Source organism: Crinia signifera, chromosome 1, assembly GCF_055691185.1.
Source record: "Crinia signifera chromosome 1, ASM5569118v1, whole genome shotgun sequence".
Taxonomy (NCBI): Eukaryota; Metazoa; Chordata; class Amphibia; order Anura; family Myobatrachidae; genus Crinia; species Crinia signifera.
Window position 1 is genome coordinate 364,828,756 of NC_139217.1, and position 880,318 is coordinate 365,709,073.

The window sequence follows — 880,318 nt, forward strand, 5'->3', positions numbered from 1 at the left end:
TGTTTATTCTGCCAGAGTCTGGAGGCGCTGTGCAGCTATTAACACAGAACTACATCACTATAACATCTTTGGATGGTGATTATTACAGTGTGTAATAGACTGAGCAGGCAGCTCGAATTTGACTAGAAAGTGTACAATCTATTTATAGTATAGTCATAATCGTACATAGCCTAAATTGCACCATGTGTATAGTCAATATAGGTGGTTCTGGGCTCCTGGGAGTTCAAGGGAAACTTGAACAGTGTGTATGCACCTTTTGTCAAATCTTAGATTGTTTAATTTAAATACGGATTTATTATGATATGTAGGACTTTAAATTAATTGCTGTTATATATGGGCACATGATAGCAATGACATACAATATATTTTATTCCTGTAAGTGCAAAATAAAGATAAAACAGGCAACAGTGTTTTTATATAATAGTGGTTACCAGCCTATCTAAGGGCCTTATTCTGGTTCGGTCAGTGCAACATACGTACGGTCCGTTTCACCGTACGTTTCCCGTACGCGGAGGGTGAGCGTAAGTCCGCCCACAAAACATCCACATACGGACGGTCACAAACACCGACAATGGGGAGTGGCATACACTTGAGCGTACGCCACCGTATACGGACGGGTCTCCTCTTAGACACCGTTAACTGGCGTACAACAGAGCGTACGCCACCGTATACGGACGGGTCTCGTCCGTTTTCACACCGACATCTTCCGTATATCAGATCGTATGCCACAGTGCATGGACGGGTCTCGCCTTTTTCTCAATTGAAAACTCAGCGTGTGTCACCGATCGTGAGAGTGAGCGTACATCCGTGCAGGGTGGCATATCCTTCACATATATGGCATTGCAAATCTTCTCTTTCAACTACAGGTTGAGTATCCCGTATCCAAAATGCTCGGGACCAGGAGAATTTTGGATAACGGATTATTCCGTATTTCGGAATATTTTAATATTTCAATGATGTATTTTGAAGTATCTTGCATTTATGCTGTATAAACACATAATATACACACAAATATATTTTATTACTACATAAAATACACACAAACATATTTTCATTGTTCAAAAAACAAGGTTTCAAAACGTGAAACAAAATGTGTGTACTATCTCAGCACTGAATTTGAATGCCAAGCAATCATTGTCTTGCACATATATAGTGCCAGTTACATATCATGTCCCCAGTGATGCTGTTAAATATGTCCCCAGTGAGTTTTTAGCAAAAAAAAAAAAAAATTTCACTTTCTGGAATGTCCGTATTTCGGAATAATTCGGATAACGGATATTCGGATACGGGATACTCGACCTGTATAATTAAGACAATTAATTAATTATTCTAACTGTTATTCAATAATTGTTTTCTATTAACTCAATTGTCTACCTTAATAAACACCCTAATAAAACAACATTTTAACCCTCATTACATGTATATTTATTATGTTCTAATGTTGCATTTTAATCACTATCTATGTGTCCCCACATTGGTTTTACTTTTAAATAAAGTTAAGTTGGTGTTACAGTCATAAAAGTTGACACATGTCGACTTCTGTGAATTGAGTGTCCTGCTTTTTAAAGTTTACAAAAACACTTACTGAATGGGTGTAGATCAGGGACGTGCAGTCAGGGGAGGCAGAGCCTCCCCTGTCATAACTGATTTAAAAAAAATACAAAGATGATGTTTATTTCATATATGCTGTTATAAATATCTTATTTGATTTTTTTTTTAATTAGTTAACTAATGAGGTGGGACTGGACACTGAGGGAGGCTGGGCGGCAGCGGGAGCTGTGCCTCCCGCTGACAATTGAAAACTGCCCTGCAGCAGGGGGCGGGAATAACCTGCAGGGGAGAAAAGATGCTGAGAAGCCCATCTAAATTGTATGGGAAAGCGGCATCTACTCCTCTGCCTCAGTGGCAGGGACGCACGCCCCTGTCACTGAGACAGATGTGATAGGACAGCGGAGAAGGCTGTCACTCACTGACAGCCTGTATCCGCTGTCCCTGAGCTGCACAGTGTCACTGTCAGTGTCTGCTGCAGGGACCTGATCAGCAGCATGTAAGTGTTTAGTTAATTAACACTGCACTTACACACTTAAATGACACACATTATATAATATAACATGTTCTATCATATTAAAAATGCATCCCAACCCCACTCAATTCCCCACACACTCACACTAGGTTTTATTTCACACTCACACACTTATTTAATTTAATTTGACATTTAACCAAGGGGCTGGCGGGAGTAGGGGCAGAAGCATTGCTGGCAGGAGCAGTGAGTACCACTACTACCGGCCCGGCCGCCGCAGGGTTGCAGCTGACACTGACAGCTGTAATAATAATCAGCGCTGCGGGTGGTAGCAGGCAGGTGGTAGCGGGCGGTAGCGGGCGGGCAGGCGGGTGGTAGCGGGCGGGTGGTAGCGGGCGGGTATTTCATCTGGCCGTCCACAGCCCTGCGGCTGACAGCTGGAATAATCGGCTGGTGGTAGCGGGCGGGCGGCGGGTATCTCATCTGCGGCTCAAAGCCGCGGGACTCTGCCGCCCACAGCCCTGCGCCGAACCCCCAGCCTCTACCAAACTCCCCCCTCCGGCTGCCGTGGTCCCTGTCGGGTCAAGAGCAGGGGTGCTTTCAGTGCTCTTCCCCGCATGTGAAGCGGGGAAGAGCACACACAGGCAGGGAGACCATAGGCTGCAGTGCTGGGCGATATAGATAGTAATTAGTAATTTTTGCACTACAAGTCCCAGCATGATTAGTCAGTTGCTGGGACTTGAAGTGCAAGAGTAACGCTAATTACTATTTATATATTTATTTATAGCTATATTGGAAGCGGTGGCAGTGGGTGTAATATTTGAAATTTAAAGATGGCCGCCGGGAGCCAATCAGAGTGTGGCATGTCTTGGCTCCGCCCCCTCACAAAGGTTTTTTAAGAGTCGGGGTGAGCCAGCTGCTGGCAGTCTGCCTGCAGGAATGGAGCAGAGAAGAGCTCCCAAGAAACAAGACACCAGGAAGTCCTAGTGGGTGCCAGCCTTACAAAAGGCTGCTGCCCACCAGGTGAAGACGCCGGAAGCCCTGGTTTAGCGGCAGCCATGCAAAAGAGCTTATTGGCAGCCGCCTGCCAGTTGAAGATGCCGGAAGCCCTGGTGCAGCAGCAGCCATGCAAAAGAGCTTATTGGCTGCCGCCTGCCAGGTGAAGACGCCGGAAGCCCTGGTGCGACGGCAGCCGTGCAAAAGAGCTTTTTGGCTGCTGTCCGCCAGGTGAAGACGCTGGAAGCCCTGGCATGGCGGCAGCCGTGCAAAAGAGCTTATTGGCTGCCGCCCGCCAGGTGAAGACTGCTGTGTGTTAATAAAATTTTACACGGTGTGGGTGTTTTTATTGGAGTATTGGTTCTGCTGTGGGACTACAAGTCCCAGCGGGCCCATTAATGCCCTGCATGCTGGGACTTGTGGTTCCCCAAGTCCCTGCATACAGGGGAAGGTTTGCTGTGATTTGTAGTTCCGCAGCAGAACCCAATACTTAACTTTTTTTACACTTATTTTATCAGCCCGGCGTCCACCGCCCTGGGACGCCGGGAACAGCCCCGGGCTTCAGCCCAGGACGGGTGAAGCCTGGAGGGGGGGACCCCTTTTTTGGGGGGGTCCCCACTCCCCCCGGTACCCTGTCCAGGGCTGACCAGCCAGGGTGATCATGCTTTGGCTGGAGAACCTTACATAAAAAGTGTCCCCCAGCTGTGGCATGACTCCACTGGCTGTTGGAGCCCAGTGCTGGTTCCAAAATATGGGGGACCCCCAATTTTTTGTCCCCTGTATTTTTTGGAACCAGGACCGGTCTAAGAGCCTGGTGCTAGTTTCTTAAATATGGAGGAACCCCACCATTTCCCCCCCCCCCCATATTTGGGAAACCAGGACTGGCTCAATGAGCCCGGGGCTGGTTATGCTCGGGAGGGGGGACCCTACACGTTTTTTTTTTTGTTTTTGTTTTTTACTTGTGCACACTTTTCTAGACAACCATGCACATATCTCACTGAACTGTGCATGGTTCTGTCAAACCTGTGTGCGATATTTGGTAATGTTTACCAAAAGTCCTGTGAAGATGCAGGGAAATATACTATATGTTATTGTTCAATTTCAATTAAATGGTAAACCTATCCGGTCTGTACTGTATGTGCGTAAATCTGGCTCTGATACTAGCCAGTGCCTCACCAGTCACTGACCTCACTGCACGTCACTGGTGTAGATGGTTATAAAATATCTACCTTGACATATGTAAGCAGGTCTTAGAATGAATCTTACCTAAAATTAAAACAACCTTTACATGTAGAGAAGTGTAGAAAGATATGCTTCCAATGTGTTTGAGGGCTGTGTGTTGCTTGCAGGTAGTGAAATCATGGTTTTCACTTAATAGGCTGCAGCATTGCTTATTACATTCAGGTGTAGTAATCAGCATTAATTAGCAGACCCAGGCGTCCGCTCTCATGCGGTATCTCTAGGGGTGGTCTGGAGCTATCTTTGGCGTCCGCCTGTTTTTGGCCCAAAATGCACGGTACGTTCGCTGATCAAGCAGTTGTAGCACCGTACATTTTTAGTGCACACCCCAGTGTACACCCATGTTTACGCCCAGTTTTCCTCATTATTCTGGCCGCTCCCCTAAAAACGCCCCCATGCCGCCCACAATGACCGTACTCTTGCGGACAGGATTTTTTGCACGGAGAGACCCGTCCGTGAGCGGTGTGAGGTCGCCACACCTGCGCATTGCTAAAGCTACGCATGCGCAGTTGAAAAAAAACCCGATCCGCACGTATATGGTCCCACCGTATCGAGCAGAATAAGGCCCTAAATGACAACATAACAGTAGTGTCAGCGCTGGCAGCTGTGTGCAACCGAATAAACACTTGAATTGCTCAGTTGTACGTCTCTTAGTGGCCGTCGACATGCAAAACTCTTGAATTCCCCTGTATAAATGAAGATCAGCCATTGTCTTTTAATATATAGGATAATGGTGGCATGTAAAATTGGTAATGTTAGTGAGCAGAACATTTCCCTACTCATTAGGCAATTATATTTCCTCAAAATATACTATAAATATGAGTTGTGAGGTAATAGTTCATACTAGAAGTGAGTGAGATTTATCCCTCTGTGCGCCTAGGCAGCCCGAAGGAGGGTACACCTAAATGATATCCCTAAAATATCAAAATAGCAGCAAAATACGACAAGAGTGAAGGTGTTCCTTCCAATGGCGCCCTAATAAGAAGAATACGTCCCTATTGATAAAGGGACGGTCCTCTTCTCCGTGTATTTGAGATAGTGTATAATACCCCAACGTTCCTTCTGATGAGAAGGGATCCTCTTCTCCGTATCAATGGATAGGCAAAGTATGGTATTTAATCCCTTGGACCAACAGCAGGGGGCAGAATTCCCTCCAAGGATGTAAGTACCGGAAAAAAATGAATGATAATGGTACATAGAATAATACCATTTATTGAACACAACAGAAATATACACAAAACATAAGGTAAACAGTGGCCAATTACCCAGGTTTTGGAGAACTAAGAATTAACTGAGTTCTCAAATGCGCATGAAAGGAAGGTGAGTACCCGGGATCCACCTCCACACTCAGGCAAGTAGGTAACAGGTCCAGTGTTCAGTCCTCAGTCTAACAACAAATAGGCAACAGGAGCTCCGAACGCGTTTTCGATCATCCGCTGTGATCTTCTTCAAAGGGAGTGCTCCTGTTTGCCACTCCATCCTATTTAACATGACATTGTCCAATCAAATGCTAAAAACAGTGCCCACCTTAAACTAGCACCAATCAGATAAAAGTCCCGGGTACTTATGTAATATCTGGGCTCCCGGTTTTCTTATGAGACCGTGTCCGCTCGCCACGCTTCGGGCACGGTGGCTCGCTGCGCTCGCCACACTATATAAAATCAACTCCATGTGTAGTTGGATAGTAGGGGTATGAAAAAATGGGGTGCATTTAACATGGGAGTCCAGATAATACATAAGTACCAAGTCCCGATATTACCATCTGTAACATAATTGGAGTCCATTGGTTATACATCTACGTCGTACCGGAAGTGCCCCACTTCCGGGTTGCGTTCCACATACACGCCGTACCGGAAGTGTCCCACTTCCAAGTGCATTCCACCTACACGTCGTACCGGAAGTGCCCCACTTCCGGGTTGCGTTCCACATGCACAGTAACCGCCGAATGGAGGTGAATGCGTCTGCTTCTTACGACGGCTGTAGTGACGCCTCACTTCCCCCGGATGTGTGTCTCCATGTAACGTCCCCACACCATCTTAGTAGTGGAGGGAATTCTTCAGTCTGTGAATATAGTTAAGATGCAGCCTCCATAGGGCGGAAAACTTGTCCCCATCATAGAGTCTCCCTGTCGCCATTTTGTTGGTTAGGTAAACAATTTTTCAATTTCAGAAACAATCTCTTAGAACGTCCAGAGTCAGGGATATCTTTGGATGTTTTAGGCATTGTCATGGTGACCGCTCTTGATATATACAGTATGTTCTGTGGGGGATTTTGATAGATCAGAGTCCACTTCTCACATAATGTAGGGCCCATTCATCCTCAAATATAAGCACAAATAAATATGTAAACATGGAGTCAGATATAAAATGCATTCCCCGTGCAAAATAGCAATCTAAAGTGCAAACTAGACCCACATATGAATTAGAAGAAATACAAAGTTAAAAAATATATAGCCGGGTTCCCTATAGAATATTTTAAAATGTTGCAACCAGAGATTACACCTGTACTGCTTAATCTTTATGAACACATTCAACATGACAATCCCGTCTATCCCACATTTAATAAGGCATTTACCTCACTTATTCCAAAACCGGATAAAGATGTAACACTTCCCTCCTTATATCATCCAATAACATTATTAAATGTTGACTTCAAGATACTATCCAAAATACTAGCTGACAGACTTCAAACCCATCTAGCATCAATACTAACTAAACATCAGTTGGGGTTCACAAGCGGAAGACACTCGGTATATGGGATTCGTACAGCGTTAACAGCTGTAATAGCAGCTAGTCACCAAACTAATATGTCAAATATGCTCCTTAGCCTGGATGCCACCAAAGCATTCGACATGATTTCATGGAGATATCTTTACAATATACTGGAGAGAAGGGGCTTTGGCCCTAAATTTCAACATATGATTACATTTTTATACACCTCACCAACTACCGCTTTATTAATTAATGGAACCATAGGAGAACAAATAGTTTTAACTCGAGGCACAAGACAGGGATGTCCGCTCTCCCCGTTTCTTTTTAACCTGGCCCTTGATCCCATGCTTCGGGTATTACAGAATTGGCCGTTATTTTGAGGGATAAAATCAGGTAATGAAGAATTGAAAAAATCTGCCTTCGCAGACAATGTTTTGTTATTCATATCCTCACCTAGACAATCTCTAAAATCATTAATAGCCCATATTGGGGAATTTGGAACTGTCTCAGGATTTGAAGTAAATTTTGAGAAGTCAACGGCCCTTTATTTAGAACCAGGCTATATACGCCCGGCAGGGTATGTGGGAATACCCATTCGATGGGCTAAGAAAATGATTACGTACCTGGGCATCCAAATTCCAAAAGATATGGGCAAATTATATGATCTTAATATGAGTAATATTATTAATGAAAAAGGATATAGATAGTTGGAAACACCTAAAACTATCATACCTAGGACGGGCTAATTTAGTAAAAATGCTTCTCTTTCCGAGACTCTTATACCCCCTTCAATCTCTCACGATTTTAGTAACAAAACGAGATTCATTAGAAATCAATAAGATCATGCGGACGTTTATATGGAATGGGAAAAGAGCGAGGATTAGCCTGATAAAATTGCAACAGACTGGATCAAATGGGGGTATTAATCTTCCCAATAAAGTGGAATATGGAAATGCCGCTCATTTGAGGTATCTTCGGGATTGGCTAAATGGTAACGATAGGTATGCCAACACAACTATGGAAGCCACTTTTCTTAATGGGGATAACTTAAGTGTCTTTCTACATAGATATGACGGGGAGTTACATCCCTTGATACAGAACAATACATTACTTATGACAACGCGCAGAGTATGGCATTTGTTACGTCATAAACAGGTATTAAACAAATATACCTCTATCCACTTACCCTTGGTATCTAATCCACAGTTTCAGCAAGGTATGGCTCAACATCCATTTACGTTGTGGCAAAAACAGGGAATTACTAAAGTAGGTCATTTAATTAATAAAACAACTAATAAACCACTAAGGTTTACACAAGCGATAGACAAGTTTCCATTTTTACAATCTTTGCCATTAGCATTTTTTCAAGCTCAGCACTATGTGGCTGGCCTAGCTAAGGTGCTAGCCCCGAGGGACTATAATAATCCATTGGATATACTCTTGGAACGAGAAAATAGCCTCTCCAAGGTGATTTCATCCCATTACGTGTTTCTTCATAATCTCTTACAACATGGGGAGATACGTACTGGGATGGCGCAGTGGAGGGAGTATATGCCTATGCTGACCATAAAAAAATTATTGAAAACTCTAGATACTTCTATAAAATTGATGCCAGCTGCGGCATATATAGACCTTTTTCTACATGGACATATACGACACAGTACCTAGTTTTGGCTTTATGCTGGACCGCAGAATGGGCTATATTTGGAATTATGCCGGTAGGAACACGCATTACACAGGGAGTACATAAACTTTTGATAGTCGTATCAGCAATTGCTAAGAAATGTATTTTACAAAATTGGGTACAGCCTAGAGCCCCTCCGTTTACTCTTTTTCTTAATAAATTACACCATGTATTCAAAATGGAGTGGCTAGAAACATCCCTGAAAAAAGACATAGACACGGGGAAATTTTTCAACACATGGGAAAGTTATATTAACACCCAACACTCTAAAAGAGCAGATTTGGAAATGCTTTCGGAACACATGTTGGTACGAAACACGCATGAACGCACAAGACCCACCGATCGTCTTTGGGTGATTATTAAATAATACCAATAGTGTAAACGTTAAATTGGGCTTATTAAACTGTGAGGACAGTGATTGGAAATATATAACAGGAACCCCCATGCCATGCAGTGATACTCAACAGACTTTTTCTGTTTTATTTATTTATTTTTTTGTTTCCTGTGTTTGTAAATTGTAACATGTGGAAAAATTAATTGTAATGAATTTTTTGCAAAGCGCTTCAATAAAAGAAAAAAAAAAGCTTCAATAAACATTTAGAACATAAAAGGATGTTGGATCACTGGTAGAACATTAAAGGATGTTCCTTACACAATTGCATTATGATGTATAGAAACGTCATTGTGATGTTAGTGGTGATATTACATAAGACATTTGCCTGTTATACTGTAGGTCTAGAAACCTCAATGTATTGTTATTCATGTGCATAGCAAACATTAAGGTATATTGAAATAATGGGGGAAATTTACCAATATGAAAAACCTAGTTTTTCGTATTGGTATTTCCCCTACGACTGCATACGACTGTTTCAGACAGGACGCCGACCTCGGAGCCGCCGACACCGTAGCCGCCGACACCAGAGCCAGTGACCTACCGATGGGATCAAGATAGGTAAGTATCAGTGTGTGTGTGATGTGTGTATTAAACTTTTATTTAAAATTTGTGTCAGTGTGTTTTGTGTACTATTTTTTTAACTGTGGAACTACAAGTGCCAGCGGGCCCTTTAATGCCCAGCAGGCTGGTACTTGTGGTTCTCCAAGTCCCAGCTTGCTGGCACTTGTAGTGCCACAGTAAAAAACAATAGTTTAATGTTTTTTTTACACTTGAATCAGCCCGATGCCCACCGCCCAGGGGCATCGGGGACAGTACCAGGCTTCAGCCTGGTCAGGTAAGTCCTGGAGGGGGGGGACCCCTTCATTGGGGGGTCCCCACTCCCCCAGGGCCCCTGGCCAGGCTGACTGGTCGGTAGGGATGAATGCTTTGGCCGGGGGGACTTGCATAAAAAGTCTCCCCCCGGCTGTGGCATTACCCTGCTGGCTGGTTTTGCCTGGGGCTGGTTCTTAAAATACGGGGGACCCCTACTCATTTTGTCCCCCGTATTTTGGGAACCAGCCCCAGAGCAGGAGCCTGGGGCTGGTTGTCAGGGAACCCCTATTTGTCGGGTTCCCTGATTTTTAATTACCGGCTCCAGGCTCTGTCAGCCTGGTGCTGGTTTCGGCTGTGGGGGGGACCCCACGCCGGTTTTTTATTTATTTATTTTATTTTATTTATTTTTACACCACAGTCTGCACGGATCTGACTGATCCGTGCAGGCTAAAACGAGAATACGACAGGAAAATGGTGTTCTATTTTTCTGCCGTATTTTCGTGGACAAAAGCAGCCGTATTTTCTATACGGCTGCTTAGTAAATCAGGAACCACCATTCTTTTGAATGGTGATTTCTGTCGTATCCTAACGATGGTGTAGACATTCGTATTTGTAAATACAAATACGAATGTTCCATCCCTAGGACTACGAATTGTTGTATTTTGGGGATAGAAAATCCCGAAAATACAAATTCGTAAAAAAAAGGTGTATTTCTCCCTACGAATACAGCTTTTTTCTACGAATCCATATTAGTAAATGTCCCCCAATATGTGACTATCCATTAAATTCTGCCACGTCTGCCCAAAGATGGTTTTGATTTTCAACTTTAAAAGGTAGACTCGCTGGAATCTCAACAACGCCTGCAAGTCACAGACAATTACAACAATAGGCCTGATTCATTTGATGGCTAGACTATAAGTTCCAAGAGAGACCAAGGGCGAATATATGAAGGGGGGAGACAGAATTGTATAAATAGCACACTCAGCTTGTCTACAGGAACCAGAGTCCACAATATGGAACAACCCTCAGTGGGTCAGGGTCTGACTCGCGATATTCAGCCATCTGCAGAATCATTTTCCGATATCTTGCTCTAATACTGTTTCTTCTTTGTATGTAAGGGGGCGTCTGTGCTCTGATAGGTTAAATGATTGTGTTCGATGCGTCACTCACAAAATTGGAGCACAGAGCACACAGGGCCAGTGCAAGGCACCGGAGCGCCCCAGGCGAGTCGGGGTGGGGGCGCCCCAGTGCCATGGTGTGTGTGTGTGGGGGGGGGGGTACCTGTTGCGCCTTCTGGGGAGGAAGGGGTGTCTATTCCGGGATCTGACAGGAGCCTGCGCGGGTACCTGTCCTGCGACGCTTTGTGTATAAACCTGTCGGCGGCGGGGGTCCCTGCAGTGAATAATAAATAACTAGCTCTATCCGGCGGTCGGGCGGGAAGCGCATCTGTTTTGAAAACACTGGCCGCACGCTGATTGGCTGAATCAGCGGGTGGCCAGTGTTTTCAAAATAGAAGCGCTTCCCGCGCCGCCGCATATTGCTAGTTATTTATTATTCACTGCAGGGACCCCCGCCGCCGCCAGGTTTATACACAAAGCGTCGCAGGACAGGTACCCGCGCAGGCTCCTGTCAGATCCCGGAATAGACACCCCTTCCTCCCCAGACGGCACAACAGGTACCCCGTGGCATGGGGGGCAAAATGCCGCCCTCCAGTTGCCGGCGCCCTAGGCAAATGCCTAGACTTGCCTAGTGGTGGCGCCTGCCCTGAGCGCACACCGTTTAAAGAGATCCTGCTCGGTCAGGGAACTCCTCAGTGTTAGGACAGAGAAAGCAGCCTCCTGCTAACGCTGAGTACATGTGGGTCAGCAAGTCCTGTCTGAAGCTAGTACCTGTGTGGATCCCACCCCCAATGGTACTAGCTAAAAAGTAGGGGGGCCACTGGAAATTTACATGTAGGACCAGGGTACCTTCTTACTTTACATAAGAGCAGTGAGGTGGAATATTAGGAGTTGGCCACACACACACACCCTCTGTCAAAATGGCCAGGACTGAAGTCCCCAAAATACCACCTTGATTGCAGCCCTGCGTATTAGATTAGTAAGGATCCTGACAGTCAGTATGTCATTGATGATTAGGTGCAATGCATATTGATCAGAGTGTATGCAATATGATCAATAACAACGAACGATAACAATATTTTCATGAAACAAGATGATCATGGTAAAGCAATCATTATAGTTTGTTCAATCGTTCAAAATGTATATGCACTATATATCGCATCTATAGATGAGGAGAGCGATACCGGACATAGGAATGTGCCTTTTTTTAGAGCTATTTATCACAGTCATGGAAAATCATTTATTAATATCTTTCAACAAATTATTACCAGAGCAGCTTCAGAAATACTGAGTTAAGAAATTAAGCACAATTCTAACTCTATATGCAGCTATTTTACATGACAAACTCAAAAAGCAAGACAGATACATTTGTCTACAGGATATGAACTACACTATGAGCTACAATACTTATACTGTATGTGCAATACATGTTATCTATAGTATGGTCTAAAACAGCGGTCCTCAAACTAGTTTGCTCTGGAACCCTGTCAAGACAATAAAAGTGATTACGGGACCCCAGCAAGTTACCACAGAATGGTCACATGTGTGGGTAGCAGACAGCACATACATGACAGTACGGTGGAGGCACCTAATGATGGGAGGAGTCTGAAGTAATAGACAATTCAACTTATTTTTTATTTTGGATGACAGTTTAGAGAAGACATCAACCTGATGGTCAACAACATGGAGTCACGACCCCATGCAGAGATGGTCGTGACCCACTTTGGGGTAAGGACCCACAGTTTGAGAACCACTGGTCTAAAATTGGTATATCTAAGCAATAGTATATCTTTAAAATGAGCCCGAAGCGTGGAGAGCACAGTGAGCCCTGCGAGGGGACAAGCATTACTTGATGTGTATTTTGCGTCCCCTACTGGGGCTCGCTGTGCTCGCCACGCTTCGGGCTAATTTTACGGGTGCACTTGCCACTCTTCGGGCTGATGTGGATAGTAAGGGTGTGCTAAATCGCATCGCATGTTTAATTGTGTGATGTGATGTGATAATGGGTGGGTGCTAAATTGCATCACATGCAAATCGCATGCAAATCACATGCAAATCGCATGTGATTTGCGTGCGATGTGATCCGCAGGTAGTGGCGTCGTGAAACTACACAAGTACCAAAATTTGAATGGATATTTGGATAAGGGATACTCAATCTGTATGCATTATGGTGCCCATGCACGGTACGATAGACACCGTGCATATGGAACTAGATTGCCTCGTATCTAGTTCAAAACGGATCCGATGTGCTAAAGCAGCGTGGGTACTTGTGAGTTATCTGGGCGTCCGATTTTGGTACTAGATCGTATGCGATATCGCATGCGATTTGCGATTTGTATGCGATTTAGCATGCGATTTGCATAAGATTTGCTATTCATTTCATTACCCCACTATCCCCAAAGTGTGTCTATCAACGTGAACCCGAAGCGTGGCGAGCGCAGCGAGCCCGCGAGGGGCGGCGGTACGCGTCCTCCGACCTTTGCATGCCCTACTATCCACTAGGGCGTGGAGTGAGAATAGAATAGTGTGGCGAGCGCAGCGAGCCACCGAGCCCGAAGCGTGGCGAGCGCAGCGAGCCCCGCGAGGGGACGCGGACACCTGTGAAGCCCGCAAGGGCACGCGGATACCTGTGAAGGTGTCCGCGTCCCCTCGCGGGGCTCGCTGCGCTCGCCACGCTTCGGGCTCGGTGGCTCGCTGCGCTCGCCACACTATTCTATTCTCACTCCACGCCCTAGTGGATAGTAGGGCATGAAAAGGTCGGAGGACGCGTACCGCCGCCCCTCGCGGGCTCGCTGCGCTCGCCACGCTTCGGGTTCACGTTGATAGACACACTTTGGGGATAGTGGGGTAATGAAATGAATAGCAAATCGTATGCAAATCGCATGCGATATCGCATGCGATATCGCATGCGATATCGCATGCGATATCGCATGCAAATCGCAAGTACCCAAAATCGGGAGCCCGGATAACTCACAAGTACCGCAGCGTGTGTTTTGATATAGATACAATGTGATCTACTTCAAAGAGTACCTGCAGCACATACTTTTTGGACTGAAGGATGTGATGTGTGTGGGACCATGCATTGCATCAACAACCTAAAACCCACCATGTATGGGTACCATTAGGTAGAATATCAACTAAGGATATTAGTTCCCTTATCTAGTCTGTGAATATTTAACATAATTATCCTTCAACCCCTCTACCATTCCTTATTCATAAACTTTGCTGAGGTGATCCATGTTGTTAAGATGTTGGGGGGGGGGGGGGGGGTGTTTGTTTTTTAGATAAATGATAAAGGGCGGGATTCTCTAAACTAAAAATGCGGTAAAAACCCCGTTATCGGGGTTTTTACAGCATTTTGGGATGCTGTAAGCATCCCCCGCCGGGTTACCGCGGGGTAAAAATCTGGCGATGCCCCATAGAAGCCAATGGGCTTCTATCGCAACCCTCCGCCGCCCCGCGCCGACCCCCCGCCGCGCCCCCTCCCCCCTCACCTGTGTCCGGGCAGCACAGCGCAGTGCTGCCCGGACCTGTGACCTTCTCCCTGCACTGATCCTCTTCCGGGTGCAGGGAGGAGGAGAGCCCGGCGCAGCAGCAGCAGCGCCGGGTGTGGGAGGGAGGGGAGAGCCGCCTGGACCTGCTGGGACCCGGCGACTCTCACCGCAAAGGACAGCTCATAATGCAAGAGCTGTCCTTTGCCTTAATTATCGCATATGTTACAGCATATGCGATAATTAAATATGCGATGGGCGGCGAAGGGGGCGCAGATTCTTAGAGAATCTCCCCCATTGTCTGGTTTTGTTCACACGAGTAGTGTGTGATAAAATCTCTCACTGTATAAGTGTACTGAATAAATAATTGCGTGTCAGAATATGGGAAAATCAATTAATTGCTGTTAACAGTATTACAGGGTTCCTCATCATTACAAACAGAGGCCTCATCACAATCAATTACTTGGTCCGAGGAAGACGGTATGAGGTTAGCAGAGTCTGACAAATATCTCTTGTAGATGTAAATTCAGAACAGACATGGCTGTCACCAATCTGACACTTGCTCAGCCTCTTCCTGAGCTGTATTTCATTGCTCTTTTGCATGAGGAGTAAAGATTTGTGTCAAACTAAACAAGCGTCAGGTGTTCACATCCAGTTGTATTGGTCTATTCTTTAGCGTAGCTATAATGTTAACTTAGTGCCCAGGGAAATGTGACTTTTCATCTTTGTGGTTCGGCATTAATAAGATCTATCTAAAAATGATGTTAGCTAGGTCAGTAAGCAAACAAGGTTATGCCCAAAGTATGGGGTACACTGCTGGGGCTACTGTAACGTTGGAGATAATATTTTGGTACTCTTTACCTAGAGGGGCGCCCATCGCGGGCATCGCATGTACATCGCATGCCATTATAATGGCATGCGATGCGACCGATGCGATGCCCGCGATTTTACATAGAAATGCGTTTTAAAATGTAAATCGCGTCGGTCGCATCGCATGTGACCAAAAAAAATCGAATGCGACCGACGCGATTACCGCGATTTTACATAGGGAACTATGTTAAATGGGTCAATTGACCCGATTTAACATAGGGAACAATGTTAAATGGCCCACAGACCCCAAATAGCCACCCTGGGCCCCCCTAATTGTTAACACCACCCCACGATCAACGTGAACCCGAAGCGTGGTGAGCGCAGCAAGCCCGCGAGGGGCGGTGGTACGCGTCCTCCGACCTTTTCATACCCCCGCTATCCACGTCGGCGTGGAGTTGAGAATAGAAAGTGTGTCGAGCGCAGCGAGCCACTTAGCCCGAAGCATGGCGAGTGCAGCGAGCCCCGCGAGGGGACGCGGATACCTTTACAGGTATCCGCGTCCCCTCGCGGGGCTCGCTGTGCTCGCCACGCTTCGGGGCTCGCCACACTTTCTATTCTCAACTCCACGCCGACGTGGATAATGGGGGTATGAAAAGGTCGGAGGACGTGTACCGCCGCCCCTCGCGGGCTCGCTACGCTCGCCACGCTTCGGGTTCACGTTGATCGTGGGGTGGCGTTAACAATTGGGGGGCCCAGGGTGGCTATTTGGGGTCTGTAGGCCATTTAACATTGTTCCCTATGTTAAATCCGGTCAATTGACCCATTTAACATTGTTCCCTATGTAAAATCGCGGTAATCGCGTTGGTCGTATCGCATGCGATTTTTTGGTCGCATGCGATGCGACCGACGCGATTTTTTACCTGCGATGCCTATGATGAAAATCGTGGGCGTCCTTCTAGGTAAAGAGTACCAATATTTTCTACATTTAGCTTAATCCTAGGCAGAGAACATTATACCGAAAGTAGATAATTGAGAGTTGCTGGTGACATTAACTGCTCTTCGACAGGCAGCTTGGATTATGCAGTGACAGCCAGCCCTTTTTACTATTTGAGGAAGAGTTAACATTTAATCCATAAAAGTCTTAGGAATTAATTAGTCTTTGTTCAAAATAGAATAGGAGAGCGAGGGAAATGTATGTGGGCAAAAGATCAGCTAGAACTATCTGCTTGTTATACATTGTCTCATGAAACAATAATGCTAAAAACAGCTAAAACCATGTAATATTGTCCTGGATTCATTCCTACAGTGATATTTACCTCAATAACATTAATTCCCAGTCATTTCTGGTCAAATTTGACCACCTTACAACCCGCAATATTGTTACCACCAATACTGGCCAAAGGGGTTTATTCTAGTTGACTCGTTCGGATGCGAATTCACACCTTTGCGAGTCAACCAAACCCTGCCTTGCGAATGGTGTCCAGCGGCAACCAATTCGCAAGGAGGATTCGCACGCAGGGCTTGTGAACAGATGTTACACAGTATAAGTATAAGCAACCATCAAATTATGGCAAAGGCGTACGCAATATAAAAGTGACTCTAAAGTCACTTACTATATGCGTGGATGCACAGGGGGAAGATGGCGGGCAACTGACACCCGCGTCGTAGGCTATTAGCGTTCTTATGGGAACGCCTACAGCGCTTTGTTTCATGGGCGTTCCCATGCAAATTGCCTTGTGACACAGGTGAGGGGGGCGGCAGCTGACGTAAGTGTATGGCAGCTGCCTGCCCTGTCCTCCCACAGGGGGCCCGCAAGTCTGAGACACCATAGAGGTGTCTCAGATCTGCGAGTGCTGAAGAAATCTTTTGATGGTCGCCGACCTTCGACTGATTTCTCCCCCCGCACCCAAGGCTCCAAATGGATGATTATGCAAATTCACAGCCTTGCGAGTCAACCAGAATAAGGGCCTGTCTGTATAGCCACACATACAGTATGTACAAGGCCCTATAATGTAAACCCATGTGATCCTGCCGCACGCTTACAATGATGCAAGATTTGAGGTGCTGCACATCAAACTAGCATCATAGCTGGTGTTACTATGCATGTTAATGAAGCACGGAACGATAATCATTTCGTCCTTTATTAACATCGCTCCAAAATACACTGGATCAGCGTTTATATAAAAATCTAAATTGATTTTGATCTAGATAACACATGCAACACTATCATTTGTAAATGTTTGTAATTAAATACAGTACTAAATTATTATGTATCTATTGTAAATAATAATTCAGTGTGCTGACAATCCTAATTCCACCGGAATGTCTTTATACATTAAATGTTAATTATTCACCCATATCTTTCCAGCGAAGCAGCTATTGACACCACTCATTTATCTCTATGTACCTCTGCAGATATTAGCTGGTTAGGGAAGAGTAATTGATACAAATGAATACTTGAAGGCTTACCGTGTCACAGATAAAGCAGTCCCGTTGTCTTCACACATGAAGGAACTGAACACTTTTTCCGTGTAAGAAGTGCGGAAGCGGGGATTTTCATCCTACATTCATCACATACATCACCCTCTTCTTAACCTGCACTCAATCTTGCACTTATGCTAAACAAGACTTATACAAATGGTTTTACAGAACATGCAGGCTGTGCAGCTTAGAATACGTTATGTTAGCTGTCCTGTGTGATATATGACTTCTATGTAATTCTCTGGGTATGGGTAAAAACCGGACCAGGACAAGACCGCCGGACCGGACATCAAATTCTGCAGTCCAGAGCAGGGGGTGAAACCTGTTACCAGGGAGTGGTGGAGGGGGAGAATAAAGCCTCCTTGTATGGTCCGGGCATGTAGCAAAAACCGCACGGTCCGGACCACAGGGGGAGGCAGCAATCTCCCCTTCCCCATGATAGCTATCACAGGGAACCCCCGGACAAGAAACCCCCCGGACGGGACACCCCCCGGACCGGACACTACAAGCTCCGGACTGCAGATATTGATGTCCTGTACGGCGGTCCGGGGTTTAGTTCGGGTCCGGTTTTTACATAGTCCCTGATTCTCTTTCTTACAGCTCTACATAATATAGACTTTGAATAGTAAACAATTAAAAGCATATAACAGCTCTATTAATAATGCCCCTTTCCCACTGCAGCTAAAAAACGATTTTCAGTGCAATTTACCGTTTAAGGCTGCAGTGGGAAAGTGCCAGAGTTGAAATACCGTTTAAAGCTAAATGGTATTTAAACCCGTTTTTAAAGCAGAGTCCTACACGTTAAAATAACGTTTAAGAGGCAGTGGGAATGCCTCTTAAACGTTATTTAGCCTCCAGGCAGTCCCAGTGCCTGATGAGACCTAGTAGTTCTCACTTTGTGCATGTGTAATGAGTGCACGAGCATAATAAAGAGCCGCTCATTACATATGCGCATATGTAATGAGCGACTCATTAGTATGCACGTGCATTCATTACATATGCGCAAAGTGAGATCTATTAGTTCTCATCAGGCACTGGGACTGCCTGTACCCTGCATGGACCCTGCATGGACCCCCGCTGCCTCCCCACTTCCCTGCCTCCCCGTGCAGGTAAGTACAAGGGGAGGGGAGGTGGGGCACAGGGCAGGTACACTTGGGGTGGGGGGGGAGGGATTAGGCACTCTTTACACTGGGGGGGGGTTACATTTTACACGGTTCACTGCAATGGGAATGGTACTTAAATGGTATTTAAAACGGTAATCTGCTGCAGTGGGAATGCTAATACTGTTTTAAATACCATTTAAGATTACCAGTACTTTAAACTGGTCTGCAGTGGGAAAGCAGCATAAAATGTGCACTTTTGTTTTGTATAACAATAATAAAGTCTTCAATCTAGCTTTGAAGAATTCTAAAGTATGAGCCTCTTGAACTGTGCAGGAAGCAAGTTTCATAGAGTTGGAGCAACAAAGCACATAGCTCTGCCCCACAGATGAATTCAGGGAGATTCCAGGTACTGTTAATAGTCCATCTTCTGCAGATCGCAGTAATCAACTGGAACAGTAAGGGATCAAAAGTTGCTTCTGATCATGTAGGGCAGGGCTGTCAAACCCAAGGCCCGCGGGCCAAATCCGGCCCACCAGACCTGTCTATGTGGCCCCCGCAGCCGCCGCCGCCACCCACCCCCCGCCGGCCCTTTGAAGGCGCTTCGTCTCCTCTGAGCCGATACTGTAGCTGCTGGCTGCCGGCTACCGCAGCCTGTGCATGTGAAAGTGACAGGACAGGACTGTCTGACAGGAGCGGTGCTGGCAGCAGCGCAGACCCGGGTGATGGACGTGGCTGGGAGACATTGAATACTGCTGCTGCAGTATTCTTGGACACCCGCTGGCCGCCGAACAACTCACACCGCCCCGCGCTACTGAATGACGCTGCCCTACTCCCGCCGACGTCATCACATGATGCGTGTACAGAGGAACTAGACCCGAGCTGGAGGGCGGCCTGGTGGTTTTATTGGCTGGACTCTGGAGCAGGTTGACGGTACGGTGCGGGACACACTGCACGGGCCAGGGCACAGTCACGGAGGCCACAAAGGTGTGTGTTACAGGTTCACTTATCAATGGTGCAGAACGGTGGGCCACTATGACAGAGTGCATTACCACAGAGGTGGCAGTGGCACTCACAGGATTAAATAGAATTAGTTGAGATTCAGAAGTGTCTGTAAGCGTTTGTTCATACGCTTCATTCTGTGAGTGCCACTGTCACCTCTGTGTGAATACAGTACAAGTGTTAGGGACTTGCTTTCTAAGTGTGTTTGTGTGTATATTTTATATATATATCTCAGTGATGTGCAGTGGTGTGCTGTGAACAGAGAGGCACTGACACAGCCAACAACCGCAGATACAACCGGCCCTTCGAGGGTGACCAAATTGCTGATGCGGCCCCCGATGAATTTGAGTTTGACACCCCTGATGTAGGGCTTTCAAAGTCAGTGAGCTAATCTTGAAAATGATTTGCCATCTTACAGGTAGCCAGTGGAGGGATTAGAGATGGGTGTGAGCCTGAGGTGATTGGAACAAGGCTGGTTGGTTAATACCCTGGCAGCTACATTTTGTACCATCTGCAAACAGTGCAATTCAGTTGCTGGGAGACCAAGGTAGAAGGCATTGCAGCAGTCTAGGCGTAATGATACAATTACATGTATGACTTTATGTAGATTTTCGGGAATTAAGTGCTGGATTCTGTCCAGGTTCATGAGATTAAAGAAAGAGGATTTGATTGTGCCTTATACTGTACCTGTTGTTTAGGTGTCATGCCACTATCCAGAAGAAAACCAAGATTCTATACATTTAGAGCTAGATGTATCAAGCTTCAAAAAGTGATAAAATAGAGACTGATAAATAGCCAACCAATCAGCTCCTAATTGTCATGTTACAGGCTGGGTTTTAAAAATGACAGGTAGTAGCTGATTGTTTATCACTTTCCACTTTATTACTTTTTGAAGTTTGGTACATCTGGCCTGTTTTGAAATTCTAAACCCTGTGACCTATCATAAGCACCTCTGTTTTATCAGAATCCGGGCACAGCCAACTGACAACTCCACACTTGGAGTTGAGCTAGACAGGCATTTAGGGCAGGCTTGCCTATCCTCCCGGAATGGCCGGGAGCTTCCTGGAAATAGGGTCCTTCTCCCGGCCCCCCGGGAAGGTGGGCAAGTCTCCCACTTTCCGCTGATACCCCCGCTCCCCCCATGCCCGCTGGTTTAATTTACCGTAAATCGCTGGTCCGCAGTGAGGAGGCGGGGCTTAAATGACACAATCATTTTGCATCATTTAAGCCCCGCCCCCTCTCCGTGGCCCACAAATCACAGCGTTTTCGGGGGCCAAGTGATGTCAGCCTCGCCCCCGCCCCCCTGACGTGTTGCCTCTCTGGGCTTCTCCGGTAGAGTTGAAGTCAAAAGTAGGCAAGTATGATTTAGGGTTTTTATTGGGTTCTCAGTACCCAGAGCAAAGTCCAGGGACAGTACAGTTGTGTGTCATCTGCATAGCAGTGGTAGACCAGACCATGACACCTGACTCTTTCTCCAGTGGTAGCATTTATACTGCAAAAAGCATTGGATTTAGCATAAAGAGATGCATTCAGCATACCAGGGATTGGGATGCTAACAGTCGAAACCCTGGTGCCGTAATACCAACCATTGGTCACAACACCAGCTCCAGAATCCTTATCTGGACATACCATATGTTGACATTGGCAGAAGGTCGACACAAGGTCTGCATGATCAACACCCAAAAAGGTCAACGTGGGTTTTCCAGTTTTTATCGACATGGATACCACATAAGTGTACCATATCCAGTGGCGGTTTGGTCGCTTTATTACGCAGCGCTACTACTGCTGGCAACTGGTGTTGGTGTTACATATCGCTACTACTATCGACAACTGGTGTTGGTGTTACATATCGCTACTACTATCGACAACTGGTGTTGGCGTTACGCAGCGCTACTACTGTTGGCAACTGGTGTGGGCCTTACGCAGCGCTACTACTACAGTGAGTGTGTTACACAGTGCTACTTCTGTCAGCAACTGGTGTTGACGTTATGCAGCACTACTGGTGTAGGCATTAGATATAAGCAGTGCTACTGCTGTCGGCAACAGGTGTGGGCAATACATATAAGCAGCATCACTACTGTTGCTAACTGGTGTGGGTGTTACATGTAGGTAGCACCTCTACTGCCGGCAACTGGTGTGGGCGTTATGTATAGGCAGTGCTACTGCCGGCAACTGGTGTGGGCGTTACGTATAAATACGGTACTAATGTTGTCAACTGGTGTGGTAGTTACGCAGTGCTACTACTGTCGGCAACTGCTGTGGGAACAGCCTGTGGTGTCCTGTTATTATTATTATATTAATTAAATATTATTATATTAATTACTATATATTTTTTAAATGAAAAACCTTCATGCGCCGTTACTTATGGGCCAGTGCTCTAGACTTGCCCCCCAGGCTAAACGTTGCCAGCCAGCCCCTGCCAGGCTTCGGGCACGGTGCATCGCTGCGCTTGGCACACTATTATATTCTCACTCTATGCCCACTTGGATAGGCACTATGGAGGAGGGTATCTTGGATAGTAAAGTATGAACCAAGTCCGTCTAAACAAAAAAAAATGAAAAACTTGTGTCAAACTTTTGAGTATTGACCATGTCCATGTTGACCTTAAGCTTGTGTCGATCTTCTGTCAGTGTCGACATATGGTATGTCCAACATTTTAGGTATCGACCTAGTGACTGTCGACCATTAGTGGTCGTCTTTGTGACTGTCGACTTAGACATTGTTGACAGAGGGACAGGATACCGGTAAGGGGATCGGCCATCTATATATATTCCAGTATAGAACACATGGATTAGTGTATTCTAGAAGAAACTCTCTGTGAAATGATTTGATCCAGCTAAGGACTAGGGACATGCAGTAAGGGAGCGGCCCAGCTTCTGTTATAGTGATTCAAATAATGCAAAGAAGATATTTGTAACACTGATTCTAATCATATTTGTTGGGAAAATACAGCCAACTCATGAGAAAAGGTAGCAAAAGCTCTGCCTCCCTTTGACCATAGTAAAGTGGCCAATCCACGGGCAATATATGCCCAAATAAAAACATAAGCCTTCAGTCCACATGAAAGTACAGTATGCCCGTCAGTCAGGCAAATGTTATTGGACAAGGGATCCAGTGCTGAAGACACAGCGGACAGTGCACTCCCTATTAAGCACAGTAGTGATGTGGAGCAGTGAGGAGTAGTGGTGCAGAGCAGGGAGGGAGGATGGGAGTAGTGGTGCGGAGCAGGGAGAGAGGATGGGAGTAGCGGTTCGGATCAGATAAGGAGTGTGGGAGTAGTGCTTTTAAACTTTGCATTCTGTAGCTCAGGGCTGTGTTTCCAAGTAAAGTTCAGAGGAAGGCAGGAGCCGCCTCCTCTCTGCTTGCCGAGGACTGGGTGCACCTCTACCGTTTAATTCCCAACCTATGACAACCGCCAGCAGCTTAGGAAGTGATTTAATCTCCATGATAAGAGCCAAGGAGCCCAGTCACCATGGCTGCTATACCGGTCCCAGGGGCAGATGTCCCACTGCTCCCCGGCTCAGCCCGCTACTGAATACACTAACCCATTGGCTGAACAAGTGGCCCTCAGGGGTCACTTCATCGGCGGCCGAATGTCTGAGTGGCAAGGGTGTGTCTGAACAGTTGTACTATGGGGCGGCGGCAAGGCTGGGCGTATAAGCGGCAAGGGGTCCTGGGGCTGAGTAGCGGCAGAGCTGCCTTTTAAGTGATGGGGGGGCCAGGTAGCTGAGTGGCAGGAGACCAGGCGGAAGGGAGGACAGGGCTCACCTTGGGGCCCCTCAGATCATCTGTGGCAGAGACGGCTGTTCCCTTTAACCCCCCCCCCCTTGTTGCCGGGCCCGCGTCGACCGATTTCATATGTTAACCCAAGCCATGTCAACCTTCAGTGGTCTACTCAATGCATATCGACCTAACACGAGTTGACCTAATGGACATATTCCAGAAAAAACATAAGTTTGTGAGTGCCTGAGTGGGGGTGGAGGGATAAATATAACATAATAAGGGAAATGCTATTAGGAACAATGGGGTTAGTTTATTAAAAGTGGGTTTATTGTAAGGATTAAATGTTAATAATCATAATATAGTTAATGAAAACTTCTTGCAATGCACCACATACAGTAGGGCCATGCATACCAGTGGCGTACGTTTGTCCCAGTTGCCCGGGGGCAAGATATATATTGGTGCACCCCCCCCCCCCCCACACACACACACACACACGCAACCTTAAATAATAAATGAAATATATATATATATTTAGAGAGAGAACACATATATTTCAGAACTCAGCTACAAAAGCAATATTGAGGGTTTTCAATTAACTGATTCAGCAGGGAAGGAGAGGTGCCCCCTTGGGAGCAGGAGCCCGGCAGCAGAAGACTCCATTGCCTCCCAGAGTTCTTACGCTGATGCATACGCCACATCATTTGTGTTTACATTTTACTTGTCACATTTAAACTGACCCTGATATTAAGATCAGAAATGTAATATTCTAAGGTTATGCAGGAAGTTAGTTATTACAGAATGTATGGTTCTTAGCTACTATAAACACTTAGCAATCCACAGCAACAAAACTACATGTTAGAGCAGATGCCTTGTGATATTTTTTAAATAACTACCTTTTGCTCTTCAACTTCCTGAAGCAACATCTCTGTAATAAAGGTATTAAGAATGTGAAGACTTTTTTTCTGCACTGATAGTAAGTCGCTACTGCCATCATGTGTCTGTACCGCATAATGCAGGGTTTCATTTTGTATGGCTGATCAAAATAAAAAGAACATACAAAGCACATTGAAATGTATAGTTCCCAAGTCCTTATGATGATATATTGGTCTATATATTGACCAGTGATTAAATCCTATACAAAATATACCCACATTACTTGGGTTCTGTATTACAGGAGATATGAAGGTCATTTTTGCTAATACCGCTTTCAGACCGCAAACCCGTGGCTAACCCTACAGTATATTTTGAACTTGGGTCCATCCTTGCTGAAACCCATGTCAGACTTTTTATACCCCTTTCACACTGCACTTCAACCTCGGTGTCCGCCCTGAAAAACCTATGGGTGTCATTAAAAATTCCTGTGTAATGCCCTTTTACACTGAAAACGGATCAGCCCTGTCTTTCCTTGCTGGTGTCATTAAAAACTGACCTTTTGGGCTGTTTGAGATGATGAGGTCACAAGAAAGGGGAAAGGGAGGGGGTGTGGTCTGCTCCCAGCATTGCAGCAAAGATGGCAGATGGAGTAGCTATGTTTCACTTTCTGCTGTACTTTTCAGCAATAGAGAGTTTGAAGCAGCTTCTCACTCTGTGCTACCTGCTGCAGACTTGGAGGAGGAGAGCACAATTCTTGGATGAGAGGTCTAGATCTATCATCTCAAAGCCAATATTTGTGCCGGAGGAGAGCGCTGATATTATCTAGCCTTACCTCCATTTTGTGACTGATGACCATGCGGGATCGCACGATCTGGGTCAGAGACCGGTGCCATGGAGATGCTTTCATGAAGACCGTGGAATCTTTCCAGGAGGAGCAGTGGATGGCCAACTTCAGGATGTCACGTGCTACCTTTTATTATATATTGGATCTACTTGGACCAGTCCTGATGATGCAGACCACCCATTACCGTCAGCCCATCACCCCAATGTGGAGATTAGCCATTGTCCTTTGGTGGTATGCTACCCCTGGAGAGTACCGCACACTCTACTGTTTGTTTGGAGTCGGGATTGGCACGGTCTGCAGGATCATTTACCAGGTGACACATCCCTTTGTGGATGCCCTGTACCAGAGGTTCATCTGTTTGCTGGAAGGACAGCGCCTTGATGACAACATCCAAGACTTCCTGAGGTGTGCATGTGCTATAGATGGGACCCACATCCCCATCATTGCTCCCCGTGACAACCCCGGGGACTACTATAACAGGAAGGGGTGGCATTATATTATACTTCCGGCTGTTGTAGACCAGCAATACTGGTAACTACATATTTACTGTTTGCTTATTAGGAACCTTTGTATATGTATTTTTTTAGCTATAACAATTAAAAAATATATATGTTTTTTTTTCCTTTCGTTTTACAGATGTCTTTATTGGCTGGCCTGGGCGTGCACATGATGCTAGAGTGTTTTCTAACTCTCAGCTGTATGAGATTGCTGAGGACAAGCATGGGGGATGGCTGTTCCCTAGATAGGTAAAAATATATTGTACACATTTTTTTTTCTCTGATGGACCAGACTTGCCTGCCTGGTCGTCTCCATGTATGATTGCCATCACCTGTGGTAAAACAACTTTTTTTAGCATTTACAATTAACTCACCACAGGTGATGGCAATCATACATGGAGAGGGTCAGGCGCAAGTATGTGATGGACCCATGTATTTTTGGCAAACGCAATTATTCTAATGTGGTTTAGACGTGATATATTGCTTATTGTAAATATACACTTTGTATTAAGTGACAATCTCTATTTTTTTTTAGAAAAATCAGTTTTCATAGATGAAGTGGAGATCCCTGTACACATCATTGGGGATGCTGCATACCCTCTACTACATTGGCTCATGAAGGGATACACACAAAATGTTGAGTTGTCCACGGAAAAGATCACCTACACCCACACCCTAAATTCTGCTCGTATGGCAGTGGAAAACGCCTTTGGGCGTTTAAAAGGACGTTGGCGCTGCCTGATGAAGAGGAAAGATGTGGACCTACAAATAATGCCCCACATAGTAGCATGGGTAAAGGGGGTGACCTAAGCCACACTTGGTGACTATGGGGGACATTTACCAAAATGGATTCGTAGAAAAAAGGTGTATTCGTAGGGAGAAATACACCTTTTTTTTACGAATTTGTATTTTCGGGATTTACAATCCCAAAAATACAACAATTCGTAGTCCTAAAGATGGAACATTCGTATTTGTAGTTACAAATACGAATGCCCTACACCATCGATAGGATACGACAGAAATCACCATTCAAAAGAATGGTGGTTTCTGATTTACTAAGCAGCCGTACTGACAATACGGCTGCTTAGTGGTGTGAAACACCCACGCAAATACGACAGGAAAATAGAACACCATTTTCCTGTTCTATTTGCGTTTTAGCCTGCACGGATCAGTCAGATCCGTGCAGGCTTTAGTGTAAAAAAATAGAAAAATAAATAAATTTTAAAAAAAAACGGCGTGGGGTCCCCCCCACAGCCGAAACCAGCACCAGGCTGAAGGAGCCGGGGCCGGTAATTAAAAATCAGGGAACCCGACAAAGGTCCCGCGGCCAAAACATTCTCCCTACCGACCAGTCAGCCTGGCCAGGGGCCCTGGGGGAGTGGGGACCCCCCCAATAAAGGGGTCCCCCCCCTCCAGGACTTACCTGACCAGGCTGAAGCCTGGTGCTGTCCCCGATGCCCCTGGGCGGTGGGCATCGGGCTGATTATGTTGTAAAAAATAGATAAACCATTGTTTTTTACTGTGGCACTACAAGTGCCAGCAAGCCTCCCCAGCAAGCTGGGACTTGGAGAACCACAAGTCCCAGCCTGCTGGGCATTAAAGGGCCCGCTGGCACTTGTAGTTCTACAGTTAAAAAAATAGTGCACAAAACACACTGATACACTTTTAAAATAAAACTTTATTACACACAAAGCCCACACATACTAATACTTACCTATCTTCTCTCCGTAGGTAGCCCTGATGTCCTGTGTCGGCGTCTTCTGGTCCTGTGTCGTCTTCTTCCTCCATGTCGACGTCGCTGTCGGCGATGGTGTCCCCGTACGGATCCGACGAAATCCATTTGGGAAGCTGTGGAAGGAAACCATACTCACCTGTCCCAGCGCGACGTAGTCCAGGTAAGGTTCTTTACAAAAAAATAAACCGAAAACCCCGAAACCAAACCGGACTGACGGAGACGCACGTGTGTTTGTTTACATCGTGCGGCTCCTCCTCCCGAATGCCGCTATTGGCCGCCTTGCGGCCTAGCGGCTCCTGATTGGCCGCTAGGCCGCAAGGCGGCCAATAGCGGCATTAGGGAGGCGGAGCCGCACGATGTAAACACCGTGCGTCTCCGTCAGTCCGGTTTGGTTTCGGGGTTTTCGGTTTATTTTTTTGCAAAGAACCTTACCTGGACTACGTCGCGCTGGGACAGGTGAGTATGGTTTCCTTCCACAGCTTCCCAAATGGATTTCGTCGGATCCGGACGGGGACACCATCGCCGACAGCGACGTCGACATGGAGGAAGAAGACGACACAGGACCAGAAGACGCCGACACAGGACATCAGGGCTACCTACGGGAAGAAGATAGGTAAGTATTAGTATGTGTGTAATGTGTGTAATAAAGTTTTATTTTAAAAGTGTATCAGTGTGTTTTGTGCACTATTTTTTTAACTGTAGAACTACAAGTGCCAGCGGGCCCTTTAATGCCCAGCAGGCTGGGACTTGTGGTTCTCCAAGTCCCAGCTTGCTGGGGAGGCTTGCTGGCACTTGTAGTGCCACAGTAAAAAACAATGGTTTATCTATTTTTTACAACATTTATCAGCTCGATGCCCACCGCCCAGGGGCATCGAGGACAGCACCAGGCTTCAGCCTGGTCAGGTAAGTCCTGGAGGGGAGGACCCCTTTATTGGGGGGGTCCCCACTCCCCCAGGGCCCCTGGCCAGGCTGACTGGTCGGTAGGGAGAATGTTTTGGCCGCGGGACCTTATATTATAAGTGTCCCCCGGCTGTGACATTACCCTGCCGGCTGGTTGTGCCTGGGGCTGGTTCTTAAAATACGGGGGACCCCTACTCATTTTGTCCCCCGTATTTTGGGAACCAGCCCCGGACCTGGAGCCTGGGGCTGGTTGTTAAAAATCGGGGAACCCCTATTTGTCGGGTTCCCTGATTTTTAATTACCGGCCCCGGCTCCTTCAGCCTGGTGCTGGTTTCGGCTGTGGGGGGGACCCCACGCCGGTTTTTTTTTTATTTATTTATTTTTCTATTTTTTTTTACACACTGCAGCCTGCACGGATCTGACTTGATCCGTGCAGACTGCTAGAAATAATTCGTATTAGCAGCCGTATATACGGCCGCTAATACGAATCATTACACCATCGGAGGGTTACAAAGCAGTCGTATCTGACTGCTTTGTAAATCCCCCTCCGGAACACGACTTTGCATACGACTTAAACAGTCGTATGCAGTCGTAGGGAAACAACCAATACGAAAAACTAGGTTTTTCATATTGGTAAATTTCCCCCTATAGGTCAGGTGCGCCTGATATGAGTTGCTTTAACCAGCTGCTGCTCTGTGACAGGATAGTTAGTCCTGTACTGGTAGACAAAGAAAAAAAGTTGGGTGGGTTTGAGAAGCGCTAAAAAATGTATAATAAAATGAGTGAGATTGGTAGATCTAGTACAAAAGATAATTTTATTCTAAAATGGAAATAGCATGTAGCCAAAATATATAAACTTATAAAAACAAAAATAAAATGTTCGTGTCTCACCAACCAACCAAGGTAGTCGGGTAGTCTGGGGGTTCCCGCAAGTCCACAGATAACTGAGATGGTGTCCCAAGATGGGGTTGGAGGGAGGGAGGACCAGATAAGGTATTAATGAGCGGCCCAAGTTGGCTCGAATAACCGACTCCCTCCGCTAGGTGGAATGTAGCGGGCTGGTAACCTCTACCTCTACCTTCAACGGATGTTGATGCCAAGTGGGGTCAGAATCTGGTGCGGAAGGTGGTTCAGTGGTCTCAGAATCTCCAACCAGCTGAGGGCTTGAGGTGACCTGGATGGTCTTGCAAGTTTGGACGGAGCTGTGGTGGTGCTCCCAATAGGGCCGCGGGGAGGGAGGACAAGATGGAATGTCCAGGAGTGGCCCCAGGTGGTTCAGATAGCCGACTCCCTCCGCTTTGGATGGATTACAGCGGGTTGTTGTCCTCAACCTCTCCTTTGAGTGGCAAAATGTGGGTATCCAAATCGGACGGGGATCTGGGTGAAGAGTGAGCAGGTAGATGGTCCCAGAATCTCCAATGAATGGGACCTTCCCCAATACCCAATACCCATTCATTGGAGATTCTGGGACCATCTACCTGCTTTGGATGGATTACAGCATGCCTTGCCACAGTTTTGCTATAAGGGAGTGTTAAAATTGTGGCAAGGTATGCTGGGATTTGTAGTTTCACAACATCTGGAGGGCCACAGTTTGAAGACCCATGGTCTAGGTCGACAGTTTTCCACATTGACCTTTTTCATGTCCACCTTTTGCTTGTGTTAAACTTTTGACTGTTGACCTAGACACTGGCGACCTAATGATCCACCCTGACCACATACGGGGGGGCACTGAGTTTATATACAGACATTGGTTACAAGGTAATCACATATAAGGGGACGGACTCAGAGGAAGCAGGGAAATAACATACAGAGGGGGAGGGACATTGGCTGCAGAGTCAGGCGCACAGTAACCAGATCTGCTAAAGAATCTCTACGACATTGTTTTGGGACCCCTTACGTCTGTTCCTCTTTGTGCGACAAGAGGCACATCGATGCACTATGTCATTTCCACATCCGCCAAGAGGGATTGGATGTGTCAAAGCGGGTCAAAACTATGACAGTCTGTAGCACCACCCATTAACTGCATCTATTATTGTAAAAAGCGCCAAAGGGCAGTGCACAGCAGGGTAACTATTGGTAAACAAGCATGAGCCAGCTCCGAGTGCTGCTATCATGTAGCAGTGCCTCTTTCTTCCAGCTGCCTGGCACAAAGTCCCATCAGTAAAGGTCCCCTGAAACTTACTGTTCCTGGAGTGCGCCCTTCACTGAGACCACCCTCCCTATGCCTCTGAGGGGGAGCCTGTCCTATTAGATGTCTTGGACATTGGTGGGGGTCCCATAACTTACTGTATATGATATTTAATTGTAATATATATTTCAGTTTTGAGTAGTAATGTTTGCAAAGTGCACCTGCATCCTTATTTCTATGTGTAGTGCTATAAATCTCTGCAAATTATCATCTCTCATTACAAGCAGCTAGGGTGTACACCATGGGTCTTTAACCTGTGGCCCTCCAGATGTTGTGAAATTTCATGTTCCAACATGCATTGCCACATTTTTTCCTGTAAGAGCATGCCAAAACTGTCAGGGCATGCTGGGACATGTAGTTCCACAACATCTGGAGGGCTACAGGTTGAAGACCTGTGGTGTACACAGTCTAGAGCCCTTTCTCCCTATGGGCCAGATGTATCAAGCTTCAAAAGTGCTAAAATGGAAAGTGAAAAACAGCCAGCCAATCAGCTCCTACCTGCCATGTCACAGACTGGGTTTGAAAAATAACAGGTAGGAGCTGATTGGCTGACTATCACTCTCCATTTTATCACTTTTGAAGCTTGATGCATCTGGCCCTATATATACAGTATATTTTCAGGATGCCAAATACTGTAGGTCGAGTTGACAGAGAATCAAGAGGTAGAAAATGGATGTTTCACACATGTGCTTGTCCTCTGCAATGTAAGGGTTTGTATAAGCCAGAAGGTGTTTGAGTTTTTGGACCGTTAAAGCACATGATAGTAAATCATGTGGTTTCTATCTAGAAACCACATTGAATAAATGGGTTTGCAGAGTGCACAATAAATCATGTGTTAATAAATCTCTACCCAAATGTCAGTCATCACCTCAGTCTGGTCTGTGTGAGGCAATCTTTAAATCTCTACTGTATTATACCAAGGGTTTTTGCAATCACAATGTTTGTGATCTGATTTATAAGCAAATGCTTTATATGAAACATCGCCAAGTTATAAAATGTGTGATTTGCATTTATCGTTGAATGCAATGTATGAATACTTATATCATAAACTGCAAGGTAAATATTGTGACAAGCTTTTTATTCTGTACAATTCTATGGTCACACAGTGCCCCATGTGTTAGAATTTGATTCAACCCTCTGCAGTTTTTAAATTAATGTATTTTATAAGTGAAAAACAATAGTATTTATTATTATTTAGTATAGTAATACAGATGTCGAATGCAACCACAACATTTTTCGTGCTGTACTGTGGTGTTAACCAGAGCTTTCCATTCCATTACCGTGGGTCCCAGGCTAGCCATCCAATGCCTAGCTATAACGACTTTAGCTAGGGAACACAAATTGGTCACGTATTGTCCTTCCGTATTATTTAGTGACGTATTTGCTTTACTACCCAAAATACACATCTTGGGAGTCAGGGCTTGCCCAGATATTCCCGTGGATGTAATGACCGACCTAACCGTCACCCAAAATGAGTTAACCAGAGGACATTCCCAGAGGAGGTGCCACAGGTTCCCCTGTGTGGAACCGCACTTTGGGCAGGCCGAAGAGGCCCGTCCACCGAATTTAACCAGAGTAGATGGAGTTAGATACGTTCTGTGTATGATAAATAGCTGAACTTGTTGAAATCTTGCGGAGACCGTGGCATAACGTGGTGACGCCAGTGTCTCCTCCCACTCCTCCTCCTCAAAGGCACCCACATCAATCTCCCACTTGGTCTTAAGGGCGGGAAGCGAATCTTTATGTAAGAAGGATAGTAGAAATGAATAGGCCAGAGAGATGGTCTTGACCTGTCCGAGATTAGCCAGGAAAATTTTTGCCGGGGAGGCTAGCAGCTCAGGGGGGCCGTTGTTAAACTGGGTATTTAAGGCGTGGCGTAGTTGCAGGTACCTAAAAAAGTGCACCCGGGGCAGCCCAAACTCCTCCCTTAGCTGCTGGAAGGACTTCAACACAGCTGCCTCATATATTTGTCCAATCGTCACCACTCCCCCAGACGACCACAGACTCCTACCCGACAGACAAGCAAGTTCAGGTAATTTGGTAGAATGCCAGAGGGGAGCTCCAGGATCTATAGCCGTGTATCCCATCAATGATTGGGCCTCCTGCCAGATCTTGATGGCTTGAACCACCAGAGGAGGGGCACCCCGGGGTATCCTCCCACCCAATAGTAGCTGCATGGGTGTGATGTCGGGACATATTTGGTGTAGGAATGTGGTCGGGAGCGAACTCTGATCAGTGTCTTGCGCCCAGTGCCTTAGGTGCGAGAACTGGCCAGCGTGGTAGTACAGTCTGAACTGTGGTAAAGCCAGACCCCCATCTGTCCGTGGCCTAGTAAGAGTGCTGATACTGATTCTGGGGCGTTTATTGGCCCATATCAATGAAGACAGTAAACTATTTAGGTGTCTGAAAAAGGAGGCAGGCACGTACACCGGGGACTGGTTTAGGACATATGTTATTTTAGGCTGTAGGATCATTTTTACCAAATTGACCCTGCCAATAACGTTTAGGGGCAACTTGGTCCATACCGACAGTTTGTCTTTGACGACGGACAGCAGTGGATCCAGGTTCCTAGGTATAAAGTCCTGACTAGTATTAGTGATAATAATTCCCAGGTATTTGAAGTGGGATACCCAGCTAAGTGGGAGAGGCGTGTCTAGGGCCAATGGTGGTGGGCCTCGCAGGGGCATTATGGAGGACTTGGACCAGTTCACAGTGAGACCGGAGAAACTGCCAAAGTCCTTCATCAGTTGCAGGGCGATCGGTACAGACAGTCTATAATCTTTTAAAAAAAGAAGTAGGTCATCAGCATAGAGTGCCACTGTGTCCGTCCTCTGACCCAATTGGAGCCCAACTATGTCTCTGTGTGTCCTAAGAATGCAGGCAAGCGGTTCAATAGCTATAGCGAAAAGACCAGGGGAAAGGGGGCATCCCTGTCTAGTACCCCTTCCTAACGCAAAGGGAGGTGAGACATGGCTATTGACAGAGACCCTGGCCATCGGGCGGATATACAACAACTGGACCCAGCTTAAGTATTGTGGACCGAAGCCCATACGTTTCATTACCTGCCATAGATAAGGCCATTCAACTGAGTCGAAGGCCTTATTTGCGTCGAATGAAACAATGGCAGAGTACATTTCCTCAGCATGGGTGGCCTGAATATGTGTGAACAGCCGTCTTAGATTAATACCGGTGGACATACCTGGCATAAAGCCGGTTTGGTCCGGGTGAATAATGGACAATATTACACTATTTAGCCGAATAGCCAGGACCTTCGCCAATATCTTAACGTCTGTGGTGATCAGGGAAATAGGTCTGTATGAGTCGGGGCGCTCAGGGTCTTTCCCGGGCTTGGGTATAACTACTATGACGGCCTCAGACATAGAGTCCGGTAGGACATTAAGGTCAAGAAGATCGTTAAATAGCTTCAAAAGTTTAGGGGCAAACGAGTCCAGGTGCATCCTGTATAGCTCCACTGGGATCCCATCTACCCCCGGGGCCTTACCCCCGGGGAATGACCGGATCGCTGTCTCTATCTCAGTAATTGTAATAGGTGCCTCGAGGGAAGATCTAGCCTCCTCGGACAATGTGGGTAGGCCAATACGGCCTAAATAGTCGGTGAGTTCCCCCTGCGAGCATCTTAGGCGTGAACGGTACAGCTCCCTATAGAAGTCAAGAAATACATCTGCTATTTCCCTCGGGGATGTCCTCATTACCCCATCAGAATCAAATATTTGGGCTACAGAGTTGGCAGGGCGGTCCAGGTAAACCAGGTGAGCCAGGAGGCTGCCTGTTTTGTCAGCATTCATGTACAGTTTGTGGGATTTGAATAACAGGCTACGAGCGTTGCGGTCCTCCAGATGGGAGACCCAGGTACTCTGCGCTAGCTCCCATTTTACCCTGGACTCCTCCGATCCCTCCTCTAAGTGTGTAATCTCTGTGCTCAGACATTCGTCCTCCAATTCTATACCCTTTGCTTTGTGTGTTCGTTTAACAGAGGCAATTTTAGATATAAGGGTGCCCCGCAGGTAAGCCTTGAATGCCTCCCACACTATCGGGGCAGGGGCTGTGCCTGTGTTTATGTCAAAGTACCCGTCCCACAAAGACTGGAGGTCCGGGGACTCACCAAGCTGCAGCAGCCAGGAGGGATGTAACTTCCAAAAGGACTGTCCCCTCTGGCATTCCATCCCCACCGTCAGCATCAGAGGAGAGTGGTCTGAGACGCCCCTCGCTTTATAGCAGATATTTTGGAGTCTGGGCAGTACTGAGGGAGTAACGAGGGCCAGGTCAATACGTGAAAAGGAGTGGTGAGTCTTAGAAAAGCAGGAGTACTGGGCTACCGCAGGGTGCCTCATTCGCCAGGCGTCCCTATAGCCAATTGACTCTACATATTTAGCAAAGGCTGTGGGGCGGTCTTCAGTAGGGACGGAGTCAGGGGGCCACCATCTGTCTAGCCGTTGATTCATTAGTTTGTTAAAATCCCCAAGACATATGACTGGTGTATCAGGAGATTGGGCCACATAGGCAGCCGCTTGTTTTAAGACATCATAGTTAAAAGGTGGGGGGGACGTAGACCGCGAGGATAAAGAAGGGCTGGGAGTATAATTTACATTGAAGAAAAACGTACCTGCCCAGTGGGTCAGTTTTCACGTCTAGTAGCATAAATTGTACAGACTTGTTTATTAATACTGAGACCCCTCTAGAGTGAGTAGTGTGGGAGCTGTGGTATGCCCATCCCACCCAGGGCTTGCGTAGTGACATTAGTCTGTTTCCCTCAAGATGGGTCTCAATCAGGCAGGTGATGTCCGAACCATACTGCTTAACCATCTTGAGCACTAGGTAACGTTTAATTCTATCATTCAACCCCCGGACATTCCAGGCTAAAATATTAAGTTGCGTCATATTGAATTATAGGGTGCGGGCCGTAAGGAGCTGTTGTGGCAGTGCCTCCACCCTGTGGACCTGAGTAAACTACAACCATCACCTGAATAAACATCGCGCCCCCCAATTGTATGCATATTGAGTCAAAATCCCTAGCATGACTAATAGAGAGAAAGAAAGAAAAAAAAACAAGAAAACATAGAAAAAACAATCCCAACAAAATACACCCCCTCCCTGTATACCTCCCCCAACCTAGGCATACTTGTATCCCTAAATCTAATAACTAAAGAGACCAAGAAAAGGTCACAATATCTACCGAACTATGGGAGCAGTCAGTTAATAGCTACCAATACGAGCACCGGGGCCCCCTGGCCGTATATTACCTTCACTTGCCTAAAACAACATTTATGCAGAAAAAACATACACAGCATTTGTCAAAGTTCCCCCCCACCACCCCCCCTCCCCCCCCCTCCCCCGCATAAGGCATAACAAATCAAGTCAACTGTAACACAGCTCTAATCATATTCACGGTAGTCAGCAGCATCGGCACCACTCTTGTGACTTGGGATCTCCTGGAGGGCTCATAGGAGATGAAAAGAAAAAGGTGGCTAAGTAGGTGAGGATCAAGTCCTGCTTCTGGCTGCTGCAAGGTATCAGGCCGGGGCCATCTGGCGAGCACCAGGCGCAAATCTATCAAGCCAGGCTGCCACCTCGCGAGGGCTGTTGAAGAATTTAGTCTCTCCCTCCGCCACCACCCGCAACCGGGCCGGAAACAGCATGGAGTATTGAAGGTCTAGTTCTCGCAGTCTGCGCTTCACGGGGACAAAAGAGGCCCTCTCCTTCTGCACCTCGATGGCGAAGTCGGGAAATGTAGAAATGGAGGCGCCATTTCTAATCATAGGGCCTTTGGTGCGGTTCAGACGCAGGATCGTGTCACGGTCCTTATAATGTAGGAGTTTGGCTATAAAGGTCCTGGGTGGAGCCCCCGGAGGTAGTGGACGGGTGGGGATTCTGTGGGCCCTCTCGACAGCAAATTGGGAGGTGAAGGACTCTCTGCCAAATGTCTCAATAAGCCAGGCCTCCAAGAAAGCCTCTGGCGTGGCGCCCTCCTCCTTTTCCGGCAGGCCTACGAAGCGGACATTGTTTCTCCTCAAACGGCCCTCCATATCCATTAATTTATTTTGGATGCTTGTGACCTGTTGTGTCAAGGTAGAGACTGTGGTTTTCATAGGGTCGATTGCGTCTTCAACCGTTGAGACCCGGGTCTCCACCTCCCCCACCCGCTCCCTGATGCGCTGCACATCCTGTCTAAGGAGGGATAGGTCGCACTGTACCTTTTCCATTTTATCAGATAAACGTTTCTCAGTGCCAGCAATGACCTCCAGGATTTGTTGGAGAGATGGGGGTGCAGGAGAAGTATCATCAGGAGGGGCTTCAGAGTTAGCTGAGTTGCCAGGGTTCTGCCCAGAGTCCCCCTGGGGTGCCTGCGGGCCCTGCGCCTCTTGTCCCCTTGCAAATTTGGCTAGCTTTGCTGCCGAGGTGCTATGATTCTGCTTCACCATGATTGAATATTGCCGGGGTGTTAATCCCCCTCCTCAGCTGAGGCAGGCTCTGTTGATGCAGATTGTAGTGCTAGCTCAATGGGTGGGGTGTGGGAAGATATAAGCTACCCTCACCAGGGCATACAGTACAGGGCAATGGGAGGTCTGTGGTGATGTGCCCCGGGCAGTTGCAGCAGGTATAGGATATGGAGTCCCACTGAGGGGCTACTGCAGGCCTGCGTCCTTATGTAATTGTATGTGGCCTGCTGAGCCTAAAATGGCGCCCGCAGCACAGGGCGCACCAGACACCAGGAGGGTAGAGACAGGCTGTTTCCTCCACACTGGACGCCGCTTCAGGCGGGGGGCATTAGCTGGTGTGTTTTACCCTCACCAGGGCAGACAGTGCAGGGCGGTGTCAGGCTATAGCGGTGGTCCCTGGGCAGGTCAGCTAGTTGGGGATGTGAAGTCACGCTGGCAGGGTTGCTGCAGGCTGTGTGGCTGTGTGAGCGCTGCTGTGCCCAAGATGGCGCCCGCAGCGCGAGACTCACCAGGCTCCGGGCAGGCAGATTCGGGATATTCTCCCCACAGTGGGTGCCGCACTCAGGTCGATGTTGCCGGCGGGTGGGTGTTTCGGAGGAGTCACCCCCGCGATGCAGCCTCAGCAGCGGGCGTCCGGGCGAAAGTACGCTGTGCGGCGGGGGGAGGCAGGCCGCAGTCCTCTCTTCGGTCCGGCGGGCTGGTAACGGCGCCGGGACCAAGACTGTCAGGCAGGCGGCTCGTGTGGGGTAGGGTTAAGTCACCGGGCAGCTGCTGGCGGTGTTATCGGGTGTCGTCCGAGGCTCAGGATGGGTAAACGGATGGGCGACCAGGGAGCTCCGTTCATACACGTCCTACTCGCTCGCCGCCGTAGCCACGCCAACCACAACATTTTTACTTGCTAACAAACTAAATTGCCATTTTAATTAATACAAGTGAATCACATCAATTTAATGGATTCCAATGCAATTTGCTTATACCCCTTTCACACAGAAAATAAAACCCAGGAATTACCCTGGTCCAGGAGGGTAGATCTGTTTTTTTTTTTCTGTCTGAAAGGGTCAACACCGATCTAAAATGCCGGGGCTTCAACCCTGGAATTTACCAGGCTTTTTCATGGGTCTATTTTCCAAAACTCTGTGTCGCCTGCTGTCTGATAGGGTGTGACCCGGGTTTTGAATTACACAGGGGAAGGCACTGATTGACTCACCTGCGGGGTGCTGGCTGATTGGCTGTGAGGGTGGGCCTCTCTGATTGGCTGGGAGGGCGGAAAATAGCATTAGCCCCTGAGGTCATTAGGGAGCAGCAGAAAGGACAGCATGGCACACTGGAAGGAGCAAGAGGTGAGAGAGCTGCAGGCAGTGAGAAGGGAGGAGGAGATCCGCAAACAGATGACTGGGACAGTGAAATAGGCCACAGTGTACTCAAACATTGCAAATAAACTGACAAACAGGGTCATACATCGGACACAGCATCAGGTTGTAAACAAGCTGAAGGCTTTGAGGAAGACCTACAACAAGATACATGATAAGAACTGCAGAAAGAATGGAGTGGTTATTTTATGATCAATGCGATGAGGTATTTGGCAATTCTGCCTTGGTGAATCCAGTTGCCATCTCTTCATTTAAGCTGTGCGTCATCACGGAGCGTGACACGAGAAAGCACCCCTGCCAGCCCCCGGCATCACAGTTGCTGTTTAATGACATTGCTGAAATCATTGACAATGATCCTGCTGCTGAGTACCGAAGGTGTGGTCAAGGTGAGTGGAAGCACCGCAGTTACACCAGCTGGGACCCCCAGTGACATGCAGACGGAGACACCAACATTGCAGAGGAACAGTAAGTTTTTAAAAAACACCATATTATCACATAATATCTGGTTGGTCTGTGCTGCGAGATACGTGCCTATGGCGAGGTTTTTTTTACTCCTGCGCAGATTTCCTAATGTTGTAGCGGCTAACCGGTGTCATTTTACTCATTTTAAAACTAAAAATTTATGTGTTTCGGTGTGGTGCTAGAGTGCAGGAGGGAGAATGTATGCTGACATCACTGCTTTTTTATTTTGAAAATTGTGTTTTTTTTCCTGCTATTTCTAGTAATTCATGTGATGAAATAACAACCTAATTTCACCATATACAGACTGTGCTGCGGGGAGGTGGGAGGGGAGTTATGGGATGAGAGAGAGTCACAATTCAATCTCTATTATTTAGTAATGTATGTATTTTTATTATAAAATATTTTACTGTAACATCTTGTTTACTACGTTTCTACCATGGACGCAGGTTGTTATGGTACAACAACGGATCCTATTTTAATCGTCACCCATATTATATATCGTTCATTATTCGAATAATTAATTTGTTATTTTTAAGCTTATAAATGATATACAGGTTGAGTATCCCTTATCCAAAATACTCGGGACCACGAGCATTCCAATCTTGATACCCCAGGGTACCGCTATTCAAAAAAGCTTGTGAACCACTGGCCTAGTGTATAGATTACACAATCCGCACCCTCATCCTACTTATCCTCCTTACTACTCTGAGGGTCAATTCCCCAATTACCTAAATTGTCCCAGAGGGCAACACTTTATGGCAACAAACCCCTCAAATCCATCTCATGTCGCCGCATTCACTGTGCATTATAGCCCACATGCCCTAATGCATAACAATCTAGATGGCACGGGGAATAACAATCCAGTTGGCCCCATGCATAACACTGCACATGGTAGAGGGAGTATTACTCTCAGCATAATAATACAGATGGCAATGTGCATTACACTTCAAATAATCCCACTTTGTACAGACAGTTGTAAAAATGTAGTGTTTACATCTATATTTACCCTGTATTTTTTATATGTTCATTTTGATTGTGTTTCACTTGTCCATATGTACTCTACATCGACTGCCATGCTAATTGTTTGTCCATGTGTCTGGCCTCAACTAGTAAGTAAGTAGTAAGTAAGTTTTATTTCTATAGCGCACTTTCTCCAACATTGCACATACTGTAATAAAAAATAACAGTGCACATACTGTAATACAAAATAACAGTGCACATACTGTAATACAAAGGGTTATCAGTACAAGGAACGGTACTTGTTTCCTAGCACGGCCACCACCGATGGACCCGATTTCCTTTGAAATCAGGTCCATTTTGCCGGCAAAGGCAAAATCGGGTCCATCGCGTCAGTCGGGTGCATTAACATGGCACGCGACGCGACCGACGCGATGCACCCGAACTTGCCATAGGGTTCAATGTTAAAATATTTTTAACATTGAAATCGGGAAAAAAATGTGAAATGGGCCCATTTCTCATTGTATATGCCCCCCCCCTCCATTGTGAACGTCACCCCACGATTGATGCCAACCCGAAGCGTGGCGAGCGTAGCGAGCCCGTGAGGGGCGGCGGTACGCGTCCTCCAACCTTTTCATACCCCTACTATCCACGTCGGCGTGGAGTTGAGAATATAAAGTGTGGCGAGCGCAGCGAGCCACCGAGCCCGAAGTGTGACGAGCGCAGCGCGCCCCGCGAGGGGACGCGTATACCTGTGAAGTTATACGCGTCCCCTTGCGGGGCTCGCCACACTTCGGGCCCGGTGGCTCGCTGCGCTCGCCACACTTTATATTCTCAACTCCACGCCGAAGTGGATAGTAGGGGTATGAAAAGGTCGGAGGACGCGTACCGCCACCCCTCGCGGGCTCGCTACGCTCGCCACGCTTCGGGTTGCCGTCAATCGTGGGGTGGCGTTGAGGGGGTTAAAATTGGGGTCTGGGGATAATTTTACATTGAATCCAATGTAAAATAGGGTCCCAGGGACCCTATTCACATTTCAATCAATGTAAAAATCGGGACCATCGCGTCGGTCGCATCGCATGAGATTTGGTCGCATGCGATGCGATCGATGCAATGCGACCGACCCGATCAACATCGGTGTGGCCGTGCTAGGAAACAAGTACCCAAGGAACATGTAATATATATACAGCATTTATTTTTATTCAGCCAATCAGTGTGTTTTAATCATTTCTCTAAACCAGCAGCGCAATCCACTTCAAAACCCCCCCAATTTCTCTTTTTTTGTGTGAGTTGAGACAGGCTCACAGAAGTGCATGCTGCAGCTGTACAAACTTGAATGTATAAGAATAGAATTTGTCTGAATATACAAAAATACTGCCAAGCGCCAGGAAGTGCGTCTTGAAGCAATCCAATTTTGGGTCACTTTGATACACACCCACCCTCCATTCTCCAATATATATACATCACACATATACATCACACATACAGATATGCACTAGATGCATTCTAATAAGGGACACGGACATGGGGAGCATATTTACCGAGCTGCGCAGTACCCAGGCAGCCATTTAGCGGCACCACATGGTGATTGCACCAGCCAAATAGGTAGCCAGTAACAGTACAGATATATATATATATATATATATATATATATATATATATACTACAGTATAATGAGGGACACGGACATGGGAAACATATAATTGCTGAGCTGTGCAGCATTCAGGCAGTCATTCAGCGGCGCCACATGGTGATTGCACCAGCCAGCACCGTACATATAGAACACATTAGAACAGTACCTGATAACAGGGAAATATTAGAAATCATTTTCATAGTCCGCAATGTCCTGGTCTCATGAGAGCAGTACAGGTGGTTATGAGAAAGTGGTGAGCACATAACAGTATGGGGAAAGTGTTGCTGCATAGGCTGGGTCTGGTGCTTCCCTTCACAGATCCATGCTCACCATGAGAGGAAGGCCTGGGGGCTGTCCTAGTGTTCTCAGCCATAGGGGTGGTGGGTCTAGACCAGGTTTTCTCATGGCAAAGGTGAGTTGAGGCCACATGATGTTCCTGTGCACCTTTTATACAGCGGCCTCTGGAGACCTCTAGCCCATACAGTTTGTGGGGTGGAATGTACATATACATACATGTTATCATGTATAAAATATATCTGCTGGACCATTGCCCCAGGGATCACCTTTGCAGAGTACATTAGCCATGTTGTGGTGGCCATGATTCTGTGTAAACCATTACACACTGTTAAGCGTTCAATATGCTTTAATGAATCTTAATTAAAAAGTAATTTGCAAAAAAAAGAAAAATTGTTCTGTGAGACCACACCCCTTTTTACCTAGCTCTGCTGAACCCCCCCCCCCCTTCAGGTTATGGTCTTAGTGTTTAGATGGAAATAAGTTTGCTAATGTACAATACGATCATAAACTGGACAATGGGACTCCCTTGCGGGAGAAGCTCTGCACAGGACAAGGCCGTCCAGCATCCTGCGATGCGATTGCAATAACATTTGCAATCGCAATGCAGAAATGTGAATGCAATGACGAAATGTAACAGATGCAGAGCCTCCATTTTCCAGCTTGTCCCAAAAACGACACAACTGCATTGTTTGGACCGTGCCCAACCAACACTGTGTCATAACTCCCCCGCTGTTACTCAGACTGTGGTCACAATTTTCCAGAGTGTGACTGCAATGTGTACATGTTCACTGTGGTGGGGGGATGCAGTTAGTATCCCGGCAGTCGGAATCCCGACCGCCGAAATCCAGGCACTTTGTCCCTCTATGGGTGTCCACGACACTCATAGAGGGAGAATAAATTAGTGTGCCAAGCATAGCCCCCTTGTCGGGATTTCGGCGGTCTGGATTTTGACCGCCGGGATTCTGACCGCTGGGATTTCATACCAATCCCGTGGTGGGCATGTATGCGCAGTTGTGTAAAAATCACTGATGCACTATTTTCACACAATTGCTAACAGCACTGAATTAAGCCCAATGTCTAACATGGGTGCCGAGAAGGGGGGGGGGGGGAGCAGGTACAGTTTACCCGGGCCCAGGCCTTTCGGGGGGGCCCGGGTCTGGACACACAGTTTTTTTTATTTGGTGGCGAGTGCGCTGGGTCTGAGTGCGCAGTAGTCAACTTTTCAGTGGCGGCATTCGTAGTGGGAATGTGGGCGGACGTGGGCCGGCATGGGGGCAGCAACATCACAGAGGTCCTTACGCTCTCCGAATCCAGGGCCTGCTGAGAGGCCGCCACGTGATTTGGGAGTTTACTCCTGGAAGAGCATGTAACCCCATGCAGAGCATGTAACTCTGGGCAGAGCATGTAACCCCTGGCAGAGCATGTAACCCCGGCAGAGCATGTAACCTCTGGCAGAGCATGTAGCCCCTGGCAGAGCAGGTTAATCCCATGGCGCAGAGCAGGTTAATCCCATGGCAAAGAGCATGTTAACCCCTGGCAGAGCATGTAACTCTAGGCAGAGCATGTAACCCCTGGCAGAGCATGTAATTCTAGGCAGAGCATGTAACCCCTGGCAGAGCAAGTTAATCCCATGGCAAAGAACATGTTAACACCTGGTAGAGAATGTTAACCCCTGGCAGAGCATGTAACTCCGGGCAGAGCATGTAACTCCGGGCAGAGCATGTAACTCCGGGCAGAGCATGTAACCCCTGGCAGAGCATGTGACTCCAGGCAGAGCATGTAAACTCATGGCAACGATCATGTTAACCCCTGGTAGAGCATGTTAACCCCTGGCATCAAGCATGAAGCCCATAGCAATGAGCATTTAGGTAAGCGGAACTTACAGTATGTGGCACAATATGTGTGGTATTATATGTAATAGCCATTACAGTGTGTGGCATAATATGCAATGAGCATTACGGTGTGTGGAATAATGTGTAATGGGCATTATGGCATGTGGTAAAATATGTAATAGGTATTACAGTGTATGGTATAATGTGTACTGGCCACTACGGTGTGGCATAACGTGTAATGAGCATTATGGCATGTGGTATAATATGTACTGGGTGTGTGACATGTGTAATAGGCATTAAGGTGTACATTTTTGTCCATGTATCCACCTTGGAAGCAGTGGGCCCCAGGAAGTTGTTGTACCGGGGCCCAGGATTTCTCTTGGTGGCCCTGATTCCTAACAGGGAAAGTGCTCTGAATTGCCTATTAGCCGCTAGGCATAGGGTTCTATAAGCTAGACCATCAAGCATCCAGTGAACATTTGGGTTTCTGGGCTCCAGCTCTCAGGGGCCACCAAGGAGGAAAAACTGAGGGGCTGCTGAAATAGGACAGAGCTCTCTCCATTAATTCATAGTCATTTTCAATAGCCACTGCTGACTGCTGCCCTTGTTCAAAAGCCCTCTCTGCTGCCCCCTTGAGTCTTGCAATGTGTCTCACAGAACAGTGACTCCAACATAAGCCCAATGAGAAGCAATGTGATTGCACTGCAATCACATTTCTACTTTCTTTGCCTCCTCAGCACTGCTACCGCTCATGTGACTTAGGACATGTGGCTTTGGGTTCCTGGTATAACCTTATTCCCCTGGTTTCATTCCAGCTAGAATGTCCAATGTGTCTGGCTCTACATTACTGAATAAAAATGAAGAATACAGACTATTGTCTGTTTACTCCTTACCTAACACATAATGAGTAGGTTCTGGCGAGCTTGGCTGCTATTAAATTAGCCAGCCAATCATGAGTTGTCTTTTATCTGGAATTGGCTTCCTGACTGTTAAGTGGTCGGGCTACTTTTACTTTATATGTTGTAGATGTCTATGTCTGGTGGAACGTGGGAGCCCGCCCCCTATCGATGTTCCTACTCCGGGTGAACGAAGCAAGGGAGGAGGTATGGCTCCAGTATCAGGGGGGGGGCAGTGGCGGTGGACCTCAGCCCAGAGAGGGCCCCCAGCCTCACTGACTCCCCCCACCCCACGATGACTATCCCTCTAGCTGGGGCCCCTGACATGCTGCTGGCCCACCCCCAGCCCTACAGCAGGACAGCTGCTGGATCCATCCACACTGGCTGTGGTGTGCTGAAGGGGAGATGGCCTGTTGAGCCATTCCACTGCTACCCTGTGAGTGGCAATGTCAAGATAGCGTGGCTGATGGCTGCCTAGGATCTGTGCAGCTCAACCAATATATGCACCCTGTGTCTCCCCTGTCGTGTTCCATATCTGTACTGTTTTTACTTGTTTACCTAACTGGCTGTTGCAATGAACAAGTGGCACAGCTGAATGGCTGTCTAAGTGCTGTGAAGCTCAGCAAATATATGCTCCCCATGTCCATGTCCATCACACTCATAAGGACACATCTAGTGCATACAGTATATGTACATCATGTTATATTATATATATCTGTACCTATCTGGCTGTTGTACAGCAATCCAAATCTAATCCCTAGTATATGCAAGTATACCTGGCCAAATAAAGCTGATTCTGATTCTTAGAATATTTATTTGGATTAAGGTAACATTATTAATTTATTATTTCATGCAAGGGGGCAATAAAAAAAAATCATATTGTACATGTACTATTATGTATTGGTATATTGCCTTCTTGTTTAATATATCATGGGGAGGATGTATAAAAGCTAAGAGAGATTAAGTGGAGAGAGATAAAATACCAGCCAATCAGTTCCTGTGATTTTCCAAACTGCAGTTTTTACTTTAACTCTTTCCTGTGTGGTTCACAGCAGGAGCCAAGTGTGACCGCAGCTTATCCAATAGATCTTTGTGGCACACCCGCTGCTGCTGCTGCAGAATTAATCGGCTCTGTCCCAGGAGCCCTGTTACCCCTGGAATAGGGGACAGGACAGCTTCTGCCTGGTACCAATCAGCATGTGCTGCAGCAAGCAAACCATTGGATTTTGTCTGACCCAGACCCACTGGCCATTGTCACATTTTTTTTAAGGGGATGGGAGTACCAAATTGCAACTTGCCCCTGGGTGACTGGGATGAACTTATGCCTCTGCTGGTGCTATTATACATGATGGGCTTTTAAAAAGCAAGAGGTAAAAAAAATGATGTTTCATATAAGTTTTATCCAAAGTAAGGATACACAAATCAGATGCAGTTTATTTATAAATCATGGGGCTAAATCTACTAAAGTGTGTTTTTAGAAGCGTGAGATGTTGCTCATAGCAACTAATCAGATTCTACTTCTTATTTATTTAGCACCTTCTAGAACAGTGGTTCCCAACCCTGGTCCTCAAGTACCCCCAGCAGTGCATGTTTTCCAGGTCACCCAGCAGGTGCACTCATTATTCAGACACATTTTAAAAGATCCACAGGTGGAGCTAATTATGTCACTTGTGATCCTGTGTGGAGACCTGGAAAACATGCACTGTTGGGGGTACTTGAGGACCAGGGTTGGGAACCACTGTTCTAGAAAACAATGGATAGAATCTGATTGGTTGCTATGAGCAACATCCAATTTTCAATAGAACGCCCAGTTTATACCCCACATCCCAAAGCCGGGTCCGGTTTTAATGTTTCACATTAAAGCCGGGTCACCCATTATACAGAGGAGGACTCAGGTAAACCCTTTATTATAACTCGGGTCGATTTGCCAGGTTGGTCGACCTGGGTTATAAGCTGTGGTACTTTCACACTGCATCAATAACCCGGGTCCGAAGTGTGATGTGAAAGGAGGTATTAGTAAATTTACCACTAGCTATTATTCTGTAGAAGGTGTTAGATAAATGAAGCCGATTGGTTGCTATGGGAAACCTCAATCCTCTAGTCTGTATTGTGAGGCAAGCTTTAGAAAACTACTATGTAATACCAGTAATTTTTGTGATCTGATCTACAAGCAAATGCTTTATTTGAAACATCTCCAAGTTGTAAAATCTGTAATTTGCATTTATTTTTGAATGCAGTGTTTTAATAATTATATCATATACTGCAAGGTAAATATTGTGACAAGCTTTTTATTCAGTATAAATCTATGGTCACACAGTGCCCCCGTGTGTTGGGAATTTGATTTGTCATTTCTAGCTCAATGGTTTTTATTAGTGAAATACAATAATACTGTATATCCATTAGTTCAGCCTCACTATTGTTGAAGTGCAACTAAATTAACATTTCTATCAGCACCAGTGAATCACATGAATTTACTGGAACCCAGCGCTAATTAGCTATGATACAGTTGGCGCTAGTGTGTTATATAAGCTGAGGTAGTCTCCTAAGCCTGTAGCCAGATGCGTAACTAGAACTTTGAGGGCCCCCATAGCAAAATCTTGATTTTTTGGGGGGGGGGAGCTCTAGAAAAGAATATACATGTCCAAAAGTCTGTCACTGTGTTATTAGAGTATCGCTTGCTATGGTTGCACATTGCTTAGCCTGGGAAAAATTGTTTTCTTGTCATATTGACTGCTGTTTATCTTCTGTCACTTGTTTCCTGTTATCTTCAGTAAAATCTACCCTGGTTTACAGTCAACATGTGGACTAACCTCTTTTCTCCCTGAATGGTCTGGATCATACGGGGAGGCTTTAATATCTCTCTTTCCATCCCCCCGGTGACTGCTTTTATGTGCAACTCAGACAGAACACACACCCAGATAGCAGAGCAGAGAACTGCTTTACTATCTCCACAGTGTCTAAGATTTCTGCAGGAATCCAATCCAGCCTCCTGGGGTTTGGACCATTCTGTTTTTACCCAACCCCCTACAAACTTTACAGCCCCCCCCCCCCCCATACATGTGACACTACACACCTTTCATCACCAACCTCCTAAATACAGCACTATTCACCTATCACCACACATCCATGTACGTATATCATAACCAAGCTATACAGCTATTATGACCCACCCATCGACTCCATTATTTAGCCAACCAGAGTGTGCAGTATACCATACCTCCCAACTGTCACGATTACAGCGGGACAGTCCCGATTTTCGGGTCCTGTCCCGCTGTCCCACCCGCAGCAGGCATTGTCCCGCTGCGGGGGGTGGCAGTTGGGAGACCCCCCAATCTAATAGAATAGACGCTGTGCGCATGCGCACAGCGTCTATTCTCGTATGAAAATGAGGTTGCGGCTAATTAGCATAAGCCGCACCCTCATTTGCATACGCCCCGTCCCCTTTACGGGCGCTCGCGCGGCTTCGACGCGCGAGTGTCCCTATTTCCCCAACACAGAAGTTGTAATGCAAACTGTGCTGGCAATTGGAGCTGGGAGGTGAAAAGATACTGGTAGCCTCTGAGCACCATTGTGTTCAAGTGCGGGCCTGGCTGCAGCACAGTTTTTGCACAGTTTCTGACTTCTCAGTTGCAGATTAGTGGAAGCTTCAGACATACAGTACTCATATTTGCACAGACAGAAAAATCCTTTAGATAATTTGTGAATTGCATATAGATTTGCGAGTGAATACCCACTACCGATCCATTTGCAATTGTCTTGCAATTTTGCAGGAAGCGGTTAAGCTGGGTACACACATATGTACAATTTCATTTTTCTTGCGACCGTTCGATCGACCGAATACACGTTTGACCGTCCAAAACATACGACCGATCTGCGCGTACACATATGTACAATTTTACTTGCGACGTCCGATGTACTCCCGTCCAAACAATCGCAAGAAAAAGATTGTACCACCGTACACACTCTCCCGATCTGGCTATTCGCACGATAAAAATGTACACAAAATTATCATATTGGGCTGGGTTAAGGGCATACCAAAACAAAGAGGCGTGATCACAGAACAAAAGAATCATTCGTGCAGTACAGTGAATAGAGCCGTGACTTTTCAGAGCAGTGCTAGCTGTGCATGTATACGGACGTTCGTCAAATAAACAAAGTGTTCACAGTATTTTTTGTCAGTATTTCTTAATAAATGTTAAGTGTTTATGCAGAACAATGAACATCACATATCTATCTATCTATCTATCTATCTATCTATCTATCTTCTATAACTATATCTGTCAGGAATGCACACACAACGATTATTTATTTCAAAAGGAATGCACGCACAACGAATATTCTTTAACAGCATGGCGCGGAAAGTACGGGGGAGAAGACTTCCTGTTGTTTACATGCTGCGCTGATGGAGGGATGACGCAGCTAGTCAACACCCACATGGGCGTGCTGCTTTTGGGAGGAATGATCGCAGGAACGGGCTGCATATCGATCGAACGTGCGTTCACATGTCACTTTTCTTTCGATATGGAGCCGTCCTGTCGGAAGAATATTAAGCAGCAAAGAACCTACGACCGACCGACCATGGACGGCCAAGAGCGTTTTTGGCCGTTTATCGATCGCAACGAAGGGATCGGGACTGCGTACATATATATACAATCGAACGGCCGTTCGTCCGCAGAACGGAAGAACGGCCCGACGATTGTACATATGTGTACCCAGCTTTACTCTTTCTGTCTGGGTGTTGGCTTACTCCATGCAGACCACTGCAAATTCTCACATTAACAGTCAAGTCTGATTCAGGTCCTACAGTATATGCTGATAAAACACATATCCCATGGATATAATATTTCAGTTATGTTTGGACCAATTGTCTATTGGGGATAAATATGTTCTGGGACACATGTTGATTGCTACCAAGGCTCTGATTGCTCAGCTCTGGAAATCAGAGACGATCCCATCCTTGACAGTTATTCAGAATATTGCTGCCCATACACATCTGTGAATGCATTCAATGCAATCTCGGGTTCGATTTCCCTTGAAGCTCACAGTTTGATAAATCACATGAAAAATGCATTTTAGTGCATTCGATCATGCGATTTATCGAATGCACCATTCGATAAAAATTTTTGGCGGGAACGCATCAAATGCGTAAAAAAACACACCAAATTATCGAACAGATCTTGAAAATTTTAAATAGAGGGCTGGCCTATCTGGGGGGGGGGGATATATAAACAGGCAGCCATTTTAACTCCATGCTTTGTGACTAGAGAAGTTTGGTTTATACCTGCTGCTCGTTCCACATTGCTAACTACCGTGCACTGCTTTTTTCTGCCTGGCATTAAAAAAGTGCTTCTATCATGCTCTGTCTAGAGATGGATTCTGCAAGATTTCAAGCTCTGATGAGCTACACTGTGCTGAAGATGAGGGCAGACAGGGAGAGGGCCCAGCAAAGGCGGAGATAGAGATCTTGCTGGATGAGGGCCTGGTTACTGCAAAGGCCTGATCGCTCCTACATGCCCCTCCTGGATCATATCCGTGAAAATAATCTGGATGATTTCAGAAATTTTCTGCGGATGATGACACCTTCCAGGAATTGCTGGGTCTGGGGACCCCCTGTATTGAGAAGCGGGAGACCAGATGGCGGGTTCCTATCATGCCTCAGCAGAGGCTCATGGCTACCCTGCTGTTCCTGGCTACTGAGCAGTTCTTTGAGGACTGAAGTATGGGACACGCATCTCTGCGTAGGCTTTGGGACACATCATCCCTGAAACCTGCAAGGCCATTATCAAGGTTATACAGTACAAGTATTGTAAGGTAAGAAAATCACACCACACACTGCTTGCCATTTTAGCAAAAAGTTTTATTGTAAAACTGAATGTGAACATTTTTTTTGTTTTGTTTTTTAGCTTTAAACATCACTTTTTTAAATATGTGTCCAACATGGCTGAGAAGCCCAAACATGTGAAAACATGACAGCACTTTATATCTTGAAAAGGTTACATGTCATTTAGTAGCATAAAACTATTGCAATCTACATAAAGTTCAACATCAATTATAAATACTAGATGTGGTGCAGCCTGCGGCACTGGCGTTGAGTTATTTCGCTTTTAGAGGTGCATTGCACACATGCAGCTTGGGTCAGGAAGATGGTTCCCCGCTACCATCTACCTTCCCCAAGCTGCATGTGTGCATTGTCCATTTGAAAGCGCTGTCACTCAAATGCCATATCACAGTCCAGCAGAACTATTGCAATCTACTTAAAGTGCAACATCAAATATAAATACCAACAGATGTGGTGCAACCTGCAGGGCCGATGCTAGGCACCGGAGCGCCCCAGGCACGGGGGGAGCCCCGGCGCCCACCGTTGTGCCGCTACAGGGGGGGTGTGGGTCGATGAAGCGGCGGGGGCGGGGGCGGCGGGCCGAGCGATGCGGCGACAGCAGCCAAGTTTGCTGGGGGGGGGGTGTCTGATCACCTGTCGGGTGCCATGTGCCGCATCGCTCCACAGCGGTGTTGGACGGGTGTGCGGGCAGGAGCGATGCGGCGGCGGCAGCAGCCAAGTTTGCTGGGGTAGGGATTTGCTCACCTGCCTGGTGCCATGTGGCGCATCGCTCCGCAGCGGTGTTGGACAGGTGTGCGGGCAGGAGCGATGCGGCGGTGGCTGCCGAGTTTGCTGGGGGTAGGGGGGAAGCCGCTCATGTGCCGGGTGCCGCATCGCTCCACAGCGGCGTTGGGCGGGCGTGAAGTGATTCCACGGGGGGAGGGGGCAACACGGAGGCAGCCGCTGAGTCTGCTGGGGGTGGGGGGAGCCGCTTAGCCGCTCACCTGCATCCAGGGGGGTACCCTGCTCCTGACTTCCGCCCTCCAGTGGCCGGCGCCCTAGGCAAATGCCTAAAGCTGCCTAGTGGTGGCGCCGGCCCTGGCAACCTGCAGCACTGGCATTGAGTGATTTTATTTCAGGGGTGCATTGCACACATGCAGCTGGGGTCAGGCAGATGGTTCCCTGGAAGGTGTCAGCGCACAGTGTCACTTATCATTCCTCTATATTAGATGGTTCCCTGCTACCATCTACCTTCCCCAAGCTGCATGTGTGCATTTTCCACCTGAAAGTGATGTCACTCAAATCCTAGAGCTGCAGAATGCACCACATCTGCTGGAAAATATCTGCTACATGCCTAGAACTGTGTATGTTTTTCCTAAAAAACACATGTTAAATATACGCCAAAGTGGCCCAATTTTTTTAAACTTCACAAAAATATAATGTGTACATTATGGTGCTGTGAAATATATTTAAATCAACCAACATTAAATAGACTTGGCTCCTCCACCTTATCCTGATCTGCCAACATAGCTTTGGATATTGATGAGGTGACGGTGGACGTGTGGCTGGTTCGGGGTGGGTAGCTGGTTTGGGAGGGAGATTGGATTTGAGGAGAAGACTGCTGAGTGGTGGAAGGTGGAAACAGGTAGGGTGGTTGATTTGATTAGGGGTGTGAGGAGGCGGTTGGTAAGTGGAGGCCGTTGATTGGGCATAACCCAAATGGTACATGGGCTGTTGTTGTGGATGAGTACCGGTGGAAGGGTAGGTGGCGGGTGGCGTGGTGTAAGTGAAAGGGACATTCCGAGCAGGTGCTTGGGGTGGTGGGCCATTGAGGTTCCATTCTGGTGTCACTTGGCCTGTGAGTGTATTGTACAAAACCTCGTTTATCAAGCGCCGGCACTCTACTTGCTGCTGCGGTGTGAGTTTGCGCATGGTGTTCACGATTTACGATGCAAAGTCATCAAATTCATCGCGTTTAAAGAGCAGGTGCCTCCTGTAGTAGTGGGTTTAGCCAAATTTGCTTCTGCGCGGCTTCCTCCTGGTACCCTGTTGCAGTGTCAACGTTGTCTCCTCAACAGATAGCTCGTTAAGGTCAGGGGTACGGCCAAGGTCTTCAGGTGTTTGAAATAGATATTATGACTGTAGTGGAAAAATTAAAAATGTAATTTAAAACATGTTTTTCTTTGTTTTACAGTTCCCTACAACCGTGGAAGAATTGTACAAGCCATCGCAGAGGAATTTTACAGGCACTGGAATTTCCCAAACTGCGGTGGTGCCATAGATGGGAAACATGTGCACATCACCAAACCCTCCAACTGCGGCTCTGACTACTTTAATTACAAGGGCTACCTCAGCATTGTTCTCATGTCAAGAAAGAAAAAATGCTGTGCTATCCCAATAGCGCTCAGAAACAACAACAATGGTGATATAGGAAAGTGTAATATTTACGTGTCTCCTGTTGCATGCAACCAACAATGAGGATAATATCAATCGTGGTTTTTCTTTTGGATGGTTCATACATGCAAAACAGTAAACAAAGAATTCATAATGTCATTTTTTTAAATAGAGTCCATAAAGGTAAATGTCCCAGTAGGAGTAAATATTATTTTCCTCTATAGTGATTCTATCACCTTGACAAAGACAGATATTGTTGAAACGCGTTGGTATTTTTTATCTATAAGGTGGCTGTTTTGATTGTATTTGTTATCATACATGCCCCTTTTTTACATTTACCTTTATAGACTCTATTTAAAAAAATGACATCATGAATTGTTTGTTTACTGTTTTGCATGTATGAACCATCCAAAAGAAAAATCACGATTGATATTATCCTCATTGTTGGTTGCATGCAACAGGAGACACGTAAATATTACACTTTCCTATATCACCATTGTTGTTGTTTCTGAGCGCTATTGGGATAGCACAGCATTTTTTCTTTCTTGTACTGTTTTGTAGAGGGACCGAACTATCCCTCGTGGTTGTGATTTCCTAAGCAGCCCAGGGCGCAGTAGATACAGTAGAATAATCCCTGAATTGTTCTCATGGCGGTGGTCAACGCCAACTATGAATTGATGATGCTCAGATGGCGGGTCCCTAAGGAATACCCGCTCCTACGATCGGCTGACCACCAACTCCATTCACCTGCCGCCTCACGAGCAAACAAAGAATGGCCTGGGATTTGTGTTTGTGGCAGATTAGGCCATTGCACTACACGAATACATAATGAAGCCCTACCCCCAAAGAGTCCTGAACCAGGAGAGGCGCATATTTAATTACCGGCTTTCTAGGGCATGCAGGGTTGTGGAGAATGCATTCGGCATTCTCAGCAACCAGTTCAGGATCTTCCACCGACACACCAACATGTGGCAGGACAAAATAAACTATGTCGTAACAGCATGCTGTCTACTGCACAACATGCTCCGTCGCAAGGCTACCAGCAGTATGACTTTGCTCCTAGCAGGACCCGAAGACCTGAACAAGCCAGTGGAGCAAGTGCGGATTTCATCTGTGTCAGCTCCTGCAGTATCCTTATGCGACTCTGCTAGGGCCAAACATGTGCGTGAAAGCTACAATGCTTTTTTTTCAATGGGGAGGGAGCTGTGGCATGGCATGGGGAATCTATCAGATAATTCAAACAAAAACAATATCAACTTACCCCACTCCCCTCCTCGGCATCCTGACTTCCCTCCTCGGTGACCGCTTCTCCAAAAGGAAGTTGAGCTCCTTCCAATACCACAGCTGCGGAACGTACACCTTGTCTGCATCCGCCCCCGACCTCTGGACTCCTCGATCTTCCTGTTTTCTTTCACAAACACTGTGCAAATGTTTGCTATTTTTTTGCGCACCCATGTCACAGAGGCGGCAAAGTATGTGGGCTTTGAGTACTCCACTAGGTGGTTGTAGGCAGCCTCCCACTTCTGTTTATTGCTGTAGTCAGGGGATGACGTCAGCCACAAACACTCTTCCTCGCGGAAAAGGCTGATATAGCCAAACAGGAAGTCCCACGTTTCATGCGCATGCGTTTCTGCAGAATTTAAAATAAAAAACAGATGCAAATATTGTTGATAAATGAAGTTTGTGTATTTGCATTTACTATACTGCTGATATTTAAAGTTTGTATTATAGTTGGTGTTGTAAAATGAAGTTTGTTTCGAAGCAAATGGATAGTAATGAGACCAAGAAACTGCCGCACTGTAGACTCCAATGATTACCACTTATATAGAAACAATATAGCCAGAAATGGTGTGCACATTTGCGCTGCCTCGGATGAAAAAGTGGATTTTGGTCCTACCCGTAAAATCCTTTTTTCTGAATCCATGGTGGACACTGGGACAGTGGGGTGTGGGTGGAGCTTCAGCTACAGGCACCAAGAAGATTGACAATCTTTTCGTGCAGCCCAGGCTCCTCCTCCTCCATGCCCCCTACAGGCTTCAGTTTGTTCAACAGCTTATCCGAAAGGAACAGGAAGAGGAAGAGAAAAGGAAACCTAGCAACCGTGGAAGTGGAAGGTTCCAGAGAGTGAATTATATACCCACTCATTGCAGATTAGTGCGTTAGGGTGGGCGCCCAGTGTCCACCATGGATTCAGAAAAAAGGATTTTACAGGTAGGACCAAAATCCACTTTTTTCTATCATACCAATAGTGGTCACTGGGACAGTGGGATGTCCCAAAGCTGTCCCTTTATGGGAGGGGACGCACCTGAGCTGCACTGATGACACGGCGCCCAAAGGCAGAATCTGCCGTGGCGAACGTGTCAAATTGGTAAAATTTGATAAATGTATGCGGTGAAGACCAAGTGGCCACGCGACACAACTGCTCTGCAGAGGCTCCCTGGTGAGCCACCCAACTGGCCCCAACCGAACGGGTGGAGTGGGCCCTGATGGATGATGGGACTGGCTTATTTGAAGACAAATAAGCCTGCTTAATTGTTAACCGCAGCCAGCGAGCCAACGTCTGCTTTGTTGCAGGCCAACCTCGCTTGTTAGCATCATATAAGACAAACAACGTCTCAGTCTTACGAATGCTTTGTGTTCTGGAAACATAAACTTCTCACAACATCTAGAGAACATAATTCTGAGGCATCCTCCAACGGGGAAAACGCAGGTACAACAATGTCCTGATTTATATGGAACTTGGAAACAACTTTTGGTAGGAATTCCTTACGAGTTCGCAAAACTGCCCTGTCCGAATGGAACACTAAATATGGCGAGACGTGTGACAAGGCTGACAGGTCTGACACTCGCCTAGCCGAGGCTATTGCCAATAAAAAGACCACCTTCCATGTTAACCATCTGAGATCTATGGATTCAAGAGGTTCAAACGGAGGGTGTTGTAGAGCCGATAAAACCACGGTCAGATCCCAAGGTTGAATCGGGGGTGTAAAGGGGGGCTGGATGTGGAGGACCCCCTGCAGGAATGTACGGACTGCCATCCGTGTGGCCAGTTTCCTCTGGAACAGAATCGAAAGGGCCGACACCTGAACCTTTAGAGAAGACAGCTTGAGGCCTAACTCGAGGCCCGCTTGCAAAAAGGCCAGTATTCTGGCTAAACTAAACTCCCGAGGAGGGAGCTTTCTTTCCGCACACCAGCCGAAAAAAGCACTCCAAACTCGATAATAGACTCTGGAAGAGGCTGGCTTTCTTGCGGCGATCATAGTTTTAATGACCGGCAAGGAAAATCCTTTTGCTCTTAGTATTTCCGTCTCAAGAGCCACGCCGTCAAAGATAGGCTGTGTAGGTTGGAGTGAAGGCATGGTCCTTGTGACAGCAAGTCTGGACGAGCTGGTAGAAGCCAAGGCTGCTGAAGGGACATCTCCTGAAGGTCTGTGTACCAAGCCCTTTGAGGCCAATTCGGGGCCAGAAGGATTGCTGTGGTTTGTTCCTGCTTGAGGCGCCTGATGACTCTCGGAAGAAGGGCTACTGGAGGGAATATGTAGACCAGGGAGAACGGCCATGGAGCTGAGAGCGCGTCCACTAGGTAAGCTTGTGGATCTCTGGTGCGAGTCCCGTAACACTGGAGCTTTTTGTTTGATCTCAAGGCCATGAGGTCTATTGTGGGAGCCCCCGTCGGGTGACCAGTTCTTGGAAGACTTCTTCGTGGAGAGCCCATTCTCCTGACTGGATGTCCTGCCGACTTAAAAAGTCGGCCTCTCAGTTCTGGACTCCGGGAATGTGAACCGCTGATAAGGCCATCAGGTGGCGCTCTGCCCAACTGAGAATCGAGGATACCTCCCTCATTGCCGCTGAGCTCCTGGTCCCTCCCTGGTGGTTGACATATGCCACCGCTGTGGCATTGTCTGACTGTATCTTCACTGGCCTGGAGTGAACCAGAGGTCCTGCACTCTGTAGAGCCCTGAGGATCGCCCTTAGCTCTAGGATGTTTATAGGGAGTTTTGCTTCTTCCCTTGACCATCGTCCTTGGAAGGAGTGCTCTGCCAAGACCGCCCCCCAACCTCTGAGGCTGGCATCCGTTGTCAGGATCATCCATTGAGGGATGACAAACTGGCGCCCTTTTTGCAAGTTGTGAGGAAGTATCCACCAACTTAGCGATAGGCGGGTCTGCCTGGATAGGACAAAGGTCTGTGATCTCAGATCTGTACGGGAGCAGTTCCAGTGGCATAGCATTTCCCTCTGGAGTTGCCGGGAGTGGAACTGAGCAAATTCTGCCATGTCGAAACATGACACCAGCTTTCCTAGGACCTTCATGCATTGATGAACTGAAACCCTGTGCTGCTTCAGAAAGAGCTGTAGGAGATCTTAGAGCTACCCTTTTCTCCTCCGGCAGAAAGACCTTTTGGGCCCTGGTGTCTATCAAGGCTCCTAGATGAACCATCCTTTGAGATGGAGTAGTGGTGGACTTTTTCCAGTTTATGAGCCAACCGTGCCTCTGAAGGAGGGACACTGTGAGTTTGAGATGCTTATGGAGTGTCTCTTGCGACTGAGCTAAAATCAGGAGGTCGTCCAGATATGGCAACAGACGTACTCCCTGAGTCCTGCTGCCATTACAGCCATGATCTTCGTGAAGATCCTCGGGGCTGTTGATAATCCGAAGTCAGAGCTACAAACTGGTAGTGGCAGTTCTTGATTGCAAAGCGGAGGAAGCACTGGCTGTCTGCCCTTATCGACACATGTAGGTAAGCATCCTGGATGTCCAGGGATGCTAGGAAGTCCCCTGGCTCCAGGGCCTGAAGGATGGACCTGAGAGACTCCATCCTGAACCTGGGATGTTCAGGATGAGATGTTCGTTTAGCCCTTTTAGATTGAGGATGGGTCTGTATGATCCATCTGGCTTCCCTACCAGGAACAGGCTTGAGTAGAAACCTGTTTCTCGCTGAGAAGGTGGGACCTGGATGATCACTCCTGCTGTCAGCAGGGAGCTTACAGAGTTGGATAATGCCCTTGCTTTTTCCGGCTCTTGAGGGGTGCCTGTTGTGAAGAACCGAGTTGGAGGGCGACCCTGAAAGGATAGGGAGTATCCCTGTGCTATCATCTGTGACGACCGTGCCCTGGTCACCTGTGTCGTCACCAGAGTCTGAGTGATGGGCCACCACTGGAGCCTGAGCTTTGCACTTAGGTGGGGCCCTCAAACCTGACTGTAATGACGCCGACACCTGAACTAAATCCTGAATAGTGGAGGAGAAACCCTGCACCCAGGCAGGCTCAGGAATAACAGCGGGTTGTGCCTGTGGAGGCTGCTGAGCGGACTCCCTGGATGCAGCTAACTGTGAAGCTAATTCTTTCATAGCAGATGAAAGAGTGGAAGCCCAACTGGGCTCCACTGCCTGCGGGCCTGAAGGGCCCCCAGGAGAGTCCTGTGCAGAGCAGCGCTCACACAAACCAGCCTGGTCTTGCACAGAGGAATAATTTTCCTTACATTTAGTGCATGAGTACGCATGCAGCTTAGGCGCTTCCCTGACAGGTTTAGCTTTGGAAGGTTTCTGTGACATTTTCTCACAGAACCCACAAACACACTAATGCAAAGAAAACACAGTGTATACTATCACCCTCTGACACGGAAAGAAGTATTCAGATGGGAGAGAGAACAAGACACAATACTCTCTGACCAGCGCTAATATAGTGTGGTACAGAGGGCTGCTGAAAAACCTGGTCCTGTAGCGTGTAGAGGAGCAGGAAAACTGGTGCGCTTCTCCCACAGTAAAGTCCCGTAATGGCGCTTACTGTACGCTGCGTGGGCGTGGAGAAGCTGAGCTCAGGCGGGAAACAGCGACTGTGCCCGCTCTGAGAATGGAGGCGGGGAGCTGTGGATCAGACCCGCCTCCCCTGGAACCAACAGTGCCCTGCGCCAAAATGGCGCTCCACAGCGCGGCACCCTGGTGGTCTAGTGGCCGCGCAGAAACGACTGGGTGCCACTGCCAGGGTCACCGGGCTGCACCCTGCCCTGGTGACTTCTGCTGCTAGCGGTATGCGCAGCGAACAGCTAGCCGTCCCCTACAGGGGGACCCGCTTACCTGTGGTTGGGCGCAGCTTCCTCCGTGTCATGAGGAAAAAACAGCAGGTCTGGCTGTAGAAGTCAGCGTGCCGTTTCCAGCCACAGGGGAGCAGCGTTGCCGGCGCAAGCTGTCTCCCAGTTTTTGTAGTAAAAATAAACGTATACTAAGTAAAAATGTCTGACAGGGCACGGAGCCCTGTCCCTTGATACCTGTGCCTTGAGGCACCAAGAAAAAACTGGAGCCTGTAGGGGGCGTGGAGGAGGAGGAGCCTGGGCTGCACGAAAAGATTGTCAATCTTCTTGGTGCCTGTAGCTGAAGCTCCACCCACACCCCACTGTCCCAGTGACCACCATTGGTATGATAGAAAAATATTCTTTTTGACCTCTTCTTGGTCAAAGTGGAGCCCCCAGGGTTTGGAGGGATACACGAATATGCAGAAGAAGACAAAGGGAAAAACTGGTCAGCTTTTTAGTATCCGGATATTGCAATCATAGAAATGCCAAAGCTCCGTAACTGACAATTCCACCTTGCCCTATTTGCACATAAAGGTATCTTTACTTCCCATCAGGTCACTCGCTCATAGGGAAAAGTGCTCACCTCATTCAAATGCCCTATGTTCACAGAAAGGTATCTTTATTCCCGATCTCCGTCAATGGGTATAAGTGATCACGGAATCCAGTAGATACATAAAACAGGATTTTATTCTCCACGAACAACAATAAAAAAATCACAATTCTCACAGGGGAATATTGTGAAATAGTCCAATAAAATAGCACCACAAAACCACTGGGTCCGACTGATCAACTTGATCTCACCCAGGAAGAAGAACAAGATGGATGCCACACTGCTGGAAAAAGTGGCTTCGGACTTCAGTGTTTCTGGGTGACTAATCTCCTCCTTACCAACGTGTTTCGGGTCGTTTTGAATGACCCTTTTTCAAGGTCATTAGTCACCCAGAAACTCTGAAGCCCCCGGCCACTTTATCCAGCAGTGTGGCATCCATCTTGTTCTTCTTCCCGGGTGAAATCAAGTTGGTCAATCGGACCCAGTGGTTTTGTGGTGCTATTGTATTGGACTATTTCACAATATTCCCCTGTGAGAATTGTGATTTTTTATTGTTGTTCGTGGAGAATAAAATCCTGTGTTATGTATCTACTGGATTCCGTGATCACTTATACCCATTGACGGAGATCGGGAATAAAGATACCTTTCTGTGAACATAGGGCATTTGAATGAGGTGAGCACTTTTCCCTATGAGCGAGTGACCTGATGGGAAGTAAAGATACCTTTATGTGCAAATAGGGCAAGTTGGAAAGGTCAGTGTACACATGGGCCTACTGCAGCATAATGGTGGGCAGTGGGGCAGAATAAAACAGTGTGCACATGGGCCTGCTGCAGCATAATGGTGGGCAGTGGGGTAGTATAAAACAGTGTGCACATGGGCCTGCTGCAGCATAATGGTGGGCAGGGGGGAATATAATGGTGGCAAGTGGGGCAGTATAGTGGTGTGCACATGGGCCTGTGCGTCAGCAACTTGCAGTGGTGCAGCATTAAAGTATACAGTATAAATGTTGTGCAGTGTTGTTTACAAAGCATTAAAAACATTGGTGGTCAGAGGTGTAGCCTGCCTACCTTTTCCCCTGCAGCCTGAGAGCCGAGCAGTGTGCATCCAGTCTCCTCTCCAGTCATGTGCACTGTGGGTGGAAGAGGAGTGGCCAGGAAGTGACCAGAACTCTTCAAGAATTGTACATCGCAGTTTAGAAAAATCGCATGCGCACAAAATAGCATTCGACCACACGTACAATTCGAGTAATATTATGTGCAGCACATAAGACCGTGAGATGCGTCATTCGAGCGGTGTGCCTGCGCATCGCATGGTACACATTTTGTGCATACAATCATTCGATTTCTCGGCCAGATGAGGTCGAAATCAAAGAATTGTATACAATATCTCACAAGTGTATGGGCAGCATAAGATTCAAAAGCACTACAGGTTTCTAATAGCTGGGTCCAGATATTCCTCCTCTCCATCTTCTATTCTTTTAAATGGTTTGACTGAAACCTCTATAGAGAACAAATTGGCCACTTGACTATATACAGTTCTCCATTACATTCCGCCCATTAAGTTTGGTAATATTCAGTAATATCATTATTTGTTTTCCAGTAAACGGCCATTGTGTAATGTTGATTGTACCTGACTTCCACAATGTTTTCTTTCTGTGCCACAACATTTTGTAAAAAAATTTCAATACAAAGTAATGTTTAAAAAAAAAAAAACCTAGGATGAATCCCATTTGGGCTCTGTGATTTATTAATTTTGATACTACAAAGCCCCTTGTGTATCTCTTCTATAGTGATATCTATGTTTAGTTCTATTGATTTCACCCCAAATTTCGTACCTGTAGCTTCCATGGTCTGCTCCTCCCTACGAAATAGGAGAAAAATGTATTTAACAGGTCAACTGTTACTTTATCCTCAGTAATGATAATTCCGTTGTCAGTTGGTCACCAGCAAGTTGTTAGAAACATGTCAACCTAATGGTGTCGACCTAATTAATGTCTAAGTCGACATGCAGGAAGGCCGACATGAGTCTAGGTTGACATGGGTTAGGTCAACAGGGTCATTAGGTCGAATTGTTTTTGTTTTTTTGTGACCCGAATGTCAACACAGTCAACATGGACACAGGTTAAAGTGCAACGCATGGCTCGCCATGCTTCGTGCACGGTGCCTCGCTGCGCTCGCCACACTATTTTATTCTCCCACCACACCCTAGTGGATGGCAGGGCATTAAATACCGCTTGTCGGCACATCTCAGCGGAAAACCCCATGTTGACCTTTTAACTGTCAACCTTAGCCATGTCGAACCAATGACCCTGTCGACCTAATCCATGTCGACCTACCTGCATGTCGACATAACTGTCTAACAACTTGCTGGTGACCCAATGACAGTATCCCGGTTAAGGTGCCTATCTTCTTTTATTAATATTTTACGATATATGAATTTCTTGGGAATTGATTTGCTTTCCGTGGCTATATACTCTTCATTTTCCCTTTTGGTCACTTTTACAAACTTTATTTAACACCTTGTACTTAGCAAACTCTGCCTCGTCCCCGCTTTCCTTGTATATCTTAAATGCTCACTTATCGTTTATTGCTTTACTCACTTTTTATTTATCAATGAAAGTGTTGTTTTGTTTGTGATGTTACTCTTATTCCCCTTTGGGATAAAGTTAATTGTTTGTGTGTCCATTAACTTCTTGAAAGTGATGTTAAACATTACATAGTCCTTGCTGATCTCACAATGTTACCAACGTTGTGACAGCTTTTCATCTGGGCAACTTCCAACAAGTCCCATGTTTTGCTCACACAATTAGCAATGACCGGGCATGCAGGAGATGCTGTTGGTGGCCTGAAAAGGGGTGGTCAATGAGTTGAAATCAGATCACCATATTTTGGCCACCGTACTTTATCCCAGGTTTAAGCCTGTATCTTTCTTTTCCGATGGACACAAATCTGCAGAGGTGCAAAGAGCTGTGTGAGAAAATTGTCAGCTCAAGCGGAACGTGACATGGCAACATCTCCTTTAATTTCCAAACACAGCTGCTCCAATTACTAACATGTCTGCTGTTACTGCATATGATGGTGTCACATTGACAGAATGGTTGAAGATTACTTCAGTGACAGCATGCAAGTAGGCATGTCATTGTGTTTATAATATACTGGGAGGAAAAAGCGGCAATTTGGAGGCCCTTGCACAAACTGGCTGTTTTACATAAGTTATCTCTCACTAGTTTGGATTGTATGCCAGCCTGTCTTTCTTCAAACTGACTTTTAGTTTATCAACCCTGCCTCTTTAATGTTGTTCGAGGACTACTGACTGCATCTTCATTTGACAAGTACATATGGAGCCATTCTCAGTCATCCCGACAGCAAGCCGTGTATTCCCTTCTCGGCGTGCCGACAGGACACGCATGCACTCACACCATTCACAGCAATGGGCCGCACATGCATCCCACCGAGAAGGGAATACACAGCTCACGGTTGAGATAAGAATAGCTCCATCTGCAAGTTTTATTTATATAGTATATATATATTTCTCTCCAACAGGACCTCAATGTGCTCTTATCTCCCACTATTTCAGGTTATACTCCAGTCTATCTTCAACCTAACTTGTAATTTATCACCCCAGGACTGATAGAGCAGAGCATACAGTGCAAATATCCAACAGTGGAATAATTATGTTTTTCCTCAGTCTGGCAGGAAAACTCATGCTGAATTCAGATCCAGGATCTGTTGAAGGAGGTGTGACTTGAATCTCAGAAATCCAGCATATTATGTGAAAATATATAAATTTGGAAATCCATATAACTTAAATGTCTACATGCCCTCGGAATAAGATAAATCCCCATGTACAGCAGTGTGGAGGCAGTGGCACTCACAGGACTGGTTGCAGAAAAGACAGACCAGTGAGCCAGTTCTCAAACAGGAACTAGCTCAGTAATCTTTTTCTACAAGTCCTGTGAATGCTGCTGCCTCCACACTGAGATAGGTATCTATTTTGCTGGCTGAGGATGCTACCATTTAATTTCACTTTTGCATTTTATTATTTTTTTTTAATGGAAAAACTGCAGTATACTCAAGGGTATAGTCTCAAAGTTCCGCTGAATACATACCTAAAGATTTTTCTGTTCAACATTTCTGGTGAGAACAGATATTTTTGCACACCAGACAGATTAGACATAAATCTGTAGGTGTGTACCCAACAATAGTCCAGAAAAAAAACCATCCCTTTGAGGAGCACTCATTAGCAAAATAATGAAGTTCAAGGTATAAACAAACAAAACATTCTATATTGTTCTAAAACTCCTCCAGATATAGTGATGGCCAAGGAAACCAACTTAAATCAGCCCCTATAAGTTTTCCCATTTTGTATAAATTGTGCAATTTTTATCAGGACTGATTTTTTCCAGATGATAATTGCATTTTAGATCTAAAAATAGTCATTTTATATAGATAAAGTTAGGCAAGTGCCCCAACCAAGAGTCCTTCATAACTTCAGTATTGACAAGATTACAATTCATTCATGGCTAAAAATTAAATTTAAAACCAGTCTGTAAAAAAAAAAATGACTGGAAATATACATACTTGTATAGTACTTCAATTTTATAGACTTTACCATAAAGTAGACTAGCCTTATCTTATACCTACACATTTTCATCAGTATCCAAAAGTACTGTATATTAGTCCACTTTTTAGTTAACATCCTTCAGCAGAAGTATCTACTACAGATGGGTCACCTCTCAGAGCACCCCAGTTACAGAGCGGCGGGTATGCAAACCCTGCCTGTCTCAACTTCAAAGTGACAAGGGGGGGGGGGGGGGGGGGGTGTGTAACATCACATGGAATTAAATTGCACCATATTAAAGACCTTTAGAATATTTGCATCCACTCATTCCTATTTCAGGACCATTTTAGCAGTTTTAGTTGCAGTGTTCAATTCACACTATTACTTTGTGAAAATCAAAGATGATCTTAGGACAGGAAGATTAACCACCGTCCAATAAAAGCATATGATTACATTTGACTGTTCTTATAGCACCAGCATGGGTCCATTGAGCTTCACAAGTGGACCCATGCATAGTACCCATCATTCAGTCTACATCCAATACACCAATGAACAAAACAAATCCTTAAAGAGATTAGATGTTTACAATTGCTTTATTCCTGCCAAATATATTTTTCTTCCTGAGTTAAAGCTTGCAGCTGGTTTATATAGAACAGGTAAGAATTGAATAAAGACTAGCTTAGACATCTCAGCACAGAAGAAGCCATGGTAATTGGTGTCTACAATTTGCCTTGGATGCCACAGATATGGTAGCAGGTGGACTTAAGGTTTGCATTTAATTAAATAGTTTGAGAATACTCTACAAAACCAGATCATTTTATTTTTGAAGTACCACACCGACTTATCCAGTAGAAAACTATTAACCAACCTGCACATCTATCCATTCCTCCAAATTTTCTTAGCTAGTGATCCCCTCAGTTAAAACTGACATAACCTGGCCATAACGGGGGAAAAATAAAAAATTGCTTCACCTTTATTTCCATAGTATAACTGACCAAATCCTACTTTTACAGTGATATCTTTAACAATACATTAGATAAACATAAATTGAACACTGGATTAATTTGTTAATCCAGTGAACACAGGTTTATTTTTTTGTTTATACACATGCAGAAGGACCCTACAGAAGCCTCTTCTACACCAGACATTTTATATGTACAACAAGCCTGTCAAATATAGTACCATGAGAGCAGTGGTTTTATATTAAAGTAGTTAAGGAGCCCATACACGCTCCGCTGTGTACGGCTCCGTTCTGTACTATGCGATGCGCGCTCCCGCGCATCACATAGTACGGTACAAAAAGTATGTGCTGCACATACTTTTGTACTAGCTACGTATCGGATCGCAGTGCATGCACAAGGCATGCAATCCGATGTGTACTTGAAGTACACAACGGAGCGTGTAAGGGCTCCTTTAAATCCACATGGACTATGAGTACAGGTCATCCACAACCCCAATGTATAATGAACTAAATTAGAGACAGTTAGACACAGCACCACAGTTTGATACTTTTGAACCATTGTCCCCCTTCCCAGTAGAACTAGCACCCTTAGAATAAAATGCTTTAGGGCAGGGAACATTTGGCCCTCAGGCTGTTGAGCTACATATCCCAGCATGCCCTGCTAGAAGTTTGCTATGTTATGCTTAAACAGTTTCAGGACCTGTTGGGATGTGTAGTTGAACAGCTGGAGGGCCAAAGGTTCCCCATCCCTGATTTACACATTGTGGATTGCTCACTTACCAACCACCATCCCCATAGCTTATTAGTGGAAACATTTTTGTAAGTGATCAAGTACCTAAAAAGTATCTTAAATGCAGAGCAAAATCTTGTAGTACCAGACTAGTAGCTGCTATCCTATATGATATTAATCTATGATAGAAGCAGTGAGGTTATGATATATGCAAGCTAATTTTGCATAGAAAATTACTATCTTGCTCATTCAGGTGATAAGGACAATACAGAACATTGTCCTACTGTATTTATTCTCCTAGTTGACTTAACTCATTGAACTAGTTCTTTTTACCAAGAATGCTTAGCATGTCATTAGGACTAACAAAATTTCTGATAATACATACATCAGTGCCTCAGGTCAAGTGACCATTAGAATGCATGTTTATCACAGGTTGCATGTTGACCTTTCGCAATGCTTATTGGAACAAACTATGTTGCATCGAGATTTCCGATAACTATTCCCTGGAGCATGAACAAGACACTGTCCTACAGAACACCAATGTTCACCTGAGCAGTATCTGTACATCGGTATCAGTCCAGGTAACCATTAAGGAAGCAACTTTGCTAAACACACAACTTCATGCATCAGCTATTTCTAAAAGAAAGCTCTATACACCATTATTAAACCAGGATACCACTTAAGATTCCTGGTAGTCAACCTGCATAAGTGAGGGCTTAAGGCCCCCATCCACTAGTGTTATATGGCCAATTCAGATAAATTGCCGCAACATGTCACGTGAAGTGACATAACATTTCATTTACCGGCAATTGCAATGTGAAGTGCATTCCTGTGCGCATAACAGTTCCTACGTGGTGCCATAAATATTTGTCACATCCCTTGTTAGGACTGTATATGACAATGCATTGTATGCAATCCTGCCCCTGGCGAGTTGGCAGGGTATCCATGCAATAACTTGGCCTAGTGGATGGGATCCTTTAGAAATTAATTGTAGATCGTGCCTGTACGATAAGCTTGCTGATACGGACAGCTAGGAAGTAGGGAATGTTATTTTGTATTACAATGTTCTATTTGAGACCAATGACCATGCTAAAGTCCAGAACAGCAAAACTATAGGACCAAACAGTGACTACTGCTCATAAATGCATATTTCTCTAGCCTATAAACACTGGTGTAAGTAAATATGAACATGCAAGAAAGATACTCATTAACATTTATCACTTAAGACCCCTTTCAAAATTAGGTACTTTAATCTTCAAACCAACAATGCGTTTAAGACCCTGTTAATGCCCTTAAATATATTGGAAGCATGAATCAGAACCCGTTCCACAACGGAGACAGATAGGGACTTTGATTGGAGGGCAGTCTCCTGTCCTACACATACTATTGATGTCAAGTTTACATTCCCAGTTTAGTAGAATTGTTAGAACTAAAAAGAACATGTTTCTGTATTATAAAGGGCTGCAAAAATAGCAGTTTATTTGATCCAAATCAGCATTTGGAACAGACATGCAACTTGTGAATGACCAAGAAGTTGTGAGAACATTTAATACTGCAGATGAAAAATCCATTAGCAGAATGGGAGTTTAAGCAGCTATACCAAACCAGTTTGTGTAAACACCAGCACTAGAGAAGAGGCTAATATGAGTACTAGGGTATTTGAAATACAACTTTATTATGATCTAAACGAAAAGGTAAGGGGAATGACAGTAACAAACAAGTTTCACCACTGAATATTGTGATGTGACTGTAGCAGTCTTAACTTAGATTGGAAATTTTAGGAATATTATTTGCAGTCCCAAACAGCTAAATACGCAGGTCCAAAATATGAAGGATTTATTAAGTTTCTCATAACTGCCACATTCACTCCGAAGCCCATTCATCTCCTTCTGCATCCCAAAAAGATTAAAGCACATGTTCTGCTCAGCTAGATAAAGTGGCAAACACGCTGCACCACTGACATCACAGGACAGTTGCCTATAAAACTAGACTTCTGACTCTGGGCTCCATCTTCATTAACCTCACAGATCATCATCTTCATCTGGCAGTGCTGTAGTCTGAGCAACCTGGGAGAAAAATAAAGATAATTCAGCCGTAGGAGGGAGGGAAAAAAAAAAAGCTAGTTTTGCTTGGGACATACCTAGAGATGCTGTTTAGTCAGACACCAAGCATACGCAATTCCAGAGATAAAATAGTTTTATAGCATTCTACTGCTGACTATTCAGTTTACCATACAGATCACATACTGGCAATTGTTAGCACTTACCTGTAGATCGATTTCATACTGTGCTGCCAACGCAGGATCCATAACCACTTCCGGTGGTGCAAGAGCAGGCATGGCTACAAACTCAAGGTTAGGATCACCTATCAGCTTCCTGGCTAGCCAGAGGAAGGGTTTTTCAAAGTTGTAATTACTCTTTGCAGAAATGTCATAGTACTGTAGGATAAAAAAAAAATTATGTTGATTGTCTGTAACAAAAGACACTGCTGCAAAATGTTTGTAACAATTTGTTTATTCTTTTTCTGTACAAATTAATGTGATTGCAGACTGATCTAGATAATGGAAATGCATTTACGGTGCACATTTATTGTATGTCATGCTTCAAGAAAAATATTGTAAAATAAAAAAGTGAATATCAGAACTTGCATCCTGTCAGAAAGAGCTAAATAAAGATATTATATGGGGGTGGACTTAAGATAATTTACCACAGTATGCAAATACCCAGAATGCCCATTAATTGCCAATACAAACACATTACCTGAAACTAGACATATCCTCAGCTTACATTTAAAGTGACATTCTGTAGAACATTTTAACTTGTTCACTTAGTTTCTCATTTTCATGTGTATTTAGCAATATTTTTAAGCCATTAGACCAACCTGAAGGTTCTTCTTCCTATGAAAGACGATGGACTTTGCTTTAACTTTTCTGTCCTTAATATCCACTTTGTTGCCACACAAGACTATGGGAATATTTTCACATACTCTTACAAGATCTCTATGCCAGTTGGGTACATTCTTGTATGTAACTCTTGATGTAACATCAAACATGATTATGGCACACTGAGCTGAAAAATAAAGAAGCATTGTTAAAAGCCAGATAACTGGTCTATAGACAATAGTCACTAGTATAGTTACAACATTAAAGCCAGTATCCCATTACATAAAATAAGTTAAGCCGCTCCAAGAAAAACAAAAGCCATCCCTGGATCAGTAATTAGACCATCCTTTTATAGACCATTACTGGTTATTGATAACAAATGAGATCCTTTACAAGCCCCCAGTTCCCATTTGTCACATAGCTACAAGGGTTGGGTTTTTGCAGAGAACGCACCCAAAATAATCCAATAAGAGCCAGTTACTGGAACTAATTGAATTGCCAGTTAATCTATTAGCAGCGGTAAGTTCTTTTAACATCTACTTGACATACTCCTGTACGGGCCAAACTTAACCAGAGGGTAAACCATGGCATATACCATGTTAAATAAAGGACACTAAAGACACCACATAAACAGCACAATCAACGCAGTGTATAGCAACAGGTCTGGAGCTAGTCACAAACCAGTTAGAAAATAAAGGGAACCCTTGTTAAAATGCAAGACTTACCTTGGATGTAATAACCATCACGGAGACCACCAAATTTCTCTTGACCAGCAGTATCCCACACATTGAATTTAATTGGACCTCTGTTAGTATGGAAAACCAAGGGATGGACTTCAACACCAAGTGTGGCTAAATAAAACAAAATCATATTGATTTTACCAAGCATATCTTAAAATAAATTGACCATGGCTTGTGTCTTGCAGAGAAGTTACTTTAGAAAACAGATATGACAAAATCTCAATACATATCAAGGTGCTTTAGAGCAGTGGCCAACTGTAGACTCGGGGGTATTCAATCTCCCGCTGCCATTCCCGACGGGGATATGGCTGCGGGGCCCTATCCAATGCTGTCTACTGGACAGCATTGAACAGGGGATCTCCGCAGAGCAAGCCCGACTTCACAAGTAATAGGGCTCATTCTGCCAAGAATGGCCAGAAATTGACGAGCTCCCGGCTGCAGCTTGCAGATTCCCTGCCATTACACCTTTTCAACCTGCGGGACATTGAATCCCATCTGCAAAATCTCAGTTGAGCAGACCAAGACAGGGTCACGGCTATCAGGCCAGCCCAACAGTCGTGCCGATACTGTATGCCCCCCCTTATCCAGAAACTGTCAATAAACCTAGAACCCTTCTCAATGCACATCAACTCTTCTGTTTCAAGTGTACCCTTCCTGTAAAACCCAGTAGAGACCATTCTACCTGCTGCCTCAAGTCCTGGCCATCACTGCAATGCTCACTTCTTGCCTGCACATTGTGTTACCCGTCTCCCTTCTAGACCAAGTTCCTCATAGCAAGGCCATCTTCCCTCCTGTTAACAGTCCTATTCTTGCATTTAAATTAGTTCTTACTCACCTGTCTACATTTAACTCTGCTTGACATCATAAAGGTTGTCATTGGTAGACTACGCCTATGCTTCCTTAAATCTCAGCTGTATTGTTTACTTAAGGTCCTTAGATGGGGCAGCACCCATCATGACTACCACCACAGCAATGGATGAGTCGTGTCCCCCAGAAACTTGCGGATGTCGCGCCAGCAGCCACATCTCTACACTACAATTATCTTTCCAATCTGGCTGGCGTGAAAGTCTAGAAACAAAATTAAAACTATTTGCTCCCAAAAGCTGGAAAATTGACAGTCATCTGCATAAATGGATTTAACCAATTTGAGGGCAATACGTTTTTCTCTTTTTCCATGTTTGGGAGCAAATGGCCATTTGCTTACAGAAAATACCAGATTTTCATTCCAACCAGCCAGATTGGAAAGAATCTGTGTATGGGGTTAAAGAGTTGTGCTGTATTGCTATAACACAGGGCTGGGCAACACCAGCCCTCCAGATGTTTATGAACTACACATCCCAGGATGCTTTGCATTAGTTTTGCTATGTTGACATGCTGAAACTGATGCAAGGCATGCTGGGATGTGTAGTTCAACAACATCTGGAGGGCTGGTGTTGCCCAGACCTGCGCAAACATCAAGTAAATAGCCAGTGGTACAAAGGAAACATGCCAACTAGAAACTACACTTGCTTTTCATCTGCATTTGACATTCTAATACTTTAATTTAACATTTTGCATTAAGATGCAGTGGTGCACAGAATATACGCATGACTCAATTTTAAAACAAACTGCACACCCCATTTCACATTGCATTACCAAGACGACTTAAGGGTTAGTGAAAATACGGCCAGGGGTACAGTTAACCAGCACTCACGCTGTGTTAGAAGACTTAGCGAATGGGGATAGATGGCGATACCCAGAACTGCTTGCTTAGTTTAGTAATAGCCATACATTGGAAAACTAGATAACCCCCCTCCAAGCATTATACAGTCCATAGGGTCATCAATGTGGGGTGGGGGCAACTTCAATACCATTCTGTTGAAAAGTGATACCAAATAAATACAAAAGCAATTCACTTGCAGCTCAGTAGTCAGGCACTAGTACAATATAGGTTTATACATAGATCACAACACATACATTAAGATATTTCCACCAGTTATGTTCACATTCAGAATTGTATGATATCAGGCAGGTACATACCTACGTATTTCTTCTCAAACTCGCCAGTCAAGTGACGTTTCACAAATGTTGTTTTACCCGTACCACCATCACCAACCAGAACAAGCTATAAAGGGAATAGATTTAAAAAAAAAGTTACACTTGCCAATTAAGGATAGAAGAGTGAACATTTTTGATTCGATGAGAAGATTGCCATTACCTTAAACTGAACTTGAGGTTCTCCTTGGGCTGCCATGATATTTTAACTGGTAAAGGGGAAAAAAAAACCAATGACATTCAGATTTTGTTATGTCAGCAACATAGCCTGCTGCACTGAGTACTACATAATAGGCCACTCATCACAAGCAGACAGACTCCTGCTTTTTACAGTCAGGGGGTGTCATATCTGACCAGACACGTATGTGTTTATATGTGTATAGTAGATTCTTACAGCTAGACCCACACTGGGCTCTGAGGGAAAGCCCGGAAAACATGTCAGAAGCTGTCGGATGCTAGTACGGCGAACCACATGGTTGAGGCCTTCATAACATAAACGGGATATAGGGACTGTGAACCCACAGAAAACAAAGAGAGTGCTGCACGCAGATTACACGCTGGTGTTTGGCAGGGGCACAGGTCAGCAGCACACAGGACGGGGAAGTTCTGCAATATGCCCTGGCAGAGGGGAGCAGCAGATAAGGGGGAGGGGAGAGACTCCCGCCATTCATTGCCACACGCGGGAGGTAAAGCTGGTCCCGATGGTGGAGGTGCAGCTGCACCCGTGTAGGCCGGGTCCCCCCCCATTGTCCCCCCGGTCATACAGCACCCACTCCGTAACACAGCGGGAAGCGGCCTCCTGGAACGGCCTGCGGCGGGCGGCGCCCTGTGCTGCTTAGTCACGGGCTGGGGAGCGGCCGGGTAGGCCCGGAAGACAGCAGTTGGGGGCTAGCCATCAGTGCGGCGGCTACTAACCTCCAAACCCGCTGCGTAAGAGCGAGGAACCTGCGCCTCATCGTCAGGGGAAAAGCGCGCCAAGCCCGCCGCCCTCCCCGCCCCCTGCACCAGGAAGCCCCAGCGCCGCCGCCGCCCGTTCCACTCACAGACACGGGATCCCGCCCAGAGCTACGCGGATGTGCCGTACCGAGTGCAGGCAACGTCTGTAGGTATCGGGCGGCCCGTGCAGCTGAGGATGGCCGGGATTCGCGTCGGATGGAGCGGGATGGTCTCGAACGCAGAGGAGCTCGCTTACCTTCCAGAAGAGTCTGTGAGACAGCGAGAGAAAATGGCGGAAGCGGGATTCAAATAGCGGGGCGCGCGCCGGGTGGGAGGGACGTCACGTGGGTAGGGGGAGGGCCCTGACGTCACTGCGGGCAGCACTGCGGCGCGCGGACATGGCGCTGGCGGGAAATGGTCCTGGAACGCAAGCTGTGCGCACGCAGGTCCCTCCTCGGACGTGGTGTTTATGACCTGGCTGTTCCTTCTGTTCTCTGTTTCCATGCTGCTGCTGCAGTAACCTCACACAGAAATAAATGATTTAGCCCGCGTATGTGTGTGTGTGTCACAGAGCATCCATTGTTGTGGGCGCTGTGCTGCATCTTGTGTACAGGGAAGTCCGGGAAGGAACCAGCTACTGCTGCCGCACTACAGCAGGTAGCAGCGCTTACTAGGAGCAGGCAGCGTGTGGTGCTTTGTATGTCATAGTTATTATTATTATTATTATAATTTTATTTATGAGGCGCCACAAGTGTTTCGCAGCGCCGTACAAAGGAACAATACAGGGAGACAAAGCTTGGCATAACATTGAATAAATAACAAAAATACAGTACAAATAAAGAGTGCCACGGTTCAATACACATTACATAATAATAATAATCCCCCCCAGTGATTAGGGGCCGGGGCAATGTATTAACAGCCGCCCAGGTGTTAAATTGCCCCACTGCGGAGACAACACTAGCCCTGCTTCTGACTCGGGCTGCAGTGGAAAGCTCACGGTTTTAGCGAGATATCGCGCATGCCTATTAATTAGAGGGGGGGGGGCGCATCGCGCATCAGCAGGACGCCAGGGGAGCCGATAAGGAGAGCTGTAAATGCTGAACATAACGGCTCTCCTTATCGGCTTGCGGAGGGGGGGGGGGAATCATACATCTGGCCATAATGGGTGCCCGCTTCTCCACATTATGCTGGAGAAGCGGGACCCGTTATTTTATAAATGTTATGGGCAGATTCATACATCTGCCCCAAAAGAACACAAAGTGAAAGATCTTTCTAAAAGATATCTTTCACTTTATGTTCTACAGTAGGACAGGGTGGCCAGACTTTTGTGACCTGTGATCTACTTTTTATTCACTTATTTATTGGTGATGGAAATGCACTGAAACCTAAAGCAAAATGTATAAGATGTCATGCACTAAATGGCACAGCAAGCTTGGAATAATCAGGGCAGTAGGTGCTTATTGACATCAAGGTGGTCAAAAATAGCCTTAATAATGTCCACATCAAATAGTAACTCCAATAAAAATGCAAACAAAAAAGCATCAATAATCCTGTCTATATAAAACACTGAACAGTGATGTTCTGTGAGCCCTGTTCCACAAAATGCAATCACATAGGGCCTGATTCAGGGGTGGGCACTTTACTGATACTTGTACAGTTGAGTAATTTTTTACTTCTACACATGCACCCTTTCTATACACGCATGGACCTAAATGTACGATTGCAGTTGCATGACTTTCCACATGTGAAAAGATGTGCATTAAATTCTGTCCAGTGCTTGTCCTCACAATTCATATACCACTGGAGGCTTTCTGCAGCACTAACATCTCAGCATCTGGAAGGTAAAGTCAGGTGTCCGGCAGAGCGCTCCCCAATAACTTTAGTGAGATATATACCTCTCAACATTTGGTGTCTCTAAAGCGGGTCACTCCCTTGTCTGAAAAGGGGGCATGGCGTATGGAAATCTCTGATGCTGTCTGAGTTATATCGTGACCAATATCGTCTAGTGCATACTTGCCGACTTTGGCATACTCCTTTCCGGGAGAAGCCCGGAGAGGAGTGAAAGGGGGCGGGTAGAGGCCTCGTTTTGGGGGGGGGGGGCACGGGTGATGTCATCAAGCCCCGCCCTCATGACGGGCTGAAGCCTCAATTTGCGGGTCCATGGGTGGGGGAGGGGCTAAAAATGACGCGAAATGCCACGAATTGCGTCATTTAGCCCCGCCCCCTCCCCGCGGACCCGCGAAAGTCATAGTTTTTAGAACGCGGGGAGAGGGGGAGCCGGGGCTGTAGGGAAAAGCGGGAGACTTGCCCCCCTTCCCGGGGGACCGGGAGGAGGACCCGATTTGCGGGACCCTCCCAGCCATTCCGGGAGGGTAGGCAAGTATGGTCTAGTGCAGGGGTGTCAAACTCAAATTCATCGGGGGCCGCATCAGCAGTTTGGTCACCCTCAAAGGGCCGGTTGTATCTGTAGGACTATGTGTCCACTCTTTATTATCATAAATTATTGTCACTGCATTCAATTATTGTATACTCAGCAGTAGCATTTCCCTCCTGCTATTGCTGTGAACTGCAGTGCATTAGGGCACACGCTGCCTGCACAGGGGGGCAGCACTCAGTCTTAGGGCATATGTCCTGCTTATTATCATGAGACACAGCAATTAATGATGGGCTGCAATGTGCCAGTGCACACACACACACACACACATAGGCAGAGAGTTTGACACTTACAGTACCTGCTCTGATGCGTCCACTCCAGTCTGAGCTGCTCCACCACCAAGGACACAGCTGCGCTCTCACACAGGCACATTTCCCCCTCCCTCCTGTGAGTAGCGCTCCTCGCACTATCTATCCAGGAGTGGGGGGCAGCGTGCTCCCGGTCACTGTGCAGTGCACACTCAGCAGGAAGTGACCTGGAGCGCACAGCAGCACCATTCACCACGACGGACCTGCTCTTTCCTCTCTCTGGCTCCTATACAGCAGGTGGGAGCGGAGGAGGGGTTGACGACCGGCGGCACTGCGCTAGAGGGCAGACGTTCTCTGGCTTGTAGGCTGCCGCGCATGCGCTGAAGAGGCGGCTTTCTTGTTTAAAAAAAAATAACGAGAATAAAAGGGGAAGGCTGGCGGCGGCTGCGCGGGCCACATGAAGAGGTCTGGCGGGCCGGATTTGGCCCGCGGGCCTTGTGTTTGACACCCCTGGTCTAGTGTGTATGGGCCTTTATTTAGGGCAGGGTGTACATAAAGAGCAGATGGGGTGTGTTACCAAGGTAATGTGAGCAGGTGCTACCAGAGGTGCCTTGTCAATAGCAGCCACTTAAAGATAGTATTGTCAGTCCCACAAAGAGAAGAACAAACAAAGAAGTGTCGCTTGTTTGATGAAAGAGAATCAAAACATTTTTATTAACAATAATTATGTCGTAAAACAATTAATAAATAAACATACTGTATACATAGTAATAAAATAAATATAAAGATTTAAAAATGAATCATTAAAATTGAATGGTGGATATACCACTGTATTAATAGGACCTAGAGACCATAAATATGCCAGGGTGAAAAGGGGGGGAGAGGTGTGTCCTGTCTTGTTTAATAGTCTATTGAAGGTATGGTGTGGGGGGAGATTTGTAGCAATTGGTGTGCTCATTGAATTTATAGAGGATATGAATCCCTTGGGATAGTACTGGAGTGCAGAAAACATCTACCGCCTTGACCCACATTTGGATTACAAAATAGGGACCAGATTTATTGCCACAAGATCGTGAGGAAGACTGCTGCAATGCTATCCCAAGGGATTCATATCCTCTAGCGGCGCCGCCATCCTCCGATAGAATGGGGTGTGCAAGCCCCGTTCTGTTGGAGGTTGAAGCAGCCCTCCACTCGTCTCCCGCTTCTGCCTGCTCTGCACCAGCCTGCCCCCGCTCCGTGCCCATCTCCCTGAAGTGAAGACGGACAGGAAAGCCTTCAGTCCCCGCTCCCCGCCACCTTGCTGCTAGGGACGCATGAGCGAATGAGGTGCAAGCCAAAGGTGTACACCCGAAAATAGGGCCGTGGGCAGAGCTGGCCTTATCCAATTTATTGCCCTAGGCAAAAAAAAATGTGACCGCACCCTAGCAGATGCTACTACCAACAAACTTTGAAACAATCGCTCCCCGGTGGGAACATGCAGGGGAGCGTGTCAATCAGAATCAGGCCCACAATGTGCCTGGGTGCCTTCAGTAAAAGACCATGCAAATGTATTTTAAGCAAATGTGCCCATGGCATACTGATAATGTGCTAATGGTGCCCTGATAATGTGCTAATGGTGCCCTGATAGTGTCCCAATGGTGCCCTAATTGTGTGCTAATGGTGCCCTACTAATAAAACACCCCAGTCCCCACTATGTACCTCGCTAAATCCTCCCTGTACCACTATCACTAAGCCCCCTTGTCCCACTGTGTACCTCACTAAATCCCCTCTCCCCCACTGTGTTCCTCACTAACCCCCCTCCCCCACTGTGTACCTCACTAACACCCCTCCCCCACTGTATACCTCGCTAACCCCCCTCCCCCACTGTGTACCTCACTAAATCCCCCCTCCCCCACTGGTACCTCACTAAACCCCTCCCCCACTGGTACCTTGCTAACCTTTCCCTAACTGTGTACCTCAGTAAGCCTTACCAGGCGCACCTCGTTGGCGGCGCTGTGCCCCTGCAGGCTTTCCCAGTCTTTGGAGCTGTGCTCTTTTCAAAGGACACACTGTGCCCTGGCAGGTTCTTTTCACCAGCAGTCGCTGAGCCCGAGCAGGCCTTCCTTGTAGGCTGCGCTGGCTGTAAGCGCTAGGTCTCCTGCAGGTCAGGTGGGCGGGGGCATTTTTCTAAGGTGCAGCCACGTCCCCAGATGCTAAGGCAGCTGCCGCACCGATCACCCGCGGGCAGGCGTTCTCATAGCGGCCGGGGTGGCCAATGTTAAATTCAGTGGCGGAGACAATTGGCTGCCCTGGCCGGCGGTCCCCACTCATCACCAATGGCATAGGAGGCTGCTGCCCCTAGGCATAGGTGACGCCGTAGGCAATTGCCTAGGATGCCTATGCCTAGGGCCGGCTCTGGCCGTGGCCTACAACCGTGGTGCTCCCATGAGGCCACGCCCTGCTGTGGAGGGTATGGCCAGCACTATGAGAGCTGCTGGCCATGCCCCCAACCCCACTGTCTCACTGAATAGAGCCTGTGTTTGCATGTGCGCAGTGGGCCAGATGTACTAAGCTTTAAAAGTGATAAAATGGGAAGTGATAAGCAGCCAGCCAATCACAGGCTGGGTTTGAAAAATGTCTGGCAGGAGCAGATTGGCTGGCTGTTTATCACCCTCTATTTTATCACTTTTGAAGCTTATCGCATCTGGCCCATTGTCTATTCACAGCTGCTCCTAAGTGCTCGCCCCCCAGTCGAAGGAAAAATGCAGCTCCTAGGTGAAAATCAGGGAGTCAGTTACAGAAGCACATGGGGTCACTCAGGCTGCAAGCATCGGGAATTGGCGACAATACGCATGCGCAGACCCCATTGGAGGGGACAAATTCAGACCTGTGCGATGGAGCGGCTGCTCTCCCTTACAGAGTTGAAGTCACAGGAATTCCCAATGACCTCCGTCATGAGGACTCCGCTCAGCCCTGATTTGCTCTAAGCTTATCTATGAAAATGCCTACAGCCAAAGGATTTTTAACGGGGGGTTTTCAGATATGTTTTGCGTGTATAGACACACATTCACGTATCCATGTAAATGGCATAGTAGGAGCGAACGCCCTCTCCCTGCTATGCCGCAACATACCTTTTTTTAGCAGCTGCCCGCAATACCAACAAAAATGTTCACATTTAGCAGCTGGCCGCAAAACCAACAAGAACAGTGACAAAAATATACAAATTGTTTTTTTCCACACACACTTACATAACAGAAGTCTGAGCATATGCAGACATATGGGGTGACATTTAATAGGGAGTGATTTCCGTATTTTGGCGGTTTAGTTGTCTGAAAATGGCGAGTTCGCATGTTTTTTTGCAAATCGCCAATTTGATGGGGTGCAATTTGTGGGGTTTTTCGCAATATTTGGTGTTGAATTCGCACATGTTTGTAATGCGAATTTATGTCGCATTTTTCATCACATCCAGATGTTTTCCCATTGTAAAGTATATAATCGCCAATTTAATGGGTGGCGATTTCGGAAAATTGCCATCCAAATGCGATTTGAAATCGTGAAAAAAAGACCAGGTTGAGGCTGGCGATTTCAGTGTAAAAAAAATTGAATTACCCATAAATGGTTAAATTCCTCACAGGTGACCCCCATTGCAATCATGAACTATGGAGTGTGTGGAGATGATATCCCCACTCAGTAGCGCTGCCACACTCAATAATCAGAAACCCAGTCTTGTATAGGAAATTACAAAATATTTTACTTGGGTGTCAAATAATACATTTTAAAAGATACACATTACATACACATTATTACACTCAAAATAGACATACATGACATACAACATAAAACATATAAGGCATGGGCTGGCTATGAGGCTTGTATCTGCATATACTGTATATGAGGCAATAACATACGTTTGTTTATGAGCAAATAGTTACCAGTCCTCCTTATGGTCAGCACTTTGTGCTGTACTGGATGCAGGTCACCAAGTCCTATATCTGAGCCTGTAGATGCTGCTGTAATTGCTCACTCCCTATTAGGGGAGGATCGGCTCCAGGTGCTTGTTTCCTACAATGTCCAGATCCCCACTGGGATATTTGTAATCCAAGGTAGTGCAGTCAGACTAAATGTCTGGATGACCAATCGGCTGGTTCTCTATGCGGCTAGAGCGGGCTCGCAATCATGAACTCCCCTACATATACCCCAAACAGATTATGGACACCTGTGAGGGTGTTTGTCATCGAGTTTTTGCAGAGTGGGGTGGAGCTGCTAGTGTGTGAGCTGGGACGTTTTAAGAGCTATGCAGGTGGAGGGACTATGCTGCCCACCAGATCCAGGAACCCTGACCACTTCGTGCTGCTCGTAGGTACCGTGCTAGGGTGTACCTGGACTCCCTCTCTGATGAACAGGTGGTGGAGATGTTTAGGTTGAACCGCAATAACCTGTTGAACTTATATGAGCAGGTGAGAGATGATTTGGATCTTTTTGAGGGTGGAAACTATGCAGTGTCTGGGCTGCAGAAATGAATGTGTGCCCTCTACTTCTTTGCCACAGTCCCATCCCAGTCTGTGAGCTCATGATCGTTGGGGGTCTCACAAGCCACTTTCTCTTAACATATTTCTCAGGAGTTAAATGCTTTAAAGAAGCTATGGTGCACATATATCACACTCCCACGTAGTGAGTCCGAGTGGCAGGACCTGAAGGTGGCTTTCTATCGGCTATCAGCATTTTCCAGTGTGCTGGGAGCCATAGACTGCACCCACATTGGGATTCGGGCCCCACATGTGAGGGAGCATGTGTATGTAAATCGTCATGGACGCCACTCCCTCAATGTGCAGGTGGTATGCGATGCCAACCTTAAAATACTCAGTGTGGTTGCACGCTACCCCGGGAACTGCCATGATGCCTATATCCTGTGTCACTCAGCTCTCTGGGACCGCTTCCAGTCCCACACCATGCCGGAGGGCTGGCTAATTGGTAAGTCACTTAACATGTTTTTACTATTTTACACCAACATATGTGTTGGCCTTTACAGATTGGTTATGTAAAACATAACATTAATTTAAATGATGTGTATTTATTATTTAAAATCAATATAGTGTGCATTCCTACTAGTACTTGTTAAATACCCACATGATATTTTAAGTGTAAACCATATGTAACAACAGGATATGGGTGTCAACCGTGGCTCATGACACCTCTGCGGAATCCACAATGCCCTGCACAGCACCGTTACAATGCTGCACTGCATCCGCAATGTAGTGGAACGCACCTTTGGGGTGTTGAAAAGCCGATTCCGGCGTTTGGACAGATCAGCAGGTACACTGCTCTTCCACCCTGCCAAAGTAGTAAAGATCATCCAGGCTTGCTGCATGCTACATAACATAGCTCTGGCCCAACCAAATTATGTTGATGTTGGCAATGCAGCAGTCGTGCAGGAAGCTGAAGCTACCCAACATGTGGTAGTTAGGAGTACACGGAGGGGGAATGTGATTCGGGCAGAGATCATCCGGCAGCACTTCACAGGTAATTTTCAAGACAAAACGTTACCATTAGCCCAAGCACATATGACCCAGACATTGTTTACTTTAAAAATTAATCCACTGGTTTTGTCAACATTGCACAGGCCCATTTGGGGAGTAATGCACACCCCCAGCCAGTTCTGCCATAGCTGCTTTGACATTTCCTTGAAACATTGCGTTACGTATGACTATATGATGAAAGTAATTCTGACATGGATGATGTGTAAAATACAGTGTTAAAGGGCTAACACATACATGCAAGGGGTGCAGCTGGCAGGTAGGCCTAAGCTAAGGGTTTTTACATGTAAAGGTGAAGTTACTTTGTAGTCACACATTTAGTAATATGACCTGGTAAATTTTGGACCCTTACAATCTGTAATTATTACCACTATGGATTTTTAATTAATCACCTGTTAAGTGTTAACCAACCTTGGAACTTAATATTTCTATATTGTTAAAATAACCAAAGCATGCCGTTAGGATAAACAAGATAGACACTGAATCAATGCACAGGAAATAGCAAGTTTTTCCAAAATACCAACAAAAGGCCAATGACAGATTGCACACATCAATACAGATAAATTTGCATTTACAAAACAATCAACAAGATTTGTAAGCTTATTCATTTTTGGCCTGTGACCTTGAGCTCCCCCCCTTTGCTATAGAAGCACACCCACCCCTGGTACGTATACTACGACACGGGGGAGTAGTGGGTGACCCACTCATGGGTGTTGAAGAGGAATGGGATCATTCGTCAGACTGCATTTAGGTCTACAGTCATTAGGTCTACCCCACTAGGTCAACTGGCAGGAAGGTCGACCTGACTTAAGGTCGACATGGGCCAAGGTCGACACGACTTAAGGTCGAATTTGCATAAAGGTCGACATGAGGAAGGTCGACTGGTCATAAGGTCGACATGGGTTTTTCACTGTTTTTTTATCCGAATGTCGACACAGTCGACATGGACACAGTTGGCAATGAGAATCGGACCCTCGCATCGCTCGCTTCGCTCGCAATGCTTCGGGCACGGTGCCTCGCTGTGCTCGGCACACTATTTTATTCTCCCACCACGCCCTAGTGGATGGTAGGGCATGAAATACCGCCTGTCGGCACATGTCGGCTCAAAAAACAGTGAAAAACCCATGTCGACCTTATGACCAGTCGACCTTAAGTCATGTCGACCTTGGCCCATGTCGACCTTAAGTCAGGTCGACCTTCCTGCCAGTCGACCTAGTGGGGTAGACCTAATGACTGTAGACCTAAGTTCATTCTAATAGATGACCGCATCCCGTTGAAGACACACTGCTGCTTTGAGTTGATGTTTGTTGTTGGCCTAACAAATGTGCTGCACTTATGCTTACCTGTGTTTGTAGGGACAGCAAAGCAGTTGTTTGCCCATTCATATCTTGGGTCTGTGCCTGAATATTTTTATTAAGCTTCCCCAAATTTGAGCTTTGGCCCCTAATGGCCTGGCCAATCTCTTCTAAGCATGTGTCTAGTGGTGATACAATACGAATTTGGGTACCTACACTTGCACGCACACTTTGTGATACTTTCTTAATGTGCTGAGCTATGTTTCGCACATACCCCTTTATCTGTTCTATTTGGAGGCTCTGGGACTCCATAAAAAAATATTTGCTTATCTTTAAAGGTGTGAATGGATCTCGCCAAATCATCAGCATTATTTGGAATATTTGGAGTGGGGGCTGCTGCCCATGTGACTGAGTATAAGGAGGAACATTGATTTGCTGTGTTGGTTGTTGTGCAGGTTCCAATGTTGCCACAGGCTCCAGGATTATATCACTCATGTCTTCCTGCATCTGTAGTGGATCGGTTGGCTCTGCCATCGGTTGTGATGTTCCTTATAAAGAATATTACAGTGGTAAGTATGTTAAGCAGAATTATGGGTTGCAGTAAATGCTATGATAGTTATAACTCTGAGGTGTGCCCCATGCACATTGCATCTATGTGGTGGGTTACTACTTCCACCATAAAGGATCGATGATTATAGTTTTTTGTACAACCTTAGTATGTATTCCTGCAATATACAAATAAAAGTCCCATTGCAGTGTATTTTTAAAGACAACATTAGAAACCCTTGCATCGACCATCGCAATGTAATGTCGTGACAAGTTAAGTCACATAATTCAACTACACAAGTACATGTGTTGTGTGAAACACATGCTTCATTACATTTGCCAAAAAAGCTGCATGTGCAAAGTTGAATCATTTTTGAAAACATCAATAACAGTAATGGTTGTGTGGTAGCCAGGTATTAGCCGCAATAGTGGTATTGGGGCAGATGTATTAAGCCTTAACAAGAGATAAATGCAAGGGTGATAAAGAGAGATAAACGTCCAGCCAATCAGCTCCTTACTGACATGTTACTGGCTGTGTTTGAAAAAAGTCAGTAAGGGCTGTTTCACACAGTACGGTTCCTGCCGCACGGTGAAATCCCGTACGGCCAGGGAGCCGTGCCGCACTCAGCAGTTGTGAATGGACACTATTGTGTCCATTCACACGGGACGGCCACGGCCCGGCCGCACGGCTGCAGCCGGATCCCCCCACTGGAAGGGACGGCTGCCGTGCTGTGGCCATCCCTGCCATTATAAAATTCTGAGTGCGGCGCGGCTCCCTGACCGTACGGGATTTCACCGTGCGGCAGGAACCGTACTGTGTGAAACAGCCCTTAGGAGCTGATTGGCTGGACGTTTATCTCTCTTTATCGCCCTGGCATTTATCTCTTGTTAAGGCTTAATACATCTGCCCCATTGTAACTTGTCATAATTACACTCTATTTTACCTGGTGACTGATTCTTCTGCACCTGCTTCAGGTTCTCTTCTTCATTTTCAGAGGGGTAAGGGAACTGAGTCCACACAGTATAAGGAAAACAGTCACCTTCACAGGAAACTGGTTTATTTGAAGAGGATTGTTCTAATAGTTCTCTCAGGAAATAAGCTGGTTATCAATAGTCATATAATAGTGCAACTAATCTCAGCTATGCATTTCTACTTTAGAAACTGTAAATGTTCAAAATGATCTTCTTTGACTCGACATATAGGGGGAAATTTACTAATATGAATTCGTAAAAAATAGGTGTATTCGTAGGCAGAAATACACCTATTTTTTACACATTTGTATTTTCGGGATTTACTATCCCAAAAATACAGCAATTCGTATTCCTAAAGATGGGACATTCGTATTTGTATTTACAAATACGAATGTCTACACCATCGATAGGATACGACAGGAATCACCATTCAAAAGAATGGTGGTTCCTGATTTACTATTTTATTGATAATACGGCTGCTAATTGGTGTAAAACAGGCACAAAAATACGACAGGAAAATACACCTTGATTGTCCTGTCGTATTTTTCTTTAAGCCTGCACGGATCAGTCAGATCCGTGAAGGCTTTAGTGTAAAAAAAAATAGAAAAAATAAATAAATAAATAAATAAAAACGGCGTGGGGTCCGGCCAATCCGGGAGGGTAGGCAACCCTGGATTACAGTATTTACCCTGAAACGTTCATTTACATGTTGTGAAGTAATGATTATTAAATACAAGAAATCGGGTCCCCCTCCCGGCCCCCCGGAAAGGTGGGCAATCCTCCCGGATTCTGCCTCACCCTCCCGGCCGCATCGTTTAATTACTACGATTCGTGGCTATTCGCCGAGAGGGGGCAGAGCTAAATATGCAAATAGTGTAATTTAGCCCCGCCCCTCAGCGAGGCCCCGCAAATCGGGGGGAGTTACAGGGCTTCTCCCGGAGAGGAGCATTTTAAAGTAGGCAAGTATGCTGTAATCAATACTTTGGCAATAAACACAGTGTCCTGATTTAGAATGTTCAGAGATGTCCCAATTCTTCACCGATCAGCACAATGGGCCCAAATATAGTAGTAGAGGATAATTGGCTCCTTTGTTTTAAGCAACATAAGCATTCCAAAAGATACAGTATGCAAGTGTCTTTGTAATTCTGGCAATGTCTTTACATCCAATATTACAGTAGGCTTGTAATTCCAGATCCATACAAAGGTGGCGACAGGGCCGGACTGGCATTTTTCAGCACACAGGCCCACCTGAAGGAGGAGGGACCCTTGCGCAGCGAAGCCACGCCTCCTCATGGAGAGGAGGCGTGGCATCACACAAAGGAGGCATTACACATTATGGAACACACCGTAATGCCCATTACACATTATGGAACACACCGTAGTGCCCAATACACATTATGGAACACACCATTATGCCCATTACTTGTTAGGATATACTGGCAGACATAGGAACACTACACAGGTGCTGTATGGGCAGCAGGGAACCTCCAGATCAGCGAGGAGAAATACTCAGAGTACATAACATAAGCACAGTACTAAGAAAATACTACAAACATGTAGCCCACAGGCCAGAGCAAAAACACAGCAGCCGGACTGATACAGGGCCCTCACTCATATAGTACATACCTCCTCCATACCGACACGCCAGTGAGTGTGTGCCAGTCTGCCGTCCAGACATCATTCTACCTCACCTCTCCCTCCCTTCTGCCCGCCGCCTGAGGTCAGGCCCCCGAATTTTCCGCTCCGCCATCTTTAATACTGTGAACGGACCACGATGCGGGTGTGCAGCCGGGACATCCGTATCTGCTCCGGCTACACCATGAGATGTGGGGCACTGCATTGGGCTCAGCAATGGCCGCATCATGACACCATGAAGCTGTAGCGTCATGGCGTCTATATGTAAAGGGGGGGCGGCGTGGCAGCTGGCTCGGCGATAATGCAGAAAGTTCTGAAGATCTCAGAACTGTCTGCACAAATTCGGCCCACAAGGCCATCAGCCCTTCTGGCATTTGCCAGAAGTGCCAGATGGCCAGTCCGGCCCTGGGTGGCGATGTCATAGAGGGAAGGATATATATAATCATAGGCGAATCTAGGGGGTGGTCCGGGGGTGCAAAGGACCACCCATTAGCCCATGTAGCCCATTGTAGCTGAGGGATGGGGCTTTCCAACGAGCCCAGCCCTGTGTCTCTAGCCCCCTGGGAACCGGAGATACTGCCAGTCAAAGCTGGAACATTTTCCCTATAGGATAACATGGGACCCGCTAATTCCGACCCCCACCCAGTTCAACGGCTGCCAGTTCCCTCCTTCAGCATCACTGAAGCTCGAGGTTGATCGCAGTCGAACCCAAATCGCTGGGCCTTCAATCTGATACAAGGCTGGATCCATATGGGTTAATTGGTTCCAGGGATATTGAGGTTAAACCGTTTTTTTTTTTTTTTTAATTCTTAAATGTAATTTCATGACTGTTTATGTTCTTTGAGGGCAGAATTCTCTGGAACCAAACAGCCCAGTTTCACGGGACCAAAATCATTCAAAGCCAACTTAAAAGTTCTTCAATATGATACTGGTCTCATGTAAATGGGTCAGTTGGTTCCGAAGATATAGCTGGTTGGTTAAAGGGGGGTAGGGAGAGGGGAGTGGTTGTCTCTCCCCCTCATACCAGAAAATGCAGGGACTAGGCTGGTGTATAAGGGGTCAGCCTGGGAATGTCCCTGCATGATCCTGGGACCATATTCCCGGGTAAATCCCTGTATTTTCTGTTGTGAAAGGGGTATTATTTCAAACAGCCGTGACCTGCAGTGCTCTGAATACAGTCGGGCAGCCCCCTGCTCTCTGCCTAGCTGTCAATGACTGTCACCCCTGCAGCTTCCGCTCCAATTCTTCTTCCTGCTTTCACCTCAGCCCCCCCCCCCCTTTAATCATGTGGTGCCGGCGCCCGGGGTGTTCCCCCGACGTCATGCACAACAACAGCGCGCACAATATTTTAAATGTCCACTCGGCTAGAGGGGAGTGGGAGCGTGCTCTGCGCTGCGCTCTGCTCCTCTCTGCTCCTCTCCCTATAGAAGCAGCTGCACCGCTCTCCATCTCTCCCTGCAGCAGCAGCGAAGGCTCATATAAAAATTTACAGTAAGTGGCACTTTTGGGGGCATTGCTTAAGGGACGCTACAAGTGGCGGTATGTGGGGGAATTACGCATAATGTGTGGCTTAATGTGTAAGGGGCTTTACGGTGTGCAGCATCATGTGTAAGGGGCATTATGTGTGCAGCATCATGTGTAAGGGGCATTATGTGTGCAGCATCATGTGTAAGGGGCATTATGTGTGCAGCATCATGTGTAATGGGTACTATGGTGCGCGGCATCATGTGTAATGGGTACTATGGTGTGCGGCATCATGTGTAATGGGTACTATGGTGTGCGGCATCATGTGTAATGGGTACTATGGTGTGCGGCATCATGTGTAATGGGTACTATGGTGTGCGGCATCATGTGTAATGGGTACTATGGTGTGCGGCATCATGTGTAATGGGTACTATGGTGCCATCCAGCAAGAACCCCCTAGCAATGAGCACGTAGGTAAGCAGCATTTATGTGGCAAATATGTAATGGGCATTACGGTTTGTTATATAGTATGTAATGGGCATCATGATGTGTGGCACAATGTGTAATGGGCATTATGGTGTGTGGCCTTATGTGTAATTGGCATTACGGCGTGTGGCTTTATGTGTAATGGGTATTACGGAGTTTGCTAAAATGTGTAATGGGCATTACTGTGTATGGTCTAAAGTGTAATAACACACCCCTTTTTGTGGTGCCACGCCCCCTTTCCATGAGGCCACGCCCCCTTTTTGCAGCGCGGCTACGCTGCACAAAGGTCCCCCTGCTCTTATGTCTAGATCTGGGACCACCCATTACCATAATTCTAGATTCGCCTATGTATATAATAGCTATTATATGAAAAGTTTTACTTTATTTCAATAGGCCATAAAAGTCTTTACCAATAACAGCATCTATGAGTGATGTCAGGGTAGCACAATGTCATAAGTACAAGACTCACCACTCCTCTGAGGCCTGCTGGCATCTGGCAGAATGGTGTCTGTGTTAGTAACTGCAGTATAATGGTGTACTCTCATTGCTGGGGCACAATTTGCAGCTGCTGTAGTTATTGCTTTGTAAAGCTGGCTATCTGCTTGTCTGTCTATGTACAACAGTTGTAGGAAAGGACAGCTCTCCTTTGGTGTCTGTAACAAGTAGGGAAGCCAATCCCGGGGCATTTTTTCAATCCCGGGATTCGGGATTGGAAAAATGCCCAATCCCGGGATCCCGGGATTGGCTTCCTATACAAAATTCCGCCCCGGCCGCCCGCATATTTACTTACAATTGCGGTGCGGCCGGGCCGGTGGGCGATGGAGCTGGGCATGGAGGAGGATGCAGCCTGGGTGGGTGACTGGCTGGTTCATCGGGCGATGCTTCGGGGTCCAGTAAGAGGCCAGTGCAGGCAGCCTGGGTGGGTGGGTGGGCGGTATCATCAAGGCGTCTGGAGGTCAGCGTGGTGCGCACGGATGAGGCGGCTGTTTGTGTGGCCTGCGCAATGTGACCTCTGACGCCGTCACGCTGCGCAGAGCCGCGCTGCCCGGGACGGGAGAAGCCGGACCGCGTCTGAGCACTAGCTCAGACGCTGCCCGGCATTAGACTGCGCATGCACAGTCTAATCCCGAAATCCCGGGATTGGAAATTCCAATCCCGGGATTGAAATCCCGGCGTTTTAGGGGCCAAATCCCGGGATCCCGCCGATCCCGGGATTGACCACCCTAGTAACAAGCCTCTGCCTCTGTTGTTCCCTGTTTCTGTACCTGTTATTGCACCTGGGTCTCTGGTACTTGATTCAAAGCTCTTGCATTCAGTCTGCTGCAACTTTCCACAGTTCAGGGTCCCAGCCAAGCTCCATATACAGCTCTCAGCACAGCACTGTCTGGTACTCTCTCCTCAGATCCTCAGAACAGCCACAGGGTCCTCTCTAGGGATGGCCATCGACCATTGATGATTAGAAATCATGTTGAATAGTTTTGCCATCGATGGGGGTAGAACCAGATGGTTTCCCCCCATCGATGTCATGCTTAAACAAATAGTTTTTTTCGCAAGGTTTCGGGAAACTGAGCATAGCTCCGCCCCAGCACCGCGAAGCCCTGCCCCCACATTTTTGATTGGCCTGTAGTCCAGTCAATCAAAGAAAATGGATGACCATCGATATATAAAAACATTGATGGTCATCCATTGAATCAGGGCCGTTTTTACAGGGGGACGAGCCGTGCATCTGCCCGGGGCGCCGCACGGCTCATCCCCTCTTTTTAAATGCTGCCACTCAGTTCCCTGCTCTCCCCCCGTTCGCAGTGTAATAGTCCAGGATCTTACTGCGCATGTGCAGCTAATAGAAAGTTAGCCAGCAGGCTTACTTTCACTTTCCCCGTGTGCCCTGCAGCAGCTGCTCCTTGCTTATAAAGCAGGCAGGAGCAGGGGCAGCTGATCAGAGGAGAGGGGACAGATGCTTCCATATATATTTTCAATAAAACATTGTAAAGAAACATCCATGTGGAGCAGGTAAGCTCTGTCTCTCCCACGTCCGTCCGCCCTCCAGCTCCGTCTCTCCCCGTCCCCCCTCCCTCCCCAGCTCCTGATTTCATTAGTATCAGTGGGAGAGATTCTGCAGTTCCGTCTCTCCCCCTGTCCCCTCTCCCTCCCCAGCGCTGCTGCTATGGATGGGAGTGTACAGCAGCCGCCCAGGAGCTCAGGCAGGAGAGTCCCTGTTTGCTGAAGAATCACAGTGGGCTCATGAACTTCTGCCTGAGCTCGAAGTGCTGCAGTACACTACATTCCAGTCCCCGGCAGCAGTGAGGAGGGAGGGCAGACATGGGAGAGGTCACCGGCTACACATGTTTCTTTACACTGTTTTATTAACACAAACTAATATAGAGAAGCACCTGGCCCCTCTCTGCTGATCATCTGCTCCAGCTCCTACTTTTCTTCATGTGGTTTACTCTGCCTCCTTGCACAGCACAGGGGGAGAGATCCCTGCAGCTCTGTCTCTCCCCTGTCCCCTCTCCCTCCCCTGCGCTGGTGCCATAGAATATACAGCAGGACATGTTTATTTTAGAATCACTCCTGCCTGTGCTGTTATACATTACAGTCCCCCGCAGGAGAAATGAGGAGGGGGAGGGAGGGGGGACAGGTGAGAGACGGAGCTGCAGGGATCTCTTCCCCCATACAGTGCACAGAAGCATGGAGTCACAATGCTTAGAGTAGATTAATAAAAGGTATCTGTTCCCTAGAGAACTGCACACAATTGGGGGAGAGAGAAGGTGGGGGGGGGGGGGGGGGGGCTGCTAAGGCAGCCTTATTGCAAATAATACCTACATAACGCCTCTAAGAAGTGGCAATATTATCACTAGGGACCCTTCCGAATTAATTTTACAATTGAAGTTTGATAAATATGAGTAGTTCACATTTCCCTTTATAGTTATGTTGTCTTTTCTCAGACGCCAATGTGCGCCAATGTGTAATTGTCATCACGGTGTGCGACATAATGTGTAATTGTCATCACGGTGTGCGATATAATGTGTAATTGTCATCACGGTGTGCGACAATGTGTAATTGTCATCACGGTGTGCGATATAATGTGTAATTGTCATCACGGTGTGCGATATAATGTGTAATTGTCATCACGGTGTGCAACAATGTGTAATTGTCATCACGTGTGCGATATAATGTGTAATTGTCATCACGGTGTGCGATATAATGTGTAATTGTCATCACGGTGTGCGACATAATGTGTAATTGTCATCACGGTGTGCGATATAATGTGTAATTGTCATCACGGTGTGCGATATAATGTGTAATTGTCATCACGGTGTGCGACAATGTGTAATTGTCATCACGGTGTGCGATATAATGTGTAATTGTCATCACGGTGTGCGATATAATGTGTAATTGTCATCACGGTGTGCAACAATGTGTAATTGTCATCACGTGTGCGATATAATGTGTAATTGTCATCACGGTGTGCGATATAATGTGTAATTGTCATCACGGTGTGCGACATAATGTGTAATTGTCATCACGGTGTGCGATATAATGTGTAATTGTCATCACGGTGTGCGATATAATGTGTAATTGTCATCACGGTGTGCGACAATGTGTAATTGACATCACGGTGTGCGACAATGTGTAATTGTCATCACGGTGTGTGGCATCATGTGTAATTGGCATCACGGTGTGTGGCATCATGTGTAATTGGCATCACGGTGTGTGGCGTCATGTGTAATTGTCATCACGGTGTGCAACAATGTGTAATTGTCATCACGGTGTGCGATATAATGTGTAATTGTCATCACGGTGTGCGATATAATGTGTAATTGTCATCACGGTGTGCGACAATGTGTAATTGTCATCACGGTGTGCGACAATGTGTAATTGTCATCACGGTGTGTGGCGTCATGTGTAATTGGCATCACGGATAAATAGTGTATAATAATTCAAGTAGCCTGTCATTGTTTGGCCTTGATCCGTGAGGCGTACTAGGTCACTGTGTGGGCCTTTTATATTTTTATGTCACTGTGTGGCCTTCAGCCCGCCAACTAAAGTGCGGGAGGACAATGACAATTCCTGCGGTAACCAATGTCTGGTCATGCAGGCTGCAAACATGAGATGTAAGGTAATTGTTTTCCTGCTAGACCATGCCCTTATATTAAGCCACACCCCTTTTACAAATAAACCATGCCCCCTTTTACAGCGCGCGCAATTTCTTCTATGACGTGTTAATTTTTTATTTTTTTTTGGGGGGGGCGCATTTTTATTCCTTTGCCCTGGGAGCTAAATTGTCTAGAAACGGCCCTGAATATGAGTAGTTCACATTTCCCTTTATAGTTATGTTGTCTTTTCTCAGACGCCAATGTGCGCCAATGTGTAATTGTCATCACGGTGTGCGACATAATGTGTAATTGTCATCACGGTGTGCGATATAATGTGTAATTGTCATCACGGTGTGCGACAATGTGTAATTGTCATCACGGTGTGCGATATAATGTGTAATTGTCATCACGGTGTGCGATATAATGTGTAATTGTCATCACGGTGTGCAACAATGTGTAATTGTCATCACGTGTGCGATATAATGTGTAATTGTCATCACGGTGTGCGATATAATGTGTAATTGTCATCACGGTGTGCGACATAATGTGTAATTGTCATCACGGTGTGCGATATAATGTGTAATTGTCATCACGGTGTGCGATATAATGTGTAATTGTCATCACGGTGTGCGACAATGTGTAATTGTCATCACGGTGTGCGATATAATGTGTAATTGTCATCACGGTGTGCGATATAATGTGTAATTGTCATCACGGTGTGCAACAATGTGTAATTGTCATCACGTGTGCGATATAATGTGTAATTGTCATCACGGTGTGCGATTATAATGTGTAATTGTCATCACGGTGTGCGACATAATGTGTAATTGTCATCACGGTGTGCGATATAATGTGTAATTGTCATCACGGTGTGCGATATAATGTGTAATTGTCATCACGGTGTGCGACAATGTGTAATTGACATCACGGTGTGCGACAATGTGTAATTGTCATCACGGTGTGTGGCATCACGGTGTGTGGCATCATGTGTAATTGGCATCACGGTGTGTGGCGTCATGTGTAATTGTCATCACGGTGTGCAACAATGTGTAATTGTCATCACGGTGTGCGATATAATGTGTAATTGTCATCACGGTGTGCGATATAATGTGTAATTGTCATCACGGTGTGCGACAATGTGTAATTGTCATCACGGTGTGCGACAATGTGTAATTGTCATCACGGTGTGTGGCGTCATGTGTAATTGGCATCACGGATAAATAGTGTATAATAATTCAAGTAGCCTGTCATTGTTTGGCCTTGATCCGTGAGGCGTACTAGGTCACTGTGTGGGCCTTTTATATTTTTATGTCACTGTGTGGCCTTCAGCCCGCCAACTAAAGTGCGGGAGGACAATGACAATTCCTGCGGTAACCAATGTCTGGTCATGCAGGCTGCAAACATGAGATGTAAGGTAATTGTTTTCCTGCTAGACCATGCCCTTATATTAAGCCACACCCCTTTTACAAATAAACCATGCCCCCTTTTACAGCGCGCGCAATTTCTTCTATGACGTGTTAATTTTTTATTTTTTTTGGGGGGGGGCGCATTTTTATTCCTTTGCCCTGGGAGCTAAATTGTCTAGAAACGGCCCTGCATTGAATATTTATACATTATCGATGGTCAGTTTCACTTTTGCCATCGATGGCAACCATCGATGGCAAAGGCAATGATGGCCATCCCTAGTCCTCTCTCACAACACTGACTTCCTGTCTCAGCACACTCTCTCTCTACACGTTGGGTCCTAAAGCCCTCCTTCTCAGCACTGCAGACTTGTGCTGTTCATGTGCAAGAAGCTGCCAATGAGTTAATTCCCCAATGTGCACATTTTCCCCTGTAATACCCGAGAATGGGGGTATTACAGTTGTGTAGTTGTTGAGTGCAGACTGCAGGTTACTTGCATGTGTAATGTATATGTATGTATTTTGTAACAGAATGATTTCTCACCTGCAGCTTCATAATCCAGATTTTTGCGATGGGATGATTGGACCACAACTGCAGCCTGTGATTGTGGAGCTGGAGCTTTAAGAAAAAAATGGGACATTTCAAAATATGGACATTACCCCTTTAAGTGCATTGTACAATCTGCCTAATGTAAACCTTTTAAGATTGAACTATGGTAGCCTTCAACAACTTCAACAGCAAAAAATAAATCATATATTGTGCAACCAGAATGTTTCATGTAAATAACACCTGATCCCATTGCACTCTGTAATGTCTACCATTTTGTACATAAAAAAAATATATTTAAAGTGTAATTTTTTTCATGCCAATGGCTGTACCCAGTGTGTAGGTGTACAATCAGAGGGACAACCACTACAGGTCGGCAGTTTTAAGCTCAACATGGTTTAAATGTCGACACATGCAAGGGCTACATGGTAGCTTATGCACCACATTTTATGATCCCAGCACACACTAATGGATGATAGAACATTAAAAACCACCTTTTGGCGATGTAATGTGAGAACAAATTACCCAAAATGCATGTTGGACATGTCCATTTCGACATTTACACTATGTCGACAATTATTGGGGGACCATATTAATGTGTTTGTTTGGTCATTCTCTGTTTATTAATTATGCCACTTTAACAGAGTCACATTAGTTGTATAATTAACCAGTGGCGTAACTACCATAGGTGCAGGGGGTGCGGCTGCTATGGGGCCCGAGAGGTCTGTGGGGCCCGCCGCCCCCCTGCACCAAGTCAGGCTGCTCCTGTTCCAGAACGGAACGCAGGCAGGTCAGATTAGATGGAGCGGTGATGACCGCTGTGGTGTGCTGTCCGTGGGAGGAAGCAAGAACCTCCCAGCACTGACCTGACAACACCGCAGCAGCTGATTGGGGGAGGACCGGACGACAACGATCTGCCTTTTCTCCCCCGTTTGCCGGCTTGCTGTGCATGTGCATCGGCGCAGACGGCTGCGCTCCGCTCCTGAGTTCTGGCTTGTGCTGCATAGCGTGGGGGTGCTGGCCGGCACCAACCTAATGTTGTTCTGTGCAGGCAGGGAATAACGCTCATGCTTGCTGCCTGCGCAGGTGAGTGCACCATTGGTAGAGTTTATGTCGGTTGGTGCATGTGCAGGGCAGGAGGCAGAGGGTACTGGACACAGTGTGCAGGGGGAAGAAGGTATTGAAATACTGTGTATTCAGAGAAGGGGTGAATGCTGTGTTGTCTATGCTGTGCCCTTCATATTATGTGAGTGTGTGTGTGTGTACACACACACACACTATTTTAACTGTCCTATATTCTTCTGTCCTGAATGTTTACTGTGCCCTCCCATGTAGAAACCTAACCCCCCCCCCCACACGTCCTGCCAGCTGCCACTAAAACCTTGCAGCATGGATGTTCCTATACTCTATCTATATCATCACTTTGTCCCGAGCATGTGTGTGTGTGTATATATATATATATATATATATATATATATATATATATATATATATAGGGGGGGGGGGGCCTTCTTAGAATTTTGCTATGGGGCCCACAAAGGTCTAGTTACGCCTCTGTAATTAACACACAGTACTTGCATTTGTGGAACTACATTACCCAGACAAACCCACAATGCATTATTTAGCACCTAACATTTTCATAACGCCACCATCCTGGGATATGTAGTTCCACAAATGCATTCAATTGAACTGAAATAACAACACCTCATAATTGCTGCTAAACATTACAATGCAAAGTTGCTTGTGTACACAGGGCCGGTGCTAGGCACTGGAGCTCCCCAGGCGGGAGGGGGGGTCGCCCCGGCGCCCACCGTCGCACTGCTAGGTGGGGGGGATGATGTGGCCGCTGTGGGAGGGGGGATTGAGGATGCCGTCGCTCCGGGGGGCAGAGCGGGAGCTGTGTGGCGGCAACCGCGAGTTTACTGGGGGTAGGGGGGAACCCGCTCACCTGCCGGGTGCCTGCCATGTCAATCCACAGTGGCATCTGGCAGGGGTTGGGTAGTGATGTGGCAGCCACTGAGTTTGCTGGGGGTGGGGGGGAAGCTGCTCACCTGCCGGGTGCCACGTCTCTCCACAGCGGCGTTGGGCGGGTGGGTTGTCGGAAGTGAATTGACAGGCGGAGATGCAGCGGCAGCCGACTAGGTTGCTCGGGGTGACGGGGGAGCCACTTAGCCGCTCACCTACATCCAGGGGGGTTCCCAGCTCCGGACTACCGCCCTCCAGTGGCCGGCTCCCTAGGCAAATGCCTAAAGCTGCCTAGTGGTGGTGCTGGCCCTGCGTGTACATGTGTTGGCACTTACCAGCTTGAGGTGGAGTGGGGGGCCTGTCCTAGTCTGCAATGTGCTGGCCTGGAAGCACCTCTGGTGGTACTATTCTGCGTAGCAGCCTCCCATATGCCTTGAATGTGACATGCTGCCTTGAATGTCATATGACCTAACCCGGAAATCACACTTTTATGGCATTTTACATCGACTCTATTCACACCATATTGCATTTTTCCGGCACTAAATCGCTACACATTAAATTTGCTGAAACAATGTGAATTATCAAAAGTGCGATATAGGGCGATTTCAGCCAAATACGCACAAGGTGAAAAAAACGCAAACCACTAAATCTCACCCATGGTGTATCTTATGCTTCCACACCAGAGTACCTGAACAAGCAGCAGGGAAAGCTGGTGAAGAGGGCGAGCTCATTGCTATGTGGAGGAGACTCTCTGTCGGGCCAGGGCAGTGTGCAGGCTGCAGCACGTAGCAGTGAGTGCTCGCTGAGAGTTGCTGGGGCACAGTGGACAGCGCTGGACAGGGTCAGGGTCTTCATCTGATGTGCAACAGATATGCTCGGTGCAGCGGGAGTGTGCCTGGGCCCCTGTGCAGGCGCAGCAACAATCAGCAGCATCCGCTGAGCAGGGATGCAGAGCGGGGAGAGCGCCTCCCTGTTTTGCATCCGCTGCTGAGCGGGTAGCTCCGGGCCAACTACATATCACAAAGAGCTCTGATAAGCAGGGCTCTCAATCTTAGGAGCGGCATCATTGAAATCTGGTCCGTCATGGGTGTTTCTGGTTACATAGAACCCCCCCTGCCTGCACCACTGGCCATGACAGAGGTCACTGGGAATACCTGTGATGGAAGAGGAGCCGCTCTATCGTGGGATCGTGGTATGGTGAGTATGTGTGCATGTGTGTTTGTGTTTATTAAACTTTTACTTTTCTATGTGTGTGTGTGTCTTTGTTTGTACATTGTTTTCACAGTAGAACTAAAAGAACCAGTGGGCCCATTAATGCTTGGGTTTTGCCAAGTCTCAGCATGCGGGGGAGGCCTTCTAGGAATTGTAGTACTTTTTTTTATACAACAAGAATCAACCCACCACACACAGCCCAGGACCCCGTCGAGGGCTGTTTCCATGGACTGGGCCCTGGGAACCAGGATCAATCCAAGAGCCCAGTGCTGGTTTGGGAAAACAGGACTGGCTCAATGACCCTACGCCGTTTAAAAAAAAAATGTTGGTACTTGTAAACACTTTTTTAGACAGAACCATTGCCCAGATCTCACTGATCTGTGCATGGTTCTGTGAAACTCACCAGCCTGGACCTGGTCTATTTTGTTTGCGGTTTTTGGTATCAAAAATCGAACCCTGTTACACCTGATGGGTGCTTTTAATGTTAAATGAACCCCCATTGACAACACCACCCCCTCTATCAACGGCAACCCGAATCGTGGCGAGCGCAGCGAGCCCGCGAGGGGCGGCTGTATGCATCCTCCGACCTTTTCATACCACCACTATCCACGTCGCCGTGGAGTTGATTTTAGATAGTGTGGGGAGCGCAGCGAGCCACGAGCCCGAAGCGTGGCGAGCAGATTACTTTGTCCCCGAAACACATGTACTGCGCATGCGCTGGTCCCGGTGCCTTTTATTTGTATAGCACAGGCGCTGGGACCAAGATTGCTTCTATGGGCTGTTGCCCAAGCAGCCCACAGAAGCTGGCCACATGCGCAGTACACATGGTTGTACTGCGCATGCGCCAGTCCTGGGCCTGTGATCACAGCACAGGCGCTGGGAGGAGAGGAGGTAGCAGCAGAGGCAGCGGCGGCAACAGGGGGAGAGGGGTGCCTGAATCGCTGTACCCCCGCTGCGGCCAGAGGCAGCCCCCCTCCCCCAATAAGGTACGAGCCGCCACTGATTGCCACACATTTAAAATGGTCTGTGGAGGTATGGTCTGATAGACTAGCTCCCTGTTTAATAGGGGAGAAGCAAAGAGCCATGTTGAAATGACAACATAATTTGTTGACACAGGGCCACAACTAGGGGGGTGCTAGTGAGGGACATGCCACCAGGTATAGATGTTATGCCATACGTATATGAAGAGAGGGAGGGGGGGTGATGCTTTTTAGACTACAGTTGGGATTGGTTGCCAAAGCATGAAGATCAAAGCGGAGGTCCATATGTTACAAGATAAAAAATGAACACCCCAAAAGCCTTAAAAAGAATACATATTTTTACCTTTTCATGTTTCGACCATTTTTATGATGACATTTTGCTTATGTTGACATTTTTTCCATGTCAACCTTTGAGGGTCAACCCAGACCTAATAAACCAAACCCATTCTACCTATGCACTGCATATTTGGAAACTTATTGTGAACCCCTCATACAACAGAATTTTTTGGGCTTAAAATATAAACACATTAAAAATATGAAAAATAGCCTGCCATATGGCGTGCCTCATTCATTCAACCTGCTGGCTATTACAGAAACCTGGCTCACACAATTAGACACGGCATCACCTGCAGCACTGTCACATGGAGGTTTCCATTTCACTCACACCTCCAGGCCTGGTAACTGCAAAGGAGGTGGAGTTGGTATATTACTGTCACAAGCCTTCACATACTCTGTTCTACCACCAGTTCCTTCACTCACATTTACATCATTTGAAGTTCACTCTATTAGGGTTTTTTCCCCTTTCTCTCTGCGTGTGGCTGCTATCTATCGCCCACCTGGGCTTCCCAAATCTCAATTTCTGGAAAATTTCTCTGCCTGGCTTCCCCATTTCTTATCCTCTGACATCTCCACTATCATCCTGGGTGACTTCAATATTGCTATTGACAGTCCACAATCTGTGCATGCTTCCAAACTCCTCTCTCTAACCTCCTCTCTCGGCCTCTCCCAGTGGTCCGACGCCGCTACTCATGAGGAAGGTCACTGCCTGGACCTTGTTTTCACCAGGCTATGCTCGGTCTCTGATTTTACTAACACTCCCTTCCCTCTCTCTGATCACAATCTCATAACCCTCTTGCTCTCCTCCATTACCCCAAGCTCACTGACACAGAAATCATGCATGCCTACTCTAACCCGCAGAAATACTAAAGCTATAAATTTTCCACAACTTACCACCTCCCTGCAACAACAGCTCTCACTAATTTCTACACTTACCTCTCCTGACTCTGCTGTTTCCCACCTCTACCAGACTCTTGAAACAGCCCTTGATGAAGTGGCTCCAGCTACCCACTATACCCCACGTAGGCTTAGATGCCAACCATGGCACTCCAAAGCAACAAGACAACTACGAAATCAGTCACGTAAATTAGAACGCCAATGGGGTAAATCTCGTAATATGACTGATTTCCTCACATATAAGACTAGCTACTACTCCTACAGCAATGCTTTGGACACTGCCAAACAAACATACTACCAATCTCTCATCTCTTCTCATGCCACCAACCCTAAGCGACTTTTTAACACCTTCAAGTCTCTTCTGTACCCTCCCCCTCCTCCCCCACCGGCTACCATCAGTGCACAAGAACTTGCCTCCTACTTTAAGGACAAGATTGATAACACCTGAGATGAAATGGTATGCTCTTCTACTACCTCTAACCCGCTCTCTTCCCTACCTGAACCCTCTGGCACTTTCTCTTCATTTGAGCCCACAAATGAAAAGGAAGTATCTTCACTCTTCTTATCCTCCTACTCTACTACCTCTCCTCTTGATCCTATACCTGCACAAGTTATAAAAAATCTATCTCCTGTGCTTATTCCAACCTTAACTAACATCTGCAATCTCTCTCTTGCTACTGGTACTTTTCCATCTCTGCTCAAACATGCAGTGATTACTCCTATTCTAAAAAAACAGAATTCTGACCCTAACTCTCTCTCTAACTATCGTCCTATCTCTCAGCTCCCATGCCTCTCTAAGCTACTGGAGAGACTTGTCTACTCTCGCATCACAAACTTTCTTAACTCTCACACCCTATTAGACCCGCTTCAGTCAGGCTTCCGCTCTCAACACTCCACTGAGACAGCACTGACTAAAGTGGTGAATGATCTGGTAACTGCTAAGGCTAAAGGCCATTACTCACTACTTATTCTTCTAGATCTATCTGCTGCATTTGACACTGTGGATCACACTCTTCTTGTAGAAATACTACACTCCCTAGGTCTTAATGATACAGCCCTTTCCTGGTTCACATCTTACCTATCTGATCGCTCTTTCAGCGTTCGCTTCTCTGACTCTACTTCCTCTTCACTACCTCTGTCAGTCGGAGTTCCGCAAGGCTCAGTCTTAGGTCCTCTGCTGTTCTCCATCTATACTTCCTCTCTTGGCAAACTAATAAGCTCTTTCGGATTTCAGTATCACTTATATGCGGATGATACTCAAATCTATCTATCAACCCCAGACTTGTCACCAGTGGTTTTGGGCCGAGTTTCAGAATGTCTCTCTGCCATCTCATCTTGGATGTCTTCCCGCCAACTCAAACTCAATATTTCAAAAACAGAATTACTTATATTCTCGCCAACTAAGAACAGTTACCATCCTGATATCTCCATCACTGTTGACAACTCGACCATCTACCCTACCCCACAAGCTCGTTGCTTAGGGGTCATCCTCGACTCTGACCTGTCCTTTCTTCCCCACATTCAATCTGTCTCCAAATCATGTTACATGCATCTAAAGAACATATCCAAAATACGACCGTATCTCACACAAGACACTACTAAATCTCTTATACATGCACTCATTATATCCCGCATTGATTATTGCAATAGTCTCCTGACTGGTCTTCCCAAGAACAGACTCTCACCACTACAATCCATTTTAAATGCTGCTGCTAGGCTGATCTTCCTTGCAAGACGCTCATCATCTGCTGATCCGCTCTGCCAGTCCCTCCATTGGTTACCTGTATCTTACCGTATTCAATACAAAACACTTCTACTAACTTATAAAGCTATTAACCATACTGCACCAGCATATATCTCTCTACTTATCACAAAATATCTCCCATCTCGACCACTCCGCTCTGCACAAGATCTGCGTCTCTCTTCTGCACGGATCACCAGCTCCCATTCACTATTACAGGACTTTCATCGGGCTGCTCCCATCCTATGGAATGCCCTTCCACGCACAATAAGACTCTCCAATAGCCTCCAAACATTCAAGCGTTCCCTGAAAACTCACCTTTTCAGGCAAGCCTATAATGTTTAAGTTCTACATGCATAACCCTCTGAGGCACTTATGTATTATATAGCTACCCTTCTGGACTTGTAACTTGGTGGGACTGCTATGGTATTACTGGTGCCTGTCCTTGTGTTTCCCCCTATATCCCTATAGATTGTAAGCTTGCAGCAGGGCCCTCCTACCTCCAAGTCTGTATGTTGTTACCCAGTTTGTTTTATCACTGTCTACTATTGTAAAGCGCAACGGAATCTGCTGCGCTATATAAGAACCTGTAAATAAATAAATAAATAAATAAATAAATTCAGAAAATGGTGGCATGAATCTTTTCCCTGGAAGATTTCATTTTATTTTTTAAGGAATGTGCATGTTACCTTGTATTTCCACTAGAGGGCAGGTGTTACGTCATGTCATCTTTAACAAAGCAAAATTGTAAAGACTCATCCAGGTGCATTCAGGAACTGATTTATCACTGTTTCCTATTGTAAAGCGCAATGAAATATGTTGCGCTATTTAAGAAATTGCAAATAAATACAAAATAATGGCTCAACTAAAGTGCCCGCAAATAATACATTTGAAAACTAGTTTCAGGGAGATTAAAGTTGGTAGTAGAATTTTGCAAAGCGCCCCATTGAGGGTGTGTGTCATGCTCCACCCAAAGTGCGTGTCCAGTGCCATATATGGAGAGATTGTGAAAAGAGATTGTGAACGGGCACCTAGAAGAGTGGGGGTGTACTGCTACATCTGAAAACAATCTTTTAAAATGATTTATATACAAACGTAGATGAGCCCCAAAGCAGTTAGTAAGAGCTACTATACTTGCTAAAGTGCTGGGAAATGGCTCTGGTGATTTAGTGTATATGTATCTGTCTCTCATGCCTTTTCCTCAAAAAAACTGTAACAGTGTAATGTCGGGTAGGTGAAATGAGGGAGATTGCTAGACTAATGAAGGAGAGAGGGAGATTGCTGTTATTTCATGGAGTCTCCTGCAGAATGTAGGAGCGTAAGAAACAATGCCGTAAATGACATGCATGCATGTATATGCATGTGCCCGCCATCAATCCTGTGGGTAGATGCTGGGTTACTCTTGTAATATTCTATAAATTACTGCTCCCAGCGTGATAGTCACTAGATTTAAAGCCGTATTTTGTTTCAAACAAAACAAACCTGGACTTGCTACCAGCTATCTCACCAAAATCCTGCAGGGACCAGTACATCACAGCATTTTGCATCTATTTCTTGTATGTTAAAGAGCTATGCAGGAGAAACCTCATACCTCGCAACTGTCCCATTTACAGAGGTATAGTACCTCTAATTAGAGACTGTCCTGTTGTCCCTCCCGTGAGTGGCAGTGTCCCGTAGGCAAAGGGGGGGGGGGGGGGCAGTTGGGGGAGCCGAAGATCACTGCTGCTCGTAAAGACGGAGCAGCAAAGTGACAAAAAATGGGGGAATTTGCGCTAGACCTATCCTGGACCATGCCCACCTGACTCGTAGCTCCCTTTTCAGGACACCCATGGTTTCGGAGCAGCAAGTCACGATTTTCACTAACCAAAAGTTGGGAGGCATGCATCCTATGAGATTCATGCTTTTCGAGTTGCTGACTTCTGACTTCTGAATTCAGACTGCACTGCCCATTTAAACTCACTCTGCATCAGGGGCACCCCAACCTGGTTGGGAGGGGCCAAGATATAATTTAATTTTGGTGCCCCTAAATCGCTGGATGTTAACTCTTCAAGGGCAGCTGGACTTACCTACATGATGAGAGAGATTTTCTATCTATCTATAAATAGGTACCTTGAGGTTCTTAGAAGGACACCTTAGGTTGATAGTCTAGGAACAAACTGATTATGTATAAAGTGATTGGAAGCCAGTAGCACCAAATTTGGCTACCATAAAACATGTGGACAATCAGAAACACAGCTGTACACCACCACATAACTGAACCAAAGGATGGCAAGTAGGCAGGGCCATCTTAACAGCAGTGTGGGCCCCTGGGCAAAGCAATGCACTGGGGCCCTTACCCATTCTCTGCTCCTAGGGGTGGGGGGTGCTATCAGCAGCAGCTTTGCTGTACCACGGGTGGCAGGGGGTGCTCTATCTTCCACTCAACATGTCGGACCTGGAGCAGTAACTTCTGCTAATTACTCCTTGACTGCACAGGAGGTGGGAGTTAGAACACTAACGTGTGGAAGGGGGCACTGAGCTGAATGAAGGGTCCCTTGTAAATTACTTCCAGGGAGGTAGGGGGTGTTTTATACGCAGGGGAGGGTTGGATAATGGAGTGGGCTTAATATTCGTCATTTTCTGGTGGAAGTGCAGCTTGTTTGACTGCAGATATCGCCATTATCTGGAAATAGATTTCATAGCCTTCAATAGTATAAAAAAGTAGAGTTCCAACTTTCAGGAGGTGCTGGGAACTTGGGGATCAGAGATCAGGAGCCAGAGCAATCCATTGACAAAAAACTACACCAGATGTTTGGAGCTGGAGCAGGGACCGGCTGCTGGAAGGCTGATATCTCTGGTTCTGGACATGATAGAGACAAGCCGCTAGTGTCAGCACAAAGGGGAGAGTCCCATCTTTTGGAATATACTCTCTGACAGAACCTGAGAAATCTGCTTGGGAATTGCAATTAACAGGTCAGATGTGGACTGCTGCTTTGAAGTTGGATATTTCCAGTTCCCCACGGCCGAGTTTCAAAATTCTGGTATCCCTGGAAAAAGGGGATCCTCAGCTATCAGCATAGGACCCTTATACATCTGGGCCCCCTGGGCAAGTGCCCATGAAGCCCATACGAAAAGACGGCCCTGCAAGTAGGCACAATTTACTTAATTTTATATTTTTTTCAAATTTATAAATAAAAAACCTTTAATCTTAGGGGTGCCGTGAATACAATGTTAACACAAGATTGTTTAGGACCCATTGCTCTATATACAAACATAGAGGACACTATGGGGAATGCAGATAATATTGTATTAAAATAAATGTATGGAGATGAGCGGAGGTGCAGAGACTGGAGCTGGCAGGAGCGGGCAGGGGGGTCCGTGCTGCAGGGATACCTGTGGCACTGTGTATTAAGCTGGCGGGGTCCTTGCAGTGATTAGGAAATAACTAGCGCTATCCGCCGGGGCGGCGGCACGGAATCCCTTCTGATTTTGAAAACACTGGCCACACGCTGATTGGCTGAATCTCAGCCAATCAGTGTACGGCAAGTGTTTTCAAACCCAGCAGTACTTTCTGCGCTGCCGCCCGGCGGATAGCAATAGTTATTTCCTAATCACTGCAGGGACCCCGCCACTGCCAGCTTAATACACAGCGCCGCAGGTACCCCCGCGGCACGGACCCCCCTGTGACTGCAGATTGGTCCATGATTGGACAGCAAGGTTCACACAGTTTACATTGTACTCACTTCACATGACATACACTGGGCTTTGATAAATGGAGCACATGTTAGGTGACTCCGGGTGTCATGGCGGTGCCCATGCAGCCGGACGCTGGGCTGCATGCAGGACTACAGCGATGAAGTGACAGTGTGACATCATGCCAGCCCACAGCATCGCCAGTTTCACCAGCAACAGATCTCCGACAGCGTAATGACCAACATGCGGTTAAGATGTGCGTACAAATGCCGCATTTCCTGACATTGTGCTATCGATATAACAAATATGCTATGTACGTATACGTATGTATAAATATACGTATGTATAAAACGGAAATACAAAGGTATGCAAAGACTAATGAAATAAGGGGTAAATGTGCAAACTTACAGACTACACACGGAATGATTTTTGACTTTCTTGGTGTGATCATTTGCAAATCGGCTGCAATGGTGAATTGTTCAAGGGCAGCAGTTTTTATTGCTGTAGACAAAGTGGATGAGCAGAAAAAAATTGGGTCCGAGTACACGGCCTGTGGATTTAACCAGCTACTGGATGCTCAAGCAGAACGGGGAGTGCGAAGACTTGTTCAGACTCATAGATGGTCAAGAGTGCATTAAATATCGGTTGGTCTGACTCAGGGACAACTCCAAATGGTCTCTCAATGAACAGTATACTGCCATAGGCGTGCGCAGCCCATTTTATTAGGGGGTGCACCATTGGAGGGGGCGTGTCCATCACTATCTACTGGGCGTGTTCATCATCTCCTATTATTACACATAATGAAACACACTAGACATAATGTCACGCACAATAATGCCCATCACACATGCCACACACCGTAATGCCCATTACAAATTATGTTAGGGCTTAAAAAAAATATTATTAAAACAGGGACGTCGAAGGCGCGCGCCAAAAATTAACACATACTTACATGCATATTACACATCACACAGCCATTACATAGTATACCACATTCCATAATGCCCATTACACGTTGTACGTGTAATTCCCATTACATGTTACGCCTCACACCATGATGCCCATTACACGTTACGCCTCAGACTGTGATGGCCATTACAGATTATGCCATGGGGGGGATGTGAAATGTTCTTTGCCAGGAGTCACATGCTCCCTGGGAAGGGGGTGGTTAAATGCTCGTTGACAAGGGGAGTTTTATGCTCATTGCTGGGGGTGCGCATTGCACACCAGCGCTCCCGTGAATCCACACTTCCGGGTAGCGCTGTGCACTCTTCTTATAAGATGCCCACCGGAGCCGCAGCCTCCTTCCCTTTTGAGCCGCTGGCCGGATGCTGCACGCCGCACACTGAAGCTACTTTACCTGTCAGCGGCAGGCAGCATCTGGTCAGCCGCTCAAAAGGGAAGGAGGCTGTGGCGGGCACGGGACACTTGTACCCCAAGTGCCCAGGGGCAAATGCCCGCCCGCACACATAGTATACACACACACACATATAATAAAAAAAAAAACGGTTTAACCTCAATATCCCTGGAATCAAATAATCCATATGGATCCGCCTGGTATCAGATTGAAGGCCCAGCGATTTGGGTTCGACTGAAATCAACCTCGAGCTTCAGTGATGCCGAAGGGGGAACTGGCAGCCATTGAACTGGGTGGGGGTCGGAATTAGCGGGTCCCATGTTATTCTATAGGGAAAACGTTCCAGCTTTGCCTGGCAGTATCTCCGGTTCCCAGGGGGCTAGAGACACGGGGTTGGGCTCGTTGGAAAGCCCCATCCCTCAGCTATGATTAGGAGGTGCCTGTGCACCCCCGGCACCCCCCTTGCGCACGCCTATGTATACTGCACATTACATCATATGTGCTACAGAGACAAAAGACCTGTCCATATGTAATTCCCAGGGCTGTAACTAGGGTGGTGCGGACCGTGTGGACATTGCTTGGCACATTTGGCATTAGCCCTGAGGGTGCACCATCTGCATCCACCGTCTTTGGATGCAGGGGCGTAACTAGTATTGTGAGGGCCCCATAGCGAAATTTTGAAAGCCCCCCCCCCCCATCCACCAGATAGAGGAGTACAGGAGGAAAGGAAGTGTGGAGGAGGGGGGTAGAGGATGAAAGGAGAAAGAGTAGAGGAGGGGGTTAGAGGAGAAAAGAGGGGGGGTAACAGATGAGAATGGGGTAGAGGAGGAGAGAGTTGGTGGCGGAGGACAGAGCAGTGGCAGAGGAGTAGAGTGAAAGGTAGAGGAGGAGTGAGGGGAAAGAGAAGGTGAGAGGGGGATACAGGTGGAGAGAGAGGCAGTAAAGGAGGTAGAGAAGGGCAGGGGGTAGAGGGGATGAGGGAGGTAGAGATGGAGAGAAGGGAAGTAGAGGATATGAGGGAGGCAGAGGAGGATAGGGGAAGGGGTAGAGAAGGAAAGGGGGTAGAGGAGGAGAGAGGGCCGGTAGAGGAAGTGAGGGGGATAGAGGACTTGAGGGCCAACAGAGGAGGAGAGAGTGTAAGTAGAGGATGTAAGGGACGGCAAAGGAGAAGAGGGCCAGTGGTAGAGGAAATGGGGGCAGAAACTACTGATTCAAGTAATAAGAACATAAAAATATGACTTAGAATAGACTGCGGTGGCAGGACGCTACCCTAGTTATGGTTGTGTAGGCACAAATACTGGTAGTGCACAAGCATTTACACACCTGGCTCAGGTGTGTAAATGTTTGTGCACCCCCAGTATTTGTGCCTACACAACCAGAACATAGCATGTTTACAGGGATATAGAAAGGGCTAAGGAGTTCTCCAATATAAAAAAATGGTCTTATACTGACTCCTCCACAGGCTTATTATGGCCAGTCTGCAGGATGTTCCGAGTACATGGTGTAGGAAAAGGCCCGGTGGCCATACTAGTGAGTTTGAAGAAACTCAGGAGCCCGAGATGTGCTCCCACCAGTGGCGTAACTATGGAGGGTGCAGGGGATGCAGCTGCTATGGGGCCCGGGCCCTGGGGGGGGGGCCCATAGCTCAACAGGCAATCCCCTGCACCCTTTTTTACTTAAGAAGTGCCATAGTAGCAGTGTCAGCACTGACAATGAGCAGCGTCGTCACATGCCACCTCCCCCGCAGCGGCAATGCTTTCATAATGGAGCGGGGAAATGAATGCTTACAGCCTCCTGTCTCCCCGCTATGATGCTGCTGGGGCTTGACGTCACTTTCTAGTGACCAGCCCCGGCGCGAAACACTCGGCACCGGCAATGTGTGGAAGAGGAGTGGGAGACCTAGGCAAGAGCGGCATGTAGAGGAGGATCTCCTTCCCACGGGCGTTGGAGACCCGGCCGGAGCTTCCTGTCAGTTGAAGGCGACTGCACGGATGAGGAGAGCCTCCCCCAGTGCACAGGTACACAGCATCAATAACACTTAGTGGTGAGCGATGGACACAGGACAGCCTGAACGGGGATCGGTGGGGAGTGATACAGGTCCCACCTCCTCTCTCCTCTTTCTTCTCTGTGCTCTCTCTCCCTCCACCTCCTCTCTTTTTCTACCTCCCCTCCATGTCTCTCCTGCTACCCCCTTTCCCCCCCTTCCCCTCTAATCTCTCTCCCTTCTACCTATCACCACATCCCCTCTGTCTATCATCTCCCCTCTCTCCTCCTTTCTCTGTTTCCTGCTCTCTCCACCCACCTACCCCTCATCTAACCTCTCTTCTCTTTCAGTCTCTCTTTCTCATGCTCCCACCTACTTCCCCTCCCTCTCATTTTCTCCTATCCATCTGTCTGCCTGACCCACTCACTCTCTTGCTCCCCTCTTTGCCCTCCATGAAGTGCTATCTATCCCTGACCACACCTCTCTATTTTCACGACACCCTCTTTGTCTCTCATATCCATCACTCTCTCTTCTGCCACCCTGAGGGTTATTGTAGTAACAATTGGGAGGGGTAGGGAGGGGTGGGGGGGGGGGCCTTTCAAGGTTTTTGCTATGGGGCCCAGAAGGTGCTAGTTCCGCCTCTGGCTCCCACCACCCAGTGCATGACCTAAATCGTGCATATGGGGTCCTGCGATCGAGTGGACCCTCTCCAAAAGGAGAAGGGCCCTGTTACTCCCCTGACCCCTCTCAGCCATAAGGCCGAAGAGGGGAAAAAAATGATCAGTGGGTCCTCTTCGCTGAAGCTTAGAGAGACTCGCTTTCCTCAACCCCCGGAAGGATTAGGACGGTGGGTCCTCCGCACCCGGTTTGGAGAGACCCGCAGTAGGCTTCCCTCCGCCTTGCGGCTCGGGGTCGCCCTTGAGGGACTAAAGCTCTCCCCAAAAGATTGAGAGCTTCGTTACATTGGGGAGTGGATGGCCCATAAGGGTCAAACCACACAACCCAAAAAAGTGACAAAACTACAGAAAACAAAGAACGTGCAAAAGTGACAAACGTGAGAAGGAAAATAAATAAATAAAGAGACCCCAGCCAGAAGGCTGAGGTGGGGGTGTGAAAAATTGTCCTACCCCATCCAAAAGGACGGGGTAAGGACGTGAAGCCTAACCTAGAGGGAAAGTGCGCAGTGCTAGTACATGGGGATTTTTGGGATCACCCATGCACGTTCGGCACACTCGAGTTTCCCCGGGGGCATAGTGCAGCCTCGGACTCCAGACAGTCAGCCAGTCAGCATCCGACCAAGTATTTATCTGCTCCACCAGCAGGCCATTTCCGGCCCCTGGCATGGGAATGGATACTCCACCGGGCTTTTCGATGAGTCTCCCCCGCAGAGGCCAAATAGACCAACTGTAGGAGAAGAAAACATATACTCAGTCCTGACGTTTCCCCTCTCCCAGGGATTGAGTACTGGGCTGGGCTTTTCGCTGTCTCTCTGGGAGGGGGGGGGGGGCATGTTTCCCCCGAACCAGAGAACAATCTACTCGATCCCAGCTTTTCCTGTCTTCCTGGGATTGGATACCGGGCTTTTCGTGTGACTCCCTCAGAGGCTATAGACCCCCGAACAAGAGCCCCAACTACTAAGCCCGATGCTTCTCCCCTCCCTACCAGTGTAAAGAATATGGTATTCCCTCCCCCAGCAGGGTGTAGATACTCAGCCAGACCTTTCTCTTGCCCGGAGCATGAGGCTACCTGACTCCTCAGCCCATATAGAATAGAATAGAATCAACATTATTGGCCATGTGTGCTTGCGCACAGTAGGATTTTTTTGCGGATTACAGTGCAGCATCAAGCAGGGATGAAGGGAACACATACCCGCCGAGCTGCACAGCGCCTAGGCACCCATCAGCGGTGCCACTGGTCGTTTCAGCCGCCAGGTGGGTAACAATATGAGCAGGGACAGTACAGTTGTTGCACAGGGAACACATACCCACCGAGCTGCACAGCGCCTAGGCAGCCATGCCTGACACCACTGGTCGTTGCAGCAGCCAGGTAGGTGACAAGATAAGCAGGGACAGTACAGTTGTCGCACAGGGAACACATACCCACCGAGAAGCACAGCGCCTAGGCAGCCACTGGTCATTCCAGCAGTCAGGTGGGTAACAGTATGAGCACGGTGTGAAGTAATAGTATGAGCAAAGACAGCACAGTTACAGCAAAGACAGTACAGTTATCACAAGGGAGACAAGGGATACATATGGCTGAGTGCACAGTTCCTAGGCAGCCATTGCGGTGCCATCTCGAATCTTCCTGTAGGGTAGCGTAGGGGTGGGGGAAGAAAGAGTCAGTCAGTGAGGCCGGGGGAAAGTCAGTGGGAGGGTTGGGTGGGTGCGGCGCCACCGCAGAGTTACCCGGGGCTGATGCGGCCTGCAGGGGGGGGGGGGTTGTCCTACTGGCCTCTGGATGTAATGACGAGGGTCCCCCTGGCTGATGTGCCTCCAGTCCCCCTCCTGTCCTAGACGGGGGGGATGGGTCACTGAGTGAGCCGGGGCCCTTCTCAACGAGTCTGCTGGTCTGCTTCTGCTTGTGCCCGGCCCTCTGCATCCATAGGGAAGGGAAGTGGAGGTGATCTGCCTTCCCGGGGTGTCTCCCAGGCCGATGGTGTTGCCGGGGGCTGCAGCACACTACTTCACTGGCCGGGTGCCTCTCCGGCGTCCTGGTTGTCCCCCCGGCCGATGGTGTTGCCTGGGGCTGCAGCGCACTACTTCCCTGGCCGGGTGCCTCTCCGGCGTCCTGGTTGTCCCCGCGGCCGATGGTGTTGCCGGGGGCTGCAGCACACTCCTTCCCTGGCCGGGGTGCCCCTCTGGCGTCCTGGGTGTCCCCCCGGCTGATGGTGGCTGCGGCGCACTGCTATCCACGGCCGGGTGCCTCCCAGCGTCCACAGCGCTTGGCGCTCGACCTCCTCCTTGCTCCGGCGGCACACACTGCTCCCCAGCCTCCACTGCCTGGCCGCCTCATCTGCCTGTCCTTGTTCCCCCTCCGCCACTCGCTGCACGCTGCTCCTGCTTCCGGAAGTATATGGGAAGGTACTTAGTCCGACTTTTCTCGATTCTCTGCCAGGGGCCAGTCCAGACCCACTGATAAGAACAGATGAGTTTGAAGAAACTCAGGAGCCCGAGGTGTGCTCCCTACCACCAGTGCTGTGCCTAAACACGTGCAAAGGGGGCCGTGCGATCGAATGGGCTTATCTCCCGAAGGAGACGGGCCCCGTTTTTCCCCTAACCCCAGGACCCGCCGTTCCCTATTTTCCCCTCTTCGGCCTTATGGTTGATAAGGCCGAAGAGGGGAAAATAGGGAACGGCGGGTCCTCTTCGCCGAAGCTTAGAGAGACCCTCTTTCCTCAACCCCCGGAAGGGTTAGGACGGTGGGTCCTCCGCACCCGAAGGTTTGGAGAGACCCTCAGTGGACTTCCCTCCGCCTTGCGGCTCGGGGTCGTCCTCGGGGGGACTGCAGATCTCCCCAAAACGCGAGAGCTTTGGCACATTGGGGAAATGGAAGGCCAGTAAGGGTCGACCACACTACCCAAAAAAAGTGACAAACTACAAAAAAAACAGAAAACGTGAAAGTGACGAAAGTGAGAAGGAAAATAAATATATAATAAAGAAGACCCTAGCCAGAAGGCCGGGTGGGGGTGTGAAAAATTGTCCTACCCCATCCAAAAGGACGAGGTAAGGACGTGAAGCGCTAACCTAGAGGGAAGTGCGCAGTGCTAGTGCTTACTAGTGCATGGTGATTTTTGGGATCACCGGTGCATGTTCAGCACCCCCAAGTTTCCCCGGGGGCACAGTGCAGCCTCGGACTCCAAGCAGCCGACCGTTCAGCGTCCGACCAAGTGTTTCTCTGCTCCCATCACAGGGCACTTTCCTGCCCCTCGCATGGGAATGGGTACTCCACTGGGCTTTTCGACTGACTCCCTTAGGGGCTGCGACCCCCTCGGAAGAGCAATCTACTCAGTCTCAGTGTTTCTTCGATCCCAAGGTTAAGGTACTAAGCTGGGCCTTTCGCGGTCTCCCCATCAGAGGCTAGGAACCTCTGGAACAGGAGCCATCTACTCAGTCCCAGCCTTTCTCCGCTCCTTGGGATTGGATACTAGACTGAGCCTTTCGCTGTCTCATCCTTCGGGGGCTACGAACCCCGTCAAGAGAGACAAACTACTAGGCCCAGTGTTTCTCCCCCCTCTCACCAGGGGCGAATTTAGGGGTCAGGCCGCCCCTAGGCACAACATTTTTGTGTCCCCCCCTATTTTAATGAAATCATACATGTATATACATTGTTATTTATATATTTCATAAAAATGTAACTGTGTAGCCCACCTTAATATTTTTTTAAGCACTCTGGACTGCTCACTGTACGGAGGACCCGGAGGGAGGGATGCACTTATTAGTACAGTGATTAGCACAGTGTCTCTGTCAGTCTCTCTCCGGCTCACACACTGTGACTGACTGAGTGCAGGGAGGATTTGCGTGCCACTCAGCTCAGCTGCTGGATACACAGCAGCCAATAGACTGTGTGTGTGTGTAGAGTAGCCAATGGGCGGGAGCCGGCAGCAGTGATCCTGAGCCATTTCTGGACGTGCAGGGGGACCGTCAGATCCAGCCACTAAGCGGTGATGTAATGTGCATGGCAGAGTGGGCAGTGGTGGGTGACGAGCGGCGCTGCCAGCGACATATGGTAATTCATGTCTGCGGCGCTCGTCACTCGCCGCTGCCCACATGCTGTGCCATGCTGCTATTTAACAGAATGTCAGCCTGCCTGCCGCCCCTTAATTGGTGCCGCCCTGAGGCCAGTGCCTCACTGGCCTAGGCACAAATCCGGCCCCGCCTCTCACCAGTGGGTTTACGGAAACAACACCTCCTACCACTGGCAGAGGTGAAGGTACTCAGACAGACTTTTCACCACTCCCAGGCAAAAAAGAGGGGTCCCACACCCTCCGCCCATCAGAGCAGCTACTCAGTCCAGCCTTTCTCTATTCTCTGCCAGAGGCCAGTCCATACCCACTGATAAGAACAGATACTACACTTGATCTTAGCCAAAAGGCTGAGAAGCGATGGCCATACTAGTGCATCACTGACACCTGGCATGGCCATTCTGAGAGAGTAAACAAGTATGAGGTACTGTATGCATGCAGACATTGAGCTATTTGTCTGGGAGTGGTTTAACAACTAGGAGTTGATTGTTGCAGCTAGTAATGCCCCTATATTTTTGGCATGTACAGTTCCTAATTTGAATACGATGGAGAGGGGGTATTAATTCTCTTTCTGGCACAGTGCACCAAAATGTCTAGTTATGGCTATGTAACTCCCATCTGCAATGTTAAAACCGCCTGTTTCATCCACACTTTCACATTCCTGTCATAGACAATTTAACCCATTATTGAATACTTAGCTAATTGTAAAAATTAGCCAAACTAAGTTAATAAATAACTTACAATTGCATAATTAACTGTTTGTTAAGATTTGCCACTTATTCTGAACCTGGCAATTTCACATAAAAATAGGGATTTTCAAAATTACTTAAATAACAGAAACCTCATGCATAGCCATGCTAACTTGCAGGCATGGCGAGTTAACCCACCCTAGTCCTGGCACCCTAGACTGCTGCCTAATCAGCCTATTGGTTAATCAGGCACTGTCCATCCCTACCCCTGTGCATAGCTATGTACAGTCTACAGACATACTGTACACAAAGGAACAGCCCCCAAAAAACTAATAGTCAAAGAGCATCAGTCAAATGACTTCAACATGCGAGCTGCTGCAACATCTGGGGGTCACTCAGTGGGTTGTGTAGTGTGTACTGTAGTGTACTGTAGGGTGACTACCCGATTCCCACACACACACCCGCTGGCAGATTTGCATAACCGCGCCCACATGTTTTCTCTGGCGCTGCTCTCGGCTCAGGGAGCAAGGAGGGACTGGATGCTAGAGCGCATGCGCGGAGGATCTCTTTCCCCCCTCCTGCCGCTACTCCCAACAGCGGTGGTTGCTGTGGTACCGGACGGAGGGCAGGAGGCGGTGATCCTCCCCACAGACACCGGGAAGTACACTCCCTGGCTCAGGGGAGTCAGCAGCACGTTCGGGCATGAGGGACCGGCTGACCGAGCTGTCAGCGGTAAGTGTTGTCATTCGCGGAGTAACGGTTCTGCCGGGCTGTAGTGTACATCCGCCGCCGCTGCTGCTGCCTCCCTGCTCTGCTCACTTGTCCCTGTCCTGTGACTGTCCCTGCAGCGCGGCTCCCTGCATCACCTTGTGTTATCTTGTATGGGCTGTTATGGTTGGCACGCATGTCCTGTAGTGTCCCTAGGCTCTTCCTCTAGGAAGTTTGCACGCATCAGATGCAATTGCTATTTATGCCATTATTATGTCACTTTATCTTCCACGATCAGAGCTACATGTAATTGCAGTACAGACCCAACTCAGTCTGCATCCAGGGGTCTGTTTGCTCAGAATATGGGGTGCACTAACTTCACATTTCTACAGTTAACTTGTAATATAATCTATATACAGATAAAGTGAATGTTCACATTTTCTCTGTAAAGTGCTGTGGAAAATGTGTGCGTTATATAAATTACTTTTAATAAATAATGTGTCCATTTTATAGTGTTGCATGCACCTGTGGTGATATAGTGGTACACTGGTACACATAGACGTCAATGGGTGCCTGCTGCCCATACCCAGTAATGGAGCTAAGCAGCAATGCGTAAGCACTTGGCATCCTGTAAAACCTTTTGCATCGCAATCCTGCTACAGCAATTGGCTATATGCAGCAAAGCTGTAATGGAACATCTGTAAGTAAACTTTTACTGTATGTCGATATGGGGCCCATTCTTAAATATTTGCAAATTATTTCCTGGAAACACCCATTTTTTGAAGGTTATTGCAAATATTTATTATAACCCCCTAAGTGTGAAGTATGGACCGCAGAAGATATATTTTGGTGACAGAAGCCGCAACCCTGGTCGGCTTCTATGGAGGATAATGCTGTCAGATTTATCAAGTGCTGGAATGCAAACAATTCCCCTGCTTGTTCCTCTTGTAGCCTATGGGCTACAGCAGGCATGTCCAAACTGTGGCCCTCCAGCTGTTGTGAAACTACACATCCCAGCATGCCTTGCAATAATTTTAGCTTTTCCTAATAGCAAAACTGTGGCAAGGCATGATGGGACTTGTAGTTTCACAACAGCCGGAGGGCCATGGATATGCCTAGGCTACAGGTTGCAAACCTCTGCAACAACTGGCAGAGGTTTCCCTTAGGGCCCCGCCCAAGCCATGGCGGTCACACATGCGTAATTAGAGGACTGCACATGGCTCCCACAACAAGGGAACATATACATTTGCACACTGCAATTTGATACTAATATCACACCCAGATAGAATTGCGTTTGCAATTATTAATGAATTGACCCCTCTATACAGTATGAAAGAAGCCCTGTGCACACTAGGTGATATAACGTATGATAGCACTTCTGAGTGATATTCATTCAGTAAATGTGTACGTTCTACTTGACAGACAACACACGACTCTGTACTGTATGCACTGTAGTTGTACTTGTGGATGATTTACTAATGTTGCCTATGGATTATATATAATGTGTGTGTGGGTTTTTAACATTACTGTATGATAAACTTGTGGTAAATAAATTAGTATTGAATGCAAACAGGTATGTTTCATATCCTGTTCATTTATTTTTTTTATTGTAAAATGTTTGTAATCATTTTCTGGCACTATCAATTGGTTTCCTGCAGAGCTATTTTATTTTTCATCCATAGTTTATGGCCTATTATTGTCCTAATGGGTATTGCTGTACAAAATAATAACAGCACAAGCTAGTATCTCCAGCAGTGCTTGCCTTTACCCAGAGCCACACATGAATAATTGGTACAGCAAGCCATGTTATGTCATTTAGCAATTACGCTGTATGTGGTTGCTATGATGATGTGTTTTTGGCCGAGCAAGATCAGTGCCTGGAGGAGAAGAAAAAAAAGTGTGTTGAAAGTTTTTAAAGAATTTTGTATCCACTAGTGATTCCTGCATGTCGGATGACAGAGCTTTGTTTCCCAGTTCCAGGGGGCGAGGAGGAGGGTAGTCATTGATCACATTTCACTACTAGACACATCCTGTAGGATTCCTCTATGGGAGTCACTGGTCTCTGCAGTGATGATACACATCTGTGTACTCAGTGCTTCTCTTTTCAGATGTTGGGAAACTATATATATAACTATATAGAAAGTGGTGTACAAAGTAGGTGCAACCTAATTATGTCCATTTATGTGTAATGCCACATATATTTATCTAAAATGTCTTACTCTACATAAAGCACAGTGCTATGTGATAGGTCTGTGCTTTATCTACAGAAGTATAGTTGAATGATGTTTGTGTGTGTACGGATGTAACTGTCAAACGCTTTTACTAATCGTCTTAAAACTTTGCAGACTACCTTATCATCTTAAGGGACAATCTAAGTTCGAAGATGGGTTTAATTGGACGTACCCTTAAGGGTGCTGTTACAAGGGTCCATGCTATTTCTGTTGCTTTCATACATTGGGGTGTGTTGTTGGAAATCTTATGAGTTTTTGAATACAACTAGGGCCACTGAAAGCACCGCCGAGCCCCCAGTAAAAAAGGGACATGGTCAAAGGGAGGCTGCGTGGCCACACCCCTGTAAATACAATTGAGCAGTGTGTGCTGAGCTGGGGAGAGAGGCTATGCTGCTGCAGCAGCCTAAGCACTCTACACCCACTGCCCGGTCTCTGCAGCGAGGAAGGGGGTGCGGGAGCCAGGCCCCTCCAACACATCTGGGTAAAAAGTATCTGATCCCACCACCTCTATGGCACTGAATACAACACAATGAACAGACTCCCTTAAGTGGAGACTTAACCCCTTGAGTGGTGGGTTTTCGTGGGGCAGGACAAACCTACCAGGACAGGTTCGTCCTGCCCCAGAAATACCACAGAAGGGGCAGTTGCTGCCCTCTTCAGCATCCTCTGCTCCCCTGGGACTGCAGCTGGTGGCTTCGGCTATTTGCGGCCGCTTTGATCAGCAACAAGGGAGGGGGGGGGGGGGATCAGCGACAGAGAAGATGGTGGTGTGTGCCATTGGATCACCACTGGACACACCACTGGTGCACCCTTTCTTTACAGTGGCATGCCTGGGAATTTTTTGGGGGAGCAGGCGCAGTGTGCACGCAGAAATTTCCGGACACACCACCAAAGAGGTTAAAGGCCTATAAGGGTCCATTAAATTAAAAACCTACATAACTTTTGAGAATTAGATAAGTATAAACTTTTGCCCGTCCGTCAGACGGGCCTTAAGACAAGTCATTTTTATGATTGTTCAGATCATCATGACAGTATACAGGGCTGCGTGATATGGTGAGCATCATGGTAGCTTGTAATATTTGCTTTGTAAAAATGGTCTTTTGTATTGATTAATACACATATATAAGGCTACAGTCATGGTGTCCAAATAATTAAAATTACTATAAAAGTTTAATGTTTGTCAGATGCCCTAAATATTTAGGAGAAACCGTTGCCTGTCTGTAATGTAGTGATAAATACTCCATGCTGTGCATATTGTAGCTAAGGCATTCCAGCTGTGGACCTACACATTTCAGCATACAATAGCCTGCCACAATCCAACAGCAAAAATGTAGCAGGACATGTTGAGATGCGTAGTTTCACAGCAGCTGGATTGCCTTACTTTGCCTTCCCCTGTTCTGCTTTATAACTGGGCTGCAGTGGATTATTTTACCATCATGATTAATATCATAAAATTCAGTTACAGGGACAAGCGCGCGCGTGTGTGTGTGTTTTTTTTTTTTTTTGTAATTGCAAAATTCAAACATAGCACAATTACTGAAAGTAGGTATAAAAGGTTAGATTTACAATTCTTTTTTGGTGTTGTTTACATTATTTTAGCCTTGCCCACTCATACTTCCTAACATTGCAAAAGTAACAGTCCTTATGAATATTGGGTCTGACCTTCTAAAATCTTAACTTTTGGGGTTATGCCCACTACCTGTATGCAGTTTTTTGGGGGGTCCCTATAGTTAGATGCAAGTAAGCTAAACACTTAAAGATATACCGTCTGGTCAGAATGGATCCAACCGACATATTGCTCAGTGTATATCTTCAATATGCACACTTCTGCAGTCAAATGCTCCAATGTTAGGATTGATGTGCTGCACATCAAACCTAGCGACATCACTAATGCATGCTAATGAAGGAGGGAGCAATGATCGTTTTGCCCTTCATTAACATCCTGCCATTGTATACTGGCAATCTCCATCGCTCTAGTGTGTACCTAACTTAAGTGCTGCCATATGCAATGGCACATTGCTTCTATACCCTTAACTCGGTTGACTCCTTTTGAAGTTTTGGTAAAAGAAAGTGGCCACCACTTGTGTCACCAAGCTTAACATGATGCCAAAAATCTGCTGGATGTAAAGAATAATAAAATAAAGAATTATTATTATTATCTAATAATAATGGTGCAAATGACATAGATCTAAATGTGTTGTATTGCTGTGCAGTAAATCTGACTGTTGGGGAGAATGCAGGTGACCACTGGTATGAGAATATGGGCTATCGGTACACATTTGCAAGAAAGCAAGTACACCCTATGACATTCTTCTTATACCCCTTTTACACCAGAGCTCTGACCCGGGTTGTTGCCGCTCCAGTCCAGGACGGGGCTTGGTGTAAAAGGGGTAAAAAAATAAATAAATAACCTGGTTCCTGACCCAGCAAATGTTCAAGGTCGGAGACAGGGCTTCCCCGGAGTCAGGGGCCGTGTAAATGGGTAACCTGGGTCATCCAACTAGGGACCCATTTCCACCAATCAGGGAGCCCCAACCTCCGGACTGCAGCGCCCTGAGGTCAGTCCGGAGGTTGGGCAGGGGCTGCGTACAGCCTCCGCTGCTGTCTGCGGTACTATGCAGAGGTGAATGGATGCCTGTATGCGGCATCCATTCACCTCATGGACGGAGGTTGGGGTGCACGGAGGCTGGGGGTAGCCCAGCAGCTTACCTGGGTGCTGGGCTTGACACGGTCGGCGTTACGGGGGTGTCTGTCGGCAGGTTTCCCAGCGCTTGGAGATGTCATCTCGAGGTGCTGGGTCAGGACCCGACTTCACCGGCGTCCCCTACCCGGCATAATGCCGGGGAACGAAGGTGTAAAAGGGAACAGTTGCCGGGTCGCATCCGTGTCCAAAAACCTGGATGCGACCTGGCAGTTTTGCTGTAAAAGGGGTATTAGTCAACTGTTTTTTTTTTATATATCACTCTCTAATGGACAAAACCATGTGCACTGCAGGTGGGGCTGGTGTAAAATGCGCAGAGAGAGTTACAGTTGGGTGGGGTGTGTACTTCAAACTGATATCTATATTGCAGTGTAAAAATAAAGCAAAAAGTATTTACCCTACACAGAAACAATAAAACACCCAAATCTGACTCTCCCTGCAAATGTTACATCATCCCCATCTGCAGTGCATATGGTTTTGTCCATCATACCCCTTTCAGACCGCACTTTTTACCGGGTAAAATGCCGTATTTTTTACCGTTTCAAAACTGTATTATGTGCTGTGTGAAAGGTCCGTTTTGAATTTACCGGTTCAAGAAAACCGGTAATTCAAAATGGTTAAAAAGCAGGGTCTTACCCGTTTCCATGTCCCTGTGTAATGTGATGGGATAAAACGGCATTGAAACGGTAATTCCCCTTTCAGGCCGCACTTAAACGGGTAATATACCGTTTAAGATATGCGGTGTGAAAGGGGTTAAGGCTGTCTGACCCATTTATAAATATGTTTTAAATTGCTGGGTCAATGCCGTTTATGCGGTGTGAAAGCTGCATCAGAGAGTGATTGTGCCTTTGCGAGTGAATCAGAATAACCCCCACTGGGTGACTTTGAGCTGAAAGCAGCTCAGTTTGTCCTTTGAGCTGCCCAGTGTGTACAGGGCAGCGATAATTGTTGAATGCTGATTTGTGCTCCCGCATCATCACTGGTGGCGACCACCTGATTTAGAGTTTTCAGTTTTACCAGCAGATGAGCGATGGGGTGGATTGCTTTCCATAGTGTCCTGCAATGGAAAGCTGTCCTCCCCCTGCTTAGTATGGGCCTTAACACTTGGTGGATTCAGACAGGGCCAATGAAGCTACATTGGTTTAACAGCCTGTAGTTTATGCTTTCTACATTTTTTTTTTTTTTTTTATTGGTATCCAAAAGATGTGAAAGGGGTGTCGCATAACCAGGTTTACAGCTCTACCTACCGGGGTACTCTCTCACCTGCGGAAAACTCAAAGGCGCATGCTGTCACCTGCTAGTTCATCTAGCATATAGCACCATCTGCCTCCATGCTGTGATCCCACAAATCCGCAATGGACGTCGCCATGACAGTCTGTCAGCTAGCCACTCCATATTGAATTGAATATGGAAAATCACCAATGCTTTGTAGCCTCTTATCAGTCCTACTGGCATGCAGCAAGTGCCTGTGTTCTGGAACCCACAGACAAGTGCATTCTCAATATACTGCAATCACTGGCTTATTTATTTATTAACAGTTTATTATATAGTGCAGCATATTCCGTTGCGCTTTACAAAGGGGACAGTGGTACAACAAAACAGGGTATTTACAGACAGTCAAAATGTAGGAGGGCCCTGCTCGCAAGCTTACAATCTATAAGCTATAGGCTTATCCTGCATAGGTGACCCTGTGATATCTCTATGGTATTTCCTATACTGCTGGTACTGCAGCTGCTTCAGTAATCCTGCTATCCTGCACTGCAGTCATCCCAGCAACTCTGCTCATCTCATTCTGTGCCCATCCCAGTTTGAGAGAAAATCCCTACTGCTGGTATAGCGCATATCTTAGTTAACCTGAACCGCTGGTATGCGACGTACACATGGGCTGACTGTAGCTCCGTGCTAAGTGATGTAAGTTTGCAAACATCGTTTAGAACACATCACTGGCACACATGCGGTGCACCAGCAATGTGTGCTGAACGATGTGTGGGGACCAGTGTTCTCACCATGAGAACACCAGCGATCTTACTAGATTTATACTGAATGCGGTATACAGTAAATCTAGTCAGGCAGGACCACCCATTGATGTTGGAGGGTGTATACACACGCAGTGATCTGTGCTTAATTTCTAAGCGATCTAGTCAGATCACTTAGAATAGCCCTGGAACCTCCCCAGGTGTATGCCCCATTACTGCACTTCAGCAATCCTGTTTTTCTGTACTGCAGCCACCCCAGTGACCCTGCTCACCTGGTACTGTGCTCATCCAAGTTTCACAGCATATGTCTGTTTCAGATCATATTCTGAATAGAGGGTACTGCATCAATTCAGTGAATCAACCAGTCACCCTGAGTAGCTGTTCTGCTCCATTCCAGTAATCTACAGCTGGTACTTCACTGCTACTCACTCTACCCATCACTGTCTCATCTGTGAATGAGGAAAGTCTTCATCAAGCCAGCCACATTCTGTCCAAAACCTTCACGTCGCAGCCCAGCATCTAGACCAGTGATGGCTAACCTTGACTCTCCAGCTGTTGTTGAACTACACATACCAGCATGCCCTGCATCAGTTTTAGCATGGCCAAATAGTAAAACTGTAGCAGGGCATGCTGGGATGTGTAGTTCAACAATAGCTGGAGTGCCAAGGTTAGCCATCACTGATCTAGACCAAGTCCAGGTTCACAAATAACCACATCTGTAATCACATTCAGTTGAGCTAGAGATTTTTATATTTTGCGCACTCAGATTTTTCCCCAAAATATTATTTTTACAAATTATTGTAGTAACTTGCTCCTGAAGCCCTAACACCTCTCCCCCATGGCTAATATAGAAATTTGAAGTTTTCAGGTAGCTTAATAAGGCCACACTTATTTACCTTCTGGTAGCGCTCAGTTCCTCCTCTGCTTCCCCCAAAGATGATGAAGTGACATCTTCCATCTTGTGCTCTGTATGAGACCTCCTTGGGGGGGGGGGATATCGGGAGCGGTAATTCAGATTTGTTCGCAAGGTCCGCATATTTCTAAAAACCTGAACTAAGTAGTAATGGGTGCACGTTTGATAGCTCGCCATCACAGTATTGAACTCCCTCCCCTTCACTCGCCATTTCCACCTCGCTGGTTCCCTTAGGCTAGGTGGAATCAGCGAGTCTGGCCATTCAAACGGCAGGGCTCATCATAAAATGCAGCAGTTCCACCACATTTGCCGCAAACCTCGCCTTTTTAAAGGGATCCATCATCTCACAGCGAGGATTTTTCCCTAACATTACATTTAGGCAGCCATCCACCAGAGTGGTATATCCATTTGGCATTACACACCTTTTTTTTCTGCAGTTTCATACATCGTTTTCTACAGCTATATAAACATTATTAAGTTAAAGGACTTTTCCACTTTTATTTAAATACACACATTTGCCAGTAAGGCTACAGATAAGCTTTATGTTACAAGATACAGCAACATAAATCCTTCTGTAGGGAATAAGTTTATTACATTGCTATGTAGCCTTAGGACTTTGCAGCTTGACACTTCATTTCAAAGTCCGTTTGTGTTCAGTCTGTGCAGCTAGTGTTTAAACATTAGCTCCTCCGACCAGGCTATAGGCAGCCTTATGACACAAACCTGATCTGTTGTGTACTACTTCATGAAAGAACATATGTTTAAGATCCACTTGGTACTAAAGGATATGTCCTCAATTTATATTGGAAGTGTTTTGCTTAGCTCAATACTATTTATAATTTTGCATTAATTTTCTATAATTAAAGTTGTGTTTTGCAATGAGAGAAATCCAGGGGAATTCAATTGCTCTGCTTGACCAGTTCCAGTAGCCCTTTCATCACAAGTGTTCCCAGGCTCCTCTATGGGGTGAGAGGCAAAATGTGCATGTTAGATGGATCCCATTTGCTGTTCCAGAATATCTCATTTGTGTTCTTAGCACTGAAATAAATTTACCCAATTCTGTTTAAGATCATCTGAATTGTTCTACGCCCATTATAATTTATATACATGAGTTCATATAACGTTATACAAGAAATAAGGATCAAAAAGGGTTGAGATTACCTGAAGGATAAAAAAGGTGCAGACTAGATGGGCCAAATGGTTCGTATCTGCTGTCAAATTCTATGTTTGTAAGTATTTGCAGCTTACATGCAAAGGCAGAAAGTAGCATTCGCTGCAATGTTAATGTTTGTCAACCCTGTGTGACATCAGTTTTATTATGTTTGGAAATGGCTATTTATAGCTTTCTAATGTCATTGATTTTATTACTTTACGAAGAGCTCGAGAATTACATAGACAGAAATTAGAGAGTGAAAATGGATGCCAGGTTAAAATATATGTAATGTAAACTCTGACAGTCTTTAACCAGAATAAATGATGTGATTGGAAACATTTAAACATTTAAGCTATTTTGCCCAGAAGACAAAACACTGCTTGAATGATTATTGTTTAGTAAATAGTCCTATATCACTTTACATTTGTATTGTGTGTGTGTATATAGTGTTCCCGAAAACCACCCAAAAAAGTGGGTTCCAGGGACCCTTCACTTCTAAATATTGGGGTCCTACCTGACCTTTTCTGGGTCCCAATGGAATAAAGCCTCCTCTCCCCTTCTCCCCAGCATGGCACATGTGGGTCAGGGAGAAGTATCAATTTGCCCACTCGCATAAAGATACATATATACTAGAAACTATATAAACCTGAAAACAGGGACAGTGCGCGGCGAAGGCGCGTGCTAAAAAATGAGGGCATGTTTTTTTGGGGGAAGTGGTGTGGTCACATAGTAGTACCAATACACACCGTTATGCCCAGAACACATTACAGCACACACCGTTATGCCCAGAACACATTACAGCACACACCGGTGTGCCCAGTACACATTACAGCACACACCGGTGTGCCCAGAACACATTACAGCACACACCGGTGTGCCCAGAACACATTACAGCACACACCGGTGTGCCCAGAACACATTACAGCACACACCGGTGTGCCCAGAACACATTACAGCACACACCGGTGTGCCCAGAACACATTACAGCACACACCGGTGTGCCCAGAACACATTACAGCACACACCGGTGTGCCCAGAACACATTACAGCACACACCGGTGTGCCCAGAACACATTACAGCACACACCGGTGTGCCCAGAACACATTACAGCACACACCGGTGTGCCCAGAACACATTACAGCACACACCGGTGTGCCCAGAACACATTACAGCACACACCGGTGTGCCCAGAACACATTACAGCACACACCGGTGTGCCCAGAACACATTACAGCACACACCGGTGTGCCCAGAACACATTACAGCACACACCGGTGTGCCCAGTACACATTACAGCACACACTGTAATGCCCAGTACACATTACAGCACACACTGTAATGCCCAGTACACATTACAGCACACACTGTAATGCCCAGTATATATTATAGCACATAAGTGCTGCTTACCTACATGCTTGTTGCTAGGGGTTATATGCTCCTTGCAGGGGTTACATGCTGGGGGGGGGGGGGGGCATTTTATGCTGGTTGCCACAGGAGAGGGGGCGTTTTATGCTGGTTGCCATGAGGCGGGGTGGAAGGGGGCATTTAAGGTTGGTTGCCACAGTGGAGGGGGCATTTTTTGCTTGTTGCCACGGGGGGGGGGGCATTGCCCAAGGGCTGGAAAAGCCGACATGCTGCTCAGCAGAATAGGTGAGTGGGCTATGAGCATGGCGGGGGACTGGAATTGGCTGGAATAGCTGACACGCTGCTCTGAGTTGTTTTAACTACATCCAGTCCCCCGCCACCCTGACAGCCCGCTCACCTACTCCGCTGAGCTTTTACCCATCCTGTGTCCCCCCCCCCTTCCCCCCGCTCTCAGCAGTGCAATGGACTTACACAGTGACTCTGAAACGGTAACCTGCTCTCAAAATGCAGGGCGCGCGGCTTTAGGGTGCGCAGCGGCAGCAACCTGTAAAACCTACAGTGATTGGCTGCCGGGCGGCCACTGTTCAATGATTGGGTCCCGGTGGCCGCTGCAGTGATTGTATCACAGCGGCGGCTCACAGGTTTAGCACAGCGGGTCCTCGGGGACCCCTTTAGTTTTAAAAACTGAGTCCCCGGGGACCATTTTATGGTAAAATACGCGCTATAGCGCATTTTTGCGAACCCTGGTATATTTCACCGGAAACGGTCATTGGGTCGACAGTCATTAGGGCGACATGGGGTTTTTCACTTTTTTTGGAGCCGACATGCGGTATTTAATGCCCTACCATCCACTAGGGCATGGTGGGAGAATAAAATAGTGTAGCAAACCACTGTGCCCAAAGCATGGCGAGTGCAGCTCGCCATGCAACGGCCGCAGTGCTACGTTTCAGTGTCCATGTCGACATTTAGGACAAAATAAATGTGAAAAACTCCATGTCGACCTAATGCTTGTGTCGGCCTAATGACCCTGTCAACCTTCCTTCATGTCGGCCTAATGACTGGTGACCTAGTGATCCACACCCATATTGCACACTGCTTACTACATTCTTTTAACCATTTTGTTGACTCATCCAAAAGTGCAAGCCTTGCGCTTTCCTCATATTTTAACCGTGAAAGTCAGTTTTATGCATTTAGAACAACCTATACAAGCTGCAAGAGCTTCCATCATGATTGTTTTGGGGCTTTCTATGTCCCTCAAGGAATAAACCTCCAGTGCACCAAATTGTTATGATTGTATAAGATTTTCCATGTTTTATGATAATGTACAACTATACTCAGGTGTTTTCATTTTAGTCATGATTTCCATTTGGTAATCTCTGTCGAGCACAATGAAAATGATCCGTATTTCTTAGTAACCAAATTATGAGGCCTAGCTAGTACATTTTATTTAGTAAACATTTAATATTTCTATTTATGGCTTATGTTTTGATGTTTTTCTGACCAGTTCACATTTTGTTTTGGATCTTTTTCTGCAAACTAACATAATTGCACAAGGGTTTTCTGATCATCCATTAGTCTTCTAATGTGATTAGCAAACACAATGTACTATTAGAACACTGGAGTGATATTTGCTGGAAATGGGCCTCTATACACCTATGTCGATATTCCTTTAAAAACCATTACAGCTAGCCTAGTCTAGTAATTTACCACATTAACAGTGTATAGTGTATTTCTGTTTAATTTAATATTATCTTTATTGAAAAAAAAGTTCTTATTATTTTTTTTATTTTTTTTTAAATTAGGGAAATGTCAGTGACCCCAAACCTTTGAATGGAAATTATCTATCCATTATAGAGTCTCCTTACCAGGTTTTGGGAGCAGTAGCAGAATCCCATGTGTATAATCGGCAGCACCTGGCATTTCCTGATATAAGGGTTTTCAGTGCAGTCACCTTGCTCTTGATGGTGGAAAAGCTACCCAAGTGATAGGACGGATGTGATTTATTCTAGGGATCATTGGATCCTATGAAGAGTCTGCTATGCTGAGTGCCTGTATGCTACTGCCTGTAATAACGACTACATGAATTCAACCTGCTATGCTGTGACCCTCTGCTCAAAATAAACAACAAAGTCTTCATCGGAGACCCCGTGTTTGTGGTCCTTGTAAAAAAAAAAGACAGAACCCCAGAGTGGTCTGACTTTTTTTTGGTGATAGTCCTGTGTGAGTGCCGCTGCATTGTGTCTCCTATCTGACGGTCCTTTTTGTATTTGTACCCTGATGGCACCCAAACACTTTGTGGATTTATTAACACCAACATTTCAGGCCTTGCACCCTTTTTTTCAAGCACACACAAGTGCTGCTAAGAAATCCACAAAGTTTTTCACCTTGGTAACAAGTCTCCGAGTGCTGCCCTATACACCTGTCCGGGTGTATACGTGAGTGCGGACCTTGGCTTACCTTGGGAAGGCACCTGTGCTAGATAAATGCAGTCATTTTTGGAATTAACAATTCCTGGGCGCTGACCAATTTTCTTTTTCTTATACTTTTCTCGTTTTACCCAAAAAAGAAAAAAATAACAGAACCACAATAGTGAATAAAGTTTTAAATATGGAATAAAAATCAGAGTTTTGATTATAGCAGGACTCGTACCCCTTAAGGTGGTCTACTTTTTTAGGGTAGACCTAGTTCGTCGTCCAATAGAGAAGCAATGGAACGCAATCAGAACACAAGCGGCACGGAACCGGTAACCGGAAGTCCGGGGAAGTGGAACGCAAAACGTCTTTTCTGCTTCCGGTAGGAGCCGGAAAGCGGAAGTTAAAGGGAGTAAAACATGCGTCTTGATGAAGAACAGCTGTGAACTAAGTGTTTGAAAAAACACGGACTGGAACTAATAGATATTGTATAGGTGTATATTTGTGTTTAGCCGGATAGGTGGATCCATGCCTGTAATAGGATTTCCCCAATAGGGGTATAAATATGGGACTTCATACCTTACCTCCATATCCCTTGAAAAAGAAACCTGTTGGTTTTGAAACGCGTTGGCGGTGAGAAGGAAGAAGGGTGGACCAGATCTGACCATACCGGGTGAAAGCTTTCAAGGACGCCTGTGATTGTTACACCACTGCTTATTTTGTCTACAATTTCGTTGTGGACAAATACACTCGGTGAGAGCAAGCTGTGTTATACCCTTGTTTTATACAATTGTATTTTATTAAAAGCGGTATTATACTATACCAGTCTTTTCTTTTATATATTAATTGGAAATGCTCCTGCCTGCCTAAGCCACATAGCCGAAGTTAGCAATCATGCCTCCTCTCAGCGGTGATCAGCTCCGTTTCCAGCAGCAGGAAGCAGTGGCTGTCCACTGCTACTACTAATCCTACTAATTGTAAGTATAGTATAAGTATAATTGTAAGTATTACTGGCTGGCCCCCCCTCTCAGCGTACCTCAGAGATCCGGACCTCCGCGCAACCCCCTCCCTCACAACCCGCATTGCTCCGTCCTCACAAGGGTGTTAGCGCAGGAGCTGGCCGCCTATTTGAATTCCACTCCCCTGCCCTCATAGCTGAGCAGAGTGCTGTGGGTGTCAGTGCAGGAGCTGGTGTCAGTAACAGTCACTGCTCCAGCTCCTGTGCTGTGTGCGGGGGCCGGTTATTTGAATCCCGCTCCCCTGCCTAGTGAGGGCCCTGACATGACGCTGAGGTCTTTGTTAAACAGAGACCTCAGCGGTGGGGCGATCCCCTCTGGTGAAAGGGCAGCAGGGCGGGACTGGCATCTGCAATGTCTGACCACAGAGAGAGAGGTGACAAGCAGTCTGCTGCAGCATGGGGGACACACAGCCGGCTGTAAGTATATTCTATATTTTAAAGCAGCGCGCCGCCTGCAAATCGGAGCTCGGATGCCGGCAGCCAGTGTCAGTGATTGGCTGACAAGCTGGCTCCATATTTCAAATGGCCACCAGGGTCATTGGTGGGAGAAGCGCAATCTCTGCTTCTCCCCTAACATAAATTAAGAGCTGCCATCAGCACCAGAATAGGGCGGCGCGGTGAGCATTACTGGCGCACTACATCTGTGTCACTGCTGGGGGCATTATAGTATAATGCCCCCAGCAGTAACACCGATTTAGTGTATAATGATTATATACTGAACAGGTATGTGTCACTGTTGAAGGCATTATATACTGTATTTGTTACTGCTGAAGGCATTATATGGGTGTCACTGCTAGGGGGATTATATGGGTGTCACTGCTAGGGGGATTATATGGGTGTCACTGCTAGGGGGATTATGGCTATGGCACTATTGGGTTAATTATATCTGTGTCACTAATGGCAGCATGGCAATACTGGGGCATTATTCCGGATTCATGCCGGGCAAATCCACAATCAATCTCCGTAGGCTATTTACTCTCCTGCAACTTCCCAGCGAGAACGCCCCAACAACCATCGTGGTATCTCTCGACGCTGCAAAGGCGTTCGACTCGGTGGAGTGGGCATTCCTGTGGGGAACTATGTCGAGGTTTGGCTTGGGACCCGGGTTCATTAGATGGGTACAGCTCCTATACTCCTCCCCATATGCTAGGGTCTCGGCCAACGGGTAAATTTCCCCCTCATTCCCATTATCCAGAGGCACCAGACAGGGTTGCCCCCTCTCTCCCGCTTTGTTCGCTCTGGCAGTGGAGCCACTGCCTTGCCTCATTAGACACAACCAGGCAGTGAAGGGCTTTGTGACCGGCTCCGTGACGGACAAGATAGCGTTGTACGCGGACAACATATTGCTGTTCGTCTCGGACTATGTAACCACCATGTCCACGATACTGGATATTGTAAATTCCTTTGGTAGATATTCTGGTCTATTAATAAACTGGGATAAGTCCTGCATTATGCCATACACCGGCCCATGTCCTGGAGACTCACCCATCCCTCTTCTGCTTAAGTGGGTAGACAGGTTCAAGTATCTGGATATCAAATAACCCCACAAACTACATAACACACAATATCCAACCTCAGTTGGAATATCTACTGTCAAGGATCGCAGTGTGGGGAAGGCTACCTCTAACTGTCACAGGCAGGATTGGCCTTATTAAAATGGTCGCACAGCCCAAACTGCTATACGTCCTGCAACACTCCCCGATCTATATTCCCCAATCTATTTTTAAAGGAGTCGATGGAATCTTATCCTCCATTATATGGTCCTCAAAGAGAGTAAGTATTAGTTTGAACACCCTAACCCGGAAGAGAGACATGGGGGGTATGGCGGTACTTAACTTTCATCTCTACTATCTTGCATCACAACTCTCACACCTATACTCCTGGATACGTGACACCTCCGGAGAAGCTTTGCCCACAAGAATGGTGTCTGCCTTGGTCCCTGGACTCAAACCTCATCAGATCCTTCTTTCAGGCAACAGTGCACTAGTCAAACTACCCCTGGTCAAACAGGCCATTTTGGTTTGGATTAGGGCAAATACGGGATGGGATCCTGATACCCCAATAGATGTCACAGTGGGCTTTAAGGAATTAAATGGGAAACAACTGAGGTTGGTTTGGGGACGATATGACATAACTTCTATAGGTCAACTATACACCAACAATGTATTCAACTCTTTCCAACAACTGTAACTAGATCACCCTAAACCCAACACATGCTTCTTCCGTTACCTACAGTTAAGACACGCATGTAACGCACAGTTCTCCCAAGGCCCACCTGACCTCCGTACGGCCCCGGTCAAGTCTCTATTACAAACGGTGGGTGACTCACGTTTAATATCCAACATATATTCCACATTTCTCACCTCCCATCATAACAGTGTACTCCCGGCACTGAGAGCGGGCTTGGAGGAGGACCTGGGACCTTTAGCCCCTGAAATCTGGGCACTGGCTATGGCCAGTGCTCGTGTAGCAACCTCCTGTGCACGCTTCCAACAAATCCAATTATATGTCCTACAAATAGTGTATCTCACCCCGGCTCGCCTCTTCGATATGGGGGGGAAGGGCTGACTCTAGGTGCCCCAAGCGTTCCCATCTGGATGCCAATTTCTGGCACCTAATTTGGTCCTGCCCGGTGGTTGAGACTTTTTGTCACCAAGTCATCCAGACCATGACGTCTATGGGAATCCCCCCTGATGCGCTCTCGCCCACGATGTGTCTCCTGGCGGCCATTGGAGATGACACACTGGACCATGACACCCAATAATATGTAAATAACCTTAGTATGTTGGCCAAAGTTTGTATAGCGAGGGCTTGGCTGGCCCCCAGCGGCCCATCTCTTGCCGCTTGGATATCACTCACTAACGACATAGATGGCTATCCTCCCCCTTATATGTGCGACCCTAGTCAGGCTATAACTTGACAATTCCCCTCTGGCTGTATGAGTAACATATGTGGACGAGTCATCCTGGTTAAATCTGACGCAGACAGGTCACCCAATATACCTAGCTGCAAACTCCCAATGTACATCCAATGCTATGCTTGTATATACCTCACTTCTGGTGGGGGACACGATCGTGTACACATTGTTGAGATTGTTTAATGGAACACTCACACTTTTGTATGTAATTCTAATTACTTTTTACTATGTAAAACATGTAATGGCAGGAACGTTGTCTACTTGTTAAATATGTGATTCTTTGAATCTTGCCTATGTTTTCTATTTGTTTTCTGCTTTGTTTGTGTTTGTTCTTTACTTGTAAGAAAATGTGAAAATTTTCAATAAAACTACTGAATTAAAAAAAAAAAATACTGGGGCATTATTACTGTACAATGTGCCCTGCTCGGTGGTCCGCATCCTACCCTAAAAAAAATCCTAGAGTGAACACTACCTGCCCGCATAGCTGAGCGGAGTTCAGCTCCGTCCTTATCCGGTGTCAGCGCAGGAGCTGGTATAGTGACAATTAACAGATTTTAAAAAATAATTCAAAATGTATATTTTGAAAGGGACAATCTGGGTTAATTTAATTTTTTGGGGGCGATTTTAGTGTGTCTGGCTCCTACACTTTTTTGTTCCGGCTCCTAGATTTTGAAAAAAAAAATATAATATATATATCTGCGGCCCGGCACTCCAACACAGCAGTAAAATAGACCTTGGTGCCTTCTGGATCAGAAGTGTAGAAATGAATAAGCAGACAGCGGCACTCACAGGAATTTCAAAGTTGTATTAAAAAACGTGACAAAGGTTGCAGCGACACTACGGCAACCATGGGAAGCTTGCGCTCCAGCTTGTTCCTAGACAGTAACCACACGTACGTCCTTGGCAGCGTCATTTCCTGTCAAACGCACTTCCGGCGGATGGCTCCCGGCGTCTCAGGGCTCCGTGACTCGGTAAGACCTTTCCATGCACCTATATAAGTTTGTTTGTACCGTTTGCACCTTGTTCTACCTGCACCTTGACAAAGGGGCTAGTCCCCGAAACGTTGGTTTGGTCACGTTTTTGAATACAACTTTGAAATTCCTGTGAGTGCCGCTGTCTGTTTATTCATTTCTATCTATCTATATATATATATATATATATATATATATATATATATATATATATATATATATATATATATATATATATATATATATATATATATATATATATATATATTTCCAATTTTTGGAGAATACAGTGGCAAAAAATAAACCTGCCAGTGATGGAGTTGCAAGCCATCACAAGAGAGAAAGGGCAGTAAGAGAGTATGGAAACAAAGAGATTCAGATTAAGATACAAGGATTTGGGGGAGACCTCAAGCCTATACAGATACAATATAATATAATTGTAGTTCACATGGATCATAAAGTATAAACCATTTATCTGAATGAAAAACTCATGTCGACCTTTGGTCATTGTCACCCTAGTGCATGTCGATCATATGAGAAAATTATATAGTCCATAATTATAAACACTATTTATTTGAAAGTCTTCAAAGAAAACTTGGGTTCTGTGGGAATCCTCCTCTTTAGTAGGTGGGAGAGGAGAGTGATAACTTCCTGTCATATACTAAAAATATTCGGGCAGGACCACCATATGTGCCTAAAGGTGCCCTCATTGTAGCATCCCCTACAGCACTTATCCAAAACGTTAGGACACATGGATTGTAACAGGGAGGGTACATAATACCAAAAATATAATAGCTTGTGTTTCCTTAATAATGACATGTGAAACTGGAGGCAGCATTATCCCATATTCAGACAAATCCTCTTTATCCAAAGTAGCTCCCAGATCATGTTCCCAAGCTTGTTCATGGGGATCCCATATATTTCTTGTCTCCTCGACCAGCACAGTGTCTGTCTGTCTAATCAGACCTCTAGATAGAATAGATGCAAATAAAGTTAAAGGCCTACTAACTAGGACAGACATAGGGGGGTATTCAATGCCGTTCGAGCTCCCGCAGCCATCTCCCGACGGGGGAGATGGCTGCGGGGCCCTATTCAATGCGGTCTTCCCCGACAGCATTGAACAGGGGTTTTGCGCAGAACGAGCCCGACATCACCAGCTGTCGGGCTCGTTCTGCCGAGAAAAGCCGTAAATAGGCGAGCTCCCGGCCGGAGCTCGTCTATTTCCGTCATCAACTCAAGGCCACGCCCCCTTCTCGCCGCTCGGCGGCCGGGACATTGAATCCCGACTGCCGAGCTAACCGAGAACAGGACAGGGGCACGGCTGTCGTGCTAGCTCGACAGCCGTGCCCCTGACATTGAATACCCCCCTAAATCTCCGAATAAAAGACTCTTACCTGTAAATAATGGAAAAAAATCCTGAGATGGGATAGCTACCCTTTCTTGAGAATTGAAGGAACCGTGAGATCAGTGGTAATGGCATTTAGATAAAATATATTCTTCAAATGCCAGGCAGTGATGGAGGATTTACACGTACCCGGAGGAAAAGCAAAATTCGAATACATTCCATTTTTAATATATTAAGCTGGCCATACACTAGTGCGATTTGGCCACTTTTCATCTGATTCCGACTGTTCAGCTTGAGAAATTGGGTGAAAAGTAGCCAAATCATCCGATACGATACTTGGGCCCATGCGCATTGTATTGGAGATCGGATCTGCTGCACATCTGACCACCAACTTAGACTGCCTCCCGGCAGCGGAGAATGGGATTGCATACAATATATCGCATGCAAAGGACGGCATCCAATATATCATATGTGATTCTGCCGCCTGTAAGTCGCGTGGTGCATGGGGGCCTGTAGTATAATAAATATTGTCCACAATTCACTTTCCTTTTGTATAAATAGTAACCAATGTTACTGTAGCTTGAATTTCTTTTTAGCTGAAGGTAAGAGATGTGGTATTTTGGATGGATGTGCGAAGTGAAATACAAAGTACAGCTCATTCAGAGAATAAATTGCTTGTTATGTTCTAAGTAACCCTGTAAGAATTTGGTATAAGAGGTTCTGTTCCTTGTCAATAGAAGTAATTTCAGATCATAAAATAAAATTGCTCTTCGACCTCTCACATTTTTATTTGACTTATTTGCTTGCTTACTTTTTTTTCTCCCAAAACAGGCTAATGGAGATGAGGACACTGTGGTGGTTGTACAGAAGGAACAATTTATGGATGATTTTTTCCATCAGGTAGGAATTGCATTTTCTTCTTTTTAAACACTTATGTAATTGAGATGGTAAAATGTTTCCGTTCTTGTCTAAACACATTTATCTGGTATCCCAGTTTAGCATAGGAGTAGGAAATGCTGTTTTCTTCTCTAGACACGTATTTCCTCTGTAGCGAATTGTATAACAATGCATGAAATAATCAACACTGACAAGTAATCCTTATTCCTCTTCTTTCTTTTTTTTTTTATAGATAACATTGAAATTGTTTATATGTTGGCAGTTTACATATAGCACTTTATTAATAAACAAGTATTTTTCAGTTACCTTTTTAATGAAGAATTAAAAGGCAAGGGGTTTTATTTACGAAGCATCCCGTTCTACAACATGGCTCTTCTGAACGCATTTAGGCCTGATGTTTACAAGAGCAATGATTTAACAAGCAATGTCCAGACACGATGAGGTTTTACAACCCCATACTTTATTAGTAAACTATAATCTGAAATGCATACTTTATGTAAAATAGTTTTGCTGGGTTTTTTTGGCCTGGAAATTGCTCGGTGTTTCAGACGTAAAGGGTGAAATTTTAATAGAGTTCAGAAAGTGAGAGATTTGGTAAGAAATCTATAGTTTTTTTAAAGCAGCAATCATCTAAACTGCAAAACCAGTTTGATTTTCCCGTGTATATGATTGCCGCTTTAAAAAAACTGGATTCACTTTCTGCATCTCTCATCCTATTTAATTTTACCCAATTTTGGTGAAATATTGTTTTTTGTTTTTTTTCCATTCAAAAGCATCCCCATTCCTAGCAGACTAGTACATACAGTAATCTGTCATTTGTGTAATTCAGCTGTGTCTTTTATTCTTGTTCATGGGACATTTGCAGGAGAGACTCAGAAGCACTTTTTTTGAGTCTGCATATGACGTTCTGGCTGCCTGTATTGACAAAATGTTGTAGATTGGTTGTCAGCGACACATGTGCAGTCATAGACAATTTTTATGATAAAGGCTTTTCCTTTATAGCATATCTGCAGCAATTTTGATGCTCTGCAGCTGAGTTGCCAATAAAAGTGAATAAATGTTGTTGGTTTCTCTGGAAAGTGTTCTAGTTTAACATGAGTAAAGGGTTACCTATTCAAAAAGTGTGGAAAAAATTCTTAAAGGCTTTTGAAAGACCCCTTTTCTCCTGCAGAGACCTGACCACTGTTGTACCCATTTACTAAGACGATTACCAACCTTAACCGAGTCCTACAAAATGACCATACAAGGTTGCATGAGCAGACCTAAAATAACAGGATACACAAACTTTTCTCATTTCTTTTTATTCTTAATAAGATAATTGCCATTTATTGTTGGGTATAGTGCTTTACTATGTGATTGCTTAGATGACAATGCTCCAATTTGTTTATTGCTGTGCATATACTGCAATTCTTACTTTACCACAGAGGACAGGCACCCACAATGATTTCAACCAGCCCTAGTCTAGATACAGTAACACCAGTGCTAGATTCCTTATGGATTCAGACTCCCTCTTGGGTTCCCAATAAAGTGTGTGTGTTTGTGTGTGTTCAGCAACAAAATGGGTTAAATATACTATATAAATTCGACACTACAATTTTGTGTGTAATTTACATTTTGTAAAATGTATGTTTAAGAAAACTGTCCCAGTAATCAGAATCTGCTTTATTGGCCAGGTATACTTGCGTATACTAGGAATTAGTTTTCGGTATGCTGTGCAACAGTCAGGTGGGTAAAAGGTAAACAGCATACAGTATATAAACAGGTGGGGGAACATGTACAGCCATACAGAAAGTTACTGACCCAGTAATGGTAGGTACTGACTGATTTAGTGTCACACGTTCCAAGGAAGAGATTCAAATGTTTTAACAAGCACACAAATTGTAATGGACTCCTTTCAGAGGAATTTACTTGTTGCTCCATTGGGACGCTCCTTACTTTGCAAATGCCAGAACTACAATGTTTAGTTGCACAAAGAGGCTAAACATGACTAAAATAGTGGAAAGTTGTCAGAAAATTGAGTCTCTGCCTACGGGGACCTAAGAAGAAACCATTGAATTGCCCCCTAAAAAGTGTGACTTTGCAGTATATTAAGTTGATTGATGTACTCTGGTACCTTTTGACTATAAATGCTAAGCTGTAATATATATTAAATATCAAAGAATGTTTGTAGTACTTACATTTAATAAGAAAGAAAAAGGCACCCCAAGACTCCTAGCTGTTTTATTACACCCCTACCCATATTTAGAACCTGATCTATCTTTTCTATATACAGTTGACCTTCTTTACACTTTTCTTTTTCTGTGTGCTTGTTGTCAAGCTCTAGTGACAGATTATTGATCGGATTAAAAAAAAGAATTGCTCTGTGTACCAAGTACACTTTCCGTTAGAGAATCATTCCATTTGTTGGATTCTCACTGCTTTATAACAAGTCAATGGGCCGTATTCAAAGCAGCTGTCGAGGGGGTTAAACAAGCGATCCTCGCCGTTTAACTCCCACGTCAGCCGCTCACCCTATTCAATGCACCAGGGAAATCCTTGATGAGGACGGCAACGATTCCCCCAAACAGCGAGGCTCGCGGGTAATGCAGGGAACCCACTGCATTTAGCCCCGAGCCTCGCTGTTTTAGCGGCGTCATACGCCGTTTCTCCCTCGCTCCAAAAACAGAGCGAGGGAGAATCGGCATGTGCTGGGAGGTCAGTTGATTACTGACCCTGCCCGCTGTGACAGCGAGCAGGCAGCACTGCTCGCTGTCACCGCTCGCATAAAGCATTGACTACACCCCAATGGTGAAGCAGTTAAAATGACTTTTACCATATGACTTGCATGTATTTTATCATGTATTTACTCACTATTGACTTTTGCCTTGGGTGAGTTTGTGCAGCCTTCGCTTTTTTTTTTTTCAGTGTAAAATGTGACTTAATAAACTGCTTAATTGGTACTTATATGTTTGTTGGGCGCCCACTAAGCTATTTGCTTACTTTTCCGCAGGGCTCGGTGGCTCGCTGCCCTCGCTACACTATATAAAATCAAGTACCGCTTAATTATCTACAGCAATATGAGCTAGATCTACAGTAGCGCTATATGTAAAGAATATGTAAAGATGCTTGATTCCATTACAAAGGCTTCTTGAAACATAAACATTTATTTTTATGGCATTCTGGTATTAAAGTGCACAAAGCTGTTCCCTATTACATCCTTCAGCAGAGCTTATCACAAAGTGTGGTGGGCATTTTATATTAGAATAATAAGCTCCTACGGGCGAAATGTATCCAGCATTAAGGTGACCATACACTGGCTGTGTATTGGGGAATCCCCCCCCCAATCCCCTAACGTTCGCATTGGGAAATCAAGAATATTAAACATGTCTAAAAATCTTGATCCCAGCAGCTGATAGCGGAATTTTGACATTTTTAACATGTTACATTTCCCCGATAGACTTAAGGATCGCCTATTATCAATGCCCACAGATCAGCGCATCTGGTCTGCAGATGGGGCGGCGGAATGTAGGATTGCCCCCCAGCTAGTGTATAGGCCTATCTAGACTGAGATATCAGCTTTTAACTGTTTTTTTTTTTAAACACAGCCTGTAATCTCTATCCACTTTATCCCTCCAGGGCTTGCTACATCTCCCCCTAAAACTTTTACATATACTGTATGATTGTTGCGTAACTAAAGCAATTTGCATGTTCTTATTGCACTAATAAAACCATAATAATTCAGTATCCCTGTATGTGGCATCCTGTTAGTGATAGAATGGTCTAACTATATGTATATACAAATATTTACCCCCCTGATTTCCTGTCTATTGAATCCCTACAGGGCCCTTCAATAGAGCTGAAGAGGGCACTCCTACTTTTCTATTTTTAAGCAAACTCTTTAGATTCAGCCTCCCCTGCTATAAGCTACAGCCAGTGATGACCAATCCCACTGTTTCCTGCTGCCGGTCATGCATAGTCCTACAGAGAAGGGAGCAATCCTGCAAGATAGATTACCCTTTAAGGCAGACAGCGTGATGTACATGTTGTTGCATTACTGTTTTGAACTTTACGTCTGCTCTTTTTTACAAGTTATTTTTTGTCACATAACCCTTATATTTCTGGCATTATCACATATGTGACAATGGGGCAGATGTATTAAGCTTAACAAGAGATAAATGTAAGGGTGATAAGGAGAGATAAATGTCCAGCCAATCACATCCTAACTGCCGTGTTACAGACTGTGTTTGAAAAAAGTCAGTAAGGAGCTGATTGGCTGGAGGTTTATCTCTCGATCACCCTTGCATTTATCTTTTGTTAAGGCTTAATACATCTGCCCCTATGTCACCAAAAACAGTTACAGATTGGGTAAAATCAAAGTATACTGCAAATTAGTCTGATGGGTACTTGTGTAGTTTCACGGCGGCAGTTACGTAGTCAGCGTAGCGCCCTGTCAGAATCTGCGTAGTGTTCCCGCGGCCAGCGTAGTCAGCATCCCTGTCAGTATCTGAGTAGTGTTCGTGGCTAGCTGGAGTTATGCAGTTAGCATGGTCAGTCAGGTGTCCCTGTCAGTATCAGCCTCGTGCTCACGGCTAGCCGGAGCTTACACAGTTAGCGTAGTCAGTCAGCGCTTATTACATTGTGTGGGAACCATTGACCATTTAACCTGCCTGACATTAGAGGTGTGAATGTGTTCCTGAAACACCCCCACTATCCACGTCTGCCTGAAGCGTGGCGAGCGGACACCGTACGCATCCTCTCGACCCGTTCATACCCCCACTATCCACGTCGGATAGATATAAAGTGTGGTGAGCGTAATGCACGTCAAATAATCTGCGCTCACCACGCTTCGGGCTCGGTGGCTCGCCGCGTTCGCCACACTTTATAAAATCAACTCCACGCTGATGTGGATAGTGGGGGGTATGAACAGGTCGGGAGGACGCATACCACGTTCCCCTTGCGGGGCTCGCCACGCTTTGGGCTAGCGTGGATAGTGGGGGTTTGAAATGGAGGCATTTGCCAGTATGTAACATAGAGCATTGGCAAATGCATCCTTTATTGTGCATGAGACGTTGTCCGTCTCCCTGAATCGGACATAGGCAGATGGAGCGCCTCTCTGCCGGCGTCCACCAGTGCTGGGGATCTGGTGGTTACCGGCGCTGTGTGAGAGGTGCTTACTAGGCTTTCCGGGGACAGTTCGGTGACTACGCTGCCTGACTGGGACACTATGCTGACTATGCAGGTCTGCTGTGGGGGACACTATGCTGACTATGCTATGCTGACAACGTAGCTTAGCCTATGCTGAAAATGTAGCATAGCCTGCTGACGTGAAACTACAAAAGTACCGTCTGATGTTCTGTAATCCCATATGAGATGTTTATAGGGGTTTGGCATTAAAACCAGTTATTCCTGAATGAAGAGGGCAATGGTAATAATAAAGGGGTGTACATGGCAGCGCTAAATGAGAGTACGTCATGTTCCTTTTGAATCCCTTACTGTTTCAATATATAAAGTTGCTCTCGGTGCTATCGCTAAAAGCGATTACTATACCATTTCTAATCTTTTTTAATATCATCAAATAGAAAGGCGTTAAGAGCAGTCTCGTTAAGTTTCGATAGGACCTAGGAAGAAGGGGAGGACTGCAGCCGCTGAAGCAAAGCAAGCTTCTTGCCTTGTTTTTCATGCTTCAACATTGAACTTAACGGTGTAAGTTTACCACTGAGCACACAATTGTGGGCCTCCCAAACTGTAACATTAGAGACCTTGGGCATCTTGTTAATAGAAACATACTCGGTAATCGCTGCAGCCAATTTAGTTTTGCACCGTGGGTCAGCAAGGATTGCTCATTTAAATGCCAAACACACTGTTTAAAATGAGCACAAGACATCTCCAGGGTTAGAGAAACATGTTATGAGGCTGGGAATATAAATTTATAGTCTCTATCCCCTGGGTGTTGGACAACCAGCTGGTTGTCATGGAAAGCCCACCTGACCCTATGATGTGGGGCATTGGAAGGTCTACCAGGGGTCCTTGAGATATCTACCTCTGGCTGATATGACCAATTTAAGTCACCTCCCATCACCGGAATGCCCTCGACCAGCAAGGCAATCCGATTCAGGGCTGCAGAGAGAAAACTGTCTGTGCCTGTTTGGGTACATAAAGGTTAAGAAATGTATAATGCTGACCAGTTTGCACAGAGTTTTGTACCCTTTAAGAAATCACTTAAACGGGAGACTTCTAGAAAGGAGAATTCGAATGATTTACTTAAACTGTTATTATTGTAAAATTAAGTTGGGAAATTACGGTCTTTAAGGGTAGGAGCAGCGTCGGATCTGAAAGGGGTCTCCGGAAGGGGTGCTACATCTGCTTTAAATGCAAACAAGTCCTGTTGGACCTTTTTTCAGGCAAGTTTAGACCCTTGACATTAAGCAAGACCAACTAAATGGCAGTAGGACGAGCATTACCTGCCATCGTCTACTCTAAGTGGGACAAAAAATGAGCTGTGGAAGAGGTATCCACACCACTGGGGAGGGAGGAAGGAAGAGGGAAGGGAAGACAAAAAAAACCACAATTCATACTAAAAATCAAATACAAAAAAGTAACAAACAGAAATGTAATATTGAAAAGAGAGCCATCAACACACTACCACCACTCGGGAGCTTGGGCATGACCGAGACCAAGTAAAACAGGGCAGCGAGGGGTAGTTTAAATGGTTTCTATGCAAAGTATGTTATACAGTTAAATGCAATCTCTTTGTGATATGATTCATTATGAGAAGGAACAGGGGTTAAAATTTTTTTGAAAAATTATAAATTTCGCAATCAATTACCTGATCGTGAATACGAGACTTCTGAAAAATAGAATGATGTATTCCTACTAGATTGTAAGCTCCTCAGAACAGGGCCCTCTTCCCTCCTGTTTACAAGGCATACACCGTAATGGGCAGTTGCTACTCCAATTGGATGCCCTTTACTTTAAGTGCCTTTTAAAAGCATCAGGGATTATTGTGGACATTTTTTTTCCAACTATGGGATTCCTATATACTCACTCTCCCTCTCAATATAAGACAAGTGATACACGATAGCCTAAAATCAACAACATGGTACCTTACTAGAATGGCTGCCCAAGACCCTCCTGTTCTCCTAAATTAATGTCTCTACGAATTAACCATCGGAAACATATTTGTTGCTCCTCTGATTTTTATGATGATTGGATTTAAAAATGTAATGCTACATGTCTTTTATTTGTAATATTTATGCAATTTGTATACAATACACACATGTAATGTATAAACTACGATGAAAAGCAATGTCAATAAAAAAGTTTATTAAAAAAAAAGCATCAGGGATAGCAGTGCAAAGTGGCTAAATTCATCTGAAGACCCATTTAGAGCAAACATTTAATTAATTGGGTGCTCATTCCTTAAGATGCCCTGTAAAACAATTGCACCCCCCAGTGTTGTGTGTTCTTCCAATTATAAATGTGTTTTATTTATGTTCTCATTTTTAAAAGAAGTAGGGATATGTCTTTTTTTATGCTGTCTCTGACATGCAGTTTCTTCTAAAATGCTAAATGTTTTGTATGTAATGACAACCCACATGGAATGAACTGATGCTTGTTATCAGAATTATAGTACATTGTCTATCAGTGTTTTTGGTGGTCTCTTGGCCTGGATTCTGTCCTGTCTCGGCAGTTGTTGTTTTTCTGTAGGTTTGGGGAGGAGTCCGAGGATCCACTGTCCTGTTCGCAGAGAGATTTTTTTACGTTTTCTTAAATCAGGGGCACAAGGACCCGCCGCAGTCTCTTCAATAAGCGCTGCTCGGCGAGTGTGAAATTCTCCTTTTGTTATTTCTTCTGCATACATTGGTAAAACATTTTACCAGTATTAGTTATACACATTTATCTGTTTTGTGCCGGTTTCTACATTTATCTGTTTAGTGATAAGTTACTTATTTTTTGACAACCCCCAAAAAAAGACGTTACTAGATGTCTCAGCTGCACTTACTGATTTTAATCCATTGTCATAGATATTATTTTAGCCCATGAAATGGGTTTCTCCACCAGGTGCAGGTGACAAGTACACTTCGATAAATTCCTTATCTTATTGCTGTAAACATGCATAACTAATAAATGATATGTAATTCTCACACACTTATCCAAAGTACTTATTTAACTTCTAAATTCTTTTGATTTTTTGTTTTCCCCAGGTAGAAGAAATAAGAAATTCCATTGCTAAAATATCGGAAAATGTGGAGGAGGTAAAGAAGAAACACAGCACAATCTTATCTGCACCAAACCCAGAAGAAAGTAAGCTCTTTCATATCCGCTCTCAAATATAGATTTAGTACTCTTTCCGTCTTATTTCTGAAGGTATTTCAACAATTTCAGAAATGCCTCAGAAGGTAACTGCCTACAGCACTGTCAGTGTGAGCATTTCAGAACCGAATAACTTTTTTTGTTGCTGATGACTAATGGGAGGTTTTTGTTTTTATTATTCTATAAATATAATGTATTAGCAAAGTATTCATATCATCTAAAAGCCAGGTATTGTGCTCAGACAGGAGCTAAAAAGCAGCAATCAGAACTAACCAGCAAATCAAACGCTGCATCATAGATGTCTGTTTCTCCTGCACCATTCACATGAAGCCATTAAACGTCTTACTTATGCAGAAAGTTCTCACCGTCACCTTTTCTGCAAAAAAAAGAGAGCGGAGCTCTTATTTGTCGCTGCGATGGCTGTGGTGAAGATCTAGGCTGCTGATGATGTCAATGGGCCTCCCCCGTCTGCATTTTTGTGCAGCACTACCAGAAAACGCTGGGATGCCACTCACAAATGCCAGCCAACTGGCAATCAGCCATTGCGGGCTGTGGTCGCATGTAGGGTTTGTGCATGCACACTTGGGACCGTGCTCATGTGCGGTCCTCCGATAATTGCCAGGGCTTGGAATTCACAGCTCTGGGATCAGGTCTGAATCGGGCTCTAGATCTAAGGGGACAACACATTATTAAATAGAGATACTTCATAGACCTGAGTATTTATAGCTGGTATTGATCTACAATAGGTCAGTCTTCTGTTTGTCTTAATGCTGGTACAGTATGTTGCCTTAACTTCCCACTTTAGGTGGGCACACCACATTTCTAAAGGTGTTACTGTTGGCACTGATAAGTGTCTGCATATGTGTAATGGTTGTTGGTCCACAAGAAGTCCTCTTCAACATGCAATGGCTTATTAACCAATAGGAACAATGCAGGATACACATACTTGCACAACTGGGGGTTTTCAATTGCAGGTGGGATTTTGGAAAACCTTTCCCCTTAGACATGTTGAAATAATCCTGCTCTCTCCTACACTACGTCTCACCCTGCACGTCCTCTCCCACACACACCTGCTCTACTACACTACCCCTAACTCTTCTTAATATCTACATATATTACACCCCGTGGTAAAATACTGCAGGCAATTTGTTTTAATTGAATGCTGCAGGTATCAGGAGCGCACATAACTTTTTTTGTTTAATGAAAAATTGGGTGTGAAGTCTGAGGCAATTTTTACCCCAAAACCTTGCAGCTTATTGGACATTCTTCATAGTGTGCATTCTAAATATGGGCTGCTTTGAGGCTGGCCAGCCTCAAAGCATACCTTGGCGTGTTGGTTGCCCTCAACCATTCATTGAGGGCCCACTCTACTAGATTGTTGGGCTTGTCCTGGGAAGCTCACGCAAGAGTCTCAGCAGAGCGTCTTTGCAGGGCAGCTGCGTGGTTTTCTGCCGACCACCTTTTATCAAGTTACAGATTTGACACCTTTACCTCGTCAGATACTGCTTTTGGACGAGGTGTCTTAAGGGCAGCTCGGGAGCGTACCCACCCTTACGGAGCTGCTTTGGGACTTCCCATAGTTTCAGCATACACCATAGGTTGAAAGGGAAGAGGGACATTGTCAGCAAGTGTGTGCTTGGGCTGAATGTGTGTTTGTTTCTCGTTTCACTTTCTCCTGTTACTCTCAGCTTGTTACAATAACTGGTTTCTGAGGGGGGGGGGGGGGGGGGTTATTTATGTGGGAAGAAGAGCCATGGTCTACACTTGTTGGTGCCCGGGTCACCAGACCAACTTACCTCATAGTCCCAGTGTCTACCATGCTTTCAGAAAAAATAATAATTTTACAGCAAAGACCAAAAATCCCCTTATTTATTATATTGAGCAATACATTAACATGGTTTCTGTTATGAATGTCAGCTGATTCTTTTAGCTTTTCGTTTTTTAATAGTATGGCGGTATCCTATTGCCAGCGATAACTTACCGCATGGCATTTTGCCCCAGTGGTATTATCAGGGGGTGCTGCATGACTGTCCGACGGTTGGGATCCTAACTGTCAGTATACCGATGCAGAATTCCCGAATGTTTGACTGACGACAGTCAGGATCGTAACAAATAGCCTGTATGGAGAAAAGATTTGGTGGTGAATGCAGCAAACCACTAAGCCTGCAGCATGGTGAGCCCGCAAGGTTTTTTTTTCTGTTCGTCCCACTGTCTGGAGTACCAGCGCCCCAGATTCTGATGTTGGTATACTGGCCGTCGGGATCACGATCGTCGGCCAGTTATACCACACCCATTATCAGGCTATAATGTTGTTGTCAGGTAATTTACCGCATGGTCAAAACAGATTTTTGGGACATTGGATACATTTCTGAACCTGTGTGTGTGATCGTGGAAAAAGGAGGGCTGATAGGGCTGCTTGTCAAGGATTCTGCTTCGAGTGCATCAGGCATAATCCCTGATAGTTGCTAGCAGTTAGGGCTAATTGGATAGCCCCCAGGGATCCAGGAACATATTGACACACTAGGTATTTGCGATAGTTGTTTTTGAGTAGGGATTTTTTTCTTTGCGTTCTACATGCCAGACACCCTGTCAGTCGAAGGACAGACTTTTACTTTCTCTATTATGGCTTCTTGCAATTTCCCGCCACTGCATAGTAAATACAATGTCACATTTGTCAAGTTACTGTAACGTTTCTCTGTATTTCAGTGCTATGAGTAACTTTATCTTAAAGAAATGATTATATTGCAAATTACATTTCATATTTTCCTGCAACTTGACTTTGAGCACACTTTTTGCATTACAAGTACATCTTGTTGTTCCTCAGTGGAATTGTTAGACATTTTTAAGTTATTTGTATTTATTTTTTGTGTGTGTGTGTTTTTACTTTACCTTTATAGTAACAAGCTGCATTTTTATCCTGACCCATACATAGTTGTAATTCAGTTCTAAAACAGCACTATAATGTAGATGTGACACCTTGTTCTGCCCTGAAGCCTGCTAAGGACATCTTGGGTGTGGCCGCTTCGAGAACCCTATTGCATTCTATTGACATAATGAAGCCGACTTTCTTTACAGTTCCATTTACATTTATCATTATTTTCCCCAAGCCATCCAATAAAGGGAGTCCAATGGCATGTCTGTGTGAAGAACTCTCTTATTGCCATTCTTGTGCGAGTCCAGCTGTTATTTATTATTATAATTTTATTTATAAGGCGCCACAAGTGTTTCGCAGCGCTATACAAAGGAACAGTACAGGGAGACAAAACTTAGCATTACATTGAATAAATAAGAAAAATAGAGTACAGGTAAAGAGCGCCACAGTTCAATACACATTACAGCTGAAATAAAAGTAGTAAGAACTCGATCAATGTACTACTAGAGGCTTGTGGCCAAAGATGGAGATGAGTATGCGGACAAAGATGGTCACAGGAGGGAAGAGGGCCCTGCTCTGAGGAGCTTACAATCTAGTAGGAAGGGGAGGTGACTTGATAGCAGGATGTAAGCAGGCAGGAAGGTAGCTGTGGTTTACATTATTAGGTGATAGTAGTGTGAACCTGTTTGAAAATTGACCTGGGTATTGAGGTGTTGTGTTTTTTTTTTAAGGCCTTAAAGTGTATAAATGCTGGGGTTTGGCACTTTTAGGTGGATTCTTAGTGCTGCACTTAGTAAATGATCTGATCCAATTAATGGTCGACTCATTGCTCGCACATCTTTTCGTGAAGCCATTTTTGGGTAAAGAAATATTTCAACATACTTGTCTCTTCTATTATTCGAAACCATGTTAAGAGATGGTTTTGTGACTTTTGGAACCTGTATTTACATATTTCAAGATTGTTGTGGCTAACAAACCTACGGTAAGTTAGCAAAGACCATTATCATTCAGGTGACGGCATCCATATCGACCTAGTGTTCTTTCCCTAACCAGCTGTTCATGGCCCCTTTTGTGCATTCAGATCACTATATATTGGTGCTGGCCTAATTATTATATTCTCTGTGGTTCACCATGGAACTATTTTTATCTTGGATGCTGTAGGTGCCCCTTGTGGTCATATGGATGTCGTAGAAGCACTGTGTGACCGTATGGATGGCATAGGATGTAGATGAAATTCAATTAAAAATACCACCTGGGGCGAGGTGCATTGTGAATGCACCAAACCTTATAACCCAGGTTGAGCAACCTGGCAATTATACCCAGGTTATAAGAAGGGTTAAACCCGGGTTGACCTGTGTATAAAGGGTGACCTGGGTTTAATGCGAAAGTGATCCCGGTTCCAACCCAGCTTTGCTATCTGAAAGTGGCAATAAAGTTCTGATTTAGGTGATGTTACCTGTATTTGGTAAATACTGGTACCATTGAATAATGATGATTCTAATGGTGTGTACACACGGCAGATCTTGCCGTGAGATGCGAGTCCCAACGCGATCAGATCGCACCGGGACTCGCATCTCATGGCATGCCAGAGGGGCACAATTTACACTATATAGTGCAGATCTGCACAATATAGTCTTGCCTGCCCTCTCTATCTGGCTGCCGATATGCGCTCACACGGGAGCGCGCATCGGCAGTGCTTTGGGCTCACAAGCCCTAAAAAAAGCATGCGATTTGCATGCGATATGGCTTCCGATGTTTTCTATATCAGGAACATCGGAAGCCAAATCTTACCATCTGTACACACCATTAAACAAATGCTGTCTGGCTTTTGTAAATTGTCAAAGCTATAGGAGTTCTACAGGCAATATGCTATTATTTTAATGCTACAGGCAATGCTGTCTAAATTTGGAGCATGTTGTCAATCTCCAGAATTTGTTTTCGATTAATTTGAAAAATATTAGTATGTAAATACAACATTTTGTTTTGAAAATAGAGAGTTTTGGTTAATCATTTAAACCATTTTCTAATGCACTATAATGTTCCTGATGTAGCTTTTGGGTTTAAATATAAATATTTGTGCCTTACCAGGCAACAATATCGTATTAAGCTATAAAGGGTCAAAAGTACTTGTTCTAATTTACAGCTGCTAAACATTGAAGTTTATGATTAGCCTTTTCGTGTTTCAGAAGACATTGGTTAGACAATGTATTTTAACCAGTGTAAATTGTAATATATTACCTGAATATTCATCTGCCTTCTTTTTATTTTCAGAAACCAAGGATGAGCTTGAGAGTCTTAACAAAGAAATCAAGAACATTGCCAATAAAGTTCGAACAAAGTTAAAGTGTAAGAAAAACTTTCATTCGTAGATTCTGTGGTGATGTGACTGTTACTGTAAGTCATGTTCTGCTTGAATGTACAAAGGTTACAATGTGTTTTTGGGACATTTCATTATTAGTTGTAATGTTCAGAGTTATTTATCGGGTTAGTTTCCAATATTCTTTAGCACCGTGGTCGCCAACCCGTCGCTCGCGAGATACCAGTAGCTCGTGGTGGCGATCCGTGTGGCTCGACCACTGCACTGCAGAGAGGAGGCACATAGCGCCTGCATGTCTCTCAGCACCGAGCACAGTCTGCCTGCCGAAGCCGCACTATGATCCGCGGGAGTCAGCATGGAGAATGTCATCACCCAGCTCCATGCCACCTGCTGCTGTGCTGTCATTGGCTGCTGCCCTGTGACTGGGCCGTAAGCCAATCAGGAGCCGGCCCACGAGCTTTGATTTGCTGACGACCCAGTCATGGAAGAGAGGGGATGGTGGAGTGAGGGGACGCGTGCAATGTGAAGGGATGCAGCGGAGGAGGAGAAGGAGATGCCACGGAGTAGACAGACAGGACAGGTCAAGACAACCAGGCCAGCCAGCAGGGGGACCCTGGACTCTCCTCCACCCAGCAGCAGGAGCAGCAATGGTTAGTTGTGCTGCTGCTGGCACCGTGGGGGCATATGTGTGTCTGGCACCATGGTGGCATATGTGTGTCTGGCTCCGTGGGGGCATATGTGTGTCTGGCACCGTGGGGGCATATGTGTGTGCAATTGCTGGGCGTTCCCCATGCTCTCGGCCTATGCCCGCCCAGCTTCCTCCCCTACCCGTGTGAACGCCTTGGGTCTCCAAATTTGTATTTTCACTGATATGCATGCGCAGACTCACAACATCGGCCAAATGTGAGCCAACCTGAATCGCCCTTTGCAAAATCAGGAAAATTATATTAAATTTGTGCTGGCATGAACTCTTAAGCACTAGGGCCCTTATTCTGGTTCACTTGCAAAGGCAAATTCCTTCTTAAATGGACAAAACCATGGGCACTGCGGTGGAGCAGATGTAATATTGTCAAGCTGCATATCATTTTAATCAGCAAAGACTGCTAGTATGTCTTATTCTCATAGCGATGCAAATAAAATGCAGAGTCTCACAGGAGTTGGCGGCTGTCATGCCCTGTGTGCCACAACTCAGTATGTACAGAGGCTAGATGGGAAAGGACACATTACTTTCTGCATCATTATACTGGTTATTGAGCATTACTCAAGAGACGCACCTGCTGTTAGTTCGGATTTCACTGCACTTTCATTAGGAGGGCACACTCTGGTTTGCATTATACTGGCATGCTTTCCTGATCTTTGTGATATTCACCCCATAGGGTGGTTTCTCCTCTTTCTTCAAAATTTTCTTTGGTGCTTGGCAGAATCAATTAAATTAGGCAGTTTTTTTTGGACTACGCATTTAAACAATATTGCCAATATTGTCTGACAGAGGTTCACTTTAAAAGGTTTCAAAATGAGCTTAATGTCTTTTCTTAATTTGTTTTTTTTTTTTTAAACCTGCAAGTTTTACACTGTATAGTGTAACTTCCTATAATAGGGTCCGCCCCAGAAATGTCGACATAGGCAAAAGGTTTACATAAGAAGGTGAAAATGGTTGATACATCCGTCAACATGAGGTTTTTTTTGTTAGTTTTTATATTATTTGGGGGGGGGGGGGGGGGGGGGGGTTGTGTCATTTTGTAGATTTTAGCACATGGACCACAAGTTAGTGTGCCGCATGCCATAGTTCGGTTATGGTGCTCGGGGACACTTTACCATTCATCAGAGTCCACGTGGATGGTAAACTATGAAAGTTCAAAATTAATTAAAAAAAATAAAATCACACGTTGACCTTTTTAATGTGTTTACAATTTTACCATATGGATCTATCATGATTGTATCCACAGATTCAGCTAGAACTATTATATGCACTAGCTGGCTTATTTTGTATATTCGTTTGGTGCATCATTAGTACTATTTGCCTCTAATGTGTGAAATAAAGCTGTTCTTAAGCATGGTGTGACTCATTATGAGTAAAGTCTCACGGGTATATTTTTCTGTAGCTATTGAACAAACAATTGACCAGGATGAGCATGCAAACCGGTCTTCTGTGAATTTAAGAATAAGAAAAACTCAGGTAAGAGTTGAAAAAAATAAAGATATTTATTTTCTGTGTGCATTTGATATCACTTTTATTATCATCATTCTAATTAATATTTGAATAACATTCATTATTTCTTGTGTGTAGCCTTGTCTGCATTTCCTCTGTGTCAATCTGAAGAAAAACCATTACCTCAAAGTAAATTTCACCATGTAATAGCAAGCACAATGTGCTTAAAAAAATAAATACAATTCTAAGCTTTTTGGCAGTGCTGGTTTGGTGTATGTTATTATCATTAACTCCATTCCCACCAACCCTACCACCACCACCTTTCTCTTTTACCCCTTTTCCACTGACCTGGGGTTTTGCATGTGAACGAGCATCAATCTGGAAAAAGAGCCCACAAAAGTCCTAAGTCAAGGAGTTTACCCTGGATGTACCCAGGTGAGCCGCAGTTTATACTGTAACCCAATTTATCGACCTGGGACTCCTTTACAGGTTGGGAAAAGCCAGATTCCCAGCACTTGGAGATGATGTCATTGCCAAGCTCCAATACTGCAATACCGGGAATCATGTGAGTTGATGGCACAATGTAAAGGGGGATGTCCCCTGTCTGACTAGAAAAGCAGCATAATTTTATCAGCCTACCCAGTATCCCTTCTCATACTATGTCACTTCTCTTCATAATCTCACTTCAACATCTATTGTTCATTATCTGCCCTTCTTACACCCTTATTTGTTATAATTTCTGCCACCATCTATCTTCAGGACTGGATGCCTCACTTGCCTTACATAGTGGCTGCAGTGGAAGTCTATTCCTGCACCTGATAACCTATTACTACCAAGCATGCTGGTAGTGCTCTGTTAGGAGCCTATCCGTAATGAGGAGCAGCTTCAGTGTGTGTAATACTGTGGCCGTAGTTTCTTCTAACATTTGGGACACTGAGATTTTTTTTTATAGCAAAACGTTCTTATGGTTATGTATTATTGTACATTTACAGCAACGTATGTTACTATTGAATTTTTATATACTGTATCAGTGTAATTCAACGGTTCTACACAGCTGTTACTTTTGAGAGGTCATACTGGTACTTTTTGCTAATTTCAGTGTACCAGAAATTGTTTGTCGTTTAGATAATCTTTGTGGTTTATGGGTTTGCCCTAGAAGAGAGTAAGATTATAGGGAGGTTGCACTTGTTCGTTGAGATAAGGAATGTGATTAATAACAATTATAAATAAGCACAATTGGTAGAACGCTGTTGTTGTATCCTGGAGGTCAGTTTAATTAGGAGTGATTTTCATAAAACCAACATACATCACTGCAATGCAGGCACCAAGAAATGTGAGATTCAATTACAAATGCCAATTTACAGTATGCAATGCAAGGTTGTATGACTTTATTACAATAAGTGAACTGGGCAAAGTGGATGAAATTTTGGGGGAAACCATCCTGGACCCAAAATAAGTGTATCAGCAGGACCATGTACAGCTGTTAGTGACTGACTGGCTGATTTATTTATTTTTTTCTAACATATTTGTCTGTAAATAGATTTAATGACTCTTTTTGTAAAAAGTTGGGATAAAAACTTTTACTAACCACAAGTTAAGAAATCCGGACAAATAGCAAGAGAAAAGTATGTCCTAGTGTGGTGCACCTAGATAAACTTAACGATTAAAATATAGCTTTTATTAATATTTTTAAAGGCGAAATATAAAAACACACAAACAAGACAAAGTGTATATGGATGTGTTTAAAAAGCGGCGGCTCTCTGACTCCACATCCGTTTTTGACTAGAGGTAAATATTGGTAACCCCACAGGTATAATATGCTGACACCTTTATTATTAGTGATTATAACATCTAGTATAGTGGTGTCAATGTAGCTCAATGCCCCTTCACACAAATGCGCACATGCTAGCCCCAGTGCAGTGATGAGTATGAATATGCACAATTAGGCTGGTGACCACAGCCAATTTAAAAAATTTATATGTGCGGTAGACTATCACTGTATCACATAAGACACCGTTACTGATCAGTATTTGTAACCTTTCTCATGTGTCAGCGTGGGTATCAGAAAATTCTAATGTCACATAGGGTTGCTCTGACCTCTATTATGTAGGCTGGAATTGCCTTAATTATGAGGGAGCCTCTATGTTAAGAATCTGTCTGTCGTGATAGGTTCTGTTGTTTCCAAATAAGCTTATGAGTGTTGTCAGATAAATAACAAATATTTATGAAAAGTCAACATAGATACCAGTCAACATAGGTGTCGACTGATTCAGAATGTACCTTGGGTTATTCAAACCTCTATTGTACAGGCTAGAATTGCCCTTAAAATAAGGTAGCCTTAGTGTTGAATAGATGGACTTGTATGTCATGAGATGTTTTTATATTAATATCCTGTAGTACAGAAAAGTCAACACATCAGTCGGCCAGCATTGATTGCGGCATATATCAGAATTCCTCCAAAACCTCTTATTTAGGCTATAATAGCTTTTATAGAGGAAAGAGGTACATATGTAGCTCTTTTTATCATAAAGAGTTTTTATTGTTGCTGATCCGTGTCGACATGCAGTAAGGTCTGTGTCAACATACAGTAGTTTTGACAATCACTCATTTATAAATAAGGTTTTTAATATACATTTGAAACGACAGTAAATAAATTGTGCTTAGGTACTGTTGATTTTAATATACTTAGGCAGTCAACAGGAACGCTGCCTGTCAGTCCATGATGCTTTTAACAGTCACTGACTTGCGAATAGGGTTTAGTTCCCTTTGAAACAATTGTGTTTATTTCAAGTCAATGTGATACACTTGATCAATTAGCAGGGGTGCTGCCAACGGCTAGTGGTGGACGTTTAGTAGCAATCCACCTGTATATATCTGTACTGATACCACAATTCAATCGAGGGTGGGGGCATAGATCGCTGTAAATGATAAATGAGTTACAGCGTGCCCTTCTGTGATAGTATAATGAATAGAGATAGGGTACAGTAATGATGCCTTATAAGATTGCCTAAGGTGTTTTAAGGTCAATCCCTATTAGGCAGCGGATTTCTTAAAGTATGCCCCTGGCTAATAGCCAATAAATGGTCACAGATTATCACCAGTGGTGCCCACTGTATGGTGATAGAGTGGTGCGCACAGTAGTGAGGGGGTTCCTGTGGGTTAAAACATATATAAAAAATACATCCTAGTCAGATGCGAGTCAGGGAGCGTCACCGCTAGCCGGCGTACGCTTTGCATTCAGCTTTTTCAAGGCCAACCCGACGGGTCTTCCTGAGGTGTTTAAATACCCTGTTAATTGGTGGGCGTAACTGTCTCAGCGTTCAATGGCTGGAGGATGTCCAATCATCTCGTCGCTCCATCTCCGGAGCGGCGTATGGTAGTTCAGCAGGCTTGTTTGAATCATGATGCGTATTGAGATTATTGTGGTGCGGTGACCAATAACCGGATAGTTCAGACTAAATGGGCGTGATGAATTCCAAAGTCTAGCTCTAATTGACAAGTATTGAATCATTGTAAACTCTATGTGTATATTTTACACATAATCTAAGGTCCCCGCTTACAGCGGTTGTCAGATTCTGGAACATAGGATATTTGGATATAGAAAAGTTACTAATATACATGTCAAGAATACAAATTTAACTGTCCCTGGAAAGACTGAATGAGGAGTAAGAACTGGGAAGGTGACATGTGTCTTGATATATGATATATATCAGTAATTCACTACCAGAGTTGCAATACATTCAGACTCATATTATTAAAAAAACATTTTCTAAAACACTCTGCTTCCTGACCACCTTTGATCAGACACATGTCTTTTTAGCGTAGTTATGAGGAGAATTAATGTCTTATTTTGCCTTATTTTGACTTAAGAACTGTCGACATTATGAGGTAGACCCTCTGTCGACAAATCGACATTAACTTAACCATATGGATCTACCCCCTAAACCTACATACCCACTAATGTACTGACCTACCACTAATCAATTATTGTCATAAGTAAGAAAACTGTCGACACAATCTCTGTCGACACAATACTAAATGTTTTACCATATTATATCTCTTATTATATTATAATTTATTAGCATATTTTTACACATTGTAAATATATACACCACTTATAACCATTGGGTCACAAATCCCTTGCCTTGGTTTTGCACAGTTTTATTTCACGTTTTGTTTGGTTTCCACCCTTACACCAATTGTTTGTTTCACTGCCTTCTCTCTACCACAACAATACGCATGTTAGTCAATAATTTTATTCCACCTACTCTTTCCATTTTTTAATCTGATAACGTCAGATAGACATTACACCTATTATCTAATCTTGCATTTTTTATGCATTTCACATATCTCTCTGAGAGATACACGCCTTCTCACCATATTTCACTTTCACCATATTTATACAATTTTTATGACATATTGATACTGTTTCCAGGAACAGTGCGCCGTGTCACTCTACAATGTGACACAACGTGTTCACATATCTTTAACCTTTACAATCATTATAACCCCTTTATGAATTTATATTAATTCAGGTGCACATGTATTTCATTTTTATTAGTACAGACCCTATAAGTAAGATACCCGTATCATCATTGATACAAAATATATATATTTTTATTAGGGGTTTGTGTAGCAGTTTTGGTCAATATCTTCTTTCCTTTTATGACAGTTTGCACTGGTCAGCGGCATATGTGTATTTATTTATTATTAAGACCAACAAATACAGATTATTCTCCTCTTCTTTTTCTCTGTCTCGTTGTATACTGCATCGTCTCACGACTATTATAGGGAACAAATACAATCTTCCCATACGCATATATCAAGACACATGTCACCTTCCCAGTTCTTACTCCTCATTCAGTCTTTCCAGGGACAGTTAAATTTGTATTCTTGACATGTATATTAGTAACTTTTCTATATCCAAATATCCTATGTTCCAGAATCTGACAACCGCTGTAAGCGGGGACCTTAGATTATGTGTAAAATATACACATAGAGTTTACAATGATTCAATACTTGTCAATTAGAGCTAGACTTTGGAATTCATCACGCCCATTTAGTCTGAACTATCCGGTTATTGGTCACCGCACCACAATAATCTCAATACGCATCATGATTCAAACAAGCCTGCTGAACTACCATACGCCGCTCCGGAGATGGAGCGACGAGATGATTGGACATCCTCCAGCCATTGAACGCTGAGACAGTTACGCCCACCAATTAACAGGGTATTTAAACACCTCAGGAAGACCCGTCGGGTTGGCCTTGAAAAAGCTGAATGCAAAGCGTACGCCGGCTAGCGGTGACGCTCCCTGACTCGCATCTGACTAGGATGTATTTTTTATATATGTTTTAACCCACAGGAACCCCCTCACTACTGTGCGCACCACTCTATCACCATACAGTGGGCACCACTGGTGATAATCTGTGACCATTTATTGGCTATTAGCCAGGGGCATACTTTAAGAAATCCGCTGCCTAATAGGGATTGACCTTAAAACACCTTAGGCAATCTTATAAGGCATCATTACTGTACCCTATCTCTATTCATTATACTATCACAGAAGGGCACGCTGTAACTCATTTATCATTTACAGCGATCTATGCCCCCACCCTCGATTGAATTGTGGTATCAGTACAGATATATACAGGTGGATTGCTACTAAACGTCCACCACTAGCCGTTGGCAGCACCCCTGCTAATTGATCAAGTGTATCACATTGACTTGAAATAAACACAATTGTTTCAAAGGGAACTAAACCCTATTCGCAAGTCAGTGACTGTTAAAAGCATCATTAACTGACAGGCAGCGTTCCTGTTGACTGCCTAAGTATATTAAAATCAACAGTACCTAAGCACAATTTATTTACTTTCGTTTCAAATGTATATTAAAAACCTTATTTATAAATGAGTGATTGTCAAAACTACTGTATGTTGACACAGACCTTACTGCATGTCGACACGGATCAGCAACAATAAAAACTCTTTATGATAAAAAGAGCTACATATGTACCTCTTTCCTCTATAAAAGCTATTATAGCCTAAATAAGAGGTTTTGGAGGAATTCTGATATATGCCGCAATCAATGCTGGCCGACTGATGTGTTGACTTTTCTGTACTACAGGATATTAATATAAAAACATCTCATGACATACAAGTCCATCTATTCAACACTAAGGCTACCTTATTTTAAGGGCAATTCTAGCCTGTACAATAGAGGTTTGAATAACCCAAGGTACATTCTGAATCAGTCGACACCTATGTTGACTGGTATCTATGTTGACTTTTCATAAATATTTGTTATTTATCTGACAACACTCATAAGCTTATTTGGAAACAACAGAACCTATCACGACAGACAGATTCTTAACATAGAGGCTCCCTCATAATTAAGGCAATTCCAGCCTACATAATAGAGGTCAGAGCAACCCTATGTGACATTAGAATTTTCTGATACCCACGCTGACACATGAGAAAGGTTACAAATACTGATCAGTAACGGTGTCTTATGTGATACAGTGATAGTCTACCGCACATATTAATTTTTTAAATTGGCTGTGGTCACCAGCCTAATTGTGCATATTCATACTCATCACTGCACTGGGGCTAGCATGTGCGCATTTGTGTGAAGGGGCATTGAGCTACATTGACACCACTATACTAGATGTTATAATCACTAATAATAAAGGTGTCAGCATATTATACCTGTGGGGTTACCAATATTTACCTCTAGTCAAAAACGGATGTGGAGTTAGAGAGCCGCCGCTTTTTAAACACATCCATATACACTTTGTCTTGTTTGTGTGTTTTTATATTTCGCCTTTAAAAATATTAATAAAAGCTATATTTTAATCGTTAAGTTTATCTAGGTGCACCACACTAGGACATACTTTTCTCTTGCTATTTGTCCATATTTCTTTGTGTCCAGTGGTAGCACACCCCTTGTGAAAAATACATATCTGTGTATATATTAGTACAATAGGGGTACACCCATTTTTCTCAACACGTTTGAGGGTCCTGTGCGAATAGCAAACACACTCAAGTTAAGAAATCCCCCTCCCATCAGTACCACATCTCCAGGTACCTGTTCTACACAATACTGGGGGTATTCAACCACTGCTATTACATTTTTTGCCAGATTGAAAAACGTCAATCGCCCATGCATTTTAACTTCACCAAAACATGTTGATTCATAGCAAATTTGGTCCAGGAGAAAAATAGACACTGAGATTGAATAGGGCAAATCTAATTCACCCTAAAAACAGTTATAAATTGCTGAATTATATATATTTTTCCACCTGGCGTAAAATCCTGCACAGACTGAAAATCCCCTTGTGCCAATTATTGAGCTTTTTGAAGAAATTTACCTGAAAATGGTCAATGGCCTAATGGCCAACTTACGCTATTTAAACCCCTCTAAGTGCATGATTGTTCATTAGAAGGGGTACACTAGAGGTCTGGTCTGTGCCCGGGCACAGACCAGAACTCGTTTATCAATCTGACATTTTCTCGATTTTCGAGGTGAGCTCGTCTGATTTGTGGTTTCGTTTTGCTCCCTTGTCGAGATGACCAATTTTCGAATTGTCAAGCATACTTGTGTGAGATTTTTCTGGTTATTTTCATCTGCCTATTCAATGTGGATTATTTTTCAGGTGCTCGACTGCTTCAAGGCAGTTTACCTCCTTTTTTAACTCGCCTCTTTCAGGAGTCGCGATAAGGTTTTTTTGGGTTTTGAAAGCTGCCCCAAAAGCATGCCCATCCCACATGTTAGGTCACTTGTATCCATGCAGGGTCAGATTATCCCATGATGCTTTGTTTGTTGTTGCCATATTTTGTTTACTTCACCCACAATGCAGTGGGATTATAAAGTATCTTTCTAGGCGGGAAGGTGAGATTGGCACGCCTACAGCTCGCATCATTGGTCAAATGTCGACATGAGGAGTCGCTGATTTACACTTTGACTATTCGTAAACTCGAATTGTCGAGTTGAATTTTGGCTGTCGAGCAAAATGGAAAATTCTAAACTCGACTATTAGGGCTATTTCTGATGGGATTGAATACACTCATACCTTACTGTCACCTGCTCAGGATGGTATGCACAAAAAAATTAAAATTCCCTGAAAAAACAATATGACTTAGGAATGATTTGCAAATGAAATTTGATGGCCACGTTTGCTGTAAAAACAGCTCACAGGACCCAATTCACACCTAACTGAATGGACTCCCTTGAGCAGATTTTGCCAACTGCTGTCCTCAAGGCATGCGAACAGTCCAGCTTTTTGTGATTTGCATGTTTGAGCACAGGTAACTAAATCAAAATAACAGAGGTAGTAATTAAGTCATGTGCTTCTGTATTACTAGCCTTAAAACCGGGACTGTTGCAGTCACTCAGCACTGCATTTTATTGCAGCACTAGTTGGATTCAATTATGCGGGGGTTCCCGATTCATGTACTATTTTCCTCACAGCTTCATGTGTTTAAAAACCAGATTTCTTTTAATTTTGGAAAGCAATATGGTTTGCAAATACATCCTCTCAGCGGACTTGCACTAAAACTTCTTTTTTTGTTTTATTATTCCAGCATACAGTATTGTCCAGAAAATTTGGTGAAGTAATGATTGAATACAATGAAACCCAGATTCAATTTCGAGAGCGCAGTAAAGGACGGATACAACGTCAGCTTGAAATAAGTATGATACTTTATAACGTTTTCTTAAAAGAATGATTGAATACTATGATTGAAAATGTGTTTTAGATTTTATAATTTATTCAGTAAATGGATAGTGGACACTTCTTTTATGTTTTTTAAATGTGCATCATTCTGAAAATCTCTAGAAATGATTTATATTTAGCCTAATATTTTTGCTATAATGACCATCCTTCCTGCAACTGTTAATTGCTCAACTAATATATTGACTTTTCTATAGCCATTAACATAAGTTATTTATTGTATTCCATTGCATTATATATTTTTTGTTAACACTTTCAATTATGTGGTCTGCATTTTGGACAGTAATTGGCTACATTTCAGTTATTTCTCCACCGTCCAATGGGATACTGGGTTATACTATGGGGATAGAGATCCTCCGCAGGAGAGACAGGCACATTAAAGCTTTCAGTGTGGGTGCACTGGCTCCTCCCCTCTATCTCCCTCCACTAGTCAGTTTAGAAAAATGTGCCTCAGGAGAGGCAGTGCTTTCTGGATGCTCCAGACTTTTTCTTCAAATTTTATTTAGTTTATTATTTTGGGGCGCTGCTTTGACCAGGCAGCTGTCCTACTTCGAGGGTGTCAGGGGTAGGGTCAGTCCCCGACCTCTTAAGGTGCAGAGCTGACCCTGCTGCAGGATAATCTGTCCTGAGTGGGGCCTGTCACCGCACAGTATTGCGCTGTAGCGAGCAGGCCCCCCAGCTGCTGCACACCCCCTGACTGGTCCAAAGATGTCTGTGGTGAGTACAGGTTGGGGGTCCCACAAGGGGACACCCCAAACCATTCTGTGCGGCAAGATGGCGGCGGCCCTCTCGCAGGGACCGCGCGACCCCCCCTCATCACACTGGCATAGGGTGATGCCGCTGGACCACCAGGGATGCCCAGGGCTTTTTTAAGCATTTTATGTGAAAAGCGCTTCTTATGCCAGTTTAAATATACTGGAAGCGCCAGCTCCGTGTAAAGGGGGCGGGGCTTCGCTCAGATCAGGACCAGGCTCTGCTGGGCGCGCCCTGTCTCTGCTTCCTGCTTCTTCACGCATCCAGAGGTCGCTATTACAGCTCCTCATCGGCGTGGTGGATTTGATCCTTTGCGGCAGCGGCAGAGACAGCAAGTTATAACAGCGCAGCAGCGTTGCTTGGCTGTGTTAATTACACTGTGTATGATATATCACTGTGTGTTTTGTGCGTTACCAGCTCACTCAAATCCGTGAGTTAAGGTTTAGGGTGTACTGGTCTCCTCATATTGCTCTGAGTCTACCCCACTGGCTAGTTAACCACTTGTACACACACCATAGTCTCTAATACAGAGGTGTATTACACTTATACTGTGTAGAGTTACAGTAGATCAGGTGTGGGTGTTGGGTGTGCATGTGTGCGCTGCTGGGGGTGTCCTGTTGTTTCATCATGGTGAAAAAGTTAACATGCATGGTGTGCAGCACAAAGTTTATTCCAGCTTCACAGTCACAGGTTACCTGTGAGCCGTGTATGCTGCCACAGCCCAGTGGTGTAACCACTCAGGTCAGTGGGATGCCCCCACAACTTGTGGATGGGTCACAGGCTGATAGTCAAGAGCCTTCCTGGGCCAGCAGCATAAAAACGCTGATGGACTCTGTTGCTTCCCAGCTCTCTGCAAATACACAGCAGACGCAGAGGGTGCAAAGGGAATTAGCCATGTTGTCTGCCAGGGTTAATATTCTCACCCCTCCCCCTGCTCAGCCTCCAAAGCGGCCTGCTACTGCAATGGCCCCTGACTCTGATGATGACATCCTTGAAGTGGGAGATGGGGAAAATGAACAGGATACTGTTCAGGAGCAGTCTTTAGTTCATGGTTCTGAGGCTTTAATTAAGGCCATTAGGGAAGTGTTAGAGCTTCCTTTGGAGGAACCCTCTGAGGGAGATTCCTTTTTCATGACCCAGAGAAAACAGCCGGTGTATTTCCCAGAACAGGCTGAATTAGAAAGTGCTTTTAAAGGTGCTTGGCAGAACCCTGAAAAGAGCTTCCAGCTTTCAAAGAGGTTCACAAATGTGTATCCCTTTGATCCTGTTGGTAGGAAGAAGTGGAAGGAACCGCCAGCGGTGGATTCCTCTGTTTCCCGCCTTTCAAAGAAGGTGCTGTTACCAGTTCCTGGGGTGTCTACCCTCAAGGATGGTGCAGATAGGAGACTTGAAGCAACACTTAAGTCTATGTTCACGGCCAGTGGGGCTTCACAACGCCCGGTATTGGCCAGTTGCTGGATGGCTAAGGCCATTTATACTTGGTCCACGCAGATCCAAGAGGGTTTGTTGGGGGCATGACCGTGGCTCCGATAGGTGAAAACCTGCGTCACATTCAGGACACGACACGGGTGCTTTGTGAGGCACAGAAGGAATTGGGCGCTATAAATGCGCGGATTTCTGCAATGGCCGTGTCAGCTAGGCGGGCTCTGTGGTTGCGCCAGTGGGTGGCTGATGTGGATTCCAAGAAGTGTGGAAAGCATACCTTTCACAGGGGAGAGGCTCTTTGGTAGTGAGCTGGACGAATGGATTTCTAATGTAGGGTACACACCAGGGTGACCCGCTCACGATGCACATCGTGAGCGGGTCGTCAGTGTCTCGTCCGACCCGCTCACGGTGACACGGGGGGTCACGACCCGCTCACGATGTGCACTGTGAGCGGGTCCGATCCGATGGCGACCCGCACCCGGCTGTATGGTCGTCATTGAGATCCTACCTGCAGCAGGTAGGATCTCAAGAACGACCGACCGACCCGCGGGACCGCGCATCGGATCGGTATCGGTCCACACCAGGACAGAAAAGGGCCCAATCACCACACAATCTACATCCAATTGGTCGGAATTGGATCTAGATTGAGGGGATCGGGCCCTAGTCGTCCTGGTGTGTACCCAGCATGAGGCTACTGCAGGGAAATCCACGTTCCTCCCATCAGCACCCACTCCGGCAAAACGCCCTTTCACTGGTCCCTCCCAGTAGTCCTTTCGTGGGTCCAAGTTCCGCCCTAAGGCCAGAGGCGCCTCTAATGCTAGTAAAGGCACTAGAGGGAAATTCAGGAAGCCAAACCCCTCAGGTCATCAGGACCGTTCCACCGCCCCGGCCGTTTCCAAGCCGGCAGCATGACGGGGTGTACCCACCACGAGACTGTCTCGAGGTGGGGGCCCGGCTTTTACACTTCAGCAAGGTGTGGGACACCTCGTGCCTAGATTCCTGGGCCAGGAGTCTTATTTCGCTAGGTTACAGGCTGGAGTTTGCCAGGCCCCCTCCTCGACGCTACTTCAAGTCGGCCCTCCCAGCCTCAGTGGAGGATCAGTTGCTCCTTCAGGGAGCAATTCACAAGCTCCTCCTGTCCAAAGTAATCCTACCTGTACCAAGACAGGAGCAAGGCCAGGGTTACTATTCAATCTTTATACCAGGAGTCGACAACTGGGAGGCGGATTTCCTCAGTCGTCACGATCTCCACCCCGGGGAGTGGGGACTTCACCCTCAGGTGTTCCAGGACCTGGTAGATCTTTGGGGGCTCCCTCAGATCGACCTTATGGACTCACGGTTGAACCACAAGCTGGACAGGTACTGTGCCCGGACCAGGGATCCAGGGGCAACAGCAGTAGATGCCCTGACTTGGACGTGGGATTTTCAGCTGGTGTATCTGTTCCCACCGCTTCCGTTGCTGGCATGGGTGCTAAAGAGGATTCAACACCAGAGAGTAGAAGCCATTCTAGTGGCTCCAGACTGGCCTTGAAGGGCCTGGTACGGGGACATTCAGGCCATGCAGGTAGAAGAAAAGATCTTCTCCTCCAGGGACCGTTTGTCTTTCAGGACTTACCGCGGCTGCGTTTAACGGCCTGGAGGTTGAGCGGCAGATATTAGGCCTCAAGGGACTACATCCCTCTGTAATTACAACCATGACGCGTGCCAGGAAACCAGTCACGGCTTCTCACTACCATGTGATATGGAAGAAGTACATAGCCTGGTGTGAGAAAAATGCTTTGCCACCAGCAGTATTTCGCCTTAACAATCTGTTAAGATTCCTTCAAGCCGGTTTGGACTTGGGCCTCCGGTTGGGGTCCTTGAAGGTACAGATCTCGGCTCTGTCAGTGTTTTTTCAGAAGAAACTGGCGCTGTTGCCGTAGGTCCACACCTTCCTGCAAGGGGTGCTGAGGATTCAGCCTCCCTTTGTACCACCCACCGCGCCTTGGGACTTGGATGTGGTCCTCACCTTCCTTAAGTCCTCTTGGTTCGTTCCTTTCGAACAATCGGAGTTGAAACCTCTTACGTGGAAGACTGTTGTCCTGCTGGCCTTAGCCTCAGCCAGGCGGGTGTCTGAGCTTGGGGCATTGTCCTGTAAAAGCCCTTACCTGGTATTCCACGAGGATCGGGCAGAGCTCAGGACCAGGCCGCAGTTTCTGCCAAAGGTTGTGTCCGCATTCCATCTGAACCAACCTATTGTGGTTCCTTCCAGTGCGGTACATCCGGATATCCCTCTCTCCTTGGATGTGGTACATACCCTCAAGGCGTATGTTAAACGTACGGCTTGAATCCGGAAGTCGGATAGTTTGTTTGTATGTATGATGCGCAAAAGAAGAGCTCTCCTGCATCTACAAGGACTATAGCCCGGTGGATTCGATGCACGATACAACAGTCCTATGCATTGGCTGGGTTGTCCCTTCCTCCAGCGTTGAAGGCCCATTCCACAAGATCTGTTGGGACTTCTTGGGCAGCTGCCCGGGGGGTTTCAGCTCTGCAGCTGTGCAGGGCCGCAACTTGGTCAGGGAGTAACACGTTTGTCAAGTTTTACAGATTTGACACTCTGGCCAGGGAGGATTCCCAGTTCGGACAAGCGGTTCTACAGCAGACTCTACATGTTCCCGCCCGTTCTGGTAGCTTTGGGACCTCCCCATAGTATAACCCAGTATCCCATTGGACGGTAGAGAAAATAGGATTTTGAGTACCTACCGGTAAATCCTTTTCTCGTAGTCCATACGGGTTACTGGGAGCCCGCCTCTGTGCGGCTTTCTGCTCTAACGATATGGTTACTAACACGGTTAGGGCTTGTTGCCTTGTTGTCATATATTGACCTTCTTCAAGGATTATGGTGAACTCAGAAGTTGTTATGATTCACCTCTTTGTTATTTTATGTTTATTATTTTGGTTTGGGTGTGCTGTGAGAATCTCACCACGTTATTGTTCACATACCTCCTCACATAGCTCTCCTTCGGCACAGTTTTTCATTAACTGACTAGTGGAGGGAGATAGAGGGGAGGAGCCAGTGCACCCACACTGAAAGCTTTAATGTGCCTGTCTCTCCTGCGGAGGATCTCTATCGACATAGTATAACCCAGTATCCCATATGGACTACGAGAAAAGGATTTACCGGTAGGTACCCCAAATCCTATTTTTATGCAATACTAATTACGTGATAGTTGGTTAATACATTTTTTTTTCATAATATCAATTTTTATATTTAATTGTTGATGTAATAAAACGTACTTGCAGCTGGAAAAACAACTACAGATGATGAATTGGAAGAGATGCTTGAGAGTGGGAATCCATCTATCTTTACTTCAGATGTAAGTAACAAACTGTGTCCAGTTGTCCCACAAAGGTTTGAACTTGACTACCACATCTGATCCTAATGCATGCCCAACAGCTCATGTTTTCAGGATTTATTTACTCTGGTGGCTTGATCGACTTCTGTAATTATCCCACCAGTTTTTACAGACCTAAAACCTATAAATATGGGTCATTGGGTGTATGAAGATTACATTTGGAGAACCATGGTCTACTACTTGCATTTTTTTTCCTCTTTTTTTCTATTTTAGATTATTTCAGATTCCCAGATCACACGGCAAGCTCTGAATGAGATTGAAGCACGACACAAAGATATCATGAAGCTTGAATCTAGCATACGGGAGTTACATGACATGTTTATGGACATAGCAATGTTGGTGGAGACTCAGGTAATTAGTTTCAGATTTTCAGATTTATTACTCTTCAGGCTGTGATTTATTATTATCAACACACTTTTTTTTAGAAGTCATATTAATTGGAATAGTCGATCTGTACCAACCTACAGTGCACTTTTTCCAAATTTTGTTATGTTACAGCCTTATTCCAAAAAGGGGGGGGGGGGGTTTGCAAGTGTATTAAAAATAAATACTAAGATATCACATACATAAGTATTCACAGCCTTTGCTCAATACTTTGTTGATGCACTTCTGGCAGTAATTACAGCATCAAGATATTTGGAATACGATGCCACAAGCTTGGCTGTCCTTTTTTTTTGCAACACTTCTCAAGCTCCAACAGGTTTGGTGCACAGCCATTTTCAGATCTCTCCAGAGATGTTCAATCAGATTCAATTCTGAACTCTGGCTGGGCCACTCAAACATTCATGAAGCCACTCCTTTGATATCTTGACTGTGTGCTTAGGGTTGTTGTCCTGCGGAAAGTTGAACCATCTCCTCAGTCTAAGGTCAAGAGCACTCTGGAGCAGGTTTTCCTCCATGATTAGTCTCCCAGTCCCTTCCACTGAAAAAACATACCTACAGCTTGATGCTGTGCCACCACATGCTTCACTGTATGGATGGTATTGGCCTGGTAATGAGCGGTGCCTGGTTTCTTCCAAACATGACGCCTGGTATTCACGCCAAAGAGTTCAACATTTGTCTCCTCTAACCTAAGAATTTTGCTTCTCATGGTCTGAGAGTCCTTCTTGTGTATTTTAGCAAACTCCAGGCAGGCTGAAATGTGCTTTTAACTAAGGAGTAGCTTCCGTCTGGCCACTTTACCATACAGGCCTGATTGTTGGATTGCTGTAGAGATGGTTGTCCTTCTGGAAGGTTCTCCTTTCTCCACAAAATAAATGCTGTAGCTCTGACAGTGACCATTGGGTTCTTGGTAACCTCCTTGACTAGGGCCCTTCTCCCCTGATCACTCAGTTTAGACAGCCGGCCAGCTCTAGGAATAGTCCTGGTGGTTCCGAACTTCTTCCATTTACGAATGTCGGAGGCCACTGTGCTCATTAGGATTGTCAAAGCAGCTGATACCCTTCCCCAGATTTGTGCCTCGAGACAAACCTTTCTCAGATGTCTACAGACTGTTCTTTTGACTTCATGCCTGGTGTGTGCTCTGACATGCACTGTCAAGTGTGGGACATTATATAGACAGATGTGTGCCTTTCCAAATTATGTTCAATCAACTGAATTTACCACAGATGGACTCCAATCAAGCTGTAGGGACATCTCAAGGATGATCAGTGAAAACAGAATGCACTTGAGCTTAATTTGGAGTTTCATGGCAAAGGCTGTGAATACTTATGTACATGTGATTTCTCTATTTCATTTTTTTTTTTATATAGTTATTTTTTTATTGTTTTTTCACCTTGCAATAAATTTGCCAACAATATTGTTTAACATATACACCATAAGTAAGACATCATATGGTACATTAAGTTATAAGCTTAAAACTCTGTTTTATTTTTAATAAATTTGTAAATACCTCCCAAAAACTCTTTTCATGTTGTCATTATGGGGTATGGTGTGTAGAATTTTGTGGGGAAAATGAATTTATTCCATTTTGGAATAAGGCTGTAACATAATAAATTACCTGAACACAATAAATCAGTATAAAACATATACCCTGTCATAGATGTAGGTTGAAAGGAGGATGGCAATAGCGCACACATGAGAATTTGGTGCTCCCAGTTGCCATAGATTTTGTCTATTTTATACGCGCTGATAGCTGTTCAACAGTGTAGTTGGGTGTTCAAATCACTGAACATTTATTTTTTATTGATTTTAATATAGTAACCAAATGTAAACCGAAATTTAGGGCCAAATATAATAACCTGCGATTTGCCGGGGCAAGCGCTATTCTGGCGAGAGAGTCAGTTTGATTATAGTCACAGGTAATGTTTATTTATTCCATTCAAGGTAAAGGTAAATCAGGCATGTCCAAACTGTGGCCCTCCAGCTGTTGTGAAACTGCACATCCCAGCATGCCTTGTCACAGTTTTAGCATCCCTAATAGCAAAACTGTGGCAAGGCATGATGGGACTTGTAGTTTCACAACAGCTGGAGGGCCATAGTTTGGACAAGCCTGAGCTAAGTGTATTAGGTAATTTTATAGTAGCAGTACAGTACTGAATTGCAGAGTACTAAGGTGCACACTGAAAATAAATAACTGTTTCAAGGATTGCGGTCAGACTTCCACTTGAATCTTGCTAGTGAGGAGCTGGCCTGTGTCTTGCAAAGGTTCAAACTGTTTGGAAGATTTTCGTTACAAAAGAGGTTGTTGTTGTTGTAGTGCTGAACTAATTGCAAATAACGGATCAGTGAATGCTAGGATGGGAAAAAGTGAAGCCCTACTCTTAAAGTAGATCTGAATTATCCCATATAATATACAGTACATTCCATATACATTTATTGCCAGTCATGAAAATGGTCTCCGACCATACAGATAGTCCACTGTATGTTTCTGCCAGCTATGAATATATAAGAGGCCCATGAAAGATGTTGTTTACAGAAGGGACTCTGTACTCCATCAGGCCATGCAAAGAACCAATTTAACTCTTATTGAAACCAATCTTTCATAGCTTGGATTGAATGCTGAGTCTTTTCTTTGTTGGAATGAAGTTTGAAAGACAACCAACTTGAATGATATGTTTGTTTAGTGTTCAGTCTACCTTAATAAGGCTGCCCTTGCTAACCACCATTTAAGCATTACATTGTTCATGTTCTATCACTTTATATAACTGTACCTTTACTATTACAATAGATTTAGGCCACAAACATACCCACTGGTGTCAGATATATGCTGGTTTTCTGTTGTATTTGTTTTTTTTATTAGTTATTGAGAGAGCTCATAACAGTGAGCAACCGAATACAGACAGTATCAACAATGAGCTCATGTTTTCTAATACGAAAATACAGTTATCAGAACAATAAAATGGAACCAGGGGAAAGGGCAGAAAAAGTAACGGTACTCTTTACCTAGCACGGCGCCCATCGCGGGCATCGCGGGTACATTTATGTGTGCCCGCGACGCGACCGACGCGATGCTCACGATTTCCCATTGAAACCCATGTTAAACATGGAAATCGCGTCGGTCGCGTCGCGGCCTGCCATAAATGTGCACACGATGGCCGCGATGCGATGCCCACGATTTGCCATAGGAATTAATGTTAAAAGACCCGATGGACACGATTTTAATGTTAAATGGCTCAATGGACCCGATTTTAGCATAGGAAACAATGTTAAATGGGCCTTAGAGCCCAAATACTTACCATGAACTCAGAAATGGCCCCCCCAATTTTTTACGCCACCCCACGATCAACGTGAACCCGAAGCGTGGCGAGCGCAGCGAGCCCGCGAGGGGCGGCGGTACGCGTCCTCCGACCTTTTCATACCCCCACTATCCACGTCGGCGTGGAGTTGAGAATAGAATAGTGTGGCGAGCGTAGCGAGCCACCAAGCCCGAAGCGTGGCGAGCGGACGCGGATACCTTCACAGCTAGACGCGTCCCCTCGCGGGCTTCACAGGTGTCCGTGGCGACGCGGACACCTGTGAAGCCCGCGAGGGGACGCGTTTACCTGTGAAGGTATCCGCGTCCCCTCGCGGGGCTCGCCACGCTTCGGGCTCGGTGGCTCGCTGCGCTCGCCACACTATTCTATTCTCAACTCCACGCCGACGTGGATAGTGGGGGTATGAAAAGGTCGGAGGACGCGTACCGCCGCCCCTCGCGGGCTCGCTGCGCTCGCCACGCTTCGGGTTCACGTTGATCGTGGGGTGGCGTACAAAATTGGGGGGGCCATTTCAGAGTTCAGGGTAATTATTTGGGCTCTAAGGCCCATTTAACATTGTTTCCTATGCTAAAATCGGGTCCATTGAGCCATTTAATATTAAAATCGTGTCCATCGGGTCTTTTAACATTAATTCATATGGCAAATCGTGGGCATCGTGTCGGGGCCATCGTGTGCACATTTATAGCCGGCCGCGACGCGACCGACACGATGTCCATGTTTAACATGGGTTTCAATGGGAAATCGTGAGCATCGCGTCGCGTGCGGGCATGTTTAGCCCGCATACGACGCGACCGACACGATTTTTTACCTCACGATGCCCACGATCAAGATCGTGGGCGCCGTGCTAGGTAAAGAGTACCAAAGTAACAATATAATAGTTAAATAAAGAATGTAGTGTGGGTGGGACGTTGACAGAGGGGCAAACATAGAAAAGAGGGGAACAGGACTATGTGAAAAGAACATCTGGAGGAATATCAAATATGTGGAGTGGGGATGGATGGTAGCAATATATCATAGAAATGCCTAACTGCCAAAGTAGAATAAGGAAATATGACGTGTGGAAAAGAAAGATCCATCACGTCACACATGGGGAAAGTAGGATTAGGTATCAAGGGTGGATGGTGCCTTTGTGACAAAGCCAAGGAGCCCAGACTTGAGCAAACGGTGCCACTAGATAGGACAGATAGGATACTAGATAGGATACGATTTTGTATGCGATTTGACATAAGATATCGCATAAGATATAGGATAAGATTTACTATCCATTTCATTACCCCACTATCCACTAGGGCGTGGAGTTGATTTTATATAGCGTGGCGAGCCCGAAGCGTGGCGAGCGGACACGGAATGTATTTTATGGAATTGCATGCAAATGGCATGCAATATTGGGGACTTGCTTTGAAACAACATCCGTGTCCCCTCGCGGGGCTCGCCACGCTTCGGGCTCGGTGGCTCGCTGCGCTCGCCGCGCTATATAAAATCAACTCCACACCCTAGTGGATAGTGGGGTAATGAAATGGATAGTAAATTTTATGCGATATCTTATGTCAAATCGCATACAAAATCGTATCCTATCTAGTATCCTATCTGTCCTATCTAGTGGCGCCGTGAAAGTAAAGAAGTACTGAGCAAACATATGGCCCCAGACATGAAAATAGTACAAAATATTTTCCATTGCAGAAGTACTGTATGCCTTTGGCTTGTGTTTTTAATGTTTTCAAGTGGTAAAATGTGTTTTTTTTTGTCCTTTCACATATCTGTATCCAAGGGCACTTCCAATTTTATGGTAATATATTTGGGGATAAATAAAATGGTCTATTTATTTTATATTTGAGCTACACTTTATGCTTGGTTGTTTTTATATTTGAAGATTATTTTATTTGTATATATTCATGTCAAAGCTAAACTTAATGTATAAGAAATGACTGGGATCTGTAGAATTATGTACAGACTTATTGTCTCTCACTGCTATGCATCAGGCTTCCATTTAAAGAGGTTCATCTCTAATCAAGCAGGCAGAGCTGAGTAAGAACGCACTGTATGAATTAGTGCATCCATACACTGGGTCAGTGAACTGGAAGTCTGCCACACAGTGTATCTTTCCTTTATCCATTCATTGCTGACCATTTAAATTGTAGGCCTTAATAATAGTTTTTTTTAAGGTTTTTAAGAAATATCAAACATCAGCATAGAAAATATTTGCATCCCTATAGACTTTTCTCCAGATGTTAACAAACTGTTTAATGCTTTGCCATTTGCTGCTGGTTTTATCCCCTGAAGGACAGAAATCCAGGTAAAAGAAGCCTATGTTCTCATTTGCTATCATATACATTTTCATTCCATTGTATCCAGGTTACAAGATTAGTTAAACCTGATTAATAAGAATCTGAGCTATAAACAACATGTATCTTTGTGTCTCATTGAACCGGCGTATTGCTGCCAAGATGGTACAGTTGTTTTTAGGATTTGCACTTGTACACTTCTTCAGCCATATCATTTATAGTCAATATCTATCGGTCTGTTTGAGGGCAATGATAATAGGCTTGTAACAGTTAAAGGTGCAATCCCTTTTGCAAAGCGATGTTGCTGTTCTTCTTTTTAAAATATAAATCACTCCGATTTTTCTGATAGAAAACACACGGTGGAGTTTGCTTCATTTAAACTGCTATTAAGTTTGTAATCACCATACGATTACCCTGTTGTACCACAGTCCCATGACACATTATATAGCAGCAGAGAAGCTTTGTAAAGTCTGTAGCCTCCCTACCTTGCAAGTCCCTCAGATGAGGTCCAAGAAGCTTAGCTCATTCTCAGCAGCGCTGTCCTGGGAACAAGTAGAAACTATATGGTTACTGGAGAGCGCTTTATTTCTTCTTTCAATGGCACCCCCTGTGAATGTCTCTTTTGTATATTGATTTTGCAATTGGAATAATGTGTTTTAGAAAGGGAAAAATAATGTGGGTTTGCACCTTTAATCTATTCATCTCCGAATGTAATGCTTTCTGGCTTTCTTCAAATACATGAATTATGTACACATAAACAGATACAGTATTACCTCTAGATTATTTTCACCAATTTGTTACAAAACACTACTTAAAATGAAATACATTTGGGATACTGGCAGTCAGAAGATTGACATCGGCGTCCAGATGCTGAGAATCCAGAGAACCCTAATGCTAATCCTAATGCATTCTCCCCTCAGCCTATCCATAAGCCTCATTCCCCCACAGCCTTACCTTAATCCACCCTGGTATACTGACTATCGGGATGCCAGCATTTGATATTCCACACATTGGCATTGTGACCGGTGAGGGGGTAAAACCATGGGGATTGACGAAAACAAGCGATCCTCACCGTTTAACCCCCGTGCCGGCCGCTCACCACATTCAACGCTCCCGGGGAATCCTCGCTGTCAGAGGATGGCGAGGTTCACAGCTAATGCAGGGAGCCTGTTTCATTTAGCCACGAGCTTCGCTGTTTTAGCCGCCGCACATGCTACAAAAACCTGGCAAGGGGGAAACCGCGTGTGCAGGGGGGTCAGTTGGGGGCAGGGGGGAGTCAGCACTGCTTGCTGCCACAGCTCACAAAAGTCATAGAATACACCCCTTTGAGTGATGTCTGTATGTTCTGACCTCAAGTTGGCATCCCGACAATTAGTAAGTTATGGCATCACCTTAAATAGACACCATTTATTTTCTGGTGTTTCTAGATCCAAATATGTTGTTCAATCAGATTATTTAGATTTATAACATAAGCCACGGTGAGAAATAGGTGCATGTTTTGTAAGTGCATGTTGCCTTGTTTACACGATTCCATAATTATCTCTTGGTAAAATATATATGCCATCTGGATCCTGTTACATACTTTCAGAATTTTATGTATTTAATCATGACTTCATTTCATATTTCCTCAACATATTGGCCTGTTCTGTCACTCAATAGGTCATATCATCTCCCTTGTTTTATTTCTATACTGATTTTTGTTTTTTTATGCATTTAATGTCCTAAAGTTTTAAATGAAAGTCTTTTGCTGACATAGGGTGAAATGATTAACAACATAGAGAAGAATGTAGAAAATGCTTCTGATTACATTGAACATGCCAAAGAAGAAACAAAGAAGGCTGTGAAATACCAGAGCAAATCCCGCAGGGTAAGATCACGTAGTATTTTCCTTTTTGGTTACCCTTTGGGGTTACTAGCACATTTCTCAACCTGCTACCTGGTGAAACCATTCATATTACTCAGAGGGGTTGTAATAAAATCAGTAATAATCTGTGTAATATCAGTCATAATATATCCTTTCTCAACTGCATCCGACTGTGACATTCTAAAATGTTATCAATTGTGCATATTTTATCCAAGTTTATTACTCAATTTTATTCCATTCATAATTCTGTATATGTCTAAAGTATCAAATAAACAATATTTGATGAACAACATTATCCGATATGTGTAACCAGCAATATCGTTACCGGCGGGTACAAGCAGGTTGATATGGAGCATATCGCTAGTGAGAGCTCTACTGTGAAATGCAGCATTCTAACTAGTAACTATTCTAAAGGTGTACAGACCTTTTAGAATAGTTGTTATTCTTTTGGGGCAATTCAACTAGACCTGATGGAGGAAATTTACTGATATAGGATTTTTATTGTACATAGGATGTTGCTATGGGCAACCAATCAGAATCTACTTATTTATTTATCACCTTCTAGAAGATAATAGTATCTGATTGGTTGCCCATAGCAAGATCCCATATGAAAAAGAACGCCTATCTTACTAAATTTCCCCCAATGACTGCAACATACTGTTCTGCAAAGCTACAAAGTGGCCAGTGACATTGGTTATTTCACCTTGCAGCTGACTGAAGTGATCAGGAACATTAAGAGGTTTTATGTTTTGTAAAGGGCAAATATGTTGCAGCCAGTGAGTTCTCAAAAGCAGCTTATGGGGGAAAGTAATTTCCGACAGCATATAAGACTCAGCTCGATAGAACAGATCCGACTTTAAAACCAGTCAGATCGTTTTTCCCCGAAAACGGCTGTGGATTGTCTAGTTCACGGCTGGATCTCAACAATCAACGTCTGTTTTCACAGGCACAACCCTTTTTGCCACTCGACAGGCAGAACATTGAATTCTGTCTGCCAATAAAACTGGCGAGCTGGGCAGGATTCAAACAGCCGTAATACAGGATTGAATACCCCTATGTATTGGTGTTTGAGGGAGGTATTCAATGTGTGCCGACATTTCCAACAGGCAGAAATATCTGCACACACCTATTCAATTTAGCATCAGTTTTCGCCAATGCAAATTCTTATTTTTTAAAAACCAAATCTGCGAAATTGGTGAATTTGTTGCAGTTTCCACCAATCTGTGTACATTTTCGTTGATCCGCATTATATATGACTGTCAGAACGATTGAATAGGTTGAATGTAAATTTGGCCTATTATCGGCAAAAAGGGCCCAAATATCGACACTGATTGAATACACCCTAATGATGTGTGTATGATCCACCTTTGATTAGAAGTTTGTTTTAATGGGTGTCTTGACTTCTCTAATTAAACTGACCACTTTTAAATGCCAAAGTGTTTTTAAACATAATTTTTTTTTAAATCATTTTATTTGTTTACAGAAAATATGGATCATTGCCATTTTAGTGCTCGTGGTGATTGGCTTAATTGCCTTAATTATTGGGTTGTCAGTTGGCCTTAAATGAAGCTTTGATTGTTTCCATTGTATGTGCACATCTGAAAGTGCAGCAGTAAGTAATCCATATTAATCAACTTGGGAGCAGCACCAAACTTTTTATGGCACCTGGTGATGGATTCTATCATTTGATTGGGATTACTACTTTTCAGTTATTTTATAAGAAGGAAAAAAATGTTGTTTTTTTGATTGTATAAGGAGTATGCAATACAGTAAAACACAATATCCAACTTGAATATATGCACAAATTGTATACAGTGGTGAAGGGTATAGTGGTGTTTGTCACCGTTTTCATTTCAATGCCAAACTTGCTTAAAGAGGAACCACACCTTGAGATCCAAGCTCCTGCATCTCTGCTTTAAAACAAGACAATGGACTCATTCAGCGGAGTTGTTGCCTATAGCAACCAATCTGATTTCTACTTTTCATTTATCTAGAATCTGGTTGCTATGGGCAGCAACTCTTAAAAAAAAAAAACCTGCAATTTAGTTAATATTTTTGACTCAAAACTGAAGTAAGTTTATGTAATGAAAGCAATATAACCAACATAGAATGGGAAGGCGCATCTTCATGTGTCGTACTATGTACTTGTAGACACTGGCAGAAGGTAAGGGTAGGAGTGTCCTCTCCTGGTGTTAGATGTGCACCTTCCAACACACAACAGCCAGGAAAACAGCACAGAAGTTCAGGGATTTTGTGCAATCTAGCCATGGCTATTTTTCTTATGCAGTATGTAAAACCAAACCGAAAAATAAACCCTAGCCCATCTGGGCACTAATAATTAACGTAAAGATTCCCTCTCCCAGGGTGGTACGACTTAATGCCCTTACCACAAACTCAGACATATGCACAGTACTTAGGGGGATATTCAGACCTGATTGCTGGGCTGTGAATTTGCACCCTGGCTTATTTTTTTGTTAGTAGTGTGTATTTACGAGGCCATCCTGCGATAATATACAGTGTCCTTTTTTTTTTTTTTATTGCAAGTGGTTCACAAGTTGATTGACGGGAGGCAGTAATGGTAACTGGCCATTTTCATGGAAAAACACAGCCGTGCTTAGGAGAATAGAATAGGTGGCAAGACACTGAGCCCACAAGGGGCTTTGTTGCGCTCAGCCCGCTGCCCAAGTCCCAGCAGTCGGGATTCTTACGTGGACTAGTGACTGTCGGAATCCTGACTGTTGGTGCGCTAATAGTAGTCTCTAGAAAGTCTTATACACAGATACTTTTGCATCTGGGTGGTCGATATCAGGTCTCCATTCTATGAGATCTGCAAATGTTCACAAAAACATCCAGGCAAGATGGTATGTCATATATGAAAAACAAACATAAACAGACTATTTTTGGATATCTATAAAGTCCCAAAATTGTATATGGTGTGTTGATAAAGCACCGATGACCATTTGGAAAACTACTGAGTGCCGGACAAGGTTTTTACCCCAATAGTTGGGAAATCCACGGCGTGATTCTGTTGAGAAAATTGGCTTACATGAAAGAATATGCATTCATACTCATAAAGGTATCTTTGAGTATTTAGGAAAAAAGTCCTGTCCATAAATATTGGGACATCGACACAATTCTCGTATTTTGGGCTCTGTACACCACCACAATTGATTTTGAAATTAAGCAAACAGGATGTACTTTAATTGCAGACTTTCAGCTTTAATTTGAGGGTATTTACATCCAAATCAGGTGAACGGTGTAGGAATTACAATGGTTTCTATATGTGCCTCCCAATTTTTTTTTTTTTAACAATATGTTTATTGAGTTTTATCTGCATTCAAACAGGGGGGGGGGGGGGGGGTTACAGAAAAGAAAATAGAGGGAGGGGGTGCGTTATACATAGTAGTTACATACATAGATCACAATTGGTAAATCGTATAAAGTAAACGTTAACTCGTCACTCATTTAGAGAGCCAGGAGCGTACTTGACTGGTGCTCAAACAGCTTGTATTAGGCGTATAATTAGTGGTAGAGCGAAACAGGAGGAGTATCCTATGTATTACCTTTGCCTATCCTTCTATATCGGGTTTACAAAGAGTGATCATTCCTGTCCCCTTCCTAACACTCAGAGTCTGGGGAATTTAGAAGATTAATATCAACAGAGGTGGAGCTCTTAGTTATATGCCCCGTTTCTTCTCTGAACATTGACCACCCCAGCCACAACAAATGTATAGAATTAGGGGAGGAGGAATACTGTGCTCCCGCCGTCTCAAAACAGTAGTGTTTCTGGATTTTATCGCATATCGAGTCAACACTGGGAATCCTCTCTGATCTCCACAGCTGAGCTATAGCTGCTTTTGTAGCGATCAGAATGTGTCCCAGAACATAGGCTTCGCCTTTGGTTAGGTGGCCTCCATATAGGTGAAGGAGAGCCGTTTCGGGGTTAGGTTCAATCGGTTCACCAATTATTTTACCTATCAAGCTGAAAATTGCCGACCATAGTGGCTTCAGCACAGGGCAGTCCCAGAATATGTGAAATATGGTACCTATTCCCCCGCAATTTCTCCAGCATGATTTTGAGATATTAGGCCATATTTTGTGCTGGCGGTCCGGTGTATAGTATGCCCTGTGAATTAATTTAAAAAACATCTCAGCATGGTTGATGCACTTAGACACTTTGAAACATGACTTAAATATTAGGTCCCATTCCTCAACTTGCAGGGTTCTTTGGAGGTCTTTTTCCCATAGAACCTGGGATTTAAGTTTAAGTGAGCTGTTCTCATTAACCAGATAGTTATACCACTTAGATATTGCTCCCTTCTGGTGTGGGTTGCTAAGTAGATTATGGGTCATTGGAGCAATGCGTGGGGTCGTATTTGGGGGAAAGAGGTATTTTGACAACCAACTTCTCAACTGTAGGTATTTAAAGAAGTCGCCCCTAGGGATATTGTATATTTCTTGTAAATGGTTAAAGGGGGCTAAGTGGCCATCAACAAACATGTCGCCTAGTTTAGTCAGACCGCTTAATGTCCAATTTGACCAGTTGTAAGTTTGGAATCAGATACATCATTGACCGCAGGGTCAGCAGGGGAGCGGGCAGGGTAGTATCCCTGCTTCCTGACATACTATTGTGCCAGGTCCTCACTGTGGCCCCTATAGATAAGTTTTTAATATGCAGTGAGCGGAAGGAAGGGGGTGGCATCCAGAGTAGATCAGCCAGACTACATGGTGAGGCCTCTGCTTGCTCCAGACACACCCAGGGTTTCGGGGGGACCTGAGTAAGCCACTCCTTTGTCTGGGAAAGGAGACACGCTTGGTGATATTTTTCAATATCCGGGAATGCAACTCCACCGGCTGGTTTAGAGCGTATTAATACGTGTTTGGCTATCTTTGGTTTTAGGCCTTTCCATACGTACTTAGTGAGAGACCTGTTGAACTTGTTGTACATGGTTTTTGGGAGTAATCTAGGGATTGCCCTGAATAAGTACAGTAATTTTGGAAGCAATACCATCTTTATTGCTGCCACCCGCCCCAGCCAAGAGACTTCTTGCATCATCCAGTCTCTGGTTAGACCCTCAAAAGCCTGTAGGAGGGGACCATAATTGCATTCTAAGATGTCTTCCTCGCTAGCTAGATGAATCCCTAGATATTTTAAGGATTTCGACTGCCAGGCATACCTGTATTCATCTTTGAGTCTAGACAGTATTTCGGGGGGGATAAAAAATGGGAGGGCTTCTGTTTTACTTGTGTTCAACTTATAATAGGAGACGGAGGAGAACTGTGTGAGGATAGTATGCAATGCTGGAAGGGAGGTTAATGGGTTTAATATACATAATAAGACGTCATCTGCAAATAAGCAGATCTTGTGTGATAGGCCTCCTAGCTCCGGGCCGGATATTAACTTTGATCCTCTTATTTTCGCCGCCAGCGGCTCAATCGCTAGGGCAAAGACAAGAGGGGAGAGTGGGCACCCTTGTCTGGTGCCATTGGTAATGGGGAAACTCGACGATAGACACCCGTTGGCGTATACTTTTGCTGAGGGAGATGAATACAAGGCCAGAATGGAATCCAAGATTCTACCCGTGAAGCCGAACTGTTGTAAAACAGCTCTGAGTTAGCCCCAATGCAGCCTGTCAAAGGCTTTTTCTGCGTCCAGGGACAGGAGGAGCAATGGTCTCCCCGCCCTGGAGCAGAGTTCCAGCACATTAAACATTCTACGGGTATTGTCGGGGGCTTGTCTGCCTAGCACAAATCCAACCTGGTCAGGATCAATAAGTGTTGGCAGTAGTGGGCAAAGTCTGTTGGCTACTATCTTTGCATACAGTTTTATGTCGATATTGAGTAAGGCAATCGGCCTATAGTTCTGCACTATGGAGGGGGATTTCCCTGGTTTGGGTATAGTTATAATCTGGGCTTCTAACATTTCTTTGGGAAAAGAGTTCAGATCGGAAGCTTCATTAAAGACTGTCGTAAGGACTGGGGCTAATTCTGTTTTGAAAACTTTATAAAAGTTAGCCGGGTATCCGTCTGGGCCTGGAGCTTTATCACGGGGCATGGAGTCTATAGCCAGGGAGACTTCTTCTACGGACCAGGGTTCGTTGAGGGAGCTACGGGCCTCAGGGGACAATTTGGGCAACTTCAATTCCTTAAGGAATTCTTCAATTAGGTCTATTTTTGGCTGGGGAGTTGTAGGGTCATTCTTAAGGTTGTACAAGCTAGAGTAGTACGTGGCAAAGGCATTAGCTATGCCAACCGGGTCCATAACCTTCTGTCCTTGCTCTGAGGTTATGCTCTGAATTCTTTCCTTGGCTCTTCTACCCCTCAGTTTACGTGCCAGCATTCGGCCTGCTCTATTTCCCAGAATATAGTATTGTTGATTGAGTCTTGTAATATTCTTCTGGACTTCAGTTAGGGAGAATTTATTTAGTTCCTCACGTGCATCCTTCAGGGATTTTAGTAAGGGACCGTCTGTGGGGTTAGCTTTATGTAATCCCTCAAGTCTTATTACTTCTGCCTCTGCCTCAATAAATTGCTGTTTATATTCTCTTTTTAGTTTCGCTGCCACTTGTATTGCAGAACCCCTGACTACAGATTTAAGAGCGCACCAGTGATTGAAAGTTGAGGTATCTCCTGGGGAATTTTCACTTAGGTAGTTCTGAATTGAACTGCTGATCTCTTGCAGTGCCCTTGGGGTCGTTAGTGTCTGTTTACCTAACCTCCATGGCCCGGGGGTGGTACTCCTCCCAGTGATGTCCCATGTGATGAAAATGGGAGAGTGGTCTGACCATGTTAGAGGAAGAATTTCCACTTTACTAAATGAAGGCAAAGACCATTTATCTGATATAGCCAGGTCTATACGAGAGTAGGTGGAGTGTACATGTGAGTAGTAAGTGTAATCCCTAACCGACGGGTGCTTAGTCCGCCACACGTCATAAAGATCATATTCTGCCAGGAGTGATTTAAGGTTTTTGTTAGATTCCAGTTGAGGAGGAATAGGTAGTATAACTGGTTTTCTAGTTCTGTCTACAGCTGGGTCTAAAACCGTATTGAAATCCCCAAGCAGCAGTAAGGCCCCCCTGACATGTATTTGGATAATTTCCAGTATCTTACGGCAAAACGCTAATTGTTTGGAATTAGGTGCATAGCACGTGGCCAGTGTGACCTCCACATTATCTAGTAGCCCCACTAGAATTAAATAGCGACCTTCTGGGTCTGTAATTTGTTTTGTCAGGGAGAATGTGCAGCCCTGGGATAGAATAATAGCAACTCCCGCTTTTTTGACCGGGCCGCATGACATATAGCAGTGAGGAAATTTTGCGTTGGTAAAAAGCGGTGGTGCCGATTTTTTAAAATGGGTCTCCTGTACGGCAACTACCTGTGCTTTTAACTTGGAAAAGTATTTCAAAGCTACTTTGCGCTTGTGAGGGGAATTTAGTCCCTTCACGTTCATCGAGATAATATTAACCATAGTCAAAGTACATGGTGATGATTAGTCTGCACTTAGAGCACTTTATACAATAAGAATTCACAAATATCTGGCTTCTACTATGATAACAGTAGGGATAGGGGGGGGGAAGTTAACCAAAGAAAGAAAAACAACAAGTAAAGAGAATATGGGGAAACTGAAATGCCCCCTCTTGGGGGCACAATGAGGTGCCATACCATGGCGAACCTAACGGGGCGGTGGTCGGGGGGAACAGGAATAGCCACCTTCTCGCCTCCTAATGTCTACAATAGATATTTACCCAGTTGGCTTATGGCGCCTACCTCTGTTGGGGATTAGAACAGCGTCGGGAACATATATATAAAAAAAAAAAAAAGGTAACCTTTCTGTAAGTCTAGATCATAAACTTTCAAACCTAACAGATAAACAGTGTCAAAGGATTAGAAAAGTCACTATATCCAAAGCTGGATGTAGGCCTGCATCTAATAACATTTAGGAAGGGAGAAGTAAACTGTAATATTTACGGCAGGACAGGGAAGATGTCCATATGATGAGATAAGGATACATCACTGGGAGCGGATGTTCAATTCTTGGAGCCAACCACGGCCCAGTCCTGCTGGAGGCCGCGATCAGGGGAGGAAGTCATGGGTGAGGGCCCAGCGATGTTCCATTTAGAGATGAGTTGTAGTCCATCCTCCAAATTCGTAACCGCTGTCGTGGAGCCATCTCGAGTGATCAGCAGTTTAGTGGGGAAGCCCCATCTGTACTGGATGTTCTCTTTTCTTAGGGTCGACGTGATAGGGAAGAAGGAACGTCTCTTAGCAAGAGTAGATTGGGATAAGTCTCCAAACACTTGAATAGGGCCAAGAGAGGAGTGGGTGTCTTCCGAAGGTCTGGCAGCTTTCAAAATCGCCTCCTTAATATGATAGTAATGCATGCGCAGCAGTACGTCTCTAGAGGTACCTTCCGGCGCATTTCTGGACCTAGGCAGTCTATGCATTCGATCTATCAGTAGATCCGCAGGCTTCGCTGTTGGGAGGAGCTTCTTGAATAGATCGACTGCATAGTCGTTAAGGCTTGAGTTAGAAACATTATCAGGGATCCCTCTGAGTTTAATATTTTGTCGTCTCGATCTATCTTCCAAATCTGCAACTTTATCTCTCAGTAGCTCCACCTCGGCCTTTAACGCGTCATGGTTGGAAATCAAGCCATTATGGGAGCTCACCACTTCACCCATTTTGTTCTCTAAGTGGTCTGTTCGACCCCCGATGTCATCTATTGTTTGTTGGAAGGATTGAAGCGTGGAGCGAAATTCCGCTGCTACTTCCGATTTAAACTGCTGTAACAGGAGTTTCATTGACCCCACTGTAAGGGCCTCAGAATCGCCTATAGTGTCCTGTAGGATGGCTTCCTGAGCGACAGATCGGGGATCAGGCTTGTTCGCCTGGGACGAAGTGGAAGGGCCCATTGCTGGACTGCTGTTCGGTTTTGATTTAGAGGCTTGGGGTGAGGGCTTAAAGAAGGTTACTGGGGGTGCGGATTTATCTGCCTTAGGTCTTTTGGGTGGCATTGTGAGATTGTAGAGAAGAGGAGGAGCAAAACACCTCAGCAAAGGGAAGGGTCACTTTGGGATGGCTCCACGGGTAGTCAGTGTACTGTATCAACACATTTAGCTTCTTGGGTGCGAGAAGGGGCAAATGATGCGTTAAGCGTGCATGTGAGGTCCACTAGGATTAACCCTGGGGAACTGTGGCTCCTCTGACGGTGACGTGCTTAACTGGACCCTGTACAGTCTATTATGGTGCTGCATAACATGTGATGCCAATGCAGGTTGTCCTTAAGGCACCAGTTCTGGAAACAATGGGTTAACTGGTTTATAACACCTTGTGCAGGTCTTCTATTTAACACCTTCAGGCAAGCACTATAGGGCAGGGGATCCACTGTCTGTTGTTGGGGTGATCCGTGCAGGGGTACAGTAGGTCTCAGTAGTTTAAGGGGTAGCTGGGGGTGCTGGTCAGGAGGCGTAGGGGGTGTCCACAACTACACCTACCGCTGTTTAGTGGGCTCAGCTGGGGTGCTGTGTGCATGGGGCAGCAGCGTGAAGCTGGAATCTGCAGTACAAAGATCCAAGATGGCCGCCGCTTCTATGGAGCAGGAGAGCTCCCGATTTGTAGCGTCTCCCCAGTGCTCCCAGTCGTCTCCAGAAGTCGGGGCTCCACTACCGCTGGTCTGCAGACACTTAGATGATGCTGTGGATGTGTTGGGGAGCCTCTGCTGCGCCCCCGCGGCGTTCGGCCGCAAACTCTCGCTCGTGGAACTGCGCCGCGGGTACCTGTAGAAATCTAGGCCCCGGCTTCACCTGTTTTGTAGGCCGCAACCCGCGGGGACTCCAGAGATGTCCCCCGGCTCTGCGGCTTAGCTCCCCTGACAGAGGGGGTCCTGGGCAGGCTAGTGGAGCCTGTTATTACTGTGTGGCAAGTGCTGGGCACCCACTATGAGCGTTGGGAAGGAGAGCCCCAGTGATGAGCGTCCTCTCTCCTCAGCGTCCAGGCCACGCCCCCCCGTGCCTCCCAATTTTTAAGGGTCCAAAAGTAACATAGAAACATAGAATTTGACAGCAGATAAGAACCACTTGGCCCATCTAGTCTGCCCCTTTTTTAAACAGGTTACCTCAAACCATATTTGATCCTTATTTTTTGTAAGGATATAAATATGCCTATCCCAAGCATGTTTAAATTGTACTACTGTATTTGCCTCTACCATTTCTGATGGGAGGCTATTCCACTTATCTACTACTCTTTCTGTGAAGTAATTCTTCCTCATATTTCCCCTGAATCTTCCTCCCTCTAGTTTCAGTGCATGTGCTCGTGTTCTTATGCTCCTCTTCCTGTGAAGAATGTCTCCCACCTGTACCTTGTTAAAGCCCAATGGGACAAACGAAAAAATCCTAAATTTAAACGTTCACTTTTTAATACTTTGTTGCAAATCCTTTGCAGCCAATTACAGCCTGAAGTCTGGAATGCATAGACATCATCAGACGCTGGGTTTCATCCCTGGTGATGCTCTGCCAAGCCTCTCCTGCAAATGTCTTCAGTTCATGCTTGTTCTTGGGACATTTTCCCTTCAGTCTTGTCTTGCCATAGCGGCAAACGTACATCACTGCTCCCGGAGTGTAAGGGTCAAGTAGTTACGTCATTGTGACATTATGACTTGTATTTTGCTTTGTGCCGGTCTAGACATACAACGATCACCTGACCATAACAAAAACCACATGGTCCACCCTCTTTCTTCACAGGGATATATGATCTCTGTTTGCATGGCTCTTCATGGGGACATATATTGGCTATATGAATGGTATTTATTTTAAAATACAAACCCTGACTTAATCATCCCGTGTTCCATTACCATTAGATACAAATACAATAAAAAGACGTATAAAAACCTATACATAAAAATATATATACAGTATATAAAATACAAATGTGCATGCATACAAGAATAAGGGGCAGATTTATTAAGCTTGGAGAAGAGATAAACTGGAGAAAAGGTAAAAGGAGATAAAGCACCAGCCAATCAACTCCCAACTGTCTTTTTCAAACACAGCTGATTGGCTGTGCTTTATCTCCTTTTACCTTTTCTCTGCTTTACAGTATCTCCAGTTTATCTCTTCTCCAAGCTTAATAAATCTGCCCCTGTGTGTAAAAATAATAATACACAAAAGGCAGGGACTATAAAAACCACTTTATTGCAAAGTGGGAATTAAACCCATATGGTTTTAATAAGGCGTTCATATATACACAGCATCCTCCTTTGGGCAAGATTATTTATATTTATTATGTCAATCCATTCTTTTATGACAGATATGCCGCAAAAGTTTTTAGTGCTATTTTAGAGATTTTTTGTGTTTATTGGTAAAATGGGCAGAGAAGGGATGACTGTCTAAACACTTATTTTTTTGGCATGCTCTGTCCATCTGCAGTCCAGTTGCCTTTTTGTCTTGCTGACATAGGTTAGATCACATGTACACTTGATAGCATATATTGCATATCTAGTGTTGCATGTGACGAAGTCTTTTTTTTTTATGTATAGTGTATTTGTTTTTGATCTCTATCACCTTTGATGAAGAGCTGGAACAACCTTTACAAAGCATACCTTCTTTTATTGTTGGTGCCCTTCTGTATATGAACTTTGGCTGTTTCAGCAGAATTTCTCTTAATGTGTCAACCCACAACAGGATACTCCAACTTTTTCTGAAGATGGACTCTCTATTTTTATATGGCTAAGTGAACTCTGCAAAAAGCCAAATTGAAATTCTCCTTTGAATTCTCCTTCTTAGTCATATTCAAATGGCAATCTCTATCCTTCTATTCCTCTTCTATGATAACAGTATCAATCTTATTTTTATCATAGTCTTTTTGAACAAATTGCTTGACCATTTGGTCTGCTTGTTTTCTAAAGGTGGTTTTTGATGTACAATCTCAGCTTAACCATAATAGCTGTCCCTTGGGGACCCAGTCTAGCCATTGTGGTAAGTAAGTACTTTTTTTTTAGATGATGTATTTGAATCTATGAGTTTCGTGTAGTTATAGGTAATCAACTTTCCACTATAGAAAGTGAAATGTACGTTAAGTGTGTTACTGTTTAGGTATTTGCAAAAGGCTTCTAATGAAATTTAGTTGCCCTGCCAGATGAACAACACATCATCAATGTAAAGCCACCAATGCACCAGGTTTGCACTCCAGGCATTCCCCACATAGACAAAAAATTTTGGGTACTTATATGTTAGTTGGGCGCCCACTATAGTTAGTACGCTCATACCCCCACTATCCATGTCGGGATGGAGTTTATTTTATATAGTGTGGCGACCACCGAGCCTGAAGCGTGGCGAGCGTACGCGTAAAACTAAGCAATAGCTTAGTCGGTGAACAATTAACATATAAGTACCATTTTTTTGTTGTATGCTTAGACTCGGACAAAGCAAACTACACAATCTGGGTCATGATGACGTAACTACTTGACACTTACACTCCGGAAGCGGTGATGTATGTTTGCTGCTATGTAGAAAAAAACCTTGAAATAATAAAGATCAGTAGATGTGAGCTCGGGGTATTTATTTAGCTCAGTCCCCATGTACAAAACAAGTACAATAGTTGCATTTAAACTCCAGAGCCGGTACTTCCAGTTTTTAACTTTCGGCGGCGAAGTATAAAACCCTTCACCTTTGTAAGCGCACTCAGACTTGAAAAAGAAGCACTGGTTGTGTCAAAAAAAAAAATGTCCATTCCATCGGCACCACCTGTGAATTCACAGTATGGGGCTAGCCCTATTATTATTTTTATCGGTACTTGTTTCTTATCACGGCCACAATCGCGGGCATAGTGTACCTTAAAGTTAAGCGATGCGACCGACGCAATTTTTCCGACACGACCACCCCGATGCAAATCGGTGTGGCCGTGCTAGGAAACAAGTACCTTTTTATCTGTTTATAAATAAACTGTTTTTCACTTTTGGTAAGTTGCACCATGAGAGGTTTATTTGTTATGCACATATGTGCAAACATTTATGAAGTAGGATGTAGAAGAAACCGTTATGAGTTCAAACCTCACCATCTATTTCCAAATACTCAAAGATATATTTGAGTATGAATGCATATTCTTTCATGTAACCCAATTTTCTCAAGGGAACCACGTGGTGGACTCCCCAACTATTGGGGTAAAAACCTATATATCCAGCACTCGCTGGTTTTCCCAATGGTCATCTGTGCCTTATCAACACACCATATACAATTTTTGGACTTTTTAGACATATAAGAAGTGTTGACTATAGTCTGTTTGTATTTCATATATGATATTCCATCTTGCCTGGATGTTTGTGTGGACATTCACGGATCTCAATGAATGGAGACCTGATATCGCCCACATAGAAGCAAAAGTATCTGTGTATAAGAGACATTCTATAAGAGACTTTCTATAAGAGACTTTTATTAAACACATTATTTGACGCAGACCATTACTGTATACCCCCTTTTTCCATATGTTTTCTCAAGATCAGTAGTGACTTGACTTAGTGGTATCATTGCAGCCTCTTTGGAGCGCCTGGTAGCTTTTATTCTCACCTCTTCCCATATAAATGTCAGCGTGCCTGTACCCCACCTCTGTTTCCCCAGGTAGTGAGACTTTGCGTCAAACCCTGACACAGCTTATATCAGCCTCTTACAGGGACAGACACTAATTAGCCTGCTCCCAGTCTGAATGCCTAAGACCAGAAATGGGTCTTGCGACTGCAGCCCTCCCTTCTCTATCACATCCACACCTCAGGAACCAAAACCTCTTCCTGGGGTTTTAAAATACATAGGACATAAACTTGGGACAATAATATCTCCTGTTTATCACTTTACCTGTGCTTCTAGCTCATGATGGATGGATTATTTTGTTATAAATTGCCTATTTGCGTTTTGTTTTTATCCAAAAAAAATTATTGCATTAAGCTCCACAAGTAATAATGAAACAAATTTCAATGTACAATCAATGATAAAGGTGCCCATACAAGCACCGATTTTCCGGGTGCCATGTGTGCTACCCTCCCACGGTATCTCATCGCACAGCACAAAAAGTATGTGCTTCACATACTTTTTGTACTGTCTTTTGATCGCATCGCATGCACAACTAGGGTTACCACCTTTGTGTTGAGAGATTCCCGGACAGTGGCCCGCCCCTTGACACACCCACAGCCCACCCACTGACCCGCCCCCAGTCCCGCCCCTTGACCCGTCTTATGTTGTTGGTTTTTTAACCTTTGCTTCAATTTCATTCTTGATTTTGCACACCATAATGCCAGTTACATGGTACATCACACATAGTAATGCCTATTACATGTTACGCCATACACTGCAATGCCCATTACATGTTATGCCAGGACTGAAGAAGATTTTTGAAAAGGAGGGAAAACATGGGCAGTGTGCGCCGAAGGCGCGCGCCAAAAATTTTCAACATAATGCTGATTACACGTCACACCCATTACATAGTATACCAAATGCCATAATGCCCATTACATGTATACCACACACTTTGAAGCCCATTACACATTATGCCCATTAGTTGTTATGCCAGGACGCAATTTTTTCCCAAAGTAGGGATAACATGGGCAGTGCCCGCCAAAAAGCACTTGTCAAAATATTTCACCATAATGGCGATTACACGTCACACACCCATTACATAGTATACCACATGCCATAATGCCCATTACATGGTTTGCCACACACCGTAATGCCCATTACATGTTATACCAAACACCATAATGCCCATTACACATTATACCAAACACCGTAATGCCCATTATACATTATGCCACACACTGTAATATCCATTACATATAATACCACACGCTGTCATTTACATATTATGCCTCATAAGTGCCGCTTACCTACATGCTCGTTGCTATGGGTTGAATGCTCTTTGCCAGGGGTTGCATTGTATGCTCTATGCCAGGGGTTGCCTCATGCTCAATGCAAGGGTTACTTGCTCATTGTCAAGGGAAGTGAGATGCTTGTTACCATGAGGAAGGTGAGGGTGACAGTGGCAGGCAGAGAACATTAATCAGGTCTAGGGGCGAATCCAGAAAAATATGACAGGAGGGGCACCACAATAACTGGGTGGCGTGAAGGGTAATATTGTGCGTGCCTTTGGGTGTGGCCACAAAACAAGGGGAGTGGTCTTACAGGGAATGCGTGTCACATTTATTTTCATTGCGTGTGGAGCATGGGGTACAGTTCTAGCGGGTGACATGGTGAGTGTGCGGGGACAGGTCTGCTAGGGGGCTGGGTTAGGGACAGGGTGAGTGTGCGGGGGCATGTCTGGTATGAAACAGGGTTAGGGACATGGTGAGTGTGCGTGGACAGGTGTGGTAGGAGACAGGGTTAGGGACAGGTGTGTTAGGGGACAGAGGTGGTAGGAGACCGGGTCAGGGACAGGTAAGTGTGCGTGGACAGGTGTGGTAGGAGACAGGGTTAGGGACAGGTGTGTTAGGGGACAGAGGTGGTAGGAGACCGGGTCAGGGACAGGTGAGTGTGCGTGGACAGGTATGGTAGGAGACAGGGTTAGGGACAGGTGTTTTAGGGGACAGGGGTGGTAGGAGACAGGGTTAGGGACAGGTGAGTGTGAGGGGACAGGTGTGGTAGGAGACAGGGTTAGGGACAGGTCTGCTAGAGACAGGGTGAATTTTCTGTCCCCACGCCTGCACCTCTCTGTGCCCCCATCATTCTATCCATCCCCCCTACACCTCTCCATCCCAGCCCCCCATCCACCCACACACCTCTGTATTATACTTCCGCAGGGTGCCGGGCTGGGGAGGGAGCCACAACCATCAGCGCGGCGGGGGGGGGGGTGGGGGGGCGGCACAGGGAAGTCAGACTCAGGGCAGAAGAAGAGGGATGACGCTGCCGGGTGCGATGCGGTGCAGCGCCAGCGGGAGAACTGAATGGGCTTTTTTTTAAAGTCCTGTTCAGTTCTCCCGCTAGCGCTGCAGCGCATAGCAAACTATCCGTATCATCATTCGTCTGACTCTTCCCCCCGGCGATTCGCCCTGGTTCCTGGGCCTGATATACAGCGGCGCAGCTGCGGTGGGAGAACAGGACTTCAAACAAAAACACGCCCATACAAATGACTGGCAATCCATTCATTGGCTGAGACCTCTCTCAGCCAATCGCTGATTGGCTGAGAGAGGTCTCAGCCAATGAATGACTTCCCATTCATTTGTATGGGCGTTTTTTTGTTTGAAGTCCTGTTCTCCCACCGCAGCTGCGCCGGAAACCAGGGCGGACGGACGGACGGACAGGGACAAACGGCAGCCAGTCAGCCACAATCTTCTGTGTGCCCACCCGGTTCCCGGACATTTTATAGTCCGGGAACGCCACCCGTCCGGACTCCGGACACCGGACCTAATTACCGGACTGTCCGGAGTAATCCCGGACGGGTGGTAACCCTATGCACAACGCATGTGATACGATGCTATTTAGCACAAAACGCACGGCAAAATCGGTGCGTGTATGGGCACCTTTAGAAAGATGTTGTGTATATGATTTGCTAAAGAATGAGATCCAAACACAGTATTACTAATAAACAAATTAAAATTAAATAGTGATTATTAAGAATAGATGTTCAAACCTAAAACCAGTCCTCTTTTTTTAGTCAAAAGCTATTTGCTTCTTTAACGGAGATCAATCATTGACCCCTTCCAATAGTAAACAACTGTGTTATTTGTACTTGTTTTGCTGGTGATTCTACCTCTGTTGAAGTGGCCCATCTCCACTCCCTGGTTCAGCACATATACCTAAAACATTGTACTTGTACACCTTACAAAATTATTCAATTAACCCCAATAGTTTGGCCTGCACTCCCCTTTAAGATGGTCTGGGAGCAGTTTACAGAATAGTAGTTTGTTCATGTACTGCGGAATTTTGACTAAGGGATTTAGGTTTGGTTCCACTTTTTGAAGGGTTTGTCACTTTTTGCAAATGGTCTGTGTATATTTTAAATGAGCAAGTTTTATTCCCTTGTCTTCTAACTAATTTTGAAAATGTTCCAGGTTGGAAATCTGAAGTTTTGCTGTAGAGACCGTAAACAAACAAGGAGATCTTAATTAATGCAAAAAAAATATATATATATTTGCTTTTGACTTTTTTTTTTACTCTTCGGGGGATAGTCAGTTTTTTTTTTTTTTATTTCGCACGATACCCCGTCTAAAGTGATGGGAGGTAGGGAGTATATATATCAGCAGCTTTTTGTACTTGAATGGAGCAGCAATTGAATTTGTCCGTCAGTTTCCCGGTTTGGACAGCAGCCATCGAAGAGAATTCATTTCCTGCATTTTTTTTAAGGACTTAACTAAATAATATCATAATTAAATTTAATAGAACTATATGCAATTTTACAAATTTGAAGTTTATATCCAGACATTGAGTATATTTTACAAACTGCTGAAACCTTACTCTACAAAATGGGTTAATATTAATTAGGGCTGCCAAAAATGTTTTTCCTTTTAGGATGTCTTTATTCTGCCCTCTGGTGTACAGCTGAGATTTTGCAGAAAATGTACTGTTCACAAACTTCTTCATTTAATTTTAGAAATACGTTTTATGTTCGTAATTAACGTGACCTAAGTAAATTGTTATTGCAGTTAAATACCCTTTACAATTTTCTGTTCTACTCTGTTAACGCTAATGTGAAGACTTGACATATGTAAAAAAAAAAAAATTGGTTTCCCTATGTATTTTTATTATCCTGTAAAGCCAAAGCTCTTATAGTATTTTCTGAAAATCGCATTGGATTGCTACAGTAATGATTGCATTATATTTTATTACTTTAGGGGGTATATTTACTTTAGTGTGGATTTTTAGAAGTAGAGTTATTGCCCATAACAACCAATCAGATTTTGTATATTTTTTATATCACCATTTAAAATATAAAAGCTTGAATCTGATTGCACTTTAGTAAATACAGGTTAAGTATTCCTTATCCGAGACAACAAGCATTTTGGATAAGGGATTATTGCGGATTTCAGGAATTTTAGTTTTTTTGTACTAACTGGTTACCCTGGCAGTGCCGCGACAGTCCCGCGATGTCCACAGGGGCCTTCAGGTTTCTCTCCAGGGGCATCCTCGCTCCCAAGGATGCATTGTGCCGGTGACACCGACGCGCCCGCGCATTGCACCCTTGGGACCGGGGATGCTGCTGAAGAGAAGTCTGGAGGCCGCTATGGACACTGGGAGACCAGCTAAGTTAAAAAGGTTCAATGGGGGGGGGGGGGGTGGATGGAGACAAACAAGTGAAAAAAAATATTCAGGAAACCTAAGTTTTTTCGGAATATTTCGGATATGGAATATCCGGATAAGGGATACCCAACCCGTATAACCACAATAATCTTGAATGCCACAATTACTTTTATTTGTAGTAATGTTGTTAATAAAGTTGGGGTTAAAAACAAAAGTACCGGTAAATGTTTAGAATACCCAAGACAAAATATCCAACTGTGCAATTTAAGAAGGTTGGCACCTCACTAGAAGTGCGCTCATCATGAGTGTAGAGTCTTTGGAACAAAAGTATCACACTTGTATAATGTAAAGACAACACTACAAACAAGAAACCATTAAATTGTTTGCTCACTTTTGCTGCCAGAAATTGCATTGTGACTTTGGTTGCTGTTCTACTACCAATACTTTTAGTATAAAATATACAAAAGTCCTTAGCAGACCTTGAACCAGTAACCTAATTCTAACTAGGTCACTTAATACTGTATGTCTACTCTCTGTTTTAACCATAGTGTACATACTACTGGCTATGTGGTAATCTTTATGCCTCAAATGTTTGTAAAACAGACATTTTTGTGTTCGGCATTAGTAATATACTGCAAATCTGTATGTATCTCACATTTGCTTTTCTTTGTTAGATATACTCGCATATAACGTAAATGTAATAGTGATCAAGTTGTAAAAATGTGCCCGTTTAGCACTAAACATTATTGTATCATTTCTTTTACAGTAGAGTTACAGGTACTAGCCTGCCCTTTAATGCTTGGGATGCTGGTGGTTGTGGTTCTCAAAGCACCAGCATTTGGGGGAACACACTAAAACTTGAAGTTCTACTTTTAAAAGAAAATATAAAATATTTTATTTTTACACATGAAGGTTATGAACGCAGCACCCACTGGCCAGAAGTACCAAGAATAGCACTGGGCTTCAGCCCTGGCCTTGGATAACACAGCATACTGTACAGTGCTTATCATTCTAGTAAATGCATTTTGTTGCAATTCACAAATGCGCCTTTACTTTTGATCCTGCACATCCTTGTATCTGTTGCATGCTCTGCAATTTGCGTTTTAAGATTCAGAAACTAAGGTTGCAGGTAAGCTCTACTCTATGGCATGTATTCAATGCCGGTGCGAGCGGCCGGCGAGGGGGTTAAACTGCGAGGATCGCAGAAAACCAGTGATCCTCGCAGTTTAACCCCGCTCGTACTATGCAACGTTCCGGTGGAATCCTCGCTGTCACAGAACGGCGAGGATTCCCCTAAACGGCGAGAGCCGCGGCTAGTGCAGCAAACTCGCTGTAATTAGCCTCGATTCTCGCAGTTTTTGGAGGCACATACGCCAATTCTCCCTCACTCAAATAACGGAGCGAGGGGGAATTTGCGTATGAGGGGGGTCAGTTGAATACTGACAGGGTGAGCGGTGACTGCGAGCAAAAAGTCCTGCTCGCAGTCACCACTCGCCCACGGCATTGAATATATGCCAGTGGGTAATAAAGACCTGGGAGGAACCACCTATTAGAACAGCTTAGCGGGGATATTATACAAGCTTATGCCAGTACAACAAGTAGTGGGCATACGGATAAATTAAACGTTTGGGGACAGAAGAAGCCAATCACTTTCTGACTCATTGTTCCCTGTGCTAGTGAGAATAATGAACATTAAATAGGATGGAAGCAATGGCTATAGATGACAGACCAGGTCAAGCACAATGGGAATGTAATTTTATGGCAGAAAGTAGGACTGGTCCTTCCATAGGGTTTTATATTTTATGGGAAATGTATTATGTAATAATGCTGAATGGAGCCAATAAGCAGCATTGCAAAATTAAAGGGATGCCACGCAGGATAGTTGATGTCAAATTCTCCCATAAACTTCTCTAAAAATGTAGGCATGAATTTCAATCCCGTTTACCATGGAGTACAGTAGGTCACACGCTTATAACGAATGTGATTAATGTGCTTGTGACATACTGTATGAAGATGAGATTTTAAACTGATTATTATATATACCCATAGATTCATCATTTTCATAAGTTAATTAAAAAGGCATACTGCATACAACTGTATTTGTTTAATTGATATGTGGAGAGAACAACTGATTTGCATATGGTTAAAGCGGATTCGACAATCCAGCGGTTGTTTCTGACAATGCAGATTTCGACTTTTAAAAAGTCGAGGCTGCTCGGTCTTCAATGCTGTCAAAAACAGGAGCATTAACTAGCTGTGCCAATATTTCCAAATGTCAGAAATATCTGCACACGTTGAATACACCCCATTGCATGAAACACAGTTTGTGAATATTGAATGATCACAAAGCAAAGAGGTCACTAGCTCAGTCTCGCTCAAAAATGTTTGGATTTGCATACACAAATACATAACAAGAAAGTGGGACTGGCGCTCTGATTTATGTGTACTAGTGCAGCTGCTGGTAACCCAAATGGAGGGAGGCCCCCTCCTAGTGATAGGCAAGGTAAAAAGTTAGGAAACCTGCGCTAACATCAAATGGATGGATACAATTGTGGGTGTAAAAAAAAAGAAATTTATTGATAAAAATATATACAGTGAGTCTGGCAGGATGGGGGGTGATCACAGTTAACGTCACTGTGACCGGGGTAATATCCAGAGCTCAGGGTACTACCGCTTCACCCAGTGGTGTCTGCGGTCTATTCCCCAGATTGTATATGGATGTGGTCCTGCACAAATGTCCAAACATGCACTTCAGTTGTCCGTTGCACAGTGGAGGTGGCGTAAAGGGGGCGGAGATGGAATTCAGCACAAAAGTCTTATAGGTCTTGGCAAGTGCTGCCGTGGCACCAGGGGCTGGCGTCCCGGGGGTGCTAGGGACGCCAGCCCCTGGTGCCACGGCAGCACTTGCCAAGACCTATAAGACTTTTGTGCTGAATTCCATCTCCGCCCCCCTTACGCCACCTCCACTGTGCAACGGACAACTGAAGTGCATGTTTGGACATTTGTGCAGGACCACATCCATATACAATCTGGGGAATAGACCGCAGACACCACTGGGTGAAGCGGTAGTACCCTGAGCTCTGGACATTACCCCGGTCACAGTGACGTTAACTGTGATCACCCCCCATCCTGCCAGACTCACTGTATATATTTTTATCAATAAATTTCTTTTTTTACACCCACAATTGTATCCATCCATTTGATGTTAGCGCAGGTTTCCTAACTTTTTACCTTGCCATACACAAATACATGTACACACAGTTTCGTAGCATTTATTATTTGAGAAGGTCCACTTGATTTTATTTCTCTTAATGCCACAGAATACATTAATAAGTATATATGTATATCTAGCGTGTGCAGTGTACTTACTATTACTGCTTACTTATCATACTTTAAAATAACATTTAATCAAGAAAATTCTTGTGAAAACTAGATCTAGTATATAGTAGTCCCTGGTTTATTTAGGTCTGATATTTTTGTGTTTTGTATATTTTAAATATTAATATTGTTTTCCTGACATTTTAGAAAATGATCTTCATAATCATCTGTGTAGCCATCTTGGTCCTAATTCTTGTAATCATCCTGGCAACAACATTGACATAATGACCACGCAATGAAATGGATCTCCTACTTCCTCATCGCTTCAGTTTTGCACCAGAAAGCCTTACTCTGGGTACTTACATGGTCCAACTTTGGTTCAGAAGTCCTGTTTTGTTTTATTTGCAAAGTATAAGCCAAGCTACCCTCATCGTCAATTAACGGACAGGCAAGTATGTAACTGGACATTGAAGGAGTATGTTAACCTCATTTTCCAGGACCACCTTTATGTCGCTTATATGAAATCAGAGAAGGTTTTTCACCTACTTAATATTTTTTGCTTCTCGTAATAATTGTTACTTTAGGAGCTCCTTTTTAATTGTTAAAGATGGTGCTTGGCACAAAGAGGCTGCCTCTTAAATTGTAATGTTCTGTTTATCTCTTTGTATCGTACACGTTATAATCCACTACATTCAGATGCAACTACATTCAAGTGCTGCTGCATTCAGTGTTACGTTTGGTAATTCAAATTAATCCTATTTAGGTATCCTGTAGTTTTACAGATGTATTGACTATTTAACTTGCCATTCTAACCCCTTTCTAATTATTATATATCCATAAAGAAACAAAATCACTACTTTGTGTGACAACACTCCACTCTTAGAATACATCAGAACCCCCATACTTTCATGATTATTAACACCTTAGTCTGACACAAGTCTTTTAATCTCAAAGACCTTTGTTTTGCTTTTGTTTGCCAAATATAATAATCAAACACTGAATGGTATTAGACTCCTCAATTAGTGCAATTAGTGTGTCACAAATTGAGGAAAACACTTCTGGAGTTTGCTTTGTCGATGTTCATATACCAAAAGTGCTTTCTCTGCTATAGGTAAATTATACTTCTTCCATATTGCATTTTGCAGCTAAATAGCTCCTGTGTAAATGAAACCTTTTCCCAGAAGTGGGAAGGTAGCCTTGCCCTACACTAACAGTGACTCGTGCTCAGTCATGTACTACCAAAGGTCCTTTCAGTAGCTACTTGCCTCCTCCTACTTTGGTCCCCTGTGGACCAAACTGCAAAAACACAGCTCTACAATCAGCGGGTGGGCAATAAGCGGCCCTCCAGCTGTTGAGGAACTACACACCCTAGCATGCCTTGCCTTAGATTTACTATATGGCCATGCTGAAACTGATGCAAGGTGTGCTGGGATGTGTAGTTCATCAACAGCTGGAGGACCGCTTATTGCCCACCCCTGGGCAAGTAGAACCATAGCAATGGCAGTTTCCAGGGGGAACAAATAGTTTTTGAGCCCCTTGACTACATCTAGACAAAGGTCAGTAGTTTGCAATTAATAAAGAAAAATACCCTACATTCTGTAATTAACTATGAAGCATTTATGTCATTGTGAACTGTACTGTTGCTAACTCACAAGCCAGGTAATAAATCTTGCAGGTCTATGTGTTTTACAGTCAATTAAATGTTTTGTGCTTGATACATGTGAAAATGTGCCTCTACAATAGGACAATATGACATTTGAGTACAGTAACCTCTGTGCTTTATTCCCCACCACCTACTAATGTACGATTTGGGCATAATGTGAAAATCGTAGCATTTCAAGCTGAGCCGCCGTGGCACTTGAGAAGTGCTAGCCGCAACATTTATAACTTTGCTTTGTTTTGTTTTTTTAATGAGAAGATTTATAGTGCTGGAATAAACTCCCAGTTCCTAAATATTACGTAAGTCAAAGTGTAACACTATGTGACTTCTATTTTGTATCAACTTTAATATTTTGTGAGGTTTTTTTGCTTTGAGGGGTTTTTTGTGTTTTTTTTACGTCTTAAATTTTTGTTGTTTGTTTTAAATACATATATGTTGTTGTATAGTGACTTTGTTTTCTAAGCTCTATTGATGCTAAAATATTCTAACCCAGATGGAAATTGACAGGTGGCTACTTTGTACCAGTATGATATTTCTCTGGGTTAGTTATATAGTTTGCACCTTGCTGAAACACTAAGCACTGCCTTTATATTATAATAATTTCTATATTATAATAATTTCTATAGGTGCATCAAGTAAAGGTGTAAATTAACCTTTTAATATATAGATATTTTTTATTTAATATTATTATAGCATTCCATTACTTTTATTAAAATGTGAACATATTAATTTCTGTTCTAATGAAGGATTTTGCAAAATGTATTACTTTTTTTGTTATTTTTAACACATTTAGTGCATCAAGTATGTTCCTCATTTTATTGTGAAACTTCTCCAGCTTAAAAAATGATTGCTTCAAAATGTAAGGTAACAAAGTAAATGAAGGTGCTTGTAACACAAGTCTAACGGGGATATCCATTTACCTTTGATTGTTGACTTGCATCACCCAGGGCTATCCAGTTAGCTCCGCTAAGCCAGGGCTCACATTGGCTCTCCTGGGATCTTGTTTCACCTGCATTTGTCAGGCAAACTAAAATCCCCAAAAGCAGCCGTGTTTTCGAGCGAAAACAGGGCTGCGGCGACCAAAATCACATAGGTTTCGCTTGTTTTGTGTTTTTTTGTGGGGGAAATGTGATTTATATCAGATAATCTAGTTGGATAGCCTGATAAAAAATGGCAAAAAATCTAGAAAAATAGCTGGATGTTTTATTAGGGGTAATTGGATCCCCCATATGTCCTAAACCTTTGTCATGCCAAATTTTATATTTGTTCCTCCTCATCTTGTCAACTACATAATTATGTCTCTGTTAAAGCATTTGATGTGAATAAATTGTAGTGTTTCTGTTTTTTGTCTTGAGCTAAAATTTTGCTCTAGCTCTTAAGCAGTAATTGCTTTGTTTCACCTTTTTTAGTAATTGTTTTCATTTTGTAAATCACACATTTTAGAGAATACATACATTTATTTAAACAAAACCAATATACAATTTCTGAATGAACTTGTGCCATGTATTTACTGAGCCTTATGTACAATAAGTGTATCATGGCTACATAAATTATTATGGTTTTTAAACCCTTTTTCTATATTCCGGTGCCTAATTTATATGGTGCTGCTGCTAACGCTAAAGCGTAACCTCCACAAAATGAAATGTTTGGCAGATATCATTTTAAAAGTTGGGATCTTATCTGACTTGTGCCTAAAGGGTGAGCTAAAGTTTAGAGCAGAATTTGGTAGAAACCTGTTTTTATAGAAGTTATATGTGACAATTCTGTATAAAATGTTGCATTCCTGTATATTCTTACCATCCTGCTTATACATGGTGGAGGCAGCCATTTGTTAGCAGCACCCACTTTGTAGCTGCTCTATAGGAACTAATGTCTTTCTAAACTCTAGAGCCAGGTGTACACTATCCAATATTAGGCAGATCAGCTGTTAAGGGGCTGATCAACCCGATAGTTGGATGATGAGTTTGCATGAGTGTTTGCAGCCAATAAATAGCTTTATGTGCTCCTGCAATGGTCACATCAGACAGACAATATGTCATATGCACACACTATAGCCCTGCATTAAACAGATCTAAAGATAGTACACACTGCAAGCAATTGCTCAGTGAGTTCAAGAGCCCACTCCATTTATTGGGTGGTATGCATCCAGCTTAAGGCAGAAATTTAATAATATACATTGTAAAGGATATTTGTTCATTCCAGAAGCTCCCTGCTTCTATTTTGTGTCGCAGGTTTCTTGAAGCACTAAGGTGGGTTTTGGTAGAGAGAGGATTTGTAAATGCACTGTTATCAACCAAAAGCCCATCAATGTCCACAGTCATTTCAGCAGTTTCATTTGTATGTTGCTATAAACTTTGGTGTACAGGATTTAAACATGAATGTTTGTTTTATGCACATGTATTTAGTAACATTTACAAGATTATTGTACATGTTTGCTTCCTGCCAGTTTGTTTTAACACTTTAACAGAATGTATGCTGTACACATTGTAGCCACAGTTAGCCATTCATAGAGATATCTTTGTAATTGTAAAAATGGTTGGGGTCAGGACAAAGAATGCATGTTTCACCTGTATGTGTTATATGGTTACTGTTTGTATTCTGCAGCTATAACATGCTTTAGAATATTGTAGACACTCAGTAATTGCTTACATTTATATATTTGTGACACATGATGCTTTATTAACGAGTTTAGGCGATTAAAAAAAAAAAAATCCTTGAACTCCATAATATGTGTACTAATGCATTTTCCAATAAAAATGCAGGTTACCTGCAAAAAAAAAAATAACAGTTTTTTTTTCTCTTCATTTCAAATTAAAACGTTTATATTTGTGTTTTATTGGTATACAAGCCTACATGTTTTGTTCTCACCATTTCAGAAGAGTATTTTTCAGATTAATAACATTTTGTTTTATGATCCTGGGTGACACTATTATACCAAAATTTCACATGTACAGGAAGATCAAGGCCACATACTAGTACTGCTTAACCCTTTGAGTGCCAACAGCTCTGTGTTCATAATATCTGCTAAAAATGCCAGCATTGCTTACATTAGTTATTTCAATTCAAATAAAAAAATGTTGAATATTATATTGAAGATAAAGATTATATGATGAATAAAACTGTTTGCTTGGCAATTTTCACACCTATTTTGACAAATTCACTTGGCAATCAAAGGGTTAAACATTTAGCAGTGAACAATCGGGTGTCTGTCTGTCTTTTTTTGCTGTCACTGTAAAAGTAGGAAGAAGCAAGCATGGTACATAACGTCAATGCTGTCATCTTATGCGATAGTCTTACAGCCTGTAATGATGGGATGACAATTACGTTCCTGTCCTGGATCAACACAGAGAAGCTGCCCTGAATCAGTAGTCTTTCTCTCTGTCTGTCTGTGTCTGTCTGTCTCTGTCTGTCTCTCTCTCTCTCTCTCTCTCTCTCTCTCTCTCTCACACTCTTATATTTACAGGCCTCGTAAGCTATGCTAAAATTAGAACTGGCACATTGCCTCTCACTCGGGCAGTGGGTCAAACCTTGCACCTGTGGAGTAGCTCAACCCTATGTCATTCACAGTGATTGGAGCTGATGCCCCAAAGCACAAGTCACATGCTTTTACTCTGTCAAACTGATAAACATTTAAAACTGCAAACTCCAGTGTGTGGTCTGCAACACCTCTGTAATACCGCAATAGAACTTTGTCACTTTTTGCACCTGTTTGCTTGTAAAGGAAGTTATAACACTCCAGCAATGAGCAGGCAGAAGCAAGAAGATCTGGTATGTATTTGCTATACAATCTGTCCATTTCATGTGTTACAATATATCCAATCACTGAGTCCAAATTTCATGATGGATCTTTATTATGCATTTTATTTTTTCCTTTGATTCAGTCAAATGTAGATATTGTGTTACAAGAGAAAAAACGTTTATAAAAATGTAAGCGTAATGTTTTGTCATAACTGTGTTTAAATGTTTTATTATAGTCACATTTTTTTGAATACTTTCCAAAGAACAACATTTATTAAAATATTGATGCCATTGTGTACTGGTCCTGGAAGTAGATTCTGATACTCAGATATTGGAGAGAATAAAGGCAAGTGTTTTGTATTCGGTAAGCCAGGAAATGACTTTCTATACCTGGATGGAGATAATCTGTATTAGCTGATGAAAGGGCACAGCTGAATCTTTCCTAATACATGGCTCCACCCCTCGCTAGGGATAATAGCATATTGCAGACTTTGATTTCAGCTTGCATGTATCACTATGCACCTCTATTGTGTCTGGTGCAAGGATGGGTTATGGACTGGCTGTGAGGCTGCTTTTGCTGGGGTCGCAAAAAGTTGAAGGCTGTACATCCATAAAGGATCTGACTCCTATTAGTTGTGTTGTACTTCTGTAATTCATAATTGTAAGTATAAAAAGGAAAACATTTTGTATATTGTTAGAATTATATGTACTGCATAATTTATATGTTGCTTTACATGCATGAGAAAATACATATGGAGTGCTGCTGTATATTGGCTGAACGGAAAGTGTGGCACTACCAAGTGTTTAATGCTTTCAAAGTTCTTTAATAGTTTGGGCTTTCACAGTTTATAGAGACAAAACTGAGTTGGGGATTTATGGGAATAGAGGGGGGGGGGGACGGACTTGGTTCAACAGGTGATTGATTTGTTCTGTGTCGTCATATGTTTCAGTATTTTACCTAATATTATACATTGTCAATGACTGAGTTTTTTTCTGTTTGTTTTACCTGATCCTTTGTATGTATTGGCAATATGTGTGTTTACAAATCTTAATTAATTTTGAGAATCCTTCTGGAGGTTGGTTCATAGTATGCATTGATAATGGAATCTTCGATCTGCAGCGCTGATGAGCTTTCTGCAGATTTCACAGAAAACTCCTGCAATAAACTAGAAGTACTGTACATAGCAACAATTAATGAAACTGGTTTCTACAATATTTAAAAAAATAAATAAATGCCTAGAGTACATATGTCCATTCGATTTGAGAAATGTGTGCCCAAACTGAAATCTAAAATGCAGTGTATAAATATATCTGTTTTGCATATGTGTGCAAAAGCAGCCAATGCAAAAAAAACCGGGATATACGATGCATGTAATGAAATAAATGTTCAGCCCTTGCACTGGTTTGTCCAGGTGCACCATTTTTTTTATTTTGCTTTATTCCCAACTCAGAATTCGTTGCAGAGTTCCTATATTAAACCACCTTCCAAATACCTCCATCCCTGCCTAAATCAGGTAATCTGAAGGGTGTCTGATATTAAAGCAAGGTACAAACTAGACTACTTGTAATCAATATGATATCCTTAACTATTTCCCTTGAACTCCCTAGAGCTCCTGTACAAGCTATATAGTGCATACACACTGGGCGGGCTTGCAAAAGATTGGCCACATCTGAGTATATTATCCTTATAAATAGTTACAAATCTTTCAGAATTTTCAAAAAATCAGAAGATGCAATCAACAATAGGTGGGAGCACACATAAGGCCTTATTTTGGTTCACTCTTTCTGACAAAATCCTTCTTAGATGGGCAAAACCATGTGCACTGCAGGGGGACAGATGTAAAATGTGCAGAGAGAATTAGATTTGGGTGAGTTATTTTGTTTCTGTGAAGGGAAAATACTGACTGATTTATTTTTACACTGCAAAATAGATCTCACTTTGAAGTAAAACCCCACCAAAATCTAATTATATCTGCACATGTTACATCTGCCCCACCTGCAGTGCACATGGTTTTGCCCATCTAAGAAGGATTTTGTCAGAAAGAGTGAACCAAAATAAGGCCCATAGTCACAGTTTTAGTGTGGTTAAAAACCTTGCTTCCTCCCGCCCATCCTTGAATCACCGTGGTATGTGTGTCTTCCGGTACCTGCTTATTTTTTTTTTTAAGTGGATACCTCTCTGGTGGTCTCTTCTTTATCTTCCCACAGGGGAAAGGGGTGCTGGGATGTGCAAGGACTTTTGGGAGATGTACTACTTCTCCCATCAACCGGATCCATGGCAATTAAACTGCACAGAGAGGGAGATGTCACACACCAGGGCTTATACACACTCCTGCAAACACACACACTCTACATACTCACCGCTGCTGCAGAAGAACTGGCTCACAATGTTGGATGTATAAGTGACTACTGTGGTAGGTGAGTATTTACTTAAAGTTGCTTAATTACTGTAGTCCTCCGGGATGCAAGAGCAAGTCAGTGATTTTCCTAAAATTAAAGGTTTTAGGGAAAATCATGCTTTCGATGGAGGTGCGTTCAAATTTTTTTTTTTCTATAGAAACCATTTAATTTAATTCTCAGACCCCTCATTTAATACCAAGACCCCGTAGCTGTGGGAAAAACCCTGTGCAATTGAATCTGCTCCTGAGCATCTTTTATAGTCTGCAGCCTTGCATTGCTGCTTGTTTCAGAACACCTACATAACTGCACTCTGTGGCTAATCACATGAAATGAATTTAGTGGAAACTGCCAGAAATCCAAGTCTACAACCATCTTGGGGTCCATCTTGTTGGTTTATTTAAAACATTGATCTAAAATAATTTCCCAAAATACAACTGAACATGATTACTGTATGTCTTATTAATATGAGCAAGGAGACATCGGGATTGTTTTCATTACCTGTCACTTGAGTGTGGTTGATTTTTATTTCATAGGGCAAAATACGTCAGAGGTGCAAAATCCAATACTAACTATAGTGACTGGGCTGGTTGTAGATAATTCCAGTCAGAGGAAGGAGATAAAGTAGGTGCATCTTCACATAAAGCAGGGAATAACAGCACTGTTTTGTATAAATAAACGGTACTTATGTAATATCGGGGCTCCCGTTTTTTCTTATGAGACCGCGTCCCCTCGCTGCCACGCTTCGGGCACGGTGGCTCGCTGCGCTTGCCACACTATATAAAATCATCTCCATGCGTAGTTGGATAGTAGGGGTATGAAAAAATGGGGTGCATTTAACATGGGAGCCCAGATAATACATAAGTACCAAATAAACTTCTCTTCTCATGAGTAAGGCCACTGCCTTGACCTTGTTTTCACCAGGCTGTGCTCAGTCTGATTTTACTGACACTCCCTTCCCTCTCTGTGATCATAATCTCATTACTCTTTCCTCCATTGCCCCAAGCTAACTAACACATTCAAGCCTACTCTAACCCACAGAAATACTAATGCTATTAATTTTCCACAACTTTCCACCTCTCTGCAACAGCTCTCATTAATTTCTACATTTACCTCTCCTGACTCTGCTGTTTCCCACCTGTACCAGACTATTGAAACAGTCCTTGATGAAGTGACTCCAGCTTCCCATTACACCCCACACAGGCTTAGATGCCAGCCATGGCACTCCAAAATAACAAGACCACTACAAAATCAGTCACGCAAAGTAGAACGCCAGTGGTGTAAATCTCGTAGTCTGTCTGATTTCCTTACATATAAATCTATCTACCACTAATACTGAAATGCTTTGTACACTGTAAAACAAACTTACTTCCAATTTCTTTTCTCATACCACCAAACCCTAGGCAACTTTTTAACACATTTAAGTCTCTTCTACACCCTCCCCAACTGGCTACCATCAGTGCACAAGATCTTGCCTCCTACTTTAAAGACAAGATTGATAACATCCAAGATGAAACCCACTTTCTTACCCACCTGAACCCTCTGGTACTTTCTCTTCATTTGAGCCCACAAATGAAAAGGAAGTATCCACACTCTTATCCTACTCCACTACCTCTCTCCTTGATCCTATAAATCATACACAAATCAATAAAGCTCTACCTCCTGTGCTTATCCCACCCTTAACTAAAATCTGCAATCTCTCTCTTGCTACTGGTACTTTTCCATCTCTGTTAGAACATGCAGTGATTACTCCCATTCTGAAAAACACATTTCTGACTCTAACTCTCTTTCTAACTACCGTCCTATTTCTCAGCTTTCATGCCTCTCCCAGCTACTTGAGAGGCTTGTTTACTCTCACCTCACACACTTACTTAACTCACACCCTATTAGACCCATTTCAGTCAGGCTTTCGTTCCCAACACTCCACTGAGACAGCACTGTCTAAAGTGGTGAATGATCTGGTCACTGCGAAGTCTAAAGGGCATTACTCACTACCTATTCTTCTAGATCTTTCTGCTGTGTTTGGCATTGTTGATCACACTCTACTCACACAAACACTGCCCTCCCTAGGTCTTATTGATACAGCCATTTTGTGGTTCTCATCTTACCTATCTGATCGCTCTTTCAGGGTTTGCTTCTCTGACTCTACCTCCTCTTCACTACCTCTGTCAGTTGAAGTTCTGCAAGGCTCAGTTTTAGGTCCTCTGCTTTTCTTAATCTATACCTCATCTCTTGGCAAACTAATCAGCTCTTTTGGATTGCAGTATCACTTATATGCAGACGATACTCAAATCTATCAACCCCAGAGTTGTCACCAGTAATCTTGGGCCGAGTCTCTGAATGCCTCTCTGCCATCTCATCCTGGATGTCTTCTCACCACTTCAAACTCAATATTTCCAAAATGGAATTATTTATATTCCCACCAGCCGTGAACAGTTACCATCCTGATATCTCCATAACTGTTGACAACTCGACAATCTACCCTATCCCACAAGCTCGTTGCCTAGGGGTCATCCTCGACTATGATTTGTCCTTTGTTATTCACATTCAATATGTCTCCAAATCATGTTGAATGCATCTAAAAAACATATCCAAAATAAGACCCTATCTCGCACAAGACACTACTAAATCTCTTATGCATGCACCACTCATTATATCCCGCATTGATTATTGCAATATTCTCCTAACTGGTCTTCCCAAAACAGACTTGCCTCTGCAATCTATTTTAAATGCTGCTGCTAGGCTGATCTTCCTAGCAAGACGCTCATCATCTGCTGTGCCAGTCCCTCCATTTGTTTCTTGTATTTTACCATATTCAATTGAAAGTACTTCTACTTGCATACAAAGCTATTAACCATGTATCTCCTTATCACAAAATATCTCCCATCTTCACCACTCCACTCTGTGCAAGATCTGCATCTCTCTTCTGCACAAATCACTAGCTCCCATTCACTATAACAGGACTTTCATCAGGCTGCTCCCACCCTATGGAATGCCCTTCCACGAACAATAAGACTACTAGCCTCCAAACTTTCAAGCAATCCCTGAAAACTCACCTCTTCAGGCAAGCCTATCATATTTAAGTACCTCACACATAACCCTCTGAGCTTTCCTTCTGGACTTGAAACTTGGTGGGACTGCTATGCTATTACTGGTGCCTGTCCTTGTCCTTGTGTTTCCCTCCTATGTCCCTATAGATTGTAAGTTTGCAGCAGGGCCCTCTTACCTCCAAGTCTGTCTGTTGTTACCCAGTTTGTTTTATCACTGTCTACTATTGTAAAGCAAAATGGAATCCCCTCTTCCCCTCTCCCTCACATTTTTGACTGTTAGCAAGGCTGCAATTTTTGCAGATGAACACAACCATGCTGTACTGCAGGTGGTGCAGATGTAACATGTGAGGTCAGATTTGGGTGAGATGTTTTTTCTGTGCAGAGTAAGTACTGACTACTTTATTCTTACACTGCAATTTAAATTTCAGTTTAAATACAATGCACCCAAATGCATCTCATATGTTACATCTGCCCCACCTGCAGCGCAGCAAGTTTTTTTTTTCCATCTGTAAAAATTGCAGCTTTGCTAATAGGTCTTAATCGGATCCGTTGTTCCTCCACATTTCATGGCATGTCCTCGATACAACCAACTCCTGCCGATGCTAAATTTGTAAGTTTGTGCATGTTAAATTGAGTATGGTCATGTCTATAGCTGCGTAATGGTGGTTGTATTGTATTTGCAAGGTGCAGCACAACAGGATATGATAATACTGTTTTGGAATGTTGCAGGATGTAGGAAATCTGTGCTACAGACAATACACTTTATTCACTACAATGGGTCAAAGTTGAAAACGAAGGAGAAATACTGCATGTGCATGTTCTCATTTTTTGTCTATTCTGCCATATTTCTGTGGAACTTTTTCTACATTAAGGGCCTAATTCAGTAAAGCTCACGAAGCAGCAAAGATTTGCGAGCCCTTTAATACCACCTGCCAGACGAGCGAATGCCCCTCACCGCCATATTGCGAATGGGTGTTTTTCGCGTCTGCATCAATTCACATGCGAGTGTACAGGCCAGAAATCTGACCATCTAATTATTTTTTTACCCGTAAATAAGTCAGTCTAGGCTAACTTTTATTTATGAAGAAAATGGTGGGGAAAGTTGCGGGCACTGATGTCATGTGATGTCAGGTGCCTGCCCCATGAACACTTTAGCACGTCTTCTTTCAGATGGGGATACCCAGTGTTTTGCTGGGTGCTGTCTCCATGTGCCACCCCCCCTTACCGCCTCCATCCTGCCCCCACACCCCCTGTGCAAACACCTTGATGACTGAAAGTCACCAAAGGCGTTCGCTTAGCGGCCCTGCACATGCGTATATTTGCGTGTGCAGAGCCAAAAAGGTGAACCAGAATCAGGCCCTAAGTTTTGACTTAAATTGATCAAGTGCTCTTTTGCCTGCATTATAAGATAAACAAGGCGTAAAATGTAGAAATTTTAGAAGTGTATTTTTAGCATTTTATTACAGTATATGCTACAGAGTATAACACAAGGGTCCTAATTAAGCATGGATCACTAAATAGAGAATTTGCAATTTGAGTGACTGCATGCATGGCGCATGGAGCAGCTGAGAATGAGTTTTGATTCTAAACAACAGAGCCACAGTTTAAGTTGACTGACAGGAAGCCGGAGTTTGGGGGCGGAAACATGATGCTTTCTGGGTGTGTGAAAAAAACGTAATTGTGTCAAGACGTTTTTGAGAGTGGGTTTTAGCGATGGGAATGGTACGAAATCCCAGCGGTCGGAATTCCGAACGCTGAAAACCCAACAAGGGGGGACGTGGATCGTACCCCAGAAAAAGACAAACTAATATAGGATAACAATATAAAAGTATTTTGTTAGCCATAAAGTACTAGCGGTTTAAGGGGGTATTCAATGTTTAGGTCACAGCGGTGGAGCTTGCTTGACCGCCGGGGAGTGAGAAGGGGCGTGGCCGGGAAAAGGTGAGCTGCACCTGGCAGCTCGTCACTTCCCGGCCGTTCTCGGCAGAACGAGCCCGACAGCTAGTGAAGTCGGGCTCGTTCTGCCGAGAAACCCTGCTCAATGCTGTTGGGGAAGACCAAATGACCGCTATATGCATTATTCTAAAACACTGAAAAAAAAGTTAGATTTTTTTTTTGTGTGCAAAATTCAAGTTCTACTCAAACTAGGGGTACATAAAAATAGTATATACTTGGATTATTTTAAGCCATTTTAAAACTATTTAAAAGAAGCACTGCCATATATTTATCCCATACCTTGTACCCCAATTTCCTTTTTTTGCATTTTTTCACCCAAAAAATATCAATTTAGCTACATAAAATAATAAAAAAAGGTACTTGTGTATTTGCCGGGCGCATAATTACTATACGTACGCTGGCATACTGCATCGCATGGCACGGTTTTGTGCCGTGCGATGTGATCTCACTAGTTAATGGTACTTGTGTATTAACACGGCGGCTGCTGCGATGCGATTTCATGTATTATCACGGCGGCTGTTACACAGTTAGCATAGCAGTGCTGTCAGAATCAGCGTAGTGTTCCCGTATAGCGTAGTCAGTCAGAAGTAGTGTAGTGTTCGCGCTGCCAGATAGTATCCCTGTCAGAGCTGAAGGTGAAGTGACAGTGTAATGTAATGTAACCTGTCACAATGTTCAGCTTGACGCAGACAGAGGAGTCAGTGGTATTTTTCCAGCAGCACCATTTACTGCCACTGACAAAAAATTGTATAAATGCGCCTTTGCATGAAGGAGTGCCCATGGCACTGCCATATTAAATTGTGCCATACGAAGGTGAGCCTGCGTGAGGCACATTGGTTCCCGGGTTGCACTTCACCTTTTTTGACACTTGTAAGGTTATGTGCGTCAACTTAACTTGTCCAATAAAACAGCGACCCAGTATAATGATCTTATGCGTGAGGCCTCATTTACTATTAACTAAAATCCAGTTAACACATGTCGTCATTACGGTCTCACATGTATGATATGGTAGGTGTGAATGTGTTCCTGAAACACCTCCACTATCCACGTCACCCAGAAGTGTGGCGCGTGCACACGTTACGCGTCCTCCCGACTTTTTCATACCACCACTATCCACATCGGCGTGGAGTTGATTTTATAAAGTGTGGTGAGGAGATGCGGATTACTTTACATGTGTTCTGTGTCCCCTCGCTGGGCTTGCCACGCTCAGGGCGCGGTGGCTCGCTGCGCTTGCCTCATTTTATAAAATCAACTCCACGCCAACGTGGATAGTGGGGTTATTAAAAGGTCGGGAGGACGCGTGACGCTCCCCCTCACGGGGCTCACTGCGCTCGCCACATGGGGTGACGTGGATAGTGGGGGAGTGCTATATCCCATTACATGACCTAGACATGTACACTGGGGTGGTGTTCTAAATCGCAGCGCATGCAAAATCGCATGCAATCGCATTCAATTTTGCGTGACATGCGATGCGATCCACCTCCAGGGTCCATTGAATAAATTAACTTGGAGCAGTGAATAAATTTAACTAGTGAGATCGCATCCCATTGCACAACACTAAAACATCCAATGCGATGCGATTTCAGTATGCAGAATAGCCCACTAACCAAATAGCTTAGTGGGCGCCCGGCAAATACACAAGTACCAAAAAAAATTGCCGTTAACCAATTATGGGTAGTGTTGCAGTAGTTCAGAACCAAGTCATGATATTTTTTCCTTTTTAAAACAGGGATTTTTCACCTGTTTAGGAGGTGGTGAAAAGAAAACCCAGTTCAAACCTATGGAGCAACATTGTGGGTAAAGTTGTTATTATTTTTTGTGTGAGTAATTGGATTGGTCTGTTTTTGCAAGTCACAAGAAAAGCCCATTTTGCATGAGAAAATGGGTTATTGCAGCTAATTAAATACCTACAGATGGAGCCCCCTCTCTTTCATTGCCGGCATTTGCCAGAACCTCCCTACTGGAGAGGGACTTCATTAGACTGGGATGCGCAAGTCACTCACACACACGCTTGTCCCAGTCAGTCAGTTGGTCGCTTCAGGGAGACAGGGGAGGTGGAGGCAAGTGTTGGGGACCGGCGGCGGGGAGATGGGGGAGCTCCATCAGAGCGGGGCGATCGAGCGTCTCGTGCACGTGTTTCCCCTTCTGGGGACTGGTGATTTAATCACCAGCCCTTGGCAAGCATGAGCCACGCTCCATCTGTACATAAGGGACCTATGTATTATTGCACTACTACCATGATTATTAACTGTCCGTATCATGTCAGTACAGAACAGGGATATATTAAATATGAAAAGGTATAACGCTCACGGACAGCAGCAGAGCTGTAATTATATATTTTGGTGTCTTGTGCCAGAAGGAAAATGTATGGGTGTCATTGGTGGAGGGAGAGCAACACACATTTGAACAGTGCTGCCAGCCAGTGACCACTAACACCTGCCAATTTAGGGTGTGTTTTCAGTAAAACTATTCTATGTGCCAGGCACAATCTGCCCTATCTTTGTTATGGTGCTGGACGGTGGTACTGAAAACCAATGTAACTACAAGCTTGATCCTGGCCTCATCCGAGGTTTCTACTCTGCAGAAAGCAGACAATGCACGTGTACTGTGTCAATTTACGCCATATGATCTTGTTTATTTAAACTTCTCTCATCCTTAAGCCACTGCAATTTTGGCAGATTTTTCTCGATTCCGACCAATCGGGTCTAGAAAACTGGCAAAATTGCATGTGTTTCGCATCCCAGCTTATGCGCGGACCTGTGTGCATCGGGTCGGTGGATTGAGCTGCCTGCACATAAGATATATCGGATGTGTGGCCATCGGATGCATTTTGTGTGTGCTTTTTAGCACATTGATATATCCCATCTGATTTCACTTGAACTTCCTCGGCAGCTCCCTCCCTTTGGGCGAAATGTAATAGGGGTGATATTTGGACATGTCCAAAAATTGCCCAAAATTGCATTTGCAAAAATTGCATGAGATTTGTGGATTTTGTGGCAAAAAAGTGCGATTTCGGGTGATTTTTAGTCCTGAAAATGTGCGCATTTTCAGTCATTTTAAAACATGCGATTTTGTGTAAAGAAAAAAACGGCGTGGGGTCCCCCTCCTGAGCATAACCAGCCCCGGGCTCAAAGAACCGGTCCTGGTTTCATAAAATCACAGGTACAAACAAGTTAGGGTTCCCTGGATTTTATAAAACCAGCACCAGGCTCAAGGGCCGGTCCTGGTTCCTAAAATATGGGGGACAAAATGAGTAGGGGTCCCCCGTATTTCAAGAACCAGCACCGGGCCCAACCAGCCAGCAGGGTAATGCCACAGCCGGGGGGAGACCTTTTATACAAGTCCCCCCGGCCAAAGCATTCACCCCCTGACCCCTGTCAGCATGGGCAGGGGTCCTGGAGGAGTGGGGACCCCCCCAAAGAAGGGGTCCCCCCCCCTCCAGAACTTACCTGCCCATGCTGAAGCCCGGGGCTGTCCTCGATGCCCCTGGGCGGTGGGCATCAAGCTGATAATTGTGTAGAAAGAAAGAAAAACTATTGTATACTACTGTGGAACTACGAGTCCCAGCAAGCCTGCACCACATGCAGGGACTTGGAGAACCACATGTATAAGCTTTAATATTCACATTAATATATTATTAAAAAGAAAAAAAACACATGTGGGTTAGGGAGTCCAAAAGGAGCTGGTCTTTACAATTGTGTAAGAAATTAAGTGACCGAATTAGCAGTCACTTCACTTTTGCTGTGCATGTCCAGTTTGCGTGTTGGGACCATTGTCCGTTAACTTGCTGGGGTCCACTGATTATTTTTTTGTTCTATGAGATTCCAGAGAAAAATAGTTGAGAATCCCTGCTTTAGGGGTTTCCATCTCCTGGCCATTTTGATACATTTAATATAGAAACTTTTAAGCTATCATTTTGACCTTTTGGTTATTACTATATATATTACTTTTGATTGTATAAGTAATTCATCCCTTTCCCAAAGAGTAAAAGAACTGCGAGGATGATGTGGAGTTTTTTTTTCTTTCTTTCTTTTTTTTTTTTGTCAGAGTATTATGTATTAATCCAATTCAGTCTATTTTTCGGTATAGGTTACCAGCTGCTCCTGCTATGACTAATGTGTTGGACTAGATGCCCTACTGAAGCTGACAATACTGGAGCTATTTTTAAATATATACTGCAATCTGTGCAGTCTTTGAGGTTCTCTTGTATCAACTTCAAATGGAAAGTTTTCATCTGCTCCTGTTCCTGCTTGAAAGAAAAGCTGCAGAGCAATTTATTCAAAGATTGCAATCCTGTTTGCTTTGTATAGTGAATATCTGTGACCGAAGCATGGAGGAGATTAATTAGTTAACAAAGGTAAAAATTAATTACCAAGTCAGTTATATATTAAATAACTCCCATGTCCCAACTACTAAATTGATGACTCACTTTTAGGGCCTTATTCAGATCTGAGCTCAGTACAAATTTGTTTGGAAAATGGGCAAAACCATATGCACTGCAGGTGGGGCAGATGGAACATGTTGAGAGAGTTAGATTTGTGTGAGTTATTTTGTTTCTGTGCAGGGTAAATACTGGCTGCATAATTTTTACGCCGCAATTTAGATTTCAGTTTCAGCACACCCCACCCAAATTTAACTCTCTTTGCACAGGTTACATCTGCCCCACCTGCAGTGAACATGGCTTTGCCCATTTTCCAAACAAATTTGTACTGAGCTCAGATCTGAATAAGGCGCTTAGTGTCTTCACAATCAAATATGTGAGGTAGATCTGCCTAGAGACTGGGACAAGTGAAGATAACGGTCTACCATGTTGAGTGAAACATCAGTGAGTAAGGCGTCATTTTTTTGTATATTTAGATCTAAAGTACATAGACTGCTGGCATGTTGGTCTGCAGGATAGACCTTGCCATCTGAGGGTGACTCTGGACTAACGGTATTTGAGTGCTAGAGCAGTAAAATGGTAGGAAAGTTACCTAGGCGCTGTATTTCCCAGTTTTATGCTGCCTATCCCTCACCCTAAGGGGCTATTCCTCATTTGCCCAAATATAATACTGTGAATAAAGGTTTCGGGTGTGGGGTATGGCGCTACACGAGGTCAAGCATAGATTGTGGTGATGGGGCTACTTAACTTTAGTGTTCCTGATCTTTTGTCTTCTCTCGATCTCTTCTTCGTTTGGGTTTTTTCTCATAGATTTTGTATAGAAGAAAAAAACAGAGAGATGGGGGGTTTTAGATCGGGAAAGGGGTTTGATGTGGTTCTTAAAGAAGTGAGATGTGTCCCAGGGTTTCAATACTTCTTACCTCACTTACATAAAAATGTAGTGAGGGTAAGCTTATCTGGGTATCTTTTTTTCTTTATTTACAAGATGATCTGTCCGAGGCGTATCTCACACATTAAAAGGCTAAAAAACTCGCATCAAGGTATCTTTTTCAAGCTGCGTACCGGTACTCACGATTTTCTATGTGTGTACACGAACATCAACGTTTCTTTTATGACATCTTTAATCTCAGCAAAAGAAATCTGGGGGGTGATCAATGCCAAAGACTGGAGCAGCAGATTTCTTTTGCTGAGATTAAAAATGTCATAAAAGAAACCTTGATGTTCGTGTACATACATAGAAAATCGTGAGTACCGGTACGCAGCTTGAAAAAAGATACCTTGATGCGAGTTTTTTAGCCTTTTAATGTGTAAGTGAGGTACACCTCCGACAGATCATCTTGTAAATAAAGAAAAAGATACCCAGATAAGCTTGCTCTCACTACATTTTTATGTAAGTGAGGTATTTGAGTGCTGACTCTCATACAGAAACAGTGTCTCATTTCCAGGTATGGGCAACCTTTGGCCCTCCAGCTGTTAGAAACATAGATTATGACGGCAGATAAGAACCACTTGGCCCATCTAGTGTGCCCCTTATTTAAACATGTTACCTCAAACCTTATTTGATCCTTATTGCTTCGTAAGGATATCAATATGCCTATCCCAAGCATGTTTAAATTGCTCTATTGTATTTGCCTCTACCACTTCTGATGGGAGGCTATTTCACTTATCCACTACCCTTTCTGTGAAGTAATTTTTCCTCAGATTTCCCTTGAATCTTCTTCCATCTAGCTTCAGTGCATGTCCTCGTGTTCTGTTGCTCCTCTTCCTGTGAACAATGCCTCCCTACTCCTACTGTACCTTTTAACATTTATATTTTTATTGGATTTTTTTTTTCAATTTCTACACAAAAAAGAACCGACAGTCATATTAAATAATATAGGGGGAGGGGGGGATACAGAAAGAAAAAAGGGAGAAGGGGGATTTTCCAGGGGTTTACAATATAGTTTTTAATTACACATCTTTGATTAGTTCATTTATACATTTCTACTATGGAGATATTTCTATCTATCTTCAACTTTAATGGTTCTAAGTAAGATTTTGTAGGGTGAATGCCCCTCAGTTCTTTTCCACTTAGTTGGGATCTCCCATTTTATTTAATTTATATATCTCTGTTTCCAACTGTCTCATTTTGTACAAATTTATCCCATATTTCCCACTTATTCTGTACTGCCCTAGAGGGTATGATACCGTATGTGGATTCAGTTTCCATTGTAAACTGGAATTGAACCTTAGAAATCACTTTTTGAATAGGTGGGAGATTAGTTTGTTTCCAGCATTGCGCCAGCGCTGCTCGTGCTGCTATGCATATTTGCCCGACTACGTATTGGTGGGTCCCCATCAATTCTGTTGGGCACATATGCAGGAGAGCTATTTGTGGGGAGGGAGCCATTTTTTGTCCTATGACCTTACTCATAAATATGAATACCTCTCTCCAGTATTGCTGTATTCTTGGGCATAGCCAAAATATGTGATAGATATTTCCAACCTCTCCACAATGTCTCCAACAATACTTTGAGGTTGCGGGCCAATACATATGTAATTTTGCTGGGGTGAGATATAATCTGTTCAGTAGTTTGACCTGCATTTCTGCATGATTCAAACATTTAGACATTTTAAATGACGTTATATATATTTTTTCCCATTGTTTGTCTGTTAACTGAATATTCATATCTCTTTCCCATTTTTTTTGAGCTGGTGACTTATTGGCTTGGGTTGCTTCTGTCAGTAGTTTATACCAATATGAGATACTTCCTCTTGTTCCTCGTTTATTCATCTGAGTCAAGAGTGCAGATGGCGGGTAATCTAGTAGCTCTGATGGGCCTTTCGCTTTTCTTACCCAGTTTTGTATCTGCATATATTGGAAAAACTCTGACTTGGGCAAATCAAACCGAGTTTGTAAGATTTGAAATGGTATCAACCTCCCACCCTCAAATATATCCCCTAGGTCTCTCAACCCCACAGCTATCCATTTTGAGATATTCAGGTTTGGAATCAAGATTTTAAATATTTTTAATTATATATTTAATGTTGGGAGATTTAATGCTGGAATCTTTGAGATAGTTTTGTCCCATATTCTCAGTGTTTCTACAACCGTGGGCAGGTTACATAAGTTGCTTGGTCTCATTAGCTTTGGGATCCATATAAGGTCCTTTAAAGGGAACCCCATACATGTATCTTGTTCCATCCTCGCCCAGACAGTTTTAACAGACTCTCCACACCATTCTTGCATTTGGGTTAAGGCGCATGCTTCTCTATATCTGTCCAAATCTGGGAGTGCCACCCCCCCCCCCTTTCTTTTGTAAGTGACATACGTGATTTTGCTAATCTAGGTGGGTGGCCCTTCCATATATAATTCATCATTACTGCCTCGCATTTTGCCATGTACTGGCGCGGGACAGCGTAGGGAATTGTCCGAAAGAGATACATCAGTTTTGGGAGTACCATCATCTTAAATGCCGACAGTCTACCCAGCCATGAGACTTCGTATGATATCCATGATTTAGTAAGGGCCTCTATTTTTTTTATCATATTTGGCCAGTTTTGTTCAAATATTGATTTAGAATTGGGAGAGATATCTATGCCCAAATATGCAATGGATTTAGTCTTCCACTGGTAATGGTATATGGCCTTCAGAGCATCTATTTCCCTCTCTGATATATTGATCGGTAGAGCTTCTGATTTTGCTGTATTTAACTTATAGTATGATATTTCTCTATATTCATCTAAGATATTGTGTAAACTTGCCAGAGAATGATGGGGATCTGTCACAAAAAGCAGGACATCGTCTGCATATAGGCATAGCTTATTTTCCCTTTGCCCGATCTTTAAGCCCGGAAAAGCTTGCTCTGCTCTTATTTTACTAGCTAAGGGTTCAATAGACATGACAAAGATTATTGGGGAAAGGGGACATCCCTGTCTTGTTCCGTTCGTTATACAGAATGCTTCAGACAAAAACCCATTGCTGAAAACCTTCGCTGAGGGTGTAGAGTATAGGGCCATAATAGAGGTCAGAATACGTTCTGTCAATCCGAATTTTTCCAGAACCGCCTTCATATATGTCCAGTTAAGCCTATCAAAGGCTTTCTCTGCGTCCAGAGAAAGCAACATTAAATCGGTTCCTAAGGTCTCCTTACTATCCAGGACATTCAATACTCTTCTAGTATTGTCCGAGGCCTGTCTGCCTCTAACGAACCCCACTTGGTCTTCATGGATCAGTCCCAGCAGAAGGGAAGCTAAACGTAGCGCTATCAGTTTAGCATAGATCTTCACATCCCCGTTAAGGAGTGCGATTGGTCTGTAATTGCTACAGCATGTTGGGTCTTTCCCTCCTTTGGGTATCGTCACAACTTGTGATTCCAACATTTCAGTCGGAAATGATCCCTGGTCCGAGACTGATTCATAAAGATCCAATAATCTTGGGGCCAAAAGTTCCTTGAATTGCAGATAAAAATTATTGCTAAACCCATCTGGGCCTGGGGCTTTCCCCTTCGGGAGTGTTTTGATCACCTCATTTATCTCTGTTAGTGTCCATGGGCCATTTAGGTCTACTAATTGCTCTGCCGATATTGAGGGGAGTTTTACATTAGTTAGAAAGGAATCGATTGCTTGTTTAGATGGTACCTGAATCTTTGGGTCTAGTTTTAAATTGTACAACTGTGAATAGAATGTGGCAAATTGTTGCGCTATCTTTGCTGGGTCTATTATTTTTTTATTTCCAGATGTCTTAATATACTTAATTCTATGTCTAGCTTTTTGTGTCCTGAGTTTACGTGCTAACATTCTCCCGGCTCTGTTCCCCATTAAGTAAAATTTCTGTTTTGACTTATTTATCATAGCCTGCGCTCTTTCTGATAGGTGTTTTTGGAGCTTACCTCTAATTTCTAGAAGCTCCTTAATCAATGTTCTAGATGGATTGTGCTGATTTTTTATTTCCAATTCTTTAATTCTGGTTTCTAGGTCTTTTTGTTTCTGTTCATGTTGGCGTTTATATCTTGCCCCGGCTTGTATTGCCGCTCCTCTCACTACTGCTTTAAATGCACACCAGTTTGTTATTGTTGATGTATCTTCTGGTGTATTTACCTCAAAGTACCACTTAATACTACTGTACCTTTTAAAACCCTTGATATATTTTACAATTTCTGTCATGTCCCCCCTTTCCCTTCTCTGCTCTAAACCATACATATTAAGATCTTTTAGTCTTTCCGGGTAAGTTTTTTGTGATGTAGGCCATGCAGCATTTTAGTTGCCCTTCTTTGTACAGTCTCTAATGTATTTATATCCTTCTGGAGATATGACTTCCAGAACTGAACACCGTGATCTAGATGAGGTCGAATCTATGACCTATACAGTGGCATTATTACTTCTTTCTACTGCTGATTCCTCTCCCTATGCAACCAAGCATCTGACTTGCCTTCTTCATTTTTTTGTTACAATGCCTACCTGCCTTTTAAGTCACCTAAAATTGTGACACCTAGATTCCTACCCTCAGTAGTTTCCATTATAGTGCCATTTATACTCTAGTCTTTGGATTTTGAGACCCAAGTGCGTGATTGCGCAATTTTTGGTATTAAACTGTAGTTGCCATGCTCCTGACCATTCCTCTAATCTACAGTACCTAGATCATCAATCATTTGTTTAACCCCTCCTGGTGTGTCTCCCTGTTGAATACCTTTGTGTCCTCCTCAAAAAGGCATATTTTACCCTCAATTCCATTTGCAATGTCTCCAATAAAGATATGCAATATACAGATCCCTGAGGTATTCCACTGGTAACCTTTCCCTCCTATGACAGCACTCCATTTACTGTCCTGCAACCAAGATCTTATCCATACAACCATCTTAGAATCCAATCCCAAGCTTTCAAGTTTATTTAACAGTCTGTGATGTGAGACAGTGTCAAAGGCCTTACTAAAGTCTAGATCAGCTACATCTACAGCCCCCCTCCCCCTTTGATCTATTACAGCGGTTCTCAATCTGTGGGTCACAACCTTCTAAGGATGGGGTTGTGACTCCATGTTGCTGACCATCAGGCTGATGACTTTTCTAATCTGTCAGTGATTCAAGGAGTCTGAAAAATCTGTTGATTTGTCTGTTATTTTAGATTCCTCCCATCATTTTGTGCCTCCACAATGCTGCCATGTATGTGCTGTCTGCTGACTACACATGTGACGTGATGACCTTCTGCAGTAACTTACTGGGGTCCCCTAATTTTCATTATCTGATGGGGTCCCAGAACAAAATAGTTTGATGACCACTGATCTATTTAGTCACCCAGTCAAAAAAAAGTCAATACGATTTGTTTGACATGACCTCCTCCCAGTAAATCAATGCTGTTTAGGATCCTGTAAGTTTCTGGTTTTGAGTTATTCGACAACTCTTTGTTTTAAGAGTGTATCCATCAATTTCCCTACTACTGTAAGACTCACTGGTCGGTAGTTGCTTACCTCTTCTTTGCTTCCACTTTTGTGCAGTGGAACTACATTTGCTATTTTCCAGTCCTCTGGGATTACTCCAGTATTTAGTGACTGGTTGAATAATTCTGTTAATGCTTTTTCCAGCTCCTCTTTAAGCTCTTTTAGTATACTTGGATGTATCCCATCTGGCACCATAGATTTATCCAATTTCAGTTTAAGAGTTCTGTTAGGACTTTCTCCTCTGTAAATGTTTCTCCCTCATTTTTCTGGCTATACTTGCAACTTAATTGTGGCCCCTTCCCCTATCAGCAGTGAATACTGAGCAGAAATAATTATTAATATGATCTGCTATTATATTGTCATTGTCAAAAAGACTTCCACTCTCTGTCTTTAGTCTTATTATTCCACTTTTTGTTTTTCTTCTTTCACTTATATACCTAAAAAAGTTTTCCCCCCTTTCTGACTGGGCCATTTTCTCCTTAGTCTGTGCTTTTGCACACCTGATTACCTTCTTAGCCTTCTTCTGTCTAACAAGATACACCTCTTTGTTTTTATTATTCTGCGTCTGCTTATATAGATGGAGCCCCACTCATGCTTGCAGGGGCTGGTGATAGAATTACCTGCCAGCCGCCAGGCCCCACCAGGTCGAACGGTCGAAACTGGGCGCACAAGACGAACGTGCGCCCAGTTTCGACGGAACTCCCCGTCGTTCCTCGCTGTCGGTCGCAGCCGACCCCACAAAACACCCCCCCCCCCCCCCTCTGACCATCCCGCCAACTGACTGGGCCACACGTGCGTGTGAAACGCGCACGTCCTAATCTAATGGAATCCCTCTTTCGCCAGCGGGGACATTCGGGCTCCATCTGTATTTCCTAAAGGTCAACTTTTTTGCTTTAACAATGCTTGCTGCTTCTTTTGCAATTCACAGTGGCTTCCTTTTCCTTGTGTATTTCCAAACTCTTTTGATACAAAGGAGGGATTATACAGCGCTAGGTTTGACTGAATAGATCGCACTACCACATGAAAGAAGTTAATAACATCTATTTATTGTATGACATAAAAACATTTGCATAAGTTTCTTATAATTACCCAGTGGGGAAGCAGCACAAAGGTTTGATCCCTTGTATGTTGATAGGGATTGTCCCGGAAAGATTGCCCAGTGGGATCCTGATTAGCTCAGAAGCAGAATGGCTGGCAGTCTCTGTGGTATGTAAATACCTTGGTGGCTGCAATGAGGCTGAGGCTTGTAGGATCCTGGAAATTGGAGGTTTAACTGGTCCGGTATAGGCTGCAGTCAATTAGTGGTAACAACAAGTGCTGTGTGAGATTGCATATAAGGCTGTGGGGCTCAATGCGTTTCAAAGTGTTCACACGTCTTCTTCAGGAGCTGAAGTGATCAGACTCGGGGTCCTCTATAAATACCCTGAGTAAATGATTTCAATCTTTCCAGGTGGGGGGATACAGGTGATTAAAAATGGAATCAACAGTAAAAGTAATAAATAAACAACATAACTTAAAAGAAATCATGTGGTAGTGATACACAGGAGTAGTTTGATAATCTATATCTAAACCTTCTATTTAAAAAGTATACAATGTTTAGCAGATATAAACAATGATGTAGGATGGTGATCGGGAACTAATCACGTGACACTGGAATTTAGACATCAATAATACCAGATATTGCTGAAAAAATACATCATGTTACCATATAGGGTCTTACCGCTAGCGAACATGTGTGCGCGCTTCTCATTATTAACGGAGATCGGAGTAGGTTTATCGATCTATCCAGGTACTATCCCTGGCCACCAGGTCCCGTTCATCGCCATTGGTTGGCGGAAATGACGTTACAGGACCCATCGTGGTTGGCGGAGGTTGTGATATGATTTGGGTTCCGATTGGCGGTGGCGGCACACATGTGGTTGGCAGAAGTATCATGAAGTGGATTAAACATACATCATTTGTTGGCGGAAATCATTTTTGGTATACGCATTGGTTGACATACAGACATAGGTACCAATATATTGGCTGATGTAGTTAGTGTGTAAATAAAGAAATTTTATCCTCATAATTGAGAAACAGATACATTTTATAATAGAGGAATTCTTTGAGAGTGATACTGCATAGAGCAGGGGTGGGGAAGCTCAGGCCCATTGGCTGTATGTGGCCCCCGTAGCTGGTCTGAGTGGCCCTCCCACCCATCTGGCAGCTTTGCCCGGGAGTCAAGTGCAGGGGAATTCTCGCGAGAGGTCGGTAGTTCTCGCGAGATTCCTCTTAATCAACAGCAGCCGGAGACTGTCAGTCCTAGTTAGCGGCAGCTGCCGGAGTGTGGGACGGCTGCAGCAGGACAATTCTTAAGATACATTTTTACATATGGCCCCTGAAGGATTTTTTTGCCCATAAAAACGGCCCTTGGCATAGAGGAACATGAGAAAATATGCTAAACTTCAGAAGGCATATATATGTAGTTCTTAAATCATTCGTGGGCCAATATTCTAACCCACTCTAAGATTGACACTTTATCACATTGTGTTCTTTAAATATTAATCCTTAGATAAGCAATAAGTATAAGAGAGATGGAGATAGAAGAAAAAAGTCAAGATTTCCATGTGCATGTGTGTGTGTGCACCTGTATATATTACAGTGCTCATAAGACTGTCCGTGCAGATATAGATCATTCCATTATTAAGTCCATTTGTGCAGATAAAAAATATATTCAATAATGAAATTACTCTGTCGTTCTGAATTGATTATATTGTATTATGTTTTTGTTAAAGGGTACAGTGAGAGTACATAAGATCAAACAGTTATTCTACAAAGGTGGAGGGCAAACCAGAGAAAAGAGAGAGAGAGACACGAGGGAGATCTATCAGAGGACACTATTTAATTCCAAAGCCTCATTTAGACCATCGGGGTATAGGCTGTTTAGCCTTAAGGTCCAGTAAATTTCTTGGCAGCATAGAGATTTGAACCTGTCGCCACCCCTTATTGAAAATGGGATTTGTTCCAAACCTATAATTTGTAGACTTTTGGGGTCATTCTTATGAGTCTTGGAGAAATGTCTCGGGATGCTGTGGAATATTGCGCCTTTGATATTACGGCGGTGTTCCATAAAACAGACTTTTAGTGGGTGTGTCGTACGGCCCACATATTTGAGTCCGCAGGAACAGGTTAATAAATTATACCACATATTTAGTATCACAATTGATGAAATTCTTAGTGGGTACCAACTCATTGTCCATGGTGACCTGGAGGGTTCTATTCATAGCATGATTGCACATAGTACATCGACTTTTTCCACATTTATAAAACCCCGCAGGTCGAGATATTAGCCAAGAGCCAGTATCTAGAGGGCCTTCCTCAATCACTTTAAAGTGGCTTGGAGCCAGAATAGTTTTTAGTGATCTATATTTTTTGTAAATGACAGAGGGTTTCCATGGTAAAATATCTTTTAGGATCTTATGTTTTAGTGTTCCATAATTTTTGTTCATTATTTCTCTACTCTGAGACTGTGCGGTGTTATACTTGCAGACAAAGGCAGTTTCAAAAATGGGGTTTTGTTTGTTCTTGGGCTTGGTAACTAATAGATCATCTCTATTCATTTTGCGGAGTTCTCTAAGGGCTTGTTGAAGGAGAGGGTCTGGATATCCTCTTTGTCTAAAAGAGGAGATGATGTCCTCTGATTGTAGATCAAAAACTTCTAGTGTGGAGCAATTGCGACGAATTCGCATCAATTGCCCCTTGGGTATGTTCATCTTCCAGGATTGTGGTGAGAGCTATTTAAATGAAGATATGAATGTAAATCCACTGGTTTGGTAATATTAGAAGTGGTAATGCATAAATCCACTTTATCCATGGAAATATCCAAAAAATCAATGTGTGAAGGGTGGAAATGTGAATTCACCCATGTATAGGTTGGCATAACTAGGTGCGAACCTGGTTATTTATAGGAGCCTCCTTATACAGCAGCTATAGCTAGACTTGTGGTTCTTCCTTTTCTGCATTTCATCTTTTGATACAAAGGCCCTTATTCTGGTTGGTGCGTATATTTCCGATTTATTTTGGAGAGGTCCGCACGCCACGCTGTGCGGACATCGTACGAAAAAACGCCCACCGGTCCTCCGCATTCGGACGGACTCACTCTTTAAGAAGAGGGCGTCTTAAGGACGACATCCAAACCTTTGCGTGTGCGGTGGACACACGCATTTTCTGCAGGGTCTTACAGCGTATGCACAGTCTTACCGTGTCAGAACGGACGGGAACCTGCCCGTACGCACCGATGCGGTGTATTTACGCACAAATCACCACTATTATCTGAACACCGAAATCTGTAACATGACCTACTTATGCAATTAGGCAACCTCATTAAAAAGGGATTGTTTTTAATGGTCATCTATTATTTCTCTAATTTATAATTAAACACTTTACTACCACTTTAGATTAACCCTTACATCATGCTAAGTTCAAAACATTCATTCTTTAAGCTGCAATGGTTCCAATTGAAGCAATGACAAGAGTTTAATTAATGAGTAAAGGAGTGGATTGTATTGTGTTCAGCTGAAATTGGTTGAGGTGCACCCGTACTGATTGGGCGTTCCGAATGCCTAGCGCATGACCGAGTAGTGTCCGCAAAGCAATACTTGCTTATGAAGACCGCATGTTTCCTGCCTTTTTGTTCGCGTGCATTCGGTGTGCTGTCCGAATGTACGCGTACCATAATTAGTGCACTCCCTCGTGTACGCCCATGTTTACGCCCTGTTTAGCCCACTTTAAAACTACGCCCCTGTGTAGTTCCGAATGACGTCCATATTAAGCCCATATTTCCCCAGTGAATGCGGTGCACATTTCTGTACGGTATTAGTGAGAACAAGTACGGAGACCTTGCGTGGCACATGCACATAGCATTGCCCACGCATGCGCAGACGGCTAAAAAACGCCATCTGAAAGAGTGCGGGAAAGTACACACAGACCAGAATAAGGCCCAAAGTTCTGTTGCTTTCAGTATTACACTTTTTAACTTTTCCCACTTCTCCTGCACTCCTTTCGAAGTTCCTCCAATCTGCCAAAGAATCGCTTACAGAGTTTCCTAGCTCTAAAAAAATCAGCCTTTCTAAAATCTAACACCTTTGTTTTTGTCTGTGATGAGTCGGTCTGTCTTTTTATTCTGAACCATACTGCTTGATGGTCACTGGATCTCAGGTTTTCCCCCACATTTACATCCAGTATTCTGTCACCATTTGTAAGTACTAAGTCTAAAATGACAATCACTCCTACCTCTCAAGCTCGCTGCCTAGGTGTTATCCTTGACTCAGAACTTTCCTTTGTACCCCACATTCAATCTGTCTCAAAATCATGCCACATGCACCTAAAAAACATATTTAAAATTCGCCCTTACCTTACACAAGACACTGCAAAAACTCTAATCCATGCTCTCATCATCTCACGCATTGATTATTGCAATAGTCTCCTTATTGGCCTTCCCCAATACAGACTCTCACCACTACAGTCCATTATGAATGCAGCTGCAAGGCTAATCTTCCTAGCCAGACGTTCATCGTCTGCAAAGCTACTCTGTCAGTCACTTCATTGGTTACCTGTATTCTACCGTATTCAATACAAAATTCTTTTACTTACACACAAAGCCATAAACCAAACTACACCAACATACATATCCTCTCATCTCAAAATATCATCCAACACGACCTCTACGCTCCTCCCAAGATCTGCGTCTCTCATCCACACTCATTACCCGCTCCCATTCCCGACTGCAGGACTTTCTTCGGGCTGCACCCACTCTGTGGAATGCCCTCCCAAGCACAATAAGACTCTCCTCCAGTCTCCAAACCTATAAGCGTTCCCTGAAGACTCATCTCTTCAGGCAAGCTTATCAAATTCCAGAACCAGTCATAGAACCTTGTGTTCTGGTGGAATCGATGCAATAAAGAATACAGTATCTATCCTTATGTATCAATGCCTATTTCCCTATAGATTGTAAGCTTGCGAGCAGGGCCCTCCTACATTTTGACTGTCTGTAAATACCCTGTTTTGTTTCACTGTCTGCTATTGTAAAGCGCAACGGAATATGCTGCGCTATATAAGAAACTGTTAATAAATAAATAATAAATAATATTGCATCCTTACGAGTGGGCTCTCTCCCTATTTGCTGGAGGGGTGCTCCTTGCAAGGAATTCAGAATGTCCCTACTTCTGGTGGAGCTTGTAATAAACACCTCCCAGTTCACAACAGGTAGATTAAAGTCTCCGATGATTATTAACTGTCCTTTTAATGCCATTTTATTGATGTCCTGTAATAAGCTCTTGTCAAGTTCCTCTTCCTGGCCCGGTGGTCTGCAAATCGTCCCTATACAAAGAATAACCTTCTTTCCTGTTGCTATGTACACCCAAAGGGCCTCAGTTTCTTCAATACTTTGTATTAAGGTAGTCTTTGTTATTGTTCACATACTTTGCTACTCCTCCTCTGATTCTTCCCATTCTGTCCTTCCTAAATAAAGTATATCCTGGTATAGCTGTGTCCCAGTCATGATTTTCAATGTAGCATGACTGTAATAGCCACAATATCCAGTTGATCCCTTGTCATTATTGCAATTAGTTCTGGGATTTTATTTCCTAAGCTCCTAGCATTTTCCCACATAGCTCTTAATTTTTGTTTGTGCTTCTCCTGGTGCTAGCTATGTTCATCTTTCTGCCTATATCTATTCGGTTTTGATAGGCATTATATTCTGTTGCAGTGGATAGGCTTCCTGTTCCATTTGCCTGCAGAAACAATACCTTCAGTCCTTGGCCCTCTCCTCTTCTCCCTCTACACCACCTCTCTGGGCACCCTCATCAGCTCCTATGGTTTTCATTACCACCTTTATGCTGATGATACCCTAATCTATCTCTCCTCCCCCGACCTATCCCCATCACTCCTGTCCAAGGTCTCCGAATGCCTCACGGCCATCTCAGCCTGGATGACCCAACGCTTCCTGAAACTAAACATGGCTAAAACTGAACTTCCATCCCCCGAACATCCCCTCTTCTCCCACTATCTCCATCAGCATTGGTGAAACCGAGATCACCTCCACCGACCAAACGCGCTGCCTCCGTGTCATCATTGACTCCTCTCTCTCTTTAACCCCCCACATTCGTGCTCTCTCACAGTCTTGCCGCTTTCACCTACGCAACAAACCATTCCTCTCCACTGACGCGACCAAAATTCTCATTCACTCTCTTGTCATCTCCCGCCTTGACTACTGCAACATCCTTCTTTCTGGGCTACCTCTCACCCGCCTCACACCTCTCCAATCCATTCTTAACCCTGCTGCTAGGCTAATCTTCCTCTGCCGCCGATCTACCTCCGCCTCCCCCCTCTGTCTATCTCTTCACTGGCTCCCCATTCCTTTCCGAGTTCTCTTTAAACTCCTCACCACCACCTACAAGGCTCTCTCCTCCTCCACCGCTCCTTACCTCTCTTCACTGATCTCTATCCACACTCCCTCCCGTCCTCTTCGCTCCATCGCTGACCGCCAACTGACCTCTCACCTAATCACCTCCTCCCACTCCCGTGTCCAAGACTTCTCTCGCGCTGCTCCCCTGCACTGGAACAACCTCCCGCCACCCATCAGGCTTTCTGATTCCCTTACCTCCTTCAAGCGCTCCCTCAAAACCCACTTTTTTCGACTAGCCTATCCCTCCTCCTAACCTCTTTTGATCCTCCTATCCTGCCTCCGTTCCCCTCCGTTCCTACTTATCCTATTGTTTTTCGTTCGTCCACCCACCTATTTTTAGTATGTTAACTCTTATGAGTAGGGTCCTGCTTCCTCACGTACTCACCCTACCTCACCTGTCCTCCTGTCCTGTTCTTCCCTTCCTCTACTTCATCTTCAGTCTCCTCGACAATTTTGACACCTACTTCAGAATTGATGCTGATTTTAGTTCTACCAGCTATACCCCTATTTATACTGTATTTTTCAACACACCCTGTACGTTACCTTATCATTTGTTTTTTGTTTGCTATGTACGGCGCTGCGGACACTTTGTGGCGCCTTATAAATAAACATACTACTACCTTTAGGTTGGGGGGGCAGATTTCTTTATTTTTATTTTGTTCACTGCCCCCTCTGCTAGTTTTAAATAGTTGCTAATGAAGCATCCAAACTTTCAGCATTCTCCTTCCCCTTCAAGATTTGTTCAGACCATCACTTTTATATAAGTTCCTGTCTTGCCAGATAGCTTGACTATGACCTAATAATCTAAATCTCTCCTCATTACACCAATTCCTTAGCCAAACATTGAAGTTCCTGATTCACTAAGTTCTATCTTCCCCTCTGTGTACTGTCAAGACTTTTCATCTTTTACGGCCATTAACCAGGTCATTTGCACCTAGGTGGATGATGACATCCAAATACTCTAATAATGGAATCTCCCAAGAGAAGTGCAGTTCTTTTTGGAGGTGAAATTTTCATGGTCCTAAAGTTAGTAGAAGTCCAGTAGCGCACGCATGGGGGGTTTTTCAGATGAAAGCTGAGGGTCCCCTCTTTCCATGGGTATAAGAATTGTAAAAATCGGCCCCTGGACACCGGAGATATCTGACTTCAAAGCAGTGGTCCCCATCCAAGCCTATTAATTGTTATTCCCAGTCAGATATTTCAGGTTCTGTCTGACTTAGAGTTTTTCTGAGGGTATATTCCAAAAGCTGGGACTCTCCCCCTTTGAGGGACACTAGAAGCTTGTCTCTACTGTTCCCAGAACCAGAGATATCAGCCTTCCAGCAGCTGGCTACTGCTCCAGCTCCACACACCTGGTATGTAGTTTTATATACTCGTTGGCAGATTTCTCTGCCTCCTGAACTCTGATCCCCTAGTCCCCAATACCATTTGGTAGGTGGGATTCTCTAGTTTTTAATTCCATTAAAATCTAAGAAATCTATTTCTGGGAACTGGAGATATCTGCAGTCAAGCAAGTTGTCCTCCCACCAGAAAATTATGAATAATAAGCCCACTCCACTATACACCCCTCCTCTGCATATTAAACATCCTCTGCATATTAAACATCCTCTACCACCCTGGAATTTATGTATCAGGGCCCCTTCATTCATCCCAATGCCCCCTTCTCCCACCCCATCTCCCACCATCGGTGCAGTAAAGGGGTAATTAGTGGAAATTACTGATCCAGGCCCTACATGCTGAGCGGTTGATATAATACCCCCTACCACCTGCGGGACATCAAAGCTTCCCCCACCCCTACCGCTGGAGGATCGGTAGGGGCCCCAATACATTGCTATGCCCAGGGGTCATACACTGCTGTTGACGCCCGTATGTATGTATGTATGTATGTATATGTATGTGTGTGTATATATATATATATATATATATATATATATATATATATATATATATATATATATATATATATATATATATATATATATATATATATATATATAATTTTTTTTTTTTTTTTATTATTATTATTTATATACATTTGGTCTATCTATAATACTTTAACTGACCCAGCATATACTGGGTCACCTAAGTGTCCAACTCCGTGCTTTGCTCCACCCCTCTGGAAACCCCCTTCTGAAAATCCTGCGTTTGCCACTGAAGTCCCCATATCTTCCTGTTCTGTATTGCCTATGTTGATCGTACATTCCAGCCCTGCAAGAGCAACATATGAGTTTTGCAGTGTTACCACTTGTGGGATGTGTCTGGGGCCCTCTGTAATGGTGTGTACACATGGTGTGATTCCCTTGCGATTCGACTTAAGAATCGAGTGCTATGCAATCTTTGCTAACTCTGTACTATTTACATACAATTCATACAATCTACAATCGGTGTCAAGGCAAGATGTGATACAGGGTCATAATCTATTTATAGACTTAATATTAGGGCTGATATTGTGCAACTATAGTGTTGCACAATACATGGTTTTTTATACATACACTTCTTCCCCATGTCACAAGAAGTCTCTGAAATGATCTGTAGTTTTACATGAGCCTATGTGTTCTGTTGGCTATAGCAATTGAAGTTCTACAAGTGGCTTCATACCGAAGTGGATTATGGCTGCTCAAGCTTGGCGGACCAACACACACACCACACAAGGGTGTTGTAAAGAGTCTTAGTATAACAGCATAATATTGTTTTTCTCTCATATGTTGGTGTAATCACCCAAGCTGTGGTAGCAGCTCCTACAAAAACAGATTACTACCAACTGCTGGAAACTGGGGGTGGTGTTGTTAGCAGGACTGCTGGACTGTATTCTGTTTGCTTCCCCCCCCCCCCCCCCCCCTCCCTCAGTTGCCTCTGCATGCTCAGAATATGAGTAAAGGAACCACAGTAGTCTACACCTACACTACAGAGTTCTGTCTATTCAGACATAAGGATGTGCTTTTAAAGCTACCCCTGCATTCCTATTGAAATTAGCCCATGGATATGAATGGATTTGTTTTGTGCATGTTGGTCTTTAGTGCGTTTTCAACCCGGCTACTTAAATCCTAAATGTAAATGTTTCATATATATATAATTAAACATAACATTCCAATTTTATGACCCAAAAATGAGCTCAGCCACTTCTGACCTCTTGGATTGAGTGACACATCCACTGCACACAAATTAAACATAAAAAAAACCGTAGTACTGTACATATCATGAAGGCTGCAAATGAATCATCTTGTGCATAAGCTGAAGGATCTGCAGATATTCCAATGCTATAACAAATGTATAGAAACCCAAACAGCCAAAGTCAGCACAAAGGATAAGTTTCAACTAAAAGTAATTGTGATAAATTCACACAGTGAGAGAACAGAAATAGTTTTGGGCCATTTGGTTTGGCTGGAATCCATATTTACAACTCCTACGCACAGACAACATTCACATTTAGAATGAATGTAGATACAGTGCAATACATACCATGCCTCCCAACTATTTTTGGCGGGACAGTCCAGTTTAAAAAAAAAATTATTTTAAGTTACTGTCCTGCTGTCCCACCTACGAGCAGCATAGTCACATGAAGGGGTGTCAGTTGGGAGCCCTTCACTCCCTTCAGTTAACAGAGCAGCAGTGTATAGAACGCTGGGCACTTGCACATTGCATCTCTATGCCATGAGAGAGGGACAGTGGGCATGCCCCCTTAGCAGTGAAACCAGGGGCGAGGCCTTGCGGGTAGAGCATATGGCACGTGAAGGTGTCCTTCTTCCCGGCTGTGGAAAGTTGGGAGGATTGTTTTGTGATACTTATAGAAATGGACACAGTCCCATTATGGCATTTTACAGTGTATAATAGCACTGTGCTTTGTCTTTTTAATTTCTTCTCCATATACACAGGAATAGTTGGAATATATGGTGGGAGGCAGAGCTTTCTTTTACTAGTCCATTATAAGGAAAGGGATATGGAATTGTTTTCTGAAGTAGTTTTATAGCATTCTCTGTACTTGTGTAGTTTCACGGCGCCAGCTACTTCCGGGTTCTACGCTTGGCACAAACTATGTTAAAAAAAAAAGTAACTTAACTCCATGCCAACATGGATAGTTCATACCTCCACTATCCACGTTGGCATGGAGTTGATTTTAAATAGTGTGGCGAGCCACCGAGCCCGCAAGGGGACTCAGACGCACGGCGCCATACTGGTACCGCATTCTCCTTTTCCTGTGTTAGCTGATGAACTCTGACCCTGGGGCGCATTGGCGTATCTGTAATGTGTTTAGTGTGTGCTGTGCCCACAGGACCCTGGGTACAGATGTTCACATTGTAATACAGGTCGAGAGTCCCTTATCCAAATATCCATTATCCAAATTATTCCAAAAACCATACATTCCAGAAAGTGAGAAAAAAAATTGTTGCAAAAAGCTACTGGGACATCTGTAAGTGGCTTTACTGACGACATGATATGTATAGGCGGAGTCCAGTGGCAGCTATTCGGACCAGACTGGAAGGATACAAGGGAGAACAACCGACGGCTATCTGTTCCCAGACCTGTTACACTGGGACCAGACAGGTGACTATTGATTATGTGCTTGAACTGATTAACAACCAGCTCTGATACATCCCTTGGTAATTGTACCTTTGCATTCTGCTGCTGAGTGTTTTTAAGTTTTATATTGTTCATTTTATGTTATGTATGTGTGTATATTAAAACTGGCTTCACTATTATAAGCCTTTTTTTCTTTTATGATCTGGAGTATTCAATTCTTCAGAGGAGGCTCTGTTAACTGAATGTGAGAATAAGACGGAGCATCATACCATGGAAGTATAATTATTGTATTACCTACCACCTCCTTACCACTCTTGCACTTTATTATATATTAATTATCACTTGTGTCACCTGGCGCCGTTTGGATTTATAAGCTTTACCTCTATGTCAGTTTACCTATTTTTAAGGATTTGGGATTTTCCTTCTTTATAACCTTTGTGGCAGCCTAAGCGCAGAACCTATAGTTTAACATTTGTATTTTTATTCATGATATGTACAGTAACTGGCACTACTGGTGACATGATATTGAACTGGCACTAAATATATGCAAGGACGTGATTGCTTGGCATTCAAATTCAGTATCTGAGATAGTACACAAACTTTCATGTGTGTTGCAACCTTGTTTTTTGCACAAATAAAATCTATTTGTGTGTATTTCATGTGTTTATACAACATAAATGCTAGATACCTCAAGATAGCTGTGCAGCTCAGCCAATTATGTTCCCTGTGTGATAACTGTACTGTCTCTGCTTGTATTGTTACCTACCTGGCTGTTGCAGCAACCAGTGGTGCCGCTGATGGCTGCCTAGGCACTGTGCAGCTCGGCGGGCATGTGTTCCCCACATGTAAAGTCTTAATGTAATGTATGTAATGCCTTCACCCCCCCCTTCATCCCTGCTTGATGCTGCACTGTAAATCCACAAAAAATTCCTAGTGTGCGCAAGCATACATGGCCAATAAAGTTGATTGATTGATTGACACATCACTGAAATACAGTATAAAAATATTCTGAAATACAAAATAATCAGTTATCCAAAATTCATACTCAACCTGTACTTACTTTTCCAGAGTTCCATGTCAGCACTGCAGCCTCAGCAACAATAACTCTATGGTTGGCTTCCCCTACACAAAAGAAATAAAATACACAAGGAACCCTGCTGACAATTTGCCATTTTTGCATACTGTTGAGGAATGCAGAACATTCCAATTATCCACTAAATTAGGGACTGATCTTTCATTGCCACAGAGCAGCAGTTTTTAAACACATATTCTTTGGTAATTCAGTGATTGACTACAAATATATAGCTCCGTAAAATGCTTTTGAAAAAGCATTTTAGAGAGATTGAGAAATCAATACTGTGTACTGCTCCGAAAGGCATATGGGGGCGTGCCACTGGCGTTTTCTGAGTGTTCCCTGATAGTCGAGGGGAAGAGCTGCTAACGTCATCAGTGGCCTCTTTCTCCCCATGCCCTTTGCAGCACCAAGTGAGTCTTGGCTCACTCATCGCTGTGAGCAGGGGGGGAAATCATTAGATGGTGAATGATTTTCCCTCTGTGTGCATGACGTGCATGAAATGCGGGCTGGCGTGCGTTCAGTGGCACAGTGACTACCTGGTCACTGGGCTACAAACACTCGGTGAGCAAATTTGAATATGGCCCATGGTGAGATTTTGATTATGCGATTTCTCTTTTAACTCACCCAGAGACCAGAGCAATTCAATATTGATTTTGCCTGTACTAGAACACTAGATTGAAAACTATATAGACAAAATTGGCTTGCCTGCAGTCTTTTTTTTTTTTTTCTTGTAATGCCGATCCCTCAGGGCCAAGCATCAGTATCACAAGCTGTATAGACACTGTGCAAAATGTGCTAGCTTTTCCTCCAATTTTGCGTATTCACCAGGTCCATGTAATACATCACATGTCCTTGAACACACTACTACTCGTGGATTTATCAGTGTGCTGGACAGCATTGGCTAATTTCTTGTAATACTCATCATTCTTCTTCTTCTCACCAGTGTTTCCTCCATTGTGGTATGGAGAATAATTTCTGTGTTGCACCCACCCATCCTGTTCATCTCTCTTTAGTAGGGAGGATCAGTGACAGTCAAAGACCATGGATGGTCTTTGACCAGTTGATATTGGAGAGTAAGATGTTTCACACACCATTTATGGTAGTTGTGGATTTCTTTTCATTCGCTGCAGCACAGAGCGACTAGGCTTTCAACTCGTTGTCCTTTGCCATGCCGCCACTACCATCTCTGGTTCTGGCAACTTGCATCAGCCATTGTGCAACATGTGCCGGGATGGGCTAGTCCGCCTTGCTGACTTGACACTGGTTGAGCTCAGCTATAAGTCAGCAGTACAGTACATCTGTGCCACCAGCTCACTCTCCTACAGCAGTGAATGACTACTCACCCCATGCAGCACCAACTACACCATGCATGTCCCTGACATCTGCACAGGGCAAGCCTCCTCTGCGCCTGTGCGTAAAAATAATCAATGGCAAGATATTGCATAGCTTAATATGATCAATGGCACCTTATATTTTTTTTCTCATCAATGGAGGACACCGTTGCCTATTCATACTCTGCAGTGTCTCCTGGCCTCCACGGGAGAGACCGCAAGTATGCCCTAGGGCAGGCCTAGCCAACCTGTGGCTCTCCAGCTGTGCTGAAACTACAAGTCCCAGCATGCATCACCACTTTTGCTAATAAAAACTAAAACTGTGGCAAGGCATGCTGGGATGTGTAGTTTAACAACAGCTGGAGAGCCACATGTTGACCAGCCCCCCCCCCCCCCCCCCCCCAAAAAATGGCTATGAGGGGTGAAACAGAACCAGTAATTACCGTGTTAATTTATTATTGTGTCTGTGTTTCAGATTTTTCCTTTTTTTTTTTTACCTAAAAATAGTTTTGGAATCTTATTGACCTATTATGCAGTATATTGTTTCCCATTACATCCTGCTATAATATACACTCCTCACCATGGGGAATTACAAAATCAAACTCCCCCCGCCCCACTTACTGCAATACCAGTACACAGTACAATGAATAAGATATACAGATGGTTATCAGCAAGCGTGCTCCCACCCACTCCACGGGCATCAGCATGTTCATATCCTGAGTGTTTTGATGCTGATTATTCACTCATCAGGTATATGGAGAGGATCTACTGCTCTGAGCTGATTCCTCAGTATCTGCATACAGAAGGTTCTTACACAGCATGTCAGTTCCATTGCACAAAGTGCGTCTGTTGGAGCTGAATTGGATGTCACTCTCATGCCTATGGGATTTAGAGGAGTTTTTTTCCCTCTGCTACTGATCTATCTTTAACAATCCAGATTGCAATGCTTAGAAAAGTACGCCAGATAATCCAGCAATTGGTATGATAATATGTTCCTGTTTGACTGCTCCTTTTGAGAATGATCTTTGTCTGCTATTAGCAAATCTGAGTGATCAGATGAAGGCATAGTGAGCTCAGTGCTTGCCGTATATCTGTCAGGTACCTGGACAGGATTCTTGTGAGGGACAGGCACAGTACTTCCACTCACTGCTGTAAGCACACAGGACTGTTCACTCAACTCTTAGCTGCTATTTTTAGTTGTTATTAAATACAGTTTTTGTACCGGAATGTAGGTGCATCCTTCATTCATGCTGCAAGTTCCTCTCATCTGACGAAGATCCTGTAGAATGAACTGTTTGTTGGTAACTTGATTTTACAAGGAGCAAACTTGTTTTATACAATGCATGCAGTTTTACACAACAATTGACGCAGGTTTCTTTGAGATTACAATGTAAATTTGACAAAAGAAGAGTGTGATTTGCCACAGGAGCCACCTGCAATATCATCTGGGGTCTTCAGAGATTAACAAAGCAAGCAATTAAACATCAGCATCTGAGGAATACCCCCTGCTTTTCAACATCTGCGGAACATGGAACAAATCTGGATAACTGTTCAGAGACCTTGGAGTTCAGTGCGTTTTCTCCTGAGCCGTTACCAAGGAATAATCACCATACTTGCTGCATCTATATGCTTCTTTCACCCCCTACAAACCTCCTAGATTTTTGCGGTTCTCCTCAGTAAATGGGACAGGGTAACTATTATACAGAGAATACCAAAAAGGTAGGTTTTTAATGTGAGTATTGTAGGACATGGACAATACAAATGATATTCTATACTTTAAGGTACGGTACAGACTGTCTACTGAAATCGTGCACAGGGTTGTTAATTACCAGTTAGTAGGTTGGTGGGAGTAAGAATACAAAGTACCATAAGGTTACCAGTACAGGGAAGACAGCATGAGTCACCAGTCACAGAGGAATGCACTGCACAATGTCTAATATTGATATGGAGATAATTAGTATAAGATTTTTGGAATGTACAGAAATCATGTGGAGGTAACAGAACACTGACACAGCAGAATGTGATGCTGATACTGGTGTTGGTTCGGCTTACAAATCAGAATAATATGTTCCTTATTTATTATCTACATTTGAAAGAAATCTTGATTATTAACACAATGTTGTTATTTGCTTTTTATTAGATTTGTTATAAAGATGTCTACTTTATTATTTACTACATTATTTCATGTCTTTCCTATGTTTTATAAAGTCTGACTTTTACATGATATTTCTACATAACAATGTTTATGGCATTGTGTTCCTAATGCAACTGTTATATCCTGTTTTAGGAGCAGAGAGATGATCATGCCATTACTCCCCTGGAGGATTTGCAACCAGACATCAAAGCAGATAAAACCACAAGGGACAAAGAGAAGAAAAAGTTGGTGAGCAACTGTATTGTCGGAAGAGTAGTAGTAGTAGTAGTAGTAGTAGTACCAGTTATTTATAGAACACACACACATATTCTACAGTGCTATACAGAATACTGTAGTTTATTTGGCAGTTCACATCCTTCCCTTCCCCATTGGAGCTTACAATCTATATTCCCTACCACACTCACATGCGCACATACAAACTAGAATTTATTTGTTTGTTGGCAGCCAGTTAACCTACCAGTATGTTTTTGGATTGTGGGATGAAACTGGAGAATGGGAGTAAACCCACACAAGCAGACTGTTAGGGCCATGACGAGAATTAAGCCCATGACCTCAGTGCTGTGAGATGGTAGTGCTAACCATTACACCATCCATACTGCCCAGAAAGATCGTCCATTTTTCAAAGCTGTAGTTTCTTGCCACCCTTGAAGGTTTGATTTAAAAGTGCAACAGTAATACACAGTAAAACAAACCTGATTTTGTGGGCATTTGCTGTTCCCCTTTAAAGTCCAGCACTCACAGCGATCAAGAACTGCGGCCAGAGCAAATACATTATAATGGCACAGCCAATGCCAGTTATAGCTAAAGATATATTGACATATCTTTCTGTGTGTACGGGTGATTGACAGCTCAGTGGGCAGGTGCATGCAAATGCACCCGCCCATTTGTGATATCAGTCTGGATGGATCAGGCAGCGTGTATTGAGAACATGCTGCCCAATCAGTCTGCAAATATATCTATTAGCGTGTACCCAGCTTAACAGAGTTGTACGTCCAAAGGAAAGATTGTGTATAATCACATTCTATCAAAAGTTTTAGATCACAGAAAACAGATACAGTGACAGAATAAGAAGTTGGAGGGTTCTCACTCACTAATGACAGGCGTAACATATTTACAAGTTGGCGGTGGTAATACATTATATTTAAACCTGTAGGTTTAGTAAGTGTTAAAATGGGCACTAGTCCATTCAGACTAGTCTGTAAAGTCATCGCTCTCCATAAAGTGAATAAGTGGGTAATGCATATGGAGCTTCCTACATCAATCTGTTCTAAATAATGAGACTGCATCTTCTGCCAGAGACTTACTTTTACTAGTCACGCTCTAGCTTGCTAGAGTGGGAGGAGGGGAGATGTTATTTCAGTGCATAATGTATATTTCAGGAACATGCTGCGGCTTCGTCACAATGCATTATTGCACAGTTTGTATCAAATATTTATAATTAGTTCAACATTTATAACTGTATATACACATGTACTAAGACCTGTACTTTGAAGGATAGATTGGAATATTGTCATCTTGTCTCTCCACTGCTAATTATCTGGTAGCAATGTGAAATCGCTGCCTGCATTCAGCTCTGTAGTCTCAACTTTATCTCCGGTCCAATTTATGTTCTATTTATGGCCAGAAATATGCAAACCTACATAACCCGTGTCCCAGTTCCTCTCGCAAGATCCCAATCCATTTATCTACAATGCTTTCATCTCAAATGCTATGGCACTGGTCTATCTTTAACCACACGGAGTGAGTCATTACATTAGCCAAGCACAGACAAAAATGCATCTCTCTGCTTATAATTTCAGCACACACCTGACTGCACACCTGCAATAGGCATGTTTCCCCAGTTTATGTGTATAGACTGGCTATAGGATAATCTCCGAGGCTCAAATCAACATATCTGCACTTGTCTGTCCCCTGTGTTTGAATATTGACTAGTTTTGAGTAGTATCTGTCTATAAAAAAATGCAGGGTTAATTGGTTGTATATGTATGAATATATAATAATTGATCTCCCTCAGCCAATCAGAAGTGAGGCTGCTGATTGGCTGGGAGAGAGAGAGAGAGCAAATTCTGCACCCACACACCCCTGGGCTCTCAGTGCAGCCTGGAACCCACGCTACTGACCACATAGGTGTGTGCCAGCGGTGCTTTAATATTGGCACATGCCTACTGATCGGACACAACACTTCGTTGGTGCTAAAAAGCACCCGTGATGTGCCACTGATGGGTCCGATCATCAGACCCATCAGCTCGATGGAACTGCTTGCACTTCAACATCAGGACACAGTTTTATCTGTTGGCACAAAAGGTAAATCTTTTTATTTTGATGGTGGCTCCAGGCATCGAATCTTTCCAAGGGCCGCTCCTTTGCCAATCATTTGTGGATCATCCTGACCATGGATGTAAGCCTTCAGGGGTGGGGAACTGTGGTGGAGAATCAAATAAAATTATCTCCTTGGTGGCTGGTCCTCCAGACCCAGGATACCCCATGGTACTGAGTATCCAACTTGGTTTCCGAAAAAAAAATAATTTTACAGGTGATTACCAAAAAATCCACCCTTTTTTTAATTATACATGTTTTGATATCACAATGACATCAGATCACCATGTCATGTGGTTACTCTAATGTGACCATACTAACATGGAAGTTGAAGAAGGCAATTGAGGGTAAGATGGAATAAAATAATGGAAGACCATATTGATAAGAAGCATGGAATATATTTTTTTATTAAACTTTTTTATTAAGTCAAAGCGTCAATTCAAAACAAAGTACATTACTGTATATTGAAGCATGAGGATCAAATAGTTAGTCATAATACATGTGTTGGGGTTACATAATAGTATTAAGTTCTCCGTGTTAGGGTGTGAGTGAACAACATCATAATCTTAGCAAAAAGAAAGGGTAGGTTATTCCAGGACTAGTGGAGGATCGTTAAGTAGCATCTGTTCTTCGTACCAGCGAGTATTTCGGAAACATTGATGAAGAGTTTGTTTAGTTGACATAGGTAAAGTTTCCATATAGCTGTTCCAAGTAGCAAAAAACTGTTTGGTACGTGAGTCATTTTGGAGGGAGGCCTCCAACCAGTCCATGTGGAAAATGAAGAACAGTTTGTCTCTAAACATCGCCAAGGCTGGAGGGGAGTTTTGGATCCACACCTGGAGAATCGTTTTACGGGCAGCAGATATTGCCAACATCAGTTTTTTTTTATAGGTTTGGGGGCTCTAGTCTCTTCTGGGAGGATGCCAAATATGGCCCACTCCGGGGTGAGTGGAGTGAAGTTAACCAAATTTTCATTGGCGAAGTCTCGGACCTTTGTCCAGAACCTTTTGAAAAAGTGGACAAGCCCAAAAACAGTGGTATAGGTCTGCCTGAGGATGGTTACACTTGGGACATTTGGGAGAGTCTAGGATTTGCATTTGAAAACCTAGTGAAGAGGATATGTATGAGCGGTGAAATATGTTTAAGTACATTTCTGTGAATTTGACCATTGGGAAAATAGTGATTGAAATCTCTAAAGTTTTTAACAGTGTATCTGTCGTTAGGGAAGGAAAATGTTCTAGCCATTGAGTGGTTTATGTGTTTGGGAGTCTATCACCTGTCCAACTTTGCATAGGCCTGCGTTTTTCCAATTTGTGAAAGGGGGTGGGGCGTTACCATTTTGGAATTGTGGGTTTCGTGTGAAGGGCAAGTGTATCGTGTGGTACGGATCCAGATGGAAGGTGTGACGTAATGTGAACCACAAGTTTCGGTCTGACATTAATAGAGGGTTGAGATGTATTTCTGGAGTGATGTCCCTTTCTTCTAGGTGTAAAAAGGCAGTTAGAGAGGTATGGGGAATAAAATTTTGTTCTAAGGCGGTATTAGCATAAGTTTGATTTGTGGGTACTTATGAGTTATCCGGGCGCCCGATTTCTAAATCGGGTCGGATCGGGCACATCGCATCGCATCGCATGCGACCATCGGATGCGATGCGATGCGATGACCCGATTTTTCCATAGGAATCAATGTTAAAATGGACTGAGTCCATTTTAACATGGAATTCAATGGGAAAAAGGGGTCCTTTTCATACCCCTACTATCCAAGTGGGCATGGAGTTGGATATAAACCTGTGGCGAGCGTAGCGAGCCACCGAGCCCGAAGCGTGGCGAGCGGACACAGAATACCGTCCCCTCGCGGGGCTCGCTTCGCTCGCCACGCTTCGGGCTCGGTGGCTCGCTACGCTCGCCACAGGTTTATATCCAACTCCATGCCCACTTGGATAGTAGGGGTATGAAAAGGACCCCTTTTTCCCATTGAATTCCATGTTAAAATGGACTCAGTCCATTTTAACATTGATTCCTATGGAAAAATCGGGTCATCGCATCCGATGGTCGCATGCGATGCGATGCGATATCGCATCGCATCGCATCTGATTGTATGCCTTAACTTAAGGCATACAATCAAAAAATCGGGCGCCCAGATAACTCATAAGTACCGATTTGTGAGTAGCCAGTCTTTAAGGTATCTAAATACCACTGCTTGGTTGTATGTCCATATGTCCGGAAAGTTAATACCTCCATTCCATTTAGGTTGGATAAGCTTTATCATTCCGATTCTTGCCCTGCCCTTGTTCCATATGAAAGTTCGGAATAGTTTTGTTATGGTAAGAATATCAGATTTGGTAAGTAAGATTGGCAATACCTGAAGTTGGTATAGGAGTTTAGGGAAGTATATCATTCGCAGGAGATTCGCCCTACCCAAGTAGGACAGCTGAAGGTGGCCCTTTCCACCCAGGTCTTTAGTAAGAGTTTTGATAGTTTTGCTTATTGTAATTATACAGATTTTGTATATTTTTGGGTAGGGTTATTCCCAAGTAGATTAAGCGGCCCCTCGCCCATCTCATGGGCAGCTGTGTGGCCCACTTGGGACGTGCTAACCCCCGCTTCAGATATAGGATTTTGGATTTTTCCAAATTAATTTGAAACCCAGACAATTGGTCCGAATTTTGCAATAGTTCCAGGAGGGGGCGTAGAGAGGTTTTAGGGTTCGCTATGTATATGAGAACATCATCGGCGAATGCAGTTATTTTAGTTGCCATATTGCCTACACAGATTCCCTGCAGGGGAGGCCAGGACTCAATCTATGTAAAGGGTCTAGAGAAAGGTTAAACAAAATCGGGGAAAGAGGGCATCCCTGTCTGGTCCCTCTGTGCATCCTTATGGGTGCACTTTTGGTTCCATTGATGAGTAGCGAGGTGTTTGATGTATCATAGAAAAATGTAACTAAGTTAATAAAGTGAGGTCCGAATTAATAAGCTGATAAGGTTTGGAATAAAAAAGGCCAGGAAACCAGTATCAAATGCCTTATGGGCGTCTAGGCTTAATAACATGTGTGGGGCATTGGGATGAAGATTGGAAGCTATTACTGAGGCTATTGCAGTACGTATACCTTTAACGGACTGTCTACCTGCAACAAAGCCCATTTGTGCAGGTGAGATCATTTCTAAGAAAAAAGACTGTATTCTAGTTGCCATAATGCATGGAATATATTTAAATGATTGAAGGGCTCCAGGGAGATTTTTATAAAGATCATTTATAAGGGAATTAGACACTATGGGTGACATTTAATAGGATGCGCTAGTTGAATTTTCACGATATTTCGGCAACAAAATGGCGTTTTCGCACATTTTGGCTAAACCGCTTACTTAATAGTCACATAAATCACACATTTTGTGCGATAAATCGCATTTTTTCACTTGCCAGTTTCAATTTGCATTTTTTTCGCATCCAGATGTTTTCGCATTGAAAAGTATACAGATCGCCTATTAATGGAATGCGCTAACAGAATTCGCATTTCAAAAGGGTCTAAAAATCGCCAATGATGCAGACCAGGTCTTGATGGGCGAATTGACCCAAAAGCAACTTTGTACAAATGCAGAAATGTTTCATTTTCACACAGGTGTCCACCATTTTATTCATAAACTCCCCTACAGTACATATGCCAAAACATCATTAAGGACACCTGTGAGGGTTTTTAGAGATGGAGATTGTTGTTCGTGACTCTGGTCGTTTGGAGGAGCTGTGTAGGAGGAGGGAGGCTGCTGCATGCCAGATCCAGTTACCCCGGTTACTGCGTGCTTCTTGTAGGTATCGTGTTAGGCTGTACCTGGACTCCCTCTATGATCAACAGGTTGTGGGGATGTTTCGGCTGAACCGCACTAACCTTTTGAACTTATATGAGCAGGTGAGAGATGATTTGGACCTTTATGGGGGTGCCAACTATGCAGAGTCTGGGCTACAGAAATGAATGTGTGCCCTCTACTTCTTGGCCACAGGCTCCACTCAGGCTATCACCTCATAGTCGTTGGGGGTCTCACAAGCCACTTTCTCTAAGGATTTAACTCAAGTGTTACTTGCTTTCAAGAAGTTGTGGTGCACATATATCAGATTCCCCTGTTGTGAGTCTTAGTGGCAGGACCTTAAGGTGGCATTCTATTGGCTCTCAGCATTCCCAAATGTGCTGGGGGCCATAGATGGCAGCCACATTGGGCTTCGGGCACCGCACGTGAGGGGACACGTCTGCGTCAATCGGCGTGGGCATCACTCTCTGAACTTGCAGGTGGTATGTGATGCCAACCTCAAAATACTCAGTGTGGTTGCAGGGAACTGCCATGATGCCTATATTCTGCGTCACTCAGCCTCTGGGACCAATTCCAGGACCACCAAATGCCAGAGGGCTGGCTACTCGGTAAGTACATTTTCATTTTTGTAAAGGAGTGGCCACTATGTATAGGTCTATTATGTGTTCATTTACATACTAAACATTTATTGCCCTCCTGTGTAGTGTGTAAAGTTAAGCCAGAAATGTATCTAACCCGCAATCACTTTTAATCACAGTCTGGCTAAAATATATGTATGCTTGTTTTTAAAACCACTAATTACCAACAGTAAGTGTACCCTTTACTCTATAGTGCATGTTTTTTTTCACTCTATTGTGTTGTGTCTTTTGACATGTTCAATATATAGGTGTAATCAGTCCCTCTCTTTTACCATACTTCTTTAAATATCAGTGTTTTACCCCTTGCCCATTTAAAACAAATGGACATATGTTACCATATATTGTACTGACCTCATGTTTCCTTTTAAGGTGACTCAGGATATGGGTTTCTCCCATGGCTCATGACACCTCTGCATTCCCCGCAAGGCCCTTCACAGCACCGCAAAGCACACATTGTCACCCGCAATGTCGTGGAACGCACCTTCGGGGTGCTGAAAAGTCGTTTCAGGTGTTTTGACAGGTCATCTGGAATACTGCCTTATCACCCAGCAAAAGTAGTGGTGATTGTCCAGGCTTGCTGCATGTTACATAACATTGCCCTTTCCCAACTACGTTATGTGGAGGATGGCAATGCAGTAGTTGTGCAGGAAGCTAAACCTACGTAGGGATGCGTAGGGAGATCATAATGCGCTATTTCTCAGGTATTTGCATTTCTAAACTATCCTACCATGTACCTTTGGTGTAAGTGTGATTACATACCATAAACCATTTGCCATACATTATCACCAATATTTAGATGAGTAGTCCGAGCCCAATGAAAGAACCTGCTTAACCTAAGGTATCCCTTGGTGATGACATGCTGTATTTTTTTCAATACTGTATGGCAATTTAAAAAAAAATGACCTAAAACAACAATATATTGTAACACCATCATTACGATGGAAAAAAACACATACACATTTTACTGTAAAGGAACGTCTTTACTAATGTAAGAAATGCTTGTTTTGTGCAATTACTGTTCCATACATTGTCAAGAACACATTATGCATTCCAAAACTGTAGTATAACAAAAATAAACATTTGCAACTTTCACAATCATTTTTTTGGAACCTGTGTACGCGCACATCCCCCCTTTGCCCCTGACCCCAGGCCACCCCTGGTTCGCACACTCCTACGTGGGGGGGAAGTTGGTGAGCCACTCAGTGGTGTACTTGACACACTGCTAATTGTGGATGTAGATGCACCTAATAAATTAAATTCTTGGTTATTTAATTGTGTCTGCAGGGCAACCAATGCATTAGTTTGTGCTGATATAGCTTGTGTTTGACCCTGTAAACTCTCATTTAGGATGGCTACATTATTGTTATGGACCTGTAGGGCCTGGCTGTTTTCGCCCAGACGTGGGTCCAGGATGGTAGCCAATCTTACTTGTGTGCCCACACTTACACGGACACTGGTGGCCATTTTTTTTAAGTTGCTGAAAGATAATTCTTAGGTATCCTTGCATATTGCCCATATGATGGCTTTGCATCTCCATGAACTGTATTTGTTTGTGTTTAAATGTACAGTATGTAATGAGCGTGCTAACTCATCTGCTGTAGATGGTGTGTGGGGTGCTTGGGTGGGTGGGGTTTGCTGGGTTGTCCATAGTTGACGGCCTTTGACTGACAGTTATAGCTGTGTTTTCTTCCTCAGGTGAGAATGCTTCGACTGGTTGAAGAATGATTTAGGTATCTTCTTCCATCATCTCTGTTGTGTCTGATGGTTGCACCACTAGCTGTGATGATCCTGTTGAAAATGAGAAATGGGTAAGCATTCCACCATAATTGTGCAGTATGTGTCATATTGCATTTAAGGTGTGTTTAGGGTTATGCCACATAACAATGGGTACTGTTTAGTAACACATGTACCCCTGCAAATAATTTATTGCTATGATTTTTAATTTGTCTGATGGGTGTTTCACATTGAATTATTATTCGTTGCTGTGTAGTGGGTATCAATGTGTCCATTGCATGGCCAGCATATCTGGCAGCACTTTAATGTGCTACTGTATTTTGTCCACAATTACCCAATATTACATTTGTTCAATGAGCATGTATTAATATTTAAACATGCTTCATAAAGTTCTTTAAATAATGTAGTTGACTTGAACCTATATTTTGTTTACAATAGGGTGCTGGAGTAGATTGTAATGTAGCCTATTGTGCATGGTACATGGGTGTGTGTACTGTATGTGTAATGGTTTTGCATTAATTTTGCTTACCTGCAGCCTCTGAATCCGGACATATGCGTCGGCCTGTGTGTGGTGTGTGAGCACTTCGGGAATGATGATCTGCAAACAAAATGGTGAACAACTGTTACAAATATTCCATGGACAGCATTTCTTTCCAGCATGCATCATAACATGTTTTTGTTTTTGTTTTTTCCTGGGGCACACATCGGTCATGTTGACCAATTATTTGTGGCCATTATTGTGTGGTTTTAGAAAATTAAAAAAAATAATTAATTGCATTAAAGGTACTTATGTAGTATCTGGACGCCCGATTAAAACCCGATTTTTCCATAGGATTCAATGTTAAAATGGACTGAGTCCATTTTAACATAGGATTCTATGGGAAAAAGGGTCCTTTTCATTTCCCCACTATCCAACTACGCATGGAGTTGGATATAAACCTGTGGCGAGGGTAGCGAGCCACCGAGCCCGAAGCGTGGCGAGCGGATGCGGAATACTTTTTAACGAATCCGCGTCCCCTCGCGGGGCTCGTTGCGCTCGCCACGCTTCGGGCTCGGTGGCTCGCTACGCTCGCCACAGGTTTATATCCAACTCCGTGCGAAGTTGGATAGTGGGGAAATGAAAAGGACCCTTTTTCCCATAGAATCCTATGAAAAATCGGGTCCATCGCATCGCATGCGATTTGGTCGGATGCGATGCGATAATCGGGCGTCCAGATACTACATAAGTACCGCATTAAATAATGCATGAAATAAGGCTCTCTATGGAGGCATTTCTGCTATTACAAAATTAAAACTATGGAGGTTATTCTGGTTGGTGCGTAAATTTCCGAATTCTTTCGGAGCGGACCACTGTGCGGACATTGTAAGAAGAAACGCCCACAGGTCCTCCGCATTCGGACGGACTCGCTCTCTAAGAAGAGGGTGTGTTTACGGACAACATCCAAACCGTGCATGTGCGGTGGCCACACAAAGATTCTGCACGGTCTTACAGCGTCAGAACGGACGAGAAGCTGCACGTACGCACCGATGCGGTGTATTTCCGCAAAACTCACGACTATTCTCTGAACTCATAAAATGTTATGCTTTCCCTAACTGTAATAAATTTTTCATTTGATCCCCAAATGTGTGCTGTTTTTGCTGAATGTGAAAGTGACATGTATATTTATATTAGTGATACCAAGTTCTGACCATTGCTTGCAGTGTAAATGTGTGTAAAAAATGCAGCTGTGCTTTCAGCATATATTTGTGTGTTTTGTAATGGTCCATTTAGGCTGCAATGGTTCCAATTGAAACAATGAAAAGAGTGTAATTAATGAGTAATGAGTAGAGGAGTGGATTGTATTGTGTTCAGCTGACAGTGGTTCAGGTGCGGCCGTACTAATTGGGCGATCTGAATGCCTAGCGCATGACCGAGTGGTGTCCGCAAAGTGAAACTTGCTTATGAGGACCGCATATTTCCTGCCTGTTGGTTCGATTGCAGTCGGTGTTCTGTCCGAATGCACGCCTACCAGAATTAGTGCACTCCCTCGTGTACGCCCAGGTTTACGCCCAGTTTAGCCCACTTTGAAACTACGCCCCTGTGTACTTCCGAATGACGCCCATATTTCCAGAGTGAATGCGGTGCACATTTCTGTACGGTATTAGTGAGAACGAGTACGGAGACCGTGCGTGGCACATGCGCATAGCGTTGCCTACGCATGCGCAGACGGCTAAAAAACGCCATCCGAAAGAATTCGGAAATTTACGCATCGACCAGAATAAGGCCCCATGTTTGGGGCCTGACCAATTGAAACCTGTAACATAATTTGGTAGGCATTTCACCAGTACCAGCAGGTGTGGAACTACATGACCCAGCATCACCAACAATTACAATTTATGACCATTACATTTACATAAGTTGACCTTGCTGGGATATGTAGATCCACATGCAAACATTACAAGAGAGAATTACAGTTATAAAACATTGCAATGGTTGATGTACATGAAAACACTTACCAGCTTGGGGTGGTGTTGGTGGCCTATCGGTGTCTGCAACATGGAGCCCAGAAAGGACCTCTTGTGAGATTATTCTTTTGAGTTGCTTCTCATATGATGTATATGTGACCCGATTTTTCCATAGGATTCAATGTTAAAATGGACTGAGTCCATTTTAACATAGGATTCTATGGGAAAAAGGGTCCTTTTCATTTCCCCACTATCCAACTACGCATGGAGTTGGATATAAACCTGTGGCGAGCGTAGCGAGCCACCGAGCCCGAAGCGTGGCGAGCGGATGCGGAATACTTTTTAACGAATCCGCATCCCCTCGCGAGGCTCGTTGCGCTCGCCACGCTTCGGGCTCGGTGGCTCGCTACGCTCGCCACAGGTTTATATCCAACTCCATGCGTAGTTGGATAGTGGGGAAATGAAAAGGACCCTTTTTCCCATAGAATCCTATGAATAAACGGGTCCATCGCATCGCATGCGATTTGGTCGGATGCGATGCGATAATCGGGCGTCCAGATACTACATAAGTACCGCATTAAATAATGCATGAAATAAGGCTCTATGGAGGCATTTCTGCTATTACAAAATTAAAACTATGGAGGTTATTCTGGTTGGTGCGTAAATTTCCGAATTCTTTCGGAGCGGACCACTGTGCGGACATTGTAAGAAGAAACGCCCACAGGTCCTCCGCATTCGGACGGACTCGCTCTCTAAGAAGAGGGTGTGTTTACGGACAACATCCAAACCGTGCTTGTGCGGTGGCCACACAAAGATTCTGCACGGTCTTACAGCGTCAGAACGGACGAGAAGCTGCACGTACGCACCGATGCGGTGTATTTCCGCAAAACTCACGACTATTCTCTGAACTCATAAAATGTTATGCTTTCCCTAACTGTAATAAATTTTTCATTTGATCCCCAAATGTGTGCTGTTATTGCTGAATGTGAAAGTGACATGTATATTTATATTAGTGATACCAAGTTCTGACCATTGCTTGCAGTGTAAATGTGTGTAAAAAATGCAGCTGTGCTTTCAGCATATATTTGTGTGTTTTGTAATGGTCCATTTAGGCTGCAATGGTTCCAATTGAAACAATGAAAAGAGTGTAATTAATGAGTAGAGGAGTGGATTGTATTGTGTTCAGCTGACAGTGGTTCAGGTGCGGCCGTACTAATTGGGCGATCCGAATGCCTAGCGCATGACCGAGTGGTGTCCGCAAAGTAAAACTTGCTTATGAGGACCGCATATTTCCTGCCTGTTGGTTTGTTTGCAGTCGGTGTTCTGTCCGAATGCACGCCTACCAGAATTAGTGCACTCCCTCGTGTACGCCCATGTTTACGCCCAGTTTAGCCCACTTTGAAACTACGCCCCTGTGTACTTCCGAATGACGCCCATATTTCCAGAGTGAATGCGGTGCACATTTCTGTACGGTATTAGTGAGAACGAGTACGGAGACCGTGCGTGGCACATGCGCATAGCGTTGCCTACGCATGCGCAGACGGCTAAAAAACGCCATCCGAAAGAATTCGGAAATTTACGCATCGACCAGAATAAGGCCCTATGTTTGGGGCCTGACCAATTGAAACCTGTAACATAATTTGTTAGGCATTTCACCAGTACCAGCAGGTGTGGAACTACATGACCCAGCATCACCAACAATTACAATTTATGACCATTACATTTACATAAGTTGACCTTGCTGGGATATGTAGTTCCACATGCAAACATTACAAGAGAGAATTACAGTTATAAAACATTGCAATGGTTGATGTACATGAAAACACTTACCAGCTTGGGGTGGTGTTGGTGGCCTATCGGTGTCTGCAACATGGAGCCCAGAAAGGACCTCTGGTGGGATTATTCTTTTGAGTTGCTTCTCATATGATGTATATGTGACCGTCTGGGTGGTGCCTCCTCCAGTGCGTCTGGCCTCTTTAATTTCTGTTGCCATCTTAGCTTTGAGTAGCCTTTGATGTCATTAAACCTCATTTTAACATTTCGGACACTTCTTTTGTGGCTGCTATCGGCATTGACTTGGCCAATGATGGATTCCCACATGGCCCTCTTCCGCTGTGCAGTGTTCCTGTTGTTGTGCTTCCCCAGCAGCCTGTGAAAATGCGGGCACTATGGCGCAGACAAGGGCCGCATTTTCCTCATAAGAGAAACGCACCTTACGGCCACTTTGGGTGCATGCACTTTCTGGCTCCTCCTCAATCTCCTCTGTGGCCATGTCCCCCTCCTTCAGGGCAGCATCACCCTCCTCCTCACCTCCATCTACATCCACCTCAGGCCAGTCGACCTCAGACATGTGGCCCTCCTGCAGCTCCTCCTCGGACTGTGTGCTGAACAGGTCCTCCTGTGTGAGGGGATGAGATGGGGAGGCAAGAGGGTCCTCCACCTCCTACTGCTGTGCCTGCCTCCTCCAGGGCCCAGGCCTTGTTGTGGCCATGCTGGCTGGCAAAGTGCTGCCTCTCCCTCTCACACTGCTGGCTCTTCCCCTGGCTCCTCTGGCGCTGCTGCTTTCTGTTACTGGCCCACTGCTGCCTCTGCCACCCACACTCACTGTCACTCCTCCACTCCAATCCATTCTCCTCACCTTACTAAGGTCAAAATGGCGTCTGTGCCCCTTTATATAGGGGGTGTGATGCATATTGTAGGGGACTTAGGTGGGCCAATAGGTTAGGGGCAGTGGCGTAGCTATGAGGCAGCCCCCGCAGTGGCTTGGAGGAGACAGCGATGCGGGGGCGCCAAGACCAGAAGCAGCAACGCTGCAGCTGCCCAAAAAGCTGATATTAGTTAAGGACGCGGAGGAAGCCCTCGCATCCCTGACTCCTCCCCCCCTTCCCTACACGCCACCGACGCCGCTCAAACCCCCCCCGGCCACCGACTGAGGGAGCAGCAGAACGCACAACAATCTACCAGCAGTAGCACTAGTAATGAACGCGGCCGCCCCTCCACTGCCGCGGGCAGCAGGCTGTCGGGTGACCGCGCGCCGGGAACAACCCGCAGCGTCCGCAGCCAGCCAGCACAGCAACCAGCCTGACACCTCCAGCGCCGCTCCCCAGGATCCCATGCGCTGCACCGCTCCTCCGCACTGTGAGAAGCCCTCTGCCTGCCCCTCTCCTCCTCCCATGGCCCACTGACGAGGAGCTCCCTCCGATACTGCCCCAGAGACTCCGAGCCCGGAGACAAAAGACCCCGGGGAGACAACAAATCAGCTGCCGGCCCCTGGAGCGCGCCAGAAAGGCACCACCGAAGGGAGACCTGGTGCACAGCTCCGAACATGCCACAGAGATTTCTGACAGGCAAGGTGAGCACAACTGTGTATATGTACACACTGGGGCAAGGGAATTATATGTCAAAATCCTTCCCCTAGCAAACAAGTGGGTGGGAGGGGTTCTCTGCAACAAAGTGGCGTAAGTTCGTTCCAGTTGCACGGAGGCAAGATATATATTGGTGCCCCCCACACACACATACAACCCTATATAACCTTATATAAAATATATATTTCTGTTCAGATAGATAACACATATATATTTCAGAACTCAGCCACAGAAGCAATATTGTTGGCTTTTAAATAACTGATTTAAACTTCCAGGGGGAGGATAGGTGCCCCCTTGGGAGCAGGAGCCCAGCGGCAGATGACTCCATTGCCTCCCAGAGTTCTGCCTCTGCTCCCCACAGGTCTCTGCAAAGAGAAAAAAAAAAACAGCAGGGGGGGGGGGGTGTAACATCCAGAAAAGCCCATTGCCCCACAACAGCCATGCTACACCAACACCCCACTGGAAAGGCAGCCTCCTGCAGAGCTCCGTACCTCCGTCACTGTCCCCTCATCCCCCACGTCTCTGTCTCCACATCCCCGCCATCTCTGTCCCCACTGCCCCGTCCCAGCATCCCCTCTGCCTCTGTCCCCGCATCCCCTCCACCTCTCCCCCCACCATCCCATCACCGCATCCCCTCCACCTCTGTGCCCATGTCCCCTCCACCTCCATCCACATCCCCGCCATTTATGTCCCCACCACCTCCGTCCCCACATCCCCCTTGCCCATGTCCCCACCATCCCAGTTCACGCATCCCATCAGCCCCTGCCCCCGCGTCCCCTCCATCCTGGTCCCTGCATCCATGCCCCCATCCCGACATCCCCTTTGCCTCCACATCCCCTCCACCCCTGCTTCCCCACATCCTCTCCGAGTCCCCGCCTCACCCAAACTCCGGCCCAATCCATGTGCCACAATGCGAACCCTGGCTCAATCCATGTGGCACAACACGAACCCCAACTCAACACGTGTGGCCCACTGCAATGTGAATCCTGTGCCAAACAGTGCGGCACAATGTGATCCCGGCTCAAACCACATGAATCCCCGCCTATTCACCTTGGCACAATGTGAATCCCCACTCATTCGGAGTGATATCTGGCCCAACATGTGTGGCACAATGTGAACCCCGGCTCAATCCCTGTGGCACAACATGACCCCTGACCCACTCTGTGTGAACCTCGACTAACCACCTGTGAGCATCCGGATTGGCTGTCATAAGCTCTGATTGGCTTGTGAGCCTGCACAAGTTTCGAAATAGCTGCCGACCTGCCAGGTGGGCTGTGCATCGCACTGCCTGGCTCCTTCACCGTCGCAGTGAGGGGGAGGGGTAATCCCCCCTGGCAAAGAGCCTGCAACCCCTGGCGTCAAGTATGCAACCCGTAGAAATGAGCATGTAGGTAAGCGGCACTTATGTGGCATATTGTGCAATGGGCATTGCAGTGTGCGGCATATGTAATGGGAATTGTGGTGTCTGGCATACTGGGCACCGCGGTGTGTGGCATAATGTTCAATGGGCACTACGGTGTGTCACACATTGTGTAATGGTCATTGCGATGTATGGCACAATGTGCAATGGACACCACGATGAGTGGAACAATGATTAACCCCTTCCCGACATTTGACGTACATTTACGTCATGGTCGGGAAGTACTTCCCGACACATGGCGTAAATGTACGTCATGGCTTGTAACTGTCACCGCGTCTATAGACGCGGTGACAGTTTCAACATGTCTGCTGTCCCTGACAGCAGACATGTCCCTGCATGCCCAGGGGGGGCTGCGATGCCGCCCCCCCCGTCGGCGATCGCTGTGATTGGCTGTTCAGTGTGAACAGCCATTCACAGCGTTTTCTGTGTCACCGGCGAATAACGTTCGCCGGTGACACGCGATCGGAGGTGATTGGTGCTGTAAAGTACAGCACCAATCACCGCGGGGTGTAAGGGTGACACTGGTGTCACCCCACCTCACCCCGCCCGCCCCCAAAGGCCGTGATTGGTTCGTCGGACCGACGGACCAATCACAGCCAAGGAGGGGGATTTAAACTAACGGTGACTGCACTGCAGACGCCATTCCGGTCTGGAATTGCGTGCAGTGCGGTCACCGTGCCTAGCTGCCGCAGTATACTGACCTGAACCGAGCAAAATACTTACCTGATCACTGCTTCATCACTGCTTGTAGTGTGCTGGATGCTTCCTGGATCCTGTTACTACTTGTGACTTCCTGTGTTGTGAACTTGTGCTGCTGCAGTGTAATAGCGTTAGATAGAGAGAGATAGATAGAGGGAGATAGAGAGATAGAGAGAGATAGTGTCAGAGAGTGCTATATTTTGTGCTGCTGCAGTGTGATATAGTTATAGATAGAGAGATAGAGAGAGATAGAGAGAGAGAGATAGAGAGATAGTGACAGATTGTGCTATATATTTTTTATATAACTGACTGCTGCCCCCCCTTTTGTGCTGATCAGTATAAATTAACTGATCAGCAACTTTTTGGGGGCGCAGGTTTTTTTTTATATATATATACCTGTCAGTGCTGCTGCTGCAGTGTCATAGAGTGATAGATAGTGAGAGATAGAGAGAGATAGTGACAGAGAGTGATAGAGACTGCTATATTTTGTGTCTGCTGCCCCCCTTTTGTGCACCCCCAGCAACTTTTTGGGGATGCAGGGGTTATTTTTCATATATATAACTGTCAGTGCTGCTGCTGCAGTGTCATAGAGTGATAGATAGTGAGAGATAGTGACAGAGAGTGATAGAGAGTGCTAAATTTTGTGTCTGCTGCCCCCGCCTTTTGTGCTGATCACTATATCTGAGGTGATCAGCAACTTTTTGGGGGTGCAGAGGTTTTTTTTTTTTTATATATATACCTGTCAGTTGCTGCCAGTTGCACTGTCAGTTGCACCAAAGGTTGTGCACCTGCTGCCCCTCACTGGTAATCAGTGTCGCATCACTGATCACCTTTTTTTTTTGTGGGTGCTGTGGGGTCTTTTTTTAATTTTTTTTTTACACACACTGTGATTTTGTGGGTGTCCTGTGGCCACTGTGCGCTGATCAGTGACGTACATCACTGATCAGCTTTTTCGGCACAGGGTTGATCTATTTTTTTTTTTTTTTTTGATAAAATTCCTGTTGCCTTTGAGCGCTGTTCAGTGACGGACGTTACTGACCAACATCTGTGCTCAATTTTTGGCGCAGGACCTTTTTTTTTTTTTTTTTTAACCCCTTCAATTTTTTTTTTAACCCCTTCAATTTTTTTTTTTTTTAACCCCTTCAATTTTTTTTTTTGTATAAAGTATTTTTTTTTTCTGCACTACATACACACTACACACTACATACCCCCCGGGTTGAAATAAAGTTTGTACCCCCCCCTACACTATACACGTGTTGAAACATTTCACTACCAGTAACACAAAAATAAAAATGGCATCCCAAATGTCATCCCAAATGTCATCCCAGTCATCCAGAAGAATGTATTCAGCGGAGGAGGCATATGCCATGCTTGCCTCTGACTCTGACACAGCCAGTGATGCAAGCGGGGAATTTGAAGGATTCGTCTTAAGCTCCTCTTCCTCCTCTGGTGATGAGGGACCCCCTCAAAGACGCCCCCGTAGAGCAGCTGAGACCCCCCCCCCCAATAATTGATCTCGTATGGACCCCACCACCAGACAATTTGGAGCCCCAGGTTCCTGAGTTTTTGGCCATGCCAGGAATCCAATTTGATTCTACAGGTCTCAGAGAAATTGACTTTTTCAAATTATTTTTCTCTGATGATTTTATAAATTTAATGGTGGACCAAACTAATTTATATGCCCAGCAGTTTATTGCTCAAAACCCCACGTCATCATTTGCTAGGTGGACCCCTGTAGATGCAGTAGAGATGATGACGTTTTGGGGTCTGGTGTTTCATATGGGCATAGTAAAAAAGCCAGAAATTAGGCAATATTGGAGTACAGATGTTCTGTACAGCACCCCATTTTACCGTATGGCCATGCCCCGGGCTCGATTTGAGACTATCCTTAAATTTTTGCATTACAACGATAATGCACAGTGCCCACCCAGAGATGATCCCACCTTTGACCGGTTATTCAAAGTCAGGCCGGTCATTGATCATTTCAGTGCCAAATTTGAAGAGATGTACATCCCAGATAAATTCATTTGCATAGACGAGTCCCTTATACATTTTAAAGGAAGGGTTAAATTCCGCCAGTACCTTCCCAGTAAGAGGGCAAGGTATGGCATAAAAATGTATAAGCTGTGTGAAAGCACCTCAGGGTACACTCACAGGTTTAGGGTATATGAAGGGAAGGATTCAAGAATTGAACCGCCAGAATGCCCCCCCTCCCTCGTAGGTGTTAGTGGAAAAATTGTCTGGGATTTAGTGCACCCCTTCCTGGATAAAGGTTATCACCTCTATGTGGATAACTTTTACACTAGCATCCCCCTGTTTAAGGCCCTTGGTTCAAGAGGTACAGCAGCTTGCGGTACTGTGCGCAAGAACCAAAGAGGCCTCCCAAAAACGCACATTGCCCAAGTAATGAGAAGGGGTGAAAGCAGGGCACAATCCACCGAAAATATGTTGTTGGTCAAATATAAGGACAAGAGGGATGTCCTTATACTGACAACAATTCACGGAGACAGTACCACCTCCGTCCCTGTACGAGGTACCAGTACCCACACCTCAAAACCTAATTGTATCCTGGATTACAATAGGTACATGGGCGGAGTGGATCTTTCAGATCAGGTACTGAAGCCGTACAGTGCCCTGCGGAAAACAAAAATCTGGTACAAGAAGCTGGCCGTGTATATCATCCAGATGGCACTGTATAACGCTTACGTGCTATTCCGTTCTACCGGCCAGAGGGTGACATTTATGCACTTTCAAGAGGAAGTCATAAAGGGCCTAATATTTGGGAACCAGCAGGCAGAGGGCCCCAGTACTTCTAGTACTGGCCCCCGTATTGTACCAGGGCAGCATTTTCCTGATGAAATCCCCTCCACTGGAAAAAAGGGCAGGACACAAAAAAGGTGCAAAGTTTGCTATAAAAAGGGAATAAGAAAGCAAACTATTTTCCAGTGTGACACTTGCCCCGACAAACCCGGCCTATGTATAAAGGAGTGTTTTAAATTATACCACACATCTATGGATTATTAGGTTCATCATTTCACCGTGCTTCGGGGGTCTTGCTAATGCCACATAGCACCCACCATTCATTCCACCAGAATCTGAGCCGCAAAATCCAAAAATCACTCCTTCCCTTCTGAGTCCTGCCATGCACCCAACTGGTATTTTTTGGTCACATGTGAGGCATTGCCGTACTCGGGAGAAATTGGGGCACAGATTTTGGGGTGCTTTTTCTCCTTCATACCTTCTGAAAATAAAAATTTTTGAGCCAGAACTGCATTTTTGTGTAAAAAAATGTAATTTTTCATTTTCACTGCCCAGTTGTATCAAAATTGGTGAAACCCCTGGGGGTTTGAAATGTACACTATACCCCTAGATGAATTCCCTGAGGGGTGTAGTTTGCAAAATGGGGTCACTTGTGGGGTGGTTCCACTGTATTGGTGCTTTGGGGGTCTTGCTAATGCGACATAGCACCCACCAACATTCCACCAGAATTTGTGCTGCAAAATCCAAATATCACTCCTTCCCTTCTGAGTCCTGCCACTTTTTGGTCACACATGAGGCATTGCCGTACTCGGGAGAAATTGGGGCACAGATTTTGGGGTGCTTTTTCTCCTTCATACCTTCTGAAAATGAAAAATTTTGAGCCAGAACTGCATTTTTGTGTAAAAAAATGTAATTTTTCATTTTCACTGCCCAGTTGTATCAAAATTGGTGAAACCCCTGGGGGTTTGAAATGTACACTATACCCCTAGATGAATTCCCTGAGGGGTGTAGTTTGCAAAATGGGGTCACTTGTGGGGGGGTTCCACTGTATTGGTGCTTGGGGGGTCTTGCTAATGCGACATAGCACCCACCAACATTCCACCAGAATCTGAGCTGCAAAATCCAAAAATCACTCCTTCCTTTCTGAGTCCTGCCATGCACCCAAATGGTATTTTTTGGTCACATGTGAGGCATTGCCGTACTCGGGAGAAATTGGGGCACAGATTTTGGGGTGCTTTTTCTCCTTCATACCTTCTGAAAATGAAAAATTTTGAGCCAGAACTGCATTTTTGTGTAAAAAAATGTAATTTTTCATTTTCACTGCCCAGTTGTATCAAAATTGGTGAAACCCCTGGGGGTTTGAAATGTACACTATACCCCTAGATGAATTCCCTGAGGGGTGTAGTTTGCAAAATGGGGTCACTTGTGGGGGGGTTCCTAAATTTTAGCATCTTATGGTGCCTAGAAACCTACATGGTGCCTAAAAAATAATCTCATAAAAAGGAGGCTCCAAAATCAAGTAGGTGCTCCTTCTATTATGAAGCCTGTGGTTTGGTCAACGTGCACACTAGGGCCACATATAGGATATTTATGAAAACAAAAGAATTGGGGGAATCAATTTTTAGTGACATTTCTCTAGTAAAATGTACTGTGTTCCTTAGAAAAATGTATTAAAATTGCAAATCTGCAAAGAAAATGAAATTTTGAAATTTCACCTACACTTTGTTTTAATTCCTGTGAAACACCTAAAGGGTTAACAAACTTCCAAAATGCTGTTTTGAATACTGTGAGGGGTGCAGTTTTTGAAATGGTATCATTTATGGGGGTGTCTCACATACAAGTCCCTCAAAGTCACATCAGAACTGAACTGGTCCCTAAAAAAATCAGTGTTTGAAATTTTCTTGAAAATTTGAGAATTTGCTATTCATATTGTAAGCCTCCTAGTGTCCAAAAAAATGAAAAGGAAGTTGAAATAATGATGGAAACATAAAGTAGACATATGGTCTATGTTAGTTATTAACTATTTTGAGTGGTATGATTATTTGTCTCACAAGCAGAAAATTTAACATTTTGCAAATTGCTAAATTTTCCATTTTTTTACGACATTTTGGTATTTTTCACAAAAAAACACAGACTGTATCGACCCAAATTTACCACTAATTTGAAGTACAATGTGTCACGAAAAAACAATCTCAAAATCACTGGGATAAGTAAAAGCAAAAAAAAGTTATCCCCACTTAAGTGATACATGTCAGATTTGAAAAAAAGGGCTCTGTCAGGAACGCAAAAACTGGCTCTGTCAGGAAGGGGTTAAGGGAAATTACATTGGGTGACTTATTGTTAATGGGCATTGCAGTGTGCGGCACTTTTTAAAGGGCCTTAACCCTTGAAGCGAGGCCGCACATACTTTTTTGAAATGTGCGCATTCTTTATTTTTAAAATATCTATTGGTGGGGCACATTTTTACTGTTAAAACTGGGAGCCATATTGTCAAGAAACAGCCCTGTTTGTTTCACCGGAATGGAATTGGGGGGCAGGAAACTTTTTTGGCTTGGGAGAGCAAATTTTATAGTTACGCCACTGGTTAGGGGGTTGTTGGGCATGCGGAGGCAGTGTTGTAATTCGCATTAGGGTTGGTCAGAAAATCGGACATGACCTGTGCCAGAAATCGCACATTACTATGTCATAAATTCGCAGCACATCACATCTCTTCGCACCTCATCACACTTTTTGGGCACATTAGCGCATCCCATTGGTTTTGGGGGGGAAATGCGATTTGAAAGTGCGATTTTGAAATGTTACTAAAACTCGCATCCTATTAAATGTCACCCTATATCTGCATATAAGTTACACTACTTCACCAGTTAAATCCACAAATATTCTCCCACAATTAACAAGAATTGAGGGCACATAGAAAAACTGGCATGTGATTAAAGATGGACATACAGTAATACGATTATTTGGCTAATCTTCCTGATATTGGTGGATCACCTAATAATTGTACAGTATTTGCATAACTCATCTCAAAATATTGATTGGTTAGGCATGCTGATTTGTAACACATGTCCATTGTGATATTTTTGGAGCTCCAAGTTACTTGGGAGGAAAGGGGAAATATCATCAACCCTGTGGACCCTGTGGAGGATATGTGGCTATATAATTTTTGAAATATCTCAGTGTATGGTCACTATATGTGCTGTGTTACAAGCTGTCAGATAAAATGTCTGTCGTTCTGACAGACATTTTATATGGTCAGACACAGGCAGTTGGGAGTCCCCCTGTCACTTGCTGCTCTGCTTGGCAGAAAAGCAGTGAATAGATACTATTTATTTTTATTTATTTATTTACAGTTTCTTATATATCGCAACATATTCCGTTGCGCTTTACAATTGAAAACAACAGCGATTAAACAAACTACTATGCTCATGCACACATATACATGCAGAGGGCTGTGGGCATGGCCAGTAGCTTTCAGATCATTGGGCATTCCGCCATGGTGATGAAAAAGGAGGTATCGCTTCCCATGAAGCCACACCTCAATTTCCTGAGGCCACGCCACTTTTCAAAACATTCAAATACACAAAAATATAAAGACAGTCCCAATATACATTCAGATGCAGCAAAATATTGGGAGGGATCCAGAGACAGATTTATACTTCTTGGGGCCCTAAACAAGATACCAGTTTCAGGGGCAAACGCAGGATTTTCAGAAGGGGGTTTCCAGAGGGGCGGAGCAAAGCACGGAGATGGACACTTAGGTGACCCAGTATATGCCGGGTCAGTTAAAGTATTATAGATAGACCAAATATATATATAAATAATAATAATAATAATAATAATAAAATATATACACACACACACATACATATATAACAGCAGTGTAGACCCCTGGGCATAGCAATGTATTGGGGCCCCTACCGATCCTCCAGCGGTAGGGGTGGGGGAAGCTTTGATGTCCCACGGGTGGTAGGGGGTATTATACCAACCGCTCAGCATGTAGGGCCTGGATCAGTAATTTCCACTAATTACCCCTTTACTGCACAGATGGTGGGAGAAGGGGGCATTGGGCTGAATGAAGGGGCCCTGATACATAACTTCCAGGGTGGTAGAGGATGTTTAATATGCAGAGGAGGGGTGTATAGTGGAGTGGGCTTATTATTCATAATTTTCTGGTGGGAGGACAGCTTGCTTGACTGCAGATATCTCCAGTTCCCAGAAATATATTTCTTAGATTTTAATGGAATTAAAAACTAGATAATCCCACCTACCAAATGCTATTGGGCACTAGGGGATCAGAGTTTAGGAGGAAGAGCAATCTGCCAATGAGTATATAAAACTAGATACCAGGTGTGTGGAGCTGGAGCAGTAACCAGCTGCTGGAAAGCTGATATCTCTGGTTCTGGGAACAGTAGAGACAAGCTACTAGTGTTCCTCAAAGGGGGAGAGTCACAGCTTTTGGAATTTACCCTCAGAAAAACTCTAAGTCCGACAGAACCTGAAATATCTGACTGGGAAGTACAATTAACAGGGTTGGATGGGGACCACTATTTTGAAGTCAGATATCTCCGGTTCCCAAGGGCCGATTTTTAAAATTCTTGTACCCATGGAAAGAAGGGGCCCTCAGCTTTCAGCCTAGGGTCCAAAGACTCCTGGGAGGGTTTCTGGGTACTCAGAAACCCCCCCTGCGTGCGCTACTGAGTTTGGGACCCTCCTTGCTCAAACAATCCACAGCACTATATTTTTGCTGCTGCTTGCAGGCTGCGTCGATATACTACCTGGGCGAGTGCACTGTCTACCGATAAATGCTTAGTTGCGTGAGTATTGGCATTGTGTACAAATCTGAATCAGGCCCTAGGTATTTTATACCTGTGTATTTATAGTAGACTGGCTGACCACATACAGTGGATGAATCCATTTTGTGTGTCCAAAGTTTTTTATCCTATCAAAGAACATCAAAGGGACCTCGAAAGTTGGGTGGGTCTGTTTGATGTTATGACAGCACATGGTAGTTCAATGCTTCTCTGGGAACATTTTGGACAGCCAAAGTATAGTTATGGGATCCATTAGGACCGGCTGGGCCCTAGGCAGGCACATACCTGAAGGTTGATTTGTGGAAAATCCACATCTGGCTGGTTTAATGTTTGTAAGTAAAGCGAGAAAGCAAACAATTGGGCAAAATCATGTTGCACTGCAGTTGGGGCAGATGTAACGTGCAGAAAAATTTATATTTGAGTGGGGTATAGTCCAACTGAAATCTTAATTGCTGTCTAAAAATAAAGCTGTTTAACATTTCTGGGCTACATGTAAAAGCAGTCAGTATTTATCCTTACATTAGAACATGGTTTGTTCCACACACAATGTTGCTTGCTAGTTTTGCTTTACTTAAACCTGAATGGGCATTATATATAGTATATAATAACTTGTGTGCCCTACTGCTGCAGTGCATCATTAAATGAAATCATAAATTGGGTTTAACATAACTGGGTTTTAGATGATTAATATTATTATTACCACAAGTTATGTATATAGCACGCATAGCATATTCCACAGCGCTTTATAGAGAATACAGATGGAGCCACTCTCTCACCCCCAGCGCTCGCCAGATTTCAATAGCTGGTGGAGAGCGGGCCGGCAGACCTCTCACTCGCTCGCGCATGCCATTGCCAAGAATGGGGCTCCAAGCGCCTTGTGCCCCATACTGACGCATGCTCACGGGAGCTGGGGCTGGTGATTGCAGCGATGGGAGCCGCTCTTACGAGAGCAGCCTTATCTGTGTTTTGCCCATTCACATCAGTCCCTGCCCCAATGGAGCGTACAATATATATTCCCATAGTATTTTGAAATGTGTTTCTTAAATAAAAGAGTGTGGGACTGAAGGTGCTTCGGGACTTTAGGGGGAGATGAGGGCAGCCAGGTGTACTTGGGGATTAAGGAGGAGGAAGTTGCAAGTGAGATTGATTAAATGTAAAAAATATGTGGTGCTGCAGAACAGCTCCCCTACTGCAAGGTGCCCCGTGTGGTGGCAAATGTCACACCACCCTAGACACAGCCCTGACCCATGCTAGCGGAGTCTCACTGGACCTAGTGCACCAAGAGAGGCTGTTTGGCAGGACTGCTGCAATGATGTGAGGATGAGGATACATCTGTATGTGTCTGTTTAGAAAACAAACAATTACTGTAAGAAAGCCCATTACACTATGTGAAGCCTTCACTTTCTGTGAACTCCAGCATCTGTTAGATGTTAAGATGCTTTAATCAAATAGTTGATGTCTAGAACAAGGAGAGTTATCTGAAAATGCAATTTCTGCTGTTCTATGTTCTAAGGTCGGTTTTTACAGTTAATTTGCATATAGAAATTCAATTATAATTGTAAAAAATATGACTATTTTGGTAGAAAAAGCTTACATTTAGAAACAGAATACATTTTTAAATTCTATTTTTCTGTCAATGAAGGAGTTAAAAAAACACAGGTAAATGTATTCTGTTTCAATAGTCAGCCCTTTAAAGCATTAAGAATGACAGAATTGCTGCGGTTGTGGGTTTGCATTATAATACATTTTCTCATTATCCTGCCAGTATAACACTTTTGGGTTCCTTTTCCTTGCAAGTCCTGACCTTTATCCATTACATCGGAGCTAATAGCTTGTTTGGCAAGTTTTTCCACGAACGATATTAAAATGAAAAGGCCTGCATCTGCATTAGTTTTGCAAAACCAACACAGTATGTGATGAAGTATACAGAATGTGATGAAGAGGTTTATATTATGGGACTCATCCAGTGGCATAGCAATAGCCCATAGAGACCCCATGGTGGCTTGGAGACACTAGGGAGGTGGGCCCCATTACTGCAGTGCTGCCGGGACCTGCATATCTACTTGTCTGCAGTTTTGTTGCAGTTTCACCCATTGAAAATGTCCCTCCCAAAATGGCCACCACCTCACAGGAGTTATTGAGGAAGCTAGAGTAGGCAGCAGCCATATTGGGAGGGCCATTTTTAACGGAAGCAGGAACTACAGATGCGGCACTGCCGGAAGAGGACGGGGAGTACCCTGACAATGAGCAAAACCTCTGTGACAAAGAGCAGGTAACATAGGGTGACAACCTAATTGTTAAGCCACTTGGCTCTAAATTACAAGTGCAAAATTTGTCAAAAAAAAACGGCACAATTTTCTCAGCTTGTATAGCATATACACCGTATACATCCAGTTCAGTCATTGGTAGCTTATGTGGGGGTTTATTTACTAAGATGGGCGTTCTGTTGAAGATGGGATGTTGCTATGGGCAACCAATCAGATTCTACCTATGATCTTCTAGAAGGTGCTAAATAAATATGAAGTAGATTCAATAGAACTTCCATCTTAGTAAATAAAAATCTATGTGGCTGGCTTGCAGCACAAGATGTTCCCAGTGGTAGTAGTAAATGATAAACAATTCATACATTACATGTATGGATCATGTTATATAAGTCTCATTCATCATGTACATGGAAATTAGATGTTTATATAAAATTATGATAACATTATTTGCATTAAATTCACATTCACACCAGCTGTGGTCCCTGTTCAAAGGGGAGGGGGGGATATTATTTTTTGTGTGTTATTGCAGCTCCCCAAATACAGAAATAAGTATAATGATGTAATATAGCTCTGCAGCCATGTTACTATAGTGTTAGGATAGATAGGATAGATACTCATGTAGCCATCCATCAAAAGCAGCCACCATCACAATTATCAGTTTGCATTCTGCAAAAGGGGTTGAGCACTTAGGCGTATGTATAATGGGTGTGCAGAGTGTGTGGTGGACACAGGCTTCTGGGTCCAGGGATGGCACACACCACACACCCTGCACCCATGTGGAATACTTACCTCTCCAGAACCCCATGTGCATAGTTACCTAACCTTCTGCATTCTGCAGGAGACTCCCTGAAATAGCAGAAATCTCCCTCTCTCCCTCAGTCTACCAATCTCCCTCATTTCACCTAACCCACATTACACTGTTACATTTATGGGGGAAAAAGGAATGAGAGACAGATACATTTACATTAAATCATCAGCACCATTTCCCAGCACTTTACCAAGTATAGTAGCTCTCACTAACTGCTATGGGGCTCATCTACATTTATATATAAGTAATTTTAAAAGATTCCTCTCAGATATAGCAGTACACAGCCACGCTTCTAGGTGCCACGTTCACAATGTGATATATATTGCAATTTAGACAAGCCACAGGGCCAAGGTGTTAGTCTGTATTTGTATATCTAATGTTATACACACCATCAACTGTCGCAGTTAATTTAAATAGGAGTTTTATGATTGTATCCTCCCAATCACGTATTGCCCGGGTTTGGGCATTTTTGCCAAAGTAACTATTACATTAGTGGATCTCCGCAGCTTTGCAGCAGAAACACTGTGGCTGAATTAATGATGAAGGCAAATAACAACAATGCAGAAGTGAAAAAGAAGGAAATGCACAATGAAATATAGATGAGTTTTAATAATACTATGCGAAAGTTTTTTTATCTGTTTTGTTTTGTAGAGATGCCAGGGGCTGCAATGTACTGTATATAAATGATCCATTTATTTAACTTTCAGCACATTTTTGTTATAATGCCAGCTGATTGGATTCTCAAGCTTATCCAACCTTAAGGCTGTGCAGTGTGGACAGCAGTTACAGAGATCACTGCATTGCTGCGCTTCAGAACTGCTAGAACAACTGCTAGAACAACTAACCTCAGTGAGCGCGTTCTGGTACACCTGCGAGTATATAGATCTCTCCTCCCTCCATTTCACTATCCATCAACAATGTTCATATCACCTGTACAGCAAGTCTGCTGTCTTGGAGTGCTCTTTTGTGGCTACCTCTCTATCATAACAAACCCACTATTATGGGGCATATAATTAATTTTATGGCCTTCTAGAGGTGTCCCTCTAGCAAGGGAATCTCACCGTGTGTACACAGCATTACTCATTGATTAATAGTTATTACTGCTAACTCCCTTCCTCCCTTCATTCCATGGTGGGTAGTTTACATTACAGATCAGCCTGTTGGCCCGTCAGACAGGGGTAGTGGCTTAAACTGAATTAAACATATCATAGAAAAATAGACAGCTCCAACATGTGTGCAATGCTAATGATTATGTTGTTACTTTTTGACAGCAGAAACCTACAGGTCACCGCAGTAAAGTAATAAGTGCGGCCAAAAAAACCGACCAGAAAACCATCAGTAAGGACTCAGAACAGCCAAATGCAGCCAAACTTACAAAAAGCAAGGTAAGACCCACGTTTATTCTTTATAATTGTGAAAGGTGTGATCATATTAAGGATCAACTATACCCCAACATTAAGATCTTCAAATTAAAAGGGGGAGTATTATTCATTATGAGTTATTATATATAAATGTATTAATAATCCTGACTGTCCATTTCATCATTAATAAAAATAAGGTTTGATTATTTATTTCCACTCATAACAGCATAATGTGCATTATGGTCATTTATTGGTTCTGTTTCTGTGTATACATCCAGCAATTTGTACAGAGCTATGTTAATGAAAGAAAGTCTCTACCCAGCTTTTGAGTACCCATACTCAAAAGTATGGGTACTCTTCACTGTAGTTTGGTATTTTCTTGGACACAGTTGTGGTATGCTAACAGTACAGCCCTGTCTGCAAGGCTCAATGCAGGAGCTGTCCAGTGGGGCATATTAGATAATACTTTGGCCATACATTATTGTGTAAAGGAGCACTACAACTGTGGGTATAACGTGTAAGGGTCACTATAACTGTGAGCATAATATGTATAGGGCACTACTACTGTTAACATAATGTCTATAGGGCATATCGACTGCGGCAACCCTAGGGTTGCCGCAGTCGCTAACCTTAAAACTAGGCCATTTATCATGTAGTATTTGCGGCTAATTACCTGAAAATACTAGTTTTGGGGGGGTTACTCGCAAATTTTAAGTACCGCCATCATGTATGTACTATAGAAGGGACAGCAGCAGGTGTCTCTGATACCTACTGCAATCCCTCCTTTGACACTCATGGGCTACAAACTGCACTGCCTGGTCGGCACTTCAGTTCATGGGTGCAGACCACTAGCAGAGCACATCGCACCCCCATTCTGTATACATACAGTACTCTATTTAAAATAGAGTACTGTAAAATCTCAAACCACTTTCAATGTGGACTCACATATTTTTCTGAATAACCAGATGCAGTTTGAGCTACTTCGCTATTCAAAAAATTGAAAAGAGACAAAACTGATTTGTTAATAATGTTAATTGATTTAAGATGTAAAAACAAATAATTATTTTATAAGTGCCAAATAACTTAATTGTTTTAAGGGCGACATTAATTTCTGAACACGTTAATGGGGCATTTTTAATACATATATAAAATGCTGAATGTTTCATATAATCATTTATATGGTGCCAGCATATTCCATTGTGCCTTGCAATTAGCTAGAAAATTACAAGAAAGGAAGCCTGGATAATAAAAGGCAAAGCGGTAAGAGGGCACCTCTCACAACCATACGGTCTCATACACAATGATGAGTGCTACATATTACATAAGAGTCTAGCTAGATTGCTTGTTCAGAGTTTATGGTTGGCTGTATGACCCAGTCATGCAGCACTGTTGTCCTTGGTACATCAGGATGTGACCGTGAAGAAAGAGAAAAGGTACTTGTGTATTTTGGCGGTGCCCGATTTCAGCATCGTGCGATGAATGCGTCGCATCGCATGCCATGTTCCCTTCACAGGTAAACGCGTCCCTTCGCGGGCTTCACAGGTATCCGCGTCCGCTCGCCACGCTTCGGGCTCGCTGCGCTCGCCATACTAATCTATTCTCAACTCCACGCCGACGTGGATAGTGGGGGTATGAAAAGGTCGTAGGACGCGTACCGCCGCCCCTCGCGGGCTCGCTGCGCTCTCCACGCTTCGGGTTCACGTTTATAGTGGGGGGGGGGGGTTGCTTATACAATGTTTAATCGCATCGTATGGCATTGTATGCCATGTACAATGGCATACAATTTGAAAATTGTATGCCATCGCACACTATCCAACGAAATCGCGTCGCATCGCATACCATCGCATGCGTTATGGTATGCGATGCGATGGGCGCCGCCAAAATACACAAGTACCAGAGAAAATATTTAAAGTTATGAGTGGTCTGTATAGATGGGATGTAATTGGGCAAAACTGGGTAATATGGAGATTACCTGGGTGGATCTGGAAGCTTACCGAAAGCGGTGTTTTCAGGGAATACTTAAATGATTATAAACACTAAAGGCCCATACACACTGGGAGATTTTGAACTGAAAGCAGCTCACTTTTAACATTCCAGCTACTTCCAACTCAAATGCCACCCAGTGTGTATGGCCCGCCATCATCGCTGGACGCTGCCACTCATCTGGGGGTATTACCAGCCGACACTATGAAAAGCGAAAATCGCTTGGACGTGCGAAAATCCCATGGACGTGCAAAAATCGCTCAATGTGTATCCACTGAGCAATTTTCAGCCAAGCGATTTTCCCCATCATCTCTGTATATACAAGCTGGCTGAAAACGCCCAGTGTGTATGCACCTTAAGAGAATGTATTATTGTGTGAGGTAAGGCATTCAAAAGAGTTAATGCAGCCTGAAAAAAAGTCCTTCAACTTGTGGCGGCTCCAGAGGAGTGGCTGCAGCACAGTCCAAAATTAAAAAGGGGGAGCCACACCAACTGCTAGTGATTACTGGAAGGCCATGTTTAGAGGGCGGGCGGTGTATTTTGATATAAGCAAAAAGATGTACATAATACAGAGAGCTTGAAGGGTGGGATTGATTGTCGTGTTATAGATTGGTAGAGTTGTCCAGTTAGTAACTACTAGCCAGTGTAAATATTATTAATTCAGTTTTGGAAAGGTAAAGTTTTAGATGGTGATTTGACAACCAAGATGTGATTGCAAAAAGGGATTCAGTAACATGGACCAATACAAATGGTGACGAGTTCTGGGAGGATAGGTAGATTTGTGTATCATCCATGTACAGATAATACTGAAATCTGAAAGCGCTAATTACAGTATTTTACAAAGAGACATGATAAACTAATCAGATATTCCCAGTCTCCCCTCTCCCTGTATGCACATATGGGTATCACATCCAGCACCTGGGGCATGTGCCCCCTATTGGCTTCAGGTACTCCAACTGATAAAAGAAGCAAATAAGTGATGGATTCAGGGAAACAAATACTGAATCTTCTGTCTATTTCCACAGTGCTGCTGCTTTCATTATGGGACTCTGGAGGGTTAAGTATTAAAAAAATGGGTACAGTGTGTTCGCTGCGGGTCCCCCTGGCACTCAAAGGCACCCATTAAGAAGAATGCCACTAATGGCAATGGTCAGAAGTTTCACATGCAGCAAAGCTATATAGAACAATAATAAGAGATCATTCACTACCTTACCTGTACATGTGAGTTATGTGAAGACAAGTCTCTCATTTAGCATGTAGGCACATGAGCGCTTAGAGATGGTAATATAATTTTCTTTAAATCGGAGCAATCACTGCATGCATGAATAATGATGGAAAGATACCCAGAGAGAGAGAGGGGAGCTCTACTGATTTTTTAGGGTATAAGATCAATAGAAGCCTGAGCAAAGATAACAGACTAGAAATACTGCATGTTCTGTTTTGTCTGGAACCTTTTGGTAGGTGTGGTAGACACTGTAGTCTTATATGTGAGAAATTCCTATTGTGAAGAAGTCACATGCCTATTGTACCTCCTACTGGGGTAGATGTAAGAAAGGTCCTTATTGAGGAGAAGCGGTATCAGCACCTTTATGTGCACTTATGCTGCAGGGGTGGTATTATTCAATGCTGCCGGCGAGGGGGTTTATTCAACGAGGATGTCTTGTTTTCGTTCCCTGAAAACACACCTCTTCAGGCAAGCCTATCATATTTAAGTTCTACATGCATAACCCTCTGAGGCACTTATGTATTATATAGCTTCCCTTCTGGACTTGTAACTTGTTGGGACTGCTATGCTATTACTGGTGCCTGTCCTTGTGTTCCCCCCCTATATCCCTATAGATTGTAAGTTTGCAGCAGGGCCCTCCTACCTCCAAGTCTGTCTGTTGTTACCCAGTTTGTTTTATCACTGTCTACTATTGTAAAGCGCAACGGAATCTGCTGCGCTATATAAGAAACTGTAAATAAATAAAGGATCGATGAAAACAAGCCATTCTCGCTGTTTATCCCCCTCACCCTATTCTATCTTCTGGGGAAATAGTCTCCATCAGAGGGCGGCAAGGATTCCCCGGAACAGCGAGGTTCGCCGCATATGCAGGGAGCCTGCTGCATATAGCAGAAACAATGCAGGATTAAAGGGGTGACCCAAGCCACACCGGGTGACTGTAGGTCAGGTGCGCCTGATATGAGCTGTGTTTACCAGCTGCTGCTCTGTGACAGGATAGTTAGTCCTGTACTAGTAGACAAAAGAAAGTGGGGGGTGTTTGAGCAGCGCTAGAAGGGTAATATTTCAATAGTAATATAAAATGAATGAAGATTGGTTAGATCTAGTACAAAAAATAATTTTTATTATTCTAAAATAGGAATAACATGTAGCCAGAGTACATGAATAATTATAAAAACATAGATAAAATGTTCGTGTCTCACCAACCAACCAAGGCGATCGGGTAACCTGGATAGTCCCGCAAGTCCACAAGGTGCTGAGATGGTATTCCCAATTGGGCTAAAGGGAGGGAGGACCAGATGTGATGTTCAGGAGCGGCCCAAGTTGGCTCGAATAACCGGCTCCCTCCGCTGGATGGAATACAGCGGGCTGGTATCCTCTACCTCTACCTTTTTGTTGGGTGTTGGTAACCAAATTGGACCAGGGTCTACCTGGGACTACCAACCCGCTTACCCTCCATCCAGATCCCCGTCCAATTTGGATACAAATACCCAGCTAAAAGGGAGAGGTCGAGGACACCAGCCCGCTGTACTCCATCAAAAGCGGAGGGAGTCGGTTATTCGAGCCAACTTGGGCCGCTCCTGGACACTTCATCTGGTCCTCCCTCCCCCCAGCTACATTGGGGACACCACCACAGCTCCATCCAGACCTGTGAGACCATCCAGGTCACTACATCTTCTCAGCTGGTTGGAGACTCTGAGACCATCAACCCACTCATCCCACATCCGGACCCTGGTCCAATTCGGTTACCAACACCCAACAAAAAGGTAGAGGGAGAGGATACCAGCCCGCTGTATTACATCCAGCGGAGGGAGCCGGTTATTCGAGCCAACTTGGGCCGCTCCTGAACATCACATCTGGTCCTCCCTCCCTTTAGCCCAATTGGGGATACCATCTCAGCTCCTTGTGGACTTGCGGGAGTATCCAGGTTACCCGATCGCCTTGGTTGGTTGGTGAGACACAAACATTTTATCTATGTTTTTATAATTATTCATGTACTCTGGCTACATGTTATTCCTATTTTAGAATAATAAAAATTATTTTTTGTACTAGATCTAACCAATCTTCATTCATTTTATAATACTATTGAAATATTACCCTTCCAGCGCTGCTCAAACACCCCCCACTTTCTTTTGGCATATAGCAGAAAGCCTCGCCATTTTGACTGTCGCACTTGCCATTTCCACCTCACTGAAAAGAACCAGCAAGGTGGAAACAGCGAGTGAATACAAGGGGTCAGTTGAATACTGGCCCGCGAGCGATTATCGCTGCTCAGATATAGCTCGCTAAAACGCATTGAATATACCCCAATGTATAAAGAAGGAGACATACAGTATGCTATATGACAGGGGTGCTATGAGCCCCTGTCATTATCGGCACTGCCATCTAAAAGATGGGCAATGTATGAACAGTTAGTAGCACTCACCATTCTGACAACGGTAGCTTTCAATTTTGACAGTTGCAGGTGTCACTGTGTGGTAACCGAAATCCAATGGGGAATTTTTCCCTTACCTTGAATCTCAGGTGCAGATCAAGTCCTTTTGGGTTTTTGAAATCCGGTGGGCAGGAGGTAAGGATCTCAATGAAAGGGGACACTGATTAGTGAAGTACTGTAAATCGGATTTATTGAGGGTGCGGCAGGAACGGGGTTGGTAGGCCACCTCACCACTGACCCCCTCGACTAAATAGTGAATGCAAAATATTGCACTTTTAGTTAAAAATCAGTCAAACACAAGGGTCTATACTGGCACTTAGTGGATGAAAGGCACAATGACACATAACCAAGATCACTTTCAACGTTAAACGTATTTGCACTTGTGAACATGCCCTAATTATAAATGACAATAGCAAATCAGAATATACATGAAAGTCACGAGTCCGCTAGGATGTCGGTCACTTCTAGTGTTCAAGGTACCGTGCAGCAGACTCTGGGTCAAACACACTGCTTTACTATTACTACTGGATTAGCTTGAGTAGCAACGGTACTGCAAATACTGGAGGCCCCACATGAAACATGAATAGATCAACTTTAACATAATGCACATATCATTAGACTCCAACAATATTAGTCAGCCTAAACCTCTGGTAATGTTACCGTACATATACTCAGTTCTGAATTAACCTGTGCACAGGGGTTTGAATCTCTGCTAGTCCTGCAAGGATATCCATTGTACTTAATAGTCCCGGTTGGGCCTCTGCATCTCCTTGGAAGAGGGGGGCAGTTTAAATGTAAGCTGGCCAGCAAGGCTGGTGGAAAGCTTATAGATCCTAGTGAAAGGCAGGAGATTGCTCAGTCCGGCCACAAGATGGCAATGTCTCCTCTCCAGTCTATTAACTTCAGTCTATTAGGGCAGTACGGATGGTGTAATGGTTAGCATTACTGCCTCACAGCACTGAGGTCATGGGTTCAATACCCACCATGGCCCTGACTGTGCAGAGTTTGTATATTCTCCCCGTACTTGCGTGGGTTTCCTCCGGGTACTCCGGTTTCCTCCCACAATCCAAAAATATACTGGTAGGTTAATTGGCTCCCAACAAAATTAACCCTAGAATGTCTGTGTGTGCATGTACATGTGGTAGGGAATATAGATTGTAAGCTCCACTGGGGCAGGGACTGATGTGAATGGTCAAATATTCTCTGTAAAGTGCTGCGGAATCTGTGTGCGCTATATAAGAAACTGCTAATAAATAAATAAAATAAATTAACTTCTTAGCACATGGGTTTGGAGACATATAGGAAGGATAGGGGTTGCACACCTTAAGGAAGTACTCTGGGGGTTTAACAGTCCTGGCATAAACTGGGGAACACTGTAGCAGTAACAGGGTTTGCTGTAGGCCCCAAAAGGTGGGCAGTTTTCTCCGCTAGGTAGGGGTAACACGTGAGCCTTTTGGGCATCTTGTCACCCTCTCTGTCCCTTCGTGTGTGCGTGCATGTGCAGGGTGGCAAGTGTCAGCTTTACCTTTTTGTAGTGTCTATGGGGCTCTCTATGGGCTGGGTTGAGGATGCCCGGTGTCTCTCTGCTGCGGTCTGTCTCCTGCTGCACAGAGCTCTGACTCCCTTCCCCGATGGCGCTGTATGCAGCTCTAAGTTTGGTCTCCCTCTGCTCCGGCGGCGGAGCTTGTCAATCAGCGCCCTCTCTGTCTCTGCCACGCCGATCCCGTCCGGCTATCTCCAGGCGGCTTTTCATGACCTATGAGGTCACTCTCGCCCACCGGCGCTGGTCACAGCCTCCTGCTGTCACCTTCTAGGGATTCCGGTCACCGTGTACACCTTTTCCCCGGCTGCACGTGAGTCTCCCTTCTTCCTACAGCACATGCCAGGCACTTCCTTCTCCTTGTTCCCCCGGCATTCCCACCTCTTCCTGCTCCTCCCAGCCAATCCTGTGTCTCTGTGTCTGCCTGTCAATCAGGCTTGCTGCAGCTCCATACGGCCGTTAACCCCTGTGGTGCTGGTTGGGGATTTCGGGGTACCACAATGCCCCCCCTTTTCAGATGCGTGCCCTCGTGCATTGAAACATAACGGAGAATTGTCCTTTATCACTTCAATCACATTTTCAACATCTAGAATAATGCCAGTTTCAATGTACAATATATACAACAAGTTCTATATTATATAGTATCTATATTCAGATATCTATCGCCGTGGCAGTATACCCTGAGTACTCCTCACGGAGCATCTCACTTCAAGTTCAGGGGCCACCTCCACAGGGGCAAGAGGTACCCAGCCTACCGCCAATAGCTGGAGAGGTCAGTGGCGAGGCAAGGTCATTTTGCCCTCCTCTGGCTCTCCGGTCTGATCAACTTTGATTGCAGACGTCGGACTCTTAGGACAGGTTTCCCATTTGGTATCTACTTTGCTTTGTGGCCCCTTGTTGTTCATTAGCTCATTTTGCACTCGGACCTGAGTGTATTGGCTACATCCGTACGGTTTTCCATGAGGGTTTCCTGCCACATTTTCTGCTTCTTTGGGGTACATATTATCCCGTTGGAGTGGGTTGTTTGGAGGGTAGTATCATGGAGGATGGGCAATGTATGAACAGTTAGTAGCACTCACCATTCTGTAGGGCTCCCGGTCACCGTGTACATCGCTTCCCCGACTGCACGTGAGTCTCCCTTCTTCCTACAGCACGTGCCAGGCACTTCCTTCTCCTTGTTCCCGTGGAATTCCCGCCTCTTCCTGCTCCTCCCAGACAATCCCGTTTCTCTGTGCCTGCCTGTTAATCAGGCTGCTGCAGCTCCATACGGCCGTTAAGCCCTGTGTTGCTGGTTGGGGATTTCGGGGTACCACAATTGCCCATACACAACAACAGGGACAGCGCAGTCCCTGACTGCTACAGTTGCCAGCTCTGGGCCACACAGGAGATCTTGCAAGAGTAGCAAGATCTTGCACATCCAAAGTGGAGCAGGCCAGAGGAAAGACACAGCATATCAGTACTAGATGCTACCGAATGAGAAAAAGAGCATGTCCCTAATATGGATGGTCCAACAATAATCCCAAACACTATTTCAGGACTACTTCTACTAAAAGAAAATGATTATAGTGGCGTGACCAAGGAAAAGTCCCTGATCTAAATCCATAGTTACAGATGTTTGTTTGTCCATCAAGTTCAACCTGTTTAAGCATTTGTGGACAGACCCAGACTGGTGTGCGAGTACTTTACAGATGGAGTGGACAAATAATCCTCAGGGACATTTACACAAATTTGTTAAATCTATGCCCTGACGACCAGGGCCAGATTTAGCCTATGGTAGGCCAGGGATTTAAGACAGAGACCCTCATGTCAGCAATGCATCCCTGGCTGGGCCTCCTCCCCATGTGCAGGTTTTATATATATTATATACAGAACACTGGGGCCAGGTTTAGACACTACTGGGGATCTTAGGGTTAGACTGTCGGGAGATGGAAGTTAGGTTTAGGTTCTTATAAGGGGTTAGGATATGTGGCCATGGGTTTAATGGAGGGTTAGGGTGGTCAGGGGTACTTATGTAATATCTGGGTGCCCAATGTTTTCATCGGGTCAGAAAAATCTGTTGCATCGCATGCGACCAAATCGCACGCGATGCAATACGATCGACCCAATGTTAAATGGTCCCTGAGACTCGATTTTACATTGGGTCCAATGTGAAATGCCCCCCAGACCCAATTTTTAATAGTAATTACCCATCAGAATGGGTATACAATGTCAAATGCCGGTACTTGTGTATTATCACGGCGCCACTAATTAAGGTATGCGATGGCATGCGATGGGACCCGATTTCAGCCTTTCCCCAGGCATGACAACACAATTTTAATATCGCGTCGCATCGCATGCCATTATAATGGCATGGCATGCGATGCGACGCGATCATGCCCGATTTGGGCTTATTCCCATGTTAAATGCCCCCCCAGACCCAATTTTTAATTGTATACCCACCCCGATGGGTGATTACTATGTTAAATGACCCCCCATTGTTAACGGCACCCACTATCAACGCCAACCCGAAGCGTGGCGAGCGCTTTCATACCCCCACTATCCACGTTGGCGTGGAGTTGAAGTTATATAGTGTGGCGAGCGCAGCGAGCCACCGAGCCCGAAGCGTGGCGAGCATACACGGAATACCTGTGAAGCAATCCGCGTCCCCTTGCGGGGCTCGCCACGCTTTGGGCTCGTATTCAGCGGCCGCTCGCCACGCTTCGGGCTCGGTGGCTCACTGCGCTCGCCACACTATATACGTTCAACTCCGCGCCGACGTGGATAGTAGGGGTATGAAAAGGTTGGAGGACGCGTACCTCCGCCCCGCGCTGGCTCGCTGCGCTCACCATGCTTCGGGTTGGTGGTGATCGGGCGTGGCATTAACAATGGGGGGGGCATCAGGGTGGGTATACAATTAAAAATGAGGTCTAGGGGGCATTTATCATTGGACCCAATGTAAAATCGGGTCTCAGGGACCATTTAACATTGGATGCTATGTAAAAATTGATGCGATGGAACCGATTTTTCCGACCCAATGAAAAAATCGGGTCCCATCGCACCTGATTGCATGCCTTAAGTTAAGGCATGCAATCAAAAAAATCGGGCGCCCAGATATTACACAAGTACCGGGTCAGGTTGCAGGGGGAGGGTGGGTTAGGTGGAGAGAGTTAACTTGCGGGAGCCCCAGACAGGATTCGCTGTATCGAGACTATGGGGTCAGCATCCCGGTATACTGACCGCCAGGATATCTTCTTATAATGCAGCAGCAGTATTCTTATTAATTCTTCAATGGAATGACATCTCAGTCGGTACAACACGGCATCATAAATAGACACAAACCTGTACGGATGTCACTGAATAATATTTTTCAGTGTTTACCCGTGGCTCGTTCATTTTCATGGCACCACAATATTGTCAATGCCCCTTATGGAGCATTAGACTGCCTAAATAACAATTCTGCACCTTAGCATGTTTATTATATTCTACATGGGGTAATGGGAGAGCATGACTGAAATATGAGGACTAGTGTGCAGTTTGGGGTGGGGAATTGTCTAATGGTTTACACAGAAGTTCAGAAATACATCACAACATGGTTTGTGTAAGTGCTCATTTGTATGCTCAGCTGTACTACCCATGAGCCTGAAGCCAGTCTAAATGCAGTGCATATAAGAGAACACAAGATGGCAGGATCATGCAAATTATCATTTCCATTAAAACGAACATTGTAGGCATAACTGTTTTTCTCTTCTTAGCCTGAGATAGTTTACTAAACTAGAGTTCTCAGCAGTGATGGATATTAATGCTAGTATACTCTGAATTCATGTTCCAAGGTTGGCAGTGGTTGCTAAGGTAGCAACCTCACAATGTCTACCTTCCCCCTGTAAAGGTGAGCAAGCCTCCCACTTGCTCCTCCTCTGCCACCAATTTGTAGTCCCTGGCACCCCCCAATGCGATTTGTGCTGAATCGTGTCATTATAGTCCCTGCGGGATACGGTCATTAGGTCACGAGCAAGTTGTCAGACATTAGGTCGACATGCATTTAGGTTGACATGTGTCTAGGTCGACATGCTGTAATGTTGACATGGGTTATGTCGACAGGGTCATTAGGTCGACATGGGTTAGGTTGACAGTCAAAAGGTCGTCATGGGTTTTTTTAAGCCGACATGTGCCGACAGGCGGTATTTCATGCCCTACCATCCACTAGGGTGTGGTAGGAGAATAAAATAGTGTGCCGAGCATGGCGAGCACAGTGGTGCACTTTAACCTGTGTCCATGTCCACTGTGTCAACATTCGGGTCAAAAAACAGTAAAAAAACCCATGTCAACCTTTTGACTGTCGACCTAACCCATATCGACCTTATGACCCTGTCGACCTAACCCATGTCGACCTAGACTCATGTCAACCTTCCTGCATGTCGACCTAGATACATGTTGACCTAAATGCATGTCGACCTAATGATCTCCTAGTTGGTCACCTAACAACTTGCTGGTGACCAACTGATCCACACCAGTCCCTGCCCCCCACTATACAATGCCTGTTTTGTCAGTACTGTATGGTGGAGGGTAAAGAAACAATGACATAATCGTGCTTCTATGCCCAGCTCTGCACCCACCACGCCCACTATGTACTGAGCAGGCTGCCCCCTCCCAGAAGAGTGGGCAGCATAGTCGGTAAGTTATGTATACATGATATCTAAAGAAATGGTGTGTGCCAGCGCTTGCTGCTTCAATAATTCACTACTACACGGTCCTCTTAATTCAGTATTTAATAATAAAAAATAAACATATAAATATACAATTACACATTTAATATGAAAAATAAAAAAAATATTTTAAAAATGATATATCTCGTGTTTGTGAATCATTTTATATTAAATCACTTTAGAGATATAACTTCAGTGATTAGTCCCGTAATTAGGGGGATGTATTAGAAGCTGACGAATATATTACCATCCAGTGTCTCTGGTAGAATTTGTAGCCAGAATTCTTGTGACAGCGACAGTTCTGTGTTTGCCTTATAATTGCAAAGGCTCAGGACTCCCAAATGACGATCCTCCTTTCTTTGGATGAATTAGGGAAAATACTGTAAGATTACCATAGATGGTATACAAGTTGTTTTGCATAAGGGACGTCTACGGAAGATGAACTAGGTCACTTTTTGAAAATGGATAAAGTCAGCCAATTTGGTAATGCTCAACGCGTTTCCCCGGATCCTCCGGCTTCCTCAGGAGCAAGTGTGGTAATGGGACAGTTTGTCCTAGGTTTTATACCTGGGCTGTTAATTTATTCACCGATTCACATGTGAAAAAACTCAAACCAATAAACATAGCTAATAAGAGAACCGTGTATACCTTCACATTTTAATCATCTATATTTATATAGGAGGCAATATTCAAATAAATCAACATAGTTTTTATAAAAAAAACATTATTTTATATACATTATATCTAGCTTGAGAAGCGAGGTACAGTAGCACAAAAAACAAAAATAGGGACACTATGGGCTTGATTCAGAGCTGCAGGTAAACACCGCCCCCTTACATCATAACCTGACCACACTACTTCTGTTTATAGCTATGGGGGGGGTTTCAGACCTGATTGCTGGGCTGCTACTTTGGAGAGCCCTGCAATCAGGTATACAACGTCCAGCCAGCGTGAAATCCCTCCATGTTCAAGCCTGCAAAAAGCTTGTAAAACTATCACAGCCCTACGATTAGCTGCAAATCCATTCGCAACCGCTCACCATGAAATTATTTTTTCCAGTGTGTACAGTCTGTGCGTAGCCCAGGGCCTACTCGGTAAGTGCAACAGAAACAAGCTGATCAGGGCCGGAGCTGACGTCACGTACCCTCCCTGAAAACTATTGGACACGTCTATGTTGTCACTGTAATACGGCCAGCAAGTAAGATGCTGGATATTTTTGTAGGATGGCCTCACTTATGCTTACTGCAAGCAATTTATTGCCCGGACAGCGAATTTGCTGCCATGCGATCAGGTCTGAATAACCCCTATGTTTATATTATATTTTTATCTTCTAACTACAAGTGATTTGCTTCCACCCTTTAGGTTCTCTACCAAATTATGATATATCATATAATTTCAGTGCAGTTTATTTTACTGTAGTTTTATTTTATGTGTTACATAAAAAATATCTTATAAAAAGTTAATCTGAAAAGACATACTAATAACTGAAGGAATACACCGTGGCACAATATAGGAGTCAAAGATGTCTTTTAGCAGCTCAGCAGAAATGCAATAATTTAGCAAACTGATAAAACCAACAACCTGTATTCATCATTAAATGTGCCAAGTATGTCAATTAATGTCGCCAAATTCAGCTTGTGTTTGCAAATATCCAATTTTCTCTGAAAATCATATCCAAACATGACTATCCATCACAGTGCATCGAAGTGTACCGGCACACTACAAACACTGTAACCATATGTCTTAACCACTGTCATGTGTCAATCTATAGATTGTTGGCCTATACACTGTATTAATCATCCAGATGCCAATTAATATTTCTTTTTTATTTAGGATTTTTTATATTTCGGTCAGGTATTCAATTATTGCATATGACTAGAACCTTCATTGATATATCCCCTCAGATCACTTTAAAATTGTTGTAATTTACTAAAGCGAATAAAGCAATTACAGAGTAAGAGCAATTACAGAGTAATTACTCCTTCTTATGTAAGATTCAGATCAGTTTATGTAGTGGGTATCTTGTTTCTCACTTTTCTTTTTGTTCTTGCCTCTTATCTTCATGAAATGCGAATCGCACATTTTAGTGAGCCCAAAATGGCTGTTTCACCTGGTAATCTCTTGTGAAATATAAATAATGCATGATTCTGACTATTGCAGGAGTGGACCTGTCTGATTTTAATGGTGCTGCCGAAGTGGGGGTGTTTAAAAGAGTCCCCGACTTCCAGAAACCAGAAGGTCACACAGCCGATGCAATGATAGTTTCCTGGTTTTTTTTTAGAGCGAGTGTGTGGTTGACGGAATCTCGAAGATTCCGTCCTCTTTTGTAGCATGGGAGAATACTGGAGGATTGGAGATAGGGAAGGTCAGGGTCATTGGTTATCATCGGCCAGAATCTCCTCACTGTTTTGACAATATCACTACTACAGTAGCTGTGGTGTGTTAATCATAATTCTGCCCTGAGGAGCATCTTTTGGAGCTGTAGGCATGAGTGTTGTCAATCTGGGAATAGAGGGAGCTCTGTTCTTAGCATGGTTTAATTGTACAGGATCATACTTTCTGTGTATAAATTTCATAATCTTGGTCCATTTGAACCACGTCCTCTTCATCAGGGCTGCAGATACGCCGTATCCTAAGCAGCTGCAAGAACAACAGACCTCTTTTTAACGCAAGAGGGTGGTGAACTGCAGCTGACATTGTTTTTGTGGTCTTGTGGTCCCTCGGTTTTTGATACAGAGTTGTGGCAAAGCCCCCGCTGTGGTGCTAATGCATACATCAAGGTAGTTAATAGATTCCGTGCTGCAAGTGGAGGGGAACTTTATATTAGCATCTGCCTCATTCATGAGGCTACAGTACAGCTACAGTATATAGTGCAAATAAAGTGCTAGATACTTAGAAATATGTGGCTGGGACAGCAGTAAGTCCTTCTCTACCTCAAAACATAAACACATTTGTGTACGTTGGGGCTACGCAACTGTCCATTACTTGAGCTGTAAGAAAAACTCACTGTTAAAAAGAAAGTATTGTAATGGTCAGTTAGAAGAAGTCACAATCCTATTAGCGGTACTGGATTGGCCTCGCAGACCATGGTGCTTGGATCTCAGGATGCTGCTCAGATGACCCGTGGCCATTTCCTCTCATGGGGAATATTCTTCAACAGGGTCTGTTTATCTATCTGGACTTAAGGCAGATTCATTTTGATAGCATGGCTGTTAAGAAGGTGCTGTTAGTAAATAAGAGAATCCTTAAGGTGGTAATTCCCACCATTCTCACAACCAGAAAGGCGTTTATCTCTAAATATTACCAATTTTATGTGGCTCGTTGTGGGAGATGAACGGTACCAGCTACATTGTTCAGGTTGTAGAGATTTCTGCTTTTCTGCATTATGGTCTTTCTGGTTATGGCTCGGTTCCCTAAAGGTCCAAATCTAACCTCTTTCCATACTCTTCCAGAAATGCCTGGACGTTCAAACCTTTTCATATGGAGTTATAAGGATTCAGCATCCTTTTGTCCCTCTCATGGCGCTGTGGGATTTAGATTTTTTATTTTTACAGCCTTCTCTGTTTGAGCTTCTGGAATTGACTGATTCCATATTATTTCCTGAAAAACTGTTTTGCTTTTCGCCATGGTCTCAGCAAGAAGAGTCTCCAAATTGGGGGGACCTGTCCTGTTGCGCACTGTACCTCATATCTCAAGCAGATAGAGCAAAGTTTCATACTAGGATGTCTTTTTTTCTCCAGAGGTGATCTCTGCCTTCCACATAAACCAGCCTATTGTGTTGCCGGTTTTATATTGGGATTCACCATCCTCTAGTGCCTGGTGTGTCACAGGCTCTTCATATACTGTATATGAGCATAGGATGGCTACATTTAAGCTATTATGTAGGGTGGGCAGGTGCGAAATAAATAAGAAGTAGATTCTGATTGGTTGCCCATAGCAACATTCCATGTGAAATAAAACGCCTATCTTAGTAAATGTCCCCATATGTATCAAGATGGATTCTTATGCTTGCAGCATTCCTCAGGATAAGCTTGACAAGTTGTAATCTGTCAGAGCAGAGTGTAAAATTACTTTCAATCTGATTTACTCCCTGTTGGGGTATTAAAGAATGTCGTACCTATGGTCAAAGCATTTAATTGTCACCTGAGATTAAATGTTTGTTTGGGTCTCGTTTCATGAGTAGTTTAATGGTGTGAGGTTGCGTATTGTCACAGTTGCTACACATTTTCAGCTGCAGTTATTCAGATGTTGCATGGTCTACAGGGTACAGATATTACCTCAGTGGTTCCTGGAGCGGTAAGGAATGGTCTCTTTCATGCTTGACAACAAATCATCTTCTCTTTTTGATAATGGTCTCTAAAGGCAATTGGTTGTCCAGTCACAGTATCGTGCTGAGGTGTGATAACCTAGATGTGGTGCATGCACTGAACAAGCAGCTTGCTTAGTCAACATGTGCCTGGGGTGGAGAACGATTGCTAATGTCTTTCACTGGACTAGATTCAGCATTTAGACTCCTGATGCTGATGAGGTACTTTTGCCTTCTTAAGTTTGCCAGGTGATTGAGCCAGTATGGAGCGCTTACAATAATTACTCTAACACAGTGTGTTCTTATTGCGAGGCATCAGAAGAATGCAACATTTTTTTTCCCGATGGTCATGGAAATAGAGGGTACTGATCAATGCTTTTGTTTATTCGGTGTCTCTATGTATCTGGCATATACAGAGCTTATCTAATTTGTTCCTTTGTGAACATTTCTTTCTTTGAAGGCCTTCCTGACCTTAATAAAAGCTTTCTCACTGTGAAGGCTTTAACATGTACAGGAAGTGTCTCCTTGGAAGTAGCTAATCGGAGGAAAACTAGTGATGCACTTCTGCTCCAGTCCATACAAGTGGCCATTGAGGAGGTGGCTGTTTCCAGGTATGAAGCAATTCATGGGGCTTTTTGTATTTTGAAGCTTTTCTCCAAATGAGTTGCCTCTAATTAAATAGAGCTCTCAGAGCCTCTGCAGAGTGATGCCCTGGGCCTCCATTAAACCAACCTAGCCAGTCGCCAAGCTTTGTAAGGTTTATGGGGCACCTAAATCAGTGAATGATTGACAGGGGTTGTTAATGTTCCTGCATCATTCTCATACTGAGCACCAGCTATTGCTCTGTGCATAGATGTTGTTTTGTTTCACTCTTTATAGTCTTTGTTACCTTATGATTCTAGGCTGAAATCAATTAGGTGCAATAATTAATTGCTCATTAGTCTGCCATGGTTGAATCTGTTTGAGCCTGATGGAGGCTCAAACAGAATCCGTGGTAAATGGCCTTATTGGGGCTGCAGTAAACTCATTCACCCCTAGTTCCAGGAACGTATACCAGAATATTTACAGCGTGTGAAAAAGGCCCTGTAATTGTGGCTACAACCCTTTCCCCTAACCTAATTTTATCTAACCCTTCGGCTTTATTTCAAATTACCCACCATCTCCAACTATTGGCTTTAGATTATGACTGTCTCTGAGATCTACCACCAGGGATGGACTGGTGCTACTTTCCGGCCCTGGAATTTCATGCACACACACGCCAATGGTGTGCACATGCATATTACAGGAGGCACAGCCACTGCTCATGGGAGCATGCCACGAGACCAGAGAGACCTGGCCTCGTGGGTACACCCCATCTTTCATGGAGCCATGTACATTGAAGGTATGGAGGTGGGCAAATAGAGAGCTGCATCAGCCCAACAGCCCATCGGCCCTTCTGGCATTTGCCTACCACAAACAAGTGGTTTCCTGTAAGAATCCTGCACAATGGCATTAGTTTTGATTGCAATGTTTATGTAGACAAGATATTTTGAATTGTTTTGTCCACGCACACGGGTCTGAACTATGCAGCATGGTTGCTATGGTAACTGCTTTGTACTAAATCAAAGATCTGGTTTATGTATTGGAGCACACATAAGCTCTAACATTTACTATGCACAATTCTCTTACAATACATTCTGAACCTAGAATTAAGAAAAAATAAAACAATCTCAAGAACAAACTATTAGAAATATTAATAGATAGATTTTAGTTAAGATGGGGCAAGATCCCATGGTAATATGACCAGACTTCCCCGCATTGTGTCTGCAGTCCTTATTATCACAGCTTTATAGGTGTGATGTCCTGGAGTTCTCTTTTCAGACAGCTGTTGAATATGCCTTATCTAATGCACTGGCTCAGACTCCCGTAGATCTGAGATCCTCGGTCATGGTGCAAAGGAGGGAGTATTGTGTTATGCAGGTTTACTGAGATGGTTCTGGTATATACATTAAAGACTTTAACATGGAGAATACACTGTTTAATGAGAGGGCACTGGTTTGCACAATTAATGGGCACAAATCTGTTTTTTTGTTTAAATGTTATTACAGGTATTAATATTATTTTGAAGATACATAGGGGTAGATTTATTATGCTCAGTGAAGTGATAAAGTGTCTGGTTTTTATCACCAGCCAATCACCTGTCATTTTTTCAAACCAAGCCTGTAACTTCACAGTTAGGAGCTGATTGGCTGGTGATAAAGTAACAGCCACATTATCACTTCACCGAGCTTAATAAATCTGCCCCATAGACGTGTACAGTAAGTAGCTATCGATCGATTCCCAAACTTTCTTGAATTATGGCACCCTATTGTATTGACATTGAGAAATTCAGGAAAACTATTTCATTACGTATAGATGTGACCTGTTATATTGTATGGTGTTGTATGCTGCATACACATTGCAGCATACAGCACCCAGTATAGCAGGGCATGCACTCCAATATGGCTGGTGTGTGCATGCACCTGCTGCCCCATTGATTCCGATGGGAGCTGGCTACGTTCGCAGTATAGCAGGACATGGCTGTAAATTGAGCTTACTTGTCATTCTTAATAAGAGATAGTTATAAGGATATACTTGAACAAGTACCTGAACAAGATTTTTTCATTTGCCTTGTTTTGAAACAATGTTCCCACATTTATAGTACAGAGGATGGGTGATTGGCTGAGGGAAGCCCTTTAAGTGCTGATGTGTCTAGAGTGCCTTTGCTAGAGTAACCCCACATACTGTATGTTCTCTGTCAGTTGACCAGGGTAAATAACTTGTGGGTACACTGATACAGTGACAATTTTAGGAATGCACTCAGATGTGATGTGCCAACAGGCCCAAGTAATGGGAGGGGCATGGTCAATGCAGTGACGTATATGCAGGTGGGAGATCAAAAATCAAGCACCAAATGAAGATCCCAAATCCACAGAAAAATATATAAATATTACACAAAATGGAAATATTGCAGTGCTGAATTGTTTCTGCTATTCGTTGGGAAGTAAAAGAAAGACACTCTAATACCAAAGTAACAAATAAAAAAGCCTCATAGTGGGGCAGATGTATTAAGCCTTAACAAGAGATAAATGCAAGGGTGATAAGAAGAGATAAACATCCAGCCAATCGGCTCCTTACTGACACTTTTCAAACACAGCCTGTAACATGGCAGTTAGCAGGTGATTGGCTGGACTTTTATCTCTCCTTATCACCCTTGGATTTATCTCTTGTTAAAGCTTAATACATCTGCCCCAATGTTATGTGGTATTATTATTATTATCATTATTATCCTTTATTTATATGGCGCTACAAGGGTCCGGCAGTGCCCAATTACAGAGTACACATAATCTAAACAGGAAAACAGTGACTTAAAGTTGAAGAAAATACAGGACAAGTACAGGGTAAATGATTATAGGAACATCAGCGGATTGCCGCAACATAAGTATCCAGGTGGCAGCAAACAGCATGCTTTGGTGCAATCGAAGACTATTGAAGTAAGAAAGGATAAGCACATGAGTTAAGAAGGTCCCTACTCATGAGAGCTTCTAAAGAGGAGGGGCAGACAGACAAGGGGTGACACAGGAGGGGTAGACAGGGTGAGGAACAGAAGGTTAGGAGGACAGTTTGCTGGGTTTGGTGAAGAAGTAAGTCTTAAGAGCCCGTTTAAAGTTCTGTATAGAAGTGGAGAGTCTGAGGGGGAGAGGTAGAGAATTGCAGAGTAAGCGAGCATCACAATCAATAGCTTGGATGTAGGCGTGGGAGAAGGTACTGTAATAATTCAGCAGGAGCAAAGAGGACAAGTGGGAGTGTAAAGGGATATAAGGTCAGAGATATAAATGTGAGAGGAGTGGGTGAGGGCTTTGTAAGTGAGTCTGAGAAGTTTGAATTGTACATTTCTTGGGGACTTAAGCTGGGAATGACCATACCTCATCATCTGTGAAATTCCCACACAAGCAGTTTCTTGGTACTTGGAGTAAGTTAAGATTTGTATTACTTTTTATGTTGTTTGAGTTTGTATTCCACTGTGTGTACTCTTAAAATATATTTAATCATCTGTGTAACCATTTTTGTATCTAAAGCTCTGAAATAAATAATTTATGTTTCCAGTTCTGAATCTGTGTTCTTAGGATCAACATCTAGGGCGGTTTTTGCTACAGCTTTTGTATACATTGTATTGTGTGTCCATGGCGAATGCAAGCACCCCTTCAAATCTTGCATTGGTGGTAGTGACCATATATACAGGGGACCCGTATGTCCAAAGTTAACCTATAGTCACGGCCGGTTCTGATCAGATAGACGTATCTGGAGGAGCGACCGATGGGTCCGTGATATTTACAAAAGTCATATACAAAATGTTGTATTGTTTCATTTCTTGTGTATATACATAACAGGGTTGTATATTCTTTTACAGTATCTGATATATCAATTGTTCCATATAGCCACAAATAAACCGAAATGTCTCCTTTAAAGATCCAAAAACATGAACTTTTTTCTTTTTATTTAAGCAATATAAACAGGACAAAAAATCCAATGCCAGTTTGACAGGATCAAGTGGAACTGTACAAATGATGAAATGTATAAGTAACAGGTTATGGTAATGAAAAATCAATTTTTAAATAAAGGTTATGATGATGAATTTTTGGAGAAAACTTTAATGATGTAGACAAATTGGATTGAGAAATACCCCTAAAAAAGTAATAAATATAAGGAAAAGAAGGAATGTACCACTTTGTTTATAACAATGTATAATAGAAATTATAGAAATGTTGCAAAAGTTTTAAATAAGCATTGGAAAATTTTAAACGCAGACCCTGTTTTAAATAAGGTAATTTCAGATAGACTGAATGTCATTCATTTATAGAAGGGCCCCAAATATAAAGAATTTTGTTGTAAAAAGTGCTCTCCCTGCCGAACCGTCTCTGAGTACCAGGATTAAATCAAAGGGCTTTTACAGATGCGGCCTCTGTGTAGGCTGCAGACAACGCAAAAGCACAGATGGCAGTAAAATATAAACTTTTGTTTCTAATGTAACTAAGAAATAATACAAAATAAAACATTTTGTTACATGCGGGATCCAAAATGTTATATGCCTAATTCAATGCTCCTGTATGAAACAATATATGGGTTGAAAAAGCAGGCAGTTTAAAATTAGAATGGGAGAGCATTAAAAAAACTAAAAAAACTAAAGGAAGGGGGTATAAACACACTGTATGTCTGAGCATGTTAATTATACCGCTTTCAGACCGCACTCCGAACACGGCTTATTGCCGTGTTCGCGGGGCCTAAACACGGGTCACGGTGCGGTCTGAAAAGGCCACCACGGGTCGAGCAACACGGGTGTTCAACCCTGGTAATGACCAGGGTTGAACACGGCTATGACCCGTGTCAAGTGCAGTGTGAACGGGTGCCTGGGTCGAGCGACCCGTGTCCCGTTCACAGTATGGAGGAGGCAGCACTGTCAGCTCCAAGTACTGCCTCCTCCCGAGCCCCCGATGACGCGCCGCCGCCCAGCACCGCCCCATGTGACGTCACCGACTCGGCAATATGCCGTGTCGGTGTCTGAACTTTCAGATCGCATTGCCATGTTGCTCTGGGGATGGGACCCGTGTCCTAATCCCGTGTGCGACACGGCATTTGCGGTCTGAAAGTAGTATAAGTAACATGCATGCTCAGCCAACAGTATTGTGAGTTTGACGGGGTCTTCACAGGGACTCAGGTGAAGACTTTGTTGTTTATTTTAAACAGCAGGTCACAGCATCTCAGGTTAATCCATATGCAATTGTTATTGCAGGCAGTAGTACCATACAGGCACTCTCAGCATCACAGACTTTTTCAAAGGCACCAATGGTCCCTACAATAGCCTACACACCCCAGCCTATCGCTTGGGTAGCTAATCCACCATTAAGAGCAAGGTGACTCTAACCTGGAAACCCTTATATCAGGAAACACCAGGCACTGCTGATTAGACACCTGGGTTTTTAACTGCTACAAAATCTGGTATGGATCCTCCACATTAATTTCATGTGGGGGAAATGCAGACTCTGCCACACTCCTCCCGCCTTGATGAAACTTGACAATTTTCAGGCGAGCTCTCAGCCTCACCCACCCCTACTTGTATCATCCACCCAGGTTCACAGCCCTCCACCACTTTCCAGAGGTCACCCATCTCGCCTTCTTCCTCCTCCCCTAGATTCACCATAGGGTAGCTTGGAGGATCAGAACCTACAAACCTCCTGGAAAGGAGAAACCTTTCTGAAATTTGGGGCTGGGGCATGGGAGGAGGTTTGCAGGTAAAAATGCATAAATTCTACTGTTAACCTGTTCTAATGCAAGCCTGATTGTAAATTGGACAGTAGAGGAGGAAACGTGATGATAATTTATATGTAAGGTGTTCGGTATACTTTTGTAAAAAATGTGCCTTACGTGTAGAAAACAAATAGATCTCACCAGTCTTTAACCGAATATTTATTCAACGATATATTACAGTATTAAACACAGCCTTGTGCAAATTATGGAACATAGGATTGAATATCCGATCGGTTATGAACAAGGCTGTTACAAAACTTCTCAAAGAAATTGTGAATACTGTATATCTGTGAGTGTATAAAATTCATGTAAAAAAACTTTTTTATCAATACAAGAGTGCCCCAAAACATAGTCTACTTCCCCTTACAAAATGTCTGCCTACAGTAGTCTATTGCAGGGGTAGCTAACTTCAGTCCTCGAAAGCTACCAACAGGTAACATTTTCCAGGTCTCCTCACAGAAGTAATTATCTCTACCTGTGGATCTTTTGTAATTTGTCAGTGAGTAAAGTGCACCTGTGCACCTGTGAGGTGGTCTGGAAACATGAACTGTTGGTAGCTCTCGAGGACTGGAGTTGGCTACCTCGGGTCTATTGACTGTTGGGTTCACCGCCAAATTATTAGTATCTACCTTGAGCGGTCTAGTCTATCTATATTGGTACATTTACTATTTTTTGATTAATTGCCTATTATTCTGACAAATACTGTGCGGCACCAAAAACCTCCTGCAAGTACAACAACTAAACAGCATATTTGAGATGGCTGTCATTTTAAGCTAAATGTTGATTGAAACTCTTTCTTAATTTCAACCAATGTAAAATAAAAGACTATTTCATTTAGAGAACTTGATCTTGAAAGTCCATAAGTGGTCAAATTGTTGGAATTTTTCTGTTCAATGAGGCGGACAGACCACTATAAAACATATGCAAACAAAAGGGCTTTTTCAGCCTCATTAGCAAAGCAAAAGAGCATGCACATGGGCAAACCCATGATGCACAAGTTTGTCAGATGTAATATTTGCAGAGAGATGCAGAATTGGGTGGGGTGTGTTGAAATTGAAATCTAAATTGCATTGTCAAAATAAAGCTATCGAACATGTGTGGGCTAATTGCTGTTGTATTCAGGACATTCACCAGACCCCTATAGAATATAACACTAATGCACAACTCCCCAGACAAGGGGCATTATTCTGGTCGGTGCGTACTTTCCCGAATTCTTACGGTGCGGGCCGCACGCAACGCTATGCGGACATCGTCCGTAGAAACGCCCATTGAGCCCCCGCATTCGGACGGACTCACTCTTTAAGAACAGGGCGTGTGTACGGACGACATACAAACCTTGCGTGTGCGGTGGACACGTACAGATTCTGCACGGTCTTACAGCGTAAGCACGGTCTTACCGCAGCAGAACGGACGGGAAGCTGGCCGTACGCACCGATGCGGAGTATTTACGCTAAATACAACACTATTTATCTGAGCACACACAGCGATCACATGATCCACTTATGCAATTAGGCAACCTCATTAAAAAGGGATTGTTATCTATTTGAATCAATTAAATCCTAATATATACTGAACCACATTACTACTACATTCATTACACACATTAACCCTTACAGCATGTGAACCTAACATACATCTATATACAGTATGTACATTTTGCTTATTTAAAAGATTATAAACAAGTTACACATATACTTTTCCATTTAAAAAAAAAACACACAGACAACTTCGAACTGTAGTAAACAATTTAATAACGATACAAAACTTAGATTAAAAAAAATATATATATAAATTAAATTGCGCCATCCAGCAGCTGGTCCAATTCCGCCAGGACCTGGCGCATGTGGCCTCGGATACGTAAGAGGGCCCCACGGAGACCCTCTTGTGCTTGGGCTGGCTCATCTGTGGACAAATTAAAAATGGTAAAATTACTAATGATATTCATGCATACATTTAACATAGTCATACCTAAATTTTAAACATGCACCGTGACAGGTGTGTGTGTATGTGTATATATATATATATATATGTATATAGACACATATATAACTATATATATGACACATACATCTATACATACATACATGCATACATACTACATGGAAAGCCTGTTTTTTCCCCTCTACCCTTTACTCTGTAGAACACCTCACAGTCATAGTGCTCCTTCTGAATCCAAACCCACCCATGACTAAGCTCTGAGAAGCATGTCATGCGCTGCACCAATCCCAACTCATCAAAAAGCGCTCAGTGTCTGTTATATGATGGAGCGTGGCATGGGACTTAGTCAACTCTCAGGAATGCTCAGTACATTTGTGCAATCAAGCATGGCTTGCCTGCTGATGGTCTGCTCCATAAATCATTGTCATAATGCCAGTTAGGTGAAGCTGCAGCACTAACCCACTCCCATGCACAAAATCATTACTAACCCCAAATCAACACACAATTATGGTGCCAAACATACATGCAGACCGCAGGTGGTGGTTAGCTAGAGGAGGGCCCAGGGGCACTGACCACTTGTTATTACAGTCTAAGGCACGCCTGTCCATACTCCATTTATGCCATACTGAATCTAGTTTGGTCAAATTAATCACCTGTAAACTCTACTCACCTATATGAGGCTACAGATTGTACGCTTGCAGCAGGGACATGTAACCCTTACATGAGCACGTCATCCCTTTCTTCCAGGATACAGATTAACTACACAGGTTCAGTGGCACTTAAAATCGACCTGTAAGCCAGCCCCACAACCTGTGTCATTAATATGTGTCCTGGATGAAAGGGATGATTTGGCCACCCTATCTAACCCCTAAGTGTGTCTGTTGGTACCCAGTTTGTTTTATCACTTGATAGTATTTAAAAACACAATTGAAGCAGCCAAACGGAGCAGAAGTGTTTCACTAGAGCTCCTGAAACTACCCTGCTAAATACCCCTTTTTTGCCCACTTCCACCTCCTTTTCCTTCATACCAACCCTTCCCTACCTCCATCCCTTGCACCTGACCAGCCTCTGTTCGCGTCGCGGAGCCGGGGAGTCCTTTTCAGGACTCCTGCAGGTTGCGGCCTTGAAGAGAGGGGAAGCCGCGGCCTCGAGTTTGGAGCCCAGCCGGGGAAGCAGACGGCGCCGGCGGGGAGCGAGGAAGACGACCCCTGGAAGCGGCGGAGAACAACAGTGAGGACCCCAGGACGGAGAGGACTTCACAGACCCCTGCACGGGGGAACAGCACTGATCCGGGACCCCGCGACGCTCCGACGCTCCCACAGCAGAGACGCGGCAGCGAGGTCACCTCTGACGCGTGAGTACAGGAGACGGAGGAGCTGCCGGGCACACGCACGGGGAAGACCAGGGGAGAGGGGGAAGCAGCAGCACTCAAGCGCCGGCAGAAAGGGCCCTATACCACTCAGAGATCTGGGGCAGGTGCGGTAATCCCCTGCCCACCCGGGAAACACCGCCATCTTGGATGAGCAGCGTGAACTGCGCGCCATCCAACAAGCCCCAGCCCCGCAGCAATTTATCCACATCTGCTCCCCTCACGCTGAGACCCCTCACCTGTCACCCTCTAAGCAAGAGAAATAAAATTTAAAGGGAAACACAAAAAAAAAAAAAAAAGGGAGAGAAGGAGAAGGGGAAATAAGGGCAAAAGGACCCATTAGCCCTCCCCTCTCTGGATTGCACTCTTAACCCCCAGCATTGTCATCTGAATAGTACAGAAGGCGAGAAGGCTGCACAAATCTGAGCACTAATCGCACCAGAAGCTACGCCTCGGCCCTGCTGTGGCCTTGGGACCCAGAGGACACTATTCGGCTGACCCCCCCCCCCCACTAATACAACATCTCCGGCACCCTTTTCCACAACAGAGGCTCCCTGAAGCGACCCCCTGGCAGTCGGGAAGTGTCCAGTTACATACTCTTTGCCAGCAGGGATGGGCACCTGCGTATGAATCTCTCTATGCTAGCACCCCACGTATCCTAATGATCTGCAACGGAACATCATATGTTTAATAATTGAAGTAAGGATGCATGTCTGATCAAACCTACCTCCCCCCATCGTATTAATATCTGATTGGTTTCAGCTTTCTATACGGTGTTTACATAGCCGTTATGCCTCCCAAAAAGAGCAAAGCCCCCAAACCAGTGTCTCAGGTACCCTTTTTCAAACCGAACCCCAGGAGCTCCAGTGGCGGGGTAGAAACCAACATTACGCCCTCCCGGAACTCTGAGCCTAAACCCCCTCCCTGTGATCCTTCTACCTCCCATTCTATCACGCCGGGTTCCCCGACACGCTCAGAGATTCCTGATGATGCAGCACTAACGGTGGGCACCCTGAAGATACTACTCACCCAAATGAAAGATGAGGTGGCATCAGAGATCCGCACCTCACTTCAGTCATGCCAGCGCTCTATTGACGACCTAGGGGAGCGTACTGACGCACTTGAGACCAAGATGGGGGAGATGGTAGGCTCGCATAATGATCTGATAGACTCCCATGCCTCCCTGGAGGAAGAGGTAGCAGCGCTGAGGGAGAGGCTGGTGGACATGGAGGACAGGTCACGGAGGAACAACATTAAGATACGGGGTATCCCTGAGAACATTTCTAATAGCAGTCTACACGACTTCGCCGTCGACCTCTTTAGGAAGCTGCTCCCATCGGCTTCCTCCGCAGATCTTCTTCTGGATAGAATACACAGACTACCCAAGGCTAGATCGGCTCCTGAGGGCGTCCCGAGAGACGTGCTGATGAGAGTACATTTCTTCCACATCAAGGAGGCACTTCTTAAAGCCGCAAGGCCCACAGCGGAGTCTGCTTCGGTCCTGGGCTCCTTGCAACTCTATGGAGACTTCTCCAGAGCAACTCTACTTAAGAGACGTTCCCTACAGCCCGTTACGTCGGTCCTCAGGAAGGCGAATATCCAGTACCGTTGGGCCTTCCCCACCCGCCTCCTCATACAGAGAGAAGGCTCTACAATTTCTGTTTCCTCTGCTGAAGAAGGTTTGAAGCTTATGTCCGCGTGGAAGTTGTGCGACACCCCTGCAGGGGCCTCCCTAGAACCTCCGACCCGGCGACTTCAGCAGGACTGGTCGCTGGCGGAGTAGTAAATTCATTCGTTTAGCCTCCCATAATAAGTACCTGCGGCGGTGTCGCCCTGCAAGCCATGGACTATGTGAAATTTGTATCCTTATCTTGCTGACATTAAGACTACATAGGTTACCGGGAGGTTGCAGCCTGGACTAGCCCGAGCAACCCGGTAGACTTACATAATATAGAGTCTTGTTGGTATATGAATATAGGCACCGTTAAGTCATATTCAGTTTAAAGTATAGAATTAGACGATAGTAATATAAGTTTTCCTGGGGATAGCCCATGTACGCACATGTGTGCCTGGTAGTTACTCAGACATACATGCTCCGCAAGTTCTACTCCAACGTTACTGCTCCAAATTAAGACATGTTGTGTTATACTCTGTGTTAAAGTGTTATGTTCCTTAGGATAACTGTGGGGTGAATGACCACTACCCCCACACAATCTGGTTGAGATGACCTCTGTCAGGTCTCTCACTACGACTCCTTATGGAGTTGCTAACTCTATTCTCTTCTTTCTCTTTTCTACCTCTTTGCCCCTCTTTTTCCCCCGTGTGTCCTGTCCCCACCTCTGTATGTCTCATGCGGTCTCACCTTGGGCAACTAGGCGCTACCATGTATCGTCTCATGCGCTCCCTACCATGAAACTTGATTATGGTTAACATTGTCACATTAAATGCCAAGGGTTTAAATTCTCCCCAAAAGAGGAAGTTGGCTTTGGCTTATTTTCATAAACTGAAAGCACATATTGTGGCAGTCCAAGAGACACATTTCATTAAAACGGCCCCTCCAAAATTCTCCAATAATAGATACCCACACTGCTACACAGCAAATGGCCCACATAAAAAAGCTGGTGTCGCTATCTTGGTGTCTGCTTCCTGCTCTTTTACTATCAACTCACAATACGCTGACCCGGAAGGCAGATTTTTAATTTTAGTAGGCCAGATGGATGGGATTGAGACTACACTTGTCACTTGCTATGCCCCGAACACTAGGCAAATTGCATTTAGCAGGAAACTCCTCTCTACTGTGCAGAAACACACTAAAGGAGCTCTTTTGATTCTAGGGGACTTTAATATGGTATTGGACTCAGTTATGGATAGGTCCCGCCCCGTAAGCTGTAGAGACCAAAACCCCCCTGACCACTCCAAAAGGTTTAAACAACTTATTAATGAATACGACCTCCAGGATGCCTGGCGCGCTAGGCACCCTGGACAACGTGACTATACCTTTTTCTCTCATCCGCACCGGTCGTACTCGAGGATAGATCTCGCCCTCATGGACAAATGGACTCTGGCTTCTATCCGTAAAGCCGAGATATTGCCCATCACGTGGTCTGACCATTCCCCGGTACTACTGGTGTGGGATTTGAGCTCTTTCAGGTCCCCTCCGGGTCCATGGCGGCTGGGAAGGTCGGCTCTGACAAATACGGACTCAAGGAAGTTCATTCAGGACTCGCTCTCTCTCTATATCACCACAAATAAACTAGAGGACACGGGAACATTCAATCATTGGTGTGCGTTGAAGGCGGTAGTGAGAGGCTCCGCTATACAGACAGCAGCAAGGGCGAAGAGAGCAGAGGCCAGGGATATGTTGGCGGCGGAGGAGGAGCTCTCCAGACTAGAAGCGGCCCATAAGGCTGACCCCTCGGACAGGGCTACACACTCAGCACTACTACAGGTTAGGGATAAAATTAATGCCGCTTCTCTCCGAGAAGTACAAAAAAACATCTCTAGACTAAATCAGCACTTTTATCTTTATGGTAATAAGGCCGGAAGACTTTTAGCCAGGAAACTGAGGGGTAGAAGAGCCAAAGCGAGAGTAGACCTCTTAATTAACTCCAAAGGTACCAGAGTTGTTGACCCTTTCCAAGTCGCGGACACATTTGCGGAATATTATACTAAACTGTATAATCTCAATACGGATCCACACACGCCTCAACCCTCAGAAGCCGACATAAATGCTTTATTAGACAGCATTAGGCTGCCGATGTTAGACCCCGGGGTCTGTCAAACCCTTGGTGCCCCCTGGTCCCTGCTAGAAGTTGAAACAGCTATAGATGGCTTACCCCGGGATAAAGCCCCTGGCCCTGATGGATATCCCTCAAACTTCTACAAATGTTTTAAGGCGGAGCTGGGTCCAGTTCTGACTAGAGTGTTTAATGAGGCCTCCCTGGCGAAAGGGTTCCCAAAAGAAATGCTCGAAGCCCGAATAGTAACCATTCCTAAACCCGGCAAAACACCCACTTCGGTCCAGAACTATAGGCCCATAGCTCTATTAAATACGGATTTGAAACTGTATGCTAAATTGATAGCCAATAGACTAGCTCCCTTACTTCCATCGCTTGTGGGGGGAGACCAGGTGGGCTTCGTTCCGGGAAGGCAGGCCCCGGATAACACCCGCAGGGTCTTCAATGTGGTTGAAGTGTGTGACCGTACTAAATCCCCACTATTACTGCTCTCATTAAACGCGGAGAAAGCGTTTGACAGACTACACTGGGGGTACTTAAGAGAAGTATTACTACGCTTCGGTCTTAATGGCCGGTTCTTAGACTCCATATTCGCTCTATATATGTGCCCGTCCGCGAGAGTATTTGTGAATGGATGTTTATCCTCAAGTTTCCCGATAACTAATGGTACAAGGCAGGGGTGCCCCCTTTCTCCGCTCATATTTGTGTTAGCTATGGAGCCCCTGGCTGAGAAGATCAGATCCGAGGTCCGAATAATTGGCCCGACCATAGGAAATATCTCACATAAAATTTGTCTATTTGCGGACGATGTTTTACTATGCCTACAAGAGCCGGAAAGATCTTTGAACGCACTACATGAAGTCTTGGAGGCATACTCCTCAGTTTCGTATTATAAGCTCAATACGTCTAAGACCGAGGCTCTCCCACTAAATATCCCCAGCGAGGAGGTGACTCGCTTGAAAGATAGATACCGCTATGCGTGGCAAGGGAGAGCAATTAAATACTTGGGAGTATTTGTCGCCAGAGACGCACACCTGATTGAATGCAACTTTCTCCCGCTCCTGCACTCATTCCAAAAACTAATAACTGAGTGGTTTATCCACGAAATATCCTGGATGGGTAGAATTGCAGCCTCCAAAATGGTCCTTCTCCCTAAGCTTATCTACCTTTTCCGAGCAATACCCAGGAGGCCCCCCAAGTCCCTAATATGCAAAATTAACTCCCTTTTCACTAAGTATATCTGGAAAGGCTCGAAACCCCGATTGGCTAGGAGGATTATGGTACTTCCAAAAGTACTGGGGGGAGTAGGGTACCCTGATATTGAAAAATACCATATGGCCTGCATACTTAGCCAAGCCAGGGACTGGCTGAATACCAGCACCCCGAAACCTTGGGTTACTTTGGAGCGGTCAATGTCTACAACCATCCCACTCGCAGACCTACTCTGGGTTCCCCACCGGGATATCCCAGGCAGATCGGAACTTAGCCTAGCCACAAGGGCGACACTGGAGGTGTGGCACGGGGTACTCGGAGGTGTGGGAGGACTGGGCCTGCCTGGTGCAGAAACTTCGCTTGTAGCCGTTTCTAAACTTATTCCCAACCTGAAACTAGACTCATGGATTGGGGCAGGGATCTCCAGCTTAGGACATCTGTACGAAGCGGGAACCCTTTTACAATTCTCTGTTCTACAGGGGAAATATGGACTACCTAAAAACGATTTTTACAAATATTTGCAAATACGCCACTGGCTATCTGCTACTAGGGTGGGCCAGACCCCTGTTATACCTGCCCCGGCCCTCCTCACCTCCAGAATGTATAACCAGACACACAAGGGAGGCATATCCAAATGGTATGACTATTTAATTTCTGAAACTAAGCAGGGGAAATTGCCAGCCCAGCTTAAGTGGGAGGTAGACCTTAAGGTATCCTTTAGCGAGGAAGTGTGGGACTCTATTCTTTATTCTGGCTTCAAAATGTCCAAATGCCTACACCATGCGGAAATGTTTTTTAAACTCTGCCACAGGACGTACTTTACCCCCAAGAGACTACATGCTATCTGGCCGAATGTCTCACACATGTGCTGGAGGAAGTGTGGAGGTGTAGGCTCTATACTACACATATTCTGGCAATGCCCACGATTATCCCCATTCTGGGCGGAAATAGCTACCCTTATTGGTGATGTACTCAGAACCCGGCTCCAGTTGGACCCAGTAGTGGCACTACTACACCATTCTGACACAATTACAGGGGGAGACATGTATATTATGAGACATATCCTAATTGCCGCCAAGGCGGCAATCGGACAATTATGGAAGTCGACGGAAATTCCCTCGGTTCGACAAATTATTAATAAAGTACATAGCCACTTCCTCTTCGAGACGACAAACGCTCGATACTCCTCCTCGGCCTCCTCAATCCACTTGAGGTGGTTTAAATGGAGCGAATACCAGGAGTCCCGGGGCCTCCCGCCATTCGACGGGGAGACACGGGAGCTATCAACCCTCCACTCCCCCCTGTTGCAAGAGCATTGATTCTAAACGGTCCTGCGGACTGCGACAGCTAGACCTGCGACCCAAAATGGAAGGCCGCCTGCCCAAGCACCGCCACCCTTTCCCCCGTCCTCCTCCTGTGTCTATTTCTCCTCTTTCCCTTTCTCTCTACAATATGCAAATTTGGCCGGCCTGCGGCCCTTCTCTTTTCTTTTTTCTTTTTCCTTCTTCCACTCTTTCTATTACCATTTCACTACTGTCCAAAATATAGGTAAATGTTTATTATTGTGATTATTGATTGTAACATTTAGATATACAACTTTACATTCTGTATTGCTCAATTATTTTGCATAAGCTATTCTGTATGCACGCATTGTATTTCTCAATTTGTGATCTAAATTTGAGACCTAATAAAAATCTATTAAGGAAAAAAAAAAAAACACAATTGAATCACCAGTGCTACATAGCAAATAGTAGATGACAAAAGGGATACTGATTCTTTATCTATACATACCAATTTCTGGGGCCTCCACCACCTCACAGGCCTCCTCTTCTTCTGGGGCCTCCTCTTCTCGCACCTCCTCCTCATCTGCCACCTCGTCCTCCAATGGCACCACCTCTGCCTCCACTGCCCACACCTTCTCCACTTCCTCCCTTTCCTCTGCCTCCACTTCCTCCGCCACCACGTCTTCACTTTCAACCTCCTCGGCCATAGCTGCCTCCGCCTCCTCCTGGGACGCCTCTGAATCCGCTCGGGCCTGTCTTGCTCGTTCCCGTGCTGTGTTTGTGAAAAAACAAAAAAGTGCAAATTAGGGGTCATTTGTATTAAGCCTTATCAAGCTATAAATCAAAAGGTTATAAGTACTGATAAATGTACAGCCAATCAGCTCCTTAGTGGCTTTTACAAAACACAGGCTGTAACATGGTAGTTATGCTGTGACATTTGGGCCATTGTAAGCATCACAAACATTAATCCTACACAATGACATATTTTATCACCATTACAGGGTGTCAAACAGGAAGTAGCACACACATAGTGTATGCCATGTTTAACTCATGATCAGGCTGGTTACCTTATTGGCTTAAATAAGGTCATGTAAGCAATCATGTACAAATGGCCATTTAATGTATAAAAACTTACATCTCGCAATCCTGGCCCTGATTTGCTGGAGCAAATCCGGCTGGCGACGCCTCAGGTCTGACCACCGCCGCTCCAGCTGAGCGATGGTCCGCCGCACCTGTGTGCGGGCGTATATGCGCCGGTGGGCCACCGCATAGGCATTCCGCTTCTGGCGGTTAGTGATAAATGGGCCCGCCCGCCCCAGCCTGGTCTCCATAACGGAGACCAGTGTCCTCAGCTCCGCAGCTGAAAACGGTGCTGCTCTGCCATAGGCCGCCATCTTAGCAATGGAACAATTCAAGCAATCATGTCCTGTAATTGGTTGATCAGAGTGATATTTGGTATTAACTTTATTGTTCATTTTGACAGTAACAGCGTGTATGCGCACCAACAGACGGCTAACCCATTGCATCGCAAACCCACACTTACTGTACCTGTACCTGTGCATAGTTGAGCAGACCATGCCATTACTTACTATCTCCTAAACAGACAGTGTAAAATAAGTTGGGAACCCATTCTATATAATCTATTACATTCACCAAACATGGGTATAAGCAACAGGTGAAATAGTCTGCATCACTAGCCACTTACACCTAACTCCACAAGGTACTAAACAGCTTTTTTATAGTGAAAGCTATGCAGCAGAAACATAGCAAATAGTGGCAGACCTTTTTCCAATATTAGGCCATGGTGGCATGTGTACACTTACCTTCTACTGGCCCACACTAGAGATGTGGAATGAAAAGTATCTAGCATCAAGGCTGAATTTGGAGACCTTTCACATGTGATTTGGATGCTAGCACTGATTACTATTGCCTAAGTGGTGGACTGGATTTACATATGGAATGGGTATTGGCATTTGTAGTACATACCAAACAAGTGCTCAGTACAGATGTACATTCACATATACATTTCATGTCTGACTTCAGTTTTATTTGTTCATTGGTGTACAAATCTGCATTTACCTACTAATTCAGACTTACTAAGTTTGCCTGGTTGTTTTAAAAAAATTTACCCCAGCTAGGGGCGTGGCCTATGCGCCGCACGGTCGACGCTGCCGTACGGAACGTGGCCGTACGGAACGCAGGGTGTCGCTGATGTACGCCAATTACAGAAATAGAATATAAAGGTGTGTTAGACCAATGCAATGTTGTTGCAAACATGGCAGGCTCAGATACAGAGGAAGACCAGGTGTTTCAGGACCTGTTTGCCAACATGGACTCCAGCACCACCTATGTCCCCATCAACCCAGACCAGCCATTGGGAGAACAGCAGCCAGATGGGCCATCTACATCAGGCCAATCGGCAGCTGGCCCATCTTCAGCCTCAACACAATCATTGGGAACACAGCAGGTGGCTTCCCAACAGAGTAGCCTGGCCAGCACTTCGAGTACAGCGACAGGTGGCCGTGGCAGTGGCCGTGCCAGTGGCCGTGGCCGAAATAGGGCAACAGAGGAACCAACCACCAGAAACATGGCATTCGAAGTGCAGGAGCTTGCCATCCTGGTGCCTCGCGCACGGGATTGGATCGAGTGTCCACAGGACCGGTTGACACACACAAGGAGATGGAAGATCTGGGAGGACATAACGGCGGAGATTAATGCGGTGGCTCCACAAGTTCGTGAGACGGAGCACGTTAAGAAGAGGCAAGTTCATGTGTGTTACATTTGAGCAGTACAAGACCAGTAATGTTTACATTCGATGTTAGATGGAGTAGGTCAATGGCCGGTCACGTTGCTTGGAGCCACAGACATGTTTGCCATGTAATTTAATTGATAGTTATTGTAGGGTGAGTGTGAGTGTATATTCTAAGGGTTGGTTTTCATACTTAATTGATTGTAAGTTTGGTGTCATGAGGCACATGTTGGCATCTGTTGCAGATTGCAATGGATGCTACAGCAAACATGAGGAGTGACATGTAGTAATATGTAAACTTTGATTGCAGGTGGCACGACTTCAAAACGAACCTCAAGAAGAAATTGACCCAGCGGTGGGAACACAGCCACACCTCTGGGGCTGGCCCCATGCCATCAAAGCTGAAGCTCTCCCCCCTGGAAGAGATGGCAGAGTGCTGCATTGCAATTATTTGCCATGCCATAACTAGCTGGTTCTAATTTTGCATGGAATGTGTTGTAATTGTAATGTTCTCTTTCACCAGCCTCCCCACCGCTTGGTCAAGAATCTTTTGAGGAGGTTGAGGAGTCTGTGCCACCTGCCACCAGTACCAGGCCCGTGCAGCAGCAGCAGCCACTGACCGCGGCTGAATGTAGCAGCTGGGGGCAGGTGCTTGGCCATATTCAGCAGCAGGGAGAGTCAGCATCAGAGCGGGTGCGTAGGACCGAGGTGGTCTTGCAGGGTTTGGTCAGCAGCCACCAGAGTATTGCTGCCAGCCTGCAGGTGCTGGCTGATCAAGCCCTGCGGCAAAATGACCTCCTCCTCCACCATAATGAGCTTATGGTGGAGCTAGTTGCCAGCAATAGGGTCCTATTGTCAGCCATTTCTGGTGCATTCCCACCATCAGCACTCCCTGCTGCCAGAGGGGGGAGACCATCCCCCCCCTTTCCCAGCATCTGCTCCACCTGGCCCACCATCTGACCGTGGCCGTGGCCGAAGAGCTGCTGCACGTGGCAAGGAGCCTGCCAGGGGCAAACGTGCCCGCAGATGAACTTGTGTCCGCATTAATCTCCACCCTTATGTCTTCCCAAATCTTTCATTGAGCTGTGTGTGTCCGCTTCCTGTGTCCAATTCCGTGCAGAGGGTCCCCACATTTGCCCTCGTTTCGAATGTCATGTTTGGTTCCCCTGTTGCCCTGTTTCGGCTACCATTACTGTGTGCTGTACTTGAAGTGTTGGTGCTATACTTTTGTTGTGAAGCCACCTGATGTGTTCCTAATGACTGTGCTGTGGCTATGTATGTCTACAATACATGTATTTATTATATATTATTTACTTTAATTCCTGCAATGGTACCTTTTAATTTGTGACGGTTTCTATTTTATTTTATATGTTGATGTAATAAATGTTTATTTTTTCGCCCCAAATGTGTGGTTTAATTGATACATGTAAAAGTGACATGTGTATTTGTATTATTAATATTAAGTTGTGTTCATTAGTTGCAGTGTAAAAGTGTGTGAAAAGTGCAGCATATATATGTCCATTGAATCTGCAATGGTTCCAATTGAAGCAGTGACAAGCGTGTAATTAACAAGTAATGAGTAAAGGAGGTGATTGTATTGTGTTCAGCTGACATTGGTTGAGGTGCAGCCGTCCTGATTAGGCGTTCCGATTGCCTAGCGCATGACCGAGTGGTGTCCGCAAAGCAATACTTGCTTATGGACACCGCATATTTCTTGCCTTTTTGTTCGCGTGCATTCGGCGTGCTATCCGAATGCACGACTACCAAAATAAGTGCACTCCCCCGTGTCCGCCCATGTTTCCGCCCAGTTTAGCCCACTTTGAAAGTACGCCCCTGTGTAGTTCCGAATGACGCCCATAATACGCTCATATTTCCCGAGTGATTGCGGTGCACATTTCTGTACGGTATTAGTGAGAACAAGTACGTAGACCATGCGTGGCACATGCGCATAGCGTTCCCCACGCATGCGCAGAAGGCTAAAAAACGCCATCCGAAAGTATTCGGAAATGTACGCACCGACCAGAATAATGCCCACGATTAGTACTTACCAAGTCTACGTGTCTGTGCAATATGTAGCAGTGATAGTTCAGCCAATGCCATTTAGTCTAGATAATATCCATAATGCAATTCATACATTATGCAAACAAGGCTCCTGTCCTGGAGACAGTGGATGCTTGAAGGTGCTGGCTAACTGGTGCTCCTGCCTTGGTCATAGTTAATAATTCATGTATCAAAATATCAGAGTGTGGCTTGTCCAGGGCCGGATTAAGGTCTGTGGGGGCCCCCTCCATTCCTCACCCCCCCCCCCCCTCCTCACCACCCGTGCAGTGTGCGGGGCCGCAATCTGATTGTGGCTGGCGGGATTGTGGTTTGTGACAGCTGTGACCTGGCTGTGTGTACTGGGGGTGTACCTGTCTGGGGAGCAGGGTGCTGTCAGGAAGGATCACAGACATAGATGGGGCCTTCATCACTTTGGCCAGTGGAAGGAGGATAAGGCTGGCAGCAGGTGCAGCTTGTCCCCGGGCACTGGCAGGACGCAGCAGCCATCCCTCACCTGGCGGCCCCGGGCATAGTGTCTTTGAAACGCACACACACAGCGACAGGGGGATAGAGGGTCTCGAGTGTCAGCCAGGGTGAGGACAGCCGAGATAATCACCCCCCCCTCCCAGCGCCACCCTCTCGCTCTGTAAGCCGTGGGGCTGGGGCCACCTTCCTCTGGCACCTCTGCCTGCTGTGCCAGCCTCTCTGGCCATTATGGAGGCATGCCCAGCACAGGGTGGGTATAGTGGGCACTTTACAGTAATGATGACCCCCCCACACACACACACACACACACACACACCTCTATTCCAATGCTCAGCCCCTGGCCACCCATAGAAGACATGTAATTATCATTCCCCCTCTTCCACCTTGCAATCAGTGCTAGGGAGGCAGCGAGGTCTTTGCGGCGGCTGGACAGTCAGCGGTGGGGTCCCTGCAGCGGATGAGAACTAGTTCCCATCCGCCACAGGGATCCCACTGCTGACGGTCCAGCTGCCGCAGAGACGCCCTGCCCACCTTGTTTTAAAGAATGACTGGAAATGTTGACAACTCCGGAAACGTGCAAACATCTCAACACAAATTTACAAACATGCTGAAATGAAAGTCAGGTTTTATATGAAATGACTAATAAATTGGCCCAGGATGTTGAAAATCGGGCTCAAGAGGTGGGCCTGCAGCACAGTTCAAAATTCAAATAGGGGAGCCACACCAACTGCCAGTGAGTCAGTTTGGGGTGGAAGTTGGTGTAGCTCCCATATTTGAACAGTACTGCAGCGCCACCTCGGGAGCCACCCCTGCATATCACCTTTGTTATTCAGCATTAAGCACACCCACCCCCCCTTTTTCGGGTTTATTCCTATTGGTTTTAATTGTTTACAAATAATGTATTAACTCTTTGATGAACAATTTTTGACTGCTAACAAACTACAATGAAAGATTGCATGGTTGTTTTTTTATTGAAAAGAACTTATATATATTTTTTGGTTATGATTACAGAATAAAACTTCAACCGTGGCAAAGAGGCCATCAACAAAACAGGCCATGCGCTCAGTAAATGGAGGACCTGCTCACTCCCCTTGTCCCAATAGAGAATCCGAGAGGGAAGTGGAGGTTCGGCTCCTGCAGGTGGAATGCGATGAGCTAAGAACCAGACTTGGATGTCTCAAGGTAAAAACATTATGGCAGGAGTGCTTAAAAGTGGATTAGCAAAGAAATGACCACGTATTAATAGGGATACTGTAAATTACTGAAGGTCTAAAATGTACAAAAAAAAGTCTTTAGAACACTAGGGGTGCAGGGAATAACCTTATTTTTTTATTTTTGAGGGGTGGACCAGTTTGGAGCATGTGAATGTTATGGAAAGGGGGCATCCCGGTGCAGCTTAGAGGAAAACCTATGTGGGGAACCCACTTGGCTAGTAAAGTATAAAAACACTTTTTTTTTCATACAGTACCTTACAATTGATGGTTCCACTATCGAAATACCTGCCAAGGGGTAGAAGAGGCTTTGTTGCACTGAACACTAACTAAAGTCATAAGAAACAATCACTTTCCTCTGTGTATGCACACCTTGGCGCCACTAGTGGCTGGCTGCTGCTACAGCAGCTACAGTAATATGAGTTATATATGTGGTAGTTTGTCTACAGTAGCAGTGAAGGCAGGGTGTTGCAGTGGGATTTGTCAAGTGGAAGTTGCTCTGCTGTTTGCTTAGAGCATGCGCAGCAGCTTACGGTCCTAGCTGATCAACACCACCAATATGCAAATAAGCTGCAGCTCTATGCCTGCCAACGGTCTTATAATAGAAGCCATTTGACTCGACGTTTACCATCAGTGGCCATCTGCTTCCTTATTATTAATGGTAAAACCATTAGCCACTAGGTGCCAACCATCAGTGCGTAAAGACCCATTGATGGTTGATGACCATTCCTTTACTGCACTCTCTACTGGAGGAAGCCTGCCAGAAGTATAGCAGTGTTACAAAGTTCTGAGGGAATAAGACTTTTTTGGCAATATTTTCAAATTACATTTACTGTAGTTACAACCAAGCTGATAATGCCAATTATCGATAATAATTAACTCTAAAAGTTCATTATCTGATGTAAATAAAAGTGATTGCAGATTTAAATCCACTGATGTCATCAGATCTCCTTTCTTTTTCTGTCAATGCAGGAAGGATTAATGGGTCAAAAGCCAAGTGATATAGAGCATTTGCTCAAACAGTCCCAGAAAGAGCTACTCTGGCTGCAGAGACAGCTGTCATTCATCTCCAATGGAGGTCCAGGCTGCCTTCTGTCCTCAAGCAAGGTACAGGACTATTGGTGTCTCAAATCATGCACATTAAATGAAAACTACTGTCTTAACTGAAAGATAATGAGTAATACAGTGATCTTACAATAACTGTAGTTAGCCTTGGTAAAAATAGTACGCGGTTCTGCTGACATTGAAATTCAAGGCACAATAATGTATTCAGCTTAAGGTGTTGAATTTATTGCAGCCATATATCAAGGAAGCTAACAAAGGTCCCAAAGGGAACAAGAACTTTGATCTATGGCTGGAATAAATTGCAGTGATTGCTTATATTCGGGGTTATTAACATCTCTGCAAGAGATCTACTGTACCTAACTTATCCCATGCTTTCTATGGCAATAAATTAATTGCTGAGTGCTAATGAAACTGCAGACCATATCTGAGGAAACTCGTTGCTTTGCTGAAGCATCATTTGGGAGTCAACCTATTTCTATCTTTTTAATATATTTTTTACTGCTTTTCCTTTTATTTAAAGTGTATGTATATGTATGTATGTATGTATATATGTATGTATGTATGTATATATATAATATATATATATATATATATATATATATATATATATATATATATAGCTGTCTGGGGGCGGCGGCACTCGGTCCAAGCGGAATAAAAGTCAGGAGACTGTGTAGTTATACACCAACGTTTCAAACCTCTGCGGGTTTTTTATCAAGGTAAGCAAAAGACTTTTGCTTACCTTGATAAAAAACCCGCAGAGGTTTGAAACGTTGGTGTATAACTACACAGTCTCCTGACTTTTATTCCGCTTGGACCGAGTGCCGCCGCCCCCAGACAGCTACATACAGGCACCTGCAGTCGGCAGGTGTATCGCACGGAGGGCACCGGGGTTTCTACCTTCACCTATACAGCATCATTTTGGAGTGCCGCGCATATGCAATTGTCTATATATATATATATATATATATATATATATATATATATATATATATATATATATATATATATATATATATATATATATATATATATATATATATATATATATATGTATGTATGTATGTAGTAGTAATAGTTTGTTTATTTATAAGGCGCCACAAAGTGTCCGCAGCGCCGTACATAGCAAACAAAAAAACAAATGACAAGGTAACGTACAGGGTGTGTTGATTAAAATACAGCATAAATAGGGGTATAGCTGGTAGAACTAAAATCTGCATCAGTTCTGAAGTAGGTGTCGAAATTGTCGAGGAGACTGAAGATGAAGTAGAGGAAGGGAAGAACAGGACAGGAGCACAGGTGAGGTAAAGAGGTAGGGTGAGTACGTGAGGAAGGAGGACCCTACTCATAAGAGTTAACAGACTAAAAGGAGGTGGGTGGACAAACGAAAAACAATAGGATAAGTAGGAACGGATGGGAACAGATTTGAGGGGTAGGGTAGGCATGATAGGAGGAGCGAAAGAGGTGAGGAGGAGGAGGGATAGGCTAGGCGGAAGAAGTGGGTTTTGAGGGAGCGCTTGAAGGAGGTAAGGGATTTATGTATGTGTGTGTGTATATATGTATATATATATATATATATATATATATATATATGATATCCCTGGCACTCCGTTGCCCCTAATGCAGGGGTGTCTTGCCGGTGAGGCGTCATAGCCACTGGATATACTGGTAGGTGCTGGCGGCACTCAGAGACAGACAACTGGTTCTAGCAAAGGTGAAACTGTAATCTATGTTTCAGGGTTCAAGACCATCCTGATGAAGGGGTCTTGAACCCCCGAAACGTAGATTAAAGTTTTACCTTTGCTAGAACCAGTTGTCCATCCCTGAGTGCCGCCAGCACCTACCAGTGTGTGTGTGTGTGTGTGTGTATGTATATATATATATATATATATATATATATATATATATATACGTTCTGTAGCTCTGGCACTCAGTCGACACAAATGTTTACTGTTTCTGTTGCCTTCCTCCAATACGGGACTCCATGGACAATGGCTCCCACACACAACCAGCTGGTGGACGGCGGCACTCAGAAATAACAACACGTACACATGCCAATTTCTGCCAACGTTTCAATGTCAGAACATTTTCGTCAGGGCAACAATACATGAAATAAAACACTCACCATTTATGTGCTCAACTGAACCAGCCCCCAGCATCTGAGCGCGCCGTGCAGCAGCGGCACGCATCGATGACGTCACCCCCCGTGCGCCCGTCACCATGGTTACATAACAACACTGTAAGAATCAGACAGAATACATGAAAATAACGTAATGAAATTACAGCTATACAGCACAATATTACAATACATAAATCATGCGGTAAGGAAGGAGTGACACCCGTTGTCACAAAAAGCAGTTCAAGCCTAATGTCTCATTTAAACCAAACGGACTAAGTGAATGCAACATATAGATCCACCTTGATTCTTTTTGCAAAAGCAATTTAGATCTGTTACCTCCTCGCACCAATGGAGGCACATGGTCCACGATCATATGCTTGAAAGCTGTGGGTGAATGGCCCATCTGGGCGTAATGCCGGGCAACCGGTTGATCGCTAGTGCCTTTGAGCACTGCTGTTCTGATGGCAAGTCTATGTTGGGCCATTCTGACTTTGAACTGGCAGTCAGTTTTGCCAACATAGAACTTGCCACAGGGACACACCAAAACATAAATGACGAACTGTGAAATACATGTGAGTCTGTAATTAATTTTAAAAATCTTATTGTTGAATGGATTTTTGATGTGGTCCCCAGTCCACATATACCCACATGTAACACAGCCTGTACATTTAACACAACCCACCTTGGGGGTGCCTAAGAAAGTACCCGGTTTGTGTTTGTCAAAATTAGTTATGTCGGTGTGAACTAGCAGGTCCCGCAAATTACGGCCTCTGGAGTAGCTGGTAATGAGTTTTTTGTTGTGTAGACCTGGAAGATCAGTGTCGGCAGACACTATCGGCCAATATTTGGATACAGCCTGTTTGGCTTGGTTGCTGCAGGTGTTAAAGCGATTGGGCCAAAACATTCTGTTACTAGATTTGTTTTTGGACTTTCTTTTTAAAGTTTTACTGCGGGGGATTGCTAGTACTCGTTGTTTAATAAGCAGTAGGTCGCTGAGAACATAACCTCTGTCAACAAATTTGGCTATCATGTTGTTCAATTGGATCTCCAGGTCAACAGGGTCGCTACAGATCCTGCGCACTCGTAAGAGTTGTGAATAGGGTAAACCTTTAGTTACTGAGGGCGGGTGAAAGCTAGTAGGACTAGCTTTTATCTACAGGTAGCTGGCTGTGCGATGGGGTCATCAGTGACCCCATCGTACGCCAATGCCTTTATGATGGCGGTGGAGCATGATATTTTTTTAGCGGACCCCAACATTTGGGCTAATGTATTTTATTATGCGCGCTACATAGACGATATGCTGTTATTGTGGCAGGGGTCATCCGCATCTTTACTTGAATTGATACAAACCCAGAACAGTAGTCCTAGTCCTGTAAAACTTACCTGTAACATGTCAAAATCCACCATCGATTTTTTGGATGTGCGCATCACTTTAAGTGGTGGCAATCTACATACTTCATTATATGTAAAACCCACGGACCGCAACATGCTTTTGAGTCCTACTAGCTTTCACCCGCCCTCAGTAACTAAAGGTTTACCCTATTTCATGTATTGTTGCCCTGACGAAAATGTTCCGACATTGAAACGTTGGCAGATATTGGCATGTGTACGTGTCGTTATTTCTGAGTGCCGCCGTCCACCAGCTGGTTATATATATCCCTAAATACAGAAGAATATCCGAACCAGAGAATGACCAGGAAGACTGGACATGCTAGAATAAACATAACCAGGGAAATAACTGGATCTTAAAAAGGAGCACACAGAACTCATTTACAGCTAATTCAGAAGACTTGAGGACTTGGCAAATCCAGAATTGCCCCTTTATCCTCTCCAGGGAGCTGTGATTGGCTGGTAGAGGATTAGCTATACCAGATAGGCTAACAGCAGTCACTTGATCGGTTTAGCAATGGAGACGCCCATGTTGTGTACCGGTGGGAGCCTGCCCTCCCAAGTACCAAAAAGGGGAGACCCTAGGGTACCCTGCCGTCTAGTGTTCCCCAACGCTTGCATAGGAAGCGAGTGGTGAATTATCTGAAAAGGTAACTGCATGCGCCCGATGCAATCCTGACACAAAAGTTTTAGGGTCAGTTTCAATTACCTGTGGTGCTTACCGCAAGCTTGTAGCATCCCAAGTTAAGGCCATGAAGCAATTGAATTATTGTCAATGGTAAGCCTGCAGGTTGCACTCACTACAAATGTTATGTTTCTCTTTCGTCCAGTCCGGTGACACAGCTTCACCTTGGGATGTAGGAGGGTCCGCAGGAGCCAGGCAGCTATGCTGAAATCTTTCCTCTGGTAGCAGTCTCCTCCCCTCCGCATCCCATCATGCTTCAGTTCATGATAGGTGCCCACCGGAGTGGGTGCTATGCTCGGCTGCTCCTGCAACTGCCAAATTGTTTCCTTTGGATTTTCACTAGAATATTATTATTCTAGTCAAATAGTTTTTTTTATTTTATTAACCTAGTGCAGGTTTTCTTTTCCAGTGTGCTGCTTCTAGGAACTGCCACACACTGAGAGCACAGCAGAGGCTGACAGAAGCATTTCCTGTCAGCGCTCTGTGTTTGGCGAGACGCGGCTGCGTCTCATATAAAGAGACGCAGCGGCGTATCCTGTACCGCGCTTAACCTCTTTTGAGGAGAGGTTTGCCTGGGCCCGGGGAGTGCCTGCAACCAGCACCTTACTTAGAAGGGGATCGTGGGGGACAGACCTCCCGCGATGGCGGACGCCATCTTGGAGGGTTTATAGACTGAAATCCCTCTAGGGAAGTGAAGTCTATTAGAGGTGTCCAGCGCTGCTGGATGACTACATGTGATCCCAGGAAGAAGGGGAGGTACTGGAGGTGAGGATAAACACTTGTGGGAGTGGCTAAAGGGGGAATGGGCGCCAATTTGGCTATCCTACCCTGCTGAAGCAGAGACTTAGTCTATTCCTACTCTGTGTACTGGCGCCATTTTCTCTCCACTGCTGAGCTGAAGCCTGGCTGAATTCTTCAAGGTACAGAGATTACAGATTCTCATGGAAAGCGCCACCCCCACTGACGCTGAAGTCACCTACCGCAAGCAGTCAGATAAGTACACTATATACATTGACTGGTACTTTGCCTGACATTGTGCACCATGGGTTAAATATGACTAACACATGTGATACTGCTGCTGTGGAGAGGGGGGAGGTGCGGATCATGTTATTAGACTGCAGATCCCGTGGAGTAAAATTAACATGTGAACAGATGGATCAAGGGGATTTGTGCCCTGCTTGTGAAGCTGTGCCCACTAGTGCACAAGCCCTGAGGTCTGAGCAACAAGAACCTGCGTGGGCTGCTGCGTTGGGGACGTCTATGAATGCCTTGGCTGAGGCTCTCAATAGGCAAAAGAATAGTCTTATTTAGTCTAATGGCCCTAGTTCATCCTCCCAGACTTCTATGGGATCCATTGCTCATTCGCAAGGGGACTCCATGTTACTGCAGGTCATACAGGACACTGCTCAAGGGGTTCATAAGATGCATTCTCTTCTGGAAAAGTTTGCAAAACCTTCTGATAGCCCTTCCTCCAGACGGCTATCAGCTACACCTCCTCCGTTATCTGTCGATTCTGATGAGGATGGTGTTTGCGAAGATGATTTATGTTGGGAGCAAAGGGAAGAGGCTGATGCTTCTGTCCCGGGCATTGAGGATTTAATCCTTGCTGTGAAACAGACTTTGGACCCCTCCCCTACGCTCAGTAAGGAAGGAATGAAAAGTAAGGAATGAAAGGTTCATTCCCACTGAACCTTTCCACTGGCACACACCTCTAAAAGGACAGTGAAAACCACATTCTGAATAATATATAACTGTATACTGACTGTACCTGTCCTCGAGTGCATATTGGTCCAGGTCGGCCTCATAATGAGAGTGTCTACCAGATATTAAGAACCTTAATTCAAACAGTCCAAAAATGGCATATTGAGTGTACACACACCTGAACCTACATTGGTAGGAATCACCTAACGGAACCATCCCTATAATTGGAACAGTTTTATGATTTGATGGAGTATCGGGAATAATACCTAAAAAAAAAAAAACCTCAATCCACTAAGCTATTCATTCGGACTTAAAAGTTCTTTATACCGATTGAACCATTGAGAGAAAAGGTCTTAAAGCTGCAGTGCACCTCTGAATTCCAAAGGACCTAGTGGTAGTGTATAACATCTGGTTGCAGTCACATTCAACTTATAAAAACTGTGGAAATTATGTCAATGCTTTTTGCAAACCCGTGATGAAGTCCCATGTAGGGACGAAACGCGTTGGTATCGTCTATTTGCTATTGTGAAATATACTACTGAACTTTTCATGGTCTGAAACAATCACCACAGAAGTGTGGAACAAGAGACTTTTTAATAAATGTATGTTTACTTTTATTGCTTTGAAATTTGTCAAAAGGCTATATAGACCCAATCACTAAAGGTCTAAAAAAAAGGGCGCCAACTTACAACTGCCATCCACATTCTCTTTGTCCCCATCCAACAGGGGTCCTTGTAAGTCCGGCAGCCCAAACGTAGTAACTACTAAGTTGGTGGCGTGAAACAAGAGTCTGTTCTCTATATATATATAGATAGATAGATAGATAGATAGATATATTTATATATATATATCTATATACTGCCACTCTTGCCTCCGGCACTCTGGAGTCCCCCAGGGATATCCTGCTTCGGTGCCTTCAAAAAGGGGGTGACCCCACTATACATAGTAATTAAGGCTCAAAAAAAGACATTAGTCCATCGAGTTCAACCTATCTAACTTGTAACTACTGACTTGAGTTAGTGGCCAAAACTGAATCCAGTTTTGATTTAAATTAATTAAGAGTAGTTGCTGTAACCACCCCCATTGGCAATGAGTTCCAGAATTTTACTGCTCTAATGGAGAAGAATCATTTTCTTAATTCAGTACAGAATTTCTTTTCCTCGAGCCTCAGTACATGCCAATGTGTCCTAAGTATAGGCCTGTTGGTGAACAAATCATCTCCCAGTTCCATATGATTACCAATCCTGTATTTGAACATACTAATCATATCACCTTTCAGCCTCCGTTTCTCCTGTGAAAACATATTCAGCCTGGTTAACCTATCTTTGTATTCTACGGATTCAAGACCTTTTACTAGCTTTGTCGCCCTTCTCTGTACCTGTTTATGTTCTTTTTAAGGTTCGGTGCCCAGAACTGAACACAATATTCCAAGTGTGGTCTCACCAATGCCTTGTAAAGAGGCACTATCACATTGGCATCCCTTGAATCCATACCCCTTTTAATGCATGCCAGTGTCTGGTTTGCTTTTGTTGCTACACTTGAGCAGTGTGCACTATTACCCAATTTTTCATCTATGATGACCCACAAGTCCTTCTCTACAGCAGAATTCCCGGTACTTGTTTCCTAGCACGGTGCCCATCCCATGGCATCGCGTACCGTTATTAGTGATGTGCGATGCAATGCAATCTCCATGTTAAATGCACAGGAGTGCTTGTACAATGAAATATCGCATAGGATCACATGCCAGCAAATGGTATGCGATATTTCATTGTACAAGCACCCATGCCATGTGATGGGTGCTTACAATGAGATGTAACCCCCAGTATCCACGCCATCCCGAAGAGTGGCGAGCGCAGGCGGTACGCGTCCTCCGACCTTTTCATACCCCCACTATCCACGTCAGCGCGGAGTTGATTTTAGATAGTGTGGCGAGCCACCGCGCCTGAATCGTGGCGAGCGCAGCGAGCCCCGTGGGGGGATGCAGAATACATGTAAAGTAATCCCTGTCCCCTTGTGGGGCTCGCTGCGCTCGCCACGCTTCGAGCTCGTATTACGCGTCCCCTCGCGGGGCTCGCCACTATCTAAAATCAACTCCACACCGACGTGGATAGTAAGGGTATGAAAAGGTCGGAGGACGCGTTCTCGCGGGGCTCGCTGTACTCGCGGGGCTCGCTGCGCTCGCACGCTTCGGGTTGGCGTTGACATTGGGGGTGACACTAAATGATGAAATCACATTGTAAGCACCCATCTGTGTGCTTGTACAATTGAAAATCTAATCACATCGCATGCCGCAATATTGCATGCGATGAGTTGTCGTACGATGGAATCGTGGGCACCGTGCTAGGAAACAAGTACCAAATTCCCTATAATAACACCATTAAATCGACATGGCTTTAGGTCGACAGGTTGACACAAGCATGAGGTCTACATGGGCAAGGTCGACAGTCAAAAGTTCAACATGGGGGTTTTCACTGTTCTTTGAGCCGACATGTGCGGACAGGCGGAATTTCATGCCCTACCATCCACTAGGGCAGGGGTGGGGAACCTTTTTTGTGCCAAGGGCCGTTTGTATGGGTAAAAAAATCCATCGGGGGCCATAAGTAAAAATTTCTCTTATAAATTGTCCTGCTGCAGCCATCCCACACTCCGGTGGCTGTCGCTGAATAGGACTGACAGTCTCCGGCTGCTGTTGATTGAGGAATCTCGCAAGAACTACCGACCTCTTGCGAGAATTCCCCTGTACTTAACTCACGGCAAAGCCACTGGACAGGTGGGAGGGCCACTCAGACCGGCAACGGGGGCCGCATACGGCCCCCGGGCCTGAGGTTCCCCACCCCTGAGGTTCCCTACCCCTGCACTAGGGCATGGTGGGAGAATAAAATAGTGTGCCTAAAGCACAGCGACGGATGCGGTGCACTTAAACCTGTGTCCATGTTGACTGTGTCAACATTCGGGTAAAAAAACAGTGAAAACCCCATGTCGACCTTTTGACTGTCAACCTTGCCCATGCTGACCTAATGCTTGTGTCAACCTAATGACCTGTCGACCTAGACAGGGGCGGCACATGTTTGGGGGCGGCACCTGGATGCATGTGATAGTACTGTCAGCCTGAAATGTACCAGTAACTGCAAAATATCCACTGTACTGTACCATATTCCATCCTGAATAGAGTGTAAATGAATAGGACATGCATGTACTGACCCTGTAAGTGGTCCTACTTATACATAATAAAAAAAGTTACAGTTGTTGGCTTTTTTATTATTATATTAAATTTGCAATTAAATGAGGGCTTATAACTAATCAATAAAAATAATACAATTAGACAGGGGGGACTGACCCACGTCGACCTAATGGTGTTGACCCAATGCTTGTCGACCTACTTACTGTATATATATATTAGTTTACATATGGTGGACTTGATTTCCATAGCACCCATTTATTCCTTATTTTAATCCTAATACTTCCCGTAATAAGATAATCTCTACACAGCAAATGCACAGCCACATAATTTTCTTTGCAGCAAATCCTTGTTCTCACGTGCATACAAATGCTCAGAGTTTCAGAACTGCGCAGAATATCCTTGACATGCAAACTCTTATTGGCAAGACCATCTTCACTGTTGTTCTCCCTCTAGCACTATCCATGTCACCAGTGCGTACATACTGGCTGATTTTAAGAATATGTCATAACGAATGATCTTTATCAGCAAATTAATTTAATCAAAGCACATTTTATTTGTGAAAATGCACATATTACACATGTAATACAATCAAATATAAGTCCAAATGTAACACATAATCATGATTTCTTTAATGGCCCAATAATAATGTTGTAGATCAGGGGTGGCCAACCGGTCAGAGGTAAAGAGCCGAAAAATATCTGTAGTCAAGCTAAAGAGCCAAAAACATGCCTTCGGCGCAAGTGCCAAAAAAGGGGCGTGGTCTATTTGAACCCCTTGGGTGGGTGTGATACACATATGCCTCCAATAGTGCAGTGCCATATAGACATATGCCCCCAATAGTGCCAAATACACATATGCTCCCACGGTGCCAGATATGCCCCCACGGTGCCACAAACTGATATGCCCCCACAGTGCCAAAAAGCTGGTATGCCCCCAGAGTGCCAAAAAGCTGGTATGCCCCCACAGTGCAACAATCTGCTATGCCCCCACAGTGCCACAAACTGCTATGCCCCCACAGTGCCACAAACTGCTATGCCCCCACAGTGCCACAAACTGCTATGCCCCCACAGTGCCACAAACTGCTATGCCCCCACAGTGCCACAAACTGCTATGCCCCCACAGTGCTAATTTCCTAGCAGCAGCACTCACCGATGTTGCTGCTTCTGCCGGGCGGGGAGAGGACAGTTTGGGGTCCCCCTGCAGTCCTGTCATGTCACCGAGGGGAGGAGAGCACAACACAGCACACCGTGCGTCTCCTTCCCCCTCACTTCCCTGTGACTGGGCCTTCCACCAATCAAAGCTTGTGGGCCGGCTCCTGATTGGCTGCTGGCCCACAAGCTCTGATTGGCGGACGGCCCAGTCACAAGGATGCACAGGTAGGGGTAGGAGAGATGCGCGAAGCGCGCTCTCTTCCCCTCAGAAGGAGAAGGGATTCGGGGAACGGGCAGCGGGTGATGGTGGATGGTGGACGGCGGGCAGCAGTGGGAGCAGGAGCCACACTTTAACAGGGGGAGAGACACCCCTGTTGTAGACAAACAATGTTTGTACTATCAGCATTTTAAAAATAAAGAATAATGTACCCCCCCCCCCCTCAAGAAACTGGGGGTCCCGCAGACATTTTTTTGTCCCTCTCTCTCATGGGCACCTGATATATGGACATCTTGAGATGTAAAGTAGTCTCCAGCAGATTATTTGTAAATTGGATTTAGGGGTTAATCAGGAGAGAGTCTTTCCTGCTTTCTGCATGATCTTTCTGCATGCATCGCTAATTTGAGTCCCCAATTAGGAACTTCCCATACTTTCTATTGCAGTTGCTATCATCCACTTTGTTCTACCTTCTTATCAAGTTGACTACCTTCTCCTGTGAAGAAGACATTAGAATATTTTTTACACCACAGGCCAGAAATAAATTATTATGGGTAATAACTTTAGAGAATGATAAAATATTCAAATAACAGTTGTTCCTACCAACAACTCCTACTACCCCCAGCTGCCTCTACCCCCAGCTCCATCTACCCCCAGCTGCCTCTACTTCCAGCTCCATCCTACCCTCAGCTCCCTCTACTTCCAGCTCCATCTACCCCCAGCTCCTTCTACTTCCAGCTCCTTCTACTTCCAGCTCCCTCTATCTATCCCCGGCTACCACTGCCACCAGCTCCCACCATCACCAACTCGTATTTCATGATTCACCAAAAACGAAATAAATATAGCTGCAATAACAATTAAAATATGCATACATTGTTGCCCTCTCAGTTTTTGAGTTATTTGTTTTCTTTCTTTTTTTAAGTTTATTTATTTATTTTTTTAAGCAATCTTGTATGGTTTCCCTTCTGTCTTTTCTAGCAAGTGGGAGAAGCCCTGTCGCATATCTTCCTTAGCATTATATGTGATTGTCTTTTGATTGACATTTAACTATGCTAATGCAGCATGTCTTATATGACGTTTCCATGGAACTGTGCAAATATTGCTTCCATGCTTTGGGTAATAAGTTGAAGCAACATAGCAATATAGCTGTTTTTTTGCAAGAACACAGGGCAAAAGTCGTCAGGACCTGAATCCTGGAAATATGAAACCGGGATGCTCCATAGCTGAGCGTCATCCTGCACATGCTCCATAGGAGAGCACTACACTCGCACTGCATGAGCATCACACGGCACATGCTCCATAGCTGAAAGTCACACGACACACGCTCCGTAGTGGGGCATCTTAATGCGCAATGGGGCCAATTCTAAATTATTCGTAGTGATCCGAATACGACCCCTGCCGTAATGGTCAAGGTTTGCGCATGTGCATTTGCAAACCCTGACAGCGAATGGCTGTGGCGAGTTACACACTCACCGGGACGTTCCCAGCAGGGAGGGAGGAACGGGGGTGGACAGGGGCAGTGGGGGCACTTTGCAATGGGAACGCCCAGCGTTTTATGGGAGTCACCATTAAAATGCTGAGCGTTCCCATGGGTGGATGAATAGCTGACATTACATGACGTGAGATGCCGGCCCTGTCTTTGTCCCTGCGGCTGCAATTAAGTCAGTTCAGACTGTTTTATTTGTGAAGCCAGGAGAAATCATTCGATAATCGGCAACCATCAAATGATTTGTTCTGCAATGGAGACATGCGAGGGGATGTGTTTTGTTACACATCCTTTTGCATGGTAGCGAGGCGTATTGCCGGGGGGGAATTAGCGGGGCAGTGTCACAGGCACTTGGGAAGCTACCAGCTTCACAGCTTACCGAGCAGATCAGAATCAAGCTAAATATTAAGTCGCATCTTCCCTTGCAGTTGAAGGGACGTAACTGTGTTATCAGGGCATTTGCAAGCACACAAAGTTTAAAGATGGTTTCTATAGCGTTGCGTGGTTAGCACAGTTGTGTATGTATAAATACACATGTTTTCGTGCAGATCTTTTGCATATTATTATATTTTATTTATAAGGCGCCACAAGTGGTTTGCAGAGTCGCACTTATAGCACATATTAGAAGAACAATGCGCAGTACACAGAACTAAACTTTACAGTAACTAAAAAGCTAAAACCGAGAACAGGTACCACTTAGAACCAGAATTCTTATTACACAATACAGCTGTGATGACAACTGAGCTGTCCGCATACATAAAATATAAGGCTTGTATAAGTTTGCATCTACAAGTATGACGACCATGAAACCAAGCGTACAGATTGGACATGGGTGCCTGCATAGGGGTGTTAATATACTTTTAGAACTTCTTTTTATACAGGCAATGGAGGTGAAATTAAGACCAAATTGCCCGCAACGCTACCACAAAATGAGTATTTGATTGACTCTTTTGTACATTTGTATATTACAATATCTGGTTCTCAAATCCCCCAGATCTTGTGTAATTAAAGTGTGTCCTGTTCCCTATGACTTAATAAGGGTCCAGAATTATGCATGTCAGAAACTGTGTGTGTGAGAGGGATTTAGTGCTTCACTTCCTCTGGGAGAACCCTGTTATATTTCCTATTGCTCTTACAGTTGCTAAGCAGCTGACACTTGCACTGAATTTGATATGTTACCATACATACATGTCTTATAATTGACATGCTGTTTCCTTTACCAATGCTGAAGCTAGTGACACGCAGTTTATAATAATGACTGTATATGGATGTACCTTACATATCAATAAACCAATCTATCCTGCACACCGCTTCGATGGCATTAATGGCTCAGGAAATGAAAATGATGTTCTCAAGGTCATGAACAGTACAACAGTTTATCAACTTGTACATCATTTTAGCTATTATTAGATATCTTCTGCTACTCTCATCCATTACATAAGATACAGGAATATGTTTAAATTTATTGCAATAAAAATGTAGAATAATTAGATAATTGTTTTGTTTGGGTTAGTATATGTTCCAAGTCTTAAAATCCTAATGCTTATTGACATATAAAACCATAATACAGTAACTAATTAAAACAGAAATGAACAGGTATATTATCATGCACATGCCACATTTATGTATAGAAATATGCAGTTCGTGTTTTTCTTTTTTTACTATAAGTAAATGTAAGCTCTTTGAGCTACACAAACATGGATGCCTTAGTTGCCATTTATAGGAAATGGACATGGAGCACTTTTAAAATGAAACCAAAACACAAACCAGAGAGAACAGAAAGGTACTACATGCACATGAGGAGTTAAAACTGTAAAAAAATAAAAATAGTAGCATTTTCCAGGTAATCCTTGTTAATACCCTTCTGCATAGGAGTTCCTAAGCTCCTCACTGCATGCAGCATACTGTGGGATATAAAAAGACAACCTATATTTGTAATGGATTGGTCCATTCTGTAGACCACATATGTCCCTTCCCCTGTGTGTAGAGGAGGAGGAATCAGTACGGTGTGGGGAGGGAGGTAGGGAGGTGGCAGGAGGCTACTATCTAGATTCTGTCTGTCTCTCTCTCTCTGTGTGTATGAGCAGGAAAGGCTACAGTTGGGAATTACACAGCTACTGTAGGAAATAGAGGGAAAAGCCATCTTGTGTGTGTGTGTGTGTGTGTGTGTGTGTGTGTAAGCTGGAGAGAGAGGGAGGAGGAGAAAGAAGGTCGGACTACTGTCTAATAGGCTGTGGCAGCTGCTGCATGCTGGATGATGCTTCTTTCACTGGCTTTCAGCAGTCATGAATCATTGTGAGACGAGTATAAGCATTGCCTGCACCCCAGACCTGCTGCTGCCCCAGTCTGCCTGGATGTAAATGGGCACAGCACACTGCACCTGGCCCTGAGTCCCAGCAGCCTGACTCCAGCACAAGGTAGGATACCATTCCCTGCCTGCTGCCGCTGCTTCCCTGTTCTGGTGCAAGAGCAGAAAGTTGGTTGCATGCATCTCTCTGTCACCATTACCCGGCAATGGAGAACTATACTTGGGCTGTGATGGCAGCTAACTTGTAATGCAGATGTTTAAGCCTTTTTTTTTTTTTTTTTTATGAGAGAGAAGAGGCCTCTATCTCAGGGCTTGACAATATGCTGTGGCAGTTAGGAGGTTAAGTCATTCTAGATATTAGTATTGTAATGTAGGAAACAAATAATCCTCCTAGAAGCCTTGTATATGTGTGTGTATGTGTGTGTGTGTGTGTGTAGCTCAGAATAGAGGGTGTTTCATGCCTTCACTCCACCCCACTCCTAAACTCTGTGTATCTCCTGACCTAATAGTAAATATTCCTAGTAGCAGACTGGATAGCTGAGCAAGTGATGGCTTTATAAGAGCTTGTGGGTGACCTTGAGCATGCCATGTTATCTTGATGCTTTTGGTAGCAAGCAGCATTGCTGTAGGAAGGGTTAATAACGTGTGCAGGATGGAATTGTAGCCTTGCAATATACCGGGTACTGTATGCCTGCAAAGCTCATTGATAAAGGCCCTTCGCTTTCAGCCTAATCCTATAGCTGGCAGATTTATGCATAGTACTGAGGAAATCCCTCAATGCAAAGAAGCTGTCATCTTCATTAACCACCTCTGTGCCCCATTATACATTACCACAATAACTATGCATGTTGTGCCCTTTCCAGCAAGTAGCCTTCTAATAAAACAGGTTATGTGGGGGGAGAAACATCTGTGCAATGAAAATGTAGAAACTGTTTGACATAAAAATGCTAAATAATGCTCTGTAGAGATACATCACTGTTCCGGATCTCTCCTCCTCCGAGTTGACAGTATGTGTCACATTGCATCTTATGGGGGATGCACCTGACCTGATCACTGTGTTAGCAGTCGGCAGTGTCAGCCCTCAAACCTGCATTTAATTGATGTTTCGCTTCTGTTTGTATGAACAAGATAGAGCTGGAAATTGCCCAATATGCACCAGTGAGATTTTGCAGAGCGAATGAGTTTTAACATTGTGCCAAGGCAGACTGCAGTGTCTGAGAATCATTCTTACCTCTGGAGAAAGTTAGGTGTGTATTCACCAAAGGCTTGCACCTTAACTGGCATTTATGTTAGTATGAAACATATATATCATACAGTGTCACTTAATAATTATAGTATGATTGTTTCTTGTCAGCTTTTGTTTAACCTGGCTTTTATTAATTCATATGAATTGATATCATTTTGGGCATGTAGCTCTAAAATATTTTTCCTTTTTTTTTGTTCATGTTATAATATGATTTAGTTGGAATCTTATTAACCTAAAGACAGTTTTAAAGTAAAAGCGATGAAGGGGGGGATTAAATTAGATACGAAGGGTCAGAACTAGTTGTTGCCGCAGCATTTTAACACTGTCAATGGCAGTCCTATTAACCATCCACCTATGGGGCAGTGATAATTTTTAAGGGAGTTCTCCATCGCCATAAAGTGCAGTAGTGTGACCGTCACCTGATTGAATTCCCCTCCAATAGTACCAGATAATCGGCTACTAACTGACACAGTGGGGCAGATGTATTAATCTGCCTATAACGTTTTGAGAATAACGAGTCCCGCTTCGCCAGCATTACATGGAGAAGCGGGCAAACGTTATAGGCAGATGTATTAACCCCCCCAAAGCCGATAAGGAGAGATGTTATCCCCAGCGTGAACGGCTCTCCTTATCGTCTCCCTCGCCGCCCTGCACATGCGCACTAGCCGCCCCCCCCCCCGGCCGGCTTTCTGGGCATGCGCGAGATCTCGCTAAAACCGTGAGATCTCCAGCGCAGCCCAAGCCAGACGCAGGGCTAGCGTTGTCCCCATAGTGGGGGATAGGACAACGCTAGCCCTGAGCTGGCGAAGCGGCCGGGGCGAATTAACGCCTTGAAGGCTGTTAATACATCGCCCCGGCCATTAATCCCTGGGGGGGATTGCAGGGACAGCCCCGCCGAACGTAACTCGGCGGGCTATTACTAGCGCACGTTAGGTGTGCTAGTAATACATTAGGATAGACAGAATCCCCCCCCAGTTAATCAGTGTTAAGTGCATTTTTGCACTTAACGCTGGTTGATACATCTGCCCCAGTGTTTGAAAAATGTCAAAAATGGTTGCCACTTTATCTCTCTCCAATCTTTGATAACTGCCCCCTTAGAAGAAAAGCATGGTACTTGTGTACTATCACGGCGCCCATCGCATCGCAGACCATAAGGCATGTGATGGTATGCGATGCGAAGCGATTGGCACCCGATGGTATACAATTTAAAATTGTATACCATTGTATATGGCATACAATGCGATGCGATTTTAAATTGTATAAGCCCCTAATGGGGGCTTACAATGTTAAATGCACCCTCACGCTACCCCCACTATGAACGTGAACCCGAAGCGTGGCGAGCGCAGTGAGCCCGCGAGGGGCGGCGGTACGCGTCCTCCAACCTTTTTTTATACCCCCACTATCCACTATCATCAAGGTGGTTCACACCCTGATAAAGGGGCCAAGGGACTTGAAACGTGGGGCTAACTGTTGTGACACTTGTTTGGAATTTAATATACTTTTTGATTCTACAAACCCGTGAGTGCCACCTCTTGTGTACTATGGCTATCTATTAACTTTTTGGAAGGCACCACTGTCCCCACAGCAGCAAGCACGAGTGCCGACCATCACAGTATGTGTGTATACCACACAGCACTTTATCTTTTCGATATTGCACGCCCTGACGAAAAGACTTAGGTCTTGAAACGTAGGCTACAACAGCAATGCAATAAAAAACGTATTTCTTTCATCTAATGCCGTTGGAGTGCCGCCTGCCTTATTGAAACCGGGTCACCGGGACAATAGGGCACACAGTGATTATTCATTCAAGGAAGGCACCGCGGGACATCAAGAGCATCAGCAGGAGTGCCGAACTACCCCTGGTATATATATATATATATATATATATATATATATTTCAGAGGGCGCTAAGATAGTGAAACAGCTTCAGTTCACATATATCATTTAATACATAAAATGAATAAAATAATGTATGGACACATAAAAAACACCTAATGTACATAAAATGTTTATCCAAGTACATGAACAATTACAATAGTATCTCTGGTGGGTTGGTAAGTTCGGTCTGAAGAGAAATCCCAATGCGTTTCCTCATAACAATGACTTCATCAGGGACAATAATATAACCGATACAGCTATGTGTATATCCAATTATTAAAACCAGACCTGTATTTCCAATAAGGTCCAGAAATGTGGCATCCAAAAAAAATTTTTTTTTCTTCAAAGAGAAATCTTGTATAGGCTCAGCAGTGTGTAACCCTCCAAATTTAAAGTTCAGAGGGAAGGTGCTTACTGCATGACTCCACTACAGATATATATATATATATATATGGTACTTGTGTAGTTTCACGGCGCCACCGCGCGCACAGTGAAACTTTGAAACTTGGCAGTCTGCCAGACTCTGTGTTTACTGTGCGCGTGCCGCTCTAGCTGTTCTCAGCGCAGCGCGTGGCTGCTTTCCTTATGTAAGCTACGTTATCAGCATAGCGCTGGGCAGCAGCAGTGCACCCAGCGCTGACAGGTCACAGTGAAATAGGCAGTCCTGCGCACCGCTGACAACCCGGCAATTTAGACGCTAAAGCGTCTAAAACCAGACTCCTGCGCACCGCTGACAACCCGGCAATTTAGACGCTAAAGCGTCTAAATCCATGCGCTGAGAACAGCTAGAGCGGCACGCGCACAGTAAACACAGAGTCTGGCAGACTGCCAAGTTTCAAAGTTTCACTGTGCGCGCGGTGGCGCCGTGAAACTACACAAGTACTATATATATATATATATATATATATATATATATATATATATATATATATATATAGCACATACTCTCATGGCTACCTGAGTATTTATTTATTTTTAAACCTGAGTGCCGCACCATTCTGTGCTTTGTATCTACCCTGTGTGTGTGTGTGTGTGTGTGTATATATATATATATATATATATATATATATATATATATATATATATATATATATATATATATTGTATATCGTACAAGGACCGGCACTGCCACTTACACTAAATCAGGCTGCTTGGCTGGGTGCCCTCACTGTTGAAAGATGCAGGGATCGGAGGAGGCGCAGCACTCTCAGCAAAAATCACTACATGTACAGCAGGGTTAAAGCAACGTTTCAATGCCTTTATTTGGCATTTTCTTCAGGCTCAAAGTACAAGAAGATAAAACTTATTTTTATACAACACCCAAGTGCACGTGTAAGATGCAACTCCGGCAGCCCAGCACCGGGCGTTCGCCGGGATGACGTCATCATGTTGCGCCAGCCGGCGCTGCGTGTGAAACACGATCACCATAGAGATGGACTGTAAACAAATATACATAGCACATAAACAATGAAGTAAGAACAATATAAACAGCAGTAATAGTATTCAAAGAGTATAAAGTGTGTATTCTACATATAAGCAAATTAGCATACATACATAGCCGTAGTAACACTAACAAGGTAGTTGCACATAGCCGCACAAATATGTCGGAATAATGATCATAGTATAAACAGGGGTTATGCAATCAAGGAACGATACAAAGAAATATATGACAAAATATACTGGCCATGAAAAATCACACAAGAGGACCAAATACTGATAAAAAACCAGATGTAATGAAGTACGAGTCAGACAGCTATGGGGGCTAAGGTATCAAGACGGTGGATCCAGTGGGTCTCGCATTTCAATAGCTTGAGACCTCTGTTACCACCTCTCATGTTGATCGGGATGTGATTGATCATACAGGAAACGGAGTGAGGGTAATGTGTGTTTTTTGGCAACAAAATGTTTAGTAAAAGGTAAGTCGCATTTACCACCTGCAAGGGCTGCCCTAATCGTTGAGCGATGGGTGGTAATGAGCTCCTTAAAGGACCTTTAGGTCTTACCGATTAGGACAGCCTGCAGGGGCAAATGAGCTGATAGACCACATACCTGGTCTCACACCTCAACGTGTGCCGAATGGTAAATTTGACCTCAGACTGGGGATGATAAAAAATGTTACCAGGGATCATATTGGAACAAACGGTACAGGTGCACCTGATATAACCCAGAGGTGGCGGTTTAGGGGGAGATTTAAACCCTGTGATATCTGCTCTCACCAGCATATCTCTAAGGTTAGGGGCCCTCTGGTAACATGACATTAGCCTAGTGTAAGATAAATTCATATCTCGATCTGTTTTGATGATCGGCCAAAGGTTTTTAGACATTTTGTTGATGACCGGGCTAGCACTGTTGTACTTGGTGACCCATGGGAGAACAGGATCTTTGGCAAGCTGTAATTTAGGAGCCAAAAGTTGTTCACGGGACAGGAGGGATGCTCTCTGTCTAGCTTTGTATCCCCTTTCCATGAATCGAATTAAAGCGTCTATCTGTACCTCTGCTGCAATGGGGTCTGAGACAATGCGTTTGATACCTAAAATTTGAGAATATGGCAAACCTTGTATGAGACTAGGAACTAAAACAAGGGGAAGGGGAATCGGGAATAGTTCTGCACAAGAATGTAGTAGGTTTTAAGAATTGGCCCCAAGTGATGAATACTTGGTTATGATTACCAATATATAGGTTGGGGGTGCTGCCAGAGACAAAAATGTGATACAGTAACAAAGAAAGAAAAGAGTTGTCTCTTTTGCTGGCGCACTGAAGAGTTATTAAGTTTTATTAAAAATTAACTTTTATTAAATGTCAAAAAAATTTTAAAAGGAAACCGCCAAGGTGAAATATATGTTACATACAAGACATACACAAGATACAATGAACAATTAGTTAAAATTATGCACGCGCTGCATGTGTGTGTGCTGTGTGTGATCTAAATTGATCGTAGGTGTCCTCCTGGAGGAATAATGGGTGGTAGATGTATTGGGTGGTACCTGTCCCCTAGCCCTTATTAAAAGGAGTCGTGTGGGTGACCAATCACTTATGCTGTGGTTGGCTCCTCTATGTTATCACGGCTCTGTCAGTCTATGTAAGACTTTCTCTATATGTGGCTAAACTACCGCAATTCCAAGCATTCAATGCGCTGGTCTTATATATGGACAAATAGCAGCTCTTTGTATGATATAATCTTTCCTGATGCGTCAGGGATTGGTTGTAGGTGCACAAACTAATTTGTGCAAATCGTGTGTTATATTTCGATCTTGGTTGTCACTATTATCCCCTTTTAATAAGTGGCTCTGGTTTATGCACAGGTATACTTTGATGCACTTTTAAGGTTGGTGCATTTGTGGTTATAGTATAATCCAGCAATTGAGTAATTCTGACGGAGTTTAATTTCCGTATATTGCCCAATGAAATTTGTGCATGTATTAATATGCTGAGTATAGGCAATTCTGCCTGTGCATAAATGTGCGCAAATATGCGTTGGTAAGCGCAAGTAGAATATAGTGTGAGCTTGAGTAAGGGATAGTAAGGGGTGGACAAGCTGACGTATAGTTAGAGTACAGGAAAGGGTGGAGGAGGTAAATATATTTAAGACAAATTGCATGGGAGATCTGATGGTATGTACGCTATCTGATCCCTCTATTAAATTTAATTGCAATTTAATAGAGGGATCAGATAGCGTACATACCATCAGATCTCCCATGCAATTTGTCTTAAATATATTTACCTCCTCCACCCTTTCCTGTACTCTAACTATACGTCAGCTTGTCCACCCCTTACTATCCCTTACTCAAGCTCACACTATATTCTACTTGCGCTTACCAACGCATATTTGCGCACATTTATGCACAGGCAGAATTGCCTATACTCAGCATATTAATACATGCACAAATTTCATTGGGCAATATACGGAAATTAAACTCCGTCAGAATTACTCAATTGCTGGATTATACTATAACCACAAATGCACCAACCTTAAAAGTGCATCAAAGTATACCTGTGCATAAACCAGAGCCACTTATTAAAAGGGGATAATAGTGACAACCAAGATCGAAATATAACACACGATTTGCACAAATTAGTTTGTGCACCTACAACCAATCCCTGACGCATCAGGAAAGATTATATCATACAAAGAGCTGCTATTTGTCCATATATAAGACCAGCGCATTGAATGCTTGGAATTGCGGTAGTTTAGCCACATATAGAGAAAGTCTTACATAGACTGACAGAGCCGTGATAACATAGAGGAGCCAACCACAGCATAAGTGATTGGTCACCCACACGACTCCTTTTAATAAGGGCTAGGGGACAGGTACCACCCAATACATCTACCACCCATTATTCCTCCAGGAGGACACCTACGATCAATTTAGATCACACACAGCACACACACATGCAGCGCGTGCATAATTTTAACTAATTGTTCATTGTATCTTGTGTATGTCTTGTATGTAACATATATTTCACCTTGGCGGTTTCCTTTTAAAATTTTTTTGACATTTAATAAAAGTTAATTTTTAATAAAACTTAATAACTCTTCAGTGCGCCAGCAAAAGAGACAACTCTTTTCTTTCTTTGTTCTTGTATGAGACTAGTAGGATGGGCACTAGAATTATGTAGCAAATTATTCCTATTGGTATCTTTCTGGAACAATGAAGTGCTAATGATCCCATCTTTCAGATGAATAGCTACGTCCAAGGAATGAATCATCTTTTGGTCATATACTATAGTAGATTATGCGAAGATTATGCATGTCAATATGATCAATCATCATTTGTATTTATTTATTTATTTACAGTTTCTTATATAGCGCAGCAGATTCTGTTGCGCTTTACAATAGTAGACAGTGATAAGACAAACTGGGTAACAGACAGACTTGGAGGTAGGAGGGCCCTGCTGCAAGCTTACAATATATAGGGATATAGGGGGGAAACATAAGGACAGGCACCAGTAATAGCATAGCAGTTACAAGTCCAGAAGGGAAGCTATATAATACATAAGTGCCTCGGAGGGTTATGCATGTAGAACTTAAATATGATAGGCTTGCCTGAAGAGGTGAGTTTTCAGGGAACGCTTGAAAGTTTGGGGACCAACCCAAATGATGAGCAGGTCATCAACATAACGTAGGTATAGGGAGATATTGGCTGCAATCTCTGGATGATTAAAAAATATGGACTGCTCTATGTGGAACATATAGATGTTCGCGTATGCAGGCGTTGCATTAAATCCTATAGAACATCCGTTCAGTTGCAGCCAATATCTCCCATCATGGATAAAATAATTTTTGGTGACAACAAAATAGTAGTGATGATATAAACTTAATGTCAGGGCCATCATAATTGGTTTGTTGTGCCAAGAAACCTTCAACAGCCTTCAATCCCTCGCAGTGCGGAATAATGGTATAGAGGCTTTTTACATCTAGTGTTACAAGCCACACTTCACCATTCAGAGTAGGAAGCATCTCTATTTTATGCAAAAGTTATGTGGTATCCAATAAATACCTACTGTGTGCCCGTATATATGGTTGAAAGCTGGTGTCCAAATAGACTGAGATGCATTGGGACAGAGATTATCTAGCAGCAATGATGGGCCTCCCAGGAGGGTCCACTATTGACTTGTAGATCTTGGGCATACAATAAATCACAGGGACCACATGGAATTGTGCGATAAGTGCATCCATAGGTTGTTGGTCTATGAAGGAAGATGTAACTGCACCTTTTAGCAAGCCTGTCAATTGAACCCTAAACTCCCTTGTGGGATCCCTTGGCAACACGCAGTATGTAGTTGTGTCAGGCAGTTGTGAGTCCAATTCGGACTTCTATTTGTTAAAGTCTATGACCACTAGGGCTCCCCCCTTGTCAGCGGGTCTAAAGATTAGATCATGATTGTTAGCCAGATTTTTCAAAGTGCATCTTTCATCCGCTGTCATATTGGAATGTTGTGTGTGGGTATTTGACACTGCATCTTCCACTTGTTGACCCAGTAACCGAATAAAGGTTTTATTAGTAAGAACAAGTCAGTTTCAAACAAAAATCATGAAAAACTCATGTCCACTTTTTGACATGTTGTCCTTTTGAATGTTGATATTTCGACTGTCATTAAATTGACAACATCCCCTGTGCAGGATAAGGTGATCTGTGTATAATTCAAGTAAAAAGTCTGCAACCTGATCCTACAGGAGGTGGGAGGGGCAAGCCCTCCCCTCCCTAGGCAGCGGAGCCATCTAGGGAATTTCCCTTGCTCCCCTGTTAGCCAGTCCAACTGAGCATGGTTTACCCTCCAACCAGGTGCAAGTTTGGAGTGGTGGGCTAGTAGTGTCATTTGCCGGGAGGTGGAGCAGGAAGTGGCTGGTAAATTTGAAAAAATATTTTGAAAAGACTGGCCAGCTGGTCATTGGCTGCGAAAATTCTCTCAGCTAAACAGCAGCCTCCCATCTGATTGGCTGAGAAAATTCTCTCAGCCAGTCAGCGTCCGGTCTTTTAAAAATAGTTTGTTAAATTAACCAGTCACTTCTTGTCCCACCTCCCAGCAAATGTCGCTACTAGCTCCCAGCCACTGCAAAGACAGTGCTGCCCGTCCCCTGCGGCACGGACCTTGCTGCCCACCCCCTGCCGCTGCATATTAGTGTGTGCCAGCAGTGCTCCACCGCTGGCAAACACCTAGGATCAGACCCAACACATTGCGGGTGCTAAAAAGCACCTACATTGTGCCACTGATGGGTCCTAACCAATAAATGTAATGTGCCGCCCATCCGACCTTCCCATTCCAATGCGCAAGGGACCGGGCATCTGGTCAGAGATTTGGCCTGATTTCTTGGCCTGATCCGTCGGAATATGGCGAAATCGGCCCAAATCGCTTCAGTTCAGGATTTAAAGCTATCCATGTTAAAGTGGAGTGCCGGACGCGGTCCCGACGTCGGGATACCGACTGTCAAAACACCGACAGACAGGTGCCCGACGGCCACCCGCTATTTTCCCTCGTGGAGGTCCACGACCCCCATAGAGGGAGAATAGAATAGAACCGTCCCCGCAGTGTGGCAAACGCAGCGAGCCCGCAAGGCGCTTTGTTGCGCTCACCATGCTGTCTGTGTCCGGGCAGTCGGGATAAAGTGCAGGCGACTCAATTATTAACTCAGTCAGTTGGATTATACCATCTGTACACAGGCATGGATATTCTTAGAACCTGGACTGTTAGGGTGCCTTGAGGACATCATTCCAGAAACATTGGATTAAGGGGTAGATGCACTAAAGCTTGGAGAATGATAAAGCAGAGAGATATAAACTAACAACCAAATGGCTCCTACATAAACATTGGAGATGTAATATAGCTGTGCTTATCGCACCACTATAATACTTGAACTCATTACCGAGGCAAAGCAGGCAGGGACACCGACAAGATGTTTTAACATCTTGTCTGCCAAAGCGGGGAAGACAATACTTCCCCCTCCGGCGATGCCTCCTTCTCCACAAAGTCTCTGCCTACCCGGCTGACTATACTGGGCATGCCTGAGATCTTGCTAGTCACACAAAATCTCCTGCCAGAGCCTGCAGCAGGGACAGCGCTGTCCCTGATATGGTGATAGGGCATCACCACTAGGGAGGCCAATCCCGGGGCATTTTTTCAATCCCGGGATTCGGGATTGAAAAATGCTCAATCCCGAGATCCCGGGATTGGCCTCCATGGTTAAAAAAAAGCAAAAAACATACGTCCCTCCTCCCCAAACTCCCAGAACATAAACACGGCAGACTAATCCCCACTATCCCTCCTGCCCTGCACTGCGCTGTCACTTACATGATGGTGGTGACAGGCAGTAGCAGGACCATCTCCAGCGGGCATGCGGCTCAGCTTGGCTGGGAGCTTCTCAGCGGGCGGGCGGCTAGGTGCTGCTCAGCGGGCGGCTGGGAGTTCCTCAGCGGGCGGGCAGGTGGCCAGGCGAACAAGTTCAGAACAGTGTGCTTCTGTGCTGCAGCGGCATGACGGCGGCCGGGCTGTGCAGCGTGATGTCATGGATCACGCTGCGTAGCCCGGCCACCGTCATGCCGCTACAGCACAGACACTGTTCCAAACAGCCGTCTGCTGTGTTTTTTACAATCTGGTACTAATCCCGCAATCCCGGGATTGGAAGGCTCAATCCCGGGATTCAAATCCCGCCGTTTTTAGGCAAAAGAAATCCCGGGATCCCGCCGATCCCGATCCCGTGATTGGCCTCCCTAATCACCACCCTGCAGCTGTTTAAATCGATAGGAGCATGATGCAGTACTGTCAGCACTGCTGACGTTCATATATATGCCCTGAATATCGGAAAGCTATTTTTTTACATAGCAGCACCGACATGGATAGGGAAGCATAGTGCCCCTAAAACTTTTCCACGGTAACAAAAAATCCCTATTTTATGAATAAACCCTTAAAATTAGTATAAAACAGGGTGTTTTGTATGTAGGTCTGGACCATCCCAGATCATACCTGATTGTATTACATCTTTGCTTGATAAAGGGGATATTCAATCCCGGAAGCTATTAAATAGTGGCCTCTGCCTATTCAAGGCTGCTGTTTCCGACAGCATTGAAGGCAGATTCCCAAAAACGGATCCAAATTTAAAACAAGTCGGATCTGTTTTGTTGGAAATGGCCATGGATTTATAGATTCATAGCCCTTTTTTTGATAATCTGTGTTCATTTTCGGAGACACGCCTATTTTTGTACACCAGAAAAAAATTGAATTCAGCTGTTGAGTTACAGTCGAGCTGGGCGAAAATGGCCCGGGATTCTGACTGTCGGAATCTGGAATTGAATACCGCCCATAATATATCTCTACTCTTTCATTCAGAAAGATTGTTTCTTCATCTTTGTTGACTCCACCCCCCCCCCTCCCCCGAAATGTTATTAATTTAGTCCCATCAAATGTTTATATTTGGTAGAGTAGTCTTGAGACTGTGATTTTATGTCTCTATCAGTATTGCCTACGTTACTTGTCGCCTTCTGTTTGGAGAACTCTTGTCTAAAATATATTAAATTATATTTAAAAATTACCCATGTCTTCCAACATTTCCCAAAGTATTCCACTGGTCATTCATTTGTGTAGCTTTCCTCGTTATGGTAACTGTAGGGATCACTGCCAGTGTCCATCTCTGTGTCTGTAGCATTATTCCTAAAAAAGCAGCAGTTTATCTCACTGTTTTCAGACATTTCTAGTTAACAGATTACGTAATAAAAGCAAGATATTTAGTTGTCCTTTACTGATACTCTGCATTCACACATCACCACACATCAATGCTCACTGCATCCGGAAATAATTTACTGCACAACATTGTCCAAATGAACAGAGCAATATGTTGGTGAGGCAGAAACTACCTCCCCCCCCCCCCACACACACACAAAAAGAAAAGGTTAAGCAATACCGTTGAAGCAATGTACAATACACCAGACCTAGCTATAATTTATTATAAGGGTTAGTACTTATGCTGCATTTATTTAATTATGGATCTCCTTGTATATCTGCTTGAGTACTGCATTTTCGTCCTTGCCTGTCTCTGCTTCAGTCAATTATGACTGTTGTTCCATCTATTTAAAAGTTCACTAAAGGCCCACATACACTTGTGCGGTTCGGATGAACAGTGTCCAAATTGCAGGTGATTGAGGTCTGATCGGATCCGTTGCAAGTTCCCATGTGCATCAATGTAAGTTGGATGTCGCACCTGCAGAACATAAGATCAGTAAGAATGCATTCCAACCAATTCCTTTGAACTCCCCCCGGCAGCTCCCCGAGAATTCTTTTACATGTGATAAATCGCATGTAAAAATGGCACATCAAGTACCAAATCATATGTGAGCCCTCCTTTGCAGATGTGGGGGAAGTTGAAGGGAAATAGGGTGTGACTTGCCCTTAAGACAAGTCAAAATAGTGTGTGGTGGCCCTTAACTGTAGAACATGAGTATCTTTTTGCCAATCTATGTTCTTACTTTATCTCAAAGATAAAATACCAAATATTTTCTTCCATCTAAAAATGATCCTTAATGCAACAATGGACTAAGGCCCTGATTCTGGTTGACTCTGTAAGCTGCAAAGCTCGCATCTTTAATGAGTCCAAGAGGGCCTGCTCTGCCAAATAACCGGCATCACCGTATACCCTCGCAGCCATGCGAGGGGATGTGCCAAAAAGATGTGCCTGCTGCCAGAGAAATCATTTGATGGTTGCTGACTATAGAATGATTTTTCCAGCTTTCGCAAATATAGTTCAGTGAAGACTGACATAATTGGTAACAGCGGGACAAAGATAGGGCCTGTGGCTGACTTCATGTAAGTCACCGAGTCAAGAGAGCCTGCACATGCGCATAAATCATTACAGTATGTGCAGTAATAATCCCCTAAATTTCCTGAAGTGCGGTTATATAAAACTGCTAGTTTTTGCGATTTTTATGTTGGATAACAAAAAATTTTTTAAAGACCAAATATTATTTTGTCCAACTGCATGGTTTAGTACTGCTATTCATTTTCTTACACATGGTTCTCATAGGTGGGAGTGCCAGTGTCCTTTCTATCTTCTACGCATATACATAAAACTTTTGAGAATGACACAAATTGGTTTTCTCAGTTTGCTGCTCCAGTGGTTTTGAAACCTTTTTTTCACTATAGTATTCTGGAGTAAAAGTGCATACACACTACAATTTTTTTTGACCAATTTTGTTCATTTCGGCTATTCTGAATCAAATTGGTCAATATATCTTTCAGTGTGAATGCGACGAATGATGATGCACATATTCACCAGTTGTTCATCAAGGTTGTTCATCAATTGTGCATGCAGCTCAATTTGGATCTTTTGTCCAGGACACTGGGTTCAAGGGAAATTGGTCATCAATGTCTTTCAACAAAATTGGTAAAAAAAACTGTACAGTGTGAATGCACCTTAAAACCACAAACATTTCAAAGCTTCAAAGGCTTTTATTGAAAATTAAGATCATGCAGTGTTCACCCTTCTTTTTTCAAGACATGTGCAATTTTCCCTGGCATGCTGTCAATCAATTTCTGGACACCATACTGACTGATGGCCACCCATTCTAGCCTAATCCATGCTGGGAGTTTGTCGCAATTTCTGGGTTTTTGTTAGTCCACCTGCCTCTTGATTTGTTCTCATTGGGATTAAGTCATGGACCCAAAATTTGGATGTTTTAATCCCCAAGTTACTTTATCATTTTTGCCTTATGGCAAAGTGCTCCATCATGCTGGAAAATGCTGTGTTCTACACCAAACTTCTCTTGGACAAGTGGAAGAAATTGCTCTTGAAGGATGTTTTGATACCATTCTTTATTCATGGCTGTGTTCTTAAGCAAAATTGTGAGTGAGCACTCTCCCTTGGCTGAGAAGCAGCCCCACACATGAATGGTCTCAGAATGCTTTACCATTGACATGAAACCAGACTGATGGTAGCACTCACCTTTCCTTCTCCAGCATTTTTCAAGATGCACCAAACAATCTGAAAGGAGATTCGGTACTTGTTTCCTAGAACGGCCACAATCGGGGGTAATCGTGTACCTTAACTTAAGGTACACGATTACCCCTGATGGACCCGATTTCCTTTGAAATCAGGTCCATTTTGCCGGCAAAGGCAAAATCGGGTCCATCGCGTCGGTCGGGTGCATTAACATGGCACGCAACGCGACCGACGCGATGGACCCGATTTTGCCATAGGGTTCAATGTTAAAATATTTTTAACATTGTAATCCGGGAAAAAATGGGAAATGGCCCAATATGGGCCATTTCTCATTGTATATGCCCCCCCCCCCCCATTGTGAACGCCACCCCACGATTGACGCCAACCCGAAGCGTAGCGAGCCCGCGAGGGGCGGCGGTACGCGGCCTCTGACCTTTTCATACCCCTACTATCCACGTCGGTGTGGAGTTGAGAATATAAAGTGTGGCGAGCGTGAAGTTTTATACGTGGGACCCGCCACGCTTCGGGCTCAGTGGCTCGCTGCGCTCGCCACACTTTATATTCTCAACTCCGAGCCAACGTGGATAGTAGGGGTATGAAAAGGTCGGAGGACGCGTACCGCCGCCCTCGCTACGCTCGCCACGCTTCGGGTTGGCGTGAATCATGGGGTGCCGTTGAGGGGGTTAAAATTGGGGTCTGGGGAGATTTTTACATTGAATCCAATGTAAAATAGGGTCCCAGGGACCCTATTCACATTTCAATCAATGTAAAAATCGGGGCCATCGCATCGGTCGCATCGCATGCGATTTGGTCACATGCGATGCGACAGACCCGATCAACATTGGTGTCGCCGTTCTAGGAAACAAGTACCGGAGATTCATCAGAGAAATGGGTTTAGCCTAGTCCTTAGCAGTCTAAACCCTTATACCTTTTGCAGAATATCATTCTGTCCCTTTTGGTTTTCCTGGAGAGAAGAGCCTTCTTTGCTGCCCTTCTTGACACCAGGCCATTGTCCAAAAGTTGTTGCTTCACTGTGCACTCACACCTGCCTGCTGCCATTTCTGAGCAAGATCTGCACTAGTGGTACCCCAATTCTGCAGCTGAATTAGCTTAAGGAGACTATTTTTGTGCTTGCTGGACCTTCTTGGCCACGCAAAGCCTTCTTCACAACGATTGAACCTTTCTCCATGAAGTTCTTGATGATCCAATAAATGGTTGATTGAGATGCAATCTTACTAGCAGCATTATTCTTGTCTGTGAAGCCCTTTTGCTCAAAGCAATGAGGTCTGCACATAGCAATGAGGTATGCACATGTTTCCTTACAAAGGAAGAGCAGTGATTTTAAGCACCACTCTCCATTTAAAGCTTCCAGTCTGTTTCTCAATCTGCATGACCGAGTGATTAACAGCCTTGTCCTCGTCAACATTCACCTATGTTAATGAGAGAATCACAGATAGGATGTCAACTGGTCCTTTTGTAAGAGGGATGGAATGCAGTGAAAATGTTGTTTTTGTAATTAAGGGCCTGATTCAGATTTGATCAATGATCTGCAATCTTACAATCCATGCGCAATTCTCTCACATCCAATGATTTTCCAAGCCTTTATATGTGCCTGACACTTCCACGACTCTGCAATAGTGACCGGCCGGCACTGATGTCACATACCCTTCCTTAAATGCCTGGGCACGCCTGCGATTATTCTGACTCTCAGAAAATGTCAGGTTTCCACCTTAAAACGCTGACTTCCTGTCCATCAGATTGCGAGGCCATTGCATTTAGATGTTTTAGCTATTTCTTATTTAGACCAGTGGGGACACTATTCATTTACTAATTGCATCAATATGGATAAGCATCGGTAGCCAAAAAATGACCACTAAAACCACTGACAATTTAAAATAGGTTCTTATTCAAAGCAGTCGTAGGTCCAGAAAAAAATGGGGATATCCTAGAAACTGTAGTATAGAAGAAAAAAAGGACCACTGCTCTAGACAAGTAGTTCTCAACTTCAATATGATTTTTGTCTGTAGAATCAGGGTGAATACTTACTGACACTGCAAAATAGTTGAACTCACCTGTGCATGACTTCAGAAAATCAAAAAAGGTGGTATTTCTGGACTGCAATGTTGTTCAATTCTTTAGATTGTCTACACATACAATATATATGCAGGTGTATTGTGGTCTGGTACAGTATGTGGAGTTTACCCGATAACTGTATAGTAGGAATGATAATTGTATAGTAGGAATATGTTACATTGTCTAGATGGATATCCATGTTCAGTGTACTGCATTAGTTGAAGACACCACTTAATTTACATTTTGTAATCAGTAATCTAGCGTCTATTTGTGTTATTTTGGCACTTTAGTATTTGAATTATATCCTTGGATACACTTCTTGAAAATTCCCAGATTTGCTCCCATCCAAATACCAAATCCTAATTTTGAAAGGGTCAAATTACAGCAGATTCTGTATTCTTAATGAAAAGGTGGAGCCTATGGGGTACTGTTTTCATGCATTGAAAATCCTCAGATAATTTATTATTAATACATTTACCAACAGGAGCACTAACAATAATTTGGTATCAGTGTTGTGAACTGTGGGTAATTTATGAAACGGTTTTATGCATAATTAGATTACTTCTTCTGTATATTACAATTGTCATCAGTCATAACTTTTTTTGGTACTTGTGAGTTATCCGGGCTGCCGATTTTTTCATCGCGCCCGAAATCGTGGGCATCGTGTCGGTCGTGGCCGTTATAAGGAGCCGCGACGCGATGCCCACGATTTCCCATAGACAGTAATGTTAAAAGACACGATGGACCCGATTTCCCATAGACAGTAATGTTAAAAGACGCAATGGACCCGATTTCCCATAGACAGCAATGTTAAAATAAAATTACAATGTGAAATTGGGCAATATGTTTTTTAAAAAAAATGTTTCATGGCCCCCCACCACCGTTAACGCCACCCCGCTATTGACGCCAACCCGAAGCGTGGCGAGCGCAGCGGTACGCGTCCTCCGACCTTTTCATGCCCTACTATCCACTAGGGCGTGGAGTGAGAATAGAATAGTGTGGCGAGCGCAGCGAGCCACCGAGCCCGAAGCGTGGCGAGCGCACGCGGACACCTTCACAGTTATCCGCGTGCCCTTGCGGGCTTCACAGGTGTCCGCGTCCCCTCGCAGGGCTCGCTGCGCTCGCCACGCTTCGGGCTCGGTGGCTCGCTGCGCTCGCCACACTATTCTATTCTCACTTCACGCCCTAGTGGATAGTAGGGCATGAAAAGGTCGGAGGACGCGTACCGCCGCCCCTCGCGGGCTCGCTGCGCTCGCCACGCTTCGGGTTGGCGTCAATAGCGGGGTGGCGTTAACGGTGGTGGGGGGCCATGAAACATTTTTTTTAAAAAACATATTGCCCAATTTCACATTGTAATTTTATTTTAACATTGCTGTCTATGGGAAATCGGGTCCATCGCGTCTTTTAACATTACTGTCTATGGGAAATCGGGTCCATCGTGTCTTTTAACATTACTGTCTATGGGAAATCGTGGGCATCGCGTCGCGGCCCCTTATAACGGCCACGACCGACGCGATGCCCCCGATTTCGTGTCTTTTAACATTACTGTCTATGGGAAATCGTGTCGCGGCCCCTTATAACGGCCACGACCGACGCGATGCCCCCGATTTGGAGCTAAATCGGGGGCATCGCGTCGGTCGGGTGTCCTTAAGTTAACCAAACTTAAGGACAAAATCGGCAGCCCGGATAACTCACAAGTACCCTTTTTTTTATGTATGTTACAGTATATGTTGGCTCTGTACTTGTACCATAGAGTTATGGAAGTATCCAAGTTTAGTGGTGCATGTGCTCATGGGGTGCCTGTAGCTCTATAGGTGCCACCAATAAAAACCAGTAATTGGAGTTTAGTGCCATAAATTGTATACCCTACATTATTACTCTGGTACCCATTTTTTTTTTTCACAATGGGTAAATTCTATCTGGTTTTACTAGAATGTAGGTTGTGTTTTCACTGTAAGTTTGCAAGATATGATAACTGAACTGGCCCCCCATTTCTAGACCTGGTGCTCACTGCCTCTCATTATCCTGCTGCATTTAGACTTTCTGAGATGGCTTCTGTTCTTTGGAATGATCTTCCAAGTTCCAATAAAACTTTTCCTCAGTGTTATAACATTAATTGTCCTCTTCTTTTTTTTTTTTTTTTTTAGTATACAGTATTTGGTCTATAAAGAAAGTATCACCATTATCAGAATATTCTCAAACCCAGATTGTACATTTATTTCTGCTTTTGTATGTCGGGAAGATGAGTAGATGATTTTTCAGGAAAATAAACCATTAACTTTTCTTGAGCTGTAGCATAGTTTAAACTCCATCATTTTGTAATTTCCATTATAGTGGATAATTTTTTTATGTAAATCAATCTTCACATGCTCAGCAAAGTGTGTACATATCCATGTTCCTATGCAGATTTGTATGGATCTAACATTTACACCCACTTGTACCAGGTTGAGGAGCGCTGTATTATTTGTGGGTGGTTGGTGATAGGTGGTAGGCATTCCAGCTGCTGTGAAACTACACATCACAGCATGCCCTGCCATAGATTCATTATTAGAGCAAGCGTGTAGTACTTCAGAACCAAATGTGGCCTGTCCCTTGTCTATGGTATGTGTATATTGGTGACGGTCTGTAGGTACTAACAAGTCGTTGGCCAGATACACTAAGCTTCAAAAGTGATACAATGGAGAGTGATAAATAGCCAGCCAATCAGCTCCCACCTGCCATGTCACAGACTGTGTTTTAAAAACTGTCAGGTAGGATCTGATTGGCTGGTTGTTTATCATTCTCCATTTTATCACTTTTGAAGCTTAGGGCCTTATTTTAGTTCACTCTTTCTGACAAAATCCTTCTTAGATGGACAAAACCATGTGCACTGCAAGGGGACAGATGTAAAATGTGCAGAGAGAATTAGATTTGGTGAGTTATTTTGTTTCTGTGCAGGGTAAATACTGGCTGCTTTATTTTTATACTGCAATATAGATCTCACTTTGAAGTAAAACCCCACCCAAATCTAACTCTCTCTGCACAAGTAACATCTGCCCCACCTGCACTGCACATGGTTTTGTCCAACTAAGAAGGATTTTGTCAGAAAGAGTGAACTAGAATAAAGCCCTTAGTGCAGGGGTTCCCAATCTTTTTCTGGTCACGGCACCCTAGAGTATCAGAATTTTTTCACGGCACCCCTAGGCCCCAAAAAGTATATATCAAATGAAGTAGATTGTGTTTATATGTGCTTCTTAGGTTCAGTTATGTGGGTAAAGGGCAGGATTTGGCTCTGATTGTACACATTTTATGATTGGCAGTCACCAGCACTGGTTTTGTCCAGAAATAATTGATCATAAATAATTTGAATTGGTCCTGGACGACCAACCCGAGGCACCCCTGCAAGTGTCCCGAGGCACCCCAGGGAGCCTAGGCGCACAGTTTGGGAACCACTGCCTTAGTGTATCCTGCCAAAATCTGATTTTTATACTCAGGCATATATTATGCTTTTGTGTGTGTGTTTCTTTATTTGTTCCATTGTATGTAAAAGCCCCCATCTGTAACAAACATCTGTAACACACTGTCACAATTTCCCGAACCTTGAAACCTTGATTCCCCATTTTCCGTTGAGATGAGCAAATCAAGGATTTTTAACAGGGATCGACAGAATATGTATGGTGTAAAAGCACCATACATATTCTGCCGGGATTTCTTTTTGATGTATTGGAAATTTGACTGATGCCTTTTCAGACAAAACAAAAGGCTCTATACACATTGAAGTAAGTGCATGTGTTATATGCCTGGCATAAACTGGGGCATATGGTTCTGGTACAAATCTACATGTCATTTTTAAAAGTTGCAGTTTTGTATGTACAAGCAAACAGATTTTTATGAAACAAAAATTGATTAGGTACATTGGGGCAGATGTATTAATCTGCCTATAACGTTTGACGAATGAGTCCCGCTTCTCCAGCTAAACGTGGAGAAGCGGGCAAACGTTATAGGCAGATGTATTAAGCAGATAATGAGAGCCGTTATCCCCAGCGTGAACGGCTCTCCCTATCGGCTCCCTCGCCACCCCGCACATGCGCACTCGCAGTCCCCTCCCCCTGGCCGGCTTTCTGGGCATGGGCGAGAACTCGCTAAAACCGCGAGATCTCCAGCGCAGCCCAAGCCAGACGCAGGGCTAGCGTTGTCCCCACAGTGGGGGATAGGACAACGCTAGCCCTGAGCTGGCGAAGGGCCGGGGTGAATTAACGCCTTGAAGGCTGTTAATACATCGCCCCGGCCGTTAATCCCTGGGGGGGATTGCAGGGGACAGCCCCGCCGAGCGTAACTCTGCGGGCTGTCACTAGTGCACGTTAGGTGCGCTAGTGATACATTAGGGAAATTGTTATCCCCCCCAGTTAACCAGCGTTAAGTGCATTTTTGCACTTAACGCTGGTTCATACATCTGCCCCAATAATTGCAGGCCATTTCAATATTATCAAAGCACCAATACTGCTCTGAATTGAGAAGGTACAGTTTCAACTTAGAATTTGATAAAAAGCACTTGGCCCATCTAGACGGACCCTTTTTTTTTATTTTTTAGCCCCTGCATTTCCAAAATTTCTGCACAGAATGACAGAAAAAGAAATGTGTTTGTTAAAGGAACAGAAAGATTGGTATAGGCATTTGTAGCACTGTATGGAACTGTCCAAGGTACTGTAAAATACATTGGTTTATGATGTTGTACAGAGCTACACCCTACCCTACAGTATGTTCATAAACACTATTTATCCATCTGCTATTAGGAACATAAGGGCCATACACATGGGGCGATTTTAACCCCACTTCTAAGAGATATGACTAGATGGCTTAGAAATGAGATAGACAGTGCATGTGCTGTCTATCCTGCTAGATCGCAGAGTTTTGCCTATAAACAATAGGAAATAATAGGCAAAATCCCGCTCAGCACAGATCTCTCTGTACACATCGCTTGTGTGCCACAATGTGTGCTGAGCCATCTGTGGTCAGCATGTCACTCAGCACAGATGCCTGCATCTGCCCTGTGTGTACAAGGCTACACTTCTTTTTTTTTTTCTTCCTTTAAACCTCTGTACACTGACCATCCATTGCTTTATGGGCATCGGCAATTTTTGTGAAGTGCTCAGTTGGCATTACACACACACACACACACACACATATATACGTGAATGTGACAATTATTAGATGGGAAAATGGTATATACAGATGTGCCTTCATATGGTACATACACACTGAGCAATTTTCACCCGGCTCAGTAATTTTCACGGGGGTCGAACCAGTTTCCAGAGTAGGAGACTATGGAAAGTGGTTCACTCAGCTTGTAATACAGGCTGGCAATGAGGTGAGATCGCTCATCGACTGCCCATACACACTGGGACAGTGGTTCCCAAACTGTGTGCCGTGGCACCCTGGGGTGCATCGGGACCCTTGCAGGGGTGCCCCAGGTTGGTTGATCAAGACCAAGTCAGATTATTTTTTGCCATTGTAATAGGAAAAAACAATGCTGGTAACTGCAAATCAGAAACTATGTGGACGAACAAAAGTGAAACCTGTCCCTCCCCACATAATTAGACGTAAGGGTGACATATAAACATCATTTTTTTAATTTAATATTTTTTTCTAAATCAGAAACATTAATCCTGGGGACCATGAAAAAAATTCTGATACTCCAGGGTGCCGCGATTCAAAAAAGTTTGGGAACCACTGCACTTGGAGATTTTGAGCTCAAAACAACTCTCTTTGGACCAGAAAATACAGATTTGCTGGTGCTGAAAAAAAGTTACAGAAGTCAGACAAAGTACTTCTTATAAAAGTGACTTAAAATTTAGAACTGATATAATACTGGGCCTGATTAATGTAACCCCTAATATTTTCTTCTGTTTTCCTTCTGCGAGATCGCTCTCGGTGCCCCTAAGCTTCAGCATAATTGACTTTCTGTGTACATGTGGTACGGGCAGCATGATTTCCAGTAAACTCAGTAAACCCAGTAAATTGAGGTGTGCCTTCCAGCCCTGATTTACTGGCCTCGCCAGCATAAATGAGGTGGCCATTACAAAAAATGTTTGCACGGAACCTGCGTCCAAAGACACAGCCGCTGTGCAGAAGCATCCATCTTTGAGTCTGACCCCCTGACCTTTTTTTAATCTACCTATTCACCTCAGTCTTTGCCTGCTGAAGTGCTAAGCACTATTCCTGCTTACCCAAGCTAACTCCTGTTCCATGTGTTGTCAAGTTAATTTTTTGTTCAGAAAGATCAAATATAGATTACACATAAAAAATCCAAATGTGTGAAAACCGGTAGCAAAGATGGTGTTTCCCATCGCATATTTTCTAAGAAATTAGGAGATGACAAATTGTAACAAGAAGTTTCTGAATAATTTATAACATTACAAATGAAAGCTGAAAATGAAAATTCAATTAAATGTTCCCATACATCATAGTATATCAAGGATGTAAATGAAAGCAATTAACAAGTACAAATAAAATAATTCTTTGTGATAACACTATAAACAGGTCCTCTTAAAATTAAGACATTGAATTTATTTTAAAGTTCACAAGATAGCTCACCTATTCAATCTACACCAAACCTGACTATCCACTTTGTGGATTCATGTTTTTTTTGGACAATTTTTGGGACCGTGCTCGATTTGTATTATTATTATTATCTTGTTCCAGAAGCACCTATTTCAGATTATCCCTAGAACTTCCACTATAAAGGACATACAGTAAGTGCTGATCAACTTTTGGGGTACAAAATCCATGGAATTAACCCCTAAAACACTATCAAAAGACTAATGCTGTATACACACGGTACAATCCAGCATGAGATTTTGACTATATAGTCAAAATCGTATGCAGATCGCACAGGTTTTTTACCTTGCGATCCCGATGCACGCTCCCGTGACAGCACAAATCAAAACCTAGATAGAAAGGGCAGCAATGACAATATAGTGCAGATTGTATGAATCGTACGTAAAAAGTACAGAGACAGCAAAGATTGTATAGCACTTGAATCATAAGTCGAATAGCAAGGGAATCTCACCGTGTGTACACATCATAAGTGCTCATCGACATCTAGGGGATTTCTATTATGTTCTAGTGAAAACAATGCTGATTAATATTCCTGTTAATTGTTGGAGAAGGCCTTAGTACTAGGGATCATATAACACAAATGGTATCCGGTCGATTTTTCACTAGGTCACCCACTAATGGTCGACAGTGAGTAGTTTGACACCTAAAAATGGTCTACATACTCTGTTGGCTCCTAACAAATGAACCCTAGAATGTCCGTGTTTGCATCTGTATAGATTGTAAATTGCACTGGGGCAGGGACTAATGTGAATGTTCAAATATTGTCTGTAAAGCACTGCGGAATATATGTGCGCTATATAAGAAACTGTTAATAAATAAATAAATATGAAAATATGACCTAGACATTGTCTACCATTTAGCCCAGAACCACACGAATAAGCATTGTGGCAGTAAATTTGATTAGTGGATTTTTATTTGTTGCCTGTTTGACATTTATTGTCACATGATCTGATAAAGATCTTAGTATACTGGGTAACTGTTTTAACCGATATGGATTTATATTTTTAATGATTTTTTGGTACTTGTTTCCTAGCATGGCGCCCACCACGTAAATAGCTTAGTTTGCTATTCAGCATAGGGAATTTGCATCACATCGCACAGTAAAAACGTACCATGCGATGCGATTTTCCATAGTAATTTATTCACTGCTCTCTTCTAGTGAATAAATTACTTCGTACCCGATATAAAATCAGATGCGATAGTATACAATTTTGTGCTTTTTGTATGCGATATGATCACTATCATTAAAAATTACATATAATTAATTTTGTGTTGTTATAAGTTTACAGGGTATTTGTACATTAAAAATGACATATAATGTCATTTTGTACTGTGATTTTTAAGCCCCCCCCCAATCCACACACACAATATCCAGGCAACCCTTAAACATGCAACCACCTCTCCACTATTAATGCCACCCCGAAGCGTGGAGAGCAGCGGCGGAACGCGTCCTCAGACCTTTTCCTACCACCACTATTAGGGGACGCGGATTACTTTACATGTATTCCGCTTCCCCTCGCCACGCTTCGGGCTCGGTGGCTCGCTGTGCTCTCAACACTATATATAATCAACTCGACGCCGACGTGGATAGTGTGGGAATGAAAAGGTCGGAAGACGCGTTACGCCACCCCTTGCGGGGCTCGCTGCGCTCGCCACACTTCGGGGTGGCGTGGATAGTGGTGGTGTTTTATGAACACATTCACCCCTGCAAAATCATGCAACTAACATAGTAAGGACGACATGTTTTGAATAAGAAGAATAATTGGTACTTATGTAGTATCTGGGTGTCCGATTTAGAGATCGGATCGCATCGCATGCGACCAAATCGTATGCGATGCGATGGTCAAGATTTTTCCATAGGATTCAATGTTAAAATGGTCTGAGTCCATTTTAACATAGAATTCAATGAGAAAAAGGGGTCCTTTTCCTTTCCCCACTATCTAAGTGGGCATGGAGTTGGATATAAACCTGTGGCGAGCCTCCGAGCCCGAAGCGTGGCAAGCTCCGCGAGGGGACACAGAATACTTTTTAAGAAATATGCGTCCCCTCGCGGGGCTTGCTTCGCTCGCCACGCTTCGGGCTCGGTGGCTCGCTGCGCTCGCCACGCTATATAAAATCAACTCTATGCCCACTTGGATAGTGGGGAAATGAACAGGACCTTCTTAATGGTGCCCACAGACGCTACAATTGTACTGTGCTATGCGTTTTTGACTGTACAATGGTTCTATACAATTTTTCTTCCAGCTTGCTATGAGATGTACACTTGGATGCATGTGATGAACCCATGTTTGTAATGTTAAATTTCAGATGTAGTCTAAAAAGTACGTGCAGCACGTACTTTTTTAGACATACAATATCGGGCTCCCGGGAACATAAACACCATCCAATAATTGTACATAAGATGCAATTTGTGCTTAAAAAGTACAAAACACATTCGATAATTGATGCGTCTGTGGGCACCTTTACATTGAATCCTATGCAAAATCGCATCGCATCGCATCTGATTGTATGCATAGTAAGGCATACAATCACAAAATCAGACGCCCAGATACTACATAAGTACCGAATAATTTAGTTACATAAGTAAGAATCAATTAAATAACATGTAATACAGGTTGAGTATCCCATATCCAAAATGCTCGGGACCAGGAGAATTTTGGATAACAGATTATTCCGTATTTCAGAATATTTTAATATTTCAATGATGTATTTTTAAGTATCTTGCATTTATGTTGTATAAACACATCAAACACATGAAATGCACACAAATATATTTTATTTGTTCAAAAAACAAGGTTTCAAGAACATGAAAAAAGTTTGTGTACTATCTCAGATATTGAATTTGAATGCCAAGCAATCATTGTCTTGTACATATATAGTGCCAGTTACATATCATGTCTTCAGTAATGCTGTTACAAATGTCCCCAGTGAGTTTTTAACAAAAAAAAAAAAAATTCTCACTTTCTGGAATGTATGGTTTTCGGAATAATTCGGATAAGGGATATTCGTATACGGGATACTCAACCTGTACAAACAAATCATTAAAAACATGAAATATTAATTAATAAGATGTCCTCAGAATCCAATAATTTAATTGTCCTTTGGTAAAAGTGTCAAGGCATGGAGGGTACAGGTGAAAGGGTCATCCTCACCCAAAGTTTTACGCCACATGAATTCCTCCAGGTAAGACTGTAACATGTGCCTGGCGGTGCCCCGATGACATTTATTGCGCCATTTACACGCACCCCACATCCTTTTGATGTTTTAAGTATGGACCCCCGTTGAAGGTTCTATAAAATTGTACCTGTGGTTGACCTGACCGTGGTCGTATCCAGCCAATTGCAGCTGCTGTGTGCTGTACGGCCTCCAACAGTCCGTGTATATTGTCGATGATGGCCGGCATTAATGTGCTGGCATCATGGGTGGCCACCTTCGTCAGGAAACACTGCCCTGTTAACTGGCAGATTCCCCCAAATACCTACTGCTGGGGTAACATGCAGCCTACATTTGATTGCCTCCTGACAAATAAGGTCTCATCCACCTCCACTATCCGGTCTGGACCACCGATACGGCGCTGCAGCTGCGCCAGTAGATCCATCAGGCAGGCCTCCCGCATCCACTTGTTGTACAGTACTGTACTCTTCTTTGACATATGCTGCTGGCAGTACTCCACGAGGTCATCTCCTGAGCCCAGGAGTAGATGAACCTCACCAATGTGAGGAAGGGTAAGCAGCACCCCGAAAAAGTGCAGCTCAAAGGCTTTCCTTCAGCCGACAAGCCTTCACATGGCACCGCCACATAACTTCCTTAAGGCTCAGCCGCATAGTATGCCCATTGGCACAATTCGCCGCCACCGGTAAAAGGTGATGACGCTGAAAGAATTCTATTGCCTCAACCTCCGTCACCGGCAAAGAAAATAGATTCAGCGCAGATGCCATTTCAGCCGAAATAAGCAAATCACCAGTCGAAATCACCAAAATACCAGGAATAAATCCCTAGCTCACAAATGCACGTCCTCTCCTCTTACAAAATCACCTCAGAGTGATTTCTGTGAGGATGTGACGGGGGCGGGATTACCAGTGAGCCAGAGAGCGGGAAACAGTGAGCGGGAACCGGAGTGACTGAAATCGCATCTCATCACATTGCACGCATTGTATGTCACTATATAGTGGCATGCGATGCGATTTCACTACACTAGCGTACGTAGAAAATCTGGGCATCATGCTAGGAAACAAGTACCGATTATTTTATTTTGAAAAAAGTATTTCATTGTTTTTCAGCAAACACTGGTACATCCATATTTGTGATCTTTCAAACATGGCAATTAGGAGCTGGTTGTCTGGTACATTATCTCTTTCTACTTTGATACTCTCTAAGGCTTAATATTGCTGCTCCTTTGTGATTACCAGCCCGATCCGACAGTAATCCATGGTTCGGGTCAATAATTGCACAATGTATGTCTGACATTAGGGAGATATAAAATATAAAAACAAAACAAAAAACTGGTTAAAGATAAATCATGTATTTTAGTTTTTATAGGCTACAGGTTTAACCAGTTGTTAATACAGACTTTTGTTTTCTTGCTCAGAGCTGGTATATCTATGCTCTATGACATTCATTTACATATATTTTATTTACCATTGGTATGCAGGAGAGAGCAAGTTGTTGTGTTCTGTGGTCATTCGCTACATTGAAATAGACATCCCAGACAGTATACTTCAGCATTCCCAAATGCTTTACATATAATGTGCTAGGAAAAAATTTTTTCCACCTGCTCACAGCTGATGTGTTTTGCAGGCAATGTGCTGCCTGTGAAGATACTGGCGTTTCAGGACCTTGTGTATAAAGAGATTTGGAAATGTGTAGTGAAGGTGATGGAGGAAGGGCAGGATCAATGAACTGTCTCCTTGCATAGGGCTAATGCACAGGAAAAGACTTCTGAGTAGGTTATCCATAGATGTACTTTCCGTTCTATTTGCCTAATGTTCTTTATGGCTTTATAATACTTTTTTTTGTTATTTGTTTCATGATAAATTTTTGTATCCTATTAATAATTTCCAGTTAATGGTGGCATACAAGAACCTTGGTAGCAGTAGTCAATGCTCTAATTCCCTTATTCTGGTTCACTCGCAAAGGCAAATACCTTTCAAATGGACAAAACCATGTGCACTGCAGGTGAGGCAGATGTAACTTGTGCAGAGAGAATTAGATTTGGGTGGGGGTTTACTTCAAAGTGAGATCTATATTACAGTGTAAAAATATAGCAGTCAGTTTTTTCCCTGCACAGAAACAAAATAACTCGCCCAAATCTAACTCTCTCTACACATATTACATCTGCCCCCCCTGCAGTGCACATGGTTTTGTCCATTTGAGAAGAAATTTGCCTTTACGAGTGAACCAGAATAAGGGCCTAAGTGCGCTCCAGTTGATAAGGAAACAGGCAAGGACTTTAATACTTGTCTCCAAGAAACACATTGTGGTGATTGTCATGAAACATCTGCTCATCCTCTGACAGACTGAAAGCACTGAAAGGAGCACTAACCAGCAATTAAATGAGAGCTATTATCTGCATGGAATACAGACAAGGGCACATTTTCCTTATATACATCTATGTAACTGAAAGATAAAAGAGGAAACCGATTTATCCATCCTTCACTAAAGGCTACTCGAGCATGGGCTTTCACACACCCATTTATTGTGCTGTCCTTTCTCTTCCACCTTGTTGTTATTTATTGCCTATAGCATGTTTTTTAATGGTAGCCTACGATTAAGAGGGATATTAGTATCTCCTTTGGTTATATTAAAATGTTTTTATTGCAACATATAGTTCACTGTTTTCAATTAATCCATTGCGGATCTGTAACAAACCTTTGGAGATGTGAATGTATAATAAAAGGAAAATAAGTAAATTGTGGAGGCTTCCAGCATCATTTGGTATTCTGACTCCAGTGGCCTTTTAAGGAGATATTTATCAAAGCTTGGAGAGTGATAAGGTGGAGAGACATTGGAATCGAAAAAATCGTGCCCAAATCGCATAGTGTATGGGGGCCTTGAATCTCCTTCTACTTTCTCCATCCAAGCCTTGTTGCATCTTCCTCTTGGTCTGTGTTTTCATAGTGCCAATAAAGTAAAAGACTACCAGGTTTTGCTTTAAAACTATTGCCACTTTAAAAATACCGGCTAACATCAGAATATGAAATGTGCCTGCAACTTATTTAATTTGGAAAATGGCTGACTTGAATGCAAACCCATCATAATTAAAAGTAACTGTGAAGATGTAAGTTTATTAAATGAGGTTTTCACTTTTTCACCACTCCCGCTACTGTATATAGTTATATAGCACTTTGGTTACATGAAGACCCCTCCCCCTCCATCTGTCTCTGTTACCTGTCAGCAGCAGCAGCCTGTCTCCCCAGCCCAGCAGGCCCTGCTGTATGCTGGGCTGCAGTAGTCCAGTTAAGCTGCTGCCTTGCCTATAGCTACAGTCTCTTCTTCTGCCTGCAGCGGCATGATTTGTGGAGAAGGTAGATATTGTACACAATCTGCTGCAGGTACCATTGAAGATGTGACAGCAGGAAGATTACATTATTGTCAGGACGAATGAACCCACTTTAGCTATTAAAAATATAAAGATAGGAGAATTCATTAAGAGTAGCCCCTATCCAGAAAGCCAGGGTAGATTGAATTTTCCACCCTGCAATACTGCCAGTGTTCTCATTTGTAATGTGGCAGTAAAGTATAGTAAGCAGAAAAGTGTAATAAAATTGCTTTTAAAATGTCATAAAATTAAGTCAAAAATGTATATTTCTCATACCGTTAGTGTACTAATCCATAAAGATACTCCCAGGCAGCAAAAGAACATGATAAACAGCAGATTGATTCTAACCATTTCAGCAGATTCAAATATTGTTTTACTGAGGCTGAAATGTGGTTATGTTTATGAGTCTGAAATATACATTAGGTTGTTATTATATTAATACACTGTAAGGATGGGACACAAGCTTTTGTAGGTTTATGTTGAATTATTTATGACCCATCCCAACAGTCTGCTATAGCTGCTTATGTTCTCATGTTCTCCTTTGTCACCTTGGGCCTGTAGCCGTAAAGAGCACTGTTGCAAGACCAGCTAAGTTACATTTTTGGCAGGGTTTCCTGTGATTACTGTTTTATTCTGGAAATTTACATTACATTTTTATGTTCCAAAAATGCAAGCAAACATGCCATGCATCCCATTTTAACAGGAAAGCACTACTTTAGTATTAAGACAATAAATAACATTGCTTTTGTTACATGTTAAACACCAATTTCAATAATTCAGTTTATGAATATTTGGAGGATTGGGTGGGATAGATAAAGGCCAAATTACACATAATCTTCAACAGTATGATTTGTATGAGAACAGTGTATGAAGCTGAATAATAGTGAAGTGTAATATTCACATTTTTAAAGGGAAAATATAAGGAAGGAACAGATTGCGAGTCGGATGACCTGGGTTACCCATTTACACTGCCCCTCAGCATGGGTCGTGCACATGTCCATACCTGCAGGTGGGGCAGACTTAAAATAGAAAATGCAGAGGGATGTAACTAATCTAAAATTGCACTGTAATAATAAACCTGTCCAGCCTTTGTGGGCTACTATTTCTTTGAATATAAGGCAGGTTGGAAGCTGATTTTGTCAGTATATAAAGAGCACATGTTGCTCCTTATTGCTTTGCATGCACAGTATGGCCATTCTTGTATTCTACCTTGGCGTATTATTGCTGTGGTGTGTAACCGCTCTTTTAAGCGCTTCTATTGAACAATAAGTACCACTCTTCCCATAAATAATTGCACAATGCCTATTCTCAGCAGAATTACTGTGACCTGCAGATAAGAGTTAACCATCCAATCTGTTCCCCAGCTGTCCTTTGTTGAACCCAGTGGCCAGAGTCAGTGCTTTGCATGCTACCCTGAAGTCCTTATCCTGCAGAATATGAATGTCTGCATAAAAATGATCAAACACATCTATTTACCTGTCTCTTGTTTATTATTATTATTATTGTTATTATTATTATTTATAATAGAATTATATGAAGCATCTGTTTTATAAGGGCACTGCTTGTTTTTGTGTTGCTCAGAACATGCCTCTTGCTGTTTTATGGCATTGTGTTTCACAGTAACTTGTTTGAATCCATAAAATACCATATGGAATCCTATGTGAACATGTGACCTAATTGGTTTGTTCTTCCCTATCTGGAATTGGTCATCTAGCTGCCAGTATTACAATTTGCGGGAAAAAAAGGTTTCTCTCACACACCAGGCGGCTCCGCAGAGAGAAGAGCAGCCAGACGGCAATAATGTGAGGGCTTTCAGCAGTGTAAAACAAAACACAATTTAATTCCAAAACTATGCAATGCCAGTTCTGACACATTGCAGAGTGCCTCAGGCATCCTGGCAAAATAACATGCAAACATTCATGGCTCTTTTTATTGTTACATTTTAGGGTCTGATATAAAAAAGTCCCAAAATTGTCTGGTTTGTTTTATTTAATTTCAAAAACACAGAAGTCACTGTAGAAGTATTGTCACAGTAGTGTCATGCTTGCAAGCAAAAATTTCCCTAAAGTTCACGCTTTAGTATCTGCCTGTGCCTACCTTTATACTGGCATCTTTGTCAGCGTAGATGGTACCAGTAATATATATATATATATATATATATATATATATATATATATATATATATATATATATATATATATATATATATATATATATATATATATATATATATATATATAGTCCCGGTATGGATATCACTCAGAGAATAATTCAAAGAAAAATATGCGACAACTGTGGTGTGGTCAACGTTTCAGGGGAGTAAGCCCTTTTATCAAGACCTGAATAGAACAGTGAACAATAAGTATATATACCAAACATAAACTTACATGAATCTGTGCGCCCTTCACCGTGATTGCGGCCCGTTCGGGTCCGGTGACGTCATGCCTGCGTGCCCGCAGTGACAGACCGGCACCTCCCCGGGGCGCGGCTCCCATACTAACTCCTCTGTTGTCATGGCAACCTAGTAGTGTATGCTGACACTGTGCGTGACAGTCACATGTGCATGTACATGTATGCATACACTATCTCAGTGCTGTGTCCGTAAAATGTTGCAGGCACTAAAGGTGCCCATACACACTTCGAGAATCGCATACGTTATGGGATAGATTGCATCACATTGTACGGCATGCATGCAATGTGTGTGCAATGCGATCCGAAAGCAGTACAAAAAGTATGTGCAGCACATTATTTAAAAAGTGTCTAAATTAATATAAAAAAATCAATTATTAAAAAATTGTTATAAAAATGTATAATAAAAGACTCACTGTTCTTTTGCTGTTTAACTCTTGTGCAGTCCCTCCTCTTCTATCTGCGTAGGCAGGATGCTGAGGACGCCATTACACCCCTCTCGTGACTGAGGGGGAAAGGAGGGGAGATGGAGATGGAAGAAGAGGGGAGGAGATAGAGGGGGCAGAGTGTTGAGGACTGGCAGTGGCACTGGCACAGCACACTGAGAAGAGGGAAGGAAGGGGAGGTGGCGCTGCTTCCTGTTCGTCATTTCATTGACAGGCGCAGGGAGCAATGGGTGGGGGGGTGGATCCGGACATGACATGTCATCCAGGCATGCCTCAGCGCAAGTGTCTGTGAGCAAGAGGGGGCAGGTCGCAGGAGGAGGACAGTGTGTGCGCGGCGCAGAGAGCTGCTCAGCCTCTCCATACTGCCGCCCGCTGTCAGACAGGCACTGCGGGTGGCGTGCAGGCTGTGTGCACTCACGGTGCAGGGAGCAGCTCTTTATACTGCCGCCCTCCCGCTGTCAGACAGGTGCTGCGAGTGGTGTGCAGGAGGCAGTGACAGTGAGGGCTGAGGCAGCTTTAGCAGAGCAGGGAGGGAGACGGCGCCTTTTCAGCATGGCGCCTCCCTGCTTTGCAGGAGCTGCTGAGTGGGTAGCGCCGGCCCTGCCACAGGGTAATACATAGGCAATGTGGCATAGAGAAACACATAGCACAGGGGGCACAAGCTATACAATACATAACCACAGTGGGGCACCACGTGGCACAAGGGGGGCACAGGGTAAAAATTGGCAGAGGGGGCACGGGTTAATACATTGCACAGTGGGGCACATTACACTGGGTAATAACATAGTACATGAGGGAACAGTGTAAATCATCAAACCTGGTAATACATAGTAATACATAGTAGGGCCAGCAACTGCTGAGGGCACAGAGCCAGATGAGGCTGGTGATTTACGACTTTTTTTTATTTTGCCATTATAACAACTTATTATATTTTGCAACTGGTAGGTGGAGAGGGTGGGGACAAAGGAAGTAAATTGTGTTGCAGCTTGTGATGGGGGCAGGGCCACCATTGGGATAGGGAGGGTAGTGCTGGGATTTTTGTCCTGGGACCCACCTCTGCAGCTGTGAATAAGTGTATAACTGTCTGGCTAGGTGCAGCCTGACCACTAAATTTGATCCTGAGCACAGAATGACACCTGGCAAAGATTAATTCATGCCACAGTGTAGTACACAGTAAAGGAGGGAATAGGGTAACACATGTCAAACTTGGTTATAGCTCAGGCTAATACATAGAAAGGGGTGGCACAGAGAGGCAGAATAAGATGAAGTACAGTCACAGTACCTGATGGTAGCAGGCTGCTGGGTGACACAGTGCAGGAGTACTGGGAGTCCCTGGAGCACACTGGGAATGGGTTAATTGGATAGAAAAGCATTAGGTTGACACCTCAAGGTTGACATGACTGAATGTCGACATGGGATTAGGTCAAGAGGGTCATTAGGTCGACATGGGGAAGGTTGGAAGTCTAAAGGTCGACATGGGGGTTTTCACGTTTTTGTCCTGACTGTCGACATGGACACTAAAAAATTGCGCTCGCCATGTTTCGGGTTCGTATTTTATTTAATGCCACCACTCCTTGTGGATGGCATGAAATACCGCCTGTCGGCACATGTCGGCTCAATTTTTTTTAACACCATGTCGACCTTTTGACTGTCGACCTTCCCCATGTCGACCATCAGCCACATCGACCTTCATGCATATCAACCTCGTGGTGTCGAACTAATGCTTGTCGACCGCTTGCCTATCTAGTGACCATATCCCGCACACTGCTGCCTCATCCTTTTTGTGTGCAGCATTGTCTGCCACACCTCTCATACTGTATCTCCCTGCAGTACAGCAAACTCAATGACAAATGACTATAGCTGCCTATATACGGTCCGTTGTGGATCGGCTCCGTTCTGTACTATGCGATGCGTGCTCCCGCGCATCACATAGTATGGTACAAAAAGTATGTGCTGCACAAGGCATGCGATGCGTACTAATTAAGTCCCGAAGGGATCCGTTAAACAAACCGTGTATGGGCAGCTTATGAAACAGTAGAAAAATACTAATGACCCTGTTGACCTTACCCATTTCGACCTAATGACCCATGTCGACCTAATAACCCTGTCAACCTAACCCATGTAGACATTTAGTCATGTCGACCTTTAGTCATGTCGACCTAAGGCTTGTCTAACAACTTGTTGTAGACCAAATGATCCATACCAATTTTGATTCAGGAGGTATGGGCTCTCGCATGCTGTAAATGGGTCCTGGGTCGGATGACCCATTTATACTGCCCTTTAACCCAGGTTGAGGGACAATTTAGTTTTAGTTTGGTACTTGTTTCCTAGCACGGCACCCAATATTTTCATCTTATGGCATCTTATGCCATCGCATCGCATCACATGCCATATAGCCGCATACGATGCAATGGTATGTAATTTTTTATTGTACAACCACCCTGATGAGTCCTTGCAATGTTAAATGCCCCCCCATTGTCAACGCCAACCCAAAGTGTGGCGAGCGCAGCGGTACGCGTCCTCCGACCTTTTCATACCCCCACTATCCACGTTGGCATGGAGTTTATTTTAGATAGTGTGGCGAGCGCACCGAGCCCGAAACGTGGTGAGCGGACGCGTATTACTTTACATGTATTGCGCGTCGCCTCGCGGGGCTCGCTGCGCTCGCCACGCTTTGGGCTCGGTTGCTCGTTGATCTACAGTCAACTCCACGCCGACGTGGATAGTGGGGGTATGAAAAGGTCGGAGGACGCATTCCGCCGCCCTTTGCGGGCTCGCTGCGCTCGCCATGCTTCGGGTTGGCGTTGATTCTCGGGGTGGCGTTGACAATGGGGGGGGTGGGGGGGCATTTAACATTGTAAGGACCCATCAGGGTGGTTGTACAATAAAAAATCGTATACCATCGCAGTGTATGGCATACGATGCGATACGATATTTTATTGTACAATATCGCGTCGCATCCCATCCCATTGTATACCATATTTAGTCTTATGGTATACGATTCGATAGGCGCCGTGCTAGGAAACAAGTACCTTTAGTTTTTGTTGGACCCCTGGTTCATGTGCAAAAACCCCATGTTTTTCAAGGCAGTGCAAAAGGGGTAATTTTTGTTTTTTTATTAGATGATGCCTAGAAACCAGGTGCATATTTATTTTCTGGGACAGTTCCAAGGACAGGGAAAATGTACTTGGTGAACAAACAAGCACACATTAACAAGCTGTGCAGACTGACGAGGTTTGTAGTGTGTAAATGAGCCAGCATGAAAATGGACTGCGTTAGAAGGACACTCTTTAAACATGATGTATAATATTATATCACCTTTCTGTGAGAAGAGTTCTTTTTTATCCAGGCTTCCCTGTCTTGCACACAGGATTGATTGGAGTACTACAGAATATGTCTGTTCCTGGTTTCTGTCTGCTGTCTGCAGTTTGTTTAGGCTCGGAATACAGTGCACGTGGATACCAATGATCGCATGCATCCTACTCCCACAGTACTGCCTTATACATATTTAAATAGCAGTTCAGCTTTCAGGTCTAGTCATCAGTGACAAAGAATCAAGCTTTTTGACCTATTGTTAACTTGCAATGTGAAATATGATTCTTTCAGTCTGCTTGTCTATGGGAACAGGTTTCCTGTAGCATAGTCATAATTGTATGATGAACTGTGAGACAGCTGGTCAGACCTGATGTGTTCTGTTATCTTCATTTGAAATATATACATACTAGTGTTCATTCTAGCACCCGCTATCTTTGAAAACCCACGCAGTTCCTGTTCCCTGCCTGGGGTGTCGCTGTCTGCTGTGGTGTTTCTAGCACAGGTCTGGTTTGCATATCAGTGCTAATATACAGACCACACTGTGCTAGAACCACTACAGCAGACAGCGACACCCCAGGCAGGAAAGAGGAACTGCACAGATTTTCAAAGATAGCGGGCGCTAGAATGAACACTACATACCCACAGACATAGTAGGGGCATTATCCTGTTACACTGAGGGTTTAGTCATGGATGATTAGTGCACGGCCACGCCCCCACAGATATGCCTAGCACTACTGAGACTGGATGCATCAAAGATAAAACTGTGGACGCACCTCAGAGGGTTTGGCTGCTTTTGTCATATGCACCAAGCTCCAGAATGCCAGACATTATTATTATTATTATTATTATTATTATTATTATTTTATTTATAAGGTGCCACAAGTGTTTCGTGCCGTACAAAGGAACAGTACAGACATTCAGCTTGGATGTGTGGACAACTTCATCTGAAGATGGCATTATCTTATAGAAGCCTTTGGGTTTCTTTTCATGTCTCCCTTGAGAAGGATCCAACGAGTTCCCTCCTACCACCCCCCCCACAGTGCTTGCATCACTAGTGGCATGTGCAGAAGGACTCCTGGTTCTGAAGGGGAATTACTTCTATTGCAGAGAACAGCTCTTACTGGGAGTGCTGTCCTTTGCAAATTTCTTCAAGCATACAGAATTAATAAATGCCGTTTTGCTTACATAGAAACTCCTTAAACCCATTCATTGTGATGCAGAGAGCAGTGAACAGGAACATACTTCCCAACATTCTGATTTACAGGATACCTATCCCAGTCGAGCTGGCAAGTCAGAGCCTTCAAAATAAAATCTGTGAGGAATGCAAATGTTGGGCTTTATTTACAAAATAGAGAAATACCTTTTGGCTGCTAAGATTAGCATGTTAGCTATTTTTGTATTTCATCCTCCTGTACAGGTAACAGGGGGTAAAGGTAACATTACATCCCCAGTAAGGCCAATATTTCATACTTTGCGCATCAGCCCTGAATGCATCTGCAAGAGGCAATAGCAGGGGTTATGACAACATGATTTTCTTGCATCATCACAGCCACCCCCCCCCCCCCCGCCTTCTGTACAGTGTTGCAGTAATGTACCTGAGCATAAGTGCAATAAAAATACCTTGATGACTTTAGATTGGTATTACTGGTATTTATTTGTGTACATAACAGTGTAGTCTGCATTATATCATGTGTCTGATATTTTTACCAAAAACTTTATTTAATTATCCCACCTTGTGGAACCCCTGTAGGGAGAAGATAGTACCACATGATCACATAACTTTTTGTTTATTCTGTGCTAGTGTGCACCCATCCATAGCATGCTGCAGCTGCTGCTTGTGGACTGTGATTTAAGAATAAGAATTTTTGTTTGTAATCTTTGTTTGTTAGTTAAGCACATTTGTTAATTTAGTGTATGCAGACAGTCCAGTGTTCACAATTAGGGTGGCCAATCCCGGGATCAGCGGGATCCCGGGATTTGACCTCAAATTGTCTGGGATTTCAATCTCGGGATTAGAAGTTTAATGCCGGACAGCGTCTTAACAACCACTTAGAAGCTGTCCAGCTGTTCCCGACCCTGGCATGCGGCCTGTGCATTGTGACTAGGTCATAGGACACGCTACATATTCCCAGGATTGAAAAAAATGCCCTGGGATAGGCATCCCTATTCACAATACAATAATACCTAACACAATGAAAAACATGCTTGATTTGCTTAGGGTTGAATTCACATAAGGTCAAATTGCATTCGGAATTTATTTCATAGGTATCACATTAATCACGTATACTCTGCTGAGCAGTGGTCGAAGTGGGGCGGTATACGGGGGTATGCCATACCGCCACTTTAATCTGAAGATAAAAAAAAAAAGTTTTTTTTCCCCCTCAGGATGCTCTCTGATCACTCAGCAGCACATATTGTGCTTTTGTAATACCCCTGTACAACGGGGCAGTCTGGCAGGGGACGTTGATGGACAGGGGGGTGTCCGAAGGTGCGCACTATATTCACTCTTTACTTTTCCATACCCCCACTTCAAAATTTCCATACCCCCACTTCAAAATTTCCACTTCGACCACTGCTGCTGAGTGAGGAAAAAATAAATATCACCGCTAATTTAATGTTGCAAACAATGCAAAACTTCCCAAAATATATTGTTACTAATGTTTTTAAGCATAAACATACCGATATGTAGAACTAGACCCACCCCTAGTGACAGGGCCCTAGTGACAGGGCATTCAAAACTAAGCAAGTACTTCTGTTTTTACTGCAGTCTGCCGAGCTGTGATGCTGACAGTTTCTGCTATACTCTGCTTGAGCACTAGCTGTAATGCCTCCTAGTGCTAATGCTGTTTCTTATTGCCTGGGCACTAGCTATAATGCCTGACACTATTCTTCTTATAGCCTGCGCACTAGCTATAATGCCTGACACTATTCTTCTACTGCCTGGGCACCAGCTGTAATGCCTGACACCATTCTTCTTATAGCCTGGGCAGTAGCTATAATGCCTGACACTATTCTTCTTATAGCCTGCGCACTAGCTATAATGCCTGACACTATTCGTCTACTGCCTGGGCACCAGCTGTAATGCCTGATACTATTCTTCTTCCTATTGTCTGCCTGATACTATTCTTCTTCTTGCCCGAGCACCAGCTGTAATGCAGATCCAGAACAAAATGATGGGAAGGTGGTTCCATACAAACAAGGGGTTTCTTACAGTACCTCATTGTCAGCTGACCTGTAAGGAGTGAGGTGCTTGGGACAGGAGGCAGAGGTGAGGGCTGGGGACAGGAGGAAGAGGTGCACACTGGAAAACATACAATGGTCATTCAGACATATTGGTTTGCTCTGTTTAATTTAACAAATTTAACCGAACAATCGTTTTTGGGCATTTGGGAGCTAATGGTTTTATTGTTATTTGCTCCAATATATTAATAAATGTTTGTTCCCACCAAACAGATTTGACAGATACATATTTAGATGTGTAGATAGCTTCAGACATGTTTTAGGCAAAAAAAAAAAATAACCCTCCCCTCCCCCCCCAAGTCTTACACTAAACCCCCTTTCTAAGGGCCTAACTTTAACACTCTCTCCCTGCAGCCTAAAATATATTAGCCAAAAAAATCCTAACGCTCCCTCCCCGCAGCCTAACCCTACATGTGCTCAGGTGTAACTGTTATTCTTGAAAATTCTAAAACATTCCATAATTTTCCCAATATTGCAGGACATGCATCAGGACACAAATCTGTCCTCAATGCTGCAGCCAGGCTTATCTTCCTCTCCCGCCGCTCTAATTCTGCCACTCCCCTTCAACAAAATCTGCACTGGCTCCCATTCCCCTACAGAATCCTCTTCAAACACCTCACACTCACATACAGGGCCATCTCTAATTCCATTGCTCCATATATCTCTAACCTCATCTCCATTCATAAACCCTCCCGCCCTCTACAGTCGGCTGACGACTGTCGTCTCTCCTCCACCCTGATCACTGCTTCCCATGCTAGAGTACAGGACTTTGCCCGTGCTGCACCCCTTCAGTGGAACGCACTCCCTCGCTCCATTAGACTCTCCCCGACCTTGCAAAGCTTCAAACAGGCACTGAAAACACCTATTCATCAAAGCATACCCGTCCACTGCATAAACCAGATGGTTCTCCGACCCCTTGCCTGTTTACATCCTGCTATCTAACCACCACCCACTTGCTTGCACCTCTTGTACACTGTCTGTCTCCCCTTCCTACTAGATTGTAAGCTCCTCCGAGTAGGGCCCTCTTCCCTCCTGTCGTCTAAGCCCACTTCTCTTCACATGTCACTCACAGCTCTCCTGTACTCCAACAATCAGTGACCATCTTCGTCTGCATACTCATCTCCATCATTGGCATCAAGCCTCTAGTTGTATGTTGATTGAGTCCTCACTACTTATATCCAAGCTGTAATGTGTATTGAACTGTGGCGCTCTTTATTTGTACTGTATTTTTGTTATTTATTCAATGTTATGCCAAGCTTTGTCTCCCTGTATTGTTCCTTTGTACGGCGCTGCGAAACACTTGTGGCGCCTTATAAATAAAATGATAATAATAATATAATAATTTCCGCGGTATTGGCCCTGTTAATGTGTCGCATCTTTTGTTGCTCTTATAGCCCTCTGCAGTTCTCCCTTACTCCAACATCTAGACCAGGTGTGGAGTAGCTCGCAGACCATGTCATTAGGTTACAGCAAAAGGTCTACTGATTAAGGTCGGCAAATGAAAATGTCACGAGTTTTTCAAATTGTCTTGTGTGTCAGTATCAGCACCTGAGCACTTGGACTGCTAATTAGAGTACTGCGGCCCACACTTCACCTTTCCCAATTAGAGTATGGGAAGTTAAAAAAGTATGAAGGAGTTAAAAAAATCTGCAACACAAATCCTCAAAAATGCAAATAGACCTTTTGCTTATGTCGACCTTTTTGTCAATGACTACCTTGTGCATGTCAACATTTTCTTACAGCCATCTGGATACCAAATAGATCAGTGGTGGCCAACCCGTGGCTCTTGAGCCTCATGCGGCTCTCCCCCTTGTAAAGTGTGGCTCCTGCTCCCACTGCTGCCCGCCGCCCACCGTCCGTCCCAGTCCCCCCTGCTGCCGGTTACTTGAATCCCTTCTCCTTCTGAGGGGAGGAGAGTGCGCATCGCGCATCTCTCCTATCCCTTACTGTGCATCCTTGTGACTGGGCCATCTGCCAATTAGAGCTCGCGGACCAGCAGCCAATCAGGAGCCGGCCAGCGAGCTTTGATTGGTGGACAGCCCAGTCACAGGGAAGTGAGGGGGAAGGAGACGTGCGGTGTGCTGTGCTCTCCTCCCCTCGGTGACATCACAGGACTGCAGGGGGACGCCAGACTGTCCTCTCCCCGCCCGGCAGCAGCAGCAACAACGGTGAGTGCTGCTTCTGGGAAATTTGCACTGTGGGGGCATAGCAGTTTGTGGCACTGTGGGGGCATACCAGCTTTTTGGCACTGTGGGGGCATACCAGCTTTTTGGCACTGTGGGGGCATACCAGCTTTTTGGCACTGTGGGGGCATACCAGCTTTCTGGCACCGTAGGGGCATACCTGGCACCGTGTGGGGGGCATATGTGTATCTGGCACTATTGGGGGCATATGTATATATGGCACTGCACTATTGGAGGCATATTTGTATCACACCCACCCAAGGGGTCAAAATAGACTACGAACATTTTTTTGGTGCATGCGCCTTCGGCGCACGCATGATGTCGGCTCTTTAGCTTGACTACCGATATTTTTCGGCTCTTTACCTCGCTGACCAGTTGGCCACCCCTGAACTAGATCATATCCTAATGGAATAGCATAGAGCTTGTAGTACAAATCCTGCAAATGTAGGGAGTAACCTGTGTGCATTCCTCAATGAATCACCTTTGTGGATGAATCCTGTCTGTTCACATAATAATTGTAATAAATATGTGTTAATTTATGTTTTCCAAATAGTTTCGGAAATTGTTGCTGATATGTTTATTAAGTAGTATGTGTATTAGTAGCTATGTATTACATTTGTGTGGTCATTGGTCAGATAATGTGGTTTACTGCAGCTCTTAGTGCACTGCTGCAAGCTGGATTTTATAGTGGAAGACTTGTACCTTTTATATCTGTTACACTGTTCTGTTCTGCTTAATTATGTATTAGCACATGTTACAAACTATTTAGAAATGAGTTAGACCCCTGTTGCTACGTGTGCTTTTAGGTGTTAAAGCTGCACTAATATTTATAGCCCAGCACATTAAATCAGCTTTAGAATATGGCGTATCATTGGCCCTCACATGCCCTTTGAAGTCTTGGTTTTATCTTGGGCTGTGAAATGTACTCAGGGCAGGAGACAGAACTATAATGATCCATTTTTCCAAAGATATTAGAGTAGCTTACAATTGTTACAATTTACCAACAAAAGTAAAATGTATTGGTTACCCTGCCATTCTACTTCATCTCAGATAAAGTGTATTAAGACTAAAGATTCTTGGGTGGTTAATTTACTAAGATGAGAGTTGTTGAAGATGGGATATTGGCCCTGAGTCTGGTTACCGAAGGTCCACCCCGTGCGTTCACACATGGGACAGATAGTGAATATGCGCATTTGCAGGACTTCAAGACTTGTCATATGCTTCGCAGCTTACTGACTCACCCAGAATCCCCCATTGTCGCCAATCAGATTCAATTTATTAAGCACTTTCTAGAGGATAAAATATAGAATCTGATTGATTGCTATGGGAAACATCCAATTTTCAATAGAACTCCCATTTTAGTAAATTTACCATATAAACACCAACCAATAGAAGACAACATCATTCCGACAAGGAATGTAACATCTGATGCAGCTACAGTAATAACTTTTTAACCACTTTATTTTTTTCTTAAATTCTTTCTTCTTTCACACTTTTTATCCACCTTCTAAAATCTAAGTATGAATTGTATGCATAACAATGATAAGAAGAATATATTAAAAGGAATCCAAACCTAAGCAAATATAAACAGTTTCTGTGTGCACCTACAAGTCTCAATGATTTTCTCTTTCAACCTTTTTGTAAAAAAAAAAAAAAAAAAAGCTATGACAATTTGGTTTGGCTGTTAAGCACAGTCTGCATAGTTGCCATCTGTAAAGAGAAAATAAATCCAGGTGTTCTATTCAAACATTACTAATTAGAATACATTTTTCAATCAATTTAGCAATAATCTTGGCCAGGGTTATGGGCTTACCCGCCATGTCCAGCTAACCTCATCGGATAAATCCCTAACACCATTCTAAGGGCTGAAGTCTAGACAGTGGAACACCTCCCAAAACTGCCCAGCCAAACCACTACAAGGCATCACGCTAGTGGATCGAGTGAAGTGTTAAGAGTGGTAGATGGATAAGAGCAGCTCCAACATGTGTTGGGAGTGTTAAAGAATTGTGTGAATAATGTAACATATATATAAAAACCAACAATAGGAGTGCTATACAGTGCTACAATAAGTATTATAATCAGGGGCAGGTGGGGAGGGGTACTGCTCTAGGCTGAAGGTGCCTTTTTCCTTCACAGTTTCATCTTTCCCTAATTTCTAGAGGCAGGCTTAGGGTTTTGAAGACTTGTCCCTGGAAATGTCCTTGTGTTTCAGTTCAATTATTGTCATCTATTCTTATGGTTGTATTTATCATCTTAGAAAGTCTAATTAACACAATGAATAGAGATGACTTGATGGGAACCGTAGCTCTTTGATAACGGCCAAGATACTATCGAGCATTATATGCGGTGATGCATCGGCCCTGAGAGCAAAGTGTCCCTGGAAAATATCTTAGACTGACGTTACTTATGAATAATGTCTGTATCTCATTATCATATCATTTATTATAAAACTGGAGTAGATATTTGGTACAAAAGGTCACTGGGTTTAGATAGGTCATGTGTGTCTGAGCAGACGCTGTCAATCAATTTTATTTAAATGCATAATGTGTGATAGTCATGAAGCAACAGTACACCACTACGTGTCATTACCAAAAGCAGAACATTTAGACAAGCAAGTTCATCAATGTACTAAAAAGAAAAGAAGGCAAATCCAGAACTGTGTGATCAATAATGCCATATTCACACTGCCCGTGCGAAATGCCTGGCTTTTACCTGGCATTTTAATGCCGGGAACTGCAGCGCATGACCCCCGTTCTCACTGCTAAGGCAAATTCTCAGGTGAAGCAGTTCTTCCCGGTGATTTTCCTTTTAACACTTTTTTTTTGGGGGGGGGGACCCAGGGGAAATTTTCAACCCAGCTTTTCAACTGGGAATTTGCTGAAAAACCTATATTTTTTTAGTGTTGTTAAAGGGTCGACCCTGGTCAAGAGCATGTCGGATGGGGGCCCAATGCAGGGGGTTCAGTTACTGCATCTTTGGACGCAGCCAGTGGATCTGAGGAAGCCAGCAGTATGCGTTGCTTTACTAAAGATACTCAGATCAGCTGCGATAAAAGCCTCAGCATGGATTCATACATCTTAAATCAGGCCCTACAAAAAAAACAGATATACATCTTTAGTTAGGACTATATATAGCCAAAATGTGAGCAATTTGTACTTCCTGTGTTACTGTGTCTTTATCCCATCCTACTGGGCATTCCAATCTGGCCCCCAACATTAATTTCTGCTGGTATATTTTCCCAAATCAGAAGTCCCGTTTGAAAGAGCCAGTCTCTTGCTACAGACTGCCACTGTTATGTTAGTGATTTTATCTTTAGTCTGGTTTATTTTATTAGTCAGTAACTTGTTTCATATATGCTTCTGAGATTTCATGAGAAGGGTAATTCACAATAATATTGTCTAAGATGAAAAATTTCCTTTAAACCCAAATTTGTGTGTATTTCCTCTGTTTCAATTCACAAATTAACCACGTGAACTGTAGGAATAATATCACAGCCAAACAAGGACAAGAATTTTTGGAAACCTAACACATAGAGAGCCAGATGTACTAAGCTTAAAAAAGAGTTAAAAAATGACAGTTATGAGCTGATTGGTTGGTGGTTTATCACTCTCCATGTTATCACTTTGCAAGGCTTAGTACATCTTGCCCTAAATAGGGGGACCTCTTTTAATTTAATACAATATAGAGGACATCTGCACTTTAGATAACTAGTGTTTGGTGATATTGTCTCGTCATCAGAGGTTATTGGTGCACAATAGATTCTAATGGGGACACATCATTTAAAAGCAGGGGCTCTCCTCTTTTAAATGCCTGTTGTGTACAGGTGCATTTATAAGCATAAGGATTTATGTTGTATCTTACTGCCCATATAGAGAAAAAGCCTGTTATCTGTAGTGCTGGGTAATATATGGTGATCACCGCTGATTATCAGATAACAGTACGAAGGCCCTATTATTTGAAAGAGTGACCCCAATTCTAGGGCTTGCTCAACTATTAGACAGCTTACTAGGGCCTCTACAATCTGGGGGACACCCCTGCAGTTATCACAGAATTAAGGATGACTCTGATAGAAACATCCTTGTTGAACTTAAGGTACTCTTTACCTAGAACGGCGCCCATCGCGACCATCGTATGCACTAAAAAACGGGTGTGATGCGATGGCCGCGATTTCCCATAGGGATCAATGTTAAAAGTCAGATTGGACGCGATTTTAGTGTTCAATGCCTCAATGCCCGCGATTTTTCCATAGTAAACCATGTTAAATGGGCCACAGAGCCCAAAAAGTCACCCTAAAGTCTGAAATGGCCCCCACAATTGTTAACGCCACCCCACGATCAACATGAACCTGAAGCGTGGCGAGCGCAGCGAGCCCCCGAGGGGCGGCGGTACGCGTCCTCCGACCTTTTCATACCCCCACTATCCACGTTGGCGTGGAGTTGAGAATAGAATAGTGTGGCGAGCGCAGCGAGGCGAGGGGACGCGGATACCTTCACAGTTATACGCGTCCCCTCGCGGGCTTCCCAGGTGTTCATGGCGACTCGGACACCTGTGAAGCCCGCGAAGGGACGCGTTTACCTGTGAAGGTACCCGCGTCCCCTCGCGGGGCTCGCCACGCTTCGGGCTCGCTGCGCTCGCCACACTATTCTATTCTCAACTCCACTCCGACGTGGATAGTGGGGGTATGAAAAGGTCGGAGGACGCGTACCGCCGCCCCACGCAGGCTCGCTGCGCTCGCCACGCTTCGGGTTCAGGTTGATCGTGGGGTGGCGTTAAAAATTGTGGGGGCCATTTAAGACTTCAGGGGGACTATTAGGGCTCTGTGGCCCATTTAACATTGTTTCCTATGTAAAAATCGCTGGCATTGAGGCATTTAACACTAAAATCGCGTCCAATCTGACTTTTAACATTGATACCTATGGGAAAATCGCGGGCATCGCGTCGCACCCGTTTTTTTATGTGCATACAATGACCGCGATTTTTTACCCCCGACGCCCGCGATGCCAATCGCGGGCGCCGTTCTAGGTAAAGAGTACCGAACTTAATACAAATGGCATGTGTTAATCTTCTGAAGGTGCCCATACACGGTATAATTATTGTATGCCATTTGGACTAGATTGCATCGCATTTCAAAACGTATGCGATGTGATCTGATCTAGTCCAAATTGCATACAATAATTGTACAGTGTATGGGCACCTTAAGACTCCTGGTAGACATAATAATATGATTCATTTCAGATCTGATCTGTAACCTATTTTGTGTTATAATTATATAATTAATACAGATTGTTACATTTATACCTGTTGTAACGATTTGTTCTTTTTCCTATCAGTTTAGAAATGATCTCCAGTGTCTGCCACCATCTGTGCAGCCCAGAACATATCCCCATATCCATCTCCTAGAGGACAATTCTCGCTCCTATAAATCCAATGTCACTTCGGTATCTCCAGATAAAGTGCGGTGGAGCTTTCTAGTAAGTGTCATTATACATTGTTTTTTGCAAGCTGTTATGTTTTTTTTTTTTTCTTTTAAATGTTTGAGTGTGAGTTTTCCAGGCTACTCTTTAAACGCTTTTGCTGACTCGGAGCTGGCTCAACTCATGGGGGATGCCCTATGTGAGTTCTTCATTCCATTGTGTTACTACATGAGCTGTGCATAACTGTCATTATCACTTGGTGATATATATATATATATATATATATATATATATATATATATATATATACATTTTTTAAACCCAGTCTGTAGCATGGCAGTTAGGAGCTGATTTGATGGCTGTTTATCACTCTTCACTTTATTACTTTTTGAAGCTTGATACATCTGGCCTTCAGTCCTTGCATATGACCCATGCTGTAGTAGAGACTACTATTGGCCAATTAGGATTTATGCAACTAACTTTTCATTCCAGTTCAGCAGAATTCTGATGGAGAAAATCTGCATAACATACTTTATCTGTAAATCATAGTGATATTGATCCCAGATAATAACACAGTAAAACATATTCCCTCTATCAGATTATACTGATTCTGCCATTCAGTTTTCAGTCCGGGAGAGCTACCTGAAATTTGGGAGTTTCCCAGTAGGGAAGTATGATTACTGTGTAGTATTTGAAATCCGAGACCTTTTATAAACATTTCCCTAGACGTGGGAAAATTGATCAAACACTTTTTTAGGAACGGAGGAATTAGTGGACAAGGGAAGACATTTTTAATATTAACCAATTAGCTACTAGCTATAGAATCTAGTTGGTTGCTATGGGCAATTTCATGTGTGCACTTCTTTTATTAGATGGTTTGATACATTTCACCCTCAAGATCCATTTGTCAGTGATGTATTGATGGCCGGTATCGTATTACTGTAGTTTTCATGACCAATCCACACTAATAACTTTGAAGGTTCTATAGTAGCAACAAGTAAACTAATTATGTATTCATTACATATTCTTCATATCTAAATCCGTTAAGTACATGTGAAATAGTCTAGAACAGTGGTTCTCAAACTGCGGATCCTGACCCCAAAGTGGGTCCGGATCTTCTCAGCATGGGGTCGCGACTCCATGTTGCTGACCATCAGGCTGATGACTTTCTTATCTCAGTCAGTGATTCAAGGAGTCTGAAAAATCTGTTGAGTTGACTGTTACTTCAGACTCCTCCCATAATTTTGTGCCTCCACAATGCTGCCATGTATGTGCTGTCTGCTGACCACACATGTGACAAGAATACCTTCTGTAGTCACTTGCTGGGGTCCTGTCATTATTTTTGTTGTCTGATGGGGTCCACAACAAAATAGTTTGCGGACCCCTGGTCTAGAAGACACTTAATCCTCAGCAATACATGCAAGTATTTCATGCAAAACTTGAACTTGTAGATCAGTCCTGATAAATAGAGATGAACCTGCAGGAAGCCCTCATCTCACTTACATTGCCATGACACCTACATACAATGTCACAGAATCTGTATCGTTAGACCAGGGGCACTGGGGCAGATGTACGAAGCAGCGTTAAGTGCTTAAGTAGCACTTAACGCTAGTAAATGTTTTTTTTTACGAGTTGTAGACATGTATGAAAGGGGCTTTTAACGTCCCCCTGAGGCAGCCCTGAACTTAACGTTCAGGCGCTGTCCTCTGGCTTTTAGTTATAAGCTTTAACGCCGCAGGCAATGTATTATTGCCTTCCCCGACGTTAAGCCTGCTTTTTCTCTTCGCCAGCCTCAGGCTGGCGTTAGGTGTTTTTTTTTTAACTACTCCCCCCACCCCCCCTCCGATCCCGCCAGCAAGCCGACAATTGTCTCTCCTGTCAGCATGCTGGTGCTGCCGGCTGCCCCGCTCCAGTCCCCCCTTCCATTCTTATTATTTTTTGGTCCCTGCTGCTCCGATCCCTCACAATAGCCTGGTTGATATAACTAATACCTTAGAGTGCACTGTAGGGACCCCGCTGTTTTAATATACTGCACTGCAGGGTCCCCAAGAGAGCAGGGACGCGGCAGGAGGGTTGTCAGATATAATATTTAAAAGACCGGACGGGCATGCTGTCTCTACTTACTAGCGGAGAGCCGGAGACGCGGCGGGAGAGCTGTGAGAAATCATATTCAAAAGACCGGGCGGCTGATGATTGGCTGAGAGCTCAGCTATTCATCGGCCGCCCAGTCTTTTGAATATGAATTCTCACTACTCTCCCGCTGCGTCCCCGCTATACAAAAGACTGGGCGGCCGATGAATGGCTGAGCTCTCAGCCAATCATCAGCCGCCCGGTCTTTTGAATATGATTTCTCACAGCTCTCCCGCCGCGTCTCCGGCTCTCCGCTAGTAAGTAGAGACAGCATGCCCGCCCGGTCTTTTAAATATTATATCTGACAACCCTCCTGCCACGTCCCCGCTCTCTTGTGGACCCTGCAGCGCAGTATATTAAAACAGCGGGGTCCCTTCAGTGCACTCTAAGGTATTAGTTATATTCACCAGGCTATCGTGAGGGATCGGAGCAGCAGGGACCGAAAAAAAAATAATAATGGAAGGGGGGACTGGAGCGGGGCAGCCGGCAGTGCCAGCATTCTGACAGGAGAGACAATTGTCGGCCTGCTGATGACATGGGAGGGGCCAGCAAAGGAGCTGAAAAAAACTGGAGCGGGCAGCCAATGATTGGCTGAAAGAAGACGAAAAACTGGGATGAAAATAAAGGCAATTAAAGACAAGAGGTGAGTTAACGATTAACATTACTCACTAACATCAGCTTAGTACATTAGAGTGAAATCTGTCCCTGCTCCTGAGCGTTATGCCAGGAGAAGTGGGAAACGTTAGATTTCACACATGTGGGAGTGCCAGTTCCTCTGACCTCTTTGTTACTTAGTGATGCTGGCGAGTACCACTGATCACAGATAGGCAGGCAGAGGCTGGAACTGATAAACAGGGACAGGCAGTTACCGGAACATGAGGGCAGTCTGTTGTGCATCACATTCAGATAATAGATATTTTATGCCTCTACTGCAAAGTGGATATAACCCAATCACTGCTACAGCACATTGCAGTGTCTGTATATTGGAAAACTTTAATATCAACAGAAATAATATCACTAAATATACATACATCCACAATGCATCCCTTTCCTATAACAATAACGTTAGTATCAGTATTACAGTATGATTAAGCAGCTGCCATGTCCTTAGGGCCCTTCCATACATGCATCTAAATGCAGGCTTAGGCTAAAATTAGATTTTGATGAGTAATAAATGAGTTGATGATGAGGAAGGGGTGGATAGTGTTGGCAGGGTGCAAGACAAAGTGGGGCAGATGTATCAACCAGCGTTAAGTGCAAAAATGCACTTAACACTGGTTAACTGGGGGGGGGGATTATGTTTATCCTAATGTATTACTAGCGCACCTAACGTGCGTAACTCGGCGGGGCTGTCCCTGCAATCCTCCCCAGGGATTAACGGCCGGGGCGATGTATTAACAGCCTTCAAGGCGTTAATTCACCCCGGCCGCTTCGCCAGCTCAGGGCTAGCGTTGTCCTATCCCCCACTATGGGGACAACGCTAACCCTGCGTCTGGCTTGGGCTGCGCTGGAGATCTCGCGGTTTTAGCGAGATCTCGCGCATGCCCAGAAAGCCGGCCAGGGGGACGGCGAGTGCGCTTGTGCGGGGCGGCGAGGGAGACGATAAGGAGAGCCGTTCACACTGGGGATAACGGCTCTCCTTATCAGCTGGGATGGGGTTGATACATCTGCCTATAACGTTTGCCCGCTTCTCCACGTTATGCTGGCGAAGCGGGAATCGTTATTCGCCAAACGTTATAGGCAGATTAATACATCTGCCCCACTGTATGAAAGGAGAGCAGAAAGGGAGAGAAAAGGAGAGTGGATAGAGAGATGGAGAGCAGAGAGATGTAGATGGAGAGTGGAGAGAGAGAAAGATAAATATAGAGAGATGGAGAATGGAGTGAGAGAGAGCACAAAGAGAGAGTAAAGAGAGAGAGAGAGATGGAGGGAGTGAGAGAGAGTAATGGAAAGCCGAGAAAGAGATGGAGAGAAATGAAAAACAGAGGAAGAGCGAGAATCAAAAGGAGAGAGCAGAGAGGCTGAGATGAAGAGCATGGAGACAGATGGAGAGAGGAAAGAGACAAATGGAAAGAGAGAGACAGAGAATGGAGTGGGAGAAAGCGAGAGATGGAAAATTGAGGGTGAGAGATAGAAAAGGAGAGCAAAGGGAGAGATAGACAGAGAAAGAAAAGTAAAGCAGAGACAGACAGAGCGAGAGAGACTTGTGTGTGTATCTTTACCCCCTCCCGTATAGGTGTAACTGTGTTCCTCTCCTCTGAAGGACGTGTCTCCCAGGTCTATAAAGTAGCAAGAATAGAGTAGCCTAGTGTTATTATACAGATTCCAGGTTGGATTATTAAAAAGCATTATTACTGTTAGAACTTCTCATTTTTCAATACAAAAAGATGCTGGTACACAATATGTTTGCACATTATCAGAAAACAGGAAAAGGAGCAGCCTGCTTAACTTTGTGAGCTTGGCCCTTGTTAACTAGCCATTGTAGCAAATATACATTTGACATTTATTTCTCAGATCTTGGAATTTCTTAGTGCCAGTCTCCAGAGTGTGCATGCTCAGTACAAATAACTGCTGTTAAGGAGATCAGAGGAATCGTGGTAAGTTACCACGAATGTTCCATTCCGCCAACCATCAAGGTGCATACACATGGTGCAATGTTGGAAATGGATGATTTTGAATCTACTTGATATAGCTAGTGCAGCAGTGCAGCAGCAAACTGGACACTGGCATGCATTAAAAGGGGTATGGATTCTAGGGATGTCAATGTGATAGTGCCTCTTTACAAGGCATTGGTGAGACCACACTTGGAATATTGGGGCAGATGTATTAATCTGCCTATAACGTTTGGCGAATAACGATTCCCGCTTCGCCAGCATAACGTGGAGAAGCAGGCAAACGTTATAGGCAGATGTATTAACCCCATCCCAGCTGATAAGGAGAGCCATTATCCCCAGCGTGATCGGCTCTCCTTATCGTCTCCCTCGCCGCCCCGCACATGCGCACTCGCCGTCCCCCCCCCTGGCCGGCTTTCTGGGCATGCGCAAGATCTCGCTAAAACCGCGAGATTTCCAGCGCAGCCCAAGCCAGACGCAGGGCTAGCGTTGTCCCCATAGTGGGGGATAGGACAACGCTAGCCCTGAGCTGGCGAAGCGGCGGGGTGAATTAACGCCTTGAAGGCTGTTAATACATCGCCCCGGCCGTTAATCCCTGGGGGGGATTGCAGGGACAGCCCCGCCGAGCGTAACTCGGCGGGCTGTCACTAGCGCACGTTAGGTGCGCTAGTAATACATTAGCATAAACATAATCCCCCCAGTTAACCAGCGTTAAGTGCATTTTTGCACTTAACGCTGGTTGATACATCTGCCCCATTGTGTTCAGTTCTGGGCACCGCACCTTAAAAAGGACATAAATGAATTGGAACAGGTACAGAGAAGGGTGACTAAGCTAGTAAAATGTCTCGAATCACTAAAATACAAAGGGCCTTATTCTAATTTATTCTTTCTGACAAAATCCTTCTTAGATGGACAAAACCATGTGCGCTGCAGGTGGGGCAGATGTAAAATGTGCAAAGAGAATTAGATTTGGGTTTGGTTTTACTTCAAAGTGAGATCTATATTGCAGTGTAAAAATAAAGCTGCCAGTATTTACCCTGCACAGAAACAAAATAACTCACCCAAATCTAATTCTCTCTACACATTTTACATCTGCCCCCCTGCAGTGCACATGGTTTTGTCCATCTAAGAAGGATTTTGTCAGAAAGAGTGAACTAGAATAAGGTCCAAAGATAGGTTAACCAGGCTGAATATGTTTTCACTGGAGAAACGGAGGTTGAGAGGTGATATGATTAGTATGTTCAAATACAGGATTGGGAATCCTATAGATATGACTTACTGAAGTCAGTAGTTACAAGATAGATAGGTTGAACGCGATGGACTAACGTCTTTTTTCAGCCTTAATTACTATGTTACCATGTTACTATGTAGCTCATTGAAATAACAGTAGATTGTACACTTTCTAGTCAAAATTGGGTACTTGTGTAATATCTGGGCGCCCCATTTTTTTATCGGGTCAACCGCATCGCATGCAACCAAATCGCATGTGATGCGATGGACCCGATTTTTACATTGGATCTAATGTTAAATGGTGCCTGAGACCCGATTTTACATTGAGTCCAATGTTAAATGCCCCCCAGACCCCATTTTTTATTGTTTACCCACCCTGTTCATACCCCCACTATCCAAGTGGGCATGGAGTTGATTTTATATAGTGTGGCAAGCACAGCGAGCCACCGAGCCCGAAGCGTGGCGAGCGGACGCGGAATACATGTTAAGTAATCCGCATCCCCTTGCTGGGCTCACTGCTCTCGCCACGCTTCGGGCTCGGTGGCTCGCTGTGCTCGCCACACTATATAAAATCAACTCCATGCCCACTTGGATAGTGGGGGTATGAACAGGGTGGGTATACAATAGAAAATGGGGTCTGGGGGGCATTTAACATTGGACCTTTTTTAGAGGTATTATATATGTATAAGAATATGATTGGTATAATATCACCTGCAGACACAGAAATTATCAGATGTTTGAGATAGCTGCATGATTTTAAATACATTTGCATTCATGGAAAAACAAAAAATGGATGCTTTGATATAATGGACACTTATGATGTGTAGAAATCTGGGTGCATTCTTGTAAATCCTCAGCATATTTTCTTTCCTTATCAAGCAATACTGTACATATAATAGAGTTCTGAAATTGCTGCAGGGAGAGACAAATAAGTGATGATATTGTTATATATAGTGCTGACAGAAATGTCCTAAATTAATAGCATTAATGCAAGAGGTCTACAATGATCAAGTATCTTTTAAGGGCAATGAGTTATTGCAAACTGAAAGAAAGGGACAGTTGAGTATCATTTGGGGGATATGTTCTATAAATATAGACCATAGCTGCAATGTTACAATTTGTTAGATACACCCTCTACAAAGAGAGCACAGGTTGAGTATCCCTTATTCAAACTGCCCGGGACCAGTACTTTGGATAATGGATTATTCTGTATTTTTATATTTCAATGAGGTACTGTATCTTGAGGATGGGACAAGGGGCGGATTGGCATGGAAAACCAGCCTGGGAAATAGTGGGGATGGGGTCTGTTGAGGGGGTGTGGTCTGCCAGGGGAAAGGATCCCTCCTCATATGGCGTGGACTAGGGCATCGACCACCATATTCAGGGGAATTTTGGGAGCGTGCCCAGTGCTCCTCTAGCAGCTGGGGCAGCCCTCGGCTCCCTCCCTGTACTGGAGAGATGCCGAGCAAAAGCAGTGGAAATCACTACCCCCTCCCCCCCTAACTGCCCCACCCCCCTCCACAGGACACTGTGACACAAGGGAGGTATAGCCTGCAATTAGCGGGACTGTCCTGCTGTAATTGGGACAGTTGTGAGGTATGTAGACACCTGGGCTGGGGTGTATAGCCTACTAGTGCTACTGTTTGTGCATTTTATTATTATTTATTAACAGTTTCTTATATAGCAGATATATATTTCGAAGCACTTTACAGTTTATAGTTGAACATTCACATCAGTCCCTGCCCCGGTGGAGCTTAAAATCTATATTCCCTACATCATGGCCTACGATCTTGGGGGCCAAGATCGTAGGCCATGTCCCCAGGCCACAACCCCAATTTTTGGGCTCACGCAAGCTACCTTCCTTGCTTTTAGCCAAAGTTGAGAAGTAGGCAATCTAAAGTGTGACACATTGTATGTTATATTGAACTTCTGCATGCTTAGCCCTTTAATGGGCAGACACACGGGGCGATGTGCACCACATTTGTAAGCGACCTATAAGTGATTTTAGTATTCTAAAGAATAACATAATCTGTAATGTTTACATTATTAGGATATTGGAAGTTATATTGAAGTTTTAGGAACTTTTGTGAACTGCTAAGCCTGAAAGCTTTTGTTGATGGGGCAGATGTATTAATCCTGGTAAAGTGATAAAGTGTTGGTAATGTGGTGATCAAGTGGAAGGTGATCACGCACAAGCCAGTCAATTCCTAATACCCAGTACACATAGCTAAGCTGGGTCCTACCTAGCTTTGGTTCTTTCGCACTAAACCCCATTATACCGATGCTGACCCGGGTTTAATCCTTCTCATATCCCGGGTGGAATTGCCGGTTTGGTCGACCCGGGTTATAAGCTGTAGTATTTTCATACCGCACCTCTACCTGGGTCCATACATCGCCAACCCGGCAATAACCCGGGTCCGAAGTGCGGGGTTAAAGGAGTAGAATTCTAATTTTTCAAACAGCTGATTGGCTGGTGCGTTATCACCTTCCATTTTATCACTTTATCAAGCTTAATACATATTCCCCATTGTGTAATGTACTAATTCATTTATAAGTTAGAGTGAAACCATTTATTGATCTTTTATCCCGGCTGTCGCTAAGTATTTGACGCTGTGTACGTTGCTGGAATATGTCTAGATTATAGTGTATACATTTATAATAGAATGGAGTTCTAGTTATATAATGTAACAAATGTTGTTTTTTGGATGTGCTTATTGGCATGGTGGTGTATGGCCTTTGAACAGTGGCTTTTTACAAGCATATATTCAAGGAGTTTGTATTTATCTGATGGGTGCTTGGAGAGCAGCCGATCAGCTGTTCTGCCCATGACCTGAATTACTATATGCCTTCTAGCTCAGAACCTCATAGCAAACCTGATTAAATCATTAAATGGCAGACCAGCAGGGTCTGTAAATGAATTCCTAATCTAAAGGCCCAGTCACCACAATGACATTTCCGCCAGGAGGTCTGCTCTGTAACAGAAAAAAAGAAGCAATTACATTCCCTAACGAAATATACTTTATTATGTTGCAATACAGGCTGGCAATGAATCCCTAAATTAAATTAATCTAGTTAATGATGGTCATTTGATTTGGCTGAAATGATGTTCTTTAATTTATTGAAATCTCTTGCATTAAACAGGATTTACTGTGGCAGAGGTATTAAGGTTTGCCTATCATTTATAAGGTTGTTCAGGCCAAAGCAGGGCAGACTCTTCTCTGTGTCCCTGTGTGTGTGTCCCTGTGTGTGTGTGCGTGTGCGTGAGTGTGTGTGAGGGGGGGTTCAGGCTGTACTGTGCTGACTATGCCGAATCTTCTGCATTTGAATGTATGATTTATCTTCCTACTTGATAAAACACCACATACAACATAATATGTATACAATTGACAGATTTTATTAGTAATACAGATCGGTTTTTGTGAAGTTTAAAACATCTTATGTATGCTTATTAAGTTCAAATAAAAAATGTTTCTGTTTTTATCTAATTATATTTAAATATGGTTTATTTAATTGTGAGATGCTAATAATCGAAAAACACAGACATTTGGACAGAAATAATTTTGAATTAATTCAAATCAAAGCTTCTATAGAGTGGAGAAGTGGCAGATCAGCAAGAAATCCGGTTCTAGGTAGCATTTATCAAGTTTAAAAAAAGATAGGTAGACTACCATGGGCAACTGTTCCAGTACTCCATTCTTTACAAGCTAAAGTATGATACATAAAGTACTGTTTGTAAATTATCTTTAAAAAAAAAAAGATAATGTAAATCAAGCATTCAAATCTAGGATTATTTACTATTTCATTGCGGTTTCCTTTCTTCTATCTTTTGGGGAAAAAATTTTTTTCACAGCAATTGACTTTCAGTATGCTTCTATTGTAAGTAAAAAAAAAAAATATTGACACTATTTAGATTTGAGCACTGTAATAAGGTACAATAGCAGTATAACATAAACACAAAACAATTGAACACAAATGGGGCCACAGAAGAGAAAGATACAGTATCAATAGCAGAAAGCAATTAGGAAAATCAGTAGCAGACAGAAGGCAGTTACAAAATTGCTTGTGTGCAGTAATTTTTGGCTGGCCAGGGAAGGCACAGCCTTGTATTGAGATACCAGCAAGGGTGCAAAGAGAGGGAGGGATCCTGGTAGTTACCTGGGCTGAGGCATGTTGGAGGGGCCTGCTGACACCAGGGTCAGCAACTAAAGAGGACACTGTCGAGTGCTGGGAGCCCACCGGCTGTAATGGAGCCTGAGCATCATCAAAGTGACACACATGTGTGGCTGGCACCATGTTTAGTGTGGTGAACACATTACCACTCACTTGTGTTCCCCCGTTTTGCACTTTCCGATGTCTCTCCCTAGCAACCATCCCCGGCAGAGCTGTGCATAAAAAAACTTGGCATCCAAGGCAACTGACGAGTCCTAGGATGCACTGGCACAATATGTAATAGTCAGGGCACTCCCCCAAACCCTTTTGGGAGGGGGTGGCCATACCTCCAAATTTTTCGGTGTTCACCCGACTTTGCCTGGGTCCATGTCAGCTCCTGCCAGCCCTGGTTGGCATTGCACCTGCCTACATGTAAAAGATTCCAGTTTGCATATTGGCATATAGCAGGAGGAGCAGATATGAATTGTGCCGAAGATTAGTGCTAGTCATGAATAGTGAATGTAGTATCCAAATTATTTATATTTTTACTAATCTACATATTCTGCAGTGCGATGCAGCAGTTTCACCATGTCAGCCTTCATGACCAGTAAGAGCAGATGGGAGTTGGGGCATGACATGTTGGGGAAATGGGTATGTGTATGCAGGGGCGGATCCAGGAGAAAATGACAGGGGGGCACCATAATAGGAGAGGGGTTTGGAGGACGAGGGTGTTAGTGGTGCCAGTGTACATCCTGAGAGGAGAGCAGAGAGAGGGTGGGAATGGGATTATAAATAGGCCCTGGCATATAAAGTACACAGGCCAATTTTGGATTGTGCCGGAATTCACATAATGCCACAGAGATTAAATCAAAATTCACAATATGCTTCATAAACAGGGACATTGGGATATAGCTTTGGAACCAATTAACCCATTTACATGAGACCAGTATCATATTGAAGAACTTTTAAATGGGCTTCAAATGATTTTGGTCCCGTGAAACTGGGGTGCTTGCTTCCAGAGTAGTCTGCCCTCAAAATACATGATCAGCCATGAAATTACATTTCAGAAATAAAAAACTATGTTTACCCACAATATCTCCTATCTACCACCCACAATATCTCCTATCTGCCTGGTGTCAAATTGAAGGCCCAGCGATTTGGGTTCGAATGAGATCAACCACGAGTTTCTGTGATGCCGCGGGGAGAAATGGCAGCCGTCACAATTATCGGATCCCATGTTATCCTATGGGGAAAACATTCTAGCTTTGTCTGGCGATATCTCCGAGTTCCCGGGGGGCTAGCGACATGGGTCTGGCTCATTGGAAAGCCCCGGTCCTCAGCTCCAAAATCTGTATGTCTGAAATGACTGGGGGGGAGGACGGACGGACGGGACGTGCTTCTTCCTGAAGCCAATGTTTGTGTTTGTTTTTTCCCCTAGATTTGGGTATTTATGCTAGTCTATCCCTGTAAGGGGAAGGAGTTAGGATTACACATTTTTACTGTTTGCACTGGGAGCCATGTTGTCTAGAAACACTGCTTTCTCGATCATTGGATGTTTTTATTGGCTACCACTCATGCATGCACACACTACTATACAATTCCGGTAAATAATATTGTTCTGATCATAAATTTATAGTATGTATAAAGCTCAAGAACAAACCATTAGGTGTGCATTTAAATTTACACACAAACTGGTAACGGTAATGCAAGTCTGGTTTATGCGCTGTAATGTTTTATGGTCTCTATGCATTTTAGATTGCTAAATGTTTTTGTTTTTGATTTGCACCTTTTCATAAATGTTTAATATTATAACTAGAGTTATGCTAGTTCATATTAGAGGGAGATGCACTAATCTTTTTTTTTTGTACAAGTAGTTTATAGAGCAGGGCTGAATTTTATGTGACATAATGTGGCTCACCATTCTGATCATAAAGGCTGCAATGTTGAAGTCATAATAAGTTCATGGGCACTAGACTTAACGGAATGACAAGTACAGGAATGAATGATGGCAAGTGACCCCGTTCCTCTTCCTGTCTTGATCCTGTGCACAGTCCATCAATCACAAAACCAACACAGCAGTGGAGTATAACTGTGGCAATGTTGTCTAATGTCAGACCGTTTTTTATCCTGTTTTCGCCACTATCTCTATAGCATACTCACATTCATGGACTGTTTGATCAATTATAACAATATCATGTAATTTAATCAATTAAAGGGGGATTGAATAACTGAGTAATAATTAGTAATAATTGATTTTTTGTAAATCAAGTGTGCCCTAAGTTGTGGCGTAGGAGAGCAGATGTAACACTACGGTCCTAACAAACCACAAATGGATAAATGGCAGTCTACATGTAACAAATAATATAAATGGCAAGCAATATGTTTAAGATAAATATATTAAAAAAGAATAACTGACAACAGTGATTTATACCATTTGAATTTGCCCCATGCTTGATGGTTGTGGTTTTGTGCATGTGCAAACGGCTTCAGCGAGTTTCACATTTTCCGGGCCGTTCGCTCCAGGAATGGGGGCGGACAGGGGGCCGAAGCAAGGGAACGGCCAGAGTTTTATGGGTGTTTCCATGACATCTCTGGGTTTTACCCTGCACATGCAGGCGTGACGATGCCTGCTTGGTGTTGGCGGCTGACGTGACTGCCCCAAATTCATCCATCTCCAGCCAAGATAATAGTCAGTCTACGAACAAAAAAAAAAAAAAAAAAGATAGTCAGCGACCACCAAATGATTTTTGGCCTGTGCGGCCACATGCGAGGGTATGTGCAAGCGTACACATCCCCTTGCATGCTAGTGAGGGGATTCATGTGATGGGGAAGGCATTTGGCTGTGCAGCGGGCGTAGTTTACTTATTCGCTAGGCTGCGAACATACGCAGTCTAGTGAAACAAGAAGAAATATGTGCCAGCGCTGGCTGTCAATCACTGATAACATGGTTCTCAAGGTTTAAAAATACAATTTTATTAATTAAGATACTAAATGAATAAAATGAAATAAATAGGTGAATCGCTTTAGACCTAAAATGTCATTGTGCACAATCATAAAATAATTTCTCAGGGATAATTTGCATACTGATTTTTAGCAAACTTTTTCCATAAACATGGCTGATGAAAAATGCTGTATATATTACCATCCCGTTGTTTCTGGTTTGTTGATGTCCAGAATCTGTGACAATGTTGTCCTATGTTGTCCTATGATTTCAAGGACTCATGTTTCCCAACAAGACTGTCCTCCTTTTGTTTGCTGGAAGAAATTAGGGATCAAGCAGATATCCCATAAGGTTTGTATCCAGATGGAAATGAGGGTCGTCTGTGGGGTGATGGACACGTCACTGGCGTATGGATGGGTGAAGACAGTAGGATTTAGATGTGCTCAACGCGTTTCTCCAGAATATACACCTCCGGCTTCATCAGGAGCGAGTGTTCTATTGTGAGCTCAATGCTCAGTTATATACCTGAGTGGTAATTGTCTAGGCGATTCACCTGTGAGCTAATTACATCTTAAAATTTACTAAATACAAGAGAACCGTGTTCAAATTACCATTTAAGACAATTCTAATTGTATAGGAGGCAGTATATTGTAATAATAATACATTTTGATACATACAAACACTCATTTACGCAGTCTAGGGAATGGGTTTGAATCAGGCACTTAAGTTATTAAAGTACTGTGAATGAGATGAAAGGGTGGAAATAGGGGAGGCATGAGGAATATTGGGAAGAAAGGGGGAAAGAATAGGAGGAGACCTAAGAAAGGGGATAGAATAAAGATAATTGGAGGAATATGGGGGGATGAGATGAATTGTGGGAAACAGGAGGAATAGTGGAGGAGAGATGGGAAGCTGTGGGATCCTGCTCAGTTGTTAGTGACCAGAGACAAAAGATGGGTCCAAAATACTATTACACCTATATATAAACAAATAGGATGTAACTGCAAGAGTATGAACATGTAGGCCTCCAGTAATTATAATAGATCATAGAATAAATAGAATGTAGGTTTATTATAAAGGCAGTTGTAAGGATATGCATAACAATTGGGTATTTATTCCTTAACGTATATACCATACACATAGTTGAGTCCTGAGAAATAAATGTCTTCTAGACCAGTGAGAAGATTAAGGCGAATGCTATACACAATGTAACTATGGCCCTTATTCTGATCGGTGCGGATATTCCCGCTTGCGTACGGCCCGCCGATGTTTATCGTCTGCGCATGTGCAGAGGTCACTCTGCGCATGTGCAGGCGATTTCGCCGCATGGATTCTTTATACGCCGCACAGGGGGCGTAGAGGGGCGTGAGGGGCTACTTAGCCTCATTACCCTATGCATACGCCCCGCGTTTCATGGGCGTTCCCATGCAAACGCGGGGCGTATGCATGGTAATGAGGCCGTGACGCGTGGGTACAGGGCGGGCATCTGACATCGCCGGATGTCAGCTGCCCGCCCCCATACAAGATTTCACACGGACAAGTGTCCGTGTGGTCTTGTGTTGCGGGACCTGGTGGAGCGTGCGGCCCTGCATTCGATGTTCGGCGACCATCGAATGCAGGGGCTGCTCCCACCATGGAGGAGGCGTATCCCCGTCCACATTCATGCGGACCGCCACATATCCGCATACGGACGGAGGTGGCGATCCGTATGGAAGGCGGGGATTCGCCTGCACGGACATGACCGCATATTTCTGATCGGGCCGCACCGATCAGAATAAGGGCCTATATGTAGTATTTTGGAAAAGGTCTAGCACTGGATAAATGTCAGACTTGGTCCCAGCATGCGGGGCATTAACAGGGCCCGCTGTGAGTTGTAGTCCACCTGTAAAAATAATGTTAAAATAAAAGACACATGCACAGAAAAGTATAACTTTATTACACACATAAACACACACCTCACTTTTACACCAACATACTTACCAATCCAGGGTCCAGTGCTGGTCTCTCTGCTGCAGAGCCGGCTCACCCCGCACTGACAGCGGGATGAGCCGGCTTTCTCCTGCACAGATGCACTGTCCCAGCGCTACAGAGGCTGCTAGCGTTGCCGATGCATCTCCATGGACACGCATAGCTCAGCCCTGATTGGCTGAGTGGCCATGAGTAAAGATTCATCCCTTTATCACTGGGACAGCTGGCGCCAGGTGGTTACTGTAGTGTTACATAGCACTGTCTGGCACCTGCCCCCAGTTATACATAGCTACTCTACATAACAACTTCAAAGTATTCATACTCACTCAGTATAACAGACCAGACAGCGTCATGCTCTTCCACTACCTCCGGCGGTGAGCTAGATGTTGAACTAGATGTTGAACTAGAAAATGTTGTCTCATCTGGTATAAACGTCTGCAGGTACTTTTAATCAAGGCCGCATTAAAAAGAGAATCCACAGGCTTGTAGGTTTTCCCAAATTTGAGGGTACTTGTGTATTATCACGGCTCCCACGATTTCCATCTTATGGGATCTTATACAATTTAAAATTGTATACCATTGTATATGGCATACAATGGCATATGATGAGACGAGATTTTAAATTGTATAAGCACACTAATGGGTGCTTTCAAGGTCAATTGGCCCCCCTATAAGATTTTTAATTGTATAAACACCCTAATGGGTGCTTACAATGTTAAATGCACCCCCACGCCACCCCCACTATCAACGCCAACCCGAAGTGTGGCGAGCGCAGCGGTACGCGTCCTCCGACTTTTTCATACCCCCACTATCCATGTCGGCGTGGAGTAGATTTTATATAGTGTGGCGAGCCACCGAGCCCGAAGCGTAATACTTTACATGTATTACGCGTCCGCTCGCCACGCTTCGGGCTCGGTGGCTCGCTGCGCTCGCCACACTATATAAAATCAACTCCACGCCGACATGGATAGTGGGGGTATGAAAAGGTCGGAGGACGCGTACCGCCGCCACTCGCGTACCGCCGCCACTCGCGGGCTCGCTGCGCTCGCCACGCTTCAGGTAGCCGTTGATAGTGGGGGTGGCGTGGGGGTGCATTTAACATTGTATTAATTAAAAATCTTATAGGGGGGCCAATTGACCTTGAAAGCACCCATTAGTGTGCTTATATAATTTAAAATCTCATCTCATCGTATGCCATATACAATGGTATACAATTTTAAATTGTATAAGATCGGGTCCCATCGCAGCACATCTCATCTCATTGCATACCATCTTAAGCCTTATGGTATGCAATGAGATGAGATGAGATGGGAGCCGTGATAGTACACAAGTACCAATTTGAGTTTCAGTACCCTAAGCATGACCAAAGAAACTATCAATATATATGACCTATGACCTATTGTGAAAACCTGTTGTACATTAAAATGCTAATAACGTAATCTCTGTTTTAATTGTATCTTTCTGTTTAAGTACAGATGGCTCAATCAGACTTAATAGATATTGATTAAGTAATTTGTGCACAAGTGGGAAATCATGAAAATCTGTTATATATGGGGCCATTGGGGATCATAAAACTATTCCATTATTCCCTAAATCTTCCAAATGTTAATGAAGGTTCACAAGTCTGAATTTTATGATGGTAGTTCAATAAGTAATGTAACAAGACTCTCACCTTTGGAATATACTCTATTTCCTTCTAATTTGCCACCAGGCCAGAGCCAGCACACCACTGCTTCCCCTCGTGCAACATGACGTTATCGCTGTACACCTCAACAAGCTGGTGATGGAATTCAGCTGCTGATGACACAGAAATCTGATCACAATATGCACCTCAGTGTTTGCCCATGTTTCCGCTAACCCCACCATGTTACCTGATGTTGGAGCAGTAGGACTGGTATGAGGCGCAGTCTAATGGGCATTAGGAGAAGCAGTGTCTTGTTACCTTACTTATTGACCCACTCTCAGTGACCGTCTGATTAACATCACTGGTGTATTAGCTCACTTTGGAAAACGTCCTTTTACTAATGGTTTTAAATTGACTTCGTGTTGTGTCCTGGCTCTTGTCAATAGCAGTAAAAGATCTGCATTTGTGATAATATGACTGCATTTTTGACTGTTTTCACTAATTGTAAATGATCAATAATTTTTGAGATACGTATTTACATGGATTATGGCTGGGACCATAAACCAATACCTTGTCTGTAGTTCTGAGATACCCAAATTAATTCAGATCTTAATCTAGTCCTAGAAGGTTCATTAATTAATGTTAATGATTTGGGAATGTTTTTTGTACTGGATTAGGGTCACTGCATTCAAGTAGTTTGAATCCATTAATGGGGTTAATTAAATATGTTTGAGAATCCTATAGGTAATGAGGGTTATCTAATGAGAATGAAGAGCTAGTTTAATGATGTGGGTATAATTTGATGTTACTTATTTCTGCAAATTAACTATTGAACTGTAGTTGTTTGCAGATTGATACAGTGTGCAAAAAAGTCTTAAGGTGCCCATACACTAGTATGATTTGGGCCGATACACCCGATCCCGACAGATGTTTGTGATTCCGTGTGTAGATAATAATATTCACTGATTGGCTGAGAGAATTCTTTCAGCCAATCAACGGCTGCCCGCCCTGTCGTCTGGCACCTGCCGCTGGCGGGCATGCATGCACTGTCTATCTGCGGGCATAGATGATGTGTCGGACTGTGCATCGCCATTGCTATAGGGTTACATACAGAGTGTTCCATGCTTAATTTCTAAGCGATCTGGTCAGATTGCTTAGAAATGGGGCATAAATCTCTCCGAACATTAAAAGACAACCATTATATGGGTCAATTATATTCTGCATGCTGTGAATAGCACCAGGAGAGATCACCTTATGAATATTATTAGTAAATTGCCTGCCCCATATAAAACCAGTCTGATGGTCCATGGAGATGCTTTTAGCTAATCAGGGAAAGCCACTCAGCCCTGACTGGCTGAAAGCGTCTCCATGGAGACGCATATAGCCAACCAGGGCAGAGTGCTTCTATAGCACTGTGACAGCGGGGACATACGCTGTCATTATTGAGGAGTAAGCCGGCTCCTCCCACAGTCAGTGGGAGGGGAGCCGGCTCACCCCTCAGTCAGTGCGAGGGGAGCTGGCTCACCCCCACTGGTAGTGTGGCAGCAGAGAGACACTGCTGGAGCCTGGATTATGTATCCTGGTGTAAAATTAGTGTATGTATATTAAAGTTATACTTTTCTATGTGTGTGTGTGTGTGTGTGTGTTTTTATTTGAACATTCTCTTGCCTGCATGCTGGGACTTGGGGTAGTTCGACCATAAAAGCAATGTTTTTTATTTTATTTTTCACATATCAGCCCGGTCACCGCCTAGGGATGCCGGGCTTCAGCCCTGGACGGGTGAAGCCTGGGGGGGGACCCCTTTATTGAGGGGGTCCCCACTCCCATAGTTACCCCATCCAGGGTTGACCAGCCATGGTGAGCATGGTATGGCCAGGGGACCATACGTAAAAAGTGTCCCCTGGCTGTGGCATGACACTGCGGCCTGTTGGCGCCTGGTGCTGGTTCCAAAATACTGGGGACCCCCAGTTTTTTGTTTTTTTTTTACTTTTACACATTTTTTAGGACAGAACCATGCACATATCACAATGGTCTGTGTATGGTTCTGTTGGATTCGGCAGTCAGAACCTGGTCTATTTTTTTTTTTGCGATTTTTGGTATCGTTTATTAAAATACGCACCCTATTACATTTGCGAGTTGTATACTTTATAATGGGAAAACATCTGGATACAAATTGAGGTGTGATTAAAACTCACCATGTCAAAATGGGCGAATTACATGGCAAAAAGGTGCAATTTTTTTTACCACAATTCTCACCCTATTAAATGAGGGATTTTTTGAAAACGTGTGAATTTGGTCAAAAATCGCATGTCTAAAAAAATTGAACCCTATTACATTTCGCCCACCTTGGGAGTCTGGATGTTGACCACATACGAAATTGAATTATCTACCTCATTACCAATCTGCACTGGGTTACTACCTATTGTTTTTCTGGTATATACAGGATATATGTATAGGAGTGGTGCTCCTTAGCACTTGAATCTGCTGCTTAGTTGCTGCCGTGATACTGAGAATCCATTTTTTTTTTACAAAATAAAGATTGGCCTGGAATGGGGAGCTGTCCACAAAGCTGCTCATCTGCTGGTAATACCAGCAGATGAGCGGCTTCCCCGGCGATGATGCGGGAGTGCACAGTGTGTATGGGCCTTTAGAATACCAAGCTACAATTCCCTAAAACAATAAAATAGCCGCTCTGAACTTTTTGAGTCACCAAACACATTTTCCAAATAAGCTGAACCTGGTTAGTATTAGGAGCATAAACTAAACCACTTATCCTCCAAGAGTCCAGGAAAAATAAAATAATTCATTTTTTTATATAACATTTTATGGTATAGAACAAAGGGCGCTGAGGCATGTAAAAATAACCCATAATCCATTCTGCTTATAAGGGCCATCAGCAAAATAGTCCACAGGGTATCTCTGAAAAAGTAAAAAAAAACTGTTGGACTTGAGGAAAAGGAAGTCTCCTGCATTTCCACCACATCTGCTCTCTGTCCATAGAAAGTGGATAGTGCTAGTTTTCTTTTATTGGGAGAGTTACATTTTTTTACATTTAATAATGCTCCTAATACTTACGCCCCTAAAATCCAACAGTAAATATACCCCTTGGACTCTCAATTTATTGGTCCTCACTTATGGAACACTCTATGATGCCAGATCATACTCTTCCCCAGATTTTGGTTTTAAATGGTATTTAATAAATAAAAATACCTTTCAGTAAAGCACAGGGGTGTAGAGAGCTATACAAGTAAAAATATTCATAATTGGAGCTGGCACCCTCTTTTTACCTTTCTTTTGGGAAGTGGGTCCCTCGTTCTTGGCTGGCACCATATTCACTGTGATATTTGGGAAGATGGCACATGTGCACTTTGCCTTCAATATGCGGGTACCCTCTTCCCAATGATATCTTTGGGAAGATGGCACAACCTTTAACAACCAGGCCTGGGTAACCAGTACACCACCCCTCGGAGCCACTGGAAAAGCATACCATTTCCCACCTATTTCTTCTGTAGCCAGCTTAGTTTTTATAAAAGACCCATGTCTTACCTTCTACTGTTTTAACATTTAATTGTGAACTTTCAGGACCATGTAGCAAGGCCATCATTTATCCGGTCTTCTAATCAGGGGTGGATTGTGAATTCAAAGTGGCCCTGGAAAAATTTCCCCAAAAAGCGGCCCTTTCACACCCACATTGTCAGCCTGACACCTTCTACCCTCTAACACACCCACCCCTCCAGTCTGTCACCCTTTACCTGCTCCTGGCCACTGGCAGCTATGCCAGCCCACAAGGGATCTGCACTGAGGCGTTAATTGCCCCTGCTTCTAATCCATTGCTACCTCTTTAACCAGTGCAATGGCTGTCCTGTATTTTTGTTACTTAGTACAAAATTTTGCTTGCTGTTCATCTACAGCTTATGTATAATGCATGATTCTGTACTGTACAGCGGTGCAGAATATTATGGCACCCTATAAATAAAGGATAACAATAATAATGAAGGGCAAGAAAGGATCTGTATTCTCCACAGCATAGCTCATATAAAGAAAGATATTAAGAACTGGTTTATTGTTCCGTGGTGGTTTTAATTATGGAACAATAAATCATTTTTAACCTTTTTCTTTGTGTGGACTATACTGTTAGGAATTGGTCTCCTCTCTCCCCCTTTATCAAGATCAAATTAGTGCCACAATAATGTGAGTACATGTTTTCACACTACATTACTTTCCAAGGATCTGGTTGAGTGAACTGTTTAATGCTTTTATGTACTGCTGCCGAGTTTGGGCATGTATAACGTGTAAGCATTTACAGATATAGCCAATATTGATGTGTTCTTTCTTGCTTCACAGATTTAAACAGCTGTGTGGTAGAAATAGGATTGAAGGAAGAACTGCCAAGTAAAGGGTGCATCTCTATCCCCACATTTCTGCCTCATGTCTAACAATACAGACTATGTACATTTGGAATCAATGTTATTTAATGATGATGCTAATGAGTTTGCAATAGAACATGCACCAAATGTTAAGCTACTCTGTGATGTGAATTGTTCATTTCTATAGTTTATATAAGGATCAATGGATGAATGTTCTGTAGCTTTCAGAATGGTATCACTAATAGATGATTTTTTTGAACAGAGAAATTCAGACCAAACCTACACCCCTAGCGCTCCGTTCTCCGTAAGAAGAGAAAATGTATCATTGACAATTGACTATCATTGTGATTTACTGTAAAATACTGAAAACGGTTCTATCTATTGTGCAAATCCCTCAGCTCTTGCTATGATGTATACGGAAACATTGGTAGGCAACCTTTTACTAAAGCACCAAAAGACAATTTGAGGTTCACTGTTGCTGTATTAAAACATGATATACCGATGGAGCCACTCTCTACCAGTCCGCCAGCGTGCCATCCACTAATATCTGGCGGATAGTGTGCACCGGCAGATTTGGACGTGCAAGTGTTTCACACGCTCTCACGTCCATGGATGGTGGGCGATGATCAGTGCGTCTGGAGCCACTCCAACTAGAGCAGCCTCATCTGTACAATAAGTTAGCGTCTCCTGCCTAATTGCCATACAACACCCAGCAGCCTGCTGTGCTTGTTCCCACCATATACACCAGGCATTCCCAACCACGGTCCTCAAGGCACACTAACAGTGCAGGTTTTAGTGAAATCCAGGCTTGAGCACAGGTGACTTAATTAGTACTTAAGTGATTCTGATTAAACATCTGTGCTGAAGCCTGGATATCACTAAAACCTGCACTGTTGGTGTGCCTTGAGGACCGTGGTTGGGAATGCCTGATACATACACACACACACACACACAAAATAATTGGTGACTTATTTAAAGCTTTGGAAATGTAGTGGAAGATGTACAAACTGCACATGGCGGGTAGGCTCTCGGATGGGCATGCTGTGTTTGAGCACCACACCTACAATAGGTTTCCAGCTGTTGTGAAACTACAAGTCCCATCATGCCTTGCCAAAGTTTAGCTATTAGGGAATGCTAAAACTATGGCAAGGCATGCTGGGATGTGTAGTTAAACAACAGCTGGAGGGCCATAGTTTGGACATGTCTGGTCTAGATAGACAGTCAAAAGTTCTACCCACAAAGGTCGACAGGGTCACAAGGTCCTGATTTTTTTTTAAACCGCCTTGTTCTTGCTATAGCATCCATGTCAACATGGAGGGAGTATATAATAATGTGCCGAGTCTGAAGCATGGCAAGTGAAGTGAGCCATGTGGGGCAACGTGTTACACTAATTGGGGGTCCATGTCAACAGTTGTTGAAATGCTCGTGGCGACCTTTTCATTTGTTTACCTATTTTCATATTGACATTTTGGCAAACTTTCCTATGTCGACTTTCCCCATGTTGACCTTTTGATCCTGTTGACCTATTGAATGTTGACCTTTTGGGGTCTACCTACTGACGGTGTATTTAGACACAGTCTATCTAATAATCCACACCCCCTACAATACAGGTACCGACCCAGGGATGATGTGGGGCTGGCTTTCATTATGGCTGGTTGAACCCATGGTCATAGGCCTCACTGTTGTTTAATTAGCCCCTGCTGTATACCCTACTCTTTTAAGCACATTTGAGCATGCGTCCCACCTGTACTGCAATCAGATCTGCACAAACAGCTGTCCCTCGCTGCTCAAAGATGCACACGCAACTTTCAGTTTTTACCTCCAATTTTCCGGCTTACTAAACCTTGTACTTTTCATAGAGTCTGGCGAGCAGCAGTTTCTTTGTACTTGAAAATCCTTTGGGTGTGATTAGTGGAATTATGGATGCAAAGGGAGAGCTACAGTATTGTCAGTCGCATGAGAGACTCAACTAATTGTACTGAATTGAGTTTTCCCCTGTACCTGTCATCCTAACAGTGTATTTTGGTAGTACTAAAAGTATATTTGTATGTTTCATAATATGTTTCATTATTTGTATATGACCGTTAAAGAGGCTGGATCCGATTAGACACTTGCGTGTAAATAACTTTAAACCATAAAAACACCCAAAGCTCTCCTGGATTCTCCCTTTATTATTAGGAGCCAGGAAGCTGTTGTGTATTCTCCTCCTATAAATCCCATAGGGCGTGAGCACTTGCAGCTGGTACGGAAAGGTCACTGCTAGGAAGAACATTCATTTTAATCCATCCCCATGCTTTGCAATTGCCAGAGCATCTATCTGCTTTGGGCTAGTGACAATAGGTAATGAGGATGGAGTTGTGTGTATAGTGGACTTCTTGCAATACGTAAGTAATGATGTACAGTTTTATTAAGTGCAGAAAATTGCTAGATTTTATGGTGATAACTTATTTATTCTTACTCCATATATTTTAGATTTAATCACTTCAATTACCAACTACAACTGTTGGATTTATCAACCCCAAATATTTTTTTTTAATGATTTTCTAAAGTCTATTTTTAGTTTTAACAAATGTATTTGAATGTTTACATCATCACCTCTATCACTACTCTACTCTGGTGTCAAGATCTGTACAGTTTAAGCTCAGAGATTTTCATCTTTAATGATTATAATTTTAATGATATATTTAATGATATATTTTGTAATGAGTCATACAGTTTTGTAATAAACCTTATGGTAGGAGCGGGCTGCTAAGATGCCGGCACCCCCCTCCACCCTGCTGCCGTTTCTTCTGGTTCCCACTGCTCCTCTGGTCCCCGGGGCCTGTACAATGACAATGTCAGGTGCCAGGACCAGCGCATGTGCAATACCGACCTCTGTATTGCGCATGCAGCCAGCTTCTATAGTCTGCTTTGGCAGCAGCCCATAGAAGTAAAAAATCACAGTCCCAGCACCTGTACCATACAGATGACAGGCACTGGGACCGGCACATGCACAGTATCAACGTAGGTACTACGCATGCCCCTGATTCTATGGGCTGCTTTAGCTGCAGCCCATAGATGTCCACAGTGTCCCCCGGCATCCATGACGGCCTTCAGGATCTCTCAGCGGCATAGTCGATCCCAGGGGTGCATTGCGTGAGTGTGCGGGCGCACTGGTGACCTCACCAGCGCACTCGCACAATGCACCCCTGGGACCGGAGATGCCGCTGAAGAGGATCCTGAAGGCCGCCGTGGACATCCGGGGATGAGGTGAGTATGAAAAAAAAGTGGAGTGTGCGGGCGCACTGGTGACCTCACCAGCGCACTCGCACAATGCACCCCTGGGACCAGAGATGCCGCTGAAGAGGATCCTGAAGGCCGCCGTGGACATCCGGGGATGAGGTAGGGAAACCCCCAAAAATAAAAACCCGAATTATTCTGACGGAATATTTTGGTTTCTAGAATAAACGGATAAGGGATACTCGACCTGTACAAGTATTCTACTTTTGTTCCCATTGCATGATGATGTAGCTTTACATTACAATACCATTCATATTGTATCCTGCTTTTAGGTGTTTGTGCATAGTTTAGCATTTTGATGTATTACATTCTATTGCACTTTGTAACTTCATTTTGCATTTATTTTATAATTTCTTAAATGTAATTAGATTGATGCTGTAAAAAGCAGGACCCTATGCCCTCCTGTATTATTGTCCACTTCCACCTTCTCCACAGAAGACGTTTTTGTACTATACTAATTTGTTATATATTTTACCTACAGTATTACGTCCAGTGTCGGAATTGGGCATGAAGGGTCCACAGGGCAATACCATTATAGGGGCCCATGGTTAGGGATATGGTCCTTCTCCAGAAAGTTGTGCCCAGCTGCAACAGAAGTTGAGCTAACCATAAGAGAGTAAACAGGATAGTAAATCTAGTGCATGAATGCTAATGTACCAGATTAATAAGAATAAAATGTGATCGAAGCGTGCCATGCATGGGGATGCATTACACTACTTCAAGGTCCATTTCGACAGATGTTGACACAGACAAAAAAAAACATGAAAAACACATATCAACCTTACCATGTGTCAACCATTGTCACATTGACATTTTGCTTGTCGCCATTTTGTGTTTTTCACATGCTGACCTTGTACTTGTCGTCCACTCTCTCTCAACATAGGTTTCCCCAGGAAGAGGTTGTCATACGGGTTATGTGGGGAGCTGGATAACTGTTATACAAAACATATAAACCATAGACCTTCTAGCACTTTCTAAATGAAAGATGTGCAATAGAAAATACACCATAGTCCTGCACAGCATCAGGTAACATGTATAATGTATAAATCAAGCATACAGTCTGGAACCTGATCGCCAGAAGAGGAGGTAGCCCCCCCCCACCAGACAGTGGGGCCCACTGGGGGTTTACCCTGTGTGCCAGTTCTACGCTGACTACATATTGTGTACAACATTATGAATGCGTTCTTGTAGTTCTAGAATTTGTGTCTCTTGAACGTTCTGCATTTTATCTTTAGTTCCTGTACATTTTTGTTGTAGATCATGCTCTATTTAACACTGCATGACACTGCAGAATGTATAAATAGTCTATAAATTAGTGATAATCACTTAGGTATCACTTGTGAGACCAGAAAATGAATGCTCTAAAAATGGACTGCTGCCCACAGGCCTAGAAGGGGATCTATCGGGAGTGGTGACTGATTAGAACATGACTTACACATAGGTGGTTATTCTGGTTGATTCACCAAACCCCGCCTGGCGAATGGACACCCACCCGCCGCCCCCTCGAAGTGCGGGTTCGCCCGCACAGGCTGCAAATGGATGATTTGCATAAACATCCATTTGCATGCCTCGGGTAACCGCCCACATCTTTCGATGGTCTCCGACCATCGAATGATGTGCTGCGTACACACATATATAAGTAACTTTTAAGTTACTTACATATGCATGCACGCTGGCGCGGATATGGCCGGCCAGCTGACATCCGGTGATGTCAGCTACCCGCCATGGGTGCGTGCATCAGGTGAACCGAAAGTTCACCGTGGGTGCACGCACCATACGTCTACACATGCGCAGAGGCCCGACTGACGCACAACATCGGTCCTGCATGTGAATGCACGCAGGACTGAACAAACGTAAATAACCCCCATAATAAGGTTTATTTCTGAAGAGTTGGTTAGCAAGACAATCTCAGAAGGGTCGGGTATTATGATCTGACTCTTAGCGCCCTACATACGCAGAGATTCATAATTGGAGAGTCAGCATGGGAGATTTCAAAACTGTCACAGAAAGTGACGTAAAACACTGGACTTCATCACAAAAATAATGTTATATGGTATGGACATCTAGCACATAAATAGTGTATTCTTTAATAAGTGTTCTCTCCCCTCCCCCTAGTGTGCCCCCCCCCCCCAAAAAAAGCAAACAAGTTTAATCATTGGTGGCTAGTGGACACCCCCCTCCCCCAAAAAAGTTTCATCATTGGTGGCTAGTGGACCCCAAAACACTTTGAAATCATTGGTGGCTAGTGGACCCCCCCACACACACAAACCACCCCCCCCCCCCCCAAAACTTAAATCATTGGTGGCTAGTGGTCCCCCCTCCCCCATATGCAAACTTTTAAACGTTGGTGGCACAGTGGGGACCAACAGAAACAAAACTTACCAAGTCCAGGGTCCAGCGTCATGTCCTCTTAGTCCTACCGACAATAATTTTCTGTAATAGAAAAAAAAAATAATGGTCCTGGTTCCCAAAATACGGAGGACAAAGTGAGTGGAGGTCCCTCGGATTTTGGGGACCAGCACCATGCTCTTGAGCTGGCCCTGGTTTCCAAAATACGGGGGACAAAATGAATATGGGTCCCCCGTATTTTGGGGACCAGCACCAGGCTCCACTATCAGGGGGTGTAATGCCATAGCCAGGGGACACGCTTGATGGGGCATTACCCATCCTAACTAGTCAGCCCAGGCCGGGAGATTTTGGGGAGGTGGGACCCCCCCAAATAAGGGGTCCCCCTCTCCAGGGCACCCCAGGCTGAAGCCCGGGGCTATCCCCTGCAGCCCTGGGTGGTAGGTGCAGGGTTGATAGCTTGTTTAAACAGTAATATTGTCTTTTACAGTAGGACTACAGGTCCCAGCAAGCCTGCCCCACATGCTGGTACTTGGGAGAACCACAGGTACCAGCATGTGGGGCATTAAGGGCCCGCCGGTACTTATAGCCCCCCTGTAAAGGATATATTAAAATAAAAACACAAACACAGGTTTTAAATATGTTATTTCCTAAAAACACAAACACAGATTTTTACATATTTTATTAAACTGCATCTTGTCTTCACCTAGGGGGGCTCCTGCGGAGTCTTCACCTGGGGCAGCGGCCTTTTAAGCTCTTTTGCAAGGCCGCTGCTTCCCAGGGCTTCTGCTTCTTCGTCTGTGTTCTTCCCCTGGGGACAGAAGCCTTTGCAGCTCTTTTGCATGGCCTTCGCCTCCCAGGGCATTTTCTTCTGGAACTCTTCCCTGCTCCTCCTGTGCCGTCTACCTCCGATTACCTGCCTCCTGTCTCGAACTGGAGCAGGGAAATTACGCAGTGAGTCGTGATTGGCTGGCGGCGGGTTCTGTGGTGGTGTCTGCGGCCTCCTCATTCACTCGGCCCTGTTCATCTGCCCGCAGCCACACATACGGGAGATGAGCAGGAGCTTTGTGAGCGACTGCTCTCAATTGTCTGGCGGGCCTGTTCTGAATCTTGGGCAGATTCAGAACGGCGGCGGCGCGCATGTAAATCGCTGTGTGGGCTATACACACAGCGATTTACAAGCGTTTTTAGGCATTTTCGGAGTGATTTGTTAAAATCGCTTAGAAAATGCCTGAATATCGTGCTGTATGTGGGGCCCTTAAATAGTAAATAAACCCCAAAGAGTTTTACGATTTCTGTTTGAATGTCTGACTCAAAATGTGATAACTGCATACAGATTGGGCAATCCTTCTATCTACAGAATGTTACACACTGGACAAATATAAAACAATTAAGTGCACTTACGCATACTTGCTTATAATAACAATAATGATACAGACTGATGAAGTCCATACTTCAAAATCCAGGTTTTTAATACTACCCACCTCCATTATAATTGCTTTTCCATTGAAGTTGCTTCCTAATAGAGCTGTCAGTTGTTTTGCCTTGTGTGTAAAAGGCGTCAGCACAGCATGCATAAAATTGCTGTTTCTCAGGTTTGCAATTTAGCATCATTTATGTCACTAATTAGGAATAGAAAATTCCACAGATGTCAATTTTAGTAGTGAATAGCTAATTAATATGGAACATGCTGTTCAGAAGTCTAAAAGCAATATCACAAATAAGAGTTAAGTAGTAATCAGTATTAAAATGGTATATTTCTTTTTCTTTTTTATTGTGAAGACGCAGTGGGTAGCGTTGCTTTCTGACAGCGCTTGGGACATGAGTTATATAGTGCCCCATCTGTGTGGGGTTGGTATGTACTTGATTGTGTGATTTTCCCCAAGTTGTTTTGGTTTCCTCGGCCAATTAAATCAAATAGAAGTCATTCTGGGCAGGGCTGGATTAAGGACCTCATGGGCCTGGGGTGGAAAATGTTTAAGGACCAGAGAAGGGGAGGAGCTTTGCTTAGTGCTGTGTGGGTGTTGCCAGAGCCATGTTGCTGTAAACGTCACTGAACTTTGATAAGTGTGTCAGTGTCCTGTCCCCTGCTGGAACGGTCTTTATTTACCATGTACTTGTCCTAAATTGCATTGTACTGTAATTCATTATTTTCTTGTTTTTCGCTCATCTATGTATTGTCAGGCGCTGCGGAACCCTTGTGGCGCCATATAAATTATCATAATAAATTATAATAACTATCAGCCCCATGGTTTCTCTTAGTAAATAAAAAATAGCATAATTTAGTGAGAAAACTTAAAAAAACAAATTTAATACTTTTGATTTATAGCCGACTGTGTGCCAGCTAGGTATCATCGTTCTGCTGCCCCGATGATAAGTCTATTTTTATATTCAAGGCTGGAGCTTTTTCAAACCCATTTGTTTATCTGGCCCTGATTCTGACAAAGGGCCGAATCACATAGATATCTTAAAATGACCAGTAAATCATAATGCTTTATGTACAGTGTTTTCCAGCAGAACATTATTTACCTCTCTTATTACTGAGTGAGCCTATTTTAGAGCATTCTCTCTTTAGTATGCCACAGTTTTCTAGTCAGAATATCATGGCATTTTAAAGGCCACGTGTGACATGGCCTCTTTTGTTTGCACGTTAATTATCCTCTGTTAACTACAGTAATTGCCTCATTACAAATATAATGATTGTAACCCCTGGCCTGATGGTACCCAGGGTGCTTAATGTGGTTACTGTAGATTTACTAACTCTTAATAGACCCCATTCTATGAAAGCAAATCTCGAGGGAGCAAATTTGTATTTCCATCAGGGCGCAACATGATCATATGGGACAAGGGAGAAAAGGTGGGTGACAAGAGGAGAACACTAAAGCTCTCCCTCACTACAATAAATGAATAGTGCCCACATTTAATAAATACATCTGCTTTCCTCCAACTACCACTGAGAAGATTTGTAATTTAATGAAAAGGCCCTCTTCCTGCCAACTAGCCCCATCATTTACATATTTAGCTTGTACATTTTATACAATGTCCACATCCAATACACTGAGCCTACATATAATTACTAGCTCCAACAATATATTACTAGCCTCTTCCATCCCCACATTGCATTTTTTTTCCGGTTGATCAGTTCACAGTGTCCATGTCAACAGTCAATAGGTCGACCACTGTTGGTTGACAGACAAAAGATCAACATGCACTAGGGCAGGGATGGGGAACCGTCGGCCCTCCAGCGGTTGTTAACTACACATCCCAGCATGCCCTTCTAGTTTGGCTATTTGGCCATGCTAAAACTGTTGCAGGGCATGCTGGGATGTGTATTTTAACAACAGCTGGAGGGCCGAAGGTTCCCTATCCCTGCATTAGGGCAACTTTGGTGAAGGTCGACACAAGCAAACATTTGACATGTCAGCAGTGAAAAGTTCAACATTAGTTTTTCACGATTTTTTTCTGTCTGACATTTTCATGCTTTATGATCCAGGTGGAATACAATTTGGATTGGTGAAATGTGCCGAACAAAGCGCCAGCAGAGTGAGGCACCATGTTTGAAGCATGCAAGGGAAGCGTGCCATGCATGGGGATGCATTACACTCCTTTGAGGTTCAATTTGACAGATGTTGATACAGAGAAAAATCATGAAAAACACATGTCACCCTTACCACGTGTCGACCGTTGTCACCTTGACATTTTGCTTGTTTACATTTTGTGTTTTTCACATGTCGTCCATTCTCTGTCAACATAGGTTTCCCCTGGAAGAGGTTGTCATATGGGTTATGTCAGGGCTCGGCAACACCGGTCCTCCAGATGTTGATGAATTACTCATCCCAGCATGCAAAGGCGTAACTACCATAGGTGCAAGGGGTGCAGCTGCTATGGGGTCCAGAGCTGAAGGGGGCCCATCTTTCCTGTCTAAGTAATGTGTTTTACATACATTTATCACCATTAGTTGCAAAATAGGGAGCCCTTACAAACTTTTGCTATGGGGCCCACGAATATCTAGTTACGCCCCTGCCAGCATGCCTTGCATCAGTTTCAGCATGGCCACATAGCAAAACTAATGCAAAGCATCTTGGGATGTGAAGTTCATTAACATCTGGAGGGTCGATGTTGCCCAGCCCTGGGTTATGTGGTGAGCTGGATAACTGTTATATGAAGCATACAAACCATAGACCTTTTATCACTTCTAAGTGAAAGATGTGCAACACAAGTTTCACTATCTTAGTTAGTCTACGACAGCATAAATTCTACATACATCCCTGTTCACCAGTACAGCCACAAGATCAGAGGGAACTTCCTACACCATGGCAGGCTCAGCATTCACACTAGTATCAGGACAGCGCTATCAGTACTGTTATGTATTATAATTTATTACTCATTATATACATAGCGCACACATATTCCAGAGAATATCTGACCATTCACATCAGTCTCTGCCCCAGTGGAGCTTGCAATCTATTTTCCCTGCCAAATTCACACTAAAAAAAATAAGAGTTCATTTTATTGGGAACCAATTAACCTACCAGTATAATTTTGGAGTGTGGAAGGAAACCGGAGTACCATACCCTCCAACCCTCCAACTTTATCGATTTACCCGGTTCATACCGGCTAAAATAAGCTGTACTGATTGTACCACTTTTTTAACAGAAGCTCTGGGTGATTGAGGGACTCTGGGAGTTGTAGTTAAATACACAGACGACTGCTCCCCAGGCAGCATGGGGGAGCTTCCTGCCTGGACTATATCTCCCAGGGTGCACTGCAGGGGGACGCAGCGGGCCTGCCTCTCCCTGCTAGGGGATAGACTGTGGTTGGAGGACAACGCGGCAGGGCACTGTGGGGAGACTACATGTCCCGGCATGCTGTGTGCGGCCATTCAGCAATGCCAGAGAGTGACTGTAGATTTATCTCCCCACGCCGCACCCAGCCACTACATCGCAAGCTGGGGAAAAAGAATGGGCGGTGTGACGTCACAAGTGGGTGGCCTAAAGTGCGGCAGCATGGAGAACCCGGCTGCGGTGACTAACAGTGGCCGGTTTCCGGTCATCTTCCAGCCAGACCCCGCACAGCCGATGGGACTGAGATAGGGACAGCCAGCACAGTTATCTCTATTTTAAAAGGGGATGCTAAAATCTTTTGGATATGAAGTGGAAAGTAAAAGGGTCATGGCCACTCCCTCTTTACCCATGGCCATGCCCCTCTATCTATGTCTACACCCCCGTACCGGTTTTTGAGTCCGATATGTTGGAGGGTATGGAGTACACAGAGGAATCCCACACAAGCACAGTTAGGGCCATAGTGGGAATTGAACCCATTACCTCAGTGCTGTAAAAGCACCGTCCCTGCAGCTCCTCTGCTGCTAGTGCTAACACAATACATCCCCAGTGCATAAACACATTAACATCCTCAGGAAGAAATCTGTACTGTCAGCCTGTTACCGAAGTGCCCTATTATATTCTCCATATTTTGGAACAACCACTAGTATAAGCTAAAGCCATAGGAAACTCTCTGTATAATGCCACTAAACCACAATTACAAGCAAACCGCCCCCATCCCCCTCGTCTTTTTCTGTCTATGCTGCCTCCCCTTTCTCTCTTTCTCCTCCTTTCTCTCTCTCTCTTTCACTTCCTATCCCTTTCTCTATATATAAATATAAGTCCACGATGTGTAGAAAATTGAGAGTAATTTGTGCACTGTGTGTTTTTGTACTTTTCTCTTTGAAACTGTAAGCTGTAGCAATGCCGGCAATATAATTATATAGCTATTATATATAACAGCAAAATAATTGCGTTTCATAGTCTAAAAGAGGGCTCAGCGCTTGGAAGCTGTAATTAGCCTTGAGTATTCAGGAAGAAATTTTCATAATAGGTTATGCAATTAATACATTCACTTATTTGCTGTTCTTGCAGTTTTCTTTCTCAAATACCACTAGATCTCCCACTTCAGAGCTGCCAAGTAAGAATATTACAATAAGTGTTTTGTTTTTCATTTTCATGTAGTATAGCTAATATTATATTCACATTCATGAAGTGTTTAACTGTTTCACAGGCACTGCCTGTTGACGTTAGAATTACCTTGATATTCAGGGGGGCCTGGGGTACAAAAGCTTTTTCTCTGATGCAAGTCTTGTGCATGGAGAGTTACTGGCCTGTAAAAGGTGCTAGCAGGATGGATGGTTGCTGCTGTATAATCTAATGTAAATCTCACCGGAGGCATCTTTAGTTAAAAGATTCCCACCAGCGGCTTTTGCGAAGACAAAGCTTTGTATCACAGTCCCATGCATCAGTTGGTCTATCAGAAGTCTTGGACAATCTATGGTTCCTCAGACTGTCCTCCAAATTTCTGCATGCTGTCAAAATGGAGTCAGCACATCTCCAATCTCCATTTTCAGGAATCCGCCCCCTCCCTCCCTGATCTCCTCCGCCAAACATTGCCAGCATGTCAATCATGCTGTGGTGTCCAGGGCACTGAGACTAGGAGCACAGTAGAAACGTAGAACATAACCAGTCCTAAAAGGATCAGTCCACTACTCCTTTAAAGTATGCTATAACCGTGGCTCCCAAATCATTACGCCCTAGATATGTGGTGAGGGACAGGATTTGCTTCTGTTTGTACACATATGTTATGATTAGCAGCCACCAGCACTCATATTGCCTATTACGTTGACTATAAATAATTTGAATTTTTTCAAGACCACTAACCCAAGGCACCCTGCAAGTATCCTGAGGCACTACAGGGAGCCACGGCACACCGTCTAGGATCCACTGCTCTATAATGATAAAAATTTGCTAAAGATTCTCCCATAGGCATTTGATAGATAAAACTGGGATTAAGGCAAAACATGTTATGGGGCCATTTGCAAAATTTGTAAAAGTACTTGATTCCTTTCATCACTTAGAGGGGTATTCAATGTTTCCCCTTATTTCCTATTTTCTGAAATAAGGGGATTTTATATTTAATCCTGGCTGTTTTTGCATTTGCAGATCTGGCTCTTTGAAAAGCCAAATCTTAATTCCCAGAAATGGCCACAAAATTTTGGAATTTCCGCAGAAAAAGATGTGGATTCGCGAATCCACGTCTTCTCCGATTTTCTGATTGTTTCCAAAAATCGGGAAAAAAGGAAAAACATTGAGTAGATGACATGTAAACTCCATTTATTCTTTGTGGAAACAGTATATAATTTAGAATCTAAGGTGACTGATTTCTCATATAGATTTATGTATATGAAGCAGATCAATGTTAGGTTATTTGTGTCACCAAATTCAGATCTACAGTAAATCTGTAGAACAGGGCTAGCTTTGGATTTATCCCATTGAAGCCTGCTTTTAGTTAGAGCTACAATAGATGTGCTCATAAAGGTACAGTATAACAAGCGTATTCTGCGAATAACACATGACAAAACGTATCTGCAAGTTTAAGGCCAAAACACGCACACAGGTGAAATGTAGGTATTACACTGTCCTAAAATAAGCAAATAAGATCCAGGGGTCAGGTAGCTATAAGGATAATGGTCTGCTTCAAGGCGAATAGCTATTGTCTTCACTGCTCATTTAAACTATCATGAAGTCATCCCCCAACTGAATCTGCATGTGTGTTATTGTTGTAATTGCATTACGGATTTAGGGTCAGACAAGGTACTGATGTCACTTTAGGTGATTCTTTAGTGGCACTCATACATTGCCAGTTATTGTGTACAGCTTGACTGCTGTTGCTCTTGTGTTTTCTCTGCTTCTGGTTAACTTTGATCATTTGATTATTGTGCCTGCTGCTGTTCTGATTTGTATTTTGCAAACAGGGTTCCCTGACCAATCCAAATTATTTGACACTTATCCCTGAGTGTTGTTTATGTATCATGCTCCTTAGCTGTCTGCCCTGACTCCATCATGTCGTAGCTACATTTTTGTACTCCTGCATTGTATTGCTGTATATTATACTTGCAGTAGCATTTTGTAATGCTGTCACATTGTGCGCAAACATACACATTCTGTACAGCAGTACCTTGGATAGGAACTGACTTATGACCTCTGGGCTGTGAGGCAGTAATGCTAGCCATTATGCCATCCATGACTGGTAACTGATTACCAGTGAGCACATAGCGCTCTATGGCACAAGTAGAGGGACAGATAAAGTGGAGAGTGATAAACCTAGTCTGTACCATGGCAGGTAGGAGCTGATTGGCTGGCTGTTTATCACTCTCCATTTCATCACTTTTTAAAGCTTGATACATCTGGCCCAGAGATGCTTATTCATCACAACGGGTTTAGACAAAAGCCCTGTTTGGGTCTCAAACCAGAAGGGCGCATATAATTATAATGGAGGCCACAGGTTGTGCATGGCTGCTTTATAGCATCTTCATTACATTTATTAGAATTCAATGGTAAATTCATATGTTGTTGAGGCTTACGGGAATAGTAAGAGCTGGTAACAGACAATAAAGGATTCTATAATACCAGTAAAGGAAAGCATTAAACTTGTTTGTTGGAAAGAATGAGTTAACTTGATGAAAGGATTGATAAAATGCATGTGACAGTAAATTGTGATTTTAATGTTCAGAGAGAGTGGAATTTAAAGGAAGTGTTGCTGACAACAACATATGGGGATTAACATATAAATAAATGTGGGGGCATAACTGGGAGGTAGCATTTCTACAGTGGTTCATACACTAATCTTTATGCAGCCTTATAATCGTGACTTTTCCAAGAAGACCTTTAAGTGAAACTCTTGAGCTGCCAGACACGTAAACCGCTCTGAGCACTTACCCAGTGGATGTCACAGGGGCATTGCAAGTCAAATGTTTTGCATGGCAATATATTGTGCCAAGTTTAAATCTGTAATTTCCCTTTTCTATTTATAGTCTGGGTCATGTGTGAGGACCTACAACTTTTTCTTTATTAAGGTGTTTTTGTTTTTAGGGAAATGTCAGTTGGGGGTTCTAATAGTAGAAACAGCTTATTTAAAATTCAAATGTTTCTAAATAAAACCTTACTGTCACAAGGATTTGCGCAGATATTGTCTCTCTGGGCATTTTACACGGTTCTTCCCAGCCTGACAAAAAAAATTTCTCTCAGAGCATCGACTGACCTACTTTCATACTAACAAGTCAAATATTCTACATGCTGGAGACGAAGCATGTGTAAGGATCTCATTTGTTTAGCAGTAATGTTCATTTAATTTTATTTATGAGGAATATTGTGGAATTACTCCCTTACAAGACTGCGGTGCTAAGAAAAGGACAGACTTTGGTAAGGCAACGTTGTATGAATGGTGAGGTGTGGGTTGATATGCGATACAACAGGATATTAGTGATCATCTGATATGGAATGTTATATTCTCTTAGATATGTTGCGATACAGGAGATATGCAGTAGCTGTTTGGGATTATAATAACGTTTTTATTTATGACTATTGTAAAAATGCAATTGGATAATTAAACGTCTCGTAGGGTATCATTTCCTTTAGGAAACAGCTAGTCATGTGAATATGGCAATGAGGGAGCTGTCCACTGAGAATGAGTGCTGAAAAATGCTTCTGTCCCATTTGGCACACGTATGTCTACTGTTTTTGGCAAATGTAGCCCGATTTGAAGGTGGGTGCAATTGACACCGACACTGTCTTTTTACGTAGAGGCTGCATGATCATATGCAAATGCTTCAGGAGGTGTCTTGTGCAAAAAGATGCCCACTGCCAGCTTCTGTGATCCGCAGCATTGAATTAACAGTGGTAACTCAAAGGCTGCTCAGGATGTCTGACAAGAAACTGCTTCTGATGACACAGGCTTTCATACGCCCAGAAAAATGGGGCTGACAGGTCCCTGTTTTTTTTTTTTTTTTAACACTTCTCATTGCCACCCTCCTGCAACTTTCAATCAGTCTGTGGCTTACAGTGCAATTCAACCATAGCCACAGCACCACTGCAAGACATGCACTCTGCAACTCTGGTTACGCTGTGTAGTCCCAAAAAACATTAGTCAATTGCGACCAAATCAGAATTGCGTCCAGAGCTGAATCAACCCCAAAGTAATAAGTAAGGGGCTATGCTTGGTAAACCTGTGTATTTCCTGCCTAGCAGTATATTTTGCAGAAGCTTTAACAAAGCACACAGCATACAATGTCCACTGTGAATGTCTTCTGCTAATATGAAACTTTCTTACATGTCATATACATAATGTGGCACAACACAGTAACTGAAAAAGAATATTTCAAATTGTTACCGTTTGTAAGAAATATAATGTGGGTTAACAAGCCAACATTATTTGTATATTTAATACAAACTGTCAGAACATTTTGGAGGAGATGGCTTGGTATATCTTAAAGCAAAAATAAATGTAAAGTGCAAATTAAATCCAGAGAGCGGAATATTTTAATGAAGCTTTGATCCTAAAGAAGGGATTATACATGAAAGGATTTTAGGATTTTTCCCCAGTGGAAATATATAAATAATAAGTATTTTTACATTCTTTAGCACTAACAGGGAAATAGTGTAGTGTATGTGGAAGTTAATCGGATGACCATTGAAATGTAAAGTTACAATGTATTTGTAAAGGTGAATGCAAGGTGCCGTAGTAGGAGAAAACCACCCAAACATGTTGGGCCGAAGCAGACCAGATACATAGAAACAGATGCCTTACTCCAGGCAACTTGGAAGTTTGTTACACAGGCAGTATTGTCACATTACATTAGTCTACTCTACAGCAATCATCCTGCTACTGTTTAATTTCATATCCTGTCTTTTACACTTCAGCTTTGAGAGTATCCAGGGTTTTAGCACACAGCAAGTCACTTGTGCTTTTCCCCTTTCCTCTCTCTGTCTGACTGGAGAATGCAGCTTATATATTATAAGGTAAAACGCGCTTATATGTATGAAGGATGAAGAACAGGGAGATAATAAGCTAGCACAAACCATCATATGAATATGTAAATGTAGATAAACATACTGGGGGAAATTTACTAAAGGAAATTTGTAAAAAATAGGTGTATTTGTATCCAGAAATACACTTATTTTTGACATTTACTATCCCAAAAATACGGCAATTCGTAGTCGTATTGATGTGCTATCAATACGAATACGAATTGCCGTATTTCCGGGATAGTAAATGTCAAAAATAAGTGTATTTCTGGATACAAATACACCTATTTTTTTACAAATTTCCTTTAGTAAATTTCCCCCACTGTATCAATAATTTTCTGTACACAACATGAATTAATTGCTGCTGCTCAGGAAGGGATTTTATTTTTCATGATTTATGTCAGGGGGGTGTAATATTCTTTATCAATCACTTTTCGTCATGTTAGCTATTCTTTGAATATTGATTAAGTCTATTTTGTACGTATAATGCATCTGTGCAATAAAAGTCTGAGTTAGGTTAGGCTATATGTTCTGCTGATGGTAAATATGCATCCTCATGTTTAGCTCCAGTTAATGTGCTTTAACTTTTATTATCGTGAATAGTGTGTTTCCATGAGATACATTTTTATGTTCTGTATTATTTAAGGAATGTCTCTTGTAGGTTATTGGGACTTTAGTTGTGTGTGTATGATTACATAGACTGTGTCTAGATAGACAGTCAATAGGTTGACCACTAGACCACATGCATTAGATTGACATTGACAAAGGTCAACATAGTCTAAAGCAGTGGTTCCCAAACTGTGTGCCGTGGCACCCTGGGGTGCCTTGGAGGACTTACAGGGGTGCCCTGGATTGGTGGTCCATGACCCATTAAAATTATTTTTTGACCAATGTATTAGGCAAATTGTGGACAAACAGAAGTGAATCCTCTCCCCCATCACATAACTGACACTAAGGATTAGATATAAACACAATTTACTTACTTTAATATTTATTCTTATTTTCTCAATTAGAAACGTTTGGGCTAGGGGTGCCATGAAAAATGTTCTGATACTTAGGGGTGCCGTGATTGAAAAAAGTTTGGAAACCACTGGTCTAAAGGTTGACAACAAGCACACAAAAAAAGGTTGTCAAATGAAAAGGTCGACATGAGTCTTTCCTCAACTTTTTGATGTCGATGTCAGCATCCGTTGACATAGATCCCCAATTATTGTAACTCGTACCCTCACATGGCTTGCTTCGCTCGCCATGCTTTGTGGTATGGGGCCTCGCTTCACTTGGCACACTTTACCATTCTCAATTGTGGTCCACATGGATGGTAAAGTATTAAAAAACATAAAAAAAAATTGTGAAAAACTCATGGCCATCTTTTGCTTGTGTCGTCATTTTGACCGCATCCATCTTTTGTCCATGTTGACCTATTGCATGTCTATCTAGAGACTGTAGATCTATGAACCGGGACCACTTTAGTTAGTGCAGTATTTTTCTGATCCCACTTTCTATAGCAAATCTTTAGCATGCGTATGTCATATATTTTGGTTATGACTGATTTTAACAAGTATATACTTTTATTTACTCATATACATTGGCATATTGTTATTTAGGACTGTAACTAGAAAAGAGAAAGAAATATAATGTACACTGTTCAAGTATGTTTGACTTTGGTGTACTTGGTAGAATAGCACAAACTGTAAAATAAGGGCACTTGCAGTCTGGTGATGCTGCTTTGTAATGTAATCTCCCTTGCTGCAATGTAATCTCCCTTGCTACAGTAAGTCACAATTTATTATATCCCATGTTCCACAAATTAGCATTGAAATTATATACCATTCAACAGTGCAACAATACAAAGTTCAGGCTGACAGTTGCAAGGCCATAGGAACCACAGATGCAATTATGAGACCTCCCATTTTCTATGTTATCTCTTGCACAGTATGTTTGTCATAGGGGCCTATCCATTATGTCAATAATCGGGGCTTTGAGACCGTTATGTCAATTACATTCTTTTTTTTTAATCTAAAAGAGAATTGATTTTAACTTGATTCTTTAATGAAATAACTATAAAAAGGATTATAGTGTATTGGTTCCCCCTGCATGTGCCACCTATTCTTGACCGATAACTCTCCAGCAGTGGCATAACTTTAAAATGAGCCCCCACCCCCCCCGAAAAAAAACAAACAAAACAAAAACAAAGCCTGCCTCCCCCTCCACCAGTAAAATAACCCCCCCCCCCCCCTCCCCAAGCCTGCCTTACCCTGCTGCTTGCCGCCGCTGGGTCTGTGGCTGGGACCCGCAGATCTACTTGTCTGCGGTCCCGACACTCCTTCTGGCTGGCTCCATCTAATGAAAATGACCCTAGCAGCAGACTGTTTTTGAGAATGCTAGAGGAGGCCACCACCTCCTCTAGCATCCTCAAGAAGTGTCTGCTGTAAGGGGGAAGACATTTTGTGTGGGCTATTTTTCATTAGCAGGAGCCAGCCAGGAGGAGAGCCGGGACCACAGACAAGCAGATCTGTGGGTTTTTTGCTATTTTTTTTATAAAGAACTTTGACTGCATTTTGTATGTTTGAAACAATAATTTTTTTACATTTTGCATCTAAAAATTTAAATCACACTGAATTGCATCTGGGACAAAATGTGTCCCATTTAATGAAGATCTGCTCTTCCCAACTACTTTTATGAGCCGGAAGACACTTCTGCCCCTGCACAAATGTGACAGGCTTTTACAGAAAGCTAGACTATGTATGCATAAATACCAGCACCACTAAAGGGAATTTGTACTCTGCCGTTGTGTACTTTGAAGATGAGCCCAATCTATCCAGGTGTTAATTATAAGATGGATGATTCTTCTTTCCTTGTTTTCCTGTTCCTGTTGACTTTTCATCTGTTGTTCTTTTCTACCCATTAACCTAATGCCTGATGAACATAACATTGTCAATTTATTGTAGCGGGGACATTAACCATAAACCCTTGAGCCTCCTTTTCCTAACAGTAGAGTCCATAGCTACTGTTTGCAGTGATCGGAGTCCATGCACTGTCATTCATCATAACTGGTAAAGTCCCTATGCTCTTTGTTCATTAAAGCAGTCCCTTTTTTGTTTTCTACAGGAAGGCTGCCTCATTGTGTGATGTGTCTTCAAGCTCACCTTTTTCAGTGCACTCCCAGCAACTGAAGTTTATACAGTATTAACCATCATTTAATGTTAGCTTACATCCAAGAAAAGACATAAAACATTCTACCATAACCTCCGGGAATAAAATAAAAGATGGATGATACTAAAATGAAATGAAACATCTGTTAAATTAAAATAGGCATACCAGATGGATCTGATAGTCTGTTTCCTGTTAGACGCCATGTTCATGTGCTTCTCTGACAAGTGCCTCGTGCACATATTCTGCATCTTCTATAGGCAAGTGTGTGTATTAATTGTGCTAAATGCTTCAGATCACATTACAGTTTCCCTCTGTATATTGGTCAGGGAAGAGAACGCAGAGCTCTTCTGGAGCAATTTGCAGCTCTGCATGTAGTAAATTGATGGGTTGTGTACAAATGGAATTGGGCAGATGTCCACTCAGCAGCACTAGAGAGAGCAGTGATTTAATGAGCTAGGCTGGCAAACACCCATGCAGGCTTGGCAACTCTAGCTAGTAGTAAAAGGAAGAGGTTCTCCTGAAGAAAAAGGTTTTTTTAAATCAACCATATTAAAACCACCTAATTTTTTTTTTTATACAGTACGTGTAATGTAACAAGAAATGTTATTTACACAGCAATGGCATTTATTGTTATACATTAGGTACTGTACATTGGTACACCCAAAAGTTAGCACGGCCTTCATCATACTTCTCCTGTATCTTATGTGTAGTAATTATGTAAAGCATGCACTCCTATCATGGTATGTACATTGTACATGTGAAAGCTATTTTCAATATGTTCAGTTTAGTAGGTAAAGAGCTACTAAAGGCCCCCATACACTTGTGGGACCTCTCAGAGGGGAAATTTGCACGCAATCTCCCTTGACCTGCCGGGGACCTTCGTGGGCAGCATTCTCGCATGCAATCCGTTTGTATGTGATATATCTCATGTGGGGAGTCATTCTGGTTGACCCACAAAGCTGTGAAATTTGCGGGTCTTCTAAACGCCGCCCGCACACAGCTTACACCCGCTTGTATTTTGCATAAACATCCATTCGCTGCTTGCGTGTGGGGCAGAAATGAATCAATGGTAGTTGGCCATTGAATAATTTCTCTAGTGCTCGCAGATCTAAGACACTCAAGTTTTGTTGAATTTCCAAGGGAACACACCTCTCGTCCGTCCGCACTGCTAGGTGCAAACGGGCCTGTGAATAATCAGTTTGCCGCTTCCGCTTGCACAATGCTTATGCGCATGCACAGTTGCAAAACATCAAGGGGAGCGATCAAATAAGAATGACTTCCGTGATCCCAGCAAGTGCTGACGGAGGCTGTCCGATCTGACAGATCCTACGTGCAGCACTTGCAACCTAGCGTATTGGATTGGAAGATTGGATCAGCGGAAGGAAGTCTCCCTGTCTGCCCCAGAATGTATGTGGGGGAAAGGAGGGCTCCCTGGGACCCAGGCAGCACAAGCTGCCCCCCGAGAGAGCTACAGTAGCAGAGGACCCGGTAGGGAGCCGCTTGCACTGCTCCTGATCGTGCATATGTAATGATCGGGAGCAGTGAATATATGAATATGTAATGAGCGGCTCTTGGCTCCCGGACCCCTGCTGGCTGTTATGTGTAATAAAAAATATATTTTTTCAATTACTATATATACTCGAGTATAAGCCTACTTTTTCAGAACATTTTTTATGCTGAAAAATCCCCCCTCGGCTTATACTCGAGTGAGGGTCCCACTTGAGTCAAAAAGTTTTCCCAGTTTTTTTGTTGTAAAAATTAGGTGCCTCGGCTTATATTCGGGTCGACTTATACTCGAGTATATACGGTAAATATATATTCATATGCTGTAAGCACATGAATAAAAATATCATGCCCCTTCACATAATAAAATTCCTGATTTTTTTTTTACACCAAATTAAAAAAACAACAACTTTATTTTAAAAGTTCACATTCCAGTTCACCATAAAAAGATGGTGATTGCTACACGGCGAAAATCACTTAAGCTGGCCATACATCAGAAAGATATTGTACCCAATCATACAATCTCAATTGATTGTAAGATGGATTGTATGCAGATTGTGTGCACATCTTGTGTACACAATCATACAATCAATCATAAGATTGATTGTATGATGGATTGTATGCAGATTGTGTGCACATCTTGTGTACAAAATCATGCAGCAGATGGATTGTATGACTGATTGTATGATGGATTGTGTGTAGATTGTGTGTCCAAAAACCACCAAGGACTGCTGGGGATTTCAAGGGAAATTGTACACAATCATGAGTGCAATCGATCTTAAGATCGATCTTTCTGATGTATGGCCAGCTTTAGAAAGCAATTTGCCATCTGATCAGTGAATACACACGGCGAATCACATTGAAAAACCACAGCGATTTGCGGAGACTATCAGACAGTGAATTGTCCGTCATACACTGTTCGCCGTCGGCGAATATTGCAAGTTGAATAGGGTGATTCACTTTTTCAGTACAAAGATTCACCTTAGAGCACGAAAATTGCACACATTCGCCGTAGAGCATGGTGAATCAGTCTCATTGAATACTGCCCAGAGAAGCAAATGCTGGCCAGCCCTGCCACAGAGTAGTAATCAAAACTTAAGGGGCATACACTCAGAACAATTATGTGCTCTTTTCTAAGTGATCTGACTAGAATTCTTAGAAAGTAAGCACAGACCGCTCCATGTGTATGCTCCTTTATGATGGCGATGCGCGGTCCCGCACGTCACTCTCGCCCGCTAGTTAAGTCAGAGCATGCATTCAAAATCTAGTCATATCGCTTAGCAAGTGACTGCAAATTTCTGTGTGTACAGAATGAGCGATAGCCATTCAGATCTTGAACCACTATCGTGCCCACATACTGTTAAGGATAAAGTACAGGTCTGGCCAACCTGTGGCTCTCCAGCTGTTGAGAAACTACACATTCCAGCATGCTCTGACATAGTTTTAGTATTCCCTAATAGCAAAAGTATAGCATTGCATCATGGGAATTGTAGTTTCACAACAACTCTAGTTTCACCACAGTTTGTCCAGGCCTGATACAGTGCATACACACTAGAACATATGCACGGTGGTATTGTTGACATTATCTTTACCTTGCATTCTGTTAAAGAAAAGTTTGTACACACCTTTACAACGCTATTCCTTCACCCCCATAATATCTAGCATCTCCTATTTGCAATTGTTTCTTCATTATCTGCTCTCCTTTTTTTAGACGATCCCTTGCAGCTTTCAAGACAGTCCAGAGTATTTAGACTTTATTTATGGCATACAGGGGCAGATGTATTAAGCCATAACAAGAGGTAAATGCAAGGGTGACAAAAAAGAGAGATAAACGTCCAGCCAATCACATCCTAACTGACTTTTTTCAAACATAGCTGGTAACATGGCAGTTAGCAGGTGATTGGCTGGACGTTTATCTCTCTACTTATCACCCTTGCGTTTATCTCTTGTTAAGGCTTAATACATCTGCCCCACAATCAGCAGTTTAATGGTTAAGTTGGCAATGCTGTAACAATTGTGCATTTCTACAATAAGCATGAGCCTTTCCCTACTTCATTTACAAATATGTACAAACTAGTAAGCCCGCTTGAAGCAAAAGCTTCGAAAGCCAGTCTGCTACCTTCTGTGTTTGTGCATGTGTGAGAAAGAGATGTAGTGTCACACTCTGCCAGCAGATGGCAGTGTTTTGGAGACTCATGAACACTAGACATATATCATACTTATCTGCTTTCTGGCTCACCTTTCCGGGAGAGGGCAGCCAGCTCAGGGGGGAGTGAAAAGGGTGGGGTGTAGCCGCACAAGTGGCTACTTGTTCGGGGGAGTGGCCAGAGCGATCGTGTCATTTTAGTCACGCTCATAGCACTGCGGTGGGCGGGCTAAAACGGCGTGATTCGCGCTGAGGGGGTGCAGGAACTGGGCGGCTTTCCGGGAGGATTGACCCACTTTCCGGGGGGACCCGAATTCCAGGCCATTCCGGGAGGGAAGGCAACCCTGACATTTATAGGTGACTAGATATATATAGATGATCATTTTCTAGGTAGCACAACCAGATCACCACTGCCATTTTCAAAATTGTAACTGTTTTTCTTTTTAAAGTAACAGTAGTGCAACTTTATAGATTTTATGACAAATAATTAACCTGAATTGAAAATACTTTTATTTTGTACATTTTTTTTAAACCCCTGAATATAACAAGTTAAATACATATTTATTATAATCTTATCTTTAGTAAGAGCTGCAGCAATGCAACAAAATGAATAATTATATATTATGGCTACCAGGATCGACCTCGCCATGATCAACACAGATCTTTCAGTTTCATTTTTGCAGTCAATACATTCACAAAACATTTTAGCAATGCGTTTTTACACTTATAATGGCTGGTGCTACAAGTTTTACAGGAGTAACTGAGTTATTCACTGCATGCCAGGAATGCCTGAGGGACAGTGGTCCAGATAGGCTCCCAGATTGATTTTTCAACCCCAAAGCCCCAGAACAGGTAAGAAAGGTGGTTTTTATCAAGCACTGCCTCCAGTGGTATTCAGCTTGATAGATGATACTGAGGACATAAACTGATTTGTGTGTTGGCAGTATGTTGATGGATGTTCTTTTTTTAATAAATAATTATTTCCTACACCCATTAACTGTGCAGTGAGATGACAATTTATCTTGCAGCAAAATAACACACTTTCTTATTTTGATATAAAATATTCTTAACCTCAATAGACAAAAGCTGGAATTTGTGCATAATTTCTGGGAGACTTTTGAATGTTTCCCAAAGCTGATCTCTTGCCAGAAAATTAGACTGTTGTGTCACTTCCAGTGAATTCATGGAAAATGGAAAATACTTTGCTCTTCATTCCTATGCTGCTAATCAGGAGATGGATAGGAATGCATTCAGAATTCTTTCCAGTTCCATATGAAGTCCACATAAAATTACCTTGAATGTCACTGAGCTCTACATCATCTGTGTCTACTGTCCTAATACAATGGAAATGTGTCAAAGCTTTCCTCTCCTTTTGCGTGTATTGGTGTGTTTCCCATATGCCTACACCTTTGAACATTTTTTGTCTCTCTGATTTCAAACTGCCAAATCTATAGTCATCCCAGACCATGTCAACTCGGTCTACAGCCTCCCATTCAAGAAACCCTTTGTTGACAACATTTTCTGCATAGTTATCACATGTCTTGTCAATTCTAGGTGGCACCACTTGGTACCACTTGTACTGTACTATTGCTGGCCTATCCAATATAGCACATGAAGCTGAAGGTTTGTCAATGAGATACCCAGACACACATTTCTGAAAAACTGAATTCTTATTTTTGTATACTGCTTATAGTCTGTCAAAAAAACATGGAAAAGATAGATTTTCATGGTTGACAAGCTTGTCAAGATATGTGCACCAGAAATGTATATGCATACATCTTAATTCATATTTACGGTGATAGTTAACCCCCCGCCGCTATTTCCCCCATTGGAAATAGCGGCGGGTGCCTATTAATTTCTGTTTTTCCAGACAGCATTGAACCGCCATCTCAGCACAATGGACCCGACTTTAAATGTAGTTGGGCCCGTTTTACAGAGAACGTCAGTGGATTGTCGAGATCACAGCCTTATCCCGACAATTCACGTCCGTTTACGAGGACATGCCTCCTTTATGCAGATCTGCAGGCAGGACATTGAATGCCACTTGCCAAATAACAGGTGAGCAAAATGAAAACAGGTCAAGGTCCCGACTATCGGGACGTACCGACTACCCCCCTTAGTTGCATATTTCACTTATGCCGGGCATACATCAAGGCGATTTGGTCCGATTTCGGCCGATTGCGACCAATCGGCCCGTTAAATCGGACCAAATCGCCTCTCCATGACATGTAGTTTGGTCCGATGCGCGGTCCCGTTCGCATCGGACCCGACTAGGTGGTCGAACCGGCTGGCCGTCCGACCACCCATTCTGGGACGGCCGCTAAGCAGTGACGCATGCGATCCATCACAACGGATCGCATGTGTCCCTGCCGCCGGAAGGTCCCGGCGGCTTGCAGTCCATCGGGTGTCCGTACACTGCTGCGAGACGTCGCAGGCAGTGTATGGGCACCTTTACAGTTCCTGACCATTGCAGAGGCATATCCGTGTGAGGGAAGGGCAATCAAGCATAGGCCCAGTATAGTAGCGGTGTTCTCATGTTATCAAATTAGACTTGAATACATTGGTGTTTACACCTTTCATTAAATGTATGACCTGTGGAGACTGGTGGGTTTTTAATGATGACATTCGGCAACACTATCTAGACACGTTTGGTTGGCTGATTGTGGATGAGTCACATTGAGTTGTCACATACAGTATTTTGCATGCTTTTTTGTAATTTCTGCAAAATATATTGGTGAACATTTAGCAAGATGTTCACCAAGCCATTACATCCTGCTCATAACTTTGTGTTGCAGTGTCCAAATGCCTAGGAAACATTTGATTACAGATTAACGGTAAACAGCTCCCTTATTTCACATGACTAGATTATTATCTGCTAAATTAATTGATAATCATCTACATCAGGGTTGGGCAGTAAGTAGCCCTCCAGATGCCATAGAACTTCATAACCCTTTGCGAGAGGTTTAAGTAACATCTAGACTAGCGTTTGCCTGCGGTTTTGCTCACGTGGAGTCTGTTATTGCTCAGCTGAAGGAACACGTGCCAAGTGCAAAGCATCTGGTTTTACTTTATTGCTCAACTTTCTGATATCACATTGGGATAATACATACCTCAGTTTCTATCTAGGTCACAAGCTATCCACTAGTGAAAATGCGATCCAAATTCATGCTGTAGTTTTTGCATGATACCGGAACAAGCAGTCAAAAAATATCTTCGACTCCATAGTTCATAAAAAGTCCCTAGAAGTATATTTAATAAAAAAAGTGTATAAAGACACAACTTATATGATAGTTTTATTTTATGTATAGATTAGTCATGGACAGAGGTGTAGCTAGGCGACATGATGCCCAGAACAAGGTATGTTTCGGCACACCCCCTGCCTTGTCGTTTTTTTCCCTTTTTTATAGTAATGCACCTTACACATTTTGCAAGACGCCACAATATACCGCATTATGCCGTAATGCCCCTTTCACAATATGACACACCGTAATGTCAATTAATTACACTTTATGGGCCTGATTCTGGTTGACTCATTAAGCTCCGAAGCTCGCAGCTCACAGAGTCCCAGAGTGCCTGCCCCGCCGAACCCCCCCACCCCCAGCCACTGCCGTATCCCCTTGAAATCATGCTAGGGGATGTGTTACATACCTTAGTTTCTATATAGGTCACTAAGAGGGCCCACCTCACCGAAAAAAACGCCACCGCCGTATCCCCTTGCAACCATGTGAGGGGATGTATTATGAAAACACATCCATGTCCTACAGCAGGATAAATAATTCAATGGTCGGTGACGATCAAATGATTTCTCTTGGTCTTGCAAATAGAGGATACTGACTTATATTTGCGGGCTCCGTACTAAAGATATGTGACGTCATGTAACATCAGTCGCCCACCCCGGCACATGGGTACGCCCATGAAACGTTGGGCGTTCCCATGTTAGAGAGCCTCCTCTGACCCCCCCCCCCCGCCCAAGCGCCATGCCGACAGTGCAAGTCAGTGAGGGCACTCACACATAACCAACTATGCGCATGTTCAGGGCACAAACATCAGTCCTCCGTGGAAACTGGAATCAGGGCCTATGCCACACACCGAAATGCCCCTTATACATTTTTTTTTTTTTTAAAGCAAAATTTTTATTAAGGTTCTACGTGACCTACAATAAAGTATTGCAAATATAGTAATGCAGTGTCACAATGGTTTGATTATACAGACAATTAGAACAAAGTTCACAAATTTGGACAAAGGATATGGAACCATAAACAATGCGAAAAAATGTTGCATAATGTCTTTTAAAAAAATATATGGATAGTTGGTTCTTTCATTTGCAATATAGAAAGGTAACAAGATTTAAGTATAACAAAGTGGTCTAAAATACCTCATAATGAAACAAAATAGGGCCCCCCCCCCAACCCCGCATGATGTCTCGTCTTCTCCTTTCTCTTTATGGGGCAGATGTATTAAGATTTAACATGAGATAAATCCAAGGGTGATAAGGAGAGATAAACGTCCAGCCAATCACCTGCTAACTGCCAAGTTACAGCCTGTGTTTGAAAAAAGTCAGTAAGGAGCTGATTGGCTGGACGTTTATCTCTCCTTGGGCGGGATGCTGTAACATCTGCGCCCCCTGTCCGCCGCACATCGCCAGCTACCGCAAACCTAATTATCTCATATGCTCTAACATATGCGATAATTATGGCAAAGGACAGCTCTTGCATTAAGAGCTGTCCTTTGCGATCTTGCCGGCGATGTGCTGCGGGTCCCGGTGGCTCCCCCGTCCCTCCATTACCCGGGGCTGCTGCTGCATGCGTGTGTGGGCTCTCCTCCTCCTCCCTGCAGAGTGGCAATGTAGCTTTCCCATGTCGTGAAAAACTTTTAAATTTTGGATTCTTTGTCTAGGCCAGGGGTCCTCAAACTATTTTGCTCTGGGACCCCATAAGAGAATAAAATTAAATACAGGACCCCAGCAAGTTACTGCAGAAGGTCATCACATCACATGTGTAGTCAGCAGACAGCACATACATGGCAGCATTGTGGAGGCACACCAGTATGTGAGGAGTCTACAATAACAGACAATTCAACAGATTTTTCAGACTCCTTAAATCACTGACTGAGATTAGAAAAGTCATCAGCCTGATGGTCAGCAACATGGAGTCACAACCCCATGCTGAAAAGGTCGGGACCCACTTTGGGGGCACAGTTTGAGAACCCCTATAATATTATATATAGGTCGGGACACACTTTGGGGTAAGGACCCACAGTTTGAGAACCGCTGGTCTAGACTAACCTTTATCTAGTCCATCCGAAAGATTTTAAAAAGCTTACATTTAAACAGTGGGAATGATTGAGAAAATGCAGATATCCATTCCTGTAGTATTGTCTTGCGAGCTGCTTCACTGATTGCCAAAAGGAGGCTTCTGCCTTCCTTATTTACTCTCATAGGGTCCCCTGTAGGGTCACTTACACCTAATACCCCCTGTAGGGTCGCTTAAACATAATACCCCCTGTAGGGTCGCTTAAACATAATACCCCCTGTAGGGTCACTTACACATAATACCCCCTGCAGTGCCAATTAAACACATATTGCCTGCTGTAGTGTCGCTTACACATATTTTGCCCTCTGTAGTGCCAAATTCACACATAATGGTCCCTGTGGTGCCACGTTCATACATATTGCAAACTGTTGTGCTGCTTACACACATAATGCCCCGACTAGTGCCACTTACATATAATGCCCCCTGTAGTGTCACTTACACAAATAATGCCCACTGTAGTGCCACTTAGATACATGATGCCCACTGTAGTTCCACTTACACACATAATGCTCCCGCTAGTGCCACTTACACATAATGCCCCCAGTAGGAATCGCCACCCCCTGGGCCGAGCTATCCTCTGCTGCTAGCCAGCACTGAGTGGAGGAGAGTGGAGCGCATGCTTCTCCGACCCATTCGGCAGCCATTTCATGTATGATCCTGGCCAAGAACCAATCAAAGCTCATGACCAGGCAGCTAATCACTAATCTTGGCTGCCAGTATGCAAGATCTGATTGGCTGGTGGCTGGCGCCACATTTGTATTGCTTCTGTATAGAAGCATCCCTGGTGCAGTGGTGGAGGCTGGCGGCCGCCTTCGAACCTCCTCGGTCCCTGGAGCTTGCGTTAAACCAGAGTCGCCCTATGCCCCTGTTTATGGCCACCTATTTGCATTACTTATTATTTCTATTTGGACTGCTGCAGAATATAATAATTATGTTTAATATTTAAAGGAAATAGTGACATATGTTTATATTTAATGGAATTTTATTTAAATTATCTATATGTATTTTCTATTTTACTGTATGTAGTAGGTACAACATGCTTTACTTGCTTTACTTGCAGACACTATTCTCTTTGAGTACAAATAGGGTAATGTGACTTAAGCATTACTGTTAACACTGAACAGCTTTACTTTTTTTAAGTACCAGAGGCAAAACTAGACATTTTCTTGCATGTGCCAAAAAGTGCATTTCCTCTCACTATTTCCTTAATTTGGAAAGCGAGAGCCTTTGTCCATAAAAGGAGTGTGGTATTCCATTGAAGGAGTGTTGCCACCATGCAATAGTACCCTCAGTTCAAATTACGCCACACAGAAGTAAAACCTTATTCACAGTACACTGCACAGCAATGCCTTTAATTCACGTTGTGCCATACAATAGGACCTTTTATACCAGGTGGTAGTGCCCAGTGTAGCATAGTATGCCACACCACACAGTAGTAGTGCCCTCTTTAACACATTATGCCACACTGTAGTACCACTTATACATATAATACAACACAGTAGTGCTCTTTATACACATCATTCACATGAATACCCCTTTCACATTATGCAACACAATAATGCCCTGTAGACGTTTTGCTACATAGTAGTATCCCTTATACTTTATGCTACACAGTAATGCCCCTTCCCTAGGGTGAGTCACAGTGACATGACACACTTGCTTCAAATCAATCTGCCGATCTACATAGCAAGAAATACCTTCAAATATGTGTTTTTTTTTATCCCATTATCTTACTTTAATTAACTTGCTCAAGAAACTGAGATTTTATATTTACCTAGCTTTCCAAAGTGCCCTATGCCAGTATCCAGACTCCATACTTTCAGTCAGCCAATGCAGATTTCCACGGCTTGGCAGTGCTTCCATCTTGCTCCACAAACCTATGCAGTTTTGGAGTTGGTTTAACCATAAAACAAGGCACATTACATGAAAAATAGCATTTTGCCTATGTTTTGTGCTTTATAAATGGGTTTTGTTTGTTTTGATCTGTTAGTTTAGTTTGCATAACCTAGTCTTAAAATGTATTTAATTGTTTATTTAACCTTATTACCTCTGTTTTCTTTTTCTAGGAAGATGAATTAAAAGATGTTGTCCAAGACAAAAATCGCCTGAGCCTTCAATATGCCAGCCTATCCCACAGGGCCTTGCAGTATGACCAGGTAATTATTTTTGGTTTGCTTGTAATGGCATGCAAACTTCCCCTTAAGATATCCAGGGGTGAACTGATAAAAAAAAGACCATGGTGGGCATTTTATTAAATTACCATGGGTGAAAAAAGGTGGTGGCCTTAATGCCAGGGGCTATTTACTTCTAGATCCTTTTTCACCTTAGCCACTTGTTTATACTCCTGTCTTGCTCATTTCAGGGCTACCTGAAAAGCTTGTGGGATCAATTAGCCTGCAGTAAATTACTGTGGTTAATTGGTAATTAAGTAATATACTGTAGTAACATAGTAATTAAGGCTGAAAAAAAAGCGTTAGTCCATCAAGTTCAACCTATCTAACTTGTAACTACTGACGTGAGTAAGTCATATCTATAGGATTCCCTTAGTGGCCAAAAATGTATCCAGTTTTGATTTAACTTCATTAACAGTAGTAGCAGTAACCACCCCCACCGGCAATGAGTTCCAGAATTGTACTGCTCTAATGGTGAAGAATCCACTTCTTAATTCAGTACGGAATGTATTTTCTTCGAGCTTCAGTACATGCGTGTCCTAAGTATAGGCCTGTTAGTGAACAAATCATGTCCCAGTTCCATATGATTCCCAATCCTGTATTTGAACATACTAATCATGTCACCTCTCAGCCTCCGTTTCTCCAGTGAAAACACATTCAGCCTGGTTAACCTATCTTTGTATTCTAGTGATTCAAGACCTTTTACTAGCTTAGTCGCCCTTCTCTGTACCTGTTCCAATTCATTTATGTCCTTTTTAAGGTTCGGTGCCCAGAACTGAACACAGTATTCCAAGTGTGGTCTCACCTGTGTGTCAGCATCTTATAAGGAGGCAGCAAAATTAAGGGAATTAGTAAAAAAAAAAATGCTTGTTTTATAGTAGACATGAGTTTAATGTAACATGTGTGTTTCAGTTTATACAAATGTGTATGGCATTTTTTGTAAATTATGTCAACGATGCCTCAGGTAGCAGGAGGACTAGGCACAACACTTGACATTTTACTAGTAATATATTCCTCTTATTCGCAAGGCTGCAGAATTCGAGTCCCCCAAGGGCTGCCTGCCGCCCGCATTGCTGCCCCCCCCCCCCCCCCCCCCCCGAACACCCGCAGGCTTGCGTATGGATTATTTGCATAATCATCCATTTGCAGCCTTGGATGCAGGGGGAGAAATCATTCCATGGTGGTGAACCATCAAATGATTTCTTCTGAGACACCAACGTGTGTTGCTGATCTGCGTGCGTTAGCTGCCCGCCCCCCTGCACACGCAACAGCGTTCCCATAGGCAAAATGCCCCTCCCTCCCAGACTTCTGTGTGTCAGCGCTGCGGACGCTCCCACACAGAGGCTGCACGTGCACATAAAAACCTATGCGCATTTCTTCGAGTTTGTACACTCAATGTCATTGACAATGCGCGCTACCACAAATCATTAATGCACATTGATGTCTTCTGAAAATTCAGGTCAATTTTGTTATATAGCCAAACAGCCTGCATATTCATTGGGTCCCAGTGATGTCACTGAACAATATTGTGTACTGATTTCATTCAGTGTGTACACTTTCATTTACATTTTTATTATCTATATTGCCGGCGGCCATGGTCGTCTAGTGTGTATGGGGCTTTACTCATATTATAGTCACATTTAAGGATATTAGTAGTCACCAAAGCCATGTGGTTTCTTAAGGTTACTCCAAAATGACAGTTATTTTTCTTTTAGTGGTGCATTGTTCTTAGATAAATAGCCATTTTCTTATTTAGAAATTAAAATATTTTATTGTTATATTTTATTTATGCGTTGTATGTTTAGAGCGTTAGACTGAGTCATAATTGCGCCCTTATACTGGGGTAGATGTATGAAACAGTGATGAGGGAGAAGTGATCCAGAGGAGAAATTGCCCATGGCAACCAATCAGCACTGAAGTAACATCATAATATAAAATTATACAGAGCAGCTGATTGGTTGCCATGGGCCATTTCTCCTCTGACAAACTTTTGCTCCCTTATCACTGCTTCATACATGTACCCCACTGTAAGATACAGTATGGCCACAATACTGTATGTGCATTCCTCCCATCTTTCCCCTGTGAAGGAACAGTATACACTGCCAGATGCGGCTGACCAAATATTATATCTATCATACAGGCGTGAGGATGATACCCATAATTATTGATTGGTCGCTTACCTGCGATCCATGTCTATGGATGGTGCTTTATCTACTATAATCTATAGTTTATTTAAAATTCTGTTTTGTATAATTTTACATCACTTTCTTTTAAATAACATTGTTTCTCTGACATTCAGAGTGGATATTAATTGCATTTCTGCTCTATTTTAATTGTTTATACGGTACTTATGTATTATCTGGGCTCCCATGTTAAATGCACCCCATTTTTTCATACCCCTACTATCCAACTACGCATGGAGTTGATTTTATATAGTGTGGCGAGCGCAGCGAGCCACTGTGCCCGAAGCGTGGCGAGCGCAGCGAGCCCCGCGAGGGGACGCGGTCTCATAAGAAAAACGGGAGCCCAGATATTACATAAGTACCGTTTATACTATAATTATTAATATCTGCTGAGAGTGGTTACATATGTAGATTTTCAGCTTTATTGGGGCAAGGACTGGTTTAATTTACTACACAGTGCTTCTACAGAGCACCTTGACCTGGGTGGCAATAACATGGGTCCCAGGTGTGGTGTGAAAGGGTATAGATGTATGTAGACACATCTATACATTTATACTGTTAGCAGCTTGTCTGTGTGTCATGCACAGTCCTTTACTATGCACCAAACCAAGCTGCCTTTGACTGTTATTTCTGGGGAACCTACTGTATCTCGTTCGCTTTCTTTAACAGCTGTTGGACCCTGATTCAGGCTTTAGCCATTGACAACATGTTTCAGACAATAATGCATCCAGACAGAGACAAAAAAAGACCTTGTCCCTTTACCCAAGGGGCTTGAATTCCTCTGCCTATGTTTGTTCAAAATAAACAGGACTGCTGTGAAAGACCTAGGGCAGCGTAGTAAAAAAAAATGCTAGTTTTCAAAGGTAAGAGCAAACGCCAAAAGAGACTCCAGTATTAGGGCGCAGAGAGAAAGCAATCTGTAATGTCAAGACAAGAAAACACTTTACAATGAGAGCAATTTCAAAACTTCTGTCAAAAGAGCAATAACATTTTGGTCACAGAACACAAATATGTGAAGGTGTTCCTTTAACTATTTTAACTCGTCACCGAAGTTCCTTTATAGCTTCCTCATATGAGGGATAGTCTCTGTATGGTTAGCATTACTGCCTCACAGCAATGAAGCCATGGGTTCGACCCCCACTATGGCACTAACTGTGTGCAGTTTGTATATTCTCCCCGTACTTGTGTGGGTTTCCTCCGGGTACTCCGTTTTCCTCAATCTAAAAATATACAGGTAGGCTAATTGGCTCCCAGCAACAAAAAAATTGCCCTAGAATGTCTGTGTGTGCATGTACATGTTGAAGGGAATATAGATTGTAAGCTCCACTGGGGACTGATGTGAGTGTACAAATATTTTCTGTACAGCGCTGCGGAATATGTGTGCACTATATAAATAACTTAATAAATAAATAACCCACATTTTATTATGTTATTCCTAGACTTGAGGCAACACAAATAGAAGATTTTAGGTTTCGGCAATACTATCATCAGTTACATAAAAGTATAATGTAGTGATAGTATTTTCAAGTTGGGGATTAACAGTATGCACACCCCTGAATCTGGATCTTGGATTGTTAGGGTTTCTCATTGCTCTGACAGAGGTTCAATAAAATCCTACAATTCTCCTCCTTCATATTTTGCCAGTTGCAAAGGGTATACGATCATACATTGGGTCGACCGCTGAAGGCCACATGGAAAAAAAGTCAACATGCCTAAGGTCGACCGTGTCAAAAGGTTGACACAAGCATTAGGTCCGCATTGGGAAGGTTGACAGTCAAAAGGCCAACTAGGGTTTTTCGCGGTTTCCTTGAGCCAACATGTGCCGACAGGTGGTATTTTATGCCCTACCATCCACCAAGGCGTGGAGAGAGAATAGAATAGTGTGGCGAGTGTAGCCAGGCACTGTGCCCGAAGCATGGTGATCGCAGCGGTACACTTAGATGGTGTCAACATTTGGGACAAAAAACCTGTGAAAAAAACATGTTGACCTTGTGACTGTCGACCTTCCCATTGTCGACCTAATGCTTGTGTTGACCTTTTTGACCACGTCAATGGTTTTTTTACGTCAACCCAATGTATGTCAACCTTCATTTGGTCAACCCAATGACCCATACCCTGGCAAATAATGTTTTACCGATTATACTGTGGTGTCTGTATCTGGTTTCGTCCCCTTTTTTATTTGTTTCCCATAAATCTTAACTTTTGCCCCCTAAATTACTCACAGAGAAAGTAAGGAAAAGGCAGTAAGTGAGCCATGTGTACCTGCATCCACATTAGAATGTGATCCGTTAAAGATTAAACTTTCTAAAATTGATCAACCCTGTGGAATTATAACTCTTGTAAGGCAGAAAGATACTCATTCCACCATAGTAGTAATAATAGATGAATATTCTGACATCGGATTCATGCTCTGTAGTTCTCTACAAATCCCATTATTCTGCTGGTAGGAACAATCACTTTCTCCTGATTACTATAGGATCAGTGGAAAGGGGCATCACAGCTCCGTGTAGAGACCACAGATTGTCAAATCTGTCAATCTAACATTAGCAGCAAAACCTTGGATAAAGGAGAGGCAGGTACTTATGGATGCAAAAAGTGGATTTTTTAGCTTTAATTTTCAGTCTGTTTTCTTTGTAGAATTACCTCTATTCATTTAGTAGATTTATCACCTATTGATGATCTCCATTTCTACCTATAAGTTCGTCATCCCTTCAGACTTTAAAAGGGTCTAATCACATCACTTTCTATTATTATGTTTTGATACTGAGTTAGCATTACCTGGTACTGTAACATATGTTTTTCTTTGTTTTAATTGTGTGCGCTTGTTATCCCTAAAGAAAGTTGCTGAGATGTTGCAATAGACATTTTGTTATTTTATCAAACCATCCCACTGAGGCCTGATCACAATGGAGAGACTGCCTCAAGATGAACTTAATTTAATGTTTTTGGAATTTCCTAGACTTGGTGAATGGAACACTATCTTGACAAAGAATAATATTTGCAGATGGGTACACTGTTGCTATGAGGCAATGCACCTGGTTGGAAGCTTGTATGTTGAGATGATAGTTTTGCTCTACATGTGTCATTGATCCAATAATTGCTTGGAAAACACCCCATATCATGACAAGTCTGAAATGCTGACAATGATCTGCTTTGTATAGCATTGTCTACACACAAGAATCTCTCTAATTGAGCAATAAACTACATAGGAAGGCAGTTGTATCTAACAAACTGACTAAGCATATAAAATAATGATATATGTGCATAGATGAACTGCCTTCTTATACAGTTGTCAGCTGGCGACAGGGCACTTTCTTTTCAGAAACCTGATTACAGTAGTTGTGGTGCGTATAGCAATTACGTGAGTTGCTATATCTGTATGATACCATTATTAACCAAGGTGAATAAAGCATATGCACTGGTTGCAAAAAGCAATCAGTGCCATTAAACTTATACTCCTTACATAATTTGTAGTCTTTGCATTGCTATTCAGTCTCATTGGTAAGTCAGTAAATCCGTCTAATGGCTTAGCAGGAAGACTGTAATGTAAGATTATCTACTAGAGGGTACACGTGGTGAGCTACAACTATTTTTCATTTCGATTTTGCTGATCAAAGCAAAATCAAATTGGAATCGAATACACTTCGATTGCTTTTAGCAGCATTTGATGCAGATTTGATTTGTGCATTCACGTTTAGTGGAAAAGAAAAATAGTCTTGCCATTCAAGACTAGATAGTAGAAATCAAATCAAATGCCAGATCGAATCGAATAGATCATTGAATCGAAATCAAATCGAATTTCACAGCAAACTGTGTGTACCCACTATAATTACAGTAATGGGGGGGGGGGTTGTTATATTAAAACACATAATGGAGCAAAACGCAATAGGCATGCAAGTGAACATTTGTATACTGGTATATTCATTACAATCAAGCATCAGGTTATATACAATTTTTCATCTCTGACCAGTTGAATTCATAAAAAATTTGCATTCGCACAAACCAGACCACGTTTGCTTTACAAAATTAGAATATCTAAGAAGCTATTGTGGGTTTTTGATCATCTTACTCCTGCTGTTTACTGATTGCTTTGTCAAAGGAGTATTAGTTGTTCAGTTTGCCACAGCTCTCTGTTTCTTTTGTTCTTTCTTTTAAAATGCATCTAACATACTGTAGTTTGTGTAGTGTACATGTATATTGCCCATCAAAAGGTTGATGTATTGTTATTTTGGTACTCTTTACCTATCACGGCGGGCATCGCGGGTACATTTATGTCTGGCCGCGACGCGACCGACGCGATGCCCGCGATTTCCCATTGAAACCCATGTTAAACATGGAAATCGCGTCGGTCGCGTCGCGGCCGGCCATAAATGTGCACACGATGGCCGCCATAGCAAACAATGTTAAATGGGCCTTAGAGCCCAAATACTTACCCTGAACTCTGAAATGGCCCCCCCAATTGTTTACGCCACCCCACGATCAACGTCAACCCGAAGCGTGGCGAGCGCAGCGAGCCCGCGAGGGGCGGCGGTACGCGTCCTCCGACCTTTTCATACCCCCACTATCCACGTCGGCGTGGAGTTGAGAATAGAATAGTGTGGCGAGCGCAGCGAGCCACCGAGCCCGAAGCGTGGCGAGCGTACGCGGATACCTTCACAGGTAAACGCGTCCCCTCGCGGGCTTCACAGGTGTCCGCGTCGCCACGGACACCTGTGAAGCCCGCGAGGGGACGCGTATAGCTGTGAAGGTATCTGCGTCCCCTCGCGGGGCACGCTGCGCTCGCCACGCTTCGGGCTCGGTGGCTCGCTACGCTCGCCACACTATTCTATTCTCAACTCCACGCCGATGTGGATAGTGGGGGTATGAAAAGGTCGGAGGACGCGTACCGCCGCCCCTCGCGGGCTCGCTGCGCTCGCCACGCTTCGGGTTGACGTTGATCGTGGGGTGGCGTAAACAATTGGGGGGGCTTTTTCAGAGTTCAGGGTAAGTATTTGGGCTCTAAGGCCCATTTAACATTGTTTCCTATGGTAAAATCGGGTCCATTCAGCCATTTAACATGAAAATCGTGTCCATCGGGCCTTTTAACATTGATTCCTATGGCAAATCGTGGGCATCGCGTCGCGGCCATCGTGTGCACATTTATGGCCGGCCGCGACGCGACCGACACGATGTCCATGTTTAACATGGTTTTCAATGGGAAATCGTGGACATCGCGTCGCGTGCGGGCATCTTTAGCCTGCATACGACGCGACCGACACGATTTTTTACCTCACGATGCCCACGATCAAGATCGTGGGCGCCGTGCTAGGTAAAGAGTACCGTTATTTTTTATATTTTTTACTGTGATTTTTAGGGTAAGAATGCCAGAGGTGACGTTAGTCACTTGGCAGATGTTTACGGTTAGGCTGCAGAAGGGGACAGTTAGGGGTAGGTACTTGGCAGAGGGTATTGTTTAGGCTGCAGAAGGTGACAGTTAGGGTTGAGCACTTGACGGAGGGTTACGGTTAGGCTGCAGAAGGGGACAGTTAGAGTTAGGTACTTGGCAGAGGGTTATGGTTATGCTGCAGAAGGGGACAGTTAGGGTAAGACACTTGGCAGAGGGTTATGGTTAGGCTGCAGAAAGGGACAGTTAGGGTTAGGTATTTGCCAGGGGGTTACGGTTAGGCTGCAGAAGGGGACAGTTAGGGTTAACTCCCTTAGAGGAGGGTTACGGTTAGGCTGCAGAAGGGGACAGTTAGGGTTAGGCACTTGGTGGAGGGTTATGGTTAGGCTGCAGAAGTGGACAGTTATGGTTAGGCACTTGGCGGAGGGTTATGGTTAGGCTGCAGAAGGGGACAGTTAGGGTTAGGTACTTGGCAGAAGGTTATGGTTAGGCTGCAGAAGGGGACATTAAGGGTTGGGCACTTGGCAGAGGGTTACGGTTAGGCTGCAGAAGGGCAGTGCGGGTTATTAACTTGGTAGAAGGTTATGGTTAGGCTGCAGAAGGGGACAGTTAGGGTTAGGCACTTTGCTTGAGGGGTATGGTTAGGCTGCAGAAGGGCAGTGTGGATTAGGTACTTGGTGGAGGGTTACGGTTAGGCTGCAGAAGGACAGTGTGGGTTTGGCACTTGGCAGAGGGTTAGGGTTAGGCACTTGGCGGAGGGTAAGGGCTAGAGTTAAAAAAACAACAATGATGTATTAACCTTTGCCGACCAATATGCCGACATATTATCTGTCTTTATATTGTCTTTATATTATGTTAGTTTTTTTAGTCCACCTCCATTAGGACAGAATTTAAATAACTGACTTACTCTTTTCTAATTCCTCTGCATGTTTTCTTTTTTTTTTTATTCACCCTCTGCTTTGCAATGACTTTGCTTTTTGCACTATTAAAAAACAATACCTCACGCTATGGTTAGTCTGTCAACTACGAGTATAAGGAATATGTATACAAATTTATAGAGATGGATTGCATTTATTTTTAACAAATAGCGCTATCCAGCAATCCTCACATTGAGAGGGTCACGCATGATTGCTCCTTACTAAACATGCCCACACAATGATGGATATCTCATGACAGGCGCTTGTCAGTGGCGTTTTTCCCAAAACAAATACACTCCCATCGATAGATGTACAGTATATTTAAATCATTACTTAACCGTATATATAAAGCATACAGTACAATAATAATAATAATAATGTGTGCAGTTAATAAAAAGTTGTAAATCAATTAAGAAATCTTTACATAAATAATGAAGGAGTAAGGTTAACTATCCTAGTAATTTAATTTTGAAACGACAAAATGCTCCCTTAAGGACGCATTACTGGTAAAAGGTAATGATCTTTTCCTGTCACACGAGATTGCCAATGACCCTATTATTTGTTGTAATCCTAAATACTATACCTGCCAATTCTAGATTTGACCTTTATGTAATTGCCCTGCAGTTTGTGAATGCCTGTTTATACTAACTAATAAAGATTTGTTCTGTAAAAAATAAATAAATGTAAATAAATAAATCATCGCAGATCCTTCAATAATCGACCCTCGGAATAACCGTATGGTCACGCAGAATGGCCACAGGATGTCAGGACTATATTTTCTGCATATGAGATCACAGTCATAAGCTATTTCACCCCCGAAAACATGTCAAATCTGTGTTTTTTTATGCCACTCCCCCTGGTCTCCCCTAAAATCTCCCTTACGGTCTATCATTTTGCAAATAAGAGGGTTAATCAGACCTGATCACTGGGCTGCTATTTTGCAGAGCTCTGTATTATAATGGCCGCTGAGCCAGATTTAAATCCCACCCTGTGCAAGCCTGCGAATTACTGTGCAAATGTGAGAATTACTGTGCAAGCCTGCAAATTACTGTGCAAATGTGAGAATTACTGTGCAAGCCTGCGAATTACTGTGCAAATCTGAGAATAACTGTGCAAGCCTGCGAATTACTGTGCAAATCTGAGAATAACTGTGCAAGTCTGCAAATTACTGTGCAAGCCTGAGAATTACTGTGCAAATCTGAGAATTACTGTGCAAGCCTGAGGTCACCGGACTTAAACGCCTGGGCACACCTGTATTTTCCCTGACACTCCCAGAAAACGGCTGGTTACCACCCCCCAAATGCCTGCTTCGTGTCAATCAACTTGTGTATGGCGATAGAAACAAAAATTGCAGGATTTCATCCCAGGATTGTCTCGCATAGGCGTACTATGAGCTGTGCCCAATTAGCGCCCAGCCTTCAAATTTGCAGCCATGAGGTCAGGTCTGAGTCGACCCCTAAATCGCTGTTGTGTGCTCCATGACTAAGGGACCTTGGTGTATGCGTAAGGTGACCATGGTGCATACATAGTCAACCGATGAGCGCTCAACTCCATAATTGTCAGCAGTGCTTACATCTCAGAATCAGACTGTGTGTGCCTGCAAATTATCCCTAGTCATAAATGTCTTACAGCTGTCAGAAGCAGAGAGCGCTGTAATACTGCACAGTAGCTGCCTGTTGCGTAGATATTGCTTGTGACCGTGCCTCGCTTAGCATGACTGCTGCTTCCAAATTTTGGTGTAAACACTTTCCATTTCAGTGGCAGCATGACACCACACAGTGGGGATCCCCTTCGTTCTCCCAGAAAAACACCATAGAGTACTGTAAATGCTTTATTTTTTGTTTACTATTAGTTTAATTATTAGCTAGACCTGCTGTTGAAATATGTGTCATGTGACTGCACATGATTGGTCATTTAAAATAAATTTTCTCTCATCAATGAATGCATGCGATTTGTTAAAGGTCCAAGGTGCAACACATTGTAAACACAGCCTGTAATAGCCTAGGTAACAGTGAGTATACCTCATCACTTTAGATACCATTGTTAAGAACTGTATGCGTTGATTGGCCATGTGACAGAATCAGATGACATATGCTAACCCTTATTACAATCCCAGACTTCAGGAACAAAATAATCTTAGTTAGGCGCTAGGGGGTACCTCTAACACATCTGACTGTATTATTCATATTGTAGTAATTATAGATACCTGGAAGTAACAGGTTGTCATAGGAAGGAAAGACAATCTTAAGTAAACCAGTGAATAAAAATATAAGATACATGATTCAAACTTGGGTGAGCTAGCGCTCAGTCCTATTGTGAGTTTGTTGAGATTGAGCAGGATGTACAGTGCTAACTAATATTTATATAGAATATTACATTTAAATAATTGTATCAAATATTGACACAATTACCCAGGACACCATGCATAAACTAGCATTGGTAACAGAATCAGTGTCACGATCCAGGTAATTAAAGACTTTCTTACTACTCGGATGATTTTCTAGACTGCATTCAGTCCTAACTCAGGTGTCTCCATAGTCTCCCACAGCCACAGCATTGCATGCTCCACTCACAATGGTCATGTCACCAGCACCTCTTTCTTTGCTGCAGCTGACACCTCCAATGAGGTTATAGTGTAGTTTGCAGGCCTGACTACTCCACGCCATCCTTCCTGCAAGGTTTCAGACATGGGCGCAACTGTTGTGAACTGTGTGACCAATCCATTGCAGCATGGGTCGTAGCTGACAGCAACTACCAATCATTGCACACTGAGAAATAGGGGAATTGGTACGAAATCCCTGTGGTCAAAATTCCCGACCGCCAAAATCCCGACAAGGGGGGGATCTAGATCACCCCCTGCCGTGCGGGCCCACTAATTTATTCTCCCTCTATGGGTTTTGGGATTTTGGCGGTCGGGATTTTGGCGGTCGGGATTCCGGCGTCTGGATTCCGACCGCCGGGATTCTAAATGCATCCCCTATAAAATTCATGTCAAATTGACCTTGCTTTGTTGTATCCAGTCTAGCTGCATCTCTCCAGTGAAGCTCCTCTGATTACACTATTCGTAGAGTGGGTGCAAGTCTCCATCCAGCTGCACCGCCTGGCTCAATTTAGCTTCAGCTTGATTCTTGTTTCAGTTGGTATTTCTCCAGTGTCTCCAGCATTGATTGTTCAGCATTGGTACTTCTGTCATGAAGGTGCATTGCTTTCCGCCATCAAGTATTCCAGGCACTCACCGGTATCCCTTCCCCTGGTGTTCTTATTAGTACCCTACTCTCTGGTCCCTCCACCATCAATGGTCACCATTGAGCGCAGAGGTTCACCATCTACAATCAGCTTATCCAGAAGGGGAATCCGACCCTGAATTGCACTTCGGTGCCAAGCCTGCCCACCATCGATCACCACCATCGATTGCTGACATTGTTCTTTTACTTTATTCTTCAGTACCATATAATTCTAGCATCTATCAGTTCCAGCTGATTCCTCTTTGCTCCATCAGTCCCAGTCAATCCAAATACTCACTATCAGTCCCAGCCGATCCAAGTACTCCTCATTGGTTCCAGCCGATACTCTCAACACTCTGGCCATTTTCTGTATTTCTTATTGTGCCAGTGACTGTTGAATTTCATGTACTCTCATTGCTAACCGCACCTTCAATTATTGCTTTACCATTACAATTAAACCTCATTTCTGTTTATAGCCAGCCTCAGTGTCTCTTACTGTTTCAAGCCAGACTCAAACCTCAGGCGTGACAATCAGGCAATGCAAATCATAATTCAAATTTGTTCTTGATAACCTTGTATATTTGTTGTTCATTGTTTTTTTTTTTTTTATTTCACTGATTTATTTTGTATCCAGTATTTTTGTTATTGGATGCCTTTCCATCATTGACGCACAGTTATTTTGCCCCAGTAACTACTAGCTTTATGTATGTTTTGCATGCTCATTCAATCTTTTACTAGTGTACAGTATGCAGGATGTCAAAGTGAACATGCTCATGTACTATTTCAACACTGTAACATAGCATTTTCTATGCAGATATATAGCCAAAGTCATACTCAGAATGTAGGCATGCTGCATATTATTTTAATCAGCACAAGCTTTGTGTGCATCCCATATGCACCGTTTTGCATGCGATACATATGCTTCCAATGCTTCCGAGTCACACAGAGCTCACAAATTATGTGTAACACGACTTGTACTGCATAGAGGATAGATATATAAGCATGCATCTGTAGGTGGGCGCAATCAGGGTTGCCAAGAGAAATCCTGGGCCCCGGTACAACAACTTCATGGGGCCCCCCACGGATGGAGCTCCCTGCAAACTTTGCAGACCCGTTTTTACGCCACTGCTTCCAAGGTGGATACAGGGAAAAAAATTTACACCGTAATGCCTATTACACGTCACACATTCATTACATATTATACCACATGCCATAATGCTCATTACACATTATGCCACACACCGTAGGGGGCAGTACACATTATGCCATACACCGTAATACCTATTACATATTGTACCACATGCCATAATGCCCATGACACGTTATTCCACACACCGTAATGCTCATTGCATATTAGGGGGTCAACATGCTCGTTGCCATGGGATTAACATTCTCTGCCAGGGGTTAACATTCTCTGCCAGGGGTTAACATTCTCTGCCAGGGGTTAACATTCTCTGCCAGGGTAACATGCTCTTTGCCATGGGATTACATGCTCTGCCAGGGGTTACATGCTCTGCTAGGGGTTAACATGCTCGATGCCATGGAGTTACATACTCTGCCATGGGTTACATGCTCTGCCATGGGTTACATTCTTTGCCAGGGGTTACATAGAGATATGGCACTGGCACCTTCTGGTGGCGGTTGAGATGGGAATGTGGGGAGCGGGCGGGCTGGATTCTGAGGAGTGGGTGGTACTCCCGCGGGAGGTGTCCTCTCTGACCAAGTTCCTCCTGGCACCCAGGGACTACCTACCCTGAGTATCCTCTTGTCGCCGAGCCACGTTAAACTCCCAAGTCACGTGGCTGGCTCTCAGTAGGCCCTGGAGTCTGAGAGCGGAACGACACAGAAGGACCTCTGTGATGCTGCTGCCTCCACACTGGCCCACATCCGCACTCCCAATGCTGCCACTGAACATCTGATTCCGGTGCAGTCAGACCCGGCGCACTAGCCACCAAATAAAAAAAAACTGTGTGTCCAAACCAGGGTCCCCTGACAGGCTCAGGCCTGGGTAAACTGTACCTGCTCCCCCCCCCCCCCTCTTGGCACCCCTGGACGCAATTGAGAGACCACACTTCAGGAACAATAATTGTCAAACTGTGCAGTAGCGCACGCAGGGGGGGCTTCTGAGTACCCAGAAACCCCCCCAGGAGTCTAAGGGCCCTAGGCTGAAAGCTGAGGGTCCCCTCTTTCCATGAGTACAAGAATTTTTAAAATCGGACATTGGGAACCGGAGATATCTGACTTCAAAGTAGTGGTCCCCATCCAAGCCTGTTAATTGCTATTCCCAGTCAGATATTTCAGGTTTTGTCTGACATAGAGTATTTCTGAGGGTATATTCCAAAAGCTGTGACTCTCCCCCTTTGAAAGACACTAGAAGCTTGTCTCTACTGTGCCCAGAACCAGAGATATCAGCCTTCCAGCAGCTGGTTACTGCTCCAGCTCCACACACCTGGTATGTAGTTTTATATACTCGTTGGCAGATTGCTCTGCCTTCTGAACTCTCATCCCCTAGTCCCCAATACCATTTGGTAGGTGGGATTCTCTCGTTTTTAATTCCATTAAAATCTAAGAAATCTATTTCCGGGAACTGGAGATATCTGCAGTCAAGCAAGCTGTCCTCCACCAGAAAATTATGAATAATAAGCCCACTCCACTATACACCCCTCCTCTGCATATTAAACATCCTCTATCACCCTGGAAGTTATGTATCAGGGCCCCTTCTTTCAGCCCAATGCCCCCTTCTCCCACCCCATCTCCCACCATTTGTGCAGTAAAGGGGTAATGAGTGGAAATTACTGATCCAGGCCCTACATGCTGAGCGGTTGATATAATACCCCCTACCACCCACGGCACATCAAAGCATATACTGGGTCACCTAAGTGTCCATCTCCGTGCTTTGCTCCGCCCCTCTGGAAACCCCCTTCTGAAAATCCTGCGTTTGCCCCTGCTGTGCAAGCGTGTTCCAGAAGATATATCTTACTGTGCTTGCTCAAATAGCAGAGTGAGATGCCATACGCATTGTGTGAAAAACAATAGAAAAGCATTTATATTTAAAATACAAGGAAATCCATTAGTGAGCTAAACCCATCCAGTAGTGTAAACCATTTTACTCTGCTCAAAAAATGATGTGTTTGTAGGGGAGAGAATTTTGAAGGATTATCCTAGGGCAACATATTTCAGAGCATGACAGTAATTGCATTTCTTGTTTCATTTCTTGTCTTTTTCCAAGCAATTGATCTCAAAAAGGGGAAATGAAGCGCTGATGTCTTTTTAACATACCTTTCATTGCTTGCAGATTATAGACCAATTAATCGATAATTTAATTGATGACTGAGAAAGCATCTCTCACCGTTTTTAATGAATGTCTTCAGCAGGACAGCTCTGATCATTCATATTTATGTCAGTGGTGTGTTAGTTAAACTGCAGTAAAAGAGAGAAGTTTCACATTTTCAAATGCCATCTCCCTTTTTAATGTTTTGTACTTAGCGACATGCATCTGCCACCTGCACACAGGGAAGGCTGCCGTCATTACCTTGTGTTTCATGTCACTGTCATTTATTTATGTCCTGATCCCCACAGTGTGCAGCCTGGCATAGTAGGTCAGTGCTTTATACATAATGGATAGTAATAATCTTGTAGGCTGACTCTTTAGGCCTGTTTAGGAGGTGGTGCCAGTGCCTATGTTTGTTCAGTTGAGCAATTTTTTTTCTTTTGTATTGTGCATGTGTCACAGTCAGCATGCGCATGCATGGCAATTGATTAACGGCTTCAAAACTGCAAGTGCACCGGAACACTTTCAAATACTTCTCTTAGCCTGCGAGGGAATTCGTACAGAGTTGTAAGTGTTCCATCGGCTTACTTGTGGTGAATATTCTGTGCAACCAGAAGGTTCCTCAGATGACTGTTCCTGCAGCAGGTTGTGCATCTTTGTATGCCAGCGTGACTTTAGAGACACAGGGGAGGGGCATTTAATCATGGCCGATATTCCAGCTGGCAGAAATAGAGGTCCCTGTCAATTTAATGCTGCATTGAAGGCAGTTTCTAAAAAATAGATCAGACTTTAAAACTAGTCCGATCTGGTTTTTTTTCGGAAATGGCCCCGGATTGTTAAATTCTCACCCTTTTTTCCGACAATGTGCATCCATTTTTGATAATCGTAGGACTTTCTGGTATTCGGAACATTAAATACTGACGAGTCGAGTTTCTGTGGAGAGAAACAGTTTCTGTCTAAGATTCCGAATGTTGGAACGTTCCGACAGTCGAAATCTTAGACAGAATACCCCCCACAGTCAATATTAGAAACTAGTGAATTCACTTAGGCCCTCAAGTACTGCTTTTTGTATCAGTGAGTGGCAGGTATTCAATGCTGTTTGCGAGTGGTGACAGCGAGCAGGTCTTCCTGCTCGCTGTCACCACTCACCCTGACAGCATTCAACACACCCTCCGCATACGCCAATTCCCCCTCGCTCCATTTTTTTGAGCGAGGGGGAACTGGCGGATGCGGCTCCAGAAGCAGCGAGACTCGCGGCTAAAAACTGCGAGTTTTCTGCAGTAGCCGCGGGTCTCGCTGATTTGGGGAATTCTCGCCGTCCTGTAACGGCGAGGATTTCCCCAGAACGTTGAATAGAGCGAACGGCCAGCGCGGGGGTTAAACAGCGAGGATCACTGGTTTTCTGCAATCCTCGCTGTTTAACCCCCTCGCCGTCCGCTCGCTGCAGCATTGAATACCCCCCAATGTGTAGTCTGCATTTTCATGCGTATTGTTTCAGCTAAAAAATTAATTGCAGAGATTATTGTTGGGTCTTGGCCTGCTAAATTTAGCCTCCTATATTTAAGCTTCCACTCCATTGGTTAACAATTTATGTTCTATAGACACTATTGTGGAGCATGTTTTTCTTCTTTATTTTGTATGAATTGTAAAATACTGTAGGGACAAGATATTTTACCTTTTGGGTTTTTTATTTTCAAATGTATAAGGAAACTTTCCACATAATCCATTCAGAAATTACTTTTATATTTTACAGGTGAAGTTGGACTATGAGCAACTTCAAGAGACCCTCACCATAGTCACCAAAGAGCGAGATTTGGCTGTGAAGGAGAAATATCAGCTCCAAGCCAAACTGGAGAACCTAGAGCAGGTCCTAAAGGTGAGAAAAATGTGTGTGATGAGATTTTATGTTATTGCTCCTACAAGTAATTGGCAATATTTTCAAAAATTAGGGGTGATATTCAATTGAATTAGCCACTTTAATTTAGACTGACAAATTGATCCCTTGGAGCGATCCAATTGCCCCCAAAAATCAATAGTCATTGGGGATTTTCTTTCGTTTTCCCAAGGCAGGGGAAAGAAGATCCCAATTAAATGACCCATTTTCGTGATGATGGGCGCAAAAACCATGGGTCCCGGAACTTATTTTGAATATTACTGTAAGCATTCTTGCCTGAAAATGGGCAATTTTTTGGGACAATAAACACTGGCTACAATTGAATTGCCTGATAATGACCATTGGGTAAAAGTTTTAGTAAAATACTTTTTTATTTCGCCCAATTTTTTGGGGGGGTAATTGAATATCCACCTGGATCAACAAAAATTTGCTACCTTTGAGTAACCTGTCAGACAGGTTTACTGCTAGTAATAATGCTGAGGTGGACAGCAGATTTGTCTTTGCCTGCTTTCATATTTTATCAATTGGACTGCGTCCGATAAGGGCTTGTGGAAGCTTATTCACATCCGCTTACCGGCCTTTCCTGCCAGACAGTGCGACTTAAGATGAGATGATTATCCATACATAGATTCAATGCAGTGGACTGACATACAGTGTATTTATAATTGGTAGATTTGAGGGAACAATCCCTATAGTTTAGTGTACCTATATATAATTGACTGGACTTCAACTTACATAGTGAATTATTTTCTAGAGTCACTATTCCCACAAGTAGACGAATAATGATATTTTTTACATCTGTAATATATATATATATATATATATATATATATATATATATATATATATATATATCCATGAAATAGAGGCACACGGACACCAGTCAGCAGTTTCAAATCAATGTATTGGGCATAGCACTATCAAGCGCTTTCGCGGACACCACCCCGTCTTCAGGATAACAGTCCACACAAACAAGTGACCACTTGTTTGAGCGGGCTGTTATCCTGAAGACGGGGTGGTGTCCCTGAAAGTGCTTGATAGTGCTATGCCCAATACATTGATTTGAAACCGCTGACTGGTGTCCGTGTGCCTCTATTTCGTGGATCTGTATGAAATTATTTTGGAGTGCACCGGATCAAGCTGTCTGGGAGTGCCGGCATATAAGGAGTATGTATGTGTATGTGTATGTATGTATGTATATATGTGGGATGTCTCCTTTAACAGAGAGTGGTCTGCACACCAGTTTGAAGAAAAAGCATTTTTTTATTATATTGCCAATATAAAAATGCTTTTTCTTCAAACTGGTGTGCAGACCACTCTCTGTTAAAGGAGACATCCCACATATGCAATTTCTTATGTGATCTGGCACCCTTATATACACCTGTTGGTGTGTGGTTTTTCAATTGTACATATATGTATGTATATGTATATATATACATCTGGCACAATCACATTTTATAACCCTAATTTCTAATCTGTATACACTTACTACAGTATTTCTTTTTAAACTTCACATTTTTTACATAGCCTTTTAAACATTAATAACAAAGGTTCATTTTTAATAAAAGTGCATCAACAAAGTGAAAAGCTTTTCTTTCTTCTCTTTGTGCTTGATATTTCATCAGGTAACCAGATGAAATTCCAAAATGAAAAACTGTTACGATGATTTAATTATAACGCTCCTTATTTGACCATAGGCAGCAATGACTTTGAAAGTTGTTTGTGAAGGCAGAGTGGGGGTAATTGTGGATCTAAGGGGTGAGGTGGACAAGAGGTTCTAGATGTTTGGAGGAGGGCTTGTGGAGGGATTTATGGATGAGGTGAGTGCAAAAAGGATTGTCAGACTCACTACAGTTTTCCTGGCTTACTGAAGCAGGGAATGCAGAAATCAAAGATGAATAAAGGAAGAACATGGATTGATGAGTAGACCGTATTTGAACCAGGAAAAAAGTATTGCTGAAGGAGTGATGGCTGCATAGTAAAAGAGGCTGATCAACTACGTAGAAGGTGACAGAGAATTCCAGGAGACATTCTCTGATTAAGGGTGTGAATCAGAGATGTAGGTAAATTTGGTATTCCCATATTAGCGCAGCAGCCACACTGCTGCTTACAGTACCTTAAAAGCTGCAGCATGATTGACATGCTGCTGGCAATTGGGTGTAGCAACAGGGAGCTTTCCAGAAAATGGGCGCATGTCAGGCCTGTTTCTGGGCTTGCTGATGCCAGTGGCTGTATCCTCAGCTGCAGTTTTATTGGCCCTAGCAGTGTGAGTTTCTAAATAAGTTGAGGGCTACAGCAAGAAGAGGCAGCCAAGACATGTAATGATATAGGGTCTAAGGGGCCAGGCTAACTGCGGCTACCCCATTTCAGGCTACGCCACTTCTGGGGACGACCCAGTCAACCCTATCCTTGGGCCGACCTGGGTCCAAGGAACAGTTAACAGCAGGAGCTTAGATCAAGATTGCTGTCTTCATTTTTTCATACGTCTATTTTTTCCTGTTAGTAATCTTGGGATTATTTAAGTGTTCAAAAATAAATCACAGTTTCCTGACAGTTTCTTACACCATCAGGGACAAGCATGGTTTAAAGTAAAAAAAAAGAATATTATCTTTTTTTAGCAGAGCAGGGAATAAATGTGATCAATCAGAATGGTGTATACAATATCCAGCGTGCCTTCAAGGATGACCGGTTTTAATGATGAAGGTTTTGCGGTTTTATTATGCAGCATCTGGAAATGGTAGACAGTTGTGCACTATGCAATGCTACTGGGGTGCAAATTTCTCTACCTTGGAATAGTGGTGTTTTGGTGCCTTTATAAATTCCACCAAAAGCTAAGATTACCCCCCCCCCCCCCCCCCCCCCCACCTTGTATATTTGGGATTCCGACCTGATCCACTGTGGGGGAATTGGTTGCAGACACCTACAGCACCAGATTAGGGATCTCTGGGAAAACGCAAATGTTGACTTGGCAGGTGTATATGTTGGATATGTTGGAGCTGCATACTGTAGTTACACAATTCATGAACACCCAGTGATTGCAAGGATTAAAGTGTTGTGTCTTTGATGGCATCTGGATGATAGGTGTCTCTAGATAGACATTAAACAGGTCAACATGCTCAAGGTTGACATGGTAATTGTTGGCACATGAAATGTCAGCTGCAGGTTTTCATGATTTGTGCATGTCATCCTTTTATCAATGTCGACAATGTGCATGTCGAGCTATTAACTATCTAGACATTGTCTACCCTTTGATCCATAACCATCTTTTATGTGGTGCTAGTGATTTGCTATGGGCAACCAATCAGCATCTAGTTATTTATTTAGCACCTTCTATAAGATAATAGATAGAATCTGATTGGTTTCCCATAGCAACATCCCATCTGAAATAGAACTCCCATCAATAATAGGCTATAAGACATTATCCTACTTCAAAGTAAAACCTAAAAAACAAGAATCTTGATAGCATCCCCATAATAATACAGCAATTAATATAGACAGAAGAAAGCAGTATGTGAATAATGTGCATTCTATCTGTTAAGCTCCTTGAGTCCTATTGGAAAAAGCGCTATATAAATAAAATTATTATTAATTAATAATTGTTTTACCATATTATTTAGAAGTTTATTTTTATCACATTTATGTATTATTGTTGGTGTCGCAACTGATATGGCATACTGTAGGTGCATATGAGCATTGTCTTTAAACTTAAATATATTTATATACTCTTCATCATTAGTTCTTTCTGGCTTCTCTCTGTGTTTCATATGTTTATCCATTCAAAGTCATTAATTGGTCAGAAAGAATCTATAAAATGTACACTTCTCAATCTCTATAAGTCCACACGGGTGGTATACAGTAGTAATTATACCATTTTTTGTTTTAAAGGTTCTTAAGGTGCCCTGTTGGGAAAATGACACTTGCAATGAATTATATATGATGCTTTAAGAAAGATAAAGGAAAGTAGAAGCAGTGATAGGGAAGAGTGCAAATTAATGAGGAGGGAAGCCTGAAATACTATATGAAGAAGATAACAGCTCACATTGGGAATGCAGTAACAGAACAGTTAGGGTTTTATTTAATATAGATGTTTAAACACGTAAGTAGTGTGTCTGATTCCAATCTGTGTGGAAATCTGTGCTAGATGGTCCAAAGTTGTATAGAACATTTAACCCCTCTTACATATCCATGATCATGCATTTTCCTACCTTGAATCCTGTAGTTGTTGATATCTCTTTGCAGAAGCTATAGACCTGAACAGCAGGATTTCTTCCCATGATAACAGTATTACTTAAACCAAGGTTACTTTAACCCTATGAGTGCCAACGTTGCTGTAAGAGATCCTCAAAATATCTGCTAAAAATGCCACCATCGCTCACAGCGACTTTTCTTTTAGTATAAATAAATACAAATACAGCCAATTAATTGATGTTTAGTTAAATCTTGCACCCAAAAAAAGAACAGTTGCTGTGAGTGACACTGGCATTTTTAGCAGATATATTGCACATCACTCACAACAAGTTTTGCACTCAAAGGGTTAAACTATACATGCTGAGTTGGTATTCACATAATTTAGTTTGTTTCGTTAATAACACTATGATTAATTTGATTGAATAATAATTACATTTTGTTAAAAAGAATATGACATTGATAAATGTAAACCTCAGGAAATCTTTGAATTTGAATGATCGAGGCTTCTCAACGCTCCCATACGCTACATGATTTGGACCCGATTCCAGTGGATTGGGCTGATAAATCGAGTGAAATCGGCCTAAATCGCGGGTGTATGAAATCCAATCGGCTTCGATGCTTGGTCCCATGCACATCAAATTGGAGTCAGAGGTTGGACGGGCTGCACATGAAATAAATCTCATGTGTAGCCGTCAGTGGCTCATCGCTGGTGCTGAGCACCCACGATGTATCGTATCCTATACCGTGCGGTGGGCAGGGACCAGTGGGTGGGGAGCGAGGACCGGTGTGCAGCAGACAGCAAGTGGGGTGTGTCGGGCAGCAGGGAGAATTGAAAAATCGTATTCAAAAGAGAGCAGGTGTGCTAAAGCACTTGGCTGGGGTGAGTGATTGTGGTTAAAATGGATTTCCTACCTAAATATCTTCAGAATTTATTCATACAAGTTGCTTCACCTTGATGCCACATACAACAATCTTTAATATAAAAATTTGGTAGGGCTGGAAAAATGGCATTCCTAAAAACTGTATATTTTACAATGATGACACAAGGGATGCCTTCAATTGTTGCATATGTATCATACATCATTACTAGAGACAGGATTATATGCAACAAAAAAAGCGTGAAATATGCATGAAAAATACTTAAAATATGCATGAAAAGTGTTAAAATATGCTACATTAAATAATAAAAAAAGTCATTTTTAACTTATTTATTTAAAAATCAGCATACAATTAGTTGCAAATAAACCTCAAAAACAGGCCCATTAGGCCCACAGCATCTGCAGCTGTCTAGTGCTATACACAGGACTTTGTTTCTTCCTGGCTGCTACAGCATACCAGGGGCAGGCAAAGGTTCAGGAGCTTCGTAATGGCATCCGCCCCGACTGACTTTTATCAACATGGATTGGCAGCCTAGAGCAGAGTCAGACATAGCGTACATCCAAGGTTCCCCACACTGCGCACATATTTCCCCAGCCTACACACTCTACCACTACCTGGCCAGCAGCTACGGGGCAAAGCAGTGCTGTGACCCGTAGATGGGAAGAGAACAGGGCCTAAAATATGCACCATCACTAGATTTTATGTAAAAATATGCAATAACCAGTGAGAATGGGCAAAATATTTCAAATGTAGAAGAGCACAGCTTATCTACATTATCCAAAATTACTCCATGGCAGCCATGCATACCCATTTCCTCACATTCCACTATTATATTTACCGTCCTATGTTGTAAGAACCTAAGATGCCTCTCCCATTTCTCATCTGAATTTACCCCCTCATATCTTTCATTTATTACCCTTATATCACCCCTGCCCTAAACGACTCGTTCCCATTCCTAGAAAAATGGAGGAGTCTTCAGGGTAGCCCAGCTTGTTTTGCATCAGTTTGACAGTTCAGCCACTTTTGTCCAATATACAATTGTAGGTCAAAAGGAAACATACCACCTTTCAGATATTGTATGCCATCGCCACTTGTACCTTCCCACATTATTTCCCACCACACTCCCTAGTGTATGCCATTTTATTCATTTTCATACTTCATAAGTCTAAAGTAGAGATCTGCACCTCACAATAACAGATGATGACTGGGAAAACAATTAATTTAGCTCCATCTGTGTCCAGATCATGTAAGCATAATATAAGGCCATAATACGTTCTCCTTTGCCCAGAGTAATTGTTGAAGATTCAGCAAGGTGCCAGGTTGTGTTTTGAATATATATAATGGGAGTGTCCAATAATTTCTTATTTTGGAAAGATGTAATTTATCAATCCATAGTAAATGTTGCTGTCTCTGATGACCTTTTGTTCTGGTTATTCTCTAAATAAAAAATGCCAGATAATTCTTATAAAAAAAAAAAAGAATCTCTAAAATGCCATTTTAGCAATGCAGCTAGGGTGATGATTCCAGCACTCTGGAATTTAACACCCTCCCCATACTCTTTATGATTGGTATACTAGAATTAAACACTATGTGACCATGGAAGATATGTTCCTTTCAACCACAGACAAATGTTTAGTTTTTCTGCAATTTGGTTGGAATTGCTGGAATTTTACTGTTTGACCACCACAAAAATAATATTTTTAATTCAGCTCTACTTGCTCGATATCCTTGTTATAAAACATACCTGAACACTCTCTAAAAATTAGGTTTCTTATTTCACACCTTAGAAATACAGATTTTTTACATCTCCCCTGTTTTTAAATGTTACATAGTTACACAGTAGGTGAGGCTGAATAAAGACTTGCGTCCATCTTGTTAAGCCTATGTTCCTTCCACCTCCACTGTAATAACCAAATATCCCCATTTTTGGTGACCATGTTACAATGTGCTCATTGGAAATAACTTCCTGTTTTTTGGGGGGGCAATTCTCTTACTCTTGGAGACTCTCTTGAACCTATGGAAGTGCTCTTTTTCTTGTTATGAATATTATTCAGATATAATGGTTTTCATATTGTCATATGACTTCATGCTAAACTTGGAACCAGGATCAACTTATTGTCTCACCCCTAGGTACTATAGCTGTCGAACCCCATGAAAAGTGATGAATGTACATGTTGCTTTTCATTTTCACCTGCTTTTGACATAAAAAGAAATTAAATAATAGAAAACTAACATCCTCAGGCTTTTGCTTGTTCTGTACGGCAGGGAAACAATGTCCTCCTTCGTTCAAACATTTTGTTCATAAATCTACTACCAGTGGCAGATTCAGGGGGTGTTGTTAAGGAGCTTTTTTTTGTAATTATTATTATTTGAAGTAAAGGCTGGCTGTCAGTCAGCTTTGTAGCCCTTGAGCAGTGGTGTAGCTGGTAAATTGTAGCACAGCTCGCAATTGGCTACTATATGAAGGCCGTTCAAGCAGAGGGGTGGCATGAGAGTGCTACCCAAAAGAGAGTGTGGTGTGGCCTCCAACCAAGAGAGATGACTGCTATGAACAAGAGACAAGGGGCCTTATTCTAGTTCACTCTTTCTGACAAAATCCTTTTTAGATGGACAAAACCATGTGCACTGCAGGTGGGGCAGATGTTATTTGTGCAGAGAGAATAAGATTTGGGTGGGGTTTTACTTCAAAGTGAGATCTATATTGCAGTGTAAAAATAAAGCAGCCAGTATTTACCCTGCACAGAAACAATATAACTCACCCAAATCTAATTCTCTCTGCACATTTTACATCTGACCCCTGCAGTGCACATGGTTTTGTCCATCTAAGAAGGATTTTGTCTAGTAAACTAGAATAAGGCCCAAATTGAGGGGGTTAGTCACAGTAGAGCTAAGACTGTCCTCAGTCCTCCTGGCTCACTGCATCTACTGAGCACCACCTCTCCACTCACGCCTCTTGAATTCAATATGTCGGAGCAGCTGGTGATATCCAATGTCCAGCCTCTCATCCCCTCATTGAAATAGATTTCTCCCCCCATCTTGTCTTCTACCCTGTTGCCCTAAATTTTTCACCTCTTCTCTGCTCCCTCATGTCAATAAGACAAGGCCCTCTTCATCCCCTTAGTCTGCCTCCTCCATCCCCCTCTGCTATGCTCTCTTTCAACCAGAGGACCAGGTTTGCTCCTCCTTTCACGCTACTCATCCTCTTTCTACTTTGTAGCTTCATTGCACAGAGGACCTCATTGTAAATTTATGTGGAGGGAGGGAATGGGGTGTTCAAATGCTATGTTAAGTATGTAGTTCAATATAATGATATAGCGTGGTGTGTAGGGGGATGCAGTGTAGTGATCTATACCACTTTCACACTGCCTAAACGTTTTAAAAACTGGTATTTTGAAACAGTATTTAAAATGGGCTGAGCCTTCACATTGCAGTAGATTACCATTTTAAATACTGTTTAAATACCATTCACATCAGTCAACCCGTTTAATCCCCTGAACACGTTTCAAGGCAGAATGCAGGGGACAGCCTATCACAGGTCTGTAGTCTGTTTTTTTTACTAAATACCGTTTCAGAGCCATTCTCACTGCATAAAAAACAGCTCTGAAACATGTAGGACTCTGCTTTTTAAATTTTTTGAAATACCGGTTATCTTTAACCGGTAAATGAACTCCCACTGCAGCCTTAAATGTTTTAAAACGAAAAAAAAAAAAAAACGTCAATATACCGTTTAACAAGTGTGGTGTGAAAGGGGTAATAGTGTGGTATGTAGGAGGATGTAGTGTAGTGATGAATGTGCCATGTAGAAAACTTGTGTATTGATGTTGTGTATTGATGTAGTGCGGCATATAGGGGGATTAGGGAGGCCGATCCCGGGATTTTGGCCTAAAATAGGCGGGATCTGAATCCCGGGATTGGAGCTCTTAATCCCAGGATTTCGGGCAATGCATTTTTAAGTTATTTTTTTAAAAGCTGAGCACCTTACATACAGTAGCTCAGATGTGCTGCCCGGCTGCTATTAGTGACCCCCCCAGCCGCCGGGATGCTGTGTGTCTGCTGTATTCAGTGTCGCCATGCTGTGCCGCTCCCAGATACCCGACGCAGCCTGCTGTGAAGAGCAGAGATGGTCCTGCTGCCTGTCACCAATGATGTGTACAGTAAGCGACAGTGCAGGGCAGGGGGGATGGGGAGGATTGGGGGGTATTAGTTGGGATCTGTTGCGTTTTTTTTTATTAGGGAGGCCAATCCCGGGATTGAATAAATGTCACGAGATTGGCATCCCTAAGGGGGATGTAGCATAGTGATGTAGTGCGGCATGAAGGGGATGTAGTGTATTGATGAACTGCTGTGTGTAGAATGGTTGTAGTGTAGTTATGTATAGTAGTGCGGCATATACTGTAGGGGGATGTAGCATAGTAATGTAGTGCAGCATATAGGTGGATTAAGTGTAATAATGTAGTTTATCATATTTGTTTGGGAATGCAGCGTAGTGATGTATTGTGGTGTTTGGAGAGATGTAGTGCAGTTATGTTGTTCAGTGAGGATGTGGAGGAGATTGTCAGGGAGATTGGACCATGCAAGGAGGCATGTGGGGAAAATGCTCCTGTAGAGTGAGTACTGGTAACAACTTGTTACTAACTAGTTTTTATTGAAGACGATGGGTTAAGATCTGAGAATGGATGGGGGGGGTGTCAACAATAAGGGGCCCAAAGTATATTTTTACACCACTCTCTGGTTCTGCCACTGCCAGAACCAAAGATGCTCAAGAATAAGGGGGCAGTGCTGCAGCAGTAGCATACAACACTGAAAGTGAGTACACAGTCTAGGTCAATGGTGGCCAAACTAGTCCTCGAGATCTACCAACGGTCCACGTTTCCCATATCACCTAGCTGGTGAACAGCTGTAGTCATTACTAACTGTCACATTTTCAAGTATGCTGCATTCATTCATACTAGATCCACAGGTTGCCTGAAAAACATAAACTGTTGGTAGTTTTGGATTGGCCACCCCTGGTCTAGGTGAATAGTGAGCAGATCAACATTTGGGGAGAAGGTACTGTAAGTGTATCACAGGTTGGCATAGGTTAAATGATTTTGGGTTTTAGGAAATGTGTGCTTTAGTCCAGAATGCCACCTGTCGCCTAAGGCCTCTCACTGCTACCCCCACCTGTCACCATTGTTACCCTTTTCCTCTCCAAGGCATCACCCTCTTCAAATCATCTGGATATGCTATTCCCTTGCAGACCACACTGGTTGCGAAGCCATGCCTTTGTTTTGTTGTGTTTGGTGCACCCAGATAATCCCCAATTCTCCTGTCATGGTGCCGCCCCTCCCCCTGTTATTTTGTCCTGGATCTTCCCATTTATAATACAACTTCACTAAAATAGTAATATGACCTTTCTGTGTACCTCTCTGTGTACTTTTACCTCTGCCTATTATATGTCAGTGAGAAAGCTGAATTCAATTGTTAGTGGCCAATTTTAATACCATAATTTCATATTGATTAATGATAAAGGAATTATATTCTCTGTTAACCTACCTACCCATTCTGAGGTCAGATACACACTTACAATACTTATTATTAAGTGTTCTAGGATCAGCACATATTGTCCTTCCCCATAGCAGATTTATACATTGTTCCAGGTGTGCAACAGTTAATGATATAGAGTAGTACCACTGGAGAGTTTAATCCCCTACTAGAGAAAAAAATCTTAATCTAGAGGTGCAGGGATTTCATGCTATGAACTGCAGGTATTTCCTTGATGGTACATCTCTTATAACCTACGTTCACCTGTTGCCATGGTGACTGGTTTGAAAGGTAATCAAGATGCAGCTCATGCTGGCTTCTCAGGAAAGACTTGCACATAATAAAGTAATATTAAAACAAGTAAGGATGACTTGCTTGTAAAGATTGTCCAATCTCTCATATAATCAGGTATTAGACAGCTTTGCAGTTATGTTTAAGCCACTTAATTTTCAGATTACATTTTTAATATGCTACAAAAATGACATCATATACACAATTCATAAAATCAATAAAAACACACCATTGGAGCAGTTTACCTGGCTTATATATATATATATTCCATCTTCTCAGTTTTCATGAAGCCCAAACTTCAGAAAGCATCTGCAATTAGTGCACAATGCATGATGTTCTTTTAAATAAAAACAAAAAAGTAATAAACCCAGACAAACTTGTGGAGTATATATACAGAGGGCCAAATGTAATAGGGTGAGAGTTTCAGAAAGTGAGAGATTTTGGGAGAGTTTTCGGTACTTGTGTACTAGCAAGGCACCCACGATAATTAGTCGCCCGATTTTTGATCGCATCGCATGCCATACACCCGATGGCATGCGATGCGATCAAAAATCGGGCGACTATATGCCCCATATACGATGTTAAATTGTATAAGCACCTTACAATGTTAAATGCACCCCCACGCCACCCCCCAAGTATAAACACGAACCCGAAGCGTGGCGAGTGCAGCGAGCCCGCGTGGGGCGGCGGTACGCGTCCTACAACCTTTTCATACCCCCACTATCCACATCGGCGTGGAGTTGATTTTATATAGTGTGGCGAGCGCAGCGAGGGGACGCGTATACCTGTGAAGTTCTGCACGTCCGCTCGCCACGCTTCGGGCTCAATGGCTCGCTGCGCTCGCCACACTATATAAAATCGACTCCACGCCGACGTGGATAGTGGGGGTATGAAAAGGTCGTAGGACGCATACCGCCGCCCCTCGCGGGCTCGCTGCGCTCGCCACGCTTCGCATTCACGTTTATACTTGGGGGGGTGGCGTGGGGATGCATTTAACATTGTAAGCACCCATTAGGGTGCTTATACAAGTTATAATCGCATCCCATCGCATTGTATGGCATTATATGCCATATACAATGCCATACAATTTTTTAATTGTATGACATTGTGGAACATCGCGCGATATCGCGTCGCATCGCATGCCATCGTATACGATATGGTCTGCGATGCGATGGGCGCCGTGCTAGTACACAAGTACCGAGTTTGCCCATGTTTTTTAAAGCAGCAATCAATTACATGACAAAATCAACCTGGTTTTGCAGTGTAATTGATTGCTGCTTTAAAAAACATGGGAAAACTCTCCCAAAATCTCAAACTTTCTGAAACCCTCACCCTATTACATTTGGCCCAGCATGTACTAATCCACGGAATTCACCATTTCTACATTTAGTGTGCAACACGGTTTGTGACTACATTTAAACAGAAATTACAGGGTCATCACCAGGGCAGGCGACAGGGGGGTTCAAAGGGGACACTCGTACCGGGCCCCGACCAGTTGAAGGGCCCCAAGACTTTGAGGGACTCGGGGCCTGAAAGCATGGCTGCCTAATCACTTGTCTGGCTACCTGTACTAATGAGTTTAGTGACATCACGCAACACACTAAACCACACAACGCACAATGCTGTGCCCTCCCATCTCTGCCCTCCCGTATTATATTGCATATTAAATATTAATTATCTATTTACTTCTAATAATAAAAAAAATACATTCAATATGCAATGTAATAAGAATCCGCGTTCGGTGTTGGGGGCTCCCCGAGATATCAGTGTTCTGGGCCCCAAGATTTCTGTTGCCAGCCCTGGTCATCACTTCCTGCTCCTTCTCAGCTCTTCAAAAGGTCACGGTTTCTTCCTACACTTCCAACCACTCCCAGGTGCCTATATACACTCAGCTAAGCTATCTTCCCATATTCTTACCTCATGACTACAGTAAGGCCTATAAACAGGCTGATTCATCTTGAATTTCATTCTTGGAAGTTTTTCATTTGGTTTGTTAAAACGGTACTTCTTCATCTACGGAACGTACGTACTATACCAAGCCTGAAGCGTGGCGAGTGAAGAGAGCCCGTGATGGGACAATGGTGCTGCTAAGTATCATCATCCCCTCATGGGCTTGCTGCTCTTCGGACTCGGTGGCTTGCTCCACTTCGCTCGCCACAACTTTACTAAAGGTAATAGATGGTAGCGTGGACACAGGGTGGTGATGTGAAAGTACCTTAGTACCCAGATTTGTAACAGTTCCCTCTCTGAAAATCCTTACGTAGAGGTTAAGTAGCGGCTAACGTAACTGGCGTAGCGGTGGCTGCAAAGATGAGGAAGTACTGTTAAAACTTGCATTACTGAAAATAAAAATGTAATCATGTCTGGGCATGGGCAGATTGGGAATTTAAAGTGGCTCTGGAAAGACTTCTATAAAGTCATACACACACACACACACACACACACACACACACACACACACACACACACACACACACACACACACACACACACACACACACACACACACACACACACACACACAGTGGGGCAGATGTATTAAACCTTAACAAGAGATAAATGCAAATGTGATAAGGAGAGATAAACGTCCAGCCAATCACCAGCTAACTTCCATGTTACAGGCTGTGTTTGAAAAAAGGGTACTTGTGTATTTTGGCGGCGCCCCCGATCTCCATCGCGCGATGTGTACATCGCATCACATGCCATTTACCCGATGGCATGCGATGCGATGCGATTTTTGCCCCCTATGCGATGAAAGATTGTATAAGCACCCTAAAGGGTGCTTTTAAGCACCCTAATGGGTGCTTACAATGTTAAATGCACCCCCACGCCACCCCCCCACTATAAACGTGAACCCGAAGCGTGGCGAGCGCAGCGAGCCCGCGAGGGGCGTCGGTACGCGTCCTCCGACCTTTTCATACCCCCACTGTCGGCGTGGAGTTGAGAATAGAAAGTGTGGCGAGCCCGAAGCGTGGCGAGCGCAGCGAACCCCGCTAGGCGACGCGGATACCTTCACAGGTATCCGCGTCCCCTCGCGGGCTTCACAGGTGTCCGCGGGGCTCGCCACGCTTCGGGCTCGGTGGCTCGTTGCAATTTTAAAATTGTATGCCATTGTACAATATCGCGCGATATCGCGCCGCATCGCATGCCTTATGGTATGCGATGCGATGGGCGCCGCCAAAATACACAAGTACCGAAAAAAGTCAGTAAGGAGCTGATTGGCTGGACGTTTATCTCTCCTTATCACACTTGCATTTATCTCTTGTTAAGGCTTAATACATCTGCCCCACTGTCATTCTGGCACCTTCTACTCTCTAGAACAGGCATTCCCAACCACGGTCCTCAAGGCACACCAACCGTGCAGGTTTTGTAGATATCCAGGCTTGAGCACAGGTGACTTAATTAGTATCTGAGGGATTCTGATTAAACCATCTGTGCTGAAGCCTGGATATCACTAAAACCTGCACTGTTGGTATGACTTGAGGACCGTGGTTGGGAATGCCTGCTCTAGAACTTGGGTAGCCAACTCCAGTCCTCGAGAGCTACCAACAGTGCATGTTTTCCAGATCTCCTCGCAGAATCACAAGTGAAGTATTGAGCTCCACCTGTGGTTCTTTTAAAATGTGTTAGTGATTAATGAGTGCACCTGTGCAGCAGCTAGGTTGTCTGGAAAATGTGACCTGTTGGTAGCTCTCGAGGACTGGAGTTGAATACCACTGCTCTAGAATACCCATACTGCCAGTCTCTCACCCCTTACCCTCAGCTGTAAGATCAGTGGTCCTCAAACTATTTTGCTATGGGACCCCATCATACATAAAAATAATGACAGGACCCAGCAAGTTACTGCAGAAGGTCATCACATCACATGGGTAGTCAGCAGACGGCACATACATGGCAGCATTGTGGAGGCACAAAATGATGGGAGGAGTCTAATATAGACATTTGTGGAGGAGTCACATCACTGACTGAGATTAGAAAAGTCATCAGCCTGATTGTCAACAACATGCAGTCGCGACCCCATGCTGAGAAGGTCGGGACCCACTTTGGGGTCAGGACCCACAGTTTGAGGGGTGTGGGTTGTTAGGTCTACACCAACTAGGTCGCCAAGCATTGGGTCAACACCACTAGGTCAACATGGGTCAAGGTCGACATGACATTGGGTCGACACAAGCATCAGGTTGACATGGGCAAGGTCGACAGTCAAAAGGTCGACATGGGGTTTTTCACTGTTTTTGACCCGAATGTCGACACAGTCGACATGGACACCGTTTGAAGTGCACCGCATCCGCTCGCAATGCTTCAGGCACAGTGCCTCGATACACTAGGCACACTATTTAATTCTCCCACCACGACCTAGTCCAGGCATGTCCAAGGTTGTCCCTCCAGATGTTGTGAAACTACTAATCCCAGCATGCTTTGCAATAGTTTTAGCATTCTCTAATAGCAAAAATGTGGCAAAGCATGCTGGGATGTATAGTTTCACAACATCTGGAGGGCCAACGTTGGACATGCCTGACCTAGTCGATGGTAGGGCATGAAATACTGCCTGTTGGCTCAAAAAAACAGTGAAAAACCCCATGTCGACCTTTTGACTGTCAACCTAATGCTTGTGTCGATCTAATGTCATGTCGACCTAGACCCATGTCAACCTTGACTTATGCCGACCTAAACTCATGTCGAAATTGCTGCATGACGACCTAATGGTTTCGACCCAATGCTTGTCGACCTAGTTGGTGTAGACCAGTGGTAGCCAACCCTAGTCCTCGAGAGCTACCAACAGTTCACATTTTCCAGACAACCTAGCTGCTGCACAGCTGCACTCATTAATCACTGACACATTTTAAAAGATACACAGATGGAGCTAATTAGCTCGCTTGTGATTCTGTGAGGAGACCTGCAAAACATGCACTGTTGGTAGCTCTCGAAGACTAGGGTTGGCTACCCCAGGTGTTGACCTAATGACCATATCCCCAGTTTGAGAACCGCTGATCTAGATAGATAATACACAAAAAATAGACCTTACATTATAAATTATACAAACTCTAAACCAGTGGTAGCCAACCCTAGCCCTCGAGAGCTACCAACAGTTCACATTTTCCAGACAACCTAGCTGCTGCACAGCTGCACTCATTAATCACTGACACATTTTAAAAGATCCACAGATGGAGATAATTAGCTCACTTGTGATTCTGTGAGGAGACCTGCAAAACATGCACTGTTGGTAGCTCTCGAGGACTAGGGTTGGCTACCCCAGCTCTAAACTATCTATATGAATAGTTTAGTGACCAGGGAGCTTTAGGGAGGTACTATGCCAGTTCCCAATCAGATTTGCTTTTCCTATGTACTCTCTATAATTTAGGACATGTTAAATATTTAAATGTCATATTTAATAACTTTAAAATAAAACACTGCAGTGCTATACTGCACATTGCTGTTGTACAGTTCAACACACACTGGGTTAAATTTACTGACAGTCATTACGTGGGATGTCAGGCTACAGATGTTTGATGCACAAAGGCAGAAAGGACATTTGTCATGCATGAAATGTGTAGTTTTCCACTGGTTTTAAGTGTTTTAATCAAGGGCTGTCACCAATATCAAGTGTCAACTGCTTATTACGTGTATAGATAATGTCTTTAATCAGCCACTTTTAAAACCACAGCTTAATAGTCCCCATATGTAGATATTGTCCTTTTAACTTTCTGATTGCACAGAGAAAGGTGTGTTTCTGTCTGTCTTTATGTTTTAGACTACATTTATCTCAACAGCAGACTGAGTAGATGAAAAACAGGTTTTATGTGACCAAGCGTTTTTCACCGGTAGTGTTATGCTAGACCAGTGGTAGCCAACCCTAGCCTACGAGAGCTACCAACAGTTCACATTTTACAGGCAACCTAGCTGCTGCACAGCTGCACTCATTAATCACTGACACATTTTAAAAGATCCACAGATGGAGCTAATTAGCTCACTTGTGATTCTGTGAGGAGACCTGCAAAACATTCACTGTTGGTAGCTCTCGAGGACTTGGGTTGGCTACCCCAGTGCTAGACAAAACATGGTACATGGAAAAACAAAAGGGATTTGATTGTATTTGGGGAATCTTTATTATTATTATTATTATTATTATTATTATTTTGTGTTTTTAATAATTTCTGAAATCATAAACTAGGACATTCTGTAACATAAAGAGTTACTGCATGGAAAAAAGCATGAGGGAAACCAAACCTCTCATTCCAAAACCATGGACTTTTATATGGAGTTGGTAGCCTCCTTTTTTGCAGTTATAGCCACCACTCTCCTGGCATTGGTTTTTCCACCAGATTTTAGAATTTAGCTGTGGGATTCACACACATTCATTCATTCATTATTCACAAGAGCGTTGGAGGAAGATATATCAAGGGAGAGATAAAGTTAATAAGTTGCCCATAGCAGTCACTCTGCTTCTGTTATTTATTACAGTCTTTGAAATGAGAAATGCTGATTAGTTGTTTGGTGCACGTTATCCACTTTATCTCTCTCCAATACTTGATCCATCTCCCCATTAGTGCGGTCAGCATTGCTTTTGGCATAAGATCCACTGCAGGTAAATACTTCAGGTAATTCTCAGTGCAATCTGTGATTATATTACTCTTTTCACTACAAAATACCATAAAGGATTGCCTTGTATTTAGGAGGCGATAAAGTATTCTTTCCAACACTTCAGCCCCGGACATAACTTAGGGAGAATGAAGACATTTTCTCAGGCGAATACGGCAGACAGAGGATTGGGGCGGACTAGGTTAGGGACAGGGGGGTGACTATTGAGCAGGGTGCGTATCCAGTAGTTTGGATAAACAATCAGGGTTGCTACGTAATGAACAAACTGCATCTGTAGGATACAGAGTAAGGCAACACATACAAATAGATAAAGAATACATCACCCAATGAAAGACATGTCAGCCATGTAAAAAAAAAAAAAAAATCTAAAATGCCTGCATATTGGTATGTGTGTAGGGCCCATAACTCTTTCCTATACGTTTTACATTTTCCCATCTGCAAGTGCACATGGTATTGTCCATTGGAGAAAAAATTTGTTTTGTGAGTCAGTCTGAATTAAACCCATAGGGGTTTATTTATGCAGACGGGAATTCCCTTTCAGAGTGGATGTAGCTTAGGACCTTCTAGAAGATAATAGATAGAATACAGAGAGGTACATTACCCATAGCCACTATTCGAGCTTAGGGAGATCGTTGTGGGCTTTTATACTAGGGATCCGGAGGACTTACAATGTCTGTAGACAGCAAAAGGTTGACATTGACAAAAGGTCAACATGGCAAAGGTCGACATGACTTTTCCATCATTTAAAAATAAAAATGTAGGGACTTTTTTCAGGCTTTACTATCCATGTGGACTCAGAATGGGAATGATAAAGTACTGTATGTTGAGCCGAAGCATGGCAAACAAAGCCGTACAGTATATTAATTGTCGCCCACCTGCGGTAGTATCAACATGGACACAAAGAAACCCATAATGACCACATGTCAACTTTTTGATGGTCAACCTTTTCTCAGTGTCGACCTTTTGACTGTCAATCTTTTGACAGACATTGTTTGAGAGCTATACCACTCCCTTTCTACTAAAGGTGAATGGATTCAGATTAGCTTTACTTGCCTTATAACCAATGACACACATTGGAAAGACTCTGCTTTCCCAGCTGCGAGCAGTTCATCTTTTAAAAATCCCCAAATGAATGTAGACTTCAATAACACATTTCCCATTGATCCCGAAAATCGGGTCACCCTCCCGGCCCCCCGGAAAAGTGGCCAACCCTCCCGGATTCTGGGGGACCCCCTCTCTCCCCCCTGATTGCGCCCCCCCCCCCTGACCGCGGCGTTTAAATTACCTTAACTCTGCAGATCTCCGGGGAGGGGCTAAATTGTCATAATCGCGTCATTTAGCCCCGCCCCCTCCAAGGAGATAGGCAAATTGAGTAGACTTCCTTCATGGGGGCGCGGCTTAATGATGTCACGTTTAAGCCCCGCCCCCGAACTCCTGCTGAAAGTCTCCTCTCCGGGCTTCTCCCGGAGAGGAGCATTTAAAAGTGGGCAACCCTGTATTAGTGCCAGATCTTTGAAATGTTGGAAGGTTTCTGGAATCAGCCAAATCTGCTCTACAATCACAATAGATCTTACACTTATTTACTGACAATTTTCTGAGTTATCATTATAACACGCTTATTCTACAAGTGTATTTTTGCTTCAGTTGTTATGAAGCTTGATAGAATAATCCCCTTATTCCGTTCCACGTTCTATTTGGTCTGTCCACACTAATCTTCTTGCATTGTGTAACTTGACTGATTATGGTATCGGCACAGAATCAACGTTTAAATGTGTAAACATACATTTAAGAGCAATTACATAAAGTCATGCCATTGCGAATCCTATAACTCATATATGTCTAAGCCAGTGGTTCCCAAACTTTCTTGAATCATGGCACCCTAGAGTATCAGCATTTTTTTTCACGGCACCCCTAGGATAAAAGATTATTATTGATATATTTTGAAAATTAAAATTCAATCAGAGGTATATTAGTCTTATAGCCCTTTCACATTGCAAATGCCAGGTCTCTCACAGTATTTGGACACGGGTCCATCGCGGGAGCAACCTGGCATTTTCCATGCAAGGTCCTCTATAGCGACCCGGTTAGCGTGACATTATTGGTGGGTATGGCGGCAGCGCCTCATCGTGGAGTAGGGGAGGAGGCAGTGCTTGGAGCTGTCTCTGCCTCCTCCCTATAGTGTGAACAGGACCCGAGTTACCTATTCACATTGCACAGCAACCCAGGTCCGAATTGGGATTAACCATTCTTTTAACCCAGGTCGGAATTCTAGGTAGCTGGACCTTGGTATTTTCAAAAGGCCCTTTCACACCGCATGTTGACCACTGTGGACCTGGGCTGTACCCGGGTTATTTGTGCGATGTGAAAGGGGTACTAGTAATTATAAACCTTTAAAGTGGAAGATCAGTAGATGTCTATTTTCATGTGCTCTTTATTTTTGCTCTACCCTGCAACAGACTTATACTACTTTCAGACCGCAAATGCCGTGTCGCACACGGGATTAGGACCCGGGTCCCATCCCCAGAGCAACACGGCAATGCGGTCTGAAAGTTCCGACACCGTCACGGCATATTGCCGAGTCGGTGACGTCACATGGGGCGGTGCTGGGCGGCGGCGCGTCATCGGGGGCTCGGGAGGAGGAAGTACTTGGAGCTGACAGTGCTGCCTCCTCCATACTGTGAACGGGACACGGGTCGCTCGACCCAGGCACCCGTTAAACTGCACTTGACACGGGTCATAGCCGTGTTCAACCCTGGTCATTACCAGGGTTGAACACCTGTGTTGCTCGACCCGTGGTGGCCTTTTCAGACCGCACCGTGACCCGTGTTTAGGCCCCGCGAACACGGCAATAAGCCGTGTTCGGAGTGCGGTCTGAAAGCGGTATTATACACATTAGTGTTGCATAGGAATTACTACAGTATATACAGTATCTTCTATAATAATATGAAATAAAGATACTAACGCTGACACATGTAAAACGTGGATGCCGTCTTCCCAAAAGCCTGGGAATATATCTTGTATACTGTAAATGTAGTAGTGAGATGTCTTGTCATATATTGGTTCCAGGGCCGGTGCAAGCCTCCCCCACGCCCCCGGCAAATCCTCCGCCTCCGAGAGGAGGGGGGTCTGGGCGATACTGCAGCCGGCGCTTCGGGGGGGCGGGGTTGCGCGCGATACTGCAACTGGGGCCTGTGCTCCGGGGGGGGGGGGGGGGGGGCGGTGTGCCCGCAGCCTCCGTGTCCATGGGGGGGGGATAGCGTTGATTCACGGGCGGGATGGAGGAGGGAGAGGGAAGCCCACTGTCTGTCTTGCGTGCTCCCAGCTTTTTATGGTACCTCTCCTTGGCGGCTCATTACCGCATTCCAGTGGCCGGCGCCCTAGGCAAATGCCTAGCTCTGCCTAGTGGTGGCGCCGGCCCTGATTGGTTCCTGACATCTGGTGGGGGCCGGGGATGGTCACATTCTAGTGGAGCTCTGACCTCCAAGCTCCCATCCTCAGCCCCTGGAGGAGAAGTGGAAACGTGGCCGAGATGGTGGAGAGAGAAGCGTGGCCTAGACGTTGGCGGATAAGTGGACAGAGGAGGCGGACAGGGATGAGGATGGAAGCGCTGAGGAGGACTACTGAGTGTCCCCCGGCCCAGGATGTGACTACCCCCTTTCCGGGACAGGTGGCGGCATCAGCAACGGCCCCCGGCATGACTCAATCTCTATCGGCCGGCAGGCCACTTCCTACTCCCCCCCTTCCCGATGATACACCGGGCCAAGCAGGATCACCAGGCTAAGACAATGAGGGTTTTCCAGCCTGCTGGCCACGGCTGCTGCCCTCCAGCAGACTGCAGGAGCCCGTCTGCCCCCCACCCGTTGCTCTGGGCAAACCCAGCGGCAGTCAATACACCTGGCCGATAAAGCTGATTCTGATTCTAAATATGATTCACAAGGAAAGTGGCTCCAAGTCTGTTTGCTGGAGATCACAGAGCTCACTGTGACTAAGATAATTATCCTGAGACTGCTAATATTATACAGTATCAATAAGTAAACAACTCTAATATTTAGACCACCCAGAAAAAGAAGTTAATCATATTGATTTCACATTCTGCAAACTTACCTGTGTCTCTCAAGGATATAAGGGATTATATATGTATAATGGTCTGTAAATTAATGCTTCTAGGGAACCATCCTATTTCTATGTGCATGGCTAATATAGTAGTTTTCTTATTTTGTGGTACAGTATTTGTGGTGTATGAATATATGTATTGTATCTTTTTAGATTTGATTGTTTTTTTATGTTGCTTAGAAGAGCGTTTCTATTGTGTAATGCTGAATATAAGATGTGCACAAAGGCGGTCATTCAGCTTCCCTCGGAATGGGGAGAATTTGCTCCTGTTCCTGCACATGCACATGGTCTAATATGCACATGTGCAGGCCTTCTTTGCGAATGGCTTTGGCGACTTGCATTATCACTGTGTCATTCGCATACATCGGGGCAGACGGTGGCCGGGTTCACCATGGGTACGCAGACGGGACGATGTCTTCCGGGGCGGATGGCTGACATCACAGGACGTCAGCTGCCTGCCCCATCTTTGTCCTGGCGCACACAAATACAGTAAGTCATTTCCCACTGACTTTTATTTGCAAGGCTAGGAGAAATCATTTGATGGCCGTCGACCATCGAATGCTTTCTCCTGCAGCGGAGACATGCGAGGGGATGCGTCTTCATTACTCATCCCCTCGCATGCTAATGCGGGGGTTCGGCAGGGCGGACTAACCAGAATCACCCCAAATTGTTCCTGTACTCCCGACTAATAATCTAATTAATATAATTCTGACAGGGCTTGTGAAGTCATACTAGTTCTTAGCAAGTGATGGCTTTATCACTAATGCTGGCCATACATTAGAATGATTTCAGGGCCGAATGCACGATTTCGAGGGCTCGTACGATGCATTGAGTGTGTTTTTGTGCACATCGTGAGTGTTTTGGCATGATTACAATCCAATGCACGGACCCGCAGATCGTGAGGCGCATGTTATGATCTTATGGGCTGCACACATGATCTGAAGCAACTAGTAAGGACCCCGGTGTACTGGGAGTTGCAGATTTTATGATCGGTCTTATGTAAAATTACACATATAAGATATATGGTGTGTCTGTGAAGGTGCCGGGGAGTTCAAGGGAAATTGTGTCGGAAATCTTAAAGATTACAAATTTTCCTGATGTTTGGCCACTTTAAAACAAACATGAAGGCATGGGTGACACATTTGTTACTGTTTCCTAAATATTTACAAGAAAACAAAGACCTAAGTGTTCCTTTCTGCTGCTCTCTTTGGGGCAGGGATGGATTGGGAAGGAAAACCAGCCTGGAAAATACTGGGGGGTGGAGTCTGTTAAGGGGTGTGGTCTGACAAAGGAAGGGATCCCTCCTCATATGGCCTGATTTCTAGATGGATGCAATTGTGACCTCCTTGTATAGTTTTCTGCAGTCGCATCTGCAAACTTATGCTAATGGTGCTACAGAGTTTTTCCCTGTGCATGCAAATATTAAAAAAAACTGAGACGCCCACACTGCACTGGCCCCTGACAGGAAAAAGTGCGGGTAGTCCTGGGTGCCCTGATTGTCGTCTCTAAGGCGTAGGCCATTTTAGGCCAGCCAAGCCAGGCATTGGGCTAGCTGGTGCTGCTCTGGGGAACAGGCTAGCCGACAGGGATGAGCTCCTGGCAGCAGGGGATAGCTGGCAGAGGGGAGCATCTCTCTGGCTTGCCCCCCCTCCCCCTGCCGTGCTAACCCCACCCCTGATTGAGAGTGGAAAACTGGATTTGTTGGTTTGGTTGCTTTGCTTTTAGATATTCTCTCCTGGCTGATGCATCACATGTCATTTGTGTTCATCCAAACAGCATATGCGAGAGGCTGCTGAGCGGCGGCAACAGCTGGAATTAGAGCATGAGCAAGCCTTGGCTGTTCTCAATGCAAAGCAGCAGGAGATTGACCTTCTACAAAAGGTAAGAGACAAATCACGATAGAACTCACTGTCACAGACAGGTATAAGGGACAACACTGCAGTGTCTGCTCATTGAAAATGTGGATTTTGTATGAGAAAGTAATACCAGTCTAAGCCTATAAGCCACTGAACTGTGATTCTTCATACAGTAGCTTCCACAAATTACAGTACTTACAAAGGTCTTTTGTTGGGTAAACAAGGCTACCGCAATGTCCTATACACATTAGGTACAAAACATTAATCCTTTTAGTTAAGGTCTCCTGAGCTGCCGCCTCTCACTCTCTCCTGCTTTCACCCCCTTTCCTGTTCTGTGCTATTTTCCCCCCACCCTGCTCCATTCCATCCCAGACTTGGTGATGGTGTAAGATCCCGTACCTGGTGGCTTCTCTTCCTCTCTAAATTCTGTCTCTTCTTTCTAGTGGTGCACATGCATGTTGGGCAGACCTTAGAAAATTATTATGTAAATAGTAATTTATACTGCATTTCAACACACAATTTGTGCAGTACATCCAGTTAATGCAATTATGCGGCTAAACAAGGTTTTATGACCAGTTTTACAAATGTTTATATTATTTCAGCTTTATATTTTCTCTCAAAAGTTAGATGAAATTAAGTTTGGATGTTTAGATTTTTTTTTACATTTACAAAATTTATTTAATGCTAATATATTTTTAAAGATATATTCCAGTTATTTCTCACAGCAATGTAAAAAAAAAAAATAATCCAATAGAGTTAGCCCCAATTTCTAGTAATGGTACTTGTGTACATTCACGGCTCCCACGATGTGCATCGTACAGGGAAAAATCGCATCGCATCAGATCGCATGCGATCTGATGCGATGTCATTTTTCACAGAAATTATGGACATGAGTTGAAATCATGTAAAATGCACCCCAAATGTCATTTTTCACACTGTACCACCCCCACTATCAACGCCAACCCGAAGCGTGGCGAGCGGCGGCGGTACGCGTCCTACGACCTTTTCATACCCCCACTATTTACGTCGGCGTGGAGTTGAGAATAGAAAGTGTGGCGAGCGGACACGGATACCTGTGAAGCCCGCGAGGGGGCGCGGATACCTGTGAAGGAATCCGCGTCCACTCGCTGCGCTCGCCACGCTTCGGGCTCGCTGCGCTCGCCACACTTTCTATTCTCAACTCCACGCCGACGTGGATAGTGGGGGTATGAAAAGGTCGTAGGACGCGTACCGCCGCCCCACGCTTCGGGTTTGCGTTGATAGTAGGGGTGGTACAGTGTGAAAAATGACATTTGGGGTGCATTTTACATGATGTCAACTCATGTCCATAATTTCTGTTAAAAATTACATCGCATCGCATGAGATCGCATGCGATTTTATAAAAATGCATAAAACACGGGAAAATCGCATGCCATCGCATGCCACTACATATGGCATGCGATGACATGCGATGGGAGCCGTGAAAGTGCACAAGTACCCTAGTAATTTTTATGATTAATTTAGGCCCTTAATAAAGTGGTAGGAGGTTGGACTAAGATAGGATGAACTGTGTGTACTCAGAGGCAATGGCAAATAGTACATACTATAGATTGTAAGCTTGCGAGCAGGGCTCTCCTACATTTTGACTGTCTGTAAATACCCTGTTTTGTTGTATCACTGTCCCCTTTGTAAAGCACAATGGAATATGCTGTGCTATATAAGAAACTTTTAATAAATAAATAAATAAAGGGCTCTAAGCCCTGAAGGGGCACATGCATGTAAAGCAGCACCTGTGTGGTTCACAGCGGGATCCAAGTGTGACCACTGCTCTTGCAAAGGAGCTCTGCAGCGCACCTGTTAATTAATTTACTCTATACCATGATCCCTGCTAACATATGCAATAGGGGTCCTGCCTGGTACCACTCAGCCTGCGCTGCAGCAAGCAATGCTGCTGGACTCTAAACCAAACGCCAACTTGCTCCGGGCGAGTGAGATGAAATTACACCCCTGGGTGAACTTGTTGCTTACAATGGTATCTCTTTGAAGAGGAGAATAGACATGTCACAACACTGTGTCCTAATTAATGTTCTTGATTTTTTGACTTGTATTGCACTTTGCACCAGAGTTCCTCCGTAGTTCTGTTTTGAGGTTACCTATTAGCTGGCTACAATGATAAAAGGTATTATTTATAAGTATGTGTATGTATATTTGTGCAACGTTAAGCAAACAGTATGTTTTTAAGTATGACGGCAATTTGAAATAAACAAGAAAATATGAATGACCTAGAAGTAATTAATCAATCCATTAATCATTCAGATGGCTGAAGTATGCTGTATTCAAGTATGCTATAACTACGCGCTACACTCAGTAGTGCATGTTATCACTGTAATACCCAAAAAATGGTGGGCATTTGTAGTGGTTCAGCTGAGTTTGTATATTGGGGCATTCCTGGCACTATGTGAATGTGCACCACATTTGCCACTGTTTAAATAAGGTTTCATTTTGCACACGTGATACCTAGCATGGATGGAGCCTTTCCTTACTGCAAAATGAGTTTCTGGAAACCAAACCTTGGGCCTTATTCAGAGTTGATCACTGATGTGCGATTTTGCAGAGTGATTATCAAGTGATTATCGAATGATTGGTTGTGCATATAGATCATAGCATGCATGCGTGATCTCATCTCAGACAATGACAGAAGTAGCGTATGGATCGTTATCGCAAGCCGGTGTTTGGGGGCGGTATCCTGACGTTTTCTGGGAGTGTCAGAATGAATTCCCAGGCATTTTAAGGGAGGTTTTGTGATATCAGCACCAGCCTCGATCAGTCTGTCGCAGGTGACTGGTAGGGTCAAACTTACATTTGCAAAGATTAGTTAGTTCTGGAATTGCATATGGATTTGCGAGAGGAAAGCTAAAAGTGATATTTTCGCAAATCATTTGCAGATTGCACAGGTCGGGTTTCTTTCTGTGTGGGTGGCGGCTGAATTCTCATGATCAGGTCTGAATCAGGCCCCCTTTCCTTTACTTGTCATAGGTAATTGTATTTCTTCTACGATCCCCATGGCAGCCAAGACCTTGGGATTTCATCCCTCTCCCTTCAGCTAGACAGGTTGTTTTTTTCTAGGACCTCCCCCTTCCTGCATAAATGGACTCTCCACCCCTTCCTTCTTGTCTTTTTTTCCTGTCTCCTAGTTTTTCAGTTAGACTAGGGAGGATAGGTTTGTTTGTTTTTCAGTGGAGCTTACTATAGTGCAGTGGTTCATTACATGGGGAAGTGCAGTATGGGAGCGTGGCCTTATGAAGGTATTATCTGCCCATGAAACATATAGGTACCTGAGAGGTGATGTGGTCAGCTCAGGGGTCTCAGAGCGGCATTCAGGAGTTTGTAAGTCCGCAGGAGACGCTGGAGCAGAGCAGCGTGGAGCAGGACGGAGCGATGGCTGATTACCTCCCTCATCCAAACACAGACGCCGCACGCGCGGCAACTACAGAGACCACAATACAGTGCGCTTAGGCGCGTGTTTCCGGCGGACGGCTAAAAGAGACTACAAGCCCCAGAATCCCCGGCGGCAGGCGAGAAGATCGCGTCTCCGTACAAGACGCGGAGGTAATGAAAGCTAACTTTTAAGTTAGCGGGGGGATGAAGCGCTGAGGTATACTCGTAAGGCGCAGCATACTAAGGAAAAGGTCAGCGCCAGACGGACTACATTTCCCACAAGGCAGCAGGGCTGTGCGGGAATTGGCGCTCTTTTTTGTAATTGCCCAGCTATTTAAAGCCCAGCAGTGGTCTGGGTGAGTGGTGTGTGCTGTCCTGCTGCTATAAGCGAACAGAAGTCTTTTCTAAGGTATGGAAGTTTGAAATCCAGTTTTTTCTGGTGTTCTTTGCTGCTTTATGGATTGATATCATGATACTAAAATATGTATGTGGATCATGCAGGTTTGTTGCTGCTTCTGCTATGGATTTGCCTGCCCCCCAAATATCTGATAATGCCCCTGCGAGGTAAGCTCCAGAAAGTTTTTGGTGAATTAGATAGACTAGCGTTTATTTTATCTTAAAAAAAAAAAAAAAAAATTTTCTCGTTGGATTTCTTATAGTGTGCCTCCTAAGGAGCCTGATACAGTTCCAAGAAAGAAGACGTCTAAGAAAAATAACCTTGAGGCTATTTGTATGGTCTGTGATACAGCCTTTTCTAGCGTGCAAGGGAAAACGCTGTGTGGGAAGTGTGAAGCTAACACTTCGCCGACTATGGTGCAGCCCAAAATGATTCAGGATCTCATGGACTGGATGAAGAAATCCTTCGTGTCCAAAGAAGAATTTATAGACTCTAACCAAGGGAACAAGAGATCCAGGGATCAAACTGACTTCAGCGAGGATAATGCCTCGTCAGAGGAGTTAGTAATAGAAGTGGAAGATGCTTCGGCAGAAGAAGGAGAGATCAAGGAGGAGACTAGGGTCTTTAACTTTGACAATGTAGAAAAGATATTAAAGGCTATATATAAGACTATGGATGTGAAGGAGCCAGCTCTCCCAGAAGGTGGAGAAAATATATTGTTTGAGGATAGATCAAAGAAGAATAGGCACTTCCCGGTTCATCAGGTGATGAAAGACCTGATATCGAAAGAATGGTCCAATCTTGACAAAAGGCAAGGGAAACTGGCCAGAGTCGAGCGGATGTATCCTTTGAAAAATGAGCTGTTTCTGAAATGGTGTGACTTGCCAAGTTGATCCGGTCAAACTCCAGAAGCATAAGACTGTCAAGAGAAGTCCAGTTAAAGGCATGTTTGAAGCTTCTGGGGATGATGATGTCAGCCATTGGGACAGTACCCTGGGCTCATTGGAAACTCAGATCTCTGCAGTGGGCAATTCTCCCGTATATAAAGAGAAAGACAGATCCAGATACGAAGATCAAGCTTTCCTTCCAAGTGAAAAATTCTCTTACGTGGTGGACGAGTGCAGAGCTACTAAGAAGAGCAACGTCTCTGAGGCTCCCGCAGTTTCTGGTAGTCACTACGGATGCAAGTTCGCTGGGCTGGGGAGCCCATATGGCCAGTCTGGCGACTCAAGGAGAGTGGTCAAAGAAGGAGAGTCAGAAGTCGTCCAATTGGAGGGAGACAGAAGCTGTCTGGAGGGCGATCAATTACTTCCAAGAGAGAATAAAAGGAAATCACTTAAGAATATTCTCAGACAATACCACGGTGGTGGCACATCTCAACCACCAAGGTGGTACAAGGAGCAGAGGTCTAATGACGATAATCACAAAAATTATGGTGTGGGCGGTAGAAAACGTTCCGTCACTGACAGCAGTATTCGTGCCCGGAAAGGACAATGTCCTAGGAGACTTCTTGAGCAGAACAGAGATCTCGCCAGGCGAATGGGAACTGAATGTGGCGATATTCCAAGAAATCGTGAGAAGATTCGGCCTTCCAGACATAGACCTGATGGCCACATCCTCCAACAGGAAGGTCGAAACATTCTTCTCAAGGTACTATCTCTACCAGACCTCTGCAGTAGACGCGTTTTCAGTACGTTGGACATGTCGACTGGGTTACATATTCCCTCCGTTCCCTCTAATTCACAGGGTCCTGAAGAAAGTCATAGAGGATCAGGTCGAAGTGATTATGATACTCCCCTTTTGGCCGAGGAGATCGTGGTTTCCGACAGTCCTGAAGTTGGCAGTACAGGAACCCTGGAAGCTACCCATCATTCCGGGGCTCTTACATCAAGGACCAATAGTACATCCAAATCCAGAGATACTATCGCTAAAGGCATGGAGATTGAGAGGGGGATATTGAAGAATCAAGGGCTGTCGGACCAAGTAGTAAGACTACTTCTTAATGCAAGGAAAGAGGTTTCATCGTTAGTCTACTATAGAGTGTGGCAGGCTTTCATTCGATGGAGAGGTTCAGATGTGGACATTACTCTCTCATCTACGGCCCAAGTACTACAGTTCCTGTATTTAGGATACGAGTCGGGCTTAGCCAACTCTACGCTGAGAGTCCAAATATCAGCTTTGAGTGTACTGTTAAGTAGGAAGTTGTCAGAGGACGATCTTATAAAGAGATTCTGCAACTCAGTAAAAAGAATGAGACCAACACTCAGGTCGCTAGTAGCTCCGTGGGATCTGAACTTGTTGCTAAAAGCACTGACGAAACACCCATTTGAGCCTTTGAATGAAATCTCTCTGAAATATATGAATTGGAAAATTCTGTTTTTAGTGGCGGTCACTTCCGCAAGAAGGATCAGCGAGCTTCAGGCGTTGTACATCGAAGAACCATACCTGAAGATATTTACAGATAAGGTGGTTCTAAGGACTCATCCTGATTTCCTACCGAAAGTCGTCAGCACTTTTCACCTTAATCAGGAGATTATTCTTCCTTCGTTCTATCCAGATCCTAAAGGGGAAATAGAAGAAGAGTTGCATACTCTGGACTTAGTGAGAGGTATCACTATTTACTTACAGAGACTGGCTGATATAAGAAAATCGAAAAATTTATTTGTGATCTCCGATGGTCCAAGAAAAGGGATGTCACCTTCCAAGCAGACGATGGCGAGATGGATTCGTGATCTTATTACTTATGTTTACCAACAGGAAGGTCAGGAGGTTCCAGCTGTTATAAAGGCACACTCCACTAGGGCCATGGCGACGTCGTGGGCGAAAAAGGCTCAAACCTCGATTAAAGATATCTGTAATGCAGCTACTTGGAAGTCGATGCACACTTTCTCCAGGCATTATGCGCTGGATGTGTCAAAATCATGTTTTGGAGAGCGAGTTCTTAACAGTGCTCTGATTGATTAAATATATATTTTTTCTGGCATGTATTGTGTCCCTCCCTCTTTCTGCTTTGGTATATTGTCCCAAGGTCTTGGCTGCCATGGGGATCGTAGAAGAAAGGTAGAATTATACTCACCGATAATTCCTTTTCTTCCTAGAGATCCCATGGCAGCCACTAGTTGCCCGCCCCTTGTGTTTTTTTCAGGACCTAAGGAAGGAGACACTCAAAAAGACAAGAAGGAAGGGGTGGAGAGTCCATTTATGCAGGAAGGGGGAGGTCCTAGAAAAAAACAACCTGTCTAGCTGAAGGGAGAGGGATGAAATCCCAAGGTCTTGGCTGCCATGGGATCTCTAGGAAGAAAAGGAATTATCGGTGAGTATAATTCTACCTTTCTAGATGCACTTCAAGCAAATTAATAAAATCATTTGTGTTAATTGTTGTAAACAGTGTCCCCTCATTTTCATATCTACTTTATGACATTACTTTGATATAACTGAGAAATAATAATAATAATAATTTGAGGGAAATACAAAAAAAATAATTACTTTTTTAAAGATCAAAATAGTAGTTTTCTTTGGTTTATATGGTCCATAACTTACCCTACAGTATTTTATGTGTTATTAGTCGCAATTGTCTTGTCGTTTGAATCCGTTTACAATATAGTGCTTCAGAACATTAAGGGGGTCTTCAATCATTGACAAATATTTTGCACAGGGAAAAACAAAATGGCAATTTACGGCATTTTTAAAGCAAATATGATATGCGTTATTCAATCTCCCTGCCGATTTTTTTTGCCTGGGTGAACAATCCGGCACGGGCAAAAGCCAAGTTTATTCTGATAATTTGCTGCTGATCCACATTTTTTTTTTTTTACGAATTTGCAGGCATTTTCACATGATTTTGGGTTAGTTTTCATCCATGAAAAGGCATAGGCGAAAAAATATACTCAAAAACGGGCGTCAAAGCCTGTGAATGAATACGTATCAGTGAAACATTGCCGTTTTAATCGCCTGGCATGGATTGAATACTACACCCCTAAAGCTCTCATTTAGTCATTCTGAAACCCTTCTTACAGTATTATTGAATGTGCAATGAGCAGGATTGGCACCATGAAAATAGGGTAATGATGTATATAAACTCATAACTTAACCTTCTCACCTGAAAGTACATATAGTATAGTATAGATAGGCAGTATACATTTACGGCAGGATGAATAACACATGTCTATGCTGGGTATTCTATGCAGGCAGGTAGCTGGGAAACATGCTTCACAACAGCCTAAAGTTACACATTTAGACTCCATTTAGTTTTTTTAAGGGTTAAAAGCTTTTAAGCTGTGCTATATTTTATTCAAAGGGAAAGTAAACTAATTCCAGTTCTGTTTCCATGCAACCATGATTTGAGTCGGGAATTGATTTTGCTCATGATGATAAATGGTGCGCTGATTTTTAATCTGATATTTGCTATACTCTTTTTTTGGTAGAGGACAATAAGTGCTTTATAACTGTAACGTCAGGGGAGGAAATTACTGTTCTTATCTGAGATGAAGGTATGACAGATGTTCCAGCAGCTGACCCGAGCAGTACTGTGCAGTGCTCAACACATGTTACTTTTTTCCACCTGTGATATATTACGTACGGTTATTATTGAAAACGGTTATATATGAAGTCCTGTGTTATTACTCTTTTATCCTGATCAATCTTCTTTGTCTGAAGGCCCAGGTCGAAGCCAAGAAAGAGCATGAGGGTGCCGTCCAGCTGCTAGAGGTAAGGGGCAATGTACCTGTAATTGTCAGATTCCTTCTCACCCTGCATACTGTACATACAGTAGAACAGGATATTGCAATTAGCAGTTCCAAAAACACAGTTCATTCAGTGAAGGGGTATGAATTTCGGTACTTATGTAGTATCTGGGCTGCCGATTTCTAAATCGGGTCGGATCGGGAGATCGCATCGCATCGCATGCGACCATGCGATTCGATGCGATGCGATGCGATGACCCGATTTTTCCATAGGAATCAATGTTAAAATGGACTGAGTCCATTTTAACATGGAATTCAATGGGAAAAATGGGTCCTTTTCATACCCCTACTATCCAAGTGGGCATGGAGTTGGATATAAACCTGTGGCGAGCGTAGCGAGCCACCGAGCCCGAAGCGTGGCGAGCGAAGCGAGCCCCGCGAGGGGACGAATACCGTCCCCTCGCGGGGCTCGCCACGCTTCGGGCTCGGTGGCTCGCTACGCTCGCCACAGGTTTATATCCAACTCCATGCCCACTTGGATAGTAGGGGTATGAAAAGGACCCATTTTTCCATAGGAATCATTTTAACATTGATTCCTATGGAAAAATCGGGTCATCGCATCCGATATCGGATGCGATGCGATGCGATGCGATGCGATATCGCATCGCATCGCATCGCATCTGATTGTATGCCTTAACTTAAGGCATACAATCAAAAAATCGGCAGCCCAGATACTACATAAGTACCTGAATTTCTTCAAAACGTCATTACAGAAATCATGCATTAACAACATTTTGTTTTCGCTGTAAATATTTCCCTTTTTTGGCATATTTAAGCATATACTGTACCATGGAATTTTGTACGCAAATTTATACTTTCTATTCCATTCAGAATTATATAATTACCAACACCCCCTCTTAACTATTTGACACAAGAGGCTCAACCCTTTGAGCGCCAACATTGCTGTGAGGGATCCTCAGAATATCCACTAAAAATGCCAGCGTTGCTCACAGCGACTGTTCTTTTTTTGGGAGCAATATTTAACTAATCTTCAATTAATTGAATTGGCTGTATTTGCATTTTTAGCGGATATTTTGAGGTATCGATCACATCAACGTTAGCACTTAGGGATAAAGTAGGAGAGGAAGCGTAGAATACAAAGTACGATGTAAGAAACAAATGAAGACAAAATTTCCCTTATTTCTTATTTATAGATACATTCCATTATTTGTACAAATCATAATCTGAACTAGCTAAAGCATTGTAGTGTACAATAGATTGTGCCAAATAAGTCATTTAATTAAATATTTGTGCTGTAGTTATTTAATGGATATAATTTGCATGTATATTGATGTTATGGTTACTTCAGAGCTTTCCATTTGCCAAGTTTTTTTTAATCAAAAGGCTTTTATTAAATTAATAATTATACAGTATTTTCAATAAAAAGAACTAAAATAATAGTGAAAGTGCATTCAATGTATAAACTGATAGCAGGAACTATACAAGGTGACGTTCTTTTTCACCAGACAAAAATCAGCTCCATTCCCACAACTACTCCTTCTCTCTCCTCCAACAGTCCCAAGGAAGTGCCAAATGGTCATACATATGTTTCACTCTAGTGTACATTGACATGTTTTCTGGTACCTTTAGATGCTCATCTGCATCTCAGTAGTCTTTATGATAGAGGCGGATATTTGATCCCTCAAAGTCGGAAATATCAGTAGATTCTGCATACAATAGATCGAATTCCAATTGGATCTATTTACTGTTGTTAATTTTTTCCGACCTTCATAAACTATATTAAAGTCTGAAAAGTTGAGGATCAGGGAATCCACATCTTTTTAGGCAGAAACGGACGGTAATTGTAAAACTTAGCGGACATTTCCCAGGATTTGCCTTTTCAAAGAACCGAATCTGCAGCAGCGAGCCCTAACAAGAAAGTGCCGGGATTGAATAGGTGCTGGCCGATAGTACAGAGTACATGAACAAATAGACAAAACGTACAGTTCAAAACAAATTAACTGCATCAGCAAACAGCACTGAAATAAATATATTATGAAATAAATTTAATTGAAGGGAAAATGGAGTAGAAGATAGTTCAGATAAGAATAGGAAAAGCACATGAGGGAATAGGGCCCTGCAAGAAAGCTTACATTGTAAGGGAGATGTTCTGTTGGGTTTAAAGATGGCAAAGAAGGGGGCAAATCTGCTAAAATGTGGTGTCTACATACATGTGCAGTGGCTCATTGTCATGCTGAAAGAGCCTGAGTAAATGCATGACATGAACTGGTGATCTTTACAGATATATTAGGGTTCATAATAGGTGCTAGCTGAACACCCCCTACACCATAACACAGAAATTGCATGCCAGTTGAAAACAGCCTTCACCATAACAGGGCTACCGGACTATTGTTGACATACTGGGTCCATTATCTTGTGTGTTTGTGTCACTCTTATAAATTGTTTATATGCCCAAAATAATTGATACAATGACTTTTGGCCTTCAGCTCATTCCCTTTAGATGATAGGAACATGGCAGTATTCAAACACTGATATTTCTTGTAGTTACAAATTACATTTTGTAACTCTGCTGCATTGTTGCATGATGGTTACAATACATGTAAGGTGACACTGTCCACAATTATCCAGATTTTTTTGTCAACCACAGCAATAATGCATACTCAATGTCTTCCCTTAGACTGAGTGTGTTATTGCCTTTCACCCTTGAAATTATTGCATGTGAAAACCCAAATTTTGGATTGATTTTTGGTCTGACCATCTCTATTGCACCAACTATCAAGCCTCATTCAAACTTGATTACATCTTTATATACTTCCATCTACACTGTAAAGTATATAACAATGTATGGCAGAGAAAGGCTGAAGATACCATTTAATGCGCTGGTGAGGTAGCATGAATTGAAATTGAAGTGGCTGCCTCTGTTTTTCTAGCACGAGTGTATGGTATATGAAGAATGCTGATCATTTTGTTTAGCAGTTAACCACATGCACATAACAAACACAAAAGGGACAATTCAGTAGGGCATGTGTAAAGGCACTGACAATTATCCTCTGTCCTCTGTGTATACAGCCATGTGTCCCCTGTTTTAGAGGAATCATCCGGCCTCTGAGATGTCTTGTAGAAGCTGGGTGTCTATGGGGCTAATTATTAGTTGTACAGTAATGACACAGTGGCTGTGCATAATATTGCAAAAGCTGCAGGAGGCATCGTAAGTAAAAGACATCCACTGCAGGCATCTGAGATATGTGCAGATCAAATAAAATTAAATATTTATGGATATATAAATTTTATGTTAATCTCTGAATATGGTTCTATGTCAGAATAGTGGAAGGTGGTGTCCAGAATAGTTAAGACAGATGTAGGCAACATTGTTAGCGAAAAATCCAGTCTACTGCAATGAGAAATAGGAGATCAGTGCTATATATATATATATATATATATATATATATATATATATATATATATAAAAAAATAGCTGTTTCACTAATTGAGACTAAAGCAATTTATATGGTTTGGGTATGGGATACCGGTGCTTAGGATGCCATCATCAAGAAGTCCGACAGTGGCATTCCGAATGCTGATGTCAGAGTAAATATGCTATACCACTAACCCTCCCAGTCTGCAGCCTTAAGGTGCCCATACACTAGTAAGATTTATCTTCAGATCTGGCTGGTTGGAAGAAAAACATGGTTATGGATAAGTGACAGTTTGTCAGTTTTCCAGCATTTCCAAGCAAATGGTCAACTGTCATTTGCTCTCATCCATAACCATGTTTTTGTTCCAACCAGCCAGATCTGAAGATAAATCTGCATGTGTATGGCCACCTTAACCCTATCATGCCCCCCACAGAGCCTAAGTGCCCCCCACCACCCTTAGTACCTAATCTTAAATTTACCCCCCTAGTTCCTAATGCTAACTATGTGCCTAATTCAGCTTGGGTTGTAGTGTTGTGCCTGGCAGATCATGCCTTGCAATGTGCCCACAAAATTTTGCTGGCACATCACTATTGTGATCATACGTCACCAGCTGCAGCCAGCTGGCCATGTTAGTTGTTGCATCCAGAGCCCTCCCTATGAACACACAAGCCACGTTGTCCAGACAACTCCCATAAAATGCAGGCTCCCGCCTACAACTGATCGGTCACTTCCCCATCACGGCCCCTGTCGCTACTTAAACTGTGGTCGCGCATCGCAGAAACTGTATTAATCCCCGTAGTCCAGAGCTGAATTTCTCGTGAGGCACGTGCCTAGGGGTGGCACATGTTTGGGGGCGGCACTTGGATGCCTGTGATAGTACTGTCAGCCCAAAATGTACCAATAACTGCAAAATATCAACTGTACTGTACTATATTCCATCTTAAATAGAGTGTAAATGGATAGGACATGCAGATACTGCCCCTATAAACTGTCCTACTTAGTAAACATTATTGTTGTGCCTAGGGGCGCCCTCATCCCTAAATCCCCCCCTGCCGTAGTCCCCTTCATATCACACTCATTGCACTCTTGTTGCCGTCTGATTGCCAATTTCAGATCACTCTCTGATCCTCCATAACACTCTCGTCCTCCCTGAGCTCTGGATTGTGGGTCTTCCTGTCTGACTTCTGCCCCGGGTTGCTGACTCCTTGGGCTGAGTCAGATTAGCTGAATGCTTTTTAACCTCCCCTGTCCCGGCCACTGCACGTGGGGCAGAAGCCATACCAGACCAGTCTTTCCTCAGCTGCTATACATACAAAATAAGTATGTAACTATTAAAAAATGAAAGAGGATACAGTTAAGTGAAGAAATGTAAGGTGTTTTCTGACACTCACCACATGAGTCAATGCTTTCAAGTTAATTGTTGAAGCTATTAATAAAGCTATTCTGTTCATTATGTAATGTAAAACTATAAAACAAGTTTGCTTGCTGCGTATGCCAAAGTGTTTGCGTAGATATAGGTCTGGATATCCGCATTTCGGAGGAGGGCGAGCTTTCATGCTGTCACTACTAAACTTGAACCCATACCAAAATTTCAGCAATTTAAATTGAATTAAATTCTTATGAATAAATAAATTATAAAAATGTTTTCTATGAAATTCATTTGCATTTGGAAGAATTGACTCAAAAAAAATCACAGCTTTTTTTCTAATTCATTTGAGTAGGCATTGCTAATCATGTTAGCAGAAAATCCATACAAATGAATGGGAAATGCTCAACTAAGCAATTTTCACTGCCGGATGTTTGTTTATCCCTAAGCATCTAGGGAACTTCAGCCCCATTGAAGGAAATGGGCAGGCAACAAAGCAATGATGATCTGCTGGTACTTTTAATTCCCCAAAGTAATAGTCTGCTAATAATAATTTTGTTTTGCTTACTTTTATTTTTACAAACATATTTACTTATTTCATTGCTTAATATAGCAGTTTGCCATTCATTTCAATTGCCACCATGTTTATGGGGTTTCTGTAGATTACAGTTGAAAATTTCAATGACTGTTTTGCTTTTTAATATACCATTCTGTACATGTCATCGATTTTTTTGTGATTGAGAATTATAGGACCATTTTTATTTGGGATATTAATGATAGGGCTACAATATGTAGGTCGACAGTCAATAGGTTGACACCAAAAGGTCGATGTACACTAGGTAGACATTGTCAAAATGTTGACACAAGCAAAAGGTTGAAATGACAACAGTTGACCCATAAAAAGGTCCACATAGTTTTTTCAAGATGTTTTGTCAATGGCGACCTTTAGGTTTCGACTTGTGCACTGTCTATTCAATGATCCATACCCATTTTAGCTGGCAATTGGCGCATTTCATTTGTTAGTGTTATATTGGGTGCTGCTTATTTTGCAAGACTATCTAATACAGAATGGTTATTTAAGTAGATTAATGTAAGGATTCCATAGAGGGATAATGGGCCTTATTCTGGTTCACTTCTTCTGGCAAATTCCTTCTCAAATGGAAAAAAAACCATGTCCACTGCAGGGGGGCAGATGTAAAATGTGCAGAGAGAATTAGTGGCTGCTTTATTTTTACACTGCAATATAGATCTCACATTGAAGTAAAACCCCACCCAAATCTAACTCTCTCTGCACAAGTCTCTGCAGTGCACATGGTTTTGTCCATTTAAGAAGGAATTTGTCAGAAGGAGTGAACCAGAATAAGGCCCAATGTGATGTTTTTTCACATATAAGTGGAATTATCATATATATATATATATAAATATATATATATATAAATAAAACCGGCACTCCCAAATGCTGTATCCTTATATAGTGCCCCGGTGCCTTCCACATACGCTGACAGCGTAGATGTGACCTGTTGTACTTTGGCTTGAGAAAGGGGCTTGACCCCGAAATGTTGCCGTATGTTACATTAAACCACCAGTTGGTTTCATCGTTACCCTCGTCTCTGAGTGCCGCTTCTTCTGTGTTTATATATATATGTATTGTATATATATATATACACACACACAGATGGAGCCCTCCTCAGTATTCATTCAATATGAATAATCGCGATGTGCAGCGAATCCTGTTAGGATTTGCTGCACAGTCGCCGAGTTCCAGAGGGCTGGCGCATTCGCTGCCAACCCTCCCTGTCACCGTATTCAGTGCCGCAGGGGCTCACTGCCCCTGATGGTGAATTTTAGCCAGGGGACGGCGGCAGGCGAGGAGATGGACATACACAGATTTTGGCACTGAAATAGAATATGCAACATTATTGCGACCAGGCTGTGAGCATAAAATTATTGCTTCAAAGATGTTCTTTAAATTATGCATGTATCTCAATGTGGCCATCATATCAGTATGTTGATGGTGATGGCTGACTTTTTTTATTAAAGTTATATTTACAGTATCTACTACACCATTAGTAGTGGGAAACTTTTTTATGTAGACCCCTGCAAGAGAGGCCAGATCTCCTGCCTACTCCCTAATACAGAGAATTGCAGTTGTGTACAAAGAGGCAGGGCTTAATGATAAAATCCCTTAATACATCATTATTCTAAGACAGAGGCGGGTCTTAATCACGGAAAGGTCTGGCCCGTCCTCCCAATGTGACATTAGCGTCTCCTCTTCAGGCTTCTTAAAGTACACCTCATACATCTTCCCTCAGGGTGCAACGTAGCTGTAGATGCCTGGTGTGGCAGAAACTTCATCTTATAATCTATATCAAAGCTTATGAAAATATATCTGTGTCTGGTTTCATGACTGCCATGTTAGTTAGTAAACCTTATATTTCATGTCATTAATTTATGTAACTACTATAAGAGCACTTGGTCTTATGTTTTTACATACATACATAATGCTGGATAATAGCCACATTATTTGTAGTATAAAGCATTATACCAGAAAGACTTTTTTAGAAGGAGGAGTACCGCATCTTAACGAGAATTGTTAGTGGTATTTAGTTATATTGAGAGCTGTGATCTATATAAATGTTTATGGTGAAGGGAGGCCTCAGTGTTTATAATATCTGTCTCATTTACAGTAATGGATATTTTATCTCCTCTAAATCACTGTATCTGATAATTTCTCCCCCCATCAGCACCCTTACCAGGTACAACCTGGCGTCAGCCTTTTGTGTTTCTCTCCCTTATTCTCTTATGTCAGTTGGCAAAGAGCCTATCGCCTGTCACAGCATATGCGTTCATTGTAATATATTTATGTCTATATAATTTATATCAAGACCTCCTGGGTGGCAGTTGTCACGTTAAGAAGGGCATGTACTACGAAGTAATATGGTAAACACAGGGTAGTTTAAGTTGGAGCCTTTCCACCTTGGCAGTGTCACCCCTCCATTTGTGTATTGTGCCCACACGCTGCTAATAATAACCTTAGTAGGCAGACTGTGGATGCTGCATCCTCTGTTCTTCAGAGTGGGAGTATGGTGCTTAGTTCTGACATCATAGCAAGGCGCCACACTCCCCACAGATCTCAGCTTTGTAGCTATGATGAAGTTGCTGACTAAGGGGTTAAAAGCACTGTATGCCAGACAATATGTGACTTATTCTGTATTTTAGTCACCCCACTAATCATTGGCACTCGCCTGGGTAAAGAAAATGTTAATATGTCTTTTGTAGATTACATCCTGCTCGCTATATAAGGTTCTCTGCATTTCTCTGATGTACTGAAGTGTCATGCATGCATTACATGCCAATATATTTTAATTTATTTTTTTATTTTTATGTGAACTTTTGTGCATTATAAACTGTTCTGTTTTTTTTTTGTGTGTTCGATTGTTCTTTTATTTTGATATTGTGTTTTGTCTGGACTTACTGCTTTGCCTTTCACTCAGAACACTTTGGACAGCATGCAGGTATTTGAAATGTGTATTTGTTGTCCTGCCACCGCCATCTGCCTCTGTGCACGTTTCCTGTTGTTGAATCATTCTTATACGCGTGCATATTGTAGCCAGAGTTCGGCCCCAAGAGACGATCCCCTGGAATTTATTGACTCCTCTCCGCCAATAAGTGCCTTTATGCCGCCATGGACAACTGGCCTCATACTAACTGCACCATCTTTTTTTTAATGAACATACAGAGCCAGTAGTACAAAAGCTGGACTTAATCCCAGCCATCCAGGTTGACCAATTACTGTATAACAGGTTTGTGCCAAGGATATTTACAAAACTGGCCATGCTTTTTGCATGATCTTCAATGGTAATAAACGACAGGACACATCTATCTTGAATGTATCAATATACATGTGTCCTGTAGTTTAATACTATTGAAGACCATGTAGTGCATGTTAACGTTTAGTGGTAGACAAATGCTGAGATCCTTTTTAAGTTCTAATCTTTTTGTTTTTATACTCGGTCATTGCTTAGCATTTTGGTCTCAGCCACTGGGCATACTGTACACTCTTTAATGCCCTATAAATTTCCCTTAGAGATTATTGTGTGGCTTGTTATAACCTTTTACAAGGATTTCAGCAGGGACATATTCTGAATCCTTCTGTGAAGAGTTGATCATGAATTTATTTGGCTAAGTTTATCTCTTTTTACAGTCTCCGAGTAGTTTGCATCTAATAGATCTCCCTGTCTTCCCCTTTTTACTATTTTCTGGCTCTGATAGTCTTTTTAAGGTCAATTTATGCAGTGGAATGAGCAAATCCCATTTTTAAACACATTTAAGAAATAAAAAATCGAAGTTATAAGAATGGTTCAACAGCCTATAAACAGCTTATAAATAGTTGTTAACTTGAATTCAGATCACCTTCCAGATTTAATCAATACGTCATACTAAGGTAGATTCAACTAGCTTAATTTACACACATGTGGCACAAGTGACCTCATGTACAGCGTTATCATAAACACTGTGGGGGGAGATGTATCAAGACTTCTACAATACCGGTTCTTAACCTGGAACAAGTGTAGCCCCATGGTTTACAAGATGTGTAGCTCCAGTCTTTGTCATACAGTAGCATATTTTACTACATTGTGCATTAATTATGTGTTCCGTTCTAATAACAACAACAGAAGAGCCAAAAGCTGTTTGTCTATTTAGAATAGAAAGTCCTACAATTTTGCCATATATAGAAAAGTAAATTGGATGCTATGTTGCAGCAAATTATTAGAAATAAGTATTTTAACCTACTGAATATGTCACTTGCTTTAAAGTAAATTAGTCTTCAACAGACAAATTTACAGTCACTGGATCTTATATTGTCATATAGCGTAATATATAGCTCAAAAACTTGAATGGAAATACTCTAAAGAAGTGGTTCCAAAACTTGGATGTAGATGTACTATAGATCAATGGCGGTCATTCTGGTTCATCCTCCCTGCTGCGAATTCGCAACGGTGAGCGATGTTGATGAACTGCACTGGTGCATATTTGCTTATACGCATATGCAGCCCATCTGTGTGTGCGGACGCGGCGATTTGTGTAGTAGCCGGCTTGTTCACACAGTGCGGGTGGGGGCACATTGCCGCAGCCTGCAGTCGCGCCCATGGGAAAGCCCAGCATTTCATGGGCGTTTCCATGAAAAACCTAGGCTTTCCTATGGTAATTCGCTGGTGATATGACTACCGGAGGTGGACAACTGATGTCACCGAATGTCAGCTTTCCGCCCTCTTAGATCTAAGACACCAGAGAGTGTCTTAGATTTGCGAGCACTAGAGAAATCATTGGATGGTCCATCCATTTGCATGCATGTGGGTGAAACCTGTGTGCAGGTGTCGGGCGGGCGTTCGCATTTAAATGACCCGCAAAGCTGCGAATTTCGCAGCTTTGTGGGTCAATCAGAATGACCTCTAATATGTGATAGCACTAACTGGTTTGTGTATGTTCCTTTTCTTATCACTTAAAAAAACCTATCAGGTCTGGACTGCAGCTTTAATAAATAGCTGACCATCGTAAAAAAAAACTCAAACCAAATTGCATAAGAAGCGCTACCACAGACCGCAAATTTATTTTATTTAAAACATACTTAAAATGTAATTAACATTAATAAAAAATAACATGTATTACAGTCTAAAATATATCACAATAATTCCAAGAAATAGGAAAGGTGAGCTGTCGCCATGTAATTGTTTTTTCATTAGTGAGTTAGTATAAATTTCCTATATACTATATTACAATTCACAATTCCATCCAACTGGAAAACAAACAATTACATTAGGAGACGGCTCACCTTTGCTATGCCATATAATTGTAATGATTTTAAACTGTAATACACGTGGTGTTTTTTTATTATATTAATTTGAGTTTAATTATATTTTAAATTAAAGAAAATTGTTTGAAAATAATTGTTTGGTCTCTGTAGAGCGCTTCGAAAGCAATTTGGTTTGAGATGCACTATAACTCTTTACTGTAGTGAAGAAGGAAGCCATGTCACTGAGATGTATTAACATGGGTATGTGCGGCATCGGTACTTGTTTCCTAGCACAGTGCCCATCGCATCGCATACCATAAGGCATACGATGGTATGCGATGCGATGTTAGCCGATGTTATACAATTTTAAATTGTATACCATCAAATTGTATGCCATACAATGGTATACGATTTTAAATTGTATAAGCACCCTAATGGGTGTTTTCAACGTTAAATGTGCCCCCTATAAGATAAATAATTGTATAAGCACCGTAATAGGTGCTTACAATGTTAAAAGCACCCCCACGCTACCCGTACTATTAATGCCAACCCGAAGCGTGGCGAGCGCAGCGGTACGCGTCCTCCGACCTTTTCATAACCCCACTATCCACGTCGGCGTGGAGTTAATTTTATATAGTGTGGCGAGCGCAGTGTGCCACCGAGCCCGAAACGTGGCGAGCGCAGCGAGGGGACGCGGAATACATGTGAAGTAATGCGCGTCCCCTCGCGGGGCTCGCCACGCTTCGGGCACGGTGGCTCGCTGCGCTCGCCACACTACATAAGATCAACTCCACGCCGACGTGGATAGTGGGGGTATGAAAAGGTCGGAGGATGCGTACCACCGCCCCTCGCTTGCCACGCTTCGGGTTAACGTCGATACTGGGGGTGGCGCGGGGGTGCATTTAACATTGTAAGCACCCATTAGGGTGCTTATACAATTTAAAATCGCATCGCATGCCATACGCCCACATGCGATGCGATGAGATGCCATACAACTTAATGTCGATGTCGTGGGTGCCGTGCTAGGAAACAAGTACTGCGGGATCTCCTCTGCAGCTCAGAGCCAACAGACAGTGCTGACCTTGCAGTGGTGTATGGGCAACCAAACCTGCAGCTGTTGATATCAATAGTTGCAGATGTTGAAACTGTGAATGCTGCTGACCATTCCAAAAAAATTGGCTCCTGTTATTGGCATGCCCCTGTCACGGAGCCCGCTTCTCTTTCATACATGGGTGAGATGCAGTATCAACAAAGATGATGGCACTGATACCGCTTCTTCCCCTCATTGATGCTTCTCATATTTACCCCTGGGTGGTGTCACTTGCAATATGAAAGGGGTTACCTTGTCTTTACCGGTTCATTGCCACGTTGCTTGGCGGTGAGAACGGGTTCAACGGGTCAAGCGTCCCGTTTCCCGTTCACACTATGGAGGAGGCAGCGGTTGGAGCAACACCAGCTCTAAGTGCTGCCTCCACCCCTGCCCCCGATGATGCGCCGACTCTCCGCCGTGCCCCCGGATGAAGTCAGCGAACTGGCAATAATGCCGATTCGCTATGGGGATGTCCCAACATGCAGAAAGTTTAGAACCACTGCTCTAGAGTATGTTTCATCCTTCATCATAAGAGGCTGTTACAGGAGCCTAAACATGGTCTATAATATTGTGACATGTTGTAGATGAGGATGAAGTGAACACTGACATATTCCAGTAAAAGTTCAGTCAACATAATAAATTAATCTCTAACTCAGATCGATAAGCTACCCAGCAGACATGAAAAACTGACCTTTACTCTGCAATACCTGGATATGTCACACTGCTTAATAAACAGACACATCATTTCATTGTTACAGAATGTGTGTTTGATCCTGTTATGCAGAATGTTTCTTTCATTGTCCAAGGTCATAGTGGGGTTTTATGTTACATGCTTTTTATTTTAGTTCCACTTTAAGAGAAGCTGTATTCATTTTGCCTTCTTTTAGCATATTACACAGTAGGTAAAAAAAGCAGCAAAATAGTACAGTAGCTACAGTATGTTCTATTTCACATGCAGTGAGTTAGTGGGATTATCATTCAAATTCTATATGGGGAATAAAAGGTGCGGTGATCTGAATTCAAACACTTACCTGTATTTTCTAGAGGTTGCAGCTCTACGTTTATTATTCTGTTGCTTGCAGTAGCTATAGATCTTTAAAGTAATATGTACAGTATGTTATATTAATAGGGCGTTGACTGTTAAAATTGTTTATTTATTGGTGTTTTGACATACCATATCTAAAAATATCCTATTACTATGATTTTAACATCTTTAACCTTGCAACAAATGTTTATGTCTCAGTCTACAAGAAATACTGGAAATTTGTACACCCCATTAAAGGCATTACATATAGCTGTACAGTGCTTCTAACATTCTAAAGGTTTCCTGTGACCGCACACAGTACATTGCTTTTAACAGAACTGTATTCTTCCAGTGCAGACTACTAAATTTGTTACAATCACCAATATTTTGTTATACGAAAGAGTGCAAGATTCGGGTTGATAGGGGGAATTTAAAGTTATACGAGGGGAAATCTAATTTGAACGCTATCTTAAAACTATACAAACTTTATAAGTAATTGGACAAAGTAAGGGGGATATATATATATATATATATATATATATAAATCAAAGGTTGGGTAGAGATGAAGTACTAACCAATCAGCCTCTGACATTTTACAGGCTGTGCTTGATTGGTAGTTTATCTCTTTCCACTTTATCTCTCTCCACTTTACAGTATCTCAATCTAAGGCTTAAGCCGTTCACACATTGGGAGATTGTTCTATCTGCCTACATCGTCAAAATGGCTTAGAAGGTTTGCCTGAATCGCCCTGTGTGAACACAGAGGGCAATAGCGATGCGCTAACCCACAGCATTGCTATCGCCCAGCCAAATAGACACCGGGAAAGAATATTTTGTCTAGACCTGTAGTGTCTATTGGGCTGTACGTGCAGGCTGCTGCTGGGGATGGCCGCCGTCTTCTCTCCTGCAGCGGCACAGCGATTCTTACTAAGCCAACTCTCTTAGTCATGATCACCCATCTGCAGCCTGTGTGTACATCCCTTTAGTTGATAGCACCCCAAGGTTTGATAAATTCTCACCTTAATTACTCTAAAGTCTAACTTCCCCATAACCCTTTATGGCCCAATGTCCTTTAAAATGTAAAATTGTAGAAAATGTATTGCGTAGATTGTATTGAGATGACGGTTGCCATTAATATCCCAGTGTCCATTTAGATGTAAATACTGTAAACATTTTCTTGCAGATTTTACGTTATCAAAATATCAAATGAGAACTAATAACAATTATGGTATACCAGCAGGTGTATGGGTCATTGGGTCGACCCTCCAAAGGTCGACATGCATTAGGTTGACCACAGAAGGTTGACATGGCTGAGCTAGACACCTGATATAGGTCAGCATGCTTAAGGTGTACACAAGCATTAGGTCGACAGTCAAAATGTCGACATAGGTTTGTCACTTTTTGGTCCTGAATGTCGACATGGACACTATCTGTGCACTGTGTCCCCTTGCATGGCTCGCTGTGTTCGCCATGCTTCGGACATGGTGCCACGCCACACTCTGCACACTGTTCTATTCTCCCTCCATACCCTAGTGGATGGTAGGGCATGACATACAGCCTATCGACATATGTCGACAAAAAAAAGGGGGGAAACTGCATGTCGACCTATTTCAGGGGTAGACCTAAGCCATGTCGACCTTTTGTGTGTCGACCCAACGACCGTATACTGTACCAGCTCCAATGCTTAATGAGTGAGAACTACCAAAAAGATCATAACACATATTTGGGATGGTTTCTTACTATAGGGCCTCATATGTCTGCTTTACCAATGTCATAACTGGGATACACCAGGAACATACTGTGGGTCATAAAGGGTTAATCACCCCAAAGTCTAACAATCCAAAGTCTAGCTCTTTCTTTTTTAATATGGTTTATGCAACAACTTGAAAAATATATTGCAAACAAACTATTCCATTTTTCTCCTTACCTATAAACTAATTGTAGAACAAACATTGTGATCCCCATGTCACATGTATGCAGTGAAGGCAGCCATTTTGAAATCTTATCCAGTAAAACATGTAGTCTATTCAATCAGTATGTGTTCTTCCAATCCTGAGGAGCTTAGTTTTTGGCCCAGTAATTACACTCCGTCCCAGTAAACTGATAAACTGTTTCCTCATATATTTTAGCTACAAAATGTCTGCCTTTACTGTTTCTAAGCATGTTTATGACTATGCTTTCTCAATTGGAAATTGTTCATTTTATTCAAAGAGCTGCACATTTTTGTAGGCCAAGGTTCGAGACCTGGAAGAGAAATGCCGGACACAAAGCCAACAGTTTAATCTCCTATCTCGGGAGCTCGAAAAGTTCCGTCAACAAGCAGGAAAAATTGACTTGTTTAGTGGCAACGTGGTCTTTAATTCTGATGTACCAGGCTCCCCAAATAAGGCTCTCACCCAGTTAATGAATGGAATAGCCACTTCAATAGGAAAAGGTGAGTTTGAGCAGATTTTGAGTAATTGAATTTGGCAATGAACATTAAATATGTTATGCTGAAGCAATTAAAGGGATGTAATAATGGTTCATATTCTATTATTGAATTGAATAACATGTAAAGGTATTATTAGGGCCTCTATTAGAATGGGCCCTTTTCCAAGCAGAGGTTAGCATTAGCAACAGTCATGTGCAGTGCACTTAGATCAAAAACGTAAAGTTAAAATTCTAAAAAGCCATACTGCCTTAAAAGTGGACCTGTGTCACATATACCATGGAGGCAGCCATCTTGCAGGTTTAAAAAGAAATAAGACCTATCTATTCATTCAAGTACAGGTGACAGAGACCGAAGGCGAGATGTAATAGGGTGCAATTCTTTTTGAATATGCAATTTTCTTTTAGTAAAAAATGTCCTAAATCGCACGTTTACCAAAAATTGCACATGTAGCAGTGTGCAATTTGCAGTAAAATTGCAGGTTTTGCCGTGACCTAATAAAGTACCTCTCCCCCAGACTTCATCCATCCAGGGCTTAAGCCAGGCTGTCCCCAGTGCCCCTGGGTGGTGCATACCTCCCAACTTTTGCAGATGCCGGGGAGGGACAGGGCGCGCGCTGGAGGTGCGGGGTTTTCGCCGCTGTGGGAGCATGCCCAGCAGCTCTGAGCTGCTGGCCAGCCCCCCTGCCTGCAAGAATAGACGCTGTGCATATGCTCACAGCGTCTATTCACGGACTACAGGGGGGACTCCCAACTGCCCCCGCCACGGGACACTGCCGGCGGCGGGATGGACTTGGGAATCTCCCAAAATATCGGGACATTCCCGCGATAAGCGGGACAGTTGGGAGGTATGTGGTGGATGCTGACCTGATTATTTTGTGGTTAAAATAGAACTCAAAATGTAAAATGTTGTTTTGCTGTGGAACACCAGGTCCCAGCAAGCCTCCCCTGAATGCAGGGAGTTGTCGAACCACAAGTCCTAGCATGCGGTGGCATTAAAGGGCCCACTGGTAGTTCTACAGCATGACCAATAAATACACCATAACACCCAGAAAAGTAGGGCTTTATTAACATACATGCATATACCCATTCACACACACAAACATACATACTCCCCTCCCCCGGCTCCAATACAGGTCTGTCTTCTTCTCAAGTAGGGCTCCAGGGGGTTTAAAAAACATTTTATTTTACCACAAAACCTCATACTTCCGTTTCTAAAAAAAATAATTGCATATTCCCATTACTAAAAATGGCACCTTTACTAATAATTGCATATTCCCAGTACTAAAAAAAAAAAAAATCTGAGGAAATCACAAGTGATATCTTAATTTGGCTAAACATTTGCATCCTATTACATGTGCGATTTTCGGACAAAAATCGCAAATGTGAAATGTGCGATATGGTGTGATTTTTTTCTTAGCTGTCTAAAAAGATTGCACCCTATTACATCTTGCCCCAAGGCATTGCCTGGATAACTACAAGCACAGCATGCTCTGAGAGCTGCAATATAAATAAGAGGTATAGCAGCGCTAGTTTTACAATGTAGAAAATTTATTACACAATAAAAACAAGAATAAGAATAAAAATAAATAATAAAAAATTCATTGAACCAATTGGTAAAAAACAATGACAAAGTATATAGTGAAACTGGACCCAATAATATTCACCGATGCTGAACGATGTTGAGACCTGCTTCTGATCCAAGGGAAATGATGGGGGGGGGGGGGGAAAAGGAGAGTCCTATTGCGGCCACTTGAATGGTGTCCTGTAGCGGAGATGTTTGAAGTAGACTGCAACCGATGGCAAGTGTGGAATTAGCCTAATCGGGAGTCCCGCTGATGTAGGAACAGGTATCCAGACAAGGAATGTTGGCTTGAGGTACTCGTGGAAGTCAGCTGTTGATCAGAAGTTTTTAGCAGGTGAGACAGTCCTTGGTGCAAATGGTGGTGTTGGGGGTAAGGTGGGTCCAGGCACAGGGTATCACCAACGCGTTTCGCAGTTCTCAGACTGCTTTGTCAAGGTGTTTGTTTGGTCAATGGGAGCCATTTTTATACCTAACTTCCCATATGTTCATTTGCATACCATATTGGTTCAAAGGTACAAAAATGTATAAAAACACTAAATGGAACTTACTCGGAGACAGAGAATATTATACTTAATTTACATTGATGGTATCATAGTGATTTAATATGAAAATAAGCCAGAAAACGTAATAATAGCATAAAATATATATGAAGCACTTCCGGGTTAAGGTTCAGACATTGACAACATTGTAACTTCCGGTTTCGTGCTGTTCATATTTAGGGGACCCATTATTGTGATCTACGGTGGTGGTGTAGTGCATATTGCACCTATCAGGAGCATAATAGGCCTACACAATAAGTACCCAGTTACTCACATTTCTTTTGAGGCCGTGAGGATATAATTTAGGGCGATCGTCGTAACCGGAAGTGACGTTGCGCCCGGCTTTTGCCGGTGCGCGCGTCATATCCTGTCCGGCGGTATACATGTTATGTTGTCCTGGTTACTTGGCTCAATCCGAAGTGATGTTACGTTAATGGGTACTGGGCTGTAACAGTGACATGACGTTGTCATGGATACTGAGCCGAGTCGGAAGTGACGTTGCGCTAAGTTACAGCGCACACGTCACGTCCAATCAGGTCAGTTATGGTGCTTTTTTCCGGCTTATTGGAACGCAGAGGTGCGTGTCATTCTGCGCTCTCATTACTTCCGGATATTATTTTCCTATGTACGTTGTCTTGGCAACACCTGCAAGTAAATGGAGGTATGCCGAGTCTGACCCAATGGGGAACAAGGACATCACAGTGATGAATGTGCGGTATAGCACATATAGAGTCCAGATACGTTTTTAGATAGATAAATAGGATATTTTGTCTATGGTGACTCTGTTATTCAGGGAAGGTTACAGGGATTATATTATTATAAGAAGGTGGGGATATAAGTCATAATCACATCAGGGACATATTTATAATATAGACATTAATAAAGAAAAATGACATACATATGATATGTATCTTTAGTTCATTTATAATCAATGATTGGAAGTCATTATTCCTATATACACTTAAATTGAACAGTAGGTGGTCTGCAGTTGAATCATAAGAGTCTACAATAAGCAGTTTCTAAAATAATTATCGGGAAATTCTGTGGCATTGGCACAAAAAAATAATACAATAAACATTTTTTAACAAGTAAATATCAAGCATATAGATCAAGAGATTTTGACAAGAGATAAGTCTAACGACCAGGGAAAACTGATTTTACTCCGGAGGCAACCTTTGTGGTGCTTCTATTCTTGAATTGAAAAAAAGTGCAGAAAAATATATATATATATACAAGAAAATACAGAAAAAACATATATAAAAAATTATATATACACAAAAGAAAATATATACATATATCACATGCATATACCTTCAGTTATAAATGAAGGGAGAAAGGAACAGATAATAATTTTTTAGAAAACTCCTAAGTTTATTATGGTTATTGGAAAAACTAAATGTGGGGGGAGGGAAGGGAAACCAGAAAGAGAAATTTGATGTATTATTGAAAACCAACAGAGTGCACCTCTCTCAGAGGACAACATTAAGCTCAAGAGAGTCATTCAGGCCATTTGGGTGAAGGGAATTGAATTTAAAAATCCAGTAGATTTCTTGGCTACACAGGGTCCTAAATCTATTACCACCTCTTTTACTGATATCTATCTGTTCTATACCTAATATACTAAGATCTTTAGGGTCGCTTCTATGGTGTTCAAAAAAATGGCGGGATACACTGTGTAACAGATTTTTGTTTATAATGTTTCTGCGGTGTTCTAGAAATCTTACTCGTAAGGGTCTGGTGGTTCTACCCACGTATCTTAAACCGCATGTGCATGTTAGGAGATAAATTACATGATCACTGTTACAATTTATAAAATTCTTGATAATATAAGGGTTCTTTTCCCCTTCAATATTAATAGATTTGATTTTATTTTGAATGTACCCACAGGTGATGTATGCGTTACGTCCACATTTGTAACACCCCTGTATTTTGTTAGGTAGCCACATGTTAGGGATTCCTGATGTTATATTTGGATCTTTAGGGTTGGGTTTTACCTCTTTCAATTCGCTTGGGGCCAATAAAGTTTTCAGGGTTTTGTTTCTTTTAAAAATAAATGATGGTTTATCAGGGAGTATATCTCTTAGAGTATGGTCTTGTTTTAATATTTCAAAATTTTTCTGTTCAATATTTTTAATCTCTTTATATTGGGAGTTAAAAGTGGAGATGAAAGAGATGTTTTTATCCTCTATTTGATTGGTCTGTTTTTTCTTTTTTTGACTTTTTTGGACCAATAATGTATTTCTATCATATTTTTTAACTTCCTCTATCGCATTGTTGACCAGGTCTTTGGGATAGCCTCTGGAGATGAAAGATTTGGCTAGATCTGTCGCCTGAGATTTAAATGAATATAGATCTGAACAGTTACGCCTCAGACGGAGCATTTGGCCCCTGGGAATATTTTTCTTCCAAGACGGATGATGAGCACTTTGATAGTGCAAATATGAATCCGTATTGACGGTTTTTTTGTAGTTGGAGGTATAGATTTTATTTCATCTGGCTTCCAAACTAATGTCCAAAAAGTCCATTTTGCAAGGGTGAAAAGAATGTGTAAATTTAAGATTGTGTAAGTTGGAATTAAGGTATGTGACAAAAGTGAGTGCTGAAGATAGATCCCCATCCCAAACAATAAAAAGATCATCTATGTAACGGCCATAGAGGACCAGGTTCGCTTCCCAGCCGCCTCCCCATACCAGGAGGTCTTCTACCTCCCCCATGTAGAGGTTGGCATAGCTGGGTGCGAACCTGGTCCCCATGGCCGTTCCCATAGTCTGTAAATAGTGGGTGTTGAGAAATGAAAAATAATTGTGATTAAGTATGAAAGTAATAGAATCAATGATAAATTGAATATGTTCCACACTGAGGTCCCCATCATTGTAGAGTCTTTTCTCTACCGCTCTAATGCCCAGTTGGTGGGGAATGTTGGAATAAAGACTTTGTACATCCAAAGTTAGGAATGCATATGTGTCCTTCCACTCTATCTGTTCAATTAGATTTAAAAAATGAGTGGTATCTTTTATGTGAGACCTCAGTGTGGACACCCGTGGTTGTAAATAAGTGTCAACGTAATGGGAAAGATTGGAAGTAAGGGACCCAACACCAGAAATAATAGGACGGCCAGGGGGTGAGGTGAGGGATTTGTGTATCTTGGGGAGGTGATAATATACAGGAGTAATTGGATGATTAGTCAAGAGGAAGCGGAATTCATCTTTTGTGATGATATTCGCTTCAAGTGCTTGATCGAGCAATATTCCCAGGGATTTTAAAAAATTTCGGAGTGGGATCTGAGGGTAATTTCTCATAAGTCCCCTCATCCTCAAGCTGTCTCAGAGCCTCACAGATGTAGTCCTCACGATTTTGAATAATTATCTCCCCCCCCCCCTTATCCGCCTGTTTTATTGTAATAGAGCTATCTTTGATTAGTTTGTTAAGAGTCATTTTCTCGTATCTTGTCAAGTTATCTTTTAATACTTTTCTTTTTGTGTTTTGTGTAGAACATATGTTTTTAAAATCTTCCAGGGTTAATCTATAGAAGCTTTCTATAAAAGTGCCTTTCGATTTAATCGGAAAGAAATCAGATTTATTTTTAATGGAGCTCTTGTCTATATCAAACAGTTTTTGAATAGGTTGTTCTGGATTATTTTCTTCCAAGAGCGTTATTAGTGAGGAGAGGGCTTCATCATCTTCATTGTCAAGGAGGATGGGCACTGAGGGATCTTTATTCATTTTTAGTTTTTTATTAGCAAAATATTTCTGCCTGCAGAGTGTCCTTACAAATCTGTTCAGTTCCACAAATAAATTAAAAATATTTGCTGGGGTGGTGGGTGAAAATTTTAAACCTTTGTTAAGCAGTTTCGTCTCTTCCCGTGAGAGGGGTCTAGAGGATAAATTAAAAATTGTTTTAGGCTGATCTTCGGATAATTTATTTTTTAATCTTTTTAATTGAATTTTCTTGCCCCCCCTTCTCCCTCTACACTTGAAAACCTTCTCCTTTTGGGGGTCCCTTCCCTGAGATCTTTTTCCAGGTAATAATTCCTTCTTTGGGGTACGTCTAAAAAATCCTGGTCTCTTCTAGAGTCATTGTAATTCTTTCTGGATTCTGGATCTTTGGGTCTAGCTCCCTGTGCTCTGTAGGAATTTTTTCTATAAGGACGGTCCCTATTCGGGTGGTCCCTTCTGTGTTCAAAATTGGGACTGGAATCATAGACCCTAAGGTTCTTAATTTTTTCTGATTGTTTCTGATATGGGGGATCTTTATTATATGTTCTCTGTTTATATTTATCCCTAAATGCTCTAATATTGCCTGAGTTGTAATCATCTAGGTCTCGTTGGAATTTTTTACATTTATTGTCAATGATGTTCTGTTCGAACTTAGTAATTTTCTCAATAGTAATTAAATCTCTTTCTTTATACTCTGTTGTATGGTTAAAAGCTTCAAGTTTATTTTTAAGGGTCTCTATTTGTGCCTCGAATGATTTTGTTTTCTGTATTCTAAATTCAATCACCAGTTCCAGAAGCATAAAGGAACATTTGTCCAGCACCGAATCCCATTTTTCTTGGAAATTACCATCACCATTAAAAATTGAAGGCTTAAAAAGCCTTAGGCCTCTGGGAATCATTTTCTTATCTAAATACTTAAGTATTTAGATAAGAAAATGATTCCCAGAGGCCTAAGGCTTTTTAAGCCTTCAATTTTTAATGGTGATGGTAATTTCCAAGAAAAATGGGATTCGGTGCTGGACAAATGTTCCTTTATGCTTCTGGAACTGGTGATTGAATTTAGAATACAGAAAACAAAATCATTCGAGGCACAAATAGAGACCCTTAAAAATAAACTTGAAGCTTTTAACCATACAACAGAGTATAAAGAAAGAGATTTAATTACTATTGAGAAAATTACTAAGTTCGAACAGAACATCATTGACAATAAATGTAAAAAATTCCAACGAGACCTAGATGATTACAACTCAGGCAATATTAGAGCATTTAGGGATAAATATAAACAGAGAACATATAATAAAGATCCCCCATATCAGAAACAATCAGAAAAAATTAAGAACCTTAGGGTCTATGATTCCAGTCCCAATTTTGAACACAGAAGGGACCACCCGAATAGGGACCGTCCTTATAGAAAAAATTCCTACAGAGCACAGGGAGCTAGACCCAAAGATCCAGAATCCAGAAAGAATTACAATGACTCTAGAAGAGACCAGGATTTTTTAGACGTACCCCAAAGAAGGAATTATTACCTGGAAAAAGATCTCAGGGAAGGGACCCCCAAAAGGAGAAGGTTTTCAAGTGTAGAGGGAGAAGGGGGGGCAAGAAAATTCAATTAAAAAGATTAAAAAATAAATTATCCGAAGATCAGCCTAAAACAATTTTTAATTTATCCTCTAGACCCCTCTCACGGGAAGAGACGAAACTGCTTAACAAAGGTTTAAAATTTTCACCCACCACCCCAGCAAATATTTTTAATTTATTTGTGGAACTAAACAGATTTGTAAGGACACTCTGCAGGCAGAAATATTTTGCTAATAAAAAACTAAAAATGAATAAAGATCCCTCAGTGCCCATCCTCCTTGACAATGAAGATGATGAAGCCCTCTCCTCACTAATAACGCTCTTGGAAGAAAATAATCCAGAACAACCTATTCAAAAACTGTTTGATATAGACAAGAGCTCCATTAAAAATAAATCTGATTTCTTTCCGATTAAATCGAAAGGCACTTTTATAGAAAGCTTCTATAGATTAACCCTGGAAGATTTTAAAAACATATGTTCTACACAAAACACAAAAAGAAAAGTATTAAAAGATAACTTGACAAGATACGAGAAAATGACTCTTAACAAACTAATCAAAGATAGCTCTATTACAATAAAACAGGCGGATAAGGGGGGGGGATAATTATTCAAAATCGTGAGGACTACATCTGTGAGGCTCTGAGACAGCTTGAGGATGAGGGGACTTATGAGAAATTACCCTCAGATCCCACTCCGAAATTTTTAAAATCCCTGGGAATATTGCTCGATCAAGCACTTGAAGCGAATATCATCACAAAAGATGAATTCCGCTTCCTCTTGACTAATCATCCAATTACTCCTGTATATTATCACCTCCCCAAGATACACAAATCCCTCACCTCACCCCCTGGCCGTCCTATTATTTCTGGTGTTGGGTCCCTTACTTCCAATCTTTCCCATTACGTTGACACTTATTTACAACCACGGGTGTCCACACTGAGGTCTCACATAAAAGATACCACTCATTTTTTAAATCTAATTGAACAGATAGAGTGGAAGGACACATATGCATTCCTAACTTTGGATGTACAAAGTCTTTATTCCAACATTCCCCACCAACTGGGCATTAGAGCGGTAGAGAAAAGACTCTACAATGATGGGGACCTCAGTGTGGAACATATTCAATTTATCATTGATTCTATTACTTTCATACTTAATCACAATTATTTTTCATTTCTCAACACCCACTATTTACAGACTATGGGAACGGCCATGGGGACCAGGTTCGCACCCAGCTATGCCAACCTCTACATGGGGGAGGTAGAAGACCTCCTGGTATGGGGAGGCGGCTGGGAAGCGAACCTGGTCCTCTATGGCCGTTACATAGATGATCTTTTTATTGTTTGGGATGGGGATCTATCTTCAGCACTCACTTTTGTCACATACCTTAATTCCAACTTACACAATCTTAAATTTACACATTCTTTTCACCCTTGCAAAATGGACTTTTTGGACATTAGTTTGGAAGCCAGAGGAAATAAAATCTATACCTCCAACTACAAAAAAACCGTCAATACGGATTCATAGTTGCACTATCAAAGTGCTCATCATCCGTCTTGGAAGAAAAATATTCCCAGGGGCCAAATGCTCCGTCTGAGGCGTAACTGTTCAGATCTATATTCATTTGAATCTCAGGCGACAGATCTAGCCAAATCTTTCATCTCCAGAGGCTATCCCAAAGACCTGGTCAACAATGCGATAGAGGAAGTTAAAAAATATGATAGAAATACATTATTGGTCCAAAAAAGTCAAAAAAAGAAAAAACAGACCAATCAAATAGAGGATAAAAACATCTCTTTCATCTCCACTTTTAACTCCCAATATAAAGAGATTAAAAATATTGTACAGAAAAATTTTGAAATATTAAAACAAGACCATACTCTAAGAGATATACTCCCTGATAAACCATCATTTATTTTTAAAAGAAACAAAACCCTGAAAACTTTATTGGCCCCAAGCGAATTGAAAGAGGTAAAACCCAACCCTAAAGATCCAAATATAACATCAGGAATCCCTAACATGTGGCTACCTAACAAAATACAGGGGTGTTACAAATGTGGACGTAACGCATGCATCACCTGTGGGTACATTCAAAATAAAATCAAATCTATTAATATTGAAGGGGAAAAGAACCCTTATATTATCAAGAATTTTATAAATTGTAACAGTGATCATGTAATTTATCTCCTAACATGCACATGCGGTTTAAGATACGTGGGTAGAACCACCAGACCCTTACGAGTAAGATTTCTAGAACACCGCAGAAACATTATAAACAAAAATCTGTTACACAGTGTATCCCGCCATTTTTTTGAACACCATAGAAGCGACCCTAAAGATCTTAGTATATTAGGTATAGAACAGATAGATATCAGTAAAAGAGGTGGTAATAGATTTAGGACCCTGTGTAGCCAAGAAATCTACTGGATTTTTAAATTCAATTCCCTTCACCCAAATGGCCTGAATGACTCTCTTGAGCTTAATGTTGTCCTCTGAGAGAGGTGCACTCTGTTGGTTTTCAATAATACATCAAATTTCTCTTTCTGGTTTCCCTTCCCTCCCCCCACATTTAGTTTTTCCAATAACCATAATAAACTTAGGAGTTTTCTAAAAAATTATTATCTGTTCCTTTCTCCCTTCATTTATAACTGAAGGTATATGCATGTGATATATGTATATATTTTCTTTTGTGTATATATAATTTTTTATATATGTTTTTTCTGTATTTTCTTGTATATATATATATATTTTTCTGCACTTTTTTTCAATTCAAGAATAGAAGCACCACAAAGGTTGCCTCCGGAGTAAAATCAGTTTTCCCTGGTCGTTAGACTTATCTCTTGTCAAAATCTCTTGATCTATATGCTTGATATTTACTTGTTAAAAAATGTTTATTGTATTATTTTTTTGTGCCAATGCCACAGAATTTCCCGATAATTATTTTAGAAACTGCTTATTGTAGACTCTTATGATTCAACTGCAGACCACCTACTGTTCAATTTAAGTGTATATAGGAATAATGACTTCCAATCATTGATTATAAATGAACTAAAGATACATATCATATGTATGTCATTTTTCTTTATTAATGTCTATATTATAAATATGTCCCTGATGTGATTATGACTTATATCCCCACCTTCTTATAATAATATAATCCCTGTAACCTTCCCTGAATAACAGAGTCACCATAGACAAAATATCCTATTTATCTATCTAAAAACGTATCTGGACTCTATATGTGCTATACCGCACATTCATCACTGTGATGTCCTTGTTCCCCATTGGGTCAGACTCGGCATACCTCCATATACTTGCAGGTGTTGCCAAGACAACGTACATAGGAAAATAATATCCGGAAGTAATGAGAGCGCAGAATGACACGCACCTCTGCGTTCCAATAAGCCGGAAAAAAGCACCATAACTGACCTGATTGGACGTGACGTGTGCGCTGTAACTTAGCGCAACGTCACTTCCGACTCGGCTCAGTATCCATGACAACGTCATGTCACTGTTACAGCCCAGTACCCATTAACGTAACATCACTTCGGATTGAGCCAAGTAACCAGGACAACATAACATGTATACCGCCGGACAGGATATGACGCGCGCACCGGCAAAAGCCGGGCGCAACGTCACTTCCGGTTACGACGATCGCCCTAAATTATATCCTCACGGCCTCAAAAGAAATGTGAGTAACTGGGTACTTATTGTGTAGGCCTATTATGCTCCTGATAGGTGCAATATGCACTACACCACCACCGTAGATCACAATAATGGGTCCCCTAAATATGAACAGCACGAAACCGGAAGTTACAATGTTGTCAATGTCTGAACCTTAACCCGGAAGTGCTTCATATATATTTTATGCTATTATTACGTTTTCTGGCTTATTTTCATATTAAATCACTATGATACCATCAATGTAAATTAAGTATAATATTCTCTGTCTCCGAGTAAGTTCCATTTAGTGTTTTTATACATTTTTGTACCTTTGAACCAATATGGTATGCAAATGAACATATGGGAAGTTAGGTATAAAAATGGCTCCCATTGACCAAACAAACACCTTGACAAAGCAGTCTGAGAACTGCGAAACGCGTTGGTGATACCCTGTGCCTGGACCCACCTTACCCCCAACACCACCATTTGCACCAAGGACTGTCTCACCTGCTAAAAACTTCTGATCAACAGCTGACTTCCACGAGTACCTCAAGCCAACATTCCTTGTCTGGATACCTGTTCCTACATCAGCGGGACTCCCGATTAGGCTAATTCCACACTTGCCATCGGTTGCAGTCTACTTCAAACATCTCCGCTACAGGACACCATTCAAGTGGCCGCAATAGGACTCTCCTTTTCCCCCCCCCCCCCCCATCATTTCCCTTGGATCAGAAGCAGGTCTCAACATCGTTCAGCATCGGTGAATATTATTGGGTCCAGTTTCACTATATACTTTGTCATTGTTTTTTACCAATTGGTTCAATGAATTTTTTATTATTTATTTTTATTCTTATTCTTGTTTTTATTGTGTAATAAATTTTCTACATTGTAAAACTAGCGCTGCTATACCTCTTATTTATATTGCTTTTCTCTATCTGGGAGCTGACTACTCCCTTAAGCAGCAGCTAATTGATTAAAACCACCCCTGGCAAGCGCTCCATACCAACTTCGGTTGGTTCTCTTTTTTTCTCATGCTCTGAGAGCTGACTGGAACTTGTACAGTTTTTTAATTGGAGAGCTACCGGTTGCTTGTGACTCCATAAAGTACCTGGTTTCTATGACGTGGTAGTGCCCTAGTGTTGTCACTGATTCCTAGCAATGTATTTCTCAGTAGTATATTTATATTCATACTTAGGGTGACATTTAATTCCAGGCAATGTCTGCAAAGTGTCGTTATGAATGCCAGAATTGCTGTCCCATGCCCTAGACTTGAACCCTTAGAACGTCAATGACTTAACCGATGAGGTTACCTGGACATGGTGGGTAAGCCCATAACCCTGGCCAAGATTATGCAGAAAACTTTTAGCTCTTGCAAATGTATTAGCATTTGAATTAGTAATGTTTGATTAGTGCCACTGCATCTTTTATTTGAGTGTGACACTAGAAGCCTCAGAAAGGTGGCACCTTTTATTACGTAGGTTTAGCAGTCTAGGACCCCACCCTATATTTGTCACCAATATTTATTCACACTCCATAGAGGTTCTTAGGACAGTTAGTGATGTTCGAATGCCATAAATCTCAGGGTGTGCGTTGCTGTACATTGCAACCGTACTGTGCATTGAATTCCCCCTTACACATCACTATGGGATTTGTTCTTGTGTTTAAGATGAGAACTGTATGGGATTATTTAACATGGACCGCTCATCCTCATGTAAACCACTATTGGTATCATTTAACCTGTAAGCAATATTTATCTAATCGACTGAACAGGGAAAAAAAAAAACATGATATTGTCTTTTTCTAGTCTTACTAAACATCATTATCTCTTTGCTAGAACCCATTTCCTCTTTATTACAGTTTCCAGATTTCCAGTGTTCTTGAGATGCAATTGAAAATTTGCCTTAATTATTTTATTCTTCAACACAACTGTTTGTTCCCATATCACAGTTAAAGCCTTCCTCCACACCAGATACTACATGGAAGACACACGTTAGAATTGTTGTTGCATCTCTGTATCAGGGGTGAGTTAGTAGAAAGGCTTTTTAAAAAAGAAATTTGCTATTGGTTAAGGTCACCTTTAATGTGTTGTAGCATATGTTGCTTGTTATGGTTGATATCAAGTAGTAAACAATGCACAGGAAAATACAATGACCCCATAGGGTAGAAAATTGATTGTAACTGAGAAAGACAGAAAAATTCAGGTCATTACACAGAACAGTGTATTGCCTGGAGAGCATCATTGGACCTGTAGTTCAGGTCATACATTCCAATAATCAGCTCAAATTAGTCTACTTGAGGCTTTATTTATTTAGGGGGAAATTACCTTATTTATGGACCAAAGTTATGCACTAATAAATGACTCTGCAGTAATTACTGTACAGCGCATGCTTAGTTACTTTTGTAAAAGAACATTGAAGCCTAAATATAACATTAACCCTTTGAGAGCCAAGTGAATTTGTCAAAATAGGTGTGAAACTTGCCATGCAAATTCATCATAATGACCTGTTATGTTTACCTTATATAGGAAACATAATCTATTTTTACACAACATTTTTTATTTTAATTTGTGTAACAGACGTGAGCAATGTTGGCATTTTTAGTGGATATTTTAGATGTTGGCACTCAAAGGGTTAACACAAACATGAACGTAAGACACACACGCACACACGCCTTCTTTTTACCTGATGTTTATATAAGGAGATTAAATTGCAGTTTTGCATGATTAAAGGTGATCATCATATACTGCGAAACAATAAAATTAAGTTTACTTAGGAAACATAAGTTGCAAAGCATGCCATGTCTGTTATCCTATTCATCTGTTCAGATTTGGTGACAGGCAATCATTTGCATAGCCTAGTTCTAATATTCACTTCCTGGAAATTCAGAACACCTATTTCTGGGTGAGTAGAGGGTATGTGCACACGTGTGTAGGTGTGTGTTGGGGGGGGGGGGGGGGTGCAGTAATATCTTGAACATTGTAGTGGCTCTTGGAAATAAACCCATTCTCAATACATATTACAAGTGATGAACCTCCATCATCTTCCATATCATGGTTTTTAGGAGCAAAGTAAGAGATCCATTCCATTGTTTGGGTGGTTTCTTGTTTTGTCCAATCACAGTCAATGCTCTTATTGTTAGTTATATGCATTGTTGTTTTTACAAGTCCATCATCTGTTATAGATACTGTGGTGGCAGAGGCAGCATATTTCCACATGAGAGTAATGTGGAGGATCCAAACCAGGTTTTGTAGCAGAAGTAAGGTTGGGTAATCAGCAGCACCTGTGATCTCCTAATATAAGTTTTTCCAGGGCAGAGGGTAAATGCTCTTGATGGTGGATTAGCTGCCCAAGCGATAGGCCAGGGTGTGGGTTATGGTAGGGACCACGGGAGCATTTGCAAGAGTCTGTTCCATGCTGTGATTACCTGTATGCTGCTGCCTGTGACCACAGTACGCTTGCCTGTGGAATTGATCTGGTATGCTGTGACCTGCTTTACAAAATAAAGATCAAAGACTTCTTTGAATCCCCGTGTATGTGATTCTTTTCTCAATTCTTTAACCTAGTGTGTTTTGTGAACATACATTCTACCTCCTAGCAGCATTGCATACAACTTAGTGCCCTGTAATGGATTTTGTGCTAAAGACAGCAGGAGTGTTAGTAATTGGTGCCCAGAGTGGATGCTTGCAGTACCTCGCTGCCGGTGGGGATGCCAATGTTCACAATACTGATGTTGGCATCCCAACTATCGGCATGAAACCAGCACCTGAATCCCGACTGGCAGGACACTGAACATAAGTATCCAAGTTAGGGTTAGACCAGTGTGTGTGTTTGTGGGGGGTTGTTAAGGTTAGGCTGCAGGGGGGAGGTGGTGATGGTTAAGCTGCAGGGATGGATGGTTAGGGTTAGTAGTTATTCAGAAGGGGGTGAGGGTTAGGCTGTGGGGTGGGAGTCTTTGAAGGGGGGCAGGGGGAGGTAAGTATACTTACAGTATGTGACTCCTGTCAAAAGTGTTTTGTTTCTATTTGTATACCAGTAGTTTACATTTTAATGTACTCTCATATTTGTAATGCTTGTTGCATGGCATATCTAGACAACTATACAACACAGAACACTTGCCTCGGCCCTGATTTGGGTTTGGATTTTGTGCCTTTAACTTTTCCAGATAAACTTTAGAGTACAAGTAAAATAATACTGGCTAATACATATTACACATGAAGTTACTGTTTATCTAATGTCCACATTACTCTCTCTCACCCTTCTGCAGTAGGATGCCATATAACTGGACGCGCTTCTATAACTGAGCAGGCAGAAAGTGAGTGACACATCAAGATCATACTCTAGTTTCATTGGGTACATGCTGTGGGCCTGCACTGACTTAAAGACCACAGTCCTCCGCTTATAAAGCTATTTCTTAGATTTCATTAGATCTCTGTCTTAAATATGTTCAAGTGCATGTTCCAATTTAGTTGGGGGAATGGTTAATACTTATTAGTTAGTAGTCCTTTAAAAGTGTTAGTCTTTGCCTGGGCAAGGTGTGAGCATTAATCTGTAAATCTTGTGAAACTTATATATGATAAAGTGTTGACCAACTACAAGACCAGTGACTACGTTTACTAAGCCATTGCTCTTGCAAATCACTAATTCTCAATCCATACCACCCAATTGTACCGATTTTTGTAGGACAGTCCCTTTTTAGGGTATGGGTCACAAGGCCGATAGTACTCACGTCAACAGTCATTAGGTTGACAGTTACTAGGTCGACACATGAAATAGTTCAACATGGTCATTTGGTCGACATGAGCTTTGCATGTATTTTTTGTGTTTATGTTGACTCGAGTCGACATGGACACCGTTTAAGTGTACCTCAGCACACTAGTATAGTATGCTCAGCACACTATTATAGTCTCCCTCTATGCCCACTTGGATAGTAAAGTATAGAAAAAAACATGAAAAACTCATGTCAACCTTTTTCAGGTCGATCTTTTCAAGGTCAACCTAATGCTTGTGTCGACATTTTTCATGTGTCAACCTAATGCTTTTAGACCTAGAGACCGCAACACCTTTTTTTGGGGTTGTCCCACCTGCTGACAGCAGTGTCACATTAGGGGTGGGGCAGTTATGAGATCACCTATCACTCATTGCTCTACTCAGTGTCAGCCAGCAGTTCACAGAGCCCTGCCCTTTTCTGGAAATGCGTCATTCTGAAATATAAAATGAAAATAATATTAAATGCAAAGCTTTTTAGACGAATTTTGCATTTATTTTTATTGTCGGCCTAATTTTTGGGCTAAATTAAGTAGGCTTCAAAAAGTTGCCACTTAGTACATCTAGATCTACAATGTTAATCGCGAAGTCTTCTCTGGGTCACAGCGGCAGACGGATTCTAGCTTATAACTTGGATATTTATTCACCAGACAGTGTTTTCCCAGCTGCATTGAGACTGCTTGGGTGTAATTAATCTATTTCACTTTGACTTGTATTTTATCCTCCTGCCAACCTGCTAGACTGCTGGCACATTGTAAACGGAATGCGGTATTGTGGGAATAGGTTCAAAAAGCTGACAGCCATAGGCACCGTTTCTTCCTATGATTTAATCTACCGCACTTGCCTGTGACTCAGAATCACATTTACAGACCTGTCCCATAACCTGTTGTGGGCAGTAGAACCTCACTGCATCATTGGCTTGCCAGTGTTATTAACCTTTTCTACAGAACATGTTTTTGTATGGTGCAGTGATCATTACACAGCTGTTCTCTAAAATGCCATTTCATGTATAAATTAAAAAATAGAAACTATTTTTTTGTGAATTTTTTTAATCTTATTTCTAATTGTACACAGCACTGAGATACGATATGCAAAATTATTCTTCATTAGATACTTTTTATTTTAAATTGTTATTAACTTTAGGAAGAGCAACACATTTAGTCAAGAAGGGGGGGGGAGGCACGACAAAACTGACATCACTTGACCGCACCCCCATGCTATAAAACGCTGTGATTCGTGGGCTGTGGAGAGGGGGTGGGGCTTAAGTGATGCAAAATGTTGCTACCCATGTTGTAATTGAACCAGCGGGTGGGGGGGGGGGGGGAGCAATGGGGGCTGGGAGGCGGTCCTAATTTTTGGGATCCTCCTGACTATTCTGGGTGGGTAGGCAAGCCTGATGTAGATAGAATGCATATTATTGTGGGTAATTCATGTTGTTCATATGATTCATCATCATCATCATTATTATATGTTCTGCTTATTGCGGCTCCCCATTATGGTATGACTGTAAATGCACGTTTGCATGCATTTTATGTGTTGACCTAGTGACTGTCGTCCCAAGTTCTGTCAATCCTATGACCCTTACCAACTACAGTTACATGTACATAGCTGTACGGCACACTGCTTCTCCCATACTGCATCTCCAGGTAACACAATTGCAAGTTAATGATAAGTCAGCCACATTTTCATTCACAGTGCGGTAAATCTGTTGTTCTGGCTGCTGCTGGACTAAGGTCTATCCATAAACCTAGCCCTGTTTCCTTATTCTGGGTACACAATATTCGATATGCTGCACGTGCAATATCGTTATATCGCCGGAGCTCCCAGGCAAATCATATAGTGCAAACTGAATGACATAGCTAATGATATTGGTCAGTGTTGTCACCTGGCCCCTGCTGAACATGCATATTGTGTAAAAGTATCTTATTGTGTGTACGCACCTTTACTGTAATTGGTTGCACTGTGTCAAAGTCCATAGTGCTAAAGTAATCTACTTGCACAATCAGATACTTGTGTACGTGCTCTCGCTTATAACTGGTTTGACTATATAGTCAAAATCAATAGCCAAAATCACACACACCATTAAGTTTCATTTTGTGCTATTTATGCTTATCAGTTTTGTTATCATTTAAAAATTTAGAGATCACTTCCATTGTAGCCTCCTTAAATATAGCTGTCAATTTTTACACAGGTCATGAATGTCCCACTGGTAGCCGTTCTTTAATTTCTGAGTTTATCCGGCCACTCCAAATTACCGGGGACAAGCCAGAACAATTATCAGTCAAACCTACTTTCCTCTCAAGGTCGCGATCTGGCAGCCCAAGACACAGGTTTGGTTCAGATGTAAGTTTTGTATGTTGGTCCTAGATTGTGCAGAGATGTACAGTACTAGAGCATGTGTGTCATCTGTCTGTGTGTTTTCCAGATGGATAATGAACAGAATACGAATACCTCAAAGCAAAGATACTCTGGGAAAGTCCACCTTTGTATTGCACGCTACAGGTAATCACCAAGTTCCTTGCTCCAGTTTAACCTACATACAGTATGCAGAAAGTATTATATTAAATGGACAAGTACGAACAGGTGCAAGTTTAGATATGGGCACTTGTAGAATTTGGCATTTGGTTGCCTCAGTTGGCGTTACAGTATACAAATTAAATATTTGTTAATTACGTTTTTGTTTGTATTACTGGCAGGGGCTGGCTGGCAACTTTTAGCGTGGGGGCAAGTCCAGAGCATAAGTAACAGCGCATCGTTAGATGGAGGTTTTTCGTTTAAGAAAGATGTATTAATAAAAAAGAGATTATGTCTGGAGTTGATTATACCAACTGGAGAGTGTGTGTGTGTGTGTGTGTATGTATATATATATATATATATATATATATATATATATATATATATATACTGTAGTATAATAATACCAGGACACCAATGGCTGCTCCCCTGTAAAAGAACAGGACACCACAAGCTGCTCCCCTTGTATAATAATGATAATAAATAATAATAAAAATAACAGTACACCTCTTGCTGCTCATGCTGCTCCTCCTGTATAATAACAGTTCACCTCAGGCTGCTCCTCCTGTATAATAACAGGGCACTCCCCTTTTACAGACACTATTACCTGATCTCGACACAATGCTGCAGCACTAGTGGGAAGTAGGTGGAACACACAGGCCGGAAGTAGGGTGTGATCGGCACAGGCTGCTTCCTGGTGTCTGGTCCCTACCCTCCTACATACCGCCCACAGCCCCGCCCTGTGTATCGGCCTCCTGCACCAGACATGTCCTCAGTGCAGGAGCCGGGGTTCATGTTCCTTTAGACCAGTCTGGCACTGGCGAACCTAGCTGCAGCCACCGTCAGTTGGCCTTGGAGACTCGGAGTGCAGCCACAGCTGCAGCAGGAGGACAATGCACTGGACCACCAGGACCCTTTTTAGTATTTAAGGTGGTCCGCGGCACTAATCGATAAAGCGGCCCAGGGGGCACATGGCACCCTGCCCCCCGGCCCAGCCCGCAACTGATTAATGGAGTAACCATATAAGGCAGGTGCTTAAATAAAAAGAGAAGATATGGGGGATCTTTTTGAAACCTTCTGTGACAATAAAGTGATGAGAAATGTATTGTATGTCCGCTGGTACACATACAGTATGCTAACTTGATATTCTGAGGCTTTCAAGGAATTACATAGATGTGTAACAGGAGCACAACTTGCTGGGGCTAGTAACACAGGTTCTCCATTTTTCAAACATTGTACTATTGGATGATTTTTTTTCTTTCAAATGTTGTATATTGGAATGATTGGTCTGATGATTTGGCTGAAAATTTGTTGTCATTTACTAAAATAGAAGGTGCATTGAAAAATAGTTTATATGTGTATATAATCTTTAGTGTTTCAAAAAGGTGGGGTTACGTTGCTCACATCGATATTGGTTATAATGAACCAATTAGTTGTCTGCATGCCCTGAATTCCAGTGTCAGCTGGATACATATAGTGCACTTTATTCCTAAACTTAATCTGGACAGTGTCCTCATCTTCCTTCATCCTTGACAATTCATGTGGGAAATAAATAAAACATGTTAAGTGACAAGGATATGATGCTTGCATGGGAATTCCTTCATGCTGGACAGGCGTGTGCTGATCGACATTTTGGCAGGGGGACTCCATGGTGTTATGGTCCCAGTCTGGTCTGTGAGTGGCTTATTTACATGTTGCAAAGCTACATAGAAACATAGAATTTGATGGAAAATAACAACCACTTGGCCTATCTAATCTGACCATGCACACGCATGCACCATTTTGGAGCCAAAAAAACCCACCAGTATATTTTTGGATTATGGGAGCAAAGTGGAGTACCATGAGAAAACCCACGCAACCACGGGGAGAACATAGTTAGGGACATGTAGGGAATTGAAACCATGACTTCAGTGCTGTGAGGCAGTAATGCTAACCGTTATGTAATCCATACTACCCTAGTGTCCCATTTTTATGATAATCTGAAGAGCGGGCACAGTAACGAGAGATGCATCTGGGGGCATAAGCTCCACCCTACATCAGCATCTATATCTGTTTTTCCTTAATAAAGATTGCCTGAGGTTTGTTTCTGTACTGTACAGTATTTTTGTTTTCTGTTTTTTTTTTATTTTTTTTTTGTGATCTAGACAGTGTATTTTCCCTATGTTGTTCATTGGAATAGCTTAGTTTAGAACATGGGAGACAAAGATGTAAGAGATGGTAATATTGTAATGTAAACATAAAGGGTGAAATTTAATAGGATGAGAGATTCAGAAAGTGGAAAAAAAACTGGAGATTTCTTACTGAATCTCTCACTTTCTGAATGTCTCATCCTATTAAATTTCACTCTGTGTTTAATAGAGCTATTTCTCCTATTTAATGATACATTATCTGTATCCCCTTCTATTCCCTTTCACCTCCTGCTATGTTCCCCTTACAAACACTCTCATTTTATCCCAGTTATAATCCCTTTGATGGACCAAATGAAAACCCAGAGGCAGAACTTCCCCTGGTGGCAGGAAAATACCTCTATGTGTATGGAGATATGGATGAGGATGGCTTTTATGAAGGTATTTATATCTATGTATAATGCACTTCACATAGAAATAACAGTCATGTTGGCCAAATACAGTATACTCTATTCTTCCTTTTGTAATAGGAAACAAGCTACCGTATACTGATCTCTTCATACATAGAGTGTCTGCCATTTACAAGGATCTAAACTCCTGAGATTTGGTGATTAATATTATTTTTTTTTTATTTGGCAACACAAGGGTTCCGCAGCGCCTATCATAAATGAGCAAAATCAAGAAAAAGAATGACTAACGGTACAAGGCAATTTAGAAAAAGGCACAATAAATAAGACAGCTGCATTAGAGGACACGACACTGAAGTCATTATTAGGGTGGCAGAGACCTAGGGTTAGGTGCCGTTGCATTGAGTAAGGAGTAAAAAAAAGTTATGTGGTCATTAGGCACAATTAAGATCGACATACATTGAGTCAACAACTAAAGGTCGACAGGCCTTAGGTCAACACATGATGACATGGCTAAGGTCGACAGGGTCAAATGTCGACATTGGGAAGATTGACACTCAGGTTATTCAGGTTTTTTGTTTGAGCCGACATTTGCCGACAGGCGGTATTTCATGCCCTACCATCCACTAGGGCGTGGAGGGAGAATACAATAGAGTGCCGAGCTGTCTTCATGTCGACTGTGTCAATCTGAAATGATAGGGCGACCAGGTGGTCGGCGACCATCAAATGATGTGGGTGTTCCCCCGCAGGCTGTGAACGGATGTTTATGTAAAACATCCATTTGCAGCCAGTGTGAACCTACACGCCTTGCGAAGGGTGGGTCGGTGTACAACCATTCGCAAGGCGGGATATGGTTGACTCGCATCCGAATGAATCAACCAGAATAACCCCCTTTAAGTGTGCCCCCACAAAAATAGAGTACTTTTCTCTTTCTTTTGTACTGCAACGCAGGGAAAGGTACAGAGAATACTTAAGTGACAAGTTAAGGTAATTCTGGAACATTCTTGGAGGCAGATGAATCAAGTACACAATCCTACACATCTTAACAGGACCCGCTCAAATCAATCCAAAAGCTTTCAGGAACAATGAGAAATAAGAAGAGTACAATGTGCCAGAGGTGATAGCTGATCAGCAAAGTTGCAGATGACTGCGAGTAGATCGTTACCACAAGACAGACAGAAAACCTGTGTAAATTTGCGAACTATTAAATGATTTTTCCACTCTGTTCAAATGTAAGTCTGACCCACAACTCGCACACCCTCCCTTAAAACACCTATGCACACCGGCATCTTTTCTGACAATCCCAGAATTTGGCTGGTGTATACCCCCAAACACCGGCTTCCTGTCAGTCAGTCTCCAGGCACATGGTGTTTACGATGCATACGCAATTTTTGTCACTATTTGGGCTTGCATACGATGCACATGCGCAGTGATTCAATAATCGCTCAGGCTTCAAATTTGCTGATCAGCAATTAGCTCTGAATCAGACCCAATGTACAGTACAATATAAGAATGTTTCAGGAAATTTGCAGTCAGGCCCATAAACGCAAATGCAATACACAATAATGAAACATTATCCCTCCCCCTCACACATTAGTAGGAGATTCACATTCCACTCCATGTAGAAAAGATAAAACAATTTGGTTTTAAAAATGTAAAATGTATTTATGTGCTGCTGCACTTGTTTGCAATCAGCATAAACTGCTAAACTCAGATTCCGCCCAAGTATGTATGCTACTGTATGGGTAGTACTGAACGCTTATTTTGTTTTATGCATTATTTACAACTATAAATATGTTTATGTACAGTACTGTATATATTCCATTGTGTGTTTTATTTTTGAATAAATCTCAAAAGAGCCAACAGAAATTCTACATTGTTGATCTATCTATATACATGTATATTGTACACAGGAGAGCTGCTGGATGGCCAGAGAGGACTCGTTCCTTCAAATTTTGTGGATTTTGTTCAAAATGAGGACTATCATGTCCCCAGCACCTTGGCCAGTGAACAAGAAGAAAATTTCCTCAATCACTCAACTCTTCTTCACAGTGACCACAAGCTGGAGATCACCCCATCTATCCACATAGAATCCAGTGTGCTGAACAATGGCACAGGGACCATGGATGTGAACATTGATGAGATTGGAGAAGACATTGTGCCTTATCCTCGGAAAATAACTCTTATCAAACAACTCGCCAAAAGTGTTATTGTAGGCTGGGAGCCTCCACTAGTGCCACCAGGCTGGGGTACAATCCAAAGCTATAATGTGTTAGTGGGAAAAGAAGTACGTGCAACGTTGAGCTTTGGGAGTAGAACAAAAAGTCTCATTGAAAAACTGGATCTTTCCACGGTCACTTATCGCATATCAATCCAGACTGTTACAGATCGAGGCAACTCTGATGAGCTGCAGTGCACTTTGCTGGTTGGTAAGGATGTTATCGTAGCTCCTTCTCATCTCAAAGTGGATAATATCACCCCAATGTCTGCTGAACTCTCCTGGCTCCCAAGCAACAGCAATTATAGTCATGTCATATTCTTGAATGAGGAGGAATTTGACATTGTTAAGGCTGCCACTTACAGGTATCACTTTATTAACTTAAAGCCCAATCTCACATTCAAAGTAAAACTTCTTGCGAAGCCCCACCAGATGCCATGGCAGCTTCCTTTGGAGCAGAGGGAACGGAAGGAAGCCTATGCAGAGTTTTCTACCCAACCATCAGGTTAGTGAGTGCTGGTTAATGTCATCCTTGATTAGTACGCCCAGCTTGGCACACTGACATTGTTTTACTCTCATAAGGGGAGATGTATGAAGCCTTGTAGAAAGATAACGTGGAGTGAGATAAAGTACTAGCCAATCAGCTGCTATCGTGTTACAGCATGTGTTTAAAATATGACAGTTAAGATCTGATTGGTTAGTACTTTATCTCACTCTATCTATATGGTTGGTATCCACTTTATCGCTCTCTAAGGTTTAGCACATCTGGCCAGTTCTTTGCACATGTGTGGGACTTCTAAAAATATGTGATATAGTGCTATGCCATGTTGTAAAAGCAAAGGTCAAGTCATATTATTTATGCTAGTATTGTAGTATTTCTGTATTAATGGTATATGTAAGTAGAAGGGGCCAGTTGTGAAAGCCATACATGACAATACTAGACTGGATGACTGCAGCAGCAATTTTTTTTACAGGGCAACCTAGACATCTGCCTAGGGCCCAACACGTCCCAAGGAATCCCATAAAAATATCATGGCCTTCCAAAACGTTTCCAAAAGAGTATTGCGCGACTACTGCAGGACATTATGACATCACATGGACCTGCCCACACCCCAAATTCCCTTTTACTTTCAATGTGACGCAGGTATTAACCCCTTCAGTGGCAATCCCGAGAATTTTCCGGGCTGTGCCTCAGTGCCCAGTCCGGCAATCCAGGAAAATTCTCGGGATTGCCACCGTTGCTCCCTCCCCTCTGCGGCGCCGCCTCCTCCCCCCACCCCTCCGGGTTTCTTATTGAAGTCCCCGGTGCCGGCTTATGACAAGCCGGCTGCCGGGGACAGGGACGCGGCGCAGGTCCGGGCAGCCGCTGATTGACAGTGCAGTGGCACTGCCTGGACCTGGGGAGGTAGTGGTGGTTTTTTTTTAAGGGAGCGCTCCCCATAAAAAACTCGCCCAGTGGGGAGCGCTCCCCAAAAAAAACCCACCACTGAAGGGGTTAAGCCTACTTCCAAAAGACCTAGAGCCTTATTCAGATTTGTACATAATGCAGATGTTTACGTAATTTAATATTTAGTCATGTGCCTCTGTTGATGCCGGCTGCAATCAGCACATACATTTAGTGCTATGGATTATTAGAGGAGGGCCCCAAACTGTGTTTTGCCTAGGGCCCCATGATGTCTAAATCTAGCTGTGTACTGAGCACCTACCCTTAGGATTTACCTAAAGCAGGTGAACATCTGTCCAGGTCACTATCACAATGAGGTTTTCTCACCCCAGTGATCAACCTTGTATATCATCCTTTTCTTTATTTTAAAGCAACATGTTGTGAACATCAGATTGTTTATTGTAGACTACCTCCATATTATCCATGGCCTGCAGTATTGCTGCAAGAGAACACCTGTTGCTGGAACTGAGAGGCAGAAACAGCTGATTATATTTGTGCTAATTGTGGTGGTGTTCTTGGAATTTGAGGTATATTGAAAAAAATGAGTGTTTACAGATAAGCATGTTCTAGTTCTCCTGCTGTTGAAACCTCCCACACCCAGCTGATGATCTCTGCTATTGAGCACAAAGTTCTAAACATTTCAGAGCTGATTACTATGTCTAGGTAAATGGCTCAAAATGTTTTTAAATATTGAAGGGAGACTGTTCTATTTACCATCATTTGCTGTAAAGTAGCCAATAGTCATCCTCAGGGGACACCAATGTTGCTTTGAGAAGAATTCACTTTGGGGATCCAGTTTTCTATAAAAGAAGACAGTTATGGTAACAAACAACCACCACATGAGAGAATTCCTGAACCAGTCTCATATATCACTTAGGTGTAATCCCCCTCCCCCAATTGTTTTCGAAATCAGGGAGATATCTTCTTCCCTAAAATTAATCTGGAAGGTGCTACCCACTACTTATTCACAGACCTAAACACCCACAAAGAAAAAAGCAAGTATCCTTTAGGGTGCACTGAGGATCAAATATTCGTTTTTTTTATAAAAAATTATTGTTATTGTATAAAATGTTGTCTCTTATTATCATAGCCAAAATACCTTGTCTTATACCCCTTTCACATCGCACTTTTAAAACGGTAAATTGCCGTTTTTTTTCCCTTTTTTAAAACGTTTAAGCCTGCACTGTGAATGCACCACAGCCGATTTACCGTTTAAAGTTAACTGGCATTTCGAACCGTGTAAAAAGCAGAGTCCTACACGGTTCCTTGCCGTTTTTTGTGCAATGTGAATGTGTACAATGCTATGCATTCACAGTGCAGGCTTAAACGTTTTAAAAAGGGGAAAAAAACGGCAATTTACGTTTTAAAAGTGCGATGTGAAAGGGGTATAAACCGGTATTTAAAACGGTAATCTGCGGCAATGTAAGGCTCTGACCCGTTTTAATTACCGTTTTAAAATACCGGTTTTTAAAACGTGTCGGCGATGTGAAAGTGGTATTAGTGAAATATAAAAAAAAAGAGATATAAATATGTGAATAAAGAATACGAAAAAATTGTGTTTTAAAAAAGAGAGACCGATATATGTGTCAGCTAAATTTATTTTCAATTTTTGTGGGCAAACGTTGCCTTCTTTAATAAATTTATTAAAGCTGCTGTCTAAATATCATAAGTCTTATAGCAGCTATAGTTAGGAGGGATTATCAGGCTTCTTACTGAGGTAGTTAAATTATTGCAATTTCCTTGTGGCTTTCACTGATAACTGTATCAGTGCCACTAAACTGTTGCAATATTATTTCAACCTTTGTTAGAACCTGTTAGGATGCTTAGACAACATATGCAGGGCCGGTGCAAGGCACCGGAGCGCCCCAGGCGAGTCGGGCTGGGGGCACCCCGGTGCCGGGGGAGGGGGGGTACCTGTCCTGCAACACTGTGTATTTAAAGCTGGCGGCGGTGGCAAAGAGGGGTCCCTGCAGTCAACGAGCGCTATCCACCGGGCTATGCGGAAGCGCTTCTGTTGTGAAAACACTGGCCGCATGGCGCACGCTGATTGGCTGAATCTCAGTGTTTTCGGACAGTGTTTTCACAACAGAAGCGCTTCCGCATAGCCCGGCGGATAGCGCTCGTTATTTCTTATTGACTACAGGGACCCCTCGCTGCCTCCGCCGCCAGCTTTAAATACACAGAGCCGCAGGACAGGTACCCCCGCGGCACGGGGGGCAAAATGCTGCCCTCCAGTGGCCGGCGCCCTAGGCAAATGCCTAGATTTGCCTAGTGGTGGCGCCGGCCCTGAACATATGCCAGTAATTTTACACAATTATATGAGACACTTGTAAGGATAATGTTAGTCAGGCAGGTTCTGTAATATATCTTTCAACACGTGCCCTCAAATGAGCAGCAGGTCTTTTGTGATTCACATTTAATGGATGTCAGTAAACTGTCAATATAATTCCACATCATAGTACTAAGGGATGCCACTGTGAATGTTATATTAGTATCAGAGTATGCTCTTTCTTTTGTACTAAGTGATCTGTACATATATGTTTATATCTGTAAATAAGCGGTATACACACCAGATTCGGTACCAAGCACTTTCATGTGTATATACACTCTAACCGAGGCATGTCCAAAGTCCGGCCTGAGGGCCAATTGCGGCCATTGCTGCCATTTCAAGCGGCCCGCAGCCTCCAGCCAGAAGTGGGTGGAGCATCAGATGCGGGACACACAGCACTAAAGGTGGGGCCCCAGCAAGTGTGCCTTAACCTTGCTGTCTGCAGCAGTGAGGAGGTGCCGGTCGCCACAGTGAGATGTGTTTGACGTCTTTCAGGTGAGTATGCATCCAACCCCTGCAGCTGCAATTGTATATCACCCTCCTCCGCAATCACAGTGACAGCAGTGTGTGGGGAGGGAGTGCAGCAAGGGGGAAGCTTGCTCCCGTAACATGCAGAGTGGAGAAGGACGGCAGCAGGAGCCCAAACATCTCCTGTCCTTGCAGTTCCTGCTTTGCCTCTCTGTCCTCTGGCTCGCACAAGGGTCTGGGAAACATACAGAGAAGGGAGGGGACAGGCAGGGGGACATATAGTCAATGGGGGTAGAGTGGGGGACATACAGTGAAGGAGGGTCAGGCTGGGGGACATACAGTGAATGGAGGCAGTGATGGACATTCAGAGAAAGGGGGGCAGGCTGTGGGACATAGTAAACGGGAGTAATTCAGTGAATGGGAGTCATAAAGTGAATGGGGGCAGAGTGGGGAACATACAGTGAAGGAGGAGCAGGCTGGAGGACATACAGAGAAGGGAGGGGGCAGGCAGGGGTTCATAAAGTGAATGGGGGCAGATTGGGGGACATACAGTGAAGGAGGGTCAGGCTTTGGGACATACAGTGAATGGAGGGTCAGACTTTGGGACATACAGTGAATGGAGGCAGTGATGGACATTCAGAGAAGGGGGATAGGCTGGGGGACAAAGTGAATGGGTGCAGAGTGGGGAACATACAGTGAAGGAGGAGCAGGCTGGAGGACATACAGAGAAGGGAGGGGGCAGGCAGGGGGACATACAGTCAATGGGGGCAGAGTGGGGGACATACAGTGAAGGAGGGTCAGGCTGGGGGACATACAGTGAATGGAGGCAGTGACGGACATTCAGAGAAAGGGGGGCAGGCTGTGGGACATAGTGAATGGGGGCAGATTGGGGGACATACAGTGAAGGAGAGTCAGGCTTTGGGAGATACAGTGAATGGATGGAGGGTCAGACTTGGAGACATACAGTAAATGGAGGCAGTGATGGACATTCAGAGAAGGGGGGATAGGCTGGGGGACAGAGTGAATGGGTGCAGAGTGGGAAACATACAGTGAATGGTGAACATACAGTGAAGGAGGAGCAGGCTGGGGGACATATAGAGAAAGATGGTCAGGCAGGGGAATATACAGTGAAGGGGCAGAGTGGGGGACATACAGTGAATGGGGGCAGGCTGGAGGAAATACAGAGAAGGGGGGAAGTCTAGGGAATATACAGTGAAGGGGCATGCTGGGGGACATAAAGTGAATGGGGGCAGAGTGGGGCACTATTCTGATGTGATTAATGATTCAAAGAATGTCAGACTGAATGGTCGGCCCCCCACATTTTCACCTCACCAAATCTGACCCTCATGGCAAAAAGTTCGGACACCCCTGCTCTAACCCTTGCTATATTCAAAATGCAGGGTTTTACGAGTTATACAAGAATATTCTCTAATTACTTCCATATACTACAGGGCTGATACATAACAGCTCATATTCATAAAGTTAAAGCTTCAGCTTCAACAGTACCACTTGCCCGGAAATAAGGGTGTCACCGTCGGGACTACTATGGCTATATTTTTATGTTAATCAGCCCATGTTACGTTTATATATCCATTAAGCCAATGCGCTATGATTCTCCTCTATACTGAAACAATGTCACAGAACTTTAAATGTACAGGTTTCCCTATTGCCGTGCCCAAAATTGAGCGGTAAACCGCCGAGACTAGCGTGATGAGAATTATGTGGTCTTCATAGTCTGGCATCCATTAATGGGTCAACATTATCCAAAGTATCCAGTGTATTATTTAGCAATCTGCTTAATGGAAAACGGACTTACTATTGCCGTTATGACTCATCAGCCGCCAGAGCCGCTTGCTAAGTGTGTACGCAATAAGACAAATTAGGCCTTCTGGCGTCCCTCCGATCTCTCGCAGCTATCAAGGGGTCTGTATGTTAATACATATTGTACCCACTTTTGCTGCCTAGAGAGACAGAGTTTACTTCAATATTATTGCCAGGCTAAATATGAGTTGCTGCCGCCTCCTATATATCAGGGCTCGCATGGGATACGTGTCCCCGGCGAGTGCTGCAGCTGCTACTCGTGTTCTTACTGCACTACAAAGACATTATACGTTAATGGATTATACTAGCATTATAACTGAGATGCATCTAATCACTTGCATAAGATATGCATTCCCTCTATTGCTTGCTAAGCTACACACAACACATATCTGTCCTCTCTAACAGCCTACGATCGTTTCACTACCGCTTCATCAAGGCATCAATGATATAACTCTTAACCATGTTTTCAACACCAATGGCACTAATCTAAAGGAATTTGAGTCCTTGTTCACAATAGCAAAGGATTCTAGACTTTCTGTAATGTAGTGGCTGCTCTCAATGCATTAGAGGACAGTATGTCATTACCTCCAGTTTATCAGATCTTCAATAGGCATAAACATACAGTACTGTATGTAGCATTGGAGGAATATCAGTTGCACCATCGGACCCCTGAGCAGCCTCAGTATACTTACCATCCTTTCTAGCAGCCTAACCCTGACCCCCCCCCCCCCAGTGCCTATCCCTGACCCCAATACTCCACCGTATAAACCGAACTCCACCTCCCACAGCCTAAACTCCCCCCTCCAAGAAGCCTTGCCCTAAGTCACAAGTGCCTAACCCCCTCTTCCCTGGCCGCATGCCAGCTAGCCCAACATACTTACTGATTGGTATTCCAGTGTCTGTATCCTGATCTATTGGGAGTTCTGGTGCCGAACTTCTAATGGCGTCTGTATACTGAATACCGGTATCATGACCGGTTAACATCCTAGTAATGTTATGAGAGTAACTAGTAATGTTTGTCACTGATATAACACCTTTAAAGATTTTTTTTTTAAGAATTATAAATGTTTAAGAGGAAATGAAGACCATCCCAATCATTGGCACACAAACAGACACATTGGCAGTTTCTAAGCCTCTTAGTGTTCTAGTATGCTATGTTTTTTGGGAGTAGGAATCTGTGAATAATCACCAACTCCTGTTTATAGGAGGTGCAGCTATACCCAGGACAATAATCACAGTTTTGTATATTCAAAATACAATAATATTTATTTTCATTAATGTCAAAAAATCAACAATTTATCGAAGTGCACTTCTAACACAATAAAATAGACACACAAGACAAACTACATATAACATAACATTCCCTATAAATGTATTATGAGGCTATATTTGCTACAATGAGGCTATGTTAATTAAGGCTTTTTTGGTACAAATGTATATAAGGCAATGGAAAAATAGTTACCAGTCCCGCATTAGAGAGTTAGTATCTCCTGTGGCCACATACACGTAGTCTCTCAGCAAAAATGGCTCAGTGCATTGCGGGGTTTTGCCTCGAGTGCGCTTCCGGATTTTACTTCCAGAAGTAAAACCCAGAAGCGCACTCGTGGCAAAACCCTGCGAATGTCTATAAAAGAGTGGCAGTGGAGTATTGAGGCTTATCTGAGGAAGCCGCCGACGCACCAGTGGTGGAGAAACGCGTATGTAAGCCTCAAGGAAGGTTACCAAATACCGCTGCTAACCGCAAATCATCCTGCACTGAGCCATTTTTGCTGAGAGACTAAATCTGTCACTGTGGACCTGACTGGTATCTAAGCCTGGGAGTGTGGAGTCCAGCTGAAAGCACTCAAAAGGGGCATCTATACCCCATATAAAAAGACTGCCTAAAATCACACCAGGAAGGAACATCCTTAAATACAGCCGTTTGGCCACAGGAGATACTAACTCTCTAATGTGGGACTGGTAACTATTTTTCCATTGCCTCATATACATATGTACCAAAAAAGCCTCAATTACCAAAGCCTCATTGTAGCAAATATAGCCTCATAATACATTTATAGGGAATGTTATGTTATATGTAGTTTGTCTTGTGCGTCTATTTTATTGTGCTAGAAGTGCACTTCGATAAATTGTTGATTTTATGACATTTATGAAAATAAATATTATTGTATTTTGAATATACAAAACTGTGATTATTGTCCTGGGTATAGCTGCGCCTCCTATAAACAGGAGTTGGTGATTATTCACAGATTCCTACTCCCAAAAGGTTTCTCTAGAGGGTCACAAAAACCTCTGACTATAGGGGGCGGCATCTTGGACCCGGGTAATAAAAGGATCCCCCCATTTTTAATAGGAAATATCAGCGCTCTTGTGTGACACATTGTCACTCCCCCCAACCTAGTATGCTAAGTGGCGGTTTTGATGACAGGGCACAGATACATGGCTGCTAGTCTGTATTGTTTAGAGGCTTTAATTTATAGTTGGCAAGGTGGTCTTGTGTTTCTTTTTATGTTTTATTGTGAAACCTGTTTTCCGGCCAGCAATGGCAGTTGTACAGTAGTATAATGGTTTATTTATTTATGTAAGTTGAATAAAAGGTGATGGTCTGGTTGTATTGCTGCCCTGTGCCGTTGGTATTTGTTAATCTGGGTTAGTGTCTAGACTTTTCCTGCATGCTGAATTTCATAGCGGAGGATGGTTGTGACAGTTCCAAGTCAGAGTCGGATTAATTGGCTTCAGTTCTTGTTACTGTAATTGATTCTTTTCTTGGCCATTTTTTTTGCATTTATTTTATTTTCTGTTTAATCATTTTCTGGGAATGACTCTCCGCTCTGCTTGGTTAATTGAGGTATTAGCACAACCAAATATAATGACAATCCCTTTGCTGGCCAAAAATGGCATACATAGATAATCTCCATGTTGATGGTTTTTAAACTGCATTTTGCAAGTTAAAGTGAAATCCGCCAGGTTTCCGTTCTTTTGTCTAACTAGATTGTATTATTGGAGAGTTCCATGGCTCCTTTTTCTAATATCTGTAATCTGCATAAAATTAACAAAAGTATTCTGCAAGTAATTAAAAATGATCATTTGAATGATTATGCTGGCTGTCATACATAACAAAATAAGAGGGAGATGTACTAAGCCTTGGAGAGAGAGTAAAGGCCCCCTTACATTTGTCCGACTTGTCATAACGACAAGTCGGACCCGATTGTCCCAGCAGCTCCCCGGGAGGGATCACATGCGATGGCACTTCATGTGCCAAGTTTTGCATGTGATGAATCGCATGCGATTTATCACATGCCACTCCCGGGGAGCTGCAGGGACAATGGGAGCGGGGGACAGCAGCAGGAATATGCCCGCAAACAGAGAGTGGGCAGGGGGGGGTCGGGGTGCAGGGAGCCGGGCAGGAAGCCGCTGGGCAGGGAGCAGGGGGGGCGGCGGCGCAGAGTACCAGGGAGCCGGGCAGGAGAACACGATGCAGCAGCAGCACTTCCAAAAAAAAAGAAAAACCCCATACAAACGAATAGGAAGCCATTGATTGGCTGAGACCTCTCTCAGCCAATGAGCGATTGGCTGAGAGAGGTCTCAGCCAATCGCTGATTGGCTGAGAGAGGTCTCAGCCAATGAATAGCTTCCTATGCGTTTGTATGGCCCTTTTTTTTTTAAGTGCTGCTGCTGCAGCGTCTTCTCCTGCCCGGCTCCCTGTACTCTGTGCCGCTCCCGCTGATGCTGCCCGGCTCCCTGCGCCTGACTCTGGTAGGTCTCCTGTTGTGGGGGAGCACAGCTCCAGGCAGCACATAAGATTTAGCAAATCTTATGTGCAGCCCGTCCGACCTCCCATCTCCGATCCGATGCGCATGGGGCCGCGCATCGGGTCGGAGGGGATGTCACCATATGCGATTTGGGACGATTTCACGGCCCGATTCATCCGAATCGGGCAAAATCGCGCCCAAATCGCATAATGTAAGGGGGCCTTAAGATTGCATTTAGGAGCTGATTGGCTGGTAGTTTATCTCTCTTCACTCTTCAGTGCTTAGTACATCTTACCCTAAAGGTGTTCACATATAAAGGGCATAGCATAGGTACAGGTTCTCAAACTAGGTCCTCAGGACCCCACATACTGTAGTTCATGTTTTTCAGGTCAACTCTGGATTTAAAATTTCACAGATAGTTATACACAGTGCTGGGAGACCTGGAAAACATGACCTGTGTGGGGTCCTAAGTACCTGGTCTGAGAACCACTGGCCTATGGCATCTTAAAACTTTAATTGGATGCTGTGTTTCCAATTTGTATTTGATGGGGAACAAAATGCTTGGTAGATTGCACTAAATTAGTACTACAAAATGTTCGGCACACTAAGGACCCCTAGATAAGAGAGAGTCAGACTTTGCTTTTGATCACAGGTCCCCCTGTTGCACCTGAAGAAGTTATGGTGCATCCTGGGCCTACACCCGTTACACTGCTTGTTACTTGGAGGCCACCAGTACTGTCGCCAACAGGAACTTCCAATGGAGCAAATGTGACTGGATTTTCTGTGTATGCAAGAGGACAAAAGGTAAGTTCCTGGTCTTAGATACCAGTCTATGGGCCTAATTCATACCTGATCGCATGACAAATTTGTTCTCAAAATGGGAAAACTATGTTGCACTGCAAGTGGGGCAGATGTAATGTGTAGAGAGAGTTAGTATTTATCCTGCACAGAAACAAAATAATTCTCCAAAATCTGTCTGAAATCTAAATCGCAGTTTAAAAACATGAAATGTGGCATTCTTTTGGACAAGAAAGTGTTATATAACATTCATCATTTTTACACTGATGAAAGGTAATTTGTCTTTGCCTTTTTGCCAGCTAATTGAGGAAAAGATAGAGAAGTAGACATTCTTAGCACTTTTAAATATAGCAACTGCAATTCACACCTGTGAACCTACGTCTTGTATTTCCGAGAACACTAAAGAGACAGACTTTTGTAATGACATTCTATTGTTAAAAATCTAAATAAAGACATGACTCATTTGGAGATGACTGTGCAGCATCAAATCCATTATCTTCCACTCATTCAATGATATACCTGTAACTCCTCAAGAACTGACAGCAACAGTTGTGTTCATGCAAATTGGCCACAGAATTTAATGAGTACATAAATAGTTAAACCAGATAGTATCACATAATTATAACTATTTATAAAGCTCTGTATAAAAATGTGTAACTTCCAAAATGACTTTTTACCCTTTGATACATTACATCATAAGCTTCTTCATTTATTTGACAACTTATTGTCCCAGCTTTGTGTCTATGCAGCTTTTGCTGTTTCCACTGTACCCAGGCTTCCAGAATACCGTAGGGCTAATGAAGAGTTATCCAAAAATCCATTTTAAGTGCATTCTCCGGGCTGAATAGCTCCGGGAGATAAATTAGCCCACTTTAAATTACATTAACTATTAGAATAGACTACCCTAGACAATATCTTTAATACTTATGTATGAAACAAAGTATGTGTTAACTGAGCCATCAGAAAGGAAAGGTGCCACTACAGTATCTCAATCCGGCACAAATAGATATCGGATATTTTAGGACATGTGGAAACTTTAGCATGTTGATGTATATACAGGGTCCCGAGTCCACAGTTCTATAGATTAATAATCCATGCCCTGTAGATTCGCCTCCATAATTTGTATTGGAATACCTCAACAAGGAAAATATAATACAGAATACCAAAGTATCACCTTCCAAATATAATATATATCCTATTTCCACCACACATGCTTCTCTTTCCTCAATCTAGTTACACATTATAATGTAAATCATCCACTACTTGAGCCATTCAGTTTAATCCCCCACTTCCTTTATTGCTCCACAGACCATAAGGTTATTCCCTGATCATCCTGTTCCACTTTTCCACATATTATTTTTCTACAATTGGGGAGGTGTTGCTGATATCCTTGAAACTGTATATAGTAGATATGCTGTCAGTGGAAATTGTATATAGTAGGTAATATGGCCAAGGAAACTGTGAAGCAGTCCATTTTTCAATGGAAAGTAGATGGGCTATCCATGAAACTGTATATAGTGGGGAGGTTATCCGTGAAATCTGTATATAAGAGATAGACTGTCCTTGAAAACTGTATATATTATGTAGTCTGTCAGTGTTTTACTTCTCAGCCCTCTGGTGGGTTTTTGTTCTGTAAGTGCAGGTGGCAGAAGTGGTGTTTCCTGCAGCAGAGAACATTGTGGTGGATCTCCTAAAAATACTCAATTTGGATGCCAAGGAAGTTACAGTGAGAACCTTGTCTGCACAAGGGGAATCCAATGACTCCATTACTGCTGTAATTCCACCTAATTTACTGGTGCCTCCAACACAACAACACCCAAGGACTATGTCCAAATGCAAGCCATTAGCAAGCGCTGGCATACCAGATACCAAAGATGAACATGTATGCCCACACAGAAAAGCAGAAGAGCACTGGGATCACCCTCATTCAGTATCTAATATTCATGGACACAACTTAGAACCTCCAACATCCAATTTCCACAGCCCTGGTCATGGCAGAAGGTCTCCTTCTCCACAGCGAATACTTCCACAACCACAAGGTGCTCCCATTTCGAATACAATGGCCAAAGCAATGGCAAGAGAAGCAGCACAGAGGGTTGCTGAGAGTAACAGGGTAACGTATGCATGCTCATATAAAGAGCCTCTAATTTATATTTACTCATTAACTTACACATGAAGTTCATTACTGTGTGCTTGTATTCCTCAATATAAGCAATATTGACCGATGGTTACAATTACTGGTATATTCTTAAGGTGCCCATACACTATGATGACTTTGCAGAGGCGATCCTCCTGGGCGGCAAGACTGCATATGATCCACTATATGTAATCCCACCAAAGGCTGCCAAAAGGCTTGAGCTCTGATGTGATGCTCATGGAACCGCGTATCACAACAGACCTGATGTCAAACTCAAGTGTTTTGGTTACTTTTTATCCGATATCTCGACAGAATTGGATGAAAAGTGACCAAATTGCAGTGGAATCGCCCTAGTCTATGGTCACCTTTACAGAAACAGTTCTCATATACTGAATTACACCAGTGCTTTCCAAAGGTGGTCCTCAAGGCATCCCAAGATTCATTCAGGTTTTAGGTATATCACTGCTTGCGCACAGATGGTATAATCAACCTAACTGAGGTACTAATAAAGTCTCCTGTGCCTTGAGAACAGCTTTTGGAAACAACTGCATTACACAATAGCAAGCTAGATGTTAAAGTAATTCAGATTATTATTATTATTATAATAACTGCAGTTAATGATTCTTGCATATACCACTATGGAGGTCAAAATAGCAGCACTGGCAATATAATGTAATAAACTACTTCTGTCCGATCATGTGAGCTTGCTATTAAATAATAAATACACAAGTGTGTTACATTTGCAGCTGACATCACAGTTACTATATTTTCTAATTGCTTTTTTTTTAACTTGAATACTTTTGCAATTATGCTCCACAGGGCAGAATTAGTTAGCCTGGGGGTTATGTCAAGTGGACCACCTGGGTGCAGTTCCCAGAGCTGCTTATGTATAGGGCCCCAAACAGCCCTGAGGCAACAGTTGATCCATATTTCTGCTTGTACTGTATCTCTGGAGGCAGGGTGCGGCCAGGGATAATAGTTGTCTTGGAGCTGCTCCCGGGTTCGCTACAGACTTTAATTAAACTGGGCAGTTTACCTGAGACCGTACAACAAAAGATCTGCAGATAATTGAATCCGACCCAGTATTAAGACATACAGTATGAATGTTGTCTACATTTATGTACATGAGTTTTTGATTTGTATGTTAACTTAATTTAACTTTGCCAGGTATTGCTTATATTTAGTGATTTAGAGCAATAGATATTACATATGTTTACCTGATTTGTCAGTCTGTACATACTGGATGTGCTTACTAAAAGGTTTTCCAGTCACTGGAATGTTACAATAATGTTACTATCAGTATTGTTGATAATAGATAACCTAGATAAGTCACTGAAAGCATCATATATGTATGTATATATCTTTTATTCTGACTACTTTCGTTGTTATCCAACTCAGAATGAGAAGCGGAACCTGTTCAGTGAGCGGAGTAATGCAGTACACGATGCTAACTCAGATGAGGAAGAGGATGGATACGACTCTCCTCACATTAAAAGAAAAGGAGCATCTGTCGATGAGTTTCTAAAAGGTTCAGAGCTTGGAAAGCAGGTGATTATCATTGTGACGTTTTGAATGTACTGCAAATTATCCATCACATGCAGTTGCTCTAAACTTTTCTTTTTGGTGCGCCAGGTCCTGTGCAACTTGGCTTGAATAGAGCGTCTTTTCTGCATCTTGTTCAATCTAACGTGTGCCTTATTCCCAATGCCATGCGACAAATCCCCTTTACAAGACTGCTCTGACCATGTTCTATGCAGCACCAGTATATATGTGTGCGACTGAGTTAATCTGTGCACAAAGAGCAACAATGCAGTAGCTTTTTCACATCAGGTTCCAGATATAAAAGTATCAGTTCATATTAATCTTTGCAGTTTCATAATGTGATTTTGTAAATTGCTTTACAGTTAAGATTCACATTAGATAAAGACACTACACTGTTCAGCGTGCAAGGCGTACTAAGGCTAGGTAAACGAGGATGAGGTGTATCAGGTAACCACACAGGTAAGAATGCTGACACAGGAACAATGTTAGTTATCAGTAATATGCAGGAAGCAGTGCCAGATTTTCCACAAGGCAACATACAGTAGGCAGCTGCCTAGGGCCCAGCAGGACCCAAGGGGCCCCATAAAGATATTCTGGCTGTACAAAACGTTCCCGAGTCTGAATGTCTGGGAATCGGAGTACACCTGATGAGTCAATTAGTTGACCAATCCTAGACATTCCTGCCTGGGACCACAAGTTGGGTGAGAGATTTTAGGTATATATGGGAGCCACGATAAGGCTATCAAAAGTGGTTTTGAGCAGGCTGCCTCCAGAGTCAGTGCGGGTACTCTTTACTCAGGCCTGGGTCTGATGGAGAGGACCGGGACTCGCTACCCCCTCCTGTGTTGTAGGGAGCTGGGCAGTGGGAGAGAGAGGACAGGCTGACACTGCAGCAAAACTTCTTTTCCCCGCCCAGCACACGCTGTTCAGTGCTATTTGCTGATCTGTAGAGAGGCAGCTGCAATGACAGCATGTCCTCTCCCTGCGCTGGTAGGCCTTCGCACCTGCACCCCCACTGGCGACTGCACACACCAACTTTTTGTTATTAACAGTGATATTGCCACACCACCTCCTGTAGGTCATGCCCCTTCATTTTACCGGGGCCCAGCTGACCTGTCAGTGCCCTTGCCGCAGAGTGATGTCATGTTATGCAAGTGAACTTTTAGCGGTAGACTGTGCACACTCCAAGGTATTATATCGATGCCACCTGCAATCAGCAGCAAAAAAATAGTGCTATGGATTGTTGGAGAAAGAATGCCCCAAACTGTTATCTTGCCTCGGGCCCCATGAGGCCCAAATCCACTGCTGCCAGGAAAAGTGTTGTTAAAGAATGTGTATGTGAGGTCATTTTTGTTTTGTATGTGCGTTTGATGTGCAGTTTTGTCTTTCACACTTTATTTGTCACTGTTGTCATGTTAGGCCCAAACGGGATACAAATCTCTGCCTGTTTTGAACAGAAAATGACCAGCAGCTTTCATCACATTCGTTACTGCTCATGTGCTTATGGCGGCGGTCTGTCAGTGTGTGCAGCCATGTACACACTGGGTCTAATTCAACATGGATTTTTAAATAGAGAATTTGCATTTTGAGAATGAATCGAATGACTGCGCATTTTTACCGTATGCATCGCACATGTGTAAGGGGTAATAGTGACAGGAAATTCATATGTATTATAAACACAGTCCCCTTGCAGATTGACTAACAGGAAGTCACCATTAGGGGTGGTAGCATGCCGTTTTCTGGTAGTGGTTGGAAAAACACAGGCGTGTCCCTCACTGGGAAAGAGTCCACCCGCATTGTGTGAAAATGCAACCTGGGTTATTTGATCCAGGCTACATTTTAAAGTTGCTGATTGGCTGTTTATGCAAAGCCTGCCTCAAGGCAGTGAAATGCAGGGCAGATTCGGATTATGACACAAGTGCAGTGTGAATGGGTATGACCTGGGAATAATTTGGGTCCATGGTGCAGTTTGAAAGGGGCAGACTCGATTGGCAAAGTGGTTCTTATAAACCTTAAAAGGCTATGTTTCTATGTTTATGAGCAGATGGGAAATGGCTTGAAACGGTGTTCAATAACGAGACTGAACTATCAGTGTAAAGGTGCATAAAAGGCAAAATTTGAAGTATTCCTCTGTATTATTTATCTAATGGGAATAATTGTGCTATGTTTGACAAGTGGATGTCCCAATTACAATACAGCTTAATTTTTAACATTGAAATAATTTGATGTCCCCAGAGACACCTGACAACTCACTGCTGAAAGGATTTCGTTTTATGTAATAATAAGTCATTTCAGCTCTTAATACACTCTTTCTGTAGAATCATTCTTAGGGCCACAAATAGGCCATTAATTCAGATGTGAAACATCTGCTCCTTCTTATCTGTCTGTTAGAATGTTTATTGAGGATAAGCAACTGGGAAAAGCTACAACTTAATTGCTGGAAAATGATTATGGTAATATATGTGTAATTCAATTAGTAATATGTAACATTTGTCAGGACTTTAACTAGCGATTAGTCACCACATCATGATAAATTTGAAGTTGAAGAATATTGACAATTAGATATGCAGCTAGCGATGAGAAAATGACAATCTAATTGATGTGCTGTGCTTCCTAGGCAAAGCTTTGTCCCAGAACTTAAGGCGTAAGTAGACTTAAGGCTTCCAGTACCCTCGTTTCCTGGGAAATGATTCATACTCAAGTAACATTTGATTTATTTCAAGTTAATGGAGATGTATTATCTTGACCTACATTTCAAAAGGCAGCTATAGCTGTATTTCTGTGAATACGTAGCTTTCTTTATTGAATTGTAGGAATTAATATTGTAGTTAAATAACCATGAAATCACAGATGTACAGATAGAAGTCATAAATGTGAAATTCAGCAATGAATGGTAACCTGAGATTCCATTACAGGTCTTTTAAACAGTAGACTTTTTACCTCTTCGCTCAATTGCACACAGCTAAAGCTCCTCCCACATCTTAAAGACCATTTGCTGGAGGTCCAAAAAAGCTGAAACTGCTTTCATATGAGTTGCAATAACTACCCCTCAGTATTAGGGTGGCCAATGCCGGGATTGGCGGGATCCTGAGGTTTGGCCCCAAAATTGCTGGGATTTGAATCCCAGATTGGAGTCTCCAATCCTGAGATTTTGGGATTAGACTGCGCATGCGCTGTCTAATGCCGGGCAGCTTCTACTCACTCAGACGCTGCTCCCGTCCCAGCTGTGCGGCTCCGCACAGCGTGACGTGGTCAGAGGTCATGCTGCCTAGCCTGCCAGCCGCACCACTGCTCTCATATTCTGGGATTGAATAAATGCCCAGGATTGGCATATCTACTCAGTATGAAGCAACCAATCCATACAGTTCATATGTGCAAAGCAAGCCTGCCTAGCTGTCAGTGACTCTTGTATTCTTTCGTTATAGAAGTACCTTCCTCTGTTATTTCAAGGCTGACTTGGATGCAAATGGGCTGTGTTTGTGCGATGCTGTGGAAGCCTGATTTGCTACTGATATGCTAATGGAGGTTTCTGTTGGGCTACTTCCAAGGATCTGTGCAGCTTTAAGTAAGAAGCCGCACCACCCACTGTATTCCGTTTAATGCAGCTTCAGCTATAATTAGTAAAGGCACTTGCACAAGCATATGTCTGATAAAGGTGTTCCTTCCTCATACTTATGACTTGGAATAGCACGAATTTCTAGCACACCATAACATGCCCATAAGACAGAACCGTTCTACGCGATGGCATTGTTGCTGGCAAGTTTCTGATACTAAACATCCATTTCTGTCAATGATCCGTCTGTATAAGTTCCGGACAGGGATGTGCAAAATTGGGTACCTTCCATCCTGTGCATGGGCTATATAACGCTCACTACTTTCAGGCATAAAAAGCGATGCATCCAGCTCCATAATAATCAGATCAGAAATACACAGCATTGATATATGTATATCCATGTATATGGCGGCTTTAATTATTTGATAGATAACTTTTTATACAGTTGGAAGATATAAATATTGTTTTGTATCTCTTATTCAAATGTATTTTGGACTGTTGGTCACATGCAGTGCGTGCAATATCAGTGGTACAGACAGGGACAATAGTCTCAGTGTTTTAATACTCTACAGACTAAACTCTCTTAGGTCATTTCCGACTACAGATGGTGTCTGGCAGTGCTGTGATTTCACTACCCATTGAGGATCAGTGGCAGCTTACAGGTGCTTTATAGGTGATCTATGGCATTACTGTTTATCCTGATTGACCCCCATATCATGTGACTCTTCTGCCTGCTGTTCTAATCTATGGTTGTTACTGACTTCATTCTCTGATGTTTGGTGCAACCTGAGCTATTGGACTACTCTGACTGGCTTCCATCTTTTATCCTTTGCTTTTTATATGTTACGCTTTGTAACTTCCTCTTTGACTTTTGCTCCTTCCTTCCTGCCGTTAGCCGCTTGCTTCAGACTCTATGACTATTCCTTTACATAAAGGCATTGCACCATGTTGCCATTATTGCTGCAGTAGTATATTCTACCAATTGCCTGCTGTTAGCAAATTTTACTCATATACATAAGTGTTTTGTCTGCAACAGCTTGCTGTAAAACCTGTACAGTCTATATACAGTATAACTCATTGGGGGCAACTGGGCACCAGTGAGCCTTGTGCCCAATGGGAAAGGGGGCTGCTGTATACCAGCAGCTTATTCTATAGGTTTACACTGAAGCAGTGGGTTGAAAACACAGTACTCACCACCACACCTTGCTCATAGAAGATCCAGTTTTTTAATAATAACTATCTCCTATTGATGCAAGCTTGTACCTGCAAACCACACGAGTGGTTAATTGGTTTGTGCTTCTTTCTACTTTACGTAATTAGCCACACTACTGTCCTGATGACGAGTATCACACTGAAAGCAGTAAAGGCTCCGATTTATCGGACATCTTGGAGGAAGATGAGGAGGAGCTTTACTCAGAGATGCAACTTGAAGATGGAGGCAGGAGGCGCATCAGTGTCTCTTCTCACAACACCCTTAAGGTAAGAGGACTGGCGATGAACAAGCCGCCTGGATCAAGTTTCAGGATCTTTTAGCAGATAAGTCGAGAGCCAATCATTCTATGTATATTGTACTCCACTAATTGGGAAACAGTAGTTGCATTTGCAAGACGATTCTCATCCCTAGTCATGTTTTAAACCTTAAATACATCATTTAAAATCAATAGAGGTGAGATAATTTGGCTTTTTTTTTTTAACATGCAAAAGTAAATAGGGATAAACTTCTAATTAAGGAATGTATGCTTTTTCCGATAAACATGGCGAGATATTAAGCTGCAATCATATTTAATGAACAGTGAAGCTGAATTCTCATTGCAGTCGTATACAATACATACTCAGAGTATTTTATCATGGAAAGTGCATTATCCAAAACATTGTTCTTGAGAATACTTTAATAGGGCTTATTTCACTGTTCTTTATCTTTACTATATTTGAACACAATTTACAGCCATTAAAAAATATTTATAGGTAGTTCAGAAACTGAAGGTGCAATGATAATAAAGACAAACAGCCCAGATGACCATATTGAAACAAAGAGAATATGGAAATTCCCATTACATGGATAATTTGAGATAAAAATCTACGCAGCTATAACGACAAAACTGAGATTCTGCCTGTCTATTGAGATGTGAAAGAGAAAATACATAGTGCAAATGGTCATCAGAATGTCAAGACAAAAGTCAATATAAAAAAATACACATGAATGTAAATCTGCAACTCACTGCCTAACATCCATATATTTTACCCTATCCAAAACATCCACCCTATGAAACATGCCGAACAACAAAACAAAACTATATTAAAACACCAAATATCCTCTAAAATAACAATATATTGGAAGAGACTAAGGGGGTCACTGATTGACTCGGGAAGCTGCGTAGCTCACAGCTTATTGAGTGCCTGTGAAGCAGCCCTTTCCACTGCCGTATCCCCTTGCAACCATGCAAGGGGATGTTTTAGGAAAACACATCCCCTCGCATGTGCCCGCAGCAGGAGAAATCATTAGATGGTTGGCGACCATCGAATGATTTCCCCTGCCTTGCAAATATAAGTCAGCTGACATATTTGCAGCTGCTGAGACGAAGAGAGGGTGGGCGGCTGCTGCCCCGTGAAATGCTGGGAGTTCCCATGGCCCAGTACCGTCACTGCCTCCGTCTGTCCCCATCCCTCACTCCCCTCTGCGAACTGTGGCCAGTCGCAGTTGAGCATATACAAACCGCTACCATCGGGGCAGGGAAAGAATTTGGTTTACAGCATGAACCGGAATTGGCCACTAAGTCCGTTATCCAGTTAGCTGCAGTAATTTTCCACATCTAATGGTTTCGGCAAGGACCATCCAATTAGCCCTGATTTGCGGCATTTATCTGGGATTATACTTCAGGTGCCTTAGGTAGGGGAAGCATAATACACCATATACAGCCATCAGAGCCATGATAATACAAGGGATCGGGAACTTATCAAGCCATTTTTTTTTTTTTGAGGGGAGGGGCGTTAGAAAAGTTAACAGGGCTAATTGGATACCAATGTAAATCAATCGGGGGGTCATCATTAGATTTACAACCTCTTTATGGAAAAACAAAAAATCAAGGACAAGAATGCAGTAAAGCAAATTGACCACGACATAAATATGGAACCTGGTAGTTCTTCTATAGTTGATCAACTAATGAGTACAGGCTTTAAAGCTGATTACGTAATATACAGTATCCTCTGCAGGAGCAGCTCATATGTAGGGTTCTGTTGGACTGTTTTCTTGTCTTTGCACTCTAGATTGTGTACTTTTCCCTAAAGTTTACTACCTTTTTTCTAGTTTATGCTACTTTATCTCAATTTTATGTCTTTGTTCACTTATAATATACTAGTATTTAAAATAAGTGTTTTGGCGTGCCTAGGTCACGCAGTTGGTGGCACATTAAAACGGGCTATGTGGTGCAATTTGAGGATAGGTGTTTGAGGAACTTTGTAACTTGGTCATTTTACCGCTATGAGTTATAATACACAGTTGGGTGATGAGCGCAGGACATATTTCCTTTTTTATATCTCTTAACAGGGCAGCCATCAGAGTACAGGTGGTACACCTGCATAAAGCCCAGGGGATTCCTAGTCGCACCAATGTTTGTGACTAATGTTTGTGACTTGTTTCTCAACATATTGAAATGCCTGAGAGGTTTGTGGGGGGCATCAGTACCCTGTAGGAAGCTTCATTGTATGCACTGGCTCCAAGTACCAGAGATCAGTGCCTTGTCCCTGCATCCACTATGCCATTAAGAACCAGGAGGGTGGGGGGAAAGCAGATAGGAGGACCTGCCTTTTTTATTTGTACTGAGCCTCAATGGCAGCCCTGTATCTGAAAACTGGCCTATTTACAATCAGCATTACACGTGTGTGTGTGTGTGTGTGTGTGTGTGTATATATGTGTGTGTGCATACATATATATATATATATATATATATATATATAGTTTAGTTAATGCGGCAGCACTCGAAGAACTTGGTAATATAATAATCAGGCGTAAAACACCATGAGTTATCAGCGTTTCAGTTTTATTTCAAACTTTCGTCAGGATACCCTGACAAAAGTTTGAAATAAGGTATAGGGGTTTTGGGAGTTCTGCACACACAATTGTATTGACACCCTAAAATTAAGGGGTGATATTCCACTGGATGTTTGTGGACATCAGTGGGGGTGCTATCCCAAATAAATCAGGATCAAGGACAAAAAAGAAGAAAGAATTTGTATTGGATGCACTACTCAGGACCAATCAAGAAATTTTTGGGGTTTTATTCCTTTTCTGTATTTTTAAAATGAGTTGGAGCTCCTTTTATCTTTATATGTCATTGTTAATTTTTAACCTCTCCATTTCGCTATTAGTGGCTGTCTCCTTATCCCATTCTGTTACAATAAAGATAAAAGGAGCTCCCACTCATTTTAAAAATACAGAAAAGGAATAAAACCCCAAAAATTTCTTGATTGGTCCTGAGGAGTGCATCCAATACAAATTCTTTCTTCTTCTTTTTTGTCCTTGAAAGTTTGAAATAAAACTGAAACGTTGATAACTCATGGTGTTTTACGCCTGATTATTATATATTATATTACCAAGTCCTTTGAGTGTCGCCGCATCAACTCTGTATCTACCAACTCCATTTCTGGAACTACTCATAAGGCACCAGGGCAACTTACTCTAAAGCGGGACTGAGTGCCGGTGACAACACATACTATATATATATTATAGTGGGTGGCTCTTTGTCTGGGTCAAAAAAAGTGAGAAAAATGGGAGGAATACTTAGCTCAGGAGTTCCTTTAAGGTCCTGATGTCTCCTTTCGGGGGTCGAACCCACTGGTGCTCCAATCTTGTGCTTTATCCAGCCCTTCTTCTTCTTTTTCCTCCTCCTCATTAATGACAATGACCTCTCCTTTGAGTCTGCATGCAGGAACCGCACATGTATACCAATAGTGTTTTTTTAGCGCCTAATAGACTTATTAGAATAAGCAATTTCACATGAGAAATACATTTATTCACCTATAAAACATTTATTAAAAATCCAATAAAAAAATCAATAATTCCTTTTACATGGCTCCTTGAAACTTCATCAGGAAAAAAAAAATTGATCTACAATTTTAGAATATAACAATAAGTGCCATGATCACATCATTATTACATATTCATATACATTTGTATAATTTGAAAAATAATAAATAAATGGAAAAAACCGAGAGCAGAAAAAATAGAGAAAAGAAAACTGATGGAAGTGGGGAATACAGGGTCTCATAATTCATTCATTCATGATAAGAAAATTGGTGGGAAATTTTATTCATTGTTTTTATTATTAATAACTGATGCACATACCTTCAAAACAAAACATATGCATTTATGTAGGAGAGTAGTAGTAGTGCTCCTTAACTCCTAACTGGAATTTTATAGGTTCAAAATGGTCTCCTAAAAAGGGAGTTAATTCTATCAGATAAGAGCCTTATATTTATAAATGGGTGTTAAAATGATCATTACAAAAAGCTTTTTTACCTCCCATTGGGAACATCGATAGTATGGCTTGTTCTAATTCACCAATAGTAAAATATTAATATTAAAATATACACATATACACATATATACATATATACATACATACATACATACATACATACACACTAGCTTTTGCCCATGACTCGTGTGGATGTCTGTTATTTATTTATATTCTGGAACTAACACCAACAGGAAGTACATTCTGCAAAGAAGGATTTGTAGAACTACAGTCTTTCAGCTAAATTCAATGTACTAGTAATAAATAATAATAATCAAAAATACTTGACAAAGCTGCTGGTAGTATATGCCATTCTTTAGCAGAGAACAGAACATTTTTACTGCAGTCATTCAGCAAAGATCTAAACATATGTGCCACCTAGTGGCTGCATCAGGGAATTTCTCTGTTAAAACACATCACAGGTTGTTTTACATCTACTGCCCTTACACTTACTGTATGTTGTAATTGTTGTCCATATTGTGGGGCCCATTTACTATATACAGTAGCATACTGCTTATGCAATGCCATCTGGGTTAGGATCTACTGCCCAGGATCACATTGCAATGTGCGATCCTATTGCAGGGATGTATCCTCCTGCAGATGCAGGGACAGGGGCTTCAAAAGGAGACCATCCCTGTAATCTGCTTCCCTGGGTGCTGGGGGTTTGTGCATGCAAGGTTTGCTCTGACCTGTGCTGACCGCACTGCCCCACTGGCAGTGTGGTTTGTAGCCCTTAAGCTACAATGGACTTCCGCCATCTCAGAATGGGAATCGGGACATCTGTCAGAATGAACTTAGGTCTACAGTCATTAGGTCGACCCCACTAGGTCGACTGGCAGGAAGGTCGACCTGACTTAAGGTCGACATGGGCCAAAGTCGACATGACTTAAGGTCGAATTTGCATAATGGTCGACATGAGGAAGGTCGACTGGTCATAAGGTCGACATGGGTTTTTCACTGTTTTTTTATCCGAATGTCGACACAGTCGACATGGACACAGTTGGCAATGAGAATCGGACCCTCGCATCGCTCGCGATGCTTCGGGCACGGTGCCTCGCTGCGCTCGGCACACTATTTTATTCTCCCACCACGCCCTAGTGGATGGTAGGGCATGAAATACCGGCTGTCGGCACATGTCGGCTCAAAAAACAGTGAAAAGCCCATGTCGACCTTATGACCAGTCGACCTTCCTCATGTCGACCTTTATGTAAATTCGACCTCAAGTCATGTCGACCTTGGCCCATGTCGACCTTAAGTCAGGTCGACCTTCCTGCCAGTCGACCTAGTGGGGTCGACCTAATGACTGTAGACCTAAGTTCATTCTAATAGATGACCGCATCCCCTCAGAATGGTGGTAGCCTTGGGATCTTATACGATGCTGCCCAATAATTATACATTAATATCGGTTTCTATAGGGGATGTGGCTGCTGGCAGGGCAGAGGAATCGCAGGAGAGGTATCCTGATTTTTTTCATGGACAGTTTGCATATTTTAGCATCTTATTTTTTTTATTGTGATTTTTCATGGAAAGTGTACCATTTGTAAGCTATTTGCATATTTAACTACACAGTGACTACAGGTAAACTACTACTAAATAGAAGAACCTGTGTGCAATTGTAAACAGCAGGGTCTAGTTTTTTTCGCTTCACTTGGTTGTGTATAAAAACTTCATTCTTTATCTTTTCTTTGTATCTGTTCCAGCACTTCTGGTTCCCAACAAAAATTTGAATATGGATTTTATTATACTATTTTAAGTTGTTGAGCTGTATTTTTAATCCACTACATATACACTGTACTGTACAGTATATAGTGTGGTTCGCGGCCCGGCAGCCAATAAGAAGCCACCACTGCCGCTCCTTATTGGCTGCCGAACTGCAAGCTCCTATTGGCTCATGGTCCAGCAGTAGCATTCAAAATAGCTGCTTTGTGTATACAGCCGGGCAGCACCCAGCTCTCTGCCCAGCTGTCAGAGCTTTACAGTACCTTGTGAGCGGCCGCATCTGTCTAAATTACAGGGAGCGGACAGCGCAGTGCTCCTTAGCGAAGGTTATGCAGAACTGGTGTGAACTGGCTGAATCCCACCTTTGGACACATGTATAGGCAATGTCTATAGTAATACCCCTTTCAGACCGAAATGCCGGGTTGCACCTGGGATTGGGACACTGGTCCGTCCAAAGAGCGACCAGACATTTGCGGTGATAATGCTCCCCTCAGCGACCCAGCTTTTTGCCCAGTCGCTGACGTCAGACAGGTACAAGGCTTAGTGGTGGTGAATCATCGGTGGCGGGTTAGGATGCAGTGCTTGGAGTTAGTGCTGTCTGCTCCATAGTGTGAATAGGAACTGCGATGCTTGAGATATATATATATATATATATATATATATATACATATATATATAAGGATGGGGGGTTGTGACCCTGTCTGCGCTGTGGGGTTAGCAGCACCTCTAAATACCTCGCTGTTAATAGAGGTATAGGGAAAACATAGAGAGAGAAAGAAAGTGTAGAGGTGCGCTGATGGCAGTTTTACCAAAACTGTATATATGCACACATATAAAGCAGTAAAAAGTTTTTATTTCATACAATAAAAAGTATAAAAAAATATCTATTTCATACAGATGTTCGCATCATAAATTTGATGTGAGATACCACTTCCGAGAGACCCTACGTGTTTCGTCCCATAGGGACTTCCTCAGGGGTAACAAGGTATCAAAACATGTATTCTATAACGAATGGTAGGAGTACCAGAGTTGGATCAAACACCCTAGAAACAGGTGTAGGCTGGCAGGATATCAAAAATTCAGGATGGATATATAAACTATCCGACTGATGTCTTCACCAGATTTAAATTCAAGGAGAGTACTGTGTGTCTCATCAGTCAGAGAGCGAAGTTTCGCTCTCTGGGCAGTATTCAATGAGAAAAGTTCTCCGTCTTTTGTGGAGAACTTGTGCTTTTTTCGCCGTGGAGAGAGGTTTTTTTTCTCCAAAGGCGAGCCACCCTATTCAATGTGAAATATTCTCCGTCTTTCTTAGTGATTCTCGCCGTCTCTCTCCGTGAAGAAATTCTCCATCTTTTGATGGAGAGCAGGAATGTGAACTTTTAAACTAAAAGGGTGTTTTTTTTAATTTTGGTGTCAAAAAATCTGGTTTTTTTTTCTGTGGAGGGCCATGTTATTTTTATTCATGTGCCTATAGCACATGAATATATATTTAATTTTTAAAAAAATATTTTTTTACATTTTTTTTTTTTTCTTTTTTTTACACAGTGCAGCCAGCAGGGGGCCAGAGCGCTCGAGCCGCTCATTAGATATTCATATATTCACTGCACCCGAAGCACGTTCGGGTACAGTGAATACTGGGTCCCCCGCTGGCTATAGAGGGGGGCAGCCTGTGCTGCCTGGGTCCCAGGGGGGCCCCCTACCCTCACATATGTTCTGTGGCATCCAGGGAGACTTTAATCTCCCTGGATGCCACGTCCCTGTCAGCTCCCTGCTGCGGACGCTCGTCCGCTGCAGGGGTTAAGACTCGCCGCGAGTGGCGGCGAGTCTTATAAACATTGAATAGTGGCAGCAGGAGAGGCAACGAGCCCTCCGGAACACGGAGAGTGCACGGCGAGCAAAAAAAAATGCTCGCCGTGCACGGAGAATTTCCGCATTGAATACTGCCCTCTGACTGATGAGACACACAGTACTCTCCTCCTTTTCATACATTACTCTCCTCCTTTTCATACAGATGCGAACATCTGTATGAAATAGATATTTTTTTATACTTTTTATTGTATGAAATAAAAACTTTTTACTGATTTATATGTGTGCATATATACAGTTTTGGTGAAACTGCCATCAGCGCACATCTACACTTTCTCTCTCTCTCTCTCTCTCTCTCTCTCTCTCTCTCTCTCTCTCTCTATATATATATATATATATATATATATATATATATATATATATATATATATATATATATATATATATATATATATAGTGTGTCTGTGTGACTCCCAAACACTGTCATCTGTGTTGGCAGCAAGTGAAACTGCATCTACTAGCTTTACAAGCATTTGCTTTGAGTGAACTTACTAATATATATATATATATATATATATATATATATATATATATATATATATATACACACACATTATATGTATATACTGGGTTCAGACCCAGCTTTATTATAGTGTGCACACCCAGACATCAGGTATGCCAGCTGTAATTACTGGGAAGGGATCTTTCCAATCCCTTTCCAATAAAATAGTCAACAAGGCCAAGCTCTGAAAAGTGTAGTATTTTGGAGATTAGCTTCATTAGTCCCAATATTTCAGATATCTGCCACAGTACTTCCATATTAAATACCCTTAATAATCTAAATCGTGTCAAAGTTCTGAAAACAACTTTTTGGGAGAATTACCAAGATTTTTTGTTTTAAAAACCGACCCCTTCAAACTGTGTGATGCTTTAATGCAGGCATGTCCAACGTTGGCCCTCCAGATGTTGTGAAACTACACATCCCAGCATGCTTTGCCACAGTTTTTCTATTAGAGAATGCTAAAACTATTGCAAAGTATGCTGGGATGTGTAGTTTCACAACATCTGGAGGGCCAACGTTGGACATGCCTGCTTTAATGCATACATTGTGCAGCTCCTGAGTTCATTAATCCAAAGGAGTACTGCCACCTACACCCAATTTACATCATGCCTAGGACAAAATAACAGCTACTAAAGTAAAAGAGAGAGAGAGAGAGAGGAGCACTGTTATTTACCCTACATTGTAATTGTGTGTAGTGTTATATATAAATCCTGCCTATTATATTGCCGCAAGGGCCCTTTTGCTGTGCCCCACTTGCAGTGGATATACCAACACATCCTGTCATACAGTAATAAGCTATGTATGTTTGGATCAAAAATGTGACAACTTTCTGAGTGTTATACCCCTTGCCCACTGCAGCTCTTAAACGGTAAATAGATTTTTTTTTTTTGCCTTTTTAAACGGGTACCGGTATTTGTTAAATGGGTAAAAAGCAGTGCCCTACCGGTTTAAGACCCGTTTTTTAGGCAGTGGGAAAGGGTCTTAAACGATATCCCACACTGGTCTCCCCCTTCCCCTGGTACCTGTCCTGCCCCCCCTCCCCTGGTACCTTGCAGCTGGTTCCCCCCCTCCCCTGGTACCTTGCAGCTGGTACCCCCGCCCCCTCCCCTGGTACCCCAGCTCCCCCTCTCCCCTGGTACCTGGCAGCAATCCTGGGGATCCGGGCAGCGCGGTCTGTGCTTAGGCGGAGGAAGCAGGTCCATTAGGAGATTGTGATTTCATCGACCGGGTCCCTGCCGCAAATGGGAACTAGCGGGCCTGCTCATTACATATGCACATATGTAATGAGCGGCTCATTCATATGCGCATATGTAATGAGAGGGATCTACTCCCTCCTAGGGACCTGTGCACGCCCGCTGCCTTCCTCGCTACCAGGTACCAGGGGAGGGAGGGAGTGTTACTAGGTGCTGCCTACTGCATGGTATATTACTGGTTAATTACCGTGTACCTTTCACAACGGGTGCAATGTGTAAGGTACAAAAATGGTAATTAACCAGTAATATACCATTTACAACATGCAGTGTGAATGGGGTTAAACTTGCTCTGACCCGGTTAAAGAAACATTTAAAAAAAACTGTGTCAGAGCAGGTTTGGCAGTGGGAAAGCAGCATTAGTTACTTACTTACTTACTATTTGTGTAGTAACTTTCAGTGTGCATCACAGGCTGTTGCAACCATCCAAATAATCTTATATTGGACAAACAATAATTCCATTTATTGCCCAAGGTTGCTCGATGGATCCTATTCTTGTGATACATTAATAGAAATGGTTTTACAACAACGTGTAACAGTGCTGTGGGCAGCCTTATGACAAAAGAGTAATTAGCAAGTCTCATGCGATGTGTGCTGCATCTAACTGTCACACTTGGCTGTCTGTGTGCAGCATCTATCCCTGCATGGTCCTATTCTTACTATAGCATTGGTATGCCAAGCTATCATTATTTGTATTATCTTATGTGACACCAGCAAAGCTCCTAATCATGTCTTTATTTTCACAGATTCCCATTCAGAGCATGAACCTTTCCTTCACAGAGTAAACTTGCATGCCTTATGTTTTCCATTGCCTCTAAAACTAACCCTGTCTTTATTTTTTTTCTTTCTCTCTACTTCTCTTTCCATGTTTTCTATCTTTTTTTATTGCACTTTTTTTGGTACCGTGTTTTCAATTTTTGTCGTTGGTCCATTCTATTTTGTTTTATTTTGTATGATCGTGTGGAGTGTTCTAAGACTAGTGCCACAGACCCTGCTTTACAGGAGCAGCTGGAGTTTTCCCCACAGCATTCTCACAGTAAAAAACTGTTCAGTATTCCTGAAGTTGCAGAGGAAGAAAGTGGAGAACACTCAGAGATCTCTCACAGAGGGAGTTCTGTAAGCATGGCTTACAGAACAAGCGAATCCATAGCTAGGAATAATAGAATGCCGAGGGCTAGTAGTCAAGATGGGAGACATCAGAATCCATGGCATTACTCAAAGTGTAGGCTTAATGGGGTCCCGGCATACTCCGATGATTTAACATGTGAAGGGAGCAAGATCACAACTCTCTCCAGAAGCCCAGACAGCGGCTTGGATTGCGGAAGTGAAGAAGAAGAAGCACGCTTTAATTTCAGGAAAGGCTGCAACACCTTTGCTAAAGGTGCCACACATGAGCTGCATCAAAGTCCTGTATGCTCTAGAGCGCCAAAACAGATGTTGACTCGCAGAAAAACCCTCACCAGGCAAAGCAGCGTAGAGGAGGATTTTGGTGATGTCAGCACAGGCTATGTAGATTACACAAGCAGTTCCAAGTGCCACATTGAAAACCAGGAACTGGCGCCATGTGTCAGAGATTTACATAACAAAGACTATGCATGCCGGAATTCAGACGCTTGTCATAAAAACTGTAGCAAAGCAATTCTAAGGCCATCTCACAGAGACACCGAAACCTCTCTGGTGTGTTAAATAAAAACTCATTTTGCCATCTGCTTGCCAAATCATTTATTTTTATTTTTGGGCTTTTGTCTGGGGTCACTTTGTTGATTGCCTTTTTGCCTTGCTGTAGACGTACTTATTAATCAGCAGCGCTTTACGGGCTTTAGATCATGCTGGCTTTTTGGTTTTGCTTGTTCAGTAGTTGCAAGAATATGCTGTATTTTCTGCTTTTTATTTCAGAGAATGTATAATTGCAAACCTTTTAATTTTTGTATTTATTTTACAGGACAACTGAAATTACATTTTAATTAAGGGTTAGCTGAAGGTTAATCAATAAATATGTTTGATTGGAATACCCATTGAGGTTTTTCTTTATCATCCCACTAGACACAATAATGTTGCCATTTCATATTCTCATTTGGTATTATGATGTATAATTGTGTAGTAATACATTGTTTAGATATGTGCAATGACACAGACATAGGGGTGTGTTAAATGGCGGAGATTGCAGAAAACAAGCGTTCCTCACTGTTTAACCCCCTCGCCAGCCGCTCACCCTATTCAACGCACCAGAAGAATCCTCGCTGTCCTCTGAATTCCTCCCAAACAGTGAGGCTGGCGGCTAATGCAGGGAGCTTGCTGCATTTATAGACGAGTGTCACTGCTTCAGAGGCCACATACGCCGTTTCCCCCTCGCTCCAAAAATGGAGCGAGGGGGAAGCAGCATATGTAGGGGGTCAGTTGAATACTGACCCTGTGAGCTGCCGCAGCTCGCCAGCAGCATTGAATACACCCCATAGAAATCTTGGCTTTCCCCAGATTCAGCCTAGAAGAACTTTGTGAATGGAGCAGAAGTCTTGGGGGTTATAGGAAATGCTTAGGTAACCCTTTCCCTTTAATTAAAAATCTAATATTTTATTCGAATACACTAAGGGGCTGATTCAGACCTGTCCCCGATGTTTTTGGTGTGTGCATGCGCATTGTCGTCAATGCGCATGTGCAGGCCCAGGCTGCAAGTGCTTTTGGTGCAGTTTCTCTTTGCCAAGGCGCTCGCTGCTTGAATGACAGCCCATGAAATGCTCAGTGTTTCATGGGTGTGCCCCCCAAAACATTGGGACTCCAGCAAACGCAGTCGTGCCCCTGCCTGCACTGGGGCACGCGGATGACATCAGCACCAATCCCCGATTCGTCGGAAAGTGTTCAAATGAAAAGTAGTCCCGGCTTATATTTCACAACGCACAGAGGTAAAATCATTCGATGGAGAATAAAATAAAATAAAAGCAAAGCTGTATAAAAGACATCTACACATGTGCAAGGTCATTTAGGTACCTTGTTTTGTGCTTCAGTAATTATCAATTACTCCTGTCTGTCTATAAAATATTGAATACACTGTGCACATATGTAATAAAGGTACAGAGACCACTGTTTGTGGAATCTTATTTTCCAGAATTTTTTAAAAAAAAAAGGGGGGGGGGGGGTGAGGGGTTATGGCTGCTTCTCCATATGTATTAAAAGGAGGTCTAACTGCACCTCTTTTTCTCCGAATAAAGCTATGGCAGTGATGAACGCTCGAAACGTAAAACTGACAAAAAGCTGTCAATCGATGTTGTGCTCTATTGGCAAAAACACACATTTACTTACAACTAGTCTTTTAGTGCAAAACACATCAGTTTAAGGGCCAGATGTATCAAGCTTCAAAAGTGATAAAATTGAGAGTGATAAACAACCAGCCAATCAGCTCCTACCTGCCATGTCACAGGCTGGGTTTGAAAAATAACAGGTAGAAGCTGATTGGCTGGCTGTTTATCACTCTCCATTTTATCACTTTTTGAAGCTTGATACATCTTGCCCTAAATCAGTGGTTCCCAACTCCTCAAGTACCTGCAACAGTTCACATTTTCCAGGTTACCTGTGGATTTTAAAAATGTAACAGTTGGGTTATACACCGCTCCAGCTGGGTGACTTGGAAAACCTGAGCTGCTAGGGGTATTCGAGGTTGAGAACCACTGGTTTAGAGCGATTTTAAAATATACCTCTAGGTATGTGTTACATCATCACTAAGCTTACGTAGGTACATTATTCACCAGATCACCAGAGTGGTGAGTTTCTGTAATACGTGTCCGTGATGCATTATAGGACTAAACCTCCGGCATCGCTGCCATAAGCACCAGTGAAGCACATCCTTGTGCTCGCCTAAGTGACTACAGCAGCAGTGTCTGTAGGCCTCAGTGCGACTGTAAAGGGTCATACACATTGAGATGTGTGCTAAGTTATTTAGGGTAGGCGATTTCCCAGCGTCTAGATTGCCCATAGAAATTCCATACACATGCGGAGATGTGTGCTAAGTAATTTTTCTTAAGCAAGAAAATGGCAGGGTAGTGGTTCAGAATTACGTAGATCTCGATCGCTATCACTCATTCTGTACACACAGAGAGATTTGTAATCACTTGCTAAGCGATATGACTAGATTTTGACTGCATGCACTGACTTAGCAGGCGATAGCGACACGTGGGACAGTGCATTGCCATCGCTCAGGGGCATACACATGGAGCGGTCTGATCATTCTAGTCAGATTGCTTAGAAAACGTGTTTTTCTGTGTTCGTGTTTTTGCCCCTAAAAGTAAGCTTAGTCCTATCCACTATTGGTGTCATGTGTTACCTAGCAAGCTTTGAAACAATTGCTAAGCACTTGTGAGATTTGTGATGGCTTCTTTTATCAAAAATATACAGAAGCAATAATAACTTCTATTGTCTATAAATAATGATATACAGGGCAGCAGAGTAAATGATTATAGTAGGGATAATTTACATGGCAGCAATGTAATAACCACTCAAGTACCCAACTGATTCAATGTATAATCACATAATAGCAGAAACCGCTTCCCCTGCATGTTTAGATCAGTTACTTTTTTATACGTGAATTCTCTCTTGTACGTTACGAGTTATGTGGTGTCTTATTATATGGTTATTATGAGGTCGCTACTTTTATTGATTTGTTTTTACTGAATATTTCATAGAGAATAAACCTCTGAGTATATCCAATATATTTTATAACTAGTAACTAACAATGTGTAACCTACAAAACAATCTTCTATACACTGTGCACAATTGAACAGATCACTCTGCCTGTCGGCTACTTTTTCTAATTCATCACTAGATGGCGCTCTAGTTCCCGCGTGTTGTGTTTACACTCAATCAGTTTTACTATACAATTCCTTAGAGTATATACAGTACATACACAAGGAAGCTGTATAAAGCTGCATCGACCATGCTAAGAATAGAAACTAGTATTCTTATTTGTGGTGTTGCAGTCAGATACAACCCTGACCTGGAGTAATAAGGTAATCATTATAGTAATTTCTTCTGCAGTCAAATGAGACTGCCTCACGCTCACCCTGTCTGTCCTTTCCCTAAAATTAGGAAGACTGTGGCCTTCTCCAATTATAGCGGACATGTCAGTAGCAAAAACAGGAGACAGACTGAACTAAAAAACTAAAGTGCAAACATTTGTATAACAAGCACACACACACACACACGTGTCCTCATACACCTAGCATCTATAAGCCATAGGGGACAAGACACCCAAAATGACCCAGCAGCAAAAAGAGCTTTAGCATATTTAGCAACCAGACTACGTCCGCAGCCTGACCGATGGTACATGCACCAATGGTGAACATTCTGTTCACCAGGTGCACGCACACTACACACCGATCGAGAGGCTTGGGGCACCGGGCAGCCTCATTACCATATGGGAAGCCCAGCGTTCCATGGGCGTTCCCATGAGAATGCTGGGCGTTCTCATGGTAATGAGGGCATGATGGACAGGCAGGGGGCAGGCAGCTGACATCACCGGATGTCAGCTGCCTGCCTACTTCCCCCCGAACAGACACACATATGTAATCTTGCTCAGAGCAACCTTACATATATGTGGGCCTTCGCCATTATTCGATGGTCGGTGACATTGACCTGTGAATAGATGTATATGTTAAACATCCATTCGCAGCCAGTGCGGGCAAACCCACGCTGCAAGGGGGGGTGGGCGGCCCAGAATTTGGCCTTGCGAGTCAACCAGAATAACCCCCTTAGTGTGTTATTCAGACAGCGTTGCACGCAGATGAAATCTCACACCAAAAATTGGTCAGTTTGATTTAGCAGAGTATTTCTGTTGTTCTTTGATTTTTTTGATGTGAATAAAATGCACATTTTGTATGAGACACCTGCCCAGCACGGTAGAGTAGCCCTTGTATAAGGACACATCTGTATACGGTATGTGTATAAAATATATATATATATTACATTGTTATAGCTTATTAAGCATGAATGGTAACCGGTCAATGGGTTGATAGTGTCTAGATTGACAGTCAATAGGTCAACACCATATGGTTGACATAGACAAAAGGTCAACACAAGGAAAAGGTCGACTTGGCAGGTTTTTATTTAAGTTTTCTCTTTTTTAAAAAATACTTTTTCATACTTTACCATCCACATGGACTCTGAATGGGAACAGAAAAGTGTGCCGAGCGTAGCGGTGGGGGAGTGTGGCACCTTCCCCAAAGCATGGCGAGCAAAGCGCTACATTAATGTGGGATTCATGGAATTTAATTTACATATTGATACAAAAACACTCATAAAAACTTGTGTTGACCCTTTGTCTGTCAACCTTTTACATGTCGGCCATTTGACCTATTGATTATCGACCTGGACACTGTCGGCTTTTTATATGTTGCAAAAGGTGTACATTATTGTGTTCCACATTGAAAATAGAGTTTGTTTCATCTTTAGTGTTTGTTGTGTCACTGTATTATGTTTGTTGAAGAGCTATTGATAGCTATTGTTTCTAGTGACCTCTCATTACGACCGAACCAGAACACTCATGGTACACTTCTGTGTAATCTCTCCATTCCCCGATACTGTAGTGGTTTTGGCATTGACCGTTTATGTTTGGCTTTATAGGTCTTCACTAGCATTTAAGCTGGCTACACAATGGCAGGTATTCAATGCGGCCGGCGAGGGGGTTAAACAGCGAAGATTGCAGAAAATCAGCGATCCTCACTGTTTAACCCCCTCACCAGCTGCTCACCAAACAGCGAGACCCGCGGCTAATGCAGCAAACCCGTTGTATTAAGCCGCGAGTCTCGCTGCTTCTGGAGCTGCATACGACAATTCCCCCTCGTTAAAAAAACGGAGCGAGGGGAAAATGCCGTATAAGGGGGGTGCGTTCAATACTGACAGGGTGAGTGGTGACAGCGAGCAGGAAACCCTCGCCCACAGCATTGAATACACCCCAATGAGCGGTAGGGCAGATCGGACCAGTATATCTCCTATATTGCTGTGTATTGGCGATATGCATTCTCCAAATTAAACCTAATGATATCACTAACAACACCATGCATGGTAATGAAGGATATAACAGTGATCGTTTTGTCCTTTATTAACATCGCTCCAGTGTGTACAGGCAATCTGGGCTTCCAGGGATTCGTTCAGATGTTGGAACAAATCCCTGTTGCTCCAGTGTGTAACCAGTTTTACTGTAACGTATGTGACACAGGTTTTATTATTTTATAAGTTTTACGATAACTAACATTTTAGCGTGTATAGTATTAGCTGTACCTCCCACTGTTTACTATATGTTATCTTTCAGCTAACCTTCAATTAAAAGTAAAGTTTAGTTGCCTTTATGGCTTTTGCTTTAAGCTGTAGTTTGAAATGTTATTGTGCATTATTGTGTAGTAGAGACTGATTGTGTGTTCTATCTGTGTTCAGCTTCTAGGTAATCACTCTGCTTTAGGAAGAATGGAAAGAGGGGATCACACAGCTCGACGATTCCCTCATGGTAGTACGGTGCAACAAAGACCTCGACCCATGATGGTTCCATCCATTGGTTAGTTTGATAGATTGCTGAGTTATGCATTATGTTGTGTATGTTCCTGTTCCCTGTGTGGTTTAAAATAAGGGAAATGTTATGTTTCATAAAAGGCAGCATTGTATTAACTGCAAACCTAATTATTGCTGTTGACTTCAGTGAGTGCGTAGAGTACTTTTAGCAGCTAATGAAATACAGTAAAAGTAATTAGTTCATATTTAGCCTGTTCCTCTTTCTGTACTTTTGAAGTACAGTATAGTTGCAAAATGGTGTATTGTTTGGCATCGGTGTCCCTACCTTTTAATGATACCCAGAGCAATAATATATAGTGCAGAAAGGGGTATGACCACACAGGTAGGGGCGTGCCCTCACAGGTCAGAGCCCTGGTTTCATCACTGCGGAGGTCTGGAGATGATGGGCTGCACTCAGGGACCAGTCAGACTGCAGTGCTGCATGTTATGTTACAGCAACACAACTAGCTCCGGTCACTGAGGAGGAGTCAGCACTTTAGTGTCACTCCACAGAAAGCCCCCCCAATAGCAACACCACTTTTCTTTGGACATAGTGGATTGTTATTATTTTATTCATATGGCGCTATCAAGTGTCTGTAGCTCAGAGCTTAGTAAATCATTGGCATGGGGTAAGAAAATTAAAATATTATTGAAATGAGTGGGCCTATTTTTCAGGGAGTTTGTTATTCATAAATACGCACAGAAACCTCTACTCTGCAAAAATACCTTGTGTCTGCCAGCACCTCAGAGTTATGTTGACTGGGATTTTCTTACATGTTTAATGGGATGAATGGTGATGCTCCCAGTTTACATTGACCAGAAAAGCACATTAAGTAAGGTAAAAATGTTGGAATATCTATGTCCTTACACCTCTGCCCACTTCACTGGAGAAGTAGCTGGGGTTTGGAAGTGTTGTCTACTGTACTTTCCTGGAAGAACTGGAAGAGTGTGTCAGAAATCCCAGTAGCGTGGGCAAGCACATGTAGGAGGCCGCATCTTCCTGGTAACTGACACTATGTACACTGTCTCCAAAGACTGGAAATGAAGCACCCACCTTAAGTTCATATTGGCACATAAGGACAAAGTAATTTGCCATGTGAACCTTTGTGTGTTGTAAATTACATGTGTGCTAAAACCATTGCTAGCACAAGCTAAGACTAATCTGTTCATGAGAAAATAATGTCCACATACTTCTAGTAAAGTAAAGCTACATCCACAATATATGCTCTGTAGTTCTGCCCCATGTTTATATAACTACATTTGGCAAGATAGCAGAGTTCATCCAAAGACAAGGCCTTATTTTTGAAATGTATCCTGAAAATATACCCTAACCGTTGATTATTATTTAAAAAAATTCAAATTTGCAGTAACTCCTGTCAATCATCCAAACATTTGTTTATGTGGTCTTACTTGCACTTGATTGACAACCAATACTCATCGGTTCAGCTCTTCGGTGTAACTAACCTCACTATGACAAAGTTTGAAATAAAATCAATAATTCTTGCTATATCGAATTTAACAGCCAGGTTATTCTGTATGTCATCTATGTGGTGTACCTATGTTCATCTTCACATCCCTTCATCTGTCCCCATCTTCACTCCAAGTTCATATAACATTTTATGTCCTGTCCAGATAGTTGTGCTTTAATATATTTAGTAGAGTCTAGACGTAATAGAACCATTTGATAAACTGTATTTTCCTCCATAATTTGTCAGTTTATAATAGTTTCCTCCAGTGTTCAGGAAGATAAAACACATTCATGGTATAAGCAGTGATGGATAATCTTGACACTGCAGATGTTGTTGAACTATACATCCCAGCATGCCCTGGTACAGTTTAACTATGTGGCCATGCTAAAACTGATACAGGGCATGCTGGGATGTGAAGTTCAACAACAACTGGAGGGTCAATGTAAGCCATCACTTGGATACAGCTTGTTGCTCCCTTTTCTAGTTGTAACTTAGACACATATTTAGTGGCATTGTTATAGTCTTTAATTACCAGAGTAGTGATGTCATTGGTGGATAATGCATACATTTATTATAGAAACTGTATTTTACAAAAGTCAGTCACTAAGACCCAGGACCTCATTAATATTGGTGACTAGCTAAAGCCAATCAAAATGATGGCTTAGTCCCTATCTGCTCCTACCTCCAATCTCTGTCTACACTGCTCCCTCTGTCTATATCCAGGACGTTTGAAACATATCATTTTGGTTTTAATTTCTGTTGAGGAGTATTTTGGTCCATCGATTGGCCTCTAGTGATCACTGGTGGTACTTCACTTCAAAAAAGGAGAGGAGTAGTTAAGATTTTATATACAGTGATAATATGATGCCACTGGTTTCTGGTTCAATTTTATAGAGCATTCTTAAAAATATTGGTTCAGACACCAAAATGGCTGACTACTCTGTGCTTAGGACCAATAATAGGGTAATAATAAAAGTATCATGTAGTTCAAGCTAACAGAAATTTGATTGACTAGTTTTCCTCCATGAGAGTTCAAGATTTTTTTTAGCTTAATTTAGTCATTGTACTTGTAGGGAAGATACATTACACATCTCATGCAACTTTAAATTGCAATTCACTTCCTATAGGATGCAGATGTGTCCTCGTAACTCTATTGTCATAACATGGTATTCAAGCTTTCCAGTCAAAGCATGTCATGGCATAGCGTTGCGGCATTTCAGTAAAATACACCACACCATGAATGATTCACAACATGCAATACACAGTTTAACCGATGGATGGCGAATGCTCCACTACAGAGTGTGTTATATTCATGTTCAATAGCAATGATGTGCTTCTGTAGAGATTAGGTGTGACTAACTTTACAGGCATCTGCTACAGCCGACTGCGTGCCCTAGCGGCAAAGGAGGCTGCTTCCCATGCGCAGCACCTGCAGTTTGTGTTAAGGCCCATACACACTTGCCGATTTTCAGCTGACAATCACTCAAAACAGCTGTTTTGAGCGATTTTCAGCTCAAAGTCTGCAAGTGTGTATGGTCCACCGATGCCCGACTAGTGATGATGCGCGCTCCTGCATCATCGCTAGCAAAGTGGTTTTACCAGCATGTCTGGCGATAATGGCTCATATTAGAGCCATCATCGCCAGGTGTGTATGGCAGCCAGGCTGAAAGTTTAGAGACTTTCAGCCCAGCTGACCGGCCGCTTCCTCCCCTGGCTGACCACCCCCGCACCTTCGACCCCCGCTGTCCGCACCCCCCGTCGCCCCCACCAGTGCTTATACTCACCCCACCACCGTGCCCACGCCGCCGCTCATCTGCTGTGCTGCTGCGTCTCCCCGGCCAGGCCACACAGCCCGGTGGAGCACCCCGCCAGAACGCCCCGCCCCCGGCTGGCTACTTTGCTCTATAGTGTGGAGCAAATAAACTCCACTGGCCACCAATGCAGTTTTTAAGCCAGTAATATATAGATTGCTGGCATATGCCAGCAATCTATATATTACTGATACCACTGGGCACCAATATGTGTGTGTGTGTATATATATGTGTATATATATATATATATATATATATATATATATGTATATAATCGAGGAAAACCGCACTCTCACTTTGCAAAAGAAGTAAAGTCAGGGGTGTCCATAGGGGGTTAACATGGATCACCATGTGTCCCAAATATAGCCAGAGTATCCCTCCCTTGTTAGGGGGGAAATGAACACTCTCCTTGTGAATAATGGTACTTGAGAAAGTCACTGGTATAGTAAAAATTCAAATATAGAGTTTATTCCAATAGGTCAATTTCCATCATTGCCCCGACGTTTCGGTCCACAAACGGACCTTCCTCAAGGAGCTTTTCAGATGGATCGGCAGCGCATATACAAGTCAATACCTCAGCCCTGGAGGCTGTCTCCAAATCCTCCAGGGCTGAGGTATTGACTTGTATATGCGCTGCCGATCCACCTTAAAGGCCCATACACACTCGAAGATTTTCATTTCAAAAGACTTTGCCAAAATCTGTGATAGATATATCTGTCACCAAAATAGTGCGTACACACTGAGCTATTTTCCCATAGAGTGAGAGATTTTCAGGAGGCAAAAGACTTTGCTGAAAATCTTTCATATAAAAGGCTATTTACATAATGGGCTGGGTTTGTATTCCAAGGGTGGGAGCAGCGTCCATTTTATTCAGTGCATTTCTGTTCTTGGGGCCTGATTCAGAACTGATCGCTGGGCTGTGCATATTCGGAGCCAAGCAATCAGGTAAAATCCCGAAACGCCATTGGCAGCGCGGTAAAAGTACTGTATTTTCAAGAGCCTGGAGTGACGTTATTTCTTCCATAATTCTGTGTATATGTATAATATACAGTACGGATGGTGTAATGGTTAGCATTACTGCCTCACAGCACTGAGGTCATGGGTTCAATACCCACCATGGCCCTAACTGTGCGGAGTTTGTATATTCTCCCCGTACTTGCGTGGGTTTCCTCCGGGTACTCCGGTTTCCTCCCACAATCCAAAAAATATACTGCTAGGCTAATTTGGCTCCCAACAAAATTAACCCTAGAATGTCTGTGTGTGCGTGTACATGTGGTAGGGAATATAGATTGTAAGCTCCACTGGGGCAGGGACTGATGTGAATGGTCAAATATTCTCTGTAAAGCGCTGCGGAATCTGTGTGCGCTATATAAGAAACTGCTAATAAATAAATAAATAAATTATACATTGCTGGCATGTGTCAGCAATGTATATATTATTACTGGCCAATATATAAATATTCATTGGTGGGTAGTGGTGCCAGTAATATATACATTGCTGGCATGTGCCAGCAATGTATATATTACTGGCTAATAACATTGGTGGCCAGTGTACAGTTATATGCTCCGTGTGGAGCAAGTCGGAGGGAGCAGGGCAGATAGAAGCCGGGAGGGGCGGGGCGTCAGCTGACTCAGTCTGTGGCCGGGCAAGAGCAGCTGCAGCCTGGAGAACTATGGAGCCAGGCAGAGCAGGGCAGACGAGCGGGGGCGGTGCTTCAGCGGCGGTGAGTATGATCTGCAGCCGGCGGGGTAGCAGGGGGAGGGAGCGCGGCGGTCAGCCGGGCTGAAAGTGTATCATCTTTCAGCCCGCGCTGCGTACACACCTGGCGATGATGGCTGAAAAACCAGCTATCATCGCTAGATGTGCTGGTAAAACCAGCAGACTGCCCACCTCGCTGGCGATGATGCGGGAGCGCGCATCATCGCCAGTCGGCAGTCGGGGGGCATACACACCAGGCGACTTTCAGGTGAAAATCGCTCAAAACGGCTGTTTTGAGCGATTTTCAGCTGAAAATCGTCTAGTGTGTATGGGCCTTTAGACAGTGCGTTCCATTCATGTTCAAAAGCAATGATGCACTATAATTGTTCTGGGAGGAAATGGCTGAATGGTACACCACCCACCCTGAACATCATTAACTTCTAGTTGACCCCACTGAGACATAGGGCCTTATTCTAGTTCACTCTTTCTGACAAAATCCTTCTTAGATGGACAAAACCATGTGCACTGCAGGGTGGCAGATGTAAAATGTGCAGAGAGAATTAGATTTGGGTGGGGTTTTTCTTTAAAGTGAGATCTATATTGCAGTGTAAAAATAAAGCAGTCAGTATTTTCCCTGCACAGACACAAAATAACTCACCCAAAGCTAAATCTCTCTGCACATGTTACATCTGCCCCCTGCAGTGCACATGGTTTTGTCCAGCTAAGAAGGAATTTGCCTCAAAGAGTTAACTAGAATAAGGGCCATAGCTCCTTCCCCTTTATCAATCTATTCTATTTAATAGCTCAGCCAGAAGACGGTTCCGAGCACTAAGGATTGGACAGCGGCATTCTCAACAGACAGACCGATGCCCACCATCTACGATTGGTTACATAACATTTAATCTACGGACATGATAGCTGTATATTGCATGGATATGGTCGCTGCATAATATAGAACTACAGTATAGAAATCTGCAACATACTATACAATAGCAGTTAAGCAGTACATTAATAGCAGTGTACATACTGCACCAGCATTGTACTTACTGCACCAGCATGATAGTGTACTGATGATAAAATGAAAAAGATTTGCAGCTGCCAATGCTACTTACTGTATACTGGAGTCAAACTCATGGTGCTGGCAATGTAAAGCGTCGCCTTAACCACTATGCTACTTACTCTAGAACTAAGTTGTAGGTGTTACACATGTAGTGCAAGTCATGTCAAAGCAAGGGAGGGCCATTCCAGAACCGTGCGGATGTCTCTTTACCACTTGCCAATCAGCATAGGGATATATCATAACTGAAGAAGTCACAGCTTGATTGGAGTTGCCTAGAGTAGCATTTGACAGTATCGAGAGAGTTCAGTAGAGTAGCCGGACATCATTGAACCTGAATTTTGCTCACTGTGTGCAATGCTGTATTGGCATCTCTTCCGCATTTAAATCAACATTTTTTTTAATTACCATATAGTGTGCTGCTGATAAAATATGAATTATTTGCAGCCACCAATACTCCATAGCCAGATTTGAAGTAACTGTTCAGCTCTACTGCATACCAAACTACAGTACGTGTTCTTTCTGGCAATCAGCGGAAGCTGCAATAGACTTTGTTTGCAACTAGTTGCATGCGCAGTGCAGTTTAGGAAAAGCTAATCTGGTGTAGAGAACGTGTTATTACACACTATGGTTTTTTTAGTGCTACGTTAGGTACTCTTTACCTAGAAGGGCGCCAGCGATTGAAATCGCGGGCGTCGGGGGTAAAAATCGCGGTCATCGCGGGTAAATCGCGGGTACATAAAAATCTGCTACCCGCGATGACCGCGATTTTCCCATAGGGAACAATGTTAAAAAGGCTGATTGAGCGCGATTTTCATGTAAAATGCCTCAATGCCCGCGATTTGGCCATAGGAATCAATGTTAAATGGGCTACAGAGCCCAAATAGGCACAATTAACCCTTAAATGTCCCCCTAAATTTTTAACGCCACCCCACGATCCACGCCAACCCGAAGCGTGGCGAGCGGCGGCGGTACGCGTCCTCCGACCTTTTCATGCCCTACTATCCACTAGGGCGTGGAGTGAGAATAGAATAGTGTGGCGAGCGCAGCGAGGCGAGCGCACGCGGATACCTTCACAGGTAAACGCGTCCCCTCGCGGGCTTCACAGGTGTCCGCGTCGCCACGGACACCTGTGAAGGCCGCGAGGGGACGCGTATAACTGTGAAGGTATCCGCGTCCCCTCGCGGGGCTCGCCACGCTTCGGGCTCGGTGGCTCGCTGCGCTCGCCACACTATTCTATTCTCACTCCACGCCCTAGTGGATAGTAGGGCATGAAAAGGTCGTAGGACGCGTACCGCCGCCCCTCGCGGGCTCGCTGCGCTCGCCACGCTTCGGGTTGCCGTGGATCGTGGGGTGGCGTTAAAAATTTTGGGGGACTTTTTTGGGTTAATTGTGCCTATTTGGGCTCTGTGGCCCATTTAACATTGATTCCTATGGCCAAATCGGGTCCATTGAGCCATTTAACAGTAAAATCGCGTCAGTCGGGACATTTAACATTGATTCCTATGGGAAATCGGGTGCATCGCGTCGCGGGCATCGCGGGTACATTTATGGACGGCCGCGACGCGACCGACGCGATTTCCATGTTTAACATGGGTTTCAATGGGAAATCGCGGGCATCGCGTCGGTCGCGTCGCGGCCAGACATAAATGTACCCGCGATCACCACGACGGGCGCCCTTCTAGGTAAAGAGTACCCTACGTTATATTACTATATGACTTAATAAAGCATTACACAACTTATAAGATCAAGAAGTGACACAACAGAGCGCGAGTTGCAAGGCGTGTAACATGGAGTATAGGCACTAGATTTAAGAGGACACATCTGTATATTTACTTTATCAATACTTTAGATATATTTTTGTAAAACTTTTTAACAAATCCTATGCAATACCTTGGCTTTATAAACCTAAACAACCTTCACCTCTCTATAGACATTATTTATAGGTTTGTTTGTTTTTTGCTACAGATTCCATTACTCCATTACTTTACATGAATACTCAGATAATTCTGTGTATGTGCTTTGCTATTTTGGGTGCTACTTTCAGTAGGCTGTTGCTCTACTTTTATGGTAGATTTGTCCTAGTGGCACTACAACTCACTTGGTACATTACCATTCCATCCACTTGGGTCATTTCAGAAGTTTGTCAAAGCCCAAGCGTGTTGTTGCAAAGTTCCATGTCCGTATGTTCTTCCAATGGAACCAGACATTTTCAAAGCCAGTGAAATCTGTGCTGCATTTTCTAGATGTCACTTTTTCAATAAACATTATGGGCCTCATGTAAAGTTGGCACCTGTGCTCCACCTGAAAGAAGATTTTGAAACACATTATGCACACATCGAATTTGGTAGTATTTTCATAAATAGAAGAACCCCACACAGCACTTTTTCACCAATTCATAACACACAAAATGAGGGTTATGTTCTCCATATAGTGTTCCATAATTTGTCAAAACAAAACAATGTTGCTTTTGCTCCTCCTGGAGCACATTTGCGAAGGTCACTCAGCAAAGGAATAAAAGTAGATCCACTGATTGGTCAATTCACAGCAGTTCCCAACATTTTGACCAGTCAGTGCATCTCGGTGCATTTATTTCAGTGAAAAATGTCCCTGAGTGACCTCTTATTCGCGATGGGCCTCCTGTCTCTTGCAGTTGCCCAGCACTGCTTCCCCTCTCCCATAGATGCTACCAACACTAATTATCATAAACTAGTACAGTAGTGGCAGTTGTGGGGGCTAAATAGTCTCCCCAAAATGGCCACACTCATCCATATACAGAAAAGTTTCATCTATAACAAGCGCTATAATTAGGGTGACCAACTCATCCCTTTAATCCGGGACACATTAATTACACAGGTTCTGTGGCAGTTTAAAACCAGATGAAATGGAATCTTGAGGTGTGGCAGTTTAAAACCAGGTGAAAGCCAGCCACAGAACCTGTGTAATTAATATGTGTCCCAGATTAAAGGGATGAGTTGGTAACCCTAGCTATAATTGCAGCTGGTATGTAAGAGACCATCCACACTCTGGAATAAAGACAAATATTTAAAACAAAAGGATGGGAGTAACCAGCGCTGTCAGAAACTTGCTTGTAGTCCTGGAGAACAGGTGGTATGATTAACCAATCAATAATTGGAACCACACTTACTTTTTTTTTTTTCCATGAGTACACGTAGCAGTTTCTTTAGAACATCACATAAGGCACCATTAATTAAAACGGACACTTACTTAAAAATTCTTACTTGAATACACCAAAAGGTATCTTTTAAAATCCTCTCAGATAAAATGGCAATCAGCAAACATCATCAAGGGTAAAACAACTTACTTTATTATTCTTACTCGCATGCACATAATGGTATCTTTCATCACACGTCCAGTAGTAGTAAAATGACAGGTTTATTTAAATCCATATACACACGAACAAGGAGATGCTCACATAAAGAAAGTCCAAGCCTGATGGAAACAGTCTCTATCCCCGTCTGACGGGCTGCAGCACGGAGGGGAAAGCCAGGCAGCTGGGAAGTTCTTAGTGGACGGCTGTACACAAACGGCACTGACTCCAGTCTGTCAGCGTCGGCAGCAATCAACGCGTTTAGTAACTCGTCCTTTATCAATATGTGCTGCTCCATCTCCCTGGATTGTGTTTTATAGCGTCATCTCCTGATCACATGGTATAATCCAGCCAATCTGTGATTAACCTAGACCCGGCTCATGTTCAATAAGCAGATCTCTAATATTACCATAATATAACCAAATCAATATATACATAAATTCATACATTTGTACATGTATCTATACATTTAGAAGTTTCGGTACTTGTGTAGTTTCATGGCGCCAGCATGGCGCCGTGCGTCTGAGTCCCCTTGCGGGGCTCGCTTCACTCGCTCATGCTGCGGGCTCGGTGGCTCGCTACGCTCGCCACGCTATCTAAAATCAACTCCATGCCAACATGGATAGTGGGGGTATGAACTATCCATGTTGGCATGGAGTTAAGTTAGTTTATTTTAGATAGTTTGCCGAGCGTAGAAACCGGAAGTAGCACGGCGCCATGCTGGTCCTGTGAAACTACACAAGTACCGAAGTGTCATATAAACTCCCATAATGCGCTTTCCAAAATATAATATTTCAGAGCCGGGTTGGAGACCCAGAGAAAAAACACATATCATCTCATCCAGCCCTAGCCTGTTCAGCACCCCCATAGCTGCCAGATCGTGGTATGCTCAGGCATTGAGGGCCTTCTTGGATCTATAGGGTGACTTATAGACTAAACAGGGCCGCACCTGCCACTGCTAAACAGAGCAGCTTCTCTCAGAGAGCGGGAAAGCAGCTAATTGGTTAGGAGCTGCTAAAGCCTGCATGAAGTTTATATGCAGTGACATATATTGAAGCCCCCCATGAGTGGTGTTGGGAGGGGTCCTAGTACTTCTTCCAGTAATAGGGAAATACTAGCAGAATTCAGCCCTGAGCTGAGCAGGCAAGTGCTGGTTGACCTTTTTACAGATGGAGCCCTCGCTGTAGGTTTTCTTGTTACTGGGACAGCAGCTCAACCTAAAATACACATGCCTGACACACTTTAAACAGAGACTGCTTGGTCACAAGTACTGTATCTTGTGCAACACCCGCAGAGACAAGGATTGTCTTCTTTTTTCTAGATGCATTTACGTCTGCAATTTTTATGTAAAAAAGTGTTCAATTCCACAATAATAATGTGCTACTCCAAGTGTGTTGGTAAATGCTGCACAAAAACAAAATGTGAATCAGATTGTACTCTATAATAATTATAATAATAAAGATATGTTCTATTAATATAACACAGAGCTATCTATACGGAGCTAGCTGAATTCCAGAGATGCTCATTAATCAGGAATTATGAAGCATATCTTGCACTGGCTTTAAAAATGAGACTTAAATTTTAAGACTCACGGGTGCTACAAGAAGACCGCTCAGAATAACTACTCTAAGACACCTAAGATTTAGCTATAATCTTGTTTGCAAAGCAATCCATCCACAGAATAAATATACTGTAGTACATGCGTCATTTCTGGGAAGAGAAGCCCTATTAATAAGGGGCGCCAGTCTCCGCGGTCCTCTCTTCCAGTCACATAGAGCATGTTTAATGGCTCCTTCCCTTTTTCTCCATAGAAATTACAATGGACAGTAACAGTGAAGGTGGTCGTTCTCGGTCAGGTAGTGAGGGAAATATTTCACCTGTTAAAGAAGAAGCTTATTATCGCAGCAATGGAGGACACAGGAAGTGGTCACTGCAGAGTACCAGGGCCTCTGGCGATAGATACGGTATGCACAAATCAAAAACTTCTTCCTCCTTTTTAACTGTTTCTGGCCTGGAATGGGTGCAAGGTTCTGCCTAGGATAAGCAGATATGTTCGCTTGGGGCTGAACACATCGTTTTCCATTCCCTCTATCAACAAAGCTTTGTGGTATCTATCTCAGCTGGTAAAGCTTAAGACTTAGTAGCTCAGGAGAATGAGATCTTTCAGTCATTCCCTTTTAGGCTTAAAGCCTTCATCAGTTCTTTTTTTAATTTGCCTTCTAAAGAGCCAGCACTTTTGCATGCAATGCAGCATGTGTGTAGGGCTTACAGTGCATCTATCCCTCCATCCTAACACAACAAGGTTCTTGAGCTTAGGGGAAAGAAAGATAGGATAGAACCAAATTCATGTCCATCATTGCCATTAATCACATTGTATGTACCCTGTAATTGACTGCATTGCATGGATTTTTCCCCCCTTTGGCTTCCCATATTGTATCTCTCAAAAGCTTATTAAAGGTGCCTGAACTTCAGCCAGTACTAAAATGGTTGTGTGTGTGTGCGTGTTCCTCTTGTGCTGCTTTGTATTTAGAAGCATTTATAGGCTTACATTGTGCATACATGTAGTTGGCTAATGTGGACAATATAAATAATATCATCAATAAAATATTAGTCACATCTGTTCTCTTGTTGTCGGGCAGAATCGACAACACAACATCCCATCGCACTCACTGTGTCATGCATAACATCACTGCATTCAGACTCATTGGCTCTTGGGTCAAAGGTAAATAGTGGACATACAAAGATTGTTGCATATGTGTTATACATTTCTTCAGATAGTTACGGCAGCCGGGAGAAGATCTCATCCGATATGTATGAGGAGTCTGAGACGGACGGTGGGATGGAGGATTATTCTGTCCGAATATTTGTGGCACTCTTTGATTATGACCCAAGAACCATGTCTCCAAATCCAGATGCTGCAGAAGAAGAACTTCCTTTTAAGGAAGGACAAATAATTAAGGTGACTTTTTATGTTATGCGTATAAAATGTCTATACATATAGAGACAGATTATATATAGAGAGAGAGAGAGAGAGAGAGTGCGGCTTCAGTGTTGAAAATGTGAATATCCTTAAAAGTATAGTAATATGCGTACCAGAAGTTTTAATAAAGATCATTCGTAGCAGTATCTTTCTTGTGTCCTCCTTCTGTTAAGTCCTCTTCATCCACAGCTGGGAAACTCGGATGGAGTGCATAGACCCAGAGGAGAGGATATAGTGTATCATATAAAGTGCTATTACACAGCTGGTGATTTGTGGTGTTCTACTGCCACCGTGTGGTGAAAACTTAAAACACACCCAGTGCAAAATACTAATAAAGATGTATAACTCACATTAGACAGGGGTCCGAATATCAGCAAGGACCCCTGTAAAACCTTTCCAGATCTAGGCACCTAAAATAAAAAAAATTCTCCCTCAAGGGGGGAATAAGGTAGATAGTGTGATACCATTTAAAAAGCTTTAATGATTTAAAACATAGGTAATGGACTCGTACATTTTAACAAAATATAACAGCTTATCTGATATGTGCCTCATGCACTATGGAGAGTTGGGTACTTGTATCCACAACATAAATGGTATCACACTGTCTCATAGTTCAATCGAGTTCAGTTGAAAAAGTACTGTACTGTATATATGTTTCAAACTGCCCCCATGTTAATAATAGGTACCCATCTTCTACTTTCAGATTCTCATTGGGTCTACACCCAGTGTGCACTAACCATTGCAGCTGTAACTGAATTACACATTCCAAAATAATACCATAACAGTTATATAGCAGATCGCTACCTGAACCTGCTGTAACAGGGATGTGGAACCACATTCCCCAAGCTTTTCCTAATTATAAAATATGTTTAGTCCCATTCCTACTGCAAATCATGGTATCATGTATGTAGTTAATATATGGATGTTACTGTTAAAGCCTTACTGTACTCAATAATGGCAGCTTAAGTGTCTAAGCACAGGTGCATGCTCTGAACCTAAAATCAGAATACATTTTTCATTTTAATTCCAATTATGTGCAATGCTTTTGCCCTTAACGTCCTGCAGTTTTAATCTGCAGAGTGTCTCCTGACCACATCGGGCGAGATGCTGCAAAAAAATCGTGACGAGTGCAGCGAGCCCTGCGAGGGGACGCGGAAAACGAGCACGAAGCGTGGCGAGTGGACGCAGATTACTTGATGTGTATTCCGCAGGCCCTTGCGGATGTCGTTGCACTTACCAAGCTTCGGGCTCTCTTTACACGTCTTGCTGCGCTCGCCACACTTTATAAAGTATAAAATCAACTCCACGCCGATGTGGATAGTGGGGGTGTGCTAAATCGCATTGCATGCAAATCGCATGTGATTTGCATGCAATGCAATCCACGGGCAGTGCTGCCATGAAACCACACACATCCCATCACATTGCGTGCAATGCGATCCCAGTGCCGCCGTGAAACTACACAAGTACAGATGAAAGCCTAAATTATCTTTCAAGGAGAACTATTAATAACTACTGCAGGGAGATCTCTTTTTCACTAATGTGTGGCTGATAACAGCTGGTGGCTGCTGCTGGTGTGGGTGGGGTTAAACCTGGGGCTGCTGCAAGCAGATCTGTTGGTGCTTCTGTCAGTGTGATGACAGTAGCACTGAATGTGGTGTGGAATGGGGATGCCTGTGGTTGGCGGGGTTTCAGAGTGCAACCAGATACGCTGTGTCAGCTGACGTGTTTCCCAGGAGCTTGTTCAGCGTAATGTTGTATGTTACATTTACGCACTTATTTTTTAGCTTCATATGAGTATCATAATTAAAAGTATTAGTATCATAAATAAAAGTTATGCTTTAAATCAATGTATCCATTATTGGCAAAGTGTGCCCCAAAAAGCCATTGTTGTTCTCTTCGGGTCATTCTTTTGACCTATTGTTTTAGTTTGAACACTATTTGGGAGCACTGCCAACAACTGACACATTTTCCATGTCACTGTATCAGCACAGTGGCATTCATTACTCACTGACACATTTCCTATATCACCTAGAATCTGCAAAGGTGCATTTATTAATTACTGACATTTCCTTGGACAGGTGCATGCATTACTCATTGACACATTTTAACAGATCCACAAGTGGAGCTAGTTATCAGTTGTGATTCTGTGTGGGGACATAAAAACATGAACATGGGAAAACATGAACGGTTTCGGAGTCCTTTGGTTCAAGTTTGAGAACCTAAAGTATGTTTTATGCTATTACATATCATACATAGCATGGGAGAAATGTTTTCTGATATGCAGAGAGACATGTGTTTGGCAGGGTCTCTGACTAAATACTTATTAATTACCTGCCAAGAGTAATATAAATGTCTCTTGTACAAATGTTTCTTAACATCCACTTGCTCACAGGTATATGGTGATAAAGACTCTGATGGCTTTTATCGTGGTGAAAGCTGTGGGCGAGCCGGCTACATCCCATGCAATATGGTCTCTGAAATTCAAACTGATGATGAAGAAATGATGGATCAGCTTCTCAAACAAGGGTTCCTACCTTTGAATACTCCAGTAGAAAAAATTGGTAGGTAATACAAACTTTCCTAAGTTCTATTGGGCTGTTCCCCAGGCTGTAACTGCTGATCGCTTTCTTACTGGGATACCGGTGTTTGCCCTCCTTGTTTATCTCTTGTGTTTGGAATGTCTTGCACGGACTTTTAGAATACTGCTGTCCAACTCACGTTCCACTGTTACATATATGTGGGCCAGATGTACTAAGATTTGGAAATTGATAAACTACCAATCAATCAGCCCCTGTTATTTTTCATACACAGCCTGTAACATGGCATTTACAGTAAGTGCTGATTGGCTTTTACTGTATCTTTCTCTACATTATCACTTTACAAGGCTTAGTTAGTACATCTGCCCCTGTGTATGTCTATTTTGCTTTCTTGGGCACCCATAATAAAAGCTGCAGTCTGGCTGCCATTTAGACAGCACTTTTCTCAAAAGTAATGCCATCATTTCTAAACTAGGATCTGTCCTCTGCTTCAGTTTGTATTGTTACTTGCTTAATTAACTCTTTCTATTAATTAAAGCTGACAAAATATCTTTATTTTATTACTCCACACTTTCCTTATCAAGAAGCTGGAAAAAGTTTGCAGATTTCTTTTTTGACCATGCTCCAAACCCAAAAAGTATATTTGTGAAACAAAAAAAAATAATAATATTTAAACCAAAATGATTGTACATAATAAGTGAAACATAAAATTGGCAAACATTTAGTGCATGTTTGCCAGTTGCCTACAGTTAGATGTCTGGATGTGTTTTTGCAGTATTTTGTGTTAACGAATACTCCTTATTTAACACTCTATGAAATTAATTTGATTGAATTCTCCCTAGAAAAACAAATCTAATGTTAACCAGCCAAATTCACTTTAACAGCTGAGCATTTCTAGACTGAAAGTAGAACTTTCAACAGCTTCATATGTTCTCTTCTTTTATTTGTATGCATTCCTTTCCTGAAGTCAACTGCGAACATTTCAAAGAGAGCTCTCGCTCTGTACACCGCAGATCCAGAAAGTCTAAACGAGGTCTGTGCTAAGAAACCCTAATTTCATTCAGTCAATATCAATACACTAGCTGAATTATTTGACCTGTCTAAACATACTATGTCTCTTGTAAGTTAAAGTAACAAGCATGTTTTGTCCTTCGAGCTTGCATCATTTCCAATAAATACCATGCTGCTATAACTACCTCTTATCCCTTCAGTGCCTGAGAACACATGGCCTCATCAGCTCGTGTCTATACTGTACATATGTTCTTTATTTTGCTGAACAGCCGACTAAACCACCCATCCAAATACTAGGAGCTTCTGTTTTCTAATTATTTTCATATGATTATCTAAATTTAGGAAACGCTAATGAAAAAGTAAAATGTTATATAAGGTGGACAAGAAGCAGTATGATCAGGAGGGTAAATCACTTCCTGCAATCTTTTGGCTTCTGATTAGTCCTCCAAACCGCATATTTTTTGAAAAAAAAGTCTAAATTTTCAAAAAAGAAGTTATCAGTGCAGCTATAAAGGTACACGGAGTATCCATGTACAGTGGGGGGCATTAACAACATAAAATACATAAATGTCTGAGAACGATCCCCATTCCTCTTTCATGTAGACCGTGTGCATTTGCAGATAGTGAGATCTAGGATCACTGGAATGTACATGTTGGTAAAAGAAAAAAAAGGTCAAAAATAGAATTTTTCGGTTACAACCTAAAGTACAATTTCCCCCTTACATAGTTGTTGAGCCTCATGAATGGTTTTAATAAGTCATCAGAGTGAGAACATTGTGGGTGTCTGTATTTCATGTGTCATATGTCTATTTTAGTCATGCGCACATGCATACATATTTCTTTATATTATGTGTTTAGATGGAGAAAACATTAATATGGCTGCAACAATCAAGTTATTTTGAATGCTTATGCAAAGAAATCTTGGTGGGCATCTATGAGACTAAGAACACCTTCTTAAATGTATCCTCATGCTAAACACAATTCATTTTGGTGCAGATTTCAAATAAATGTAGTGCAGGTAGCCCTCATCGTCTTTGTATTGCTGTAATCCTCCTTTGGTCTTGGCAGCCCTTCCTATGACAAGTGTTGTATTCTACAGTAACATCTAATGTATGTTAACATGCTAACCCATGTGCATACTGTTATTATTCTTATTTTCTCCTTCATTCACAAGGGCACATTGGAGATGCTGTGCACTTCCAATCTTGTCTCAGGTTCCTCTCCTGAATCAACTGAATCAAACTTTTGCCAGTGACTGGCGTAGCCAGGCACTCTACTGAAGCTGTGATGTGCAGCATAGTTTTGGTGCTATTTTTGAATGATATGCCTCAGCGGAGATAATGCTAGTGGCTTGTAGAGATAATGCTAGTGGCTTCTTACTCTTCTTACCCACTGCTTGCTCCCACCGATGGCTCATCTCCAAGAGGTGATCTTGTCCCCAGAATCTCCATTGGCACATTGTCATCAGGCTCTAGGAAGCTCACAGCTACACACTATAGATAGTGGCGCAGGGAACTAGTGCGAGGACTTATTCTTTCTCTGTTCAAGAGTTCCAATAGTGATAGCAAAAGGAAGGGGGGGGGGGGTGTATTTGTGTGGTTCGTTTGGTAGCTTCCTTTCTGTACTGTGTTCTCACCAAGCAGTAGAGCTGCTGTAGGGTACTGGTGGCTTCTACCCGTGGCCTTCTTTGCTGAACCCAGATGAAAGCACTTTCTCTTTTGGGGATTCAAATGCCCCTCCTTTCAGGCTCTGGTTTATTATTTCAGGTGCATGTACTGTGATGGGCGGTAGCTTTGAAGCTTCTTCCATGATGCCCTTTAGTTGGTTGTATTAGTGGCTGTGTTGTTTATAACTAAGATGAGCAATATTGTACTAAAGTTGCACATTGTGAATGCACCTTAAAGAGGATGAGGTCTAAGCCACTGTAATAGGTGACATAGGGCCAGATGTATCAAGGTTCAAAAAGTGATCTAATGGAGAGTGATAAACAATCAGACAATCAGCACCTAACTGTCATTTTTCAAACCCAGTCTGTAACATGTCAGTTAGAAGCTGGCGATTTGTTTATCACTCTCCATTTTAGCACTTTTTGAAGGTTGATACCTCTGGCCCTCAGAGTTGTCTTTTGCTTAACCTGAACAATTCACTTTGAACTTGTGAGTTTGTTCTGTTTAGTTCCTTGTCACAGTACCTTCAGAGGCCAACCTGAGCATTTGCTTGTGAGACGTGTCATGTTAAATTTCAGTGCAGTATCTGAGGCGGGAGCTATCTGTGCTGCATGTAAAATCGAAGGACCAGAGTCCTAAGGTGACTAAGCTGTGTCTGTAAGTTACTCATTGTTTAGATAGCTCAGAGAATACATTGTGGATTTTTGCTCACTAGTCTCTGGTTTAGGCTACGTACAGACAGTTTTGGTACCAGAACTTACCGTATTACAGCTGCTTCGAAGGAGAATGCCTGGGCTCAGGTGTTACCCTCCTCTGTTAAGGGGCTAGTGCAGGTGTCCCTATCTCTGAAAAGGTTGTTGGTTCTGACTCCAGGCTTTGCGGCCCCTACTTCAGATGTTTTAGGCAGATGTTAAGTAACTGGAGTAATCTGAGCAACTGTCTTTATTGATATAAACTTTAGTGCAAGCAGTGACAGGATGCGCAGATCCAAGATGATTCAGAAGATCGAGATACTGCTATTTTCAAAAAGGAAGGCATTCAGTTTGCCATCCTTCACTGAATTATCACAGTTTTGGGGGGGGGGGGAAGCTTTTTCTGAGGTTTTAGATGATGTATCCACTTCCAGGATCTGAAAGGTACCAGTGAGAGTCTCTGGCACTATATGTCAGTGTTTCCCAAAGACCTTTTTCATGGGCACGCTGCCTGGTATTTTTCCTACACTGCACAGCTAACAGGCGGCTAGGGCTGGGTCAACTTGTTGAAGACACAGACAGAATGTATGCTGGTACCAGCCAGCAGATGGCACCATGAGCAACAGAAATACTCACTGCAGGAATCCATCGAAACAAGAACCACAGCCGATGCCTCCTCCATGAGTCCAAACTTCGGCAAACCCAGCCCAACCTGCACGGGAGAAAAACACACAGCCTCCCCATACAAGTGAGATGCCAGTTGGGGATAAGACGTGCTGCTGCTTATATTCTGCTCCTGTGAGTTCTCATTCACTGTCAGACAGCCCCTGAGTTTTCAGTCTACTTGTGACTACCACTTGACTTCTTATATACAGTAAAACTAAATTTCATGGAAACAGGCATGAATTTTAGGCATAATTTGTCTGTGAACTAGATCTAGAATGCACAGTACATGTGCTTATCTCATTGACTCTCACAAAGAATGTTTAAAAAAATAAAGATTAGTAGTATTGAGATATCAATTCTGTAAACAAGTCACCGTCTCTTATTAATGTTCAGTTGTAACCTCAGTGTTTCCTACATTGTAGAACCATATCCCAATGGCGATGTTATCATCTATCCCATAGTAAGTGTGCCTGTAGATCTAAACATTGGTCTCTCGTGTTCAGAGACCTCATTTACTAAGGCTCTCCAGTGAGAAATGCTAGGGGAATCAGTTGCAAACCATTTTCTTGTTATAAGTGCCTTCGCCAGGGTAGTCAAGCAGGGTAGTTTATCTATACTGCTCTCGGAGTGCCATTTGCCGAGGCACACGTGCGTGTGAGACACTCGCGCACCCCATTCACGGCAATGGATGCTATGGCGGTATAAACAAGTGTGGCTCCATTCATATATATGACCAGTGTGTTTCCTCTAGATCCATTCCAAACATGCATAGTTTAGGTGAAATCTCTGGAAGTGAAAGTTCAGTCATTATAATATCTTTCCAAACCAACTTTCAAAAAGATATCACCTTTAGGACATACCCAAAATAAATGCCAATAATTATCCTACCCCACTGCACTTTGGGCAGAAAATATCCATGTGAAGATTGGCTCTATGAAGTAATACTGGGGTACAATATATTTTATGCAAAATGTCGTAAAAAAAATTGCTGATACAGAATCTGACACATGGAGTGGTATATTTAATAGAACATAACATTTGTATCCATTGTTCATCAGAGAGACTTCCTACTGTACATCTTGTTCCCATTTATCTTTCAATGCAGCATAGAAATCTGTCCTTTAGACCAGTGGATCTCAACTTCGGTCCTCAAGTACGCCCCAACAGTGCTGTTTTGCAGGTCTCCGCATAGAATCACAGGTGAAGTAATTAGCGCTACCTGTGGATCTTTTAAAATGTGTCAGTGAATAATGAGTGCACCTACCAGGTGACATGGAAAACATGCACTGTTGAAGGGTACTTGAGGACCGGGGTAGAGAACCACTGCTTTATATCAATCTAAGCCAGAAATTGTCATTTAAAAAATAAAAAAGTAATCTATAAAAGAGGCATTAAGCCACAATGGGGAGTCCTTATCAAGGTCATGCCATTATTAAACCACAATGGCTCCGGCATCTTTATTGACATTTTCTCTTATTCCATGGGGGCACAAAACTTCCTTTGCATTCTATTTTGGTTGTTATGTGTTTGTTGGGAGTTTGCTATGGCAAGTTGTCCTGGTGTGCAGAGTGTGACTGTTTTTGTGCGGTTGCAGCAATGATGTATGAGGACACATCTGTATATAGTGTACATAACATTAATATTACAAAAAGGGCTGGCTCAAGCGTGTGTATATGGTATTTTTGTTTATTTAGTGCACATGTGTCATGTCATTTTGAGTTTCTGAGCTGTTTATTAATCTGCTGTTTCTTCAATGATACAGTATATAAAATTAGGATAAACCACTATCTGGTTCTTAGAAATGTATTATGCAAAGTTCGGAGGTGCGGCACACGGGACATTAATACATTGGGCAGTATTCAATGCTCTTTTGCGATCTGTGACTGAGCTCACAGCTCACGGGTCAGTATTCAACTGACCCCCTTTGCAAACTGCGTGTGCGGCCACCAAAACAGCGAGTGGGCTCCCTGCATTAGCCATGAACCTCGCCATTTGGGGGGATCCTTGCCGTTCTCCTTCAGTGAGGATTTCCCTGTGAAACATTGAATAGGGTGAACAGCCGGTGTGGGGGTTAAATGAAGAGGGTGGCTTGTTTTCGGCTATCCTTGCCGTTTAACATACCCCTCGACGACCACATTGAATACTGCCCATTGTAATATCTGGATATTTATTGCAACGTTTCAGTTATTTTTAACCTGTAGACAGTCGAAATATGAATTTACTTTGACCGTAGTAGTTCTGTTTGCGGTAGGATTATTTATTTCGACTGACTCCTGCTACAGTGATGTCACCTTGGTTATCAGGCTGTCATATTACTAGGAGAGCTATACTTGCCAGGAGTAGAAGAGAACAGTCTTTGGACCAAAGTTTCCTATTGATAATATAAATGGAAATACAGTATAAATGTAAAAACTCAGTTGCTTAATTTCTCTTATTTCTGAAATTTGCAATGATCAAAAGAGAGATATGGAAGTCTAATGTAAAAAGGATACAAAATCCAATAAGTCACCTAACTAAGGCCCTTATTCTGATCGGTGCGGCCCGATCAGAATATGCGGCCGCGACCGTGCAGGCGAATCCCCGCCTTCCATACGGATCGCCACCTGCCGTCCGTACGCGGATATGTGGCGATCCGCATGAAATTGGACGGGGATACGCCTCCTCCATGGTGGGAGCAGCCCCTGCATTCGATGGTCGCCGAACATCGAATGCAGGGCCGCACGCTCCACCAGGTCCCGCAACACAAGACCACACGGACACTTGTCCGTGTGAAATCTTGTATGGGGGCGGGCAGCTGACATCCGGCGATGTCAGATGCCCGCCCCGTACCCACGCGTCACGGCCTCATTACCATGCATACGCCCCGCGTTTGCATGGGAACGCCCATGAAACGCGGGGCGTATGCATAGGGTAATGAGGATAAGTAGCCCCTCACGCCCCTCTACGCCCCCTGTGCGGCGTATAGAGAATCCTTGCGGCGAAATCGCCTGCACATGCGCAGAGTGACCTCTGCACATGCGCAGAAGATAAACATCGGCGGCCCGTACGCAAGCGGGAATATCCGCATCGATCAGAATAAGGGCCTAAGTAACTACTAACTCTACTTTAAGGCCGTGTAATAAACAATTTGTACAAAAGACGGTAGGAGTGTACTTGTGCAATGTGCGTGAAGCAACAGGTCTGTCCCATTGTATCATAATCTGACTCTCTAGAAATGTTAGTATCCCTATAGGTGAAAAGAAGGAACCATTCCGAAGAGTATTGTCACGCAGTTATAAAAAGAATAATGCTAAGATGAAGTAGCGGAATATGTATAAATGACTGGGTGTAATAACAATATATTTTTAAATATGATGCAGCTTGGAGAACAAAATGGTCCAGAAAGTTGTATTTCTTTGTGCCAATACATAAGTTGATGACATTGTATGAGCCATGCTAAAGGAACAATCTGTTTAAGAGGTATTTGAAAGCTTGGACCGATGTGTTTCACTGTCCATTTCAGCTTCTATGTTCACTCCGTTGGTCTTTTGTCAAGCATGTTGTTTTGTTCATAAGACATGACTGTTTCTGTAAGACCAGTTTTTCACATTAAGTGTATGGACTATTTTTTAATTGGTACAGAGCGGAACAGGAGGAGCGGGAGGCAGCACTCAGTTTCCACACGGAGAATGGTTGCTTTGTATGACTATGACCCAAGAGAAAGCTCACCGAATGTTGATGTTGAGGTAAAGCATTTATTTAATCACTATATCAGTTGGCGCTAACGTTTGAAAATGCAGCCACCAATCCCTGATATGCTCATACACAGAGGAGAAGTTATAAAATGATCGGGGTGGCTCACATAACTCAAATGCCATACATACATACATAGACATGGTACAGTATGTGGCTATAACAACCATAGGCGAATCTAGGGGGTGGTCCGGGGGTGCACAGGACCACCCATTGGCCCATTTTGTAGCTGAGGGATGGGGCTTTCCAACGAGCCCAGCCGCGTGTTTTTAGCCCCCTGGGAACCAGAGATACTGCCAGGCAAAGCTGGAACGTTTTCCCTATAGGATAACATGGGACCCGCTAATTCCTACCCCCACCCAGTTCAACGGCTGCCAGTTCCCCCTTCGGCATCACTGAAGCTCGAGGTTGATCTCAGTCGAACCCACATTGCTGGGCCTTCAATCTGATACCAGGATGGATCCATATGGGTTAATTGGTTCCAGGGATATTGAGGTTAAACCGTTTTTTTTTTTTTTTTCATTTCTTAAATGTAATTTCATGACTGTTTATGTTCTTTGAGGGCAGATTTCTCTGGAACCAAACAGCCCAGTTTCACGGGACCAAAATCATTCGAAGCCAACTCAAAAGTTCTTCAATATGATACTGGTCTCATGTAAATGGGTCAGTTGGTTCCGAAGTTATAGCTGGATGGTTTAAGGGGGGTAGGGAGAGGGGAGTGGTTGTCTCTCCCCCTCACACCACAAAATGCAGGGACTAGGCTGGTGTATAAGGGGTCAGCCTGGGTATGTCCCTGCATGATCCTGGGACCATATTCCCGGGTAAATCTCTGCATTTTCTGTTGTGAAAGGGGTATTATTTCAAACAGCCGTGACCTGCAGTGCTCTGAATACAGCTGGGCAGACCCCTGCTCTCTGCCCAGCTGTCAATGACTGTCACCCCTGCAGCTTCCGCTCCAATTCTTCTCCCCGCTTTCACCTCAGCCCGCCCCCCCTTTAATCATGTGGTGCTCGCGCCCGGCGTGTAACCCCGACGTCATGCACAACAACAGCGCGCACATATTTCAAATGTCCATTCGGCTAGAGGGGACACCAGGAGGGGAGTGGGAGCGTGCTCTGCGCTGCGCTCCTCTCCACATAGAAGCAGCTGCACCGCTCTCCATCTCTCCCTACAACAGCAGCGAAGGCTCATATAAAAATTTACAGTAAGTGGCACTTTTGGGGGCATTGCTTAAGGGAAGCTACAAGTGGCGGTATGTGGGGGCATTACGCATAATGTGTGGCTTAATGTGTAAGGGGCATTACGGAGTGCAGCATCATGTGTAAGCGGCATTATGTGTGCAGCATCATGTGTAATGGGTACTATGGTGCATGGCATCATGTGTAATGGGTACTGTGGTGCGCGGCATCATGTGTAATGGGTACTATGGTGTGTGACATCATGTGTAATGGGTACTAGCAATTCATCAAGCAAGAACCCCCTAGCAATGAGCACGTAGGTAAGCAGCACTTATGTGGCAAATATGTAATGGGCATTATGGTTTGTTATATAGTATGTAATGGGCATCGTGATGTGTGGCACAATGTGTAATGGGCATTATGGTGTGTGGCCTTATGTGTAATTGGCATTACGGCGTGTGGCTTTATGTGTAATGGGCATTACTGTGTATGGTGTAAAGTGTAATACCACACCCCTTTTTGTGAGGCCACACCCCCTTTTCGCCGCGCGGCTACGCCGCGCAAAGGTCCCCCTGCTGTTGTGTCTGGATCTGGGACCACCCATTACCATAATTCTAGATTCGCCTATGATAACAACACAACTATTGTGGGTGTGTGGGTGCCAAGACATATAGAAGCCACAGAGATGACTTGTGCACTACTTTGTATACCTTGAAATTTGTTTCTTATCATCGACTTATTTGACATTACAGCCATGCAAAATGGCAACAGCATTAAGTTAATTATTATTACATTATGAAACAATTATTATTGAATAACCCCCTATTCACTTCCTAAAGCAGTGGTTCCCAAACTGTGTGCTGTGGGCCCCTGGGGTGCTGTAGAGCACTTGCAGGGGTGCCCTGGACTGGTGGCCCAGGATCAATTTAAATTATTAATGGTCAATGTAATAGGCAAAACCAGGGTTTGTGGCTTCCAATCATAAAATATGTGGATAAAGAGAAGCAAACCCAGTCCCTCACCACATAACTGATTATAAGGATAACATATAAACACAATTTATTTAATTTTATATTTTTTTCTAAAGTACTCAATAAAAAAAGTTTATTAATATAGGTCTGAGTAGCCTTCAGATCCCTCCTCAGCTGGTAGAGAAAATGATAGTGATAGTAGGAGGGGCAATGAGGGGTTAAGTTACTCATGCTTCTAAAAATGAAAAGGGGTGAAGTTGCCAATAACAGATTCTGTCTATCATTTCTCAATCGCATCCTAGAAAATGATAGACAAAATCTGATTAGAAGCTTTAGAAAATGTACCCCATAGTGTCTACAAAGCAATCCTCACATGCATGACCTACACACTCCAGGCTGATAACAGATCAGGTCGTTTTTTAGGCGGTTGTTACAGTGGGTATTAAACTGGCCTGTTCCTATAGATCACACGTATGGTAAAACAGCATTATTATCCTACTTCTACATTTTTTGTCATTGACATGCATGTAGCAATTGTAATAGGAAGAAAGCAGCCTTTGATGCTACATTGCAGATGATCACGCATCTGTGGTCACATGGGACACAGAAATCAGACCTCTCCGATACAAGCAACAGAATGTGCTTTTAACTTTTATGAATGTTCTTTCTTATGGCAAATCTGAAGAAAGTAACAATGAAGTGTAGTCAGACTTTGGGGGAGATGTGCACTATGTAAACCAGGAGATTTACAAAAATGCCAAACGTAAATCAATCAGAACTGCTACACTTCCTGAGGACCCGGGTCACCTTAGTCTTCCCCTGCTCTGTCACCTCTCTACACCGTCCTCTCTGCCGCTCTGTCTACCCCTGTATGTTGGAGATGGAACAGAACTTAGAGAATGATTTTATAGATGAGGTGTATTAAGTTTGGCCAATGTATTAAGCCAGTGGTTCCCAAACAAGGTCCTCAAGGCACCCCAATGGTCCAGGTTTTAAGGATATCCATGCTTAGGCACAGGTGACTTGTAGTAGTCCTTATACTTAATTATGCTTCTTGATCAAATGTTATTATTTTATCAGTACTTTTGAAATTGTGCAGAATATGTAAGAACTGCATTCACTCGTCTTTAAAAGATCCACTGTCTGATTCGGATTCAGTATTGAATCCCGGCGGTCGGGATCCCGGCGTTCAGAATCCCGACGCCGGAATCCCGACAGCCGAAATGCCGACAAGGGGGGGACGTGGATCGCCCCCCCTTGCGGGCTCGCTGCGCTCGCCACGCAGCGGGCCCGGTGCCTCGCTACGCTCGGCACGCTATTTTATTCTCCCTCCAGGGGTGTCGTGGACACCCCAGGAGGGAGAAAGTGTCGGCATTTCGGCGGTCGGGATTCCGGCGTCGGGATTCTGAACGCCGGGATCCCGACCGCCGGGATCTTAACTGCATCCCGTCTGATTCAGATCTATCAGATCTGATTTTTTCAATACTCCTTTAAAAGGGTTTGTAAGAGTTTACACTACTGAAAGTAAGCAAATATGGGGGCATCATTTACATTTGTTTAGCCTCCACAAAGTCTTAACATTTGATAAGTTGAATCTCATAACAGGTTGTATTTTGACATAATTTGTTAATGAAGAAGCCATATGTAAATAAGTAAGTACACCCTTACTGCTTCTACAGCATTGAAGAGTTCATTTGAATAAATTCTGCTATTGCTATTCCATTATCCAGCCATTACCTCACAGTGGTGTCCCTACCTATTTGGATACCAGGTGTGCCATTATCTGTAGTTGGAAAATAGGGGGGCATGGCCTCATGGGTTGGGGGCATGGAGTCACAGCTCAAACCCTCATTCTCGTCACTGCGGGGTCCAGGGGATTCAGGCTGCCCTGTAGAGTGCCTTAGCTCTTACATTCGAACAGCAGCCAAGTTCTGCACTTACTGTTACTGTGCAGCACCCCTCTGATTACACCCAAGGAGTCATTAAGGATTGTGTATTTTTCCAATATTTGAAACATCATATATACAAACGACATTTGCAGTAGAAGCCTTCCAGAAGATATTCCCCAATCTGGTCTGATAGAAGCGTTGATGAAGATTTTCAGTGAAATTCTCAGAAACAATTGGAATGAGACAAAATCTTTCACAGTACACTAAGCCCTATGCCCTTGTCGCCTTTCTACCGATAGGCCCCGCAATGTCATATGTCATCTACGCTGCTTCTCACAAAAGAAGATCATGCAATTGGATGGTGTTGATTTCATATATGTTCTTCATATCTACCAAGACTTTCCTTGGCACACCAAACACTGTAAATATTTGAAACAACTAACAAACACCAGTTGAAGTATCTCCCATTTCATCATCTTCAGGTGTTTTCTGGCAAGTGGCATTCTCTACATTTAGACCTCACCTCCCTTTGCTCAGTACTTGGCTTACCAAAGATTAATGCACCTGATTGGAGAAGACCCTCTGACTCAACTGTAGTTGCTTGATGCCTAGGAGGCCCTGCCTCATGGCATGAGGTGTAAGGCTCAAAGAAGAGATCAAGCAACCATTCAGACCATCCCTCCTTGGGTATCACCTGAAAGAAATTATGGTGATATTCGGGTCCACCTTTTGCTATTACCTATGGTCATTGATAGGTCACCTCCCTCATTGGGAAGTTCTCTCCTTTCATACTGTAACTGTTCTTGGTTGGATGCTTATTTCTCTGTATATTTTTTAGGTTTATCTTTATGTATTCATATATCATGATTTATACTATGTTTAGATATGTGATACTCCTATGTCTACATTTTTATATTATGAAGTGGAGTTAATTTTATAAAGTGTGGTGAGCGCAGCGAGCCACCAAGCCCAAAGCGTGGCGAGCGGACGCGTATCCGCGCCCCCTCGCGGGGCTCGCCATGCTTCGGCCTCGGCGGCTCGCCACACTTTATAAAATTAACTCCACGCCCACGTGGATAATGGGGGTATGACGTGGATAGTGGGTGTATGAAAAGGGGATTTTTGTAAGAACTTACCGTTCGAACCCCTTTCTCTGAGTCCAGTCCGGTGACACAGCTTCATAATGGGATGTAGTAGGGTCCGCCAGGAGCCAGGCACCTATGCTTCAATTCTTTGGGAGCAGGCTCCTCCCTCTGCATACCATCATGCTTCAGTTCAACTTCAAGAGCACACTAGGATACATAACTCAGAACAATGCCTGAACACTTTATATGTAACATAACAGAACCATAACATGACAACACATGAACGGTACACTTAACTGAGCGTTAGGGAGGGATCGCTGTGTCACCGTAGCCCCATGGCGCACCGCCCAGGTGGAAGCAACCGACCTGGTGGTATGTGCATTTATCCGAGACGGAACTGGTCGACATGCTTTACAGTAGGCAAATGCAATGGTAGATCTCAACCAGCGAGCGATGGTCTGCTTAGAAGCAGGCCACCCAAACTTAAGCAAATCATATAGCACCAAGAGTAAATCCGATTTTCGAATGTCCTTTACCCTCTCAATGTATATTCGCAAGGCACGAACTACATCCAATCTCTTCAGTTTGTCCCTATTTTTAACCCCGTCTGGGGGAGAAATTACTGGAAGTACAATGTCTTGGTTTAAATGAAAAGATGACACTACCTTAGGTAGGAATTTTGGCACTGTTCGCATCACAGCCCCATCATCATGAAAAATCAAAAACGGTGACTTGCAAGACAAGGCACCCAACTCAGACACTCGTCTGGCTGATGCAATTGCCAACAAAAAAGTGAGCTTCCAGGTCACATACTTTAACTCCGCAGATCTTAGCGGTTCAAAAGGAGGATTCTGTAACATAGATAAGACCAAAGATAAGTCCCAAGGCGCCACCGGCTGCCTATAAGGTGGTTTAAGTCTAGCAACCTCTTGTAAAAAAGTTTGAATCTCAGGTAGCAAAGCTACTCTCTTTTGAAAGAATATGGATAAGGCCGAAAGCTGCACCTTTAAGGATTGCAGACTAAGGCCTGATGAAAAACCATCCTGTAAAAAATTTAAAAGTCTTGACAATTTGAATCTGGAAGTGTGAAGTTTCTGTCTCTCACACCATCTAATGTATATCTTCCAGACCCGATGGTAATTTGCCGCAGACACCGGCTTACGGGGCCTCAGCATGGTCTGGATGACCTCATCAGAAAACCCCTTTTTCTTTAATAAGGAGGTTTCATAAGCCACGCCGTCAAATTGAGACGACCTGGGTCCTCATGAAGAAACGGTCCCTGGCCTAACAGGTGCTGACGATGAGGAAGCCTCCAGGAATCCTTCGACAACCTCAGTACATCAGAGTACCATGACCTCCTGGGCCAGTCCGGTGCAATTAGAATTGCCCGCACTCCCTGATTCTTTATTTTCTACATGGGAAATGGAGGGAAAATGTACACCATCTGGAAGTCCCACTGAACTGTCATGGCGTCCACTGCCCAAGCAGCGGGATCCCTCACCCGCGAGCAGAATCTCTGAACCTGAAGGTTCATTCTTGTCGCCATCAGGTCTATGTCTGGCAGACCCCATCGATTCACAGTCTCCTGAAAAACCTCTTGATGGAGAGACCATTCTCCTTCCCTAAGGGACTCCCTGCTGAGAAAGTCTGCTTCCACATTCCTGACACCTGGAATAAATATCGCCGACAATGCCGGAACGTTGGTCTCTGCCCAACTGAAGATCTTGGAAACTTCCGCCATCGCCATCTTGCTGCGTGTCCCGCCTTAATGGTTCAAATAAGCCACTGTTGTTGCATTGTCCGATTGTATTCTCAGCGGGGAACTTCGCAGAAAAACCTCTGCCTGGATCAATGCGTTCAAGACTGCCCTCAGCTACAGAATGTTTACAGGCAGTTTGGACTCTTCCTTCGACCAAAGGCCCTGAAGTCTCAGGTGAAGAACTACTGGCGTCGGTCGTTATGACAAGCCAATCCCAGGGCCTGAGAGATCTCCCCAGCTGCAAATTTTCCACATCCGTCCACCATAGGAGGGACTCCCTGGACTCTGGTGACAGGGATAAAACTTCCTGCTTCATCCTCTTGGCATCTCCGGACCAACAGGATAGGATGTTCCATTGGAAAATCCTGGAAGGGAATCTGGAAAAGTGCAGAGTTTCGAAAGCTGCCACCATCTTTCCTAGCAACCTTACCCCCTGCCACACCGATGGTGCCGGTGCTTGCAGGATCTCCAACACCATCAGCCGAATCTCCACCGCTTTGGATTCTGGGAGGAAAACCCTTTGAAGGTGCGTGTCTAGGATCACCCCAAAAAATTTCAGGGTCTGCGTTGGTGTGAATTGGGACTTGGGCAGATTCAAAATCCAGCCCTGACTTTTCAAAAACTGTGTTGCCACCTCCAGGTGAACCTGAAACATCTCTGCCGACTCTGCTTTGAAGAGCAGATCGTCCAGGTAAGGGATAACAATTATTCCCTGCAGTCTGAGAGCTGCAGCCATGGTGGACATCACTTTGGTGAACACTTTTGGGTCCGTGGCAAGCCCAAAAGGGAGTGCTTGGAACTGCCAATGTCTTCCCCCGATTGCAAACCGGAGTAAAGACTGGAAATCTTTGTGGATCGGGACATGGAGATAAGCATCCTGAATGTCCACTGATGCTAAGAACTCCCCTGGCTCTATGCTCAACAGCACCGACCTCAGGGATTCCATGCGAAAGTGATCCACCCAAAGATGAACATTCAAAGATTTTAAATTTAGAATGGGTCTGAATGACCCGTCTGGTTTGGGAACTAAGAAAAGGATAGAATAAAAACCTTTTCTTCTCTCCTCTCGAGGGACTGGTATAACTACCCCCTTCTTCTCGAGAGATAAGGCAGCTCCCAGAAGTGAAGATCTGAGAGACGCGGTCCTTGGTAAAGGAGTGGGGAGAAATCTGCGAGGGGTGGACCCCTGAGATTTATTTTGGTACTTGTGACTTATCTGGGCGCCCGATGTTGAAATTGTATGCCAGTACCCTAAGCATGCGATTTGATGCGATTTGACGCTATTTCCCTTGAAATTCCCTTGAAGAGAAAATCGCGTTGCATTGTATGCTATTGTATTGCATGCGATACGATTTGATGCAATTTTAATATGTACAGGCACCCAGATGCCTGTTTCATATGTGAAATGGCCCCCCAGACCCCATTTTTAATTTTATACCCACCCTGATGGCTAAATGACCCCCATTGTTAAAGCCACCCCACTATCAACGCCAACCCGAAGCGTGGCGAGCGCAGCGAGCCCTCGAGGGGCGGCGGTACGCGTCCTCCGACCTTTTCATACCCCCACTATCCACGTCGGCGTGGAGTTGATTTTATATAGTGTGGCAAGCGCAGCGAGCCACTGAGCCCGAAGCGTGGCGAGCGCAGCGAGCCCCGCAAGGGGACGTGGATACCTTCACAGCTATACGTGTCCCCTCGCAGGCTTCACAGGTATCCGTGTGCGCTCGCCACGCTTCGGGCTCGGTGGCTCACTGCGCTCGCCACACTATATAAAATCAACTCCACGCCGACGTGGATAGTGGGGGTATGAAAAGGTCGGAGGACGCGTACCGCCGCCCCGCGCGGGCTCGCTGCGCTCGCCACACTTCGGGTTGGCGTTGATAGTGGGGTGGCGTTAACAATGGGGGGCATTTAGCCATCAGGGTGGGTATACAATTAAAAATGGGGTCTGGGGGGCCATTTCACATATGAAACAGGCATCTGGGTGCCTTCACACATTAAAATCGCGGCAAATCGAGTCAAATCGCATCGCATGCAATCTGATTGTATGCGATGTGATTTGACGCGATTTTTAGGTGCGATGAAGAAAATTGGGCGCCCAGATAAGTCCCAAGTACCTTTATTTGATATCCCTCTGAAACAATGGAAAGTACCCACGGATCTTCCGTAGCCACCCTCCAACTGTACTGAAATTGGCATTCCAGAACAGGGAGTCTCCGCCCTGTCATGCAGAGGGTTTGTCTTCCCCCTTGGTGGCATGTTTCTTAGTAAAGGCGCCAAACTTAGACTTGGTCGGTCTACCTCTGCCGGCTTGGAATCTTCCACGCCCTGACTGACCTCTGCCAGCTGCTCCCCCTCGAAAGGAAGGACGGTTTAAAGACTCCGAATTTAGAACCAGAGGATTTAGAGGTGGTGGGAAGAAAAGTACTCTTACCCCCCGTAGCCTGCTTGATGATCTCATCCAATTCTGACCCAAATAAAAGCTCACCCTTAAAAGGGATAGTTTCCAGTGACTTTTTAGACTCACTGTGTGCCTCCCAGGCCTTTAACCAGAGAGCTCTCCTGGCAGTAACAGAAGTGACGGACACTTTGGACGCCATCTTGGCACCCGCCTCGCTAGCTTCACATATATATTCTGCAGAACACCTTAACTTTTCTGCCACAGAAAAAGCCTCTGCATCATGCTGGAGATGACTCCCCAAGGTCTCCGCCCACTTGATCATGGCTTTTGCCACCCAGGCCGAAGCAATAATGGGGCGCATAGTGAAACCAACACCTTCAAAAACTGCCTTCAGACAGCCTTTAACCTTCTTATCAACTTGATCTTTAAAGGCCGCGCCACCCTGCACTGGCAGTGCAGTGGCCTTGGAAAATCTGGCCACAGAGGAATCCACCAAAGGAATTTTTTCCCATACCTTAACCTGATCCTCAGGCATGGGGTAAATGTTTGCATATTTTTTGGACATTAATAGTCTCTTCTCTGGAGACTTGCCAGCCTCCCCTAATAAAGCAACCATGCCTTTATCTGAAGGAAAGGACACAGGATCCTTACGGCTCCTTTTAAACACACACTGCGCAGCAGCCTTTTCCTCAGCAGGCAAATCCAGAGCCTGTTTTACAGCCAAAATCAAAACTTCAATACCAGAGGCTGAAGAATCTGTTTCCTCTCCCTGTGACCAACACAAATCATCCTCATCTACTCCACCATCATCTGTGTCAGTAGCTAATGGAGGTACCATAGAAGACCCCTGTCTAAACATCACCTCATCAGAAACTTTTGTAAATTGCTCCAAAAGAGAAGACATCTTATGCACCCCCTCTCATAGGATCTCCCTGTGCAGGGGTAAGAGATCCCTGAGATGAGGGAATAGGTCCCGGAGATCCCACCAAAGATCCCTTTTGCCTATTCAAAGCCTCTGTTAACGCTTTAACAGACCGTCCCAAAGCCACAGCCCACGCTGGCTCAGCTCCTTCAGGACTCTGAGTCCGTGACCCACAGGGCACAGCTTCGCAGGAAGGGCACAACTGTTCCAGGGCACAACTGTTCACATGATAAATTTACATTACATCTCTTGCAATGGTAAAACATCTCATTTGCTCCCTCCCCAGCAACAGAACTGCACTCGTCCGCCATGTTAATATCAGAATAAAACAACACAGCTAAGCGTTCAGGCAAAGTCACAGAGTAATGCACCAGTGTACTTATCTGTATGTTCTGTTGCCAGCGATCAGCGGGGGAAGCGTTTGTCAGGAGAGACTTCTGAGCAGGATCTCTGTCTTTCAGCTCCGCAGCAAGCACAGAAATGGTGCCAGTAAACCATGAAAGAGACCAAGTCTCACCTCCAGTGCGGGTAGCTGACGTCTTTTGGTGCCAAACCGCACACACACAGGCGCTCCCACTATGCTCTCCCCTCCAGTAACTCCCCCTCTAGGGACCACTTGGAGTTGCCCAGAAACGCTGGGCGGCCGCCATCGCTGAGAGACCCGTCCCCAAGATCCACTTCTAGGCAAGGCACTGTATGGGGTCCCCCGGAGCCCAGGACAAGCCTCCGTCTGAGCGGAGTTAAGCGCTGTGCAGTGTGCATTCCTCTGATGAATGCCCTCTTCTGCACACAGAACACTGACAGGACGCGCTTCTGTCAGTGTTCTGCTGCGCTCTCAGCGTGTACTGACTTCAGACAGAAGTCACACGCTGGCAAAACCTGCTACTAAGTCTAATGTTAAGAAAACAATAAAAACCTAGTCTAACTACTAAAAACCAAAGAAAAAAGTGTGGCTGCAACGCAGCCAGTCAGCATTGCACCCACTCCTGTGGGCACTTAAACGAAACTGAAGCATGATGGGATGCAGAGGGAGGAGCCTGCTCCCAAAGAATTGAAGCATAGGTGCCTGGCTCCTGGCGGACCCTACTACATCCCATTGTGAAGCTGTGTCACCGGACTGGACGAAAGATAAATATTGTGTATTAGCACAGCTCCAGTTACGTAAATTACGTAGTTTACATAAATTCCGTAGTTTACGTAGCCAGTATAGTGGTGTGTGGGTATTCTGAATACACCACTACGCAAACTACGTAATGGGCGCCCTGCTAATACATAAGTACCAATGTTATTTCCTTTTTTTTTTTAAGTAAACTATATAGCAATTAAGTCTACTGGGCCTGTGTCTAATCTCATCGACATGTTCTCACCCTTATAACAGATTGTTATTGTTCGCTGTATCACTATTTACTGTCACAAGCAGCTGCTGCAACCCAAAAAAGCCCCCCCCCCCCCCCCCCCAATTGGCTTGGCTGCTAGACTGTGTTGCAAAATGCAGAATTTGGGGTTTACATCATGGGAAGGAACCCTGGTGTGCCCTGTGCTGGGTGCCCCCCCCCCCCCCCCCCTGCAAAATTCCCCGAATTACAACTGATAGGCACCCGTGTTCTATTTAGCTCTTATTTTGTATGCACGGTGAACCCATACCTTCTATTGCATTCCTGTACATCTGTTCCTTTGCTTATGGGTGGGAAGGGTGGCACATTACCTACCTATTGGAGTCCGTCTGCAAGCAAACCTTGATGAACATGACAGCAAGTAACCAAAGCATTTGCCTGGGTGCTTGTTGCAGACTTGGATTTTTAAATAATACTGTAAAGATTATTATTATCATTTATTTATATGGCGTCACAAAGGTTCCGCAGCGCCTAGATTAAAGATGTTAATAGTTAGTTGACTATCTACGTTAAGTGTGATGTGGTTAGATAAACTAGTAGCACACTTTTAGCAGACAGAAAGGAATGATTTAATAGCATATTTTATTTGGGATGCGGTTAACATCCTGGCCTGCTAGGATGTAGGCTGTGGGTTGGGGAGGGAAAGGTTTTGGCACTTGGGAAGGACCTCGTGTTAAGCTGTGGGGAGGCAAAGGCTAGGCACTAATGGGGAGGGCGTGGCTATGAAGTGGGATTAGGGCTGGGCTGTAGGTAGGGGGGGGGGGGGGGCTTTAGGGATGGAACTAATTTACCTGTCGGGATTACCTCATTGGTGTGTCAGTATTCTGACAACTGGCACTCTATCTGCCGGAAATCTGTATGTTTTCTTTTTATTTAACCCATATCAACCAGCAAACGCTTATCGGTCCAGTGAAGGCGTGTGCAAACTGTGGTTGAAAAAAGCCAGTATTCAGTGTACATTATAATGTATATGTAATCACTGATAAAACGCTACTTCTTTCATGAGACGTTTTTAGTTTCACATACCGTACATGATGCAGTAGTTGTAATTCAGATGTGAAGAGACTGAACCATGTGACAACATTTCTTGAATCATAGACCTATTTCTAAAGAACAATTACCAATTAATTATATATGCGATTTTCCCTTACAACATTATTACAATGTGGCTAGTCCGACTATCAGATTATTTTTTCAAAAGTATTAAATAATAATATCACTGTAATAAATGAGTAGTTTCCTTCTGGTATAACATTGGTGGAAGGTGAAGAAGTAAGTCTTCACTTTACATTCACAAGTCAGCATGATGTGCGAGATACTAATGCTGGAATCTCCTCTGTAATCCTACAGGCGGAGCTCACATTTTGTACAGGAGATATCATTACTGTATTTGGTGAAATTGATGAAGATGGGTTCTACTATGTAAGTATGAGATTTAGCATACAGGATTTCCTTAGTTACATTATTAGCTGCATATATACTGTATACAGGTTGAGTATCCCTTATCCGAATATCCGTTATCCAAATTATTCCGAAAACCATACATTTCAGAAAGTGAATTTTATTTTAGTTTTTTTTTGCTAAAAATGTACTGGGGACATCTATAACAGCACGAAAGGGAGTGACCAAGTCACACAAGAGCTCTGGTCTATCTGATAGTGATTATCTAAACAATTTTTAGTTTTTAAATTCTGGGGAAGCTGCTGCCACCTATTTAGAGGGAATGTGTACCTCTATTCAAAAGAAGCAAGAATGTAAGAATGTGTTGAGGTGGTAGATATAATCTATCACCACTAGATGGCGCTGCTTCGCTCATAACCTGGGTATCAAGAAATATTCTGAAGCATTTCAAGAATTAAAAGAACAGTTTCTTTTTTTTTTTTATTAAAAAGCATTTTAAACACAATAAAAAAATACATAAGTCATACAATTTTAAAGTGCACTTCAATAAGACATACAAGAAACACACACATAACATATAAACACTAGGGCAATGGTAATCAATGAGGCTTGTTTGGCTGTACATGCAATGTTAGAGGCATATATATACAGGTCCAACTCCGATTTTCCGGCACCTGATGGTCCGGAACCTCTTTTAATCCGGACACATCAGGTGTAAGTCAGCAGTAAGTATTTGGGAAGGTTTAGAGGGCAGCGGGAGGGAGGAAGTTGCGCTGCGGGTTTTAAAAGCGCGATGCTGACACTGGGAGTCCTTCTGCCGTGTGTAACAAGGGGAGAGAAGCGGCGCTGCTGGCTGACAGAGGGAGTCATGAGGGGAGACGGACTGAAGGAAAGAGCCGTGGAGGGTAAAACAGGTGCGGGGGTGCATGGGGGAGTTGGGATTTGAGGGGGGACACCAGGGGCAGGGTGCAGACTCGTCACAGGTACAGCACAGATAATCCGGCAAAACCGGTAATCCGGCACATTGTTGGAACCGACGGTGCCGGATTATCGGTCCCATAAAATCATATTTGGATCCTTTGCAGTTGTTATTATAGGCACAAACTCTTCTTAGAGCATGATTGAAATGGTCCTCTCTTTTGTTAGGGTATAGATTTCCCTTAGTATGGGGACCGGCTCCAAGTGGTATTGTCCGTACTTGCAATCTGCGATCCGGAAAAGCAATGTGGGTAACTGGTTTATACCAGGCTGTACAGGGCTCCAAGAACGCATTTCTCCGCCTCCTTTATATCGGCGGCTTCCTCAGCTTTAAATCTTAAAATGGTTCAGAATATTTCTTGATACCCAGGTTCTAATTTTTTGGCATTCAAATTCAGTGCCGGAGATAGTACACAAACTTTGTTTCATGTTTTGAAACCTGTTTTATGTAGAAATAAAATATAAATGTGTGTATTTCTTGTGTTTTGATGTGTTTATACAGCATAAATACAAGATACTTCAAAACACATAATTAAAATATTTAAATATTACGAAATATGGAATAATCCATAATCCAAAATTCTCCTGGTCCTGAGCATTTTGGATAAGGGATACTCAACCTGTATTAGATGTGGTTGCTATGTGTCAATCTAACCTTTGGTGGTAATATTTGCAGTAGGATTTGCAATACTAACTTTACTTTTTAGAGGAAATTTTCTCCATATACAATTTACTTCAGAAGTGACTTCTTTGTAGGGGTATTATACTCTGTTGTATTTCCAAACCTGTCTGATTATGTATGGAGGACTAAAGTTACATATTAATCACACCATACTATCTATATTTTTCACTTTATTAATATGCTTGCCCCCCTTGGTGTACCAGTAATAAAAGTGGCCGCTGCCCATTATAGCTTGTGTGGCTGATTTTATAGCGGCGGCGAACAGCTTTGCATACTGTAGCACAGCATTATGCAAAGCCGTTCATCTAATGGTAATACCAGCAGATGAGCGGCTTTCCCGGCGATGATGCGGGAGTGTGCATCACCGCTCATCGCCGGCGCATACACACTGGGCGGCTTGAGCTGAAAGCCAATCAAACTTGGTGTTTTGAGCTTCTTTCAGCTCAAAATTGCCCAGTGTGTATTGGCCCTTAGTTTAAACCCAATTCACAATGTTGTGGTTAAGTACATGGGGATTCAGACAGCCCGCATTTCATACCGAATCCTTTTTGGGGCCTCACAAGCAGAGAAATGTTTATACAAAGTCTTCATCATGGTTAATATGGCAACAACAGATTTTGTAGCACCTGATATGACACATGAAAACTAAACATAACATGCACTGTACATGGGAAAAAAATAAATGCAAGAAACATAAAATATATCAGAATGCTAGTGAGAGACTACATTTAGTGAGAAATGTGCAACACTGCAGGGGGTGGTAATGGAGGAACAAAGGATCAAAGTGGTCATCAAGTTGATTAAAGTAGCTGAATATAATGGCTGGGGTTGGAATGTTAAATAAACGCCTATCATAAGAGAAGGAGGTGCGACCAATGCCATAAGGGCATTTACACCCCCTACGTGGTCAGACCCAAATGTCTTCCCAAAATTTGAGAAATTGGATCATTATGTCAACAATTCTAATACCCTTGATTTATGGTTGATAATATGGTCAGCTGGTCTTTATAAAGTGAGCATGCTGATGGTGCTATTTTCATGTTGAGGCCTGGAGATGTGGTCCCATCATCCCAAATGTAACATGCTCTTGGGAACAAGGGAGGAGAAGATAAAGGTAGGAGAAGAGACATGGAAACAGAGAGGTAGGTGCTTGAGGTGGAGGATAATAAGGAGTGTTAGGAGGTCGCCATCCTGTAGTAGTAGTAGGGTCAGGTGGAATGCTCCCCTCCACTTTACATATTGTATAATCCTGAATTATGCTGTATAAATAAAAAATGCTTGCAACAGTGTATCTATTTGTTCACACTGACCTGCAGCCAATTCATACATGGCTGTAGTATATTGTACAGACAGGCTACATTACATTAATGATGATCTTTCTTTAAAAAAATCTGTACAGTGAATTGAGCCTAATTAACATAATTCACATGAAATTATGAAGACTGATCCTATGTTGTGTTAATTATAGGGTGAAATAAATGGACATAAAGGCCTTGTCCCCTCTAACTTTCTGGAAGAAGTGCCTGATGATGTTGAAGTTTACGTCTCTGATGCCCCATCTCGATATCCTCCAGATACTCCAATGCGAGCAAAGGTTAAAAGGGTAAGCTGCTGTACACTGTATATGTCCAGTTAGGAACCAATATGGAACATGTGAATAATGAGCAAAGGGTTTCTCAGCTAAGAATGGAATCTATAGTGTCCATTCGGATAACTTGTCAGTGCTCAATATAGTAGGTATCTGTCATCATTGGTGCATTCAGATCAGGAATGACTGGTAATATGTCAGTGGATATTCTCCATTTAAGACAAAAATTGATCCAATACAGAAAGTTAGGTTTTGATAGCAGCATAAGAAACCATCGGTCTACCTCGCCCTAGCTCCCATTCTCTTCCCATTTTTAAAATCCTACTGTTAATTGTCATGCAACAAATATGGGCCCTCATATGTGTTGTCCATCCATGTGATAGGGAAATTAGACTGTAAGCCCTAATGGAGCAGGGACTTATGTGAATGACCAAATGTTCTCTGTAGTGTGCTGTGGAATATTGCACTGCATAAATATCTGTATTTATTAGTGGTGGGCAACGATTACATTTTTTTAATTGCGATTAATCGCATTCAATTTTTGCGATTAACTGCGATTAATCGCACTGATAGGCACATAAGTGCCGCTTACCTAAAATCTTGTTGCCAGGGGTTCCATGCTCGTTGCCAGGTGGGATTAAATGCTTGTTGCCAAGGGAGATTGCATGCTTGTTGCTATAGCGGGTTTCATGCTTGTTGCCAGGAGTTTACATGCTTGTTGCCAGTGGGGGTTTTGTGCTCCATGCCAGGAGGGGTTACTTGCTCCATGCCAGGGGGGTGGGGGTTACTTGCTCCATTCCAGGGGGGTGGTGGGTTACTAGCTCCATGCCAGGGGGAAGATGGGTTCCTTGCTCGATGCCAGGGGGGTGGTGGATTACTTGCTTCATGCCAGGGGGGTGGTGGGTTACTTGCTTCCTTCCAGGGGGGTGGTGGATTCCTTGCTTGTTGCCATGGCGGTTCCTTGCTAGTTGCCAGGGGGGTGGTGGGTTATTTGCTCCATGCCAGGGGGTGGTGGGTTACTTGCTTCCTTCCAGGGGTGTGGTGAGTTCCTTGCTCGTTGCGAGGGGTTGCAGGGTCCACAGTGCTCCCGGAATCCGCACTTCCGGGTAGCGCTGGTCACTCTGCACATCCCTGACAGACGCTAGAGGTAAAGGTGCACCTCTAGCATCTGTCTCCTTCACAGCAGTGGCCATATTTGGAGGTGCGCAGGGTCTCCGTCAGCATGTGGACAGAGACTCTGCACCCCTGCGGTGCAGACCCGTCTGTTTCCTTGTGCCGGCAGCCCCCGTCTCCCAATCCCTGCCACCGCAGCACCCCCATACCATAACAAATTTAATCGCCGTTAATGTGCTGGCGCGTTAACGCCATATTAACGCATTAACGTGTCCAGCACTAATATTTATATATTTTTAGCTGAAGCTCAATGTTAATAGAATCTAATCTAATTAAAATCAGGTAAATACATACAAATGGAGCTGGGCTCATTCAGCGGGGGTCTGGTAAGGGTGAATGCATCCCCTTCCGACGGAGCTCACCGGCGGTCCCCGGAACCCCCCCCCCCAACCCTGTCTGTCTCCCTGAAGCGGAGAGATGGCCGGGGTTTGCGTCCACCCCTGGCCGAAAACTGGGACGTGCGTGTCCGTCCCAGTCTGATGAAGCGCCTCTCTGCCGGCGATCGCCAGCGGAGGCATTCCGGTGAGCCCCGGCGCTGTGAGGTGCTCAATCTGTGTGTGTATATATATATATATAGCTCTTGACAAAGGTGGATGTTCCACCGAAACAGGCTGTTGAGCTCACCTGGCTACACTATGGGTCTCAGGCTTTGATTTCACCTTGGAGGAGTGGATCACTTTTCTTGCCAGTATGTTGCCATGTGCTTTTATTCTGTATTTTTTTTTAATGCACTTAATAAAACAAATCTTCTTGTGAATTGGTGTTCGGATCTCTCTCCTTCCTAGTGGAGGTTACAAAATATATATATATATGTTTTCCAATACTCCTATATGCGCTATATGCTATTGTGATTATTTATAGTGGAATATTACATTCACTAAGTAGATCAAAACAGTAAAAGGCAGCTCAACCACAGTGGTCCCTGAGGATTGTAGGGACCAATTCCACCAATATCTTCCCCAATAGTGGTTTAGCGCCAATATCATGTGTCAGTCCATGTTCTCCATAATTTAACAATATTCAATGGTAATAAATGAGAGTGATCTTCAAATTGATGTTTTTTATTTTTTGTCTCCAAAGAAACGTCCCAACGCGTTTCGTCAGGGTAGCGTTTCGTCAGGGTAGCTGACAGAATGCTCATTCTGTCAGCTACCCTGAGAGGAGACAGTTCTATACAATTAAGATTTTGTTTACGGGCATTAATTCGGGAGCCTGGATCATTGCCCCGGTATTATAGATCTATAAGCATAGCCTTGTATGCCTGGTACTTCGAGGGTGTACCATATTAATTGGAGGAGCACTGAAGGATTAAGTCATCAATCTAGAAGGACTACATCGCACATTCACTTATATAGTCAGTGTAACTCTCCCCTACACGGGAGCACTCGTATATACAGCACTTAGGAATCCGATCGTTGGGACATAAATTACAGTGCATGTAATTTACATCTACCAATAGAATAAGAGTTTTAAATGCGCCCCTGATGAAGTCTTGTTAGACGAAATTCGTTGGGACGTTTGGCATTTCTTTGGAGACAAAAAATAAAAAACATCAATTTGAAGATCACTCTCATTTATTACCGTTGAATATTGTTAAATTATGGAGAACATGGACTGACACATGATATTGGCGCTAAACCACTATTGGGGAAGATATATATATATACCTTCAACTTGTCCTGACGAAGGGGGAGACCCCGAAACGTAGGCGTTTATTGACTGAATAAACCAGTCCACTTTTCACCGATAACAAGTCCCTGAGTGCCCTTTCTTCGTATCTTTATCTACAAAGGGCTGCAAGGCCATTATTGCTGGCACCTGGGCATCCTACCATCCTTTGGCTACACTGAAGACCTGTTGTGCTGGTTCTCTCGTTTGGTTATATATATATATATATATATATATATACACACACACTCCATAAGAATGGCACTCCAGAGGCAAGAAGATTTCAGCACATAAAAAACGTGTATTAAGAAACCAAGCTTTCGGGGTTTGATCCCCTTCGTCAGGATACACTACAGCAAAGAACACACCACACAGAACATACCTGACACAGATGTCTCTCCTCCCTCCGCCGTCCATTGCACGGGGCGCACGCACCCACCGCCGGAAGTCGGGCTTGGTGACGTCATCAGACCAGGAGTAAGCTACGGCGCCGTTGCTAGGCAGCAGGCGCCGCTTGCGTTCCACACTGCATCCACTTAGCCACCCTCCATACTTCCTGGTGGCGTAGACGGCCCTGCGGACAAGCAGAGAGGGGAACAGAAAAAGCATAATACATTATGCATATTATACAGACAAAAACCATAAAAAGAATATAAGACATAAATATACAAAAGAAATAGAGACACAGAGAAAATGCAAATAAACACAAATAAATACATATAAACAGGCAGTAATCAATACAGTGGACATACAGTACTGTTCAAGAATCACGTAACAGCATTCCAGCATATTTTATCATTCAACCCATTAGGTTGAATAGTGTTTAATCTGAAAATCCAGCGTGACTCGGTGATAAGCAGGCGTTTAGCCCTATCACCGCCACGCAATGACTCTTTAATATGGTCGATAATAAAATATTTGAGTGAGGACAAAGAATGTCCAGCACTCTTGAAGTGGCGTGCCACAGGCTGATCTACAGATCTACCAGACAGGGATAGATCTATGGCAGACCTGTGTAACGCCATTCTAGTGCGGAAGGATTGGGTGGTCTGGCCCACATAATAATGGCCACACGGGCACATTAAAATGTAGACAACATACTCTGACCTGCATGTCAACACATGACGAATGTCATAGTGTTTGTCCAGATGGGGGTGCTTAAAACTTTTACATGGCACCAGATATCTACATGTGGTGCAGTTATGACAGCTGTAACAGCCAGGAGGTTTAGTGTAAACGTTAGGTGCTCTAGGAGCATTCATGCCCGTGATATCTGTTCTCACCAGATGATCACGTAGGTTACGACCTCTCTTAAAGGCTGCCAGCGGGCGTATTGACTTGAGCATTGGTAATTCTGGATAATTTTTTATAATAGGCCAGAGGGCCTTGGATGCGTATTGCAGAACCGGACATGCTACTGAATATGTGCTGGTCCATGGGAGTATATTTTTAGTATTTTGAGACCTGGTTTGTAATAGGTCAGTGCGGACAGTGTCTAGGACTTGTTCTTTCTGTTTAAGTAATAACTCATAATCATAACCTCTAGCACGAAATTTGTTCACCAGATGGTCCAATCTCTCTGGTAACAACAGGATTGCTGATTAACCTAGCCACTCTCAGCATCTGGGACTGTGGGATGCCCCGCATGAGAGCAGGTGGGTGATGGCTAGAGGATAACAGAAAGGTGTTTCTGCCAACATCTTTGTAATACACATCTGTGGATAATTTATTGTCGATAATCGACACAGCCACATCCAGGAATTGAGTTGTGGTGGTGTTACATGTATAGGTAAACTTTATCGTAGAATCCCTGGAGTTTAGATCAGACATCAGCTTATCAAATGCCTCCTGTCCACCCGTCCATAGCACGAAAATATCGTCTATGTAACGGGTGTACAGGAGGAGGTGCTTATTGACCTCAGGGCAATTCAGGAACATTTGATCTTCTTCATAGAACATAAATATATTAGCATACGAGGGTGCTACCACGGATCCCATGGCGCACCCTCGTAGCTGCAGATAATAACTGCCATCAAATAAGAAGAAGTTACGTTCTAACGTTAGGCCAAGCAGTTTTAGGAATAGCTGATGGTTGAATGTCATGTTATCCAGATGTTGGTTCAAAAATAGTTCAACCGCCCTAAGACCTCCACTGTGAGGTATCGATGTGTATAAACTTGATACATCTAAACAACACATTAACGTGCCAGGCGGAACACTCGAGATGTCCAGCATCAATTTTAAGAAACTTGTTGTGTCCTTCAGGAAAGAAGATCTTAGACTCAGCAGAGGTTGTAGTATATGGTCTAGCAGCTGTGACACAGGCTGATAAAGAGAGGAGTTTCTCGCGGAGATTTTAGGACGCCCCGGTGGTTTCCTGGCTTCTCTGTGTAACTTTGGTAAAGTATACAACACGGGCACCACCGGGGCTGCCGTGAGAATCCTGTCACGGACTTTGGATGGTAACACACCCTCATACACTGCTGTGGACAGTATCGAGGATAATTCCTTCTGGTACCTTTGAGTTGGGTTACCTGGCAGTTTACGGTAAACCACTTCTTCAGCAAGTTGCTTATAAATTTCTTCACGATAATTATCGATGTTTTGAATCACGATGGCCCCGCCCTTGTCGGCGGGCCTAATCGTGATATCCTCGTAGCTACTTAGCTGTTTGAGAGCCATTGTTTCAGCAGTCGATAGGTTCTTCGTTATTTTGCCAGGTGCTTGTACAAACCGGTTAATGGAATCGTCTACAACCTGTCAAATGTTCTGATTGACGGGTTGATAGATATCGGGTCAAACTTTGATCCCGAACTTTTTTGCAAGAAATCATCAAAGGTACCAGTAGAGGGAGGGCTTGGTTTGAAAAAATTCTTTGAGGCGCAACTTCCTCATAAACCTGTGGTGGTCACAGTGCCAGTCAAATTCATTGAAAAAATTGGTGGGTACAAAAGAGAGTACAAATTGAAGATCATTGTTTCTTCGTCCCCACTACACAAGGTGGGTTGCGTCTTACTTGTTTTGTTTGCTCCTACAGGTGGCCGGCCTCTTCTTCCTTTGGTCGAGGTAGAGGCTGCTTGATCTAAAGGGACGCTTTGTTGCTCAGTGGCATCATCCGATTCGGATACCCCAAAATCACTGTCACTTGTGATATTAGAGGTTGCTTGGCGATTGCGATATTTTTGTTGCCACGGTTTTCGCCGTCGTGGGCCACCTTCAGAGCGTTTGTTGGGGGGTTCACCTGTCAACCAGCCGTACACCCTATTCTCCTCATAATCAGTGTCGACTGTATGACGCTTATTTCGTTTAAATTTTAATAGGTCTCTTTTGTAGGTTTCACACTGCTGTTCCAGTTTTAACATACTGGCAGCATTATTCGGATCAGACAAAGTCTTTTGATGTTCCACCTGAAAGGCAGCAATTTTGTTCTTTGCAATCTGGAGTTCTCTCCCAGACTCTTCAATTACAAGGACCATCAGGTCAAATGATGCCCGGTTGAGAATACCGATCCACTTGGTTGTGCCTTCCTATAGTTGGAATATTGCGGATACGAAACCCCCGTGGTATTTTATGTGCACGAAAGTAATCTGATAAAGAAGATCCATGCAGATGGAAATCAACTTCACGTCTGCGCAGTTTGAACAAATGGTGTTGTAATTCATCCATATTTTGTTCAGCTTGAGTAAGGGCAGGATCTTCTTCAAACAAAATGTCACTGATTCTTGCTGCAGAATAAATGAACGTTTCTCCAATGGAGATAGACAAGTTCTGACATCCTGTCAGATCTTGTGATGGCATTAACCCTGTAGGCTCCATGCTGCTGTTAGATGTGGGCCAGGGATAAAGATGTAAAGATGGCTGAGGATAATAAAAAGAAAACAAAACAAAAAAAGTCCAGGTGCCTTGCAACACCAATGTAGAACAGCCAGTGTCCCACAATGTCCAGAGTTATCCACAACTTTTATGATGCGGAATATCAGGCACTTGCCTTTATAACAAGTCAGAGAGCTTTGTTATAAAATCAAAAAGGGGTTTTATTCCAATTAGTTCAATTAGTCATGCAGGTACTTGTACATCTGATCATAGTTATGCCCCGACATTTCGGTCCTTTTGGAAACGGATCTTTATCAAGGAGCCTAAAACATATGCAAACAGTACAAAACAACCTGTTATTAAACGCACTTACATTTATACACATAAACATTATACAACATACAATGAAAAAAGTTACATTACTTGATCTTGAAGAGAAATCAGCTATCATCGATGAAGGTGAAAAAAACCCATGGTGAAGAGAGCAGCAGCTAAACCTGACTGCCCGGGCCCGGCATTTATACCCCTTATGATTAGATGTGATCATCTGCACGTGGATGCTGCGTCCACATCCTGCTAGCAAGCTTCCAGCGTCTCTGGAAGTTCGAGACCCGGAAGTATTGGCATTTGAGCCGCATGCTTGAGACGCACGGCTTCCGGATCTTCTCTATGATCTCATAAGAGCCTCGCCATTGTGCATACATTTTGCTTTCTGTGATGGGTACCAGTACAAACACTTTGTCTCCCCGGTTAAAGGACCTGTTTGTCTGAGGTAACGTCATACAGTACCTTTGCTTCTGATGATGTTGGGCCCTTTCCATGTGTTCGTTCAGGGGAGGCGCAATCTGCCTTAGATGGGTATATAACTGGGCCACAAACTGAACAACAGTGGGGTCCTGACACAATTGGTCTTGCCACCCTTTCTTTTAATAGATCTGGAATTCCTCTGGGCTGTCTCCCATATAGGAGCTCAAAGGGAATAAACCCTGTAGAGGATTGGGGTACCTCTCTGACCGCAAACAAAAAGTAAGGTAGGAGCAGGTCCCAATCTCATTTTTCTTGAGACACTGCCCTCTTTATCATTTGCTTAAGGGTTTGATCCAACCTTTCTACCAGGCCATCTGTTTGCTGGTGGTACACTAAGGTGGTAATCCTTTCTACTTTTAGCAACTGGAATAAATCTTTCATGAGCTTAGAAAAAAAAAAGGTGTACCTTGGTCCATTAAGACCTCTTTTGGTATCCCTAATCGGGTATACATGATTAGTAGCACTCTGGCAAAGGTGTCAGATTTCATATTGCGCAGGGGTATAGCCTCTGGGTACCTGGTGGCCTAATCAACTGCCACCAATATGTATCGGTGCCATCGAGCAAATTTTTCCACTGGCCCTATGAAATCCAAACTAATCCACTCAAAAGGCACATAAATGATAGGGAGAGGTACCAGTGGAGCCCTAAACTCTGGCCATGGGGCGTCCTCTATCACACTGGGCATTCCTGACAATACCTCTTAAAGTACACATAAATTCCAGGCCAAAAGAACCTTAACTGAATGCATTGGAGTGTTTTCTCCTCCCCCCAGATGGCCACCCCACAATATGTGCAGCTTCTAACACCAACCGTTTCAGTTTTATTGAAACTAAGAGCTGATCTACCCTTTTCCCCTGTAAAGTAGCAACACGATATAGCGAATAATTTTTCAAAACAAAGTAGGGTACAGTCTCAAAGGCGTGTACCAATTTGTTATCATCGCATTGATCTCTCCCAAAGTCCTGTAGTGATATCTTTTCACCAACTGGGTTCCATTGGGACTCAGTCTCTGTGGTGGCTCAGGACTGGCAGCATCACTCCCGGATGCCAAACTTTGGGAGTCTCTGGCCCCTGAGTTGCATCAGTGGCTGATGGTTTGTTGGTCTAATGCCAGGTAACCAGCTCCTGCAGCAATGGAAGGTCACGGCCCAGAATTAGCGGGTAAGGTGGTCACCGCCACTACCACCTTTAATTACTGACCTTGAATGGTCAGAGGTAAGTAGACACATGGGTACATCTCCACATCACCATGGATGCACAGCACCTTGACAGAAGGCTGAACCTTGTCAGCTCCTGGAGAAACCACGTTGGCTGCAACAATGGTGAGTTCACTGCCGGTATCCACCACGGCCCAGATCTCTCCACCTTCCAACTGCACCAGCACCTGGAACAAGGAGGACTCTGCTTCATATATACCAGTAGCTGCCATGCTGACCAATGACCAAGCTGTTTTCCCTGCACTGCAATACATTGGCTCTCCCTGTTTCGGGCAGTCCTGCCGAACATGACCAGGCTCGCCACACTCAAAGTGCGGAGCCTTTGGTTTTAACACTGGGGCCCAAGGGCTGGGCTTCGGTATTGGCACGTATTCTGACATGGCTTTATTCAGCTTTTGCAGCATCAGGTGCCACTCAATCACCACTGCCAACTCCTCAAATGTCTGGGGGTCCGCCTGAAGGGCCCACTGCTGCACCAAGCTAACACCTGCATAGCCCGGTCCAGTGTGACTATCTCCATAATCCTCACTGCAGAGTTTTTGTCCGGCTGCAACCATGCCCTTGCCAGCTGATAATGAGGCTCAGAGCCCTCCAGCCACCAGTCAGGGAATTCCTGGGCCCTATCACTCCAATTCTGTCCAGTATAGTCTTTTTTAGGCTAAGATAGGAGTATGGCTAAGATAGGAGTACCCCCCCCCCCCACCTGGCAGAAGTATATACTTCTCCTGTTAAACAGGGAGCCAGCCTGTCAGACCTTAACTCTGCAGGCCATCCCACCGTGTGGCTGTGCACAATAGCTGGAGTGAGCTTCAGTTGCCTTTCCCACTCTGGCTCACTTTTTTTTAGAGATTTTAACTCATCACACAATATTTGAATTTGTTGCTGCAGACCGGCAGCCATGTCCGTTAACCTTTTTAGTATTTCCTCCATATTGCCCTGCTCTATTTGTTTATAATGTGATGGCCCTTTAAGGCTAAAAGCATAATGCAGAACCAGAGAAGAGGAAAAAAATAGCAGTTTACACGGATATCTCACCCAGGCTCATGCATGTCCTGCTGAGATGGGTCCTTGCACAGGCTTGATGACTTGGTAGTTTATTCCAATCAGCAGGTACAGCATAGCAGGTGACATTCATATACAGTTGGTATCACAGGCAGTAGAATACCATCAGGAATGGGGAACCTTTGGCCCTCCAGCTGTTGTTGAACTGCACATCCTAGCATGCACTGCTTGTTTTGCTATTTGGCCATACTAAAACTTTTGCAGGGCATGCTGGGATGTGTAGTTCAACAACAGCTGTATGGCTAAATGTTCCCCATCCATAGCATACATGCATAGCAGACTCCTAAAAGGCTGCAATGGTCCCTAGTCTAACCCACACCCCCAGCCTATCACTCAGGTAGATAGTCCACTATCGAGAGCAAGTAAACCCTGCCGTGGGAAGCCTTAAATCAGGACATCCCAGGTGCTGCTGATTACAATTGCTGTACATATGGCTTCCTAAAGTTTATTATAAATACTTGTGCACTAATATTGCAGTCATGATCCATTATTGGCGCCAGGTCCCGTGGGACTGGACTAGCTCTGAGCGCCTTTATTGCCAAATGTGCATTTTTCATCGATGTGTAGATCGGCACTCCAAGGATGGATACAGTCTGGAAGGTGCCTGGGTGCCTTTCCAGTGTCAGGAGACACAGTAATAGCAGAGGGGGTGACGGAGGCACTCACAGGACTTATGAAAAAACGGAAGCATAGGACAGCAGTGTCTGGCGACATTTCGGTCTGTTTAATTGACCTTTTTCAAGCTTGAAAAATGTCAATTAAACAGACCGAAACGTCGCCAGACACTGCCTTCTCCTGCTTCCGTTTTTTTCATAAGTCCTTAAAACTATTAAGATGTGAGTCGAGATGGATCCACAGGTTGCATACTTTGGCTCCATATGGACTTAATGAGCAAGAGGGGTTGCATGCAGTTCTATAATTATGCCCAGAAACTTTATTGACATTGTTGCTATGGATTGTAATTGAACACCTGTATTTTCATTGATATATGACCACCTGCTTTTTATTAGATATTTCTGGTTTATGTTATATATATTTTTCTGTATTTTTGTTTTGTCTGTCAATTTATTTTCAGTGTATATACCTGTTGCTGGTGTTAGTCTGGGACTGATGATGCTGGGAGGGGGTGTCATGTCATCCAGCTCCACCTGTGGCTTGCAGGTGATTTGTATCACAAGGGAATATAAGGTGCATGTCTGTGTGTTATAATTTGTTGCCTGATGGCGATGTGGAAATAAAATACATCGAAACGTTGCAGTCACTTCTGGAGTGAGATTATCTTTACTGAGTGTTGCCGTACAGAATGTTATATTCGGAGATACCCTTTGGGGAAGACTTTATTGGAAGGCACCTTGTTTCTACCTATTTAAACCTGCATATACTGGAGTGTTGCCCAGACTGGACTTTATATGGTATTGCAGGGCGGCACTCCACAGGATTTTAAATAATGATCGGACCCGGCTTTGTCGTTGATCGGACCCAGGGGTGGTTATCCCTGACGAAAAATCTATTAAAAGATTTGAAACGTTGTTAACGACAAGTGGATGCGGTCATTATCTCAAATACCGTGGAGTGCCGCCCCGCAATACCGCAGCTGACTCAACATCAGCTGAGGGAAGTCAACCAGGTATTTTCCTTTTGTTCACAGAGTGCCGGTCCCTTGGACTCTCTCCCTCTCTATATGCGTGAAGACTTGTCTGTATGTATGTGGACATATCTGTAGTGTTCCCTCCAGCATCCCAGGAGGGCAGGGTGTTGGAGGAAAGTGGGGAACTTTGAATGCGGCGGGGCAGGCCCGCTGATGTCACGAATGTGGGCGGGCCAGTCACAAATGTGTGTCCGCCTGCCAACGTCACGAATATGGGCGTGTTCGCCCCCGCCGATGGCACAAATGTGGGCGGGCCAGCCCGGCAATGTCACGAATATGGGCGGGCCTGCCCGCCGAAGTCTCTTGCGGGGTGTGCAGAAGCCCGCAGTGGGGACGGACAGGCTGTTCTTTTAGCAGGGCGCCGCAAAACTGCCGGGGCGCGTTTTGCACTTTAAAAATCGGGCAGGGAGCGCCCGCTAAAACAGCCTAGCGTGAACACTATATCTGTATGTATATGATGACATCTCTAGGTGTATGTTCTGCTAAATCATGTTAAGAAAAAATATATTTTGTATTGTAGTTTGGTGTTAACAAAGGTATCATACTGTACCACAACATACCAATTTGTTTCTCTTTACGTTAACATTTGTCTATTGTCCTTTGCTTTAAGAACAATCAATGTAAAGTTGTGTTATTGTTTCTTCATTTCTGCCTTTGTATGTAAAAATATTTTGCACTAATTTTGTCATTTTTTGTAATGCCATTATGTTTTATTTTAATATTAATTGAAATCCACTTTTAAACTTAATTTTTTACATTATTTTTTTGTGTCATCACGGCTATATTTTCTGTTTTGTCCTTGCTCATCTACTTTGGAACAGAAGAAGAGTGTACATTTCACACCTTAATGAGGCAGTGTAGCCTTCAACGTAAGTGAACAACTGAAGATACCAGTGGTTTTAAAACTGAGGGTTGATGCAGAGCATTCTATTCATTCAAATTAGGAAGAACTACTATGACCAAAGTGCACATGGTAACATACATGGGAGCATTTTGTAACATAAACATAATAATTGTATATATTTAAAGGCTTTCATGGGGAAATTTATGGATCTCCAGTTGCTGTTGAAATAAAATCCATGTCAGGCATTATATAATTCAACAGAGAATCAATGGATATCAAGCAGTGCTTGACAGAACTATTTGTGAAAATGCATGTGCTGTTTCTTGCACCCCTGGTCCAGCAGTTTTCCTTATTTTCTACCCAAAACTGTTATATAGTACAGGAGTAAAGAAAAATGGATTCTCTGGCTGCTTAATATTGGCCATTTGCGTTCTGTCAAGGTACATAAAACTGTTCTTGTGAATGTTACAAACCTCTCAGGCATAAATATATAACAATTATATTTGTAAGGTGTATGTTTTAATGCAGTGGTTCTACAGTCACCAGTGAAAAGATCTTTCCCACGGAAAACACAAAAAAACCCTTTACAACGATGTAATTATTATGGAGAGCTGTATGATGGGTATTTTTCCTCAGAAAGTACATGTCTATGAACATAGCATTGTGCAGGACTTACACATACTGTACAGCTCAGTTATAGAACACATTACTCACTGCAAAACCATGGTATCTTCAGGTGTGTACAAATGGACTGTTTGATTCTATCCCTCTTCCCCTAAGAATTAGATGCTGACCTTGATTTTGAATCAGATTTAGATTGAAGCCCACATGACCAAACACGCAGGCAGCAAGCAAATTGAGCCAGGAGCCGATTTGATTCATTCAGCTTCGGTGTTCCAAAGCATTGGTGCCACCTAGTGGGTTGGATTGTGCTTTTACTGAAAGAAAACATGGCTTTGAAGCATGAACAATAAATAGCACTGGTTGTGAAAGAGGGGCTCTAATCTTAATCTGATTCTAATTAAGGCTCAAGTAAGTCTTGCTGTGTGACAACCCTTTCAGTCTACTATTAGAAACATTTAATTCATTGTATGCTTTTTTCCTCTCCTTCCCCCTATAAAATACTTTATGTGCAGGTTCTAAACAGGAACTGCATCACAAAACTTTATTCAATTGTTCAAGTACTGTGCTGTACACATGCCTGCTCAACACAGTAGAACATACCAGTAGAACTTTACCACCTCTTTACCACTCTCTTGCAATTCTTCTGATGGTAACTATTGCAAGTAGAATTTTACGGAACAAATGGACATTATAAAATAAAGTTTACTTTCATTGAATAATTATCGCTTATTTGTTCTATAGGTTCAATCTGAGAATACAGGTACACCAAGAAGGGCACCTTCACCAACAGTCCATCTTCATTCTGTATCACCTCCATCCTCTATGGGCTCAGGAAGCCCCATGAGAAGCAGAGAACGCTCTTCAAAAAAGAAAAAAGGTCTACTATCCAAAGGCAAAAAGTTACTGAAAAAGCTTGGGGCAGTAAAATGAGTTACCTGCGAAGAATCTTAGAACTTCATCTATATTTTATGTTTAACATGAACTAGAGATTTAAAGGGCACCTGATGAAGAAAAATGTGTATAAGAATAACCCTAAAATCTTCAACTTGGTTACAAGGAGCACTTGAGAGGTGGCTGTATAAGTGACAAATGTTCTTCAAAGAAATGATAACCTAGAAAATTAAAAATCTGGCCTATTATTGAAGATACTTAGTTTATATGCAGCCTTGATGTTTTTGCCTTACTTGATGCACAACGATTTGTAATGTTCAATAGATGTACAGAATATATTCTTTGTAAGTTTTGTGTGCATCCAGTTGTATTCTAATTGTAATATTGTGATTTAAGAAATCATTGAACATTAAACCTTTAAAAAAAAAAAAAGGGGGAAATTCCAGAAGAAAGAATATTTCAATAATCATCTGTACATCATTCTGTTAGCCTCCTGTTCTGCTGTTATAAATGACCTGTGGTCATATATCTAATATAGTTCTCAGCCAAGTAAATCACTTTAAAAAAATCTAATCAAACTAATGAAATGAAAGCGTCACCATTCTAATTTCAGATTGGCATCCTCAAATGTTCCATTACTGCAAAAATTCCTGTTACTATTTTGTAAGTATAGTCCATTTGTAAGTTGTTTTTACTCTTTATACATGATTTTCAGACTGCCTTTTTTTGTAAAATGAAAGTTTACAATTAAACGCCCCTTCATTGTGTCTTCAAAAGTGTATATAAACTGTAACATAATGTTGTGCTAGAGTTATGAAATTAAGAAATACTGGCCTAAATGTGATTAAAGTGTTGTGTGGGTGTGTGCATGTGTACATTTGATGTGTAAATTATTTTATATAAATAAAATTTGATATTTTGTACAAAGTCTGAATATAATTCATTATTCGATCAACATTACATTTAAGGAACATGACTAAATAAGGGATTACGCTGGGGGGCTAACCCAATGCTCCAGGAGTCTGGACAGGAAAAGACAACACACCTAGAAGGTTCATTAGGCACAAATCTCTCTCCTATATAACCATAAGTAAGAACTAGATTGTCAGGGGCTCTGTTTCCCCTCATCATCCATGGCAGCTCCTGATATTGTTATAAAGGAATAATGTTGCACAATTATTGTGGGATATACCATACTAAAAGCAAAATGTGACCACAGAGTTTTCCTCTACCTCCCCCATGGCAGCCCTGACCATTGGGTTCCTCCCTCTGGGTAGTGATCCGGAAAGGGAACAAGAAAGACACCAGCCCCCTATAAGAGTCACCTCCTCCTGATCCCAGTGTCTTCCCCCCCCCTTTCTGGGTAGTGAATGGCTTACCCTGTGAAATACATGTTGGATCTATGAAATCCCTTGCCTCCACTTCGGTGTTAGGCAATAAGGAGGAGGTGTAGCCAGCCTCTGTGAAGCGGAGATTCTGGTGCTGCATGTGACCCCCCTCAGTGGGCGAGCTACGGCGGGGGCATCCCCAGGCGTGTATGCAGTGGGCAGAATCTAGCCGCGTCACGCCGGGCCTGCATTAATCTGGAGAGAAAGCAGGCTGATGTCATCGGGCGGTGCGGACGCATAAGGATGACGACTTCCATCTGTGTGTGGCGGAAGTGCAGGAGCAGTAGACACCAGAGCGTCTTGTGTGCATTGAACGCCGTGTGTTGGCAGCAGGGATTCCGGAATTGCTGGGTAGCAGTGCAAATATTGGACTTCTTGCGCTGGTGTCAGGATTTTAAAACCAGGTACCAGGGGTTTTGTGGATTATGGGTCACACCGTTACAAATTTCAACCCGGCTAGGTACCTGGGTTGTTCCCGGGTTCAACCCGGGGACCTGGCTGGTGTGAAAGGTACAGGGTATACTTACCCAGGTTGCCGTGTCCTGTCCGTCGGGAATTCATGCAGGCGGCGGGCGCAAATGACGAGACAGCCGGTGGATGATGATGACGCAGCTCTCCGGCGGCAGTGAGGACGCTGGAGAGCTGCGTCATCTTCATCCGCAGCCTGTCCTGTCATTTGCGCTGCCGCTTGTGTGGATCCCTGGCCTGCACGGAGGACCAGCAACCGGGGTGAGTATTCTCCCCACCTCTGACGCCATCCCGCCGACTGCCCGCCTCCTCCCCACCTCCTTTCCGCCCCCTTCTCACACCAGAAAATGCAGGGACATTTCTGGTGTGAATGGGTCCAAACCCAGGAATGTCCCTGCTTGTCCCGGGAACTGAATACCCGGGTTTGTCCCTGCATTTCTGGTGTGAATGGGGTATAAGTTCATGTGTAAACACAGATGCCTCTATGCCAGGCATGTCCAAACTATGGCCCTCCCAGCTGTTGTGAAATTACAATGCCCATCATGCCTTGTCATTGCCTTCGCATTCCCTAATTGCAAAACTGTGGCAAGGCATGATGGGACTTGTAGTTTCACAGCAACTGGCCATAGTTTGGGCATGCCTGCTCTAGGCCTTTAGGTACATTTTACACATCCTTCACTTAACATCAGAGTATAAAGAAGTCCTAGAAAATAATAGTTTGGTGGGTACTTGTGTAGAATCACGGCTCCCACGATGGGCACCGTATACGGAAAAATCGCATCGCATGCGATCGCGATATCGCATGCGATCTGATGCGATGCGATGTCATTTTTCACTGAAATTATGGACATGAGTTGAAATCATGTAAAATGCACCCCAAATGTCATTTTTCACACTGTACCACCCCCACTATCAACGCCAACCCGAAGCGTGGCGAGCGCAGCGAGGCCGCGATACGCGTCCTACGACCTTTTCATACCCACTATCCACGTCGGCGTGGAGTTGAGAATAGAAAGTGTGGCGAGCCCCGCGAGGGGACACGGATACCTGTGAAGCCCGTGAGGGGACACGGCTCGCCACACTTTCTATTCTCAACTCCACGCCGACGTGGATAGTGGGGGTATGAAAAGGTCGTAGGACGCGTACCGCCGCCCCTTGGGGTGCATTTTACATTATTTCAAGTCATGTCAATAATTTCAGTGAAAAATTACATCGCATCAGATCACATGCGATTTTTACCAAAAATGCATAAAACCACGGTAAAATCGCATGCCATCGCATGCCACTACATATGGCATGCGATGGGAGCCGTGAAAGTACACAAGTACCGTTTGGTGCATTATGAACATAACCATTTATTTCTCAGAAGTTCTTTAGACAATTCACAATAAATGTTGAATAACACTGCACTATTATGATGGATACACCCAGCCTAGCTGTCAATCTCTATCCTTTTTTAGAAAAATAGGGATTTTTTTCACTATTACAAATGCTCCAGCTGGAAGTCATCATACATGCAGAGCACAATGTTTTCAACTTTGAACTTGAAAAATATTTCCATTTGATAAACATGTTGGGCAAAATGTAATAGGTTGTGAGAAGGAGAAAGTGAGAGATTTTAGGAGAGTTTTCCCAATTTTTTTTTAAATTCTACCCCACCTGTAGTGCAACATGCTTTTGCCCATTTCTGTGCTTCATTGCTTTGATAACAAAGCTGAATTAGGCACTATATGAATTAGGTCCGCGACCATCTAATGATTTTGTGTCTGAACGCAAGGCTGCGAATGGATGAGTAGGCAAATCATTCATTCGCATGCCTGCGGGTAATAGTGCCGTGCGAGAGGGGGCTGCTGTGCATGAGGCGACTGGTGGACTCACAAGCCTGCGAAATTCGCAGACTTGCGAGTCAACCTGGGGGCCACTGAATGTAACAAACCTTATGAAAATAGGTGCAGAACAGGTAGAGGCAGATCCAAGGGCAGATTTTTAATCCCTTAACCACCACCTTTTTCATTCCTGATGGTCCGACAGAGGCTGGAATAATGGCGGGATGGGTGTGTTATGCTGAATACACACCAGAATGATTTTGGCCTCAGTTCCCCAAATTTCGATACAATCTTGACCGATTATATGTAAATTGGGCATTGGGCATGTTTTAGATTCGATGCGCATCCCCGCTGGTCGTTCGGTTGTTTTTCAAATCCTACCTGCTGCAGTCAGGATATGAAAACATCCCCTTCTACTGCGTACAGATCAGAATTGGATCGGATGCAGATCGTGGGACCATTGTATGATTGTTTCATGATCGTTCTGGTGTGTACCCTACGTTAGAGAGTACAATGTGTCAAACTGAGAATGTGGGCGTATAAGGGGGCCAATTTTGGATAACTACACATCTACAGTACTTTTATTTATGCATAATTGGCAAATGAATATTCCAGACATACATAAATAAAATAAAGTAACCGGAATGATCAAATGAACAAACAATTTTCAAATAAAATGTTTCTTCTTTTATTGGTATTTTCAAAACACAACTGAATTACACAAATGCTATTAACCAACATTAACTTTAACATATAAGAAGATTTTGTAAGCTTTAACTTGCAAACAAATGACATATGGCTACATATAGTTTAAATTAAACCACAACTCAACATAATAGGCTACGATTCCTAACAAAGGGCGAACTTGGCATCATAAGCCTCCAAATTGTTTTACTTTGCAGATCATCTCCCTTAATTGCCATGCACCACAACTGAAACTGATTAAAGAGAACTACCAATGATCATATGGGTGCCATGTCCTTCTCGAAGGCACAATCTAGGCAAGGTATTTGATTGGATTAAATACCTTTGAAAGGCACAAACATTTTAAAACTTAACATTTTATAGGATGGAGATTGTTCATTTGTTCAATATTGAGCTTCATTGCAGACTGTTAAAGTTGAAAGCCTCAACATAACAAGTGAATAGATAACATCACACATAATCATATATTTCAGCAACTTCACAATAGAACATACTGTAAGAAACATTTCTGCAATTTATTGCTATAATAAAATAACTTCGGTATGATTGTGCACCTACATTGTATCAATAAGACAACTACCATTTTATTCCTTGCAGCAACTTACGGTATACACTGTACCAAGGCTTTTCAAAGTCTTTCTATGCAAACTGTAAAGGAAAACATAACACTGGCTGAACAATAAACGTACAGTTTGCATTCTTCATGCCTAGAGGTAGTAAAGGCGGTCAGCAAGTGACAGATGCGGCTCTCTGTGCACACTTTGGCCCACTAAAAACACTAGTTTATGGGCATACTGGCAAGGTGCAGGCACTCTGATAACTCCCTAGAAAAGAAATGGTAAAACTTAGAAAGCTTGTTACATACTAAATAAAATGGTGTATATTAAAAAACATCAATACTCACAGGCCAATTATAGTAAAGATGACAGAGTTTGTAAGTTAGTCTCTGCATATAATCTGGCTTCAAGGCTGCGCTGTCATACACCACATTGTAGTGAGTGGGAGAAACTGTCCCTTGTCTTACGGATTGACTGATAATGAAGAAGTCATACCTACAGTAGCACAAACAGATTATTTTATAATGACATATTTCTAAGAAGAAAAAATACAGATTCCTATAATCATGTAATAGCTACCTAAAGGAGCCCATACACGTTCTGCGCCGTCCGATCTGTACTATGAGATGCGCGCTCCCGCGCATCTCATCGTACAGTACAAAAAGTATGTGCTGCACATACTTTTTGTACTAGCTTTACATCGTATCGCATTGCATGCACAATGCATGCGATGCGCACTTTAAAAGTACTGAACGGAAACACAGAACGGAGCGTGTATGGGCTCCTTAAGACATATGTTGGTAATATTTAACAGAATTTAAGAAATTCTTAAACTATCCTATCTTGAAATTAACAAAATGACTCTTGATTATGGGTAGAGAAGCACACACATGTAACCCATCTTATTAATAGCAATCCTCATATGTTAATAACATGAATGATTAATTTCAGATCCGCGTGATGAAATGTACAAATTGACAAAAAAAACACACTTTAAAACCGTATGTTGGTCTTTATATGTGCAGTACATCTCCATGTCAACCTTTCTGCCTGTGTTGGCATTGTGTGTTTTGACCTATTGATTGTCTACAATTTAGACGGTTAGTGAAGGGGGCTCGGTGGCTTCATCAGTTGTCATTAAAGAGGCGCTGTGACCATGATATTCACTCTAGTTTAACAGACCCAATGCTGGGTCTGCTCACTTTCCTCCAATACTAAGCCTGCCAGCTAATCCCCCTCTCCTAAGGCTGTCCAATCTCCTTATATAGGATCTGTTGTTGCTTGCGCATGAGAGTGTGTAGCCGTACACGGTTAATACATAGACACACATGCACTACTTAAGAGATTTCTTTTGACAATTGTTTAGCTGCATAAAAGAACCAGAAGTCCCCAGAGTGCTCCCATTTTCTAGGCCAATTGTGTTGTTGTCATACTAGAGTCAATCATGCTGGCTTCTCAATGAGATGCTATTGCTCAACTAGCCTTGGAAACCAATGTCTTCAACCTAAATGTGTCTCCAGACATCCCACAACCTTTACTATGGTGCTGTTTTAATTAATCCAGCATTTGCCAATGAGAAAGCTGTAAAAGAACGTATACAAGATTTAGAATCTCATATCGATGAACATTTCTTTTTGTTAAAATCAAATCTAAACAAGTGGCAAAGTTCCTTCTGCGAAATCTGCAAACGTTTACGAATAAGGAAATAGGACTGATGCTCTGCTAACTCTAAAAGCCAAACACACTTGAAATTGTGTTTACTGTGGGGTTCCTTTCTGATCGAATTGAAATACTACAGTATTACATGTATCCAATGGATTGAGTATCAAACAATTATATATACAGTACGTATTATATATAAGTGTATATTGTCCTCAACTTTTTTTTTTTTTAATTAAGTGATTTTGGGGTACTTGTGTATTATCACGGCGCCCACTAAGCTATTTGCTTAGTGGGCTATTCTGCGTAGGAAAATTGCATCGCATGGACCATTGTAAGTGGCGATGCGAATTTCCTATGTAATTTATTCAGTGCTCTTTTATTTATATTGTATAGGGTGTACAATGCCATTAGGTATACAATAATGACATACAATGAGGTTTTAGGCACCCCCCACCCCGAAGTGTGGCGAGTGGTGGTGGAATGCGTCCTCCGACCTTTTCATACCCCTAATATTTAACATACAATAATCAACTTATTCGAGTACAATTGTGTAAGCATTGTCTGTTATATATAGTATGTATCCAATCAAGAAAAAGAGTAATGCAACAATATTGAATAAATTGAGAGTATTATACATACATAGCAGAGTTCACTGTGGTCATTTTGCATATTGTAATGAGTTAGATAAAATCATAAGTATATCTTATCTTTGCTATACAGGCCAGACATTGGTAGCTAAGTTTTAAAGTTAAGAGAGAGGTCAGTGTGATTAGTTGGATGGTGCTTCTGTGACTAGATAAGTGAGAAGTGTTCCATCTACCCCACTTGTGATAATGGGAAAGAGTTCCTCTAAATCTATAAGTAAATCTTTCATGTCCTGACACTTAATTTACTAGAGCACGCCAATTATATAGATTAGGTGTGGGGATATCAATTCCTCTCTACGATTACTTTAACTAGAGCCATCAGGCACAGGACATATTTATATATAGCTGGGGAAAAGGATTCCTCCAGGTCTAGAGCAAACATGCACAATTGAGGATTAATAGGGGGCAACATTGGTTCCGTGAGCAGTATATCAGCCCATACGGCTTCCCAAAAGGCCTGTATCGGCGGACATGTCCAAAGCAGATGCCAGAAATCAGCTTCGGGTGCACCACATCTTTGACAATTGTTATCTGATCGTAGACCCACTCTGTGCATTGATGCTGGGCTTTTGTATACTCTGTGTAGAATATAAAAGGAAGTTTGTTGAAATCTCATACATGGGGTAGTGTGCTTAACATAACTTAATATCTAAGCCCACTGCTCCTCTTCCAAATCACTATCCAATATTTTACTGTGATTTGTTTTTAAGCAGGTCAAAAATATGTGAATTGATAGGTCCATTAAGACTAGTATATAAAAAAGATACCTGGCTCTTTGTTCCCAGATTCCTAAGTAGGTTTTTAACAGGGGAGCAAGAGGGGGATGAGCTACAAAACTGTGCCCGCACTGCATGACGCAACTGAAGATATCGAAAAAAAACCTTATTAAATATTTGATATTCCTCAGAGAGTTGTTGAAAAGATTTAAATACACCCCCTGTAAATATTTGAGAGATTGATACCAGGCCCAAACCCATGCAAATATTATCCTGTTCAAGGTGCAAAAATTCTGCATATTTCCTATTAAACCAAAGAGGTGCTTCATCATCTGTGTCATGCCAGTCATAGTAAGAGTGTGCATGTCGCCAGACCAATATACCCATTTGGCCTGATGGGCTGGCCAAATGGGTATATGGAGGTGAGCGTCCTTGATATCGAGATTTACCAAGAATTCACCCTCCTCTAAGTCTAGCATGTAATCCTCTGTGTCAGTGTCTAAGACCTGCGTGAGCAGTCTTTTTAGCACTGGGGGCTGTGAGTCTTGTGCACTAGGCCTCAGAGTGGGCTGGACTGTTTCTGGGGCCAAGGCTTTTTACCCTCCACAGCCAAGGCTAGATCACGCTGCTGTGATCTGGAGGTTTCTCTGTTCCTCTGTGAAACTGTAAGCTCAGAGGACAGGCGTGACATCACATCAGTGAGCTTTAATGCCCACGCAGGGGAGGGCTGTGCCTGAGAGGGATCTGGGGTGCACTTCTCGAACACCAGTGTACCCTCAACAGATTGTGTAAGTTTTGTTTTACACTTCTTGCAAGACCTCTTTGAGCTGCCTCCTGCCATAATAACTGCGATTGATATACAGTATAAAGATATATGCAACAATCAGCAAGTTATAACTGTACATACACACCAGAGGATAGTACAGTAAAAAACCAGAGTGAAAGACTGGACAGGAGAGAAAGTATAAGAAGTATGCTAACAACAGAGCTATGGTATATACCAGGGAGCGCTATAGCCTAATTTGCATACAGCCTAAATCTGTCTCACCAAGCTCTAACTCCACTGTCTGTGTGCAGAGGTTAGGGAAGCTGTTGCAGGTCTGGACACCGGGAGAAGGGGCTGTTCTTGAGTCTCGAAGACTCAATTAGAAGCTGCAGTAGCCTATTTAGAAAATGGCCACTGCTGCGGTCTGTCACGCTGGGGAGAAGCAGGGGCCGCTGGGAGCATATCACGGGGTAGCTCCACCCCTCCCGGCTACTCCGTCTCCCATAATGGCGCCAATGTTTAAACAACAGACCCTGCACTACTGCCATCTTTAAACTGACCCCTGCGGCTAGCCGAGGGGTCAGGAATACATACCGATGCCTTTGCTGGCCGGGGGCGGTAGAGGCTTAGGGAGGACGGGACGCGCCGGCATGCGGAACCGGCAGTCACTCCGGAGACTGTGGTCTCTGCAGATGGGGACCGGGGCGTGAGCCACACGGAGCTGCAGCCGGGTCCCCCCCAGCAGCTCTCACGTTGCAGACAGGCAGCGGCAGACTGCCTGTCTGTTGTTGGAAGAACAGTTTTAGTCACAATGTGATGCAACAAAACCACTTCATTAGACAACACTAATTTAATATGAAAGACCGGTACATCTGTGTGCTTTTTCTCCACATTTTGCTTGATCTGCAACTTTGTACATATTTAAAACCAATTCTGGTGCGGTTAAAGCCCCAGCCATAGTGCTGTTTTATTGCGACTGCAGTGTGAATAAGATGTGAATATAAACAAAGGCAGCTACAAAGCTCATCATGGCTCACTCCTGCCCGGCATCTCATGTGACAGGGTGTACTGAGGCTAGATGTATGACGACATACATGTAAGTTTTATGTAGCTTTCACATCACATAAAACATTTTGAAACATTTTGAAAAACTGTCATTTTAAATGGTATTTTAAACGGGTCTAGTGTTCATATTGCAGCAGATTACCATTTAAAAATATCGTTTAAGTACCATTCACATCACCAGTCAAGCCGTTTAACCTCTGAACACGTTTCTACCCACAGCTTATTTCCTGGTTCAGGGAAGGGACACAAGACAAGGGACAGCCTATCACAGTGCTCTAACCTTTATTTTTTACTAAATACCATTTCAGTGCCATTCAGACAGCACAAAAAACGGCTCTGTATTGGCTTTAAAACGGGTAGGACTCTGCTTTTTAAACGTGTTGAAATACCAGTTAACTTTAAATGGTATTTCAACTATGACACTTTCACACTGCAGCCTTAAACGTTTTAAAAGGCAAAAAAACGGCAATATACCGTTTTAAAAGTGTGATGTGAAAGCTACATTAGGTTACATCTTTAGGATTAATAATAAATACTGTATCAATTTATGAACAGTTGAAGTTAATCCACACAGAGAAAATTCAGGCTGTGTGAAATAAAGCATAGGTTGGAGTAATTGTATGACACAGACACAATTCCTAATATATGCATAGTTAAATGCAGGGACAAACCAGACACACACACCAGTACTTGTCATTCAGCAGCAGTGCCAAATTAGGATCTATGGGTGCCTGGAATGATGTCAAATGCCCATGCACATCTAAGGTTACTCTGAGGATCTACATGGACATTCGGAAGAAAGTGTGGGGGCAGCTGACATCCGGTGATGTCAGCTGCCTGCCCCCGTCACGGCCCGATTACCATGGGACCGCCCATGAAACACTGATATCATTGTATGCGACTGTATCTTCATACCAGTGTTTTCACTGGAAAACATTGTAGCATAAAAAAAGTATGCAGATTTAGCAGCAATATAGGCATGCTGCATATCATTTTAATCAGAAGCTGCCTCTGTGTCCTATTTGCATCCCATTATGAATAAGGTGCATTTTACAGGGAAAGTGCAAAAATAACATGATCTATTTTGACAGATCAAATATTATTTTTTAAGGGTACAAATTTTTATAATTTATTTTTTATTTTTATACAAAGTTACAAATTTCCTGTAATTGTGTACTTGTAAGTGATTTTGAACATTGATGAAGACAACACGCCCAAAAAACCCAGCTCTAATTAGTTGACTTATCGGTCAAGTTGACATCTGGATCAAACTTTTTACCAGCAGAAAACCTCAGACTGATATAATTGACAGGGACACAATTAACTAGAGCTTGCCGCCACACATATTGTTCGGTATCCCGCGAGTTGCAAAAAGTTGGAAATCACTGATCTAAACACTTCCCTACAAGGCAATAATGATTTTATCAGACATTGGTAGCTAAGTTTTAAAGTTAAGAGAGAGGTCAGTGTGATTAGTTGGATGGTGCTTCTGTGACTAGATAAGTGAGAAGTGTTCCATCTACCCCACTTGTGATAATGGGAAAGAGTTCCTCTAAATCTATAAGTAAATCTTTCATGTCCTGACACTTAATTTACTAGAGCACGCCAATTATATAGATTAGGTGTGGGGATATCAATTCCTCTCTACGATTACTTTAACTAGAGCCATCAGGCACAGGACATATTTATATATAGCTGGGGAAAAGGATTCCTCCAGGTCTAGAGCAAACATGCACAATTGAGGATTAATAGGGGGCAACATTGGTTCCGTGAGCAGTATATCAGCCCATACGGCTTCCCAAAAGGCCTGTATCGGCGGACATGTCCAAAGCAGATGCCAGAAATCAGCTTCGGGTGCACCACATCTTTGACAATTGTTATCTGATCGTAGACCCACTCTGTGCATTGATGCTGGGCTTTTGTATACTCTGTGTAGAATATAAAAGGAAGTTTGTTGAAATCTCATACATGGGGTAGTGTGCTTAACATAACTTAATATCTAAGCCCACTGCTCCTCTTCCAAATCACTATCCAATATTTTACTGTGATTTGTTTTTAAGCAGGTCAAAAATATGTGAATTGATAGGTCCATTAAGACTAGTATATAAAAAAGATACCTGGCTCTTTGTTCCCAGATTCCTAAGTAGGTTTTTAACAGGGGAGCAAGAGGGGGATGAGCTACAAAACTGTGCCCGCACTGCATGACGCAACTGAAGATATCGAAAAAAAACCTTATTAAATATTTGATATTCCTCAGAGAGTTGTTGAAAAGATTTAAATACACCCCCTGTAAATATTTGAGAGATTGATACCAGGCCCAAACCCATGCAAATATTATCCTGTTCAAGGTGCAAAAATTCTGCATATTTCCTATTAAACCAAAGAGGTGCTTCATCATCTGTGTCATGCCAGTCATAGTAAGAGTGTGCATGTCGCCAGACCAATATACCCATTTGGCCTGATGGGCTGGCCAAATGGGTATATGGAGGTGAGCGTCCTTGATATCGAGATTTACCAAGAATTCACCCTCCTCTAAGTCTAGCATGTAATCCTCTGTGTCAGTGTCTAAGACCTGCGTGAGCAGTCTTTTTAGCACTGGGGGCTGTGAGTCTTGTGCACTAGGCCTCAGAGTGGGCTGGACTGTTTCTGGGGCCAAGGCTTTTTACCCTCCACAGCCAAGGCTAGATCACGCTGCTGTGATCTGGAGGTTTCTCTGTTCCTCTGTGAAACTGTAAGCTCAGAGGACAGGCGTGACATCACATCAGTGAGCTTTAATGCCCACGCAGGGGAGGGCTGTGCCTGAGAGGGATCTGGGGTGCACTTCTCGAACACCAGTGTACCCTCAACAGATTGTGTAAGTTTTGTTTTACACTTCTTGCAAGACCTCTTTGAGCTGCCTCCTGCCATAATAACTGCGATTGATATACAGTATAAAGATATATGCAACAATCAGCAAGTTATAACTGTACATACACACCAGAGGATAGTACAGTAAAAAACCAGAGTGAAAGACTGGACAGGAGAGAAAGTATAAGAAGTATGCTAACAACAGAGCTATGGTATATACCAGGGAGCGCTATAGCCTAATTTGCATACAGCCTAAATCTGTCTCACCAAGCTCTAACTCCACTGTCTGTGTGCAGAGGTTAGGGAAGCTGTTGCAGGTCTGGACACCGGGAGAAGGGGCTGTTCTTGAGTCTCGAAGACTCAATTAGAAGCTGCAGTAGCCTATTTAGAAAATGGCCACTGCTGCGGTCTGTCACGCTGGGGAGAAGCAGGGGCCGCTGGGAGCATATCACGGGGTAGCTCCACCCCTCCCGGCTACTCCGTCTCCCATAATGGCGCCAATGTTTAAACAACAGACCCTGCACTACTGCCATCTTTAAACTGACCCCTGCGGCTAGCCGAGGGGTCAGGAATACATACCGATGCCTTTGCTGGCCGGGGGCGGTAGAGGCTTAGGGAGGACGGGACGCGCCGGCATGCGGAACCGGCAGTCACTCCGGAGACTGTGGTCTCTGCAGATGGGGACCGGGGCGTGAGCCACACGGAGCTGCAGCCGGGTCCCCCCCAGCAGCTCTCACGTTGCAGACAGGCAGCGGCAGACTGCCTGTCTGTTGTTGGAAGAACAGTTTTAGTCACAATGTGATGCAACAAAACCACTTCATTAGACAACACTAATTTAATATGAAAGACCGGTACATCTGTGTGCTTTTTCTCCACATTTTGCTTGATCTGCAACTTTGTACATATTTAAAACCAATTCTGGTGCGGTTAAAGCCCCAGCCATAGTGCTGTTTTATTGCGACTGCAGTGTGAATAAGATGTGAATATAAACAAAGGCAGCTACAAAGCTCATCATGGCTCACTCCTGCCCGGCATCTCATGTGACAGGGTGTACTGAGGCTAGATGTATGACGACATACATGTAAGTTTTATGTAGCTTTCACATCACATAAAACATTTTGAAACATTTTGAAAAACTGTCATTTTAAATGGTATTTTAAACGGGTCTAGTGTTCATATTGCAGCAGATTACCATTTAAAAATATCGTTTAAGTACCATTCACATCACCAGTCAAGCCGTTTAACCTCTGAACACGTTTCTACCCACAGCTTATTTCCTGGTTCAGGGAAGGGACACAAGACAAGGGACAGCCTATCACAGTGCTCTAACCTTTATTTTTTACTAAATACCATTTCAGTGCCATTCAGACAGCACAAAAAACGGCTCTGTATTGGCTTTAAAACGGGTAGGACTCTGCTTTTTAAACGTGTTGAAATACCAGTTAACTTTAAATGGTATTTCAACTATGACACTTTCACACTGCAGCCTTAAACGTTTTAAAAGGCAAAAAAACGGCAATATACCGTTTTAAAAGTGTGATGTGAAAGCTACATTAGGTTACATCTTTAGGATTAATAATAAATACTGTATCAATTTATGAACAGTTGAAGTTAATCCACACAGAGAAAATTCAGGCTGTGTGAAATAAAGCATAGGTTGGAGTAATTGTATGACACAGACACAATTCCTAATATATGCATAGTTAAATGCAGGGACAAACCAGACACACACACCAGTACTTGTCATTCAGCAGCAGTGCCAAATTAGGATCTATGGGTGCCTGGAATGATGTCAAATGCCCATGCACATCTAAGGTTACTCTGAGGATCTACATGGACATTCGGAAGAAAGTGTGGGGGCAGCTGACATCCGGTGATGTCAGCTGCCTGCCCCCGTCACGGCCCGATTACCATGGGACCGCCCATGAAACACTGATATCATTGTATGCGACTGTATCTTCATACCAGTGTTTTCACTGGAAAACATTGTAGCATAAAAAAAGTATGCAGATTTAGCAGCAATATAGGCATGCTGCATATCATTTTAATCAGAAGCTGCCTCTGTGTCCTATTTGCATCCCATTATGAATAAGGTGCATTTTACAGGGAAAGTGCAAAAATAACATGATCTATTTTGACAGATCAAATATTATTTTTTAAGGGTACAAATTTTTATAATTTATTTTTTATTTTTATACAAAGTTACAAATTTCCTGTAATTGTGTACTTGTAAGTGATTTTGAACATTGATGAAGACAACACGCCCAAAAAACCCAGCTCTAATTAGTTGACTTATCGGTCAAGTTGACATCTGGATCAAACTTTTTACCAGCAGAAAACCTCAGACTGATATAATTGACAGGGACACAATTAACTAGAGCTTGCCGCCACACATATTGTTCGGTATCCCGCGAGTTGCAAAAAGTTGGAAATCACTGATCTAAACACTTCCCTACAAGGCAATAATGATTTTATCAGACATTGGTAGCTAAGTTTTAAAGTTAAGAGAGAGGTCAGTGTGATTAGTTGGATGGTGCTTCTGTGACTAGATAAGTGAGAAGTGTTCCATCTACCCCACTTGTGATAATGGGAAAGAGTTCCTCTAAATCTATAAGTAAATCTTTCATGTCCTGACACTTAATTTACTAGAGCACGCCAATTATATAGATTAGGTGTGGGGATATCAATTCCTCTCTACGATTACTTTAACTAGAGCCATCAGGCACAGGACATATTTATATATAGCTGGGGAAAAGGATTCCTCCAGGTCTAGAGCAAACATGCACAATTGAGGATTAATAGGGGGCAACATTGGTTCCGTGAGCAGTATATCAGCCCATACGGCTTCCCAAAAGGCCTGTATCGGCGGACATGTCCAAAGCAGATGCCAGAAATCAGCTTCGGGTGCACCACATCTTTGACAATTGTTATCTGATCGTAGACCCACTCTGTGCATTGATGCTGGGCTTTTGTATACTCTGTGTAGAATATAAAAGGAAGTTTGTTGAAATCTCATACATGGGGTAGTGTGCTTAACATAACTTAATATCTAAGCCCACTGCTCCTCTTCCAAATCACTATCCAATATTTTACTGTGATTTGTTTTTAAGCAGGTCAAAAATATGTGAATTGATAGGTCCATTAAGACTAGTATATAAAAAAGATACCTGGCTCTTTGTTCCCAGATTCCTAAGTAGGTTTTTAACAGGGGAGCAAGAGGGGGATGAGCTACAAAACTGTGCCCGCACTGCATGACGCAACTGAAGATATCGAAAAAAAACCTTATTAAATATTTGATATTCCTCAGAGAGTTGTTGAAAAGATTTAAATACACCCCCTGTAAATATTTGAGAGATTGATACCAGGCCCAAACCCATGCAAATATTATCCTGTTCAAGGTGCAAAAATTCTGCATATTTCCTATTAAACCAAAGAGGTGCTTCATCATCTGTGTCATGCCAGTCATAGTAAGAGTGTGCATGTCGCCAGACCAATATACCCATTTGGCCTGATGGGCTGGCCAAATGGGTATATGGAGGTGAGCGTCCTTGATATCGAGATTTACCAAGAATTCACCCTCCTCTAAGTCTAGCATGTAATCCTCTGTGTCAGTGTCTAAGACCTGCGTGAGCAGTCTTTTTAGCACTGGGGGCTGTGAGTCTTGTGCACTAGGCCTCAGAGTGGGCTGGACTGTTTCTGGGGCCAAGGCTTTTTACCCTCCACAGCCAAGGCTAGATCACGCTGCTGTGATCTGGAGGTTTCTCTGTTCCTCTGTGAAACTGTAAGCTCAGAGGACAGGCGTGACATCACATCAGTGAGCTTTAATGCCCACGCAGGGGAGGGCTGTGCCTGAGAGGGATCTGGGGTGCACTTCTCGAACACCAGTGTACCCTCAACAGATTGTGTAAGTTTTGTTTTACACTTCTTGCAAGACCTCTTTGAGCTGCCTCCTGCCATAATAACTGCGATTGATATACAGTATAAAGATATATGCAACAATCAGCAAGTTATAACTGTACATACACACCAGAGGATAGTACAGTAAAAAACCAGAGTGAAAGACTGGACAGGAGAGAAAGTATAAGAAGTATGCTAACAACAGAGCTATGGTATATACCAGGGAGCGCTATAGCCTAATTTGCATACAGCCTAAATCTGTCTCACCAAGCTCTAACTCCACTGTCTGTGTGCAGAGGTTAGGGAAGCTGTTGCAGGTCTGGACACCGGGAGAAGGGGCTGTTCTTGAGTCTCGAAGACTCAATTAGAAGCTGCAGTAGCCTATTTAGAAAATGGCCACTGCTGCGGTCTGTCACGCTGGGGAGAAGCAGGGGCCGCTGGGAGCATATCACGGGGTAGCTCCACCCCTCCCGGCTACTCCGTCTCCCATAATGGCGCCAATGTTTAAACAACAGACCCTGCACTACTGCCATCTTTAAACTGACCCCTGCGGCTAGCCGAGGGGTCAGGAATACATACCGATGCCTTTGCTGGCCGGGGGCGGTAGAGGCTTAGGGAGGACGGGACGCGCCGGCATGCGGAACCGGCAGTCACTCCGGAGACTGTGGTCTCTGCAGATGGGGACCGGGGCGTGAGCCACACGGAGCTGCAGCCGGGTCCCCCCCAGCAGCTCTCACGTTGCAGACAGGCAGCGGCAGACTGCCTGTCTGTTGTTGGAAGAACAGTTTTAGTCACAATGTGATGCAACAAAACCACTTCATTAGACAACACTAATTTAATATGAAAGACCGGTACATCTGTGTGCTTTTTCTCCACATTTTGCTTGATCTGCAACTTTGTACATATTTAAAACCAATTCTGGTGCGGTTAAAGCCCCAGCCATAGTGCTGTTTTATTGCGACTGCAGTGTGAATAAGATGTGAATATAAACAAAGGCAGCTACAAAGCTCATCATGGCTCACTCCTGCCCGGCATCTCATGTGACAGGGTGTACTGAGGCTAGATGTATGACGACATACATGTAAGTTTTATGTAGCTTTCACATCACATAAAACATTTTGAAACATTTTGAAAAACTGTCATTTTAAATGGTATTTTAAACGGGTCTAGTGTTCATATTGCAGCAGATTACCATTTAAAAATATCGTTTAAGTACCATTCACATCACCAGTCAAGCCGTTTAACCTCTGAACACGTTTCTACCCACAGCTTATTTCCTGGTTCAGGGAAGGGACACAAGACAAGGGACAGCCTATCACAGTGCTCTAACCTTTATTTTTTACTAAATACCATTTCAGTGCCATTCAGACAGCACAAAAAACGGCTCTGTATTGGCTTTAAAACGGGTAGGACTCTGCTTTTTAAACGTGTTGAAATACCAGTTAACTTTAAATGGTATTTCAACTATGACACTTTCACACTGCAGCCTTAAACGTTTTAAAAGGCAAAAAAACGGCAATATACCGTTTTAAAAGTGTGATGTGAAAGCTACATTAGGTTACATCTTTAGGATTAATAATAAATACTGTATCAATTTATGAACAGTTGAAGTTAATCCACACAGAGAAAATTCAGGCTGTGTGAAATAAAGCATAGGTTGGAGTAATTGTATGACACAGACACAATTCCTAATATATGCATAGTTAAATGCAGGGACAAACCAGACACACACACCAGTACTTGTCATTCAGCAGCAGTGCCAAATTAGGATCTATGGGTGCCTGGAATGATGTCAAATGCCCATGCACATCTAAGGTTACTCTGAGGATCTACATGGACATTCGGAAGAAAGTGTGGGGGCAGCTGACATCCGGTGATGTCAGCTGCCTGCCCCCGTCACGGCCCGATTACCATGGGACCGCCCATGAAACACTGATATCATTGTATGCGACTGTATCTTCATACCAGTGTTTTCACTGGAAAACATTGTAGCATAAAAAAAGTATGCAGATTTAGCAGCAATATAGGCATGCTGCATATCATTTTAATCAGAAGCTGCCTCTGTGTCCTATTTGCATCCCATTATGAATAAGGTGCATTTTACAGGGAAAGTGCAAAAATAACATGATCTATTTTGACAGATCAAATATTATTTTTTAAGGGTACAAATTTTTATAATTTATTTTTTATTTTTATACAAAGTTACAAATTTCCTGTAATTGTGTACTTGTAAGTGATTTTGAACATTGATGAAGACAACACGCCCAAAAAACCCAGCTCTAATTAGTTGACTTATCGGTCAAGTTGACATCTGGATCAAACTTTTTACCAGCAGAAAACCTCAGACTGATATAATTGACAGGGACACAATTAACTAGAGCTTGCCGCCACACATATTGTTCGGTATCCCGCGAGTTGCAAAAAGTTGGAAATCACTGATCTAAACACTTCCCTACAAGGCAATAATGATTTTATCAGACATTGGTAGCTAAGTTTTAAAGTTAAGAGAGAGGTCAGTGTGATTAGTTGGATGGTGCTTCTGTGACTAGATAAGTGAGAAGTGTTCCATCTACCCCACTTGTGATAATGGGAAAGAGTTCCTCTAAATCTATAAGTAAATCTTTCATGTCCTGACACTTAATTTACTAGAGCACGCCAATTATATAGATTAGGTGTGGGGATATCAATTCCTCTCTACGATTACTTTAACTAGAGCCATCAGGCACAGGACATATTTATATATAGCTGGGGAAAAGGATTCCTCCAGGTCTAGAGCAAACATGCACAATTGAGGATTAATAGGGGGCAACATTGGTTCCGTGAGCAGTATATCAGCCCATACGGCTTCCCAAAAGGCCTGTATCGGCGGACATGTCCAAAGCAGATGCCAGAAATCAGCTTCGGGTGCACCACATCTTTGACAATTGTTATCTGATCGTAGACCCACTCTGTGCATTGATGCTGGGCTTTTGTATACTCTGTGTAGAATATAAAAGGAAGTTTGTTGAAATCTCATACATGGGGTAGTGTGCTTAACATAACTTAATATCTAAGCCCACTGCTCCTCTTCCAAATCACTATCCAATATTTTACTGTGATTTGTTTTTAAGCAGGTCAAAAATATGTGAATTGATAGGTCCATTAAGACTAGTATATAAAAAAGATACCTGGCTCTTTGTTCCCAGATTCCTAAGTAGGTTTTTAACAGGGGAGCAAGAGGGGGATGAGCTACAAAACTGTGCCCGCACTGCATGACGCAACTGAAGATATCGAAAAAAAACCTTATTAAATATTTGATATTCCTCAGAGAGTTGTTGAAAAGATTTAAATACACCCCCTGTAAATATTTGAGAGATTGATACCAGGCCCAAACCCATGCAAATATTATCCTGTTCAAGGTGCAAAAATTCTGCATATTTCCTATTAAACCAAAGAGGTGCTTCATCATCTGTGTCATGCCAGTCATAGTAAGAGTGTGCATGTCGCCAGACCAATATACCCATTTGGCCTGATGGGCTGGCCAAATGGGTATATGGAGGTGAGCGTCCTTGATATCGAGATTTACCAAGAATTCACCCTCCTCTAAGTCTAGCATGTAATCCTCTGTGTCAGTGTCTAAGACCTGCGTGAGCAGTCTTTTTAGCACTGGGGGCTGTGAGTCTTGTGCACTAGGCCTCAGAGTGGGCTGGACTGTTTCTGGGGCCAAGGCTTTTTACCCTCCACAGCCAAGGCTAGATCACGCTGCTGTGATCTGGAGGTTTCTCTGTTCCTCTGTGAAACTGTAAGCTCAGAGGACAGGCGTGACATCACATCAGTGAGCTTTAATGCCCACGCAGGGGAGGGCTGTGCCTGAGAGGGATCTGGGGTGCACTTCTCGAACACCAGTGTACCCTCAACAGATTGTGTAAGTTTTGTTTTACACTTCTTGCAAGACCTCTTTGAGCTGCCTCCTGCCATAATAACTGCGATTGATATACAGTATAAAGATATATGCAACAATCAGCAAGTTATAACTGTACATACACACCAGAGGATAGTACAGTAAAAAACCAGAGTGAAAGACTGGACAGGAGAGAAAGTATAAGAAGTATGCTAACAACAGAGCTATGGTATATACCAGGGAGCGCTATAGCCTAATTTGCATACAGCCTAAATCTGTCTCACCAAGCTCTAACTCCACTGTCTGTGTGCAGAGGTTAGGGAAGCTGTTGCAGGTCTGGACACCGGGAGAAGGGGCTGTTCTTGAGTCTCGAAGACTCAATTAGAAGCTGCAGTAGCCTATTTAGAAAATGGCCACTGCTGCGGTCTGTCACGCTGGGGAGAAGCAGGGGCCGCTGGGAGCATATCACGGGGTAGCTCCACCCCTCCCGGCTACTCCGTCTCCCATAATGGCGCCAATGTTTAAACAACAGACCCTGCACTACTGCCATCTTTAAACTGACCCCTGCGGCTAGCCGAGGGGTCAGGAATACATACCGATGCCTTTGCTGGCCGGGGGCGGTAGAGGCTTAGGGAGGACGGGACGCGCCGGCATGCGGAACCGGCAGTCACTCCGGAGACTGTGGTCTCTGCAGATGGGGACCGGGGCGTGAGCCACACGGAGCTGCAGCCGGGTCCCCCCCAGCAGCTCTCACGTTGCAGACAGGCAGCGGCAGACTGCCTGTCTGTTGTTGGAAGAACAGTTTTAGTCACAATGTGATGCAACAAAACCACTTCATTAGACAACACTAATTTAATATGAAAGACCGGTACATCTGTGTGCTTTTTCTCCACATTTTGCTTGATCTGCAACTTTGTACATATTTAAAACCAATTCTGGTGCGGTTAAAGCCCCAGCCATAGTGCTGTTTTATTGCGACTGCAGTGTGAATAAGATGTGAATATAAACAAAGGCAGCTACAAAGCTCATCATGGCTCACTCCTGCCCGGCATCTCATGTGACAGGGTGTACTGAGGCTAGATGTATGACGACATACATGTAAGTTTTATGTAGCTTTCACATCACATAAAACATTTTGAAACATTTTGAAAAACTGTCATTTTAAATGGTATTTTAAACGGGTCTAGTGTTCATATTGCAGCAGATTACCATTTAAAAATATCGTTTAAGTACCATTCACATCACCAGTCAAGCCGTTTAACCTCTGAACACGTTTCTACCCACAGCTTATTTCCTGGTTCAGGGAAGGGACACAAGACAAGGGACAGCCTATCACAGTGCTCTAACCTTTATTTTTTACTAAATACCATTTCAGTGCCATTCAGACAGCACAAAAAACGGCTCTGTATTGGCTTTAAAACGGGTAGGACTCTGCTTTTTAAACGTGTTGAAATACCAGTTAACTTTAAATGGTATTTCAACTATGACACTTTCACACTGCAGCCTTAAACGTTTTAAAAGGCAAAAAAACGGCAATATACCGTTTTAAAAGTGTGATGTGAAAGCTACATTAGGTTACATCTTTAGGATTAATAATAAATACTGTATCAATTTATGAACAGTTGAAGTTAATCCACACAGAGAAAATTCAGGCTGTGTGAAATAAAGCATAGGTTGGAGTAATTGTATGACACAGACACAATTCCTAATATATGCATAGTTAAATGCAGGGACAAACCAGACACACACACCAGTACTTGTCATTCAGCAGCAGTGCCAAATTAGGATCTATGGGTGCCTGGAATGATGTCAAATGCCCATGCACATCTAAGGTTACTCTGAGGATCTACATGGACATTCGGAAGAAAGTGTGGGGGCAGCTGACATCCGGTGATGTCAGCTGCCTGCCCCCGTCACGGCCCGATTACCATGGGACCGCCCATGAAACACTGATATCATTGTATGCGACTGTATCTTCATACCAGTGTTTTCACTGGAAAACATTGTAGCATAAAAAAAGTATGCAGATTTAGCAGCAATATAGGCATGCTGCATATCATTTTAATCAGAAGCTGCCTCTGTGTCCTATTTGCATCCCATTATGAATAAGGTGCATTTTACAGGGAAAGTGCAAAAATAACATGATCTATTTTGACAGATCAAATATTATTTTTTAAGGGTACAAATTTTTATAATTTATTTTTTATTTTTATACAAAGTTACAAATTTCCTGTAATTGTGTACTTGTAAGTGATTTTGAACATTGATGAAGACAACACGCCCAAAAAACCCAGCTCTAATTAGTTGACTTATCGGTCAAGTTGACATCTGGATCAAACTTTTTACCAGCAGAAAACCTCAGACTGATATAATTGACAGGGACACAATTAACTAGAGCTTGCCGCCACACATATTGTTCGGTATCCCGCGAGTTGCAAAAAGTTGGAAATCACTGATCTAAACACTTCCCTACAAGGCAATAATGATTTTATCATACTTGATCAGGGCTATTTTTCAGCAGGCTCCAGCAGGAACTGAGTCCCTTATTCTAGTTCACTCTTTCAGACAAAATATTTCTTAGATGGACAAAACCATGTGCACTGCAGGTGAGGCAGGTGTAAAACCCCACCCAAATCTAATTATCTCTGCACAAGTAACACCTGCCTCACCTGCAGTGCACATGGTTTTGTCCATCTAAGAAATATTTTGTCTGAAAGAGTAAACTAGAATAAGGGCCTCAGTTCCTGCTGGAGCCTGCACAAAAATAGCCCTGCAGAACGCTATGGAAAGCCATCCACTCATCTGTTGGTCGGGCCAGCTATGATGCGGGACAGCGCATCACCGCTCATCGCTGCTCCGTAGACACTGGGCGGCTTTCAAGCTGAAAACAACTCAGATGAGTAAACTAAGCTGCTTTCAGCTCAAATGTCGGCCAGTTTGAATGGGCCTTAACAGTTTTACTAGTGCTTATCTTTCAAATACCATTCAACTGAATAGAGGTAAAAACTAATGGAAAGGTAGGTGAAATGTCTGAACATTGTTTAACTGTATCTGGAGCCATCATTGTTAAATATGAAATACACTTACATTATAATGTAAAAAAACAAACAAAGGCACCTTAAAACAAAGCTACTGAAATGTTACAAGCACCTACCATTCAGGACGGGTGACTTCTCCATCGATAATTGTCCCAGGAGGTGGGTTCTGGAGTCTGTCACCGAAATGAGCAAAGAATCTTGTATTGACCCGTTTCTTCACCACAATAAAGGAAAGCTTGGGACTTTGCCAAAAGAAAATAACATTAGTCTACATAGGATTGCAATTCGGATTATTATACAGATGTGTCCTCATTTATCTTTGTTGTAACCACAACCAAAAACTTCTTGTGTCCTGCGTCTTTCTTTGACAAAACCATGTCTTACAACGCACAAGGAGACTGTGCTTAATAATTGATATATAAAACTTGTATATCTGTGTCCCACTGGGTCTCTGAATCTGCATATGATTTCTGATCCACGGGAGGTTTCTGTCCTCCCTAAGCTCGCCTTAGCAACTTTTTTCCAATACAGTGTATATAGGCTCCATATACAAACTCAGTAACACACAATATATACTGTAAGTGTCATATCAAATTAATAGTGAACAAGTCAAGGTGCACAAAATAAGATAAGAGATTACTTCCCTTCGGTATATTCCAATGGACAAAGATAAGTACAATGATCCCTTTTCAAATTGAATAAAAGATTTCTCAAGGTGTATGGTCCGTTTTGTGTACCAATGTGGTCATAAAAAAAACGAAAAAGCATACATTGTGTAAGTAAATAAAGTGAAATATAAGAACAAATGAAGAATAGAGTTCCACTCTAAAGTGCTTTGAATCTAGGGTATTCTTCTTTTGTCCTATGAAATGTAGGTGTGAGGTGTTTGCTTTTCCTGGTCTTGTATTAAGGTATATTCCAGGGGCGTACCTCTACTCACATAAATTGTACACGATACAATCCCATAAAGGTATCTTTTGTAGGAATTTTGGATAGATGTATTTTTGAGCGATAGGGTAAATAACTGGTGTAGGATTTGATTTCTTCCATTATCAGCAACTTAGGAGTCTTTGTCCGTCACCAGCAGCAGGGGGATTTGGACATCTAAAAATATGCCTTCATGCGTCTCGCTCCATTTAAAAACATTTTGAGTGTGGTACGACATTACCTTTGGATAACCTCCTTGAACTAAAATCATATAAGATACCTTTATGTGTTTCCATCTGCCATCTCGTATGTGAGTAGGGGTACGCCTACACCAGTTATTGACCCTATCTCTCAAAAATGCATCTATCAAAAATTCCTACAAAAGATACCTTTATAGGAGTAACTCCACCTAATAACCAGGGAGTGGGGGTACGCTTACTTATCTTCCTTGCCTACCGCATTTAAGGGGCAATATTAAAAGAAACCTTTATGGGATTGCATCGTGTACAATTTATGTGAGTAGAGGTACGCCCCTGGAAAATACCTTAATACAAGACCAGGAAAAGCAAACACCTCACACCTACATTTCATAGGACAAAAGAAGAATACCCTAGATTCAAAGCACTTTAGAGCGGAACTCTATTCTTCATTTGTTCTTATTTTTCACTTTATTTACTTACACAATGTATGCCTTTTCGTTTTTTATGACCACATTGGGACACTTATGAAAAAAAACGGACCATACACCTTGAGAAATCTTTTATTCAATTTGAAAAGGGATCTTTGTACTTACCTTCGTCCATTGGAATATACAGAAGGGAAGTAATCACTTATCTTATTTTGTGCACATTGACTTGTTCACTATTAGTTTACACCATTTTAGGTATTTAAATCCAGCGCTGTGTATCGTGTTTGGAACTCAAAACCTTCCTTTTTTCTCTATTTCTAATGACCTCAGGTGTAGGTCTGACTGAGTTCCAGATACTACTCATAGCTGCTCCAGCGCAAACTTTCAGTCACGCATAATTTTGTTCTTTCACTATCATATCATATTAATCAGCACAGCCTCCTTGTGCCACATTGCACATAAGACATATTTTGGGCAAAACAAGGCACCCAACGTTAGCCGAGTGTTGCACAGGACCTGGTGGCTCACGTACGCCATACATCTAGTGCTGCCTGCTACAGTATATTGGAGCTAATTGTCCAATGAAACAGAAGTTTAGTAAGGGTGTACACTTGGAATTGTTGGTTATGCCGAGAGTTGCTTCTGATTGATCTCAGGTGTAGGGCTAGTGTACGGATAATGAAAGTTATAAAACCAAGCTTGTGGCTAAAGGAAGTTCAGGTGTAGCAATATGTGTAGCATGTCTGTATTTAGAGCCTAATTCAGTATTTAGTGAATTTGCAAATTGATCGATCATCAAACAACTACGCACACATACCATACTTATTGCAGATATCTGAGGGAAATGTTGTAGCTGACTGTAAAGGTAATATTTATAGCAGGGATGTCATCCCATAAATTCAAATAGCTGGTAGTGTCACAGGACAGGAACAGGCGGCATGCCATGAGCTTCATATGTGCAAGAAAAACCTCTGTTATCCTGAAACGTTGATATGACACAATAAATAGCCTTTTTTTTTTGCACATATGAAGCCTGTGGAAAGCCGCCTGTTCCTGTGAAGGAAAACACTACTATATATATATATATATATAGGATGGGGTCACAGGGTGGCACAACTACTGAGGTATTATAATCACGGTGCATGGTCCATAATGCAAGTAAATGGTACACTTACCACCCACAGCATGGAAGAAGTCAAAACCAGCACTCAGGTAAATAAAGAAACATAGAATTTGGAGGCAGATAAGAACCACTTGGCCCATCTAGTCTTCCCCTTTTTAAAAATGTTACCTCAAACCATATTTGAGCCTTATTTTTTGTAAGGATATCAATATGCCTATCCCAAGCATGTTTAAATTGTACTACTGTATTTGCCTCTACCATTTCTGATGGGAGGCTATTCCACTTATCTACTACTCTTTCTGTGAAGTAAATCTTCCTAAAATTTCCCCTGAATCTTCCTCCCTCTAGTTTCAGTGCATGTCCTCTTGTTCTGTTGCTCCTTTTCCTTCTGAAGAATGTCTCCCACCTGTACCTTGTTAAAGCCCTTGATATATTTGAAAGTTTCTATCATGTCCCCCCTTTCCCTTCTCTGCTCCAAAGTACACATATTAAGATCTTTTAGTCTTTCCTGGTAAGTTTTGTGATGTAGGCTATGCACCATTTTAGTTGCCCTTCTTTGTACAGTCTCTAATGTATTTATATCCTTCTGGAGATATGGCCTCCAGAACTGAACACAGTACTATAGATGATGTCGTACCAATGACCTATACAGGGGCATTATTACTTCTTTCTTTCTACTGCTGAAACCTCTCCCTATGCAACCAAGCATCTGACTTGCCTTCTTCATTGCTTTGCTACATTGTCTACCTGCTTTTAAGTCCCCTGAAATTGTGACACCTAGATCCCGCTCTTCCATTTTAGTGCCATTTATACTATATTTAGTCTTTGGATTTTTGAGACCCAAGTGCATGATTTGCATTTTTTGGCATTAAACTGTAGTTGCCATGCTCTTGACCATTCCTCTAATCTACCTAGATCATCAACCATTTGTTTTATCCCTCCTGGTGTGTCTACCCTGTTGCATACCTTTGTGTCATCTGCAAAAAGGCACATTTTACCCTCAATTCCATGTGTAATATCACCAATAAAGATATTAACCCCTTGAGTGGTATGCCTGGAAATTTCCCGGGCTCAGCTGCGCTGCCGCAGCGGGCTGTCCCACAAAATTTTCCGGGCATACCACTAATATACAGTAGGTGCGCGCCAGTGGTGTCCAGGTGTGCACCACTTGCGCAGCACCTCTAGAGCCTACCCCCCGTCACAAACTTGCAGTCCCCCCAATCACCTTTGCTCTGGCAATCGGTACGCCAGAGCTCCCCTGACCCGCCCGCCAGCCGTCACTCATTTTACAGTGACGTCGGCGGCAGGCTCGGGAGCACTCAGACACCGAGTCCTCCCAAGCTGCCGCGAACATCCCCGAGCCTGCCGTCGACGTCACTGCTGAATGTGACAGGTGGCTAAGGCAGCGGGGACAGCGGCGGCAGGGAAGTGAGGGGGGTTGCCAACTTCCTGTGGTGGGTTTTGCTGGGGCAGGACATACCTGCCCTGGTAGGTTTGTCCTGCCCCAGCAAAACCCACCACTCAAGGGGTTTAAAAGCACTGGTCCAAGTACAGATCCCTGGGGTACCCCACGTGTAACCTTTCCCTCCTTTGACTGTACTCAGTTTACTACAACCCTCTGTTTTCTGTCCTGCAACCACGCTCTTATTCATTCAACTATCTTAAAATCCAATCCCAAGCTTTTAAGTTTATTTCACAGGTTACGATGTGGGACAGTGTCAAAAGCGTTACTAAAGTCTAGATAAGTTACATCTACAACCCCACCTTGATCTATTACTTTAGTCACCCAGTCAAAAAAGTCAATAAGATTTGTTTGACATGATCTTCCCCCAGTAAACCCATGCTGTTTCGGATCCTGTAAATTGCTGGTTTTGAGATATTCTACAACTCTTAGTTTTAAGAGTGTTTCCATCAATTCCCCTACTACTGATGTAAGGCTCACTGGTTGATAGTTGCTTATAGGAATACTTTCTTCCACTTTTGTGCAGTGGGACTACATTCGCTGTTTTCCAGTCCTCTGGGATTACTCCAGTAGCTAGTGACTGGTTGAATAATTCTGTTATTGGTTTTACCAGCTCCCCTTTAAGCTCTTTAAGTATCATTGGATGTATCCCATCTGGCCCCATTGATTTATCCACTTTCAGTTTTGAGATTTCTGTGAGGACTTTCTCCTCTGTAAATATACTTGTTTCCCTCTCAGTTTTCGCACTATACTTGCAACTTAACTGTGGCCCCTTCCCCTCTCTTTCAGCAGTGAATACTGAGCAGAAATAATTATTAATATGATCTGCTATTACATGGAAGAAGCAGTTTAATACATGTAGACAGAAGTGTGTAGCAGCAGCTGTCCCAACAGCTGTTTCAACTGAACACTGATGAAAACTAACAGTGTTCAGTTGAAACAGTTATAGTGCCCTTAGAGAAATAGGTACTTATGTATTAGCAGGGTGCCCACTAAGCAAATTGCTTAGTGGGCGATTCTGCGTAAGAAAATCGCATCGCATGTGTCTTTTTGCGTGCGATGTGATTTTCCTGTGTAATTTATTCACTGCTCACTACCCAATAACACGCAAAATCGCATGCGATTTTATAGGGCACAATGATATTTACTTTCCATTTTTATGAAATGCAATGAGATTTAGGCACCCCCCCACTATCCACGGCACCCCGAAGCATGACAAGCGGCGGCAGAACGCATCCTCCTGACCTTTTCATACCCCCACTATCCACATCGGCGTGGAGTTGATTTTATATAGTGTGGCGAGCGCAGCGAGCCACTGAAACCGAATGCCACGCTTCGGTGGCTCGCACCACTATATAAAATCAACTCCACGCCGATGTGGATAGTGGGGGTATGAAAAGGTTAGGAGGATGCGATCCGCCGCCCCTTGCAAAGCCTGCTGCGCTCGCCACGCTTCTGGGTGGTGTGGATAGTGGTGGTGGTGTGTGTGTGTGTAGGGGGGTGCCTAAATCTCATTGCATGTCATAGAAGTGTATAGTAAAGTAAACGACATTGCACCCTATAAAATCGCATGCGATTTTGCGTGCGATGCGATCGCATCGCCCAAGGGTAGAAAGCAGTGAATAAATTACATAGGAAAATCGCATCGCACGCAAAATACCTGCGATGCGATTTTCCTATGGTGCCGTCCGTATGCAAATAGGGGGCCCTGCTAATACATAAGTACCAAGAAATATTTATCTACTAAGTTGAAAAGATTATTTTTAATGTTATCTGTTGGATCTTTATGTAGGGGAAGATACGTATTAGTAATTACTTCATTCGTGATCTACCTCATCAAATGTCCCTGTGTTCTTGCCTATGCCGGAAGCATGGGACCAGTGGCTACACACTTCTCTGGGTTAAGGTATATAAGGTATGTTTTTGCTTTTGTATTTGCTTCTGATGAAAACTATTTATTGAATTGAAATGTTAAGTGCAGCAAATTGCAGAATTATATTGCAGAAATCTGTGTTCTAATACATAAAAAAAAAATTCTTTTATATTGATTAAATAATATAAATCTGATTTATATACTGTATACCCTACACCTCATCCCTTTAATTCTGGACACATATTAATTACACAGGTTCTGTGGCTGGCTGACTACAAGACTCCATTTCACCTGGTTTTAATCAGCCACAGAACCTGAGTAATTAATGTGTCTAGAATGAAAGGGATAAGGTGGTAACGCTTCATATACAGCAGCAAAAGGCTTTTTAATATTAGCATCTATTCAAAACTACAAATGGTTATCCAAGCCACAATATTTCTACACTCCTTTAGTGAAGGACTGAAACAAAACAAACCTACAAGTACAGTATTTTGTATGGTAAGTTCCCATATTTATGAGAGGTTCTCCAAATCCCTAGAGATTCCAGCAGTCTATGGGCAGTATTCAATGACGGAGTTCTCCGTGCATGGAGAGCGTTTTATTTTGCTCTCCATGCACTCTCCGTGTTCCGGAGGGCTCGCTGCCACTCCTGCTCCCACTATTCAACGTTTTTAAGACTCGCCGCCACTCGCGGCGAGTCTTAACCCCTGCAGCGGACGAGCGTCCGCGGCAGGGAGCTGACAGGGAGCCGTGGGACGTGGCATCCAGGGAGATTAAAGTCTCCCTGGATGCCACAGAACATATGTGAGGGTAGGGGGCCCCCCTGGGACCCAGGCAGCACAGCCTGCCCCCCCCCTATAGCCAGCGGGGGACCCAGTATTCACTGCACCCGAACGTGCATACGGGTGCAGTGAATATATGAATATCTAATGAGCGGCTCGAGCGCTCCGGCCCCCTGCTGGCTGCACTGTGTAAAAAAAAAAATTAAAAAAAATATTTTTTTTAAATTAAATATATATTCATGTGCTATAAGCACATGAATAAAAATCACATGCCCCTTCACAGAAAAAAATTCCTGATTTTTTTACACCAAAATTAAATACAAAACCCTTTTAGATTAAAAGTTCACATTCCAGCTCTCCATCAAAAGATGGAGAATTTCTACACGGAGAGAGACGGCGAAAATCACTTAGAAAGACGGAGAACATTTCACATTGAATAGGGTTGCTCGCTTTTGGAGAGCAAAATGCTCCGTCCAAGGCGAAAAAAGCACAAATTCTCCACAAAACACGGAGAACTTTTCTCATTGAATACTGCCCTATGGCTCATTGGCATTATAACACTAGAAATAGTTTCCCAATGCAGATTCTTCCTGCTATTTGTCACTACCTGACTAGGTTAAATTTGGGTTGCCTACCTAAAACTCTCCTTCAGGGAGAAAATGCTCTGGTTATAGAATAATGGAATCCCCACACTTTTTTAAACTATATTTAATGTTATACAAGCATTCAGGATTGGGATGCAGTGCTTGCACACTCACCTGGTTCATTTATTTTGGCGGAACTGTGGTGGGGTCTAAACCAGTGGTTTCTATTCTTTTAATGGTAAAAATATGAATTGTCATTCAATATTCTATTCCACAGTGTGGTTTCACAGTGATTGCGAACTTAGTAAATCTACAGGAAGCAATACCATTGGGAAAAGAAATCCGCCACTTAGTAAATTTACCCCTTAATTACTAGTTCCTCATAAGAGATCTGTTCATATTTTCTAGCTGTTACATTTGCATATCTCCCAACATGACCCTCTCCAGGAAGGACACATTGCTCCTGCACTTCCCTCTTAATGTATGATTACCATCACCTGGGTTAGAGCACCATTCTTATCAATTAACTAGCTCACCACAGGTGATGGCAATCATACATGAAGAGGAAAGTCCAGAAGCAGAGCATTGTGTCCCTCCTGGAGAGGGTCATGTTGGGAGGTATACATTTGCTGTCTTGTCCTGGCTGTTGTTAGGCAAGAGCTGCTGGCATCGCACCATGTATGGGCACCTTTAGATTTGTAGGGAGACAGAAATCTGAAGTGGTAAAAGCAAAAAAATAAATATTCACATCCAAGTGCAACTATTAGTACCACACTTGATATCAAGTATATGTATGTATATACATAATACAAATAAGGAAATCATTTTTGTTGCAATGACCATTATTTTACAATATTGGTGCTCTTTTTAGTTGGTTTGATTCATTTTTACTGTTTGTTTTTTTACATTCTGCAGGTGCAACAACCTATAACCTCTGTCTCCTCATTGCTTAAAGAGAGCTAAAAATATGATTATATTACAATTTTAACACATTTTTAAAATGTACCTGTAGTCACTTCCTGCAGCTTTTATGCAACTTAGCAACTGGGCAATTTCATAGTCGACGACTGCTTTGAGCTGACCATCACCAACTCCATCTCGATAGATCATGATACGTGATGGTAGAGCTTTGTTGCAAGCATACCAGGCATTTAAAGCCGCTATAAAGAATACAAAAGTTATTTCTGGACAACCTGAAGGCTTACAGTACTAATATTGCTTCGGTGCTTTCCCAGGTGAGGAAAATGGCTACACAACTTATGCAGGATACACTGCAGGCGGCACTGAGGAGCCTTGTCATAAAATGATTCATGGTGCAAAAGGTGTCACATTAACGTTTCATCAGGATGATGGGGTTTTCAAGCCCTGAAACGTTGATGTGACACCCTTTGCACCATAATGCAAAAATATGATAATTTGAATGACAGCAAGAAAACGTTGCCATGTTCTGAACGTAAGCCACTTGATCTCAACCGTAAAACGTACACTTTTACAAATGTTGTAATTTTCATAGGTTCGACATTTAACATGTCAATTCCAGAATTCCAGAGCAGAACATATAGGTTTTTATTTGTAGATTTTAGCCTAACCATACACATATCAAAAAAATGTACGGTTAACATTTCGGTGTTCACATATAAAATGCTGACATTATGAAACTAACTTCCATTTTGACATTCTGTCCAGAACCCACAGTACAGTATGTTATATGCACTAGAAAATATTTATGTGCTATATGAAATTTAACAAAATGCAAGGACAAAACGGTCAAACATCCTGGAGCAAGCACGTTGTAGACGTGCTTCATAGATAAACTGTATATTTATGAAGCAGGATGCGATGGACAGCCGTCCACCCACTGCTCATCAATAGCGCAGATGAGGGGCCGGGCAAGCAATGATGCGGGAGCACACTTCAATGCTCAACGCTGATCTGTACACACTGGGTGTCTTTGGAGCTGAAAGCAGCTCAAAAGACAAAACTGAACGGCTTTCAACTCCAAAGTGTGTATGGACAGTAATGGTTCAAAAAGAGTAGATTGCAAGAAAGTAAGGCACAAACAGTGGCTGCAGCCTAAGCAACCCCTGAAAAAAAGTCTACACATCCAGTAGCAGAGCCAGCTTTTTTTGAAAAGACAATGCGGATACCTAAACCTTCAAAGAGCAAAGACGGAGTCCAGCAAGAAAAGGAGAAGACAAGCCATCTTGAACACCAGAGGAGAGAAACTCCGACACTCGTACCAGGCAATGTATGCTTTCCATATGCGGTTAGTAGTAATGGGACACAACCTTTTTACAGGCACGCAGCATGGTGGTAGGAATTACAGCTGAAGTAATACCCAACCGCTTTAAGAGGGCCATTCAACAACCACGCTGTTAAACGAAGCCGCTGCAAGTCCAGAAAAACTAAAGGCCCCTGAAGTAATAGGTCTTCCCACTGAGGAAGAGGACATAGCTCGTCCACTAGAAGCTGGTTGAGATCAGAGTACCAAATGTGGGGCCAATCTGTTCCACTGTATACATGATTAAGAGAAATAATTTAATATCCAGCAATGTTGAAGAAGTATCGTCTGGGTAGCAGCTAAATCCTAAAGCAGCTGATGCCTTCCGTACTTGATTGTATAAGAAAGGGATAATTGTGATCCCTTTAAGATAAAGGCGCATCATCATTACTGCCATTACTTTTATGAATACTGTGGGTGCCGTCGACATCCCGAAACTGGTAATGATGCTGTTTTAACACAAAATGAAGACATTTTTTGGTGAGGTGACCATATGGGAATATGTACATAGGCATCCTTTACATCTATCAACACCAAGAACTCATTGCGATCCTGCAATTCCACATCTTGAAATGGTATATTTTTAGAAAAGGATTGAGATCCTTTAAATTGAGTATAGGTCTCACCAAGCATTCCGGCTTGGGAACCAAGAAGAATATTGAATAAAAACCTTGCATTTGTTGACGCGAGGGCATTGGGATCAACACACCTGTATATATCCAAGCTGATATCGCTCCTTGCAGAGCAATCCACTTGGTGAAGGAAGCTGGCAAACCCGAGGTAAAAAAAACGAGGAGAAGAAAAAAAATCTTGTATCCTTGCAGAGCAAGATTCCTCAGCCATGCATCCTGGCAAGTTCCCATCCAGACTTCCTAAAACATAAGGAGGTGAGCTCCCACCTTGGGGTCCCCCAAGTGGGTAAGAACCCCATCAAGAACTAGGTTTTGGAGCGGACTTGGGAAAAAATTGCATATGCCCCGCTACGACCCCTGAATCCACAAGAAGATGCTGCTCCACCTCTGGGATGACTTCTGAAACAGGCCGCTGGCCTAAAGGACCAAAATGAAGTTCCAGAAAAACACAGAGAAGCACGCAAACAGTACACTTGCCTCCCGTAGCCTGGGAGATCTACTTAGGCTCCGAAAAGGGCATTACCTGTGAAAGGCAATGCCTCAACTGCCATCTTGGATTCTGAGTTGGTTTGCCATTGCCATTACCAAGAGTTCAGCTGGCAGATATTGCTACCGCAGACGATCTTGATGCCAGGGAAAATATATCTTTTAAAGCTCCTCAATTGTTTTTCCTTCCCAAAGGCCTTCCACAAGCTGTGTTCACCCAACAACCCACTATGGCAGGACATAGCGTTACTCCTGCCACTGTGCAGAGAAATTTTAGTGAATAGTCCAATTTTGTATCAGAAATGTCCCACAATTAAGTGGCAACTGGAAGAGGTTGCACCATTTTGTTGCTCGGTTACAGAGGAATCCACTGTAGGCGGTGTTTCACAAAATGTTCTCCCTTTAGAAGAAAACGGATAAGTAGACTTGGAACTTTTTGTCAGGATCCTGCAATGCAGATGTCCGTATCTCATCTAAGTCCTCTAATGGGACAGGCAGAGAGCAGAGGCTATCATAAGTACCGGGCAGAAAAAAAAGAAGCAGCAACCCCCGTGCCGTGGAAGTGCTTACGGAAAAAACAGAAATGCAAGGACAGAATAAGCCACTAACTAAATTAGTGTAGGCACAATACTTTAAGTTGGTTAATGTGAAAAGCATAAACCACTTTAGTCAAAATAGCCAGCCGAATAGAAAGCTCAGACCTGTATTAAAGAAAGATAAGGAGAATGACAGACTGCAGGTTGGAAATTTATTGATTGCCGATTATATTCGATCCACGGTACGAACGAGTACGACAGGAATCAACATGAAAATACATCCGGAGAATTTCACACATTTACTAAGCTGACGAATTTTCTGGAATCACATTTTCCGATGGTGAAATCATTTGTGTTTAGAATAATGTAGTACTTTATTTGGTGTCTGTCTCCATTTTTTCCTGTTTTTTGTTCTGTGGTGGGACTACAAGTCCAAGCAAGTCCATTAATGCCCCACATGCTATGACTCTCAAAGTACCAGCATGCGGTGGAGGCTATTTCTACTACAAAACCCAACACTTATTTTTAACCTTTAATTTACACCTTTATTTTTACACTATCTGCTCTGCACCTACTGCCCAGGGGTGCCAAGGATAGCCTAGGGCTTCAGCCCAGGCAGGGGTTGCCCCCATTATTGGGGAGGCTCCAATCCCACAGGGCTGACCAGCCTTGGTTGTCATGTTTTGGCAGTGGGACCTTATGAATTAGATGATCCCAGCTGTGACATGAAAACGCTAGCTGTTGGAGCCCGGGGTTAGTTTCTAAACCACGGGGGACCCCTATGCCGTTTATGCTCCGTATTTTGGGACTGGGCCAAGAGCCCATTGCTGGTTATAGAAATATAGGATGAGGCAATTTTCTCTTTCATCCAGCAGGGGACACTGGCGAGCTACATTGGGTTTTAGAGCTGGGTTTGCTGGGAGCTGGCACACTATAACTTTAAGAAGCTGGCTCCTCCCCTCTAATACCCCACAATCCCCAGTTAGAAAAATTGTGCCGAGGGAGCTGGTCACGCAGGAGCATTGCTCCCACTTAAAATCTCCCTAGGCATTACTATTCTTTCCTTTTACTTCTACAAAAAGCCTTTTAGGCTATCTATAATTTCAGGCTTACTCCGGCTGCTGCAGCTAGATGTGTAGCCTGGGCGCCGCTGGACTTCTGCCCAGCACAGTCGGTCAGGGCCCTCCCAAAGGCACCTGCCCGGACTTTGGTGTACCTGCGGCCCCCCACCAAAGGGACCGTCATACACAGAGACCCCCGCCGGTAATTGTGAGTACCAGCGCGCGCGCGAACGCCACCCTCCATCACCAGCTCTGGGGGTCTGCACTACCCATACACAGAGATTATACTCTGGAAGTGGGGGAGACAAGGGGCACCTGGAGAACGCGCTGAGGGGAAAGGCTGGCGCGTTGCCAGCGCTGCAGCGCGAGTTATACATGTGGCGGGCGCCATTTTGGAATTCTAAATGCCACTACAGGTACTGCGGCGGGGGGAGGGAGGATTGTAAGGCTTAGCAAGCTGCTTGTTATATATGCTTTACAATCCCTGTATTAATGCCTGACACTTCTCTTCTTTCAGGAGTGCTCAGCGCTGTGTTAGGAGTTCTATAGCCTGCTGCTGTTGTTTCAGTTCACTGAAGCCTGTTGTTACACAAAATTGAAATTCTCTGTGTGTTTACATATACATATATTTTATATAGTGGGCTTATTTGGGGATTGGGCTTTGTATCCCCTCTGGTGCCCTGCAGTCCTCAGAACTCCTCACCCTACTTACATACTGTGTTACTTTGTGTGTGTGGGTGTTTTCTCTGTCTGTCCGTATTCCCTGTCTGTGTCATGACTGGAAAGGCAGCCACAAAAGCCTCTCAGAAGGCTTTTACTTGCACTTCTTGTGGAACTAAGTTTTCACAGAAGGCTGATGGCACGGCTTCTAAGTGTGAGGCATGCAGTGCAGCATCATCCTCACAGGACGCACCAGCAGCCACCCCTCAGTGGGCTGACATGTTGGCAGGTGCCATGACTAAGTTATCTTCAGAGCTAGCAGAGTCACGCTCAGCACAGCCAGCGTGGGCCTCTACTCTAGCTAGGTCCATGGACAATTAAGTGTCCTCCTAGGGGCCAAACAGGGCACCAAAAACGCACTTTGGCAGCCTTACATGATTCTGAGGATACATCTGAGGATGAAGCCCCTCTTTTAGAGGATGCTTTAGATCTAGATGACGGGGATTATCAGGCCCCGGTGGATGAAGGGGAACCACCTCTGGCAGGAGTGGAAGCCCTCATTGTAGCTGTCATACAGACTCTTAATTTCCCAGAGGAGCCTGAGCCTGTTACACAGGACATGGATTTGTTTGTAGTACAAGCAAAGCCTCCTGTTGTTTTCCCTTTCCCAAAACAGGAACAGTTGTCAGCTGCTTGGCAGAACCCTGACAAAAAATTTCAAGTACCTAAGAAATTTTCTAATAATTACCCTTTTCATCCATCAGATTTAGCTAAATGGGTTACTCCACCTCCGGTGGACGCCTCCTTTTCCAGGCTGTCGAAGAAGACCACACTTCCAGTCCCCGGGGCATCTGCCCTTAAGGACCCGGCGGATAGGAAGCTAGAGAATACCCTGAAGGGCATTTATGTTGCTGCAGGTTCTCAGCTTCGTCCTGCTGTAGTTTCGGCATGGATTCACAAGGCCATCTCTAAGTGGTCGGATCAGCTTATCCATGGTTTGGAGGATGGTACACCGAGACAGGACCTCAAGGTGTTGGCCGAAAACATTCAGGAATCAGCGTCCTTCCTGGCCGATGCCTCCAAGGACGTAACTATGATTGCCACTCGCATTTCAGCGAATGCGGTAGCAGCTCGTAGGGCCCACTGGTTGAGGTCCTGGACGGCGGACGCAGAATCAAAGAAGGCGGTAGAGGCTATCCCATTTAACGGGGAAATGCTCTTTGGGCCGGAGCTTGATAAATGGATCGCTCAGGCTACCGGTGGTAAGCCGGCATTCTTGCCAACAGCTCCTCCTCCAGCCCGCCGTCAATATCCTGGGCCCTCCTTCCAGTCCTTTCGCCCGCACCAAACCTTTCGTGGGCGCGGCAGAGGATCATCATTCTCTTTCAGAGGTGGCAGAGGTAGGGCTAGAGGACAGCCTACCACTCGCGTCCAACAGCCCAAGCCCCAGGATAAGCCTGCCGCATGACTACCCACCCCCTGCGGCAGAAGAGGCTCAGGTCGGCGCAAGGTTGTTGCTTTTCAAGGACCAGTGGTTCACAACAACATCAGATCCCTGGGTTCGCCTTCTGATATCAGAAGGGTACCGGTTACAGTTTGTCGGCCGACCTCCTTCCAGATTCATCAGGACCAGAATTCCTCAACTTCCAGAGGAAAGAACTCTGCTCCAGCAAGCCATTCAAAAACTTCTTCGGGCGCAAGTGATTGTACCCGTTCCGGTGGCGGAAAGAGGACGGGGATTCTATTCAAACATCTTTCTCGTCCCAAAACCGGACGGGTCGGCAAGGCCCATCCTAAATTTAAAATCCCTCAATCTTTTTGTCCAATACCAGAAATTCAAAATGGAGTCCATCCATTCTGTGATTGCCTCACTCAAATCACAGGAATTTCTGGCATCGGTAGACATAAAAGATGCCTACCTTCATGTCCCCATTTGGCCACCCCATCAGATATTCCTCAGATTTGCGGTGGGGTCAGAACACTTCCAATTCCAGGCTCTCCCGTTTGGATTGTCCTCTGCCCCCAGGGTGTTCACCAAACTCTTGTCAGTTCTCATGGCCCACCTTCGGCTTCAGGGCCTGACCTTGGTGCCTTACCTCGACGATCTATTGATCAAGGGGCCTTCGGTGAACATTCTGCGGGGTCAGGTTCAAGCGACCATCGATTGTCTGGTCCATCACGGCTGGATTATCAATTACAAGAAATCAGCCCTACCTCCCACGCAACGGCTCCAGTTCCTGGGCCTAATCCTGGACACTCAAGAGCAGCGGATCTTTCTTCCGGACGACAAGATAGAGGCGATCATAGCCCTGGTCCGGCTAGTGCTTCGTCGCAACAGGGTTCAAATCCTGTTGTGCATCCGGCTCTTGGGAAAGATGGTGGCAGCCTTCCCAGCATTGCAGTTCGGAAGGTTCCACTCTCGGCCCCTACAGTTAGACCTGTTGAGCCAGTGGTCGGGGTCACATCTGTACATGCATCGGACAGTGCTTCTCTCCAGGACCACGAGATTGTCCCTTGCTTGGTGGCTCCAGAGGCAGAGTCTGGCCCAGGGTCGTCGCTTCGCGGTTTGGGATTGGACGATTCTAACCACAGACGCCAGCCTCACGGGCTGGGGCGCGGTGGTTCTGTCTCGTCGCCTCTAGGGTCTGTGGACCCCCTGGGAGGCAGCTTTAACGATCAACGTACTGGAGCTGAGGACCATTTTCAACGGCCTAAGCGCAGCAGAGGACTTCCTGTCAAACCGACCAGTGAAAGTTCAGTCGGACAATGCGACCGCAGTCGCTTATGTCAACAGACAGGGGGGAACCAAAAGCAGACGAGCCATGCGGGAAGTTCACAAGATTCTGCGGTGGGCAGAACAACAAAATGTCATTCTATCTGCGGTCTTCCTCCCAGGAGTAGAAAACTGGGAGGCGGATTTTCTAAGCAGACACCAGTACCACCCAGGGGAATGGGCTCTGCACCCAGACGTCTTTCGCCAGATCACGCGGCGGTGGGGCACACCACAGATAGACCTCATGGCGTCACGTCAAAACCATCAACTTCCTCTGTACGTCGCCAGGACAAGAGATGCAGGAGCGTACGCAGTGGATGCCCTGGAGATCCCATGGCCGTTCAAATTGGTTTATCTCTTCCCTCCACTTCCTCTCATCGGGAAGGTCCTGAAGAAAATTCGAAGGGAAAAGGTTCAGGCCATCATGATAGCCCCGTATTGGCCTCGCCGGAGTTGGTTCTCAGACCTCCAGAACCTTCTGGCAGACGACCCCTGGACTTTACCGGACAGGCCGGATCTTCTACAGCAGGGGCCGTTCTTCCACCACGCCCTCAGGCCACTCCGTTTGACGGCGTGGCTGTTGAGACCGAGGTACTGAAGCGGAAGGGTATTCCGTCCTCTGTCATCGCCACCATGCTCAGGGCTAGAAAGCCTACATCTGCGACCCATTATCATCGTATATGGAGGTCCTACCAGCGTTGGTGTTCGTCCCGTGGATATTCTTTTAAATCCTTTAGGTTACCGCGACTGCTACGGTTCTTACAGGCGGGTCTGGAGACAGGCCTTCGGCTTGCATCGTTAAAGGTTCAAGTATCTGCTTTGTCAATTCTGTTCCAAAAGAAATTGGCGTTGATGCCGGACATTCAGACCTTTTTCCAGGGGGTTGCACGACTCCAACCTCCCTTTGTACCACCTACTCCCCCATGGGATCTAAATGTGGTTCTTCAATTCCTGCAGTCTTCCACATTTGAGCCTTTGGAATCGGTGGATGTGAAATTCCTAACCTGGAAAACCGTCCTCCTAGTGGCTTTGGCCTCCGCTAGGAGGGTCTCCGAACTTGGGGCCTTATCCTGCAAATCTCCATTTCTGGTGTTCCATGGAGACAGAGCGGAGCTCCGCACGCAGGCATCCTTCTTACCCAAGGTCGTCACGTCTTTCCATATCAACCAGCCTATCGTTATACCATCTTTGCAGGATTCGGATCAAGGACCTTCCACCCTTGATGTGGTGAGGGCCCTCAGAATTTATGTCAACAGAACAAAGAGACTAAAGGCCCATACAGACACTACGATGATTCCTTAATGATGATGAACGACCCCATTATAAATCACCTCCTGAACAACTCAGAACGACTTAGTTCAGGGTCGTTCAGGAGGTGAATCTTTCAACATCGTCTAGTGTTTATGCTGTGAATGATGGACGACTACAAACGATGCGCGTACCCGTGGGTCGTTAAAGACCATAGCCATCGTCCATGCATGCAGGTCAATTTGGCTATGGTCGTTAACAATGTTTGTTTTTTTCAATAGAAAAAGGACCTGCATCGTTTGTGGTCGTTTCTCATCTGTCGTGCACCAGCGATCACTGCAATGCTGAGGTCTTTCATTTTCACTTCAAGGGTGAAAATGAACGATGGTAGTTAAGATGTGACACATCGTAGTGTCTGTATGGGCCTAAAGAAAGACTGACAGTCTCTTTGTTTTGTATGATGCTCGGAAACGGGGATGGCCTGCGTCGAAACAGTCCATAGCCCGTTGGATCCGGTTGACTATTCACCAAGCCTATATTTCTCTTGGGAAGCCTCCTCCGTCAGTTAAGGCCCACTCCACCAGGGTGGTGGGCGCGTCTTGGGCGGCCAGACGTTGGGCTTCAATTGATCAGCTTTGTAGGGCCGCCACATGGTCCTCGGTTAATACATTTATTAAGTTTTACAGGTTCGACACTTTTGCTTCAGCTTCGGCTGATTTTGGGCGTTTGGTACTGCAGGATTTCACGAGTTCTCCCGCCCAAGGGGGAATCTTTGGAACCTCCCCAATGTAGCTCGCCAGTGTCCCCTGCTGGATGAAAGAGAAAAGAGGAATTTGGTACCTACCGGTAATTCCATTTCTCTGAATCCGCAGGGGACACTGGCCTCCCGCCCTACTCGTGTCAGCTGCCTGTTCTCAGTATTATCTGCCTGTTCTGAGTGTTATCTGAGTGTTACTGTTATGTTTGATTTGTTATGTTTCCTGGTGTCCTCTCCTCTCGTTAACAATTTTCCTAACTGGGGATTGTGGGGTATTAAAGGGGAGGAGCCAGCTTCTTAAAGTTATAGTGTGCCAGCTCCCAGCAAACCCAGCTCTAAAACCCAATGTAGCTCGCCAGTGTCCCCTGCGGATTCAGAGAAATAGAATTACCGGTAGGTACCAAATTCCTCTTTTTTCTGCACAACCTGCACCGATTCAAAGAGCCCAGGGCTGGTTATACTTAGTGGGATTGGTATGTGAAATCCCATGCAGTTTTTTTTTAAATTAACTATGTAATTTTCTTATTTTCACATTTTTGCCGAAGCCTGCACAGAACAGTCAGCTCCGTGCAGGTTTCAGCAAAATCACGAATGGTCCATTTTCCATTCGTATTTTCTACTGAATTCGTGGATGAATTTAGCAGTATGAATGATAGTAAATTTGCCAATCAGAGTCAACTCTATGGCCATATATGGCCAAGTTCTATCGATGGTGTACTCATTTGTACACCAAAACTCAGCTGAGCTTGCCGTACATAAATACAACAATAAATAAAAAACTTCTGGAAATTAAATCAGACATCTCTGAACAAGAACTGAAGAAGCATAAAACCTGCCCCTGATATAATACATGGGTGGCTATCTGCAAACCTGGCCTGCCCTCTGCATTTTTATTTGCAAAATAGATAATTTTTTTGTGTGACCGCAAGCTGTCAATTTCAGTGCCGTTACAGCCGCATTTAATAGGAGGGGCATTGGTGGGACTGCTTTAGTTGGCAGGTACCGCTGAAGAGGCAAAATAGTGCACCCGAAGTGCCTGTTCTATTTAATGCCTTTATAAAGCCGCCATTTTATCCGGGCTCCACCTCCGAAGTGAACGGTGGGATGTAAGACACGCAATGACTGATGTCCCTACAGCTGGGGACACTGGTTCCAAACCCCAGAGGGTAGGGCAGGCTGGCAGGGATTACTTGCCAGACTATTGTAGATCTTAGAAAACTTAAATCAAGGAAATAAATTAAGAAAATAAGAAAGAGGACTCCAGAGTGAATGACCAGCTATCATGCAAATTTCTAAAACTGGTGTGGGGGAAGGGCATATAGGGGGTGTGCCCGCCTTCACTCATCAACCTTTTTTACCCTATCATACTTATTTCCAGCATCCCCTATGGATGAAAGAGAAAAACCGCAGGCGTGCCTAAGTTTTTTACAGGAGGGTCTGTAAAGTAAGGACTGGCCTCAATCAGCCTGTGAGTTGAAGAGTAGTGGAAGGGTCAGAGCTACTCCACATTTGCAGAGACTGCAAAATTGGCGCCTATCAACTTCAAGTCAACTCTGCGGATTAACGACCAGGTCTGAATCAGGCCGCACTGCAGGTGGGGCAGATATAACTGTGCGGGAAGATTTAGATTTGGAAGGAGCATTTCCAAACTCAAATCTACTGTACAATGCAAAAATGAGATGCCCGACATTTTTGGGTTACATGCAAAGGCATCAGTTTATACCAGGGTTGCCGACCCTCCCGGAATTTGCGGGAGTCTCTCGAAAATCGGGTCCTTCCTCCCGGCCCCCAGAAGGGTGGGCAACCCTCCACCCCCACTGAGCCCCCACTGAGCCCCCCGATTGCGGCAATCGTGTCATTTTAGCCCCGCCCCCTCCATGGATATCAGTTATTTCGGCTATTTGCCGTAATGGGGGCGGGGCTTAATGACGTCACGGTTAAGCCCCACCCCCAAAACGCGTAATGCAAGATTCCTCTCCGGGCTTCTCCCAGGGTGGATTTTTTGAAAGTCGGCAACCCTGGTTTATACCCTACATGAATGTTTCTGTACCTGGGTTTTATTTTATTTCAATTTTCTTCAAGGTCAGAATCAGCCCATAAGCTTTTATTAAACTGTTAATCTAAGTACAAAGTTATGCTGTGTCTAGCCATTTTTACAAACGTCCAAACAATTCTACATATAATGCTACTAATATGAGGAAGCAGAGACTGCTGGGCGTCTGGGGAAAAAAAAAAAAAAACTTCAGTAATTGTAAGTGTGCCTAAAAGACTATTGCCAGCATTAACAGACTGAAGTCAAAATTAATTTTATATATACTGTAAATTACAATGAAATGATACCTTGCATACAAACTTTGAGTGCATCAACAATCTCTTGCTTTTGGTCCTGCATAACACATCGAGAAAACCACCTAAAATACAAAAAAAAGGTAAATTAAGCTCTAGCTATTCTATAAACAGTACATCACTCAAAAATCAAGTTGACAGATAACATTACTACATGAATATGTAAAAACATTAAGTTTCCCTATTATATTACATACCAAACTAAGATTTCTATTGTCACAAAAATACAGCAACCAAATTTTTTTTAAAAACCTTCTTGTTGCAAGACAAAAAGTGGGCTTTTGAGTGGAAAAATCCACACTCGGCTTATACAGATGTGTCCTCATACATCTTTGCTGCAATCACATCCAACAGCCAGGTAACTTGAGAATCTTCTAGCACTGGGTGTCCTTTTTGTAAAAAAATGCATATTAGATGATAAGTAATGTGAGTAGGATGCGTGTTGATTAATTTGATATATGCCACTTGTCATACTATGGATGACTGAGTCTAGGGTATTTACTAAGAAGGGAGTTCTATTGCAGATGGGATGTTGCTATGGCCAACCAATCAGAATCTATCGATTTATTTTTTAGAAGGTGCTAAATACAAGTAGAATCTGGTTCTATGGGCAACACTGCATAAATAGAACTCCCATCCTAGTAAATTTCTCTCTCTGATTATGAAGTGCTACAATGTAGCAGCCCAACATTTTTCTAATGCAAGTTTTGATGGACAGACTTATAGACATTCCTGAGTAGCCTGCACATTACAATTTTCGGGGATAATGCAAAGAGGGAAAAGGGGATGTTTGTGAGAACTTACCATTCGAATCCCTTTCTCTGAGTTCGTCCTGGTGACACAGCTCAACCATGGGATGTAGTAGGGTCCGTAGGAGCCAAGCAACTATGCTATGACTTTGAGAGAAACAGGCTCACTACGATACAATACTCAGTATAACGCCTGAACATATTAATGTGCACAATCAAACATAATTAAATGCGTTTCATGAAATGCAGCAGAAAACATTAACTGAGCGTAAAGGGAGGGATCGCTGTGTCACCAGGATGGACTCAGAGAAAGGGATTTGAACGGTAAGTTCTTACAAAAATCACCTTATCTCTTTTGTCCATCCTGGTGACCCAGCTCAACCATTGGACATTCAAAAGCCGGTCCTTTGGGAGGATACGCTCAGGCCTGCAGTTCTCATCACTGCATGCCCAAATGAAGCGTCCTCTGACGCGAACTCATGGAACCTATAGAATTTGGTGAATGTGCGAACAGAGGACCAGGAGGCACCCTGCATAACTGCTCTGCTGAAACCCCGTGGTGCACCGCCCATGAAGAGGCAACCGACCTCGTAGCATGGGCATTAACCCAGGCCGGAACTTGTCGACCAATTTAGAGATTGAAGACTCAATCCTGCAGAAAACCTATCTTGCAGAAAGTCCAAAAGTATAGCCAGCTTGAATCTAGATGAATCTAGACAAATGCACCTTCTGTCGCTTACACTACCTGATGTATATTTCTTATTTGCTGGAGAAACCGATTTTCTGGCCTTCATCATAGTTTGCATTACTCCATCAGAAAATCCCTTATTTTTCAACAATGAGATTTAAAAAGCCAAGCTAGGTCATGATGAAGAAACGGACCTTGCTGAAGCAAATCTGGCTGAAGTGGAAGGTGCCACGGAGGTGCTACTGATAATCTGAGAATGTCAGAATTTCCTGCACCTCCTGGGCCAGACTGGGGCCACCAGGATCGCCTGCAATCCCTGAAGCCGAATTTTCTTGAGAACCCTCGCCAGCATTGGAAAAGGTGAAAATATGTAGGCCAGGCTTAACGTCCAAGCCACTGTCATGGCGTCCACAGCCCACACCCTCGGATCTCTGGTCTGTGAACAGAACAGGGGGACTTGACAGTTGTCACGAGAGGCCATCAAGTCCACCTTCGGAATCACCCAGGCCTTGTGATGTCCTTAAACACCTCCGGGTGTAAAGCCCACTCCCTTTCCAGCAATTCCGATCTGCTGAGGAAGTCCACCTCCACATTCCAAATCCCCGGAATGAACACTGCTGACAACGCTGGGACATGGGACTCCACCCAATTGAATATCGGAGATGTTTCTCGCATCGCCATCTTGCTGCGAGTACCTCCTTGATGGTTCAGGTATGCCACCGTTGTGGCGTCCTAATGAATTCTCACTGGAGAACCCTGTATCACAGACTCAGCTTACAAAAGGGCCCTCAGCACCGCCCTGAGCTGTGACCATAGACCCTGAAGCCTGAGATGGAGAACCACAGCTCCCCAACCCTTGAGACTCGCATCTGTTGTAATCACCAGCCAGTCTCAAGTCAAGAGAGATCTGCCCATCTGCAGAGATTCCACATCCATCTCACCACAACAAGGACTCCTTAGACAGAGAAATCCTTTCTGTTCTCACGGTGTCAGTGTTCCCCGAGCAAGAAGTCAGAATGTTCCACTGGAACACCCTGGAATGAAATCTTGCATACTGCAGTGTCTCGAACGTGGCTACCATCTTGCCCAACAACCTCAGGCAAATCCAGACAGATGGATGAGATTCTTTAAGTATCTGCTCTGCCAATTTTTGAACTGCCCTGGCCTTTTCCTCTGGCAGGAACACCCGATCATGGCCAGAAACGGCAATCTCTGAGACAGCACCAGGTAAGACTTTCTGAAGTTTATGATCCAGCCGTGCTCCTGAAAAAAAGTCAGGGCCACCTTGATGTATTCCTGTAACAATTCCGCTGATTACGCCTTGAACAGAAGGATGTTGAGATATGGAATAATTACAATTCCCTTCAATCTGAGTGACGCTGCCATGACTTTGGTAAATACTCTTGGAGCTGTTGCCAGCCCAAAAGGTAGAGCCTGGAAGTGCCAATGCTGTGAGCCCACAGCAAATCTCAGCAGAGATTGATGTTCCTTCAGAATGGGTATGTGTAGATAGGCATTTTGAATATCTACTGCCAAAAATTCTCCTGACTCCATACTGAGTAGGACTGATCGAAGAGATTCCATCTTGAAATGATCTACCCACAAATGCTTGTTCAGGGATTTCAGGTTCAATCAAGATGGGTCGGTAGGACCCGTCTGGATTGGGAACCAGAAACGGAGGGGAATAAAATCACTTTTTCCGTTCTCATGTCAGAACTAATAATTCGAAGTTAGCTTTTCTGAAGTTTAGTATTTTTGCTGATCCTTTATGATGTAATTTATGATGAAAGTTGATTTCCAGTGAAACCATATTGTGGTCACTGTTCCCTAGATGTTCAATTACTTTTGTGTTTGAAACTAGATCTATGTTATTTGTTAATACCAAATCCAATATTGCCTATTACGAGTTGGAGCTTCTACCGTTTGTGTGATAAACTGGTCTTTGAGTAAGCTTAGGAACCCACTGCTTCTTGCTGTTTTACATGTTTACTTTTTGCCAATCAATATCAGGTAAATTAAAATCCCCCATAATTAATACCTGACCCTGATCTGATGATTGTTTGATTTGGTTTAAAAGAAGAGACTCCTCCTTTTCGTTTATGTTCGGCGGTCTATAGCATACCCCTATTAAAATTTTGTTATTAGGTTTTTTGTTATGTCAGTTATCTCTGCCCACACGGCCTCCGTGTTATCTTCCTCTGTACCTGTGCTCATTTCTTTCTCACACAATGTTAAGTTATTTTTTACATATAGGCACACCCCCCCCCCGCCCTTTCTATTTTCCCTGTCTTTTCTGTAGAATGTATATCCCTCCATGCTTAATGCCCAGTTGTGCGACTCGTTACACCATTTTTCTGTAATACCAATAATGTCATAATCGTCCCTAGTAACTACAGTTTCTAGTTCCCCGATTTAAACTGCTAAGCTTTTTGCATTAGCCATTAGGCATTTTAATTTTTGTTTATTTTTAGTTCCAGCCCTAACATTGTGTTTAATTTCTCCTCTGGACTTATTTGTATTCCTTACTAACTTTCTCGTACCCACGTCCCCCTCAGTAGACTCACTACAGCCCTCCCCACCATGCCCACTGCCCGACCTATTTACAGTTTTGAAACTTCTTCCTATGTCGTTTACTCCTTCCCATACCCTAAGGTCATCTGTATCTAAGAGCTGTAATGAGGTAAGATTACTGTTATTACATAATATTCCTGGAGCACCCTGGAAATTACCCACGATATTACCCTTATTAGTACCCCGGATATTGCCTGTAACTATGGGCCTTAGTTTAGTTCAATCTTTCTGACAAAACCCTTCGTAGATGGACAAAACCATTTGCACTGCAGGTGGGGCAGATGTAACTTGTGCATATAAAATTAGATTTGGGTGGGGTTTTACTTCAAAGTAAGATCTATATTGCAGTGTAAAAATAAAGCCGTTAGTATTCCTGCACAGAAACAAAATAACTCACCCAAATCTAATTCTCTCTGCACATTTTACATCTGCCCCCCTGCAGTGCACATGGTTTTGTCCATCTAAGAAGGTTTTTGTCAGAAAGAGTGAACTAGAATAAGGCCCCATGTCCTCCCACCCACCTCCCCCCCCAAATTGATTCTTGACCCCCAATCCTACTATTCTCACTGTGGGTCCCATAGTATCTAGCTACCCCAGCAATATCACACTTATATGCCATAATAGTACAGCTCACAGTGCAAAATGTCAGGCGTTTATACGGTACTTTTATACAGCCACAAGCCCTTGGTTGATTGACACCATTCCAAGCGTGGACGAGTCTTCTTGACTGCAATGCACATGCAAGGAATCTGCAGTCTGGGAACCGTGTAAGATCCACAACATAAAAAGCTTTACCTGGAGCCTGGCAAGTTACCAAACTTTTAAAGTATAAATTGACTGTTAAGTTCACTAACCATATACTGGAATATGCATGCCACTAATCACTAACAGATAGGGGCTGTGAGAGAGCCACCTGTTGCTAATTGGATTAAACCTTCTTATATAAGCCACCACAGAACTTTCTGCTTACTAAACCACTACAGAAATTTCTGCTTACTAACCCATGCTAGGTTACTCAACATACCTATTATCCTTAAAAGGACAGTCATACTAATTGCACTTCTAATATTTTTTTATTTTTATTTCTGAGAATTTTATGGCTGTTTTATGATTTGTAAATTACCGGCCGGTGATTAATGTTTATCAATTAAATTGTACCAACTTTTAAAATAAAAATATTGAATGATCACTTGAATCAGCGCTGTCCCTAATTTCTTTTGGTTTATACGGGATGCAGTGTAAATCCCGGCGGTCGGGATCCCGGCGTTCAGAATCCCGATCGCCGAAATCCCGACACTTTCTCCCTCCGTGGGTGTCCCCGACACCCCTGGAGGGAGAATAAATTAGCGTGCCAAGCGTAGAAAGGCACCAGGCCCGCTGCGTGGCGAGCCTGCAGGGGGGGGGCGATCCACGCCCCCCCCCCCCCCACCCCTGTCGGGATTTCGTCGATCGGGATTCCAGCGTCGGGATTCTGAACGCCGGGATCCCGACCGCCGGAATTTAATACTGAATCCGTTTATACAGAAAAAAGTATCCCAGTAACTTATCTGCACAGCTGCTGTTGGAGATGATTCAGCGATCATCGGGAATCTGCCAGAGGAAGCTCACACTTTAGTTTTCTTTGCTTAGAAGAAAAGCCCTGTTCAGCTCCGCAGTGGAAGAGAAAAGCGCTGGAAACAGTGTAAAAAAGATTCCCCAGGAAACTTTACACTGAAACCTGCACTAGCTAAACTAAATAAATAAAATTTAAAAACTCTAAACTCTCTCTAAAATGGCTGCTGAAAGCAGCCCCACAGCATAAGCACCCACTCTGGTGGGCACCTAAAACGATACGGAAGTTTCCAGGATGCAGTGAGGGAGGAGCCTGCCTCTCTTAAAGTCATAGCATAGGTGCTTGGCTCCTACGGACCCTACTACATCCCATGGTTGAGCTGTGTCACCAGGATGGATGAAAGAGAAACAAGCTTTTTACAGGTGGGTAAAAAAAAAATTCTGAGGAAGAAAAATTGTCACTGACTATGAGGGATCATGACAGTCACCAATGAGAGATCAGGGCAGCCAGCAATGAGCAGAACTGGAGAAAACATGGCAAAAGTTCATCAAATTGTGCGTGCAAATTGCCAGCTGACTATCATCATAGAGCTGTGTACTAAGAAGGGCTGATTCCTACCTCATATGCATTTAACACGACCATTATGCACTACAAATCACTGAAATGTCATGGTAATGGTCAATGGGTTAATGAAAGGAGGAAGTGTGTGGAAAAATGCTAAAGCATTCCATTCTAAATGCTGCTGGTAGGCTTCCTAGAAAGACACTCATCGTCTGCTGATCCGCTCCACCAATCCCTCCATCGGTTGCCTGTATTTTACCATATTCAATATAAAATACTTCTACTCGCATACAGTATAAAGCTAATAACCATACTGCACCAGCATATAACTCCTTACTTATCACAAAATATCTCCCATCTCAGCCATTCCAATCTGAGCAAGATTTGTGTCTCTCTTCTGCACGGATCACTTGCTCCCATTCACTATTACAGGACTTTCATTGGGCTGCTCCCACCCTATGGAATGGACTTCCACGCACAATAAGACTCTCCACTAGCACCAAAGCGTTCAAAGAAAACTCACCTCTTAAGGCAAGCCTATCATATTTAAGTAGCACACGCATAACCCTCTGAGGCACTTATGTATTATATAGCTTTTCTTTTTGATCTGTACCTTGGTGGGACTGCTGAGCTATTACTGGTGCCTGTCCTTGTGTTTCCCTCCTATGTCCCTATAGATTGTAAACTTGGAGCAGGGCCCTCTTACCTCCAAGTCTGTCTGTTGTTACCCAGATTGTATTATCACTGTCTACTATTGTAAACTGCAACAGAATCTGCTGCGCTATATAACAAACTGTAAATAAATAAATAATAAGTAATGTTTTATTAAATATTCCGACTTTGAAGTGCTACATTCACACTTATATCAACCATGTTTAACCATTTTATTGACTTTTAACAGGGTATATACTGTACTGTTATATTTTCTCATGCAAACATGTCATTCCAAATGCAGCTTTTCTTACCGAGTCATTCCTTGGTTCAAACTGGCAACAAATCCAGCAATAGATCTTTTCCCAGCCAAAGTGTCATGATAACAATCAATGCCAACAATCATCAATTCTTTCAGCTTTAAAACAAGACAAACACTAGTTAATGCTATCCATATACATTATGACATTACAGAAAAACTGAGCAATTGGCAAGAAGCCACAGAAAATATTGTAAAATGGAACCAATAACAGTGTAGATGGACTGTAAACTCCAAAAATTGACCCATTGTAAACAAAAGCATCATAATGCAGGTCTGTGGGCACTTACACCATGGGTATATTTACACATACTTATCCAACAGGATGGACAGATCTTGTATTCGAAAGCCATAAGTGTAGTTGATTTGATGAAAATAATGCATCCCAAATCCAAGTAGTATGACTTTCAACTACAGTATGTACTATTCGTAAACTATAAAGCACAAAGAAGATAAGTACAGTCCTGTTTACAGAGTTAAACTATAGAAAAATTGGAACTGCACTCGGCTTGTGTGAGGTAAAATAAAATGGGATTTGTGTACTTACCGTTAAATCCTTTTCTCCGATTCCACAGGTGGAACTGGAGATCTACAGTGGGGAATAGAGGGTGACCACTAGGAGCTTGGGCACTATAAAAAATATAACAATGTGGCTAGTTCCTCCCCTCTACTTCCCCTTACCCGGCAGTCTAAAGCATTGTGCCTGGAGGGGGCTGGAAGAAGCAACATACTTCCGAGAGGAGGTAAAACATCACACGTCAAAACATGCAAACTGGAAACTGTAGGACAGAAGAAAATAGAATTTTTCAAACAGAGTCAACCACACAAACATAATTGACCAGGGGTTTTCAACTAACAACCTGAATCACCAAGTTAATAAACTGTCATGTATATTAGAATCTGAACTGAAGGAAGAGCAGCGCCGGGAGGGCGTCCAGTGTTACCTGTGGAATTGGAGAAAAGGATTTAACTGTACGTACACAAATCCCATTTTCTCCTTCATCCACTAGGTGGCACTGGAGATCTACAGTGGGGACATCCCAGAGCTCCCATTACGGGCGGGACAGAGCTGAGATCTTTCCAACACCACACGGCCGAACTGTGAAGCCTAGGCCACAAAAGTATCAAATCGATAAAATCTGATAAAGGTTCTTTGTCCGGACCAAGTGGCGGCCCTTCACAATTGATGAACCTAGACCACTCGGGCAGCCGCCCACGAAGGACCTACTGAACGTGTGGAATGTGCCGTAATAGGCGAAGGAGGCACCCGTGACGCCACCACGTATGCCTGTCTGATCGTAAGACAAATCCATCTGGCTAAAGACTGTTTGGAGGCAGGCCACCTCGTTTTGATATGTCATAAAGTACAAATAGAGAATTGGTCTTTCTTACAGAAGCTGTTCTGGAAACTTAGATTCTGAGGGCCCGTACTACATCCAGATATTAGAGTAGCTGGAATCATCTGTAAACGCAGGAACCAAAATGGGTTGGTTTATGTGGAAAGACGACACCACTTTTGGTAGGAAGGACGTCTTGTCCTTAATTCTGCCCTGTCCTCGTGAAAAACAAGGAATGGTGGGCGACATGACAATGCGCTTAAATCTGCTTCTAAAGGCTCGAACAGTGGAGACTGCAGAAAAGAGAGGACTAGATCAAGATCCCATGGTGACGTGGGTGTCTGGAAGGGAGGTTGAATTCTCAACACCCCCTGAAAAAAGTTTGTGCATGAGGCAACAGAGCTAATTTTCTCTGGAAAAAAAATGGAAAGAGCAGAAACTTGTACTTTTGGTGATTCAAGGCGTAAACCTGCAGAAAGACCCGCCTGGAGAAAAAGGAGAAGACGAGCCAATTTGAAAAATCTTGGTGACACGCTACGACTCTCGCACCATGAACTATATGCCCTTCAAATTCAATGGTAATGAATGGAGGTGACTTCCTTCCTAGCGCGTAAAATAGTAGGAATCACTGCTGAAGGAATCCCTGCTCTTCTTAGGATTGTCCTCTCAGTAGCCAGGCCGTCAAATGAAGCCGCTGTAAGTCCGGATGGACGAAGGGACCTTGTGTCAGCAGGTCTTGCTGTAGCGGTAGAGGCCACGGTTCGTCTACTAGAAGAGCTGTTAGCGTGCTGTACCACGACCTGCGAGGACAGTCCAGTGCTATTAGAAGCACTGTGACTGATTCTCTGTGAATGCGTTGTAGAATTTGTGGTAACATTGGAAATGGTGGAAAGAGATAAACAAACTGGTAACACCAAGGAATCGTTAGAGCGTCTACCCCTTCCGCTGCTGGATCCTGCGTCCGAGCACAATATCTCGGAAGTTGGTGATTGTTGTGGGACGCCATCAGGTCGATGGCATCCCCACCAATGTATGAGTCTCTGGAAGACTTGTTGAAGAAGCTTCCATTCTACTTGGTGAATGTCGTGTCGACTGAGATAGTCGGCTTCCAAGTTCTCCACTCCCGGGATGTATACTGCTGAGATTGCTTCGAGGTGATCCTGAGCCCAGAACAATATCCGACTGACTTCCTTCATTGCGGCGCGACTGCGTGTTCCTCCTTGTTTGTTTATATATGCTACAGCTGTAGCATTGTCGGATTGTATTGGGACTGCTTTGCTCCGAAGAAGTTCTGAGGCTTCTAGCATAGCATTGCATATTGCTCGGAGTTCCAGACTGTTTATTGGAAGTAAGGCTTCCTGTGGAGACCACAGACCCTGGAATTGATGTCCGAGCATGACTGCTCCCCAACCCCGGAGGCTTGCATCCGTGGTGAGAACAGTCCAGTCCCATATTCCGAATCGCTTCCCCTGAAGAAGATTTCGGGAGATGAGCCACCAAGTCAATAAAAGACGCGCCCGTGATTCTCTGATGGAGTGTGAGATGAGAGCCTGACCACTGTTGGAGTAGACAGAGCTGGAACGGAACCGACCGTACTGGATTGCTTTGAACAAGCGGATACACAGAAATACTGTGACTTGTCTGTGTTGCAACACCAACCGCCGAACCAAGAGTTGAAGAGAAGCAATCTTGTCCTCTGGCAAGAAAATCCTCCGTTGTACGGTATCCAGAATCATTCCTAGGAACAGTAACCTCTGTGAGGGCAGGAGTTGAGATTTTTGATAGTTGAGCATCCAGCCGTGCTGTATAAGAATCTCCTGAGTTCAACTGATGTTGGAAAGAAGGATGGCTGGAGATGGAGCCATCAGAAGAAGGTCATCGAGGTATGGCACCATAGTGATCCCTTGAGATCTGAGGAGCTGCATCATAACCGCCATGATCTTTGTGAATATCCTGGGGGCCGATGAAAGTCCGAACGGTAGTGCTTGAAATTGGAAGTGGTCGTCTCGGATGGCGAATCTTAGAAACGCCTGATGAGGTGGCCAATTTGGTATATGCAGGTATGCGTCCTTGATGTCTAGAGACACCAAGAACTCCTCCGGCTCCAAACCTGCTATGACTGACTGTAAAGATTACATTCTGAACCGTACCACTCTCAGATAGGGGTTGAGGTGTTTGAGGTTTAGAATGGGCTTTGTGGAGCCGTCCGGCTTCGGTACGAGGAATAGGGTGGAATAAAAGCCCTGTGTTCCTCGGTACGAGGAATAGGGTGGAATAAAAGCCCTGTGTTCGGAATAACCACGACCATCTGAAAAAGCTTCTGAACTGCTTGCAAAAGAGCCGTACCTTTTTTCGAGAGAAGCGGCCAAACAGGTTGTGAAAAAACGATTTGGAGGCTTCTTTTCAAAATCTATTTTTCATCCGTAGGTTACGGATTCTCTGACCCAAGCATCTTGACTGGAGAGACACCAGAAACGATGATAGAGACGCAGCCGAGCCCCCCACCCTGGTATCCCCTAAGTGGGGCTAAGGTGTGTCATGAAGAGGGTTTTGGACCCGGCTTGGCTTCCTGGTGTGCTGTAGAAGCGACACCTCTTCCCCGACCTCTGTATCCTCGGCCACCGGAGGCCAACTTTTGACCGACCACAGAATCTTGCCGTAGGGCGAAAGGAAAGAAAGGACGGTCCCTGAAAGGGCCTCCTAGGAGGAGGGGCTGCAGAAGGTAAGAAAGATGACTTCCCACCTGTGGCCTGTGACATCATCTTGTCTAGTTCCGGCCCAAACAAAAACTCTCCGTAAAAGGGCAGAGCCTCCACTGCTCTTTTGGATTCCGCGTCTGCTTGCCACTGGCGTATCCAGAAGGCTCTGCAAGCCGAAATGGACAGAGCGGAGATGTGGGATGCCAATATACACACATCAGAAGAAGCCTCTATAAGATAAGCAGCAGCTTCTTTTATGTGGTCCGCTAAAGCCACTAACTCACCTGCCACTGGATCTTTACCAAGATCTTCGGAAATCTGGGTGGCCCAGACCTCCATTGCTTTGTTCACCCAGCATCCCACTTGTGCAGGTCGGTGTACCAAACCTGCAGCCGTGTAGATGGTTTTAAGGGTGGCTTCCAGCTTCCTGTCGGATGTCTCCTTCAACGAGGAAGTTCCCGGGATAGGAAGAACTGTCTTCTTAGAAAGACGAGTCCACTGCAGGTGGAGTCTCGCCTAATTTTCTACTATTTGCAGGAAAAGGGTATGCAGTTAAGAATCTGCTGGAGCCCTGAAAATGTCTATCTGGATGGAGCCATGCATCCTTTAAATGTTGGTCTAATTCTTCAGACACTGGGAAGGCAGCCTCCTGCGTACGTCGCTTGCCAAACATTTGAGGGCGAGCTGGGAGAGAAGCCTCGTCGTCTACCTTTAAGTTAGACTTAACCTTAGCAAAAGGTCTTCTAATCCCCGTGAAACCGGCTCAGGAGCTGGTTGTACTTGTAACATATCAATAGGGTCAGCACACTGTCCCTCCTCTAGAGGAGGCATGTCATCATCCGATCCATATACATACAATCTGTCAGGAAACAGACGTCTCTCATTAGACAAAGTGGGCGGAGCTATAGGATCCACATCACTAGGGATAAGGGGGCCCTAGTTAAAAATTCCACCGCCGACGTTAATTCGGCCTGTTGAGACCTAGCAGTCTCTATCCTTTTGTGAGGCTGATAATTCAGCAGATAAATGCGAAATCACCTGTGTTAATTGTGAAGCCCATACAGGGACCTCTTGCTGGGGTGTAAACCCTGGAGTGTCTGTACACCCTCCGCCTGCGGAGTGAATTTTGCCTGACATCTTTTACATGTCAGATTCTTTGAAGAACCACCAGCCATAAATAATGTCACAACTCACTTATGCACACAGAATAGCAATAAGAGAGAAAGGCAAGTTTAAGTAAAGAGAAAGGAGCACCCACAAGTCAGCACTGCGCCCAGAACTATAACACTGCAGAGATACGACTATAATTTGAGCATAGCCTTTATTCCTAAAAAAAAGACCTCTATCACCCCACTGTGTACACTCACAGACCCTGGGTGATGTAGAAGTCAGCGGTGGTTAGTGGAGACCTCTCTGAGGCAGAACGCGGCAGAAGAGGACTCTGAGCTCCGGAGCTTAAAATGGCGCCGGCTATGAGGAGAAACGCAGGAGAGACTGGGAATTCATCAACCGCTATGGCACGCTTTTTAGAAAAAAGGCCGCGCTGGTTATACCGCCAAATTTACCGGTCTCCCCTGCTTGTGGGGAGCCGGGACATACATACCCTGCCTGCTGGCCGGTGGCGGTAAGGGCTGTGCATACTGTGGCGCGGCCGCATGCAGCGGCGTCCAGTCACTCTGGGACGGCGGTCTCAGAGGGACCCCCGCGCAGACCGCAAGCAGTGGTGCTGGGGTCCCCCTGGCAGCTCCCGCGATGCAGACAGGCAGTTGGCAGAAGCGGCCTGTCTGTTCTCAAGTGTAAAGATAGATCAAAGAAAACATAATCGGGCGAAACATTGCACCCAGCTCCCCCGGGCACATTCTAAGACTGCCGGGTTTGGGGAAGTAGAGGGGAGAAGATAGCCACACTTATAATTCTTATAGTGCCCAAGCTCCTAGTGGTCGCCCTCTATTCCCCACTGTAGATCACCAGTGCCACCTAGTTGATGAAGGAGAAACACAGTATGCAGGTATTTGTGTTAAGACTATTTAGTTATTAACAAAAACAGGGATTTTGTACTTACCGTAAATCCTTTTCTCCGAGTCCACAGGTCACTGGAGTACAGTGGGGATAGAAGGGCGACCGCAGGCACTTTAAATTTAATTGTGTGTGGTCCACTCCTCCCCTTCTACTCCCCCACCTAGGCAGTCACAAGGAGTGTCGTGCCCGCACAGACAATCTCACTTTGTGATGTAGGTGTAGGTGAGAGCCTGACCACTGACTTAGTAGGCAACGTTGGAATGGTCTTGACCGAAATCACCCGTATTGTATCGCCTCGAAGAAGGTGACCATCTTCCCCAGTAACCTGGTGCACGTGAGAGCCGACAATTGTCATTTCAGAAGCACAGTGCGGATTAATGCCTGCAATGATTGGATTTTGTCTTCTGGCAAAAAGACTCTCAGCAGGGCCGTATCCAAGATCATTCCCAGAAGCTGTAGCCGTTGTGAAGACTGGAAATTTAGGATCCATACGTGATGGATGAGAGTACTCTGAGTCTGGATGTTTTCCAGCAAGGCCTCCCTGGACGGAGCCTTCAACAGAAGCCTTCATATCAGGGTTTTTCCATGCCATCAAAACGTGCTCATCTAGCTCTGTGAAGCTGTAAGCTCAGAGGACAGGCGTGACATCACATCAGTCAGCTGTAATGCCCAGGCAGGGGAGTGCTGTGTCTGAGAGGGAGAGGGATTTGGGGTGCATTTCTCACACACCAGTGTGTCCTCAGCATATTGTGTAAGCTTAGTATTACACTTCTTGCAAGACCTCTTTGAGCTGCCCCCTGCCATTGTAACAGTGATTGTTATATAATATAAAGATATATGCAACAATAAGCAAGTTATAACTGTACATACACATCAAAGGATAGTACAGTCAAAAACCTGAGTAAAAGACTGCACAGGAGAGACAGTTTTAGAAGTAGAAGCTGCCACAGGCTAATAACAGCGCTATGGTATATAACAGGGTGCGCTATAGCCTAATTTGAATACAGCCCAAATCTGTCTCACCAAGCTCTAACCCCACTGAAATTCACAGGGGAGACCCTCCTGGTCTCGCACCAGGCCACATAGGCCCTCCATATGCAATGGTAATGCACCGAGGTAACCTGTTTTCTGGCCCTATCATGGTAGGGATCACTGCCTGCGGAATCCCTTCTTTTCTCAAAATGGACCTCTCAACAGCCATGCCGTCAAATGTAGATGTTGTAAGTTGGGACAGGTGAACGGACCCTGTGGTAGCAGGTCGTCGCAGAGTGGAAGAGGCCACGGCTCGTCTACTAACAGGCCTGTTAGAACCGTGTACCATGACCGGCGAGGCCAGTCCGGAGCAATGAACAGCACTGTCACCGACTCCCTGCGGATTCTCTGAAGAACCCAAGGGATGAGAGGCAATGGAGGGAAGATGTAAAGGTACTGATCCGTCCAAGGGGCGGTGAGAGCATCTACTGCCACTGCCTGAGGATCTCTTGTCTGAGCGCAGTACCGGGGCTACTGATGGTTGTGCTTGGAGGCCATCATGTCTATCTGAGGACATCCCCACCGACAAGTCAAGGTCTGGAAGACCTGGGGGTTCAGACACCACTCTCCGTGATTGACGTCTCGTCGGCTGAGGTAGTCTGCCTCCCAATTTTCCACGCCTGGTATAAAAATGGCAGACACGGCCCCCGCATGCTCCTGCACCAATTCACTTCTCTCATCGCTGCACGGCTGCGAGTGCCTCCCTGTTTGTTTATGTAGGCCACAGCCGTGGCGTTGTCGGACTGCACTCTGATGTCCTTGTTCCGGAGAATGACCTAAGCTTGAAGGAGGGCATAATACACCGCTCGGAGTTCCAGCACATTGATGGACATCTGTGCTTCCTCCGGTGTCCACAGACCCTGGAAGTGGAGTCCCAGCGTGACCGCTCCCCAGCCCGAGGCTGGCGTCTGTGGTGAGGAGCGCCCAGCTGTGTATGGCGAACCTCCGACCCTCCTGCAGGTTGCTAGAGTCGAGCCACCACGCTAGTGATGCTCGAGCCTGATGGGAAAGGGTAATTCGCTGATGAAGAAAGAGATGCGAACCTGACCACTGGTGGAGCAGACACAGATGGAAGGGGTGAGATCGAAAACGTCCGTACTGCACCACCTCGAACGTGGCCACCATCTTTCCCAACAGCCTTGTGCAGAGTAAGACTGATACTTTCTGATGCTGCAGAACCAGGCGAACTGATTCCTGCAGAGACAATATCTTGACCGCTGGGAGGAAAACCCGTTTTTGGACAGTGTCCAAGGTCATCCCCAGGAACAGAATCAGGGGGTCAGCTGCGACTTCTGGATATTGAGCATCCAGCCATGGGACTCCAGAGTCTGACGTGTCAGCTGGATGTTGTGTAGCAGGATCCCCTTGGACGAAGCCTTCAACAGAAGGTCGTCCAAGTAAGGGACAATGGTAACTCCCTGAGCCCTGAGTATTTCCATCATGACTGCCATGACTTTGGTAAATACCTGGGGCGCAGAGGAGAGGCCGAAGGGAAGGGCTCTGAACTGTAGGTGACAGCTCTGAACGGCAAACCGCAGGTAGGCCTGGTGAGGAGGCCAGATGGGGATGTGCAGGTATGCATCTTTTATATCGATGGATACGAGAAACTAGGCCTGCAATGACTGACTGCAGAGACTCCATCTTGAAACGGGTGAACCGCAGAAACGGATTGAGCTGCTTTAGATTCAAGATGGGCCTCACCGAGCCGTCTGGTTTGGGGACCAAAAACAGGCTGGAATAGAAACCCCTTGACCTCTCGGAGTCTGGGACTGGGATAACAACCTCCATGTGCCTGAGTTTGTGAATGGCCGCCTGTAGTGCTCTGCTTTTCTCCGGATGAAGCTGGCAAACCTGTGGGAGAAAACGTAGAGGAGGAGGCAACAAGAAGTATATCTTGTAGCCTACTGCCACCAGGTCCTTAACCCATGCATCCTGGCAGGACATGGACCAAACGTGCTGGTAAAACAGCAGACGGCCTCCCACTCTGCTCTCCGGGCAGGGATTGGGCGAGTCATGCAGAGGGCTTGGAGGTAACCTTTGCATCCAGGATGGGTGCGCTGGCTGAACCTCTGCCTCTTCTAGAACTGGAAGCAGTTCCACTTGACCTACCCCTGAATCTGGGGGTGGGTCGGAAGGAACGAAAGGACTGCCCTCCTGTAGTTGGGAAGGACCTGCGTGGGGGAGGTGCTGCTGTAGGCAGAAACTGCGACTTACTCCACGTAGCCTGTGAGATCATCTTGTCCAGCTCTGGACCGAAGAGCGCCTCACCAGCAAAGGGTAATTCTTCCACCGCCTTTTTGGAGTCGGCGTCCGCATTCCATTGTCTCAACCAAAGAGTGCGGCGAGCTGAAACTGAAAGGGCAGAAACACGAGCCGCCAGCATACAGACGTCTGACGAGGCTTCAACTAAGTATCCTGCAGCCTCACGTATGTGTTCAACTAGAAGTAACATATCACCTGCACCTGGGTCTAGAGGAGGCAACCTGGGATGCCCAGACCTCCATGGCCCTATTGACCCAACAGCCCACCTGGCCCGGCCTTTGTAAAAGACCTGCGGCCGAATAAATATGCTTCAGGGTGCTCTCTAACCGTCTGTCAGAGACATCCTTGAGGTTAGAGGCTCCTGGTATGGGCAGTACTGTCGACAAGCGTGATACCGAAGAGTCTACAGCAGGGGGCGTTTCACATGACTTCCTAGCATCCTTAGGAAAGGGATAGGAAGTGAAAAACCTTTGGGACACCTGAAACTGTTTGTCAGGGTGTAACCAAGCTTTTTGCAGGTGATCATCAAGCTCTTCTGAGGCTGGGAAGAATGCAGATTGCTTTTTAGCAAAAACAGAGGGACGCGCAGCAGGCCTCTCCTCCTCAATGACATTGAGGGTTAAACGGACTGCTTGTATTAAGTCCTCTAAACCCTGATAGGGGACATCAGTGTCCTGTATAACTGGAGCCTCAGGCTCATTAAATTCACCCTCCTCCAGATCTGGCATGTCATCATCTGTATCATCTAACAGAGGGACTTGAGGAAAAATCCTATTAGCAGGAGCCAGTGTAGGGGGAGGGGGTGCTGGGGTGTCCGCATGTAATGCTCTAGACCAGGGCTGGGCAACACCGGCCCTCCAGATGTTAATGAACTACACATCCCAGGATGCTTTGCATTAGTTTTGCTATGTGGCCATGCTGAAACTGATGCAAGGTATGCTGGGATGTGTAGTTCATCAACAACTGGAGGGCCGGTGTTGCCCAGCCCTGCTCTAGACAGACCCTCAACAGCAGAGGTTAACTCTGCCTGTTGATCCCTGGCTGCATCCCTGGCTGCAGATAACTCGGATGCCAGCTGAGAAATCACTGTGGACAATTGGGAAGCCCATACAGGAGTATCCTGTCCCGCTGCTGAAGGAGGGGGGACTGGGGCTGCAGCACATGGGGGACATAAGATGGCGCCCTCAGCGTGTGGGGTGAACTTGGTGTTGCACTTTTTGCAAGCAATCTTTTTAGGAGCCCCACCAGCCATCATACACTCATCAATCATCCAACAGAGAGGAGAGAGAGAGGTTAAGCACCGGACAGGAGAGGAGGTATATAAGGCAGAGTCTGCCACAAGCCAGAGACGCGCACTGTATATAAATATAGGTTCAAGCAAAAAGGAGAAAAGGAAATGTCTTTCTGTGTGGTGCACCTCATGAGAAAAATAGCATAAAATTTAGCTTTTATTAACTTATATTAAAAGACAAAGAGGCGAAATATAGACAAAACAGTGAAACATAAAACACGGACAGTGTATTAAAAAGGATAAGCGAATTTATCCTCACTCAGTGTGGCCCAATTCCCCTGTGGTCCCCTTTAAGAGTTTGCAAACGGTGTTTCTTTTTTAATTAGAACCGTGCTGACAGGCAGTGAGTACTAGTATTGTGGGAGTACAACATGCTTTACTATATGTGCCCTGTCAGATTAAAGTTGTGTCCAGAAATCTGGAAATGCCTATCAGCACTATGGCTTGGAAACTGTGTAACCAATATAACAATTAATCCCAGATAGTGTGGTATTAATTAGGGAGTTACAGAGGCCCCTCCAAAAAGCACACCAGTGTCTGAGCAATCACCATAAAATTGGGACTGCAGATCTCCCCAGCCTGCGGTAGCCAATGAGGACTGCCACTCCTCTGGCACCCCGTGTTAGCCGGGGGTATAGAGATGATACACTGGTGGTTAACCCTTCAAGAGCTAAGGCATGCGGCGGCATGTCAATTACAGCGCCGTCCGAGTTATTGCCTGCTCTAGAAGGTAAGGAGGGAGCTCATACACAGCGAGCAAGGCAGGCGGCAGCGTGTCAAGTACAACGCTGTCCGTCTTATAGCCTGCTCCTAATAAATACAAGGTAGCGGCAAAAGTAAACAGAGACTATGGTGAGCGTCGGCGTGCCAAATACAACGCCGTCCGACTTAACACCAGCTCTGTAAAACAGCAAGCTGCAGCGCAGACGTCTCACGCTGCAGCCTGAGACAATTAGTGAGCCCAGTGGAGACTGGCGTTCACTCTGTCTAAAAATAAAACTGGACACAATCAAAATGCAGTATAAGTGGGATGGGGAAGAGGGAATAACACACTGAGGGTTAGGTCAGTGTACACTTCGCAAACAGAGCTTCATCTGGTCCTGAGACGTCTGCGCTGCAGCTTGCTGTTTTACAGAGGTGGTGTTAAGTCGGACGGCGTTGTATTTGGCACGCCGCCGCTCACCATAGTCTCTGTTTACTTTTGCGGCTACCTTGTATTTATTAGGAGCAGGCTATAAGACGGACAGCGTTGTACTTGACACGCTGCCGCCTGCCTTGCTCGCTGTGTATGAGCTCCCTCCTTACCTTCTAGAGCAGGCCCCTGTCCCGTTCTTGACTTGAGCTCGGCGGTCGGGATTCAATGTCCCGGCCGCCGAGCGGTGAGAAAGAGGCGTGGCCGCAAGTTGAGGGCGGAAATGGACGAGCTCCGTCAGCTTGTGATGTCCGGCTTGATCTGCCGAGAACTCCTGTTCAATGCTGTCGGGAACACAGCATTGAATAGGGCCCCGCAGCCATCTCCCCCGTCGGGAGATGGCTGCGGGAGCACGCCAAACATTGAATACCCTCCTGAATCTTCTAAGTAAATAGTATGACACTAATATATGCATACTGTGTTTATTATACCTCACACAAGTTGAGTGCATATACAGCAGCTTACTTATTTTAATTGAGTACATTATAGAGAAAAAGGAATATCCCGCACAGGATAGTAAAGATATGAAAAGTGTTATAGAAACCAACAGTTCTAAGTAAATTATTCTCAATATAAAAGACAAATTGATATATTTAGCGTTGGAGGTGCCTCCAAGAAATCAAATAATCTAATACTCAAAGAAAGAACAGTTGGTTACATGAAGTAAACAATCCGTTCACAGAGAGATTTCTTGCGCGAGGCACACTTTTTATACAAGTCCCCCCGGCCAAAGCTTTCACCCCCTGACCAGTCAGCATGGGCAGGGGTCCTGGCGACCCCCCCAAAGAAGGCCCCCCCCCCCCCCCCTTCCAGAATTTACCTGCCCATGCTGAAGCCCGGGGCTGTCCTCGATGCCCCTGGGCATCAAACTGATAAATGGTGTAAAAAAAAAAAAAAAAAACTACTGTATACTGCTGTAGAACTACGTGTCCCAGCAAGCCTGCACCACATGCAGGGACTTGGGAGAACTTGTAGTCCCACAGTAGCACAAATAGTTAAATAAATTGACACACACCCACACTGACAGTAAAACCTTATTACATTCGGAGCCCATTCATCCAATACTCATCTATTTTGCCACAAAGCATTGGTCTCCTTCTCCAGTAGAATCCACTGGGGTACCTGTGGAGAGAAAACATACTCACCAGCCGTCTTCAGTGCTTCTCCGGGAGCCCTGCAGCACTCTTCCGAAGGTCCGCCCCCCGACCAGGACTACAAGTGGGACTACATTGCCCCATACGCTGGGACTTGTGGTTCTACAAGTCCCTGCATGTGGTGCAGGCTTGCTGGTACTCGTAGTTCTACAGCAGTATACAATAGTTTTTCTTTCTTTTTACACCATTTATCAGATCGATGCCCAGGGGCATCGAGGACAGCCACGGGCTTCAGCATGGGCAGGTAAGTTCTAGAGGAGGGGGGGGGCCTTCTTTGGGGGGTGCTGAACTGTCAGGGGTGAATGCTTTGGCCGGGGGGACTTGTATAAAAAGTCTTCCCCTGGCTGTGGCATTACCCTGCTGGCTGGTTTGGCCCGGTACTGGTTCTTGAAATACGGGGCACCCCTAGTCATTTTGTCCCCTGTATTTTGGGAACCAGGAACGGCCCTCGAGCCTGGTGCTGGTTTTGGAAAATCAACGGAGCCACAACATGTTTGTCCCTGTGATTTTATGAAACCAGGACCGGTTCTTTGAGCCCGGGGCTGGTTATGCTCAGGACCCCCCTCCGCCGTTTTTTTAACCCCTTTTTTTTTTTTGACAGAACCATGCACAGATCACATTGATCTGTGCATGGTTTTGTCAAATTCGTCAGACAGAACCTGGTCTAATTTTTGGGTGATTTTTGGTAACGTTTACCAAAAATCACACCCTATTACATGTGCGAGTTAGATGCTTTCCAATGGGAAAACATCTGGATGCGAACTTAAGTGTGACTAAAAATCGCAACTTCAAAATGTGCCTTTTTTTTACCGCGATTTGCACCCTATTATATGTGCGATTTTTGGATAAAATGCGATTTCGGCCATTTTTTACCAAAAATCGCCCATGTCTAAAAAATCGCCCCTATTACATTTCGCCCACTGATGGAAAATAAGTCCTCCATGCTTGATTTTAATCAGTGTATCATTTTCTTCTCTCGGTTCAACAAAATAAAGCAAATAAATCAGCATCACTGTGCTAAACTATACTTTCATTTTAACAATTGGCACAAATTGATACAAAGAATATATAAAAACTGGAACTCACAGAAAAAAAAATGTCACCCCCTTAACCCCTACAAAACGACATTTTATCAGTGTATGTTTTTACTTATATTGTTGTAGTTTATTGAACTACTGTACATGCAAAATGTAAAGTGAAATCAATCTTGCTGGAAAAGATAGTGCCTATTAAGAATATCAACAATAGCTATATCTGATGTACTCTAATCTGGAAGGTTTAATCTGGGCTGATTTGTCCTAAGGAGGCTCGCTTACAATTTGGCACTTGATATGTCATTTTTACATGCAATAAATCGCATAGAATTTATGGCATGTCATTTCTCCAGCAGTGGTGGGTGGTGGGCAGGGGGGTCCGAGCGGTGGCGGTGGCTGAAGGTTGGTAGTGTGGCCCGAGCAGCAGCAGCTGGGTGCTTGAAGCAGCATTTGCAGGGAGGCAGGGCAGGAAGCGGCAGGTTTCATTTGAAAAAATATTTTTAAAAGACTGGCCGGTCGGTTATTGGCTGAGACATTGCTGATTGAAGGGTAATTTACCGCTATCACATGCCTACTGATCAAATCTGACACATGTGCCATTGATAGGTCAGATTGCGAGACAACTGATGTCCTGATGGTGCGACCACATGGTCCGGTTCCGATGCACATGGGACTGCGCATCGGACCCGATGGCATGTCACATACAGCCGATTTGTGGCGATTTCATGGCCGATCCGTCAGAATAGGACGAAATTGGACCAAATCGGCCCAGTGCCTTTAATTAAGCAGCATTAAATTTTATTTACTCAACAGATGTATTTATAATAACTATATACAATAACATTTAACGAATCTCAGAAGCAAAAGCCTTCAGCAATTTGAAGCCAACAGTTTGCAACATAAATTTTAATCATACAGCTACTCCTGCTTAAGTGAGGTATTTAATCCCCGCCGCTATTTCTAGCTGGGGGATATAGCGGCAGGTGCCTATTCAATGCTGTCTTTCACAACAGCATTGAAGGTGCATCTCATCAGAACAGACCTGACTTTAAAATCTGTAGTTTTGCCGAGAACGGCTGTGGATTGTCTGGATCACGGCCGTGTCTCAACAATCTACGGCAGTTTTTACAGATTGGCAGGTGGGACATTGAATATCGCCTGCCCATACATGCAAGTGGCCCAGGGTCACGACTGCCAGAATGTACTGACAGTTGTGTCCTGGGATTGAATACCCCCGTCTTAGAAACATACTTACAGGAATTTCCAAGCTCCAGAGTTCTCCGCCCATTTTACAATTCATTTGTAAAGCTATTTTTGTAGCAACAGAAAGTATAGTTTGCGGTTTGCTTAAAGTCCTTGCAATTACACACTGACTTGGAACAGGGCAATCGACACACAGATATTTCTTTATCGCATCATATCGATCCTTTCGATTACTGGATAATATGCAAACAACCTGAGAAAAATAAACAGACATAAACATGAAATCAAATAACAGAAAAGTACATAATTAGTTCCACGACTGTCCATGCTTTGTACAGATATGTCCTAATACATCTAGGCTCATAATGTCAAGCAGCATTCACCTAGTGAGTGTTCGTAGTAATATATATAAGATGCATATGCAGTATATTGGTATTTACAGTAAGTAGGGGTAAAAGAAGTGGGGTGTGGGTGCCCTGGGCACAAATGGTATTCTGTAATTGATGTGGAGGTGATAAGTCAATGACAGTGAGCCCTGGTGGGGAATGAGGGTGTCAGCAGACCCCTTTTTACCATAAACCTCCTGCAGTTTATGTCTCAAAGTAATGGTGGAGTGGGAAGGTGTGCTGGGCCCCTGTGGGGAATGAGGGAATCAGCAGATCCCTTTGTTACCATAAACCTCCTAGATTTATGTCCTATGCACTGTGGAATATGCGGTGGGAGCCTCCGGGAGCCTGAGGTGCGGTAAGAGTTAATGTTATTGCGGTGAGGGGGTTATTGTTAGTTAATGTTATTGCGGTGCAATATATCATAATGCAATGATATAGGCAGGCAGCCTATATGGTGCCGATAACACAGCATACCTGTGTGTACTAGGCAAATATTGCTTGTACTAGGCATACATTGCAGTGACGTAGACATTTAGACTATATGGTACTGTTAATACAGTACCTCTGACAAGTGTGTTAGAGCTATACGCAGCACACAGTAAGATTGTACTATACATCTATTGCAATGACAGGCATATATGTTACAGCCAACAGTCTGACAGGCAGTGATAGTGTTAAAGCTATAGTATATACAGTACACAGGAAGCTTGTATTAGTCATACATTGCTTTTACTAGGCATATGTTAATATACCCATACAATGTTGCAACTTTGCACTTAGGCTGAGCTCTGCAGCTGCAATAGCTGACTGGGGCATGAACTCTGTCTGTAACCTGACTCCTGTTTTTGAGGAGACAGATGCTGCTTTCAGACCGCATAACTGGCTTTGACCCTGTATTTGGAAACGTTTCCAAAAACGGGTCTGCCAGATAAAACCCCTTTCACACCGCAGCACTTAAACGGTATATTACCGTTTAAGTGCCGATTTTTTGACACTGGCAGACCCGTTTTTGGAAACTTTCCAAATACAGGGTCAAAGCCAGTGCAGCCTTCAGCCCTCCCCTCCGTGCAGCTCCCCCCCCCCCCCCTCGCGTGTCGACCGAGAGCATGTCGACGCCCCCCGCGCATGTCGACGCCCCCCCACCCCGCGTGTCGGCGCCCCCCCCCCCCCCGTGCCGGTACCTCCGTTGTGGACTGCAGCTCAGTATGCTCGGAAAGCACTTATGAAAAAAGTGTCTTCCAGAAAATGGCTGCCCCATAGGAAACCCTGTTTAAAAAAACTGTCTTCCGTATGGGGGGCAGCCATTTTCTGAAAGACACTTTTTTCATAAGTGCTTTCCGAGCATACTGAGCTGCAGTGCCGGGAACCACAACGGAGATACCGGCACGGGGTAAGTCGACACGGGGGGGGGGGGGGGCGCCGACACGCGCGGGGGGCGTCGACACGCGCGCGGGGGGTGTCGACACGCGCGGGGGGCTCCAGTGCTGTGAATACTTAATGAGCGCTCATTAAGTATTCACTGTGCTGAATTTAGGACCCAGCTCATTGGCTGGGTCCTAAATACCGTTTCTGAGCCGATTTTTGCGCTAAAATACCGGTTCAGAAACGGGTAGGACCCTGCATTTTAAACGGTTAGAAAAAACGGCATTTTCTAACCGGTTAAGTGGGACTGGACCTTTCAGACCGCACACATTACCGTTTTAAAACGGTAAAAAAAAGGCAATTTACCGTTTTAAAAGTGCGGTCTGAAAGGGGCATGAGGTACAGGGGAGAATGGTCAGGTGCCTGGCAGTAAAAGAGTGGAACACCAGACTGGCTAATAAGCTCTCTGTGTCCCTCTACACATGCTGTAATACAATGCAGGCAAGCATAGCAGAATGCGATGCAATAATGGCACAATGGCTCTGCAGCAACAAAGGCTGGCTGGAGCACTATACTGTACAGTGTCCCGAAGGAGGGGTACAGGGGGGGATTTGCCCAAGTGACCTGGCAATGAAGAAGTGGAACTCCGGGTGGCTGTGAGCTCCTCCGTGTCCCTTCTCACCTGCAGCAGGCAGGCAGGAAGGGATATCAGTGGCGGGAACTCTGTGTGATAAACACAGTTCCCTGCCTACTGTCTCCGGGTGTAGAGGCTGATGTGGGGGGAGCCTTCTCCCCCTGCTAGCAAATGGCCACCAGAGATTGAGTCCTCATGCAGCACCAGTAAAATGGCGGGTATCCGGCGCGCCGGGCGGCCCCGCATACCGTGCGCTGCTGCCCACAAACAAGTTACCCTGGTGGTCCAGCGGGACAGGGGAGTCGATCCTGAATATCCAGGGTCTCCATGAAAGTATGGAGAGACGTCATGGCAAAATTTGGAAAATTAAGGTATCTGTTGTGCGGCTTCATGAGCAGTATGGGGCAGAACGTTACGTTCGGTTTCTGAACAAGATAGAGGTTGCTGTAAAAATCTGTGACTCGTTAAGGCTAGGAACAGGGGTTATTCCTTGGGATGCTAAAAAACAGTGAATGCACTCTCACAGTGCTTCACAAAAAAAGGGATTTTTGTAAGAACTTACCGTTCAAATCCCTTTCTCTGATATGGTCCTGGTGACACAGCTCAACATTGGGATGTAGGAGGGTCCGTAGGAGCCAGGCACCTATCCTAAAGCTTTTGGAGGGTAGGCTCCTCCCTTCTGCATCCCAGACTCCTCAGTTCAATTTTTCAAAGCCACTGGAATACATTAACTCAGTACAAACGCCTGCACATATTATATGCACAATATATAAAAAAAAACAAAAAAACTTTTCAACCATATATAACATGAAACATCATGAACTTGGCATACTTACTGAGCATAAGGGAGGGATCGCTGTCACCAGGACCATATCAGAGAAAGGGATTCGAACGGTAAGTTCTTACAAAAATCCCTTTTTCTCTTTCAATGGTCCTGGTGACACAGCTCAACATTGGGACGTTCCAGAGCCGGTCCTTTGGGTGGGTACGCTCAGGTCTGCAGCTCTCATCACTGCTCGGCCGAATGATGCGTCCTCCGATGCGAACTCATGGAACCTATAGAATTTGGCAAAAGTGTGAACAGATGACCAAGTGGCGGCCCTGCAAACCTGCTCAGCTGTGGGCCCATGTCGAACCGCCCAAGAGGTGGCAACCGACCTGGTGGTATGCGCATTAATCCTAGCCGGCACAGGCCTACCAACCTTAGTATATGCAAAGGCAATGACAGAACGCAACCACCTAGCAATGGTCTGCTTAGAAGCAGGCCAACCAATCTTATGCACATCATACAAGACTAGCAAAGAGTCAGTCTTCCTGACACCCTTCACCCTGTCCACATAAATGTCTAAGGCGCGCACAACATCCAAATTCCTCAATTTGTCCCTTTTCCTTGAACCCTCTGGGGGTTGAAACACAGGCAGAACTATCTCCTGATTTAAATGAAAAGCAGAGACTACTTTTGGTAAAAAATTGGGGTACTGTTCGAAGAACAGCCCTGTCCTCATGAAATATAAGGAAGGGAGACTTGCAGGACAATGCTCCCGACTCCGATACTCTCTTTGCTGACGCAACCGCCAACAAAAAATGAGATTTATGTCTTACCTGGTAAATCTTTCTTCGAGGACATCAGGGGCCACAGCGTTACAGTGGGTAGTAAGGAGATGGGAGAGCACCAGCACCCTAGAGGTTAAACTTGAACTGCCTCCCAGGCAGCCAGGCTCCTCCCCTCCTCTACCCCGCCTCCAGGCCAGGAAGCTCAGTTTTTTTAACAAGCCAAGGCAGGAGACAAGATAGAAGGAAGAGAAGCACCGCACAGAAACACATTCTGAACATGTTAGTACCCTCAACCGAGGGATAATATAACATAATCATAACTTAACCATAACGGAAGTAAAGCAGGCGCGGCAGGGAGGGATCCCTGTGGCCCCTGATGTCCTCGAAGAAAGAGATTTACCAGGTAAGACATAAATCTCATTTTCTCCTTCGGGAGACATCAGGGGCCACAGCGTTACAGTGGGATGTCCTAAAGCAGCCACCTATGGGTGGGGACGCGCCTGTGCCGCAGCCAACACACTCTGGCCAAAGGCCGAGTCCTGGGAGGCAAACGTGTCAAAAGCGTAAAAACGCAAGACAGTAATGGCGGACGACCAAGTCGCCGCCCTGCAAATTTGCTCAACTTTAGCACTGCCTCTTACAGCCCAGGACACCTCCACAGACCTAACGGAATGTGCCTGAATCCCTGCCGGAACCGGGAGGGAGGTGTCCAAATATGCCAGCCAGAGCGACTCCAGCGGGCAGTAGTTTGCGTAGAGGCGGGCCACCCTCTCATCCGAACGCCATATAGTACAAAGAGAGAGTCTGACTAGTGCAACAGCCTAGAACGGTGCACATAGCACATAAATGCGCCCCGGCCGGACAACGTCCAAGGAGGACCAAGCCGTAGTAACAACAGACTGTCTAAATGCCGGAACAATAATGTCCTGGTTGACCTGAAAGCCGGACACCACCTAAGGTAGGTGAGAAGGGACGGTAGGAAAAACCGCCCGGTTATAACCAAGAACCAAGGACTAACAGGACAGAGCTGACAGGTCAGAGACTCCCCTGGCCAAAGCTATCGCCAACAAGGAAACGATCTTCCAGGCGAGTCAACACAGGTCCACCGACCGCAAGGGCACAAAAGGTGGGCCCTGAAGAAGTCAGGATTAGAGAGATCCCAGGGGGCAACTGGGGTAACTAAGGGAGGCTGGATATGCAAGACATCCTGCAGGAATGTACAGACATCCGTCGACAGGGCCACCCGTCGACAGAACAAGATGTGCAAGGCTGAAATCCGAACCTTTAAAGATGATCAACGCAACCCAGCCTCCAGACCCTTCTGCAAGAAGGACAGAACCCTAGCCAGGTAGTAAGTCCCGGAATCTGAAGCGTAGAGTTCGCAGCAGGAAAAGTAAGCCCTCCATATGCGATGGTACACCCCATCTAGGGAGGTTTCCTCGCCCTGAGCATGGTGGAGTGAAACCCGCTGGGTCTTACCCGGGAGGTCTCAACAGCCACCCCGTCAAAGCCAAGTGCCTCAAAGCCGAAAGAGAGAGGCGGACCATGAGAGCATGCCTGTGTCCAGGGGTAAGCGAATAGGAGGGGCTACTGACTGCAGATCCGAAAACCAGATCCGTCTGGGCCAAGGTGGAGCAACCAGAATCAACGTGCCGCCCTCCGGCTTCAGCTTGCGAGACATTCGCAAAAGGAGGAAAGTGGTGGAAAGGCGCCATCAGTGTGGACGGCCACGGAGCGGACAGGGCGTCTACCAGGCAAGCCCCCCCCTCCGGGTCGCAAGACCAGGACCCGCACAGTGGTGGTTTGAGGGTATGGCGAGAGGCTGTCAAGGCCACCTCGGTTGGGCCCCACCGTTGTACCAGCATCTGAAACATCACTCTAAGGAGGGTCAAGTCGTCGGCATCACAGGTCTGACGGCCGAGGAAGACCGCCACCCAATTCCGGACTACCAAGATAAAAATTTCTGAAAAAGCAGGGATCATCTCTGAAAGATGCCGGATGCTTCTGTCATAGTGGGCTGACAACTAGTGCCACCCTGGTGGTTAACATATGCAACCCTTGTCGCAATGTCCGACTGGACTTGCACCGGCCAACCCCTAACTTAGGGTTCCGCCAAGCGGACTGCCCGGAAGATTGTCTTTAGTTCGAGGACTAAAGACTAGAGTGGTCCAGATACCCTGGAACGACCTTTGAGAAGTGACCACCCCCCAAACACGGGAGGCTAGCATGCATGGCTCCAGTAGCGAGGTCCCGTCCAGAAGCCCCCAGGAAAGGGGGGCCCTGCTGGAGACCAGGCGAACTTCTGGGCATGGATATTGTGGGAGGAAACCGGAGTACCAGGAGTAAACCCATGCAAGTCTGGGGAGAATATACAAACTCTGCACAGTTAGGGCCATGGTGGGAATCGAACCCATGACCTCAGCGCAGTGAAGCAGTAATGTTAACCACTACACTATCCGTGCTGCTCCTTGGACAGTATTGTAGAGGGTTGGCATGGAACTGAGCCTATTCTGCCAATTCGAAGGCCGATCCACCAACCCCAGGGACCCCACGCAGGCATGCACAGACACCTGCCAGGGGGACAAGAGATGTCTGATCCTGGACTGTAGTGCCAGATGGCAATCCCCCAGAAGGGATATCCTCTGCCGAATAGTATCTAAACCGGCCCCCATATTTGGCACTGGCCCAAATAAAAAGGAACCCTCAAAAGGGACTTTGAGTTCAGGCCTTCCAAGAGCACAGACACTGGTATGTGTGTGCAGCTATGGCCAAGGGTGACCCTCTGGAGGCGATTGGTGTAATTTCTAGAGCCGTCACCCCCAGGTAAAGTGTCACCTGATACTCAATAGAAGGCAGCAGGGTTTCCTCCGACACCCCTTATGCAGCGTCCGCTGTGAGAGAAGTTGCTCACGCAACTAAGGCCTTAGCCACCCAAGCAGATGCCTGGGGCAGGAGTGCGTCCACTTTAGGGACAGTCTCCCAGGGGACTATGTCCTCCTGTGGGAGGGGGTAAAAGGAAGGGAAACCGCCGATGGCAAGCTAAACTTCCTGTTAGGAATCTCCCAACTGATGACCTTAGTCGAGTTCACAGATTTACGGAATAAACCCAGAATACACCTAAGGAGACACCCAAAAGGTGTAGGCGGCTCAGCGGGGTCGTTTAAGGTAAGGACCTATTTGACAGCTGAGACCAAGGTCAGCACCTCAAGACGAGGTGAGGGGATTCACCTTATCACAGGCCCCCCATCTTCCATACCGTCGTCGACGGTCCCCTCTAGACAATGCTAATCCCAGGTGTCCTCCTCTCTGTGTCTGCTGACGGAGGAGTCTGGATGACGGGGGTATCTGCGTCTACCTGCAGGTACAGAGCTACACCCGCCAAGGATGAGGACGGCATTTCTGGGGACCTTGTCCGGAGGCAGATAAGCACTCACCCAAGGGATGATGCCGATCCAAGGCTGCTACTAGCTGCACCGGCAACGGAGTAAAGAACGTGGCCCAAGCAGGCTCCTGTTTTCTAGAGGCGGCTGTACCTGTGGGCATCGCCCAGGCATTGTAGCAGCCTGCGTATAAGCCGTCCTGTACTAGTAATGGGGGCATAGGCCAGCATTACAGGATGTACAAGACATCCACACCGGAGCCCCAGAGTCACTGGGACTGGTACCCCTGGAAGACGTTGCAGTATTATAGCAGTGTGAACCGGCTGCTAAAGCACAGGTAAGACAATGTACTACAAGTATAGAAGACATACAATGCCATAGAATAGGCGGGTAGCCTATATGGTACCGCTAACACAGTATTCTCTGACCAACAGAGATAGTGTTCAAGCCATACACCGTAAGCTGGTACTACGTATACCTTGCGGTGGCGTAGACATTTGGCCCATATGTACGGCTAACACAGCATACTTCTGTTTTAAATTTTGCATTGTGGGAAGAAACCGGAGTACACGGAGTAACCCCACTAAAACACGGAGAGAACGTACAAACTCTGCACAGTTAGGGTCATAGTGGAAATTGAACCCACGACCCGAGCTGTGCTGCCCCCACAGTACGCAGTAAGCTAGTACTAGGCACATATAGCAATAATTGGCAGGCAGCCTTTCTGACAGGCAGTGATAGTGTTACACAGTGCACAGCCAGCCTGTGATATACATACAATGCAGTGATATAGACAGTGCAGTGATATACATACAATAGACAGCTGCCGTGATATAGACCGGCAGTCTATTCGGTACAGACAATGCAGTATGCATCTGAGCCAGCTTGTAATAGACATACAAAGCAGTGATATAGACATACAGTGCAGTTATATATATATATATATACAGGTGCAGTGGATATACTGGCAGTCTATATGGTACAGACAACGCAGTCTGCATCTGACAGCCAGCTTGTATCTGACAGGCAGATAAACTCTGCACAGTCTGGGTCATGTTGGGAATCAAACCCATGACCTCTGCACTGTGATGCAGCAATGCTAACCATTACACCATCCGCTCTGTCCTTTATGCTTCTGACAGGCAGTGATGGTGTTAATTCACAGGATACAATGTTGCACTTGGCTCTGCTGTGCCCACAGTTTGAACTCTGTCTGCTCTGTAACATGACTTCTGGAGGAGATTATTACAGGGGAGCCCAGGCAGTGAAGGAGTGGAACCCCAGACTGGCTTGATAAGCTCTCTGTGTCCCTCCACACATGTTAAGTCAGCATGACCTAACCAGCAATACATGGCCATATAGTACAGTGTAACACAGATTAAACTGACAGGCAGCTAAATTGTTAGCAAACAATGCAGCATACAAGGGCAATGCAATTAATGGCACAAGGCTCCTTTCAGAGCACAGTACTGTACAGTATCCCGAAGGAGGGGTACAGGGGGGACATGCCCAAATGACCTGGCAGTGAAGGAGTGGAACTCCGGGTGGCTATGAGCTCCTCCGTGTCCCTCCTCACATGTCGCAGGCAGGCAGGAAGGGATCTCAGTGGCGGGAACTCTCTGTGTGTTAAACACAGTTCCCTGCCTACTGTCCCCGGGTGGAGAGGCTGATGTGGGGGGAGCCTTCTCCCCCTGCTGACAAATGGCCCCCAGGGAGGTGTCCACATGCGGCGCCGGTAAAAATGGCAGGGGTCCGGCGCTACCGGGCGGCCCCGCATACCTGGCGCCGCTGCCCACAAACCGTTTCCCTGGTGGTCCAGCGGGAGCGGGTGGCGAACCAGCCGTCCGCTTGTCAGCGCAGTCGGCGGTCCCCCCCCGCCGAACTGCTGCAGCCGCAATGCCCAGCAAGCGCAATCGCACGCGCTCCCAGCGGGGAGCGCGTTACCTTTTGTCAGGTCCCCGGCGTCCGGTGGCGGCTGTGGCTCCCCAGTGCCCGGGGGCCGCTGCAGGTCCCCACCCTCGAGTGGCGATGCAGCTCCGGACCCGGGTGATGGAGCAGCAGCGCAGGTGTCTGTGCAGACCCCCAGTGCTGCTGCTCTGTCACTGACAGAAGTCAGTGTAAAAGAAAAATGAAAAATAAAATATAAAAATCAAGTTAGGCTGCTAAATAGCAGCCCCTCTATTAGGTGCATCTGGCTCCTGCCAGCACCCGAAAAAACTGAGCTTCCTGGCCTGGAGGCGGGGTAGAGGAGGGGAGGAGCCTGGCTGCCTGGGAGGCAGTTCAAGTTTAACCTCTAGGGTGCTGGTGCTCTCCCATCTCCTTACTACCCACTGTAACGCTGTGGCCCCTGATGTCTCCCGAAGGAGAAATACCAGTTTCCATGTAAGGAATTTAAGGTCAGCCGATCCTAACGGCTCAAAAGGCGCCTTTTGAAGACACTCCAGAACCAGAGATAAATCCCATGGAGCTACTGGTTGTTTGTAGGGAGGTTTCAATCGAGAAACCCCCCTGCAGGAAGGTCTGCACCTCCGGTAACAATGCTATCCTTTTCTGGAAATAAATTGACAAGGCCGAGATCTGTACCTTGAGTGACTGAAGGCTTAACCCAGATGAGAAGCCATCCTGCAAAAACTCCAGCAATTTAGACAATCTAAATCGCGATGTGTGTGACTTCTGCCTTTCACACCACCTAATATAGGTCTTCGAGACCCTATAATAGTTTCCACAGCTTCCGAGAACCCCTTGTTCTTCAAGATGGCGGTCTCAACAGCCAAGCCGTCAAATTTAGCCGAGCTGAATCCAGGTGATTAAACGGTCCTTGGTTTAACAGGTCTGACCTCAGAGGTAGACGTCACGAGTCCACAGACAATCTCTGAAGCCTCGAGTACCAGGACCTCCTTGGCCAATCTGGGGCCACTAGAATCACCGGAATTGCCTGGGCCTGGACTTTCTTCAATACTCTCGCCATCATTGGAAACGGCGGGAAGACATAAAGAAGATTCCCCTCCCAGGGGATGGTCATAGCATCCACTGCTTCGGCTCGTGGATCTCTCGTCCTGGCATAGAACCTGGGCACCTGATGATTGAACCTTGATGCCATCAGGTCCACATCCGGAGTTCCCCACTTCAATGTAATCTGAAGAAATACTTGTGGGTTCAGGCTCCATTCCCCTTCCAGCAGTTCCTCTCTGCTCAGGAAATCGGCCTCTATATTCTCCACCCCTGGGATGAATATCGCTGACAACGCTGGAACATTCTGTTCCGCCCACAAGAAGATCCGGGAAACCTCCCACATGGCCAGCTTGCTGCGTGTGCCTCCCTGATGATTCAGGTACGCCACAGCCGTGGCGTTGTCGGTCTGAATCCTTAAAGGAAGACCCTGCAATCTTTCTCCTGCCAGAGATATCACCTTCCACACAGCCCGCAGTTCCAGGATATTGATCGGCAAGGCAGACTCCTCCGAGGTCCATAAGCCCTGCAGGCGCAGGTCCAAAACCACTGCCCCCCAGCCCCTGAGACTGGCGTCGGTAGTGACTACCAGCCAGTTCCAGGACTGCAGAGACCGACCCCACTGAAGGAAATCCACCTCCATCCACCATTTCAGGGAAGACCAAGTTTCTGGAGACAACACTATGTGCTCTGACTTCATGGTCTGAGTATTCCCCGACCAAGATGTCAGGATGTTCCACTGGAACACTCGAGAGTGGAACCTGGCGAACTGTAACTGAAGATGTAAGCCACCATCTTCCCCAACAGTTTGAGACACCTCCAAACCGATGGGCTCTGAGACCCGAGGATCTCCCGGACCAAGGAAGCCAGGTCCCTGGCCTTTGTCTCTGGTGGGAATACCCGATGTAGATGGGTATCCAGGACAACTCCCAGGAACTGGAGTCTTTGTGACGGCACCAACTGAGACTTTTGTAAATTTAAAAGCCAACCGTGAGCCTGCAAAAACTTGATGGCTTCTGCCAAGTGACTCTGTAACCTTTCCTCCGACTCTGCTTTGAACAGCAGGTCGTCCAAATACGGAATCACCGTAATTCCCCTCAGTCGGAGCACCGCCGCCATTACTGACATTATTTTGGTCAATACCCTTGGCGCTGTAGCCAGACCGAAGGGCAACGCCTGGAATTGCAAATGCAGGTCTCCTATCGCAAACCTTAAGAGAGCCTTATGTTCTGGATGGATAGGCACATGAAGATATGCGTCCTGGACATCCATGGACGCCAAAAATTCTCCCTGGTCCAGACTTAGCAGCACAGACCGTAGAGATTCCATTTTGAAATGGTCTACCCACAGATGGAGATTCAAGAATTTTAGATTTAGGATTGGTCTGAAAGACCCGTCTGGTTTGGGCACCAAAAACAGAGTGGAGTAAAAACCTTTCTTCCACTCCGCTCGAGGGACCGGGATAACCACACCTTTCTCTACAAGAGATTGAGCAGCCCCCAAAAGAGCAGCACGGAGCCGAGACTCCTTTGGCAGTGGTGTAGGAATGAATCTTCTTGGAGGAAGACCTTTGAAGGGAATTCTGTAACCCTGGGATACAATGTCTAGCACCCAGGGATCCCGGTCCAACAATGCACACGCGTCCCTGAACCATCTCAGACGCCCCCCCCCCCCCCCCCACACCTTGACCCCCGCTGGGAGATTCCCCAGGTAGTCATGCGGAGGGCATGTCCTCTCCTTTGGTGCTTGGTTTCTTATGAAAATAACCGAATTTAGACTTTGGGGCCTTGCCCCTGGAGGACTGAAACTTTCCCATAAAAGACTGTCCTCGAAAGGACGCACCCCCTCTAGGGGAGGGCCGAAAGGACGGCCTAAAAGCAGAAAACCTTGAAGTCTGCTTGGCTGCAGGAGCCGGCAGGAAGGTACTTTTGCCTCCCGTGGCCTGCTTAACAATCTCTTCCAGTTCTGAACCAAACAACAGCTTTCTATTAAAAGCTAATGCCTCTAAAGCCTTCTTTCACTCGTTATCCGCCTCCCAGGCTTTAAGCCAGAGCACTCTCCTGGCATTGACGGACACTGTGGAAACTCTGGAAGCCATTTTGAGAGCTTCCTCCTCAGCCTCAAGCACATACTCTGCAGCTGCTTTAAGCTTCTCCGCAAGCAACAACACACCTGGATCAGCATGTAAAATAGTGCACAGGTCATTGGCCCACACAATCATGGCCTTAGAGACCCAGGCTGATGCTATAAGAGGGCATGAAGTGTAGCTCACCCCTTCAAATATTGCCTTGAGGTTACCTTCCAGCTTCTTGTCTATGGGGTCCATTTAAAGGCTGCCCCCCCCCCCCCCCCCTGGACTGGTAGCACAGTGGCTTTGATAACCGTGCCACAGAAGCATCTACCACTGGAACTTTCTCCCAGAGGTCTGCATGCAGGGAAGGTAACAGCTTCCTTACACTGCCGTTTGAAAAAACCTTTTGCAGGAGTTTTATCCCCCACAGACAAATTCAAAGCCTGTTTTACAGCAGTAATCAAATCCTCCACCCCTGAGGCCGAGGAATCCTCAGAATCATCACCCTGATCCCAGGGAATGTCTGAATACTCTCCCTCCTCTTCAGCAATAAGCAATGGCACTGAATAAGACCTTTTAGGGGTCCCCACAGCGTCACCATCAAATTTGTCCAACAAATCATTAAACCTGCTGATCCCCTTAGCAGTATCCTGCATGACCTGTAAGAAGCCAGGATCTGCCTGGGTCAGAGGCAAGGAGCCAGAGGACTGCTGAGATGATGACATAGGTCTCGGGGAAGCTACCAACACATCACTCAGTCTTCCAGCAATTGCACTAAGGCATTCACAGACCTGCCCAGGGCACTGGCCCACGCAGGCTCCGATTGCTCTACCCTCTGGGGTTTACTCCCCATGGGTCTCACAGCAGAGCAAGTAATACACAAGCCGCCCTTGGCCATCTGCTCAGGGACAAATTTCAGTGTACAAACACTGCAAGCGCTCAATGTATTAAGGGCTCCCTCCCCCAAAACCACAGACTGTTGCTCAGACATGATGTAAAAGTAACACAGTCACAGTGCACACTGTACAGGCGTTTATTACAGAGCCAATGTACTAAGTCACATATCTGTCTGATGGCTTCAGATGTGGGAAACGATGCCCAGGAAATCCAAACACTCTGCCAGGATCTGTCAGCCAGCTCAGCTCCGCTGCAAGCTTTCCGAATGGCGCCAAAACAGAGTGAGGGAAGAGAAAAATTCCCTGCTGCAGGGTTTGTGACTTTTGGCGCCAACCACCCCCAGACAGCCGCTCCCATTGCAGGATCTCTAAGTTCCAGTGTCTCCCCCTCAGCTGGGGACCACTTGGAACATGCTTGTAATACACTGCTGTCCTCTCATATAGGAGCTCAGTGTGTAAGCTCCGCAGAAAATGGCCGCTGCCATCACGAAGCGCCTGTCCCCCATGATCCCCACCTAGCGTGAAGCCAGTTTCAGAGCGCTCCGGAGCCCAGGCAGCTTCTTAATAGAAGCTGTAAGCACTGCACAGGGAGACCAGACAGTGTCTCCCCTGTGCACAGCGAGCTGACAGGACGAGCTTCTGTCAGCTCCTGCTGCGCTGTCAGTGTGAGGATTCAGTGAGAATCCTCACACTGTGCCTACCTAGCTAGTGTAAAAGTTAATAAAATAATAAACCCCTAACTAACTCTAATCCTTCGGCTGCTCCGGCAGCCCTTTAGAATAGCACCCACTCCAGTGGGCACCTAACACGAACTGAGGAGTCTGGGATGCAGAAGGGAGGAGCCTACCCTCCAAAAGCTTTAGGATAGGTGCCTGGCTCCTACGGACCCTCCTACATCCCAATGTTGAGCTGTGTCACCAGGACCATTGAAAGAGAAAGGTAAGAGCATAATATATATATATATATATATATATATATATATATATGATGTTCTTCACCTATACCTACAGATGGGGCAGGTCCCATCCTTGCCGCCAGGCCGCCATGGCAGAGGTTCTGGCGCTCCAATATTCTTCTTGCGCCGGCGTCCGCCAAGGGGCATGGGTGCACGCCATGCAATACAATCCGCCACCACTGGGTGGCTAATGCTCGATCAAGCTAGAGTCGGAGTGGTATACTGCAATGTGCCAATGGAAACCCGCCATTCGTCGTACGGAGCGCGCTTACAGTATGAGACGCTCATAGGAAAAGAGACGCTCGTGCCAATGAGTCGCTCGGAGCGCGCAAAAGGGCTGTGTAGTGTCATGATCCTATACAAGCATTTACCTTCACATAGCCGATGCTAAATATTTTGAACTGTTGGTACTGTGCATAATGTGTATGCAGCTGAAGTCAATCGCCTCCTCCCTTTCCAGGGGTGGAGGGGGTCAACTTGACCTGAAATACAGTACAGTACATCACATTACAGCGCTAATTCATTAAAGGACCGTATCAGACGCTGCCGGGACTCGGGTTTCGCCACTGGGGTTGCGGATGCCACAGATTATATCAGCACTCTACAGACCATACACATCACTGTGTTGCGTAGTGTAGTGGGTAGCTGCGCGGGTCTTCATGCTGGAGACCCATGTTCGATTACGGTGTCAATTTTTTTTCTTTTATTCGAATATTTTGTAGAGTGATATTTCTTAAAACTAGACCATGAAATGTAACAGTTTTAACAAAACTAGACAAATAAAACAGTTAATGTTTTACAGGTCTCCTCACAGAATCATACTGTAAGTGAGGTAATTAGCTCCACCTGTGGATCATTTATAATGTGTCAGTCAGTAACGAGTACACCTGTGCCCCAGCTACTGTAGGTGTTCATGTAGTGTTGGTACTGTAGAATAAGAGGACTTGATTTGGCTACAGTACCATTGCACTATTGTCTCTTCCAGGGAGTAATGTGTATGCAGCTGAAGTCAACCGCCTCCTCCCCTCCCCCCAGGGGTGGAGGGGGGTTGAACTGACTTGAAATACATTACAGGACAATACACTACAACATCTCCTGCAGCGCTAATCTACGAAGGGGCGGGCCGTCTCAGACGCTGGTTTTGCCAAGGGGCGGGCCGTCTCAGATGCTGCCGGGACTCGGGTTTCGCCACTGGGGCTGCGGATGCCACAGATTATATCAGCTTTTTATGTGTGTTAAAACTACAATACTGTACTAGCCAAAGGCCAGCACCTTTCAACAAAACCAATGAGACGTACAATACAGTACAGTATAATTTAATGTAATGATTCTGTACGCAATTCAATGTAATTTTAATTATTAGTGTGTACACTATCTATAGAACAGTACAGCTTGGTGGACACAGCACAATAAGGAGAGTTATGGTAGACCTACCTTTGTTAACTCCCTTTCCTTGAAGTCCATGGGAACCACAGGGGACATCGGGGGGTTGTAGGCGGATCCAGGGGGTCCGAGGCACCAATCAGCGAAGCTCTTAAAGGTTTTACCCAGCATGCCCGGGCCCTCTCCCCTACAACCCCGCCTCCAGGCTACTGCCGCCAGTTTTTGGTAACAAGCCGAGAGCAGGAAGCGGAGAAGAGAAGAGGACAGAGAACACATATGCCCAGAGACTCATACATACATAGCATGAATATGGAATGGTCGGAACGGGTCACAGTATCAGAACATCACGTAAAGGTGAACCTCAGTGACAAATTAAAAAGGGTGGGCGCCCTGTGGTTCCCATGGACTTCAAGGAAAGGGAGTTAACAAAGGTAGGTCTACCATAACTCTCCTTTTCCTTGTCAGGGTCCATGGGTCCCACAGGGGACATCGGGGATGTCACAAGCCGTATTCTAAGGGAGGGAATTTGTCTGAGGTGTCAGCAGAACCCGACGACCGAAGGAGGCATCCTGGGAGGCGAACGTGTCAAAGGCGTAGAACTTAATAAAGGTCTGGACGGATGACCACGTTGCAGCCTTGCACAGCTGTTCGGCAGAAGCACCCCTGCTTGCTGCCCATGAAGGACCAACCGCTCTAGTAGAGTGTGCCTTGACAGCAACCGGAATGGGCCTGTTAGACTGAAGATATGCCTGTTGTATAGCCATGCGAATCCAGCGGGCAATGGTTTGTTTACCCGCTGGCCAACCCTTTTTGTGAAAGCCATATAACACAAAGGGCGGTATTCAATGAGCCTGATTCGCCAGATTTTTATGGCGAATTTGTGCTGTTTGGCGAATTTCTGTCAAAAACGGTGAATCACCCTATTCAATGACCACATGGCGAATACATTTGAAGGGTTTTTTCGCCATGATTCACCGAGTAGCAATCGCTATCTTTTTATGGTGAAGTGGAATGTGAACTTTTAAAATAAAGTGTTTTGTTTTTTACATTTGGTGTCAAAAAATCAGGAATTTTATTCTGAGGAGGGGCATGCTATTTTTATTCATGTGCTGTAAGCACATGAATATATATTTAATTTGAAAAATAATATTTTTTTATTTTTTATTTTTTTTTACACAGCAGCCAGCAGGTGGCGCCAGAGCGGAGCCGCTCATTACATATTCATATATTCACTGCACGATCATTACGATCCTGTGTAGTGAATATACGCTCGCCTGCTGGCACCCCCGGGGGGGGCAGCCTGTGCTGCCTGGCACCCGGGGAGCACACCTAACCCCCCACAAAGGTCTGGGCTAGGCAGAGAGATTACCATCTCTCTGCCTGGCACCGTCCTGAGGCTCCCTGCGGCAATCGCCGCAGGAGCTCATATTCGCCAGTCAGGGGCTCGCTGCCCCTGACTCGTTGAATACCGGAGCCCGACGGCTCCGGAACGTGGCGAATGTGCAGCGAATCCAAAAAAGGATTCGCTGCACCTCGCAGGTATTCACATTGAATACCGCCCAAAGAGAGAATCTGATTTCCTGACCGATTTAGTGCGGTCGATATAGATGGTCAAAGCTCTGACCACATCGAGCAACTTTTCATCTGGTGAGAGATCATCTGAAGTGAATGCAGGTACCACGATTTCCTGGTTCACGTGGAATTTTGACACAACCTTGGGCAGGTAGGAAGACTTAGTCCGTAACACTGCCCTGTCACTGTGGAACACCAGGAAGGGTGATTTACACGATAGTGCAGATAGATCCGACACCCTGCGTGCGGAGGCAATGGCCAGAAGGAAGACAGTTTTGGCTGTCAGCCATTTAAGCTCCACTGATGATAGTGGTTCAAACGGTGGTTTAGTTAGAGCTTGTAGCACTAGAGATAAGTCCCACGGAGTAGTGGGAGGGACAAAGGGAGGATGTATGCGTACCACTCCCTGTAAGAATGTGCGTATGTCAGGTAAAAATGCAATCTTTCTCTGAAACCATACTGAAAGGGCTGAGATCTGGACTTTCAGAGAAGCCAGTCTTAGTCCCAAATCCAATCCTTTTTGAAGGAAGGCCAATATCCTGGCTGTTTTGAAAATCTTGGGGTCATATTTATTAGAATTGCACCAAGTGAAAAAGGAATGCCAAGTCCGGTAGTATATTTTTGAAGACGCTGGCTTGCGAGCCTGGATCATCGTCTTAGCCACCTTGTCAGAAAAACCCTTGCTTTTTAATAAGGCAATTTCAAGAGCCATGCCGTCAAAGACAGGCGCTGAGGGTCTGGATGGAGACATGGCCCCTGACTCAACAGATCTTGACGAAGAGGCAATGGCCAGGGAGGCTGGTGTGTCAGTTGTTGCAGGTCCACGTACCAGTGTCTGCGTGGCCAGTCTGGAGCAATGAGAAGGAGGGTTCCTCCTTCTTGCCTAAACTTTCTGATCACCCTGGGGATCATGTTTATCGGAGGGAACACGTATGGGAGGTGAAACTTCCACGGCACGGACAGGGCATCCGTGAAGCAGGCCTGATGGTCCCTGGTCCTTGCCCCGAAGCATGGAACTTTGAAGTTGTGTCTGGACGCCATGAGGTCTACGTCTGGCGTGCCCCAGATTTGCGTCAGACTGACAAACACCTCCGGGTGTAGGGACCACTCCCCCGGGTGGATATCCTGTCGGCTCAGGAAGTCCGCCTCCCAGTTCAGGACTCCTGGGATGAAGACTGCCGACAGGGCTAGGAGATGTTCTTCCGACCAGGTAAGAATCCTGGAGACCTCCCGGAGAGCGGCGACACTTCGTGTTCCTCCCTGTCGGTTTATGTATGCCACCGCCGTGGCGTTGTCCGACCTGATCTGAACAGGTTTTCCCTGTAACAGATCCTGAGACTGAAGTAGGGCATTGTAGGCTGCTCGAATCTCTAGAACATTGATGGACAAGCGAGATTCTGGTGCGGTCCACACGCCTTGCAAGGACCGGGATCCTACTACCGCCCCCCAGCCTCGCAGGCTGGCGTCTGAGGTTAGTACTATCCATTCCTTGAACCAGAATAGTCTCCCCTGGTTTAGGTGGTCCATCTGTTCCCACCAAAGGAGGGAATCTCTGACCTCCTGTGTTAGGGAGAGAAACGTCGACTTGACGTGTTGTGGTAAGCCATCCCATTTTGCCAGGACAAGACCCTGGAGTGGACGGGAGTGGAACTGGGCCCACACGACCATGTCGAATGTGGACACCATCCGACCCAATATTTTCATGGCCCAGTGAACCGAGACTCTTGGTCTCTGAGCAAAGGTTTGAATTCGCTGTATTAGATCCCTGGCCTTGTCGTTTGGGAGAAACAGTCGCAGGGCTCTGGTATCCAGTAGAGCTCCCAGATGCAACATTCTCTGGGAGGGGATCATGGAAGATTTTTCCCAGTTGAGGAGCCACCCATGAGCCTGTAACATGGAGATCGTTGTCTGCAGGTGAGATGTAAGGACCTCTGGTGACTTGGCTACAATCAACAGGTCGTCCAAGTAGGGGAAGACCCTGATTCCCTGCTTGTGTAGAAGTTCTGCCATTATTGCCATGATTTTTGTAAAAATCCTTGGCGCCGTTGCTAGGCCGAATGGGAGGGCCTGAAACTGGTAGTGACTCTTGAGAATCGCAAAACTCAGATACTTCTGGTGGGCAGGTAGGATGGGGATGTGGAGGTATGCGTCTCTGATATCTAGAGAGACCATGTAATCCCCCTCCTCTAGGGCCAGGATGATAGTCCTCAAGGTCTCCATCCTGAACTTTGTGACTTTTACCACCTTGTTCAGAGCTTTGAGGTTTAGAATGGGGCGGAACGTACCATTTGGTTTTGGCACCAGAAACAAGGTTGAGTAGAATCCGAGGCCTCTCTGGTGCCCAGGCACGGGAACAATGACCCGTGACCGAAGCAAGGTCTGTAGGATGAAACGCAATTGTTCTGCTTTGCATGGGTCTTTTGGGAGACCTGTGCAGAAGAACCTTCTTGGGGGGGGCTTTGAGAAGGATATGGCGTACCCCTGCGACACTACCTCCCTCACCCAGGCATCCTTTGTGGTGGATAGCCACTGGTGAGCGAAGTACAGGAGTCTGCCTCCCACTTGGGGGTCCGCCTGTGGGAGGCTGGCCCCGTCATGCGGAAGGCTTGTCGGCCTTGGGAGGAGCCTGTCTGGCGGCCCAAGGTTGCTTGGGTTTGGGTTTGCCAGTCTTATGAGCGGGCGAGGGTCTGGTGTAGGACTGACCTCTGGCCTTGCCTTGGGGGCGAAAGGGCCGAAAGGACTGGGTCCTAGGCCTTTGAGGTAGAGCCGAAGGGAGGCAGGCTGTCTTAGCCGACGCCAAGGAAGCCACAATTTTATTTAACTCCTCCCCGAATAAGTTTTCCCCTTTAAAGGGCAAGAGTTCCAGAGTCCTTTTTGACTCTAGGTCCGCCTTCCATGACCTAAGCCAGATAATCCGGCGTGCCAGAACTGAGCTGGCGGAGGCTCTGGCAGCTAGAGTACCGGCGTCCGACATAGCATCCATAATGTATGATGCTGCTTGTTTGATGTGTTGCATACACAACCTTGCATCATCAGATGCGACTGGGGCCAATTCATCCTCTATAACTTGTAACCAAGGTGAAATGGCCTTTGCCGCCCAAGTAGCTGCAATGGTAGGCCTCTGAACTGCCCCTGTGTAAGAAAATGCTGCCTTGAGAGCATTTTCAAGGCGCCTGTCTGTCTGGTCCTTCAGAGCTGACCCTGAGGCTACAGGAAGCACTGAAGGTTTAACCAGCCTAGACACGTGCGCGTCCACCGTGGGAGGAATTTCCCATGGGGTGCAATCTTCTGGAGGGAGAGGGTATCTAGCCAACATCTTTTTAGGTATATTGGCTCTCTTCCCTAAAGCCTCCCATTGATCTCTCCTGATTTCTGATAAATGATCAGAATGAGGGAACTGGGCCTTAATTACCTTCTGCTTTTTAAAGACGTTCCTGGTCTTAGCAGTGGGTTCAGGTTCATCTGCATCTGACAGAAGAACCTCCCGGATAGCATAAATAAGGCCTGCTATGTCAGAGGTCTCAGCCTGAGAAGCGGGAGGATCAGTAGGCATAGGGTCATCCTGATCGTCATCTGGTATGATGTCGCCATCATCTGCATTATCGGGGTCATCCCCGCCATCGTCTGTGTCATCAGAGCCATCCCTGGTTACCGGTAGCAACGGATTTATCAAGGATCTACTGGGTTGTGCAGCATGTGGCAGTAGCTTCTGCATAGCTGCCGTAGTCTGCTGCAAGGTCTGCACCGTGGTCGACAGAGCATCCACCCATGGTGGAGGGGGCTGTACTACAGGGGGTGCTACAGCATTAGGGAGACGATCCACCAGGGCGCCCAACAGCTGTTGAAAGGCTGCCCATGGTGGTTGAGGGGCCCCCGAGGGCTGGGGTTGGGCAGGAGGGGTAAAGCAATTGACACATAGCCCATCCTGGATGACATCCATGTCAGACAGACCTGCAGCGCAGCTCTTGCAAGACAAGAGCAAGGGAGATTCTGTCTGGTTGCGCCCCCGTTTGGACATTGTGTGAACACTCCCAATAGGGGGGATACAGTGCACAGTAGGTAACTCAGTACAAGAGGACCTAGAGTGATCCACTGACAGTATGTGACCTCTGAGGTAAAAACCTCACTTAGAAGTAAAGTGGATAGTTTAAGAAAAAAAACTGACAGAGAAAAAAGTACTAGCACAAAGTCACATACACACTATATTAGGCAATATAGATAAGCTAACACACCCTATGTCAACCACAGTACTCTATAGAGCAAAGGGGGAATGAGGGTGGCTGTGAAAAGTACTACTTAGCCTGTAGCCGGTTTCACAGGGGAGAGAGATGTGCCCGACCTCTGGAGACCTGCGTGCTGCTGTAATGGCGCCGGTCCAAGAGAGGGGGGGCGGGCACAAACGGGTTCAGCTAATGGACGGCAGATCTCGCGGAGATTGGCGCCAAAGCTGGGGGAGGGACTGCAGGCCAAGCGCCACCTCCCCTTGCTGGACTTCCCCCACCGGGGCATAAGAGCCAATAGAAAATGGGTCCCCCCAGGCCCAGCCTGCCGCTCTGTCCCCGGTGGTCTAGTGGGGTCCCTAGTCGAAGCGAGTGCCCACGCCAGCTACCGCGGGCGTCTCCCAGCGCGCCGCGGCAGGACAGCGATTTGTGCTTCCATAGGAAGCCTTACCTGCTCCTGGACCGGCCACGCGGTCAGGGGAGAGACGTCCGACGGTGCTAGGCGCTGACGTCACCCCCGCCGTCTGCCTCAAGATGTTCTGAGGAGGTCGGCGCCGGGAGGAGTGATGGAGACGCTCACTCCGCCGTCAATCACTGACAGCGGGGCGCGTCTTCTGCCGCGAAGCGGCAGATTTAAAAATAAAAAGCTTCGTTTGGAATCACCTGAAAGAGGTGATTCCTGCTGAATTAAAGGTGCGTCTGCTTCCTGCAGGCACCAACTAAAAACTGGCGGCAGTAGCCTGGAGGCGGGGTTGTAGGGGAGAGGGCCCGGGCATGCTGGGTAAAACCTTTAAGAGCTTCGCTGATTGGTGCCTCGGACCCCCTGGATCCGCCTACAACCCCCCGATGTCCCCTGTGGGACCCATGGACCCTGACAAGGAAATTAGTAAAGTACTTTACTGTAGTACACTGCCGTAATAACAACTCAGACGCAAAAGCGTCTCATTACTGGAACGTCTGTGCAACTGGGTCGCAAGAGCGTCCGTCAGAGACGCTCCTTCGTGTCAAACAAATGCAGCGCCTCTCCGCCCGTGTCAGCATGATCCTCTCTTTCAAAGAGATGGGATCATGCTCGTGCCGGCGGTGTGAGAAAGGCGCTGACTAGGCTTGCCAGGGACAATAAATTATTTACTGTAGTTCCTGCGCTTCATGCACGCGCTGCAGCACAAATTTTACGCATGTGCAAAGAGGTTTTCAAAAGTGACATCTGGTGGATCATCACTGGTATTGCACTCATCCGGAGACGCCACGGCGAATCGCCAAGCATTTAAAATGTATTGCGATGGCGGGCTCCGTGGCCAGCCATGGCCAGCTGGCGGAACTCTCGCCATAGGTAGCCAAGATGGGACCTGCCCCTTCTGTAAGATCGTGGAACCCAAGTCTGAGTGTCAGGCAGGGCTGATTCCGGGAGACCTCTGCTAATTATCTCCAACTAAACACACCGTCGTATATGGGTAGACCATTGAAATTTTATACAATTTTAAATAGATTTATTTGTTTTATTCCTACCAATAAGGTACAGTATACTGTGCCGTTTTTTTCCCTGTTTTTATGTTTAAATACATCTCTTCTATGTGAAACTCAAGGCGTCTGAGGTTTTTTGCTACACTTACCCCAAAGAACACGACAGCCTTCACCCAAGTGTCTGAAGTTGTCAGACACTAGCAAAATGCAGAAAACGGCCTCCCAATCTGGTAGTTGCAAGTTGGAGGCCCATCACATCAGGCGGTATGCCTGTCTGCTGGATTGGTAGCTGAGTGTTGGACAGACAAAGCCTGTTTATCCCTGGACTTGAGCTCTTAAGAGGAAGAGACTTTGAACCTGTCTTACCCAGCAGCCAAAAGGAGTGTAAAGCAGAAGCTTGCAGCCCAGGGGCTCCAAAAATATACAGGCAGGTTTATTGGCTCCCAACAAAATTAATTGTGTGTCAATGTGGTAGGGAACATAGATTGTAAGCTCTGCCGGGACATAAATAACTGGTAATAATAATGAGTGTACAAAGGCTGTCTTAGAAGCCTCCACTGTAGCCATAATCTTGTTCAAGTACTTTTACTACACATATACAACTAGTGTTTGAAATTGAGGGCCAGATTCAGAAATGGGTGCAGAAGACACAGCAGATGCGGCTTTAGAAACAAAAATAAGCAAATCCTGTAGATGCCTTCTGTGATTCACTGCTGTGTCCAAAATAAGCATGATGGCATAAACAACAGAAGCTCATGTAACCATAAATTTATAAAAAAAAAAAAAAATTCTAAATCGATCACTCTTTTTAGAATCGTCAAAAAACTGACCAATGATGGTCTCATGACAAAATAGCCAAACTAATGTTTAAAAAAAATTATTATTCTATGTACTGAACCTTTCTCATATTCAGGAATGCTAAAAAATCGTACATTATAGAAGTGAAGCTAAAAGGTCAAAAGGTTTATGTTTTAAAGTAGCTATTCACATCTCCACCAAAGCCAGCTCATTGTCATATAAGCTGTAGAATTCTCAAGCATAGTAATGCGGGTTTCTCCAGCTCACAGGTATTTGGAAGTCCTGACATAGCAAGGAACAAATCAAACTAGCAAGCTAACCTATATATATATATATATATCTCCCCATGGTGCTGGCTCTTGCTTTTTCATTTACTTTAGAGGTCTTAGGTTAACACATTCGTTGTAACATTAGTCTCTGCACGTATTGGTACACTTGGGCAATCCTGGATTACAGACACACGTCACAGGGACTCCCCTATGACGCACATCTCACACCCCCCTAGCAGCGTCATCTGACAGGCGCTGGATGCTCCGTAGTGTGGTGCTGATTGACAGCTCCCCTTTGCTTTGAGCTGGGCGGGTTTGGCGCCCTATTTTCATGCTATATATACCTGTCTGTTAATGCAGTGATGTACCCCTGATGAAAACTGGAAAGGTTTCCGGTTGAAACGGCTGTTGGGTCAGCCTGCTTGTACACTATGCTGTAACTGCTAATACAAACTACTTTTTTTTCCATCAAACTGTGAGTGCTGGTCCATTCCTTTCCTTCTTGGAGGCTTGGGTAAGTCCTGTTTTGAAATAACCTTAAGGACCCTGCACCCCTGGTATTATACTCTCTTGAGTGCCATCCTGCATATGTCTATGAATTCTTTACCCTAAGAGGCTGGGCACCGGATTACTCAGTGGACTGTAATCAGATTGATATTGTTAATATCACTCTGTACATACAGACCATACAATTTATTGGTTCACAAACGCTTTTTTTCTTCACTTGTTCTGATTACTCTTTATCTTTTTCATATCATTGAGACAACATTTTTACTACGTGTGTATTCGACCTACTCAGTACTTATGTCCACTGCAACTGGTTTGGATTTGGCATCCACACTACTGTTCACTGATGCAGACAAACAGCGCATTCTGTTTGCTGACACCGATACCCTTGCCTTTAACAAAGATAGCCCAGAGGAGGCATATCAAGACCTGCTGAAACTAAGTAAACGCGAAATTGAATTAGAATTGCACGGGCTCACACTCTCCCAGTACTACAAAGAGCAGCTTATCCCTAGAGGCTTCAGGTTGCACAATCAACCCACTCTAGGTAGGCACAATAATGACTTTTGTATTAAGTGGTGCAATATCCTAAACCGCTGCTCCCAAGATCTGATGCTCCTGGTCATTGAGCAGACCGGCTCTGACCTTGCGGCAATTAAAGGAGAAATTGGTGATCTGCACCAAACTGAACCCTACAAAGCGCTGCATGATCCTGAATGTGACCTACTAAAAAAGCTAGAAGTGGAATTAACAAAATACAGAGAAAACCTGCTAAAATTCAAAAAAACAAAATATAAACAAGTCAAACTTGATTATAAGGAGAATCGGGTCTACACCTGGTATTCCAGGATTGAGAGTCGACGACCGCGTCAACAGTACAGAAGAGGTACTTCAAGACGCCCCAACACGCAGTTTACTGATATTGAAACGCATACGTCTGCCAGTGACTCAGACGCCCCGTCCACATCAGGACAAGAGACGCAATATCTTAACAGATCTGACCGCACCAGACGCCCTCCAAAAAACCTGCTATACCCACCCGGAGGGGTGGGAGAAAAAGAAAAAAGGAGGGGCAAAAACTAACAGGATCTGTAATCTACAATCTATCCAAACATCCACTCTCCCCAGCTGAAATAACCTTGCTTAACAAAGGACTGCAATTTAGAGAGGGAAGCCATCAAGACTCTCCAGCAAGACAAAGACCTTATTATAAGGGCAGCCGACAAGGGGGGAGGCATTGTGTTACTGGACTATGCGTACTATACGAAAGAAGCACTTAACCAACTATCTGACTCTGCCTGCTATTTACCCCTGGATCGTGACCCCACGTGGGGATTCAAGAGAGAAATCGACAGTATCATCCAGCTTGGCATAACAAATCTCTACATCAGCAAGGAAACTGCTGATTTTCTTACCCAAGCACACCCGATAATTCCCATTCTCTATACGCTCCCCAAGGTGCATAAATCCTTGGTGGAACCCCCTGGCCGGCCGATCATCTCAGCCAGGGGGTCTCTGTGCCAACCACTCTCACAGTTAGTGGATTTTTTTCTGCAGCCTGTGGTACAGAACACAGAAAGCTTCATCCAGGACACGTCCGATTTTTTGCGCAAATTGAATGATGTTAGAGACCTACCGTCTAACACCCTGCTGGTAACATTGGATGTTTCTAGTCTCTATACGAGTATCCCGCATGAACTAGGGATACAAGCCAGCAAAGACATGATTACCAACAGCAGACACTACAGTGGACCGCCAGTGGAATACATTGCCCTTCTGATGGGAATCATCTTAAACAAAAATTATTTTCTATTTCAGAATCGATTTTACCTGCAGCGCCAGGGGACGGCGATGGGGTCCAATATGGCCCCATCCTACGCCAACCTCTTTATGGCTACCTTTGAGGAAAAACACATCATTGGCAATCAACATTTCAACAAATTCATTAAAATGTACGTAAGGTACATAGACGACCTATTCTTCCTATGGACAGGGGGCGAATCAGAACTACTTACGTTCATTAACTATCTCAATGCTCTACCAGGCACGATACGCTTTACGAACAGTTTCAGTCACCAATCCATCAGCTATTTGGACGTCATGATTACCCTAAAAATGGTACTTTAACCACAAAAATCTTCACGAAAACGACTGACAAGAATTCCTTACTACATGCAGACAGCTTTCATCCACATGCGTTAAAAAAAGGCCTACCATACTCACAACTACTGAGAGTCTGTAGGGTTAATTCAGACCCAGATGCTCTCCCAGAAGCTCTGAGACAAATGTGTGATCGCTTTCTAGAAAGGGGATACACCAAGCATGATGTGGAGGAAGCCATGTCCAGGGTGTCCCTGCTCAAGAGGGAGGAACTACTTAAGGTTAAACCTGTCAGCTCGGATAAAACAGACAGATTAAATTTTTGCAGCACATTCACAGTGGCTTCAAAGTTTGTAAAGAAAACCATCCTTGAACACTGGCATCTTCTGGCAAGTGACCCTGTACTACAGCCGACTTTACATACTCCTCCGCGCTTTGCATACAGAAGGGGCCCAAACCTCAAAGATATGCTAGTTGTTACGGATCCATCTGGCAATATAGCTAAACCAACAAGCTGGCTTTCCCGCAAAAATGGGGTATACAGATGCTCAGGATGCATTAACTGCCCATTTCTCATGACAGGGGACACGTTCATTAACCCAGTCAATGGGGAGAAATTTACTATTAGACACAAATTGGACTGCAACAGCAGATACCTAATCTACGCCCTCCTATTCCCTTGCCAAATGGTTTACGTGGGCAAAACAATCAGGACTGCCAAGGAACGAATTGGTCAACATAGGTCGTCTATTAAGAAAAGCCTATTACCTACAACAGAAACTGTGGATCTCAAAAACTTACCTGTTGCTCGACATTTCTTAGAGAAAAGACACACCGTCGGACAGCTAAAATGCTTCCTCATCGACCACATACCCCCCCTACGAAGAGGGGGTGATCGTGAAAAGATACTGCTCCAGAGAGAGCTGAGATGGATCTATCGCTTAAAGTCTTTGGCCCCTTCTGGTCTAAACGAGGACTTTAAAATGGGATGCTTTATTTAAGCCACAGATGATACCTGAGTGTATCACTTAATCCCACATAGTCATTTCCTTTCGTTTTCATTATCTTCTGTTATTCTTATTTTTAATTTAATTTTTTTTTCTTATGCACATATATACGCCCAACCCCTTTTGTAAGCCACAGGATGGGCTCAATACACTGCTCTCCATCCAACAGACACATATGGGCACAGAACTACTAGTCACAATGTCAGTGGTTGCCATGGGTGATTCACTTGGCTCGATGTTGCAAACTACTGTCATTTGTTTTTAATAGCATTCACACGCAATTCCGGCTATGACATTTCCGCTTTAACCAAGCTAAGTGTTTTAACCATCATTTACATGGATCACTCTTAAACTGAGTTACCTTTAATTATGTCGACACGGAGCTGCATCGACTTGCCAACCACTAGAATATGTATAACTATGTCCGCTGCCATCATCTGAATATGACATTGTCTGATTTCAGGATACTAGACATTAACTCTGGCCTCTGTGCCCGATCGACATAGAAAAATGCCGCCCTATGCTATCCATCTCTACATTGGAAAGAGACTGACCCTAGTGTCATGCTTTGGTACCTGCGGCCGCCGTGCTGCTTGTGTATCACGTATTATCAGTGACGATTGCCGCTATTATGTTGATGTTCTGGAGATGGATTCTATATGCTGACGCATAGTTGTGTCGACTTGCCATACGTTAGATTGGGTATGACTATTTCTACTGTCATTATACATTGCGGCCGCCGTGTTGCTTGTCTATCACAGATCACTGTCTGTGAGATACATGATGTGGATGCTCTGGGATTCTATATGCTGACATACAGTTGTGTCGACTTGCCAACCGTCAGATTCTGTATGAATACTTCTGCTGCCATTAAGCTTTGCGGCCGCCGTGCTGCTTGTCTATCACAGATTACAGTCTGTGAGTACCACTGTGCCATCACATTATGTGCATATTCTGGCTTAGATCACGGGCTGTTACTTATACTTCCGTGCACGTCTTCAGGTTGTTCACATGGGCTGACATGCACTGTTTCACAGTTGCGCTTTTATACTTTTGCCGCTCACTTACTTTATCTTACATATTTCTCCCTCGTATTCCCTCACCCTCTATTCCATCTCCCCATGGTGCTGGCTCTTGCTTTTTCATTTACTTTAGAGGTCTTAGGTTAACACATTCGTTGTAACATTAGTCTCTGCACGTATTGGTACACTTGGGCAATCCTGGATTACAGACACACGTCACAGGGACTCCCCTATGACGCGCATCTCACACCCCCCTAGCAGCGTCATCTGACAGGCGCTGGATGCTCCGTAGTGTGGTGCTGATTGACAGCTCCCCTTTGCTTTGAGCTGGGCGGGTTTGGCGCCCTATTTTCATGCTATATATACCTGTCTGTTAATGCAGTGATGTACCCCTGATGAAAACTGGAAAGGTTTCCGGTTGAAACGGCTGTTGGTTCAGCCTGCTTGTACACTATGCTGTAACTGCTAATACAAACTACTTTTTTTTTCCATCAAACTGTGAGTGCTGGTCCATTCCTTTCCTTCTTGGAGGCTTGGGTAAGTCCTGTTTTATATATATATATATATATAGGAAGCAGAACACCGGCACTCACTCCTTTCAAAAATAATTTCAAGGACACTCACTGTACTGCCTGACGACGGGCTGAATAAAAAAGCCTGAAACGTTGCAAAATGCACCTCTGAGTGTCCTTGAAATTATTTTTGAAAGGAGTGAGTGCCGGTGTTCTGCTTCCTATTACAATACCCCCTCCGGGCACCTTCACACTACTACAGAGAGTAAGTGCCGACTACTCGCTACATATATATATATATATATATATATGTGGCTAACTACTCTTCCCTTCTATGAGGTGAAGTAACACCACTGACTACTAGAGGCAACTCGACGGACCAAATTACTCACAAATTACTCCTCTGTGTGATAAATGATGTAATAACAGAAAGCGAAAGCAATATTTTTAGGGACACTGATCGGTTTTTAAACTTGCTGGATATGGAAAGAGGGAGCTGTAAAGAAAGATAGTGGAGGTAGAAGAAGATAGGGACTGGGGTGGAGAGTTTGTGAGCAAAAATCTGTCGCAGCTCAAAGTGAAAGTAAAAACTGTCACAGCTTAAAGTCAAAGTACATTGCATACAACCCTCATGAGGGTCTTTTTGAAAACTAGCAAGGGTTGTTAGCTATCCAAGGATTATGCACTGTGGTTTCATGGACCACCCAAAAATGTACAGATTGTTGATGTCAAGCAGTATTGTTCTGAACCCGTTTTAAATTCTTGTGCCATATTTTGACAAACTCAGGTATCTGTCAGTTATTTCTGGGTACAGGTTAAGGTACTTGTTTCCTATCTGGGCGCCCAGGTTTTCTACGTACGGCACCGTAATGAAATCTGATCGCATCGCATCGTACACATACACGATATTGAACGATGCGATGCGATTTGATTTCCCATAGGAAACAATGTGAAATGGCTCAATTTAGCCAAATTATCATAGGAACAATAGTAAATGGTCCAAAAACACCCCTGAACATTGAAATGTCCCCCCAAAAGTAGTTGACGCCACCCCGCCATCAACGTGAACCCGAAGCGTGGCGAGCGCAGCGAGCCCGCGAGGGGCGGCGGTACGCGTCCTCCGACCTTTTCATGCCCTACTATCCACTAGGGCGTGGAGTGAGAATAGAATAGTGTGGCGAGTGCAGCGAGCCACCGAGCCCGAAGCGTGGCGAGCGCAGCGAGCCCCGCGAGGGGACGCGGATACCTTCACAGTTATACGCGTCCCCTCGCGGGCTTCCCAGGTTGTCCATGGCGACGCGGACACCTGGGAAGCCCGCGAAGGGACGCGTTTACCTGTGAAGGTATCCGCGTCCCCTCGCGGGGCTCGCTGCGCTCGCCACGCTTCGGTCTCGGTGGCTCGCTGCGCTCGCCACACTATTCTATTCTCACTCCACGCCCTAGTGGATAGTAGGGCATGAAAAGGTCGGAGGACGCGTACCGCCGCCCCTCGCTGCGCTCGCCACGCTTCGGGTTCACGTTGATGGCGGGGTGGCGTCAACTACTTTTGGGGGGACATTCCACTGCTCTGTGGGTTTTTTTGAGGTTTCTGGCCCATTTACCATTCTTCCCTATGCTGATTTGGGTAAATTGATCCATTTAACATTGTTTCCTATGGGAAATCGAATCGGATCGTTCAATATCGTGTATGTGTACGATGAGATGCGATCAGATTTCTCTACGGAGAATAGCATGGTGCGCAATTAACTTAGCAGGCGCCCAGATAGGAAACAAGTACCCAGGTTAATCACTCACATAAGGGAGAAAGGGGTGAATAAAGCATTAGGTGGTTTGTTAGTGCATAAAAATTGTAACCATTACTATACATTGATGCCAGCGAGACGTAAGAAGCTTTGGAGGACATAAAAGGTAAAACACCCCCTAATATCGGGAAGTCGCGGGTGAACAATCCTGTTAGGATTCACTGATAGTAGCTGCAGTCAGTCCACTATGATACTTTCACGATGTCTTCCTGGCATAAGATGAAACTATAGGGAGGGACAAAGAAGCCGGACCCCTTACATCAATACTGGATCTGCTTTCTTTCCATTATATAAATATTTGTGTATTCATACATACCATTTGTGTTTCAGATTGAACCTTTTGCTGTAGCACTTTTACATACGCGTCAGTGCTGTCATCTACTTCAACCCTAAAAAAAAAAAAAAAAAAAGAATATATAGAATGTAAGCCAATTATTACTTATATATAATATAGTATTTGTTATAAATGTTTATTAACCCCTTGAGTGCCAACATCTCTGTGAGAGATGTTAAAAATATATGCTCAAAATGCCAGGGTCGATCAAATTTGTTATATAAGTTAAAATGTTGTGTAAAAAATAGATTATATTTCCTATATAAGGTAAACATTACGGGGGAAATTTACTAAAGGAAATTTGTAAAAAAAAATAGGTGTATTTGTATCCAGAAATACACTTATTTTTGACATTTACTATCCTAAAAATACGGTAATTCATATTCGTATTGATAGCACATCAATACGAATTGCTGTATTTTCGGGATAGTAAGGGGGAAATTTACCAAAATGGATTCGTAGAAAAAAGGTGTATTCGTAGGGAGAAATACACCTTTTTTTTACGAATTTGTATTTTCGGGATTTACAATCCCAAAAATACAACAATTCGTAGTCCTAAAGATGGAACATTCGTATTTGTAGTTACAAATACGAATGCCCTACACCATCGATAGGATACGACAGAAATCACCATTCAAAAGAATGGTGGTTTCTGATTTACTAAGCAGCCGTACTGACAATACGGCTGCTTAGTGGTGTGAAACACCCACGCAAATACGACAGGAAAATAGAACACCATTTTCCTGTTCTATTTGCGTTTTAGCCTGCACGGATCAGTCAGATCCGTGCAGGCTTTAGTGTAAAAAAATAGAAAAATAAATAAATTAAAAAAAAAAACGGCGTGGGGTCCCAGGCTGAAGGAGCCGGGGCCGGTAATTAAAAATCAGGGAACCCGACAAATAGGGGTTCCCCGATTTTTAACAACCAGCCCCAGGCTCCAGGTCCGGGGCTGGTTCCCAAAATACGGGGGACAAAATGAGTAGGGGTCCCCCGTATTTTAAGAACCAGCCCCAGGCACAACCAGCCGGCAGGGTAATGTCACAGCCGGGGGACACTTATAATATAAGGTCCCGCGGCCAAAACATTCTCCCTACCGACCAGTCAGCCTGGCCAGGGGCCCTGGGGGAGTGGGGACCCCCCCAATAAAGGGGTCCCCCCCCTCCAGGACTTACCTGACCAGGCTGAAGCCTGGTGCTGTCCCCGATGCCCCTGGGCGGTGGGCATCGGGCTGATTATGTTGTAAAAAATAGATAAACCATTGTTTTTTACTGTGGCACTACAAGTGCCAGCAAGCCTCCCCAGCAAGCTGGGACTTGGAGAACCACAAGTCCCAGCCTGCTGGGCATTAAAGGGCCCGCTGGCACTTGTAGTTCTACAGTTAAAAAAATAGTGCACAAAACACACTGATACACTTTTAAAATAAAACTTTATTACACACAAAGCCCACACATACTAATACTTACCTATCTTCTTTCCGTAGGTAGCCCTGATGTCCTGTGTCGGCGTCTTCTGGTCCTGTGTCGTCTTCTTCCTCCATGTCGACCGTCGCTGTCGCCGTCCGGATCCGACGAAATCCATTTGGGAAGCTGTGGAAGGAAACCATACTCACCTGTCCCAGCGCGACGTAGTCCAGGTAAGGGTCTTTGCAAAAAAATAAACCGAACACCCCGAAACCAAACCGGACTGACGGAGACGCACGGTGTTTACATCGTGCGGCTCCGCCTCCCGAATGCCGCTATTGGCCGCCTTGCGGCCTAGCGGCCAATCAGGAGCCGCTAGGCCGCAAGGCAGCCAATAGCGGCATTCGGGAGGCGGAGCCGCACGATGTAAACAAACACACGTGCGTCTCCGTCAGTCCGGTTTGGTTTCGGGGTGTTCGGTTTATTTTTTTGCAAAGACCCTTACCTGGACTACGTCGCGCTGGGACAGGTGAGTATGGTTTCCTTCCACAGCTTCCCAAATGGATTTCGTCGGATCCGGACGGCGACAGCGACGGTCGACATGGAGGAAGAAGACGACACAGGACCAGAAGACGCCGACACAGGACATCAGGGCTACCTACAGAAAGAAGATAGGTAAGTATTAGTATGTGTGGGCTTTGTGTGTAATAAAGTTTTATTTTAAAAGTGTATCAGTGTGTTTTGTGCACTATTTTTTTAACTGTAGAACTACAAGTGCCAGCGGGCCCTTTAATGCCCAGCAGGCTGGGACTTGTGGTTCTCCAAGTCCCAGCTTGCTGGGGAGGCTTGCTGGCACTTGTAGTGCCACAGTAAAAAACAATGGTTTATCTATTTTTTACAACATAATCAGCCCGATGCCCACCGCCCAGGGGCATCGGGGACAGCACCAGGCTTCAGCCTGGTCAGGTAAGTCCTGGAGGGGGGGGACCCCTTTATTGGGGGGGTCCCCACTCCCCCAGGGCCCCTGGCCAGGCTGACTGGTCGGTAGGGAGAATGTTTTGGCCGCGGGACCTTATATTATAAGTGTCCCCCGGCTGTGACATTACCCTGCCGGCTGGTTGTGCCTGGGGCTGGTTCTTAAAATACGGGGGACCCCTACTCATTTTGTCCCCCGTATTTTGGGAACCAGCCCCGGACCTGGAGCCTGGGGCTGGTTGTTAAAAATCGGGGAACCCCTATTTGTCGGGTTCCGTGATTTTTAATTACCGGCCCCGGCTCCTTCAGCCTGGTGCTGGTTATGGCTGTGGGGGGGACCCCACGCCGGTTTTTTTTTTTTTTTATTTATTTTTCTATTTTTTTTACACACCGCAGCCTGCACGGATCTGACTTGATCCGTGCAGACTGCTAGAAATAATTCGTATTAGCAGCCGTATATACGGCCGCTAATACGAATCATTACACCATCGGAGGGTTACAAAGCAGTCGTATCTGACTGCTTTGTAAATCCCCCTCCGGAACACGACTTTGCATACGACTTAAACAGTCGTATGCAGTCGTAGGGAAACAACCAATACGAAAAACTAGGTTTTTCATATTGGTAAATTTCCCCCTAAATGTCAAAAATGAGAGTATTTGTGGATACAAATACACCTATTTTTTTTACAAATTTCCTTTAGTAAATTTCCCCCTTACTATCCCGAAAATATGGCAATTCATAGTCGTATTGATGTGCTATCAATACGAATTGCCGTATTTTCGGGATAGTAAATGTCAAAAATAAGTGTATTTCTGAATACAAATACACCTATTTTTTACAAATTTCCTTTAGTAAATTTCCCCCTTTATGCTACCACCTACTATTGAAGGGAGATTGACAGACACTTTAGTATTAGAGATTAAGCCAACTGAAGCTTGTTTCCTCTATAGCATCCTCAACAAAGGGTGAGTCCCTTGCAGAACCCCAAACTAATCAGACCTGGAGAAAGAAGTGAGAAGTCGGTGGGCTCCATCTCCTCCTTGAGTGAACATCAGCAACTCAAAATAGTAAAAAATAAATTGAAAATCCTTTTTCCTGAAGCCCTCGTGGATGGTGGGGCTAGGGGTATGATGGGGTCTGCAGGAACTCGGGCACCAAGGAATTACCTTCTAAAGAAGTGCAGCCCGTGGATCCTCCTCCCTCATACCCCCCGTTAACGTAACAAGCTGAGAGCAACGGAAGTACAAGAGAGGAAAGCCATACTGACAGAAACATAAATTCAGCACAAGTAAACACTCAGTGACAGTATTCGGAAACCTTGCCCAAAAAAGAGCACAAGGCTAGGCGCCAAGCATCCAACATGAAAAAATTATTTTACATGTAAGACCAAAAAATCCCTTCTTTTGCACTCAAGACACCTAGGCCCAAAGCAGCATCTGCTGGGGCAAAGGTGTAAATTCTGTACAATTTAATGAAAGTATGTGCAGAGACCCCTGTGGATGCAGTGCCAAACGACCGAGTAGAATGAGCATCGCCCGAAGCCGGCTTCGGTTGTCTTGATAATACTGTTGGTAGACCTGATGGATGGTTTGTTGTAACCAACTCATAAAAGTTTATTTGGAGGCTTGTCAGACCCTGTTGTGGGCATTATATGGAACAAATAAGGACATCCAACATCTTAATGAACTTGTAGAGGAAGAAGGTACTCCAGTCTTGTGTGTAACACTGTGCTATTCTTGTAGAACACAAGAAAAGGAGCGCAATGAAACAAGTCCCCTAGGTCAGGGGTGTCCAAACTTTTTGCGACGAGGGCCAGTTTTGGTGAGGTGAAAATGTGGGTTGCCGGGGGCGTGGCTTGGCGGCCATACCAAGCGGCAGCATCTCCATCAAGCTCCTGCCTCACCTGCCCATAATCTACCCCTTACCCACACTGCCGAGTCCCGCTACCCTCCGGCTGGAGAGCCATCGCTGCCGGGACCCTAGCGACGCAGGCAGCGGAGCCGGGGAGGGCTTAATAACCCTCCTGCGGGTTGCGGCCTAGCTCGCCGAACGGAGCCGGGGCCTCGATTTTCGCCGCGCCCTGGACGGCGCGCGGCCGCAACTGTTAACCACGCCGTCACGCTGCCCCCTCACGCTGCCCCCCCGTCTGGAGAGCTGCTGCTGACGGGACCCGGGCGGCGCAGACCACGGAGCCGGAGAAGGCTGGATCACCCTCCGGCAGTCTGAGGCCTAGCCCGCCGGACGGAGCCGGGACCTAAATTTTCGCGCACATCCGCGCGCACCTGCAACCAGACGCCCACCCAGCCCAGCAATCTCCCTGGAGTGCAGGGGGAGGTGGACTCTCCCCCCTGCTGCCCTGTCTCCTGCCTAGATCACGCTGCCACCGCAAGTCAGGCTGTGGCTACAGGTACCCACACGACAGGCCCTGCACACCCCTACAGCTGGCCCTGCCTAGACAGCCCTATACCCCAATACCCCTCTCCTATGTCCCATCCTTCCAAAGGGGCATCCAGCAAGCACTAGCAAGACCCCATACTACACGGGGCAATCGTGGCCTATCACCCAAATAACACCAGGGCCTTGATCTATGCAGATGCTGTGCACACAGGCTGAGGCCAGTGGGGACTAGGCTCATACCTTACCTGTGCTGTTGCCTCCACATCCATCTAACCAAGACACCCTGTGCCTGTAATTAACAGCGTCCTAACACTACCAGATACATCTGGTTGCTGATATACTTTATCTGTGCTTACCGCATTCCACCTGGGAGCAGACCCCTTCCCTGCACCTCGTGGACCCCCTGCCACACCACTTTATGGCCGCCCCCCCTCGGTGTTCACAGCCTGTCTAAACCACCTGTCTCCCTTTCCTGAGGAGTACTGCTGTGTGCACACACATATTGTGCCCTGCACTTATTTGGAATCAACCTCTGCACTCTTGAGATTTGAATATTGTTTCACACATAAACTATGGCTTTATGTTACATTGCGATGTAATCTGCCTTCACTTCTCAAACCCCAACGGGCCCGATACCATTATGCTTCGCTTTGTCCAATAATGAGATAACCGTCGTGCAAAATTTGATGTCTTAGCCACACACAAATAGCCTTCACACTACTGCCTGCATTCCTTATCTACTATCAGCACAGCAGTGAGATTTCTGTTTATGAAAAGATTCCTGGTACCCATTTCAATGTCCTCTGTGGACCCAGCTTTAGAACCTTCTGAGGCTACCACGTGTGGGCATTCTACCGACTCGGATCACTCCTCCACCAAGTCCGTCTCAAAGAAAAAACGTAAATCCACTACCAAACCTAAAAAATCCAAGATGAAGCCCTCTGATATAGCTGCGGTCCTTGGCCCCCTGCTGGATGAAAAATTGTCTGGGCTCAAGGAGGCTATCGATTCCACTCTCACCCAGCTGACCCACCACGCCCAGCGTTTGGACACGGTTGAGCAGAGGGTTTCGTCCATAGAAGATGATCTCACTGTTGCTCAGCGAACTGTCGACTCCCAATCTCGGGATATTGCGGCACTCCAGGAGAAAATTGACGACCTGGAAAACAGGAGCCGTCGAAACAATCTGAGAGTGGTGGGCATTCCAGAGTCTGTAAAGGGCCATGAGCTCATGCACCTCCTGTCTACCTGGCTCCCGGAGCAACTAGCCCTTGATCTGAAGGGAATCCCACTTGCTATAGAGCGGGCACACCGCATCGGTCCAGAACGTCCGAATCGTGGGGGGCGACCACGTCCTGTCATAATGAGAATTCTTAATTATGCAGATAAAATTAGAGTCCTGGAACATTACCGCAAAACCGCTAACCTTGCTTACAATGGTGAACACCTACTCATCTTCCAAGACTTTTCCGCTTTGGTGGCGGCAAAACGCAAGGAATTCACACCTCTCTGCAAGCACCTGATTGACTCTAACATCAAATTCTCCCTGCTCTACCCGGCACGGCTGAGGGTGTTTGTGGATGGGAAACCACTCTTCTTTGACACTCTGGAGGAGGCAAGGGCCCACTTCTCCATTCCTGACACCTGAAGCTTACCCTACCCCCCTCGTGGGGTTTTCTCTTCTCCACTCGGAAGATCAGGGGGAGGGGTGGAAGGGGAGATTTCTTCTTTTCCCCCTTCCCATGTCAATACCTGATATATTGTAAACACCATTGTTTTGCTCTATTTTACATTCAAATACTGCTGGCTATGATGTGTGAATAGTCTAAATATTCGTTGGTTAGGTGACCGTTGGGTTTGTTTAAGATCCGTCATTAATGTTATATATAATAGTTTATATGTTGTTCGTGTTCTCTGCCCGTTCTGACCCCAGGCCTATTCCCTCTATGGGATTCCCCCCCTTTGCTCGCTGGGACGAAGGGGGGCTCCCCTCGCTATATTTATCTCACCATATGATCCCGCCTACAGGAGTTGGTTAGCATAACTGACCAAACTCCCTCATCTACGTCCACTAGGAGAGATGTCCCTCTTCTCTCATTCAACATCATATCATGGAATGCAGAGGGCCTAAACCACCCAGTTAAGCGTCGGAAAGTTGTCTCACATTTACAGCGTATGTCCCCACATATAGTCTTTTTACAAGAGACCCACTGGGTGGAGGGTTCACAGCCACTACTCAGGGCCCCCTGGCTTGGGGAGTGCATTTCGGCTTCTTTCACAAACAAAACTAGGGGTGTAGCCATTTTATTTAGCAACAATTTACAGTACTCTGTAGTTAGAAAATGTATTGATCCCGATGGCCGATTTATTTTGTTAGATGTACTTATTGACAATGTCACCTACACTCTGTTTAACGTCTACGCCCCTTCCAACCCCAATGACTCCTACTTTGCTCTACTTCTACAGAAACTACTCTCCTGGGGCTCTACCAATCTCATTTTTGGAGGAGATCTCAATGCGGTCGTGGACCCATCCATGGACAGATCTGGGGTAAGTACAAACAGACCTCCAGCTCTCTCAAATCTTCTCTCCCCCCTATGTTCTCAGCTCACCCTTATCGACCCCTGGCGCATCTTTCACCCATTACAGAGAGATTACTCATTCTTCTCACACCCTCACTCGACTCATTCTAGAATAGATTACCTATTTATCTCAGACCATCTCCTTTCTAAGGTGACACACACCTCCATCCATGACATTATTATCTCCGATCATGCCCCTATTTTGCTATCCATTCGGTTATCTCTGCCCCAATCCTTTACCAGATGCTGGCGGTTTCCATCTCATCTCTTCCACTCTAACGATTTTCTACTACACCTAAAACAATCTTGGCTTAACTACACCACAGATAATTCCGCACACACAGACAACCCCCCATTATTTTGGAACACCTCTAAGGCAGTTCTCAGAGGCCACATTATATCCTACGTCAATTCTACACGCAAGCGATTCACCCTCCGTCTAAAAGAGTTGAGTGATACCCTTACTGACACCTATAGAACTTATAAGAGATCTGACACTCCTGCCAACAAAGAAGCATACCTCTCTGCTAAATTGCTCTACGATACTTTCCTTACAGAACAGGCCCAGACCAAACACAATCATTTCAGAAACAAGCTGCATAGATTTGGAAACAAATCTGGCAAACTCCTGGCTAACCTAATTAAAGGACCACACTCCCGTACATGGGTTAACACGATTAAGCAATCAGGAACATTTCTCACAGACCCCAACGACATATGTGCCGAATTTATGAGCTTTTACAAGTCCTTATACTCAGTAGGTCCTGATGACACAGCTGAAAGTGAATCTTTTTTGAAGGCATCTAACCTACCCACACTTTCACAGGAAGAAAGCGATATGCTAGACAGACCCATTACAGAGGAGGAAATCTGTACTACTATTAAATCCCTCCCTAATGGTAAAAGTCCAGGCCCGGATGGCTTTGGCGCTGAATTTTACAAACTACTCCGCTCGGAAATCTCTCCAACTTTAGCTCTCCTCTTTAACCATATCTTGTCCTCTAAAACACTGCCACTTAACTTTAACGAAGCCAAGATTATAGTTATACCGAAACCGGGAAAAGACCCCTCCCTGGTTGGCTCCTATCGCCCCATCTCCCTCCTGAACCAGGACTTTAAAATCTTGACGAAACTAATGGCCAACCGCCTGCAGGAATGTCTGCCACGGCTAATTTCACCCGCCCAGTTAGGCTTTGTGAAAGGTAGGCAGTCCGTGGTAGGCATTCGTGCAGCTATTGCTGCTATAACCCATACCCGTCTCCATCAAACCCACGACAATATCCTACTTAATTTGGATGCCGAAAAGGCTTTTGACCAAATTGCTTGGCCTTATCTCCATAGAATACTAGCACACCAATCATTTGGCGAATCCTTTCGCGCTCTTATCAAATCCTTATATACTGACCCTAAGGCCCAAGTAATGGTCAATAACGTTACCTCCCCCCCTTTTTCTCTCGAAAGAGGGACCCGCCAGGGATGCCCCCTCTCCCCCTTGCTTTTCAATATTGCACTTGAACCACTCCTCCGATATATTTTATCATCCCCTCACTTTCAGGGCATTTCCATAGGCACTAGGGAGCTACGCGTGGTGGCATTTGCAGATGATGTTCTCCTTTTCCTTTCCAATCCTAAATATTCCGTCCCCTACCTTATCGATACAATTAATCGTTTTTCATCTTTTGCTGGGTTTTCAATTAATTTCCATAAATCCGAGGCCCTTGCCATTTTTGGACAGGCACGTACAGGATGGTCCACTCCTTTCCCCTTCAAATGGGCTCCCTCCCATATCACGTATCTGGGTATTACTCTTCCAACACATCCCCATAATATATACACATGTAACATTACTCCGGTTATTCAAAAAATCAAGGCGGAACTTGCTCTATGGCAAAATCTACCTCTAAACTTTCTAGGTCGCGGTAATCTCTTCAAAATGGCCAGCTTTCCCAAATTATTATACGCTCTACAAATGACCCCGGTCCTACTCTCCAAATCTGATCTCTCATCCCTTAATGCCATGATCTCCAAATTTATTTGGAATTCCAAAAAACCCAGGATTAGTCTCTACAAGCTAACACAATCCACTCAGAGGGGTGGAATTAATCTACCTAATATTAAATACTACAACCTGGCTTGTATCCTCCGCTATGCGGTGGACTGGATTACCGAATCCAACATCTTTACAGACACCCGATTAGATTCCCAACTCTGCTACCCCCTCTCTCTCAGTTTCATTTTACACGCTAAACCCTCTCAATTAAAATCCAGCCAATTTGACAACCCCCTCCTATCCTCTACTATATACGCATGGAGACGCGTCAGGAAATCTTTGCACTTACAGTGTTACTATTCCCTATCGCTCCCCCTTGTCGGCAATCTAGAATTCCAGAATGGTAAAGCCATGTCCCCCTTTACTAGCTGGCGCTCTTCTGGCATCCTATCCTTGCGACATTTACTAAACACCTCACATACACCGCTGACTTTTGATGAAGCCGTATCGCGTTTCCATCTGCTACCACAACATAAATTTGCTTACCTCCAAGCTACACACTACCTACAATCTATACTCCCAAAGCTACAACCCCAAGATATCACAAACCCTTTTGACTCTGTCATCCGTACTTGTACACACTCCATATCCACGATATATGCACGTATACGCCCTGAACTCGACATTGATTCAGACCTCCCGGGACTTCATAAATGGGCCGCGCAGACCACGACGCTCAACCCTGAAACAATTCTAGACACATTTCTCCTCAATCTCAAACTCATCCCTGCTAGCTCCTATCAGGAGATGTCTTATAAAATTCTACATAGAGCCTACTTCTCCCCTAAGCGTTGTTATTTGATGGGTACTGCTAATTCCTCTGATTGCCCCAAATGTCACTCCCACGAAGCTGACTTGTACCACTGTCTATGGTCATGCCCCCATATCCAAACTTTTTGGAATACCCTACACAACTTCGCCACCTCCACACTAAAACTAACCTTCCACTGTAATGAATCTTGGGCGCTCTTTGGATATGTCGCGGACCAGACCTCCACTCTAAAATATGACAAAAAACTTCTGGTAATCCTGTCAGCTGTTGGCAGGAAAGCCATTCTGCAGCAATGGATACATGCTTCAGCCCCTTCCCTGGAGATGGCAACATCTAGACTACTCTTCTTATTCACTATGGATTGGCTGGAGGCATCTCTCCACAAAGAATCCATGACTTCAGGCCTATTTCAATGCTGGGACAAATACATCCAGAGCCTACCCCTTAAAACTAAAATGGCAATCCAAACATGCTTCAAGTTTACCTCATGGTATAATTTACAGCTTCTCCAAAATAAAACCCCTGTCGCTATCTAGGTGTCACAATCCACATACCCTTACTTTCTATATCCCTCTCCTCTATTTCTTACTCACCTTATTTTCTCTCCTTTATATCTCTTGCTGGACGGCTGGATCGGTCCATGGATGGGTCGATGGCTTGGATCTCGGAACGGGCTATTAGTTAGTTATTTACCTGCTACTACTGCTTAATGTTAAAATTTTTGCTTGGTTTTGTTTTGTTTTTATTTTATATTTTTTTCATTTTTGTTTTCTGACCAGTCTTTTATATTACCGATTATTTTTGGTAACTCCCAGTTATGACCAACACTGCTTACATCTTATATACGGTGATGCTGATCACGTATCAATGCTCAACCATCGCTATGCCTTAACCGGAGTTGCCATGTTAAGTTTCCCTTTATTTCATGGACATTCTATGGTCATTGTTTGTATATGTTTGTGGAAAATTAGAAAATGGAGGATTGTTCCTCATTTAACACTTTTAAGTCTGTTATGACTACTGTTTGTAATAACTGCAATATGTGAGGATCAATAAAACATATTTTGGAAAAAAAAAAAAAATGTGGGTTGCCGACCATTCAGTCTGACATTCTTTGAATCACTAATCACATCAGAATGGTCCCCCACGCTACCCCCATTCACTTTATGTCCTCCAGCTTGCCCTTTCACTGTATATTCCCTAGACTGCCCCCCCTTCTCTGTATTTCCTCCAGCCTGCCCAAATTCACCGTATGTCCCCCACTCTGCCCCCTCCACTGTATATTCCCCTTCCTGACCATCTTTCTCTGTATGTCCCCCAACCTGCTCCTCCTTCACTGTATGTCCACCATTCACTCTATGTTCCCCAATCTGCACCCATTCACTCTGTCCCCCCTTCTCTGAATGTCCATTACTGCCTCCGTTCACTGTATTTCCCAAAGCCTGACCCTCCTTCACTGCATGTCCCACAATCTGCCATCATTCACTATGTCCCACAGCCTGCCCCCCTTCTCTTTATGTCCATCACTGTTTCCCAGCCCCTTGTGTGAGCCAGAGGACAGAGAGGCAAAGCAGGAACTGCAAGGACAGGAGAGGCTTGGGCTCCCGCAGCCACCCTCTTTCAATCTGCATGTTACGGGAGCAAGCTTCCCCCTTGCTGCGCCCCCTCCCCACACACTGCTGTCACTGTTATTGCGGAGGAGGGTGATATACAATTGCAGCTGCAGGGGTTGGATGCATACTCACCCGAAGGACACCAAACACATCTCACTGTGGCGGCCGGCACCTCCTCACTGCTGCAGACAGCAAGGTAAAGGCACACTCGCCGGGGACCCACTTTTAGGGCATCTGATGCTCCACCTGCTTTAGGCTGGAGGCTGCGGGCTGCTTAAAATGACAGCACGGGCCACAATTGGCCCCCGGACCGGACTTTGGACATGTCTGTCCTAGATCATTATCTGACCTAGGGGATTACGCAATAGCTAGAAGGAGAATGGTTTTCCAACTGATCCGTGGAATATCTACTAAGTCTGATGGTTCAAAAGGAGCGCCCAGAAGCTTCTGAAGAAGCAGGGGCAAATCCCAGGGATGTACTGGAGGAAGAACTGGAGGTTGTAGAGGCAATACTCCTTGTAAGATTATTATTATAATTTTATTTATAAGGCGCCACAAGTGTTTCGCAGCGCCGTACAAAGGAATGAAACATGATGGTGTTCGTACAAAGATCGTACAAAGATGGTGCAGATCGTGGAAGAAGCTGCCACACGCTGCTAAAATAAAGCCGAGAGGGACGAGACTTAACACTTATGTAGGAATGCCAGTGGTGGTAGACCTTAGGATCATAGTTGTGTAGAGTGCACCACTAGAAATACCTGTGCCAGATTCTATGATAAATAGAAGGTTTTTGAGCTGTCAGCATAGTACGAAATCTCCTGGACCTTTGAATCAACATCTTAACAGCGACCCCGTCAAATTGAGCTTCAGCAGATTGGGGTGATTACACAGTCCCTGCGACAGTAGGTCGGTCAGAAAAGAAGATACCAGGGAGGAGCAATGGACAGCCAGTGAAGGTCTGCATACCAGGCTCTTCTGAACCAATCTGGAGCTTTTTGAATTGCTGTCACTTGCCGTCGACCATCAAAAGATTTCTCTCCCCTTTGGCTGCATGGAAAGGGATGTGTTCTTGTAGATATCTACTTGCATGGTACAAAAGGGATTCATGAGGGGGGGGAGTTTCACTGCTCCAAGACTCTTCTGGATTCATTGTCAGCTTTCAAAGAGGGAAGCCATTAAGCTGGTCGCGCTGCCACTGAGGAAGCTGATATTTTAGAGGAAAACCCACCTATACCCAAGGCCGCCTCACTAAGATATGTGTTCGGTTCTCTGATAATATCCACAAGGGACACCATGCCCGAGCAGCATGCCCCAGACTGAAGACCCTCCACGGGTGAGTCAACCCCAAACCATAGAAGTCCAGGCAACTGAATATCCATCCAAAGGGCATTGAAGTGATCACCACATTACCTTACTGTGCCTGTCCCCAACTCTTTCTCATCGCTAATAGGCTCAGCCTATGACTCGCCCCCAACACAAGGCTGCAATGTCAGCCTGCTTCAGAGGGAGAGCTTTCCCACCTTGTGTTACCACCTGTCCGGTTGCTAAACCACAGCCCTGCACAGCGGGCAGAGCGAGAATAATTAATGTGACTTAAAAATAATACTTCATTTTACCTGTTGTGCTGGTGGGGAGAAGCGGGTCCCTTCGGGACAAGAGGGTCCTAGCATGCACCTATACTGCCTTGCGGGAAATCCATCCCTGATGCTGGGCAGATACCGGACCCTGCATTAGAGAAAATAGATTTAAGAAACTGTTCACGTTTCTTGCCCACTGGATCCTTTAGGGAAGTGGCATCTGGGATGGGTAGGGTGGTGGTTTTAACCAACCTCACAATATGTGTGTCCACTGGGTAGGCAGTTCCTCTGCAAGAGTGTAAAAGGATGTAATACATTTAGACACTAAGAATTTATTAGGATGGTAAAAGGGCGGGGATCTGGCATGCGCCGGGCAGCCCCTCTTCCCGGCACCGCTGCCTACACACACAAGTTCCCTGGTGGTCCAGCAGGGCAGATGGCGGACCAGTCCGGCCACTTGCTAGTACAGCCCCCAGACCCCCCTCCCAATCTCCCCCACCTGCTGGGCTGTCACAGCCGCTGAAGCGCGTTTGCACGCTCCCAGCGGAGAGTGCGTTACCTTAAACGGTGCCCCGGTCGGGGCCCCTAATGTGCCTGGGGCAGCCAATGTCCCACACCTATGAGTGGTGTGCGGCTGCTGGGCCCAGGTGACGGAGCAGCAGAGCAGTTGTCTAATAGACCCCCAGCGCTGCTGCCCTGTCATTGACTTCTTGTCAGTGTAAAAAATTGATAAAAAAATAATACTAAAGATTTAAAATGAAGTAAGGCTGCAAAGTGCAGCCCCTCTCTAAGGTGCATGTTGGCTAATACCAGCACCAAAAAAAACTGAGCTTCTTGGCCTGGAGACAAAGTAGAGGAGGGGGCGAGCCTTGCTGTCTGGGAGCAGCAGCAAGAAGTTTAACCTTTCTGGTGTTGGAATGGTCCCTCTCCCGCTCACTACCCTTTGTTAGCCCTGTGGCCCCTGATGTCTCCCAAAGAATAAAGACAGTATACTGATACCATGGTCTGTATAAGGTACAAAGAAAAAGTGCTGTGCTTATAGTATATGCACATTTAGAAAGGAATAAGGCGTAGGTACTGCAGTCTAACTGTGAACATTGGGCATCAGATGTAAAAGAACAGTGCAGCTAGTTGCACTAAACACACAGTCTATAAATAAAATAACAGTTTAAGGGGCTTTAACAAGGAGCTAGAGACTGTAATAGCATTAAATGACAACTGACTGTAAAATAACCTGCTAAAAAGTAGGGTATATACAGCACACAGAGCTATAAAGCACACAGTTTAAACAGAATATACCAAAGTGATAAGGCAGAACCAAGCAAAGATACTCTTTAAGCAAAAACAGGCACCAGCACAAAGGAGGGAGGTGAGGGTAGGATAAACCTGACACCAGTGGAGGTGTTAGAACTCCGGTCCGCTGAGCAGTGAGGAGATCCGCAAGATGGCCCCACAGCTCAGTGAGATTTATCCCCTTCGCAGGAAAACCCGGTACAAGCCGCCACCAAAAGAATTGGGTCTGGGCTACAGGGTCTGCGCTTCCCCCTCCTTGGACCTCCAGGGTTCAACGCTAAAATGGCCCCTGCCACAGTAATATAAACTAGTGGTCTAGCGGGAGCTCAGAAATGTGTATTGCTGCCAGTGCTGCCTCCTACACCAATGGTGTGAGCTGCACCCTGCTCCTCCTTTCCAGCTGAGGCTCCCACCAAGTGCCAGGAGGTGGTCAGTGTGAGTGGCTGTGAGGTCCATCAACTGGCTGCTGCAAGAAGGTGATGGAGCGGTCAGCAGCCGCATAGTAGTGCAGTGGTGTGACAGCCCACTTTAAAAAATAAAAAAGAGATTTAGGGCTGCCAAGCCCTATCCGGAAAAGTGCAGTTACACACACCAAACCCCCCTCCAACCCCCCAAAAAATTATGGAGTAGGTGCCATGGGCGGAAGTTGCTTGGGGCCCTTCAGACTCCATCATACTCATAGTCCCAGCATCCACCATGGGCTGAAAGGAAAATATAACATAAAAGTATAAAAAATACACAATTCTTTTAAGTTTCATTTTTTAAGAAGGCAGGCAAATGCCAGAGCACTCAACTACTTCAGCTCCCTTTAGTCATGATCTGGTGCAGTTTATCTACACATCTGGTAACAGTGCCCCCAAGAGAAAGTAAAAAAGAAAGTACAGGTCGGGTATCCCGTATCCGGGCATCCCGTATCCGCATTATTCCAAAAACCGTGTTTTTTTTTTTAATTCAAATGTTTTTGTTTGTTTTTTATTTCCCCACCCTAACCCTCTTTTAATACTTACCAAGTCCTCCAGCGTCCATAGCAGGCCTTCAGCATCCTCTACGGCGTCTCCAGCGGTCCCAGGAGTGCTTTGCGCGAGTGCGCGCCGGTGACGTCACCGGCGCGCCTGGGAACTTGCGCAAAGCACTCCTGGGACCGCTGGAGACGGTGCTGGTGGCCTGCCGTGGACGCCAGAGGACTCCATGGACGCCGAGGGACCATCGGGGACCCACCAGGGGCAGGTAAGTATGCCTAAAAAAAAAATATTCCAAAAACCGGAATATTCCCTTATCCGGAATGCTCGTGGTCCCGAGCATTTCGGATAAGGGATACTCAACCTGTACTTGAAAGAAAAAAAATACATTAATTTTTTTTAAACAGCAACAGTATAAATATACATCACTTACATAACTGCTTTGCTCATTCTAATGCCCATTTGTTGGGACACCTTAAACAGGTTCTGTGTAAGCGCATTAGCAGCATCGTAGTTCCTTCGTGTATATATCAACACCCAATTATCCAGATGTTTTACATGGATTAGGCTAGGTCCTTTTATTTCTCTGGACCAATCTGCAAATTGAGGATTGTAATCAGCCTACAAAGAAAATAAAACAGTATAAAATTAGAGCATGAACAGTTCCCCTAAAAACTATCAACAACAAACTGGACTACTGCATTAAAGTTGAATTTGAAGTGAGATAGCTCATTCTAAATATTTTCAGAGCAGGATTAATTGAAAATGACATTCATTTTGCCCTGTACAACTTTATATTATATTATACTTGTTGCGTATCTGAAGAACATCAGTTCTGTTTAAAGTCAGAATGTAATAACATTTATTCATTCATAAATATGCAACAAATCCCATCACTGTGTTCAATTACTGTATTGAAGTAGTGTTGCGTTCAAGGAGCATGTAACGTTATTCAGTCCTACCTCCATGACAGATTCTGAGCACAGGCTGTGCTGCACTTGTAGATTTTAATGAACAAGGACGTATACATTTCTGGGTGTCCCAATAACCACCATTAATTCCAGGCTGCACTGCTGAATCATCCATTAGCTAAATTTGATTGGGACATGTTAGAATTCCAACAGCATCATGCCAACAGCACTTAGGTGTAGTGACTAATGTGCGGGTTAAGCTGCAGGAAGGGAGTTAGGTTTGGGATATTGAACATCGGGATGCCACTGGCAGCATTCTGACTGTTAAGATTGTGATATAACACCCTCCCCCCCCCCCCCCCCCCAAAAAAATCACAACAATTAACTAATACATTGTAGCTTACAATTTATATTTGAAAACAAAAAGAAAGGTGGCCGATCGTGTACATACTGTGGATAGGCCGCCATCGGCCACCTTAGTCAGTTTTCCCCTTTCTTTTTTGGCGAAAAAAAAAAAAAGGTCTGGAATCGGAAAAGAACTCGGCAAATTTACTAAGCTGCTGAGTTCTCTGAATTCGTAGTTTGCGATGGTGAAGTAATTTGCATTTGGCTGCCGAGTTTACCGGCAGCCAAATATGGACGACCCTGAAGCATTGCACAGATCAGTCAGGACTGACCAGACAGCCACAGTGAGAATGCTTTGGCAGGGGGAGCTTCTGTAAAAAGTCTCCCCCGGCTGTGGCATTACACTGCATGCTGTTGGAGCCCGGTGCTGGTTATAAAAATACAGGAGAACCCATGTCTTTTTTAGTAACCAGGATCAGTCCATGAGCCCGGTGCTGGTTTCTGAAATAAAGGGGGACCCTATTTATTTTATCCCCTGTATTTCTGGAACCAGCACTGGCTCAAAGAGCCCGGTGATGGTTATAATTGTGTGTGTGTGTGTGTGTGTGTGGTGGGGGGGACCCCACGCCATTAAAAAATATATATATTTGATTTTACTTGTTTTTACACATAGAAGCATGCCTGTTCGGGTGTGGGTTGTTAGGTCTACAATAAATAGGTCAACAAGCATTGGGTTGACACCACTAGGTCGACTGGCAGCAACACGGGTCTAGGTCGACATGGGTTTAGGTTGACAGGTCAGTAGGCCGACACAAGCATTAGGTTGACATGGGCAAGGTCGACATGAGGTTTTGTCACTGTTTTTTATCTGGATGTCGACACAGTCAACATGGACACAGTTTGAAGTGCACCGCATCCCCTCGCATCGCTCGATATGCTTTGGGCACAGTGCCTCATTACGCTCGGCACACTATTTTATTCTCCCGCCACTATTTTATTCTCACAACACACCCTAGTGGGTGGTAGGGCATTAAAAACTCCATGTTGACCTTTTGACTGTCGACCTTGCCAATGTCGACCTAATGCTTGTGTCGACCCAGACTCAGGTCGACCCAAACCCATGTTGACCTAGTGGTGTCGACCCAATGCTTGTCGACCTAGTTGCTGTAGACCTAATGACCGTATCCAGCCTGTTCATGCTTCAGCAATATAAGCATAGAAAATGTGGTCTATTTTACATTTGTATTTGGAGCTGAATTCACGGACGAGTTCAGAAATACAAATTATTGTAAATTAGACAATCTGATAGAACTCTATGGCCAATTCATTCATACAGCTGAATTAGTCTGAGCTTGCCATTTGTACAAATGGAATTAAGCCGAATTCAGTTGTTTGTAAATTTTCCAGCCGCATGAATGCGTGCATTCAATCTTACTAAATTTCCTGTAAAGAGACAAGAAGGGGAATAAGATAAAAAAAGAACTATCCATATATTATTATTAAAATGGGAAATATTTTGGAATCTAGTATTAAACACTATGGAAAATGTTTAAATGAAGATTATATTACTGTATTTATTTTTAAAAAGTGATTGAAGTGAGAGCTAGCAGGGATAGTTCTTTTTTAAATCTTGATCTCTTCTTTAAATTCTGTTTTGCAATAATTTTAAAATATGAATTGTGAGCTATCTGAAGATATGAATTAGGTGTCTGCTATTTTTATTTCTACTAGATTTATCGCTTCATTGATTTTTAATGTGATTCTTACAATTATAGGGGAATTCCATTAGCTACAGTAAATTACAGTGGCTAATCGATCTCCGTGAGTTAATTAAATAATCCATGCCAGCAGGAATAACTGGGGGAAAAAACACTAGGCCAAGACGTACAAGAACACCCTTTTTTGCAGCAAAATTATATACCGCTATCATATGAAAACCCCCCGTGTACAAACCCCCCATTGTATTTAAGGTATTAAGTATTAATGTAAAGTTGTGCTGAAAGGAAAATTACTGCAAACAGTAATGCTGCATTGCTGTTTAACCCTTTGAGTGAATTTGTCAAAATAGGTGTAAAAATTGGCAAGCAAACTTTTTTTATTTATCATAATGGCCTGTAATATTTACCTTATATAGGAAACAGTTTTTTTTACACAATTTTTAGTTTAATTTCTATAACAAATGTGAGCGAGGCTGGTATTATTAGCGGATATTTTGAACATCGTTTCGAGATGTTGGCACTCAAAGGGTTAAATAAAATTTGGAAGATTTTGTACAGCTTTTGTTTCCATTCCAGGACCATGATATATCTATTACTTGAAATTAACTTGCACTGGCTTAACCACTGGAGTGGTATCACCTGTCCAGGCACACCCCACTAGTTGTTGCTACCCCTTACCTCTCTACTCCGGCTATCATACGCTGGAGCTCCCCTGCCGCCATTATTTGCAGACGGCAGGCTCGGGGATGTTTGGGGCGGCTCGGGAGCGCTCAGGAAATCAGGCGCCGGGTCCCCCCAAGCCTCCCTGAATATACCCATATAGTCCAGTCCTGCGGTCACTGCAGTGATTGACAGCTGGGGTAGCGGCAGAGGAGCTCCGGCGTACAAACGCCGGAGCGGAGGTGAGGAGGGTGCTCGGGCAAGTGGGTGGGAGGGATCCTATGCTCTGTGTTGGGTTTTGCTTGTAGGTTTGCCCTGCCCCAGCAAAACCCACCACTCAAGCGGTTAAATGTCAAATAATTAAGGCCCACATTTTTAATTGCATGTAATATGAAATACAAGATAAAAAAAACATTAGGAACATGCATTAAAAAATGTAGTACATACTGATCTGTTTGATAGCAAAATTTTCTCTGGAGGAGCAACTCTTGCACCAAAAGTCAGGAGTTTCGTGTCAAAGTTTAGACCCCAGTCCCGAAGTTCTTTCTGAACATTTTCATCCCTAAAACAGAAAAGAGATACAGTACTATTAAAATTGGTTATCAAACTAAAATATAATGTTGTTGGAGCTGGAAGAAAGAACAAACTTCCAAGAGGAGGTTAAACATAACACACATTAACAATCAAACCAGTTATAGATTGAAAAGTGAAAATATCAGTGAGACACAACACTAAGCAATACACACCACACAAAAAAACATACCAGGATGTTCCAACAAACATGACCGGAACCTAACCTGGCAGTAAGAAACGTCAACGTTTCTCTAAACCGCTTTTGTAACAAGAGTACAGCACCAAGGCGGGCGTCCAATGACACCTGTGGACTCAGAGAAAAGGATTTACGGTAGTTACAACATCCCTGTTTTTCTCCTTCATCCACTAGGTGTCACTGGAGTAACAGTGGGGACGTCCCAGAGCTCCCAACATGGGCGGTGAGACCCTCTTAACATGAGAGTCCAAATTGAAAAGCTGGAGACGCAAAGGTGTCAAACCGGTAAAACCAAACAAAAGTCTGATGTCCAGACCAGGTGGCAGCTCTACAGAGCTGCTGAATAGAGACCCCCGGGCAGCCGCCCAAGAGGGGCCCATTGAGTGCGTAGAATGCGCTGAAATAGAGATAGGAGGACATCGAGCGTCAGCGACATAAGACGAATCCACAAAGACACCGTCTGTTTGGAGGCCGGCCAGCCACACCTGACCGGATCATACGTGACAAACAAAGCACCCGACTTCCTGATGGATGCTGTCCTTGTCACATAAATACGCAGAGCTCTGACGACATCCAGAGTCCTGGTTTCAGGAGTATCCTCCACAAAGGCAGGCACCACAATAGGCTGGTTGATGTGGAAAGCTGATACCACCGTTGGCAAGAAGGATAGGCTAGTGCGGAGCTCTGCTTTGTCAGCATGGAACACCAAAAATGGTGGTCGACACGAGAGCTCCAAGATCCTTCTGCCCGAGGCCAGGGCCAGGAGGAGAACTGTTTTCCATGTAAGGTACTTGAGATCCACCTCTTCTAACGGCTCAAAAACCGCTGTTTCTAGGAAACCAAGGACCAGATCCAGGTCCCAGGGGGCCGTAGGAGGACGGAAAGGAGGCTGCAGCCACAACACCCCTTGGAAAAAAGTATGTACAGTTGGAGCCCCTGTCAACTTTGTTCCTTAGGTCGTGGCTCACCATGGCTATCCTATTCTCAGCAGCAATACAATACATAGAACAATACAGAAGAGGATTAGCATAGTAATCCTATTACTCACTTAATCCAATTAACAGGTTAAATGAGGGCTCCATCTGTACCTCCGGCAAGAAAGCCAACCGTTTTTGGAAAAAGATTGACAATGCAGAGACCTGTACCCTCAGGGTATCTAGGTGTAGCCCCGCAGCCAAGCCTGCCTGCAAAAAGAGATGAAGTCTCGCCTTCTTAAAAAGGATAGTAGAAACCCCACGTTCCTCACACTAAGACACATAAACACGGCAGATACAGTGGTAATGCTTTGATGTAACGTCCTTTCAGGCCTTCATCATGGTAGGGGATAACAGCCCTTAGAATTCCTGCCCGCCTTAGCATGGACCTCTCAGCAGCCACGCCATCAAATGAAGACGACCTAAGTCCGGAAAGAAGAAAGGCCCTTGACTGAGCAGATCTTCTTGAAGGGGCAGGGGCCATGGTTCGTCGATTAGCAGAGACCTGAGGCTGGTGTACCACGACCTGCGAGGCCAATCCGGAGCCATCAGTAGGACCGTGACCTTCTCCCTCCAGATCTGCTGCAGTACCCGAGGTAGCAGTGGGAATGGAGGGAAGATGTAAACAAAGTGGAACGGCCAGGGTGCTACCAGACCGTCCACACCTACCGCCTGAGGATCCTTGTCCGAACAAAGTACAGGGGCAACTGGTAATTGTGGAGAGACGCCATGAAGCCCGTCCGAGGACAACCCCATCGGCGGATGAGGCATTGAAACACTTGAAGGTGGAGGCACCATTCTCCTTGGTGTACGTCCTGACGACTTAAGAAGTCGGCCTCTCAATTGTCCACGCCTGGTATGAAGATTGCAGAGATGGCCAACGCGTGAGCCTCGGCCCAGATCAGGATTCGACTCACCTCCTTCATGGCTGCACGACTGCGTGTGCCGCCCTGCTTGTTGATATAGGCAACAGCCGTGGAGTGGTCGGACTGTAAACTGAAGGAGATGATGAGCCTGCAGAAGAGCATAATACACTGCTCTGAGCTCCAGTACATTTATCGATAAGAGAGACTCCTGGAACTGGCAATCCAGGGTGACTGCTCCACCTTTTCCCTGCCTTCAGCAGCCAAGGGGTACAATGCCAACAGCCTGCGAGAAATGTGGAATTTCTTGTCAGGGTTTTTCCATGCCAACACCATGTGCTCATCTAATTCCTCAGAAGGAGGAAAAGATGCCGCCTGTTTTGGTTTCTTACCAAAAAGGGATGGACGACTGGGAGCAGCAGCTCCGTCATCAATGTCCAGACTTTACCATATCAATAAGATCATCTAACCCCTGGGTGGCCTGTTCAGGCTCCTTGGGTAGTAAAACTAGTTGCCCTTCAGCCTCTGGAGTAGCACACTCGCCCTCCTCTGGATCTGGCATGTCCTCATGCGTGTCTAAAACCTGCGTAAGCAGTCTTTTTAACACAAGGGGCTGAGAGTCTTGTGCTCTGGCCCTGAGAGAGGGCTGGACCATTTCCAGGGTCAGGGCTTTTGTTTGTTCTGGAGGTTTCTCTGTCCTTCTGTGAGGCTGAAAGCTCAGAAGACAGGTGTGATATAACCTCATTGAGCTGTAAAGCCCAAGCAGGGGAACCCTATGCTTGAGTGAGAGAGGGATCTCACTTTAATTACGTTTCAGGGTGAGGAACACCCTGTCGTCAGGTGTACAGTTGATGCTGTATACCTAATGACGGGGTGTTCATCACCCCGAAACGTTGTAATTAAAGATCACCTGCTTGTTTCAAATCCTGAAGTGCCGTGCATTGGGGTATCCTACTTCACCTCCACATCTGTTGATTATCTTATTTTTGCAAAGGCACACAGGTTCAGTGACATATTTGTTTGGAGTGCCGGTTCACACCTCGCTATATATAGATATATGGGTGCCGGAAGGGTTCCCAACAGTCGGGATCCCGACAGTCATTTACCCGACGTCGGGATCCCAACTGTCAAAATGCAGACAGCCGGGTGCCAGACGGGCACCCGCTATTTTCCCTCGTGGGGGTCCACGACCCCCATAGAGGGAGAATAGAATAGGTGGCTCGCATAGCGAGCCACCGTGCCCGCAGCGTGGCGAGCGCAGCGTGCCCGCAAGGGGCTTTTTTGCGCTCGCCATGCTGTCTGACTCCGGGCAGTCGGGATCCCGACGTCGGGATAATGACTGTCGGGATCCCGACTTTCGGAGTCCCATACCACACCCAGATATATATGCAACAATCAACAAGTTAAAAACTGTACACACACACACACACACACACACACAAGATGATAGTACATAGAAGACCAGGGTGAAACACTGAACAGGAGAGACAGTAAAAGAAGGTAGAAGCTGTCACAGGCTAACAGCAGCGCTATGGTATATAATAGGGAGCGCTATAGCCTAATTTTCATACAGCCCAATCTGTCTCACCGAGCTCTAAACCCCACTGTCTGCTCAGAGAACCTGGGGGAGCTGTAGCAGGTCTGGAAACCGGGAGAAGAGTGCTGTTCTTGAGTCCGGCGACTGTCACAGCATGGGGAGCCTCCTGCGTCCCAATACATTAAAATAGCCGCTGCTGTTAAAGTCATGCTGGGGAGCTCACCACGTGGTAGCCCCACCCTCCCGGTAGCTCCCTCTACCTTTTATGGCGCTATGTTTAAAGGGGACCCTGCTTTTACTTCAAGCTATAACATTATGCCCTCCTGGAGAAAGCCAGAGTGTGACCAGCTCCCAGAGGGCACATTCTAAGACTGCCTAGGAGGGGAAGTAGAAGGGGAGGAATTGGCCACACTCATTTAAATTTAAAGTGCCCATGCTCCCTTTAGTCGCCCTTCTAATCCCCACTGTTACTCCAGTGACACCTAGTGGATGAAGGAGAAACAGAGACATAACATATACTGTAAGTGATTTCTAAAAGTGTTTTTCATATAGTAACACAGAGAAAAACCTTACACATTAAAACAGAAATTCAAGAAAATATTACTTACTTGTGAATATTGTTCAAAAACCTCCCCAGTTGTTGTTCTCTCTGATCTGGTGCTAGCCTGGTGTGAATTGCTAGATCTTTCATTACAGTAAAATCACTTCGCATTTTATCAGTTAAACCTTTCAGTACATGAAATGACAAAAGGGGAAAAAAAGACATTAGATATCTTCAAAAATCAATATCCCAAACAAAAAAGCACCAAATGTATAGTGATTCTACTAGGGCAGGGAGCAGCATCAGTGGGGGGGCTGGCTGGGCCTGCCGACATCTCTGTTGGGGGTGGCCCAGACTAAGTAAATATGGGAGTGGGCCCTGCATCTACAGCTGTGCTGGGCCTCTCCCAAATTCACTGGTGGGGTCAGGTGGCAGACTATTCTAGCAGGGCTCTGCTAGAAGTGTAGGGGGCATTTTGCCCTTTAGAAAAATTGGGCAGGGCGCAGTGCCCTGCAAAAACAGCCTAGAGTGAACACTAATGTAGTTGAACACAATTCCCAAAAGGATAATGGAGAACCCATCACAGTTGCTAAAGATGTCTCAACACAGTTATTTACGATCATAGAGAAAATGTGTCACATGGCAGGATATAACCTTTTTGCTCCTAGGACAGCCAACATCTTAGGAACTTGCGTTTTGTCTTTTACCCTGCTATCACTTCAATCTGACTAGAGAAATATGAGTTATATAGTAAGAATCTCATAAGGGGATGGGGTCAAAATCCCGGCAGTCGAAATACTAATTCCGTGATCCCGACCGCCGCCATCCCAACATACTCTCCCTCTATGGGTGTCGTGGAGGGAGAATAAATTAGTATACCGAGCATAGCGATGCACCAGACCTGCAGCATTGTGCTCCCCCCTGTCGGGATGTGGCAGTCGGGATCCCAGCGTCTGTATTTCAACCCCAGGGATTCCATACCGGACCGACATGTTTGTGCTTTGCAGATTTTTTACTAAGCTACTGATGAGTACATGTAGCATGTTGAGCTTTTCAGTTAGAGCCGATTTCATTACTTTTACAGTAACACTGCATCCTCTTACTGTATTCATTAAAGCATGACTATATCCCCTGTGTAAGTGCATTATATTGAGCTTCTGATCATAAAGAAAGTAATCAAATGCATACTCTTATTAACAATTTGAGTATAATTAAATGCTAAAAGTTTCTTAGCCATACTGCTATCAATGCTCAAAAGGGTATATATTTATACACACACATATACACTATGTGGAAGAAAGTCATTGGACACCCTGGTTTAACTCTGAAATAATGGAATCTTCCTGACAAAGTGAATATGGACTCTTCCTACATGTATAAATATGCAAGCAAGCTTCGTAGCAGACAAAATGACGGACAGGAAACGCACTCGGTTATCAAGGTCGAGCTGCGGCTCACTAGCCTCTGATCACAAAAACCAATACACGACAGAGACTTTTGGTGTAAGCAGCGGCAAAACTGGATGGTGGAGCAATGGAAACAAGTCCTATGGAGCGATGAATCACGCTTCACATTGTTTCGATCAGATGGGAGAGTGTGGGTATAGCGATTGCCTGGAGAACGCCTGTTACCCTAATGTGTAGTGCCAACAGTAAAATTTGGAGGTGGAGGCATCATGTTCTGGGGTTGTTTCTGTTGGCATGGTGTGTGAGAGGAGCATGGAAACATGACATCGGCGACCTACAGAGATATTCTGGATAACCCCATGTTACCTACGTTGTGGCATTTCTATGGGAACGACGTGTCAGCACCGGGGTTTCTTGTGTTCCCGGCTGTGACCGTGGTGGACCAGTGGAGGGCACAGCTAACCAGAGGGTTGGTGGTGACCAGAAGCAGGGGCACGGAGTCTAACTTGCCAACGGTATTCACCAGAGAGCCCTGCAAGGAACTATGACAAGCAGGTCGAGGCCCCCTGACCTGGTCCTCTGGACGCAGGCTGGGCCTGAGGACACTGTGAGGGTATGTCTTGAGACGGCCTGGGAGCCAGGGATGACAGTGGGCAGCCTGGGAGCTGCGGGACGGCCTGGGAGCCGGGGATGACAGTGGGCAGCCTGGGAGCTGCGGGACGGCCTGGGAGCCGGGGATGACAGTGGGCAGCTTGGGAGCCGGAGGTGTCAGTGGGCAGCCTGGGAGCTGCGGGACGGCCCGGGAGCTGGAGGTGTAGATGTCGGTATCCAGAGGGAAGTTTGGTAAAGTCTCTGGGAGCACGTCAGTGCAGACTCGACCAGGGCAGTATGGATGGGATGCGAAAAATACTGTGGCACAGCAACTGATGGTCGTCGGAGAGGACACGGGTGGTATTGGTCACTAGGAGATGGCAGTAGCTGAGTCGACCTGGATGTTGACAGTGCCAGTCGACAGATCAGAACTGAGATGGAGAAAGTCACTGATAGTAAAAGCAATGTGGCTTGGGAGCCACTGGAGTCTAGCCTGGAAGCTAGCTAGTCTCTGGAAGATGTACGGAACCAGGAAAGTAGCATCAGCAGCATCAGGGCACTTGGAGATGGTATCGCTGGTAAGACTGGATAGCCAGGAGCCTTGGGAACTTCTCTGACACAGAAGTACACTCAGGGAACAGATAAGAGCAATTATGCAAGGCAAGGAAGTTAGGCCCAAGGCCTGAACTATATCCCCCTTGCCTGTTCATGATTGGCTGCAAGCGGCAGCATCAATCAGAACCAGGAAGTGTCCGTGTACACCTTGATTCTGCTACAGGTGTACAGGTCACAGTTCAGACCAGCGGGCAGTGTGATTGGCTTGTCAGTCAGCTGACCACAGGTGTCATGGCGGAGCCCATACTGCATGGGCCCAGCGTGAAACTGGCAAGGGGCATCTCCCACTGCCCATGGGGGCGCAGGGGGCACAAGGGACATCACACCACGATCCACAACCTGAGGTGGCGCAAGCACTGAACCTGCAGCGCAGGGCAGACCAGCGTGAAGGTAAGGGACACGGTCGCAAACGGGGCTGTGCACCGTGGTTTGTGACATGACGATTGTGTGTTCCAGGACGACAATGTGGCGTGTCATGTTTCGAGGGCTACAATGGAGTGGTATGATGAAAATTGCGTCACCCGACTAGCGTGGCCTGCGCAAAGCCCTGATTTGAACACCATAGAACATCTGTGGTCAACAGCCTTGCCAAACTTTTTCCTTGAAGAAGCCGCTGATACCGTGACGGGAGGCGCGGAAACCTATCTACATGATTGCACCAGAGGGATACCATACAGAACGCAACTACACTATATATCTCAATCCGGCTACTCTGGATAAAGTTGTACACCAAAGGTGATTAAGCACCATCAACTGGGAGGCCCGAGAAACTACAGGTGGCAGCTGTAAGGTACCCTTATCATAAAGTGTCTGGACAGACATATAAACCTGGACAGTTTTCAATATATTGCACATCAATTAATACCGAAACCCGCAATGGTTCTAATCAAGTTTCATTACTAAACCAATAACAGGCTGCTTACTAACCAGCCATTTCAATTAAGCAAAAGCTATTCTAACCTGACTATTATCATTTTCAAGGGAAGTGCATATCTAACTAATATAATCAGTTTTTAATTAATATTACTCCGCATGCTGTGCATAGTCACAACCGGTTGTGCTAAACTCCCCCCTTTTCTTTTAATATTACTGTCAATTTATTTGTATATGTATGTTTGATGTGATATTTGTTATTATGTCAATTATTGAGGGCAAATATTAATAAAATGCCTTAATACTGTTTAACGGTTTCCCTGATATTGCGCAGTTCTATCTCTACTTCTGTTTCGATCTGTGGAATGAACTTGAGCGCAGGTCGCGATCGCCTCGTCCTTCTACACTACCACAGTTAATGACTGTGCTGCAGGAGAAATGGCACAATATCCCACTATGTGTGCTACACGAACTTGTGGAAAGTTTACCACGACGAGTAGCTGCTACTATTTCTGCAAAAGGTGGACCTACCCCCTATTGATTGTAAATAAACGCATGGTTTCCATTGACATGTGGTGTCCAATGTCTTTCTTCCATATAGTATATATATATATATATATATATATATATATATATATATATATATATATATATATATATATAAAGATGCTGGATAACCGGCACTCCTAGATGCTGTGCTGGATATAAATTGCCCCGGGGCCTTCCTGACACGGAAGGTGCGTGTATACGGGGAAATAGAGAGGCGGCACTCGGAGACGGTAGTAAACCCCCTAAGGTGGTTTAATGTGACGTACAGCAACGTTTCGGGGCTACGCCCCTTTCTCAAGCAGATTCAAACAAGAAGTGATATAGATATATGTATATATATACAGTATATATATCAACACACGAGGTAACACAGTTATTGGTTAATCTATAAGGATAGATTTACTAAAGGTTCTAAGAATGAAAAATGGTGCAACTAGATTCTAGGTATCATTTGCTACAAAAATATAAGCAGAATATGATTGGTTGCTATAGGCTGCATTCAAAGCATACCTGTTAAACTGCAAAATTCTGGAATCAAGAAAACAGGTCCAGAAGGTAATCCTGCTTTTATCTTCTTGGGATTGTGGATAACAGCAGGCTGCTTTAAGTCCGTAATTTCTTTGTTATATTGCTATAATAAACAAAACCAAAAACACACAAGCAAATTTTATACAAGTATAAAGATTAATTGAAGAATATTTAAAAATAGTAAATATGAAAATAAAAACATCCCAAACACCACCAACTTATTACATTTCGTTTTATTTAGGCATTGAAGATTACATCCAGTACCATATCCCTAGTTCTAAAGATTTATTTGAAAATCCATCAGGGTGGATTCAATTGCAGCAGGGGTCCCCAAGCCATAATGTAAACCAGTTTAACAAAGGGCTAGAATCACCAAGAAAGTGAAGGAGCCAGCGAACCCATACATAGCTTTGCATTCGGCGGTGCGGCATTTAACCTGCCCGCTTTGCTCCTAACATACACGTAGCCCAGCAAGCAGGTCTGAATACTGAATACTGGTTTTCTTCTTGCGATAGTCTCTGCCCGGAGGGTGTCTGATTTGGGAGCACTTACGTTTTCAATTTTCAACCTCGATTGGGGTTAGACCTTTGGACACAGCCGGATCAACTTCACACCAACAAGGAGATTGTAGTTCTGCCCTTTCTGGATTCTAATTACTCTCCAGGGGAGGTGTCTTTGGATGTGGGCTGGGCATTTTGTATATATGTAAATTGCTGTCAAGAATTAAGTGTGCCCCGCAGACCAATGCAGGCAGCCGGGTAGCACATTTCTCGTGGCACAGCAGACCACCGCGTCCGGCACACTAGTGTGCCACAGCACAGCAGTTGGGAACCGCTGCTCTATGGGTTTCGTAAGCGTGGACAGCACGTCCACGTAAGCGTGGACAGCACCAGGCTTCAGCCTGGTCAGGTAAGTCCTGGAGGGGGGGACCCGTTTATTGAGGGGATCCCCACTCCCCCAGGGACCCTGGCAAGGCTGACTAGTCAGTAGGGATGAAGGCTTTGGCCGCATTACCCTGCTGGCTGGTTTGGCCTGGGGCTGGTTCTTTAAATACGGGGGACCCCTAGTCATTTTGTCCCCCGTATTTTGGGAACCAGCCCCGGACCTGGTTTTAAAAAAAAAAATCGGGGAACCCATATATGCCGGGTTTCCTGAATTTTTATTACCAGCTCCGGCTCTTTCAGCCTGATGCTGGTTACGGCCGTGGGGGGGACCCCACGCCGTTTTTTTTTTTTTTTTTTTTTTTCATTTATTTATTTTTCAAATTTTTTTACACATTGCAGCCTGCACGGATCTAACTGATCCGTGCAGACTGGGTATATCGTATTAATGGACGTTTATACGGCCCGCTAATACGAATCATTATGCCATCGGATAATACGAATCATTATGCCATTATGCCATCGGATAATACGAATCAGTCAAATACGACTGATTAGTAAATTATCCTCCGGAATACGAGTGAAAATATGACTACACCAGTCTTATTAATTCGTATTAAGAATACGAATAAAATTTTTTGTATTCGTATTCATAGTAAATTTCCCCCATAACCTCTACACTTTTTTAAACTTAATCAAGTCATGTTTGTAACTTTGTATCTGCGTGTTAAGCTTATAGCACCAATTTGTATCCACACCAGACATTAGACCATCCTTATGCAGCACTTCAAAACTGGCAATTTTCTGGTTAATATATATATATATATATATATCACCCCCTGACGAAGTCCTTCTGTGTGACGAAACTAGTTGGGTGTTACTTCTATGGTCCGACGTTGGAGACGTCCTTCTTCCACCTGTGTTCCAGCCGGCGTTCCCCTCTGGTCCTGTGCGAGTGGTGCGGTGTCTTGGTCTGAGGTCTCTGCGGCTGAAGCTGAGCAGCGGTGATCCCCCACAGGAGTATCCGGGCTGTGATGGTGTTATGATCTGGCTGGCAAGCATTATACTTTTAACCCCTGTGTACGTGAGCTTTATTTGATCAGTAAAATTCTGTTACTTTGTGCTCATTGGTGCGTCTTTTCTACTCTTTTTGCAAGATTCCCCATGTCTGGATCTATGGCACGATCCTAAAGAAAAAGACTGCACACACTGGGATTTGATGTGGAATTATTGCCACTTAACACTGAGGACTTTTTGCGCTGGGTATATTCTTTGTTTATATATATATAAAGGAAGGTGGAGCACCCACCGAAACAGGCTGTCGGGTATCAGGGCTCTATGGCTGGTCGCAGGTCTCCTTGGTGGAGCCATACTAGATAAGTTATACCTGGACCCTTTTGCATACTTTGTTTGCCAATATGATGCCATGTGTCTATTTTTTGATTCACCTGCTTTGATGCTGAATACACTGTTTTAAAAATTTACTCAGCTGGTGTGCGGATTTCATTTGTTTTACCTGAAGGTAAAATCCCCCTATATACAATGATTATGTGACCCTGCACCCTATTGGTTTGACTGGAACAGTGTGCGGTTTTTCCGGGATCTATATATATATATATATATATATATATATATATATATATATATAAATAAAAAGGATTTGTAATCGGCACTCCAAGGGAGAGTATGCAATAGCTGCCTTTTTATATATTCTGCCTTTGAAAAATAAATTGAAAATCATACTGTTCGGTAGTAGTCCATGAAGCTGATTTCACTGCCATCTGATTTCTTAAATGTTTGCTCTGGAGTAAAATCCCAGTTGAAATCATCAATGCGATAGGTGCGATTATTGTACCTATTATAAAACAATAAAAAATGTCAATGTATTCTATGGTAAAATATTTTCAAATGTACTTAAAATAATTAAGCATGGCAAAATTCATGACAAACAGATGAATACCTGCTTATCCTACCCATGGCTGCTATTAGACATGGTTTGTTTGCCATGAATACAGTGCCCACAAACCAAACGGATTGCATAAATTTACAGTTAAATGCAATCTCGTGAGTGCAACCAGTTCACGATATGGATGACCTGGGACACTTCTGTAACATAATAAAATAAACTTCTCTGCAATTGTATAATTCTTTTTTTTTTTACACAGAAACAATTCATTAAGAACACGTGACCGTATTTACATGCAATCTTTACATGTTTTCATGTTGTTTATAATGTAAGATACCTAAATGTAGAAAATGAAAATCAAATATGCCAGTGTCTTCTATGACCACATTGTCAAATATTTTATGACTTTAAAACAAACTTGGGTACTTGTGTAGTTTCACGGCGGCACTTACCAGCAGATTGTATGCAAATTGGATGCGATATATGCATACGATGCGATCCGCAATGTGATTTAGCACACCCCCACTATCCACGTCAGCCCAAAGCGTGGCGAGTGCAGCGAGGCCTGGGAGGGGACGCGGTACGTGTCCTCCCGACCTGTTCATACCCCCACTATCCACTTGATTTAGTAATGTGTGACGAGTGCAGCAAGCCACCGAGCCCGAAGCGTGGCGAGGGCACGCTGAAAACGAGCCTGAAGCGTGGCGAGCTCCGCAAGGGGAAGTGAAACACACGTCAAGTAATCCGTGTCCGCTCGCCACGCTTCGCGCTCGTATTCCGCTGGGTTCGCCACACTTTATAAATAAAACTCCACACCGAAATGGATAGTGGGGGTATGAACAGGTTGGGAGGATGCGTACCGCGTCCCCTCGAGGGGCTCTAGCTGCGCTCACCGCGCTTCGGGCTGACGTGGATAGTAGAGGTGTGCTAAATCGCATCGTGGATCGAATCGTATGCAAATATTGCATGTGATTTACATGCGATTTGCATACGATGCGATCCGCAGAGAAGTGCCGCCGTGAAACTACACAGATAGCCAAACTTGTAATTTGGTGTAGGATACAGGCCTATGGTAGATATATTAAGCATTGTTCCTGTTATTTGTTTTCTGTGGGTTTCCAGCAGTTCTGTCATTGGCATATTTACAAGAGGTGCCTGATATTGAAATCTGCTGCAAACCCATCCAATTAATAGACATAACACTTACAGGCAAGTTGGTGTGAAGCACTGATCACTATGCTCCATGCAGGCTTTGTTGTTTTAAAATATATAAGGGGTAACCTACCCAGGACCAATGAGCATAGACTTATACTGAACAATAGGTTGGAATGACATCAGACCTTCCTATTTTCCAATAACCAGCACAAGGCTTAAAGCAAACAAGACGCAAACTGGTCAGCCGTGAGCTGGAGATCCTGAGAAAGGTGATATAGTTTGTAGTGGTGGATTCTGACTCGGGACACCACCGTTAGCTGTATTTAGCAAGAAAGCACTCACCTTTATCTGGTTGACTCGCCAAGCTGCGAAACGCCACCCACATGCCCCCCCCCCCCCCCCCCCTCGCACACTGTGTTCCCTTGCATGTGTGTAAATGTATGTTTAGCAAAACTATCCATTTGCAGCTTGTATGTGGGGAGGAAATAATTTGATGGCTGCAGACCATCGACCGACTTCTACTGTGCTCACAGGTGTAAGACACCTCTCTGATGTCTTACATCTACAAGCTGACATCCTTTGGGCATTGAAATGCTGGGCATTCCCATAGGAGCAGCCTGTCGGCACCACCCCATGCCCGCACTGCTAGGTGTGAACGAGACAGTGAACAGGCAGTTCGCCGTGCTGGCTCGCAGCAAACGGCTGCACGTGCGCATAAATGCACATGCGCAGTCGCTTACCGACGCTCCCCTGCAGGAACACGCAGGGGAGCGTGAAGACCAAAATAAGGTCCATAGTCTATATACTTCTGAAGATTCAGTAATTATTAAGAAATGCATCATCAATCATAGACAACCAGATGTAAGAATATACTTGAATTGCTGGTGATCTCATAAAGTACACATTGTATTTTGTTGCAGTGTTTGAAGCTTACTTGGTAAGAACGATTTGACCAATCAGTTCTTTACTGCACTCATTATGAAAGTTATGTGGTCCAACTCTTGAGTACAAGTTGTACATTACATCCAGAACAGTTTCACTACGGAGAACTTTATGGCTGACATCAATGCAAAGCATAATATTAGTCTCATACTGCAATATGGAAGTGGTGAAGCCTGGCCAAATTGTTAAACTGTAGAGAGAAAAACAAAAAAAATTATTAATACATAAGGTAGTTTAAATACAAAATAATATTCATAAAACAGATGAGTGCTCAAACATGTAGCCTCAATACGACATGCAGTCGGAAAAGCCTGGAGTGACCTTCCAGTTCCTGAACTCTAAAGGCCCATACACACTGGGCTATTTTGAGCTGAAAGTCGCTCAAAACAGTAGGTTTGAGCAGCTTTCAGCTCAAAGCTGCCCAGTGTGTATGGCCTGGCGATGAGTGGTGAGCGCTGCTGCGTGCTCCCGCGACATCGCCGGGAAAGCCATTCATCAGTATGTATGGGCTTTGGATGTATTAAAGTTTTATAATTATTGAGTGTCAGTGTGTTTGACTATTTTTATTATTATATTTTTATCATATTTTTATTACTGTGGAACTACAAGTGCCAGCGGGCCTTTAATGCCCCGCATGCTGGGACTTGTGGTTGCAGGGGAGGCTTGCTGGGACCCATAGTTCCACAGTAGGGGGTTATTCTAGTTCATTCTTTCTGACAAAATCCTTCTTAGATGGACAAAACCATGTGCACTGCGGGTGGGGCAGATGTAACTTGTGCAGAGAGAATTAGATTTGGGTGGGGTTTTTCTTCAAAGTGAGATCTATATTGCAGTGTAAAATAAAGCAGTCAGTATTTTCCCTGCACAGAAACAAAATAACTCACCCAAATCTAATTCTATCTGCACGTTACATCTGCCCCCTGCAGTGCACATGGTTTTGTCCATCTAAGAAGGATTTTGTCAGAAAGAATGAACTAGAATAAACCCCTAAAAGACAATAGTTTTTATTCTATTTTTTTTTTTTTTTACACTGAAATCAGCTCGATGCCCACCGTCCAGGGGCATCAAGGACATCATGTCAAGTCAGGTAAGTCTTAGAGGGACTCCCCCAGGGCCCCTGGCCAGGCTGACTGGTCAGTAGAGTTAATGTTTTGGCCGCGGGACCTTATCTAATAAGTGTCCCCCGGCTGTGACATTACTCTGCTGGCTGGTTTGGCCTGGGGCTGGTTCTTAAAATACGGGGGACCCCTAGTCATTTTGTCCCCCGTATTTTGGGAACCAGCCCCGGACCTGTTTTTTTTTTTTTAAATCGGGGAACCCCTATTTGTCGGGTTTCCTGATTTTTTATTACCGGCCCCGGCTCTTTCAGCCTGGTGCTGGTTACAGCTGTGGGGGGGACCCCACGCCGTTTTTTTTTTCTTATTTTTTTTTACACTCTGCAGCCTGCACGGATCTGACTGATCCGGGCAGACTGCCTGTAGGAATTTGTATTAGCGGCCGTATATACGGCCATTAATACGAATTAATATGACATTGGAGGATTACAAAGCAGTCATATTTGACTGCTTTGTAAATTCCCCTCCGGAACACGACTTTGCATACGACGTATGCAGTCGTATTTCATTCGTATAAAGAATATGAATAAAAATTTTTGTATTCGTATTCTTAGTAAATGTCCCCCAAAGTGTCAAAAGTGTAGCTATGAACCTTGCTCAGATCTAGACCACAGTGTAGGGCACGCATATCCAACGTTGGCCCTCCAGATGTTGTGAAACTACACATCCCAGCATGCTTTGCAATAGTTGTAGCATTCTCTAATAGCAAAACTATGGCAAAGCATGCTGGGATGTGTAGTTTCACAACATCTGGAGGGCCAACGTTGGACATGCCTGGTGTAAGGTATACCGGTGAAGATGAACAGTATAATTTTGTTTAAAAAAGCATAAATAACTTAAATATCCCTGTGTTGACAAAGTCATAGTGAAAAATTATTCCAATGGGTGCAGTGAAAGTTCAAGCCCCTGGCAGGGGGTTTGCATGAGAGTTTCTCTGTCCCGATATTATTTCTCTGGTAATGTGCGTCGACCAACCTGTCAGAATGTGTGTTGGATATGTCTTCATCTATGCTTTAGTAGTCGACCTGGTAAATTTCTTACTTTTAATTAAGCCAGGAGGGGGGAAATTGCTTTTCAGAAAAAGCAGTATAGTGACAAGTTCTCATTCAAGCCATTCGGGATAATGTGTTAAGCCGATGAATCCACCTTGCTTCAAGTTGCAGAAGCTTCTTCCCTCAATCTCCACCCCGTAGTTCAGCAGATACCTGATCGATAATCTTGTATCTGAGCGTCGCAAGGCCATGCCTGGCACTATTGAAGTGCCTAGCAACTGGTTGGTCTTACGCTTTTCCATCCAGTGCGCTTTTCCATCCAGTGCTTAGTTTAGGTATGGTTAGTTTAGTAATGTAATTTTTTACAGGTACTGTAGATCTTTAAGATTTCTACTTCTGGAGAAGCTGGTCAGGATTGACGTCTTCGAGGCAAACGGGAGTTCTTTGTCAGCTGCCAGTATTTTCCACAGTTCTTTGGCCACATGTACGTTAAGATCAGATTGTTGGTAATATTGTTGTACAAAAGGGATCCTATCTTTGGTGGAGTCCTTTTTTGCAACTTTGGACAGAAATCTCTCTCTGGGTATTACAAGGGCTTTGTGCTTTGCTGTGAGTTCTTTTGGCCATAGCCTCTCTGCAGGAAATGTTGAAGCATGTTCTCCATTTCAATTTGTGTTGATTTTCAGAAATCCTATGTATTCTGCAGAACTGTGAGAACATCCAGGAAGTGCACCGTTGTGGGGCTTATGTCAAAGGTAAACTTGATCGTGTAACCTCTGGCATTGATGTCCGTGATGAGATCTATTAGACTTTGTTCGATACCTTGCCAAAGAAGAAAGAGGACATCTATATCTCATCAGCCAAACTGCATTATCTTTGAAGACCTTTTGCGAGAAGAGCATGTTTTCCTCAATAAGGAACATGTATGCGTTTGCGAAAGCTGGGGCCACACAAGACCCCATCGCACAGCCCATGCGTTGTAGGAACCATTTATCGTCAAACCTAAAATAATTGCATTAGAGGGTGAGTTTCAGTAATGTGAGGAAAAAGTCTATGTGGGGGCCAGCATAGTTGTCAGATCTCCTGATGAGGGTTTTAATGTCCTTGACTTGCTCAGCGAATTTCTGGATGATATAATCGGTCTGCCCGGCGTTCGTGTCGGGGTTTTTGTGCATTTTCGGCATGTTATATAAGATCAGGGCCACAGGGTGTACGTTGGATAAATTGAGGATTAGCTCCTCCGTGATGTATTTCATTTGTCCCCCTTCCTTTAGGATTGTGTCCAATTATTTTTTATATGTCAAGGTTGGGTCATGCTGCAGGGATTCATAAACAGTGTCGTCGTTCAGTTGGAGGAAAATATCTTCTTTATAGTAGTCCAAGTCAAGAACCACAACACCACCTCCTTAATCTGCCTTTCTGATCACGATAGGGGATGAAAGGTAGATTTGTTTTTATACAGCGTTGAATATCACTGTTGGTAGCCAGTTGGTAAGCAGGATTCTTAGGGGGGGGTATTCAATCTGGGGGTCGCGGCTGTCGAGCTGGCTGGACAGCTGTGACCCAGTCCCATTCTCGGTCAGCTCGACTGAGAACAAGCAGGCGGGATTCAATGTCCTGCCTGCCGCGGGGTGAGAAGGGGGAACACGACGCTGATACTAACAGAAACGCCTGACTGACTATGCTAACTATGTAATCTCCGGCTAGCCACAAACGGGCGGGAACAATACACTACGCTGCCTACACTAGCCGCGGGAACACTACACCTATTCTGACAGGGATGCTATGCTAACTATGCAACGGGCGTCATTATAATACACAAGTACCCTAATACATTTTAGATAATATAATTAAAGGTTATAATTTATAATCTTTAGTGGCCCCAAGCTATTACTTGTCTCACACACTTACACTTTGGGTGGAACTCTATTATCTGTGACAATTGGCTTGAGGAGGGCTATTCAATTATCCAATATACGCTTGCTGCAATATAACTGTGATTTTGTTTTGCCTGTCACACCCAAAACCATAACACAGTGGGCGGTATTCAATGTGAATACCGGCGGCGTGCAGCGAATCCTGTTTAGGATTCGCTGCACATTCGCCACTGGTCGCCGCGGTATTCAACGAGTCAGGGGCTCGCTGCCCCTTACCGGCGAATATGAGCTCCTGCGGCGAACGCCGCAGGGAGCCTGAGGACGGTGGCAGGCAGGGAGATGGAAGTCTCCCTGCCTGCCCCAGAGCGTATGTGGGGGGGGGGGGGGAGGTGGGCTCCCCGGGTGCCAGGCAGCACAGGCTGCCCCCCGGGGGTGCCAGCAGGGGACCGGGTATATTCACTACACCCGATCATGCATATGTAACGATCGGGTGCAGTGAATATATGAATATCTAATGAGCGGCTCGGCTCCGGCGCCCCCTGCTGGCTGGTCAGTGTAAAAAAAAAAAAATATATATATATATATATTTTTTTTTTTTATTAAATATATATTTTAGCATGCTCCTCCCCAGAATAAAATTCCTGATTTTTTGACACCAAATGTAAAAAACAAAACACTTTATTTTAAAAGTTCACATTCCACTTCACCATAAAAAGATAGCGATTGCTACTCGGTGAATCATGGCGAAAAAAACCTTGAAATGTATTCGCCATCTGGTCATTGAATAGGGTGATTCACCGTTTTTGTCAAAAATTCGCCTTACAGCACAAAATCGCCAAAAAAACCTGGTGAATCAGCCTCATTGAATACCGCCCAGAGAGTGCGACTCCTCTCCGTTTCCCTAGAGTGCAGGATGGTTGCGTGTGCTCTCCTATGAGACCCGCCACGCCGGCACAGGCACCAGTAGGCGGGAACCTGTATTAGTCGATATTTGTATATTGTATGTCAAGGCCACGGGGTACAGCATATAGAAAAACAAGCCAGTGATATCGTCATGATCTAACTCACCCCACTACCGTGGAAGCAGATTATGAATCATACCCAGGAATCAATAACAAGATGATGTAACAGCTGCCGTTTGGTAGCCGTGCTCCCGGGTGTGGTATGGGACTCCGACAGTCGGGATCCCGACAGTCATTATCCCGACTGCCCGGAGTCAGACAGCATGGCGAGTGCAAAAAAGCCCCTTGCGGGCACGGTGGCTCGCTACGCGAGCCACCTATTCTATTCTCCCTCTACGGGGGGTCGTGAACCAGCACCTGTCTGTGGTGAGCACGGATCTGACTACAGTTATTTTTTCTTACACCCCATGTCTTCTACCCCCATTATGTTATGCAACTCTGCCATGTCTTGCATCCTTGACCAACTTATTTGGGCCCTGCCGGTGTCAGGATTGCGGGTGCTAGTGGCTGTGCACCTAATATGGACCCAATCAATGTCCTATACTCCCTCTATGTTATGAGACTTTGCCATATGTTGCTTCCATGATCCAATTTGTGTAGTGGCCGGACCACTTTTTGGGCCCCTGGCAGGGTCGGGATTGGGGGTTTAGGTGGCCATGAACCTAATCTGAACCCAATCAATGTCCTCTATGTTATGCAACTTTGCCATATCTTGCTTACCTGAACTACTTTGTGTAGTGGATCCCCCAATGGTGTGCTAGGGGTGTTTTATCCCTACAGTATATTTTCTCTGTACCAGGTTTGGTGTAAATTGATCAAGGCATTCCAAAGTTGTGCTGAATGTGCTTTCCTGACCCACTTTGTTTACTAGCCGGACTCCTGTTTGGGCCCCAAGGACATCCACAGCCTAGAGGTGTCTCATGTGTGCACCAGGTTTGGTATAAATTGCTCCAAACATTCCAGAGTTATGTTGGAACATACATTAGCACACATACATCCATATACATATATATTTATTATTAAAAAGCCCATCAAAATGACAGCTTATTCCCTATCTGCTCCTATCTCCAATCTCTGTCTGCAGAGCTCCCTCTGTCCATATCCAGGTCACTGGCGGTACTTCACCTCAAAAAGGAGAAGAGGAATTGGTCTTTTATATATAGTGATGATTTTTTTTTACACAAAACTACTTTGGGTAAAAAGTTTTCTAAGCATAAAAAATGGCAGACTGGATGGGCCATGTGGCATATCTGCCATTGAATACCACTGTAAATATAATAAAGAAAATATAACACAATATGTAAATTTAATATCATTAACTTACTTGTGATTTCTGATTTCGATAGGATCACTAGGGTTGTAATAATTTCGTCCAATTTGTTTCATGCTCATCATCTTAAGAAGCCTGCAAGCAACAGAAGATGTGCAATTAGAAAAACAGTTAAAATTGTTCACAAGTCAATTAAGCACATTCCATGTTTCCTTTTAAAGTGCACTGTATTTGAAAGATTTATGATCTTACCCTGTTAAATTCTTTTCATAGAGATCCATAGGGGACACAGGATTTAACAATGGATATAGGTCCTAATTCAGGATGGCTTGGTCAGCAGCTAAATTCACTGCTTACCGAGAGCTGAAACGTCGCCCACGTGAACAGTATCATGCGAGGGGATGTTCGCTAACACATCCCCTCGCGTGGGGCCACTAGCAGGAGAAATCATTTGATGGTAGCCAACCATTGGACGATTTCACCTGCCTTCAGAAATAAAAGTCAGTCTGAACTGACATTTTTTACATCCACATATCGCTGAATTAATGTGACGTCACCCACCCGCCTGGAGAAGGCCTCAGTCTGCCCACGTTCTCAGGCGATTGCCCAGTATTTTCATTGCGACGCTGCTCCAGCCTCATTTCTGCCCCCGTCCCTCCCCGCAACCAACAGCCTGGCGAGCTTGTATCTCACCAAAGCCGTTCAGTGCCGGGGTTTGCCAAGCGCACAAATGCGCATGCGTAAACCCCTACCATCGAGGCAAGGGCCAAATCCGGATCACTACAAATGACACAGCCCGAGAGCCTTCTTTCACTCTCCTTGCGGGGTCCCTGTTAGCTCTGATTTGCCCACGCCACATGTGCTGCAGAGCTTCTGCAGCTGTGGGGAAGGCATTCCAGCTTTCATGCTGTCTCGTACAGGTAATGGAGTGTCGGCTGCCACTGCAATGCCCTAGGTGGAGGTATAGGCATGGCAATGAGTGGGAGTCTACTGTTTGCTCTCTATCCCTTACTATATATATACAGATAGCTTGAACAGGCGGCACTCACCAGACTTGATAAATTTGTAAAAAGCCTTTATTAATCCAACGGCATTTTGGGTTTCCCCGTTCTCAAGGACATACTTGAGAACGGGGAAACCCGAAACGCCGTTAGATTAATAAAAAGTCTGGTGAGGGCCGCCTTTTCAAGCTATCTGTCTGTACTGGTGCTTTTTACTATTGGAAGGCTACCCGAGCAAGTATTTGGACTGTTATAGTTGAGTGCCGGGCCTCCCCCTGCTTGTGTATATATATATATATATATATATATATATATATATATGGACCCCACCTATCAAGTTTACAGGTGCATTCATTACCCACTGACACATTTTAAAAGATTCACAGGTGGAGCTAATTATTTCATTTATGATTCTGTGAGGAGACCTGTAAAACTTGCACTGTTGGAAGATCGAGAACCAGTAGACTACGACACTTACAAATGACACCAGTGAGGACTGGTTATCCAAATTGAAAAATCAAACAGAAAAATACAAAGTTGAATTAGTAAGGTTCAAGATTTTTTTTTTTTATTAAAGTGAGAGCTGAAAAAGCAGAGCATCGTGTATATCGGTGGCTTCAGGCAGTTAACCAGAACCCAAGACTGGGCCCTAATCGAGATAGAGGATAGGGTAATGTCATTGGCCCTCAGTTTTGTCCCTACATAACAATATAATGGTTCCCGGAACAAGGATGAGAACTATAAATTACAATGCAAGATACGCCTGAAAGAACACTTTGGGAATAAAGATGAACACTCACACAAGTGGATATGAACATCAACAAGAAACTAAATATACCCAGCATGTATGACCCTTACTCCAATAAAAACATTTGCTAGGATGTTGGATAAAGCAGGGCAGGAGAGCAAAGCAACTTGACTAAAGAGGAACATCTAGCTCTAAAGAGTCTAGGAGATCGTAATGATATCATAGTCCGATGTTTGCAACTTATACACATGCATAAGGCATGACCAGGGTTTGTTAGCAACCAAGCTGATAACTGGAAATACCAAGGTCCCTCTATAGATGTGTTTCTGAAACTTCTGGAATTTACTCTCACACACAACAATTTTTAGCATGATGGCCGCTTTTCTAATCAGAGAGCTGGGTGTGCAATGGGATCATGCGCAGCTCCGTGTATGCAAATGCATACATGTGTAAAAGTGAACAAATTTTTTTTTCCGCTCAACCCGGTGTGTTTTTAGGTCCGATATATAGTTGACATCTTGATTTTGTGGACAGGCACCAGGACAGAGTTGATTGAGGTATTAGAGACCCAAAACACATCTTCAGGCCCTATCAATTTTACATATCTGATTAGAGAAACAGAGGTCCATTTTTGGGATGTAAGGATCTCGGTGGTAGATGGCCAATTACACACTACCTTGTTTGAGAAGAGCACTGACCGTAATTCCCTGCTACACCATTCTAGTGCACATCCGGTGACGACAATTTCAGGATTGCCTTATGCACAATTTTTGCGGGTGTGCAGGATAAATAGCAATGCAACTACACGTGACAAACAGTTAAATTAAATGATGGTTAGATTTCTCCAAATGGGATACATGAAATATGAAAAACAGAGATGGGAGGACCTACTAAATAAGAAAGTAGGAAAGAACCAACGGGATGTAATGCCCGGGGTTACACAATACACTAATAAGAGCCCACAAATAGTTCCTAAGGTAAAACAATTGTGGCCCTTAATTACAACGGATCCTGACTTAAAATGCCTAAAAAGTGCCAGGTTATTACCGAATTACATGTCCTAAAAATAGCTTTAACGCAAAGTAAGAACTTACCGTTCGAATCCCTTTCTCTGATATGGTCCTGGTGACACAGCTCAACACTGGGATGTAGGAGGGTCCGAAGGAGCCAGGCACCTATCCTAAAGCTTTAGAGGGTAGGCTCCTCCCCTACTGCATCCTGGACTCTTCAGTTCAATCTTACAAAGCCACTGGAATACATTAACTCAGTACAAACGCCTGCACATATTATATGCACATTTTATAACAAAACTGTTAACTTTAACCATTTTAACATGAACATCATGAAACTTCTGGCATACTTACTGAGCGTAAGGGAGGGATCGCTGTGTCACCAGGACCATATCAGAGAAAGGGATTCGAACGGTAAGTTCTTACAAAAATCCCTTTTTCTCTTTCAATGGTCCTGGTGACACAGCTCAACACTGGGACGTTCCAGAGCCGGTCCTTTGGGTGGGTACGCTCAGGTCTGCAGCTCTCAGCACTGCTCGCCCGAATGATGCGTCCTCCGACACGAACTCATGGAATCTATAGAATTTGGCAAAGGTATGAACAGATGACCAAGTGGCAGCCCTGCAAACCTGCTCGGCTGTTGCCCCATGTCGAACCGCCCAAGAGGTGGCAACTGACCTGGTGGTATGCGCATTTATTCTGGCCGGTACAGGCCTTCCCACTTTGGTATATGCAAAAGCTATCACAGATCGCAACCACCTAGCAATAGTCTGCTTAGATGCAGGCCAACCAATTTTGTGTATGTCATACAACACCAACAAAGTGTCAGTCTTTCTGACACTCTTTACTCTGTCCACATAGATGCGTAAAGCACGCACAACATCCAAACTCTTCAACTTGTCCCTTTTCTTAGAACCCTCTGGGGGTTGAAACACAGGTAGAATAATCTCCTGATTTAAATGGAAGGCAGAGACCACCTTCGGTAAAAACTAAGGCACTGTCCGAAGGACTGCCCTATCGTCATGAAAAATTAAGAAAAGAGATCTGCATGACAAAGCTCCTAACTCTGACACCCTCTTAGCTGATGCCACTGCTAACAAGAACACCAGCTTCCATGTGAGAAACTTAAGGTCCGCCGACCTCAAAGGTTCAAAGGGTGCCTTCTGAAGGCATTCCAAAACCAGTGACAAGTCCCAAGGCGCTACTGGTTGTTTGTATGGAGGTTTCAACCTAGATACCCCCTGTAAAAATGTCTGAATTTCCGGTAAAATGGCTATCCTTTTCTGGAAATAGATGGACAAGGCCGAAATCTGCACCTTCAATGACTGAAGGCTTAGGCCCGATGAGAAACCATCTAAGAATTCCATCATTTTTGATAATTTAAAATGAGATTTGTGTGACTTCTGTCTCTCACACCATCGAATGTAAGTTTTCCATACTCTATAATAATTTGCCGAGGATACAGATTTCCTGGCTTTAATCATAGTCTGAACCACTGCGTCAGAAAAACCTTTTCTTTTCAAAATGGCGGTTTCAATAGCCAGGCCGTCAAAATTAATCGAGCTGAATCCAGGTGATTGAATGGACCTTGTCCTAGAAGGTCTGGCCTCAGAGGTAGACGCCATGAGTCCACAGACAACCTCTGAAGCCTCGAGTACCAGGACCTCCTTGGCCAATCTGGGGCCACTAAGATCACCGGAACCTTCTGCCCTTGTATTTTCTTTAAAAGTCTCGCCAGCATTGGTACTGGTGGAAAAACATAAAGGAGATTCCCCTCCCAGGGGATAGTCATGGCATGCACTGCCTCCGCTAGTGGATCCCTCGTTCTGGCATAAAACCTGGGTACTTGATGGTTGAACCTGGATGCCATCAGGTCCACATCCGGAGTTCCCCACTTCAAGGTGATCTGCTGAAACACCTGAGGGTGTAAGCTCCATTCCCCTTCCTTGAGCTCCTCCCTGCTCAGGAAGTCGGCTTCTATATTCTCCACTCCTGGTATGAATATAGCTGACACAGCTGGAACATTCTGTTCCGCCCATAGAAAGATTCTGGACACCTCCCACATGGCTAATTTGCTGCGTGTACCTCCCTGGTGATTCAGATACGCCACAGCTGTGGCATTGTCGGTCTGAATCCTTAAAGGGAGGTTCAGTAACCTGTCTCCCGCCAAGGAAATCACTTTCCAGACAGCTCTCAGCTCCAAGATGTTGATCGGTAGAGCTGATTCCTCTGCAGTCCACAAGCCCTGCAGCCTGAGGTCCAAGACTACTGCCCCCCAGCCCCTGAGGCTGGCGTCGGTAGTCACTACCAGCCAGTTCCAGGTCTGCAATGACCGACCCCACTGAAGGGAATCCACTTCTGTCCACCATTTCAAGGAGTCTCGAGTGTCCGAAGACAGCACTATCAGCTCCGACTTCATGGTCTGTGTGTTTCCTGACCAAGCCGACAAAATGTTCCATTGGAACACCCGAGAGTGGAACCTGGCAAATTGAAGCGTCTCGAACGACGCCACCATTTTCCCCAGGAGCTCCTGGACTAATGCGACCAGATCCCTGGCCTTCACCTCCGGGAGAAATACCCGATGGAGATGGGTATCTAGGATGACTCCCAAGAATTGGAGCCTCTGTGATGGTACCAACTGAGATTTTTGCAAGTTTAAAATCCAGCCGTGAGCCTGTAAAAACCTGATGGCTTCCGCCAAGTGACTCTGAAGCATGGCTGCTGACTCTGCTTTGAACAGCAGGTTGTCCAAATAAGGTATCACTGTGATTACCCTGAGCCTCAGCACAGCCGCCATCACAGACATTATCTTTGTAAATACCCTTGGCGCGGTGGCTAGCCCAAAGGGTAACGCCCGGAATTGTAAATGCAGGTCTCCTATAGCAAACCTCAACAAGGTCTGATCTTCCGGGTGTATAGGGACATGCAGATATGCGTCCTTGACATCCATGGACGCCAAAAATTCTCCCTGGTCTAGGCTCAGGAGCACTGACCGTAGAGACTCCATTTTGAAATGGTCTACCCATAAATGAACATTTAGAGACTTCAAATTTAGTATCGGTCTGAAAGACCCGTCTGGTTTGGGTACCAGAAACAGAGTGGAGTAAAAGCCTTTCTTCCACTCTGCCCTGGGAACCGGGGTAACCACCCCCTTCTCTAATAGGGAATGAGCTGCTCGCACAAGAGCTGTACGAAGCCGCGCTTCTTTTGGCAAGGATGTGGGGATAAACCTTTTCTGAGGCAGACCTCTGAAAGGGATTTTGTAGCCCTGGGTTATAATGTCTAACACCCAGGCATCCTGGTCTAAAGAAGCCCATGCGTCCCTGAAATGTGAGAGACGCCCCCCCACCTTTATCACTGCCGGGCAAATCCCCTGACAGTCATGCGGAGGGTTTGTCCTCTCCTTTGGTGGCAGGCTTCTTGTGAATTGAGCCAAACTTGGACTTCGGGGTCTTGCCCCTAGAGGACTGAAACTTTCCCCTGAATGACTGTCCTCGAAAGGACGCACCACCTCTAGGGGAGGGCCGAAAGGACGGCCTGAAGGCAGAAAATCTGGATGTCTGCTTAGCCGTGGGGGCCGGCAGAAATGTACTTTTGCCGCCCGTGGCCTGTTTAATTATTTCCTCTAACTCTGATCCGAATAATAACTTTCCTTTGAAAGCTAAGGTTTCTAAAGCCTTTTTGGACTCATTGTCCGCTTCCCAGGCCTTAAGCCAGAGCACTCTCCTGGCATTAATAGACACTGTGGACACTCTGGTTGCCATCTTAAGTGCTTCCTCCTCTGCTTCCACCACATACTCTGCAGCTGCCTTAAGCTTCTCCGCCAGCAGCAATGTACCAGGGTCAGCCTGCAGCATAGTGCATAATTCACTAGCCCACTCAATCATGGCCTTAGAGACCCAGGCTGAAGCAATAAGAGGACGTAGGGTGAATCCCACCCCTTCAAACATAGCCTTGAGGTTACCCTCCAGCTTTTTATCCACAGGATCTTTAAAAGCTGCACCGCCCTGTACTGGTAATACAGTAGCCTTGGACAAACGTGCCACTGAAGCATCCACAACTGGCACTTTTTCCCAGAGCTTCGCATGAGACTCTGGCATGGGGTACAGACTAAGGAATCTCTTAGGCATTTGCAGCCTCTTATCAGGTGTTTTCCAAGCCCCTTCCAACAATTCCTGTAAACCTTCATCCGAAGGAAAGGTAACAGCCTCCTTACGCTGTCGCTTAAACACACCTTTAGTAGGAGTTTTATCCTCCACTGACAGTTTCAAAGCCTGTTTCACAGCTACAATAAGATCCTCTACTCCTGCAGAAGAGGTCTCAAAATCATCACCCTGATCCCAGGGGATGTCAGTATAAGCTCCCTCCTCCTCATCTACCAATGTAGGCAAAGCATAAGACCTTTTAGGGGTCCCTGCAACATCAACATCCATCTTGTCTAGTATCTCACTAAACCTGTTGATCCCCCTAGCAGTATCCTGCATCACCTGAATAAAGGCAGGATCTGCCTGGGTAAGAGGCAAGGAGCCAGAGGACTGCTGAGATGATGGCATAGGTCTCTGGGATTCTACCAAGACATCACTCTGTCTGTCCAGTAGCTGCACCAAAGCATTCACTGACCTGCCTAGGGCACTGGCCCACGCGGGTTCAATCTGCTCTGCCCTCTGAGGTTCACTCCCCATGGGTCTCACAGCAGCGCAGGTATTACATAAGCCCCCCTTGGCCATCTGCTCAGGGACAAATTTCTGTGTGCATACATTACACGCGCTCAGTGCAATAAGGGCTCCCTCCCCCAAAACCACAGCATTTTGCTCAGACATGATGAAAAGTGATCTATATATATATATATATATATATATATATATATATATATATATATATATATACAGTGCATACAATGTACCAGCGATTATACAGGGTTAATGCACTCAGTCACTTAGCTATCTGTTGGTTTCAGCTGGGTGGAAACTATGCCCAGGAAATCCAAACACTCTGCCAGGATCTGTAAGCCAGCTCAGCTCCGCTGCAAGCGTTCTGAAAGGCGCCAAACACAGAGTGAGGGAAGAGACCAAAGTCCCTGCTGCTGCGGGGTCCGTGACTTTTGGCTCCAACCACCCCCAGTCAGCCGCTCCCTTGGTAGGATTTCCTAGTTCCAGTATCTCCCCCTCGACTGGGGACCACTTGGAACATGCCTGTAACAACGCTGCTGTCCTCTCATATAGGAGCTCAGCGTGTAAGCTCCGCATAAAATGGCCGCCGCCATCACGGAGCGCCTGTCCCCCATGATCCTCACCTAAACGTGAAGCCGGTTTCAGGACACTCCGGAGCCCAGGCAGCTTCTTAAAAGAAGCTGTAAGCGCTGCACAGGGAGGCCAGACAGCGTCTCCCTTGTGCACAGTGAGCTGACAGGACGCGTTTCTGTCAGCTCCTGCTGTGCTAGCAGTGTGAGGATTCACTATGAGAATCCTCACACTGTGCCTACCTAGCTAGAGTACAATTAATAAAACAATAAAATTCCCCTAACTACTCTAATTCTTCAGCTGCTCCTGCAGCTCTTTAGAATAGCACCCACTCCAGTGGGCACCTAACACGAACTGAAGAGTCCAGGATGCAGTAGGGGAGGAGCCTACCCTCTAAAGCTTTAGGATAGGTGCCTGGCTCCTTCGGACCCTCCTACATCCCAGTGTTGAGCTGTGTCACCAGGACCATTGAAAGAGAAATGTTTTTTTAAATAAATATAATATATGGGGGCGTGGCCACAGCAGCGGCGAAGTAGGACGCAGGGTGACTGAGCTCCCAGGCCCCTAATCCTGTATAGCCCATCCTGAGTCCGACAACAGTGCTTAATTACCTCCTACCGTGGGACCCACCCTCCTGCCTCCAGCTGAGCCGCCCCACCCAGAGATTACAGGCTGCGACATCTCCTTGTGCCTCCTGAAGTCTGCGGCCTCCCTGCCCTGGAGCCGCTGCTGGAGCCTGCTGAACTGCAGTGGACTGGACGGCTGTGTGCACATTCTGTGCCCTGCGGAAGCTCCCCACTGCAGAATTGACCACCGGGGGTGAGCTGACTAGACCCTGCGACCTGATGCACTGCCCTCCTGCTGCTCTTCCTTGCTGTGGGCACCTGGGATGATCAGTGGGCGTGCTGCCCCAATATCCGACGCTGGTGCCTTTTGCCGGGTGACTTGGCGGTGGGGGGTCTGGTGGCTTTCCGGGGATTTAGCGGCGAGAGCTACATGCAACAAATCCTTCATGCCGTAAATGTCTCCAGTCAGTTATTGATTCATCATCCTTTATTTGGATTGGGGAGGGGGGGGGGGGGGTATAGAGTTAGCTGTTAGTTAGCTGGGTGGGGACAGTGTTTCGTGATCCAGGTATACCTAGATTGAGATTTATTTTGTTAGCAATAAGTAGGTTTATTTTGGGGTTTTTATTCTGTTAGTATTTAGCTGGGCATTGTTTTTTATTATTATTATTATTCTCTCCTAGTTTGATTTTGCTGCAATGTTTAGATATTCGTACCTATATATTGTCAGTATTCATTAGGTTATACTTCTGTCAATGTATAGTGTTTAGACATCATACGCTCTAATCTCTACAATATGCGCCCGAATGGCACCTTCGGGTTTGTGCTCTTTGACTATTCTATATGCAGAGTGTACAGATATTACTCCTTACATAGGCCAGTATTCAATGCCTCAGATTTGCCGTATTTGACAGCGAATCTGGCAATTTGTCGAGGTAACGGCGAATTTTCTCTCATAAAAAAAAAAATTCGCCCTATTCAATGGAGACAATTCGCTGAAAATGAACAGCGAATATCTGTCGATTCGCCGTGTGCGATTCACCGCAATTCGCCAGTGGTTTACAATGGGGGTTTTTAGTCAAATTCGCTGAGAGTGGATACAATTTTTTTTACACATTCGCCAGCAGGGGGCCAGGAGCCGTTCATTAATATTCATATATTCATTGCACTCTGGTCCCGATCATTACATATACAGGATCGGGACCAGTGAGTGCAGCGGCAACTATCCCAGTCCCCTGCCAGCTCTCGGGGGGCTCTTCCTGTGTCCCTGCCAGCCCTCCTTCACCCCCACAGTGTCCGGCACAGGCAGGCTTACATCTTTCTGCCTGCCTCCGTTCGCCGGCTCGGATAAAATTCGCCAGCAGGGGCAGCGAGCCCCTGCTGCATTGAATAGGGTGACAGGGAGGGCTGGCAGTGAATGCTGCAGCCATCTCCTGAACCCTGCGAATGTGCAGCGAATCCTTAACAGGATTCGCTGCACATGGAGAATAAAACCATTGAATACTCCCCAGAGACATACGATTCACCACAGGACTGTATGTCCTTTTGTGTATATCCTCCTGCGAGTGTTTGATACCTTATACCCATATTTGCATCGCTCATATCAATATGCCCATGTACTTTGGTTTTGTAATTATTAAAACTTTAATAAAATTTACTGAATTTAAAAAATATATATATATAATATATGATTGATGTCCATATTGTGTGAATAATTTACTGAGTAGGACTGCGCTTCTTAAAGTGATAGCTAAAATTTTTTGTCGTTGTCAGTCTCCATTCTCTGCAATTTAATGGTACACACCCTGTGTAAGAAGCAGCAATTCCTGCTCAGTTAAATATCTATTTATCTGTGTGAATAGGTTTTACCACGATTAGCGCTTCTATTGTGACCTTAGGGCCACTACTCCCATATGCTAAAAACAAGCTGGAGCCATAGACAAGGCTATTTCCACAACCTCTGATGCATACCCCCCCCTGGTACATATGGCACTAAGAGGCAGATGTGTTAAGCCCGGTAAAGAGATAAAGTAGGTTATAATGCACTAGCCAATCAGCTATGTTTGAAAAATGACAGGAGTTCATTGACTAGTGCGATACCACCTTCGACTTTATCTCCACTTTATCTCTTCTGCTCCTTGGGGCCAAATGTATTAAGACTTAACAAGTGATAAAATGGCAGCCAATCAGCTACGTCATTTATAGGCTGGGTTTAAAAATTCACAATTAGGGGCTGCACTGTTCAAATATAGAATACAAAACCATAAAAAAAAACAACAACAAAAAAAACACAAATACTAACCTTCGAAAAATAACGTTGTAAAATTGAAAACAAGTAGGTGACGTAGGTGGTAACTCATTTGTCAATGTGATTGTGATTTTCACATTCTCTCCATTGCGGGTTTGGCTGAACACCTCACTGACCTGAAACAAAAACAATATGATGCAAACTTAAAATAGTTTAATATGTTTTGCAGCCTAAAATTAATATACTATTAGCAACAATATTCCCCCCCCCCCCCCCCCCCCCCCAATTTTTTTTTATATATATATGTGTGTGTATATATATATATATATATATATATATATATATATATATATATATATATGCGTGTGTGTATATTTAACCACATTTTGTATCTCCCTATCCAATTAAAACATGTATTCTTCTCACGAAAATCATAGGATCCGCGACAAACCGCCCACCTATGTATTTTCACTGCACCTTTAAGGGAAAAAAAATGTCATTTAATCAGGTTTTGACAAGCAAAACTAAATCCCCGATAAGTGTAATCAGTAATTACAACATGATAGGATACGGCCTTAAAAATGCACCTAACATTTGAAGAAGAATGTAGACAAGTACTGTATACTGGTTAACAACTCATTAACACACAAAAAAGAAACTTTACACATATACAGTAGATGTGTCCACATACATCCTCCATGGGATATAGGTTGTGTTTTACATAATGGGCAAAATTTACTAAGATCAAATAGGTACATATGCACCTATTCGATCTTAATTACTTCCAGAACCCGCACATCAGCAAATTTACAATGAGCTGAATTAAGCTGATTTGCCGTTTTTTATGAATGGCAAGCTCAGCTGAATTCAGTTGTAGTAAAGAAAACAGCATTGATAGAACTTGGCCGTATATGGCCATAGAGTCCTCTCAGATCAGCAAATTTTCTTTCATTGGTATGACTGAATTTGGCCATGAATGCAGCTCAAAATACAAATGGAAAATACAGCCCATTTTCCATCTGTATTTTGATGAAGCATGCATGGATCAGTGAGAGATGTGCATGCTTCTATGTGTAAAAATAGAGGAAAAGAAAAAAATCCCCCTCCCCCCATTACAAAAAGGCAAGCATGATAAACCCTGGTTCTTTGGATAATAAAAAGGAACAAAATAATTAACCTCTTGGACCGTTCCTGGTTACAAAAATGCAGAGGACAAACTGAATAGGGGTCCCCCAGATTTTTATAATCCGCACTGGGCTCCAACAGCCAGCAGTGTAAAGCCACAGCCGGGGGAGACTTTTATCATACGTTCACTTGGCTAAATATATTATCACCCCTCCCAAATAAATGGTCCCCGTCACCCTCAGGGCTATCCCCAGCACCCCTGGGAGGTGGATGTCGGGCTGATACAAATGGTGTAAATAACAAATGTAAGACATTTTTGGGGGGGATTTGTTGTAGAACAAAAAGTTCCAGCAAGCCTCCCCACGCATGCAGGGTCTTGGAGAACCACAAGTCCCAGCATGCGGGGCATTAATAGGCCTGCTAGGACTTGTAGTTCCACAACAAAACCAATACCTCAATCAATCATCAATGGTAGCACCATCAAGAAACCTGGCATCAGGAGAGTCCTCAGAAAATGCCGGAATCACTATAAGCTGGTTGATATGGAAGGCTGTCACCACCTTAGGAAGAAGGGATAGACTAGTACAGAGTTCTGAGCGGTCTGCATGAAAAAACAAAAGGGAGGTCTACAGGAAAGAGCTCCCAGTTTGGAGGCCAAAGCCAACATAAGCAGCGTCTTCCACGTGCAATATTTTAAGTCCATGTCTTCCAATGGCTGGAACAAAAAGGACTGTAAGAACCCCAAGGCCAAGTCCAACAGAGACATAGACTGCCTAAAGACGGCTGAAGGTGAAAAAACCCCTGGAAAGAGTTTTTTACCTCTGGCAACAGTGTTAACCTTGTCTGCGAGATGGATAGTGCGGAGACCAGAACTTTCAAAGGATCCAAAACGAATCCCCGATGCAAGACCTGCTTGCAAAAACAGATGCCATGTTATCCAAGTCGGACCTGATTGGCCCGGTAGCTCCCTGGGAGGGATCACATGCGATTTGGCACTTGATGTGCCAAGTTTTGCATGTGATAAATCACATGCAACTCCAGGGGAGCTGCAGGGACAATGGGAGCGGGGGATAGCAGCGGGGGTATTCCCGCGACCAGAGAGTCGGGCATGGGGGACGGCGCAGGGAGCCGGACAGGAAGCCACTGCTGCCAGTGGGAACAGGGGGGCGGCTGCGGTGCAGGGAGCCGGGCAGGAGAAGACGCTGCCGGGCAGCGGCAGGAGCAGCATCAGAGGAGCACTTAAAAAAAATGAAAAAGCCCATAGAAACGAATAGGAAGCTATTGGTTGGCATTGCCCGTCTCCCTGCGCTGTCCCCCCTGCTCCCTCCTGGTAGGTCCCCCGCCAGCTGCAGTCCCCCGCACGGCTCCGGGCAACACATAAGATTAAGCAAATCTTATGTGCAGCACGTCCGACCTCCCGACTCCGATCAGCACGGGACCGCGCATCGGGTCGGAGGGGATGTCAACATATGCGATTTGGGCCGATTTCACGGCCCGATTCATATGAATCGCGTGAAATTGTGCCCAAATCGCACAGTGTATGGGGGCCTTTAGATAGGTCAACAAAGTATCTGGAGAACAGAAGATAAAATACCTTGTACATACAGTAAAGGTAGCATCATAATCTATCAGCATAACAGCAGTAGCTATGTAGGAATAAACAGATCACGATGAGTCGCTACTTGCATCAATTTTCTCATTAAGGCTAAATTGGAGGGGGTCGCAGTTAGTGGATGTGGAGGCATATTGTTTTCCTTCTCCCTCTGTCATGTATAAGTGCCAAGCGTTCCATCGGACAAGTGGCGATGTGGGGGAGCATGAATATGGCATATATTCTGTTTCCATAAGGGCTGCAATGAGTACATGGTTCAGAACATATCTGGCATGAGTGGGAGTGGTTTCATTCATTATATAAAGTAATGTCAATGAAGGATCTGGAGAGAGACTGACATGTAGAACCTTCTGGATCAGGGAAAACACGTCAGACCAATATTTTTGTATAATGGGCATGTCCAGAAAATATGGAACAGGTGGCCTACTTTCTTCTGCGGCAGACGTCAGGGGCCCCAGGGATAACAGTGGGGTATGAGTGAGGTCACGATCCACATCCAGCGCCAGAAAGGTTAAAAACTCGGGCTGCCCGGAGACAGCCCTGGCTCCTCCCCTCCTCTACCCCGCCTCCTAGGCCATTTACTTTCAGTTTTATCTGTGCTGGCAGGAGCCAACACGCATTTAGAAAGGGGCTGCTTTTAAGCAGCTAAAACTTTAAAAAAAAAATTTTAGTTTTACACTGACGCTGGAGTCAGTGACAGAGCAGCAGCGCTGGGGGTCTGTTAGACCCCTGCACTGCGCTCCATCACCCGGGACCCGGCAGCCGCACACCTTCCACGTGGCTGCCACAGTGTCGGTGTCGGCTGGCTCCGGGCACTGAGGAGACGCAGCCGCGACGGGGACCGGGACTTCAGCGGTATTAACCGCTTCAGGTAACGCGCTCCCCACCGGGAGCGCGCATGTATTAGCGGCTGAGCAGCCCGGCGGGGGGGATCGCCGGGCTGCACTAGCAAGCGGCCAGAACGCCGCCTTTCACTAGGTTGAGCACCCTGCCCTGCTGGACCACCAGGGAGACATTGAGTGTGGGCAGCGGCGTCGGTATGCGGGGCCGCCCGGCAAGCGCCGGATCCCCGCCCCCTGTGGCAGCTCCCCCCCCCCCCCCCCCCCCCGAGGAGCCTGCATGGGCGCGTGCATTGGCTGACTCGGTTCAGGGCATCAGTACCTCTTTAAAGGGTAAAAGCCGTAAGGGCCATAGCAGGGGAATCCCTTCTACCCTCCTCCATCAGGACACTGATACAGATGACACTGATGGGGAGGAAGAACAGCTGATTGACGACGGGGTCGACGGAGAGGCTGAGGAAGCCTCAAAAGGCGACATCTCAGCACGTGTCGATGTAGGGGCCCTGGTAATTGCGGTTAGAGACATCTTAAATTTACAGGATGTCTCTGAGCCGTCTCAGTCTGTGGGCCCATCCTTTAAGCGGCCCAAGCGTACTCTGTCAGTGTTCCCTAAGTCTTCTGAACTAGAGGATGTCCTTGGGGAGGCCTGGGTTTTGCCAAATAGGAAGTTTCCGCTCCCTAAGCGGTTTAACACCAATTACCCGCTCCCTCCAGAGGATAGGGTACGCTGGGAAACTTCGCCTAAAGTGGATGCACATGTCGCTAAGATTGTGCGTTCCAATACTCTTCCCATCCCAACTGCTTCCCTTAAGGATCCGGCTGACAGAAAGCTAGAGAACTTTCTTAAGCTCATCTTTACAACTTCTGGGGCGGTTGCGCGGCCTACTCTTGCATCTGCCTGGGTAGCGAAGGCCATGGTAAAATGGATTTCTGCCCTCACTATTATTATTACTGAGGGAGATAGCGTAGATGACATGCTTCCTATCCTTGACATCATGCGTCAGGCTGCATTGTATTTGGGGGAGGCCGCCTTAGATGCAGCCACCCTTACGTCATGAGTGTCCGCCTCGTCAGTGGCGGCACGACGGTCTCTGTGGCTTCGCTCTTGGAAAGCGGATGCTGATTCCAAGATAACACTAGAGGCGTTACCTTTTGCGGGCTCCCTATTGTTTGGTTCAGAGTTGGACAAAATTGTGGCCACAGTGGCTGCCTCAAAGGCAGCTTTCCTGCCATCCACTCCTGCTCCACGTCCCCGACCGGCGTTCCAGTCCTTTCGTTTTCAGGGCAGGGATAGGGGGCAGGGATAGGACACAGCCTCAGCCCGCAAAGCCCTCTAAAGGCAGGGGAAAACGCCCCTGGCCTACCAGACGCCCTGACCACAAACCCGAAGATAAGCCCTCAGCATGACGGGGCGGCGCTCCACCCGGGGGATCCCAGGGTGGGAGGTCGCCTGCTACGGTTTTCAGACGTGTGGCTAAAATCCACGACAGATGCATGGGTTCGAGATGTAGTCTCCAAAGGCTATTCTATAACCTTTCGCCGTCGACCGCCAAGCTCGTTCTTTTCAACAAGTTCCCCCAAGGACTTAGAAAAGCGCGTAGCACTGGAACAGGCCATACAAAAACTATTGTCTGCAGGAGTCATAGCACCCGTTCCCGTGCCGCAACAAGGCACTGGTTTTTACGCCAGTCTTTTCTTGGTGCGGAAGAGCAATGGGACCTTCCGTCCCATTTTAAATCTAAAGAGACTCAACAAATTCCTCCGGGTACCAAAGTTCAAGATGGAAACCTTGCGGTCCATTGTTCTGGCGTTGCAACCAGGGGATTGCATGGCATCACTCGACATACAAGATGCGTATCTACATGTTCCCATCAAACAAGAACACTGGAGGTTTCTGAGATTTGCGCTGCAGGACCGTCATTTTCAATTTCAGGCACTGCCTTTCGGTCTGGCCACAACTCCACGGGTCTTTACGAAGGTCATGGCAGTGATGGCCAGTACTCTTCGCAATCAGGGTGTCCGGATTCTTCCATACCTGGACGATCTGTTAATCCTGGCACAGTCTCCTCAGGTTCTCCAGGAACATTTGACAAAGGTTGTGGCGGTCCTGGAACGCCACGGCTGGGTTATCAATTGGCCCAAGTCAGCCATGATTCCCAGTCAATCCATGGTTCACCTAGGGGCTCTGTTGGACACAGTAAATCAACGGATTTACTTGCCGGAGGTACGCCGCAAGGCTATGCAGTCCCGTGTTCAGCATCTTCTCTCTCTCAGGTCTGTCTCAATCCATGCCTGCATGAGAGTCCTGGGATCCATGGTCTCAGCCTTCGACATGGCAGAGTACGCGCAGTTCCATTCTCGCCCACTACAATGGGAAATTCTCAAGAAATGGTCGGGGTCCTACTCCAACATACGATCACACCTGATTGTCTTGTCTCCGACAGCACAGAGTTCCCTGTCATGGTGGCTTCTGGATCAGAACCTCATGGAAGGGAGGCCATTTTAGATCCACAGATGGACTCTCCTCACCACGGATGCCAGTCTCCGAGGTTGGGGAGCAGTAACATGTCAGAAGTCCTTTCAGGGAATCTGGACGCCGCAGGAATCGCTACTGTCCATCAATATTCTCGAACTGAGGGCAGTCCTATTGGCCCTCCGTCAGGCGGAGCCTTGGCTTCGAGGCCGCCCAGTGCAGGTCCAGTCGGACAATGCGACGACGGTGGCTTACATCAACCATCAGGGTGACACTCGGAGTCGATCAGCCATGGCGGAGGCATCCTGTATCTTCCATTGGGCGGAGAACAGGATTCCCTCATTATCGGCAATCTTTATTCCGGGTCTCCTCAATTGGGAGGCGGACTACTTGAGCCGTCAGACTCTGGATGCGGGCGAATGGTCTCTCCATCCGAAAGCCTTCCAGATGCTGGTGGACCGGTGGGGCAGACCGGAGGTGGATTTGATGGCGTCACGCCACAATCACCAGGTCACCCTGTACGGTTCCAGAGCCCGAGATCCAGGCGCTTGCATGATAGACGCTCTTTCGGCCCAGTGGCCGTTCGCTCTCATGTATGCCTTTCCCCCATTCTCGCTCCTTCTCCGAGTTCTTCGCAAGTTGAAGGCGGAAGGGGGCACGTTGATCCTGGTAGCCCCTCATTGGCCTCGGAGGATCTGGTTCTCGGATCTGCAGGCCCTGTCGATGGCCCCTCCATTCCGTCTACCTCTGTGGCCGGATCTGCTCTCACAAGGGCCGTGCCTCCATCCCGATCTGCAGCGGTTGTCTTTAACGGGGTGGCTGTTGAAACCTCCTTGTTAAAAGCTAAAGGCTTTAATTCACGGGTAATCTCGACTATGCTCAGGGCTCGTAAGCCATCTTCGGCTAATGCTTATCACCGCATCTGGCGGGCTTATTTTTCCCGGTGTAGTTCCCGACAGCTTAATCCAAAAACTTATCGTTTGTCTCGGATTCTGTCCTTTCTGCAGAAGGGTTTAGAGGCTGGCCTCCGACTGTCATCACTGAAAGTACAGGTGTCGGCCTTGTCTATTCTTTTTCGCAGAAGGTTGGCATTGTTGCAGGACATCCACACTTTCTTGCAGGGGGTCTTGCGAATCCAACCTCCGTTTGTCCCACCGGTCTCCCCATGGGATCTTTCTCTGGTTCTTAAGGCTCTACAGGGCCCCGCTTTTGAACCCTTGCGATCAGTGGATCTATGTTGGCTTACATGGAAAACTGTTTTTCTGTTGGCCATTGCTTCGGCCAGGAGGGTTTCTGACTTGTCTGCTCTGTCATGTCAGTCTCCTCTCCTGGTGTTTCATCCTGATAGGGCGGTTCTTCGAACCGTCCCCTCACATCTTCCTAAGGTGGTGTCCAAATTTCACGTTAACCAGGAAATAGTGGTTCCGGCCTTTCGTAGGCCGGATGCTTCTCCTGAGCAGCATTTTCTGGATGTGGTACGTGCATTGCGCATCTATGTACGCCGCACGAAAAGCCTTAGGAAATCCAACTCTCTCTTTGTTCTCTATGGATTTCAAAAGAGAGGTTGGCCTGCAACAAAGCAGACTATTGCCCGCTGGCTGAGGTCTGTCATCAAGCAAGCTTACTTGGGTGCCGCCCTCCCGGTTCCAACGGGGGTCCGGGCTCATTCCACGAGATCTGTGGGTGCGTCTTGGGCTGTTAGGGGTGGTGCAACAGCAGAGCAACTTTGCAGGGCGGCGACTTGGTCGTCTCCTCAGACTTTCTTGCGCTTCTATGCGTTTGATACGTTTGCCTCACAGGATTCGGCATTTGGCCGGAGTGTACTAGCTGCGGCCCAGGCGCGTCCCCACCCTTAGGTGGCTGCTTTAGGACGTCCCACTGTTATCCCTGGGGCCCCTGACGTCTGCCGCAGAAGAAAATTAGATTTATGTCTTACCTGTTAAATCTCTTTCTTCGAGGACGTCAGGGGCCACAGGGATCCCTCCCTGCCGCGCCTGCTTCATGGTATGAAGTTCATAGTTCCTCCGTTGAGTGAACTTAGTTAAAGTTCCTACGTTGAGGGTACTTATACATGTCACAGTTATGGTTTCTCTGTTGAGCAACCGCACACACACATATATTTGTTGAATGTGTTTCTGTATGGGTTTCTCTTCCTTCTATCTTGTCTCCTGCCTGGCTTGGGGAAAAAACTGAAAGTAAATGGCCTAGGAGGCGGGGTAGAGGAGGGGAGGAGCCAGGGCTGTCTCCGGGCAGCCAGAGTTTTTAACCTTTCTGGTGCTGGATGTGGATCGTGACCTCACTCATACCCCACTGTTATCCCTGTGGCCCCTGACGTCCTCGAAGAAAGAGATTTAACAGGTAAGACATAAATCTCATTTTCCTACAGTTTCTCCAACATAATCTAGAAAACGATGGCCAAAAACTGTATAGCCGGTCAGGTGTCAAATATAACCTGTAGAGCAGTTTAATATGAATCTCAGTATGATTGAGACAACTGGACATAGAGTGAGAGGTTAGATATATTTTCCTCCATTGGTCGGAGGATAGTGTTATGTTTAGGTCCGATTCCCATTTATTCTTGGCACTTGATTTGGAAACAGCAATCAGGTCTAAGAGGGTTTTATACCAAAACTATATATCCCCCTTGGAGTTAGGTAATGATAATCTAATAGCTATTAATTTGGAGGTCGTGTCTGGAGGTGTGGACAACGCACCAGTCTCTAGAAGAAAAAATATATTTCCTTACATAACGCACCAGTCTCTGAAAAACATGAGGATGTAGACACCACTCTCCAGGATGCACGTCTCCCCAGCTTAGGAAGTTGGCCTCCCAATCTTCCAAACCTGGTATGAACACAGCCAAAATGGCTTGAGCCCTAACAATAATTCTACTCACCTTCCTCATGGCTGTGCGACTGCGTGTGCTGCTCTTCTTACTGATATAGGCGACAGCTGTAGAGTTGTCAGATTGGACACGAATGGGCCGGTTCCCAAGACAGTGTTCTGCCTACAGTAAAGCGTAATTCACTGTTCTGAGTTCGAAAATGTTGATTGACAGGAGAACCTCCTGTGGCATCCAAAGGCCCTGGAACTGATGGACCAACGAGACTGCTCACCATCCCAAGAGATTGGGGTCCGTAGTGAGGAGCATCCAATCCCAAATGCCGAACCTCATGTCGTCTCGGACGTTGGTAGAGATGAGCCACCACAGCCAGGAGAGACATGACCGAGGAGAAAGGATCAATTTGTGATGGAAGCTCAGATGAAAACCAGACCACTGATGGAAAAAACAGAGTTAAAATGGGCGAGAGCGGAAGCGTATTGTACCGCCTCAAACGTGGCCACCATCTTCCCCTGAAGTCTGGTGCAGAGCTCCACCAACAACCTTTTGGTTTGAAGGACAGACTGGACTAAAAGCTGAAGGGAGTGGATTTTGTCTTCCGGCAAAAATACTTGCATCTGGGCTGAATCCATGATCATCCCCAGGAACAGCAGCAGTTGTGTGGGCTGAAGGAGAGATTTTGGGAAGTTCAGGATCCACCCATGTTCTATAAGGGTGGACTGCGTCAGACGGAAGTTGTCTAACAGAAACTCTGGTGAGTGCGCCTTCAACAGAAAGAGGTAAGGTATTATCGCAACCCGATTGGTCCATAGCAACTCCATTATGGCCGCCATGACCTTGGTGAAGTTCCTGGGGGCAGAAAAGTGGACGAATGACAATGCCTGAAATATCCAATGAAGGTCCTGCACCGTAGATATGCTTGATGCGGGGGCCAAATGGGAACATGCAGGTAGGCATCTCTGATATCGAGGGACATCAGGAACTCCTCCCGCTCCAGACCGGCAGGGGTCAGGTCTTTTAGATTTGAGTATGGGACGTGCCGAGCCGCTCGGCTTTGGGACTAGGAAAAGAATTGAGTAGAACCCACGGGACCAGTGCTCAACTAAGGCCGGCAAGAACACCCCAGAATTCCTGAGTTTCTCTATGGAGGCCATCAAGAGATAACCCTTTTTATGGAGAAACTGGCAAACGGAGGTGGAGGTAGCCGAAAACAGCGATTTTGTACTTACCGTAAATCCTTTTCTCCGAGTCCGCAGGTGTCACTGGAGTAACCATGGGATAAAAGGGCGACCACAGGGAGCATGGGCACTTTAAATATAATTAAGTGTGGCCAACTCCTCCCCTTCTACTCCGCCACCTAGGCAGTCACAAGGATGTGCCCAAATGGAGCTGGAAGAAAGAACACACTTTCCAGAGGAGGTTAGTATGATGCCCCTTTTCCACTGCAGCTCTTAAACGGTAAATTGCCGTTTTTCCCCACAATTTACCGTTTAAGGCTGCAGTGGGAAAGAGCCAGAGTTGAAATACCAGTTAAAGGTAACCGGTATTTCACCCCGTTTAAAAAGCAGTCCTACACGTTTAAATACAGTTTTTAAGGCAGTGGGAATGCCTCTAAAACGGTATTTAAAATCCCACACTACTTCCCCCTCCCCTGGTACCTTTCCTGGAAGGGTACCTGCAACGCACCCACCCCCTCCCCTGGCACTTACCTGCGTGGGGGATCCGGGCAGCAGGGTCCGGCATGGGCACAGCACTTCAGGTCCCTCCCTGTGGCAGGTGGTGGATGCAGGGCAGGGGGGAGGCAGCGGGGCGGGGTCCATTTGGGATCCGGGCAGTCCCTGAGGATGTTGGTAACTAGTAGTTCCCACTAAGCGCATGTGTAATGAGCGCCGTGCATATAAATGAGCCGCTCATTACATATGCGCAGGGACTGCCCGGATCCCAAATAGACCCCACCCCACTGCCTCCCCACTGCCCTGCATCCATCAGCCACAGGGATGGACCTGAAGTGCTGTGCCCATGCCGGACCCCGCTGCCCGGATCCCCCACGCAGGTAAGTGCCAGTGGAGGGGGTGGGTGTAGGGTAGGTACCAGGGGAGGGAGGGGGGATCTGCAGGGCAGGTACCAGAGGAGGGAGGGGGGGTGCAGGGCAGGTACCAGGGGAGGGAGGGGGGGGGGTGTGTGCAAGATGCCTTTAATTGGCTTATGCTGGCATATTACGGCTCCCTGATTGGGATAGGTGTTCAGTGTTTTTAACAGAATACAGTCTCTAATAATAGTCTGACTTGACCACATATACTGCTGGTGTCTAATTGACACTGTGACTGCAGGTTAAAGCAACACCTTTACTATATGATATCTCAGTAGGTTGTAGCATGGAGCAACAGTGCCCTCCGGTGGACACCTTAAATATGAAAATCTGCCACTTGTCTCTGCTCGGTACATCTGTCAGAATGAACTTAGGTCTACAGTCATTAGGTCGACCCCATTAGGTCAACTGGCTGGAAGGTCGACCTGATTTAAGGTCGACATGGGCCAAGGTCGACATGACTTAAGGTCGAATTTGCATAAAGGTCGACATGAGGAAGGTCGACTGGTCATAAGGTCGACGTGGGTTTTTCACTGTTTTTTTATCCGAATGTCGACACAGTCGACATGGACACAGTTGGCAATGAGAATCCGACCCTCGCTTCGCTCGCGATGCATCGGGCACGGTGGCTCGCTTCACTCGCCACAGCTTTAATAACCTCCTCCACGCCCTAGTGGATGGTAGGGCATGAAATACCGCCTGTCGGCACATGTCGGCTCAAAAAAACCAGTGAAAAACCTCATGTCGACCTTATGACCAGTTGACCTTCCTCATGTCGACCTTAAGTCATGTCGACCTTCCTCATGTCGACCTTTACGCAAATTCGACCTTAAGTCATATCGACCTTGGCCCATGTCGACCTTAAGTCAGGTCGACCTTCCTGCCAGTCGACCTAGTGGGGTCGACCTAATGACTGTAGACCTAAGTTCATTCTAATAGATGACCGCTTCCCCTCTGCTCAGGTGGGGACACACTAATGACTGGTATCATAACAATGGATAAGGAACATGAATCTCCTAAACTAAGCACCAAACAGTCTATTCTCAGACCCTACAGACAGACAGGACACATGTTTCGCTCGTTTAGCTTCTTCAAGCTGACCACAAGAATGTTCTCCAGCTTGAATATTTATTAGAAAGTGTACAGCCAATGGTATCACATGGTGCGCTTCAGCCAGTCACAGGGCGCGTTCACTTCCGCCCTGTGTCCCTGGTCTGATCGTCATCTGCCCATAGTGACCACATCACGTCGGTCACGTGACCCGGGCGTCGCGTCACGTGACCGGTCACCTGGTGCTTGCTGACCAATCGCGCCACTGTTAATTCCAGACCCGGAAAGTTAGTGCAGTTGTAATGCTGCCCCGGCATCTGTGTAGGTTAAAGCCACTGTTTTAAATTTGCTACCGTGGGATGGAGAGAGAAATGAACTGGAAGAGCTGATCAAAGTCCTGAACAGCAATGATTTGAATTTAAAACTGTCTCACGAAGCCAGTCAGCAGCAGATCCACTTCTTAGACATGACCATAAGCACACAATCAGCTCGATGCCCACCGCCCAGGGGCATCGAGGACAGCACCAGGCTTCAGCCTGGTCAGGTAAATCCTGAAGGGGGGACCCCTTTATTGGGGGGGGGGGTTAATGCTTTGGCCGGGGGGACTTGTATAAAAAGTCTCCCCCCGGCTGTGGCATTACCCTGCTGGCTGGTTTGGCCTGGGGCTGGTTCTTAAAATACGGGGGACCCCTAGTCATTTTGTCCCCTGTATTTTGGGAACCAGCCCCGGACCTGGTTGTTAAAAATCGGGGAACCCCTATTGTTCGTGTTTCCTGAGTTTTAATTACCGGCCCCTTCAGCCTGGTGCTGGTTACAGCTGTGTGTGTGGTGATCCGTGCAGACTGCCTACACTAATTGGTATTAGCGGCCGTATATACGGCCAGCTAATACAAATTAATACGACATCGGAGGGTTACAAAGCAGTCGTATTTGACTGCTTTGTAAATCCCCCTCCGGAACACGACAAAGCATACGAGGTATGCTGTCATATTAATTCATAGTAAGAATACGAATGGAACTTTTTGCATTCTTATTCTTAGTAAATTTTCCCCAATGTGTCACAGTAAACAATATACACACACAACGTACAGATGTAGCGGGATTCATCTTTGCAGGGGATGGCGATGGTGTCGCCATCGCCTGCCCCCGCCTGTGTGTCGGAAGGGGACGCAAGCGCTTCCGACGGTGCTGCCCTCGGTCGCTCGGTGCCCCCCCACCGCAACCTCCCCGGGTCCCCCCAGCCCCCCTCGAGCAGGAGGTGGACAGTATTGCGTCCGCCTCGCCGCTCGGCTGCCCGGATACTGAGACGCGCGTGCGTGGGGGACGTCTCAGGGGGACGTCTCAGTCAGATGGAGCCGCCGTGTTGCTGGCAGATCGCCAGCAGCATGCTGCTGGCGATTCGCCAGCAAGAATAAGGCCCGCTCCATCTGTATAGTATAGTTAGTGGTGAAAAACTGACAGGAGAGAGAGAGAGTACATATAGGGAGGGCTGGCACTCGCCCAACTGCGCTATTGTGTAAATAAGCGATCTGGAGAAAATTTGTAGACAGCCCAAACTGTCTCACCTGGCTCTAAACCCCCACTCTGTCACTCACAGGGCTTGGGTAGAGCTGTAGCAGGATGGAAACCGCAGAACAGGAGCTGACAAACTGTGATCCCTGGCTCTTCCAGCAGCGTGCAGAGGTGCCAAACAAAATAAAAAAGGCCGCCAGCGCCGCCCTGTGAGGCCAGAGAAAAGCCAGGGCCGCTGGGAGCCTACCCCTTGATAAGCTCTTCACTCTCTGGCTGCTCCATCTCCATGGCACCAGTTTTTGACAAAAACCTCTGCTACCACCGCTTGTATTTTGCCTGAATTACTCCGCTACAGGAGATGTCCAGGTTCTCTGGTGAAAACAAATCACACATTGCAGCAGTGTGTAAGCCTCAGGACAGCAATCTTGCCAATGGCCCCAAAAGGCGAGAGCTTCGGCACATTGGGGAAATGGAAGGCCCGAAAGGGTCGACCACACTACCCAAAAAAACGTGACAAACTACAAAAAAAAAAACAGAAAACGTGAAAGTGACGAATGTGAGAAGGAAAAGAAATATATAATAAAGAAGACCCTAGCCAGAAGGCCGGGTGGGGGTGTGAAAAATTGTCCTACCCCATCCAAAAGGACAAGGTAAGGACGTGAAGCGCTAACCTAGAGGGAAGTGCGCAGTGCTAGTGCTTACTAGTGCGAGTTTCCCCGGGGGGGGGCACAGTGCAGCCTCGGACTCCAAGCAGCCGACCGTTCAGCGTCCGACCAAGTGTTTCTCTGCTCCCATCACAGGGCACTTTCCTGCCCCTCCCATGGGAATGGGTACTCCACTGGGCTTTTCGACTGACTCCCTTAGGGGCTGCGACCCCCTCGGAAGAGCAATCTACTCAGTCTCAGTGTTTCTCCGATCCCAAGGTTAAGGTACTAAGCTGGGCCTTTCGCGGTCTCCCCATCAGAGGCTACGAACCTACAGGAGAGGTCAGGCTATACTCACAACTGTCTTAGCTGGCCGGCTGGAAGTGTGGCTAGGGGAGGGTCAAGAAGCGGCCGCGTGCGGGGCATCAATACCTCACAGAGATGGTGGTCTCTTCAGCCGAGGAACGGGGCGCCATGCACTTAGCTGACAGCCTCCTACTTGCCTGTCCTCAAGTGCTAACTAATAACATTTGCCTAGGAGCAAGCCTAGTGTGTGACCAGTTCCCGTAGGGCCCAATCTAAGACTGCTGGGTAGGGGAAGTAGAAGAGGAGGAGTTGGACACATTGATTTACATTTAAAGTGCCCATGCTCCCTGTAGTCACCCTTCTATTCTCCAGTGACACATTTTGGATGAAGGAGAAAAGGGGAAAACAAAATATGTTTAATCTAAACGAACATTTCTGAGCATAACGACAATAGTTTGTAAATTATAATAAGCAATAAATAACAGGTTCTCTGGTGAAAACAAATCACACATTGCAGCAGTGTGTAAGCCTCAGGACAGCAATCTTGCCAATGGCCAGGACAAATTAATCTCATCCCGGACCATCGAATATTGTCTGTACATGCTGAGCGAATTAATGAACTATGGAACAATCTTTTGTTCTGTTCTTCATTAACCCCTTGGGTGGTATGCCTGGAAACAGGGATTTTGTACTTACCGTAAATCCTTTTCTCCGAGTCCACAGGTGTCACTGGAGTTACACTGGGGAATAGAAGGCGACCACAGGGAGCATGGGCACTTTAAAAATAAATTAGTGTTACCAACGCCTCCCCTTCTACTTCCCCACCCAGGCAGTCATAAAGATCGTGCCCGAAAGGGAGCAGGAAGACATAACACACTTCCGAAGAGGAGGTTCATCACAACATAACATCATTCAATACGTATAGTAGAAAAAGAAGAATAAGTGAAATAACATCACACACAGAGTCAAACAAGACGAAAACAGGTGTCTAATAACCATATTTATATAACCCTGACAAGGGAAAACTCCAGAGGTTACCCAAGAGGAACCTAACTCTGAACCTAACAGGTGGAGAACAGCACTGAGGCGGGCGTCCAGTGACACTTGTGGACTCTGAGAAAAGGATTTACTGTAAGTACAAAAAGTGGATTTTGGTCCTACCTGTAAAATCCTTTTTTCTGAATCCATGGTGGACACTGGGACAGTGGGGTGTGGGTGGAGCTTCAGCTACAGGCACCAAGGAGATTATATTTCTTTGAGTGCAGCCCAGGCTCCTCCTCCTCCACGCCCCCTACAGGCTTCAGTTTGTTCAACAGCTAGCCATAAAGGAACAGGAAGAGAAAGAGAAAAAAGGAAACCATGCAACCAGAAGGAGGAAAAAAGGTTTCCGAAGGAACCCCCCTATTGCCAGCACTGTGCGTGAGGGTGGGCGCCCAGTGTCCACCATGGATTCAGAAAAAAGGATTTTACAGGTAGGACCAAAATTCACTTTTTTCTATCATACCAATGGTGGTCACTGGGACAGTGGGACGTCCCAAAGCTGTCCCTTTACGGGAGGGAACGCACCTGAGCTGCACTGAGGACACGGCACCCAAAAGCAGAAACTGCTGTGGTGAACGTGTCAATTTGGTAAAAAATAAGGAAAGTATGTGACCAAGAGGGCACATGACACAGCTGCTCTGCAGAGGTCTCCTGCCGAGCCACCCAACTGGGTTCTCCTGCACGAGTAGAATAGGCCTGAAGAGACCAAGGAACTGGCATATGCGAAGACAAATACGCCTGTTTGATAGAGAGGTGCCGCCAGCGGGCCCAAGTTTGCTATAACGTCAGGCCGCATCATACACCACAAAACAAAGCATTTGAATGCGCATGGCCGCATCAAACAACACAAGTATTTGAATTGCTGATGTCTGTAGTTCGACCAACAGAGCCATAGAGCTCTGACAACAGTTAAAGAACAAAGTTCTGGAGAGTCCTCTGAGGGAGAAAAGGCTGGGAGTACGATTTCCTGATACATATGAAATCGAGCAATAACTTTAGGTAGGAACTCCATGCGGGTACAGAGAACCGCCCTATCAGGACAAAAACCCCGATAAGGAGAAACGTGTGATAAGACTTTTCCAAGAGAGCCACAGGATCCAGGGGGTCCAATGGAGAGCTCTGGAAGGCCGACAATACTAATCGCAGGCCCCCAGGCTAGATAGGTGGCACAAAGGAAGTCTGTATATGACGCAATTCCTGGAAAAAAAGGTCTGGGTCGGAATCCTTTGGCTCGCCCGGCTTGAAAGAGGACGGAAATTGATGAACCCTGTACCTTGAGGAAGGCTAATCTCAAGGCCAGATCCAGACCGAACCGTAAAAAGCCAATGCCCTAGACAAATAGAAGTCTTGTGGCTCAAATCCCGTAACTGAACACCAATGGTAAATGGTTTGCCACATCCGATAATAAATTAGGGATGAGGATGGCGTTCTTGCCGCGATCACGATCGTGACCACCACAAGAGGAAGACCCTTAGTCCTCAGGAGTTCTGTCAAGAGCCACGCCGGTAAAGCCAACCTGGGAATATCCGGGTGCGGGCACAGACTCTACAATAGCACCTCAAGGGAAGCCGCTGAGGAGGCTCCACGGAAATGGCGAGGTGGTCTACGAACCAAGCCCTCTGAGGCCAGTATGGGGCCAGGAGAAAAAACACTGCTGATCTGTGATGCTGAAGCCTGCGATTAAATCACGAGGCCATCAGGTCTATCTGTGGGAGGCCCCAGTGATCTATTAACAACTGGATATTGTCCTTGTAGAGAGCCCACTTGCCTGACTGAATGTGTCGGCTGAGAAACTCAGCTAAACCATCTTCCACTTCTGGGAAGTGTACCACAGACAGTGCAAGACGATGGTGGTCTGCCCAGTAAAGGATCAGAAGCACTGCTCTCATGGCGGCCATGCTCCCAGCCCCACCCTGGTGAATGATATACGCCACTGCCATGGCGTTGCTCAACTGGTCTCTCTCTGTCTCAGACAGAACCAGGCGAGGGGCACAGGTCAGCGCCCGAAAAGGGCTAGGAGCTCCATAATGTTTATGTTGAAGCCTGGCTTATTCGCTAAACACCCAAGCCTGCAAGGAGAAGCTACAGAGGAACGCTTCCTAACCTCTAAGACTCGCATTGGTCATTTCAAGTGTACAGTCTTGAATGGAGAACTGACATCCCTTCCAAAGGATTAGAGGAATAAAACCACCAAAGAAGAAACTTTTGGGGTTTCGAGGTCTATTGGAGAATGGTTCCAATGGTGGAGCATCTCCAGTTGCAGAGTGTAGTGTAGCCTGGAAAATTCTGTAATTTCACAACAGAATACCAGCTTCCCCAGGACCGTTCTGCATCGGTAAATATATACTCTGCCATGCTTGAGGAATGCTCTCAGGAGGGCACAGGTGAATCATAGTTTGTGGAGGGACCATGCTGGACTTCTTTATTAGCCAGCCATGGCATTGAAAACAGGTCTAAAGTCAGTTTGTCTGTGAAGAGTCTCTGGAGACCATGCTAAGATTAGTAGGTTGTCCAGATATGGCAATAGATGGACTGCCATAGCTCGCAAGAACCCTGCCACGATGGCTATGACCTTGTTAAAAAATCACGGGTCCGTTGACAGTGCCAAAGGCAAGGCCGTGAATAAATAATGGTGATCTTGGACCGCAAAGTGAAGGAACCGCTACAAACTACCACATCCTGAAAGCTGCTTCGGGTTGTGGATGGGCCGTAAGAACTGTTCAGCTTCTTCACGAGGAACAGGTCGCAATAAAAAACTGTGCCACGCTGAGGGGAAGGTACAGTACCAGTATAATGGTGTCCACTGACAGGAGTGACTGTATCTAATGAGTATGCATGCACTATGTGCATTGAACCAGGTACTCTGAGTATGAGTTGTGTTCCATTACCTGGCCACGACGCCTGGTAATCAGAACCAGTCTATTTGATAGACTGAAAACTAACCCCAAAGCAAATGCTCTAGAATAGGATATACTGTACTTCCACTTGGTGGAGAGATCAGCAATAAGGCACAGTTATTGTAAACGTTTCTCCCTCTAGGGAGGAATGTCCGAACCTTAGGTAGCAGGACCAATGTTCACAAAGCAGACTAGACACTATAGGGAGACACAATCCCATCTTGAATTTTTCCGCTGCTCCCAGAGGAGGTGGGGAAAAGTGTATAGAGGCATCCCAAGCATTATAGCCAAAGGGGCCTTAAGTGCCTGCCCAAGTCCTAACCGCTGGGACTGAATCGCAAAGCATATATTAGAAATGCTCACCCAAAGGGGACAACTGTCCCTTGTGAGTAACTACAGAATGGGCAGTTTATCGTCCAACTAAAAAGTAGCATACCACATGTGTGATATGTCCTTTTTATATATTACTATGTGCAACATAGGAACATATAATCCATAATGCAACACAAGTATTACTCTGTGTAGTCAACAGAGCAGACTAGCATAGCCATAGTACATCACATACTCTGTGTACTCTAGGACAGCAGTATACCTCATCTGCAGTACACCATATATTACTTGTGCACTACAGGATAGCAGTGAACATTTGACCCTTTGCTGCTGAATATGTTTATACAAATATTCAGTAGAATTCACAGCAGCACAGGCAGGGTAAGCAGACTGCCTTAATAAGCCCATGTCCTATGCTATCCATCCCTATATGGGGGAGGAACAGAGGACTATAAGACTGACAGGTATATACTGTGTATAAGAACAGTTTACCAGCCCACTAAGATAAGCATGTGGCTTGCAGTCAGGCATGAACTGTGTATAACAGTATGCCAGTACACTTAGGTAAGCGTGTGGCTTGCAAACAGGCATGTGCTGTGTATAAGAACAGTATACCAGTACACTTAGGTAAGCATGTGGCTTGCAGTCAGGCATGAACTGTGTATAACAGTATGCTAGTACCCTTAGGTAAGCATGTGGCTTGCGGAAAGGTATATACTGTGTATAAGAACAGTATACCAGTACACTTAGGTAAGCATGTGGCTTGCAGTCAGGCATGAACTGTGTGTAACAGTATGCTAGTACCGTTAGGTAAGCATGTGACTTGCAGACAGGTATATACTGTGTATAAGAACAGTATACCCGTACACTTAGGTAAGCATGTGGCTTGCAGTCAGGCATGAACTGTGTATAACAGTATGCTAGTACCCTTAGGTAAGCATGTGGCTTGCAGACAGGTATATACTGTGTATAAGAACAGTATACCAGTACATTTAGGTAAGCATGTGGCTTGCAGACCGGGACGTACTGTGTATAAGAACAGTACACCAGCACACTTAGGTAAGCCTGTGGCTTGCAATCAGGCATGTCCCTTTGTGCTTTAGTTTGTACATACGAGTAGGCGGGAGAACGTTTGCTGAGAAGCCTGTTCTCTAATATGCCGCCCCAGATTGGGAAGGAGACCTACAGGACCTGTATTCCTGTGGTCTCTCATCCAAGAACAAACCAGGCCCAACACTGCTTAGCTGTGAGGTTGGGCCAATCCTGGGATCTGAACCCAGTACTGTTTGATGATCTGTCTGCTTTGTGACTGCAAGTGCCCAGCAGAGATGCTTTTTTCTTTTACATTAGTTAAAAGCATCTAGGACCTGACACCAACACAAAGGAGTGAGGCGGGGAACAGTGTAACCTGACACCAGGTCAGCGTGACAGAGGGTGCAGAAACTTTCACTTCACTCCTCAGGCAAATACTGAGGTAAAAGTTTCACACATATATACACACACTGCTGAGAATACAGCAGGAAGTGTAAAGGCAACACACCAACCCTGTACACACACTGACATAGTGTGGTAGCAGGGAATGCAAGCCTGGTCCCTGACTGTAAGGTCTGGGGGAGGCCGGGTGCCCTTCTCTCTGCTTGCTCTGACTTGCACCTGAGCAGCATCTCTCATGCTGAGAGGGGGAGGGGGAGAGAAGGCTCCCCTGGCGGGAAAAACCGAGTAGGCAGCCGCCAGGGGGGTTGGGGCGGAGAAAATGGGGAAGCTCCGTCCCCTCCTGGAACCCCAGGGACTGCTGGATCCCCATTCAGCTGAAAATCCCTGGTGGTCTAGTGGGACGCGGAAACGACCGGGTGCCACTGCCAGGACCGCACCAACTCCCGGCGATATTGCCTCTTAAGTGTGCCACCTCGCCGGAAGAGTGACTCGCATGCTACAGCAAGCAGTTCCTCCCGGCGCCACGTTCCCTCAGCGCACCTTACTGAGGAGGTGAGGAGGCTCCACTTACCTGACCCCTGCACTGGGAAAACGGTTCCCAGCGCCGCGTGCTACCAGCGTGCTAGAGCCCAGAGGAGTCAGCTTACCTGATCCGGCCGCGGCATGTCCCGGTGTGTTGCCAAGAGGGACGGCTGGCAGGCCTGGCCATGAAGGTCAGCGAGCTGGCCCGGACCAGGAGAGCAGCCTGGTATATTGCACAGGCTTGCTCCAGTAAAAAAAAAAAAGAAGATAAAAATAATATGAAATTGAAGTATAATCACAGGGCTGAACACGGCCCTTCCTTGGACATCCTGTGCCATGAGGCACCAAGAAAAAACTGAAGCCTGTAGGGGGCGTGGAGGAGGAGGAGCCTGGGCTGCACTAAAAGAAATATAATCTCCTTGGTGCCTGTAGCTGAAGCTCCACCCACACCCCACTGTCCCAGTGACCACCATTGGTATGATAGAAAAATCCCTGTTTCTCCTTCATCCACTAGGTGTCACTGGAGTTACACTGGGGACATCTCAGAGCTTGCAACCCGGGTGGGTGAGCTCTGAGATCCCCTTAAAACAGAGCGGCCAAACTGAGAAGCTGGTGCCGCAAAGGTATCAAACCTATAAAATCGCACAAAGGTGTGACGACCTGACCATGTAGCAGCTCGACAGAGCTGTTGAAGGGATACCCCATGGGCAGCCGCCCATGAAGGACCCATCGATCTGGTGGAGTGCGCCCCTATGTTAGCAGGAGGCGTCTGAGCCTCAGCAAGGTATGCCTGACGAATTGTCAGACAGATTCATCTGGCCAACGTCTGTTTCGAAGCTGGCCATCCACGACGCACCGGGTCGTAGGTTACAAACAAGACATCCGTCTTGCGATAGGGGGCCGTGCGAGAGACATAGATACGCAAGGCCCTCACAACATCCAAAGACCTATCCTCTGGTGAAGCCTCCGCGAATGCTGGAACCACGATGGGTTGGTTCACGTGGAACGCTGAAACCACCTTTGGAAGAAAAGAAAGACTGGTACGGAGCTCCGCTCTGTCTGGATGAAACTGAAGGAACGGAGAGCGTCAAGAAAGCGCTCCCAATTCCGAAACCCGTCTGGCCGAGGCCAGAGCCAGCAGAAGAACCACCTTCCAAGTAAGATAACGAAGATCCACCTCTTCTAACGGCTCAAATACCGATGATTTTAAATATCGGAGAACCAATTCCAGGTCCCAGGGAGCCGTAGGTGGATGAATAGGGGGCTGAAGCCTCAGCACCCCTTGGAAGAAGGTGTGTACTTCAGGAATGAGGGCCAGACGTTTTTGGAAAAAAAACGTAAAGGGCTGAAACCTAAACCTTCAGGGTATTCAGCCTAAGTCCAGAGTTCAAACCCTCCTGGAAAAACAGAAGATGTCGAGCCTTCTTGAACAGAGTAGAGGACACGGTACTTCTTTACTTTCACGGCGCCAGCATGGCGCCGCGCGTACTTCCGGGTAACGCTCGCCACTAATTAAGTTAAATAAACGGGGTTAACGCCATGCCAACATGGATAGTTCATACCCCCACTATCCATGTTGGCATGGAGTTGATTTTAATTAGCGTGGCGAGCGTAGCGAGCCACCGAGCCCGCAGCGTGGGCGAGCGAAGCGAGCCCCGCAAGGGGACTCTGACGCGCGGCGCCATGCTGGCGCCGTGAAAGTAAAGAAGTACCGAGGACACTGTGCGTCTCTTGCACCAAGCCACATAGGATCTCCAAATCCGATGATAGTGTTTGGAGGTAACTTCCTTCCTGGCCCTCATCATTGTAGGTATCACCGCCCTAGGGATACCTGCATGTCTCAGGATGGACCTCTCAGCAGCCACGCCGTCAAATTAAGACGTCCTAAATCTGGGTAGATGAAAGGACCTTGACTGAGGAGGTAGAGGCCATGGCTCGTCGATCAGAAGATCCATCAGGTTGGTGTACCACGAGCGCCGGGGCCAATCTGTTACCCCCTCCCTGCGAATGCGTTGTAATACCCGAGGTATCAACGGAAAGGGAGGAAAGAGGTAAATGAACTGAAACGGCCAAGGAGCGACCAGAGCGTCCACTCCCGCGGCCTGAGGATCTCCAGTCCGCGCAAAGTACCTTGGGAGCTGGAAGTTGTGGCGGGATGCCATCAGGTCCGCCTGAGGACAACTCCAACGATGTACTAGGGTCTGAAACACCTGTGGGTTGAGGCACCATTCTCCCTGGTGGGCATCCTGCCGACTTAGAAAGTCGGCCTCCCAATTTTCTACTCCGGGAATGAACACTGCTGACAGAGCCTGAGCATGGTCCTGAGTCCAGAGGATGATCATGCTCACTTCTTTCATCGCCGCCCGGCTCCGAGTGCCGCCCTGTTTGCTTATGTAGGCGACGGCTGTGGCGTTGTCGGACTGTACTCTGATGGCCCTGCCCCGCAAAAGATGTCCTGCCTGTAGGAGAGCATAGTAGACTGCTCTGAGTTCCAGCACATTGATGGAGAGTAAGCTCTCCTGCCTCATCCACAAACCCTGGAACTGGTGATCCAGAGTTACCGCTCCCCAGCCCCGAAGGCTGGCGTCTGTGGTGAGGAGAGTCCACTCCCATATGATGAACCTCCTGCCTTTTTGCAGGTTTGCTGAGTTGAGCCACCACAGCAGAGACAGACAGGCTCGAGGGGACAGGGTCATCTGTTGTTGAAGATGTAAGTGAGACCCTGACCACTGGTGAAGGAGAGACAACTGGAATTGACGCGAGTGGAAACGGCCGTACTGTACCGCCTCGAAGGAGGACACCATCTTCCCCAAGAGTCTGGTACAGAGGTGTACCGATTTTTGTGGACGTCATAGGACCGACCAAACCAGGACCTGCAGAGACTGAAAGTCGGACAGCAGAAAAACCTTCATCTGCTAGGTGTCCAGAATTATCCCCAAGAAAAGAAGGCATTGAGACGGCTGTAACTGAGACTTTGCAAAGTTTAGAATCCACCCATGATTGATGAGTCTCCTGGGTGAGCCGAATGTTGGACAACAGGGTCTCCCTTGAACGATACTTCAGTAGAAGATCGTTCAAGTAGGGGATGATAGTAACCCCTTGAGCCCTGAGGACTTCCATCCTCACCGCCATCACCTTGGTGAAGAATAATAGAATCAGATATATGTGATCACTCACATATATCTAGAGAGCGCCACACCAATGGATGTAATCAATATAGATTTATTACTTTTAAAATTATTATAAATCTCTCAATAAAATGTACAATGTAATAAGTACTCACAAAAAAATATAAAAACACAATGGAATAACAATAGATTCGCATACATTCCTGATAAAGTCAATTTAAGGACTGTGTTTAAACAGTAGTATGTCCTTTGATTATCCCTTGATAGGGACTTAGAGCTTTTTAGACAATGATAGTTTCATTAAGGGTGATAGAACAGACCTCAATTTCTTTTTCTATAGCCGATGGAATGAATTGTTGGCAATCTCTATTCTGTGTGATTAACAGACAGCTCAAGCTCCCCTGTCAGCGGTCGCCGCCTGTTGACGATCCGCTGATGTGATGTTTGTACAGGGGGCGAGCCGTCCGTCTCCAGCAAGCTGTACAGATTAGCTGTATGCCGGGAATCACAATTAGTGACACGGTGCGGGACTCACCCAGGTTGGTGGAATTACCAGTCGGACGCCGGCTGTTGGTATATGCTGGAAACACTGGGGAGATCACCGCAGGAAGGCAGAAGGAAAAGCGGCTTGAAGATTGCTATACACCTCCTACAGCTACTACTGAGTGATAGATACAACCACCTGCCTCCACAATCTTCAAGCCGCTTTTCCTTCTGCCTTCCTCCAACAGGCGGCGACCGCTGACAGGGGAGCTTGAGCTGTCTGTTAATCACACAGAATAGAGATTGCCAACAATTCATTCCATCGGCTATAGAAAAAGAAATTGAGGTCTGTTCTATCACCCTTAATGAAACTATCATTGTCTAAAAAGCTCTAAGTCCCTATCAAGGGATAATCAAAGGACATACTACTGTTTAAACACAGTCCTTAAATTGACTTTATCAGGAGTGTATGCGAATCTATTGTTATTCCATTGTGTTTTTATATTTTTTTATCTTCTTTTTTTTTTTTACTGGAGCAAGCCTGTGCAATATACCAGGCTGCTCTCCTGGTCCGGGCCAGCTCGCTGACCTTCATGGCCAGGCCTGCCAGCCGTCCCTCTTGGCAACACACCGGGACATGCCACAGGCTTGCTCCAGTAAAAAAAAAAAAAGAAGATAAAAATAATATGAAATTGAAGTATAATCACAGGGCTGAACACGGCCCTTCCTTGGACATCCTGTGCCATGAGGCACCAAGAAAAAACTGAAGCCTGTAGGGGGCGTGGAGGAGGAGGAGCCTGGGCTGCACTAAAAGAAATATAATCTCCTTGGTGCCTGTAGCTGAAGCTCCACCCACACCCCACTGTCCCAGTGACCACCATTGGTATGATAGAAAAATCCCTGTTTCTCCTTCATCCACTAGGTGTCACTGGAGTTACACTGGGGACATCTCAGAGCTTGCAACCCGGGTGGGTGAGCTCTGAGATCCCCTTAAAACAGAGCGGCCAAACTGAGAAGCTGGTGCCGCAAAGGTATCAAACCTATAAAATCGCACAAAGGTGTGACGACCTGACCATGTAGCAGCTCGACAGAGCTGTTGAAGGGATACCCCATGGGCAGCCGCCCATGAAGGACCCATCGATCTGGTGGAGTGTGCCACTATGTTAGCAGGAGGCGTCTGAGCCTCAGCAAGGTATGCCTGACGAATTGTCAGACAGATTCATCTGGCCAACGTCTGTTTCGAAGCTGGCCATCCACGACGCACCGGGTCGTAGGTTACAAACAAGACATCCGTCTTGCGATAGGGGGCCGTGCGAGAGACATAGATACGCAAGGCCCTCACAACATCCAAAGACCTATCCTCTGGTGAAGCCTCCGCGAATGCTGGAACCACGATGGGTTGGTTCACGTGGAACGCTGAAACCACCTTTGGAAGAAAAGAAAGACTGGTACGGAGCTCCGCTCTGTCTGGATGAAACTGAAGGAACGGAGAGCGTCAAGAAAGCGCTCCCAATTCCGAAACCCGTCTGGCCGAGGCCAGAGCCAGCAGAAGAACCACCTTCCAAGTAAGATAACGAAGATCCACCTCTTCTAACGGCTCAAATACCGATGATTTTAAATATCGGAGAACCAATTCCAGGTCCCAGGGAGCCGTAGGTGGATGAATAGGGGGCTGAAGCCTCAGCACCCCTTGGAAGAAGGTGTGTACTTCAGGAATGAGGGCCAGACGTTTTTGGAAAAAAAACGTAAAGGGCTGAAACCTGAACCTTCAGGGTATTCAGCCTAAGTCCAGAGTTCAAACCCTCCTGGAAAAACAGAAGATGTCGAGCCTTCTTGAACAGAGTAGAGGACACGGTACTTCTTTACTTTCACGACGCCAGCATGGCGCCGCGCGTACTTCCGGGTAACGCTCGCCACTAATTAAGTTAAATAAACGGGGTTAACGCCATGCCAACATGGATAGTTCATACCCCCACTATCCATGTTGGCATGGAGTTGATTTTAATTAGCGTGGCGAGCGTAGCGAGCCACCGAGCCCGCAGCGTGGGCGAGCGAAGCGAGCCCCGCAAGGGGACTCTGACGCGCGGCGCCATGCTGGCGCCGTGAAAGTAAAGAAGTACCGAGGACACTGTGCGTCTCTTGCACCAAGCCACATAGGATCTCCAAATCCGATGATAGTGTTTGGAGGTGACTTCCTTCCTGGCCCTCATCATTGTAGGTATCACCGCCCTAGGGATACCTGCATGTCTCAGGATGGACCTCTCAGCAGCCACGCCGTCAAATTAAGACGTCCTAAATCTGGGTAGATGAAAGGACCTTGACTGAGGAGGTAGAGGCCATGGCTCGTCGATCAGAAGATCCATCAGGTTGGTGTACCACGAGCGCCGGGGCCAATCTGTTACCCCCTCCCTGCGAATGCGTTGTAATACCCGAGGTATCAACGGAAAGGGAGGAAAGAGGTAAATGAACTGAAACGGCCAAGGAGCGACCAGAGCGTCCACTCCCGCGGCCTGAGGATCTCCAGTCCGCGCAAAGTACCTTGGGAGCTGGAAGTTGTGGCGGGATGCCATCAGGTCCGCCTGAGGACAACTCCAACGATGTACTAGGGTCTGAAACACCTGTGGGTTGAGGCACCATTCTCCCTGGTGGGCATCCTGCCGACTTAGAAAGTCGGCCTCCCAATTTTCTACTCCGGGAATGAACACTGCTGACAGAGCCTGAGCATGGTCCTGAGTCCAGAGGATGATCATGCTCACTTCTTTCATCGCCGCCCGGCTCCGAGTGCCGCCCTGTTTGCTTATGTAGGCGACGGCTGTGGCGTTGTCGGACTGTACTCTGATGGCCCTGCCCCGCAAAAGATGTCCTGCCTGTAGGAGAGCATAGTAGACTGCTCTGAGTTCCAGCACATTGATGGAGAGTAAGCTCTCCTGCCTCATCCACAAACCCTGGAACTGGTGATCCAGAGTTACCGCTCCCCAGCCCCGAAGGCTGGCGTCTGTGGTGAGGAGAGTCCACTCCCATATGATGAACCTCCTGCCTTTTTGCAGGTTTGCTGAGTTGAGCCACCACAGCAGAGACAGACAGGCTCGAGGGGACAGGGTCATCTGTTGTTGAAGATGTAAGTGAGACCCTGACCACTGGTGAAGGAGAGACAACTGGAATTGACGCGAGTGGAAACGGCCGTACTGTACCGCCTCGAAGGAGGACACCATCTTCCCCAAGAGTCTGGTACAGAGGTGTACCGATTTTTGTGGACGTCATAGGACCGACCAAACCAGGACCTGCAGAGACTGAAAGTCGGACAGCAGAAAAACCTTCATCTGCTAGGTGTCCAGAATTATCCCCAAGAAAAGAAGGCATTGAGACGGCTGTAACTGAGACTTTGCAAAGTTTAGAATCCACCCATGATTGATGAGTCTCCTGGGTGAGCCGAATGTTGGACAACAGGGTCTCCCTTGAACGATACTTCAGTAGAAGATCGTTCAAGTAGGGGATGATAGTAACCCCTTGAGCCCTGAGGACTTCCATCCTCACCGCCATCACCTTGGTGAAGAATAATAGAATCAGATATATGTGATCACTCACATATATCTAGAGAGCGCCACACCAATGGATGTAATCAATATAGATTTATTACTTTTAAAATTATTATAAATCTCTCAATAAAATGTACAATGTAATAAGTACTCACAAAAAAATATAAAAACACAATGGAATAACAATAGATTCGCATACACTCCTGATAAAGTCAATTTAAGGACTGTGTTTAAACAGTAGTATGTCCTTTGATTATCCCTTGATAGGGACTTAGAGCTTTTTAGACAATGATAGTTTCATTAAGGGTGATAGAACAGACCTCAATTTCTTTTTCTATAGCCGATGGAATGAATTGTTGGCAATCTCTATTCTGTGTGATTAACAGACAGCTCAAGCTCCCCTGTCAGCGGTCGCCGCCTGTTGACGATCCGCTGATGTGATGTTTGTACAGGGGGCGAGCCGTCCGTCTCCAGCAAGCTGTACAGATTAGCTGTATGCCGGGAATCACAATTAGTGACACGGTGCGGGACTCACCCAGGTTGGTGGAATTACCAGTCGGACGCCGGCTGTTGGTATATGCTGGAAACACTGGGGAGATCACCGCAGGAAGGCAGAAGGAAAAGCGGCTTGAAGATTGCTATACACCTCCTACAGCTACTACTGAGTGATAGATACAACCACCTGCCTCCACAATCTTCAAGCCGCTTTTCCTTCTGCCTTCCTCCAACAGGCGGCGACCGCTGACAGGGGAGCTTGAGCTGTCTGTTAATCACACAGAATAGAGATTGCCAACAATTCATTCCATCGGCTATAGAAAAAGAAATTGAGGTCTGTTCTATCACCCTTAATGAAACTATCATTGTCTAAAAAGCTCTAAGTCCCTATCAAGGGATAATCAAAGGACATACTACTGTTTAAACACAGTCCTTAAATTGACTTTATCAGGAGTGTATGCGAATCTATTGTTATTCCATTGTGTTTTTATATTTTTTTGTGAGTACTTATTAAATTGTACATTTTATTGAGAGATTTATAATAATTTTAAAAGTAATAAATCTATATTGATTACATCCATTGGTGTGGCGCTCTCTAGATATATGTGAGTGATCACATATATCTGATTCTATTATACTTGTCCCCCTACAAACCATCCAATTTGTAATTGGGAGCAGCCAACTACGCTTCTATATTCATTGATATTGGTATCAATACCATTTAAGAATCTAATAAGTTGTGTGCAATTCCCCTCTTTTAATACCATCCCTGTTTCTCCTCCCCTTTTTTCTATAAAAGGTGAGGTCACTCATTGCACCCGATTGGTTTGGTTTTTCCAACCATAGTTGTTAACCTTGGTGAAGACCCTGGGGGCCGATGAGAGACCGAACGGCAGGGCCTGGAATTGCCAGTGTTGGTCCTGTATTGAAAACCGGAGGAAGGCCTGGTGAGGAGGCCAGATAGGGATGTGTAGGTACGCGTCCCTGATATCCAGAGATACCAGGAACTCCTCCTGTTCCAGTCCCTGTATCACCGACTGCAGGGACTCCATTTTGAATTTGACCGCTTGTAGGAACGGATTTAAATCCTTGAGATTTAGGATAGGCCTCACCGAGCCGTCCGGCTTCGGAACGAGGAACAGACTGGAGTAGTATCCCTGAGTACGCTGATCCTCGGGTACTGGTATCACAACTCCCATTGTCTGCAGCTTGTTGATTGCTGACAACAGAAGTTGCGCCTTGTCCCCTGAGACCGGTCTTGAAGAACCTGTTTGGGGGGAGCAACCGGAAATTAATCTTTAACCCTGGGTTACCAGATCCCTTACCCATGAGTCCTGACAAGACTGCAGCCAGATGTAACAGAAGGACAGCAGCCGGGCCCCGACCCTGGGATCCCCCAGATGGGATCGTGGACAGTCATGCAGCTGGCTTTGTGGACTTGGGTTCCTGGATGTTTGCATAGGCACCTCTGCCTCGTCCTCTGGAACCTCTAGATCAGGCATGTCCAACGTTGGCCCTCCAGATGTTGTGAAACTACACATCCCAGCATGCTTTGCAATAGTTTTAGCATTCTCTAATAGCAAAACTGTGGCAAAGCATGCTGGCATGTGAAGTTTCACAACATCTGGAGGGCCAATGTTGGACATGCCTGCTCTAGATGGAGCTCCGCCTCTGGAACGACCTCTGAATCTGGCCGTAGGGCGAAAGGGCCGAAAGGAGGGTCTTTGTGGGGTTCTGTGTGTTGTCGGCGGAGCCGCTGAGGGAAGGAAGTGGGACTTACCTCCTGTTACTTGGGATATCCACTTATTGAGCTCTGGTCCGAAAAGAACCTCCCCATTGAACGCCAGGGCTTCCACCGCCCGTTTGGACTCTGCGTCAGCCTGCCATTGGCGTAACCAGAGAGCCCTGCGAGCTGAGATGGATAAGGCCGAAATTCTGGCTGCAACCATGCAGATGTCAGAAGAGGCTTCTATTAGATACAAGGATGCCTCTTGGATCTGTTCAGCAAGCTGAACAATGGAGGCAGGGTCAGAGCCCTCACGAACCTGTTAGGATCTAAGATGCCCATACCCCCACGGCCTTATTTACCCAGCATCCAACCTGGGCCAGACGCTGTATAATTCCAGCCGCAGAAAAAATATTCTTAAGGGTTACCTCCAACTTACGGTCAGATGTATCCTTAAGAGTGGTAGCACCCGGCACCGGGAGAACCGTTTATTTAGACAGTCGTGAGACCGACGAGTCCACCCTTGGTGGAATCTCTATCCTCTTCCTGCCCTTCGGTGGAAGAGGATAAGCAGACAGAAACCTCTGAGGTACCTGGAACTTTTTGTCAGGGTGACCCCAAGTCTGCAAAACATGTTCATCTAATTCCTCAGCTGGAGGAAAGGTGGGTGTCTGTTTTTGTCTCTTCCCAAAAAAAGAGGGGCGGACAGGAAAGTCCGTGTCATCAGTTACCTTGCAGGCAATCTTAACCATGTGTATGAGGTCCTCCAAGCCTTGAGTGGCTGGGGCCGGCTCCTGCATATACAATGCTTGAGCATCAGGGTCGTCATCATCATCATTAATATCTGGAAGGGCAAATTCGCCCTCCTCCAGATCAGGCATATCCTCATACTCTTTTTAAGAGGGACAAGGGGAAGTGGGGATGGCGACCGGTGCACAGGTTAGGATTTGCAATCAGGTTTTGTATCTAGGTATATACCTTGACCTTTAGGTAGATAAATGTTCCACAATAAAAGATATGTACTTGGAGACAAAATCTCCTATCAATTTGAAAATGTGGAGGTGCACCCAAGAGAGTGGTTATGGTTAATCAAGAGAAAGAGAAAAAAAGACTCTCATACAACATTCATACAACAAGGTGTGAAGGTAAACGTGATAAAACAGAGACTACTAAGGAAGAGTGGGATAGTGCTCCAGTGTGGCATGGTGAAATGGTGTTATATAGTGTTATTAAGCTGTGTGCTAGGTTGCTAAAGTGGTCTTATCTAAAAGTGTCCCATATCTAAGCATGCACCAAAAAAGAGAGAATTCATGCCTATAAGACAGGGCACGTCTGGGTGAGAGGGCAAGTCAGTAGGTTCTGCATAATTATAGGAATGACCCAAAACTATTGTTTTCGTTGAGACCGAATGGGTTTACAGAGTTAAGATTAAAAATCCACTTGCTCTCTGTTTGCTGTAGTATTTTAGTCAAGTCCCCGCCTCTGACTCCCATCTTGATGGATTCTAGTCCGAATGCCTTAAGATCTTGTGGTATTCCCTTGTGTCTTGACAGGAAATGTCTGGCCACAGATGTCAGTTTTTTAAATTTGCGGGGGTCTGACTCCGCATTCCGGATATTACTGGCATGTTCCAGTAGGCGGAGTTTGAGTTTCCTGCTGGTCATACCTACATATTGAAGGCCACAGGGGCATTCCAAGCAATAGATTACTCCTGATGTTTCGCATGTAATGAATTGTTGGATTTTGATAATGTTACCAAATCGGTTTGTCACTTGATTCACTTTTTTGATATGTATACATGCTTTACATTTCCCACATGGGACTGTGCCAGTTGCCTTAGGTTTCTTTTTGGGGATCCGCTGAAAGTGACTGTGTTATTTATGTATGTGTGTCCAGTTTAAGTTACATGTTTGTCTAGTAATTCTTTTAGTAAAACACTATTAAAAGCCACGTTTTAAGAAATTCACTCCTACTAGGAAAACGTGGGGAACTCTTTATGAAGTCCCCCCGTCTCCTTCACATTGTGTAAACTAGCTTAATTACTGTTACTGTTACTTGACCATTAAAGACATTGCTTCTTCACGCATTTACCCAACAGGTTAAACGAAGTGTAACCCCTTTTCAACTTATATACATCTGTATTTTTCTGACCAATCCAGATACGCAGGGATCATCCTGCGTTATCGATAACTAAAGAGTGCCCCAAAAAACAGAGAGTCTTTTTTTCTCTTTCTCTTGAATATCCTCATACTCCCCAGAATCCCCAGATGACTGTATTACCCCTTTTCTGAGTAAGGGAGGGGGATTTTGCCTAGAGGATGAAGCGGTGGCGCCCTCTGCTGGGGCCAAAGCTTTTGTTAAGCCCTGCACAGCAGAAGCCAAGGAGGCCTGCTGGCTTCTGGAAGTCTCTCTATCTCTTTGAGCTGCTGAGAGCTCAGATGCTAAACGAGACATGACATCAGCAAGCTGTGATGCCCAAACAGGGGTCTGCACAGGGGACTCTGGTGCTGGGGTAAAGCAGTGCATTTATCACATATAGAGTCTCCCTCCTTAGAAGGTGTAAATCTAACGTTACACTTCTTGCAAGTAACCCTCTTGGAGCTACCCCCTGCCACGGTAACAACACCCAGTAATCACCACACACTACCACACTGACACAGATAGTAGGTATAGGATAGGCAGTAATATGTACTGGAAGGGAGAGACAGTAAAAGTAAAACAGCCGTCACAGAGCCTGAACAGCGCTATGGTATATAACCCAGGAGCGCTATAGCCCTATTTTAAACACAGCCCAAACTGTCTCCACCTAGCTCTAAACCCCACTGTAACTCACAGCCCGGGTAGAGCGTTCAGCAGGACGGTCACCAGGGGACAAGGATCGCCCAGCTGCAGTCCTAGAAGGAGATCTGCAGCGCAATAATGGAGCCTCCAGCAGCGTGTTCAGCGTCGCCAAATGTCCAAGATGGCCGCCGTGACAATGCAGGGAACGCTGGGGTATGCCAAGGCCTGCTGGGAAGCACCGCGCGGTGACTCCGCCCTTGCCCGGCAGCTCCGTCACCCATAATTGCGCCAGGTTTGAAAAAACCCTCTGCTGCACCGCCGTTTGTGTCCCTGACCTTCCTCTAACAGGAAGGCAGGGTAATACTCACAGTGCTGCGGCCATGCCGTCGGCGGTGGGGCTGGGGGAGGATCGGGTGCACGCTTCGTGTGAGCGGCGGTCTCTGTCAGCCAGGGAGCCGGACGCAAATCATATAAGCAGCAGCCGGCTCCCTCCGGCAGGCTCCCACGTCGCAGGCAGATAGTAGCAGCAACTATCTGCCTGTCCTCAATGGCAAAACTTGCTGCTTTATGCCCTAATTACAAAAAGCCCAGGAGATGAGCCAAATGTGACCTGCTCCCTTTTGGGCATGATCTAAGATTGGGAGGGGATTTTATTTTATTTTTAAAGTGCCCATGCTTCCTGTGGTCGCCTTCTATTCTCCAGTGACACCTAGTGGATGAAGGAGAAATATTCTAGGCTGAACTGCTCCTCCCACCATGGTGAATGGGTTAAACCTCACTGGATGGCACAAGGTATCATCTGATTGTGAATCATGGCCAACCAGAACCCATTGAAGTGTGCAATCATCCATACACACTAAACGATATGCACGATTTCTCTTTCAAGGAAAGCACAGACGGTGTAATGGTTAGCATTACTTCCTGACAGTGCTGAGGTCATGGGATCAATTCCCACCATCGGCCTGGTGAGGAGTTTCTATATTCTCTCAATCCCACAATCCAAAAATATACTAGTAGGTTAATTGGCATCCAACAAAAATAACCCAAGAGTAAATGTGTGTGCATGTATACGTGTTAGGGAATATAGATTGTAAGTTCAGGTGCCGGACGGCTCCCCGACAGTTGGGATTCCGACAGTCAGTACTCCGACATCGGAATCCCGACTGCTCCCTCGTGGGGGTCCACGACCCCCAGAGAGCGAGCGCAGCGAGCCCGCAAGGGGCTTCATTGCGCTCCCCACGCTGTGCAGTCGGGATTCCGACGTCTGACTAATGACTGTCGGAATCCCGACTGTCGGAATATTATACCACACCCGTAAATTCTACTGGGGCAGGAACTGATGTGAATGTTCAAATATTCTTTGTAAAGTGCTACAGAATATGTGTGTGCTATATAAGGTTCTGTTAATAAATAAATAAATTCCAAAATGTTAACCTGACCTTAGAATTCTAGTCATAGAAGCATGCCATTCCAAATGACTTTTTTACAAGCATGTTACAAGCATATGTTGGACATATGTAAAGAGAAGTTATTATTTACCTTATCCAGTCTCTTGGGCAAGAATAATATTGTCCCATCAAAAGCATGTGCTTTTCCAATAAGTTCATCATGCTGATACAGTAAAGCAGACCTTAGGCGCTTAGATTCCATCTGTGGATTGAAGTCAATATGATACTGGAATAAGACCCACTGTGGTCGCGCAACCAGTTTGATATGGTTAGAAGAAAGTTGAATGGTTTTTCCAGAAACACCTAAAACAAGAGGAATAAAAATACCTTTATATAGAAAAATACTTCAAAATAATTACACAAGTTGAGAAATTCAATTACCAGCAAACACTTTCACTTGGCCAAAAGCTATTCACAAGTGTTCGCTGCCCCATAGGGTAGACAGCACTTTTCTGCTTATTTGACTGGCCAGGTGTAGAGTGCAAGATGGGATGCCGTTGCTGGCGGTTGGACTTGGTCTAAAAATGTGTGCTCAATTACATGTGTGAATTTGGGAGGGATCGCAGATGTGACACGTGCAATATTTTAGACACCGGGAATAAAAAATGCACCCTATTATATCTCAGTTGTCCAGCTAAAAGCAACGCATGACTTACAGCCCCCAATTCCAAAATATTGATTGGAAGAGCACCTTCCCTGAAGTCTTATGCTGTGTACACACGGTGAGATTAACCAAGGTTAATGTATCCAGCATATTGCCTTCTGACTCAAGAATAAATGATAGCAATTCAGTCCTAGTTTCAACAGCCTTATATTGGACGAACCGAAGCGCCTGCAAATGCAAAAGTATATCTATGTTCTTAGCTGTTAAATCTCTTTCTTAGAGATCCATAGGAAACACAGGGCTGACGAGGGTGGAACTGCAATTTCCTGGTTGAAGTGGAATCTAAATACTACTTTGGGGGGGTGATCTTGCCTGGTTCTGAGAACTGCCCTATCCGAGTGAAAAAAATCAGCAAGGGAGAACGGCATGAAAGCCAAGGCTATGACTAACGGAAACACTGTAAGCCAAGAGAGATCCTTCTTGAAAACCTGAAGCACCCAAAGAACCAACAAAAGATCACTCGGAGTTACAGGGGGAACTGTCACACGCCACCGTGCAGTGACACGGCGGGCACAGTACTCACCCGTCCGTGTCCGCCGCCGGCTGGCATCTGTCCGGTGGAGTCCTCGTCAGGCTGTCGGCAGTAGGTCATGACAGCTCAGGATGCTGGCTCTGAAAGGCTTGTTGGAGGCGTGGCAGTCTGTGTGTTGGTAGGTGCTGGGAGGCCGGCGCCACCATCTTGGAAAAGGGCAAAACAGTGATGGCCAGGTCTGGGTCTTTCTCTCCTGCTCTGTCCAGGTGGCCAATGGCAGCAACCCCCTTGCCATAAAGGGGATCTGCCTAGGCTATCCTGGGTCAGTGCAAACAGTCTCTTGGGCAGTACACAGCTCTGGGAAGATCCTGACTCCTGTTAGTGCCTCTGCTCACTGTGTCCTGTCAGTCTGTAGTCCCTGCTGGCCTCTGACCTCTTCTCAGCCTCTTCCTGGTATCTGGTCCATTGACCCACCTCCATTCCCGGTGAGCCACTCGACCATCACGGTACCCTCCGGATCTACCTCCTGATCCGGAATCCATCTCCAATCTTCAATCATCAATCATCTCATCTTCAATCATCTAATCATCCAATCGTCTATTATTCAACGATCCAATCGTCCAATCATTCTATTGTCCAATCTATCTTCAAACACCAATTCCCATATTTATGCAAATACTTGTTTCTCAGTTCTTTCCAAGGATATTGCATAGACTTATTATTTATGATTTGTGACTGCTTATAAAAGAAGTATTTGATTCAAGTTCATTTAATTTATATGAGTTCTTTTATTAAACCTGCTCGTTTTAAACTTACATCTTCTGGTCAATCATCCATTCCTGTGCACCACACGATACCACATAATCCACCACCTGTGGCAGGAACAAAAGGTGGTTGGATGTGAAGAACACCCTGCATGAAGGTACGTACATCAGGCAACAATGTGTTTCCTGTGAAACAGAATAGACCAAGCATAGACCTGGACTTTAAGACTTCTCAAGCCCTCCTCCAATCCTTTCTGCAGAAATGACAGCACCGTGGAAAGGCAGAATGTCCGCTAGAAGAACAACATGAATAATACGCTCTCCAAATCATATAGTACCTTGCCCTGAGCATGGTATGGACAACCCTAGAGTAAAACCCCCTGACTTTGAACTGTCCTTTCCCACATTCAATCTGTCTCCAAATCAAGGGCCTTATTCTAGTTCACTCTTTCTGACAAAATCCTTCTTAGATGGACAAAACCATGTGCACTGCAGGTGGGGTAGATGTAACTTGTGCAGAAAGAATTAGATTTCGGTAGGGTTTTATTTCAAAGTGAGATGTATATTGCAGTGTAAAAATAAAGCAGTCAGTATTCACCCAGCACAGAAATAAAATAACTCACCCAAATCTAATTATCTCTGCACATTTTACAGCTGCCCCCCTGCAGTGCACATGGTTTTGTCCATCTAAGAAGGATTTTGTCAGAAAGAGTGAACTAGAATAAGGCCCCATGTTACATGCACCTAAAAAACATATCCAAAACACGACCCTATCTCCCACAAGACACTACCAAATCTCTTATCCATGCACTCATTATATCCCACATAGATTATTGCAATACTCTCCTAACTGGTCTTCCCAAGAACAGACTCTCACCACTGCAATCTATTTTAAATGCTGCTGCTAGGCTGATCTTCCTTGCAAGACGCTCATCGTCTGTTGATCCGCTCTGCCAGTCCTTTCATTGGTTGCCTGTATCTTACCGTATTCAATATAAAATACTTCTACTGGCATATAAAGCTATTAACCATACTGCACCAGCATATATCTCTTTACGGTACTTGTGTAGTACCAGGGCGCCCAATTAACATAGGTACGTTAGCCTAAGGAAATCGTATTGCACGTCCCGTTTTAGTGCCGTGCGATGTGATCTCAGTAGTTAATATGGTATGGACGTTTGGCTGGTAGGGGAATCTGTGCTTTCTGAATAAGCGTAGACTGCGCAAATAGTGTAGTCAGTCAGAACTTGCGTAAGTGTTCCCGGTCCCTGTCAGATTCAGTCTGAGGTAATTAACAGAGTGATGGCTGCATCAGGGAGAGCTGATAACGTGACTGAGGTTACAGTGATGGCAGGTGAACAGTCACCATGTTCACCTTGCCAAATACAGAGGAGGAGGCTGTAATCTTTTTCTAGCGCCACCAGTTGCTGCCGGTCATGCAGAATTGTGTCAATGGGCACCCGACGCAGCTATCCGTGAAGGAAAGCATGTGGTGCTGCCACATAAAGGCCTCCCGCAAAAAGGTGAGCCTCAGAGCGGAGCACTGGTTCCCGGGGTGCCGGTTACCCTTCCTCACCCTTGTCTGCTTTATCTACTCATGGGCGGAGGAAATGATACAGATGGGGCCGGCCTGGTCTTTGCACGGGATGGCGGCAGAATCGCCAGCCGGCATGTGATATGCGAAAGGGGACGCCTTCTGACGGCGCTTCCCCTGGGTCCCCGCCGCTTCCCCCGGGTCCCCGCCGGCTTGTCGGCGGTCACCCAGGGTCCCCACCGCCTCCCCACACCCCCGCCCCCTAACCCTGTCCGTCTCCCTGAAGCGGTGACGGACAAGGTTCCCGTCGCCCCGCCGCCCGGAAACTGAGACGCGCGTGCGTGTGAGATGCGCGCGCGTCTCAGTCAGAAGGAGCGCCTCGCTGCTGGCGGATCGCCAGCGGAGACAGTCTGGCGATTTGCCAGTAAGAGGGAGCCCGGCACCATCTGTAAGTGTGGCGTATTGTGAGTGGGAGCTGCACATGTCGAATAAAACCGTTGTGCAGTACAACGGCTTGATGCCGGAGGCTTGCACAATGGACTTGATTTCCCACCCCATAGGCAAATTGGGGGTCCCGTCACGGTGGTGGAAGTTGACGAAAGTCTCTTAGTCAGGCGAAAAAATCATGTGGGAAGGGTGCTGCCACAGCAGTGGATTATTTGAGGAATGTGCAGGGAGACTGGTGCCTGCTTTGTCACTGCAGTTGAGAGGAGAGATACCAGTACGTTTATGGCCGCCATAAACAATTTCTTTGCTCCAGAATCGATAATATATTCTGATTGTTGGAGGGCCTACAGCACAGAGCAACTTCATCAAGTAGGATATGAGCACGTGCTCGGTTCAACTTTGTGGACCCAGAAGCTGGGGTTCATATGCAGAATATAGAGCTGCCGTGCGGGGGGGGGGGGGGGGGGGGCGACCTGTAAATGGAGAAACAAGCGCCAATGAGGCACCTCCCACAAACATTTGGAATCGTACTTGGAAGAGATCATGTGGAGGAAAGCTCTGGGCGCTTCTAATCCCTTTAGCCGCATTCTACATGCTTAAACACTGCTTCCCAAGGCAAATGAACTGCATTCATAGTGACTCTATTAGTCTTCTTTTATTTCTTCATTCATTATCTTTATTATTGTTGTTTCACTTGATTTTTGTATAAATGTAATTAATGTTATCTTTATGATTATTATTCAGTAAATTTAAAGTTCATCGTTAACACATGTCCTCATTACTGAGTCAGAAGTATGGTATGGAGGGTGTGAAATATGGTATGGAGGGTGTGAATTTGTTCCTAAAAGCACCCACTATCCACACCACCCCAAAGCGTGGAGAGCGGCGGCCGAACGCGTCCTTCCGACCTTTTAATACCCCCACTATCCACGTCGGCGTGGAGCTGATTCTATATAGTGTGGCAAGCGCAGCGAGCCGACGAGTTCCAAGCATGGCAAGTGCAGCGAGCCCCACGAGGGGACACGGAATACATGTAAAGTAGTCCACTCGCCATGCTTTGGGCTCGGTGGCTCGCCACACTATATAAAATCAACTTCACGCCGAAGTGGATAGTGGGGGTATGAAATGGCAGGGAGGACGCGTTCCGCTGTGCTCGCCACGCTTTGGGATGGCATGGATAGTGAGGGGGCGCCTAAAACTCACATTGGATAGTGGGGGGGGGGGGGGGGGTGCCTGAAAATCACATTACATTCAGGTTGAGGATAGGATGATGAGACCCATTGGGCATCCACACCAAGAAAAGGTTGGCATAAAAGCCCAAGCCCCTTCTTGGTGTGGGTACTGGAACTATCACCCCCAACCGCAGCAGTTTTGGAATGGCTTCTTCCAGAGCTCTTGCCTGGTCCCTGGTCAAATGTGTTGAAAAATAGGAGCTGGGTGGTCGACGTGAGGGTGTAGCCACTGGAAACCACGTCAACAACCCAAGCGTCCATTGAGATTTCCCACCACATGGCCAAAAACCACAAAAAATTACCTCCCACTCGGGGGTCCCCCGGGTGGAGGTTAGCCCCGTCATGCGCAACACTTGTCTAGGGCTCAGAGTCTGGTCGTTTGGTAGACAAAAGCTGCATACCCTTTGGATGGAGAGGTTTATTGATCTGATACTGAGATCTGGAGAAACTCTGACCCCTACCCTGAATCCGAAAGGGCCAAAAGGTAGTGGTATGGGGCCTTGGAGCAGCAATGGAGGGAAGAAAAGTAATCTCTGGATGCCATGCTGTATAATCAGTGTAAAAGTAAAAATAAATTAAAAAGATAAATAAGGCTGCTTAATGCAGCATCCCGTTATCAAAGATGCATCTGGCTCTTGCCAGCACCAAACTGAAATTGGCTCCTGAAGACAAAAGTTTAACCTGTTTGGTGCCAGCGCCTTTCCTTTAAACCCTTATTCCAAGCATTAGCCCTGTATCTCCTATGGAGCAAAGAACTAATCTAGATTTTTATAAACCCTCACTTTTTCTATTAGTGTGATCCTTTAAAGAAAAAGAACTGTATTGTAGGTATTACGGTTGCTTTGTTTAATCTGGCAACCGGAGCAACTAGTTTAGGAGGCAGTTCCCAATTCTTTATATCCCCCACAAAAAAGGGATACATGTATGAAATTTCTTGGAACCTGACATTCGAAGGTCAGGTTTTAGCCATGCTTCAAACAAAATGAGAAAACGGCAGAAACATTTACACTTAAAATAAAAAGGAATCAGTTCCCGCATCTTCCGTATCAACCTCCTGTAGATGTAGATCACCCAACACTGAGGGCACCGGAGCCAGCTAAGTGGGCATTAAATTGACGGCACTATTCCAACCAGGGTAACACGGTTCCGGTGCACAACAGTCCAAACAATACAGTCCGGGCACAATATAGAAATTATGTAGTGGCACTCGGATCCTCCAAAATAAAGACTCAAGTCAAATGGTGTCTATAAACGTTGAATTTCACAAATGGAAATATCATCAGGATACACATTTCATTTAAAATTATGCTCACCTTATACCCCAAGTGTAGTAACGGACTGACATCATCCAGGTGCATCTCCCGGGCCGCCGATCACTGTGCGTCGCCGGACCGCAACGTCACACACGCCACGACGTGCTGACGTCACCGCGTTTGGCATCCGTTGTGAGGCGTCACTGGAGCGCATCATATGATGTGTTGTCACTGTTACTATGAAAACAAAAACATACATACATAAAATGTATAAAGACACATTAAGACAGATTGCGGAACAAATTTGTACAAAAGTACAACTATTAGCGCTAGATTTTTTTTATAATAATCATTAAGCCTGCATTTTAGTTGACAACGCTATTAATATTCCTTCTTTGACAGTGACCTAAAACCTTGTAATACACATTAGTATACCTGCAATATAAAAAATGTACACAATAGAACGGACTACATAATAATTTGAGTAATTAATCAGGTATACTAAGTCCCTGAATTCAAGTAAAGCATGATAACGGGATCATCTCATTTAAACCTTTAGGATGCAACACATTCAAACAATGTATCTATCTGGCTTCACATTGTAACAAAGCTGCATTCCTGTCACCACCGCGTACAGATTGGCCAATGTGGTCAATCATTCGATATTTTAACCCCTTCCCGACGGGGCGTTTTTTGTTAACTTTTTTTTTTTTTCCTCCTCGCGTTCAAATAAGCGTAACTTTTTTAATTTTCCGGCTATATAGACACATGAGGGCTTTTTTTTTGCGGGACAAGTTGTACTTTTTAATGGTACCATTTACTATACCGTATAATATTCTGGGGAATCAGGAAATAATTCAATGTGGGGTAAAAAGGAAAAAAAAACGCAATTCCACAATTTTGCGCTGGTTACGGTTTTTTGGGAATTCATAGTTCGTTTAAAATGATGGGTTATCTTTATTCTATGGGTCGTTACGATTCCGGTGATACCAAACTTATATAGTTTTCGTTACGTTTTACCACTAAAAAAAAATAGAAAATTTTACGGTTTTTCTAATTTGCGTCGCGTCGCCATGTTCTGCGGCTTATAACTTTTTTATTTTTCCACCTACGGACCTGGGTGAGGGCTCATTTTTTGCGGGCTGAAGTGTACTTTTTAATTAATTATATTATGGGATATGGGCGACTTTTTGATCTCTTTTAGTTACTTTTTTTTGGGTAGGCGATGCGACCAAAAAACGTAGTTTTGGCGTTGGGAATTTTTTTCCGTTTACGCCTTTAACCGTGCGGGATAACTAATGTTATATTTTAATAGATCGGACATTTAGGAACGCGGCGATACCAAATATGTTTATTTTTTTTATTTTTTATTTATTTTTATTTGTGAAATGGGGAAAGGGGGGTGATTTGAACTTTTTATATTTTTTTTTTTTTTTTTACTTTTTTTTTTTTTTTTTACTTTTACTACAAGGCCCCCTAGTGTACTTGACCACTAGGGGGCGCGATCGCCTGTACTAGGTTCAGCCATAGAGCTCTATGGCTGAACATAGTGATTTTCAGCACTTCCTATTACATCCTGCCTCAGGCAGGATGTAATAGGAATGCTGACATGGCCAGCACAGGGGTCTACATTAGACCCCTGGCTGCCATGGCAACCGATCGGCACCCTCCGATCTCGCCGCGGGGGGCCCCGATCGGCGCCGGAGGGGGGCGCCCCCCCTCCGATCAGCTATTAAAGCACTGCGGGCACTTTGCCCGCGGTGCTTAAAGGGTTAAACGGCCACGATCGGCGAACTCGCCGCTCGTGGCCGTGAGAGCAGGTACCTGGCTGTGATATACAGCCATTACCTGCTCTCTTTCAAGCCAGCTCACTCCGTGAGCTGGCTTGATTCCCCCGCAACCGTCATATGACGTACATGTACGTCATATGTCGGGAAGGGGTTAAGATAGACAAATTATGTCTAGCTTGCACAAAGTGCCGGGCAACAGATTGTTTGCTATTGCCGGAGCTAAGAGCTGCCTTGATGGCGGAACGGTGTCCCACATTCTTGTGGTCTTACCTATACGGGTAAGGCCTCAGAATTTGATAAACCACATGACTGCTTTCACATGTCAGTTGGTGTCTGATTTGGTAAACATTTCCATCATGTGGATGATGAAACTTGTCGCCAGTGATAAGGAATTTGCAAGTGTACAAGAACATTTAACCCCTTACCGACGCAGCATGTTTTTGCCTTCCTGACAGAGCCCTTTTTTTTCAAATCTGACATGTATCACTTAAGTGGGGATAACTTTTTTTGCTTTTACTTATCCCAGTGATTTTGAGATTGTTTTCTCGTGACACATTGTACTTTAAATTAGTGGTAAATTTTGGTCGATACAGTTTTTTTTTTTTTTTTGTGAAAAATACCAAAATGTCGTAAAAAAATTGTACATTTTGCTATTTGCAAAATGTAAAATTTTCTGCTTGTGAGACAAATAATCATACCACTCAAAATAGTTAACTAACATAGACCATATCTAAACTTTATTATTAAATCATTATTTCAACCTCCTTTAATTTTTTTGGACACTAGGGGGCAGCAGAGTCTAAATTTTACACATCAGACAGTAAACGCTGCTTTTGGCTGTTCACGTTTGAACAGCCAATCGCAGCGATCGCCCATGGCGGGGGGCATCGCTGCCCCCCCTGGGCAATGAGGGAAGATGTCTGCTGTCAGGGACAGCAGACATCGTCCCTCTGTCACCGCGTCTCAAGACGCGGTGGCACTTTGAAGTCATGACGTACATTTACATCATGTGTCGGGAAGTACATCCCGACCATGACGTAAATGTACGTCAAATGTCGGGAAGGGGTTAAAGCATCACAACCTTTTCTGTCAAAAATATTTTGATGGTGGTAAACCTTTACCAGCAATGTCAGATTTGACAAGTATGTCTCTAAGGTTCTTGAGTCTAGAAAAGCATGGCATTAATTTAGTCTCCTCTAAACCTAAGGCTGGATCAGACTGTACAATGCGCCAGTTCGATTTGGCCACTTTGTTGATTTTATCTGAGTGGGTATTATATTGACATACCCATGGAATTGTGGAAAATTGCTTATTTGTTTTACTGGTATTATCAGTCAATAATTGCTCGAGGGGTATCAATAAGGCCTTCTCTTTGGTATTCAGTACATCTTGAAGATAGTATCCTCTTTCCGGAAATCGAGTAATCAGCTCATCAATTTGCAGTATCGCTGTATGTACACTGCTATTGATGTGCAAGATTCTCAACATTTTAGAGTAGGGGAGACTAATTTTAAATTTTGTGGGATGGAAACTGCGGTTATGTAAAAATGTATTGCGATCGGTGTCCTTAGAGAACACCGTTGTCCCGATCCCTGTAGATTCAATTGAGATCCTAACATCGAGGAAGTCGATGTATTACTGATGCATCTGGTAAGTAACTTTGACGGGGCTACTACTGTTGTTATGGGACAGCATGATGTTTTCAAACTGATCACGTGTACCTCACCAAAAAAACAATAAATCATTAATGTATCTAGTGAAAAATACAATATTATCAGTGATGTTTCTATCCATGAAAAATAACTCATCTTCCACTTCAAACATAAAGATCTTCCACTTCAAACATAAAGATGTTAGCATATGTTTGTGCTACCGAGGATCCCATAGTACATCCTCTGGATTGAAGGAAAAACTCATTATCAAAAATATTTTTTTTTGTTAAAATAAGTTCCAGTAGATATACAATGATGGAGATGGACTCTGAATCAAAGTTTCCAGAATTATTCAGCAATCTTTGTACCGCGGAAGAGGCCTTCTACATGGGTTATTATTGTGTAGATGCTTGAAACATCTGCCGTGATCAGCCACATCAATTGGTAAATCCCTCAGATTATGTAATTTCTGTAGTAATGTCGTGGTGTCCAGGATGAAGTAAGGATGTGATCTAATCAAAGGGTGCAACATGGAATAGAGTAGTGCAGAAGTGGGTTGGAACAGTAAGCCGCAGGCCGATATTATTGGCCGTCCAGGAGGTGGTAATCTAGGCAAGGTATATATCAAAGGTACCAGAGAAAACTGGGGGATTAATATTTCAAGGATTTCTTCACTGATAACAGAGGTCTCACGTAGATCATGCCAAGGCTAATGCCAAAGTCTCACGTAGATCATTGGTTAACCCCAATGTGGGGGTTTAGGTCACTGTCACAGAAGGTATATTAATAGCGTTGTCAACTAAATGCAGGCTTTATGATTATTATAAAAAATCTAGCGCTAATAGTTGTACTTTTGTAGGAATTTGTTCCGCAATCTGTCTTAATGTGTTTTTGTACATTTTATGTATGTATGTTTGTTTTTGTTTTCATAGTAACGGTGACAACACATCATGTGATGTGCTCCAGTGACGCCTCACAACGGACGCCAAGCGCGATGACGTCAGCACGTCGTGGCGTGTGAGCCGTGATGTTGTGGTCCGGTAACGCACGGTGATCAGCGGCCTGTGAAACGCACCTGGATGATGTCAGTCCGTTACTACACTTTGGGTATAAGGTGAGCACAATTTTACATGCAATGTGTATCCTGATGATATTTTCGTTTGTGAAATGAAACATTGATAGACACCATTTGACTTGAGTCTTTATTTTGGAGGATTTGTCACTAGAAAATGTTTTCATGTTTTTTCAAGAGACCAACTTTTACTTTACAGATGATATTTCTAAAAATATATTGTTCTATTGTCGATACATAGACGACCTCCTGTTGGTGTGGGGCGACAGTGCAGAGGCTCTTACAACCCTTGTGACCAATATCAATTCACTTGATAATCCGATTAAACTTACAATGCAATGCGACCCCTCAGTTATCAATTATCTAGATGTGTCAATCCATCTTAAAGAGGGCAACATCCGAACCACAGTTTTTACTAAAAGCACGGACCGCAATACCCTTCTCCATCATGGTAGTCATCATGCCCCTAGTTTAAAGAAGGGACTCCCCCGGTCCCAGATGTTGCACATTGCGCGAATCACTAGTGATCATGACCAATTGGACCAGGCCCTTGACACCATTATAAAAAAATGTTTGGAACGAGGGTACGCTTACAGGCTGCTTAAGCAACAAAAACAGGAGGTACTTAACATTCCTAGACCCCAATTATTAGCCAGTAATACCAAAAAAGATATTAACAAAAAAATACCCTTCGTGACCACATTTTCTTCCACCAGCGCGGCATTACTGTGGGTCCTGAACGCCACATGGCCACTTGTAACCAGTGGCCGAGACCTCCCATGTTTTGCCCAAAACACCTTGTTGCCCAGTTTCAAAAGGGGGCATAATATACGCAATTTCGTGGTCAAAACACACTTACCTCCCATTATACCCAGTAGCACACAAGTAAAACCTCCTGGCTACTGATATCCGACATGCACAGCATGCCGACATATGGACACGGGCTCGTTTTTCATACATCCTTAATCCGGTCACAAATATAGGATTAATCAGGTTATAACATTCACCACTGCATTTGTAATTTATATTATCAAATGTCCTTGCGGATTTATATATGTTGGCCAAACCAGTAGACCCATCCGTGAGCGAGCAACGGCACACCGGTCGGAAATTAAAAATTGTTTAGCTGGTAAAGACATAGACCAGCCAGTTGCACGCCATTTTAAGGCATACCAGCACACTTTGGCCAACTTAAGGCATCAAATTATTGAACATGTCCCTCCTCCTATCCGTGGAGGGGACAGGTTAAAAAAACTTCTACAATGGGAGACACACTGGATCCATGTTTTTCAGGGCCCCCCATGGTTTAAATGAGAAAACTTCCTTGAATATATTCCTTTGAATATCATAATAAATGTTTTCATAGACAAATGTTGACATTTATCCATTGTTTATCATCGTGTCGACACGTAGGTCTACATGATTACCCTGAAATTACGATGGTGCAATGACATTTTAAGTATATGTATATCATTAGCACATATAGAACTTCCTGATAATACTTTTGCTAACCTGTAATTCATTAATATGATGAAATATGTCCTCTTATAAATCGCTATGTTTATATACAGCCACTTGCCAATTAACATGGACTTTTTTGCAGGTTGCCATATTTCTCATGTAAAAGCACACTAACATGCTAAAATACATAACACATAAGACACATGCAATGTACTTTATAATGTAGTCTGTTCTTTTGTCTTTTAACGTTAGTTTAACTTTAAAGCACTTCTTTTTAACTGCACTAGTTGCCGTATTTCACTAATATGTGCGTTCCTACACTTGTTGCAGGAAAACGCACTCTTAATTTGTCCACCTCACGTCTGTCAGCTGGAGCTGACACTGGCGGGTTATCCGGGCAACAGACTGACGTCAGTTGTCATGTGTGCAGACGCCGTCGGAAGTCAGCCCCGCTGTTCAGCTAGCGCCATGGATCACGTAAGTGTGCTTACTTATTTAAACCGATTGGTTACACATATCTGTTGTTTTCTGCACATTATACTGTTGAGCTTTTTGCACAGTCAGTAGTCCTGGGGAAGGAGTGTAAGCTCCGAAACTGTCGACTTGTTATGCTGACATGTTTGCCACTGTGATGTTTTAATACAAGTCTTCATTTATTTAAAAACCGATGAGATATATATATATATATATATTTATATATATATAAATATAGAGAGAGAGAGAGAGAGAGAGAGAGAGAGAGAGAGAGAGAGAGAGAGAGAAAGGTTAGCTACATAGAGGTTAGCTAAATAGAGGTTAAGGGCCCCATACATCAGCAATTAATTGTGACAATTTTCAGATATGGAGATGATTGCCACAATTAATTTTAGATGTGTGGGCTCCCCCTTTTGGCAATCCCAATCAAAATCGCCAATCGATTGCTTAATCAGGTTTTTAAACCTGTTTAATAATCTGGTATTATCTGCAGATCTTTTTTATATGTGTGGGCATTCCCAATTCGTCTTCTTCCTCTATTTACATTATGAACAGCAATCGATTGGGCAATTTCCAGATATGAAGATGCAATCTTTAGATGGAAAAATCTGCAGATCACTGAAATAAATCTGTAATATGTGGGCAAAGCCAGATAGATTGTAAAATCCATTTATCTGGCCAAAAAATCCCTGTATCTGGAAATCCATAAATTGTGATTGCTGATGTATGGGGCCCATTAGCTACACATTCCGAGTAAAAAATCTATTTCAATTGTCAATCATACACGAATAGGTCTTAACACCTTTCTATTACCTAATATTGGTATGTATTTAACTTCACATTCAGTGGTTAAATGCATATATTAGGTGATAGAATAGAGATAACTACACATTTTGAGATGAAAAAAAAAAAACACCCTTAAATTAACACCAAAAACACCAATAGTTCATAATCTCCTATATTAGGTAATAATTCTATGGTATATTTATTTATAATAAAGTACTATGAAGAGCCCAGCATTAATCTGCTTATCCATGCAGTCTGTATTTAAAATGGCACCCAGCTGCAGGGAGACTCTCCGGAAACTGTCAGAAGGTGCTCTGTTGTCTGAGCTCGCTTTTGAAATGGCGTTTCCGGCTGCCAAGTTAAAATCTGATAACAGTGGCAGCTGTGTTAATGACAGCGAGTGCAGAGGAAATGCTCAGCCCATTCTGTAGGTGGAGCTACTGTGGTCCTGCACCGACCCTTTATGTGTCTATGTCAGCCCCGCACACCACTTCTGGTGACTGCACGCTCCGGAACCAGGAACAAAATCAGAAACGAACAGCCTATTGAAGTTGTGTTTGCTCCAAGGCTACAAGAAAATGACTGAGCCGAGGAGGTTGGGGGAGGTGTTAGTTGGGGGAGAGCCTAACACTTATCTGAGCACCCACAATAACACAAGGTGAAAGCAGTGTCCCCTAGTGGATGACAGAGGAATTGCATTAATCAGAATATATTATCTATATATATGTCTAGTGTCTGTAAGTCTCAGAAACAGGGATTTTGTACTTACCGTAAATCCTTTTCTCCGAGTCCACAGGTGTCACTGGAGTTACACTGGGGAATAGAAGGCGACCACAGGGAGCATGGGCACTTTAAAATAATTAATCAGTGTGACCAACTCCTCCCCTTCTACTTCCCCTCCCAGGCAGTCATAAAGATCGTGCCCGAAAGGGAGCAGAAAGATATAACACACATCCGAGAGGAGGTTCATCACAACATAACATCATTCAATACTTATAGTAGAAAAAGAATATATATATGAAAAAACAACCGCGCACACAGAGTCAAACCAGACGAGACAGGTGTGTAATAACCATGTTTATATAACCCTGACAAGGGAAAACTCCAGAGGTATGCCATTAGGAACCTAACACTGAACATAACAGGTGGAGAACAGCGCTGAGGTGGGCGTCCAGTGACACCTGTGGACTCGGAGAAAAGGATTTACGGTAAGTACAAAATCCCTGTTTCTCCTTCATCCACTAGGTGTCACTGGAGTTACACTGGGGACGTCCCAGAGCTTTCAACCCGGGTGGGTGAGCGCTGAGATCCCCTTAAAACAGAGCGGCCAAACTGAGAAGCTGGTGCCGCAAAGGTATCAAACCTATAAAATCGCACAAAGGTGTGCCGACCTGACCATGTCGCAGCACGACAGAGCTGTTGCAGGGAGACCCCACGGGCAGCCGCCCATGAAGGACCCACCGATCTGGTGGAGTGCGCGCCTATGTTAGCAGGAGGCGTCTGAGCCTCAGCAAGGTATGCCTGACGAATTGTCAGACGGATCCATCTGGCCAGCGTTTGTTTCGAAGCTGGCCATCCACGACGCACCGGGTCGTAGGTAACAAACAAGACATCCGTCTTGCGTAAAGAAGCCGTGCGAGAGACATAAATCCTCAGGGCCCTCACCACATCCAAGGACCTATCCTCAGGTGAAGCCTCTGTGAATGCTGGAACCACGATGGGTTGGTTCACGTGGAACGCTGAGACCACCTTCGAAAGGAGGGAAAGTCTGGTACGGAGCTCCGCTCTGTCCGGATGAAACTGGAGGAACGGTGAGCGACAAGAAAGCGCACCCAATTCCGAAACACGTCTGGCCGAGGCCAGAGCCAAGAGAAGAACCACCTTCCAAGTGAGATATCGAAGATCCACCTCTTCTAACGGCTCAAATATCGATGACCTTAAATATCTGAGGACCAACTCTAGGTCCCAGGGAGCCATAGGTGGACGAATAGGGGGCTGAAGCCTCAGTACCCCCTGGAAAAAAGTGTGGACTTCCGGAATGAGAGCTATACGTTTCTGGAAAAAAACTGAAAGGGCTGAAACCTGCACCTTCAGTGTATTCAGCCTAAGTCCAGAGTTCAAACCCTCCTGTAAAAACAGGAAAAGTCGAGCCTTCTTGAACAGAGTAGAGGACACTCTGCGTCTTTCGCACCACGCCACATAGGATCTCCAAATCCGATGATAGTGTCTGGAGGTGACTTCCTTCCTGGCCCTCATCATTGTAGGTATCACCGCCCAAGGGATACCTGCATGTCTCAAGATGGACCTCTCAGCAGCCACGCCGTCAAATGTAGACGTCCTAAATCTGGGTAGATGAAAGGACCCTGACTGAGGAGGTCCTCTTGATGAGGTAGCGGCCACGGCTCGTCGATCAGAAGATCCGTCAGGTTGGTGTACCACGAGCGCCGGGGCCAATCTGGCGCTATCAGAAGCGCTGTTACCCCCTCCCTGCGAATGCGCTGTAATACCCGAGGTATCAGCGGAAAGGGAGGAAAGAGGTAAACGAACTGAAACGGCCAAGGAGCGACCAGAGCGTCCACCCCTGCGGCCTGAGGATCTCGAGTCCGCGCGAAGTATATTGGGAGCTGGAAGTTGTGGCGGGACGCCATCAGATCCGCCTGAGGACACCCCCAACGATGTATTAGGGTCTGAAATACCTGAGGGTTGAGGCACCACTCCCCCTGGTGGGCATGCTGCCGACTTAGAAGGTCGGCCTCCCAATTGTCTACTCCGGGGATGAACACTGCTGACAAGGCCTGAGCATGGTCCTGAGCCCAGAGGATGATCCTGCTTACTTCCTTCATCGCCGCTTTGCTCCGAGTGCCGCCCTGCTTGTTTATGTAAGCGACGGCTGTGGCGTTGTCGGACTGGACTCTGATTGCTCTGCTCCGCAGCAGGTGTCCCGCCTGCAGAAGAGCATAGTAGACTGCTCTGAGTTCCAGCACATTGATGGAGAGTAAGGTCTGCTGCCTCGTCCATAAACCCTGGAACTGGTGTTCCAGCGATACCGCTCCCCAGCCTCGAAGGCTGGCGTCTGTGGTGAGGAGAGTCCACTCCCATATGCCGAACCTCCTGCCCCTTTGCAGGTTTTCGGAGTTGAGCCACCACAGCAGGGACAGATGGGTTTGCGGAGACAGGGTCACCCGCTGCTGAAGATGCAGGTGAGACCCTGACCACTGGTGAAGGAGAGACAACTGGAATTGGCGCGAGTGGAAGCGGCCGTATTGTACCGCCTCGAAGGAGGACACCATCTTCCCCAAGAGTCTGGTGCAAAGGTGCACCGATACCTCGGGTACTGGTATCACAACTCCTGTTGTCCGCAGCTTGTTGATTGCTGACAACAGAAGTTGCGCCTTGTCTCTTGAGACTGGGAGACCGGTCTTGAAAAACCTGTTTGGAGGGACCAACCGGAAATGGATTTTGTAACCCTGGGTTACCAAATCCCTTACCCATGAGTCCTGACAAGACTGCAGCCAGATGTGACAGAAGGACAGCAGTCGGGCACCGACTCTGGGATCCCCCAGATGAGACTGTGGACAGTCATGCGGCTGGCTTGGAGGACTTGGGCTCCTGGACAGCTGCCAAGGTGCCTCTGCCTCGTCCTCTGGAACCTCTAGATGGAGCTCCGCCTCCGGAACGACCTCTGAATCTGGTCGTAGGCCGAAAGGAGGGCCTTTGAGGGGTCCTGCGTGTAGTCGGAGGAGCCGCTGAGGGAAGGAAGTGGGACTTACCTCCCGTTGCTTGGGAGATCCACTTGTCGAGCTCTGGCCCGAAAAGAACCTCCCCATTGAACGCCAGGGCCTCCACCGCACGCTTGGACTCTGCGTCAGCCTGCCATTGGCGTAACCAGAGAGCTCTGCAAACTGAGATGGATAAGGCCGAAACCTTGGCTGCAACCATGCAGACGTCAGGAGAGGCTTCTATTAAATAATTGGATGCCTCTTGGATCTGTTCAGCAAGCTGAACAATGGAGGCAGGGTCAGAACCCTCACGAACCTCTGTTAGGATCTGAGAGGCCCATACCCCCATGGCCTTATTTACCCAGCACCCGACCTGGTCCGGACGCTGAATAATTCCAGCTGCAGAAAAAATGTTCTTAAGGGTTACTTCCAACTTACGGTCAGAAGTATCCTTAAGAGTGGTTGCACCCGGCACCGGGAGAACCGTCTTCTTAGACTTTTGAGACTGATGAGTCCACTACTGGTGGTATCTCAATCCTCTTTCTACCCTCTGGTGGAAGAGGATAAGCAGCCAGAAACCTTTGAGGTACCTGGAATTTTTTGTCAGGGTGATTCCAAGCCTGCAAAAAGGAGAGTTATGGTAGACCTACCTTTGTTAACTCCCTTTCCTTGAAGTCCATGGGAACCACAGGGGACATCGGGGTTGTAGGCGGATCCAGGGGGTCCGAGGCACCAATCAGCGAAGCTCTTAAAGGTTTTACCCAGCATGCCCGGGCCCTCTCCCCTACAACCCCGCCTCCAGGCTACTGCCGCCAGTTTTTGGTAACAAGCCGAGAGCAGGAAGCGGAGAAGAGAAGAGGACAGAGAACACATATGCCCCGAACTCATACATACATAGCATGAATATAGAATGGTCAGAACGGGTCACAGTATCAGAACATCACGTAAAGGTGAACCTCAGTGGCAAATTTAAAAGGGTAAGCGCCCTGTGGTTCCCATGGACTTCAAGGAAAGGGAGTTAACAAAGGTAGGTCTACCATAACTCTCCTTTTCCTTGTCAGGGTCCATGGGTCCCACAGGGGACATCGGGGATGTCACAAGCCGTAATTAAGGGAGGGAATTTGTCTGAGGTGTTAGCAGAACCCGACGACCGAAGGAGGCATCCTGGGAGGCGAACGTGTCAAAGGCGTAGAACTTAATAAATGTCTGGACGGATGACGTTGCAGCCTTGCACAGCTGTTCGGCAGAAGCACCCCTGCTTGCTGCCCATGAAGGACCAACCGCTCTAGTAGAGTGTGCCTTGATAGCAACCGGAATGGGCCTGTTAGACAGAAGATATGCCTGTTGTATAGCCATGCGGATCCAGCGGGCAATGGTTTGTTTACCCGCTGGCCAACCCTTTTTGTGAAAACCATATAACACAAAAAGGGAATCTGATTTCCTGACCGATTTAGTGCGGTCGATATAGATGGTCAGAGCTCTGACCACATCAAGCAACTTTTCTTCAGATGAGAGGTCATCTGAGATGAATGCAGGTACCACGATCTCCTGGTTCACATGGAATTTTGTCACAACCTTGGGCAGGTGGGAAGACTTCGTCCGTAACACTGCCCCGTCACTGTGGAACACCAGGAAGGGTGATTTACACGATAGTGCGGATAGGTCCGACACTCTGCGTGCGGAGGCAATGGCCAGGAGGAAGACAGTTTTGACTGTCAGCCATTTAAGCTCCACTGATGATAGTGGTTCAAACGGTGGTTTGGTTAAAGCTTGAAGCACTAAAGAGAAGTCCCACGGATTCGTGGGAGGGACAAAGGGAGGCTGTATGTGTACCACTCCCTGTAAGAATGTGCGGATGTCAGGTAAGAATGCAATCTTTCTCTGAAACCATACTGAAAGGGCTGAGATCTGGACCTTCAGAGAAGCCAGTCTAAGTCCTAGGTCCAATCCATTTTGAAGGAAGGCCAATATCCTGGCTGTTTTGAAAATCTTGGGATCATATTTATTAGAATTGCACCAAGAAAAAAAGGAATGCCAAGTCCGGTAGTATATCTTTGAAGATGCTGGCTTGCGAGCCTGGATCATCGTCTTAGCCACCTTGTCTGAAAAACCCTTGCTCTTTAATAAGGCAATTTCAAGAGCCATGCCGTCAAAGACAGGCGCTGAGGGTCTGGATGAAGACATGGCCCTTGATTCTACAGATCTTGACGAAGAGGCAATGGCCAGGGGGGCTGGTGTGACAGTTGTTGTAGGTCCACGTACCAGTGTCTGCGTGGCCAGTCTGGCGCGATGAGAAGGAGGGTTCCTCCTTCTTGCCTGAACTTTCTAATCAGCCTGGGGATCATGTTTATCGGCGGGAACGCGTATGGGAGGTGAAACTTCCAAGGTACGGACAGGGCATCCGTGAAGTAGGCCTGAGGGTCCCTGGTCCTTGCTCCGAAGCATGGGACCTTGAAGTTGTGTCTGGACGCCATGAGGTCTACGTCTGGCGTGCCCCAGACCTGCATCAGACTGACAAACACCTCCGGGTGTAGGGACCACTCCCCCGGGTGGATATCCTGTCGGCTCAGGAAGTCCGCCTCCCAGTTCAGGACTCCTGGGATGAAGACTGCCGACAGGGCTAGGAGATGTTCCTCCGACCAGGTGAGGATCCTGGAGACCTCCCGGAGAGCGGCGACACTTCGTGTTCCTCCCTGGCGGTTTATGTATGCCACCGCCGTGGCGTTGTCCGACCTGATCTGAACAGGTTTTCCCTGTAACAGATCCTGGGACTGAAGTAGGGCATTGTAGGCTGCTCGAATCTCTAAAACATTGATGGATAAGCGAGATTCTGGTTCGGTCCACACGCCTTGCAAGGACCGGGATCCTACTACTGCCCCCCAGCCTCGCAGGCTGGCGTCTGAGGTTAGTACTATCCATTCCCTGAACCAGAATAGTCTCCCCTGGTTTAGGTGGTCCATCTGTTCCCACCATAGGAGTGAGTCTTTGACCTCCTGTGTTAGAGAGAGAAACGTCGACTTGACGTGTTGTGGTAAGCCATCCCATTTTGCCAGGACAAGACCCTGGAGTGGACGAGAGTGGAACTGGGCCCACTCGACCATGTCGAATGTGGACACCATCCGTCCCAATATTTTCATGGCCCAGTGAACCGAGACTCTTGGTCTCTGAGCAAAGGTTTGGATTCTCTGTATTAAGTCCCTGGCCTTGTCGTTTGGGAGAAACAGTCTCAGGGCTCTGGTGTCCAGTAGAGCTCCCAGATGCAACATTCTCTGGGAGGGGATCATGGAAGATTTCTCCCAGTTGAGGAGCCACCCGTGAGCCTGTAACATGGAGATCGTTGTCTGCAAGTGAGATGTTAGGACCTCTGGTGACTTGGCTACAATCAACAGGTCGTCCAAGTAGGGAAAGACCCTGATTCCCTGCTTGTGTAGAAGCTCTGCCATTATAGCCATCACTTTTGTAAAAATCCCTGGCGCTGTTGCTAGTCCGAATGGGAGGGCCTGAAACTGGTAGTGGCTCTTCCGAATAGCAAAACGCAGATACTTCTGGTGGGCCGGAAGGATGGGGATGTGGAGGTATGCGTCTCTGATATCTAGAGAGACCATGAAATCCCCCTCCTCTAGGGCCAGGATGATGGTCCTCAAGGTCTCCATCCTGAACTTTGTGACTTTTACCACCTTGTTCAGAGCTTTGAGGTTTAGAATGGGACGGAACGTACCATTTGGTTTTGGCACCAGAAACAAAGTTGAGTAGAAGCCGAGGCCTCTCTGGTGCCCCGTCATGGGAACAATGACCCGCGACCGAAGTAAAGTCTGTAGGATGATCCTCATATGTTCTGCTTTGCATGGGTCTTTTGGGAGACCTGTGCAAAAGAACCTTCTTGGGGGAGGCTTTGAGAAGGATATGGCGTACCCCTGCGACACTACCTCCCTCACCCAGGCATCCTTTGTGGTGGATAGCCACTGGTGAGCGAAGTACAGGAGTCTGCCTCCCACTTGGGGGTCCGCCTGTGGGAGGCTGGCCCCGTCATGCGGAAGGCTTGTCGGCCTTGGGAGGAGCCTGTCTGGCGGCCCAAGGTTGCTTGGGTTTGGGTTTTCCAGTCTTATGAGCGGGCGAGGGTCTGGTGTAGGACTGGCTTCTGGCCTTGCCTTGAGGGCGAAAGGGCCGAAAGGACTGGGTCCTAGGCCTTTGAGGAAGAGCCGTAGGGAGGCAGGCTGTCTTAGCTGACGCCAAGGAGGCCACAATTTTATTTAATTCCTCCCCAAACAGGTTTTCCCCTTTAAAGGGTAAGAGTTCCAGAGTCCTTTTGGATTCTAGGTCCGCCTTCCATGACCGAAGCCAGATAATCCGGCGTGCCAGCACTGAACTAGCGGAGGCTCTGGCAGCTAGAGTGCCGGCGTCCGACATAGCATCCATAATATATGTTGCTGCATGTTTAATGTGTTGCATACACAGCCTTGCATCCTCAGATGCGACTGGGGCTAACTCATCTTCTATCACTTGTAACCAAGGTGAAATGGCCTTTGCCGCCCAAGTAGCTGCAATGGTAGGCCTCTGAACTGCCCCTGCATAAGAAAATGCTGCCTTGAGAGCATTTTCCAGACGCCTGTCTGTCTGGTCCTTCAGGGCTGACCCTGAGGCTACCGGGAGCACTGACGGTTTAACCAGCCTGGACACGTGCGCGTCCACTGTGGGAGGGATTTCCCATGGAGTACAATCCTCTGGCGGGAGCGGGTATCTAGCCAACATCTTTTTAGATATATTGGCTCTCTTCCCCAAAGCCTCCCATTGATCTCTCCTGATTTCTGATAAATGATCAGAATGAGGGAACTGGGCTCTAACTACCTTCTGCTTTTTAAAGACGTCCCTGGTCTTAGCAGTGGGTTCAGGTTCATCTGCATCTGACAGAAGAACCTCTCTGATAGCATAAATAAGGCCTGCTATGTCAGGGGTCTCAGCCTGAGAAGCGAGAGGATCAGTAGGCATAGGGTCATCCTGATCGTCATCAGGTATGATGTCATCCTCATTATCAGGGTCTGCATTATCGGGGTCATCCCCGCCATCGTCTGTGTCATCAGAGCCATCCCTGGTTACCGGTAGCAACGGATTTATCAAGGATCTACTGGGTTGTGCAGCATGTGGCAGTAGCTTCTGCATAACTGCCGTAGTCTGCTGCAAGGTCTGCACCGTGGTCGACAGAGCATCCACCCATGGTGGGGGGGGCTGTACTACAGGGGGTGCTACAGCATTAGGGAGACGATCCACCAGGGTGCCCAACAGCTGTTGAAAGGCTGCCCATGGTGGTTGGGGGGCCCCCGAGGGCTGGGATTGGGCAGGAGGTGTAAAGCAATTGACACATAGCCCATCCTGAATGACATCCATTTCAGACAGACCTGCAGCGCAGCTCTTGCAAGACAAGAGCAAAGGAGATTCTGTCTGGCTGCGCCCCCGTTTGGACATAATGAGACCAATAGGGGGGGGGAGACAGTGCACAGTAGGTAACTCAGTACAAGAGGACCTAGAGTGATCCACTGACAGTATGTGACCTCTGAGGTAAAAACCTCACTTAGAAATAAAGTGGACAGTTTAAGAAAAAAACTGACAGAGGAAAAAAAGTACTAGCACAAAGTCACATACACACTATATTAAGCAATATAGATGAGGTAACACACCCTATATCAACCACAGTACTCTATGGAGCAAAGGGGGAATGAGGGTGGCTGTGAAAAGTACTACTTAGCCTGTAGCCGGTTTCACAGGGGAGAAGAAGTGCCCGACCTCTGGAGACCTGCGTGCAGCTGTAATGGCGCTGGTCCAAGAGAGGGGGGGCGGGCACAAACAGGTTCAGCTAATGGACGGCAGATCTCGTGGAGATTGGCGCCAAAGCTGGGGGAGGGACTGCAGGCCAAGCGCCACCTCCCCTTGCTGGACTTCCCCCACCGGAGCATAAGAGCCATTGATAAAATGGGTCCCCCTAGGCCCAGCCTGCCGCTCTGTCCCCGGTGGTCTAGTGGGGTCCCTAGCCGCAGCGAGTGCCCACGCCAGCTACCGCGGGCGTCTCCCAGCGCGCCGCGGTAAGACAGCAGTTTGTGCTTCCATTGGAAGCCTTACCTGCTCCTGGTCCGGCCACGCTGTCAGGAGGGAGACGTCCGGCGGTGCTAGGCACTGACGTCGCCTCCGCCGTCTGCCTCAAGATGTTCTGAGGAGGTCGGCGCCGGGAGGAGTGATGGAGACGCTCACTCCGCTGTCAATCACTGACAGCGGGGAACGTCTTCTGCCGCAAAGCGGCTTCTGCCACCGGAGCGGCAGATTTAAAAGTAAAAATAAAAAGCTTCTTCTGGAATCACCTCAAAGAGGTGATTCCTGCTGATTACAGGTGCGTCTGCTTCCTGCAGGCACCAACTAAAAACTGGCGGCAGTAGCCTGGAGGCGGGGTTGTAGGGGAGAGGGCCCGGGCATGCTGGGTAAAACCTTTAAGAGCTTCGCTGATTGGTGCCTCGGACCCCCTGGATCCGCCTACAACCCCGATGTCCCCTGTGGGACCCATGGACCCTGACAAGGAAATATGTTCATCCAACTCCTCCGCTGGAGGGAAGGTGGGTGACTGCCTTTGTCTCTTCCCAAAGAAAGAGGGACGGGCAGGAATGTCTGCGTCATCTGACACCTTGCAGGCAACCTTTACAATATGTATAAGGTCCTCCAGGCCTTGAGTGGCTGGTGCCGGCTCTTGCATAAACAACGCCTGAGCCTCAGGTTCCACATCATCATCGTCATCATAATTATCTGGAAGGGCAAATTCGCCCTCCTCCAGATCAGGCATATCCTCATACTCCCCAGAATCCCCAGAGGGCTGTATTACCCTTTTCCTGAGTAAGGGAGGGGGACTTTGCCTAGAAGATTAAGCAATGGCGCCCTCTGCTGGAGTTCTGGAAGTCTCTCTGTCCTTTTGAGCTGCAGAGAGCTCGCAAGCTAAATGAGACATTACATCAGCTAATTGTGATGCCCAAACAGGGGTATGCACGGGGGACTCTGGAGCTGGGGGTAAAGCAGTGCATTTATCACATACAGAGTCTCCCTCCTTAGAAGGTGTAAATTTTACAGCACACTTCTTGCAAGTAACCCTCTTGGAGCTACCCCCTGCCATGGTCAACAGAACACCCAGTAATCACCACACACTACCACACTGATCACAGTTAGTAGGTATAGGATAGGCAGCAATATATACTGGAAGGGAGAGACAGTAAAAGTAAAAGAGCCGTCACAGAGCTTTGTACAGCGCTATGGCACATACCTAGGAGCGCTATAGCTCTAAATTGAGACACAGCCCAAACTGTCTCCACCTAGCTCTAATCCCCACTGTAACTCACAGACCGGGTAGAGCGTTCAGCAGGACGGTCACCAGGGGACAGGGATCGCCCAACTGCAGTCAGGATAGATCTGCAGCGCAACAGTGGAGCCTTCAGCAGCGTGTTCAACGGCGCCAAATGTCCAAGATGGCCGCCGTGACTTGCAGGAACGCTGGGGTATGCCCCCCCCCCCCCCCCCGGCAGCTCCGTCACCCATAATGGCGCCAGGTTTAAAAAACCCTCTGCTGCACCGCCGTTTGTGTCCCTGACCTTCCTCTAACAGGAAGGCAGGGTAATACTCACAGTGCTGCGGCAGGCTCCCACGACGCAGGCAGATAGTAGCAGCAACTACCTGCCTGTCCTCAAAGGTGCTTTATGCCCTAATTATCAAAAAGCCCAGGAGATGAGCCAAATGTGACCTGCTGCCTTTTGGGCACGATCTAAGACTGCCTGGGAGGGGAAGTAGAAGGGGAGGAGTTGGTCACACTGATTAATTATTTTAAAGTGCCCATGCTCCCTGTGGTCGCCTTCTATTCCCCAGTGTAACTCCAGTGACACCTAGTGGATGAAGGAGAAACACTGCCATCTGCTGGCAGAGAGTGATACTAAATGTCTTTCTCACACAGCCACAAACATGCACAAACACAGAAGAAGCTTTCAAAGCTTTTGATTCAAGCGGGTTTACTAGTTCAAAAAAATTTACCTGTTTTAGACACTCTGACATGCTCTAGTGTTTGGCGTGTACATATACCAAGATCATGAAAGTCACGTCTTCGGCCACCACGTTCTCCAATTGAAATGTCCTGAAATCCAGCTGAGAGAGGCGCATCTACAATTTGAATGCAAGAATAATCAATTACAAATTGAATTGTACTATTCTCTTATAAAGTGTTTGACACATTGCAGAATACAGATCCTTTATCAATTGTCTCCAAATTCTACCTTCCTCTCCTATTGCTGAAGTCTCTTCTGCAACGTGAACATCAGCACTAGTCAAAGCAACTACAGCCAATTCCAATACTACTGCTGGGGGACAGCATGCCAATAAGGAAAGTCTCATTTCAACCCACCCTTCCCTCTCTCCCAAGAAAATTACAATAGATTAGACAGAGATTCTGAGTGAAATTTAATAGGATGAGAGATTCAGAAAGTGAGAGATTTGGTAAGAAATTTACAGGTTTTTGTTAAAGTGGAAATCATTTACACCAGTTGGATTTTTAAGTGCAAATGATTGCAGATTTAAAAAAAAACTGGAGACATCCTCTGTCTCTCGTTTTCCTATTCATATCTAATGTGTGTTTGGATCTGTGTGTAATTGTCCACTCCTCGCTACTGCATTGGGCTTGCTAATGGTGTGTACACACTATCGATTTGGCTTGCAACACGATCCTGATGCGATCAGATCGCATCGCTCGGCAGCATGCGATCTGCATACAATTTGGACTATATAGTGCAGATCTGCACTATATAGTCTATGCAGCCAAGACTTTCTGCCTGCGATACGGGAGCGCACATTGGGATCGCAAGGGTTAAACCCCATGCGATCTGCATGCGATCCCGATGCGATTTTGACTATATAGTCAAAATCTCAAGCACATAGTACAAGTATGTACACACCATAACTTAACTTGCCTATAATGAGAAAAGGACTTGGTTCCCTGTGCGCAAAATATGACCTGGATGAAGCAAAGCAATCAATTTATTTGATTTTATTCAAAAACAATCAGTGGAAATATAGTAAAACAGTGACCAATGATGCTCAGCGGTTCCAGGGTTCCCAACAAAACTTAATTACCACCACGTGTCAAAGGCAAAAAAGATTATATTCACCAGAGGGTTAACAATCAATGCCGTCTCAGGGTCTTGAAATGATTATAAATATTTTGTTAGCAGGCTCATTCTCCAGCCCTGTCTTTCATGGTAACATACAGTGCACCCAGAAAGTATTCTCAGTGCTTCACTTTTACACATTTTGGAAAACGGACGAGATCCGTCCGTGCACTGTGATGTACGCCAGGTATCAGTGGCTAAGAGGGAGATCCGTCCGTGCACGGTGGCGTACGCTAAAGTGAACGCCACTCCCCATTGTCGGTGTTTGTGACCGTCCGTGTGCAGCTGTTCTGTGGGCGGACTTACGCTCACCGTGAGCGTACGGAAAACATACGGTGTGACGGACCGTACGAACGTTTCACCGTACCAAACAGAACAACCCCCTTTATCACAGGCCAATCAGCTACCTGTAATTTTTCAAACCAAGCCTGTAACTTCACAGTGAGGAGCTGATTGGCCGGTGATAAAGTACCAGCCACATTATCACTTCACCGAGCTTAATAAATGTGGCCCATTGTCTTTTATTTCTTAGATACAGAAATGCTCAGCAGAGACAATATTTAGCAATCTTAGCTGCTCAGTTTAAAATGATTAACATTGACAGGTGGTCCATGTACTGAACACACAAAGGTTGAATAATCACCTCCTCCTGCTTGTGGCCTGGGAACAGTAGACATGCATTTCTGACGTCCACGGCCAACAAGTTCTGTGTCGGCTGGTGGTGGCTGGGTGGGTTTAAGCCCAGGCTGTGGCGTCTGTATAGACAATAGAAAACAGATATTACCAAACACCTCAGTAAACAAAAATCAAAAACATATTTAACTGAAATGCAATACAATAAAATCACTGTATTTTTTTTTCGAACTAACTACATATATATCAAAATCGAGTTAAAAAAATATATATATAATGGAGGAATCTAACGGCCCCATACAATAGTCCAACTTGCCCTAAGGACAAGTCGGACCCAATTTCCAGAGTTCCTGCATCAGAGCTCACTCATGTAGTTTTCCCGCTAAGCTGTTTTAGCCTGGTGCCTGCCTCGACTGTTTATTAGTGCCTCGACTGTTTGCACGGCGCTTCCCCGGCACCACGGCAACGTCGACGGTGCCGGGCCTGCCCCTTTTCACGACGTTGAGGCCCGGGCACGCCCCATTTGTGACATCGGCGTCCCGGTCCGCTGCCCCGTGCAGTAGAACCCTGCCCGCGAAAATTTCTAGAAGGAACACTATTGTGATTTGGCGTGACATTTTTACATGCAATTTATCGCATGTAAAGACTCCCGGGGAGCTGCGGGGGCAAGAGATTAGAAATAATCAAACTTGTGAACAGCGGGGTGGCAGCAGCTGGTGCCGACCTGCGCTGAGCACATGGGGGTGACTGAGCAGCAGTGGGTCCCAGGCAGCAGCAATTGCCACTCTGTGCTGAGCGCCCGGAAAGCCAGCGGCACCATAAATGGACTTCAAGGAAAGAAAGTTAACCAAGGTAGGTTGGTTCTACCATAACTTTCCGTTTTATTTATGGTGCCGCTGGCTTTCGTGGTTGTCACAAGCCGTAATTAAGGGTGGGAATTTGCCTGAGGTGTCAAAAGTACCCGACGACCAAAGGAGGCATCCTGGGAGGCGAACGTGTCAAAGGCATAGAACTTGATGAATGTATGGACAGACGACCACGTTGCAGCCTTGCACAGCTGTTCGCAGATGCACCTCGGCGTGCTGCCCATGATGGACCAACCACTCTGGTAGAGTGTGCTTTGATTGAGACAGGGATAGGAAGATTAGCCTGGCCGCCCCTTTTTGTGAAATCCGTATAGCACAAAAAGGGAGTCAGATTTTCTGACCGACTTAGAACGGTCGACATATATGGTCAGAGCCCTGACCACATCGAATAAGTGTTCTTACGACGACAGGCCTTCTGTCGTGAACGCAGGGACCACAATCTCCTGATTAACATGGAATCTGGAGACGACTTTAGTAAGATAAGACGGTTTAGTTCTTAGCACCGCCCTATCAGGATAAAAAACAAGGAAAGGAGACTTGTAAGAAAGTGGCGACAGATCTGAAACTCGTCAGGCTGAAGTGATGGCCAGAAGAAAAACAAGTCTTAACTGTCAGCCATTTGACAGCTGCTGTATGAAGCGGTTCAAATGGGGGTTTAGTTAATGCCTGTTACACGATGGATAGGTCCCAGGGTGTTGTAGGAGGTACATAAGGAGGTTGGACATGTAACACACTTTCTTGGAGAAACGTACGAACATCCAGAAGAAATGCAATTTTCTTTTGAAACCAGACCGATAAGGCCGAGACCTGGACTTTAAGGGAGGCCAATCTAAGGCCCAAGTTGAGACCCATCTGAAGGAAAGCCAGGATTCTGGCTACTTTGAATACCTTCAGATTGAATCCCTTTGGAGTACACCATGTGAAATATGCGTGCCAAATCCGATAGTAAATCCTGAAGGACGCTGGTTTGCATGCCCGGATCATAGTCCTGGCTACTCTGGAAGAGAAGCCTTTGTGTTTTAGCAAGGCAGTTTCAAGTGCCACGCCGTCAAAGATAGACGTTGAGGGTCCGGGTGTAGACAAGGACCCTGACTCAGCAAATCCACCCGAAGGGGCAGAGGGAATGGAGGCCGGAATGACAGAAGTTGGTGGTCTACATAGCAATGCCTGCGAGGCCAGGCTGGGGCTATTAGGATGAGGTTCCCGCCTTCCTTTTTGAACTTTCTGATGACTCTGGGAATCATGTTTATTGGAGGAAAGGAGTATGGCTGTTGAAAAGTACATGGAACCGACATGGCATCCGTTAAGCACGCTTGAGGATCTCTGGACCTCGACTCGAATCTGGACACTTTCTTGTTGTGTCTGGACGCCAATGGTCTGTCAGGAGTGCAAAGACCTCCGGCTGGAGGGACCACTCCCCCGGGTGAATGTCTTGCCGGCTCAGGAAGTCCGCCTCCCAGTTTAACACACCTGGGATAAAAACTGCTGACAGGGCCTGAAGATGTTGTTCCGCCGAGGTGAGGATCCTGGACACTTCCTGGAGAGCAGCTTTGCTGTGGGTACCTCCCTGGCGGTTGATGTACACCACCGCCGTGGCGTTGTCTGACCTGATCTGTACCAGTTTCCCTTGGAGCAGGTCCAACGATTGAATCAGGGCATTGTGGACTGCCAGTAGTTCCAAGATGTTGATGGAAAGGAGGGTTTCCGGAGGAGACCAAACGCCTTGCAAGGATCGGGATCCTACTACCACCCCCCAGCCTCGTCGGTAGTGAGAATTGTCCACTCTGTGAACCAGAATGGACGTCCTTGGCACAGGTGTCCCATTTGGAGCCACCACTGCAGGGACTCCGTTACCTGAGGAGTCAATGAGAGGAAGGTGGACCTGATGTGGTGAGAAAGACCGTCCCACTTCCTCAGAATGAGCTGCTGTAAGGGACGAGAATTGAACTGGGCCCACTCCACCATATCGAATGTCGATACCATCAGGCCCAAAATTCTCATTGCTCCGTGAATGGAGACTTGTGGGGCTTGAAGAAACATCCGAATTCTGTGTTGCAATGATCAAGTGTCCAGGAGAGCTCCCAGATGCAGCATTTGCTGCAAGGGAGTCAGGGAGGATTTCTCCCAATTCAGGAGCCAGCCATGAGATTGAGGAGTTGTAATTGTTATCTGCAGGTGCGATAACAGAACTTCCTGAGACTTTGCCACCAATAGGAGGTCGTCCAGGTATGGGAATACTCTGTTACCTTGCTGGTGAAGATGTTGCGCCATCACCGCCATGATTTTTGTAAAAATCCTGGGGGCTGTGGCCAGGCCAAATGGAAGGGCCTGGAATTGGAAGTGGCGATTCTGAATGGCAAACCTGAGGTACTTCTGGTGTGCTGTCAAAATGGGGACGTGCAGGTATGCGTCCCGGATGTCTAATGAGACCATGTAATCCCCTGCTTCCAGAGCCAGGATTATTGTCCTCAAAGTTTCCATCCGGAACTTTGACACTTTTACTACCTTGTTTAGTGACTTTAGGTTTAGTATTGGTCTGTATGTTTGGTTTGGGAACCAGGAACAGAGTGGAGTAGTAGCCCCGCCCTCTTTCGAGAGGCGGGACTGGGACAATGACCCGAGACTGCAACAAGGACTGTAGGATTTTTAACAAATGCTCTGCCTTGTGTGGATCGTGAGGAAGACCCGTGCAGAAAACTTTAGAGGAGGAGGCTTTAGAAAGGTTATGGAGTATCCCCGGGATACCACTTCCCTCACCCAGGCGTCCGTTGTTGTGGACAGCCATTGGGGAGCAAAGTGGAGAAGTCTGCCTCCCACCTGGGGATCCCCCTGCGGGAGGCGGGTCCCGTCTTGCAGATGGTTTGTCGGGTTTGGCAGGGGCCTGTCTAGTGGCAAAGGCCTGTTTGTGCTTAGCTTTGCCTGCCTTATTAGGAGGAGCGTTCCTAGCATAGGTTTGCCCTCTGGCCTTACCCTGGGGGCGAAAGGGCCGAAAGGAAGATGTCCTGGCTTTCTGCGGCAGAGCTGTAGGGAGACAAGCCGTCTTGGCAGCTGCTAGAGAGGCTACAATCTTATTAAGCTCCTCCCCAAACAAATTCTCCCACTTAAAGGGCAGTAGTTCTAAGGTTTTCTTGGATTCCACATTCGCTTTCCATGGCCTGAGCCAGATAATGCGGTGGGCCTGAACAGAGCAGGCAGACGCCCTGGCTGCTAAAGAACCTGCATCAGACATGACCTCCATGATATACAATGCCGCCTGTCTTATGTGGTGAACACATAATTTTGCATCCTCAGAAGCATCTAGAGGGAGCTCATCTTCCACTGTTTGGACCCAAGGCAAGATGGCTTTTGCCGCCCATGTGGCTGCAATAGTGGGTCTCTGGACTGCGCCAGAAAAAGAAAACATGGCCCTAAGAGACTGTTCTAAGAGTCTGTCTGTGGGATCCTTAAGGACTGACCCAGAGGTAACCGGGAGAACAGAAGGCTTTATTAACCTTGTCACATGGGAATCAACTGGTGGTGGATTTTCCCATGGCTTACAATCTTCAGGGGGAAGAGGATATCTGGACAGCAATTTTCTAGGGATATTTGACTTTTTCCCCAAAGCTTCCCATTGATCTGTACTGATCTCTGTTAAGTGATCAGAGTGAGGAAATTGGGCCTTAATGACTTTCTGCTTTTTAAAGACATCCCTGGTCTTAGCAGTAGGTTCAGGCTCCTCAGAGTCTGTTAAAAGGACCTCACGGATAGCGTGAATGAGAGCTGCCACATCAGGTGTTTCTGCTTGAGAAGCAGGAGTATCAGTGGGCATAGGATCATCATCAAGATTAAGATCATCATCAGCATTGTTATTTGTTTCCTAGCACGGCCACACCGATCAGAATCGCGGTCATCGGGGGTAAAATCGGGGCCATCGCGGGCATCACGGCCGCTAAAAAAATCGGGTGCGGTGGCCAGACGCGATGCCCGCGATTTCCCCATAGAGAACAATGTTAAATGCCTCAATTTACCCGCGATGACCACGATTTCCCATAGGAAACAATGTGAAATGGCTCAATTTAGGCAAATTATCATAGGGAACAATGGTAAATGGGCCAAAAACACCCCAGAACATTGAAATGTCCCCCCAAAAGTTATTGACGCCACCCCGCCATCAACGTGAACCCGAAGCGTGGCGAGCGCAGCGTGCCCGCGAGTGGCGGCGGTATGCGTCCTCCGACCTTTTCATGCCCTACTATCCACTAGGGCGTGGAGTGAGAATAGAATAGTGTGGCGAGCGCAGCGAGCCACCGAGCCCGAAGCGTGGCGAGCGCAGCGAGCCCCACGAGGGGACGCGGATACCTTCACAGTTATACGCGTCCCCTCGCGGGCTTCCCAGGTGTCCATGGCGACGCGGACATCTGGGAAGCCCGCGAAGGGACGCGTTTACCTGTGAAGGTATCCGCGTGCGCTCGCCACGCTTTGGGCTCGGTGGCTCGCTGCGCTCGCCACACTATTCTATTCTCACTCCACGCCCTAGTGGATAGTAGGGCATGAAAAGGTCGGAGGACGCGTACCGCCGCCCCTCGCGGGCTCGCTGCGCTCGACACGCTTCGGGTTCACGTTGATGGCGGGGTGGCGTGAACTACTTTTGGGGGGACATTTCAATGTTCAGAGGTGTTTTTGGCCCATTTACTATTGTTCCTATGCTGATTTGGGTAAATTGATCCATTTAACATTGTTTCCTATGGGAAATCGTGGTCATCGCGGGTAAATTGAGGCATTTAACATTGTTCCCTATGGGGAAATCGGGGGCATCGCGTCTGGACCATTTAAGCATTTTTAGGTGCACACGACGCGACCGACCCGATTTTTCACTGTTTTCAATGCATTTCAATGGAAAAATCGGGGGCATCGCGTCGGTCGCGTAGCAGGCCACTCAAATTACCCCCGATGGCCAAGATTTGTGGCCGTGCTAGGAAACAAGTACCGTTATTATAATTATTCCCTTAATCATCAGTATCATCCTGAACTACCGACAGCAATGGTGTTAACACAGGTCTGGATGGCTGAGCAGCAGCCTCTGCATAGCCACCGTAGTCTGCTGCAAGGTCTGCACCTTGGTCGACAGGGCATCCACCCAAGGTGGAGGGGGCTGGACTACAGGGGGTGCAATGGATGGTGGAAGGCGATCCACTAAAGTACCTAATAATTGCTGAAAAGCTGCCCAGGGGGGTTGTGGAGAAACCACTGAGGCAGAGGGCTGACCAGGGGGGAGAAAGCAATTGACACATAACCTGTCCTGAATAACATCCTGATCAGATAAGCCTGCTGCACAGCCTCTGCAGGACAGAAGCTGAGGAGACTCTGTCTGAGTGTGGCCCCGTTTGGACATATTACCCAAAGGGAGAAAATACAGTGCATAATAGGAGAATTCACCAAAGAAACCCTAGAGTGATATTCACTGCGTGTATGTGACCTATGAGGCAGCACCTCAATATGAGAGAATATAGAGAAAGCTTACACAGACAGTGAAAGATAGAACTAGCACAAGGTCACACACACAATAGTTTAATAACAGCTATCACACCCTGTTATCAACCGCTTAAGCTCTATGGAGCATGTGGGATTTAGAGTAGCTGTGAAAGTAATCAACTTAGCCTGTAGACGGTTTCACAGGGGAGAGCTCGTGCCCGGACTCTGTGCCTCTGGAAATGGCGCTGGTCAGAGAGGAAGGGGGCGGGCACAGCATTACGCAGCTAATGGCTGTCAAATCTTTGAGAGAATGGCGCCAAAGCCGTCCTTGCTGGACTTCCCCCACCGGAGCTATGAGCCTTAGGTAAATGGGTCCCCGACCTAGACTAGGTCCCCGGTGGTCTAGTGGAGTCCCTGACCGGAGCCAGTGTCCATGCCAGTTACCGTGGCTGTCTCCCCCTGCCGTGGCAAGACAGCGATTTGCGCTCCCTAAGGGAGCCTTACCTGCTCGCACTCCGGCAACGCTGTCTGGAGGGAGAAGTCTGCGGTGCTAGGCACTGAGGTTCCCCCCCGCCGACCTACTCCACTTGGCTGATGCCGCGGGAGGAATGTCGGTGCCGAGCGGAGTGATGCGGCTGCTCGCGCCGCCGTCAATGATTGACAGGGGGGGCAGCCTCAGCCGTAAGAGCGGCAAGTTTAAAAATGAGCTTCTTGTGGGGTTACCTCAGTGAGGTAATCCCCGCTGATACAGGTGCGTCTGCTTCCTGCAGGCACCAATCAAAAACTGGCAGCATGAGCCTGGAGGCGGGGTTGCAGGGGAGAGGGTCCGGGCATTCTGGGAATTCTAAAGAGCTTTGCTGATTGGTGCCGCTGACCCCCTGGATCCGCCTACAACCCCGATTTCCCTAGTGGGACCCATGGACCCTGACAAGGAAATAAAAATTCAAGACAGGCCGGCCGTAGATTGGCTAAGAGAGCACTCTTGGGCAATCAGCAGCCAGTCTGTCTTTTGAATGCACTGTAACCCCCAACCCTGGGCGCTCAGCGCAGCCTGGCATTCACTGTTGCCCGGTAACCACCACTGATCCCCCCCCCCCCCAGGCGCTCAGCACAGCCTAACAATTGCTGCTGTCCGCCCCACTGCCCATAACTGCACATAAGTGTGTGCCAGCAGTGTTTCACCATTGGCACACACCTACGGAATCAGCACAACACATCGCTGGTGATAAAATGCACCCGCGATGTGTCGCTGATGGGTCCGATTCGTCAGATTGAACCTGCAGCAGGTTCAATCTGTAGGGTCTGACCCAATGCTAACGGGACCGCACATCAGGTCGGAGGGGATGTCAGACACATCCAAGTTGGGACAAATACTAGTGTATGGGGGCTTTTACAGTGTGTATAGATTGGTAGTCACTTGGAGCTGGTATTTACATTTTTAACAGTGTGACTGCTCCTACCCCTCAAACCCCCCCACGTCCCCCACAAACGTCCCTTAGTAGCCGTGAGAGCTGGAAACGAGAAGAGAGAGAACAAAACACAAACCATATGGAAAACACAGAAAATAGATTGCCCTGAACATAACACATAAAACAAACATACCACGCGTCTTTTTTTTAGGGGTGCAAATTCCCAATGAAACAAATGACATTTTCACAATAGCCGACTACTGTGGGATGATCCGGCAACTAACAAAGATGAAGCACAGGAACCACAAGACAGGTTATCAATGATTACTGGTAATATCAGTTTTACTAAAACATTGGTCTAGCCCAGGGGTTCCCAATCTTTTTTGAATCACGGCTCCCTAGAGTATCAGAATTTTTCCAGGGCACCCCTAGGCCCCCCAAAAATATATAAAATGAAGTAGATTGTGTTTATGCTTCTTAGGTTCAGTTATGTGGTAAAGGGCAGGATTTGCTTCTATTTGTACACAGATTTTATGATTGACAGCCACCAGCACTGGTTTTGTCCATAAATAATTGATCATAAATTATTTAAATTGGTCCTAGACCACCAATCCGTGGCACCCCTGCAAGTGTCCCGAGGCAACCCAGGGAGCCACGGCACACAGTTTGGGAACCACTGGTCTAGCCAATCAATGCCCCCATTCAGTCAGCAGGACAGCCAGCAACCGCCAGTAGTCTCTCTAGCCTGTCGTAGCCTTAAGCGTCCCTCACCCCCTGCCCACTAGCACAGCATAGTGCTCTGTTCCAAACAGACAGGTCTACATCGCCCCTCTGCATCCTTTCCCCACCGGCCCCACAGCAGCAGAGCAAGAGGCGGACCACGCTGGTCCAAGACACCACGTTTGTCGTGATCCATCTGCGTGTTGCTCCCAGCACAAACACACACATCACACACAGAAATAAAAGATGCGCATAGTAAAATAACCAGTAGTCTCAAGAAGTGGTTTTGTCACATATTGCGATTAAGTAATCACTTTGTGGTCTATTAAAATTGAACATGGAATTTGTTAACAGTCTTTGACACTACGGGGGAAATTTACCAATATGAAAAACCTAGTTTTTCGTATTGGTATTTTCCCTACGACTGCATACGACTGTTTAAGTCGTATGCAAAGTCGTGTTCCGGAGGATCAGTTACAAATCAGTCAGATACGACTGCTTTGTAACCCACCGATGTCGTAGGAATTCGTATTAGCGGCCGTATATACGGCTGCTAATACGAATTATTTCTAGCAGTCTGCACGGATCAGTCAGATCCGTGCAGGCTGCAGAGTGTAAAAAAAATAGAAAAATTAAATAAAAAAATAAAATAAACGGCGTGGGGTCCCCCCCACAGCCGAAACCAGCACCAGGCTGACTGAGCCTGGAGCCGGTAATTAAAAATCAGGGAGCCCGACAAATAGGGGTTCCCTGATTTTTAACAACCAGCCCCAGGCTCCTGCTCTGGGGCTGGTTCCCAAAATACGGGGGACAAAATGAGTAGGGGTCCCCCGTATTTTAAGAACCAGCCCCAGGCACAACCAGCCAGCAGGGTAATGCCACAGCCGGGGGGAGACTTTTTATGCAAGTCCCCCCGGCCAAAGCATTAACCCTACCGACCAGTCAGCCTGGCCAGGGGCCCTGGGGGAGTGGGGACCCCCCCAATGAAGGGGTCCCCCCCCCCTCCAGGACTTACCTGACCAGGCTGAAGCCTGGTACTGTCCCTGATGCCCCTGGGCGGTGGGCATCGGGCTGATTTAAGTGTAAAAAAAAAAAGATGAAACTATTGTTTTTTACTGTGGCACTACAAGTGCCAGCAAGCTGGGACTCCGGGGACGCCGTCCCCGGAGCCGACGACACGGAGCCGCCAACACCGGAGCCAGCGACCTACCAACGGGATCAAGATAGGTAAGTATCAGTATGTGTGTAATGTGTGTATTAAACTTTTATTTAAAATGGGTGTCAGTGTGTTTTATTTAACTATTTTTTTTACTGTGGCACTACAAGACCCAGCGGGCCCTTTAATGCCCAGCAGGCTGGGACTTGTGGTTCTCCAAGTCCCAGCTTGCTGGGGAGGCTTGCTGGCACTTGTAGTGCCACAGTAAAAAACAATAGTTTCATCTTTTTTTTTACACTTAAATCAGCCCGATGCCCACCGCCCAGGGGCATCGGGGACAGTACCAGGCTTCAGCCTGGTCAGGTAAGTCCTGGAGGGGGGGACCCCTTCATTGGGGGGGTCCCCACTCCCCCAGGGCCCCTGGCCAGGCTGACTGGTCGGTAGGGTTAATGCTTTGGCCGGGGGGACTTGCATAAAAAGTCTCCCCCCGGCTGTGGCATTACCCTGCTGGCTGGTTGTGCCTGGGACTGGTTCTTGAAATACGGGGGACCCCTAGTCATTTTGTCCCCCGTATTTTGGGAACCAGCCCCGGACCTGGAGCCTGGGGCTGGTTGTTAAAAATCGGGGAGCTCCTATTTGTCGGGTTCCCTGATTTTTAATTACCGGCTCCAGGCTCTGTCAGCCTGGTGCTGGTTTCGGCTGTGGGGGGGACCCCACGCCGGTTTTTGTTTTTTTAATTTAATTTTTCTATTTTTTTTTACACCGCAGCCTGCACGGATCTGACTGATCCGTGCAGGCTTAAAGCAAATAGAACAGGAAAATGGTGTTCTATTTTCCTGTCGTATTTGCATGCCTGTTTTATCAGTACGGCTGCTTAGTAAATCAGAAACCACCATTCTTTTGAATGGTGATTTCTGTCGTATCCTATCGATGGTGTAGACATTCGTATTTGTAAATACAAATACGAATGTTCCATCTTTAGGAATACGAATTGTTGTATTTTTGGGATTGTAAATCCTGAAAATACAAATTCGTAAAAAAAAGGTGTATTTGTCCCTACGAATACACCTTTTTTCTACGAATCCATTTTGGTAAATGTCCCCCTACGTGCCATAACTGAATGGCAGGGCTCAACAAATCCCGGGCACCATGTTGCCATGGCGACCAGATAATGCTTCCCGGCGACCAGATTTTTTGGGGTTGGAAGCAGAATCTTACTGCAGGCCTGCCCCAGGGACGGGGAGGCCGGGGGGCTCCTACAGTGGCACCCAATAGCAACAAGAATATACCCCTGGTAGAGCATGTTAACCCCTGGCATGAAGCATGAAACCCATAGCAACGATCATGTAAGTAAGCAAAACTTATGTGGCATAATATGTAATTACGGCAAGTGGTATTATACATGATAGGCATCACAGTGTTTGGCATATTGTGTAACAAGCATTACCTTTGGTATAAATGTGTCATGGACATTACGGCGTATGGTATATGTAATGGGCATTATGGCATGTGTAAATATAATGTAATCTGTAATGGGCATTATGGCGTGTGTTAATGTAATGTAATGGACATTACGGCATGTGGTATATGTAATAGGCATTATGGCATGTGTACATTTCTGGTATCCTGTATTATTAGTATATCTGTCTACTACATTTTCATCCTGGCTCCTAAATTTTAAAGAAATTTGTTGAGCCCTGAAGAATGGTCAATTGTGTCCTGCTGGCATCACATTTTGCAGCACATAGAGCCCATGAAATAACATTGAAAATTTAATTTTAACACCAGAAAGTCAATTCCTTAATTAAAGTGTTTTTAAATCACAAATATTTCAAATAACCTGTCCAGGTTTTGTGGACTCCTGACCACGTGCTCTGCCTCGTGCCCTTGCTCTGGCTCTTCCAGTCATGATTTAGTTCTGCAACATAGAAGTTGTCATGTTAGATTATACCTAAAACCATAGTAATGTGATCAGAACTTATTAATGATTAAGAATGTACTCAAATGTTTTCACCAGACAAATGGAAGAAACATGTAATGCCACTAAAACAAAAAGCAACACATTGGGCAGTATTCAATGACAATAATCGTGATGTGCAGCGAATCTGCACAGTCACCGTGTTCCGGAGGGCTGGAGCCTTCGCTGCCAGCCCTCGCTGTCACAGTATTCAATGCCGCAGGGGCTCGCTGCCCCTGACGGCGATTCTTAACCCCTGCGAGCCGGGGGATGGTGGCAGGCAGGGAGATGGAAGTCTCCCTGCCTGCCCCAGAATGTATGTGGGGGGGGAGGGCTCCCTGGGACCTAGGCAGCACAAGCTGCCCCCCCGGGAGAGTTAGCAGGGGACCGGGTAAGGAGCCACTTGCACTGCTCCTGATCGTGCATATGTAATGATTGGGAGCAGTGAATATATGAATATCTAATGAGCGGCTCCCGGTCCCCTGCTGGCTGTTATGTGTTACAAAAAAATATATATTTTAAATTAAATATATATTCATGTGCTTATATATAAGCACATGAATAAAAATAGCATGCCCCTTCAGATAATAAAATTCCTGATTTTTTTACACCAAATTTAAAAAAAAAAAACTTTATTTTAAAATTTCGGTACTCTTTACCTAGAACAGCGCCCACAATGTCCATCGCGGTCATCGGGAGTAAAAATTCGCGGGCGATTTCCCATAGGGATCAATGTTAAAAGTGTCAATGGACACGATTTTTGTGTTCAATACCTCAATGCCCGCGTTTTTCCATAGGAAACAATGTTAAATGGGCCACAGAGCCCTAATAGTCCCCCTGAAGTCTGAAATGGCCCCCACAATTGTTATCGCCACCCCACGATCAACGTGAACCCGAAGCGTGGCGAGCGCAGCGAGCCCGCGCGGGGCGTCGGTACGCGTCCTCCGACCTTTTCATACCCCCACTATCCGCGTCGGCGTGGAGTTGAGAATAGAATAGTGTGGCGAGCGTAGCGAGCCACCGAGCCCGAAGCGTGGCGAGCGCAGCGAGCCCCGCGAGGGGACGCGGATACCTGTGAAGGTATCCGCGTCCGCTGGCCACGCTTCGGGCTCGCCACACTATTCTATTCTCAACTCCACGCCGACGTGGATAGTGGGGGTATGAAAAGGTCGGAGGACGCGTACCGCCGCCCCACGCTTCGGGTTCACGTTGATCGTGGGGTGGCGTTAACAATTGTGGGGGCCATTTCAGACTTCAGGGGGACTATTTGGGCTCTGTGGGCCATTTAACATTGTTTCCTATGGAAAAATCGCGGGCATTGAGGCATTGAACACTAAAATCGCGTCCATTGACACTTTTAACATTGTTCCCTATGGGAAATCGCGGGCATCGCGGCCATCGCGTTGCACCAGTTTTTTAATGCATGCGATGGCCGCGATGCCCGCCGTGCTAGGTAAAGAGTACCAAAATTTCACATTCCAGTTCACCATAAAAAGATGGCGATTGCTACACGGTGCCACACTGCGAAAAACACTTATACCCCTTTCACATCGCACTTTTTAAACGAATATTGCACGTTGAATAGGGTGATTCACTTTTTCTGTAAAAAGATTCACCTTAGAGCATGAAAATTTTCTCCTTCCTCCAGTAGGTGTCACTGGAGCGTAGACAGTGGGGACGTCCCAGAGCTCCCAACACGGGTGGGAAGGCGCTGAGAACCCCCAAGAACTGCTCGGCCAAACTGAGAGGCCGATGAAGCAAATGTGTCGAATTTATAGAACCTAACAAAGGTTCGCCTGCCCGACCACGTAGCAGCTCGGCAAAGCTGATTAATGGAAACCCCTCGAGCAGCCGCCCAAGAGGGTCCTACTGAACGTGTAGAATGCGCCGAAATGGAAGCCGGAGGAGTCTGAGCCGCTTTCACGTATGCTTGTCTTATAGTCAGCCGTATCCATCTGGCCAAAGTCTGTTTAGATGCAGGCCATCCCCGACGGATTGGATCATAGGTGACAAAGAGACAGTCCGATCTTCTAACTGAGGCTGTTCTGGCCACGTAAACTTTTAAGGCCCTCACCACGTCCAAAGATTCTGCTTGAGGATCTTCGGTAAATGCAGGAACTACGATAGGCTGGTTAAGGTGGAAGGAGGAAACCACCTTTGGAAGGAAGGATAAGGATGTACGAAGCTCGGCTCTATCTGAGTGAAACACCAAAAAAGGCGAGCGACATGAAAGGGCTTCCAGCTCTGAAACCCTTCTGGCTGAGGCCAAAGCTAGTAAGAGAACCGTCTTCCAAGTGAGGTATTTGAGATCTACCTCTTCCAAAGGTTCAAAAACCGAGGAGCAAAGATAATCAAGGACCAAGTCTAAGTCCCATGGGGCCGTCGGAGGGCGAACCGGAGGCTGCAATCGTAAAACCCCTTGAAAGAAGGTTTGTACCTCAGGTAGCAGTGCTAGCCGTCTTTGAAAAAAAACGGATAAAGCGGACACCTGAACCTTCAGGGATCCCAGTCGCAAACCTGCAGACAGCCCAGCCTGAAGGAATAAAAGAAGTCGAGCCTTTTTGAATGCCGTTGTGGAGACCCCACGGCCTTCGCACCATGCCACATACGACCTCCAAATACGGTGGTAATGTCTTGATGTTACCTCTTTCCTTGCACTCATCATGGTCGGGATTACTGTTCTTGGAATCCCTGCTTGTCTTAAGATGGACTTTTCAGCAGCCACGCCGTCAAATGTAGCCGCTTTAAGTCTGGGAAGACGAAAGGGCCTTGACTGAGAAGATCTTCTTGTAACGGCAGAGGCCACGGCTCTTCGACCAGCAGGGTTGTGAGGCTGGTGTACCAAGCTCGCCGAGGCCAGTCCGGAGCAATTAGGAGGACCAACACCCTCTCCCTCCTTATGCGCTGTAGAATCTTGGGTATCAGCGGAAACGGAGGGAACAGGTATACAAAGCTGAATGGCCAAGGAGCCGTCAGGGCATCCACTCCCGCCGCTGCTGGGTCTCGAGTTCGTGCGAAGTACAACGGAAGTTGATGGTTGAGACGTGAAGCCATCAGGTCTACCTGAGGACACCCCCATTTTCGAACCAGTCGCTGAAAAACCTGAGGATGAAGGCACCACTCTCCCTGGTGGACATCCTGCCGACTTAGGTAGTCGGCCTCCCAATTTTCCACTCCTGGGATGTAGATCGCTGAGATGGCCATCGCATGAACCTGAGCCCACACCAGGATTCGGGTCACTTCTTTCATGGCCGTCCGACTTCTTGTGCCGCCCTGTTTGTTTATATAGGCGACCGCGGTGGCATTGTCGGACTGAACCCGGACTAGTCGACCCTGAAGCAGGGGTTGTGCTTGGATGAGAGCGTAATATATTGCTCTGAGTTCCAGGATATTGATGTGTAGGCGGGATTCCTGACAAGTCCAACGGCCCTGGAACTGATGGTCCAATGTCAGTGCTCCCCATCCTCGGAGACTTGCATCCGTTGTGATGACCGTCCAATTCCAAAGAGCGAAGCGTTTCCCCTCCCTGAGATTGGCTGAGTGAAGCCACCATGAAAGGGAGAGCCTCGCTCTCGGGGTCAGGGTCACCAGACGTTGTAGGTGTAGGTGTGATCCTGACCATTGCCTCAAAAGATTTAGTTGAAATGGTCTTGACCTGAAGCGAGCATACTGGACTGCTTCGAAAGAAGCGGTCATCTTCCCCAGCAGACGCGTGCAGAGGAGTACTGAGACCTTCCTGTGCTGCAGTACTAGACGCACAGACTCCTGCAGTGATCTGATCTTGTCTTCCGGTAAGAAAACCCTCAGTTGTATCGTGTCCAGGATCAATCCCAAAAACTGCATCCTCTGCGATGGCTGCAGCTGGGACTTTTCGTAGTTTAGGATCCAGCCGTGTTCTACCAGTATCCTCTTGGTCAGACTGATGTTTGTCAAAAGTTCCTCCTGAGAAGAGCCCTTCAGAAGGAGGTCGTCGAGATATGGTATTATCGTTACACCTTTTGAGCGAAGAATCTCCATCATTACGGCCATCACCTTGGTGAACACCGGAGGTGCCGAGGAGAGGCCAAAGGGCAGGGCTTGAAATTGCCAATGGTGTTCCAGAACTGCAAATCGCAGAAAAGCCTGGTGGGATGAGCAAATTGGAATGTGCAGGTAGGCGTCCCTGATATCCAGGGATACCAGGAACTCCCCCTGACTCAACCCTGCAATTACGGATTGAATGGATTCCATCTTGAATTTCAGAGGCTGTAGGTACGGATTCAGTTGTTTCAGGTTCAGGATGGGACGAGCCGATCCGTCCGGTTTCGGCACCAGAAACAGGGAAGAATAAAATCCTTGGTTCCTTTCCTCCGTCGGGACTGGGAGAATCACTTCCATCCTTTGAAGCTTGGCAATTGCTTCCCTCAAAAGGATTGCTTTTTGTGGAGAAGCTGGCCAACCTGTCTTGAAAAATCTCTGAGGAGGAGGAAACATGAATTTTATCTGGTAACCCTCTGACACCAGATCCCGTACCCAAGCATCCTGACAAGACTGAAGCCACGCATGCTTGAAGTGCCTCAAACGCGCTCCCACCTGGAGGGTCTCCTTCAGGGAGGGGAGACCGTCATGCCTGTTTAGGGGTGGACTTTGCCTCCTGCTGTACTGTGGCCATACCTCTTCCTCTGCCCCGAGTTCCCCTCTGGGCGACGGAAGCTCCTCTCGATCTACCGCGAAATCTGTTTTGGGGACGAAAGGACCTAAAGGTGTGACTCTGAAAGGCCTTACGAGGAGCAGGTGGAGCTGCTGAAGGGAGGAAAGAAGACTTAACCCCCGTTGCCAGGGAGATCCATTTGTCTAGTTCTGCTCCAAACAAGACTTCTCCCTTGAAGGGCAATGCTTCAACCGCCCGCTTGGACTCCGCATCTGCCTGCCACTGCCTAAGCCATAAAGCCCTGCGCGCAGAAATGGATAAGGCTGAAATACGTGCGGACATTTTACAAATGTCACCCGAAGCCTCCATCAGGTAGTCAGAGGCCTCCCGTATGTGTTCAGCTAACCTATTAAGCTCGGCTGGATCTGGGTTGTCTTTTAAACCTTCAGAAATCTTGGAGGCCCAGACCCCCATTTCTTTGTTTACCCAGCATCCTACCTGCGCTGGTCTCTGTAAAACTCCTGCCGCAGTGAAAATAGACTTTAAAGTTAGTTCTAACTTACGATCAGAAGCATCCTTCAGAGACGTGGCCCCAGGCACCGGCAATACCGTCTTCTTAGATAGACGAGTCACCGATGGGTCCACCACCGGAGGCGTTTCCACTTTCTTCCTACTATCTGCAGGGAGTGGATAAGAGACATAAAATTTTCTAGGAATTTGAAATTTTTTATCCGGATGATTCCAGGCCTGTGTAACAAAATCATCTAACTCCTCCGATTGAGGGAAGCTAGACGACTGCTTGGGCCTCTTCCCAAACAGAGAAGGCCTTGCTGGAGTCTCAGATGTATCAACATAATCCGTGGCTAACTTCACCATGGCAATCAAATCCTCTAAGCCATGTACCACAGGATCAGGGTCCGGTAGGACCGCCATCTGCTGATCCTGAGTCTCTGGTGCAGCAGCGCTAGGAATATAATATTCTCCTTCCTCTAACTCAGGCATTTCGTCTGAATCAGTGCCAGAGTCATGAGTAAACTGCCTCCTTCCTTGTGAGAGAATAGGGGGCAGTAAAGATGCCTGACCCTGCTCCGCAGAAGCCGGCGGGACAAGGGCTTTTGTTAAACCCTGTACAGCTGTGGCTAAAGAGATTTGTTGGTCTCTTGCCTGCTCTCTGTCTTTCTGTGAGGCAGAAAGTTCAGAAGCCAAGCGTGTCAGTACCTCAGTAAGCTGAGAAGCCCATACCGGTACTTCCTGAGCTGTGGATGAGGAGGGGTTAACAGCACATTTCTCACAGAAAATAACTCCCTCAGCAGAAGAAGTAAACTTCCCCTTACAGCCTTTGCATTTGGTGTTCCCTCCTGCCATACTGAACAGAGATATAACACCAGACACTTACACACTTCCAACAGTAAGAATAAGGTTAGAAGTGACACTGACAGGGGAGACAGCAGAGAAAGGGTTAAGAGCTGGCCCGGCCAAACTTGCCTTACAACAAAGGCACTGTAGCCTAACAAACTTTAGCACAGCCCAAATCTGGCTCACCCTACTCTAGCCCCCGCTGTGTACCTCACAGACTGGGTAGAGTATATGCAGGACGGTCACCGGAGTCAGTTTACTGCACAGCCTTCTCCTGCACGCTCTGCCTGAGGCGCCAAATGTCTAAAAATGGCCGCCAGCAGCGCTGCAGGGGGCTGAACGGAGGCTCTGAGCCCTGCCTGTTACCCCCCTTACTGAGGAGGGGTCAGCGCTAAGCCCCGCCTCCCGTCTGCGCTCCGGTGCCAGGGCTTCTAACACTGAGAAAAACCCCTCTGCTGTCTGCCATTATTGTTTGCTGACCTCCTCCACTAACTGGAGAGAGGTCAGAGTACTCACAGCCGTCCTGCTGGCCGGTCGGCGGAGCGGCTGTGGAAGCGTCGCGCTGCCGCCATTTTCTCTATGGGGCGCGCGCGTCTTCACAGAGACTGTGGTCTCCTCAGCCGGGGACCCGGGCGCAGTGCTTTGTAGCGGCGGCCGGGTCCCCCCGGCAGCGCCCACGTAGCAGGCTGGCAGTGACAGCATCTACTAATGACAATTGCCCAGGAGCATCTGGAAACATGCCCAGCTCCCTTGGGCACGATCTAAGACTGCCGGGGGGGGGGAGTAGAAGGGGAGGAGTTGGCCACACTGAATTTACAATAGAGTGCCCTAGCTCCCTGAGGTCGCCCTTCTATCCCCACTGTCTACGCTCCAGTGACACCTAGTGGAGGAAGGAGAAATAAATCTTAACTGACCTATTTTTGTGGAGCCCAGCTCAGAGAACTGGGTGGGCCCGCGTACACATGGGAAATGCCCAGCATTTTCATGGGGACGTCCATAAAACGCTGGCCATCCCCCTTACAGACACCTGAACAGAAACCGTGCATAGGCGTATATTAGCATATACGCATAGCGAAACCATCAGTCCCTGGCGCAAATACACTGGAGACCGATCAAACGTGCTTTTGCAGGGACACTGATCTGTTTTAAACTTGCTGGATATTGAGAGTGAGCTGTGAAGACAAAGATTGGAGATAGGAGCAGATAGGGACCGGAGTGTGGAGTTTGTGGGCTAAAAACAGTCACCGCTCAAAGTAAAAACTCTCACAGTTCAAAGTGAAAATACATTGCAGAAATCTACAGGCTTTTTAACTAGTATAGTGGTGTCAACATATCCCGGGTTACCTCAGTCTCTGCTTTAAAGTGTAGACTGCTAAATAGAAATTAACAGGTAATCTAATAGTGGATGGGTGGGGGGATGACATCCAAGCAAAGACACAAATATTTACAATATAGAGCACCTTAACACAAATTATCAACCCCGCAGTCCTGTACTGTAACAGCCAGCACCAGTACAGCAGCTGCCAAGCTAGAAGGAGAATATACAGCTTACAATAATACCCCTTTCACACCAGAAATGCAGAGACAAACCCGGGAATTAAATTCCAGGGACAAGCAGGGACATTCCCGGGTTGGGACCCATTCACACATGCTTTTGAAGCAGGGACAACCCGGGTCGGCACCTTTCACACTGAACCCGGGATGACCCTGCATTTCTATGAGAATAGCATTGAAAATTGCCTTTTTAGGCTCACATTAGATTATTAATAATTAAGACACAAAACATTTGTAGTGTTTCAGCCTTTGTTTACTTGTCTAAAACAAATTAAAAGGCATATGAAGGCATCTTCCCCTCTAATGATTAATAGCTCTCTCACCTCCTCATTTGTCCAAGACAAAATTAACTTCTGGGGTCTGTGGTGCCACAGAACATGCACACTGTATCCCTGCACACTGTATGCTGTCTCTGGGCATGTCTGTGATGCCCCTTTCAGACCGCACTTTGGAAACGGTATATTGCCGTTTTTTTACCGTTTTAAAATGGTAATCTGTGCGGTCTGAAAGGTGCAGATCCAATTAACCCGTTTGAAAATACCGTTTTTTCAAACCGGTTAAAATGCAGGGTCCTACCCGTTTCAGACCCGGTATTTTGGGATCAAAATCGGGTCTGAAACGGTATTTAGGACCCAGCCAATGAGCTGGGTCCTAAATTCAGCGCAGTGAATATTTAATGAGTGCTCATTAAATATTCACAGCACTGGAGCCGCCCCGCGCCCCCCGGCGCGCGTGTCAACCCCCCCGGCGCGCGTGTCGACCCCCGTGCGCGTGTCGACCCACACACCCCCCCCCGCGTCGACCCCCCCCCCCCCCCGCGTCGACCCACCCCCCGTGCAGCCGGTACCTCCGTTGTGGATCCCGGCAGTGCAGTATGGTCGGAAGCACTCGTAAAAAAAAAAGTGTCTTTCAGAAAATGGCTGCCCCATAGGAAAACCTCACTTTTCTTATAAGAAAAATGACTTTCGGAAAATGGCTACCCCCATACGAAAGACAGTTTTTTAAAACAGGTTTTCCGATGGGGCAGCCATTTTCTGAAAGACACTTTTTTTCATAAGTGCTTCCAACCATACTGCAGTGCCGGGATCTGCAACCGAACTCAGGTACCGGCTGCACGGAGGGGACGGGGGGCTGGCTGCACGGAGGGGAGGGGAGGGAGGCGGCGCTGAAGGCTGCACTGGCTTTGACCCTGTATTTGGACAGTTTCCAAAAACGGGTCTGCCAGTGTCAAAAAATCGGCACTTAAACGCAGGGCTATTTTTCAGTAGGCTCCAGCAGGAACTGAGGCCCTTATTCTAGTTCACTCTTTCTGACAAAATATTTCTTAGATGGACAAAACCATGTGCACTGCAGGTGAGGCAGGTGTTACTTGTGCAGAGATAATTAGATTTGGGTGGAGTTTTACACCTGCCTCACCTGCAGTGCACATGGTTTTGTCCATCTAGGAAATATTTTGTCAGAAAGTGTGAACTAGAATAAGGGCCTCAGTTCCTGCTGGAGCCTACTGAAAAATAGCCCTGCTTAAACGGTAATATACCGTTAAAGAGGTGCGGTGTGATAGGGGTTTTACCTGGCAGACCCGTTTTTGAAAACGTTTTCAAATACAGGGTCAAAGCCAGTTATGCGGTCTGAAAGCAGCATGAGTGTCCACCACAACAGGAAGTTGCCCTGCTAGCAAATCAGCACTAGCAGAGGCAACACGGGAAGCAGGGACATGTCCCTGCACCTTTCACACCAGCCAGTAACCCTCGAAGGACCCGGGAGCAACCCTGCTACCTAGCAGGGTTGAATTGCTGGCAAATTAACCTGGGAATTTGTTCCTGGGACCTTTCACACCAGAGCTAGTCCCGGGTTGTTCCCGGACCCAACCCGGGAATTTAGGCATGTGTGAAAGGGGTATAATACAACCCCCAATTAATTAATCTGTACTTCCTCATCTTTAGCTAAGTTAGCCACTATGTAAGGATTTTCGGCGATCAAGTACCCCACGCCACCCTCCTGTGTCCACGCCACCATATATTACCATCAGTAAAGTTGTGGTGAGTGAAGCGAGCCACCGAACCCGAAGTGTGGCAAGCAAAGCCAGCCCGCGAGGGGACAATGGTAGGGATGGTCATCGGTACAGACGCCATCGATGGTTGCCATTGATGGCAATTCTGCACCCAGCCATCGATAGTGGCAAACCATTTGATGGATAACCATCGATAGTTTTAGCTATGGATGGTCATCCATTATGATTGACTGGATGGCCCGGGGGCCAATCAGAAAATGTGGGCGGGACTTCTCGTGTCAGGGGTGGAGCTATGCTCCGTGTCCCGCCACCTAGAAAAAAAAAAAAAGGAAACATCGATTCTCCTTTGCCGTCGATGTAGGGAAGACATTTGGTACTCCCACATGCCTACATGGCAAAAGTGTTCAACATCGGCCACACACCATCGATGATTTTAAATCATCGATGGACATCCCCAGACAATGGTGCTATGTAGTTCCGTAGTGTAAGCAGTGGCTGCAAAGTTGAGAAGTACAAATTCATCTTATTACCTAGGCCTCATAATTATAAATGAACGAGTAGGAACCCCCCCCCCCCCCTTACTTAAAAAGCCGCAGGGACATTACCCCTTGCACATTGCCTTTATTGGGAGTGAGAACATAGCGCATTATTATACGATTTCCCTTTATCAACAGGTTATGCAGTGGCACAGACACCCCAGTACAGTGAGGGGGCATGCCGCCTCACCAGCATGGACTGTGGGCAACGCCCTAGTACACATGATCACCGGGCCCGCCACTGGGTTCTAGGCCTCTGTAGCACAGTGCATTTTCTATGGCCACACTAGGACCGGCTACTGTCAGCGAGGTGACATACCCCCAACTTGCAGGGGTGCACATGATGGCCGAACGTCGTCCTGCTGTGAGGAGGAAACGCAGACATGTGTCTGTCAATGTAATGGCGGGAACACACAGAGCAGCGGCCTGCGCATAACCCAAGAGAAGAGCCTCACCGCGGGCACACATATTAGAACATGTATAAAAGGTTGCGGTTATGCCGCCATGACCGACATACCTCGTTTGCTGCGGCTGCTGCTGATGCCGCGTGCTGCTACCACCAGCCTGTCCCGCGCGCTGCACACGTGACCTGTGTCCAGTCCAGATCTCTGAGCAGCTCCGGCAGTCAGCGGAGGAACAAAACCGATAGAGAAAACCAGATCCCTCCGCGTCAAGAAATTTCTTCCGCGCTGCGGCTGTACAAAGGATAATTACAGAGGCGCTTTTCAAAGAAACGTTTCCAATCGAGTGACCCAGTTCTTCCTCCACAGCTGCCCACGATATAGACAGATAGAAGCAGGGACCTATTTTTACATGCGCGGTAGTGTCTTACCTTTCAGATTCTTCGTAAGTGAAAGAACAAGTCAAGGACCTGCAGACCAAGGGGCGGAGCCAGCTACGCGTGCTTGTCGCCGATTGGTAGCCGGGCTAAGCAAGAGCAGGGACACTACAGGCAGTTAAGGCACTGGCAGCCGCACTGCAGTAGTTAGAGCTGGCAGAGTGCGGATGTGGGGTGTTCGTGTTCCCCAGTTACTGCCTTCATAATGTCTGTCCTTGCTAGTTAAAACTGACAAATAAGCATACTTAAACTATCTCATAGAGACATGGGGTTTATAAGTGTGTGCTGTCATATTTAAGTTAAATATTTAAATGATTATAAAATGTATTACATCACATGTCCAAGTTAAATTAATTATTTTTACTAAACACTTTACTTCTGCATTCTGTATTGGTCCCTGTGACGCCCATCCACCAGTGAGACATTCCTCACCCCTGCATCATTCCTCCATTTTTAACCACTTGTCAATAACATTTGTACAAGGTTAACAAATAAAGCAATCTGTTTTACACTAATGTCTCTCATTACATACATACCAGATCTAGCCAGAGGTCCATACATATTGGACACACTAGTGAGTGCGCAATTTACCCAAAAACAGCTGTATTTAACCCCCGGGTTCTATAGGCAAGAGAACCCAGAATTTGCTGCATCACAACACACTATCTATAGTGGAGCGCAATACCACCCCCACAAAACCCAAGCATGGATATGTGGACTGTCATTCTGGTGTCCAGTCAGACAGCAGGTCTGTTCCCCTGTAATATGTGATGGAAGAGTGTGTTGGAGTGCTCTTGTACCTTATCAGTGGGGATGGATCCTTCCACACTTTTTCGGTTCTCTATCGTCTAAGCAGGCCAGAGAGGTAGTGTGTATAATTCCAGGCTGTGTGTGGTCACACAAAGCGTTGTAGCTGGATCCTACAGAACAGGAGTCGCCTTGCGTTTCAACTTTCATGTGAAATGGTGCAGCCTTAACCTGTCTCTGGCCACAGGCCTACAATGTCACCTCTAAGAGATAGGATGACGTCTCTCCAAGGCTAGCCCACTCCCACGGTCCCCTGGCGCCAGGGCTGCTATCAGAAATTGTGGGGCCCGGGACTGATAATTATAATTATTTGATTTGATTTACAAGTAGAAATTATCTGCATATACATATGCAGCTTCTGACAATACTTCAGTTCTGCAGGAAAACTTCATATAACCATTTAGATAACATACACCCAAAAGATATTACATGCACTTCAGAATGCACTTGCACTTCAGATATTACATGCACTTTAGAATGCACTTCAAAAGTGCTGCATCTAGGACTCCTCAGTGTGATCAACTCCTCCGTCTGGTCGTTCCTTTTAAACACTCTGAACTGACCTGAAATAGGTGCCCTATGTGCACATAGCAGGTTCTTTGCTCTTCTCTATCTCTGCATGCAGGTGGAATAACACCATTCATACGACATCAAAGTAGGTGACCATTGAAAATGACACTCACCAGGGCCAAGTTCCCTATGGGCACTGAAAGGTTTCTTTAATCCTGATCCATTTTCTCACAGAACACAGGTGACTCGCTCACTCCAAATGCTTGTGTAAACACGATTTATTCCAATGGTGAAAAACATCCATAAAAGATTTCCATAAAACAATGCTAAAAATGAGCAGAGACTGCCAGGGGCGAGTGGTGGTCTGGGTTACCTCCCTATCCGGATGGAAGGATCCCCCAATAGCTGAAGGTGATGCTCAGCACCAGTCCACAAGCCTCCTAGGTGTCCCCCTCTCCTTCAACCAACGCGTTTCAGGCTAAAAATTAGCCCGAATGGTCACCTACTTTGATCGTATGAATGGTGTTATTCCACCTGCATGCAGAGATAGAGAAGAACCTGCTATGTGCACATAGGACACCTATTTCAGGTCAGTTCAGAGTGTTTAAAAGAAACGACCAGACGGAGGAGTTGATCACACTGAGGAGTCCTAGATACAGCACTTTTTGGGACTACTACCACTATCTTTAGGAGGGGGATTACAGCGCCCTAGGATCACCATTTGTCTTGTTGCTATTTGTCTAGGACCTGGGAGTCTTATACGGCCTACACACATGCCGATATTAAGGCATTTTCTAAGCGATTTTGCTTAGTTTGGCAAAGTCGCTTAACCAATGCCCTCACATCGGTGTATGTGTGGGGGCTATATCGGCAGCAGTGCGCGTCCCCGCGCGTCTTTATCGCTGGCCGAGATTGGTGGACAGTGTCCATCAATCTCTGCATCGGCAGTGTTCTCCCACCGGTTATTGCCCAGAAAGTGTCAGGCTTTTCCCAAAATGCCGGCTTCCAGTCATTCAAACTCCGACATTGCGTTTACGATCCATATGCATTTTCAGATGCTACAATTTCTGATGTGCAATTTCTCTGATTTGCGATCCATGTACATGTGCCTAATATATAAATTCAAATTCCAGCTTCATATGGCAGCAGGTAATAGTTATAAGAAATTTGCCATTATTTAAAGGTGATCCAACGTTATAAGTATTCATGTATTCTTTTCATTAAAAATACTTTGTGAGGAAGGAAAGTGAAATGTGGGGGAACCCTGCTGAATACTTCTTTGTTCAAGATCTCATATCTCTTGTTAAATAATAGTCTCGCTTGGCCAGTATTGTTGATGAATTATCTGCAGGCCTCAAGCTGAGTGCTGGACTCGCATCCACTGATGATATTCCATTCCAAATCCAATCAACATGTATAAAACTTCAGTTTGAAACACAAATGGGATGGGGAGGTGGGAGTAAGCCTAACATAAAGAAGCTAAAGGGTAAATGAAGGATTTACGATGCAGTGTTCAGATTGGGAGGGAGAAACTAATTTCAAAATAGTTTCTTTCTAATTCTTTATTATTTTTACTTATTAGCTTGGTATCTATCTTAATCCTACAAAGAATTGTTAAATTAAAAGATAAACGTTCAGAGATCATGCATTGATTTTGATAAGAAAGTCATATTTGTTTCTATTAATAGGTGTGGGATTTGAAAAATTCATGTTACTGGGGATCATTCGGGTTACACATCGGAGTAATAACTGTCGGAATCGTCCGGCACCCGGTAAGGCTCCTGTCTCTTCCTCCTGGCAGCTACTCTCTGGTTCATTGTGATGTTTTGAGGGCTCAGATACACACACACAGTAAATGTGGTAGAAGAAGCTGGTAAACTGGGCATGTGCAGTAGATCTGCTCTGTCCCTTACACTGCATAATGTGATGGCAGCTCTATGGATCATATTATATACCAGTGCTATTTGTTGTCATAATTTAAGGCACTTGCCAAGAGGAGGGGTTTTCGGGCAACCATACCCCCCCCCCCCCCCCCCCCCCCCGCGTTTGCCTGTGAGTGCCACCCATGAGAATTATTGCCTCCCCCTTGCAAATGTATATTCCACTTCTTGATATATATGTTTGTAAAATCTTCTTCCTCATTCATCCAATTTCGACAACACCAGTGGCGGTTTTTACCTATGGTCTGCAGGTCTGCAGCCCCCCCAGGTAAAATCCGCCACTGTGGTGAGACTGCACTGGCTTCACTGTGACTGGCAATGTCGTCCTATTGGAAGTCCGACCTGCCAGTCACCAAGTCAGTCCCATTGGGAGGTGTTCCCTCCCTCTGGGACGCCTTTCTGCGGGCTACAGTTCAGAATCGCCGATTGTGCATTCGCAGTACCTATATCGGTACTGCGCATGCGCTGGTCCCAGTGCCTGTCATTTTTATAGTACAGGCGCCAGGACTAAGGTTACTTCTATGGGCTGTTGCTGAAGAAGCCCAAAGAAGCTGGCCGCATGCACAGTACAGAGGTTTGTACTGCGCATGCGCCAGTCCCGGCGCTTGTCATCAGAGCACAGGCGCAGGGAACTCTCTGCAGGGACCGGCGGCGTCAGGGGGTGGGGGTGCCTGCATCGCGCTCAGAGGCAGCCCCCCTCCCCAAAAAAGGTGCGGGCCGACACTGCTGCTCACTATAGGTTGCTTGAGGGCATTGAAAGGAGATGGCACTTAATACAATCTATAGCTTTAAGACAGAAGCTCCTCCCCTCTGAAACTCCTGGTCTTCACACGACCCTTTTTGTAGAATGGTCCACATCACTGCTTTCCAAATGATTGATATTCTGCGGCTAAGGGGGGACTGCAAGCAATCAGACAGGACTCAGGGTGTATGTACATATCTGAATTAGGCCCACTATTTGCCTATAATTAGGATATGAAGCACATCCTGCCTGCAGAGGATCCATCTGAAGCAACCATCTTGGGTACTCTGCATAGGCCACTGCTGGTTGGGTGTGTGCAGATTGTGGAGGTACACATTACAGGAATAGCACATGGTGAGTTTTGGGTACTCTGCATAGGCCACTGCTGGTTGGGTGTGTGCAGATTGTGGAGGTACACATTACAGGAATAGCACATGGTGAGTTTTGGGTACTCTGCATAGGCCACTGCTGGTTGGGTGTGCAGTTTGTGGAGGTACACATTACAGGAACAGCACATGGTGAGTTTTGGGTACTCTGCATAGGCCACTGCTGGGAGGGTATGCAGTTTGTGGAGGTACACATTCAAGGAATAGCACACGGTGGGGACACAAAAAAGGACACAAGGAAATCATCTTTGCAGGAGACTGACGGGACGGGACGGGGGGGTGGGGGGGGGGTGTCAGCCCCTGCATCGCCCCTTCCCTGCTGCATAAAGTTCTAAATTTTGCGGGTCCTTTGAGGAGGGGGTGGGGCTAATATGACACAATTCGCATAATTTTAGCCCCTCCCTCAATCTGCAGATCCATGAATTGCCACAGCTGACTGTCATAGGGCAGGGCTTGGTGATGTCAGCCTCGTTCCGACCCCTGACATGTAGCTTTATCCCTGCTTCTCCCAGTGAGGAGTGAAAAAATGTAGACAGGTATGTCACAGGATGTGTGACAAAATCCAGAGTTCTCCTACCCATGGGCGGATTCAGGGGGGGCACCCTGGCTGCTGCCAGAAAGAAGGGGTGTGATGCGTCTGTCAGAGCTGAGCTGCCAGCTGCTCTGATCAGAGGAGCTTCGCAGGGGGGCTGGCAGCGGCGGATGCGGCTGAAACAGCTGACACGCTGCTAAGCTCAGTGTCAGCAAACTCCTGCCCCCTTCCCGCTGCACTGACAGGCCGCTCACCTGTCAGCGGCTCCAGCCAGAATTGAAACTGCACCTTCTCCCCTTACCAGGAGCCCCTGCACCCTCCCTCAGCATGGATGAAGAAGAGGAGCTTGGCCGCTCCTGTTACCACCCATGGATGATTAGGTGCGTCCAGCCAGGCGGCACTGGATTATCACTGACACCCTGGAGCCTGCAGCACACTGCACAGATTGTGAGTGCACCTGTACCCACCTACCCACTAGTGTCACTCCATGTGACCATTTCCTCTGTTTGTGTGACCCCCTCATCCCAGTACGTGACCCCCTCATTCCCAGTATGTGACCTGTAACCAGCGGCGTAGCTACATTTTGGGCGCCCCCCCGCCGTTAGGGGGGGCGCCCCCCGCCGCCCATACAAACCCCCCCCCATTCCCCCACAGCAGGGCCGGACTGGGACCAGAAATCGGCCCTGGCATTTTTGAGCACACTGGCCCACCTTGCAGGAGGCGGGACCCTTGCGCGGCAAAGCTGCGTGCTGAAAATGGGCGTGGCCTCAGAAAAGGAGGCGTTACCCATTACACATTATGGAACACACCGTACTGCCCATTACAGAATATTATACAATCCATTATGCCCATTACACACTATAGAACACACTGTAATGCCCATTACACATTATGGAACACACCGTTATGCCCATTACACATTATGGAACACACCGTAATGCCCATTACACATTATTGAACACACCGTAATGCCCATTACACATTATGGAACACACTGTTATGCCCATTACACATTATGGAACACACCGTAATGCCCGTTACACATTATTGAACACACCGTAATGCCTATTACACATTATGGAACACACCGTGATGCCCATTACACACTATGACACAATCCATTATGCCCATTACACATTATGGAACACACTGTACTGCTTATTACAGAATATTACACAATCCACTATGCCCATGACACATTATGGGACACACCTAATATAGCCATGAGTGAGTCCTTGGTACCAGTGGGAACACACAGAATATATATACTGTGTATATATATATATATATATATATATATATATACTACCAACAAGTGTGTTTGGCTGATTATTGCTAGTAGTGGAAGACCGAGGGAGTGCTTTTTCCTTTCTTGCCCATATATATATATATATATATATATATATATATATATATAGAGTCCTGGGGGTGCGGCGGCACTCAGAATAGAAATAAGACGCGTAGGCAGAAGTTTACCAACGGTTTCGGAGCCTTGGCTCCTTTATCAAGGTGTCATAGAGAACAATTAACAGATAAAACAAACTCACCTATATAGCTCTGGGTTCCCGCCGTCTCTCCCGTCGGCGCCGCGCGCTGGAGTCGCCCACAAATGACGTCATCCCCGCTCCGACGCCGGGGGATCGACGAAGTAAGCCAGATCACCTGTGCAGAAAGCAATTGTGTATATGTTACCATAGTAACAGCAAGCCTGACGGCAAACCAATGAAATGACATAACGGCATATGCACACAATGTAGCGTATTTAAAAATGCAATGTGATGACTGTAAATGTCATCACTATAAATTCTCCCCACAGGGGCAGCATAATGAACATCCATGTCAAGGTTACGAGATAACTGTGAAATCAATAGTGAACAAATAAAAATAATCAGAGTAAAAATAAAAAATAAAAAATAAAAATGAAAAAAGTGTATATATGTATATAAAAAAACATATATACAAACAATTATACAAAACAGTGAATGAATGGGGCATCTCAACATCATCAAATCAATCAAATCAGCAGTACTTGTAAAATGAATATTTATGTATGACAGAAACTGTCATATCCTCCTAAAAGGTCAGGTTCTCTAATAATTCTAAAAAGACTGGTGTACTATGTCTCAGAAAACGACAGCCCTCACAAAAAACATGACAGCCCCAAGCTGTCATTAAGCCCTTTGGGTGATAATGTTTCTAATGTGAAAATCCAGCGGCTTTCCGCCTGTAGGAGTTTTAATGACCTGTCACCCCCTCTCCTCATGGGGGGGACATGGTCAATAATTTTATACCGTAAAGAGGTGAGTGAGTGTCTAGCCTCCACAAAGTGGCGAGCCACTGGAAACTCACTCTGTCCTGCAATAATGGCTTTCTTGATGTTAGAGCGATGTGCTGCAGCTCTTTCTTTAAAACTCCTGTCCGTTTTACCGACATAGTGCTTCTACCATCCCTTTTCAGGAAAAAAATATAGGATTAGACACAGGGTCACATGCACTACAAAATTCGTGATTTATTTGTTAAGTTGTCCGTGCGGCCGACACTATGTCGGTAAAACGGACAGGAGTTTTAAAGAAAGAGCTGCAGCACATCGCTCTAACATCAAGAAAGCCATTATTGCAGGACAGAGTGAGTTTCCAGTGGCTCGCCACTTTGTGGAGGCTAGACACTCACTCACCTCTTTACGGTATAAAATTATTGACCATGTCCCCCCCATGAGGAGAGGGGGTGACAGGTCATTAAAACTCCTACAGGCGGAAAGCCGCTGGATTTTCACATTAGAAACATTATCACCCAAAGGGCTTAATGACAGCTTGGGGCTGTCATGTTTTTTGTGAGGGCGGCTATTTTTTGAGTCATAGCCCACCAGTCTTTTTAGAATTATTAGAGAACCTGACCTTTTAGGAGGATATGACAGTTTCTGTCATACATAAATATTCATTTTACAAGTACAGGTTGAGTATCCCGTATCCAAAATGCTCGGGACCAGGAGAATTTTGGATAACGGATTATTCCGTATTTCGGAATATTTTAATATTTCAATGATGTATTTTGAAGTATCTTGCATGTATGCTGTATAAACACATAATATACACACAAATATATTTTATTACCACATAAAATACACACAAATATATTTTAATTGTTCAAAAAACAAGGTTTCAAAACGTGAAACAAAATGTGTGTACTATCTCAGCACTGAATTTGAATGCCAAGCAATCATTGTCTTGTACATATATAGTGCCAGTTACATATCATGTCCCCAGTGATGCTGTTACAAATGTCCCCAGTGAGTTTTTAGCAAAAAAAAAATTTGTTTTCACTTTCTGGAATGTCCGTATTTCGGAATAATTCGGATAACGGATACTCGGATACGGGATACTCGACCTGTACTGCTGATTTGATTGATTTGATGATGTTGAGATGCCCCATTCATTCACTGTTTTGTATAATTGTTTGTATATATGTTTTTTTATATACATATATACACTTTTTTCATTTTTATTTTTTATTTTTTATTTTTACTCTGATTATTTTTATTTGTTCACTATTGATTTCACAGTTATCTCGTAACCTTGACATGGATGTTCATTATGCTGCCCCTGTGGGGAGAATTTATAGTGATGACATTTACAGTCATCACATTGCATTTTTAAATACGCTACATTGTGTGCATATGCCGTTATGTCATTTCATTGGTTTGCCGTCAGGCTTGCTGTTACTATGGTAACATATACACAATTGCTTTCTGCACAGGTGATCTGGCTTACTTCGTCGATCCCCCGGCGTCGGAGCGGGGATGACGTCATTTGTGGGCGACTCCAGCGCGCGGCGCCGACGGGAGAGACGGCGGGAACCCAGAGCTATATAGGTGAGTTTGTTTTATCTGTTAATTGTTCTCTATGACACCTTGATAAAGGAGCCAAGGCTCCGAAACCGTTGGTAAACTTCTGCCTACGCGTCTTATTTCTATTCTGAGTGCCGCCGCACCCCCAGGACTCTACATTAGACAGGCTACTACTGTCTTCACGGAGGGCACCAGCTCATTGGAATTTATCTTACCTTCTCCTATACTTTGGAGTGCCGCCACAGGATTGCATATATATATATATATATATATATATATATATATGATAAAAACATTTCACTAAACTAAATACATTACAGTAAATAGCTGGATTTTTAAAAATATCTCAACAGCCTGAATCTATGGGAATGAAAAACTTGTGTCCATAAACAAAGAGAGGGAAGAAGAGAGAGATAGGGAAGGAGAGAGAGAGAGGGAGGGAAGGAGAGCGAGAGAGAGAGAGAAGGAGAGAGAGAAGGAGAGAGAGAGAAGGAGAGAGAGAGGGGGGTGAGAGGGGGGAGAGAGAGAGAGAGGGAGGGGGGAGAGAGACAGATGAATTTAGACCTTTTTTGCACCAAAGATCACATCCATGCATCACACATTTGAAGAAGGGTCAGCACATCAGTGGGGGTGTTTTGACCTCCCCTCCCCCCCCCAGCCCCCCCCCCCCCCCCCCCCAGCAGTCCTCACCTTAACACTGCCGCGGCCCGAGCCGGGAGCCAGGAGGATGCGAAGCTGCGGAGTGCTGCAGAGAACGGCAAGACATCAAATGTTTTGGTGCGCGGGGACTCGGACGGACAGACGGGGGTGTGAATAGGAAAACTTTGAGAATGTCTGTACTGTTAGTGAGTACAGCACACACAGCTGGAAGATATACCTGCAGAACGGGACAGTGACAGTCCCATTCTGCGATGTATCTTTCTGCTGTGTGTGCTGTACTCACTTGGAGAACAAGGGTGCAGCCTGGAGTCCAGCGGCAAATGTCTCCAGCAGTTCCGCCCCTGCCTGTGCTGGGGGATGCTGATGGCTTTCCGGGGGCAGCGGAAGAATGTTAGTTAGTGCTGCTCAGACTGGAGGGAGGCGGTCCGGCGGTCGTGTCATGAGGTCATTATGCTAATGACACGGCCGCCCGGCGCTAGGCAGAAAATCGGCCCACAAGGCCATCGGCCCTTCTGGCATTTGCCAGAAGTGCCAGATGGCCAGTCCGGCCCTGCCCCGCAGCCTTACCTTTTGCGCTGGTCCCTGCGGCTCTGTTCTTCTGCTGAGGACCACCACAAAATGTCCGCCCCCCATACAGCAGACAGTTTCTGTCTGCTGTATGGGGGCGGCCATTTTGTGGTGGTCCTCAGCAGAAGAACGGAGCCGCCGGGACCAGCGAAATAGGTAAGCCTGCGGGGGATTGGGGGGAGGTGTAACTATAGCACCGCAGCCCCCGGCGCCCCCATATGCACAGCGCCCCCCCGCGGTGGCGGGGGCTGCGGTGCTATAGTTACGCCACTGCCTGTAACCCTTTTCCCTGTGTGTGAGACCTAGTACCACCCTACCTCTGTGTATGTGTGATGCCCTCCACCCCTCTCATCCACAATGTGTGACCTCTTGTCCCCACTATCCCTGTGTATATGGGAGACTCAGTGATGCATACACAGTACAGTGTACAAGACTTCTCCTTGTGCAGCTCCCATGCTCCCATTGCTATTGTAATGTTATTGTTAGCTTTTGTTGTTGAAATTGGATTGGCAGATCATTAAGAGTTCCGGCATCAGCCTCTCAGTATGGTGTTTGGCATAATACGTAATGGACATTATGGCGTGTGTCTTAACTTGTAATGGGCATTACTGTGTAAATTTTTGTGTCAATTTTGGTGTGGTACACTACACTCAAGGACATGCCCCCTTTTGAGTGACCATGCCCCTCGGAAATCACAGTCACATGACCAACAGGACCTAGAAGATGCCAGTGGACCTGTCAGGAGCAATTAAATCTCTGCTGGGCAATGAAGGATGATATATCAACACTTTAGCATGTCTATATTTTATCACTGTTAACTTTAGCATGTCTATATTTTATCACTGTTAACTCGAAATATCAATCTGGACATTGTCATGATGAATATCAATATTGTAGCTGTTGATATATAGATATAATATATATATATATATATATATATATATATATATATATATACAGAACCCTTCTGTGAGGGCACCCTGTTCCAATAAAGTTATTCCCGGTCTTTTATGTTGCAAGTGTAGTGTAGGTACAGGTGTACGTAAAGTTCCAGAGCATGGGAAGTGTGAAAATACACAAGTTACATGGCAAAAACAGAAATATATTCAACTGAGCCATAATAACTAATGTTAAATTAATGTTTTATAGCAGCTGCACTCTTTCATAGCAGCGAAGTATAGTGCAGAATATTTTTCACCACAATGCCTTCTATAACAACACTCATCTCTCAACAAGTGGTAATTTTACTGCAGAACCTGCGCCAGGTTGCAACAATAATTGCTTGAGCCCCAAGGAAACCAACTCCAAAATTTTCTTATGTTCTCAGGAGACAAAGATGAGAGATCATCAAAGGAAGAGCAACACAGCATGACTGTCATAAGCCTGAAGTTACAACTTAGACATGCAATGGAAAATACCACTGGTACCTCTCTTGTGCATAGCCTGTAGTAATTAAAAACTTGATCCCTGCTGTTTTATCATCTCATTAGCAATGGGGGCACAAGACTTTTATCCTTGTTTGTTAGGAATCAAACATAGCGGAGGAACTCTGATTATAAATTGATGAAAGTAAAGTTAAACTTTTAAATATGAGTTTTTGTTCACAATGTGTTTTCAGCTGATTAAAGAGAAGTCCTTTCTGTAGCATAATATCAGATGTCCAGCAGAGACTCGCAGAGGTGGCATCAGCAGTTGCCACATGAAGTTATGAAGTTGAAAGACATTTTTCCGGTCTTCTGTACAATAAATATTCTTCAAGCCACACTATAATAAAAATCGTCTATAGTGCTATTTAACTATATCATTATGGTGGAGATTCTGTTTTGGCTGCACAATTTACACAGGAATCTATTTTAAATGTTTTCTGGCTAAAAATGTAAATTGTTAACAATGCAACTGTAATAGTGTGTACACACGGGGGGCGATATGGCTTCCGATGTTCCCGATATAGTGAACATTGGAAGCCATATCGCATATTAATTGTCGGCTTTTTAGGGCTTGCGAGCCCGATGCGCTGCCGATGCGTGCTCCCGAGTGCGCGCAAATCGGCAGCGATATAGTGAGGGCAGGCAACACTATATAGTGCAGATCTGCACTATATAGTCTAAATTGTGCCCCTCTAGCATGCCGTGATATGCGAGTCCCGATGCAATTTGATCGCATCGGGACTCGCATCTCACGGCAGTATCACACCTTAATACCTATTTCTAAATAATTTGTTTTCAAATACTTCACTATCACTAATGATCTAAAGTTGTGTATAGTAGTTATTGGCCACCTCTTGCTTTATGCACTGTTACATTTGTTTTGCTGTACATCCATCGGCTCCAGTTGTTATTTTATTATAATAATGAATAAATGCTGGGGTCTTGGGTGCATCTCTGCAGCTCATAAAGTATAGAATGACATTGAGCTTCAGCTTGTTGTTTGCTGAAGCAGCCAAGTTCTGCATAATTCAGAAGCCCACGTACCGTTGCAAACATCGCATGTTGTGATGTGCATGTGCCTGAGGCCATGACCCACAGCCGCATTGCAAAAAAAAAATGTAGCCACAGCATTTTTGGGGAGCGGGTGCGGCGGCTGCACGTGGCCCATAACAAAGGCTGGCTTGCACCTGGTTCCGCAGCTAGGCTGTTCAGCCAGGGGGCAGCCGGGACTTGTTTTTTTGCTAACTTTAGCAAAATTACACCTTATCAGGCCCAATGTTAGCCCCACTTCATATGACCTCCTCTGTATAAAGGATGTCCCACACAGTGCTGCCAACAGAATGTATGAGATCAGAGGCAAATGGAAATGTAATCTGCAAAATATGGCTGCCCACTGTAGGAGACAGCTGCTGCATCCCTGTATTGTTAGAACAAGGTAAGCAGCTTTATTAGTCATTAGAATAGCAGTATGCCATTGGAATTACCAGTGAAGAGCATGGGGTTAGCACAGTTTTGGGGAAAAGGATATTTGAGCAGAGAGGGAAAAGCTGAGGGGTGTTTTAAGTCAAGTAAAGAATGTAAGATGGGTGTTGATCAATGGATTGACAATGTTATGTTTGACTATTGCACCAAATGGTCATCATGCATCAGATTGACAAGTGCAAAAAAAGTGGACGGATGAAATATTGACTGTACTTAAGGTCAACAGGTTCAAAAGGTTGACATGACAGCCCTCAGTACAGACATGTACTGTCTCGAACTTGCTTCACTCGCCACAGGTTACTGTTTGCAAAAGATGTCCACATGGATAGTAAGTCAAGCAAATGTTTGCATGTTACGACCATTTATGTGTCAACCGTTATCATGTCGACCTTTTCAACCCATTGACCTTTCATCTGTCAACCTTTTAGCCTGTGGACCTTTTCAAACCCATCGGCTTTTCATCTTTCAAGCTTTTGTACCTTTGACCTAGTGCATATCTACCATATGGTGTCATGACGTCCTGACCTGACCAATACAGTGTCTATCACCTGGATATAATTTAAGATACATTTGAGGGATTTCTAAAGGGTGTAGGTGGATGCATCGTATAACATTAAAGGGAGTTTTAGGACACACGTGGACCTCTGTATGGCCCTGCTTATTAGTAGTTGCCATTTTTATGCCATGAATACTATATTTTTGATACTCAATGGATATTTGCTTTTTTTGTAGCATTTTTGCCACATTTTCTCTAATTTACTAAGCTAAACAATCATTGAGGTCACACCCCATTTGCTTTGTTTCCTGTGGTATATATCTTTGTATCATCTGCAATTGGGACAAGTATTCATTTCAGCTCCAATAGTTCCTTAGTTATGTCACCGTCAAATATATGGTACAGCAATGACTCTATTAGTTGACAACTAAGTGCTCACTTATTCGGGAAATAGCTACAGTATACATATAGCTAACACATGGGTGTGGTACTGGGGTCCTACAGTCGGGATCCCAACAGTCATTAGCCCGACGTGCCCGCAGCGCTCGCCACGCTCCAGGCACGGTGGCTCATTACGCGAGCCACCTATTCTATTCTCCCTCTATGGGGGACGTGGACCCCCACGAGGGAAAATAGCAGGTGGCTGTCGGCAACCCGGCTATCGGTGTTTTGACAGTTGGGATCCCGACATCGGGTAAATGACTGTCGGGATCCCGACTGTCGGGACCTCGTCCGGCACCCCTAACACATTAGGGGCTGATTTTTCACCATCTGCATCCTCAAATGCTTATGTGCTGACGACAGTCCGCACCACAGCACCGGTCCCTGGGTAGGGTATGCGGTAGTTAGTTTGACAGTGTCTAGGTAGACAATCAATAGGTCGACCGCTATTAGGTGACAGTCAGTAGGTCGACACATGCAAAAGGTCAACATGTATTAGGTTGACATGGTCAAAAGGTCAATATGAGAAAGATCGACATGAGTTTTTATTATTTATTTTCAAAACGGACTTGTTCATACCTTCCTAGTGGACATGAAGGGGGAATACATAGGTGGGCCGAGCACAGCAAGCCATGCACTCCATGTTGACCTTTTTTTCATGTCAACCTTATGACCTTGTCGACCTAATGCATGTCAACCGTTTTCTTGTGTTGACCTACTGCCTGTTAAACAATAGGGATCAACCTAATGACTGGCGACCTAACAATCCCATACCCCCTGGTTAGGTGAGTAACATTATTTGGGTTGTTCATCAAGCCGGCTGACCTTTCCAGCAGGAAACGAACCGTCGTACTGGATTTGGTCATATTGTTCCAACATTCCCTGTTTTGTTTTTGTTTTGTTTTTTTTAGATTTTTGGGAGTCATACTGTATATATTTTTTTCCAAAATATTTTTATTAAGGATTGAGCATTACAATAATACAATCAGCAAGATACAGTTATGTCTCTTGTAACAATGAAATGCAATAATGGTTGAAATTGCAATAGATTCAATTGTAAATTTTTCTATCATTACCACATAGGTAAATATATACTGTATATGTGGATAAACACTGCCGGAGGGTCATACTGTATATTGAGCATAATTTCAGGAATGAAAAGTGTCATCACAAACTTATTCACAATACACAGTCACAGCCTATGGTCCTGATTCAGTAGCATATGCGACCCTCAGGGCCACCAAGAGGGGGGGGGGGGGTAGCGGATACTAATTACCTGGGCCTGGGCTTGCTGGAGGGGCCCTGGTCTGACCTCCCCCTTCCCCTTCATCCCTCCCATACAGCAGCAGCACACCTACAGCATGTGCTGTGTTGACAGCAGGCTCAGCATGAGTGTTTCACTGATAGCGTGAGAGCTCATGCTGAGCCTGCTGTCCACACATGCTGTAGGTGTGTGCTGCTGCTGAGGAGGAAAAGGGGGGACAATAACACTCCCCCCTCAACTTTAGAGTGTTTTATTTCACCCCTAAACATTCTGGGGCGTGGCCTAAACATGGGGTGGCCACGCCTCCCACGGTTAGGCCACGCCCATAACATTTTACCGGAGCCCGGCATACCTCTCGGCGGCCGACGCGATCCTTAGTTATGCAGCAGGAGGTTCTGCAACGTGATCACAGTTTAAGAGGAACATCGCCACCATTAGGTCAAGGAAAACTGCACATCACAGCCTTGTGTAATGTGGAGATTTTTGGGATTAAAGGAAATATTTTATGAAGTTTAGCCAAGTCACTGATATTAAATGACAAACAGTTTATTATGCAAACAACGAACAACAATCATACAAAAGTAAAACGCAACTTTTGTCTATGTGATTACAGAACACAGACGTATCATCTTCTTATTGTTCCAAGTCCGAGAAGACCGATCATTATTCAGCAAATACTTGGATAATACTTACACAGCAGGCAACATACTTAAAGTAGGTCTATGGTCTGCTGTTCCAATCCATACTCCTTCCATCCCATCAATAAGACAGGCAAGTTTCCCGACCATCGGTAAACTGCACTGTGGATCGCAGAAGCAATTCTTACTGAAGAAGGCTCAAGAACATTGCCTGCTAGGGCAGCCCTTTAGCTACACAGACTGTATTTGGCAGTAGCAAAGCTGCATCCATGTTTCTCTTTAGACTGCAGACTGTACATGATCACAGCTGACTGCAGATACATGTCCTGAAAATGGGCATGTCACGCCTGTGTTTTTTCTGTCACTCCACATTAACTTATCCAGATGATTACTTTCTGTCAATTCCTTTCCCATGAAATCCTCATTGCGAGCGGGATTGTAGTGGCACCTTGGCACATGCGCATTGCAACTACAGCAAATGGGTAGTCTGCTGATGATTGTTCACTTGTGTGAACATGACTTAGGCCAGCAGTTTACAACCTTTATTCTCTCCCGTACCCCTTGATTAAGCTTTTAATTTATGAGTACCCCCTCTCCTCTCAATTTGAAATATCCACAGTACGTAAGAGTGGAGTAGAAGTGAGCGGAATGTGTGTCCTTATATTAAGGAATAGCGGAGAGGTAGTGTGCAGTCAGGAATTGGGTCCCTCTATGTCTGGCCACTGACTGGGTACTGTCTCCGGGGTTCCCACTAATGCCTGTATGCGGCTGCTTCCTCTACCCATGTCAGCACAGGGCAGATGATTTCTGATCATGTGGCGCTTAATGATATACATGAGAAACAGTTGGTAATAATAAAAAAATACAGTTTATAAAACACAATAAATGATATACCGTAAATAAAATAAATACTGGAACAACCTCCCTGGGGTATAGAATAAAGTAAAATAAATCTAAATGATGATATGCACAATACCACATTAATGGGATCGGATGTTATAAAAACACTAGCAGCATATAACAGTTCTCATATCATTATTGTTGTGAGGAATGAGTCCGAAAAGATGAATAGTAGTACATTTTTTTAATATAAAAATGCACGCTTATATGCTTGTTTGGTGTATCATAGTCAGTACTTAAGTAAGGCCACAAATTTGCAAGTGTACTAATATTACCAATTGGGTCCCTGTCCAAGATGTCTATGGCGGTGGTCTGCTGTTCCCCGCACTAGTGAAAGCTTGCACGGCTGGCTGGGTGCTGCTGACCCTCTGGGCTTCAGGAGAGTATAGCCAGTTGCCGCTGTACGCCCTATGTATCTTTTAAATTCCATGAATTACCTGCTAATCATCTTTTTACACCTTTATACACTGCTAGTATTTTTATAACATCCCATTAATGTGGTATTGTGCATACAGTATCATAATTTATATTTATTTACTTTATTCTATACCCCCTGGGAGGTTGTTGTATTATTTATTTTATTTACGGTATATCATTTATTGTGTTTAATAAATTGTATTATTATTACCAATTGTTTATCATTTATATCATTAAGTGCCACACAATTTGAATATTCCTGTCTGTGTCCTTTTGGAGGTTGGCATTTCTCCCTCGTAGTGGCTGCTGAGAATATAACACACAAGCACTTAACCTAGCGCTTTAATACATTTTTGCTATTATTGTTTTGTCCAGATGATTGCTGATGTCTGAGGGCAGCGCAGGTAGCTTTCAGTGTATTGCTGGTGGGGCAAAAGCACGAGGAGACACTGATGATGCTACAGACGGAACCGGAAGTGTCTCAATGTGATTCGTCTCCAGGGCAATGGAGACTTCTTCCACCATTACCAAAATTATTTTCAAGTACCCCCAACCCGTCTGCAGCATACCCCTAGGCACAGGGTAGATACCCCAGGTTCGGAACCTTTGAATTAGGCCCTCAGTACAGCACCTAAAAATGGGCTGCTTATTTATCACAGTCTTATATATTTCACATTAAATGTTATAGCTTTGATCTAAATTAGAGAAAAAAAAATGTGCGTGCCTTGCATCTTGTTTTCCAGCTTCTTCTGATCATTGCCATGCTATTTCTCTATTCCTTGCACATTTAAGGACACATAGCCTTTATGCTCTGCACTATCTATTTATTGTATCTCATTATACTATGTAGTGTCTACTGCTATGTTAATTAAAGTTTTTTTTTAGTTAAGCTTTTATACCTACACCATGTATTTTATGTTATTTATTGCCAGCAATATTACTGTAGATTGTAGAAATTAAGTTTCATAGGTGCATAGATTTGTAATCAACAACGATGTTATCACATAAGGGGACAAATCCAATTAGACGCAAACTAGCTGACTCTTTGCCACAAGTAAAAGCTTTTTCATATTGAATTACAGGTTGCTAACGCAAGTTTCAATCAGAGTTAATAAATGGAACCTCCAGAGTAGGAAAAAAAACGGCATTTTCTGACCCCAATATGGCCTATTTTATCACAGTTCTGTTTTTACCTATGGTGTTTTTTTTTTTTTTTACCTGCTACTACAGTAACAGTATGCATCACTGAGTTTCTTTAAACATGTACATCTTAATACCACATACCAGGTTGATCTCCTCTTAAGAAGATAATGATAGAGTTTATGTGGGCTACAGTTGGACACATTTTATATGAAGAGCAAAACATTCCCCATCTGTACATTTGCCCCAATAGAGAGTAAAACGTATCTGAACAAAAAAAAAAGATGGAGTTCTGTGTATGTGATGAGCTAGCTGCATGTCATGATGTGTCCAGTTCTACAATGGTTGGATATGCACCAGGTGAATGCTAGAAGAAGCATGTTCCATGCACTCTAGTGTGCCTGAGGACCCAAGCCATGCAGCTAAGATAGCCACCACTGCATAAAGTTTTGCACTTCAATGCAGTCAGTGGGAAATATTGGCACTATGCATTTAGGTTGTCATTCTAGTAAAAGCACTCCCCACCGCGACATGGGGGAGCGGTGTTTTCTTTCTGCGCATGCACATAATGTTTTATGCGCATGTGCAAGGTCCCTGGGCGAACGGACTCTGCAACTTACATAGTCACCCGCCCGTTCACATGGGGCAGTGCGGGCAGGGGGTGGTGGGCCCGGGTGTCGCCCATGAGAATGCCCAGCATTTCATGGGCATCCCCCACCATTTCTTTGGCGGCATGGCCGCAAAAATAACTCAGTCTCCACGGCTCGCCGCGTCATTGCCCTGCCCCCTAGAGCTGGCTATATTAGCCAGCTCGAGGCAGGGTAGGGGCAGTCAGTCCGACGGCGGAGGAGAAGAGAAGAGCTCCTGAAGTCCTGGGAGGCGGCGGCCATGCAAAAGAGCTTAGGGGGCCGCCGCCCCCAGGTGAAGAGGTCGCAGAAGCCCTGGGGGGAAGGAGCTCCCCTGGTTGAAGACAAAATGCAATTAAATAAAAGACGTAAAAACCTGTGTTTGTGGTTTTATTAAATAAAACATTTAAAGCCAGTGTTTGTAGTTTTATTTTAATATTTCCTTTACAGGGGGACTATAGGTACCAGCGGGCCTTTAATGCCCCACATGCTGGTACCTGTGGTTCTCCCAAGTGCCAGCATGTGGGGCAGGCTTGCTGGGACCTGTAGTCCTACTGTAAAAGACAACATTACTGTTAAACAAGCTATCAACCCTCCACCCACCGCCCAGGGGTGCAGGGGATAGCCCCGGGCTTCAGCCCAGGCCTGGGGTGCCCTGGAGAGGGGGGACCCCCTTATTTGGGGGGTCCCCACCTCCCCAAAAACTCCCATCCTGGGCTGACTTGTTAAGGTGGGTAATGCTTTGGCCATGGGACCCCATTAAGCGTGTCCCCTGGCTATGGCATTACACCCCCTGCTAGTGGAGCCTGGTGCTGGTCCCCAAAATATGAGGGACCCCACTCACTTTGTCCTCCAGATTTTGGGAACCACGACCACTCAAAAAGCCTGGGGCTGGTCATGCCTGGGGGGGGACCCCATGCCATTTTTTTATTATACAAAATTATTTTCTCTATGACTGAGAGGACGAGACGCTGGACCCCGGATTGGTAAGTATTTTTTATGTCAGTTCCCACTGTACCACCAACGTTTAAAAGTTTGTATATGGGGGGGGGGGGGTTCTGGGGGAACCACTAGCCACCATGAGTTAAGTTTTTTTGGGGGTCCACTAGCCACCAGTGATTGAACTAATTTTTTTTGGGGGGGGGGGGGGGCTCATACTAAGGGGAGGTGAAAGAACAGTTATTAAAGAAGACATTATTTATGTGGTAGATGTCTATACCATATAACATTTTTGTAATGAAGTGCAGTGTTTGACTTCACTTTCTATGACAGTTGTGACAGTTTTGAAATCTCCCGTGCTGAATCTCCCATTATGAATCTCTGACACAAATCTCTCTGTATGTGGCTCACTGTCTGAAAGAGTGAAATCTCTTGTGCTGAATCTCCCGTTATGTATCTCTTGCACACATCTCTGCGTATGTAGGGCCCTTTTAGAGTGCTGTCTTTTTCAGAACATTTATTTAGAAGCTTGCATGTGCTTGAATCCTGTGACAAGGGGCACCTAAAGGGTGAAGCAGCAGGTACCAACGGTGAGACCTGACAGAGCTCCCCTCCAGGTATTTCTTTTTCTTTTTCAGTGAGGCGTTGCCATTCCTCCCACACCCTCTTCGGTACCTGGGCTCCAAAGCTTACCTGTAAGCTCCATAATAGCGCAAAATGTTATTCCATTCTCTAACTGTTCTGCAGTTCAGTTGTCTGCCTGCTATTAAAGTATAGGGTTGGCCCATGATACATTGTACAGTTTTTCAGTTTTAGGGATGAGTAGTGGGGGGGGGGGCACTATAATTTTTAATTTAGCACCTGTAACATTATATTAATAATAATTTTTATTAATACTACTCTTTTTAGCATTTGTATTAACACATTCCACCTGTTTAGCACTTTGTAATACATAGCTTTTGCTTTTTTCTTATGAACATTCCCTGAAGCGTGGTATACTCTAGAAGAAAATATGAACCATTATTGTCTAGTACTATGTTGCTGACAATGTGCGCTCCTGCGCGCCGCTAGCGACATCCTCCGTCATCTGTACTTGTAAGATAACAAAGGTTATTGTAAGCAAGGGCCATGCTGGGGAATGCAGCATGGCCCCCGCTCTGTCGCTGCCAGCATCAGCAAAGGTGTAGGCACATGCCTAAGCTCGGTCCTCCCACTGCAATGTTTCTGGGTACACACGTAGCATTACATCTTTGCCTCTAACTAGTGTGTTACCCTAAGGTGGCTGTCCTTCGCCAACTTGGTTGATTTATGCACCCCAAAATTAAGCTTAAAATTAGGCCCCTCCAGGACAAAGTCACCTAGACCAGTGGTTCCCAAACTGTGTGCCGTGGCTCCCTGGGGTGCCTCGGGACACTTGCAGCGGGTGCCACGGGTTGGTGGTCCAGGACCAATTAAAATTATTCATGATCAATTATTTATGTACAAACAGAACCAGATCCTGCCTTTTAACACATCTTCTGAACCTAAGAATCACATATAAACAACATCTACTTAATTTTAATCTTTTTTTTTGGCCTAGGGGTGCCGTGGAAAAAATTTGATACTCTAGGCTGCCTTGATTCAAAAGAGTTTGGGAACGCCTGACCTAGACATTGGTTGATGGGGTGGTATTTTTTGCCCTATATATTTAATTTCCCGGTGGAACTACAAGTCTCAGAATGATGGGACCTCTTACTGTATGTGTAATTATGGTGTGCAGTCCAAGATCCAATCTTCTGGAAGCTGGCAGCATTAGTGGGTAATTGAACTAACCCCATAGTAAAGTATTTGTGACTGAATAAAGGATGAAAACTTAGATGTGATTTAGTGTTTATATGTGTTATAGGTTGCAATGGCTCATTTTCTACTAAAGCATTTTGGCCCTTATTCAGATATGATTGCGGTACAAATTTGTTCTTAAATTGGGCAAAACCATGTTCATTGCAGGTGGGGCAGATGTAACATTTGCAGAGAGAGTTAAATGCGGGTGGGGTTTGTTGAAACTGAAATCAAAATTGCAGTGTAAAAATAATGCAGCCAGTATTTACCGTGCACCGAAACAAAATAACTCACACAATTCTAACTCTCTCTATACATGTTACATCTGCCCCACCTGCAGTGCACATGGTTTTGCCCATTTTGAGAACAAATTTGTACTGTGATCAGATCTGAATAAGGGCCTTTATACTGACAATCCCCATACAACTGTTTCAGAGCTACATCATATTCATGAATAATTCATATCAATGGGTTCAATTCACACATATTTAGTCCCTGATTTCTGACTTTCTTTTTCAAACATTTTTTTTGTTCCAACAACATATAAAACAGGTGAGATGTGTAACAAAACAAAAAAATTTTATTATAATTTTAATAATAAATAGATTAAAAACATAGCTTGATTACTGAATCAAAGAATATAACAAAAAATATTTAACCATACAGCAGGGGTATGGAACATGCATCCCTCCAGCTGCTGTGGAAGTACACATCCCATCATGCCACAGGTTTGCTATTAGGGCATGAGTGTCGAGTACCCCTGCTGTATGGTGTGTTGCACAATAAATATATAATAGTATGAAATTAGTTGACTACATTCTTTTGAAACTGCCAATGTATAAAGTTTTCCTAATAACAGACAGTCAAAAGAAAAATAGCACTGGAAAATGAAAGGTAAAAAAAGGTCTTTGACAAAAAAGCTCTTAATAATGTGATTGGCGCGTTTTGCTGAGCAATGGCCCACAGCTTCTTCAGAAGCACCTGTACCTGACACTTCCAGTGCTGGTGGAGGTTTCAGTTGTCAAAGAGGAGCAGGAGGATGACCACACCACCATCATCCTCACTCTCAGGGAGCCTATACACTACAAGGTTGATAAAAGGTCCGGATAGTTTGGTTTAGTTATCCAATCTTGATCCCCTCAATGCGTCAAGGATATGGTAGTGTTCCAATTGTCCTCCATTTTGGCTGGTCAGCTGCAATATTGTTCAAGCCATAATAATCTTGTTCTACCTCCAGGGTCGGTGAATCTGCATTCAAAGAATCAGCCACTGACTTCAGCATGCCAAGACAGTTGCGGTGATACCCTCCATTCCTCGCCCCTCCCCCTCCTCCCCAAATGCAGCATGTCCGACCGCCATCGCAGACACAGATTTGTACATGCAAAGTACGGAGGCAGTATGGATAGTGTATGGAGGCAGTATGTATAGTGTAATGGTTAGCATTACTGCCTCACAGTGCAGAGGTCATGGGTTTGATTCCCAACATGGCCTAACTGTGCGGAGTTTGTAAATTCTCCTGTACTTGCGTGGGTTTCCTCAGGGTACTCCGGTTTCCTCCCACAATCCAAAACTATACTGGTAGGCTAATTGTCTCCCAACAAAATTAACCCTAGAATGTCTGTGTGTGCGTGTACATGTGGTAGGGAATATAGATTGTAAGCTCCACTGGGGCAGGGAGTGATGTGAAATATTCTCTGTAAAGCACTGCGGAATATGTGTGCGCTATATAAGAAACTGCTAATAAATAAAGTACAGATTCTGCGCATATGAAGATTGAAAAACATCAGAGATGTAAGTAATCCATTGGGTTTGCATTCATCTCTAAATTTGTTTTTTGTCATCTTTAATGTCCACATTTCGGGACTTTGGATCTTTAGAGATGACCATATGACTTTTTTTATGTACATTTTTCAGTTACCTTTTTCATTTTTTATGTAGTTTACACTTCAATGATTGCTAATTGCTGGTCTTTGAGCTTTTTTACATTCTTAGGGCTTCACCTTTAGAAGGGTAATACTGCACATAATCACTGATTGATAATATGACATGGTTGCAGCAATATTTCCAAGCCACTGTGCCTGTTATGTTGCAATTTGATGCTCATATCGTAGTTTTGAATACATTACAAAACTTAAGTAAACCTCTTTTGGTTCGCTGCCGGTAAAGTTAATCAACTTCTCTTCAGTGCGTTTGAAGTTAGTAGGGGGTATGCTGGCTTGTGGTGCAAAGAAAGAATGATACTATAAGTGATTCCTTTTCATCCCTTTAACTTAATGAAAGATTAATAGCTTTGTATTTTTGGGTTGCTAGTTTAGATAAAGTGCAAAGTAAAACAAGTAATTTTCCCACTCACATTGAAAATATTCTAATCAGACAGAAACATTTTCTGGATTGGTTTTATGGATGAATGAGACATGGGAGGCTTTTTATATTAATTATTGTAGTACTGTATATGAAACAGCAGCAAATACAACCCAAATGTACTATAACGTGTTACTAGTGGCTTTATCATACTTCCCACCTTTGAACAGGAGGCAGGAAGGACATTTAAGGGGTGCGCCCAAAATTTGAGTTTGTGACCTATGGTCAAGGTCCATGTGAGGCCACGCCCCTATTTTTGCCGCTGTGGGGCATGGGCAGTTCTCTGTGAGCTGCTGGCAATGCCCCAGTCCCTCTGTCTCCAGGAGTAGATGCTGTGCACAGCGTCTATTCCCTGCAGTTCTGCTATGCAGAGCAGCGGCAGACATAGGGGGATTCCCAACTGACAATGATGGCCCTGGGCTCGTCGTGGGACAGTCCCCAAAAAAACTGGACTTACCCATGGAAATTGGGACAGTTGGGAGGTATGGCTTTAAATGAGTATGATTTCATAAAAATACAAATGAAGAAGCATTTCCTAGCCTTATAACAAAATGTACATTTACTGTATCCCTGTATTTTAAAATAGATTCACTGAAACATACAGTACCATTACAGTTGTCTTTAACTTCACCTGTCATACTATTTCTGGCAATTTATAGTTTGCATTATATATTTCACTTTGCGTTACTGACAGTATTATAGTAGCTACTTACAGTATTACATTGGTTACTGGCAGTACTATAGTGGCTACTGACAGTATTACAGTCCTGACACTACTATAGTGGCTACTGACCGTATTACAGTGCTGATATTACTATAGTGGCTACTGACTGTATTACAATGCTACTGACAGTATTGTATTGGTTACTGACAGTACTATAGTGGCGACGGAAAGTATTACAGTTCTGACAATATTACAGTGGCTACTGACAGTATTACAGTGCTGCCACTACTATAGTGGCTACTGACAGTCATAGGTGTGCGCACATAGAGTGTTAGGGGTGCACAGGCACCCCCTAATGCTGTGCCCACCCTTATAAACACCTCACGGCTGCTAGCAACCAGCAATACCTTTTACCATAGACTTTTCCTTTTTAGAACTGTATTCTATTAAAAGAAGAGCCCATCATTCAATTATGTGTGTTTTGCATTGTTAATTGTACTAGACCATTGTCATATCACTACATACCTGTGTCGTCCATATATGTTTTTGACTTTATTTGCATGAACTGTTACAGAGAGTAATAAGAAGGTTAAAAACTGACTGAAATAGGCAGGAGATCATGTTGTGGCTGAGAGACTTTTATATTGTAGTGAGTGCCAATAGATGATGGTAGACACGCCTGATTGGTGGTGATAGACGCACCCAATGGGTGTTGTTAGACATGCACAATAGGTGGTGCACCCCCTAATAAAATGTGCTGCGCACGCCTATGCTGACAGTATTACAGTGCTGCCACTACTATAGTGGCCACTGACTGTATTACAGTGCTGACAGTACTACAGTGGCTACTGACAGTATTATAGTGGCTACTGACAGTATTACAGTGGCTACTGACAGTACTATAGTGGCTACTGACAGTATTACAGTGGCTACTGACAGTATTATAGTGGCTACTGACAGTATTACAGTGGCTACTGACAGTACTATAGTGGCTACTGACAGTATTACAGTGCTGACACTACTATAGTGGCTACTGACAGTATTACAGTGCTGACAATACTATAGTGGCTACTGACTGTATTACAGTGCTGACAGTACTACAGTGGCTACTGACAGTATTATAGTGGCTACTGACAGTATTACAGTGGCTACTGACAGTACTATAGTGGCTACTGACAGTATTACAGTGCTGACACTACTATAGTGGCTACTGACAGTATTACAGTGCTGACAATACTATATTCTAGACCCCCTCCAATCCGGGTTCCGCCCTTTACATTCCACTGAAACTGCTCTGACCAAAGTCACTAACGATCTACTATCGGCTAAATCCAAAGGCCTCTTCTCTATCCTCATCCAGCTTGATCTGTCGGCTGCCTTTGACACTGTTGACCACCCTCTCCTGCTCAACACCCTCCGCTCCTTTGGCATCACTGGCACGGTCTTCTCCTGGTTCACCTCATACCTCTCCGATCGCTCCTTCTCCGTCTCCACTCCGAGCTCCTCCTCTCCTACTACCCCCCAGCCAGTCGGTGTTCCCCAAGGGTCAGTCCTTGGCCCTCTCCTCTTCTCCCTCTACACCACCTCTCTGGGCACCCTCATCAGCTCCTATGGTTTTCATTACCACCTTTATGCTGATGATACCCTAATCTATCTCTCCTCCCCCGACTTATCCCCATCACTCCTGTCCAAGGTCTCTGAATGCCTCACGGCCATCTCAGCCTGGATGACCCAACGCTTCCTGAAACTAAACATGGCTAAAACTGAACTTCTAATCTTCCATCCCCCGAACATCCCCTCTTCTCCCACTATCTCCATCAGCATTGGTGAAACCGAGATCACGTCCACCGAACAAACACGCTGCCTCGGTGTCATCATTGACTCCTCCCTCTCTTTCACCTCCCACATTCGTGCTCTCTCACAGTCTTGCCGCTTTCACCTACGCAACATCTCACGCATCAGACCATTCCTCTCCACTGACGCGACCAAAATTCTCATTCACTCTCTTGTCATCTCCCGCCTTGACTACTGCAACATCCTTCTCTCTGGGCTACCTCTCACCCGCCTCGCACCTCTCCAATCCATTCTTAACGCTGCTGCTAGGCTCATCTTCCTCTCCCGCCGCTCTACCTCCGCCTCCCCCCTCTGTTTATCTCTTCACTGGCTCCCCATTCCTTTCCGAGTTCTCTTTAAACTCCTCACCACCACCTACAAAGCTCTCTCCTCCTCCACAGCTCCCTACCTCTCTTCACTGATCTCTATCCACACTCCCTCCCGTCCTCTTCGCTCCATCGCTGACCGCCGACTGACCTCTCACCTAATCACCTCCTCCCACTCCCGTGTCCAAGATTTCTCTCGCGCTGCCCCCCTGCACTGGAACAACCTCCCGCCACCCATCAGGCTATCTGATTCCCTTACCTCCTTCAAGCGCTCCCTCAAAACCCACTTTTTTCGACTAGCCTATCCCTCCTCCTAACCTCTTTTGATCCTCCTATCCTGCCTCCGTTCCTACTTATCCTATTGTATTTCGTTCGTCCACCCACCTATTTTTAGTATGTTAACTCTTATGAGCAGGGCCCTCCTTCCTCACGTACTCACCCTACCTCATTACCTCACCTGTGCTCCTGTTCTTCCCTTCCTCTACTTCATCTTCAGTCTCCTTGACAATTTTGACACCTACTTCTGAACTGATGCTGATTTTAGTTCTACCAGCTATACCCCTATTTATACTGTATCTTTCAACACACCCTGTACGTTACCTTGTAATTTGTTTTTTTGTTTGCTATGTACGGCGCTGCGGACACTTTGCGGCGCCTTATAAATAAACGTACTACTACTACTACTCTGACAGTATTACACTGCTGACACTACTATAGTGGCCACTGACGGTACTACAGTGCTGACACTACTATAGTGGCTACTGACAGTATTACAGTGCTGACAGTAGTTTTTCATGTGTACAGTAGACTTATTTCTTAGGCCATCCATACACTACAAGGTTGAAAAACGGTCCGGATAGTTTGGTTTAGTTATCCCATCTTGATCCCCTCAATGCGTCAAGTATATAGTGGTGTTTCAAGTGTCCTTCGTTTTGGCTGGTCAGCTGCAATATTGTGCAGGCCATAATGAGCTTATTCTACTTCCAGGGCTGGTGAATCTGAATTCAAAAAAGGAGCCACTGACTTCAGCATGTGGCGGTGTTACCCTCCATTCCTCGCCCCCCAAAAATGCAGCATGTCAGGCTGCCATCGCAGACACAGATTTGTACATGCAAAGTACAGAGGCAGTACGGATGGTGTAATGGTTAGCATTACTGCCTCACAGCGCTGAGGTCATGGGTTCAATTCCCACCATGGGCCTAACTGTGCGGAGTTAGTTTAGTACTGTAGTGGATACTGACAGTATTACATTGGTTACTGATAGTATTATAGTGGCTACTGACCATACTATAGTGGCTACCAACAGTATTGCCTTGGTAACTGACAGTATTACAGTGCTGACATGGATTACAGTGGGAGTTAGCAGAGAAACAGTGAATAGTCTATTCATGAGAGCCAGTAGCTCATGGAGAACTGGGCATGCCCCCACAATGATAAAAATGGGAGGCGTGGCTCGCAATTAAGGCCATGCATCATTTACGAGTTAGTCCCAACATTGGGGGTTATTCTAGTCCATTCTTTCTGACAAAATCCTTCTTAGATGGACAAAACCATGTGCACTGCGGGTGGGGCAGATGTAACTTGTGCAGAGAGAATTAGATTTGGGTGGGGTTTTTCTTCAAAGTGAGATCTATATTGAAGTGTAAAGTCATGCAGTCAGTATTTTCCCTGGACAGAAACAAAATAACTCACCCAAATCTAACTCTCTCTGCACATGTTACATCTGCCCCCCTGCAGTGCACATGGTTTTGTCCATCTAAGAAGGATTTTGTCAGAAAGAATGAACTAGAATAAACCCCATTATCTGGTACAATGATGGAAGGTATGGTATTACAGTGGCTACTGACAGTAATAAAATGCTTACACAGATAAAAGTGGATCAGTTATCTAAGCATAAAACTGATATGAAGACATCATACAGTAAAACACAAACACTTACTGTCACCAAACTTTACATGTCTTTGCTATAAGCATTTTTGCAGGACAGCCTTGAAAGGCACAGCTATCTATTACTTGTACACTTACTGCATACTGCATACTGTCATATTTTCCATGTTGGGCTGGCCAATGCACAGAAGCTGCGTTGCACCAGCTTCTATGGACTGTTTGGGCTACATCCAGTTAGGGCAGTGTCAAAGGCAGAGAGTGGCTTATTGCAGCCTGGTTTGGCAGTTGCAGGGGGAGGAAACACCTTCCAGTGAAGTGAAGCCAGTGCAGTCACAGACTGTATACGGCTCACTGACGCTGAATGGGATGCCAGATTTTACCTGATGTAGCTGCAGTTCTGCAGCCTATAGGTAAAATCCACCACTGATCTATAAGGGACACTACTAATGTGGGCATTATGGGTGGATTTACTAAGTTGGGAGTTCTCTTGAAAATGGGATGTTGCTTTTAGCAACCAATCAGATTTTACTTCTTATTTATTTAGCACCTTCTAGAAGATAATAGAATCTGACCTTTAATAGAACTCCCATCTTAGTCAATGTAAACCTATGTGTGTATGCGGCGCTACTACATTGGGCCAATCCTGACAAAGAGCTGGAAGCAGCGTAATAGCATAATCCTATCACAAATCTTCCTGGTTCAGGACTGGACCTCTCTCCATAGAAATTTGAAAAATAGTAGCCCATAGACTAGAATAGGATAATGCCATTCTCGAGCTTGGTAAATATAGCAGAACAGCAGCAGAAAAAAGGTACTTGTTTCCTAGCACGACGCTCATCCTCATACACCATAAGCCTTACAATGGTATGCGACGCGATGGCACCCGATGTTATACAATTTTAAATCGTATACCATTGTATATGGCATACAATGCAATGGTATATGATTTTAAATTGTATAAGCACCCTAACAGGGGCGCCGAATTATATTCCCCCCCCCAGAGAACAAACACCCCCCCCCCCAACCCCACACTCCCCCCGTGCAGGGCCGGCGCCACCACTAGGCAAATCTAGCCTAGGGCGCCGGCCACTGGAGGGCTGCATTTCGCCCCCCCCGTGCCGCGGGGGTACCTGTCCTGCGGCTGTGTATATAAAGCTTGCGGCGGCAGCTGCGGGGGGTCCCTGCAGTCAATAAGAAATAATGAGCGCTATCCGCCTGGCTACGCGGAAGCGCTTCTGTTGTGGAAACACTGGCCGCACGCTGATTGGCTGAGATTCAGCCAATCAGCGTGCGCCCAGTGTTTTCACAACAGAAGCGCTTCCGCGTAGCCAGGCGGATAGCGCTCGTTATTTCTTATTGATTGCAGGGACCCCCCTGTTGCCGCCGCCGCAAGCTTTATATACACAGCCGCAGGACAGGTACCCCCGCGGCACGGGGGGGCGAAATGCAGGTACACCCCCCCCCGGCACCGGGGCGCCCCCACCCCGACTCGCCTGGGGCGCTCCGGTGCCTTGCACCGGCCCTGCCCCCGTGGACTCACCCGTTGGGGATCCTGGATCCAGCAGGCTCCCAGCAGCGGATATGCTGTCATCAGCGGGGGTCCCTGCGGAAGATGGGAACTAGCAGCGGTATTAATACCGCTACTAGTTCCCATCCGCCGCAGGGACCCCTGCTGATGACAGCATATCCGCTGCTGGGAGCCCGCTGCCGTGGCCCGTACCGTGGGTGCTCCACACTTTCTGTGGGTGCTCAGGCCCCGGAGCACCCACCGTTTCGGCGCCTATGCACCCTAATGGGTGTTTTCAATGTTAAATGGCCCCCCTATAAGATTATTAATTGTATAAGCACCATAATGGGTGCTTACAATGTTAAAAACACCCCCACGCCAACCCCTGTATCAACCTTTTCCTACCCCCACTATCCACGTCGGCGTGGAGTTGATTTTAGATAGTATGGCGAGCGCAGCGAGCCCCGCAAGGGGACGTGGAATACATGTAAAGTAATATGCGTCCCCTCGCGGGGCTCGCTGCACTCATCACGCTTTGGGCTCGGTGGCTCGCTGCGCTCCCCAAACTATCTAAAATCAACTCCACGCCGACGTGGATAGTGGGGGTATGAAAAGGTCGGAGGACGCGTACCGCCGCCCCTTGCGGGCTTGCTGCGCTCGCCACACTTCGAGTTGGCGTTCATAGTGGGGGTGGCGTGGGGGTGCATTTAACATTGTAAGCACCCATTAGGGTGCTTATACAATTAAAAATCGTATAGGGGGGCCAAAATCGCATCGCATGCGGCTATATGGCATGCGATGCGATACAATGCATAAGATGCCATACAGTTGGCCACGTGGCTGGCCATACATCATAAATTGAATTAAATTAGTATTTCCCACACAAATGATGTATTTTTTACTTTACATATTTAGGGCCAGATGCACTACGCTTCAAAAAGTGCTAAAAAGGAGAGTGATAAACAGCCAACCAATCAGCTCCTAACTGTATGGTGACCAACCGTCCTCCTTTAGGGAGGATAGTACTTCTTTTGTAAGTACTGTCCTCCCTCGAAAAGTGTCCTCCTTTATTGCCCTTAATAACATTACTGCGGCGGCGGCGGTTTGCGTGATCATACCTCTCTGATCGCACAGTGATGTTCCTTTCTCGGGCTCAAAGAGTAGCTTCTGCACATCTGGGTAGCTGATTATTTGCATACGTTTTTGCTGGCTGACCTCTTGCATCCAGACCTGTGTATTCGTCTGCTAGGACAACCCAAAAACTAGACTGGTGTACAGCATTTGGCATTGCCCTTACTAAATTGAAATTGATATGGATAACCCAGATGTGAAGTGTTTGAGGCTTTATGGAGTGGGTTACAAAGTGGTCAGACCATAGTCCCCTGTAAGAATAATAGGAACTGTAGTATGCAACAGGTATTCCTGTTGCTCACAATCGTCTCTTCCTTTACCCTGGCAAGAAGCCATTGCATGCAGAATAAAGGGCTGAATAGAGCTTACCCAGTGGCAGCAAATTTCCTGCTAAGGGCCTGATTCAGTAAGAAACATAGAAACATAGAATTTGACGGCAGATAAGAACCACTTGGCCCATCTAGTCTGCCCCTTTTTTAAACATGTTACCTCAAACCATATTTGATCCTTTTTTTTGTTGTATGGATATCAATATGCTTATCCCAATCATGTTTAAATTGTACTACTGTATTTGCGTCTACCACCTCTGATGGGAGGCTATTCCACTCATCTACTACTCTTTCTGTGAAGTAATTCTTCCTCACATTTCCCCTGAATCTTCCTCCCTCTAGTTTCAGTGCATGTCCTCTTGTTCTGCTGCTCTGTGAAGAATGTCTCCCACCTGTACTTTGTTAAAACCCTTGATATATTCGAAAGTTTCTATCATGTCCCCCCTTTCCCTTCTCTGCTCTAAAGTATACATATTAAGATCTTTTAGTCTTTCCTGGTACGTTTTGTGATGTAGGCCATGCACCATTTTAGTTGCCCTTCTTTGTACAGTCTCTAATGTATTTATATCCTTCTGGAGATATGGCCTCCAGACCTGAACACAGTACTCTAGGTGACGTTGTACCAATGACCTATACAGTGGTATTATTACTTCTTTCTTTCTACTGCTGATACCTCTCCCTATGCAACCAAGCATCTGACTTGCCTTCTTCATTGCTTTGTTACATTGCCTACCTGTTTTTAAGTCCCCTGAAATAGTGACACCTAGATCCCTCTCTTCCTCAGTAGTTACCATTATAGTGCCATTTATACTATATTCAGTCTTTGGATTTCTGAGACCCAAGTGCATGATTTTGCATTTTTTTGGCATTAAACTGTAGTTGCCACGCTCTTGACCAGGGTCATACACGACCCGTGTATGCTAAAGTGCTCACAGCAAATTGGCATATGCAATCCTTAAGCTATGCAACTGCAGGAGGAAGAGCATACTACTCCCAACTGCATTTGCTATAGCATCAAACTGCGATGCGATCTCAGTTTAAGAGAAACATTGTCCTTTTGTGACTGAAGACTGAATAAGTCTAATCTTACTCAGGTTGCCTGTCGCAGCCAGGCTTCTGAGGTCAAGGAAACTCATTGGCCTGTTCACTCCTGGAAAACAAGCACAACATTGGGAAACTGAACAGGGGGTCAACCCCTGATGAATCACCCATGAGTCTGCTGTGTCTGCCTGTGGATCTGAGTACTCAGTCATCCAACTAGAAAAAGTATATGGAAAGTAGTTTGCCGTGATCATCGGGCTGCTTATGCATCCTTTATGGGCTGGCGACAATCGCTCAAAGACAGTGGTGTAACAATAGCCCCACCGATGCCGCGGTGGCCGGGAGGTGCCTAGTAAGTGTGGGCGTCGGGGGTCTGCGGGGGCTATCACTATGCTGACCTGCTTTACCCTACACTTATCGCCACGCCTGTGGCCGGGACCCGCAGATCTACCTGTCTGCGGTCCCGGCTCTCCTCCTGGATCCTGCTGCTAATAAAATATTTGCCTCATAAAATGGCTGCCCCCTTACAGCAGACAGTTTTTGAGGATGCTACAGGAGGCGACGGCCTCCTCTAGCATCCTTAAAAACAGTCTGCTGTTAGGGGCAGCCATTTTGTGAGGGTAATTTTGTATAAGTAGGAGCCACGAGGCGCGCCGGGACCTCAGACAGGTAGATCTGCGGGTCCCGGTTACAGACATGGTGGCAAGCGGAGGGGTAATGTTACGCGCCGCAGGAGTGCTCCGGGAAGGACAGAGCGGCACGTCCGTCCTGCCGCCTGTCCTTCCGGGTCTGACGTCCGGTTGCTAGGCAACCAGGGACGCCGGAGGACGCGGCGTCAGGACGTGACGCCCGTCCTCCAACCCAGCGTCTCCCAGCAACCAGAGACGCGGCTAGACGCCGGGGGGACTTCCTTGCTTAGCAACGGCAGACGCTGCCGGGCAGAGAGGCAGGACAGCCTCTAATAGGTTAAAATAGAAACGGACAGCAGGTGTCCGAGGGGGGCAATTAGTGCAGGCGGGACTGAGGCTCCAGTTCTATTGGCTCCTGCTTCTCATATCAAGGGAGCCAGCCCAGCAGTCCTCGCCGGTGATAGCTCCAGTTTGGTTCTATCTGCCAGCTCCTGTCCGGTCTGCTTCCCAGCTGTTCCCAGTGGTACCCTTGTGGACATCTTATCTTCGGGCTCTCCGAGCGTCGTGAGTTGCCCCACTTGGGTTAGTTTCCTTTGATCTTTTCCATTATTATTCATTGCCTTGTTTACCTTTTTTCTGTCTGCCGGTTAGGCAGGTCCTTTACGTTGGAGCACCTGTTTTGCTCCCATCTTCTTCCTCCTCTTTCGTTTCCCAGTCTGTCTGGGATTCCCTGTTCCTTTAGTTCCATTGAGCTTCTGTATATTGCATTTTATTCTTTTTGTTCCCTGGGCGGCTGGTGTCGCGGGTTGTGGCGACCAGGTCGCTGGCGCTTAGCTGCGTTAGCCAGGGTTCGGCAAGTCACCGTTTGTTAAATTTAGTTAGGACCCTTAGCCAGCTTTCCTCTTGGCCGTACCCTAGGGGGGTCCCCGGCTCCTTGTCCTTCCTTAACTCCTGGCTGCACCGGAGCTTGGGCGGGCCCATTCAAACGTGGCGGCTACAGACGAAGCCTAGAATACCTGCAGGAGACGGTCACCCAGCCTGGGGGGTACAACAGAGGCAGTGTAGGGTTTTTGCCGTGGCTGTCCTAAACAGCAGTCCCGGCTGTGCGGTCACACCCGAAACCTAACAGGTAAGGCAGGGTTGCGGTTGTTTAACTTTTATTTTTGCAGTCATTTTTGCAGTGAGGTGGGGTGGGGGTGGGGGGTGGGGGGGTTGGTGCAGATTTTCTAATTGATCAAACATTTGAAAGAGATCATTTAAAAAACAACCTCCAGAAATCATGCGTTTGCCCCATACGTGGAAATGATACTTTCAGCATAATTGTATGTTTATGAAAAAGAAGCTTGATAAATATGTCCATTGAACCCATTGAAGGATAGGAGCTAGGGAAGTTGATGGATACTAGGATAACTTATACTTATAGAACAAATTTACTGCGCGCACTGCTTTTGCTCAAAAACACCTTCAGAGAATTCGCTGCTAACTGCCATGTCACAGGCTGTGTTTGAAAAATGACAGGTAGGAGAAGATTGGTTGGTGGTTTATTACTCTCCATTTTATCACTTTTCAAGGCTTAGTACATCTGGCCCCCTGTCCACATATAAGCATGAGATAAAGGGGGTGATTCAGGTTGGCTCGCTGCTTACCGATCACTGAAACACCACCCACTGGACAAGCTAACTCCCAACCCCCGCTGCTGTGCGAATGTCCGCACCCGCATGCAAATGGATATGTACACTGACAATCAAATGCTTTTTCGCCGGAGATGGCTGAACAGGGGATGGGCACTAACGTCATGTGACTCCAGCGGCCCGGCCCAAGCAGGAATCCGCCCGTCTGCGTTCCATGGGGAACACCCAGCGTTTTCATGGGGACACCCAAAAAACACTGTGCATTCCCTAAGCCTCAGCCCGCTTCTCCCCCCCCCCCCCCTGCCCGTGCGAACGCCCAGCAAGTGTGATGCTCGCTAAAGGTGTTCGCACTTCATTTCTGTACATACATATTTTCACCCATACACAGGCGCAGACCGACAACATTGGTCCTCGGACCGAATTCGGCTTACAGCGGGCCAACTTGAATCACCCCCAACAACTGATAAAAGTCTGATTTAAAGCCTCACAGCACATTTAAACTTCTATTACAAACACAGTTATACATATGTTATATGACAGTCCTATACCTTTAACAGAGATTTATTACGAAAGTCATCTTACCTGTCTGATCACATTACACGCTTTTTACTCTTTACATAGAGTTTAGTTTCTCTCTTGATATTTCATTATTATTACTTTTAAAAGATCACAGCAGTGTGGTATAGTAAAATTTAAACATACTCTGTTTCAACCATTATGCCAAACAGCCAACTTCACCCAGCAGTAATGAAATAGAATAATTTATAGCAGCTTGTGAATTTTGACCGTTCTAAAAAGACATATTTAAACAGTTTTCCCAAAGGAAAGAAAGGCTTTCTTATGGATGCACATATTTTATTTATTTCTGAATTCACTTTGGTTTTTATCCAGTGTCTGTAATTTGTAATTTCGAAATAAACGACTTCTAATGATTTTGAATATGTGCCATGAAATCTAAAGCCACTTGTTTCTAATGTTGCTTTTTAAGGTAATATAGATGTATACTAAATAATATGACTTCTATGTATATCCCAATCTGTTTACTAGTAGAAATGTTTTTTTGAGTAGTTTGATGAGATAAAATGGCGAAATGGCTGAAGTTTTGCCTAGGATGCCACTAAACCTTGCACATGAGCACAACACAATGCTGCACACTCTGTATTTTTGTATGCTGTACAGTCGAGCTGCTCGGCCAACCTCCCGTGACAATACGTGCCGTGCGCCTGGACAAGCCCATTAGGTCAATGGCCCTTCTGGCCTCAGGTGCCAGCTGGCCACTCAGGCCCTGCTTGGGGAAGAATTGCCACCATTTTTAAGAAGCTCAGTAGCGCATGGGATAAGATACCGAGAAGGATAACAGGTACTTGTGTAGTTTCACGGCGCCACTAGATAGGATACTAGATAGGATACGATTTAGTATGCGATTTGACATAAGATATCGCATAAGATATAGGATAAGATTTTCTAACCATTTCATTACCCCACTATCCACTAGGGCGTGGAGTTGATTTTATATAGCGTGGCGAGCGCAGCGAGCCACTGAGCCTGAAGCATGGCGAGCGCAGCGAGCCCCGCGAGGGGACACGGATGTTGTTTCAAAGCAAGTCACCAATATCGCATGCCATTTGCATGCAATTCCATAAAATACATTTCATGTACCCTCGCGGGGCTTGCTGCGCTCGCCACGCTTCGGGCTCGGTGGCTCGCCACGCTATATAACATAGACTCCACGCCCTAGTGGATAGTGGGGTAATGAAATGGATAGTAAATCTTATCCTATATCTTATGCGATATCTTATGTCAAATCGCATACTAAATCATATCCTATCTAGTATCCTATCTATCCTATCTAGTGGCGCCGTGAAACTACACAAGTACCGGATAACATGTTAATGTTCTCAAAGTTGTGTAGCCATTTAGGGCCTTATTCTGATTGATTTGCTCCCCTAGGTGTGCGACATAGTCAGTTATGCACATGTGCAGCAGCTGTGTGCAAGCGTCAACGGCATATAGATTATTTGCCGCCTTCTCACACACAACAGTGCAGGCAGGGGGCATGGAGATGTGGGCCAGGGGATCCGCCCATGGCAAGTCCCAGCAGTTCATGGGCGTTCCCATGAAAATGCTGGACGTTCTCATGGTGATTCCCCGATGGTTCGGGGGGCTGGCAGCTGACATCATGTCTTAGATTTGCGAGCGCTTCTAAAATCATTCGATGGTCGGCGATCACCAAATTATATCGTGCCCTCACGCAAGGCTGCGAATGGATAATTATGCAAATCATACATTCACATGTCTGTGGGTAATTTTGCCGTGTGGGGGCCGTTTGTGCAGGTGGTGACTGTTGGAGCCTTGGAAGTCCACCAGAATAAGGGCCTATGTGTATAATGGGATCATGTCTTTGACAATCAGAATGCTAATAAAGTTTTTAACAGCTGATCTAAATCATATTGTATTGGTTTGCACTGTTTACACTTTTGTGTTTTTCACAATTAATAATTTAGACTCTGTTGCAAGGACAGTGTTCAGGGCCGGCGCTACCCACTCAGCAGCTCCTGCAAAGCATGGAGGCTCCATGCTGAAAAGGCGCCGTCTCCGTCCCTGCTCTGCTAAAGCTGCCTCAGCCCTCACTGTCACTGCCTCCTGCACGCCGCCCGCAACGCCTGTCTGACAGCGGGCGGCAGTATGAAGAAGCTGAACAGCTCCCTGCACCGCACACACTGTCCTCCTCCTGCGACCTGCCCCCCTCTTCCTCACGGACACTTGCGCTGAGGCATGTAGCGCTGTCTGTGAATGCCTGGATGACATGTCATGTCCGGATCCGCCCCCTACCCATTGCTCCCTGCATCTGTCAGCTGTCAATCAAATGATGAACAGGCAGCAGCGCCGCCTCCCCTTCCTTCCCTCTTCTCAGTGTGCTGTGCCAGTGCCGCTGCCAGTCCTCAACACTCTGCCCCCTCTTCTTCCATCTCCTCCTTCTCTCCCCTCCTTTCCCCCTCAGTCACGAGTGCTGCACATACTTTTTGTACTACTTTTGGATTGCATCGCACACACATTGCATGCATGCCGTGCGATGCGATCTAGCTAATAACGTATGCGATTCTCGCAGCGTGTATGGGCACCTTTAGTGCCTGCAACATTTTGCGGACACAGCACTGAGATGGTGTATGCATACATGTACATGTACCAGAGATACTCCATAGGATCGCATGTTGCAAATACTCCCACAATCGGGCTGCAGCTTGTTGCAATGGTAATGTGAAATGGCGCAAAATGTATGGATTGCAGGAGGGCGCCGGACACCCTAGCTCCGGCCCTGACAGTGTTTTTTTGTACAGTATGTCAGCTAAATATTGTTATCTTTCATCTGTGCTATTACAAACACACAGCAGCTTTTTTTTTAACTATTTTAGAAGATCATTGGTTGTGCTAATATTATAGTTTGGTTTAGTCTTTGAAAATGTGCAAGATAAGGTTTGATAGCTGAGCCTGTATGGGAAATAGCTTCATTTGAATGATTTCTATTTTTTTTTCTCATTCCCAGCATTCTGTCTGGAGCATGCTTTGAGGGCTGTGGTTCTGTGCTGCTGACTGAGTTTAAAAAGGGAATCATACGGTTATAAAGACAGTTTGTTCACAGACCAGCAGGGGGGATTCTTAAATCAGGATAAAGCACAGCCTGTGCTGTAAAAGGTCTGAAAAGTTCTTTATTTATCTTCGCAGTCCTGTAGCGTTGCCTGTGTGCAGGTGCTTGGCTCTGTGCATTGTCAATTGCATAGCGATACTGAGCCATTAAATAAAGTTTCTCCACAGCTTGCAATTAAAGTGTTTATAATAAGTAATGTTTTGCCTTTTGGACTGCAAGTGTAGTTATTATAAACATTCTATTGGTCCATAAACGGGATTCAGTCAAAAACCCGACGGTCAAAATCCCGACAGTCAAAATACCAACAACCATTGACCGACGGTCAAAATCCCGACAAGGTCAAAATACCGACATTTAAAATTCCGAGAAGGTCAAAATCCCGACAAGGTCAAAATACCTATATATAGAATGTAGACAGGTGAAAAAGTCAACATGACTTTCTTTCGACAGGTCGCAAGGCCGACATGTTTTTTTTCACTGTTTTTTGACCCGACATGCCCTCTTATCCACTAGGGCGTGGTGGGAGAATAAAATAGTGTGCTCGAAGCATTGCGAGTGAAGCGAGTGATGCGAAGGGTTGTGGTTGACTTCCAACTGTGTCCATGTCGACTGTGTCGACATTTGGGTAAAAAAAACTGTGAAAAAAACTGTCACGACCTGTCGACCTAAAGTCATTACTCGCTCCAATTCTCGACTGCAGGACTTTCTTCGGGCTGCACCCACTCTGTGGAATGCCCTACCAAGCACAATAAGACTCTCCTCCAGTCTCCAAACCTATAAGCATTCCCTAAAAAATCATTCAGGCAAGCTTATCAAATTCCAGAACCACACACAATCAGTCCCCACACGTGCTGTTTTTAAACATGCACGTTTCTCACTTTGTTTGTCATCTACATGTTTTTTAATATTTCGGGGTCTTAAATAATGTCTTAATAAATAAATAAATTATATTTTATTCGTATTTTCCTTTGGTGCACCACACCACGACATACTTTCCTTTCTTGTGTATCCAATTCTAATGATAATGTCAGTGGTAGCACACCCCTGTATAAATTGATGATCATTGTCAGTCATAAGAAATAAGGGGGCCAGAATATCTATATTTACTTATTATAATAGTGTATCCTGTGCGCCAGATTCTCCTACTCTGTCTTCCGTCAAATTCCAGAACCAGTCACAGAACCTTGCATTCTGGTAGAATCGATGCAATAAAGAATACAGTATCTATCCTTCTGTATCAATGCCTATTTCCCTATAGATTGTAAGCTTGCGAGCAGGGTCCTCCTACATTTTGACTGTCTGTAAATACCCTATTTGTTGTATCACTGTCTCCTTTGTAAAGCGCAATGGAATATGCTGCGCTATATAAGAAACTGTTAATAAATAAATGTTGACTTTTTCTCCTGTCTACATTCTATATGCCGGTATTTTGACCTTGTCAGTATTTTGACCATGTCGGTATTTTGACCTTGTTGGGATTTTGACCTTGTCGGGATTTTAAATGTCTGTATTTTGACCATGTCGGGAATTTGACCGTCGGTCAATAGCTGTTGGGATTTTGACCGTCGGGATTTCATACCGAATCCCTTAAAACATAATGTAGCTATGAACATTTGTACATTTTATTTATGACTTCAAATGTGTAAAGCTCCATACACACTAGGTGATATACTAAAAGATATCACTCAGAAATGTCCTTCTGGGCGATATCTCTTACTATATCGACTAGTATGTACATTAAATATTGTTAACGATATGCATTCCAGCGCACCGTTAACGTCCCCCGATTCTCATCTGAACATGTGCAGAGAAGCGAGGTCCTCGTAAACGACAACCTTGATGCAGCTGCAGCGTGGCCATCACTCCCTTCCCTGCCGGCATCGGCAAGTGTGTATGCACTTGCACCCCGGTGGTACCCGATGGGTCCTTGACGTCACCAATCTCAATGTCAACGGGGTTCGGCTAATGGGTCACCAATCTCAATGTCAAGGGGGTTCGGCTAATGGACCTTATTCTGGTCCACACACAAAGGCGGGAATTCCGCAGCTTTGCTTGTGGATGAAATGCTGCTCGCACAGCCAACCACCCACCCCACTCACTCGCCGAGTTCCCCTGAACAGCTGCGAATGGTTGTTTAGCATAAACATCCATTCGCAGCCTTGGTTGAAGGAGCCAAATCATTTAATTGTCGGCAACCATCAAGTGAGTTATACACAAATCTAAGACACTCTCTGGAGTCTTAGATATGTGTGCTCCCTGTACAGGAAGAGGGCACACAGCTGACATCCGCTGACGTCAGCTGGCCGTCAATCGCATCAGATTTACGCCTACTTTAGCTTTGGAATGCCCAGCGGTTTCATGGGCATTCCCATGGGCGCAGCATTTCGCTGTAAATGTGCCATAAATGTGCATTGATCCCCTGTGCGAAAACATTGGGGGAGCGATGTAACCAAAATAAGTCCCAATGTGTATATACTGTAACATACTTTACAGTACATTTCAGACATGTAACATTCAGTGTGTAACCCAGTGGTTCCCAAACTGTGTGCCGTGCACTCTGGAGTGCCTCGGGTTGGTGGTCTAGGACCAATTCATATTAATTATTGTCCATGTAATAGGCAAAACCAGTGCTTGTGGCTGCCAATCATAAATGCTGTGGACAAACAGAAGCAAAAGCTGTCCCTCACTACATAAATAAACCTAAAGATGTTATAAGAACACAATTTATTTTAGTCATGGGGAAAGCAAAAGAATTGTCAAAGGATCTGCGGGAAGAGGTAAATGAACTGTATAAAACAGGAAAGGGATATAAAAAGATATCCAAGCAATTGAGAATGCCAATCAGCAGTGTTCAAACTCTAATTAAGAAGTGGAAAATGAGGGATTCTGTGGAAACCAAATCACGGTCAGGTAGACCAACACAAATTTCAGCCACAACTGCCAGAAAAATTGTTCGGGATGCAAAGAAAAATCCACAAATAACTTCAGCTGAAATGCAGGACTCTTTGAAAAAAAAATAAAAAATGGTGTGGTTGTTTCAAGATGCACAATAAGGAGGCATTTTGAAGAAAAATGAGCTGCATGGTCTACGCAAATGCCACAAAGCATCCTGCTTACAATACTCCAAACAGCACAGATACAAGCCTAAAAACTTCTGGAACCAAGTCATTTGGAGTGATGAGACCAAAATTGAACTTTTTGGCCACGACCATAAACGTTACATTTGGAGAGGAGTCAACAAGGCCTATGATGAAAGGTACACCATTGCTACTGTGAAACATGGAGGTGGATCGCTAATGTTTTGAGTATGTGTGAGGCACTGGAGACTTGGTCAAAATTGATGGCAAGATGAATGCAGCATGTTATCAGAAAATACTGGAGGAAAAGCCCGGAAAATGCACATGGGACGTACTTGGATGTTCCAACATGACAATGATCCAAAACACAAGGCCAAGTCGTCCTGTCATTGGCTACAGCCAGGGCCGACGCTACCCACTCTGCAGCTCCTGCAAAGCAGGGAGGCGCCATGCTGAAAAGGCGCTGTCTCCATCCCTGCTCTGCTAAAGCTGCCTCAGCACTCAATGTCTGATAGCAGGCGGGTGGCAGTATAAAGAGCTGCTCCCTGCACCGCGCACACACTGTCCTCCTCCTGCGACCTGCCCCCTCTTCCTCACGGACACTTGCGCTGAGGCATGAAGTGCTGTCTGTGAATGCCTGGATGACATGTCATGTACGGATCTGCCCCCTACCCATTGCTCCTTGCACCTGTCAAACAAATGACAAACAGGCAGTAGCGCCGCCATTCCTTGCAGTGCCAATGCCAATCCTCAACACTCCGACCCCTCTATCTCCTCTCCTCTTCTTCCATCTCCTCCTTCTCTCCCCTCCTTTCCCCCTCAGTCACGAGAGGGGTGTAATGGCGTCCTCGGCGTCCTGCCTACGCAGATAGAAGAGGAGGTACTGCAAAAGAGTTAAACAGCAAAAGAACAGTAGGTCTTTTATTATACATGTTTATAACAATTTTTTAAATAATTGTAGATTTTTTTTATATTAATTTAGACACTTTTTAAATAATGGGCTGGGTTATGTGCCCAAAGGTGGCCATACACGCAGCAATAGTAGCGTGTGATGCGATGTGCGCTCCTGCGGGCATCGCATCGCACAGTACAAATGTACAATGTGCTGCACATACTTTGTGTACTGCTTTCGGATTGCATCGCACATACATTTCATGCATGCCGTGCGATGCGATCTAGCCCATAACGTTTGCAATTCTCGCAGCATGTATGGGCACCTTTAATGCCTGCAACATTTTGCGGACACAGCACTGAGATGGTGTATGCATACATGTACATGCAACCAAGATCCTCCATACGATCACATGTTGCATACGCTCCCACAATCGGGCGCAAAATTTATGGTTTGCAGGAGGGCGCCGGACACCCTAGCACTGGCCCTGGCTACAGCAAAGTAAAGTGAAGGTTCTGGAGTGGCCATCTCAGTCTCCTGACCTCAGTATCATTGAGCCACTCTGGGGAGATCTCAAACTGGAACAAACAGGAACTGGAGGCTTTTTGCCAAGAAGAATGAGAAAATAAAGAGCCTCATCCACAACTACCATAAAAGACTTCAAGCTGTCATTAATGTTAAAGGGTGTAAACTTTTGATCAGGGTCATTTGGGTAGTTTCTGTTGTCAATTTGATTAAAAAAGAGTAAACAGTTGTTTGACAATAAATGGGTTCTCCCAACCACTAACCATGAGTGAAAGAAACGTTTATGAGTTATCATTCGTATTCTCTGACGAATGGGCAGAAAAATCACAAATTCTGCTAGGGTATGTAAACGTATGAGCACAACTGTAGATGCTCAAGTTAACACACATTAGCACATAGAATCAGGGATACATTTCTGGACCTACAGTATGGATTAATGGGCATTGCACTTGCAAAAAGGCTATTTAATGCAGATTTTTTTTTTGTCGACATTCGTGACAAAAAAGTGGAAAAACCCCATGTCCACCTTTTCCCTATTGACCTAGCCCATGTCAACCTAATGTTTGTGTTAACCTAATGACATGTCGACCTAAGCCCATGTCGACCTTCCCATGTGTTCATCTTGCCTCATGTCGACCCTTAGTGGCCAACCCAATGCATGTTGACCTTAGTGCTGTCGACCCTATGACCCATACCCTGTGCAACATATAACTGAGGGCTGAGCTGCTAAAGTTGGTGTATTATGCCTTCACATCGCCAGACATGGAGAGAAGCAGCGTGGTTTCCCAGTCACAGGTGAGTGCTCAATCCCATATATAGTGTGACTACTTCTCTGTCTCTGCTGCTACTGCTCTGCTTGTCACATACTGTATAGCAGTAGGAGCCAGGGACAGGCCACTCTCTCTGCCCAGTCCCAGCAAGTCCCCCTCGTGATGGAGGCCCTGCTTATGAACAGGGAGTGAGAGACAGAGAACCTGGATATGCGGTCATACAACATGATTATCATATGGCAAAAAAAGCCCTCTAACCAGTGGAAATGGGTGTCTGTGGCACAGACAGGACTTCAGCAGTAGCACTTCTGAACATATTTACTTATATAAACTGGTTGTGGTGTATTTCTTAGCATGCTTCCAGCTTAATATATATAGCCAAATCTCAGCCAGTGAAAACTAAAGCCCCCTACACACTAGCCAACTCCATGCTGACCGAGATATTGGTGGTGGCTGGGACCCGGCAGGGTGCTGGCATCAGTAACTGTGCGGAGTTTGTATATTCTCCCCGTACTTGCGTGGGGTACTCCGGTTTCCTCCAACAATCCAAAAATATACTGGTAGGTTAATTGGCTACCCCCAAAAAATGAACCCTAGAATGTCTGTGTGTGCATGTACATGTGGTAGGGAATATAGATTGTAAGCTCCACTGGGGCAGGGACTGATGTGAATGGTCAAATATTCTCTGTAAAGCGCTGCGGAATATGTGTGCACTATATAAGAAACTGCTAATAAAAAATAAATAAATAAGTGTATACACACTTGCTGATGCTGGCGGGAAAGGTAACAATGACTGGGGGAGTGACAGCCATGCTGCAGCATGATCGTCGTTAACAAGGACCTCCCTCGTCTTAACATGCAGGATGAGGGAAGGGGTGGTTCTCTAACCATGGTCTTTCCTCTCACACTGTCTCTCTTTTTGTCCCTCTCTGCCACTGGGTTCTATCCCTTTCTATGTCCCTCTGCCCCAGGTCTCTTTCTCAATTACACAAAGCTCACAGTTACCAGCAAAAATACATTGATTAGTGGGCGGGATGTACTAAGGGGTTTTACTACATTTCTGATGGTACTTAAGCTCCACTGCCAGGGCTCTGATGCGGAGGGTAACCTAGCTATAGCTGACATTACCTCATAGAAGCCCATAGGCTTCTCTCCGCCGCAATGTGTCTGCACTGTAGTTAATAACTAGAACCCGTCCTTCCTCCGGTAACCACCCACTGCCCTAGTTCATGTGTCTGGATCCCTTTGTCATACCAGAGGTGGATTATCCACAAGGCAACCTAGGTGCTCACCCAGGGCCCAGCAGGTCCTAAGGGGCTCCATAAAGATATCCTGACCATTGAAAATGTTCCCAGAGGAGCATTGTGTGACTACTACATGTCGTCATTACATGGACCTGCCCCATCCCAAAGTTTCTTTAATGTTCTTTGATAGGATAAAAAATGTTTAGACACGCAAAATGGTTTCATCCACTGTATGTGGGCAAGAGGTTACTTTAAATGTGACACAGGTATTAAGCCTACTTCCAGAGGACCTACAGCTCAGATTTGTATGCAATGTTCATCCTGCAGAGCATTTATCGGTAGACTGTGCACGCACCAAGGTACTCTATTGATGCCTCCTGCAACCATCAGCAAAAATATAGAGCTGTGGATTGTTTTAAGGGAGGGGGCCCCAAATTGGTATCTTAGCTAGGGCCCTATGAGGTCTTAATCCACATTTCGGTCATGCCATAACCCGTCCCACCCTCCCAGAGTCCAACTGCAGTCTAACAGCAGTGCTCAGCCTGGCCCCCCGCACAGCAACAGGCAGCAAACAGTTGAAGGCTCCTGGGGACAAGGGCGTAACTACCATAGGTGCATGGGGTGCAGCTGCTATGGGGCCCAGAGCTGAAGGGGGCCCATCTTTGCTGTCTAAATTATATGTTTTACATACATTTATCACCATCATTTGCTAAATATGGGGCCTTTAAAACTTTTGCTATGGGGCCCAGGAATATCTAGGTACGTCTCTGCCTGGGGATGCCCAATGAAGAAAGTTATCGGCTTAAAATGGTGGAAGGCAAGTGAGCAGTGATGGTAAGGTCAGTCTGTCAGCGATGTTTCAGTAGTCCCGGAGCTATAGGGACTCCCTGCCACCAATTATCCAGCCCTGTATGACCCTATGAACTTTTACCTCAGATGGTGTCAGTCCTGTCTGAATCCTGTGCATCTGGCCTGTCATTCTGCTTTTCACTTCTATGTATTTCAGTATGTGCGTACACATGGGCAAAAAAATCGCTGGCAATATGGTCGCTGAGCAACCATATTGCCGGCAATTGGAGTGTGCACCGGTGGTAAATCGCCGGATGCGCGCTCCCGTTTTCAGTCCCCTAATGGTCGCTGGTCGGAGGAGCATGCTCCTCTGACCAGCGACTTCCCCTGCCTCTTCTCCCCGCAGTGTGACCAGAGATGGTCGCTGATGAAAACCGGACGCTGAGCAATATGATTGCTTAGCTATATATTGCTAGCAATATATTGCCAGCGATCATATTGCCCCGTGTGTACACAGCTCGACACATTGCTAGTGTTCAATTGTCTCCTGTGATTCAGTTGTGTCTTTGCTGCTGCTGTGTGTGTTCAAGTTCCAGGTATTCCAGTTCCTGTGTTCCTGAGTCCAGTAAGGGCTACTCACCTCAGCAGTCTCCAGCCTAGCTCCTGTCAATGTTCCAAAGTCCAGTCGATGTTCCATCATCATTCCACAGTCTAGTCAAAGTTCCATCTTCGTTCTGCGTTCCTGTCGATGTTCCATCATCGTTCCGCAGTCTAGTCAATGTTCTATCATCGTTCCGCATTCCAGTCGATGTTCTACCATTTTTCAGCATTCCAGTCGATGTTCCACATTATAACCAGCATTCCAAGTGTTCAAGCAACTCTATTGGTTATTGGCTCATAGACTTTATGGACTTCATCAGTGGGCTGCACTGCAACTGTCCCCTTGCCTCCATTGTTGTCATTATCTGTGTTACCAATTGCATACGTTACCATTTCATCAGTTGCCAAGTACATCCTTCTGTTTCCATCAGCCATAATAAAACTGGTTGGACTTTTACCTTTGCCTGTTTCCTGCCTCTGGGTGCACTACGGTGCTTTTGCATGTACCAAGGTCTGCTCAAGCCTCCCAGATTTATATATCGATCAGAGCCTACGACTGAGGTCCTCGTCAGTCTGTCACAGACCCCAGGCGTGACAGATGGGCTGTAATACTGCTGCCTAGCTGAGTATATTGTGCGGGGGAGGGATAAACTAATATTCCTTTTTATATGTCAACCTCCAACCACCAGACCATAGTTGATGATGATGATGATGATGTACTCTCTAAGCACCCGTAGAGAGAAGCCCCTGCAATATACCGAGTCTATGTGAACTAATTTTAAGCTGCTGTGACACAACTTGAAACCTGTGTTCAGTGACCTGAATGGAATGCAGTGTGAAAGGAATATAACTGATCTGACTAAAATGTGTAACCACCACTTTAACATGTGTAAAAGTGAGAAAAGACCTTGGTTGGTCAATAATAAGAACATGAGGAACCCCTCTTCTCAGCCCTAATGAGACATCTTACATCTGTAACAAGATGCAATGCTTTTTAGGCTTTTAAGATATCACAGAATAAAGGTGCAGTCTTTAAAAAAAATCTCTATTGGTAGCAAAGGGTGAGATTTATTAGGATGAGAGATTCAGAACCAGTTTGATTGTGCAGTGTAAATGATTGCCGCTTTAAAAAAACTGGAGATTTCTTCCCAAATCTCTCACTTTCTGAATCTCTCATCCTATTAAATCTCACCCTCAGTTTCTTGAAAACCCATGCATGTCTTTCATTTTTATATTATTAATGTTTAATGTGAACTCAACCTTTGTAATCCTCACATGCTTCAGATCAGCAAGCACAAACAATATGGCTCTGAATCTGCCAGCCGCACCCTGGTCATTTAGCCAAATGAAAATATATTACTGTTGGTCACAGGTATGTTCCCATGATATGGATTTGTGGTCGGCAACCATCAAATGATTTCTACTGCCTTCGCAACATGTCAGTTGATGCCATGTGACAGCCGCCCGCCCGGAACAGGCATCTGTCTGCCAACACATCCATGGGGACACCCAGCGTTTCATGGGCGTCCTCATGTCACAGCGCCGCCACTGCCCCCGTCCGCCCCCATTCCTCCCTCCCCACTGCGAACGACCCAGCGACCGTGTAAATCACAGAGGCCGCTCACAGGTGGGGTTTGCAGATGCCAGAAATGCGCAAACACATGCGCAAACCCCCGACTATCAGGGCAGGGGCCAAATTCGGTTCACTACGTGTGAACCAGAATCGGCCCCTAAGACCTGAAATATATATTTAATGATATAATTCAATGCAATACAACTATAAAACAGTGTCATTTTTTGCAAACCTTTCAATCAGTTTTTTGTTTTGTATAACAATAAAGAGTGTTATATTGCTACTTTCAACCAATCTGCACAATCATCATGGTATAGTGTAGCTGTCGAATCGTCCCATTGGATGTGCTGCACATCCAATGGGATGATTCCATGACCAACTTGGTGTAGTTAGCATGTAACAATATATCGCACCATTGTTCAGCGTATCGTTTTATGTGTATGTGGATGCGATTTAGGATTACATTGCATCGCCGCGTTGCTTAGTTATCTGCCAGAAAGTGTGCACCCACCTTAAGTATATTTACACTAAAAATATTATTGATTCCACAATGTTTTAATCCCAGCTTTCAAATGTGATGAGAAAGAACCAACCCAGAGGATCACGCGTCTTCTATACATTTTGCTAATCATGCAAAGCTGCGAATGGATGTTTATACAAAACATTCATTGGCAGTGCTGCAGGGAAATTGGCCGACTAGCGGGGGGGCTGGCGTTCATATGGGCAGTGGGCGGCATTACATGGCTCGCTGCTTTGCGAGCCAACCAGAATTAGATGGATCGGTTATGCGATCTACAGTAACAAAAATTGCATTTACCATATTAAATCTAATTAATTACAAGCACAAAAGACATATGAACTTAAGTACAAACATCTGTTGTTTGCCTCTTTAAACATCAAACAGGAATCTTCTTTCCTACTGCAGTCTAAATGGAAATATCAAATACGTAATGTGACTAGACACCTGGCAATACATACAATGTAGCAGGCACACTAATTAATTATTTATTACCAGTTATTTATATATCGCTCGCATATTCCGCAGCACTTTAAGGAGAGAAACTTTTAGCATTCACATCAGTCCCTGTCCCTGACCCAGTGGAGCTTACAACCTATAGTCCCTACCACATGTACACGCATACACAGACATTCTAGGGTTCATTTTGTTGGAAGCCAATTGACCAACCAGTATATTTTTGGGTTAAAGTTTTATGGGCGAGCAGGGGCGGATTGGGAATTAAAAGCAGCCCGGGAAATCATATGAGGCAGCCCGGGTGGGGGCAACACCTTTTGTGCGCCGGAGGCGCGCACACATTTTTAGGGGGTGTGGCCTAGTTTTGTGGGGGTGTGGCCTTTTTCAACTTGGTCACGCCCCATTTTCGCCGCTGTGGGGGCATGGCTGGTAACTCTCTCTGTACTTGTGTAATATCTGGGCACCCGATTTTTTCATTGTATTGCATCGCATTGCATGCAATATAGTGGCATACAATTCAATTTTTCATTGTAAAGACCCGATTTTTAATTGTATAGTCACCCAATAGTGATTTCATACCCCTACTATCCAACTACGCATGGAGTTGATTTTATATAGTGTGGCGAGCGCAGCGAGCCACCGAAGAATACATGTAAAGTAATTCGCGTGCGCTCACCACACTATATAAAATCAACTCCATGCGTAGTTGGATAGTGGGGGTATGAAATCACCCATGGGTGACTATACGATTAAAAATCGGGTCTTTGCAATGAAAACTCGAATTGCATGAATTGTTATCTAAATTATGTTATGGCGGCAACACATACATTGCTGGCGCATATATATATATATATATATATATATATATATATATATATATATATATATATATATATATATATATATATATATATATATATATATATATATATATATATATACGATGAAGAATAGACGTGTCACTCCAGGGGTCTTGTTTAAATAGTTTTATGTATCAAACGAGCAAGTAGTTACATGACAAGGTCAACGTTTCGATACTCAGTGGTATCGTTGTCAAGACAGCATGTAACAAGCATACAGGTATATGCCCGCACGGCGGCGGGACCACACATAAATATAGCAAAAGAAGTAACTTACTGGCTCCATGTGATAACGACCAGTAACCGGGTGCAGCGCGCACACCTCCTGTCACTGAGGCAGGAGCGCGCACCACTGACGTCACCCCGCCTACTGCATAGCAACACAGACAGGTAGGGCGAGCGTCCCCGGCAACCAGTCAGAATCCCCACAAGCCAGGACAGACGCATGAATGAAATAACAAAGCGAGTTCATGGCAAATACCAGCGCAGGGGATCTGTGAAGATGCGGGAGGATAACACAGCAAACAGAGGGGCGAGAGTGCGGCTAATGTAGTACAACATGGTCCAGCCAATGCACTAACGCGGCAGTGTGGGACAAGAGCCAATGTCGATGACCATGTCGACATACGTACAGTGACCTCATGAGGGTTAGAAGAATAGGCTCCAGTTCAGCCGGTCATTTAAGCCAAATGGCTTAACAGTGTTGAGTTTATGAATCCATTTGGCCTTAAGTTTCAGCAAAAGGCCATCTCGGTCACCTCCTCTGGCCAGCACAGGTACATGGTCAATAAGTATAAACTTGATATCGGCAACTGTGTGACCGGCCTCCAAGCAGTGTCTGGCCACCGGTTGATCTGCTTTCTTGGAAGAAATGGCATTATTTATGGCCGAGCGGTGGAGAGCCATACGCTCCCGGATGGTTCTTATGGTTTTGCCGACATAGTGTTGTCGGCATGGGCAGAATAGCAGATAGATAACATGGGTGGTGAGGCAAGTGAAGACGTGGTGAATGCGGAAAGATTGGTCGAAATGAGGGTGCTGGAAGGTCTTGCATACTACCATATTGCGGCAAGTGGTACATTTGAGACATCGGTAGCAGCCCGGTGGTTTGTGTAGAAAGTGGGCTTTGGGGGCTGTGGACTCAAACCCGGTGATGTCGGCATGCATGACCTGGTCCTTGATGTTTTTACCTCGCGTGTAGCAGGCCATAGGACGAACTCTATTGAAACATGGCAGTGATCGATCAGATTTAACAATAGGCCACAGGGCTGTGGTGGCACGTTGGACCACTGGACTGGAGGTGGTGTACCGTTGTTTCCAAGGTAGAGTCTCTTTTTTGGTACGCTGGGTGGGTTGTAATAAGTCGACACGGGGCGTATTCAGTACCTCCATTTGGGTTGCTTTAAGGTCATTGAGGTTGTATCCTCGCTGAACGAATTGGCAACGACCATATTCGTACTGTGAAGTGCTGCTTCAGGTGTGCTTGAGATCCTAGCCACCCGCATCAGCTGTGACTTTGGGAGACCACGCTTGAGACCTCTGGGGTGATGACTGGATGACAGCAGTAGTGTATTTCGAACCGTCGGTTTGGTAAATACCTCTGTGACAATTTTGGATGCGCATAAGCTGACCTTGACATCCAGAAAGCTGATGGACTGAGGCTGTACATTAATGGTGTATTTGATGGGGGATGAACTTGAGTTGATGGTGGAAATATGATGGGTGAGGAGATCTATAGGGCCTGTCCACATGAGGAACAGGTAGTCTATGAATCTGACATACATGAGGATGTATTGATTGAGGTGCTGGTTGTTCAGAAATTTATAATTTTCTTCCATGAACATAAAGATATTAGCCAGGCTGGGCGCCACCGGGCTACCCATAGCACACCCGCTAGTTTGTTGGTAAAAGCAGCCGTCGAAGAAAAAATAGTTCCTTTCCAGAGTCAAGGTGAGTAATTTGATGAACAGTGAATGTTCAATATCACTGATGTTATTCATCCTCAGAAAGGATGCCACCGCAGCCACCCCTGCTTGTTGGGGGATGGAGGTGTAGAGGCTGCTAACGTCCAAGGTGACTAATACGGTGTTTACCGGTACTGTGTCAAACTGTTGCAAGCGTAGTAGAAAGGCAGTGGTGTCCTTGATGAATGTGGGCTGAGATTGTATATGGGGTTGAAGGATGACATCGAGGAGTTTAGAGATGGGTTGGTAAAGTGAGTTGTTGGCGGATATGATGGGGCGTCCAGGGGGGTTAGCAAGGTTCTTATGTATCTTGGGTACTGTGTAGATGAGTGGGATACATTACTACATTAGCCGCACTCTCGCCCCTCTGTTTGCTGTGTTATCCTCCCGCATCTTCACAGATCCCCTGCGCTGGTATTTGCCATGAACTCGCTTTGTTATTTCATTCATGCGTCTGTCCTGGCTTGTGGGGATTCTGACTGGTTGCCGGGGACGCTCGCCCTACCTGTCTGTGTTGCTATGCAGTAGGCGGGGTGACGTCAGAGGTGCGCGCTCCTGCCTCAGTGACAGGAGGTGTGCGCGCTGCACCCGGTTACTGGTCGTTATCACATGGAGCCAGTAAGTTACTGTCACGGATCACAGAGGAGGACACTACCTGTGTGAGAATTTGACTGTACCTGAGCAGAGGCGCGGAGTCTAACCGTGCCAGGGGTTTTCTGCCAGTGACCCCTCCAAGCGGGATTTGGGCTTTTGCGGCACCTGGCACGTCGGTCGCGGCCCTCTGCCCAGGCTTCTCGTACAGGTGCTGGTTACACTGGAAGTAGCAGTAGTCAGACAAGGGTTTAGCAGGTGCAGGTCACAGGTATAGCCGGGTCGGTAGCAAATAACAGATGGCTGGAGGTACACAGGGATTGAGCAGGTTCTTTGTCACAGGAATAGCCAGGTCAGTACCAGATATCAGGGAGCGTAGTGCAGACAAGGATTTAGCAGTTGCAGGTCACAGGGATAGCCAGGTCAGTACCAGATATCAGGGAGTGTAGTGCAGACAAGGATTTAGCAGTTGCAGGTCACAGGGATAGCCAGGTCGGTAACAGTAAATCAGAAGGCTGGATACACACAGGTATAATGCTGGAATGGTGTGAGTACCTGAGACACTGGACACTGATAATACTATGCAGCACTGGATGACTTCAGGTATGAGCTTGAAACCAACAAGCAGTGAACAGAGACTGAATGAGCAAACTGAGAGTGGATCTCCCCAGGTGCTGTGCAGATGGTGATTGCAGTCAGCTGTATAGGCAGGTAACACTGGAGTTTGCAGGATGAGCTTGGTGAACAGGTATTTGCAGGATTGATTACTTGCAGACAAGTACTTAGCTGGAGTGCAGGGAATTACAGCAACTGCAATTCTGGGCCAGATAACAGAATCTTCAACTTGCACATGAGAGACAAGGAACAGCATGTAGCTCAGGGAAATAACACCTTGCTTCTGGCACCAGTGGGAATTCTCACAGGGAGTATCACTCAGCTGTAGGTGTGTGATAGGCTGCTGAGATGAGCTGACAAGGTGATGTCAGAGTACCAGGTATTCACACAATATAACAGAGTGTGACATTACTCCCCCCTGAATGGGTGGCCTCCGGACACCCCTTGGACTGGTAGCAATTAATGCTTTCGACGACTCTTCCTCCCTCCTCGGGAACGTCTTGATCTACTTGGAAGAGGTGGAATCTCCGGTTCAACAAAAACTGCTTTCCGAAATATAGGACCACCAGGAAACGGTGCTTCATCCATTACGGGATCAAAATCAGAATCAGAGTCCTGGTCTAGTGTTAGAACCATGTTTTTCTTTTTGACAGTAGTATCAGAAATGGATGAAGAATCCAAAGAACCAGAATACCTAGAGGAGTCGTCATGAAGAGAGACCAAGGAAGCAACCCCGAGTCTCAAAATAGCAGACTGTGGACCTGGTACAGATCTTGATGCTTTTGGAGCAAACCTTTGTAGAACTGCTTCAGTAAAAGCTGAGAGATCTTCTAAAATAGGATCCTTGGTCTCTATGAGTGGGTTAGCCCACTCCAAAGCCTTACCCCTAAAGGCCAAAAGGAAATATTTCACAACCTTGGAAGAAGAAAGCGATGTCAGCAATCCCGAATCCACATCGGCAAGATATTGATGAACCAATGCATAAAACTGATCCAGATCTCCATCGAAATAAACGGATGGTCGACCATCCTCTAAACTTCTAGGCAGAGAATCAAATGAAGAGTCCACAACTGCTGGAATATTATTCATTTCAGAAAACTTTACTTCTTTTTTGGGACCCAGTATTGGAAGGTTTCCACTTGACTGTATAGACAGAACTGAACTAGGACTGGAGGCACTGGAGTCACCTCCCGGGGCTGAGGCACAAGAGTCTCCTCCTGAAACTGCCAACTCAGACATCTCCCCTGGCATTAGAAGCTCAGCTGCCCATCCTGGAGAAAAAAAATCATACACCCCTTCTGGAGTTACAAATTCAGATGCCCTTCCTAGGTCTACAAGACCAGATACCCTACTGGGACTGGAGATCTCTCCTGGGGCATGGCATACTGTGACCCCTCCTGGTGCATGGCACAATGATCCATCTTGGGGCACGCCACACAATGATCCATCTTGGGGCACGCCACACAATGATCCATCTTGGGGCACCATACTCTGAGGGCGCTCTTGGGGTATGATGCTCTGAGGCCCCTCCTCGGGCTGGAAGGCCAGAATCCCCTCTTGGGGCTGGGTTGGCAGAACCCCCTCTTGGGGCTGGATTGGCAGAACCCCCTCTTGGGGCTGGATTGGCAGAACCCCCCCTTGGGGCTGGATTGGCAGAACCCCCTCTTGGGGCTGGATTGGCGGAGCCCCCTCTTGGGGCTGGATTGGCGGAGCCCCCTCTTGGGGCTGGATTGGCGGAGCCCCCTCTTGGGGCTGGATTGGCGGAGCCCCCTCCTGGGGCTGGACTGACGGAGCCCCCTCCTGGGGCTGGACTGACGGAGCCCCCTCCTGGGGCTGGACTGACGGAGCCCCCTCCTGGGGCTGGACTGACGGAGCCCCCTCCTGGGGCTGGACTGACGTAACTCCCTTTTCAGGGTTTTCAGAATCGGGTTTTTGGCCTTGGAACCGATCATCGATAGAAACATCGGTCATTCCTCCTGATGTTGCAGGAACAGATTTCCCACTGACTTTAAGAGATTTGAAAACTCTCTTTTGAAGTCCAAACCTGTAATTGGGTGCTTTTGTCACAGGACCCCAATCTTGAACTTGAATTCCTCTTTGGACACTCTCCTTAACACCCATACTCTGAATGGTGCAAACTGGAACGGATGAGGACCCTCGAGATGTTTTATCACTGATGCCATTACTCTGATTCCTGGATTTGCGCAGGGAGCAATTCTCAATGAAATGATCAGGACCCGCACAATAAAGACAAAGTTGCAATTCCTTGCGCCGTTGGCGTTCAGCTTCCGACAATTTGGGCCTTGGAAAGCTCTGATGCCTCTCTCTTTTCTGTCCAGAGAACGTTATCTCAGTTTTTAGGGCTCCTAAATCAACAGACTCCTTAAATGCAGTGTCTTGCGCTGGGGTTTTAATGGAATCAGGCATTTTTTCAAAAAGTTCTGGTAGAAACTGAATAATCCTGATTAATAGCTTTTGCAGCTGCTCTAACATCTGCCCAAAAACTCTCAGTCTCACAGAAGTCTGGATACCTGGTGACTGGAAGGTCTGTGAATAATTGTGAGTGGTCCCTTTAACTGAGTCATCTGTTTTCAGATTACCAGCAAATTCATTGGAAAAGACTGGAGGAATGCAAGGGTTAACTGAGTCAGCAAAAAGTCTTTGGGACTGAGAAGCCATGGTAAAACAATCAGCTAAATAATGCAACATGGATGCTTGCGACCTCTCACATATCTTCATTAAGTCCACATGAAGGTCTGTCACCTGGGTCTGACCAGCAGTGTCCATTTTTATGGCCAGAAGCAATCTGTCACGGATCACAGAGGAGGACACTACCTGTGTGAGAATTTGACTGTACCTGAGCAGAGGCGCGGAGTCTAACCGTGCCAGGGGTTTTCTGCCAGTGACCCCTCCAAGCGGGATTTGGGCTTTTGCGGCACCTGGCACGTCGGTCGCGGCCCTCTGCCCAGGCTTCTCGTACAGGTGCTGGTTACACTGGAAGTAGCAGTAGTCAGACAAGGGTTTAGCAGGTGCAGGTCACAGGTATAGCCGGGTCGGTAGCAAATAACAGATGGCTGGAGGTACACAGGGATTGAGCAGGTTCTTTGTCACAGGAATAGCCAGGTCAGTACCAGATATCAGGGAGCGTAGTGCAGACAAGGATTTAGCAGTTGCAGGTCACAGGGATAGCCAGGTCAGTACCAGATATCAGGGAGTGTAGTGCAGACAAGGATTTAGCAGTTGCAGGTCACAGGGATAGCCAGGTCGGTAACTAGGGTTACCACCTAGTCCCTTTAATTCCGGACACATGTTAATTACACAGGTTCTGTGGCAGTTTAAAATCAGGTGAAGTGGAGTCTTGAAGTCAGCCAGCCACAGAACCTGTGTAATTAATATGTGTCCGGAATTAAAGGGACTAGGTGGTAACCCTATCGGTAACAGTAAATCAGAAGGCTGGATACACACAGGTATAATGCTGGAATGGTGTGAGTACCTGAGACACTGGACACTGATAATACTATGCAGCACTGGATGACTTCAGGTATGAGCTTGAAACCAACAAGCAGTGAACAGAGACTGAATGAGCAAACTGAGAGTGGATCTCCCCAGGTGCTGTGCAGATGGTGATTGCAGTCAGCTGTATAGGCAGGTAACACTGGAGTTTGCAGGATGAGCTTGGTGAACAGGTATTTGCAGGATTGATTACTTGCAGACAAGTACTTAGCTGGAGTGCAGGGAATTACAGCAACTGCAATTCTGGGCCAGATAACAGAATCTTCAACTTGCACATGAGAGACAAGGAACAGCATGTAGCTCAGGGAAATAATACCTTGCTTCTGGCACCAGTGGGAATTCTCACAGGGAGTATCACTCAGCTGTAGGTGTGTGATAGGCTGCTGAGATCAGCTGACAAGGTGATGTCAGAGTACCAGGTATTCACACAATATAACAGAGTGTGACAGTTACTTATTTTGCTATATATATGTGTGGTCCCGCCGCCGTGCGGGCATATACCTGTATGCTTGTTACATGCTGTCTTGACAACGATACCACTGAGTATCGAAACGTTGACCTTGTCATGTAACTACTTGCTCGTTTGATATATAAAACTATTTGAACAAGACCCCTGGAGTGACACGTCTATTCTTCATCGTATTACACTCCTTCTCGTTGGCACCCGGGGCAATCTACTTCTTGTATACCTGAGTGCCGGTTCGTTTCCACGTTCTGTACACCGGTCTTCTGACCACCCGGAACAAGGCACCTGTCAGAATTATTCCTGACTCCTTCCTGCTGGACACCATGAATACCAACTCTACCGAAGGCTGTCGCACCATGCCCTCCACCAAGGGGGTGCTGTACAGCATTAATGACACCGAAGCGCAGCGGATCTTATTTGATGCGACCGAGGATATCTCCACTGTCGACACATCCCCAGACGACATCGCCCATCAATTGCTACAATTGAAAAAAAGAGAGACTGATTACTTTCTACATGGATCCTCGTTGTCCAAATATTACAGACAGCAACTCATACCAAGAGGCTTTAGGGTAAGAAACACCCCCACCATTGGGCGCTTCAACCCCGATTTCTGTGTAAAATGGATTGGGGTTCTCAACAAATGTAGTAACGACCTCATGCTCCTCGTTATTGAGGAGTCAGCGAGGGAGTTAGAGTTGGTACGACAAAAAATCAGTACCCTAGAGTCGGTTCACGACATCCCCCTTATGAGAACCTCCAATCCTGAATGGGCACAACAACTCAACACCAAAATTGACAACTACAAAAAAGACCTCTTGAAGTTTAAAGCCAATAAATTTGAAATAGTAGCTCGTGACTATGAGGACAACCGGGTCTACCGATGGCTCATGGGCGGTGACAATCGGGCACCCAACTATACCAGAGGTGGTCAACAACAATATCGCCGCCGACGAGAACGCCAAACCAGAGAAGTCCATACATCGAACTCTGATAGCGACTTCCATATCAGAGACTCTGATGACCCTTCCGCAGCCAGTGATGTCCCTTTAGATCCACCAAATACCCAAACCAGACGAGGCAGAGGACTACCACCTGTCGCTCCGGCCAAAACCAAAGGATCAAGAGAGCTGAGGGCCCTCATGAGGAACTGATTTACAATCTATCCAACCATCACCTCACCCCTGCTGAAATCTCTGTGTTAAATAAAGGTCTGTCGTTCATACCCACCAACCCTCACAATGATCTGCAATGGGAGATTGATAAGCACCGTTTTGCCCGCAACTTGCGCCTCAAGGAACATTTCCAGCACCATGTCGACACTAACTACGACCTCAATACCATCCAACAATTCATTCGATCCCGCACCAAGTCGACTTTTGACCCCATGTCGACCAACAAGTCGGTACCCACTTTCACCCGCCTGGTTGATGAAGCAGTAATTAAATACAATGCCGCAGCACCGAAAGCACATTACAACCTCTCTAAGGCTGAACATCTAGCGCTTAAACAATTGGCCACATATCGCCACATCACCATTCGGCCGGCAGACAAGGGGGGCGCGATCGTGGTACAAAACCTGTCCGATTATAAGGCTGAACTGTATTCTCAACTGGCTGACACCAGCACCTATGTCAAATTGACAGGAGACCCCACGGCACAATACAAGCATGAGCTGGATACCATCCTGCATGAAGCGGTCCTCAACAAAACCATCGACTCCAAACTCAGTACATCTCTCAAACAGCATCACCCGGTCATCCCACTCATCTACACAGTACCCAAGATACATAAGAACCTTGCTAAACCCCCTGGACGCCCCATCATATCCGCCAACAACTCACTTTACCAACCCATCTCTAAACTCCTCGATGTCATCCTTCAACCCCATATACAATCTCAGCCCACATTCATCAAGGACACCACTGCCTTTCTACTACGCTTGCAACAGTTTGACACAGTACCGGTAAACACCATATTAGTCACCTTGGACGTTAGCAGCCTCTACACCTCCATCCCCCAACAAGCAGGGGTGGCTGCTTTCTGAGGATGAATAACATCAATGATATTGAACATTCACTGTTCATCAAATTACTCACCTTGACTCTGGAAAGGAACTATTTTTTCTTCGACGGCTGCTTTTACCAACAAACTAGCGGGTGTGCTATGGGTAGCCCGGTGGCGCCCAGCCTGGCTAATATCTTTATGTTCATGGAAGAAAATGATACATTTCTGAACAACCAGCACCTCAATCAATACATCCTCATGTATGTCAGATTTATAGACAACCTGTTCCTCATGTGGACAGGCCCTATAGATCTCCTCACCCATCATATTTCCACCATCAACTCAAGTTCATCCCCCATCAAATACACCATTAATGTACAGCCTCAGTCCATCAGCTTTCTGGATGTCAAGATCAGTTTATGCGCATCCAAAATTGTCACAGAGGTATTTACCAAACCGACGGATCGAAATACACTACTGCTGTCATCCAGTCATCACCCCAGAGGTCTCAAGCGTGGTCTCCCAAAGTCACAGCTGATGCGGGTGGCTAGGATCTCAAGCACACCTGAAGCAGCACTTCACAGTACGAATATGGTCGTTGCCAGATTCGTTCAGCGAGGATACAACCTCAATGACCTTAAAGCAACCCAAATGGAGGTACTGAATACGCCCCGTGTCGACTTATT

At 44.7% G+C, this 880,318-nt stretch overlaps 4 protein-coding genes and 1 pseudogene across 24 annotated transcripts; 2 read left to right on the forward strand and 3 right to left on the reverse strand.

Annotated features, from left to right (window-relative positions):
* Positions 1 to 67,264: 67,264 nt before the first annotated feature.
* On the reverse strand, positions 67,265 to 72,562 carry RAN (RAN, member RAS oncogene family). 2 transcript variants are annotated; one of them, XM_083150257.1, is made up of 7 exons: positions 72,456 to 72,562; positions 71,427 to 71,472; positions 71,249 to 71,333; positions 69,215 to 69,340; positions 68,489 to 68,676; positions 67,875 to 68,045; positions 67,265 to 67,674 (listed from the first exon to the last, which is right to left on the reverse strand). In XM_083150257.1, the coding sequence occupies exons 2-7, from the start codon at positions 71,460 to 71,462 to the stop codon at positions 67,630 to 67,632; spliced, it is 651 nt and encodes a 216-aa protein (XP_083006383.1). In that variant the 5' UTR covers positions 71,463 to 71,472; positions 72,456 to 72,562; the 3' UTR covers positions 67,265 to 67,629. The 2 variants fall into 2 exon arrangements, with proteins under 2 accessions (XP_083006383.1, XP_083006392.1); XM_083150266.1 differs by lacking the exon at positions 72,456 to 72,562 and adding an exon at positions 72,348 to 72,417.
* Positions 72,563 to 111,879: 39,317 nt separating this feature from the next.
* LOC146045126 (U2 spliceosomal RNA) lies at positions 111,880 to 112,086 on the reverse strand (annotated as a pseudogene).
* Positions 112,087 to 112,950: 864 nt separating this feature from the next.
* On the forward strand, positions 112,951 to 195,083 carry STX2 (syntaxin 2). 3 transcript variants are annotated; one of them, XM_083150280.1, is made up of 11 exons: positions 112,951 to 113,145; positions 132,955 to 133,023; positions 141,204 to 141,303; positions 146,456 to 146,530; positions 148,604 to 148,677; positions 157,234 to 157,342; positions 162,846 to 162,919; positions 163,172 to 163,309; positions 170,692 to 170,802; positions 172,283 to 172,411; positions 192,537 to 195,083. In XM_083150280.1, the coding sequence occupies exons 1-10, from the start codon at positions 113,116 to 113,118 to the stop codon at positions 172,364 to 172,366; spliced, it is 864 nt and encodes a 287-aa protein (XP_083006406.1). In that variant the 5' UTR covers positions 112,951 to 113,115; the 3' UTR covers positions 172,367 to 172,411; positions 192,537 to 195,083. The 3 variants fall into 3 exon arrangements, with proteins under 3 accessions (XP_083006406.1, XP_083006415.1, XP_083006425.1); XM_083150289.1 differs by lacking the exon at positions 172,283 to 172,411; XM_083150299.1 differs by lacking the exons at positions 170,692 to 170,802; positions 172,283 to 172,411; positions 192,537 to 195,083 and adding an exon at positions 168,934 to 169,948.
* A 35,894-nt stretch (positions 195,084 to 230,977) lies between these two features.
* RIMBP2 (RIMS binding protein 2) lies at positions 230,978 to 590,087 on the forward strand. Of its 18 annotated transcripts, none has more exons than XM_083150314.1 (31): positions 230,982 to 232,010; positions 232,579 to 232,674; positions 260,777 to 260,890; positions 299,183 to 299,353; positions 300,355 to 300,489; positions 361,362 to 361,502; positions 413,122 to 413,211; positions 429,958 to 430,080; positions 453,466 to 453,570; positions 462,016 to 462,066; positions 470,339 to 470,359; positions 476,981 to 477,185; positions 492,527 to 492,574; positions 495,218 to 495,369; positions 495,452 to 495,528; positions 497,998 to 498,107; positions 499,987 to 500,796; positions 510,755 to 510,906; positions 512,543 to 513,013; positions 514,436 to 514,585; positions 519,453 to 519,611; positions 529,949 to 530,659; positions 536,402 to 536,519; positions 547,690 to 547,842; positions 548,653 to 548,837; positions 551,251 to 551,419; positions 552,363 to 552,428; positions 559,053 to 559,156; positions 572,113 to 572,184; positions 575,292 to 575,426; positions 589,010 to 590,087. In XM_083150314.1, the coding sequence occupies exons 1-31, from the start codon at positions 231,972 to 231,974 to the stop codon at positions 589,196 to 589,198; spliced, it is 5,322 nt and encodes a 1,773-aa protein (XP_083006440.1). In that variant the 5' UTR covers positions 230,982 to 231,971; the 3' UTR covers positions 589,199 to 590,087. The 18 variants fall into 18 exon arrangements, with proteins under 18 accessions (XP_083006477.1, XP_083006486.1, XP_083006440.1 ...); XM_083150323.1 differs by having other exon boundaries at positions 260,780 to 260,890; XM_083150351.1 differs by lacking the exon at positions 453,466 to 453,570 and having other exon boundaries at positions 230,978 to 232,010.
* Positions 590,088 to 593,505: 3,418 nt separating this feature from the next.
* On the reverse strand, positions 593,506 to 820,537 carry PIWIL1 (piwi like RNA-mediated gene silencing 1). Its single transcript, XM_083150480.1, has 21 exons — positions 820,292 to 820,537; positions 809,571 to 809,648; positions 798,139 to 798,250; positions 796,369 to 796,494; positions 771,091 to 771,302; positions 736,741 to 736,862; positions 725,928 to 726,008; positions 719,650 to 719,847; positions 717,398 to 717,509; positions 714,756 to 714,876; positions 710,279 to 710,396; positions 705,975 to 706,089; positions 702,327 to 702,514; positions 686,257 to 686,329; positions 655,147 to 655,347; positions 639,867 to 639,970; positions 632,775 to 632,845; positions 621,007 to 621,160; positions 612,738 to 612,863; positions 594,451 to 594,598; positions 593,506 to 594,370 (listed from the first exon to the last, which is right to left on the reverse strand). Exons 2-21 carry the CDS (start codon positions 809,637 to 809,639, stop codon positions 594,254 to 594,256), a joined length of 2,568 nt encoding a protein of 855 aa, XP_083006606.1. The 5' UTR covers positions 809,640 to 809,648; positions 820,292 to 820,537; the 3' UTR covers positions 593,506 to 594,253.
* Positions 820,538 to 880,318: the final 59,781 nt, after the last annotated feature.

Bases quoted from the DNA above. Each gene is read 5' to 3' on its own strand.
- RAN (XM_083150257.1), bottom strand. From the start codon at position 71,462: ATGGCAGCCCAAGGAGAACCTCAAGTTCAGTTTAAG. The intron at 71,334-71,426 runs GTAATGGCAATC...TTCCCTTTATAG, and splicing joins AACCTCAAGTTCAGTTTAAG to CTTGTTCTGGTTGGTGATGG. The intron at 68,046-68,488 runs GTTGGTCTAATG...TTTATCCTACAG, and splicing joins ATAGGAAGAAGAACCTTCAG to TACTATGACATTTCTGCAAA.
- STX2 (XM_083150280.1), top strand. From the start codon at position 113,116: ATGAGGGACCGGCTGACCGAGCTGTCAGCG. The intron at 148,678-157,233 runs GTAAGAGTTGAA...TTATTATTCCAG, and splicing joins TAAGAATAAGAAAAACTCAG to CATACAGTATTGTCCAGAAA. The intron at 163,310-170,691 runs GTAATTAGTTTC...TTGCTGACATAG, and splicing joins CAATGTTGGTGGAGACTCAG to GGTGAAATGATTAACAACAT.
- RIMBP2 (XM_083150314.1), top strand. From the start codon at position 231,972: ATGGGACAGGGTAACTATTATACAGAGAATACCAAAAAG. The intron at 299,354-300,354 runs GTAAAAACATTA...CTGTCAATGCAG, and splicing joins CCAGACTTGGATGTCTCAAG to GAAGGATTAATGGGTCAAAA. The intron at 300,490-361,361 runs GTACAGGACTAT...TTTTCCTATCAG, and splicing joins GCCTTCTGTCCTCAAGCAAG to TTTAGAAATGATCTCCAGTG.
- PIWIL1 (XM_083150480.1), bottom strand. From the start codon at position 809,639: ATGACTGGAAGAGCCAGAGCAAGGGCACGAGGCAGAGCACGTGGTCAG. The intron at 726,009-736,740 runs GTTAGTATTTGT...TGTTGCTTGCAG, and splicing joins TACAACGTTATTTTTCGAAG to GCTTCTTAAGATGATGAGCA. The intron at 719,848-725,927 runs GTAAGTTAATGA...TTCTCTCTACAG, and splicing joins ATCGAAATCAGAAATCACAA to TTTAACAATTTGGCCAGGCT.